At 38.9% G+C, this 1110301-nt stretch overlaps 6 protein-coding genes, 2 long non-coding RNA genes, 2 other non-coding genes and 3 pseudogenes across 37 annotated transcripts; 7 read left to right on the plus strand and 6 right to left on the minus strand.

The window, feature by feature from the left end:
• The first annotated feature begins 24518 nt into the window (after window positions 1-24518).
• PKP2 (plakophilin 2) lies at window positions 24519-119021 on the plus strand. Of its 2 annotated transcripts, none has more exons than XM_025930514.2 (13): window positions 24519-24824; window positions 39770-39882; window positions 40613-41313; window positions 53032-53167; window positions 69673-69880; window positions 79827-80004; window positions 97567-97684; window positions 98552-98716; window positions 99624-99797; window positions 106614-106767; window positions 113581-113770; window positions 117086-117173; window positions 117580-119021. In XM_025930514.2, the coding sequence occupies exons 1-13, from the start codon at window positions 24602-24604 to the stop codon at window positions 117646-117648; spliced, it is 2517 nt and encodes an 838-aa protein (XP_025786299.1). In that variant the 5' UTR covers window positions 24519-24601; the 3' UTR covers window positions 117649-119021. The 2 variants fall into 2 exon arrangements, with proteins under 2 accessions (XP_025786299.1, XP_086569794.1); XM_086713668.1 differs by lacking the exon at window positions 24519-24824 and adding an exon at window positions 31476-31672.
• LOC112868033 (U6 spliceosomal RNA) lies at window positions 49114-49217 on the minus strand. The gene has a single exon (XR_003224229.1). It is a non-coding gene; the product is annotated as a U6 spliceosomal RNA (small nuclear RNA).
• A 39152-nt stretch (window positions 119022-158173) lies between the features above and the next one.
• On the plus strand, window positions 158174-179084 carry YARS2 (tyrosyl-tRNA synthetase 2). The gene is made up of 5 exons (XM_025930735.2): window positions 158174-158979; window positions 159776-159943; window positions 174769-174924; window positions 175209-175379; window positions 176888-179084. The coding sequence occupies exons 1-5, from the start codon at window positions 158201-158203 to the stop codon at window positions 177045-177047; spliced, it is 1434 nt and encodes a 477-aa protein (XP_025786520.1). The 5' UTR covers window positions 158174-158200; the 3' UTR covers window positions 177048-179084.
• Window positions 178338-228078, minus strand: DNM1L (dynamin 1L). 9 transcript variants are annotated; one of them, XM_025930627.2, is made up of 21 exons: window positions 227842-228077; window positions 209375-209522; window positions 205529-205567; window positions 204012-204058; window positions 203527-203598; window positions 201106-201192; window positions 199476-199638; window positions 195722-195842; window positions 193851-193982; window positions 192748-192954; window positions 189476-189596; window positions 189089-189244; window positions 188758-188847; window positions 187076-187168; window positions 184451-184507; window positions 183463-183540; window positions 183114-183146; window positions 181163-181339; window positions 180694-180803; window positions 180402-180561; window positions 178338-180151 (listed from the first exon to the last, which is right to left on the minus strand). In XM_025930627.2, the coding sequence occupies exons 1-21, from the start codon at window positions 227941-227943 to the stop codon at window positions 180095-180097; spliced, it is 2250 nt and encodes a 749-aa protein (XP_025786412.1). In that variant the 5' UTR covers window positions 227944-228077; the 3' UTR covers window positions 178338-180094. The 9 variants fall into 9 exon arrangements, with proteins under 9 accessions (XP_025786412.1, XP_025786413.1, XP_025786414.1 ...); XM_025930628.2 differs by lacking the exon at window positions 183114-183146; XM_025930629.2 differs by lacking the exon at window positions 205529-205567 and having other exon boundaries at window positions 227842-228076.
• A 16735-nt stretch (window positions 228079-244813) lies between these two features.
• On the minus strand, window positions 244814-488494 carry FGD4 (FYVE, RhoGEF and PH domain containing 4). 13 transcript variants are annotated; one of them, XM_086713673.1, is made up of 18 exons: window positions 487917-488216; window positions 345753-345905; window positions 336851-337034; window positions 330976-331486; window positions 313685-313774; window positions 311559-311704; window positions 310766-310922; window positions 304990-305128; window positions 302648-302706; window positions 302167-302313; window positions 295755-295927; window positions 291491-291521; window positions 291177-291269; window positions 290785-290910; window positions 285862-286002; window positions 278879-279019; window positions 277518-277695; window positions 244814-244895 (listed from the first exon to the last, which is right to left on the minus strand). In XM_086713673.1, the coding sequence occupies exons 1-18, from the start codon at window positions 488080-488082 to the stop codon at window positions 244843-244845; spliced, it is 2688 nt and encodes an 895-aa protein (XP_086569799.1). In that variant the 5' UTR covers window positions 488083-488216; the 3' UTR covers window positions 244814-244842. The 13 variants fall into 13 exon arrangements, with proteins under 13 accessions (XP_086569799.1, XP_086569801.1, XP_086569800.1 ...); XM_086713675.1 differs by having other exon boundaries at window positions 244878-244900; XM_086713674.1 differs by lacking the exons at window positions 244814-244895; window positions 487917-488216 and adding exons at window positions 392860-392965; window positions 394300-395963 and having other exon boundaries at window positions 276433-277695.
• On the minus strand, window positions 292942-295748 carry LOC147579231 (uncharacterized). The gene is made up of 2 exons (XR_015253677.1): window positions 295276-295748; window positions 292942-295033 (listed from the first exon to the last, which is right to left on the minus strand). It is a non-coding gene; the product is annotated as an uncharacterized LOC147579231 (long non-coding RNA).
• On the plus strand, window positions 426882-433963 carry LOC147579232 (uncharacterized). Its single transcript, XR_015253678.1, has 3 exons — window positions 426882-427160; window positions 430040-430181; window positions 433744-433963. It is a non-coding gene; the product is annotated as an uncharacterized LOC147579232 (long non-coding RNA).
• Window positions 488495-507452: 18958 nt separating the features above from the next.
• On the minus strand, window positions 507453-764445 carry BICD1 (BICD cargo adaptor 1). Of its 5 annotated transcripts, XM_086713687.1 has the most exons (10): window positions 763634-764445; window positions 646303-646515; window positions 570005-570157; window positions 561361-561786; window positions 547490-548584; window positions 542461-542612; window positions 539521-539838; window positions 538358-538551; window positions 514450-514525; window positions 507453-508707 (listed from the first exon to the last, which is right to left on the minus strand). In XM_086713687.1, the coding sequence occupies exons 1-10, from the start codon at window positions 763844-763846 to the stop codon at window positions 508620-508622; spliced, it is 2928 nt and encodes a 975-aa protein (XP_086569813.1). In that variant the 5' UTR covers window positions 763847-764445; the 3' UTR covers window positions 507453-508619. The 5 variants fall into 5 exon arrangements, with proteins under 5 accessions (XP_086569813.1, XP_086569814.1, XP_086569815.1 ...); XM_086713688.1 differs by lacking the exon at window positions 538358-538551 and having other exon boundaries at window positions 514450-514535; window positions 539631-539838; window positions 763634-764441; XM_086713689.1 differs by lacking the exon at window positions 538358-538551 and having other exon boundaries at window positions 539631-539838; window positions 763634-764439.
• Window positions 659186-660043, plus strand: LOC112867414 (transcription initiation factor TFIID subunit 9-like; annotated as a pseudogene).
• A 17991-nt stretch (window positions 764446-782436) lies between the features above and the next one.
• On the plus strand, window positions 782437-783109 carry LOC147579233 (nuclear autoantigenic sperm protein pseudogene; annotated as a pseudogene).
• A 91309-nt stretch (window positions 783110-874418) lies between these two features.
• On the plus strand, window positions 874419-875673 carry LOC112867546 (heterogeneous nuclear ribonucleoprotein A1-like; annotated as a pseudogene).
• A 36167-nt stretch (window positions 875674-911840) lies between these two features.
• On the minus strand, window positions 911841-938029 carry RESF1 (retroelement silencing factor 1). Of its 3 annotated transcripts, XM_086713694.1 has the most exons (7): window positions 937880-938029; window positions 936495-936598; window positions 935271-935434; window positions 934382-934582; window positions 916469-921527; window positions 915014-915097; window positions 911841-912566 (listed from the first exon to the last, which is right to left on the minus strand). In XM_086713694.1, the coding sequence occupies exons 5-7, from the start codon at window positions 921468-921470 to the stop codon at window positions 912400-912402; spliced, it is 5253 nt and encodes a 1750-aa protein (XP_086569820.1). In that variant the 5' UTR covers window positions 921471-921527; window positions 934382-934582; window positions 935271-935434; window positions 936495-936598; window positions 937880-938029; the 3' UTR covers window positions 911841-912399. The 3 variants fall into 3 exon arrangements, with proteins under 3 accessions (XP_086569820.1, XP_086569818.1, XP_086569819.1); XM_086713692.1 differs by lacking the exon at window positions 935271-935434 and having other exon boundaries at window positions 936503-936598; XM_086713693.1 differs by lacking the exons at window positions 935271-935434; window positions 937880-938029 and adding an exon at window positions 937058-937853 and having other exon boundaries at window positions 936503-936598.
• Window positions 938030-1098832: 160803 nt separating this feature from the next.
• On the plus strand, window positions 1098833-1099004 carry LOC147579234 (U1 spliceosomal RNA). Its single transcript, XR_015254119.1, has one exon. It is a non-coding gene; the product is annotated as a U1 spliceosomal RNA (small nuclear RNA).
• Window positions 1099005-1110301: the final 11297 nt, after the last annotated feature.

The following is a 1110301-nucleotide window of genomic DNA, read 5'->3' on the forward strand; positions in this document are numbered from 1 at the left end:
ACCTTGTAATTTTTTTTTTTCTATCTCTCTGCCTGCTGTCCTTCATCATAATTATTTGTTTACATGTTCCTTTTATCAGACTGCTATTCTTTGCAGATAAGCCCTCAAGTTTACATCTTTATATTCCTACTGACTTTCAGTGTGTTTAACAAAATATTCAATAATTTTGGTGGTGGTGGTTTGGGTTTATTTAAACTAAAGTGAATTAAAATCTATTCATTTTATTCTATTTTGGTATAGTTCTCAGTTCTCAGTTATTTACACATAATATCCACACATATGGAGTCCTTTATGTAGCAAATAACCCACTTAATATATATTTGTCCCATAGTCATCAGCCTGTATTAGGGACACATTGTTACTGGCTCAGCCTACACAATTATGTCAAAATGTATACCAGGATATGACCAAAAAGATACTGTTGACTAAGATGTCCATAGTAAGTAAGCATTTAGGACAGTAGTGTTTGTATTTGAACCAGGTCCTAGACTCCCAGCTCATTGATCTGCCAATGGCTACCACCTCCTGACTGAGATGTGTTAGCCATTAGAGTTGAGAAGAGTCCAGGTACCAAAAAGGTAGCAACAAAGATTAAAATAATAATAATAATATACAATAATATAAAAATACAACAACAACAATAATAATAACTATCATTTATCAACCACTTACTTTTTGGCAGAATGCTCTACATCTACATATATTAATCTCTCATTAATCCCTACAATAACCTTGTAAGATCGCTATTAGTGTCAGAGAGGAAGAATTTGCCTTTCAAGGTTTTTCAAGTTGGAAGAAGAATCACATTGGCATGAGGCAGAATAACAGAAGGAAATCAAATTTAATAGCACACATATGGGGAATCCTCACAGACATGGAAATTCCAAAGATAAGCAACATAGTGCTTATGTGAGCTCATGCTTATGAGAGGTCAGAGGATACAAAGGGGAGAGAGACCATTAGCAGGAAAGTAAAAGGAGATATTTGGAAAACAAAGCTTGCCCTATTACTTAGATAAGTTTCTCAGGTAAAGAGGAATCTCTGTTAATATTTTTCTTCCTGATACAAGCAGGCAGTTGAAGGGGAGAAAAAATAGCTTTTCCTAAATCTGCTGGGTATTGATAGCTTTCAGCTTAAAATAACATTCATGCCAAAATGGCCCATCTTGGGGCAGCCTGCTCTTGGCCTCTACATTAGCTTCCTCTTTCTACAAATAAGAAAATCAAAGCCTAAAGAGTGTTATGGACTGGGGTTTGCATTCCCCAAATTTCATATGTTAAAGCCCTAATCTGAAATGTGAAGGTATTTGGAGGTAGGGTATTTGCGTGTGAAAGGTAATTAAGTTTGGGTGAGCTCATGAGAGTGGGGCCCCCATGATGGGATTACTACCCATGTAAGAAGATTCCTTAAAATGCATCCTCCTAGCCTCTGACTTTCTTTACCCTTATCACACATGCTAAATTTTGACAAGGAGCACTGTCCTTCATGCAACATTTAATAAGTATTTGTTGTGATGTTCCATTCTCTTTTTTCTCTCAACCCCCAATAATTATTCTTCCTCCAGCTGTACTATTTTACACTTTGCTTAACATTAACAAACAACCTGCCTGAATTGATTCAGCTTTAGAACTTTCTCCCATCTAGCTACACTGCCCTCATGGACAGGGCTTCTATCAGAAGGATACTTTAGGATGCTTTCAGATACAGGTACCACCACCACCAACAACAGCAACAACAAAACTGATTAAAGGAGGCTTAAACCAAAAATATATAACTCAAGGTTAACAAAAAGTCTAGGTGTAAGCGGATCCAAGCAGTTTAGTGGCTCAAAGTTGTCAGCCCTCCAGGTTAGAATCCATGAGAGTCTCTTTGCTTTTATCTTATGGTCACAAGGTCACCATAGTTCTGATTAGTACTTCCTCCCAATAGCATGTACTGAGCAAAATAGACAAGGGTCAAAAAACACCTTCCCACCAAGTTGTCTCTCTGTTATCAAAGAAGAAAATGCTTCTCATATATTTTCAGATGGATTCCTTTATATTCCATTGTCATAACTAGAACTAAGCCCATTTTCCCACTGGCAAAGAAGAGTGAAATTAATGCGATCGGTTTAGTCAGTTATGGTTTACCCTCCCCTGAGCCCGTTGCTACCTGTCCAATACCTCAAAAAAAAAGAAAGACTCAATTAGCAAGTAGGAAGAGAAGCAACAATTGTCAGGTAGATAAACAGTTGCATTGGCCACAAAGCTACCCAAGTCTCCAGGAGCAGGAACCAGCCGCATGGCAGCCAGAGTCATATCTGCCTCACTTTCTATCCATCACTTCATCAAGCAGAGTACGCTAATATTTTGAGTGGATGAAAGGCTTAGGGATGACTTGAAGAGGACAGCAAAAAACAAGAACAATATTTTTACTGCCTGTATAGTGTGTGTGTGTGTGTGTGTGTGTGTGTGTGTGTGTGTGTGTGTGTGTAATAATAGGTATTAGAGATGGATATAGGAAACATGAGTCACACTGATTTCTGAAAGAATGAATTCTTAAAAATCAACAAAAACATGTAACATGCAAACGTATATAACAATACTTATAACTTTAAAAAGTCATGTATGGAGTATATGGTAGTATATGATGTGATCATTATTTTTAGGAAAAACCTCCTAAGGAAAATGAATTTTCAAAGGGAGTCTAAAGGAAGGAAAAAACAAAGAAACGAGTGAGAAGAGCACCCAGGGAGGACACTGCACAAGAATCAGAAATGCCAGTAAAGACTGTGCTTTTACCCCCTTGTTATTTTTTTTCTTAGTGTCATTATTTTCCTCTCCTAGCAATCCCTTTTCATTCTCTGCCAAACTTATTTTATAAATAGTCGCCCCACACTGCTCCACTCCTTACCTCCTAGTAACTGCTCAACTCTGGGCAATTTAGCTTTTACCATCATCACTCTGCTAGGCAAGAATAGAAAGGAAACACTCTTATTACCTAATCTAAACCCATCTCTCCTCTTCCTGCTCATATACCCCCAAGACGTGGAACCTTAAGACAGCAATAATATGAACAGAGGAGCCTTCCCTTGGATGAAAGTAGGTACCGAAAGAAATTCTGAGTTTTCCTCCAAAAACTGTAGATGATCCTTAGTATCTCCCATGCTGTCGGTAATGTTCTTCAACCCCAGTGCCAGTTTTGCTTACCAAAATTAGCCCATTAGCCTTTCACATTTCCTAAATTGAAGTAATTAGGAAAAAATATTAGCTCAGAAGATTCTTAATGGAAAACAATCATAAAAATAGGAGAGTAAAAGACACAAGCCCAAAACCAAAGAATATGTAGAGTATTAGTGCTCCAAGAGATTGAGCAAATCCATCAAATTATTAGGTCTCAGTTTTTCCACATTTAAAACTAGAAGGGAGAAAGGGAGTTAAAAGATCTCTATAGAAATTTTTAGCCCAAAGGTTTATAATTTTATCAAAGTTCTGTCTCAATAAGTCACCAATAATCCTTTTAATTGTTACATCCAGTAGTCTTTCATCTTTTCTGATTTTGTTTTGCCTCTGCAGCATTTGGCACTTTTCACATTTTCTTCTTTCCTTTGATGTAAATGAAAGGTTGTGATTTCTTTAAGAACTGGCAGCACTTAAGACCGCTGCAGATGGTTATGTAGGATGGGTATTGCCCAACCTATTACATGCAAAGGACATTATTACAATCAAGGACATTATATCTATGCATGTATTATAAAACTTTTCCACTGATGACAGTAAATAATCTTGTCCAAAAAAACACCACTGTATTATGACATTTTTTTTAAAAAGGTAACTTTTCTAATTTATGCAAAGGGTCTCATAGGCTGGCAGTATACTGGCAGCAAGGTCTGTGTTGGTAGAACAGAATGAGTTCAGTCTTAACCCAGTTATTAGAACTTGAGATTTTACTGTCATCTTTGACTATTTCCTTTCCTCAACAAATGGCCAATGTAATATTCAAGTAATTCAACTTAATTATAATTCAACTAATTCAATATAATTCAACTTTTTTTTTGAGCATTCACTTTTTTTAAATTAAAAAGAAAAAGGCATAGTAGTATTTCAGAGAGGTCAATCCTATTAATTCTACCCTCCTCTACATTTCTCCAGCCACAGTATTTGTCATTCTCCCTACCTTTGGTCTCATCCTTCACTGATATATCTTCCATACGACTACCAGTGATATCTCCCCAGGACACAGACCCAATCATCTCTTTTGTTTTCTTGACAACATGCACTTATTGATGAAGAAAATGTAAGAGTCATCCATGTTCTGGCCCCAGTCTACTCTTCCAGCTTTATTTCATGCTTAGTGGGTCCTTAATACATCTTCACTTGGGCTGGTGTGGGGGGAAGGACGTGGGGGGAGAGCAGGAAGGAAGTATAGAATGCCTTGGCAAAATCACAATTATTATTGACTAAAATGTAAATGTTTATACTACATTTGTGGCCTAAATAGACACAGTTTTGCCCAATCCATTTTAACATCTGATTGGGTGAAATAAAAGTGAAAATTCAGTCCTCTTATTTGGAGCCTTTAGATAATTTCACAGGGATTTATAAAGTTCCCAGCATTTCAATCTAGGGACACTCTCTGTTTAAGGCAAAGCAAACTATTCTTCCTCATTTTGGAATTGTTTATTATTCAGAGGCTACAGAAAAATACTCATTAATCCCTATACGAATGTGAAACGCAGAGGGATGCCTCATCACTGAGTCATTCAAAATTTTAGAACATTTAGCTCAAAAATAGATGATAACTCATGCAAGTTCTCTCCGTGTTTATTATTTCTGATCATTAAATTGTCTATGGCAACAAGTCTGTGACCCACCATATCAGCTGGCAGCTGATTTTTAAAATAAATTTTCCTTTTGCCAATTTTCTAAATATATCAGCTCTCTTAAAATGAGTAAGCGTCAAGGAGCTAACCTGAAGACCCAGTTTTTGCCCCTACTAAGAAGGTAGCTAAATGTAGAATTTGAAAATGAAACACATTCCCTTTTATTTTCAGAATTTAAAAGCATAGGACGTAATGAATAGCAAATGAGGAAAATGACATCTGAGAGACGCAGAAAGAAAAGTAAAAAGCATTTTCCCATGATCGGTGACGTTAGTCTGCAGTTCTCAGCTTCACATGGGTGGCCTGGGAGTAGTGGCTCACCTAGTTGCACACGGATGGTCTTCAACCACATCAGTTGGTTTCACATTCAAAATGATGGTTCTGGGACCAAGAATAATCCCATTTTTTCCCTATGTTTTATTTATAATTGGGTGTTCTTCTTCCACGAGTCTTTTGAAGCAACACAGTCCGAGTAACTAAATACACTTACCTCGTCCACATGCCAATTAATTGCCTAACTTCCTCTTCTTTGTTATTTGGGTGTGTCTCACTCTGCTTAGCAAATGCATGTCTTTAAACTGCGTATGTCAAATTCTGATAAACTCATAGTATAAATATACTGGCGATGTTATTGTTTAAAGGAAATGTTTGATGAATGCTACTAAATGGTAAAAATCCTGAGAGCCACCTCTGAATTTCTCTACTATAAACTCTGGTTCCCACTTACTTACTGAGTTGTAAAAAGTGGGATTAGATCAATAAACATTTTTGGTCTTTGGAGAAAAAAAAGCTTTCCAAATCTACTTTTACTTTGTTGATTGTTTTTAGTCAAGACATTTTGAATGTTGTTATCCTTTGGATACTTAAGTGTCAGCTCACCACTGATGTTATGAAAGGAGCTTTGACCTTCATCTTAGTCTCATAAGTTGACTTGGCATGTGCCCAAAGTATTCTTAGTCAAGTTGATAGTGGCTCCTCATCTATGAGTCACATTGTTTTAAATACACTAATAATTTCATCAGTATGATCATAGTTTCTGCATGGAGGGTTTAGTTTAGGCTTTCTTTCCCTTCACTGAAACCACCTGGTTCGAGAAACAACTAAACAAAGGTGTATATATTGGATAACACTCAAAGGATCACATGTCAGGGTTGGATTTTGTTTGTTGTTTTTTTCATTCTCTCAGCATTTCTGGCAAGTGAGGTGTGCAGAAACCAAAGAATACATTCCCTAACTGATGAGGTGGGGGAAGGCAGCAAGAAAATGACACCTACCTAGTTTAAGGTAATTCACTTAAAAATCCCAAAATTAAAAATCCCAAATTAAAAGGAAGATACCCTCTAACAACCACTTGATGTCACTGCTGTAGCTCATCTCCAGCTTCTCCGGAAGAGAGTGCAAGTTGGCTCCTTCCTAAGTGACCAGAAAAGAAAAAAGGAGACAAATAGAGTTTTAGTCTTTTTACATGGACATTTTTTTTTTTTTAATTTTTTTTTTCAACGTTTTTATTTATTTTTGGGACAGAGAGAGACAGAGCATGAACGGGGGAGGGGCAGAGAGAGAGGGAGACACAGAATCGGAAACAGGCTCCAGGCTCCGAGCCATCAGCCCAGAGCCCGACGCGGGGCTCGAACTCACGGACCGCGAGATCGTGACCTGGCTGAAGTCGGACGCTTAACCGACTGCGCCACCCAGGCGCCCCTGGACATTTTTTTTTTAAGCTAATGATTGTTTTAGTTTTAAGTTGGGTTATCCCACTGTGCTTCTTTTTCTTGTTCTGAAGAGAAAAGGAAAGTCTGTGAAGGATCTGAGCAGCTCCTACTGGACAAAGACAAATATTTCATTGCCATGTCTACAGTTCTCAAATTAGCTGCGTATCAGAACTCATCTGGGGATCTTTGTGAAAACACAGGTCACTGGACTACCCAGGAACTGTGGAATCCAAATCTCTGGAGTAGGGCATAGGCATTTACGTTTGTATTAAGTCTTTCAAAGTGATTCTGAGTATCAGTAAGGTTTGGAAATCTCCGTTTCACTTCGCATTACGTTTTTCCTAATTTATAATGTTAGGGAATGTAAGCTGACCTGGTTTTCTACGCAACTAAAGAATTTTACATTTTCACATCCTCATTCGTCACTCAGAATGAACTTTTGGGATGCACCCTCTCCTTCATGCAAACCTTCTTTCTTTCATCTCTTTCCCTCATTTCTCCTCTTTATTTTTCTCTTCCTTAAGTATTACACAGTATACATTCTCTTAATTGCAACAATTATATATTTTGCTTTACTTACATATCTATTTTTCAACTGAAGGAAAGCTGAACTAAGTCCTCCCTTTGTTGTTTGGCCCTCCCTTTTATGACAAGGGCTATACTAGTTCCAGCATTATTCCTAACAATAAAAACAAACTCCCTTGCTAAATTTACACATCATTAATGTTACATGCATTTTTTAGAAAAATAACTCCCTTACCTGGCCAGTTATATGCCAGATTCCATGTAAGACATTTCACACACATTTGTGCATTCTCTCATAAAACCCTATGTGACTAATACCATTAATGAATCTTTACAAATGAAGAAGTTGAAGCCAGAATTTTGCCTCCTCCACCCCCCCCCACCCTTAATCTTAAAGTGGGAAATTCTAACACAAATTCTTTGGTTTTTGCTGTCTCTTAGATACTGCTTTGTCTTATCAGAAATATGATCACAGTGCTACTGACCAATTTATTAAGTACTCAGTGTGCCAACTTCAAGGAAAATCAGACTATAAGCTAAAGGTAAAGATCCCTACATAATCAGATACTATGTAATCTTCTTGATGAGTCATATCATTTCTGGTTACTAGGAAAGAAGACTCAATAACAATCCCCAGAACTGTGAGCCAACTGCGGTGTGACAATCCAACACGTTTAGGACATTACCTAAAATTTTGCAGACTGAGGGACAGAAAATTCCATACTTTGAACAAAGAACCCAATTAGTGGCCCTGCCTTTAGCTGATAAATTGAAGATTGTGATGTCTTCCTGTGTTTTTTCAACAACTCCGTGCATTTCAGCTCTTCTGCAGAACTCGTCAACAATCTCAAGTATTTTGTTTGCTTTTAGACTTCAAAGGAGATTTGAGACTGAAAACACACACCCAACCAATCATTTATGTAAGAAATACTGATTCAATTTTAGCATACTGCCTAATTCTGCCTTTTTCCTGACATAACAACTGGGAAGAATATCAAAGCAAAAATTGCATTGCTGAGCCTGAGAAGAGCCAAAACAATTATTATACTAGCACCAGATACTTAAAACACTGCCAAAAGAAAGAAAACAGGTATTATTCATTTTGCTAACTTGACTAAAATTGAAACAGAAATTCTGAATCTATGCTGTGTACCAGGTCCGGTATCTGGTGATTATCCAGCTGTGATTTTTTTTTTAATTAAAGTGAAATTCACATCACATAAAATTAACCAATTTAAAGTGAACAATTCAGCGGCATATTACATTCACAATGTTGTACAACCACTGCTTCTGTGTTAGTTTCAACATTTTTTTTTTTAGTTTCAACATTTTTATCATTCCAAAAGGAAGCCTGATACTCATGAAACAGTTACTCCCCTCTCCCCCAGCCCCTGGCAACCACCAATCTGCTTTCTGCCTCTATGAATTTATGTATTCCTGATATTTCATATAAATGGAATCATACAGGAGCACCTGAGTGGCTCAGTCGGTTGAGTGTCCAACTCTTGATGTCAGCTCAGGTCTTGGTCTCAGGAGTTGTGAATTCGAGCCCCACCTTGGGCTCCATGCTGGGAGAGGAGCCTACTTAAAAAATAGTTAATTTGGGGACATCTGGGTGGCTCAGTTGGTTAAGCATCCAACTTTGGCTCAGGGCATGGTCTTGCAGTCTGTGAGTTTGAGCCCCACATTGGGCTTTGTGCTGACAGCTCAGAGCTTGGAGCCTGCTTCAGATTCTGTGTATCCCTCTCCCTTTCTCTCTCTCTCTCTCTGCTCCTCTCCCACTCATGCTCTGTCTCTGTCTCTCTCTCTCAAAAATAAACATTAAAAAAAAATTTTGATAATTAATTAATTAATGGAATCATACAATATGTGACCTTTTGTGTCTGGCTTCTTTCAGTTAGTATAATGACTCCAAGGTCCATCCATGTCGTAGCATAAGCATATATCAGTACTTCACTCCACTTTATGGCTGAATAATATTTTATTATATGTATACATCATAATTTGCTTATCATTCATCTGTTGATGGGCCTTTGGGGTGTTTCCATCTTTTGGCTAATTTGAATAGTGCTGCTGTGAAACATGTATACACATGTATTTGTTTGAGTAGCAGCGTTTTCTTTTCTTTTCTTTTTTTTTTTTTTTTGAAGTGTAGTTGACACACAATGTTACATTAATGTTACATTAATTTCAGGTGTACAACATAGTGATTCAACTTCTCTATGCATATGCTACGCTCATCACAAGCACAGCTACCATCTGTCGCCATACAACACTATTACAGTGCCACTGACTGTATTCCCTATGCTGTACCTTTTATCCCCATGACTTATTCATTCCATTGAGTAGCAGCTTTAATTCTTTTTGGTACACCTTAAAGTGGATTTGCTGGCTCATATGGTAATTTTATGCTTAACTTTTTGAGGAACCACTGTGATACTTTTTGTAGCACATTTCTTCTCCTGCCATCAGCTCTCATTGAGATAGAAAGTTAGAGGAAGAGGTGAGACAATGTCAATGAGACCAGAAGTTCTCAGACTTGTTGGTCTCCTTAACTCTTTATACTCTCGAACTTTTTTTTTTTTAAGTAGTCTTCAGGCCCACCATGGCCCTGACCAAACCCAAGACCCCAAGATCAAGATCTGAGCCAAGACCAAGAGTCAGACACCCAACCAACTGAGCCCCCACTCTGAAACATTTTTAAAGAACCCAAAAGGCTTTTGATTGTGCTGGCCGTGTCTATCATTATTTATTGTATTAGAAATTAAAACTGACAACTTCTTAAAATAACAGAGCCATTATATATTAGCATAAATAGCATATTTCTTGGTAAGATAACTATTTTCCAAAATGAAAATATTTAGTGACAATAGTGAAATTTTCATACATTTGCAGCTAATGTAAGACAGCTAGATTCTCTGGGTTCTCGGCTGGCTCATTTGATAGAGCGTGCAACTCTTGATCTCAGGGTTGTGAGTTCAAGCCCCACATTGGTTGTAGAGATTACTAAAAACAATAATAGTAATAATAGTTTTATTTTTCATTTTGTGCTTTAAAGTAATTTTTTTATTTGAGAGAGTAAGTGCGTGAGCGCACACACATGCATGAACAGGAGAAGGGCAGAGAGAGAGGATCCCAAGCAGACTCCATGCTGTCAGTGCAGAGCCCCACATGGAGCTCAAACCCACAAACTATGAGATCATGACCTGAGCCGGAATCAAGAATTGGATGCTCAACCAACTGAGCCACCCAGGTGCCCCAATAATATCTTTTTTTTTTTTTAAGACAGCTGGATTCTCATACCTGCTTCTACAGTCAATCTGTTGTTTTACTGAAGTATAAGGAAAAAAATCCAGGCTCACATAGATATATAATTGGCAAAGGGTGGAACAGTTTAGTAGCCTTTTGGGATATTTATCAGCATTTTCTTTGATACTACATGAAAACTTAAGTGGTAGAATCTTATAAAGGTTAGCTGTGATGTGGAATCTGAAACTACATTAATGAATTTTTCTCACTGTCTACATTAAAATCCATTTGTCTATTTAGCAATCTGACTAGCTCTTTTACCATGTGTGATTGTAACATAAATGTAGGTTCACTGAATTATGGATCTCTTCTAAATGTTGATAAGTCTGGGTATACCGGAACAAAAAAAAGTCATATTTTTTAATATCACCATCCATCTCAGAAAAATATGGGAAGCTTTTAAGGTCACAATGGTGACACGTTTTTCAAAGTTCTCATTTTTACTTAAAAGTATGAAGCTTGTCGTTTGCAACAAATACTTGTAGTTGGTGCCCTTAAATTGACAGCCTTCATTTATTTTCAAGAAAATACCTGCCAATTACCCAAATCTGAGTAATCATATTTTGCCAGTCCTTCCTAAAGTGAAAAATGCTATCTCATGAAAAAAGGGACTTGTTACACTCACAACTCAAACAGTTGCACAAACGCTTTTCTCCTAACAGTTCTCAGCAGTTCTCTGTGTGTACTTCCCGTGGGGCTTGAACTCACTATCCTGAGATCAAGAGTTGTATGCTCTACCAGCTGAGCCAGCCAGATGCCCCAGTCATACAGAATTTAAAATTTTTTTTAACATTTATTTACTTTTTTTTTTAATGTTTTTTATTTATTTTTGAGACAGAGAATGAGCAGGGTGGGGTCAGAGAGAGAGGGAGACACAGAATCCACAGCAGGCTCCAGGCTCTGACCTGTCAGCACAGAGCCCGACGCGGGGCTTGAACTGACAGACTGTGAGATCATGACCTGAGCGGAAGTCGGACACTTAACCGACCGAGCCACCCAGGTGCCCCATCATTTATTTACTTTTAAGAGACAAAGAACACGAGCTGGGGAAGGGCAGGGAAAGAGGGAGACACAGAATCTGAAGCGGGCTCCAGACTCTGAGTTGTCAGCACAGAGCCTGACGCAGGACTCAAACTCATGAACCGTGAGATCGTGACCTGAGCCCAAGTCAGTCGCTTAACCGACTGAGCCACCCAGGCGCCCCATACAGAATTTTTAAAAGGCATGTACTCAAGGATCAAATTTAATAGAATTAATAAGTTTTACTCTTCCATTAATGCTATCTGTAAGTGAAACTGGTATTGTCTCCTCTCCTGCAAGTGTGTGGCTGTGGAGACTGCAGTGGGTCCTGGGGTGGTGCAAGACCACTGCCTTGCCATCTGTCTCACTGGCCACTGTTTTCCACAGTCAGGACAAACATCAACATAGCAGAAAAGGCAGAGAAAGTTTCACTCTTGTTATGAAAATGGTTTTACTTTAAAGAACTCTGTACAAGGGTCTCCGGAATCCCTTAGTGTCTGTAGACTATGCTTTAAAAACCTCTACTCTAAACGTATATGCTTGGCCAGAGAAAAGTTATACAGGAATAGCTTTTTAAGGGCAGGGCTGGAAATTTGGAATTCTTAAGCAAATCACTTGCAAAAGTGTCCCAAGAGTTGTTTCTGTTGAGAGGCTAGGGAGACAGAGGAAAAAAAAAGAAACCGTCTTAACCTCCTAAACAACCAAACTTGTTAGGGGCCTTTTGAATGGTGCTAAACATCCCTCCTACGTAACAAATTCTCCTACTACCATTGCTTCTTCTGCATCTGGCTGAGAAAACACATGCCCTAGAGCCCCGGAATCACCTTCTGATCCCCATAATACCGAGGACTCCTAGTTTACCAATTCATCTCCACTCCTCTTTTCCCTTCCAGGCCATTCCAGGGACTATAGATAAAGAGATCAGTATCTCAGATTCATACCTCAGAGAACCATCATGCTCCAAAACTTTCTGTGACTCTCCACTGACCATTGCAGTTTTCTCATGGGGTCTCCAAAGACACTTTTTTTTTTAATATAAAGTTTATTTATTTTTGAGAGACAGAGAGAGACAAAGTGTGAGGAGGGGAGGGGCAGAGAGAGAGGGAGACACAGAATCCAAAGCAGGCTCCAGGCTCTGAGCTGTCAGCACAGACCCCGACGCAGGGCTTGAACCCACAAACCATGAAATTGTGACCTGAGCCAAAGTCAGATGCTTCACCAGCTGAGCCACCCAGGCGCCCTTAGACACTTTTCTTTTTAACAAAATATTTGTACATGGTTAAAGTTTGAGATGTGCTGTTGTATAATGCACAAAATCTACTCCAACTTAAGGCCTTTGCAGTTTGGACCTCAACTAAATTTCTTGCTTTATGGTTCACCGATCCTTTTTACCTGTGGTTTCCAAACCTGGCTGTTCATTAGAATCTCCTTGAAAGTTTTTTCAAGCTTATAGATTCTGATTTAATTGGTTTCCACTGGAGCCTACGAACCAGTATAATTTTTAAAGTTTCCTCCTTGATTCTAATGTTCAACTGGTTTGGGAACACTAGCCAGAATTACTCTAGTCAGGCTACTTTCCTTATCAGGCTTCCAGCCATCACACTTTTCTACCTCCACACTTCTGCTGCCCACCTTCTTAAAAGCCTCTACCACTTTCCACCTAATTCAATCCCACCTACCCTCAAGATCCAGATCAGTGAAGGGGCACCTGGGTGGCTCAGTCACTTAACCATCTGACTTTGGCTCAGGTCATGATCTTTGGGTTCGTTGGTGGAGCCCCGTGTCAGGCTCTGTGCTGACAGCTCAGAGCCTGGAGCCTGCTTTGGATTCTGTGTCTCCCTCTCTTTCTGCCCCTCCCCTGCTCATGCTTTGTCTCTCTCTCAAAAATAAATAAACATTTAATAGTTTAAAAAAAAAAAAAAGATCCAGCACTGTGAATATCCAACCACAATGTCTATACGTATTGCACCACCTGGAAAGCAATCTTTCATGCCTGGGACTTCAGAAATACTCTTTATCTTTCCAATTTATTTGGCACATCATCCTGTACCACCTCCTTTATTGTTGCTTTGAATAATTTTTGACATGCTATTGTTATTTAACTTTTGACATATTTTTGTTTTATCTCCCTATCTGTGACAGAAGGGCCTCTAGGGCAAGAATGTGCCTTATTCTTTTTGCATACCAAGTTCCTAGCTACTGTCTGACATATTGCTGGCTTCAAAACAATCTGTTGCTTTGATCGCACATGTGGAAAAATTCTAAAATATGCAAGGGGCATGAGGGAACCCATAAATTGGCCCTTAAAAGGTGGGTAGACATAAACTAGGCAGCCACTGAAAATGAGAGGAAATGAGCACCAACAATTTAGGGTGTGAAAAGAATTTTAGCCTGCCTACTTCAGAATGTTTGTTCTGGAGAATTCGATACTGTGAGATGAAGTCAGCTTGGTAGGGTGAGGCTGATGAGAAAGATCTTAAATACCAAGATAATTAATGCTGGCTGATCCTTTATGCAACTGATTATTAATGGGGTCACTTTCCCACTTAAGAACTTTCCTGACAACATCTTTGAAATTTGGTTTATTTAGTCAATAATTGCCTTGTTATTCATGGCTTCAAAGCTTGATGTTTCTGCTGAAATACATAGCATTGAAATATTAGTAAGGCCATTCAAAATGCCCAGAAAATCTTTTTAAACCATTTCCACGGAAGCTCCTGCCACAGTCATAGTAACTTCAGAGGGATTTCCTTTCTTACCTCCTCTTCTGTATCACGGGGCAGTCACTAGGATTCCTAGTTGACTTTGGTTCTATGGCCAGAATATTTCTTCAAAATGTTTCTGCTGTCTGAGCGATGACACTTTAAGCTTAAAAAGAGCAGAACTTGGGGCATCTGCATGGTAGCTCATTTGGTTGAACATCTGACTCTTGTTCCCCACTCAGGTCATGATCTCATGGTTCATGAGTTCAAGCTCCGAGTGGGGCTTCATGCTGATGGCCTGGAGCCTGCTTGGGATTCTCTCTGTTTCCCTCTCTCTCTGTCCCTCCCCTGTTTGTGCGCAGGTGCAGGCCCCCGCTCTCTTTCTTTCTCTCAAAATAAATAAACAATTTTTTTAAAAAAGAGCCAAACTGGACAGGTCCTAAATTTGAACTCGTTTACTTCAATTAAGTAGATGATATTAAGGAATTTTAGTTGCCGCAGGAAAGCTTGGGCTGTAAAAATGAAACAAGTGACTTCAGAGATGCAGAAGTATGTGTCCTGTCTAGACCTGTCCCTGAAACCATGAAAATCCAGAGCGCTCCAAAAGGCCTTTGCCCTTTACAAGATTGCCACATGATCCCTAAGTGAAAGGGGGTGGTTCTGGGAGATATGCAGTAAGCTCTGGGTTTCAGGTTCCAGGATCACAACAAATTGTGAAAACGGATGATTGCTTAACCTTACCTTCAGTTAACACATCATTATTCAAAGCCTTAAGTTAAAAAAAAAAAAAATGAAATCAAATTAATAAATCAGAATCCCATCTTTTATTATAAACCTTTTTTTCCAGAAAGACACACAAAAAATTTGTCCCCACATTTAAACTCTATTAAACAAGAGAGAAGAACTAAAATTAAAATGTATTTCTATTATGCATTTATTGAACAAATCCTGGGAGCTTACTATATGTATGGATTCTCAGTAGTACAGATGAATTGGTGAACAAAAAGTATCTGCTTGCAGGAATCTTAAATTCTAGTAGGGAAATAACACGTATGAACATATGTATCTCTGTAAAGACGACAACTATCAGGACAAATAAGTGCTTTGTAGAGAGTGACAAGGTAGCCGTTTCACACTGTTTGGCCAGGGTAATGCTTTCTTTTTATTTTTTAAGTAAGCCCTACACCCAATGTGGGGCTCAAACACGTGGCCTCAAGATCAAGGGTCTCATGCCAGCCAGGTGCCCCAGGGAAATTCTTTTTGAGGAGAAAATATTTTAACACATCTGAATGACAGGAAGAAATCCATCTCATGAAGATTTGGGGAAAGCATCTTCCAGGAAGAGAAAGAATTAATGCACAGGTGAAATTCAGCAAAATATGAAAAAGGACACTAGCCACATGAGCCAAGCCTTGCCCACACAATTTTTAAATTGAGACTGCAGACCTAATAAAATAGAACAGAACATAACTGGTATGGCCTGAATGTTTGTGTCCCCCTCCCCCCAAATTTATATGTGAAACCTAAAACCCATTGTGATAGTATTAGGAGGTGGGGTCTTTGAGAGGTGGTTGGGTCATGAGGATGGAGCCCTCATGAATTGGAGTAGCACTTTTATAAAGAAGACCCCACAGAGGTCTCTTCCCCATCCCCATTCTCCAGTAAAAAGATGCCTTCTGTGACCTGGGAAGTGAATTCTCACCGGACACCGAATCTGCTGGTATCTTGATCTCGGACTTCTAGCCCCCAGAAGTATGAGAAATAAATGTTTGTTACCATTAAGCCACACTTTGTATGGTATTTTGTGTAGCAGCTTGCACCAAGACAATAATGGAATAGCAATGTAAAATAATGGGGTTGGAATAATAATTGTCTGTCCCTTCTCAGTCATACTCTCTCTTGGCGATTGCTGTTCTTTTGGACGATAGCAACTATATTCCAAGTGAATAGCACACATTTCTTCTTAATATTGTAAAGGTGTTATGTATTTTTCTCTTATCATTATTATAAGTAGGAATGCCACAATAAAGTTAAGCTATACTATTAATCACTTTTGAGATTTTTTAAGTTATTAATGAGTGTACTCTGAATAAAATCCAAGATGATGATCATTTAAGCACCAGTGACATCACTGAGATGGTGAACACACTGGAACTCTATCCACTGTTGAACCAGGAGAGGGCCAGCAGGGAATGCTTCACATCCAATGAAATATGTCTGGATTAAATGCACTTGATTTCTAAAGATATCCAGGTTTTCTCTGAATAGAGTTTAAACTCCACTGATAAAACAGGCAGAGAGCTACATGGATCCTCTAATCTTAAGTAAATTAAGATTGATTTCCTTTGGCTTTGCTTCCCCGGCCATCAAAAAATAAGAACAGTCCTGCTAACCTCTGAGAGATATGCCAATTATTGATAATGGTAAATAATAACAGCAGCTGCCACGTATTGAGCACTAAGGGTGTTAGATGGTTTACAAAGATAGCCACAGCATCTCCTCCCATCCCTGCATGCACACCCCTTGTAATACAACTTTGTAGTCTCTCCCTTAAGAGGTGTCATCTCTTTCCCCCCTCCTTGAATCTGGGCTGGTTTTGTAACTTGCTTTTACCAATAGAATGTGGTCAAAACAACACTGAGCAAGTGCCGGAGCCTAAGCTTAAAAAGCCCTATTGCTTCTGCTCCTACTGTCTTAGAATGCTACTCAAGACTACCCTGTAAAGAAGCCTAACTACTAGTATCCAAAATCTATAAAGAGCTCACCAAACTCCACACCGAAAAAACAAATAATCCAGTGAAGAAATGGGCAGAAAACATGAATAGACACTTCTCTAAAGAAGACATCCAGATGGCCAACAGGCACATGAAAAGATGCTCAACATCACTCCTCATCAGGGAAATACAAATCAAAACCACACTCAGATATCACCTCATGCCAGTCAGAGTGGCCAAAATGAACAAATCAGGAGCCTATAGATGTTGGAGAGGATGTGGAGAAACGGGAACCCTCTGCCACTGTTGGTGGGAATGCAAACTGGTACAGCCACTCTGGAAAACAGTGTGGAGGTTCCTCAAAAAATTAAAAATAGACCTACCCTATGATCTAGCAATAGCACTGCTAGGAATTTACCCAAGGGATACAGGAGTCCTGATGCATAGGGGCACTTGTACCCCAATTTTTACAGCAGCATTCTCAACAATAGCCAAATTATGGAAAGAGCCTAAATGTCCATCAACTGATGAATGGATAAAGAAATTGTGGTTTATATACACAATGGAGTACTATGTGGCAATGAGAAAGAATGAAATATGGCCCTTTGTAGCAACGTGGATGGAACTGGAGAGTGTGATGCTAAGTGAAATAAGCCATACAGAGAAAGACAGATACCATATGTTTTCACTCTTATGTGGATCCGGAGAAACTTAACAGAAACCCATGGGGGAGGGGAAGGAAAAAAAAAAAAAAGAGGTTAGAGTGGGAGAGAGCCAAAGCGTAAGACCCTTAAAAACTAAGAACAAACTGAGGGTTGATGGGGGGTGGGAGGGAGGGGAGGGTGGGTGATGGGTATTGAGGAGGGCACCTTTTGGGGTGAGCACTGGGTGTTGTATGGAAACCAATTTGACAATAAATTTCTATGTTGAAAAAAAATAAAAAATAAAAAAAATGAAATTCATAGGCATAAAAAAATAAAATTCATAGGCATAAAAAGAAAAACTGAGAACAAACAGAGTTGATGGGTGGTGGGAGGGAGGGGAGGGTAGGTGATGGGCATTGAAGAGGGCATCTTTTAGGATGAGCACTGGGTGTTGTATGGAAACCAATTTGACAATCAATTTCATATATTAAAAAAAAAAAGAAGCCTAACTAACCTACTAGAAGATGAGAGACCATATGGAAAGAGGCTCAACCATCCTAACTGTTCCAGCCATACTAGGTGAGTTCCCGGACCTATGAGTATGGCTGTCTTAGACTACTGTACAGCCCCTGCCAAGCCACCAGCTGCCCTCAGCCCCATGAGTGAACTCAGGCCGAACCCACAGAACTGTTCAGTCAACCACCAGATGATGAGAAAGAAATCATTGCATGTTTAAACTCTTAAATGTTGGGATAGGTTTTTGTTGTTGTTGTTTTTGTTTTTCAAGAATCAATAACTGAACTAGGTGTGGACTAGGAGATCTAAGTGCTTTATATTTAGTATCTAAGTGAATCTTCTTAACAGCCCTTAGAGGCCAATACTATTAATGATGCAACATGACAAATAAAGGACTTGAAACTCAATGAATTTAAGTAACTTTCCTAAAGCCGCATAGCAAAGCAACAAATCAAACCCAGCTCTCTCTGGACTCCAACACACATTTACATCCCTCTGCCATTCTATGAGGATGCTTTAAAATATCATCCTATGAGGATGTTTATGAAAGATGGGACTTTTTAAAATCCAAGCCAGATTATTAATATTATTTTTTTGATGTAGAATGTAATACTTCCATTTTTAGAATTTCAAGGAAATAATAGTATGTATGGAAAAAGAACACAAATTAAAAGTGAAGATAATTTATTCATGAATGAAAATACACATATATCAATATCTTGTATCCAAATAATTGCCAAACAATTCAAAAGTATATAATGAAGTAATTTTAAAAATTTAAATAATTCATGACACTGTGATGCTAGATCCTTTACAAAGTTGTAGAAAACCATTTTTTTCCTGAATTTCTATGATACCTTCATAAGGTTAAAGATTATTAAACATTGTTCCCTCTTAAGCATTTAAATCACACTGAGATTTTGTTTCAGGCCAGGCCACCTCCTTCAGGGTGCACCTGGGCCCACTCAGAAGCAAACTAATTGATCAAAATGCCTATAGGTAAGAGGTTATACTCAATAAAGTATTTATTGAGCACCTACTAGTTATCTCATTGCTAGGCTCTATGGCAGAGACAAAGTGAGGAACATGGTCTCTTATGAAACCGAGAATATATGGTGGAAATCAATCAAGTTGTTCCCTCCCTTCCACCTCTGTGGCCATCAGATGAAAGTTCTGACAGGCATTTATGGAGCAGCTGTTATCATCCACCCAGAAGGTAGTGAGCTCATACATGCCCATTAGTCATGATTAAAGTAACTGTCTTTTTTTTTTTTTTTAATTTTTTTTTCAATGTTTATTTATTTTTGGGACAGAGAGAGACAGAGCATGAACGGGGGAGGGGCAGAGAGAGAGGGAGACAGAATCGGAAACAGGCTCCAGGCTCTGAGCCATCAGCCCAGAGCCCGACGCGGGGCTCGAACTCACGGACCGCGAGATCGTGACCTGGCTGAAGTCGGACGCTTAACCGACTGCGCCACCCAGGCGCCCCATTTTTTTTTTTTTTAGTAAACTCTATGTCCAATGTGGGGCTCAAGCTCACAACCCTCAGATCAAGAGTCTTATGTTTTACTGACTAAGCCAGCTGGTGGCCCCTAAAGGAACTGTCTCAGAAGCCTCAGTAACTTTGAAGAAATTGCTCGTTGCCAGCCCTCATGGTTGCCCACTGGGTTTCTACTTCCCACATCACATTTGAGGTCTTTTAAAAAGAATAATTTTCAGACCTGCATACTGACAATGTATCCAGAATAGCAGACAAAATGGACATCTGTATTAAAGATAAACACCTTTACCCTCATTTCCATTGAAAGTCCCCATCAGAGAGTGATGTTCAGCACCTACATGTTCAGAGCTTCCTTTTCCACTCCTAATTCAGTTTCATTGTATGTGGCTAATGATAAAACTGTTACCCATTGCCTTGGCAACATATCCATTTGCTAAAAGGAGAAATAAAACCTGAGATTTAAAATTTTCTGCCAGGTCTCTTACACTAATTTAGGAAATATTTTTAAAAGAAATAGATATTAATAGCCTACAAATAGTAACAGGAAAATGTTTCAAGAGAAGACACTCATGAAAATGTATTAAAGCTTATTTTTTAAAATAAAAATCAAAGAATTTTGATGCCATTAATGTTCTTCAATGTTCTTCATTAAATTAAATATTATTTCTGGGTGGCTCAGTCAGTTGAACATCTGACTTCAACTCAGGTCATGATCTCACGAGTCATGGGGTCAAGCCCCACATCAGGCTTTGTGCTGACAGCTCAGAGCCTGGAGCCTGCTCCAGATTCTCTCTCTCCCTCTCCCCTACTTGTACTCTCTCTCTCAAAAACTAAACATTAAAAAAAAAGGTTGAAATATTACTTCTGCTCCAAAATGTACACTATAGTCTTCCAGTAACTTCATGAATTTTGTGCATATTGGAATTTCCCATCCTGGAATTTATAAATGGTTAAAGAAAAATAAAGATTGCTCTGAGGAAACCCTAACCGTAGGTTTGAAAACAATAAAATATTTGTACTTAAAGGTTATAATGTATAAGTCAGATAAAAATGCAAATTTAAAACTCAAGACTTTTTCGAATCCTTACTGCAGTTTTCCAGAAGTAACCTCATAATTCAATTATCTGTTATTTACATTCTACCTCAACATTGCTGTGATTTTACCTTTTTTTTCCTTTGTTGGCTTCTGTTGGTAAATGAAAAACAAAAGAAGTGAAGCATTTTCAAAATGAACCAAATACTAAAAAGTAGTAGATTGCAGAACAGCCAAACACCACAGAACTATTCACAGCATTTTATTTCCACTCCACAATTTGTTGGCCAGAAGCTACGTTTAGCAGGTAATCTCAGGGCTTGCTCACAATTTAGGAAGTCAGCTAAGCAGTTTTTCCAGGAAATGCAAAGAACATGACAGGACTTGCACTCTGTTGGAGTAGAAATACATCTATTGTGCGTTTTGGGGCACGAGACTGGAGTCTGCATCCTTACTCACCCTGTAATTATTGCTATTGGCAATAGCGTTCTCATGTTCAAAGAGATCCTTTGATTGAGTTGCTATGTTAAGCTTATTTTCAAAGGGATTGTTCTACTGAACCATTGAATTATGAAAGTATTCAAAAGTTATTTCAGTTTAGCTTGTTTTTATTTATAGGAATATTACATAGCTAATTGGTAGAATACCTAGAGTATATAAAGATATCCATGTGACTTTTTAAAAGATAACATGTTACCAAAAGAGTTTGAAAACCTAAATAATTATTGCTAATGGCTGTTGGCCACTCATCAAATACCATGTAATAAACTAAGTTCTTTTTTATTTTTTAAAGTTTAGGGCACCTGGGTGGCTCAGTCTGTTAAGTGACTTCAGCTCAGGGCATGATCTCATGGTTCATGGGCTGGAGCCCTGCATCAGGCTCTGTGCTGACAGCTCAGAGCCTGGAGCCTGCTTCAGATTCCGTGCCTCCCTCTCTCTCTGCCCCTCCTCCATTCATGCTTTGTCTCTCTATCTCTCTCTCTGTCTCTGTCAAATATAAATTTAAAAAAATTAAATGTATTTATTTATTTTGAGAGAGAGAGCACGCAAGTGGGGGAGGAGCAGAGAGGGAGGGGGACAGAAGATCCAAAACAGGCATTGTGCTGAGAACAGACAGCCTGATGTGAGGCTCCAACTCACAAAAACATGAGATCTTGACCTGAGCTGAAGGCAGACATTTAACCAACTGAGCCACCCAGGTGCCCTGAAGTTCTTTTTGTAAAAAATCCTTATTTATTTATTTATTTATTTATTTGTGTGTGTGTGTGTGTGTGTGTGTGTGTGTGTGTGTGTGTGTGAGGGAGACTGTGCACGAATGTGCGTGTGCAAGCAGAGAAGCGGCAGAGACAGAGGGAAAAAGAGAATCCCAAGCAGGTTCTGTGGTGTCAGCTCAGAGTCTGACCCGGGGCTTGATCCCATGAATCGTGAGATTATGACCTGAGCCAAAATCAAGAGTTGGTCCCTTAACCGACTGAGCCACCCAGGTGCCCTTATACTAAGTTCTTTTATGCTTCATTCATTCATTCATTCATTCATTCCAACATATATCTGTTGTCTACTATGTGCATTACTCTAGGGCCTGGAGAACAGCAGTGAACGAAGCATCCCAGCTTTCATGAAGCTTATATTCTTGCACGAAACAATTAACAAATAAGTGAAACATAGACCATCTTTAATGAAAATAAGTGCTATGGAAAAAAATTAAGCAGCAAAAGGAGACACTGAGGACTCTGTGTGAGTATGTGTGTGTTAATGTACCTCACTGAGATAAGTCAACATGTGAGCAAAGACCTGAAGGAGCTGAGGAAGTCCAAAAGTGGGTCCCAGGAAGATGTTTGTTAAACAGCATTAAGCAATTACTTATTGAGTATTCTTATGAACCACCTATTTAATTCTCACATCAACAGTTTATGGTAGGTACTTTCATTGTTCCCATTTTGCAGGTAAGAGAATTGAGGCTCAAAAATGTAAAGAAATTTGTTTAAGGCCACAGCGTTCACAAAGGGCAAGTTGAGATCTGAACGCAGATCTGCCTCGCTCACAAACTGTAAGGCTTTCAACCAGTTTCATCCTGTCTAATCACCCACTTATCGTATCACAAGATTTCTACGTGCTCAATATTGGTACCTACGTAGGATGATAGTCAATTACAACATCACACTTAAAAAAAAAAAAACTACTTGAGAGGAAAAAGTAAGCCAAGTTTGGCTCAAATAAAATAAATGAGAAAAATTCCTCTCCAGTTCCCTGGTTAGGGTTCTAGATGGCGGCAGAGCTGACCTTGTGGATTATGGCTCTCCAGGCACAAAAACAGGGATGCCTCAGCTGGCCCTGTGGGGCTGGTACTGAAATGTCCTTCAATGCAGCGTTTCCAGGGCTGAAATAAGAGGCCATGAGTAGAAGTGGGGCAGAGAAAGAAGAAGGGGACGGGCACTGAGTCTGTTGTTGGAAGTCTCTATCATCACTCCCCCATCAGGTCACTGATCTTTTCAGTTGAATCTCAGCATCAGGGTTGAATGTTTACATCTGACTGTGTAATTGAACTCTTCACGGGGTATAATCTACTTCAGGACTGGTCCTGCTGTAAGGCATTAAGACCCACCATCCACATGACTTCACTTAAGCACTACTTTCCACAAGGCTTTAGCCTGTGGCCTGCTGAGAAAGAGTGGCAAAACTATCACCACTCTGTGGTCTAGGCTTTGGGCCCCTTGATTTCCTCTTCACTCCCTGGAAGCACATGTACCTGTGCATTAAGTGTGTGTGTATGCTTAGTGGTGAATGCACAGGACAAAAGGGAAGCTGTGTTCCCCAGCCACTCCAGACCTGAATAAATGGAGTTTTGCAGTAATTGAGTGATTTGAGGGAAAGTGAACATACAAATCCAAACAATCAAAGGAAAGATTATCTTACTTAATACCAGGGATAGAGGTTTTTCTTTCTGCCTCTCAAGTCCAAAGAGGAAAATCAGGACAAGTGGCTTAGGTTGTAAAGGTCAAGGACCCTTTCTGTTGAGCTTGGCTCTCAAGTTCTCTGAGTAGTCAACTGCGGGTGAAACATAATGAATAGCATGATAAATATCAGTTGTGAAAGATCTGATTGAAAGTCAGAGGCCACTTCCATGGGCACCCTACAAAAAGCTTACCATAAACAAGGCTTAATCAACATTAGCAGGGCTATTAAACAGTATCACCTATTAAAAGCGAGCTCTTCCTAGCGCCTCTTTTTGGAGTTTCTCTGTGTGGGTGTGTTCGTAAGAGACTGGGTGAGCAAGAGTGTACTGGGTACAATTTGTGTGTTTACAAGAGAAAACAGAAGCTCTCAATGAGGAAGAACATATGTTTCTGGGACGGCATCTGCGCAAAAAGTACATAGCCCCTGAAGTTGTACTAAGAAAAAAAACTAGTTAAAAAAAGTCTTTTATTTCACACACGTCATCTTCTTGGCACATTTCCCTCCTACTGCCCTTTCTGCCCGACCTTTCTTACCCTCAGGTCCAGGAAAACCACGAAATGTTGAACAGTCTGACAGAGGCTGCCTAACCAGATATGCTACTCACTCGGGGATCCCAGAGGCAAATCTCAAGCCAGGATCAGAAATGACTCTCCAGGGCGCACCTGCCTGGAGGGCGGCCACTCTGCAATTAAGCGGAAATCACATCCCTTGCCAGGGCTGCGCGGACGCCGAGCACTGCAACCTGAGCACAGCGCGGCCCCTGCAGGCGGTATCGGAGGTGACTCGGAGGGTTTGCGCGACCCCGGGCAGACCGCGCCCCTCACCCACCTCCCCGCGGGCGCGTCCGACTAGCCAAGGGTCGGCGCGCGCGATCGGCCCCGCCCCCGCCCCAGTGCGCGTGCCTGGCCGGAGCGGCGCCCCCTGCCCGAGGAGAAGCTGGACCTCAGATCGGGAGGCCGCACTCCCCCTTGCTGGGGCCTCGCTCCAGGCGTGGGGGGCGGGGCTGGAGGCGGGGCCGGGGCGGGGCTCGAGCCAGTGCCCGGGGCTCTGCTGCAGCGTCTTCCGCAGGTCTCGCGGCAGGCTAGTGGCTCCGTCGCCCCTCCGGCCCCATGGCAGCCCCCGGCTCCCCGGCAGAGTGCGGCTACATCCGGACAGTCCTGGGCCAGCAGATCCTGGGGCAGCTGGACAGCTCCAGCCTGGCTCTGCCCTCCGAGGCCAAGCTGAAGCTGGCGGGGAGCAGCAGCCGCAGCAGCCAGGCGGCCAAGAGCCTGCGGATCCAGGAGCAGGTGCAGCAGACCCTGGCCCGGAAGGGCCGCAGCTTGGTGGGCAACGGTGAGTGGAGCCCCGCTGTCCCCCGCACCGCGCGGATCCCGCCCCTTGACCCTTCCCCTACCCAACCCTCATTCTCAGCGCCCTGTTGCTTCGATTCGTTGCTTCCTGGGGGTGCGGGACCTGGTGTTCTGCCCACCTGTTGCTCGCCGTCCCTTTGTATGACCCGCCGCTCCTCCAGACTCTGACTTACTTGGGGAAAGCATTCTAAAAGCTTATTCAGCTTCGTCTTCTATGTATTTACATATATTAGATGCACGTGTATATCTACGTGAAAGAATTCAGTACTAGATTTTTACCCCTTCCTTAACACCCTCCCCTCTTCACCCACCCCCCACCCCAATACCGTGGATTTAATCTGGAGGCTGCGGGAGTCTATAAGCATTTTGAGATTCTGTGCAGAAATTTGTATCATTTTTTTTTTTTCTGGGAGAAAATGCTTCTAGCTTTTATTAGATTTTTTTAAAAGAGTATGACCCCTCCATATATACATATATATATATATATATATATTTTTTTTTTTTTTTTTTTGAAAAAACCTGAAAGTACTGGCCCTCCCTCTTACAACCTGTAAATTGGGATTGTAGTGCCTCGCCCCGGTACTTTAGGGCTCTCCACCTTTATGCGGAGCGAGTGGTTGATCTAGGAAGTGAAAAAATTGAGTAGGAGGCTTTGGGCGAGGGAAAAGCCACACCACCTGCGGAGGAGGAGGTGGTGGAAGGGGACTTTGGCCCAGGCGGCGGAAGCCTTGTCTGCCTCGTTGCACCGTGCATAAGTCCTCGTGTGTACAGCCCTGGTCTCTCCAAAAATTTAAAACGTGGAAGTAAAAGCGGTTTAAAAAAACACAACAGCACTATATTAGTAATTAATTGATAGGGGAGGTGGAAGGGAACACGGCAAACCGGTTGTTAAAATTAGAGAACGTGATATATCATTTTCTCCCCTGCTAAAAGTCAGATGATCAGATCCGCAGAGTAACTCTTATTGTTTAATTTACTTTATTATAAAAGCAGTAAAGGGGCACCTGTGTGGCTTAGTCGGTTGAGCGTCCGGCTTCAGCTCAGGTCATGATCTCACAGTTTGTGGGTTTGGGCCCCGCATGGGGCTCTGTGCTGACAGCTTAGAGCCTGGAGCCTGATTATGATTCTGTGTCTCCCTCTCTCTCTGCTCCTCCCCCGCTCATGCTCTGTCTCTCTCTCCCTTTCAAAAATAAATAAAAACATTAAAAAAAATTTTTAATTAAAAACAGTATAGGCTTATTGCAGAAAAAAAGAAGAAAGAAATTGAACAGTTAAGTTGGGATATCTGTTTGTTTCCAGCAATTTTGAACTGTTTCTTTCTTGAGGACATAACTTGGGCAATGGCAAATGTAGAACCCATTAGGAAGAAAAAAAAATATTTGCAGACCAGAACAAAGATTTAAAACAGCTGTCCCTGGGAGGATGTATTGTTTTCAGTTTTTGTTAAAGAATCCTAAAGGATCCTAAAGAATCCTAAAGGATCTGGCAGTATTTGCATGCTTGAAAGGTAAAGAGATGTTTAATGACTGCAGTTAATGTAATTGCCTGTGTGTGCCATGAATCAACTATGTGGTTTGCATTTGTTACTATGCTTTCAAAACAGTACTTCTGTGGTAGATGTTTGAATCCCCATTTTACAGATGAGGAAACTAAGCAGCTAAGTAACACTCAAGTTTCCACAGATCGTAGCAGAATTGGTATTTAAACCACCAAGCCTGAATTTTTAAACCACTCATTAGTTGTATTGTTAGCTTTTGGGTTAATACAAAATGGGGTTTTTATTAGACCCTGAGGCCTTCCTCATCCCCTATTTTCCTCTAAGTAAAAAATCTGAGGCGTTCCGAGAGTAGGGAGGTCTAGATAACGCTGAACTGCTACAGTACATGGGATAAAAAGAACCTAAATTTACATTTGAGAGTCTGACTAAAGACTCCAGGACAATTGAGGCCAATTTTTGACTGGTGGTGTCATTGCACCCATTAGTCTGTGCAGGTCCAGTGTTTAACTGAAACCAAACTAGGGTCTTCTCAGGGGACACAAGGGATGCACATTGTGTGTTCTTTCTTACTCTCAGAAAGTGGCTAGCCAGAAGAGCAACTAGACATCAACTATTCAATAAATGGGGGAAATTAACAGAAGAGGGAACATTGTTGAGCATCTGTGTGCCTAACCCTGTTCTAAAATCTTCCTCTGTTCGCATTTCATTAAATCCTGAAAACAATTGCATAGGATAGATATGAAGCTCCATTTCATGTGTGAAGAATGCATCAGTCTCTGAATATTGGATGCTTGACTCCAAACCCACATGTGAACTGTCTTCCCTACAACGTGGTGATTCAGGTTGCTTGGTGAATTCAAGAACTACTGAATGAGTCTATACTTCATGCAGGGCATTGTGCAGGTGCTGAATTACCCATAAGACTCCCCTCCCTTAAAAAAATATGTACTCAAATAGGAAATAGTGAGGAACCCAAAAGAAGGAGAGCTAACATATTATGGAGTTTAGAAGTATGAGTTAGACTACTAGTTGAAGGAAATTTTGAAAAGCTTCTGAAAGAAATTGAGATTTTAGAACTCAAAAATTCAGTAGGACTGGATATGGGACAGACATTGGAGCATTCCAGGAGAGAGCAACAGGAATATTTCATGGTTCACAGAATTGATATGGTAAAACAAATCATGTCATGGTGTTTCTGCTCTAATGCTTAGGGCAACTCCTTGAATGTCCCTGCCTTATACTAAGGAACAAAGTGTTTGAAATATTTTGATTACAACAGGAGCTTCCCTGCAAACTGAAATGCACTCAGCAGCCTACACAGAAGTACAAGTCAGGCAGAGAGATAAGGCAGCTAACAACACCTACTTACTCTAAAGCCTCAGCTTTCTGAGACTTAAAAAGGAAATCGGCTTCAAAGGAATTTAACATGTCATGCCAAGGAACAATTACCAGGGATGGTTCATGTATGTTAATTAAAGTTCTTTGAAAAGGCCTGGGGGGCTTGTGATGGTTGTGAGTATTGTTTTTAGTATTTCCGTATTACTGTCATGTGTCTAAAGTTGAAACAGACAAGCAATTGTTGAAATAGTACTGGCCTGGAAAGAATCCTGTATCAACACAAGAAAGTCTGGGAAGAAATGACCCTGGTGTTAACTGCTGTTAGTTCCAGAGCCCTGGAGAATTCTGAATTGTTGACATACCTGCAAGATTGAGGCAGTAGATAATCTGTTGAAAACAGAGATGCGATAAATGAGGCTGATCTGTTGATAAATACCCCGCAAGGGTCTTGAATGCCTCAGTATATAGGTGGGTGGTTTTCATTGTAAATCATTCTAACTTCTGAACGTTGTAAAGTTGCCTGTAACTCTTGGGAGGTGGGTTGGGGGAGGGACGGGAAGCTGTGAAAGGGAGGTTAGAGGGACAGGGGGATCAGAGGTGTGTAGTAGCATTGTGAAATGAATGTATTGTGGGGAATTTAAAAAATCATTTTATAAACATCAAAGAGAAGATATTTAAGAATTGCAAGTATTAGCAAATGAAAAAAATTTAAGTGTCCAAATCCTATTTATTACACTTATTTTGAAAGTACTATTCTACTTACTACACAGTTCCCCAGGGTGCTTGAATAGGAAGAAAATCATGTTTTAAACTGTTGTATGTAATACTCATAAAACACAGTGAACAATATCCCAATAAAATTTTCACGTCCTTTGGAAATCCACCATAAAAACTTGGGGCATGTCATTTACTTAGTTTCTCTGGCCAAAAAGTTTTGAATACCTGTGATCAGAAGAAATTCTGGAGAAAGGACTGAAAATTGGCTAAGGAAGCAAAAAAGGCAGTAGGCATTATTGAGGAGAGTGGGGTTGGGGTGGGGGTGATTGTTCATATCCTGTATGGATTATTTGTTTGCCAAAAATAAATTCCAGGAATGAAGCAATTCTGGGAGCCAGGTGCCTAGTCATTCAGAAAGTGGGAGGGATGGGGGGGGGCGGGGTCGGAGATATGCCCAAGCTGCTCTGAATGTAGTACATCAGTAGTCCCACCTGATTGAAAGTACCTCTGTGTCTGCCTGAAAAGCCCATGGGCCACTTTTTGTTTAGTGTCTAGCAGATCAATTGCTGTGAGTACAGAAAAGGGGGGGGGGGAGGTTGTTGTATTTGTTTATTTGTTTAGAAATTCTTCTGATTATAGTTTCTCAAAGGAAATAGAACACTAGCAAAAAACGGTTACAAAAAAAATATATTCCACACCCTTAGAAAAAGTGAGAACACATCCTTTATGGATAAAGTTTTGAGTTAGAGGGATCTTAGGGATCTTTCAGAATCAGTGGAGGTGTAACAGTGTTTGATTTTGATTATAAAAATTCATTGCTCTGTGTGTCACAGATAAAATGCAGGACATTTCCTTTGAGAGAAGACTGTCATTTAGGCTTTTAAAAAGGCTCCTTTAATGTTATCTATGCCCTGTCCTGGTGGTTCCACTCATGGGAACAGAGGGGAGTTCACTTGACTTAGATATTTTAGGTATTTGTTGTTCACATTGGCTCATTCTTCTGAAGTGCTGTCTTGGTTATCAACTTTAAAACTTTTTCCTCATGTGTTCAAATAAGGATATACGTATTTGCCTTATTTTATCTTCAGATATAGTTATCATTGATTTTACACTAAAACTGAATTTCTGGTCTGATCAATAAAAGCTTTTTTTTTTTTTTTTTTTTTTTTTTTTTTTGCTAAGAGAGTAACCATATTATTGGCAACCTATCTCTGATAGGTTGAAATATAATATGTTGCAGAACCTCTGGAATTTATAAACCAGAGTTGATAAGTCCCATAAAAGATCACTTGGTTCCATCTCACATGATAGTCAAGAATTTAAAATTACACAATTCTGAGATAAAAATGTTGGACTCCAGCTATTTTGTGCATGTACATAAATGTGTGAATACATAAACACCATACTCCTGGAAAAGTAAACAGTAAAAGGCAGTGTTGCAAGTGGGAGTAGAAAAATGGGAAAACTTCATCTTTGTATTAGAGTGAGCCTGTTCACTTGCCTAACTTCTTATGGTAAGAGTAACAGAATTTCAGGGGTGCCCGGCTGGCTCCGTCAGTTATGTGTCCGAGTCTAGATTTCCACTCAGGGCTTGATCTTGCAGTTTGTGATTTCAATCCCTGTGTCCGGCTCTGCACTAACAGTATGGAGTCTGCTTGGGATTCTCTCTGTCTAGCCACCCCCCCACCCCCACCTTCCCTGCTCTCACTCTCTCTCTCAAAATAAATAATCTTAAAATTTTTTTCAAAAAGAATAACAACTTCAGATCCTCTTATAATAGAAATATTTAAAAATCTATTTTATATCTTGTGTAATGCTATTAGTGGCAATTGGATATTGGACATAAAAACAGTTGTTATATTCTCTCAAGTTCTTGAAATGAGGTAGGGAACCCAATATGTAGACTTAGATTAAAATGCATATTTAGAAAAAAAGAACCTTGAGCACTTGAAAATGCAATTCTCCATTACCATTAAAAGAATCCATATATTTGTATCCTTGGAATAATCAGATTTCAACTTAACAATGTTGATGGGTGAGGCATCATGATCAAAGCAATCCCTTAATTTCCAGAAGAAATCATTGCTCATTAGAAGCTTAATAAATTATTTCCACTAACTTAAATCTCACCAACACATCCATACAATGAGAGTAAGGGGGGTCCCATGAGAATTATTGTATTGGATTACCTTTTCTCTTTGAAGGAGGAAAACAAATGGGGACTTTTCTTGATAGCTATTAGGAACTTATTATAGACCACCAAAATATTACAGAAAAATACTCAAGCCATACAGATAAGAGAATGACAATATTTAGCATCCAGATGTAGACGCAACCTCGCCAAAAAGAACATAGTTTTTTTACTCAGGAAGAAAGATTCTGCTTACGTTAGGGGGAAAGAATTTTTTCCTCCTCTTTCTATTCCCAGAATGACAGAGAAACAGAAAATATTTGAGCACCTTCCATCCACTCCAAGGCAAGAGCACACATGTGACTACCATCTTCATATTTTGGCCCCACTATGGCGATCCACGGGATAGACGTCAGCCTGAAGCATCAAGTGCAAACTGAATTTATAGAACTGGGATATTTTGAATGTATAAGGAAATATGACTAACAATTAACTCCTCAAGTGCTGATGCAAGACTGTACTAGAAGCAGTAGTAAAAGATGCTATTCTTTATGTCAGGATGTGAAAATTTACCTAGAAAAGATAAACTCTTCCTGCTTTAATCTGGCCTCCAACCCATTCTCCACCTCACTCCTGGAGTAAACTCTCTAAAGTGTCAATGCATCGTTTCTTGATTTAAATTCCTTCAGTTCCTTGCTGTTTTCTACATAGCCATTCTATGAGTAAAATCGTCATTCAGCATGGCATTCCAAGTTCTTCAGGGTCTGATGCCTGCAACTTCTCAAACTTCATCTTATCACCACCACTCCCACTCCCCCACCAAACAAACACGTGTGACTTATCTTCCTTTGTGTTCCTATTCCTGTGGCCCTCATTCCTCCCTTCTCTTGGCCTGGTTAACTCTTACCTGCCCCTCAAAACTCAGTTCAGTTGTGCCCTTGGATAGACACTATCTCAGAGGGTAGAGAGAGATCTTGAATGCAAGTTAAAGATTTGATATTTGCGAGTCACAGAAGATGTTTAGCAAGGGAGAAACCTGAAAAATGCAGGGGATTTCTGACAGTACATTTGGAAGATTTGGTGAGAGGATTTTAAAGGAGAAGGGACAGCAGCTCTGAATGAGTCGGGAGGGAAGAGACTAGCTGTGGTAAGTGACAGGCAATATAATGATTGAGACTTGTTACGAAAACCTGTAGTGAGTTTTTAAAAGAAAATAATTAACTTTGTGAGTTCTGTAAATTCATCATTTTGACACTGTGAGTATGATGTGATATTTGTCATTGCAGTTCTGAAGTTATCATTAGGGATATCTCAGCAAATGAATTGGCAGAAATGCCACAGTAAGGAGACACATCACAGGAATTAATAGATTTAGAAACTTCCAGGATGTATCAGCTTAGTTCTTCACCGGTGTGCTTATATTATAATCACACATTCTGCTTATCCGGCTGCTCAAGCAAAATGCATGATACAGACACCTGCAGTACATAAGGGCTTTTGTAATAGGTATTTTTGTAGTCATCCAGAGTAGTAATTTGAGGATTGTCCCCCAAATGCCATAAATGGATCTATCAGAGGAAAATCTCAAACTGGTTAGGGGCCTCCTAAAAAATAAAAACTTCTGGTGACTGATTGATATATTGTGTGAGGGTTAATAGTCATTGACTAGATCCTTCATGGCACATGGAGCATGTGGCCCGTTCTGTGAGGAGAGCTGGTCTGTTTGTGGCACATTCACATTCATTGGAAGGCAGCCGTGCTATACTCGCCACTGTATCACCAGTGCTGACTGCTGGAGTATCAACTTTGTAAGAAGTCATAGCTATCCAACCATATACCCAATATACCAGTTGTTTCTTGTATTTGATTATGGAAGTTGTGTTAACTGGTCACAATAAGCACTGTGCACTTTTTGTTCATTTTTCAATAATGCAGAACATTAATAGATTTTGACCTACTTTGAAATAATTCTTTGCCATAGTTTTTAAACCAACAAATTCTGTTCATTTTCCAGCCTGAGCAAGAACTCACCTGAGTTGTATGCATGTTTAGAATTGTGGTTTCCATAAATATCTGTTCATTGTTCTTAGTAAGAACAGAAGATAAATATATGTGTGTGTGTGTGTATACACATATATAAATAGTGTGTGTGTGTGTGTGTATACACATATATAAATAAATTTTAATGTAAGTCCAGGAAGGTGAATCCTGGGTCATATGCCCACACAGGCAAAAGAAAAATCCGTCACCAGTTCCAGAGTCCTGAGGTATGGTTCTTGATAGGTCCTAATGAATTTCATGGGTTTTTTTTGTTTTTTTTTTTAATTTTAACATGTATTTATTTCTGAGGGACAGAGACAGACAGAGCATGAGCAGGGGAGGGGGATACAGAGAGAGACACAGAATCCGAAACAAGCTCCAGGCTCTGAGCTGTTTGTTAGCACAGAGCCCAACACGGGGCTTGAACTCACGAACTGTGAGACCGTGACCTGAGCTGAAGTCGGAAGCTCAACCGACTGAGCCACCCAGCCACCCCATAAATTTCATGTTTTAAGCTCCTACTTTGGTTGGTAAATGACTTTAAGGAGCCATTTAAATATGAATTTCTCTATACAAATTCATTCTGATCAGCTTCAAGATGCCGGCTCACCTATAATGACATGCCCCCAATTTTACTCTTAGTGAAGAAGTTAAATTTCTTTTTAATTATTTTGAGAGAGAGAGAGAGAACAAGGGAGGGGAAGAGAGAAAGAGAATTCCTAGCAGACTCTGCATTGTCAGCGCAGAGCCTAGCATGGGGCTTGAACTCATAAACCATGAGATCATGACCTAGAGGAAATCAAAAGTCGGATGCTTAACTGACTGAGCCACGCAGGTGACCAGAAGTTAAAGCTTTTTAAGGTGTGTGAAGAGAACTGTTACCTAGAGGTTGCTGGTGAAAGGCCAAATACAAGCTTTTAGACCTCTAGGCTCTCTGTCCACCATAAGACCATTGTCAGCCCACACTGTGAAGGCAATGTCTTGTGAGAGTTAGCACAGTTAAGTGGAGCGTTTAAATCAACACTAGAAGTAAACACCTGCTGATTTCTATGTATACATTTAGTCATACCTGTTTTCACTGGAATTTCTTCTATCTCGAGCTCTACAAGTACTCTTCTTATAGTCAAATCAGGTTTTTAACCATGCTGGTGGAGAGTCATAGAAGAGAGTACAAGAAGGGAGTACTAGAAATTTGAAGGAAAAGATGCTTTTCTGAATGCAAATGATACTCTAACAGAGGTTTTGTTTGTTTAGCTCTTCTCAATTGTCTATTTACCATGAGGGAAGCTCGAGTTGATTTTTTAAATGTGCTCAGATACAGGTAATAAAGTCACAGTAGAAGCTTCTCAATTTGATTTTGTAAGTGTATTAAATTTAACCAGTTCGGTAATAAAGCCACTCACAAAACCCACAAACAAAAAACTGATTATGGAAGTTAGTTTATTTTTAACCCTGACAACAATCCATTATTTTGGACAGTACTGGCATACATAACCAGAAACCAAGATATTTTCTCCCAACCGCTGCTTAGGGAATCATATCATTCAGATTAATGTTCAGACCAGGAAAGAGAGACAATTATGTCATCACGTGAGGTGAACACCTGTGCAGTCTTTCAGGCAGTTCGGCATCCTTCCACCATCAAAACCCAGTCCCATCACCACCCCTACCCCTACCATTGCTTTGAGCTGAACTGCTTGTTATTTGTGGAAGTGGGGTTTCAAGTTGTTCCGTGACTACCTCGTTCATTTCCCTTAAAGTGGGTTCCATAAAGTGTTAATGGTGTTCTTAGAAGAAGAGGTATGGATAATGTTGCCCAAGTAATATTAATTTAAAATAGTTCCTATAAATATTGCCTTCTTTAGGAAACTCTAGAACACATTACACACTGTACAAATGAAATGAATGGCTGGAAAAACCACAATATCATTGTGATTGTCAGTGGCTGGGTCCATCACAAATAACCAGAAAAAGTTAAATTCAGTGTCACTGGTAAATCTACCAGAATAAAAACTCTGAGATACAACACAGTGTAAATTGAAGCATGCACACTAGTTTATCCCTCATTCTAGAACAGATTAATTCATGAAAAAGTGTAAAAAATTTTTGTAACCCAAATTCTGTTTTATTTTTTTAATTTTTTTTAAAGTTTATTATTTTAGAGAGACAGAGACGTTGCAAGCGGGGAAGGGGCAGAGAGAAAGAGGGAGACAGAATCCGAAGCAGGCTCCATGCTGGCAGCGCAAAGTGTGACGTGGGGCTCGAACTCACGAAGCCATGAGATCATGACCTGAGCCAATACCAAGATTCGGATGCTCAACTGAGCCACCTAGGCGCCCCCTCAAATTCTATTTTATTTTATTTTATTTTTTTTTAAATTTTTTTTTCAACGTTTATTTTATTTTTGGGACAGAGAGAGACAGAGCATGAACGGGGGAGGGGCAGAGAGAGAGAGAGACACAGAATCAGAAACAGGCTCCAGGCTCTGAGCCATCAGCCCAGAGCCTGACACGAGCCTGACGCGGGGCTCGAACTCAACCGACCGCGAGATCGTGACCTGGCTGAAGTCGGACGCTTAACCGACTGCGCCACCCAGGCGCCCCTCAAATTCTATTTTAAAAACTATATGTCATTTTTGCACGTTTCTTTACAATTTTAAAAGCATTTATATATATGCTTTCTCAAGTAAACCTCTGTCTCAGCAACTCTGTTAGTAACCGGAATTAAGGGAAACTGAGGCATCTGAGTGATTTGTCTAGGCACACAGGAAGGGGTGGAGTGGAGGCTCCAGACCAAGTCCACAGATTTCTTCCATTTAGGGAAGATACCTGCGTCATTTTGTGAAGTAAACAAATTCTTTGAAATATAAGGATACTCTAATATTCCATGTTAGAAGACCTGAATTTTCATATTGCATTTATTGAATCAGGGTGTGCCTGTAAATATGCTGTTTTTGTTTGCTTTGTTGTTTCTGGGTTGGAGAAGGGCATGGCTGAGTTTTTATATGTGTTCAGTAGTCATCATTACATATTTTATCTTTCAAACAGAAAATGGCTTGTTTAAAGAGATTAGTTTCCATCCTGATTAATACGTATCCTTTTTTTTTTTTTAAATCTCACCCAGTTCAAAATTTCTTTAAAATCTTAGCATACAGCTGCTAATTCACCTTTAATCCACTCTACTGATCTCAAACCCATGACTGCCTAGTCAAATCAATCTGCATTACTTGTTGTTTGAGATTGTCCCTTTAACCAGAGAAACCTGCAAGCAGAGTATCAGGAGTCACAAGCTTTCTAGCACAGGAAGAGAGTCTGTGGCTTAAAGATCCAAGCTTATTTTATTCCTTGTTCCCAACTGTGTTACAGTTATTTTGGGAACCAGTAAACCGGTCTCAGTTCATAGATCCGAAAACCGAAGGAGAGGCTTCCTTATAAGGACTTATGTTGGGAAATAAAGATTTAATAGTTAGAGAGTATTTGGAGTTACCCAGATAAAGGTTCTCAAGGAAAGAGAATGATTGCTTTTGGTCTTCACATCCAAACCTATGATGATAATCCCACCAGAGCTTTGGCAAATGGCAATTACACAAAGACCACAGTGCAGTCAAATAGCAGAGACCAGTAGAAATGAGACCCAGAGTTCAAACGTGATACAAAACTGCTTTGCAATTTGAAGCAAGTAACTTAGGGGCGCCTGGGTGGCTCAGTCAGTTAAGCATCTGAGTTTGGCTCGGGTCATGACCTCAGAAGCTCCTGCGTTCAAGCTCCACTGTCAGCACAGAGCCCACTTCGGATCCTCTGTCTCCCTCTCTCCCTTCCCTTCCCTGTGTTTTTCTCTCTTTCTCTCTCAAAAATAAATAAGTATTAAAAAAAATAATAAACCAAGTCACTTAAGTTTCCCTGTTTATAAAAGGAGGTGATAGTAGCTGACTGCATCACAGGCATATTGAAAAGAAACATATAAACATAATTTGAGCTCTTTTCAAAAGCAAGTAATATTGAGCTATAAGGAGCTCATGTAAGTTCCTTTAAAAAGCCTTATAGCCCCCAGCAACACTGTGAGTTAAACATCTTACTTAAGTAGGCCTGATGATAAAACTCACTGATAAACCTGTTCTGGTAGGATACATTGTTTCACTGGATCTTTTCCAAAGATTCTTAACACATTTCAAATATCCTTGCAGGAATCTCAGCTTGAAAACGGAAGTAGCCCCCTATTAACTGTTTTCTAGAATGTCTACCTGTTCCTGGAAGTAGGGCAAGGGTAATACTTAACACTGCAGGTGATCATGGGCTGGAGGGGGCCCTGGAAGAAATTTCCATTTTTTTTTTTTTTTTTTTTAATGGCACCTTTACATCTTCCACCATGTCACTGGAATTCATTGTTCTAGCTACCATCCACATATGTCATTAATATTTTCCCAGTCTAGATTGTCCCTGACTCATATATTCAGTTTTCATATAATCTAAAATTTTGAAACTACTTTTTTGAAAGACAATAAATATGATTTCTTATATATCAGGTAACCAATAATTTTCTACTTGGCCGTAACGTCTGTAAAAAAGACTTCTCTTTTATTGAAGTCGGGCACAGTCTGAGCATGCTCCTGCCTCTCCCCCAGCCTCTCCTGCCTTTCTACATCCCTAGTGCTGAGGGCATCTTGGTCCCAGACCCTTCAAGATTAGAGCCAGGATGTTCCCTGGACCTGCCAGCCAGCCTCCTTTTCCACACCAGCAGGACCCTTGCTGCCTTGCTTTTCTGATAGCCTGGGGTGGAGAGCAGGGGTGACAGAGTTGTGGGGCCTAAGACAGCCTCTGCAAACCAGCCTGGAGCCTCAGGCAGGTTTTGAGAATTGAGCCCTTAAGGCCTCATAGCCTTTGCTCTAGGGTTGTAGAGAATTCCTTTCCCTCATTCGGTGCCCAGGTTCCAGACATTCTCTGTCATTGAGGTTAAAAATAAGGGGCTATCTGGCCGTTTGCCTGCCCTTATGGAGAAACCAGGCTCTAGAAACAGCAGATGCCTGGCTTACCTCACCTTCCATGGTCTATAGAAAGGTGACACTTATAAGCCTGTAGCTGTCCCCCCTAACCCCTCAGGACCCTTTGAGGCCTGAAACTGTTTACCGGCTAGGTTTGTTGGCTCCAGGAAATAAGACACATGTATTAACATAATTTGGAATGGATTCATACTTTTTAGTTCTCTGACAACAACAATCTCAATCCCCCCACCCCCTCAAAATATGTGATTCTATTTTTAAAAAATGTGAATCTATTGTTAGCCTTTGAAATTTCGACTTTATAATAATCTTGTTGGGAAAGTATGTTGGTATGTTCCAATGGTGTTGGAAAGACACTGCTGTTATGCCCAGTGATCCCCAAAGACCACTAGGGAGCCGAGTCCGATGCAAAAGCAAAGAGCCTTTATTCGAGCTAGCTCCAGCTCAATCCCCTACCTGCACCGACGCAGCGGTGAGATACCAGGGAAAGAGAGTGAGAGCGAGTTTCAAAAGGACAAAGGTTTTATTGGGGCCTGGGGGCAGTTGGTGAGGTAATGGCTATGGCCTCAGCCGATTGGCTGGGGAAGGGTCCTGGGGAAGGGTCCGAGTCCTGTTAGGCAGGTGAGGGGGGGTTACTCAAGGGGAGGAGGTGTGGTCAAGGTGAAGGACACAGAACAAGATGGAGTCGGCTGGCGTAGGCCCGCCCTTTCAACTGCCTGTGTTTTATTCTCCACATCCTTTATGAGTCTGAAACCTGAGAGAGTTCATTGAGTATTTTTTCCTCTGATTTTTAAAGGAAAAGGAAATTTTGGTTAAAATCAGGGAACCAGAAATTTCCTAAGTTTTACGGATCTGTGATTTTTTTTTTAATTTTAATGCTTATTTATTTTTGAGAGAGAGAGAGGAAGACACAGAATCAAAATCCAAAGGAGGCTCCAGACAATGAGCCACCAGCACAGAGTCCAACGTGGGGCCCGAACTCACGAACCGTAAGATCATGACCTGAGCTGAAGTTGGACACCCAGCTGACTGAGCCACCTAGGCGCCCCAGATCTGTGATTGTTTGGATTATCATCATCATTATTATTATTTTTAAGGCAGTGGGAGATTATAAAAGAAGAACAAACACAAAGCTGAGAGAAGGGGCCGCCTGGGTGGCTCAGTCAGTTAAGCATCCGACTCTTGGTTTTGGCTCAGGTGGTGATTTCACCATTCCGTGGATTCGAGCCCTTCATTGGGCTCTGCGCTGACAGCGCAGAGCCCGCTTGGGATTCTCTCTCTTCCTCTCTCTCTACCCCTCCCCTGCTTGCTTGCTCTCTCTCTCAAAATAAATAAACATTAAAAAAAAAAACTGAGAAAAAGATAAAGGAGGTAGAAGAGGGTCACAACACTGCCCTCTACCACCCCCTCCTCAAAGAGAAGTATTTTAAGAGATCTGCATCCATTGAGAAGGCCCTACAGCCCCACAGAGTGAGCAGGGAGGGCTGCCTCCTACTGTGTTTGTAGAGGAGTGGGCTGAATTAGACCACCAAACTAAGAGAGAATCTTGTAAGTACACAAAAGCACTCATCTATAGTTCTGAGGTTGATTTTCGTCTCCTGCCTAACTCATGTTGCCAAATACCTCAACCCCAGGCTTGGCCCTTTTTAAGCTGATCTATGTTTTCTTTGACCAGTGACCCACCTTATTTTTTTTACAAGCTGTCTTATCTAGTAGTGTTGAGTCACTGTTATATTTGTCACCATTATATTTATTGCCTACACCTACATCCTTCTCAGGAAGCTTCTGAATTCCTGCCCTGGGAATAAAGTTCTCCTCTGACTTAAGAAATGGAAAATTTATGGGACGGACCACCTAAGCCAATAAGTGATTCCCCAATTCCTCAGTATTATAACAAACACTTTTGGATCTTTGTGAAAATCTTCTCTCCCCTTTGTTCCTTTTTCTTACCAAAAAAAAAAAAAAAAAAAGTAATAACTAATTTTTAAAAATATTTTTTTATTTTTCAACTTTCATTTTGAAAAGCTCATAAAGAATGTTGTGAAACCTTTCTTCACTTCCCACATCTAAGGGTGATGTTAAACCAACACTTAAAAACACTAATACTTGGTATTGGTCTTAATTACTTAAATTTAAAGTACACTATTATTATATAATCCTTAACTACCAGTTGGCCTACTTAATATTTTACTATATGCTTGATTGCAGGAAATCTTCACCGAACCAGCAGTGTTCCTGAGTACGTCTATAACCTGCACTTGGTTGAAAATGATTTTGCCGGTGGACGTTCTCCTGGTACTAAAACCTATGACATGCTAAAGGTAGGATACCAAAGAATAACCTACTTATCAGATTACCATGAGAACATTTTTAAGCTTCCATAGATATTTTTTTGTAGATCTTTATTTTTTTTATTTTTATTTTTTTAAGTAAGCTCTGTGCCCAACGTGGGGTTTGAACTCATGATCCCGAGATCAAGAGTCACATGCTCTACCAACTGAACCAGCAAGGCACCCCTTCCATTGATTATTTTTTAATATTTATCTTTCCCAAATATTGCCATTTCCTAGATGAATTATATGAAGATTGCTTTTGTGTGGACACCATGGAAAACCGGGGACTTTAAATAGTGTCATATCTGGGGCACCTGGGTGGCTCAGTCAGTTAAGCGTCTTGATTTTAGTTCAGGTCATAATCTCGTGGTTCGTGAGTTCAAGCCCCACGTCGGGCTCTCTGCTCTCACAGTGCAGAGTCTTTTTTGGATCCTGTGTCTCCCTCTCTCTACCCCTCCCCTTCTTGCTCTCTCTCTGTCTCTCTCAAAAATAAATAAACATTAAAAAAATTTTTTTGTAATAAAATAGTATCAAATCTTAGTACAAAAAACTTAGTGCAAAACTTAGTACAAATAACGAAGTCTCTTTTTTAGAAAAGGGGCCAACCTCTTCATGTGATTCAGAGACACAGACATCTTATTTAATAGTCATGGAGTAGTTGGTCTTCAACAGAGATGAAAACTGATTTATGCCTCATTTAAACTTGATTTCTCTGCAGCCAGGCACCACTGCCACTTATGAAAATCGCTGGGGGAGAGGAACCGCACAGTACAGTTCACAGAAGTCAATGGAAGAACGATCCTTGAGGCAGCCTCTGAGGAGACTTGAGATTTCTCCAGACAGCAGCCCTGAGAGGATTCATTACTCACACAGTGATTACCAGTACAGCCACAGAAGCCAGACCGGGCACACTTTGCGGCACCAAGACAGCAGGAGATCCACCCTCCTTCTGCCACCTAGATATGCTCGTTCCGAGATTGTTGGTTTCAGTCACTCTGCAGCCATGAGCAAACATCGCCACTATGACACCTACCACAGACAGTACCAGTACGGCTCTGTTAACGACGCCGTTTTTGACCCTGTTCCCGTCAACCCGGTGGTGCTCACGTACCCCAGGCCCGGGACCAGTCACAGCATGGGCAACCTTTTGGAGAAAGAGAACTATCTGACTTCAGGGCCTGCCGCTGGGCAGGTCAGGCCACTGGTGCCCCTGCAGCCTGTCACTCAGAACAGGGCTTCTCGGTCCTCCTGGCATCAGAGCTCCTTCCACAGCACTCGCATGGTGAGGGAAGCCGGGCCCAGTGTCACTGTGGATTCAGGCGGGAGGAGGACACACATGACTGTTGGCCAAGTGGCAGCAGGTGGAGGAAGTGGGAACATGCTCACAGAGAGAAGCGCTTTCACCGACTCCCAGCTCGGGTGAGTCCCCTTGTCAATCTGTGGGACAGTCAGTGCCAGCACATTCTGTTCCCACAGGCCTTAGGGTGTGAGCTGGCACTTCTGGGGCCGCAGAGAAAGGCTTCCAGAGATAAGTGATTAAAATAATGACTTTTCAGGCAGCTGCCTAATTGACAGATTAGCCTATTTACCTCAGGGACAGGGGCCAAGCTACCTGTTCCTATGGCAGCTTTGTGGGGAAATGTGACATTTTGTCCATCTGTTCCAAATTAGATGCCGGCTGAAGGGCTGGCCACCCCTTGGCTGTGTGAAAAGCTGCTCTGAATGGGAGCTAACTCCAGAGTAGACCAAGAAATGGGTAATTGCATGCATTTGCTCAATCATTCCTTGAAATGAAGGAAAGAAGGAAAAAATGCTTACTGCCCGTGCTAAGAGTGAACTTCATATGCTATTTTGATGACTACTGTACTAAAAATATGGAGAGTTAAGTAAGTAAAGCAGCTAATTTCTAGGTGCTGATACCGATGCTTTTACTTTTTGATTCTAGCAGCAGTGATTTGAAGGGTATTTTTTTTGGCAATACTGAATAATTCATCAAATTTTCTAAGTCATTCTTTTGCCTCTCATATTGACTTTATGGCTCATCTAATCTCCTTTGGAACTTAACTCATTCAGGTTTAATGATGGAGTACAAATTTCATGAACTGAGGAAGTTACTAAGAGAAAAAGGTTGAGACATTATTTGATTATTAAATCAGTAACTCCCAAAATAATGATGTAGTATTATTATAGTAAAACATTAAATATGTGGTTGTTTTAATTTCTAAAATTGCTTAGTGGAAGTTGTCATCTCATGATCCCTGTAAGAGAAATTGACTTAATACTCATTGACTGGGCAGTCCCTGGTGATAAAAGATACTAGGATTCATCTAATCTTGAAGCAGGAAATATGTTTTATAAAGCAAAACTGAGCATGAGACTTCTAGCATTTCTTTTTTTTTTTTTTCTTAAGTTTATTTATTTTGAGGGAGAGCCAGCACAAGTGGGGGTGGGACTGAAAGTTGGAGGCGGGTGGAGAGAATCCCAAGCAGGCTTCTTACTCTCAGCATGGAGCCCAGTGTGGGACGTGAACTCAACGAACTGTGAGATCATGACCTGAGCCAAGATTGAGAGTTAGACACTTAACTGATTGAGCCACACAGGTGCCCCAAGACTTCTAAGATTTCTTATTGAAAGCTGATCTTTGTCAATATGAACATACTTAGAAGAAAATGCATGAGGTCATTATTTGTGGAGGAAAAAGCTGATCAAGGCTTTTAAATGGACAATTTAAAATTTATTAAATGCCTACTATATCCTAAGATTTGTGCTTGGGCACAGTTTTCACACAGTGATTTTAGCAATAACAGAACTCTCATGCCACTTCCTCTGACAATTAGCCTTCTTCTCTTCCTCCATCTGTGTGTCCCCATGCTTCTTGAGCCACCCTGTCACTTCTCAGTCTCCTCACTCTGCTGCATTTGGCTTCAGTCCCCACCATTTCACTGGAACATTGTCCTCACCAATGGCTGCCTTTTTGGTACATCCAAAGTAGACACATATTTAGTCCTTATAATACTCGGCCTTTGGGCAACATTTGACAGCAGGGTCTCTGAAGTTCTCTCTCCCATTGGTTTCCAGGGCATCAGCCTCTCCTGGTTTTCCACTCGCCTCTCAAGCCACATCTTCATATTCTCTGAGTGCTCCTTTTCTGCATGCCCGGGGAGGTCATCTTCAGTAACCTTCCTCTTCCTGGTCTGGGTGCTCTTCCAGAGAGGCCCGTGTACCATGAATCCTCATGATTCCCAAAGTTTTATCTTCAGAACCATCCTCTATCCTGAATTCTGTCTAGATCTGCACGCATTTCCAGCAACCTCCTGGACATCCTACACTCAGTATATGAAAAACTAGATTTATTAGCTCCTCCTTACTGTCTACTCCTAACCATCTCCTTATACTGAAGTCGTGCCATTTACAAACCTAGAAGTCATGCTTATTTTCACCCCTCCCCAGTCACATCACCATATTTTAACCTCCTTAATGGGCCTTAAATTTTTACCCTTCTGTCCGTCTTCATTGCACATATGTCTCTTCCTCTGGTCTTACTGAGAACTGTTCTCTGGCCATTAGAATGATCTTCACAAATCTAATTGTTTCTCTGCCCAGATTATAACCTTTCCATAATTCCACCAAGTTTCCATACTATGCAGCATGGCACACATGGCCCAGCCCGTGTTTTCACCTCCGCTTATCACTCCAGTCCCATCTCTTTCTACTCTCCTTCACCCTTTCTCACCACCATCCGCACACACTCCCCCCCACTACCAACCACTTGAAACTTCTTCACTTTCTTCTTCCTTACTGCCTTCCTTTTTTTCCATCTAGCCATCTGTCTCTTTCTGTCTCTGTCTCTTCGCCCCCAGTAGCTCTGGTTTTGCCTGGCTACTCATGATACTGGATGTGGCTCAGATACTGCCTATTTCCTGATGATGCCCCTCACAATTTAGATGCCCCAGATAGGTGCACTGTGTGGGTGTCTCTACCAGAATAATACATTGTGGTTGTTCATTTCTTACCTGCTTTCCCTCTAGACTTTGAACTTCCTGTGAGTGTCTTATCATCTTCATATTCTCAGTACCCTAAAACAGAGGTAGGCCCAGTATAGGCACTGTATAAACATATGGCAAGAGAACACAAGAATTAAGGAAGGAGGAAATGAAATAGAAACTCTTTACTTTTTGCAGTCTAAGTTCTTTTTGTTGCTCAGATTCTAGAAGTATTAACTATGCTATTTGGGGTTATTGTTGTAATGGACAGGGCAGGTTTCATTAGAATAATCCTATCTAAAAGAATAGAAGGAACACTTGGGAGTCAAGAAATTTAGAATAAAGGGTAAGACTTATATTCTTTTTTTTTTTCAATATATTAAATTTATTGTCAAATTGGTTTCCATACAACACCCAGTGCTCATCCCAAAAGGTGCCCTCCTCAATACCCATCACCCACCCTCCCCTCCCTCCCACCCCCCATCAACCCTCAGTTTGTTCTCAGTTTTTAAGAGTCTCTTATGCTTTGGCTGTCTCCCACTCTAACCTCTTTTTTTTTTTTCCTTCCCCTCCTCCATGGGTTTCTGTTAAGTTTCTCAGGATCCACGTAAGAGTGAAAACATATGGTATCTGTCTTTCTCTGTTTGGCTTATTTCACTTAGCATCACACTCTCCAGTTCCATCCATGTTGCTACAAAGGGCCATATTTCGTTCTTTCTCATTGCCATGTAGTACTCCATTGTGTATATAAACCACAATTTCTTTAAGGACTTATATTCTTGACAGTTCCTAAGTTGCCATTCTAGAGAAATCATAAAAACGAACTCTTCTTGAAATTTTTTGTTCTCGGGGCGCCTGGGTGGTGCAGTCGGTTAAGTGTCCGACTTCAGCCAGGTCATGATCTCGCGGTCCGTGAGTTCGAGCCCCGCGTCAGGCTCTGGGCTGATGGCTCAGAGCCTGGAGCCTGTTTCTGATTCTGTGTCTCCCTCTCTCTCTGCCCCTCCCCCGTTCATGCTCTGTCTCTCTCTGTCCCAAAAATAAATAAACGTTGAAAAAAAGAATAACACTATAAAAAAAAAAAAAAGAAATTTTTTGTTCTCTTCATAAAACGAGAAGGGGTCAGAGGTATTTCCTATAACGAGAAGAATAGGTGATCAAGGAGACATCCATGCCTAATGCCTAGATTTATGGTGTCTATGTCTCCCTTTCTTTAGTGTGCCCATGGCATTTCAGCTCTCCAGGCTGCCTCCTGAGAGCCCTGGCTCTGGGACCACACCCTGTGTTCTCCTTTGTCCTGCATTCTGGCCCCTGTTTTTGGAATCTATATTTTTTCTTTCTTTCTTTCTTTCTTTCTTTCTTTCTTTCTTTCTTTCTTTCTTTCTTTCTTTCTTTCTTTCTTTCTTTCTCTTTCTTTCTTTCTTTCTTTCTTTCTTTCTTTCTTTCTTTCTTTCTTTCTTTCTTTCTTTCTTTTTGTTTAGTGGAAGCCCCACGTGTAAAGAAGAGGTCTTTCATGTATGTGGAACATTCCTACAGAGTAGCTAGATAGAATTATAAACCTACATAATAACATAAGATATCAAACAATGGATCTTTCTTTCCAAAAGAATGGCTGGCCAGTTACTAAGGTAGCTGAAAACCAAGACATTGGAGTAAAAGACAGTCAGTATCTGTTTAAATCAGACTGCTGAGAAAGGTTTAAGAAATCACCAAATAAAACATTCCAGGTCTGTTTTTCTGAAAATATGATTTTCGTACCTGTGGGGAACTAGTGGTTCAACAAATGAATATTAGGCTCCTCCTGTGTACCCAGCACTGCAAGAGGTAGAAACGGCATGGAGAGGATCAGTGAAAAAGAAAATGAGACACATCATCAAGTGCTAGGTTATGGAAATTCAGAGAACAAAAGAGCGTTGTGCTCTGAGATTAGTAGATGGAGCCTCTGGAGAGAGATTGAATCTCTAGTAGGATTACCCAGTGAAGTTTGTGACAGCAGCACAGAACAGAAAAATTCTTCCACATCCCTGTTAATTACCAACCTCTTCAGTTCTTTGATTCGAGTCTCCTTCAGCTATATCTTTCTTTCCATTTCCATTTTTAATGGCCCAGTTCAAGGGTTTATTGCCTCAGCTAAGACTCTTACAGTTCCCTCAAAACGGCCTCTAGAAGTATGTATCTCCACCAGAGGCATATTCCCAAAGCAGTGCTTTCATCACACTTCAATCTTCACAGAGTGGAGGAATTGCATTTCCTGAGCATCTGACCACACGCGGGAGCTCTCCATTCATCGTCTTATGTTTGTTTGGCCCTCTGAGGTGTAGCCCCGTTAATACATAGAATATCTGGGGACCTGCCTCGGGTGGGGCTGTGTTGTTAGCTGGCAGGAACACTGGTTGCTGAAGGATAGCACACATGAAAAAGTACCATTTTTAATTTTTTCCTACATCTCATATTCTGACCAATGATACCATACATGCTTCCTCTTGCATTTTTCATATACATTGACATCATTTTAACATTCTCTGAAGTTGTTAAAAAAAAGACTTCTGGAGAATATGTTCAGGTGAAAATGGGGCCCAGGTGCAACTACTCTTCCTGATTCTCCTCCCTGCCCCCGCCCCCCCCCCCAGCCCCATCTCCCAAGCACATTTCTGTAGGCTTCAGGAAGTGCTTTGTAATTGGGTGGGAAGGAAAGAGGGAAGGAAGAAGAGAGAGAGGAAGGAGGAAGAGAGAGGGAAGGGGTGGGGAGGAATGCTGTGAGAGAATAGAGGAAATTTGGAATAGGTCTAGCTGGGGATAGGGACACGCAAAGATTTCACTGGACTGCACAGACGGTAACAAAACAGAAAATCCACACCCTGACCACTGTTGCAAACCTTAAAGAGGAAGTGCTCCTTCAGTTTGGGAATTTTTTTTTTTTAATGTTCATTTTTATTTTTGAGAGAACACGAAGCGGGGAGGGGCAGAGAGTGAGGGGGACAGAGGATCTGAAGCAGGCTCTGCACTGACAGCGGCACCCAATACGGGCTCAAACTAGTTTGGGAATTGTTTTCAATGATAATATGAAGTAGCACTGGATTGATTAGCAGTGGATAGAGAGCTTCTTTATGAATCATGTTCAGGAAAATAAAGGAGTAATGGAATTATTTGTGGGTGTTAAGAGTGTTGGGAAATTCAAACTTTGCTGCATCGTGTATGACTTATGAAATGGATTAAAGGCTTAGTCTTAAAAAAAAAAACTGCATCGAACAGAAGGCTATTCTTATGTTATAAATAATCTTCCATCATTTGAAGCACCTGTAGTGATGGATGGTAAAGATTTAAAATTGCCACTGAGATTGAGACTGTTACAGTTTTAATTTCTCTGTAAAGGTATTGGAGTCCATGCATGTAAAATATTTCCATCTCTTTTAAATGATATATTTCTACTAAATAAAAGTGACTCAAATTCTGGATTTAATGATAATAGCCTACATTTTTACCCATTAAATTGACTCCTGAGGCACAACATTTTAAAATATGTGATCATTATATAATTCTCAGTACAGATGCCAAAACTGTTCTGCTTCATTCTTAATACCCTTGTACTCATGACATAACACTTGTATGTTTGAACATGTGTATCAGAAACACTGGGTATTGGTTTTTAGTCATGAGTCCCATTACTCTTATCTCCACACCTGTGTTATACCCACTCACACACACATTCACAATACCATACACGCTCACATGTGCACACGTGCATACATTAGTGGGTTGGCCTGATATAAGAGAGAATTTACAGGCATACCTCAGAGGTATGGTGGGTTAGGTTCCAGACCACTACAATAAAGTGAATGTTTTGTTTTCCCAGTGCATACAAAAGTTATGTATACACTATAATCTGTGAAATGTGCAATAGCATTCTGTCTAAAAAAACAGTGTACATACCTTAATTAAAAAATACTTTCTTGCTGGGATGCCTCAGTGGCTCAGTTAAGCATCCGACTTCAGCTCAGGTCATGATCTCACAGTTTGTGGGTTCAAGCCCCACGTCGGGCTCTCTGCTGACAGCCCAGAGCCTGGAGCCTGCAGCCTGCTTCAGATTCTGTGTCTCCCTCTCTCTGCCCCTCCCCCACTTGTAGTCTGCCTGTCTCTTTCTCTCTCAAAAATAAACATTAAAAATTTTTTAAAAAATACTTTCTTGCTCAAAAATGCTAACCATCATCTGAGCATTCAGAGAGTTGTAATCTTTTTCCTGGTGGAGGGTCTTGCCTCGAAGTTGATGGCAGCTGACTGGTCACGGGGGTGCTTGCTGAAGGTTGGGGTGGCTGTATTGTGTGGCAATTTCTTAAAATCAGACAATGAGGCATGCTCCATCGATGGACTCTTCCTTTCATGAGTGATTTCTCTGTAGCATGTGATGCTGTTCAATAGCGTTTTACCCACAGTAGAAACGTCTTTCAAGATTGGAATCAATCCTCTCAAACCCTGCTGCTTTACCAGCTAAGTTGATGTAGTATCCTAAATCCTTTGTTGTCATTTCAACAGTCTTCACAGTATCTTCACCAGGAGTAGATGCCATCTCAAGAGACCACTTTCTTTGCTCATCCATAAGAAGCAACTCCTCTTTTATTAAAGTTCATGAGATTGCTGCAATTCAGTCACATCTACAGGCCCCACTTCTAGTTCTCTTGCTGCTCTTACCACACCTTCAGTTACTTCCTCTCCTGAAGTCTTGAGCCCCTTAAAGTCATCAATGAGGGTTGAAAAAAACCTCTCCCAGACTTCTGTTAATGTTGATATTTTGGCCCCTTCCTATGAATCAGGAATGCTCCTTATTTATTTTTTAAGTTTTATTTACTTAGGTAATCTCTACACCCAATATGAGGCTTGAACTCAGGACCCTGAGATCAAGAGTCACATGCTCTTGCAACTGAGCCAGCCAGGCACCCAGAATCAGGAATCCTCTTAATGGCATCTAGAATGGTGAATCCTTTCCATAAGTTCTTTAATTTACTTTGCCCAACTCCATCAGAGGAATTACTATCTATGGAAGCTATAGCCTTATGCAGTGTATTTTTTTAATAAATTTTTGAGTGTAATTGACAATGTTACATTAGTTTCAGGTAGAGAACATAGTGATTCAACAGGTTTATACATTATGTTCACCACAGTGTAGCTACCATCTGTCACCAACGCTACTACAGTATCATTGACTATACTCCTTATGTTGTGTATTTTATTCCCATGACTTCTAAAAACCATAGACCTCTTCACAAATATTCGTGTTATCATTGCTCAGGAGCATGATAATCTCTATATCATTCCAATTTTAGCATATGTGCTCCTGAAGCCATGCATTTCTTAAATAATAAGACTTAGGTGCCCAAAATTACTCATTGATCGGTGAGCTGCGGAGTGCATATTGTGTTAGTAGGCATAAAAACAACATTAATCTCGCACATCTCCATCTGATTTCTTGGGTGACCAGGTGCATTGTCAATGAGCAGCAATATTCCGAAAGGAATCTTTTTCTTCTGAGCAGTGGGTCTCAACAGTGGGCTTAAAAATTCAGTGAACCATGTTGCAAACAGATGTGCTGTCACCCAGGGTTTGTTGTTCCATTGACAGAACGCAGGCAAAGTAGATTTAGCATAATTTTTAAGGGCCCTAGGATTTTGGAAATGGTCAATAGGAATTGGCTTCGACTTCAAACCACCAGCTGCAGTGGCCCTTATAACAAAAGAGCCTGTGTTTTGAAGCCAGGTGCTGGCTTCTCCTCCCTAGCTATGAAAATCCTAAATAGCATCTTCTAATATAAAGCTGCTTTGCTGCATTGAAAATCTGTTTTTTAGTGTGGCCACCTTTCTTAAATATCTTAGCTAGCTCTTCTGCGTAACCCGCCGCAGCCTCTACACGAGTGCTTCACCTTGCAGTTATAGGTTATGGAGACGGCTTCTTTCCTTAAACCTCATGAACCAACCGCTGCTAACTTCCACCTTTTCTTCTGCAGCTTCCTCCTCTCTCTCAGCCTTCATAGATTTAAAGAGAGACAGGGCCTTCCTCCAGATTAGGCTGTGGCTTAAGAGAAGGTTGAATGTTGGGCCGGTTTGATCTTCTATCCAGACTGCTGAAACTTGCTCCATATCAGCAATAAGGCTGTTTCCCTTTCTTACCCTTTGTGTGTTCAGTGGAGTGGATTTTGAATTTCCTTCAAGAACGTTTTAAATTTCCCTCAAGAACTTTTCCTTTGCATTTACAACTTGGCCAACTGTTTGCTCCAAGAGCCTGACCTGTCTTGGCTTTCAACATGCCTTCTTCACTGAGCCTGATCACTTCCAGCTTTGGATTGGAAGTGAGAGACATGCAACTCTTGCCTTCCCTTGAACACGTAGAGGCCACAGTAGAGTTAATATTGGCCTACTTTCAATCCGTGTCTCAGAGAATAAGGAGGCCTTGAGGAGAGGGAGAGAGGTGGGGGAATAGCTGGTTGGTGGAGCAGTCAGAATACACACATTTTTGGGTTAAGTTTGTCATCTTACATGGGTGTGGTTTGTGGTGCCCCACAAGAAATACAATAGTAACATTGTATTATAGATCACCATAGCAAAAATTTAAATATCGTGAGAATTACCAAAACGTGACCCAGAGACATGAGGTGAGAAAATGCTGCTGGAAAAATGGAACTGATGGGCAGGCTGGACACAGGGTTGCTGCAACCTTCAGTTTTTAAAAAAGCAGTATTGCAAAGCAGTAGAGTAAGGTACAGTAAAACCTGCTATGCTTGTATTCATTGTGCTTGCTAACAAATACTGGAAAACACCCTGCCACACTGTCTTTTTTATTCTCCATTACCTGTAATGAATCAGGTGTACTCTTTTTGAAGCCAGAGTCCTAGGATACCTTTAAGGCATGTCTTTAGCCACAGTTCTAAGATTTTGCTGTCCTCAGTCTGGTTTCTCTGAGTCAATGCTTAAGGAAGCATGAATGTGTTAACATCCACAGTGATAATAGGTCCCCTAACCCAGTTACCCTCTAGGCAGAAATAAAAGGGGAGAGAAAAACCAGTTCAATGAGGCATTTGGGAGTTATTGTTTTACAAGTGGCAATTTTATTTGTCCTCTATAAATTATCCTCTCTTGAGTCAAACTGCATCAGATTTCATCATCACTATAAATACCCGCAATTAGTAAAGGACAAAAGTATGCTACTAGAAAGACATAAACCAAATGTCATTATAATGGCAAAACAAATGGTAACAGAATGTTTATAAAATTGTTTTCTTTAAGAGAAAGCATATTTTAAAAGTTTACTTATTTTGAGAAAGAGAGAGAACGCAATCACAAATAGGGGAGGGGCAGAGAGAGAGAGAGAGAGGGAAAGAGAATCCCAAACAGGCGCAAAACCCTACACAGGGCTTGAACCCGCGAACTGTGAGATCATGACCTGAGCTGAAATCAAGAGTCAGATGCTTAACTGACTGAGAGACCCAAGTGTCCCAAGGAAAAGCATATTTAAATCTTTAAAAAAAATTTTTTTTATGTGTTTTTATTTATTTTTGAGAAAGAGAGAGAGAGGGGAAGGGCAGAGAGTGTGGGAGATGCAGAATCTGAAGCAGGCTCCAGACTGAACTGTCAGCACACAGCCCGATGTGGGGCTCGAACTCATGAACCACAAGATCATAACCTGAGCTAAAGACAGACACTTAGCCGACTAAGCCACCCAGGTGCCCCAAGAAAAAGCATATTTATAATTGTCTTTAATCATTACCTTTCCTGATGAATTCTTCACATCAGCATGATTTATTTGAACAAAACAAACCCAATTTTCCTGAATTTTACTGTTTACATACTGTTATATTTATTAAATAAGAATACTTTTAGAGGCGCCTGGGTGGCTCAGTTGGTTAAGTGACTGTGACTCTGGTCATGATCTCACGGTTCGTGAGTTCAAGTCCCACATCCAGCTCTGCTGTCAGCATGGAGCCCGCTTCAGATCCCCTCTCTCTCTTGCCCCTCCCCTACTAGTGCCCTCTGTGCACTCTCTCTCTTTCAAAAATAAACATTAAAAAAAGAGAAAATTTTTAGGATGCTTATTTTAAAATTCATTTTTAGCTGAAATAACAGTTTCAAACAACTCTGAGAAAAACCTAATGATTGTTGAGGGAAGGTGTTTCATTCCACAGGTGTAACATTACCATGGTAGAAATAAATTTTAACTTCTATGATCAAATTTATTTTTTTTATTTTTTCAATATATGAAATTTATTGTCAAATTGGTTTCCATACAACACCCAGTGCTCATCCCAAAAGGTGCCCTCCTCAATACCCATCACCCACCCTCCCCTCCCTCCCACCCCCCATCAACCCTCAGTTTGTTCTCAGTTTTTAAGAGTCTCTTATGCTTTGGCTGTCTCCCACTCTAACCTCTTTTTTTTTTTTTTCCTTCCCCTCCTCCATGGGTTTCTGTTAAGTTTCTCAGGATCCACATAAGAGTGAAACCACATGGTATCTGTCTTTCTCTGTATGGCTTATTTCACTTAGCATCACACTCTCCAGTTCCATCCACGTTGCTACAAAGGGCCATATTTCGTTCTTTCTCATTGCCATGTAGTACTCCATTGTGTATATAAACCACAATTTCTTTATCCATTCATCAGTTGATGGACATTTAGGCTCTTTCCATAATTTGGCTATTGTTGAGAGTGCTGCTATAAACATTGGGGTACAAGTGCCCCTATGCATCAGCAGTCCTGTATCCCTTGGGTAAATTCCTAGCAGTGCTATTGCTGGGTCATAGGGTAGGTCTGATCAAATTTATTTTAAATTCCACGTAAAGTCTTATTGTGCCTTTGAAGTGACCTTTTCAGATGTAATTATCATACTACACATGTTTATCTCCAGTGAGTTCAGTTTCTTTCTTCGGTATATATTATGCTGCTACTTAATTCAGTGACATTCTCAGAGGCCAGTCTGATCAGAGGTGGAATATTTCTACTGCTAGCTTCCTATGCCTTCTGACCTCAGCTGATGATTTTTCTTTTGGCTGAAGAAAAGCCAAGGCTTAGGTGTTCTAGGTGTTTCCCCATGTTAGCCAAGTCATCTCTGAAAGATCAGGTTGGTAGGCAGGAGGGAGCAGGTTTGGAACTCTGCTGAATCCGTGACTGTTTGTCTAGGAATGCAGACGTGGAGATGACTCTGGAGCGAGCAGTGAGCATGCTGGATGCAGACCACACACCAGCACCCAGAATTTCTGCGGCAGCTACTTTCATACAGCACGAGTGCTTCCAGAAATCTGAAGCACGGAAAAGGGTGAGTATCATCTTAAGTCCACTGTAAAATTACCACGCTTTGACATCTATTATGGTGGCCCTGCACACTGAAACCAGTAATTTAAGTTAAAAACAAATCTTTATTGAGTTATATGTCAACTATAGGTCAATTTTAAATAACAAGTTAATAAAATAAATAAGTCTTCATCGAGCCTTTTTAATTAAAAGGGAATATATACTCATTACCAAAAAAAATTTACTGCGATTCAGAAACTTAGAATGTAAGTCTCCACACAAACCTTCCCCTCTTTGCCTGTCTCTCCAATCTCCCGCTTTGGGACCAAAGCCAACAATTGTTCACAGTCTGTGTACTTTTAGAGTTTTCTGATGGGAGGAGGGGGTTAGAGAGCTACCAAGAGCGCACATGAGCATTTTAGACTATTGTTTTCTATATTTAAATATATATTAAATATAAACACTGTTTTGCAGTTTTCTCATTAAGCAGTTATGAAAATGGTTCCATAGACAGCTCTGTACATATATCTTTTGGCATTCCCATAAGTGTTGTACAGGGCAGACCACCTCCCAAATGGAATCACTAGGTCATTTTATGTTTGTTTAAAAAGTGGTATATTTTTTCAGGAAAAAATCATAGTTGAAAAAGGTTTGCAGTGAACCTAAGTTTCCCTCCTACTCCAAACTTACCCCCCATCTTCCTTTTTCTTTTTCTCTCTCCTACCCTCTCTCCTCCTCCCTCCCTTCTCTTTCCCTGTCTCTCTCTCCCACATCATTTTTGGGTGTCTTTCCAGAGATATTCTATACGTGTAGAAACAATTACTGGGTGGGTTGGTTCAGTATCCTTTTTCATTTAAAACAAAATTACAAATAGTAGCAGGTTATGTATAGTAGTCTGCACTTTGTTTTCATTTAAGGCTATATCTTAGAAATGTTTGATATATATTAGCCCTATTTCATTCTTTAAAGTTGCTACATGGATTTCTTTTCTATAAATGTACCAGTTTTGTTTGTTCATTTTTTAACAGCTTTATTAAGATCCAATTAAATTTTACCATGTTTAGCCATCATGAAGCCACCACAATCACGATAATGAACATATCCATTATCTCCAAAGTCTCTTTGTGCCCCTTTATAATCCATACATCTGACCCCTCCCTAACCCACTTCCACTCCCCAGGTAACCAATGATCTGCTTTCTGTTACTATAGAATATATTAAAGTTTCTAGAGTTTTATATAAACTATGTAGTATATATGCTTTTTTCTTTGGATTCTTTTACTGAGCTTTAATCTTTTGAGATTTATCCATGTTGTGTATATCAAAAGATGTGTGCATGTGTGTGTTTGTGTGTGTATAGCTGAACAGTATTTCATTGTATGGATACACCTTAGTTTGTTGATTCACTCACCTGTTGATGGATATTTGAGTTTGAGCTATTACAAATAAAGCTGCTGCGAACATATATGCACAAATCTGTTTTCATTTCTATTGGGTAGATACCTAGGAGTTGAATGTCTGGTAGGTATATGTTTGACTTTTTAAGAAACTGCCAAACTATTTATTTTTACTTATTATTTAGAGAGAGAGAGAGAATCCCAAACAGGCTCTGCACCATCAGAGCCACACAGACACCCATTTTTCCTTTTAAAAAAATTATTTAAATTCTAGTTAAATGCAGTGTCACATTAGTTTCAGGTGCACAAAACAGTGATTCAACACTTCCATACAACACCCGGTACTCATCACAACAGGATACTTTTTAATCCCCATCATCTATTTAACCCATCCACTCACCCACCTCCTCTCTGGTAACCATCAGTTTGTTCTCTATAGCTTAGAGTCTGTTTCTTGGTTTGCCTCTCTCTCTTTTTCCCTCTATGCACATTTGTTTTGTTACTCAAATTCCACATGTGAGTGAAATCATATGGTATTTGTCTTTCTCTGACTTATTTCACGTAGCACTATACTCTCTATCTCTGTCCACATCACCATAAATGGCAAGATTTCATTATTTTTTTATGGCTGAGTAATATTCCAGTGCTTTATCCATTCATCAGTCAATGACATTTGGGCTGGTTCCATAATTTGGCTATTGTTGATAATGCTATTTTGAACACAGGGGTGCATGTATCTCTTTGAATTAGTATTTTTGTATTTGTTGTGTCAATACCTAGTAATGCAATAGCTGAATCGTACAGTAGTTCTATTTTTAACTTTTTGAGGAACTTCCACTCTGTTTTCCAGAGTGACTGCACTAGTTTGCATTCCCACCAACAGTGCAATAGGGTTTCCCTTTCTCCTCATCCTTGCCAACACCTGTTGTTTCTTGTCTTAGCAATTCTGACAGATATGAGGTGATACCTCATAGTTCTTTTGCCCATTTTTATTTGGGTTTTTGTTCTCTTGTCATTGAATTTTGTCAGTTCTTTCTATATTCTGGATATGTCTTTTTTTTTTTTTCCAAATATGTGATTTGGAAATACTTTCTCCCAGTTGTATTTTGTCTTTCCATTATTGTAATAGTTTTTGATTTTGATGGAGTCTAATTATAAATCTTTTCCTTTATGGACTGTGCTTTTCATGATACATCCAAGAAATTTTTCTGTACTCTGATGTCACAAAGATAATCTATATTTTCTTCTAGAAGTTTTATAACTGTCAGATTTTATAGCGTATGATCCATTTGGGTTTAATTTTCTACATTATATTGCAAATGTAGACTGACGTTCCTTTAAAAAAAAAAAAAAAACACATATGCAGGGGCACCTGGGTGGCTCAGTCAATTAAGCGTCCGACTGTTGGTTTCAGCTCAGGTCATGATCTCACAGTTAATGGGTTTGAGTCCCCTGTTGGGCTCCACGCTCACAGCTCTCTCTCTCCCTTTCTCAAAATAAATAAATATACATTTAAAAAGTATATATGCAATTGTTTAGGCACCATTTGCTGGAAAGATTATTATTTTGGTATTACTTCGTTTTTGTGCCTTTGTTGAAAAGTAATTGATCACATCTATATGAGTCTATTTCTGTATCATGTATTGTATTTCACTGATGTATTATTGGTCTATCTCCTTGCTAATACGACACTGTCTCGATTACTATAGTTTTATATATTAATATAGTTTTATATTGAAGTTTGCTAGTGTTAGTCCTCTGACTTTATTCTTTTTCAAGTGATTTTGGCTATTCTAGGTCTTTTACAGTCCCATTTGAATTTTAGAATCAGCTTGTCAATTTATTTGTGACAAAACTGCTGGGATTTTGTTTGAGATTGCATTGAATCTATAATGTATGGAGAATTTTCATCTAAGCAATATTAAGTCTTCTGACCCCTGACCATGGTACATTTCACTATTTATTTAGGTCTTCTTTAATTTCTCTCAGCAGTGTATTGTAGTTTTTACTCCAGAGATCTTTCATGGTTTTTGTTATATTTATCCCTAAAGATATAATATTTCTAAATGTTTTTACACATGGTCTGGGTTTTTTTTTTTCACTTCAATTTTTGATTGTTCAATGCTAGTATATAGAAATATAATTGATTTTTTGTATATTGATCTTGTATCCTGTGACACTACTAAATTCACTCTAAGCTCTAGTAGCATATTTGTAGATTTGTCAGATTTTCTACATAGATCATGCCATCTGCTAATAAAAACTGTTTTGTTTCTTCCTTTGCAATCTTAATGACTTAGGTTTCTTTTTCCTTTTTTTCTTTGGTACTGGCTAGAACCTCTAGCACAGTGTTAAAAGGAAGTGAAAGTGGACCTGTCCTGTTCTTGATCACAGGCAGAAGCATTTGGTTGTTCTTGCACTATTAAGTATGATGCTACCTGTAAGTTTTTGTTTGTTTTTAGGAATTTAATCTGGGAGATTTTTACGTGGGTTTTTTTTTTTTTTTTTTGGAAGAAAGGAAAAAATTTTATATTTTAGTATTTTTAACACCATTTCCTTTTCCTGCTTTTTGTTTTATTTTTTAAATTGAGTTATAATTGACATATAACAGTATATTCAGGTGTACAACATGACCCGATATATGCATATCAATGATTACCAATCTAGTTACCATCCATGCTCGGTTATGAATTTTTTTCTTGTGATGAGAACTTTTAAGATCTACTCTTAGCACTTTCAAATGTACAATACACTCTTAATAACTAGTCATCATGGTGTACATTACATCTTCTTGACTTACTTATTTTATAACTAGAAGTATGTCCCTTTTGACCACCTTCACCCATTTCACCCATGCCAAACCTCCCACCTCTGGCAACCACCAGTCTGTTCTCTGTATCTTTGATTTTGTTTTTTCTTGGTTTGTTTGTTTGTTTGTTTGTTTTTAGATTCCACATATAAGTGAGATCATATAGTATTTGTTCATTGTCTATTTTACTCAGCATGATGCCCTCAAGGTTCATCCATGTCGTTGCAAATAGCAGTTTTTCCTTCTTACTTATGGCTGAATATAGTCCATTGTGTATATATATCACATTTTCCTTATCCACTCATCCATCAGTGGACACTTAGATTGTTTCCATGCGATAGCTTTTGTAAATAATACTGCAGTAAACATGGAAATTCATATATCTTTTTGAGTTAGTGTTTTCAGTTCTTTCTGATAAATACTCAGAAGTAGAATTACTGGACCATAAGGTAGTTCTAGTCTTAATTTTTTGAGGAACCTCCATACTATTTTCAGAGTGTTTGTACCAAGTTATATGCTCTCCAACAGCGCACAGGGGTTCCCTTTTGGCCACATCCTTGCCAACACTTGTTATTTCTTGTCTTTTTGGTAATAGCCATTCTGACAGGTGTGATGTGATATCTTGTTGTGGTTTTGATTTGCATTTCCCTGATGATTAAGAAGGCTGAGCACCTTTTCTGTATGTTGGCCCTCTGTATGTCTTCCTTGGAAAAATCTATTCAGGTCCTTTGCCCATCTTTTAATCGAATTGTTGTTTTGCTATTGAGTCATGTGAGTTCTTTATGTTTTGATTATTAACCCCTTATCAGATTTATGATTTGCAAATATTTCCTTCCATTCCGTAGGTTGTCTTTTCATTTTGTGATAGTTTCCTTTGCTGTTTGATCTAGTCCTACTTGTTTCTTTTTGCTTTTGTTCTTTTCTTGTGGTGTCATATCCAAAAAATCATTGCAAAGACTGACATCAAAGAGGTTGCTGCCTATGTTTTCTTCTAGGAGTTTTATAGTTTTAGGTCTCACATTCAAGACTTTAATCTAAGTTGAGTTAATTTTTGTGTATGGTATGAGATAGTGGTCCAGTTTCACTTTTTTTTGCATGTGGCCATCCAGTTTTCTCAGCACCATTTGTTGATAAGGCTCTCCTTTTCCTGTTGTGTATTCTCGGGTTTTTTGTTGTAAATTAATTGACCACATATGTGTGGTTTATTTCTGGGCTGTTTATTCCGTTCCATTGATCTGCATGTCTTTTTATGCCAAAATCATACTATTTTTATTACTACAGCTTTTTAATATAGTTTTGAAATCAGAAAGCATGATGGCCTCCAGCTTTATTCTTCTTTCTCAAGATTGATCTGACTAGTCAGGATCTTTTTGTGGTTCCATATAAATTTTAGAATTATTTGTTTTATTTCTGTGAAAAATACCATTGGAATTTTGATGGGAATTGCATGGAATCTGTGGATAGTATGCACATTTCAACAGCATTTCTCTAATCCATAAGCAGGGAACATCTTTCCATTTATTTGTGTCTTCAGTTTCTTTCATGGACAGATCTTCTCCTCTGTTAAATTTATTCCCAGGTGTGTGTGTGTGTGTGTGTGTGTGTGTGTGTTTTTAATGCAATTGTAAGTGGGATTGTTTTCTTAATTCTGATAGTTTATTACAGGTGTACAAAAATGCAACAAAATTTTGCATATTGTTTTATATACTACAACTTTACTGAATTCATTGATTAGTTCAAGTAAACTTTTGGTGGGATCTTTAGGATTTTCTATATAATATGTCATCCGCAAATAGTGACCGTTTTGCTCTTTCTTTACCAATTTGGATGCCACTTCCTTTTCTTGCCTAATTACTCCAGCTAGGACTTGAATACTATGTTGAATAAAAGTGGTCAGAGTGGACATCCTTGCCTTGTTCCTAGTCTTCAGAAAAAAAGCTTTTAGCTTTTAACCGTTGAATATGATGTTAGCCGTAGGTTTTTCATACATCACAATATCAAGTTGAAGAACTTACCTTTATCCCTAATTTTATGGAATTTTTTTTTTTGTTTTTACTCAGAAATGGTTTTGGGGGGCACCTGGGTGGCTCAGTCAGTTAAGTGTCCAACTTTGGCCGAGATCATGATCTCACAGTTTGTGAGTTCGAGCCCCACATCGGGCTCTGTGCTGACACCTCAGAGCTTGGAGCCTGCTTCAGATTCTTTGTCTCACTTTTCTCTTCCCCTCCCCCACTCGTACTCTCTCTCAAAAATAAATAAACATTAGATTTTAAAAAAAAGAAATGGTTTTTGGACTTTATCAAATGTTTTATTCACTTATTAAAATATTTCTATGGTTTTTATCTTAATTTTGCTAATATGGTAAATTACTTTGGTCTTTAAGTGTTATCCCATTCCTGGGATCCCACTTGGTCACGATGTACTGTTACCTTTTTAAAATTAGATTTGGTAAAACTTTGTTAAGGCACTTATACAGCTATATTTATAAAGGATATTGATCTTTTCTTGTAATGTCTTTCTCCAGTTTTGGATTGAGAGTAATAAAATACATTAGGAAGTGTTCTCTCCTCTTCAATTTTCTGAAAGTTTGATTGTAATTGGAATTATTTCCATCATAAATGTTTGGTAGAATTCACCAGCAAAGCTCTTGGACTTGAACTTTTCTTGTGAGAGGTTCTTAACCACACTCAGGACCTTCAGATTATGAGACTGGCACACTGCCTGCTGTGCTAAGGAAGCTAGCTATGTTCTCAACTATAAATTCATTTTCTTTAATTGGTAACAGGGCTTTGGGGGCTCTGTATTTTTTGTAATGAACTTCGGTAGTCTGTGTCTTTCAAAGACTTTGTCCATTTCGTCTAGGTTGTTCCAGTGCTCTTCATTGTTTTGCGTAGATGTCCTGTTATTTCCCATTGCCTAAAGAATTCTCTTTAACATTTACTCTAGTGCAGGTCTCCTGGTGGTTAACTTGAGCTTTTGTATGTCTAAAAAGGAATTTCATCTTTGCTTTTGAGAGGTCTTTTCACTAGGTTGACAGTTTTTTATTTCAGTACTTGAAAGTTGTTGCTTCACTGTCATCTTACTTGCTTTGCTTCAGACAAGAAATCATCTGTCATCTTCATTGTTCCTCAGTACATACTGTAACTCTCTCCACCTATCCAGCCTGCTTTTAAGATTTTCTCTTTATCACTAGCAGTGAGCAGGTTGGTCATAATGTGCCTTGGTGTAGTTTTCCTTAGGTTTCTTGTGCTTGGGAGCTCATTGAGCTTAAATTTGTAAATTTTTTACTTTTCATCAAATTTTGGAACTTTGGTTGGAATTTCCAATTTTCAACCATTAATTCGTCAAAGATTTTTTTTTCTGTCCTTTGGGAACTTGTTACATATATATTTGGCTACTTGAAGTTGTCTCATAGCTCATCTGTACTCTATTCTTTTTCTTTAGTTTTTGTTTTCTGTATGTTTTCTTTTTTAGATATGTTTATTTTAAACATATTTTATTAGGTATTTATTTGCTATGCTTTAAATTCACTAATTCTTTCTTCTGTAAAGTTTAATATGCCATTAATCTCATTCAGGGATTTTCTTTCATTCATAAATTGTAGTTTTCATCTCTAAAAGTTTTGAGTCTTTTTTCTATCTTCTATGTCTCTACCTAACATTTCAAGTTACTTGAAATGAGTTTGACCCTTTTAAATCTTGCTTTTGAGATTTGCTAGGTGGAACCAGAGCAGCATTTATTCTAGAACGAATTAATCCCCACTTCTTAAAGAAAGACAATTCTGAAAACTAATGCACCATGAATTAAGAGGTTTTCTGACTGGGTAGTGAGAATAGGCACTGTTCTTGGGCCTGTGTGACCATGAGGAGCTGTTCCCTTAAGTCCTTTGGTTATTTGGTTGGTTAGTTGGTTATTTCCCTGGCTTCAGGCAATTTTCTCACACACGTGCACTAATCAGTACTCTACTAAATATTAGATGGAGACCCTCTGCAACCTCAGGAGTTCTCTTTCTGTGCCGCTTTCTCACTGGTACCTCTTCCCTATGGACTCTTCTTCTTGGATCCTGCACTGTCTCCTGAACTCTGCTTGTTGAATTCCATTTGGGTTTTACCTCACTACACAGCAGCCTGAGAACTCTCTCCATACAGTGATCTTTGACAGCACTGGGGCTCACCTTGCTTGTTATCCATTCCTTAGGGATCACTATCCATCATTGCTACATTACCAATTATCGAAACCATTGTATGCTTTGTCTGGTTTTTAACATTGTTTCAGATGATAGGTAAATCCAGTCCTTGTCACTATTGAGTCATTATTAATTTTGATAAATAATTCCCTAATAAATTCCACCTAAGATTGTGTAGACTTAAACCCCACCAACATTGCATCATAGTGCCCATTTATATGTACCATTACTACCATGAGATTATTCTTTTGTGTTTGTTTTTGTTAATAAGCAAAAAAAAAAAAAAAGCCATCTCTTTATGGTAAAAACTTTCCTGTTTTTTTGAAATCAAGACTAATAGTTGGTCACTTAATCAGTTACAAAGGAGAAAAAATTTAGTTATACACACATACCACACACAGTTTGTCATAATCTTGCATAAACTATGCCCATTGTGTATCATCTGCAATTTTTAGTTTCTTTAAAGTGAAATGAGAACTTAATGACACTGATTCATCTGATTTCACCTGTATCTGAATTTTTACATTTCCCGTAGTCTTTTACATTAATTTTGTTCACAAATAATTACAGGGCTTTTTAAAGCTGTTTTCCTTTATCTAGTCTTTCCAAAGCATGCAGATTAGTTGTCAGAGAAACGGAACTCTTTTCACCCTTAAATTTCATTCGTTTACCTAACAGGTAAATAAATTACATGATTACAGTAACAAGTACAGTTGGCCCAAATACATTGGGAAACATGTAGGTTATTCTTAGTAAATTTGTAACTCAACTAGTAAAAATTGGAGTGCAAAGCCCAACATAGAGTAACCTCTCAGCTTTGATAATTCTCAGGGAATCAGTAGGATTTCCAGAGGGAAACAAGAATGTGACTAATCCTACATATCAGTTAAGTAGAGTCAGGTAAAAGAGTTCTGTGGACTGTTTTCTCCAAAGATTTGTATCTCCTTAATGCTTGGTAGGAATTCATTATCTATTATGTGTAATATTATATATAATCCAGTGTTATGCATCTTATTGTATCTTTCATCATGCAGGATTGAAAAAGTCTTCTGAAGTCCAATTTGTCAGTATTTCTATTCATGACATCTGTATTTTAGGTATTACTTTAAAACCTATCCCCACATCTAGATTATTTCTCGTTTTAAAAGCTACATAATTATTGAGTAGTTCTCACTGCCCTTTGCCTGTATGTTTGTTCCATGGGAAGAATACGTAAGGATTAAAAAAAAATTTTTTTTAACATTTATTTATTTTTGAGAGACAGAGACAGAGTGTGAGCAGGAGAGGAATAGAGACAGACGGAGACACAGAATCCAAAGCAGGCTCCAGGCTCCGAGCTGTCAGCACAGAGCCTGATGCGGGGCCCGAACCCACAAACTAATTGTGAGATCATGACCTGAGCCGAAGTTGGGACCCTCAACTGACTGAGCCACCCAGGAGCCCCAAGATTTAAAAAAATAATGTATTTAACTAGTAATGAACCCTCTTTATACATATAGGTGAAAAGAATTCGGCTAAAAATTAGTCCTTTCTATGACTAACTCAGATAAATGTTTAAATCTTTTTTTTATTACCAGTTTTAAAAAGCTGGGCATTATTAAGCATGCTTTCATTTTCTAATATGGAATTACTTGAATTTTTCTTCTGTTTCTCAAATTGGGCTAGATTTCTACGATCTCTTAAGTTGCTAATTTGATTATAAATATCATTTTGCTTACATATGTGATTAAAGCTGTGCTTGCCTTCTTGGCTCTTTTTCTAAAACTAGGACAAACACTGGTTTTGAGAATAATGAAACATGAAAGTCACACTGAAACCTAAAAATACATATGCTGGTAGAAAAATTTAAGTATTAAGTTATAACCCAACATGAACAAAATCCTGCTAATATTAAGCATAGTGCTATAGCATTTGAATTTATGTATAAAAGACATTACAGGCTCAGTCTCTGGGGCATGTGACTCTTGATCTTGGGATTGTAAGTTTGAGCCCCATGTTGGGTATAGAGATTATTTAAGAATAAAATCTTGGGGGAGAGGGAAAATGGGTGATGGGCATTGAGGAGGGAACTTGTTGGGATGTGCACTGGTATGTTGTATGTAAGTGATGAATCACGGGAATCTACCCCCAAAAGCAAGAGCACACTGTATACACTGTATGTGAGCCAACTTGACAATAAATTATATTAAAAAAAAGAAATAAAATCTTTTTTAAAAAGGCAATTATAATTTGAATATAAAGATCAAAATTCTAAATCATAAACTCTTAAAACCAGTGGCAACTTTTTAATCCTTATTTTATTTGATTAGGACTCAGCCCATTTATCATACTTGATCCTCTTCTCCTTTTTGAACCTTTCTTCTTTTGGTCCAGAGTCTCCTGGTTCTTTTTCCATTTCTCTGGCTCCTTCAGCTTTCTTCTGTGAAAAATTTATCATCAGCTGTCCCTTAAATGTTTATGTTCCTGAGATGCCTTCCTGGGACTTTTCTTCCTCAGCACCATCTCCTGACCTGCCTCATCTACTCCTATGACTTCCATCCCTATATGATTTAGATGCTGATGACTTCCTGCATCTCTGCCCCCTTCTGTCCCTTGGGCTCTAAACCATGTGTCCATCTATTTCCTGGACATCCCACTGAACTCAACATCAGCATTTCAAAAATGGGCACGTTAATTTCTTTTGCTTTTCCTCTCTACTAGCCAACCCTCCTTCTAACTTGTTCTTCCTGCTGGGTTGGAAGGCAGGACCCTTGGTGGTTTGAGTATTAACACTCAGAAGTCATTCAGGGAAGTGTGAGTCCCAGCATCTTAATTACCTCAGTGACCTTGGGCAGGATACTAACATCTCTGAGCCTTGGCATTCCTACCTATAAAGTGGAAATAATAATCCTACTAGAAAGAGTTGTGAGAATGCACTCAGATCATGGTACAATGCCTGCCCCAATCTGAACATATTATTTCCTGTGTGAGTGGTAGTTCACCCAGGTGGTATGACACAAAAACTTGAACACAGACTTTCAACTTTCCTTTTATTCTTACCTCTCAACATTATTCATATTCATGCAGTCTTCAAGACTTTTTAGTGTTGCTACTAAAAGTGTCTTGAATCTACTCACCTCTTTCCCTCCCTACTCAGCGCCACTATGCTAATCCCTATCACCATGTTTTCTGTTAACTCAGCCACTTCCTGGTTAATTTCCCTTCCTCCACTTTTAACCCACTACTGATACAGTCGCCTCTCAGCACCCACTTGCCTTTAGGAGGAAGGACAAATTTAATCTGCAAGACCCTTCTAAAACTGACCTTATTTCCATTCCTGCTTCAGATCTCATCACTGAGGTTTTGACTGCCATAACTATCTTGCAGAATCTTATAAAACTCATACGAATTCATTACTCAAAATTTGAGAAATTAAGAAACAGACAAAAAGAGACATACCCACACTTCCCCAGTATTGTTACCATCTTAGTTTTGTTCTCTGACTTTTTACAAATTGAATATGTAGCTTTCCTTGTAGGGATTTTTTTTTTTTTTGCTTTGATTTTAAGAAGCATGCACAAATATATGCTTGTTGTTTAAAAAAATACAAAATAACAAGCAACTTTCATAATTTATATGCCCATCATTTCTCCCAAACTCCCTAAATTCATTGCCTTCTTTATGTCTGTGTTTGAGTGGAAATACATAGATATTTTATACATTTTTTCTAGTAACACTGTACAATAAGCATTTTCTCATAACATTAGCAATATTTTGCATACCTCGTATTAATGGTGGCATATTAATGGTGATGCACTAGCTACCATGTGTTGAGTGAGTACTATGTACCTAACATGGAGATTGTTAATCTTAGATAATCTCCATTTGACTGGTGAGGGAACTGTAATGACCAAAAATATCTGTCAGTTCTAACATTACTCTGCCTCTCCCATGGAAACTTCAATCTGTGTGGATTGTGACAATCATTAACTAGTCTTCCCCTGTTGTTGGACATTTATGGTTTCAAATTTTTCCCTTTTATAAATACTATAGTCACAGAGTGCTTGGGTGGCTCAGTTAGTTAAGCATCCAACTCTTGATTTTGGCTCATGTCTTGATCTCATGGTTCGTGGGTTCGAGCCCCATGCCAGGCTCCACACTCAGCACAGAGCCTGCCTGAGATATTCTCATTCATTCATTCATTCTCTCTCTCTCTCTCTCTCTCTCTCTCTCTCTCTCTCTCTCCCCCTCTCTCCCCCCTCCTCCTCTCCTTCCCTCCTTCCCTCCCTCCCTCCCTCGCTCTGCCCCTCCCCTGTTTGTGCAGGCTCTCGCTCTCTCAAAAATAAATAAATTTTATTAAAAATTAAATAAATACTGTACTTACAATTACATGTGTGTGCATTTCAAATTCTATCCTAATGAAGGTTATTAGAAGAGAATATTTTTGAAGTTTTTGACACTTACTGCTGATTGCCTTCCTGAAAGGTTATACCAATTTTCATGGAGTGATTAGGTCTAATGGGAAGGAAAAGAGAAAAGGGGAGTGACATTTCACAGAGGTGGTGACATTTGAGCCAGCTCATGCAAGATGAGCAGGGCTTTGCCAGAAGTGAGGCAGAGTGGTCGGAGCATTCCCAACGGGAAGGAAGTGAGAGCAAGGGCACCAGGGCACAAGGGAGCCCTTGCCCCAAAGGAGTCAGTCTGTTCCTTCCGCTTATTTGCCACCAGAATCCTCATCATTTATTTTATAGTTGACAGGAAGAAGAATCAGAATAGAGCCCTTCCATATATTTAGAAACCATCTCAAATGAAAGGTCTTTTGAAGTTCTGAGATAGTCATGTTAGTCTGTTTCTTCTTTCCTTTTCCCAAAGGGAGAACAAATCCCCTGAGGATTCAGTATAACTGGGAAATACATGCCACCTCTCTCATCCCATCTGCTTCCCTGAATGTGAAGGGACAAAGACAGTACATCTGGCATTGGTTCTGACGTGTACAGGATCTGGAGCGCCTGGGTGGCTCAGTCATTTAAGCCACTGACTTCGGCTCAAGTTATGATCTCACAGTTCACGGGTTCGAGCCCCGCATCAGGCTCTGTGCTGACAGCTCAGCGCCAGGAGCCTGCTTCAGATTCTGTGTCTCCCTCTCTCTCTGTCTCTCTCCTGCTCGTGCTCTTTCTTTCTCTCAAAAATAGACATTAAAAATAATGCATTTGGTATTGATTTCGTATCAATCTGCTTAACAAGATGGATAAAAGTAACCTAAGTCTATTTATAAATTTGGGAGAGGTGCCAGACACTAGGGCGTCAAATTCAACAGTGACTACAGCTGTAGCAGATTTCTACATTTGTCTGAGCATGGTGTGTCCACAATGCCTTCTTTCTGGGCTGGAGCAAGTGCTGAAAGCCCAAGGGGTGAAGGTGACAGGGTAAGCAAAGCCGGCTGTCCAAGCCCCCGAGTCCAGTTCCACACGCCACTTCTCACTGATTCTATCATCGCATCTGGAAATGCAATATGACCGGTAAGCCACATCCCATCATATTTTGAAGAAGGCCACTTAGGAGTTATAAATCAAGCAATAAAATATTTCTAAAGCTCACAAAATACCTTCAGGACAAACAGGATTTTCTTTCTGCATCTGATGCTTCTACAGCTACTGTGAAGATTTAGTATAGCTGGCATTTATGAAGTTTGTGGAGTGTACATTTAACCAACTTAAAACCTAACTATGAAATAGAAATTGATGGAATTGGAGAAACCTGTGAATTATAAACAATTTAAAATGTGCCTTTCTGCTCTTAAGGAAGTGTAGTAATGGGAATAGAGGAAGTGATCAAGTAGATGATCTACTGGACCAGAATTAATTGACAGCTAAGAAATCTTTATCAGTAGCATTTTTGTGCAAATATATTAGAATGGCTGTAGACGTAGCCCAACAAAATTGCTGTGGCCAGTTTACCAGTCGTGCCCTGTTCTGCACATGTCTCCTCTGAAGTGAGTTGTAAGTGGAAGTATTATTCCTCATTATTACTAGTGAAGCCTCAAAGAGACCAAAAGAGTACTTCTCTCATAAGGTTCTCAACAAGCTATTAATTAGATAACATAAATGAAACTCTTAACACTATGCCAACACCTTCTAATGGTAGAAGTGGGTGGGAGAGTCATTATCTGTGTTTTATTATTATTATTATTATTATTATTATTATTATGGTTATTATTTTTAAACTTTGACTTTGATTCTTGCCTTGCTAGTCTTCTCCCAGTCCTAACAAAGAAAGATGTAAGATTGGAAGATTATGTCTTAAATCTCATTTATCTGTTTATGAAAGGGAAGCTGAAATTTGATGATACATAGAAAATATGAAAAGGTATTACTGGGCGCCAGAGCATGAACTGTGAAGCAGTTAGGGCATCATTCATAAGTGATGAACTTCAGCTGAAAGGGAACCTCCTGCCCATTCACAACAATAAGTGTTTCCTAAAAATTTCTGCATTAAGATGGTGAAAATGACTGACATCTTTACCAGAAGTTCTTACTAATTTAAAATTTCTGCATCAGATGCCAGTGGAAGCCCATGAGAAGGAAAAGCCCTCAGTCTACAACTTAACATTTTGCTTCAGCCACCCCACGTCCACCTCTTGACTTCTTTAGATAATATTTGCAGCCTAAAGTATCACATTGCTCATATTGCCATGATTTGACCTTTTCTTGAACAGCCATACATTTCAGAATCTAAACCATCTATTTATATTCTTCTTTTCCTAGTGCTAACCCTTTCTCTAATAGACAGCATGCCCTTTCTTGCATATTTGGATGGGAGAGATACTTTCTATTTTTTTTAATTTTTTTTATTTTTATTTTTTTAATGTTTATTTTTGAGAGAGAGAGAGAGAGAGAGAGAGAGAGAGAGAGAGAGAGACGGAGTGTGAATGGGGGAGGGGCAGAGAGAAAGGGAGACAGAATCTGGAGCAGCCTCCAGGCTCTGAGCAAGCTGTCAACACAGAGACTGACATGGGGCTTGAACTCACAAACTGTGAGATCATGACCCGAGCCAAAGTGGGACACTTAACCAACTGAGCCACCCAGGTGCCCCGAGAGATATTTTTTAAATAGCATATCAAGGGGTGCCTGGGTGGCTCAGTTGGTGAAGCGTCTGACTTCAGCTCAGGTCATCATCTCACAGTCTGTGAGTTCGAGCCCCTCATCAGGCTCTGTGCTGACAGCTCAGAGCCTGGAGACTGCTTCAGATTCTGTGTCTCCCTCTCTCTCTGCCCCTCGCCTGCTCATGCTGTGTCTCTCTCTATCTTAAAAATAAATAAAAACATTTAAAAAAATTTAAATAACATATCAAAAGTGTAAAGTTACGTTATTTACTTAAATTAAGAAGCTTGCATAATTTTTATATGAAGCTTTTTAAATACCCTAAACAATTGATCATAAAAATAGCTGGCATTTAGGATTAGTTTGCATTGCTACTACCAGTGCCATGGTAAATGAATCTTTATTTCTACCATTGATGATGAGATCTGTCCATTTATATTGACTGTAAAGTTCTGTCCTTTGGAAAAAAAAAATGAAATGTTCATATAATTGTGCTGTTCTTCTATAAAACTTACTCCTCTCATTCCAGCTCTGTTCATCTTCATTATGCTCAAGACTTTAAAAAAAAATTTTTTTTTTAACGTTTATTTATTTTTGAGAGAGAGAGTGAGACAGAGCGTGAGTGGGGGAGGGACGGAGAAAGAGAAGGAGACACAGAATCCAAACAGGCTCCAGGTTCTGAGCTGTCAGCCCAGAGCCCGACATGAGGCTTGAACCCACAAACCGTGAGAACATGACCTGTATGCTCAAGACTTTTATAGCTTAACTCTTTCTGTCCACTTAACTGTCACTTACCCACCTATCACTTTACTTTCCCCTTCAATTTTTTCATAGGTTTCAATCTTCTCACATTTATTGTTAGCTCCTCCAAGAGAGGCAGGCACTGCCTTATAGCAGGTGTATATTGTATGCAGTGAGCCTCAGGTTGTGTCCCAGTTACTGTCTGATGGGGACTCTACTTGACATTAGTGAACTTCATCTGTTCATTCATATTACAACAAATGTCTTTAATGCTACATCAGAATAAATATCTGAAATACACATCTGCTTCTTCCCCAGGTTAATCAGCTTCGTGGCATCCCCAAGCTTCTGCAGCTCCTAAAAGTTCAGAATGAAGATGTTCAGCGAGCCGTGTGTGGGGCCCTGCGAAACTTGGTATTTGAAGACAATGACAACAAGTTGGAGGTCGCTGAACTCAACGGGGTACCTCGGCTGCTCCAGGTGTTGAAGCAAACTAGAGACTTGGAGACTAAAAAGCAAATAACAGGTACTGCTAACAGAATATTGAAGGATGTAGAACAGAGTACCCAGCTGGGTATGTTATGTCATCTGTTTTTCTTTTTTTTTTTTTTCTTTTTTCTTTTTTAAAATTTACATCCAAATTAGTTAGCATATAGTGTAACAATGATTTCAGGAGTAGATTCCTTAGTGCTCCTTACCCATTTAGCCCACCCCCCCTCCCACAATCCCTCCAGTAAACATCTGTTTGTTCTCCATAGTTATGAGTCTCTTATGCTTTGTTCCGCTCCCTGGTTTTATATTATTTTTGCTTCCCTTCCCTTATGTTCATCTGTATTGTCTCTTAAAGTCCTCATATGAGTGAAGTCATAGGATTTTTGCCTTTCTCTGACTGACTCATTTCACTTAGCATAATACCCTCCAGTTCCATCCACGTGGTTGCAAATGGTAAGATTTCATTCTTTTTGATTGCCGAGTAATACTCCATTATATATATATATTTACCACATCATCTTTATCCATTCATCCATTGATGGACATTTGGGCTCTTTCCATACTTTGGCTATTGTTGATAGTACTGCTATAAACATGAGGGTGCATGTGTCCCTTCAAAACAGCACACCTGTATCCCATGGATAAATGCCTAGTAGTGCAATTGATGGGTCATAGGGTAGTTCTGTTTTTAGCTTTTTGAGGAACCTCCATATTATTTTCCAGAGTGGCTGCACCAGCTTGCATTCCCACCAGCAATGCAAAAGAGATCCTCTTTCTCTGCATCCTCGCCAACATCTGTTGTTGCCTGAGTTGTTAATGTTAGCCACTCTGACAGGTGTAAGGTGGTATCTCGTTGTGGTTTTGATTTGTATTTCCCTGATGATGAGTGATGTTGAGCATTTTTTCACATATCGGTTGGCCATCCTGATGTCTTCTTTGGAGAAGTGTCTATTCATTTCTTTTGCCCTTGTCTTCACTGGACTATTTATTTTTTGAGTCTTGAGTTGGATAAGTTCTTTATAGATTTTGGATACTAACCCTTTATCTGATGCGTCATTTGCAAATATCTTCTCCCATTCTGTCGGTTGCCTTATAGCTTTGCTGATTGTTTCCTTTGTTGTCAGAAGATTTTTATTTTGATGAGGTCCCAGTAGTTCATTTTTGCTTTTGTTTCCCTTGCCTCCGGAGACGTGTTGAGTAAGAAGTTGCTGCGGCCAAGATCAAAGAGGTTTTTGCCTGCTTTCTCCTCGAGGATTTTGATAGCTTCCTGTCTTACATTTAGGTCTTTCATCCATTTTGAGTTTATTTTTGTGTGTGGTGTAAGAAAGTGGTCCAGGTTCATTCTTCTACATGTCTCTGTCCAGTTTTCCCAGCACCACTTGCTGAAGAGACTGTCTTTATTCCATTGGATATTCTTTCCTGCTTTGTCAAAGATTAGTTGGCCATATGTTTGTGGGTCCATTTCTGGGTTCTCTATTCTGTTCCACTGATCTGAGTGTCTGTTCTTGTGCCTGTACCATACTGTCTGATGGTTACAGCTTTGTAGCATAGCTTGAAGTCTGGGATTGTGATGCCTTCTGCTTTGGTTTTTGGGGTCTTTTCTGGTTCCATACAAGTTTTAGGATTATTTGTTCTAGCTCTGTGAAGAATGCTGGTGTTATTTTGATAGGGTGTCATCTGTTTTTCTTAAGTTTCCCGGAACAAATGGCTAATGGGCTCATTATTATCTGAGAGGTGGCTTTCAAGGAACATTGTCACCCTCTGAGTTAAACCCCAGATTAAAGTCAAGTTAGAATTTTTTTTCCTGAAAGGGAAATTATTTTGAGGCTTTTGCTCAATATTTTAAATTAAAAACTCTGCAACTTTGCATGTTTTTACAACTTTACAGTGCTCACCACATGGAAATTCTGCATCAGTTTACTAACAGCCAACTTTGTGATTTGAGAACGTGTAAGGTTTCAGTATTGCCTCAAGTGCACAAGGCATTCATTCTGAAGAGACTCAGTAAGAACCACACCCAATTATTTGTTTTATTTATTCAATAATCCACTCGCTGGATGTATACAAAGAAAGTGAATCAGGGAATCAAATAGTGTCCTTGTGTAGAGGATTAGTTTAATCAAATTAGTCAAAATACAAGAAATGTTATTTCCCAATCCTTCCGTTACCTGGACCCCCCAAAATACCAGCTCCCTAGCCCACTCATCCCTGCACCCTAAAAAGAAGAAAAAAAGATGAGAGTGGCTGGATGCTTTTTTCTCGTTCTTTACTTCATGTTTCAAAATCTTGATTTGAACAAATAAATATCTTCTTTCTGCCCAATAGATTAGAAGAACGAAATAATCTGATAGAATTAAAGCAACAGTTTTAGTAATCCTTGAAATTTGGAGAAGAGAGACCTAGTTTTATTTAAGTGAATAGTGCATATGGTAGAGGAGAAGAGGGTGCATTGATGTTCAAGCTTAGCCCTCTTGCTGTCACCGTCAGCTCCCTGCTGATGCTCCCTGCACACATTCCCGAGTGCAAGAGCATTACTGAGTGCAACCGTTGGTGGTATTGCCTTGCGGAAACCTTCCTTAAGTATCTTCAGGGGCCTAGGTGGTATACATACATTTTTAATTTATCGCCAAAAGGTTTTAAGGTATTTGTAGGTATTATTAGGTGATGAAATCTCGGTTTTATAGATGAGAAAAGTAAGGCCCAAGCCCTTTTTAATATATCATATAAAAGTATTTTTAAATGATAATGCTGGACAGTGTTGTTTATTTTAGAAGGAAGTATTCCATACATTTTGTTGTAAGTTGAATATATTCTACACTTCTGCAGAATATACAGCAGTTTATTATACAACAGGTTTTTTTTCCTGTTTTTAAAAATGTTGTCATTCTATCTTCTCTGCCCATTTATATCTTAAAGTAATCACATTTTTTTCTATCTTGGTATATTTTAATTTTATAAAACTATATGAAGGGTTATACCTTGCTATCCTTCTGCCAGCACGCTGTCATGTCCCATGAGAAATTTCCTTCCATAACTATGACTTATATTAAAACACCTACAGAAATTAAGAGGGATCTCACTCATTCATTCATTCAGCCAGCATTTACGGGGTGCCTGCAAGTACCAGGCAATGAGAATCATTTTAGAAAGGTTGTAGATGTTCTTTTCTTTCTACTAAAACATGAACATTTACTTGATGGTTGGCACTTAAAAAGAAAACCAAACCTCACAAATGGAACCTAACATTTCCTTCATTAAACTGTATGGGGCGCCTGGGTGGCGCAGTCAGTTAAGCGTCCGACTTCAGCCAGGTCACGATCTTGCAGTCCGTGAGTTCGAGCCCCGCGTCGGGCTCTGGGCTAATGGCTCAGAGCCTGGAGCCTGTTTCCGATTCTGTGTCTCCCTCTCTCTCTGCCCCCCGCCCGTTCATGCTCTGTCTCTCTCTGTCCCAAAAATAAATAAACGTTGAAAAAAAAAATTTTTAAATAAAAAAAAATAAATAAACTGTAGTAATGACAACCGCAAGAGAGGATCAGATAATCTGTTTTACGGTAAAAAAAAAAAAAAAAAAAAAACACACACACACACAAAAAAACAAAAACTTTCCAAAGGAGATGTTTCATTGTGGACTTTAAAATAAGGATAGGATACATTTTGAACTGGTGTTTTGAAGGAGAATGAAAATTATTCCCAGCAAAGTGAACATCATTAGCGAAGTAAAAAGAAGCTGCTGGTCATTTTTAGAGGCAGTTGGATAATAGAGTATTGATGTTAAGGTATATTGTATCTAGAGAGCTTGGGAGGACGTGTGGGTGTGTGTTGAGGAAGTAATCCATTGAACCATGCTTCCCCTTCTTTTGTAGGCAATAGGAAACTATGGTCAGAGAACATTCTGTGGTATTAATGCCATAGAAACCATTCAGTTGTCTTTACATAATGTGCAGAACTGATCAGTGGAGGTTTATTTTGCAATTCTCAGGATTTCTAGTACAAGCCAGGCATCCCTTCCAGAGGGGGCTCATTACATGCTAATTGAATTGAGTCGATACTTGAATGTTTGATACAAATCCTTCTAAATAACTTCCTTTAGCTCTATTAATAGAACAGCTAAGTAAGTGCTTTCTGGGCCTCAGAAATAAATTGTTGACTTAATGTAGACATGTTTATATCTTTGCTTAGAAACACAAAGCGAATAACCATACATATGAATCTTTTCTTGTCTATTTTGTGGGTATCTTTTTATTGAGCCTGTTCTTTGTGCTAGTCACTAAGCTAGGACTTTCCATTTTTCATCTTTGTCCCTCCAGTCATCTCCATAAGGCATTATTGACAATTTACATATCATCAGTGTGACACTCGGTGGGGTTAAGTAGATTGCCCAAGATTATGCAGCTAACAAAGAACAAAGCCCATATTTCAACCCAGCTCTGTCTGGGTGTCTTGCTGTATGAAAGTGGCTCTCACCTCCCTCTTTGGAGGCAGAGAGTGATTCATTTTTACACTTCTTTGGGAAAAGGCTTGTCTTTTAGGATCTCAGATTAGAGAGCTCTCCTTCACTTCTCTGTGACCCTTCCTCTGTCTCCACTTGCCACTGACTTGGTTAAGTCCTCTTCACCTCTCTGCTCTACTATTGCAGTAGCCTCTTACCTGCCCACTGATTCAGTTTTGCACATTCCCAGTCTGTCCACTACTCTGCTCCTAGTGATTTCTTGCTGATATGAAAATATGGTCCCATTGTGCTCCCCATTACCTCTAAGATACAGTCTATACTGTGAAGTATGCCACACAAAGATTTTATGATCTGAGCCTGGTGGCCACTGGCAGCAATATCTCCTCTCATACCTTCCCAGCCCAGGTTCTGAAATCCTAAAGGATTTGCTGGTCTGTCTGTGTCTCTTTTCTGTCTTGATATCTTTGTCTCTGCTGTTGTCTTGGACTAAAATCCTTTTCCACACCTTGACCACCTGGTGAACCCTCCTCACCCTTCAATAGCTGTCTTTTCCTCTGAAGGATTTTCAGATGCCATCCTTCCATACTTCATCCCCCCCAGTGGGGTTTGAAAGAAGGGGCATCTCTGAACTACTTTTGCATCCTTTAATATTAGGATGCCACTTATTTCATGCCTGTGTGTTTACTGCAATAACAACTTTGCTACTCCTCTAAGTTGTTCAACATCTGTGGCTGATTGAATATAAAAAAAGAGATTCATGACCTGGGAATATCTCGATTAAGAGAAATAAAAGGATCAGGTTTGTTTTCAGATAAGACCCTGATTTTTCCTGGCCAAGCTATAAAAAAAATTAACCATCCGATTTCTATATATGCATAAAAAAGGCATCAGCGCTTTGTTCTGCTGGGAGAGAACATCAACTCACTGACCTTCCTGGCATTTTCAGTACCAGCCTAGGAGGGAAGCTCTTCCCTTTTCAGATGAAAAGGCTTAAGGATCAAAGACGTTCCCTCTATGAGATTGTTCCCCCTCCCTTACCAAGTGAGCCTGTTAGTGTACTTTAATTGAAATGAGAACAGTACATACTGGTCTCAGAGGCTCATCTCCAAGGTCACTGAGTAATGAGCATTTGCAGGAGTGAGTAGGACTCTGACTTGGTAAGAATGAAGCAGGAGATTCTTGTTCCTCTTTTCATGTTGCATAAGGAAGAGTCAGGATGATTTGCAATGAAATTTGTTAAAAATGCATATTGACCTCTGCATGTTTTTTGGAAATATTTCATTGGCTTGCTATATTTTAATAAAGTAGCAAAAATATTTTGCTATAAGATATTCGTTATGCACCTTTTAAAAATAATTGTATATTATTTTATTCTGCACTTGTAACGTGCAACAAGTTATCTTGGGTTTGTATATAACTTGGACTAAATGGCCTTTGCAATAGTGCGATATTTCAGGGAAGGCTTACAAAACTTAGGTGAAAGAAGTATATCCATGCAAGGGAAATTATTAAAAAAAAAAAAAAATTCCTCCTGGTCTGTGATCACTTTGAAAAATAAGATTAAAATGAACCAGTCTTCCTCCTCCTGCTCCTCTTCTCCTTCTGTACTGATAATAGGGATTCATTTAATCATAATATATGTAATTTTTGCTACCTCATTGTCATACAGAGTTTGTTAAATAACTCTATTTCTATTCCTAGAAGGCAATATTAATAAAACACAGATTTTAATATCTTATAAGATCCTTCTACTAAAATTAGCTGTTTTTTGCAAAAATCACAGTTGGCAATACATTTCTGGAGAACACAGTTATTCTTATCTCTTTTATAATTGCTAATTATTCAAAGTATATCCCTTACCAGAATCCATTTCTTTCTTTTTGGCTAGAATGAGAGCTTAGAGATAGAAAATTACAGGCTTATCACCTGCAACAAAGAACTTAATAATAGAAATTTAGGCACTATGAATAAATTGACTGGAAGTTAAAGGTGAGACCAATGAAAACCTAAACCCTAATGTTATATCGGGTCATCTAGAATCTAGTCATTGAAATGAATATGTATTAAGGGTCCTTTAGTCCATTCATTACCCAATGCGAGAAATGGGAATCATTTTTTTTTCAAGTCATCTCTATGCTCAGTGTGGGGCTCGAGTGCACAACCCTGAGATCAGGAATTGCGTGCTCTACCTAACGGGGCAGCCAAAGGCCCCAAGAATAATTTTTAAAATACAAATTACTAAAATCCATTCTGAGATTCTAGCTAATAAATTTGGAATGTGGCCCAAGAATATGTCATTCTGATATGCCGCTCGGTTTATTAGAAAACTGGTAGTCTAGTCTAACACTCTAGCTTTGGGACAAAACCGCTTGTCAATATTTTGATAAAGGAGGAGCTCATTTTTAGCAGTCTTAACGATAGAGCTGGATCTTACAGCAGATCTTTCTGTTTCCTTCAAAGCTCTCTTAGAAGTTTATATATTCAGTGAGCCAGAATCTCCTTCCCTAGAATTTCCACTCATTAGTTCTGGTTTTGCCTTCATATAGTCACAAAAAATGATACCTAGCTATTAAATTTACATTTGTTTAGTTACTAGAGAAAATGTATTCCTATGTGTATTAGATTCTAATATTTTTTAGCTTGGGTTAATTTTTCTACTAGCAATTGAATTTTTAATGATATTTAAGAACTCTATATATTAAGGATATTAACCCCTTGTCTCATATTGTCATATGTATTTTCCCAATTTGTAATTGGTCATTTATTGATGTTGTATGTACATGTTGGGAGAATGTATAACTGTTTAATCCTGAATCTCTAGTGAAAAGTACCTTCCTAGCTTTGTACCATACAAAAATTTGGCAGGCATGACATTTCTATATAATACCCTACATTAAAAATTTTAAAGTTATACTAAAACTCCCAAACCAGGTACTTTTATAGAAATAATACTGGATACCAAGTTATAAAGGACGTTGACTGTTGGAAGAAAATTCCACTCCCTTTGTTCAGATTAATCCTCTTCTGGTTTTTATTGTAAGTTATACTTTTCCTTTGAGTGCCCTGTGTGGTCCTTTTTTAAAAGAGGAAATGGCATCATGCTTCACATTTTTAAGCCTCTGGCAGGCAGGGACTATTAATTTGTTTGCTTATTTAAAGCAGGAAGCTTTTTTTTTCTCTCTCTCTCTCTTTTCTTTTTAACTTTCTTTAGTAGCTTAGAAACCACAACTCCACCTTAGACCTGCCTCTAAATTGTTTTCAACAACCGTTGGAATTTTATTCTGTCACTCCCCCATCCAGAGCCCCTCAAGATGAAGTGGGAGGAATGAAGTCATTGTGTTGCAAAATCTGTGGCCCAGGGACACTGCTACTGCTCCTGACTAGTCTAGTTTGACCAGGAAAAGACCTTCTCCTGAGCCCGAATGCTAGCCCTCAGAAAACACTAGACCCAGTGTCACCCCATCTGACTGTAGCTCTGTGTAGGCTGCAGTGGAATTTTGGTTTCAGAAATGGTTGTTTCAGAAACTGATTAAGTAAAACTGATTAAGGTCAAAAGGCTGCATTTGGCCTAGAGTGTTCTTAATGGTGGTCCAAATAGAACTATGGTTGAATAATTATCAACCTTTACCTCTACAATTATTTCAGTCATTAAATCAGGGGAGATGATATCACCACATAATTCAGCCAAAAAAACCAAAAGCACCTTTCCTTGTTTCATATGGTAGACTGTCCTGTATACCTATGCTTCCTCTCTCTCGTATGCAGACAAAAGAGTACATTTTCAAAGTGAGAATTACTGACTGGGCAATGGCGGAGTGAGTAGGGAAGAAAACGAAGATTCCCATCTCTTTCTACCTCCTCTCTCTGCCTTCCTGGATGCTAGGGAGTTAGAGTCATTTGCTGAGGTATGAAAGAAGGCAATGCAACTTGACACCTGCTGGGAGTCACTGGAATAGCAAGCAGGAGGTGTGCCCTCCTTCCACTGAATCAGAAGTATTTGAATGCCAAATTTGTAAGAAAAACCAATCCTAAATGGATGTGCCACTTTGTATCCTCTCTGACTACCCAGCCTCAGGCTCTGTCTCACAAATGCCCTGGAAAGTACAGTATTCTATTATCTTAATTTCTTTCTGAGTTGGCTTGTATGGCCTTTTTCTTTAATGGTGGGTTAAGGGGAGAAGTTTCAAGAGGAAAGGGAAAGTTAAATAAGTAAATGTGGTACCAGCCTTAGACCAATGTTTAGGCCATACATGTTGGTAGATAGATTAAAAATACTCTGTATCTTCTTCACTACCAAACTATAATATAAGAAATACATGAGGTAGCCAGTGTAAATTCCAGGAGGACATAAAGTCTGTCATTGGGTAGGATTTAATAAATATTAATTGGCGATGTTGATCAGCCTACTGGTGATAGGCATGGGTATAAGCAAAGGCTCTGTAGGCCATCCGTGCTGTTACTGGGAGGCAAATATCAGGTGGAAGTTTCAGGTAGTGGGGAGCAGGAGGCGGAGGGAGATATTCCCTTTATATGACCCTTTAAAAACATTGAGGTCTTGGGGCACCTGGGTGGCTCAGTCTGTTAAGCATCCAACTCTTTATTTTGGCTCGGGTCCTGACCTCATGGTTTGTGAGTTGGAGCCCCGCATCAGGCTCTGCGCTGACACGCAGAACGTGCTTGGTATTCTCTCTCTCCCTGCCCCTCCCCTGCTCTCTTGCTCTCTCTCTCTCTCTCTCTCAAAATAAGTAAACATTGATGTCTTGGAGCGCCTGGATGGCTCATTTGGGTAAGCATCTGACTTTGGCTCAGGTCATGATCTTGCGGTTTGTGAGTTCAGGCCCTGCATCAGGCTCTGGGCTGACGGCTCAGAGCCTTGAGCCCATTTCAGATTCTGTGTCTCCCTCTCTCTCTGCCCCTCCCCTGCTCATGCTCTGTCTCTCTTGCAAAAATAAATAAACATTAAAAAAAAACAACAAAAAACATTGAAATCTTGGGATACCTGTCTGGCTCTGTCGGTAGAGTATTCAATTCTTGATCTCATGGTTGTGCATTTCAAGCCCCACGTAGGTTGTAGGGATAACTTTAAAAAAAATAAAATCTTTTTTTACAAAATTAAATAAATAACAATAAAAACATTGAAGTCTTTATTGCAGTAGGGTCATTTCAGGCCTTCATGTTGGTGAGACCAGAATTTATTATGTATGTGACGTCAGCTTAATGGTAGGATCATTTAAGAGCAATGGCAATAAATGTTTAAGGATTTCTAGCTTCCATTATCATTCCTGATTAATTTAAACCTGCATAATTTTATATCATAATTCCCCCCCACCCCACCCCTGCTGATTATGGATCAGTTTCATTGCCATCTAAAGAACTCTAAACCAATTCTTTTGGTTGGGAAAGGGGCTATCTCTCTCACTCCCCCCCCCCCCAAATACCTAGGCACAGCCCTAGGAGTGCTGGCTGTAACTCCTCTTTTCAGCAGTTATTTGACCCATCCCTGTTTTGATAGTACTCTTTGTTTTTCTAGGTTTGCTGTGGAATTTGTCATCTAATGACAAACTCAAGAATCTCATGATAACAGAAGCCTTGCTCATCCTGACTGAGAATATCATCATCCCCTTCTCTGGTTGGCCAGAAGGAGACTACCCCAAAGCAAACGGTTTGCTCGATTTTGATATATTTTACAACGTCACAGGATGCTTAAGGTAATGCCACTTGACAGATCTTTCCTCTGTGTACCTTATATACTACATCCAGATTTTCTAAAACTCTACCCCACTACCTAGAGGTCCTATAAGAATTATAAAGATCACTCTAAATATAACAAGCACAATATAGAGACAATGAGAGAGGTAAAGTAAGAACAGAATGTTGTTTCTAGGCATGTTTGATTCCAGAAGCTACCCACATTAGTTCACAAGAGCGAGGATGTCAGTTCCAATAAAACAGAGATCTAACCTGAACACCCAGAAGTCCATGCAGACTGGCCTTCCCTGTCTCCCAGGGTTTAAGGCAGTCTCCATGCTATTTTTAATTCATTAAAATCTAACTTAATGATGTGGTTAAAAAAATAATTGTAAACCTAGTGTTTTTGTTATATTTTATTAAAGTATAATTGTATTTGTTTTAGATGTACAAAGTAATGATTAGATATTTGTATATTTTACAGACGGTCACCAGAATAAGTCTGGTGTTCATCACCATACATAGTCACAAAATTCTTTTTCCTTGTGATGAGAACTTTTATGATTTTTTTCTCTTAGCAACTTTCAAATATGTAGTATTGTATTATTAACTATAGTTGCCATGTTGTATGTTACATCTCCAGGACTGACTGACTGACTTATTTATATGTTTGTTTATTTATTTATGGCATATGAAAATTTATTTCCATTATGGTTTTCTTTGGACTTACTTATTTTATAACTGGAAGTTTATAACTTTTCCACACACACCCACTTTGCCCTCCCCACCCCCCCCCCCCCCGCCTCTGGAAACCCCACCAATCTGTACTCTGTATCAGCTTATTTGTTTTGTTTTGTTTTAAAAGTAATCTCTATACCCAACATGGGGCTTGAACTTACAACCCCAAGATGTTCTGACTGAGCCAGCCCCTATGAGCTTTGTTTTTGTTTTTGTTTTGTTTTTTTTAGATTGCATTTATAAGTGAGATCATACAGTATTTATCTTTCTCTGACTTATTTCACTTAGCATAAGGCTCTCACAGTCCATCCATGATGTTGCCAGGGGAGATATTTCATTCTTTATTGTTGCTGAATAATATTCCACGTATATATACCAGATTTTCTTATCCATTCATTTGTCAGTAGATACTCAAGATTGTTTCCATAGATTGTTTCCATTTCTTGGCTATTATGAATAATGCTTCAGTGAACATGGGAGTGCATATATCTTTTCAAGTTAGTGTTTTCATTTTCTTTGGATAAATACCCAGAAGTGAAATAGCTAGATCATATGGTAGCTCTGTGTTTAATTTTTTGAGGAACCTCCATAATGTTTTCCGTATTGGTTGTGCCAACTTACATTCCACAGGCACAGCACAAGGTTTGCCTCTTCTCCATATCCTCACCAACACTTGTTATTTCTTATCTTTTTGATGATAGCTATTCTAATAGGTGTGAGGTGATATGCCATTTTGATTTGCATTTCCTTGGTGATTAGTAACGAGCATTTTTTCATGTGCCTATTGGCCATCTCTGTCTTCTTTAGAAAAATGTCTATTCAGTTCTTCTGAATCTATCTTTCCTTTTCTCTTTCCTTTCTCCTTTCACCACTTTCCCCAAGTATTCTTGACTTCTTTGTTGCAAATGAATTGACTGTATATGCTCAAGTTTATTTTTGGACTCTTTATTCTGTTCCAATGACTTATGTGTCTGTTTTTATGCCAGTACCACATGCTATTTTGATTAATACAGCTTTGTAACATAGTTTGAAATCAGGGAGTGTGATGCCTCTAGCTTTGTTCTTCCTTCTCAAGATTTCTTTGGCTGTTTGGGATCTTATGTGATTCCATACAATTTGTAGAATTGTTTGTTCTATTTCTGTGAAAAATGCCATTGAAAATTTGCTAGGAATTGCATTGAATTTGTAGATCGCCTTGGGTAGAATGGACATTTTAACAATGTTAATTCTGCCAATTCCTGAGTATGGTATATCTTTTCATTTATTTGTGTCTTCAGTTTGTTTTTATCAATGTCTTATCATTGTTAGTATACAGGTCTTTTACCTAGTTGGTCAAATTTATTCCTAGGTGTTTTTAAATAGCTGTAAGGCAACAAAGCCTAAAGGAACAGAATGTTTTACCATAAGAACAGCTACTAAAGAAGTTAGTTTGGGCCGCATTTCTAAATAGTGGGATGAAAAAATGCTTGAGTTGTTTTCTCCTTTGGGCTGTCAGATGCCAACTAAATCAAGAGAAAATAGAAACACATGCAGGAGAAAGAAAAATGCTAGTTTTAACTTCTTTAAAATCATGCATCTCAAACTTTCTTGTATTTGAAAATAATCATTGTTCTTTATGTGCAAGGATTAAAAGAAATCAGAAGATGTAATCAAAATTAGACAGCCCATGAGAGGTCAGGACATATTCTGCCTTTTGTTATTTTCTCTAGTTACAGTTCATTTTTGAGGGAATCTAGATGGTAACTGAGAGAATTTATCATGGTAAAATGTTTAATCTCCAAAGTTAATCACACAGTAATGCATATCAAATACCAGTTTTGTGTAAGAATTATGTTAGCTACTGAGAATTTTACAAAGATGAATAAGAAAATCTTTTGGGGATTTTTAACGTAGTAGGGAATGCAGATGAGTAAAAGCACTAGAACACAGCTACAGTGAAATGTATTTATTAGAGCAGTGGGCCCCTGGAGCATTAGCATCTGCATCACCTGGGTCCCACCCAGACCTTATGAATCAGAAACTCTCAGGGTGGGGCCCAGCAATCTCGTTTTGACAAGCCCTCCTGGTGATTCTAATGCCATGGTATCAGAAGTACAAGTGAGGTGCTGCAGGAATGCAGAACAAAGAACAATTCATGCCAGCTGACTGGGATCTGAAAGACACTATAGAAGAGGTGCCAAATGAACTAGGCCTTGGTGGATTATTTCAATAGTCAGAAATTCTCTAAGGACTAAATTCTTGAACAGCAGAAGAGGTGCCTATATGATCTCTTTGAATCTGTCCTTCTGTACAGTTCACTAGAACTGCTTTTTTATTGCACTTTTGATCGAATAACACATTTTGTTCTACTTGAAAACATTTTGGGGGAAAAATAAATAAATAAAGTAAATAAAAATAAAAACATTTTGGAGACAGCTGGGTGGCCCAGTCGGCTAAGCATCCAAGTCTTGATTTTGGCTCAGGCTCAAAATAAATAAAAATAAACACTCAAAAAATTAAAAACATTTTGCATCTCATAATTTCTCTGTAGCTCCCCTTGTCTGGCTGTGTACATCAGAGTTCTTAAAGTGGCAGATGTATCCGGAATTTTTCAACTCAAAATGACAGATACTCAACTCAAACTCACTCAAGCCAAATAAGGATTCATTGGCTCATGTGGGTGATATGTTGACAGTCGCTTGTGAAAGTGAAGGAAGTACACGAGGAACCATGACCTCAAGGACTAGGACAGAAATTCAGCATACCTGGGACTCACTCTTTTTTTTTTTTTTTTAAGTTTATTTATTTGGGGGGTGGGGGGAAGGGAGAATGAATGGGGGAGGGGCAGAGACAGGGAAAGAATCCCAAGCAGGCTCCTCTGCCAGCACTCAGCCCAACGTGGGACTGGATCTTATGAACCAAGAGATCATGACCTGACCCGAGATCAAGAGTTAGACACTTGATGGACTGGGCCCCCCACCCAGGTGCCCCTCACTCTTTTTTAAAATTTCTATCTTCTCTCTGCTTCCTCTTCTTTTGCATGTTGAGCTCATTTCTCTACAAATGCAAACATGTCTACACATTCTGTTTATCTTTAATCCTTGACACCTAGCAAAGTTTCTGACATATAGTAAGCAAGTATAAAGTATTTGAATTAAAAAAATAAATGAATGAGCATATGAAAAAATGATGAACTGAGTGAATAATCAAGTCTGGCAACAGTATCAAATTTGTGATGGGAAGTGATCAAACAGAAGTTGGAAACATAGGCTAAGGCCAGATTGTGGGGGCCTTGAAGGTCATGTTAAGGAGTTAATTTTTTTCTTCTGTAAGCAAGATTAGCTAGTATGGGAGGATAGAAATACGAGTTCTGTGTGAAGAAGAATTATAATATCAATGGGAAGGGTGTATTGAGAATGTGAATAATATAAAGATAAAAAGGTGAGTAACAAATTTCTTTGTGTAGTTTCCCCTTATGAATGAAGAATAAAAGATTTGCATGGTCTGAGTGTAGCAGTGCCCTGGTTCACACACATTTTCCAGAAGATGTGATAGCTGAATACACTCCCATCAGTATGAAACCATTTCAAACAGTGTTTGCAAAACCAATCCAAACCACTGATTTGAACTACTTTCAGAAGCAGAATATAGCAAAAAATCTACAAAATTGAATGCCATATTATATGCTTAAGTATCTGTTCTTATTTCACCTGTATATCTAATTTACAATAATAATAACTGACATTTATTGTGTATTATGTTCTAGAAACTGTTCTGAATGCTTTATGAGGATTTTCTCAGTGTATTCTTAAACTGAGGCCCTTGTAAAGTAAGCTTTCTCTATCTTGTAGATGAGGGGCTTAGATTAATGAATTTTCCCCAACGTCATGTAACTAGTAAGAGACAAAGCTGGAATTCAGATCCAGGAAGGCTGTCTCCAAAGCCAAATACATTTATAAATGAATACATTAATGTTTGTCACATTTCTACAGACTGTGCTCATGTGGATAAAGCGTCTGCCCTTCACAGTCTTGTAACCTCACAGGGTAGGTAGGCCAATTTAAAGTCACATTCAAGTCTTAAAGTACTGTATCCGTGTCTCCTTGTTTTTGTTTTAGAGGTTCTGTGCAAGTGGAACTCTACACTGCGTTTCATATAAACAGAGAAGGTACAAAGGATGAAGCCTAAGAAATGAGAGAAATTTCCATGAGAGGAGATGGCATTGTAGGCAAATCAGGGTAGATGTTGTCACTATGAGTATAAAAGCCTCTAGGACCTGTGCTAGGACAAATGCGCAGAATGTAAGAGAAGACCTCTAGGGAACCTGCAATCAAATAGCCTCAGTTTCCATGACAATAGAAGTGTCTGCTGAGCAGTTGCTTATTTTTGACCACAGCTTCTCTAGAAAAGATTTTAAGACAGGTGTTGACTGGTTCTAACAAGTGTGAATCTAAGCTGAATAAGAAGGTCATAAATGTTAGCAAATATCTTAATTGCTACAAGTTTATTTGAGGTATTCTGTCCCCCAGAGAGTATAAGAGCCAAAAATGAATTGGCCACATGAGCAGTATCCTTGGCATTATGGTTGACTCAGGTTAGCCTAGCTAAATTTTTTCAATCTACTTAGGAGAAAAACTGCATGCACCAGTGACTTTGTCCCTTTACTAACTTGACACTGAGATCAGTTTTGAGAAGGACTTCCCTTGGTCTGCATATAGCAATGGCATAGAATGAGTCACTTGCTTTGTTGATGAAATTGTGGCAGTGGCCCTGTCCACCTGGAGCTGCCTCAGCGAGATTGCATTCACACAGGAGCACCTGCAGAGTTTATCATTCAGAGAGACTGTCAGGTACAGCATACTTGTCAGGTGTCAGATCTCTTACATACAGAATTAACGTCTGCTTGCAGCAGCATTTTCCATGGGACGTGGCACTTTCTTTAGGTTTCTTAAACAATATTATGCTAGCCTAAGAGTAGTAAAATCCAAGGTAGGAGAGGAAACATAAAATTGTACCCTCTACCTTGTGCTAGAGCCAGCAAAAGCGATCGTCAGCATCTCTTAACTCCATAGGCAGTGACCTCATGTTGGTAACTTGAAATCAGCCACTGGGAGTATTTATACCATAGAAACTGGCAAATGCTGCAAGTCAGAGGTCTCCCAACTCCCTTGCCCCTAGAAGGTTGGTTGCTAAATAAACATTTACCAGCATACCACCAGATCTGAATTTCTGTTAATTACCATCAAAATATGGATAGTTAGGGTACAAGCATATTTTTTTCTATACACATCCCTTTTCAAAGAAGAAACAATTCCTTTGTTTTCTTGGAAGGTATTCCAAAGCTTCAGCATTTCTTTTTTTTTTTTTTTTTTTTTTTGAATGGAGACAATTTTTTTCAAATTATTTTTATTTATTTAGAGTGAGAAGTGTAACAGTTAAAATATTTGATAATTCATCGCAATCAGTAGGATACACTCTGCCAGGAATTTCAGATTCCAAAAGACTTATGTGACAATCACAGAATTATAAATTTACCAAAAAGCATTAGCTGCCTTCTTTAACACCTCTCCTACAAGCACACTCATTGTGATGAGCCCCTGCTTTCCAATTAATATGGGTAACTTCTTAGCAATTGATGTGACCTGGCTGTAAAATTTGTATGTTCCACCTCCCTCACTGACACACTTTTGGAAAACCTTTGGATGTGACAAATAAAACCAATGGTTATTATCAGGGGAGGTTTGAAATTTCTACCAAAGATTTATCACTGTTCTCTGTTCCTCCATATTATTCTCCTGGCTTCTATCTTCCCCTCCTTCCTTCCTTTCATTTCTTTCCCCCTCTTTCCTCAGTCTTTGTTCTCTTAAAGGGGAAGGGGTGGAAATAACTTAGAGGTCAGAAATTAGAATGCCTCCAGACTTCAGATTGGACTTCTTGTGGACAGGTGTAAGACCATGTGGAATGGCAGAAACTGTCAGACTAGAGAATGGCGGGAAAAATGCTTGTTCCAAGAGCAGTGAGATTCAAACTTCTGTAAGACACTTTGGGCCAAACACAAACCTCTCTAGGCAGCCTCTGTTAGCAGTCTCCTTCTTCATTCTTGAAGAAATTAGGCGGACAGTGATTCTCCCACAAGTACAGAACCAGTTACCAGAAATTTGAGAAAGGAAACTAGTCCAGCTTTCTTGGTATTTTACCACTTAGTCTATCTTTCCTCTTACCCAACATTGTATTTATTCCTTGAATGCCTGCTATATTCAGAGCACTGTTTAAATTTCTGAAATTTCAAAGGGAGATGAGATCTATCTTTGCCCTGGAGGAACTCCAGGTTTAGTAGGAGAGACAGGCACCTGAAGAGAAAAGTCACAGTCCATTTGATAAGAAGTGTAAAAGGTATGAAAGACCAAGGCATTGAGTTGCCCGAAGGTTGGAAAAAGTTAACTGGAAAGTTACATTGAAGGAGCTTTTAAAGGATGAGTAGGTGTTTGAATGTCCCTCTCCATCTTCAGCTCCTCATTCTGTTACTGGTTCGTCTCTGTCATTTTTCAATATAGTCATATTAATCTTATCACCATAATTGAAGACCACCCTAGAATTTTGCCTTTTTGTTTAGGATGATTTTTCTTATTCTTGTATTTTGTGTCCATAGATGCCAGTTAGAGAAGCAAATGGTTACCACATTTCCCTTGCAAATTACTCAAACTTCATTTTCTCCACATCATAGTAAATCTAACCGGGGTGGATTTGAGTGGTCAGAGAAAGCAAACTACCTTAAAAAGAAAAGCTGTACTTATCAGTCTTGTGTCCTAATTAGCCACAGGGTTGAGAGTAATGTCATGGGGTGGGAGGGGGTGCTGTACTGAATATCAGTACACCTACTCTCTGGAAAAAGAATGTCTGTATGTAAAATTTTAATATATTCAAATATATCTGTCTTGTTGAGTATTAAAAAATATGGTGTTACTGAATTTCATTTTACACATATCTAGATATCAAACTTCAGAACTTTTTTGAATCTGCATTTCCTTAATTATATATTTTCATTCTATTTATTTGTGCTCATTCATCCCTTATTCTGAATATTCATGACAGAAAAGGATTTATTTGGTCTAGCTGTGTGCATAATGCTAGATGATTATTTAAATAATTAAGATTACTTAAACTAGGGTCTAGTTTCCCTGATTATCAAATAAGTTTTTTTGTGTGTGAGAATATAGATCCAAAGCAAGTCAGAACTACTTTTTAAAATTGTAATTTAAATGTAGTTCTTTATTTCTGGAAAATAATTTAATATAAAGCTAGAAGATAGTGTAAACAATACCAAAACCTGATAGAAGTATTCACATAATTCAACCTACAGAGTGGTTTTTCCAGAAATATAAAGACAATTGAATCATCAACTTCAAACACGTGTATTTGGTTAATTATTTAAATTCTTCACATTTGATATGTAAACATAAGCAATATTGAAGTCTGTTGATGGAGAGGAAAATTTTTTCTGTGCCCTTCAAGATTCTTCTGGCTGGTCTAACAATCAAATTGACTTGAGACAGACTAGCAGGAGAAAGTCAAACAAAAGCTTAATAAAATGTATATCTCCTATATACATGGGAGAAACCCAAGAAAACTGAGTAACTCCCCAAAATGGCTAAAGCCATCACCTTAAATATCATCTTCAGTCACAGACAAAGAAGATGTTGGGGGTGGGAGTCAGGGAAGTTACCAGGCAAACCACAGTAAACAAGAATAAGGCTGTTAGGCAGTTTTAAGTTCATGCTTTCTCCATTGATAATTTTTTAGAGATTTAGAGTCTTCCCCCACTTGCCAATATAGCTAGGAGACACCTTCACAAATGGAGATTTCCCTTACAAATGTAAATGTCTCTTACAAAAGTGTAACTTCCACTTGGTTTGCAGACCTTCTCCTGTGTTTGCTGCTTCTTAAAAATAACCAGCTTGAAATAATATGTCAAAGAGGCATTCCTTGGGGCGACAAAATTTACTCCTGTACACCATATGTAATGGAATTGGCAATATTTACAGCAATGTTATACTATCAGTTATAATTGCATTTTATATGTGGTACATTTTAGATATTGTGGGGGTCAAGGATAGACCACCCTGAGAGGGCCCACCTTGACATGAAGATTATTTTGAGCTGAAGGCAATCAAGATCCTGTGGGCTCTAGAGAAAATTTTGCCCCTTCGTTAACTACATGGAATACCCTAAATTAGGGGTCTTTCCAAAATAAGGGTTATTAGCATAGATAAATTTTATCCGACCCATCTGTATGGCAGGACAAACATCTAATTACCAGACATCTGCTCTTTTCTTACTGCCCTGTAAATTATATTCCTCTGAAGTCCCAGATCCCTACCCACTTCTTCTTAGTTCAGAATGACTCATATACTTCATTTTGCCTGTCTTTGGAATTTCCATGAATGTGTAGATTCTCTGTAAATACGCTATTTGATTTTCTCCTCTAAATCTGTGTCATGTCAATTTGATTTTTAGTCCAGCTGGAAGGATCGGAATTCTTGGGGGACAGGAATTCTTGATCCCCAAAAATATAGAAACAAATGTGTAGTTTAACGGATTAAATTATTTTGTAAATGTCTCTTCACATAAATTTAAAAGGTGTAAGTTGTATTTAAATGGATATATAAGAGCTTCCTGGGTAGCTCAGTCAATTGAGCATCTGACTCTTGATTTTGGCTCAGGTTGTGATCTCACAGTTCGTGGGTTCAAGCCCTGCATCAGGCTGTGTGCTGACAGCATGGAGCCTATTTGGAATTCTTTCTCCCTCTCCCTCTGCCCCGCCTCCACTCACACACTCTCTCTCTCAAAAGTAAACATTTAAAAAATAAATGGGTATATAAAATCTGGATTTTAAAAAATGTTTTATAAGCTAAATCTTGGAGATTTCAGATCATCAGTTTGAAATCTCTCATCAGTGGGGCACCTGGGTGGCTCAGTCAGTTAAGCATCCGACTTCGGCTCAGGTCATGATCTCACAGTTCATGGGTTTGAGCCCTGCATCAGGCTCTGTGCTGACAGCTCAGAGCCTGGAGCCCTCTTCGGATTCTGTGTCTCCCTCTCTCTCTGTTCCTCCCCTGCTCATGCTCTGTCTCCTTCAAAAATAAATAAAAACATTTAAAAAAAATTTTGAAATCTCTCATCAGTAAGTAAGATAGTAAAGCAAACAAATCAAACATCAAACCAAGCAAATACAGCCATGTTTTCATCCCTCTCTCATCTCCCTCAGCCCAGTGCTCCTAAGAGTATATGTCACATTAGAATTGTCAAACAGCACAATGACAATCCTTGAAAAGGTCTCAGTTCTTCAGATTCAATTTTCTCCTGTCCTATCCATGCCCTTAGCAGATAGGCCCAGATTAAAAATTGTACTTCTCAATAATTATATGACATTTCTCTTTGTCAAAGAAACTCTTATCATAGTCAGAATTACTATTAAAAATTTTGTAATTCATCATTATTTTTTAAAAAATGAGCAGGTTGATGTATTTGGATAAAGCAGCTGATGACTTTGTTGTTATCCTGTGGTTAAAGTCTATGGCTGTCTTGGAGGTACAGACTATGAGCATCATATGATTTTCACTAGGACTTAAGCACCTTTATCAATCTTAGTCTGGTACCCAGATGTCTCCCTTAGGTGTCAAGAGTGTCTACCCAAGTTCCAGTGGCTTCTGGGCATATTTTAAAAATGAGTTTGCTCTTGATAATTGATTTGAAATGTAATTTGGCATTTTATCTTGAACAGCCAGCTAAATCCATAAGAAATGACTGTTAACCTGCCAACCAGATTATTACTGGCTGCATTGACTATTCAGAATACTTTTGGAGGACCTGAAAAATACAGGAAAGCAAAACTAAAGGATTTTTAAGGACAGGTTTTCTCCTCCTCTACCTTCTGGTTTCTTGATGTATAATAGATGCTGACATATCTTTGTTCGGTTAATGTTCCTTGTCCTGGAAGGAACAAGATATGTAGGTGGGAGAGCTTTGTTCTACTTCCCAATGATGCTTCTGTTTGCAGACCAAACAGTTGACTTTGGCTGATGTTTGCAGATACCTTCAGGAACTGATGTTGACTTCAGGGTAACAGACAAGCCCTTCTCTTGGCAAAGAGTTTTTGTCCCTCTGCCAGCTCAGATGAGGCTCCCCTTTTGTTCTGTGCAATAACAGGCTGCCTCTGCTGCTTTCTCTGGGTTAATCACAGACAAGGCCCAACTGTTTGATATATATCAGCTGAGAGATAAACAAAAGCCCAGACCTAAATCTCAAATAACAAGAGGAAGAAGGACGCCTCCTTATCCACCAATCTCTTATCAAGTGCCTGTTGGGTCTTAGAACGGACTCTGACCAAGCACTTAGCAGACTGAGGCCTTACTGCACAATTTCTGATACATAACATTAGAAATCCCACAATTGTTGGTGAATGTGAAGATGTAGCCATAGTATTTTTTAAACCATTGAGGTGATCACTATTTCAGTATGCGTGGTTATACCTTGAAGACTGGTCCCATAGGCAGTAGGTCTTGCATGTGATACACATGTAAACTGTGTGTTAGTAGAAAACCACACCTATAATCAGTAGACATTGCCCCATTTAAAAAAAAAAATGGGGGGGGGGGCTGGGTGACATAGTTAAGTGTCTTTCTTTGGCTCAGGTCATGATCTCACGGTCCGTGAGTTGAGCCTACTTCAGATTCTGTGTCTCCTTTCTCTGCCCTCTCCCTGCCCCAAAAGTAAGTAAATATTTTAAAAATATTTTTTAAAAAATCTCTGCCTCTTAGAATTACTTGTTGGTGAAGTATCTTAAAAAGATTCACTTTGGGGCATCTGGGTGGCTCAGTCGGTTAAGAGGCTGACTTGGGGCTCAGGCCATGATCTCTTGGTTTGTGAGTTCAAGCCCCGCATCAGGTTCTGCACTGCAGAGCCTGCTTGGGATTTTCTTTCTCTCCTTCTCTCTCTACCCCTCCCCTACTTGTGTGCACACATGTGTAGACACGCACTCGTGCTCTCGCTTTCTCTAATAAATTAAAAAAAAAAAAAAAGATTGACTTTAACCATATTATTATCTGTCGTTCTCCTATCTGGTAAACAATTATAGCCTTTCACTTTATTTTTTTTTTAATTTTTAATTTCAGTATAGTTAACATACAGTGTTCATTTCCCCTAGCTAGTTGGCCATGCACCACACAGTGAGCTTTGAACATTCTGTGTTGTAACAAACTTTCTTTCAGTGCTGGCAGACTGGTTGTAACAGCATGCCTGCCTACAAGCAGCCACACACAGATAACTGTTGATGGAAGGGCCAATAAAAATCCTACTAGAAGCAGATAATTCTGATTTTAAACAGGAATCACAGGTCAGGATTCCAAATGAGATTTTAGCATGCTGTGATTTGGGGGAATTTTATGAAAATTACAGATCATAATATTTATATAATGCCTACTCTATCTGTCACACACATTAAATTGCAGTTATTTTTTTTTTCAAAGTTTTTTTTTTTTTTTTTTTTTGGGACAGAGAGAGACAGAGCATGAACGGGGGAGGGGCAGAGAGAGAGGGAGACACAGAATCGGAAACAGGCTCCAGGCTCCGAGCCATCAGCCCAGAGCCTGACGCGGGGCTCGAACTCACGGACCGTGAGATCGTGACCTGGCTGAAGTCGGACGCTTAACCGACTGCGCCACCCAGGCGCCCCAAATTGCAGTTATTTTTATCATTTGACTTTGTCCATTCTTTGGTTCACCGTATGAATTGAAGGTTTAGTCAACCTGTCATCAATCTTAACAAGGATATACCATTTTTCTTTTAATTCTAGCAAGGTCCAGGGTGTTTGGTTTTCTTTTCTTCTTTTCATTGTGACACTCAGGAATGTGGGAGATAAGTGGTCGCAGAGAGAGTCACGAAATCACTGATTCGCTTTTGGATAAAACACCCGAATCCTCCTAAATATGTGAGGTTTTGTTCAGAGATGTACAGAGGGTTCAGATTCTATTTTTTCCCCACCTATTACAGGTCACATTACCAGAAAAACTCTTCTTAATACCTTGTGTATTAAGGTGTCTTAATACCTTCTTTTTTTTTTTTTTTTTTTTTAACGTTTATTTATTTTTGAGACAGAGACAGAGCATGAACGGGGGAGGGTCAGAGAGAGAGGAAGACACAGAATCCGAAGCAGGCTCCAGGCTCCGAGCTGTCAGCACAGAGCCCGACGCAGGGCTCGAACTCACAGACCGCAAGATCATGACCTGAGCCGAAGTCGGACGCTTAACCGACTGAGCCACCCAGGTGCCCCAATACCTTCTTGTGTATTAAGATCACAAGCAACTGATCAAACTGGTTGCCTCCCAGTCTGACTCAGTGAAGGTGAAGAGCTCCAAAACAGCCCTGCCTTGGTCAATGTGTTTATATTCCCTGCCTTGGTGCAATGAGTTTATATTCCTTCTTCTGAGGCCCCAGCCACCTGCCTCCAACCCCCACTCCAAGGACCTGGTCTTTATTTTTTTTGTTTATTTTTCTTTTAAAATTTTTTAACATTTATTTGTCTTTGTGAGACAGAGACACAGCGTGAGTGAGGGAGGGGCAGAGAGAGGGAGACACAGAATCCAAAGCAGGCTCCAGGCTCTGAGCTGACAGCACAGAGCCTGATGTGGGGCTGGATCTCACAAACCATGAGATCATGACCTGAGCCGAAGTCAGACGCTTAACCGACTGAGCCACTCAGGTGCCCCTAAGGACCTGGTTTTTAAATTTCAGTGTACCAACAGCATGAGGTTTCAGCCTCCTGGAAGTTGCCCACTTACTTACTAAGACTTTGGCTAGATTATACCAGAGAAAGTAAATGCATCATTTAATTAATGCCATAGACACTAAGCATTTCTAATATATTCATTGGTAACTCTGATAATCAATTTTTAATGAGTCGTGTGTTTGCTCATTCTCTTTTACTTTTCAATAGGATTTTTGTTTTGACATATTGATACTTGATATTGTTCCATTTATAACTTTGGGATTTTTTTCATATTAAACTTCCATTGGGCTACATGTAAGGAATAGTTACAAAGAAATATTTCTTAGGATTCAGGAGATACATTGTAAAAGCTTCCATTCTGCCTAATTTCATCACGGTTTAATTCTCTGATTCCCACAAGCTTAAATACTAGCTATTGAAAAAACTATTTTAGTACTTTAAAATAGATATATCATTTTAGTAATTACTGCTTCTTTTCATAGTGGTGCGATAGCAAATTCCTTTCTGACTAGTGACTTCTATTCATGGATATAGCGCTATAAAATAATCCACCCTTATCGTTCATATTTCTGGGTGGTTAAGTAAGGTAGGAACTATTTTTGATATGCAGGAGCAAATGACTGAAGCAGTGGGGTTCCATGCACTTTCTGTCAACAAAGGTATCAACTGCCAGAAAATCCTGATAAGTCCCATTTCAAAAGCAAGCAGAGTCTGGATAATACCAAACTGCAAGACAGCAGTTCATGTGTGTGAACTGGCAGTCCTGCCAATTTGAATTACCATTCTCACCCAAAATAAACACTTTGAAGTTTAACGAAGTTAAGCCATCCATCTGCAAGGTGTATTATGGCTTCAGCTAGTGAGAAATCTTTTGATTTGTCAAAGCAATTTTAAACTACTGCCATTTCTCCAAGCCAGAGGTTGCAAAGGTCAAAGGGAAGCTTTCAAACACGTGATAGCATTGTCTCAGAGTTGGGGGACATATGGTGTTTGCTAACCAAATGGCGGAGTGAATAAATGTTAGACGAGGTGTGCTCTATTCTGGAGAATAAAGAACAGCTCTCCTATCCTGACGTTACCACTACTGTGCTATCATCCAGAGAAGTAACTTAAATTCTGTGGACCTCAGTTTCTCCAGGTATAAAATGAGATGACTGGAAAAGATGCTTTTTCAGTTTTTGTCAAGCTTCTTCAAAGAGTGGATACGGGATCTTGGTTCAAATGATCATTTCTTGGGAAAAACCTACAGTAAAAATGGTTTGAATTACAGTTTACGATCCCATGAGTTTTCTTTTTTCAATGGTACAGTAAAAACTAAATAAAGAGAATAAAGAGGTGAATCTGTAATTAGAATAGTCAAATGAAAACCAGAGTCACAGGAGGGATTTTGTTAAAGTTAAAAATTCATTGTAGAATAGATACTTCTCTAATGAAGACATCCAGATGGCCAACAGGCACATGAAAAGATACTCACCATCACTCCTCATCAGGGAAATACAAATCAAAACCATACTCAGATATCACCTCATGCCAGTCAGAGTGGCCAAAATGAACAAATCAGGAGACTATAGATGCTGGAGAGGATGTGGAGAAACGGGAACCCTCTTGCACTGTTGGTAGGAATGCAAACTGGTGCAGCCACTCTGGAAAACAGTGTGGAGGTTACTCAAAAAATTAAAAATAGAACTACTCTATGACCCAGCAGTAGCACTGATAAGAATTTACCCAAGGGATACAGGAGTCCTGATGCATAAGGGCACTTGTACCCCAATTTTTACAGCAGCACTCTCAACAATAGCCAAATTATGGAAAGAGCCTAAATGTCCATCAACTGATGAATGGATAAAGAAATTGTGGTTTATATACACAATGGAGTACTACGTGGCAATGAGAAAGAATGAAATATGGCCCTTTGTAGCAACGTGGATGGAACTGGAGAGTGTGATGCTAAGTGAAATAAGCCATACAGAGAAAGACAGATACCATATGGTTTCACTCTTATGCGGATCCTGAGAAACTTAACAGAAACCCATGGGGGAGGGGAAGGAAAAAAAAAAAGAGGTTAGAGTGGGAGAGAGCCAAAGCATAAGAGACTCTTAAAAACTGAGAACAAACTGGGTTGATGGGGGGTGGGAGGGAGGGGAGGGTTGGTGATGGGCATTGAAGAGGGCATCTTTTGGGATGAGCACTGGGTGTTGTATGGGAACTGACAATAAATTCCATATAAAAAAAAATTCATTGTATTGATCCAGCAACCATTCTCTCCTCGACTGTTAGGTTGAATCATGAACTTGCATTTTTGTGGGTTAAAAGCAGTCTTGTATCACTGATTTCATCCTATAGATGTGGTCTTCGCGGGAGCAGGATAGAATGCTGTGTGTGCTTTCTTGTTCCCACTAGTTCTTAACACAATGCTGGGCACATTTGTTCTTTGTATGTATCGAAAGCAGTATTTGGGGGCAGAAAGGCTTTTGACATTGCTTGGTGCAATATGTTATTCTATTTTTTAAGTTTATTTTATTTAAAAAAAATTTTTTTTTTTTTTACATTTTATTTATTTTTGAGAGAGACAGAGCACAAGTCGGGGAGAGGCAGAGAGAGAGGGAAGCACAGAATCCGAAGCAGGCTCCAGGCTCTGAGCTGTCAGCACAGAGCCCGACATGGGGCTCGAACTCACAAACTGTTGGATCATGACCTGAGCCAAGTCGGACACTTAACCAACTGAGCCACCCAGGCGCCCCTGAGTTTATTTATTTCGAGAGAGACAGAGACAGAATGAGTTGGGGAGGGGCAGAGAGAGCGGGAGACAGAATCCCAAGTAGGCTTTGCACGGCCAGCACAGAGCCCGATGCAGGAATCAACAAAGCCATGAGATCATAACCTGAACCGAAACCAAGAGCCAGATGCTCAACCAACTGAAAGCCATGCAGGCACCCCACAACCTATTATTTTAAAGATGAAGAATAACCCAAAAGTTCTCAGAATTGTAATTCTTTTGATGTTCAGAATGACAGCGACATTGTAAATAAAAACTTTTGAATATCCTTTGAATGTTCTACCTACCAGTAAAAAGAACGAATCTGATAAATTTTATAGGACTAGTTCTTAGAATTAAAGTTAGCCAAAGGGTGATTCTCAAAATTCAAAGAATGTGAAGATGCTGCTCTTATGCCGTTTTTGTTGACAGAAGTGTTAACACTGTGGGGAATTCAACTTTTTTAATTGCTATGCTAAGAAGAAAACCTTAACCCAGAGGAACATAGTAATAATAATACTAGAGTATAAACGTGATCTGAATTTGAAATATGATCCCCAAATAAATTACTTTGCTGTATTTGATACGTTTCAGTTCTCTATAAGGAAGCAGTCTCCACTTGTAGATGTAGTTACTGTTTATAGAAAGATGTCATGACCTAGCAAAATTAGAAATAGACTAAGTACAAAGATATTTATAGGTCATGCTTTTGACTTAGGTCTTAACTGTGGAACTTTACACTTTTGTCACATCTGTCTGCCATTTTAGCTATTAAATCATCACATTTTAGAACATCTGAGTTGATATTTGTCAGTAATTGTTTACACTGAAATCTACAAAACCCCAAAATAATATAGTCCAACATCATGTCTTTATAAATGTGGAAATGGAGGCCCAGAGAATTTAAGTAACTTTAAGTTACTTAAAGTTAAGACACGGAACAGGTTGGGGCTTGGACATCTACTATACTGTGTCTAATGTACCATTTGTTCTTTTACTTGCAAAATGTTTGCCTCATATCTGTCCTCTCAGAGATGGATTGCAGATTAAGTAAATGATGCTATGACCTTGGTGCTTAGAGTGAAGTAGACAGAAAGCTTTTATTGATGTGACAACATGTTATATGAATATAGTTAGAAGTTGTGTCCAGATTTGAAAATGAGAAATTGATAATTAATTGACCCCAGGAAGTGTCTGCCACACTTTTGCATATTTGTCAGTTTTCCAGACACGTGGAAGAAGCATCAATCAAATAAAGCTTTGAAATAAAGGCCTATTAGATACACAGCTTAAGTCTTGTGGTTGGTTGTTTGTTTTTCCTGGTAGAAACATGAGCTCAGCAGGCCCTGATGGGAGGAAAGTGATGAGAAGGTGTGATGGACTGATCGACTCACTGGTTCATTATGTTAGAGGAACCATTGCAGATTACCAGCCAGATGACAAGGTGATTCACGCGTTAAATATCTTGCATTTGATTTACCTACTTTGTCTTACTAAGACTCTTCAGAGTATTCTGGAAGTAGCTATTTGGCATTAACTCATTTGCTAAGCTTAAGATATCCCATCCATGCTTAGAAATATTAAAATCTGCCTAACCCCATTTTTCCGTCTACTTTCCAGACCCAAATTTACAATTAGCCATTTAACAACTCTGTGTAGATATTTGAATGGAGGCCTGTGCTACATGTACAGCCATGAACTTAAATTCATCTCTTCTCTTACTCCCAAACTTGCTCCTTCTCTGAATAATCCTTCTTAACAGTTATCACCATCCACCAAATGAAAGCAGAAATCTGAGTAATGTCCAACTACCTTCCTTCCTCACGTCCCGTATCCGCCAGGCAGCAAACCATGTGCGCTCCACCTCAGAAACGCCCTCCAGTTCGTCCTTTCCTCCCTCACACTGCTGCTGCTGCCCTGGTTTGTGCACCTTTCATACTGATCACTGCAGTAGCCCCTAACTGGTCCTGTAAACAATAGCTTCCGTTTTCCAGCTCCATGTGACTACTAAATTATGCATCTTAGAATATAGAATCGTTCTGAACACACCCTTAAAAGTGAACTAGAAAGGCTCTCCGGGGTTGTTAGAAAGTCGGCCTCTATGTCCTAATGTTGTGCTCGTGACCGTTCGCGATCTAGCCATACTCGTTCCACTCCCCGCACCCAGGGAACCCCACAGTCCAAGCATCCCCTACAGCATCCAGTAAACTGTGTAAGATCTAAAACCTAGTAAGGCCTGTGATAGGTGATAGCATACGTGCAAAGGGGCATCTATGTGTATATGGTCAATATGCACATCCTCTCTTCTCAGGCCACGGAGAACTGTGTGTGCATTCTTCATAACCTCTCCTACCAGCTGGAGACAGAGCTCCCAGACAGATACTCCCAGAGTATCTATATTCAAAATCGGACTATCCAGGCCGACAACAACAAAAGTATTGGGTGTTTTGGCAGTCGAAGCAGGAAAATAAAAGAGGTATGTTGGGAAGACTTTGAAAGCCAAAGTGTGTATGTGTGTATTTCTGAGTACTTAGTGTATCTCAGGCACTATTTTAATTTGTTCTAATCCTTACATCCACCTTACGAGGTGTGCATTGTTGGTATCCTCATTTACTGATGAGGGAACAGAAGTACCGAAAGGTTAATGAATTTTCCCAGAAAAATTTAGGAAATTAGTAGAGGGGATAGAATTCAGTCCTGGGCAGTCTGGCTCCAGATTTGCATTGTTCACCGCAACATCATACTGCTGTATGCTTTATGAGTTAGGAAATAAGCTTAATATAGTATAGTCAATGGTGTAGAAATTGCTTAACATTAATAGCGACCCTGATGCTTGGCTCTGGATATCCTAAAAGTACACCCATATGAAGAAATACTGTGCATTCTGGCATTTTGTGAAAACTGGAAGAATGTCACCCCTCCTATTCCTCAGACTATCATGGTGTGTATTTGTGAACTTGGAGAGCAACTGGTAAGTTTAGAATCCTGATGTTATCCCAGACAACTTCACAAGACTTGGGGAAGAGGCCTGTTTTTCTTATCTCCAGGGTGGTTGTGACTAATTTAGCTTCTAGCTTAACAGCAGCCTGAAAACTATTCTAGAATAGCCTATGCTTAATTCTCTTAGATTCTCTTTCACTATGAAATGTAAAGTTGGGAGGTTTACAGGATGTTGTTAAGGAGAAACAGTCATTGTGAGCTCAAAGTTAACTGATTGGATATCATACCTATTTGCCTTTTCGTTTCCATACCAGGCGCTTGTTATTATGCAAAGTATTAGTCTCTCTAGACTAGATGGTATTTCTGATCTCTTGGTTTGGGTGTGGAATTGTAGAAATGACTCGAAGGCATTTAATTCTGGATTTCATTGTGTATGTGGTTAGCAATATCAGGACATGCCAATGCCGGAAGAAAAGAGCAACCCCAAGGGTGTGGAATGGCTGTGGCATTCCATCGTGATAAGGATGTATCTGTCCTTGATCGCCAAGAGTGTCCGAAACTACACTCAGGAAGCGTCTTTGGGAGCTCTGCAGAATCTCACAGCAGGAAGTGGACCAGTGAGTATCACCCCTGTTTTTCTGCTTTTTAAAAACAACGACATTGTTGGGGTGCCTGGGTGGCTCAGTTGGTTAAGTATCGGACTCTTGGTTTCGGCTCAGGTCATGATGTCACAGTTCGTGAGTTTGAGCCCTGTGTCGGGCTCTATGCTGACAGTGCGGAGCCTGCTTGGGATTCTCTGTCTCCTCTCTCTACCCCTCCGCTGCTGTCTCTGTCTCTCAAAATAAATAAATAAACATTAAAAAAAATAAGGACACTGTAGGACATACCTACATCAGGTTCAGAGATGAGGTAGTAAAGTAAGAGCAAAAGTTTTTCTCTCTTCGGTTAAGACAGTTCTCTATAATTTCCAGCAAGAGTTCCAGCTTTCTAGGACTTTCAGCCTCCATTTCTACAGAACCAAGTCAGGCTGTGAGTGAAAGACTCCTAGATATTTATATTAGAGCTCTTTCAGTTACAAGTCTCAGAATCCTACCTACTGGCCTGGGCAAAAAAGAGTAATTTCTTGGCTCATTTAGCTGAAAAGTCCAAGGTGGTGGGTAAGGTGCTCCAACAATTGTAATTATAACTTTATCTCTGGGTTCTCTTTGCTCTTTTGGTTTTATTCTCAAAGGCTCTCCTCATATGGCAGCAAAGGTCACCAGTGATTTCAGACTTACCTTTTATCCAGGCCAGTGTCCCCACAGAAAAGAAACTACCATTTTCTCAATAACTCCATTTGGAACTCAAGACATAAGTTTCACTTGCCCATTTCTGAAGAAGTACCTGTGGCTAGGTACTTCCAGGACTCGGTAGTGTGCCCACATGTGAATTTCAGGGGATGGGTTAGAGCAGGCAGGGGTCACTGCCACTTGTATCACATGGACTGAAATGCTAAAGGAGTGGTTCATCACCAAAAGGAAGAATGAGTGCTGGGCAGGCAAAAACAACAGATGTCTACTGGGTATGGAGTTGGAAAGGACATCTGTGCTTTTGTGCCCCAAAAACTCAACTGCAGAATAAGGAGCTGCTTCTCTTCCTGATGTGCTTACTTTATACCAGCAAAGTCAAAAATATATAAAACAGTAAAAGCTTATTCCATCCCCCATGTATTTTACACCTTACTTCATAGTTAGGGATTCTATAAACATGTACTTATTTGAACTAAGCTTATATTCCTTGCCTTGGTCATGAAATCATTAGAATAACCCCCCCCCCATAATAGTTCATAATATGTCCAGTTTCCAATTATCCATCCCCATAGAGAAGAATACTCTTCTGGATAACAAAAATATTATTTATTCTTTACTTGAGAAACCATGTTCATTCTTTAATGTGTTTCTAGAGAAGCCTGCTCTGTTTTGAACAAAATTGTGAAATAGTAAAACCAATATTTCTCTTAACACAAATAGGAGTGCCTGGGTGGCTCATTCAGTTAAGCATGACTCTTCATTTTGGCTCAGGTCATGATTTCGAGCCTTGTATCAGATTCTCTTCTGGGTGTGGAGCCTGCTTAAGGTTCTCTCTCTCCCTCTCTGCCTGCCCCTCCCCTGTGTGTGCCTGGCTGGCTAAGTCAGTAGAGCATGTGACTCTTGATCTCGGGGTTGCGAGTTTGAGACCCATACAGGTGTAGAGATTACTTAAAAATGTATATACGTGTGTGTATACACACACACACATATATATATGTATATGACAAAACTTTAACCTCTCTGATTTTCTGCAAAATTTACTTGTGCATGAAGAGAAGGAAACAAGAAACTACCAGGAACGACACAGTCCTCTTACCTTCCCATTTTCCCATGCTAGGTTTCCCAAAACCATTTTTTTTTTTTTCACTTTGCCAAACTACAGAAACCCTTCTATTAACTACCAGCCAACTTAAAAGAAAATGCCAGGAATTAACTTGGTGTACATGTATGTGTATGGATATCTGAGTCCACTGTGTTCTGAGTATGGTTCAATATGAGCTAAGCCTTTAAGCTTGGCTTTTAGCCTCTTCCAGTCCAAGATCTCTCATGGAATCCAAACAGTCCAGAAATGTTTCCATGTTCCTGAGGATAGATACTACATACAGAAACACTTACACTACTTAAGTTCTGAATATGTAGTTTATTACCTAGAGCTTAAGTTCCTTCATTCATTTATTAAACAAACATTTTTTGAGTGCCTACTGTATAGCAGGCACTAGCCTAGAGCTAATCACATAGCAGTAAATAAGATTAAATCCCTGTGTTTGGTAATAATCTAACTGGGATAAACAAAATAGGAATTTAAGGCACTAGGAGATTCCAAGTCCAAAAGGAATCGAAGCATTGGAGATAACCTCATAACTGTCCTAATTGTGTCGAGGCATTTAAAATCATACCTAATGTTAGACCAGTCCAGTTCCCTGAAAGGAGGCTTACACTGAACTGGTATTAATCCATACTCAGAATTGTTAGAGTTTAATTTGACTGGAGATTTATAGGAGAAAATCCTTGGCACCATGGGACAATGATATGTTCTTTTAAGTTAAAAGATGCTTTTTATGAAAATTTTAACTTACATATATATCTTTTCTAGTTATCACTGTTCCTAATTTTGTTATGCTTAAATTGTGTGATAAAAAAAATACTTGGTTTTATAATTTCCAAAAAGAATCATTGAATAGGAAAACATGAAAAGCAGGGCATTTAAAATAATTTCAGGAAATATCCAGTCTATTAAACTTGTGTTCATAACTGAGATAGCACTGAGTAGTTGATGGTCATGTGCAAAGAGCCTAAACTAGAATGGATACAATGTGTGTGTCAGTTATGTATCAGTAGAAATAAGTTAATTAAACATCACATAGTCAAAGTTAAAAACCATTGAAATAAGCACTTTTCAAATTTCTAAAACACTTTAGAAGTTTTTAATTTCATACCTGTTAGGAAAAAACAAAACATATCCCCTACCCTCACACCTTACTAGAAAACAAGTTCCAACAGCAATGAGATTTAAATGTTAAAGACAAAACTATAAAGCTTGTGAAAGGATATTTTCATGATAGGGGAAGATTATTTAAAAGTGGATGCAAGGGGCGCCTGGGTGGCTCAGTTGGTTAAGCGGCCGACTTTGGCTCAGGTCACGATCTCGCGGTCCGTGAGTTCGAGCCCCGCGTCGGGCTGTGCTGACAGCTTAGAGCCTGGAGCCTGTTTCAGATTCTGTGTCTCCCTCTCTCTGACCCTCCCCCGTTCATGCTCTGTCTCTCTCTCAAAAATAAATAAACGTTAAAAAAAATATTTAAAAAAACCATCTTGTTTAAAAAAAAAAAAAGATAAAAGTGGATGCAAAAAGTACTACTATAAAGTATGTGTTTTATAAATTGACTACATTAAAATTAATAACTTGTGGTGCTATGCTATCCAAAGACATTGTTAAGACAGTAAAGAGTCAAACCACAAAGTAGAAAAAGATTTTTGCAACATGTGTAAGTAACAAAGGTTGGTATGTAGAAAATATGACAACTCATCGCGGCGCCTGGGAGGCTCAGTCAGTTAAGCGTCTGACCTCGGCTCAGGTCATGATCTCACAGTTCATGAGTTCGAGCCCCGTGTTGGACTCTGTGCTGACAGCTTGAAGCCTGGAGCCTGCTTGAGATTCTGTCTCTCTGCCCCTCCCCTAGTCGCTCTCTGTCTGTCTGTCTGTCTCTCTCTCTTAAATATAAAAAATAAAACATAAAAATTTTTTTTTAAAAAACTCATCAAATTAACAATCAAAAGGTAATCCAAAGAAAACTGGCAAGAGACTTGAACAGGTGCTTCACAAAATGGCCAATAAACATTTGAAAAGGTATTTAAAACCTCCTTAGTAATCAGGACAATATGAACTAGAAGTGCTTTTTGCAAATAGTTGACTGACTAACAGTCATTCTCACATATTCCCTAGAGCTGGAATACAAAAATCTCTTGGGTAAATCTGTCTGTTTACTTTCCTTTTTGAGCAAATTCTAAAGACCACTTCACTTTCTCATTTGCCTCCACGAATCAGAATTAATAAGACTAATATTTAGCTATTCTTTCCCCTGATTGATTAAACATCATTTGAGAATCCACACTTCATCTAGACTTGCATGTTTCCAATTATCATTTTTATATACTAACATCAAAGCGCTTTATTATATATAAGAATATATCATTAGGTGGTATAGTATGATATACGTACAAAACAAGATTTTAATTTTAAAAGCATTTTATGTCTCAAGAGAAAATAAAAATTTTGAGAAATATCTTGTGATGTTTTAATCTATCTTGATCTCCTGAGATGATAGTAAATCTTTAGGAAAACTTGATAACATATTATTCATATAGTTCAGTTCAATAAATATTTACATAGGACCTCTCATGTTCTAGGCACTGTACAAGGCACCGAAAGGAAAAAAAAGAGTTGGATAAGATCCATTTCTTCCTTTAAAGGAGCTTCTAGCAGGAGAGATAGCAGTTTAGTATAGTTGTAACCTAGAGAATTATTAGGGAGTAATGATAAGGAAAGAGGAAAATGGATACCAGGCCAGACGAAGACATCTGAAGACCATTCTGGAAACAATGGAGAGTCATTACAGAGTTTAAACCTGAGGCGGAACATAATCAGATTAAATTTTAGAAGAGTCATTCTGGTGTGAGGCTTTGAATCCCCAACTGGCATTTAAAAAACAGAAAGTTGACTGGCAACATTTGGCTCCTAGTGGAGATTGGAGACCATAACTTCGCAGAAGTACCAGTCCGCAAATGCACTATTTACTCTAGCAGTATTTAGTGGCCAAATATAAAATCAGTTTTGCAATTATACTGGGTAGGTAGAAAATAAGCTGGAATGATAAGAGAATTAAGGGTATTGAAAGATAGTTTGTGATGTGTTGGTTCATGTACAACTAGTCTAAATAAGAAAGAAAGTTAAAACGGAAGAGTATTGACAACTTGAAGTGTGGGGAGTAAAGGTTGAGATAAGGGCACTGGAGTTCTTGATGAGGCTGAAGAAGAAATATAGTAGGAGTGAGGGACAGAGAGCAAAGTGAACAGGAAATTGTGTTCAGAGTATAACAGTTTATGTTTTCAGAGTCAAGATATTTTGGGATGAAATAGGTTCTGTATGACCATGGAAGTGAATGACTGATGTGTGGAAGAGATGACAGTCAGTGACATTTAGCAAGTCTAGGAACAAAGGCATAATTAATGTGGTCATCTATAGTGAATGTGGAGTGGAGAAGGCTCTGAGCCAGGCTCCGAAGCCTCCAGTGGATGTTGGGAAAGGAACGGTAGGCCTTGAGATGACAAAGAAAATGCTATGGGAGTGATAGAGCTGGATGGCCATGACTCAGAAGACGGAGCTACTGCGTGTGGGGGAAGACATCTAGACGGGCCATTGGGAAGACAGAGGAATGCTAACCTACCTCTGTGCCCAAGTCACGGGAGTGGTACAGAATAAATAGCCTCCTCTGGATGGCTACAGAGGAAGGATTCTTCTCAGAGTGGAGCAAATAGTTTAATGGAGTGCTCTACAAGTTAGTGTGACAGACTTGTTTACAATAAAACATTCTAAAATAGTGATTGTTAAACTTCTTTTGAGTCTTGGACACTTTGACTATCTAATAAAAGTTATAAACCCTTTCCCTGAGAAATTTTATTATAAACACAAAAATAAGTTTTCTTTATTTTTTATTTTTAAGTAATCTCTATACCCAACATGGGGCTCAAACTCACAGTCCCGAGATCAAGAGCCATATGCTCCACCAACTGAACCAGCCAGATGTCCCAATACAAAAATAGCTTTAAGGACTTGCTCTCCTCTCCCTAAAACCTTTCTGGGATCCAATCTTCAGAACCCCTGTTCTAAAAAGTATAGTAGAGAATATAAGAGCAAATCTGCAGGAGGGAGGAGAAAATAAGCAGTATTTAGATAAGATAAACAGAGAAGATAGACACCCTGAAGAATGGTGGGAATTTCTGGCAGGTGGCCTCAAGTTAGCTTCAGATAGAAATCTATAAAGTTGTAGACACAAGCCAAGATCCCTGTATTAGAGGTTTATTGATGCCAGGAAGGTTTTGGTCAGTACTCAAACTAATTTGCCAACCTAATTCCAAATAAGATTGGTCTCTAGTGGACTTGGACCTGGACCAGCAACTTGCATACACAGCCTCTGACTGAAAGCATCGAATTAGAAATAATCTAACGAGCCATACATTCTTTTCTCTAAAGGCCCAATATCTCTTTCAGAATAAACTGGCTTTTTAGAATTGAACAAGTTTATTAAGATCTGTAAAATGCCAAAACTTAAGAAAAAAGAAACAGAAAAGGTGACTAAGCCAACAAATACATCGAATATTAATCAAAGGCATCTCCCTTTAAAATTTTTCTCAGCTCAGTTGTCTTCATGGGTAAATTCCACCAGACCCACAAAGTTGAGATTATACTTACATTACACAAATAGTTCAAGAAAATAGAAAAATGGAAAACATTATGCAACTAATTTCATGACACTAGTGTTTGATTCTAAAACATCATCCTTATATCCTTTTCACAATGCTGAGCTGAAGATATGAATAAAGACGAAAGCAAGGAAAAGACAGGCCCGTTTTATTTACGAACAGGCAAAAATATAGTAGGTAACCAAATCCAATATTCTATTTAAAAATACCTAATAAGCTGTTTTTCTCCAGTAATAAAATTGAAAACGTAATAAGAATTTAAAGGAAGTATCTTCAGGCTGGTTTCATCACAGCTTTAGTTTTAACAGTCTCTAGTAATCTACCGAAATTTAAAATTAGTGTGAAGTCAAATGCAGTGATATTGATAAGATGTGTCTCACGCAACAGATGCCAACATCAGTAGCTCAGACAGTTGTCCAGAAGGAAAATGGCCTGCAGCACACCCGGAAGATGCTGCATGTTGGTGATCCAAGTGTGAAAAAGACAGCGGTCTCCCTGCTGAGGAATTTGTCTCGGAATCTGTCTTTGCAGAATGAAATTGGTGAGTCAGCAAACGTGTCTTGATGTAGTGAATACATATCGAAAATATAAATTCAGGGGCACCTGGGTGGCTCAGTTGGTTAAGCATTCGACTCTTGATTTCGGTCATGATCTCATGGTTTGCAAGATCAAGCTCCATGTTAGGCTCTGCCCTGACAGCACAGAGCCTGCTTCGAATTCTCTCTCTCCCTCTCTATCTGCCCCTTCCCTCCCTCCCCTCTCTCTGAAAATGGGTAAATAAACTTAAAAAAAAGAAAGAAAAGAAAATATAGGGGCATCTGGGTGGCTCAGTCAGCTAAGCATCTGACTTCAGCTCAGGTCATGATCTCGTGGTCCATGAGTTCAAGCCCTGCATTGGGCTCTGTGCTGATAATTCACAGCCTGGAGCCTGCTTTGGATTCTGTGTCCCCCTCTTTCTCTGCCTCTCCACCACTTATGCTCTCTCTCTCTCTCTCTCTCTCTCTCTCTCTCTCAAAAATAAATAAACATTAAATTTTTAAAAAATACAAATGCAACAAAACATTGTCTGTATCACTTTTTTTTTTTTTTTTTTTTTTTTTTTGCAATGATGAACTGAAAATGTGACTAAGGATCAAAATGTGATAAAATAGACCTGGCCTTTGCACCCAAGCATCAAGGGTCCGCTTCCTCCCAGGGTCTCAAATAGGATTTTTCTTCATATCCAGCATTTTGTTTTGTTTTGTTTTGTTTTTGTTTTAATTACTATAGAAGGGAAACTTGGACCTAATTATAATTAACAAGGTAAGTACATATTTGATGTTTTTGTGCCTTCAGTTGTATCATTGTGGATAGTCTTTTTAACCTATGCACCTGGCTTTCAGGATGCTCTCTGGGTGGCCTATTTAAGCACTGCTCTTCTCAAACATTGAAAGTGTACACAGAGTGGTATTCACTTTAGAAGCTTGGTCCTTGGGGCGCCTGGGTGACTCAGTCAGTTGAGTGTCCGACTCTTAATTTCGGCTCAGGTCATGATCCCACAGTCGTGGGATTGAGCCCTGCATCGGGCTTCACTCTAAGCATGGAGCCTGCCTGGGATTCTCTCTCTCTCTCTCTCTCTCTCTCTCTCTGCCCATTTCCCCCGTTCACTCTCTCTCTCTAAAAAAAAAAGAACAAGAAGAAGAGACTTGGTCCTTGTTGCACTAGAAAAAAAATGAATGAACAGATCACACACAAAAAAAGACAAAAAGGAGGAGTATACTGAATAGTGGATTCAGCATAGATGGTTTTTAAATGAATACAGTGAAACATTTGCTTTATTTTTGAGAGTCTTTATTATTGACAAAGGTGATAACTATTTACACCATCAAATAATGTTTTCATTTGCTTTATACATAGAAATGCCGATAAATACTTGTGAGTCAAGTCAAAAACTATAAAATGAGATAATAGGAAAATAATGCCAAAAATCAGTCATGCTTCTAAGGCTCCATAAATTAGTCATTTCTGACAACTTGGAAACTAGTTTTTCACAAATTCCACTAAATTTATAAACAAATGCTCATTTGTTTTGGTGGACACACACACACACACACACACACACACACACACACACACACACACAGCACCAGAGATACTGAAGTCTGATTATGTCTTAATAATGTCATTTCCAAAGCCAACCAGCAGCACAACATTGGAGAGGTAGTTTCATACAATGGTTTCTTGCCCATAATAAATATAGAGAGAGCCTGGAAATTTTTCAGTGAATATGAAAGAAACCTTGCCGTAGGCACTCTGAAAATTATGAAAGTGTTCTCCTCATTGTCCTTTGTGGACTTTTGTGTTGCACTTTAATCAGGTATATTATCTTTGACTTTTTTTTTTTCTTTCCCTAAAGGAAATGTTGACTCCATCTTTAAAACAGTGCCGATGGAAATAACTGTGCTCCACACATTATGCATGTGCCCTCAGGGCAAAAATGCTGTTGGTCTCAGGTTCAACCATCCTCTAACTGTTGAGAAGATACAAATACAGCCCCATACTTTATTTTTTTATAAATAAGCATTGTATTTAATTCTTCAATGGAGCGGGAAATGACCTTGGCAGAATCAAGGTTTTTTTGTATTTCACTACACTTAATGTTTATTTTCTTTGTTTACCTACTTTGAGTGACTTCTGGCCTTCATACATTGCATCTTAAATTTTGTTGACAAGCTTGGGTAATTACAATATTCATACTTTTTTTTTCCGTTAACAATTAATGGCTTAGCAATGTGACTTCTCATTCCATATTTGTCACTTTTAACCAGAAGCTAGGTAAGTGGAAAATCATTGTTCTGGATGGTTTTATTAAATAGTAACAACATCAATTAAAAAAAGATACGTGTTCATTTAAAAACTTCAAGAAATTAAGAAAAGCATAATAAATGAAGCAAAAAATACTTCCTCTTACCACTTGGAAAATAACCATTGGTAACACTAGGTGAATATTATTCCTGAGATCCTTCTATACCTATCTACCTATGATAAAAGTTTAGACAAAGAGAGAACTAAATAAATCATGCTATTAAAATTGGATCATACATCTAGTGGTTAACTAAAAATTATTAGAGTTAATTTTAACAAAATAAAAGCAAACTGAATGATACAGAATAACTTCAAATACATTTTTCATTACATTTCAGGCATGTTTTAGAGATTGTGATAATGTGTGCTCGAGTTTGTCTCAGTCCTGATCTCTAACTCTTGGCCAAATCTAGAAGAATGTCTTAATTGCATGTGTAGCAATCTTAGTCTCCTCAATCACCAATAGTTCATCTTGTTGTAACATTCATGTCATGTGTGTGCAACGTGTGTCAGTAGCCCGTAAAAAGATAAAACAGAAAGAAACAAAGGAAAGAAGAAGGGGAAGAGGGAGGAAAGTTTCTATTCCAATATCTATATTTATTCCAGTTTGTCATTTTAGTGGTCCTGTTAATTCAAGTGCCATGTAACCTGTAGGTGATGCCTACTGAGCATTATAGGGAGGACCAGTGTTTTGTTAAATAGGTCTGGCCTTCTCCTTCATTATGGAATAGATCCAAAGTATTATTATGTTACAGTCACATCAGAGTTTATGGTGACCTGCCTGATCCAAATCCTCTTACTAATGTAGTTGTTTGCACAAAAAGTTAGTTTTGGGGCGCCTGGGTGGCTGAGTTGGTTAAGTGTCCGACTTGAGCTCAGGTCATGATCTCATGGCTCGTGAGTTCGAGCCCCGCATCAGGCTCTATGCTGACAGCTCAGAGCCGGGAGCCTGCTTCAGATTCTGTGTCTCCCTCTCTCTCTGCCCCTTTCCCACTCATACTCTGTCTCTTTCTCTCAAAAATAAATAAACATTGAAAAAAAATTTTTTAAGTTGTTCAATTTGTTTTATGCAGCCTGTAACTGTGATGAGGCTTTTATCTGTAAAATTCTGATGAGATTATCTGTTATTTTTTTGGCAATTTTTAAATGTTAATTCCAGTGTAGTTGCCATACAGTGTTCTATTAGTTTCAGGTGTACAATATAGTGATTCAACAATTCCATACCTTACTCAGTGCTCATCAAGATAAGTGTACTTTTAATATCCCTTTACCTATTTCACCCATCTCCTCACCCATCTCCCCTCTTGTGACCATCAGCTTCTTCTCTATAGTTAAGCATCTGTTCTTTTTTGTTTTGTCTCTTTTTTTCCTTTGTTTATTTGGTTTGTTTCTTAAATACTACATAGGAGTGAAATCATATGGTATTTGTCTTTCCTTGACTGAATTATTTTACTTATTAGCATTATAGTCTCTAGCTCCACCCCTGTTGTGACAGATGGCAATATTTCATTCCTTTTTATGGTGAATAATATTTCATATAATACACCCACACCCCGCATCTTCTTTATCCATTCATCTATCAGTGGACACTTGCGCTACTTCTATAATTTGGCTATTGTAAATAATGCTGCAATAAACATCGGAGTGCGTAAATCCCTTTGAATTAGTGTTTTTGTATTCTATGGGAAAATACCCAGTACTGCGATTACTGGATGGTAGAGTAGTTCTATTTTTAATTTTTTGAGGAACCTCCATAGCGTCTTCCACTGTAGCTGCACCAATGTGCATTCCCGCCAATAGCACACGAGGGTTCCCCTTTCTTCACATCCTCATCAACACTTGTTGTTTCTTAAGTTTTTTATTTTAGCCATTCTGACAGGTAAGAGGTAGTTTTTCATTGTAGTTTTGATTTGTATTTCCCTGATGATAAGCAGTGGTAGGCACCTTTTTATGTGTCTGTTAGCCATCTGTATGTCTTCTTTGAAGAAATGTCAATTCATGTCTTATGCCCATTTTTTTAAATCGGATTATTTGTGTTTTGGAGGTGAGTTGTATAAGTTCTTTATATATTTTGCATACTAACCCTTTATCAGATATATCATTTGCAAATATCTCCTCCCATTCCAAAGTTGTCTTTAGTTTTGCTGGTTGTTTTCTTTGCAGTTCAGAAGCTTTTTCTTTTGATATAGTCCCAGTAGTTTATTTTTGCTTATGTTTCCCTTGCCTCAGGAGACAGATCTAGAAAAATGTTGCTATGGCCAATGTCAGAGAAATTACTGCCTGTGCTTTCTTCTAGGACTTTTATGGTTTCAGGTCTCACACTGAAGTCCTTAATCAATTTTGAATTTATTTTTGTGTATGGTGTAAGAAAGTGGTCTGGTTTCATTCTTTTGCATGTTGCTGTCCAGTTTTCCCAGCACCATTTGTTGAAGAGACTGTTATTTTCCCATTGGGTATTCTTGCCTCCTTTGTCGAAGATTAATTGAATATAATTGTGGGTTTATTTCTTTGTAGCCTCATGCTTTCGTAAGATGATCCACTGATAAACCTCCCCTCATTTTAATTACACTTAAATTCACTTAATTCCATGATGTCCATCTAAATTCAGTGGAAAGAAAATTCACATTCTCAAGGCCTTTAATTCTGTGATTTAACATATTAAAAGGAGGAAGCCTTCTGATAATAATTTGTTTCTATTGGGAGATTACTACTTGCAGGGTGCTGTGATCAATTAACACATTAACTCATTTAATCCCTCACAACAACCCTGTGAAGTAGATACTATTATTATCCCATTTTATAGATTAGGACAATGCAGCATTGAGAGGTTAAGCAACTTGCCCAAACCACACAGCCATTGGGTGGCAGAGGCAAGACTGAAACGGAAGAAGTGTGGCTTCAGAGACTGAGCTCTGAGCTCTAAACACTGTGCTGTGATGCTTTAATAACCGTGGAAAACAGAGTTCAGGTCTTTGAGCAGAAGGTGTGTCTTTCCTGCCAGTCAGGTCCACATATTATCAAAGGATGACAATTGTTCAGTTCCTTTTTTGCACACCTCTCTGTTCTAGGCATAGTGATTCATGCTGGAAATACAGAGATGAATTTGATAATTGTTCTCAGGAGCCCATAGCCCCACTTGGAATTCAGACAGGCACATAACTAATTACAATCCAGTATTCTAGAGAAGTGCGCAGTTCAGGGTGCCACATAAACTCAGATGAAAAACAACAAAATTGGGATACCTGGGTGGCTCAGTTGATTAAGCGTCTGACTTCGGCTCATGTCATCGTCTCACAGTTGGTGAGTTTGAGCCCCATGTCGGGCTCTGTGCTGACAGCTCAGAGCCTGGAGCCTGCCTCAGATTCTGTGTCTCCCTCTCTCTCTGCCCCTCCCCTGCTCATACTCTGTCTCTCTCAAAAATAAACATTTAAAAAAAATTTTTTTGAAGAAAATTAAGCAGAAGTTTTCATTATACAATCATGATAAACACAACACTGTATTCAAGAGTTGTGAGGAGAAATAGAAGCAGGAGAAATAGATAGCCAGGAATTTACATACAGAGTGAAAAAATAAAATAGTTTTTTTCTTTTTATTTTTTTTTAATTTTTTTTTTAACGTTTATTTATTTTTGAGACAGAGAGAGAGACAGAGCATGAACGGGGGAGGGGCAGAGAGAGAGGGAGACAAAGAATCGGAACCAGGCTCTGAGCCATCAGCCCAGAGCCCGACGCGGGGCTCGAACTCACGGACCGTGAGATCGTGACCTGAGCCGAAGTCGGACGCTTAACCGACTGAGCCACCCAGGCGCCCCTCTCTTTTTTAAATATTAGTATTATTTGTACATTGATGAAACTAAGCAGTACAGATAATTTTTTTAAAAATTTTCGGTCACCGTCAATATTGTTGTAGAAGAACAAGTCCTATTCATATGTTAGTGTATTTCTTCTCAGGTTTCTTTTGCGTATTTTCTTTTCTAATGTTTATGTTATGGATTATTTAAGTATATTAATTTTTCAGAAAGAATATTAAATATTTTCTTGCGTTACATGTTTCATAAATATTTGGGGGATGTATAATATTCTTTGCAGCTTGGTTTTTGATAGTATCCTATCACTGAGTTACTTGGGCATTTTATCATTTGTCACTTATAGATAATACTATAATAAAAATCTCTGCATAAAGCTTCTTCTATTTTTAAAGTGATATCTTTAGGATGAATTTCCAGAAGTGGAATTACTAAATTAAAGGATGTGAAAGTTTTTTAAATTCTTGATGTTTCTGTCAAATTGTCATTGTCATTTCTATCAAAAGATTTCCAGTGTACTGAGCACTGAGTATCCTCTTTTTAAGAATCTTTTTAAAAATTGAATAATAGAGAGATTACATCTTTCCATATATTTCTTAACCAGTTGTGTTTCTTTTTAAAATATTCTTTACCCAAAATATCTTGGGATATTCAGATTAAGAGACAACCTTTTTAATCAAGTATTCTTCTTCTTTCATTTTATAGCCAAAGAAACTCTACCTGATTTGGTTTCCATAATTCCTGACACAGTCCCGAGTACTGACCTTCTCATTGAGACTACAGCCTCTGCCTGCTACACATTGAACAATATAATCCAAAATAGTTACCAGAATGCACGGGACCTTCTAAACACTGGGGGCCTGCAGAAAATCATGACTATCAGCTCAGGCGATGTGTAAGTCCTGTAGTATCTGCCTGTTGGCTCTCTTCCCTTTCCTCACTACCACTCCCAACACCCATCTGTAAATCTAGCTGTGAATGTGCAATCATTGAGGACCATGGGTAACGTGGCCAAAGAACGAGATTGTAACGCTGGGCCAAATCATTTGGTTCAATCCTTAGTAATCAAGCAAGTGAGAGACTGAATTCTCCAAGCCCAATAGTTGCCCATTATCTTCTAAAGTATCCAGCTAGAGGCACCTGGGTGGTTCAGTTGGTTAAGCGTCCGACTTCTGCTCAGGTCATGGTCTCACAGTTACTGAGTTTGAGCCCTGCATCAGGCTCTGTGCTGACAGCTCAGAGCCTGGAGCCTGTCTCCATTCTTTGTCTCCCTCTCTCTCTCTGCCCCCCCACCCCTGCTCATGCTCGCTCTCACGCTCTCTCTCAATCTCTCTCTCAAAAATAAAATTAAAAATTAAAAAATTAGGGGCACCTGGGTGGCTCAGTCGGTTAAGCATCTGACTTTGGCTCATGATCTCCTGGTTCATGCACTTGAGCCATGTCAGGCCCTGTGCTGACAGCTCAGAGCCTGGAGCCTGCTTTGGATTCTGTGTGTCCTTCTCTCTCTGCCCCTCCCCAGCTCACGTTCTCTCTCTCTCTCTCTCTCTCTCTCTCTCTCTCTCTCTCTCTCTCTCAAAAATAAGTAAACATTAAAAAAAAAACCCTTAAAAATAAAAATAATTTTAAAAATTTTTAAATGAAGTATCAAGCTAGTCAAATGCCATATCTTCTCTGGGTAGCACATTCCAGCCTTTTATTGACCTAACAAATTCATTTATTTCCCAGAGCCATAACTATGTTTTAAGAATAGGAGAATATAGGCAATATGAAAGTCCTGTGGACAGGGATTGCCCTTTTCCTCACTTAAATCTGGAGCCAGTATCACCCCAGTGGCTTAAAAGAAGCAGTGATAACACAAGAAGTAGGAGGCAACATAATCAAATTCTTGCTTTCTTGGTTTTCTCTATCACATCTCTTCCACGTCTTATTCCCTTTTGAGAATAGAAGTTCTAATGCATATAAGTCATTCCTCATCGCTGTTTCTGTGTCTTTAAATTTTCCCCATTAAAAAAAAAGTGAGGAAGAGAATGAAAAACCTTGTATAACAAAATCATTATTATTAGTTAACTTAGAGATATGGGATCCAAAGAGGGCATGAAGATTATTATATTTTTCTCTTTATACAATTCTGAAGTGTTTGACTTGTTAAATACAAGTTACTTTTATAAATAACCAAGCAAGAGAAGAAATGTTACAGCCCAATTATAATGAGTTGCAAAGCAAACAGACTTTACCTATGGTAGACAAATGTGTGCTTGGCCACACAGGGGCAAGCCTAGGGGTCTGTGGTATCCTGGAGTACTTGTGCTCTGCAGCCCCACTCTGGCAAGCCTCATAGGGAAGGAAGACCATATTCAGAGTCACAGGATAAAACGGAGCACTGGTTAGAATGTGAGTTCCCCGAGTCAGAATATCCACCTGTCCCCAGTGCCTGGCAGAGAGCAGTTACTTAATTTGTGGAAAGATTGAATGATTACTGTTTAAAACAGAAATGACTATTCCGAGTAGTCATCCATGCTCCTAAGCAAATCTCAGTAAGACCTATGATTTTAATTATTTGAGTATTCAGACACATGAGAACTCATGTTCTTTAATTATTTGAGTATTCAGACACATGAGATCTCATAAGCACATGAGAACTTTTGGAAACTTCTTATAGCTTAGCAACAAATGGGGATGTCTGACTCTGTTACTTCCTTTTTGCCTTGAGTGTCCATCCATTTGTGAACCAGTCCTCATATGCCCTGTCTCCAAAAAAAAAAAAAAAAATCAACAAGGAGCTTCTACCAGATGTGCCTGCTTTTCCATCCTTGTGAGAGTGTTGAGTAACTGACCTGTAATTTAAGAGCTAGACTGGAAATAAGTTGCCATATATAGCATTTTTTTTTTCAAATAAATAATTTCAAAGTGCCAAACAACCAGTTGATAAACTATGAATATAAAACATTTGCAATTCAAGGACACTTTCCAATTTTAGATATCAGAGACCCATAGTCTTCATGGATTTATGGGTACTTCAGTATTAGCAAGTGAGTCCAAGAACTCCATGAAGTACTAAAAGAATCTGTGAGGTGCTGATTTGGCTTCCCCTTCATACAAGTCTGGTATGGAAGAGAAAGGCTCTTAGCCAAAGAATGACCCCAAGATGTGCTTCTCCATACAGTACTGCATTTTTAGTTCATGGTTGCCTGTTTACAAATGCCCATGATATGAAAAATTAAATCTTTGTTTCTTTGGGGGCCCCTGGGTGACTCAGTTGGTTAAGCGTCCAACGATTTCAGCTCAGGTCATGATCTCACGGTTTGAGAGTTCGAGTCCCACATTGGGCTCTGCACTGACAGTGTGGAGCCTGCTTGAGATTCTCACTCTCCCTCTCTTCCTCTCCCTGCTCACGCACTCTGTATCTCAAAATAAATAAAATTAGAAAAAAAGCTTTGTTTCTTTGTTAGAAGACAAAATTTGGCCGTATGCGATTTGAGGTGATGGAAAAGAGAGAGCTCTAAGAAAGCAGAGAACCTTAGCCAGAAATAGGAAGTTCAGTACAAATTTAAAAGTGAAACATCAAAAACTAATAAGTACGGTGTTCATTTCTGTGGTGACTTGGCTATATAAGAGGAGTGCATTTTCCATTTGCTCTATACAAGAACAAAGAAATTTTGAAACTATTTTAAATGTTTCAAGAATTTATTAACTTGAAAATATCACTCCTAATTCATAGAGTAGTGTAGGAGGTATATATGTTTTTCAGTCCTGCTTTTCTGCATTTGTATTCTATAAATATATATTATAAACATACAAATATATTTCTATTCTACAAATAGTATATAATATTTAATATAAACATATTTAATTGTGTTTAATGTAATATAAAATAAATGGAAATAGTGTATACAAACATACAAATTTTATTTTGTAAGTTCAAGGATTTATGGAATCTAAGGACATATTCCTTATAAATATTAGGAATATGCTCTATAAACTGATAGCCCTGTGCTAGTGGTTTTAAAAGATGAAAAAAAGTGGTTTTTTTAACCTAGTGTGGCCCCTGGCCTTCAAAGCTCACCATCCAATTCTCTTGTCATGGTGAGTGACCTGACTTAATGGATGGCCACCAAGCAACAGCAGTTAAAGATTTATGGAATGTCTGAGGCAGCATCCAGAAGCCTGACACACTCTCACTGATCTCAGAATGCTTTCTTCCTTTTTTCAGTTATGCCTCCAACAAGGCAAGTAAAGCTGCTTCTGTTCTCCTCTATTCTTTGTGGACGCACACGGAGCTCCATAATGCCTACAAGAAGGTAAGTACACTAGAAAGGTGAGTGTTGCAGTTAATAGGCAGATAATAGTGGTCCCCTGGTGAGAGATCACTAAAAACATTTAGCATTTTCTTGGGGCACCTGGGTGGCTCAGTGGGTTGAGCCGACTTTGGCTCAGGTCATGATCTCATGGTTCATGAGTTTGAGCCCCATATCAGGCTCTCTACTGTCAGTGCAGAGCCCTCTTCAGATCCTCTGTACCCCCCTCTCTCTGCCGCTCCCCTGCTCATGTTCTCTCTCCCTCTCCCTCCCTCTCCCTCCCTCTCCCTCCCTCTCTCTCTCTCTCTCTCTCTCTCTCTCTCTCACAAAAAAAAAAATTTTTTTTAAACTGCATTTTCTTGGATGACAGTGTTGTTACCTTTCACATATCTGTTTGCTTATTCCAAAGGCTCAGTTTAAGAAGACAGATTTTGTCAACAGCCGGACTGCCAAAGCCTACCACTCCCTTAAAGACTGAGAAAATGAAACAGAGCTCTCCGAAATCTCAACCATCCGCAGCCATAAAAAAGCCCCAGAGGAAAACACCTATTTTTCTACTTCCCAGCTCAAGAAACCTCAAAAAAGCATGCCCTGTTTCTTATCCTTTTCTATTTCCATGGTCCCCAGAATCCAGAACACAAATAATCAGAATAATAATTTTATTAGTTTTCCAGAAGACTTTTGCAAGTTTGCTACCACTAGACACTGGTAACAGGCTTGATTTTATCCTCCACTAGTAGTGGTCTTTGTGATCAGGGCTTATGGCACAGGGCCTCCTGGCAGCAAAACGTGGATTCATGTGGAATGGACGTAACAGAATAAGGAAAGAAGTCATTGTATGACTAGGATTTTAAAAGTTTGATTTACATTTATGTTCCTTTCCGGTCTCCATGTTTTGTCACTCAAATGCACGTTGTTTCACCTTTGAGCTACGTGTGTGTGGTTCTGCGGTGTTGAAACAGAATGGAAATGACGAAGAATACTGACAGAGTTATCCAGGAGAAATTTTAATGGCAAAATTATATGTTTGTTTACTCTATGCTTGTTTTTATCCTCTTGAATATTTTTTCTCTGATTTTAAATGAACTTAAAAGTTTTAGATCACAGCGTGCATGACTCTAAGAAAGTGAAATTGAAATGAAGTGATGATAGCAACTTTAAAAATCTTTTCAAAGGCAACTGTGCTTATGAAATTCAGTGTTCCCTCTAAACACCGTGTAAATGCTTTTCTTGCTCAAGGAAAATATGAATAACAACACCATTAAATGCAAATCTCTTCTGAATAGTAGGATTCAGTGTGATCTATCTCCTGGATTTTTTCAGTTACTGCCATGGGCTGATAGAAAAATGGACTCTATATTCTTCAGCTCCAAAAGGAACCAAACCTCTCAAACAGCTGGGTGAGCCCAGGGCACTGAAAACACAGCTCATTTTAATGAATTGCATCATCAACCAGCCCAACTTTGCCCAACATTTAAAAAAATAGCGCAGAGCCTCTAAATCTCATGTGATCTTCCTCAAGCCATTATTTTAAATGAAGGAAACTCTAGAGCAAAAAATGAAGACGTTATATTGAGGGAAAATATTTCAAGGCCACCCAGAAATGATATGAGAAACACTCATGTTGAAAAGTTGACAACCTCGTTTGTCGAAGCAAGTGTTCTTTTAACTGAGCTCTGATTAATACCATTTCCATAGAATTAGTCTTCTCAATTACAATTCTGTTATATTTTGCTTTTTTAAAAAAAATCCAACAATGTTTGCTGTAAGAAAGTAGGAAGGAAAAATGTCTTTCAGCTCCTTTTGGCCAGAAAAGTGTAATAGAAAATAAATTCCCATTTTCAATTTGAATGTGTACTTAAGTCTTTATTACATTTAGGCATTAAAATTATTTTAATTTGAAAAGCTCAATGGAGAAGACTTAGGTTTCTAACCTAGTTCAAAATGAAATTAAATACCAATTTCTTTTTTAAATTTTTAAATGTTTATTTTTGAGAGAGAGAGAGAGAGAGAGAGAGAGAGAGAGAGAGAACGGGCGGGGGATGGGCAGAGAGAAAGGGAGACACAGAATCTGAAGGAGACTCCAGGTTCTGAGCTTTCAGCACAGAGCCTGATATGGATCTCAAACCCACAAACCATGAGGTCATGACCTGAGCTGAAGTCGGACGCTTAACCAACTGAGTCACCCAGGCGCCCCCAGATGTCAATTTTTAAATACTAAAGAGAGAAATCATCTGTCTTTTCAGAGGTTTGATGAATACAGCATTTGGAGCATATTTATTCCTCCAGATAACTGAAGTATGTTCAAGAAGTTTCTATGGTTTTTAAAGCACTAGTAAAGCCTTCAATGACTTTAAACACGAAAGGAGGCAAAATAATGTTGCCTGCATTGGTATCTGTGTATGTCTGATTATTGTGTATTGTGGCATATGTGGTATGATTGACATGACATTTGAGGACTTGACCTTATAAACTTCAGTTGCTAAGGATTTAATACTTTGTAATTATTTCTATTCCTTCCCTAATTAATGCCTAAATTCTTTACTAACAAATACTTCCTATAAGAAAATGGGACTGGCTAATGACTAAAGCTTGTAAAAAAGGAGAGACCTACGAATGTGTTAGATTTTAGTAAATTTGAGTGGGTCTGTGACCCTGAAAGGATAGACTCTGTCTGATCCCCATGTCCTGCTTTGTTCACCCTGATTACCAAAACCTCACTACTTTACTCTGTAGACACCTCTGAGGAGATCCTTGTGTGGTTGAATATCCATTTGGATCACAGTTCCACACAAAAAGTTCTTTTTTTTTTTAAGTGCATATCCTGACCTTGCCCATGTCATCAAGGGAACTGACAGGCTGAGCAGGGTCTTTTCGTGTATTTGTGCTGAGAGTTCCAAAGGGCTGCTGCCTTGTCAAGAATTCTTAATGGCATTCTGGAATATAGAAGGTTGCTGCCCTGGATTTCCATCGCTGGGAACATTTGTTTATATCTGATGGAAGTCACCAAAGGGTTATCTGGCAAGATAGGGGATTAACATGTCAAACGGGAAAAGAAGCAGCATTAGAAGATAGATAAACCTCTTTAAAACAAATGCAATCACCCTCCGAAGAAGCAATTTCTCAGAATAAAAAAAGGAAATAGGAAATACATATATTTAAATATATCCTTATATACATATACATACAACTTATTTGTACTGTAGTAGGAAATGAAATTTCCTCTAAAATGTGTAAAGAACTTATGTTTTGAAATGAGGATGACTTCAGCATGTTTGTACTTGGAACAAAATTGCAGAAGCCTCAAATCGGGATCTGAGGATTAAGACAGAATTTAGAGGGCATCTGGTCAGGTCCTCCTTAAAGTGACAGAGAAGAAAAATATGCAGTCACTCATTCAGTTCAGCATCACCCTGTAACTCACCCCAGTAACCGTTGCATTAAAGTATTTGTTGTGGAAGAGAAAATAAATTTTAAAAAAGGAAACAGAATTTTCCAAATAAAATTCTCCTTTAGCTGTAACGTTTTAGTTTACAGTGGTCCTGACAGTTTCATCTCATGAAATAAACTTCAGCCTTTTAAGGACTATAAGAAAAAGGAAAACTCTTCATATGATATATTCAGGAAAGAGAAATCAAAATGCCGTACATTGGTAAAAGCTGTTTAAGAGCTGAAGGGAAAGCATTCTGAAGCCATAGTCGGGAGACACAGTTAAAGAATCCAGCAATAGTTTGCCTGGAAGAAAGGTGCCATGTTACCTGTCTTTAAATACCTGAAGGACCATTGTATAAAAGTTGGCAGTCTTACTCTAACCAAGTAGAGGACAGACCAGGGCCGGTAAGGTAGAGACCTGGGAGAGTAGGTCTGACTAGACAGTAGTGACATGTATGGAGCACCCCTCACAGACTCCTTGTGAAGTATATACTCCTTTCTTTTTCTTTCTTTTTTTTTTTTTTTTTTTTTTTTTTTTTTTTTTTTTTTTTTTACATTTACACATGAAAATGATGTGAAGCAGAGAGAGGTTACATTCCAAAGAAACATAGCCCAAAAGTACTGGCAGACCATATAAAGCCAGGTGGGTTAGCTCCTCACCAGGGGTTCCTTGGAGACCAAGAATGGAAAATGTGTCTCCATGCTGGGGAATGTGGGGATCTCTTTGAAGAGTTAAGCGGGCAGTCTGACAATGGTGAAGAGGACTCATTCTAGAACCAGACAGTCTGAGCACAAAGTGTGACTTCCCCATTTGATAGCTGGGGCAAATTTCTTACTCGGAGTCTCAGCCTTCTTTATCTGATAGGTGAGAATGATAGTATTACTTCATTGGGTTCTTTTGAGGGTTAAATGTGTTCATAGTTGTAAAGTATTTAAAACAGTGTCTGACAGGGGTGCCTAGGTGGCTCAGCTGGTTGAGCATCCGACTTCAGCTCAGGTCATGATCCTGCGTCAGGTCAGAACCTGGAGCCTGCTTGGGATTCTGTCTCCCCCTGTCTCTCTACCAGTCCCCTGCTCACACTCTGTCTCTCACGCTCTCTCAAAACTAAATATTTAAAAAGAATTTTAAAAAGCGTCTGACAGTATGCAGCCAATAAATGCTAACTTACATTACTTGGAATTCCCTGGTTTGGAGGTTCTTTTCTTTTTAATCTGTCTCTTTTGAGTTTGTCTTTTCAGATATGGTTAGTTCGTTAAAAGCCCCAATCTCCTCCACCCCCAGAACACACACACACACACACACACACACACACACCCCTTAGAAGGCCAGGTAAAAATGAGGAAAACAAACACAGTCCAGACAAATGATTCTGAATGTCTGTTCCTCAGGACACAAGTCTTTGGGGAGGTATTTACAGGTGTTCTATGAAAAGGAATATCCCATAATCAAATACGTTTGGGAAGGGCTGAGTTATACAAAGATTGATTGTAAGACTTCTCAGAAGCTTCTTCAACATGTTTCATTCCCACCTGGAGTGTGGCGGGAATCTGCAGACAGGAAAGTAACTCAGAAGGCAGTTATTAGCCCAGAGGAGCAGGCTGAGGCAGCAACAGACATTCCTACATCCAGCTGATCAAACCTTGTCATAAATCTCACACCAAGAAGCAGTTAAATCTCTCATAAGCCTGAATTTTGCCTCTAAGCTACTAAGATACAATGCATCTGGCAAGGAATAAAAAACAAGTCCAAACTTGCAGATTTTCCTACAACTATAATAGGATGTTCTTCCCAGTAACAGCTAATCCTTTGGGTGTTTTACTTTAGGGAAAAAAAAAAAGAGGAAGAGTTCCACTTTTAATTATCTTTCAACATACATGTATTGAACAATTATTCCTAGAGCTAAGGACCAGTGAGATGCACTTTTATGAGGAAGTGCTCACAGATCAAAGCAAAACTGACTTCCCTGTGATGGACACTTGCACAGTTAAAAGTATCCTTTGCGTTATCTGGGAAAAGAAAATTCATTTCATTTCCTGGAGAATGAACTTCATCATGCTATAGGGTGACAGCTGCGCAGCTCTAGACTCCTACAGATCTTCTGGAATAGGGCTTTCTCATAAAACAAGAATGGTTAGCCTGAGAGGCAGAGGATTATTAAGAAGATACCTTCATTTTTAGCCAGAGGGAGTTGTCACAATTGATATCCTTTAATAAGAGTGTGTAAAAATTTTAATATTTAGAAAACTGACAAAGACATTTTTCCTCATGAATTTGTTTTACCTCTTGCTCTAATTGGAGATTTTTGCAGGTCCTAATTTAAAATATACAAGTAATCTATTTTTGTGGTATTGCCTGAACAGCTTTCTATAAGAATTACGTGTGACATATTAAGTAGCACATTCCCACCTCTTTTGGTGACTCACACCTACTGTGACCCAGTTCCTCATCTCCTGTCCTGTTTCTCCTACTTTATCACTTACAATGCTTCATTTGCATTTAGCTACAAAAAAGTTCAACTCAAGTGACTTAAACAATTAATGTTTTTATGTCATGTAACAATAAGACCATGTTCAGGCTTGGGCTTGCTTATTTCAGCAGCTCATTGAAGTCATCAAGAATCTAGATTTCTGGGGCTCCTGGGTGGGTTGGTCAGCGTTGACTCTTCGTTTCGGCTCAGGTCATGATCTCACCGTTCGTGAGTTCGAGTTCCGCGTTGGGCTCTGCACTGGCAGTGTGGAGACTGCTTAGGGTCCTCTCTCCCTTTCTCTCTGCCCCTATCCTGCTCATGCTCGCTCACTTGCTCTCTCTCTCTCTCTCTCAAAATAAATAAACTTTAAAGAAATAAAAAGAATCTAGATTCCTTTAGTCTTTCTGCTCTGCTTTCCTCAGCATTCGCCCCTGGTTGATGTCTCCATGTTGACAAAATGGTTGTAGCAGTTCCAAACATCCCATCATTTCAGGGCCATGTCCTAAGGCCAGAAGAGTAAACATTCCTTTCTTGCCTCCTTTTTTCAATAAGTGAAGAACTTTCCCGGAAGCCTCCATCAGATATCCCTCATTTCATATCACCCAGAATTATATCACCTGTCAATTCCTAACTCAACTCCTAGTTAGGAAAATGAAGCTACTGTTCCTTTCTCAAACCAGGCACATTTCGCCCAAGTCTGGGCCTGCCTCCCCCGAAATTCAGGGATGGGGAATACTTGAACAAAGTCAGGGTTTAATTGGGCAAGGACAAAAAGGGCTGCAGAATAGTCAACCACCATTGCCTGCCATCTGTAGGGACACTCAAAGAGGAAAAAATACATTTGTTAGCAAACTGACTTCATTTGGCCTCTAAGAGAAGTGTGCGCTTAAACACTGCCGGTAAAAGTGTGAGTTTGGCTGCCGTGGCTATTGCATTTAGGACAAAGTCTGTGAGGGTTTGTGGACAAAGAGGATAGAAGAGCTAGGAACTGCAGTTAAACCAGTAGTCGTGATTTCAAAGAGAATATGATGAAAGAAGATGGTAAAGCGGGTGCTCAGCCAAACAGTAGGTGTGGAGTAAAATCTCTTCGGAGGTACGGTGCCTCTCTTTTTCATTCTCCCTTTCTTGACCTCTGTCATTCCTCACCTTTAACTAGTAATTATGGAACCCAAGTTATACCTTCATTGAGCAAGCCATCTTGGAAGAAAGTTGGCCTGAGCCTGAGTGTTTGGATAATCTCATTTTCTCAGTGAGACATCAGTTTAGCCAGTAGACACAACATGGATTTGAATTCTGACTTTACCTCTCACCGGATGTGTGACTCTGGGGAGTTACTTTAACTTTCTGTGTGTTTCACCTCCTTGGTGAAGTGGAGTTGACAATGACTGCTTCACAGGATTGTTGAGGGAATAGAATAAGGTGATGTTTTCATCATGCTCGGTGCCTCAGCACTCAATACTTACAGGAGCCTTTACTACTTCCTATAGGAGCACCCAGCACTTCAACTTCCTCCTCCTGTTTCCATTCTCCTGCTTCTCACAGTGGCCCAGGAATTCTGTTAGAGCAGAAAACAAATTTCATCGTGATGAAACAGGAAGTGATAAGAGAGAGGGAAAATTACCTGCTGAATCTCTTCTCCCCCTCCAGCCCCTCCTCATGCCTCCTGGTTTCTCTCACTTTCTTTGGTAAATTTATTATTTATTTTGAGAGAGCACAAGCAAGCAGGGGAGGGGTGGAGAGAGAGGGAGGGAGGAAATCCCAAGTAGGCTCCATGCTGTCAGCGCGGAGCCCAAAGCAGGGCTTGATCCCACAAACAAATCCCATGAACCGTGAGATCATGACCTGAGCCAAAACCAAGAGTCGGTTGTTCAACCAACTGAGCCACCCAGGTGGCCCCGCTCCCTTTTCTTCTACTGACCCATCATGCACAACCCCAGTCTCTTGACCTGTTTCTACACCAAACTCTGTCCTCTAGAACAACTCAGATCAGGGAAACCTGCTAGGGGCACAAAGTGAAAAGACTCCCCTTACTGTGAGAGTTGCAGCAGGAGACAATATGTTCATGCTAACCCAGCTGGAAATACTGAGTAAGCTTTTCTATTAAAGGCATTTGTGCCACTTATGGTAAATCACACTTCAGGTCAAACAGTAAAACTTAATGTCCTTTCCTGAAAAAAAAAAAAATCTTTTTTTGAAAGTATTCTGATACTCTTCAAAAGTAAATGTTTAGGGGCACCTTGGTGGCTCAGTAGGTTGAGCATCTGACTTCAGCTCAGGTCACGATCTCATGACTCATGAGTCTGAGCCCCACGTTGGGCTCTGTGCTGACAGCTCAGAGCCTGGAGCCTGCTTCCAATTCTGTGTATGTCTCTCTCTCTGCCTCTACCCTGCTCACATTCTGTCTATCTCTCAAAAATAAATAAACTTTAAAAAAATGTTTTATGTTTGTATTAAAGTTTGATGTGACATAGACTGCCCATTGCCCCCACTACACCCTCTCTCAGCTTTTCCCAACACAATAGAGTATTGACAGGTCACATGGTACCCAGAGTAAAAACTGCATTTCCCTGCTCCCGCTGGCAGTCAAGTTGAAAGCATTTGACTAAATGCTAGCCAGTGGCATGGAAGTGTAATCCTACAGTCTCTCAAAACCTTCCTGAAGACCGTGGGCACATGCCCTTTACCCTCATTTTTCCACGTTAGCCATTCTGCCTGGAATGCTGATACTCCCTACCAGGACCACAAGGATGAAGGCCACACTCTGGTGTGGCAGCACAGTGATCTCGGTGAAACTCGGTCATACGAGCTCTGGGCCACTCACCTTCAGACACTGCACACATGAGAGAGAAATACAATTTATTGGGTATAAGCTATTATTATTTTAGGTTTTATGTCTCACAATCAAACTTAATTCTAACTATTACTTCTTAGCACTATTATATAGAGCAAAATCAAATTGAGAAAATTTCCAAACCAGAAGATACAGTGCTTCTGTCCTAGATCAAAAAGCCACCTAGAAGATTAAACTGCTAGCCAATATACAGAAGAAGAGAAGTAACTTTGGTGAATTAATTTTAAACTTGGATTCATTTATTCTGTTGATAAGGCACTTTACAAAGCAGTCTTCAGCCACATTGTGAAATTAATTCTACTCAGTAGAAAGATACATTTTCAAGAGGGAACTGGAAGGTACAGGTTTGGCCAAATGGTGTCATCTTTCCTCTGGGAAGCACACCCTGGGTCATATTGCCTAGAGGGGAAAAAGTACGTGAAATACAATCCTTGTAAAACTATGTGATTAGAGAAGCCTGTTTTCTACAATGTATTTGCTGACAAATGTCAAGAGGAAACAGTTTCTGCAAAATGAAGAGCCATTAGGTGGCCTAATTTAGGTCACAAACATTTCTATTTTTTTATTTTTTAATGTTTTTAAAGTTTATTTATTTTGAGAGAGAGAAAGGAAGAGAGAGAATCCCAAGCAAGCTCCGTGCTGTCAGTGCAGAGCCCGATGTGGGGCTTGAACTCACCAACCTTGAAATCATGACTTGAACAGAAACCAAGAATCAGACACTCAAATGACTGAGCCTCAAGCACCCCAGGTCACAGACATTTTTAAAACCTCTACTGGAAAACCATCTACAGCTGCCCAATACCCTGTGTCCCATAGGAACTCTGATAAAAGGCATCCAATTTCTGACCTGCTTATTGTAGTGTTAGAAAATAATACTGGGCGCCTGAGTGGCTGAGTCAGTTAAGCGTCTGACTTAGGCTCAGATCATGATCTCACGATTCATGAGTTCCAGCCCTCCATCGGGCTCTGTGCTGACAGCTTGGAGCCTGGAGCCTCCTTTGGGTTCTGTGTCTCCCTCTCTCTCTGCCCCTCACCTGCTTGTGCTCTGCTCTCTCTCAAATATAAATAAATGTTAAAAATTAAAAAAAAAAAGAAAATAATACCAAGTCATAATAAATAGGCCTATATTGATTTGTGGAATTTGCTTAATGGATCTTGTCTTTGGGCACCCAGCACCCCATCCCACCTCTTGTAAATTCCCTCCTGTGTCACAGGGGCTAGAATGCAAGGAACTACATTTACACTCTCCTGCTGCTAGAGTTTTGGGTGCAGCTGGGGTTCTGCCAACATGATGCAGGTGGGTAGGAAGGCAGAGGCCACGTTCTAGCTATTGTTGTGTTTGGCAAGCAAGTCCCAACAGATGTTAAGTGTACCAATGTCCAGTCACCAGCCTCACGAGTGTTGGCAGTCATGACGATGACAGATGTGATGGTAGGAACCGTAGCAGCTGGCCTCCCGACTAATGTTCTTCCCACTCTTCCATGAGTGTGTGAACATCCAAAGTCCTTTAGACTCATATACCTAGAGTGAATTCTGTTTTCTGCACTGAACCTGGTATGGTATTCCAGTCACTTATATTTGCTAGGAATTGCGGAAATCTGTTTCCCAAAAGAGCCTAATTGTTAACTGTGTTCTTTAACATTAAAAAGGGATCTTTAGTATATCATAAAGATTTGTATTTGTTTTTTTTAATGTTTATTTATTTTTGACAGAGACAGAGACAGAGCGTGAGTGGGGGAGGGGCAGAGAGAGAAGGAGACACAGAATCCAAAGCAGGTTCCAGGCTCCCAGCTGTCAGCACAGAGCCCGATGCGGGCTTGAACTGACAAACTGCGAGATCATGACCTGAGCCAAAGTCGGACACTTAACCAACTGAGCCACCCAGGTACCACAAGATTTGTATTTCTTAAATATTGAGCTCACCTTAAATATCTGGTTGTTTTACATACAAATATAAGTTTTCTATAAAATTTTTACTTGATCTTTGGTTGATATTCTAATAAGTTTAACAGAGTAATTTACTCCAAATAATGAACACCTTCATTAATTACATTCAGTTAAGCATGTTAAACAATAATCACAAAATTTCAATGTATCTCAAGGCCTTCATACATGTTACATCATACAGATATTTAGCTAAACTTTTCTAAGCAGTTAAATGGTGCTAAAAAAAACCTGAGGATAAAGACTTGAAATATCCAATTCCTTTAGATAGTCAAATACTATTTATGAACTAAAGCAAATACCTTCCTCATAAAAATCACAAGACTAACATTAATTAATTATTTCATATCACAGCTACAGGGGTGCCTGGCCGGCTCAGTCAGAAGAGCATGGGAGTCTTGATCTCGGGGTCATGAGTTCAAACCCCACATTGGGTGTACAGATTACTGAAAAATAAATAAATAAAGTTTAATAAATAAATAAATAAGATCACAAGCACAAAAAGCCAGATACCCTTAATTATGTTGAATGTGTGAAATAACAAACAGACAGATTATAATGATGACTTTAAAACTTGTCTCTAGGTGTACATAGAAGTATTAAAATTATTATTTTGACTTATGTCATCTTTCCTATAATAGCTAGAGTCTTTTCAGGGCCACAAAGTCACTTATATAACTAAAGAAAACAGTATACCTGAAACTGATATATTTAACTCTACTGGAATTTTAAAAAGTAATAAAATTTAAAGTAAGTTATATAAAGAAATAAAAATAGGAAAAGCAGACTTACCATCTTAGGATGGCTAAGTTCATTTGGTGTGAAATCCAGGACCAAAATGCTATCACAGGTATGATCATAGTCCTAGCGATTCCAGGGGGGGTCTACATGCTGTTTCCTTTTGATTCTACAAGAACCACTCAAACCACAGATGACCTCTCTCTGTCCTTTCTCACAGATTATCCTTAGAGTAATAGGACTTTGGAAGCACATGTTTTTTCTGCTACCTAGTCCCCTTCCTCAACCTCTAACGACATTTCGTTATCTTACTTTAGTGGGGTGAACTACTTACTCATATGTATACACACACAATCACACATACCAAGTGAGATTGCAACAAATCTCTGCTGCCTGATTAGAGTTAACTGAATCTTGCAAGTAGGCGGCACACACACACACACACACACACACACAGAAATTAATGTGTTAACTTTATTACTTATAAAGCCATTATTTTTTAAACATCGTATGGACATTGCTGACTTTTGGCCCTGATACAAAAAGTCTACAATAATTACAAATTAGAGACAGCATTCCTTTGGGGGAAAAAAAACACACCTTCTTCCTTTTTCCCTCCTGGGGAAAAACCCATTGTCCCTGAGAACGTAATAGATTTGAACTCATGGGAAATGAAAGGCACTTCCAGGTCTTAAATTTATATCCTACTTCAAAGAAATTTTTCTGAATCAGGAAAACTTAGCAGTTTTAGATGTTTTTAAATCACTTTTGAACAGACCCCTACTGGGGGTTTTGCTTTCAAGAGTTTTAGTTAAATTTTGCTAGTAGATAATTAAAGCCATTGATTTGTTCTGTGTTTAGCTACTTGAAATTACACTCAGGGCCAAAGTGTCTTGTAGGAATTTCTTCTTCATCAGATAAACCATTACAGAAAGGTCATTTCTAACAATGCTATACTTGGCAAATTAATCTTTTTAAAAAAATTCTTCACAACATTAGTGTACTATAAAAACCCAAGTGATTAGCCAAACTCCTCATTGTTAGAGTTGTAAACTGAAGTTCAACATTTCTTGACTCACTGCCGTGATTCATTATTTTGAATAGGTGTGTTCTGGGCTGAGGCCCCATGTTTGAAAATCACAGCAATAAAACCCAGATAATCAGAGTTATTCATGACATGCTTATACACAAAATTTGTTTCTGTATACCACGGTTATTATTAGCTTTGCTTATCCTTTTAACCCCATTATTTAAAAAAAAATTTAATGTTTTTATTTATTTTTGAGAGAGCAAGAGAGTGTGAGCGGGGTAGGTGCAGAGAGAGGGAGACACAGAATCCAAAGCAGGCTTTCCAGGCTCTGAGCTGTCAGCCCAGAGACTGAGTGGGGCTCGAGTTTGAACTCACAAGCCGTGAGATCATGACCTGAGCTGAAGTCAGATGCTCAACCGACTGAGCCACCCAAGCACCCCTCCCAATATTTTTAAAGACAGTAATTCCTCATATAGTCTTTCTACTGTAGAATCAGTTTATTAAACAATCATAAAGCATTTTACTTTTGAAAAATTTTTGTAATATTAATTATGCTCTGACAAAAGCCATCCAGTCATTGTAGGCCAACAGAGTCTGATTAGGTGGAAGACATTTCTATCAAAACAAAAAGTTCCTAATTGAAGAGGATATTTATATCTGGTCTGTGCCATTGCCTGGAAGTCAACAATTAGAGATTAAGGCTCTGGTTAGCATTGTTAGGCAGAAAAACACTGAAGTAGGATGACTCCATTTATATAAATTTCAAAAACTAAACTAAAAAAATATTGATTAGGAATAGATATTTCTGTGTCTTTAAAAATCATTAAAAGAATGCATGTCAAGAAGTATTTAAGAACACATGTAAAGAAGATATTTGCTCCTTGCTTGCCGTGTTGAGCACAGTGCTGTATCAGTAAATGGACACGACAACCATTCTGTAATGCATGCAGAGCTGTGTTTAAGAACGCTTGAAATAAAGATGTTTATGAGGAAAAAAAATCATATTGTAGGTTGAATTGTGTCCCCAAACCCAATCTGACTGGTGTCCTTATTTAAAAAAAAATTTAAATTAAAAAAAAAAAGCTATAAAGAGAAGCTAGTAAATGATTAACACCAGACTTAGGTCAGCAGTTACCTTCCGAGAGAAGGATACAAGTAAGGAGATTTATGTGGGGGATTCCAAGGTATTGGAAATGGTGTATTTGGTATACATATATTGTGAGTTCTCTAGTATGATATATGTCATGATTTAAAAGTTTAAAACTAATTTAAAAATTAAAGATAAGCTTCCATGATTAAAAAATGAAAGGCTCTGTGCTGACAGCTGCTTCAGGTTCTGCAGCTCCGTCTCTCTGCCCCTCCCCCACTCACGCTCACGCGTGCTCTCTCTCTCTCTCTCAAAAATCATTAAAAAAAAAAAAATTAAAAAATTTCTTAAAAACGTACCAGAACTCTGAGCAGAGTCACACACATTTGTCCCATCCCCATCTCTCCTTAGAGGCTGTTGTGTTCCACCAGGATCCCTGACCCCAGGTTTTGAGCACACACCCCCAGCTTTTGGGAGTGTTAGCAAACGCTGTCTGTGAGCTGAGTCCCTCTCTGGGACTTGCTTTTGGCTAAAGATAGCCATAAACCCAAGATAACACCCCCTTCCCGGAAAAAGCCCATATCCACAGACTGGTTAAATTGAGATTACTGGCATACCTCCTTTTGCTGCACTTGGCTTTATCGCACTTTCCAGATAGTGTGTTTTTTTACATATTGAAGGTTTTGGCAACCCTGCATCAAGGAAGTCGATCGATGCCATTTTTCCAATGGCATTCTGTTCACCTCATGCCTGTGTGCCATATATTGATAATTCTCACAATATTTCAAAGTTTTTGTCACCTGTGATCAGTGATCTTTGATGTTACTATTGTAATTGTTTTAGGGCATTGTGAATCATACCCACATAAGACAGCAAACTTAATTGACAAAAGTGTGTGTTCTGACTGCTCCACCAACTGGCCATTCCCCCATGTCTCTCCTCCGGGCCTCCCTATTCCCTGAGACACAGATTGAAACTAGGCCAATTAATAACCCTACCATGGCCTCTAAGTGTTCAAGTGAAGGGAAGAGTTGCACGTCTCTCACTTTCAATCCAAAGCTAGAAATGATTAAGCTCGGTGAGGAAGGCATGTCGAAAGCCAAGAGATGCCAAAAGCCAGGCCTCTTGCACCAAACAATTAGCCAAGTTGTGAATGCAAAGGAAAAGTTCTTGATAAAAAAGCAAAACAGACTTATTGCTGATACGGAGAAAGTTTCAGTGGTTTGGATAGAAGATCAAACTGCCACAACATTCAACATTCCCTTAAGCCAAAGCCTAATCCAGAGCCAGGCCCTGACTCTCTTCAAGTCTACAGAATCTAAGAAAGGTGAGGAGAAGAAAAGTTGGAAGCTAGCAGAGGCTGGTTTATGAGATTTAAGGAAAGAAGCCATCTCCATAACATAAAAGTGCAAGGTGAAGCAGCAGGTGCTTATGGAGAAGCTGCAGTGAATTATCCAGAAAATCTGGCTAAGATCATTAATGAAGGTAGTTACCCTAAACAACAGATTTCCAATGTAGATGAAGCAGCTTTATATTAGAACAAGATGTCATCCAGGACTTTCATAGCTACAGAGGAGAAGCCAATGCCTAGCTTCAAAAACTCTTTTGTTAGGGACTAATGCAGCTGGTGACTTACGTTGAAGCTAATTCTCATTGACCATTTCCAAAATCCTAGGACCCTTAAGAATTATACTAAATCTGGGGCACCTGGGTGGGTCAGTCGGTTGAACACCTGACTCTTGGTTCAGCCTCAGGTCATGATCTGATGGTTTGTGAGTGCCAGCCCCATGTCAGACTCTGCATTGACGGTGCAAAGCCTGCTTGGGACTCTCTGTCTCTCTCTGCCCCTCCCCAACTCACGCATGCTCGCGCTCTCTCTCTCTCTCTCTCTCTCTCTCTCTCTCTCTCTTTCTCTTTTTCTCTCTAAAAATAAGCACTAAGAAAAAGAATTATACTATACCTACTTTGCCTGTGCTTTATCAATGGAAAACAAAGCCTGGATATCAGCACATTTGTTTGCAACACAGTTCACTGAATTTTTTAAGCTCACTGTTGAGATATGCTCAGATAAAAAGATTCCTTTCAAAATATTACTGCTCACTGATAATGCACCCGATCACCCAGCATATCTGATGGAGACATACAAGATTAATGTTGTTTTCATGCCTGCTAATACAACATTCATTCTGCAGCCCATCGTTCAAGGGCTAATTTTGACTTTCAAGTCTTATTATTTAAAAGTTACATTGCATAAGGCTATAGCTGCTACAGATAGTGATTCCTGTGAGGGATCTGGGCAAAGTAAACTGAAAACCTTCTGGAAAGGATTCACCATTCTAGATGCCATTAAGAACATTTTTGATCTATGAGACGAGGTCAAAATAACATGAACAAGAGTTTGGAAGAAGTTAATTCCAACCCTTATAGATGACTTTGATGGGTTCAGGACTTCAGTAGATGCAATAACCAAGGATGAACTGAGAATAGCCAGAGAACTAGAATTAGAAGTGGAGCCTGTGGATGGCACTGAATTGCTACAATCTCCTGATAAAAGTTTAATGGAAGAGGATTGCTTCTTATGGATAGGCAAAGAAAGTGGTTTCTTGATGGCATCTACTCCTGGTGAAGACGCAATGAAGATTGTGGAAATGACAACAAAGGATTTAGAATATTCCATCAATTTAGCTGATAAGCAGTGGCAGGATTATGAGAGGATTGACTCCAATTCTGAAAGACATTCTACTGTGGGTAAAATGCTATCAAACAGCATCACATGCTACAGAGAAATAATATGTGAAAGAAATTTGTTAATTGATGGGGAAAACTTCATTGTCTCCTTTTAAGAAATTGCTAAAGTCACCCAGCCTTTAGTAACCACCACCTTGATCAGTCAGTAGCCATGAACATCCAGGCAAGACCTTATACCAGCAAAAAGACTACTAGTCTCTGAATGCTCAGATGATCGTTATCATTTTTTAACAATTAAGTATTTTTAAATTAAGGTGTGTACATTGTTCGTTTTAGACATAATGCTATTGCACACTTAATACACTACCGTATAGTGTAAATCTAACTTGTGTGTGCACTGGGAAACAAAAAAATCATTTGACTTGCTCTGTTGCAATAGTGGTCTTTACTGTGGTCGTCTGGAAGCGAACCTGCAGTATCTCTGAGGTGTGCTTGTATAAAGGTCTAGTCCCTTTGCCCTTCAGAGGATTTAAATATGATGACATGGACATGTTTTAAATAATTATGAAAAATATTAGAAATAATTTAGGTTAATTGAGAAAAAATGCCAGTCAGATTGTTGCATCCACACGACTCCTGAAACAGAATGCTACAGGCACCAGTGACAGTCACAACAAAGTTTATTGCAATGAGAGGTAAGGCAAACCGATGGATCGGGACCTACACTCTTGACTAGAGTGCGGTCTTGAACAGCCGGGGTACAGAGTATTTATAGCCAACCACGTCTTATTATCACCTGGGAACAGAACAAAGGAATAGTTCCCAGGTGGAAACAGTTCAAACAGACCCTTGCTCCAATCCAATCAAACACTAATCCATCCCTTGACTGATAGGATAAGGCTGTTATCGCTTAACCTATAGTGTTAAAACAAAGCTGTTAGGGGCGCCTGGGTGGCTCAGTCGGTTGAGCGTCCGACTTCGGCTCAGGTCATGATCTCACAGCTCGTGAGTTCGAACCCCATGTCAGGCTCTGTGCTGACAGCTCAGAGCCTGGAGCCTGCTTCTGTTTCTGTGTCTCCCTCTCTCTCTGCCCCTAACCCACTCACATTCTGTCTCTGTCTCTCTCAAAAATAAATAAACATTAAAAAAATTAAAAAAAAAAAAAGCTGTTATTTCTTAAGGCTACAGGTTAGCCCTACACTACAATTTAACCCTTACAAGATATCACTGAAAACAGATATCACTCACTCTATAAAATGGCATGTTATCAAAATTGCATGCCGTCCAGAACCTCTTCAACTTGTGAGATGTGTTTTTTTTCTTTTTGAGGTGGTTTTTGTTTGTTTGTTTTATTTTTGTTTTTGTTTTCATCAGAGACCTCTTAAAGGAACAAAGGTACTGTAACATTTTGAATATGAAACTCCAAAATGGAATTTCCAGTTTTGTTTATGTGAATGTGAGGCATTCTTTCTTAAATGTAATGAAAACAAAATATATAAAAGCCTAAATCTTGCCTTCTAAAGAATGAATACCAATGCCAATGATCCCACGTCAGTTATCACTAAGCTGCTGTTTAAGGGCTGATATTTAGAGGCAAGAAAGTAAAAGTCAAAGGGACAGAACATCTTGTGCATGATACCTGCATTCGTCTCTCGGTGCTGTTTGAGAATCAGCTGGTAACTTCCAAGCTCTGCCTTAAATAGAAAATATCAGTCTTCTGTCAGTTCTGCTTAACAACAAGGGAAGCTCTGTGGGCCCTCCTAGATTATGCAATAATGGGAAAGTTTGAGAGAGGCAGAAGGAATCTATTTTGGCTGAAAATGGAAAAGAGTACAGGAATCATCTGAAGGCTCCTGGGTTTCATGTTATAGGAGGAGTATAAAACTGCACAATCATTTGGGTTCTTCCAAACTTTTTGTATAGCAATGTCCGTTCAGATGTGAACTCTTATCAACCTACCCATCTGGAATTCCTAAGAACTTCATCTGCTTAAGGATGCCTCCAGTGAATGTTTCTCTCCGAAAATGGCACTAAGGAATATTTAGTGGGAAAGTATGACAGTTGTTACCTCAGTGTCAACATAAAGAAGCCAGTGTATCCCTAAAATACTCATCAGCTTGCCCTTGGATCATGTTAAGGCTCTGCTATCTTTGCGCATGCCTTTCAATACGATTCCTTTCTTTCTTCATTCATTTCACAGATACTTGCTTGTTGCCTGCTATGTGTCAGACACAGTGCTCAGCGCTAGGGATATGATGAACAACAAAGATGACCCTGACCTTGTGGAACTTAGGTTTTGTAGGATTTGTGGCTTCATGGAGAATTGGCAGTCTCTGTACTATCATTCACCCACTGTATAAAGCGGATTTTTTTCTTCATTCCAAAACTATTTCAATGAAAAAACTCTCTCTTATACCTTTAAAATGAACCAGCACTGGTTTTAGTTTCTACCTGAAGAACCTGACACCATAGCTAAAATCACAGAATGTACCTATATGGGCTGGCCTGAGAAAGCTACAAAGCCATTTATTTTCCCCACGACCTAGAGTGCTACAAAATTATAGTAGGGAAAGCCTACTCCAAGAAGTCCTAGGAAAGAAGAATTTGGACTGACAGGGATGGTTCCAGGTGGCTCGAACATCCCCCACAGAAGTAAAGTACAAGCAAATATCTGTAGAGGCCTTAGATCAAAGCATTGATCTACACTGAACACTGATTTTCAACAGATGTGTGTTGCATCCACATGACTCCTGAAACAGAATGCTACAGGCACCAGTGACAGTCACAACAAAGTTTATTACAATGAGAGGCAAGGCCGACCGATTGGGACCAACACTCTTGATAAGAGTGTGGCCCCGGGGGGCGCCTGGGTGGCGCAGTTGGTTAAGCGTCCGACTTCAGCCAGGTCACGATCTCGCGGTCCGTGAGTTCGAGCCCCGCATCAGGCTCTGGGCTGATGGCTCAGAGCCTGGAGCCTGTTTCCGATTCTGTGTCTTCCTCTCTCTCTGCCCCTCCCCCGTTCATGCTCTGTCTCTCTCTGTCCCAAAAATAAATAAACGTTGGAAAAAAAAAAAAAAAAAAAAGAGTGTGGCCCCGAACAGCCGGGGTACAGAGTCTTTAAAGCCGATCACATCGTTTTATCATTATCTGGGAACAGAACAGAGAAACAGTTCCCAGATGAGTTAGAAACAGTTGCCAGATGAGTCAGAAACAGTTATCGAATGAGGTGATTATTTTAGACTTTCTGCCGCTAAGTTGCAACCAGTGGATCTCCTTGACCTTGTCTCTGATGCTCTTTTTTGAGCTTTTGTTTCCTTCATTGGTAAAGCTGATTCACAAGAGTATGAAGTATGATTTACAAGAGTAAAAGCAAGGTTGTTATCTTTTGACCTTCAGTGTCAGAACAAAGTTGTTATCTTTCAAGCTAAGCGTTAGCCCTATAGTACAATTTAACCCTTACATGTGTTCTTCCCAAGTTTATTCACAGTTGCTCACCTATCCATAGATATACCAACACCCACAACTCTCCACATAGATGGTTCATAGAACATAGCTTATTTCAAAGGACTCGCCTCTAGAGTTGTTTTGAAGACAACAACTTTTTTTTAATGTTTATTTATTTTTTGAGAGAGACAGAGAGTGTATAAGCTTGCCAGAGGGAGAGAGAAGGAAGGGGGGAGGGGCAGAAAAAGAGGGGGGTGGGGACAGAGGATCGATCCAAAGCAGTCTTTGTGCAGACAGCAGAGAGCCCCATGCGGGGCCTGAACTCACAAACCATGAATCATGACCTGAGCTGAAGTCAACACTTAGCTCACTGAGCCATCCAGGCAACCCCTGAGAAGGCAGGAACTTTAATTACGTGTCCAAGCAAGACCCCTGAGATCACAGCAATGGGAATGCTCAAGTTAGAGGTTCACACTGGGTGCCAGGCACTGTGCTAGGCCTTTCACTGCAGCATCTCTGCAAGTCCCCACTCTGTGTCTCCATTTTCCACAGGAGGCAGTTGCTTTTGGAGCTAATAAATGGTGGAGCCAGATTTCAGACCTCAGGCTTTGAGACTCCAAATGCCATATTCTTTTCTCTAGACATGTTCTTTAAAAGGAAATCCAAGGGGATTGTACAGATTCTTCTGTTTATTCATTCTGGTTGTTTTATGTGGTTTCGCCCAGTCTCCCAGGTTTCATCTGGCCTTCAAGAAAGCACTTACCACTGCCATCTCAGGCTGAACCAGTCCACTTGGCCATATCTCTTTGTTTTTCAAGACTTTCTTAAACTCTGGAAATGATAAGCTTGGGTTGTATTGTCCATCATTCTGATATGAAGTTGTTTTTTATCTTATCTTTAATCATCTCTATCATATACAGAAACTTTCTTAGACCCAGCCTTGCCTAACCTGCATTCCAGTCTAGTATTAGCATAGATGGAACTAACTTGTTATAATAATCATTGACACTTTCATTATAACTAGCTAACATAATACAGCTGAACATGAATTTGAACTGTGTAGGTCCACTCTCAGTGTGGACTTTTCCTGGTATGTACAGTACAGTACTATAAGTGTATTTTCTCTTCCTATTGATTTTCCTAACATCTTCTTGTGCCTAGCTTTATTGTAAGAACACAGTATATAATACATACAAAATGAAAAATATGTGTTAATCAACTGTTTATGTTATCGGGAAGGCTTCTGGTCAATGGTAGGCTATTAGTAGTTAAGTTTTTAAGAGTCAAAAGTTAGATGCAGATTTTTTTTTTTTTAATTTTTTTTTTCAACGTTTATTTATTTTGGGGACAGAGACAGAGCATGAACGGGGGAGGGACAGAGAGAGGGAGACACAGAATCGGAAACAGGCTCCAGGCTCTGAGCCATCAGCCCAGAGCCTGACGCGGGGCTCGAACTCCCGGACCGCGAGATCGTGACCTGGCTGAAGTCGGACGCTTAACCGACTGCGCCACCCAGGCGCCCCAGATGCAGATTTTCAGCTGCAGAGGGGACACTACTCCCTCCTAACCACCACCACCACCACCTGACCACCCCCAACCCCCTGCAGCCTCCCAACCTCTGCATTGTTCGAGGTCAACTGTAATAGCCACCACCCAGTGAAAGCCAAGTTAACTTTGCATAGTTCTCCAGACTCTCCGTGCATGTGTTTTCGTAACTCCGTATCTTTACTCATGCAGTACCATTCACCTGAAATATCTTCTCCCCTATTTCTTCATCTGGCAAACTTCCCCCACGTTCTTCAAAAGGATCCTGCAACTCAAAAGGAATTTTTATGGTGATATCGCAGATACCCCAAGCTGAGTTGCTTGCTCAAATTGTTGTATTAAAGTTTTATGGTCCTATCGCCTGCCCATTATATTGCAAACATCTGCTTAATTGTCTGTCTCCCCTGCTGGGCAGTACATTGATTGTCGTCAGGAGTGGTGCCTTACTCAGCCACAGATATGTAGCATCTCATGCAAGGCTTGGCACAGAATAGGTGCTCAGTAAACATTAATTATTGGATGGGTGAAGTGGTGAAGATTTAACACTTATATTTTTAAGTATAAGGGTTTTTTTGTAAATAAGTTTTACTTGTAAACAAGTAACGGGTTTTTTTTGTGTGTGTAAGATCCTCAGCTTGGCCTTTCTGTGTTCTTCCCTGACCCCTGGCCCCTTTTCCTCCGCCAGTTTTATCTCTTGGGATACACTGGAGGTTGTAAATTTTCTAGAGGGGAAAAGTACAAATGTTAGTTCAAGTCTCTTAAACATAAGAGAATGTCTCTTCCTCACACTAAAACCACATAACTCCTTTAGGGACTGTAAGCAAAACACAATGGGGCAAATGCAGTCACTCATGTACAAACACAACTGAATCAATACAAGAAAACATCTCATAGATGTATGTGTGTGAGGTAGCACAGAGGTAAAACTTAGGCCCCAAAGCCAACGAAACTTAGGTCCAAATTCCAGCTCTACGCTTACTGAGTTACCTCAATTTCATCATCCATAAAATTTGTATTAAAATTAAACTTGTGTCAAAGAGTTGTTGTACCTGCCAATTTCTAGCATCATGGTCTTAGATCATCACCTGTTGAGTAAAGCGTTTAAACCAGAAGATCACCAAGTTTCTTCCAGGTCTAAATTGACCTGTGATTTTGTTGTTTCATATGGTTCTGTATATCTTTTCTTGGTTCCCTTCTTAGAATTATAAGAGAAAAGGAGCTAACTATCCTTGTTTATTGCCAGCCTTTTAGGTTTGCCATTGATTGACATTTCCCTCTTTACCCAAACTCCAAATCCCTGCAGGCACGTGCATAAGAACTATTTATAGCCTTCCAACAACTCTCAAAGCAGCTGGACTGCTTTTGGATAGGGGGATTCCTGAATCTAAGTTGAAAAGGAAGATTATTTTTAGTTTATTAGAAACATGGTTTTCTAGTCTTCCAGGTGATGAAGCATTGGACAACTTCAACTATAATCAGCAATGGTTTAAACCTCACTGGAAAACTGTGATCACTAGGTTATCCTGCTTAAAAATAAGGAGATTTTTAAGAAGAATTCCAAGTAGAATCAAGCAATTGAAAAACAGACTATCTAAAAGCTTTTTTAAAAAATTTGAATCATTTAACTTGCTAAGAAGTACCAGAAGACAAACTTAGTAATGGTCTTCAGACTTGAAAGGTTTTTGCAAAGAATAGTAACTAACAATTTTGAATGTTTCTTGGGCACAGAGCAAGAAAAACTCCCCTTTAGAGTGCTTGGTGTCAACAGTTGCACCTGTTACTTTTCCTTATGAACTTTTGCACAAAAGAGTCTCACGTCCTTATCTGTAGTTTTATTGGTCTGTACATTAACATTTATGGGCCTTCTTAACGTGAGGATATTCACCATGAAAGAGTAATTTCTAATGTGGTTTTCTCTTACACTATTATTAAATCCAAAGATAATTATAAGGATTATATAAGGGTTGTGGTTATGTGAGCTCTATGCTGAAAGCCTGAATTTTCACAGCCAGCACGACTCCTGATAAAGGCCATTTCTAGGACTAAAAGAAGAGGTCAGCCTGGGACCTCCCATAGGAAACCCTCCCTCTCAACTTAGGAGAAGGTTAGCTGGGCCATACTGCAACAGCAAGCCTAAGAACACTTCTGTCTTTTACTCAGGATCGTGAAGAGGAAGAATCCACATACCTATCATATTGGAAGAGAAGAAAAAGGAATGTTTCCCCCTCATCTCTTTAATATACAAGTCATCAAGACTGCCACAGTCCTCATGGATTGGAGGGAGGAAGACTCTGGTTAAAGGTGCCTTCAGGATAGAACAATAAAAGTAAAGTGCATAGAATGTGTCAGCCATACCAAAAATATTATGCACATTATTCTTCCACTCTGGTCAATAAAACCTCATGATGTTGACACTATGGTCAATAAAACCTCATGACATTGACACTATGGTCATATTACAGATGAGAAAGCTGAAACAAAATGGCTGAAGGACTTAAAGTGACAGAATCAAGTGGTGATTCAAGACTATTCATCTTACTCCAAAGCCTGTATTTTTACTGCACTCTGTGGCTCCCGTCACTCAGAGGACTCTAATCAGGACCCCAGAAGGCCAGTAAAGTTGCTGGAGAAGGAAAAGGCTATGGGGGTCAGCACACACCAGCTCTCAGAGAAAGGAAGCACATGGTTACCATAATTTGTAACAGCAAAACAGAGATTAAGGTACAACTGTTGAGCTGCTCCGCGCCTGAGGCCCCCTGCAAAATTCAAACCCTGGTCAAAGTGAAGAATTAAGGCACTTAGGACTAAGATCGTGGATAACAAGTCAATGTGCAGTGGCCTTAGCTAAGTATTGTGGTCTAAGCTGATTCGAGGCTTAAGCCATCTGTGAAAAAACGAGAGTAGAACTGAGTTTAGGCCTGTTTAGAATGGGTCAGCATCACAGAACCACAGAGTGGCAACACTGGGCCAGACTGAGTCATTATCTCAGAACAGCCTGTCTGCCCTCTGCTCTCCCTTTACGTTGAATTTATATATCAGCAAATACAGCCACATCAGTGTTCAGCTCACAGAGCATGGCAAGGTTCTGTGTGTGTCCTTTAGAGCAGAAGACTTGGTCTTCTGCAGAACTTTTGCAGTTCTTTTTTAATTTCTTTAATGTCTATTTATTTCTGAGAAAGAGAGACAGAGCGTGAGCAGGGGAGGGGTAGAGAGAGAGAGAGACAGGATCCAAGGCAGCCTCCAGACTCTGAACTATCAGCACAAAGCCCAACATGGGGCTAGAACTCACAAACCATGAGATCATGACCTGAGCCAAAGCTGGCCGCTTAACCAGCTGAGCCACCCAAGTGTCCCAGAGCTTTTGCAGTTCTAATAGCTGATGTGTAACCAAAAAAGGCAGTGGCACTTATTATAGTCTGTACCATTTGAGGCAAAGATAGAGATAGTGCAAATTGGCATGCAAATCTGAAAACCCAAGTGCCAGAGCACCAACCTTCCTGCCCAATAGTAGCATCTGCTGTTGACTCCTTAGTCTTTGTCTGTGTTCACTTCAGATTTATGGGCATCTTGACACTATCTTTCCTGCCAATAGGATTTCATGTATATCCTGAATGCTTTCAACTGGAGACGATGCTCAACAGCATCCTCTGCTCAGCAAGTTGACTTCAACTGGGGCATTAATGGGAATATCTTTTCATCCAAAGAAACACACGTGGAAGAACAAAGCAAGCTTTGTTCCTCATGTAAACAGTCCTATGAAAATGATTTATTCTTGCTTTTTGGTTTATAAGTATGACATTATCCTTCTTTCTTAAGGTGAAAGTTTTTTTAAGTCAGAGCCATCCATGGCAGCTAAATGATGCAAGTTTATAGGCTTAGGGTAGAGTTTAGATGGAAAACTTACCTCTGAATTATCACTCTGTTCCCAACCTAGGACAAGGAAGCAATAAACTCGAAACTCATTTGTCTAACGTGAGCTGATTTTGAATTCATCATTGAGAATAATCATAATGTTTGAATCTTAAAGATAATGTATTTCCAATTTCCGTCATGTATGTTACTTTGATTTTACAACAATTAATTGGATCACCAAATGAACATGTGAGTGCTTAGTAATTATAAAGCACTATAGTTAGCATTGTAAAGAACACTTTACTCACTCTCATTTATTGCTGGCAATAATTGCCAATGCCTATAAAAGTTAAAAATCACATACTCTTTGACCAGCAATTGAATTTCTAGGAATTCATACTACAGATACATTAGTATATATGTAAAATGGCATATGTAAGATTATTCATGCAGCAGTATTTGTAATAACTAAAGATGAGTGCTATTGATCATCAATAGTAGTTAAATAAATAATTGACTAAATAAATTAAGTTACAGTTTTTCATGAAACTATAGGAAAAAATTAGAGTCCTCTTCCTGTATTGACTAGAAACTTTGCCAAGATAGGGGCACCTGGGTGGCTCAGTTGGTTAAGCGCTCAACTTCAGCTCAGTTCATTATCTCAGGGTTTGCAGGTTCGAGCCTTGCATCAGGCTCTGTGCTGACAGCTCAGAGCCTGGAGACTGCTTTGGATTCTGTGTCTCCTTCTCTCTCTACCCTCCCCCACTCACTCTCTCTCTCTCTCTCTCTCTCTCTCTCTCAATAATAAATAAACATTAAAATTTTTTAAAAATATTTTTGCCAAGATATAATTTTAAATCAAAACAAGAAAGATATAGGACAGTCTCTACAGTATATTATTATTAGTGTTAATTTGATATATTTGAAAAGATGCAAAAGAACTAGTAACAATGGTTGTCTTCTGAAAGAAAACTGAATGTATCTTTAAATGCCTCAAATATGACCCATAAGCTTTTTTTTTTTTTTTAACAATATACCGCTTTTTACTGGCTGACCTATGGACTTTTGACATTGATCCAGGATATGATGGTCAAATGGCTGAGATCATAACTCTTATTATGTATTAGACGAATAGTTATTTTCTAGTGAAAAGTAGTACAGGTTTTATTTCTAGTCATGTTCTCTTTTTACATATTTTTACTTGTGGGGAATCCCAATTTACTTTATAATTTTTCATTCAACTGGCAATTTATCTAGTCTCTGAATGGCTTCCAGGTCCTTTCCATCCTGAGCAGAATCTAAGCGGAATCTAAAGGAAATCATTCCCTCCCTCCTTGTTTGCATGTATATCCTGTCAACTAGAAACAATATTTTGTAAAGTCAATATAAAGGCATGTGGTTTCAATGTTAAAATATGATAGGAAATAGATTGCTTGAGAGAAAGCCAAACTGCAAATACAGAGAGTGAACAAAGGAAAAGAAATACAACAAGTCAGAAAGGAACAAGAAAAATCAAGGATTAAGTTAGTTCTGGCTTGACATAAGAAGGACTACTCGTGCACATTAAGAAACTAAAAAGCCATTAAAAACTAGTTCTAAAATATTCCTATGGGAGGAGCCGGCATAGATTTATCACTGCAGGAGGTTGGCTCCTTTGAACTTTGCTCTGAACTTCAAGGCATTCATCTTAAAATGTAGTATGTGTACCCCAGTGGAAGATGCAAATTCATACAATGGGATACAAGATGAAAAACAGTCTTTTTATTTTCATGTTTTAGTTCAATTTGTGGATGTTTGACGATGTACATAATATATTATTTCCGTAGTACATGTTACACACACACACACTGAGATATTGGATGCTCAAACTTTCTTTGGGGTGCATGGCCAAAATGATTTGGAAACCACTGATCCGGTGCTCAAGGCTAAGAATGAGAGAAACTAGATGGGAAGAATCTTGTTTCATTGGTGTCCAGGATTGCTGACTGACAGTGGAAGATTATATTAGAATAAGACATTAGACATTTAGGAAGCCAAGAACAAATTCTAAATCAAGCAGAATTTGATGGTTTGGTTGTAACTGAGTAAACTACACATATATGTATGTCCTAAAACCCCTCATAAAACAATTTACGTGTTTTCACCCTAAGCAACTTAGTACCATCCTGGCTATGATTTGGGATCCAGGAACTGTAGGGACAAGGTCAAAGGGACAAAAGCTATAATCTTGAAATTTTAGCTCCAAAGGACCATCTTAATACATGAAGGACCATAAAAGAAATCTAGCAGCAAAACAGAGATCATGTTCTAACTCATGGTTCCCCTCACATTTTATAATCCCTTCAATCAAAAATGTTTGTTGAGGCACTTCTACTTCCACCAAGATGGAGTAACTGGTACCAGAATTGTCTTTTCCCTGTAAGCAAATGGAAAAGTAAACAAAAATATGTGAAACAACTGTTTTAAGCCTTAGGCGAGAGACCTTCCGGGTGGTTTGGTCACCGAATGAGGAAAAAACAATGAGGTGAGCTCTAAGACCACCTCAGCTTCTTTCTACCTAGAGGAATTTTCAGACCACAGCCTCAGAGAGGAGTCCAGGCAGAGAACTGCAGCCACAACGAGAGAAAGAGTAGCCTCCAGGGAGGGTGAGGAAACATCGTCATCATCTGAGCAGTGGGAAATGGCAATGGATAAATTATACGAATCATTTGCTTTTTTTTTTCTTTCTTGAGAGGCAGAGAGAGAGAGAGAGCATGCGAGAAAGGGAGGGACAGAGAGACAGAGAGAGAGGAGAGAGAGAGAATCCCAAGCAGGCTCTGAGTTCTCAGCATGGAGCAGTACACTGGGCTCAAACTCACGAATGGTGAGATCATGACCTGAGCCAAAATCAAGACTTGGATACTTAACCAACTGAACTACCCGCGGGCTCCTCATTTACTTTTATTTAACAAATTATAGGGGTGCCTGGGTGGCGCAGTCGGTTAAGCGTCCGACTTCAGCCAGGTCACGATCTCGCGGTCCGTGAGTTCGAACCCCGCGTCGGGCTCTGGGCTGATGGCTCAGAGCCTGGAGCCTGTTTCCGATTCTGTGTCTCACTCTTTCTCTGCCCCTCCCCCGTTCATGCTCTGTCTCTCTCTGTCCCAAAAATAAATAAACGTTGAAAAAAAAAATATTTAACAAATTATAGCATAAATTACAAAGCACATAAATATATACAACTGTATAGCCATAATAATGTCATTCTCGTGAATTCTAATATGCTTTCTGGAATAAGAGATAAAAACATGCATTATATCCTCACTTCATGTGTTGGTCATACATGTGAATGTGGTCCATTATGAATGTTGTGAAAATTTGTTATAAAAGATGATTTTTAATGACTTAAAAAGATATCATCTTACAGATATGTAGTAACAGTGATGTCTAAGAACAGAACTTTGATTAGGTCATGAGAACTTTCCCTTTGCTTGAGCGTCCAAAGAAAATCTGTGAAAGTCGGACACACGGCAGTAATAACAACAAGAATAACAAGAATAACACCACTGTCATTTATCAACTTTTACTGTGTTCAGGGCACTTGTTATACAAGATGGTATTTAATCTTCATGATAATCCTGTGAAGTACATTAGCATAACTGTTCATATTTTATAGTAAGGACATTGAGACTCTTAAAGGTTAGTGCTCATCATCATAGAGTATTTAATTCCAAATCTGATCCCAGAGTTTATACTCTGAGCCATTACACAAAACAGCATCTCAAGCCACAATAGGATGGCTGCTTGGGGAGCATGGAATCAGAACCAGGAAAGTGAAATGAATTAAATGTGATGAAATGCAAATTGGAATATCAATGACGATTTAGTGCAGGGAACAAACAATTCCAGGTATTGAAGAAGCAAAGGATTGAATAAGGAATCATGACCATTGGAAGAGGCAAAGACAAAGGAGTCAAGAGGCTGCTAATGGGATGATTGTGTTCGTAATAAGGAGGGTCAGCTGCTTCTACTACCTCCATAACTGCCTCTCAAAACCCGTGAAGATGGACACAAGACATGAAACAGTGACTCTGGTCCCTTATATATACCTTTTCACCTCTTGGTACCTTTCCATGACTTGCTTGCCAGGAGAAACAGCATCAGAGGGATGGCTTTCAAGGAACATACAGTGGGGAAAGGAGAGTCTCTTCAATCAAGGGTGTTGGGAAAACTGGACAGCCACATGTAGGAGTGCAAAACTGGATCACAATCTCACACCATACACAAAAACTAACTCAAGATGGATTAAAGACTTTAATGTGAGACCTGAAACCATACAACTCCAAGAAGAAAATAGGGAGTAAGGTCCTTGATATCAATCCAGGCAATGCTTTCTGGATTCGAATCAAAAGCAAAGGTAACAAAAGCAAAAAATTAACAGTTGCTACCACATCAAACTAAAAAGCTGATAGCAGAGCAAACCATCAACAGAATGAAAAGACAACCTATGGAAAAGAAGAAAGTATTTGGAAGGCACATATCTGATAAGGGATTAATATCTAAATTACTCAAGGAACTCATACAACTCAATAGCAAAAACACAATAATGCAATTTTAAAAATGGGCAAAGGACTTAAATGGACCTTTTTCCAAAAAAGACCTACCTAGAAATGTCCAACAGATACATGAAAAGGTGCTCAACATCACTAATCATCAGGATAATGCGAATGATGTAAAAACTACAGTGAGATATCACCTCACACCTATTAAACTTGTTATCATCAAAAAGACAAATGAACAAGGGTTAATGAGGAAGTGAAGCAAAGGGAAACTTTGTGCATTATCAGTGGGAATATAAACTCATACAGTCACTATGGAAAACATTATGGAGTTTCTTTCAAGAAATTAAAAATAAAACTACCATATGATCCAGCAATCTCACTTCTGGGTATATATCCAAAGAGAAATCATTGTCTCAAAGAGATACCTGTAGTCACATGTTCATAGCATTATTCACAATAGCCAAGGTATGGAAACAGATGAAGGGATAAAGAAGATGTGACTATATTTATACATATGTGTGTGTGTGTGTGTGTGTGTGTGTGTGTGTGTGTGTATACACCTACAGAAACACACAAAAGGAATGTTACTCAGCCTTAAAAGGAGAATGAAATCCTGTCACATTCCACAACATGGATGAACCTGGAGGGCATTGTGCTAAATGCAATAAGCCAGATGGAGAAACACAAATACCAAATGGTATCACTTATATATGGAATCACCCCCCAAAATTCAAACTCCTAGAAACAGAGTAGAAAGTGGTTGCCAGGGCTCAGAAGTGGAGAAAATAAGGAGAGGTTGGTAAAAGAGTACACACTTTCAGTTAAAAGACGAATAAGTTCTAAGGAACTAATGTATAACATGGTGATAGATAACACTATATTGTATAGTTGAAATTTGCTAAAAGTAGAACTTAAATATTCTCACTGAAAGAAAGAAAGAAAAGAAAGAAAGGAAAGGAAAAGAAAGGAAAGGAAAGGAAGAGAAAGAACGAAAGAAAGAAAGAAAGAAAGAAAGAAAGAAAGAAAGAAAGAAAGAAAGAAAGGGAGGGATGAAGGCAGGGAGGAAGCAGGAAGGAAGGAAGACTGATGGCCTCCACCTGACGTTTGCCTTCATATCTCTCATGAGTATGTCTAATTAGAGGAACCAACTTTCCTTTAGAACCCTAGCTGCAAGAGATTCTGGGAGATACAGCTTTTAGCTTTCCAGCCCCTGCTGCACAGAAAGACATATAGAAGGAGTTAGGAATAAATGCCAATCCAATATAATTAGTACAAATGGCATCAGGCTAAGAGAGCTAATGTGTTCATCTCACAGCAAGCCTGAGCTTGTCAGCAGCATCGTCAGACCATAAGGTACTGCTAAACTATAAGCTCTGTAAGGACAATAAACCAGTCTTCCTATCAGTTAAATTTTCAGAACCTAATATAAGTCCAGTACATATCTCTTGGATGAAAAACTACTTAACAGTCTGTACAGAACAGCTACAAAGATGTTCATTGTTGTCAGAAAGATCTGGATTCAGGTACTGATGTTTCCTCATCTGTGAACTAGACAAAAATAGTAAATTTCTCTTAAGAGTTTTTGGAAAGAATTAAATAATTCATGTAAAGCACTTACCAAAATGCACAGAGCATTTAATAATGTTTGTTGATACTATTGGTATTACTATTATTATTATTTTTAATAATAATTATTATTCCTGCCCCTTGTCTCTAACTCTGCATTAGGGATCAACTTGCCGATTATCACCACAGATGTTTTCCAAGTCAGAAGGTTACAACTCCCTCTCTTCCTTGGACAATAGCTTGGCGAGTATCACCAAGTTTCTCCTTGTGGATCTTTTCTGTGTTTCCAAGCCTGCCCAACCCCTCGTTTGAGTAGTATCATTGACCCATTCGTATAGATATATGCATTAGATCTTTTAATATCTTTAGTTTTATAAGATCAATTCCTGCTGCATTATAAGCCAGTCACTTCAAACACCAAATCATTTTCTATGAGGAAAACATGGCTTTAAACTATAGTTCTTTATTTACTCATGAGCCTGAGCATTTTCTAAAATGTCTTATTGGCCATTGGGCTTTGTATACATGTGTGTGTGCGTGTGCGAATGTGATTTGTCTATTCATTTACCTATTGGAATATCAGACTTCTTCTCATTAATTATTAAGCACTCTGTATATATTTGAGGTATTTTTTTTAAGTTTATTTATTTATTTTGAGAGAGACAGAGAGAGTATGAGTGGGGTAGGAGCAGAGAGAGAAAAGGAGAATCCCAAGCAGGCTCTGCAATGTCAGTGCAGAGGCCAATGACACCGGCTCCAGCTCACCGAACCATGAAATGGTGACCTGAGCCCAAACCAAGAGTCAGATGCTTAATCAACTGAGCCACCTAGGTGCCACTGAGGTATGTTTAAGTTATTTGTTTCTTGTATATTTTATAAATATTTTCATTTTTAGCATTTTTTTTTTACAAACAGAAGTTCTTAATCTCTTTATGTATACTCCCACTTGTTTTTTTTTTTTTAGAGAAGTCTATTCCACCTCAATATGAAATATGTTTCTGATTTTACTAAATGTTTCATAGCCACAATTTTAATGGCTACATTATACACTAGTACAGGTTGTACCAAAATATATTTAATCAGTTCTCTATCTTTGGATATTTAATTTTCCCATAATAACTTGGCATGCATCCTTGTGCCTGTCTCCCACATTTCATATGATCAGGACCAAAATATATAAACATTTCATTGTTTTTATACATGTTGTTATTTTAGTATTGTCTCACTAATTTCAGTGTCCCAGGTCTCTTTGCCCATTCAACCTACCACTTTGACTGTTTAAAAACTCATATTACTAAGGAGAATCAATTCATAGCTAAGAACCCTCCACAAAACATATTAAAAACTCTTAATTCAGGGGGCTCCTGGGTGGCTCAGTTGGTTAAGTAAGCATACAACTTTGGCTCAGGTCATAACTTCACAGTTCATGAGTTTGAGCCCCACATTAAGCTCTGCACTGGTGATCTACTTGGGATTCCCTCTCTCTCCCTCTCTGCCCCTTCCTTATGCATACTCTCTCTCTCTCTCTCAAAAATAAATACACTTAAAAAAAAAAACCTCTTAATTCAGAAAAAGGTTTTGATATACTGGTTTTCCACTGTAGAAATTTTAGATAGAATGACTATATAATTTATTGTCAAAACTGGACCCTTTTGAGAGTAAAAAGGGTCATATTAAGAATTAATATTAGTATTGCTAAATAATATAATTAATATAATATAACATAATATAATCATATGTGATTATGTTATATAAATTTATATATTATATATTAATATAATCATATAATTACATATAATATAATTAATATTAATCTAGTGTGGCAGTTTATTGATTTCAGCTCAGATGATGATCTCACAGTTTGTGGGTTTGAGGCCTTCATGGGGCTCTGCACTGACAGCATGGAGCTTGCTTGGGATTCTCTCTCCTCTCTGTCTCTGCACCTCCCCTGCTTGTGTGCTCTCTCTCTCTCTCTCTCTCTCAAAATAAATAAATGAATAAACTTAAAAAAAAAAAAAGAATTAGGATGAATTTGCAACAATGTGGTTGGAACTGAAGGGTATTAAGCTAAGTGAAATAAGTCAGAGAAAGACATATCATACGATTTCACTCATATGTGGAATTTGAGAAACTCAACAGATGAACATAGGGGGAGGGAAGAAAAAATAAGATAAAAACAGAGAGGGAGGCAAACCATAAGAGACTCTTAAATACGGAGAACAAACTGAGGGTTGCTGGGCGAGGGGGTGGGTTAAATGGGTAACGGACATTAAGGAGGGCACTTTTCGGGATGAGCACTGGGTGTCATATGTAAGAGTTGAATCACTGGGTTCTACTCCTGAAAGCCAAGACTACACTGCATGTTAACTAACTTGAAAATAAATTAAAAAAAAAAAAAAAGAATTAGGCTGAGGGGTGCCTGGGTGGCTAAGTCAGTTAAGCATCAGACTCTAGATTTCGGCTCTGGTCATGATCTCATGGTTCATGGGATCAAGCTCCGCATTGGGCTGTGCACTGACAGCTCAGAGCCTGATAGTGATTCTCTCTCTTTTCCTCTCTCTCTGCCCCTCCCTGCTATGCTTCTTTTTTCTCTCTCTCCCTAAATAAATAAATAAATATTTAAAAAAATAATTAGGCTGAGACAAGACACAGCTAAACCAGGGCTTATGGTCACCTACTAACAGGGGGCATTCTCAAGTGTGTAGTGTGAATAATATTGGCAGTCCAAAGGGAAGGTGTCTCAATTGATGATACGTGCTATGTATTTGGTCACAGTCTTACATCAACAAAAGTGTTCTTGATTCCTGCTCCCTTAAATCTTCCTTGAACTCCATGCTTGAAGAAGAGGTATGTTAGATGCATAATGGAAAGAGAGGCACAGGTGTGTAAGATTTTCTCTGGTTTCAAGGAAAATAGCTATAAGCATATAGAGGAATTGTTCTCATTTGCTTTCTCTGTTGCTGAGACTTCCGGTTTGGTCTCCACCTATGGGCAACTATTAATAAGATCAGTAAGGACCAAAACTGCTCGAATTTGAACATAGCTGCTTGGGTCCTGATTGAATATTTCTGGAAACAGGATCTATGTTTCATTCGTTAACTGTCACTTTCCAAATCTTCATTTTTTTAAAGTGAACTCTATCCCCAACATGGGGCTCTAACTCACAACCCCAGGATCAAGAGTCACAAGCTCTACTGACTAAGCCAGCCAGGTGACCTAGCAAATCTTTATTTTTTAAACCTTGTCAGCCATGTAGGTGTTACTTAAAACAGTTTCTACTACTTAAGCAAACCAAATAGAGGAGGAGATAGATGAACATCCTTTTAAACCTCCTTTCTAGTGTGGCAGCATAAATAATAAAGATAGACAGCCATCTCAGAATTTTACAGCTGGATGGGATTTTAGAGATAGCCTAATATCTCTAAATATATTTACATTTGTCTGTAAAATGAGGACTGAGGCTGAGAGTGTTAGGTGTGTTATCTAAGGAGTACAGATAGTGGGGAAAAACTAATAGTTTGAGAAAACTAATAAGACCTATTAGTCTTAGGACTCCTACTTTAGTGCTCCTGTACCACAGCTCATACCCACATTTTGTTGCTATTGTGAAGATGAGGGAGTAATGTTCGACTTTTCTGTGTGGGGCAAGTAAATGAAAGGTATTTTTTTCCCATAGTAATGTGATAGAAGAGTAAGAATATTAGAGGATATTTCTGGATTTGCTTCTCATTAGATAATTGACCATATGTTCAATGCTTAAAAAAGGAGCACATAAAGCCTTTATTGGAGACACACACACAAAAAAAAGACAAAAGTAAATTGAATCACAGTGGGAATGCTCTCCAAAATGTAGACTGATTGCTTATTGTTTTACTTCTTCTCCAATGGAGACACGAATTCAGTTAGCCTTGATGGCAGGAGAATGATAAGTTGATTGGTTCACTTGTGCACTATGTCAGAGAGACCAGGAAAACACTAAGGTGACTTGAGAAGTAGGCAGATTCTGAAATTATCTTGTCTGAAAACATTATCCTTTTGAACTAAGCTTTGCAAAATACAATCACAACTGGTGTCTCCAAGATTCTTTTGTTTCTAGGAGACAAGTCTGCTGTTTTCATCACAGTAACAAACAGACAAGCAGCTCCTGAAGCGTGATCCTGGCAGAGAGCCTGTGCAACAAAATACTGGTGTGGACTGCCCCAGCTATCACAAAACTCGGAGCAGAAAGGGAGAGTGTTGTGGAAAGAGTTATTTGAGGGAAAAAATTCAGTGCAACAATTGTGAAGGAAGACAAAATTGCAGACCGAAAGGGGAAGAGCTGTGTAAATTCTATGGCCCAGGACCCCTTTCTTTATCTGTATGCCTTTCACAGCATTCTTCCCCCAGGGGTGGACTTCCCTTGTCATATATTCCATAGTGTTTCTCCCCACCAGCCCCATCCCAACCTGCGTGCTCCTGGACAATCACCTTGAAGTCATTCCCTCTCTCTGCCCCAAGGCTGGGGGTGGCATAAGGCCCTGGGTCAGAAGGAGGAAGTGAGTGAAGAACAGACCTAGTCAGAGAAATAGAACTTCAGAAAATAGTTTTATCTCCATAAGGGCAGGGATCTTCCTTTAGTTCATGAATGTGTCTAAGCCATCAGAACAGTGCCTGACTCGTCGAGTGCTTTTAGTAAAATTTGTTAAATAAGTTTTTAAATGAATGAACAAACTTCTGAGTCCTTAACCCACTATAATGGTGGCAAACTACTTCTCCATCATTATTGGGCCCCTTCCCTCTTCCAGGATTTCTAAAATTTGATCATCTTACATGATGCCCAGGAAATAATAATCTCCAGTCTGTTCTGGTCACTCTAGCCATCCTTGTTGACCAAGCCCACAGTGGTTCTCTGAGGCATTCAGATACTGCACTGCCTCAAATGAAGCAGGGGAACCTTGGATGAAGCCAGGAACCCCAGGCGTGTAGTGCATCAGGAGAGCAGCTCTTTGAGGCCAGGGAGCAATGCCCAGCTCCTCTTGAAAGTAGGGCCAACAGCCTGGGCTCTCTTGCCTGGGTTGGGGCCCTCATTAACAAGGAGAATCCTAGCTCTTTCTCTTCTTGTTCTTCAAGCTTATTTTCTCAAACTTTATCCTGTCTCTAGGTTTTCAACTTTTGGAAACAAAACCCAAAAAATGTTCCAGACTGACTCTGCATTCCTCCCTGACTTCCCCCAGGCACAGAGCTTACTACCAGCTTAAATGGTAGAATGGAAAGGGGAAAACGATGGAAAACAAAACAAAACAGAACAACAACCCATAAATATCTCAAAATATTATCCAGCCATATGGGTACGAGACCAGGTGCATATAGTTACAGCAACTATGAGTCCTACAGGTTATACCACTGACCAAAAAACAGTTTAAAAGAAAGAACAGTTGTATGTATCCTTCTCTGAGGTCCAGGGTAGAGAGGAAAGTCACACTTAGTAACAGGTTTCTTTTTTTGTTTGTTTGGTTTTGTTTTATTTTTTGGTCTAATATCGTCCTGTAACCAACAGCTCTGAAGAAACTAATTTCTTCTAAAAATTGTTTGAATGTTAAGATGACCACCAGCTCAAAAAGCATCAGCGACACTTCAATAAAACGACATAGACTAGGTCTCAAGGCACTTGGCTCACATTAATTTATACTTTCAATCAAATTTAATGGGTTTTCTTTTCTTGTGAGGAGGATGAGCATTATTAGTTTCACATATTAATATATTTTAGGGATATGATGAACTTGGGGAGTAAAAGCATCTTTCTCCTATCCCATCTAATGCAGAAGAAACTTCCTGGAAGGAATTCATTTGGAATGAAAGGGGAGTGATTTTCTTGCAGATAAGGATGGACAGCGTGGGAGGATTCTTAATGATTTATGGTGTGGGTTTCACGAATATTGGCAACTATGAAGTCAGGAGAGAGGGTGAAATTATGAAGCAGATTGATTTATTGGTTACTATACAAAGACAACAAAGGCTTGAAACTAGCTTTTAGAAGTGAGTGATTCTTTATCTTTTCTCAAGTAGTAGGAAATAGGAACATAATGGAAATACTTCACCATCGCTAAATCCCTGAAGGGACATACAATTGTCAGCTCTTGCTCCCATCCACTCCGTTTGCATCCTGTGCCACGACGTATGTTCCAGAAGAAACCTATGCCACCTGTCTTCAAGAGAGAAAAGAAAATATAAGTAGGAATAATATTTTATAGTGATTATAGTGATCAGAATTCCTCAGGCTCCTTTCTGCTGTGATTTTTCTATGACCTTTAAAGAGCTTCTATTTTAACCCCAGCCAGATCTCTGCTGTAATTTGAATATGTTCCATGCTATAGATAGAGAAATGCTTCAGATTTAAGCAGAACTGCCTAACTTTAAACTGCTGGGCATAACCTGTGAGAAAACATTTAAAACAGTATTAATCTTAGGGGTGCCTGAGTGGCTCAGTCAGTTAAGCATCCGATTCTTGATTTTGGTTTAGGTCATGATCTCATAGTTGTGAGACTGAGCCCCATATGGGGCTTTGCACTGAGGATGGAGCCTGCTTGGGATTCTCTCTCTCCCTCTATCTCTCTCTCTCTCTCTCTCTGCTCCTCTCCCACTCCCAAGTGTTCTCTTTCTCTCAAAATAAATAAACTAAAAAAAAAAAAAAAAAAAAACCAGTATTAATCTTTACTCTTTTTGTGCCTTTTTTTCTTAAATTTTTTTAAATGTTTATTTTTGAGAGAAAGAGACAGACAGAACATGAGCAGAGGGGCAGAGAGAGAGGGGGACACAGAATCCAAAGCAGGCTCCAGGCTCTGAGCTGTCAGCAGAGCCCAACAAGGGGCTGGAACCCAAGGACCACGAGATTATGACTTGAACTGAAGTCACACACTTAACCAACTGAGCCACCCAGGCACCCCTTTTTGTGCCTGTTGAATGCTATTACAATTTTTTTTTTTACATTTTGAAACCAAATCATATAAAACAGGGGTGCTCTCAAAAGTGAACATTTATGTGGCATTTTTCGCAGGAAAGGGTAATTGTGAGATTGATATGATGCTAATTCAAGGTCAGCTAACTGCAAATTATCACAGTTGAGTCATGCTTTCTAAAATACTTTTTAACACTATTTATTTCCTTTTTAAGCCAATAAAAACAGCATGAATCAACTTATGCACCTTTTCTCACCCCAACCTCAGGTCATAGGTCCAGGCCCAGAAAATTTTAGCCATGTATATAATTCCAAAGGTTTAAATGTCCCACCTTTTTCTATCACTCCCGTTGGTCAGAGCCCCACTTTTCCCATTACACCAACACATATTACAAAGGAAAATAATTTTTGTGGTCGCTGAGCTACTGGAAGTCTCACGTAGCATCTGTACCAGACTTCACTACCTGTTCATGAAATAGAACTAAACCTAAAAAGAAGAGATCAAGCAGAACCCATATCTGTTTTGTTGTGTGTTTTTTAAAGGATTTTTAAAGTAATCGCTACACCCAATGTGGGGCTCAAACTTACAACCCCAAGATCAAGAGCTGCATGCTCTACTGACTGAACCAGCCAATCCCAGAACCCAAATCTATTTTAAAAGACCTTACAATAAATTCTAATCTCAAATAGAAATTTTCTGTTTTTCATTATCCACAAAAGTGCTTCTCAAAAGTTCTTCAGTAATACTGAAACAGGTACATGTATAAGGAGAAGTACGATTTCTTGACATGACTAAGTAATTAAACGACAATATGAAGTCATACTTTCTGGTATAAGATTACTAACATACCTGTAAAAACCACAGATAGTTACTTATCATATTAACCAGAAACTTCAAGAATGAAAGATACCTTTTAAAAATGTTCAAATCTTCCTGTGTATTAGGTACTAAATAGAAAACACTATCTGCTGTGTGCTCAGGAAAATTTCCTGCTACACATACTTATATATATCTCTGATCAAAATGTCACAAAATAAGATTGCAGGTGAACAGGTTATTGTTACAAATTTTAAGATATTTTGATGAGCAACATGAGAGAACACACCTGCTTATTTTCTTCAGCATTTGGGATTGAGTTGCATAACCTGTTGAATAAGTATCTCAAATCCTATCACAGTTAACATTTGACAATGAGAATCTCACTTCACTGATAATTATACATGCAAAGAAACTAATTTTTTAAATAGCATTTCATTTTGTTAAATGATTTCTTAATGTTAAGAAATGGAAGTGGCTCAGTCGGTTAAATGTCCGACTCTTGATTTCGGCTCAGGTCATGGTCTCACACTTCATGAGTTCAAGCCCCACATCCGACTTCACACTCACAGTGCAGAGCTTGCTTGGGATTGTCTGTCTCCCTATCTCTCTGCCCCTTCCCTGCTGACTCTCAATTGCTCTCTCTCACACAATAAATAAATAAACATTTTAAAAAACAGAAAGAAAGAGATGGAAATGTCTTGTAGGGAGTGGTCTGGCACATGGCCCAGACACCTGTTTCAGGATCAAGGCACTCAGTCCCCTAGCTGCTGGGCATATAGGTTGGTGATGGCTCACAGCTGAGCCTATTTTTGCATCTTGCCCTCTGCCAAAGCCTTGATCAAGATTTTGCCTACTCTCCAAGTGCATCCCACGTTGAATGGCTTGTCAATAACCAAGTACAAAGGCCTGCCCCTTGTTTCAATTTAGAATGAATCTGAAAGGAAATCCCAGCCTCAGAGCACCCTATAGGATTATTTGAGGCTGCTATTGCAAACTGTTATTACTAAAACTTCACCCTCTACCTCCATCGCTGCATTACAGATGTTGTTCCAAGAATACACAATCCTTCTGCACACAAATCTCTAACTCGACCTTACACAGTTCGTACTGAAAGTAGTCCTAGAAATAAGACCCTAAAATGGATTTTGGGGGGCCTGGGAGGCTCAGTTGGTTAGGCATCAGATTCTCGGATCTCAACTCAGGTCTTGATCTCCGTATGTGAGTTCAGGCACCACAGTTGGGCTCCGCGCTGAACGTAAAGCCCACTTAATAATAATAACAATAACAATAATAATAATAATAATAATAATAATAATAATAAACAATAAATGGGGTTTTGGAGCTGGATTCTATACCAGCCAACTGGCAATGAGAACCCCATCCATGGTGAGGAGTACTGATAGCAATCGCCATGCTGTGAAAATGTGATCATCTATTTGATTCCATCAGTTATACTAAACCTGGTTACCTGTAACTGTTACATAATAAAACAGGGCTTTCTGCATTTATTGTATTGACTTTTCTCTCCCTATAGCTTGGACAAGACTGCCACCTCCTGGAGAAGCTAGTGTTCTCATCTACTTGGGGAATCACTCCGAAAATTGTTTGCGTCCCAACGCCCTCTCTCTCTCTCTCTCTCCTTTAAGTTAAAAAATTTCTAACCCATCACAACTGTGAACAAGTTTTTGCAATGAGCCAAGAATTCAAACCAATTTGCGCATCACAATTTCATGTTAAAATTTAAACAAACTCTGATGTTTGTAGAGCGCTTCGTAGGTGCCAAGGGCTTTAATTCTTAGTCCTCACAACAGCCCTTTGAAGTAGGAACTATTATCACAGGCACACCTGCGGCACGAATGAGGAAATTAAGTATTAGCGAAGTTACACTGCAAGCTAAGGAGAACCCCCGTTTACGTCGTCAGAACTCCAATGACTGCTGAGAACTCAAGCTCCGTAGCTAAGTGACCGGCTCGCCCCACCCGCTCATGCGCAGAAAAACACGGAAGCAATTTCCGTAGTAATAATGGGAGTCTGACACTGGGGGTGTGGCAAGGGCTCCAAAATCCCAGCATTCGCATCGTGCCGGTGTCAAGATGGCGGCCCCCATGTTCCGGTGCTTTTCCCGGGCCAGGTGGTTTGGGAGCCTAGGCACGTCAGGAGTCTTGTTCCTGGGACTGCGTGAGGCCCATTCGGGCGCTCAGGGGCTGCTGGCGGTGCAAAAGGCTCGAGGTCTGTTCAAGGAGTTCTTCCCCGAGAGGGGTACGAAGATAGAGCTCCCAGAGCTTTTCGACCGAGGAACGGGCAACTTTCCCCAGACCATCTACTGCGGTTTCGACCCCACGGCCGACTCGCTTCATGTGGGGCACCTGCTAGCTCTTCTGGGCCTGTTTCACTTCCAGCGAGCAGGCCACAACGTGATTGCGCTGGTGGGAGGTGCCACCGCGCGCCTGGGAGATCCGAGCGGCCGCACCAAGGAGCGCGAGGCCCTGGGCGCAGAACGCGTGCGAAGCAATGCGCGCGCCCTGCGCCAAGGCCTCCTGGCCATGGGTGCTAATCACCAGCAGCTCTTCGCGGATGGGCGGCCTTGGGGAAGCTTCACGGTACTGGATAATTCAGCCTGGTACCAGAAGCAGCACCTGGTGGACTTCCTATCCGCCGTAGGCGGCCACTTCCGCATGGGGACGCTCCTGAGCCGGTTGAGCGTCCAGACCCGACTCAAGAGTCCCGAGGGCATGAGCTTGGCCGAGTTTTTTTACCAGGTGCTCCAGGCTTATGATTTCTACTATCTGTTCCAACATTATGGATGCCGGGTCCAGCTGGGTGGATCTGATCAATTGGGCAATATCATGTCCGGATACGAGTTTATCCACAAGTAAGCGCCTTTAGACCCAGGAGAAATCGTGTGACCAAATAATTTACACCCGAATATCCTACGATTCACTATTGGGATTGGGTAGTGACGCCCTTTTCAAGTCCTTTTTGGTTTTCTCCCCGTTAAGAGTCAGAAATGGTGTCGATGTGACAGGCTGATAATGAGAACTAACGGGCTGGATTAATGGTATTAGGTATGGAACATATTCTAGAACTCTGCAGGAAATACACCACCAGCCAGGATTCTGTGTTACTGAATTGAGAAACTGCTTTCCTTTGTTTATACTTGAATGGGATTGTGCCTCGGTGAGTAGTTTCTGCTTTAGCTGCACCTTCCATGAAGCTAGTATTAGTTTTTGGTTGGCATCGCAAAAAAATTGTTTTTCAACTCCAAATGTTTGGCAAATAATGTAGATTTTAATGACATTTTCTTAAGGGAGATGAACTCTGTAGTTCTAGCCTAGCCCATGTGCTACTCATTTTTAAAATCCCTTAAAGCATCCTTAGTGTCTCTACCTGACTCCTTACTCAGTTTTCTTTCCTTGTTTTCTTGGGCCTTTAAAGTTTTGAGGCCCTAGTTATACAGAAACTCCCCCAGAGTCACTGATTCCATTGTAGTTGAGAATGACAAATGCCAAAACAGTGAGTGCTCTGAAAACAAGGGACAAACATTCAGATTTAGAAGGTAAAGGAAGTTTTCTCAGAGCAAGAGACCAGAATGAAATCTGAAGAACGATTAGCAAAACCTACCAACACTTGTGACTGAAGCGCATAATGAAGTTTTCCTTTATGCTTAGGTTGACTGGAGAAGACGTGTTTGGAATCACTGTTCCTCTAATTACAAGTACAACAGGAGCAAAATTGGGAAAGTCTGCTGGTAATGCTGTGTGGCTAAACAGAGATAAGACCTCTCCGTTTGAATTTTATCAATTCTTTGTCAGGCAGCAGGATGATTTGGTAGAAAGGTGAGTTCTTAATAGTGTGCTGAGAACAATTAAGTATATTAAGCTCATGGTATAATTTTAGCCATTGAATCTTTGTGTGCCTTTTATAGTTTTTTGTGTTTTGTTTTCACTTAGATTCTACTTAAGACACAGAACATTGCAATTTTAACTGTTCTAAACAAGTTTTTTGTTCGTTAAAGCAGAGAACTATCGTGACTCCTGAAAAACTTAGAGTCAAGTTTTGATATACCTCTAGTAAGTACTTAGGATGTTATCAGTTGCATAGTCTGGTTTTTTCACTCCTTTTATGGTCACCTTGACTAAACCTTATTTTACGCTTATCTCTAAAGTTTCTTTTCTTTACCATAACGTAGTACACACTTTGAAGATCCTTTTTTAAAAATGATTTTCTCGTTAATTCATTCACATTATCTTAAACCCTTCAAAGAATGTAATTGATGATAAAAATATACCTGCAACAAAGAAAAGGTGAATTTTACCAAAAATGATTTTTCCAGACTGAAAAATGTTTTATAATGAACTACAATAATTAAGATTTTTTTTCCTTCAGGTTTGTTTTCAACATATTTGATGATACAGTTTAGAGTTTTGATGTGTCAAGAACTGACATCTTTTTAAATATTTCATTTTCTACTTGGCTCTGATGTATAAAAATAGAATGAATTTCTGTGTATTAACTGTGTGCCCAGCAACTCTGCTAAACTCTTATTAATTCTAATAATAATGTTTGGATTTTAAAGCACAAGCTTAAATGTAAGAGTAAGTGAGAGACGAATGGAAAAGATTAGAGAATCCAGATAGACTCCAGCATCTATGGTCACTTAATGTCTGTGGCGCTGCAGAACAGTGGGATAAGACCATCTTTTCTTTCTTTCTTTTTTTTTTTTAATTTTTTTTAATGTTTATTTATTTTTGAGAGACAGACAGCTATGAGCGGGGAAGGGGCAGAAGGAAAGGGAGACACAGAATCGGAGGCAGGCTCTAGGCTCTGAGCTGTCAGTACAGAACCCAAGGCGGGGCTCGAACTCATCAACGATGAGATCATGACCTGAGCCAAAAGTCAGACGCTTGACTGACTGAGCAACTCAGGTGCCCCAAGACTATATTTTCTTTTTTTTTTTTTTAATTTTTTTTTTCAACGTTTATTTATTTTTGGGACAGAGAGAGACAGAGCATGAACGGGGGAGGGGCAGAGAGAGAGGGAGACACAGAATCGGAAACAGGCTCCAGGCTCAGAGCCATCAGCCCAGAGCCTGACGCGGGGCTCGAACTCACGGACCACGAGATCGTGACCTGGCTGAAGTCGGACGCTTAACCGACTGCACCACCCAGGCGCCCCTATATTTTCAATATATATCACTTGGATAATTAGATGCCTTATTTGAGGAAAATGGTGAAACTTAACCTCACACTGTATACAAAAATCAATTCCAGGTGGATTGTCAACGTAATCTGTAACTAAAGCTAAATCATGTGTTCATAGCATAAATAGGAAAATCTCTTCATAACTGGGATAGAGAAAGATTCTTATGTGATACAAAGAAAAAGATTGGTAAATTAGATTGGTAAATTAGACAATTAAAATTGAGATCTACAGTTCTCCAAAAGGCACCATTAAGAGTAGAATACCAGTTACATGTACTAGAAGTACTAGCTATTCTGACAGGTCTAAGGTGGTCCCTCATTGTGGTCTTGATTTCCATTTCCCTTAGGATTAGTGATGTTGAGCATCTTGTTATATTGGACCATCGGTTTGTCTTTGGAAAAATGTCAGGTCCTCTGCTAATTTTTAAATTGGATTATTATTGGTGTTGACTTGTATGAGTTCTTTATATATCTTGGATCTTGTTGATCTATCGTTTGCAAGTGTCTTCTTCCAGTCAGTAAGTCATTTTGTTGATGGTTTCCTTCTCTGTGTGAAAGCTTTCTATTTTGGTGTAGTATCAATAGTTTATTTTTACTTTGTTTCCCTTGTCTGAGGAGACATATCTAGCAAAATGTCTAATTTCTAGAAAATGTCTAGAAAAAAAATGCTAAGGCCTATGTCAGATTACTGCCTATGTTTTCTTCTAGGAGTTTCATAGTTTCAGGTCTCAAATTTAGGTCTTTAATCCGTTTTGAGTTTATTTTTATGTATGTTGTAAGAAAGTGGTCCAGTTTCATACTTTTGCATGTAGCTGTCCAGTTTTCCTAGCACCATTTGTTGAAGAGACTTTATTTTCTCCATCGTATTGTCTTGCCTCCTAGTGTCATAGATTCACTGACCATATAAGTGTGGGTTTATTTCTGGGCTTTCTATTCTCTTCTCTTGATCTATGTGTCTATTTTTCTGCCAGTACTTCATTCTGTTTGATTACTCTGGCTTTGTAATGTATTTTGAAATCTGAAAGTGTGATACCTCCAGCTTTGTTATTCTTTCTCCTGATTATTTTGGTGATTCTGGGTCTTTTGTGGTTCCATACAAATTTGAGGATTATTTGCTCTAGTTCTGTTAAAAATGCTGTTGGTATTTTGAGAGGGATAGCATTGAATCTATAGTTTGCTTTGCGTAGGTGGACATTTTAATGATATGAATTCTTTCCTTGACCATAGACTATCTTTCCATTGTTTGTGTGATACTCAGTTTCTTTCATCAGTGTTTTATAGTTTTCACAGTACAAGACTTTAACCTCCTTGGTTGAGCATGGTAGTCTTTTAAGTAATCTCTACACCCAGCGTGGGGCTTGAACCCACAACCCCAAGATCAAGAGTTGCATGCTTTAGGGTCACCTGGGTGGCTCAGTTGGTTAAGCATCCGACTTCAGCTCAGGTCATGATCTCGTGGTTCATAAGTTCAAGACCCACATTAGGCTCTGTGCTGACAGCTCAGAGCCTAAAGCCTGCTTCAGATTGTGTGTCTCCCTCTCTGTCCCTCCCACACTCACTCATTCATTCATTCATTCTCTCTCTCTCTCTCTCTCTCTCTCTCAAAAATAAATAAAAACAATTAAAGAGAGAGAGAGAGAGATGCATGGTCTACTGACTGAGCCAGCCAGCACCCCTAAGCTTGGTAGTCTCTTATAATCCTTTGTATTTCTGTGGTGTCATTCATATCTTTTCTCATTGCTGATTTTATGTATTTGAGTCCTCTTTTTTACTTGATGAATTTGGCAAAAGGTTTATCAGTTTTGTTTATCTTTTCAAAGAACCAGGTTTTGGTTTCACTTATCTTTTCATGTTTTTTTAAGTCGCTTTTCATTTATTTGCTGTATCTTTATTATTTCTTTGCTTCTGCTAACTTTGGACTTTGTTCTTTTTCTAATTCCTTTGGTTGTAAGCTTAGATTGATATTTTTCTGGTTTCTTGAGAGAGGTCTGTATTGCTCTTAGAACTGCTTTTGCTATGTCCCAGAGATTTTGGAACATCATGCTTCCATTATATTTGTTTCCAGGTATTTTTAAATTTCCTCTCTGATTTCTTTGTTGACACATTGGTTATTTAGTAACATGTTATTCAGCCTCCACGTGTTTGTGTTTTTTCACAATTTTTTTTTGTAATTGATTTCTAGTTTCACACCTAAAAGAGGTTTGATATGATTTCAGTTTTCATAAATTTATTGAGACTTGTTTTGTGGCTTAACATATGACCTATCATAGACAATGTTCCATGTGCACTTGAAAAGAATGTGTATTCTTTTTTTTTTTTTAATGTTTATTTATTTTTGAGAAGAGTGAGACAGAGCATGAGCGGGGGAGGAGAGAGAAAGAGGGAGACACAGAATCTGAAACAGGCTCCAGGCTCTGAGCTGTCAGCACAGAGCCTGACACGGGGCTCGAACTCACAGACCGTGAGATCATCACCTGAGCCGAAGCCAGACGCTTAACTGACTGAGCCACCCAGGTGCCCCAAGAATGTGTATTCTTTTGTTGGGATGGGATATTCTGTGTATCTGTTAAGTCCATCTGGTCTGTTATGTTGTTCAGAACCACTGGTTCCTTGATTTTTCTGCCTGGATGACCTATCCTTGGATGTAAGTGGGGTGTTAAAGTCCCATTCTATTATCGTATTATTGATTTCTCCCTTTTATGTCCATTAATATTTGCTTTACATACTTAGGTGCTACCATTTTTGGCGCATAGAAACTTATGATTGTTCTATCTTTGTTGGATTGATCCCTTTATCATTATGTTAATGCTCTTTTCTCTTGTTATAGTCCTTGTTTTAAAGTCTATTTTGTCTGATATAAGTACTAACGCCGTGACTTTTTGTTTGTTTCCATTTTGATGGAATACTTGTCTCCATCTCTTCGTTTTCATTTTGTGTCTTTAGGTCAGAATGAGTGTCTCGTAGACAGCACGTAGATGTGTCTTGGGGTTTTTATCCATTCAGTCAGCCTGTGTTTTTTGATTGGAGCATATAGACCCTTAACATTTAAAGTAATTATTGATAGTTATATACTTAATTGCCATTTTGTTGTTTGATTGTTTTTGTAGTTCTTCTGTCCCTTCCTTTCTTGCTCTCTTCCCTTGTGATTTCATAACTTTCTTTAGTGTTATGCTTGAGTTCTTTTTATTTTTTTCCGTATGTATTCTCTTTTCAAAGGTTTGTGGTTACCATGAGGTTCATATTTAACACCCTACATATATAGCAGTCTGTTTTAAGTTGATAGTCACTTAACTTTGAACGCACTTACTATTATTTTTAATGTTTTAATTTTTTGAGAGAGAGCACAAGTAGGGGAGGAGCAGAGAGAGGGAGACACAGAATCCAAAGCAGGCTCCAGGTTCTGAGCTGTCAGCACAGAGCCCAATGTGGATCTCAAATCCACAAACACAAGATGATGACCTGAGCTGAACTTGGATGCTTCACTGAGCCAACCAGGTGCTCCTGAACATGTTTAGAAAGCATTACATTTTTATTCACCTCCTCCACATTTTATGTATTTGTATGTTTTTATTTTTTGTACTGCTTAACCAATTATTGTAGATACAATTGATTTTACTGCTCTTGTCTTTGAACCTTCGCAATAGCTTTGTGATTGATCTGTTACCTTTACTATATATTTGCTTTCACCATTGAAATTGTCATAATTATTCTAAGTTTTAGTTATGGCCTCTTCTTTCCCACTTACAAAAGTCCCTTGAACATTCTTGTAATGCTGGTTTAGTGGTGACGAATACCTTTAACTTTTGTTTATGTGCGGAATTCTTTACCCCTCCTTCAGTTCTGAATGATAACCTTGCTGGGTAGAGTATTCTTAGTTGTAGTTTATCTCCTTTCATCATTTTGAATATACTGTGTGCTCCCTCTGGAGCCTGCAGTTTCTGCTGAAAAATCAGTTGATAGCCTTCTGGGAGTTGCCTTGTACATCACTGTTTGCTTTTCTCTTCCCACTGTTAAGATTCTGTCCTTTTAGTTTTTGACATTTTAATTATCAATGTGTCTTGATATGGACTTCTTTGGGTTCATCTTATTTGGGGCTGTCTGTGTTTCCTGGATTCAGATGTCTGTTTCCTACCCCAGGTTAGGGAAATTTTCGGCTATTATGTCTTCAAATAAGTTTTCTCCCTTTCTCTCTGTTTTTTTTTTGAATCCATATAATGTGAATGTTAGTATGCTTGTTGTGTCAGAGGTATGTGTTCTCAATTAAGTCTGTATTACTAGGAATTATAGCTTAATTGGGGAAATCTGAGCGTTGAGGTTTTGAAGGTAAATGGTGAGATACCATTCATTATAGGCTGACTTACATACCAACCAAATGTGACTATTGAACGAGGAGACTCCATCTCAGTATCTTTAATAACAGGTTATAAGCTTTTAATGACCTGTTTAAATTGGCATTAGGGGGTGTTTACCATCTTGCCCACAGGAGGAAGAGTCACTGGCATCCACGTGGTAAATTCCACCAGGAATGCCAAGAACTTGGGCCTGTTCGATGTTGCATGGCATTGTGTCAATGCATCCATGCCTATAGTAGGGAGGGAAAGGGCCAAGGAGGCCACCACCAGAAGGAGCCATTTGAAGTAAATGGCCCCTGTAGTTAGTTACATCTGAATGGATTTGTACACCTTTGATTGTTTTACTGGCAATTCTCTTTTAAGAATTTACAGAAAGATTGTCTGTAATAACAGTGACTTGGGCCTTGATGTCTAATCAGACATTTTTTTTTAATTTTACCAAATATTTATTTTATATAATTTATTGTCAAACTGATTTCCATACAACACCCAGTGCTCATCCCACCAGGTGCCCTCCTCAATGCCCATCACCCACTTCCCCCCCCCCACCCCACATCAACCCTCAGTTTGTTCTCAGTATTTAAGAGCCTCTTATGGTGTGCCTCCTTCCCTCTTTGTAACTTTTTTCCCCCTTCCCCCGTCTTCTGTTAGTTTCTCAAGATCGACTTACGGGTGAAAACATATGGTGTCTGTCTTTCTCTGCCTGACTTATTTCACTTAGCATAACACTCTCCAGTTCCATCCACGTTGCTACAAATGGCCAGATTTCATTCTTTCTCATTGCCAAGTAGTATTCCATTGTATATATAAACCACATCTTTTTTATCCATTCGTCAGTTGATGGACATTTAGGCTCTTTCCATAATTTGGCTATTGTTGAAAGTGGTGCTGTAAACATTGGGGTACATGTGCCCCTATGAATCAGCAGTCCTGTATCCATTGGGTAAATTCCTAGCAGTGCTATTGCTGGGATTGGGCAGTTCTATTTTTAATTTTTTGAGGAACCTCCACACTGTTTTCCAGAGCAGCTGCACCAGTTTGCATTCCCACCAACGTGCAAGAGCGTTCCTGTTTCTCCACATCCTCTCCAGCATCTATAGTCTCCTGATTTGTCTATTTTAGCCACTCTGACCAGCGTGAGGTGGAATCTCAGTGTAGTTTTGATTTGTATTTCCCTGATGAGCAGTGACATTGAACATCTTTTCATCTGCCTGTTGGCCATCTGGATGTCTTCTTTAGAGAAGTGTCTATTTATATCTTCTGCCCGTTTCTTCACTGGATTATTTGTTTTTCGGGTGTGGAGTTTGGTGACTTCTTTATAGATTTTGGATACTAGCCCTTTGTCCGATATGTCATTTGCAAATATCTTTTCCCATTCTGTCAGTTGCCTTTTAGTTCTGTTGATTGTTTCCTTTGCAGTGCAGAAGCTTTTTATATTGATGAGGTCCCAATAGTTCATTTTTGCTTTTGATTCCCTTGCCTTTGGAGATGTACCAAGTAAGAAATTGTTCCGGCAGAGGTCAGAGAGGTTTTTTTCTGTTTTCTCCTCTAGGGTTTTGATGCTTTCCTGTCTCACATTCAGGTCCTTCATCCATTTTGAGTTTATTTTTGTGAATGGTGTGAGAAAGTGGTCTAGTTTCAACCTTCTGCATATTGCTGTCCAGTTCTCCCGGCACCATTTGTTAAAGAGACTCTCTTTTTTTCCATTGGATATTCTTTCCTGCTTTGTCAAAGATTAGTTGGCCGTACATTTGTGGGTCCAAATCTGGAGTCTCTATTCCATTGGTCTATGTGTTTGTTTTTGTGCCAATACCATACTGTCTTGATGATTACAGCTTTGTAGTAGAGGCTAAGTCTGGGATTGTGATGCTTCCCGCTTTGGTCTTCTTCTTCAAAATTACTTTGGCTATTCGGGGCCTTTTGTGGTTCCATATGAATTTTAGGATTGCTTGTTCTAGCTTCGAGAAGAATGCTGGTGCAATTTTGATTGGGATTGCATTGAATGTGTAGATTGCTTTGGGTAGTATTGACATTTTGACAATATTTATTCTTGCAACGCATGAGCATGGAATGTTTTTCCATTTCTTTGTGTCTTCTTCAATTTCTTTCTTAAGTTTTCTATAGTTTTCAGTATACAGATCTTTTACGTCTTTGGTTAGGTTTATTCCGAGGTATTTTATGCTTCTTGGTGCAATTGTGAATGGGATCAGTTCCTTATTTGTCTTTCTGTTGCTTCATTATTGGTGTATAAAAATGCAACTGATTTCTGTACATTAATGTTGTATCGTGCAATTTTGCTGAATTCATGTATCAGTTCTAGCAGACTTTTGGTGGAGTCTTTCGGGCTTTCCATGTAGAATGTCATGTGATCTGCAAAAAGTGAAAGCTTGACTTCGTCTTTGCCAGTTTTGATGCCTTTGATTTCCTTTTGTTGTCTGATTGCTGATGCTAGAACTTCCAACACTATGTGAAACAACAGCAATGAGAGTGGACATCCCTGTCGTGTTCCTGATCTCACAGGGAAAGCTCTCAGTTTTTCCCATTGAGGATGGTATTAGCTGTGGGCTTTTCATAAATGGCTTTTATGATGTTAAATATGTTCCTTCTATCCCGACTTTCTCGAGGGTTCTTATTAAGAAAGGATGCTGAATTTTGTTAAAGGCTTTTTCTGCATCGATGGACAGGATCTTATGGTTCTTTTCTTTTATTATTAATGTGATGTATCACATTGATTGATTTGCAAATATTGAACCAGCCCTGCAGCCCAGAAATGAATCCCACCTGATCATGGTGAATGATTCTTTTTATATGCTTTTGAATTCGATTTGCCAGTATCTTGTTGAGAATTTTTGCATCCATATTCATCAGGGATATTGGCCTGTAGTTCTCTTTTTTTGCTGGGTCTCTGTCTGGTTTAGGAATCAAAGTGATGCTGGCTTCATAGAATGAGTCTGTAAGTTTTCCTTCCCTTTCTATTTTTTGGAACAGCTTGAGAAGGATAGGTATTAACTCTGCTTTAAATGTCTGGTGGAATTCTCCAGGGAAGCCGTCTGGTCCTGGACTTGTATTTGTTGGGAGATTTTTGATAACTGATTCAATTTCTTCACTGGTTATGGGTCTGTTCAAATTTTCTGTTTCTTCCTGTTTGAGTTTTGGAAGTCTCTGGGTGCTTAGGGTCTTTGTCCATTTCTTCCAGGTTGTCCAGTTTGTTGGCATATAATTTGTCATAGTATTCCCTGATAATTGCTTGTATTTCTGAGGGATTGGTTGTAATAATTCCATTTTCATTTGTGATTTTATCTATTTGGGTACTCTCCGTTTTCTTTTTGAGAAGCATGGCTAGAGGTTTATCAATTTTATTTTTTCAAAAAACCAACTCTTGGTTTCATCTGCTCTGTTTTTTTAGATTCTAAATTGTTTATTTATGCTCTGATCTTCATTATTTCTCTTCTTCTGCTGGGTTTGGGGTGTCTTTGCTGTTTTGCTTCTAGTTCCTTTAGGTGTGCTGTTAGATTCTGTATTTGAGATTTTTCTTGTTTCTTGAGGTAGGCCTGGATTGCAATGTATTTTCCTCTCAGTACTGCCTTTGCTGCATCCAAAAGGGTTTGGATTGTTGTATTTTCATTTTCATTTGTTTCTATATATCTTTTAATTTCTTTAATTGCCTGGTTGACCCGTTCATTCTTTAGTAGGATGCTCTTTAACCTCCATGTTTTTGGAGGTTTTCCAGACTTTTTCCTGTGCTTGATTTCAAGTTTCATAGCATTGTGATCTGAAAGTGTGCATGGTATGATCTCAGTTCTTTTATACTTATTAAGGGCTGTTTTGTGACTCAGTATGTGATCTGCCTTGGAGAATGTTCCATGTGCACTAGAGAAAAAAGTATATTCAGTTGCTTTGGGATGCACAGTTCTAAATATATCTGTCAAGTCCATCTGATCCAATGTATCATTCAGGGCCCTTGTTTCTTTGTTGATTCTGTCTAGATGATCTATCCATTGTTGTAAGTGGAGTATTAAAGTCTCCTGCAATTACCACATTCTTATCAATAAGGTTGCTTATGTTTGTGATTGTTTTATATATTTGGGGACTCCCGTATTCGGTGCATAGACATTTATAATTGTTAGCTCTTCCTGATGGATAGACCCTGTAATTATTATTATTATTATTTTTTTTAATTTTTTTTTTCAACGTTTATTTATTTTTGGGACAGAGAGAGACAGAGCATGAACGGGGGAGGGGCAGAGAGAGAGGGAGACACAGAATCGGAAACAGGCTCCAGGCTCCGAGCCATCAGCCCAGAGCCCGACGCGGGGCTCGAACTCGCGGACCGCGAGATCGTGACCTGGCTGAAGTCGGACGCTTAACCGACTGCGCCACCCAGGCGCCCCGACCCTGTAATTATTATATAATGCCCTTCTTCATCTCTTGTTACAGCCTTTAATTTAAAGTCTAGTTTGTCTGATATAAGTATGGCTACTCCAGCTTTCTTTTGACTTCCAGTAGCATGATAGATAGTTCTCCATCCCCTCACTTTCAATCTGAAGGTGTCCTCAGGTCTAAAATGAGTCTCTTGTAGACAGCAAATACATGGGTCTTGTTTTTTTTTTATCCATTCTGATACCCTATGTCTTTTTGTTGGAGCATTTAGTCCATTTATATAAAGTGTTATTATTGAAAGATACAGGTTTAGAGTCATTGTGATGTCTGTAGGTTTCATGCTTGTAGTGATGTCTTTGGTACTTTGTGGTTCTTGCAACATTTCATTCACAGAGTCCCCCTTAGGGACATTTTCATTGACCCAGGGACTACCAGAGTGGTATAGGGGCCACTGTCTCTGGGAGGTGGGATGATGAGTCCTGGGGAGCCACCAACTCCCTGCAGTAGAGGCTTAGGTGGCTGCCAGCCCTGGGTTTTAGAGAAGAGGTCAGAGGCAGTTGCAGAGACTGGGTTCAAGTCAGGATGGATGGCAGCTGAGTGGCAAGAGGGTGGATGGCCGAAGGGGGCTATAGATGGGAGAATGTTAGTGTTAGGATCTAGAGTTTAGAGACTGGCTGTCTAGATACTAAGTGGCCAGGAACACTGAGATTTTGTAACTCCCAGAAGAGGTTAACCTGTGTGTTTTCATAAAGGGCAAAATTAAGTTGAGGATTTATTGGAGTTGGGAGCCCTTTTTGTTGAGGGAAATTTGTTCAAGGGGGCAGCGGGGGTAGAAGGGCATAGATCTGAAGTGTCCAGGTACCTGGATAGTAACCTCCTCCATGTCTAGCAACCATGCCCGTGCCCCCCAGTGCCTTTCAAATGGTTTCAGCAGTCCCATTAAAATTAGTAGCACTGCCCTGTAGTTAGGGGGAGCGCCTTATAGAGTAATACTCTGGACTCGGGGTCACTTGAGGCCTTGTCAGGTTTAGAAATGAAGAGGGTGTCATTCGGGTCACTATGGTCATTGAAATGATAAACATACGGGACCACGCCAACTTTGCTACAGGAGACAGGCCTAGTCTAATGTTTCCCATTCACTGTGAGCCTTAGCTTTAGTGATTTCTGTCAGGAACGGATGAGCACAGCACCAGGCAGTAAATATCCAGGGTGGGGGGGTAGGTACAGATATCAGTGGCTCTGGGGGCTCCATCTTCCTTTACCCATCCTCATCCTCATCAGTGGCCTCAACAACCAGGTCAGCTTTTCCTTTGGTACCAGGGGCACTCCCTGAGACATGTTGCTTTGTTCTATCCCATTTGGGGAGGAAAGCCTAGGGGGCTCAGGATGTGGTATCTCAAAGGAAACAGACATGTAACTGGACTGTTCTCTGAGAAGATTATAGATTTTAGGGTCTTCAGAGAGACTGGCCCATTGTGCAGTTCAGCCATGAGTAACAGTTCTCAATCACAGGCCACAAACCTGTAATAGCCAGTTAGCTCCCTTCTATCCTTCCTGCTGCACAAAGTCTTTAAGGTTAGAATTTCAGTTAAGGCATAATTTCTGATGCCTTAATTGTTACTTTCTGATTTTCTTCATTACGTTGATCTTAACGTGTTGTTACCAGAAAAAGTTTCTGGAAAATGTCCCTGTGAGCCCACTTCATAAGTGGCTGCATTCCTTTCCAGGGTGTCCCAGTTGCCCTCCCCAGGATTGGCATCTGCCTCCACTAGCGCAGTGTACACGGGACCTTTGGGAAAGCCCTGGCTTTCCTATTGGTGCAAATAGCAGAGCCTTGGCATGTTGGTACCTAGTGGCACTAAGCAATGCCCAGGAAGGTTTCATCTCTGTTAAATAAATTTTGCATTTATTTGGAGCTGATGTACCCCCTCTGGGGTCTTAAGAGGCACTGGCATAAGATGTTCAGGACATTTGTGTTTGTCTATTAATTGTTTAGCAACATCACACCGGAGACTGGACTTATGATATCCCATGGGGTTAGGGAGACAAAGTGATGGTGAGTGTAGCGGCCATGTGGGGACAGCAAGCCTCAGTGAATGTCTCCTTTCATGGTGCCATTGGTTTCCTGTTACAAGGCTGTTCTGTGTATCTGGGTTAGGGCACATAGTCCCACTGTGACCCACCACTCAGTGGTCACTAGGGGAGTTCTCACTCCTCCTTATCTACTGGAGTACCCTTTCCTCGGTACCATTAGCCCAAAGCCTCATCTTGGGCAGCAATCTCAGCCTTGGGATTCACTCTGCCTTCACTAGCTGTCCTTGGCGCAAGGCAGGGAGGACCCTCATGTACATTAGTAGTCAGTAAAGGCCTTTATAATTAGTGGTCTTATCATCTCATTAGTCCATATAGCCTAAATCACATTGCACTGGAGAGTGAATTATTATGGTAGCAGTGACAGGAAACACACAGCAGAGGCAATATGCAGAAGCACGGAAGAGTGCAGTAGACCTCCAGCAAGTGGTGCTGCCTTCCCAAATGGTGTTACCATCTGCGTTAGCCAGTCACAGTTAGTAAGGTGGTTGAAGCTGGGGGTGGTTCATGGGTGGCTCAGTCTGTTGGGCTCCACCTCTTGATTTCGGCTCAGGTCAGGATCTCATGGTTTGTGAGTTCAAGCCCTCATTAAGGTCTACGCTGATGATGCAGAGACTGCTTGGGATTCTGCCTCCGTATCTCTCTGCCCCTCCCCTGCTTGCTCGTTCTCTCTTTCTCAAAACAAATAAAAATAAACTTTGAAGAAAAAAAAAAGATAGTTGAAGCTAAACGCGTTCCCGTAGGTTAACTACAAGTGCTATCATCACACAGTCCCCTTGACTGTACCATCTACCAATTGTTTGGCTCTCAGACTATTGATAGTGGTGCCAGCGGTTAGAAATGCCTGGGGACACTCACCTGGGCTGACTACTTGTGGCTGCGCTTAGAGATGGTTCCCTGAGCCGAGTGCCTCTTGTGAGTTTGTCTTGTGGCTAGACTTGCCTTAAGGGTTCTTACGATTGCAGGATGCACCTCAGCCACAACCATCAGAGAACTTCGAAAAACAAGATTTATGACTCAGAAGTTCTGGAGGGTCCGTGGCATTCTGGGGTCTCAGATAGGGAGAGAGAGAGAGAGGAAGAGAGTGTGGTCCAGGGGCTCTGCATTATTGGGATGAAGGGTGAAGTGCCTAAGGACTTTGTGAGTTCATTCTTTATTGGCAAATTTAAAACAGCAGAAATTAGGAAGTGGGAAGGGAGAAACAGCATCACTCAGGCAGCCAGTTATCTAGGTTACCCAGAGCTTTCTAAAAGAGGAGCTTCATGCGTGTCAGTAGTCTGGTGCTTTGTCTAGTTGACTTGCTGCTAGCTGTGGCATGCAGCTGGCAGTATGTTTATTTGAGGTGGAGGGCTTTGAAATGCATGCCTTGGCTGTCAGAGGGTTAATGTCAGGTACTGATGCTACACTTACAGAACTACTTAGGAAAAATACGTGTCTCTGCTTATTAAACCTGTATTTGTACATAACCTGTGACCCAGCAGTTCCTCTCCTGGGTATGTCCCCAAAAGAAATCAGTGCACACAGGCACCAAGAGAAATATATGGGAATATTCATAGCAGCATTATCAGTAATTGTCCAAGAGTAGAAACAACACAGAATAAATAAATATATCGTGGAAACAGTCACAGCACAGAATGCTGTACGTGATAGCTGTTCACCCAACAACATGGATGAGCCTCTTACTGAACATAATCTGCAGAAAAGCCAAACACAAAAATGTATTCTGTGTGATTCCGTTTATATAAAGCCTGAAAACAGGCAAAACAAAGTGAAGCTGTTTACGGAGGGGTACTGAAATGGTAAAAGTATAAAGAAAAATAAGTGATGATTTTGAAAGGCGAAGGAGTGGTTAATTTGGAGAGGAAGAGGATGTGATAAATTTGGGCTTCGGTGGGTGAAGGCAATGATGTATTTCTAGGCAGGTGATGGTAGATGTTTGCTTTCTGATTCATTAAACTATGTGATTTGCATACTTTTCTATGTCTTTCTATGTGTTTTATTTTAAAAAGAGGATACACAAAATAGTATGTCAGGAAGTTACAAATTTTTTATTTATGGGCACATATACATAAAAGTACTAAAACATCCCTAGGGAGGATGGGCACAAATTTAGATTAGCTTCTCTCTGTGGGCGAGGAGGGGAATATGGTAGTGCTGGGATCTAGAGCTGTACTTTTCTTTTTCAACAAGAAAGGTCTGGAACAAAGATGGCAAAATAGTAACATCCTCAGTGTGGGTGGTATGTGCACGGGTGTCTTTTTTGGGTACTTTTCTTCATGTTTATTTTTCATAATTGAAAATAAATTTAAAGGGGCACCTGGGTGGTTCAGTTGGTTAAGCATCTGTGTCCTCACTTCGGCTCAGGTCACGATCTCAGGGTCATGGGATCGAGCCCCGCGTTGGGTTCTGTGCTGACGGTGCGGAGCCTATTGGGATTCTCTCTCCCTCCCTCTACCACCTGCTTCTCTCTCTCACTTGATCTTAGCCAAGAGGCCGAGAAGCTATGCTTCTCTCTCTCAATGAATGAATGAATGAATTTAAAAGTAGGCAGGATGATTTTTAAAGGGTAAGGGAGTTGGAGATAAAAATTAGATATGTTATTTATATATACCTAACACTGTATTTTTTGCCCCAAAGGTACCTGAAGCTCTTCACTTTTCTGCCCCTTCCAGAGATTGACCACATAATGCAGCTGCATGAGAAAGAGCCAGAAAAGCGGGGTCCTCAAAAACGACTTGCTGCAGAAGTTACAAAGCTTGTTCATGGACAAGAAGGGCTGGCTTCTGCTAAAAGGTGGCCTTTTAGAATAACTAAAAGTGGATAAAGTTAATGTAATTAGTAGACTTGAGAAAATTCATTAGGGTTGTTATTTACCACTAACAAGAATTGTACTGTAGAATAGCTTCTGTTGGAAAGAAAGATCACCTTGAATTAAGTGTAAATTATGTAAGATAAACGTTGCTGTTTCAAAACCTTTCAGTGTGGAACATAATGGGCACTCCATAATTGGTTACTGGGTACTAGCCCATGTGTCTGGATAGGCGCTCACGTGATGTGGTTCTCAATGTGTATTTCAGGTGTACTCAAGCCCTTTACCATAGTAGCATAGACGCACTGGAGGTCATGTCTGACCAAGAGCTAAAAGAGCTGTTTAAAGAAGCTTCGTTTTCTGAACTAGTTCTTGACCCAGGAACAAGTGTCCTAGATACATGCCGCAAAGCAAATGCCATTCCAGATGGTCCCCGAGGGTAAGATTATTTAACTTTTAGATCCACAGTTAATTCGGCAGTAAATGTTACAGTTCACAGCATGTGTTTCCAGAAGGTGTTTTCCTGATAATGCTTCAATGGGGTCTCATTTCTGGCAGAAGTTAATCCCAGAATAAAGTGAAAACTGAGTACTTATTGTCGAAAATCCTTTAAATTTTCTATAAAATCTGGTACTACTATACCGTCTCTCCTTAAGTCTAACTCAGTTTCTCCTCAGCATGGAAAGGACTCTGTTTAAGGGACCAGTTACTGAACTTTTCTAGTGGTTTATTTACTGATACTGGAAATTGTACCACTAAAGATGACACCGTATCTGATTCTGACAGAGTTCTTAAGTAACACTGACATTTGTTTACATTGTATAAGCTGAGTAAGATTGGCTTGTACATTTAAACACAATGTAGAAATTGATCTGTAAACTGTAGCAAATAGCCCAAAATAACACTTCCTAAGAGAAAGAAATTTGTCCTTAAACAGATGTTTTACTGTAATTTTATAAAACCATGGGTTGTAGCATTTTTTTTCATTTGGTAACACGTTAAGAGAAAATGAACATTTGCCTTTCACAAGGACTTCCAAGGCCTTTCATACTCTAGACCTCTTATCTTCTCAGAGTTCACTGCTTTCTAGCTACTCCCCATGTTTCCTCACCGTTTGTGAAATTTACTGCTACTCTCCAGTTTACATGTCTCTTCTTTCAGGAAAATTTCCAACCCCCACGCACCCAGTGTGCTCCTAGAGCAACCTTTCCTGGGGCTTTATAGCATTTAATCAGTGTAATTATTTATTTGTCTGGATTACCCCACTAGTTTTCAGTAGTAAAGGCTCTATGAATGTTTATTGAATGAACTGGGCCATAAATAATGTGAGTAAAACCTATTTACATATGCCATCAAAAAATTGTTGCTAAACTGGAATTAGATAAGCTACTGATTTTCCATTTCTGAAATCAGCCCATTTCACTTTTCTAAAAAAGTTCTGCTTTTTAACATTTTAACAAAATGTGCTATTATTTGCATAGTCTCAGAATTTCCAAGGTTCTTCCAGTTTCATAAGCAAGTTTTCTAAAGGTTTTTGTAATAGCATATATAGTTGTGACTTGTAGCTCATGGAAGCTCATTAAAAGCAGCATTGCCCTTTTTCTGTCGGGAGGCTTCTTTTCTGTAAGCCCCTACTCAAAGTGTGGGGAGGGGGGGAATTGGCTTGAGAAAGTGATTCTGTTACTCATTTTTAAATCACTACCAACTGAATAGTTCTATATAGAGCTGTGGGATATCCCAGCTTTTTCTCTACTAAGTAAGAAACTGTGCCTTAAATCTCCTTTAGAAGAGCATTTAAGGGGGGCAGATATCTAGAGTGAACATAAAGGTAACAATTCAGTGCTAAGTGGTTTTAGTTGGACAGCCTCTGAAATATAAATGAAATATCATTGGGAGAGGTGAGTGGTGATGGATTTATCTAATTAACTAAAATACTGTTATTTTTAGGTATCGGATGATAACAGAAGGTGGAGTCAGTATAAATCACAGACAAGTAACAAATCCTGAGAGTGTTTTAGTCGTTGGACAACATATTCTTAAGAATGGACTTTCACTACTTAAAATAGGAAAAAGGAATTTCTACATTATAAAATGGCTTCAGCTATGATGAAAAATCCTTCTGGTGGTTCAGACGTATCCATCTCATTCTCAAGATGTACCAAAGGTTGGCTCCAGAACTTATACTTTCGTTCACACAAGCCAAACAACAGAGAATGGAGTATACTTTAGGCCTCAGAGTGTGAGTAATTTCATTATTTGTATAGGTTGATTAATGTGCAATGGTGGGGTATTTTGTTTCCTGATCTGCAGGTATTAAGGACTACCATAGAAAACCATAATTGCCGAGGATAATCTCTTTTAAAAATCCTATTTCATGAAATAACTATTGTATCCTTCTTGCGCTCTTTTTAGAGATGAGGAAGAACAGTGAAAAAGAGGGCAGAATAAGGACTCTTGGATACTTTTATATCCAAGTGTCTATCTTCCTGACCTTACTAACACCAGCAGCATCCGCAGTGGTCACATTAGAGATGTGAAATACGGTATTGGAAACTGTAGATTTCTGAATTTTTTTGCCATTTAGGAAGCAAATACAGTTCTCCTTAAGAAGAAAAGTATTACACAAAGCCCTAGTTGGGAGTAGAAATTACAGTAGAAAGTTTCTTTTCAAAGAACAAAAACCAGTACTTTTGAGAAAGTTTCCAGTTCAGTTTTCCAGTCTCTTACCTGTGTTTCAGTATAAATTTACTCACAGCCTTGTTTTGCCAGATTACTAAGGTAGCAATATTTTATAAATTTGGAAACTTAAGTTTCAGCTTCTGTCCCCAAGCAGATTACAACTTGAGATAAACTGAAAAGTAACTAGAGAGAAAATAGCGGCAAATATAGTATCAAATACCCCATCATATGAGAATATCAAAGTAATTCTTCTGGTAAGGGAAGTCTTCAGGTCACACTTAAAGGATTTAGAACAAGACCTAGTTAAGCTGTACATACATTAGGCAAGTCAATTCTCAGAACTGTTTCTACATGTGAAAAATCAAGGTAGTTATCATCCCTGTTTCCCTGAGGACCAAGTGAAACATAAATACAAATGGTTCACAATCCGGTTCCTTCTTGAAAACCTTACAGGCAGCAAAGCATGGCTTTAGTGTTCAAATTCTAGCCATTTGCTACCTGGGATACTTGAAACAAATCACTAGCGTGATATGTAAAAATGGAGATGTAATCGTAGCTTTGTGAATTGTGAGATTGCATAGGAAAAAAGTTGTAAAACTTTTCATGTAGCATAAGCTGTCTTATGTTCCAATTAGATTTATATGTTAAAAAGCTAGTAGATCTAAATTTTTCCCTGGGAGCAAAGTTAGGAAGAATTGACTTATTGACAAAACTTGAATGTCATTTCGTACCAGCAATTTTATTTACATAGCAAGAACATACAGGCGTCCGTGGTAAATGTCAGAGATCATCGCCACATTTCAGAGCTTCACTCAGTTTGAGCCAATAAATGAAGGGTTTCTGAAACTTTACGTACCGTCCTTGCCTCTGCTTTTCTTGTACAAGGTGTGTAGTGCCAGCAAGTACATTACCATCACCTCAGTTTTAAAGGTAACGTTTTCAATTTGAAATTATGTTTGATATGCTGGGGAATGGTACACTGTAAGTTTCTCCCCCCTTACAAACTCAAGACTGGGATGGTAGTCATCTGATGTATCTGAAGTGAGTAAATCAGGGATGGCTGTACTGATATTGAATAATGGCAGAGTGATTTTAAAGTGTGTGCTAATGAACATTTAGGTAGTATGTATTCTATCAAGAAGGTACTATGAACAGATTCAAAGTAGTACCATTAAGATTGAATCTGGTTTTTTATGTTTGAGATCAGTTGCTGAGCCCGTTGTTTGCTAGTACGTGGGTACCATAAGCTCACGTTACCAACACGTTGTTCCTGCCAGTAGTCTTTCATAACTGTTGTAACAGAAATGTTAACATGTTCAGTAAATTCTGTATTGCTGATATGATCTTTTAGAGATGGAGCTAGATGCCTTAAGGATTTTGACCCAGATCTTAAAATTTATTATGTAATTCATACCAAGAATCACCTGGGGAATTTTAATAAAATGTGAGTATGTTCTAAACCTCACCCCAGAACTCTGAATGTATTTTAGTAGTAAAAAGCCTTTAGGTGTGTCTGTCCAGATGTTTATCTTTAAATAATAAGGCTCCATCAGTATTTTCCTATCTATTGTAATCTAATGTATCGTTGGTGTGAAGCAAAAGTAACCGTTACCAACTAATAGAGACGTATACTTCGATGACCAGCACAGTATTTGGTTTTAAGTCTCACCTCCAAGTGAATCTTAGAGCATGTTATGAGTGATCTAATTTAAAGATGTATTGGAATTACTATTATATTTGAAAATCAAGTCTAGATGGTTGTTTTTAATGCAGGAAAGTAGAATTCATGCTTGCAGGTTTAAGAAAGAATCAAAGATAATTTAGATGTTTAATGCACTAGGGCAGCGTGGACCCGGAAGTGGAAGGGCTGCAATAGCTACACCTCATGCACATCACCATCAGTGTTACAGATCTTGTGCCTTCAGCTTTCTTACTAACACCATCAGAGGTTGCAGAGAAGCTCAATAAAAGTAGATCTCGAAGGATAGGTGGACTACAGTGACTGTGAGTAACTTGTCAACTCACACCTTTCAAAGCCAGACCAGTTTATAGTGTGCATGCATTATAGTTGTATGAAATGTTGTCTTCGTGCGTTCTTCTCCAAGGACTATGGCAGCAGCTTTAAGACTGCTCACAGGTTACACAGGTCATCTTATCCACAGGCAAACTGCTTGTACGACTAGAACATGAACAGTTCTTTTTAAGTTCAAATGAAACTGTCACAAGAAAGACTTGATGTATTTTATGTGTACTTTATATGTACGGGGCAACTTTAGAAACAGCCATTTATTATTTGGATTAAATGTATGATTTGTTCTGTGATACAGAGTACGATTTTCAGTTTATAGCCAGTCTCTTCACATGAGCAGATTCATACCATTGCAATACACAGGAGTTCATAAATAAAATTCTACTCAAGTAGGCAGTAACTAGCAAATTTCGAGTCAACAAAGTCTCAGTGTTATATAGTTCTCTTCACCAAAGATGAGTCTCTCGGATTTCAGCAATTATTTGACTGGCTCCTTGTAATGCCTACATTAAAAAAGATAAAAAAAATTATAGATGCTTATTGAGTTATGATATCAAAAAAGGAAGTAATCTCTCCCCTTTATATGTGGCAGATCTATACAACTAGTACCTTCAGTCTCAAAATCTAATCAAGTACTATGCAAAAAAATAGACTAGCCATCCTGTGATGACTGTGTATCTCCAGGGATCAGAATGTAGTGTTTATATCTACAACCCAGCCCCGGGTGTGAAGATTCAGAAGCATTTGCGATACCTTTAGCATGTCCGCAGCTTCCTTCCTGCGCTGTGCCATGTCCTCGGATTCAGTCAGAAGATCATCCAGTAAGGATGATTTATACAGCTGTCCTACTAACTCACTCTGAAGAGTATCTTTCACGTGATTCACCAAAAAGTGCATTACTGCCTTTGGCACACTGTAAAATAAAACCATCAGATGATCCGCTAACTTAGAATCAAAGCCTAAAAATGTTTTAAATACATGTATTTTCAAAACTGATTATGGAGTTATCCAGCAGTATACATATGCTCTGATTTATAGTACTAACCTGTCTTGAATATTCTTTCTGACAATGAGAAAATACGATTTGATGAGTCGCTCAATGACCTCACAGTCTCGCTGTTCACGCGCAGATAGTTTTCGTGCAACAGGAACTGGCTAAATGGGGTGAAGGGAAGAAACTTTGTTTTTGTGCCATTTTCAAATAAAAGTTCAGTAAGTTTGGGGTGCCTGGGTGACTCAGTTAAGCGTCCAACTTCAGCTCAGGTGATGCTCTAACATAACAGTTTGTGAGTTTGAGCCCCACGTTGGGCTCTGTGCTGACAGCTCCGAGCCTGGAGCCTGCTTTGGATTCTGTCTCCTCCTCTCTCTGCTCCTCCCCTACTTGCGCGCATGCTCTCAACAATAAATGTTTAAGTTCAGTAAGTTTTTGTGACTTTTAGTTTCTTTTGTCTTTTAAAGTGTTCTCCGAATAACAGGGTTATCTCACTAGTGCTGAACCTATTTGCATGGCTTACCACATCCAGCAGATTGACAGCATGGCCTTTTTGGGGACTGGCTGGCATAATTGGAATTGGTTTTGATTTTTCCTCAGCTAATAACTCTTCAGCTTTTGAAGTTTTCAGCATTCCTCTCCAGTTGCCTGTTGTTGGTTCCTGAACACCATCTCCGACCCCACCACCTCCAGATGCAACCTGAAAAAAACGTTCCAAAATCTGTTCCAATCGTATCCTATCGGACCTTAACTAAACAAAGTTCATTTTCCTTGACAGCAGTCAAGAACACACATCCTGTACCCATCTGGAATCTCATCTATTCAGACAGATAATGGGTCAGAAAGAGATGGCGGGTGGCATGTATAACTGGAACCCTGAGCTGTCTAAGAGGTTCTGTTGTAATTTCCAGGCCTCAGCCAGTAGACTGAGTTTTTATCGTTTGCTAACTTTAAAATTCTTCCTCTTCTCCAACTCCTCTACCACTATGAAAAACAAAACAGCTGCCATTCAGCTTTTTTTCAAAGGAACCTTACACACTGTTGAACTGTGATCTCTCCAAAAGTTCTGTGAACTCCTGTTTCCAAAACTTCAGAGTTTAACAGTCAACAAAATATCATAGGCTAAACCTACAAACTCTGTAACACACTCACGATTCTTAGGCTGATGTGACTTTAAACTGCCTAAAACATAGGATGTGACATAAACACAATGTAAGTTTCCTCCATGTCTATACTCTTGAGAAAAGATCTGCTGAAAGGAATCTAGCACTACCATTAACCACAAGTGCTCTTGCACTTTCTTTTCTAGGATATGTTAGAAAAGATGTTTAGGATAATGGGAAAAACTAACTCATCAACACTTAAGCAATGTTTTTAGACACTCTTTAAAAAGATCTTCTAATCTAAAATGGAGTTAAGATGACCTCCAAACTTCTAACAGAAATGCGTTATGGCAACTGTTTAAAAATGTCTTTTTTTTTTTTTTAAAGCTCATAGATAACAGATCTGAAGACCAATTGTAGGGTGACAACTGGTTAAGTAGACTTTTGGGGACGATCACATTACAAGTGTATACAGGTGTCAAATTATAATTTGTAGACCTGAAACATATTTTTAAAAAGTCATTGCGAATGGGGTATCTTTCTGAATTAAAACACTGGCCCAAATTTGTCTCTGTCTGTTTAGATAGGCCATATCTAAATACAGGCAGTATATTTATACACTGATTTTTAAATGAGTAATTATACTTTAAATACCTATTAACTACACATGAATGATAGAAATTATAAGGAAAGTAAGCAAATTCAGGGTGATGCCATGAGTGAAGTAAAACCCAAGGCAATGATTTAGATGGTCTCTAAACCTGAGCACAGGGGGCTGAGAGAGGTAAAACATTTATAAAGTTTTGAGGTTCAGCACCTTAAATCTGGACAGTGAGGAAAGGAGCTAAATGCAGAAAAAACTAAATATGGATGGGTCTGAATAGTTTACTGATTAATAATTTTCTCCAAAAAAAGTTCTCAAGAATTGACAGTCTCAAACTCTCCCAGTCCCCTTTGTTTTGAATTTGCTTAAGCTGTTGAGGCACATTTTAAGCTACACATTGAGGTGACAATGCAAACTGAATGGAAGCATAAGGAAGCTGCAGGAGGGGATTATCCATTAGTACCGGACCAATGTCAGAACTTTTAAAGAGGAAATGTCCAAACATATAACAACTTCCACCTCTGGAATCTTAATTTCCTACCACAATATTAAAATCAAAACTAGTAGGAAAGCCTATTGTTGTTATTTAAAGAAATGTTAAAACTAGAACGAATGCCATCTTAAAAGGATTAGAAAAGAAAAACAATAAAAAATGGAACACAGACAAGAGATAGATGCTACTGCACAAACAGCTTCTTCAGTGATTTTGAAGACAGTGTTTCAGTGAGAACCAAAGGTACATTTCCATTCTGAAGCAAGAGACTCACATTTTTAGTTTCTCTTCTGCTGTCCTGAATTAACTGTTAAAAGATACGTTAAAACATGCAGTTTAACAAGCAAAATTTAAATACCAATGGTGTGAATTTCAAAACTGCAGGATAATTTCCTCTTTAAATTATTTTTCTGTGTGTTTCTGCTATCTGGCAAGCAAAGGCATGTCAACAATAATTTATGAAGTATACAGTTACATAATTCAGAATTCTTTTTAGACTAAATCTAACCTTAGCACAATATCCCAAATTAATATTCTATTCAGTGTACAGTGTGTTGTTTCCAGATGATTATGTTGCACCAAACAACCAGGCATGCAGGCTTAGATTAAGAATCAGAACAGACCTTGCCATCAGCCTCAGCAGAAGCAGCAGGGGAGGGCTCCTGGGAGGCAGGTGCCAAAGCACTTGGAACTTTATAAGACTAAAGGTAAAAAATGCAGGGAAAGAAAATCAAGGATGCCAAAGATGCATTCAGAAAACATTCTATACATGTAAATTTTTCTTCTCTGCATCAAATTAGTAAAGTAACATGAGAAACAAAAGGAACCATGGGACATAAAATTATTTTTTATTCTTCCTTATTTCTTATACTGTTACCACTTTGTTAAAAGCCTTCTGCAATGAGTACCTAAGGACAATCTAAATCGTTTTTATTTTTGGAATCTGGTAAGATCTTTTCTGGTAAAGGATTTAAGATAACAGATTTGTATACACACATTTTAATGGATGCAACTTATTACAGGTAACCAGAACCTATTATGTGCATATTATTTTTCCCTCTCTAAAATACCTTCTTGTTTTATAGTAAAGTCATCCATTGGTCATTTCAACTAATTGCACAGAGTTGATAAAGTCACCTTAAACTTTTAAAAGCTTGATATTTAAAATCCAACTTTAAGCATTTTTTCTAATGTATTCAAGATACCATTAACTTTAAATTACTCAAAACCTATTTTTAAGGGGGCCTGATGGCTCGGGTCAGTTAAACATCCGGCTCTTGGTTTTCGGCTCAGGTCATGATCTCACAGTTTGTGAGTTTGAGTCCCATGTCAGTCTTTGCATGGACAGTGTGGAGCCAGCTTTAGATTTTCTCTCTCCCTTTATGCCCCTCCCCTGCTTGTGCATGCATATACACACATGCGCTCTCGCTCACTCATAATATAAATAAGCTTTAAAAAAAAACCTATTTTTCAACTTGAAATACCTTCACTCAAACAATGAAATAATTCCAATGGAACAGTGAAGAGAGAAAAAAAAATTACTCTAGAACTGAGGCTTACCCAATCCATCTTTGCATGTTGGGAATATGCTTTAAAAATACTGTTTTTTACCTTGTCTCGTGATACGGCTGAAGGTAATTCTCTCGCTAGCCTGTTTCTCCTTTGTTCCTAGAAAACACAACCAAACAAAACCAAAGTAATTATCAGAGCACTGAGATACAAGCCTACTAAAAAATGTTCAGCTGAATTGAAAAGTGTGGAATGACTTACAGTATATCCTCTCACTGTTGGGACTCATGCCATAATTTTATTTTAAAACAAACAAGAAATCATTTAACCCAATGCTTCTCAATCTTTTTTTCTGCCCAACACACCTGAAGGATACAATACAACGTCAGTGACAGTGGCTCCCTAAACCAGGGATTCTCAAATGAGGGGCAATGGACTGACATCTTTGCTTTCCCCACTAAAAATCACAGATTGAAACTGTCCCACATAAATGTGTACATCAGCCTTCAGCATACCATGTAGAATCTTAAGTGCACAGATGACAGAATACTTAAGTCTTTAAACCTCACTCTAACCTGCACACATCTATGTGAAATTCCCACAACCCCCACGCACAAAACCGTAAGAGGTATCTGTGGTGGAGGTTATCCTTTAAGGATGTTCCGTTTCCTTCATTCTACTATGTCCCAGAAATAAATGGAGCAGTGAAAACAGTCCTTTCTGTAACCTAATTTAACAGACTGATGGACCACCCACTCTTCTACTTTGCTGTTATCAGGTAACTCTGGTACAAAGCTTAAGAAACTGACATTCAAATCAACAGGTGGTGAACACCTACTGTATGTCAGAGCACCAGGACAGGTTCAAGAGTGAGATGTATGTGTTAACGGCTCTCTCAGCAGCAACAGATACACAGAAAAGCATTTAGGTTCAATAAAGTCAAAACTGCTCCTAAGTAGAAACCACTTCGTGAACACTCTCAAGCCTGCAAAAAAAGATGTTAACAAAGCTTCCATATTGACCTTTTATGGGTAAGACTTTCTTTTGACAGATTCTTGACCAATTTTCATTTTTTTTTTATGAGGTAGTCCAGTGATAATACATGATAAAAATGTGTGGATTTTAACATCTTCAGAATAAAGTTTTCCATATTAAAATGTACGTTTTGAAGAGGGACACAAAGCAAAAAAAAAAGGGGGGGGCAGCAGAATCTGGAACCCAGAAATTCTCATCCTAGTCTGTTACCAACTTGTTACGACCTTAGGGGTCCTGGAAAGCATCCTGGCTTATTTGTTGACCAGAGAGGTTACCAACTCTTCCTAAGCCCTCAGTTTTGTCATTAACATTATCTACCCTCAAAGGGTTGTAAAGTTTCAAGTAGAATATTCAAATAAAGTTCTTTGTCATGGAATCATTAAAAACAGAGACCTACTCATTTGTTTAAAACAAAACAAAACAAAACTTAGCTGAAATCCCATCATAAATGACCTTGTCAGGACGCCTGGGTGGCTCAGTCAGTTAAGTGTCCGACTTTGGTTCAGGTCATGATCTCACGGCTGGTGAGTTCGAGCCCCGCGTTGGGCTCTGTGCTGACAGCTCAGAGCCTGGAGCCTGCTTCAGATTCTGTGTCTCCCTCTCTCTGCTCCTCCCCCACTCATGCTCTCTCTCTCTCTCTCAAAAATAAACAAACATTAAAAAAAAAAAATTATAAATTACCTTGTCAGTATTACAAAAACTGTTCCATACATAAGTTTTCCATGAAGGTCGTTTCAGTGTTACAAGGACTAAATCCTAGTCCTAAAACAAGATCGACATGCATTTTTCATGTAACAGTTATCTGGTGCACTTTCCAAGTGCTTTAAAATGCTTACTTACGTGCATTTTTTAAATTTTTTTCTGACACTAACTTACCCCAGCTGTGTAGCTAAAAATAGTTCCCTATACCTGTTAAAGATGCTTGTTTCTTTTTAACAGCACCCAGGAAAATAAGCACTAAGATAACACTTAATCATCTGTGGGCCTGAGATTCTTCATCTATTTAACCAAAGGACTGAAGTTGATGATGACCTTGGGTCCTCTCCAGTTCCCAAATTCCATGTTTACAATTTTCTCTCCATCTATTTGCATGAAAGGAAATTTTATATAGAAGGGAACTCTGAGGTCTTACTGGATTAAGGCATAGCAGAAAAATTTACTATTCTTGGATAAAAGTAGCATTGCTTTATCCACCAGCCTTGGCTCCATGTGAGATCTTCTGCAACTTGCAACATTAACCTCAAATGGAAAAAAAGAGCCATGAAATGCAGCCACCCCAGTACTGGTGAAAATTTACCATTAATTTAGGTAGTTCTTAGAATGTTTCCTTCCCAGTTTTTAGAGCCAAATAAAAGCAATTTTAAACATTCACTTTTTTGACTCTTCAACCTGAATAAACTACAACAGTTACTGAGAGAGAGCCAGCCAGGCAGTCCTTCAACACTAAATCAATGAATCCCAGATCCCCTCTGAGTTACAGCTTCGGAAAGAGAAAATGAGAATAATGCCTCCGGGTGGTTTTGAGAATTCAATTTAACATAACAATGTAATGCCCTTAGCATACTTCCTGGGATGTAACAGACAACAATAGGTATCTGTATGTTTTATACTTATGCCATGCTTGGTAAATTTGATACAACTGATTTACAGTGGATTTTCTCTCTCAAAAGAGACAATTCAAATTGTATTTACCTCTATATTATTGTTCATCAGCCCACAAGCATCAGCAAAGTCTGGATGTTTTGTGTTGATGTAAGCCAGTTCAATTGCCACTAAGTTATGGACCTAGAAAAAAAATTAAATTAGGCTATATACTAAAACATGTCAACCTAATTCTAATTTAGGAAACACAACTTACTAAATAGTTCTAAAAAAGGCAGTATGGGAAACTGATGCCTTAATAAATACTCAATATTTATACTCCAACTAATACATGTTATGCCATATTAGAATTTGCTCTTTTATTAATATTTCATCATCTAAGACTGCATTTCTAAGGGGGTGAGATAGTGACCTTAAGGTAGTTAGAGGTATTTTGTTAGAAAAAAAAAAAATTTACCCAATGCAAATCTAAGTTCGAAGGCTTTATGTAACCTTGCTATTAAAACCTCAGATCATCTGCTATTGCACATCAACATTTCAGTTCAGTTTCAACAAGAAAATATTTCATAATCAGATAAAGTCAAAGATGTTAACTTTGAGTAAAGGATACATTTAAAGACCTGAGCCTTACTTATGACAAACCTAGTTTAAATATTATACGTGGTTTGAAATCCTAACGGGACAATAATCAAAAAGGAAAGCTAAGGGGCGCGTGCCTGGGTGGTTCAGTCAGTTAAGCATCAGACTCTTGATTTCACCTCAGGTCATGATCTCACGGTTCATGAGTTTGGGCCATGCAGAGCCTGCATGGAATTCTCTCTCTGTCCTTGCTCCCCCTCCCTCACTAGCTCTCTCACTCTCAAAATAAACTTAAAAAAAAGGAAAAACAAAAAAAGGAAAGCTGAAATTAATTCCTCCAGTATTGCAGAGATTTAACTAACCCCTTCATCTGCACCGCTCCAACAAATCTCAGGTATTAGAACAGCATTAAAACGTCAAAACCAGGTGAAAAGGATCTATTCAAATGAAATTCCAATGATTCTGTCATCTCACTAGGTGGACCCTGAGACCAGGTGAACTACATATCTTTACTCCTCTCATTCTGGGGGCTGCACTCGCAAGGGAAACAACCGAGTGGCAGGGATTACATTCTCCACTTCCAAGGATGGTCTTGTACTCTTAGTAAACCTCCACTGGGGCTCACCACCATCCCAAATGCACTTTTAGTGACCAGGAAGGTAAACAAAACAAGCAACAAATAGAGACACAAAGGCAATTTCAAATGCTTATCCCACATTTTTGCCAATTTCAGCATTTTTAAGGATAGCAGCAACCCACAGAATAGTGGCAAGCAACCATGACATTACAGTACTGGGCCATCAAAAGCAAACTAGAAGTGGCCAAATTATTGTCATGTGCCAGAGTTAAAATAAGAGCTTGCTCTAAAGGCTCAGTTTACTGGCGCTGAAGACAAAGCTAATTTTCCATTAGATCAGTGGTGCTACGTAATAGAGCAAAACTATTCACAATCCTCAAGACGAACTCCATTCTCATGAAAACCTGTGGCTGCAGGCTAACGATGATGAAAACATGAAGAAAAATGTACTTTATACCAGAATTACTGAAGTTTCCTTTGAAATAATAATGGAAGTTCACTAAGCTTTTTCTTGCCACTATACTGGAAAACATGCCTGAACTCTAAAGTACTCATACTGCTGTACAAAAAGCTTCAACAGTGATTACAATGATGACTTGTGAAAATAACAGCTCACCATTTCATTTGTAACAGGTAACCGTTTACGAAGAAGACAAGTCACTACTTCAACTATGGCATCATGAAGTTTAGGAAACCGCAACAACTCCTAAATATGATGGAAGAAAGAAACACAGAAGTCTACTTTGTTTAAAGGAAAATTATATAATTAATGAAATAATTAGATTTTAAGCTACATGTAAGCTGACTACTTCAAAGCACTTTTAGAAAAGGAAGCTACAGATTTGAACTTAACTGTTAACCCATCTTACAGATTTCCTCCCATCCCATGAAACCACCACTTCCGTATTTTACTACTTAATCGGACACCCGTTACATTTGTCTGTTACCTGTGTACTGTAATTGCTACAGTGCTGAATGATCCTTTGCATTTCCTCATGAACTAGTTCCACACAACGCAGGCTGGGTTCTTCCAGACGTTTGATTTGCCGCTTGACCAGTAACTCAAATGAAACTTCAGGCACAAACAAAGCAGGACGAGGACCCTAAAAAAAAAAAAAAGTTGAGCTCTTATTATAGCTATAGACAATTTTAGCTCTTCCCTAGGTTAAAATAAATCACATTGTTTGGTATTTTTCATGAAAAGTGCTTCCTAATATCAAGTATGAGGGCAAAGAGGCTGTACAGTTCATTTAAAAAGATATAGTTAATTGGTTAAAAATTATAATAAACCTTTAACCTCTTTTTAAAAAAAATTCTAAGCCGAGCATACTCACAGTAGCATTTCTAATGGCAGTCAAAATGTCAATAGTGTTAAGGCCACCTAGTGGGTCAACAGATTCTAAAGTTCGCCCAAAAGTCTCATGGAAAATATAACATATCCGAGCACCACCGCATCTGAAAGGCAATCAAGTATATGATTCCTGTTATTACTAAAAGGGAAAGAAGGTGCAAGTTAGAAGTCTTTAAGGTCTTATTTTCTGAGAATGTCTCAGATAAACGATTACATTTAGATCATTTTCATGTGCTCTTAACTCCATTATGAACCAGTTTCTCTATTTTTTTCTTTTAATGGAGAAGAAGGGCATTCACATGTGTATGTGTGTGTGCACACAGAGCTGTTCTGTCAAAACACAGTCAACTAAGAACTACTGAACATCTTTTCTCTCCCTAGTTTTCTTCAACTATAAGCTTTTGAAAAGTCCAGGAATGGTATCTTACTTGTTTCTGTCTATTCACAATTTAGAGGGGAGATAAATAAACTTTTCCTGTAAAGGGCCAGATAGTAGTTTAGACTTTTCAGGCCATACAGTCTGTCACAACCACTCTGTTCTACCGCTGAGCACAAAAGCAGCCACAGACAAAATATAAGAAGTATAGCTGTATTCCAGTAAAACTCAGGCACACAGAAATGTGGATTCTATATAATTTTCATGTCATGAAATATTCTTTGAATTTTTTTTCAACTATTTAAAAATATAAAAATCATTCTTAGCCAATGGGCTACAGTTTGCCTACTCCTGCTTTAAACAAATCTCTACTGGGGCGCCTGGGTGGCTCAGTCGGTTGAGCGACCGACTTCGGCTCAGGTCATGATCTCACAGTCTGGGAGTTCGAGCCCCGCGTCGGGCTCTGTGCTGACAGCTCAGAGCCAGGAGCCTGCTTCAGATTCTGTGTCTCCCTCTCTCTTTCTTCCTCCCCCACTCATGCTCTGTCTCTGTCTCAGAAATAAATAAACACTAAAAAAAGAAAAAAAAAATTTAAAGAAATCTCTACTATTCACTACCTTCTTACAGTTGTCTAGGCAGAAGGTGAACTAGCCTAACATTATGCTAGGTGAAATAAGGCAGACACAAAAGGACAAATACTGTATGATTCCCCTTATATGAAATACCTAGAATTGGCAGATTCATAGAGACACAGCAAATCAGAGGTTCCCAGAGACGAGGAGGAGGGAACAAAGAGATACTGCTTAATGGATACAGAGTTTCTGTTGAGGTGATAAAAAATTTTACAAAGAGACACCATTTGATGGTTAGACAATATTGTGACTGTATTAATGCCATTAAATTATACTTAAAATTACCAGTTAAAATGACCAGTCTGCCTTCAACCTTTCCCTTCTCCAAATAATTTTTCAAAATCACCATAATTATACTTCTAAAATGGGTACTCCTCTGACCAGAAGTGTTCTGTTATAGCAAGAAGTCTTCCAAATTCTGAAGATCTCTGGCTTTCCACAGTCTTGTTTTTAGATGCCTTTGCTGCCTTACCTCCTGTTATGTCTTGTCATTGTACATACCATTCTGCAAATACACCCTGCATTGTTCTTCGCTGTTCAAAGCCTAAAATACTCTTCTACTTACTGCATCCCGAAGTTCTATTCAGAGCCCAACCCAAATACATTCTAACTACGGCATTCTCCCAGTCCCTGAGAGAAATGTAAATGGTGTCTTTTCAGTGTCCTAAAGGCTTGAATAGGTGGTTACACAGGTATTTACTTTATTAACTATTTATGAAACCCCCCATATATATCATATGCATGTTTCTGGATATGTATTTAATAAGTATTTAAATAAAAATACTTGATTATACTCCTGTTTGCCACACAATTGTGCCTCAGGTTACCTGGATCTACCTTACCCACTAAGCTCTTTTTTATTTATTATTTTTTTAATGTTTATTTATTTTTGAGAGAGAGAGAGAGAGAGAGAGAGAGAGTGCAAGCAGGGGAGGGACAGAGAGAGAGGGAGACACAGAATCCGAAGCAGGCTCCCAGCTCTGAGCTGTCAGCACAGAGCCTGACGCAGGGCTTGAACTCACAAACCATGAGATCATGACCTGAGCTGAAGTCAGACACCTAACCAATTGAGCCACCCAGGCACGCCCCCACTGAGCTCTTTAAAGATTCATCTTAGTAATCTTTATTTCCCTCAATATGCTATAAATATAATAACCAACCATGCAACAATTTATGGGGTTAACTCACTTATATAAGGCCACCTGGGTCACACAAAAGTACACAGAACACACAAAAGTGCATATATAATTTCATGAGTGGTGAAATCTGAATAAGCTCTGTGGGTTGTACCAATGTCCATTTTCTCATTTTGTTACTATACTATATACAAGATATCAACACTGGGGAAGATGGGGTGAAGGATTAACAGGACCTACTTGTACATTTATTTGCAACTTCCTGGAAGTCTATAATTATTTCAAAATGAAAAGATTTTTTTTAAGTGAGAATTTAGAGAAATGAACATTCTTATGTATTGCTAATACAATCTATTAACAGTATGGCAACAGTAAGAGGCTTTTAGGATGTTATAACCTTTGACATAGTAATTCTATTCTAGGAATTTATCCTAAGGGTTTACTTGGATACATGCCCTGGAAACAGTCCATCACAACATTTTTTATATTTGTGTATAAATGAAAACAACGTATCAGTAGTAAGGTACTGGTTTAAGAAATGAGAGCGTACCTAAAAAATAAAATACTATGTAAATTTTAAGATTGATAATAGAAATGTATAAGTAATATTAGTTGTTTGTGATATGTTGATTTACAAAATGATTCCAAAATAGCGTGTACAGCATCTGATTTTTGAAGATGTGTAATACAGGCATTTATAATGCATAGAAAAATGTCTAGATTCATGCCAAAATTAGCAGGGAGTATTTCTAGTTAGTGGAATTAAGTAATTTTGTCATATATTCTTTTTATCTGCATTTTCTTCCTTTTTTTCATGAATAATTACAGTGTGTATATTAAAGAAATGAACATTTAAGGAGTTAAGTTACCAAATATTTTAAAGATTTATCCAAGTTTTATTAAAAAAAAAACCTGAAATTTTTACTGTGCTTTATACTTAGTTTACAGAGCATTTTTACACATACATCAGACATCATCCTATGCAAAATACTACTTTACAGGTAAGTATAAATCACAATCAGATCATCTCAGATTTAAAGTCACTATTATAAAAGTTAAAGTAACCTAGCAATTCAGGTAACCAAATCCATACAAAAATTTTTTTACTTACAGCTCTGAAGTTTCAATATATTTTGCAGTTCCTTCAATAGTGTTACAATATTCTGTGGCAAATTTGGTAATAAGCTGGAGTAAAGTAGCACTTTTATCATCCACAGGTTCACCATAGCTATTTAGGAGAGACTGATACTGAGCAGCTAGAACATTTATTCTTGTTTTCAGCTCTGGTAAGCAGTCTCTGATGTGATGCATCAGTAACCTAACAAAGGTTAGAAAAAATGGTTTAAAGTAAAACTGTGTATTTTGAAGCCCCAAACAGCTCAAATTTTTAAAATGCCAATAATGGTGAAAGCTGTCAAATAATTTGTCTAGGCAGGAAATAATGCAATTTTAGGCTAGAAATAAATACTTAGTCTGAACAAAGACAACTTGATTGACACTTTAAATTTGCCTTCAACCCATAAAATTATAGCAGTTGCTAAGAGAATCAAATATAAACTGAAACATATTATTTCTATATTAATTACCATTACCTCAAAGAAAGTAAGCTACTCAATATAATTCTACCTAGATGATTTTTGTTTCTGACTTATCTTAGCATAGTGAAAATCAATCTTATTAAGATCCAAGTCTATCAGCCTTTAGAGAGTAAGACAAAAGAAAAAACAGCTTTCATTTTAGTCATTTATAAATTACCTAAAAAGGTCTTCCAGTCCCTCTACCATCAGTGGGTATTAAGAAATTCAAGGTACATACCTTAAATTCTTTTTATGAATAATAGAAGGCATCCAAAAATAAGACTAGATTATGTGAAAAATTATAAATTTTAATTAAGTTCCTGAAATCCCAAGTGGAAACTAAGTCATTTGTTATCTAGTTCTAGCACCAAAAATAAATGACTGTCAAGAACTTCATAATTAAGATGTCTTAAAATTCCCTTGCGCATTTCTAAACTCCATAATTTAATGCCAACCGCCCCAATAAAAAAAGATATCTATATTACAAGAACCTACATGCAAGAAACAAGACCTGAAACTATATACATAAGAACATTATGAAAATACAAAGAACTAAAAATGAGAGCTCTCAGACACCTACTGGCAAGCAAACAAACAAACCAACAAAATCTCATTTTTCAAGAGGTAAAAATGTTACCTGTTCAGAGTCCTAGCAAGATACTTTGTTCCATTTCTATTAGCCAGGGATGGGTATTTCTTTTGAAGAAAAGCATATTCATCACGGATTGAATCAGTTACACTCTTCTTATTGTTAATGTCTAGCTGGCTCCTAAGGTTGAAAAATAACAAAACCTTTCAACTAAAGTCAACTGAGGTCTTCTACATACCTTGGATGATGATGATGATGATGATGATGATGATGATGATGATGATAGCACCAAGCATTGTTTGTAATGCCTGATACGGATTGTTTTATTTAATTCTTGCAGTAATACTATGCAGTAGGTATTATTCCATTTTATGCCAAAGGAACTGAGGCTCAGGGACATTAACCTACCCAAGGTCACATGTTAAGTACTTCAGCCTATATTCAATCTGTGACTTGTAAGTAAATAATGCCTGAATAGTTTAGGACTCGTAACTACCATTCACTATAGTCAAAAGCAATACTCTTAAGTAACAGGGATAGACATGTGAAAAAAGTAAAAGCATGATAGCCAGCTGTATATTTTATCCATGGACAGGCGATGGATTTCTACCAAAAATAATTAACTTGAAGAGCAGTCAACTACAAATGCAACAGTTTTATACCGCCAGCTCGCATGAAAAGAGAGTGGGAATTAAACACACACACACACACACACACACAAAAGAAAAGAAAACAAAAAGAGAAGTCAAAGTATAGAAGAGTTAGGACATACGAATAAAGCAGACAACTGAAAGAGATCTTGGATATCACTTAGTAAAAACATTTTCATTTTATTTATTTGTTTAAATTTTTTTTTTTTTTTTTTTTGAGAGAGAGAGAGAGGGAGGGCGTGCAAGTGCAAGTGGAGAAGGGGCAGAGAGAGAGGGTGACAGAGAATCTTAAGCAGGCTCCACACCTAGCATGGAGCCCAACCTCAGGCCTCGATCTCAAGACTGTGAGATCATGACTTGAGCTGAAATCAAGAGTTGGACACTTAACAAAATGAGCCACCCAGGCATCCCTTTATTTATCTATTTATTTACTTTTTGAGGGAGAGAAGAGCAGTATCATTTTAAAAGGCCTGAAACCCAAACATGTTAGGTGTCATTTAAGGCCACATTATATATCTAGTTTAGAGACAAACTAGGACTAGAACCCAGATCTCCTGTTAATTTCAGTGCTGCCTACTTTATAAAGGCTTTGGACTAAGAGAGTGCTTCATTTGAAATCTGCTTTCACCATGTGACTTTTGGAGATATAAAACTTGAGCCTTCTAATTATAAAATAGACACCAACACCTACCTCACAGCGATGTTGTAAGGGTTCAAAGAGATACCATTTGCAAATTGCTCACAGTAAAGTCTCTAAAACATAATTAGACACTCAGTAGTAGTTTCCTTTCCACAATTTTTAATGCCAGCTATTCATTATTAGAATACCTTTAATAAAATTTCTCCAAGTCACATCCTGGCAAATACAAAGGATCAATCACTAATGCCAGAGGTGTTAAACCAATTTATTAAAATCCTACCATCTTAACAAACTCTTTCTTGATTGCATGCAAATTTAAATAATACTCTTTTTTCTTATCCAGTGCACTCCTCATACATAACACAATAGGCAGGAATTTTTCAAGCCTCACTATTAAATTTTCTTCCACTTTATAGCACTGCTTACTTTAAAAATCCTTTCCATTACAAACACCCACAGGAGGCTTTAGTGGATCTTTTCTCCCTTTAGAGCACTGAATTCCTAACAATACCACAGTTACAGTAAAAGGGAAACAGAGGGATCATATCACATTTTAGATTACTTTTTAAAATTCAGATTTGCTCTGAAATGGGAATGCTGCAATTATTATCCCATTCTTGATTGCTAACCTGTTAACTACTCCAATTATTCCAAGTTTGACTGGTATAACCCTTCCCATCAATACATCCATGGCATCAGTACCCGCATCCATGAGGTCAAGTTTAGTGATTACAGCTAAGGTTCTGCGACCTGGTAAATGAAAAAAAGAAAAGATATTGATCCATTAAATAAAGCTATTCAGTATTAATAAAGAAAAATCCTCATCTATAATCCCTCCTTAACGTTACTTCTGTCATCATTTTGGCAGTATTTTTCCAGCCTTTGCTTATAGATACTGTTTAAAGTTTATTTACTTTGAGACAGAGACAGAGAGAGGGCAAGCTGGGCAAGTGCAGAGAGAGAGGGTAAGAGAATCCTAAGCAGGCTCTGTGGGGTCAGTGCCAAGCCAGAATCGGGGCTCCATCTCACAAACCACGAGTTCATGACCTGAGCTGAAATCAAGAGTTGGATGCTTAACCCACAAATACTTTTTAAAAACTTACTTTAGAGGCACCTGGGTGGCTCAGTTAGTTAAGCATCTGACTCTTGATTTCAGTTCAGGTCATGATCTCGTGGTTCATGAGTTCGAACTCTGCACTGGGCTCGAACCTGCTTGGGATTCTCTCTCTTTCTCTCTCTCTCCACCCCTCCCCTCCCCTGTTTTCTCTTTCTCTCTCTCTCTTTCAAAAATAAATAAACTTTTAAAAAAATAGAAAATTATAAAAACTAACTTATTTTAATCATGTAAAATTAAAAAAAAATTTCACATATAGTGTTTTTTATTAGCTCTTAGGGCTCATTTTTTATAAGTATTTTAAAAATCTATTTAAAATTTACTCACTCCTGTTGTACAGTTCCAGGAGTTTTGATAAATGCAAAAGAGTTATGTCACTTCCACCTCAAGACAAAACAGTTGTATCACTTCCCCCCAAATTTATTTGTACTACCACCCAATCAAACCCCTTTTCTTTAAAAAAATTTTTTTCAATGTTTATTTTCGAGACAGAGGGAGAGAGAGAGGCACAGAGAGAGAGGGAGACACAGAACCCAAAGCAGGCTCCAGACTTTGAGCCGTCAGCACAGAACACGACACGGGGCTCAAACCCACGAACCGCCAGATCATGACCTGAGCCGAAGTCGGAGGCCCAACCGACTGAGCCACCCAGGTGCCCCTCAAACCCCTTTTCTATTCCTAGATTTGCTTTTCCAGAATATGACATAAATAGAATCATATACATATATATAGCCTTTTGACTCTGGCTTCTTTCACTTGACATAATGCACTTGAGAGTCATCCGTGTTGTTGCATATATCAATAATTCATTCTTTTTCATTGCAAAGCAGTGTTCCATGGTAGGGATATACTATAGTTTGGTACTTTGAGAAACATTTGGGTTGTTTCCAGTTTTAGGAGATACAAATAATAGGTTTTAATTTAACATGGGTAAATGTCTAGGAGTGGTACTGACTGAACTTTTTTTTTTTGAAATAAACTCTTTCAACGTTTATTTATTTTTGGGACAGAGAGAGACAGAGCATGAACGGGCGAGGGGCAGAGAGAGAGGGAGACACAGAATCGGAAACAGGCTCCAGGCTCTGAGCCATCAGCCCAGAGCCCGACACGGGGCTCGAACTCACGGACCGCGAGATCGTGACCTGGCTGAAGTCGGACGCTTAACCGACTGCGCCACCCAGGCACCCCTGACTGAACTTTTTAAGAAACTGACAAACCGCTTCAAAGTGGCCGGTACCGTTCCCACCAGTAATGTGTAAGAACTGCAGCTGCTCTGCACAGTGTCTAATTTTACATACGGCATTTTCAACATTGCTTCACATCTACAAAATCATTCTTTTTAATGATTCCCTACCCATCACTACCTTAATAATCTATTATTATCTTAGTCTATTATAATCTTAATCAGTCCTACTATGGGCCATATATTAAGTTGAATTTAATTTTTTGACACTATAAATAATACTCGATGGGACTATTTCCTTACAATATATGACCAGATTCAGATTCCTAGATCAAGGGGTGCCTGGGTGGCTCAGTCGACTCTTGACTGTGGTTCAGGTCACGATCTTGCAGTTCGTGAGATCGAGCCCCGCAACGGGGTCTGTGCTGACAGTGTAGAGCCTCCTTGGGATTCACTCTCTCCCTCTCTCTTCCCCTATCCCACTTTCTCTCTTTCAAAATAAATAAACTTAAAAAAAAAAATTACTAGATCAAAAGTATGATCCTATTTATGGCTTAAAGGTCAGTTTAAAATAGAATGCATATAAAATGCTTAACAGTTTAAATGATAAATGTAAAATTTAAATAAACCCTTTGATAGAGCTTAATTAATTTATTTCTTACTATTATTTTTTAAGTAAACTCTACCCACAATGTGGGGCTCAAACTCATGACCTTGAGATCAAGAGTCATATGCTCCACCGTCTGAGCCAGCCAGGAGCCCCTAGAGCTTATCTTCCAATCTAAAATGAACATGTGGTAAATACTTCTTAAAAGCTTTAAATTAAATAAAAATACTTTTAAAAATTACTGTTTATGGGAATTTTAATTAGTAGCCTTAGCATTAACTTTTCCTACCAAATTTTTATTTCAAATTCTTTTTTTTTTTTTTTTTTTAATTTTTTTTTCAACGTTTATTTATTTTTGGGACAGAGAGAGACAGAGCATGAACGGGCGAGGGGCAGAGAGAGAGGGAGACACAGAATCGGAAACAGGCTCCAGGCTCTGAGCCATCAGCCCAGAGCCCGACGCGGGGCTCAAACTCACGGACCGCGAGATCGTGACCTGGCTGAAGTCGGACGCTTAACCGACTGCGCCACCCAGGCGCCCCTCAAATTCTTCTTCAAAGCAAGAAAAAAGAAAACAGGACACAGCCCACAGAACCCCCAAATACTCCAGTAAAAAAATTAGATCCTATGTGGAGCAAAGCTACATTTATTAGCAGCAATAATAATTACTCTCTTATAAGCTGCCATTGTATATATACTATGAGATGTATATCACAGCATTAGTCAACTATCATACAATGATCCACAGTATGAACTAATCCTTGGGGTTGTGAATACTTCATAAAAGGATTTTACCTTTATTTCTAAGAATTTCCTCTGCCTTATGTCTGTCTAAATGTTTTCTACCTCTGCGGAATGTAGATAACCACAATTAGCTACTGTATCATAATCAACAATGATCAATTATGAGTTAATTATTCTTAGAAGTCAGCTAGTCAAAAATCTAAATCATTTTATTTCTACAAAACAAACCATCCTTGAAAAGCCATCTTATTATTTAAAAAAATTTTTTTTTAATGTTTATTTTTGAAGGGGAGAAAGACACAGCATGAGCAGGGGCAGGGCAGAAGAGAGGGAGACACAGAATCCAAAGTAGGCTCCAGGCTCTGAGCTGTCAGCACAGAGCCCAAGGCAGGGCTCGAACCCACGAGCTGTGAGATCATGACCTGAGCTGAAGTCATACTTAACTGACTGAGCCACCCAGGTGCCCCTCATATTATAATTTTAAAGTCATCAGGTAACCATGACAAATATGGACATTATGTTAAGTATTTTTGCCTTGACTATACAGCAACTAACCCATTAAAACTTTATTTTCCATCCGAATCTCTATTTGTAATTATAAGCAGAATAGGAGCACATTGTTTTTTAAATCTGTATTAACAGTTTGATATTCCTTTTAAAAATATTCCTTTCTTGAGGGTAGATTTACCACTGTTAACCAACCATATCTCATTAAATATCAACATTTGTCCTTACCATCTGGATCTACCTCTCTTGAAATCTTAAGGGCCTCTGATGTGGCCATATCGGTATTAGCAGCAGTGACAGCAAGGATGATGGAATTTGGATTACTGATGAAGCGAAGAATGAGCTCTCGGATTTGAAGCTCAATATCCTTAGGTTGATCACCCACAGGCACCTGAACCGAAGACAAATGAAGAAGGAACTAGTAATAAAAATCAACTCAGCCTCCCCTCACTTAATCTACAGAATGTAGGCATTACTCCATTTACAGTTAAAATGAAGAAAGTATATACATACTACTAATAGTGGTATGTATGCATTTGGTAATATGTGAAAGCCTCAAAATGTACCTCTTGCAAATATCAGAAGTTTACTGTGTGAAGGACTGGTCAGTGCTAATTCCTAGAGACAAATTCATTCATTCATTCATTCATTCATTCATTCATTCATTCAATTACCAAATATTTATTGGCAGCCTAATATATTTCAGGCACTGTTCTACATCACATATGTCATGGTAGTCATTAAGAAAAAAGAGACTGATAATTATTTGAAATCAGATTATGCTTTTAAATAATGAGGGAAGAACTCACTCAGATAATGACATTTGAGAGAATGGCCAGAAACTGAAGGAGATAAGGGAGAGTTACATGCAGATATCTAGTGGAAGAATATTCCAGCAAGATGAATGATAAGGTCAGAACACTGGAACAGAAAGAGTTAAAAGAGTAACAGGATACTTTAAATCTCTTTTTAGAACTTAAGCTTTTACTGTGAATGAAATGAAAAGCCAATAGAGAGATTTTGAGCCAAGGAATGACACAATCTAATTTTTACCTTAACAGCATCATTCTGGCTGATTACTTAACAGATTATGAGGAAGACCTGGTAGGAGGCTGTTGCAGTAACGCAGGTGAGATGATAGTGGCTAGATGAGGATGTAGCTACAAATGTGTATATACAACAGAGTTCTAGATATATTTTAAATGTAAGGAGAGCCAAAAAGATCTGCTCACAGAGTAGTGTGGAATAAAAAAGTATCAAGGCTGACTACAAACTTTTTGGCTAAGCAACTGACAGAAGAGGGTTGCCATTTATTTAGTTGGGGGAGATTACAGCAGGATCAAGTCAGCTTGAGGGACAGGTCAGAAATTTAGCACAAGACATAACAAGTTTGAAACGTCTACTAGACACGTGTGTGGACATGCCAAATAGACAGTTACAAAAGTCTGGAGATGTTTAAATGCTGTCAACATACAGACATTCATGTATTTCAACCCATAAGTTTCGACGAAATCATCAAGGGGGGGGTAAGTGTACCCACTTGATAAGAGGTCTAAAAACTGAGCTCTAGGCACTCACTGTTAACACTGGGAAGATAAGAAACCAGCAAAAGAGACAGAGAAGGAGTGGACAGTGATGCTGGAGAGAAACCTGCAGAATATGGTGTCGTGGAAGCCAAGTAAAGAAAGTGTTTCAAGGAGAAGGGAGGGCTCAACTATATCAATGCTGCTAGATCAAGTTGACTGGAAAAAAAAAAAAAAAAGGCTGATTATTCTCATATAAGGTCAAGTAAAAACCACATTTGTTCGAGTGAAAACAAACATGACCAAATCCACGATGAGTAACAACTAATCTTTACCTTGGTCATTCCTGGCAAATCCACAAGTGTCAGATTGACAACATTGGGTGAAAAAATCTTAAGATGAATTGGCTCAGGGCTTACTCCCTAAAAATAAGTTTTAAAATACATTAAAATCACATTAAAATTTCATTGAAATATAAAAATGCAAAGTACATCTCATTTCAAGTAGATAGACTCTAGATGCTTTCAGATACAAATTAAACCATGATCCCTAAAACATTTCAGCAATCAAAACCTGATGAAACCCATGGGAAGTAAGGCAGCCAGCCAGCCATATAGCAGGTTATAAGCTTACTCAATCCTGTAACATTAATATACAAAATTTATTTCTCCTTTATTATTCCACATTCTTTACTCGGGTTCTAGACAGATACAATTTCTTAAGTACGTTTAATAGACTTAGTGCTGAACAAAAGAACACTGTGTCACTATCCAAACTTATGAGGTTCTTGAGTAGACAGTGAGGCATAGGTAACAAGTTATCCACATCAACTTGGTTCCTAATCTTTGAATATCAGGTAGCAAAAACATATATTCTAAGAGACTCCTCAGAAAATTTATCTGCATCTTCAGATTCCTGAATTCAAATAGTAGAATTTGGATAGTGAGAGATACCTTTATTTCCCTAGACTGAGATCATTATACACACTGCCTTCTCTTCAGCACTGGCCCTCTACAAGTTTTAGAGCTGAGTCAGCTACATGTAAAAAGGCACATAGAAAATGTGCATTCGTCTTTGCATATGCCCTTCTTTATCCTTTAAAATGTCCTCTCATCTACCTACCTTTTATCTTCCTTCATACACACCCACTGAAAATTTTAATTTCACAGAAAGCTTTTTTGAAACATCCTTTACTCTGAGTTATATTAGATAACTCCAAACTACTTTTCTATTTCAAACACATCAGTGTTCCAAAGTCATGTGCTGATATTCAGCATACCTACCCAGCTTGTGTACTTCTCAGGCATTCCCTTCTCATGTCCAATACAAAGCTTTGCTCAAATGCCTTTACAACTCCAATCTCATAAATATTTTAAATCCCTCAGGGCTTTATGTTAGGCATATGAAATCATTTAGATATTTATACATATGAAATTACTTACATAAGATCAAAGTATCATTTACTTCATTACAAACATGATTTAGGAAAGAAGAGATTTTTCACAGATTTGGGGGTAGGGGACTTCTCATCTTTTGGACACTGTGGGTGAGAAAACCTGCTAGGTAAGTATATCACATCCCCACCGTAAATTAAACATCTTGTTGGTATACAGACTCCATCTTTCATGACATTCAGTCTAGTTTAACTAAAATTTTCCTTTCTGAAACACTAGTCACATCCATTATAAATTCTAGCCCTATGTAAAATTACCACCAATTCCTGAGTTCAGTAAATCCATGGGGACACAGGAGAGAATTCAGACTGGTACTACGATTAATAACATCCCCGAAGTTAAAATTATCCCTGATATAATTACAGGACAGACAACAAGCTAATCTAGTTTGCTGCCACTTTTTCTACCTCTTCTATACAACACAATCATTAGAAATTCAGGGAAGTATGGTAGCAGCAGCAGCAGTAACTCAAAGGTTACCAGCCCAGAGTTCAATAATGAACAAAGCTTAGTCAGAGAGATAAATATCCTGACTAGACATAAAGAATTGACGTGGCTCAAAAATGCCTTTGTGTCAGGACAACCTCTTCAGCACAACATCTGGCAGATCAAAGGGCTCAGTGAATACTTGTCGAATATTAGTACTAGGCCAGGGCCCACTTGCTGGATTAAGTAGCCTTTGGATAATACAAGAATGGAGGTTAAAAAAGAAAAGAAAGAAAAAAGGAAGGAAACAGAAAGATAGTTAAGGATAAAGAAAGGAGAGAAAACAGAGCATTTATGAGAAGCAGTGATAGTGCTTGGTGTCAAGATTAATGGCATCTTAGACACATTTTTTTTTTTAATTTTCACAATGTTAGAAAACAGGAATTAAGTTGTTAACATTAGTTTTCATTTTCATCAAAGAAAACTTCTCTCTTTACTTTCGTAAGTAAATCTAGCCTTACTCAGGTAAGAGAGCTCTTCAAAATCTCCTAAGTTACATAATGCTTCTTGAGTTAGAGTACAATCAATCCATCAGAAAAAAATAACTTACTATAGCAATATTAAATACAAAAATTATATAAGTGATATATAAATCACAAGATAAACAATCATCTAAATGAAATATTTGATAGTATATGAAAGCTCTAAGAAACAAAAGGGATTTTAAGTAAGGTGTTTATATACTTGGGAAAATACTCCATTAGTTTCAAAGACCAGGACTGTGAATTTACAATGCCCATAACACATTATACACAGAATACTCTCAATGATGTATTTACTGAGGTTTATACATTCTAACTCTAAAAAGATGCCTACCTTATTATTTCCCGAAATCCTTTCTGTTTCGTTTTCAATTTCTTGTCGAATTTCATCAAAATCCGTGTAAAGCTAAAAATTATTGAAACAAAAAGGACAACATTCATGATAAGATCAACAGTTCTTAAGTGAGGGGTTGATAAATTTCAAGGATGTCTACAGATCTGCTTCAGAGAATTAGTAAATTCTAATATATACATGTATTTTCTAAGCCAAGGAGTCTTAGTTTACATGAGCTTTTCAAAGCTGCCTGATCCCACAACAGTTAATTTCCACATTACAATAAGGCTCAACATAAAGTGTCTTCCAAATAAACTGCTATGGTTAGAAATGTTACTAATAAGATAAGATTTATTTTATAAGGAGCAGTTGCTTCAAGATAACATAACACACTGCCAATCGTAAGAAACTAAATTATCAACTACTTGTACAAAAAAATGTATCAACATATTATCTCTTCATAATATTCTTGTGTGATTGATTACCTTATTTTTGGTGTGAAGAAATTTACCCCATTCTTCTGCTTCAACCCCTAGAAAAAGAAAAACTCCATTTATTGGAAACTATAGCAATTACCTTTTTATCTTAGGAATTCAAAAAGGCAACACAATATTATTTGTTCCTATTTTGCCACTGACAAGCAGTATTTTAAGACCTCCTAAATTATACTTTCATATTTTAAAAACTATCATATATTTCAAAAAATGACTTTTGAGAGTTACTCACAGATCTTCCTTTTGAAATCTAGATTTGAAATCTAGAGTCTGAAAATAAAATTGTTCATTTCTCTTCATATTTTGTACGTAATTATATTATGGTAAAAGCATATGCTTTGTTTTTAAATATCTTACACATAAAAGCAGTTTATACAACGAAAGTAACTCAAGCAAATGGCTAACAGAAGAAAAACTAAGAATCCTACTGAGTAATGCAAAAAGCACATGTAATAGATTTACACAAATAACTCAAGGTAAAAATTTGCAATATGTAAATGAAACTTTTTTCTTTTAAATTTGGTTTCCTGCTGGTTACCTATAAAGTCACAATTTGCTGTTCCTTTAAAGAGTTCTCTCAGTAGTGCAAAATTATCCTGTAACTTATATGTACTTTCAAGGTGATTTTCCCACCAGGGCCAAGACTATGTTTTCCCTTGGAAATGAAGGTTAGAAAGCAATGAAATGAGTGTTTGTGGGTGGGAGGAGACAGACAGACCCTAGCATATGTACTGTATGGAGTCGCTACTCTCCATGAGTTTCCAGTAATAGGTCTGTTCTTCCTGCACTTCCTGAAAAAAAAGGAAAATATAATTCACTGTGGGCACTGTTTCAAGTGGTCTAAATCTTGGCGAGCAAGTTTTGTTCTATTTTTCTCAGAAAAACTAGAAATGTTTAATTGTAGAAAAGTAACCAAACTGCCTCCCCTAAGCACAGCTATTCTGCTTTTGCCAAATTCAGAGTTCTAAGTATCCTAATGACTGAGTTCATGAATAACTCATATCGGTCACCTGAAATCAAAATAAAAATGACTAAAAGATAGTTAAATAAATATTGAAGAAAAAGTGATTCAATTCTTTGGTGGAAATAAGTAAATAAAACTGGATCCTTTTTGCTAATAAAATGCTCACCTACTTGAAGCTTAGTACCTTCTTCCAAGAAGTCTCATTGGAGGACTGGAGTAATCTAGGTGAACAGAACTCACAGAGACAGCTACTACGTACCAAAGGGGGGTGGGGGGGTGGGGAGGTTAATTTACCTTATCGTTTAAAAGAGGTCTGGCTTAACAAGCATGTTTTTAAAAATAAAAATAAAATAAATTACATTCACCACCAAAAAAAACCCTGCATTCTGATGCAATGCCAAAAGGTAACAAGAACCACCTACAATCAATGTGGATAGGCAAATAAAAATGGAAGAAAAATAATGCACACAGCCTGTAAGAGTACGTAAGCACACATGCAGGCATACTAGAAAAAAAAGGGCCAAAAACAATGGATAAAGGAAACCTTTAGAAAGGTGTCTTGAGTTTTTCCATGTAGCAGGGTCTGCAGTTAAAGAGAAACAGCACAGAATGATAAGTTTAATGCTTAACCCTAGTATTTTAAACCTTTTTAAAAAGTCAAATCTGCAGAAACCTGAACACATTTCAAATGCACGGAGCATCCAATTTTTCAAAATTTACAACTGTAATTCCCATTACAATTAATAGTAAATACCTAAAGGGATATATATGTTTTAAGTGATATAAATGAAGTATACCACGTGCCATAATTTGCTGGTATTTTCCATCACAGCTAATTGTATTACTTCTGGTTTCTAGTGCTAACACAACCGGATTAAAATTGATTCACTCTCCAAAAATCTGCCATAAATATTTGATATGTAGGAAAAGATAAATTGCCTGGCACAAAAAAATCTACAAAGCATACCAAACACATTTTCCAAAACCTCAAAAGTAAATATATATGAGTATTTACCCTATTCATGAAGAATGAGCTTTTTATAAGGGATTATTTTCTTTAAAATACATACTGAATTTAAAAAGAACACCATAAAAACAATTTTGGTCTTTAATCAACATGCTATTTTTGGATTTTGTCTAAAAGGAAATCTGAAAAAAGACTGATTCTTAAAAATATATGAAAGATAAATGTGAAGTTGAAAGTTCAAACTAAATCAGTGTGAATCTATTTTTAGTAAGATTTTATGAGAAAATTCTTTCACATTGGCAAAAGGGGGAGCAAGCTGAGAAATACTATATAAATATACTGACACCTCAATTATCCTACTTGGCTGACAGAATGAAGGATTCCACATTACATAAAATTTCCTGATAATTACACATATTAAACATTAAGATATTTTATTTTAGTCAGTTTTGATGGACCTGTATCTAAAATGGATTATTCTGGGGCGCCTGAGTGGCTGAGTCGGTTAAGTGTCCAACTTTGGCTCAGGTCATGATTTCACGGTTCATGGGTTTGAGCCCTGTGTTGGGCTCTGTGCTGACAGCTTGGAGCCTGGAGCCTGGAGCCTGCTTTGGATTCTGTCTCCCTCTCTCTCTGCCCCTTCCGCTCATGCTATGTCTCTGTCTCTCAGAAATGAATGTTAAAAAAAATTTTTTTAATAAAAAATGAAAAAATAAAATGGATTATTCTGCTCCATGTCATCCTAAAATATACTGCTCTAAATCAGCCTATTATTGCAAACTTCAGCCTTTGTTACATAACAAAGCCCTCTGAGGCTATAAATCCCTATCCAAAATGGTTAGAAACTGGTTTTTTCTTTCTTTTAAGTTTTCCTGTCTGATTATGTTTTCCTTACTTTCTCCTCTCTGGTTTATCAGACTGTCAGGTAGTTCATACTCTTCTGGCTAACTAAATGTTTATCTATTTCTTTGTTTCTAATTTTCTCTGGGTTACAATGATTCATGGCCAGGTAGATTGGTTACCCTGAGTATAAAGAGGATCTGATGAGAAAACTAAGGAACTATGCTAATTATTAATAATACACATGAAATTTAATACTCAAAATTTATGAAATCTAGTTTGTGTTCTGGGTAGCTGAGTTGTCATTTTAAGTGAGGATTAAGTGTGTCTTAAGTAATACAAAATATTGTGCGGGTTTTTTTTTACATAAAATGGAAACACTAAGCTTTGAAAAAAAAAAATATATATATATAGGTAAGATGTGCAGATTTGCTGACCAACCACTAAGATGAGAGGTATCAACAAAACCTGGTGAACATATGAGCAGAGATACTGAGGAACTGACACTTCTGTGGCTGAAATGTACACCTTTTTCTACAAACACTACCCACATCTACAGTTTCTAAGAGACAGGATATCTATCATTTGCCCTTTTCATGATGACTGAAGAAAATAAAGGGTTAAAAGAAAGAGACCTAATTAATGCCATATAGTTTCTTAAAGTCTGATTTTAAGTTTTCTGGTATACTTCATGATGTAAGTTAGTAGGAATGAAATTTTAAGTATTATTCTATATATTTGAAGCTGAATCATAGGTTAGTTCAACCTGATTAAATTCGAGGCTTAGAATTTCAATACTAAACAAATATCATAGAAATACAAAGTGATGAATAATATACCAAGAAGCTACCTAATACACTTAATTAATAGGCTCCTACATATCCTCTGGCAGTCTATCCAAAAATACTACTTGTTAACATCTAAACTTCATTAACTTGCTTCAGTGATTAACTTTCTATAGTCATTGCAGATGCTCATGATAGGTTTTTTTTTTTTTACTACTTAAAAAAAAAAACAAGCTATCACTACCAATACTCCTATAATAATAGGAAAAATAATTAAAGTAACTTCAATTTCATCAATACTATCATCCCTTCTTAGATGAGAATCTAAGTAGAATCAAACTGCATTGAAAACAGATCTCTGCAGATGAGTAACAAACATGGTACTCTGCTGCCAATGTAATTAGTTATTTTACAGACTTATAAATAAGAAAGTCTGAGCCAAACACTGAACTAAAAAAAGGAAGATTAAATATATTATTTTCGTCAAACATTCCAACCTCACTAATATAAATAGGACACACGCTTAATAAGCAATTTAATATCCACTGATAGACACAACATTTCTCAAAATATTTTCAATTTAACCAAAGAACTGCTATAAAGGACAGTACATGTTTTTTTCATTTTAATATTCCACATTTGGGGCGCCTGGGTGGCTCGGTCGGTTGAGCGTCCGACTTCGGCTCAGGTCATGATCTCACGGTCCGTGAGTTCGAGCCCCGTGTCGGGCTCTGTGCTGACAGCTCAGAGCCTGGAGCCTGTTTCAGATTCTGTGTCTCCCTCTCTCTCTGCCCCTCCCCTGTTCATGCTCTGTCTCTCTCTGTCTCAAAAATAAATAAACGTTAAAAAAATTAAAAAAAAAAAAAAATTCCACATTTGCTATTGGAGGAGTGGGTGGATCTTAAAAATCAAAATAGTATGTGCTATGTAGGTAAGCATGGCAAGAGAAGGACAGTAAAAAAGATAAAAATAAAAAACCAAAACTCTTTCTAAAAATAATATTCATCTTAGCTTGAAGGGCAAAAGATTCAAAATTAGCAAGTACATGGTGACACCAGAAAAGAGAAGGTGAGATAACCCTGCTGTAATAAAAAAGTCAGGGGCGCCTGGGTGGCACAGTCGGTTAAGCGTCCGACTTCAGCCAGGTCACGATCTCGCGGTCCGTGAGTTCGAGCCCCGCGTCGGGCTCTGGGCTGATGGCTCAGAGCCTGGAGCCTGTTTCCGATTCTGTGTCTCCCTCTCTCTCTGCCCCTCCCCCGTTCATGCTGTCTCTCTCTGTCCCCAAAATAAATAAACGTTGAAAAAAAAAAAATTAAAAAAAAAAAAAATTAAAAAAAATAAAATAAATAAAAAACAAAGTCATTTTAAGTGTATTTAAAATTTTTAAACTAGAATCTAAATGATTTAAATTTCTAAATCAAAGTAAAAAAGTAAAAACAGTTTTTAAACACTAGGGGATAAAAGCTTAAAACACTCCAAAAGACACAAAAATTTTTCTTTAAAATAACTGATTTCTATTTACTGAGTATCTCACTAAATTCTCCATAAACATTAACAACAGTTTACTAATAAGCTGAACTACCAAAAAGGTAGTATTCCAAACAAGTCTACTTATGGTCCTCAAAACTTACTGTTTTTTTTTCTTTACATGAGAAATGATGCATTCCACCTCTCTTCACAGGAATTCTCCTTTTGTTACAACCACTAATTTCTGGTCTAATCTGGTCTAATGTGTTTTTAAGATTCAAGCAAAAATGAAGAATTTTTAAATAATTCTTATTCCGATTCTAAAATTTACCATTTTCTTCTCCTGTTGTTTTTCTCTTATCTTCGGGTGAAACATGGACTAGCTGCAGAATGAGAGGTCTCCGGGTGACAATACCAGTGCCTCTGGGAAGCAGGTCCCTCCCCACTAGGCTTTCTAGCACTGAGCTCTTTCCACTGCTCTGAAAACAGAATACACAAGAGCAAAATGAGTTTCTACATAGATTTTTAAAATAACTTAATAAGACTACACTGACAAAGCACCATGCAAAGAAATTAAAGAAAAAATTACTGCAAAGACTTTTAAAATTAAAGAAAGTTTAGTTTTATTTTCTATTATATGATCTTTATTTCTTTAAAATAAAAACTCCAAAAAGAGAGATTAAAGTCCTACTCTCCCCCCGCCCCCCCCCCCCCAAAATAAAGTCCCACTCTCCTGTAATTTTCCTACTTTTTTTGATACTCTCCCAACCAGGTTTTCAAAACCTGTAATACTGGCACGTAATGCTATGTCTATGAGAATATATTACTTTAAATGGGGTAGCACTACATGTATTTTTCTCTAACCGGCTTTTATTTTTGATGTAGCAATCACAGATAATATTCCATATCAATATACTAACATCTGTGTTTAATGGTCAAATAGTATTCTACAGTGTGTAAAGCCAAACTTGACTTGGACATTTAAATGGTTTTTGCTACCATTAACAATGCTACAGTGCACATGGTTTATACATATAACCTTACTCACTTATCCTATTACTTCACTGGATTTAGTTCATTAAATGAAATTGCTAAAGAGCTAAAGATTAAAGAGCACAGAGATTTGAAGCATTCACAGATGCTGTCAGACTGCACACAAGAAGGCAGGAACCAAGCTACACTTCGCATTCAATCTGCTGCAGCCCCATTAGCAGTGGGCATTATCACTTTTTTGAATCTTTGCTACTTTGATAGATGAACACTCACAGCTCGTTTAAATTTACATGACTTTATTATTGAAGTCAAGGATCATTTTGTTTAAAGGTTTTTTGTATTTTTTCAGTGATTGTTCGAATGCTGGCATTTTACATTTCTTATTAGCTTATAAAGCTTCTTTATCCATAAGTACTTCACTTTTGTTCTGAATATTTCCCAACTTTTTATTTTGAAAATTTCAAAGCCACAGAGCTTTGAGAATATTAACAGTGAATGCTCATATCTTAACAAAGATGCACTGAATATTAACATTGGACACATATGCTTTATGTCTCTTTCTACACACACGCATGTGCGCGTGCGCGCGCGCACACACACACCTTTTTCTTTTGTTGTCCTATCTGAGTTAGTTATATACACCATGACACTTCATCTCTAAAAAATATAGCATATCTGTCTCTAAGGGCATGCACAAGGGCATTCTTCCATACAACCATATTCAATGATCACCCTCAGGAAATTTAACACAGATATAAGACTAGTAAATAGATAATCAAGGGGTGCCTGGGTGGCTCAGTCGGTTAAGTGTCCGACTTTGGTTCAGGTCATGGTCTCGCGGTCTGTGAGTTCAAGCCCCGCGTTGGGCTCTGTGCTGACCGCTCAGAGCCTAGAGCCTGTTTCAGATTCTGTGTCTCCCTCTCTCTCTGCCCCTCCCCCGCTCATGCTCCGTCTTTCTCTGTCTCAAAAATAAATAAACGTTAAAAAAAATTATAAATAATCAAATAATATATAAAAACCTTAATTTCTATTTATATATCTTAAATGCTTATAAATTTCGTCTTAACTTTATAATTAGTATTTTCTGTATAGATTGTTTTTCCTATACTACACTTTTCCTTAGTCACAACTAGTACAACTTTTACTTTCATATTTTCCACAAAGGCAAAAATCCTAAATAATGGGGGGGGGGGGGGGGAGCTCCTATTATACACATGTTGGGTCTTCTTTGCCTGTTTTCAATATGTCAATGTCTGTCAAATTATTTTTTTTAATGTTTATTTTTGAGAGAGAGACAGAGCGTGAGCAGAGGAGGAACAGAGAGAGGGGGAGACACAGAATCTGACCAGGCTCCAGGCTCCGAGCTGTCAGCACAGAGCTCAACGCAGGGCTCAAACCTACGTACTGCGAGACCATGACCTGAGTCAAAGTTGGACACTTAACCAACTGAGTCACCCAGAAGCCACCCCCCAATTTTTTTTTCTAATATTTAGAAAGAGCGAGTATGTGAGCAAGTGGGGGAGGGGCAGAAAGAGAGAGAGGGTGAGAGAGAATCCCAAGCAGGCTTCATGCTGTCAGTGCAGAGCCAGCCGCCCAGGGCTCAATCTTATGAACTGTGTGTGAGATCAAGACCTAAGCTGAAATCAAGAGTCAGATGCTTAATCGACTGAGCCCCTCTGTCAAATTCTTTTTACACCTCTTCCCTACCCTTTTTATTTTTAATGTTTCTTCCTTTTCAACATCTTTCTCTCTCAAGGTACTATATGTTATGTTTATTTGTTCTTGTTTTACTTCTAAGCTGTCCTCATTTCTAAAATAAATTTCCTTTCATTTCTAATACTTCAGTAAGTTCTACCACCTAGTTCTTATTTGCTCCTATACACACTTGTTATTTAATGCCTTATCTTGCCTTTTGTCTTAATATCTAGTTGTTTTCATCTGTTTCACGAACATGTCTTTCTGGTATACTTTCTTGTCAACAAGAATGTTATTCTGAGTCTCATTTTTCTTTAAAAAACTTTGTATGAGATTTGATAACAGTCATTTTCTAAACTTTAGGAAAAAACTTGGCCTAGAATAACAATTCTAACTTTACACTCTAAAACTCCCTTTTGTCTCCATATAGTGTTCAAAAATATAGTTCTTTGTTTTCTGGTAACTTGTCTCTGTTCCTGTCTACCACTTTTATCTGGATCTTCTCTTTCCTTTGTCTGTATTCTTCAGAGGTGGTCAGTTGTATTCTCAGTTGCTTCTCACTGTGAGAACTGGTCTTAGAAAGGAGCTTTGTTTGGTTAGTTTTCAAAGTTTCATGAAGGTTCTCCAGTTCCTTAAGACTTTACCACAGATCTCTCTCATTCACCTATTATCTGTGTGTGCAAAACCCTGCCCAGTTTTTCAGTCACAGAAAGAAATAAAGTGTTGATACATGCTACAATATGGATAAACCTCAAAAACATTATGCTAAGTGAAAGAAGTCAGTCAAAAGACCACATATTATCTGATCCTGATTATATGAAATGTCCAGAACAGACACGAAAGTGGATTAAGTGGATGCAAAGCACTAGGGGCAGAGGGAAATGGAAATGACTACTAATGGATACAAGGTCTCTTTTTAAGATAATGAAATACCTAAAAGTAAATTATGGTGAGAGTTGCAAAACTCTATAGACATGCTACAAACAAATGATTATACATTTCAAGTGGGTAAACTTCACATTATAAAAACAACACCTCAATAAAACCATAGAAAAATAAAATAAAGGAGAAAAATTCAAGATGAATTACAAATTTTAAAAATTCTAACTTTACAAATTAGAGAATATTAAAGTATACTTTCCTGACTTTGAGATAGAGAATGACTCCTTACTACATAAAATGTACAAACTAAAGAAAAAAAAAGTGACAGTCCAACTACAGTAAAATTAAAATTTTACTCATACAAAAAAATTAGAGGAAAATATTTGTGATCCCTCTAACTCACAAAGAACTAGTAAGCAAAATGTATAAATAACTTCCACAAATCAGTGAGAAAAAGATGAATAATCTATTAGAAAATAATGTGCAGAGATAGGAACAGAAACTCACAAAAACAGCACCACAAAGGGTAAGAAAAAATTTAGAATGATCATATTCATTAGTAATCAGGGAGATATAATAAAAAACACAATTAGATACCACAAATTTAAAATGTGACAATAAGTAAGGGTCCTGTCCAAGATGGCAACTTAAGAAGATGCTGAACTTTCCCCCTCAACAGACACACCAAATCTACACTTACTTATACAGCAATTCCTCCAAAAAACTGAGGGCTGACTGAGTAGCTGCTACACAACAAAACACAGAACACATAAAAAATGGCAAGAGAGACAGAGAAACCAGACACTGTAAGGAAGAGAACCCCTACCTCCAATGCTGTGAACTGAAGTGGGGAGGGATAGTATGAAGGGACTATACAAGAGCAGATTGTTCTGCCCTGGGGCACAGGAAAAAGCTGTGGTTTAAAAAAGCAATTAGTGGGGCGCCTGGGTGGCGCAGTCGGTTAAGCGTCCGACTTCAGCCAGGTCACGATCTCGCGGTCCGTGAGTTCGAGCCCCGCGTCGGGCTCTGGGCTGATGGCTCGGAGCCTGGAGCCTGTTTCCGATTCTGTGTCTCCCTCTCTCTCTGCCCCTCCCCCATTCATGCTCTGTCTCTCTCTGTCCCAAAAATGGGTAAACGTTGAAAAAAAAATTTAAAAAAAAAAAAAAAAAAAAAAAAAAAAGCAATTAGTATATAAAAGATTCAGCATACAACTCCACCAAATGATGGGGGAGCTCCCGGAACTCTCTCCAATTGGGAGGGGCTGGCAAGTGCCATGGTTTACATCCATCCTCCACCTTGATAGTGCAAAAGGGAGTAGGGTTCCAGGTGCCACAGCCAGCCTACTGCCTCAGAGAGCACTGGGTCCCTAAACCACAACAAACATCGCCATCCCATCCAGGTGGCGCCAGTGTGTCACAACTGCAAGGAACCCTTGCTGGGCACTCACTACAGCTCCAGCTGTCGTGTCAACATAACATAGGCACAAAGCACTGCAAAACACTACAGGCCCATACCACTTTGGCTCCAGACAGCTTGCTAGGGCACCCTTGGCAGAGAGCACTACAGGACACCATGGACCACACAAGCCATGGCTCCAACTGCCCTGCCAAGGCGCCTCGGCACTAAGTACCCCCAGACATACCAGCTTGTTCCCATTTTAGCTTCAGCAATCCTGCCAGGGCACCATCTGTGTGGAGAACCCAGGGACCAGCCCACATCCACTTCAGCTTTAGTTGTCTCACCAGAGCACCCTCTGCAAAGAGAGATCTGGGACCCTCTAGCTTGCACTCCCCTCAACTTCAGCTGTCCTGCCAGGACACCCTGAGTGGAAAGCCCCAGGACCACCCTATCCCATGCCCACTTCCATGCTGACCATCCTTCCAGGGCAGCCCCAGCACAGAGTGCCCCAGGAACCCCAGCCCACTCCAGATACAGCTCCAGCCAGCCAAAGTCACCTGGCACACACAGTGTACACAGGGTACGATTATACTCAAGACCACTCCTTCAAGTTTAGGAAAAGTAGCTGTCACACCTACAAGCTACAAAAGTAGCTTGACACCTACAAAGTCAAGCAAAATGAGAGACTGAAGAATATGCTCTGAATGAAAGAAAAAAGCAAAACCTCAGAAAAACTAAATACAAAAAAGATCCAATCAAATCTGAAAAAAACAGAAACTAAAATGGAAAATACACTAGAAAACATCAACAGCACATTAGAGTACATAAAGAAGACCAGATCAGCATCTGGAAAACAGGGTACTGGAAAACACCCAAGTTGGACAGCAAAGAGAAAAAAGCATTTTAAAAAATGGTAAAGGCTAAGGGATCCTTGGATAATATCAAGCAAATAAACACTCACATTATGGGGGTCCCAAAAGGAGAAAAGAAAGAAAGAAAGAAAGAAAGAAAGAAAGAAAGAAAGAAAGAAAGAAAGAAAGAAAGAAAGAAAGAAAGAGGAAGGAAGGAAGGAAGGAAGGAAGGAAGGAAGGAAGGAAGGAAGGAAGGAAGGAAGGAAGGGGCAGAAAGGGCAGAAAATGATGTGAAGAAACATTAAGTGAAAACTTCCCTAACCTACGGAAGGAAACAGACATCCAGGTTCAGGAAGCCCAAAGAGTTCCAAATAAGATGAACTCAAGGAGGCCACACCAAGACAATATAACAATTTAAATGGCAAAAATTAAAGAGACTTTTAAGAACAGCAGGAAAGAAGAAAAGAGTTATGTAGAAGGGAAATTGCATAGGGCTATCAGCAGATTTTTCAGCAGAAACTTTACAGGCCAGAAGGGAATGGCATGATATATTCCAAGTGCTGAAAGGAAAAAAACCACAACCAAAAATACTCAACCTGCCAAGGTCAATTCAGAATTGAAGGAGAGATAAAGTGTTTCTCAGACAAATGTTAAAGAAGTTCATCACCACTAAACCAGCCTTATAAAAAGTGATAAAGTGACTTCTATAAATGGGGGTGGGGGGGAGTGGGAGAGGAAATTATTAGAAATAAGAAAATTATGCATAAAATATGACAACATATACACAAAACATAGAGGAAGAAATAAAAAAGCTTTACTTTTTAAGGATGTGTTCGAACTGGGGCACCAAGGTGGTTCAGCCAGTTCAGTGTCTGACTTCAGCTCAGAGCATGATCTCGCAGTTTGAGTTCGAACCCTACATCTGGCTCACTGCTGTCAGTGCAGAGCCTGCTTCAGATCTTCTGTCCCCCCCCGCCCCTCCTCCCCTCTCAAAAACAAACATTAAGAAAAAAAGAAAGAAGGTATTCGAACTTAAATGACCACCAACTTAATACAGACTGATATATACTTAGTATCCTATATATGAATCTCAAGGTAACTACAAACCCAAAACCTATAACAGATACACAAAAAAATAAAGAGAAAGAAAATCAAGCATAACACTACAGAAAGTCATCAATGACAAGGAAAGAGAGCAAATGAAAAGGAACAGAGATGAACTACAAAAACGACCAGGAAACAACGGCAATAAGTACACACCTATGAATAATCATTTTAAATGTAAATAGACTAAATGCTTTGATCAAAAGACATAGGGTGGTGAAATGGATATTAAAAAAAAGGGACTCATTTATATACTGCCTACAAGAGACTCACTCCAAACCTAACACATGTAAAAACGAAAATCAAAGTACAGAAAAAGATATACCATGCAAATAGAAATGAAGAAAACCTGGAGTAGCAATACTTAACATGAGACAAAACAGACTTTAAAACAAAGACTGTAGGGCGCCTGGGTGGCGCAGTCGGTTAAGCATCCGACTTCAGCCAGGTCACGATCTCACGGTCCGTGAGTTCGAGCCCCGCGTCAGGCTCTGGGCTGATGGCTCAGAGCCTGGAGCCTGTTTCTGATTCTGTGTCTCGCTCTCTCTCTGCCCCTCCCTGGTTCATGCTCTGTCTCTCTCTGTCCCAAAAATAAATAAACGTTGAAAAAATAAATAAATAAATAAAAAAATAAAACAAAGACTGTAACAAGAGACAAAGAAGGGCATTACACAATGATAAAGGAGTCAATCCCACAAGAGGGATTATATAAGTATCTACCCACCCAAAATTGGAGCACCTAAACACAAAGGGCAAATATTAAAACATAAAAGGAAAAACTAATAGTAATACAACAGTAGTAGGGGACTTTAACATCCCACGTACACCAATGGACAGATAATCTAGGCAGAAATTCAATAAAGAAACAGTGTCTGAATGACACGTTAGACCAGATGGATTTAACAAATATATACAGAACATCCATTCAAAAACAGAATACACATCCTTTTGTTGGAACATCCACCAAGATAGATCACATGTAAGGCTATAAAAATAAGTATCAATAAAGCTAAGAAAACTGAAATCGTATCATGGTTCTTTTCTGACTATAACAATATGAAACTAAAAATGAATTACAAGGAAAAAAAGGAAAAAAAACACACAAACATGTGGATGCTAAACAACATGCTAATAAACACCCAATGGGTCAATAAAGAAATCAAAGAGGAAATCAAAATATACATGGAGACAAATGACAATATAAACACAATGGTCTAAATCTTTAAACACAGCAAAAGCTATTCTAAAAGGGAAATTTACAGTGATACAGGTCTCGTGAAGAAGTAAGAAAAATCTCAAATAATCTAACTTTACACCTAAAGGAAGTATAACAAGAACAAAGCCCAAGGTGAATAGAAGAAAAGAAACAATAAAGGTTAGAGCAGAAATAAATGAAACAGAGACTGATAAAACACACACAAAAAAATCAATGAAACCAAGAGCTGGTTGATAAGCCTTTCGTCAGACTCATCAAGAATGAAAGAAAGGACACAAATAAAATCAGAAATGAAAGAGAAACAACACCACAGAAATACAAGGGTCATGAGAGATTACTACAAAAAAAAAAAATTGTATGCCAGCAAATTGACAACCTAGAAGAAATGGATAAATTCCTAGAAATGTACAATCTTCCAAAACTGAACCAGGAAGAAAGAAAAAATCTGAACAAACCAATTACTAGTAACAAAATTGAATTGGTAATAAAAACTCCCAACAAACAAAAGTCCAAGACCAGACGGCTTCAAGGGTGAATTCTACCAAACGTTTAAATAAGTGTTAATACCTATTCTTCTCAAACTATTCCAAAAAATAGAAGAGTAAGAAAAGCTTCCAAATTCTTTCTATGAGGCCAGCATTACCCTGATACCAAAACCAGATAAAGACACTACAAAAAAAGAAAACTATAGGCCAATATCTTTGATGAACATAGATGTAAAAAACCTCAACAAAATATTAGCAAACTGAATCCAACAATACATTAAAAAAGTCATTCACCACGATCAAGTGGGATTTATTTCTGGGATGCAAAGGTGGTTCAATATCCACAAATCAATCAATCGCATCAACAAAACAAACAATAAGAATAATATGATCATTTCAATAGAGAAAGAAAAATCATTTGACAAAGTACAACATCCATTTATGATAAAAAAAAAAAACCCTCAACAAAGTAGGTTTAGAGAAAACATACTCAACATAATAAAGGCCATGTATGAAAAATCCAAAGCTAACAACATCCTCAATGAGGAAAAGCTCACTAAGATCAGAAACAAGATAAGGATGTCCAATCTCCCCACTTTTATTCAATATAGTACTGGAAGTCCTACCCACAGCAATTAGACAAGAAAAAGAAGTAAAAGCCATTCAGATTGGTAAGAAAAAAGTAAAATTTTCATTATTGGCAAATGACATGATTCTATACATAGAAAACCCTAAAGACTCCACCAAAAATCTACCAGAACTAATAAATGAATTCAGGAAAGCTGCCGAATATAAAATCAACATACAGAAATATGTTGCATTTCTATACACTAATAACGAGGCGACAGAAAGAAGGTAAGAAAACAATCCTATTTACAATTGTACCAAAAATAATAAATACCTAGGAATAAACAACCAAAGAGGTAAAAGACCTGCTTTCCGAAAACTATAAAACACTGATGAAAGAAACTGAAGATGACACAAACAATTGGAAAGACATTCTGTGGTCATGGATTGGAAGAACAAATATTGTTAAAATGTCCATATACCCAAAGCAATCTACAGATTTAATGCAATCCCTATCAAAATACCATCTCTTTTCACAAAACTAGAACAAATAATCCTAAAATTTGTATGGAACCACAAAATACCCTGAATAGCCAAAGCAATCTGGGGAAAACAAAAACAAAAACAAAACTGGAAATATCACAATCCCAGATTTCAATATACAATACAAAACTGTACTAATCAAAACTGTATGATACTGGCACAAAAACAGATACAAAGATCAACAGAATAGAGAGCCCAGAAATAAATCCATGATGGTCAACTGATCTATAACAAAGAAGGGAAGAATACGCAGCTGGAAAAAGATAGTCTCTTCTCAACAAATGGTGTAGGGAAAACTGAACAGCTACGTGCAAAAGAATCAAACTGGACCACTATTTTACACCATACACACAAATACATTCAAAATGGATTAAAGACCTAACTGTGAGACTTGAAACCATAAAAATCCTAGAAGAGAGCACAGGCAGTAATTTCTCTTGACATCTGTCATAGCAATATTTTTCTAGACATTCTCCTAAGGCAAGGGAAATAAAAGTAAAAATAAACTATTGGGACTACATCAAAATAAAAAGTTCTGCACAGCAAAGGAAAACAGTTGACAAAACTAAAACACAATCTACTGAATGGGAGAAGATATTTGCAAAGGACATATCCGATAAAGGTTTAGTATCCAAAAAATATAAAGAATTTCTACAACTTAACACCAAAAAAAAAAAAAAAAAAAAGGCAAAAAATCCAATTTAAGAATAGGCAAGGGATGCCTGGGTGGCTGAATAGGTTAAGTGTCTAACTCGGCTTAGGTCACAATTGTGAGTTTGAGCCCCACGTCAGGCTCTCTGCTGTCAGTGCAGAGCCCCCTTCAGATCCTCTGTCCCCCCACTCTGTTCTTCCCCTGCTCATATGCGCACTGTCTCTCTCATAAATAAGTAAACATCAAAAAACACTTTTTAAAATAAAAAAAATAGAATTGCTATATGATCCAATAATTCCACTGCTGGGTAGTTACCCAAAGAATACAAAAACACTAATTTGAAAAGACATGCACCCTTTCATTTTCTGCCGCGTTATTTACAAAAGCAAAATTATGGAAGCAGCCCAAGTGACCATCTGTAGAGGAATGGATAAAGACAGAGACAGGACGGACAGACAGAGAGAGGTGTACACACACGTACACACACGTACACACACACACACACACACACCACGGAAAGAGTATGCTAAATGAAATAAGTCAGAGAAAGACAAATACCATATGATTTCACACATATGTGGAATTAAGAAATGAAGCAAAGAAAAAAAGAGACAAAGAAACATACTCTTAAATATAAAGAACCCATGGTGTGAGGTGGGTAGCAGGGGGGAATGGGCAAAATAGGTAAAGGGGTTTAAGAGAACGCTTGTCATGATGAGCACTAATGTACAGAATTGTGGAATCAGTGTATTATACACCTGAAACCACATTATAACACTGTAAGTTAAGTGTCTTGGACTTAAAATTTAAGGAAAAAAACACATAAGACCAGATGGACTTAAGAGATACACACAGAACATTCCATCCAAAAGCAACAGAATACCCATCCTTCTCAAGCATATATGGAACACTCTCCAGGATAGATCATGGATTAGGCCACAAAAATAGTGGCCTAATTAAATTCTTAGTAAGTTTAAGAATGCTGAAATTATATCAAACGCCTTTTCCAACTACAATACTATGACCAGGAATCAAGTATAAGACTGAAAAATTCACAAGTATGTGGAGATTAAAAAGCATGCTATTAACCAATGGATGAAAAAATAAAATTAAAAAATAGCTTGAAACAAATGAAAATGGAAATATAACATACCAAAACTGCACAAGCAGTTCTAACAGAGAATTTCATAGTGATAAATGCCTGTATTAATAAACAAAAAAGATAGCAAATAAACAATCTAACTTTACATCTCAAGGAACTAGAAAAGGAAGAGTAAATCCAAAATTAGTAAAGGAAATATCAAAGATCAAAGTGGATGTAAATGAAACAGAGACTAAAAAGACAACAGGAAGAAAAAAAATCAGTGAAACTAAGAGCTGCTTTTTTGAAAAGAAAAAAATAGACAAACCTTTAACCAGACCTGCCACAAAAAAAGAGAACTCGAATTAGAAATAAAAGAGATATTACAACTGTTACCACAGAAATACAAAAGATCTTAAAAGACTACTCTAATATATACACATCTGCACAATGGAATATTATTCAGCCATAAAAAAGGAAAGAAGTGTTGATATTTGCAACAAAATGGAAGGACTGGAAGGACTCTGACAGCATTATACCAAGTGAAATAAACCAAAGACAAATATCATATGATCGTACTTACATGTGGAATCTAAAAAAAGGCAAAAAGAAAGTCATACATACTGGGAACAGCTTAGCAGCTCTCAGAAGCAAGGGGTGAGTGAAATGGGTGAAGGTGGTCAAAGGTACAAACTTCTAATGAAGTAAGTCCTGGGGATATAATGTACAGTATGGTGACTACAGATAATAATATTGTACCATATATTTGACAGGTGCTAAGAGAGTAAATCTTACATTTTCATAAGAAAAAAATGCAACTATGTGTGGTGATGAGTATTAACTAGATTTATTGTGATCATTTCACTATATATATATACACACATATATATACATATATGTACACATATATACATATATACACATATATATGTTCATTATGTTGTACCTATGAAACTAATACAATGCTGTATGCCAATTATATTTCAATTACAAAAATTACGTCAACAGACTCGCAAACAAACCAAACATGTTTATAGATTCTCATTTTTTATCTATTATAAATAATATTGGCTTCCTCTACAACTGGCTAGATCGGTGCGTGTTTTCCCCTGGTGATTTAAACAACCAATGTCTGCGCTCATTCTAGGAAGGTAAGTGGCTACAGAACTTCCTGTATGGCAAGTCACAGGTGGCTTACTCTGAAAATATGACCCACTTGGCACCCCTATGCCTTCTGCTTTTTTCATCCTCACATAATCCTCAAATTGATGCAATATCTATATATTCAAGGGTTAGAGATTTGTGTGCCTGGTGTCAGTGTCATCTTTTAGTTTCTTCCGAATTGTACTGTACTGAAATCTACAGTACTTTGGATTTATACTGTGAGATTGAGCCTTTCACTGAAAAGGCTTTGTCATATTTTTAGCGTTTTCTCTCTGATAACCACCATCAGTTGGGAGTAGCATTCATTCATGACACATTACCCAAAACTGATTCAATTTTTACTAAGTTTTCACTTTTCATTTTATAAGAGACACTTCTTAATTCTTTGATATTAATACAACAGATAAATGTGATTTTTCTTTATTTTTCTTAATATTTTTTTTGAGAGAGAGAAAGCATGCAAGCAAGCAGGTGAGGGGGAAAGGGAGAGAGAGAATCTTAAGGATGCTCCACACCTAGTGCGGAGCCCAACATGGAGCTCAATCTCACAATAGTGAGATCATGACCTGAGCTGAAATCAAGGGTCGGATGCTTAGCCAATTGAGCCACCCAGGTGCACTTATTTTTCTTATCTTTTTAACATTTTTTATCTGTAGTGAAAGAAGTCAGACATAAATAGTAACATATTTTATGATTCCATTTCTATGAAATAGCCAGAATAGGTAAATCCACAGAGACAGAAAGAAGATTGATGGTTTACAGGGCCTGGAGGAACGGAGGAACAGGAAGTAACTGCTTAATGGGCATGGAATTTTCTTTTGGGTGGTAAAAATGTTTTGGAACTAGAAGGAGGTGGTGATTGCACAACATTATGTATATACTGAATGCCACTGAACTGTACCCTCTAAAATGGCAAGTTTTATGTTACAGAAATTTCACCTCATTTTTAAGTTTAAAAAAAAGGGAAGCAGCACATGAACTATACAAAGAAACTAGAAAAAAAAAAGAGAAAATATATAAGTTTACCTAAGAACATGCACAAGAAAACAATACAGGAATGAAATCTATGATCAATATTTAGCACCAAATTACTAAACTTCATGAAATCATCACCTCTAAGAACACAGGACAAATGAAGGCACATCCAGCAGGAGAGAGCAAGATTTCAGGAACTAAAATGTAGATAGCAGTGCTGGGGGCAGGGTATGCTTTTTTTAAAGTAAAAGAATTCTAGGATGATTTAGCAGTTTTTTAAAAAAGATGATAACAGGGCAGCTGGGTGGCTCAGTTGGTTAAGCATCTGACTTCAGCTCAGGTCATGATCTCACGGTCCATGGGTTCAAGCCCCACGTCGGGCTCTGTGCTGACAGCAAGGAGCCTGGAGCCTGCTTCAGATTCTGTGTCTCCCGCTCTCTCTACAGTCCCTCCTTCACTCACAGTCTGTCACTTTCTCTCTCTCAAAAATAAACATTAAAAAAATAAAAATAAAAAGATAGTAACAAGAGTTGGTGAGGATGTACAGAAACTGAAACCCTCAAACACTGATGGAAGGATGTAAAATAGTACAGCCGCACTGGAAAACAATGTGGCAGTTTCTCAAAGTTAAACAAGAGTTACCAAATGACACAGCAATTCTACTCATAAGTAAAACCTTGGTTTGAGAGCATAATTCTTTCTGGAAACATGCTTGTAATCCAAAGCACTCATATATCAAAGCGAATTTCAAGAACCATTGGCTCAGTTGCGATCATGCGATTTTCATCATCACATACTATTCATATTGCAAGACACTGCTCATTTTTCAAGTTAAAATTTATTAGAAATGTTTGCTCGTCTTATGGAACACTCGTAGAACAAGTGACTCGTAATCCAAGGTTTTACTGTATATCCAAGAGAACTGAAAACATGTCCAGACAAAAGCTTGCAAACAATGTTCATAGCATTCTCCATCATAACCAAAAAATGGAAACAACCCAATATTCATCAACTAGAATGGATAAGCAAAATGTGGCATATGTATACAATGGAATATTATTTAGCCATAAAAAGTAATGAAGTACTGGGGCACCTGAGCGGCTCAGTTCGTTAAGTATCTGACCCTTAATTTTGGCTCAGGTCATGATCTCATAGTCGTGAGATGGAGCCCCGTGTAGGCTCTTGCTGGATGTGGAGCCTCCTTAAGATTCTCTCTCTCCTTCTCCCTCTGTTCCTCCCCCCATGCACACAAGCTCCCTTTCTCTTTCAAAAAAAAAAAAAAAGTAATGAAGTATTAATACATGGATGAACTTAAAAACATCATGCTGAGCAAAGGAAGCCAGACACAAAGAGCCACATATTGTATGATTCTATTTATATGAAATGTCCAGAATAGCAAATCCATAGAGACAGAAAGTAGATTAGTGGTTGCCAGGGGATGGGACAGGGGAAGGATGAAATGAGGAATGACTGCTAATGAGTACAGAGTTTCTTTCTTGCATAATAAAAATGTTCTGGAAAAAAAAAATGTTCTGGAATTAGATGGTGATGGTTGCACAACTTGTGAATATACTAAAAACCAATGAGCTGTACATTCTATACTGGTGATTTTATGTTACATAAATTATATTTTAAAATGTTAGAAAAAAAATGTTGGTTTGCAAACTGGTCATTTAAAACCCAAGATTCCTTTCTGAATTCCTAAAGGTAGAATGCTGAAATCACTGAAATGAAAGGTAAAGTGAAAAGTTCATTACTAGCAACTCTTGAGTCTCAGGTCACTGTCATGTTACTAGGATTCCTATACTGGGTGCTGGTGTTTTGTTTTTGTTTTTTTTTAATTTTTTTAAAATTTTTTAACGTTTATTTATTTTTGAGACAGAGAGAGACAGAGCATGAACGGGGGAGGGTCAGAGAGAGAGGGAGACACAGAATCTGAAACAGGCTCCAGGCTCTGAGCGGTCAGTAGAGCCCGACGCGGGGCTCCAACTCACGGACCGCAAGATCGTGACCTGAGCCGAAGTCGGCCGCCTAACTGACTGAGCCACCCAGGCGCCCCTGGGTGCTGGTTTAGATTACATACCTGGGAGGGCACCCCCTTATTCTCAACTTAAAAAAATAGTGATTAAATTTCCCAAGTTGAGTCACAAAAGTTGTTTAAGTCTTATCTCCTCTCCACCTGCAAAGTACACCATGGTCTAAAAGTATCAACCTTTTCTCTCCCCTCTTCTGTTCTTTCCACACAGATGATCTCAGTTAAAGAAAAAAACAACAACAAGAAACTATTTAGCTAAAACCATTAAAGTTGTGAATGATCTACAGCTATAAACATGATTCCTTCTCCTCAACTCTTCCAACTCTATAGGCTTGAAAGAAGGATTACTTGGGCAATTTAACAAATCAAAATTTAAAACATTAGCAAGAATGCCACATATATCAACATGCTACTCAATGGTGGTATGCCCTTAGGCTCAGCTTCCCTATCTTTTCTAGTTTCATGCATTTTAAAATCAAAGACTCACTAATACACTTTTCAATTGGGATCTATGAATCATCTGCATCAGAATCACCTGTAGTGCCTGGCCCAACCTAGATTTGAAAATCAAAATCTCTGGGGATGGAATCTAGGAACTTATTTTCAAAGTGATTCTTACATATACTAAGTTTGCAAATCACTTCTAAAAAAAAGTTCAACAAAATGGGACCTACAGCCACTTAAGGTGTAGTTAACGTGTAAGAGAGAGGCTCTACCCATATTATGAAGACATCATCACTGCCACTGAGAAGTTTACCGGTCAGAACATTTATTATTATGTTTGGATAATATCGTACACTACTCCATTGAATATGAATGTAATGCATGTGCTGTATATTACAAAACATTAAATGGCACAGAGGACAAAGTAGTGGTATACTAGTATTCAAGTCAAACAGAAGTGATTTTTTTCAATATAATGAAAATATGGGGGGGGGGGGAGACATTGTTTCTAACCTTATTTATTAATTCTGTACCTGAATAATAAAGGACTGAAGTACAGCTAATAAAGACGCAAATGGAGATAACCTTCATTAAATCTTTAAAAACTAATTTCCCTGGGTACTTGGCTGGCTCAGTCAGTACAGCATGTGCCTCTTGATCTCAGGGTTATAAGTTCAAACTCCATGTTGGGCAGAGAGCCTACTTAAAACACACACACAAACTTAATTTCCCTACTGAGCAATTTCAAACATCAACACGCAAATATGGCATGTATCACTACTAGGATGGTTTCTGCTAGCACAACATTAATGATTTTCCTAACAGTGAGATCTTTACTCCTCTACTCCAAAGAGTAATTCTGCCACAGGTTTACTCACGGAAATAAACTCAATTTTGGGGCATCTCCATGGCTTAGTCAGTTAGGTGCCTAAATCTTGACTTTGGCTCAGGTCATGATCTTAGTTTCATGGGCTCAAGCCACACAGCCAGCTCTGCACATTGATCCCACAGAGCCTACTTGGGATACTCCCTCTCCCTCTTTGTCTGCCTCTCTCTCTCTCTCTCTCTCTCTCTAAATAAACAAACTTTGGGGAAAAAAAAAAGGAAACTCAATTTTGTGTAAGAAAAATCCTTCTTGATTTTAAACTATTTATGCTGACACACAATAGCCCTGATTCTTTTACTTCTCCAAGCTTAGAAAGCATGGAGAATCTCTTAAAAGTATATGGAAAGTTTCTGGTCCACAGATAGGAAACACTTCCAAATTACTACCAAAGAAGATTTAGTTCATCTCCTTTCATTGTATTTTCAAAAACAGATCCATTTGATGATAGAAGTACCAGTGTTTTAAAATATTATCTGGTTACAGTGAACAATATCCATTCATTCAAAGTATTTATGGAGCACTCACTACACGCCCCGGGACTGTTCCAGAACTAGAAACAGGAACGCAGCAGTGAACAAAATATGTGAAATAAAAATACTGCTCCTAATATTATATTGATGATTCAGTGTCCAATCATTACAAATAAGTTACAAATACTACAATATACGTAGGCAGGAGTGAGCAGAATCTATACCAACCCTACAGCAGACCAAGTATATGTGTTTCTGAAATAATTTCTACCACTTTATTTAAAAGCAAGAAAAAGCACAGGATGTCTATGGTTTCCAAGGTTTGAATATACTCCATGGTACTCTGAACGTTAAGTTCCCTGTCATAATATTTATACTCTACACTAAAATACTGTAGCAAGATATAGCGACAGAAAATGAGGAAACCGTCCCCTTCTCAACAGAAAAGATCATTGAGAAATGAAAACACTTAAAATCAATATACTAAGCTCTAAAATGCGTTTCTCTGAACTCTAATAAAAGTCCTACGATTCTTTTAAAACCAAGAAAATCAGCAGGCAGAGAAAATTAAACTTGTACTTCTCCTGTCACTCTAAAAATAATTTATTTTTCCAACATTTTCTGCATATAAAAAATTATGTTATCTATGACACCCAATATGAAAAGACCAGAGAACCTGATGCTCAATTTGGATGGAAGACAAAAACCACAGCCAACGCAGAAAAACTGGTTATTCCTTCCTAACACCCAGATACAGGTGGTTTGGGGCGGGGGAGAGGGGGGGTTGCTTTTTATTAACTGCCTCGGCGTCCTCAAAACATGAAGGGATTGCACTGCAGCAAAACATTCAGGTACCACACAGTAGCGGCCTTCTCAACCCCGACCCCGCGGTTCCAAAACTGACTCCGGAGCCCCTGAGCAAGGCAAGAAGGGGAATAAAAACCCTGCCGCCCTAAAACCAACCGAAGAAGGGCTAGCTGGCCCGCCATGAGCCCAGTGTGGCCCCACGTGCCCAGCGCGTCCCCCAGGTGCCCTTCCAAGCAGCGGCCCGCAGGGCAAGCCGCGCCCGGTCTCCGCGGGCTCCAGTTCCGCTTGCCGGTCCGTCCCCCGACTAGCCCGCCCCCGGGACCCGCCGCGCCGGCTCCGCCCCTCGCCTCCCGACCCGGCCCGGATTCCCAGGCCCGAAGTAACCTGCCCCGGGCGGAAAGGCGCGGCACAGCCCGAAGAGCCCGGGTGCCCCCAGCAGCGCCCTCCTCCCACAGGCCGCAAAGGCCGGCTCGGAGCCGGCGCTGCCGCAGCCCCTACCAGGCCCGCGCCCCGGGCTCTGGCCTGGGCGGACGCCGCCCTCGTCTCCTACCTGCGTTCCCACCACGACGATCTGAGGCAACTGGATGATGTCGGCGCCCACCGTGTTGAAGACATCCTGAAGCTTGTTGATAACTGGAATTAGCGCCTCCATGGCTCCGAAAACACAGGACCCCCGCCCGGCCGGCCGCGGCAATGAATGGGGCCGGGGCCCAGAGTCCGCCTCCTTCCTCCTCTCCTCCGCCTTCTCCTCGGGAGCCGGCACCCATTGGACCCCGCCCGCGCTACCTGCCCCCTCCCGGCAGGCCATGCGCTAAGAGGAAGGTGGAGAGAAACAGAGCCTGCCGGGAGTTGTAGTTCTGGGGCAGAGGAAAGAGAGGCCTACGGATTCCAGAAAGCTACACCGCGCTGGGCGGGTGGAGAGCCCGGGGAGAAGGTGCTTGGGGCGGGCGTGGTTTTCAGGCTGTCGTCAAAAGCCCTCGGAGCGAAGCCCTAAGAGTAGGAGGGAAAATACACTTACGCCTGTATTCAGAGCGTAACGGGTGTGAAAATGCCAGATATGGATGTGTGTTTAGCAGAGCATAGTATCTTGATTATCCAAGATGTTATTTCCTTATGAAGCTGCCTGCTCAATAAGGACGGGTTGAAGAGACTTAAAGAATAACTCAGAGCCTCAGACACCCCAACCAGGTGCAAAGGGTCTATAGGCTGATACTAGAAGGCGTGGGATGCTAGTTTGCAAAAATACAACACCCAGCCCCGGTTGGAACATGCGGGTTCTCCCAAGATTTTTGTAAAAACGTGTTGTGGAAGAAGAGTTTTGGAGGGGAAAGGCTGAGCCCTTGTTCTCTATATTCTGTATAACACTTTATTTGCTGTGGCCTGATTCCTGACAAAGTGGAGATCTGATAACTATCTTACTTGCTTTTTGCTAAGTGTGCCTGTTACATTCCTAAATGTTGTTTTTCTTTTTTAGGCAAGATCATATTTCTCCTCTACTCCAAACCTCCAAATCTTTCCTATCTCAAAGTTTAAAAAGGCGATATTTGAGCAAAAACCTAAAGTAGGTGAAAAGAAAGCCCCCTTGCTTTATTTTTCTCCATAGTATTTATTTCCATCCTGCATGCTACATATTGAACTTATTTACTCTCTGCTCTTGCTAGATTATTGGCTTCTAGAAGCCAGGGATTTTTGACTGTTTAATTTACCGATGCATCCCTAGCCCCTAGAAAGTGACAAACAAGATACAGTAAAACCTTGGTTTGTGAGCCAAACCTTGTTCTGGAAACATACTTGTAATCCAAAGCATTTATAATGGGTAAAGTGCTATGACTGACTGTATTTTAGAACACATAATAGGAGCACCTTTTCTACTTTGAGGGGGAAGAGTGAAAATTCCAGCAAGACTTTCTAGAAGTCACCAGATTTAGTCTCCAGGAGGGTAAAAACACCTGTAATAGTGGAAGTTGTGCACTACACAAACGGAACTAGGTACTATTCACCTGCACAGCCCTACACAGTAGCCCCGAGGAACATGCTTGATTTGTTCAGTAGGACCCATGGTAAGTATTCAATAAGTATTTGGGGCCAAATGAGTAAAATATCATGTAAGCTAAGACCTGAAGGTCCATGAGTAGTGTTCTAACATCTTACCAAGTTTTATGAACATTGTTTTTTTTTTCCTAATGTTTATTTATTTTTTAGAGAGGAGGAGAGGAAGAGGATCCAAAGTAGGCTCTCTGCTGTCAGATGCAGGCTCAAACTCATGAACCATGAAATCATGACCTGAGCCGAAGTCTGACATTTAACCAACTGAGCCACCCAGGCACCCCTATCTTCTCTTTCTTAAACACAAAAACTTCAGAACTGCAAAAAAATGAAGAGCAGACAAGATATTTATTCTAAATCCTCTTATTTTCTACCAAGATGATATAGTAGTCAGAGTTTACCCACTTTGCTTCTCAGCCCTCTACTGATAGAGATTTCCATCTCTTCTTTTTCTGTGAGCAGTCCGTATTCCACCCAAGAAGAAGACAGAGGGGGTAGGCTCATGGTAAAGCTCCATGGGCATAATCAGTAACCGCTTCATAGGGGCAAGGTGCCCTGGGGCCAAAATGATGCAACTACACCTGTTGTTCCCTAATTTGTGGCACCAATAGACATAGTCTTTTCCTATCTGCAAAACTAAAATAACAAGCATACAATATTCCAGAAGGACAAATGTCATGAATTTGTGTGGCGTTCTATATTTCCATTTAAATTATAAAATATCTCTTGGGAGGTAACATCCAGATCCTTTTAATGCGCTTCAGGAATAATAGTGTCTGCTTTTTAATTCTATCTTTTTTCTAGGAGAAATAACCACATGGCCAGTGCACAAAAAGTCCTCCTATCACCACCGCCACCAGTTAGGTTTAAGCAGCTTTGTCCAGTACTTCTCTAGACTCTAGAGCATTGAGTTTATCGGATACAGAGGAAAAGAAAACCGTTTGAGGCTGCAGAAACAGGAAGTGGAGAGGCCTTGAAACAATGTGGCTCTATTTTGATAGCTTTAAAAAAAAAAAAAGAAAAAACATAAGGCAGGATACTCTATGTGCAATGTGTTTCACTGGAGACAAACAAAGCAAACCAATATGGGTTTTCACGTTTTAAATTCAGAATATTCTTGCTTGTGGGAAAGCCACTTAGCTAAGAAGTATGACTTTCCTCATCTAAAGTGGGATAACATGTTTCTCAGTGGGTTGCTATGGAATCGCATTAAGCCATCATCAGGTACTGTCTCCAAAGGCTTTAAAGACCAAACCAAACAAAACAACACTCTTCTCCTTCGGTCATCTCTTCCTTACCATAGATTTATGATTTAGACAGGATCATTTAGTTGCAAGTCACAGACATTTAATTCAAACCAACTAGCTCAAAAATAGGGATTGATTAGCTTGTATAACCAAAGGGCAAGCATGACGTTGGCCTCAAAATTAACTGGAACTGGCGGCTCAGGTAGTATCAGAATTCTCTCTACTTCTTGGTTCTGCTTCCCTCTACATAATCTACTTTATCCTCTCAAATCAATCTATTCCTATGGATGAGGTGAGCAGGCAGTGGTGGAAGCTACAGGTACCTCATTGAGCAAGCTGCCTCAGAGCAGATGATGTTGAGTGAATATGTGGGACGAAATGAAAGTAGGTTTCCACCCCGTTTCCCTGGTATATGAGTTTCCTATTACTGTCTTAACAAGTCATTTTGTGCTTAAAACAACTAAAAATGTATTATCTTACAGCTCTGTAGGTCAGAGGTCCAATGTGGGTCTCACCTGGTTAAAATCAAGGTATCATCAGGACTGCATTCCTTTCTGGAGCCTCTACAGAAAAGTCCGTCCCCTTGCCATTTGCAGATTAGAGAATGCTCACATTCCTAGCTCTTGTTCCCCGTCCAACATCTTCGAGGCTAGCAATGTCCCATCACTTTAACCCTTGTTCTGTCATCATATCTCTCACTACAGCCAAGAAAGTTTCTCTTTTGAGAACCCTTGATTAAATTGGCCCACCTGGACCACCCAGGACAACCTCCCAACCCAAAGTCTGTACCACATCAGGTTAAGATGAACCTGACCCAAGCAGGGCCATTTAGAAGCCTTCCCTCAGAATTTTTTAACTTGATCTAACCAGAGAATGTTCTCTTTCTGGTTATGGAACTATAAGCATGTGAGTCACTGTCTCGAGGGTTCAAGTTTCCTACCACATGAATAAATTGGTTTTGGAAACCAATCTCTTATTCACCATTAAAAATCTTCCCAAATCCAACATTGTCCTATACTTTTAAATGTACATATATAGACATAATCTAGGAATTCTAATCCCCATATTTAATCACTCCTTTTCCTTGCCCTTTTCACGTTATAACATTAAACATTTATTGAGTGCTTTCTGGATGTGAAGCAGTGTGCTTAGCATTTTGCAGTTGCTTTGCAGGATAGGTGTACAGATGTGGAAACTGAGGCTCCAGGGATTTAAGTGAAGTGATTTATTTACATAGCTAATATGTAGCAGAGCTGTGATCAAAACAGGCTATTTGGCAGACTCCTAACCTTTGCATATACCGCCTCGTTTCTTCATTCATTCCCTCATTTATTCAACACACATTTATCAAGCACCTATTAGGCATATGGGTCTTAGCCAGGCACTATATTTGCTAAAGGGAGGGGGGTACTACTGACAATAGCATGTCCTTCCCCCTTAGTCAACATTGAGTCCACGGAGGGCAGAAGTGGCATCTTATGTAGCTAGTTATCTCCACTACCTAGCATGATGCTTGGTTATATAGTACCACTCTAGTAAACTTCCGTTTTCCTTTTATTGGAGAGTCAGGATTCGAAAGGATTTAAGCAGGTCTAAACTGGTACAACTGTAACTAGGATTTGCAGTTAAACCCAGCCAAAACATATGAGGCTACCCTGACACAGAAGTCTTCATCAGAATAGCTGCCAAGTTATTTTGGTAGGGAGTGAGTTGGCTTTGTTCTAACTTAATATCCCGAAAGAAAGTTTATTTTGAATTAAATTAATAACTAGAAATTATTTTAATAGCTCTCGCAGAAGATCATCCAGACTTTCTTTATAGCATCGGTGTCTGGTATCATTTTCTGCCAGTGTTTTGATCACTAATCATAACCAAGCTGCCACTATCCATGCCTTCAAATCATAGTGGAACATGCAGATCTAATGTTAACATGAAATACACAATTCTGGGGGCGCCTGGTGGCTCAGTTGGTTGAGCATCCAACTCTTGGTTTCGGCTCAGGTTTCTTGGTTTGGCTCACGGTTGGTGAGTTTGAGCCCCACATAGGTCTCTGTGCTGACAGTGTGGAGCCTACTTGGGATTCTCTCTCTCTCCCTCTCTCTTTGCCCTTCCCCACTCACGCTGTCTCAGTCCCTCTCAAAACAAAACAAAAAACAAAACACACACACACACACACACCTCTGATGGGGAAGCCTCTGTTATATTTTGGAAACTGCCTGTATTTTGCAAAGACGGTAAAGTAAACAGCTTTAATCAATTTGCACTACTCCCCAGGCCTCAAGCTTAACACATACTTTGTCAGCAGGTGCAGGAAATTGTCTACAGATGATGGGGCCGGTCAGCGGGTTTGACAGCCAGCAATTAAATCTAGGGGGATTCTGACAACCCAGTAGAGGGCAGTGTAACAACACAATTAAGAGTAATAGCATTGACTCTTCTCCCTCGCCAGTTTTCTTTTCTTTGCTGCATACCGTTCACCAATGGAACTTGCTTATTTTTTTAATCCTCTCACCCTCAAAACACGTGTATATCACTAACTGTTTGAGATGTAGAGTGACTTTCCATCGTGGTAATGCCAACAACTGAAAATTACATATTAGACATCCCTGTTCTTAAACTACCTTTCTTACCTTGTCTCTGGGAAATTATCATTGGCCTTTTTTTTTTTTTTTTTTTTTTTTAACAACTGCATCACCGGTCCCCAAGATGTTGTTTGCCTTTCTTAGATGCTCTGCAAATCTCCTTTTTCCTCTGTTTCTCAGACTTCCTTTGTGTCTTCCCTATACCAACTCAATTAATTCACACTTTTTGGTGAAGAGGAATTTAGCTTTTCAGCCCTTGGTTAAGCTACCTTTGCATATCCAAAGACTCACCAGTACACTGTGGTAAACAGAAGAACATCCACTCTGGATTTCTTCCTTTGGTAGTCAGGCCTAGTATAGACTTTGAACATCTTTCCTTTCTAATTGCCCAAACAGTCCATGGTCCATCTAACCAGCAGTCAGTAGCATGAGTCAGTTTAAGTTATAAGAACCAATTTTCTAAAAATGCCACACAATTGTGATGATAAAACTTATACATTAGTGACACAATTAGTAAAATTAGTGAATAAGACAGTATATCAAAAAGTATTTATAATATATATAAAGGTTTATCCAACAGCTGACTTTCTGTTTCTTTCTGATGGATTTTATTGTCTCCTTCAGTTATGGAATTTTGACTAAATAGATCAATAGATAGATGGACAGATGAATGAATGATTGAATAAATGTTTTGCGTATTAAATACACTTCATATAGGCTAGTCAGAGACTAACAAGTTACTTTGGAACTAGAAAAGTGTGAGGAAAAAGTTCTGAATTAATCAACCTCTTTGAGAAGTCTTACTTACTCCCAACCCCTAATCTATGAAATAGGAATAATAATATAACTATTAAGGATGTGACCTACTACCCAAACAGAAGTAAATTTTTAAATAGAATGAGCAGTACTAGTAAGTTAATGGGAAGATAGAAGATGGTGTACCCCGGGGCACCTGGGTGGCTCAGTCGGTTAAGCAGCCCACTTCAGCTCAGGTCATGATCTCATAGGCTTTGTGTTCGAGCCCCGAAACAGGCTCTGTGCTGACAGCTCACAGTCTGGAGCCTGTTTTAAATTCCCTGTCTCCCTCTCTCTCTGCTCCTCCCCTGCTCACACTCTGTGTCTCTCAAAAATAAATAAACATTAAAATATTTTTTAAAAAAGGAAAAAGAAAATGGTGTGCCACAAAACCCAGACAGCAGTTTCAAATGTGTGCCACTATTCACACCAGTATCAAATACAAAAGTAAACAAAATAAAAATGAAAACAGAAAAAGAACTATTAAATACTATGTCAGGTACTAAAGGTACAAAAGTGAACAAAACACACCCATTGGCATCCTCAAAATTCCTTTCTTCTCTTTCTCTTTTGGCAAGTGGGCAGAATTCATACACATCAACACATAGGAGAGAGACCTAGCCTGGGCTTCCTGGATTTAAGGATGAATAGGAGTTGACCAAAGAGGAAGAGAAAGGACTTCTAAACCAAGCAGAAAGAGCAGCTTGTGCAAAAGTGAAGAGGAAAGAAAGCACATGATGAATTCTAGGTGCTTTAAAGAGTTCAGTGTGGCTAAATGTAGGCATAAAGGTCTGTGAGGGAGTGGTGAATGGCCGGGCTAATAGCTGGTCAGTCAGAGGTGAACTCATGAGAGTGAGGAGCTAGAGATGAATCTTAGAGGCAAGGGAGAAGATCAGAAGAGTAGGCAAAGAGACATATGATCTTACGAGTTGTATAAAGATGAACCACATCCCTCTGGATTGAGACAAGGTAACAGAAAATGTGAAATCAGACAGGGAGTGCTGTAGTAATCCAAGTCAGAGATGATGGTAATGTATACAAGGGTGGTAATAATGAAGGTGGAGACATCTGGACAAATTTGGAATAGATGAACTTGTGCAGGAAATACAAAGAAAAAAAAATGGCCAAGGGCAGAATGGGCAATTAGAACATCTAAAAGGAGACAGGAGAAGGATATTAGAACAAGGAACCATAAAATAGTAACCAAAAAACATAAAAGGAAAAATAAAAAAGAATGGCTTGTTCAAAGTGTATTTTAGATTTTTTTTAAATTTATTTTTGAGAGAGAGTGCACACACAAGTGGGGGAGGGGCAAAGAGAGTTGGGGACAGAGGACCCGAAGCAGGCTCTGCACCTACAGCAGTAAGCCTGATGTGGAGCTTGAACTCATGAACCCTGAGATCATGACCTGAACTAAGTCGGGCACTCAACTGACTGAGCCACCTAGGCACCCCCAAAATGTATTTTAACCTCCTTCTTGTGGGCTTCTCTTGCTTCAGAAGCTAAAAACTTCAGGGGTGCCTGGGTGGCTCAGTTGGTTAAGTGTCCGACTTCAGCTCAGGTCACGATCTCACAGTTCACAGTCCCTGTGTTGGGCTCTGTGCTGACAGCTCAGAGCCTGGAACCTGTGTCGGATTCTGTGTCTCCCCCCCTCTTCTCTCGCCCTCCCCCATTCATGTTCTGTCTCTCTCTTTCAAAAATAAATAAACATTAAAAATTTTTTAAAAACTAAAAAAAACTATATTTCTCAATATCTTTTCAACTAAGTGTTCCATATATAATTTTATTTCCATAAAACAGGTACATTCACTCAAGGCTTAAATTCTGTTCTAAATTATGAAAAGATGTAAGTGTTACACAAGGCATCCATTTTGCTTGTGCAGATATAGGAGGCATGACATGGTTCAGGAGTTAATGGTTTTAGTAATACTTTCTGATTTTCAGATAGTGGCTGAGGTAAGCAGACCCTGAGAGCCAGCTCCTGCTTGTGATAAATGTGTTAGTAACTCTTGGTGCCCCAATTTTTCTGGGACTAATTCCTGGATGTCTAGCCTAGAGCCCATTTCCCAGTCATTCTAACAGATTTATAAGCATCTAATTCCATGTATCAAATCTCTTTCTGCATAAACTTGTTAGAGGAGTGTATTCATTTTCTAGGGATGCTATAGCAAAGTACCACCAACTCATTGGTTTAGAAAAATAGAAATTTGGGGCACCTGGCTAGCTCAGTTGGTAGACCTTATGACTCTTAATCTTGGGATCATGAGTTTGAGGCACATGTTAGGTGTAGAGATGACTTAGAAAAATCGTTTCAAAAAAAAAAAAGAAAAATAGAAATTTGTTGCCTCACAATTCTAGAAGCTAGAAATCCAAAATCTAGTCGTCAGCAGGATGGGTTCCCTTTGAGGTCTGTGAGGGAGAATCTGTTCCATGCGTCTTTTCTAGGTTTTGGTGACCCCAAGTGTTTCTTGCTTGTGGCAACATTACTCTGACCTCTGCCTCAATCTTCACATAGCAATCTGCTCCCTGCATATGTTCACAACATCCTCCTTCTGTGCATGTCTGTCTCTGTGTCCAAATGTCCTCCTATTTTGAAAACACCAGTCATGCTGGATTAGGGCTCACTCTAATGACCTCATATTAAGAGAAGACACAGTAAGGATTTTAACTCAAAGGAATTTTAATTTGATTACCTCTAAAAAGACCCTATTTCCAAATAAGATCAGATTCTGAGGTACTGGGGGTTAAGACTTGAACTTATTTTTGGGGGGAATACAATTCAATCCATAACAAGGAATATGACAGGAACATTTAGTATTCCTTAAATATTCACATGGTTCTGATTTCCCAGCCTCCTTTGCAGTATGGTTGAGGTCATGTGACTACTTCTCTAAATAGCTGTGAGCAGAGGTGGTGTCGATTTCTTCTTAGCTGAGTCAGTGAGAAGCCTTGCTCAACCTTCTAGCTCCGTTTTCCTGATTTGACAAACTTTGAAGACACATGTTGAAAGAATGATGAACCAAAAAGGTCAACCCTTGGTCAGCCTGTCAGCCTGGGTCCCTGAGTGTCTACATAGAATAGCGTCCTCTGCCAAAACATGTTATACATGTAACATAAGCAAGAAATAAATCTTTGTGGTTTAGAGACACTAAGATTTAGAGGCCTGTTTGCAGCAGTTGGTGTTAGTTATCTTCGTTAATACAGCAGCCTAACCTTGACAGGCAGATTATTGGAAAAGTTCCCATCCTGGAGTTCAGTTTATTCCTGAAATGGACTTTTTAAAGCATCTGCCAGGGTGCCTGGGTGGCTCAGTACATTAAGCATCTGACTTCGGCTCAGGTCATGATTTCACAGGTCATGAGTTTGAGCACCACATCAGGCTCTATGCAGACAGCTCAGAGCCTAGAGCCTGCTTCAGTTTCTGTGTCTCTCTTTCTCTGCTCCTCCCCTGCTCATTCTCTCTCTCTCTCTCTCTCTCTCTCTCAAAAATAAATAAACATTAAAAAAAATTTAAAGCATCTGCCAAAAAGCGGAGGGAGGGAGGGTGGTGCACCTCTCCCAACAAAGAATATTCAAGGAGAAGAATACAAAAATCCCTACATATCTGTATTAGTCTGCTCAAGCTGATAACACAAGTTACTACAGATTGGGTGGCTTAAGCAACATTTATTTTCTCACACTTTTGGAGGTTAGAAGTTCAAGATCAAGGTGCCAGCAAGATTGGTTTCTGGTGAGACCTCTGTTCCTAGCTTAGAGATGGCTGCCTTATTGTGTTCATGCATAGCTTTTCCTCTAGGCACAAGCAGAAAGAGAAAGTCATCTGGTTTCCCTTCCCTTTCTTATAAGGGTACCAATCCTATAGGATTAGGGCCCCACCCGTATGACCATTTAACTGTGCTATTTCTTTTACAGGCCCTATCTCCAAACATAGTTACATTGGGGGTTAGGACTGTAACATATGACTTTGGGGCAGGAGGGGACACAATTCAGTCCATGACAGTATCATTGAATGAATAATATAACATATGGAGAGCTCTTCTGATCATACTCTCTAGATGGGAGAGTTAGTAGCTTCTTTCTGTTCTTCATATTTTTTACTGTTTATGTTTTTACTGTTCATAATATAAATTAGATCATACTATACCTATAGCTATTTTTTCACTTATAGTGAAAAAACTATTATAATTTTTCTTCACTTATTGCTATATTATAGACATCATCCATATCAGCACATACAAATACCAACATATTTTTTCTTTTTTTTTTAATGTTTATTTATTTATTTTGGAGACAGAGAGAGAGACTGAGCAGGGGAAGGGCAAAGAGAGAGGGAGACAGAGAATCCCAAGCAGGCTCCGTGCTGTTGGCATACAGCCTGATGCAGGGCTTGAACTCACAAGTCATGAGATCATGACTTGAGCCAAAATCAAGTTGGACGCTTAACCCAAGAGTCAGACACTTAATCAACCCAGGTGCCCCTTAAAATATTCTTTCAAATAGCTGCATAGTCTTCTGTTGTAAAGAGTGTGACAATTTACTTAAGTTTACTTAAGTTTGTCTCTTGACAGATGATAGATCAGTTCAAATTTCTTATTCTGGACAATGTTGCAGAAAATTTGTGACAATTTGAAAAAACTCACAGATAAACCATGTAGCCTAAAAATACTGAAAAAATTAAGAAAGATTTAGGTATTATTGTAAGAATACATTATGTAATACATATAACAATAAAATATGTGTTAATTATTTATTTATTCGTAAGGCTTCTGGTCAACAGTGGCTATTAGTAGTTAAGTTTTGGGGGAGTCAAAAATTATATGTGGAATTTTCAGCTGTGCAGGGGTTGGTGCTCCAAACCCTGCATTATTCAAGAGTCAATTATATTCATATTTATATTATTATTTCAGTAGGGTAGATTCCTAGACATGCAATTGCTAAGTCAAAGGGTATGCATCATTAAAATTTAAATAGTTACTGTATGCCAGTTTATAATTGTAGTAAGAGTATATGGGAGTATCCATTTCCTCATACCCACCCTAGGGTAGTGTCCATATTTTTAGTTTTGCCAATTTAATAGGTAAAAAAGCAATCATTTTGTTTGCATTTAATTATTAGTGAAATTTTGCATATATTGGTCCTTTATTTCTTTTTCTAAACGTTTAAAATAAAATAAAATAAGCACACTTAAAAAAAATGGTCCTTACAAAGGCCTTCTTGGTGCCCAAGTGCAGCACTTACAGTGTCTTATTTGACAAGCAGCCCAGCCTATCTGCCTGCATAAAACTTGGAATCTTGAAGTGGAGATTTCTATGTGCTTATCAACACTAATGCTGAGCCCGCCAGCTACCTTATTTGTGCTCACAGGATTCACTATGCCCAGGGGCTTTGGCTGAGAAATTAGACTTCTAGATGAACAGGAATAGAGAGAAGCCAAGAATGGAGAGAAGCACTATAGAACATTTAAAAAATTGAAGTGACTATGCATAGTTATACATACAATAAATTATACTTGTATATGATACCAAATACAGGCTTTCAAAAAAGCAAGGAGAATCAGGGGGACAATGAATAACAAAAAACATAATAAGAATCTTACAAAGAATGAAATCTTGTCATTTGCAACAACATGGATGGATCCAGAGGGCATAATGTTAAGTGAAGTCAGTCAGAGAAAGACAAATACCATATGATTTCACTCATATGTTGAATTTAAGAAACAAAACAAATGAACAAATTAAAAAAGAGACAAACCAGAAAATAGACTTCTAACTACAGAGAACAAACTGATGGTTACCAGAGGGGAGATGGGAGAGGTGGGGGATGGGTGAAACAGGTGACGGGGATTAAGAGTACACTTATCATGATGAGCACTGAGTACTGTATAGAATTGTTGAATCACTATATTGTACACTGGAAGCTAACATAACACCGTACATTAATTATACTGGAATTTCATTAATTAATAACTGTACAAAAATTAAAAACTGACTTTGGAAAAAAACCTTACAGTACTAGAATCTAAAGAAACATTAACAATTTCATCATTTTAAATTTTAGTCCAACTTTAGTGATTTACAAATAAGAAAACAAAGGCTTAAAGCGGTAAAATGATCTGCTCAGGTTCATAGCTCCAGTTACTAGCAGAGACGGGATTCGAACTCCACTCTCTTGACCTTCAATTTGACAAAACCTCCTTGATCTAGGAGTCCTGTATCTCCAGATTTAAAAAACAAAAAAAACAACCAAACAAAAAATAAAAACCCTCATACATTTTAAAATGTGACTTTTGGGGGCGCCTGGATGGCTCACTGGGTTAAGCGCCCGACTCTTGATTTCAGTATAGGTCATGATCTCACTTTTGGTGAATTTGAGTTCCCTGTTGGGCTCCACACCAGCGGTGTGAATCCTGCTTGGGATTCTTTCTCTATTCCTTTTTCTCTGCCTCTCCCCAGCTTCTGATCTCTCTCTTCCTCTCAAAAAAATTTTTTTTTAATTTATTATTATTTTTAATGTTTATTTATTATTTAGAGAGAGAGAGAGAGACAGAGACAGAGGGACAGAGTGCAAGCAGGGGAGGGGCAGAGAGAGAGAGACACACACACATACACACAGAATCTGAAGCAGGCTCCAGGCTCTGAGCTGTCAGAGTCTTTTTTAAAAAATGAGACTTTTTGCAGAATTAAAATTTGACAGTTACTTATCCGGCTTTCACAATTATTTTATGTCCCTGCCTAAGACCCAGCTGCACTGTCTGGTAGAAGGTGAACCCAAACCCTGAAGCCAACTGAAAGCCCCAAGAAGTAGCATCCCTGAGTTTTGCCCACAGACATTAAATTCACAAAGATGACCAACTCCCAGGATCAGTCACCCAGAAGCAACTGTGGCCTGGAACCTAACCTATAACTTCTCTAAAAGCCACTTTCCTACCCTCCCCCCACCCACTTTGCCAACTGTGTGTCAGAGATTATACATCTCATTCTCCAGATCCCGTTATAAAACACTAGCATGTTAGCAAACCTTAGATTAATTTTATCACACCCAGACTGGGGTATGTTCTCAAGCTAGGAGATTCTCTAAAGGTTGTTTTAGATTTTTTTTTTCACTTCAAATAAAGGGTGGAAATAATTTTAACAATAATAATGAAGGTTATAAAAGGGAAGATAAAAGTCACCTGAATTCTGTTGGCACCTCATCAAATCCCTCGCCCTAGAGGTAACTATTATCAAAGTTTTCTGGTGTGTGCTTTCAGAAATTTTCCACACATGGGTTGGTTAAGCATCTGACTCTCAATTTCGGCTCAGGTCATGATCTCACAGTTTGTGGGTTCAAGCCCCACGTTGGGCTCCATACTTCAGCACGTAGCCTGCTTGGGATTCTCTCTCGCCCTTTCTCTCTGCCACTCTCCCACTCCTGTGTGCGTTTTCTCTCTCTCTAAATAAATAAAACACTTAAAAAATTAAAAAAAATTTTTCCCACACATGTCTAAGTTGGAGTAGAGTCATGTTGTTTTATAATTTAAGTTTTCTCTATCTTGTAGGCATCTTTCCAAATCAATGTATGTAGCATCACCTCATTCTTTTTAATACCTTTAAATGTATGTATGTATGTAGAACACAATTTGTTTATGATTTGATTTTTTATTTTTATTATTTTTTTAAGTTTTTTTTAAAGTTTATTTTTGAGAGAGAGAGACAGAGACAGAGCATGAATTGGGGAGAGGCAGAGAGAGGGGGACACAGAATCTGAAACAGGCTCCAGGCTCTGAGCTGTCAGCACAGAGCCTGACATGGGGCTCGAACTCACAAACTGCTAGATCATGACCTGAGCCGAAGTCGGACGCTCAACCGAGCCACCCAGGCGCCCCCTTGATTTTTTTTATTAAAAAAATTTTCTTTTTTTTAACATTTATTTGTTTTTGAGACAGAGAGAGAGCATGAACAGGGGAGGGTCAGAGAAAGAGGGAGACACAGAATCTGAAGCAGGCTCCAGGCTCTGAGCTGTCAGCCCAGAGCCCGACGTGGGGCTTGAACCCACGGACAGCAAGATCATGACCTGAGTCGAAGTCGGACACTTAACCGACTGAGCCACTCAGGTGCCCCTGATTTTTTTTTTTTTTTTAATTGCACTGGTCTTTGAAGGCACCCACACTGAGAGAACTTGAAAATTATTGGTGGAATGAGTACTAATGAATGTTCCTTGCCTAATATAATCCATGTACAGGGAAAGATGTGTGGCCTTAGATAGGTTACCTATGCTTCTGAGCTTCATTGTTCCCATTCTGCAAAAAGGGACCAAGATTTCTTGCCCAGAGGGTGATGGTGGCATTTGATGAGACAATGCGTAAGGGACTACCTGGTGAGGTGGAAATGATGTTTTGGAGAGGCAATATACTGTACTCTTTAAAGCATGGGTTTTATAGGCAGACACAGCACGCTTGAATTCAAGTTCTGTTTATGGGTTCTAACCTGGAACGAGTGATGCACACTCTCTGAGTCCATTTGCTCCGCTACAAAATACATTAAAAAATAGCAGTTTCCGATTCTGTGTCTCCCTCTCTCTCTGCCCCTCCCCCATTCATGCTCTGTCTCTCTCTGTCCCAAAAATAAATAAACGTTGAAAAAAAAATTAAAAAAAAAATAGCTGTGTGATTCAAGACAAAATAAGGCATATAAAGGGCTTACTTAACAGAGTGTCTTTTTCATGAAAGGTGCTCAATAATAGTAGCCATTGTTGTCAAGTGTGACCACTGAAGCTAGATAAATCTGGGTTTATAATCTGCCTCTGACACTCCTTAGATACATGTCCTGAGGGGTTCTCTTAAAGTTTCTGAGCCTTAGTTTTCTCATACTACCTTATGGGGTTGTGAGGATGAAGATGCTTAGATCATTCCCAAAACATGGTACATATAAGCACTCAGCACTGCATTCAGGTCTTTGAATGGGAATACACATCAACTCCTTCCCTTTTTCCTTCCCAGTTCTTCATGCACAGATGAAGGGTATTTTATTTATTTATGTATGTGTGTATGTATGTATGTTAGTAATGTTTTTATTTTTTAAAGCACATTTTACTTATTTATTTATTTTAATATAATTTACGGTCAGGTTCGCCTACATACAGTGTATACAGTGTGCTCTTGCCTTCAGTAGATTCCCATGATTCATGGCTTCCATACAATACCCAGTGCTCACCCCGACAAGTGCCCCCTCAATGCCCATCACCCATTTTCCCCTCCCCGCTCCCCCCCATCTACCCTCAGTTTGTTCTCTGTATTTAAGAGTCTCTTATGGTTTGCCTCCCTCTCTGTTTGAAACTATTTTTCCCCCTTCCCTTCTCCCATGGTCTTCTGTTAAGTTTCTCAAATTCCACATGAGTGAAAACATATGATATCTGTCTTTCTCTGACTGACTTATTTCAATTAGTATAATACCCTCCAGTTCCATCCACGTTGTTGCAAATGGCAGGATTTCATTCTTTCTGACTGCCAAGTAGGCTCCACGCCCAACATGGGGCTCTGACTCACGACCCTGAGATCAAGGGTTGTGTGCTCTATTGACTGAGCAAGCCAGGTGCCCCCAAATAAAGTGTATTTGACTCTAAGGTAGCCGTGTTGAAGATGAGTTTTAAAGTCAGAACCTCTGTGCGCTCTTGTCATTGTTCCATCATCTAAAATCCTTTCTATAGGCTCAGTCTACCCAGCAGTTCACAAGAAGTGTAATGAGATATAATGAATAGCATTAAAATGTATTCAGATCAGAATGTTAATCGTAAGCAAAAAAATCCGCAGAGGACTTCTTCCTTCAAGGCATACGTTTTCTCAGCAAATTAATTTCTTAAGTTATCAAATAACAACTAACACCAATTCTATTTCTCTGTTGAATTTACAAGTTCAATAGGAACACAAGTTGTAATGACACGTTGCGGGAGTGGGGAGTGGTTACGGGAGAATGAATCATAGCCCAAAGGAATGCAAAGCTGAGAAACATCCTAAAAAAATGTTAAGCTAGAGAACTAGAGATGGCTCTGAAAGACAAGTGTTTAGCAATCATGGCTCAAGTCCATTTAGGACAGTAATTTTCAAACTCTGCAGGTCACAGATCATGTTCCCAGCCCACTAGGGTTTAGGCTATTCATGAGTCTCCGTGAGTTCCCAGTTTCATGGATGAAATAAGGAATTTTGCTCCAGGAACCTTATTGCTAAATACCACCTACAGACTGAGAACATAAGGAAAATACTTGAGGTCCCTAAAGCATTCTGGTTAGATCCTATCTTTCCATTTGGACCCAAAGAGAGTAGAGGCGAGAACATTTGGACAGGGGGACAGAAGAAAGGAGGAGAGGGTTGTAGGGAAGTACAGGGTCTGGAGCAGAGCTTCTCAGCTTCGGCACTACTGAAGTTTTGGATGGGAGAATTCTTTGCTGCGGGGTGCTGTCCTGTGCACTGTAGGATGTCTGTATAGCATCATCCCTGGTCTCTATGCACTAGATGCCAATAGCACCACCTCCCTCCCGATTGTGACAAACCAAAAACGTCTCCAGACTCTGCCAAATGTCCCCGTGGAGGGAGGAGACATGGAGATGGAAAAGCAGACTGAGAGCTGTCATTCTTGGTGTGAGGAAGCAAAGGATGGGAATATACCCTTGCCATCTGCCTCCCCACCTTTCTCCTTTTATAAACATTTCCTTTCTCCTTTATAAACATTTTCGGGCTTTAAAAGGCTTTTTTTTTTTTGGATCCCTTAATTCCCTTCTCTTTTTTTGGCTGGAAAGTTATATCTTTTTCATTCTACTTACCCCATGACAGGCTGAGACTTACCCAAGAGACCAGGGCATCTGGGAGAAGAGAAGGAAGACACGAGGGCACAGGGTGCAGGCCGGAGCTCATCGGGACAGGTCTTGTATTCGGCCCGTTCTTACCACAGTTTTGACTATCACTGTGCTTCATAAAAATGGAGGAGAGCAGGTAAAGAAAGAAGGGGGTAAATCAGAATCATCTGGGAGAAGGGGCGCCTGGGTGGCTCAGTCAGGGGAGCAATGGATTTCGGCTCAGGTCATGATCTCACGGTTCACGAGTTTGAGCCCCTCGTTGGGTTCTGTGTTGACAGCTCAGAGCCTAGAAGCTGCTTCAGATTCTGGATCTTCCTCTCTCTCTGCTCCTCCCTCACTAGTGCTCTGTCTCTGTCTCAAAAATAAACATTAAAAAATATTTTTTTAATAAAAAAAATCATCTGGGAGAAAATGATCCTTGTCCACCTGCGGGCACGTAGCCCCAGGCACATCAAAATCACAGCAGCCGCGAGCGCCGATGGGTATCCGTGGGATGGTTTCCAATAAGCATCCCGTGCGGTTCTCAGGTGTTACTTCTTCCCACTCTCTCCTCCCAGAACAACCACCTGCCTAAGAAGTTTTCTAGGACATCTAATCTCAGTCACAAGTGGGCTCTCAGTAACAAGTTAAAGATGTTCCTTGGGGTGCCCGGCTGCCTTAGTTGTAAGAGAATGCAATGCTTGATCTCAGGGTTGTGAGTTCGAGCGCCATGTTGAATGTAGAGATTACTGACATAAATAAATAAATAAACTTAAAAAAAAAAAAGATGTTCCTTGAAGCATTATCTAAACTAGTGAAGGGGTGCCTGGGTGGCTCAGTTGGTTAAGCATCTGAATCTCTGTTTCGGCTCAGGTCATGATCTCACAGTTTCGTGAGTTCCAGCCCCATGTCGGGCTCTGCGCTGACAGTGTGGAGCCTGCTTGGGATTCTCTCTCTCTCTCTCTCTCTCTCTCTCTGCCACTCCCTTACTCACACTGTCTTTGTCTTTCTCAAAATAAGTAAATAAACAACAAAAAAATAAAGTAGTGAAAATTAGGAAGTAGGACATTTGCTTAAAAAGTTGTGGTGGAGTATAAATGAAATAATTTATATAAAAAATATGAATTTTTATAGTGCTAGTGCCTAGCACATAGTGAGCCCTCAAATGTTAACTGTTGCTATGAAAAACTGGGGGCGCCTGGGTGGCTCAGTCAGTTGAGTCTCTGACTCTTGATTTCGGCTCAGGTTGTGATCCCAGGGTCATTGTATCCAGCCCTGCCTTGGGTTCTGTGCTGAGCACTAAGCCTGCTTAAGATTTTCTCTCTCTCTTTCTCTCTCCCTCTGCCCCCCTCCCCCACTCATGCTTGCTGTCTCTCTCTCTCTAAAAGAAATAAAATGAAAAAAAAAATTAAATATGAAAAACTGCTTTTGGAGGTGGAGAAGTGCTTAGGGTAGATGATATTGAATGAAACTAGTAAGACCCCAGGCTACAAATAGTGGATCCCTATTTTACAAAAATATATCTATAACTTGGGAATTACAGGGGCACCTGCATAGCATGTTAAGCGTCCAGCTTCAGCTCAGGTCATGATGTCACGGTTCGTGGGTTGGAGCCCCGCGTTGGGCTCTGTGTTACCAGCTCGGAGCCTGGAGGCTGCTTCGGATTCTGTGTCTCCCTCTCTCTCTGCCCCTCCCCTGGCTCACATTCTGTTTCTGTCTCTCTCTTTCAAAAATAAACGTTAAAAAAACGTTTTTAATGTTTGTAATTTGGGGATTCCAGCTCAATCTGAGCTGTGACAGGCTATCCCTTGGGTGTGGTTATGACTGGTGGGGAAACACGCTCGAGGAATTTGCTCTGGTATCAAGTAGAATAAGAGGGCACCTGGGTGGCTCAATCAGTCGAGCGTCCGACTTGGGCTCAGGTCAAGATCTCAAGGTTCATGTGTTCAAGCCCCACGTTGGGCTCACTGTTGTCAGTGCAGAGCCCACTTCAGATCCTCTGTCCCCCTCTCTGCCCCTGCCCCAACTTGTGCCCTCTCAAAAATAAAGAAAACATTAGAACAGTGAGTAGAATAAGAGAGCAGAGTGGAGGGGGAAAAGACAACTACCTGGAGGGTCATAGCACAGCTGTGTTTTGGGCTGTCCTTCCCGGCAGAGCTGGATTAAGGGGTGGGTGAGCAGGGGAGCCTCCCGTGTTGCCATTGTACAAGGGATGCTAAAGTGTCGGTGAGCGCTAGTCATGGTGGAAAACAGTGCTTTGGGGAAAATCGTATTTACCAGAACTCTCAGAGTACAGAATGTGATTAAAGTCACTTGTCACAGTTTGAGACCCCCCCCCCAGGTGGCGCTCGTGAGTAAGTGGCCCCTACACCACTTTCTAGTGAAATCGGGTCCAGCTGATTGCTGTCTTTTCGTGTTGTGAATAGTAAGCATATGCAACTCTCTTGCCAAAACTGGAGAGCCCAGAACACAATAGCTGGGTTGCCAGCTGCCCCCAGAAGTCTTACTTCTCTGCCCTTCCTTCTTTTCTCCAAATAAATGTTAAACAAGTATTTAAATAGTATTAGTTTTAAAAGGCACCAAATTATTACTTTTCCCTGGGGCCCTGTATGTCCTATCTGACCCTGATCCTAGGCCGGCCCCCCTGGCCTTCTTCGGAGCTCATAAAGAACAGGATTATTGGCAGAAGCTGAAGAATTTTTATTTGTTGCATTTCGGTTGTTATGCTGGCCAAGGAATCTGTTGCATACCAAGATCTGAGCGACTTGTGTCCTATAACTGGGGCTTAGGTGACAAATACTAATGCAAAGTGTGGGAGCTGGGGCCTCTCTCCTCTGTTCGGGGCCCAAGTCACTGTCAGATAATACCCCGAGGTGAGAGGAAGCTTGGATCTGCCAGTCTGCCACCACTGTTGGCAAACTCTGACGGGTGACTGCCACTAGGGGTGGCATATTCTTAGGTGATGTCAGCAGGTCCTTAATGATGGTGTGTTTCTTCTTAATTTCTGGATTTGAGAGAATTCAATTTAATTTTTAGATTTGAGAGAAAATGGAAGATACAGAGAAGAAAAGTCAAGGTGAAATCACCCAGGATCCCATGGTTTTATTTTTAAACCTTACATTGATCTTTACTTAGGCTGCTTGAAGCCTGGGCTTTGTAGTCTCATCTCATACCGGTTTCATGGTTTTCTTTGCTTTGGTTTGTGAATGCTGAAATGTACAACTTGTCCTACTGCACTTTTTTTTTTTTTTAATTTATTTTTGGAACAGAGAGAGACAGAGCATGAACCGGGGAGGGGCAGAGAGAGAGGGAGACACAGAATCGGAAACAGGCTCCAGGCTCTGAGCCATCAGCCCAGAACCTGACGCGGGGCTCGAACTCACGGACCGCGAGATCGTGACCTGCCTGAAGTCGGACGCTTAACCGACTGCGCCACCCAGGCACCCCCTTACTGCACTTTTTCTAATGTCACTTGAAAACAATAGAAACGCAGATCCTCTGGAATTTGGTATTTTAAGAGTAAACGAAATACATAAATGTCCCTTATGCAGAACTTTGGTCTCACCAAATGCATGCAGGAAGTTAATCACAGATTTACTCAGCTTGTTGTCTCTTTTACTCTCACACAATTTTTCCTCCCAAAAACCTATTACTGTTTCTTGGATCCCTTAAATAAACCAATCATTAATATATAATCAAAGCAATGCTTTTAGTAATCAATCCCAGTTCCTTTTATTTGAAATAATGTGTAATTTTATAACATTCCAGATATTGGTTGGTACATATCTCTACTCTAGTTAAAATAGGATGTTTCTCTTGTTTTTGTTTCGTTTTAAAAACACAACAGTAGGGGCGCCAGGGTGGCTCAGTCGGTTAAGCGACCAGCTCTTGATTTTGGCCCAGGTCAGTTGGTGCGAGCCATGCGTCGAGCTCCATGCTGACCATGTGAAGACGGCTTGGGATTCACTCTTTCTCTCTCAAAAATAAATAAATAAACGTTTAAAAAAAAAGGAAATATTACCTTAGGTTGAATGACAGCTGACATCTGTGAGGTCAAAACTGTTCCTTGTGAATGTTGACATATAACATTTTGTGAAAGTATGCCTTGCTTATGTATTTTCAAAAATCATTTTGCTTACAAAGAACATATCCTCTGATTAGAGGAATGACAAAATATGGGGATAGTTAGCTGTATGCTCAGAGAAATTTAAAAAGAAACCTACTGTCAATATATTCAGAGTAATCCTAGACCTTAAAATTTTTTTTTAAGTTTATTTCGAGAGAAAGAGAGACAGCAAGAGAGCACAAGTGCACATGCACAAGCTGGGGAGGGCCAGAGAGAGACAGTGTGAGAAAGAATTCTAAGCAGGCTCTGCACTGTCAGTGTGGAGCATGACACAGGGCTCGAACCCACAGAATCGTGAGATCATGCTGGATGCTTAACCGACTGAGCCACCCAGGTGCCTGCCCTTAGACTTAAATATTGATACAATAAGCAACTAGCATATAGAAAGCACTCAATTAATATTTGAATGTTGAATGAATGAATGACTCAAGATAAACTATTTTCTGAGACTATTATTTTTCCTAGGACAATTTGAGGTTGTTTTTCTTTATATATCTTTATGAAAAATTTTAATTTGTATGAAGAGAGATAAAAGGAAGTTTGCAATTATAGAATCACAACGCAGGAAAATAAAGAACTAGGTTAAACTCCATAAAACATTAAAAAATTTTTGTTGGAAAAAATTTTTTGAAATACATGTAGATTTACAGAAAAGTTAGAAACAAATTACAAGAATTCTAGCTTATCCTTAATCCTGATTCTCCAGTAACATTTTTATTTCATTGGCTTAATCTCTCTCTCACTCTTTCATTGCTGAATCATTTGTTGGTATGTTGCAGACATGTTGCTTCTTTTTTTTTTTTTTTTTTCAACGTTTATTTATTTTTGGGACAGAGAGAGACAGAGCATGAACGGGGGAGGGGCAGAGAGAGAGGGAGACACAGAATCGGAAACAGGCTCCAGGCTCTGAGCCATCAGCCCAGAGCCTGACGCGGGGCTCGAACTCACGGACCGCGAGATCGTGACCTGGCTGAAGTCGGACGCTTAACCAACTGCGCCACCCAGGCGCCCCGACATGTTGCTTCTTTACTCTCCAATACTTGAGTGTGTATTTTCTAGAACAAGGATATTCTCTTATGTAATCACATTGCAATTACTGAAACAGAAAAATTAACACATGCAATATTGTTATCGAATCTGGAAATGTTAATTTCTCACCAATTGTCTCAATAATGTCCTTTATAGTAGGAAAAAATATTCTGGCTTGGGTCCAATCAAGGATTACATACACATCGCATTTAGTTGTCTTCTGTAGTCTTTTATTCTGGAAAAGTTCCTCAGTCTGTCATTGTATTTTATGACCTTAACATTTTTGAAGAATATAGGCCAAGCATTTTGTAGACTATTCTTCAATTTGTGTTTGTCTGATATTTCCTTGTGATTAGATTAGGTTCTGCCCTTTTGGTAGGAATACCACAGAAATGACATTATGCCTTTCTGAGTGCTTCGGATCAATAGGCCCATGACACTAATTTGTCTCTACTGGTGATATTCACTTGGTTAGGGTGCTGTCCCCATGTTTTTCCATTGTAAGGTTATCTTTTTCTTTTTGTAATTAATAAGAATTGTGTAGGTACAACTTCAAGACTGTATAGATATACTTGTCCTCAAGACTTTTTTATCCATTAGTTACAGCGCCCATTTATTGCTATGCTTTGTGAAATGCTATTTTTTTTTAACTTCATCATTACTTCTACATTTGTTTGCATTCTATTATAGGAAGAAATTTTCCTTTTTCTTCATTCATTCATTCATTCATTCGTACCAGTTTGAATTCGTGTGTTCCTATTTTATTTAATGGATTTTAATCCATTACCATCATTCTCCCTGACCCCCAGGCTTAATGAGATATAATTGACATATAACAACCACCATTTTTATTTTCATGTTCAACTGTCCCAGATTTTGCCAGTGGGAGCTTCTTCAAGTTGACTCCTGGTTCTTCGGACGTGTCGCTATCGTTCTTTGGGCACTTTCCCATTTTCTAGCATAATATGATATTCTAAACTTACTTTGAATGTTCTCTACTCTAGCCCTGGAATCAGCTAGTTTTCCAAGGAGTTCTGGTTTCTTTTAAAGGAGAATGGTATTTAGAAACCAACATAGATATGCTGGGATATTACTGGGGTGTTATTGCTTCAAGATCCTCACAGCAGACAGGTAGGAAATATATGAACACACACATCGATGTGTCTATACCTATATCTATATCTATATCTATATCTATATCTATATCTATATCTATATCATCTATATCTATATCTATATATCTACAACTATATCTGTTTCTGTTATAAACATCTATACCCACCTAGATAGCTAAATTTATAAAACCGTATATTCGTGCCGATTCCTGCAATTCTAGTCCAAAAACAGGATTTATTAGCATGTTCTCCCTCTCCATATTGTAACTGCTTTCTCTGACAGCGAGAAATTTGTTTTCCATTATCCTCAACACATCACTTATTTGCTCAGTTCTAAAATTCAGCAGAAGTAATGTTAGAGACGTTAAGCCATGCCACTGGGAGAAACACACCAATGACCTGGAATTCAATATTTGTTTGTAAGTCTATCATTTTTAGTTTAAGAATACATAGTTAATATTCTGTATTTAAAAGTATGTGTTAATTAGTTCTTCTAATTTTTAGCTTCAGTTTGGCTATTATTCATATGCTATTATTTGCTATACAGATAGGTTCACTCATTTGCATTTGTATTTTACTTTAGATTTTGTTTCACAATTTTATTGTGTGTGTGTGTGTAAAACATTAAGATGGTTCAAAAGTCAAAACTCAACAAAAAAGGTATGTTTAGAAAAGCATCATTGGGGCGCCTGGGCGGCTCAGTCGGTTAAGCGGCCAACTTCAGCTCAGGTCATGATTTCGAGTTCGAGCCCTGCGTCGACTCTGTGCTGACGGCTCAGAGCCTGGAGCCTGTTTCGGATTCTGTGTCTCCCTCTCTCTGACCCTCCCCCGTTCATGCTCTCTCTCTGTCTCAAAAATAATAAAAATTAAAAAAAAAAAAAAAGAAAAGCATCATGACTACTTTAGAAAATAATTTTTCTCTATTGAGGGTTCCTTCTTCTATATTTATAACTAAGCCTGGGTCCTTTGCTTTATTCTCTTTATATTCCATGCCTGCTTGCTCTCTACTCCTCAAGCATACACACAAACATACATAAATGCATCTTGATGGAAAAGATACTGAAAAACTACAAGATGATCTTTAGGATAAGGCATGTTTCTTCCACCGTTGGACATGATTCTCTACAGAAACAACATTCTTAATCTTTTCACAGTATATTTCACAGTATATGACAAGATATTTAAGTGCTATAAAATATTGTTTCTTGCGAAAATGCCATCATGAACTATAAGGTCCATTCTCACTGTATGAAAGCAGAGAGTTTCTTTTACTAAGACAAAGCAAGCTGGCTTTGTTTTTACTTAAATGCAGGACCAAAACAACCCATGAATCACTTCCTCTATTAAGTAACTGCAGACTAGGCACTCATCCAAACCCTGGGCCAGATCCACCCTGCCAGCCCCACTTCCTTAGGACATGTGTCTTTCAGCGCCTCTGGCTCCTTTTGGAACAGGGACCAGCTGCCTCTAATTTCCTCAGTCCAGGTGCTATGGTGATGGTGGTGATGGTGGTGATGGGGGTGATAGTGGTGATGGTGAGACTGAGTTTTGAAAGCAAAAATCCATTATGTGAAGATTAAGATTTTCATCATTATATTTTGAAGTCCTTGATTATGTATTAACTAATCAGAAATCTGGTTTTGTTATTAAAGCAGTTTAGCTATATAAAGTGTTGATTTCTTTTCCCCTCAGCCTCTATTCCAAAGCTCTATATGCCCTACAATTTGATACTTCAGAAGAAAGGTTCTATTCATTTATTTCCTTTTACATAACCTAGCTTGTGCACTGAATAAGTATTTATTAAGTTCTTAAAATGTGCCAGGCACTGTATTGTGGATTTGGGACATCAGTAATCACAAAAGAAAAGTGGAACTTATTTGGAACTTATTTTCTCACCAATGCAAGTTATTCAAGGCAGCACAGGGGAAGTGCCCGCAGTTCCGCACCACTCCAGGGACTATCCAAAATGACGAAACGGAAGAATTCCCCTCAAAAGAATCTCCAGGAAATAACGACAGCTAACGAACTGATCAAAAAGGATTTAAACAATATAACAGAAAGTGAATTTAGAATAATAATCATAAAATTAATCACTGGGCTTGAAAACAGTATAGAGGACAGCAGAGAATCTATTGCTACAGAGATCAAGGGACTAAGGAACAGTCAGGAGGAGCTAAAAAATGCTATAAACGAGCTGCAAAATAAAATGGAAACAACCACGTCTCAGACTGAAGAGGCAGAGGAGCGAACAGGTGAACTAGAAGATAAAATTATGGAAAAAGAGGAAGCTGGGAACTTATTTTCTAGTAGGTACAGGCAGACAATGAAAAAAAAACATAAAAATAGCTAATTATTTTGCTATAAGTTATGGGAAAATAGATGTTATGGGAAAAATAGATCAAATTAAGGAGGAATGGGAGTTACATTGGCAGTGAAGGCAGTTGTAATCTAAAATATCGTGGTCAAGAGAAATTGAGGTGGTGAGATTTTAACAAAGACTTTAAAGTGGTGAGGGTGTTACTCATGCCGTATCTGTGGAAGGAGTATCACAGGAAGAGGGTACAGCCAGTATATGTGATACAAGGCTGAAGTGTACTTGGCTTCTTTAAGGAAAAGTAAGGACATGTATGGTTCAGGGTGGTGGTAGGGAAGACATATAAGGCCTGGGAGGCCACACAAAGCCCTAGGCTTTTATTCTGAGTGAAATGGGGAGTTGCTGCAGGGACTGGGGTGGAAAAGCAACATGATCTGACTTGTGCTTTAACTGACTCCCCTGGCTGAATATTTGACAATGGAGGGGTGGGCTGGGGGGGGGGGGGGGAATGGAAGTCTTGAGACTAGTTAGAAAGCTATTGCAATAATGTAGGCCAGAGATGATGATGATTCAGGCCAGAATGGTAGCAGTGAAATTTGTGAAATAGAATCTGATTATATATTTTGAAGATGACCTAAGAGAACTTCCTAATGCACTGGATGTGTAAACTGAGAAAGAAAGGAGTCAAAGATGAAAGGTTTTGACTTGAGCAGCTTGAAAACCACAGTTGCTATTAACTGACATAAAGATGATTATGGATAGAATGAGTTTAAGGGGGAAAACATCAGGAGTTCACTTTTAGATGGGTTAAATTTGAGATGTACTAGACATCCAAGTGGAGATGACAATTAGATGGTTAGAAAAATGTTTTTGGTGTGCAGAAGAACAGTAAGAGCTGGAGATATAAAATTGGGAGTTGACAGCAAGTAATTATATGTGATCACCATTGGAATGAGTGTGGATAAAGAAGAGAACCCAGGACATACTTAGGATACCCCTAAGAAGTCTAGGAGAAATGTAGAAACCAGCAAAGGAGCTCAAGAAACAGTATCTAAAGGAATAGAAGAAAACCAAAAGTTGGGAGTCCAGAAAAACAAGTGAAAAAAGCGAATCGAGGAGAGCATGATGAAGCATGTCAAATGCTACTGTATTAATAAGTTAAAAATTGAGAATTGACCGTTGGATTTAGCAACATGGAAATCATTTGGTAACCTTGGTAAGAGCAGTTTTAGTTAAATGGTGGATGGGGCAAAACCCTAATTGAAGTACATTCGGGAAAGAATGTGGACAGAGGAATTAGAGATAGCAAGTACAGAAAAGTCTTTCAAATACTGCTCCAAAAGAAAGGGAAAATGGGGTGGTAGATGACAGGGGAAGTGGAGTGAAGAGGTTCATTTAAGTTGGGAAGAATTTGCAGCAGGTGTGTTCGCTTATAGAAAGACCCATTGAAAACAGAAAAGACAATATTGTATGAAAAAGGGAAAATGGCTGTAGCGAAACCTTTGAGAAGGTGGGTGGGGATAGGATATGGTTCAGGCACAAGTGCAGGGATCAGAGTTAGGTAGGAACATGGATGGATGGGCAGGAAGATAGAATGTGTGGGTTTAGGCGTTGACAGATGCCTTGATGTGATTGTGGGAGACTGTGGAAGTCCCTTGCTGATTGATTTTCTCACTAAATTAGGAAAGGTCATCCGTGGGGACCCAGGATGAGGGAGACAGCATTGGAAGTTGGAGGAGAAAGGAGATGTGAAATAATGACCTAATAATAAATTGAAAGTGAGACCAATCCATGTAGTTGGTTGTTTTGGACAGTTGCATGGGCATTGGCATGGAGAAGACAGAGTTGAGTAGATCAGGTTCTAGTTTTGCCAAGCGAGACAAAGCTAGGAAGGAGCAAGGGAGTTGAGTGAATGCAAAGCAGTGATTACAGTGATTAAATGTGGCGTTTAACCTGGGTAAGGGCGGGGGGCGGGGGGGGGGGGAAGAAAGGAGGACATCAAGAGCAGTGACAAATTACTTCACCTCTCTAAACGTTTCCTACCTAAAAATCTGCATATGGTGTTATGAGGTTTATGTGAGATGATGTATATATAGAAGAACACTTAAAGGACCAAGCACCGAATATATATTCAGTGTTTTTCAAATGAGGTTTTCATCAGGATCACCTGGGGAATGCCCAGAGCCCAACCCAGGCACATAGAATTTCGGTGGGTGAGGCCAGATCTTCACTCTGTCTATTCCTCAGATGATTCTAATGTGTAGTCAGGGTGGCAAACTTTTGCATTAACTACATGATCTCTATTAGTATTATCAATTAGACGGAATGGAGGGAATATGGTAGAAGAGGAGGATCCGGAACTCACCTCCTCCCACGGACACACTGAGGGAACAACTACATACACTGCAACTCACTCTGAAAACAATCTGCAGACTCTCGGAACAGCTCTCCCACAGCTGAAAATCATCAAAAGAAGGCGGCATCAAGAAGATAAGGAAGGGCAGAAACATGACAGGAAAACAAGCCCCCAGTGTGGCTATTCACAAGAAGGGGTTATACCGCAAGCATCCAGGAGCGAGGGGAACAAGCCCCACACTGGGCATCCCCAACCCCAGGGACCTTCATGGGGACACAAGCCTCTATAACACCTGGTTTGGAAATCAGCAGGGCCATAGGAAACAGAGTCCCCACTCTTGAAGAGCCAATGTGCTATGTCACTTGGTCTGAGACCCAGCAGTTTGAAAAGTGCCTATATGTGAAGACTTAATGACTAATTTTAGGATGTGTGCTGGAGGGGCAGAGCCCTGTAGGAACTTTCTCTGAGAATGGAAGTGCTGGTAGGCACCGTTTTTCTTGCCCTCCTTCAGCTTAGCTAAATAGACACCTGTGGATTTAGACACTGTCCATCTATCTCGCTAGCACCCAAGTGTTCCCCTAAAGACCTGTGCCACTCAACCTACCCACCTACCCCAACAGGCACCCTTCCACCACAGGGGATCCTGCCCCACCACACCTGGCAGGCAGCCTCTGTCAGGAACGACATCCTTTCTAGAGTGACTACTGCCCCACACACCCTGGGACCTAATGCCTCTCCAGAAAAATTCTTGCCCTGGTAATTGGGAGCTAGTCTCACTCACAGCATGCCTGCAGTAGCTACAGCCAGGCCTCTCAGCCTGTCAACATGCGGACAAGCCCTGTGCACTACTAAAACCATGGTTGGCCAGTCATTGCTGACAAGTAGGCTGAGGGGCAGCCCTGCTCACCTGTATACCTGCAGCAGTTGTGACTCTGACACAACAGGAAGGCACATGCAGCCCCACACAGGGGTTACCCTGGAGCACCTGGTTCTGGTGACCAGAGAGGATTATGCTAATGGAACAACAGGATACCTGCACAAGCCCACTACTTTCAAGACCAGGAGATGTCGCTGACCTACCTATTATACAGAAACTAACACAGAGAGTCAGACAAAAGGAGACAGAAGAATATGTTCCAAATCAAAGAACAAGACAATACCTCAGAAAAAGAGCTAAGTAAAAATGGAGATAAGCAACCTACTTCATAAAGAGTTCAAAGTAATGGTAATAAAGGTGCTCACCAGAATTGAAAGAAGAGTAGAGGAATTTAGTGAGAACATCAACAAAGAGAAAATATTTAAAAGAACCAGTCAGATCTGAAGAATAACTGAAATGAAAAATACACTAGAGGGAATCAGAGCAGATTAGAGGATGCAGACTGGATCAGCGATCTCGAAGACAGCTAGTGGAAAGCAGCCATAACGAAGAGCAGAGGAAAAATAACGATGATTAAAGAAATGAGGAGAGGTTAAGCGACATCTGTGACATCAAACGGACTAACAATAACACTATATGAACCCCTGAAGGGAAGAGAGTAAGGTGCAGAAAATGTATGTGAAGAAATAAAATTTCCCTAACCAGGGGAAAGAAACAGACATTCAGGTCTAGGAAGCATAGAGAGCCCCAAAGAAGATGAACCCAGAGGTCCACACCAAGACACATGATAATTAAAATAGCAAAAATTAAAGATAAAGAAAATCTCATAAACATCAAGAGAAAAATACATAATTATATACAAAACAAACTCCATAAGGCTATCAGCTAATTTTTTAGCAGAAATTTTGCAGGACAGAAAGGGGTGGCATGATATATTCAAAGTGCTGAAAGGAAAAAACCTTTCAACCTTAAAAAAAACTTTATGACTTGAGAGGAGAACATGGCAGCAGAGAAGGACCCTAGCCTCATCTGGTCCCATGAACACAACTAGATAACTATCAAATCATTCTAAATACCCCAGATATTGATCTGAAGACTAACACAACAAACTCCACAACTAAAGGGAGAAAAGAGGCCATATCAAAGAAGGTAGGAAGTGCAGAGATGTGGTTTAGGGGAGAAATGGATCACAGGTGCTGCAGAGGGGAGGGAGCTGTGGTCCTGAAGAGGGAGGGAGGGAGGGAGGGAGGGAGAGAGAGAGGGAGAGGGAGAGGGGGAGAGAGAGAGAGAGAGAGAGAGAGAGAGAGAGAGAGAGAGGAGCATATAGGGGAACGCACAAGGAGAAAGTTTCCCCAAAACCATTGGCTTGGAAAATGAGAGGGGCTGAATTTAATAAGTTCTTGCAAGGAGTGGGGCTTAAAGCCCGGAGTTTTTTTTTTTGTTTTTTTTTTTAAACGTTTATTCATTTTTTGAGACAGGGAGAGACAGAGCATGAACAGGGGAGGGGCAGAGAGAGAGGGAGACACAGAATTTGCAACAGGCTCCAGGCTCTGAGCTGTCAGCACAGAGCCCCACGCGGGGCTCGAACTCAGGGACCGTTAGATCGTGACCTGAGCTGAAGTCGGACGCTTAACCGACCAAGCCACCCAGGCGCCCCATTAAAGCCTGGAGTTTTAAAGGTCGGCAGGCTTGGCTAAGATAGAGACCTGAGGGTGCTGCCCAGCTACTAGAGAAAAGGCAGGCAAACAACCCGGGGGCAGACAGCATGGAAACAGCATCTGAAGCTTGGGACACAATAGGAAGATTATTTGTTCTTTTTGGAGTGCATCCCCCAGAAGCAGCATTCAAGGGAGGTGCCTCTCTGGCAACAGGGGAACAACCAGACACCATTTCCCTCCCTCCTCCAACCCTCCGCGTAAACACAGAGCAACCTTTGGGAAGCAGCACAACACTGACACTGGCTGCCTAACTTGCTTACACCAAGCCCCACCCCTCTTGCTCTGGCGCAACTGCCCTTCTCAGTCAAATCTGCCTCAGTCCCAGCTTGGCAGTCCCCTCCCCCAGAAGACCAGTGCAGGCCCCTACCCACACCATTCCTCTAAAGCCTGGGATTTTAAAGGTCAGCAGGCTTGGCTGGGATAGAGCCGGGAGGGCACAGCCCTGCTTCTGGAGAGAACGCAGGCAAACAACCCAGAGGCAGACAGCACGGAAACAGCTATCGGAAAAATACCTGGGGCACACGGTGAGGGTAGGGGGTGAGATTATTTGCTCTTTCCATAGCACTTCCCTGAGAGCTAGCTTTCACCAAGATGCTTCTCTGGAGATAAAGGAGCTGGCTGGGGCCATTTCCCTCCCCCTCCCATCAGCATAAACAGAGAGTCACCAGAGAGAAGCAGCCCAGAACCTACACTAGCTGCCTAACTTGCTTGCAGCAAGCCCCACCCCCTTGTGTTCTAGAAGGACTGCCCTTCTAAGTCCAGCTTGCCTCAGTTCCAACGTGGAGGGCCCCTTCCCCAGAAGCCCAGCACAAAACCCCACACCAAGTCTCCTGACTGCAGAGTTCTACAGGGCCTCATTTCTGGTGGGATTGGTGTCAGGTCTCATTTCACCAGCAGACCAGAGCACACCTAGCTAAACTTACCACCTGCAGGCCAGGGACCAAACACCGCCCACGGCAGGCAAGAAGAGCCTCTGCAAATGACTATCCTTAAGGATAGAGCAGCCACATCATGACAGCAGAGTGCATGCAGCACACACCGGAGACACTAGCTGAAGCACTAGGCCCTCGGCACTACATGACTTCGTCTTCATGAGGCCATTACTTTTAGGAGGAGACATAACTGGCTTTTCCAACACCTAGATGAAGGCAGAGACTTGGACCAAATGCCAAAATGTTGGAATTCATCCCAAAGGAAAGAACAACATAAGTCCGTGGCCAGAGATCTCAGTGGAGTAGATATAAGTCACATGCCGGATGGAGAATTGAAAGCAACAATCATAAGGATACTCACTGGGCTCGACAAAAGAAGACATCAGGGAGATCCTTGCCACAAAGATAAAAGAGTAAAAAGAATCAGAAATGAGAATGCAATAAATGAGATTGGAAAAACAGGCTTGATGCAATGAACAGCAGGCTGGAAGAAGCAGATGAATGAGTACGTGATACAGAACACAAAGTAATGGAAAACAATGAAGCTGAACAACAGAGGGAAAGAACAATTATGGAACACGAGAATAGACTTAGGGAAATCAGTGACTCCATCAAATGTAATAACATTCATATTATAGGAGTCCCAGAAGAAGAGAAGGGAGTAAAGGAGGCAGAATATTTATTTTAAGAAATAATAGAAAACTTGCCTAATCTGGGGGAGGAAACACATCCAGATCAAAGAGGCACAGAGAATTCTCATCAAAATCAACAAAAGCAGGCCAATACCAAGACATACTATAATTAAATTTGCAAAATATAGTGAGAAAGAAAAAATCTTAAAAGCAGCAAGACAAAAAAAGTCCTAAACTTATAAAGGAAGATCCATAAAGCTAGCTGGAGATTTCTTAAGACAAACTTGGCAAGCCAGAAGGAAGGGGCATGATATATTCAAAGTGCTGCATGGGAAAGTCAGCAGCCAAGAATACTCTACACAGCAAGGCTGTCATTCAGAATAAGAGAGACAAAGAGTTTCCCAAACAAATCTAAAGGAGTTCATGGCCACTAAACCAGCCCTGCAAGAAATATTACAGTGAACTCTTTAAGTGCAAAGGAGAGACCAAAGGTAACAAAGACAAGAAAGGATCAGAGAAAATCTCCAAAAATAACGACAAAACAAGTAATAGAATGGCAATAAATGCGTATCAATAATTACTCTGAACATAAATGGACTAAATGCTCCAATCAAAAGACATAGGATTTCAGAATGGATTAAAAAAAATAAGACCCAACTATATGCTGCCTACAAGAGACTCATTAAAACAATTTTTTTAACGTTTATTTATTATTTTGAGAGAGAGAGACAGACAGACATAATGCAAGCAAGAGAGGGGCAGAGAGAGAGGGAGACACAGAAACCAAAGCAGGCTCCAGGCTCTGAGCTGTCAGCACAGAGCCCAACATGGGGCTTGAACCCACAACCCATGAGATTATGACCTGAGCTAAAGTTGGACACTCAAACAACTGAGCCACCCAGGTGCCCCGAGACTCATTTTATTTTATTACTATTTTTAAAAGCTTTTACTTATTTATTGTGAAAGAGAGCAAGCAGGGTAGGGGCAGAGAGAAAGGGACAGAGAGAATTCCAAACAGACTCCACACTCAGTGCAGAGTCCAATGCAGGGCTCAATCCCACAACCATGAGATCATGACCTGAGCTGAAATCAAGAGTCGGACGCTCAACCAACTGAGCCACCCAGGCGCCTGAAGAGACTTGTTTTAGACCTAGACACCTGCACATTGAAAGTGAGGGGCAGAGAAAACATTTATCACACAAATGGATGTCAAAAGAAAGCTGGAGTAGCAATACTTATATTGGATAAACTAGACTTTAAAACAAAGAGTGTAACAAGAGACCAAGAAGGGCATTATATAATCGTAAAGGGGACAATCCAACAAGAAGATATAATGATTGTAAACAATAAAGCACCCACAATGACAGCACCCAAATATATAAAACAATTAATAACAAACATAAAGGAAGTAATTAATAGTACAATAATAGTAGGGGACTTCAACACCCCACTTACATCAATGGACAAATCATCTAAAGAGAAAATCAACAAGGAAATAACGGCTTTGAATGACACACTGGACCAGACATACTTAACAGATATATTCAGAACATTCCATCCTAAAACAACATAATACATGCACTTTTTAAGTGCATGTGGGACATTATCTAGAATAAATTACATATTAGGTCACAAAACAGGCCTCAACAAATACAAAAAGACTGAAATCATACCAATCACCTTTTCTGGCCACAATGCTATGAAACTTGAAGTCAATCACAAGAAAACATTTGGAAAGATCACAAATTCATGGAGGCTAAACAACATGCTACTAAACAATAAATGGGTTAACCAGGAAATGAAAAAAACAAACAACTATATGCCACAAATTGGACAACCTAGAAGAAATGGATAAATTCCTACAAAGGTATAAATTACCAAAATGGAAACAGGAAGAAATAGAAAACTTGAATAGACTGATAACAAGCAAATAAATTGAGTCAATAATCCAAACACTCCCAACAAATTCACAGGCAAATTCTACCAAACATGTAGAGAAGAGTTAATACCTACTTTTTAATTTTTTTTTGAAGGGTGGGGAGAGGGAAAGGGAGAGAGAGAATCTCAAGCAGGCTCCAAACTCCACACGATCTCACCACCATGAGATCATGACCTGAGCTGAAATCAAGAGTTGGGTGTTTAACCAACTGAGCCACCCAGGCGCCCTGAGTTAATACCTATTCTTGTCAAACTATTTCAAAATGTAGAAAAGGAAGGAAAACTTCCAAATTCATTCTATGAGGCCAGCATTACCCTGATACCAAAATCAGACAAAGACTCTACTAAAAAAGAGAACTACAGGCCAATATCCCTGATGAACATGGATTCAAAAATTCTCAATAAAATACTAGCAAACTGAATCCAACAGAACATTAAAAGAATCATTTACCACAAATAAGTGGGATTTGTTCCTGGGCTTCAAGGGTGGCTCAATATTCACAAATCAATATGATACACCACATTCATAAAAGAAAGGATAAGAACCACGTGATCCTTCCAGTAGAGGCATAAAAAGCATTTGACAAAGTACAACACCCATTCATGATAAAACCCCTCAACAATGTTGGTATAAAGGGAACATAGCTCAACATAATAAAGGCCATATATGAAAAATCCATACCTAATATCATCCTCAGCAGGGAAAACTGAGAGCTTTTCCTCTAGGTCAGGAAGAGGACAGGGATGTGCCCTCTCCAAACTGTTACTTAATGTAGTACTGGAAGTCCTAGCCACAGCAACCGGACAACAAAGAAGAAGTAAAAGGCATACAAATTGGCAAGGAAGACGTAAAACTTTAATTATTTGCAGATGACATGATACTCTATAGAGAAAAACCCAAAAGACTACACCAAAAAAACTCCGATACATGAATTGTAAAGTCTCAGGTTACAAACTTAACATACAGAAATCTGTAGCTTTCTATACACCAATAATGAAACAGCAGAAAAAGAAATCAAGGGATCGATCCTATTTACAATTGCACCAAAAACAGTAAGATACCTAGGAATAAACCTAACCAAAAAGGTCAAAGATCAGTAGTCCGAAAAGTATAGAACACTTATGAAAGAAATTGAAGATGACACAAAGAAATGGAAAAACATTCCACGCTCATGGACTGGAAGAACAAACATTGTAAAAATGTCTGTACTACCCAAAGCAATGTACATATTCAATGCAATCCCTATCAAAATAACACCAGCATTTTTCATAGAACTGTAACAAACAATCCTAAAGTTTGTATGGAATGACAAAAGACTCCAAATAGGCAAAGCAAACCTGAAAAAGAAAAGCAAAGCTGGAGGCAACACAATTCCAGACTTCAAGCTATATTACAAAGCTGTAGTCATCAAGACAGTATGGTACCGGCACAACACATAGATCAATGGAACAGAATAGGAAACCCAGAAATGGACCCACAACTATATGGTCAACTAACCTTTGACAAAGCAGGAAAGAACATACAATGGGAAAAAGACAATCTCTTCAACAGATGATGTTGGGAAAACTGGATAGCAACATGCAAAAGAATGACTGGACCACTTTCTTACACCATACACAAAAATAAATTCAAAATGGAAGAAAGACCTAAATGTGAGGCAAGAAACTATCAGAATCTTAGAGAACATAGGCAGCAATCTCTGTGACCTTGGCTGTAGCAACTTCTTACTAGACATGTCTCCAGAGGTGAGGGAAACAAAAGCAAATATGAACTATTGGGACTTCATCAAGATAAAAACCTTTTGCACAATGAAGGTAACAGTAAACAAAACTAAAAGGCAATCTATGGAATGGAGGAATGACATATCTGACGAAGTGTTAGTATCCAAAATATATAAAGAAATATAGGAGTGCCTGGGTGGCTCAGTCGGTTAAACATTTGACTTCAGCTCAGGTGGTGATAGTCTGTGAGTTTGAGTCCTGCACTGGGCTTTGTGCTGTCAGCTCAGAGCCTGGAGCCTGCTTCAGTTCTGTGTCTCCCCTTCTCTTTTTCTTCCCCTCCTTTGTTTGAGTTCTGTCTCTTTCTCTCAAAAATAAACATCAAAAAAAAAAGAAAGAAAGAAAGAAAAAGAACTTATAAAACTCAACACCCAAAAATTGAATAATCCAGTTAAAAAATGGGCAGAAGACATGAATAGACATTTTTCCAAAGACAACATCCAGATGGCTAACAGACACATGAAAAGGTGCTCAACATCACTCATCATCAGGGAAATACAAATCAAAACTACAGTGAGAGATCAGTTCACACCTGTCAGAATGGCTAAATTCAACAACACAAGAAACAACTTGTTGTTTCAACCAAACAACTGGTGTTGGTGAGGATGTGTAGAAAGGGGAACCCTCTTGTGCTGTTGATGGGAATGCAAACTGGTGCAGCCACTGTGGAAAACAGTATGGAGGTTCCTCAAAAAGTTAAAAATAGAACTACCCTATGATCCAGTAACTGCCCTACTAGGTATTTAGGAAACAAATACAAAAATATGAATTCAAAGAGATATGTATATCCCGATGTTTTTGGTAGCATTATCTATAATAGCCAAATTATGGAAACAGTCCAAGTGTCCACTGACTGATAAGTGGATAAAGAAGATGTGGTGTATATGCACAAAGAAATATTACTCCACCATAAAAAGAATGAAATCTTACCATTTGCAATGACATGGATGGAGCTAAAATGTAATATGCTAAGTAAAATAAGTCAGAGAATGACAAATAGCATATGATTTCACTCACTTGTGGAATTTAAGAAACAAAAAAATAAGTGGTGCCTGGGTAGCTTAGTCAGTCAAGCATCTGACTCTTGATTTTGGCTCAGGTCATGATCTCATGGTTTGTGAGATCAAGTCCCGAGTCAGGCTCTATACTGACAGGGAGGAGCCTGCTTGGGATTCTCTCCCCCGCTGTCTCTTTAACCCCCTCCCCCACCCTCTCTAGTGCGTTTAAAAATGAGCAAAGGGGGAGAAAAAGAGAGACAAACCAAGAAACAGACTTTTTTTTTTTAACGTACGCTCCATGTCCAAGTGGGGCTTGAACTTACAACCCTGAGATCAATAGTCACATACTCTATCAACTGAGCCAGTTAGTCTCCCCAACAGATTCTTAACTATAGAGAACAAAACTGATGGTTACTAGAGGAGAGGTGGATAGGAGGATGGGTTAAATAGGTGATGGGGATTAAAGACTGCACTTGTATGGAAGTGTTGAATCACGATTTTGTACACCTCAAACTAGTATTATACTTACAACCCTTACAACCAAGAATATTCTACCAAGCAAAGTTATTATTCACAAGAGAAGGAGGAAAGACTTCCCAAACAAAAATTCATCACCACTAAACCTTACAAGAAATGTTAAAGGGACTTCTTTAAGTAGAAAAAGCCATAACTAGAAAATATTTACAAAAAGAAAAAATCTCACTGCTAAAAAGTACACATAAAGATAGTAGATCCATCATTTTTGAAGTCATATGAATGTTAAAAGACAAAAGCAAAATCAATATCTATGAAAAATAGTAAAGTGATATTCAAAATAAAAAAGATGTCATATAGGACAGATACATGACATGTGGATGCAGCATAGATAGGTAGCACATTTAGAATGTGTATGAACTTAAGCAACCATCAATGTAATATAAACTGCTACACGTATAGGATGTTATATATGAACCTGATTGTAACATGAACCAAAACCTGTAATAGATACCCAAAAAACAAACAGAAAGGAATCTAAGCATAACAATGAAGTCATCAAACCACAAAGGAGGAGAACAAGAGAAACAAAGAACTGCAAAAACAACCAGAAAACAACGAACAAAATGGCAATAAGTACATATCTATCAATAATTACTTTAAATGTAAATGGACTATATGCTTCAAACAAAAGACATACGGTGAGCTAATGGATAAAAAACCAAGACCCATCTATACGCTGCCTACAAGAGGCTCACGTCAGACCTAAGGACACACACAAACTGAAAGTGAAGGGATGGAAAAAGATTCTCCATGCAACAGGGAAAAAAAGCCTGAGGTAGCAATACTCAATTTTTGACAAAACAGACTTTAAACAAATTCTGTAACAAGAGACAAAAGGTGGGTTTTACCTAATGATAAAGGGATCAATTTAGCAAGTGTATATAACAATTGTAAATATCTATGCATCAAACATAGGAGCACCTAAACATATAATTATTAACAGACCTAAAGGGAGAAATTGACAATAATACTGTCAGGGAACTTTAACACCGCATTTACCTCAATGGATAGATCAGTCAGCCAGAAATTCAATAAGGAAACAGTTGCCTTTGAACACATTAGACCATGTGGACTTAACAGATATATACAGAACATTCCATCCCCAAACAGCAGAATACACATTCTTTTTTAAGTTTATTTATATTTGAGAGTGAGAACATGCGCATGTGCATGCAAGGGGGTGGGGAGGGGCAAACAGAAAGGGAAAGGGAATCCCAAGTAGAGTCCATGCTGTCAGTGCAGAGCCTGATGCATGGCTTGAACCCATGAACCGTGAAGTCATGGCATGAGCCAAAATCAAGAGCTGGATGCTTAACCGACTGAGCAACCCAGGCATCCTTACACATTCAAGTGCACATGGAACATTTTCCAGGATAGATCATATGTTAGGGTACAAGTCTCAATAAATTCAAGATTCAAATCAGATGAAGCATCTTTTCTGACCACAATGTTATGCAACTAGAAATCAATTACAAGAAAAAAAAAAAACTGGAAAAAAACAGAAACATGTGGAGGCTAAACAGCATGCTACTAAACAACCAATGGGTCAATGCAGAAACCAAAGAGAAATAAAAAAAAAAACACCCAGAGACAAATGAAATGGAAATATAATGCTCCAGAGGCTCTGGGATGCAGCAAAAAGAGTTTTTTTTTTTTTTTTTAATTAGTTCTCTTTATTTTTGAGAGGCAGAGAGAGACAGAGTGCATGTGGGGGAGGGGCAGAGAGAGAGGGAGACAGAGAAGCGGAAGCAGGCCCCAGGCTCTGAGCTGTTAGCACAGAGCCCAACGCAGGGCCTGAACTCAGGAACCGTGAGATCATGACCTGTTTTTTTTTTTTTTTATTAGTGCAAAAAGAGTTTTAAGAGAAAACTTTATGGGAATACAGGACTACTTCAAGAAAAAAGAAAAATCTGAAAGAATCTAACCTTATACCTAAAGGAACTAGAAAAAAACAAAGCCCTAAGATAGGGGAAGGAAATAAATATCAAAGTGGAGCAAAATGAAATATACTAAAAAAAAAAAAATGAAACAATGAGCTAGTACTTTGAAAAGAAAAAATTGATCAGCCTTTAGCCAATTCATCAAGAAAAAAAGAGAGAAGACTTAAATCAGAAATGAAAGAGAAGAAAGTACAATGGACATCACAGAAATACAAAGGATTGTAAGAGACCACTATGAAAATTATATGTCAACAATCTGGACAACCTAGAAGAAATGAATAAAACCCTAGAAATATACATTTTTCTGAGACTGAATCAGGAAGAAACAGAAAATCAATTCCATTACTTGTAATCAAAAAGCTCCCAACAAGCAAAAGCCCAGGACCAGATGGCTTCACAGATGAATTCTATCAAACATTTGAAAATGGGTTAATACCCATCCTTTTTTTAAAAAAACACTTTTTTAATTTTAATTTTTTTAAGTAATCTCTATGCCCAATATGGGGCTTGAACTCACAACCCTGAGATCGAGATTCACATGCTCTACTGAGTGAGCCAGCCAGGCGCCTTGATACCCATCTTTCTTAAACTATTTAAACAAATTGAAGAGAAAGGAATGCTTCCAAATTCTATGAGGCCAACATTATCTTGATACCAAAACCAAAGAAACACACCACACACACACACACACACACACACACACACACACACACACACACTGCAAATCAATATCCCCAATGAACACAGACGCCAATACCCTCAACAAAATATTAGCAAACTGCATTGAACAATTAAAACATTAAAAGGATCATTCCTCATGATCAAGTGGGATTTATTCCAGGGATGCAAGGATGGCTCAAAATATACAAATCAGTCAATTAACAAATTGAAGGACAAAAATCATACGATCATCTCAATAGATGCAGAAAAAGCATTTGACAAAATTCTACATCCTTTCATGATAAAAACATAGTGAGTATAGAAGGAATATACCTCAACATAATAAAGATCATATATGACAAACCCATAGCTAGCATACTAAATGGTGAAAGCTGAAAGTTTTTCCTCTAAGGTCAGGAACAAGACAAGGATATCCACTTTCACCACTTTTATTCTTTTGGGTTTTTGTTTGAAGTTTATTTATTTATTTTGAGAGACAGAGAACATAAGCAGGAAGGGGCACAGAGGGAGTGAAGGAGAATCTCAAGCAGGCTCTGCACCAGTAGTGCAGAGCCTGATACGGGGCTTGAATTCATGAACCATGAGATCATGACCTGAGCTGAAATCAAGAGTCAGATGCATAACCAACTGAGCCGCCAAGGTGCTCTTCACCACTTTTATTCAACATAGTACTGGAACTCCTAGCTGCAGCAATCAGGTAGGAAAAAAAAAACCACATTCAAATTGGTAAGAAAAAAGTAAAACTGCTATATTGCAGATGACATGATACTATGTGTAGAAAACCATGAAGACTCCACCAAAAAACTATTAAAATAAATGAATTCAGTAAAGTTGCAGAATACAAAATTAACATATAGAAATCTGTTGCGTTTCTATCTACTAATAACAAACTCACGGAAGAGAAATTAAGAAAAAAAAAAAACAACACTGGGGCATCTGGGTGGCTTAGTCAGTCAAGTGTCTGACTCTTGAGTTCAGCTCAGGTCATGATCCCAGGGTCATGGGATCGAGTCCTACATTGGGCTACAGGCTGGCTGAGCATGGAGCCTGCTTGAGATTCTTTTTCTTTCTCCCTCTCTCTCTCTCTGCTCCTTCCCGCTTGCTCTTGCTCTCCCTCTCTCAAAATAAATCAAGTTAAGGGGCACCTGAGTGACTCAGTGTGTTGAGTGTCTCACTCTTGGTTTTGGCTTGGATCATGATCTCATAGTTCATGGGTTCGAGCCCTGCATTGGGTTCCACACTGATAGTGCAGAGCCTGCTTGGTATTCCCTTTCTCCCCCTCTCTGTGCCCCTCCCCTGCTTGTGCTCTCTCTCAAAATAAATAAAATTTAACATAAATAAATTTAAAAAAGAAAACCCCGGGGCGCCTGGGTGGCGCAGTCGGTTAAGCGTCCGACTTCAGCCAGGTCACGATCTCGCGGTCCCTGAGTTCGAGCCCCGCGTCGGGCTCTGGGCTGATGGCTCAGAGCCTGGGGCCTGTTTCCGATTCTGTGTCTCCCTCTCTCTCTGCCCCTCGCCCGTTCATGCTCTGTCTCTCTCTGTCCCAAAAATAAATAAACGTTGGAAAAAAAAAATTTTAATAAAAAAAAAATAAAAAAAAAATAAAAAAGAAAACCCCATTTACAACGGCATCAAAAAGAATAAAATGTGTAGGAATAAATTTAACCAAGGAGATGAAAGGCCTATATTCTGCAACCATAAGATAGTGATTAAAGAAACTGAAGACAACACAAATAAACAGAAAGATACACCATGTTCACAGGTTGGAAGGATACTGTTAAAATTTTCTTACTACCAAAAGCAATCTATAAATTTAATACAATCCTTATCAAAATACCAACAGTGTTTTTTACAGAACTAGAACAAATAATCCCCAAATTTGTATGGAACCACAAAAGTGCTCAAAAAGCCACAAATAGTCCAATTACAAAAATGGGCATAAGACATGAATAGATGTTTCTCCAAAGAAGACATACAGATGGCCAAAAGACACATGAAAAGATGCTCAACATCACTATTCATCAGGAAAATGCACATCAAAACCACAATGAGGTATCACCGTATAGTCAGAATGGCTATTATCAAAAAGATAAGAAATAACAACTCTTGGCAACGATGGAGAAAGTGGGACCCTCATGCACTGTTGGTGCGGCGGGAATGTAAATTGGTGCAGCCACTTTGGAAAACAGAATGGAACTTCCTCAAAAAATTAAAAATAAAAATACCATACCACCCAATTAATTCTTTCAGCTCTTTACCCAAAGAAAAATAACTGCTTAAAAAAGATATATGTTTAGTTTACTGCAGCATTATTTACAATAGCCAAGATATGGAAGGAACGTAAGTATCTAACAATAAAGATGTGGTACATATAAATACAATAAAATATGTTCTGCTGTTCTGCCATAAAAAGGAATAAATCTTGTCACTTGCCACAGGGATGGACCTAGAGGGCAATACGTGAAGTAAATCAAAGAAATATAAACACTATATGATTTCACTTATATGTGGAATCTAAAAAACAAACGAACAAAAAAATCTCATAGAGATGTAGTGGATGCCAGAGGGGTGGGAGGATGGGAGAAATTTGTGAAGGGGTTTGAGAAATATAAACTTCCAGTTATAAAAGCAAGTCATGGGGATGAGAAGTACAGTAGAGAGAATATAGTTAATATTATAAGATGGTAACTAATGGCAAACATTTTGTAATATATATAATTGTTGAATCAGTATATTGTACACCTGGAAGTAATTATTTAACTATAGTTCAATTAAAAATAAGATATTATGTGCTGAATGCCTCATGTGGGCTAGGCAATTTACTAAAATATCACCTAAGTCCCACAACGTTTCAAGAAAGCGTTTGTGTCTAAAGTCACAAATAATGGAAGTCAGGTATTTCTAGCCAGTTAAGTATGAGCCGCTATGTTAATGTATGAGTATAAACCGCCACTCCAAAGAATGGTTTGCAGAACATCAACATCACCTGAGACCTTGTTGGAACTGTGTCATCACAAACGTGTTAAATCAGAATCTGCACGTTAACAAGTGATTCCTATGTACATTCGTTCGAGAAGCCTTGAGTTACGCACACTGGCTCTCTCCACCATGTTTCTAATCTGGTATAAGGTGAACTCAAACTTTAAGTCATATCAATGAGCCAAGGACAACCTTTAGTTTAAGGAATTCTGCAGCTGATGCTAATTGTTTTTATTAATTTTTTTTTAAGGTTTATTCATTTTTCAGAGGCGGAGAGACAGAGCGTGAGTGGGGGAGGGGCAGAGAGAGAGGGAGACACAGAATCCAAAATAGGCTCCAGGCTTTGAGCTGTCAGCACAGAGCCTGATGCGGGGCCCTAACTCACGGATGGCGAGATCATGACCTGAGCTGAAGTCGGATGCTCAACCGACTGAGCCATCCAGGCGTCCCTGATGCTAATTGTTTTTAGGTATCAATTAATAAATTAATTCATTAAGGCCTGACGAAGGCTATACATTTCTAAAAAGGATGATTTCTAGAGATACTTTACCTGTGAAATCATACTGTTCACACATTCCTTTTTGAGATATGTTTTATGTTTTAAATCAGAAGCCAGTAACTGGGTGAAACCCAGTGAAACATTCCATGAAATACAATTTACCTCTAGAGTGCTTTGTAGTCAGCAAGTGTCTTTTTCATATTTCTTGGACTGACCATAAGACTTTATTATTGGGACTCAGGTAAATTGTATAAGGTCATATAATACGTAATAGCAGGACTACAACTCAAAGACAGTTTCTCTGACTTCCATTTCCATGTCTGTTTCCCCACATATGACTGGAAAATTTAGGCGAACACCATTAACTATGGAGTAGAGCAGTCATTTCTCAGAGAAGAGAGCAGCACTGTTGTAGTGCTTCCTGCAGATGTAATCTTGGAGTTATCACAGGGAGAAGTCCCTATTTCCACACCTGGGGAACCCGGACTTCTGTCACAGCCTTATTCTTGAGAGATTTACATAGGTGTCGGTAGGGAATGAGAGGTAGGAATCAGCATTGGATCTCCAATCCTGGCTGCAATAACATTTAAGTCTTTATAATTCATTTAAGGATGTATTTATTTACAAGATACAAATGCTTAATATTTAATAGGAATTAAAGTGCTTAATTTTACAATGTTTCCAATTCTATGCCTTTGTGACCAAATATACATATGTTACACAATATATACACTATATGCAAATATTTTACATTCATATAGCTAGAAAAGAATTACTTTTTGTGTATGCTTTTTTCACATTGGAGTTAACTCTAAAATTCTGATAACATACCTTTTCAAACTGACCAGTCAACAATTCAAAAACCCAGATAACACTTACTCAAAAATATCAGTCAATTGTCACTCACAAAATAAAATGCTAGTTTGGTTAAAAAAAAAAAGTTTTATATACAGATATGATTGCTAATGAATGGAGACCTCTCCCCCAAAGTGATACATTCCAATATCCACATAATATGTAATATATAATACAATTCTGTTATCATAATGGTCCCCACAGACTACTGTGTTTCTTTCCAAACCTGTGTATATATCACTCTATGTATTTGGTATTTACTTATTAAAATATGCTACAATGAGATTTCTTGATTTACGCTCTCACTAAATCTACCATAACAAATTTTAGGAAGAAGGATACCATCATGTAACCCTCAGTGACTCCAATGAGTTAAAAATTATCTTGTAGAAGCCATGTGCTAGTTCTGCCAAACGCTCAGTCCAAAAAGTAGAAAACCATGATTGACTTTAGAGGAATTTTTTACCTCATAAAACAGTGCAGAAAATGGCCCAATAGGATGAAAGTCTTTTAAGCCTAAAGAAAAAGGTAAGTAATAGAGAAAGACCTGGGGGCAACAGATCCTATCAGTATGCTATTACAAAGACTTCTACTTTATAGTTCATATCCCTACTGCACTTAAAGTATTTTTCTCTTGTCTTAACATACACTGCTCTGATCAGGAGATCAGCAGTCTCTTTCTGTCCACCTCTCTGTTCACTCTTGCTTATTTCAGTTCCTAATTTTTTATTCCTCTTTACTGTATCAGTAAAGAAAGCAAAGTTATCTGCTCATGAGAACATGATTACGGGGCATACAGAAGAATGAATTGTATTAAAAACCCATGTAAATAATTCATGTTAAGATATTTAAGTGAAGAGAACAATTTCTATAAAAATTTCATTCCTATGGAAAAACAGAATTGGAAATCAACAGTGTTTTTACATATATACATATATGCATAAATTCACAGAAAGGGTTTTAAAAGTAGATCTAGTGGTCTTTATATATCAGACTCATATTTTCTAAATCTGAAGAATCTATAGTAGGTAGTAATATGAAAATAAAAAGCAATTTGATTCTACTAAAATTGGATGAGAATGAAGAAGTAACACGATCCACTACAGGTGTCAATACAGTTCTATAGAATAAGAACTGGTTAGCCACAGTTTTTATATTAATACATTCTTGAAGAATACAAAATTGAAGAATGAAAACATTAAGACATTCTTGCCTTTTGAGTTAATTTTAGCTTATTAATACCATGTGCTTAATCTTAGACCCGCTAACACGAATATCATGTGATGTAAGAAATTTTAATCTTCTATTCTGCATTATAGCAAGGATACCTGCAAAAAAAATAAGACCTTTGTTCCTTAGAAGTTTATTTGCTCCTGTTGGTGCCCTTTCCTCTGGACATATCTAGTCCAGAAAGATAATAATTAGAGTTATCACAGACAATATTCTCAGCATAAGAACTTAAGGCTTTAAATATAATCAGAAGTGGGATCGAAAATTTGAAGGGAAAACAACCACCCTGTTTCCACAAAGTTGACAAGAGAAAGTAAAACATAACTGTGAACTCACAGAAGTATTTTTGATATACGGTTTTTAAAGGCATCAATGAGTCTTTAGCAACCCTGCAGCACTATGAAGCTTGTCGTTTTCTTTATATACTCATGACTACTACAAGTACTCTTTTAAAAAATCCAAATGTGTATCTATATATGGGACAGGGTATATTGAAAAGGTTTTTGTAAAAAGTTTAGTACTTTTTTAGGTTGGAGTATTTGTTTTTAATTGGGGTAGGTCACCTGGTGAAGGTAAGTACGCCAACCTGCATGTTATGTTAAACTACACGGAAAATGAAAGGACCTTGATGACGTAGTGCAGATGTGCTTAATTCTTTCACTATCCATACCCTTTGCAAAAGTAAAGATGCCCTTGACAGTTACTTGAATCCAAGGAATAATGCCCTCCCCTTCTCTTCCCTAGAAGTTATAGTATCATTTCTAGAAGTTAATTCTCTATCTCCTTGTGACTAGAGGCATTCGTATTAAAATTTCAGTATAAAAACATACCCTGAAGAATTTTATTGCTTGCATACATGATGGCATCGTAGATGCCATTATTACGAAAGTGGCTGGTGGCATTTTTCATTACCGAGTCCCACTTAAATCTGGAGAGAAGTCTGCACTACATTTTGTACTTAATATACCAAATGGGAGACTTTCAATAAAAGCGAAATTTAAGTTTAAAAAACTGGAATGTTTGTGGTGAGTAGCAGTTTTTATCGAAGAAGTACTTTTTAGGTTTGGAGGAAGGGCACTTTAAAGATGGCTTGGAAAGCACCAAATTAGGGAAGATAAAGAATAAAGCCTATATGGGATGTTGGTTTTAATAGGAAAGCAATTAATTGTTTTTTTATGTTCAATTTGTCATGGCTGCTCAGGGGTGTCAAAAACCAAGATGGAGATGGTTCTTGAAACCAATCACACTTTGAAGTCTTTTAGTTTAGTTGAGTGTTTACTAAATGCCTAAGAGTATGCCCTTGCCTTTCTCCAAGTAAAAGCATTAGTGATTCTTTAAGAGAAACAGGTAAGGCTGCTTCAGTGCTTCTCTTTGTGCTTGTCTAAAGAACACAGGGTGAAACATGAAAACGGTGACTGAATAATCAGAAATTCTCTTCTAGTACGAATATTTCTGATTTTTTTTAAATTAAAGATAATGTGGGGCGCCTGGGTGGCGCAGTCGGTTAAGCGTCCGACTTCAGCCAGGTCACGATCTCGCGGTCCCTGAGTTCGAGCCCCGCGTCGGGCTCTGGGCTGATGGCTCAGAGCCTGGAGCCTGTTTCTGATTCTGTGTCTCCCTGTCTCTCTGCCCCTCCCCCGTTCATGCTCTGTCTCTCTCTGTCCCAAAAAAATAAATAAACGTTAAAAAAAAAAAAAAATTAAAGATAATGTTAAGAGCATGATGATATTCTTTTTACAGGAGTGTTCTCTCAATAACCTAAATTAAATGACATTGATATTTACTCAGCCAAAACTTGAGTGTGTCCATATCACTCGATTTCCCAGGAGAAGAACTTACGGTAGGGAAAGTGTAGTCTGCTTGCTGTTCAAAAGAGTTTTCAAAACTAACTTGGCCCATAAATCTTCTAACTGGCCCTTATGTTTCCATTGCTCTGTCCACATTTATGAAAGTCATGTTTTACTGATAATCATTCTGCATTTTTATTGCTTCTCTTTTCTTCAGATTTAGAACACCAACACATCATCTATAGCTATAGTGTAACCTTCTCAAAAGCCACCCTGAACACATATGTTGTACATACATACCCACCCCAAGGTTGGCAGCTAGAAAAGAGAAGTAATGTAACATTTCTTTGAGTCTGTCCCTTATTTGATAGGGCCTAAGAAGCTACCTTTATCTCTTTCTGACTCCAAATATTTGGTTTAATGTTAATGATCGTGGCTGACTTTCCTTTTTATAGAGGAAGGCAATCTAACTGTGTCCGCCATAATCAGTTTACCTTCTTTTTTGGAGTGGGGAAAAAAGATACTTTAAATATTTCTTAAAACAGCAGGCCTGAATAAATGTGTGGCAGTCTCAAATTCTGAGTGAATCTATTCTACATTTAAGGTGTCATCCTCAAAGGCCAAATAGTGGGGTCATTCTTGTGGATTTCTAGCTGACTTAGGCATTTAAACATGATAATGTTTGGGGTATAACAGGCTATATGGGGGGAAAAATACTAATTTGAGAAAAAGATTAAGTTAAATAGTCAACCTAATGTGAGATTTTAGTCACAACCACAGTATGGTGAAGAGTAGCCTTTGTACAAGAAATCATGTTTGGACTATTAAAAATTCTCCAGAAGATGAGAAAAAGCACTCAGACTCTCTTCAATCATCTTGTACCTCCCCCAAACTTGCCATTAAAATATTGCTTTTCATTATTGTGTTTCTCCCTCCTCTTCCTCACTGAGGTGGTTAAAAGAGTTGAGCATAAACTTCCTCTAATATCTATCTCCCTGCACCTCAAACACAGGTGATCACGTGTGAATTTTGTTCCCCATCGGACAAAGGAATAGGCCCACATAGTTATCTGAAGTGTTAGTTATATAGTCCGCATTTGACCATACTTTAACAGTCTTATGGAAAAGAAAAACATTACAATCAATGTAGTTTCCCTATGTCCCAGTTCTGTATAGAGTCAGGTATCTTGTACAGTTTAGGTATCTGTGAAAATTTGTGCACATGCTGATATTAACTGCTGCAAAAATTGTGAGATTGTGAAAGATAAAATAATCTGTGTGACTTTGACCATCCCAGTGACCAAAGTGCACTTTATCTCAGAATAATCAAGACTGAAGCATTAATTACACCCTCATCATATATTTCAATAGGTATTATTAGCACCTTCAAAGAGAGGCACTGTTTTAAATAGGCACAGAACAAAAAAATAGTACTTTAAAAATACTGTTGGAACTAATATATCCCATGCCAAATAAATTACTGCTTTTTCTTATTATAAAAATATCAATACCTTAAGATGTCAATCAGTTAAACATAAATCACCAAAAACATTTCTTAAAGTTTAGAACACTGTTCAATTGCAAGATAAAACATGCTTTACATTTAAAAAATAAATTAGAGACAAATATGAACCTAAAGCTGAAGAGAAAGCATGTATAATATAATTATATTCATATTTAATACTATATACACATAATTGCTATATACTTGAGATATTTTATTCTTAGGAGTATTTCTACAAAAACAAGTATTATCTTTTCTTAATAAGTTGAAAGTTTGAACACCAACAATTTGTCCTTGTTGTTTTAAAAGAACATACATCATTTATGCAGCTTGAGCTTTATAAACTAAATTAAATAAGTTAATACAATAGCCTAAACTGTCCCTGTATTTATTTATTTATTTATTTATTTATTTATTTATTTATTTATTTATTTATTTATTTTTACCACGGATCTATTTTGGCAACATGGAGGTATATCTTTCAAACTGTTACAAGTCCTACCTGTGAAGGAGAAGACATTACAGGACCTTAAATGGAGGTGGCCTATTCTAACCTGATAGTGATAGAATCCACTGATAACATTTTCTTCAAGACAAAAGTACATATGCAAGGAATAGCTCATTAAAAAATGTTCCATTTTCACATTATTTCAAACTTTTACCGGTAGAATGGCTCTGCACATTAGTTTCACTATGAATACAGAAACATAGGAAAGTACTTCCCCAAAAGATGCATTTAAGAGCCTATATTTTTCAACATAAAGTGCTAAGAGATGAATGAGGAGGGCTGGGAATGTCTTGAGCTGTAAATCTTAGGACCTCCACACTGTGGATGGTCCTGAAGTTCAGCATTCTGATTTTTTCTTAGGTTCAGGATGATCATCCAAGGTGGTTGGATGCTTGTTGGGACCATCTGGTGTCTCACCTGTGACAGCTAAAAAGATGATTTTCAGCCACTTCTGTTTCAGTTCCTCACTGTCTGCGGCAAAGCTGTGCACAGACTTGGACTGGGTCAGTTTGAAACTGTGTGGCAGGTCTGCACTCCTTGGCATATCGTCCACAACGTAACCCAGGAGTGGAATGGTGGCCTGGGCTCGGACATCCTAAGGAAAGAACATGGTACATAGGAGCGTGAGATGTACTAGCTTGCTGTGCATGGGCCTGTGTGACCTGGCTCCCACTAAACCTCTTTTCCTACCACTGTTCTACACAGATGCGCCCTGTGAGCTCTCCGTGGACAGAGATGGGCATCCAGGACTTAGCATACTGCCTGCACGTGAGGCCACTGATAATGCTGGCTGAATGAATTAATGAATGAGAGCTGATACCTAAATCAGCTACGATTCACTGATCCTACACCCTCTCTCTGTGAAGGAGTCCATTCAACTCTTCATTCAGATGAAAAAGGGAAAAAAATAAGGTATTGTATAAAAGCTGCAAATGTTAATGATGATTTCATTACCAAACGCAGCTTTATTTGGTGATCCACTTATTCAGGCATCAATGTATTTATGGACAAAAAAAGTTATGGGAAAAACAATGGAACAGAAGACAATATATACCTTGGTATTTGTAGTCTATTTCTAAAATAAGGTTTTCCTAGCTCTTAATGCAGACATAGGGTAAAATACAACAGATGCGTTGAAGATTTTATATATTTCCAGGTGAATGCAGGTGTTTTTCAAGCACAACACAAGCCACAGTGTCTGGGGCTGCTCTGGTGAGAAGCTCAGCCTGCATGTCTGTTGTTCCCATAGATTTAGCTCACATCTATGCACACATGGTTCTCAAAAACTTGCTACTGGATAATGTTAATCCAAGGTTGATTTAAATTCCCCTTCCTCTCATATTCTTTTCTTTTTCAGGCATCCATCCATTCAGGAAAAAAAAACCCCAACTTATCATAATCATTTCCTGGCATTATAAAGGCTCCTTCTCCTCCTTGCTTCTCCCTCTGCTTCACCCCTTCTCTCATGCCCCCTCCTAATCCAACTCACCCTTTCTCAAACCACTGGAGAGGAATGAGAAGAAGGAAGGAGACAAATGAGGCACAAGGGGAAGAAATTATGGGCTATATTTTAAAAAGCAGCCTAAAAACTTTACAAATCAGTGTATATAAACTTGAATTTTAGTTACTCTTTTTCAATTGTAATGAAAGACAATGCAAGTGGTTGAACTCTCTTGTTCTATAGAGGATAGTAATGGAAAGATTTTGATTTCAGTGTCTATTCACCTCCTTTTGTACCCCAGGACCTCCATCCCCTCAGAAAAATGCAGTTTACATACCTGGGGAGCACCGTACATGTACAGCACAAGAGGGTCTTGTTTGGGGATCACACACCAAGCTTTTTGCCAAGGTTTTGACTTTTCCATATACTGAAGAAAGCTGCACACTATGCTGTTTCCAGACACTTCTGCTGATTCAATCTAAAAAATACAATGGAAGGAGAGTGAGAGAAAGAGAACACAAAATGAACTGGGTAGAGAGTAATTCACCTTATTGGAACATTCATAAAGTACAATATATTCATATAAAATGTCTCTCGGGGATGTCCAAAAAGGGCTCATCCCCAATTATTATTTAAATACTTATCTAGATCTTTTATGAACAAGGGAAAATATTTAAGTATTACCAGGCCTCAAATTTAAATAAAGTTAAACATTTATTGAATGCTTGCTATGCAGGCACTTTTCTTAGTTCACTACTTCATTTAATCTTCACCAACCCTAAGAAGATATCATTTGCATTCTCTCTGAGGTTCAGAGAGGAAATTACTTTCCCCAGGTCACACATTAGGAATTGGCATGCTAGAATTTGGATCTGGATCCAGAGCCTGAGCTTTTTTTTTTTTTTTTAAATTAATGTTTTAAAATGTTTATTGGAGAGAGACAGAGCATGAGCGGGAGAAGGGGCAGACAGAGAGGGAGACACAGAATCCAACCAAAGCAGGCTCCAGGCTCTGAGCTGTCAGCACAGAAACCAATGTGGGGCTCGAACACACAAACCGTGAGATCATGACCTGTGCCAAAGTCGGACACTAAACCGAATGAGCCACAGAAGTGCCCCTCAGAGACCGAACTTTTTTTTTCTTATTTTTAATTTTTTTTCTTAACGTTTATTTATTTTTGAGACAGAGAGAGACAGAGCATGAACGGGGGAGGGGCAGAGAGAGAGGGGGAGACACAGAATGGGAAGCAGGCTCCAGGCTCTGAGCCATCAGCCCAGAGCCGGATGTGGGGCTCGAACTCACAGACTGCTAGATCGTGACCTGAGTCGAAGTTGGACACTTAACCGACTGAGCCACCCAGGTGCCCCGAGCCTGAACTTTTAACCACAATGCTATACCAGCATCAATGATATAATAACGTGATAGCAAAAAGGTAAATACTGACCAGCAATCAGAATCCTGGAACCCGAGATAATTTAAAAGTTTTTAAAATTGTAGCCCTCAACAAGTACAAAAAGATCGAGATCATTACCATGCATATATTCAGACCACAATGCTATGAAAGTCGAAATCAACCACAAGAAAAAATTTGGAAAGGTAACAAATACTTGGAGACTAAAGAACATCCTACTAAAGAATGGATGGGCTAATCAAGAAGTTAAAGAAGAAATTAAAAAGTTCATGGAAGCCAATGAAAATGATAACACCACAACCCAAAACCTCTGGGACGCAGGAAAGGCAATCATAAGAGGAAAGTATATAGCAATCCAAGCCTTCCTAAAGAAGGAAGAAAGATCTCAGATATACAACCTAACATTACGCCTTAAAGAGCTGGAAAAAGAACAGCAAATAAAACCCAAAACTAGCAGAAGACAGGAAATAATAAAGATTAGAGCAGAAATTAATGCTATCGAAACCAAAAAAACAGTAGAACAGATCAATGAAACCAGAAGCTGGTTCTTTGAAAGAATTAACAAAATTGATAAACCACTAGCCAGTTTGATCAAAAAAGAAAAAGGAAAGGACCCAAATAAATAAAATCAAGAATAAAAGAGGAGAGATCACAACCAATACAGCAGAAATACAAAGAATAATAAGAGAATATATTATGAGCAATTATATGCCAATAAAATGGGCAACCTGAAAGAAATGGACAAATTCCTAGAAATATATACACTACCAAAATTGAAACAGGAAGAAATAGAAAATTTGAACAGACCCATAACCAGTAGGAAATCGAATTAGTAATCAAAAATCTCCCAAAAACCAAGAGTCCAGGGCCAGATGGCTTTCCAGGGGAATTCTACCAAACATTTAAGGAAGAGTTAACACCTGTTCTCTTGAAGCTGTTCCAAAAATTAGAAATGGAAGGAAAACTTCCAAACTCTTTCTATGAAGCCAGCATTACCTTGATTCCAAAACCAGACAGAGACCCCACTAAAAAGGACAACTATAGGCCAATTACCCTGATGAACATGGATGCAAAAATCTTCAACAAGATATTAGTCAACCAGATTCAACAATACATTAAAAGAATTATTCACTACGACCAAATGGGATTTATTCCTGGGATGCATGGCTGGTTCAATATCTACAAAACAATCAACGTGATTCATCACATCAATAAAAGAAAGGACAAGAACCATATGATCCTCTCAATAGATGCAGAGAAAGCATCTGACAAAACACAGCATCCTTTCTTGCTAAAAACCCTCAAGAAAGTAGGGATAGAAGGATCATACCTCAAGATCATAAAAACCATATACGAAAGACCCAATGCTAACATCATCCTCAATGGGGAAAAACTGAGAGCTTTCCCCCTAAGGTCAGGAACAAGACAGGGATGTCCACTCTCACCACTGTTATTCAACATAGGCTTGGAAGTCTTAGCCTCTGCAATCAGACAACACGAAGAAATAAAGGCATCCAGATCAGCCAGGAAGAGGTCAAACTTTCACTTTTCACAGAAGATAGGATACTCCATATGGAAAACCAAAAAGATTCCACCAAAAAACTGCAAAGTGGCAGGATATAAAATCAACGCACAGAAATCGGTTGCATTCCTATACACCAACAATGAAGCAACAGAAAGAGAAATCAAGGAATTGATCCCATTTACAATTGCACCAAAACCCATAAAATACATAGGAATAAATCTAACCAAAGAGGTGAAAAATCTATACACTGAAAACTATGGAAAGCTGATGAAAGAAATTGAAGAAGACACAAAAAAATGGAAAAAAATTCCATGCTCCTGGATAGGAAGAACAAATATTGTTAAAATGTCAATACTACCCAAAGCAATCTACGTATTCAACACAATCCCTTTCAAAATAACACCAGCATCTTCACAGAGCTAGAACAAATAATCCTAAAACTTGTATGGAACCAGAAAAGACCCCAAATAGCCAAAGTGATCTTGAAAAAGAAAACCAAAGCAGGAGGCATCACAATCCCGGACTTCAAGCTATACTACAAAGCTGTAACCTCAAGACAGTATGGTATTGGCACAAGAACAGACACTCAGATCAATGGAACAGAATAGAGAACCCAAAAATGGACCCACAAACGTATGGCCAACTAATCTTTGACAAAGCAGGAAAGAATATCCAATGGAATAAGTCTCTTTAGCAAGTGGTGCTGGGAAAACTGGACGGCGACATGCAGAAGAATGAACCTGAACCACTTTCTTACACCATACACAAAAATAAACTAAAATGGATGAAAGACGTAAATGTAAGACAGGAAGCCATCAAACTTCTCGAGGAGAAAGCAGGCAAAAACCTCTTTGATCTTGGCCGCAGCAACTTCTTACTCAACACGTCTCCAGAGGCAAGGGAAACAAAAGCAAAAATGAACTACTAGGACCTCATCAAAATAAAAAAAACTTCTGACAGCAAAGGAAACAATCAGCAAAACTAAAAGGCAACCGACAGAATGGGAGAAGATATCTGCAAACGACATATCAGATAAAGGGTTAGTATCGAAAATCTATAAAGAACTTATCCAACTCAACACCCAAAAAACAAATAATCCAGTGAAGAAATGGGCAAAAGACATGATTAGACACTTCTCCAAAGAAGACATCCAGATGGCCAACCGACACATTAAAAAATGCTCAACATTAATCATCATCAGGGAAATACAAATCAAAAAACAGAATGAGATACCACTTTTCACCTGTCAGAATGGCTAACATTAACAACTCAGGCAACAACACATGTTGGTGAGGATACAGAGAAAAAGGATCTCTTTTGCACTACTGGTGGGAATGCAAACTGGTGCAGCCACTCTGGAAAACAGTATGGAGGTTCCTCAAAAAATTAAAATAGAACTACCCTACGACCCAGCAATTGCACTGCTAGGCATTTATCCAAGGGATACAGGTATGCTGTTTCGAAGGGACACATGCACCCTCATGTTTATAGCAGCAGTATCGACAACAGCCAAAGAATGGAAAGAGCCGAATGTCCATGGATGGATGAATGTATAAAGAAGATGTGGTATATATACACAATGGAGTATTACTCAGCAATCAAAAAGAATGAAATCTTGCCATTTGCAAGTATGTGGATGGAACTGAAGGGTATTATGCTAAACGAAATTAGTTGGAGTAACACTAATATCATATGACTTCACTCATATGAGGACTTTAAGACACAGAACAGATGAACATAAGGGAAGAGAAGCAAAAATAATATAAAAACAGGGAGGGGGACAAAATGTAAGAGACTCTTAAATATGGAGAACAAACAGAGGGTTGCTAGAGGGATTATGGGAGGGGGGATGGGCTAAATGGGTAAGGGGCATTAAGGAATCTATTCCTGAAATCATTGTTGCACAATATGGTAACTAATTTGGATGTAAATTAAAAAAAAAAAGGTTCTAAAATTGCAACAACTCTTTGAAGACCCATTTATAGTTTTCTGCTTTGTCCCCTGATATATATATCACTGGCTAAAAAGGGAACAAAATCATTGACTAAATAGATTTTATTATACACATTATGGGAAGCAAGTGGTTTGCTTCTATTTTCAATTGCTCAAATCCTTAGGGTAGCACTACTCGGTGCCATCCACTGAACAGTGCCGGTTCACAAACTGCTCTGTTACCCATTCCAGACAAAGCACAGAAAGTAGGAATAAGCACTTAGAAACTTTTAGAGCAATTTGACTTTGTGATGACATGCAAGCAACATGATTGCGTATTTTACAAAAATATTGAGTTGTGTGGCTTGGAAATAAAACTCGCCCTTCATCATATATACCTTAAGGAGCACCAGCAGGCAAACTACAGCCCACCAGCCCACCACCTGTTTTTGTATGGCCTAAGAGCTAAGAATTTGTTTAGATTTTTTTGATTTTTATAGATAAAATTTAAAATCAATCTGATGACAGGGAACACTAACTTTGGACTCCAATGAAGTGAAATGTTATCTCCCCTACCTACAAAGAATTCCAAACTTATTGCCCTATGATAAAACACTATACTACATTATTATTGTATTTTGAATTTTGTCAGTAAAAATTTGTGAAAATGTTTTTTCTTTCTTATTATAGAAGTAATGTTTTCAGGTTTTCCTCTTGGCCTGCAAAGACTAAAATAGTTTCTCTGACCCTTTACAGGAAAAGTGTGTTGACTCTCGGTCTAAGGCACATAACACACTAGTTGGCAAGAAGCAAGTTTCAAAATGCATGTATGTGTGTGTACATGCACATACACATATCTTCTACTTATAGACCTCACATAATAGATTTATTTGATTAAATAAATAAAGGTTTTTCGAGAAAACTACCTAGAGATTTTTAATTCAGAGATACAACCTGAAACCCATCCCTTAAAACAAGTCATTGGACTCATTATATTATGCCAATTGCTGTGTTTAAAAGTCTTAAGGCTGTGTTCTTGGGAGCCAGTGAAACATGTCTTTCCACCTCCTCGCCAGGGAAAGCCCCATTTAGGTCTGTCTACAAGCAACACATATACCCTAGAAGAATTCAGAGTTAAACTTTTAGCTTTTCAGCCTTAAATGGACTCTGAAGTTTATGATTCTTTTTCACTTAACAGAAATGACCCTTGTATGCTTATACTGTATAGATGCTCAATAAACAGTCATTGATTTTTTTTTTTTAATATTCTTAAAATGTTTATTTATTTTTGAGAGAGAACATGAGCAGGAGATGGACAGAGAGAGAGGGAGACATAGAATCCAAAGCAGGCTCCAGGCTCTGAGCTGTCAGCACAGAGCCCAATGTGGGGCTCTAACTCACAGCCGTGAGATCATGACCTGAGCTGAAGTCAGATGCTTAACTGACGGAGCCACCCAGGTGCCCCAACTGTCACTGATCCCTAATAAAGCATGGAAATTCTTAGTAAACTATGTATGTCTATGACTTTAGATACATAGAATTATGGTCATGAGCCTATTCTTCACAGACTTTCCAGGATACCTTGAAATTTCTGCCACAAAGGCCTTATTATATAATTTATTCCTTATGTTAGTATCTTTGAGTGTGAAACTCATTTCAGGTACAAGCTGCATCATAGTGCCCAGGCTTGGGAGGTTCTGACTATTCTAAAAATATGAGTCACATTCACTTGCTAGATATTTTAATAATATTTCAAAGCAGTTACCAGATTACTGTCACTGGCTGCTAAATGACATTTTTAATACAATAAGCTGGAAGACGTTTTCAGGTAATAAAGTAATAATTTAATATGAATTTTAATAATTTCAGACAGTGGCTTTTGAAGCCAATATGATAAAATTACCAGGTAAACACTTTCCTATTAAAAAATACAGTGGAGGGGCACCTGGGTGACTTAGTCACTTAAGCATCCGACTTTGGCTTAGGTCACAATCTTGCAGTTCATGGGTTTGAGCCATGCATCTGGGCTCTGTGCTGACAGTGTGGAGCCTGCTTAGAGTTCTCTGTCTCTCCCTCTCTTTCTGCCCCTCCCCCAATCGCACATTATCTCTCTCTCTCAAAATAAATAAATAAACTTAAAAAAAAATACACTGTAATGTTGGGCATCAGAAGAGACAACAATTCATACTCTTAATATTTTATTATAGCTGCTTTCACAACATTAATGTATTTCACCCTCAAATGATGTTGACTAAACATAGCACTGACCCTCTTCTTTCTACACAACTGAATATGATCCCCAAATTAAGCAAGATGAGAGAAAAGTACGAATCTTGCTTCTTCTTCAAATTGAGAAATAATAAAATATGCTATTTGTATTCTTTAGGGCTAAAAAACAATTCTACATTTCTTGCATAAAAATTTCAGTTCTCCAATATTTAATATTCCATACCTCTAAAATTCCTTTTCTCTTCTTTTCTTCACTGTCCGTGAATCCACTTATTATTTGATAACAGTCTTTACAAACTTTGTTCAATTTTCCACCATCATACTCAAGTTGAGCTTTGTAATCAGAACACTTCCAACAAACCACCTTAAATTAAAAAAAAATGAAGAGTAAATAATCATACAGATTTAAGCAATAATCACTTCCAGTAATACTAAATGAGAAAGACTTAAATACTTAAGGCAATTTTTTACCGGACCAAGAATATCCCATGAACATTAGGAATATTTATCACGGTATTATAATGCTGTTGGTGATGAGCTCTGCTAGTTCATCCTTGTCTTCCTTGCTCTAAAGGTAGGAGACCTTTACCTTTCATATCTCTGGATGTTTCATCAATAAGCTCCCGAAATCAACTCAGGATCTTCCCTGCCTGAAGCTGTTTCCTGACTCCACCCCACCCCTCCAAACCTATTCCCTACTAGTGCTCCCTATCCTGGAAAACAGCACTGACATCCAACCAGTCATGGCAAGTCAGAAACCTAGGAGTCATCATCCTTGATATATACCTCTATTTCACCCCATACAGTCACCATATTATGAAGTCCTGATTTTATCTCCTAGATATTTTTTTTCGATTTGTCCATTTCTCTACATCTTCCTTCTAAGTGCAAGCTATTAATATCCTACTTTGGACTACTGCAATTTCACGACTGGTCCTTGTAGCATTCTTACCTGAGCGTTCTCTAGCCTCTGTTTTCACATCCGTCCAAGCTATTTTCCAAACAGCACCAGATGCTGTCTTAAAGATGCTAATCTGATAGGTTTCTCCTCTATTTAAAATCCTTAGTTTTCCCTTTGCTCTTGATAAAGAACAGATTCTTACCGATGGCCCACAATATCCCATATAATTGGCCCCTCTTACTCTCTGTATTATCCCCAATGACACTGGCTTCTTAAGAGCCCCTGAAGTGCTATACGCCTGTCCTCTCTCAACTCTGCTTCAGCGAGTTATCTCTTGCTCATCATTCAGATGTTGACTCAAATTTCACTTCCTCAAGGAAGACTCCTCCAACTTCCAGAATGAGGAACTGTTTCTTGTCACTATGCTACTGAAGTTCCCTTATTTTTCTTGATGTACTTATTAGTTTAAAAAAAATTTTTTTTAATGTTTATTTATTTTTGACAGAGAGAGACAGACAGACAGAGCATGAGCGGGGGAGGGGCAGAGAGGGAGGGAGACACAGAATCTGAAGCAGGCTCCAGGCTCTGAGCTATCAGCACAGAGTCCGACGCAGGGCTCGAGGTCATGACCTGATCTCACAGACCGCGAGATCATAATCTGAGCCGCAGTCGGACACTCAACCGACTGAGCCACCCAGGTGCCCCATTGATGTACTTATTAGTTTTTAATCATACACTTGTGTGATTATTTGGTGTTTGTAACACTCACTGGGCTGTAAGCTCTGTGAGGCATCATTCTTGTAGATTTTGCTCATAAGGCACACAATAAACTTAGAATGCCAATGAATGAATGAGTACAATGCAAATGCATTCCATTTCTTAGTCAATAGCATTTTTTTCCTAATTATTATAGGATAATTGTCAAAAAACACTTCCCAGTTTAAAAAATTATTTTCTTGGGGCAACTGGGTGCCTCCATCGGTTAACTGTCTGATTTCTGTTCAAGTCATGATCTCATGGTTCATAGGTTCAGGCCCCGCATTGGGCTCTGTGCTGACAGCTCAGAGCCTGGACCCTGCTTCAGATTCTGTGTCTCCCTCTCTCTCTGTCCCTCCCCACTCATGCTCTGTCTCTCAAAAATAAATAAACACGAAAAAAATATTTTCTTGGCTATAGCAACTTCTCACTAGAAATGTCTCCTGAGTCAAGGGAAACAAATGCAAAAATAAACTATTGGGACTTCATCAAAATAAAAACCTTCTGCACAGAGAAGGAAACAATCAACAAAATTAAAAGGTAACCTTCTGAATGGGAGAAGATATTTGCAAATGACATATATCAGATAAAAAGTTAGTATCCAAAATACACAAAGAACTTACAAAGCTCAACATCCAAAACATGAATAATCAGTTAAAAGATAGAAGACATGAATAGACACTTTTTCAAAGAAGACAGGTAACCAACAGACACATGAAAAGATGCTCAACATCACTCATCATTAGGGAAATACAAATCAAAACTACAATGAGATATCATTTCACACCTATCAGAATGGCTAAAATCAACAACACAAGAAACAACAGGTGTTGGTGAGGATGTGTGGAAAGGGGAACCCTCTTGGGCTGTTGATGGGAATGCAAACTGGTGCAGCCACTCCGGAAAGCAGTATGGAGGGTTCCTCAAAAAGTTAAAAATAGAACTACCCTATAATCCAGCAATTGTACTACTAGGTATTTACTCAAAAAATACTAATTCAAAGGGATACATGCACCCCAGTGTTTATTGCAGTGTTATCTACAACAGCCAAACTATGGAAACAGCCTAAGTATCCACTGACTGATGAATGAATGAAGAAGAGGTGATATATGTGTGTGTGTGTGTGTGTGTGTGTGTGTGTGTGTGTGTGTATATCAGTCATAATGCATACATACACACATGCAATGGAATATTCCTAGCCATAAAAAGAATGAAATCTTGCCATTTGCAACAATGCAGATGGAGCTACAGAATATTATACTAAGCAAAGTATATCAGAGAAAGACAAATACCATATGATTTCACTTATATATGGAATTTAAGAAACAAAATAAGCATAGGGGTAAAAAAGAGAGACGGAGAGGCAGACCAAGAAACAGATTCTTAACTAGAGAGAACAAACTGATAGTTACTAGAGGAGAGGTGGGTAAGAGGATGGGTTAAATAGATGATGGGGATTAAAGACTGCACTTGTTACATGGAAGTGTTGAATCACGATTTTGTACACCTGAAACTGATATTACACTGTCTGTTAAACTGGAATTTAAATGAAAACATAAAACACACACACACACACACACTTAAAAAAAAGCATCTTCTTGCTTCAAAAAGCATATTTCCTCCCAATTATAGTGGACAAACTATTTAAAACTATATAAATATTAGTAAAACTTTTAGTTTGGGTTCACAGCATATACAATTCATGATAGAAAAAAAAACTATTCATTGTTGGGGTGCCTGGGTGGCTCAGTTGGTTGAGCGACCAACTCTTGATTTCAGCTCAGGTCGTATTCCCAGGGTCGTAGGGATTGAGCGCCATGCTGGGCTCCATGCTGACTGTGGAGCCTGCTTGGGATTCTTTGTCTCTCTGTCTGCCTCCCCTGCTCATGTTCTCTTTCTAAAATGAAAATTTTTAAAAATTTAAAAAAACTCAATTCATTGTTTTCTCATAATTGCAATGAAATTACTCTAAGAGTTAGAATTAAACATGCCTGCATCTGCATATTCATATTAGCTACTCTCTTATTTATTTCCAACTCATATCATAGTATTTTGGTAATCCACATTCAAACACGTTTGTTTGAACACAAGGAAGTGTGTCAGTCAATACCCAAAATCATTTCAAGCAAACTCAATGACAGATTAAAAAGTCTTACCCTGAGGGGAAAGTTTGCTATCAAATTGAACTTTGATCGCAGAACTGTTTCACTGAGAAAACTTAGGAGGAAAGCAGAAGAATAAATCTGCAGTAAAAGACCAATCTAAATGAATGATCAATAAGAAGTGTTGCACTTCAGCATACTAATAATATGTTAAATCATGGCACCACAATGCCTGCCCTTCTGTTTACTTGTTGCTTTTTAGAAGAAAGTATATAATCTTCAACTTGGTACACAAGGCCATCAAAAACCTGCTGTTCTCTCTCCCCTGCTTCATTTCATGCTTTGTTCCTCCCTCACTCTTTTCATATGAAATAGCTCAAATTGCTGAAAACCTGTCACCAGCCCCCTCTGGCCTGAGTTATTGAGTTTTGCGTGCCCCTTTTACATGTATAACCATAAACCTCTAATGGGCACAGAAGTCCACACATGTTCCTCTGGGAGGCTCACTTCCCTGCCCAGAGACAACTGTATCATACTGAACCCTCTCTCGAATCTCCCTCATCCCTCTTCTCCCTCTTTTTTCAGCTGATGACTCTTCCTCATACTTCAATGACAAAATTTCCTACCACAAAATCAAAAACACACCCACATTTGCACCCATCATTTCCTTTTTCCTTTCTGTTATAATGGAGGGAAGTTTTCCTCTCCCATCAAAAGCCTGAACTTCCATTTATGCTGTATGTTCCAACTCTTGTTTTCTCAGAGACATCAACTCCTTTGGTTATTATTTACCTATTTAACTATTATTTACCCATTTAACTATTTCTTATGCCCCAGTTCCTCTTACTCATTAGGCTCCAGCCCCATTACCTCTGGCATCCCAATAGCAGACCCAACTTTCTCCTATCTCAGTTCTTCTGACATACAGAGCCACTGAACGCCTTTCCCACCCCCCTTGCCATGGTTAGCTCTTTCTCACCTTTTAGGCACCAGCTTACATATCTGTGCCTCAGAGAGGTTTTCATTTTTCTAAGTAAAATTGGTTCCAAGTCTTCCTCTGTTAACATCATTCTCTATTCTAACTTCTTGATTGCCTTCTTGGTGTCTTTGTAGTAATTTAAAATGCTTATTTGTCCATTTACTTGACTTTGGTTATTTTCTCCATTAGAATGTAAACTAGGTGAAACTGGCTATCATTTTGCTTACCATTTTTTCTCCATGATCCAGCACAGTGTTCTGCACATAGCTGTCATCAAAATAAGTTTATCAATTAAGTAATTTATTTAATTGAATGATTTTTTTTTTTTTTGCCTTTCCAAACTTGATGCTTTTACAACACTTATATAGTTACTAGCAGCCTTCATGACCATTAAGAAATCTCACTTACATGTCCACATGCTCGACAATGATGTCTTCTCCTTGTCAGTGCATTGAAAGACTCCTTGCATTTCATACACATCGTTACTTCATTATCTCGGATCCATCTTGGAGCTCTTTTCCCTAGCTCAGCAGTCTAAAAAAGAAAGAGAGTCAATTTTAATAGAAAACACTGTCATTTCCATCTATTTTTTTACTTATTTATTAAAAAGCACTTCAACAACATTGCTTATATCATGCTCTGAAACTCAAGACCCAGGAAAAGAAATAAAAGGTACAAAGAATTTTAAGCAGCACAAAAAGGCACTCGCTATTGTATTCATGGAAGGAAAAATGAGATTCTGTCTAGCCAGTTCTGCAACTGCAAAGAGAAAAGAACTTAAAGAATTTAATTCAACTTACAGAAACCTCTGAGTGCATGTCATTATCCTTTGCAATTGCATTTCTGAAGGTTTCATGCCTCTGATGGAAAGCATCAGTGGTCTCCTGAAGCGCCTAAAATATAAATGAGATTCAAAGCACACATTAAAATATCACTTACAAATTAATGAAAATGCCTTATCAAACAAATATCTATGATGTGAAAATGACCTTAAGAATTAACTGACCTTGTTCTTATGACATTGATGTATGTATACGCTACAATATGTACATGTTTGTGTACACAAAGGTTACCAAAAAACAAAAACAAAAACGAAAATAGAAATCCAGTTTACCTTGATCCATTCTTCTTTGTCTTGCTCAGAACTAAAACAAAACAGAATATAAATGAATATAAGTGAATGCAGAAAACATTAATGAGTTATAACTTGTGAATAAGAATAAAACTATGCTTTGATGTTGTTTCAACTTTCTGGAAAATTCAGGGATGTCCAGGAAGAAGTTTCAACAAAAATTAAACAGAATCTTTGGCAAGTGAACAAACAAATTCTTAAACAAAATTATGGTACACATAATTTTTGAGTGGGAGAGTTAAGTTTAACTTCCATTAATATACTGCCCTGATGTTATTTTTAATAACCATCATCTAGCTGAACATATTAGGTAACGTAGATGTAGTTATACCAGATATACAACTAGTCTTCCAATTCACCTTTAAGAAAACACACGAGATTTTCAAAGGCTACTAGTCACAGTTCATCTTAGAAAACATTACATGTATCCTCTAGAATCTAAAATATCTTTGTAAAGGTCTTAGGGAGCTATTTAATATTTCCTCTGATAAATAATTTTGCTAGAAAGTTTTAGGCAATACTGTACTTAACCTATTACAGATAAAGCAAAACAAAATTTTTAGATGCTTGTAGGAAGGAAGTTTCACAGATTAATGGACTCCAGTACTTAATAATTTTCTGTTGGGAAAAAGAAAATTCCTTGACTATAATCAAATCTTCTATTTTCCTATTGAGGCAAATTCTCTTTATTTCATCTCCCTTGCAGGTAGCTTACACAGCTGGCTGCTGTCACAGAATGTGTTAGAAAAGTCCTCATTAGTAGACTCTGGCCTGAGCTAGATCTTCAAGTTGGGGGATTTTGAAGAATGTCAAAAGAGTGGGGCTCCATTTGTTTGCATGTGTTTGCTAGGCTAGGCCTGAGTTTGAGTTCCAGCCCGAATGTCACATGCCTCGCTCCTACAGGTGTCACATATAAATGAGTCTAGCAGGAGCTTGGCTCTTGTGACATCATCCATCTTTCTAGCAAATTTATTCTTGAGCATCATGATGTGCCAAGAATGCAGCTAGAATCCGTGCTTGTCAAATGGAAGATTCTGCTTATTGTTCACCTGGGGATCCTTGGACCAAGACTCTTACCGGGGAAGGCTTCAATCTTGCTCCTCAAAAAAGACTGCTCCCTACTGCAGTGGCCTGCGTGGATAAAATTATTTCTACTGCCTTGTAATCATAGTTATTTCCTAGCTGCTCTCAGCCTTTTAAATGCAAAGAAACTTGATAAGTCTTTAATGCTTTTTGTTTTACTTTCTCAGTCATGGCAGATTTTTTACTCCTCTAACTTACTTATTACTATGTTTTAACATACATTTAGTAACATAAAACCATGAAATAAAAACTATGTAAGACCGAATACTTTATATTCTTTTAAATATGGAAGAGGAAGTAGAATGTAAGAGGTTTTTTTTTTTTCCCTTCTTTTTTTTTTTTTTGGTCACTGTGGAAAAATCTTTATTTTAAGAAAAAAATTTAGTTAACAAAAAAGTTTAACAAGTTTCACTTAACAAAATACACCCAAAAGGAAATCACAGTACAAAGAAAGTTTCAAGTCAAGGCCTCACCAATTCCTATGGTATTAGTAATGTGTCTCAATTTTCAAAACTAACTTATTTTTAAAAGTTTAAACTTAACCTAAAAGATTTTAAATAAAAGTAAACTAGAATGAACAAACATGAGAAATGTTCCTCTTTAATTAGGGATCTAGCACCTTGAGTTTTCCAAAAAAGTATGTCTCCCCAATGTGTTCACAGTGATGTGGTATAAAAGATCCATTTAATGTACTCAAAACTAATTTCACTCAGATAACATCATTCTGAAGTACACTACCAAATGTTAATTGAGAAAAGCTGAAAATAGTTTTAGTTTACTCAAAGCACATGCTAGAAGAAAGCTTGTATGACAAAACACTGAAGAGGTAATTTTTTAATCCAGATTTCACAAACTCATGGTGCAAAATGGGTCCCACAGCTTCTGTAGGAGGTCAGTCTTAAGGCCGACTCATTCTGCAAGAAAAGCAGAATCCTTTTTCCCCCCAGTTGGTTTCAGAAGTGAATTATCTATAAATATGTCCAAACATACATCCAATTTTGGGCTCCGTGCAATCTCTGTAACACTCTGATGTTCTGAGACTTTCAATGTTTGTCTCTATTCTTGAAAGAATCATAGACTGGATGAAAAGTAATCACTTAATTTGGATCTTTGATTCACCATGTAATCATAGATATAAGTGCAGCAATGCGATTAGGGGAAGAGGAAATTTAAGGAAACATGACCGTGTTTTCAATACCAGTTGAAATGTATCCAATACTGCATACTGGAACTCTACAAAGTGATTACTGCCTGTACTTAACAAAATTCCTCATGAATCAGCCCCATCCTCAAGAGAAAAGAGCCCACTTGCTAATGGAAGGCTGGAGTTCCCATTTAGACAATCCCTGAAACCTTGATAATCTCTCTTCTGCTGTTTAGACATGTCTCAGGTTTGCAGATTTGGAAGTGTGCTGGTATTTAAGAGCAGCAGCATTTCATTCTTCTGCAAGAAAACTTCTGCACTGAAAACTTGCACTTATGCACTTCTGCACTGAAAACTTCTCTGAGGGTCAGAACTACTGATAAGTCCTCCCCGTTGCCAGAACCAGTCACTCAGTGAGTCAGGCTCTGAGTGAGGATTCAGGTCAGGAACCTCCAAGCACAGCAAAATACCTTCTTCCCTTGGGTTTGAATGGCTGGGGCCCAAATCCCACCATAAAGTCGGAAAACCATGGCATTCAAAGCCAAGTCCTCTATACTTTTAATTCATGCTTGAAATGCCACCTTCTAATCCTCAGAGCAGTCCCCTAGCAGTTCCCTAAGTAATGCCAGGTTCAGGAGAGATTCGCTGTGGGAAACCAAAGTACTGGCTGGCTATTTCTTCAAATTTTCCCAGCCTGCTGGATCTCCCCTAACTGTAAGATCACCAATTCCCTGATTCCCTGGGCAGATTCCTGCCAGAATGAATTATTCTCTTTTGAAAGTCTGAACTTCAAGCTTTTATGGTTACTAAGTACAAGTATCCAGGATGAATTCATATGAGCTTCAGAACTACACTATAGGTACAACAGAACAAAAAGGAACAGAAGTGCTCTATGAGTCTCCAGATCCTGGGGTATCAGAACCATCAGAGTGAGAATTGGTACTTAACCCTCTGATCTGTGACCTTCTGAAGGTTCTCAATTTTCACCATGACATAGGTCTTTGTAGGATAAATGGATGACAGACTTCTAAGGCAGATATTTCAAAATCTGACAGTATGCTGTTTCCCAGAGGTTCACACGTCAGGTAGCTATGATCCATTGTAGTGGTTCTCATTGTTTTTTCCCCTCTAAACATGGTTAGGTTAGAGACATGGATGCTAGAACTCTAGCCTTCTTTCCAATTCAATAAAGCATGCAAAAAAGAATCACCCCTTCCAGAATTCCTGGTTTCTAGAGGCCACGATGGCTCTAAATGGCCCCCTTCATGTATCCTCCACCGTGGCAGGAGAATCATTACCTTTTTTTTTTAAAATTTTTTTTTTTTTCAACGTTTATTTATTTTGGGGACAGAGAGAGACAGAGCATGAACAGGGGAGGGGCAGAGAGAGAGGGAGACACAGAATCAGAAACAGGCTCCAGGCTCCGAGCCATCAGCTCAGAGCCCGACGCGGGGCTCGAACTCACGGACCGCGAGATCGTGACCTGGCTGAAGTCGGACGCTTAACCGACTGCGCCACCCAGGCGCCCCCGAATCATTACCTTTTCTACCCTGCCTCTTCTGAATATTCTCTCCATCAAAGTCCAACAAGTCCCACAAATGCAGAGACACTGAAGGACTGACAGTTGATGCTTCAACTTTAGCATGGAATAATAAGCATCAATAAACACTGTGCACCCAAAAGAAGGGCGGAGGGAGGAAGTGTTAGGGGAGAACCTTTTCCTACAAGTCTCAAAACCCTGGCTTGAATGCAACAACTTCATTCTCTGAGCACCCTGTAAATCTGAAGAGGCAAAGTAACTTACTGAATTTTTACCATCTCGAAACCACTATCCTAGGCACTACGGAGGAATCAAAAGGGAAGACATCATTCTTGCCTTTTAAGAGCTTCTACTACTTCTCTTATGTCTAACCAGATTCCCAGAGGTCTATAGTATTCACTTGGGAAAGATCCTCAGAATTATTCTGTCCTACAACTCCTTCCAATGCTTGTAGAAAGCTGTGTGAATGAATCTCTCACCTGGCTTGTAGCTCCAGTGTTCTCTCTTTTCCAGATACCTGGAAAGTGTGTGGATACTCTTCATTGTGGGTCTCTACAATTTTCATTCCATCGATGCCAACCCTGGTTCGAACTGTGAATTTAGAGCCCACCAAGCTGAATCTTGGTACACAATACAGCAACATGTTGTTGAACTGCAAGGAGACAGAACACACATCAACAAGAAAACAAAGAAGAAAGAGGAAAGTGACCAATACGAAAAGTAGCCCTAGGCAAAAATTCCAAGGAATTTCTAGGGAATATCATACTTTCTATGTGAGCAAAATTATTGAAATACTATATTGAGATTTTAGGCCTATGTCAAAATTACCCTATTTTAAAATTTATAACATATTTCTCTTTATTGGTTCATAATAATTAATTATTAATGTTCTTATTTTGAGAGAGGGGAAGGAGCAGAGGGAGAGAGGGAGAGAGGGAGAGAGGGAGAGAGGGAGAGAGAGAGAGAGAGAGAGAGAGAGAGAGAATCCCCAGCAGGCTTCACACTGTCAGTGCAGAGCCTGACGTGAGGCTTGATCTCACAAATTGCAAGATCATGACCTGAGCCAAAATCTAGAGTTGGACGCTTAACCAACTGAGCCACTGGGTGCCCTTCATAGTTTATTGATATTTAAGTAAATCAATCATCATTTGTACTATTAAGAAAATTAGTTCAATTAAATTCAGCAATAATTTATTAAAGACTTTCCACATACCAGGACCTGAAATTCTCAACCACATAAGTTGAAGCCCTTAGGCATCAAAATTTCTAATTGCTGTGTCTTACAAAGCAAGTCTACAATAGTTATTAGAGAAAAAGAGTAATTTTTAGCAGTTATTTTTGTGTGTTTAATATTAGGTTAAAAAAACCCCAAATTATTACTTTAGAACATGTGGGGTTAGCACACTAAGCCCTACATAAAAATCTAAGTTACTGTTTTATATTGGCCCACATCTTAAGGATTTGTCATGTATGAATAGAGAAGTCACCTATTTTGGCAAAAAGTTTTTAAAGATCTTCTTTACCAGATCTGCTTTTAAAATGAAGGACCTTCTGGGTACCTGGGTGGCTTAGTCAGTTAAGCGTCCAACTTTGGCTCAGGTCATGATCTCATGGTTTGTGAGTTCGAGCCCCATATTGGGCTCTCTACTGTCAGCTCAGAGCCCGCTTCAGATCCTCTGTCTCCCTCTCTCTCTGCTCCTCCCCACTCGTGCTTTCTCTAACTCAAAAATAAACATTTGAAAAAAATTTAAGTAACATGAAGGACTTTATTTTGAAAACTGAATCAAACTTTGTATAATACCTCATTTCTAGTCACAATGAACTACCCCTGCTAATCAGGACCAAGCAGTAAGTTTGGGGAGGCATTTAATTCACTTTTGAGTATATTAAAACATACAGAAAGAGGAAAGACTAAATACTTAGGTTAATCTGTAGGCAGATTCCTAAAGAAGGTCCATACTTACCTTCTTTCTTCCTATTATTGTCTCTTACACTGTTTCTAGAGTCACATATATTTTTGGAAGACAAGGGCAACTGGGGACTATGCACTACATAACTTCTCCTGTCTCAGGATAATTATCTCTAAAAGTCACAGGTTGTTAAGAGGATTAAATGAAGAAAACTGTCCTGTTGAACCAGGTCCCGTTTGGCTCCACCTAAGCCATCAAGACAAGAAATCTTGATGGGTTCTGAAAACATTTCAACCTGTTTATGTGACACTGTCCATTGTACTCATTCTGAAAGCAAATTTCTCATCGGTTGTTCCTTGTGCATTATTATGCAACATCCTGTAACCAGCATCATAAATTTCATTTCCTCAATGGAAATAAAAGGGCACTAAATACATTTTAACAGATGCATCTCAGCACCACATTTCACATTTACATTTCTAGAAGAGAACCCTAATGACCTATGCCCTATTATTAACAGTCCGCTGTGTTCTAAGTATGGCAATCACTAGCCTCATCGCAGTACACAGGACTTAGGGATTTGAAAACACTCTGAAAGGCTCTCATCACCATCCAGCTTGGTTAATGCAACAGCTTGCTGCTGTTTGTGTTAACATTTCTCTCTATCTTGTACGAAGGCCGTCTCAGGAGTGGATTTGGTCCAGGCTGTAAACAGTGCAGCAGGAAGGGGAGAGCCGCCGACATGCACAGGGCTCAACTTTCAAGACAGCAACAACAGCCTCATTTTCTGCAAACTGAGTGACAAATGTAATGTCATGCCATAAAATTTCTGAGTTATCTGGTGCTGTACCCAGTTCACTTTATAAAGTTCAGCAAAGCCTTCTTATTTTATAGAAACACCGTCCATGAATGTGGAAATTCTTGGCATTTAGTTTTTGCAGTTAACACTCATGCAAGATGACAGACTGTTTTATGAATGTTTCTCTTTCTGTTTTACACTTGCAAGATTATGTTTCCCTTATTATATAGTCTTCCTAATTGGGGCTTTACGTTCTCAATGATCAATAACTGTTTTATCACCCTTCTAGAACTCATGTCACAATCTAATGCTCATCAATAAATACCTTTTTTCTTCTTTCTTACAGCTGAAAATAAGAGCTCTTGACAGACATAAAATAGCGCTTACGAAGTAGCAGATGCCATATATGTACAGGAATTAGGTAGTCACTCTTGTTCCCTCTGTGAACCCTGCTCCTTTGGTGAAAGCCGTTATCACCTTGCCTCTGGGTTTCTGCTGGTACTGAAGAAGAAGTGATAGCAAGTGCAGCACCAAGTAGATTGACTTTCCCTTTTGGTGCAGGAGATCCCTTGTTATCCACGGCCACAGCTCAGAAGTCGTTATGGACATGTAATCTCTGGCTGGTGAGCAAGCTCCAGAAGTGCTAAGCTAGAAGCCAGTCTCAATTTTATTAAAAACACAGGGCAAGTCCCCCTTCTTAATCTCCAGTGTCCTCAACTACTCATATTAAGTCTCTTAAAATGTGTATTTAACTGAAACAATTCAACTTCATGTCTCGCCAGTGACAGTTTCATTCCAGTTTGTTTTAAAAGGTAAAAGAAAAAAGTACATTACTGGAGAAAATTTCCAGCGCCTGCTCTGTATTCAAAGTTTAAATAAGTCATGGAATGGGGGAGGGAAATCAAAACCTGTCCAGCTACAAGCAAATAAAGGCTAGAACTCCAAAGGGCCAAGAATAAAAACCTCCCGGGTCATTCTGTAGGATAATTTAGTGATTTTTTTTTAAACATTCAGATATCAGGTGTGGTTATATAATTTAGTCAACAGAATACACTGCAGTAATACAAACAAGTATGGTGTGGAGGCAAGAAAACGTGCAAACACATGAAGGTCAGCTGAATGTTGAAATCAGATTCTAAATGCAATTTGGCTTTTTTAGAGAAATGTAATACCACCAGAGAAGGACACAGAAAACTAGCCCTCATATTCTTTCTAGAGACAAAAATAAGAAAGGTTGCTGAGGTTACTATGTATAAAAAAACAAAATGTTCTATGCAAAGCAAAGTGCACTGGCAAGAGGAGGGTGCGCGACAAGAACAGTGCAGGGGATGGAGGTGGGTGGGCGTGCTGGGATCAAGAGAACGGACCTACAGAGATGCTTTTAAGATGGTCTTCACAAGACGAATGCGGCTTTCCAGTAACTCTTGCTCTAGGACTCCATTCTCCTGGGAGGCAACGGCAAGAGAGGTTTGATAGCTTACAATAAGTGGAACGAGATGGGTCTTTTCTTCAAAGACACTATGGCTGTAGTTCCCCAAGGCTCCTTGCCACCTGTCCTCCAAATAGCTGCTTAATTTGGCTCTGCACCAAGATATTCAACCTAAAACTATTTCCAGGATAATTCTCAAATGTGAAGATTAAACCAAGGCAATTGGTTAGACACAGAGCTAGAAGCTTAAGTATTGAAACTGTAACAATCATGCAGAAGAAGGGAAAGGAAATTACCTAAGCACCTAAAAGACGGGGAAAGGCAGAGGGAAGACATTGGTAGAGGGAAGACATTAACTCCCAGGCATTTTGCCCCAAATAGTATATTAATCTGTCTTTTTAATCTGTATTTTTTTTCAAGTTTATTTATTTATTTAGAGAGAGAGCAAGTGCACATGAGCAGGGTAGGGGTAGAGAGAGGGAGAGAGAGAATCCCAAGCAGGTTCCGTGCTGTCAGTGCAGAGCCCGATACGGAACTCGATTGTCCGACTTGAGCCAAAATCAAGAGTCAGACACTTAACTGACTGAGCCACCTAAGCGTCCCTAATCTGTATTTTTGATGCTTTGACATCTTGGGGCTTTGCTGACAATGGAGGGATTTGTCCTTCTTCGGGTTATCCACTTACTAGAAGTAGTAAATGAGTGACCTACATGCATGCTTTTCATATGGAAACCAACCAATCCAGAGGCCATACCCTAACCGCCTCCTTTTTTGGGCCAGTATTCCCCTGCCCTAATCACTCAGACAACAGCCAGTATATACCCCAGAGCCTGATGGAATTATGTAAACTAGCAAATCCTAAGTCTGTTTATTTTGTCTTGCCCATTCCTTCTCACTGAACCCATAATAAACACTCTTGCTCACATTTTCTGTTTGGTTCCTCTGCCTCCTTATGGACTCTGGTGCTTTCTTGTGTAACCACCTCCCCCTCCCCCCCCCCCCCCCCCCCCATGGTATGGCAAGCCTCTCCTTTGAGGAATCTCTGCGTATAATGATCTTTTTCATGGCAATTTTCTCCTGATCTAGTGGTCTCACTGTACCTAAACAACAATCATACATTTCAAAATAATTAGAGCTCAGAACCCTGAGATGGCATCACAAGTCCTAGATTTTCATTTTTAGCTGTCTGTATGATTTCTCAGTGGTAAAGTATTTTTGTTGATTTCAAATGAAGGTTTTGGAGTTAATTTGGATAGTATCTTTAAATCTTATAAAGTTATAGAAATATAATTCATATACCATAAAATTTACCCTTTTAAAATGACAATTCATGGTTTTTGGTATAGCTATAAATTGTGCAAGCATCACTGCTATCTACTCCCAGAACATTTCATGACTCCAAATGGAAACTCTGTCCATTTCCTTTTCCCCACCAGCCCTAGGCAACCTCTACTTACATCCTGCCTCTCTCCATTGCCTACTCTGGACATTGCATATAAATGAAAACATACAGTATGGGCTTCTGGGAATGGCTTCTTTCACTTGTCAAAGTGCTTTCAAAGTTCATTCATATAGCATGTATCAGTTTTCTATTCCTTTTTACTGCCATATAACATTCCACTGCATAGATATACCACTATATCCGTATGGCCACATATTTTGGCTATTATGAATAATTCTGCATAAGCATTCACATACAAGTTTTGTGTAGACATGGTTTCAATTTTCTTGAGTTGTATACAAACTTGGAAGAGCTGCTAGGTAATAAATATGGTGACCAAATGTTCTTTTTGAAAAATGAGAGATACTGAATACTACTATGCATGGTAATTAGTTCCTGTAAGTTTTCCTATCAAAGAAGGCTGTAACCAGAGGGGGAAAAAAACCCTGTAAGCTCCCAAATAAACTCATAGTATGGCTGATGAGAGGACTGTCCTGCACCAGAAAGTCAGATGTGAGTAACATCCTGAGAAGGTATCGTGGGCCATTCACTGGGCAAGCCTCATGACCAATGTGTCTGGTTTCTTGGACGATAATAACAATCATAACAATAGCTAACATTTACTAGCTATTACTCAGTGTTAGCTTATTGTTACTCCACATTAGCTATTATTCTGATTATTATCACATCATTAGATATAGAAAGGAACTGGAATTAACAGAGACTAAAAACATAATGGCCTGGATGCCCCAGGAAGTGCTCTTAACATTTGAGATAAGCCCCAGACTAAATGTCATTTCCAGGAAGTAAAGGAAAGGACAGGGACTGCCTCCAATGTAAAGGAACTATGTGGCAAACTCATGCATTTTTCAGAGATATTTTAGGCATAAGCTTCACAACCTTGAATATATACTTCCTCAAACTGGAAAGATTAAAGTAGTGATCAGAGAGGATTCGAAAGAGAACCCTTGTCAGAAAATGGTACTCATTAGCCTCTAAGAACTGAAGGAAAGAGTGAGTGATGGCTAAGATCATCATAGACAAGTTGTCATCAGCTGTAGGTTACTGAAGTAACTGACACATGGTAAGTACACAGAAAATTTATTTTTAAAATACTTTAAGATTTGAGTCCTTGAAGGAACAAGTTTCAGTTACTAAAGGACATTGTCTTATGTGGAATCCTAACAGTGTTGACTAAACCAGATTAGACAGAATTGCTTTGGTGAGCACACAAGCATCCTACTTTTCCAAGATGTACAGAACCACGTCTCTGAATTACTGTTACGTGACCAGCTCACACTAGAATACTCACCAAGAAAAGGTAGCGTTCTTGTGCTGATGTGTTCCGAGCAGCGAGTTTCAGGATCTGTCCTTCTTTTATGAGTTCGTTTGAAGGATTGACAATGTCTTCTTCCTCTCCCAACATTTCATAAATCTCTAAGAGTTTCTTTAGATTCTCCTAGGAAATGAAAACAAAATACAGCAAGACCAAATAAAGGGAGGTTTTACTTTCGTGCCTTTAATAATACAATGACCTTAGCTAAAATCCGAATAATGCAGAAGGGATTGGGACTAAGCACAAATTTGGTATAAAATGTGTCAGTTCCGAGCAAATTGAAACAGAGGGGGAAAGAGGACAGGATTATTCCACATAACACTAAACACTTTATAAATAATCTTTTTTTTATTTACCTTTACCAATTCATTTTGGTCCAAACCTACAGATAACATTAGGCTATATTATTGACAATTATCTAACTGGAAGATTTCCAACTCCTTTGAAAATTACTTACCATTTTTCTTATTGCACTATTAGAATGGCTTGCTGCCGTAGATATAATCTCAAGTGATTCTAAATGGGAAAAAAGAAAAGTAAATAAATGTATTTTGTCATTGCTACGCTACTAGATAGTTGAATAACGTAACGTTATAGTAAGAAGAAACCTGAGACTGTACATCTGACACCAAAAGCAGGGGCAACTTCCATTTACAAAATGAATACTTTCAGAACTTCATTTGTGAGCAGATTATTTGGAACTTGAAGGATACTTCCTCGTAAATAGTCATACACATTTTTATATATGACCCAGATAACGGACCTTCAAAATTAACAATTACCATGTACACTAGATTGGCATAAGGCACTTCGCCAGATGCTTTCATATATATTATGTCACTTAACTCTTCCACAACCTTGAATGGAGAGTCTGTTAGCTCCACTCGGCAGATGAAAGGAATGGCGAGTGATGTGGCTTGGCCAAGGTCACACAACTATGATACTGTAGGGACACACTGGAACCTACATCTTCTGATTCAATGTCCTACACCATTTCAGCAGTACTATTTTATTAGTTTTATAAGCAAATTAACCACCACGCATAACCAACTTTCTTTGGTGAAACATATTCACAGTTCTATTCTTGGTCGGGCAAAGGGGAATCAGCTGATGACAATGCTGAAGGAAGGCTCTGCTGCGGAGGCAGTGGGAGAGGTGGGAATGGGAGCCGTCTGGTGTGGACAAGGTAGGAGCTCCAGTGCTGCTGGGGAAGGGCTCTGGAGGCTGAGGCCTCCTGGAGGATCAACCCCAGGGAATGCCCTCAATCCTAAATCATGTCCTGCTCTTTCTTTTTTATCTTAGGAATACCACAGCCTGCTTAATTCTGTTACCACAACAACCTCATTACTTCTGGACCCAATTCTCTTCTTTGTTCCGTGGCTGAACAGAATGCACTTTTGTTGCTTTCTCCTCTCTTTTGGGTCTCTAAAAGCACTTCTGTGATTTCCTTACGATATTAGTTTAAGGAGCAATGGGAAAGCAAAGAGAGAAATAAAATGCCCTACAGTGTTGCTAACGGTCTCATTTTTGACCCTGCCACCTTAGGGCAAGTCTAAGTCTTTGAGTTTAGAAGATACTGCATTTTTATTTAGATTTTGGAGAACTATCCTGATTGGGGAATGCTGTGCATGTCACACAGGCTCCAAGGTAGAGGGAAACAAAATAAAATAGCCTGGGATCAGCAGTTTGAGGAAGAGTAGCAGTAATCCCACCCTTAGTCCTACCACTAATTTTGTCGCCAAAACCAACCACTTAGCCCAGAGGAGTGTGAAGTGGGCATGAAGTGGAAAACAGAAGAAGTCAAGTCAGGATAATTCTAAACCGTAAAGGGAGAAAGGGAAGAAGAGAAGTTCCTGTGGTCACTGACTCACTTGGATGGCAGGAGAAATGCATCAGAGAAAGCCTGTGTTCAAAAAGAGACCCAGGTGCCGAGACCAAAGATTGTGTTCTGTGTTCTCATCTCTTGCCAGGGCTCATTTATAATAAAGACAAGCAATTATTAGCAAAGTACCAATGTTTCAAGATTGTACAGCAGCACTGTTAGTACTTGACACTAAGCCATCCCTATCTCTTAAATTTTCATTCTTGCCTTCAGTTACCTGATTTTTTTTTTAATTAAAAAAATTTTTTTTCAAGTAAGCTATACACCCAACGGGGGACTTGAACTCATGATCCCTAGATCAAGAGTCGCATGCTTTGATTTTTTGAAAGAACCTGAGAAAGCTGAAGTATTGAAACTCCCGAGTCTTAAAAAAAAAAATCATTCATTAGGAACCAGTGAAAAAACAAAAGGCAACTGGAGGAATAGGAATGAAGTTTTCCTGAGAAAATGTTAACTGACACTAAAAAGCATCACTTTCTCTTCTCTTTCAGGGTAGGTAGAGCCAAGTTGGCTTAGGTTATTTTTACACAGTAAATGTCATGTTAGCTTTCTTGGTATGTATCAACCTATCTAATTAACCAGCAGCACCAGTAATTCTGAATGGTTGCATTCTTTCTGTGAGAAGGTAATTGTGTATTGCTATTCCAGATGTCTCTAAAACTACTGTTTCAGATTTCTGAGTTAATGATTAACATGAAATCAGCATGAGAAATGTGATTTGCCTTTCTCTAAACCTGGGATCTGGGCTCAGAAGTGCTTGCCTAATTGAGCTGTTGATGACAATTTCCGATGAGGCTATTTTTTGGCAGCAATATCTTACTAAGTTGGCTGTGAGACCTATCTCTCTCTTTAACCACAAGCCTTCCTGGCCACTTGATTAACCCAGAGCAGAAAGGGGGTGGGGGAGGAGCATTTACTTTTAGCATCGTTCCAGTCTGGAGAGTCAGGGGGCAACTTCCTTAGGTAGTCCTTGAGGAGCATCTCATACCGGGGGATCCGCTGAACAGGTTCTAGCATGTGGTGCTGCAAAGTCAAGCTCCCGCACACCTTCTGTCTCTATAATGAGAGAGGTTTTTTAAAGAAAGATTTAAAAATTAAGTTGGCCAATCTAAAAACGGTCATACGGAACTTTAATCGTGGACAAGATTTCCCTACAAAGCGTGCTCTGTGGATCACCTGCATTAGATTGATCTAAGGCACTATTAAAATGCAAATTCTGAACCCCACCCCAATAATGAAACCACAATCTTTGAGGCTCAGGCCTGGGAAGATGCATTTGAAAACAACCCAGTTTCTGACACCATGGAAGTTTGAGGCCCACCAAACTAGAGTAAGAACAGAAAGAAAAATCAAGCAGAATTTTAAGGAAGAAAATTCTCAGATTGCTGGCAACCACTTCAATCAGTCACTAGAAAGGTTTGTGTGGTCACATCATTGAATCAGACTCCAGAGATTTTTAAAAGATGCATGTATTTAATGAGGTTCACTAGGCCCAACTGCGTTAAATGACTTTGGACTCAGCAGAAACTGTTTAATATCAAGGCTACCATAAATGTCATTTCCTTTGAACTTAAAGACTCCACAGAGAAGAATGACAAGATCTGAGTGTCTTAGTATCTGTCACAAAATTTTAATTTTTCATTAGGTCATGGCAGTCTTTTCCATTAGAAACTGAACTCTGTAAATAGATCTCCTTTTCTTACAGCAAAATTGAGTCTATAGAGCCTTTGCTTTCAATAAGCTGTTAAGACAGGGAAAAGATTACTTGAAAAATAAGACACGTTCTTGTTCATATTAAACAAACCAGGAATCCAATTAAAATAGTTATTAGACTCTTACTGTGATCAAGGCACTGCAGGGTATAAAAGTTGTCTTAAGACATGATGTTTGCATTCAAAGCAAACAAGAAACTAAAGCATTCACAGACAAGAGAGCATTCAACATGAACTCTGATAAGGACAGCTGCTGGTGCAAAGGGAAGTGAAGACCAGGGTCGAAGGGCAGGAAGAGGGACCTTGGAGAACAACAGTCAGGCATGAAACATGTTGAGTTTTGTTGGCAATAAGATATGTATGGGGAAACGGGCTGAGGAAGAACAGGTAATCTGGGGTAATTAAGTCAAGGTGAATTATTTAGACTTGCTTCATCTAATGCAGGTTTTCGTGTAGGAGAGCAATAGCATTAGATTTGAGATGTGTTAACATTAACTTACTGCAGTGTGACTTAACCTACTGCAGTGGGGAGATGTGGGGATATTAGTTTGGAAGGGATTATTGTAGACCAGAAAAAAAGTATAGAGTCTGAAATCACCATGGAAGCTGAGGAAATCATAACTTTACTTAATAAAGTGTAGAATATTAATGTTATAAGTTTAGTCATCTCATTTGATTTTCTCCAAGCCTATAATATATAATATTATATATCTATGAAATATAGAAAATATTACCGATCCCCACATTTTTACATGAAGAAACCGTGGCTCAGAGAAGTTAAAGTCATCTAAGGTCCCATGACTAAGTGGCAAACTAGAATCCTAAACTCAGTTGATTCCCAGTCCACTACTCTTTTCAACACCTCAACAATGCCTCATACTAGGGAGAAGACTGATATTTCAGAGATAGAATTTTAAAGATTTCATAAAACAGTAATGGCCACTATCACCACCATCATTTAGTGAACACTTACTATGCAGTAAACATACTAAACATCTTCAGTATGCTGTTTCACAGGCAAATTAATGCACAGAGAATGAGGAAAAGTGACGAAAGATAAAGTTAATTTATCAAACTCTGGTGAACGAGAAAATATTTGTTCTAATAATCACATAACCACAAGCTACTCTGTATAAGGCACAAAAAATCAAGATGGAAAAAGTACTTGGGCGCTAAAGGCAGGAATGGAACATGTTGACTTTGTTTTTTTTTTTTTTTTTTTTTCAACGTTTATTTATTTTTGCGACAGAGAGAGACAGAGCATGAACGGGGGAGGGGCAGAGAGAGAGGGAGACACAGAATCGGAAACAGGCTCCAGGCTCTGAGCCATCAGCCCAGAGCCTGACGCGGGGCTCGAACTCGCGGACGGCAAGATCGTGACCTGGCTGAAGTCGGACGCTTAACCGACTGCGCCACCCAGGCGCCCCCATGTTGACTTTGTTTTGATAGCAAAATGTTGATACAGAGTTGTGTAACCAGCATTCAACAAGGTGCAATGACAGTTTAGAGGCAGGAAACAGACTAGATAAATGACCCTACAGGCATCTGTAGGACATGATGGTTAAAGCCTCAGGAACATGTGACATCACAGAGGGTGTGAAGGTTGAAAAGAATGTGAAGGGCCACATTCTTGTACTCTGTCCACATTTCAGTATAAGTAAAAGGGGCTAGTAAAAGAATCAAAGGAGCCAGTATTCAGAAAGGTAGATGAGTGCTTAATGATGAGAGAAGAAAAAGAAAGAGTAAATGGGAAGAGGCAGGACTTTTGGTTACGGCTGACAGAGCAGACTAGCAAAATCCCCCCCTGGAAAACGCAACTAGAAAGGGGGATAAAACTGATAAAACGACCATTTTGGTACTTTGGAAACTGATGAAAGGCATAGAACGATCTGAAAAGTATTTATGCTTTGAAAATTGTTGACCTTTGGGTAAGAACAGTGAGAATTTGTGGCATTCTGGCCTGAGGCCGTACCCATTCCTCCCCTAACAAAGGAAGTTTCAATGACCGAAAGGTTCAGCAGGGGTGGGACTGGCAGTGTCTCTGCTAAAGTTCAAGAGGGCTCATATTATTAGATTTGGAATGGTGGGCGAGGCACACATCCAGGAACACTGTTGGTGAAAGTGAATAGTTCTGAGGTGGGCAAGTGGAGAAGACCAAAGGCTTCACTGGGCTGAAGCTGTGGTTGTGTGTTGGGGAAGGGGAGCAGATAATTTTCTTGGCTGAGGCTCTGTAGATGATCAGCAGAGACTGAAGACAGCTTGACTCAGCACAGTCTCCTGGCCACCCTGAGGCTGTGAACTCGTCCTGAGGAGATGTAAAAGGGTCCAGTGGACTTGGAAATGGTCAGATCTTTAAATGTGCTCCCCTATGCATAGACAGGTCCATCAGCAGAGTACAGAAGTGTACTGGCTCTAGGTAGTTAATCATCTCTGTTCAATAACTGTTTGACCCCTAACCTACACAGACATAGGGGTAATCCCTACAAAACTGGGATCACATACACACACATGAATATTAAACAAAAAAACTGAATAGAGACATTGGCAACAGCATACCAGAAGAGAGACAGATTTTATAGATTTAGTATAAGCAAGTTACTAAACAAACGAAAGTAACCAAAGCCACTTTCAGTGGGGGAAAGCAAAATCTGGAGTTGCTACAATAGGTTATCTAAAATGTCCAGTATTCAACAACAACAACAACAACAACAAAAAAGAGACATTCAGAGAAATAGTAAACTGTTACCTATACTGAAGAAAAAAGGCAATCAAAAGAAACTGTCTCTGAACACAGATACTGGATATGGGCGACAAAGACTTCAGCGTAGCTATTATAAAAACATTCAAAGAATTAAAGGAAATTGTAGTTGAAAAACATGAAAAGTGTAACAATAATGAATGCACAAATAGCAACTTTCAAGGAGGAAACAGGTGTTATAAAAAGAACCAATGGAAATTCTGGAGTTGAACCATACAATAGCCGGGATGAAAAATGCACTGCCGGAACTCAACAGCAGATTCCAGATGGCAGAAGAAAAAATCAGAGTGCCTGGGTGGCTCAGTCAGTTGAGTACCAGACTTTGGCTCAGGTCATGATCTCATGCATCAGGCTGGCTGCTGTCAGCACAGAGCCTGGTTCGGATCCTCTGCCCCTGTCTCTCTGTCCCTCCGCTGCTCACTCTCACTGTCTCTCTCAAAAATAAATATTAAAAAAATGAAAAAAATGAAAAAAATGAATTCAAAGAAAGATTAATAGAAATTATACAATCCGGAGAACAGAAAAAAGACTGAAGAAAAATGAATAGTCTCAGAAACTTGTAGAATAACATCAAGAACACCAACATATGTGTACTTGGAGCAAATTATTTGAAGAAATAATGGCTGAAAACTTCTCAAATTAATTAAAAAAAAACCCTACACATCCCAGAAATTCAATCCTAAGCAAGATAAATATAGAAAGATTTACATTAGATACATACTGTTGAAAGAAAAAAGCAAAGAGATAAATTTGAAAATAGCAAGAAAAAAGCAATTCAGCACATACAGGAAATAATATAATTAATAACTTCCCATATGAAACAACAGAGGACAGAGTACAGTGAATGACATTCATTTTGCTGAAAGAAAAAAAAACCTATTAACCCAGATTCTGTATCTAGCAACACTATCAATTCAGTAGTGAAGAAAAAAAATAAAGATTTTCCCAAAAAAAGACCAAGAAAATTTGTTACTATCCAATCTCTGCCTTGTAAGAAACATTTATCACTTTTCTTTTAAAATTTTTAAAGTTTATTTATTTTTGAGATACAGAGAGTGTGTGTGTGAGCAGTGGGGGGGGGGGGGGGGGGGGGGAGGCACAGAATCCAAAGCAGGCTCCAGGCTCTGAGTTGTCAGCACAGAACCCGATGTGGGGCTCAAACTCACAAACCATGAGATCATGACCTGAGCCGAAGTTGGATGCTTAACTGACTGAGCCACCCACGTAACCTAAAATATTTAACACCCTTTGTAGAAAGGAACTTACTCTAGAAATGGTAAATATATGGGTTAATAATTTTTTTTGGTACATTTTTTCTTATATCCTCTCTTCTTTCAAAGATACAAAATTATACAAAATAATAATTATATCACTGTATTATTGAATTTAAAACCTATATAAAGGTAATGTATATGATACTAAAAGCATGGAGCATGGAGGAACTGAGCTACGATGGAGCAAAATGCCTGTATTTTATTAGAATTAATATTAGCATTAACCTGAAGTAGATTGTGGTAAATTAAGATGCATATTATAATTCCTCCAACAAACAGTAGGAAAAAAACATTTAAAATTTAGAGGAATTAAAATGGTAAATAAAAATATTTGTATAGCACAAAAGAAAGCAGAGAAAGAGCAGCAGAATCCTCACCCCAAGGACCTTATGTGATCTCAAGAATTCCTTTTCAACATTTAAACTATCAAGTTATTAACACCTTTGACTAGAGAATCAAATAGAAATCACTATGGAGTTATCTAAAATATGTTATCCAGGTTTGGCACAACTGAAAAAAAGTCAGGACACATATGTAAAGTCACATGCATACACACACACACACACACACACACACACACACACAGAATAATAATGTCTGCAAAATGTCAGGTTTATGGCAATCATTTTTTATATTCATTGCATCATCTTAACCTCTGAAAGAAAGCAAGAGAGTCACAGACCCGAATGGGAAATCACTTTGTAAATCCATGTGAATCTTTATAAAAGCTTTACTCTCCTGGTCTCAAAAGCAAATGGAGAATTTACTGCTCAGCGCATGGCATGTGCTCGATAAATACATTAATTCTGCATAGATGATTTTTACATCATTCAGAATAACATGGAATTTGGTGGTCTCAGACAGATGTCTCAAACTAAACTTTAGATCTAGAAGACCTTATGATTTGTATAGGAAAATAATTCATAGCCTTGAACAAGAGTCCAATTACCTGAATTTCTTCAACTACTGATTTGAACTGGGGGATACGCTCTGTCATGTTTTTAACCAATTCCATTGCATTATCAAATCCTTTCACATATTCTCCATACATCTTAAGGAATGGTGCCAATTTCTGAAGGATGTCACCAATTCTAGGGGTAGTTTCCCTGTATAAAATACAGAAACAAGTCATTAAGATTTCTTATAGAGTAAGTGAATTAATAGGACTTCAAATGAAGTGATCACTGTGTATACACATTCTTTGCTTGATCAGATCCACCTTGCTATGAGATTGGTAGAGAATAAAGCAGCGCCTTTTTTTTTTTAAGTTTATTTTTGAGAGAAAGAGCACGAGTGGGGGAGGAGGAGAGAAAGATGGAGACAGAATCTGAAGGGGGCTCCACACTCTGAGCTGTCAGCACAGAGCCCAATGTGGGGCTTGAACTCACGAACTGTGAGATCATGACCTGAGCCAAAGTTGGACGCTTAACCGACTGAGCCACCCAGGCGTCCCTGAAGCAGGACCTTTTTAAAGGGACTTTAGGAATGAAAAACTATGGAGTTTTTAAAGCTCCAGATTACCCTGGAATCTTGTCTCCACTAATCAAAAGATAGTTTAGAGAGCAGAGATGAAATCCTTTTAAACCAAAGCTAAAAATGTACCACAACTTCTTTACCATACAAATTTAACACAGATGTTTGGCTATAGCTCTGTGTAGCATTGTTGTTTCCATTTATAAGCAAATAACACAGCATCTAATATGACTGCCTTGGACAAATCGTTGGCCATCTATTCCTCTTACCATTCTTGCATTCGTTTTTCCAGCTCTGGCAATAGGAATTTACTATGGAAGACATTTATTGATGAAATATTAGAAAAGATTTTATTCACCATCTCTGCTGAAAATGAGCCTCGATTTGCTTCTTCCAATAATTTGCAGTAAAATACCTGAATAAGAGAATAAAGCAAACGTTACTTCAAATTTACTGGTTAACCACCTAGCACTGGGCTAGGCATAGTGGGCTCTTAGTAACTTATTGAATGAAAAAGTTCATGAATCAAGAAATCAATCATTTTTGAAATGGATGAGTATATGCTTTGATTGAGAAGAACCAGGAGTTAGAATTAGAAAAGTTGACTCTAACTTAGGCTCTCCCTCCGTTTTGGAGATATTAACCTCTTCTACGCCAGAAAATTTCTAATTGAGGTAAAAGGATTTACTTCAATCTATAAGTAGAGTTAGACATGGAAGGAAAATTTTATCTAAATTAATAATTTTTGGTGGTATTTTTCACTCTTCTTTATGTTTTGAATGACTTTGACAGTATTGTCCTTTATTGTAATTTGTGGGCCTAAATCTCACCTTCCCTATTAAAACTGTCTGCCCCCTTGGGAAGGGAGGCCATCATAATTTAGTTCCCACAGAAGAACAGGTGCTTAATATCTGGCCAGTGGATGAATAAAAGAATATTTCAGTTCACAGATGTTTACTTGCTTTTTAGTAAGTAATAATGCAAGATAACTTAAACACTTATAAAAGGGTACAAAGATCTTCTCCTGTACATAACAATGGTATCTTAAAGATACTTTTTAAAAAACTGCACTCTTAGCTATTCTACACTATGGCTACTATACCTCTTAATTGCCATTCTGTTAAATGTAGGCAGAAGGAAGTCTGTTCCTTCAAATGTCCAGATGGTTGTTAATTTTCTAAATTCACCTCCACTGCATTTTCTTGGGAGGCAAAAAGAACACAAAATCATGTCCTTAGAGACTCCAACAGATAGGATATTTTAAGTAATTAAGACTCTAAAATTCTAAAAAGGTCAGCAACAGTAGCTGACAAGCTAATATGGCTAAAATAACAAAAAAGAACGAAGACAAAAAAAACACAAAACTTGTAAGAGGAAAAGACATGTCTCCACAATAGGAATACTTAACGTTTCTGGTCTGTATTCCCCTGAGGGGAAATTGTTTCAAACATACAAACACATGAATTGACTGACTTACAGTGAAATTCTTTGGAAAGTGAGTGTTTAAGACACAAACTCATTATTTCAAAGGACAGAAGCCTTAATGTGGCCCCTTAAGGCTCATCTGACGGGGCCATAGTCCACTCTAGGAACCAATGATAAGGAGGCATACCCAGGATGGCCTGTTCCCATGAAGTTCCAGTTTTCCAATGACAGAAGTGAGATAATTCTTCTTATAGTTAGTACTCAAACATGGCAACTTTCTCTTCTAATAAGAGGGGTCTATATGAGCAATTTACCAGTTATCTTGTTCTTTTATCACTAAAACAATATTAAGAAGCCTTAATAATTTTTAAGCGATTCTTTGTAATGTATATTTAAAATGATACTCAAGGCCCCAACATGACGAAAGTACAAAATGTGATAAAGTACTCTGAATGCCATTTCTAACAAATATTGACTGTGCAACTTTACGCCAGGCACTATATTAGATGTCTCCTACAAGCTTGAACAAGTGAACGCTCAAAATGCCTTCTGGCCCTATTACTCCATCAATTCAGATGACTCACATGGGTCTGAACAGCACATGAGACAAACAGAATCAATGACATATTCATGCAGGCATTAGAATCACCAATCTCTTATTTAGATTATAATGGGAACATGGCTTTAGGATCATAATAAATGGTCACGAAACAGACTAGTGTTTAGGGATGAAAGATAAAGGCATTTTGTGACTCATACAGAGAGTCCTTGAATCTGCTTTTTATGAACTGAAAAACCTTTATGTCTAGTGCATTCACTGACAAAGCTAAAAATCCTAAAGATTTCCTTGAAGAAAAAGCTTTCACTGGCAAAAAAACAGTTATGCCCATCCAGTAGTTTCTAAAGCCCCTTTACTAAAAATGATATATAATGCCAAAAAATAAAATAATCCTGAATGGGAAAATATTACCTTATCTAAGAGGTCAAGTCGGTTGACATAAGCTCTTTCTGTAAGCAAAAGTTCGTTGGCTATTTTGTGAAGTTTTTGTTCATTAGTTTCCTAAAAATAGAATAGATATCCACATATTAGGAAATAAAACTTAGACAAGACTTTTCAAGTAATAAACACCTTATCAAATGGTCAAAACAGTTTTCTCAAGCTTCTCAGCTACCCAATTCCTTTCAGCCATGAAGGACCACCCAACCAGAAATGAACAAAATTAAAAATAAGCATTCTGCTAGATTTAACCTATAACGACTTCTTTAGCTTCTGTCAAAATCAACAGTATCATCTATTTTGCCCTTGAAACACCTTTTATGTTTCTCAGACACTAAATTTGGCTCATTTTCTCCCTGTCTCTCTCAGGCTACTCTTCAGAAATGATTTCAACACTCTTTCAGATAATTTGTCTAATTATTAGCTCTATGCATCTAACTTTTTGCCTTTTTAAAAAAAAACATTAGGAAAAATTTCAATCATATATGAGTAAAGAGTAAAATGAACCAGCAAATATCTATCAATGAGATTCAGTAACTATCAACTCATTGTTAATATTGTTTCATCTATGCCCTCCTCCTCTCTCTACCCATATTATATTAAATTAAAAACAAACATTTTATTATTTCCTCAGTGTATGTTTACTTGGCCCCTAAATGTATTTGTAGAGCTTTGCTAGTTCTGTGAGAATGGGAACACTTTTTTTCTCGGTAACTTGGTAACCCTCCTGTCTAATACAGTGCTTCAATAAAATACTGGCGTTTGATAAAATATTGCTGAATAAATGAATGAGTAGCAATCACACATTCCTATTGTTGGACATTTATTACCACTCTGACATGCTGTCAATGTAAGACCAAACTCATTTTTTCAGGAAAGCCTCTATCCTATCACCTCCCAACTCCACCCCACTGGAACTTTACCAGCCTGGCAATGGTTCCATCCTTTTCCAGTCATCTGCCTTTGGTACCTTGAATCACTGTAAACGTAGCTCCCTGCCATAAAATCCAGCTGGCTACGAATGTCTACTCATACTATGTCTTTAGCAACCATCCCTTTAATTCTCATCACTGCCGCCTGGTTTTGCTCATACAGTATCTCAAACCCAGGCTAATCAAGAACTCCCATTTTGATGTGATTCTACTACTTTTTGGCTCTAACACACCTTGTATGCGGTTGTATAAGCAATCTTTCCAACTCTGCTTTGCCAAGATCATTCTACTTTCCATAGAAAGAAAACGTTTAACAGCCCTCCTTTCTTTTTTTAAATTTTTTAAAATGTTTATTTATTTTTGAGAGGGAGGAGAGAGCACACGTGTGTGAGTGCGGAGGGGCAGAGAGAGGAAGACACAGAATCTGAAGCAGGCTCCAGGTTCTGAGCTGTCAGCACAGAGCCTGATATGGGGCTCAAACCCACGAGACATGAGATCATGACCTAAGCCAAAGTCGGACACTTAACCGAATGAGTCACCCAGGTGCCCCAACAGTCCTCCTTTCACCAGTGGGATAACAGCCAGACTATGTATAATTCAGGGCTGTTCAAATCTCATCTCTACTCATTGTCTCAGACTTCTTTCCCATTGTATCTTTGCAGGCACCCTTCCCTCCAAACACATGAATCTAACCCACCATTATCCAAATGTGTCCATGGTCATTCCCAAACCTTTTTTCTTTCCATCCTCTCTGCATGGCATATATTCTTGCTTTATCTCTCTCAGTATTGAAGACATACTTTTTTTGGGGGGATGGGCTGCTGAATTTTTATTCCTTGTCCATGGAGCCTTCTTCAACTACCCAGAGCTCTTGAACTTGGTCCTATTAGAACTCATTTTCTATTTTATACATCTGTTTGTTGAGAAATTTCTACCTAGCTACTTTGCTGAAGTACCCTTTTCATTGTAGGCAAGTACGAAGCATAGTAAAGGTTTAGTAATAACTCTGCACCAAAGGAGAACAAAGCATATTTCAAACCAGTGCCTAGTTTGTGTAAAGGCTACATTTAAAACTGTGTATAAAATGCTATTATACTGTATAGCATGCTTCATCGTGTTCAACATATGAGGTTACCATGTTGCTTATTACAGTAGCACTGAAATGAAGTATTTTTATGTGAAGGCTTTAGGTAAAGTAACATAATACTGTTAAAATAATTTGTGGTCTCAAAAATACTGAAATAAAAACTATATTGTCATTAAATCCCGCAGCTAGCCAAGGTTTTGGTTAAACGATCAATTCAGGGTAAAGTACTAGCATTGTTGTCTGTCTGTTTGACATCTTTTCCCTCTATTTCTTAATGATATCCAGATTTGGTTAGTATATCTACCTTACTACTAGGTGGCCTTCCCTTTGGAGAAACTATCCTCATTCCCCAGATCAAAAGGTGGGTCTGAACTGGTGTAATAATCAAGAATATACAGTGATTGGTTCAAGAACCAATGAGACATGAGGGAATATGCACTAGGACTTTCTACTCTTAAGGAAGAGCCATAGAAAAAGAAATTTCTCTTCCATGCTCCATGTAAATAAGGGTACCTGTAGACTTGAGTGCTATGGGCAGCCACCCCATAACCACAGAGATGAAGTTAATAAACTTCCTTATTATTTAAGCCAGGTTGAGCGTTACTGGTGTTATTTGTGTTAGAAGCATCCTCATTAATATGGAAAACTGAAATACTATGAAACATGGGGTATATTCTGCACGACTGAAAAAGTCTCAAGTAATTTTTAAACAATTACTACTTATAGAGGAGAAAATAATGAGCTGAAAATGTGACTTCCAAACCTATAATAAGAGAACACAAATATGTAGTGAATATATAAGAAATATATCAACATTTCAGAGGAAGATAAATGTATATTCAACATACTCAAAAGAAATACTGACCTGCATCAATACTATAAGGCATTTGTGTTTTTGTAAGCCAGATTTATTGATATATGACTTACAGTAGTAAGGTTCACCCTTTTTTTTGGTGGATAGTTCTAAGTGTTTTGACAAATGATTAATATAATCATATCACTACCACAATGAAGATAAAGAACATTTCCACCAAAACTTAAGTCTCTATAGTCGGTCCCACCCCTCTCCTATTACCTGCTCCTGTTAATAATTAGATCTGTCCTTTTCCAGAAGGTTGTATAAATGGAATCACACAGTATGTGCCTTTTGAGTCTTGCTTCTTCCACTTCTCAAAATGCATTTGAGATACATCCATGATGTCATTAGTATTAGTGACTTGCTCTTTCCAAGACCTTTGTTTTATTCTAATAGTGGTACTGTATCTTTGTGACTCACTCACTTTCATATGTTCTGATTCTGGTTTTGACAAATACCTTTAAGGAAAACCATCCAGCAAAGTCTGTGCCATGATAAAATAATACATCCTTTATGAGTCAGAGAATTCATTAACCAACAAGTCAAACTGTCTATCATTGCCATGCAATGAAGTCACTCCTGAGGTCTTCCACATCCTACAGGATCTTAAATCAGAAGCTTATAATAAATGATCTTTTGCTGACTCTAAATCACACTTTAGCTGAATGTGGCAAATTGTGGGTATCCTGGTCATATTTTGCAAAATCCAAGGGAGAGACCAGCAGTTATTAGCAAAAGCTGTGTCCTTCCACACAGATGGTCTTCTAATGTTAGGTCCCTGACCTTGCCAAAACCAACACAAAGTTAAGCAAAAGTAAACTCGCTGACATTCGGTTTAATCACTTGCACACAGGTTTGTGAAAAGTTACTAAGGACTTTTGTGGTAGAGGTGAGGAAATCATGGATCCAAACAACAATGTTGCCATAAGAACAGCTAACGATTATTCACTGACTGCTTGTTATGCACCAGATGCTGTTACAATTATTTTATATAAATTGACTAATCTTTACAGTAATTCTATAAAATAGGTACATTATTCCTGTTTTATTGGCAGCACACACATACAACAAAATAAAATTTCAAGGCTTGGAAAGGCCAGGTGACTTGCTCTAAGTCACACGGTTGAAAGGTAACTGAATCAGATTCCAATCATCTAAGAGAGCCTGGGCTTTTAAGTCACTGGTCAGTAAATCTTTGGCTCTCGCTCAAACTCTTCTCTGCAACAAACAACAAGACTATAAAAAGTGCCTGCAAGGGTTTTCCCTTCCCAATTTTCTTTTGACTAACAAAATACAAGCTATCCACTTAAAAATGAAATGTGGTATCTACTCTGCATTTTAATGTATATAATCTTTCTCTAATATAAATTCTATTTATGGCAGGCTTTTCAGCATTTTAGTAATAATCATCAGGTAAATGGGGCGCCTGGGTGGCTCAGTTGGTTAAGCGTCCGACTTCAGCTCAGGTCATGAGCTCGCAGTTCGTGAGTTCAAGCCCCGCGTCGGGCTCTGTGCTGACAGCTTAGAGCCTGGAGCCTGCTTCAAATTCTATGTCTCCCTCTCTCTCTGCTCCTCCCCTGCTCATGCTCTGTCTCTCCTTCAAAAAATAAATAAAACAATAAATAAATAAAAACATAAAAAAATTAAAAAAATAATCATCAGGTATTGAAGATTCAGTCATATTTGATATAACGATATGATGGCTTCTAACTTTAAAAAAATTAGTTACTGAAACTCATCTATGAATTACATTTAAGGAGAAATACAGAATCTATCTGCATGCCAGGGGCTCTATTACTCTAGGAGATAGTTTTTTTTTTTTAAGGTTTGTTTATTTATTTTTGAGTGGGGGGAGAAGGGGCAGAGAGAGAGGGAGGGAGAGACCGAATCCCAAGCAGGATCTATGCTATCAGTACACAGCCCGATGCGGGGCTCGAGCTCACAAACCATGAGATCATGACCTGAGCCAAAAAGTTGGATGCTTCACTGACTGAGCCACCTAGGTGCCCCAAGACTTATGCTTAAATAACAGACAAAGTTGTTTTAAAATTGCTGGTACATTAGAGATGTAGGCTGGTATTTTTTTTAAATAAAAAGTTAAATAGGTAAAGTTAATGTTGTTTCTTATTATTTGCCACTTCAAAACTATGTAACTGCTACTTTTGTGCTTAGCACTTCACTAAGTCATATATTCTTGTGATTCTTTGGAAAATAGTAATGGCTACACAATATTGATTTAATAAACAATCCTATTTGCCTCTACTGGAACCTAATACACAGGCTTGACTCTTTAAAAACAATCATAAATATGCTATTACAAAAGCATCTTACCTTTGATATTCCTCTATAATATAAAGATTTTTTTCACTTGTAAATGACACTATGTTCCTATGTTGAAAGCTGATTCTCAGAATATTGCCTCAAATAAAGATGCAATAGAGTACATCTGAACTATTGAAACTGAAAAGATAAAATACACACTTCTTACAGTAAGAGATTACACAATTTACTTTTCTCTGCTTCTTACACTTGCTTAATGCACTTCCTAGGTTAGGACTGTGCACCTTCACACCCCCAGTGACCTTCCAGTAGAGAGCTGCTCCATTCTCACTAGGCTAGATTCAGCCTGGTCATTAGTCAGTGTGCCTGCTGGCTCATGAATGTGCTACACTGTCAGTTCTGCCTCCTCATTTACAGATGTCACCAGCTCCTACGGCTCTTTTCAGACCTTTTGGCACGACTCTTCCATATGGCAGGAGCCCCAGACAAAGAGCCCCCACGGCAGCTCACAGACTTCGTTTATTGGATAGGCAGAAAATGCTCATGTGGAGCCAGAGATTCATTCTTCAAAATCTTAGTACCATACGCACTGCCACATGTCTCAGAACCACCAAGCAGGGGAGCAGACATTTTGGAAAGAACTTCATAAAGGTTAATAAACAATTAGAGTTTCCTACAAGATGCTTTAAGGGCAAAAGCTTCAATTACATAAAAATGAACCAGATACCCACATCATGCTTTATTACTCTTCAACTATGCTATTTAACTTTTCAGTACATGTTCTCATGATTTCATTTTAATCAGGAAGAATTTTTTTTCTAAAAACATGGAATCAAAACTACGAAAAGTTCTTATAGTTTTTTTCATATATTCATTACGGGTTATATTTAAAGTAATATAAGTTATTGGGTTTCTTGGTCCTGGGAGTTTCTACCTATATTTGCTACCAATTAATTAAACTCTACCCTGCAGATGGAAGATGTAGCTTTATATGAATACACATGTTTCTGCTTTCCCTGAAGTCCATTCTTTCATAACAAGATGAGTCAACTTAGGAAATTAACACTTGATTCTCTACTACAATTCATGAGCTGTATGAAAATTTTGATATGTCATTTTTAATGTCTTCCATGTGGCTCCAGGTGATAATTTAAAATTAGATCACAATAATATTTGAATGTTACATAACTGTCCTATCATCTCAAAAAGCATCTTAAAATCTCTAACTTGTGTCAGACACCTTCATTCCAATAATCCATAATTCTATAGAGTTCTATAGATCCTTTCTTATTAATACTAAGGAACAGGGAAATCAAGGGAAGGTATCACAAGTGAGCGATAGTGACAACCCTATTTATTGAGTACTTACTGTGTGCTAAGCACTAGCATGTGTTTCACATGAATTAGCTAATGGAATCCTCATAATACTCCTGGGAAGCAGGCATCATTATCCTTTCACTTTATAGATGAGGAAGTAGTGTCTTAATGAGGATGGGTAACCTGCCCCAAATCATATAGCTAAGTAAGTGACTCAGCCAGGATTCAAATCTAGGTCTGTGAAAATAAAGTTCGTGCTCTGTCACAGCCTCGTAAGGAAGAGAACTCCCTGGGGATTTGCAGGACAAGAAAATGGAAAGGTAAGGGAATAAAACACAGATTTTGTGTTCAATGAAGATCATGTAATAATGCCATAATGAAGGCCATATGTTCTCAGGGAAGATTTGTAATCAGCAAGTAATTTATCACCAGGTTCACATTATAGGAAAAAGAATACCCACTACGACCCATGCACATTATTCCTTTGCCAGGGCTTCATTATAGAGTATCACAAGAATAAATAGTCTATTACCTTAGCATGATCCTTCAGGAAGCTTTGGGAGCAAAGTCCAAGCCTACTTTCTTTCTTTCTTTTTTTTTTTTTTTTTTTTAAGATTTTATTTTTAAGTAATCCCTATACCTAATGTGGAGCTGGAACTCACAACCCCAAGATCCAAAGTCACACGCTCTACTGCCTGAGCCAGCCAGGCACCCCCAAAACCTACTTTTGACCCAGCGACAATGTTTTTCCAATCCGATGTCCTCTATTCTATTTATTTAATTCTAAACAGGAGAACAGGTGACTGAGAGTTTAATCTGAAGGTTTACATTCTATCTTTTTGAGATAGGGTGGGAAAAGGGCAAAATAGAGCTCACACTGAGAAGGACAATTTAGTTACTTGCACAAGATCAGACAGGAAGTAAGTGGTAGCAAAGAGAGAACTCTGTTCTTCTTATATCCAATTTAGTATACATTAAATTGTCTTTTGCCTTTTGCAGAAATTAAAGATCATGCATCAGGAAGAATATATGCTCACAATCAATAAATGAATTAACCTATCTCAAATCTAGGCAGAGCATCAAAGTAATTAGGTCACTTATAAATATTTCTGATGATAATTCCCTGGAGTTAAAACCTTATGCATATAAATGAGTGCATTATGTGCTAATAACCTATGGGCCTCAGAGGAGAGAAACAAACAAAATATAAGAAACCTGTGTTAAAAAGGAAGAGTCAGCCAAAATGCCCTCTGTGCCTCCCACAAAGGAGCATCTCACTTTAAAACAAACTGGTAGGTGCTGGGACACTCACTTGGCAGGATATACTAAACTCTGGATCTATTAAGGGACATTTCAGGTCATGTGTCTGTTTCCCTTGAATTACAAATGAGGAAACAGGATTTTACTTTTATGCTTACTTAACATATATATAGCTCACATTACGTTTTAAGGCACTGTTCTAAATCCTCTACAACGATTTGATGATCTATATGCCTTGTAATAACCTTGTGAGGTAGGTTCTTATTTCCATGTTGCAGATGAAGAAAACTAAGCTACAGAGAGCGTTAAGTGACCTGCTCGAGGTCCTACAACTGTAAGTGGCTAACCTGGGCTACAAACCTAGAGACTCTGGTCCTTGAGCCTGTCTTCTTGACTGGTTATTGTATATTGCTCTTTTTATTTTTATTTTATTTTTAAGCCACATATGATGACTGCTGTGTTTTTAAGATCTGACCTTTCCATTTCTCTCACACCCATGCCAAACAGCATCGTTAATATGCATCCTGACCTCCACGCACCTCACTTTCCCAAATCTCCTGGTTCATGTCAACATTCTGTTAAGCCCCACCACTGACTGTTATCTTCTTGTTCTCTTGGCACTGTTGACTCGCAGACCGCGGCTCACTCCCACTGCCAGTTCCATCTTCTCCTTCTTGAGTTCCAGGTCACTCAGCAACGCTGGGGAGACTGCTGATTGTGCCCACTACCCTTGACCTTGGCCCTCAGAATCTTAGTCACAAGTCACCACAAGGGCTTTCTCCACTGTCCTCAAGCTCCAAGCCCCACCCCTTGAGGCTGTACCTCTTTCTCTGAGTTCCAGACTCCCTGACTTCTCAATTTATGCTAACGGGGAATTCATCCTCTTAGCCTTGCTCTGAATCTTGATTTAATCTTTGAGTTCCCTTTTTCCCTTGCCTCAAGATATCTTATGTAATGATCATTTGTCTCAATCCTGTTTCAGCTGTTTCCTCTTTTATTTTCTGCAGTGCCTTGCACATAGTGTATGTGCAATATAAACGTAGTCTGTTTAATTTGATTACCCAGGTTCTCTGAGCTAGTTTGCTATGATGTCCAATCCTCATAAGCTCACCAATAATCCTATGTCCCCCTCCCCCAAACCCTGTGATTCTCATAACATTGCTCTCTTTTCTTTTTCCTCTCATACAGCTATGTTCCCCTTTTGATTCTGTTTGTGCTCTCCAGGGCTCAGTCTTTGCCCTTCTTCCTGTTCCTGCACATTCTATTTTGGCAGTATTAATCACACCCTTATGTACATCCTCTTACATTCTTACCCTCTTTCCTGAGCTCCAGACCCACATTTCCACTTGCTAATTAATAGCTGCAAATGGATGTCCTGCAGGTGTCATAAACTCAGTAGTACAAAACTAACCTAATTAGCAAGTCTACTCCTTCCCATCATTCCAAACACAATTGCTTTCCTTCCTGTCTTCCACCTCAATTATTAACATGTTAGGAAACCAAGGCCTAGCAAATTATGTTAAAATACCATGTCCGAGGTCACTTAGCTGGTATGTGATGAAGATTGGGTTTGAAGTCATCTCTTTTAATTCTAATGTCTTTATCCTTAATCAATACACCATAAAACCTCCAGAGTATTCATTTTTTGAGTTTTATTTGAGTGCGGGAGGAGCAGAGAGAGAGGGAGAGAGAGCGCAAATTCCAAACAAGGGGGGCTCAAACTTACGAACCATGAGATCATGACCTGAGCCAAAGTCAGACTCTTAACCAACTGAGCCACCCAGGCGCCTCCAGAGTTTCCATTTTTGTCTTAGACATCTTCATGAGGACAATCCACACATCTTTCAACTTCTGTATGTCTAAACCTATTTTTTTTTCCCTCCAAATATGCCACTCCTTGTATTCTCTTGTAGTTCAGTAGGTGATACACCAACGGACACTTCACCCAAGCTAGGAGTTGAACATGACTCATTCCCTACCTCCATCAGAAGGTCCTTAGAAACCTCTCTTCCTTGTCCTAACCTTCTGCTGCATCTGTCCAGGACCTCATCCTCTCACACCTGGATTATTGTAGTTGCTTGCAAACTCCGCTCCATCTGTTTTCCTTTTATCTGACTCATTTTTTCTAAAACCCACAGATGTATAATCATGTCACTTCCATGCTTTAATTAAATGCCTCTGAGGCCACACAGTATTTGGCTTATGGAAAATTTGAAATAACACAGGAAAGCACCTATGTTTAATCCTACAAAACAGGATGCAGAATGACCATACATTAGGCTACTGAAATTGTTTTCTCCCAAAAATCAGCTCAGAAAAAAATAAGTTGGAATGCTAAATATCAAAGCAGCTCTCTCTGGGGTAGTAGAACTATGAGTGATTTGTATTCTCTATGCTTTGCTGCATTTTCTTTATTACCTATGAGGATTGTTCATTGTTTTCAGGGGAGAAAAGATACAGGTTAGGCATACAAACCGCCTGCAATTTGTCCCTAGCTTACGTTTTCTTTTTAAGCCTATCCTATTCTCACACTCAATTCTTTGGCCCTCTGGCCTCGTATTATGAGGCCAGGAGTACCCACAAATATGACATCTATCCACTTGCCACTGCTTGTTTCCTATACTCTGCCTCTGCCTAGATAGAGCCACTCCTCCCTGCCTAACCCCATTCCCATCTATTCTGAACCAACCAGCAACCTCTCCTACTTTTCTTCAAGCTAAATTCAACTGCTTCTCAGGAGCCTGCCCCTCAATCAGCCCTTCCCCAGGCTCAGGTCATTCCTCGTCTGTGTTTTTGAAGTATGTGTTTATTGCACCATATCATGGTGATTTTTCTCTTATCTCTCTCCCCTGGGTAGACCAAGGCTTTGAAGGCAGGACGTGTACTCTTCACATCCTAGGTGTTTCTGGCACTTAGGACAGTAAGCCTGGCACAATGAGTTTGCAAATGGAACAGGTGTTTTTTTCAGATACAGGCTCTCTGAGGTTCATTTTTTCTCACCTCGCTTTCTTATACCTTTCCAATAGACTAAATGGAGTCGCCACAAAATAAAGAACTTTCCAAATTCACCATTCAGTTCTAAGTGAATAAGAAAAGCAATCCTCATATGGACTATCCATATGGTTAGTGGGACACCTTTTCTGTTATTCTACACATTGTTTTAAAACTCCAACAACTTCAGTGAGAACTTTCACTGTAATACTAGCAACAACAAAGACTGATTAGTGAAGCTGGATAATTCCTTTGCTTCTGCTGTCTTTCATATTCTTGGAATGAAAGCTGAGCTGGCAAGGGAAGAAATAGCTAAGAGTAACTTACTATGTGCCTTCAGGTCTAAGATGATCTCAACAGTTGTCGCCCCAACCTTTACTTTTTTAAAAAGTGAAAAAAAAAGAAATTCAAAGCCTTACAGAAAAAGAACTTATAGCCCACCACAAGAAAGTGACAGCCAAGGTAAACATTATGTTTTAACTGCCAGAAAACTCTGATACCTCACATTACATCCTGCAAAATCAACAGTGTTAAGAGTTACAATTAAGTAAAATTAAAGGAGAAAAGGAAAAGTGACTTAACTTGGATTGCAGCATTGACATTCTACTTGCAATACTTCTGAATTTGATTCTCTGTCATTCTTTTCCTTAAGAGATGATTATCTTAATTTCTTTTGTGAGGGGCAGAGGGAGAAAGGGAGAAACAGAGAGAGAGAGAGACAGAGAGACAGGGGGAGAGAGAGAGAGAATCTTAAGCAGGCTCCATGCTCAGCATGGAGTTCAACTTGGGGCTCGATCCCACAACCTTGGGATCATGACCTGAGCAGAAATCAAGAGTTGGGTTGGATGCTCAACCAACTAAGCCACCCAAGTGCTCCTGTCTTCTTAATTTTTATTTGAGTATGTTCAAAGGTTATAAACTCTCAAAGATTATGTTAAAATATAAAATGGTAATTAAAAAAAAAAACTAGAAAGAAAATTTAAGTTTTTAAACAAAAATGTTTCTATAAATATCAATTCTCCATCAGTTCTATCAAATCTCTATCTTCATTAATTCCTCACTTTATTATACAATTTCTTTCATTTTTCATGAAATGAATGATTAACTTAAAATGTTTCTGTAATATTCTTGATAAAACTATTACTAAATTTAAGTACATTGCTTCTTTGAGTTTATGCTGCCAACAGATATGTAATTTCTATCAACTTTAGTCTTTAAAAGGTCACATCTATGTGTTTATATTTGGTCTACAATATGAAATATAGAGGAAGGAAACACTGAATAAATCTCAGAAAGATCTATGAACACTACCTGTTAAAGTACATCTTGGATACTAACAGGCTCATGAAAACTATAAAGAGAGGTGTTTATTATGTGGCATAATCAACGACTGCATTCCACATTAGTGCATTTCTAATGAAACTTACCCACTGAAGCACACAGATCTGAGGGGAAAAAAAAAAATAACCATTTCAAACGAAATTCATTCTAAAATGTACTGATTGACCCATTTACCTGAGTCTCTTAATATAGTTTAAGCTATTTTTGATAACCCAAATTCATCATGCCAAATACTATTATAATACTGTCCACACCCTGCCCACTGTGCCCTCAGGTAGGCATGCCTGCACAGGCACACATGATATTCTTCTGCCCCTACCTTCCCTGTCATGTACAGGTTTTAAGGTTTCCTTATAACATATCCCCTTTAGTAGATTTCAGTTTTTTAATCTCATGTTATACATATCTAACTTTAATTTAAAGACACTGATAACACCTTGTGGGTAAGAGCTAAAGGTGTCACAAAGTACTCACAATTTTCCTTTAGTTCAGAGGTTTAAAAAAACAACAATCTGCCTACTTTGAGGTGTCTGGCTATATTTTAGATCACTGATACTGCAAAAGTTTAAATATTGGAAAAGTGTAGCTTTGCTCAAGTATGGTAGGGACAAGAGTTTCAATGAGGTAGGTATTCTTTATCTTTTATATGGTAAATGTAACAGTATTCTATATTCACCACTGAAGTGATTCTTGGTCACAATACATTAGATATCAGTGAAAGTTACACAAGCTGAGACAATTTTCAAATAAGTTTTCATTATTAATAATACCTGTTCAAGAACTAATTTAATGTCGGGACACCTGGGTGGCTCAGTCGGTTAAGTGTCCAACTTCGGCTCATGTCATTATCTCACAGTTCATGAGTTCAAGCCCCATGCTGGCTCTGTGCTGACAGCTCAGAGCCTGGAGCCTCCTTCAGACTCTGTGTCTCCCTCTCTCTCTCCGCCCTTCCCCCACTCATTCATTCGTTCTGTGTCTCAAAAATAAACATTAAAAAATTAAAAAAAGAGATCTAGTTTAATGTGTATCTACTTTCCTGAACTATCTTTGTGATTCTATTCTGCTCCTACCCCTCCATCCCCCAATCCCTCCTGCTCTCATTCTTGGTGGGCATTTAAGAAATACTCATTAAATTTAATACTGGTTATGGGCGCCTAGGTGGCTCTGTGGGTTAGGTGACCGACTTCAGCTCAGGTCATGATCTCACAGTTTGTGGGTTCAAGACCCACTTCGGGCTCTGTGCTGACAGCTCAGAGCCTGGAGCCTGCTTCAGATTCTGGGTCTCCCCCTCACTCTGCCCCTCCCTGGCTCGCACTCTGCCTCTCTCTCTCTCTCTCCTTCAAAAGTAAATGATAAACATTAAAAAAAATTAATACTCGTTCAAATGAAACTTATTTAAGACTTCTGATTTAAGTCTCTACATCGAATTATATAGAGACTGAAGTAATTTTTTTCAGTTGTCTGCAGAGTGAAATTCAAAGTATTCCATAGTATCTTAGACGTTCAACACACCAGACAGTTCAAGAAGCAGCTGACAATATGGGGGGGATGGCTATACTAACAAAGAAATATACCTATTAAAAACAGCATAGAATTATTATGACATTATCACTGAAAAGGGCCTTAAGATCACATCCAGTTTATATCCTTTAACTAAAGGCACAAATAATTTAATTGATTTGTTTGAGGTCATATCACTAGTTAGTGGACAAGTCAGAAGAAGCATCAAGATTTCCTGGTTCCAATGGTTCCACTATATACTATTTTTTTTTTTAACATTTCTTTTTGTTTGTTTTTAACTGTGGCAAAATATATATAACATAAAATTTACCACCTTAACATTACTAATATTTATGTTTGCATATTTGAACCAATGCAATATAACAGACACCAGAGCAGCAAAGGAGAACATATTATCACCACATATATATTAAATCCTAATGCTCCCCTTTAGATGAGAGACACATGTAGTGTTTGTAGCAATAGCTCTGCAGAGAAGATGTCATTTTTCTTCCCACACATAGCATGTGCCATCTACTACTTACATTCCCACTTAGGAGAAAGGCCAGCTGTACTAGTGCGTTCCGCTAGTTTAATAAGAAAGCCCTATTAATTCTTTCCCAAGCCAAATAAGACTCATCAATGAGAATGTACAGACAATAATATAGAACAGGAAAAAAAAAAGTAGTACCCAGCAACCACAGGCATTACCAATCAAAATATTAATAAGAATAGTTCTTACTGTTTTATAAATGCTTGCTGGTGGCATCATTCCAACTATAAAAGGACAAATGAGGAGTCTTGAGTTCTCGATTCTACCCTTCTCTTCTGTTCACCATGGTTCAAGCACAGAGACACTAAAATCTATGACCACATCAAGATGTAGTGAAGAGATTCATTTTGCAATGTCCTGTTTCTTTACTGTTTCAGATAATGTTACCAAGTATGACTCACTTTTCTCCCACCCACTTCCTTATTTAAACTTTCCCTGCTTGAGAGTCAGCATTTAAAATTAATTCACTAACTGGAAGAAAATAAGCCACTGGCTTTTTGTCTATTTGGGATCTTTTTCAGGGTTGGTGAAAACTGTACCATACTGTGGATTTCATTTTAGTTAAAGTTCTAAAAACATCAATCAATCACTTTTTACTCTGATATTTTACTATCAGTCAGTCCTTTTGAATTTCTGCCTAATGTTAATGCCACTTAAGGCACAGCACCATAAACAATCCTAAATAGAGGGGCACCTGGGTGGCTCAGTCAGGTGAGTGTCCAACTCTGGATTTCAGCTCGGGTCATGATCTTGCATTTCGTGGGTTCAAGTCCCATGTTGGGCTCTGTGCTGACAGTGTGGAATCTGCTTGGGATTCTCTCTCCCTCTCTCTACCCCTTTCCCTGCTTGTGCATGCACTCTCTCTCTCTCTCTCTCTCAAAAATAAATAAACATTAAAAAAAATTTTTTTAAATGTTTATTTTTGAGAGAGAGCGCACAAGAGCACGTGCGGGCAAAGGTGGGGCAGAGAGAGGGAGATACAGAATCTGAAACAGGTTCCAGGCTCCGAGCAGTCAGCAGAGAGCTGGATGCGGGGCCCGAACTCATGGACCGTGAGATCATGACCTGAGCTCAAGTTGGACACTTAACCTGAGACACCCAGGTGTCCTAAAATTAATAAACTTTAAAAAATCCTAAATATTAGATTTAGGACTTGGATTTGTCATTTACAGATTTTCCTATGATTGTCAAATTTTCAATTCTCAACTCTCCCACACAGATTGTTATTTATAATCAAAAAGAGACTGAGCAATGGGAACTTTTTTTGTCCTTGGAGACAAAAACAAACTTTCTATTCTAGGGAACTGTATGATGATGCTTATAGTGCACCTTTGACCCAAGAAATTCCAAGTACTGTGTAAAGGCCATATTTATTAATCTCTTCAAAGCACTATATTGACATGAATAAAGAATACAAATGAGGGGCGCCTGGGTGGCGCAGTCGGTTAAGCGTCCGACTTCAGCCAGGTCACGATCTCGCGGTCCGTGAGTTCGAGCCCTGCGTCGGGCTCTGGGCTGATGGCTCAGAGCCTGGAGCCTGTTTCCGATTCTGTGTCTCCCTCTCTCTCTGCCCCTCCCCCGTTCATGCTCTGTCTCTCTCTGTCCCAAAAATGAATAAACGTTGAAAAAAAAAAAAAAAAAAGAATACAAATGCAATGCTCTTGTTATAAGAATTGTATCAAAGCTTCTGCTATAGCACAAGTAAATTATGAATGTATCTCACCAGCAAATCAGCTCCTTGTAAGCTTAGATTTTGCACACAGGCAGAAATGCCATTCAAGCAGTTCACTGAACTGCAGCCCTCTTTAGAAAGGATGTGAACTTCCATTTTGCCACAGCCTCACCTCTCTCTAGTACATTACTCATGGATGCCGTATTCATTGACATTTCCTGCATTCAGGCACTTAAGTTTGTGATTTCTTGCATCAGGGACACAGTACTGGTCTGTGAGTCAGAACACCAAGAGGTCCAGGCTATTGTTGTGACCCCAGAGAATCACATCAACTTTCTGGAAGTGATTTCTAGAACTGTTTCTACTTCTATAAATGAATTGCTGAACTAAGATGATCTTTTTTTTTTTTTTTTTTTTTTTTTTTTTTTTTTTTTTTAATTTTTTTTCAACGTTTATTTATTTTTGGGACAGAGAGAGACAGAGCATGAACGGGGGAAGGGCAGAGAGAGAGGGAGACACAGAATCGGAAACAGGCTCCAGGCTCTGAGCCATCAGCCCAGAGCCCGACGCGGGGCTCGAACTCACGGACCGCGAGATCGTGACCTGGCTGAAGTCGGACGCTTAACCGACTGCGCCACCCAGGCGCCCCCTAAGATGATCTTTAAAGAGATCATCTTTAAATCCAAGATTAAGTCAATTGTTTTAAAACCATACTAGTTAGAAAAAAATTTTAAATTAGAAGCCTGGAAAGAGTTATGGTTATAATCTGAATAATGTGTGAATACTTCCATATTTGCATCCTTTTTAAAAATTTGTTTTTTTTATTATTTGAGAGACACAGAGAGAGCATGTGTGCATGCTTGGGTGGGGGAGGGGCAGAGAAAGAGTCCCAAGCAGGCTCCACACTGTCAGCACAGGGCCCGATGCTGGGCTTGAACTCTCCAACTGTGAGATCATGACCCAAGCCAAAATCAAGAATTGGATGCTTAACTGACTGAGCCACCCGGGTGCCCGGCCCCCTCCATATTTCTGTCCTTACTTGAAACATTTGCTGGTTCAAGTTACTCTTCCAGGTCTAGATTAGAAATGTCTGAAAAGCAAAGAGTATACAATTTCTTCTTGCTTATCCCGTAAATATACTAGGGATGTGCCCCTAACATCTAGAGCAACAAAGAACATTTTCTTCCTATGCAAGTAAAAACAATAAGCTTGTGGTTTTCCTACATTAAAGTCTTCAGAACGTTCTGACTCTTGAAATCACAAGAGAAAGATCAACAGAAACTACACAAGAAAAAGTGAAGTGTTTTCTCATAGAGTAGAGGAAACATCCATTAGCAGCTAAAGCTTAAAACTGTTTAACTGGTAGTGTGGGTGATCTGACTCATTGCTTTCACGAGTGCTATTAAGTAGAGTTTTAAGACAGTAGTGGAACAGGTGGTGCTTCCTCCTACTTCTGAGCCAGTCTCCCGCTTTACCTTCATCTCCTGGTGCTGGTCCAGCTGTTCCTGTTCCAGAGGGCTTTCTCCATCTTCCCGCTCTTGCACGTTTGCTTCCGCATCTGCCCTTCCTTCTTCTAGGGGGAGCCCTTGGCTGACAGTGGAGGTCCTGCAGCTACTATCAGACGCGTTTCCATCATAGTCATTTGCCGTGGGTGATGCGGGTTCTGTGGTAGTTTTCTCCTTTCCTTCTCCATTCACTAAGTTCATAGCAAGCAAGGGTTCTGAAGTTTGAATAGGAGTATCTGGGCTAAGAGTGGCCGCTTTATCCTCCTCACACTCCATCTGGTTTTGTGCTGCCATCACACCATTAGCCACACCAGTCTGTACACCCTGAGTTGGATCTGTGTCATTTCCCTGCTTCTGTGGTGGATGCTGGGAGAGGAGCTTTTGCTGAGGGGTGGTTGTCAATTTATGCCTTCCTGGTGTCCTAGGAGCATTCAGGTGCACAGCAGAATCTTTCTTCAAATCACTGTAATTTGATAATGTGCTAGAAGATAAAATACAAAAGAAGGGTGAAAACACTGGCATGGGAAAGTTCTATAAGACAGACCAGCTTATTCCAGCTGAAAGGAGGTATTTAGTGAAGACTTTCCTCTGATGGTTTTAGAAATGTGGATTAGAATAGGCGGGTATAGTTCTTAGTCTCTTGGGATACTATACACCCTTAAATAAACATTTCAATAAAGATGATAAGACTGAGCATTAGCTACAGGGTCTGGAACATTTCCTTAGGCTGTTTATCAGTACGGCTCATTTGTAAGGACAGAGATGTGAGACACATTTATAGTTAATAAAGCCATCTTTTTCCAAGATTTTACTTTCATAACATTTTATTTTTTTTTTTTTTAATTTTTATTTTTAAATTTTTTTTTTTCAACGTTTATTTATTTTTGAGACAGAGAGAGACAGAGCATGAACGGGGGAGGGGCAGAGAGAGAGGGAGACAGAGAATCGGAAACAGGCTCCAGGCTCTGAGCCATCAGCCCAGAGCCCGACGCGGGGCTCGAACTCACGGACCGTGAGATCGTGACCTGGCTGAAGTCGGACGCTTAACCGACTGCGCCACCCAGGCGCCCCGTACTTTCATAACATTTTAAAAACAAGTATAGTCAGCCCCTCAGTTTATCAACAGGTTGGAAACCAAAGGTTACTTTTGTTTGGAAAGCAGAACACATATTCTCAGAAACTTTGTCACCTGCTCTGCCATAACCTAACTTATCTCTCTGCTTCCACTCTCCACCCCTTGGAATCCATCTCTCTAGGTCAACCACGGAGGTCGAACTCTCTGAGGGCACCCTGTACACTTACAGGTAGTCTAGCATTCTGACAATGGCTCAGGATTGTGTACACACAAGCCCCTGCTAGCCCCAGCCTCATTTATTTCCATTCTCTTCCCTTGCTGTGCTCCTGCCCCTCCTGCCTCCTTGCTGCTCCCACATTCCCAACAAGCCAATGTGTGCATCTAAGGATCTCTGCAGCTGTTGTTCTCTTTGCCCAAACAACTTCCCTAAGACATTGGTATGTCTTAGGTATGGGAAGGCTGACTCCTTCCCCTCATTCAGGATTCTGCTCAGACATCACCTCCTGAATTATTCTATTATAGCACACTCTACCACCAACTACACATCTCATTTTAGTCTTCCTTAAAGCCCTTGTTATTACTTGATATTGTATATAGCTCTTAATAGTATACAATGGAACCTAACCGCCAATATATTACAATGTCCCTATAGAAATATTTGCATAACATTTTAATCTAGGATTCCAGGGAGGAAAAACATAAATCTCTGGGCTGCCGTCTTGGAGAGATTCCTATGACCTAATAAGGAGACAAAAATGAGTACAGACTAGTAGTCTGTGAGGGCGCGGAACATGCCTATCATGTTCTCTCTGTTTTACCCCCACTGCTTAGCACAGTGCTGGAAATAGGAAAGTGCTCAGTAATCAGCAATGAGTAACTGTGATTGTGATGGTGATCATGGCAGTAATTCATAACAGCGGCTAACATTTATTTTAAAGTTTTTTTTAATGTTTATTTATTTTTGAGAGAGAGAGACAGAGACAGAGAGACAGAGACAGAGACAGGGCATGAGAGGGGGAAGGACAGACAGATAGAGGGAGACACAGAATCTGAAGCAGGCTCTAGGCTCTCGGCTCTCGGCTCCGAGCTGTCAGCACAGAGCTTGATGTGGGGCCAGAACTCCGAACAGCGAGATCATGACCTGAGCCAAAGTCGGACGCCCAACTAACTGAGCCACCCAGGCACGCCCAGTGGCTAACATTTATTAAGTGCTGGAAAGTACATGGTATTCTTTACATTATTTGTTTCTACTCATAATAATTGAAAACAGGACCCCAAAATAGGGAAATTGAAGCTTGGACACTTACATAACATGGTGGCATCACATGGCTAAGAAATGATAAAGCTAGAGTCCAAACCGTAAAGTCTGACTCTAAATTCCATGGTCTTAACCCCACATTGTAACACACTAGAACATGAAAGATGGAGTGAGAAGCAAGTGAGCAGGCTGCATATAAAATGTGGGAATAAAGTCCAGAGGTGGCCTCTTCCCCAGAGCAGACCGACGTTACAGGGTAGAGGACACAGCAACACGGTTCATGGACAGTGCTGAGATGTGCATTTCCTTCTCCCTTCATTCTACTCCTCCTGGACACTGCTGATCTGGACTGGAGAATGGAACAGAGAACAACAACAGACCGCAATAAGGTAATGAGGGAGGAAAAAAAGACAAGGTAAGCTCAGCACCACAGGAAGGGAAGGAAAAATCTGGCAGGGGAAAATGTCACATATATAAAGTTGGTCGTTGTCAATATAAATAAATATCACATACTCCACCATTAATATTTGCCTTCTGGGAGAGTATACCCTTAGCCTAGACAATTTCTCAAGCAGTTTTTGGACATTTGAGTGGTATGGTCTTCCTTTTCCTGCCCACATCAGTGTCCAGAAACCCAATAGAAAAATCCCCAGCAGATCCTCTGAACCAAACTTTAGACTTGCTTGGGATTTTTGGAAAGAATAGTTAGGCATGAAAGATAAGAACTTCCTGTAATAAGTAACATGCAGGGGATATGCAGGTAGAGGTGGGATAGGGATAAGGTGGGGAGAGGTAAGTAAGGGCAGTGGTTGAGCCAATACATATATTCCTGCTGGTTTGTGGACGCCAGACCGTGCGGAAAAACAGTTGGCCTTGAAGTGCCTTAGGAAAACCAGTGTTCAGTTTCACGGAAGATGTTATTTCTTTCTATAATCCTGAAATCTTTCATAGGTTAAAAATACCAGTTTGTCTTATACCCCAAAAAACCAAAAAACCTAATAATACATACATAAATATATAAATAAGTAAATAAAATTTACATGCTCCAACGACATCCTCCAAATCACTCATCTTAATAGTGTTACCTGCATTACTGCAGAGCAAAATTCTGATTCCTAGGTAAAGTCTTAATAGGGTGGTCTAATAGTTGGTGGTCTATGATCCCACTCTTCCTGTCAGTTTACTGTGGTAACTTGGCCTGATGAATCTCTATTCCACAAAATGCCAGTCTGAGTTGTAATAACTGGGGTGAAACCTGAGAGCTACACACACTGTAGGCACATGGACATCACTCAACAGGAAATACAACTTCCATTCAAGTCCTGTAGACTCAATGCAACGCTAACCCATTCACACACTTTTAGGGCCAGTTCCTACTAGTAATACCTCACTAAGAACAGACAATCGTTTTTTAAAACTGGCAGCCGACTCTGCTACAAGTAACACCCCTTCACCAGATTTGCCAAAATGCTCACGTTACATTCTATCTACACTTAAAGCAAGTTTGCTTAAAATGTCCTAAGCCACAACATCTCTCTTTAGATACAACCTTCAAACTTTGCATCAAAAAATGACTTTGAATCTGTGAGGTTTGAAAGAGTCAAAGAAAACTGGTATTAACAGGTGGAAAAACTATGCCCATTTTGTGTATGGGCAGGAATGCAAACAGTTGGGTTACCAAAATGGTGAGAATCAGAAGGCTCAACCTGTTAATACTGACCCACTCAGGGCTTTCTTTCTTTTCTTTTCTTTTTTTTTTTTTTTAATCTTTTTATTTAAAGTTTATTTGTTTTTGAGAGAGAGAAAGACAGAGCATGAGCGGGGGAGGGCAGAGAGAGAGGAAGACACAGAATACAAAGCAGGCTCCAGGCTCCGAGCTGTCAGCACAGAGCCCGACGTGGGGTTCGAACTCACCGACCGCGAGCAAGATCATGACCTGAGCTGAAGTCGGACGCTCAACCCACTGAGCCACCCAGGTGCCCCATGGGCTTTCTAAAGCCACCCCCAGACCAGGTATGCACTACAGACAGGGGTCCGGGCTCCAGGCCTTCCTGATATTTCCTGATATTATGCAGTCACTGGATTTGGCCCTGGGAATCTGCACACGTTAAGGGTCATTCTCTGTGCTACTGAATCAACTTGCCCTGAGGAAAAAAAATTAACTGTTCTTTCCTAAATCATTCTAGTAAAGATTACTATAATTTAAGGTAGCAAAGGTATTAAAATTCCTACTTCAGAGGGAAAGATGTTGAAGTTTTAGTGTTTATGACACAAATTCCCACAATTGATTGGGAATGAAAAATGAAGACAGGCTTCTGGACTCCTTTTGTCAAGAACTTGTTACTATAGTCTCATTTTATTTTAAATGTTTATTCATTTTGAGAGAGAGAGAGAGCACAAATTGGTGGAGGGGCAGAGAGAGAGGGAGACACAGAATCCAAATCACCCTCCAGGCTCTGAGTTGTTAAGCACAGAGCCCGACATGGGGCTCAAATCCACGAACCACAAGATCATGACCTGAGCCCAAGTCAGACACTTAACCGAGTGAACCACCCAGGCACCCCAGCATTTTAAATGAGGGACGTTGTAGTTTTGCACTTGGTCACAATTTTCAGAAGATTTTTGAAGTATTTCCAAGCTATGATCCACTATATAAATAACAATACATCCTGCAAATAAATCATGAAATCACCCAGTGGGAAACCATTCCCAAGTATTACACCAGAATAAATGGAAACATTTAGCTTCAAGGATGAAAGGGAGGCTATATATGTTGCTTAATTAAATACAGACTTTTGGTGACAGATAAAATCCTTCTGACAAAATTTTTTTAAAAAACTTCTATCAGTGATGGGCATTCCAAGAAAAAGCAACTGAGGTCATATATGAGTTTATTTTTTTTTTTAAGTGAGAAATACACTTTTCACCTACTTTTTTTGAAACATTAGGACTAAAGAATATAAAATTGTATCTAATAAATGCAAAACTGAGCATGCATTTTGCTGCTGGCAATATCTCCTCCTTACAAAGGAGGGAAGAGAGGGGACTAGGGACTGTTAAATAAAGTGGGTCAGAAAGAAGGCCACAGAGATGGCACAGGCCGGCAGAAACTACATGCACAAACATACAAAGTGAGAAACAAAGAGACAGAGGCAACCTCCTGCTCTTCCGACCCAGACATCTAGCCACAAACAGAAGGATGCAATGGAGTAACCCAGAGTGACACAGGCAAATACAAAGGAAATGAGAGAGTGTATCTATTGATCTATACAGCACACAGCATGATAAAAAAGCTTCTGGCACAGAGTGCTACACACCGGTCATATACAGAAAATGGTAATTCATATTAGGGCAAGTTTAAATATTTTTAAAATTTACTCTTTCCAAAAGCCTACCAAACCCAGTAGAATAAAATACTTCTGAATTACAGAATCTATTACTCTATCATCTTAAAATGAAACAAACAGCTTTTCTCTCCCCACGTCCTTTTCCCATTGTATATTAGCTCTTACCTGCCTCCTTCAAAGCGACTGATGAGATCAGATACCTTGCTGGGTTTTTCTTTTGAGACACAAGAAGCAGAGGCAGGTTTAACTTCCTCCATCCTTGGTTTTGCACTAGATAAAGCTTTATGCCTGGGAGTTTGGTGTATATTAGACGAAGGTGGATTCTGCAGATGTAATGGCTTTGGAGGCACTGTAGACAAAAAATGAAAAGAATTGAATATTTCACTAAGATGTGTTCCACAGCAAACATATTTCATATCTCATGCAAAAATCTTCAGCATTATCAAGCTTCTGTAAAGGGGTCTATCAAATCTGTATTGAATCTTAATCAACAGACTTCCAACTATCTTAGACATTCGCTGTGTCCTGTGGAAATCCCATCTCCAAGAATCAAGTGGTTCTTTTAATTTTAGGTCATTTTAAATATGGCTTTATTAAACATCTAAGGATCTATATATTTCTATGACCTTCCCAAACCTATTAGAGATAACACAGCAGTTATTTATCTAAACAGAGAAAAGAAAGTACTAAGTTTGAAACTAATTCCCAGGGATACACTGCTTGCTACAAAACAGATTTTCTAACAACAGAGTGATAAGTAATATACCAGAATCCAAAGCTAGTAAATTAGACATAAAAGCCAACAAAACAACATCAAACAACAGTAATTACTGTAGCATCTTCCCATTTAACAAAAACTCCTTATCTCATTTGATCTTAGAGGAAATCTTTCGCATCACAGTCCTTTGAGGTAGGTAGCGTTATTCACCTCTTATCAGAGTGGTTAAGTGATTGGCCTGGAGGAATAAGGCTGATCTGATTCCATGACTGGTACCCAGACTCTAGCTCCTTCCTCCTCCAGCACTGCTCCTCATCACACATCCAGCAAAAGGGGGTGATAGGAGTTCTACTAGTATTGTCTGCTATGTTAATTGTTGGCTTGTATTAATACACCACAGATTCGTTGCTTACTACTAAGCCCTTCCCTCAGTTAACAGATCATTTCCTGAAATACTAAAATCCACAGAATTTCTCTTAACAGATGAGGAATTCTGTAGATGAGAAAATATAATATGCCATAAGTGCTTTACCAGTATAGGAATTACTTCAGTTTTGAAAATCAATATACTTTGCCTCTTAGATTAACATTCTGGGCAAAGGATTATAGAACATGTATGTATTTTTCTATAACTGGTTCTAACAAATTAAATAAAATCTTTTTTTTTCTTTTTTTAAACCCTTCTCCTAACTTCCAAAAGAAGGGAGGAGAATCATGTCTCCTAATTACATGCCACATTTTCCCCCAGCTGGTTATCCTGGTTTTTAGTCATCTCATTTCTTCTATAAACTCGGCTAGCTGACAGTTGCCTGATGCTCACTGGCCCAGATGTCATCATTTCTATGCCAGTTATCAATTCTTTCCGAGAAGAAGAAGAAGAAAAACATATCACAATGAACTAGAGGAGGAATAATTAATTCACCTCATTCCCTTTTGAGGCAAGAAGAAAATCCCGATTAAAAAAATGATATGCTTCTTTTATATGGAAATGGAATTATTTTCCAAGATCTGCTCAGTGGGGATGGTTAAATATAGTACCCATTGAAAAAGAAGGGACTTAAATAAGTGTGACATTTGTCAATTTTAAGGAAAAATTTCCTGTGTAGAATATATACCAAAATAGCAAAGTAGGACAAGATCCCACCAAAAAAGCAGTTTTAATATCAGAAATAATTTCAACATTCCTAATTAGAATATTCAAAAAAGGGAATGAATATGTTATTTATAGCCCGGTAAAAATGGTTATATAAACATTGTTATGAAATTCTTGTAACTCATCCATCCAGAGTTTACTCAGTGAACATTACTTACTTATTACATATCAGACTCTCTTAGATGCTTAGAAAACTCAAATAAGATGATACATACCTAAATAAGTGTGACATTTGTCAATTTTAAGGAAAAATTTCCTGTGGAGATATATACATATCAGGCATTTTCCTGTCTCAACTATGCCTATCTCTTAAACTGTTTCGGAGGATAGTGTACTTTTTCTCCAAAGTGTTTATAATAAATTATTATGATTAGGTAGTCAAACAGTATCGCACCAACCAGAAATAAAACAGTAAGTATATTAGAGATATAAAGCTTTCTCTTTCACAAGATTGGCATTCTGTGAGGGTAAGAAACAAGTTTATTTTGATCACAAATATATTCACAGTAACCACATGCACAGTGCTTGGCAAATTTGTGGAATACACGAAGGAACAAATTAGTGTCATCAAGGAGTTCATCATCTAGTGAGGAAACAGCTTAGCAATGTTGGGAAAGGTGGGCATTGGGGTGTTTTAGAAGCACAGAGGAGGCATCTATCTCAGCAAAGGGAGACAACCCAAATGGAAAATAAAGTAAATATGCACATCTTAAATAAAAGAGTACAAATGTTACAGGTATATGACAAAAATCTCAAGATGATACATGAATGGCTAACGCGTCAGAAACACGGTCCTAGGGGGAAATTATGTGTATTTTGGTCAAAAACTGTAACTGATGTAAAAATGACTGTCTTTCCCTCCCCCACCTCCTCTCTCATCATTTCTCATCTTTCTTTTCCCCAACTTCCAAATGCTCTCTGGACATCTCCTCGGTGTTCTATCAGCACCTCCACTTCAATCCTGAAACTTAAATTACTACTTCTTCCCGCTGTAGCCCAAGGGATGTAAAGTAATAAAAACAGTGTTCAACCTCGCTAATAATTAGGGAAGTATTCTACTTCAGCACCATCAAGTTAACCAAAAAATTTAAATCTGACAATACCAACTGTCAGTGAGGGAATCAGACAATATGAAATCTCACACATTCTGGGAGGGAGTATAAATTTACAGAACCATTAAGAACTTGACATTTCCAAGGGCGTCTGGGTGGCTCAGTCGGTTAAGCGTCCGACTTCAGCTCAGGTCATATCTCACAGTCTGTGAGTTCGAGCCCCGCGTCAGGCTCTGTGCTGACAGCTCAGAGCCTGGAGCCCGTTTCAGATTCTGTGCCTCCCTCTCTCTCTGCCCCTCCCCTGTTCATGGTCTGTCTCTCTCTGTCTCAAAAATAAATAAACGTTAATAAAAAAAAAAAATTAAAAAAAAAGAACTTGACATTTCCAAAATATATATCCTACAGCAATTCTTACATATCTATACAGAGCTTTAAAAATTTTTAAATTAATTCAGTATTACTGAATACGTATTAAGTTCTATCCACTTGATCTTATCAATGAGCAAAGGAAATGAAACAAAAATGTCCAATAAGTAAACCATATATGAGAAGGTGGTGAGAGCTAAGAAAGAAGGGGGAGGGCTCAGAACAAGATTAAAGGGATCTGGAATATGGTAGGAAGTGCAGATTGCAGTATTAAGTAGGGCATTCAAAGGGGGCCTCTTTGAAAGGTGCAGATTTGAAGAAGACTGGAAGTTGGGGGAGTTACCTTGGGAAGAGCATGCCATCAAGTATAGAACAAGCTAGAGATAATGGAAGCCAATGTGACCGAAGTCAAAGCAGCAAACAGGCAAGAGTAGGTACTGAGGTCAGAGGGAGGGCATGATAATGTAGAATCTTGGGGAACCCTGTAAGAATAGTGACTTTGAGTGAAATGAGAAGTCGCCACAGACTTCTGTGAAGACAAATAACATGACAGGACTTCTGTCCAACTGTGTCACTCTGGCTGCAATGTTGACAATGCAGAGAAACAGGGTAGAAGCAGGGAGAAGGGTCAGGAGAGTACTGTGGAAATTCAGCCAAGAGCCAAGAGTACTTAGAAGAAGGCAGTGAGGAACGTTGGTTTCCAGGTATGTTTTAAAAGCAGACTTCCTGGGACACCTGGGTGGCTCAGGCAGTTAAGCTTCGGACCCTTGACATTGGCTTAGGTCATGTTCTCACAGTTGTCAAGCCCTGTGTGGGGCTCTGTGCTGAGTGTGGAGCCTGCTTGGGATTCTCTCTCCCTCTCTCACTTTCTGCCCCTCCCTTGCTCATGCTCTCTCTCTCTCTCAAATAAACTTAAAAAATAAATAAATAAAAGTAGACTTCCTGGAAGAATAAATGTGAGGTATGAGAGAAAGAGAGAGGAATCAAGGATGACTCTGGAGACCTTCAGCCTGAACCACTGGAAGGATGGAATTTTCATCAAGGGACAAAACAGGTAAAGCAATTTTTGGAGGGAAGATCAGCAGTCCAGTTATGGACATGATAAGTTTGACATTATCTAGTTGACTATAAATAAAATGGGCTTATTACAGCCAATTTTACAGACCATAAGTACAATAAAACAATTTACTTAACAATTTCCAACCATCCAGGGGCGCCTGGGTGGCTCAGTCGGTTGAGCATCCCACTTCGGCTCAAGTCATGATCTCGTGGCTTTTGAGTTCGAGCCTCGTGTTGGGCTATGTGCTGGCAGCTCGGAGCCTGGAGCCTGCTTTGGATTCTGTATCTCCCTCTCTCTGCCCCTCCCATGCTCACACTCTGTCTCTCAAAAATAAATAAACATTAAAAAAAATCCAACCATCCAAAATAATTACTGAACATGAAAAAAAACCCCAAATTAACAGTTTAAATTTGGGGATTACCAGAGGATTTGGTTACTCTTATTTTACTTACTATGAAAAACAATAGTTGGCTTTTTTTTTTTTCTAAAGTAAACCCTACGCTTAACATGGGGCTTGAGGGGCGCCTGAGTGGCTCAGTTGGTTAAGTGTCTGACTTCAACTCAGGTCATGATCTTGTGGTTTGCGGGTTCGAGCCCTGCGTCGGGCTCTGTGCTGACAGCTCGGAGCCTGATGCCTGCTTTGGATATTGTGTCTCCTTCTCTCTATGCTCCTTCCCCATTTGTGCTCTGTCTTTCAAAAATAAATAAACATTAAAAAAAAAATGGGCTCAAACTCATGACCCTGAGATCAAGTGTCGCATGTTCTACCAACTGAACCAGCCAGGCGTCCTATATAGCTGGCTATTTTTAATGCATTATACATTTATAACATATTATACTTTAAAAATGCGACATTACACATAGAATGCTTTACTTTAAGAGCAAATGGAATAGGTTTGAGCACTTTACATTTACTTAAATTATTTAGGCAATAATGTTTCAAAGTTCATGATACTTTTTAAACATTAAGGTTTAATGATTGACAAGTGATAATATGTAGGCTCTATCAAAATAATTAACTATGGAGAATGTTGTGGATCAAAGCTCCTAAGAGAAAAAGAACTATTAGCTTTAATTGCTAAGGAAGTTATTTTGAGTTATGTCTAGCATGGCAGGAAATAGGCCAATATTAAAAGTGGTAAGCAAGAATAAAGACTTATGTTGGAAGTTGCTCAGTAATTTATTTGTTTGACTGGTAGGATTGGTATGAAGTGAATAAACCATTGTTTTCCAAGGCTTTAGGGTATTTCTGAGGCTGAGGCAAAATAAGCCCTAACTATTGAAGGAATCCATTTCAAAAGCTACAGGCTCTTACTTACATTCAAATGTAAGCTTATCTCATCTAAAATTTAGCACTTTTATTGTTTTAAAAACCGTAATTCTTCAAAAATACTTGTTGGTATTTAATTGATATAATGACATGCAACATTATTTTAATTTCAGGTGTATAATATGATCCAATATTTGTATTATTGCCAAAGGATCACCAAAGTCTAATTAACATCCATCACCACACAGTTAACATTTTTTTTTTTTTACGTGATGAGAACTTTGAAGATCTCTTCTCTTAGCAATTTTCAAATATACAAAATCCAGTATTATTAACTATAATCACCAAGCTGTACACTATATCCCCATGACTGACTTACTAGTAAACACAAAAATAGAAACCTGATATTGTTCCAGACACGTTAGTATATAATCACCATGAATAAATGTATTTAATATTGTGCTTCCTTTTAAATATCACTAAAATTGGGGCGCCTGGGTGGTTCAGTCAGTTGAGCGTCCCACTTCGGCTCAGGTCATGATCTCATGGCTTTTGAGTTCGAGCCCAGTGTTGGGCTCTGTGCTGGCAGCTCGGAGCCTGAAGCCTGCTTCGGATTCTGTGTCTCCCTCTCTCTCTGCCCCTCCCCTGCTCACACACTCTCTCTCTCTCTCTCTCTCTCTCTCAAAAATAAAAATTAAAAAAATTTAAAAATAAATAAAATAAATATCACTAAAATAGCTATGATATTATTAGCACTCCACATGAGGAAAAAAAAACCACATTTATTTATGAGCTCTTTTGAAGATCCAGATCAGAGTTTCTCAAACTACTGACATTTCATAGCTGATAATTCTTTGTTTTGAGGGGGCTGGCCTGTGCATTGTAAGACGCTGAACAGCATCCCTAGCCTCTGCCCACTAGCTGCCATTAGAAACTCCCACAAATGGTGTCAAGCAAAAAATTCTCTAGACAATACCAAGTATGGGCAGTGGGGTGGGGTGGGATGGAGTGGGTGGGCTGGGGTGCGGGGTGGGGCTGCAAAATTGTCTCCAGTTGAGAACACTTATCTAAAATAAGAATTTTCAGGGCCCTTGGGTGGCTCAGTCAGTTGAGTGGTGACTCTTGACTTCGGCTCAGGTCGTGATCTCACGGTGCTGAGAAGTCCTGAGATCGGTCCTGAGACTGAGACTCGCTGTTTAAGATTCTCTCTCCCTCTCCCTCTGTCCCTCCCCCCACTCATGTGTGCACTCTCTCTCAAGAAAGAAATAAGCATCTTCAATTAAATTAAAATTACATAATGGAGCTTAAAGCGTCAGTAGGCTCACCATTCACGATTTGCAATTAAGTGGGAATAAAGATATCAGTGTGATAATCTCTTGATGTGTGCAGGAAGTCCCCATGATATCCCTTTGCTTTCTCCCCTTCAGTTATCCAAATATTCTTAAGAGTTTGGAGAAATTAAAAGTAAGCTTCTCTCCACTAGAGGGTGGAGAACACTTTCATTTGGTCAATAAGTAGTCCCCAATCTCTTTGGCAGCTGATCTGACAATACCAAGATGTAGCCTTCTCTCCTGAATGTTTTTCTCTATATGGCACACATTCTTCCAAGTCTTAAGCAAAGAACAGCAGAAACAAAATAGAGGAAACGTGGTAATGGAGCAGGGAGCCAATTCAACAAGTGTTGCTCAAGGCCTGCTCTGCTATGGAGGGACTGGCAGTACAAAGGCAGAAGAAAACTAAGATGGACGAATGAAACATATTCTAGGTCAGACTGCAGTGAATGCGAAAACATAACATACGTTGGAGGAAACACAAAATATCAAGGGTTAGGGTGGGGTTAAAATTTTAGCTGGGGAACTAGGGAAGGGCCAAACAATGAGTGAGAGTACTTTTAAAGTATAATGTTCTCTAAAGTCATTTATTTAAAATCTGAAAATAGTCCCTATAGTTATATAAAATTATATTTATTAACCCATATTCAAAACAGGAAGTAAATATGTATTTAAATATCAAAATACTGACTTCTATTAAACTTTCATTAAGCTACAAACAGCAAAGGCAAGCTCAAGTGTTGTCTCCCTAAAGAATATGATTATTTTGGCACATAGCTCAGGAAGGACACTTGTGTAATTTATCTCAATGAACTACGAAAAACAATGAAGTAATGCATCTTCCCAAAAAAGACTTTATTAAATAATGAAATTCCTGTTGTGATCTGGGCAATTACATAAAACTGAATTGCATTCATTTTTTATAGTCTTACCTCATTTGATCTTTGTCAGCTGAGGTCTAATGAGCAAGAGGGAACCTTGTATTTTGTCAATAAAATAGCTTAAATCATGCTCAAAAAAATGTCTATGTTCATATTCATATGAATTAAATAGGGAGAGATATGGCCAAAATAAAAGGCTATAAACTCATGAATGGACCATTCATCTGAAGCACCAATTATTTGACCTTACTTGACAGTCATACTTGATACGACTACAAATACAGCTACCAGTGAGAACAAAAAGGAAAACGTCCCATAATCTGGAAGATAAGCCCCTTTTAAAGGTCTCTTTCAGAAATCCTAAAAACATAAGAACTTTAAAGAGTAACAGTCACTCTTTTATGATAGATTCTCTATAACACTTTTTTCCTTGCAAGAACAGGAAAGAGACCAAAGTTAATACAACATAAATCAAAATGCTCAGCATTTGGTATAAATAAAAATTTATTCGGAAGAAACTACACATTAAATCATAGTAGAGCTTAGCTTTGTGTTAACGTTTCCAAAGGCCTTACTGTGTACCATCAAAACTGTAATTTTGTGCTTCTCACAGTTAATACCTGGTTCACCAGAAATTTATTGCTAAAAGGAAATGGTTCCTGAACAAAATATTCAAAGATTTCCACCATTGTAATTGTTTCCTCCCCTTGTTGGCTGCTCAATTCCTGAATGGATGAGCCATTTATTTCAATTTCTGTGAAGCCTTTTCAAGCCCCAGTTCCTGAACAGTAGAAAATCACATTTACTAAGTATGTTAAGCACGGTTTTACAATGATCTGTTTCACAGATCCTCTGAAATCTAGCAAGGCATACTGACTTTCTGACAGCACTCATTCATTTGTCACACATTTATTATGCAAATAGTAAGTTAGGCCCTGTACGAGGTCAAGCATAATACATGAAGTGTCCCTGTAAGGGACAGTAATTCCAGCAATGAGAAAAGAACCCTAAGAGAAAAAATGTATAAGGTGTTTTAGGAGCAGAACAAATACCCAACTCTGCCTGAGACTCATTTTTTTTCCCCTGAAAAAAATAAATGCACCCAATTCCTCCCATTGAAAGCTTAAAACTCTTTCTTAGTCATTATCATTCTTCTGGATAGCCTTCATCAATGAACAAAACACCCAATCTAATTAAAAAAGAAAAAGAAAAAGAAAAAACAACCCACCAGCATACCTTGTGGCTTTGGACTTGCAGCTGAGTGTTTTGCTGGCGTTTTTCCATTTATTCCCTGAGCCTCTTCATCAGATACATTCTGATCAACCCGTGGGGTTGTGCTGCTTTTCACACAAGGTGGAACTAGAGTGATCTTTGGACAGGTACTGATGCCTGGGAGAGTTGAAAAAGAAAGGACAGGTAAATACAGAGGTGGAGCACAGCTATGTCACATGACCTAAATTCCTTTTTATCCCGTAAAACAAAAAAACAATCACAGTTACAAGACTAAGCATAGAAATATTTTTCCCATGTGTACTGGCCTTGACAGAATTTCTTGGGAAAGATCTCATTCCATGTGTTGAGAAACCTCGGTAATGCACGCTGACAGAGATCGAGCCCCTTCCTCCCCCACCACACACACACTCCCTCTCTTCCTCCCTCCCTTCCTTTCAAGGCCACAGAAAGGGCAGAATGCAGCTGCTACTGGTGAAGGAGAAGACAGGAGGGCCCCAGCATTAATCTGCTGAAAGCTTTCCTTTCCAGCAGCCAGTCACCAGTCATTGAGTGACTCTCAAGAACAAAGCAGGAAAGCACCAACATGACAGCTGACCTAACGACTCTAGAAGAACGGCTCGATGAATAAAGAAAAAATACATATACCCTTCCCTCACTCACTAGTTTACCAGAGTCCAGCTCTACATCTGTAAGCTAATACCCATGTTTTCAACAAAAGGATTATACCGATTATACTGTCATATTTATAGCTCAAAACTCTAAAATGTCGATACTGAAAGGCATCATGAGACCAAGATGTAGAAAAATAGATCAACTTTCTGAGTCCTGATTTAAGAAGTTAATTGTTAAGTTTCAGAGACTTTTTAAGAAATCGTGTGCCAGAGCTTTCTCTTTATACTACTCAAACTTTCCTTCCTTCTAGTTGACATAGTGATATTAACAATAGACTAGACCCTGCTTAGGAGAAAATACAATTTCTACCAGGGAGATCATGATCCATTTAAGAAACTATCATTGGTTTAAAAACAGAGTTTCATTTTTACAGAATCCAAATAACTAAAAAGAAAACTAGGAGAGATAAAAAGCCTTAATTATTCAAAACAAGAAAAGCTAATAAAACCCAATCAACTTTTTACTGAGTAAAAAAATTCCCTTTTATTTCAATTGATTATTATACAGTATTGATTAAAATCTGCACATACTACTGCTTTATTTTCTGCATTCTCCTTGAAATTTATCTTGGTAAAATAAGTTTTAGAAGATATTAACAGTTTTAAGTATTGTCAAGAAGTTTTAGAGACCCAGTGCTGAAACAAATTAAGTGGGTTTTCATCAGACCCCCTTCTGCTAAAATGAGCTGCTGGCTGGATTAAACATTCTTTAGCCAAACAGAAGGCTTTGAATGCAAGATCTAGAGATTCTTTGACAGCATATAACTGCAATTGTGAACAGAAGAAATAAAAGGTTGAATCTTTAAATGTGTGAGCCTATCTACTTTTTTAGAAGAACTGGGTGAAGTAGGCAAAGTCTATCTCTAAAATCTGTAGCATGACATCCAACCACTTAGTCTTTTAGGAGCATTGGGATGTTGGTTCCACAGTGATCTCAAGGATGGTTTGGTGGTTCTAAAGTCCACCTTCTGGGGTCTGGAAGTGTGGCCTTGGGACAAAAGAGTGAAAAGCCAGAGCTTAGCTCCAAATCAGAGGCAGAAACTGTAACGCAATTGTAAAATGAGGCACTGAAAGAATGTGATCTATAGCAACAAATCTATAAAAAGAAGGCAGTTAATGGGTTAAATGAGGAAAGGGGGGTATACTGAATCTTTGAAAAATAGATCAACACTGTTACATATTAAAAGATGACACCACTTTAATAATTAGCCTATTTAGAAACAAAAAATGTCTTGAATAAATAATAACTTGAAATTAAAAACTAGGCAATTTCCTGAGAGCAGACTTTCAGGGCATGATGTGTTTTATGCAGGTGTCATATTTATTAGAGAAGATTTCCCACGAATGTGCCAAAATGCCTGCAGTAAGAGATCAGCTACATATTCTATTTTCTTATAAATCCATTAAAGTCATGTTTATAACATTTTTTTTTTTGCCAGTGGCAAAAAATCTACAGCCAGAAACTTGATTTTAGATCATTGTTTAATACCAGTCTACAAACTTCAGCCACTATCACAAAGTATGAAAATATGGTTAAAGACACAGAAAACACATTTTTAAAGGGTTAAGGGGGGGGCGGAAAGGGCAATGACAAATAGGCAACAGAGACTAGTTGTGGCTGCAAAGCCAAAAATATTTATAGTCTGGCCCCTTACAGGAAAAGTTTGCTGACCACTGCTCTAAGTCAGACACATCATGGTAAAGAAAATGTGCCATAAAAAAGGACCATTTTATTAAATTGCTCATCTTCTGACACTTTGGAATAGCAATACAAAAGAAGACTTTTGAGTGTCTATGACGCACTCAGCCTACTCACATTTGGAGACAGTTCTTATTTGGGTGCCAATTGCACAATACAGAACTGAAACCAAAATTGTAACCAGGTGGTCCACCCATTCAAGAAATTTTATATCAACTTTTAGATTCCAATTTACCAAGAAGGTGACCAAACAGTTAATCTTGGGCACAGATACAACTAGTTTACGTTATGTTAGTGCGGGGGGAAAGTGTCCTATTTAAATAATGTCTCCTCCTGAGTATTGGTAATCCAGTTTCAACCACTGGTCCTACCCATTTTGCATTCCTCTTTGGGTTACTAATTTACGCTTGCTGGGTCATATCTTCTGTAAGGAATGTCTAGACATAGGCTAACTGCAAAAGGCTTCAGATATTCTCAATCCAGCCTCATCTTTACAATAAGGCTCCCTGTTCCAACTGGAGAGGTTGCCACTACAGCTTAAGTTTATCTGTCTTCTTTTGTATCATACTTGTGAGTGGCAGAATGACTAGTTAGGGTGACTTTGTCTCCTATTTGCAAAATTTTGTTCTAAGCTGTTATACTTTGCCAAATCATTCTTGAGTGGCTTTTTCACATCTTACTCTTTGGCTATCCATTCCAAAGCAAATTCCACTCAGTTCTCTGATTCTTCATGCCTGATCTCTTGCCATAGTACCACTCATGCCCCCAGACCACATTGTTATGACTTTGCTATGGCCTTGTCTACACGGCCTCAACCATTCATAACATCTCTTCCAACTGCACCAAATCTCTAGTCCGTAAAAGCTCAATGGACTTCACTCCTTGAGACAAGAGGATCTCTTGGATTTAAGAGGACAGAAGCAGTTTTACAGGGATGACAAATTTTTTAGGAGTACACTATACAGAGTGAAGAGATACCTCAAAAAAACTTAATTTGAAATATTCTTAGACTTACAGGGAGCTACACTCAGGTTCCTAAAGTTAGCATCTATTACAACACATTTATAAAAACAAGTCTTATAAAGACAAATTTTTCCACTAATACCCTTTCTGTTACAGGATCTGATCCAAAATATCACATTGCATTTAGTTTTCATTGTTTCCTTACTGCACCCCAACCTGAGTTACTCAGTCTTTGCTGGTTTTATAGAGCATTAGCACTTTTGAAGAGTAACAGTCAAGTGTTTTGTACAATGCCCCTCAAATTGAAATTCTCTAATGTTGTCTCATGATTACATTGGGTTTATGGGTTTGAGGGCAGGACATCACAGAGGCAATGTGCCCATCTGTAAACAGTATTACATCACTGCATGTTATCAATGTGACTATCACATTTGATACTAACTTTGGTCCCTGGGAAAGGTGGTGTCTGCCAGGTTTCTCCACTGGAAAATATTATAAGACTTTTTTTAAAATTTATTTTGAGAGAAACAGAGAGAGAGCGAGAGACAGACAGAGAGAGAGAGCTCGTGAGCGTGAGCAGGGGAGGGGCAGAGAGAGAGAGAATTCCAAGCAGGCTCCAAGTTCTGTCAGCACAGAGCCTGACATAGGGCTCAGACTCATGAAATGAGAGATCATGACCTGAGCCAAAATCAAGAGTCAGATGCTTAACCAACTGAGCCACCCAAGCACCCCATAAGACGTTTTTCAACAGTGTTTTCCTATTATCCTTTCAAAAACTCCCCATTTGTCCCATTAGTTCGAGGAAGAGTCATTATCTCCCATGTGTTACCTAAAATGCCTAGTTTAAGAGATCAATTAGTTTTTTGTTTTTTATTTATTTATTTTTTTAATAAAACTCATGGTTTACAACTCTTTTGCCAAGGGGAACAAATTCACTGTTAGGAAATTTATTTTAGAAAACTATTTGTTTCCCAAACTTCTGGAGCTCCATAATAAACTCTCCAGAAAAATGATAAGCAAACCACAAAGGATCTTAGAAAAGAAAATATGATCAACAGTTTCAGAAATTTCCTTGGACCTAGGAATTCTACCTTTAGGAATTTAATGTACGGAAATCGTCCTGAATGTGTAAAAGTATATGTACATGAATAGTCAACGCAACATTATGGAAAATATACATAGTTGTTAAAAACAGAAAAAGAAAAATAAGATTGGGAAGATCTCTAATTAGTATTTATTATTAAATAAAAGACAAATATTATAGAAAAATATGTATAGTAGGATCCCCATTAAAAATGAAGATACGGGGGCACCTAGGTGCTCAGTCGGTTAAGCATCTGACTCTCAGTTTCAGTTCAGGTCATGATCCCCTAAGTTCGTGAGTCTGAGCCCCACATCAGGCTCTGCACTGACAGCACAGAGCTGCTTGGGATTCTCTCTCTCCCTGTCTCTCTGCCCCTCCCTCACTCATATTCTCTCTCTCTCTCTCTCTCTCTCTCTAATTTTATTTTTTTTGAGAGAAAGAGAGAGAACGCAAGTGGAGAAGGGACAGAGAGAGGGGTGGACAGGGAGAGAGAGAATTCCAAGCAGGCTCTACACCACCAGTGCAGAGCCCAATGAGGGCCTTGAACTCGTGAAATGCGAGATCATGACCCAAGCTGAAGTCAGAAGCTTAACCAACTGAGCCATCCAGGTGCCCCCAAAATAAATAAACCTACACACACACACACACACACACAAATGTGTCTAAATGCATTAGAGAGGGATGTTAGTAACATGGCAAACTTAATTTCGGGAACTGAGAGTAGGAAGAGAGGATGAATAGGAACTTTCATGTTTTGCTGTCTGTACAACTGAATCATTTAAACGTTTTATAATGAAACTGTGCTTATACATTACTTACATAAAAGAGAAAATCTATGAAAGTTACCAAATATGTGTATTAAAGATTGTTTAAAAACATATCCTTTATGTTTCCATACCTATGTTCACAGCAAGATTATTCTAATAGCTAAAGTATGGAAGCAACTCATTGACAGATGGACAAATATACATGCAATGGAGTATTATTCACTCTTAAAAAGGAAGGAAATCCTGATACATGCCACAACATGGATATCTTGAAGCTATTATGCTAAGTGAAATAAATTAGTTTAAAAAACACAAATATTGTCTGGTTCCACATATCTGAGTTACATAGTCAAAATCAGACAGAAAGTAGTGTGGTGGTTGCCAGGGGTTGAGGAGATGGGAGAATGGAAGTTACTATTTAAATTCTTAAAAAGTATTTATTTTTGAGAGGCAGGGAGAGACAGAGTACAAGCAGGGAGGGGCAGAGATGGAGAGGGAGACAAAGAATCCGAAGCAGGCTCCAGGCTCTGAGCTGTCAGCACAGAGCCTGATGCAGGGCTCAAACTTAAAAACCGCGAAATCATGACCTAAGCTGAAGTCAGATGCTTAACCTACTAAGCCACACAGGTGCCCTGGAAAGTTACTATTTAATGAGTACAGTGTTTCATTATAAGATGAAGAGTTCTGTGGCTGGATGGTGGCCATGGTATCACTGCACTTAATGCCAACAAACTATATGCTTACAATGGTTAAGGTGGTAAATTTTATGTATTTTTTAAAAATAATTTTAAAAGCTTTTAATTTAAAAAGTTTATCACTTGCTTAACAAAGAAAAGGTGAAGAAATATTAATACATTCAAGTTGCCTACTTCACATCTCTAGTGTGTCTAAGAGCTAGCTCACACTCCACATACCCAAATCTGACATCCTCACCTCTCAACACTCACCCCAAACCACTGTCTTCACAGTCTTCTCCACATCAGCTAATGGCAGTTTCACCTTTGCTTAGGCCAAAAAGCTTGGAAGCATTCTCAAGTCCTCTTTTTCTCTCTTGTTCAACATCTTATCCATCAAGAAATTCTGCCAACTCCACCATCTACCATCACCATTCCAAGGCTACTATTCTGGCCTAACTTACCATAAACTTCAACTGGATGAGAGCAAGACCCTCCAACCTGGTCTCCCTACTCCTACCCTTTTCCCCAGTATAGTCATACTTTCAAACAGGACCAGCGAGAGATCCCTTTTAAAAACCAAATCAGATCATATCACTCCTATGCTAAAAATTCTCCAATGGCTCTATATCTCACACAGGATAAAAATGCATCTCCTTACAAGGGCTGACAAGCACTACATGATCTGGTCTCAGTCCCTTTACCACTGACCTCATTGCTAGTATTGTCCCCTTGCTCATTCTATGACAGTCATACTGGTTCCATGCTGTTCTTCAAACAGGCCAAGTACACCTTTGGTCTAGCTACTCTCTGCTGCAATGCTTTCCCCGCCATGATAATTGCTGGCTAATTGCTTTGTCTTCTTCATATTTTGGCTCAAATTTTTTTTTGTCAATATGTACTATACTGACCATTCTCTTTAGTGTAACTGCTACTCTTATTAGCTGTACAGTTTTTGTCCCCCATAGCACTTATCACCTTCTAAAAGCCCACATTACTGAGGAAGGCAGTTTAAGATGTCAGCATAGGAAGACCTGAACTCATCTCCCACACAACAAATTTACAGCCAACTGTGAAATAACTCCCCCTGAAAAAGACCTGAAAACTAGCTGAACATCTCCTCTACAGTAACGGATAATTAGGCCACATCAATACAGGTAGGAGAAGCAGAGATGGGTCTCACCAAACACCCTTCCCCTGTCGTGGCAACTCACGACTGGGAAGGATGTCACAAATACGGAGTTTCTCCTTGTGGAGCAACATGATGTGCCTCACATCAGGCACTTCAATCCTTGGGACCTACACCAGAGAGATGAGGAGCTTTCAAAGTTAAGTGGCTTTGAAAAACAACAGGGCTTACATCCAGAAGAACATAGGGCTATAGGAAATGGAGATTCCACTCTTAAAGGGCTTGCCTGCAGACTCACTCACCCTGAGACCCAGCACAAAAGCAGCAGTTTGAAAAGCACCTAGACCATATATGAATGAGATTCACTTGGTAATCTTAGACTATCTGCCAAAGGGTTGTTAGGACTCTCTCTAGGGACAGATGCACTGGTGGGTGCCATTTCTGTACTCCCCTCAAACCTGCTTAGAACAGGTAGGTACACCCCAAACAGGGATGCCCCCTGAGCACCTGGCTCAGGTGACAGAGATGATTGTGTTTCTGGTCCTAGCAGGTCTGAAACATTGGAGTGACAGTTCTTGGTGGGCTACTACCTCTAGAACACTGCAGAGATAGCAGTCCAAAACACAACCTTGTGTGAAAAAGGATTATTTACTTGCCCTGGAGCTTCAGTTGGATGGGTACTACATACCTAAAGGACATGCCATCCTCTCAGGGAATGTAGGCCAGGGAACATTACCTTTTTGTCCTCCCTTGGCCTTGCCATAGCGCACCTGTTCCTCCCAGAAATGACCACATTGCCTGGTCTGGAGGCCAGCAGGGTTTAGGATTATGGTCCCGCAAGACTGTATATATTTGCATATCTTAAAAGCTGCTGCCTGAGGGTTAAGTTTTCAATTAGCTTGAAACTGGGGCTGACTGAGATCCCACATTCTGTAAGACTCAAAAGGCTAGCGACTCCCTCAACAACTGTAGCCTATCAGGAATAAATCACATTGCTTAGGCAATCACAAAATTTTGAGAGATAACAAAGGGTAAGGTTACCAATAAAGTTCATCATCTATACAGGCCACTCATCCAAGACTGAGAGGGATAGGTGTTTCACCTAATACACAGAAATGAAAAGAGTCAAGCAAAATGGGAAGACAAAGGAATATGTTCCAAATGAAAGTACAAGATATGCCCCTTCCCCCCCCCAAAACCACTTAATAAAAAAGAGAGAAGTGATTTACCTGATAAAGAGTTCAAAGTAATGGCCATGGATAAACACATTAGAACTTTAAAAAAGAGTTCAAAATATAAGTAGCAAACAGAAGTCATAGATCTGAAGAATAACAAATAACAATCACAGAACTGAAAAATACACCAGAGAGGTTCAACAGCAAAGTAGATGAAACAGAAGAAAGAATCAGTGATCTGGAAGACAGAGCAATGAAACCTCACCCAAACAGAGCAGCAAAAAGAAAAACTTTAAAAATTGGAGATAGCTCAAGAAACTTATGGAACAAGCAGATTAACATTCTCATTATAGATGTTCCAGAGGAGAGAGAAAGGGTCAGAAAACTTTCCTGAAGAAATAATGGCTGAAAACTTCCCTAACCTGGGGAAGAAAATAGACATCTGGATCTAGAAAGCACAAAGAATTCCCCCCTGCCAAAAAAAACAAAAGAAAACAAAAAACAAGCCCAAAGAGACCCACACAAAGACACATTATAATTAAAATGTCAAAAGTTAAATAAAGAATCTTAAAAGCAGCACAGCAAGAGAAAATATAACTTGTTATATATACAGGAACACCCATAAGACTATTAGCAGATTTCTCAGCAGACAGTTTACAGGCTAGAAGGGAGTGGCATCATATATTCAAACTGCTGAGAGGAAAAAACTTCCAACCAAGAAAACTCTATTCAGGATTTAAGGAGAGATAAAGAGCTTTCAGACAAACAAAAGCTAACAGAGTTCACCACCACTAAATTGGCCGTACTAAAAATGTTAAAGGAACTTTAAGCTGAAAAGAAAGTACACTAATTAGTAAGAAGAAAAGAATAAAAACCTCACCAGTATAGGTAAATATGGCAAAGGTAGTGGATTAATCATTTATAAGGCTAGTATGAATTTAAAAGGTAAAAGTAGTGAAAATAATGATAGCTATAATGATTAGTTAAGGGATACACAAAATAAAAAGATGTAAAATGGGACATTAGAAATATAAACATGGGGGGCAGGGACTAAAAATGCGGTTTTAGAATGCATTCACAAACCTAACTTCTTATCAATTTAAAATGGACTGTTAGGGGCGCCTGGGTGGCGCAGTCGGTTAGGCGTCCAACTTCAGCCAGGTCACGATCTCACGGTCCGTGAGTTCGAGCCCCGCGTCAGGCTCTGGGCTGATGGCTCAGAGCCTGGAGCCTGTTTCCGATTCTGTGTCTCTCTCTCTCTCTGCCCCTCCCCCATTCATGCTCTGTCTCTCTCTGTCCCAAAAAATAAATAAACGTTGAAAAAAAAATAAATAAATAAAATAAAATAAAATGGACTGTTATATGTGAGCATCATGGCAACCACAAAGCCAAAACCTACAGCAGACCTACAAAAGATAATGAAAAAGGAAATCTAAGCATAATACTATAGAAAGTCATAAGAGAATAAAGTCATAAACCAAAGAGAAAACATTCCCAAACTCATTATGAGGCCAGCATAACCCTGATACCAAAACCAGACAATGACAACACACACACACACACACACACACACACACACACACACAATTGGCTAATATCCCTGACGAACAGAGACGCAAAAATCCCCAACAAAAATGATAGCAAACTGAATTCAACAATACATTAAAAGGATCATACATCATAATCAAGTGGGATATATCCAGGGATGCAAGGATTGTTCAACACCTGCAAAACAATCAATGTGATAATGCGATATAGCACATAACAAAATGAAAGCTTAAGTCACCGTGATAATCTTAATAGATACAGAAAAGGCATTTAACAAAATTCAACATCTATTTATGATAAAAACTATCAACAAAGTGGGTATAGATGGAACGTATCTCAATAGAATAAAGGCTGTATATGACAAGCCCAGAAGTAACATCATACTCAATGCAGAAAAGTTAAAAAAGCTTTTCTTTAAGATCAGGTACAAGACACATATGCCCAATCTTGCCAGTTTTATTGAACACAGTATTGGAAGTCCTAGCCAGAGGAATTAGGCAGGAAAAAGAAATAAGACATCCAAATTGGAAAGGAAGAAGTAAAACTGTCACTATTTGGAAACATGATATCATATACATAAAACCCTGACAGCTTCCCAAAAACTGTTAGAATAAACAAGTTAATACACAAAAATCTGTTATATTTTTATATAGCAACACCAAACTACAGAAAAACTAAGAAAACAATCCCATTTACAATTGCATCAAAAAATAAAATAGTAGTAAGCTTAACCAAGGAAGTGAAAGACTTGTTCACTGAAAACTATAAAGCACTGATGAAAGAAACTGAAAAAGACACAAATAGATGGAAAGTTATTCTGTGTTTGTAGATTAAGCAAATTAATAGTTAAAATGTCCATTCTACCCCAAATAATCTACAGAGTCAATGCAATTCCTATCAAAATTACAACGGTATTTCTCACAGAACAATCGGGGTGCCTGGGTGGCTCAGTTGTTAAGCATCTGACTCTTGATTTCAGCTCAGGTCGTGTGCTCATGGTTTGTGAGTCTGAGTCCCTCATCTGGCTCTGTACCAATGGTGTGGAGCCTGCTTGGGATTCGCTCTCTGTCCCCTGCCTCAAAATAAATAAATGAACTTAAAAGAAAGAAAGAACAACCAATTCTAAAATTTGTATGGAACCAAAAGAGATCCTGAAGATGTCAAAGCCATCTTGAAAAAGAACAAAAATGGAGGCATCCCCTTTCCTGATTTCAAAGTATATTACAAAGCTCTAAGAATCATAACAGGATGGTATTGCACAGAAACAAAACACACGGATCAATTGAATGGCATGGAGAGCCCAAAACTAAACTCATACATATACTGTCAATTAATTTATTACAATGGAACCAAGAATGAGGAAGGACAGCCTCTTCAATAAATGGTCTTGGGAAAACTAGACAGCCACATGCAAAAGAATGAAATCAAACTGCTTTCTTATACCATATGCTAAAATGAACTCAAAGTGGATTAAACCTGAAACTATAAAACTCCTGAAAGAAAACATAGGTGGTAAGCTCCTTGACATAGGTCTTAGCAACAATTTGGCTTTTTTGGGTTGTATTCAGTTTTGTTTTTTGGATCTGACACCAAAGGCAATGGCAACAAAAGCTAAAATAAACAAATAGGACTACATCAAATTAAAGGCTTCAGCACAGTGAAGGAAACCATCAACAAAAATTTAAAAAGCAACCTACTTGAATGGCATACTAATTGTTATTTAAAAAAATGAAATCTTGCCATTTGTGACAACATGGATGGACCTTGAGGGTATTACACTAAATGAAATGAGTCAGACAAAGACAGATACCATATGACTTCACTTATCTGTGGAATCTAATAAACAAAATACTTGAGCAAACAAAATTCAAAGATACAGAGAACAGGGTGGGATAAAAGGGTAAAGAGATTCAAGAGGTACAAACTTCGGCTCTAAAAGAAGTCATGGGAATGCAATGGTACAGCACGGTGACTACAGGCAATAATGTATTGCAAACTTGAAGATAAGAAAGTAAATCTCAAAAGTTCTCATCACAAGAAAAAAGCTGTAACTTTGGTGAGGTATGGTAACTAGACTGACTATGGTGATCATTTTGTAATGTATACAAATGTTCAGTCCTCATGTTGTACACCTGAAACTAATATATTGTTATATATCAATTATACTTCAATTAAATTAAATTAAATCAGTACAACATTTATTTTGTTTGTTTATTGTCTGTGTCTCCTGCTTAGACTGTAAGCTGTGAGAAGGCACTGACATTTGTTCGGATGTATCCCAGGAACATCACCTGCCACACAATAGATGCTCAATAAATAGTTTTAAACAAATGAGCTCTCGAGACCTGAGGCAAGTTTCTCTTCATTTGCCTACATTCTTAGTTTCTAATTCAAGAGAGATATTTTCTAAATTCCAACAATAAGTAGATACGTAGCTGTTTTAGAGCCCATGCAAAATTCAAAACATTTCCATTCTTACCTCAACTTTTAAACATTGAAGGTCATTTCTACACAAATTCTAAATACCGGGGCGCCTGAGTGGCCCAGTCGGTTAAGCATCAGACTTCAGCGCAGGTCACCATCTCACGGTTCATGAGAGCCTGCTTTGGATCCTATGTCTCCCCCTCTCTGCACCGCCCCCTCAAAAATAAAAAAAAATTTTAAATGAAATAAAATTAACATTCTAAAAAAAAAACCAACAAATAAACAAAAACAACCAAATTCTAAATACCTAGGAAAAATTTTTACACAAGTAATCTTTCCACAACCCAGCAACAGACTTCTAAACATCTGGAATTGTGGAACTATCCAGATGTCTTGATAAAAACAGCAGCAGCTAAAAATCCCAGTAATCGACTCAAATGTTTCCATCCATCATAATCTGTAATTTTATTTTCATTTACTCGAGTCGCTAAAATGCACCGTAGGCTGCCAATGTTTCAGACTTATGATGATGCTACCTAAAATTATAGAATTTTATAATTGCCAGAAAAAGCAGATTGCTTGAGGTCTTTAAAGTTCAAAAGCAATATGAATTCAAACTAAGTCTTGAAGGTAGTAACTGCAGATATTCAATATTTTTCAAGGCCCCATAGCTGGATGTGCACAGATAAAATGTGTAATATGTGTAAAAAGGCAATTGTGACTACTGTATTTTTCTTAAGCAAATGCAACATTGCATGTATGCAATGAGATCAGAGAAATGTATAGCCTCTAAAAACACAATTTGTTTTCAAAATAGAAATACTTTATGTTTCTGAAACATGCTCCATAATTATTTACCGATTTTTTTCTCCCATGTATAAGGAAAGAAAAGGATAACTTTTTTTTGAATGTTTATTTATTTTTGAAACAGAGAGAGACAGAATGCAAGCAGGAGAGGGGCAGAGAGAGAGGGAGATACAGAATCCAAAGCAGGCTCCAGGGTCTGAGCTGTCAGCACAGAGCCTGACATGGGACTCAAACTCACGAACCGTGAGATCATAACCTGAGACAAAGTGGGAAACTTAACTGACTGAGCCACCCAGGCACCCCAAAAGGATAACATTTCTAAAGAATGCTTTGTGGTCCCTTAAAAGTTAGAATTCTATTAGAGTAACTGAAACAAAACCACATAAGCTTGTCGAAATTCCAGTACTGAGTAGATCACAGCTGAGGCCCATGCCTATAGTGCCTGTTATGTAGCTGACTACATTTTATCACCCCAGTTTAAATGTTGGCCTAGGAATCTGTTTCCCTTTTCAGTGTGACCATTTGTTAGGTCCCATGAATCCCTGCACAGCAGTGCGAAAGTACACATTCCGTGATGACTTCCGGATTGGAGCTGGCGCAGTTCTGCGGAGCCTTGGCATGGTATTATCTTGGAGACTGAACTTCCTCCAGCAACTTTCTGCATCAGGAAGGGAGCTGGAGGTAGCTCTTCCACCCCTAAAACCATGGTCTGATGTTCACTTTTTGATTATATTCAAATAAGAATATTGGTCAAGATTGTAGCAAGCTCTGGCTATTTAAAGCACAAAGATTATTCTGTGTCTGCAGCCATGACTAGAGCGGAAGGTGGGAGTAAAGAGAAACCACAATCAATTACATGTGGGGTTTTTTTTGTTGTTTTTTTTTTTTTTTTTTGCCTACTTGGAGAGGGTGGTTCTAGCTGACACCATCCAGAGTTGGAAGAGGTCCCCAGCCTGCTGTGCTTCATCTGATAAACTGTTTTTAATGTACAATAACACCCATTTCTTAGCTCCTTCTTTCTACTGCAAAGGGTAAGCAGATGGATTAAAGTGGGCCCTAGATTCATCTAAACACCCTGCATTACTGTTGTGCCAAAACTTTGGCATACTGATTATTGTAAATAAAAATTACTTAACAGACAGCCTCTGCAAAGACACTCAGATCCTACTCTGTCCTCCTGAAAGCAGAAAAAAATATCTGCTATGTCAAAAGTACCAGGCTATGTCCCTGTACCAGGAGTTAGAGGTGCCTTTATTACCAGAGATAGGGAATTTAGAGCCGAGAAGGCTGCATAAATAACCCCTTTTATTTCTTTTTTTTTGTATTAAAATAGTTTTTTTAATGTTTATTTATTTTCGAGAAAGAGACAGAACACGTGTGAGGGAGGGGCAGAGAGAGGGAAACACAGAATTCAAAGCAGACTCCAGGCTCTAAGCTGTTAGCACAGAACCCGATGTGGGGCTCAAACTCCCAAACCATGAGATCATGACCTGAGCTAAAATTGGACGCTCAACTGACTGAGTCACCCAGGTGCCCCACAACCCCTTTTATTTCTTACTAATCTACTACATCAGCCCAAATTCTTGGGAGCTTCAATTAGTAAGGAATTCTAAAGTTTTCTTTGTCCAGTCAATTCCTCACAGCTCTATAGTTTCTTTGTCTAAAAAGTATAAAAACTGCCCGCTTTGGTCATTTCTTTAAATCTCAATTTTATTATTGGGCCTCTGTACACATGTGTAAAAGTTGGGCCTTTTCTCCTGATAATCCATCTTATATAAATTTAATTCTTAGTCCAGCTAGACGAATCCCAGACAGAAGAAAATTTCTTCCTCCCCTTCAGTACTCCGCGTGATAGGATATCAAGGTAGTGGATCAGGGGACCAGATCCTTTATCTCTCTCCTCCCTCGAGCTTCCTAAGGCCCTTAACACTCCTTGTCTGCCTGCCTAGCCTGTCTTTGCCCTGACCACTGCTTAGCTTTTGATTTACTGCCCAGCACTTTTTCATACTGGCTTACTTTCTCTGCATCTTCATGTGCTTCAGTGCCCAATCCCTCCACGTCTTTCAGGGATTCCCAATAAACTGGGATAAATTCTTGCCAAATAATGACTCTCTTGCAAATTAGTACAATAATTTGCTTATAACTATATGGCCAACTACTAACATGAATCTCTATTCAATAAAGGTAACAACAGCATTAGTAATGATAAAATGATGTCTGACATTTGATGTGGAGAATTTACGGCAGATAATTTTAATCCCCAACAATTTAATCATTATCTTTCACCTTTACCATGATTGTAAATATATGTCCTAGACTCCATAAACCTTTTCAAATTTTCCTCCATTTCCCACTAATCACAATTGCTGTTTTGACAATGAATCATTTTCTGAAGAGCATGTTTGTGTTTATGACCCCTTAAAGAAATTCGGTTTTTAATTTTAACAGGTCTCATCTTTATGCCTCCAAAATACAAGCTGTTCTGTAAGCAATGAAAATATCTAATAAGCAACTGCAAAGAGAATAACAAAACCTATCAAGTTACCACTTTATTTCATTCTTTGTTTTATCTGTCTCTATGTTAATGTACTGAGTGAAAACTCCCTAATTAAAAGGGCCCAGGAAGCTGCTAATTACTGGTGACAGGCGGACAAATAAACTGTAATCCTTACCCTCATGTAATTCAAGATGTAAAAGAGAAAACAGAGGGGCACCTGGATGGCTCAGTTGGTTAAGAATCCAACTCTTGATTTCAGCTCAGGTCATGATCTCACAGTTTGTGAGATCGAACCCCTCGTTGGGCTCCATGCTTCAGCACATAGCCTGCTTGAGATTCTCTCTCTCCCTTTCTCTCTGTCCCTCCCCCTGCTCATGCGCGTGCTCTCTCTCTCTCAAAATAAATAAACTAAACTGAAATAATAAAATAGAGATATGCACAATTCCATAGGTGTCTGGAATGCTCACCTTCCCCTGCTTCCCCAGGGCCCTTGCTAACGGCAACAAGAAGCGACTGCACCAGTCTGTGCACCAGCTAAGAGCCTGCACAATGGCCATGGCAGGGACCAAAGAAGAGAGGAGAGCCTATGAGACATACTGAGGAAAGCATCAGTAGGGGCTAGCCGAAGAAGGGAAGAAAAGAGAGGAGTAAAAGCTTGCTTAGGCTCCTGGCTAATGTGACAAGGAAACACTGCCTTTCCTTTTAAGTAAGAATGCAAGAATACAGTTGTGTGTGTTAAGTTTCAGGAGCCTGTCAGAGTGTCCAGAATGAATAGCATGCCCTGGTATTCATTAGGTTCAGCCATCCCTAAACACTCCATCTGCCTCATTTTTCAAACTCATTGTTAACATTTTCAAATGTATTCTCTTTGATACCTTTTAAAAAATACCATTTCATTGCCTTTTAAGATGGGGGGGGGGCAGGGAGTCTATTTGCCTAAGGCAGAGCCAACTGTACAGAAGCTATGACCCATTTTTTGTTGTCGTCTTTGGTCTCAGTAATTATGGGTTAAACCACTTATCCTTCTTTCTATAAGAAGGACTAATTTCTTTAATTTTATTAATAGCAGTAACAAATATCAGTCAAGTGATTAGGCTAGAGGGAGAAGAAAAAGCACTTACTGAGAGCCTGAAGAATGCTTTTGGGTATTTGCCAGTTCCTTCAGGACTCCACAGGGTTCAAGCAGTCCACTAAAGAGCCCAGGCAAAAAACCACAGCAATCTTCATAGCACATACCACACGTCCTAGGGCAACTTTTCCCGCAGTGTGTTCTGGGAAACTCCACTCTGGCAAGAGGAACTCTCATCCCCCTCCCCCACTACCCCAATCCACTCCATCCCCCACTACCACCATCACAAATGGACGACGACTCTGTGTGAAATATTTGTGACCTGCCAAATTTTACAGCTTTACCTTGTATCCTCATGATGCCAGTGGGCATATTATGGGCTACAAAAAGCCCTACAGTAAAAAAAAAAAACAAAAACCGTTTGACTTTGAACCCAGTATATGTCCAGGAAAACTCGTCATTATAGATGACAGGTCAACATCCCATGGAGCTAACGTGTCTTGGAACACGTTTTGGGAAAAGTTGTCCTAGGGGCTCCTTCATTCTGACAGCTATAGCCCTGGTGATTCCCCCCACTTTCCCATCTCCATGACTGGCATCTCTTCCTGACATTGCCATCATTTTGGCTGCCTTTGTGACCCTGACTCAAACTGAGCTGAAACTCCAACCTGTCCTCGGCTCTGGGAGGTGATGCTGCTGCTCCCAGCTCTGAAGGTGCACTCTCCCACAGTGTGCTGACCACAAAAGCAGCACTAGGGACAAGGCTCTGATTGCTTGAGTCCTGCACGTGGAGTCTCAAACTGGAGTAGCTCCTGGATGAGCCCAGGTGAGATCACAACTCTGGAATTCTGCTAGTCCATTTTCTCTCCACCCCCATCCTCCCCTCCCCTGCAAAATCTCACATTTTAGCAGACTTGAAGGCATACAACTTAGCAAACACAGAAAACTCTGCAAAGGGACTTTTCCTCCCCTTTAAAGTGGTTATAAAATAGGATTAAAGTATTACAATAATTAACCATGCAGAGAACAGCCATGTGTAGAATACTGTGGGCACTTTTATGTCATTGAGAAAAGTATCGTAAGACCCCTGAATGTAAAAGCACATTACTGGCCTTTAATTCTGCTGAGTCACAAACAGATCCAACTACTCATTTGCTCTGTGACCTCCCCAGGGTCACACCCCAAGATCAGGCAAATCTTGATCAGTACATTTGACAGGAAGCTTGACTTCTTCCTCAAGACTTATAACCCATACACCAACAGGGAATTAGAAAAGGTTATGCTCCCTGGAAAGAAACTAGTTTTCAAATTGGCCTTTTCTCAACTGATTTGTTCTCTAAACACCAAGAGGCATTTGTATAAATGCAGTGCAAGGCATAGCTTCAGACAGGGATATATTGATGCTACAAGATACACTCTTCAGGAACATCCATTTTGTCACAAAAATATTAACAATCATAACTTGGAATTTCGTAATGCTTTAAAACTTACACAGTATATAACAAATTTGCTTGTAAATACTACTGTTCTTTCTGTTAGCAATAGTAGTAGTAATAAAACTTAACAACGTGGTTTATTCTGAGCCAAGTATGCAGTATGTGAAGCACTTTATATGCATTATTTCATTTGCTCCTGTCAAGAATCCTGTGAGATAAAGGCAGGCAGGCAGGCACTGTTGTGTTCATTATGAAGGTGGTAAATGGGGGTGGTGATACATGGAGCTGGTGGTAAGTGACTAGGCTGATGTCAGAGGTCATATCTACATGGAGTTTGTCAGTATCCTCTGGACAGGGACTCCGGCTCATAATTCTTTGGCTTCACTCAGCACATAATCAAGTGATTACATCTGTTATATTATGGCTATGTGCCTTGATCCTGTGCCTCTATTTCAGCCAACACTGCAGCCAGTAGCTTCAAAATACCCAAGGTATTAAAAAATCCTACTTAAGAAATACTAGGTAAGGGGTGCCTGGGTGGCTCAGTCAGTTAAGTGTCTGGCTCTTGATTTCAGCTCAAGTCATAATCTCACAGTTCATGACATCAAGCCCAGCGTCAGGCTCCACGCTGTCAGCGTGGAACCTGCTTGGGATTCTCTCTTTCCCTCACTCTGTGCTCCTCCCTCCTTTCCTCCTTCTCTCTCTCAAATAAAAAAATAAACATTTAAAAAAAAGGAAATATGAGGTAAGAATTTTGATTTGGGGTAACTAAATAGATCAAGACATAGTTCCAGTCTTCTCTGCCTCTTCCCTGTTTGACCTCCACTTGCCCTTCACTTCTTGACATTTTTCATCTCCTTCCTCTGCTGACGTCAATAAAGCCTCTCCATTATATACTCTTTAACCATTCTCTTTGGAGACCAGTGGGCCTATCTCTCAGGTTCTCTCCATGACAGTCCAGTGCTACGGTTCAGGGCTGCACTGTGGCTCCTGCTATACCTGACCCAGACTCTACAAGGAGAGGCCAGGAAACACCTCATAAGGCACTTTCACATAGGTCCTACCACATTTCACTTTCATCATCAACAGAAGTATGTAGGACAGAGATCTGCATGTTATAGTAAGGTTGGTAAATGATGATAAAGCCAAGAGTCACATGAGGGGTTTGGATTCCAAGGGCAGTGCTCTTTCCACTACAACTGGGGTCAGGCCCATTTACATTTTGCACTGCAAATGGGCTCATGATCCGGAACACTATTTCCAGTATTTGCTCTGTTTTGCCAAACACTCCACTCACCACATATGAGCGCTGTAGTGATCTTAAATCCAAATGAATTGAAATATTGTTCTGAGAAACCAAACATACTCTTTAATCACTAAACACCCTAGTTATTACAAAAACCAAGTTTAAGAAATATTTTTTAGAAATAAAGTCTTAGAATCTGCTCTAAGAAATTAAGATAATAAATGTCCTCAGAGCAACTCAGATCTCTATTTACTTCAAGAATTCTGCCAGACCCAGCAATTATAGCCTGCCACAGACTTCAAAGAACTGAAGTGCATTTCTTCTCCATAGCTGGCATACGTGCAACTTTTCCCCCTACTGCAAGACTGGTTATACAGGTTGGTTGAAGATGAGAGAAAACATGTTAAAAGTTGCACGTATGTGCTAATTCAATAAGCATGTACTTAGTACCTTGCAAGAGAGGGCATCAAAACAGGAACAGTAAGTGCCAGTGTAGTGATCAGTGTTTAGGATCACTAAGATCCTCATCTTGCTCTTAAGTTCAAAGGAAGTTTAAAATGCCCCTCAATCAGGAGACTGCAAGCTACAGCCCATGAGTCTCTCAGTGGGAAGGTTAAAACATACCTGATTCAAGGTCTGCAATTTATAGCTCACAGGGCTTATCTGGCCCACCATTTATTTGTGTCAATGAAGTTTCATTGGAATATAGCCACACTCATTCTTTTATATATTGTGCATGATGCTTTTCACTAAATTGGCAGAACTGAGTAGGTATGGCAGAAATCCTATGTCCCACAAAGCCCAAAATGTATTTGTGATGTGGCCCTCTGCAGGAAAGGTTTGCAGACCTTGACCTAAATAATCAAGTCAACAAACCATGGACTAATGGTGAAGTGCTATATAAACACTATTACTACTATAGCACTATGTTAATATTATAATTTTCCAGAACCAGTCTTGGCTCTGTCCCCAGCTAGCAATGTGACCTTGGACAAGTAAAAACCGCTAGGTTTCAGGAAAGTCATTAACAGCATCACGGCACAGCTGATCTTACATAGTATCTACCACATCTGGGCTTACAGATGACTCAGGAGTAAACTAACAGTGTTACAGAGTATGATCTTTACTTTCTTATCGATCTTAATCCCAGATGCCTGGTATGCTATTAATTCACTTACCTCCCTAATTCTTTTTAGTAAAAATTATCTTCCCCTGCTATCTCGTGCATATGAACCAAGAAGCCAATAGGTCATGCTCTTGGTCAATAATTCTCAACCACAAATCACTGTGGAACTTTAAAAACAACAACAACAAAACACCTGCAATACCTGCGCAGAATTCTGGGTCAATGAAATCATAATCTCTAGGGACCTAGAGTATCCGGGGACCTGGAGTACCTGGGACCCAGGTATCCGTGTTTTAAAGTGATTCCAATGTGTGGTCAAGGTTGTGTCATAACAGGCATGAATCAAATTAGTATTTGCAGTGGAGGCTGTATGAAATGAATCTTTAAATATTAAGCTGTTAAGCTGAAGTTCCCCCAAAATTATATCATAAAACAAGAGTACCATGAAGACCTAGTGAAATTTTAATAGAAACAATTTAGGCTCACAACATCGATTAGCTCCTATCTAAGTCACAGCCAAAATTTATATCTCAAGAATGAGGCCCTCTTCACCATGTGGTAGATAAAGTAAGATTATCTGATTTTAGAATCCACTGCTGAAAAACAAAACAAAACAAAAACAAAAACAAAAACAATGGTGTATATGAAAAGCTATCAGTTAGAAGCCTTGAGAATTCAAAAGAGGGACATTATTCCTGGCCAAGTAAGGAAAGTTCTGCTATGAAAGGAAGCTTCTAAAACAATAAAATTTAAAAATTTTATTGACTTCATAAACTCTGAAAGAAATAAAAACAGATGTAAGAAAAGAATTTGAAGGGCAAAATAAAGTTGTTTTTTTCTAAGAGCTATAGCCAACTCATTTATTCAAGATGTCTGGTTTATAAATTAACCAGAATCTTGGCTTTTCCTCTTCCTTCAACCCAATGCCAAACTATTTTCCATTTATTCACAATAAATTTATCTGCAGATCCAGAGAGAAGAAAATCAAACTGGCCAAAGTTTTGTAAGGTTTGACAAAGATGTTGCTAAGACCGAACAGAACTGTTAATTATCTTAATCACAAGCAACCAAGAACTGACTACTGCGTCTCTTGACACATACACAAAATAGATCCTTTTCATAACCAAATCCTTCCTGACTTTGCTGATTTTCATTAATTTTGCACCTGCTTTTCTGAACTTGATTTCTCTGAACCTGATTCCCAGCAGCTAAAACATTCCAGCCTGACACTCTCTACTAGCCAGTATCTGCAAGCATCTATCTGCCTACTTCACACTAAATCACATAAAATTACTGGCAGACTTCTACTTCCCAGCCCACTGTCTTCTTAAACTTTGTTTTGCAGTTACCGACACTGTTCATTCACTTTGCAAACCTGGGTTTAGCTTCCTGGCAGTCATGGATAAAATGAACTCTACCAAGTAGGAAAATTTCCTCAGGGCCAGCCAGTCCTTCACCCTGAAAGCCACTTATTTAAACATAACCAATACAATCTCTATAGCCCAGCATCAGCCAAACCTACTGTGGGAAGCAAGGCTAATGTTTATCTGGAAGTGCATTTTTTTTTTCCTCAGAGAAAACAGGGTGGCTTAGTAAAAGGGCAAGGTTTTGACATTATTATTTACTTTGTGACTGTGAGAAAGTTGCTTACCTTTATAAAGACATTTTTTTCTCCTTTAGTGTCATTGCTTAGTTTCAGGTCACAGGTAGATAGATGTGGATCTCAGTACTTCTATTTGAAGAGTGGCAATTTTTTAAAAAACCTGACAAGGTCGGTGACCTTGGAGACAGTCTCTTATCAGTCCCAACCCACCTTTTCATTTCGATACCCTTTCTTTTAAGACAAACATTAATATAAAGCCCATTTTACTGAAAATTTAATATTTAACAGCTTACCAAGTTAGATATTTGCTTTCCTTACTCCCTGCTGTGTAATCAGACCAGCAGGCCTTGCGGCCTCGTATTTTTCCCTGGCTGGGTTCTAGACCAGGAGTACAATAGCATTGTGTGTTCAGCTTCTAACAGTGTAGGGGATTGTTTCAGTCATGCAAAACTTAAAAAGCAAATATTCCATCTAGCTTTTCTATTATTTCCATTTTTTTTTTTTTTTGGCTCACAGAGGAAGTTAGGAAGAAAAATAAGCCAATTCATCAAATATAACCACTTTTCTAATTCTGAATTTTAAAACTGCATTATATAATTCATGTTTAGTTATGTCTAATAGGACTGCTCCCACAAAGAAAAAGTTTCTTTTATTCATTCCATGATGAAACCAGTCTCATTACTGCTCTTGCTTAATATCCTTTAATGGGACTACAAGACCTGTAGCAAAAATTCTAATTTGCATAAAAGATTTCACCATCAGACATCAGCCTACTTGTAAAGGCTGCACGTCTACTCACAGCCACACACAGCCTAATGCTGCAGCCACATTCCCACCTTCTCCATTCCTGGAACATAATCATATTCTTTCATTCTACATATATGTGAAGACCCCTAGTGGATACCTGAAACCATAAGTGGTACTGAATCTTATATTTACTCTTTTTCCCATACATACATACCTAAGATAAAGTTTATTTTATAAATTAGGCACAATAAGCGATTAGCAATATTAATAAAATAATTATAACATATTGTAATAACAGTTCTGCGAGTGTGCTCGCTCAGTCTCTCAAACTATCTTGTCCCACACTCACCTTTCTTCTTGTGATGATGTGGGATGATAAGATGCCTGTGCGAGGAGATGAAGCGAGGTGAATGACGCAGGCATTGTAACATACTGTTAGGCTACTAGTGACCTTCTGACAACACATCAGAAGAAGGATCATCTGCTTGTGAAACCATGGATGAAGGGGGACTACTGGACAGTTACATTCCTCATCTCTAAGCATGTCTCCTTATCCCTATCCTGTACTTAAATAAGTTAGTGAATTTTAGACTAAAGAAATATAAAAAAGTATCTTCTTTGCTCAATATCTTCATTCACTATTTTGCTATTTTCTGCTCTAAATTAGTAATTCTGATAGAAATAAATCAAGAAAAAAATCTATTGGGCAATGTTAAAAGAGAAAAACTGATGATATTCTACATAAATTGGTAACTTCACCAGTTCAATAGTCATTGGGGGGCTTACATTTACAAAGTAATGAAAATAATCATTTTCAAGCCTTATGTACTTCTTATTACACTCTAAGTAGATTTCCTATTTCTAAGAAGTCACGTGATCTAACAATGTATCATCATTATGACTCTGATAAATATATTATCATATAGCAAATCATCATTCATAGAACTTAACTGCTTGTTATAGATTTTTAAATGTGGGTCAATTTCCAATTATCCAGATGGATTTGGAAAGAAATTGTATAACATATAAACACATAAATAATTCACACACTTTAATCCATGAACTGGTTTTCAAGCTTTGTAAGAATTTATTTAGAGGAAACATTTCTAGATTGTTACATTTTATTCTATCTTCTTTCTTTTCCTTCTTTCCTTCTATAGGAGAGTTTCAAACTTAAATGCCTTTAAAGGCAGAAGGAAAAAACCCAAGAAAAACAAAGAGGGGAAAGTATACCCTTAATATGTAACAAAACATCTTAAACATTTTATTTTCATCTTGCCATAATTTTCTCCATGCACACAGTTCCCCAAATTTCCTGCTCTCACACCCCAAAACCTCTCCCATCTGTTTTCTCTCCTGCAACACAGCCCTATAATTCATAATCCAAAACCATTTATTGAGCCCATCCATGACTTCAGTGTCACCCCCTTTGTTCTCAGGGTTTTTTAAAAATTATTTTTTAACATTTATTTATTTTTGAGACAGAAAGAGACAGAACATGAACGGGGGAGGGTCAGAGAGAGAGAGGGAGACACAGAATCTGAAACAGGCTCCAGGCTCTGAGCTGTCAGCACAGAGCCTGACGCGAGGCTTGAACTCACAAACCACAAGATCATGACCTGAGCCGAAGTCAGACGCTTAACCAACTGAGCCACCCAGGCGCTGCTGTTCTCAGTTCTTTATAAACTGTTATCAGCTTGGCCTCCAGTCTTCCAACAGAAAGACACTCATTACTCAGATTCTGCTCAACAAGGAAGACCAGAAACTAATTAGCACAATATTTACTCTATGAAAGACAACTGAGGGGAATAAATGAAAAACATGACAAATATGTATAATTTATTGACTTCTCTGTATCCCTGCTCATTTAGCTCTAAATTTCCTAACAGAAAAGGTTATGAATATTAGAAAAATACTCATTCATATAACACATATTAACGAAGCGCCCAGTATCTATCAGTCACTGTTCTAGGCTCTAGGGATATAGGAGTGAACCACAAAACAACAACAAAATATATTACATAAATGCTAGTTGGCATAAAGTGCTATGAGGAAAACAAAGCTGGGTAAAGGAGACAGAGAGCTGTTGGGCAAGGTAGTTCAAGGAAGGCTTCCCCAGTCAGGTGACAATGAGTGGACCCAAAGAGAGTGAGGCACACAAATATTTGGGGGATTAACATTCCAAGGGAAAAGATAAAACTACAAAAGCCCTAATGTAGGAGCACAGAAGTGTTCAGGGAGAAATCAGAAAGACAACATGGATAGATAAGAATGAGCAGGGAGCACGTTTAGCATCGAGGTCAGAGTTAACAGGGTAGAAGCTAGGGTCAGGAGAGGCAGGACCTTGTATATTGTCCCTGACAGAATTGGGAATCCACTGAAGGGTGTGAGCAGAGGAGAGACCATGAGCTGTTTTCCATTTTTAAAGAAGCATTCAGGCTGCTGGGTGCAGAACAAACTCTAAGTAGTCAAGGGCAGGTAGGAAGCTATTGGAATAATCCAAAGAAAACTTGAGTGGCTTGAAGCAGGGTAGCAGCAGTGGACATATTAAGACATGGTCAGTTTGAAGTCTCTTGAAGCAGGATTTGTTGACAGATTAGATGGAAGAGAAAAAGACTGAACAAAGACTAATGTTTTTGGGGGTGCCTGGGTGGCTTAGTCAGTTACGTGTCCGACTTTGGCTCACGTCATGATCTCTCCATTCATGAGTTCAAGCCCCGCGTTGGGCTCTGTGCTGACAGCTCGGAGCCTGGAGCCTGCTTTGGATTCTGTGTTTCCCTCTCTCTGTGCCCCTCCCCTGCTATGTTCTCTTTCTCTCTCCAAAAATAAACATTAAAAAAAAATTTAAAGAAGAGCAAGGTTTTTGGCCTGAGTCTAAGAAGTAACAGATGATACACAATGATATGGACAAGGCCACAATGACTTAGTGGTTTTTTTTTTTAATTATTAAAAAAAAAAATCTTGTCTATATTCATTCTCTAAGGGAGAACGAGTGGTTTTCTCCAGGACAGGTCTTAATAACTACCATGTAGAACAACCAACCTCCATGGCCAACACTATGTTTCTCCTCATAGGCATTTTCCCTCTGCTGCTTCAAAATAGGACCAACCAACTACAGAACCCTGGTCAATTAGCAGAGTGGAAAAAATCATAGAAGGACCTGATCTAAACAGGGCTTAACAGGTACTGTGGTAGTGGACAAGTCAGAAAATATATTTAAATCAGGGAGAAAACCTTTAAAAATATATTTCAGACCAGTAAAATTAGCTCCCTATTTTATAAGCAAGAAAGAACACAGAGAGTGAATATGATTATCAGAGGATAGATCAGAAAGGAGGTAGGGACCGGACACCTAAAAAAAGGCTTTTTTATTTTTTGAATGAATGGTGTTCTAGCATCTAAGGAGAGGCAGCCAAATTTAAATCTCACTCTTGGATTACAACATAAGTTACATTATTTTGGATGAAAATGAAATGAAGACCATATTATTATCCCTGCAAGGATTAAACAATACTTACTATTGAGTCATTGATCACGCTATTTTCACTTTTCAATTTCCATGTGAGAGTCTGTCTAGAGGTACATGTTTTAAAAAGGAAAATTTCTTCAAGTCATTAAACAAAGATAAAACTTTTACAAATAACATGTAACTATGTGTATGTGAAATGTTTTCTTAGACAACTTACTGGCAAAAAAAGTAAACCACTGGTATGGGCAGGAAGTGCTCTATTACTGTCTTTTCAGTTTAAAAACCTTAAAAGGAACTTGTAAAGCGCACACTATGGTAGCAGCCACTCACTACAGGGAGGTGTCCATTAGAACAGAAAATTCTAGTAGTTTTCTCTCCATCTGAGAGCTGCCTTCCAGGAAGGAATATTAATTCCCTCCAATCAACCCTAACTGTTTGAAGACGGAATGAAAAGAGAGAGCAGCTATTTCAAGGATAGAGAGAACTTCACTAATGGAGAAAGAAAAATACTTCCCTTTTGTCAGTTTGAAACAATTTTTCATATTTAGAGTATGATGGGAAACCATGGTGAGATCATACAAACCTTGAGCTTACTTACGCAAGAACAGTAGAACCCTCACAAAGGAATCAAGCCTTCCACCTACATGAGGGAGGAAGCAGGAGCAGGCAAGGACTGGGCTCCTCAATCTCTAGCAACTACTAGAACCTGGGAGCAGAGCCAGCCAAGGTTGTGGGGCTCCAGGAGGGAGCCTCAGCTTGCCTGCAGCAGTGCTAGGACCAACCCTACCCTCGCGCTTCTACACTCCGTGCAAGCTCCACTGAGGCCAAAAGAGGAAAGAGTGACGTCAGAAAAAAAAAAGAGAACCTTGGTAATTGTGAAGACTGCCTGTCGTAAGGTGCAGCTCACCCTGTTTAGCAATGTAGGCATTCTTCAGGAGGGGTGATACCCATGCAGAAACAATGGGAAAATAGCTACACAAAATGAATCCGTTTCAGCCTTAAAAAATATTTTTATTTTTTTTTTTTAAATTTTTTTTTCAACGTTTATTTATTTTTGGGACAGAGAGAGACACAGCATGAACGGGGGAGGGGCAGAGACAGAGGGAGACACAGAATCGGAAACAGGCTCCAGGCTCTGAGCCATCAGCCCAGAGCCTGATGCGGGGCTCGAACTCACAGACCGCGAGATCGTGACCTGGCTGAAGTCGGACGCTTAACCGACTGCGCCACCCAGGCGCCCCAAAAAATATTTTTAGCATAAATTTCCTGTCACATGGTTATATTTCTACCACACAGTAGAATTTCATTCCTCTTTCAAAGTCCATTTCTCATTTATATGCTCTCTAGAATACTAGAGGAAGGAAACAGTAGCTTAATACCAGTAACAATTAAAAAAAAAAGTCCAGATCTATGCCTATCTCTGCAATGTTATCTAATGTAAAACACATAACACTCCTCTGAACTTTACTAAAACAAGAAGGCTGGGATGGTGGGGTTTGTTTGAAAAGAAGAGTGCTCCATGCAGTAGCACTAGAAAAGGATTAGTAGTAAACATTCCTTAGTTTTGTTCACACTAGAAACTGAAGGGGAAGAAAAAAAAAAAAGGAAAGAAAATTCTTGCTTTCTTTCTCTGCATTCTTCTCCTTACTGACTGAATTTTTAAACTGTCCTAATGTTACTAAGAATGAGTCAGAGAAATAGAACTTAAACCAATTTGTACTTTGCTAGCCCAGAGACGCCTCCTGAAAGAGCCAAAAACCCTGAAGATACTACATATTTAATGTGAAAGTTGAAAAATACTGTGAACCCTATTCTTAACATGAAAACAAAACCAAACTCTCTGCCACTTATAAGTCCCTTGGCATGCTGTGTTACCATCTGACCACACTATTAAAAAACAAAACAAAACATAAGAAAGATACAGCAGAAAATGAAACCACTTACCTTGATCAGTGGACGTGACTTCACATATATTGATAATTAGTTTACTTTGGTTTGATAAGAAAATATTTGTCTTTACTCTTTCAGAGATCATGGGATAAAATCTCACTCCTGGCTTTAAAGCCTCTGCTAGACTGGAGATCACACAGAGCAGCCAGGAGCCCGCACCAGTGCCCTGTGTACCTCAGGGCATTCTCAGACCTTACTTCTCAAAGACAACCTCATGCATAATATGCCACACCCCCAGAGGAAGGGCTGCTGCAGGGTTTTCATGAGACCAAGTATCTGGTGATACAGAGACGTCTATTTATTACGGTAAAATAAACAACAACAGAGGCACATGGAAGCTTCAAGTGAACTAGGAATGCATTTGGGAATAGGATGGTTTATAAACTGCCTAATTCCTTAACTGTTAGTAATGCTCTCAAAACGCCAGCGTGAAAAGTTTGTTTCCACTTTAACTGGGTCCATGCCCTGGACGGAAGAGGTTACAGACTCTGGCTTCACAGGCTTAAGACGTTAAAATGTCATTTTGGATGATCAAAAATGCTATTTTGCCACTTTGACGTTCCATTTTACGACAGGTCATGGAGCTTGGTGAATAAATACTACTCATAGATTTCCTAAGGAAGCCAAGTTTTGTTATTTAGAACACTGTACAATTGGTATAATATTTATTACCCACTTTTCTATATCTTTTTATGTTTGTATCATTCAACAAGTACTCGAAAAATTCCTCATATCCTGAAATATTAGAAAATGTCAATTAAAATATTTATAAGATCACAATGAAGTAACAGGCTACACAGATATCCCTCTCATGGTTAGAAATAACCTCTTCAATCTCCTCCTCATCGTGTCCATAGGCAATCAGTGTCACAGTCCAGTTGCATTAAATCACTTGGATGGCATTTAAAAAAAATTTTAACATTTATTTATTTTTTGAGAGACAGAGTGAGATGGAGCATGAGTCGGGGAGGGGCAGAGAAAGGGGGGTACACAGAATCCAAAGCAGGCTCCAGGGTCTGAGCTGTCAGCACAGAGCCTGACACAGGGCTCCACCTGACAGACCGTGAGATCATGACCTGAACCGAAGTCGGACGCTTAACCCACTGAGCCACCCAGGCGCCCCTTGGATGGCATTTTAAAACACACATTGCTGGGGGAACCTGGTGGCTCAGTCGGTTGAACATATGACTTTGGCTCAGGTCATGATCTCACGGTTGGTGAGTTTGAGCCCCATGTTGGGCTCTGTGCTGACAGCCCAGAGCCCGGAACCTGCTTTAGATTCTGTATGTATGTGTCTCTCTCTGCCCCTCCCCGCTTACACTGTGTCTCTGTCTCTCTCTCAAAAATAAGTAAACATTAAAAAAGTTAAAAAAAAAAAAAAGTTGCCTGGGGCGCCTGGGTGGCTCAGATAGTTAAGCATCTACCTTCAGCTCAGGCCATGATCTCATGGTTTGTGAGTTTAAGCCCCATGTTAGGCTCTCTGCTGTTAGCACAGAGACTGCTTCAGATCCTCTATCCACTCTCCGCACCCCCCCCCCGCCCCTCTTGTGCTCATGCTCTCTCTCAATAAAAAAATAAACATTAAAAAAAATAATAAATAAAACACAGATTGTCTAGTCCCATCTCCGCAACTGAATTCAGTCTGTGGTGGAGCCCAGAATTTACATTTTTAACAAGCTCCCAAGTGACAGGAACACTACTGATCTGGCACTGCACTTCAAGGACCACCCTAGGAGAAGTACTAGGGCAAGAATTTGCCTGTTTGGAGTCTTGCCTCATTCACTGAGGGCCTAAAGCCCTGGCTCACTTGCATCTGCTTAGAACTGCTTGATGTCAATGGCAGGAGGGCGATACCCAGTATGAGGTCTGAGGGGCTGTGGAACAATAACTTCCACCTGCTCACCGGGAAGGGAGTGGTCATCAACTTAGTAATTCTGAATAAAAGAAATCTACTTACATATTAGGCTATGAATAGGTTTTAAAACTCATCTAAAAAGAAGGGATAATTTGAAACATTAAGAAAAGGAGTCCAAGAAAGAAGAAATCGGAATTGTCTTTTAGTTCCTTTGCAAACTCCACCCATGTGTTTGAATTTCACAGTGGCAGGAAAACTGTCTATATTGGATTCCAAGACCACTTAGACTTGGCAAATTTCAGTAATGTAAAAAACAGAACGTTTCCCTGTCATAAAAATGCTCCAGTTGATGTGCTTTCTGAGCTTTGATAGCAATGTTTAAATTATAAATTCAGGTTTGGTTGTCCAACAAATAAATACCTTTTCTTTTTTTTTTTTTTTTATACTTAACATTTACTTTTGTGCCAGGGGCTGCTGAGCACCTTCCATGCAGCACGTCATTAAATCCTCACTGTAAGGCAAAAATGAGTTATCACTATAGAGGAATAATTCAGGTCACGGAGGAAATAGTAATTACCATTTTGTAGAAGAGAAAACTAGGTTCAAGAGGTTAAAAAACTTGGCCAATAACACTAGTAAAAAACAACCTTTAAGAAGTTAAATTCACTTTTGTACAATAAATTAAGATATAATGGAATCCACTTTTGAATTTTTATAGAAACATGATTTGTAGCTAGTAAGTGATAATAAAGTATAACTTAGTGTAAACTCAAGTGATAATAAAGTATAACTACTACTATTGACTCTCACTGGCCACAAGTGGATAATCTGCAATTATATTCAGCATCAAACCGTAAACTTGTTTTCTTTTTAATCCAGAAGAAATTTTATCTTTTTTTTTTTTTTTTTTTTTACTTCACATTTTTGTTTTAAATTCTAGTTAACATAAATGGTAAAATTGGCTTCAGGTGTAGAATTTAGTGATCCATCACTTACATATAACACCCAGTGCTCATCCCAACAAGCATCTACCACAAACTTGTAACTAAATTCTAAGCTCCCTAATAATAGCCAGGGCAGTTTCTTACAAAGTTAAACATGCACTTCCATGTGACCCAGCAATCACACTCCTAGGTACTTGCCCAAGTGAAATGAATACTTACATTCACCCAAAAACCTGCACATGAATGTTTACAGGGGCTTTACTCATAGTCACCAAAAGCTGGAAACACCCAATCACCCTTCAATTAGTGAATGGATAAACAAACTGCGATAAATCCATGCAATGGTCTAACATTCAGCAATAAGAAGGAATGAACTAAGGACGCATGTGCCTTAGAAAGAAGCCAAATATAAAAATAGAACTAGCACCACGATGTAGCAATTGCACTAGTAGGTATTTACTCAAAGGATACAAAAATACTGATTCAAAGGGGTACCTTCAAGGAGTACCTCTTATGTTTACAGCAGCATTATCAACAATAGCCAAATTATAGAAAGAGCCCAACGTCCATCAACTGATGAATGGATAGAGAAGATGTGGTGTGTATGTATGTATATGTGTACACACACACATACACACACACACACACACACACACACACACACACACTGGAAAATTACCCAGCCATCAAAAGGAATGAAATCTTGCCATCTGCAATGATGTGGATGAAGCTTGAACGTATTATGCTAAGCAAAAAATAAGTCAGTCAGAGAAAGACAAGTAACATAGGATTTCATCATATGTGGAATTTAAGAAACAAAACAGGGGAAGGAAGGGGAAAAAAGAGAGAGGGAGGCAAACCATAAGAGACTATTAACATAGAGAACAAACTGAGGGTTGCTCAAGGGGAGGTGGGTGAGGGATGGGCTAAGTGGGTGATGGAGACTAAGGAAGGCATTTGTGATGAGCACTGAGTGTTATATAAGTGCCGAATCACTAAATTTTACTCCTGAAACCAATATTACACTATATGTGAACTAACTAGAATTTAAACAAAAACAAAAAGAAAGAAGCTAACTTAGAGGCTACATATATATGATTCCTTATGACATTCTGGAAAAGGCAAGCCTACAGGGACAGAATAAGTCTGAAGCAGCAGGTAGTATGGGAACAAACTGGCTGATTACAAAAGGGCATGATGGAATATTTGGAGATAGGACTGTTCTAGATCTTCATTGCAGTGCTGGTTACATAACTGTATGCATTTGTCAAAACTCATAATTATACCCTAAGGAGGGTTAATTATGTTGTACACAAATTATCCCTTAGTTTTAAAAATTAAGGAGCAAATAAAGCAATATATTCTTTAAGAAAGCAAAAGGGTATGAAATGCATAGTCTTAGTGTAAACTCAAAACCAAATCATTTTGGTACATTCATTGCCTTTCTCATCAGTAGTAGAGATAATCACTGGTTCATTTTATTCATTTAAAAATCTTTTTTTCCCTTTTATTTCTTATTTTTTGAGACAGAGCAAGAGAGAATGAGAAAGTGAGAGCCTGCACAAGTCAGGGAGGGGCAGGGGAGAGGTAGAGATTTAAGGCTCGATCTCAGGTCCCAATGTGAGATCATGACCTAAGCTGAAATCAAGACTTGGACACTTAACTGACTGGGCCACCCAGGTGCCCCTGATTTTTAAAAATCTTAAACTCAGAAGTGACCTAATTAGTTACCCACATACAGTCCCTCTGGGAAAACTGAAGTTTATGATAATACATTTAAAGGGAACTTTCAAATAAATGTTTAGGAAATAGGTAATTTAATAAGATTATTTGTCACATATATCATAGCCCCGAAAATACCTAAAATCAATGTTAAACAACTCACAGTTATTCACCAAATGCCTTATGCATGGAAGACTTCACAGGCTGGCATTCTGCTCCTATGCTTCTCCTCCTTACAGAGAGGTTATTCTTCACAAATTGTTGAAGAAGGACTTAGAAAGGTCTGTCAGACATTCACATAATACTGTATTTCATAACCATTTGTTGAACTTCATTTACTTTTTGTGTTAAAGGCTATCTCTACAACTTTCTATAGCTTACCATTTCTAATGGAAGTGATCTAAGACAAAAATGTTACCACACGGCTTGTGCTTTCTCAACTAAAATTTATTAATCTGCAATGTTTTTTAAAAAGATGGTGGATTAAGTTGTCTGACCTAGCATTTTTTTTTAAAGCTACCTAGCACACCATCTGTCGTATACTTGAAAACGTCTGTGGACTAATGCCAAAAGTGACTTTAATAATTATTTACTACGTTTTGGCAATAAACACGTTTTGGCAATAAATAACAAGACAGTTATACCAAGTGAATGCTAGTATTTCACTTTGTTCAGACACAACAAGGAGTAAGAAAACGGAAGTATTTATGACTTTCAGTTATCAACTAAGGAGCAAAATCCTCACTCTCCAATGTTATTTAACTGAGAGGCAATCTCCATTTTCACAGAATAAAACTAACCTGAATCTTAACCCATTTTGCACTCTTTAGTTTTCTAATAACAATCTAATAAAATCAAGTAACAATTTGATACTAAAATGATTCCCTCATTGACCTAAAAAAACACACATTTTAATTTAAAAAGTCAACCAACTGATGCCTAATTTCCATTCTGCACGTCTGTGAGCCTTAATGAAGTCCTAAAAATTCTTGAATACATTCCAGGTATATCCAAACTCCACATAATTCCTTAAGGCTCTGTCCCCTGCTTACCTTTCTAGCCTCATTCCTTGCCACGTTGCTTTCAAAATATGTTCCCAAACCATGTTCCCTCTATCAATCACCGGTTTTGAGAAGGAAGTAAAAAAAAATGTTTTCTTTTCATAAATTTCCACAGGAACCTAACTATTATTTTTTCCAACTTTGAAATAGTCATGCAGCTTCCAGAAAAGGCTCCTCTGAGGCTTTAAGAAAATAAAACTTAGGCTTTGCCCTTGGCAGGTCAGATAAAGGGTAAAGTACAGCCAGTTACTTGCTACTAACTTGGGAGAAAAGAGGGAGGGCTTTTGTTTCTCTCTCTCTCTTTTTCATCAGCTGCCTCGCTGCCTCATCCAGATTTCTTTTAATTACTTGTCTTCCTTTCTTCAAGACCCTTATGCACAGCGTGATGGTGTAACAGCAGCTGCCTAGCCTTTTGTGTTGGCCCAAATATTCTTACAGGACAAACTCAGAATATGGAAAGAAAAGATAACCTAAATATAACCATCACCATCCCGTCTGCAAATCAGCCATTCTACTTATTTCTTCCCTTTTATCCCACAGATAATGACACACTTAAACATGCAGTTTCCTTTTTGATGCAATCACAGGGATATATTACAGAAATAAAGAAAACTCCAAAGAAAGAAAAATAGGATATTAGTCATTCCAAATTTTAGTAAGCTTTCAGATAACTTTTTCTAAGTTATTATGTTTGTGGTAGGAAATAAGATCAAGGATAAAAAGAGAACTTAAAAAAAAAACAGCCAATTTCCATCATATGGGCCTTAAACTGATGAATGGGGTACACGATAAATTATTAATGTACTTGCTTGAAATTTTAAAATCATTATCCTAGCAATCTATATATTGTGAATTTTACCAATAATGCTGAAACAGATTTTCAGTATTATACTAAGGATAAAATATCCATATAAGTCTTCAAGACATAACACTTAGTTTGTACATTAATCACTAAAACTCAAATAATCTCATACTAGTAAACAGTTCACTGTCTATGGGGTATAGCATAATCTTTATCTTCTACACAGGGTAACAAAGACCAATGTATTTAGCATCTGGGCACATAACACAAATGGGTAAGGATACCAGTCTACAACAGTATGAATTATTTACTTGTGGCAAATTGGAGAATTATTGTTTTTAAATGTCAAAGCTCAAAAACATTGTGTGGATCAAATAAAACTTTGAGCCACTGATTTGAGGTTTGTTCTGAAATTATTTTATCCATTCATTCACAAGGAATTATTGAGCCCCTACGTGGGACTCCATACAGTATACATGGCACACTGCTAGGTACTTGGGAATTTTTTAGAAAGTCCTGATGATCACTTTCAGTGGAGTCTCATTTTCAACTGCACTATTCTTTTCAGTTCCTATGACCTCAAGGTCTTTCATATGGTCAGGTCTCACTTCCCCCTGCAGGTTTCCTTTGAACACTTATTTACAACCGTAATTAAATGAAAGTTCATGCAATGTCCTCCTTGTTTAGCATTTGTCTTCCCTACTATTCTCAAAGCCTCTGGAAAGCAAGGGCCATGACTGTCCCATTCATTTCTATAGGTCCTCTGCACACAGTATCAAACACTTAATACAATCTCAATTAATAATCCCTTCCAAGGAGTCAAAGAGAGAGCAGACAAGTAGAATGGTGACTGACAAGTTTGGCTGGGGGCCCTGTTACTGCAACAGGTGTAGGAAGGTCAAGGAGGGCTTGCTAGAACAATGATCTCCAAACTTTTTGATGGCACATCCCTCTCAGTATGAAAACGGGGCATCGCACCTCCAAGTATGTATGGATGCATGGATGCATGTATATATGCATAAGTTAAATGCATTAAATACAAGTATTGTTGCACTAAAATACATACTGTGAAATACTAAAATAGAACTTAATATGGTGTGAGGTACAGATAAAATACTATTTTTGAGGGATCAGTGTGATTCAATCTGCTTTGTTTTTTTAAATCTTGGTTAAATAGTTCATGGTATAGCCATTTGAAAGAGCAGATCTAAGTCAGTTTACTTCCATATGTGGTTTTAATGGTTATTTCTAGCTGAGAAAAATTCATTGTTCTAAAAGGAAGAACTACATCATTAGCTGCACTTACTAAATCATGATATACATTTTTAAATCCATCTACCAACTATGCAAAAGTTTTCCTTGAAATTCTTCTAGTATATTTCTATCTGCCTTGATGTCTTGGAAAGTGTTACTGTTTTGTTTTTTTTTTTTTTAATTTGGTCTAAACCCTACTATAACTATCTCAAAGATTTTAAAATAAGGCAAAAAGGATCTTGTATTTAAGTCTGAATTAGTATGTAGAAATAGTTATTTTTTATTTTTATTTTAGAGAGGGACAGAGATAGAATGTGACCAGGGCAGAAGGGCAGCGGGAGAGAGAAAGAGAATCCCAAACAGCCCAACACAGGGCTCGATCCCACAATCGTGAGATCATGACCTGAGCCAAAATCAAGAGTCGGATACTTAACCAACTGAGCCACCCACGCACACCAGAAATAGTTTTTTTAAGTAAATAAAATAAATAAAAGACGCACTAATATCTATCTTGCTGAGGACACAATAATGGAAATATTTCCAAAGAGTCCCTCCAAAAATGCTCTATCACGTACTTTTTCCCTTTGCTGATTGCAGTTACTTTCTCACTCATTCAAATGTTACCCTTCCCTCAGAAGGACAGGTTGTGCTTAGTTTTTCAAATATATCTGCTAGGTAAGAACCTGCTAAATATGTACAGACAGACACTTCTCTTCACATGGAGGATTAGCAAATGGGGAACATTTGTGGGGGTTTTTTTGGTAAAAGAAAAGGATATAAAGGTCTTTAGTCTGCAAACTTGTTTAAGTACTGTGCCATTATATAATCTACAAATATGATGCTTATGATGATTTGTCACCCAGTATTACCAGAATTCCATTACATTATCTAACATATGTAATCATCACAATTATTAACAATGTAATCCCGGTCTTTTTTAACCAGCCATGCCTAAAATTCCATGGGCAGAAAGGAGACCAGTGATTCTACCAACACTTCGAAGACTTCTGGGTAAGACTCATTCTTCTCCTCATCTCTTCCATTGGATGCTCTATTTAACACTTTCAGTATCCTGGGCTTTAAGCACTTGCGAGCATAAATTTGATCAACAAAATCCATGACCTGCAGCAGCACCCAGTTTAGCCAGGGACAGACATGAATGCATCCAGAACCATCTGAGACTTGAGGAGGATTTGCTTAGTTCTCTTTGTTGGGGTAGGGCTCTTTCCAGGAGCATAGACATGAGAGCCAGGTGACGTAGTGACTATTCTAATCCTATGGGGGAAGACCTCTCCTTATCTTCCAGGCAATGAAATGGCAACACACAACTGTCACTGGTCACTTGGGTAAATTCCTTTACCTAACATTTTTTTTCATTAGTTTTAGCTCAGTTCAACAATCGAAGTGTAAGCATGGGTTCTGTGCTGAGCGAAAAGCTGGGGATTAAAATGAGTAAAATAATTCCTGGACTCAGGAAATCAGTCAGTTGGGTAGAGAAGCAAGATAACAGTCAATTGCAAAATATGGTGCTGACAGATCTAACCACAAGGTGCTTCAGGAGCCCAGAGGAGAGAAATGCAGCTGGAAAGAAAAGTTTACTGGAAGACTGGTAGTTGAGCGGTGTCTTAAAGGAGCCCAAGTAACACTAAAAGTATTTTTTTCTGTTTAAAACAAAAACTGTACAATGTATAGCCATTTCTTGCCTCAACACTCACACTGCTTCAGTATTTTATTACTGAAATATATAACTAACTTCATGGTTGGGTAAATTTTAGACATTTTTGCATAAATATAGATATTAAAACAGCTGTTTTCAAAGCTACTGCATTTCAGGTAGTCAAACTATTGAATTAGCTAGTGGCTAGTACTCCAGATACAGACCTGGTTCTTCTGAGGAAAGACACTACTTCCTTGACAATTTTCTATGACAAAAAGGCAATGACAAACTCAAACAGGGAATGGGAATACTAATTTGGAAAAGGACTGCCAAATGTTGTAGCACCATCAGGGACCTTAAGTCTGAAGCTAAATGAGCTCAAAGTCATAAACACTCCACTCCATAGAGCCCTCAAAGTGGCCATGACCATGAGTTGAGAATGTGCTCATCAGAATTGGCCTAGAAGTTGTCAATCATCACAGAAGAGACTCAATGTATACAATAATCAGAAAGAAGAAAAATAAATTAAGGAACAGATATATTAGTGATCATTTTACAGCAATAATTTTATACCTATTTCAATTCTTTAAAAGTTTTATTTATTTATTTTGAGAGAGAGCGTGAGCAGGGGAGGGGCAGAGAGAGAGGGAGAGAGAATCCCAAGCAGGCTCCGCACTGTCAGTGCTGAGCCCGATGTGGGGCTCAACATGAGGCTCAAACTCATGAACCTGATTTCATGACCTGAGTCCAAACCATGAGTCAGATGTTTAACCAACTGAGCCACCCAGGTGCCTCTTCCAATTTTTTAAAGAGGGAAAACAAGGGGCGCCTGGGTGGCTCAGTCAGTTAAGTGTCCGAGTCTTGATTTTGGCTCATGTCATAATCTCATGGTTCCTGAGACGGGGTTTGTGCAGCCAGCATGGAGTTGGGTTGAGATTCTCTCTCCCCCCCTCTCTCTCTGCCCCTTCCCTGTTCATGCTTTCTCTCTCTCATTCTCTCTAAAAATAAATTATTTTTTTTAAAAAAGGAGGGAAAATTAGCTTTACAGAAAATGCTACACTGCCAACCCTGAGATCAGCTTACTCTTTAAGGGAGCTACACCTTTTTTTTTTTTTTTTTAATATTTATTCATTTTTGAAAGAGTGTGTGAGCAGGGGAGGGGCAGAGAGAGGGGGACAGAAGACGGAAGGGGGCTCTGTGCTGATAGCAGTGAGCCAGATATGGGGCTCGAACTCAGAAACTGTGAGATCATGACCTGAGCTGAAGTCAGATGCTCAACCAACTGACCAACCCAGATGCCTGGGAGCTACACCTTTTCCTAATGAACAGAAAGAACATATCTTCATTATTACTTTGGCAAAAAGACAACTACACACACATACACACACCAGCAGAATTGAAGGTCCTCGTTTCCTGAGTAGTTGTGTGTCGTTTCAAAAAATTTTAATGTCGGGGCGCCCGGGTGGCTCAGTCGATTAAGCATCCAACTTTGGCTCAGGTCATGATCTCACAGTTCGTGAGTTCAAGCCCCGCAGTGGACTCTGTGCTGACAGCTCAGAACCTGGAGCCTGCCTCAGATTCTGTCTGTCTGTCTGTCTGTCTGTCTCTCTCTCTCTCTGCCCCTTCCCTGCTCATTCTGTCTCTCAAAAATAAACGTTAAAAAAAAATTTTTTTAAAAATTTAATGTCCGACAGTTAAGCAAGCAGGTTGAATTTATAGTGTAGCTGTTAATGTATTACTAGCCATAATTTAACATAACTACCAAAACATAAACATCAAGGTCAATCATCCTGAAGTTTTCTTCCCAGAACATAGTTAAACCCCCAAACAAGCATACTGGCTTGACTTTGTTCTCTTGTTCAATTTAAGTTTTGCACCACTTCACTCATCTCACTAGAAGATGAACAAGGAAAATGCCTCTACCATTCACCGAGTCAATTTGGTTACTATCCCTTATCCATAAATGGCCAAGTCCAAACTGCCTTAGAATCAATCATTAGCAGACCTTCAGATTACTTCCAACACATTATCTGATCCCTATCACATCCTTCAAGATCTGACTCAAATTCACTGCCTCCTTATTAATCCTACACTGTGACATCTCCTATAGAAGAATTTCACATCTCTTTCACAAAAGCTACTTGCCTTGTGTATCTTCCCCTAACATTATGTACTTTTTTTTAAAACAATCACTCCAAAATAAACCTGTTTCTCTAACAGAACACTGGGGTTGGAAAGGACTTTAGATGTCATCTAATTCTTACTACACAACAGACAAATCTTCTCTACAGTTCTGATTACTATTTGAATACCACCATTGATAAGAATATGGTTCTTAAATACACTATTCCACTCATAAAAAGTCAAATTATTAGGAAATCCATCCTTAAGTTTTTATTGCACCATCCAAACACAAAATAATAGTTATGTTAGCTACTATTACTTTACTTAGGACAGGTTTATCTTCTCTACCAGATTATAATTTGAGTAATTTTATATTAGTTTATTTTTAATTATAAGGCCATTGTTAATTATTTAAAATCTACAGACAAGAGGTGCCTGGCTGGCTCAGTTGGTAGAGCGTGCAACTCTTGATTTCAGGTTCCACATTGGGTGTACAGATTACTTAAAAATAAAATCTTAAAAAAAAAAAAATTAAAAATTAAAATCTACAGACAAGTTGTAAATAAAACAAAAGTGATTCTAAAATCTAATAGCAACAAACAAGTCTGTGTTTGGGGTTAATTCTTTAGTATTTTTTTCTATGTATTATATAAAACGCAACTCAGCACAGCATATACAACATGTATGCATACTATGTTTCATTGTGAGCACTGTTCTACATTTTTTTGAAAACAGGCTTTTAATATTTGTACAACATACAATCTCATGACTAGGTCATAATTCATGTAGCCATTTCCCTGTTGTGGAACATACCTGTAGTTTCCCATTTCTCTCCATTCCACAGGAACACCTGACGTGATGTGATAAATCATTCACAGAATCACTAGGTAACTTAACTACTGGTAGATTTCTAAAACTGAGACTGTGGGATCAAAGAATACGAATATTTTTAGCACTAATGATACACATACCAGGTGTGTTCTCACTTGCTTGCTTTACTCCCGTTTCAGAGTTTCTGCTTCACAGGACATTCTAAATAGGTTGATAAGTCAAATGACCTCTGTGTTCCACAACCACATCTGATGGGACCATGGGTAAGTGCCAACCAAGACTTCACCATCAGAGTCTCTCTCCAAGGCATCAGTAGTTGGGACTTTGTTTCTGCTGGGCACTGGGCCTAGAAAGTGGTATAATCGAGACTTGGGGTGGCCCTGCTTTCTGCCATCCAGAGATGCAGAAGAGGTCATCTGAGGGAGATAAAGTGTAAGTATGTTGGCTCCAGGCTCCTCTGAGGCCTGGATAAGTATACTGTGCCTTGTTTCTATACAACCCTCTTTTAAGTTAGAGTGGATTCTTCTATCCCTTGTAACAAAATGTTCCCTAAGATAATGCATATTACCAAATTATTTTCCAAAAAGTTATATCAATTTACACTTTCATCTGAAGTGACACTGTCATCTGAAATAAATAAGGGTGCCAATCCAAAATACAACCATTCAGGAAATTTTTGCCAGTGCAATAAAGGAATATTTATTTTGTGTATTTCTTTGATTGCCAGTTATATAAAACTTTCTTTTCATGTATTAGTTATTTGTGTTTCTTTCTTTTGGAAATATCTGTTCATGTTCTTTGACAATTACTCACTACCTATGGGCTTCTTAAAGATAGTAAAACCTAGTAATTCTCTCTCCATCTCTTTGGAATCTTATTTCTCTACCTCCTCAGCTATTGCAGTATTTAAGTCTCCTAGGTTGTTTTGTTTTTGTTTTGTTTTTGCTTAGGTTAAATTTTCTAGTAAAAGAAAACTGAGCATAAAAGCTACGAATATAGGATTGAAGCCAAAATGGATTGGGGTTTTAACCCCAGTTTATCATTTAATTATTAGCAAACTTGAAAATAGTATTTATCTCATAACAAGTTTTATTTGTTCAATGGGGATAAATTCCATTTATCTCAAGTGTGTGCTAAAGATTAAATGAGATGATGGGGCACCTGGATGGTTCAGTTGGTTAAGTGTCCAACTCTTGATTTTGCCTCAAGTCATGACCTTACAGTTCATGGGTTCAAGCCCTGTTTTGGGATTTGAGCTGACAGCATGGAGCCTGCTTGGGATTCTCTCTCTCTGCCCTTCCCCCGCTTGTGTTCTCCCTCTCTCAAAATAAATAAACTTAAAAAAAAAAAAGATTAAATGAGATGATGAATACACTTTGCATTGTTTGACACACACAGAAAAGCACTAAAAGTTGGAACAATGCAATAACAGTAATTGTACTGTAAATGCATTTAAACTTGCTTGAACTAATGTGCTTTGCAGACATAGAAAACAGCTATGTAGAAGCAGCACAAACACAGGTTCCATAGCTTAAGTTGTTTGAGCAATTTGATCCCAATGCTCATGTGCCCTGTTGTAGGAGTGAGATAGAGATCATGAACCTGCTGAGCCCTCATATTTCATGCAGAATGGCCCTCAAATGCAAGCAAAGTAATTATTTCATCTCCTACCCAGAGCAAAGCAGTAGCAATCTCTTCCAAACCTGGGAACAAATAAAACACACACTAGGTTAAACTCAATGAAAGAGTTGATCTCCAAAGCAATGCCTTCCTAAGCAAATTCTCAAGGACTTTTTTTTTTTTTTTTTTTTTTTTTTGCTCTGTGCAAGTTTTACTCTGTGCTGACTTTAGTGTCTAAATATCAAGAGTAAGATGTGACAACTATATTGTGATGATGATGATAAGAGGAGAAAAATTCTGCCCACCTCGGATGAAGAAGATGATGAAGATAAAGATGCAAAAGAACAATTTAAGCTGTCTTGGATATTATTCCTTCCAGTGTTTCCATCACTTAAACTGTCATACATTTCTAGACTACAAAACTGAAGATCTACTCTCAGAATATCTAAAACTATTCAAAGTTTTTCATTCTTTACAGGATAGAGTAAAAACTTCTACGCAAGCCAAGACCTCCACTCTCAAATCCCAACCCTACCTCAGCTCACATTCTGCACTCAGCTTCCTAGGCCTATCTGCCTCCCTGCTTTTGCTGCCTCAGACCAGAATTCCCAGCCCACTCCACCTGCACAGTCAATTATCTGCTCCTCTGTCCCCGGTATACCTCCTCCATCACCAACCACAATGAATGCAATAGATTGGTTAACAGATTATTGACTGAGCACCTGTGAGCACAGACCATGTCTAATCAAGTTCTTCATCCAGAATCTAGCAAGGGCAAGTGAACACGCAAAAAGCGTTCTTTTGGAGGTAATGGGTATGTTTATGGCACAGATTGTGGCAACGATTTCACAACTGTATACTTATCTCCAAACCTCAAGTTGTATATATGTAAGGCTCTCTCTATGTCAATTGTACCTCAATAAAGTCTTTTTTATTTTTTTAATTTCTGTAAATGTTTAATTTTGAGAGACAGAGACACAGACAGAGTGCAAGTGGAGGAGGGCAGAGAGAGAGAGGGAGACATAGAATCCGAAGCAGGCTCCAGGCTCTGAGCTGTCAGCACAGAGCCTAATGCAGAACTTGAACCCACAAACCGTGAGATCATGACCTGAGCCAAAGTCAGACGCTCAACTGACTGACCACCCAGGCATCACTCAGTAAAGCCTTTTTTAAACAACAAAAGTGTTTGCTGAATAAATGAATGTGAGAGATGAATGAATGAATATATGTGAGGGGTAAGAATGATGGGAGAGATCAAAGAGAAATGTACCCTATAGAGAGAAGTACTCCTGGGCTTTCACTGCTAAACAGAAGCAAATATTCCAACATTGATGGGATTATTACCAATGCCTCTTAGAGAATATCACAACTATCACCATCATCTTTAGCACTAAATGGGGTTTTCAATATTACCTCCTTTAATATTCATAACTCCCTAAGTTCTAACAAATGGGGGAAGGGGTTTCAAGAAGCTAAGTAACTTGCCTAGAAACTTCCACGTAGCCAGCATGAGAGATGGCAGAAAATCTAGGCTGCTTGTGCTCTAAACCACTGTACTGAATGCCTTCCCATGCTAACAAAGTAAACTCTGACTTTGGAAAAGACAACATGCAGTGTGCTTTTGGAGCACTATGTGACCATGATATGATCCTGATAGGCTTTCCTCAATTTTCTCCTGAATGAAGGGGGGATAACACACCCCCACTCCACTGAATTGTTCTGGATTTTAAAAAAAAATTTTTTTTAAATGTTTATTTATTCTTGAGAGAGAGAGACAGAGCATGAGTGGGCGAGAGGCAGAGAGAGAGAGAGAGGGAGACACAGAATCCCAGTCAGGCTCCAGGCTCTGAGCTATCAGCACAGAGCCCGAAGTGAGGCTCCAACTCATGAACCCTGAGATCACAACCCAAGCAGAAGTCGGACATTTAACTGACTGAGCCACCCAGGCGCCCCATGCTGGCTTCTTATCATTTGTGTCTCAGCTTCATGAGACCTCCCCAGATAAACATTTCCTGATAAACCAATCTGAAGTTTGCTGCACTAAAATCCCTCAACACATCAAGGTTTTGTCTTCACATTCTCGTCACTAGTTGAAATTAACATTGTTCATTTATTTATTATCTATCTCCCCCCTCTACTATTTTCCACTAAAGTCCTTGCCCTTTGTGTTCTGTGCCCTATCCTCCACACTTGCAATACTGCCTAGCAGAGAGTAAGTGCTCAATAAATGTTTGATAAGTGAATGCAAAGTTAAAAATGATGACAGTAACACAAAGAAAGAAAGAATCAATAGGCAGCAGGATGGTTCTGGGCAAGGGGAAGCAAGTGGTTGGGGTGGTGGGAAGCTGAGAAAAGGAAGACCAGGTAAGTAATCCCAGGTTCTATGGCTCCAGCAATGTTCAAAGAGGATGCATTAGCCCACATCAGAAATATACTATCCAGACGACAAGTGTGCCCTCGAGTGGAACTATATTTGTCATTCAGGCTGTCCTTTCCCCACCTGCTCTGGGCTCCACAATCACTAAGCAACATTCCGATCCTTACTTTCCTTCTGCTACAGATATGGATGTGAGGAAGCAAACATGCAAACTAAAAAACACAAACATCTAGTTGGCTTGGAAGTTACAGTTCTCATTTAAATGCCTAAACTTCTTAAAAAGCTGTATCTGTTTCTTATGACCTTGGTTACTAAGGAATCATCTTTCAAAGCTTCTCTTCCTCTGGGCATACTGAAAATTGCACCTGTGAGATGTTAGGGTGACACCCCAATGTTCTGCTCCTCATAAGGCTAACAATGTAGGAAGTCAGCTGATTTTACCCCTTATCTTTGCATTCAACATGTAACGCTCAACATTAGCTGTTTCTGCAACCGAGTTTTGTGACCCTGGATATGTGGCTTAATGTTTATGGGCCTCAGATTCTTCTTTATAAAATGAGAGCTGTAAAACAAGATGATCATGACAGATCCTCAAAATAGGTGGCAAGATGTGAAAATTATGTGAAAGTATGTGAAAATACACATCTAGCAATATATACTAGGGATCAAAAAAATCCAATATATTCCATCTGTTTGCCTTATGGAAATACACCTTGTCTCATGACTTTATTAATCTGAACACAGGACCAGAAAATTGGTATGAATGAATGAATGAATAAATAAATAAAAACACAGGATTTAAACAGAGAAGGAGGAAGCGAAGGAAGGAAGGAAAGAAAACAACTCCTTAGAAGGGAAGTCAGTAACTGAACACATTTGTTACAAAAGAACAATTATCCTCAGAGTGGGGGTTATTTGTAAAATATGGAACTTTTCTAAGAGTAAGGTATTGCTAGACACCCTCAACACAGCTCCATCAAAGCCATTCCCAGATCTGAAGTGGTCACACAAAACCATTCCAAGGATGGGCTGCTGCCTCCATAGACCCATTCATTCCCAATTCATACAAAGTTTGCCTTTTTACTCTACAGAAGCACAGAAGCTGTTACAAGCACAGAAGAGGAAGCATCTCAGAAGCAGAGCAGCTGATAATCAAAACTATGGCACACTCAGAGAAAAATCCTGCCAAATGCAACCACTTTTGAGCCGTGGCTTTTGGGTGACCTTACATCATTCACATACCCACTTCCGAGGCTTCCCATCCTGTAGTTCTATATCTAACACAAACACAAAATTTTACTGGTGCATAATATCAATTCATTCTATGCATTTCTTAAGACCATGACAGTATGGGATTGTTGGAGAGGATAAAAGAGGAAAAATTTCAGTACATCTATTTTTAAATGTCATGTAACATGCAAACAGCTTCAACAGTGAAAACATGTGAACACAGCATCAGTAATGACAGCCTCTGCAGTTTCTCTTCCACTTCAAATCCCTAGTGTTCCATCAGCTGAGGCAGCTCAAGGCCCAAATGCGCCAAAACGGCCCAAAAGAATTCACTTCAAAGAATGGATTCTAAACCTGTACTTCAAAAGCAAAGAGACTCAGCTGAGAAGTTAGAAAGAATGCGGCAATAAAATAAAGGAGGAAAAAATGTAAGCATCTAAGTGCTATTTATTAGCTCTGTAGTCTACCTGTCCAAATAGAAGTGAAGTCAGGCAGCATCCCAGCATATATTATGGAAGCAGCAGAAAGACGTGCCTGCCCCTGAACCAGAAGTGAGTTGATTTGCTGTCTATTCAGACCATTATGGGTTTGAATCAGAACAAGCACTTTATTCAGAGTTTCCGATTCGTCATCCATTTAATACTTTTAAAAGAAGTAACTGCAAATGGGGGTTAACAAACGTTATAAACTTGCCATTTAGTGAAACCTTAAGCTATACTGAAGGACTGAAAAGCATCACACCATCAGAGTTTGAAAAGTTGGAAGGCAGCTCAGAAATCAGGGAAACCTCACACCTCTTCCCATCCTCAGGCAAGGACGGTGAGAACCAGAAGGCAAGGCTTGGCAGCAGACCCAAGAAGGGAGTACAGTCTGAACTCATTACCACAAGACTGTGGACACCATTTATGAATGGAAGCAAACACCTCAGCCCCGCTGATAAGAAACAGCAGGTCCAAACACCACCGCCCTGTGAGCGACCTCGCGATCTGGGGTCGTGCACCCCTGCCCCTCGGGTGTGCTGGTAGGAATCTCAAGTTCTCTGGGAGTGTCCCAGCCACCAGCCCCTCTTCAGTAATTTAGAAAGTGCAGCCCTAAGTTTCTTGTCAGTGGCTGGCAGAAGAGAGTTTTCAACACATTTGAACACACTCGTGGCTTTATTAATTATTACTCAAAAAACCCAGTAAGGGGTGATAGTAACACATATGCTTATAAGTGAAAATAAATGACCCAAGTGCCTGCCAACACCCATAAAATGCTGGGATAAATTCTGACATGAATCCCCACTTAAAGAAAACCAGTCTTAGAACTTTAACTCAGTAACAATAAAAATGGTGAAGAAGTTCACAAACACTAGAGAACTTGAGAAGTGCACAGATTTATTCAGCCCATCGCACCGGTTGAGGTAACCACACCCCAGGCACATGGAGGCTCAAACCCTTCACACTCATTTACTCAAAGCCTCTTCTAGGTTTTTAAGGTAAAGTAACTAAAACAACATGAACACCCTAAAAACAGACACTTTTATATTATTTCATCCCCCCCAACTTACATTGCTTGTAGGTGTTTTTATGGGTGAAAATTTCACCCCAATAATACAAGATTAGCTTAAAATTTCTTGCACGTGCTCCTAAGGAAAATTTCAGGCAGACAGGCATCTGTTAATTATTGAAAAAGATGCTTTTTAGAGCTAGTATGTATCTCATTTAATTTTTCATAGTAAAAACAATACTACTGTATATAGATCAGTAAATGCAAAAGAATGTAAGAATTTTAAAGTCAACTACACTTAATACCAAGAACCCATAACTAGCAGTCAGGCCTAAAATCCTGTTCTTGAAGTAAGACCAGGAGTCCTTGACCAACACAAGGTTATCTAATTTTATACTATCATTTAAAAAAGAAAACCAAACAAGATTTGGTCTGATAGCAATGACCTTTCCTAGCTCTCTGGGCAGCCAGTGACCCACTGACATGAATGTCTAAGATGACAGCAAAACAGCACAATTAGAAGGACTCATGCTGCATAAGCAAAAAGCTTTTCTTTGCAACCCTTCCTATATCAAATAAAAATGGCAGACCTAGCCAGACTCGCAGAGCCCTGGTGCTATGGATTAAATGACAGAAAAACACAAAAGGAGTATCTAGAGTACAGACAGCACTCTTTTTGTTTCTCACTTTTATATTTTAGGGCACTGTTTTGGGGAAGGGGATACAATGCTGCTTTACAAAGGACAGAGAACTCCCTTGTTTGAGCTACCAACCTCTTATAGCCACACAGAAAAATGTCAGTCATCCATTTGTTAGCACCAAAATCTCCTTCGACTGCTTACAATATGCACCACACATTTTAAGGGGATGTTGAACCAGAAAAACAAAGGAAGCCCTTGAAAAAGAAACCGATCTCCGAGCTTTGCCCCTGCCCTTATCACAGTGCCTGCATGCCTGCCGTTAAAGCACTGTCACATTGTTTCCACATGCTCAGGCCCTTGAAACTTGTGTAAAAGCATTGCAAAATAAAACTGCATCAACATGGCATTTCAAAACATGAGCTAGTAATGGTAGGGCAGTCATGTAGGTTAGAATAATTATTAATTAAATCGTAACCTACAAACGCCCCTGACCTGAGACATTTTCTCATTTGACGAACAGGCATAGAACACGTTGTAGCCATGGGCGTATTTCAAAAAGAATATCGGTGTAATTCACTCTTAGAAACCGCTAAAAATGATTGTCTCTTTGCCACTTTCAGGGGTCATAACATAATTTCACAGGCACAAAATATTTTAACTGATTAAAAAATAATTCATTTTCCCACCAACCGGATATTGTGTAGGCATAATTGAGCTGCTTAAATTCAATACAACAGAAGTGTGTAACGCTGGAGATTTGTTCCAGAAGAGCTTACAGCTCCCTTTCCTTGGACCACATGGAGATACTGCCCCACACCAAACGTAGTACAAACTGGATACACAGTACTAGGGTTACTTACCTTATAAAAGCTGAATTTTTTCCTCTTGATTAGAAGTCACAAATGGTTTAAGTGAAACTCCCTTCATTTGTTCTTCCAGCGAGCCAAATCTAGCTTCCCATTAACCCAGTCCATTGCAGATAATTTCACACAGCACACGCTTCCCAGTTCCCAGCCCAGCAAGGATAATCACATTCCAGCGGGGAGTGAACAGATGGTGGATTCCATGGTAACCAGCCCTCCTAAGGCGATTGGTAGAAGTGTGTGACTACAGCTTATTGGGTAACAATCACTGTCTTTGTGCTCCAGCCTTGCAAATCCTAAAGGAAGCAACATATAGCCACTCACATGCGCAAGGGCTTGCCTAGCAGGTGTTTGGCTATTTAAACAAGGCGATGCAGGCCAATTAAAAGCTTTTCCGAGAATCTACTCCTGGTGATTCAAAGTCCTAACATTTCAGATAGTGCCCACTGCTCATTCAGGGAGAAAGGTCACAAGAGGCTTAACTTGACAAATAGAAAATAACACTTGAAACTTAACTTGAAAATTCAAGATAAAGCATTCTAGAAATCTATGCTGTGGCAGCAAATCATTTTCCGATTTGCAATCCACATGAGAAGTAAAACTGGTTTTGTATTTAGATTTTTTAAACAAATAGGACTTTTAAAATCTGTAAAACTACCTTAGTTTGAAAATAAGTTTTCAAAACCAGTTGTTTTACAAATGTGCATGCAATCATTTTTTAAAAACTTGTATTCATTCATTTTTACTATGTGGATTTCAGGTTGGAGGGATGGCTATTGAATTTAAATGTTCCATTAGAGCCTTACCCAGTTATGGGATGGAAATCTCTTCATTATGTACTCTCTACAGGTTTGTTTCTGCAGCCACAAAAGTTAAATGCTGATTCAGCAGGAAAAGAGCTTTCCGTGAACGGGTGGTACTCAACGAATTAGAGAATAAGTCCTTGAAGGAGTAAAATGGCTGAAAACCAAATGCTATTTCACACCAAAACCAACTATGAGGTAATGCACAAATCTAAAACAGATAAACTCAAATCACTCCAAAAATCTATCAGAAATAAATTTTTAAAAGGTCAAATAATTAGGATAAGCCTAAGGTGAAAACAAAACAAAACTTGTAAGCTGTGACTAGATGTAGATATATTAATTACCTCCACAGTTATCTCCTATCTTAAATTTACGAGTTCTCTTCCAGGCATGAATATAAACGACACAAATATTGAAAAGAACCAAACAAAATTATTTGCAGATGATATGATTCTACCTGGAGAAAAATCAGAGAAATCAAGTAGGGTATTATTTATAGTACCAGAAGTTCAGTGAAATAGCCAAATATATCAATATAATACCTTTATAAGAGCAAAAAACTATCAGAATACCAATGAAAGGGGATTTCCTGACAATGGCAATGAAAAGTATACAATTCTCGGGAATATTATCAAGAAGTATGTGAGAACTACTTGGGGTGGGGGGGGGGGGAAGAATGAACTCTTATCAGAAGGAGTAAAGGAAAACCTAGTATGTTGCTGAATACAAAGATCTATTTTAAAGATGCCCAAATTACCACATAACCTAGTAGTAAAATTTCCAACATACTTTAGAAAATAAATTTAACAAAGTAACTCTGACGTTTACTTGGATTTTAAAAGATGAAAATACCAAAGAAAATTCTATATGAGAAGAGTAATAATGGGCAAAATAATTATATCAAGTTTTAAAACATGTTATGAATATAATCTACTGATATGGCCCATATGTATAACTTCAGGAAAAACCTCTTTCCCATGGAGTTTCCTACTGAACATCTCTGCTTTGATGTTTAACAACTATCTCAAACATAAGCTCCCAGACCTGCTCCTCTTGCATCATTCCTTGTTTTTGGAAATGGCAACTTCACTATTCCAAACTCAGGCTAAATGTCTGGAAGCCCATCTCTGACCCTTCTCTGACAACTTCACATCCAACCTGACAGCTCATGCCATGGGCTATTTCTTCCAATCTGGCCACTTCTTACCACCTGGTCTCTTTAATAACTTCCTAATTAAACTCTGCTTCCATCTCACCTCCTACAGGGCTATAAAACCTAAATGGATAATGCCAACTCTCTTCTCAAAACTGACTTTCTGTTGCACTAAAAACGTCCCATTCTAGAGGCACCTGGATGGCTCAGTCAGTTAAGCGTCCAACTTCAGCTCAGGTCATGATCTCATGGTTCGTGGGTTCAAGCCCTGCATCGGGCTCTGCGCTGACAGCTCAGATCCTGGAGCCTGCTTTGGACTCTGTGTCTCCATTGCTCTCTGCCCCTCCCCTGCTCATTCTCTGTCTCCCTGTCTCTCAAAAATAAACAAACATTAAAAAAAAAAAAGGTCCCATTCTATGCGATGGCTTAAAAAGCCCTTAACAACCTGGGACCCAACCCCTTTACTCACCGAAATCCTCTTCTACAACCCTTTCCTGCCTTCCCCAAGCTCTTCAGGCAGTCTGACAGTTTGTTCTCTCCTCTGCACTTTCTCAGTAATTGGGACTGTGATGGTGTTTACCACAGGCCAGTTATCTGTATGCATCTCCCCTGCCACCAGACTGTGAGCCAGCCCCTCAAAGCCAGGGACTGCCACTCTGGACTCTATGCTCCTAATGCCAGGCAAAGGTCCTTGTGTATAGTGAGCACTTATTAAATCTGCAATGAATAACCGCTTGCTGCAGAATTTTTTAGTCTAGTGCAAATTTAGAGGCAACCTAAGAATCTAATAACAGATGAATGATTACACAAGAATGCGTACAACTTGATAGAATATCATGTAGTTATTAAAAATATGGTCACAAAACCTATGTGGCATAAGGAGAATGTTGATGGCATTTTAATAACAATATACTATTGGGACACCTGGGTGGCTCAGTTGGTTAATCAGCCAACTCTATTTTGGATCAGGACATGATCTCACAGATCATGGGATTGAGCTCCTTGTCAGGCTCTGCACTGACAGTGCAAAGCCTGCTTGGGATTCTCTCTCTCTCTCTCTCTCTCTCTCTCTCTGTGTGCCCCTCCCCGACTCATGTGTGTACTCTGTGTGTGTGTGTGTCTCTCTCTCTCAAAATAAATAAACATTTAAAAAAGTATATACTCTTTGCTGAGCCCCTAGTAGGTATCAGGTATTGTAATAAGCAGTTCACAATATTTTATTTAAACCTCACAGGGATTATAGAGTAGACCTTACTATCCTCATTTTTTAGGTGTGGAAACAAAGACTCAGAAATTCGGTTCTGTGCCCTCTGTCTCACAGCTAAGATCTGAACTTCATTTGAGACCAAAGCTTGGCTCTAAGTCATTATTGCTACATTATCTTCTGGAAGTAAAGGGGAAAAAATAAATACATAACTAAATACTCACTATGAACAACTACATAAAAAAGAAAAGATACTTAGGAACTAAAGCCTAGGGTTACCTACTTCAAAATTCTAAGAGCAGTTGTGAGGAAGAAATATTGGTGATATTTTCCTTTCCTCTGTTTTCCAAAATTCTTGATGTCAAAAATGATTACTCTCTAAAAATAATATTTACTCCTTCTACACATATTTTTCAATGGTGATTCTACTCTGTTCTTAGGTGGATCTACCAAGTAGCAAGACACAATAAAAAAATCTAGGAAGAACTTGACTCACAGTTTCTAGAGAATTGATTCCATGGGCATTTACTGAGACAGAAGAAAAAAACGGCAGATCCCAGAAAGGCACACAAGCGGCAGTGTCCTCTTCAGAGCCACGTGCACCTCTGGGGGTTCTGACATTGTCTACGTGATGGCACCTCCAGCCGCACTGTCCACCAATCTAGTAACAGGGCCTCCAAACGTAAGCATGTGACAAAGAGCCAACAATCCCGTAAAGATTTTCAAGGTGAAAAAGGGTTGGAAACAGGCCGGATAATTTATCTTCTTCAAATGCTGGGTGGGCAGCAACACTGCCCAGCATCCGTCATAGTGGCCACTGTGCCGGCAAAGCAGCGATCAAATAGCCTTGTGAGTACTGTTCTGCCTCCCTTGGCTACTGAACGTACCTGGTTGCATCCATCCTTACTCAGCCTTTCTCTTTCTCTTAGCAAGAAGTTTTATCCAGGAAGATGCTGTAAGTCAGAGCTTCCCAAACTCTTTTTTTTTTTTTTCAATATATGAAGTTTATTGTCAAATTGGTTTCCATACAACACCCAGTGCTCATCCCAACAGGTGCCCTCCTCAATACCCATCACCCTCCCTCCCCTCCCTCCCACCCCCCCATCAACCCTCAGTTTGTTCTCAGTTTTTAAGAGTCTCTTATGCTTTGGCTCTCTTCACTCTAACGTCTTTTTTTTTTTTGAATCATGGAGTCCTTAGCCACTTCTCAATAACTTTTTTTTTTCTTAATGTTTATTTATTTTTGAGAGAGACAGAGACAGAATGTGAGTGGGTTAGGGGCAGAGACAGGGAGACACAGAATTCGAAGCAGGCTCCAGGCTCCGAGCTGTCAGAACAGAGCCCGACACGGAGCTCGAACTCATAAACTGTGAGATCATGACCTGAGCTGAAGTCGGACGCTCAACAAACTGAGCCACCCAGGCGCCCCTCTCAGTAACATTTTCATGGCACTCCAGGCCAAGAGAAATCTCTAACAGGCTCATTTATTTTATTTTATTTTATTTTATTTTATTTTATTTTATTTTATTTTATTTTATTTTATTTTAAGTTCACTTATTTTGAGAGCGAGTGTGCACACATGCACACACACAACTTGGGGAGGGGCAGAGAGAGAGGGAGACAGAGAACCCCAGGCAGGCTCTGCATTGTCAGCACAGAGCCCAATGCAGGGCTTGAACTCGCCAACCATGAGATCATGACCCAAGCTGAAGCCAAGAGTCAGATCCTCAACAGACTGAGCCACCCAGGTGCCCCTAACAGGCTCACTTATTAAGTAATTAGGTATAAACAACTTTGTAACTATTTTTGACCCAGCAACTTACCACCATTTGAAAATGTAACATAAAACAGTTGCAAGAAAAATTAATATTTTTATTCCACTCTGAAATCATTACCATTACTGACTAATGGCATGTAGGTACTGGATGGGTTTTGGTCCTACAAAACTTCTCACACCACAAGATCATATTAGACCTTGCCATCCTCATTTCTGTTCCACACTGATTTTTACCAGATACTTGCTTATTATCACGATAACCCGCCGAAACCCCAGCTCTGCAAAAAACTATGATGTCATCAAAAGAAACACAGTACAGTGTAATTCTAAAACAGAACCACCTAGAGCTAATTGTTCCCACAGAGTTTAATAGATGTCCCTGTGTTTCCCTTGAAATTTTAAAATACCCTCCAGGTAGCACCCCACTGAGCTGGTGGCACTGCCCCAGAGCACCTCAGCCTAGGCACATATTTTGTCAATGATGTCTTTAAGCCCTTAGTTCTCGCAGTGCCAGATGATAAGACTCCCTAACTAGAAATTCAGAAGCCTGGACTTACTGCTTAGCCAGTGGTATGACATGGGCAGGTTGTTTTGCCCTCCCTATCACGTGTGCTTCAGTCTCAAAATAAGGGAGCTAGTGTAGATCATCTCCCAAATTCCCTTCTGCTCTCAAACACTAAGAATGAATGTTAGAGGAAGGAAGGTTCTTCCTCATTCTTACTGGTTTCAGGGGGAACAGAGAAAGGGCTAGAGCAGCCAGGACAAGTATTTATTTTCCAGAAGGAAATTCATACTAAAATTTAGGTGTGCTATGATGAAAGGTTGGAGCATGAGATGTTACTAGGCTACCAGGTGAGGTGGTGGTTACATCCCCCGTAGGGCACACTGTTGAGTGACGTTGACACCAGCACTGCTCTTTCCGTGTGCTGTTTCTACTCTTACCCAAACTCCTTCTGGACAAATGGTTTGCATTATGAGGTGACTGGATATTGTCAGGCTGGGAGTGACTATGAAACAGACTCAAATTACCTATCCTGATTGGAGATCAAACTCATCATGTCAGCTTAAGAAGGACCAGACTAAACAACAGGGCTGACCAGGCACGGACACTGAAACACAAAATACAATATTCGTAAACAGGTGATATTTTCTCAGACATTTACCGAGAATTTTGTATTCTTAACATTCTATAAGATTTGTTTTTAAATTTAACTTTTCTCTTTTGCAACTAGTTTTAAAGACATGATTTAGAAAAATGTATTTGCAGGGTAAAGAGTGCTTTATAGGCAAAAGAAAACACAATGAAATAAGTGGAACTTTTCTGCCCAGTTTGCAGGGGGTTAAGATGATACAGTAACGAGTCTAGCCTGACATGATGGAAGCAATTTTTTTTTAACTGCCCATCATTCCTCTCTTGTGGTTAGCATTTCAGAGAAGTATTTCCCTTTTTGGGACATGCCCAGGTACCACACTATAAAGAAAACAAAAGTTGAGGAGGGTTAGTCTATGTTAGGGAGGCTTGTATACTAGCCATCTTTCATCAAAGTCCAACCATTAGGACTTGACCTCAGATCTACCAATGCCCCATGGATTTTTTTTAAGTAGGCTCCATACCCAATGTGGGGCTTGAACTGATAACCCTGAGATCAAGAGTTGCATGTTCTACCAACTAAGCCAGCCAAGAACCCCTAAGGGATGTTTTTGATTAAAATTGGAAGGATGATGTCTTAGTCCAGTGTGAATAACAGGATCCAATTCTTCCCATCATTAGAGTATCTGTTACTGTCTTCGTTAGGGTAATAAACCCTCTCCTTACAGATCTTTAACACTGACTCTAAAACAGAGGTGGGAGGAAATTATACAAGCATCTGGGTCCTAGTCTGTTGCCATTCACATTCTTCCTTCTTACATTTTTTTTTTTTCAGGAAGTGACTCATCTAAATTGGAATCTAGATGTTTTAATTCTTCTTTATTTGTTTAAGAAAATTCCTGAAATACATGAAAGCTGAAGACTCTTTGCAGGGAGTACAATATATACAACATACTATACATTTATGGTAATGTATTAATTAGTAAATGCATTTAAGTTAAATGTTTATGAGACAGTGTGACAAGTGGAAAAAGGGTTAAAAACAAAGACTTATGTAAACAAGACATTGGGCTCCACAATTTGCAAAGTTCCAACCTAAACTCTATAGACAAAAATGAGACACTGGTTCCTTTCTCTTAAGGAATCTTCAGCACGTTTGAGAAACAAAGACCTTTACCTCTGGTGCAGGGGCAGGAGCTGGTGAGGAGCTAACAAGATAAAACAGTGATAGATAGATGGATGGTACTAGGAAAATACTATGGTACTAGGCAAAGATACGCAAATATTCTGTAAAAATGATCAAAATATCAACATTATGAACATTTAAAAATTTTTTTTAAACGTTTATTCATTTTTGAGAGACAGAGAGCACAAGCAGGGGTGGGGCAGAGAGAGAGGGAGACACAGAATCCGAACCAGGCTCCAGGCTCTGAGCTGTCCACACAGAGCCTGACGTGGGGCTTGAACTCACGGCGAGATCATGACCTGAGCTGAAGTCAGACGCCCAAACAACTGAGCCACCCGGTGCCCCTAAACATTCTTTTAGAGGCTGAGATTGAGCCAGAATGGAAAGGACAACTCAGGTTTGCGCTCGTAAAACTCAATGTTCAACAGTTATTACAGTTCAAAAAATAAATATCCTGAAAGACCAACACATGCAAACCCTTACTACCTTATTTTTGTTTTAACTGGAGTTAGTAGCATACAGTGTAGTATTGGTTTCAGGAGTAGAATTTAGTGATTCGTTACTTATATAGAACACCTAGTGCTCATCCCACAAAGTACTCTCCTTAATGCCCATCACCCATTTAGCTCATCCACCCACCCACCTCCCCTCCAGCAACCCAAGTTTGTTCTCTGTAGTTAGGAGTCTCTTACGGTTTGCCTCCCTCTCTGTTTTTATCTTACTTTACTTTTCCTTCCCTTCTCCTAATGTTCATCTGTTTTGTTTCTTAAACTCCACAAGTTAAATCATATGGTATTTGTCTTTCTCTGACTTATTTCGCTTAGCGTAATACACTCTAATTGCATCCACATTGTTGTAAATGACAAGATTTTGTTCTTTTTGATGGCTGAGTAATACTCCATTGTATACCACATCTTCTTTATCCACTCATCAGTCACTGGACATTTTGGCTCTTTCCATACATTGGCTATTATTGATAGCACTGCTATAAACATCGGGGTGCATATGCCTCTTTGAATCAGCACTCCTGTATCCTTGTGGATAAATACCTAGTAGTGCAACTGCTGGATTGTAGGGTAGTTCTATTTTTAATTTTTTGAGGAACCTCCATACTGTTTTTTAGAGTAGCTGCATCAGTTTGCATTCCCACCAGTGGTGCAAAAGAGTTTCCCTTTCTCTGCATCTTTGCCAACATCTGTTGTTTCCTGAGCTGTTAATTTTAGCCATTCTGACAGGTGTGAGGTGGTATCTCATTATGGTTTTAATTTGTATTTCTCTGATGATGAGTGATGTGAAGCATCTTTTCATGTGTCTGTTAGCCATGGATGTCTTCTTTGGAAAAGTGTCTATTCATGTCTTCTGCCCATTTCTTCACTGGATTGTTTTTTGGGTGTTGAGTTTGATAAATTCTTTATAGATTTTAGATACTAACCTGATGTCATTTGTAAATATCTCCTCCCATTCCACTGGTTGTCTTTTAGTGTTAACTGTTTTGTTCACTGTGCAGCAGCTTTTTATCTTGATGAGGTCCCTGTAGTTCATTTGTGCTTTTGTTTCCCTTGCCTCTGGATATATGCCTACTAAGTTGCTGTGGCCTAGGTCAAAGAGATTGCTGCCTGTTTTTTCCTCTAGGATTCTGATGGCTTCCTGTCTTAAATTTAGGACTTTCATCCATTTTGAATTTATTTTTGCATATGGTGTTCCAGTTTTATTCTTCTGCATGTAGCTGTCCAGTTTTCCCAACATCATTTGATGGAGAGACTTTTTTCCATTGGATATTCTTTCCTGTTTTGTCAAGGATTAGTTGGCTATACATTTCTCCATCAAGGATATTAGCCATGGGTCTTTCATATATGGTCTTTATGATGTTGAAGTATGTTCCTTCCATACCTACTTTCTTGAAGGTTTTTATGAAGAAAGAATGCTGTATGTAGTCAAATGTTTTTTCTGCATCTATTGAGAGGATCATATATTTCTTATCCTTTCCTTTATTAATGTGGTATATCACGTTGACTTATTTGTGGATATTGAACCATCCCTGCAGCCCAGGAATAAATCTTACTTGATCATGGTGAATATTTCTTTTAAAATATTATTGGATTCAATTTGCTAGTATCTTGTTGAGTATTTTTGCATCCATGTTCATCAGGGAAATTGGTCTGTAACTCTCCTTTTTAGGGGGTCTTTGTCTGGTTTTGGGATCAAGGTAATACTGGCTTCATAGAATGAATTTGGAAGTTTTCCTTTCATTTCTATTTTTTGGAACAGTTTCAAAAGAATACCTTTAAATGTTTGGTAGAATTCCCCTGGGAAGTCATGCTCCCAGGCTCTGGACTCCTGTTTGTTGGGAGATTTTTGATTACTGATTCAATTTCTTTACTGGTTATGGATCTGTTCAAAGCTTCCATTTCTTCCTGTTTCAGTTTTGGTAGTTTACATATTTCTAGGAATTTGTTCATCTCTTCCAGAGTGCCCAATTTGTATTTCTATGGTATTGGTTGTGATCTCTCCTCTTTCATTCATGATTTTATTTATTTGGGTCCTTTTTCTTTCTGGTAAGTCTGGCTGGGGGTTATCAATTTTATTAATTCCTTCAAAGAAGCAACTCCTAGTTTTGTTTATCTGTTCCACTATTTTTTGATATTGATATCATTGATTTCTGCTCTAATCTTTATTATTTCCCATTTTCTTCTGGTTTTGGGCTTTATATGCTGTTCTTTTGCCAGCTCCTTTAGGTGTAAGGTTGGATTATATATTTGAAATATTTCTTCTTTCTTTAGGAAGGCCAGGATTGCTATGTATTTCCCTCTTATGACCACCTTTGCTGCATCCCAAAGGTTTTGGACTGTCATGCTTTCATTTTCATTGGCTGCCGTGTACTTTTTTATTTCCTCTTTAATTTCTTTTTTTTTTAATGTTTATTTTTGAGAGAAAGCATGAGCGGGGAAGGGGCAGAGAGTGGCAGGGGTAGTAGTATTGGGACAGCAGAGAGCCCAATGTGGGGCTCGAACTCACAAACCACAAGATCATGACCTGAGCTGAAGCTGGATGCTTAACTTACTGAGCCACCCAGGTGCCTTGGTGTCTTTAATTTCTTGGTTAACCCATTCATTCTTTAGTAGGATGTTCTTTAACCTCCAAGTATTTGTGGTCTTTTTTTCCTGTGGTGATTTCAAGTTTCATAGCGTTGTGGTCTGAAAATATGCAAAGTATGATCTTAATCTTTTTGTACTTGTTGAGGGCTGATTTGTGACCCAGTATGTCATCTATTCTGGAAAATGTTTCATGTGCACTGGAGAAGAATGTGTATTCCGCTGCTTTTGGATGAAATGTTCTGAATATATCTGTTAAGTGTCCATCTGGTCTAGTGTGACATTCAAAGCCATTGTTTCCTTGTTGATTTTTCTGCTTAGATGATGTGTCCATTGCTGTAAGTGGGGTGATAAAGTCCCCTACTATTATTACCAATGAGTTTATGTTTGTTATTAATTGATTTATATATTTGGATGCTCACAACTTGGGGGCACCGCTACTACTTAGATCAAATTTACACAAAACTGTTGAGCTTAAGTTCTACAGGGTTTTCTTTGTTAGGAGAGAAAGCAAATTCAGCAAAAATAATCAACTGAACCCTTACTATTGAAACCTGGGGATTATTTATGGCCTCTCATCTGGTCTTATAAAATCAACTCTCTCTACCTAACCTTACATTTCTACTCCAAGTCCAAACCCCAGAAAGAGGAAAGTCTTGAAAAGAGTAGCCAGGCTGTGTGGGCAAGAATCCTTTAAGACTAGGACTGAGGTGTACTCCATTGTGAACATTTGAAGGTGACCGTATCTGCTCTGTGTAAGGCAGGGTATGTGTGCGGCAAGAGGGACATAATGGTGTATTCTGAAAATTTTCATCTTCCCTATAAATTATATATAAATGCCCTGGGTTCTTTTCTGAGGTAACCAGAGGATAATCAGTTGAATATGGGGACAAATCATGGTTAGTTAATGCTGTGAATATAGATTGCCAAACTCTTGGCAGGATGGGAAATACTTATAGAATTTTTTGTCCTACAGCTTTTTGGGGGGTGACTTCTCAGCTATAACCTGGGATTTGAGGCATGCATCTAAGAAACAGGCATAATATTTGGTACCTTCCTTTCAAGAAGATCAAGATTACATAGGTGAACTCTCTTTGAATACTTGGATAACTATATAGCTGTAAGAAGTTTTAAACATGTTTAAAAGTGTGGTGGTGGGACATAAATGCACGTAAAACAACTGTTTACTCTGTGAGCCAAGGATAGCAAAGGATGACTTCCTGTCATGAAAAACCACCAATGAAATTTCTTTTAAAATAAAAAACAAAAACAAAAGCAAAAAAACCCTCTTAGCTCCATTCATATTTTTGTCAAGCTGTCTAATCTTGTTCCTGTCTTTCTTGTTCATACTTCTCAAAAGGTGGGAAATCTACAGTCATGGCCTCCACTTCCTCAGCTCACCTCTGTCTGACCAACATACACCAGACTCTGCTCCCTCCAAGACTAGCAGAGACATCCCAGGTGCCATACCCACAGGTCACTGTTCAGTTCTTGTATCCCTGGACTTCCCTGGGTGCATCTGACTGTGCTGACCTCATTCTTCTTTGGCATTCCTTCTTCCTGTATTGCCTCACAATCAACTCTCCCGGTTCTGCGGGGGTCTCTCCAGCAACTCCTTTCCTCTTCTCATCAGCATCTCCTTCCCCACTTTTTCCCTCCTCAGCCACATCCAATCCATCAGGTAAGACCCATAAATGTTCACTAAATAAATATTCATAAACACATCACAAGTAAATGTGTTTAGACATTATACAACAATTCATTGGCAAAACATGAAGTTATCAGTTCAAACATGGAACCCCATTAACAGATTAAAAGCTTTTAATCTTTATATGTGAGAAAACAAGGTAAATGATATCTTACTGAACATATAGCTGGAGGTAGGTCCAAGTAAAGACCTTACCATTCCTCGTAAGCTAGTCTGCCCAACAGGTGTGTAGGAATTTAAATACTTCCCTGTCAAGTTCTGATGTCAAACCTCATTCCTGTTTCAGGTCCTCCGCACTTGCCCTTCCCTCTGTTTAGAGCATTTCCCCAAATTTTCCTCTTGCTTCCATAACACACTTCATTAGAGTCTGTGCTTAGATGCCATTTCTTCAAGTATCTCTTTGCTTCCTCACAACCCCTTGAGACTTCCTACCTATTCCAGCACCTTGGTCCTTTTGTCGTTTAATAGCACTTATTCCTGCCCAACATTAAATTTTTTCCCCCACTCATTTTATTGTCTGCCTCCCACCCTAGAAGGTAAATTCCATGAATAAGGGAATTTTGTTTTATTTACTAAGGAATCCCCAGTATCTGGCCCAAAGTAGGTGCTCACTAAATCTTTGTTGAAAAATGAACAGAAGAAAAAACAGTAGGGAATGAATAAAGACAATGCAAGTGTGGGCTCCACCACTGTTACCTACCCAGGTAGTGACCACAGTGCCAGGTCACAGACACATCTGAGCGAATGGGCACGGAAATACATGATAAGTTTCTGAAGCAAGTCAAGCAGCAAGTACACTTGCTAGTCTTGAGGAACAAGCAGGCAGGAAGTCTATGGCCCAGGACTAATGAACTTGACTCATCAGGATACCACACTTTCTCCAGGACAAAAGAGTAAGTCTCAAAGGGAAGATGGTGGGCAGTCCAGGAGATAAGGGATCTTATAGAGGTCACGGATATTCTAGATGCTTTCTGGGGGAAAAGTGAACAAGAGATGTCTGACTTAGCAAAAATGTAAATCAAGGGAAAATTTTTTAAACTTTCTTCTTGGCACTCTTCTCTATTCCTTTGCTTTTCTACAGGGTGGGTGGACAGTGACGCGTGACTTTACGCTAGCTCTCCATTTTCCCTATTTATGATCCAGATTTTACCTCATGACCTAAACCTGGCAGTCATGTAAATCCTAACACTATTCCAATGTGATCACACAATGGTGTTTTCCTCTTGAAAACAGAAGTACAGTCAGCCAACCTGGGAGCCCAAAATAGCTAGTCAGTTCATAAGCCCCAGTTATATTCTCTTCACTTGTCTCCACCTTCACTGATTTGTCACTCACTGGACAGCAGGGATGTCTGTGTTTACAGCAGCACCAGCTTTATACCTTTTCTAATGCTAGAAAAAATGCAGACTCCCATGCTCAAAGTTGTTTTGTTTTGTTTTGTTTTGTTTCATTTTGAGAGAGAGAGAGAGAGAGTGGGTGAGTGGAAGCAGGGGAGAGGAATGGGGAGGGGAGGGGGAGAGGGAGAGACAAAAGGAGTGAGGGAGGGAGGGAGAATAGGAGAGAGGGAGAGAAGAAAAGAAGGAGAGGAGAGAAGGAGAGAGGGAGGGAAGTCATGATCTTACAGTTTGTGGGTTCAAGCCCCGCGTCAGGCTCTGTGATGACAGCTCAGAGCCTGGAGCTTGCTTTGGATTCTGTCTCTCTCTCTCGCTGCCCCTCCCCTGCTTGCACTCTGTCTCTCTCTCAAAAATAAACATTAAATTTTTTTAATAAAAAATTAAAAATAAATTATAGAAATGGGCGTGTATGTGGCTCAGTGGGTTGGGCGTCAAACTCCTGGATTTGGCTCAGGTGGTGATCTTGCGCAGATCAAGCCCTCTGTCAGGATCTGCACGGATGGCTCAGAGCCTGCTTGTAATTCTCTCTTTCTCTCTCTCTCTCTCTCTCTCTTCCCCTCCTCCTCTCCTCCTCTCACACTCTGTCTCCCTCTCTCTCAAAATAAATAAATTAATTTAAAAAAATGTTTAAAAATTTTTAATAAAAAAATTAGAAATAAAATTAAAATCACCTATAAAACAATCCGGTAGATATAATCGTGGTTAACGTTTTGATGCATTTCCTTTAAAACTTTTGCATAATATGTATCAGGATTGGCATTATTCTAAACATTGTGCTCTTTAAGTAATTTTATGAAATCGTGGCACCTAGGTGGCTCAGTCAGTTGAGCATCTGACTTTGGTTCAGGTCATGATCTTGCAGTTCAGTTCGTGAGTTTAAGCTCCACGTCGGGCTTGCTGCTGTCAGTGCAGAGCCTGCTTCAGATCCTCTGGCCCCCTCTTTCTACCCCTCCCCCGTTTGTGCTCTCTCAAAAATAAACATTAAAAAAATAAATTTTATGAATTTATTTCTAAGGAAGAGTTTGCTTCAGTTTTTTCTCAATTATGCCAGGGTAGATGGGGTTTAAAAGATGATTTTGATATGTAATTAAGCTATTTAACATTTTATAGGGGTTGGTAATGCTCAAGGACATAATTTCTCTAAGAGTCCAATAAATATGAGCACAGCCATTTCAAATTTCTTCACATAAACAAAACTTTCCACCCAACAAGAGTTGGCTCCTGATTCAAAGGAGACTTATTTTCAGCTGATGTACCATTTTCTCCTGCAGATTGAGCTGATTTATTGTTCAGAGTCACTATCTGCCTTTCTAATAAGGTTTCTAATAGCCTCTTAAATGCTGTTCACTTTGGAGGATTTTCAACTATTAGCTGAATAATGCCTCATGCTAGATGAAACTCATGAATTTTAAGAAGCAATTGGGGTGCCACAATTTGGTTCTTTCTTTAAAAACTGGGGATACCGTGTTCAACAGAACTGTAATGCCAGAAAACACACACACATTGCCCTCATAAGATTCCCCTCTCCCCCATGCCACCCCACCCCAAATTGCCTTTGCTAGGGAGAGGATCAATGTCATTTTTGGTTTAACTCATGTAAAACCACAGGATTTATGGTTTTAAAGCATCAAGTCTGGGAACAATACAGCCCACACTTACTTAACACCCAACATGATTTATATGATCACCAAGGAAACCCTGAGACCTTCCTAATCATATATAGTTTCACAAACACAAGAAATTTAAGTGTTTTCATTTCATTAGGGTGTACACATTTTCTGAAATGAACTAGAAGATCAAAATTCCTTACCAAAGAAAGAAAATAAAAAGCTGTTAGATTTCTCAAGGGAAGAAACTTCCCTACTTAGTACCATGTCATCCAATCAATTCTATTTAAGAAACATTTACCAGGAATGTTATGTCACATGCAGATAATAAAAAGGGGTTCGAAAGCTATTCCTTGCCCTTACAGACGTCACAGTCTAACATACTGGTTCTTAAAATGTGGCTCCTGGGCCAGCAGCATCATGGTATTCTCTGTTAGAAAACTTTTAACTGCCAACTCAATTTCTTTAGTAGACTGAAGGGCTAGTCAAATTTCTATTTCTTCATGGTTTATTCAGTTTGTCTTCCAAAGAAATGTGTCTGTTTTATCTAAGTTGTTCATAGTAACCACTTATTATCCTTTTAGTGTCTGTAACAATCCTGATACTGGAATTGTCTCATTCTTGATCAGTCTCAACAGGGACTTATCAATCTTACTATTACTTCAAGGAAGCATTTTATTTTCTCTATTGTCTGTTCTCTAGTGCATATTTTTCACTTTTATATTTTTTATGCCTTTCTATTTACTTTTGGTTTAATTTCCTCATTTTCTAAATTCTTCAGGTAGAAGCTCAGATCATTGATTGTAAAACCTCTTTTCTAATGTAAGCATATAAAGCTGCATATATTTTTCCAGTTTTATAGTTTTTTAATGGCAGAAGAGTATTACAATACCAATTCTTCCATCATGGCCAGGACCAAAATTCTTTCACGGAACTCCTTCTTAGTGCTTACTTAAAAATCAAATTAAGAACCAATGTGGGTGGGGGCTGTGCTAAATTGGTGATAGGCAGACATTGTTGGGATCAGCACAGGGTGTTATATATAAGTGATAAATCACTGGGTTCTAATCCCAAAACCAATACTACACTATGTGCTAACTAACTTGAATTTAAATTAAAAACAACAACAACAACAACAAAATAGGGGCACCTGCATGGCTCAGTCAGTTAAGCAACCGATTCTTTATTTTGGCTAAGGTTATGATCTCATGGTTAGTGGGAAAGAGCCCCAAGTTGGGCTGTGCACTGACCGCATGGAGCCTGCTTGGGATACTCTCTCTTCCTCTCTCTCTGCCCCTCCCCTCTTGCTCATACACATGCTCTTGCTGTCTCTCAAAATAAATAAGTAAACTTAAAAAAAAAAAAAAAAAGAACCAAAGAAATAAACCAAATGAGGGGGGAATAGGTCCCCACTATGGTGAACACGTAAGTTTATTGAGCACATACAGAACTCATCAGAGAGTACAGCTGAAGAACTGTGTTTTCAGTGAATAATTCCTCTGATACTTGCTTTCAATCCAGTGAGAACAGCTATAATCCAAACGTCCATAATTTTCAGTGTAAAGAAATTCATGGGAAAAGTGCAGCTAGGCAGATTTTGCCTCAAAAACTCACATACACACCACTTGCACCCAGCAATGCAAACCACTTCCTTTTCCTTCCCCTGCAGGGATGTAAACCCCAACAGCTGTCATTCCATTAATAAAAACCTTTCCAGGACTGGTAAATTCTCAACTCTTTCCTACAATGTGTACAGAGCACTATACTAGGTGAGATGCGATGAAATACAAAGCATAGGGGCGCCTGGGTGGCTCAGTCAGTTGAGCGACCGACTTCGGCTCGGGTCATGATCTCGCGGTCCGTGAGTTCAAGCCCCGCGTCAGGCTCTGTGCTGACAGCTCAGAGCCTGGAGCCTGTTTCGGATTCTGTGTCTCCCTCTCTCTGACCCTCCCCCATTCATTCTCTGTCTCAAAAATAAATAAACGTTAAAAAAAAAAATTAAAAAAAAAAAAGAATCTCTACAGGAGTATTATAAAAAAAAAAAAAAAAGAAATACAAAGCATAATCCATGCTCGAGACAATTTAAGGAAAACAACAAAAAGAATTTGGGGTGGTTTGGATTCTGCAAATGTCAAATGTCAGAATTCTCAGTCAAAACTGTACCACAAAATTGCCAATGAGATACAGTGAGCAAAGGACAGTTTTTTCGGTAAATGGTGCTAAGTCCAATTGATATCTACATGGCACAAAAAATAAATCTTGACCCCTACCACACATCTTTTACAAACATCCATTTCAGAGCAATCATAGACCTAAATGTGAAAGGTAAAACAATTATAAACAAATAAACAATATGCTTCTATAAATACTGTAGGAAATCATCTTTACTACCTTCAGATAGGCAAAGGCTTTTAAAAAGAACACAGAATGGGGCGCCTGGGTGGCTCAGTCGGTTAAGCATCCGACTTCAGCTCAGGTCACGATCTCGCGGTCCGCGAGTTCGAGCCCCGCGTCGGGCTCTGGGCTGATGGCTCAGAGCCTGGAGCCTGCTTCCGATTCTGTGTCTCCCTCTCTCTCTGCCCCTCCCCCATTCATGCTCTGTCTCTCTCTTCTCAAAAATAAATAAAAACGTTAAAAAAAAATTTTTTTTAAAAAAAAGAACACAGAAGCCTAACATTAAAGGATAGAACTGAAATTGAGCATTGCTCATGAAAGGACACCAGTAAGTATAAAAATGAAAGCATTACAGGAAAAATAAGTATTTATAAGTGAGTGCTCAAAGAACTAGTATTCAGAATACATAAAGAATGCAGACCAAAAAAAAAAAAAAAAAGACAATCCAATTTTTTTTTTAAATGGGCAAAAATCTTGATTGGGAACTTCACCAAAGAAGGTCTCCAATAAGCATATAAAAATGATTAACCATCAGAGATATGTGAATTAAAGTCACAAAATGATACCACTGGACACCTGTCACGTGGCTAAAATTTTTTAAAACCTACGGAGAATAGTGGCAAAGAAGTGGAACACCCAGAATATTCACACACTACAACCAGTATGGAAAAATTTTAGGCTAACATCTCCTAAAGTTTAACGGATGCCTACCCCATGACCCAATAATTCCACCAAAAGACACGTACAAAATGTTCATAGCACCATTCATCATAATAGTCAATGCCCGTCAATGGCAAAATGGAAATAAACTACTAATCACAATGAACAAAATTACTGCTACAGTGTGCAATGGATTGGCCACAAGCTTTGGAAATGAATGATCTTGGACATGAATTTCAGTTTACCATGTAGGACTAAATATGCAGATATGAGTACAAAGCCTCAAAAATCTGCTTTCTCCATCTGAAAAACAGGGTCATAACCATCTTACAAGACAATTCTGAGGATTAGAAATAATGTGTCTATAAAGCAAAGCACTGTCTTATAGGTGTTCAGTAAACAGTAAGACTGGGATTTAGGCAACAGCACTTCTATCACTCAGGATCAATACCAGTCTTTTTTATACATAAACTCTTTTCCTGTAAAGATAATGTTCCACCTGACCTGCCAAACCAATTTGTAGCATTGCCAACTCAGTCATCGGTGAAACTATACAAGAACCAGGTCATGGCATTTTATTATTCAGCTACTTTATAAACCCACATGTAATTGCAGCTGTCAGTTCTAATGCCAGAGGATCAAATGAGTTGGAAAGATTAAACAAATGGGCAGGAGAAATGCCAACAAGTGTATAAACTGGATAGGAGTCCAACTGGTTCAGTTACAAAGTTGATCCTTAGAGAACACTAAGTGCACTGTATGCACTCTGAAGAGAAGCACGTGCAGGTTACAATGCCCAAAAAACAAAAGAATGAAAATGGGGACAAAAGTCCCTTATTATTACTATGGTTGTGAGCGTTATCCTGAGTCTCCTTTAGTCTTAAAAATAAGTCTATTCATACTTGTCGTTAGAGAATAAAACATATAGTCCTATAGTAAATCTCACTTTGACTTCTTTTTAGTATAAAATATGTGTATACGTGTGTGTGTATAAGATCTGGTATTTCGTAGCAACCAGATCCTAAATTTTAAAGTTTTAATAAATATTAGGAGAAATGGCTATTTCTAAGTATAACACATAGTCAGTAATATTTTACTCATTTATAAAGAAAAGTCAGGATATTAACTTGTATTGCCATCTAAACTAGTAAGGGGAAGGCAGAGGTAGGGCAAAGAAAAAAAATCTTCTGAAATCTTGAAATCAAATTAAAACTTTTTTTTCATTTTATTTATTTTTTAGAGAGAGAGAGAGCACAAGTGGGAGACAAGGTAAGAGGGTAAGAGGGAGAGAGGGAGAGAGAGAGAGAAAGAGGGAGAGAAACTCAAGCAGGCTCCATGCTCAGCACAAAGCCCGACACAGGGCTTGATCCTATGACACTGTGATCATAACATGAGCCGAAATAAAGAGTTGGATGCTTAACTGACTGAGCCACCCAGGTGCTGCTTGAAATCAAATTTTCTGATCCAAAATAACTCCTTGAAGAGTAAGGCTCCAAACTTTTATATTTTGACTTTATATTCATACACCCTAGCTAGTTCTAGTCTATTAAAATTAATTATTATGCCTATCAAGTTTTAAAAGTAAGATATAGTTAAGAAATTATGAGTATTTCAAAGTACTCTAAACTCAGTTCTATTCATTCCACAAGAAAGGTCAGTAGTCCATCTTGGTGCAAGTCAGTGACATAGGGGCTCTATACAATGGGAATGAAGAACAAGAAGCTTTTTCTTTCTTCTGTGGCTGAATTACAGGGAGAATCCCAGTCCATTTCTAACCTAGTAAAACAAAGAAAAACTTTGGCCAAAGCCTTGTGAATCTGTTTTTTTCCCCAGGCACCATATTTTTATAGCCCATGCTTGATTTATTTTGTTGCATGGATCTAGTTTTCCATTTACATGAGGTTGTACATAGAAGAACCAACCTTAGTTAGGGGAGTCCTCTTTCAGTTTTCTTCAATGAACCATTTATTTGCAAAAGTTCTACAAATTCCACTCCAGTTTATTTCTCTAAATAAAGCAATGCCCCCCACCTTTGAAAAACAGCAAGTGCATAGACTGCCTGACACACAGAAGTAAAAGTTTAAAAAAATGTGAGATCCATAAGTTTAAGCCAGCATTGCACCCAACACATTTGTTTAAAATCCTAATTCAGTGTTTTTCCTTAAAATTCTAAGGTCAGGCTATATGATAAATCAAGAATATAAGTACAGTGAGATTTCCCCCACCCCAGGCACTTTGCAAGATAGTCTTTAATTAAATATGATGGTGTCCTCACTTATTTATAATCCAAAATATTGAAAAAAATTTAAATAACAATAGAGGACATGTTAACTAAAGTAATACTTTTTAACAGAATCATACAACTATTGAATTTTTACTAAGAATTTTTAGTAACATGAGATAATTCCATGTTACATGGGAGGGGATCCACATAAAATAGGACCCCAACTGGGGCACCCGGGTGGTGGCTCAGTCGGTTAAGCGACCAACATCAGCTCAGGTCACCATCTCACGGTTCATGAATTCAAGCCCCATGTCGGGCTCTGTGCTGACAGCTCAGAGTCCGGAGCCTGCTTCAGATTCTGTGTCTCCTTCTCTCTCTATTCCTCCCCTGCTCGTGCTCGGTCTCTCTCTCTCTCAAAAATAAATAAAGATTTTTAAAAATTTTAAAAAAATAAAAATAGGACCCCAACTCTGTAAAACAGATACAAAGAAACATACATCAAAATGTTGGCAATAGTTACACCTAGATGTTTATTTTCTTTCTTATCAAGAAAAATCTGTTTAAAATTGTTTTTCTGAACAAACACATTTACTTAAAGTGGCTTTTCAGTTAACTACAAAAGACCAGGAGAACATTATAGCCCCAATGACAGAAGGATCTAGTCAACTGGACTTCAGATCCTAGTATGTAATTTCAAGAAATCCTTAAACTTGCACATTGCCAATGTACCTTGCTAATGTTTTAGTAGTAGAGAGAATTTTATTCCCAAATAACTGATGACTAAGAGAATATTAAGTACACAAATAAGTTCTAAGAAATTGACTAAAGTATAGTTTTTGTGTATTAGAAACCAAAGAAGGCAAGAAATGGAAATTAGAAATAGAAGGAAAAAGCTTAACATAAAAAGTCTCAGATCAGAAAGATCAACAGTTTCACTCAAAGCACAGCTTACATTCACCACTCTCAGAGAACAATGCTATGCCATGAATCCTACAGAGAAAGGCCATTACCTCAAGGAATCACATATGGACCATAAAGTACATTATGTCCTAAAACCACACCACAAAACCATTCTAAACAAGAGCTGTGATAATTTCAGTAGTGAAAAAATGACTTATCATTTAATAGTAATCAAAAAGACAAAAAGCAGTTACTTCATCTACTCACCTACTTTGTATATTCAAAACTTCACGTTTTTAACCTGAGATACCTCGGAAATAGAAATTGCAAAAATAAAATACTCACAGCCCCCCATAAAGGATCTTTTTCCAACAACATCCAGTGCTGCCTTTTATTCTTCTGATCAATCATACTTATTTCCTGCTTGTGGAGGAATTATTTGTATCTATAATTTATGGGTAAAACCTACAGGTCTGTATTTAGACACCAGACACGCACACATCCTCCATTTGACATGAAGAACTAACTAATGGGAAGTGCAGAACTAGGTTTCATAACTCTTCTAGCACTGATGCAGCTTCAAAGACCTACGCAAGTACGGCATTTCAAAATTCCATGAAGGTATTTCAAAATGCAGTGAGAGAGCTCTTCAATACTATGGTGGAATGGGAAGGATGGGCCCGAGGACATGTGATTTTACTGTAGTTACAGCCTTTAGATTTAAAACAGACTATCCTTTAAAAATAGGTTTTAAAAGGTCTTAGAAATTGTTTTCATATTCATTAGAAGTCATAAGAAATGTCGAATACCGAAAGACAGTGAAAGAGTGTTTAAGCTCTCTGCCTCTCTGGAGCAAAAGACCCTTCTATTCCTTTCCTAGGTCACCTAACAATCTCAAATAACTTCATAAACGCATCAGGATTTTAAAGGAGATAAGGGGCAGGGGGCGGTACCTAGATGGCTCAGCTGGTTGACCATCCAACTCTTCATTTCGGCTCAGGTCACAATCTCAGTTTGCAGCTTCGAGCCCCACGATGGGCTCTGTGCTGACAGCATGGAGCCTGCTTGGGATTCATTCATTCATTCATTCATTCATTCATTCTCTCTCTCTCTCCACCTCCCCTCTCTCTGCTCCTCCCCCTATTTGCTCGTGTGTACTGTCTCTGTCTCAAAATAAACTGTAACAAATAAAAAATAAATAAAGAAGGAAAGTTGCGAATGAGCAAATTTCTCATCCTTGCCACGTTTATAAGGGAAAATTACTGAAGTCCATGCTTTACTTCATAATTCACACAGACATCTCAAACACCCAGGGGCGGCGCCTGGATGGCTCAGTTGGTTAAGTGTCCGACTTTGGCTCAGGTCATGATCTCGCAGTTTGTGAGTTCAAGCCCCGCAATGGGCTCTGTGCTGACAGCTCCCAGCCTGGAGCCTGCTTCAGATTCTGTGTCTCCCTCTCTGCCCTCCCCCACTCACACTTTGTCTCTTTCTCAAAAATAAACAAACATCAGAAAAAATTTAAAAACACCTAATTGTTTACTACAACATGAGTTCAGCATTTACATAATAATCCCAATGTTAATTTCCGTTTCATGTACTATTTAGATGCTGTTGTCAGCATCAAAGTCTAACATCAAGACTAAGTTCACTTTGCAATATCACTTTTTCAAACCACTATGTGTCTGAAAGAATGACAAACTGAAAATAGTAGATTACCTTAAAGAATTTGATAATACTTGAGGAAATTTTGATGCATAGAAAAAGCATTTAATGTAGCTTATGAATCAACAAGTGCAATCATGGAGGAAACTACTTGGCAAAATACATTAAAATCACAAAGTCTTAGAAATTTAGAAATCCTCTCATTATATGGATGAGAAAACTGAGGCCAAGGGTGCTAAGGTAGGTGTAGACATACTGACATCAGGGAGACAAGCTATAAACATTCCAGATCTTCTTACAGACTTTTTTAAGCACATTTCTGAATTAGTTCTTTCTCAAGCATGCTGTTTTCTGGTGTACTTTCAAGGAGTGGTGATTTTCAGGGCAAGTCACGTACTGGCAACCATCTCTTGCTGTCAGTGAATATTATTATCAGCTTTGAAAGCTGATCTCTATGAAGTGAAAGATGAGGAGAAATGGCATGTTCATACAGTAGTGGTGGTATCCAACTGAGGACGAATGCTTTGCAAATGTCACCGATCCAAGCCACCCTCCCCACCCAGATCAGCCAAGGGCTGGGGTGTCCTCTGCAGAGTCAGGGTAGGTTTGCACAGGAAGTGTTGGTGTATGTACTCAGTCTTGGGTGATGAAGTCAAATGAGGATGTCAGCATTTTTGGTTCCCTTCAAACTGACCACATGCCAGTGAACTATTGCCTAAAATTGCAACCGTCCTCCTCCGCTACATTACCAAGGCCAGAAGGGTCCTAATGAGTATGGTGGCTCTGGTTCTTGACCTTTTTTTTTTTTTTTCAATGTTTTTAGCAGAGTAGTAAGCAAAGAAAAAAGAAAATTCGTACAAAATATTTTCTGATAATTTGACCTTGTATAATGAAGATTTTTTTTAATCTTTATAATTAAGCCTTCTCATTACTGTTCACTTCAGATATTATGTGGCTATAGTTGTAGAAATGGGTTGCAAAAAATGCACTGAAATAACATTTCTCTCATAAATGTGTGGTTTTTTTTTTTTTCAGTTTGGCTGTTTATATTTTATAAAACAGATTTATGTGTCTTGGCTTTAAATCAAGTGATTTTGATCAATTTAGTCATACTCTAGATGCTAATTAAATTTGAAAGTGGCTTTAGAAACCATGATTATCAACGAATGTGTTATAAAGTTAAAATTAGTACCCTACCTCCAAAAAGCATTATGGGGCTAAAAATAAATCTTTAGAAAAGCAAAAAGAGCTATTTATTTGCTCCTAACACCATCATCCTATGCCATGTCTTGATAAAATTAAAATTATCATCAGTAACTACAGCTGTATACTTATGTGTCCTTCTCATAACGACCGTAACAAAGGTGTCAGGGGCCCCATTTTACAGATCGTAAAAGTGAAAAATAATGGTAAGCAGCTCCCAGCAGAACTGTGATTCAGACCCTGCGTTGTTTAACTTCAAAACCTGGTCTCTAAAATCCAAATGTCTGCTTAGTCTCCCAGAGACTTCTTGAAATTATTAAGCTGGTACAAACTAAGAAAACTTTTTACCCTGTCTGCGCTTTCTTGTATTTAACTCCAAGCTCAAAACCTAAAACTGTTCATACCTGGTAAACTTCCCCTTCCTACTTCATGTGACCTTTTCATAACCAAATTCCCCAAAACTTTTTTTTTAATCTACTTGGAAGCCAATATTTGACCAATGATCCTACAAAAGTAGGATCATTTTGAATAATTCACCCCATAGCCCACCCAAGCAATAGTCAGTTTTATCTTAGTTTGATTATTCGTCACGAAAATGGGAAGAGCACATTTGTCACTTTCTCAAGGTCACTTTGAGCTAGAAATATAATCCTGGTTTAAGGTCTGGTTGCTAAACCACGCTTCCTCTGCAATAGCGAGCTACCATTGGTAGACTGGTCGCTAAGAAACGAAAAACAACAAGAAGTATGAGATATTTCAAATATATATATATATATTTTTTTGCTGATCTCTTTCCTCTACTTGTCCCTCCTCTATATTTTTCCCATTTCATATATATTTTATATTGTGATTATGGGAAGAAACTCCAACTGCTTTGGCAAATAAGGAAAAAGCTTATTCCTATTTCAAACATGAAGCAAAGTTTCATTTCCTTTTATTAAAATATGGTATACAGCCTCAAAAAGTATGACATTTTCAAAAAGCATCATGTTAAATCCATTTCTTCTATTTAAATTTTATTGGTACAGACCATTATCTTTTTACTTATAACTTTAAGACAGTTCACAAAGAAACACGTAGCTACCGACACATATGGGAATTGGCACCGTAGAGGATCTGGTCTGAACTCGCACCGCCAACTGAATTTCTGTGGTGATGGATATGTTTTGTATTTGTGCTATATAATAAGGTAGCCACGTGAGCACTTGAAACAAGTAACCAGGGAATTAAGTTAACATCATTTTAGTGCATTTAAATTTTAATTTTAAAAGCAACCAGTGGCTGATGGACAGCTTAGGCCTAAGGTCTGGATATCTTTTTTTTTTAACTTTTTATTTTGAATTATTATGGACTCACAGGAAATTGCAAAAATAGTACAGAGAGGTCCAGTTTCCCCTAATGATTACATCATATTATATTACTATAGTACAATATCAAAACCAGGAAACCGACTTTGGCACAATATGTGTGTTTAGTTCTGTGCCACTTTATCACTGGTATAGATCTGCATCAGCACAACCACAATCACGACACTCAAGGATTCTGCCATCACTAAGAGCTCCTTCATGTTAGCCATTCCTAGTCATCACCAACACCTTTCTCTTCACTGTTCCTAACCTCTGGCAGCCACTATTCTGTTCCCTATTCCTATCATGTAGTCATCTACAGCACACTGTATATAGTGGAAACACACTGTGTGTGACTGACGTTGGCTTGTTTCATTCAGCATAATGGTCTTAGGACCCTCTCGGGTTTTTCCATGTATCAATAGGCTGTTCCCTTGTACTGCTGTGTAGAATTCCATAGTGCAGTTGTACTAAGGTCAGTTCAGCCATTCACATGTTAATGACCATTAAATTGCTTACAGTTTTTGGCAACGACAAATAAAATTGCTATGAACATTCTTGTACGGTCTTAGTGTGGATCTAAGTTTTCATTTCTCTGGGATAAATGCTCAGAAGTACAACTGCTAGATTGTATGATGAGTGTCCACACGTGCCTATCCTCATTTATCATCTGACTATCTTCATGTTGTTTGCCCATTTTCTAGTGAGATTGTTAGGGTTTTCGTTTTCCTGTTCAGTTTTGAGAGGTCTTTATATATATCCTAGATAGAGTTCTTTGTCAAACATTGGGTTCTCAAATATTTTTTCCAGCTATAGCTTGTCTTTTTGCCATTTTAACAGTCACACAGCCAAAAGTTTTAAACTGATGAAATCCTACTTATCCATTTTTTGCTTTTATGATTTATGCTTTTGGGATCATGGTTAAGAACTTTTTGGTAAGTCCTAGGTCTAGAAGATTTTCTCCTAGGTTTTCTTTTAAAAGTTTTATAGTTATGGGGCAGCTGGGTGGCTCAGTTGGTTGAGTGTCTGACTTCGGCTCAGGCCATGATCTCACAGTTCGTGAGTTTGAGCCCCATGTCGGGCTCTATGCTGACAGCTCAGAGACTGGAGCCTGCTTCGGATTCTGTGTCTCCTTCTCCTTCTGCCCCTCCCCACTCACGCTCTGTCTCTCTCTCTCTCAAAAATAGACACACATTGTTTAAAAAAATTTTTTAAATAGTTTACAGTTTTATGTCTTACGTTTAAATTAATGACTTATTTTGAGTTAATTCACATATATAGTCTAAGGTTTAGGTTGAAGTTATTTTTTTTTCCATAGATATCCAATTGCTCTAATATTATTTGTTTAAAAGACACACTGTATTACTTTTGCACCTTTGGCAAAAGCCCCCTACTGGTGTGGGGCTAATTCTGGGTTTTCAATTCTGTCGCACTGACCTATTTGTTTCTTACTCTGACAATACCAGTCTTGATTACTGTAGCTACATAATGTCTTAGAGTGATTCTCCCCGCATTATGCTTCCTTCTCAAAACTGTTTTTTTTTTAATTTTAATTTTTTAGCTGTTTTGGTTACTTTGCCTTTCCATGTAAATTTTTAGGATAATCTTATCTACACCCATAAAAAATCTTGCTAGAATTTTAACAGGAACTGTATTAAACCTATATACAGCAATTTGGGAGAACTGTCATCTTTATTAAGAGTCTTCCGGGGCGCCTGGGTGGCGCAGTCGGTTAAGCGTCCGACTTCAGCCAGGTCACGATCTCACGGTCCGTGAGTTCGAGCCCCGCGTCAGGCTCTGGGCTGATGGCTCAGAGCCTGGAGCCTGTTTCCGATTCTGTGTCTCCCTCTCTCTCTGCCCCTCCCCCGTTCATGCTCTGTCTCTCTCTGTCCCAAAAAAAAAATAAATAAACGTTGAAAAAAAAAATTAAAAAAAAAAAAAGAGTCTTCCAATCCATGAACACAATATGTCTTAGATTTTTATTTCTTTCTTTTATTTCTGTCATCAGCACTTTGTAGTTTTCATGGGTATATCTTTTAAAAACAACCCAAACAATGACCCAGAAATAGCTTATAAATGCTACCAAAATAAAAAGTGATAGGCCAAACAGGTTTTGGAAATCAAAGAGATCTGGAGTAACTAAAATTAAAAATCAGGAATCGCATAAACACATTTATTTGGGGCAAATAAGCAGATTTTGCTGAAAGGCTGGCTTCACATAATTTACAAAGAAATAAAAAGGCACCACAGGGAATTTTGCAAGTAAAACTGTAAAAAGGACAGATTGGAAGCTTAAAGGATAGAGTTACATACCCTCTAGTTATATGCAGCACTTCTTCCCTTTTTTGATTATATTTCTTCTATGTATCAAACCTATGCATTACATGTGCATGTTATCATCTTCTAAACTGTTGGTCATGAGCATCATGCCAGGGAAGTTTGACAATGGCATCTAGAAGGATTCTTCTAAACACATGTATCATGTCATCTTATCCATACTATCCATAATTTCCCTCCTGAATAGGTCACTCCACCAGACTTGGTAGGGTATGAGGAGAGTAAGGAAGAAAAACATAAAGAGACGAATCAAGGAAAGAACAAAAAAGGAGGAAGTACATTACTAGTCAACTTGACAACTACTTACATGCAGGAGAGTGAAAAACTAAAAGTAAGGGAAAGTAGTGCTGCCCCATTTTTACAAATGATCAAATTAGAGAAAAAATATTCAACTTATGTTTAACAATATCTTATCAGTATTATTAAGATAACGTACAACCCAAACCAGAGGTGCGTGGGTGGCTCAGTGGGTTAAGCGAATCCAACTCTCGATTTCGGCTCAGGTCATGATCTCACAGTTGTGAGATTGAGCCTGGTGTCGGGTTCTGTACTGAGCATGGAGACTGCTTGGGATTCCCTCTCACACTCTCTCTCTGCCTTCTCCACTCGCTCACTCAATCTCTCTTTCAAAATAAATAAACATTAAAAAAAAAAAATTATAACCCAAACCAAAAGCATTCAATCAAATGTTCAATTCTAAGTAAAAATAGGAACTAAAGGTCAAAGATTTAATACCAGTCAGATTCTATTAATTTTAAAATATGCCTGTAAGGCGTATTTAAACTCTGTTGAATCACTATTGTAATAAAGCACTAAGTCTGATTTTTTTTTTTTTTTTGATGGAGTTCCAATGTGGATAGAGAAAAATTTACTAACATAAGTGCTTTACACATTCAGGAAGCCACTTATGAGCCTGTATGAGCAAACTTCATACATAATTTGGGTGAATAAGCAGGACCAGAGGGAGTTTCTGCCATCGGTCGTGTCCTCTCTTACCAATCTGGAAACAGCTGCAAAAGCTCCAAATGGTAGAAAATCTTGGGAATTCTTTCCCCCCCACTATTCACTTCTGCCTTTACCACAATCATTTCTACAATGCAGTGATTTTGCCTTTCATTGTTCACAACTCCTGAATAGCATTTAGTCCTGACTCTAGGGAGGAAAGTCTATAGAAAGGGGTTATTTCTCTACCTTTGGTAATATATAAGACAACCTTCACCAAAAATAACTAGCTCAATTTTCAGACCAATTAAAATATATAAATGCATTCAGACATCCCTGTCACATACAAATCTTGGCATAACCCAAGTGCTAAAGACTATATTCTGTTAATGAGTTTAATTCCATGGGAAAAAAAATGACTTTTGTCAACCAGTGAAATACAACATTTAAAATCTCCACAGGGGTGCCTGGGTGGTTTAGTCAGTTGAACGTCCGACTCTTGGTTTCGGCTCAGGTTGTGATCTCAGTTTGTGGGTTCAGGCCCCGCATCAGGCTCTACGCTGACAGAAGCAGAGACTGCTTGGGATTTTCTCTCTCCCTCTCTCTATGCCCCTTCCTGACTTGCACTCTATCTCAAAATAAACATTTAAAAAATTATAGTTTCCACAAACACAATGAATTCTACTCCTGTTAACTAAAACTTAAATTTAAAAAAAAAAAAAAGAAAAATCTGATGAGGTTTTCCCACTGCTTTGATTAAAACACACATACACAAGTAAAATTTTTAAATAATAATAAAAAAATAAAATTTCCGCAAATGTTGAGAGGCTAGTTATATGTAAATGTTTCTCTTAGCCTCCTTCCAAAGCTTGAAACTTTCTCCAACTAACAATTACTTTTCACCAACTTATAACTTAAGCCAAGAGTGCCTTTCCAATACTACAAACAAACAAACAAACAAAATATATCCCTAACAGACTGGAGCGGGTTGATGACAGCCTCAAATTCTTTGCCACTATTTTCATACCAAGAGGTAGGGTCATTTATCACCTCTTCGAATGACTCCATCCAACAGAAAAGAACAGAAATGACATTGCACCAGCTCTGAGCTAAATCTTTAAGAGGTCTGGCAACTTCTGCTTCCTTCTTTTTGGAGTCCAGCTGCCACATTATGAGAAAGTCCAAAGAGCCACATGCATGAGAAAGGCCTCCATGGAAGAGAATGAAGGTCCAGCTGACAACTCCAGCTAAGATCACAGCTGACAGTCAACAGTCAACACCAAGTTGCCAGCCCTGTAAGCGAGCGACCTTGGAAATAAATCTTCCAGCTCTAATCACGCTGTCCCAGCAAACAGCACACGGACCAGAAAGGAGCCATCCTTACCAAACCCCAGCCAGATCCCAAAGCTGTGAGCAAGAAAATAGTTGTTGCCTTAAGCCATGAAATTTGACGGTGATTTGTTAGGCAGCAATAGATAACAAAATTTGGTACCAGAAGTGGGACTGTAACAAAAACCTAAAATCTATACCAGCTTGAGTCTCAGTGATGGGCAGAATCAAGAAGGGTCTCTAGGAGACAGTTAATAAAGATCTGGAAAACATGAAGAAATGCTGCTGGTGGCTAAAGAAAGGGAGGGAGTCTACATCCTGCACTGACAGAATAACTAGCAAACCCAAAGCATGCAATAGCACGGAAATAGAAAGGGCACCTAACAGATTCATGCATCAGACTATGGAGAATTTCAGCAAGAATGCTGAAAGTACTAAGTGGTTCATGTTAGCTGCCTATGATAAAATACAGGAGTAGTGAGATGAACTAAAAAGGAACCGTTTGGTTCCTTTTCAAGAAGAATTTAGAGGAAATATAGAGGAGCCAAACTTGATGGGTTCAAAATAAAACCATTCCTCATTTCAGCATCTTAGCACAAAGTAAGCTCAAAGTGAGACATGGCTCAAGGCCAAAATCAAATCCTGTGTTGCCAGTAAGATGTGGCCTCAACCTTTTTTGAGCTATCAAAGATGTTAGGTGCTTGGTTCCTCATAGACTATGTTAGGCCAGTGGTTCTAAAACTCTGTGTGCACCAGACTCAGCTGGGGTTGAGGCATGGGTGTTAAAACCCAGACTGCTGCACCCAATTTTCAGGTCTGGAATGGGGTCTGACCTCTGTAGTCTCCAGGTGATATTAATGCTGCTGCTACAGAGACCACACTTTGCAAATCACAGAGCTAGACCAAAAGGCTTTGAAGAATTTTCAGTGTGATTCTAAGAACCATCTCTCCTAGACAGTAGAGCTCGTAAGACTCTTAAAGATATTTTCATATAACCCCTGACTTAAAGGCAGTTCAAGGTAGACCCCTGTCTCAAAGAGATTTGTGGGAATGGTTTGTAATGTTGTGAACCCAAAGAGATATGTGAGAATACACATAAAAACTCTGAAAAACATATCAACGGAAAGAGCATTGGTGTGGACTAAAGAGACATTTCAAAATGAAAAATACCAGGGCCCTTATTCAGACAGGAAGAGGCTACAAATATAAGTCATTTCTTATGGAAAAGTAAGATTCAGAGGACATAACCAAGAGCCTAGAGGGCAGAGACCAGAGCCACGAAGAACCATCCCAGTTAGAAACTTTTCACAAAACCATTGACATTTACCTAGCTGGATTTTAGAACCACTGTGGACCAGGGAGGGCTAGGTGTCTCCCATTTCCCTGTTCTGTGTTTTCAAAAAAAAAAATAACAGCATTACTGAGATATAATTCACCTACCATATGATTTACCCAAGGTTTGCAACTCAGGTTTTTAGGATATTCACAGATACAAGCAAGTTACTTTTAAAAAATTCCATTACCGGGGTGCCTGGGTGGCTCAGTCGGTTAAGCATCCGACTTTGGCTCAGGTCATGATCTCGCGGTCCGTGAGTTCGAGCCCCGCGTCGGGCTCTGTGCTGACAGCTCAGGGCCTGGAGCCTGTTTCAGATTCTGTGTCTCCCTCTCTCTGCCCCTCCCCCGTTCATGCTCTGTCTCTCTCTGTCTCAAAAATAAATAAAAGTTAAAAAAAAATTAAAAAAAAATTCCATTACCTCAAAAGAAACCTGTACTCTTTAGTTATCATCCCCATATACCCATCCCACCCATATACTCAGCTCTAAGAAGCTGCTAATCTACTTTGTCTTTATAGATTTGCCCATTCTGGACATTTCATATTGATTGAATCATACACTATGTGGTCTCCGTGACCCACTTCTTGCACCTAGCACATTTTCAAGGTTCATCCACGTTGCAATATGTATCAGTACTTCATTCCATTGTACGGATACACTACATTTCATGTATCTGTTCATCAGTTGATAGATATTTGAGTTGTTTCCACCTTTTGGCTATTATAACCTTATGTGATATTCCTGTACAAGTTTTGGGTGGACATATGTTTTCTCTTGGATATACACTTAGGAAAGGTCAAATGCTAACTATGTTTAACCTTTTGTGGAACTGCCAGACTGTTTCCAAAGCAATGGCATCATTTTACATCTCCACCAGCAGTGTATCCTTGTGACTTCTCCACAGCCTCTGATGCCTCTTTGAAGGGGAGCGTCTGTGGCAATTTTCCTGTCCCTGCCTTGCCATTGCATGTTGGGTCAGGGGAGGAGAGCAAATAATTTGTGCCTTTAGTTCACAGGTATTTGGTTGAGAACAGCTGCACCAAAAGAGCCTCATCTGTACCTGGACCTGACATGAATGAGCTCCTGAACTCAAGCTAACATAGCAATAGAGCAAGACTTGTGGGAGTCTTGGGTGTGGGCGAGTGCAGTGTGCACGTGTGTGAGTGGCCAGAGTGTGCCCTGTAGTAAATTGCTGTTCTGGTGATCACCTCCAATGAACCACCCTTGTAGGTATCCACTCCTTGTGGAGTTCTTTCCCACATGGACTCTGGGCTGGGCCGATTACTGCTTGAACCATCAAACAATGACAAAAATGATGCAGTGCCAGTTGTAGGCCTAGCCCTTAACTGCTTGGGCAGCATCCTCTTCTTCCATTTGGAACCCAGATACCACAAGGCAACCTAAGCTGCCACTGGGTCCCAGCTGATCTCCCCAACCAAGACTCGGAGGACCACAGCCATCCCAGCATCCAGATGATACCGCAAAAAAACAGAACCTCCTGGACAACTCAGTGAGTCACGAGATAAATTGCTGTTTTAGACTATCTGGTTTTGGAGTGGTTTGTTACACTGCCATAAATAACCCCAACAAGTCCCTTTTAGTGGCATTTTAAGCTTCACTTCTCTCTAGGCATGACAGACTAAATTATAAAGAAATGTACTGTGCAGTAAACTTTTTTTCCCCTCTAAAAGCTTAATCTATTGTACTTAGGATCAATTCAGCAATCATTGAAGCATATGAAATACACCTTCTAAGTCTCAGGAGAATTTCCTTAGAGTCTATCTTAGAGTGTAAGTGACTAATAGTGACAAGAACTTAAAAGTTTCCGTTTTCAGTAAAAAACAATAAGCAGCTGCACAAGCCATCAAAGAGGACTGGCCACGGATGGGAATCTCAGCATCAGCTGACATCTCCTGGTGCTCAGCAAGGCACACAAGGATCACAGACAAATGTGAGGAAAGTCCCTGAGTATCAGATAAATTCACAACAGGCATTCGGAAGACAGGCGAGGGATACACAAATGCCAAGCAGTCTGTGGTAATGGCCAGAATTCCTCAAGGCACAGTCACGGGGTTAAGATGGCAGGTCTTTTGAAGCCAGTTGTTATGGCAACCAGAAAGGATTTTTAACATCAGTGACACCAGTAAGAATTTCTAAACTCTTATGCTATGTTTTCTCTTATGCTGACACGGCTGCTGTCCTTTTGCTTAGCTCCTCTTTCTTTATTCTTATTTTTAATGTTTGAGAGAGAAACAGAAAGTGTGTACGTGACTGGGGGAAGGGCAGAGAGAGAGGGAGACAGAATCCCAAGCAGGCCCTGCACTGTCAGCACAGAGCCCAATGCGGGGCTCCATCTCACGGCCATGAGATCATGACCTGAACCAAAATGAAGAGTCTGACACAACTGAGCTACCCAGGCACCCCTGCTCCTCTGGATTTAACGGGCTCTCACATGTCTGCTCCGGTCACCCCTGACTTTCAGTTCATCTTATAGATGATGGCATGCAAGGATCCTGGAGGCTTTCTGCATCTCAAGAATACGGACAATAATAAATTCCTTATAGCATAGAATTATTCTAATTTTCACAGAATAATGCATTAAAAAGTTCCAGACATATAATAAACTCCCAATATATTACACTATCAATATACTATATGTGCTAACTTTGTTCAATTACATCTGCCCTAAAAACAATGACTTTCAAGGAAAAAAATGTAAATAGAGTATCAACTCATTAACCTATTAATAGACACCTCGTTTAAACAAACTGTAGTACAGCTATACAGTGAGATGCTAACGTAGAAGAAATAATAGGGGTGCCTGGGTGGCTCAGTTGATTAAGCATCAGATTTTGGCTCAGATCATGATCTCCCAGTCCGAGAGTTCGAGCTCCACATCAGGCTCTGCACTGACAGCTCAGAGCCTGGAGTCTACTTTGGATTCTGTGTCTCCCTCTCTCTCTGCCCCTCTCCCCTTGTGCTCTGTCTTTCTCAAAAATAAATAAAAGTTTAAAAAATGTTTTTAAAAAGAAATAATAAAGGAAGAGGGCTTTGAAAATTTGATGTGGAAAATTTCTAATACATACAAATGAAAAAACCAAGTATAAAGAACATACAATCCCATTTTTTAAAAATGTTTATTTATTTTTGAGAGAGAGAGACAGACAGACAGACAGCGTGCAAGTCGGGGAGCGGCAGAGAGAGAAGCAGACACAGAATCTGAAACAGGTTCCAGGCTCTGAGCTGTCAACACAGAGACCAACACGGGGCTTCAACTTGGAAACAGCAAGATCATGACCTAAGCTGAAGCTGGACACTCAACTGACTGAGCCACCAAGGCATCCCCATATAAGTCCACTTTAAAAATAAGTATATACTTGGGGTGCCTGGGTGGCTCAGTTGGTTAAGTGTCTGACTTTGGCTCAGGTCATGATCTGATAGCTCATGAGTTCAAACCTTGCATCGGGCTCTGCGCTGACAGCTCAGAGCCTGGAGCCTGCTTTGGATTCTGTGTCTTCCTCTCTCTCTGCCTCTCCCGTGCTCACACATGTGCTCTTTGTCAAAAATAAACAAACATTAAAAAAAAAAAAAGCATATACTCTGTAGATGCATAGAAAAAAAATCTGGTAAAAACCACCAGACTCCATGGACACCACAATTTGGGTGGGAATTTCAGTTTCTACAGAATATATTGCTATAATACCTGGTTTTTTAATAATAAGCACATGAGTCTTATAAACAGAAAAACATAAATGTAAAGACCACAGATCCTTCTTTAAAAATATCATGCTTTTACCTGAATTCGTTCACAAGGTTTTCAGCGTTCATTCTTCTTTAGCACTCAGAGCAGCTCAAGTCTGTTTTTAGAACAGTGTCAGAAGCTGCTATATGAGCTGTTTCCTGTATGGGGCAGCTATTTTTAATTAATGAACATTTTGTTGTAAGAGTTCACTGGAAATAAAACCACCAGTCTGCAAGTCAGACTAAAGAAAAGCTTACTCTGTAGAAAGATTTCAGTTATAAAAACATACTCTAAAAGGTATTTGACAGTATGTAATATTTACTTTATTAATAAAAACTTTATTTCCATAGTGATACTAAGATCCATCTCATTTAAAACTTCCTCAAGGAAATCTAAATTCTATTTCATTACTCCTAAAAAAAAAAAAATACAGCATCCTTCCTATCACAGGCACTCAAATATGAGTTGTGGGGAACATCAGAGGTGAGACAGAAAAGAGATGAATTACAAAAATAGAATAATGGTTTCCAAACATTTATTGAGCAACAATGTGAAAATGCTGTTCTATTCTGACTTGAAGAATTAAAATTGGGGTTACTCCATCTGTAAGTATATTAGTAACATAATCATCCCTTCTAATTAATTAGATTCCCCCCAAGTTTATGAGACAATATGGCTCAAGAGACAGCTACTATAGAAACAAGTTATATTTATCTACCCAGTTCCTCAACCCACAGGTTCACAGCACTACAAGGAGATCTCTCGGAGAGCCAACAGCAGGAACAGTAGGTAAGAACTCAATGGTTAGGGAGCAGCACCAGAGTTCGAAAGGCCCCACCCAAGCCATTCCCCGCCAGAACAAAAATAGGATTTTCCTGCAGATCTAAGAGAAGGTTCTAAGAAGGCCCCTCCTCCCTGCACTGTGTGTAGTAAAGTGTCTGGTCACAAAAACAAGGGTTGATTGTTCTCTTGCCAAACTGTACTCCTCCTGACAGGTGGCAATCCACCCATTTATACTAAACTCTACCCATACCCTTTCCACTCATCACTTCCCTAAATTCCTTGCATTTGTAGACCGTTACACAATTTTAAAAGTACCTTCTTATCCATTAATTTAACTCAAGCAGGTTATAGGATTTCTACCTAATACATTGAACAAAAAAATGCTGGCATTTAAAACACACTCTGAGAATGGGATGGTAAAGGCTCTAATGTCCTAAGAAGGCCTTGCTTACAGCACATCCTGCAGAGGGTTGTGATGGTTAATTCTATGTGTCCACTTGGAGGGTGTTTTTGGATAAGATTAACATTTAAATCAGTGAATACTGCCAATCAACACCACAATGAGATACCACCTCACATCTCTCAGAATGGTTAGAATTAACAACTCAGGAAAGAACAGATGTTGGTGAAGATGTGGAGAAAGGGGAACCCTTTTACACTGTTGGTGGGAATGCAAACTGGTGCAGCCACTCTGGAAAACAGTATGGAGGTTCCTCAAAAAATTAAAACTAGAGCTACCCTAAGACCCAGCAATTGCCCTACTAGGGATGTTGTATCCGAAGGATACAAAAATGCTGAAGGGGCACATATATACATACATACATACCACGTGTGGTTATGCTTCATCCTAACTTCCCCCACCACATCAGCCTTCTCTCATCTTGCAGCCGTCCAATGTGGCCTGCCATCACTGAGCAGCGCCACCCACAGGGCATCGCTGTACATCCACTCACAGAGCTACTTCTCCAGGCTCTACTTCTGGCCCCTCCCACCCATCTTCCCATGAAGATGGTACCCACAGCCTACCCTGACAATTGCCATGTTGGCACTTACTTTTCTGCCACCAAACCAACATTGTGAAATATTTCTTGCATATAAGCTTTTAAAACATATACTTTCTAGCACTTTCTATCGTCTTTACCTCTTCCTCATCATCTCTCATTTCCACAACATATCCTGCCCTAGGGTCACTTTAGCAATCCAGCTTTTGATCCCTATCACAAATTGAACTTGTTGACAGAATAGGTATTATACACACTTCACAGATGACGACACAGAGGTAGAAAGAGATGAAGTGACTTGTATAAGTTCAGATTATAAGTTAACAACAAAATTACAATTAGGACCCATTTTCTATTAACTTAGTTTAATTTCTGTTATACACGGAGGCTATTCATAAGCATAAGATCTGGAGTCAGGTTATGCTTGCTCTACTATTTATCAAACTATGACCCTCAGGTCTATGAAGCTATTAGTTTATTAATCTAAGCTATTAGTGGCTTGATTTCCGCATCTGTAAAAACTAGAGTAGTATTGACTTTCAATGGGATTTTAAGGAGATTTCCTAAGCTAAAATGGGTAAAACACTTTAAACACTGTCTGACACATAGGAAACTCTTAGTAAACTTTATCCACTCTCCTTATTGTTTATAATTTAATCAGCCTTTCTACGGTTATGGTACAAATGACCTACTTACACTTATCCTTTTTCTTTAATCATTCGTAAAATCTTAAATTTCAGCTGGATGAGGCCAAATACATTTAAAAGCCACTGATGAATCCACTGTTTATTCACCTAGCATGGTTTACTGCACTGCATGTCAATAAGTACTTCAAAGAAACTGGACACAGAAAGGAAAAATCACAACTCAGATAACATTTCTACCTGTTGAGCTGGCTAGTTATTGGCTACGTGAAATAGCCAATCAGTACAGCACTTAATTTTGTCCCTTATGAGGTCACTTTATAGAATGTTGACCACAGTATTTTTTTTATTTTTATATATTTTTTTCAACATATGAAGTTTATTGTCAAATTGGTTTCCATACAACCCCCAGTGCTCATCCAAAAGATGTCTTCTTCAATACCCATCACCTACCCTCCCCGCCCTCCCACCCCCCATCAATCCTCAGTTTGTTCTCAGTTTTTTTTTTTTTAATTTTTTTTTTCAATGTTTTTTTATTTATTTTTGGGACAGAGAGAGACAGAGCATGAACGGGGGAGGGGCAGAGAGAGAGGGAGACACAGAATCGGAAACAGGCTCCAGGCTCCGAGCCATCAGCCCAGAGCCTGACGCGGGGCTCGAACTCACGGACCGCGAGATCGTGACCTGGCTGAAGTCGGTCGCTTAACCGACTGCGCCACCCAGGCGCCCCTGTTCTCAGTTTTTAAGAGTCTCTTATGCTTTGGCTCTCTCCTACTCTAACCTCTTTTTTTTTCCTTCCCCTCCCCCATGGGTTTCTGTTAAGTTTCTCAGGATCCCCATAAGAGTGAAAACATATGGTATCTGTCCTTCTCTGTATGGCTTATTTCACTTAGCATAACACTCTCCAGTTCCATCCACGTTGCTACAAAGGGCCATATTTCATTCTTTCTCATTGCCACGTAGTACTCCATTGTGTATATAAACCACAATTTCTTTATCCACTCATCAGTTGATGGACATTTAGGCTCTTTCCATAATTTGGCTATTGTTGAGAGTGCTGCTATAAACATTGGGGTACAAGTGCCCCTATGCATCAGGACTCCTGTATCCCTTGGGTAAATTCCTAGTGGTGCTATTGCTGGGTCATAGGGTAGGTCTATTTTTAATTTTTTGAGGAACCTCCACACTGTTTTCCAGAGTGGCTGCACCAATTTGCATTCCCACCAACAGTGCAAGAGAGTTCCCGGACCAAACAAAGTATTGATATGGCTACATTCTCAACTCAAACGGCAAATACACTGTGTGATCCTATTCCTCTGCCATTTTGACCTTGGGCCTCTACCCAACACATTCAATTACTCTGCCCACGTGGATTAATGCTTCTGTGAAGACGTGGGCAGGTGGTCAGAATATCTGAGCTTTCATTTAAATTCTCACACAACCTTTTCAGATCTCAGTATTGACAATAATGATACCACCACCAACCCCCCTCCCCCACTACTTCACAGGTTTTTCAGAAAAACAAAAACCAAAGCAAAACAAAAAAACAGTCAAGACAAACCATAAAAAACAGGCATTTAACTCAGGCTTCCAAGTCTGCTGCACAGAGGGGGAAAAATCGTGTGTGGGGACGGCATCAATGTTTCTCCAAATGAAGGCATCTTACCATCTTATTAGTATTTAATCCACAATAAGAATACTTCTGACACTGATGCTTTTTATTTCATATTGTAAAGGGCTTTGTTATGAAGATTTCTCACAATAAGGCAGACCCGAATTGACGTTTTTACCCTCCTCTGCTAGCTCTGTGACTTTGAGCAAGCTAGCTAACATTTTAGATTCTTGGGTCTTGTTTGCTTGTTTGCTTTTTGGTACTGGTGGTCTTATTGAACGAAGAAGACAATTTTACCTTTTCTCTCGCAGGGTTATGAGGAGCAAGTGAGGTCACACACACCAAGTTATGAGCAAGGCAGCAGCAGTCAACACTGCTGCCCTACTCCTCCAGCAGTGAGAAGGCAGTCGGTTTCACTCGCGCCTGGATTTCCAAAGCTGTCTAAGTGGGTTTGCTAACTGATGGGAGTTAACACAAGAACTGATCCAAGAACTACAAGAAGTAAGTTTAAAACCTACCCACAGAAAAAATACAGGGTGAGTAAAAGTTTTAGCAACACTTGTTAGTTGCGATTCACAGTACCTATGTTGCATTTTCTTTCAGCTCTCACAGCCTTAAATATAGCCCTGGCACAAGTAAGTATAGGGAGAGCTGATAAAAATGACAATGCCTGGGGCACCTAAGTGGTTCAGTTGGTTGAGCACCTGACTCTTGATTTTGGGTCAGGTCATGATACCAGGGTCATGGGATCGAGCCTTGTATCAGGCTCCATGCTGAGTGTGAAACCTGCTTAAGATCCTCTCTCTCTTTCCCTCTGCCCCTCTCCCCAACTAATGTTCTCTCCCTCTAAAAACAAAACAAAACAAAACAAACAAAAAAAACAGAAAAAGAAAAAGGAAATGTCAATGCCCCATCTGCCTCACCAAGATCTAGGACCCAAACTCACATATTTCAAGAGGTACAATCTGTAGGAGTGCTCATAATACTGACTCCATCTTTGGCCCTCCATCTTGTTCATGTTTGCTCAATGACCTCTCTTCGGGCTACGTGTCCCAGGTCCCTTGGACATTGACATACATACCTTAGGGATACCTGCCAAGGCCAGAATGGGTTTAGGCTTATTTTGGCTTCCCAGGAATCTGTTGAAGATCACATAGACTTCCTTCTTTCCTGACGCACAGGAGGTGCCACAAGATTTAAAGGGTATGTGCAAGCCCTTTGAGGCGCGTGTCAACTTTTGGTCTCACTACAGTGCGCTTCTGCATGTCCCCTCGCTTCATAAAGTCTGTGGACAAAGGTCTGGATTTTGCTGAGAATAACTCTGAAGCTGCTGTGGATTGTCCTTGCCCTATCTGCCCCCGTGTCAGTAAGGTACCCTGAATACAACTCTGTAAAAGATACGCAGTGTCTTTCTTTGTTTCCTGGTCTCCAAGTGCCCTGTCTGTTTGAGAGATACTTCACTATCTCTTCTCCACCTTCTAACACCTTCTCATTTTAAATTTGGCCCTGGATGTTTGCAATCTGCCAAAAAAGAATGTTTTCTTATCATCTTTTTCTCTAAGGCGTAAGATTTTTCAAAATGTGGTTTCATCCCATTAGCAAGCCCAGCAGAAAATAGAGTATGTAAGCACACAGAAAGGCTAAGTTTTATCCCAGATACACACATGCTCACACATGCACAGATAGTGTTGTACTGGGTTGTGGTTAAAAAGTTTGCTATTCAGGGGCACCTGGGTGGCGCAGTCGGTTGAGCGTCCGACTTCAGCCAGGTCACGATCTCGCGCTCCGTGAGTTCGAGCCCCGCGTCGGGCTCTGGGCTGATGGCTCAGAGCCTGGAGCCTGTTTCTGATTCTGTGTCTCCCTCTCTCTCTGCCCCTCCCCCGTTCATGCTCTGTCTCTCTCTGTCCCAAAAAAATAAACGTTTAAAAAAAAAATTATAAAAAAAAAAAAAAAAGTTTGCTATTCAAAAGCACAGTTACTAACTGCTTTCCTTTTGAAACCAGGTAACTGACAATAACACTGCTTTTTAAAAGGTCATTACTATTATAAAAGACAGTTTAAAAGGCTGGACTGTTGGGGCACGTGGGTGGCTCAGTCGGTTAAGCATCCGACTCTTGATCTCAACCCAGGTCATGATTTCACAATTTGTGAGACTGAGCCCTGTGTTGGACTGCAGTGCCTGCTTAGGATTCTCTTTCTCCCTCTCTCTGCCCCTCCCCCTGCCTCCCTTTCTCTCTCTCTGTCTCAAAATAAATAAATAAACTTAAAAAGAAATTTAAAAATAAAAGCCTTGACTATTAAAAAGAAAGTTTTTCCTCCTACTGAACTTCAGTCCAAATGATCATTAAAATGCCCAAATAACTGATATATCTCCAAGTCAAGACACATATATGAACGAATCAGTAGGGAGAGGACAGGTACAAAGGAAAAAAAATATTTTATTAATTCCAGTCATGGTGCTAGATTATATGCCAGGCACACCTCTAGAATTCCCCCTTTAATCCACCTAATCCTGTAAGTATCACAATGTGGTAGCTAGATTTCATAGTTCTTCATTTTAATTCATAACCTAATGAAGGTCATTTTCTTGCAGTCACAGGACTGACAAGGTTGGACATTACACCTCTTGACCAGCAGTGCCTGATTTAGGCAGAATAGGGTCCACATTCAGGATTATGGATAAAGGTACAATTTAGAACATCCTTCAGTCTCTTAGTTTTCTCCTTAAATAGACTGCGCTCAAAACAATAGCTTAATTGGCACAGAACTGGAACTCAAAGAGCAAGAACAGCCAGTGACTTGCTCTAAGATGTTGGGAAAGCCAATTTCTATGGACCTCTATTTGTATGGCAGAACTTTGCAGTTTCTGATAGCTAAGATTTTAATGATTCATGCCTTTAAGAGGACACATTCTAAGTAACAAATTCCATCACCAGAAACTTTATCAGAATTAAAATAAGGACATAATTTAAATAAATAGCAGAAAAACAAACTCTAGGGTGCAAATTCTTTTCCCGTAGCACCCTGACTGCCTATACCCTCTCCCACCTCCACAAGAATGGCTGACCTGGCCTCCTAACTTTATAGGACTGCCTAGAATTCTTGCCTGTCCTGCCACCTAGTGGCAGCAAGGATTCACATGACCAGAGCAAATGATGACTCTTGTGTTCAAAGCCTGTTAAGGCTGTTCCCTCAGCCACCTGCTGAGAATGACTGTCCCCTTGGGACTCTGGCCTTCAGATGCCTCCTACCTCACAAAAAAACTGGTCTTCATTAGGACAACCTTAATTTCCAGAGGAGCCATCAATTGAGAAGCCACTGTATTTGCTAAATATTTGTTTAAATGGTAAAACATACAGATGAGATTTTAAAGAGACTCAAAGACTCATACAAGTAGAAAATGATCTCTTCAAAGATATCATCCATCTCTTGGGGGCACCTGGGTGGCTCAGTTGGTTAAGCGTCCAACTTCAGCTTAAGTCATGGTCTCATGTTCTCATGGTTCATGAGTTTGAGCCCCACATTAGGCTTTCTGCTGTCAGTGCAGAGCCCACATAGGATCCTCTGCCTGCCCCCACTCCATCCCTCCCTGCCCCCACACTCTCTCTCTCAAAAATAAGTAAACATTACAAAAATAAAAAATAAGTGAAAAATAAAAGAAATTATCCATCTACTGGATTCAAGGGCACTGTGCTACACAACTCTGGGGGTCTGAAGGAGCATTCACAACCTAGCATATATGAAGGGCACGCCATGGACTATTCGCATATGCCCAAGGGCCCTGATAAGACTCGTTACTATCCAAAACTTGCTATACAAAACTTGTCAGAACTCCCCCTTACTTCTTTCTTTGCATCAGGAGACTCCTGGCCTTATATGCAAAACTAGGCTCCAGAAATGCTTACTTATTTAAAAAAAATCTTCAAACAAACCTTTAACAATCCTTATTAGTAAGGGGTCAAATGGCCGGTAGCTTCTACAGCTCTCTGTTGGTTCCACTTTACATTCAAAATAGAAAAACTCTCTGTGGGGAATGGGCAAGTAGGTGAAAGGGATTAAGAGGTACCAACTTCCAGTTATAAACAAAGTCGTGGGGATGAAAAGTACAGCATAGGGAATATAGTCAATAATATTGTAACAATTTTATATGGTGACAGATGGTAGCTGCACTTACGATGAGCACAGCCTAATGTACAGTTGCTGAATCACTATGTTGTATACCTGAAATTACAGTAACATTGTGTCTCAACTGTAACATCAATAACAAGAGTTAAAACAGTAAGAAAAGCTCTCTGTGAATGGTTTCCTGACGCTTAGCCAAAAAGGGATAAAGCAGCATAGGGGTAGTTAACACATTTCCTTTCTTTTAATCAAGTTGCCCCTTCCCAGAAGTGAGGAAATAGCAGTTAATCCCCTTTGTGTGTGTATGATTTTTTTTTTTTAATTGTTTCAGTGATAGGCAGAGAAGTTCAGAAAAAAGAGGAGAATCTGTATTAAGAATGTACCATGTGGAGCACCTAGGTGGCTCATTCGGTCAAGCCTCCCACTTCGGTTCAGGTCATTATCTCACAGCTTGTGAGTTTGAGCCCCAGTTGTGCTCCGTGCTGACAGCTCGGAGAGTGGAGCCTGCTTCAGTTTCTGGGTCTCCCTGGCTCTCTGCTCCTCCCCCACTCGTGCTCTCTTTCTCTCTCTTTCTCAAAAATAAATAAGCATTAGAAAAAATTTTTTTAAAAAGAAGCTACCATGTGACAGACACCAAGCTAAGGCTTTCATATATATATGTATATATATATATATACACACACATACACACAGGTTATCTTTCCCAAGAAAAATTAGAGCAATGGTAGCACACTCAGAAGTCAATCCCCACTTTGTCAGTTACTGGGGGTACAACCTTGAAAACATATATAAATTCTCTGAAGCCTAGTTTCCTCCAATGTCATATGGGAACAATACGTTCTATAATGTGCACTAACAGCTATGCACCGTGCCTGGCGTGTGTTGATTGCATTCTCTCCCTTATCACACTGGCTATATTTTCTTGAAACTACTGGAGTCATGGGGGGCGGGGGGGGGGGGTGGGCAGCTTCAGAGAACTAGAGTCCCAAGTATTTCTGCACTTACAAACTGTCTCCAGCCTTTTGTCTATTTAAAAAAAAAATATTTGCTGAGGCGTCTGGGTGGCTCAGTCGGTTAAGCATTCAACTTCGGCTCGGGTCATAATCTCACAGTTTGTGGGTTCAAGCCCCATGTCAGCCTCTGTGCTGACAGCTCAGAGCCTGGAGCCTGCTTCAGATTCTGTATCTCCCTCTGTCTCTGCCCCCTGCCCCGACTCATGCTCTCTCTCAAAATACAAATAAATGTTAAAAACAAATTGTTTTAAATAGTTGGAAACTTATTATTTTGAAAATTAAGTTTCATTTTGAATGTAAGTATAAGGTAGCTTCCTCACAGATGAAAAATAAATAAGCAGAAAAAGAAATAATGCATCATTGAATTTGACAATTACCAGAAAAAGGCAAACCATGGAGTAAGCTGTAACGGCATTTAAGGCTGCCACATGGAGAATGGAAAAGTGAATTTTCTAGCAACTTTCCTATGACTGATATGCAGTGTTTACTTGTTATTAACCACCTGACATTATGCAGAAACCAAACCAAATTTATAAGAAAAAGGTCATAGTTAAAACCTTTTAAAAGACAGAAAATAATAGTCACAGGGCAGAAGGCATCAACTGGGAACAAGCAGATACTTGCATTTAAAAAACATACAGCATTCTTAAAATTCCCCCAGGAAGGTTTTTGTTTGCTTTACAGCATCTCTCAGTACTCTGTGCAAATATGTGAATTCCACTTCTGCTAGTTGTATAAATTCACAGCAAATAAATAATGTACCTGGCAAAAAGACATCAAAAGAAATAAATGAATCAAGGGAAATATTACTACTAAACTCATCAAGTAAAAGCCTCTTAAGCTCTGAGGCAGTTTTCATTATCTTGTTAGCTTCTAAGACTGAAGAAATCATTTGAAAACTTTTATTACAAGCCTGGAGATACAGAAGGAGACATGAAAACCTACATCTGACAAGGGCTTAATTAAATGCATCAGTAAATTTTGTATTTACATCAGTTTTAGTTGCTTGAATAGTGCTTATGTTCCCCCCCCCCACCACCATATGTTCCTGATTCAAAACAGGACTGACTTTCCAAAGGAAAAATATTTTCCCTAACTGGAATATTCTATTATCACACAAAAGCTTAGAAAAATCAGTATTAACTTTGAACACGATGAATAATTTTTGGACCCTCAGACACAGGAACAAGTAACACACATCATACATAATTACTACAAATACAACTTCATAACAAATTCACTAGCAATCTACTGGAGAAAATGAGTTACTTGTATTCTTTATCTCAGTTAAAAGCATTTTAAAATGCCCAGCTATTCAATATAAACAATATATAGAAAGCCCATGAATTTTTAAGAGACCTAGGCTGAAATAGTCAATCTGCAATACAGTAATTGTGATCTTGGACATGCTATTTCATTTCTCTAAGTCAGTTTCACTGTCTATAAAATGATAATATCTATTTCACAGGATTATCATTAACATCATGAAATATATACAGAGGAAACCATAAGGTCTACAGTACCTCGTAGAATCTAAATAGATCCTCAAATAACCAACCTTTCTTTGCCTTAGTTTTTCAGCATCTTTCTCGAAACCAATCCTCCCAATTTTTTTTTTCATACAACCCATTAAAACTTCTGACTCTGCACCCCAGGACATGACCATTTATAAATTACACATGTACTACTGTACTAATGTATTAAAAAATACACAAAAGTAGAACTTTTAATAAGAGGCTCTAAAGATAAAATGAAAACCTGTTTATTTTTCTTTAATTTTTTAAAGTTTATTTATTCACTTTGAGAGAGAGAGAGAGAGAATGTGTGTGTGTGTGTGTGTGTGTGTGTGTGTGTGTGTGTGTGTGTGTGTGTGTACAAGTGGGGGAGGAGCAGAGAGAGAGGGAGAGAGAATCCCAAGCAGGCTCTGCATCATCAGCACAGAACTCCCAACCGGTGAGATTGTGACCTAAGCCAAAGTCGGTTGTTTAACCAACTGAGCCACCCAGGAGCCCTGAAAAGCAGTCTTGGCTTCATATTACTTAATATCTCAAAGCATGGTAAAGCTTAAGTCAAAATTCATACTTCACACTGGATGTACATCCAGACTTCAGAGAATCTTTGTGATAATTCTGATTTTATTTTTTTGGTCACCTGCTTGTCCTGTCCGGTTAAACAGTCACTGTTTTTGCCTCATCATGTGACTCAGAACTACTAGAAATGTAAACTCTACTATTTACTTGTTTATTTGGGTTTTATTTTTAGGCTTATCTTCAAACTGTGGTTTCCTTAAGAGTATTTTTACATTCATGCACCATTTTGTGAGAGTTTAAAGCTAGACAATATATTCTGTAAATCCACTGAACCAACCACACGCAAACTACAAAGTTCAGGATGCCTGGGTGGCTCAGTCGTTAAGCATCTGACTTCAGCTCAGGTCATGATCTCACAGTTCGTGAGTTTGAGTCCCACATCCCATGAGCACAAGCCCTGCTTGGGATGAACTCCAGCCCCTCTCTCTGCCCCTCTTGGGATTCTCTCTTTCTCTCTGCCCCTCTCTCATGTAAGCCCTCCCCCCACCCCCCACCACCCCAGCCTCTCTCTCTCAAAAAAAAAAAAAAAAAAAAAAAAAGTTCAGCAAAATACTAAAAGCAAAAAACAAACAAACAAAAAATCCCTGCCATGCCTTTTGAGTCATAGAATTGCCTTTCTCTTTTCAGGAAACCTTACCTACCACATGGATGTGAATATGTGACATTCAGACGAGGAAGCCACTATCAACATATACAATAACTAAGATGACATTTCACCATACATTATAAATGCTGGTAAAGATTTTTAAAAAAGAAATCAAAGTTTGAATATTTTCTCCTAACACCTGGATTGTCTTACATATCCCCAAGTATACACACACTTTACACCCCACTTGGCCTTAAACTTTTAATACAGCCTCCTCCAGTCTATGTTCTGCATGGCCTCAAACTGTTACCTTTCTAAATTATAAGTCTGATCATGTTACCCACTCCCTTCTCAGATATCCTCCATGGCACAACAACTCCTTACAGGGTAAATCCAAACCCTTTAGCCTTGCATACAAAGTCTATGATATGGAGAAGGATATTGATGAGGGAGCATAAGGCACGCTGAGGACAAAGTTCAAGTTAGCACCCCCCTCCCAGGAGTGTGCTATGTGTGATATTCCTTGGACACTTCCAGCTGCCCAAGAACAGGAAAGGACAAAGAAAACAAATAGTTAAACTGATAAGAGTCTTCACCAGTTTAAAAGAAAAAGGCAATCCCATCAATAGCTTAAAGTCCAGGAACTCCTTACTGTCTTAATGTTGATGCTTTGCTAGAGGGAAAAACAACCTTAGCTTGACAACAGCTAGGCCTCTAGTAATCTGTGAGTCTTTAGCCTATGAAAATCTCTTTGAAAACTTCGTTTTTGACTTTACCTCCCCCAACTCCATGGTATATAACCAGTCATTCTTCACAACCCCAGTGCAGCTCTTTCCGCCCACTTCCAAGAATTCTTTCTTGGCCATCAGCTCTGAACTCCCCCATCACCCCAAAACTTCATATCATCTATACACAGCTTTTCCTCTTACCAATGCCCACACTAAGGCTTATCCTAGAGCCCCACCAAATTGTTAGATGTTTCTAACACGTGGTCTTGCATAGTTTCACCCATTCAGCAAGCATTTATTGGCTATCTATTATATGCCAGGCATTGGGGAAGATAAAGACCCAGTCATTGCCCAGATTTCCAGCACAATAATCAAATAAATAAGATTCCAGCATAATGTGAAAAGTACTCTAATGGAGATTTATGTAAAGTATTAATGAAAGCCTGGGGTTGGGATGCTTCTTAGCTCCTTCTGTCAGGTAGGTGTTATCTCCTTCACCCAGAGTATACTAACCTCCCTTATTCCTTGTTCAATAACCTCTTACTAATCCTTCAAAATCAAATTCCAATGTCCATTTTTACTTCATAAACTGGCCTGGAAAGATTTTGTGACTTCTTCCCAGTAGCTGCTATATCACTGAGTCAAATTGTTATAAACAACACTTACTGCTGTATTATTATGACATTTTCAATGCAACTTTTGTGGAAAGGTAAATCTTCAAATGTTAAAAAAATAGCTGGCAAAGCTGCAAAATAATGATTCCATCTAATGACAACTAGCAAACTTTTTTTTTTTTTTTTTTTTTTTAATTTTTTTTCAACGTTTATTTATTTTTGGGACAGAGAGAGACAGAGCATGAACGGGGGAGGGGCAGAGAGAGAGGGAGACACAGAATCGGAAACAGGCTCCAGGCTCTGAGCCATCAGCCCAGAGCCCGACGCGGGGCTCGAACTCACGGACTGCAAGATCGTGACCTGGCTGAAGTCGGACGCTTAACCGACTGCGCCACCCAGGCGCCCCACTAGCAAACTTTTAAAGTTAAGATTAGCCATTCAAGAAATGTATTTGCTCCACAGGGGTTTTATTTATCCCCATTTTTAATGGAAACACAATATTCACAGAGGACAGTGCATCCACCACGCTGAATGAATTTTCATACGATGGACACAGTCCAGTAACCCACACCCAACCTTAGGTCTTTCTGAGTCCCAGTAACAACCTGAACATCTATAGTCCGACACTATAGGAGGAATAATCTAGTTTTTAACTGGACCTTTTTTCGAAAATAAGAACTTTTTTAAATATCAAATTGAGAATTTCAAAGAACAGAAAAATTACAGCAGGAAAATATTTTAGGAATAAATAAGACACTAAATTCAATCAGCTGTACAATCTAATCTGAGACACTCTATTTCAAAACTATCTATTTTCCTTGAAAAGACTTTTAGATTTTTAAATGCATGCTTACTTCTTCCAAGCTTTATTTTTGTTGAAGGACATAAAATTTTTAAATTAAGACAAAGGCTTAAAAAAAACTTTTGAATTTTGTTTGTGATCCTTATAATAGCAAGAGTCAAACATCCCCCCAAAACCACAATTTACAAACCAAATCTCTTTCAAAAGGCTATCAGCTGGCCCAGCTCTTCCTGCATTTTAATCCTTGAAAATGTGATTTTAAATGAAATGTTGACTGGAGAGATTTTTGAAGGTGTCATCATTCCTGTTGATAATTTCCCCCCTACTAATATCCAATTATATGAAGAAAGGACCAGCAATTCCAGAACAAGACCTGGCTTCTCCAATGAGTCATTTAGAAAACTTTGCAAATCCCTCAAACTCTATAAACCTGTTTCCTTATCTGTAAAAATAGAGATTACATTATCGAATAGATGAATATTTCCAAAACAAAAAAGCTCCTTCCAAATTCAGTTATACTTGTGAAGTATTGCTGTTAAATCTAGAATAATGAACATAAAGTCAGAGCCACATTTTAGAGCCCTAACCCTACCAATCTTTGTTCATTGACTTTAATGGAGTCGTTAAATCTCTCTGGGCTTCACTGGTAAGAACAAACAGCAGACCAAATAACTGGCTATGATCATTGTCTGGGTTATGGAACACTTGAAATTCACAACGCTCTTTGCAGAACATGTTCCTGTGGATAGAATATTGCTTTACCAGCTAAGTTCAGTTCTATCACACACACAGGGGACTCTTACCCCCGGAAAATTCAACCATGTTATACCTATTAGAAGAAAGAAAATCATAGCCACAAGCAAACAAGGCCACAAAAAAGTGAGCTATTTGCATTTTCCCCATTAATTTGCATTCATATGTATCTATACAGATTTCACCGTGAATTCAGTTAGCACTCTCAGGCAGACAAATGGCAAGAAGTGACAAAGGTTAAAAGAAACATTGCGCTAAAATTTTTTTAATGAAGAAATTCTACTCATTACATCTAATTAACAAAAAGGAAAGCAACCCTGTCCTTATTGAATTTAATTATTAATCATTTAATTATTCAATTTTAACACAGAACTCTTCACCCCGGCTCCTGAGAGCAGAGCTGGAGGATTGAAGCACTGCCACTCTGCAGGGTCCCTCTAAGCCCTAGGACTCTGTTTCCACTGAAATGTTCATTCTGTCTATATATGCTACATACTGTTCTGGGCACAAATGTAGCAATATTTTTATTATTTTTTTAATGCTTATTTATTTTTGAGTGAGAGACATAGAGCACGAGCAGGGGAGGGACAGAGAGAGGGAGACACAGAATCTGAAACAGGCTCCAGGCTCCGAGCTGTCAGCACAGAGCCCGACACAAGGCTCGAACTAACAAACTGTGAGATCGTGACCTGAGCCGAAGTCGGACGCTTAACTGACTAAGCCACCCAAGTGCCCAATGTAGTATTTTTAATAGTACCTAATAAGCTGTTTTTAATGAAACAGCCCAGCCTACATACATGTACATGTACTCACACATAAACACATCCCCACAAAACACAACCCTGGAGGGCTCAGTCCACTGTAGACATCCTTGAAGCACACTGAATGCTCTAACAGTACATTTTATTCCATATTTGACAAACCAAGCACAGGCCATGTTTTCTTACAGAAGACTCTTGCAATTAGATATTAGAAATTTCCTCCCATACTCTACAAACACTACAGTATATTTATGATGTATACTTAGAGCATGCATTGGATAGACTTGCCTCAAAATGAGGACAGTTGTAAATGGTACGAAAAATAATCTCATTACTACAATTCCTCCTCTTACGAGGACCAGGACACAACTTTTAGGCATGATTATTTTAGGTCTAACGGTCATAAATTACGTTAATGGACAAAAAAAATCCTAGGTACACTTAGGCTAAAATACAACATGCTTCACAATGCTTCTCCTTCATATAACTCTGATTTCTAGTTAAAAGGACAACAAGAAACTAGACAATGTTGAAATAGAATACTTTGAGACACTATTTTTCTTGGTAGAAATTATGTTTTCCTGTAAGTAACTTTTTAGTGACATAATGTAGAATATATGAAAAGTTGAGAATTGAAGCCCCATTTTGCTTTCTAAAATCTGAAGATTTTGAGATGCTTTAATCCCTTCAAGCAAATGCCTAATCATTACAGAAGTCAGAACAGGTTATACCACTTCGTGTTCCCCCATTTCCATTTTGTCCCAAATACCACCCTTTGAATGCAGAAACATTGAACATTTAACCCAAAAGAAACCCAGCTCATTAGCTGACTGCAAACCTTTGTGTGCCAAATACAAAAAGAGAGGTGGAAATCTCAGACCATCCAAATGAGAAAATGCCAGATTATATTTTCAGACACCCATTTTAAAGGACCGCATCCTTTTATGGAAAAAGCACTGGACCTCTTTAGAATATATGGCACTCTAGTTTTCCTTCACATTTATCAATTCTTTCAGTATTTGGTTAGCTCCTTCTGGATTAAGTACATTCAAGGTCAAAAGAGTAGGACCCAAACTTTATGAGGTTCGGGTTGAAACCGACACAAAATTCAATTAATGGAAATAATATCAATCTCATAAATAAGGTTATAAATAAATCTTCCCACCAGTTCCTTTGACTTGTGAACCACCTTTTGAGGTTTAGCAGAATAAATTCTCCTAAAAGTAGCAATTCCAGGAAACCAGGAAGGGGGGGAGGGGCATTATTCTTTTACTATACTATTCTCATCCAAGTCACTAAATAGCATTTATTCAGGTGCCATGAAAACAGGAAAAGAAAAATACATAAAACATGGCCGCTCTCCAACTGTCCCCCAACAAGACATTCACAATTCCTGTTCTCCTGAAGCCAGCAATAGTTGTAGGTCATGAGTATACTTTGATCACACTCAAAAGTATATTACAATGAAAATATTGACATAATGCATCTCTTCAATTTCAGCCAATTTTAGACAGCTTTTGATAATAGCTATAAGAGAGCTATAACATTTGCCAATGATTTAATTCAAATTATATTTAAACACTTAACATAGTATTCTAGCAAAAATACCAGCTAGAAATGAGTCCCAAACTATTAATAATAGTAATGCTCACAGAGCATTTACATGGGAAAACTATGATCTGTAAATGGAAAAGTACCCATCCATTAAAATTATCAATTTCTTTGCTTTCTCAATCGTTGGGCGACTACTTTAGCAATCACAATAATTCCTTTTCCTTTTTAAGTACTCACAAAGAGAACAACACAATCACAAAATCTCCTTCTCTAGGAGTCTGTGACTATCAGCTGTTATTTGTTCCCAATATAACTTTATGAATCAGAGGGCAAATGTTTTCATACTGAAAAGTTCTTTTTAAAAAAAAAATTTTTTTTTAACATTTATTTATTTTTGAGACAGAGAGAGACAGAGCATGAATGGGGGAGGGTCAGAGAGAGGGAGACACAGAATCTGAAACAGGCTCCAGGCTCTGAGCTGTCAGCACAGAGCCCAACCCGGGGCTCGGGGCTCGAACTCACAGAGCGTGAGATCATGACCTGAGGTGAAGTTGGCCGCTTAACCGACTGAGCCACCCAGGGGCCCCTCATACTGAAAAGTTCTTAAAATGACAAAGGAAAATGACAAAGGAAACTTGTTTTCTTATTTGGATGCAGAAATTTTACTAGATCATGCTGCCTCCTAGAGGCAAAGTACATAAAAATACTACATTCATCACAATTGTCCACTTTCAACAAACATCACATGGCCTCAAGTTCATGTGTTGACAGCAACCAAACAGAACATGACCTGCTTATTTTTATTTCAAGTGATTATTTCTCATTTCTGTGTAAATATTTACTTGCATTTTTTAAAAGTGGAAATGGTTAGGTAAAAATGTCTACTGCAAATGACCCAGCCCTGAAATGATCAAGCAAATGACAAGCAGATTCACACAAATCCACAAATATGGAGTATTAATAAATGCAAATACTGAAAATGTATCCTGTAAGTTTAAATACAACGACCTGACAGCTCATCTTTAAATATCTAAAAGGATTACATTGTTACATTTAATAGAGCCATACACCTGAAAAAATTGCAGTATAAAGTAAACTTTTATCTGAAAGTATGTGCTATTAAACAAAATGCACAGCAAACATATTGAGAATTAACACAGGTGGGAGCAACTATTGCTGCAAAACCCTGGTTCACGATGTTACTGTTAAACAATCTGTAGACAACACTAGATGAATAAAATGTCTAATTCAAGGAAGTCAAGAACAATGCAATCTCCCTCACTGCTTTTTGGCCACATGCTGCTTCATTGTGTTCATGTAATAAAAGATCTGGCAAGTGGGAAGTTTCAATGCATTCACACGAGGAAATTCTGTAGCAGAGTTACCCTGGGGATAAACACACTCTATAGCACAAAGAGCCATTCTAAGTAGGTCAAAACACCCCCAAACGATATTTAGAATCACCAGAACCTTCATAAAAGACTTTAACACTGTCGCATCATCCAAAAGGGAAGAAAAATACAAAAAATCACAGGATACACTGTTAGAAACAAGAACATTAAAGATTATAAAAAGAGCGACTGTTTAAAGATTTAAATTTTCTAAGATTCTAAGTTGAAGTCTAGTCAATTTACCAGCAAAACGTGTGGTCAAAAGCATGCTTATTATCCTGTTGAATTAAATAAAAGAAAATAAAACCTAATACCTAATGACTAGAATAGAAATACGGACACATGGAAACCAAAACTTGTTTAAAACAATCATTTGGTATAGACTCAGAGGCTGGCATATACCACATTGATACTTTTTCTTTTTTAATGTTTGTTTATTTTTGAGAGAGAGGAGAAGAGAGACAGAGCATGAGTGGGGGTGGGGGGCAGAGAGCGAGGGGGAGACACAGAATCGCAAACAGGCTCCAGGCTCTGAGCTGTCGCTTGAACTCACAGACAGTGAGATCATGACCTGAACTGAAGTCAGACGCTCAACCGACTCAAGCCACCCAGGTGCCCCTAAAATAAAAACTTTTTAAAAAAAAAGACTAAGGACTAATGAAAAAGCAAAAGTCAAAGATTCTATTAGTAACAACCAGGGCTTAGGGGCATCTTGTGAAGGATGCTAGAAGAGCAAATAGTACATATCGAAAACTCTAATTTCTCCTGGACTCTTACACCAATATTGCAAAGCACTTGCTGCCGTTTTCCTCATTTTTTCAACAATTTCTGGCTGGCTGGGCACTCTATATAGTGAAAAAGAAAACTTTAAAAGCTCTAGCATCTTCTTCTCCCATGACTCAACAGAAATCCAAGGTCTTAAAGCTCAAAAGACCACGGTATCCTAAAGATGACTGGCCTAAAAATGCTAAATCCTCACAAGTGACTACTCTTTCTGTTCTTATGTCTAGATGTGACAACCCCAGTGTATTTATGCTAAAATAAACAAAAAAAATTTGGATTTTGGTGACAAGTATGTTAAAAAGAGGTAAATTTATTCTAAAGATAGAATGGTTTCTCACAGAATTCAAATGCAGAATCCAAATTCACTGGCAAGAAAGACTAGAACTGAGAATTGGAAGACCACCAAGAATCATGGGAATGTCTGCTTGTCACCTCTGTTATTCATTAATAGTTATTTCATTAACTATTCCTTCTGTGCTCACAACCTCCCCTGGGCTACTGCACATCAGCCCCATTTTCACATATTAACATGATTCTCTTAGTTCAAGTTCCACATTCCTAGAAAAATATTTTTTTAAGTTTTTATTTAAATTTCCAGTTACTTAACATACAGGGTAATATTAGTCCTAGAAGAATATTCTGATGGGCCCAGGTAAGGTCTGCCTATTTGTATTTTTTTTAAATATTTTTATTTATTTTTGTGACAGAGAGAGACAGAGCATGAGCAGGGGAGGGGGAGAGAGAGAGGGAGACATAGAATCTGAAGCAGGCTCCAGGCTCTGAGCTGTCAGCACAGAGTCCGATGCGGAGCTCGAACCCACAGACTATGAGATCATGACCTGAGCTGAAGTTGGACGCTTAACCGACTGAGCCACCCAGGCGCCCCAAGGTCTGCCTATTTGTGATCAAATCATCTGTGCCCAATCAAATGGATACCTGGAAGCCCATCCACCGGTGATAAATTCTTTTTGCTTTTGAGTGTCTGAAACTGAAAATGTCTAAAATGTTTTTATTTCACCTTTATTTTTGAAAGATATTTTTAATGATATAGAATTCTAGGTTTATCATTTTCTTTTTGTTCTTTCTCTCTTTTTTTTTTTTTTTTGAGTTCTTTAAAAATGTTGTTCCTTTGTTTTCTCACTTGCATTGCTTCAGATGAAATCTGCTGTCAAAGACCTCTACATGTATGGTATCTTTTACCTCTGGTTGCTTTTATTTCTTTTAATATATTTTTTTTAAAAATTTAATGTTTGGGGCGCCTGGGTGGCTCAGTCGGTTAAGTGTCCGAATTCGGCTCAGGTCATGATCTCACGGTCCCTGAGTTGGAGCCCTGCATCGGGCTCTGTGCTGACAGCTCAGAGCCTGGAGCCTGTTTCAGATTCTGTGTCTCCCTCTCTCTCTGACCCTCCCCCCATTCATGCTCTGTCTCTGTCTCAAAAATAAATAAACATTAAAAAAAATTTTAATGTTTATTTATTTTTGAGAGAGAGAGAGAGAGAAAGAGACAGAGAGACAGAGAACAAATGGGGGAGGGCAGAGAGAGAGGGAGACACAGAATCCAAAGCAGGCTCCAGGCTCCAAGCTGTCAGCACAGACCCCAATGTGGGGCTCAAACTCACAAACTGCAAGATTGTGACCTGAGACAAATTTGGATGCTCAACCAAGCCACCCAGGAGCTCCACCTCTGGTTGCTTTTAAGATGTTCTTTTATCATGGATTTTGAGCAATGTAATTACGATACGCCTCTGTGTAACTTTCTTAGTGTTTGTGCTTGGAGCTTACTAAAATTTTTAGATTTACAGATTTATTGTTTCCATCACTTTCGAATTTGTTTGGCTATTTCTTCAAAAACTCTTTTCTGTCTCCCACCCCTTTCTTCTACCCTTCAGGGACTACTAGTACACTGTATCAGTCTGTGTAAAGTTGCCCATGGTTCACTTACTCTCCCTTCACTTTTTCTCACTCTTGTCCCCCACCCCCATGTTTTATTTCGGATAATTTCTATTAAGCTTAAAGTTCCTTAGTCTTTTTTCTGCAATGTCTAACCTGCCATTATTCCCAGCCAGTGTGTTTTTCATCTCATAGTTTCCGTCTTCAGAAGTTCTATTTTGGTCTTTTTTTCATCCTTCACATCTGTATTTTTTTAAACATATGGAATATAGTTACAATAACCCATTTTAATGCCTTCTGATCATTGTAACATCTGTTACCTCTGGATTGGTTTCAAGTGATTATCCTCCTCATTAAGGATTGTGTTCCTGTTTCTTTGCATGCCTAGTAATCTTTGATTGAATGCCAGACATTGTTAATGTTATTCTGCTGGGTACTGGATATTTTTATATTCCTATAAATATTCTTAAGTTTTGTTCCAGGATGCAGTTAGAAATCACTTGAAAACTGTGCCTCTCAGGTCTTGCTTTTATGATTTGTTAGGTAGATCCAAGGCATTGCTCAGTCCAGGGCTACTTAATTCTCCACTATTAAGGCATAATCATTCTGAGTATTCTCTCCAAGGTCCCATCATGACTCAGAAAAAGTACTATTCCCTTTGAGCACTGAGCATTGTTTCTTATAATCTACATTGGGTGGTTTATTCTGGCCTTTGGGTAGTCTCCTTTTATGCAAACAATGATCAGTATTCTACAAATTCTAACCACAATGGTCTCCCTGATTTCTCAACTCAGTCCTCTGCACTCCTCCTAAGATTTCCCTTCCTGAGCTGTGAACTAGAAGCATTCTCAAGGCAATAAAACTTTTAGAACTTGCCTCATCTATTTCCCATCTCCCAGGGATAACAATTCTCAGGATCATTGTTCTTTATTATTTTATGCCATGTCTTTTGTCTGTTTTGTTTGTTGGTTGTTTGCTTTTTTTGTTTTGGATGGGAGGGTAAATTCAGTTATCCCATCTTAGGCAGAAGCTTAAGTTCAAGCCTATCCATTTGGAAAGTGGGAGAGAAGCAGCAATTCAGAGATTGACTGGCAGATACCCCCAAATATATCTATACCACATGGATTCTACACCACATGAATTCTATAACAAAGAATACTCAAGAGTACATGATTTATAAAATCATGCCAGTCATTTTTGACATTTACTGATTTATTTTTTAAGCAAATATTTATTAAGTGTCTAGTATGTTCCAGACTATCAGGATATACAAGTGAAGAAAATGTGGTTTCTGTCCTCCTGCAGCTTTTAATTCTGTAGAGAAGGCAGACCCTAAACAAATAATGGTTCATAGGTAGTAGGGGATGCGAATGAAAGATGACCATATAGTCACCTGAAATCCCTAGAGATCTGCAGAGCGACCTTCTATAGAATACCGATCATTGTTTGCATAAAAGGAAACTACCCAAAGGCCAGAATCAATGTGATCCAAATTAACACAGAAACCTCTCATAATGTATGTTAAAATTTTACTGCCATAAAAGCATCAGAAGAGAATAGATTCAGTCTTTACAAATCACTATGCACTACCCATGAGCTACCCAGGAATTACACTGATAAAGTCCTGAAGGAAGACAAGCACAGAGAAGTGAATACATTGTGGGGTGAGGGGCAACACTAGGATTCAAAACATCAATCCAAAGGAGAATATAAACAAAATGTGGAATTATGATTTTATGACTTCCTAATTTCATCCACAAAGCTGCCTTTGACAAGAAATGTCTATGTCCAACATTGACATTTAGGGCTCACTCTGCTTGCCCTAACAGCACTCTATACTCTTGATTAGTGTAGTAGTTTTAGCAATTTTCTAATAACATTTCTCAGAAATGGTGAATGTTATTGCTCAGATACATTCACTTAGATAAATATAAAGGTCCATTTTTTTTTGTTTCTATGTCTTAGGCTCAGAATATGCTTTTTTATTATGAGACAATTGAGTAGTTTAACAATCCCTGATGATTTAATTCAAGAAACTAACTAGAAAAACCCTAGAGAGCATGCTGACTCAGCATTTTATGTTATACACTGGATTAAATTAAATGAACTTCAAAGTGAAGACAGGCACACAGGATTACTTCGGGTTGCCTCTATTAAACCAAGCACATTAAAAAATATTTTTAAACCAATAACAAAAAGTTGCCATGAAATCCTTTACTATGGGAAAAAGTCTTGGTGTACAGACTAACTTGACAATTAAAAGAAAAAGTACTTCTCTCAAGGAACAAAGGCAATTTCCTGCTCATTTCCACTCTCTGTTTTTTGAGCAACCTAAGTTTTTGCATTGCGAACTATGTGACACTAGTGCTTTAATGAGGTAAAATGGAAAGACACCTGCACAGGGTACATACACTCATTCCCTCAAGTCATTCCCACATTACTCATTTACACTATGATTATGTTAAAAGGAGAAGAGAACATAGATTCTACATAGTTCTGCTCCTGGAATATGGGGGAACTACTCTTTCACTTCCCATTACCAACATGCCTCTTTCTCCTCAATGCTACCCATTGCTTATAAATATCAATTCAGCAACTGGCTGACAGGTTGGGAAATAAACAGTTTTTATAGTCCTTTCATATTTTACCTTTAGTAGGTTCTTTTTATTAGAGACAAACACTCAGAGTAATCAAGTCTACTCTGTCCCTGGTGGCAATAGTCTACTATGAAGAAAAACTGGGAATTGTTCTTGATGGAAATGAAATTAATTAATGCCATATAAATATTTTTAGAGTGCAAGTCCAAAACTCCTACTAAAAAAGTAATCGAGTTCATTCATTCAACAAATATTTATTCAACATTATATAGCAGATGTTATACTAGGTATCGGATGTGCAGTAGTAAATACAACAGATGCAATCCTGGCTTCCTGGATCTTACTCTTCAGAGAACAAGGGAGATGATACGCATATAAACAAATAAATAGATAAAAAATAAAATAAAATAAAGCGTCCTACATCATGGGAAAATGAACAGTTTTTGAAAATACTGTTTACTAGAATTTGAAATAATGAGCCAAAATCAGGCTCTTTCCCAGGAAGTTGGGCAAGCTGATTAATCAGTCTGAACGCCACTTTGCTTCTGTATAGGATGAGCACAGATTTCATCAACCAAATTAGAACACTTATCCAGGACTAATGCTAAACAGGAAGAGATGCCAGGAGAGAAACCAAGAGAGTACCAGAAAGACTAGTATTATACCAAAAAAGGAGATAACAATATCTACCTCTTAAGGTTATTGTTGAATTGTAGACAATACTTTAAAACATGTTAACACATAAAAAGGCATTTACTTGTATTCTAATTGGATATAGTTCTGTACTTTCCAGAGATCTAGAATATATCCTTCCCAATTCCTATCCCACCTTTCCCAATCTAAATTTTACCAATCCTTCAAAATTAAGCTAAAACACCATTTTGATATATTCATTTTATGAAGTCTTCTGCTAACAGCTGAATGATAAAAGGGCAATATAAGCTACAAGATCAGATTCTAGAATGAGTGGATCCAAGGGGGAAGAGGAGAAGCAAATTTTAAACCAAGTCAAATAAGATTGAGTACTTGTATGGCTATATCCAATCTGTGCTCTAGTGGGAAGATCTTGTGCTCTTCAAAAACTTTCTGTTGACAGGGTGCCTGGGTGACTCAGTCAGTTAAGCATCCATGTCTTCATTTTGGCTCAGGTCATGACCTCACAGTCTCGTGGGTTCAAGCCCCACGTTGGGGCTCTGTGCTGACAGTGCAGAGCCTTCTTGAGATTCTCCCTCTCTCCCTCTGCTCCTCTCCTGCTCATGCTCTGTCTTTCAAAAACAAAAACAAACAAACAAATTTCACTGTGGAGAAGATCTGGGATGATGGCATCGTAGGAAGCAGGAATCTTGTCTCCCCACCTGGACAACAATTCTGCAGAATTTCTCTGATGCTAATCATTTTGGAACTCTGGAGTTGGTTGAAGGCTTGTAACTTCCAGGGGAAGACTTGGGTGGTAAACTGCAGTCAATATAGGTCAACTTCAGCTCTTAGTGCAACAGCAGCAACCTATTTCCCAACCCCAGTCACAGGACAGGCAGTAGTTTCCATACAGCTTATAGGAATCAGGGTGGGCAAAAAGGACCCCACCCTCCAAATTTCAGGATCTATGCTCTCATTGCTGATTGCTGCTTCTGATCACAGAAGTGCAGACAAGGAAGTGGGCAGCTACTATTGTGGCAGAACTCTGATTCAAACTTTCAAAAGTCAAAACTAAAGAAAATCTTGACAGCAGCAAGAGAGAAGTAAATCATCACAAAAAAGGATCCTCATTAAGAGTATAAGCAGATTTCTCATCAGAAACTTTAGAGCCCAGAAGACTGTGGGCCAATATATCCAAAGTGCTAAAAGAAAAAAACCTCTCAAACAAGAATCCTATATCCAGCAAAACTGTCCTTCAAAAGTGAGGGAGAAATTAAGACATTCCCACACAAACAAAAGCTGGGGAGTCTGTGACACCTAGATATGCCCTGCAACAAATTCTTAAGGGAGTCCTACATGGTAAAATAAAAAGAACACTAGACAGTAACTCACAGCCATATAGAGAAATAAAGACCTCAATAAAGGTAAATACATGGCAATAATAAAAGCCAGTATTATCTTAACAATGATTTATAACTGAACTTTCTGTTTTCTACATGATTTAAGATACTGTTCCATCAAGGAAAAAAACAATTATCAATATAAAGGCTAGTATTACTTTAACTTTGGTTCATAACTCAAAATCTTGTTTTCTACATAAGAGACGAATGCATTAAAACCTAGTTTGTTTTAGGGCACATAATGCCCAGAGAGGTAATTTTTTGACATTAACAACCCAAAGGAGTGAAGATAGAGCTGTAAGAGAGATTTTTTTTTGTATGTTATTGAAGTTAAGCTGGCCTAATTCAAATTCATGTTATAACTTTAGGATTGAATGTAATTTCCATGTAACCACAGGGAAAATACAGAATATACATAAAAGGAAATGGGAAACGCAGGTAAACATTTCACTACAAAGAAAAAACAAATGGGGCGCCTGGGTGGCTCAGTCGGTTAAGCGTCCACCTTTGGCTCAGGTCATGATCTCACAGTCCGTGAGTTCGAGCCCCCTATCAGGTTCTGTGCTAACAGCTCAGAGCCTGGAGCCTGCTTCAGATTCTATGTCTCCCTCTCTCTCTCCCCCTCCCCTGCTCATGCTCTATCTCTCTCTGTCCCAAAAATAAATAAAAACATTAAAAAAATTTTTTAAATAAATTTAAAAAAAGAAAAAATAAGTCAACAAAAGATGACAGTAATGCAGGAAATCAGTGACAAAAAAAGCTATAAGGCACATAGGCATATAGAAACAGCACAATGATAAGTTTCTCCTTATCAATAATTATTTTAAATTAAACTCTCCAATCAAAAGTCAGATTGGCATGGGATGTCTGGATGGCTCAGTCGATTAAGTGACTTCAGCTCAGGTCATGATCTCACGGTTCATGGGTTCAAACCCCATGTCAATCTCTATACTGACAGCTCAGAGCCTGGAGCCTGCTTCCGAGTCTGTGTTTCCCTCTCTCTCTGCCCCTCCCCCTCTCATACTCTTTCTCTCTCTCTCTCTCTCTCAGAAATAAACATTAAAAACAAAGTCACATTGGCACAATGGATAAAAAACACAATCCAACTATATGTTGTCTGAGAGAGACTTACTTAAGATCCAAAGACACAAAAAGTTTGTAAGTGAAAATATGGGGAAAAAAGATATTTCATGCAAATAGTAACCAAAAGTGAAGGGTGACTATACTAATATCAAACAAAATGGACTTTAAATCAAAAAAGGTTACAAGAAATTTAAAAAAAGGACATTATATAATAAGAGGTTCAATACAGCAAGAAGATAACAATTATAAACATTTATGTATCTAAGGACAGACCATCAAAATATATGGAACAGACACTGATAGGCTTAAAGGAGAAATAAAAAGTTCTAAAAGTTAGAGACTTGAATATTCTACTCACAATAATGGATACAGCCACCAGTCAGATGTAAGGAAATCAAAGATTTAACACAACAAACCAACTAGCCTTAATAGACATATACAGAACACTTTATTCAGCAACAGAATACATATTCTTCAACTGCACATGGGGCATTTTCTAGGACAGACCATATGTTAGGAAATGAATTAAGCCTCAAAAGATTTTTTTAATGTTTACATATTTTTGAGAGAGAGCATAGGGGAGGCAGAAGACAGAGGGAGACAGAGGATCTGAAGCAGGCTCTGTGCTGACAACAGAGAGCCCGATGTGGGGATCAAACTCACAAACTGCAAGATCATGACCTGAGCCAAAGTCAGATGCTTAACTGACTGAACCACCCAGGTGCCCTATCTCAAAAGATTTTTTTAAATATCAAAGTATATTCTCTGACCACAATAGAATGAAGTTAAGAATAAAACAAGGAAAACTGGAAAATTCATGGAATTGTGGAAATTGAACACACTTTCAAAGAACCAACAGATCAAAAAAGAAATCACAAAGGAAATCAGAAAATATTTAAATAATGAAAATGAAAGCAAAATACTAAAACTTATGGGATGCAGTAAAAACAATGCTAAGATAGAAATTTACAGCTGTAACTGCTTACATTAAAAAATAAGAATCTCAAATCAACAACCTGTAACAACATAATGAGCTAGAAGAACAAAATGAACTGAAAGCTGGAACTATAATACAGAGCAGAGCTAAATTATAGACTAGAAAATAAAGACAATCAATGAAACCAAAAGTTGGTTCTTCAAAACGATGAACAAAGTTGACAAACCTTTAGCTAAATGAACAAAGAAGAAAACAGAACACTCCAAGTACTAAAATCAGAAATGAAAGTAGGGACATTACTACCAATTCTACAGAAATAAAAAGGATGAGTATTATGAACAATGCTATACCAACAAACTGAATAATCTAGATGAAATGGACAAATGCCTAACAACACAAAACCTACCAAAACTAAATCACAAAGAAAAAATCTGACCAATCCTATAATCAGTAAAGGGATTGAATCATTAGTCAAAAATCTCCCAACAAACAAAAGCCTTGGACCTGATGGCTTCACTAGGGAATTCTATCAAACATTTAAAGAAGAATACCAATCCTTCTCAAACTTTCAAAAAAAAAAAAAAATCAAAGAGGGAATAATTCCCAACTCATTCTAGGAGGCCAGCATTACTCTGATACCAAAACAAAACAGAGACATTACAAGAAAACTAACCAGCCAATACTCCAATGAGCACTGATGCAAAAATTCTCAACAAAATAGTAGCAAACAATTCAGCAACATAATGCAACAATTATTTATCATGACTATGTTAGATTTATTTCTAGAATTCAAGGATGGTCCAACATATGAAAAATTAATGTAATACCACATCAACAGAATGAAGGGGGAAAACACATGATCATCTCAATTGATGCATAAAAAGCATTTGACAAAATTCAATACCCTTCCATGACGATACTCAAAAAACTAAAAATAGAAAGAAACAATTTCAACATAATAAAAGCCTTATATGAAAAACCCATAGCAAACACCACACTCATTTGAGAAAAACTAAAAGCTATTCCTCTAAGATAAGAAAAAAAGGCAAGGAATGCCTGCTTTCACCACTTCTAAATAACATAGTACTGGAATTTCCAGCCAGAGCAATTAGGCAGGAAAAAGGAATAAAAGGCATCCAAAATGAGGGAAGAAGTAAAATTATCTGTTTGCAGATAATAATCCTATTGGCCATTTATAAAACCCTACAGATCACTCACACACACACACACACACTCACACACACCTGTTATAAATGAAAAGTAAATTCAGCACAGTCAACACACAAAACTCAGTTGCATTTCTATAAACGATGAGTTGAAAAAAAATTATGAAAATACATTTACAATAGTAGCAAGTAGGAATACTTGTACAATGAAAACTATAAAACATTGCTGAAAAGATTTTTTTTTTTTTTTTTAAATTTTTTTTTTTCAACGTTTATTTATTTTTGGGACAGAGAGAGACAGAGCATGAACGGGGGAGGGTCAGAGAGAGAGGGAGACACAGAATCGGAAACAGGCTCCAGGCTCCGAGCCATCAGCCCAGAGCCCGACGCGGGGCTCGAACTCACGGACCGCGAGATCGTGACCTGGCTGAAGTCGGACGCTTAACCGACTGCGCCACCCAGGCGCCCCTGAAAAGATTTTAAAAGACATAAATTGAAACACATCCCATTCTCTTAGATTTGAAAACTTAATATTGCTAAAATGTCAATAGTACCCAAATTGATCCACAGATTCAATGCAATGCCCGTCAAAATCCCAATGACTTTTTTTTTTTGTAGAAATAGAAAAACCCATCCTAAAATTCATATGGAATCTCAAAGGATTCCAAATAGCTTACACAACTTTGAAGTAGAACAAAACTAGACAACTCACACTTCCAGATTTTGAAATTTACTACAAAGCTACAATAATCGAAACAGTGTGGTATTGTCATAAAGATATATAGACCAATGTAATAGAACAGAGAGCTAAAAAATAAACCCTCACATACATGGTCGAATGTTTGACAAGGATGCCAAGACCATTCAATGGGGAAAGGATGGTCTTTCCAACAAATGGTGCTGGGAAACCTAGTTATCTACATGCAAAATAATTAAGTTGGACCTTTACCTAACACCAGATGCAAGAATTCAAATGGATCAAGAACCTAAATTTAAGGCCTAAAACAAGAAAATTTTTATAAGAAAACATAGGACAAAAGATTTATGACATTGAATTTGGCAATGATTTCTTGACAGCAAAGCAAAGGCACAGGTAACAAAAGAAAAATAGACAAATGAAACTTCATGAAAATAAATTTTTGTGCATGAAAGACCTATTCAAAAGAGTACAGAAAGGCAACTTACAAAATGGGAGAAAATATTTACAAATCTGATAAGGGATTAATAATCCAGCATATATACAGAATTCCCAAAACTCAATAACAACAAAAAACAACCTAATTCAATAATGGGCAACATTTGGGGCACCTGGGTGGCTCAGTCGGTTAAGTGTCCGACTTCAGCTCAGGTCATGATCTCACGGTTTGTGAGTTTGAGCCCCGCGTCAGACTCTGTGCTGACAGCTCAGAGCCTGGAGCCTGCTTCAGATTCTGTGTCTCCCTCTCTCTCTGCCCCTTCCCTGCTCATGCTCTGACTCTCTCTCTCTTTCGATAATAAATAAATGTTAAAAAAAATTTTTTTTAAAATAATGGGCAACATTTCTCCAAAGAAGATATACAAATGGCCAATAAGCACATGAAAAGATCCTCAACATCACTAATCATTAAGGAAATGCAAATCAAAACTACAAGATACCACCTCACATCCATGTGGATTGTTACTATCCAAAAACCAACCAACAAACACAAACAAAAACAGAAAACAACTGTTAGTGAGGGTCTGGAGAAATTTGGATCCTTGTATATTTTTAGTGCAAGTGTATAATGTAGAAAATACTGTAGCAATTCCTTTAAAGAAAAAAAAAGTGAAAGATAGAACTACCATATAATCCAGCAATTCCACTTCTGGATATACAACCGAAGAATTGAAAGCAGGGTCTTAAAGAGAGATTTATACACTTAGGCTCATGGCAGCATTATTCCTAGTAGCTTTAACATGAAAGCAAGCCTACTGTCCACTGACAGATGAACCAATAAGCAAAATGTGGTAAATACACACATGGATTATTCAGCATTAAAAAAGAAATTCTAGGGGCGCCTGGGTGGCTCAGTCAGTTAAGCGTTCCACCTCAGCTCCGGTCATGATGATCTTGTGGTTTGTGAGTTCGAGCCCCACATCAGGCTCTGTGCTGACAGCTCAGAGCCTGGAGCCTGCTTCAGATTCTGTCTCTCTCTCTCTCTCTCTCTCTCTCTCTGCCCTTCCCTCGTTTGCTCTCTCTCTCTCTCAAAAATAAACATTAAAAAAAATTGAAAAAAAATTCTACCATATGACACAACATGGAGAACATTATACTGAGTGAAATAAGTCACATTTGATTCCATTTATATGAAGTATTTAAAGCAGTCAAAACTATAGACAGAGTATAGTGGTGGTTTCCAGAGGTTGCATAGTACAGGGAGAAAATAGGAAGTTATGTTTAATGGGTGTAGAGTTTCAATTTTATAAAAGATGAAGAGTTATGGGGATGGATGGTGGTGATGGTTGCACACGATCGTATTTAATACCACTGAACTGTGCACTTAAAAATGGTGAAGTCAACAAAATTTATGTTACGTGTATTTTACCACAGTTTTTAAAAATGGAAAAAAAGTTCTGAGGATATGCTGTGCAGACAGGAAAGAAGGATATCAAAAAATTAGGAAGGGAAGGAATCTTGCTATGCAAAATATCACCTTGAACCTTTCTGATTAATTCAGGTAACTAACAATCATCAGTGTATTCAGGTTTTTTTGTTTCTTTTACTTACTGTTTAGGCCTAGGGGAAAACTTTTTTTCCCAGAAAGTAATCTTAATGATTTTACAAAAGAAAGGGAGAATTGGAATCAATTGTACCTAAGGCAATAAACTGGAATTCAAGGGAAATGTCTCATTTTCCCTATTTGACAAAGTTTACATATGCATGATCACTCTAAATATAAATTATTTTAGTGCTGAAAATATAGCAGACTAAAAGTTGTGAGTCCCATTTCATTAAAATTCAAAGAGTTTTTTAAAAACTTTATAACTTGGGGCACTTGGGTGACTCAGTTGGTTAAACGTCAGACTCTTGATATAGGCTCAGATCATGATGTCACTGTTTGTGAGATCGAGGCCCACATCAGTCTGCACTGACAGCATGAAGCCTGCTTGGGATTCTCTCTCTCCCCCCTCTCTGCTCCTCCTCAACACACATGTGCGCACTCTCTCTCTCTTTCAAAATAAATAAACAAACTTAAAAAGAAAACTTTATAACTTAAAATCATTTGGCCATATGTTAATTGTCAAAGTTGGGTGATAAAGCTGGAGGTTATACCCTTTTCAAACCTCTGCAAAGTAGGTATTTTCCATGATAAAAAGTTAAATTATTTTAGTGCATTCTTTACCACAAGGTGTTAAGACACTTTCAGCTATTAAGGGTCATGTAGTTCCAGAGGGCAATGATGGGCTAGAATTCAAAGTAAGGAGAATACTCAAATGATTCACCTACCATATGGTCCTCAAAGTTCTCTACCTTTTTTTGCTTCAGGATCCTAGCTTCTAAAAAGTAGTAAATCCAACCAATCCAGCCAACTGTATTACTTTCCAGTGTAACTGTACCTCACAAACTGATATACCTTCATTTGTACTGATAATTTCTGCAACATGGCCTTCTTAGACAAATGAATTTGTTAACTTGTTTTGAATTAACAGTGATCTGCCCACTCATGGATGCAACAGTGATCTCTAGATTCACGAAGAAAGACAGATGAGATCTGAATATTGTCTGGTACATACTGACACTCCCAACTCCACCATAATTATCAGGCATAACAGGCAGAGATATAAAACCTTTTCCTATAAAATTGTTCCTCAAGTCACTGCAAAATAGTGAAAAACGAGGGCTTCCCAGAGGTGCTATTTCAGGACAGACTTATGAATGACAAATGTAAAGGAACAAAAATGTAAAAGAACTTCAACGTCAGTGTGCTTCTAATCAATCCGTGCGGGGATCAGTCAACAACTGTTCAGGGTGTCCACATTTACATAAGCTTCCTATAAAACACATAAGTGCACACAAGAAAGGAATGTCCAGGAAGCTCTACTTTCCAACAAATTGACTTGCTTGTGAAGGATTTCCAAAGTAATGCAGTTCAGGAAAGTAAGACGCCCTGTTACTGTTATCTTTAAAACATACGCATGACCTTAATTAGTAATTTCTTCCTCGTGCATGTTTGAAAGAAAAAAGAAATTTAAGGACTAACACAATTATAAATCAAAAGAAACTAGTACACCAATAGTAAAGTCTTTGCTATAATTTTAAAATTAGAGAATCACAAATTTGTGCAATATTCTAATTTATACTGCAATCTCTGATAATGAGGATTACAGACAAAATTGGATTTACCATCTTTGCATTTTATGTTGCTACACAAACATGGCTTCACTACTTGTATATATTTTAGGTATAATATTTATGTAATATGCCACAAGCTGTCCAATAATGACGTATATCATTTTATACAAAGTACAAAAACAAAAAGAAACCTAATTACATGAAAAAAACTGACCAAAAAATATACAAGTTAAGATTAGGAGAGTACAGGGAAGATCTCAATTACCCCTTCACAAAGCTTTATCCAAAGTACAAGAGACCTAAACCTAGTGCTTTCAGACTTGCCACGCTTAAAAATAGAGCCAACCCCACACTGAGTCAAAAGGGTATCCACACGTTGGGGTCAACTTGATACAGTGTATCAGAGCTGAAGAGGTGCAAGGACACCAGCACAGAAGGAGAGGCTACCACAGCAATGGGAGACTGGTTAAGTACAGGACTGACCAAATAAGTAAATGCATCAAAGATAACAAAGATAACAGGGGCCAGAATATCCACTTTCTCAAAGAAGCTGCAAATATGGCAAGGGAGAAAACTGGAATGAATCCTGTGATATCAGATTAGACCTGGCTATATCTGTGTGAATGGCTCATTGTTCTTAGATAGAGAATATGTAAAGTGTGTACATACATACATATGTATATAAATGCATATCTTCCCCTAGCTGAGAAGACCTGGGAGCAGTTGACATCCCAATAGTCATGATCTTGGTTTGTCTATACCATTCTCCACTAAGAAGAACCAGGATGTCTTGGAGCATTACTGGTTCCAGTATGGATTCCAGTACTGAGGAGAAAGGGAAGAACACGATGATCTTGGAACACCTTGTGCCAGTCAGAAGTGCTCAGAGAATTATGGGAACTTGCCAAAAAAGAACAAAAGCCAACTTGAAAGGAGTGTAACAAATACAAACTTACTAGGAAATGAGGAATACACAGGAGTGCAACCAAATAAACGTAAAGTTTGTTGAGAAAGAACATATATACATAGTCTCAAAGTACTTGACCACAAAGTACTTTGTACTTAATTACAAAGAAGCAAATCTGCAGTAGAGCAGTCGGGCAGAAATCACCTTCGTAATGAGACCAAGAGCAATCAGTCAATCTTATGATTGGTAAGATTCAATTAGAAGAGAAACGGTATCAGTTTTGTGATATACCTGTCAAAGATTTTTAAACTCAACACAATCATGACAAAACCTCAGACAAACCCAGATTGAAAGCCTTTCCATGAAACAGCTGGTCTTTAATCTTTGGAAGTGTCAAGGATATTCCAAAAGCCAAGGAAAGACTAAGGTTGTATTCCAGACTGTAGGAGACAAGATAGATATGGCAGCTGAAACCACGTGGCAATTCTGTACTGGATCCTTTTGCCATAAAGAACATTACTGGGGCAACTGGTAAAACCTGAGTGGGGCCTAAGGATTAGATGTTGTAATCAATTTAATGTCCTGATTTTGATGGTTGTATTATGAATATGTAGGTCAATGTCTTTAGTTTAAAATATATACAGGCACTAAATATTCAGGGATGATGGGGGATCAGGTAGGCAACTTATTATCAAGTCAACCAGGGAAAAAAGTTCTGTGTATTACATTTTCAGGTTTTTTTGTATATTTGATACTATTTAAATTTTTTAAAGACACAGGATTTATAATCAGTAATTCCCCTAAGCAAATTGTCTGAGTTGGATTACCTCAGTTCTTCAGTCGACAAATGGAAATAATACTGTCTACTCTTCCAAGAATATTATGAAAATTAAATTACATAAAAATACAAAATTTAATATATTGGAAGAAATTTTAATATAAAATACTGTAAAACCTTGGATTGCAACTTGTTCTGTGAGTATTCCGCAAGATGAGCAAACATTAAAAAAAAATTTTTTTTAATGCTTATTCATTTTTGAGACAGAGTGCGAGTGGGGGAGGGGCAGAGAGACAGACAGACACAGGGTCAGAAGCAGGCTCCAGGCCTCGAGTGGCCAGCAGAGCCCGATGTGGGACTCAAACTCGCAAACCAAGAAATCATACCCTAAGCCAAAGTCGGATGCTTAACTGACTGAGCCACCCAGGCACCCCGACGGGCAAACATTTCTAATAAGTTTTAACTTGATAAATGAGCAGTGTCTTGCAATACAAGTAGTACATGATGCCGAATGTCACATGATCACTACTGAGCCAACAGCTCCTCTCTCTCTCTCTCTTCCTCACTGCAGGATTGTAGGCGATCAACTCCCATGTTCGGATGCTCCATCTCAGGCCATAGTGTTTGGCAGAAGTCAGTGATTTTTCAGAATGCTGGAAGGTGCCCACAACTGGCACTAGTGAATTTTTTGTCACTTCAAAGCACCGATGGACAGTCCTTTGCTTTTCCACACAAGAGTACGCTTCGAACGCTTTGCTTCATTCTAGGTCAGGCTGCCTGCAGATAGACCCTTTCCTCAGCTGCCTTATTGCCAGTTGCATTAAATACAGTATATGACAAGAGTTTATTGATGCTGTACTGTAGTCAACATCTGTGTGAGCATATACACAAAGGCCCCTATGCAGAAAAAGATCCCATTGAGCCAATAGATAGCAGTGATTCTGTTAGTGATGGTGAAAGTCATGCTACACAGTAACCCTCCTCTCTCTTGTGTCCCTCACACCAGCCACAAAGGTTTTCAAAGGTAAGTGCAGGTTAATTTATTTTTCTTTATATTTTCTTTACTGTTTTGTATTTTATTACAGTATTGTAATCATTTTTACACGAATATTTTTGGGTTGTGAACTGAATCATCTGATTCTTATGGGGAAACTCTTATTTCTCATTTCTTATGGGGAAATTCAGTCTGATATACAAGTACTTTGGATTACAAGCATGTTTCTGGAATCAATTATGCTCACAAACCAAGGTTTTCCTGTACATTAATTTATAACCGTACTTTAGAAATACTCTGTCTCAGGATATGTGGTTTCAGGTTTTCCCCAGTTTTTCCTTGCATCCCCCTCATACATCCTCTCCTATAAATCAGCCTATAGGAAATGATCCCCAGTGCCCTATGCTTCACTTGCTTTCCATTCTTTCCTATTCCTTATCCTTATTCAATAGACATTCACATTTAAGACCAAGCTCAAGTACCCCTTTTTTCTATGAGCCCAGATGACTCTGCTCCATCTGTCCAGAGACAATGGCTCCCTTATTTGCACTTCCACTGTACCTTCTATATTCACTCGCCTTAATACCTCTAACATCATATAGCAGCACCATGATCTGCTTCTGTTCATTTCTCTATTAAGATGATGGTCTACTTGATGGTATGGACCTCATCATCTTAGCCACCACCTTGCTTAAACCAGGGCTTGGGACCTAGTAGGTGCTCAATAAACGAGTTCTGAATAAATGAATCTACCAAAGTGAATGAGCACATGAGGGCACAAAAGGGGCCAAGGTTATAATTTGCAGCACCTAAAGATCTGGGGACAGGTCAGGTAGGTATTCACCTTTAATTTTTGGCCAGACAGTTCTCCGTGTCCTTCCCCTCTTCATAAGTGTTTGGCTTTTGGTTTTCCACACACATACATTCATAAAAACAAACCCTGAAGATACATACCTTCCATCTCTTCTAATACGGTGGGGGGGGGGGGGGGGGAATTGATTTCTCTTTTACATGGATTTCACGAAAGCCTGCTATGTGTGCGGCATCATACTATGATTACAAGGTGAATAAATCAGACAGGGGGAGGTACAACATTTTGGTGTGTATGTTCTAAACCTTGCCCCATCAAGTATTTACACAATCTATCTCTATTTAACAGATGAAAAACGTCCCAAGTCATTCAGGGTAAGTGATTTGCTCTAGGTCACTGAGCAAGTTAATGGATGACTCAGGACTCAAATGGCTGTTTCAGTTGTACATTTAATTTTAGTCGTATAAGATTACTTCCCATACTGCAAATGGAACAGACAGTCTCATTTAATACAACACAATAGTTCATAAGGTGTGTCACCTTAAATCAGAAATCTAGTGCTTAACGGTAAAGACAATAAACTTTAACTCCCGGAAAGTGAAAGCATAACTTTAGTAACCTTTGAGTCATCCAACCACACCTCAGGAAACTACTTAATGAGAAATATAAAGGTGATTCTAAAATATGAAAGTCTAGGAGCGCCTGGGTGGCTCAGTCAGTTGGGCGACCGACTTCAGCTCAGGTCATGATCTTACAGTTTGTGGGTTTGGTCCCCAAGTCGGGCTCTGTGCTGACAGCTTGGAGCCTGGAGCCTCCTTCAGACTCTGTGTCTCCCTCTCTCTCTGCCCCTCCCCTGCTCACATTCTCTCTCTCTCTCTCTCAAAAATAAATAAACATTAAAAATTTTTTTTAAATCATTAATACAGGGGCGCCTAGGTGGCTCAGTCAGTTGGGCATCTGACTTCGGCTCAGGTCATTATCTCGTGGTTCGTGAGTTCAAGCCCCGCGTCGGGCTCTGTGCTGACAGCTCAGAGCCTGGAGCCTGATTCGGATTCCGTGTCTCCCTCTCTCTCTGCCCCTCCCCAACTTGTGCTCTCTCTCTCTCTCTCTCTGTCAAAAATAAACATTAAAAAAAATTTTTTTTAAATATGAAAGTCTAGTGAAGGAAGAACAAAATTTAAGGGGTCAAAGCTTTCAATTCTTCCAGTACTGAGCCAATATCCTTTTTACTTAAAAGTAAAACGTGTGGTGGTTTTACTTTTAGCCAGTGACTCCGCAGACAAAAAGTGGGTGACTACTCATAAGACAGCAGCAGCTCCACCACACAGAAGAGCCTTTAAGGATCAAAAATCTGGTCGGGCTACGAGACCTGTCTGAAAGTTGATTTTCCTTATTTTTGAATTTTCATATTCTCTTTTAACCTATACTGTATGATTCATTTTAAGAGGCTGGGGCTGTGGGGGCTCACACATATTATGGGGAGGACTTTACTTTATCCTTCTCTTCCTGGAGACATCTCCACAGCAGGAGGCTGGTGGCACACTGAAATAACTGCTACTCCCAATAATCAGCCTGTGCTTTTGTCCTCTGGGCAGTGCGCCCTCCTCGCTGACGCACCTCTAAATCCTCCCCGGGCTCCAGGGCCCAGATCAACGCCACTTCGTCTCTGCACTACGCCTCCTTGTCCCGCTGCTGAACTTCCGCACGTCCATGGGCTCCAGGCTTGACCACTTTCCAGCCTGTGTGACAGGTACTGCTGTTCTGTGTCTCCAGCGAGGCCAGAATCGTGCCCACACCACCTGGGCAGGAGAGCGCACATGGCCAACTAGAGCTTGTTGGTTTGGCCCACGAAACAAAGTAACATTTTGTAATTAGTTGCAACCACTGAGAAATTTTTTACATAATATTCCAGCTTCTGAGCTTCTGTAGAAAAATTAGAGGTTCCACTGGCAGGAGGTCCTTACAGAAGCTTCTTTTTTTTTTTTAATCCATGTTTAGCAAAGAAATTTTACACTCTTGGAAAGAATATGTATCTTATTCACAGCTCACAGTATAGCCTGACTCCCAGTCTAACTTATTCCTCATTTTCAGTGAAGCTTATGTTGGTTATGTAAATTCAGTCCCAAAATAATTAATGCGTAAAGACCTACTGATGAAATGCAATAAATATGTTTTCTGCCATTTTCAGCACCCACAGAAACAAAACATTTTATTCAATAATCCTACCATGAATTAGCTGCTTCCTTCAGTCCTTACCCATATAAAAAGCCATCGTACTAGGTAAGCCCCAATTTGCAACCTAATGGTTCCTAAGCAATGGTCTTACCTAAGGGTAAGAATTATGTAAGTCAAAGTTCATTTCCTAAATACCTATTTTATACCACAGAAGTAGCAAAAGAAATTGAAAAAACACCCTTGATACAAGCTTTTACAAATATTAACCACATAAAAAACTTACCTTTAAAGAGCCATATGAAGAAGACTGTGTATTCTTTTAAAGGATTTTTCCCTTGTAAGGACTAGACAGAGCACACTGAAGACTTCACTGGGCGCCAGCTTTTTGTAATAAATCTCATTATGCCAAGTGCAGTTTCTCCTGTTCCTTTAAGAACCTCTGAACCACCTTCAACCTCATTTGCTTCACTCTCTTTCATGGGCAATTCATGAACACACCCCAAAGTCTCCAACCGGGAAGTGTTAAAGAAAGCACATATTTGCACAGGAACTTATGTATCAGTGACCCTTGCTTTTCTATCTCCATTTACTATGCTTCTGTGAAAGATTTTCTAATAAGCCAACCATGTCTATATACATTATCAATCACCATCTCAAATGTTAGGCAATTGGAAGAAAGCACTTAAATCATTACAAATTTGGGACAGGGTGTCTTCTTAAAGGTAGCCAAAACTTTCTGAACTCTGAAGAAATGCTACCCATTTTTTGTTTGATCTTTGTCCTAGTTCTTACTTGGCCATAATTAAGCCCTTTTGAAGAGAGAAAATTCCTCTGTCAAAAATCATTGCCTAAGTCAGAGCTCTATGGAATTATATTGAAACATTCCAAAGTTTTTCCACTGTTTTTTCCACCTAGAAGTCAGTTTATCCACTTTAAATGGATACAGTGTATGATATTTTAGTTATATCTCAATAAAGTTGGTTTTTAAAAAGAGTAAACCTGGGGCACCTGGGTGACTCAATCAGTTGAGCATCAAACTCTTGATTTTGGCTTCAGGTCAGAATCTCACGGTTTGTGAGTTTGAGCCCCACCCACATCAGGCTCCCTACTAACAGCTCAGAGCCTGCTTGGGATTCTCTCTCTCTCTCTCTCTCTCTCTCTCTCTCTCTCTCTCTCTCTCTCCTCTCCCTCTCTCCCCCTCTCCCTGCCCCTCCCCTGTTTGCTCTCTCTCTCTCTCAAAATAAATAAACAGGGACACCTGGGTGGCTCACTCAGTTAAGCATCCGACTTTGGCTCAGGTTATGATCTCACAGTCCATGAGCTTAGCCCTGTGTGGGGCACTTAGCTGACAACTCAGAACCCAGAGCCTGCTTCAGATTCTATGACTCCCTCTCTCTCTGCAACCCCCTCTCAAAAATAAACATTAAAAAATAAATTTAAAAATTTTAATAAAAAGTAAATAAGCTTAAAAAACAAAAGTCAACCTGTTAATTTTCTAATAATAAACAAAAACACAACCCCACAATTTATTACTTTAATTTGGTTTTAGGCCTTTTCAAATATGGTTCCTTTTTCAAAACTGTCATCACAATCAAATGCAGAGACTGAACTTCAGGACTATGGTTCATTTTCATTCTGGCATTTTCAGGACTGCCAGTACTACAGCTCTCCTGAAACAGATTTTTCTGACCTCACATTCTCTTTCTCACAAGCCCTTTTCTTAGCCATAAGGCAAGACATTGAGGAATATGACACTTTGCAAACAAGAGTGGTGCTCTGAAGATACAACTTCAGATACTGGCTGGGGACAGGGATGAGCTAAGCCACTGGGACCAAATCCTAGGGCTGACAGTTCAGTGATCTTTAAGTAGGAGGGACAGAGGAATTTATCCATAAAACCAGAGCGTTACTGGCTTGTAAGCTGTTATCACCAGAAGGCATTCTGTAAGAACTGATCCAGAGATTTATGAAGATGGCAGTGGGCAGAAACAATGGTTTGAGACATGTTTGGGTGATTTATACATTTATTTCACCATAAAGCAACAGTTACAGTGCATGTAATCTCCTCCCTATCCTTACAAGTACCTACCAAAAAAAAAAAAAAAGAGAGAGAGAGAGAGAGAAAATCTACCCAAGCATCCACCTAGACGAACGAGCTACCAACCAAACCCAGGAAGCCACGTGCACATGCCTGCAAAACAAAGGAGTAAGAGCCACTTTGTGCTAGCTCATGAGCAGACATGAGCTCTCATGCAGGCCAGGGAACACTCTAGTTCTCCTCTTCCATCTGGTCCAAAGTACTTTAGTTCTTTTGTTTAATTAAGATAAAAGGTAATTTTCTACTGTTTTATACCTCTAAATCCCACAGAAGAGGAATGTAATTTCTAGCAGCATATTAACTGAATAATACTGTGGTTGATTGTGGGCTTTACACACGGACTAGCTTAGATGTGCGTCCCAGTTCTATCATTCATTAGCTAGGAAACTTTGAGGAAGCCAATCACCTTTCCAAGACCATAGTTTCCTCATCGATAGAACAAGTGAAATAGTGCACATCTCGGAAAATTGGGGGGAGGATTAAGTAAAGGAGAGCAAAGGCTGGCAACATTCATCTCCCTAGTAGACTCTGGCACTCTGCCCCACTTTGTGCACACAGATCAGCATATCCACAGGGACTGGCTTTAAGAGCACCATCTGTTCCAGGGGACCAGCTACAAATCAGGCAAGTTGCAAGTACCCTCCTCTTCAACCAGCATTGGCATTCTACTAGGAGTTATATGCCCCACCAAACAGTCCAGAAACTTCAATAATGAGATGCTAAAACAATGCTGTATACTTCCTTCTATGAGTCACAGAAGTCTTTTTCAGTACTTTAAAGTCACAATAGGGGCGATATAAAACAAGTAGGAAACAAATCCAAACATAGGCAGTTCTTTCCTTGTTCAACAACAAAAAGTGAGCACAGAAGGTACCCAAAACCACCATGAAAAGACGGTAATTGGACATTTTTGTGTAGATAAAACATAAGCAGTGCATTTGGTTTTAAGTTTATACCTGATTTTTTTTAATGTTTATTTATTTTGGGGGGCAACTGGGTGACTCAGTTGGTTAAGCGTCCAACTTCGGCTCAGGTCATGATCTCACAGTTCTTGGTTCAAGCCCTGCGTTGGGCTCTGTGCTGACAGCTCGGAGCCTGGCGCCTGCTTCAGATTCTGTGTCTCCCTCTCTCTCTCTGCCCCTCCCCTGCCCGCACTCTGTCTCACTCTGTCTCTCTCTGTCTCTCTCTCTCTGTCTCTCTCTCAAAAATAAATAAATAATAAAATTTTTTAAATAAATAAATAAATGTTTATTTATTTTTGAGAAAGAGCACGAGTGGGACAGGGGCAGAGAGAGAGGGAGACACAGAATCTGAAGCAGGCACCAGACTCTGAGGTGTCAGCACAGAGTCCGATGTGGGACTTGAACTCATGAGCAGTGAGATCACGACCTGAGCCAAAGTCAGACGCTTAACCAACTGAGCTACCCAGGCACACCAGTTTATACCTAATTTAAATACACTTGCACTAAAGCAGTGGTTCTCAGGCTGGGGCAATTTTAGCTCTTCATGGAAAATTTGGCAATGTCTGAGCTACTTTCATCCGTGAGTAGAGGCTAGGATGCTGGTAAATGTCCTACAAGGCACAGGACAGCCCCCACAACAAAGAATTATGAGCCCCACAGTGTTAATGGTGCAGACTGGGGAATTCTGCATTAACCAAATACTTTATGGATGGTCCTCTTAACCATAATTGAGGGGCACCTAGATGGCTTAGTCCGTTAAGTGTCCGACTTCGGTTCAGGTCATGATCTCACTGCTCATGAGTTTGAGACCCGCATCAGGCTCTGGGCCGACAGCTCAGAGCCTAGAGCCTGCTTCGGATTCTGTGTTTCCCTCTCTCTCTGCCCCTCCCCTGCTCATTCTCTCTCTTTCAAAAATAAACAAACATTAAAAAAATTCATTTAGGGGCACCTGGGTGGCTCAGTCGATTAAGCATCCAACTTCAGCTCAGGGCATGATCTCACGGTTCGTTAGTTTGAGCCCTGCATCGGGCTCTGTGCTGACCACTCAGAGCCTGCAGCCTGCTTCAGATTCAGTGTCTCCCTCTCTCTCTGTCCCTCCCATGCTCGCACGCTGTCTCTCTCAAAAATAAATAAACATATAAAAAACATTTAAAAAATAATTTAAAAAAACCATCATAATTGGGGTTTACAAGTTAAATCCTGTTTACCAACCACTAGCACTTGTAGAGAATTTTCACACCCTTTATCTACAGTTTGCTTTGATTTCATAAAGACCCAAGAGGTAGGCCAATGGAAACCAAAGGGAAAGGGGGTGGAAAAAAAGAGTCTGATTGTGACTTAACAGCGAGAATGCTATTTCTATGATGTCACACTATAATCCTAGTCTGGTACATGAAGGTAAAATTGAAAACAATCACAGTCAAAATTTTTAGGAAATTATACACGATTGCTTTTTACAGTGTTGAACATTATTTAACTTTTTTGATGACAAAGACATAGTTGTGAATATCCATTACTGAAACATTGGATGGTATTGCAAATTTTTTCTATTCTTTATGTCAGATTGTCAGACAATTTCTGCTGTATTGTTTAGAAGCACACTCCTGTGGTCACTCCCCTTCTCGCCTCTAATTTGTGGCTTTTCATCTGCAATGAACAGTGGGGAAAGTAAAATCAAGCTTAACGTATTTGTTGATGAAGGCTAACATGAAAAAATTTCAGAGCTTTCAACATTACTTTAAGAGCTATAGATACTTTTTTCTTTTTCAACTTGGGGTAATGTCCTAACAGTTACTGCTGTTAAACAAGCCTGATCTAGGAAGGTACAGTGTGGTCAGTACGACATATTTCCGAGCCATGTCAATAATGCAAAGGAGAACGTACTATCTCCTAAGAAGAAAAGAACTGAGCATTTCCTGCATATTCCTACCCTCAACACTGACGTGCAACATTATGAAAAATAAGTTTCATGGTGACAACATATCAGTAGCATTGAGGATGATAGAGGGAAATATGTGAAATAACGTGCAATAGGAAGATCGGGGGGGTCTACAAAAGGTATTTCCTTTCTGTTGAAAATGAAAAGACACTGGTCAAATTTAAAACACCCAAAAAAGTAACAAGGAATTCATAGAACATCTGAAAAAACTTTGTAAGCATACCTTTGTAAACATAAAAACACATTAAAATCTTTGTAAGATTTTAGGAGCTAATAAAAACATTTGCTAATTTGAAATCTGCTTGTTCTACTTAATTCTGTGGGTATCTGTGTAGAAGTTTTGATACATTAGTTTCAGCAGACATCTTCAAAAGACCTGGGTCCAACTCTAATTACCAATTAAAACGCACACACAATCATACATATATTACATATACCATATATACACGGTCTGTATACAATTTGTAGCAGCATTTATTGAGTACTGAATATGTAAATGTACCAAACCTGACATGCATTACTTCATTTAATCCTTTACAATGTTATGATCATTTTCATTATCCTGATTATAAAGAAAGCCTTCAAGAGGTAAGGCAACTTGCCCGAAGCTGTGCAGTGGCAGAGGCAGGATTTGAACCCAGGCCTGTGTGATTACTGAGCCAGATCTCTTAACCAATTTTACCCCACTTTCAAGAAATGAAGCTATTTCTCTCAGAGCAAAAAATTTCTACCACTCATCATTGTACTGAATTTTTCTTTAATCTTGTCCACTACTCCATGACTTATACAGAATGAACAAAATTTGGTCAAAACACCAAATGATGCCTCATCACATTGTATAGATTTTTGCATTAGAATAAATCTGAACCCTAATTCAAAATTAATCACATTCTAAATGTCAATATCTACAAAAATTTAACGCAGTTCCCATTTCCCTAGCATAAAGCACTGAGAAGGCAATTAATTACACCTATAAAGAAACCAGAGAGTGGCCCCAGATACACAAAAATCCTAATTGACATGAAGGAAGTGACCTTCCTATACACACTATAATTAAAGCTTTCTTCTTTGAAAAGGCCAGACCATTATAAAGGAGCAAAGAAATGAATTTAGCCTATGAATTTAAAATTATTTTCCTGTGCATGAAATTTATGGGGAAGAGAACAAAACTATTTTAAATATTCCAGCTGTAAGGAGTTTTGTATTCAAGCTATTAAGTGCTCACCTGTACCTCATTTTGTAGGTACAGGACAACCAACTTTTCTGTGGCTAAGATCTACTGCAAGCTAACACAAAGCTAATTACTATGGTTTGAGGTTTTCCTCCATCATACAAATGTAGATGGAAAGTTTTAGAATGTACTATCAAATAAAAGAGCTGGAAAGGAAAAAATCTTTCAGAGTCCTGTGAGAAACCTTAGAAAACCAAGGGAAAAGGCTCAGCTTGTTATGTAGTTCAGGTTAAACATACTATCAGATAGCTAATCCCTTTGCTTTGCCAAAGGACTTTTTCCCTTACGCCCCACACCCAGAGTGATTTTCACAGATAGAACTTTGTCTCAAGGAAACAACTCAGAGATGTAACTTCAATAGTTATAATTAAAGAATACTTTGTATATCAAACAAATATACTTTTAAAAGTTCTAGTTGCACACCTTTAAACTGAATCACCTCTCATCTGCACCAAGAAAACTTATTTAAAGGAACTCTATTTCGGAAAAATAAAGACAGTGAGTAAAGAAAAAAATGAAGGTAAGGTAGGGTAAAGTTTGTTTACTAACTAGATTTTTAAATATTGGGCTGGCATAAAACATGCACTTTGAAAGCTTGAGTGCTAAATTTGTACCCCCACCCTCACCCAATTTCACAAAAACCCAGTGAGCCAGGAGCTCTTCTAGGTGCTGGAGAAATAGCAGGGAACAAGACCACTAGAGTCACTGCTCTCATTATGCTAACATAAAATCATCTTTGTGTTAAAGTCATTCAACTAATTAGGAAAAGCGATGAAGAAGCTTCTCTAACTACATAGTCTCAACTTGATGAACTGAGGCCTCATGCCAACTCGTCTCTACTTTATTCTTAAATCAGTTTGATCCCACACTCCACCTGTTCCGGTCAAAACTGCAGCCAACAGTGTCTTAGTTGCCGTAGCGCTGGCGCTCTGGTCAAAGGGCCCAGCCTGGCACCCTACCTCACAGGTCTGACCAATGCTCACTCCCACTACCCACCCGAACACACAACCACCACCTACATCCCTGTTTCACAAGCCCTCAGGCCTAAGCTGGGCAGTTGCCACAACGTGGACCCTGACGATACCCTGTCTTTGTGAAAAAAGAACACAACCGACAAAACCAGCTGATCTCACGGAGGTTAGTTCATGTACTGGGGGCGGGGGAGGGGACGAACAGCAGAAAGCAGGAGTGGAAAACAGTTAAATAGTGCCAAGTGTTACAAAGAAAAATAAAACCCGGAAAAGAGTGGGAGAGCAGGGTTTCCAACGTTAAATAAGATGGTCAGGGAAAGGCCTCAGGGTGAAGGTGAATTTAAGTAAACATGGGAAACACATGAACTCAATACTTTTTAAACATTAAAAATGTTTTGGGGAGCCTGGTTGGCTCAGTCTGTTAAGTGTCCAACTTCGGCTCAGGTCATGATCTCGCAGTTCGTGGGTCTGAGAAGCTCCGTGCTGACGGCTCAGAGCCTGAAGCCTGCTTCGGATTCTATGTCTCCCTTTCTCTCTGCCCCTCCCCCGCTCACACTCTCTCAAAAATAAGCAGACATAAAAAAAATAAAAATAATGTTTCAAGTGACTGAAAGTTCCTATCCAAGACTTTCAGGTCTACAATAAGAAGTTGTGTCACATAACACACGAGCAAAGAGAAAATATTAGAAGAAATAAATAACAGGAAGGGATTCTCTCCATCTATAATTGGGGAGTAGTATTTTCAGATAAAGGCAAATAAGCAGATATAAACTGTTAAACTTTTCCAAAAGTCCATAACGAAGCCTATTTTCTGAATGAGCCACTATAACATTTGCAGGAACTAACTGTAAGGAACTGGCTTTGAGACCTTTTCCAGATGAAAAAGTATGAATAGTGGAACCCAGGAATCTATGCCAGAAATGGACAATTAACAAAAGATCTGCAGGAGTGAAATATTCTGAAATAAGGGCTTTTAGTGTGTCAATGATACATGTAATTGCCAATACAATTTTCCTCAGGTTTACAGAAATGGGTTACCATCAAGACCATGAGGAAGAAAAGTACCCCACGCACTCCTGCCAGCTCTGGGAAGCTCTCATGACATTATAGGATGCCCCCTGGAAGTGGGGATTACACAAATATCTTTTACTTTTCTATTTCTTTTTTCTATCTCCCCAGTGCCCACAATGTGGTTAAAGCAAATCTCCCAGGTTAACAAAAACTTGCAAGTTGGTCCTTTAGTTCCAAAACTTGGAAACGAGCATCAGTTCTCAATTGAAAATGAGCCTCTACTGGGCACCACACTAACTTCAGAACAATGATGGCCATCATTGGCAGTTTCCTCCTTGCTTCTCCGCGAATCCTTCTCTTCCCTTCTTTTCACTGTTTTCACAACCAGTGGCCTGAGCTTACCACTTTCTATAAAAGGACTAAAAAGGGGCTCTAATTAGCACCCTCGTCAGTTTCCTATTTCTTCCACAGTGGGCATCTGAGTGTGACTACCCACACCCTGTGCTTTAAGGTGTTAAGAGTGCTGGGAGGAGGGAGCTTACAGAATTCTCCTTGAAAATTTAAAGTGCCTTGCTGACACATACCAATAGGATCATGATATTGATCTATTAACATTATATACACACATATACATGTGTATAATAGACATATTCTATTACATAGGCATACATTATAATTCTTTTTTTTTTTTTTTTTTTTAATTAGGTAAGAGAAATGCAGTTTTTCCTGTTTGGATAACATCTATAAATAGCAGGATTCTTGAAAATTAATACTATTCATATAACTTCAAAGTTTGGTACATAAGTATCACCCTGTTAAAGATAGGATATAATCTAGTCAAAATTTCCTAAAAAGAAAGCAGCAGAGGACTTGAATTAGGTAAGTATTCCTGGGAAGTCTGGGTGCACAGCAAAGACCAGGTAGCTATTTCTTGTTTCCATCTGCAGAATCTTTTCTAAGAATGTTTCTGTTTCTCCATGAACATGTTTGTTTGTTTTTTCCTCCCTTCCTTACTAGCTACAGTGGGTCAGAGCATTGCTTTTGTTTTGAATACTATGGATAGAAGAGAGAAAAATGCCAGGGAAAAGTGCTTCCTCTGTTACTCAAGAGCAACAATTAGTAACTTTATGTTCAGGGATGTTAAAAACTGGCAATAAGAAATTAATGGGAGATAGAAAAGCCCAGGTGTTGAGGGCATGGATTTAAATCCTGGCTCCCCCAGCCATATGAACTTCTAACAAATGATTTAATCTGTCTGGGCTTCTGGTTCCACTTCTGGACAGTGAGGACTTGTGGTAACTGAGTTTATGCACATAAAGCACTTAGGACAGTGTCTGACCAACAAAGTAAGTGCTCAATAAATGATAGCTATTATGACTCTTATTATAATAATTATAATTAAGGGGGCTGAAGAAGTAGCCAAAGATACAAAGGAGATAACCACACAACATATGTTTTGGGTTTAGAGAAGAGGGAGAAGGCAGTGGTTAGTCAATGTTCTCAGTTATATAATCCAGGAATACATTTCATCATCCTCACTATTATTCAGAGGGAGTAAATACTGCAGTTACATTTTACAATTCAAGCCAATCTATATTTTAACATCTTACAATTTTTTAAATGCCACCAATGGAAAGCATCCCAATTTCAGAGATGTTAAAATGTGAAAAAGTGTGCATTTTAGATTTGGTGAAATACATTGAGATCTGGAAAACAATACAGACAGATTTCAGGTATCAGATGTTCCACAGTCTCACCTTTTGCTATGAGAACTGGAAACTAAAATTTTGCTTCTGATCATACCTAATATCTATCACTCAGATTGTTTTATTTTTTATTTTTATTACTTTTTTAATGTTTATTTTTGACAGAGAGAAAGACAAAGCATGAGCGGGGGAGGGGCAGAGAGAGAGGGAGACACAGAATTTGAAGCAGGCTCCAGGCTCTGAGCTGTCAGCACAGAGCCCAATGCAGGGCTCGAACTCACAGACCGCAAGACAATGACCTGAGCCGAAGTCAGATGCCCAACCAACTGAGCCACCCAGGCGCCCCTCAGATTGTTTTTTAAAGCAAGCCCATTAGATCTGGGCAGAAAGACAACTTAAAAAAACTTTTTTTAAGGTTTTAATTTTTGGGTGGGGGTGGGGGAGGGGAGAGGGGGAGGGAGAGAGAGAGAGAGAGAGAGAGAGAGAGAGAAGGCACAGAGTGAGAGGGAGACAGAGAATCCCAAACAGGCTCCATGCTCAGCGTGAGCCCAACATAGGCCTCAGTCTCACAACTGAGCGGCCGAAATCAAGAGTCGGTCACTCAACCAACTGAGCCACCCTGGTGCCCCTAATTTTTTTTTTTAAGTAGGCTCCACACCCAAAGTGGGGCTTGCACTCATGATCCAAAGATCAAGAGTTGCGCGCTCTTCCAGCTGAGTCAGCCAGGTGCCCCAAAAGCAACTTTTATTAGGAGTTTTGATCTCAAAAGCTAAGTCCTAAGAGTGAGAAACAACAGAAAAAGAAAAAAAAGGCCATAAAAGGAGGATAGCAAGAATGGGAGAGACAAAGCTAGAAGAGAACAAAACTTTGGACAAAAAAGCATTGTGTCTTTCCATAGAGGAGCAATCCAGGTTCTCCGAATTCCAAAGGTCTCTTAGTCCAGACATACCACAGCATCAGAAAGAATGCCGGGACTTGGGGCGCCTGGTTGGCTCAGTTGGTTAAGTGGCCGACTTCAGCTCAGGTCATGATCTCGCGATCTGTGAGTTCGAGCCCCGCGTCGGGCTCTGTGCTAACAGCTCAGAGCCTGGAGCCTGTTTCGGATTCTGTGTCTCCCTCTCTCTCTGACCCTCCCCCATTCATGCTCTGTCTCTCTCTGTCTCAAAAATAAATAAACGTTAAAAAAATTTTAATTAAAAAAAAAAAAAAGAATGCCGGGACTAATCACAATTGTTAAACAAAAAGGGCACCTAGTCAATGAATTCTCAACAAGGCCGAAGTATACCACTCCCAAGCTGCCCCTAACACACCGCTGCACAAAACTACCACACGTTGCTGATAGGTGCATACAAATGATATAGACACAGAAGGAAAGCAAAGAACCACTGACAGGAGAACAGTCTCTGAGCTAGGAGCACAGGCCAGAAAGACACCCCATCTCTACAGCACAGCCACTAAGTCACCTGGCCTATCTTTGAGCATCCTCATTAATAAGGAGCTCACCATCATTAAAGGAACCCAATTCCATTCTCTGACAGCATTGCCAGAAAATTTTTCTGTTGGACCAAGATGTGCCAAGCTAGTTTGGGATTCTTCCGTTTACTTCACATTTACTGTGCCCTTACATGGACTTCGAAGGGCCCCTAAGGAGTGATGGCAATGGATGACTCCAGTTAGGGACTGGTGGGGCAGGTACAACAGACAAACATGAAGAACTGGAGTTGGCTGGCAAGAGTTAATGAGGATTTTTTTTCTAGGAACATAGAAGACAAATAGTCAGGGAAAGCTACGGGTGGACTGGCCTCACATCCTGACCAGGAGGTCCATGGATCATGCAAGATGACCAATGGCCACTTGAGTCACCAGAGGATCAGTGTGAAGAGGAGAAGGCCAGACTTCAATTAGGAAATAGAGGTAGAGGGTGGTGGTTCTGTGATGCACTCCAGGCTTTAGGGAAGTTTGACATGAAAGTGGGGCTCAGGATGACACAAGAGGGAAGACGGAGGAGAGAGGCCCTTTCGGCAGGGACTCTGGAGAAGAGGGCTAAGCAGCAAAGAGCTCAGCATGTTTGAGCTTCCATTCAATAGGTACAACTGTAAGCAACCAATCACAATCTCGTGAGATAGCACCAGATTAGAGGGACACATACAATAGAAGAGAAGGCCAGACTATGAGGATAGCACTTGTGTTAATCCCAACAAAACTACTGAAAGTTATTCCCTCAACACTTCCCGGACACTGCTCTAAGCCCTTAAGAACATTAACTTTTATTCTTCCAACAACTCTATGATGTAGGTAATATTAACTTTCCCACTAAGGGAGCAGAGTCAAAAAGAGCTCCAAATCCACCACTTAATTACTAGAGGAGGATTCAAACTCAGTCCGTCCAACTCCAAAGCTTGTCCAACTCCAAAAGATACTATCAGCCCTTATCATGGATTCTTTTCACCTAGATTTCTAGGCCCTGCCACAATGCCTCGTCCATAGTGAACACTGATATACTTGTTAAAAGACTGAAGGATCCCTAGCTTTAGTGGGATTCTAGGAGGCAAGCTTTGTAATGAAGGATACAGAGAACTGAAAAGAGAATGGAGATACATAGATGGAGTTAATTGGTGTAGGGCTCTGAATGGACTTGGGAGTGAAATCATTTTTCCGACCTGGTATGGATTTCCTTCCTCTGAACTACAACCACTCTAATCACTGCTTTTACATACAACACTAACTTATACCCAGGTGTTTATTTTACATCCTACTGCTCCTTCTAGGATTGAAATGACCAAAGGTCAAGGCATTCGTCTCATTCACCTTTGGACTCCCAATATCATTTATCAACATGGCATACCACCAAATGATACCATTAAATAGCATAAATTAGGGGAAAAAGGTATAGATCACTCAACTTTCTGCAGGTGAAATGAAGATCACTTTGTTTAAAAGTTTTATTTTTCAGGGTGCCTGGGAAGTAGCCAACTCTTAGTTTTGGCCCAGGTCATGATTTCACCGTTAGTGGGGCTTGATCTCCCACAGTGCACATTGGGCTCTGCGCTGACAGCACAGAGCCTGCTCGGGATTCTCTCTCTCCCTCTCTCTCTGCCACTCCCCAGCTCGCTAAATAAATAAATAAAATAAATGTATGTTTTACTCTTTCTATCAAGGGTTTTAGTTGGCTATAATTTGATAACCTCACACACATTATATTTCACTGTACTTGAAACTGTAAGCATAACTCACCTGTATTCTTCAGTCAGGGCATCTTATTTGGTTCTACCTACTGACTTTTCACTTCCAAAATATGCTCACTAGCATACATTTTAAAAAATACAAATAACCTCGGGGCGCCTGGGTGGCGCAGTCGGTTAAGCGTCCGACTTCAGCCAGGTCACGATCTCGCGGTCCGTGAGTTCGAGCCCCGCGTCAGGCTCTGGGCTGATGGCTCAGAGCCTGGAGCCTGTTTCCGATTCTGTGTCTCCCTCTCTCTCTGCCCCTCCCCCGTTCATGCTCTGTCTCTCTCTGTCCCAAAAAATAAATAAACGTTGAAAAAAAAAATTAAAAAAAAAAAATACAAATAACCTCTTTGCAAAGTCATTGCACTTTTTAGGGTTACTCTTAACATGGAGCCTAACACAAAATCTTGCTAGAGGCCCCAGAGAACAACCCAGCCTTGCAGAGCAGATGGGGTACTGGTGTGCAGCAAGACTGCACTGTGGCTCAAGCATTCCCCAGAATGGTGGCAGCTCCCTAGTTTTTGCAGATGCTGCTGCTGAAGTTGATGGCTTAATTTCAGTGCGCTGGTACGCGTGAGGGGCATAGCAGCTGGGGTTGGCTTCTCCACTGTATTCTTGCATAAGGGAGGCAATACAAAATTGATCATGGGCACCCAGAATACTTGTTGGTGATGTCCACACTGCCAACTACACTCCAGGGACAGAGAACTAATTCTAGACAATGCTCTGCAAACAATGCTAAATTTACTCATGAAAACAAACACAATTCCTGAACTGTGATCAATGCATGACTAGTTCAAATAAGAACGAATGTATCAATTTTAAAAGGTCCATCTCCCCACTGAGAGGTTACTGGTAAAGATTTAACCAACAGTCACCAAGGTGACCATTTTAGAATATTCCATTATAGACATCAATAACAGGCAGTTGGAGAGCCACAGAATGCTTCCGACAATGTGAAGATTATGATCAAGGTCCAGATTTACGAAAATTAATCCAGTGGGGTGGGGGGGCCTGGGTGGCTCAGCTGGTTAAGTCTCCGACTTCTGCTCAGGTCATGATCTCACAGCTCGAGCTGAGAAACAAGAACAAAGTAGAAAATACCTATAACAGATATAAAAAATGCAATGAAGAATCAGCCAGAAATGGGCAAAAGGTTTGCCAAAAAGTACAGAGGGCCTGGATGTTGTGCTAGTTGAAGGGCCATCTAGATTGTTCTTTGCTTTGCACCTGCTAATTTTGGTTACCTGTGCTGAGGACCAAAGGCAGGGTTTACCAATGTTTAGGAATTCACACTAAAGCTGGTTGCACATTAGAATCATCTGGGGCACTTGTTAAAAATACAGCTTCTGTAACCCTACCCCTGGAGATTCTGACTCATTATACCCAGGGTATGGATGGGAATTTTTCTTTAATTTTTTTTTTTAACGTTTATTTATTATTGAAAGACAGAGAGAGACAGAGCATGAGCAGAGGAGGGGCAGAGAGAGAGGGAGACACAGAATCTGAAGCAGGCTCTAGGCTCTGAGCCGTCAGCACAGAGCCCCACCCAGGGCTCAAACTCACAAACCGCGAGATCATGACCTGAGCCAAAGTCTGACGCTCAACTAACTGAGCCACCTGGGCACCCCTGGGAATTTTTAATTAGCACTCCAAGTAATTCTGATGCAGCCAGTAGGAGGACCTTTGGAAACCAAGTAGATCATCAAAATCACCTGATGTACTTTCCTTTTATAATTTTACTTATTTTGAGAGAGAGAGAGAGAGAGAGAGCACACACATGAGCACACTCAAGTAGGGGAGGGGAACAGAGAGAGGGAGAGAGAACAACAAGGAGGCTCCATGCCAACAGCGTGAAGCCTGACTTGGGGCTCAATCCCACGAACTGTGAGATCATGATCTGAGCAGAGATCAAGAGTCGGACACTTAACCAACTAAGCCACCCAGGCGCCCCGTTCTGATGTACTTTTTTTTTTTTTTTTAAGAGTGTTAGCGGGGGAGGGCAGAGACAGAGAGGGACAGAGGATCCTTACTGACAGCAGAGAGCCCACTACAGGGCTTGAACCCACAAACAGAATCATGAGATCATGACCTGAGCCAAATCTGGATGCTTAACCAACTGAGCCACCCAGGCATCCCCCAATGTACTATTTAAAAAGCTTAGGTTTCCGGGCTCCTGTCCAAATCTAGTGAATCTCACATTACACTCACAAAATTAAATGCATCATATTTGACTCCTTTTTCAAACAACTTTTCAGCACATGCATGTAGAAAAGAATTTCAGTACAACTGGGACTATACCAGGTATGCATCCAGGGTCCTGGAAGCCCAGAGGTAGTGGCTTTGGGCAGATCCCTAATCCCTTCCCCAAAAGTCCCACATCCTCTTCTGTCACCAGTGGGATCCATGAACCCAAGTGTCTGTCAGCAGAAGAAAAATGCAAGCAAATAAGTAAATGTGGAGTAAGTCTCTGAAGGTCCTCAGCTTCACACGTTGGCATGGCTGTTCATTAAGAGACAAAGGACCACTCTAACTGCCCTCGGAAGGAAATCCAAACTAAAAAACACTTCCTGTTTCCTGTCCCTCTGAAGGACTTTCCTATTTCAAAGTCCCTCTTTAAGCAGCTTCAACAAACATTAATGATATTGCTGCACACCACTATTTTATTATAAATCTTTAAATTATTTGTTCAGATCATTGTTTTAAGTGTAAAATACATTATTAACATCACAAAGAATATTAGCGCTTACATATGTAACATATTGGTGTCACCTTGCACTTTGCCTCTCAAAGCCCTGGGAAACCTTCAAGAACTAGTGTTACAAGTGTATGAGCACTGAGACCAGAGAGACTCCATTCAAATCCTGCCCCTGAAGATTAGGCTGGTTGTAGCGCGTTACAGTTGCGACCTTCTGACACTTGAGCTTTCTTCTTGTCTAAAATGATAATAGAACCTGTCTTACAGGTTGTTATAGAAATGGAAGCAAAACCACATGTAATCCTGGTTCAGAGACAGCATTCAATAAACAGTAAATGCTCATCACTCTTACCCAAATCTCCATCCCTCCTCCCACAACAAAGGTGAAATCAGCCCTCCAAAAGTGCTTGGGGTATTGGAGGTAAATGTTGAAAATCTGAGTACGCCAGCTGTGACGAGAACTGGAAAAAGAAACTCCACTTACAGAAAGGTAGCACATCATACAATGTGAAAAGTCCTTCACCACAAAGCACCTGGATGATGAATAAATTACAACAGATATGCTTCTAAATGTATTTTTATTGCTAAGATCATAAGAAAATAAAGGAGTTTCTCTAGGACAGCAGAAAAAAAAAAAGAACATTTTTGTGTGTGTAAAACATCCCTTTAATTATGTGTTTTTTCCATAGTAGAATTATGTGCTTAATTTTACGTGTATAGGACCATTGCCTTTGACTCCAGGCACATTTGAATTTGAATCCTAGCAAACCAAGTACCAATTCTAAGATTTCAAGCAAGTGAGTAAAGCTCTCTGTGCTTCAATTTCTTCAGTGGTAAAACGGGCTTACCGCTACCTACCTACTAAGATTGTTACAAAATAAATTCATATGTGTGTGTGTGTTTGTGTGTGTATCACATAGCACAGTACTTAGTATAGAAAATGCAGTCACTAAATAGTTGCTATTATGAATATTACAGGGGGAGGGTATCCATTCATTCAACAAGTATTTATTGTGTCCTAGTGCCACACTCTTTCAGACACAGATAGATAAAAAAAATTCCTTGTTACAATACTATCTGGAATGTTTGTTTCCTGCCATTTACTTATATAATCTTATAAAGTACTGTTCTCTGCATTTTTCAAATGAAGAAACTGAGAAATTAAGGGACTTGGTCCAATTCACACAGCACGTAATAAAAGAAGAATTAAAACTTGGGTGCTATGAGTCCCAAACCCTATATCTTAATCATCTTAACTCTCTGCTTCACCTAGATCAGGAAATGCACATTCCAGGTATATACAGAAGATGCAGTTGGTAGACTTTACTTTCACTTATTTTTTTGGCACCAAATCAGCAAACTCTAAAAATAGCCGGTTTCACAATCATAGATATAACATAATATCACTACACCGAATTTTCTGTTAAGTTCTTAACCTCGCAGTTTTTGTTCCTTCTTTAAAAGGGAAAGTAATTTTTCAATTATGAGTCACATCCACTGTGTATGCAATGGGTCTAAATGTTGTGGTTTCATATATAAATACGTTTCTAGGTGCTGCAAAGAAATGGACACTTCTTGCAAATTAAACCTGGTTTATTTTTTTATTTGGAGAGGATCCTACTTATGTAATGATCATTGGATGAGACTGAATAGGGAGGCAGATTTGATTCAAAAAAGGAAGCACTTTTGCATAGGGTGTGGTCACTCAATAGGTTAAGATTACTTGTCTAAATATCAGATCATTCTCAAATATATTGAGAATATATATATTACGGTAAAGAGAAAGAATCTTATCGAGGAAGACAGTACTTTCCACTTTTCAACTCTGAAAATAACAGCAGCAAAAACTTTGAGTTCTTATAAACCATTTTAAAACAATGTAACTGACCTACAAAAGTTATTGCTACATTCTACATATCATTTATTATTGCTTTTTTAAGATTTTATTTTTAAGTAATCTCTACGCTCAACATGGCACTCAAAATGATAACCCTGAGATCAAGAGTTGCATGCTCCACTAAGTGACCCAGCCAGGAAACCCTACCTATCATTTTAAAAAGAAAAAAAAAAAAAAAAAAAGACTATTTCTTCTATAAGTGCAACTGCTTTGTAGGAAAGATTTATAGACTGCCACAACTCCATTCACTCCTACTTCTAAGGAAGTCTCTTCATCTTTTGCTCACCTACTCAAGTCATGCGATTTTAAGTAAAACGATGATGTAAAGAACTTGGATCCTATCAGCCTCAGACTGAAAACAGATGATGACTAAGAAATTTGGTAGCTCAACTTAAAAATTAATTCATAAATAACTTCAAAACAAAGCAAACATATTTTCATTAAAAAAGGAAACCACTCAGGGCGACTGGGTGGCTCAAGTCAGCCACCACCCGACTTCAGCTTAGGTCATGATCTCCTTTTGGTGGATTTGAGACCTGTGACTGACTCCTGGCAGAGCCTGCTTGGGATTCTCTCTCTTTCCCTCTCTCTCTGCCCCTCCCTGCCTCCTGCTTTCTCTCTCTCTCAAGTACCTAAGGGGGGGGGGGGGGGGGGGGTCGGGGGACACACACTCTTCCATTCATTTTAGAGCGAATCACACCTAAATCTAGAAGAGATGATTTCACCACTGTCCTCATTTTGCAGATGAGGAAACTGAGACATAAAGAACTATAATTCAGTTACTTGTTTACCTATTTTCTCACATCACTGTTTCTACCCTTACCTACTATAGCTGTAAATTTCTAATTCACCAGCCATCATGTGTTTCTAGCCTAGGACTACTGCTTCAGGACAAGGACTAGACAGAGAAATTTTAAAACTCCAATACTTATCCCATTTAAACCCTCATAACAGCTTTGCCTAATCAAAACGTGTGAAAGTGAATAAGAGCATTTGTATTTCTGCCGCTTAAACGACAGTTTTGCCTGATAACTGGTCTACACAGAAGACATTTCTGGTATTGTAGGATAGGAGCACAAAAAAGGGGGGGGGGGGTAAAAAACGTTTTACAGATCAAGGGAAAAAAATCCCTAGTTTCCACATAGGTTCAAGCTCCCCTCAGATCAAAGGAATGCCGTTAAAGGGAGAAGGAAAATATGTGGGCGTGAATAGATCGTCTTTAGGATTCCTGCCAACACTGAGATTAAATGAGAATTCAGAACTCAAAATCCTGCATTACTGATAGCTGAATTTATCTATACAAAGAGAGCAATAAGAGTTCCATTTCTCGATGTTAGGAACATGTTTCCTTATGAGATAGACTTTCACAATTAGAGTGGAGGTCAAGCGTATTTTTCAACAGCCAAAGCCAGAGCACTCAGGATAGCCGGTCCGAGGTTACCCAACAGCTGGGCTACCGGACTAAGAACATCAGCCTCCCCCATGTGTCGTAGGAGTCCTTCACTAGGTCTGCCGTAGCAGGAATTTAGCTAAGAAACTTAAACTTCAGGGTCTCGAAAATGGGCCTTACTACTTCCTAAGTTTTTTTTTTTTTTTTTTCTTTTTTAAGCTATATCTATACTTCCGGAATTCCCTGATAAGTGACCTCCAGGGCATACTCAGCCCTCTGTGAGTTCCTGCCCAAGGTCCTTTGGGGGAAGGGACGAAACCGGTCAAGGTGGAAGGCCAGGCTCCGGCGTCTGGGAAGCTGCCCCCAGCTGGCTCCCTTAGCAGCCAGCAGACCCGCACACCTGCAGGGCGCCTGGCGCCTCCTCCACCGGCGGCCACGCCCCCGCCCAACCCTGCCCCTCGAGACACTCACCTGCGCCGTCTGCGGGCGCCTGGCTCCTGAAGGCGGCCGGCTCGGCCCGTCCCAGGTGTGGCGAGGGCCTGCTCCAGGGCCGAGGGGTCCCGGGCGGCAGGTAGGACGGACTGGACTTCCGCCGGATAGCCACCCGCCTGAAGTTGTAGCCACCCTCGCCGCTCATCGCGCCGGGTTCGCTCGCAGCTCCGCGCTCGCCCTCGCCCTCGTCCGTCCGCAAGTGTGCGCTCGACCCGCTCCTTCGGGGGGACCGGACCTCGGGGGGGGGGGGGGGTCGCCTGCGTGCCACACTCGGCGCGACTCGAGAGAGGCGACCCCGGGCTGCTCGGCGCCCCTCGCGAGTGCGCCGCCGCGCCTTCCTTCCCGGGACGCGCAGGGCCGCGCGGAGAGTTTGGCTCGGGCTCCTGCCGCAGCCGCAACGCCTCGGTCGCTGCGGCTCCCGCACTCACCTGACGCGGCCACTGCAGCGGCCAGCCGTGCTGTGTCCACCCTCCTCGCTGGAGCCAATCGCCCGCAGGTCCCGGGGGCGGAGCGCCGGGAGCGCAGAGTACAGACAGTCAGCGCCGCCGCGGCCGCCTCCTCCCGGGGAAGCAGCCAAGGACTCGCAGTGCCGATTGGAGCGCCCTGGGCGCGGTTCCTGAGCCGGTTTCCTCGGGACGGCCCCGCCCCGCCCGGCGCGCTACGGGCCAGCCCATTGGCCGAGAGGAATGGCGCGGCACACACCTGGGGTGCTCAAGGGGTCAGCCGTGCTAGCCTGCCGGCCGCGCACTGGTCTCGAGGAGAAAGAGAAGAAAATTAACAGCTACTCTGAACGCTGCCCAAGGGCTCGCCATTCTTACACACCTACATGCCTGGGGTCACACGTGCGCCTCAGGCCGCTGTCCGGAGCCCTTGATTATAATCTTATTTGTGGTCGTAGAGCTACCCGGTGACTTAAGTATCTCAGATCAGGAAACCGAAGCGGAACCCACACTGGGTCACATAGCACTGCTAGAATCCCTACTCGAGTTTCTGCATCAATGTCTTGTCTTTATCTCACCGAATCAAATTGTCTTACCAGAGGCATCAGACCAGAGACGACGAAGGCATGTGTGGAAGGAAAAGGAAAAGGTGGAACTAACAATCCACAGGTTTCCAGAAAAGCATCAGACCCTCCATCACCTTGAACACTTTTAGGACTTTATTAGTAACACACTGTAGGGTCCATTTAATTTGTTGTTTTGTTTCACATCAGCTAAATAGCAAATTGGAGAAAATACACGTTAAATTGGTTTGCTCATGTGCATTTAAAAATTCACTACTCTCTCTAATAATGAAAAGGCTGTGTTCCAAAATCACAGACATAAGAGAGGAAAAAACAGCATTCCAAGAACCCCAACTCAAGCTGAAGAAGTTCCCCAACCATGGTTTCCACCTTGGAAGCCACTCCACATTTATTCATATGGTCCTTCACCCGCTTAACATCTCCTCCAGCTCCCTGGAGTGTAACTCATAACCCAGTTCTCAAGAAAACTTTAAAGAGGGCAGTTCAACTGTCTCAATCTCCTTGGCTGCTACTTCAATAAACATACCCCTGAGAAGAAAATACCCCCTAATTTTTAAGTTTTCACACCTTGTTGAAAGGAGGTTTTGCTCCCCTTGGATTTATTATCCGTATCACTACATTGCACCTAATTATATAAACTGGTGTGCCTGGGTAGCTCATTTGGTTAAGCGTCTGACTTTGGCTCAGGTCGTGATCTCACTGCTCGCGAGTTCGAGCCCCACATTGGACTCTGTGCTGACACCTCAGAGTCTGGTGCCTGCTTCAGATTCTGTATCTCCCTCTCTCTCTGCTCCTGTCCCACTCATGCTCTGTCTTTCTCAAAAATAAATAAACATTTATTTATTTATTTTAAAAGTTTATATACTATGCCATATGGTACTGGAAATAATTTAAATAGTAGTTTCAAATATAAATTAATACTGATAGATTTTACTCCATATACGCAAGTTAACCATAATTGAAATACAAAGTTTAACATAATGTATTTGCTTCCATAAAAAGGTAGTATTGCAATCAATACTACTGTACTAGCAACCTAGCTCAGAGTAACCTTTTTTTTTTTAAAGTGAGAACATGCTGGCAATCTTCTTTTTTAGAGAACTGGTTACTGATGAACTCCCCTCCCCAACATACACACGCACACACACACACACACAGAGAGAGAGAGAGAGAGAGAGAGAGAGATGCTTTCTCGGTCAAAAGAGGACTACAGTAAACACATCTGTTTGGGGCAAAAAGGTATCTTACTACAAGTATTTGGGGCAGCAGTTTTATCCTCCCTTATTTGGATATTTTGAGTAGTGTGTACATATTTCTATTTCTTTCTTGGTTCAAAGTGGTTCACATTTGCCTAATGATATAATATCAGTTCACATCAGTGGATGTCTGTATTTTCAGATGGGATGTTTTATAACATACATATCAACTGACATTACCTCTATCAGTGTTACTGCTGCTTACTATTTTCTGATAAAAACCATTTTTAAGGAACTTCACATTTGATGGCTATGATTTGCAACATGGAACAAGTGGGTCATTTGATCTCAAGTTATCTTAGGTAAGAGTAGAACAAAATATTGAATATTATCTAATACATATAGTCTTTGTGTACTGTGTTTTTGATCTATATAGCTAATAGCTATATAGCTATATAGCTAATAGGAGATTTGCCACTAATTAGCACATATTGAATGAGAACTGCACTGGATACCGACACACAGAGACAAGCACAGCTCACAGGTGCTTATACACCCCATCTCTGTGGCTGAGACAGTGCGGGATGCTAACCCACTCCTGTATCATTTTCCTTGGGCACACAAGGGGACTGATTTAAACCTTCCCTTGCAGTTAGGTAGAGCCATGTAACCACATTCTTCAAAATTTTGTGGACAGGAGTGGTATGTGTCACCTCCGGGCCTGGCTTCTGCACCCTCACCATGAGACTCTCTAGTCCTCTAATTGCCAGCTGGAATGCAGAAGGGCCAGAGGAGAAGCTGGAGCCCCACACCATGGTGGAGCTCCTGGAGAGGAGCTGGCAGCCCAGAATCACCTCTTTCCCAGGAATTAATGTGTAAGGTCAGACTAGAAAAATGCATAGCAAAACTATAGACTAGTTCATGTTCCTTAAATTTTATCTATAATTATATTTCGCATTGTAGCAAAAGTTTTATGTATATTGATATATCTTTTAATTCTGATTTAAATATTCTAAACAAACATGCAATTTAATTTTAACAACCTAACCAGTCTCCAACTGATCTAGTCCCTAATAAGTGAGATAAAGCCTAAAAAGAACATTCAGGAGAAAAATTATGAACCAATAAGCTGCTTCCATGACTGATAGGACATCATTTCCCAAACTAGAATTTATGATAAATCAATGCTTTGCAGCAAATTCATTCTTATTTTTATCTCACTAAAGAAAGATAAAACCTCTTCACTTTAATAATAAATTGTGTTATATCCTCAGTAAATGAGTTACAAACTTATTAATCATTTACTTTGATGCCATCACTGGGTAGGAATTTATAGAAATGTCATTAAAGTAATAAAGGTCACTAAAAGGCATGAATCATGCTGACTTTATGTAGTAGCATTAGGGGGATGACATACAGAAGATAATTTTCTGAAGACCTAATTAAAGAAGATGCTACATTTATTTTAACAGGAAATAGTAAACAGTATGATATATTGAGCTGATACTACTTGAGATTTCAATAGTTTTCTATATATATGAAATCACATGTTAGAAATTATGCAATCATATATATAATTTCATATATATTATTAATGTTAATTAATTTTTGTTAATTTAACTTCTACACCTATATTTTGACCAAGTATTGCATCAAGGAAACATATATACACACCTCTTAGAAGATTTGCACAAATTCAAAGAGTCCTCTGAAACTGTCATGGTACAAGTTTGGCCTTGAACTTCAATTTACCCCTATTGCTCTTTGAAAGGAAATGGCCAGTCCATATCTTTTTAAACTACTTGGAAACTGGAAAGAAAGCAGTTACCTTATAAAGTATACAGTCCCTGATAGTTCTGTGATATTAGGAGAGGGGCACCCAGCTTGAAGCTGGCCTATCAGAAGTTTCCCAGAGGAAGTCAATGTTAAGGGGGAATGGCAAGGTGAAGACAAGGCCTAGTGGAGGGCATAGAGAGCCATCCATGACACATGTTTTAATGATCATTTGGTGAATCTTGCTGTGAAATTTCTTTTATCTATTCTGAAGAATTTTACAATTTCTCCTACTTCCAATTGTATTGCTTTGTATGAGATAGAAAATTGCTTATCTTACCTGGAGAAATAAAATGGCCGTATCTACTTATAGGTAACTTGTTAATCCCATAAAAAGAACTCTTATTTTTTTTTAGGGGCGCCTGGGTGGCGCAGTCGGTTGAGCGTCCGACTTCAGCCAGGTCACGATCTCGCGGTCCGTGAGTTCGAGCCCCGCGTCAGGCTCTGGGCTGATGGCTCAGAGCCTGGAGCCTGTTTCCGATTCTGTGTCTCCCTCTCTCTCTGCCCCTCCCCCGTTCATGATCTGTCTCTCTCTGTCCCAAAATAAATAAACGTTGAAAAAAAAATTTTTTAAAAAAAAGAACTCTTATTTTTTTCTAAGGAAACATGGAAATACAGTCCTTCCTCCAACAAATATTTGCTAGTATCACATTTACAGCCATCACTAATGTTACTAATAATCACGTTTGCAGCCATTGTTCTGTTTCTGTACCTTTGTGTGTATACACTCTAAGATTTTGTTGATTCCATTTTATGTGAAATTTCTTTGGAGATATTTTAAATGCTTTTAAACCCACCACATGCAAACCTACAATGCACAAACTCAATGGTCATGAGGTATTTAAAGTAGCTAAATTTGGAGGCACTTGGGTAGCTTAGTTGGTTAAGCATCCCGACTCTTGGTTTTGGCTCAGGTCATGATCTCACAGTTCATAAGTTTGGCCCCATGTCCAGCTCTGTGCTGACAGTGCAGAGACTGCTTGGGAATCTCTCCCCCTCTCTCTGCCCCTCCCCTGCTCTCTCTCTCTCAAAATAAATAAGTAAACTTAAAAAAAAAAAAAGCCAAATTTCTTTGTTCATTTTTTTTAACGTTTATCTGTTTTTGAGAGAGAGAGAGACAGAGCATGAGCAGGAGAGGGGCAGAGACAGAGAGGGAAACACAGAATCTGAAGCAGGCTCTAGGCTCTGAGCTATCAGCACAGAGCCCGATGCAGGGCTTGAACTCACAAACTGTGAGATCATGACCTGAGCCAAAGTTGGACACTTAACCGACTGAGCCACACAGTCACCCCCAAAGTAGCCAAATTCTTAAAAACAGAAGGTAGAACAATGGTTGCTGGGGCTGTTGTTCAATGGGTATAGAGTTTTAGCTTTGCAAAAGGACAGTTCTAGTGTCTGTGCATATAATTAATACTACTGTACTATACACTTAAAATGGCTAAGATGGTAAATTTCATGTTATGTATTTTTACTATGGTTAAAAAAACCCTCAAAAACCAAGTTTACACGTCCACAATGATATATTTTATCAGGAGCTATCTAGCCTTAAATTATATGATACCATTGATTGTAAGATGCAATGCAATTTCAGAGATGTTAAAAAGAAAAAAAATGGATGGATGAAATATGATATACATACATTTGTAAACATACACATTTTTTTGTACTGTTATAAATCCAAATAACATTCTGATAGACTTTTTCTAAAGCTTCTTATATGTGCATGATTTAAATCAATTTTCTTTCTCAAATATTTTATGTATGTATGTACGTATATATGTATATATTTTATGTACTTATTACTGGAAGAAGCTTATTCTTTGAGCTAAAATATTCCAGGAATGATCAGAAGTGAATTAGTGGCCGAATATATAAAGAAATTAGAAAATTTATTACAATGTTACAAAAAACCCATATCTCATTTAATGAAGTGTGGTTTTTCCTGTTAACTTGGTTTTATACACCTTAAATATATTGCCTCATAAATTATTAAAAACTGAAAGAATACGGCAACACTCTTGGTTGTGTACTCAACTGCCATCCCTACTTTTCTTTGTTAACAAAACCCAATGTCATTTAAATGTTGGCAGCAATATAGCAGATAAATTGTGTTCTTTCAAAGGAAAAGCTGGATGGGGTCAGATGATCATGGTAATCCTGTTTTCTTTGCTCGTTGATTTAAGGGGAGAGCATATGGCTGGTTCCGCACAGTGGGTGTTAAGGGAAACTCTGCTGTGGGCTTCTGGGAAGAACTTTCCTCCTCGATAACAGAATAACCTATGGAAAAGAACCCATTCCCTACCCATGTCCTTCATGCTCCTCCTGCTTATAGAAGTGGTTTCATAAGGATACAGATGTAAGCCCTGAGTTGCTGTAGCCATCTTGTGACCAGGAGGGGAAAGGTTGCTGGATCTACTCAGGGTGCTAGAACAGAATGTTGCAAAGAGCCCAGGGAATTGCTGAGTTCAATATGCTATGCAAGCAACTTGAAACTTCCTACATCTTGAATCCTTCGTAAGTGATAGGTTGTCTTTAGAATGAAGCCACCATTAGTCACCCTTTCTTGTTACCTGTAGCCAAAAGCATACTAATACAAGGAAAATAATTTATCTGAATTTTAAGAAAAGTACTTAAAGTGGTGAAATTATAAAGCTTTTTATTTAATCTTTTATTACTGCTGGTTAGAAAGGTTTTATTTTAGGGTATATATATATATATATATATATCACTTTAGAATATGATAATCTAGGTAACAGGTCGGCAAACTATGACCTGTGGACCAAATGCAGCCCACCCACCGATTATTTTTGTATGGCCCATGAACTAACAATGGCCTTTAATTTTTGAAACAGTGGGGAAAATCAAAATAATAATATTTTATCACACATAAAATCTATGTTAAATACAAATTTCTATGTTCATAAATAAATTTTTATTGAACCCAGTCAGCAGTTTATGATTGCTTTCATACTACAACGGCAGAGTTAAGTAGCTGTGACACAGATGAGATGGAGAACAAGTCTGAAAATATTTACCCTCTGACCCTTTACAGAGTTTTCTGACCCCTGATATAATGAAAATAAGAAACCTACGTAGAATGTTCATTTGATTTTGAAAAATAATTAAACTAGTATCAAAACCTGTCATTTAAGCTCTGCTATATTATGCCTTCGTACATACCGTAACAATGTCAACAAAGCTGATATATTGTAGCTATAAGATAGTAGTGCTAATTGTATAATTGTATAATGTATAATTTATCCAATGACACCATTGCTTTTATTATACAAATCACATCTGTAGGCATTTGCCTACATCATTAGAATACAAAATAACCATATTCAAAATGCCATGAAATTTCTCATGAAAAAGAGACAAACTACAAACCTGAACTCGGTGATATTATTTATGCAATACATCCAATTGAGTCGTTTTCAAAGTAGACACAACGTTTTAATGAGAACACTGGCAATCAGAAATGCTGTTTAGGGGTGCCTGAGTGGCTCAGACGGTTGAGCTTCCGGCTTCCGCTCTGGTCAGGATCTCGCAGGTCATGATCTCCCGGTTCCTGAGTTAAGCACTGCTGTGGGCTCTGTGCTGACACCTTGGAGCCTGGAGCCTGCTTTGGCTTCTGTGTCTTCCTTTCTCTGCCCCTTCCCTGCTCGTGCTCTGTCTCTCTCTCTCTGTCTCTCTGTCTCTCTCTCAAAAATAAACATTAAAAAAAAAAAAAGAAATACTTTTTAAAGCAGGGAATAATGTTTTCGTGCAAAAAGATTTCAATTTGTCATGAGAAAACAGACTCCTAATTTTTGAGTCTCCAAAGGGCAAATCAAAACCTTTGTTCATGGAATGTATCACTTTCAAACATTGATTATAATTATGTATACTTTTGTATGATTTTCCTTTCTAGATTGTAAGGCCTATGATGGTGAAGTCTGTTTAATTCATATTTGTATCCCCGTAGCATCTTGCACAGTGACTTCTGTATAGTAAAATACTCGGTGAAATTTACTGAAGAAAAATGCATTAAAGGAAAAATATATATGACTATGATTAACAGTAATTCCTCCTGAAGGAATGGATCCCATGAAAAGAGTCAGAAATCTAGATAACAATATCTGTATAAAGATTTTAATAATTTATTAAAATTTAATAAATTTTAATTTAATAATTAAAATTCTATTAAAAATTTAATAATTATTTACAATAGTAAAAGTCTGAAAGCAACCTAAATGTCCAAAAATAGGAGAGTGTTTTAAAAAGTATACTTTATTCATTCCATAGAATATTATTATACCAGCCTTAAAAATGATATAGTTCAAAAGTTTTAATAACCTCGAAAGAAATTCCCTATAAAATGTTAAGAGAAAAAAGCAGGATTCAAAATTGTATATGCAATATCATTCAAGGAAAGACACCAAAATATTATCAGCAGTTTTTATTGAGAGATGACTATGGGTGAATTTTATTGTCCTCTTTCTCCTTTTCCACACCTTGCAAATTTGCTAGAATAAACATGCTTCTATTGCTTCTATTACTAGGAAAAGAGGAACAAACATCTGGGAAATACATGAATGGGGTTGGCAGAACCTCACCTGGACCGATTTGAAGGAAAATAATCTGATTTATTCCATCTGAACTGAACGCTTTTATCCTGAACTGATCAGCTCTCTCCCAAATTTCCTGGTTGAAAGTAACTCCCATCCAAGGACAAAGAGAAGCTCAGCAAGTCTCGGGTGAGAATAGGATCTTGAACTTAAAAGCTGACACTGCCTCCTCAGCCTCACTAGTGTGATCATCACTTACCCTGACAATTATCACCCTGTGTCTTTGCTGATCTAGAGTATATTTAAGAACATGATCAGTTCTTGCATAATTTGTTCAGTACCTTAGGCACAATGTTTCCATCTGAAAATAGACAGCCAGGCTCTCTGTGCTTGTTTTCAGACTTTATCAGATGTAGTCTGGTGAATGTTTTAACTGTATTATGCTGTTTTCATATGTCCTAAATAACAGGACTGTTCTAGAAGCATCCATATTGTTCAGTACAGGGTTTCAAGCACCAGGAGATTGCCATTACTTCAGCACGTTCCAGCTTTCCATTTGGTATAATTTCCAGGTGGTATAATTTTGTCCAACTGGTTGGTCTTAAAGGAAGTTTTAAGATTCCACTGATACATGTAATATGTGGTCAATAAAAGTTCAAAAAGAATTTTTAGTAGTAACTAAACAGTTGATAAATGAAAACTGCAATTTTGATGGTCATGTGCAGTGTTATTATAGAGAGAACATAAGACAGGAGCAGGTGATGCCTACACATTGAATTCATTAGAATTCATTTAATTTTTATTCCAACAACATGAAGTTACTCCATTTCCCCGGTCTGACTTCACTTTCAAAGTTCTAATGAAGTATATTGAGCAAGAAAATATCCTTTAAATATAATGTATATACATTAAAAAATATATAGAAACTATATAGTAATGTGCATAATATATTCCAATGTGGTCTTTGGAATATTCCAATAATGTGTTTCTAAAGAGTACTTTTGAAAAATCTTGTTTTCCCCATCAATTGTTAGATGTGGAAATTAAATGACATTACCAATAACGGTAGGCTGTCACGTTCCAGTCCAAAGGCAGCCATTTACCAGATAAAACACACTTTTAAAGAACAACCTTTGACTGGTTTTGTGTGTGTGTGTAATTAAAGTGACATTATCATAATTATACTTGAATTCAAGTCAGCTTTGTTGATGCAGCTGCTGGAAAGGAGTGACATTAAAGAACTCTTCACAGGAGATAATTAGACTTTTAATAGATGATATTTTCATAAATTGGATTTTATTTTCATCTTTGTTTGATATTTATTAAGTATGCATACTTACCTACGTTTGTAATTTGATGAGGCTCTTTCCATATTTCATAAGTATATTTAGTAACATGGGCCTTATTTTCTAATAAAATAACCCAGAATTAGGACAACTATTCATGAGAATACAGAGAAAGCTGGCTTCAAAATATATATGATTTTCTGCCCATTCTAATGAAATAGGCAGGCTTGAAATCTGAATCTATGCAAGTCTAAGAAAAAAGGTAATTCTCAGCAGCAAGCCAATGCAAAGTTTAGCAATGTGACAATATCTTTCTTTTTTTTTTTTAAAGATTTAATTTTATCTCCATACCCAATGTGGGGCTTGAACTGACAACCCCAAGATAAAGAGTCACGCTCTACCAACTGAGTCAGCCAGGCACTCCATGACAATATCTTTCTTACCTTTGTATTAGGAAGAAAGTTTGCATAAATGTATTTTTTAGGGGAGGGTGTGCAAATACATTTTTATTTTTTTTAAGTTTTTATTTATTAAATTCTTTATTTTGAGAGAGAGAAAGCACAAGTAGGGGAGGGGCAGAGAGAGAGGGTGAGAGAGAGAATCCCAAGCAGGCTCTGCATTGTCAGTGCAGAGCCCTATGTGGGGCTCAAACCCATGCACTGTGAGATCATGGCCTGAGCTGAAGTCAGACGCTTAACCTACTGAGCCACCCAGGCACCCCTACAAATATATTTTTAAAAGAACCCTTAATTTTATTTTGGATGAAAGGGTCATTCAAGGAGAGAGTTGGAATTAATACATAAAGGAAAGAACCGTTTAGTCTCTGACTATACATTGAAAAACATGAGTTATCTTAAGGATTATGTATAGGGTCAATTGACATTAGAATTGACAATTATCAGTAAGCCTATTGAGTAAAATTATCTGACTCAAATTTTTATTGGGGAAGCATAAATGGGCATGTCTTAAAGTTTCAAAAAGGCATGAAAGCTATTTGTAAAATAAATATTGGGATTTTAAGCCAATATTGTCATGAAATGAAATATATGCAGATTTTTTAATGCTCATTCCAAATTATTAGAATATTTTAAAAGGCAGATTTTGAAAATGCTATTGCTTAATGTTCATTGTGGTTGATGTTTTTAGATGGATAATAACATATAAAAATCCGAACAACAGATGTAATTGAATAATTTTAAAAACTGAAGCAATCGTGATGTGAACAGGATTATATTTATCTTCTTTTAATAAGGCCCCACCTGTCCACCCCATTTAATATTGTGATCTGTTTCACTTTCACCCCACCCCAACCCAGGACAATCTCTTTTCCTGGTTCTACTTTTTTTCTTTTTCCATAACAATTTCACTAACATACTTTGATATTTACACTTTTAATCTGTTTACTGTTTTTTGTATATCTCCCTCATTAACGCAACATATACAATACAAATTTCAGAAAGACATGAACCTTCTTTGTTTTGTTTTCTGATATATCTTAAGCCCCTAGAGGAATATCTGGCACAAAACAGGTTCTCAATAAATCTTTCCTGAAGTAATGCATGTACAAGTGAATGATGAATTTCATCCAGATAGGATGAAATTCAGTAGTCTAAGCATTATGGTATTGGAAATATTATTAGCTGTGAAAGGCTAAATACTGTTTGAAAGAAGTCACGTACGCCCTTGCATTTAATTTTTATAATAACCTTGCAGGTGGGCATTGGTATCCTCACTTATAAAATGAGATAGTTGAGGCAAGAAGAGATTAAATACCTTTCCAATGCACAGAGATTGTAAATACCAGGGCTTAAATCTGAACAAATTTCATGTTTTTCAAAATACTTCTGATGACATAGTCTGCTTTAAAACAATTATTGCTCCAGAATTCATGCTAATTTTTTACTTCTGACTTCATTGTAAAATATTTGAGAGCCAATATTTATTTTTCCATTTTTGAATAGATATTATATTTCCATGGTTGAAATAGGAAAACAGTGTAAAAAAGCATTCACCTCCTACTGAGGGATCTGGCTCCCTTGGTTCGCTTCCACCATACCCCTTGCTCTTTTACAGATAACCATTTCTATAGGTCTCCACTGTTACTTTATCAAAAGTAACAAGGGGGAAAAAAACTAATATATATTCAAATTTTCTCCCTTTCTTTCATATAGGGTAACAGTAAAACATGAGCCCTTTTATTTTCAATATCAATGGATCTCAAAGAAGTAAATAATTTCTTTCCTCTGATTTATTTAGAAATTGAGATAAATCACTTACTAATCTTGGGCTATTAGCTCTTCTAAATGAGGCAAATCTTCCTGTGATATTTGACTGACATTATTAATCATTCATAACTTCAAGGGAAGTCAAGTTATGAAGCTACCAGCAGGGTTTTTAAATTGGTTTTACTTAAATACACAGTAATTAAAACGTCTACTGCTGATATAAGATTTATTTTAATGATTTTTACCATCTCTATACGACTTAGTAGGTATGTCAGCATTTTAAAATCTCAAGTTGAAATGTATGACTGCATTGGGTTATGAGAGTATTGCAAGACTCAACATTATAACTCTTTGAAGTAACAGCATTAAAATGCTTTGTCCCAGATAATAAACACATTATATTTTTCTTGCCAACACAGAAACTGGAAAATCCATTCTGTTAATAATAAGGTCCAGGTTCTGCATAGCTCCGTTCACTGTTTAGGTCCCAGAGCATTACTTCAGCATCTTCTGGGGCGGGACTTCTATCCTATTCGTGGGCCGGCCTTCTACTGTCACACACAGAATCCCCTATGCTGAGGATTCCCAGCCTGCTTTCATGCTCTGCTGTCAAGAGCTTGAAATTCTGAATAATTTTTGAACAAGGAAGTCCACATTTTCATTCTGCACCAGACCTCACAAATTACGTAAACAACTGTAACTTTTCTTTACTCTTTAACAGGATGTTACTATAGTTATGACTTATCTATCTTTATATTGTTTTCTACATTTATTTTTTTTTTTTAATTTTTTTTTTTTTCAACGTTTATTTATTTTTGGGACAGAGAGAGACAGAGCATGAACGGGGGAGGGGCAGAGAGAGAGGGAGACACAGAATCGGAAACAGGCTCCAGGCTCCGAGCCATCAGCCCAGAGCCTGACGCGGGGCTCGAACTCACGGACCGCAAGATCGTGACCTGGCTGAAGTCGGACGCTTAACCGACTGCGCCACCCAGGCGCCCCATTGTTTTCTACATTTAAATTACATTATGAATTATGTTTACTTTTGATACTGGCAATATTTTTTCCAGTGAGATTTATCTTCCTTGACAGCTAATATTGTAGCTGAATTATCCTTTCTGCTTAAGGTATTTCAATGATAGTTGATTCATGAAATGTTTAAGAAGGAACTCTGTCAGATGATTTCATTATATACATGAAGGTTCCTTCAAATATAGTTAGACACCTAGACTAAGAAAATGGTGAGAATAACCATTCACTTAATTTAAAGGCCACTTCCCTCAATTGGTTGGTATTTTGTGCCTACTGATATTACAACAGGTGACTTTAGGTTCTATAAACTCAATTCCAGATGTGTTAAAAGAAAGGTTCGATGGTAAGGAGCCAATGAACCCACTTCTCAGGAAGTGGGTTTCGAGTTTATTGAGTTCCCACAATGTACTTACTAGTCGATGTGTGTACAACCCCGAATTAAGAAAATCCCTCCCACAAGTGCCCATCAATTCTGGATTCTTTCTTACGCCCAGTGGGGATGCAGTGCTGTTCAAGTCACCTGCAAAATGCAGGGATAAGAAGAAACTTACTTGGTGCTCCTGGAGGCTGATCCAGTTTTTAGCTTTTGAATGCAACTATTAGCTTCATTGTTTAAGAGAAGATCATGGATCAAATAGACCTCTAGATCCAACCTCCAGGAAAAGCAATAGCTTTCACAAGAGGAAAAGGAGAGACTTGGGGGAAAGTTTACACTATTATATCTAGTGTTGTGTTCATACAACAACTAAGCAGGCACCTTCAGCTAGGATTGTTGCAGTGCCCATTAATCTGATCAGTTATGGTGAGGATTGCATTAGAGGTTTCAACTCATCAAAGCCTCACGTAAGTCCATATTCTGCCTGGTTCTCCCTCTCTCCCACTTCCTGAAATACAATCACGTCAAAGCAGATAACTCCCAATGCAGCTGATTTGCTACAACACATAGTTGAAGAAGGAGCTAGCAAACTAACCTTCCTCCAAGTTTTGGGACTCTGCTCTTCCTTCACATGAAAGAGAACAAAGAAGGATTGTATTCCAAAATAAAGCATACAAACTTCTTCATTCTTCTTTCATTAAAGTAATGTTACCTTTTTTTTTTTTTGAACATTTTCTTCATGTTGGTACATTCTAATCTAATTCAGCTAAGTGTATCCTCTGCCAAAATACCCTTTTAGAAAAGATTACAGGTACGAGAGATGATAAATGGAGAAAATGGGCAAATTTGATACACATTACTTAATAGGAATGTGTAGAAATGTCAAAGGGAAGCATTTAGTTTTCAGTTCAAATAAGTGCTCTTTGAATAAATATATAAATCACATAGAAACTCCTATACTTTCTTCTTTTTTGGTAAGTACAAATCAAAATGACATACAGAAAAATCGCTCAAACTGATAAAAAGGTAGCATAGATGAAATGAACAAAAGATAACCAGTTTATTTACTGGAAAGAGTTATGCATTACACCATATTCAGTTGGTAACATAAACCAAGATATAAGAATCGATATATTGGCTTTTGGTTATTTTCTTAGCATTGGAGTTCCTTTTCCAACCATTGAGTGCATGATCAGATTACACAAATACAAGAACATATCATATATGGATTCTCCCACGAAACATTCACTGAGGATTGTCTATAATAAAAAAATTTTAAAGAACAAGCAATAATAAATTCATAAGAATTTTTCTGAATTTAAAATAAATGTATATGTCTTGGAGAACAAGTGTCCTTTGAAATTTGGATTTTAAAAAATAATTAGCAACAAAAGAGTTTCTTAGACCAGTCTTTTAGTCATGTTTTCATATGGTATTATCATTAGGTGGAAACACTTCACATCATTTAATCCCAAAAGGTATAATAACAAAATTGCAATTAAATGTAGGAACAGCAGAATCTTTACAACAACAATTATATAGTGTACAAATCAGGGGGGCCACACATTACACAAATGTTAATACTGGAAAGAAATACAATTCAGAATCATATATGGTTCATCATATATGCATAATCATGCAAATAAAAACACTGAGTAGATTATAAAAATATCATAAAAGATTTTCAAAGAATTGTTTAATTGACTCTTAACAGTCAAACCATTGAGCTTAAAAATTTTGTGGCAATAATGGTAAAATCATTTATTTCCTCTAAGATTTGGTACATAATCAAATCTATAAACCTAAACAACAAAATGACTCATTCTGGATATTTGTTATTATTGAATAATGATTTGTCAACAAAATGATGACATTTCTCTTTATAGTTCTCTGATCTTTGTTTTTAAACGACTTTAGAAAGAAAAGCATACAGCTATACTAAAAACATTCGATTTACTTCTCAGTGTTTTTATTAGAGAACCATAACGATCAGAGAATAATTCTGAAAGAAAGCAAAGTTAAAATAAAGATGTGTTCTTGACCAATGTTCTGTAGCACTTAAACTCCAATCACAGAAATAATCTGGCTCGGTAGTTTATTCAGGCGTCAGTTTAAATAGGACAAATTTTAAATAACTCCAGAGGAAAGGGATAAAAATACACTGAGGATTAGAGCCATGCATTTCAATATGGAAAGGAGACCAGATATAGGTAATAATCTCCTTACATTCCTAATGGAGAGAAGATCACAAGAGAAATAAGACTTCTATAGTGTTCATATTATGAATATGGGAAAGCTTACATGATGTGAAATATCTCATGCAAACATTTTACACGCATACTTTTATGTACTCACACCCTTAAAGTAAAGGCAGTTAATTACTCCTCTTCTTCGTAAGTAGAACATTATTTCTGGAAAAATCCATTGGGGAACACACCTTAATACTAACTATCTTTTGCGGTTATACTTTGAGTAAGAAGGATGAAAGAGATGTCTAGACAAAATCCTTCTGATGTCAACGTAATTGGATCAGGCTACAAATGCAACACATCAGGGACTATGGCAGTTAACTTGGCATTTAAGTAAAGATGAATTTACTTACAGATGCAACTCATCTGGGGACATAATTACAGACAGTGGAAAAGGTCACTCGGGAGCTAGATTGGTCTTCTATGTCCATAGAAATTGATTTCAAGGTAAAAATTCCTTGTCAATAGCAGCACTGATCATGCCATTTATCACAACTCCAGTTCAACAGCTTTGTCAAGAATTATGTTCCCTTTATTTGAAAACATATTCTTCTAAATTTTTTGCAATCTTAAATACAAGGATTATTTTAAATCATTCTGGCTTAAAAACAAACAAAAAGTCTGGAGGACAATTTTTTTTAATTGTGAACTTTATCCTAAGAGTTCCTTTTGAATCTAAGTCCTCCTTTAGGTCTACAATATCAATGCCTTTGGCATCCTTGGGCTGGATCAACATAGTTCCTTACTGGAAATCGATTACTTTCCCTTGATATGTCTTTCTGAAAGACAGATTATGTCTTTTGGCTGATTGATTACAATAATTACACATTAAAATTTGCCATTCTTATCCTAGTAGAAAATATATTCCATTTCTTCTTTTTCATATTTTGTAATTTCCACTTGAGAATTGTAGAGGATTTTATTTAATACCGTCCACATTCCCCGTTGGTTTATATGACCAATGTTGCATGGTTGTTGGAAACAGAAGGACTATCTGTACAGGAATATTTTCCAAAGCATTAGAAAGAGGAAATACTGAGATTGAAGATCCTTTTAAGAAAAGATAAAATTTGAGAGGCATCTGGCCCCCAAGGGATTGCATACTTTCTATTTCTGAAGTATTCCTGAGGACATTTGTTTTTTAGACTCTGACAATTGAGGCTTTTTATACTAAAATTACTACATTCTGGGCAACTTTATTTTTTTTTTTTATTTTTTATTTTTTTTTTATAATTATACTTGGAGATTTTATTGTCTGGGCAACTTTAAAGATATTATGAAATATAGCTGGAAGAAAAAGTAATACCAATGGTCTTGTTTTTTATCAGAGATCTTGGAAAAATTAAGATTGTTATCCTATTTTCAAGGGATAAAATATTTTATGATTAACCAGCATTACTTCAGAGTATTTTCAAGTTCAAAAGAGGCATAGGATTATGGAATCCCAGAATTATAATATGTTATCATAAAATACCTTGCCACCTATCAATCCTTACTAGAAAACCAATAGTATTTAATTTTTGAAAAACAAAAATTCCTTATGATTATCAGTTCCACTGATTTATTTTCCACCGTTAAAAATCTCTTTCATAGAGGTAATATAAATGCTTCACACTAAAGACTTAGTTTTTCTTATTCCAGTCTTAATAATGATATCTATAACCGGTACTTCTCGTTTGTTACATTTTCTTGGCTTGAGGATCACTATTGTACCTCCTTTTCCTTAAGCTAAATAAAAGCATCATCTTTCTAAATAGGTCCTTTCTTAATTATTTAATAACTTTTCGTTTTCTCAAAGTTCTTCAGATTCCTCTCACTAAAGCAAAATTGTATGTATGAGAGAGATCTGATGAAATACAAGTTGACTGGAAAGATAAATCCAAGGGTCCTGTATACTCCTGTGCACTCAGGCCAAAGGCAATTTATTGCTCCTTTAAACTTAATTTTATTTTTTGGCTAAGAAAAAGCCTCAGTAGGAAAGCATCTCTGCATAATGACTTCTTTTTAGTATAGTAATTGTGCTTACTTGTAAAAAACTACTAGTTCCTTTGCTAACCGCTCTTGCCGGTTACCTTTCGTCTTTGCCCACTGTGTTTCCAATGATTAACCAATATTATTGTATTTCTGTAGTTGGTTTTCATTCGCCAAGTCTGTCTTCAGTCAGTCTCACTGAGGTTTGTTCTTTCTGATTTTCACTGATTCTTCAATTTTTCAATTTCTTTTTGAATTCTGATTTTTTTAAAGGTACTGATTTTTATCAATGCTACACATATTTAATTTTTAAATGCCTATAAATAAATATAGATATGGCTCGGTTTAAACTATACTAAATGATGCCACAGTGTAAATACATGGAATTCTCTCTTACCGGTTAGGGACTATTATCTAAGTTTGTGCTGAAAATTAGAAATTTATTTCCACGTTTCTATATCTTCTTGGCAAAGTTTGCTAAAATTAACAACTTTATAGAATTGATACTTCAAAACAAGCATTTCCCACTCTATTAGGATAAAGAAGTGAAATAAAACCAGCATATAACAGACTTAATGATAAACTTGTATTGAAAGAAATAAATGTGTTGTCTATACCTTGGCTTTTCACCAGGTCATAACTACAGAGTAAAGGGGCACGAAAGCAATACTGCACTGTCAATAGGCAGTACTGCCCTGTATTCCACACAGACAATACTTACTGCTGAATCCCTGTACCACCAACAAAGTTGATGAGGCAATAGAGGAAGATGTTCTGAGGTACTTTTTAAAAAGGCGTATTTTCCCTCAGGCACAAACAGTTTTTATTAAAAGTCAACTTAGCAGCCATGCCACTTCTCAGGTCTGAAAACATAATGCTCGAAAGAGAAGTAAAAAGAAGAAACAGAGAAAGAAAAAGTAGGAGGGGGTATGGGATAGTTTCTTTGAATTGAACTCCAACGAAATCCACACCGTCTCACTAATACTGGTACCAAGCAGATAAAACATTAACAAAATGAAGGAAATGATTAAGAACAGCAAGGCAATGCAGGTAGGAAAGAGCAGAACATTTGGCTGCCACGATCAGGACTTTATGAAGGTTTGTTTTGTTTCTTGTTTCTGTTACTTTAACCTGAATCTTTACTTTGGTGAAGATTTCCAGTTACTCCAAGCTGCATAATAAATGACACTGTTGAAAATAGCACTCACATAAGGAACTCAAAACCTCTTGGTTGCTTTGGTAATAGTGACCACTACTTAATAGGTGTACGTACAACTGACGAGAGCTCCTGCACTGTGCTTTATGATTTACCGACTGGCTGCCATCTTTGATAGACCATCCACGAATGTGCTCCCTACCCCCACCCATGAAGCTGAGATCTCCACAACTAGATCTCCACTGCTAGAGCCCTGCATTGTTAACTATCTTTTGTGTTAACAGTGAGGATTGTTTTTGTTTTGAAGAGAGGTTACAGATACAGTTACATGAAAAGGTCAAACCGTTATGGTTTTAAATAAGTTAAGGCTACCTGACTAGACAAGGAATCAGGGCTAGGAGCGATTGTGTGGGCAGCACTTGGTATTTAAGGAGCCCAAGAGTGTTAGACCTTTCAGCTCAATTAGCTGTTTTCCTTGTTCGTCAGATTATGTGCAAAAGAAATTTTGCTATGAAAATCCACTGCCTTAAATCAAGTCATAAAAGTTACCCAGCAGAATCTGTAAATGAACTAGGAACATGTATTATCTCAATATAATATAATGATTGTAGGCACCTGAGTGTTTGTCAAAAGTAGACAATGAGCTAAGGTTTATTTATTGTTTTTTGGCAAGGAAGATTCATTATGAAAAAAACCTAACAACAACAAAACATACACTTTTAATCAAAATTTGAACACTTTCTGGGTAAATTAATTAATCAAAGGCTAACTTACATCTATGTAGTATATTTTTTCCCAGTTTGATACCTTTTTTGCAGGAAAGACTCACGATTAGGGACCCTGAATTTGGGAAAGTAAAAAAAAAAAAAAAAATCTGGTCTTTAAATGAACACGCTTTTTTCCCCCTTAACGTTATTTAGCTTCCTTAACATTATCACACACACATACACACACACAAGAGAGCAGCACCAGTGATCTACTTGTCTGCAGTTTTAAAAAATTAAAGATGCTGTCAAAAGTTGAGTAAGTCAGTGAATCATAACATAGTCTTTCTTAGATTTACTTAATAAAATCAAGTAAAGAATTCTAGTTAAAGAAAAAAAACCACCAGCAGTTAATGTAAATAAGCACATAAACAATATCAGTGTAGCAGCAAAATACAGTTATTGTTAACATTCCGATGCACCTCATTTATTATTTTGTGCAAGAAATATGACCATGGTCTGGTCAATTCCAGATTTCAAGCTAAATTAAAACTCATACTTAATTGAGCAAATTATGTGTATTTAAAAATAAATGAATTAAGTTCACCTCTCACAGAAATGATTTTTATAGACATAAGTCATGTGGCAAATAAAGTATAAAATAAATATTGATGACAAAAAATATGGGAATCGACTTCTATAGCTGAATTAGAAGTACAAGGAAAGATGATTTTACAATCTATGTATTTTACATTGTCTTAGGTCTTTCTTATGCTATCGAGGTAAAGCCAGCCATCTGAGATACACGGTTCCTGTTTCCTTTTATTTCTTGCTTTTAATTAACCATAGCCATTTGATTGTAGAGGTTTGTCTGTGACTTAGAGAAACCATCAAATGTTTCTTCACACTGGAGTCTGTGCTTTGTGTTATTCTTCTTAACTTTCTTTCATCTTCCAAAATGACGAACACGAATCCAATCCTACCTCTCACACCCGAGAAGAAAACACCCGCGGGATCTTGGGCAGTATCCTGTGTGTGGTTACAAAGCATTCACCTCAGATATTCGTCCGTGGGAGATGGAGACTAGGGGTAAGGAGGCTTGGAGAGACAGTGGAGAGGGGCGCACTGCGGGCTGGAATGTGGCTGCTCGTCAGGGAGAGCTATGTCAGGACTGAAAATGAGAAACAGGCGTGTCAGCAAGAAACACACGTACAGGGGGCCAGGCACACTTGTAAGGGTTAAAGAGACACAATCTCTTCACAGAAAATTTTAAAACAGAAACAGAAACTCTGCACAATAAATGGTTTAAATCTAAAGCATGCTAAGACGACTGGAGTTTTTCAAAACATTGCACAGAAAGAAAGAAAGAAAGAAAGAAAGAGACAGAGAGAGAGAGAAAGAAAGAAAGAGAGAGAGAGAGAGAAAGGAATTAAAAAGAAAAAGAAAAATGTGGTAGGGAAAGGACATATATAACTCTTCCCCCAATGTTGCTCTTTAATTTCTGCACACAGTCTCGTTTCCCTCAGGTCTTTGGGTTAGTTGCAAGATTTCTTCAAATCAGTTCTTTTTTAAACTTTAATGTGCACACCAATCACCTGGGATCTTGGTAAAATGCCGATTCTGATTTGATAGCTCTGAGGGGGGACCTGAGAATCTTTATTTCTAACAAGCTCCAGGGGAATGCAGACAATGCTGGACCAAGGCTTTAGAGAACTCTTCAGTTCTCTGGTAGATCCAGATTCCATAGGATAAGTCCCTTGTCTATGGAAGCCTAATTTGCTCTAAAGGTTGCCACTGCTTGCTTTAGCTTAGCGGTGTAAATCAGACGGGACAGTTTTAAAACTTCCTATTCGATGAGCATATAATACAGACTTCCAAACAACCACTTCGGAGAGCCTCCAGTTTAAATGAACACATAAATGTTCAGGCTCATCAATGTTTTGATGAATAATCTTGCAGGATAAGGGAGTGAAATCACTGAATTTTCTACGGTAAAACTATAAAACACATTGGAGTTCAGACCTTTTCAAAGGTAACTAATGGAGGGGAACACACACTATGGGGATTTTTTTTTAATAGAAAAAGATGGGCATTTTTCTAACACTGCTTTTTCCCTCATATATTATGAAATTCAGTACCATAGAATTCATTTCTGTCAGGAGTAATATTTGAGAAAAGTATTCATGGCTTACCATGATGATGAGTATTATTATTTATTTAATCATAGTTTTTAAAGCTAATATTATTATTGAATTCATTAAAAATTGCCATTAAAAATACTTTTTTTTTTTTAATTTTTTTTTTCAACGTTTATTTATTTTTGGGACAGAGAGAGACAGAGCATGAACGGGGGAGGGGCAGAGAGAGGGAGACACAGAATCGGAAACAGGCTCCAGGCTCTGAGCCATCAGCCCAGAGCCCGACGCGGGGCTCGAACTCACGGACCACGAGATCGTGACCTGGCTGAAGTCGGACACTTAACCGACTGCGCCACCCAGGCGCCCCTAAAAATACTTTTTATCTTGGGGCAGCTGGGTGGCTCAATCAGTTAAGCATCTGACTTTGGCTCAGGTCATGACCTCACGGTCGGTGAGTCTGAGGTCCGCGTCCGGCTCTGTGCTGACAGGTGGGAGCCTGGAGCCTGCTTCAGATACTGCGTGTCCCTCTCTCTCTGCCCCTCCCCTGTTCGTGTTCTCTCTCGCTCGCTCAAAAATAAATAAACGTTAAAAAAAATACTTTTTACCTTTGGTACTGAGATTATCCTTCAAGTATATCTCTTGAATTTTAATACAAAATTATAATTATGTAAAATACCAATCTGCTTGAGGTCATCTTTACCTCCCAAACTCTTTGAACTGCTATGAATTTACTTTCAGAGGAGAGGTGCTCTTCTGTATTGGTAAGAGCAACAAGCGATAACAATGATTTTTCCCAGCTATTTTAAAAATATGGTAGGTGAGCCTGGGAGAGCTGGAGCTTCAACACAAGCACTAAAAAAATATCGCATGGCAAGAGTCTTCCTCCACCCTCCACACAGAGTCAGATGATGGAGGAAACACAGCAGCAGACAGACTCTCCCACGGACCTAAGAGGGCTTCTTTCTATTAAATCTGCATAATTAAGAACAAGTTTCTTCTGGGGGGGAACGAAACATATTATTCAACATAAGTTGTGGCAAGCAGCATGGGGTAGTCACATTACACAAGACGGCTGTTTGAAGGCCCCATGTCGTTCAAATACTCTTCTTCATCAAAGAAGACAAGCATTTCTGCTTGACCAGCTGAAGGGTGTCGCAACAGCTTAACTCCAAGTTATGGTCCGCTTGGCCCAACACCATGACACTATGCTATTCATGATGATTTCAAAATTTGTTCATTATTTCAGATTTTTTACATAAAGTGAGGGATCATAAATACTTTATTTCTTTTTTATTATTTTTTTAATGTTTATTTGAGAGAGAGAGAGAGAGCATGAGTAGGGGAGGGGCAGACAGAGACAGAGAGAGAGAGAGGGAGACACAGAATCTGAAACAGGCCCCAGGCTCTGAGCTCTTAACACAGAGCCGGATGCAGGGCTCAAACTCAGGAACAGTGAGATCATGACCTGAGCTGAAGTCAGACACTCAACCAACTGAGCCACCCAGGCACCCCCATAAATACTTTATAATACACTATGGCTATTTTAAATTTCCATAAAAATGCAATCACACATTGGCTTACAGGTTAAGAAATTGTTTCTTAGATATAAATATTAGAGAAGTTCTAATTATCTAAGGCACAGAACGTATTCAGTTCTGATGACTAAACACCTGTTATTCAACCTTTACCATTTAAGAACCTACTTTTTGTAGGTAGATCACGTTGTAAACAGTTGGCTTAGGAAACTATTATTAAGATATAAAGATGGGTATTTCTTCAGAAAGTTTCTTTTTTTTGTCCCAATAAGCAACTACTTGATAGAAGGGGAGAAGTGCTAAATAAGAAACATCTGCATATATTTAAATATTACATCCAACGCTGCAACACCTTGGGCACTCTGTCCATATTATAATATCTATCATCTATAAACAATTGCAATAACTTAGCTCTATAATGGAATCAGTCTGTAGAAAGCACATATGAAAAATAGGAGGAAAATGCTCATGTGTTCAAAACCATATGCCCAAAAAGTTATTTGAACACCTATGTAAGCTGAAGGAAGTATAAGATAATTTTCATTGTGAGAAACAGAGATAGAGAACACTGAGGTATGGTTACTCAACACTGTTGGCGCGTTTCATTTCTCATGTTTCTATGGAATGAACATTCCTTTTCCAGGCAGGGATAAAGCGTCAACATGGGTGATTTAAATGCTCTCTATGCTCATCACAGCAGAATTAAAATCGGTGAGCATCACCTGGCAGCACATTGGTGTGTACTGTAGTGGTGGGACCATGGGTGCCAGACTCGTTGGGCTCAACTGCTTTCAGGATGGGTGACCCCAGAGAAGTCATGTGACCTCCTCCTCCTCCTCCTCAGTGTCCTGGTTTAAAAATGGGTGGGGTAACTGTGCCTACCTTCAGGGGGTTGTAATGATTAAAAACTGTAAAGAACTGAACACATGTCAGGTACATGGTAAGAATTCAAACGTTGGCTGTTAACTTTTCTTGCCAGAAAGAAGTGAAAAGAGCAGTGAGGGCATCAAATTCAATCCATTTGGCAGCAGGTGTGGGTGGGAAGGAAGACGATCATAATCTCGGTGACTCTGAAAAGGACAGTCTTTTCAGGTCTGTATGTACTTTATCATTTCTCTGTGTGGACCACAATAAGGGACAGCGGAAGCTTGGACCATGCTGCATTCACATGGGTAGAAACTGGAAGCATCTGTAATTCATTAAGTTGCTTTTCTTTAAAAGAAATAATCCCTGTGGGGGTGTCGCAAACAACCTAAATTCTGTACACTCAGAAGATACGGAACTGGGGCAGGTAACCATTTAGTCAAACTGGTTCCTAAGAAAAAGAAAGGAAGGTGAAATAAAATTCAATGTAAAAAATTTCCCCACTAGCCTTTCCATTCCTTACCCATTTGAAACACTTAAAGAAGTAGACTTCTCCTATGTAGGAGATCAATCACTGGATTCTACTCCTGAAATCATTATTGTACTATATGCCAACTAACCTGGATGTAAATTAAAACAAATTAAAATAAATAAATAAATAAATAAGACGTAGGCTTCCTCACACTTTCCACAAGCAAATTAGAAAAGTTATGAAAGAGACCACAGGCCTTTGCCTTGAGGAACAGTTAGGTACTGAGAATGGTTAGTAGTGGTAACAGATATTGAGAGCACACTGTGTGTGCATCAGGCCTGTGCCTCACAGAGTCCCTCAAAACTATTCTCTTCCTTACTTTATAAATGGAAAAAAACAAACAAACAAAACAACAACAGACACACACAGAAGCTGAGCCAGCAAAAGCAACTTTCCACAATTACACAACTAGCAGGTGGTAGGGGTAGGATTTAAACTCAAACTATCTGCCTCCAGAGCTCATTCACTCATTCCTGTAATCAACAGGTGCTGAACATCGGTGGAGCGGTGGGGATGCCCGGTGGAGAATGGACTGCAGGTTAAGACCCCTTCAGCACTCCACACACAGAGTCCCGCTAGGTTGGGTGTGAACATTTATAATTATATTCAATTACTTACACAATTAAAGTGACTCTACAGTTGGCTGCTGTAATAAAATGGCATTCATATGTTAGCAAAGAACATTTCTAAAGTAAAAATCCTGTTGCTGGAATCCTGTTGGCAGACTAGACATCAATCAGGAGATACTGGCTTGGGGCCTATTTAATCGTGCACCGTTTCCTGCTAACTCCCCGTCTCACTTCTACAGTTGGCTGGACAACCACCTGGAGACCAAGTCACATGGGGGCTTTGGCTGCCACTGTATTTCTGGGGAGCACTTATGGCTCCCCAGTCCTCCTGGCTCTAACCCATGGCCACGGGCAGCCAGCTACTGATGTCTAGTTCTGACATATGTAGAAATACAATTAGACCTGCCCCTGCTCAAAACCAGCCTTGCCCTGGTAGAAGAGCAAAGCACAAATTAAAATCCGGAAAGAACAATAAGTAGACTATACAAGCGGCACCAGACTATAAAAACTTGGCACCATCAGAGGCCAAGTAACTGGAGATGAAGTATTCCACAAGGATGTGAGGTCCTGAGGGGGGCGCTCTGATGCTGAGTGGGAGTGCAGCCACGTGGAGGTAAATTAATGATGGATTTGTAAAGCTTTCATTGGAACAGAAGTCGTCAGCAAACTCTCCAACTTAGTGTCCAGGGAATATGTAAAGCTGTCTTTAAAATTCTTCAGTTAATCTCACATAAAGGGCACTATCACTGCAAATATTCGTTTTAAATGCCAATTATAAGTTATTCTCCAGCTTTCAAATTCAGTTTTAATGAGGATGGTGGGTGGAGAAAAAAGAGAAACATTTCCATAAAGTTATCTTGCCACAGACATGAGATATGCTTTCTATTCTTCTTGCTTTTTTTGCCTGAGAACTATATTCTAAGGACAGAAGACAAGCAAAAGAAAAAGTAGGACAAGCATCCTAACAATTCCAGGTTTTATATCTGGGAAGGTAATGAACCACTGGACTAATTCAACTATTTACTCACACAAGGGAGCTGAAGGCAGCCCTTAGTCTACCCACTGGCAGCCAGTAAAATCAACTCTAGCTCTCTTGTATTTCCATCGGGTACACGTGGACTTCAGGTATCCAGTGTATGTTAGCGTAGCCCATATTTGAGATACAATGTAGCAAATATAATCATGGATAGGAAGTTATGGTGTTAGAAAGGAGAGCTTGGGATCCATGGATCTGACATGCAGCTGGGTGAGAAGAGAAATGACATCCAAATTTACCTGACAGTTGGGCAGTCTTGCCTCCCGGCTAGTTGTGAGCACTGTGGCGGTACGGAGGCAGCAGGCTGCTGACAATCTACAAGAAACTGATAAATTAGACATGTATACAAAGAGATGACGGAGCATCGTGTTAGTAACAGTAACTAAAGCAGTTGCCTGAGAGATTTAGTGAGGAATGTGCATTCTCATTGAAACATCTGGATTAAGCTCTGTTCCCCCCTGAATGATGCCAATAGAAAAGACAAGATGTTTTTCTTATTTAAATACAGTATTAAAAAAATTAGTGACACAATTAGTCTCACAATTAATCTCACAATTAGTGAGATTTCTCAAGTACTTTTGAACGTATGTGGCCATTCATATTTGGTATCTGGATACATCTAAAAATAAGGGACCTATTAATATAATGAAAGATCTTCAAGTTCTGAACTTGATGGTAGTTACATGTTTTGCACTTAGGTCTGCTTTTCCAAAATGGGATACATTCAGATAATTGCCTTTATTGCCAGAACACATGGGCGTATTGTCAATCCCATAGGTACATTGAGAAAAGCATGCAATACAATATTTTCCATGATTAAGAAGATATCAGAGAAAGGAGTCATCTTTACAGTTTTCTGATAATGTTATTAATCAAAAGCAAGAACTGCTAGCAGAAATATTAGAATGTTCATTACAATAGCTAATTGTTAGTAACTTGGACTGATAGAGAAAGATAACATGAATGGGAGAATCACTTTTGTTATATTTTTGCCATTTTAAAGTCACATAATATTACTCACACTAGGTTGGCAAAATGCTAGTTAGTGAACTCCATGTGTTAGCTGATCAGTTATGTTAATCATCTGCTCCCAAGAAAGACCGTGTACTGGGTGTTCTAAAATAATCAAAGAATAGTCTGTTTATTAGCACCAGACTGTCACCTGAGAAGCTAGTTAGAAATGCATGTGTCATATTTCTGCAAAAAGATTTTGCAGAAAACTCAAAATTAGAGTTAGACTTGAAAATTCAATTATTCTCAAATAATTGCAGCATGTCCTTTTGCTAACTGCTTAGACCATGGATTTGCTTAGCAAACCTCTTTCCTTATATGTTATAAAGATAACGTTTAAGCCAAATTATAAAATCATGATTTATAGCCTTGAATTTTTGAGGCTTCACTGAAATTTCCATTCACAGGCTTGTGTCTAAGTATCACTTGTTCTAAAGCCAGTATATTCTCAATACAGCAAAACCTGCTTATATAATTCCAGAATACCAAAATTTATAAAAACTGCTGCTGCTTTTGCTTACAACATTGAAACCACACTTAAAGCTGTCTGTGATGCTAAGTAGACAGGCCTGATTTGAGTTCATTCAAGGGAACATCATTACTGAAGGGAGCCTTTCACAGGTGGTCTTTGTTGCAGAATAGCTTATTAATTATTGCTTGCTAATAAGAATGAGATCTGATTCTCACGGAGTAGCTTGTGTTCAGATTATCATAGTTAGTAAAAGTCTTTCAAATGTAACAAATATTTCCATTTTCTCCACTTTGGAGAATTATTTTTTCTTTCCTTTAACTTTGTCTTCTCATTTTGCAGCTTGATTAACTCAATGATTCCCTTTTGTAGAAACTCAGAGTCTTAAAGGATGAATTCCTTCATGCTCCTTTTATCTTTTCCAACAGCTTTCTGATCTAAGTGATAATTTAGGGATGTCTTGGGCTAATTCAGACAATGATTTTGATACGATCAGCAGTTTTGTTTAAGTTAACCAGGAGAATGCTGCCCTCCTATGGTGTATTTGGGTAAATACAATGGATGGAAATGAAAGTGAACACTGGGAAAACCACTCTGGAATTTGGCCCTATGTCTTCCATTTCCAGGGAGGTAAAGCTCTTCTTTTAAAAAATTTTGGCCTCTGTGGAATGACAAGCCTTAGAATTAATTTTGAGGGTTTACATGGTCTAAATTTTTTCCTATTTCTCCCTTACAATAGAAATATTTTTTGCTAAGGTAGTTACAAATTATTATTCATTCAAAATATGCTCTGTGATAAAATTTAGCAAGCAGATGAGCAGGACCACAGTGTATTCCCTTAATGAATTGTTTAATAAGTGGTGGATATTCCTTACACTTGTAGTATCAGTTTTTTCTACTTTAGTAGCAACATCACCTCTGGGCTCATTATCATTACTACTTTGCACTTGTTATTTATAAGTACTTAGCAAGTGTTGTCCTTAAAGGTTAAAAAGCAAATTCCACAAATAATATGGTGATAGATGGAAAAATAAAATTTGAAAAACAGCCATATTGCTCTGACTTGCCTTCTAAAACTTTCTTCTCAAGACACCTGGGTGGTTCAGTCGGTTGAGCGTCTGACTGCAGCTCAGGTCATGATCTCATGGTTCATGGGTTCGAGCCCCGCATTGGGCTCTGTGCTGACAGCTCAGAACCCAGAGCCTGCTTCCAATTCTGCCTCTGTCTCTCTCTGCCCCTCCCCCACTTGTGCACTGTCTCTTTCTCTCTCTTTCTCAAATATAAATAAGCATTAAAAAAAAATTTTTTTTAACTCTCTTATTGGGTTGACAGCCTTCCAGTTACATATACATCTAGCCCAGCTGAACAGTGGGATGTGTACTAGCATGTACTTTGTAAAATGAAGTGGGTGGGCTGAGGATTGGGAAAATCCCTTTACTTTTGAGGGCATAAAAGATGACAATTACGTGACTCATGCAGGATATATTAAAGTACTCCAGGAGTCACTACTGTCACCTGAGCTCATCACAACCATTCAACTATCAGGTTACTAAACTCTGAGTATGTGTTCAAATCTGTGAGGCACTGGGGACAAAAGGAAAACAGAGAAGATATGGTCCTTGGCCAATTGGGTAAAACAAGCATATTCAACCAGCAATTACAGTAAGTGTCATGATGCCGGTGGTGATGGTGATGGTGATGATGATGATGGTGATGATGATAACCACCCAGCACTTATTCATTGCTTACCATGTGCCAGGCACTGGGTAGGCACTTAACATGCATGCTCTCCTGTAATCCTGTTTTATTAATCACAGTTGATGGATGAGGAAAGGAGGACTTAGGTTAAGTAGCCAAAGTCCACCAAGAGGTGGAGCTGGATTTGAATCCAGGATTGTATAAGCCAAAGGCTGAATTGCATTTGCACACAAATCAGTGCATTGCTTTCCAGGATAGGAAAATGTAGGAATCTCAGAGCAGAAATACTTAACTGAGTCTAAATGGCCAGAAAATGCTTCCTGGAGGTTGTAACATCTAGGCTGAGGCCTAAAATGGTGAGTTAGCCAAAGAACTTATTAGCAACTATAAATGGCTTATGGTCTCTACTAATAGTAATAAAATCTTTTATCAAAAAATTAAAGTATTTGAAATGTTCAGAACTGAACTAGATAACACTGTATGTTCATAAGGTCACAGGCTTCAGAAGTGTCATAGCATATTCAAGAGATTGTTAGTACCTCAAGGGCAGATGAATAAGGGATATTATAGCTTAAAGCATTGACAGGTCTATACTGGTATACACATAAAGACTACCCTTGTATGACATTCCTCCATAAATAAAGCCGACTAGAAAGGAAGTTAAAAAAAAAAAAAAAGGAAGGAGAAAGAAGAAAGGAAATTATTCGCTGAATCAACATGATGTAATTTCTCTTAGGAACTTTATATTAGTTATCTGTTTTAAGTCTTAGCAACGCTCTGGAGGTATTATTTTCACTATTCCTACCATAAGAAAATAAGTATTTTTGATATATGGGAACGATATCAGAATCTCATATACCCTGAGGCTATTTTTTTCCTTTAACATTTTTCATGCACTAGCAACAAATACAGAACTGACATCATAGTAGGTGTTCCACAAACATTCATTGATTAAATTAATACACGATCACCATATATATTAACTTGCTCACCGTCACACAGGTAGAAAGTGGCAGAGCAAGTATTTAAAACAGGCAGACTTTTCTGATGCTGAGGCCTCTAGAAAATATGGGGGTCATAGAGTCAAAGAAACATAAATAAGAACTTCACCAGGGACACCTGGATGGCTCAGTCGGTTAAGCGGCCGACTTTGGCTCAGGTCCCGGTCTCTCGGTTTGTGAGTTCGAGCCCCTTGTTAGGCTCTGTGCTGACAGCTTGGAGCCTGGAGCCTGCTTCAGATCCTGTGTCTCCTTCTCTCTCTGCCCCTCCCTCACTCATGTTCTGTCTCTCTCTCTCCCTCTCTCTCTCTCTCCGTCTCTCAAAAATAAATTCACATTAAAAAAAAAAGTTAAAAAAAATAAGAACTTCACCAGATAGTTGACATAGTAATTTGAAGGCAACCAATTCCCTCAAAACACAAAGCAAGATCAAGGGTGCAAGAATGGAGATAATATGCAATTTCTGTAAATTAAAGATTAGGGAGAGAAAGTCTGGTTATACGGTTTTCCCCTCTGGCTTCTATTACTTTTAAACTTCCTAATGCAACTTAGAAATATGAACCAATTTTTTAAAAAGTCAATGCCTTAGAAGGTCCCATGAGCCTCCTGGTGGCTGTTTGGGGAGGGAGGGAGAGCCTCATGTGGAAGGAGGCAGGGACCGCCTCTGTGTTTTGGCTCCACACTGGGCTCAGCAGGCAGTGGTGAGAGGATGAGGACCCTGCGGCTGCAGGGACAGCTTCCTTGGTGCCAGATGCTCTGCGTAGCAGCAGCTCTTTGTGGCAAATGGTCCCCTACAGAGTGGCCAGCCTTCCCCACCCTTGGGGTTCCAGACCTGAGAACTGACGCATCCCTATCGTTTCATGAGCTCTTATTTTCCATACCACATCTCCTTCCCTCATGACCACAGACTCCGCCAGGCGCTACACATCTTCCTATGAAAATTCCCTGTCCCCTGAGGTTTCCTCGGGCCAAATAATGCAAATTCCTCTTCACAGGACCCAATTTCAACTTCCCTCACTCGCCTCCTTGCTCTCTGACCATGTTCCAGTTTGTGCAACAATCTTCTAAAAGTGAGGTGTTCAGAAAGGAAATCATGTGGGATAAGATGTGATTGGTGGGGTGGGCTGGCAGTCTTGCCTCATTTGAGATACCCTGATTCTATTCAAAGAGCAGAAGCCTGCATGGATTTTTTTTTTTTTTTCCGGCAGATGTGTCACACTGTTTCATACGAGCTCACTTTGCCTACAGAGGGTGCCATCCAGTTATGCTTCCTCCAACTTGTACTTGGGGTGTCTGGAATCCCAATGCGATATTTCATGTGCTTTTTAAAAAAGTTTTATTTAAGTGATTTCTACATGGGGCTTGAACTCATGACCCTGAGATGAAGAGTTGCACGCTCCTCCGACTGAGCCGGCCAAGTGCCCTTCACATACTTTTAATTTTATGTTTATCTCCAGTAAGTCTCACCTTTTCCTACCTGATGCATCTTTTAGATCCTATTCTGTCATCTAGTATAGTAACGTCCTCTCCCTGTTATTTCTCCCTCAAATTAGAAAATGTGATAATCATGACCTTGATATCTTCATCTTTATCTAAGATTAGTAACCAATAATGGGGTCAGGCTAAGTAGAGACCTTATGTCATGAGTACCAATCTATGAATTTGGGCCCTTTGAAGATGTCTTTCAACCAGTTACGGACCTAAACAATGACATCATCTAGAATTTTTCTATCCTAAAAAACATTATAAAATACCTGGTCAGTTGTTTGCCAAAATTCAGGTATATTATATTACCACTCTTCCTGATCTTACAAGATAGAGAATGAAAATAAGTCTAGCATAAGTCATTCTTGATGAACTCATCCTGGCTGTTAGTGATCCCTAGTCTATACTGAGCATATGAAACCCATCAGCTTCCAGAAATTTCCCTAGAATCAGCCTCAAGGTTGTTGGTCTACAGATCAGAGAAATATCTTTCTTTTCCATTATATAAAAATTCTATTTCCACATTTCTTTCTCTGACTCATCTAGGAACTCACCTTCTCACTTCCATATTCTCCCTGAGCACATTTTCCTCATCTTTCATAAGGCCATGATATTTTTAGCATCTTTCCTTCAACAAGAAAAGTGGGAAGGAATCGTATGTGTGCTTTCCTTTTTTTTCCCCTTCTCATTTACAAATGGCAACTCACATACTTCAAAAATGGCAGGGAAAATGAAAATCATGATACAAATGCAAACATGCCTCTTGGTGAGACAGTTAATCACTTTGTCTACTTGATGTACTATTTCCAAGACTGTTAAAGAAAGATGGGCTCAGTAATTAAACTTACCCACTTAAACAACTGCTGTCATAAATAATATTACTGTTATTTTCAAATGGATATCACTTTGGAACAAAAATCTTACCTACTTGGAGTAAATGGTCAATATTCATTAAGGACCTTTCAATGAGGACAGATGATTAACAGTAGAAAAAAAATGTTTAACGATGAAAGTTATTAAACAGAAGGTCAACAGAGATAGTTATAGATTGTCCTAAAATCGCTCCTTAGTTAATGATCCAAACGTAGAGACATCCTCTTTTGTGCCCTTATGAGAGATGAAAGGATATCCCTCGTTCTTCTTTCCACACACCTGGCCATATACTTCCAAACTAGTCACTATTTGGGATTTGGGCCATGACAGAAAAGGAAGAGCAGGCAGAAGGAATGCAGAAGGAAGAGGAAAGGATGAGAAATAATGGTAACATGGAACATTCAGTAAGTGCTGTATATTTGCAGATATTAGGCTAAGCATTTTGCATGCAACAGTTCTTTAATCCCTAAAAAAACTTAAAAGAGATAGGATTTATTTTTATTTTGCAAACAAGAACCTGAGGCCAAGGTTAAGGAGTTTGTGCATGGGTACCTTCCGTAAGATTTTTATAGTGATTTTTATAAAGCTTTTTTGGGCTCACAAAACTCAGTTGAGTTTGGTTGTCATGATCCTCATTTTAGATATCAGGACACTGAGGATCAGAAAGGTTCAAGTGATGTTCTTTGTACGCTTGCAGAGGGAAGCACAGTGAGAACACAAGCCCAGTGGAATGCCCCATGGATCTGTAATGGACTAAATTTTGTCACCCCAAATTCATATGTTGGAAGCCCTACCACTACCTCAGAATGTAACTACTGTATATTTGGAAACAGGATCTTTAAAGAGGTCATTAAGTGAAAATGCTGCTGTGTTAGGGTCAGCTCTAATCCAATCTGATTGATGGCCTTATGAAGAGAAGGGATTGGGAGACAGAGAACACAGAGACACCAGGGATGGGCTCACACAGGCCATGTGAAGAGAAGGTGGCCATCTACATGCCAGGGGGAGAGGCCTCCAGAGAAACAAATCCTGCCCAACCTTGATCTTGGCCTTCTAGCTTCCAGAACGATGAATAAATAAATGTATATTGTCTAAGCCCCTCAGTCTATGGTCTTTTGTTATGGTAGTCCTAGCAAACTAATGTGGAGCCTCCGTAGTTGCTCCAAAGTGGAAGCAGTTAGCACCCCCACTCTTCTCTCTTACTCTGTCACCAGTACTTCTCTAGTCTAAGTAAACTGAGAACTTAAACTTTTCCAAACTCTAAACAGTCTAAGAGTTGGGACAAATAAATAAGGTTTAATTCAAGGAAACTCAGGGAAAAAGACATATACAAAAGGCCAGAAGCACAAATTCTAAATGAACATCTGTACTCGAATTTCTGCAGACTTTCTTCTTAGCAAAAAAGCATTTTAAATGCCAAAGTGGTCGAATCAGTGGTATTGGCGAAAACTAAACCGATGACAGAATATGATATCTGAGTATTTTCTAGAATACAAGTTTCTAGAAAAATTGTATAATTATTAAAGAAAAGCCTCCCAAACACAGGAATTCTGGATATTTGCAGATAGCAACACAAAGATGCTCCTCATGATTAGTTACTGTCATACTTATGCCTACAGCCAGGTCTTAAGTGAGGGCTTTACACAACAATCCTTGGGGATGGATAATGGGTAAATCATGATAATTTTCTTCCATCTGCCAATGATACTTCTGCAGCAATTCTGTGGTCTCCTTGCCTTCCTCTTCATTCTCCATTCTCTCTCCCCTGTGCTCCTCAACTTTCCTCCATTTCAGCATGAGATGTAAAGTCCATCAGAGAGACCTTTGTGGTTAGATCCTACTCCACCAAACAGTAGCTGAGGGACACCGAAGAAGTGACTTAACTGTTCTGAGCTTCAGTTTCTCTGTTAAGTGAGGACATTAAATACAACTTTGCAGACCAGGTGAGAGAATGTCTGTGAAAGCATACAGCCCAGGTCTATGGACAGGAATTGGCCACTGATTACACATGAGGAACACCATGGGGAGAAGTCAAGGTGACCTTGAGGTTTTCAGCTTGAAGTAACTAAGTAAATGCCTTTGACAACAGTAAAATTTAAAAAGCCAAGATAGACCATATGATGAAATCATCTTGACAATGATTCTTTTGGGTTTTTTTTTTTTTGCCCCTATCATTACATTCATCTGAAATGCTCTTCTCTTGGACCATTCAGAAATAACAAGTTTTGTTTTTATTGCTGACCACCCAGAGGGAAGCATTTGCTTCCCCTAAACTCCTTTTGTATACAGCTTTGACCACTGCTGTCCTTGAAGTATGTCTAATTTCCTTGGTCACTCTACGTGGTTCAGAGAGAGAGAGAACCCTGTCTTATCATTCTTATAATTCTTCGTTTCCCCACAATAGTTTGCTTGGGGATGCATGTGTTGAAAAAATCCTTGTTAATATACTGATTTCATCTTCCCTAAAGGATTCTTGGATTTGTTTCTTTATTAGTACTTCATTAATGCATTGTCTGATGGATCCACTTGAAGAGGGGAGAGTTTACAATTAGGCATTCCTGTCATCATCTTTCTAATGAAAGAATTAAGAAGGAGGAAATACTATCTGATAGAGGTTTTAGAGCTAATTTAGTGATATTGGGTGATTAATTATTGTCCTTTGATAATTGTAAAACTCGGATGTATAAATCTTGAAAATAATTTTTAAGTGCCATTATTTAAAGTGTGCCAAATAACATCAATACTAAATTATTCCTCACTAAATCTACAAAATGATTAATAGTGTGTTAGTGAATTAACAGAAAAGTTCATGGAAAGAAGCATCAAAATACATTCTCCTAATAGTAACGGCTTGAACGCTTAAATAGTCCTATGGATGCCTATACACATAAACTGAAAAAAACAGACATACAGAATATTTAGGAAAAAAAAAGAAATATTTAAAGTAGAAACATTATATAAAGAAAAATAATAAGGAGAGCATGAAATAGAAACATTGACATAAATATAAACAGTAATTAAGAAAAGTTGAAATATTTGTAAAAGTCTAATGATGAACTTAAAGGTACATTGACACTAATAAAAATGGATAGCTGTGAATCAACTTTTAGCATTTTATAATCAAACACATAGAGTTGGCTATCTCATCCCTGTTTGCTAAACATACAACATATCCTGTGAATACATTAGTTTCTCTGAAAGTATCCACCGATAGGACAATAGCCTTATTTCTGACTACTCAGGAGTGTAATCTGCTAATTCATGTCACCAGACACTTCAGCCTTATCTTTCCATCAGTGTTTAACACAGCAAATTCCATGACATGTTTATACCCTTGATAGAAACAATCATTATTCATTAAAATTTTCCAGAGAACAGTAAAGACAGAATTGTTGAAATACATAGAAAAAATTCAATATAGACAATGCAAACATATGACCCGATAACACATCTTTAAACTGGCTCCGCCTTCATACAAATGACAACTGCATATAGTTTATCACATTTTGGTGACAAGCATTAAAATTATCTTCAATGATGTAGAATCAGAGCATGACTTGCGAAGAAGAGGGAGCATCTTTAGACCTTTCAGTCATCATAGATTAAACAAAAACTTTCACCCAGCTTTCCATCTGCTGTCCTCATGGATATCATATAACTAGCTGATAAAACAAAGCAATATTCACAATCTGTTTTTTATTTCAAACCTTGCGAAAGAGAAATATAAAAATGCCCTGCAATATAGTCAGCCTTCTGCTCCTGAACAATGTATAATGAAACCATGAGCACATGTGTAATCAACTCCTACGGTGGGAAGGACAGAAGATAAAGGAGGGGAGGGGGATGAAATACAGTGGCACCAAGAGGTAAAAGTACATTTTGCTACCAGATTATTACACCAATTAGACACCTTTTGGAAAACAGCCTTTTGTTCAGAAATGACCTTCCCAAGGACAATGTTAGCTGGCAGAGTTAACTCAAGGTGGTATGATGGGTCTGTTCTCATTCAGCAAAGTGAATAATAGCACGTAGCAGATGAAGACCAGCTATACCTTTGAAATGTCAGAATTGATTCATCACCAAAAAGACACAAGAGAGAAATAAGTTAAACAAACTACCACCGAAAACCCACCAAAAAGATCAATTGTAAAAATATATCCCGAAAAGAAAAATATATGAGACACCACTCAGTGAAATGTGTTTGATTTTCTTATTTAATATTTTTTCATCACAAAAAAATCAACACTAGAAAATATTCTGAGAGGTTCAGGGCATCCTCTTCTGTAAAGCGATGGATCTGAAAATTATAGATGTTCACCAATGTCAGTTGTTTCTTGCCTTTTTTCACTTTTCTTGGAAAAGAAGAAATACTGATGTAATCCATATTTTGGGGGGAAAAGAATTCAGAAACCCCCAAACTAAACCAAGTGTTATAAAATGCACTATGTCCTCACAAGCAAATTAAATCCTAAGTATAACTCGGTTAAAGAAAGGAAAAGCAGTATCTTTAAATATTAAATATTTTTAAAATCCAGGTTTACAGAAGGTGCTTATTCATTATCAAAGAATAAGGATTTACAATGACAAGCTTCCTAATGTAAAAGTATTTGACTTATGGAAACTTGTTTGAAGCAAAGCTACTCAAGAATAAATCTATTAAAGAAAATGAGGTTCACCTACAGGTTTATAGCCAACTTACCTCTTTTTGCTTTTGATGTCAAGTAGTGCATAAAAAGAGAAAAAAAATGTATGTTTAACTGATTCTGTGTCATTACATAACGGCTTATTCCATAAATACCTACCCAGAGTAAGCAACTAATCTATACTTGTTTTTTTTAAGGACGTATGAATGGAGGCGGAGCCGTGACTGTGGGCTGCCAGAAACCGGTGTGCAAGGTAAGCTAAACAGCATCCTCCCTGTGACATCTGTGCCAGTCTTGGGTGCCATTTGACCAGAGTACCAGGGATGGTACTCCCTCCTACTCTAAACTTGTAATTTCAGATCTTACCATCTAAGCTGATCATCGATTGATTCTATTTGGAGTCAGACATACCCTTATGTGTGATGAAGAATTGGAAGGCAAGGCCCAGTTTGGAGCAAAAAACAGACTAGATGAACAGCATCAGAGCAGCAAAAAAGTACTTCACGTGAGGAAAGTTTATCCCTTCAACTAAAAAAAGCAACAATTTCATATCCACTAAAAGTAGGTTTAGCTAAAATGACAGTCCTGTTTCTAAACCAGTATCCTGCAAAATAAACACACACATTTTCATATAAATCAATGCAAATATTTGAAATTAGAGTTGTTTCCTTTAACTATTTTAAGAGTAACAATCTGATCAGTCCGTTTCTTGAGAACCTTCACTGACTAATGCCATTACCTGGGCAGTCCCCCTGAAGGAGATCTGATTTATGGTCTGGACACATGAAAGTGACATAACCTATACACCAAAAAAGAAAAAGGAAATCTCCAGAGTCCAGTAATGAGCAAAATGGAAACGAACTTGGCTTTTACATGTACAGTTCCTAAAAACTTTGGATTTGTGATGTGGAGAGCACATTAATGACTGTTTCTTTTTGGCTGAGAGGTGACAATTAAAGGACCATAAAATTAAGAGTTATATGACATCTTTATGACTTTACTTTTTTCAGAGTAAACAAGAGAAAGGAATAAAGTCAACTGTTTGGTGTTTTTCCTTTTTCCTCTCATACCTTTCAAGCACAATACACTGAGGAAACTGCCAAGACAACCAAAGAAGCATCAACAGATGGTGGAAGAGAGGGGTGTGTAGAAGAAGGGACATACTGTTGCACAAAAGGAAAGCCAGGGTGGCTCCATTGTCATGTAATGAGTATCACCCACGGTCAATCTTTTCTGGTCGATGAGCCGTACAAGTTTAATTACTAGGTCACTGTAAGTAGTCTGGGTGCAAGTGCTATGGGACTACCTTTTCACTACTTCATTTCAAGCAAGTGTGGTCTTCCCATGAGCATTACATCTACCCATTATTTGCACCATGCTCCCAGCAGAATTCAGGCTGCCCCTTCAGACCCTGACCAACTTGCCCAGAGCTCAGGAGAGCCACTGAAGCCAGTGTTAGCACGTGGAAAGGTCCGTCCCCCAGCTATTTATTAATGCCTCCAGAGAGTTTGGTGATGGGCACCAAAGAAACATATCTGAATTAAATCAGTGGCCTCCATATCATGTGTAATAATCTAGGTATGCTTTTAGAAATTGAGTCCCATCAGTTTTGGGAAGGAAATCAAAGCATTAGCACACTGCAAGAATTCAGTGTGGGACACTGCTCTTTTCTGCCTTGTACAGTCAGTTCATAACACGTGGACACTTCAGACTGTCAAACAAAAAAAGGTTGTTCTGTTTAAGATAATGGGAATATTCCTTTTTCTTGTTGGAAAGTGCACTACTTGTACTGAAATATTTTAATGTTTTTACTTGCAAGTCTATTTAGAAACATGGCTGTACACAAGCTCCAGTCCTGAGCATGAAGGGAATAATGTGTACTCATAGAATCAGAGTCTCCAGAGTTGGGAGAAGCTCTGTCCATATATCACTATGAATGTAAAGGAGAGTCTACTGTTGTTAACCTCAAGATCGGCTTCACTGGAGACCCATTGTGGCTTTTTCTTATGTTTTCTTAGAGTTCTTTGTAGATATAAAGCATCCCTTTGAAAGCTGAAGTTTGGATTTAACATCCCGGGAAATGTTTACAATCAGAGGAGTTTTGTTTTAAAATAACAGAGGTTGTTAAGTAGTTGCAGTGAGGGCAAACAGTAGAATACAATAGACTAGTGCCAACAAACAGGATTAAATAGTGGGAGCATAGCAAAGAAGAGGCTGATGGCTATTCTCCCCTGGAATACAATGAGGGGGAGGTCCCAGCTGCCCAACAGAACAGAATACTAAAACTCTTCTTTTGCATAAGGAGCTTTGGGATATGAAGGCAAGGTGATGCCAGTGCTAGACAGTTGTAGCACCTGACACCCACAAAGGATACCCAAGATACTAAAGGTTAGGTGCTGTAGGTAACTGATGACAGGTTGGCAGAATAAAGGCTGTTCCCTGACTTGAGTTGGGAGCATGCACAGGTAGATCATAGAGAACATGAGCAATTTTTAAATTCAGTATTTGGACTAGTTGGTCCTTTAGTGGCAGAGGCTGGTCAATTCAGTGAGTCGGAAGCAGGATCTCTAATCTAGAAACTTATCCTAGAGGTATACATCTCCTTGATGTTTTCTATCTGCCTACTGATATTTTTTAGTGAGCTAGAAAGTGTCATTTGGGCAGAATCAGAAGAGGAAGGCAGTTATTGCCTGGAATGTCCTGTGTCTTTTGTGTGTCCCAGCCCATCTATGCCCCTCCATTATCCTTCTGAACTTAGCCAGTTTATGGAGGCCTCTATCTTTTTTTTTCTTTTTTTAATGTTTACTTATTTTTGAGAGAGAGAGAGAGAGAGAGAGAGAGAGAGAGAGACGGAATGGGGGAGGGGCAGAGAGACAGAGGGAGACACAGAATCCAAAGCAGGCTCCAGGTTCTGAGTTATCTGCACAGAGCCTGACATGGGGTTCGAACTCACAAATCGCGAGATCATGACCTAAGCTGAAGTGGAACGCTCAACCAACTGAGCCACCCAGGTGCCCCTGGAGGCCTCCATCTTTAGCACCACATGGCTGGACTCTAGAGGACACAAGTATGACCTGACCACTTTTGCCCTGAATATGCAATAATTAGGTATATCAAAAACTATATTTTCTTTCACTTAATGGATATATTGGGGAAGATTTTCATTTTTTCCTTGAAGAATTTAACAAGAAAATTTCAATTTCCGTGGGTTTAAAACTACATACTTATACTAAAATAGTCAACATGGAATAAAAAATATTGTCTAATCTAATATGTACATTCCTGCCACAATGTTGTTTTCCTGAGGATCCCTTCAGTAAATTTTTTATCACTGCTAATTTTGCTTACAATGCTCAGATTTTAAATATGGAATCTTTCAAGAAAATTTAAGCTCTGGAGAGTATACCTCACAGAGGAGGGAGTAGGAAACAAAGACAAAAATAAAAATAAATTACAATCCTCTGGTCGTCAGATGTTCCATTAAATTCTGCATTATTTATTGTGTGGCTTTAGTATGCACCATGAAATTATTTATTTAGTATTGTCTTTATCTTCTCTGTTATCCTGGACAAAAGGAAAATACAGGGGACCCACCTGGAAAGAGTTTTTTTTGTGTGTTTTCAGTCTATATATGGTGTCATTAAATTCTGTCATTTAAAACTAGCAGGATGCATTATAAACATTTTCAATGTACTCCCTACTTAAATAAAATGGACTTTTTACAAGCTTGATTATACCAATTTTAGAAAAATTCAGTTGTGTTATTATTTTAAGAATATTTAAGACATATGGTTTCTTAGGATATACCTAAACAATAGGAATTAAATTATAATACTGACAAAGATGCCTAGTAACAAATAAAGGAGAAGTATAAAGAAGAGTATACAAACATTTAATATGTACCTATCTAAAAGAGCATTGCCACCAATCAGGGACAAACAAAGCAGAATAAATCTGCAACAAAAAACATTTGGCCCAATGTCTCATTTTTAAATTTATTTAGAGAATGGGGGGAGGGGCAGAAGAAGAGGCAGAGTGAATTATCAAGCAGGCTCCATGCTTAGCATGGAGCCCAACACGGGGCTCCAAACCCACAACCCTGGGATCATGACCTCAGCTGAAATCAAGAGTTAGATGCTCAACTGACTGAGCCACCCAGGTGTCCCCTAGCATTTCATTTTAAAATAAAACCTAAATATGTACCATCTTAAGTCTCATTTTAAAATTAGATGTTAGTGAGTAAAACTGAAGTTTCTGTGCAGAAATTATATGTAGTTAAAACTACTGGTAAGCAAGAAGGCCTAGAACTACACTGTTCAATAAAATACTACCAGCCAAATCTGGCTATTGAGCACTTGAAATATGGCTAATTCAAACTGCAATGTATTCTAAGTACAAAATATAGGCTGAATTTCAAGGACCAAGAAGAACAGAACATAAGATATCTCACTAATATTTGCTTCTATTGACTGCATGTTGCAATGATAATAATATAGACACACTGTGTTAAAACATATTGCTAAAATTAAGCTCATGTGTTTCTTTTTACTTTTTCTCATACGGCTACTAGATTAAAATTACACATCTAGTTCACACTATCTTACTACTGAATAGCTCTGGTCTAGGAGGTGAAACATCTGATGACTCCCATTTTATTGAATAGCAAGAAATATTTCTATTCTACACATGAAAACATTTTTAAGATTTTGTAAAGGGTTCAAGTATATCTTCCTTCTCCTCATTAACATCTGGTTAAAAATAAACAAAAAGATGAATATTGATATAAAGGAAGCCAAGATATATTAAGTGAAAAAAATAGCATGCATAACAATGTTTGTGGTTGTGCCAATGTTAATACATACATATATAATATATACTTGTGATTATATATGTACGTATTTATAGATATTCTCTTGTACATATAGAGAATGTTTCTGGAAGGACATGAGAAGGAGGCTGGGAGAGAGCTACCTTCTATTTTATATTCTTTTGTACTTTTTGAACTTTGGACCATCATTATCTATTGAAAATATACTTAAAAAACTATTTTAAAAACATATAAAAAGGAGTAAGAGTAAAAAATGAGGAAAGCCTACATATTTATATGCAACCTTTTACTCTGTACTACATGGATTCATAAACTTTGCCTCTAAAGTGGATATTTTCTTATGATTGCCTTGATTTTTAAGTACCCATATATAAAAACAACCAAATACAGGAACTTCAAGATTTTATATATATGTCTATATATATATCTATATCTATCTATCTATATCTATATCTATATCTATATCTATATCTATCTATATATATCACACATTGTCTGAATAAAACAAGAGAAGTGAAGACCCCACTAGAAAAGTTCCCAAATACAACTGTTATGCAGATTTTATTCTATTACCTACATTACATCACATCTGAAATACACTATTTCTAATCTACACATCAGAACTACATGTATAGATGATAAACCACAATAAAGCCAAATATTTTGAGACACCGTAGAAAATTTGGACTGATTATCAATTATCCACCAAACTGAGGGCCAACTATGTGCCACGAACAGTGCAAGATCTTGAAGAGTAAAAGATCAAGGAACAGGGTTCCTGCCGCAAACCTTATAGATTCATAGAGGAATCTGATTTAAGACACTGTGTCCATGCCACCTGTAGTGAGGCAGAGAGGAAGAGGAAGGTAATTCTATCTAGTGGATACAAGGGATCAGAAAAGTCTTCATAATTTGTGTAATTTATGTACCTAATGGTAAAACTGGTGTATAGGATACATATAGGTTAAACACTTTGTAAGAGAAAATAAGAAAGGGGAAAAATCTTAAAATTCTAAAGATATTTTTATACGAAACTCGTTATCTAGACAAAAATCAAAACATTCAGCTAAATTAGAGAATACACAGGTATTTCTCTAACCAAACCAAATATAGAGCTATTGGGAAAAATAAGCTACATTGTTCAGTTTCAATCGGGTATTTTTCAATTTTCAACTGGAATTTAATGAAGAGACACATCTCTCAGATGACATTCTTTTTTTTTTTCTTCCCTCAGATGGCATTCTTAACATTGCATATTCCAACTCAAGATCATTCATTCTATAGTAAAAGATTTCCTATAAAAATGGAATTGCTCCTTGAAAGAAATACTGAAAAGAAATGTGAGGGTGTCGGACATTGCCACTGTAAAATGAAGCATGACTAACCCAGAAAAATAAAAATACTCCTGCGACATACATGATACACTGAAATTTGGAAATCTGAACCAATTTCTAATTGCATATTACATCGGGGCAAGACAGAAACATGTATTTTTCGACATGTGATTGGTAACTTTCTGAATTGATATTTTTGTTAAATATTTATTTTTGAGAGAGAGAGAGCGAGTGGGGGAAGGGCAGAGAGAGATGCAGAGAAGAGAATCCCAAGCAGGCTTTGCACTGTCAGTACAGAGCCTGAGATGGGGCTCAGACTCACCAACTGTGACATCATGACCTGAACCGAGGTCAAGAGTCAGACACTTAACTGACTGAGCCACCCAGGCGCCCCTGGATTGATATTTTTGATTTAACTTCTGTTTTGTCAGATTCAAAGTAAGGGCAACATGGACCAGCATCAGAAAACACCCAAGCTTTCATCTGTAAAGAAGAACTCTATAGAAGCTATGTTAAGAGAAAATACAAGCCCAAAAGATTACAAGCTTCTTTTTTTAAAAAAATTTTTTAAATGTTTATTTTTGAGAAAGAAAGAGAGAGACAGAGTGTGAGCAGGGGAGGGGCAGAGAGAGAGAGGGACACAGAATCCGAAGCAGGCTGTAGGCTCCCAGCTGTCAGCACAGAGCCCTACTCGGGGCTCAAACTCATGAACTGGGAGATCATGACCTGAGCTGAAGTTGGACGCTCAACCGACTGAGCCACCCAGGCGCCCCAAGGTTACAAGTTTCAACAGAATGCTGTTCACTCTGGCTATTTCAAGAATTAAATCCTGTTGGGGGCGGGAAGCATACTGATATGGGGAAAGGGAACCCACAAAAATGGAGAAGCCTCTAAAGGAAAAAATAAGCTTTAGGAAACAAACAAAAAAAAACACCACTGAGGCTGTTTGTTAGTTCAGGAAGTCAGTTCAAATAGCATTCACTGAGCTCTTCTACCTACAAAATGTGGGAGGATGAAGGAGACAGGCTGTTAAAGTAGGCTGTGGGTACACAGGACATACCAGCTGTCGGGTATGGTTGGACTTCTCTACATTCAGACACATGTCAACATTCACACTGCTCCAGTTTTGACTTCCAGTCTCTACCACCTCTCATCTGCAAATTTCAGACACTGTATCTGCTTCTTTACCTTAGGTGTTGGCACATCCAATCCATTCTCCACCTTTTATCAGGGCAATCGTATATAATGAAAACCTGTTCTTATTCTTAAAACAGTCATCTCTGCCAATGGAATAAAGTCTACTCTCACTAACCGGGCCGTCTGTTTTCAAGTCCTTGCTTGTCTTTCCAGTGTCATTTCCCATCACTCCTCAGTCCTGCTGCAATTTCTAGTTCCCAACCTCATGGCCTTTGTATTGGTCGACCTCCTTTCCTAGGAGGCTCTGCTCATTACCCACACCTGCATCCCCATCATCTGCCCATCAACATCTAGCCACCTTTCACGACCAGGGCTTGCATTTCTTTTGGGAGAATGTTCCTAAACACCCAAAACCCTCTGTTTATTCTGGGAAAACCTATTAACACCATTACTTATTTGCCTACCTACCTCCCCTACAGACTATGAGTTTCTTGAAGCACAGGGATGGTGTTTCACTTACATAACATATTATGTCAAGAGCCAAGAAAAGTGCCTGACACATAATGGTAGCTCAATACATTTTGTTACATTCTGATGAATGAGTGAGTGAGCAAATGAGTTAAGAAATATGGTTTTGGTACATGCTTAAGAGCATAAACTGCAATATAAAAGACAGACAAATAAATGTTTGAATGCAGTGAAATTTTCACTAATGAACATGTTCGTGTCTATTGTTGACTATACATCTGAAAGGGTGATTGCATATCTAAGGTTAACACATTTCTGTGAGCTGCTTTAAACACGGGTAAAATCTAAAACATCATACAAAATGTTCAGATTTCACAAGAATACCATTCTCTCACACGAGTTCAGTAATGGTGTCAGAGAGAGGGAGAGAAAGAGAGAAGTGTGGAGGGACAGAGGGAAGTGAAATGATATGGAAAAGCAAAACATCCAAAAGAGAAAGCTCCTAAATGGAAAATGCAGCATGAAGAGCAAACTGCTTAGGCTGTTACTTCAAGAAGAGAGTTCCAACTTGCTTTTGTAAGTTTGAAATTTCTTGTTTATCCTGTTGCAATACTGTGATTTATAAGAAAGATTTATTTGGTCTTTGTCCATAGTTCCAGGTTCACAGCTCTCAAAAAAAAAAAAAAAAACAAAAACAAAAACAAAAAACCCTTGGAATTTCCTAAGTGTTGGGAGTGACAATGGTGTCCCCAGTTATGTTAATAAAGTGACTTTTGGACTCTGCCTAAGGATGGAGGCTGGTTACCAGGAAAATCAAGAGAACTTGCCATGTGATTGGAGGTTTGGAACTTTCAGTCCTACCAGGCCCAACCTCAGGGGAGGGGAGGGGGCTGGAGGCTGAATCAATCACCAATGGCCAATGATTTAATCAACTGTGCCTGTGTAATGATGCCTCCAAAAAACCCCAAAAGGACTGAACTGGTGAATGCCTGAGGAGATTTGGGGACAGCAGTGTGCTCTGGGAGAAAACATGGAACTCCCAGTTCCTTTGCCATACCTTGCTCTATGCCTCTCTTCCATCTGGCTGTTCCTGATTTAGATCCTTTTACAATAAATTGGTAATCTAGTAAGTAACATATTTCTCTGAGTTCTGTGAGCTGCTCTAGCAAATTAATGAACCTGAGGAGGGGGTCATGGGAACTCTGATTCATAGCCAGTTGGTCAGAAATATAGGTAACAACTTAATTTATGATTGGTATCTGAAGCCAAAGTGGGAGTCATTGGAACCCCTAATCTATAGCCGGTTAGTTAGAAGCACAAGTAATAATCTGGCCTTTCAACTGGTGTCTGGAAGCAGGGAGCAGCAGTTTTGTGGGACCGTGGAATGCAGTGTTATATCTGGATACACAGTGTCAGAATTCAGTTGAATCGTAGCACACCCTGATGGTGTCTGAGAATTGCTGGTTGGTGTGGGGAAGCCTCCACACAGACACAGATACACACATTGCAGCTGGGTTCAGGAACCTAATTTACCTGCGCAAATCATGCAGTCAAGTCTTTACTCAAATAGCAACTCTTACCTATATGTTACACGGATTTCTTTCACATATTCTGGTAGACTGATTGTAAGTATTGATGAAATAGTAAGATGTTGTTATTGTTATTATTATTATTATATAAATAATATACAACCATTTATATTATAAATAATATAAAACAACTAATGATTTTATAAAGATGCGCCACCTGCTGCCTGATTGTAAACTCGTTGATGACAACAGAGTCCCTTTGGATTCAAATTCATCAAGGATAGTAGCCATATGTGTGAGGACACTACATTTTGTATGCCATGATAAGGACAAAGTCATCAACAAGAAAGTCAACAAGCTAAGGACAGAAACTCTGGAATTTCAGGGGATGAGGCAGCAGAAACAGCCGAAATCAGAAGCAAAGGCCAAAATTTCCTCCAAAAGGTTATATTAATGTTGAAAATTAATTAGTACAAAACAATCTGTTAATTTTGAAAATCAGTGCCCCATCCTAGAGTTGATTCTCCAGAAACTGAGAAATTGTAGCTTGAAGAAGATGGGTTTTCTCCTGACCATCTCAAAGAAATAAAATCTATTTGAAAATATACCTTATATATGGTAAATAATATTTTATGTTTTGTGTTTTAAATTTTTAAATGAGATTCATATCTGTCATAATTCCTCAACAAAAGGCTTCAAAACAAATTAAACTCTTTGTATGTCTACTGAAATGATTTGATTAATTTAATTACTTCAATGGTCCTCAATAGAAAACCCACTTATTAGAATAATAATAATCACCTACATCAACCTATTGAAAACACATTTCAGAAAACTTATCAAAAAACATTCTAATAAGTTAACAGGGAATTGTCCTTTTAAAATGAACATATATTGTTACTAGCTAGTAAATTTTATAATTATCAGTAACTTATAGTAAACTCACGAATAAAAAAGACTAATAAAATCTATTATTTCCCATGGGTTTAAAATACTTCTTACAGAGAACATTGGACTGGATATATATGGTATATTTTCCCTTTCTCAGCTTATTGAACATATTTTATATAGTAAAACCATTATAAATAATACTTAATATGTCTTACCCAATGCAGTTCAGCCTAGGAAAAATAATATATAGTGTCAATAACCCTAATATATTTTTTGAAGCTACAATTTGGTATAGGTAATTAGTCACTTTTTATAGTAATTGATTTAACCAAAACTTTTTAAAAAATGTTGCTGGGTTGCTCTAAAAATTGATTAAGAACTAATCTGGTTGGGCCCGTGGTATAAAACTGAAAATTCCTTAGACTATGATAACAGCTTTACTCCCTCCCCTCTTCCATTATTTTAACTTCAAATAAATGGTTAAAAATGTAAGGTTTATCGATATATAGTAAGTTGTGATTAAAATGATTTTCTGGCCTAGTGATGATTCTGAATGCCACATTATTTACATCTCTAATCTTGTATAAAATAATAATTTCTAAGACCAACGGCATTTTCTGGTTATTTGAAACTCAAGCGTTTGAGAAAACATAATGCTACTCTCGTTCATGTAGGCTCACTAGCCTTAGAGTTGCAAGATGGGTACAGTGTGCAAAAAGAACTAGAAACATTCAGAATGTGTGGAAAAGGGAAAAATATTTTGTGCGACTCTTAGTACACTGATCTATCCTCTTTGACAGCAACATCAAAACGGAGCAAAAAACATAAAGATGTTCATCATTGTAACCCAGTGGTCTCACTTGAGAAAAACACAAAACCGATGAGAAGTTGAATGCATGAGGGTATTTCTAGCAACACTGCAGAAAATAACAAAGAATGAAAAAACACCCCAGCAGTTAACAGGAGAAGTAGAGATTAAAGGAATAAAATCTGAAATAAAATTTATGATACAACCTTTAAAAATAAAAATAGTTGAGGTAGTAGCATAGAAAAGTTTACAATGTAATGTTAATGGTTTCGACAATGTAATGACAATGATGTAAATACACATTAATGTAAATAAGGATCAAATGATCATACACAAAATGAAAACAGTTATTGTTAATATTTATTAATTTTTAATCTTACTGATAGGTCACTTTTTAATTCAAATACAATAGGGTTCCTAATTAATCATAGGATTTCTTTCCTAAGTTCCAATAGATAGTGCTACTAAATCCATTTGGAACACTAAAACAACTTGAAGTGTTTTATTCAAGTTAGATGTCCTGATGAATCACAGTCGTTTTGGTGATTTACAGATACTTCAAGGTACCTTCCAAAGGGTTCTGAAATATTAGGAAATGAGCTATGAAGGTAAGAACACCTGGCAGAGTTGTAGGTTTTTGTTTGTTGTTTTTGTTTTGTTTTGTTTTGTTTTTTGGCATACATTTGGGCTGTTATGCTCTCCCAACTCGTTATCATCACCCATTTGCTCATTCTTAGAATGTTGATTATGTGCTATAAATTTCCACACCACACCTTTTCATCCCAATCAGTAGGCTGATTCGTGAATCATATGAGGATATTATTACAGGTTCAAAGGCAGAGGTTTCCAAAAAGGAATTAAGGTAAACATCAAGTAAATGAGGTAGGTGAGACAACTAAAGTGAATTAAAAAAAAAAAAAATTCTGTGGCAAACTCAAAGGCTATAGTAGGGTCCAGAAGATAACAAAAATGGGTGCAGCAGGCTGGGTATCAGTACTCGGGAGTAAGGGGGCTGTGGAAAAGTGCATAAAAACAGCAGCCAGGACGAGGCTCTGACAGGTTATTGACACACATGGACACTGACCTCGGGCTGTCAGATATTCAGAATCTTTCAAGGGAGGCCAGAAATATAGATGCTCGTGTTGACAACTAACTTGAATTAGTTTTGATTTTTCATTCCCTGTGACAACTAACCATTATGCTGCCTTTGGGCTTATTTTGTTTCATGGACTTCCTGTATGACACCTTTGACCTATAATTAGCATGCAGATATTTCTCAGAGGGCTGAACTTTATTTGCCAGAAGTCACATAGGAAGCTCTTCATAGGAAAAATTTTTTATAAAGAAAAAGAAAAATGCAAAACAGTGAAGCTAAAAATAAAACGTAAGCATATTGGTAAGCATAAATCAATAAGGGCTTGCAAACTACAAGAATATTACATTAAGATGTAAATGTTCCAGAGGAGCAAAACCTTAGCGGATTTTACTTCTATTTTCTCTATAGTGATTGAAGAGACATTCTGAGTCACTACAAAAGGAGATTAGCCCCAAAGGCTTTTTATAAAGATAGCTCCCTTGACTGAAACTACCTTAAAAAATATCAGAACAAAATGACAAAATTTGATCAAGATGGAATCGCTATGAGCTACCACGCTGCAGATAGGACCCGGGGGGTGTGCCCTGCATTACGCCTGTTGCTAGGTTCCCTTGACCTATCCCATTCCTTCCAACTCTCATTTTCCATCATTGGCTGTTAAAAGGAAGTCCTTGGAGACTCCTAAGGAATGCTCGTCTGGCCGAGTCAAGGAGGAAACGGGACTCTAGGCATAAAGGCATTTTTATGTTAGCTGCAGGAATTTACCTGTGGTCCAAGTTGGACTCCGTGGATGGGTGGACATGAGTGGTTGGGAGGAAGGGGGAGTGGTCTACTCAGCTAATCATCTGCATCACATGCACCCAAGGAAAAAATGTTTACCTGGTGGAGCCACGGTTAACCTTTTTTCCTTGCTGAGCCGGTGCCCTTGGATGAATTCATTCATGGAAGGGGGGCCCTTCAGAAGAAATGATTCTGTGGAGGTGGGATCAGGGGGAACTCTTAATAAATTCTGTAGGTAGGTAGCCCCTGAAGTCCTGGGACGGCTCTGATCACAAAGGGAAGGTGAAAATTGTCTTGCAGGAGATCCAAGAAAATACATATAGGAAACAAAAAAGTTTTACTTTAATTACCTTTCAAAGCCTCACCAGTGACAACATTATTTACATTGGCATTTAATTTTTTTAAAACATGTAAGTCAAGATTTTTGCTTTTTGCTTAGTTTCCATACCAGGATACAACCCTATTTGGAAACTGTACTGGATACTGGAAAAGAAATTTATTATCGTTAGTCAGTTTGAACCGCAAATAGAAAATATTTATATTATTTGATACTTTACTGAAAATTCCTAAAATACAAATTTTACCATTAACTGAAAATACAGGGTAAGTAATTCAACATCCAGGACTCTGTAAAAAGGTCACCAAATCAAGCCACTAATAACCTTGCAAATGATTTCTTTGAGCAACATTCACATACGAAATGAAAAGGCACAACAACCTGCTTTTAAGGAAAAGACTACACACAATCAATTCCATTTACCTAAATATAGACATCTCCTTTGAGTCAGTTGTCAGATTTGGTAATGTGGACAAGCTTCCCTAAAAGAACATATTCATATCCTTGCCGCATTAAAGAGAAGCTGGTAACTAGCACCATTACCAGAGGTACAATGACTTTTAAATGTCACGTAAAACGCAGCTTCATTCTTAATATCCACCTTTTTTTGTCTATCAATTTTTAGGTTGGAGGTAAGGGAGAGGTAAATTTATGCATACAAAGAACAGCAAAAATGTTGACAGATACTCAAAAATTATATTATGGTTAATCAAGACATGGGGCACGGGGGACAGAAAGGAACAAATAAACACAATTATCAAAAGGATTTGATTTGGAAGGGCCAACCAAGGCCCATTTATACACCCATTCCCAGTTTTTCTCTTCCTTCCCTTCCTCCATCCTCCACAATAAGAGCACATTAATTTTTGCAGTTAACTAAAAATCTGGCCTCTGCACCATACTATGAAGATCGCTGCATGCATACCTTTTCCTCTGAGTGCCACTGCTGACCCGAATGTTGGGTGTCTGTGGGCCCTGACTATGCAGGAGGTAAGTGTCTATGGTGGGCACGGTGACTGATGCCTCCCCACTTACTTTAGGGCTGCCGATCTTGCTCTTTCCAAGTTTGCCTTTGCTGCGTCGGGACTGCTCATGGTCAAACTCTAAGTCCTCCAGCCGCTGGGTCAGGGCGAGTTTTTGCTGGATAGCCATTCGTAACAAAGTGTTTAGAGTCTTCTTCTCATCCTCTGCGGCTGCTAACTGTCTCTGCATCTCATCCAACTGTGTGACATACTCATCACATCTAGAACCCAAACAAAAAAGTGGTCAGGAGAAAATCTTGGGGACACTAAATGTGGAACTTGAGTTGAGAACTTCACTGGAATTTAGATTTAGAACACTGGTCTTCCCTGAGCAGAATGGAGGTAACCTATTACAGTGGAAAACTGGAGAAGGTTCAAGAACTGATGGTTCTTCCATACCATGGAGTGCATATGGGGACACTCTTAATGGATGACATCTTAAACCCCAGTGACAGAGTTATTATGGAGGCTGCTCCATGGTGGCAGAAGAGTGAACTGTAACATTTCAGGTAATGTTCACATCATCTTAGATGTGTTACAATAGCTTCTTCTACTGTGTAACATGATCTTCTTCAGAGGAATGTGACAGGTTTATCATAGACTAGGCAAGGAATAGACATAGACAAGGAATAATAGTGTTTATAAAGAAAACATTTCCTCCTTTATCTGTATTTATAGGTTTTACTTTGAGTCCCCATTGCAGCTGCACTGTTTTCAATATGGCAGATTTGCCTGAATTAGAAACCTGAATATTTTCAAAGATTTCTTAACCAGAAGATAAAGCCATAGATGTCAAAGAAAATCAAGATTTGCATAGGGTTTGATACAGATATAGCAGGCTGTCGGGGACATCTTTCTTCGGCTTTGATACTTGTGCTGTAGCCAAAAGATAAGCTCAGTGATCTTTTTTCCCCAACAAAAGTAAAATCTAAGCACACAAACATTTGGAAGGGAGGCTTGATCACACAATTTTCAGGTTTTTTTTCTGAGTTTACTTACCCACTAACATAATAACAACAAATACTCTTCATGCACCAGCTGAGAGTTAATGACTTGATGGAGATATCCAAAATGTGCCGTGCAAACTTTGAAATTAAGATAAGCCTTGCAGCATTTTAAAGAAAAAACAGACTCTAGGTGAAAGAACTTGAAATGCAGGTGGGTCCCATATTTGTTAAACTTAAACGTCAAGAAGCATAGTAGGGATACCAAAAGAAATATTGCATCTTAGTAAAATATGAGGTGGGTTTAACATCCTGGATTTATTTTAATTGGTCAGATAACAATATTTTAAAAAATACTATGGAGCAAGGCAGTTACTATACCTAAAAAAACAAAACAAGACAAAACAAAAAAACAAATTTCTGGTTATTTAAGCCAGATTAAGACTATAAATGTCCCATTAAAAATATTTTGATTTCTGTTTAAAAGAGGAAATATATATATTTTAATTCTACATGTAATGCTGACTGATTTCTTTCATCAAAGAGGGGAGCACTGTGTACCATCCCCATTCTCTACCCTGCCCCCCACGGTGGCCAGAGGTGTCTAAATATATCCACTCTATTCCTCAAACTCTCCCAGGATCAGACCCAGAGGTCAGCTCATTCAGGTCTTCTGCATCTCTGTGGTTCACCAAGCACTCAGCCCTCTAACGGCCATCACCAAGAGAGTCAATCACAAAGTATGAGCTTGAAACTTTTCTCTCCTCATATGCAAGAAAGCCGGACAGATTCCAGGGCTCCTATAAAACCCAGGATTTGTTTTGTTTTGTTTTTTACATTTATATCAGCTACATATAAGTTATCTACTAAATCTGCAAATAAACCCATAGTTATGCTTTATGAATTTTGTACCACGTGTGTATTATATAAGATACATGACTGCTTTTGTTGTGGCACCGAATTGTGACAGTAAAAAGGGATGGCGACACTATTGAAAATCTCAAGATTTTGAAAACTTTGAATCCATACATGCTTAATCACTTCAAGTTTAAACACAAAGCACTTCATAATGAAACTGGTGGGGAGAGGTAGTCACTAACATTTGTCTAGTTAATTAGCATGGCAATGTGAAAAACTTGGTGATAAATACAATTACATTTTAGAAATTATAATTTAGGAGTGCCTGGATGGGTCAGTTGGTTGAGCGTCTGACTCTTGATTTCAGCTCAGGTCATGATCTCACAGTTCATGAGATGAAGACCCACGTTGAGCTCTGTGCTGACAGTGTGGTGCCTGCTTAAGATTGTCTCATTCTCTCTCTCTCTCTCTCTCTCTCTCTCTCTCTCTCTCTGTCTCTCTGTCTCTCTCTCTCTCCCTGCCCCACTTCCCCATTCATGCCCTCTCTCACAAAAAAAAATTATAATTTAATTCATAGTGTATTAAAGTCCAAATAATTAGCTGATATAATGAGTACTTATATTCATCATGAACATGTCTTTCTCATGCAATACCTACTAATGATAAGCACTTTTATGTCACAGAAATAAATTTCAGTGGTGATAATACAATATTTAGCAATTTTAAGAAAAACATTTCCTCCCCATTATCGGAGGCTTTTTGGGGGGGGGGTCCTAATTCTTTTTGGCACATAAGCTCCAGGAAAAAATATCTATTAATTTAAAAATACTTCTATGTAAACGGATTGCTTGATCCAGTGTGTCCAGTAGAGCGCTCTGGAAAACAGTACACAACATTTTGCCTTAGGTCAGAGTGGAATCTCAAGTATTTTCTTCACCCCTCACCCTCTTAGATGGCACACCAAGAGGTGTGCATGTGAATGTGAATTTTAAAGTCTTTCTCCCAAGCACCCCACCTCATCTTGGAAGAAAAAACTGTTACCTTGTTGCAAACATTGCTCTCAGGGATGAGAAAGTTGCTGCATCTTCTTTCAAAGCCTTCAGTTCGTTTCTAAGCTTCGTCATAGTTTCAGTCACCATTGCTTTCTCATTTTCATATTTGTTCTTGAGATTAGCTAGAGCCACCTCAGCTGTCTGAAGCAGAAAAATCACAACGCTTAGGACTTTCGTATCAGGAAAACCTAACATACAGATTTTTCCATGCTGGGTCTAGGACTTTCTTTCATAAATGGAAAGTGAAATTGGTTTGGTTAATTTTATATAAACATATATATGTACTTGGACGGACATAAGGCAGTTTTTCTTTAAAATCCATAACATGGTTGGGGCGCCTGGGTGGCGCAGTCGGTTGAGCGTCCGACTTCAGCCAGGTCACGATCTCGCGGTCCGTGGGTTCGAGCCCCGCGTCAGGCTCTGGGCTGATGGCTCAGAGCCTGGAGCCTGTTTCAGATTCTGTGTCTCCCTCTCTCTCTGCTCCTCCCCCGTTCATGCTCTGTCTCTCTCTGTCCCAAAAATGAATAAACGTTGAAAAAAAAAATTAAAAAAAAAAATCCATAACATGGTTAAATCGCCCTGGAAGCCAGCTGTGAACCAGAGTATCAGAAGCTAAGGAAATGATCGTAGTTCAGAAAATATTTTAATGCAGATTCCTGAGTCTGTAATTTTTCAGACAGAAAGGGAGCTAAAATTAAACTTTATCCAAGAAGGATTTTATCAAGGAGAAGGCAGTAAAGAAGCACAGCTTCCAAATGAAATACAACAGAATGCGGGGCGCCTGGGTGGCTCTGTCAGTAAAATGTCCGGCTTCAGCTCAGGTCATGATCTCACGGATCGTGAGTTCGAGCCCCATGTTGGGCTCTGTGCTGACAACTTGGAGCCTGGAGGCTGCTTCAGATTCTGTGTCTCCCTCTCTCTCTGTTCCCCCCCCACTTGTGCTCTTTCAAAAATAAATAAATGTTAAAAAAAGTAAAAAAGAAAAAGAAATATAACAGAATGCAAATATTCTTGCCCCTGTGCTCTAGGGGCCTAAAACATAGAATAAAAGACACAGGCCATTGCAATTTATAGTATGAGTACACAATAAACTATAAATCCATATTACGTGTGTAAGGAAAAGAATTCACAAGGAACCGATTACTTCCTGCCTTTGCATACAACTTCAAAACAATAAATTATAGTCTAATTTCATTCTTCACAATTTCCATAAAAAGGAGAAATTCCAAAATGTTTGAATGAATTAAAATATCCCTTTGAACTTAGAATTTGGGCATTTCTGAATCTTTTGGAATTAACAGCGTTTCAAACTGAAAACTAGCTTAACACACCGTAAGAAGAAAGAAAAATGTTAACTGAATCTGCATGAAATCAATGTGTATTCAGGGACTGCCTGTTTAATGCACAGCACATGGTATATATATACTGAAGCCAAACAGAAAACATACCATTTAAAAAAAAATTTTAATGTTTTATTTATTTTTGAGGCATAAAGTGACAGAGCATGAGCAAGGGAGAGGCAGAGAGATAGAGGAAGACACAGAATCTGAAGCAGGCTCCAGGCTCTGAGCTGTCAGCACAGAGCCCCATGCGGGGCTTGAACTCACAAACTGCGAGATCATGACCTGAGCCGAACTCGGACGCTTAACCGAGTGACACACCCAGGCACCCTGAAAACATACCATTTTAAACAAACTGTTAACCGCAGCTTTTCAGAGTGTGTAAAAATACTCAATACTAATGAAAAAATCCACTACTAATGAAGAAAAATCCATTGCTAATTGGATGTTCCTGGTTTTTAACATTTCCTTTTGTGCTTAAAATGGACAGCTTGAACTTTCTTATGCAAAGTGCCAATTTCTATCGAGATACCTGGATTCTTTTTATAATTAAAACAATGTTAGGATAGAGTAACTTGTTAATGTCTTGATTCCAAAGTAGTTTCTTATAGGTTTTAATTGAATTTAAATTCAGATTAAAATGAGAATTTACTGATAAAATATTTTAGCGTATTCTGTAGCTATAACTCAATGGAATCTTCAGAAATACTATCGATTCAGAAAATTATCCAGAATGCAGAAATTGATCTGGGGAGAAAAATGGCAGTTTAATTTTTTTTTTTAATTTATACATATATTCATATAGAACCGTTAAGCTTAAGTTGTGAAAATGTAGGTGTAACAAATTGTTAAGCATATGAAGCCAAATAGTCAGTTATCCAAGGGGAGGAGAGAAGGGAATAACAGAAGAGCAAGATCTGAAATAGAAGCACAAACTCATTTATTATTTGTGAGAAATGCCCCCAAAGACTCAGTTCTGTTTGTAGACTTATTGGTCCAGACTGCACAAAGCTTTTTCAGAAGTTAGAAACTCTAAGTATCTTCAGCCCATGAGTAGATTTGCTGATGTCTGCATTTGCTACATTCTCCATGCTCCCTAACTTAACTTTGTAAATAAAAAATCTTGCTTCCAGCCACAGACATCTTCACAACCATTCCCTGAATATATCACTCTATTCTTTGACTTTCTACCTACTATTCTTTCTGCTTGGAATTGTTTCTTCCTCTCCTGGAAAACAACTCCTTATCCTTTAACAACAAACTCAAGTAAAACTGCTTCCATGAAGTCTTTTTTTTTTTCCTAACTCCTTTAGGAAACATCAATTGCTTCCTCGGCAATGTTTCCATAACTTCTATTACAGCATGTATAATATCAAACTGTAATGATCTGTTTCTTTCCCAACATTCTCACCAGTTCGTGAGTCCTATTCTGAAGGGCAGGGACCATGTATCAGTCTTCTTTGAATGTTTAGCATCTAGCACAGTTTAGTACACAGATGCTATTTCATAAACATTTGCATATTTCAGCAGAAGACACTGTGCATACAGAAAAACCTGAAGTCTATGAAAAAATTCATAGAGAATGCAGAATGTCTATTTTTAAAACAAGAAGATTCCCCCTTTTCCCTTTATGACAGAATTCTTACCTTAGTCTTAATAGTGAACATTCCACAATGTCTAAACATAATGGATGTCATCTGCAGACATCTGAAGTTATTTATGGCACATAAGCATCATAGCGATAGGGCCAACATCATTAAAATGTAAACTAAATGCATGGCTAGAAATGTGTTTTCATTTTATTTACTGAGACCATAAGGTTTGTGACGCTAGTGTAATGCAAATTGTACCACAAACCACTGAGAAAATAAAAATTCAGCCAGGAATGCTTTGTATTCTTGTATAGCACTGAATTCCTATGATACTGTTTATACCTCTCAATGACATGTCCTACTCTGCAAACAGTTAACAGGCATGTGTTGAACTCCTACTAGATTACTTGGTCACTTAATTGGCATCATTATCTACCACCTGCCTTGAACTATGTAATCAATGAATGCTCATTCACAAATTAGTCTTTCATGGCTTATCAACCATGCCTATCTATACTTCTGCATCATTTAAGCGTCTTGTCACTTATAGATCTAGATTTCTAGGTTGTTCATATTCAACCTTCAGGAAGAAGTCAGAGATGCTATTTGAGTGGCTTGAGCAAGAATGCCCAGGATATTAGGTCCTTGATAAAGGTTGTCTAAGCCTTATCTAATGTGGTTTTTAGTGATATGGTATTGGTTTTTTATGATTACTCTAAATAACTGGGTCTTTGGATTGTAGTAGTTTATGGTAGCAGATTATTTTTTTTTAAGTTCTTACTTACTTATTTTTGAGAGAGAGATAGAGCAGGGGAAAGGCAGACAGAGAGGGACAGAGAGAGAATCCCAAGCAGGCTCTGCACTGATAGGGGCTCGAACTCAGAAACCATGAGATCATGACCTGAGCCAAAACCATGAGTCGGACACTTAACCAACTGAGCCACCCAGGCGCCCCACAAATTCTTTCATTCTGACCTCAAATTGGAGTCAGATCTCTCGCAAATTCTTTACTCATCCTAATCTCTTCTATTTCCTTGAAGTGATGGCACAAAAGAAGGTCCTAATTTGTCCTTAGATTTATATAAAACATGTTTACAGTGCAAAGAAATTACTGCTTGTGGGACAGACCTCCCAATTATATCAGGGGATTTATGGGAACTAAAGACAAAGACGCTAGAAAACTGTACTGTGGATGACACAATATTGGTGTGGCTTCCCTCATATGAGGGTAAAAGGAGAAGGAGCATTGCATCTGAAATTAACCCTCACCCCCCAACACCAGCACTGCCTACATTTGCAAGAAGGCATTTGATGCTTTCCCTTTATCAACACCCTTTATCAGCACCCTTCTCAAATGTATCTTTTAAGGTTTATGTTCCAGAGAAACTAAACAGAGGTTAAAAATATTTTCCCATCTATATTTCACAGCATTCTCACCCAGGTAAAGCTCAAGGGTGGAAAACAAATTCAGTCACAGAGAAGATCTAGGAATTAGTCAGGTAGGGTCATGTTGTAGCATTCCTGCTTATTCCAGAAGGACAAGATCTATGCTTAGGAAAAACTTTCCACAGCTTAAGCTAGGTGATGAATTAACATCGCAACTGAACCTAAATTTCAGATACGTGGTCACTGGCAGAGCTCGTAGACATTCTATATCTCTCTCTAGAGGGCTCCCCTCTGCTTGCTCTGGGGCTTGCCAGAGTGTCTCCCTGGTATATGCTGCCATGCCAGCCCATTCAACCCCCCTCCATCTCCTGTTTCCACACTCAGTGACTGCTGGACTCCAGCTAAGTACTGCCTGAATTGCCTTTCTACATCTGCAACTAGATCTTCCTCTTGGATCCTGTTTTAACTTCCTCACCTCGACCTCCCCTAGAGGGGCATAGCTACTCTCCTGTATCATCTACTCACTCACTGAAAAATAATTATTACATTCTGATCTGGCACTGAGACATAGTTTGATTTATTACGCTGCTGACCAGGAATCTGAACTCTCACCCTGATGATAACGGACACTAAAACCATTAAAGAATTAACTAGTTAAGAAAGTGTTGGCTAGCGTGTGTTGTCAGTAGAATGACATCACCTGTTTGTTGGCTTTCAGTACTGCTCTCAGTGTGGCAATCTGCTCCCGTTTGGTGCTCAGCAGGGACTTGAGCTTGAGGATCTCTTCCATTAAGGCTTCCTTGTCTTTATCAATCATGGGGGCCAGCTCCCGTGCTGCTGCTCTTTGACGAGACAGTTGCAAGGACCGGTCCACAGCTTTCTGCAGATGTTTGATTTGGTCCCGGATTATGGCATTAAGGTTGTAGATATTCATTGGCTCTTTGCGGATGTCACTTGTATCCAATACTGGAGATGATGGTGGGGCAGTAATAACAGGAGAGATTGTGGGGGTCTTGGTTGGACTTGGTTCTTTGCTGGCCTCTGTGTTTTCTTTTGAAACTGGTTCAGATGAGGTCCTTGTTTCTACTGGGGATGACACACCCCGCCTGGCTAATCGTGGAGACAAAAGTCCCCTGGGATCATCAGGCCCTTTCAGGCTGCCACTACGAGTGACTCTGCTTTGCCTATAGTAGTCCAGCATGACCCTGTTGGGGGTTTCGTTATTACACAGACATACATGGTGGTAAAGCTGGGCTAGCTCCTCACTAAATGTCACCAGCTCATCCTGGGCTGTATTAAGGGTATTGTGATTTTCGTTGGCTATGCTGGTCATCTTTTGCAACTCCTTCTCCATGTGGGCCATCTTCTCTCCACTCTCCTTGGTGGTCTTTTCAAGACTTGTAACCTGCTCATCATACATTTGGATCTTACTCTCATACTTGGCTTTCTCATCAGTATAGTTTTCTACAGATTTATTATATTTCTCCTTTAAGGCCTTAATTTCAGCTTTCAAATCAATCACCTCAGTTACTGCCACCCTATACTTGCATTCAAGGATCTCTAAGCCATTGATGTCCACCTCATAGTCATGGGCCTCCTCCGCTGAGTCCCGGCCCTTCTCCCCATCCAGGTCAGCCTTGAGTTCTTTGCTGCTCTGTAGGCCTCTCATGGCATTAACGTGTTCTGTTAGCCGGTGCACCCGTTCGTGCTGCTCTGTCAGCGCCCCCTTCGTGTGTTCCAGCTGCGTCTGTGACTCCTGGAGATTGGCCAGAAGAATGGCCTTTTCCCGCTCTACCTGTGATGGCAAAAAAAAAAGTGTCTGAATGATTTCAGTGCAATGCCAATGACGCACTTGATCCATTCACAGTCAGGCAAGTATACATTTAAAATAACTGTAGCAGAGCCAATGTCCCCATTATTGCAAATTAAATTGGAGTGTGTTTTCTTATTTCAGCAGTTCTGGTAAGTCAATCAGTCTAAAAGTACATCATTTTAAAAGAATTATGCTATGCATATTTACTCATCCAAATTCTCATGCATTATACACATACACTCATGAAACCTGAATGTTATCCAAACAATCTTATTTTTATCTTAACATCTTGCAGAAAACACAACATGACTTCAAGAGATGGTACTTAGCACTGTCTTCATTTTCAGAGCCTTGGAGAATATATGCTCCTTAGTTCATGTGGGATAAGTGACTGTCTCAAGGTGCCTATGAATCATCCTTTCCTTCTGAGAGCTCAACCAAAAATCAGATTTAACACCTAAGGCTTTAACTTACTAAATAATGCTGGGAACACTAACCATCCCCTTAAAATAAAAAATAAGCATTTGATCTCCAAAACAGACATGCTCAAAATTTGATAGATTTTAATATAAAAACGTAGAGTTTTAGGGCTAAAAGAACAATTTATAAACCATTTCAATTTCTTCAGTCCAAACAGGAATTTTAAAAATTAGCAATATATTTGATTAACATGACAGTTTTGTTATTACATAGGTAGTATTATTGTATATTAAAAAAATTCTAATCTCAATGTAAAATACTGTCTCATTAAACATAAGTTTATAAAAAGGCACCCAAGTGGCTCAATTGGTTAAGCATCCAACTTGTGCTCAGGTCATGATCTCACAGTTTGTGAGTTCAAGCCCCATGTTGGGCTTTGTGCTGACAGCTTGGGGCCTGGAGCCTGCTTCGGATTCTGTGTCTCCCTCTCTTTCTGCCCCTCCCCCACTCGTGCACTGTCTCTTTGTCTCCCTCTGTCTCAAAAATAAATAAACGTTAATTTTTTTTAAAAAAGCCTAAGTTTATAAGAAATTATAATAGGAGAATTTTTTAAGTTTATTTATTTGTTTTGAGAGGGGTGGAGTGGCAGAGAACGAGGGAGAGAGAATCTGAAGTAGGCTCCATACTGTCAGCACAGCACAATGTGGGGTTTGAACTCCAAAAACCTGAGCTGAGACCAAGAGGCAGATGCTTAGCCAACTGAGCCACCCAAGCACCCCTATAATAGGAGAATTTTAAAAAGCATTTCCTGGGGGTGCCTCAGTGGCTCAGTCAATTAAGCATCTAACCCTTGCTTTCAGCTCAGGTCATGATCTCACGGTTTGTGGGTTCAAGCCGTACATCAGGCTCTGTGCTGAGCATGGAGCCTGATTTGGATTCTCTCTCTCCCTCTGTCTCTGCCCCTCCCCCTGCTCTCTTTCTCTCTCAAAACAAATAAATATTAAAAGTATATAGGGCACCTGGGTGGCTCAGTCGGTTGAGCATCTGACTTCAGCTCAGGTCATGATCTCATGGTTTGTGAGTTCGAGTCCCATGTTGGGCTCTGTGCTGACAGCTCAGAACCTGGAGCCTGCTTCGGATTCTGTGTCTCCCTCTCTCTCTCTATCCCCCCCCTCACGCGTCATGTCTCTCTGTGTCTCTCAAACATGAATAAACACTAAAAAATTAAAAAACAAAAAGTATATATATATTTAAATACATATTTGTGTTAAATATATATATTTAAAAGAACATTTTCTTCCCTCAATTCAGGTAATCATTATGAATTAAAAGTTTTTACGTGATTATGACATAAATGTGTTTTTAATAAGCAAATATTGATATTGTTAATATTTGATATTGTACTAATACATAACATAATATAATACATAATATAATATATTCTATAAATACAGTATCAATATATTGATATTACTAATATATTGATATTATTATTATTTAAATATTTAAATATTATTTAAAGATAACAGCTTGATGTTGAATGTTTTTATAACTAAAGTAATTTATCAATTTGAACTTTAAAATTTTCCTGAATCATACATTATATCCCTCCAAACTTCTAAATTCCTAGGGGTTAAATAAAATTATTATTATAATAACATGATAATATCAATTATTAAACTATAATTAATATTATATCAGCATATTATTTTAGGAGATCCATAGCTATCTATAAATTTGTAATCCATCGTTAGTTAAAACACCAGTCCCCCAAAACACAGTTTGAATTTTGATGACTGATACATTAACTGTGAACAATGTGTAAGGTATAAACTTTGCTGCTTCAATATACAAAATCATTACATAATAACATCATGACCAGTGAACAATTACATTACTTCTTCCAAAGTCTTTCAGTGGTTGGTCACTGCATATCTGTTATTCAGTTCATTCACAGACAGCAAAGTGTAGTTGTGTTGTCTCACCATCTTCCAGTGATAAACCCACATGATGTTTCACAAAAATAGTCCAAAGAGGGCATTGGGAAAGAAAGAAAGGAAGAAAAAAAGAAAGAAAGAAAGAAAGAAAGAAAGAAAGAAAGAAAGAAAGAAAGAAAGAAGAGAAAGGAAAGAGAAGAAAGGAAAAGAAAAGAAGGGAGGGAGGGAGGGAGAGAGATGGAAAGAAAGAAAAGAAAGGAAGAAAGGGAGGGAGGGAAAGTGAAAAAATAAAAAGAAAAGGAAGGAGGGAATGAACAAGCAGCAGAGAAACAAAGAGACACATTGGAAGTGAAATCTGAATTAAACATAAATGGAGTTACAGGAGAAACGGTTGAATTTGCGAATATTGACCCTGATGCCATTTCAAGGAATTTAGATATGCAGCCAAGGCAATTTGGTGATGGAGAGGTATCGATATAAATCAAAAGAATAGTTGTTACAAAAAGGATTAAAAGGTTCTAGAGAAAATGACATGGGCACACTAAAGGCACTCTCAGAGATATTTGCAGACACTGAAAGTACAAAGGATAGAATGTTGAAAGCTGATCCAAACTTATGAGTATGACAATTTAACAAGGCATAGAAAAGATTCTTGTTCCGATAATAAATTATGTGATGAGAGGGTGGCAAGATCAAACTATTCTTGATAAGTGTTTGGTGGGGAGGAGGCACAGTTCAAATTTCTGTTTCAAAAGCTTGGATATCTTTAATATTCTATAAAACATAAATTTAATTTCCCTAGTTTATTTTGGGGAGGGTTAAATTTTTATCTCAAAGATAAGTTTTTTACAAGGAAAACTTTAAATATATTTCTAATTTTTGGATTACAGTGTACTAAGTAGTTTTACTATTTTTTCAATTCTTTATATATTTATAACCAACAATAAGGGAGTTTTGAATGTTCTGATAAAAAAAAATTTTAAAGATCACAAAACAAAGAGCACCTGGCTGGCTCAGTTGGTAGAGCATGCGACCCTTGATCTTGGAGTCATGAGTTCAAGCCCCACATTGAGCATAGACCTTACTTCAAAACAAAAAAGAGAGAGAGAAAGAAAAAAGATCATAGTACAATTGAATTTTCTCCATTAATTGTGAGTTTGTTTTGCATGGTTTCAGTTTACACAATCATTTATGACCCATCAATATCATGCAAAACGAGGACTGCCTGTATAGTACACTCACTGCTTCTCGGCCTTTTGGCTAAGATCAAATGTATAGTACAGTCATGAAATTAGAATTAAAAATACAGTTATGTTATCTTATTAGAGCCTTCTAAGTCATAGCTTTGATTTTATGACATAGTGCTTGCCCATATCTGAAACACAATCCACAAGGTATATATTATGGCTATAGAAACCAAAATATTCCAAAATAATAGTATTACAGGTTAAAAAAAAAAACCCAACTAGGCTGTAGTATCAGAGAATTCGACTCTAATCTTGGCACCAGCATTTACCTAACGCTATGACTCTGGGCAAGTTTCTTAACTTACAAAAGGATGATTGAGTAAGACAGTGAATTTAATGCTCCAGGTATTCTAATGTTAGCCATTGTTAACATTTGGGTAACTGGTCATTCCCATGACCAAAATAGTTCTACACGGCAAACGCCTTTGTTTCACAGATTTGTATCTGTATTTGCAAAAGCAACTATTTCATTTCAAAGTCAAGACGTGTTTCAATACAAATCCCCCTGGTTGGGTTTCATGAGATATAACAAATTGTATCACCATAGCCGAAGATGAATGGACTTATCCAGACTATTGGGCAATAATTTTAAATGAAAAAATGCAGGTAATTATGTAATGTACTTGATGAAAAGCCAAGTCAGTTGAATTTTTGATAAGGGAGACAGAAAATCTTCTAAATATTCTATTATTGATATTGTAGACAATATCAATGAAAATGTATTATTTTAGGAATGTTTTTTTCTCTTGAAAACTAAGTGTATTTACTCTGAAAAACCTAAACATCATTTGATTAGTATATATGATTACAACAGACAAAGCTGTTTCCAAAAAGCCTTTGAATAAAATAAAAATTGGACCAGAACAAAAGGCACTAAATATGTCTCAACCTTGTTTTTAGAGGAAAAAGTGTTATAATAAATGAGGCGATACCATTAGGAGAATTTCAATCTGTACTCTGCCAATTCTGATTTACAAATAACATTTTCTAAGCCTACAAGGTAAATCTGTCAGGTTCTTCATGATAGTCTCTCCAGAAAATATCAAATAGGACACTGTCTCTTTCATGTCTGTATTTTCCACATACAGTATTAATTATCACACTCAGTATATTTCTGGTGGAATCACTTGAACAGAGAATGATATCAAAATTTACACACACGCACACACACACACACGCACACACACACACACACACACACACACACACACACACACACATTTTTTTCCAGACAGTTATGGTTGGTTTGTTCCCCCTCCAATGATAACTAAATTGTGGATAATTTTATACAACTTCAGCATGATATTTTCGCTTAGCTATTGAGGTTTAGAGTACCTTAAATTATATTTGGATTTCAGAAGCAGTGCACAAACTAAGATGTGTAAAGCACTTCAAAGATTAAAATTACTATTCATTTTAAGGGTACTATTTTAATCTCTATTGGTGAAGAATTTATCTAAGGGAGACTTGCTCTGTTAATTAGCATCTTCCATAGTGACTAAAATCTTCATCTTCTACAATCTTCATCTTCTATCTGGAACTGAGTATTTTATTTTTTATGGTAGGGCAGGTTGTTTTGCCAGAAAACTTGAATGCAGAATTTGTGAACTCTTTAATCCAGTTTTAGTATATAATATATGTTAACTATTATTATTATTGTCATTATGTCCCATGAAAATTTTTTTAAGTAATCTCTACCACCAATGTGGGACTCAAACCCAGGACCCTGAGATCAAGAGTTGCATCCTTTACTGACTGATGGAGCCATGTGTCCCTCCCATAGAAATTTTTTAATTTCACTGTATCTTTATCTTTTAAATGAACACATTTATATGTATTGAGTACTGATAGCTCTTTTGTGGAAGAACAAAAGAAAAGATAGTCAGAATTTGCACATTCAAAGGACTTTTATAGGAAAAGAAATCAAAGTTGCTTTATATGCCATTAATTTCTTTCTTTCTTTCTTTCTTTCTTTCTTTCTTTCTTTCTTTCTTTCTTTCTTTCTTTTCTTCCTTCTTGACAGAGAGAGAGAGAGAGAGAGAGAGAGAGAACGTGTGGGCAGGGGAAGGGCAGAGAGAGAGGGGGACACAGAATCCAAAGCAGGCTCCAAGCTCCAAGCTGTCAGGACAGAGTCTAACACAAAGCTTGAACCCACAAACTGTGATATCGGGACCTGAGCCGAAGTTGGATGCTTAACAGACTGAGCCACCCAGGTACCCCTATATGCTATTCATTTTCATAAAGTCTTTATCCTGGTCAACTGACTCTCAATTTGAATGGATAGTGTGATTCTTGTAATGGTATACATAGGACTGACATACACAAATAGAAATCAGAAATAAATAATTTATTCTTCTCTGCTTGAAGTAAAACTATTCTGGCAATGCATATCTGTTCCCTGACAAACAAGAACTATGAAAAAGATCAATCTAGTGAAATATCAACTGGTGGAACAGAGTTGCCAAAGGACCACAATTCCACTCCTAAGCATATACTGAAGAGAATTAAAACATATGTGCACACAAAAACTTGTACATAAATGTTCATGCCATTATTCATAACAGTCAAAAAGTGGAAACAATTCAAATGTTCATCACTGGTAAATGGATAAATAGAATGCGGTATATCCAAATAATGGAATATTACTTGCCAAGAAAAGAGAATGAAATACTAATATATGTTGTAACATACATGAACCTCAAACATGTTATGCTAAATGGAAAAAGCCAGTCATAGGGCGCCTGGGTGCCTCAGTCTGTTGAGGGTTCAACTTCAGTTCAGGTCATGATCTCATGGTTTGTGAGTTTGAGCCCAGCATTGGGCTCTGCTGTCAGTATGGAGCCCACTTTGGATCCTCTGTCCCCCCCTTCCTGTACCTCCCCTGCTCATGCTCTCTCTCTAAAATAAATAAACATTGAAAAAGAAAAAAGAAAAACTCAGTCATGAAAGGCCACCTGTTGTATGATTCCATGTACATCAAATGTCTAGAATAGACAAATCTATAAAGACAGAAAGTAGATTAGTGGTTGCTCAGGGCTGGAGTGGTTAATGAGTACATGGTTTATTTTTGGTGTGATGAAAATACTCTAAAATTGACCGTGGTGATGGTTGCACAACTCTGTAAATACACTAAAAAACAATGAATTATACCCTTTAGCTGGGTGGATGTATTTTACGTGAATTATATCTCCAGAAAGTTTTTAAAAAATGACATAGACTCCCTTGCTGTTGTGATAATAGATGCCCTTTTATGTTTTGATATATGGCAGGAAAAGTAAGGCTTCTGAGCAATTCATTTGCTTATAAAGCTTATATTAAAGGTAATCTTTAATTATAAAGTCTGTAATCATTTAATGAGTTGTCAACTTTGTCCTAGGAAACTGTATATGTCACTTTAAGTTTTAAAAAACACAGAGCATCTTCTTATAATTAATTTCTCCCCATAAATATTCTGTAAGTTTTTTTAAGCACATATAATATTTGATTTGATTTGATTTTGGTGACAAAAACATCTGTGCTTCAGTTTCCCTACCTGTAAAATGAAGATAATAATACTATCTACCCCATACAGTTGTTGCAAACACCAACCAATTAATCAAATATATATAAACTGCTCTGAACTCTTATGGGACATATAGCAAATTGACCACTTACCATCATTATAGGAAAAACTAAAATTGTTTTTAATAGAGTGGATCTAAATATAATATGAATCTTTATTCTTTCACAACCATGAGGATACAACAAAATATCAGTTTCAGTTTCATAGAAACATTGTTGTTTTGTCACATTAAATGTAAAATATAGCTAGTGTGATACTGAAAGAAAAAAATCCAAAAGTTTTCCCCTTAGTTTGACCAAGGAGAAAACTCTCTGCAATGTGACGTTAGACAGAGGTTATTTATTGAAGGCAGAAATATTAGCATAAGCATAGAGACTCCTTTAAATAGATTAAGAAATTTAGTTTCCTCAGACAGGACCTACTTTTTTTCATTCTAATAAAACTAATTAAGTTACCTGACCAGCATTGGAAAATATCAATTACAGTTGGCCCTTGAACAACGCAGTACTGTTTGATTGGAAGCCTTATCAATAACATAAAGTCAATTAATACATATTTTATATGTTATTTGTGTTATACACTAGTTTTTTTTTTTTTTTTTTTTAATTTTTTTTTTCAACGTTTATTTTTATTTTTGGGACAGAGAGAGACAGAGCATGAACGGGGGAGGGGCAGAGAGAGAGGGAGACACAGAATCGGAAACAGGCTCCAGGCTCCGAGCCATCAGCCCAGAGCCTGACGCGGGGCTCGAACTCACGGACCGCGAGATCGTGACCTGGCTGAAGTCGGACGCTTAACCGACTGCGCCACCCAGGCGCCCCTACACTAGTTTTTTTTATAATAAAGTAAGCTAGAGAAAAAAAGTTATTAAGAAAATCATAAGGAAGGGACACCTTTACAGTACTGTACTGTATTTACAAAAAAAAAAAATCTGTGTGTAAGTGGACCCATGCAATTCAAACCATGTTGTTCAAGGGTAAGCTGTTTAATCTGTTTTAAATAACCGAGTCTTAAGGGCAATACAACTGTCAGAGACACTATTTAAATTGCAGTTGTCCTAGATTTTCATATTAATTATTGCCATTTCCCAGCAGATGGCAGTATGACCTCTTTAGAAATGGACCTATTTTTTTTTTTTTTTTTTCCCTAATTCTAACTAACAAAGGCCTAGAGACTACTGATGGGGCTAATTTATTACCTTCCCTTTATAGATGCATCTCAGAGAAGTAAAGCAACTCACGCATCATTCCTGATACCCAAGGCAAAAACAGATTTTTTTTCTTTTCAGAACCAAGGCAAATAAATACCCATAGATGGGAAAACATAATTAACATGCATAGATGGAAACTTGTAAGATAAGAATAGGCCAATAGGCTTTGACCTGGGTATGCTGTTTACAAAAGGTTTCTTTAATTCTCAGGAAGAATAATTTAAAAACTGCCTATTCCCTGGTACAGGGTGTTAGATCCCTGCCTGTGCCTCTCTATGTCTCCACAAACTGACAACATTAACTAAGCACAGGTGTTCAATTTGAAGGTGCACAACTTTCTCTCAGATGCGGTACTTTGGACCCTGGCCAAAAGAAATCCTAAGAGACAAGTGACTATGAAAATACAAGCTGGGATATCCAAAGTATTCTGATGTTAGAAGCTGAGGTACACAAGACTGAGAACTGCCTGAACAGTATGGCAGCTGTAATGCCCCACGACAGCCATAATTTCAAAATCGCAAGTGGCTTTAAATAAAAGTTGTATTATAACTCACTGGGTAGTGATATTCAGACAGCCCTACACTCCTCAAGCAGCAAAATTGCACCTGCCTGATGAGAGGCCTTCTCTGGTCCTCATTTTCTCCTCTTAGAGTGAACAGTCACATGTTTCACTACAAAAATGTTAATAGTGGGACGCCTGGGTGGCTCAGTCGGTTAAGCGTCCGACTTCGGCTCAGGTCATGATCTCACGTTCCCTGAGTTGGAGCCCCACGTCAGGCTCTGTGCTGACAGCTCGGACCCTGGAGCCTGCTTCCGATTCTGTGTCTCCCTCTCTCTGACCCTCCCCTGTTCATGCTCTGTCTCTCACTGTCTCAAAAATAAATAAACATAAAAAAAATGTTAATAGCATTTGATCATTCACTGCTGCACCTGATCTCATTAGGGATGTCGCAAAATATATAGTATATGCTGTATATTACCTTTCTACATTCTGAACATTTCATTCAACACATTTGGCTCCAAGCATTTCAGATAGTCACACGTAAAGTACATCTGATTGCTTGTTCCTTGGGATGTCCAGACAGTGTTGCTGACACACAGGATATGCTGCAAGGTGCATTACGAGTACTGCTGTGTATCAGAACTGTCATATTATTTTCAAGCCTCATTAACATCAAAGACAATTGCAATTACTTTTCGGTAATGTATCCTGTAATGTTTTTATAATTTGCTTATTTATACAAATTAAACCCAAGGGGGATGCACAGCTAAGGAAAACCTATCAGATTATAAATTATGCATGAAAAGATACATTCCGCTATACTTGTACTCAACAGTTTGAACGAAATATATTCTTAGAAAAAGTTAATGCGCTTTTTTTTTAAATTTTTTTTAACGTTTTATTTATTTTTGAGACAGGGAGAGACAGAGCATGAACAGGGGTGGGTCAGAGAGAGGGAGACACAGAATCTGAAACAGGCTCCAGACTCTGAGCTGTCAGCAAAGAGCCCAACGCGGGGCTCAAACTCACAGACCGCGAGATCATGACCTGAGCCGAAGTCGGCCGCTTAACTGACTGAGCCACCCAGGCGCCCCAGTTAATGCGCTTTTTAAAAAATGTTGCTTACCAAAAGATGGTGACTTTGTCTAAACCATAATTAGATGTTAGTGTTGTTGCTGTGAGACTGGAAGCTGTAAGCCCCCCATTCCTGTGTTGAGCATGGTCTCCACAACTAAATGCGGTGCTAACTTTGGAACATAAGGCCGTGCCTGTGCCTCTTCATATCTTGACAAACTGTCAACATTAATTAAACCCTGGTACACTGTTGTCTGCTGTACTGAGGGAAGGTTTACCCGGCCAAGTCTTTCTCTCCCTAACTTTCTGCTAAATGAACATCCCTTTTCAGACCTCACGCTGACACTTCACTGTTACCTTCCTGTATTCTTACCAGTGAGCACATTAGTCCCTTCTGAGATGACTCTCCCGGAGCCAACTGTCCAACAGTAAGTTAATAATACTAATAAAAGCTAAAGAGAGTGCTCCAGGCACTGTGGAGTTGAAGTAGTCATAACAGTTCACAATTATTGAGCGTTTACGAGGCACTCTACACACATTAACTCATAAACCATGCCACTCTAATGGAGAAGGTAGTCTGTATCCCCATTTTATGGGAGAGTAAAGTGCTGTCTTTCTATAGGAGGATTCTCAACTGGCAGTTGACCCTTGGAGCATTTGAAACGGGTGGGACATTTCATCATCACGTTGCCTGAGGAGATGTAACCGGCACTTAATGGGTTGGGACCAGAGACACTAAACCTCTGGTAGCTCACCAGTCACAGACAAGGAGGAATCATCCCACCCCAATGCAAGTGACATTCCAACCCGGAATCGCTCCCTTGCTGAGAACTTGTCTCCACCATTCTTTTTGTTACATGACTCATTTCTTTCAGAATTTTCTATTATTTCAGATGACCTACAGGATTAAATGGGAGAGCAGCCCTGAGTTTGCAGCCCAAGGGCTGACCTAGTTGAAAACTGTTGTGCTGGGGTGCCTGGGTGGCGCAGTCGGTTAAGCATCCGACTTCAGCCAGGTCACGATCTCGCGGTCCGTGAGTTCGAGCCCCGCGTCAGGCTCTGGGCTGATGGCTCGGAGCCTGGAGCCTGTTTCCGATTCTGTGTCTCCCTCTCTCTCTGCCCTTCCCCTGTTCATGCTCTGTCTCTCTCTGTCCCAAAAATAAATAAAAAACGTTGAAAAAAAGAAAACTGTTGTGCTGTTTTATGCAGAAAAGCCCCTCTTCCGAATCGACACTGCCACCCTAATAAGAAGAAACAAAAGTCTTGGCATGCTAACTTTTTATCCTAAAGCCACCAACGTGATAGTTTAAGAAAAATTTTATATTAATTCTATTTAATTTGGGGGCATGAATTCTTATATTATCTGTCACATACAAATTTAAAATATGTTTGCTATCAATCTAGTTGTATTAGTGTGAACTGAGCAAAAAGACATAAAAAAATATTACCTACACAGAACTGAACTTTGCAGTCAGATAAAAGTCTATATACATTCATTTTCTTCCAATGGCCATGCCCTCTTGATTTCAGTTAAACATCATGAAAACGAATTCTTTGCTAGTAGCCAAGAGCACAGGGCAGGTAAAGTGCACAATGTGTTAACTCGTGATGTAATATTAACAATAAACCTATAAAATTAACTTCACTCGGTCTCCAGATCTTTATTTATTTCCGCTAATTTCACTTTTTAGCCATCATTTCTGTAGAGGCAGAACATTATAAGCCCTGTTTACCATAGAAATAAATGACTGCACAGTCCTGATGGCCTCTAACCAGCTGTATGCAGAGAAACTTGGGGGGTGAGGGGGTGGGTAACAGACCAAAGAGTTAATCACCTGACAAGCCTGTTGAACCAGATTCCTGGTTCAGAAGATTTGCGTGGAGCCCAAGAATGTGTACGATAAAGAAGCCCTCAGATGATGGTGTTGGTGGCAGTGCTATGCTTCAGACGAGATTCCCATTAGCACTAGATTAAGGTATGGCAGGGAGGCAGTATCTAAACTAGAAAAGCCATCTCACAGTGAGATAAACTTAAAAGGCAGGACTCTTCACAAGATATTTGAATTTGAAGATGCTAAAAATTTAAGGCCTAGCTCATGTTGCAATAAGAACTCCTTGGTTTCAGATTTATACCTGCTCTGTATTTTGAATCATATGATATCCTGGCTAATTTATAGACTGAAAGTCCTTCATGTCTTTTAAAAGCTTCGAGGCGCCTGGGTGGCTCAGTCGGTTCAGCGACCTACTTCGGCTCAGGTCATGGTCTCACGGTTTGAGAGTTCGAGCCCGGCGTCAGGCTCTGTGCTGACAGCTCAGAGTCTGGAGCCTGCTTCTGATTCTGTGTCTCGCTCTCTCTCTGCCCCTCCCCCACTCATGCTCTGTCTCTCTCTGTCTCAGAAATAAATAAACATTAAAAAAAATTAAAAAAAAAAAAGCTTAAAGTATTCCTGTGAAGTGTATCGTTATTCTTTAACACTACAGTTGTTTGTGGTAGAAAAGTCAGATCACTCATGTATAAAGCTTTTGAATTCTTCTGTTAGAAACGCATCAAGAGGCTTCTCTCCCTTCACACCTGATCATAATCCACTTTGTGGCTCTAAGATATATTTCCTAAAGCCAGGCAAATGAGAGATTTCTTTTCAACACCTCTTCGGTTGTGTCTTTCTAAAATACTATACTTTCAAGGTTGCCAGGTGAAGAAGGAGTATGTCAAAAAATAAGCTAGAAGTAAAATGTGAGAAGAAGATATCACAAAACAGGCTCCGTGCAGCCTGCAAGAAGTTCACAGTAACAGAAGAGATTTTACCTGCATAAGTTGCTGCTTTAACTTCTGTATTTCTGAAATGTTCAGCTCACTGAATAAGTCAGAAACGGGGTGTAGAGACTCTCCTTTCCTTAAAGTGGGAGTCCGATAGTCTCCATTGAGTTTCACAAGGGGCCCGTGGATATGCCCATTCATTTTGTCGTCATTGTTCGGTTCACCTGCATCCTCCGCAAACTTGAGTCCATCGACAGAGATGCTAAGATGGTTGTCATTGAGGGTGATATACTGGGAGAGCTCCTTCCGCAGGATGTTCTTTTGTTCCCTCTCGTTTTTTAAGGTCTCAAGGGCTTCTTCCAGCTGGTGCTCTGCGATCTCTTTCAACCGGATGGCATCTTCCAGCTGGCTGTTGAGCAGCACGGTTTCTTCCTCAAATCGCTTAATCTCATGCTTTAGGCCTTCGTATTCAACCTGAATTAGATATGACAAAGAAGATTCATAAAACTAAAATTTGGGTCTTACAACACTGCCATTAACCATTCTAGTAGACCTAATTATTTAAAAAATTAAAATGTTAGTTTCAGGCATACAATATAGCAAGTAGACTAATATAACACTGTACGTTAACTAAAAACAAAATAAAAGAAAGAAACTACGCAGTATAAATTGTTTCTCTACAAAATAAATCTCAAATCTCAGTACACAGTATATATACTCTTAAGGTAACACAGGACAGGTTCTTTGTATGTAAATTATATAATTTATAACATATTATTATTATATAATTTATATATGTAACATGATATATAATCTATATATATGTTAAGTTATATATATAAATTCAATTCTTAGCAGAGATTAAAAAGGTGTCTGTTTTTATGATTTCTTTTTATAGGAGCCAATGGCCAAAAGGGGGCATTGTTTGCCTAAAAAAAAAAAAAAAAAAACCCCAGGAATTAAAAAAAAAAACAACAAAACATAGTTTATCAGAATATTTACAACCAAGAAAACATTTTATCATCACTATTATTTTGTTTTATTCAATTATTAATGATAAGGAAATTTTTATACTCAGATAAATTAGCTAAAATATCACAATAAGAATTTAATCTCAAGAAAATATGTGTGAGGGTAAAACAAAACAAAGAACAATTTTATGTGCTTACAGATAGAATCTGGAATAGCGGTACTGATTATCTAATAACAAATATATATATATATTGTTATCAATGTAATATTCTTTTGAATTAGAATCAAATAGCCTGCTTAAACACTCTCCCGGTCATGAATGCCCACAAGTGAAAGAGATCCCTACTCTAAATCGACATGCCACTTTGTTTGTTTTCTTTTGTTTTGAATTTAAATTTTAGTTAATGATGAAGTTTTTGGGGTGAAGGTGGGATCCAGAGCCTATGACCAAGAAAGAATTCTTGAGACGTCTTTGGTGCAAAAATGGTGATTTTATTAAAGCACGGGGACAGGACCCATGAGCAGGAAAAGCTGCCCCAGACCCTGTGAAGAGACTGGTCATATATTTGGGAGTTGGGGGAGATAAGGTTCCAAAGAGGAAGGTTCCAAAGAGATTTTCATATGCTAAAGAAGACTCACAGGATGCTAGAGGCCTAGCTATTGTCAAACTAAGATAGTTTTTCCCTCTAGTAAATCATTAGCATTAAGACAGCAGGGAGTTCCTGGAGAAACATTTTACTCTGCCTGCCTCAAGTATTTGTCAGTGGGCTGCAGGTTATGAGGAAATTTAGTTCTACCTGCCATTTCCTTCCCACATCAGTTAACATACAGTGCAATATTGATTTCAGAGGTAGAATTCAGTGATCCTTCACTTACAACAGCCAGTGTTCATCACAAGTGCCCTCCTTAGTATCCATCACCCATCTAGCACATCTCTTACCCACCTCCCCACCATCAACCCTCAGTTTGTTCTCTATCTCTAGTCTTTTGTGGTTCCCCTTTCACATGTCACTTTTTAATTTAATAACTCTTTTACCTCCACAGAGGTAATTTCCTCAGAAGGAGGAAATACTTGTTATGCACCTAGGCGTCCCTCACAGTGATTCAATATTCTTCCATCATGTTCCAACAGAATTCTGCTCTTCAACAAGTGTTTGCTGAATAAATTATTGTGGAAGAAAAAATAAACTAGGAAGGTAATATAATAAAGTCATTATATTAGATACTAATATAAACTATGTGTTTAGCTTTATATTTATCTTAGTGTTTATACTAAACTTCTATTTTAAGAAATATTAAAAAAAATTAAAGGATGGGGATATTTTTTTTTAATGTTTTTTATTTATTTTTTGAGACAGAGAGAGACAGAGCATGAGCAGGAGAGGGGAAGAGAGAGAGGGAGACACAGAATCCACAGCAGGCTCCAGGCTCTGAGCTGTCAGCACAGAGCCCGACGCGGGGCTCCAACTCACAGACTGCGAGATCATGACCTGAGCTAAAGTCAGACACTTAACTGACTGAGCCACCCAGGCGCCCCAAGGATGGGGATCTTTAATTCCACCCTCCAACCCCTGTTCTTCACATAATCTCAATGCAATGGCTTATCTCATAAAGGTTAGGATAACAATTTTTGTTATAGGTTTAGGTCAGATATAGGTTTGGCTGATGTAACAGAGACCTAAGTAAGAATGATTTAGTCTAGATAGAAGTTTGTTTCTCTGTCTCATGTAACACTATGGACGTAGTCAGTCAAGGGCCAATAGGACTCTCTGCTCCATCATAAGTTCATCCAGGAACCAGGCTTCTCCTGTCTTATTGCACTGTCTTTTACTCTGGCCCATATAATCTAAGGCAGTATGCCACCTTGATCATGTTTCAAGCAGTGGCTCAAAGTAAGGGGAACACCCCTTCCCTTTAAGCACATATCCCAAAAGGTGCTCATCACTTCTCATATACCATTGGGCAATACTAGTCATATGAAACTTATTTACAAGGGAGGCGAAAGAATAAGAATATATCTTTCCTCTGGGTAGCCTTATGCTCAGTTAAAACTGGGTAATACATTGGGAGAAAGGAATAATGGATAATGCTGGACAAACAGCACTCACTGTTATACGAGATCATTGGAACTTCACATGTCCATGACAGAATCATTCAAAAGACTCAAATCATGGAAATTGCTTGGGATAACAGAATCTGTGTCTTTATATCATGGTTTCTTCTAGGCTTGCTTATATACTGTAAAGTTATCTTCCTCTTGACCTTCTCTTTTCCCTTCCCTGGACAACTCAGGATACCTATGATTTGCTAACCTTTCCTAGTATTTCAACCAATCCTCTGACTGCCCCCAAATTATATGACAGCTTTACATATGCAGACATTTCTCTAGTTTGCATTGTAGACCTTTTATTCTGTAATCCTTGTTAAACTGATAGCTTACGCCAGGGACTGTCAAACATTACTGTGTCTTCTGGACAAAAGCTAGCCCACCACCTATTTTTACAAATAAAGTTTTATTAGAATACATTCAACCTATTTTGTCTATGGCTATTTTCATGCTACAACACCAGAGTGGAGTAGTTGGAAGAGACGCTGTTAGACATATATTAGGCCTGCAAAACCTAACATATTTACTGCCTGGCCCTTTATTGAAAATTTTACTGATTTCTGAGCTATACTTGAAGACACTGTAGATTTTTTTAGTTTATAATTCTTATTTAATTGACAGTACACTTCGTATAAGACTTGATCTCTTTGTCTCTGGGCAGCTTCACTCGCTCTACTCACATCTCACTCAAATACTCCTAATATTTACCCAGCTGTTTCATGTCTCTCTGCCTCAGCAAAGGACGTCATCTGGAAAACTCCTATTCATCTTCAAGACCCATGTCAAAAATCTGATCCTAACTCCAAAGGCAAACAGATCCCTCTTTTCTGATGCCATTACCATAAGGCCACATTACATGATTAGAGGTCCAGCAAAGGAGAGGTACCAAGAAACAGGAATGAGAAGGCAATTAAAAAATTGATGTTTGATTTTTTAAAGATATCATCAAAGTAGTCACTATTAGAAAAATCAGTACTTTGGTACAATTTCTTATAGCAACTTCACAGCTTAGTAACTTTCTTATTTTTAACTACAAGAGGGTTGGGGGTAAGTATCATAATCTTTTCAGAGTTTAGGAACTCTAAAAATCTTAATCTGGCCTGCCGGGGTCCAGCCCCAGTAGGTCCAGGGGTTCCCGAAGGATGAATGGCGTCCGTGAGATGACAAATGGACACAGACAACAGCAGTGTGTTAGACTGGCCGCTTTATTGTGGCAAATGTGGCATCATATTTGTTAGCAATTTGTTTGTAGCGTGCGTCATCTATGTTTCTCGGCATTACCTAATTCTAAAAATGTTCCTTTGTGTAATCACCCATTAAGGAACTTCATGGTTATTTCTTCGTAACATTCCCTCCTGCCCTTTGCTTATTGATTAATTTCCTCATATTACTTTCATTATGTATCTACGTTTATTTATAGTTTATAAGGCATTTGCTTTGCTATTTTCATGAAAGGTCATCTAGCTCTCAACACCTCAAGTGGAACATTTACAGGGACGTGACTTCTTAATTGTTCCTTTGAACCATTTGCAGCATAAGGAACAAAAGTATTCGCTTTGGTCTTGGGGGCTGGGAGGGAGCCAAGAGGACTCTGGGGACCCACGCTTATGTACTCCCAGAGAGACAATGTATACCTAGGAACTAATGAACCATTCTATACCTTAACCCACCAGGTCCAGCTATGCTCTGGAATGCCTCCTGGGGGCCAAGTGGGCCTAGGGGTTGGAGTAACTTGTATCCATAGATACATTCCTTTGTTGCCAGAGTGGGGGTTTCTAATCCATTTGCCCCCCTCCTTGGCTGGGAAATATAGGGGGCTATCCTTCCTTTAGGTAAGGGATGGGCAGGCGGGGGTGGCACTGGCTGGATATAAGGTTTCATTATCCGTCTTCGGATTCTCATGGTTTTTCCCAGTTTTCCTGGGGGTCATCCCCAGAAAATGTTCCCAAGTTTGCCCCCCATGGGTTTATTTTGAATCATCAGTGCCAACTGGACCATGGGGATGACCAAGATGAGTAACAGGAGGGATACCAGTAGCTTCCCATTCAGAGGGTCACTGTGCATTGCCCTTCCACCAACCACCCGGGCTGTGCCATCAGGAAGGCTGGATGGATCGGCTCCCGGCACTGGCCCTGTATTGCCAAATCTAACACATAGCTTTAATATGCAATTATGTGGAAGGCTATGAGTTTATTATTGCCTTCCCTACTGGGACTATAAATTCTTTACGCCAGTGACCATATCTTTTGTCCTTAAAAAAGTACATGACCTCACTGAAAGATACTCCTGAAACACTGGTTAAATGAAATAAAACTGAATTGAATACATTCCCTAGGTCTCTTATGATATTATTTCTTGATATAGAAATATATCCCTGGAGGAAATGTTCTTCATAATAGAAGTATGATTGAATTATTAATTTTAAACAGTGTTTCAAAGGCTAGATAACCAATATTGAGTGCTTTAGCTTAGCATGTGAGATATTAGGGACAGAGAACTTATTATTTCCGCCACCCCCCCCCACCTGTACATCTCTAGAAATTGAAGCTAACATAATTCCCTGCCCTGTAGGTAATACTGGGACCAGGCAAATTTTTCTGTTAACTCTGTGTTAACCAATACTGAGAGGAGGGATAAAAAACTTGGCTGCTTGTGGGAAATACTTGCTCCTAAAAGATGAGATCCACACATCAGGACCCTTGCTTTGTTGTGCCTCCTAAATGACAGCCATTATGTCATAGACTAAATCTATCCCAACCAGCTCCCCACCATGCAAAACCCAGTCCAGAGCCTAAAATCCTATGAACACCCTTTCCCTAAACCTCCCATTTTAGACATTACTGAGGCTCTGTCGAGGTGGGTTGTCTCTTACTGGGAGAGGTCTAATAAATAGCTCTGCTTCATCAATGGGTTTTTCTGGTAAGAAATTGACAGTTCACTTGACCTTTCTTCATGGCTCCTATACTTCTTTCAGATATTTTATTTTTAAAAAATATCGAGGTATAAATAATATTTATAAGACTGGACCTGATTTTATTTTGTACACGGAACCAAACCAGCACACAAAGCAAAGTAGCTAAAGTTTTCAAAGTCGACTCTCTGGTGTTCCCATATATTTCATATTTATAAAATAAATAAAACAATAAAATGTGGTTTGGTTAATTATAATTATCTGAAATTATAATTTCCTTTCTAAGCTGAAAAGAAAATGAATATAAGAGAAAGAAAGAAACAATTTACTCATTCTTTTAACAGATGTCTATTCAACGCCTTCTATGGGTCAGGCTCTGTACTAAGTGCTATATAATTGTTGAGGGGGATAGAAAATAAACAAAGTAATATATAGGAACTATATAGAGAATAAGAAGTGCTATTTAAACCAGAGTTATTTAGAAAATAATAGGGGCGCCTGGGTGGCGCAGTCGGTTAAGCGTCCGACTTCAGCCAGGTCACGATCTCGCGGTCCGTGAGTTCGAGCCCCGCGTCAGGCTCTGGGCTGATGGCTCAGAGCCTGGAGCCTTTTTCCGATTCTGTGTCTCCCTCTCTCTCTGCCCCTCCCCCGTTCATGCTCTGTCTCTCTCTGTCCCAAAAATAAATAAACGTTGAAAAAAAAAAAAAAGAAAATAATAAATAGTTAAAAGAGAAATAGAACCTCAGGAAGAAAAAGAATCTTCTAGTTCTCTGAACTAAGCAGTTTACAATGCTACTAGCTTACCTATTCAGAGAAATGTCAATACCCAGGCTGCGGGAGTATACTTTGCTTAGGGAGCTTCAGTACAAAGCAACATTCAGACCAGTTTTGAGATTGAAAGCCAGCACCGTCATTTCTTTGGGAAAAAAAACAACAACTGTGGCATGTATACATAAAATATTATACTTAATACCGCATTAATTGGGAAGAGAGTTTATGATGGATTCTAACTCCTGGCAATAAAGGCCAACAGGAGGAAAAAACACCAAAAAGCTAAACCTAGCATTTTCTTAATTGGGAGAGACTTATAACACTACAGTGTATCCATTTGTCAGGGAATAAGCCAGAATGGCTCTCTGTGCAGAAAATGATTTCAAGTTAATTAATTAGACACTTGATTGGGAAAATTACCATATTGCATCTAGAAAATAAAACTGAAGAGATGCATACATTTTCCCATTTGTTTGTTTTGTCTTTTTTCAAACTTCTGAGTTAAGCATTTGATTTCCATATTTCAATTACTGGTGGAAGGGCATGGATGAGCCATAAACAGTAATCAGCCAGACTAAGAGTACAGATTCCCACAGAAACGGCATCTGGGTTAATGAATACTCACAGGATACCTTGGCAGACTTTCAAGAATACCTAATACTGGCCTAAATTAACCTCCAGAGTCTATCAGTCTACCACATGCAGTGATGGGAGGCTACAGCAAGGCTGTCTGGCCGCACTCCTGCCTGTGCAGAGAGGGTTTAGAAGGACTGGAGCTAATGGCCACTTCAAATATCTGCACTTCAAGTAAATTTGCTTCAAGTCCTCTGCATTCTTCATCAGTGACCAAAACACCAAACAACAAAATAACACCCTTCTTAAGAAGTTTCTCAGAAACATACTTAAAAATTTTTTCTCAGACTGATTTTCTTCACGTGAGCTCACTGACCCCAGCCATACTGAGACCTGGGATGCTCACCAGACCTCAGAACAGAACACACACACAGGGAGTCAGTACTTAAACTGCAAGGATTGAGGTAAAAACAGAGGGGGATGTCCTGGTAGCCCATTGTAATGGTCTGAAACCAACCCCCCCACTCCTGTGCTCCCTGGTAGATACTTTGTTTCCCCAACATTCCAAAGCTGGGGGGAAGTAGCAATGATCAGAAATCAAATTTCAATTGTGTCAACACGTGGATTTTTTTTTTTTCTTCTGGATTCTTTCTTTCCCTTCCCAACCCTTGTTATCTATCAAACCCCAAAATAGTTTTGGATAGAGATATCAGCTTGGGAAGGGAGGAGAAATATAAGCATACACCTGGGATGGCCTTTAAGTTTACTTACTAAGTTACTTACTTTTGTTACTTACTGTAACATACCACAAGCAAACCAATCTGGAAAATTAAGCAATTAAACTAAGCCTCACTACAAAAAAAAAAAAAAAAAAAAAATTATTTGAACGTCCACATGCAATGTTTTTGGTCAGGTTACAGCTGAAGAAAAATCAGATATTATCTTTTTCTTATAATTTTATTCTTATTCATTTATATTTCATAATCCCTTTCCCTGTGTGATTTGAAAGCAATCTACAGAAAGAGAGAGAAGGGATTGCTCTTAATGAGAAGCTGTCAGGTTAAATTGATTATAATACAATTCAATTCCACCTAAAATAAGTTAACACAGGGCTACAGGATAAACTAAGATTTTGCTTCTTATCCAGCAAAGTTTTATTGTAAATTATCCTTCTAGGTTTGACTTTTAAAGGTTAGCTGAAACAGGAGGAGGGTCAGGAAATACCAGCACATAAATATTGTAGGAAGATTAAGGCAAATTCAGGCAAGTTCCTTTCTGAGAAATAAAGAGATTTAACCTTGGTGGTCAGAAGATGTGGCTCTATCTGGAGTGTAACTGAAAAACTTTTTGAACCTCACCTGGTTCTGCTTTAACGTGGACACGAGTTTCTGCAACGTGATATTTTCTTCTTCCAGCTCAGTGTAGTCCTGAAGGAGGCGGGCTTCTCGGAATTTGTATTCTCGGATTTCATCCTTCATCCGTATTCTCTGTAGCTCCACCATCTCATTGTTCTGAAACAACAGAATAGACAATAGATATAAAACTTTCTTATGCTAGGTTTTATAAAGTACAGATACCTTGGTGGTTAAAGATAATAATAAAAACACCTCATACAATGTAAGTCAGTCCCACCATCTTTCGAATGGCAATGTAGTGGTATGTGACAAAACTTTAAAAGCACATACACGAGATTCAGCAATTCTACATAGAAAAAACAATTTTAAAAGTATTTTCATAGAGAAAAGTAAACCTGTATATATTTACACAAAGAACTGGAAATAGCCTATATGTTTGCTATCGGGGAAACAATGAAATAAAGAATCAGGCATCTGCTGAATTGGCATTATAAAATTATTTAAAAGAATGAGAAAAAAATGAGGAGCTTAATATACTGAAAGAGAAATACAGCTACAATATATTATGAAACATAAAAGAAAATTATAGGTTAGTACACATACAGTACCAACTTTCCAGCCTCCGAGTATGGGGGCTGTCCATCCACAAGTTTCCCAGTAAGCCACATGGTCTGACCTGCCTCTGTCCAGCCCTTGGTCATGCGTGGCAGTCTCAGTAGCTTTCCTCGTGCCCCCCAACCATGCTGGACTTGCCAGCTTGCTCCTGCCTTGAGGCCTTTGCACTTCCCCTCCCAGAACTTCTTGCCTCCAGATCAGTTTTTTTTTAATTTTTTTATTTTTTATGTTTATTTAGTTTGGAGAGAGAGAGAGAGAGACAGAGTGCAAGCAGGGTAGGGGCAGAGAGAGGGAGACACAGAATCTGAATGAAGCAGGAACCAGGCTCTGAGCTGTCAGCACAGAGATGGATGTGGGGCTTGAACATGTGAACCACCAGATCATGACCTGGGCCAGAGTCAGATGCCTAACTAACTGAGCCACCCATGTGCCCCCTGATCAAGGGTTCTTGACCTCATTTGTGCCATGGCCCTCTTTGACAACATGTTGAAGGTGATGAAGCTTTTCTCAGAATAATATTTTCAAGGGTTCAGAGCATGCATACTGATTATTTTGAGCTGCAGGCCCTTGAGAAACAGCTGATGCAGGAAGCGTTCTCTCTGCCCTCCCCCTTTCTACCTAAAAGCAGGACACGAAACTGCCCCTGAGAAAGGCGCTCTCCCTGTACCAGAAGAGAAGAACATTCTTATCAGCAGAGACAGTATGGGCACCAAAATGGACTTGTACAAACAAACCTACTAAAATAACCCTGATCTTCTATTAGGTTCTCCATACATTTCCTAGTCACTGTTCCACAATGTACTGCCCCTAGCACAAGTTATCATATCTTGTCACATCCCCACAATTTATCATTTTTTGTGTAAAAGGTATATGTAAGTTTGGGGGCTTGATGGCTTCTTTGGTTTCCTTCTAAAGCCCGCTGTGTACACATAAAAAAGTTAATTTGTATGCTTTCTTCTTGTTCATCTGTCGTATCTTGTGTATGTCTTATATAATATGTCTTATGTTTAATTCTTAGGCTCAGGCACAGAGAGGAGGGAAAATTTCCTTCCTCAGAGCTTATGCTTTGACAGGATCACAAAGGATACTGATTATATTACAATTAAATTAATACAATGTTTTAAAAATTACGATATGGTAATCAGGTCATTTATTACAGTAATGGACCCCAATTAATCATACTTCTCTTGGAGTCTCCTCTTAAGCGGACTCTGAGCTGGCCTCTGACTTGCTCTAACCTGCAGAAGGGGGTGGAAGTGTTGTGGGATTTCTGAGCCTCAGCCTCACAAGGTGGAACAGTGCCACCATACGAAGAAGCCAGGCCCGCCTGCAGGAGCCATGCCGTCCAGCCCACAGTCAGCACCAGCTGCCAAGCACGGGAGAGGGACTTTGTGGACTATTTTGCTCAGTTGGGCTGCCGGGTGACAAGCGGCCCTGTGAGTGACCACAGGCCCGTCCATAAGAACTGCTCAGCTGAGCACAACCCAAATGACTGATCCTTGGAATCATGGACTGCTGCTTTAAGCCTCTAAATGTTGAGGTGACTACACAGCAATACTGACTGACAGCATAATCACGTGTGCTTCTTTATTAACCCAACGTAATAATCCGATTTAGTGGCAGATCTAAGAAATACCATAATTTCAAAGCAATGATGATATTTCAAAATACCTGCAAGAACAGACATGTGGTATGAAATTACTGATCACAAAGTAACAGGCGATGATGATACTACTGAGGTTTGACACCTACATTCACATCAAGACAAAGTCAAATTTCAGCCTGACTTCAGTGAACGCAATGTAATTATTTTTCCCACCCAAGTTTATCATCAAGTCTCCTGAATTCTATCCATAGACTCTGAGGACCCAGGTCAAAAAAACTCTTCTGCTTCTGCTTGTCATTTAGATCTCAATTCAAATGTCATCTCCTCAGAGGGACCTTCTCTCAACAGCTAAGATGACAGCTCCCTGGCCCTCCCTTCACCTTACATGATTTACTTTATATGTCAGCCTTTAGCATATAGTAGGCACTCAAAAAATAACCATTGAAAGAATAGCACCAATCATTACTTGAAATCATTCACGTACCTTTTATACTTTTGACATTAAATTTCCTTTTTCATCTGAACATAGTGAACCTTTTCTGTATTGCTCATCGATGTGTCCCTAATACCTGGCAAATTTTAAGCCCTTATAACCATGGGATTAACAACAAAACAGGAATACAAATGGTTAACTCAAAATTTAAAGAAGAATATTATTGCTGGGATGATGGCTTTTGGTCTTGCATTGCTTTAGAGTGGGGACCAAAGGGAGAATAACACACTTTGAAATAAAACATACCTAAATCTGGGAAATAACTAGACTTGCTATAATTCTTCTTCACTATATAGTCCAGCAACTTGGAGGCAGAAATGTTACTTTATTCCCTGTTCCTTGGACACACGTGCTCAATAAGTATAGAATGAAAAACAGTGGAGTTTGGCTATAAAGCCAAATTAAAATATTTCATTAAATTCTTTTATTTTGCAGAACATGAAACCTTGAAATAATATTGTTCTATTTCTTGAGAAACTTACCATTAACTGAGTGATATATATTTATTTAGTTGTCCATATTTACCTGCATAAAGATGTGAAGAAGCCTGATAAATTGGATGCCAGTCATTTATATAAAATTGTAAAGAAACATGTTAAGATGTAACACATGCTCTAAAATGTGAATGTAGACATTGTAAAAAAAAAATGTAATAACCAGAAGCCTAGCTTGAATACACTGAGAATTAACCATTAAAATCTTATATAGTAAGATGGTAAATGTCAAATTTAAGGCCACAGCAACACTAATGAGGATCACTATCAAATAACTCATAAAATGGCTAATGAAAACTCCTGATGCTAAATAAGGAAAAGGAGGAGCTTAGCTGGGAGACAGGTTAAGTTGAAAGAGTAGCTAACAAGGAAACAGACATAAGGCCCAAAGGAAGAAAACTGGTCTTCTGTATTCTTTTTAATGTTTATTTATTTTTGAGGTGGGGGGGGAGAGAGCACATGTGAGCAGGGAAGGGGCAAAGAGAGAGGAAGACAGAGGATTCCAAGTGGACTCCAGTCTCCACACTGAGAGCAGCGAGCCCAATGCAAGACTCTAACTCATGAACCGTGAGATCATGACCTGAACAGAAGTCAGACCTTCAACCGACAGAGCCACCCAGGTGCCCCTGGTTTTATGTATTTTGCTAGAAGTCCTTGTTTTTGAACTGGCAAAGACTACATTCTTTGAGCAATGTTCTTTGCTTCCATCATAAATTTAAAAGATTTCTATTGTTTTTTGTGCCACGCATCATACATTTATCTCCTACAATTTTTTCTTCCTGGGATAAGATGTTTCTGAGCTCTTCTAAAAACCCCTGTAAAGAATAAGGAGAGTGAGAAAAATAAAGCAGGAGAGAAAGGGAGACGAGGTACGACTAGGGAATGCTTTAGTTTGTCACCTCCAGAGACCTGAGCTCCAGTTCCTCCTCAGAGCAAATGGACCTGAAATGTTTGGGGTTGACTATCCTCATTATTTGCATTGCACTAGAGCATAGCAGCATTCTTAGTTTTATTTTAATTAATATTAAAAGGATTTCTTTTTGCGCAAACAATACATTCCTTCTATTATCGGCAAGAAGAAAATCTAAGCATTTGTTACCACACAAAAGTATTGTGTAAATAATGCCTTCCAGTCATATAGCTTAGTCTTTTATAAATTAGTTAATTCACTGTCACATTAGGTCTTTATAATAGCTTGTGTGAGATGGGCACTAGACCCTCCAGTTTATTCATCTGTAAAATGGGGATCCTAATACTTAACGTTATGTGGTAATTATAAGGATTTAATAATGTAACATGCGGAAAGGAGCAGAGATGCCAGACACACAGATAATTCACCATAACACAACAGAACAAGTGTTGTTAGAGAGGTTCACACCACAAGGCTGAGCAGTCAATTACTACTGGTTGAGTCAGCGAAAGCCTTACAAAGGAAGTTACATTTGAGCAGACCTTGAAGGACATGTAGTAGAGTTAACTAAATCGATAAAGAGGACAGCCCTTCTAGTCAGAAGTAAACTTTTGAAACAAAAGCAGAGTCATATTTGTGTTGAGGGCAGTGTTAAAATACCCAGTGGTCAAGGGAGGGCAGAAGATGGCGGCGTAGGAGGACGCTGGGCTCACCGCGAGTCCTGCTGATCACTTAGATTTCACCTACACCTGCCTAAATAACCCAGAAAACCACCAGAAGACTAGCAGAACGGAGTCTCCAGAGCCAAGTGCACACGAGAGGCCCATGGAAGGGGTAGGAAGGGCGGAGAGGCGGTGCGCGCTCCACGGACTGGAGGGAGGGAGCCAGTGTGGAGGGACGGCCTGCTGGCCAAGCAGAGCCCTGAGTCTGGCTGGCAAAAGCGGAGGGGCCAGACGGAGTGTGTTCCAACAGCAAGCGGGACTTAGCATCTGGGAGGTCATAAGTGAACAGCTCTGCTCGGAAAGTGGGAAGGTTGGAGGACAAAGGGAGGGAGAGTTGCTGAGCCCCGGGACGACATAGCTCAGTTTGGCAGGGAACAAAGGTGCTAGCCAGCGCCATCTCCCTCGCCCATCCCCCAGCCAAAATCCCAAAGGGAACCAGTTCCTGCCAGGGAACTTGCTTGCTCCGAGCAAACACCCAAAGCTGTGCTTCTGCGGAGCCACCCCTCCGGCAGTGGGTCTGACACCCTCCCGCTGCCATAGGGCTCCTGAAGTGGATCACCTAAGGAGAAGCGAGCTAAGCCTGCCCCCCCTGCCCCCGTGCACCTTGCCTACTCACTCCAGCTAATACGCCAGATCCCCAGCACCACAAGCCTGGCAGTGTGCAAGTAGCTCAGACGGGCCACGCCACCCCACAGTGAATCCCGCCCCTAAGAGAGGGGAAGAGAAGGCACACACCAGTCTGACTGTGGCCCCAGCGGTGGGCTGGGGGCAGACATCAGGTCTGACTGCGGCCCCGCCCACCAACTCCAGTTATACACCACAGCACAGGGGAAGTGCCCTGCAGGTCCGCACCACTCCAGGGACTATCCAAAATGACCAAACGGAAGAATTCCCCTCAAAAGAATCTCCAGGAAATAACAACAGCTAATGAACTGATCAAAAAGTATTTAAATAATATAACAGAAAGTGAATTTAGAATAAAAGTCATAAAATTAATCGCTGGGCTTGAAAACAGTATAGAGGACAGCAGAGAATCTCTTGCTACAGAGATCAAGGGACTAAGGAACAGTCAGGAGGAGCTGAAAAACGCTTTAAACGAAATGCATAACAAAATGGAAACGACCACAGCTCGGATTGAAGAGGCAGAGGAGAGAATAGGTGAACTAGAAGATAAAATTATGGAAAAAGAGGAAGCTGAGAAAAAGAGAGATAAAAAAAATCCAGGAGTATGAGGGGAAAATTAGAGAACTAAGTGATACACTAAAAAAATAATATACGCATAATTGGTGTCCCAGAGGAGAAAGAGAGAGGGAAAGGTGATGAAGGTGTACTTGAAGAAATAATAGCTGAGAACTTCCCGGATTTGGGGAAGGAAAAAGTCACTGAAATCCAAGAGGCACAGAGAACTCCCTTCAGACGTAACTTGAATCGATCTTCTGCACGACATATCATAGTGAAACTGGCAAAATACAAGGATAAAGAGAAAATTCTGAAAGCAGCAAGGGATAAACGTGCCCTCACATATAAAGGGAGACCTATAAGACTCGTGACTGATCTCTCTTTTGAAACTTGGCAGGCCAAAAGGATTGGCAGGGGATCTTCAATGTGTTGAACAGAAAAAAATATGCAGCCGAGAATCCTTTATCCAGCAAGTCTGTCATTTAGAACAGAAAGAGAGATAAAGGTCTTCCCAAACAAACAAAAACTGAAGGAATTCGTCACCACTAAACCAGCCCTACAAGAGATCCTAAGGGGGATCCTGTGAGACAAAGTACCAGAGACATCGCTACAAGCATAAAACATACAGATATCACAATGACTCTAAACCCGTATCTTTCTATAATAACACTGAATGTAAATGGATTAAATGCGCCAACCAAAAGACATAGGGTATCAGAATGGATAAAAAAACAAGACGCATCTATTTGCTGTCTACAAGAGACTCATTTTAGACCTGAGGACACCTTTAGATTGAGAGTGAGGGGATGGAGAAGTATTTATCATGCTACTGGAAGCCAAAAGAAAGCTGGAGTAGCCATACTTATATCAGACAAACTAGACTTTAAATTAAAGGCTGTAACAAGAGATGAAGAAGGGCATTATATAATAATCACAGGGTCTATCCATCAGGAAGAGCTAACAATTATAAATGTCTATGCGCCGAATACCGGAGCCCCCAAATATATAAAACAATTACTCATAAACATAAGCAACCTTATTGATAAGAATGTGGTAATTGCAGGGGGCTTTAACACCCCACTTACAAAAATGGATAGATCATCTAGACACATGGTCAATAAAGAAACAAGGGCCCTGAATGATACATTGGATCAGATGGACTTGACGGATATATTTAGAACTCTGCATCCCAAAGCAATAGAATATACTTTCTTCTCGAGTGCACATGGAACATTCTCCAGATAGATCATATACTGGGTCACAAAACAGCCCTTCATAAGTATACAAGAATTGAAATTATACCATGCATACTTTCCGACCACAATGCTATGAAGCTTGAAATCAACCACAGGAAAAAGTCTGGAAAACCTCCAAAAGCATGGAGGTTAAAGAACACAGTACTAAAGAATGAGTGGGTCAACCAGGCAATTAGAGAAGAAATTAAAAAATAGATGGAAACAAACGAAAATGAAAATACAACAATCCAAATGCTTTGGGATGCAGCGAAGGCAGTCCTGAGAGGAAAATACATTGCAATCCAGGCCTATCTCAAGAAACAAGAAAAATCCCAAATACAAAATCTAACAGCACACCTAAAGGAAATAGAAGCAGAACAGCAAAGGCAGCCTAAACCCAGCAGAAGAAGAGAAATAATAAAGAGCAGAGCAGAAATAAACAATATAGAATCTAAAAAAACTGTAGAGCAGATCAACGAAACCAAGAGTTGGTTTTTTGAAAAAATAAACAAAATTGACAAACCTCTAGCCAGGCTTCTCAAAAAGAAAAGGGAGATGACCCAAATAGATAAAATAATGAATGAAAATGGAATTATTACAACCAATCCCTCAGAGATACAAACAATTATCAGGGAATACTATGAAAAAGTATATGCCAACAAATTGGACAACCTGGACAACCTGGAAGAAATGGACAAATTCCTGAACACCCACACTCTTCCAAAACTCAATCAGGAGGAAATAGAAAGCTTGAACAGACCCATAACCAGCGAAGAGATTGAATTGGTTATCAAAAATCTCCCAACAAATAAGAGTCCAGGACCAGATGGCTTCCCAGGGGAGTTCTACCAGACGTTTAAAGCAGAGATAATACCTATCCTTCTCAAGCTATTCCAAAAAATCGAAAGGGAAGGAAAACTTCCAGACTCATTCTATGAAGCCAGTATTACTTTGATTCCCAAACCAGACAGAGACCCAGTAAAAAAAGAGAACTACAGGCCCATATCCCTGATGAATATGGACGCAAAAATTCTCAATAAGATACTAGCAAATCGAATTCAACAGCATATAAAAAGAATTATTCACCATGATCAAGTGGGATTCATTCCTGGGATGCAGGGCTGGTTCAACATTCGTAAATCAATCAACGTGATACATCACATTAATAAAAGAAAAGATAAGAACCATATAATCCTGTCAATCGATGCAGAAAAGGCCTTTGACAAAATTCAGCACCCTTTCTTAATAAAAACCCTTGAGAGGGGCGCCTGGGTGGCTCAGTCGGTTAAGCCACCGACTTTGGCTCAGGTCATGATCTCACAGTCCGTGAGTTCAAGCCCCGCGTCGGGTTCTGTGCTGACAGCTCAGAGCCTGGAGCCTGTTTCGGATTCTGTGTCTCCCTCTCTCTGACCCTCCCCCGTTCATGCTCTGTCTCTGTCTCAAAAATAAATAAACATTAAAAAAAATTTTTTTAAATAAAAAAAAAATAAAAGTAAAAAATAAAAACCCTTGAGAAAGTCGGGATAGAAGGAACATACTTAAACATCATAAAAGCCATTTATGAAAAGCCCACAGCTAACATCATCCTCAATGGGGAAAAACTGAGACCTTTTTCCCTGAGATCAGGAACACAACAGGGATGCCCACTCTCACCGCTGTTGTTTAACATAGTGTTGGAAGTTCTAGCATCAGCAATCAGACAACAAAAAGAAATCAAAGGCATCAAAATTGGCAAAGATGAAGTGATTTCACTTTTTGCAGATGACATGATACTATACATGGAAAATCTGATAGACTCCACCAAAAGTCTGCTAGAACTGATACATGAATTCAGCAAAGTTGCAGGATACAAAATCAATGTATAGAAATCAGTTGCATTCTTATACACTAACAATGAAGCAACAGAAAGACAAATAAAGAAACGGATCCCATTCACAATTGCACCAAGAAGCATAAAATACCTAGGGATAAATCTAACCAAAGATGTAAAGGATCTGTATGCTGAAAACTATAGAAAGCTTATGAAGGTAATTGAAGAAGATATAAAGAAATGGAAAGACATTCCCTGCTCATGGATTGGAAGAATAAATATTGTCAAAATGTCAATACTACCCAAAGCTATCTACACATTCAATGCAATCCCAATCAAAATTGCACCAGCATTCTTCTCGAAACTAGAACAAGCAATCCTAAAATTCATTTGGAACCACAAAAGGCCCCAAATAGCCAAAGTAATTTTGAAGAAGAAGACCAAAGCAGGAGGCATCACAATCCCAGACTTTAGCCTCTACTACAAAGCTGTCATCATCAAGACAGCATGGTATTGGCACAAAAACAGACACATAGACTAATGGAATAGAATAGAAACCCCAGAACTAGACCCACAAACGTATGGCCAACTAATCTTTGACAAAGCAGGACAGAACATCCAATGGAAAAAAGACAGTCTCTTTAACAAATGGTGCTGGGAGAACTGGACAGCAACATGCAGAAGGTTGAAACTAGACCACTTTCTCACACCATTCACAAAAACAAATTCAAAATGGATAAAGGACCTGAATGTGAGACAGGAAACCATCAAAACCCTAGAGGAGAAAGCAGGAAAAGACCTCTCTGACCTGAGCCATAGCAATCTCTTACTTGACACATCCCCAAAGGCAAGGGAATTAAAAACAAAAATGAATTACTGGGACCTTATGAAGATAAGGAAACAACCAACAAAAGTAAAAGGTAACCAATGGAATGCGAAAAGATATTTGCAAATGACATATCGGACAAAGGGCTAGTATCCAAAATCTATAAAGAGCTCACCAAACTCCACACCCGAAAAACAAATAACCCAGTGAAGAAATGGGCAGAAAACATGAATAGACACTTCTCTAAAGAAGACATCCGGATGGCCAACAGGCACATGAAAAGATGCTCAACGTCGCTCCTCATCAGGGAAATACAAATCAAAACCACACTCAGCTATCACCTCACGCCACTCAGAGTGGCCAAAATGAACAAATCAGGAGACTATAGATGCTGGAGAGGATGTGGAGAAATGGGAACCCTCTTGCACTGTTGGTGGGAATGCAAACTGGTGTGGCCACTCTGGAAAACAGTGTGGAGGTTCCTCAAAAAATTAAAAATAGACCTACCCTATGACCCAGCAGTAGCACTGCTAGGAATTTACCCAAGGGATACAGGAGTACTGATGCATAGGGGCACTTGTACCCAATGTTTATAGTAGCACTCTCAACAATAGCCAAATTATGGAAAGAGCCTAAATGTCCATCAACTCATGAATGGATAAAGAAATTGTGGTTTGTATACACAATGGAGTACTACAGGGCAATGAGAAAGAACGAAATATGGCCCTTTGTAGCAACGTGGATGGAACTGGAGAGTGTGATGCTAAGTGAAATAAGCCATACAGAGAAAGACAGATACCATATGCTTTCACTCTTATGTGGATCCTGAGAAAGTTAACAGAAACCCATGGGGGAGGGGAAGGGGGAAAAAAAAGAGGTTAGAGTGGGAGAGAGCCAAAGCATAAGAGACTCTTTTTTTTTTTTTTCCAACGTTTATTTATTTTTGGGACAGAGAGAGACAGAGCATGAACGGGGGAGGGGCAGAGAGAGAGAGACACAGAATCGGAAACAGGCTCCAGGCTCCGAGCCATCAGCCCAGAGCCTGACGCGGGGCTCGAACTCACTGACCGCGAGATCGTGACCTGGCTGAAGTCAGACACTTAACCGACTGCGCCACCCAGGCGCCCCCATAAGAGACTCTTAAAAACTGAGAACAAACTGAGGGTTGATGGGGGGTGGGAGGGAGTGGAGGGTGGGTGATGGGTATTGAGGAGGGCACCTTTTGGGATGAGCACTGGGTGTTGTATGGGAACCAATTTGACAATAAATTTTATATATTGAAAAAAAAAAATACCCAGTGGTCAGACTGGGCATTACTTTGCGGGAATCAGTAAAGATAAAGCACTGACAGAGAGATAGAAAGAGAAATTCACAAAAATCTAGAAAATGGACAATTATTTTCAGCTTAGGTCTAAGTTCAGTATTATTCCATACAATAAAATGTTGAATTACAGACTAGTATTGTTAATCTATGGGATGGAGGAAGAACCAAAATGTTTTTAGTGCTTAGAACATTTTAAGTCCTTAAATGGGCTGTAGGTTAGAAAATAGTGCAGTTTGGTGTGATTGGAGCAAAGTAGCTCGAGACAATTTTGCGGGAAATTCTATGTTAAACAAAGGAATCGGGGGGAACAAACCATCACGGTCTCTTAAGCAAAGCAGTCATGTGATCAGACCTATAGTTTGACAAGTGACCCTGCTTGGAGCAGGGAGGTTGGGCTACAAGAAGAGTGAGCCACAGAGAATGAACTTGAGCAGCCACTCCAAGAGCCAAAGTGAGAGAGCTAGGAGTACTGAGGTAGGCTGCAGCTAGAATGGCTGACATGATAAGAAAAGAAGAGGGAAAAAAACAGAGTAAGGATAAAGGCACCTAAATCGAGCTGTAAGAAGAAAAGACATTTATGACAAAGTGAATGTGAGAGTTAGTGATGTGGCTTATAAAGTTGTAAGTAGTATCAATTTGGATAGTCAAAGCAGGAACTTCTGATCTGATCTGGACCAGAGATGGTGGTCCAAGTGGGAAAAGCTGCAGAGGGGGAACGAATGGGGTTATTTCTCACTTCTCTGCCACAGAGTTGCCACTGCCAGGCAGTTTGCTTATTTTCCTTCCCTTGCCAAAAATTAACACTTCTCTCAGTTGGTGAGAGGAGTGGACCATTGTTTTCTCTGCCTCTCCTGGGCCAAGAATTCTCTGCCCTGGGGCCAAGAATGCCTGGAATTGGGTAGCTGAGGAAAGTGTAGGGGTGGGGAACGGAGAGGAAAAGGGGTCGTGACCCACTTTAACCCAAGGGAAACTGCTGACATTGCCACCTGCACTGCCCCAACTCTCCATGCCTTAGGACTAGCCGACGCTTTATTTGAGGATTCCGTGAGCACAAGTCTCTGAGTTTCTCTTCCGCGAGGCAAGAAGAAGGATGGGGCTACTGGATGACAGATCGTGGGACAGGTCCTGACTTCTCAGTTCCTCAACCTCAACGCGGGTGATCTGCTCTTCTATCACATGTCAGCCACCCACTCTGTCATGTTGTCACCAGTAACTAAATCTCCTACTCTTCTAAATCATCTCTGGTTCTCCTAACCCAGCCATTCTTCCACCTTTGATCTCCAACTTGCTCATTATCTATGACCTTGGGTCTTCACTTCCCTCCTCATCCAGCTTCGATCCCACTACTGTCACACACTTACTCTCTTGCAAACACATTTAATTCCCTTCCATCCCTCTCTCTTGATCATAAAGCTTAACTCTGCCTTGCATGCCCAAAGCTGAACAGCCATACTCCAACACTTACTAACTTTGGCCGAGGTTACTTACTTCTCCATGTCTGCTTCTTTTCTTGCAGGAGGAACCACCTCCAAGGGTTGTTTTGTGGATTAAAATGGTACCTGGTAGGAGGGATCGATTAAAAAACCAAAAAAGTCTTGATTCTTTCAAATCCAAACAGGTCTTAAGCACTAGTGGCCATGCTACATGTCTACAATGTAGTAAGTTTCCTGCTTCCCTGTTCTCCTATCATCAGTTTGTCCTTCCCTCCCCTAGAACCTTGTCTCACATTTCCTTGGTTGTGGTAGTGTGGGGAGGAAGGCAAGGTTTGGCTCCTATTCCCATTCTCATTTTCATTAGTTGCTTCCAATCTACTGTTCACAAAGATAACAAATCCTTCCTTAAAACTAACAAACCTTGGGGCGCCCGGGTGGCTCAGTCAGTCAAACATCCGACTTTGGCTCAGGTCATGATCTCACAGTTTGTGAGTTTGAGTCCCACGTCGGGCTTTCTGCTGACAACTCAGAATCTGGAGTCTGCTTTGGATTCTGTGTCTCCCTCTCTCTCTCTCTGCCCCTCCCCTGCTTGTGCTCATGCTCTCTTTCTATATCTGAAAATAAATAAATAAATATTTTTAAAATTTATTTAAAAAAACCTTTGACCTTTATATCTGTATCTCTATTTCTTTATGCATGATCACCCTTTCTCAGATCATATTTGTCTTCAGTCCATTCTGAGGAACACTCAAACCGCTCTCATCAAAGTCATCAATGACTTTGCGTGCTGCCACTAGATTTGTAACAAGCATATCTGTTTTCCTCTTACTCCACTTCTTCAATGGGATTTACCACTCCCTCCTTTTAGAAACACCTTCTCCTAATGGCTTTCCAGACATCTAAACTAACCTCACTGGTTGCTTCTTTAGAGTCCTTTCTGACTTGCTCCTCATCTTTCTCTGCTCAACCTCTAAATGTTGACTGTTCCAAATCTATGCTGAGGACCCCCCCTTTCCTGTCTACTTACTCCCCAAAGGCAACCTTGTCAAGGTCTCTGGCTTTCAATAAACCATCTATATGCTAATGATTCTCAAATCCTTACCAGTGCTAACAGAACCCCATGTGCCCTGCCTCCTGCCTCCTTTAAAGAGCTCATCATTGGGGCGCCTAGGTGGCTCAGTTGGTTAAGCATCCGACTTCGGCTCAGGTCATGATCTCATGGTCCGTGAGTTTGAGCCCCGCGTCGGGCTCTGTGCTGACCGTTCAGAGCCTGGAGCCTGTTTCAGATTCTGTGTCTCCCTCTCTCTCTGCCCCTCCCCTGTTCATGCTCTGTCTCTCTCTGTCTCAAAAATAAATACACGTTAAAAAAAAATTAAAGAAAAAATAAAGAGCTCATCATCTATTTTGCTCACATTCACCCATGAGGCTCCCTTCCTTGGCCTTTTGGTTTCTCAACCACCCCAAGTTGGGTCCTCCTTTAGAGTTTTTGCATTTGGGGATTCCCTTTTCCTTGTTCACATTGCTGTTTCTTCATTAGGATTTCAACCTAAATGTCTTCTCCATAAGAAGCTTTTCCTGATCATTCAATCTAAAGTAGCTACCCAGTCACATTCACATAATCCTGTGTTAATGGTCTGGAAAATGCTTATCGCTACTGATTTGTTTGTTTGCTTATTGGCTATTTTTTCTCCTACTGGATGTAAGAGCCATGACAGCAGGGACTTTCTCAGTAATTGTTTATCACAGTGCCCTAGAATCCAGTGGGAATGTCACACATGGGAGTTGTATCCCAGAGCTCAACTCATCATTTCCAGCTTGGACAGGATTAGTGGTAACATGAAGAGAAGCTAAGGAAGTCTTTGTAGGGGTGAGTATATTTTATACATGTGAGTTCATAAACCGAAAAAAAATTTAAAAAGCACACCTACAAAGCAGGTCCCATGTAAAATCCCCTAGTGTTAAGAAATTCTTATTGGTGACACCCATTCCATGCATATTTATACTTTATTCCATCTCTAGAAATTTGCACTAAGGAAAAGATTTGATAAACTCATTTATTGTATTGATATATGACTGACATGACTTGCAATGTTATCTCTAATAAGAATGGGTACAATGAATGAGAAACAGAGCAAGACATCTCTATGATAACAAGCTGATGGACACATAAGGATTTTCTTCCAAAATCACAATAAGGTAAACCCTATTGCTCTAACAGGCAGTATGTGGGCTTCACAAGTCTTCAGGAGAGCTACCAACGAAGAAAACACAATATCCAGAGCACCAAAGAGTCGGTATCTTTAATTGCAATCTAGACTTAATAACTAGGAAGAACAAACAGGGCAATTTTGAAATGTGGCTTAAAACAAACATGCTCAGCAAGAAAAAGGAAGTAGAAGATTTGTTGTGGCTGGGCAAGAGTAATAAAGAAGAAGAGAATTATGATTTCAGGACAGCATTTCCCACAGTGAGTTCTGAAGTAGGCTATTCTATATAGAGTTACTAGGAGTCATTCAAACATAAGTTTGGGAAATACTACCTTAAATAAAGTCATGTGCTTATTTTTGTTGTTGTTGCTGGACTTTCCAGAGCACTTCATTCGCTAGTATGCTTTGAAACTTTGTAAGAGCAAACATGGTATGCAGTGTTTGCTAAGTTTATTTGACTGCAAGACTTTTGCCTTTTAAAGGAAAATTTTAAACAATCCACAGACCAAATCACTGAAAAATGTTATTTTGAGACAGTAGAAAATGATAGTATCTGTACAGCTGAATGGTGTAAACCACTAAGCCCCTTATCACTTGCAACTGCCAAGGGTTGACTGGACGATCAGATTTAAATAATGGCATAAAAATAAAAGCAGAGGAGTAGATCAATATAAAAAAGGGTAAAATCGGGTGCCTCGCTGGCTCAGTCGGTTAAGCATCTGACTTTGGCTTGGGCCATGATCTCGTGTTTCGTGGATTGGAGCCCTGCACTGGGGTCTGTGCTGACAGCTCAGAGCCTGGAGCCTGCTTCAGATTCTGTGTCTCCCACTCTCTCTGCCCCTCCACCACTTGCACTCTCTCTCTCTCTAAAAAAAAAAAAAAACATTAATTATTTTTAAAAAGGGTAAAACAGGGGTGCCTGGGTGGCTCAGTCAGTTAAGCATCCGACTTCGACTCCGGTCACGATCTCGCGGTTTTTGAGTTCGAGCCCCATGTTGGACTCTGTGCTGACAGCTCAGAGCCTGGAGCCTGCTTCATATTCTGTATCTCCTCCTCTCTCTGCCCCTCCCATGCTCATGCTCTGTTTCTCTCTGTCTCTCAATAATAAATAAATGTTTTTTAAAAAAGGGTAATCAGGATCAGGTCCTGACTAGACATGAATTAGTGACTATACAAGAGCAACAAAGCCTGTGCTGCCTGGTGGGCAGATGGCCCAGACACAGACAGGGTGAGGGCAAGGATATGAGGGATGACTAGGTTATACAAGGGGAGATGGTTTGCCCTTCTGGGAGGACTTCCCAGACAACAGCAGGCACAAACTCCCCTAGCTGGGGACAAGGGAGGCAGCTGACACCATTTCTCTTCCCCACTCCTCAGCATAAACTAACTTCATTAACCAGCACAGTGCCGACAGTGGCAGCCTAAATAAACTGCTTACACCAAGGCCCACCCCCCTGCACATTGCAGGTACTGCTTTTTTGGGGGAAGTATGCCTAAGAATCAGTGCAATGGGCCTCTCCTCCAGAAGACCAGCACAACCCCCTACCCCCACCCCCCAACAAACACACACCATGTCTACTACCGATCACAGAGTTCTGCAAAGCTTCAGCTCTAGTGGAAATAACATCAGGTCTTCTTTAACAAGTAGATCAGAGCACACCTAGTTAAAACTAGCCACACTCTGGCTTAGTTTAACTCTCTACAGAGAAACTCTGCAGAAGATTGACCGGAGGGAAAGAGCAGCCAAAAAACAGCAGCAGAGTGCACATAGCATACACTAGAGACACTTCCTGAAGCGCCAGGTTCTGGACGGTATATGACCTCTGCTTCATAAATCCATTTCTGTCAGGAGGAGGAAACATAACAGACTTTCTTAACATACAAAAGAAGACAGAGAGCTAGACAAAATGCCAAGATGGAGGAATTCATCCCAAAAGAAAGAACAAGAAAAGGTTAGGTCAGGGGATCTAAGCGAAACAGATATAAGTAATATGCTTGAGCCAGAATTTAAAACAACAATCATAAGGATACTAGCTAGGCTTAAGAAAAGAATAGAAGACACCATGGAGTCCCTTACTGCAGAGGTAAAAGTCCTAAAACTAGTCAGGCCAAAATAAAAAATGCTATAACCAAAATGCAAAACTGACTGGATGTAATGACCACGAGGATGGAAGAAGTAGAGAAGCAAATAAGTGATATAGAAGATAACATTATGGGGGTACCTGGGTGGCTAAATTGGTTAAGCATTTGACTTTGGCTCAGATTATTATCTTGCAGTTTGTGGGTTTGAGCCCCGTGTTGGGCTCTGGGCTGACAGCTCAGAACCTGGAACCTGCTTCAGGTTCTGTGTTTCCCTCTCTCTGTGTCCCTCCTCCACTCATGCTCTGTCTGTCTCAAAAATAAACATTGTTAAAAAGAAAAAAGATAAAATTATGGGGGTGCCTAGGTGGCTCAGTCAGTTAAGCATCTGACTCTTAATCTCGGCTCAGGTGGATGATATTACAGTTTGTGAGTTTGAGCACTCGGCTGACAGTTCAGACCCTGCTCTGGGATTCTGTCTCTCCCTCTCTCTGCCGCTTCCCTGCTTGCACTCTCTCTCTCTCTCAAAATAAATCAACAAACCTTTAAAAAATGGGAGATGAAATTATGGAAAATTGTGAAGCTGAAAAGAAGAGGGAAAGAAAAATATTAGATCATGAATGTAGACTTTGAGAACTCAGTGATCCATAAAGCCTAATAACATTCATATCATAGGAGTTCCAGAATAAGAACAGAGGAAAAGGGGGCAGAAGGTTGACTGAGGAAATAATAGTTAAAAACTTCCCTAATCTGGGGAAGTAAACGACATCCAAATCCCAGAGGCACAGAGAACTCTCATCAAAAATCAACAAAAGCAGGTCAACACCAAGACATATCATAGTTAAATTGGCAAAATATAGAGATAAGGAAAAAATCCAAAAGGCGGCAAGACAAAAGAAGTCCCTGACTTGTACAAGAAGACAAATAAGGTTAGCAGCATACCCCTTCCTCAAAACTTGGCAGGCAAGAAGGGAGTGGTATGATATATTCAACGTGCTGAATGGGAAAAATGTGCAGCCCAAGAATACTATCCAGAAAGGCTGTCATTCAGAATAGAAGGAGAGATAAAGAGTTTCCCAGGCAAACAAAAACTAAAGGAGTTCATGACCACTAAGCCAGCCTTGCAAGAAATATTAAAGGAGACTCTGAATGGAAAGGAAACATCAAAAGGGACAAAGACTAGAAACGAACAGAGAAAATATCCAGAAACAAGGAGTTTACAGGTACTACCATGGCGCTAAGTTCATATCTATCAATGATCACTCTGAATGGAAAAGGACTAAATGCTCCAATCAAAAGCACAGTGTGTCAGAATGGATTAAAAAAAAAAAAAAGACCCATCTATATGCTGCCTACAAGAGACCCATTTCAGACCTAAAAACATCTGCAGATTGAAAATGAGGGGATGGAGAACCATTTATCATGCAAACAGACATCAAGAGAAAGCTGGAATACCAACACTCATATCAGACAAACTAGATTTTACACAAAAGATTGTAACAAGAGATGAATACCTATATCATAATAAAGTGGTTTGTCCAACAAGAAGATCTAAAACTTGGAAATATTTATGTCAACTTGGAACACTCAAATATATAAATCAATTAATAACAAACATAAAGAACTCACTGACAATAATACAATAATAGTAGGGGACATTAGGGGTGCCTGGGTGGCTCAATCAGTTGAGCATCTGACTCTTGATTTCAGCTCAGGTCATGATCCCAGGGTTGTGGTATCAAGCACCGCCTCAGGCATCATGCTGAGAGTGAAGTCTGCTTGACATCCTCCCTCTCCCTCCCTCCCTCTCTCTGCCTTCTCCCCCACTCATGCTCACTCTCTGTCTAAATAAAATAATAATAATAATAATAATAATAATAATAATAATAAGAGACTTTAACACCCCACTTACAGCAATGGAGAGATCTTCTAAGCAGAAAATCAACAAGGGAAAAATGGCTTTCAATGACACACTGGACCAGATGGACTTAACAGATTATTCAAACATTTCATCTTAAAGCAGAATACACATTCTTTTTGAGTGTACATGGGACATTCTCCAAAATAGATCACATATCGGGTCACAAATCAGCCCTCAACAAGTACAAAAAGACTGAGATCACACTATGCATATTTTCAGACTACAAAACTATGAAACTAGAAGTCAACCACAAGGAAAAATTTGGAAAGACTGCAAATACATGGAGGTTAAATACTACTAAAAACTGAATGGGTCAACAAGGAAATCAAAGAAGAAATTAAAAAATACATGGAAATAAATGATAAACAAAACAAGATAGTTCAAAACCTTTGGGATGCAGCAAAAGCAGTCATAAGAGGAAAGTATACAGTTATAGGGTTCTACCTCAAGAAACAAGAAAAATCTGAAATATGCAACCTAACATTACATGTAAAGGAGGTAGAGAAAGAACAACAAATGAATACTAAAGCCAGCAGAACAAGGAAAATAATAAAGATTAGAGCAGAAATAAAAGATACAGAAAATTAAAAAAAAAAAAAAAAGGACAGATTAATGAAACCAGGAGCTGGATCTTTGAAAGAATTACTAAAATTGATAACCCCCTAGCCAGACTTATCAAAAAGAAAAGAGAAAGAACCCAAATAAATAAAATCACAAATGAAGGAGGAGAGATCACAACCACCACTACAGAAATACAATTAAAAGAGAATATTATGAAAAATTATATGCTAACAAACTGAGCAATTTCAAACAAATGGATAAATTCCTAGTAACATACAAACTACCAAAACGAGAACAGGAAGAAATAGAAAACTTGACCAGACCCATAACCAACAAATTGAATCAGTAATCAAAAATCTCCCAACAAACAAAAGTCCAGGGCCAGATGGCTTCCCAGGAGAATTCTACCAGACATTTATTTTTTATTTTTTATTTTTTTTAATTTTTTTTTTTTCTTCTTCAACGTTTTTATTTATTTTTGGGACAGAGAGAGACAGAGCATGAACGGGGGAGGGGCAGAGAGAGAGGGAGACACAGAATCGGAAACAGGCTCCAGGCTCCGGGCCACCAGCCCAGAGCCCGACGCGGGGCTCGAACTCACGGACCGCGAGATCGTGACCTGGCTGAAGTCGGACGCTTTACCGACTGCGTCACCCAGGCGCCCCTCTACCAGACATTTAAAGAAGTGTTAATACCTATTCTTCTCAAACTTTTCAAAAAAATAGAAATAGAAGGAAAACTTCCAACTCATTCTATGAGGACAGATCACTTTGATTCCAAAACCAGAAAAAGACCCCATTAAAAAGGAGAATTACAGAGGTGCCTGGGTGGCTCAGTTGGTTGAGTGTCCAACTTCGGCTCAGGTCATGATCTCATGGTTTGGGAGCTCGAGTCCTGAGTCGGCTCTGTGCTGGCAGCTCAGAGCCTGGACCCTGCTTCAGATTCTGTGGCTCCCTCTCTCTCTACCGCTCCCCAGCTTGCACTCTGTCTCTCTCTCTTTCTCTCTCTCTCAAAAATAAATAAACATTTTTCAAAATTTTTTAAAAGGAAAATTATAGGCCAATATCCCTGGTGAACATGGATACCATTATTCTCAACAAAATACTAGCAAATCGAATCCGATAGTACATTAAAAGAAGCATTTATCACAATCAAGTAGGATTTATTCCTGGGCTGCAAGTGTGGTTCAGTATCTGCAAATCAATCAATGTGATACACCACATTTAAAAAAAAAAATTTTTTTTAATGTTTATTTATTTTTGAGACAGAGAGAGACAGAGCATGAACGGGGGAGGGGCAGAGAGAGAGGGAGACACAGAATTGGAAGCAGGCTCCAGGCTCTGAACCATCAGCCCAGAGCCCGACGCGGGGCTCGAACTCACGAACCGTGAGATCGTGACCTGAGCTGAAGTCGGTCGCTCAACCGACTGAGCCACCCAGGCGCCCCAATACGCCACACTAATAAAAGAAAGGATAAGAACCATATGATCCACTCAATAGATGCAGAAAAAGCATTTGGCAAAGTACAGCACAGAAAAGGCCATGTATGAAAGACTCGCAGGTAACATAATCCTCAATGGGGAAAAACTGAGAGCTTGTCCTCTATGGTCAGGGACAAGAATATGATGTCCCCTCTCATCATTGTTATTCAACATAGTACTGGAAGTCCTAGCCTCAGCAAGCAGACAACAACAACAACAACAACAACAACAAGCATCCAAATCAGCAAGGAGGAAGTCAAACTTTCACTATTCGCAGACAACATGATACTCTATGTGGAAAATCTGAAAGACTCCAAAAAATTGCTACAACTGATACACGAATTCAGTAAAGTTGCAGGTATATAAAATCAATGTACAGAAATCTGTTACATTTCTATACACCAATAAAGAAGAAGCAGAAAAAGAATTCAAGGAACCAATCCCTTTACAATTGCACCAAAAATCATAAGATATCTAGGAATAAACCTAACCAAAGAAGTAAAAGATCTGTACTCTGAAACCTATAGAACACTTATGAAAGAAATTGAAGATGACAAAAAGAAATGGGAAAACATCCCATGTTCATGGATTGGAAGAACAAATATTTTTTTTTTTTTTTTTTTTTTTTTTTTTTTTTTAATTTTTTATTTTTTTATTTTTGGGACAGAGAGAGACAGAGCATGAACGGGGGAGGGGCAGAGAGAGAGGGAGACACAGAATCGGAAACAGGCTCCAGGCTCCGAGCCACCAGCCCAGAGCCCGACGCGGGGCCCGAACCCACGGACCGCGAGATCGTGACCCGGCCGAAGTCGGACGCCCAACCGACTGCGCCACCCAGGCGCCCCGAACAAATATTTTTAAAATGTCTGTACTAGCCAAAGTAATCCACACATTTGGTGCAATCCCTATCAAAATACTACCAACATTTCTCACAGAGCTCAAACAATCCTAAAATTTGTATGTAACCACAGAAGAAACCAAATAGTCAAAACAATCTTGAAAAAGAACAGCAAATTGGGGGCATCAAAATTCTGGACTTAAAGTTACGTTAGAAAGCTGTAGTGATCAAGACAGTATGGTACTGGCACAAGAACAGACACATAGATCAATGGAACAGAAGACAGAACAGAAAATGGACCCACAACTCTATGGCCAACTAATCTTCAACAAAGCAAGAAAGAATATCCAATGGAAAAAAGACAGTCTCTTCAACAACTGATGTAGGGAAAATGACAGCAACATGCAGAATGAAACTGGACCACTTCCTTACACGAAGTAAATTCAAACTGAAAGAAAGACCTAACTGTAAGACAGCCATCAAAATTCTAAAGGAGAACACAGGAAACAACCTCTTTGACTTTGGCCATAACAATTTCTTCTGAGATACATCTCCATAGGTAAGGGAAACAAAAGCAAACATGAACTATTGGGACCTCATGAAGATTCAAAAAAACTTCTTCACAGTCAAGGAAACAATCAACAAAACTAAAAGGCAACCTTTGGAATGGAAGAAGATATTTGCAAATGACATCTGATAAAAGGTTAGTGTCCAAAATCTATAAAAGACTTATCAAAGTCAACACCTAAAAAATAAATAATCCACTTAAGAAATGAGCAGAAGACATGAATAGACATTTTTCCAAAGAAGACATACAGATGGCTAAAAGACACATGAAAAGATGTTCAACATAAATCATCATCAGGTAAGTACCAATAAAAACCACAGTGAGATATCACTTCACACCTGTCAGAATAGCTAAAATTAACAATACAGGAAAGAACAGATGTTAGTGAGGATGCGGAGAAAGGGGAACCCTCTTACACTGTTGGTAGGAAATGCAAACTGGTGCAGCCACTTTGGAAAACAGTATGGAGGTTCCTCAAAAAGTTAAAAATAGAACTACCCTACGATCCAGTAACCACACTACTAGGTATTTACACAAAGGATACAAAAATACTGACTCAAGGGGACACATGCACCCCAATGTTTATAGCCACATTATCAACAATAGCCTAATTATGGAAGGAGTCCAAGTGTCCAGTGACTGAGGAATGAATAAAGAATATGTGGTATATATATACAATGGAATATTACTCAGCCATAAAAAAGAATGAAATATTACCATTTGCAACAAGGACAGAACTAGAGCATGAGCATATTATGTAAGGCTAAATGAGTCAGTCAAAGACAAATGCCATATAATTTACTCAAATGTGGAATTCAAGAAAAAAAAAAACAGATGAACATAGGGGAAAAAATCAAGAGAGGCAAACCATAAAACAAACTCTAAACTACAGAGAATAAACGGAGGGTTGCTGGAAGGGAAGTGGGCAGAGGTTTGGGCTAAATGGGTGATGGGTATTAAGGAGGGCTCCTTGTCATGAGGAGCACTGGGTGTTTTATGTAAGTGATGAATCACTAAATTCCACTCCTGAAACTAACCTTTCACTGTATGTTAACGAACTGGAATTTAAATAAAAACTGGAAACAAAAAATAGAAAGAAAAAAACAGAGAAACAAAGCTATAACGAAACCAAAACTCTGCAATTCTCACTTTGAAGCGTACACAAATCTTGCTCTGAAGAAGTGCTATCATGAAGAGTTAACGATTTTAGACTGAATTTGAAGCAATAAAGGCATCTTTCCCATAGGACATCTGACTCCATTAGAAAGAAGCCAAGGACCAATACATCTCACAAACAGTTCACATTTCAATGCCTCATCTCAAACATTTATCATAAGCAATAGCTCGCCAGCAAAATAAAACCCATCCTTTTAATGCAAACATTTGAAATAAATGGCACAAAATAAATAGCGTGACTTATTTTCTTATACCCTGATTTATAGTTTTTTCATTCTTTTACTTTAATAAAGAGTGCATTAAAAGAACACAGACATACTTCTAAATTTTCAAAATAAATTAGAAACATTTCCATCGTATCTTAGTGGTGTGGAACATGTGTTTTACAGGAAAGCTCTTTGTGTAAGATTTTTTTTTTGGTATCAACTTCCTTAAGATACAATTCATATACCTATAATCCACCCACTTAAAGTATATAATTCAGTGGTTTTTAATATAGTCACAGAGTTGTGACCATCACCACAATCAATTTTGGAACATTTTTATTACCTCAGAAATGAATTCTAAACCTTTTAGCTGCCCACCTCATACCCGACCCCATTTTTCCAGCTCCAGGCAACTACTAATCCACTTTCTACTTGCTTCTACTGGATATTTTCATATAAATGGAATCATATAATATGTGGTCCTTTAAAACTGTGTGGAACATTTTAAACAATTGGTTACTGCTGATAAAATATCTTGGCTTTTTGAAGTCTATAGGCAGCTTTACTACAGCACAAAACATATTTCATTCTACATCAGCAAAGTACTATAATCGTGCTGGCATTTATCCAGCATATATCAGATCTAGCAATCACAATATTATGTTTCACAAGGAAGCATGATCATTTAAAGCTCACTCAATTGCTGCAAGTTATTTTTTATCAATAAAATGTGGCTTTGTGACCCGGGTATTGTAACCTAAATATACTGATCTGTTTTGGAATGAGCTCTTACACACATAAAATATTGAAATCTTTTCTCTTTTCTATAACCAACCTTGACGTCAGGAAACCATGATCATTTCCCAAAGCAGTCTAGTTACCTCTTGCTTACTTGTTTGATTTTTCTTTTAATTTCTCTTTTTTAAATTTAAAGATATAAAACACCATAATGAATGATAGCACAACAGTTTTCTGATAGTTTCTCTTTATAACATTAAATATACATGCTGCTCTGATTACACAATTACTGTGATGATTTATTAAATGGAAAAGGGAAATTTACATCACGTACTAAATAAATTTGAATCTAGATTGTGCAATACACATGAAAGCTGTATTCACAAATACTCCAGAAATAGTTCAATCTCTAACAGTTACCCTTTTACCTCAGCTTCTCATACTTTCCTTGATCTTACTGTAAAGAATGATCTAACCAAAGAAATAGATAGCATCAACAGGGTCAAAGTGATTGATTATGATAAGTAATTTTAATTCCCATCATCAAGGGAATACACTGTTTATAGATTTTTTATTGAAAAGAGACATCGTGAAAGGGAAAGAAGTGAATAAAAAAGGAGGTAATTGTATCCATTAAAGTGATTTTTTTTAATGCAAGTAAACATTGAAATAAAGAAAAAATTTAGAGGAAAGATAAGGGAGAAGGGACGGAAGGTAACAAAATGTGAGATGATTATCATCAGGAAGAAAAGGCTGGACAGAAAGGGGGGTATTAATACAACTTATAATTTGATTTGAAAGGGACAAGTTAGTCCCTCAGGGGACTGATTATTACAGACACTATTTTTGTTTATTCTTCAGGTATGTGTGTATAGTAAAGGATGATTGGTCATTCATCCAGATAGTTTCTGAAGCTTTTCCAATATATCTGGCCTGTCTGACCTAGCTATTTATTTTTTGTTCCTATAAAACACCTTTATTACCCAGGAAATAAAAGTTTAGTCCAAACATCGGCAATAAAGCAGGAAACTTAAAAAACAGTGAATATAGTTACTCAAATGAAGTCTTCAATTTATGGCATAGTATCCAAAACAATAGCTGCAGAGAGACATCTGTTTTTTTAAGTTTCTGTTTAGGTTATTTTTTTTAATATTTATTTTTTTATTTTGAGAGAGAGAGAGCACATGTGCATGTTTGCACACACACACACAAACGGGGGAGGCTCAGCGGGAGAGGAGAGAATCCCAAGAGATTTTGCACTTTCAGTGCAAAGCCCGATGAGGGGGCATATCACAAACTGTGAGATTATGACTTGAACTGAGATCAAGAGTAGGACGCTTAACCGACTGAGCCACCCAGACGCCCTGAGGCATCTGTTTTATAGAGGTGGGTGGTAGAGTAAAAATAGTTCTAGACATGGATTCAGTTTCAAATACTGGCTTTCACACCCAGAAATTTCTGGGACTTGAAGTTTTCTTATTAAAAGAAAAGTTATTAAGATAATAGTATTTTCTTATTAAAAGAAAAGTTTTCTACTAAAGGTAGAAAAGTAGCTTTTCTGGTCAACTCCAGAGTTGTAAGAAATAAATGAGAAAGTATTTCTAAAAGCACTTTGTAAATTGTACTGAGCTATCATGCATTTTTCTTAGTAGGTAGTTGTTTCAAAAGTCAGTTAAAAGTTTTTGCAGGATTGTGTTGGGGATCCTTCAGAATGTTCTCTATCCGTAACCCTTTGAAAATTCTTTGAAAAAACCATCAACACGTAGATATGATTCTCACTCATCATATGAAGAATTTAAGATGAAGAGATACTGATTCCAGATCCAGAAATTATAAAAATATATACAGTGGGTAAAAATCTCCCTCTCATCTTGTCCCACATGAGCCTGGTTTCCACCCCATCCCAAAGCACTGTGCTTAGTATCTTACCTATACTTCCAGAGTTCCTTTGTATTTTGCCTAGTCTCAAACTTTATAAAGCCAACTTATTCCCACATGAAAACGAACATGGCTAACATAATTTCATACCAGACTAATCATTGGAAAGCTGTTTTATTTATGCATATATGTATATTTTATATGTATATTTATGGAATATGTATATTTTATTTATATGTTTTAATAAGTATTTTATATGTTATTTATATATGTGTATTTATATGTTTATATATAATATATATATATATCATATATATCATGTATTTCATATGGCATTCTTCAATTACAAGCCAGAATTTATTAACTTAATAAGCACTTACATAATGCTTACAATGTGCTAAGACTATTCTAAACACTTTAGAAATACGAAATACTTTTAACCTTTTAACACACTTAACTCTATGAGATGGATACCATTATTAATCTCATTAAAATTTTGTTTTAAGTAATCTCTACATCCAACATAAGGCTCAAACTCACAAGTCTGAGATCAAGAGTCATGTGCTCTACTGACTGAGCCAGCCAGGTGCCCTTAATCCCATTTTACACATAGGCTGAGGCTTGGTTTGGTTACATAATAATTTCCCTAAATTCAAGAATAAATGGCAGAGCAAGAGTCCATGTAGTTTTAGAACACATGTTCTTAACCACTATGTTCTGCTATCTTTAAAATGATCTTGAAAGTGATTTATTGCTTAAATGGGATGGCTAATATGAACCAGATTATTTTAACTTCTGTCTTTAGGTTATAGTTTCCTTCTCTCTAAGAAATAACGAATGAATATACATATAAATGCCTCAGCAAATCTATCCCAGTTTATAATGAATTAGTGGGTGCTATTTCTGGAAAAAAAAAAAACTATTTTATTATTTCCAAGAGGACTTCCTACAGATTTTCCTCAGAATTGATGCTGGAGCTAATGACATGATGGTAGTAAGAAGTGCCCACATTTTGAATACTCACTGCCTATTAAATAAGTTTCATAGGTAAAGACTCTGATTACTGAAGCAGTGGTAGCTATGGTCCTGACTGTTACAGTGTATCCAGAATCTTTTCCCTATTAAAGGCTTTTAATATTCTGGGAATATGAGTCCTACAGGCTAACTAATATAGGAAGCCAGCTGTGTATGTGCTTAATAAAATACAAGTTACAAACTCTAAAGTATTGATCGGTCTTTAGTTAACCAGCATTCCAATTTTTTACTGTTGTATTAAAAGTCTTAAGAAATTCAAAGATGTATCTTTTACATAAATATTTAAGGTGATAAACTTTATACCTCTTAAAATCTCCATTAAAGTTTCCAAAAGAGGGGTACCGACTGGCTCAGTCGGTTAAGCGTCTGACTCTTGGTTTCAGCTCAGATTATGATCTCACAGTTTGTGAGTTCAAGCCCCGTGTTGGGCTCTGTGCTGACAGCGTGGAGCCGGCTTGGGATTTTCTCTCTCCTGCTCTCTCTGCCCCTCCCCTGCTCACGTGTATGCACTCTTTCTAAAAAATAAATGAATAAACTTCTTAAAAAGTTTCAAAAAGAACTCTCCTTACCAAGGTCTTCTTGGTATAAGCCTTTTTGTTGTTGTTGTTATGAAATAAGTAAATAGAAACTGAACTTTGGTATCACCTAAAAAATGAACTTTTGGTATGACAGGAGTGATAACTTGACATATAGTGGAAATCCTAGGTAGTGAAATTTAAAAGTTATAAGGTTCAGGTGAGAGTGAAACAGTATTAGCACAGAATAAGAGTTACTGTATACGGGTTAACCTGCAGTCAAAGGTAGGTCTGTGCTCATCTCTGGGGACCCCTGGACATCCGTGGCTGACCCTGGGCCATGACAAAGACAAAATGAACTAAAGAGTGACTTGTATGCTGTTTAAAGTCTGAAATTCTCCTTGACACATACTCTACTAACTTGTCTGTATATTATTAAAAAGGATTTAAAAGAAAATTTTTTTTTTAACGTTTATTTATTTTTGGGACAGAGAGAGACAGAGCATGAACGGGGGAGGGGCAGAGAGAGAGGGAGACACAGAATCTGAAACAGGCTCCAGGCTCTGAGTCGTCAGCCCAGAGCCCGACGCGGGGCTCGAACTCATGGACCGCGAGATCGTGACCTGGCAAGGGGCGCCTGGGTGGCGCAGTCGGTTAAGCGTCCGACTTCAGCCAGGTCACGATCTCGCGGTCCGTGAGTTCGAGCCCCGCGTCGGGCTCTGGGCTGACGGCTCAGAGCCTGGAGCCTGTTCCAGATTCTGTGTCTCCCTCTCTCTCTGCCCCTCCCCCGTTCATGCTCTGTCTCTCTCTGTCCCAAAAATAAATAAAATGTTGGGAAAAAAAAAAAAAAGGATTTTAAGTAATCTCTGCACCCAACTTGGGGCTCAAACCCACAACCTCAAGAGTCACATGCTCTACTGCCTGAGCCAGTCAGGTGCCCCATTATCTATATCTTTTATAGAAAACTTATAGGTCGATGATTGGTACTCAGATTCATAAATTATATTGTCTAATTTAGCTATATGAGCAGGGCGATACAAAAGACTCTTCTGTAAACTTGTGTCTTGGCTGCCCTGGAAACAGATATCTTGTGTGTATCTTAATGGTGCATAACCTAAACACAAATCACATCCACTGAGATTAAGAAAGAGCCCTAAAGCTGTGTCTGGAAGGCTCAGACCTCTCTGTCTGTCTGTGTTTTCCTGCTCCTGCTGTACCCCATCCTTTAGTTTCTCAAAGCTGAGGGGGAGCAGAATAAGCCACCCCAGAATGTGCCACTTTGACATATGGATTATTTGCAGCTGAAGACAACCAGAGGCCCAGGAGACAGGGAGAATTTTTTACCTTCCCCTGAACTGCCTCAAAGAATTTAGATGGGGGCGGGGGGGGGGGGGGTGAGGGCTATACCAGGAAGAGAGCTGTAACCAAAGAGAACGTTTTGTATAAGAACTACTTGCATGACTTAGCAAACATTTGTTTACCAAACACTGGCTCTTCCCATCTTCCACCCCTTGAAAGTGCCAGACCCTCTAGGGGGCCTGGGGGGCTCAGTTAAGCATCCGAATCTTGGTTTCAGCTCAGGTCATGATCTCACAGTTTGTGAGATGGAGCTCCATGACATGCTCTGTGGATGGCACACAGCCTGCTTGGGATTCTTTTTCTGCCCCTCTCCAGTTCCCTCTCTCAAAATAAATAAATAAACTTAAAAAAATAGTGCCAGACCCCTACCCTCTTCTCCTTAGCTCAGGATGGCATATAAGACTCAATTACCTGACTGCTGGGGAGTCTGTTTTTATGGGGCCACCCATACATACAAAATTTGTCTCCTGTTAATGTGTTAAGTCAATTTAGTTATTAGACAAGGCAAAGAACCTAGAAGGGAAGAGAGGAAAGGTTTCTGCCCCTACAAAGCCTTATATGAATATACCCTTTGGAATCATGTGAGTCCTTTCAATGATCTGATCCTGCGTAATTTCTGCAACTTTAATAAAAGCAAACAGAAACGGAGTTGAGGCTAGGAAAATAGAATGCAATACTGATGAATTCCAGCAACCATCCAGGAAGACACTATGCAGAGGATGAGAGGGTGCAGCCTCCCTCCCTCACATCCTGCATATTCAGGTGGGACAGAGCTGCTGGGTCACCAGAAGGCAGATGATACAAGTCAGCCCTCAAGTGGAACAGAGGTGTCAGGGATATGAATGGCATCAGAAATGTTTTGCCTTCCTAAGAGAATATTCTGAGGCATTTTCTTTACATTCTCCATAACAGTAAGAAATTTTTCCACAATCTATATCTTTTTTTAATTTTTTTTTAAAGTTTATTTATTTTGAGACAGAGACAGTACAAGTGGGGGAGGGGCAGAGAGAGAGAAAGAGAGAGAATCCCAAGCAGGCTCCATGCTGCTGGTGCAGAGCCTGATGCAGGACTCGAACTCACAAAATGGCGAGATCATGACCTGAGCAGAAACCAAGAGTTGGACTCAGCTGACTGAGCCACCAGGGCACTCCTACAAGGTATATCTTTGCAGATGGACATCTAAAACCATAAGAAGTACTATAGGTCAAGATGAACAGAGTGAAGTATTAGCAGAAATTCAGTTATATTTGAAAGATACAAATACATATGTATGTATATGTAAATACATTCAGCAACATTTTTCCTTCTTGGCAGGTAAAGGTAAGTAAATTCTCAATCTTGTGATTTTTCTCTTATAAGAAAATAACAGCTGCTTTATTGTTGTTACCAATTTTATAATCACCCAAAGTGAAATTTTCAATCAATTACAGTGCCATTGAAGAATGACACCTTGATTATTTAATGTTTTAATAAAAGTTGTTTTAGGGGTGCCTGGGTGGTTCAGTTGGTTAAGCATCAGGCTCTTGGTTTTGGCTCAGGTCATGATCTCATGAGTCATGAGTCTGAGCCCCAGGTCAGGCTCCACGCTGCTGGCGTGGAGTCTGCTTGAAATTCTCTCCCTCCCCTTCTCTTTGCCCCTCCCTCACACTCTCTCTCTCTCAAAATAAATAAATAAACTTAAAAAAAAAAGTTTTAAGAAAAGTTGTTTTAACCACATGCATATGAGTTATCAGAACTAGGAAAGCAATTTGTCAGGCATAAAAAAGACAGCTAGAGAACACATGATTCAACCATATATAACTAGTATGTAATACTAATATTTGGTAATTAAATATGGTGTAAGTAGTTAAGTAAAAAGAACTTGTAGTGTATATCTTACTCCAATAATGAGTAAACTGAGGCCTAGAGAGATTAAGGAAATGGAGATAGGTCACAGAGGTAGGAAATAATAGCTCTAGGTTTTGACCCAGATTCCCCAGAACCCTCAGTCAGGGCTCCTCTCATTAAGACACCCGGACTTCATCTCCTGGCTGCAGGCAGATAACCAAAGAAAACAGGCTGAAAGGAAAAGAATACAATATGCAAGGTGAAATGAGGAGTTCTCTGCAAATCAAAATGAATTCCTTATTTTGTGGGCCTTCAAACTCAGAAGGAGGCTGGAAGCTCTTTGTAAACAGAGAACTAAGGGGTCGTACCCTCAAGCCCTAAGTACACTCTTATTTGGCTCAGGGAGAAAAGGCGGTGTTTGAGGGATGAGAACATGCTTTACCTCCTTAGAGACTCAGAGTTCCACAAAGGGGCTCAAAGGATGGCTCCCTTCCCCCAGGCCTGGGAAAGAATTTTGGAAAGCATGAGTGAATATCTTCTTTTGGCACCTGGTCAGGGGCACATACAGCTTGTAAGCTGTCCTCTTGGGAAGAGAGCATGATGGCTTCCGGCTGGTAAGTGACTGGTGTCGATGTTGCTCTTGAAGACCCCACTGAACACACTTCACACATAGGGTCACTCTCACTTGGCAAAGAAGAGAAGCTTTTATACTGAACAAAGTCCAATAAGAAGGCCTTTTCATAGATACACAAAGGCCAGTGATGTATTTTTCCCTGCCCTGAATTTCAATTAGCATCTTAGGCAACAAACTTGAAAATAACTAAATGAGAAATGTCTGCATTTAGTCTATGGGCCAAGGCCAAGGAAATATAAAATATATATTAAAAATCACTATTAGCCAAATGAACTCTCAGTGTGCATGGGGAAGGGGTGGACATTTCTTAAGAGTATTCTGTTGGAGTTGCTTTTTTTTTTATCCTGTTATACTGTTACCTAAAAACTTCTAATAATTACTTTTTGCTTTACTTACTTAACATTTTAGTGAGTTAAACAGTGAGACAAAATATGTTCTCATCTACTATTTAATTAATCAAGATATGTGTGAAGTAGCTTTCATCCTTTTCTGGTGTCACCAAAAGGAAAAGTTGAAAGTATTATAAACTCAGAGAATTTTGTCTATAAAAGTGAGGGGGAGCAAAATACATGACCTCAAAAATGTCACTTTGGCGTGTATATTATTTCAAGCTGAAGACAATCAAGGCCCAACAGACTCAAGAAGAGCTGTTTACCTTCCTCTTTTTTTTTTTTTATATGTTTTTTAATGTTTATTTGTTTTTGAGAGACAGAGACAGAGCGTGAGCAGGGGAGGGGCAGAGAGAGAGGGAGACACAGAATCTGAAGCAGGCTCCAGGCTCCCAGCTGACAGCACAGGGCCCGACGTGGGGCTCAAACCCACGAACTGTGAGACCATCACCTGAGCAGCAGTCAGACACGCAACCAACTGAGCCACCCAGGCACCCCCAACAATCCACGTTTTAACAAGCTCTTCTGATGGACAGGAAAGTTTGATAACCACTGGTCCAAGTTAACTGACTCACAATAGCAACATGCAAAAGAATGAAGCTGGCTCACTTTCTTACACCACACACAGAAATAAACTCAAAATGGATGAAAGACCTAAATGTGAGACCTGAAACCATAACACTCCTGGAAAAAAACACAGGCAATCATTTCTCTGACTTTAGCCATAGAAACATTTTTCTACGTATGTCTCCTCGGGCAAGGGAAACAAAAGCAAGAATAAACTATTGAGACTATCCCAAAATAAAAAGCAAAGAAAACCATCAACAAAACAAAAAGGCAACCTACTGAATGGGAGAAGAGAGAAGATATTTGCAAATGATATATCCAATAAGGAGTTAATATCCAAAATGCAGAAAGAACTTATACAACTCTGTACCCCCCCAAAAGTAATTTGGTATAAAAATGGGCATAAGACCTGAACAGATATTTTTCCAAAGAAGACATCCAGATGGCCAACAGACACATGAAAAGATGCTCAACATAATAATCATCAGGGAAATGCAAATCAAAACCACAATGAGATAGATATCACCTTATACCTGTCAGAATGGCTAGAATCAAAATGACAAGAAATAATAAGTGTTGGTGCAAATGTGGATAAAAAAGAACACTTGTGTACTATTGGTGGGAATACAAATTGGTGCAGCCACTGTGGAAAGCAGTATGGATGCTCCTCAAAATATTTAAAACAGAAATACCATATAATCTAGTAATTCCACTACTGGGTTTTTACTAAAGAAAATGCACCCCTATGTTTACTGCAGCATTATTTACAATAGCCAAGATAGGGAAGCAACCCAAGTGTCCACTGATATATGAATGGATAAAGAAGATGTGGTATGTGTGCATGTATTTGTGTGTATATACAAATATTTGTATATTTACAAAATTTACAATAATTTACAAATATATACAAGTATTTGTGTGTATATACATGTATACAAATACACACACGTATGTATATATATATGTGTATATATGTGTGTGTGTGTATATATAATAATGGATATATATGTATATATAATGGATATATATATATACATATAATGGATATATATGTATATATGTATATAATGGAATGTTATTCAGCTATAAAAAAGAATGAAATCTTGCCATTTGCAACAACATGGATGTAGCTAGAGAGTATAATACTAGGTGAAATAAGTCAGAGAAAGACAAATACCATACGATTTCACTCATATGTGGAATTTAAGAAACAAAACAAATGAACAAAGAAAAAAAAGAGACCAAAAAGCCCCCAGATTCTTAACCATATAGAACAGATGGTCACCCGAGGAGAGGTGGGGAGGGATGAGTGAAATAGGTGAAGGGGATCAAGAGTACACTTATCTTGATGAGCACCAAGGAACATATAGAATTGGTGAATCACTATATTGTACACCTAAAACTAATTTAACACTATATGTTAACTATACTATAATCAAAACAAAATTTTTTATAAAAAGAAGATGCGGCACGCACACACACATACACACACAATAGAACATTACTCAGCCATAAGAAAAGATGAGATCTCGTCATTTGCAACAATACAGATGGACCTAGAGGGTACAATGCTAGGTGAAATAAGTCAGACAGATAAAGACAACAATTCTACTCATGTGTGGAATCTAGAAAACAAAATGAATAAATGAAAAACAGGAAAAGACTTCCTAATACAGAGAACAAACTGATGGTTGCCGGAGAAAAGATGGGTAGGGGAATGGGTGAAAAAAAAATTAATAAACCACAGAGATGCCATTGCACATCAGTGGGGAAAAAGGGGCTAGAAGAAAATATAGGAACACGTTTATGACTTTGTAGCAGAAAATTTCTCAAACAAGAAACAAAAACAGCTTACTATACAGGAAAAGATTGGTACACTTAACTGCATTAAAATTCAATATATCTGTTTATACATGTATCATTTATTATAAAGTAAATGAAAAGATAAGCCTCTAAACAGGAATAGATGTTTTTCACACATATTGACAAAGACTCATATTTAGTATGTATTCATTCAACAACTATTCATCGAGTGCTTATGTGCCAGACACTATTATAAGTGTTAGGATATAGTAAAGAACAACAAAAAAACTATAAAGATCTCTGCTCTCCTGAACTTACATGCCTTGCTTACAACAGACCTAATCAATAAGGAAATCATACAGTTATTTGCTTAAATTGTGGGTAAATTATATACATTATATATAAATACAGGAACCCAAAAATAGAAAGTTTGAAAGTCTGGAAAGTTTGAAATCTGACAGCCTCTGTCATCAGCCACTCTTGTGCTGGCACAATGGGACCATGAAGGTGGGGCTTGGGAGTCCTGTCAGCCAGGAAAGAATTCAAGCTTTGGTGCCAGGGTTCTCAGACCAGGGCTCTACGTCCCATAAGGTGATTGAGGTATTATTCGTTAACTTCTTGCTCATCCTAAATTCTACCCCTGCTGTGTTGTCTTGGATTCTGGACCAAAGGTGGCCCCCAAATATCTTTTAGATGATGGGGTTCACCTGCTGTTCGGCAGCTCACACGAAGGAGCTTTTAAGAGTCTGGTCATAACTAACAATGGGATGAATTTTACAACGTGGCCCACTCATTACCACTATGCTGAAAAGAAATCATCCATTGTAAAATTGACAATTACCGCATTTTAGTAAACTTTGAAATTTTTTGAAAACTATAATTCCAAGAGTGTTTCTCAAACAAGAAAATCTTCCAGTAGATATAATGTACTTCTTTGATGAAATGACTCTCATCCCTTTCTCCTCACCAGTACAGGAGGATTAAAGTAGGATTAAAATAGATAGTTTACATACAATAGAACTGTACAGCTATGACCTTTGAGGGGAAATGACTGATTGCACAGAAATAATGTAAATAGACATGGTCTCTGTGCTTAGATGAAGGAATCTGTATATATCATCATTAAAAGTTGAAGCCAATTTGTGAGAAGCAATGGAAGATCCTCCTAGATTATGGCTGTAAGAATGGATGTACAAATGCATGGAGAGATGACATACTTAGGCACCATCCTGCCTAACAAGCTATGAGATATGGGTTCTGGGTCAGTGAACAGTGTACATTCTTTTTACTTTAGAATTCCATTCTCCATTCTAATTCACTTAAGCTGGAAGTGAAGATGGAAGACTTTATTTATTCTTGAAGCAAACTGCTGACTGAGCCTGAAAATTTGCCTAGAACTGAGGAATGACACTGTCTTTTTAAATTAATTATAGCACTTAATTCTTAGTAAACAAAAGACTTAAAAGTCTTAGTTTATAGTTACTTTATTTTCTTCCCTCTTTTAACCAAGACACTTGCATGAGAACTTCTGCTTTCAGCCGTGATAAAGCAACAAAGTCCTAACTTTAATTTGTAAACAATTAGCTGAACAAAGTATATGAAACAGCCGTTTTCAGACACTGAATGACAGGCCTATAGGACTATGATTTCTGGAAGAATGAAACCAGATGAGGTAAATGCTATGCACACCCCAACTTTCTGCCTGGAGGTGCCAGGTGGGGGAACTCAGAGGCTCACCTGAGGTGAGCAGATGGAGTTCAGAGCTCAGGAAGCTGAGGTGGCTGGAATCTGCAGGGTAGAATTCTGGAAAGAAGAGAGCTACACAGAAAAAGGCCTCCAGGGGCACCTGGGTGGCTCAGTCTGTTAAGCGTTATCTTGATCTCAGCTCAGGTCATGATCTCATGGTTCATGGAATCAAGCCCCACACCAGGTTCTGGGCTGACAGTGTGGGGCCTGCATGGGATTCTCTCTCTCTGCCCCTCCCTTATTCATGCATGCGTGTTCTCTCTCTCTCTCTCTCTCTCTCTCTCTCTCTCAAAATAAATAATAAATTAAAAAAAAATTTTAAAAAGAAAAGAACAAGGTCTCTGGAAATCTGCATAGGGGTTTCCTTGAACTCTTCTTGTGTATGAGGCTGCACATGCCTTCCTATCCCAAACATTATGCAAAACACTGGAATTACAATGAAACATAGGATAAAAGTCCCTGTCTTTCAGGGGCTAAAATATAGCGAAGAATTTCCCACTGGTAGTGATTTCTGTTTCTTTCCTTCTCTTACTTATACTTGTAGTTCTCTGACAAGTCTTAAATTTTATTTAATTTCTGATCACATTTTTTTACTGTAACAAATGTTAGAATGTTACCAATTCTGTGTATATTTGATTTTTTATGGAGAAAGTATTGTAAGCATATAATCATTCACTCATGCCTTTTATTATATACTTTTATAAATACTCACTTAATGCATATAATATGTAAGAAATTATATAGGCTCTGGTATTATAAAAAGTATAAGACATTGCCTCTATCTCAAAGAGTTTATAATTTAGCTGGGGAGATGTGCTTAAAAGCTAATAATATTTAATGTGCATTGAATCCTGGTATGCAAGTGCTGTTATTTTATAAGTATTTTATATGTAATAATTCATTTACTGCCCACAACATTATGAGTTAGGTATTATGATTATCACAGTTTTATAAGACAAATAAATTGAGGTGCAGTGAGATTATATAATTTGCTCAATGACTTACATCCTGTAGGTAGCAGAGCCAGGATTTCGAGACTTAAAATCAGACTCCAAAACAGCTGCCATAACACATTACTGGAACTTAAAAAAATGAACTGTTTAAGGAGTGTTTATTGGAGGACCCATCATATGCAAAGCCGTCTGCTAGGCAGTGACATTTAAATGTGTTTAGGGGCGCCTGGGTGGCGCAGTCGGTTAAGCGTCCGACTTCAGCCAGGTCACGATCTCGCGGTCCGTGAGTTCGAGCCCCGCGTCGGGCTCTGGGCTGATGGCTCAGAGCCTGGAGCCTGCTTCCGATTCTGTGTCTCCCTCCCCCGTTCATGCTCTGTCTCTCTCTGTTCCAAAAATAAATAAACATTGAAAAAAAAATTAAAAAAAAATGTGTTTAGGACGATTCCCAGTTTCAAGAAATTTACAGTCTTCATATGATTAACATTAGAATGATTGTTATGGATTAATATCTGAAAAACCCATAATATATCACATGACTCCTACAGGAAAAAATGTATTATGAGTCTCAAACAATTTGTGTATGCATTAACTTTAGGAGCACTTTATTGCCAGGTGAAAACTGGCTCTATAATATGTTACATATAATTTCTCAGCAAACATTTAAAAAATGTTTTAACAATTGGAAAATGTTTTCATATTCTTTTTAGAATATTTTCTTATTTAAAATGTTCACCGATTGTGAAATAAATGATCCTTTGGTGCTGTACAGTCTCCCGTGGTCTGAGATTCCCAGGGCTGCCGCAACAGATTACCACAAGGTTGGTGGCTTAAACAACAGAACTTATTTTCTCACAGTTCTAAAAGCCAAAAGTCTGAAATTGAGGTACCAGGAGAGCCACACTCCTTCTGAAGACTCTAGGGGAGAATCCTTCCTTGCATTTTCCAGCTTCTAGTGGTCCCTGGCCTTTCTTGTCCTGTATTAGCCAATCACTGCCTCTGTCTTCACAAGGCATTCTTCCCTATGTCTGTTCCTTTTCTTCTCTGATGAGGGTACCTCTAGTTGGATTCAGGGCCCACTCTTCTCCAGGATGATCTCATCTCAAGATCTTCCCCTTAATTACATTTGTAAAGACCCTTATTCCAAATAAGGTCACATTCTGAGGTACCAGGGATTAGCCTGTGCTGAGCTGTGTGATATTTACTTGGGGGGCCACTATTCAATCCCCTACACCCACCTTAATTACTCTTATTTTTTGTTGTTTTGCTAACATTAAGGGTGGTAGGAGGCTGAAGTGCATGAGCAAGAGGCTTGCTCTTAATAAGGACGGGGATGGAGAAGGGAATGGGAGACTGAGGAGGAAAAACAGAGGAAACAGAAGACACACATAACAGAGCAGCCAAAGAGTTCATGACTCCTCAGGCTCAAATATATACTCAAGAGATCAAGAACAGAATAGGTAGAAAAGGATATAAGATTTTTAAAAAGAGAAGAGGGGCACCTGGGTGGCTCAGTGAGTTAAGCGTCTGACTTTAGCTCAAGCTCAGGTCACGATCTCACAGTCTGTAAGTTCGAGCCCCACGTCAGTCTTGCTGCTCTCAGTGCATAGCCCACCTGGAATCATTTGTCCACCCCTCTCTCTGTCCCTCCCTCACTCATGCTCTCTCTCTCAAAAATAAATAAAACATTTAAAAAGAGAAGAAACAAATGTCAAGGCAATGGGGAAGGCTGGGGACAGTGTTCAAAGATTCCTGGTAATGAGCTCCACGCACCCTGTTAGGAAAGGGCATTTACAGGTAAAGCATATATACAGACAAGGATAAAGAACACTGTTATCTAAGCCCATGACTTAAAATGGGGTTACAATTAATAGTAACAACGCATGTATCACCAGTTCTTGCCTCTAACAGCTACTGCAAGATCTGTTAGGTGTGAACTCACCTCAGCCCCGTAATTATTTCTGGTAGTCTTCCTTAGCTGTCCTCCTGGGCTCAGCAACATGTCTTGTCAAGGCACTCGCCACTTCCTTCCTCTCCTGCTGCGCCTCCACTGCCTCCTAATTGGCACGAAAGGATCTCACTGCTGCCTCTGACGATCCCAACGGGCCTTTTCCTGCCGTGTCCCTCTAGGCCTTGCTGCCCGATCATGCCAGGTTCTTTGACACCAGTACTCCCCTAGGTGCCAAATCTCTATCAGCCACCAACACCACAGAGATGGTGTGATCCTCTCGGTATCAAAATAGGTATGGTCCTCAAAATGCAAAGCCTCACTGAACTCCATAAAAACGTGGAGGCACTGTTTTCCTTCCTTTTAGCATTACCCTTTTCCACTTGGTTTCATAACAATGCTGCTGTGTCATGGTGGCTGATAGACCTTTACTTAGTGTCTCACTGTCCCCATACCTTCCTTCTATAACAACATGCATACACCCATTCCACACACGTATAGACAAACCACCATGAGAATTCACAAAGATCTGAGCAGGATACACATTTGAGTGACAAACACTTAAGTGGAATTGTCCTCTGACAACGGCTGGATTTCTGGGTCAAGAGAAAAAAAAAGAAACAGGAAGGGTAAAACATAGAAATAAATGATTACTACTATCTACACTCTGTGCATCTACGAATCTTTGTACAAGTTTTGGGTAAGGTCTCTAGCACAGGGCCAGGCACATAGGTGATCAATAAATACTTATTAAATGATTCCATGAGATAGAGGAATTGATCCTATGAAAACAGTGCTTGTGGGCCTTGCCAGGTAATGAAGTCCCCGTTCACAGCCCTCATGCTCCTGGAACTCTCCTTCCTGCGCCTACAGTAGGACTCACTCACATTTGCCCAGCTAGGAAATTATGATACTTTGAATCAGAGGTCTGTTTGCCTTTAGGCTATTCTGATTGAAATAAAAAGTCAGATAAAGAAAGAGGAGTCAGGGAAACTTCTGGGTACTTAAGCAGTATAAGTTTTATTTAGGGCCCTTGGGCAAAAACAGTAATTGCACAGGCTTAAATCAGTGAGGGCAAGCAGATGCTGCTCACCCACACAACAAACTGTCCTGGGAATCCTAAAAAGCATAGGCAGAAATTCAGTCTGGAAAACTAACCAGTAGCATTCAGAGGAGCAGCAGACAAAGGATATGATCAAGAGCAATGTTTTCAATTTGTGTCCTATGACCCAGCAGTGGTTTGTGAAATCAATTTAGAGGGTTGATTCCAGCATTTAAAAAAAAGTATCGAATAACAGAATATGGTAAAGTAGGATAGAATAGAAGAGGTCATATCTGCATGCACTGCAGAAAGTAACAGTAAGCATTGTTCCATGAAATTTTGCTTTAGAATGTATATGTATATGCATCTCTACACCTGCACGTGAATGTGTACACATGCATACGCACGCATGTAAGTGACGAATAGCAATGTAAAATGTACTATTTATTGTGGGCTATCTTAAAAGTATTTGAAAGGCACAACTGCAGAGAAGGCAGCCACTAGACACAGTTCTGAAGAACCGGTGAGTGTATACCCTACCTAGAGGGATGGCTGCCATTCAGCTCCAAATGATTCTCAAACCTACTCTGTAGACAGAGACTGTATTGGTCACTTTCTTGTCCACAAATGTTTACTGCCCCTTCCAATAAGCTCCTTCCTCTTAGAAGATTATATAATGCTCTCACCGACATCAGTCTTAGACACATGATACGTTTGGTCAATGGATATGAGTAAAAGTGAAGTGCCTGCCATGTCTTGGCATTGATGTATGACCCATCACATTGCTGCCTTTCTTTTCTCTCTGCCCAGAGCCCAGCAATGCCCCAAATAGGAGCTGTCCTTACAGCCAAGCTGTCAGAATGGTGGGGATGTGGAACAGAACCACTAACCATCAGAAATAGGCAAGAAGCAAAAGCAATAATTAAACCTTATTGCTTTGAGTGACTCAGATTCTCAAGTGCTATTATGTCACTTACTGTAGAATAATGTAGCCTCAATTCACCGATACAACGATTTACACAGAAATTTCATAATCAGCCTTATTAAATAATGTTTCCAAGGATCCTTTTATTAATAAATATCTTGCTTTAAAAATAGCATACAAATGACCAATAAACATACTAAAAGGGCCTCAATTTTATTAACCCTCAGGAAAATGTACATTACAACCATGGTACAATACAGCTGTATGCTCACAAGAGTGGCAAAAATAAGGGGAAAAAAATACCAAGCATTGCTGAAGATGTGGTAGAGCCAAACTCTCACATATTAGGTATGTATACTGGTACAACCACTTTGGAAAATTGTTTGTCAGTCTCTGCTATCCTCGAACAGGCACATCCTACAGCAATTCTACTCCTAGGCATATAACCAACAGAAGTGCACATACACATGCTGCATTTCATGAAGAAGGATGTTCAGAGAAGCCCTATTCTTAATAGCCAAATATCTCAAACAATTTAGATACATGAAAAGATGCCAACATCACTAATCATCAGGAGAACGCAAATCGAAACCACAAGGACATATCACTTTACACCTGCCAGAAAGGCTAGAATCAAAATGACAAGAAATAACAAGTGTAGGCACAAATGTGGATAAAAAGGAACCCTTGTGCACTCCTGGTGGAAATATAAAGTGGTGCAGCCATTACGGAAAACAGTATGGATGCTCCTTGAAAAAGTTAAAAATAGAAGGACCATATAATACAGTAAATTCCACTACTGGTTATTTACCCAAAGAAAATGAAAACACTGATTAGTAAAGATGTATGTGCCCCTTTGTTTATTGCAGCATTATTTACAATAGCCAAGATATGGAAGCAAACTAAATATCCATCAACAGATGAAGGGATAAAGAAGATGTGGTACACACACACACACACACACACACACACACACACAATGGAATACTACTCAGTCATAAGAAAAAATGAAATCTTGACGTTTGCAGCAACATGGGTAGACCTGGAGGGTATTATGCTAAGTGAAATAAGTCAGAGAGAGAAAGACAAATACCATATGATTTCACATATATGTGGAATCTAAAAAACAAAACAAAATGAACAAACAAAAAGTAGAAACAGATTCATCAATACACAGAACAAACTGATGATTGACATAGGGGAAGGACATGAGAGGATGGGCAAAATGGGCGAAGAGGAATGGGAGATACAGGCTGCCAGTTATGGAGTGATTAAGTCACAGTGATAAAAAGTACAGCATAGAGAATATAGTCACTAGTATTATAATAATATTGTACGGTAACAGACGGTCGCTACACTTATGGTGAGCACAGCATACCATATAGATTTGTGGAATCACTATATTGTACACCTGAAATTAATGTAACATTGTGTGTAAACTATACTATAATAAAAACAAATTTGAAAAAATTTTAACGTTTATTTATTTTTGAGAGAGAGAGGGAGACAGAGCACAAGCGGGCGAGGGGCAGAGAGACAGGGAGACACAGAATCGGAAGCAGGCTCCAAGTTCGGAGCTCAGCACAAAGCCCGATGTGGGGCTCAAACTCACGAACTGCAAGATCATGACCTGAGCTAAAGTCCGTGCATGTGTGTTGTTGACATATTCTATATATGTAAGATTATATATAAAACATTATTTATCAATGAGAACTAATGAATTGCAATCACGTTAGTGATTAGCAGCCACTTAAATAAACTGTACAAACATAAGTTTCTATTGCATATACTATAATTTACTCATTTTACTGTGGATGGACATCTGTTTTCAGCCTTCTCTATTGCAAACAGTGCTGCTGGGAACTTTGTTGTATATGCCCCCATGATTCAAAAGTGCAAAGTTTTCCAGGGTACATACCTAGGATTGGAATCACTAGATCTTAGAGTCTATGCATCTTTAGTTTTACTACATAAGACTTAACAGTTTTTCAAAGTGATTATACCAAGATATATTCCCACTCTTAATATTTGAGAGTTCCTATTGACATTTTTAATACGTTGGCACAATCCTTTAAAGAGACAGAGGAGCTCAACAAAATGCTACACAAGTTTCTACGGTCACTGGATCTACAGTGAGTAATACAGGCAACATTTTGTATTCCAGAACAAATAAAATAATTTTATATGTATATAATTGTACATTTATTTCTATTTCCCTAACAAAATGTCTGATCCTTTCAACACAGCTTTCAAATTTCTGGAAAATTTGCATTTCTAATCTTAGTGCTGCTTAGAAAAGACTTTATACCATTAAAAAGAAATTATTAAATGTTTATTTGTGTTTGGTGCTGAACTGCACAAATTAGATAACGGAGCATTATTATTATTATTATTATTCAAGAAAATCAAACTAACATTGAATGAGAATGTGTTAGTGCCAGTTGGAACTTCCTTTGTACAGATAAGAAACAAAAGATAAGAGTTAATTCTTTCACAGAGCCAAATGGTGGCTGGGTCAGAATTCAAATGCAGGTCTAATTACAAAATACCTTCATGTCCATTAATCACCACTGCTTCTTTTTACAATTTTCCTTCTGATCTATTATTTTTTCAACTTTTCAAGATAAAGATACTTTGTCTTGCTGATCTATCATCTGACAAAAAGGAAATCTTACGTAAGCCTCTAAAATCTGAAGCCCAGTGAAACTGAGTAATTTCTAGTTCTACCATTTTCTCCTGCGCTGCAGTTTTCTGATCTGATGTGAAGACAATAATCATGTGTATATCAGAGGATATCTGTAAGGATTTTATCAGAGAAATAATGGTAAGCCCTTGGCACAGTGCTTCCCACACAGTAGGTGTTCAATACCTGCCAGCTATTATCAACATGAACATTCGTGCCAACATTTATTAAGGGTAACACTTTGATAAGCCTGGCACTTTACTACTGATCTTTGTCTTCTTTCTATCTGGCAAAGCATCTGGCACAGACCAACTAGCCCAGGGAGTAATTGTGGTTGGTGTCAGGGATGTCCTATGAGGGATGACATTTAGCTGAATGATGACAATGAGCTGACCATCTGGGTCAAAGCATTTCAGGGAGAGTGAACAGCAAGAACAAAGGCCCTAAAAAAGGAAGGAAGCAGCCACAAGTGGCCAGAGTTCTGAAGCAACATGGGTAAAAGAGAATGCTACAGTGCATTTGGGAGGTGAGCAGGTGCCTGATCACAGCCTCACAGATTGGTTATGTTCTCCAATTCACTGCTGCATGATAAGATTTGTAATCCAGTGAGTAATATGGCACACATATTTGTAGAATAAATGAGCATCAAAAGGGTCACATTAGTAATTATACTTCCATTACTTTAAAAAGAGAGAAAGCTTTGGCATGGGTAGAGCTTTTCCAAACTCCCTCCAGATGACTGGCCCACTGTAGCAGCTAGGTACTGAGTTGTTGTCCCCCACCCCAAATTCATGTTGAAGTCCTAAGCTCTGCCAATGTGATGGAGATGGGGCCTTTGGGAGGAATTGGAATTAGGTGATCTTATGAGGGTGGGCACTCCATGATGTGATTAGTGCCCTTTCAAAAAGAGGCACCAGAGAACTTGCTTGCCCCTCACCCCCCACATGAGCACAGAAGAAAAGCCCTGACCAAATTGGCTGGAATCTTATCTTGGACTTCCCAGCCTCCATAAGTTTGGGGTATAAAGTTTTGTTATGTAAGCTACCCAGTCTGTAACATTTTGTTACGGCAGCCTGAGCAGACTAACACAGTGGGCAAGATTTAGTCAGGGAAGAAGATATGAGTCTCAATCAAAACACTAAATGGATCTTAATGCTTTTGCTTTGGGAGAAAAAAATGCCCCTCAGCAGTGTGGAGACAAATAAACAGACTAAATGAAGACAGAGAACAAAAGAGGAAATTGCTTTTTAAGCAATGTTATCTCTTGGTGCCACTGCTCCATTCTAATTGCACCAGAGGGAAACTAGGTAATAGTATTCATCGAATTCCAGAAGACTGGGCCCAAATTTCACTCATCTGATTCAAAGGCTTAGTTCAGCAAGAGGCACATGATGTGACTGCCCCCAACTGAATTAGTGATGCAAGCAAATGCACTGCTCTTGACAGCAGCATGCTGAACAGAGGAGGAAAGGTTGTGGGGAATGCCAGGCTTTGATTTATTTTCCTGTATTGCTTTGGATTTGCAAATAGATATTACATGTGAATATATCAAAATAGGGGACTTATTAAGAGGTTTAAATTCCCTATTTTGTTTATGCAACAGATACTTTCCTAAGCAAATATTCTTGTATGAAGGCCAAACACTATTCTGGGTGTTTGGGATAGAGCAATGAATAAGACAGATATGGTCGCTGCCTACAGAGAGCTTCTAGTGCGGTTGGAGGGAAATAGAAAATAAATAAAACAAACCCAGAAAAGCTCATATGGTCAAAAACGTTAAGAATAAAATCAAATAGAAATGTGCTAGAGAGTGACTGCGGAGCTGTTTCTGTCACTATTCACCTAAGACTTCTGACTAATAAATATTAGTTGGAAGCTTAACATTCACTTTTGCTTTTTTGTTGTTGTTGTTGCTACTGCTGTTCTTGAAAAAGGAAACATTCTAATCACTTCTGGTCAAAAACAATAAAATACTAATCCATGGTCCTTCTTGGGCTATTTTCATTCAATTAAATTTGTATGTATACTAAGTCCTTTTGAAAGGGGAAAGTGACAAACGGGGTTGGATAAATACATGGGCATTAAAGTACACTAAATGAGTTCAGATTTAGAATGTAAGCAGTTTGAAATTAGGGATCAGATTTTCCTCATCTCTGCATCATGCATAGCAACTAGCAGAGTTCTTGGCATTATTAATAATGTGGTAAATCTAACAGAAAAACTGCGCAAATATATGAACAAGCACTTCAAAGAAAAAAGAATCCAAATGGCTAATAAACACAGTAAGATGCTAACACCAATTCATAATGAAAAACAATAAAGTAAAAGAAGTGGGTTTTTTTCCCAACATATCATAGTTGTAGAGTTTAAAACTTTTGTAAAAAAAAACCCTGAAAAGAACAGTGTTTGCCAATGTGCGTGTAAACATGAACTCTTATCAATGGTTAACTGATGGAGTCTTTGGCAAGGCAATTTGGAAAAAAAAATATCAAAATTGTAAATGTCCATCCTGTTTTACCAGGAAACTAAACCTCAAACAACTTATCCCATGGATATATTTACCAAAACATGCAAATATAAATTACAAAGATATTCTTTAGCATATAGTTTAAGAGAAAAACCAAAAAGCATAAAAATAAACCAACTGTCCAGGGGACTGCATACATAATTATGGTATATCCACACAGAACAGTATGTATCTATTAAAAAACTATGGAAACTTCTATGAAATGTATAATTAAATGGAAAAAAAATCAAGAAGTATTAAACATTTCTGAAACAATATGTAAGTAAGTGTTAACGGTGGCACAGCAGGTACGACAACAGCCCCCCAAAGATGTCCGTGTCCTAATCCCCTGTACATATGTTAAATTATAAACAAATGAAAATTAGGGGTATAGATTAATTAAGGTTGTTAATCAGCTGACCACGGAACAGGAAGATGATACTGGATTATCCAGGTAGGCACATGTAATCACAAGGGTCCTTAAAAGTGGAAGAGGGAGGAAGAGGAGAGAACCAGAGAAATGGTAGCACAACAGAGACCTGGCTTGACATTGCTTATGTTGAAGATGGAAGGAAGCCATGAGCCAAGGAATGTGGGTGGCCTCAGGGAGGTGGAAAGGGCAAGGGGAGAGACTCTTCCCTAGAGCCTCAAGAAGGGAACAAACACCCAGCCCTCCTAACACCTTGATTATAGCCCAGTGAGGCTCATTTCAGACTTCTGAACTATAAAACTGTAAGTTAAAAAATTTGGAGTTTTTAATCGAAAAAAGTTTGTGGTAATTTGTTACAGGAAACTAATGCGAGTGGTTAGTTCTACAAGGGGGTGCTGGAGGTTGGGGCAGCCTGGTTAAAGATTTCAATTGTATGTCATTCTCTAAGCTGCAGAGGGGCAGAGAGAGAAAGGGAGACACAGAATGTGAAGTAGGCCCCAGGTTGTGAGCTGTCAGCACAGAGCCCAAGGTGGGGCTCAAACCACGAACCATGAGATCATGACCTGAACTGAAGTCTGATGCTTAACTGACTGAGCCACCCAGGCAGCTCTGTAGGGAATAACTTTTAAAGATAAGTTTCTATTATGGCCAAAAACAATGAGGTAAATATAAGAAAAATAAAATTTGAAGAGAAGGAAATTTTGTATAGGTTCTTACACACTCAAAAGGACTAATAATTAGGCTTGCAATTTCATCCTTACAATGACATATAGTGCCCAAATTTACTGAAAATGTCTATATGTAATAAAGATTAAAATAACACAATTTTGAAAAGTATGGGAAAACCAAGCAAGATAAAAGATGAGTCTCATTTCTCATCCCTGAGTATTTATTAGCTTTGTCATTCTACCCTTTCACCATCTCTTAAAGTTAACTATGCACCACACAATGGTTTTTAGACAGTCATATTATTATATATCCCAATGCAGTAATAATGAAAACATCTAACTTGTGTCCCTGATATCCTTCTAATTGTTTTAGATGTATTGCATTTAATCCTCACAATAACCCCTCTGTGGTTGGCACTATATCATGCCTATTTCTTAGGCACAAGGGATTTACTTGCCCAAAGTCCACACAGCTAATAAGTGATAAAAACCAGATTCGAATGGAACAGGGTAACTGCTAAGTGCACAATCTCAACCAACCACTTAATGCTGTGCTCAATATAGCCAAGAAAGTTCGACTCAATGTCTAAAAAGAAATTTCTTCATGATTAATGAAGCACAGGACAAGCTTTATTTTAGCAGTCCTGTTAGCAGATCTAGGGCTGCAGAGTTAACATAATAATATACTTTTCCAACTGGCCTTTCCAACAGTTCAGCCTCTCCACCATACAGGCTCTCCCAATATCCTTTCTTGTGTCTCCTACTTGACCTCAAAAAACGGGTCACTAACCAAATTGTCTGGCATACCAACTCGACAGCATTTATTATTATATCCCTTTTATTTCTTTGTCAAGTCTCTGTTGTAGGACCCATGCTTTAAGCATTCCTGGGAACTAAAGCTGTGCTACCATAAAAACACTCACAAATTAATGGTATTATCAAATCACACAGGAAGTCATTGTACATAAAAATGAACAACACAATAATGTGACAACTTCAGTTCAACACTGCCAGTTAACCAAATACATCTTAAATTGTCAACAAACAACTCTTCTGCAGGGCTCCTGAAGTAATTAGTGATCCCTAAGAAAACATTCCCCAAACCACAGCATTTTAAGTTAGACTCCATTTGAATGTTGTTAGGGACACCTGGGAAACCTAGAAATACTCCTCTCCAGCCACAATGATCTATATCTCTTTTCTCCATGAAAATCAAATAAGAAACTCTATTCTGTTGTTTTTACTCTAAGTAAGAAAAAGTGAGAAGAGGAAAGATACATTCACAGGCAAATCAATAAATTACTTGAAAATAGATATACATATTGTTAAACAAACTATAGGACCAATTAAACTATTTCAAAACACCCATATATAAGAACATATTTTGTTTCATAGAGATCCCTGTCCATATCAGTCTTCTCACCAATTGAGCAGGCTCACTTTTGCATCCCAGATCTGCTCTCCAGGGCACCACGACATTTGTTTATTCAAATCTCTTTTTTTTTTTTTTTTTTTTTTTTTGGTCAGCTGTTACCATACTCTACCCTACCCACTTGGGGTTCCTTTCCCTAACGACTGGTACTCAGTAATATACAGGCTCCCCAGCTTCATAGGCCCCCACACCAACCCCACCATAACCTAACTTAGAGTTGAGTCTGTTCTTTTCATTCTAAGATTTCCATCTCTATGCATATCAGGAAAGCTCAAGGAAAGCTTACCTGCTCAAGGACTTTGCTCTTACCAATCTCTCTCCTACCTTTCTTCTTCATTATCAATTTCTCCTTCTTTAAAGATCATCACTTTATGCGGCACCTGGGTGGCTAAGTTGGTTAAATGCCCAACTCTTGATTATGATCTCACAGGTGGTGGGATCGAGCCCCCCATCAGGCTCCGAACTGACAGCACAGAGCCTGCTTGAGTTTCTCTCTCTCCCTTTCTCTGCCCCCCTCCTTCTTGCATGCTTTCTCTCAGAATAAATAAACTTAAAAAAAAAAATAAAGATCATCACTTTACAAACACACATCTTGCAATAAAATACATGACCACCATAACAGAAACTAAGAAAGAAAACAAAAATAATAGTAGCCCCATTCCTCTGCTACCTTTCACAGAAAAATCTTGAAATGAATTGTTTATATTGTCATTTCTTCCCTTTTGCTCTGCCTTGTTCCCTCCACCCCAGGGAAATATCTCTTGCCAAGGTCATCAGCAACCCCATCTTGCAAATTGAATGGTCAAGTCTTGGCTTCATCCTACTCACAGTTCACTTCTTCCTTTTGGAAACACATGTATCTCTAGGATTCAGCCTCCTTTAATGGCTCCTCCTTTTCTTCATGGATTTCTGTAAGTAACTGTCCAAGGCTAGATCCCTGGACATCTTCTCTTGGTACTCCACAGTGATGAGATCTGGACCCATGGCTTTCAATGTCATCTTTCACTGGTAACTCCTAAACTTCTTTCCCTAGTCTCAACCTCTACCCTGAGCTCCAGACTTGTATATCCAATGATCTTCTTCTTCTTGTTGTCTTCTCCACTTGGAGGCCTTACAGGCATCTCAAACAAAATATGATCAAAACAAAACTCTGATGTTACACCCCCCCCCAGCCTTCCAACCCAGTCCCTCCATGAGAGTTCCCCATTTTACAACATGACAGGATATTATAATTACATTTATAGTCATCCTCACCCAGAATGTAAGCTTCATGACAGCAAGGATTTTGTCTTGTTTCTTGCTGTACCTCCACTGTCTAGACCAGTACCTGGTGAACAGAACGTGTTCAACAAGTATTTGATGAATGCAAAATAGTGGGAGAAGGAAAGTAAAAACAATAAACACTGTAAAAGCTACAAATATCAAATAACGATAAAGATGCTTAGCAGTTTTTCCTAATCAGCAGAAAAGTGCTGCCTTTTTTTTTTTTTTTTTTAATGGTTTGGTGGAAATCTGCCATATTATTATGCTGTTATTTCTGGAGATTGAGATAATCAATTCTTTTCCTCTTTAATGACTAGTCCCTCCCATCATTCTTCTAATTTTCAGGTGGGCCTAAGCAGGAGGTGAACTAATGAACTAATGAAGTAATAGGACATTCAAGTGTCCCTAAAGGTGTTATTTACGTCTTTACATTATTTACAAACAGGTAGTTGTTTTTCAGTCTAAACATTCCTTCTATTCTACACTGGGAAGTCAACTTGAGCAACATTTCCTAATTTTCCCTTCTGACTTAGACTCCTGGGTATTGTTAATATTCCTCTTTCACACTTGCCAATCAGCTGGCAAAGGTCTTTACATCTACTAGAGAGAGAACTCAAAGCAATGCTGGTTGCCTCTTGGATGTCTTGATTCTAATACTGAAGTCCAGTGATTACCATGTCCATCTCCAGCTCTGGAATTTGGAATTACACCTTCTTAGAGAATTTAATCAAATCAGGACTTTGTGGTATACTTTAAATAATTCTTTAACAGGAGGTAGGTTAAAGTCAGGCCCTGTTTCGCTTCTGTAGTTCATGATTCTTGAAAAGCTGAGGGACACTTTTTCTTTCCTGATGTCAATCTTGCTTCAACCTAAAATTCAAATCCTTAAAATGCCTGTGGCACCAAGTTGTGATTTCATCCTTTTTTCTATAATTACTGTTTATTGGGCACCCATCTTATTATTCATTCTAAGAGCTTTTTACTATCTAAGAGCTTTGTACTACCTCATTTAATCCTGAGAATAACCCTATACGGTAACATTATGCTCACATAACAAATTAAGAAACTAAGGCGGTGAGAGGTAAAGAACTGCTCAGGGCCATGATTCAAACCAAGGCGTGTCTGACTCTAAATCCTATGCTTTAACCACTACACCATGGCCTTTTTTGCTTTCTTTGTCCCTCCTGATGATTTGGGTTATATTACCATTTGTGCGTTCTTATTATTTATACCCCCTACTTAAAATGTTTTGAGGACATTTATAATAAAAAAAAATATATATAATATTTATTATATATGTTTATATACATAATAAAGCAGTTAAAATAAAATAGAAAATTTTACAAAATGAAAAAAAAGAAGCACATGTCCTTGAGAAGTATGACCAAAAGCATTAATATGATGCCTTAGTCCTAGGACTAGGACCTGAGAATTGAATTCTCAGGACTAAGACTGAGACCCCTAGTGTCAACATGAATTATTTGTTCCAGGAAAATTTTGCCTAGGACAGATAAGACTGTAAACTGATAATTTAATTCACTTTTAAATAAACTTTTACTTTAGGAAAATTAACTGATCTTGGATCAGTTACTTACTGACGATCCAATCGTCTACTTACCCAGGAAAATAGCTCACATACCAAAAAGCAATACCCTGACCAGGTCTCAAGTAGCCACTGTAACTGAGCTTTAAACTGAGCTCTCTGCTTCCCAGCAAACATGTGAAAAAGGAAACACACAGAGTCATTTAATTCTAGTTTTCTCTTTTTTTTTAATACCATTAGACAGGGGTGCCAGGGTGGCTCAGTCAGCTGAGCATTTGACTCTTGACTTCAGCTCAGGTCATGATCTCAAAGTAACTGGGATCAAGCCCCACATTGGGCTCTGTGGTGACAGTTCAGAGCCTGCTTGGAATTCTCTCTCCCCCTCTCTTTCTGTTCCTCCCCTGCTTGCATGCATATGCTCTCTCTCTCTCTCTCTCAAAATAAATAAATAAACTTTAAAAACAAAATAAAATTGGAGCACCTGGGTGGTTCAGTCAGTTAAGCGTCTGACTCTTGGTTTCATCTCAGGTCATGATCTCATGGTTAGTGAGACAGAGCCCCAAATCAGGCTCTGTGCTGATGTGAGCCTGCTTAGAATTCTCCCTCTCCCTCTCTCTCTGTCCCTACCCTTCATGCACTCTTGCTCTCTCTCTCTCTCAAAATAAATAAATATTTTAAAAAATAGAATAAAATACCATTAGATATGATACAGCCATAAAAAAAGATGCTATTGTGCCATTTGAGATAACAAGAGATGAACCTAGAGGGTATTACACTAAGTAAAATAAGTCAGACTGAGAAAGACAACCATATGATTTCACTCATAAATAAAAACTTAAAAAAGGAATAAACAAAAAGCAGAATCAGACCTATAAATACAGAGAACAAACTTAAGTTGCCAGAGGGAGGGGGGTGGGAGGTCAGGCAAAATGGTGAAGGAAAAAGGGAGATACAGGCTTCCAGTTATGGAATGAATAAGTCACAGGAATAAAAAGCAGAGCATAAAGAATACAGTCAATGATACTGTAATAGTGATGCAAAGGGACAGATGTCAGCTACGCTTGTGATGAACATAGTATAATGTATAAACTTGTCAAATCACTAAGTTGTACGTCTGAAATTAATATAACATTGTGTGTCAACTATATTCAAATAGGGGCACCTGGGTGGCTCAGCCAGTTGAGCATCCAACTTTGGCTCAGGTCATGATCTCATGGTTCGTGGGTTCAAGCCCCGCATCGGGCTCTGTGCTGACATCTTGGAGACTGGAGCCTGCATCGGATTTTGTGTCTCCCTCTCTCTCTGCCCCTCCCTCACTCACATGCAGTCTCTCTCTATCTCTCTCAAAAATAAATAAACATTAAAAAAACTATATTCAAATAAAAAATAATAAAAATAAAAATAGAAAAATATATAAAATAACATTTTTTAAATACCATTAGATATTCAAGAGAAATACATTTCTTCCCCATTATTTTTAACCTTATTGCACAGATAAACAACTGAGGCTGACAAACACTATGAGATTTAGACAAGATTCCACTGAAAAAAAAGTGGTAGAGCTTGAATTTGAACTTAACTCTTACCTGACTTCTGGGTCCATATTTTCAAACATCACATCAAATTCCTGATAAGAGAAAGGATACAGCTTTCCAATACTCCATGTCAAGAGAAGACTAAAACTTAAGAAAAAATGGAGGAGTTGGCGGATTGCATGTCACTTGGGCTATGGCCCTTAATCACCTGTCAGCTGGGTTTTTGACAGGAATAGAATAACAAGTAGGCAATTGAAGTTAACCCTGTCTGATGACAGCCTCTGATGAGTATTCTGTGCTGCAGAATGAAGGGAGATACACAAGCTTTGGGTACCAGATAAGCAGGTGGCAAGGCTGACACTCCATTAAAACTGATGAAAAGCCTGCTGTGATAATTTGACTGGATATAGGGGTCATCTTATTTGCATAAAGAGAAAGGGCAAAGAAAGACACAGGATCAAGTGGTCCTTAAGAAGAGCTGTCAGAGTGAGCACCTATTAGCAGAAAAAAAAATTAGACGGGAAGTTCTATGACTGCATATTATGAGCTCTGTATTTCAAATCCAAAAGAACTTCTGTCTTGATTTTTGCAATGTCTGGTTGTAAATATCAGTGGTTTCCATATTTCATTTTAGAGAATACATATGAAAGCAATGATTTTAATTTTGGAACAGTTGATAAAGAACTGTTACCTGTAGACAATTGAATTAATGATTTTTTTTTAAGTCACTCCCAGAAGAAATATTAAATCATCACAGGAAAAGAAAAAGGAGCCTGAGCTTGTCTTCCAAATTGTACTATCTATCAAGAGTGCAGGCATATTGATAATCTAAAAGTAAAAGGGCCATCAAAATAATTGAAACAAAAGAAAAAAATAAGAGAGAAACAGTACTAGTAAAACTTAAACATATTGTTACATGGTAATAATTACAAAGTGAATCCCCAGCGTAAGAGCATGTAGGCAGAATAACAGGATACAATAGAAACAGGACAAACTAGGACAGACAGGATAAAAAACACAATACAGTGAAGACAGACTCATGCAGGTGTTCTTTTGGGAAAGAAAACACAAGTCTCTTTAAAAAAGGAATCAACTTTAGTTTAAATGGAAATTATGAAGAAAATCACTCAGACCAAAAAATGTATTATTTATTCAGAAGCTATGTATATAATTACCTTCTCAGACCTGGTAAGAAACCCTCAGGCTACTGAATATTTAGGTTTCCGGAAGCTAATCAAAATCTGTTGCTGGCTAATCCAGCAGAAAGAAATAAGATTAATTTTGACTATAGTGTTCTATTTTTGATATTCAAAGTAAAAATACTGAGACTCTTATCAAAATTATAAACCCTTAACCGAAGAACTTAGGCCAATTCTAAAAGCTTATAAATCATGCCTTAAAGAACTATGCCAAGGGGGCGCCTGGGTGGCTCAGTCAGTTAAGCGTCCAACTTCAGCTCAGGTCATGATCTCATGGTTTGTGAGTTCAAGCCCCACATCTGGCTCTGTGCTGACAGCTCAGAGCCTGGAGCCTGCTTTGGAGGTTGTGTCCCCCTCGCTCTCTGCCCCTCCTCCACTTGTGCTCTGTCTCTCTCTCTCTCTCTCTCTCTCAAAAATAAATTAACATTTAAAAACAAAAAAGAAATATGTCAAATTAAAAAATCATATATTGCAGAAAATATTAATAACATTAAATATGCTTATTTTTCTTCATTTGAATCGAAAATTATTAACAATTCATTCTTTTCATTAATTAAAGATATTCTGGGGTTTTTTTTTTTTAAACTGTAATTTATTCTGACTCTCCCAATTTAAACTGTTTGTGATAAGTTTAAATAGAGTGTATAGAGAAAGAGGGACACCTGGCAGGCTTAACCGATAGAGTGTGCAACTGACTCTTGACCTAAGGGTCGTGACTAAAGCCCCATACTGGGTATAGAGCTTATTTAAAAGAAAATAGAAGGATATTCTTTTTTTATTATTACTTTAGAGAGGTGGGCAGAAAGAGAAAGAGAATCCTAAACAGGCTTCAAGCTCAGCACAGAGCCCCATGCAAAGGCTTGATCCTATTACCTTAGGATCATGACCTGAGCTGAAATCGAGAGTCAGACATTCAACCAACTGAGCCACCTAGGTGCCCCGAGAAGGATATTCTTTCTAAAAGAGGGGCACCATGCTGTAAATGGTGTTGGGTTATTTAACCATCTCAGGGAACTTTTTAAATTTAAACTCTCACATTGTTCTACATACCAAACTGAATCTCACATAGACTAAAGCATTGAAAGTAAAAATCAGGGGCACTTGAGTGGTTCATACATTTAAGCAGCTAACTCTTGGTTTTGGCTCAGGCCATGATCTCACGGTTCATGGGTTCAAGAGTAGCATCAGACGCCATGCTGACAGTGGAGCCTGCTTGGGATTCTCTCTTTCCCCCTCTTTCTCTGCCCCTCCCCTACTTGTGTGTGCTCTCTCTCTCAAAATAAATAAATAAAATTAAATTTAAAAAAGATTAAAAATCAAAGCATCAAACTGATATAAATATTATGATTTTATAGTTTTGAGAAGGGTGAAGGGAAGAAGGAGGGAAAAACATTGTATTCTTAAAACCACTAAAAGGAACCTCATAGGATTACAAGCAGTGGATTTAAAAATAGAACTGCCAAAACTTCAGTGTGTCAAAAGTAAAATAAAATCAAAAGGCAAATAAAAAACTGGAGGAAATACTCATAGTAATGATTAAGAAAAATCAACTGGGCAGAGGGGAGGTGGGTGAAGGGATGAATGGAATAGGTGATAGGGATTAAGAGTACACTTATCATGACCAGCACTGAGTAATGTATGGAAGTGTTGAATCACTATATTGGACACCTGAAACTAATAGAATACCTTATATTTACTATACTGAAATTAAAATGAAAAAAATATAAATAAATATGAAAAAGAAAAAAAATCAGTAACTTCTTGAAACACACATACATAATAGAAACACTAAAACCTAATAAATAAATATGCAAAAACATAAGGAATACAAATTATTCCTTAATTACTAAATGAATTTATTCATTAATTATTCCACAATTTAATGAATGTAGCAAATTTCTCATTCACTTGTTCTTTTTTCTGTGTCTACTGTATTCCAAGCTTTGTGCTAGGATACACTGATGAACAAGATAAATCATGTCTCTACCATAAATGACCTTATAAATTAGTACTGAAATGCCACTACTCACCTACCAAATAAGCAATCAAAACGAGTTATAAAGCTTAATGCTCGCCAGGGCTCAGTGAAATGGGAATTCTTTTCTATTACTGATGAGAGCATAAATTGCTTGAACCAATTAAGAAAGCAATATAGCTACATGTAGGATCTTTAAAAAAAAAAAGCTTTGTATCATTTGATCTTGTAATTCTATTTTTGGAATGCTATCCTAGTGAAATAATCCTAAATATATTTTTAAATATAGGCAAACAGCAATAAAATAATCAAATAGCTAACTCTGACTCCATGTTAACTACGTGCCAGGTGCTTTTCCAGGTATGTCACATGTCAGGATTCATTTAATCCTCACAAAAGCCCGGAGAGGTACGTATTAACTTATTCCCATTTAATAGGTAATAATATTGAGGCCTGAAGAGGCTGTTTTACTTGCCTAACATTACTCCACTAACATGTGCAGAACCAGCGCTAAACTCTGGCAAATACGGGGATGAAACTACTTGCAAAATCTACACATAGCTCTAAAAACAAAATCCAAAATTTCTGACTTCAATTATTTGCAAAGTTTTAAATAGTAAACTTTTAGGAGATTTTTCCTAATACAATTTTTCTTTTGTTCCTCTGCATTATCCAAAATGATGTTATTATGCTATAGCCTTCAATACCATTTTCCAGCAATTCAGTTTTAAAATAAAGATTAAGATGCCCAGGTCCTATTTGCCCAAGAATAAGGGCAAATATGAAGGTTTTTTAGCCTATGATTTGGTTAAATATGTCAGGGAAAGTCTGTCTCCAAAAGCAGTTTGAGCAGAGCCTTAAGAATCTAGTTGGACTTGATAAGGATTCTTGTTGAATTCAACTTCCATAATTATTAAATATATTATTCAGCCTCCATAATACCCTCTACTCATTTCGGATGGAAGTACAACTCATGGATTGTTAATAGAGACCTAATCGATTTCAAGGCCATCTAAGATATTCATTATAATAAACAAAGAAGAACCTGGCAGTAAGTCTTTAATTAATAATATTTCTCTTAGGCTAGAGAACCAAGTGGTGGCCACTGGATGTTTTCCAGAGGGCACTAATCAGGCTACGTACTTAGAGGATGTCAGGGAGGTGATTCCTGCTTTAATTCAGACAACTATCCTGAGCAGCACAGGGGGAGAGAAGTGCCTTCCAGTACTATACTTAATTACATACTTATTTTATCCCTCTGAACAGTCTCACAGAAGCACACATTGCATCACACATGCTCATATGTTCAGCAGTGTTGGCATAGCATTTGCACAAAGTAGGTGCTTAACAGAATGGTCATTCATGAAGGAGGAGTTTTGCAGCAAATTAAAATACAGCACAGAATTTTCATTTCTCTTTTCATTTCATCTTTCTTTCTCTTGCCACAGAGTGTGAGAAATTGTGGTTACATATGACTATCTGCACGTACACATCGAAAGCATTTGCCAACTCAATAGTATTTCTCTCAATCTGAAGCTTAATGGTGGATTTGCCCATCACAATAAGAGTTAGGTAATAACACTGTCTGACCTTGGAGTGACTCACTGCCCTTCTCTGCTGACTGGCCCCAGCAGAAAGGGTGATGCAGAATAAATGTACACCACAGTAAGATGGGCATCACCAACTCTACTCTTCTGAATCCTATGAATTTTAAACACATCCTCTATCTTCTAATGACAAGTGCCCCAAATAGATGAAAATATAATTTAAAAAAAATAGCCAAAGGTACATATTTATTACCTTCTATTCTACTTTCTTTTCTTTCTTTCTTAATGGCGCATTTCCAATTGGGTGGTATCACCCATGTGGTAGGCTGAATAATGGCCCCCAAAGATATCAAGTATTAATGCCTGGGACCTGTGAATGTTACTTTCTATGGCAACAGAGACTGTGTAGATGTAATTAAGTTAAGGATTTTGAGATGGCAAAGTTATCCCGGATTACCCAGGTAGACCCTAAATGTAACCAGAGTGTCTTGATAAGAGGGAGGCAGAGGAAGATTTGACGAAGATGGCAATATGACACTGAAGCAAGATGCTGAACTGCTGACTTTGAAAGGTGGAGGACGGGGCCTTGAGCCAATGAATGTATGGAATGCAGTTCTAGAAATTGGACAAAGGTGGAGGCTAAAGAGGAAATAGGCGCTCCTATAGTGCCTTCAGTGGGAGTGTGGCCCTCCCCATACTTTGACCTCAGCCCAGTAAACTGCAGACTTCTAGCCTCCAGAAACTAGAGAGTAAGTTTGTGCTGTTTCAAGCCACAGAATTTGAAGTACTTTGTTACAGCAGCCCTAGAAAATCAATACAGACCCAAAGGGAGTGAAATTGGTCCTAGGGGAAGTGAAAAAAGTCTTAGGTATTACGATGGTGTGTGATTCCCTCAAGCTCAACCCTATCCTCCAAAATCTTATTCCTCGCTATTTAATTTTGTGGCAGTTAGGAAAAAATATCCTAAAAGTCTCCTTTATAGAGATGATAATGAAAGAAAAGTGGTAAGCACTGCCAGTGAAAGACTGATTCAAATAATGAGGTGAGATGTTTATTACTCTGAAGGCCCAGTCTCACCATCATTAATAGCTGCAGAAGAGAGGTGATGTTATACTGACAGATTCTTTCATATCCTCCTTTCTTAATCACCAAGTTCACCATCCAAAAACATTTGAAGGCCACTTCTTGGTACAAGTAGTCAAATCTCTACCTTCATGTTTAAAAACAACTGTGGGGGTGCCTGGCTGGCTCAGTCATTAAGCATCTGACTTCAGCTCATCATGAGCTCATGGACTGTGAGCTCAAGTCCCATATTGGGTAAGCTTGGGCCCCACTTCTGGTGAACCCCACTTCTCTGTCTCTCCCTCTCTCTCTCTCTCCCTCTCTCTGCCCCTCACTTACTTGCAGCCTCTCTCTAAAAAAATAAATAAATAAAAACAATTGTAGGGGTATACTGTTTGCTAAAGCCCATGAGGAAACACATGTTGGTATTCTAGATTTCTTAATGTAATGTAAGTGGTGAGGTTTTTTATATTGTGGTAGTCTCAAAAGAGATTTTTAGTTCCAATTCTGCTTTTTGAATAATTGTTTTAGTGAAACCAAAACCCTATCAAAGAATTATTTATAAATCTGAGTACTTTTAATATTGCTGAACAAGTGATAATGAGAAAGCTAGATAAGAAAGTAATCAATGTATAGGCTGTCTAATGGGATATATAGTATTCTACTCTAACTCAAATTGAAAGTTAAAGTTTGGATCTATTAATACACTTAGTACGATTTGGTCTTTTAATATTTATTAATGGATCTATTAATTGGATCTATTAATACATTTAGTACGATTTGGTCTTTAATATTTATTTTAAAAAATATATTTGTTGATTAAATATTTAAAGGTATAATTCAGGGCACCTGGTGGCTCAGTCAGTTAAGCATCTGACTCTTGATTTCGGCTTAGGCTATGATCCCAGGGTCATGGGACTGAGCCCCACATCAGACTCTGCTCAGCATGGAGCCTGCTTAGGATTCTGTCTCTCTCTTTCTCTCTCTTTCTCTCTCTCTCTCCCTCCTTCCCTCTCTCTCCCCTACTCATGCACTCTCTCTAAAAAAAAATTAAAATTTTTAAGAAGTATAATTCAAAATATATACATCAAAATTCATTATATACCTAAGCTCACCCATTTATTTGCTCTTTTTGCCTTGCTCAAGTAGAAGTTTCCTATAACCTTCAAGAAATTAAGTTCTGAGTAGATTCAGGTATTCTTGATTGTTAGATTAAGCTATAAACTCCCTTAGGAGAATTAAATGCCTGAAGTGAATCTTAATCAGGCCTGAGCTGCCAACCAGGATGTTCTCTGGAAATAGAGGTCAAGATGTAAAAAAACATTAAAATTGTCCACTAAGCACTCCAGCTAAAATGCTGACTGCATTATTTCTCCTTCTACCCAGTCTGCACTGGGAACAAAACCTGAGCTTCTTGGGATGGGAGGAAAAGTTTGAAATGGAATCAAGCTATTTTTAGTCCAAGAATCAATGTGTACAAAATGGATTGTACACGGATCTTTCTTCTTATATTCCAAGAGACAGAAAGCTGATGTTTGACCCTATTCACAAGATATGAAAGGGAAGGGAGGAAGGGAAGGCAGGAGAAGGGGAAAAGGAAGGGAGTCAGGCAGGAAGGGAGGGAAGGGGAAAGGAAAGAAATATATACATGATTGATAGATAGATAGATAGATCATATATACCACACCCATTTTACATTTAGCAGGCTGCCTTTCACAGCTTATTATTTTTAAATGATGAATGAGAACTAACAGAAACTTACTTACCTTTTTAAAAAAGTAGACTATTCAAGACTACTTTAAAAATAGATTTTGGCACTTAAGTGGCTCAGTTGGTTAAGCATCTGACTTCAGCTCAGGTCATGATTTCACAGATTGTGAGTTTAAGCCCAGCATCGGGCTCTGTGCTGATAGCTGACAGCGCAAAGCCTGCTTTGGATTCTCTGTCTCCCTTTCTCTCTGCCCCTCTCCCACACATGCGTGCATGCATATGTTTGTTCTCTCTCTCTCTCTCTCTCTCTCCCAAAAATAGATAAATAAACATTTAAAAATAGATTTTCTTTAAAACCTAGATCAACTTCAGAGTTTCCATTTCTACAGTATGTTCTGAGCAATACTCTCTGACCATTTCTAACTTTGACTTGACCTTCCCTGCAGTTTCCCTTTTAATTCTCCATTTGGCCCTGGTTTTTTTTTTTTTAATTAAAAAAAATTTGTTAACATTTATTCATTTTTGAGAGACAGAGAGAGACAGAGCATGAGCGGGGAAGGGGCAGAGAGAGGGAGACACAGAGTCTGAAGCAGGCTCCAGGCTCTGAGCTATCAGCACAGAGCCCAACGCGGGGCTCGAACTCACGAACTGCGAGCTCATGACCTGAGCTGAAGTCGGATGCTCAACCAACTGAGCCACCCAGGCGCCCCTCCATTTGGCACTGGTTTAATGACTGGCTATTACACAGGAAATTGATGCAACTATCATATCAGGCCAGAAGTTTATGCCTCTTCTCATATTCTAGTGCAGAAACAAAAGAGTCACAAACAAAAAAGGTATTATTTTGAAGCTGTGTCCAAATGATGTCCAACATCTGGATGTTGGAAATATTTACATATGCTTTCATTTTTTAAATTGCCCTCAAAATAGCTGGCATTATAAAGATGCAGGTCCTCATTACCTCTCCAAAATAATCTCAAAAAGGCTAAAAATATTTAATAGGGATCAACTGACATCATTTTCAAAACTATTCAAGAGCTGTTGTATTATTTCTCATTGACAAATAGAACAACCAACTTCCAAAATCATGGGCAAATATTTTCAATCTTTAAAAAGAGAAATTAAATGTATATGCTCCTTACAATAATGCATGCATTTTAAACAATATCCACTGACTCTATGAGCATATGGGATTGCAGCAGGCATCATGATGATTTTATAGATGTGTATAATGCACTCCTCACCTTGCTTTAATGGAAAACTGACTCTCCCCTGGGGACACTGTTTCCCCTGCAACCCTCTCAAGTGCTGGCCTGGAGGTGGGATGGGTGCCCCTTTTGCTCCACATGGCTGCTTTCAGAGCAGTCTCCCACCTCTCCTAAAACTCCTCTGCTTTGAATCTCATGTCATTATGAGATTTTCTTCTTAGGCTGATAAATACATATGGGGGGGGGGGGGGGACAAAATAACAGTAGCTTCCACTGGGGCAAGATAGTGGCAGCAGGGTAGGACTAAACCCTGTATACTATCCATTACCACCAATGATACAGTCACTTCCCAGACACCAACTCATTCCCCGTCATTTCTCCAAGACTTTAGCTCCAGGCTTACTGTCAATAACTCTAAAAGTTCTGGTCATACTTCCTGGCATCCTCAATATGCACATAGATGATCTTGGTTCCTGGAATTCCTCCTCTTGAGGAACGTCCTCCTCTGGCTTCAGCCACTCTTTCCCCTGCTCCTCCCTTAGTGATTCACCGTCCCAGGTGACTATTCTGTCACTCTTCTCTCTTCAAATTCCTAACACTTCCCCCCACTTCCTTCTCAGCTGCTGACCTTGCTTCCTGCTTCAGTGAGGAAAATAAAGCAACCTGAAGAGGACTTGCTCACACCTGCCATAGTACCTACATCTGCATCCACATACTCTGCTTTTCCAGGCATTGCCATTGATGAAACGTCCTTGCTCCTTTTTAAAGGCAATCTCTCCATTTTTTGTACCAAATCCCATCCCTTTCTCCTTCCATCAAGAAAATCAATTGTTCTAGCATTCTCCCCTGGTCCTCTTATGTCATTAAAATTTCCCTCCCTGCTGAGTCACCCATCATCAATCAGCCTTTACAAAGGCCACCATTACATTATTTTTCACCTTAAGAAAAAAGAACAAAAATCAACAACTTTATTTTAAGCCTATTCTGTCTTTCCCCAGCTACTTCCTCATTTCTTTGGTGCTCTTTGCAAACAAACTAGCTCCTCCCTCCCCTCATACACACACAAAATTGCCTCTATTCTTTGTCTCCAATTCCTCTCCTTCTTTTCTTTCTCAACCCTGTTCTAAATCAGACTTCTGCTTCTACAACTCCACAGAAATGTCTCTCACTGAGGTGACTGATGACCTCATGATGTTAAACCCAGTGGTATATTTAGTTTCCTTATCTTGTTTGACCTATTAGCAGCATTTGCACTCTTAAAAAATTTTTTTTAATTTATTTTTGAGAGAGAGGGGGACAGAGTACAAGCAGGGGAGTGGCAGAGAGCGAGTGAGACACAGAATCCAAAGCAGGCTCCAGGCTCTGAGCTGTGAGCACAGAGCCAGATGTGGTGCTGGAACTCATAAGCCATGAGATCATGACCAGAACAAAAGTCGGATGCTTAACTAACTGAGCCACCCAGGTGCCCCGCAGCATTTGCACTTTTGATAACTTCCTTCATAGATATCACTTTCTTCATTTGGCTTCCAGGAATCATTCTCTCTTTATTTTCTTTCTATCCCACTATGATTTTTAGTGTCTTCTGCTAGTTTCCCTTCTTGTCCCCAACCTCTCAGTGCTGAGGTGGTCTAGGGATCAGTTCTTGGGCCTCTTCCTTGTCTATCTATACTTCCAGTCTTGGTGATCTCACTGATGTGCCTTAAATAGAATGTATCTGCTGATAATTCCACAAGTTATATTTCTATCCCTAAATCTCTCTCCCAAATGCCAGGCCCTCTTTCCCCATGACCCCTGCATATTCTACACTTGGTGGTCTAATCAAAATTTAAAATTCAACATGTCTAAAAGTTCTGATCTTCCCTCCTAAAACTTATTTCATCTGATGCTTTCCCCATCTCAAGTGATGATAATTCCATTTTTCAAGTTGGTCAAGCTAAAACCTTTGACTGGAGTCAACATTTCCCCTTCTTATTTCTTAGTCTCTACAATCGACCCATTAAAAAGTCATGTTGGCTCCACTCTCAAAATACTTTCAGAATATGACCTCTTTTCACCACCTCCACCTATCATTTTGGCCAAAACTACCATCTTCTTACATCTGGATGACTGCAAAAATGTCCTACTCTTATCCTTGTCTCATTAAAGTCATGTCACTCCTTTGCTCAACACTTTCCAATAATTTCCCATTTCGCTCAAAGCAAAAGCCAAAATCCTTTCAATGGTCTATAATACCCTACATGATTTGGCTTCCTGTTACCTCTATGACTTCATCATGACAGTGTGGTATTAGCAAAGGGATAGACATATAAATCAACAGAACAGAATAGAATCTAGAAATAGACCCAAACAAATATGGCCAATTGATTCTGACAGAGGTGCAAAGGCAATTCAATGGAAGAAGAAAAGTCTTTTTAACAAATGATGGTGGAACAATCAGATATGTATATGCAAAAAAATGAACCTCATCTTAAACTTCATACTTTATACAAAAATTAACTCAAAGGGATCACAGATCTAAATTTAAAGCTCTAAAGCTTTGAGATAAAAATATAGGAGAAAATCTAGCTATCATCTATCATGACTTGGGGATAGAAAAGGTTTTTTTTTTTGTTTTATTTTGTTTGTTTGTTTCTTTTGAGAGAGAAAGAAAGAGAGACCAGGGGAGGGGCAGAGGGAAAGGGAGAGAAAAAATCTCAAGTAGGCTCCACACCCCACACAGAGCAGAGCCCCACACAGGGCTCAATCCCATGACTGTGAGATTATGACCTGAGCTGAAATCAAGAGTTGGATGCTCAACTGACTGAGCCACGCAGGCACCCCAGAGTATTCTTAAATCTGATAGGAAAAACATAATACATAAATGTATTATTATTATTAATAATATTAATATTACGGAGGTATAACTGACACATGACATTCCAATAATTTCAGGTATATAACACAATGATTCGATATTTGTATACACTGTGAAATGATCACCACAGTAAATACAGTTGGCATTTGTCACCATACCTAGTTACCGAACTTTTTGTGTGTGATGAGTACTTTTAAGATCTACTCTCTTGTTAGCTGTGAGCCCCGAGCAGACACAGACACAGAACCTACTCTATGTCTATCTACTCCATGACCAAGAGCACTGCTCAGCTCAGAACCCACAACTTACCACATGATCAAAGGAACTTTGTCTTCCATAGAGGTTTGGAAGCAGGCAACAACTGAATAGGAATAAACTGATATTTAAAAAAAAATCCTTTGGCTCATCTATATACCAAATAGGAATAAAGTGACATTAAAAAAAAAATAAAAAAGATCTACTCTCTCAGCAACCTTCAACTATGCAATATAGTATTATTAACTCTACTCACCATGCTATATGTTACATCCTCATGCTATATATTACATCATTACAAACCAGAAGTTTGTACCTTCTGACTCCCCTTAACTCATTCCACCCACTCCCACCTCCCATAAGTGTTTTCTGATACATTAGATTTTACCAAACGAGAAAAATTGTGCTTTGCAAAAAATTAAAGAGACTGAAAAGACAAGCCAAATACTAGGACAAAACATTTGCAAAGGTCTTATATCCAGAATATATAAAGAATTCTCAAAACTTACCTATGAAAAGAAATAACACAATTAATAAATGGAAAAAAGCCTGAAACAGAAGCTTTACCAAGGAGACTGTGGAGGGCAAATAAGCACATGAAAAGATGTTCAATATTATTAGGCATTAGGGAAATTCAAACAAGACTATGATGAGATATTACTACATACCTATAAGAATGGCTAAAATTAAAAATACTAATAATATCAAGTGCTGGAAAGGATGAAGGGAAATTAGAACTTTAACACATTGCTATCAGAAATGCAACACAGTAAAGCCACTCTGAAACACACACTCACCACCTGACCAAGAGTTCCCACCCTCTTAATTATTTGTCCTAGAGAAATGAAAACTTATATTCACACAAAAATACAAATGTTCATGACAGCTCTGCTTGTAACTACCAAAATCTGAAAACACCCAAATGTTCTTCAATAAGTGAACTGATTGAAAAAAACTATAGTATATCCATATAGTGGAATCCTATTCCACTATAAAAAGGAACACTTATTGATATATGTAACAACTTAGATGAATCTCATAGACATTATGCTGAGAGAAAGGACCGAAATTCAAGAGTTTACATGTTGTAGGATTTCCTTTACATGACATTCCTGAAAAGACAAAACCATAGTGACTGAGAACAGATGACTGGTTATCAGAAATTGAGTGGGGGACCGTATGACCACAAAGCAGTCGCCCAGCACAGCGGAGGTTTCTGGAGCGATGAAACTGTTCTGCATCTTGATTGTGGCTGCAGTTACATGAATCTATTTATGTGTCATAATTCATAGAATTGTACACCCCCCCCCGCCAAAAAACCACTCTATGAGCTTATAATTTTAAATTAATCCTACAAACAAATCCACTCGTGTAACTTATTTTTCCAAAAGGCACAAAGCACAATTATACAAAAGGGAATTGTCTGTATATTGTTAAACTTCGCTTTCAAATTCCTAATAATGTTAATAGAGATATTTATGATAGCTTAGCAAGTGTTGGAAATAACTTAAAAAGAATTTTTTTAATGTTTATTTTTGAGTGACAGACAGAGACAGGGTGTGATTGGGGGAGGTGCAGAAAGAGACAGAGACACAGAATCTAAAACAGGTTCCAAGCTCTGAACCGTCAGCACAGAGCCCAACGCGGGGCTTGAACTCACGAACTGCGAGATCATGACCTGAGTCAAAGTCGGACGCTTACCGAATGAGCCACCCAGGTGCCCCTGGAAAGAACTTTTTGACCAAAAGAAATATAGCACTCTCTGGTGGAATTAATAAACCAATAGTAGGCACTAACATCATTAAGAGCAGGGGTTCTAGAGTCAGATTGTTTAGGCCTTCTTGACTACTTGCTGGACAAGCTGTTTAGCCTCTCTTTGCCTCACAAGTAAAGGCAGGCAAAGATAGAAAACAGAGAAGGAATTAAATGAAATGATGAGGGTAAAGTGCTGATACCATGCTTGGCACGTGGTAAGCTCTCAAAATGTTAGCTATGATATTGTTATTAGTTACTAAACTAATTAAAACCCTGATAATTCTTCATTGTTTGGGGCTTTGTATCATCTCAGAGAGGTGTGAGGCCCATACCCAACAAGTGTGGGGAGCAGGGGAGAAAATGGGACAGGCCAGGGAAATAGTTTTCTGACTACATCCAAGCCCTATCTTTACAGAATGGTAAAATCATCATTCAGTTGGAAGTGTCAAGTTCATTCAACTATGTATAAACATAGCTCCCAATGATCAACATCAGAGACCATAAGAAAACCTTTGTTATTTATTGGCTATGCCAATTAAGTAATTCAATCTTGTCCCCATCACTTGGGTCATCTGTAAGCACATTCGATGTTGTACTAATAACACAGTGACCCTTTCAAGAACCAGCCTGGTATAAAAGGCTGCTTACACTGATAGTAAGAGCACCTAGACAGCTCACCTCTTTCAACCTATTGGTTTTAAAATATGTGTTGTTTCCTGTTTTAGTGTCAGGATGTCAGGCATTATTCTTGCTACTTTCAGAAGGTGTGGGGGGCTTTTCCTGACACTTCAATACAACTTTCTAATTTATTGTTTCTGTCTTGTTATGTGTGAGTAAGTCTGATTACCAAACCTTGAAACAATAAATAACAGTCTTTTATTTCTTGTAAAGCATTTTCATGAAAATATTTTATCTTCATAAAAATCATAGGGAACAGGACAGGTATTATTATAGTGTTTACATAGGAAATGAAGTTTAATCACACAACTGGTACAATAGTTAAGACGCAAACTTAGATTTCCTGATTGCTAATTCTACCCCATTACCAAAGCACCTATTTATAAAACAAGCAAATTGATATTTAAAGAGTGGCTGAAGGGCTCTCCCTAGAATAAAGTGAACATGTGCTTAGTAGCTCAGGTCAATGACATCTAATCTGGCTGTTTAGATATTTTTCACTTAGTCACAGCAAGTACCACATATTTGTAGTTATAATGAGAGACTAAGATGATGAGTATATTATATAAAATGTTATATGTTGTCCCAGTCCATTCAGGCTGCTATAACAAAATACCATAGACTGTGTGGCTTAAACAACAAACATTTATTTTGCACAGTTCTGGAGGCTGGGAAGTGCAAGAACAAGGCACAGACAGGTTCAGTGTCTAGTGAGGCCCTGCCTCCTGGTTCAGAGATGGCCATCTTCTCACGGTGTCTTCACATGGTGGAAGGGGCTAGAGAGGTCTCTTTTATGAGGGAGCTAATCCCATTCATAAGGGCTCCACCTTCATGACCTATAATTTCTAAAAATGTCATCTCCAAATACTATCACACTGGAGATTAGTTTTCAACATATGTATGTTGGGGGGGGGGGCACAAACATTCATATATATTGTCTAAAACACAGCTTACTCTCTATTTCCACAGATAGTAGAGTAGAAGGAAATAGTTTCTAAATACATTTAGTTGTTTTAACATTGAAAACAACCACTCATTATTAAATATATTTGTTCATTGGTGTTTTCCAAGCATCTGGTTCATAGAAAGCACTTCAGAGAGCTTTGTTGAGTGCATGAATGTACAATTGCAAAATTGGAAATCCAAAAACATTAAAACACTACGATGAGAAACTCCAATCTAGGTCCAATGATTCAAAATTTCAAGGATATATAACAAGGGTAAAGACACTCAATAGTATCATGTTTTTTAAAAGCAGACACATATTCTTAAGAGACACTGGATGTTAGTCTAAGAAGGTAAGGCAACCTGAAACCATGTCACATAAGGAAGTGCTAATGGATCTAGATATGTTTAGCCTGAAAAAGAGAAGACAAAACAGTTCTTTGCAAATATTTGAAGCTGTTGGGCATAGGCTGAAATTGTCAAGTGGAATAGGAAACTAAAAAAAAAAAAAAAAAAAAAAAAAATATATATATATATATATATATATATATATATATATATATATATTCTTTGTATATCCAAAGGCTAGAAATGTGGTCAGCTGGTGAAAATTACAGGGTGTCAACTGTTCATTTAATAAAAAAGGGCAGTTTAACAATTAGAACTGCCAAGCAACAGGACGGGCAGCCTTGTAAAGAAGTTGTAAGACAGGGAGAAAATAATAATTTAGCAACTCTGGGCATTTTGCACAGGACCTCTATGTTAGTATTATCACCTCCACATTGGGATTAGGGAAGCGAAGCTTAGAGAACAAAAGCAATTTTTCAACACCACATAGTTGGTAAGTGGCCCACCTCAAATTCAAACCTAGGAATGTGTAACTTCCAAACCATGTTCTTTCAGTTCATGTCAACAAACATTTTTTAATGTCTGCTTTTGGCAAGACACTGTGCTGGGTGCTGGAGATTCAAAGATAAATGACAGACAAAAGAAAGCCCCCTCCTTGTAAGGACTCACAGTTTATCTTCTCCATAGTGCTGGAAATGTCTGAATAAAGGCTACATTGACCATGTAGAGATATTGGAAAAAGAATTGTTGAACTAGGAATAGTCTTTACCAAATAATCACTAAAAGCCTTCCTGCCCTAAAAGTTTGTAGATATGGATTCTTAATGGTAGATTAGATGTATTCCTAAAATGTTGGCATCATAGGTTCCTGGAAATTAAGCCACTGGTATATCATGAAATTTGGTGTATAACAATGAGGGAAAATAGTAAGAGTTTCAAATGTAATAAAAGTCATATGGATTAAGCAGCTTTTAAAATATAAAATGGCACACTAAAAACCAAAAAAATCCCTAGGAATAAACCTAACCAAAGAGGTGAAAACTCTATACACTGAAAACTACAGAAAGCTTATGAAAGACATTGAAGAAGACACACAAAAAAATGCAAAAATATCCCATGCTCCTGGATTGGAAAAACAAGTGTTTTTAAAATGTCAATAACACCCAAAGCAATCTATGTATTCAATGCAATCCCTCTCAAAACAACACCAGCATTCTTCACAGAGCTAGAACAAACAATCCTAAAATTTGTATAGAACCAGAAAAGACCCCAAATAGCCAAAGCAATCCTGAAAAAGAAAACCAAAGCTGGAGGCATCACAATTCCAGACTATAAGATGTATCACAAAGCTGTAATCATCAAGACAGTATGGTACTGGCACAAAAACAGACATTCAGATGAATGGAACAGAACAGAGAACCCAAAAATGGACACACAAACGTATGGCCAAGTAATCTTTGATGAAGCAGGAAAGAATATCCAATGGAATAAAGACAGTCTCTTCAGCAAATGGTGCTGGGAAAACTGGATAGCAACATGCAGAAAAATGAACCTGGACCACTTTCTTCACCATACACAAAAATGAACTCAAAATGGATGAAAAACCTAAATGTAAGACAGGAAGCCATCAAAATCCTACAGGTGAAAACAGGCAAAAATCTCTTTGACCTTGGCCACAGCAACTTTTTATTCAACATGCCTCCAGAGGCAAGAGAAACAAAAGCAAAAATGAACTATTGGGACCTCATCAAGATAAAAAGATTCTACACAGCAAAGGAAACGATCATCAAAACTAAAAGGCAACCGATGGAATGGGAGAAGATATTTGCAAATGACATATCAGATAAAGGGTTAGTATCCAAAATCTATAAAGAACTTATCCAACTCAACACCCAAAAAACAAATAATCCAGTAAAGACTTGGGAGACATGAATAGACACTTCTCCAAAAAAAGACATCCAGATGGCCAACTGACACATGAAAAAATGCTCCACATCACTCAACATCACACAGTGAGATACCATCCTCACAGCAGTCAGAATGGCTAAAATTAACAATGCAAGCAACAACAGATGTTGGAGAGGATGTGGAGGAAGAGGATCTCTTTTGCACTACTGGGGGGAATGCAAACTGGTGCAGCCACTCTGGATAACAGTGTGGAGGTTCCTCAAAAAATTAAAAATAGAACTACCCTATGACCCAGCAATTGCACTACTAGGTATTTATCCAAGGGATTCAGGGGTTCTGTTTCAAAGAGGCACATATACCCCAGTGCTTATAGCAGCATTATTGACAATAGCCGAAGTATGCAAAGAGCCCAAAATGTCCACTGACAGATGAATGGATAAAGAAGATGATACACACACACACACACACACACACACACACACACACAATGGAGTATTACTCAGCAATCAAAAAGAATGAAATCTTGCCATTTGCAATGATGTGGATAGAACTAGAGGGTATTATGCTAAGCGAAATTAGAGAAAAACAAAGATCATATGACTTCATTCATGTGAGGACTTTAAGATACAAAACTGATGAACATAAGGGAAAGGAAGCAAAAATGATATAAAAACAAGGAGGGAAACAAAACATGAGACTCTTAAATACAGAGAACAAACCTGAGGGTTGCTAGAGGGGTTGTGGGTGGGGAGGATGGACTAAATGGGTAAGGGGCATTAAGGAGGACACTTGTTGGGATGAGCGCTGGGTGTTATACATAGGGGATGAAGTACTGGAATCTACTCCTGAAATCATTTTTGCACTTATGCTAACTAATTTGCATGTAAATTAAAAAATACAAAAGAAAAGGAAAAAAAAATAAAATGGCCACATCCCAAGGGGCGCCTGGGTGGCTCAGTTGGTTAGGCGACCAACTTCAGCTCAGGTCATGATCTCACAGTTTGTGAGTTCGAGCCTGGAGTCAGGCTCTGTGCTGACAGCTCAGAGCCTGGAGCCTACTTCAGATTCTGTGTCTTCCCCTCTCTCTGCCCCTCCCCTGCTCATGCTCTGTGTCTCTCAATAATAAATAAATGTTAACAAAAAAAAAATTATTTAAAAAAATGGCCACATCACAAAACTAATAATAATATTCCAGTAAGTTACAAATTTAGTTAATGTACTACAGCTTCATATATTTTGCTAGAAATTTCATTAGTGTGAGGCAAGAATGAGAGGAGGGAAACCTGTGCTCTTGGCAGTATAGTGACACGACAGACACAGTCTAGATGAGAGTGACAGTTTCTGAGTTCCAATCCTGGCTTGTCACTTACTACTCACATGCTTTGGACAAGTTATGTGACATCTCTGTGATTTATGTGCCCTGTCAGAAAATGAAATGGTATAATAGAATCTACCTCAACAGGGTGTTATAAGGATTCAGCAAGTTAATCCATGTAAAGAATTTAGAACAGTGCCTGGCATATTATCTGGCAGTCAATGTTAAGTTATTTGCATTTTAAAGTATAGGTTTAATCTCTATTAAGGTCAATAGTCCATTTTATAACTCCAGTCTTCTGCATTCTACCTGAAGGGTTCTATCTCCCATAACATCTCTTTTTCACATATACACCAATTCTGGTTAGGAATACCGGTAAAAGTGCATTGTATGCTTCGTAAAATATTGCAGTAAATTCTGACTTACCTTACTAACAACTGAGAGTATTCAGTATTATTAGAAGTTTCATCATCCTGTTTTATGATTTTATCAATGTGGATTTTACTTTAATACAAAGTTTGTTCAAATAAACCTATTTAGGCTATCGTCTACATGTTACACCTATAGGTTGGAGACAGAAAAATGAAAATCAAATTTGTTTACTAAATATCTGCTTAGGCACTATAGTAACCTGTTCTCTTTAAGCTCTCACCAAAATGATGTTGATCAAGGCAACCCAAGGGTTTTTTTACTGGCCCTGTAGGATTAACCCCTAATTTGGTTCTTTAGTTGGGGTGATATTTTTTCTTTATGCTCTCTATACTTCAAAAAATTTGTTAAAGCAGTTTACCATTAAAGACACACATACAATCAGGATGATAAAAATGGGAAGAATTATATGAAAAATCTGAGTTTTTACAGTTAAACATAGTCCTGGAGCTTCTTAACAACCAAAGCAGAAAAAAAAGCATACTGTAATTCCCACTGCCTGATTCATATCTCAACAGAAAGAATTTTCAAGGTAATAAATTCAAAGAGGTATTTAGCTGATGTTTCTTTGACCTAAGAATATAGATCAACATAATAAGGGATATTTTCAACAATGTTTTTATGGAGGATGCAGAAAATTTTTAATAACAGTTTATGTTTAATATGTACTGTATTTACTATATGATAAAATAAGCTTCTACAAATACCATGAATATAATTGTAAAACTTTTAGCAGAGCTGAGACTAGAATATTAATTTTCTAATACCTAGTTCAGAAAATGTTCTATTTTTTTTCTACTATATTATCCTGTATCTACCATATATGGAAGAGAATTTGACCATGGAATTATACATGTATACAAACATGTGTCAAGCTTCTATAATACACATGCAACATTTACAGACACACACATCTTGGCCAGTACCAACAATCCTACTGAAATAAGAGATGAGTAAATAAATGAGTAAATAGTTTACTGCCAGTAAATAAATGTGATTCCATCAATTAAATTCACATAGCATCTGTCAAGCTGATGATTTACTACATCTTGTGTTGGTTATCCTTCTGTATTTCCCATGGCCCATCAGGTTATGATTTTTTGTTTTATGATCTCTCTTCCAATCATTATGCATCATTCCATGCTCAGAGTACAAAAATAAAAAAAGAAAATTGAGCGTACAATAAAAACAAATCTGGGATTTCAATTTAACACCAGACATCAAAAGTCTATGTCAATACAAACTCCCAGTTAGAAAATAAATGTCATGGGGATATAATGTACAGCATGGTGACTATAATTAATAATACAGTATTATATATTTGCTAAGAGAACATATCTTAACAAATTTTTTCATCACATGAAAAAAAAATTTTTTTAACTATGTAAGGTGATGGACATTAACTAGACCTATTGTGGTGATCATTTCACAATATAAACATCAAATCATTACCCTGTATCAATCATTGTATAAATATCAATCATTATGCTGTATACCTGAAACTAACATGTTGTATGTCAATTATATCTCAATAAAAAAGCTTATATCAATATACCAAAAAATAGAATTTATTCCTTTTCTTCTTTTACAAATGTACTCAGCTCTAAATGCTAATACTTTTACTAGGTACTTGAAAACATGAGGCCTGGATGAAAACCTGCAGGCCTCCAAATATAGTAATACCAGTAGCTTCCAGCCCATCAGACAGAACACCAACAAATATCTTGTTGGCACACTTAGAAGAACAGGAAATTGACAACTGGGTTTTTTTTTCTTTTCATTAACTAATAAACCTGAATGAATACACTCATAGGCTAGATTGCCTTATGTATATTTTAGATTAAAAAATACATAAATTTGGATATAGCAAGTTATTCTCTTGCTGCAAATCAACTATTGTATAGAAATAGAGGATTATAACCCAGTGATTCATTCAGCAATTCCCCAAATTGTGAGCCGTATGATTATGATACTCCTTTCCCTAATTTGGGGCCAGCCAAAAAGTTTAAATTAGTGGTTCTTAATGCATGGTCTCCAGGGCAGCAGCCACAGCATCACCTGCTGTGAAACTGTAAGAAGTGCAAATTAATTGCGTTCCACCAAGACCTCCAGAATCAGAACTCCTGAGGGTGGGGCTAGGGGTCATGTTTTGATGTGTTTTCTAGGTGACTCTGATACTCACTAAAATTTGAAAACTGATCTGAATGAATGGCTCCTCAAATTTTTTTTCTTTGCTCCCTCAATTCATTCATAACTTATACCTTCACTCTTCAGTACCGACTCCCACTGGTGATCGTAAATCTACTCCCTGGAAACTCCACTCAAGCGCAGCTTGTAGTGAGGATGCTTGGTCAATCACCACTGCAATGCCTCCACAGAGAAACACCTGTGGATTTTCTGCCCTTCCCCAACCCTCACTGCTTGTTCCTCAGCTCTAGCTGGTGTGCACAGTGAGGGTGTGTGGCTTTCAGAGGATCCATCTAATTAGCAATTGAGACCGCTTGACTCACTGGCCATGGGAATTCTCCACAAACCAACTGCCTGTGTGTGCCCATGGTCCCGTGTTGCCTGTGTCACACTGCATCTGCCAACTTGCCACGTGAACCTGCTGCTCCACGTAAGCCCCTGGTGGATGTTCAGGGACTCACTTGATCCAGGATGGTAGCCTGTAGCACTACATGATCTTGGGTCCACTTCTGTAGTGGACACCTGTCTCACAGGGAAGCCTGGGGCTGAAAGGGTGAATGGCAATTCCTTAGGAGGAGCAGGGTCTGCTACCATAAAGGGTAAGCAAGTGATGGCCCAAACCCAACACTGATAGATGCATCATATAAAGAACTAGAGAGGAGCTTTGTTTTTAACCTTCACTTGCATTGGAGGAAAAGGAGGCAGGGTATCTTGAAAACTGTCTCACGTTCTTCTCAGTACCCAGCACTAATTTCCACTTGGTCGACCCTTTCTTGGTCTCTAGAAATCATATTACTATTCTTGGGCATGTCCAAAGAGAATGAGCTAGGTAAAGCAGAAACCTTACTGTAATATGCATTTAGTTCACTGTAACATGGACATGTGGAAATGCAAATTGTTTATTAAATGCCAACAAATTTAGGACAATTTACATCTCTATTTACAAAACTCTATTTGTAATGTCACTAATTTCAGGAGAAAAACATCAGTGTATTATTTCTCTTGTATTTTACAATATTTAACAATTCTTTCATTCTACCCTTTTACATTACTAAAACTGAAAAGCCCACTTGGTTCATCATTCTCTTCTGCACTGGTATAAGAATTCGAGGACATCTGTACCTCCTCTATAGCATTCACATCCAAAAATGGAGTGAATGACTTAATATGAAGTTTCCAAAAATGCTCTTAAAAGGGTGTGGTAGATTAAGCTGTTCCCAATATCCCCCCTCCACTAAAGAATGACTCTGCCACTCTGAAAATGATCTGGCACGTGATGCTGCCATGGAAAAGCTGAAGAGAGTGAGTCCAGAAGGCCCAGCAACTGAGGAAGGCTCCCAGACCTAATTCATACCAGCTGTAATCTGCTGCCTTCTCTACAGCCAAAAAAATAGTTTATGGCTCTGCATTATCAGACTCTACGACCCCACAGATACTCCCCTGGGTTCTCACTCCCCAGTGAGAACAGTCCTGAGCCAACACGACTGTCATTTTGAATTAGTGCTGACACAGAGCATCACAGCCAGCTTTTTCTCCACCTTGTATTAAAACAGGTAAAGGGGAGAGGAAGTGCTAAGGTCACAATATTTTTTAAAAACCTTTGCAGAAAAGCAAGGCCAATTCCCAACTACTCGATAAATGGACTTCCAATTCTCAACAAACAAGAAGACAAAAAAGCTCATCTCAGAACAGGCTGTCATTTCACTAAACAAGAAAAATCACTAGCATCAGTATTATGTGCTTTGTGTGTTTTATTCCTCTCTCCTAGAAAGAATTTTATCTTATTTCTCTCTCCCACAAATCTCTCACAGGGAGTTGGCTGTTTACCTCCTTCAGATCCTGCACGACGGCAGTGAGCCTCTCATTTTCTGCCTGAACGTTAGTGACCACAGCCCGGCTCTGTTTCAGTTCGTTCTGCATCTCCAAGATCTTCCCCAGATAGTAAGCTTCCTTTGATGCAGACTCTTGCAGAAGTGTTTCCTCCCGGGTCTCTCCATCCTCAGCAACCTTCCGGTGGATGGAGAAGGACTGCCCAAATGCCTGCAGAGTATGTGAAAAGAAAAAGAGTGCCCGATGAAATGCACCACAGCACTATTTAAACAAACTCTGGGAAATGTTTGGTTTTTAGTATTTTTAGAAAAGCTACTCTACAAGACTTCTGGGAGCAAAACAATACATTTTATGCAACAGTCTAACTGCTCTCACTGATACTTGAAATAATTCACTCAATTAGTAAGGGGAAAGAAAATTTTTAAATGTCTTGCTAAAAATATATATAATGACTTAAAGAAAACCTGAAAAACACTGCTTGTTTTATGTTACAATTTTCTTAAACCAAGCCTATTAAGGAGCAGACAGTTCAGTGCTAACGAGGCCAACAAAATTCACATTCTCACACTCATTCTAGAAAACAATGCCAAAATTATTTTTCAAGGAAGAAAATAATAGTTTCATTAGCTTTCGAATACATTAGTGGTAAGAATATACCAATTAGGAACAGCACCCTGAAGAGAGGAAATCCCCAAACAGCATTCAAATTGCACACTACTAAACACACACACACACACACACACACACACACACAAGAACTGTAATCACTGTGTAAGAAGATATGTATCTACATATACAGAATAAAAAAGAAATACAGAATAAACCAGAAACTAATGATACTGGTAAGCCACAGAGGGCGAGTGAGAGCAGCAGGAAGGAAAAGTGATATAAGGGATGAGGGATACTCACTTTCCTGGGCACACCTTTTCATATAGCCCTGATTCTCGCAACTCTAGTTGTTGTGTTATGTTTCACACACCTTCTAAATAGTAACTAAAACCAGTGACCCCATGTGGAACACAAAAAGTAACCAATGTTCCTAGCTGTACTACAAATGAACAACTTAACCATACTGAGAGGAGTGGAGAGCTAATTTTGGAAATCAGTGTATTTGCTGTATACTGTAAAGCTAAATACAAAAAGAACTGTACCCAACTACTATAGTCAAGCTAGTAAATTCTCACAGGGATTATGGGATCACAATTCTAAAAACTTCTTTATACGTACACTAGGGTTGAGCAAATAAATAACTGTATTATCGATAATGGAAGCCAGGTTTCTCACTGTTGGAGAAAGTTACAAATAAGGAAAGGGAGACTTCTGGAAGAAAACTGGTGGCACTGTGTTGTAATTAGAAGCATCAGGGTGAACCTACAGTCTTTAATAGGTAGATAAATATTCACAGATGAACAGATGGAGACAGACATTTATGCATGTGCATACACATGCACATATTTCCTAACTCTGCCCTCTGAGAGGCGCAGTAGCAAGGACATCTCAGTAGCCAAGAACATACCTGCACCCAAATTTTGTTTCTACATATCAATCTCCAATTAAAAGAATTAGGGCTCGGGGGGCGCCTGGGTGGCTCAGTCAGTTAAGTGTCCTACTTCGGCTCAGGTCATGATCTCATGGTCCATGAGTTCAAACCCTACATCAGGCTCTGTGCTGACAGCTCAGAGCCTGGAGCCTGCTTCAGATTCTGTGTCTCCCTCTCTCTCTGCCCCTCCCCTGCTCACTCTCTCAAAAATAAATAAACGTTTAAAATTTTTTTAAAAAAAGAAAAGATTTAGGGCTCGGGGCACTTGGGTGGCTCAAGTGAGCATCCAACTTCGGCTCAGGTCATGATATCACAGTTTACGAGTTTGAGCCCCGCATCAGGCTCTGTGCTGACAGCTCAGAGCCTACTCTGGATCCTCTGTACCTCCCTCTCTCTGCCCCTCCCCTGCTCACGCTCTCTCAAAAATGAATAAACATTAAAATAAATAAGTAAATAAAAGAACTAGGGCTCTTTGGAGAAATAACCCATTCTTGAACTAGAGCAAAATGAATTTCATACATCTTGTGGTGCCAAAGAGTAAGTAACAAAATGCTTTCAAAAAAATGATAGGGATCTGTCAAAGGACACAAGAGCTTACCAGAAGGGGCTCCCAATGGCCAAATCTGGGATAATTTGGTCAATAAAATAAATAATTACAGTAATGAATTATAATTCATAGAATAATACAGTCATGAGTCCAAATTGATAAAATAACTGAATAAATGAGGGAAGAAGGAATTGCTCTTCCTTATGGTAGAACTCTAATTTTTAGGTGTAGTAGGAATGGTGGAGATAAAATATATCATCATTTGGCAAACACCAAGTAATCATTGTTGCAGGCAAAAATGATCAATGGAATATAAAATTCATAGGCCAAAAATATGATGAGAAACAGGATATTTGCATAGTCTTAAAGTATCTTCTCCCATGATACTTATAAATTCCAGTTGGAAAAATGGGAAACTTGCAGTGGAGAATCCTGATCACCTTATGTGACCAAAAGTTAGATCAGCAGCAATGAAACATACTGACATCATGTACTCTCTAATATAACACAATAAGAGGGGACGGCATCTCTTCTGTGGTATTCTTGCCAAAAACATATAAGCCAATTCTTATCATAAGAATGCATCAAACAAACCATAACTGGAGGACATTCCACAAAAGTATTGGCCAGGACTCTTGAAAAGTATTAAGTTCCATAAAAATAAGTAAAGACACCTCTAGACTAGGTGAGACTAAGAAAACATGACAATAAAATGCTATGTGGGAGTTTGGATTGGATCCTAGACCCAAAAAAAGACATTAGTAGGGCAACTGGCAAAAATGAAATAAATTCTTTATATCGGTTTATAATATTGTATCAAGGCAAATTTCTGGTTTCCATAATTTTTCTATGGTTTTGTACGATGTTAACATTTGGGGAATTCAGTGTAGTATTTTTGGAGTTTTTTCTATGTCTAGAGTTATTTCAAACTGAAAAGTTACATAAATAGGTATAGTTTCTACCCTAAAGAATTTGGTAGATCTGATAAAATAGTGGCATAAAGAATTATGAAGAATAAATGTACTTGAGGGGTCCCTGGGTAGCTCAATCAGTTATGCATCCAACTTCAGCTCAGGTCATGATCTTGCATTTTGTGAGTTTGAGCCCCGCGTTGTACTTTGTGCGTACAGCTCAGAGACTGGAACCCACCTTGGATTTTGTGTCTCCCTCTCTCTCTGCTCCTCCCCCTCTTGTGTGCCCTTTCTCTCTCTCAAAAATAAATAAACATTAAAAAAATTTTTAAAAAAAGAATACATGTACTTCAACACCAACGGAATACTATATTTAATTAGAAGTACTTTGGGTATTTACCCAAAGAACACAAAAACACTAATTCAAAAAAATATATTCACCCTTATATTTATTGCATTATTATTTACAATAGCCAAGATACAAAAGCAACCCAAGTATCCATCAATAGATGAATGGATAAGAAAGATGTGGTATACACACACACACGCACACACATATATACACACACTGGAATATTACTCAGTCATAAAAAAGAATGAGATTTTGCCATTTGTGACAACATGGATGGACTTAGAAGACATTATGTTACGTGAAATGAGTCAGATAGAGAAAGACAAATACCATATGATTTCCTTATATGTGGCATCTCAAAAACAAAACAAAACAAACAAAAAGCAGAAACAGACCCATAAATACGGAGAACATACTGATGGTTGCCAGAGGGAGGGGAGTGGGGGTATGGACAAAATGGGCGAAGGGGAGTGGGAGACAAAGTCTTCCAGTTATGGAATGAGTAAGTCACAGGGATGAAAGGTACAGCATGGGGAATACAGTCAATGGTACTGTAATAGCATTATACGGTGACAGATGGTAGCTACACTTGTGATAACCACAGCATAATATATAAAGTTACTGACTATGTTGTACACCTGAAACTAACGTAACACTGTATGTCAACTATGCTTTAATTAAAAAAAAATAGTACTGAGGCTTTATTATGTATGTAATGCAATTTTGTTCTGAAATTTAAAATGTCGTAAGATTATGCTGCTGGACTTCATACAGGCTGGAGTTAATCTGGAAAATTGTTTGACATCATTACAAACCTGAAGGCAGAAAAGGTGTGTGTTGATCCATTACAAGGGAAATCGTTAAAACTTAGGAGGAGACAGTATGATTTCATTATTTCAAAGACTCTTCTTCAAATTATACTCATAGAACAGAAATTTTAAAAAATAATAACCTGCAAAACTATGTCTCAGTAAACTATCTTCTTTAGAATTTCTACATAGATCAAAATCAAAAGATGGTTCCTAAGCATCAACTGAGAAGGAAACATTCCAGTATGGACAGATGGATGTTCATCTGCACAGAGTGGAACATTCATTTTGGTGTTTGGCTTGTTAAGTCTCCAAACAGAAATAAACTCTTATTTGAGTAGCCAAATTTCTAGATGTAGTAATAAACATATAGACTCATGAGCAGATGAAAAATTATCTTCAGAGGTGATGTTTACTTTGCTTTTCCATCAGTAGTGGTCAAATTCTGTGAGGGAAATTCTGAATTCATTACCCATTAGAAAGCCTTTGGAGGGGAGAGGTCTGACAGCACACTTCCCCATAGTGACCTGGTGAAGTCTTCACCTACCTTCCCCCTAGCAAAGGAACCCTGACTACACAGTTAGGTATTAGTAAAATTTATAATTAGCATTAACTGTGTCAAGCACCTCAGCTACCTTCTTTTTTATAACCTATTTTTCCACTTCTTCATAATAGAAAACTGCCAGAGGACATATTCTTTACTCTTCCTGAGTAAAATCAATAGACTTATTAGGCACTCAAAAATGGGGGTCATATTATTCTCAGTACGTAAGCAATGCTCTCTTGGTAGCTGAAACAAACCCTAAAGTCTTAACAGCAAGTGACTGTGCCTCTCCACCCCTGACATAAAGTTTTAAAAATTATACTCTGGGTCCAACACCAAAGGGGATAAAATTTTTCAGATATATACATAGAACAGATTTCAAAAAAGAATCAAGAACTGAAATTGCAAATATAAACATTTTGATGACTCTTTACATTTACTGCAGCTCAGAACCTTAACTGAACATATGGGCTTCCAAAGTTAGTCATTATTTTAATGAAGAACTTGGCCCTTCATTGGACCTGATTTAAAAACCAGTGAAAGTATGCAAGGTTATCCAAGGACATTAACCATGGTGTTTCTCAACTGAAATAGAAAAATAATAGCAGTGCTGCATAGGCTACAGAAGCCCCATGATCTACATTTGCAAATGCACTGAGTGCTAACACTACTCAGAAAATACCTGCAATTTAGAAAGGAAGAAAAAAGGAGAAAACACTCCTACTTTACCTAATTCCTAACTGTCAGTAACTAGAATGGGATGGGATACCAGCTGACATCTATCATTTGGTTAATTGTCAAAGTGCATTCATCAGACCTGTCTGGCTCTGCCAGGTAGCTTCCTCCTCCATCACTACTCCAAGTATATCCCGACAAAGCTGGACCCAAGAGAAGACAATCTTCTCAAGGCCATTGAAGCTGTATCCTTGGCAGAAATCACAAAACTAGCTTCGATGTCTATGTATATAGGTAAACCCAGGGTAGTCATGCCTCTAGTTATCTTTCAGACAGCAAATACTTTTATGTACTGCAATCATTTCATGGGTAATTTTCATTTGAAATTAATTCAGGTAAATTGATATTTCTATACAATTTTGGAATGTATTAGGATTTAATTGTAGAATATTATCTTCATATATTCCATTACAATGGAATCACAGTTGCTTTCAATTACATACCAATGGAAGTCCAGTTAGCTACAAAATAGTTTTTTCCTTTCTCATCCTACTCACATGACTTCTTAACCTAAAGAGAACTGATATTTTTTACCTTCATGTTCAGGACAATACACTAGCTGTTAAGTGGAGTATTCATACTTATTATCCTTCTTAATATGAATGATAAAAGAAATAAAAGTTTGGCTAGTGTATTTAATAATGTTACATTATCTTGAAAATATGTGTCCTTGGTTACAGAATTTTCATTCTTTCATCTTAAAAATTGTGGCAAAACAATATACTAAATCATCCAAGGACATCAGACAAAATCTTTTTTATTTCAAATATTAAAATCTATTCATTCATTTCATTGATCTAAGTGCTCAACAAGTACTTACAGAGAACTGTAATAGGCACTGCTTTAAGCACTGAAGATCTGCAATGTTCTAGAAAAAAGATCTCTGCTAGTGGGAGCATACATTCCAGTGGAACATAAATAAATCAGTAAGTATGTGGCATAATGTTGGAAAAGTTCTAGAAAGAAAATGAAAGCAAGCATAAAAGCACAGAATAGCACTGCCTAATAGAACTTTCTGCGAAGATGTATCTATGTTGTCCACTAACCACTAATCACATGTGACTGATGGGCTCTGAAATTGTGGCCAGAGTGACCAAAGAATTGAATTTTTTCATTTTATGTAATTTCATTAATTTTAATTGTCACATTTGGCTAGTGGCTCCCATGTTGGACAGAACAGGGATAGAGAGTAAGGCAGGTGCCCACCCATTTAAACAGCACCATCAGGGAAGGGGGTGACCTTTGAGCAGAACCTGAACAAAGGAGGGAGAGTGAGCCAGAATCTGCCCTTTCCCCTCAGCAGCAAGCCTAAATTTCGGTGTTACTAAACAAGAATTACTGCAGTGCCATGGCACCTCTTTAAAGGACTATCAATGGCAGTCCTTCAAAATCTCTACTACATGTAGCACTTTAAGATCTTGGTGCATCAGGAAATATTGAGCCATGATTTAATATGTAGGAAAAAACGGTTGGCAACTAACCTATCATTGTAACCCATCCTCTCCAATGAACAACTTTACCTTCTTTAACATATAGGGGCACCTGGGTGGCTCAGTCAGTTAAGCATCCGACTTCAGCTCAGGTCATGGTCTCATGGTTTGTGAGTTTGAGCCCCACATCGGGCTCTGTGCTCACACCTCGGAGCCTGGAGCCTGCTTTGGATTCTGTGTCTCCCTCTCTCTCTGCCCCTCCACTGCTCACACTCTGTCTCTCTCTCCCTCAAAATAAATAAACATTAAAAAAAAAAAAGATGTAAACATATAATAAAAACTATCTGGCCAATTATACTTCTCTGTTGCCTCAGCTGGCCAGGAAATTCAGCATTAAGTGCTCTAGAGCAATTAACTAAAATATCTTAAGTTTCTGGCATAACTCTCTCCTGTTTTCTCTATACTGTTTTGAGTTTTTGTTGTATTTACCCCCATGGTATGGGCTTCTTTTATTTTGATCTACTTCAAATACTTTTGGAGTAGAAAGGATAGGAGTTATAATCCCATCAAATGGTTTAAATAATGTTGAATTACCATTTCTTTGAAATTTAAGCCTTAAAGAAAGCCCATGTTAAAGATTATAGTCTGAGAGTTTAAGAGAACTGAGAGTTCTACTAAGGATTCACTCATTCCGTGGGAAATAATGGGTCCAAAAGATTTCATAAAGTGTGTGCATAACACACACAGGAATAAATGAGCTACACTTGTTAGAAGTGACTGAGAAACATTTCCCAAACGACTTATTCCAGCAGGAAAGTATCTTAGAGGGTATGATACAATAACAAGGGACGAGATCACTGGAGGTGAGACAACCCAAAAGTACCCAGCTGGGAAAAATCGGTTTCCATGACTCATGGCTCAAAAGTTACTAGGAGTCCTAGGGTATCCTTGACAGTGAGAATCAAGCCTGATCCTTGAAAGGGCACATGTACTCATAAGAGGCAGAAGAGGTCAAGGGCATGGGCTCCTGAGCTAGAGCAACTCTGCCACTTCCTAACTGTAGAGCACTGGACAAGTTACTTAATATCTTAAACCTCAGTTTTCTTATCTCATAGGGTTATTGTTAGGCTTAAAAGAGAAAATCTATGTATCGCTTAGAACAGTTCTTGGTACAAATACAGTAAATGCTCAAAAATTACTGGCTATTATCAGGAGGAAGAAAACGAGCTTTGGAATCAAACACATTTGGGTTTAAATTTTTTTTTTTTTCAACGTTTTTTATTTATTTTTGGGACAGAGAGAGACAGAGCATGAACGGGGGAGGGGCAGAGAGAGAGGGAGACACAGAATCGGAAACAGGCTCCAGGCTCCGAGCCATCGGCCCAGAGCCTGACGCGGGGCTCGAACTCACGGACCGCGAGATCGTGACCTGGCTGAAGTCGGACGCTTAACCGACTGCGCCACCCAGGCGCCCCAAACACATTTGGGTTTAAATAAGCCTCTTCTGAAATGTCTGGCAAGGTTTTGAATTTCTATGTCTCAGTCCTCACATGTACATAAACGAGAATAATACCATCTACCTTAAAAGTAAAAACAGACTGGCCCTCAAAGGTAAGGGTATCAGAGAAGAGGTATAAAACCCATACAAAATACCTTGCACACAGTAAAGGCTTACTAAACACCGTCTGCCCCTGCCTCTCACCTCCCCTTTGGAAATCTCAGGTCTGGTGCGAGGTTCTCTGAGAACTTGTGCATGACTCAGGGGGCTGTTCTTCTCTCCGTGGATCACAGCTCCCTGTGCATTTCTGAAACCCTAAACCTCTTACCGGAATGGGAGTTCTGATGTACGCTTTTTCTTATTAAGCCATTCAAAATGTAAAAACAAACAAACAAGCAAAAAAAAACAGAAATGTCTCAAGGCCTAGGCTCTAAAGTTTACTTTAGCAAAGAATTCAGCTTTATCTTCCTTCAGTGAGAACTTGCAACTCTTCCTTAACTTTCCCTATCTTTTCTGACTTTTAACCTAACTCCTATCTCATTGTAAATTCCATCCATCTTGGAAAAACAAGATATCTATGATAACTTGAGTTATTGCCTCTGATATTTCCAAGTGTAATACCTAACAGCCTATCATTCACATATATATTTACTTAAAGCCTAGATTTTTTTTTGTATTCTTGATGGTTTATAATTGGCACCTTCTGTCTTGGTAAACAAACCCCCTTTTATTTTTTTTTAAGTTTATTTATTTTGGGGGCAGGGCACGGTCAGGGCAGAGAGAGGAGAGACAGGATCCCAAGCAGGCTGTGCACTGTCAGCACACAGCCTGAGGCGGGGCTCAAACCCATGAACCATGAGATTATGACCTGAGCCGAAATCAAGAGTCAGACGCTTAACCAACTGAGCCACCCAGGTGCCCCAGAACTATTCAGGCAGCCTTTTAAAACTATTCAGACTTTTCTTTTCTTTTTTTTTTTTTTTTAACATTTATTCATTTTTGAGAGATAGAGCGTGAGTGGGAGAGGGGCAGAGAGAGAGGGAGGCACAGAATCCAAAACAGGCTCCAGGCTCTGAGCTGTCAGCACAGAGCCCGACATGGCACTCCAACTGACAAAGTGTGAGATCATAACCTGAGCCGAAGTCGGACGCTCAACCGACTGAGCCACTCAGGAGCCCCAGTTCAGAGATTTTTCTAAATGTTGTTGTTATATATTGAACATACACAAAGAAAATTTATAACAAAATATAAGCACAAAAAATAACATCAAAATTAATTTCTGTAGTTTAAAAAAAAGACCATGATTTGTTAGTCTCAAAAGTTTCTATTTGCCCTATCTCCCTCATTGCACCCCAACGCCCCCCAAGTAAACACTATTCTGTATTTACCATTTCCTTTTTTGTAGTTTACCATATATGTATGTATTTGTAAATAATATATTGTTCAATATTGCTTGTTTTTGAAGTCCTACAATGGAATCATTCCATATGCATTCTTTTGTAATTTGTTTTTTTAACTCGTTTACATTCCTACAATATAATTTTGATTGGTATAGCTGTAATTCATCTTTTTTCATTGCTATATTCTACTGAATAACAAATATATAAATATATACCTCATTAAAATTTTTTTTGAATGTTTATTTTTGAAGGAGAGAGAGACAGAGCATGAGCAGGGGAGGAGCAGAGAGAAATGGAGACATAGAATCCAAAGTAGGCTCCAGGTTCTGAGCTGTCAGCACAGAGACCCATGCGGGGCTTGAACTCATGAACCGCGAGATCATGACCAGAGCTGAAGTCAGACATTTAACCGACTGAGCCACCTAGGCGCCCAATTACCTCATTTTAATAATCTATTCTCCTGACAATGGATAATTGGATTGCTTCTAGTTTTTTGATATAAACAATGTAGCTCTGGATATTCTTCTGCCTATCTCCTAGGCTAATACTTCTCAAAATACATGTGGTAAGGAACAGTTTTATTTCCAATCTTTGGTGGACTAATGCTTTTGCAAAATGCAATAAAAATAAATTACTATAAGCATACACCGACCATATGACCTAACTGTTCCACTCCTAGGTATTTATTTACCCAAAATAAATGAAAGCATGTGTCCACATAAAGATTTGTACATAAATATTTATAGCAACTTTTTTTAAAAATTTTTTTCAATATTTATTTTTGAGAGAGACAGAGACAGAATGCAAGTGGGTTAGGGGCAGAGCGAGAGGGAGACAAAGAATCTGAAGCAGGCTCCAGGCTCCAAGCTGTCAGCACAGAGCCCAATGCAGGGCTCGAACTCATGAGTTGTGAAATCATGACCTGAGGTGAAGTTGGATGCTCAACCAACAGAGCCACCCAGGCACCCCTATAGCAACTTTGTTTGTAATATACAAAATGAGAAACAACTCAAATGTCCACCGATAGGTGAACGAATAAACAAATATGGTAGAGCCATACAATGGAACATTACTTGGCAATGAAAAGGAATGAACGTTGATACATGCAACGTATGCAAAATAATCATGCTGAGTACAAGAACCCAGACAAAACAAGAGTGTATACTGTCAGAGTCCATTTACATGACATTCTAGAGAATGTAAAAGAATCAGTAGTGACAGAAAGCAGATGAATGGTTGCTCTGAGATGGGGTAGGGGGTGTTGAGGAAGGGGTGTGGAGGGGCAAAAGGGAGAGATTATCAAGGGGCATGAAAATATTTTAAGGACTGATAGATATGTTCATTATTTTGGTTGTGGTAATGGTTTAATAAATGCATGCATATGTCAAAATTGAACAAACTGTTCACTTTAAATATGTGCAGTTTGTTGCAAGTCAATTATACCTTAATAAAGCTGGACAAACATAAATTGCTAAAAATGTGAGAAGAAAAATACAAAATATAGGCCTCAATTCTTTTTAAGACTATTTTTTTAAGAGCACTTTTAGGTACACATCAAAATTGAGAGGAAGGTTATGGAGATTTCCCATTATTCCTTGTCCCTACACATGCATAGCCTTCCCCACCAGAGAGGCACATTTGGTGCCAACACCTAGGATGCACTCTTGGTGTTGTACTTTGTACAGATTTAGAAAAATGTATAATGACATGTAACCACCTTCATCATACCAAACAGTTTCACCGCCCTAAAAATTCTGTGTCCTGCCTACTCATCCCCACTAGCTCCTGGCAACCACTGATCTTTCCACTATCTCCATTGTGGTTTTGTCAATGTCATATAGTTGGAATCATACGTATGTATTTAGCATTCTCAGATTGGCTTCTTTCATTTAGCAATATGTATATAAGTTTCCTCCATGTCTTTTCATGGCTTGATAGCTCGTTTCTTTTTAGCACTGAATAGGATTCCATTGTTTAGAGGGACTACCTTTTATTTATTCATTCATCTACTGATGGACATCTTTGTTGCTTTCAAGTTTTGGCAACTATCGGGACACCTGGGTGGCTCAGTCGGTTAAGCGTCCGACTTCATCAGGTCATGATCTCACAGTTTGTGGGTTCAAGCCCCATGTCGGGCTCTGTGCTGACAGCTCAGAGCCTGCAGCCTGTTTCAGATTCTGTCTCTGGCTCTCTCTGCCCCTCCCCTGTTTGTGCTGTCTCTCTGTCTCTAAAATAAACAAACATTAAAAAAAATTTTTTTTAAGTTTTGGCAACTATGAACAAAGCTGCTGTAAACATCCATGTACAGGCTTTTTTTGGATATGTTTTCATATCCATATTCCTTTGGATAGATGTCAAGGACCGTGATCACTAGATCATATGGCAAGAGTATGTTTAGTTTTATAGGAAACCCACAAATTGTCTTCCAAAGTGGCTGCATCATTTTTCATTTGCACCAGCAATGCATGGGGGTTCACAGGGCTCCACATCCTAACCAGCATTCACTTAACCATTTTTTTTATTAATAAATGTAAGAGACATAAAATTGTATTTCAATAAACTTAACCAGAACAAACATAACATAGGAGTAAAAGAGGATTACAAAAGGATTATAAAAACTGTACCTCACTGAAAGTATGATTAATATAAACTATATTTATCTTGGTACAGACCTGCAGGAAATAATTTGCAAACAGTGCTAGTCCCCAGATATACTTTGAATAGCATTATCCTAAATCATAAGTGCAAAAGTTTCTCTATAATGGTACAGCCCTAGTGGCCTATTAGAATCACCTGTCAAGTTCTTGAAAACAGACACACAGACTCCATCTCCAAATATTCTGAGTTAACTGATTTGGGATAGAGATTCCTAAGCATTCATCGTTTAAGGCACACCTGGTGTCTCAATAATGTTTTCATGGCACCCCAGGACAAAAGAACTACTGAACAACTCTTTCCTAAATAAGTATTTATGTCCTAACAATGTAGTAGGTGTTTGAAAAACTAACGTATGTACAGCACGTGAGCCAAGGCTCCTGGAGCCAGTGTGGTACACCAGGGGTTGGAAAAAACGTGCTAGGCAAAGAACTTGCAAGATCAGGACTGAAATACATTAATGTGGGTTATTTAGCCACAATGGAGATCATGGAGTCTGGCAAGATGGCTTCTCCCAAGAGCACGCTGAAAGATGCACAGATGATGGCACAAATCCTGAAGATATGGGCATTACAGAATATAAGCCAAGAGTTATAAATCAGATGGAGTTTGCCTTCCGATATGTGACCACAATTCTAGATGAAGCAAAAATTTATTGAAGGCATGCTAAGAAAGCTCCTATTAATGCAAATGATGTGTGATTGGCAACCCAATGTAATGCTGATCAGTCTTTTACCTCCCCTCCCCCAAGAGATTTTTCTATTAGATGTTGCAAGGCAAAGAAATCAAACTCCTTTGCCAGTAACCAAGCCATATTCAGGTCCCAGGTTGCCACCTGAGAGATACTGGTTCACTGCTCCAAACTATAGACTTCAGTCTTTATTAAAAAAAAAAAGGCATCTACTTCTGTGAGAAGAATAACAGTTCCACAGTTAAGTATTGGTTCAGTTACTAGCAGACCACGATGTAGTAGACTAGTAGACCCACACTTGCCATGCCAAACCCACAAACCCACACTGTGTCAACTAAATTCGGGACTCCAATGTTCCTCACAGAGCACAGGTTTACAGTCCTGTGCTGCCCACTGCACAGTCCCGAGCTGATAAAGCATCAATTTCTGCAACATCCACAGTTCAGAACATTCTGGTTAATCCATCATTAATTGGGTCCAAAAACATCCTTATTACCACTAAAATGGTGTCATCACAAAGTACTGCTAATGAATCATCAAATGCGCTGAAAAGAAAATGAGATGATGATGATGATGATGATGATGATGATGATGACAACGACAATGACGACTACGATAATTTGTAATCTGGCCTTGATGCTTTAACACTTATACTTGGTCTTGAATCCACTGTACTGAGATTAAACACGTATGTTCGGTGTCTTCGAGTTGTGTTGTAAAAAACGTAAATGGTATTTAATGAGTAAATACAGTTATCCTTTCTGATCGAGATGTTGCATTTTCTTTAAAAGGATTAGTAATGGTTTTTCATCAGCCTTTAAGTGTAAAAAAAAAAGTTGTCACACTGAATAGATACTTCTCCAAAGAAGACATCCAGATGGCCAACCGACACATGAAAAAGTGCTCAACATCACTCATCATCAGGGAAATACAAATCAAAACCACAATGAGATACCACCTTACACCTGTCAGAATGGCTAACATTAACAACTCAGGCAACAACACATGTTGGCGAGGATGTGGAGAAAGAGGATCTCTTTTGCATTGTTGGTGGGAATGCAAGCTGGTGCAGCCACTCTGGAAAACAGTATGGAGGTTCCTCAAAAAACTGAAAATAGAACTACCCTACGACCCAGCAATTGCACTGCTAGGTATTTATCCAAGGGATACAGGTGTGCTGTTTCGAAGGGACGCATGCACCCCAGTGTTTACAGCAGCACTCGCAACAATAGCCAAATTATGGAAAGAGCCCAAATGTCCACTGATGGATGAATGGATAAAGAACACGTGGTATATATATACAATGGAGTATAATTCGGCAATCAAAAAGAATGAAATCTTGCCATTTGCAACTATGTGGATGGAGCTAGAGGGTAGTATGCTAAGCAAAATCAGTCAGTCAGAGAAAGACAAATGTCATATGACTTCACTCATAGGAGGATTTTAAGACACAGAACGGATGAACACAAGGGAAGGGAAGCAAAAATAATATAAAAACAGGGAGGGGGACAAAACATAAGAGACTCTTAAATATAGAGAACAACAGAGGGTTGCTGGAGGGGTTGTGGGAGGGGAGGATGGGCTAAACAGGTAAGGGGCTTACGGAATCTACTCCTGAAATCATTGTTGCACCATGTGCTAACTAACATGGATGTAAATTATAAAAGACAAATAAATTACAGAAAGTAAAAAAATAAAAAATAAAAAAATAAAGTTGTCATTCATAAAAAAATCTAATGTATGCAAATTTAAAGAAAAAATAATATTCTAATGTCATTCTTAAATAACCATAATTATTTACTAATGAGATGTGTGTATCCACTGGGCACTGCACAACTTCTCAAACCTGGAATCAGACTGGACCCTGTCACCCTCATTTCCTGTTACACATTGATTTTCGCATGGCATCTGCTTTTTATTAGCAACCACTGAAAACCCAGCTTTGCAAAATATTGTGCTAAAAAAAAAAAAAAAAGAAGAATGTAGCCCAATCTGATATTGAAACTGTGAACTGAACTATCTGGAGCTAGTAGCTCACACAATGTCAACAGAGGCCAACTATCACTGTGTTGCCCTCAAACAAATATATGTGAATATCCCTTGGTCCTCTGTGGGGCTGTTGCAGTGCCCCTGGGCACCCTGGGCACACAGTTTGGTATCCACAAGTCTGGGGTAAGTCTTCGCCTAAGTATTTCTGACACACTCATTTTGAGATTTTAATGTAAGGAAGGGTTGAGCACCACGGGTCTGGGGTGCGGGCCAGGAGCTGAATGGCCAGGTTGCAGATCACACACAGCTCTGCTCTCCCCAGCAGGGCTGCAGGGGACTCCAGTGCTGGACCAACTCACACTGCCACCAGCAGTGACCGAGAGTTCCTAATGCCCCACATCCTTACTGTTTACTTTAAGACTTTAAAGTTTTTACCACCTTGGGGAGGGTAAAATAGTACCACCTAGTGGTTTAATTTGCATTTCCATGATTACAAATGAGATTATGCATTTTCATATTTTTATTAACCATTCACCTTTCCATTTCTGTGTAGTTTCTACTCAAGGCTTTTTTTTTTCATTTTTCAACAGAGTGTTTCCCCCCGCCCCCGCCTTTACTAATTTGTCAGTTATATGCATGGCAAATATCTTCCCCCAGTATTTATGGTTTGTCTTTTCACACATTTTACAGTGTCTTTTCAAAACATAAGGTCTCATTTTCTAAAGGACGGGTTCCTGTTCCCTTACTATTTGTTACTAATAAGTATGGCAAATATTTTCTGGTTTGTTGCTCTCCCCGCTGCTCCAATCTTTTAGTGATGTCTTTTGATGAAGTAATGTCCTTAGTTTTAGGTCCAGTGACTAATCCCTTGCTTTCTGGCCAGGACTTTTGTGTCTCATTTAAGATCCTTCCCTTCTTCAAGGTCATAAGGCTATTCTGTATTTTCTTCCAAAAGTTCAAAAGTTTTGCCTTTTACATTTAAGTCCCTTAATCTACATGAAATTGATTTTTGTGTGTGGAATGAAGTACAGATCTATTTTAATTATTTTCTATATAAATAATCAATATCCCTAGCACAATGTAATGAATTGCCCCTCCTTTCCTGCTGATATCAAGTGCCAAGTCCATCATAAATCATATTGACAGAAGTGTGCCTGTCTCTAGACTATCCCATAATGCGCCACAGATGTTAGGGTACTGAAGTGAGGGGCAGTTCCCCTGAGAAAGAAGGGGTAACTTGTATCATCTAAACCTTATTCATTGTTATTTAAGCTTTGAACTATCTGCATCAAACAGAATGTGAGTACTGATGGCAATCTATTAAACGAAAATGTCATACTTTGTAGGAAAGGAGCAAATCCATATTGATTTTGAAATTTAGCCAGTGAATATATAAAACCTTTATATAAGTAATATATGTAATTACTGAGGAAAATATAGATAAACCCAAAAAGTAGAAAAAGAAAAAAGTTACACCTTTCCTCTCCCACCCCCAAAACTTAGGGAAGTTCAGGACCTCCAAATCTTGCCCATTGTTCCCCACTGGGCCCCTTGAAGTCTTTAACACATGTTTTACTCATCAGGGTGTGGGCCTCAAGCTAAGATCTGGTCTTCTACCCTGGTGAACTTGGCTCAACCAAAAGGACTCCATCTGGCCAGGCTGGTGATCACCATGCTTCCTCTTCCCTAGCTTTCCCTGGGTTCTAAGTATATTTTTCTGTTGTTGGCAGGGTGATTTATGTCATAAGAAATCTTGGGGTCAAAAGGGTTAGGCAACCACTGTCCCTTAGTTGATGTATATAGTCAGTCTTATTTCTGATGGTTCACTTCAGCCTCCTTTGCCTAAGCTAGTCTCTTATTACTATAGCTATCCACAGTCTCAAGCAAATTACAGAAGAATCAGCATAAGGAAAAACATACATGCTCAGCAATCAATCTCTTTTAAGACTGCTTGCTTAGCAGAATATGTCTGTCCAGGAGCAAAACTCAAATGCACACATTTTATGAGTATTACAACCAGAAAAAAAAAAAAAAAACTCTTCAATCTTTAAATAGATTCTGTTTTCTGAACAAAATATGTATAAAATACAGGTAAAATTTTTTTCTGGATTTTATCCATTGAGCGTCTTTGTCTATTAAGATGTAGATAAAAGGAACTTAACTTCTTAAGTCATCATAAGTTATATTCTGGGTCTCCAAGTAGAAAAATAATAAATTTTACATTCCTTTTCCCAACTAAAAATCAAACCAATATTCAGTAAAAAAACAATTTCTTTTTGCTAACTTTCCCTCCCTTCCCTTTTTCCCTTTCTGCCATCCTTCCTTCCTTCCAACATTCATTCAGAACCTGTGCATTTAGGTACCAAATTGCTGGAATATCAAGGCCTCGTTAAAACTTAGGAAAACTGGTGGTTTTATTTATATGCAAGTTTTGTATAAAAACAAGTCTAGTGCTTTGAAGGACAACTTGTAGAGCCATTGAGGTGATTCAGCTCAAGAAAGTGAACAGAAATCATCTCAGGCAGAGTGACCACCACAATCGCCCTAGATAAGAGGGATCCCCCAGGAGATCATTCTAGTTCCAGAGTCAGAAAAGGAAAACCTTGTTTCATTCAGGAAAAAGATTATCTCACACTCTATTCTCAGAGAAGAAATACTGTAGGCTTTTTGGAAAGCCTAAAGAAGAAAGTAATGAGGAAATATTCCTGGTTTTGCAGCTATTAGCAAAAATAAAAAAGCAGTATTAACATGGAGTTATCAATGTGGCCTAGATTTTCTTAAAACTCAGTTGTGACTGAGATATGAGACTACATTGAGTGACTTTTATTACGAATCAAATAAGAAAAGAAAAATGTTTCTTGGATATATTGTTTCTTTTCCTCTGTATGTGGACCCTCATGTTCTTATTGGTTAACAAAATATATGAACCAAATGTTTTGAGGGTGTCTTCTTGCCTTCATGTAAAGTAACCTGATCTTTTACTTGAATGTTTAAAAACCACCTTAGCCTAGGGGCGCCTGGGTGGCGCAGTCGGTTAAGCGTCCGACTTCAGCCAGGTCACGATCTCGCGGTCTGTGAGTTCGAGCCCCGCGTTGGGCTCTGGGCTGATGGCTCGGAGCCTGGAGCCTGTTTCTGATTCTGTGTCTCCCTCTCTCTCTGCCCCTCCCCCGTTCATGCTCTGTCTCTCTCTGTCCCAAAAATAAATAAACGTTGAAAAAAAAAATAAAAAAAATAAAAAAAAATAAAAACCACCTCAGCCTAAAACATTACTTAAAATAAATAATGGTATTATTATTGACTATTTTGAATAGTAGGTTCAGTAATCTGCCAAAGTCACCAGCTGGACAACGGGACAGCCAGGATTAAAAGCCCAGTGGCCTGACTCCAGAGCCTGGGCATCAAGTATTCTGTACTATGCAGAGCAGAACTGCAGCAAATCGGAAAATGAAAAACCTGATAAAAAGCATTACTAAGATAATATGAGACTTTTGTTCTGAACTTATAGGAAGTTAGGAAATACAAAAGTAATTTAAGCAAAGATTAGGCTAAAACAAAGTGAAACTGGGGTGCCTGCGTGGCTCAGTCAGTTGAGCATCAGACTCTGGGTCTCAGCTCAGGTCTTGATCTCAGGATTCTGAGTTCCATCCTCGTGTTGGGCTCCACGCTAGCATGAAGCCTACTTTAAAAAATAAAAATAGGGGCGCCTGGGTGGCTCAGTTGGTTAAGTGTCCGACTTCAGCTCATGATCTCACAGTTTGTGAGTTCGAGCCCCCATGTTGGGCTCTGTGCTGACAGCTCAGAGCCTAGAGCCTGCTTCAGATTCTGTGTCTCCCTCTCTTTCTGCCCCTCCCCCACTCATACATTTTCTCTCTCTCTCTCTCTCTCTCTCAAAAATAAACATTAAAAACAATTTTAATTAAAAACACAAATAAAAATAAAAATAAAAATAAACCAAAGTGAAACTGTCATCCAGCTACCCCCACCCTAGTTTGCTGTTGTGGAAGGGACTGTGAGTTATCTAAACAATATCCACCCTCTCTCTCCTTCATAAGAAATGTTGATGTTATTTGGGGTATACTGCCCTAGCTTAAAGACTGCTTTTCCTAACTTCTTGACTTCTACAGGAGTTCAAGGAAATGTAAGCAGAAGCCAAGTAGATAGAAGCCAGGGAAGCTCCTTCAAAGGGGGCTGATTCAGTTGACAGATGTGCACTTTTGCCATTTCATTTTCTTCCAACTTGGAATACAGACATGATGGCTGGAGTGCTAAGAGCATCTTGTGACTATAAGCAGACTTTTGGCATGTAAGCCAGCACTAAGGAGAGCAGGAAGAAGGTGGGAAGAAGCCTGGGTTCTTTGTGACCACAGGATTGCCAAACTAGTGCTGAACTATTTAGTTTTGGGCCTCTTTTATGTTTAAACCACTCCTACTTGAGTTTTCTGTAAAATGTAGCCAAATTGTAAGTGATATAGTCTCTTGGATATTTTTTTTCATATTTTTAAATGTTTACTTATTTTGAGAAAGAGAGAAAGAGAGCACAAGCACAGGAGAGGGGCAGAGAGAGAGGTTGAAAGAGAGAATCCCAAGCAGCTTTGTGCTGTGAGGGCAGAGCCCAATATGGGGCTCGATCTCATGAACTTAGGATCATGACCTGAGCCAAAATTAAGAGTTGGACACCTGGGGCGCCTGGGTGGCACAGTCGGTTAAGCGTCCGACTTCAGCCAGGTCACGATCTCACGGTCCGTGAGTTCGAGCCCCGCGTCGGGCTCTGGGCTGATGGCTCAGAGCCTGGAGCCTGTTTCCGATTCTGTGTCTCCCTCTCTCTCTGCCCCTCCCCCGTTCATGCTCTGTCTCTCTCTGTCCCAAAAATAAAATAAACGTTGAAAAAAAAAAAATTAAAAAAAAAAAAAAAAAAAGAGTTGGACACTTAACTGACTGAGCCCCCAGGTACCCCATATACTGTCTTATATAATTTTTTAACTTTTAATTATCCTCAATACTTTCCAAAAATTTACAAGAACTATTAATACATTCTATTCTAGCAGCACCGGGGTGGCTCAGTCAGTTAAACGTTCAACTTTGGCTCAGGTCATGATCTCACAGTTTTTAAGCACCACATCAGGTTCTCTGCTGCCAGCACGGAGCCTGCTTCAGATCCTCTGTCCCCTTCCCTCTCTGCCTTCCCTGGCTTGCACTCTCTCTCTTTCAAAAATAAACATTAAAAAATAAACAAATTTTATTCTAATTCACAATAACCTCCTTTCCGCCTCACATTTATTCTTCTCTGCAGTTCATTCCTACTAGTCTTATATTCATGTCTTTGTGAATTCATGGCATACTCTTAATAGAAAACAGTGGAACATCAGTAAAGGTGGAAATGAACAGTAAATGAAAAGTTAACAGCCGTGATATAAAAGGGAAAAAATATATTGAGAAATTAAAGGTAAGAAATTTGTCTAGGATCACCAGTCCAGTAATTGATGAAACCAGAGCCCAGACCTAAAGGCTCCTCTATGATGTTGGTCTTAAAGGGAAACACTGATAGTGAACAGGCAAGAAGGAAGTGGAAAAAGCTTCCAGTTGAGGGTGACTGGTTTCACAAAAAGCCTTGAGGGAGAAGGAAGGAGGTAGATGGTACTTACTTCCAGACCATCAGAAGCCATGAGAGTGAGGGGGCATTTTAGGAAAAACAGACCTTGGTGCAGTACTAAGCAGACCTGGTGCTAAGAACTAAAGGGAGGAGTAAAATCATGAAATAAGTAGGCTAGAGGTGCCTCTCAACCACCAGCATGGGGAAGATGAGGGTGGGGAAACAGACTAACAAGCAGGGTATTCAGACTGGCCTGTCAAAGCGCACAGGTGCAGGTTTTATTACCAAGTCATGCAACATTCATCCCTGACCCCGACCCTGGCTATGAAGAATGTTCAGGCTCCTCATTATTTTTTTTCAGTATTTTTAGAGCATTTATAACATACATGTTACTCCTATAATCATTCTCCTCTCAACAATTTATTAAAATGTCTATAGAACTTTAAGGATATTTGGTCCTCTCCCCAAACTCATCATTATACATAAGGACTAGGAAAAAAAATATATGATGCATGCTTATTACTCAGAGATTTGTGTTAGACAAGCAGTCATAGCCAGTTGATAAGGTGAAGGCTAGGAACAGCCATAATACCTAGGACTTGGAGATCTACAAATCCTAACCGTGTGCCGGGCGAAGATTCTTTCCTGTCTTACTTACGGCTACTCTGTACCTTTTCATCATAAAAGCGTCCCAACCAATGTGTAACAAGTTACCTGGAGACATCCAGACTTCAGAAGGCTAATTCTATTTCTTGAGGAATATAGTCATAAACTTCAAAACTATACATACTAATTGGCTGTCAAGGAAGCTGTCTCCAGCCCTCTATATGTAACATCCTTGGCAAAGTCCTTAAATTCCTTAGTCAGTAAGAAAACAAGACTTTTCGGTTTCTTCCATCGGGACTGATTGTAATAATATGATAACCACAAGTAGATTCTTCTCTTCAAACCAAAACTAATATGAATTTTTCTCCCACAAGCCCAAACATTTCCACTCCAATTCCAATCTGCATCAGTGCCTTTAACTTTAAGGAGAAATGAGGGGCATCTGGCTGGCTCGGCCAGTGGAGGGGACGACTCTTAATCTCCGGGTTGTGAGTTTGAGCCCCACATTGGGTGTATTGATCTTAAAAATAAAATCTTAAAAAAAAAACTTTAGGGAGAAATGAGAGGAATGGAATTTGAGATGCAGACATTAAAGATATAAGTAGGGACGCCTGGGTGGCTCAGTTGGGTTAAGCATCCGACTTTGGCTCAGGTCATGATCTCACAGTCTGTGAGTTCAAGCCCCGTGTTGGGCTCTGTGCTGACAGCTCACAGCCTGGAGCCTGCTTCAGAGTATGTATTTCCCCCTCTCTCTGCCCCTCCCCTGCTCATGCTCTATGTCTGTCTCTCGATAATAAATAAATGTTAAAAAAAAATTTTTTTTTAAGATATAAGTAAAATCTCAGGAAGGAAAAGATGCTTTGTTTTTAATGACTGATGGCTTTTCCTGAGATAAGTAAGGGTGGCTGGAAAACTTCTAATGCCTAGTTATATGCAGTTGGCCTGCCAGATGTTATTTAACCATTAGCCCATCTCATGCTTCCCTCCAATTCACCTTATGCCACATCCCCAATTCAACATTATCCAGTATCCACAGGGCCAGGGTGGGGAGTAGGGGAAGAGGAGTTCAGGAAGGGAAAGAGAATGTAACAGGTAGCCAACCAGGATGAGGCTCAGGAAAGGTAAGGCTGTCTGCTTTGCACATTATTTGGCCATTTCTTTCAACTGAAAACCAAGGTATCCTTTTTAGTACACACCAAAGGATCCCACAACAAAATGGCTATGTCAGAACAACAAAATGTAATGTCACAGGCTCTTCTCAGGGTTATTCCTTCTTAAAGGCACATTCTAAGTTCTAACTCCATATCTTCAACAACCTGCCTTCAGATCCATGTTTCAATTTCCTAAGGTAAAACTATGACTCTAAGGACAAAACTTTTTCTACCACATTTCGTGAGGAAATACAAAGTATAAATCTGAAAATACCTTGATTCAGTCTTGGTTAAAATTAAAGAGAGAACACATGAGTAATGAAGGTACTGAGTGAGAAATTTTGAGAAAAATAACTTTGATAGAAGTTATTTAAGAATTCGGAAATGATTGGGGTGCCTGGGTGGCTCAGTCAGTTAAGCATCCAACTTTGGCACAGGTCATGATATCACAGTTCATGAGTTCGAGCCTCCCATCAGGCTCTGTGCTGACAGCTCAGAGCCTGGAGCCTGCTTCAGATTCTGTCCCTCCCTCACTCTCACTCTGTCTCTCTCTCTCAAAGATAAATAAAGATTAAAAAATTAAAAAAAAAAAAGAATTCAGGAAGGATCAAAAATATGACAAGTTGAGAAGTAGTTTCATTTGGGAGTCTTAAAAGCACACTGAACAAAGAATACTCAAACAACAGGCACAAATTTCTGCTTTAAGTTTAAATTTGCACATGCTCTGCCTCTTGTCAAACTAATAAGTAGCTCTTAAATGTTGGGTAAGTAATGTCAGGGAACCTCTGTAGTATGTTATTTCAACCTATAAAGAGTTGGGGCACTTGGCTGACTTAGTAGAGCATGAGAATCTTGATCTCGGGGTTGTGAGTTCAAGCCCTACGTTGGGCAAAGAGCTTACTTAACTAAAAAAAGATGCAAACTATAAGGGCTTTAACCTCGAACCTTAAAACTATGTTATGTTTGTTATAGAAAAGTGAATTTCTTAGAATGTATTTTATAAACAAGTTGTTGTTTACATAAAGATGTAAACTATGTTTGACAGAGAAAATTGATTTTGCTCACCTGCCTTGTTATAATTAACCCAATGTCTATGTTCTCACTATCCACGTTATATATAATTAACCTCAGCAATATACAAACTATGTAGAATCTCATGCTAGTCAAGAAAAATACCTAGACTCACATACTAAGATATTTTTCTCCCAATTAGATAGCGTTTACAGCAGATTCACTTTCAAGACCCCAAAGCATAATGTCATTGTTCTCCATACTTGTCAAACTGTTTGCCCAGATGAACAATATATCGTTCTATTAAGAGAGCTGTTTGCCCAGATGAGCAAAGTGTTTGTCCTGATAAATTGATTTGCAAGAATTTTCTAAAGCAAACAGTGAAGTTATTTATTAAATTACTGTCTAATCTTCCTGAGCAAGATAATTTCCTGGAGCAAAGAGTTAAGTCATGTTGACACGGGTGGGCTCAGTTCTAATATGCCCCATTCCATGTGTAAATAACAAATGGTTAGGGGCTCCAGGGTGGCTCAGTCCAACCTGGTTGAGAGTCCAACCTTGATTTTAGCTCAGGTCATAATCCCAGAGTCATGGAATCGAGCCCCACATCAGGCTCCATGCTAAGCGTGGGACCTGCTTAAGATTCTCTCTGTCTCTGTCTCTCTGTTTCTGTTTCTCTCTCTCTGCCTTTTTCTCCCACTTGAGCATGCTTTCCCCCCTCTCTCTAATAGTAAATAAATAACAAATGGTTAAGGAGAAAAAACATGATTGAAATAGAGGGAAGTTCAACCATAGAATTTTAGAATTTGGTGAGGAGTCTAAGCTCATACGTTCACTGTAGAAGACATTGAGACCCAGAGAATTTAGATAACATACCTAAGTTCATATAGCAAGTTAGAGTGTGGACAACAGAATATAGATATTTGCTCTGAATCCAATACTATTTCCATTACATGACTCAGCTCCTGCTTTGAAATGGACCTTTAAACATAGAGAAATGTAGATCGTTTTTCATGATAGCTGTAAATGGTTCCTGGGATCACAAGCATCTCTACAAATGTAATACAGAGATTCAGGCAAAGGCACAGCATTTGCAAAGTTATCAACTCAACACATCTTACATACTTCACAGTGAAAAATTTTTTAAACTTAAGACTGTGAAGTCTTACTCATTTTAAATTTATTTTATGTCAGTAAAGATTACACTTATACTTTGGCAAAAATGTCCATTTCACCATTTGTTCTTCTGCACTATATTTGGAACCTATTAACATGGGCCCTCATGTCAACTCGTACTAGTAAAGAACTCTGACTCGTGCTCCCATGTCAAAACTGTCCCCAATGAAACACTATATAAAAATGTGATTAATTTTTGCTCTTCATTTTTATAAGTCTCAGTCATTCAGTAAGTGTCTAATTTAGACAACACATTGGTTTTATGCTTAATGGATGAAATAGTGGAAAGGTTTATAATACATCAAAAAGTTAAAAAGCTTCCTACTGTTTAAAGCCCTGTGGTCCAATATGGGAGCCATTGGCCCCATGTGGACATTTACATTTACATTAATGACAATTAAATAAAATCTGGAGGTGCCTAGGTGGCTCAGTCAGTTAAGCATCCAATGCTTGATTTTGGCTCAGGTCATGATCTCAAGATTCATGGGATTGAGCCTCATGTCAGGCTCTGCACTGACAGCATGGAGTCTGCTGTCTCTCTCTACTACTCTCTCTGCCCCTCCCCGCACATGCTTGCACATACTCTCTCTCTCTCTAATAAACTTTGAAAAAATTAAATAAAATCTAAAAATCAATTCTTTAGTCACATATTCAGATTTCTACAGTAGAAATCTATGCAGGGGCACCTGGGTGGCTCAGTCGGTTAAGTGTCCGACTTCAGCTCAAGTCATGATCTCATGGTTTGTGAGCTCGAGCCCCACATAGGGCTCTGTGCTGATAGCTCAGAGCCTAGAGCCTGCTTCAGATTCTCTGTCTCCCTCTCTATGCACCTCTCCCACTCGTGCTCTGTCTCTCAAAAATAAATAAACATTTAAAAAAAAGAGGAGCGCCTGGGTGGCTCAGTCTTAAGTGTCCAACTTTGGCTCAGGTCATGATAGCATGGTTCTTGAATTCGAGCCCCATGTCAGGCTCTGTGCTGACAGCTCAGAGCCTGGAGACTGCTTTGAATTCTGTGTCTTCCTCTCTCTCTGTCCCTCCCCCACTCACCTCTATCTCTCCCCTTCTCAAAATTATATAAACATTAAAAAAATTTTAATAAATAAAAAAGAAATCTATGCATACTTTCAGCAATTTTGGAAGTATGTCTTATTTGGCCACTCTATTACAGAATGTACATAATCCTAGTAAATGAGTATCATTAAATAAACCATAAAGCAAGGTTTTATTAGTCAGGATAGGGTAACACAGGAATAAGCAACCATGAAATCTTAGTGTCATAAGACAACAAAGGTTCATTTGTTCTATCCCATGGTTCAAAGTAGATGTTTCTGGTCAGGTGGTTCTCTCGACTACATCCCCTTGGAACTGTGATTTAGAGAAGTAGGCTCCTCTGAATTCACCTCAACAATAATGAGAGGAGGGGGGATTTTACTAGATGTTTGGGAGCTAGGTCTGGAAGTGCCACACAACACTTCTCTCCATAATACCCTGGCCATAAGTAGTCTTCTGGTCCCACATAGATGCAAAGGGGTTGAGACAGGCTATTTTCCTATAAATCCCAGAAGAAATGAAATGATGGGTTGAGTACAGATGGCTGTCTTTGCATGAAAAGTCAGTCAACATTCAGACCTCATCACACACACAGACGAATCTCAAGATTTTATAAGGAGATGGTATCGCTATTCAAAACTATTGGTGGCCCCACAAGGAAGGACTATACACCCCTGCCACACTGACACCAGACTTGGCTGCATGACCTGCGGTGCCCCTCTGTGCCCACCCCAGAGCGGCCATGTGACTTGGTTTGTAAAATGTGTGTGGCATGACATGTGCCACTTTCAAGCAGAAGCTTTAAGATCCACTGTAGGTTTTCACTGTGGGATTTTCCCCCTCTGCTAAATGATAAGCAAAGTCTCAGAGAGGGGCTGCTTCCGTGGCTCATGTCTCAGAATGGCAACGACATGGAATAAGTCTTAGTTACCTATAACAGATGTAGAGCGTGAGGGACAAACCTCTGCAAGCCCCTGAAACTTTGAGGGTGGTTTGTTATCACAGCATAACTTAGCTTCAGTGACTACTAAAGTATCAAAACCATAGCACTGGATGCGGCTCTTTAGAAGCATTATAAATTACAGGGCACCTGGGTGGCTCAGTCGGTTAAGCGTCCCACTTAGGCTCAGGTCATGATCTCAGGTTTGTGAGTTTGAGCCCCACATCGGGCCCTGTGCTGACAGCTTGGAGCCTGGAGCCTGCTTTGGATTCTATGTCTCCCTCTCTCTCTGACCCTCCTCTGCTCACACTCTCTCTCGCTCTCTCAAAAGTAAATAAACATTTAAAAAAAAGCATTATAAATTAAGAATAGCAATTCCTTGGTTTGTGATTAATAATAAAACATTCTTGTGACTGGCAGAGAATATGACAAAAGCAATAATTTAAATTAGGTATGACCTTTACTTTGGCCTTTTTTACTTGTCATATTCCTTCCCAGGTCCTGGGGAAGGGACTCTACCAGTGGCTTAGAGACGTGAAGTCCCTGCTTCCCTGCCAGGTAGTGAAGGCTATGGAAGGGGCGAGGCGCCTGGGGGGTAGTTCTGCTCCTCTGTTCTCTGGCACTATTAGTTCAGGCACATGCAAAGGTAAAAACACCTCCATCTGGACAGAGCTTAAATATAAAACCATGTTTGTAACAACTAACAAATAAACTTCTGGAATTCAACAAATCATATTGAAAAATACAAATTGGTTCCGCCACAATTAGCTGACAGGAACAAAGCTGACATTCTAATATATAACTCTATCGATATAACTTAACTAACTTGACCTAACTGTTCTATTAAACCATAAAACACATTTCATGAAGAAAATTTAGATTTCACAAACTGCACATAACAATGAAAATCAAGAAAGCAAAAGTTATAAAAATTGAACTTTCTAATTCATTTACCTGTTTTCCAAAGTTTCAGGTAAAAAGGAATCCTCTGCAAAAGGATTCCTGTTATCCTCCTTTTGTTTTTCTGAAGTCTAAGTTCCTTTGATGCTATTTTAAGCAACTTCTCATTAGGTCCTCACCTAGGACGGAAAACAATCATCTGCCATATAACATTTTGGTCTTAGTCAATTACTGACTATTCAAGGCCATACGGTAGCAAGGAATCAGTATGCCAAGAAACCAAATCAATAAATGTTTTCTCCTTGCAAGGCACTGCATTAGATACCAACACAACTTAAACACTTTACAGTTACTTAAAATGTCCTCTTTCTTCAACAGTCCTGATTATGATCATCAACATTGCTCTTTTTTTTAAAGATTTTAAGTTATCTCTACACCCAACATGGGGCTCAAACCCACAACCCCAAAATTGAGAGTCACATCCTCCACCAACTGAGCCAGCCAGGTGCCCCAAGATGCTAAACCATCATATCTCATCTTTCAGCATGTCATAATCCTTTCCTGTTTAAGTAAGCTCTACACCCAATGTGGGGCTTGAACTCACAACCCTGAGATCAAGAGTCACATGCTCTACCAACTGAGCCAGCCAGGCACCCCCAATACTGCTCTTTTAACGTTTATTTATTTTTGGGACAGAGAGAGACAGAGCATGAACGGGGGAGGGGCAGAGAGAGAGGGAGACACAGAATCGGAAACAGGCTCCAGGCTCTGAGCCATCAGCCCAGAGCCCGACGCGGGGCTCGAACTCACGGACCGCGAGATCGTGACCTGGCTGAAGTCGGACGCTCAACCGACTGCGCCACCCAGGCGCCCCAATACTGCTCTTTTAAAACTAACAGCAAGATGGCTTAACAGCCTGTAAAATTATGAAAAAATAAGAAATTATCACGCATTTTTCCAACCCACTGGATAAAGCACTGTGAATGATATTCACCAAATTTCATGATAAATCATAACACTTTTAACTCTCCGTCCTTTCCAACCCTTTTTCTCAAAACAACTTTTAAAACTCTTATGAATAGGAATACTACAAATCTCCTTATGTCAGTAAACATTTTCTATACACAGTGGCAGACAGTGTGAGACTGCAGAGAGCCTTGTCCTTGGAAATGAATCATCTACTCAAAACAGTAATTCATATATACGAAAAAATTAGGAAACTACAATAGACATGAGATATAATCGCCTGTACCACAGGAAGTCAAGTTTTTCTCCTTCCCATAAAATCAAAAAGATGCATGGAGATATTTACCACCACCTTTCTGAACTTGATTGACAATGAGCAGTTTTCTGTCCTATATTGGTATTCTTTAAGTTCTCCTTTATTTGGAATAGAATAAATTTAAGTAAATCTAACAAGCATAAACTGGCAGTTTATCATTTGTAGCAGCTAATTAAAAACAGATGCAACATTAGTCTTAGTAAACAGAATACATCTTTGAGCAATTACCATCACAATTCTGTCAGAACCAGGGTCTTACAGTGCAGACAAATCAGCAGATATTTCCTCTGCAATCTGCTGTGCAGGAATTTCAAAGTTTTGCTATTGCTTTTACTAAATTGATGAAGTACATACAGACATAAAGAGAAAAATGTAATTGCACTCAAATTACATAGGCCAGTATTTTGCTGTTAGAATGATAACAAGTAAATTCCAATTATAAACGGTAGTTACTGAAAAAAAAAACTGAATTATGTTCCAAAATCCAGTGAGTGAAAAATTATGTTTTCTGATAGAATCATTAGTTTATGTGAACCTGAAATGGGCAAAAATATATTTCATAAGATAATACATAAGTGCATAAGATAACCAACAAGCTGTCTTACTGCATTTATATGCACAAAATAAAAGGCTCCTGATAGTAACTTTTAAGGATTTCAAATATTAATCAGAGAAAAAAATCAAGTCTAAAAATAATTTTCATTTTATAGTCAGAATTACTATACACCATGGCATTCAATATGACAAATTAGTAGAGTGGAACTTTTTTATAAACACGTATTTAGTTCTTTTATGTTTCTTTCCAAGTACTAAAATATACCTAAATTCATGACTTCACTGTAGAAAGTAATATTCCAACTTCTGGGTAAAGATAGATGGAAACATAGGTATTTTTAGTTCTCCCTGAAAAGCCTTTAAACCTCCAGTAAAATTAAATATGTATCTATCTTTCCACCAGAGAATATGAGAGGAGGCAACTGTCACAAGCTGGAATACATGTGGATGAAGAGTGACTGGTTCCACAAACCCGAGAAAGCCAAGACTCCTTAGTCAATAACGTTATTATAAGGATTAAATGAGATAATATAGGTCACAAAATAAAGCATCCAATAAATGGGTAATCTTTATTTTCAACAGAATGTCTACAACGGGTGATCTTTTGGAAGGTGGCATAAAGTTTCAAATTGGCAAGCCAGGACTAAGAAAACAGAATGTTAGGAGGAAAATATAACCTGCTGAGACCAGAGTTGTGAATTATTAAAGGGAAAGCTCTACAGGCATACCTCATTTTATTGCACTTTGATCTACTGCACATTGCCGATACTAGTTTTTCTTTTTCTACAAACTGAAGGTGTGTGTGTGTGTGTGTGTGTGTGTGTGTGTGTGTTTTAATGTTTTATTTATTTTTAAGACAGAGAGAGACAGAGCATGAGTGGGGATGGGGCAGAGAGACGGGGAGGGAGACACAGAATCTGAAGCAGGATCCAGGTTCCAGGCTCCGAGCAGTCAGCACAGAGCCTAACGCGGGGCTCGAACCCACGAACCATGAGATCATGACCTGAGCCGAAGTCGGACACTCAACCGACTGAGCCACCCAGGTTTGTGTGTGAAACAAGTCTATCAGCGACATTTTCCCAAGAGCATTTGTTCACTTTGTGTCTCTGTGTCACATTTTGGTAATTCTGGCAAATTTTTTCATTATTATTATATTCTTTAAGGTGATCTGTGATCAGTGATCTTTGATGTATCTACTGTAATTGTTTTGGGGCACCACCAACCACACCCATGTAAGACAGTGAACTTAATCCATAAATGTTGTGTGTGTTCTGACTGCTCCACCAATCTGGTGTTCCCCGGTCTTTCTCCCTCTCCTCCAGGCTTCCCTATTCCCCCAAGACACAACAATATTAAAGTTAGGACCAGTTAATAACCCTACAATGGGCTGTTAAGTGTTCAAGTGAAAGGAAGTGTCACACATCTCACTTTAAATTAAAAGCTAGAAATGATTAAGCTCAGTGAGGAAGGTATGTTAAAAGCTGAGATAGGCCAAAAGCCAGGTCTTTTGCATCAAACAGTTAGCCAAGTTGTGAAGGCAAAGGAAAAGTTCTTGAGGCTACTCCCACGAACACCCGTGAACACTCGAATGATAACACAGAGAGATTACTGCTGATATGGAGAAAGTTTGAGTGGTCTGGATAGATGATCAAACCAGCCACAAGATTCACTTAAGCCAGAGCCTAATTCAAAGCTAGGCCCTGTTTCTACTCAATTCCATGAAGGCTGGGAGAGGCGAGGAAGCTACAGAAAAAAAGTGTGAAGCTAGCAGAGGTTGGTACATGAGATTTAAGAAAAGAAGGTGTGTCCATAACATAAAAGTGCAAGATGAAGCCGTAGGTGCTGATGTAGAAGCCTCAGCGAGTTATCCAAAAGATCTAGCTGAGATAATGAGTAAAGGTGACACCAAACAACAGATTTTCAATGCAGTTGAAATAGCCTTCTATTAGAAGAAGATGCCATCTAGGACTTTCATTGCTAGAGGAAAAGTCAATGCCTGGTATCAAAGCTTCGAAGGACAGGCTAGCTCTCTTTTTAGGGGCTAATGCAGCCGGTGACTTTAGGTTGAAGCCAATGCTCACTGCCCATTTCCAAAAATCCTAGGGCCCCTAAAGAATTATGCTAAATCTACTCTACCTTTTCCCTGTAAATGGAACAACAAAGCCTGGATGACAGTACACCTGTTTACAACATGGTTTGCTGAATATTTTAAGCCCACTGTCAAGACCTATAGCTCCAAAATAAAGAATCCTTTCAAAATAGTACTGTCTGCTGACGATGTACCTGGTTACCCAAGAGATCTGATACAGATGTACAAGATTAATGTTGTTTTCACATCTGCTAACATAACATCCATTGTGTAGCCCATAAAAGGAATATTTAAATCCTTCTGGAAAGGATTTGCTATTCTAGATCCATTAAAAGCATTTGTGATTCATGGGAAGGTCAAAGATTGACATTTACAGGGTTTGGAAGAAAGTGAGTCCAAGCCACATGGATGACTCTGAAGGGTTCAAGACTTCAGTGGAGGAAGTAACTGCAGATATGGTGGAAAGAGCCAGGGAACTAGAATTAGAAGAGGAGCCCGAAGATGGGACTGAACTGTAGCAATCTCATAATTTCTTTTAGAAAGTATGAGCAGGGGAGAGGAGCAGAGAGGGAGAGAGAATCCCAAAGAGTCTCCACACTCAGCGTATGGACTCATTCCCATGACCCTGGTATCGTGACTTGAGCTGAAATCAAGAGTCAGACGCTCAACCAACTGAGCCACCCTGGTGCTCCTCATAATAAAACTTTAAAAGACAAGGTGTTGTTTCTTATGGATGAGTAAAGTGGTTTCTTGATATGGAATCTACTCCTGGTGAAACACTGTGAAGACTGATGAAGTGACAACAAAGAATTCAGAATATCACATTAACTTAGTTGATAAAGCAGTGGCAGGGTTTGAGAGGATTCACTCCAATTTTGAAAGTACTTCTGTAGGTAAAATAGTATCAAACAGTATCACATGCTACAGAGAAATCATTCAGGAAAGAAAGAATCAGTTGATACGGCAAACTTTATTGTTGCCATTATCTTATTTTTAAAAATTGCAACAGCCACCCCAACCTTCAGCAACCACTTAATACCCTCATCAGTCAGGAGCCATCAACATTGAGGCAAGACTCTCCACCAGCAAAAAGATTATGACTTACTGAAAGTTCAGATGATGTTTAGCAGTTTTTAGCAATATTATTAAATCATTTTTAAATTATTTAAATTTTAATTTATTTTTTTTAATTTTTGTAAAGTTTATTTTTGAGAGAGTGAGAGACAGAGCATGACTGGGGGTGGAGCAGAGAGAGAGAGGGCAACACAGAATCGGAAACAGGCTCCAGGCTCTGAGCTGTCAGCACAGAGCCCGATGTGAGGCTTGAACCCATGAACCATGAGATCATGACCTGAGCTGAAGTCAGACACTTAACCACCTGAGCCACCCAGGCGCCCCAACTTAAATTATTTTAAATCATGTTTTAGATATGATATTATTGTACACTTAATAGGCTATAGTCTAGTACAAACATTAATTTTATATACACTGGGAAACCAAAAAATTCATTTCACTCAATTTATTGCAATATTTACTTTATTGCAGTGGTCTGGAACCAAACCCACAATATCTCCGAGGTATGCCCATATTTTAGGTTCCCCAAGGGAGCCATGTACTTCCAGTGGAGCTAGGGTAATATTGCCTAGAAAAACCTTTGCAGAAGAGAATGAAGGACACAAGGGGCAGTATATTTGGAAATCTGATAAAGAAATAAAAAACGTAACCAGAAAAAACATCAAGAGAAAGGCCTAACTCCAGAATATAAGTAGAATATGTACCTGGTGCCTATTATAAATCATCTGAGCTGGCCTCCAGATGAAAGGCTAAGTGAAGTAGAGACTCTTCATGAAGGCAAGGAAGACATTCATCCAAGAGGAAGAAGGAAAAGCAGACCAAGAAAACACGTCTCAGTGGGTGACTGCAAGGTCTGGGGAGAAATCCTTAGGGTTCTTTGGGCAGAGCTTTAAAGCTAATTATGGGACCCAAGAGCTCAGGAGCACTGATGTCTACATGTAGATTTCACTAGCTCTGCCTCTTCATAAGGGGAAAGATGTTCAAGTCTGGGCTCAGGCTCAGTGGATAAATAGGGCTTTGCTTCTTTGCCTTATATGAGGGGAAATCCCCCACATTAAGTCCCCTTTATTCCCACCACAAAGACATGAATTACTTCAGCCTGCACATAATTTATTAAACATTAGCCTAATATACAATCTTCACATAATTTTTTTTAAATAACACAGTGTTACAGCTATGAAAACATCTTGCTTGTTTTCATAGTTGTAGTAAAATAAGCACTCTGAAAGTCAAAAAAGGTAGAAATTTAGATTCTTTTACCACTCAACCTATTGATAAGGTTCAGAAAATGCTATCTCAAAATATGGCAACTTGGCAGGCTGAAAATTTTAAACTGATAGAGTTTTGAGAAAATAGCAAAAGTAGAAAAGACCTTCCCTCCTCACCATCTCTCACCCTTAAAACAGGTCATAAAAATTTCATATGAGAGAGGTCTTCCTTATAAGGGAGGAAAGGGGCATCCTTATCTCCTACGACGAAGGGACAGTAAGAAGAAGAATCCGAACAAACGGGCCTTACTAAATCTCTCCCAGTTTACCGCACTAATCTCATTCTCCCTGACCTATCAAATGTCTCCACAAATGCCCACTCTTCATCAAACTTAGCATAAAAATATTCACCTTTAACAGCTTCTTCCGGTCTTCATTTCCTTATGAAGGCTCCCATATCATATAAAGTTATTGTTAAATATTTGTAGGCTTTTCTCCTGTTAATCTGTCTCGGTCAGTTTAATTTTCAGACCCAGTCGGGGATCCTAAGAGGGTTGAGGGTTGAGGGTTGAGGGTTGAGGAAAACTTTTTCCTCCCCTACATTTTTATACCATTAAATTTTAAACACTGGCTAGCACAATAGAAAGAAAAACAACCTACCTCAAAATGTGTTTTATCTATTTTAAGGAGGGACTAATATTTTTTGTCAAGTTCAGCTTGAGTTAATAGGGATTGATAAATATACCAACAATATAAAATTTCTACTTTGCAATGTATACCTCATCTAGATATTGATTTTCTCATTTATTCAAAATAAAAGTATTTTCTTGGCATCGTTTCTGGTGGGAATGGCATCCGGAATCTGGCGTACATGGGTTTCTCCACAGAACTGCTTCATCACCTGAGGCATGGCCTGTTGTTTCTACAGAAGCACAAATAGATTACACAGAAAAATACAAAACTGGGTCCCTTAACTATGCGGAATAACCTGATTTATTTACATTGTGGTGGCCCTTAGAGAACAATGAAGTATATCTTGTTCTTTTGATTAATATTTGACATACTCCAAAAGCTGGCCCTACCAGAAGTAGAAAAGGGTGGCTGCTCTGTTACAAGTAGAGTGCTGTTTAAGGAACAGCTAAGTTCCCTACAATGAAGTGCGAAGCCCTTGAATGAAAGTATAATACAAAAGCCTTATGCATCATTCATTCCTTCAGCTGGAAGGTGTGGAAGTGAGGAACCCCCAGGTGTCTGACTTGCGGTGGGCCAGGACAGCCAGCCTCAGAGACAGAGGAACTCCCTGCATCAGCACTGGGGAGTATGGACCGAGAAACCCAGTCAGTTGCCAGACTTCCACACCGTTATAGAGACTACTCAACAAGTGGCCACCTACCTGACTTTTTAACATTAACATAAGATCCTTCCCTTCCCTTCCTGTTCCCTTCCCCCCCCCCTTTTTTTTTTTTTTTTTGAGATTCTTGCTTCTATGGCCCATCCACCAGATAGAAGATCCTGGAGTAGAGGCTCCAGCTCGAATCAAAGCAACCAGTTCATCAAATTCTAAGCAAATCCTAATTTCCATATATCAGAGACTAATTTGCTGACCTGGCAAACAGATCAGTCTCCTGTCCTATCTCACCTTCCTGTCCTTTTCCTAGAAACTTCAGCTTCAGTCCTAGCAAGCATTGTGATCAAGCTGGTTACTTGCAACAGGCAGGCACCAGCACTGCAGCCAAGTGAAGAATAGTTTGACCGTGGCCTGCTGCTTTTAAAAACTCAGGGTTTGACCTTTTTAATGCTGAACCCATTCTCTCATATGGGCTGTATTTAATGGTGATCTCTTGAAATTATGAATCAGAATTATTCTGAGTGCTGAGAGTGACACATAGAATCTTAAAAAGTGATTCCTCCCCTCAATCAGACTACTATCTAATTAAAGATATGACTAAATCTCATGAAATTACAGCTATACCAGGAAGAGTATAATTTAATAGAGACTATAAGTACTTTAGTAATTCATACTTCCAAAAATAACTTCAGCTCTTGTTCCCTAAAAAAAATAAACAAAAAAAAACCCATCATCGCAATCACATTAGCACAAAGTAGACAAGATCACAGCATATATACTCTTTTGCAATCTGAATTGTCATTTAATACACATACTAAACACATGTATGTCACTATTGTTAACAGCTGTAAATAATTTCATTAAGTTAATCATTTGTGCTATTTCTAAATTTTATCATTATAAAGAGTTTTTGCAATATTATTTTACATAAATATTTATATTCTTTTAAAATAATTTTCAAGGTGCCTGGGTGGCTCAGTCAGTTAAACATCTGACTTTGGCTCAGGTCATGGTCTCCTGGTTCAGGAGTTCGAGCTCTGCATCAGGCTCTGTGCTGACAGCTCAGTCTGGGCCCTGCTTCAGATTCTGTCTCCCTCTCTCTGCCCCTCCTTCTCTCTGCCTTCCCCTGCTTGTGTTCTCTCTCTCTCTCTCAAAAATAAATATTAAAAAAATTGTTAAAAACTAAAATAAAATACTTTTCTTTTCAAAATAATATATTTTTATCCCTGTTTGTTTGTTTCTTTTTTTTTTTTTTTTTTTTAACTCAACTCCTTCCACTTCTCCTTAGACATTCCCACACCTCAGCCAGGAAACCAGGGTCAGTGTTCCAGTGGTCATCTTTTGAATCTCTTCCCTTGCCTATGAGATTACAAACAAAATATATATGTTATTACCTGCCTGATAAAATTTGTATTATACCATGTACATTTCTCAGCAATTTGCTTATTTCACAAAAAAAAACAAAAACAAAAAAACAAACTCAAGATCAACAGATAAAGATCTAACTCATTCTTTTTGTTACTTGTATAAATTCCATGGCATGAACGCATGATACGATGGGCTTCAGATTTTTCTAGTTCTTGACATTATACAAAATAATATAAAATTGACTTTTTATACATACATTTGAATCCTGATAATTTTATTTCTTTGGGATAGATCCTATCTTTTTTTTTAACCATGAAAATATTTTATTGGGTAAAATGGGTAGAAAAAAGCTACACATTATTAATTTTGAAGAAGGTAAGATTTAGCTTGAGTTTGAATCCAAACATTATGCTACTCTTACCGAATAAGTTAAGTCTAAATAAACAGAAATCTAGTATGTTGGGGGAAATGCACATTTTAAGAAAAAACTACACTATTTTTAAAAGAGAGAGTAAGGGAAAATAATGAACACATGCTATCTTTAAATTATTCTAGTTAAACTCTGAAAATCAGAGCATTTCTTTTCTTCCCTATTGAAAAGCATTATTGCCAGAAACCATGAACATACAATATAAGAAAACTTTCACGTATTTGTAGTAAACTTTACACTTTAAGGTTATATTAAGCAATAGTGACTGCTTTTATAAAGCAAATAACTCATCAACTCTCGGATCTGCCCATTTTAGAAGAGCATATATTTTTTATTATAAATTTCTTAAAGGATGGCACTCTTTAATACTTATGCCACTCACACTCCTTACTCTGTTGCTATACAAAACCCAAATGTTGGAACCACAAAAGGCCACGCATAGCCAAAGTAATTTTGAAGAAGAAGACCAAAGCAGGAGGCATCACAATCCCAGACTTTAGCCTCTACTACAAAGCTGTCATCATCAAGACAACATGGTATTGGCACAAAAACAGACACATAGACCAATGGAATAGAATAGAAACCCCAGAACTAGACCCACAAACGTATGGCCAACTCATCTTTGACAAAGCAGGAAAGAACATCCAATGGAAAAAAGACAGTCTCTTTAACAAATGGTGCTGGGAGAACTGGACAGCAACATGCAGAAGGTTGAAACTAGACCACTTTCTCACACCATTCACAAAAATAAACTCAAAATGGATAAAGGACCTGAATGTGAGACAGGAAACCATCAAAACCTTAGAGGAGAAAGCAGGAAAAGACCTCTCTGACCTCAGCCGTAGCAATCTCTTACCCAACACATCCCCAAAGGCAAGGGAATTAAAAGCAAAAATGAACTACTGGGACCTTACGAAGATAAAAAGCTTCTGCACAGCAAAGAAAACAACCAATAAAACCAAAAGGCAACCAACGGAATGGGAAAAGATATTTGCAAATGACATATCAGACAAAGGGCTAGTATCCAAAATCTATAAAGAGCTCACCAAACTCCACACCCGAAAAACAAATAACCCAGTGAAGAAATGGGCAGAAAACATGAATAGACACTTCTCTAAAGAAGACATCCCGATGGCCAACAGGCACATGAAAAGATGCTCAACGTCGCTCCTCATCAGGGAAATACAAATCAAAACCACACTCAGCTATCACCTCACGCCACTCAGAGTGGCCAAAATGAACAAATCAGGAGACTATAGATGCTGGAGAGGATGTGGAGAAATGGGAACCCTCTTGCACTGTTGGTGGGAATGCAAATTGGTTCAGCCACTCTGGAAAACAGTGTGGAGGTTCCTCAAAAAATTAAAAATAGACCTACCCTATGACCCAGCAATAGCACTGCTAGGAATTTACCCAAGGGATACAGGAGTCCTGATGCATAGGGGCACTTGTACCCCAATGTTTACAGCAGCACTCTCAACAATAGCCAAATTATGGAAAGAACCTAAATGTCCATCAACTGATGAATGGTTAAAGAAATTGTGGTTTATATACACAATGGAGTACTACAGGGCAATGAGAAAGAACGAAATATGGCCCTTTGTAGCAACGTGGATGGATCTGGAGAGTGTGATGCTAAGTAAAATAAGCCATACAGAGAAAGACAGATACCATATGTTTTCACTCTTATGTGGATCCTGAGAAACTTAACAGAAACCCATGGGGGAGGGGAAGGAAAAAAAAAAAGAGGTTAGAGTGGGAGAGAGCCAAAGCATAAGAGACTCTTAAAAACTGAGAACAAACTGAGGGTTGATGGGGGGTGGGAGGGAGGGGAGGGTGGGTGATGGGTATTGAGGAGAGCACTGGGTGTTGTATGGAAACCATTTTGACAATAAATTTCATATACTGAAAAAAAAAAAACTCTGATGTTTACATACACTGAAATAATGACTTGATAATTAGAATGTTATTATAATGTTATTTCAAATTTACATGCTAATCACGGGTAACATTTATTACTTAAGAACTCAATGTTCTGGGGCGCCTGGGTGGCGCAGTTGGTTAAGCGTCCGACTTCAGCCAGGTCACGATCTCGCGGTCCGGGAGTTCGAGCCCCGCGTCAGGCTCTGGGCTGATGGCTCAGAGCCTGGAGCCTGTTTCCGATTCTGTGTCTCCCTCTCTCTCTGACCCTCCCCCGTTCATGCTCTGTCTCTCTCTGTCCCAAAAATAAATAAACGTTGAAAAAAAAAATAAAAAAAAAAAAAAAAAAAAAAGAACTCAATGTTCTGGGCACTTGGGTGGCTCAATCAGTTGGCAAACAACACTTGGTTTCAGCTCAGGCCATGATCTTGCAGTTTCATGAGTGCAAGCCCCACATCCAGTTCTGCGCTGGCAGTGAGGAGCCTGCTTGGGATTCTTCCCCTCTCTGCCCCTCCTCTGCTTATGCTCTGTCTCTCAAAATAAAAAAATAAACTTTATTTTTTTAAATGTTTATTTTTGAGAGAGAGAGAGAGAGAGAGAAAGAGAGAGAGAGACTGAACATGGAGGGGGGGGCAGAGAAAGAGGGAGACACAGAATCCAAGGCAGGCTCCAGATTCCGAGTTGTGAGCACAGAGCCTCACACAGGACTCAAATTCACAAGCTGTAGGATCATGACCTGAGCCAAAGTCAGACAACCAACCGACTGAGCCACCCAGGTGCCCCAAAATAAATAAAATTTAAGGAAAAAAAAAAAGAACTCAATGTTCTGATTACAAGACTATCTCACTTGGGGCACCTGGCTGGCTTAGTTGGTGAAACATGTGACTCTTGATCTTGGGGTTTTAAGTTCAAGCCCCATGTTGGGTGCAGAGATTCCTTAAAAATAAAATCGTTAAAAAACAAACAAACAAAAAAAACTTTCTCACTCAGTCACAGTATAAAATCCAACTCTTATACAGCATGAAATTCATGAAAAATATAAGGCTATGTCAACATAAAGCAAGATTATGACTATTAGATCATAGATCTTACATATATGATCTAATAATTGTATGCATTATTTTTTAAAGATTTGCCAGATAGTGTTCCCAAAAGCCTACAGAAATTCACATTCCCTCCAATAAATAGGAGTGTGTTCTTTTTTTAAAATTCACTAGTACTGAGTATCATCACCCTCTTTGCTAATCTTATGGATAAAGGGTGGTGTATCAGTGTTACCTTAATATATATTCCCTTCATTAAAACTAAAGTTGAGCCTCTTTTTATGTTTGTTGGTCATTTAGATTTTCTTCTCTATAAAATCCTATTTCTAGGGGCACCTGGATGGCTTAGTCGGTTAAGCATCTGACTTTGGCTCAGGTCGTGATCTCATGGTTTGTGAGTCTGAGCCCCGTGTCGGGCTCTGTGCTAACAGTTCAGAGCCTGGAGCCTGCTTCAGATTCTGTCTCTGTCTCTCTGCCCCTCCCCTACTCGCTCTCTGTCTCTCTCTCTCAAATATAAAAAGTAAAACATAAAGATTTTTTTTTAATAAAATCCTATTTCTATCTTTGGTCTTTTGTAAGATTTATTTCAGGATTGTTAAATTAGTTCAAGAAATCTATAAACATAATTTATCATTTCAACAAAAAAAGGAAATAAAGTAGGGGTGCCTGGGTGGCTCAGTAGGCTAAGCGTCTGACTTCGAGGTCATGACCTCACCTGGATGAGTTTGAGCCCCTGCACGGGGCTATGTGCTGATAGCTCAGAGCTTAGAGCCTAAAGCCGGCTTCAGATTCTGTGTTTCCTTCTCTCTTGGCCCCTCCCACACTCACACACTCTCCTCTCTCTCTCTCTCTCTCTCTCTCTTTCTCTCCCTCTTCTCAAAAATAAATAAACATTAAAAAAAAAATAAAATTTTTTTAAAAAAGGAAGTGAAGTAAAAGAAGACAAAATGAGATTCCCACAATGTACTGGGCAAAATTCAGTAGCTAAGTAAAATAGGGAAAGCTTACAACAATTTAAGTATGATAAAGATGGTTTATTTTATTTTATCTTTTTTTAATTTAAGACTGTTTACCAAAAGCAAACATCATACCAAATGGTGATGCATCAAGACCATTTCTATTCAGTGTGCCTGGGTGACTCAGTTGGTTGAGGGTCCAACTCTTGGTTTTGGCCAAGGTTATGATCTCACGGTTCGTGGGATGGAGCCCTGCACCAGGCTTTCTGCTGACAGCAAGGAGCCTGCTTGAGATTCTCTCTCGCTCCCTCTCTCTGCCCCTCTCCCACTTGTCCTGACTCGCTCTCAAAATAAATAAATAAACATTTTTTAAAAACCCATTTCTATTCATATCAGCAACAAAACGGCAATGCCAAATATCACCATCATTGTTAAATATTTTTTATAGGTTCTAAACAAGAAAATTAAATAATCAGTAAAATAGCATAAAATATAAAATTATATATATATCAGCAGACTGTACAATTACTTTAAAAATCAAAGACATGAGGGGGCACCAGGGTGACTTAGCTGGTTATGCATTCAACTCTTGGTTTCAACTCAGGTCTTGATTTCACAGTTCATGAGTTCGAGCCCCATATCAGGCTCTGTGCTGACCGTGCAGAGCCTACTTGGGATTCTCTCTGTCTCTCCCTCTCTCTGCCCCTCCCGCTCTTCTCTCTCTCTCAAAATAAGTAAATAAACTTTTTAAAAAGTTTAAAAATCAAAAACATATTTTTAAAATGCTTTATTTATTTTTTAATTTTATTTTTATTTTTATTTTTATTTTTATTTTTATTTTTGAGAGAGAAAGAGAAGGAGCATAAGCATGGGAGTGGCAGAGAACGAGGGAGGTAGAGAATCCCAAGCAGGTTCTGCACCATCAGGGCAGAGCCCAACACAAGGCTCAAACTCACAAGTTGTGAAATCATGACCTGAGCTGAAACCAAGAGTCAGACCCTTAACAAATGAGCCACTCAGGCGCTCCAAAAACGAATTCTTATAAAATTTCATAAGCTGACAATATCAGGTATAAATCAGTAGATAACATATAACTACCTTATAACCTAGCAATTACATTCTTGGGTATTTATATAAGAAAATTAAAAGCATATCCATCAAAACATTTGTATAAGAATGCTCAATTGTAGCTTTATTCCTAATAACCATTAAAAAAAATTACTCAAATGTCTATCAACAAGTAAATGGATAAATAATATACGGTACATTTATACACTGAAATACTCTCAGTAATAAAAAGGAACAAACTACTGAGAATAAACAACACTGATGAAATTCAAAAACCTTATGTTAAGTGAAAAAAGTCAACACAAAAGAGCACATCTGTATGAGTTGGTTTATATGAAATTTTAGAATAGACTATACTAATCCACAATGATGAAAATCAAAACAGCAATTACATCTGAGGGCAACTGGCATGGGGACTTTCTAGAGTGATGGCAATGTTCCTTATCTTGATTGACATAGTGATGGTATACACACATGTGTACATTTGTCAAAACTCACTGGATTGCACACTTAAAATCTAAGAATTTTATCATATATAAGTTGTACCTCAACATACACTATATCTCAATCATATATCAATTGGGAAGAAAGAGGTAAGGAAGGAGAAACAGAGACTTTATACATTGCTGCTATGAATATAAAATAGTCTCGTCACTTGGGGAAACAGTTTGGCATTTTCTCAAATACAGTAAAATGAACCTGCAATTCCACTCCTAGATGCTACCCAAGAAAAATGAAAACATATATCCACACAAAGGTTTGCATGTAGAGTTCACACCAGCATTATTTATAATAACCAAGAAGTAGAAATAATCTATGTATAATTACTAATGAATAGATAAAATGTGGTATATCATACAATAGAATATTATTTAGCAACAAAGGAATGAAATATTAATACATGCTACAATATGAATGAACCTTAGCAACATTATACTAAGTGAAAGAGCCTAGTCACAAAAGGTCACATATTATATGATCCCATTCATATGAAATATCCAGAATAAGCAAATCCATTGAAAAAAAAATAGATGAGTAGTTGCTTGGGGCTGGGAGTGGGGGTAGAAAGAGAGATTAATTATAAATGGGCATGAGGGATCTTATGAGGAAGATCAAAATGTTTTAAATCTGATTTATAGTAACAATTGTACCACTCAATAAATTTGCCAAAAGTCATTTAATTGTGCACTTGAAATGAGTGATTTTTATGATATACAAAAAATATACATCAATAAAGTTGTTTTATTTATTTGTCTGTTTGTTTGTTTATTTAATGTGTGTGTGTTTTGTTTTTTTAATCTTTAACAGAGACACAGACAGAGTGAGCCAGAGAGGGATGGAAAGGGAGGGAGACAGAGAATCCAAAGCAGGTTCCAGGCTCTGAGCTGTCAGGACAGAGCCTAACGTGGGGCTTAAACCCACGAGATCATGACCTGAACCAAAGTCAGATACTTAATAGACTGAGCCACCCAGGTGCCCAACAAAGTCGTTTTAAAAAAGTTAAGGAAGAGATTAAAGAATCTTCTCAATTTATTGACAGCAGTAATCCAAGGATGTTAAGTGTTTGGTATGTGTTAGAAACACATTTATAATAAACATAAGAGAAAGTAGAGAAAATTATGAATCTCCTCTCCAACTCTTTTTAAAAGAAGTTCATTCATTCATTTATTCATCAAACCTGCTGAAATGGGAATAAAATAGTAAGTAAGGTAAACATAATCTATCTCGCGCTTCAAAACAGGAAACAGACATCAAAAAAGGGTCAATTAATAAATGCCTGCAAATAAATGAAATAAAGGGCTAATAAAAATCAATCACTTCTCTCTATACTAATAGTAACCAGGTAGAAAAAGAACATTTTTAAATTCCATTTACAAAAAAAGAAACCTATAAAATGTTGTTGGAAAGGTACAAATCCTATATGAAGAAAACTATATTTTAAAAAGCGTAAAAGAAGACAAATGGAAATACATTCTGATTCTGTGAATCAGAAGATGTATGCAATTCCAGTTAGAATTCCAATGAGGTTTTGGAGCTAAGTGATTTACAATTGCATATATTGGAAAATAAAAATCTGGAAATAACCAGGAAAACTATGAAAACCAATAATGAAGAGAATCTCTACTATTTTTAAACTTATGTTAACAACAATGTTTTCCAACATTATACAGGCCTAACTACAGAAGATAGAGCAGTGGAGGAGAACAGGATATACAGGGAAAGAGGAGTCTATAGAGTCAAGAGATGGCAATTCATTTCATAGGGCAGTACAGTATAATCATGCTGACACAATTCGTTATCCAACTGGAAGAAAATAAAAACAAAGTAGTTCCAGTGGATTAAAGCTTTAAAGTTATAATCATAATAGACAAAGAATGCCTATAAATTATGGGAGGAAACAATACCCAACAGAAAAATGTGATGATGCTTCTTTATTTCTACCATAAACAAGACTGAAATATGTTCAAGATTATTTTGTAAAGGCTATTGTAAAACTCTGTGGGAAGAAGCAGAATTGGCTTTTTGTTTTGTTTTTTGATTTAACACAAAAATTGTTTCTGGAAATTTTGGTAAGAGACTATTTGTGGGATAAGTGATTCTTACAGAGTTCACATTCATTTATCCAACCAATATTTATTGAATTCCAAATATGTGCAAGTTTCTTAGAGAAGTGTTTGATGAATACATCTGGCAACTGAATGGAAATTAAAGTAATTTTTCAAAGAGAAAAACCTAAATAAAGTGGCTAAAATAATTTCTAAAGAAATCTATAAAAATCAGGTTTGGAGTTGGGGATTATTGTGTTAGGGTGTTTGATCTATTTTTGAGCTATTACATTGGTAAGAAAAGAGGCAAAATTGGAAAGTTGAAACTAGGTAAGCATGACTCTAGCTGTTATTTTCCTTGTGTTCCTCCTTTCCTTTCCTTCCTTCCTTCCCTCCTTTCTTCCTTGGTCTCCTTCCTCTCTCCTTCCCTCTCATCCCTTTGTTTCTAAAGAGAATACTTCTAAAAATGATCATGTTAGCTAAAGTTGTCATGGATAGCTTAGACAGAAGTCAAAACCATGCTTATCTCAGCTAATCAGCAGTTTGTATTCAGATAGCCAATCAGGTAAGTGGGACATAGCTTTAAAGAATCCAAGCAGAAATTAGAATCCAGGAGTAATGCAGTTGATGGTAGTCAATTAAAGCTCTGCCTGAATGGAGCAAGACACCTGACCAGCCAGGTAACAGCACAGGCAAGTGGTAAACTCAGGCATTTTATGTTGTTGGTATTAGGTAGGTTGTGCTATCAACTGGCATAACCCTACCTGATAATGCTGGTTTAGCAACTGAACAATGCTTAAAGATGAGATCTAGAAGAGAGGATGACTTGGCATAGGGCATGTTATGAAAGGAAATTCACAATATTAATGTATAGAACACAGGCACTTTGAGGGCAAAGACCTTGTCTGTCTTATTTAGCAATGGATCCCCAATTCTGGCACATGGTAAGCACATGAAGGCATGAATGGATGTTCTGTCCTACCCACATTAAAATCTTCTGTAACACCACACGATCTATAAAAGCCCTGGAGGATTAGTCACTTTGGACCTCCCTACACAGGAATGAGGTAAGAGGGCCTGAGTCTTGGAAGTTCTCCACAACTTTAAAAGATCTGAAGTTGTGTGTAGGACCAATGTTAGGTAGAGGGTGAGTGAGAAGATAGTGAATTCAGCCAGATCTACTCTAAGCCTGAGGGGAGAAAGCTCTGGACTCTGGATCTCTTACTGCCTTTAATGTGGAAGAAAAAGTCCTTCCTGAGAAAAGTGTTACCATCAGAGATTCTGGTGTAAGTTTAGGGGTAAAGAGACAAACTAGCTTGCTGATAAGTCTATTTCCCTTCTAGATTCTAAGGTTTTTGATTGAAGAATCCTTCTCTTTTCATCTCTATATAACCAGTACCTAGTATAAAAGCAAACTAGTCACTCCCTCTCACAAAGATGCCAGCTGCTTGGTGACCCTAGCTAACTACAACTCCTTAACTCTAGCTACTTAACTCCTTCTTTGGGTAACTGGTCATTCTAGACTTAATACATAAAAGCATCCAGTAATGAATGCATTAGTGCTCAGTCCAAAGTAGAAACAAATATAAAAGCAGGACAGGAAAAAGAAGGGGAAAAGTGATACAAATAAGAGAGAAATGAAGGAAAAATCCCTCATAAAGCCCAGTGCTCAACTCCAGCAGTCTTAGTATAATTTTAAAAATATAAATATGCAAACAACAATAACAACAAAGAAAAGCATTCATATAGCTAACTCCATCATAACAGTACTGTGACATAAGCCTTACTGTTAACTCCAGATGGGTGAGAACAGAGGGTGCCCTTGATGAGGGAGCGTGGGGCAAGCTGAGGGCAACAGCACACACACCACCCCGCTCCCCAGGTGGAATATGCGTGATATTCCTCAGACACTCCTGGCTACCAAAAAACAAAGGAAAGGGGTTTAAGTGCTTGCCATGGTGATGTGGGAAACTAAGGCAAATGAAAACTTAAATTCCTTTACTGCCTAAAATCCACTGACAAGTCCTTGAAACCAGCAGAATGACCTCCTTTGATGACACTTTGCTAGGGGCGAAAGAGAATCTTGGCTAAACATTATCCCACCCTCAAGGCTCCTGTAAGTCTACTCTAACACATAAAAATTCCTTTGGAAACTTCTTTATCTCAACTGCCCCCAATGATATATGCTGGTAATCCTACTCCAAGCTTATGGCCCCCCCGATATACATCTTAAGGGTCTCATGGCCGAGGTTTTATTAAACAGTAATAAATGGTGTTTCCCTAGCAACACTGAACTCTTCAAGGTCCTGGAAACCTTGCTTCCAAAATCCCTTAGAGACTTACTCTACCCTTGACCTCCTCCCAACCTGAAGGTGTATAATGAGTTACAGGTCACGACCCCAGTGCAGCTCTTTCTGCTCACGAGTCCTGTCCCCATGCTTTAATAAAATCACCTTTTTGCACCAAAGACATATTCAAGAATTCTTTCTTGACCGTCGGCTCCAGACCATCCCACCATCACCCACAAAACTTCATCACCCTTGTTGAGATACCCACAAAAGAAGAAAAACTTACTGAATGTTGTATGTGTAGACCTTAAGTTACAAAGTAAAGGAAGCATCAAAATCTTGCTCTTCATAGGAAAACTGTATATCATACTTCCTGATGTGATATGTTTTTAAAACAGTAAAGGCTCATTTCTAGTTCCCACCACATCCCTGTCAAGGGTTGGTTGTAGCTCTGAGACCACGCTAACAGACCTGCTGGACCTGGAACATTACCAGTCGTGCCGGCAAGGGGAAGAGTGAACGTGGCACATCATGCATGCACTCCTAAGGCTTCTATTTGATAGTGACATGTTGCTTCTGCTCATAGTTCACAGGCCCAAACAATAAAGTAGCCATGCCTGACTTCAGCAGGGCAGGAATGCACAATCTTCCTATAGAGAGGCACTCTTAGGGACGGTGCTGTTTTTGACAAAAGACATCTTTATCTTGATCTCATTCTCAAAGGGAAATTTCTCACTGTGTCGCTACTTTAAGAATAAATTTGGGAAACCATATTAAAAAAAATTTTTTTAGGGGCGCCTGGGTGGCGCAGTCGGTTAAGCGTCCGACTTCAGCCAGGTCACGATCTCGCGGTCCGTGAGTTCGAGCCCCGCGTCGGGCTCTGGGCTGATGGCTCAGAGCCTGGAGCCTGTTTCCGATTCTGTGTCTCCCTCTCTCTCTGCCCCTCCCCCGTTCATGCTCTGTCTCTCTCTGTCCCAAAAAAATAAACGTTAAAAAAAAAAAATTTTTTTTTTTAATTTTTTTAATGTTTATTCATTTTTGAGAGAGACAGAGCATGTGCAGGGGAGGGACAGAGAGAGAGAGAGAGAGAGACAATCCGAAGCAGGCTCCAGGCTCTGAGGTGTCAGCACAGAGCCCGATGCATGGCTCAAACTCGAGAACCACAAGATCATGACCTAAGCCAAAGCCAGATGCTTAACTGACTGAGCCACCCAGGCACCCCAGGTGATCTTTTTATACAAGCAATGTTTAGGCTTTGTCCCAAGAAGGTACTGTTCATAAGTGGTTTAAACATATTTTATTTATTGAATGCATAAACTGCCTTATTCCAAAAAGCATTTGAGGCAGCTTGCAAAGAGGCATACATAATAAAATGGAAAGAAAAGAAGAAAATTAGAGGGAAATAGGTAAAGAACAAAGAGTAAACAACTATTGCGATCCTCAAAGTCAATCATTTCTGTGGTTGTGCATAATTTTATCAGGATCAGAATTTTAGATGTCGAAGGGAAAGTTGGAGACAAAGTAATTATATAATTTGCATTGGCAGAGAAGAGGAATTACTCTCTAAAGAAACAAAGGTTTTCAGAGGCTCCTGGGTGGCTCAGTCAGTTGAGTGTTCAACTCTTGGTTTCAGCTCAGGTCAGGGACTCATGGTTCATGAGTTCAAGCCCTGCATCAGGCTTTGTGCTGACAGTATGGAGGCTGCTTGAGATTCTCTCTCTCCCCCTCCCTCTGCGCCTACCCTGTTCATGCTGTCTCTGTCTCTCTTGAAACAAATAAATAAACTTAAAAAAAATAAAAAAGAAGAAGAAACAAGGGTTTCCTTAGAATTTTATCAGATATGTTTCATGTGAGGAATACATGTTCAAAGGATCCATAGTCATGGTTTCACAGAAAAAGCCAGTTTTTATATCAACCTTAAATATAATTTTAAAGCATAATTTTGAAACACAATTTGGTGAAGGTGTTTCTTTGGGAAACTAAAGCAACACAGGTAGCTTTCCAATGAAAGCTGTCTAGTGACCTAGGTTATCCAAAGATAAGATGTTATTTGCCTATAAAAGTGGTTTTCAAAGTGTGGCTAGTGGAGGAAACTTTTCTTCAAGGAGAACCTTCTAGAGAAGTCTTGAATAAATCTGTGCCTTTCCTTCTTTCTACTGTCTCTCATCCTCAGAAGGCCTCAGGGACTCAAGGCAAAATTCAAAAGCCACTAACCTAGAGAATAAAACTTCAAATACCTAGAATACTTTCAACAATTCAACAATTACATATTGTGCTCCTAAGTGTCAGAGTAAATATTGTTTTAGATATTAATTTTCTTTAAAATAATTTTTTCAGCTGGGGCACCTGGGTGACTCAGTCAGTGAAGTGTCCAACTTCAGCTCAGGTCATGATCTCACGGTTCATGGGTTCGAGCCCCACATGGGCTCTGTGCTGACAGCTCAGAGCCTGGAACCTGATTCAGATTCTGTGTCTTCCTCTCTCTGCTCCTCCCGTGCTCACATTCTGTGTGTGTGCGTGTGTGTGTCTCTGTCTCTCAAAAATAAATAAACATTAAAAAAACTTTTTTAAATAATTTTTTTAGTTGAACTTTTTATGAGAAAATTGATGGTTCCCAGTACAATTTCCTGAGAGAGCCTGCGAAGTAGATTAATACCCAGATCCTTGAATTTAGAAGAGTTCATTGTTGAGCCCACTTCTAGCGTCTGACCAGGATTCACACCTAGGTGCAACACTGTCCCATCTCCTCACAATAGACACACACAACATCAGGATTCTTCTCAGAAAACTATTTTGGATTCACTCAGGACCTGACTGAGTGCTTGGTCCACATCCAAAGTTTCTACATTGCTGAGCATTGTTGAGGCAGTCTGAGCCTAAAAATCTTTCAGCACAAATGTTATCAGTGATCAACCTCTGTTACATGACCTGGCTCCTGTCAACCAAATGCCAAATTCTCCTCACCAGTTTCAAAGACTGCCCCACCCCACTTCCCATCCTCTTTCCTCAAGATCCAGGGTAGAACTACCCCTGAGTAGCTGGCTTCCATTTCTTGTCCCTGGATCCTCATCTGGCCTTGCTCCTCAGTCCTACATCGGGGCCTTTCAAAGCAGAAGGCTCACAGAGGCCAAGTGTTACCACGTAAGTAGAAAACAAGTATAGGAAACTGCACCAGGAGAAAGGGACCTTGAATCCTTCACTCTCCCACCAAGAACACACAAGTGTGCATCTCAGCTTTTATCTCATGAGCTGAACATAAATGAAAGGTCTTTCTTGAGAAAGAATGAAAGGTGAAGAAGGTGTTTGACCAAGAACCACAACTTGGAAAAGCTGAGTCATGCATTAGTAGCTAGTTCTAAATAATAAGATCTTCCAATGTAACAGATAACATGAAGTCATAGAATACAATCCAATGTAAGTGAACTAATTAATACAGAGCAGTCTGATACCTACTATTTATGTACTGAAGAATGGCTATCAAAATTACCTTTGTTTTACCAAAGTTAGTGCTGTGTGTTTGCAATAGGTTAAAAAAATATAGAAATTAAAAACCTATCCAACATTCAACAAATAAATAGAAACAGAAATGTATATCATCTCCTTTTAACCTTCATAGCATGAGAACATTATTATTTCCTTTTTAAAAGTGGGGGAAACTAAGGGGCGCCTGGGTGGCTCAGTCGGTTGAGCAGCCGACTTCGGCTCGGGTCACAATCTCGCGGTCTGTGAGTTCGATCCCCGCGTCAGGCTCTGTGCCTACAGCTCGGAGCCTGGAGCCTGTTTTGGATTCTGTGTCTCCCTCTCTCTGACCCTCCCCCATTCATGCTCTGTCTCAAAAATAAATAAACGTTAAAAAAAAATTTTTTTTTTTAAAGTGGGGAAACTAAGTCACAAGGAAGTTAAGTTACTTCCCCAGGATCAAAAAGGTAATGAGTGGTAGGGCTGGGATTTGATGCAAAGAAGCTGGGCTGCAGGGTCTGTGTGTGCTCTTAACCACTCACAAGAGTCTTTCTGAGTTTCCCTCAATCACATATGACCTGGCATTAAGAAAATCCATGTGAAATAAGAATGACTCTCAGCTACTTCTCTGTAATTTCTATGTGCCCACAGAAAGAGAAATAATTTTAAAGTCTAAGCAAAACAAGAATATATGTGAATACCTTGAACAAAACCAAATCCTGCAATTCATTCCATCTGTCATAAACACATCACTGCTTTTTTTTTAATTACAGAATATTGACAACCATTTTATTTCACAGTCCTATTTCATTCCAGCATCGCAGCTTTCTATACACTCATAATTTAGGTAGCAGCTGAAAATATCTATTTTGTAATCTAGATAACCTAGACTTGACTCTAAAAGGAAGAGAATATTTAGAATTTATAATATGGAATCTGAAGCTTCCTTTTGAACTGACTTAAAACAAGTTTACTATTTTCTCATAAAAATAAGAGTGTTATGGTAGAAAATTTTTAAATACAATCTAAGTTAAAAGTCATGGCCCAGAGGCACCTGGATGGCTCAGTCGGTTAAGCGCCTGGCTCTTGATTTCAGCTCAGGTCATGATCTCATAGTTTGTGGGTTCGATCCCGCATCACACTCTGCGCTGACAGTAGGATTCTCTCTCTCCCTCTCTCTCTGACCCTCTCCTATTCATTCTGTCTCTCTCTCAAAAAAAAAAAAATAAACTTAAAAAAATATGTTTTTATATGGCCCAGTGATAACCAATACAGATACTGTGGTATATAACTTTTCAATTTTATTTCTGTGCTGATACCAGCTACCATTTACTGGGCATTTAAAGATTGTCAGGCATTGTGACAAGCATTTATTATGTTTCTTGTTTAATTTTTACAAAAACCAACAAGGCATGTACTGTTATTATTATTCCTACTTTTTTGATAACTGGGGCTTAGAAAGGTCTGGAAACTTGCTCTCAGCCAAGGTTCCAACCTACTACTAAAAGAACTGCTATCCTATGATCTCCGTGAGGCAGGCACTCTTTCTATAATCCTTCCTAGGCACTATAGTCCTAGGCACTATGTTGGGTAGAGGCTTAACAAATATGGTTCATTTTCATTTCCTCCAGTATTCTCCATTTTTTCACTTAAATACAAGTTCCCTGGTTTATTAACTCAAGGTTTCTTAACTTGAGCAATAATGACATTGTTGGCTGAATGATTCTTTGTTGTGGGGACTGTCCTGTGCAACATAGGACATTTGAATATTTAGCAGCATCCCTGGCTTCTACCCACTAGATGCCAGTAGTGTTCCCCTGGTTGTGACAACCAAAAATGCCTCCAGACATTGTGGAGGGAGAAGGGAGTGCAAAGTTGCCCCCAGTTGAGAACTACTGCAGTTTAATAAACCTTGTAACAATCTCTGGAAACTCAGTCTGATTAGCATATACCATTAACTAAGACAGACCTTTTTCGCAGAAACAATTCAATAATGATTACCTACAGATTTCCTTTATAAAGAGCCCTGTTAGGATTCTTGAAGGGTCTCTGCAGTTTCTGGAGATTCTGCATTGTTTCACCGTGTTCACCTTGAGGCTAACTTGCCAAATCCTCTTGACAAATGAATTTTGACAGAGCATCTCCTCAAATACTTTTATATAGATCTGAACCATCAGTCCTAGAGTCTCTTTTCAAATATCTCTTCTAGTAATTCTGGTCTTTCTTCTCATAATATTCTGTCTTATACTCATGAACCCAATTCATCTCTATTGCAGTTCCTTTGAGCTCTGATGCGAAATTCAAGCTCTCACCAAATGCTTTGTCTAACTTACCATGGTCCCCTCTGGATCTTTCTCAAGGAGAGATCTCCCTCTTTCAGCACAAGCAGGGAAGTGTCAGCTAATTACGCCCTATGATCCCAGATTTGCCATTTCACCTACACTGTCAGGATGCACAGCCCTCACATAGCTCATTAAAAATAATTTTGATGAACAGCATAAACAATGACAATTAGCTCCTGTGACCTTCTAAAATCCATTTTACCTCCCGATTTTTTTTCACAGTAGTCAGACTGTTATCTATGGTGTTAATGGATTCACTTCTGTCCTTTCATGCCCTTGAACAACAATCTTTGTCTCTAACTATCAATATGTTATTGAAAAGGACTTCTGGGGGCACCTGGGTGGCTCAGTCAGTTAAGTTCCGACTTCAGCTCAGGTCATGTTCTCACAGTTCGTGAGTTCGAGCCCCACATCAGGCTCTGTGCTGACAGCTCAGAGTCTGAAGCCTGCTTCGGATTCTGTGTCTCCCGCCCTCTCTCTCTCCCTCTCTCTCTGACCCTCCCCCACTTGCATTCTGTCTCTCAAAAATAAATAAAACTTTAAAAAATAATAAAAAGAAAAGAAAAGAAAAAGAAAAGAAAAGGACTTCTGAATCTAGGCTGCAATGTTCCTCCTTTGACCTCGCAACTAAGGAACTGAGACAGAAAGACAGGTTATATTTGAATTTCTATAATTACTTTAATTGCCTCTATAACAAATACTATAAAGTTTCATTTAACAATAGGGACTATCTCAATCCATCTGACTTTTCCTCCATGCAATAAAAATTTTGTAGTCTAGGGGCGCCTGGGTGGCGCAGTCGGTTAAGCGGCCGACTTCAGCCAGGTCACGATCTCGCGGTCCGGGAGTTCGAGCCCCGCGTCAGGCTCTGTGCTAACAGCTCAGAGCCTGGAGCCTGTTTCTGATTCTGTGTCTCCCTCTCTCTCTGCCCCTCCCCCATTCATGCTCTGTCTCTCTCTGTCCCAAAAATAAATGAACGTTGAAAAAAAAAAATTTTTTTTTTTAAAAATTAAAAAAAAAAAAATTTTGTAGTCTAAAACACGGACTGGTTTGATGTCAATAAAAAAAGAAAAAAGAGACAAAAATAAATTACATGGTAGTAAACTTTCTTGGTCTTTCACTTTTCAACCTTATATTCTTTTTAAATTTTTTTTAATGTTTATTTTAGAGAGAGAGACAGAGAGACAGTGTGAGTGGGGGAGGGGCAGAGACAAAGAGGGAGACACAAAATCCAAAGCAGGCTCCAGGCTCTGAAATGTCAGCACAGAGCCTGACACAGGACTCGAACCCACGAACACAAGATCATGTTCTGAGCCAAAGTCATACACTTAACCGACTGAGTCACCCAGGCTCCCCTCAACCATATATTCTGATTTATCTTCAGTTAACATGGTGGGAAGAACCGACTATTAAGTGCACTGATGAAAATTGGTGCATAATAGCCTAGCCCATTAACACTGGGAGTATAATAGTAAATCAATACCATTGATAAACAGGATAAATTCTACAAATCATTAGGACAATTAACAGAAGCTGCTACAATAGACAAATCTGTACATTTCAACGGTTTAACTCAACAAATGTTTTTCACTCAGGTAAAGTCCAAAGTAGATTGGGCAGCTTTCCTCAGGTATGCCATTGGGAATATACCATGTCCAAGTTCATTTCACCAGGGGAAGAAAGGGATAAAGGAAACACATTAGCTTTTAACTGCCTTCGCCAAGAAGTGCCAGTAGTGAATTCTGTTCACAGGTCACTGTCTAAACCAGTCTGAGGATCCTAACTCAACTGAAAGGGAAGCTAAGAAACATGAGGGGCACATGGAATATCTGGTGAGCACTACAATCCATGTTCAAAACATTTATTTCTGTCACTAGAAATAGCAATTTTTATATTCCACATAATAAAATATTACAAGCAATTAAAATTAAAAGCTAGACAAAAATATCACTTTATTACCAATAGTTATCTCCGTATGGTATAATTAGAGGTAGCTTGATGTTGTTCTCTATGTACTTTCTTATTGTCAAATTCTCCAATACCATGCCAAATACAGTAACAATATATTAAGAATTTATATCCCCTACCTACCTAAACCCTGTGAAATTCAAAAAACTCTCAATGAGAGTTCTTTCTTCCATGGCAATCATAGTTATTTGCATAAGTTCAGTAAGAATCTTCTCCTTGTAACAGGACACCATTGGAAATGCTGGTTATTTTACCAAAGTTTTGACTGGAATGTCATATTTGAGAGCAACATGCATAGACTCAGATATGACCATACAGCTTTCAGGAGCTAAGATTGGCTTTATGAAGCAGGAAGCCAATAAAGCCCCTTGGAAATGTTGGCCTGATACGTTGCTTACAGAGTTCCCAGCAGCCTTACCAGGTGAATAAAGAATGTCACTTCCTGGCAGGTGCAGGAACCTCAGGATGTTTGGGGGACCTCAAGAAGAGGAATTCACCTAAATCTACAGGTATTGCAGGCATGTCTTATGGCACAAGTACTTGGTGCAGCTTGGCTTCTGGCTACTAAACGCTACTAAACATTCAATCTAGATTCCTTATAGAAAGTTCCAGCAAAGCAAAATTTAAAGACCTGCATGGCCAGTCGCTGTTCTTACTGAGCATATGTAAATAATAAGGCCAAGTTTGTTAAACTTGGACTTGTTTTACAAACAAATTAGTCTTGACTTGGCTGTCTTTGGGAATGAAGGTTACTAGAGAGACAAATTATGTATCAATAACGCACCTCTGTGGATGTTAAATTCTAGCTCTGATTGTCTTTAAATGTTTGTTGTTTGCCTAAGCTGGACAACTTGAGGTAAACTTCAGAGAGCTGGCTCATGTATAGACAATCTTTGTGCTTGTTATTCTGTGGGGATAGTAACAGGACCCCATAGGCACAGAATTATTTGAACAACTGGAAAATGGGATGGACTCCCCCAACAACTGTATATGAAAAGCCTGTTCTCACTGTAGACCTATCAATAGATAAAGCCTATAGTGCCTTATTAAATCATTCACTTGAGGCTGGGTTAATTCATAGATCCCTAAGTGAATATGCAAACCATATCCTCCCTAAACCTGATGTGACAGTTAACAACCCATCCAATATAAACCCAGGAGATATGGTTTATTTAAAGGACTGGAAGTCTAATACAGCAGGGAATTTAACTCCAAAATGGAAGGGCCCTTACCGGGTCATCTTAGGTACGTACTCCCACTGCAGTAAAGTGAGAGGGGTACTCTTCATAGGTTCATATATCAAAAATAAAACCTGTATCTCCTTCACACGAAACCAATGAGCAAACTGATGTGCCTTCTTATTCCTGTGAACCTGTGGAAGACCTCAAATTTCTCTTCTAACAACAACAAAGGACTTGAGGAAAATTCTGATTAACTCTCAAAGGTCTTTTATTGAGGCTTCTCTTTCTCATAATATTCACCTTATTTTGTTGTCTTTTCCAGTGTCTTCCTGCCTGGTGACAAGACTCCTTCATTGTCATTATGTCTAGCTGACAGGTGATCCTTTCTACTCGAGGAGGTTCCTCTATATTGTCTACCATAGACTGGCTGCCTCTATTTTTGGTATATCAATACCCCAAATGACCAACGTTGACCCATAGGTAGGGCCATCTCTACACCCCTATTCAGCAGGAAGAAGTTACAGAAGAGAAGACCTTCTACCCTCAGCAACCTTAAAGATATAAGGGTCAAAATTTTGTGCTCTATCTTTCAGAGGGGAATGATGTGGGAAACAAAGGCAGAAGGAAATGGCAGATAAATTTCCTTATAACCTGCAGCCCATTGAGGCAGTTCACCAGGAACTCCCTACTGTCTTTATGTTAATGCTTTGCTAAAGGGAAAAACAACCCTAGCTTGATAATAGCTGGGCCTCCAGTATCCTGTGAGTCTTCTTTAGTATATGAAAATCCCTTTGGAAACTTCCTCTTCACTTTACCTCCTCCAACTCCCAAGTATATAATCATTCTCGCCTCACAGGTCCTGTCCCTGTGCTTTAATAAAATCACTTTTTTGCACTGGAAAAAAGAAAAAAAAAGAATTTAAATCAATCCAATAAAACTGGAGTACAATCCACTTCAGGACCTTGTATATTAATAAACCCTCAATCACTGCATGAATGAATGAAAAAGGAACAGGAAGAATTAAATAATGAGATTTGTTACTCTTACTTGACAAATCTACTATAATGGAAAATTTAAATTCTACTTATTAATCAACAGAATCTTCACTTCCTATTAGAGAACAAGAATTTGATGAATAAGGGTTAGAATTATAATAGGTGACACTAATTGGTCAGTTACCATTAGTTAGGCACTGTGCTAAGCATATCACACTTTTTAATCTCATGTATTCCTCAAACTCGAATCTTAACAAGATTATGCTCATTTATAGGTATTGAAATTGGAGCACACAGAGTAGAAAGAGGATTTGACATCAGACAGTGTGACCCTGGAGCCCATACCCTTACCCACTACCCTATACACGTCAATTATTTTTTGGCATTGCAAAGTCATCACCGACACTTACCTTCTTCACAAGATTGCTAATGGAATATAGACTTTTAAGGAGATAGAACAGATACAGTAAATTGTGCTTAACATCCATTTCAACTTCTTTCTAATGAGCCTTCTTTCCAGCAGAGGCTAGAATATTAAAATCGCATTTTCTAGACTTCCTTGCAGCTAGGTTTTTGAGTCTAACTTCCAGTCCACCACAGACATACTCATCTGGGATTTAGAGGGGAGAAGGGAGGCTGAGATCACAGCTTGTCTCTGCCATCAAACATGGTCATACGGGGATCTTCCTTCGCTGGGGCAGTGCTACCAAAGATTATTCCCTCACCTCATGGGTGTTGAAGGACATGATGAGGTGCATCCATTGGCTGGTATATACTGTAGCAGGCATGGGATGGTTCTGGAACCAGCAACAGTATGTGGAATTGCCTGATTATGGTGGTCTCCTTACTATAGTAGTTGGAGGTATAATTCTGAAGCTGGTGTCTTCCCAATGTCAAAAAAATTGAACAGAAGTCCATGAAACGTTAGAAATGCATTAAAAAAAAAATCACCGAGAGCCCTCTATTTGCCAGGCACAATACACTACTAGGAGGTGGGAACACTATGACAAGCAAAATATACATGTCCGTAGTTAGGGAGCTTACAGCTTTGTTGAGAAAGCAAAAATTAACAAAAATAATTATGCAAATATTTACAAACTCTAATTATTCAAAGTTCTGCCTGCTTTCATTTCTTCTTATTCGCAAGGCAGTGAATACCATCAGAAATGTCTAGGCTTCATACTGACTTACAGAACGTTTAGTTCAGTTTATTGATCTTAACTTCAAACTAAGGTAAGTTACAATCAGGAGTTTAGATACCAAATAAAGACAAATTGAACCTGTAATGATGACGGTGCAAAACTTCCAAGAAGACCTTCTTCTGGAAAATGGCTACAATTCAACAATTACGGTAAGCAAAACTATTCTCTGCTAAAGACAAAGAGGAAAAAAAATACAATCATGATGTCAGTGCTACAGAAAATAATTGGTCATATTGACATACTGTTAATGGAGTCTAGGTCTCTGGTTGAATAATATTGATTTCACTAATGTTCTTTCTAGTGTCAGCTCCCTTTCATTTGTTATACAGCATGCCATCTTTCAGCTTGGAAGGATTACTACTCAGCATTATGATGGCTAATGATTTGGCAACGGGTGTCTTCAGGCTCAGATCTTTTACCATATGGGGGGCTCAGTGAGTCATGTAAAAGATTGGATTTAAGTAAGTATGAAAAGATAATGACACTCAAATCATTTTTCTTTCTGATCTGAACAGATTATGGGCAATTACTGTATCACTGAGTATTACTGTAGCATTCAGACTCCCAGACCAAAGATAAAGATTTTGGTCATAGAGTCATATACTCTATGTCCTATGCTGTAAAAATGTTTTTGTTTTTGTTTTTTTTTAAATAAGTGGTGTGGGGTGCCTGGGTGGCTCAGTTGGTAAAGCATCCAACTCTTGATTTTGGCTCAGGTCGTGATCTCACAGTTCTTGAGATCAAGCCCTGCGTCAGACTCCATGCTAACAGTGTGGAGCCTGCTTGGGATTCTCTCTCTCCCTCTCTCTCTGCCTCTTCCCCACTCATGCACATGCCCTCTCTCTATATCTCAAAATAAATAAACTTTAAAAAATTGAATGATGTTAGATATTTATGAAATTATGTCAGTCTTATTGCAAATAAAGCAGATTTAGATAGAGTTTAAGTACAACTGAAACATTATCAACTTTTGCTTGTTTTAACTTTTAATTACATAAGGAGAAAAAGGGGAAACACACACATATGTATACATGTATGTGTGTGTACACAAGAGAGATACCTGAAATTTAATTATACAAAAATACATTTAACCATTAACAAACAGGAGCATCTACCCATCTCATTGTTTATTACTCAGTATCTACATAATAAACACTAAATTGTTGCATGAATGAATATGAAACAGAAGAGCCATTTTAATTGGTACCACTGTACTTCAAGATGATTCCGATTTTCATACCAGATTATAAGGATTAAAAGTAATTTGAGGGGTGCCTGGGTCACTCAGTCAGTTGAGTGTCCAACTCAGCTCATGATCCCAGGGTTGTGGGATAAAGCCCTTCAACAGGCTCTGTGCTGAGCATGGAGCCTGCTTAAGATTCATTCCCTCTCCCTCTCCCTCTCTCTCTCTCCCCTGCCTCTCTCCCTCCCTCCCTCTGCCCTTCCCCCACTTGTTCTCCCTCTCTTTCAAATAAAACAAAATTTTTTAAGTAATTTGAATTAGCTAGCTCTTATTACCCAGATTTGATATTGAAAAACTCATACTTCCTTGGGGCGCCTGGGTGGCGCAGTCGGTTGAGTGTCCGATTTCAACCAGGTCACGATCTCGCGGTCCGTGAGTTCGAGCCCCGCGTCGGGCTCTGGGCTGATGGCTCAGAGCCTGGAGCCTGTTTCCGATTCTGTGTCTCCCTCTCTCTCTGCCCCTCCCCCGTTCATGCTCTGTCTCTCTCTGTCCCAAAAATAAATAAACGTTGAAAAAAAAAATTTTTTTTTAAATAAAAAAAAAAATAAAAAAATAAAAAAAAAAAAGAAAAACTCATACTTCCTGATTTTCCAAAATCTATACTGAGGCTCAATTTTTTTTTTTTTTAAGGTGAGGCAGTTCTATTTTCAGATAAATGAACATAACCTCAATAAGAGTGGTTACTTTTATTTTAACCCTTTTGGGGTGGAAATATTTATAAAGTATACAATAGTTTTTAAAAGATAGCTTTTCTTGCATCAGCTTAACTTTTTAACAATAAAACCTTTTTTAACTACAAAGGGTATTATAAACCTCTTGTCAAAAGGGGCAGTGTAGGGCATGCTGGGAGAGATTCTCCATGCTATGGGTTCACCTCTAGGAGATTTAGCCAGAGCTGCCCGGTAAAGGCAGACATGGTTCCAGACAATATCCAGAGTGAGCTAAGCCAGTAGTTGGGACATGGCAGCGGGAGAGATAATACCTACCATTTGTTGACTATGACGTATGTGCCAGACTAAACCACATGCCACATGTGTGTCAGATGTCATACATACATGCTATCTAAACTGGTAACAAGGGGTCCCTGAGTGGCTCAGTCAGTTAAGCACCCAACTTTAGCTCACGTCACAATCTCACAGTTCATGAGTTTGAGCCCCGCATCAGGCTCTATGCTGACAGCTCAAAGCCTGGAGCCTGCTTTGGATTCTGTGTCTCCCTCTCTCTCTTTGCCCCTCCCCCACTTGTGCTCTGTCTCTCTTAAAAATAAACAAAAAATTTTTTTAATATAAATAAGTAAACAAACAAACTTGTAACAACAGGGCATTATCATCCCCACTTTATGGGTAAGAAATCTGAGGCTCAGAGAGTTCACAACTATGACACGTTGGAGCCTAGATTCGAGCTTCAGTCTGTGAGGCCCAACCCATCATATCCAAGGAGAGCTCTGTGTTCAAAGTGGGCAACTGTGTGGCTCCTCCTGAAAGAGAGTCCCAAACTACTGGTAGACACTAATTGCCCTATTTTCTCTGCGGGAACAAGAATGGCAAAATAAACTGGAAGAATGTCAAAGCACCAGGTAAACAGGCAGGGTTCAAGCCAGAGTTCTGTCAAAGACAAGATTAGTATGGGGACTTGGACTTGGAGACACACATATCCAGTAATGACAGAGATATATCAAATAGTGGGTCTTTGGCAGCAAGACAATTCCAGAATCCCGCCGCTGGTTAACTGATTCTCCCTGAACACTCCTTGCCAGGACTGGCTTTGGGGACCAAGTGGTTGGTGCTGCACTAACGGGATAATAATGGCTACAGCTAACAGGACAGGGAGGGCATAGTTGGCACTTTGGTTATTGCACCATGACATCACAGGGATGCCAGAGAGGGCTACTGCAATGTGTAGCACTCTGTGTCTACATGAAATAGCTGTGCATCACCAGACTTTTAAGTTTTTTTAATGTTTATTTACTTTGGGAGAAAGAGAGAGAGAATGCACACTCACGAGCAGGGGAGGGGCAGAGAGAGAGGGAGATAGAGAATCCCAAGCAGGCCCTGTGCTGTCAGCATGGATTCTGACTCTGGGCTCAATCCCACAAACCGTGAGATCATGACCTGAGCTGAAATCAAGAGTGGGATGCTTAACTGGCTGAACCACCCAGGCACCCCACATCAGGCTTTTCATAGTTTTTCTCCCCTCCCTGGTAGCCTACCAGTAGTCACATTTTGCTGTCAGTACGCCTGACAGTTTCCCCAAGTCTCCCCACCCAACCTCTCCAAAAATACACATTACCAGTTCATTTATACACTAGAAAACTGGGAAACCAATCTTTTTTGATAGGGTACAAATTACACACAAATTATTGGTCCCATTCTTTCATTCACTCACTCAACAAACATTTCTTAAGCATTTTTAATCAAGAGTGGCAGGCATTGTGCAGGCCCTTTGAAAAGAATACCAAAGACCATGTTCTTGCATCTGAAGAGCTCATAAACCAGTGGGGATGGAGAGCAGGGACTACAAACATAACGCTGCAGGATGTCACAGAGACTAAGAAAGTTCTGCACAAGTGTGAAAGCCACACAGAAACGGAAGCAAAGCCATCACGAGAGTCATGGAGGGCTATTCCACAAATCCATGGCAGGAGTTTCTTCTCTACAAGACCACAACAGGGACCACATCTGCCACCTACAGAATTTAAAAGCTAACAGCTAATACTGGCTGAGTGCTTACTACGTGTCAGAGATGTTCTTTCCACATATTAATTCATTTAGTTCTTACAACAACCTTAACATGTAGCTATCATTTTTATTTTCCTTTTACTTCTGGAAACTGAGCCACAGAGAAGGAATGTGCCAAAGGTCATAGAGCTAAGTAAGTGGGGGAGCCAGGATCTAAAACCAGGCTGTCTAATTCCAAAGCCTACACCTTAACCTCTTAACTATATTATTGCCCCAACCCTTAGCACGTAGAAAAGTGCTCAATAATTAATGGCCAAATTAAAATTAAATAAACTTTGTGACATGTTTTATTTGGCTAAAGGCCTTGACTTCCTTTCAAATTGTGAAGGCACAGATATCAGGGAGGCCACCCCAGTCACCCCAGATGACAGGGCATCAGTCAATTGTCAATTCAGTGAACACAGTCCCAACTTACAAAACAGCCATGTTCCAAACCTTAATCTATCTTTGAAAATATTTCCTCAAATATTATTAATTGGGCCAAAGTGCCCTATCTAGTCACCAAAACTTACTTTAGTCCATAAAGCTGCTAAAGTATCACACCTTTGTAATACCAGAAATCAAAATACCAAAATCCCAAAGGGAGCTTCTGGTTAGACAAACATTTTAGGTAAAGGCAAGAATTATATTTACTTTCCTGTCAATAAAAATAGTAACATTTATCAAACACTTATTACCTACTCTATATGTACGTTCTCATTTGTCTTCAAAACACCCTTAAAAGTATTCTTATTATTATCCCCATTTTGCAGATGCATAGTCTAATACATAGGGAGGCAACTTGCCCAGAATCACTTAGCCAGCCCAGAGCAGATAGAGGATTTGGCTGAGGTATTTGGGCTCTAGAACACACACTCTTAATCATGACACCACATTGAACATCGGGGGGAACTTTTTTAATGTAAATAGGTGGAAAAGCAAATGTCTAAGGTGAAATTCACTAAGCTACGGCCAATGAAGACAGGAAAAAAAAAGGAGAGAGATTAAGAAAATATCTATGAAATGAACAGTCATGCTGAGAGAATAAAGAAACATGGCAAGGAAATTTGGGATCAGATGGTTCCTGGTTCCATCCAATAGGCAGCCTTGAGCACTCAGGAATCTTGGGTGCTTCCAGAAAACAGAAAAACATGGAGAGCACACTTGATTTATCACTTTTAATACTGAGACATAGAATGTATGGCCTTCCAGTTGCCCTCTTGTCCTGGCCACCCAAATGTTTACAGGTGGGTCTGAAAATCTGTTAATATAAACTATCCAAAATTTGTAACAACACACCTGAATTTGCTCTGAAGCAAAGAGGTCTGTCCTACCAACATTTATTTCATCTCTTCTAGAGAAGGTAAACTTCTGAGCATCCTCAGAGTGGGCCTGGGTCCTTCATTAATGTTTTCACCTGTATATAAAGAGTACTAGTGGGGCGCCTGGGTGGCGCAGTCGGTTAAGCGTCCGACTTCAGCCAGGTCACGATCTCGCGGTCCGTGAGTTTGAGCCCCGCGTCAGGCTCTGGGCTGATGGCTCGGAGCCTGGAGCCTGTTTCCGATTCTGTGTCTCCCTCTCTCTCTGCCCCTCCCCCGTTCATGCTCTGTCTCTCTCTGTCCCAAAAATAAATAAACGTTTGGAAAAAAAAATTTTTTTTTAAAGAGTACTAGAAAAAAGCATATGCATAAAAAGTTAAATTCATATTGACACAGAGGCTGGGATCAAGTCCTTATCTCTGAAAATAAGACTCTAGACTCAAAATAATTATAATAGACAAGAGTAATTTCTAAAGAATTTAATTAGCTGAATCAATATCTAATATTTTTAAAACATGCTAATTAACATCCAACTTTATTGGGTTTTAAGCCTAAGAAAATCAAAGCACTGCTTTAGAAAAATAATTATAATGTATGCATATGTACCAGCAATTATATTCTACGGAACAGTTCAAAGTGTTTTATATTTACTAACTCATCTAGTGTATGTATGTGTGTCTGTCTCTGCCTCTCTGTCTCCGTCTTTCTCCTTGTATATAGTATATACATATATTATATATGACATGCATGTATGTATGTGTGTGTGTGTGTTTGTGTGTGTGTGTGTGTATACACACACACACACAGACAAATGTATCCAGGTTGACAATATTTAATTTATGCTAATCCAGAGATAATCAACCTCAGCACTATTGACATTTGGGTCAGATAATTCTTTGTTTTGGGGGGGCTGTTTCATGCATTTAGTAAATTTAGCAGCATCCAGACCTCTATACAGATGCAGGCAGCAACTCCTAACAGTGACAACCAAAAATGTGTCCAGACATTGCCAAATGCCCCCCAAGGCAGGGAGGAAGAGAGGGCAAAATTACTCCCAGTTAACAGCCAGTTAACTGATATACACTAATTCAATCTGTATATGCATATACAGGGCAGGGTGGGGGGGGGGGTGTACACGTACATTTCTATCACACATTTTTGGTTTGGGGAGAATGATGTATAAATGAATACGGAGACAAATATGTATAGATAGACAAATACATAAAATCTTTCAAGATAGGTGTTATTAATGGGATGCCTGGGTGGCTCAGTCGGTTGAGTGTCCAACTGTTGGTTTCAGCTCAGGTCATGATCTCACGATTCATGAGATAGAGTACTGTGTTGGGCTCTGTGCTGACAGCACAGAGCCTGTTTGGGACTCTCTCTCTGCCCTTCCCCTGCAATCGCATGCTCTCTCTCTCTCAAAAATAAATAAATTAAAAAAAAAAAGATAGGTGCTATTATTAACATACATACTTTACATGGGGCACCTGGCTGCTCAGTTAATAGCACATATGACTCTTGATCTAGAGGTCATGAGTTCAAGCCCCAGGCTGGGCATAGAACTTTAAAAAAATACACATTTTACAAAAAAGAAAAGCACTGACCAGAGAATTAGCTTGACTATAAAAAGATTACTTAACTTGTAAACGCCAAAATTATTTCTTTTATAATAACCGGTATCTACTCAGTATAAAATAGTACCATCATGTTTGAGAAATTGTTTTGATAGTCAAAACTTAAGTCTTTCCTGATCTATTCTTAGGTCACATGGTATAGTGTCAATACTGTCAAATCTTAAGGTAATAGAGATATACTCACACACACATTAATCAACACCGCACCTCACACACGCATCACAAAACACAGTATCACACACTACGTAACACTAAACAAAAGGTCTCATACCCACATATGTGTGTATATATATGTTTATGTAGATGTATTTTTCTAACAATTTTGTAGAATTTTCCTGTTTGGAGAGAAAAATCCATATGGCTGGAATTTTTCTTGAATACAACTAATTTTCAAATAACTTATTCAGAATATAAAAAGCAGTCCTGACCACCTCTAGAATTGTGTCCCAAGCAGATCTCCTAGTTGATCCAAACACACACATGCCCTGCTTGTGGTAAATAATACCAAGACAGCACAGGGATATCCTCATAGCATTATTCAAAATGTAATCTTTTAAACTGACAGGCAGTTAGCAGCTCTTCAGAAAAGAATGGTAAGTATGTGGAGCCCAGAACACCAAAAAATATTGCAATTTGGGGGGACACGATCTAGTTTTCCAGTGCCAAATAACTCCCCAAATGCCGGTAACAGACCTCTCTCAGAGTGCCTCATCTCGAGCCAATAAAATCCTGCTGTGCTTTCCTTCAATTACTTTAAGCACATCCTTAGATTTCAGCAATATGATAGCTGGGAACCTGAGCCCTGGCTAACGCTGCCCTTGGCCACATCCCTTTATTAATTCATCCCAGGAGCCAGGATTGAGCTGTGCTGAGAAGAGACCACGCTATTGTGTCCCCCCTGGCAAAAGGCAAGACAAGCGCAGGCACTTCAAACACAGAGATACACTTGTCCTGCCATTCAAAGAGAGCTGTTTGCCTGCTGCCCGAACTGCAGCGTCCCATAACACTGCATACAAAAACTCTGGAGCGGCAATCATTTTTAAGTGCAATTTTATTGCGGAAAGGCCTGAGTCCGCACTGTTGTCTCTTTACAAATGTCTGCTAATACACACTCCTGTCACAGACTGACAGGAGCTGCTATTTTACTTCCAGCAGTTAGGGTAGACCTCAGGAGAATAGTGATCTCTCAATGGACAGCCACAGCAGGGCCATTTCAAGACCTCGCTGCATTTTAAAGGTGTTATTTGTCCACACAGACATATAAATCACCAGGGAACATCTTTTCTGAAGGATGAGCTTGGTCTGTAGGATTTCTGGATAATTCCAAGTGAATGAGGGCATGGTACATCTTGCCAGACAGCTAATTTAAGTGACCCTTTCACAATTATATTTCATAATAAAGGGACAGAAATTTTTCAAAGATCTTAAGCCATTGTTATAAAACCAATTTAATATAAGTGAATATATCTTAATATCTTAATAAATGTTGCTCCCAATAGTTTATTTTAATATAGCTGAACTACTAAAATAAGGCATTCTTTTCTTTTTTGTTTTTGGAGGGCAAGAAAACGTATAACGGAAATGTATTGTTATTGTGGTATCCTATAGCAACAACAGCAATCTCCTTGCCTTCAGAAGAACTTCCTTTCTTTGCAGAGTTTGAATTTGTTTACAATAAGCATGTATTAAAGAAGATACTTTGAGATGTTCTTATCAGAATAAAGAGGGCTATATTTCTCCTTGAGAATCTCAATACAGTAAGTTCTTGAACTAGATACTACGTAAAAAAATTAGCTCATTGCTGAACTTTAATCTCCATAGCTGGACAACTGAAATTCTGCTTTTTGCATATCAATTAGATTTAGTTCTCATCATTCTACCTTATGGTGTCAACATTCACAGATGGTTACTCCAGGGATGGATGCATTTCAGTAACAGTTTGAAATGCCCCTGGGTAATAAAAAGTGTAAATGATTGCTGCGCCTTTGAAATAATGCAATCAGAGTGTTAGTGGCTGATAGGGTACAGCTGTGGACAAAGTCCACATTTGCTATTAGCATCCTGTCTGCACTGTGCATTAAAGAAATTTTAAAATATGTTACCTGAAGACAAAAAAAAGCAATAAATGTCATTCACTACACTGGACTTTAAAACCACGGCGTGTTTTTAAAATTCACATTTCAGAGTAAGAAAAGCAAAAAGGTTAATTTCACAGATGCTCATCTTTCTGCCTAATTGCAGAAACAATATGGGGTAAAATGCTTGAATTAGAGGAGAACCTGAAATGAGATCATTTTAATTGGATACAGGATGAAGCAGGAGGTTTATCCACAATGCATCAGTATGCATGTTATTTAGTATTTGATTAAGTTGACTCAAAGTACCAGGCTATCCTAGACTGTGTACAGGATATCAAAGACTTTTCCCACTTTTAGAAAACGTAAAATCTACTTTGATAGAAAAGATTTCATGCATATAAGACAGTACCTAAACAAGTATTGGGTTATAAGCAGTATAGACAATAAGTAAACCACAAAAATTTGGGCAAAGGAAAGAACAGGAGCTATATTCATTGGGAATGCTTGGTGGAGAAGGTGGTTCTTATGAGAAGTTAAGGCAGAACTGCTTTAATGAGACCGATAAAGTGACAGATTGAATATGAATGTGGCAGACAGGAAAACAAGTTGCCTCAAGTTCAGGACTCACATAGAGGAATGGGGAGCACTAATGTCAGACTGAGGATCTTGACCTTGACCTTGACCTGACAAGCCTAAGGAGGCTGCTGGCAAAAGGAAGGATTTATGCAATGTTTAAAGAACTGATCTAACAGTGGTAAGAGCAGTAATCCTTAACCCAGGGTACACATCAGAATCACCTGCAAAACCTTTCTACACTAGAACTTGCCTTTATTTTTTGAGATTTTTCAAATCACTCCAGAGATCGTGATTGTAATGGAGATCAGAGGGTGTATGTTTAAGAAATATTCAAGTAATCCTGGTGTGATTTCTGGCTATGAACCATTAGGTGAAGTTTAAAAAAAAAAAAAAAAAAAGCAAAACAAAGCCAAAAAGAATTTTTTTTAATCCTCTTAGAATATGATGATATCCCAATGAGAATCTGGTCTGTGATCATAGCAATGAAAATGAAGAAGGAAAAGCTGTCAAAGAAGAGTTCATGGTATTAAACCTAAGTAAATGGGAGAGTTTCAGTGACTGACAAAATTAGGGGAATGTTAGTAATTGTGGGACATGAAGCCACTGAGTTATCATTCAACTGGCAAATGTGTCTACCAAGAAATAGTTATGTGAGAGGTCAGGGGCAGAAATGTGCCTCCTTGGCTAAAATACTGGAAAAACTTATGAAAATGAGTGAAAAAGAAGAGCAGAGGCAAAGGACTTAAGTCAAGCCCCTCTTCACAGAGTGGGGAGATACAGAGCATTTGGGGGCCCTTTGAGGAAGAGAGGTAAGAGGAGAATGAGAATAGTGCCATGGAAGCCCCAGGGTAGAAAGTAATTAAAAAGCATTACATGTAAAATATTGAAAATATTTGCAATAGGTCCAAAATACTGAAAAAAAATTATTGACTTGTTTAAAATAAGGTACACAATGACCTTAAAGAAGCCCATTAGAAAATCTTAGAGATGGGGCACTTGGGTGGCTCAGTTGGTTAAGTGTCCAGCTCTTGATTTCGGCTCAGGTCACGATCTCACAGTTTTTGAGTTCCAGCCTTGCATCAGGCTCTGTGCTGACAGCACGGAGCCTGCTTGGGATTCTCTCTCTCTCTCTCTCTCTCTCTCTCTCTCTCTCTCTCCCAAAAATAAACAAATAAACATTTAAAAAAATCTTAGAATTGGGTGAGTCTGGAATCCACCCTCTGATGTCAAGTATTGGGAACCTGATAAACCTCTTAATTGATTTAATGTTTTTTAATTTCCTCTTTTGCCAGGGGGGCCTTGCTGACTAACTTGCTAGGAGCAGTTTTCCTACTGAACCTCTTGAACATAACTGAACAATCCTCTCAGATCCAGATGAGCAACCAAATCTAACCAGATGTGGCTGTGTATTTCTTTGATTATGTTATTACTATATTAAGTAGGTTTGATTTCTTTGAATAAACAAATAAATAGTAGGTTATGTTATACACCTATAGATATAACTCCTTAAATAGGAGAACTTATTCTCACAAGCTCATATCTCTGTCTTCTCTGTGCTGGACCCTAGCAGTCATGTTTATACCCACAAACCGGTCTCCGTGGCTACAGCAGAATAGACCAGCTTCGAACACATAACCCCAGGTACACCAATCAATTTCACCCTCCCTAGCAGGTGGATTCGGGATTTAAAAACACTTATCTCGGGGCGCCTGGGTGGCGCAGTCGGTTAAGCGTCCGACTTCAGCCAGGTCACGATCTCGCGGTCTGTGAGTTCGAGCCCCGCGTCAGGCTCTGGGCTGATGGCTCAGAGCCTGGACCCTGTTTCCGATTCTGTGTCTCCCTCTCTCTCTGCTCCTCCCCCGTTCATGCGCTGTCTCTCTCTGTCCCAAAAATAAATAAACGTTGAAAAAAAAAAAAATTTAAAAAAAAAAAAAAAAAAAAAAAAAAAAAATAAAAACACTTATCTCTGCTAACTGCTTAAACTGAAGACATGTAATCTCAGGAACCATGCAGCATCCATCTTCCACCATGGCCATTGGGAAAAAGAAAAAGGAAAACCAGAGGCAGGGAAGAAAGACGTGAAACAGTGCAGGCAGAGGCAGGGATGCCCTCCACCCCTCAGAGTCTACTTGGATATTCCTCACTCCGTGACTCAGTGCACTCTCAGTTCTTTCAGGCTCCGCTCCTCTTCTTTCTTTCTCTGCTCCTTTCTCCTGTGTCTCACAAACTCCCAGAGAGTGGATCTGATCAAGTTTGATTAGTCATCACCCAATATGAAGTAACCATAATGTACAGTTACCAAGCCCAGGGATGCCTGGGAACATGGCCTCCCATTCATCTAGTCTTACAATAAATATTGTACAACTTACTATGTTTGGGTTGGCATATGCATTTCTCCAAATTAATAAAAATGAAAAATGTGCTTTAAGCAAAGCTGTACCATAATCCAATAATCATACTGTATACAAGTAATTAATGAGCTGTACCTGGTGAGCAGGCAGGCGGGCAGCCAGAGGTTCCAGAAGAGTCAGAAGGGCTGTCAGGGCAAAAAGACTGCCTAAGAAAGAAGGTGAATGGCTGTCCACTGGTGGAATCTGTGCAACTTCTGTGAGTGGCAGCTGTACGGCTGTGTGAGGTGCTCTGGGGGGAGCGGGACCCTGTACTTCTGTCTCAAAACACGCTACACCATCACCTGCCTTGTGCAGGTATTTCCAGTCATTTATATCAAGGCAATCTTATTATCTTTAAGCAACTGTGTCTCATACCACATTCCAACAACGTCACCATCATCTGTTTTGATGTCTACACAGAAGACAAGCCAGTAGACCCTACATGTTTAGGAGTATTTGCTGAAGCACAAAGACTTACCAGAATTGCTGAGAAGCACAATATAGCTTATATTAAGATTACAAGGAAGGGCTACAATTATATGAGTCAGTGAATTTACCAGGAATCTTGCCAGCCTTCTTGACCTATGGAAAGGGTTCTAACTCTTTAGAATACTATCTCTGAACAACAGCCTGCATATCTTATCTATTTCATAAAATAGCAAAGTACCTCTGCTCTAGCAGGATATGGGAGTGTCACACACTTACTGCTGTCACAGACCGACCCAAGACACCTAAGTCAGGCTCTGCAGACCTGCACTGCATTACTTCAGTGGTGCCATTTCCATCACTACTCCTCAAAGTTATGTAGCACAGCAGGCCTGGAAATTACCATGGAAAAGCAACAATGTGAATTCAGTGATGTTAACAAGCAATGTATTTGTACAGCTAAAGAGAAACATCATACCTGGGTGTCCTTTCATTTTTTTTTTTTTTGTGTGTGTGTGTTTTTATTTTTATTTATTTATTTATTTATTTTTTTATTTATATATGAAATTTATTGTCAAATTGGTTTCCATACAACACCCAGTGCTCATCCCAAAAGGTGCCCTCCTCAATACCCATCAACCACCCTCTCCTCCCTCCCACCCCCCATCAACCCTTAGTTTGTTCTCAGTTCTCAACAGTCTCTTATGCTTTGGCTCTCTCCCACTCTAACCTCTTTTTTTTTTTTCCTTCCCCTCCCCCATGGGTTCCTGTTAAGTTTCTCAGGATCCACATAAGAGTGAAACCATATGGTGTCTGTCTTTCTCTGTATGGCTTATTTCACTTAGCATCACACTCTCCAGATCCATCCACGTTGCTACAAAAGGCCATATTTCATTTTTTCTCATTGCCACGTAGTATTCCATTGTGTATATAAACCACAATTTCTTTATCCATTCATCAGTTGATGGACATTGCGGCTCTTTCCATAATTTGGCTATTGTTGAGAGTGCTGCTATGAACATTGGGGTACAAGTGCCCCTATGCATCAGTACTCCTGTGTCCCTTGGATAAGTTCCTAGCAGTGCTATTGCTGGGTCATAGGGTAGGTCTATTTTTAATTTTCTGAGGAACCTCCACACTGCTTTCCAGAGCGGCTGCACCAATTTGCATTCCCACCAACAGTGCAAGAGGGTTCCCGTTTCTCCACATCCTCTCCAGCATCTATAGTTTCCTGATTTGTTCATTTTGGCCACTCTGACTGGCGTGAGGTGATACCTGAGTGTGGTTTTGATTTGTATTTCCCTGATAAGGAGCGACGCTGAACATCTTTTCATGTGCCTGTTGGCCATCCGGATGTCTTCTTTAGAGAAGTGTCTATTCATGTTTTCTGCCCATTTCTTCACTGGGTTATTTGCTTTTCGGGTGTGGAGTTTGGTGAGCTCTTTATAGATTTTGGATACTAGCCCTTTGTCTGATATGTCATTTGCAAATATCTTTTCCCATTCCGTTGGTTGCCTTTTAGTTTTGTTGGTTGTTTCCTTTGCTGTGCAGAAGCTTTTTATCTTCATAAGGTCCCAGTAATTCACTTTTGCTTTTAATTCCCTTGCCTTTGGGGATGTGTCGAGTAAGAGATTGCTACGGCTGAGGTCAGAGAGGTCTTTTCCTGCTGTCTCCTCTAAGGTTTTGATGGTTTCCTGTCTCACAATTCAGGTCCTTTATCCATTTTGAGTTTATTTTTGTGAATGGTGTGAGAAAGTGGTCTAGTTTCAACCTTCTGCATGTTGCTGTCCAGTTCTCCCAGCACCATTTGTTAAAGAGACTGTCTTTTTTCCATTGGATGTTCTTTCCTGCTTTGTCAAAGATTAGTTGGCTATACGTTTGTGGGTCTAGTTCTGGGGTTTCTATTCTATTCCATTGGTCTATGTGTCTGTTTTTGTGCCAATACCATGCTGTCTTGATGATGACAGCTTTGTAGTAGAGGCTAAAGTCTGGGATTGTGATGCCTCCTGCTTTGGTCTTCTTCTTCAAAATTACTTTGGCTATTCGGGGCCTTTTGTGGTTCCATATGAATTTTAGGATTGCTTGTTCTAGTTTCGAGAAGAATGCTGGTGCAATTTTGATTGGGATTGCATTGAATGTGTAGATAGCTTTGGGTAGTATTGACATTTTGACAATATTTATTCTTCCAATCCATGAGCAGGGAATGTCTTTCCATTTCTTTAAATCTTCTTCAATTACCTTCATAAGCTTTCTATAGTTTTCAGCATACAGATCCTTTACATCTTTGGTTAGATTTATTCCTAGGTATTTTATGCTTCTTGGTGCAATTGTGAATGGGATCAGTTTCTTTATTTGTCTTTCTGTTGCTTCATTGTTAGTGTATAAGAATGCAACTGATTTCTGTACATTGATTTTGTATCCTGCAACTTTGCTGAATTCATGTATCAGTTCTAGCAGACTTTTGGTGGAGTCTATCGGATTTTCCATGTATAATATCATGTCATCTGCAAAAAGCGAAAGCTTGACTTCATCTTTGCCAATTTTGATGCCTTTGATTTCCTGTTGTTGTCTGATTGCTGTTGCTAGAACTTCCAGCACTATGTTAAACAACAGCGGTGAGAGTGGGCATCCCTGTCGTGTTCCTGATCTCAGGGAAAAAGCTCTCAGTTTTTCCCCGTTGAGGATGATGTTAGCTGTGGGCTTTTCATAAATGGCTTTTATGATCTTTAAGTATGTTCCTTCTATCCCGACTTTCTCAAGGGTTTTTATTAAGAAAGGGTGCTGGATTTTGTCAAAGGCCTTTTCTGCATCGATTGACAGGATCATATGGTTTTTCTCTTTTTTTTTGTTAATATGATGTATCACGTTGATTGATTTGCGAATGTTGAACCAGCCCTGCATCGCAGGAATGAATCCCACTTGATCATGGTGAAGAATTCTTTTTATATGCCGTTGAATTCGATTTGCTAGTATCTTATTGAGAATTTTTGCATCCATATTCATCAGGGATATTGGCCTGTAGTTCTCTTTTTTTACTGGGTTTCTGTCTGGTTTAGGAATCAAAGTAATACTGGCTTCATAGAATGAGTCTGGAAGTTTTCCTTCCCTTTCTATTTCTTGGAATAGCTTGAGAAGGATAGGTATTATCTCTGCTTTAAACGTCTGGTAGAACTCCCCTGGGAAGCCATCTGGTCCTGGACTCTTATTTGTTGGGAGATTTTTGATAACCGATTCAATTTCTTCGCTGGTGATGGGTCTGTTCAAGCTTTCTATTTCCTCCTGATTGAGTTTTGGAAGAGTGTGGGTGTTCAGGAATTTGTCCATTTCTTCCAGGTTGTCCAATTTGTTGGCATATAATTTTTCATAGTATTCCCTGATAATTGTTTGTATCTCTGAGGGATTGGTTGTAATCATTCCATTTTCATTCATGATTTTATCTATTTGGGTCATCTCCCTTTTCTTTTTGAGAAGCCTGGCTAGAGGTTTGTCAATTTTGTTTATTTTTTCAAAAAACCAACTCTTGGTTTCGTTGATCTGCTCTACAGTTTTTTTAGATTCTATATTGTTTATTTCTGCTCTGATCTTTATTATTTCACTTCTTCTGCTGGGTTTAGGCTGCCTTTGCTGTTCTGCTTCTATTTCCTTTAGGTGTGCTGTTAGATTTTGTATTTGGGATTTTTCTTGTTTCTTGAGATAGGCCTGGATTGCAATGTATTTTCCTCTCAGGACTGCCTTTGCTGCGTCCCAAAGCATTTGGATTGTTGTATTTTCATTTTCGTTCGTTTCCATATATTTTTTAATTTCTTCTCTAATTGCCTGGTTGACCCACTCATTCGTTAGTAGGGTGTTCTTTAACCTCCATGCTTTTGGAGGTTTTCCAGACTTTTTTCTGTGGTTGATTTCAAGCTTCATAGCATTGTGGTCTGAAAGTATGCATGGTATGATTTCAATTCTTGTAAACTTATGAAGGGCTGTTTTGTGACCCAGTATATGATCTATCTTGGAGAATGTTCCATGTGCACTCGAGAAGAAAGTATATTCTGTTGCTTTGGGATGCAGAGTTCTAAATATATCTGTCAAGTCCATCTGATCCAATGTCTCATTCAGGGCCCTTGTTTCTTTATTGACCGTGTGTCTAGATGATCTATCCATTTCTGTAAGTGGGGTGTTAAAGTCCCCTGCAATTACCACATTCTTCTCAATAAGGTTGCTTATGTTTATGAGTAATTGTTTTATATATTTGGGCGCTCCGGTATTCGGCGCATAGACATTTATAATTGTTAGCTCTTCCTGATGGATAGACCCTGTCACTATTATATAATGTCCTTCTTCATCTCTTGTTACAGCCTTTAATTTAAAGTCTAGTTTGTCTGATATAAGTATGGCTACTCCAGCTTTCTTTTGGCTTCCAGTAGCATGATAAATACTTCTCCATCCCTCACTCTCAATCTAAAGGTGTCCTCGGGTCTAAAATGAGTCTCTTGTAGACAGCAAATAGATGGGTCTTGTTTTTTTATCCATTCTGATACCCTATGTCTTTTGGTGGCGCATTTAATCCATTTACATTCAGTGTTATTATAGAAAGATATGGGTTTAGAGTCATTGTGATGTCTGTATGTTTTATGCTTGTAGTGATGTCTCTGGTACTTTGTCTCACAGGGTCCCCCTTAGGATCTCTTGTAGGGCTGGTTTAGTGGTGACAAATTCCTTCAGTTTTTGTTTGTTTGGGAAGACCTTTATCTCTCCTTCTATTCTAAATGACAGACTTGCTGGATAAAGGATTCTCGGCTGCATATTTTTTCTGTCTAGCACACTGAAGATCTCGTGCCAATTCTTTCTGGCCTGCCAAGTTTCAAAAGAGAGATCAGTCACGAGTCTTATAGGTCTCCCTTTATATGTGAGGGCATGTTTACCCCTTGCTGCTTTCAGAATTTTCTCTTTATCCTTGTATTTTGCCAGTTTCACTATGATATGTCGTGCAGAAGATCGATTCAAGTTACGTCTGAAGGGAGTTCTCTGTGCCTCTTGGATTTCAATGCCTTTTTCCTTCCCCAGTTCAGGGAAGTTCTCAGCTATTATTTCTTCAAGTACCCCTTCAGCACCTTTCCCTCTCTCTTCCTCCTCTGGGATACCTATTATGCGTATATTATTTCTTTTTAGTGTATCACTTAGTTCTCTAATTTTCCCCTCATATTCCTGGATTTTTTTATCTCTCTTTTTCTCAGCTTCCTCTTTTTCCATAACTTTATCCTCTAGTTCACCTATTCTCTCCTCTGCCTCTTCAATCCGAGCCGTGGTGGTTTCCATTTTGTTATGCATTTCGTTTAAAGCGTTTTTCAGCTCCTCGTGACTGTTCCTTAGTCCCTTGATCTCTGTAGCAAGAGATTCTCTGCTGTCAGCTATACTGTTTTCAAGCCCAGCGATTAATTTTATGACTATTATTCTAAATTCACTTTCTGTTATATTATTTAAATCCTTTTTGATCAGCTCATTAGCTGTTGTTATTTCCTGGAGATTCTTCTGAGGGGAATTCTTCCGCTTGGTCATTTTGGATAGTCCCTGGTGTGGTGAGGACCTGCAGGGCACTTCCCCTGTGCTGTGGTGTATAACTGGAGTTGGTGGGCGGAGCCGCAGTCAGACCTGATGTCTGCCCCCAGCCCACCGCTGTGTCCACAGTCAGACTGGTGTGTGCCTTCTCTTCCCCTCTCCTAGGGGCGGGATTCACTGTGGGTTGGGGTGGCCTGTCTGGGCTACTTGCACACTGCCAGGCTTGTGATGCTGGGGATCTGGCGTCTTAGCTGGGGTGGGTAGGCAAGGTGCCCAGGGGCAGGAGGGGCAGGCTTAGCTTGCTTCTCCTTAGGTGATCCACTTCAGGAGGGGCCTTGTGGCAGCAGGAGGGAGTCAGATCCACTGCCGGAGGTTTGGCTCCGCAGAAGCGCAGAGTTGGGTGTTTGCTCGGAGTGAGCAAGTTCCCTGGCAGGAACTGGTTCTCTTTGGGATTTTGGCTGGGGGATGGGCGGGGGAGATGGCGCTGGCGAGCGCCTTTGTTCCCCACCAAACTGAGCTCTGTCGTCAGGGGGCTCAGCAGCTCTCCTTCCCTTTGTCCTCCAGCCTTCCCGCTTTCTGAGCAGAGCTGTTAACTTATGACCTCCCAGACGCTAAGTCACGCTTGCTGTCGGAACACAGTCCGTCAGGCCCCTCCGCTTTTTGCAAGCCAGACTCGGGGGCTCTGCTTGGCCGGCGAGCCGCCCCTCCGCCCCGGCTCCCTCCCGCCAGTCCGTGGAGCGCGCACCGCCTCGCCGCCCTTCCTACCCCCTTCCATGGGCCTCTCGTCTGCACTTGGCTCTGGAGACTCCGTTCCGCTAGTCTTCTGGTGGTTTTCTGGGTTATTTAGGCAGGTGTAGGTGGAATCTAAGTGATCAGCAGGATGCGCGGTGAGCCCAGCATCCTCCTACGCCGCCATCTTCCCTCTCCCCCCTGAGTGTCCTTTCAGATTATCATTTTCTCTGCTCAGCCCCCAAGCCCAGTTCTTGCAATCCCTACCTTTATCGACATGCCTCTCAAAAATTGATTGGGCATCTCCTAGGATCTTCCTGTTTGTACACAGCAAAGCCAGAATAAACTCTCCAGGTCAGGAAGAAAGCTTTTTTTTTCTCCCTAGATAAAACCTTCAGAGAAGCTAAAATGACCTACTAGGACTATCAGGGAAATCCCAAACTGGTTATTTATTCTTCTTTTTTCTTTTTCTTTAAATGTTCACTTATTCATTTTTGAGAGAGAGAGAGAGAGAGAGCAGGAGTAGAGGGCAGAGAGAGAGAGAGAGAGAGAGAGAGAGAAAGAGAGAGAATCCCAGGTAGGCTCTGCGCTGTTAGCACAGAGCCCAATATGGGGCCCAAACCCACGAACCATGAGATCATGGCTGGAACCGAAATCAGACGCTTAAGGCACTGAGCCACCCAGGAACCCTGGATACTTACTCTGCTTACAGTTACATGACCAAAATTCTCCCAAGCCAGGTAGGGTCAATGTTTTGCCTTTACTCTTGTTTTGCATGCTTTTAACTTTGACGCCAGTCTTCTTTTTCCTGATTCACTTAAAACATCTTAAAGCCCCAACTTTATTGTTCACAACTCCAGCTTACTTTCTGGAAGTGCTTCTTTGACAAAGCATACATATTTTGTGGTATGAAACGATATGTATTTCTTGACCTCAGAAAAAAAGGTTTTGGGGCACCTGGGTGGTTCAGTTGGTTCAGAGTCCGATTTCGGCTCAGGTTGTTATCTCATTATTTGGGGGTTCGAGCTCTGCTTCGTCGGGCTCTGCACTGACACCACAAAGCCTGCCTCAGATACTGTCTCCCTCCCTCTCTTCCCCTCCCCCGCTCGCGCTCCCTCCATCTCTCTCTCTCTCTCTCTCTCGCTCAAAAATAAATAAACACTTAAAAAATGATTTCTCAGAGGCAAGGAAAACAAAAGCAAAAATGAACTATTGGGACCTCATCAAAATAAAAGCTTCTGCACAGTGAAGGAAACAATCATCAACACTAAAAGGCAACTGATGGAATGGGAGAAGATATTTGCAAACAACATATCATATAAAGGGTTAGTATCCAAAATCTATAAAGAACTTATCAAACCCAACACCCAAAAAACAAATAATGCAGTGAAGAAATGGGCAAAAGACATACTTCTCCAAAGAAGACATCCAGATGGCCAACCGACACATGAAAAAATGCTCAACATCACTCATCATCCGGGAAACACAAATCAAAACCACAATGAGATACCACCTGACACCTGTCAGAATGGCTAACATGAACAACTCAGGCAACAACAGATGTTGGCGAGGATGTGGAGAAAGAGGATCTCTTTTGCACTGCTGGTGGGGATGCAAACTGGTGCAGTCACTCTGGAAAACAGTATGGAGGCTCCTCAAAAAAATTAAAAATAGAACGACCCTACGACCCAGCAATTGCACTACTAGGCATTTATCCAAGGGATACAAGTATGCTGTTTCGAAGGGGCACATGCACCCCAGTGTTTACAGCAGCACTATCGACAATAGCCAAAGTATGGAAAGAGCCCAAATGTCCACCGATGGATGAATGGATAAAGATGTGGTGTGTGTGTGTGTGTGTGTGTGTGTGTGTGTGTGTGTATAATGGAGTATTACTCGGCAATCAAAAAAATGCAATCTTGCCATTTGCAACTACGTGGATGGAACTGGAGGGTATTATGCTAAGTGAAATTAGAGAAAGACAAATATCATATGACTTCACTCATATGAGGACTTTAAGACACAGAACTGATGAACATAAGGGAAGGGAAGCAAAAATAATATAAAAACAGGGAGGAGACAAAACAGAAGAGACTCTTAAATATGGAGAACAAACAGAGGGTTACTGGAGGGGTTGTGGGAGGGGGGACGGGCTAAATGGGAAGGGGCACTAAGGAATCTACTCCTGAAATCATTGTTGCACTATATGCTAACTAATTTGGATGTAAAATACAAAAATAAGATTAAAAAAACATTTTTAAATGATTTCTCCTATACTACATATTGAAATATATATAAGGCCAGATTAAGTTGTGACTTACGTAACTTATTAATAAAGGTACATGAATTTTAACATACAAGAACATATAGATGTATAATGCTATCATTTATAAGAGAGCAGCCCATCACCACACAGTGGTGGCCAAAAACATTTATCAATGGCCGAAACCCAAAAATGTTTCCAATATTAACCAAGATCTATATTTAATACATGTTTATGAGCCAGATGACCAGGCTATACACAAATGGTCTGGCCCAAGCAGTTGAGCACCAGGAGACAGAATGCAACACAGTAGTAACCATGGCATGCTTGCAAATGACCAATTATTCATTTCGCATTAGATAATACCTGTTTCACATCTTTACAATTACAGAATTAAGTCTTAGTACATTAAATTTTATCATTTTTAGAAAAATAATGGTAATCTCTGAAAGCTCCCAGAGGAAGGCTGTATGGTGATATGGAGGAGTTGCACCGGGCAAGTGCCTGCCTGCCAAGAGACTTTAACAGGGAGCTTAACTTGGTGAATCTGACATAATTCTGGTCACGAGCCGGGGACTAGGAAACTCGATCCCACTCCAGACTCATTCAGGCTCATGGATGCTCTCACATGTGAATTAAATCCCCAGGAGACTGATACACAAAACCAGAATAGACATTTATCTTACAATAAAAAATTCTGTAACTGCCAAGAGGTCAGAGAAGGACATCAGTAAGAAAATCACATTCTCTCCAGCAACCAGTTAACCAGGCACCAGTTGGAGAAGCATGGAATCAACATCAAAATGAGACATGCCTGATTCAAATGTAACTCCATCAGGCCCTGGAAAAGCAGTTTGTGTGTCTCCACAGCACAAGCCTGTCGGCAGCGCTGACCACTATGCAGGCCAGGCAGGGTGCCCGCCCCTGCTCGGTGCGCACTGCCAACCTCTGCTTCTCGGGTTCTCTTTGTTCTCTGCTTCCCGTTTTAAAACAACCCTACCTCTGACTGCTACAGTCTTGATATAGTATTAAGACTTCTTTTCTTAAGACTGTAGACAAAGCTTGCTGACCTGGAGCCATTCTGTCTCTGAGATTTTTTCCTTCTCTACTCTAGCCCTTTAATTGTTCATGTTATTCCCTACTTCTCAGGGCAGAGCAAGCACTTCACCATCACACCCAGGTACTTACTGCCCACTTTCACTGAGTTATTGTGCACCTATGCATGTTTCTAGAAAACCTGAAAAAGCTTTTTAAAAATGATCACCATAGGGGCGCCTGGGTGGCGCAGTCGGTTAAGCGTCCGGCTTCAGCCAGGTCACGATCTCGCGGTCCGTGAGTTCGAGCCCTGCGTCAGGCTCTGGGCTGATGGCTCAGAGCCTGGAGCCTGTTTCCGATTCTATGTCTCCCTCTCTCTCTACCCCTCCCCCATTCATGCTCTGTCTCTCTCTGTCCCAAAAATAAAATAAACGTTGAAAAAAAAAATTTAAAAAAAAAAAAATGATCACCATAGAGACTCTAAAGAGAGTAAGCCTTGAAGCAGATGTTAAAACACAGAACAAAGAAATGGAGTGAGCAGGAGGTGAACAACCAACTTGAATGATTTTAATCACAAGTCACTTACTTTTAAAGAGCATAGAAATTCTTCTTGGTAAATCTTAACTACCCGGACACTGGAAATTTAGCTGTCTGATAATTAATCAAATATCCAAATGGTGGCTAAGGAAAACAAAAGAAACCATCACCCCACTGTCCTTTCTATGAAATGACACCTGTGGATTTCAGAATTCAGAATTCTCCGGAGGTGTTCCTGGGAACCTCCCAACCAGCTTGCTGTCCAGTGCCCCTCTGCCTTGGCCTCTCTGAAGTGCTGGTCTCTGGTTTCTCGAAACACTTCCTGTGTTGGTCTCCATTTGTCTGCTCTTCTGGTCCCGTTCACGGCTCTCACAGCTCTCCCACCACACGGCTCTGGCTCTCCCTGCAGCCTCTGCCTCTGCCTGCCCTGAACGACTGTGATCCCCAGGACTCCACCAGCACTCTCGTCCTTCTTCCTGTACTTTCATCTCATTCGCTCCATGACTTCAGGAATGACTTACATACATGATTTGAAGCCACATATCACATAGCCCAAGTAAGACACGTGTGATTGGTTCCTCATTGTTAATTTTCTTGCTTTTTATCATTAGTCAGTCTTGAGATTCAGAAGTGCATTTGCACCAGCCCATCACCACAGAGTAAAATCTTTATCAATGGCCAACAATGTTTCCAATATTACCCAAGACCTATTTCATACCTCCACTCTGACATCTCACAGTTCCCTTAAATTGTGTTCAAAACATTTTTTTTCTTTGGTCTCAAATTTCTCTCCTGCGTTCTCTATTTCAGTATATGGCCTCTCCATCCACCTGTTTTTCCAAGTTGATAATCTAGAAGCCATCGTGATTGTGGGGTACTTTGGCCAATATGTAAGAGTGACTGTGTAACTAACAGTAATTGTCAACAAAAATATCAAGAGAAAATTGCAAAGCTACTTGCTAAATAAGCCTGACAAATGACTGTTAACTTACACAGATAGTGTATTAGGAAGAGTGAAAGGGAATAATGAATGGGTTATGTGTGACCTCTATTTGCATGTGTGTGTCACTTGTAATTAAAATATGGAAAATTTATTAATTCTACTTTTCCCACTCAACATTAAGTTCTATGAGGGTAGGACCCGTGCTTGTTTTGCTTATCTCTGTATGGCGAGCACCTTGTACAGTGCTTCACCTATAGTAGGTGCTTAGTAAATGCTTGATGGTTACATAGTTGCTAACACGTTAGCTCACATTAACTGAAAACACAATTGAGTTCTGCTCTGGTTTTGAAAACAATGGAGTTCTGCTTTGGTTTTTCTATCAAAATCAAAGCAGACTCAGAGAACACCAATAGACCATGATGAGGGAGCAAAATACAAACTAGAACACACATGCACCCCCACCCAGGTGGGATATGTCTGACATTCCTCAGATACTCCTTGCTGCCCAAGGACAAAGGAAAGGACAGAAAACAAATGGTTCAACAGATAAGAGTCTCCATCAGTTCACAAATATCTTAGTAAATTACAAGAAAAAGGCAATCTCATCAATAGTCTAATCTCTGGTAAACTGTAGACCAAGAAGAGGAACTTCTTTGAAAACATTCCAAGCAAACACCACAGAAGGAAAAGCTGACTCTGTACTCTCCATGACTAAATCTGACAACTCAGACCAGGTAAAGGTGAATAGGATATGAACAATTTATTCACGAGGATGAGGGTGTCTATAAATGAATTATTGTGATCTAGAAGTACACAAAAAATAGAAACCTGTTGTCTTCTGGCGCTTTGTCCTACGCCTTTCTCCTTAAAGCCCTGCATTTGTAGACATAATATGATAGGAAGAGATAGGATACAATAGTCAGAGAGGGAAAGATTAGGACCTGAGGTCCCTGAGTAGGGAAAAACACATATTTTGGAACAATGCTGGTAGTGTCTGACACAGCAAAGCCCCTCAGGTGTAAGGTTCCTCTTAAGAATGTAACAGATACCACCTACTTGCCCTCAGGTTTCCCTCAGGAATTTGACAAAAGATCTAACTGAAAATAAGTAGTAGACCAGAAAACGTCTGACGCTCAAGGACTGGTATGGCCGGCCATACACCACCCCCAATACGATGGAATTGAGCCGATCAGGAATGATCGCACCTAGAGCTCCCAAGCCAATAAGGGTAGAACCTGAGAAGGAACAAGAGGGAAGGGAAGGGAGGTGGGGACCAAAACCTTGTAAAACAAAGGCCCTTGCCTATAGCCACAGGTCCCCTCTCCGAAAGAGAGTTTTCATACTATTCTTCCTTTCTGATCTTATAGTCTAATAAACTTCTGCCTGCTGCTCATTTTGTGCCCATCTCTTCATTCTTCAAAGCGGCAAGACAATGAACCCTGAGTTTTGAAGTAAAAAAATCCTGCAACAATAATATTCACTCCAGTATTAAGCCAAACAAAAAACTCACTGTCCCCAGCCCCTCAAATCTACCTGATCATCAAATTCTATCAGCCTGGTCCTCAAAGATCCAGCCCAAAAACCGCTTTCTCGGTGTAGTTACTGGCTTTTTGTGCTTCCATTACACATTATCTGAGTATCTTGCAAATTATCATGTAGTATAATAATTTTAGCATCTCTCTCTTCCTTCCCTCTTCTAAGACCAGGGACTAATTAAAGATTTTCAGGATCTCCTGTGTAATAAGTGGGCTCAACATAGTACCTTGTAACTTAATTGGTACTCAGAAACCACTGTCTTTAAAAGAAAGAAGAGGGGCGCCTGGGTGGCGCAGTCGGTTAAGCGTCCGACTTCAGTCAGGTCACGATCTCGCGGTCCGTGAGTTCGAGCCCCGCGTCAGGCTGTGGGCTGATGGCTCAGAGCCTGGAGCCTGTTTCCAATTCTGTGTCTCCCTCTCTTTCTGCCCCTCCCCCGTTCATGCTCTGTCTCTCTCTGTCCCAAAAATAAATAAACGTTGAAAAAAAAAATTAAAAAAAAAAAGAAAGAAGAAATGAGATTTGGGAACATAGACAGGATTTTTATAGCCAAAGTGAATCCTTTCTTTTTTTTCCTATTTTGTATCTCTCCATGGCCTTTTCCTCGGCCATTTTTTGTCATTTCAACACCAAGCACTACAATATGCAGAAATAACATACACATGGTGGCACTGATTAAAATATTGACAAGAATTAAAGAATACTGCTTTCAGGAAAACTCAGGTCTCCCTCTATGTCCATGCATATTACTGAACCATCAGGAGACAGCTAACTCTTTTCCTAGGTAAAAGATGTTGACACAGGCCCCCACCCCATACTAACTAATGCATCTTTCCATTCCCATCTTTCCATTAAAAAACATTTTTTTTTTAATTTATGGCCTAGTATTGGATATAAAAGAAGAGGGCTTTGAGATGACTGATAATGTAATTTGGCCTCTCTCTTAGGGGAGTGGGGTGCAGGTATCAGAAAGGTGAGGGAAAGAAAGGGATTCTGAGTAGTTTGGATTAATATTTGATCTTTAATCTTTATGAAAGAAATAAGAGCTTAGCTTATTAAATAAAAGGCTTCGGTAGATGATAGATTTTTTTTTACAGTTATGAAAATAAATAGAAATTAACCTGCCTTGATTAATGCAAGCAATTACCAAGTACTATTACCACAAGTGGATTAATTTCACTATGTGACATCTCCTGGTGATTCTTCACTTGGACCAGAAGAAGCCAGGGGCTATTTGACAAAGGTTTCTTGTATCTAAGAAGGTACATTTTGCTGGTTTAAACCACAGTTTTGGCATTCACGTCTACTACAGATTTATACCCTTATATATATTCTTTCTAGCTTAGCAAAAATGTTTTTGTGACAGGGAAACAAGAATATTAGATTTTCCTAGCAAAAGAGCCATTGGTCTATTGTGATATGCTAATAGTCAACCTGGAAAGAATCATTTATGACTCAAGCGTCTATATACGCAATTCAACTACTGTGGATTCAGTGATGGTCACAATTTATTTATATTTGCAATAATACAAGATTCAAGAACTAATTGTATTAGACGAAAATTATATTTAAGACCTCAGGATAGGGAAGATGTTCTTTTTAGGGGGAAAAGGAGACTTTCTTTAAGACACAAAAATACATAGGGACACCTGGGTGGCTCAGTCGGTTGAGTGTCTGACTTCAGCTCAGGTCATGATCTTACAGTTCATGGGTTCGAGCCCTGCATCGGGCTCTGTGCTGACAGCTCAGAGCCTGGAGCCTGCTTCGGATACTGTGTCTCCCTCTCTCTCTGCCCCTAACCCACTTGTATTCTGTCTCTGTCTCTCTCAAAAATAAATAAACATTAAAAAAAAATTTTTTAAGACACAAAAATACATAAAGGAAAAAATTGATAAATTTACTTACATTAATTAAAGTTAGGAATTTTATCAAAGGACATCACAAAAAGAATGAAAAGAAAAAACAAGCCCCTGTGTAGGAAAAGATAATTGCAGGAGCCTGGGTGGTTCAGTCAGTTAAGCATCAGACTTTAGCTCGGGTCATGATCTCGCAGTTTGGGTCATGATCTTACAGTTTGTTAGTTTGAGCCTCATGTCAGGTTCTGTTCTGACAGCTTTGTGCTGACAGCTCGGAGCCTGGAGCCTGCTTTGGGTTCTGTGTCTCCCTTGATCTCTGCCCCTCCCCCACTCACGCTCTGTCTCTGTCTCTCAAAAATGAATAAACATTAAAAAAAAAAAAGATATTTGCAACACATAAATGATAAAGAACTAGAATCCTGACTATATATAAAGAATTCCTATATCCCAGTATAAAAGACAGATAACCTAATATTTTAAAGGGCTAAAACCTTAGATAGGCATTTCATAAAATAGGAAATTCAAATACACATTTGAAAAGTTGTTCAATCTCAGTAATCAGGGAAATGCAAATTAGAATTACAACGGGCTATCATTCTATACCCAGCAGATTGGCAAAACTTTAAAATTTGACAATATCCAATAATGTAAGAATTCTCATACACTGCTGGGAGGTATATAAAATGGTACCATCACTTTGGAAAACATGATGAGGTTGAAGATAGGCATATACTATGCCACAGAAATTACACTTGTAGAAATTCACAAACTTGTATATGAGATTATATGTGCAAACTATTCATAGCAGCACTCTTCATTATAGCCCAAAGAATTAAAGTAACCCCAAAATCCACCAACCAAAGAGTAGATAAATAGGACATGGAGTACTATATAGTAATTAAATAAAACAACCACTGTTGCATGCAATGACCAGGAGAATATCACAAAAAATGTTAAACAAAATGATATGGTATGAAAGAACATATACAATATGATTCCATTCGTGTAAAGTTCAAAACCAGACAAAAACTAAACCACATGTGGTAAAACTATTTAAAAAAAAAAAAGACAATTATTATGACAAAATTATGGATTACCTGGAGTGGGGAGAGTTGCAATGGAGGAGGGGCACAAAGGCAGATTCTGGGGTGCTCATAATATTCTATTCCCTTTGCCTAGGTCGTGGTTACACAAAGAGTGGCTTTATATTATGTGTTTAAACTGTGCTTCCTATTTGTGTGCTTTTTCTGTATAGAAGGGCATATTTCACAGTTTAAGCAACTTTTTAAAAAGGTTATACAGACAGGTAAGACTAGATGTTCTCGAAACTGGATGGGAGGAAACAAAGGACAAACAAAAAATATCATCAGTAGAGGGGCGCCTGGGTGGCGCAGTCAGTTAAGCGTCCGACTTCAGCCAGGTCACGATCTCGCGGTCCGTGAGTTCGAGCCCCACGTCGGGCTCTGGGCTGATGGCTCAGAGCCTGGAGCCTGTTTCCGATTCTGTGTCTCCCTCTCTCTCTGCCCCTCCCCCGTTCATGCTCTGTCTCTCTCTGTCCCAAAAATAAATAAACGTTGAAAAAAAAAAAAATTTAAAAAAAAAAAAAAAAAAAGAAAAAAAAATATCATCAGTAGAGAACAACTGCCATGAAGAAATATAAGGCAGGAAAAGGGCAAGGCGTCGAAGGGAGAGAACTGTTTATAGCCTACAAAATCAGCATCTCCACAGCTACAAATGGAGTGCTGTTGTGGACACAAAAAGGCAATGCAAATTGAACGCACAATGAAATTTCAAATTGTGCCGCATGCAAGATTTCATAAAATCCATAAAAGATGGTTCCAGTGATACCCAAAGTGCCTGATAGATAAGTATCTGGAAGTGTTAGCCAGTTAACCACTGAAGAAAATAAAATTTAAAACACAGTCTATATTTTGGATGCTTCATAAGAAAATTTTAAAGATAACATATTTTTTAAAGCCTTGGAAAAGTTAACGAAGTCTTAAAATTTAATGTGAGATCCGAAGATCTGAGATGTGAAGTTAAGGCTGTGTGTCATAAATGACAATAAGCCATTCATTTTTAATTTGAAGAATTCGTTATTTTTATCGACATTTCCATATGTTTGTCTATTTCAAGGAAGAATTCCAATCAGTCCTTTTTCTTTTCCTGCTTATTTACACTATGAAGTGTTGGTCCCAATTTTTAAGTGAACTGATTTTATTTTTTCTGTAGGTAGCTGTTCTCAGGTAACAAAGGTCCTGAAAATGCATTAAATTTTAAGCCCTCACACTCACACCTTTCTGTTTAATATATTAGAATATTAAAATTCCACATGGTTCAGCCCATCATTTTTGAGCTACAAAAAGGCAGTTTCATATGATTTGTCCTAACATGCGACCTCTGCAGTCTAAGCTGTGTCCTGTTTATGACACAGTCCTGCCTTACAGTGCTTGAAGAGCTGGACATTATGTAGAAAAGGTATGTTTTTCATAATAACTTTTCCTCTCTATTTAAAAGGAACCCACTATCTTCTGTTCAGCAAACTCAAAACACTGATGAGGATGATATTATTTTTAAACTAGACTATGATTGAACCCGTACACTGAACAAATATTTGTTGCTCACATACCATGCACTAGTGCCTAGAGAGACAAAAACAAGACAAGGATCACGGACTCATGAAGCTTACCAACAACAGGAGGGAGAAAAAGGTAAGAAAACCTACATGTTCAGGACATGTGTATGGCAAGTATTATTGAAGTCTGTCCAAAGCAGGAGGTATCTAAATCAGATTTCTCACTGGGCATTACAAATACAGGATTTTGTTCTGAGATACCATTTCATACATTTTTAGCTTACAACCAAAAACACAACAAATTGGCCAAAAGCAGATATCTGGACAAAATAAGTCAGAAATGTTAATTCCTAATACGATATGAATGAGATAATAATAACTTGAATAATTCCATCTTCTTAATTTTAAGTTGGACACTTATAAAACAGCAGTGTAAGATCAAAACACTGTCTTGTTTGAATTATAAATTTTCACTTTAAAACGGCAGATGGAGCGCCTTATGTTCACAGATGGAAAGCCAAGGGCTCGGAAAAGGTAACCACTCAGCCAAAGGCAAAGAAGCAAAACAGAGAACCATGGTTCTGAACTTTTATCCCCTCCAAAGGTAAGAGAGACTTTGAATTTCAAAGACTTTTACAGAAATAGAAGGTAACTAATGTAAATTTCTCTAATGTGTTTTCCTTTTAAGGAAACATATACATTCTAAGAAAGATTTCAGTGACACTGAAAAATTTTGAGTTTCCAGTTAGTGAATTTAAGTCACTACATTTCCTCTGCTGTATAACATAGTGATGATGTGGTTGCAAACATCTTTTTTCTCAGTTCTGCTCTCTCCAATGCCAAAACTATACACACTCAAGCATGTAACCCTGTAAGAATGAGGAAATATATGGGAATTGTATTCATTCAAAGAAACTAATACCCAAGATTTTGCTTCTTATTTGTAGACCTAGTTCTTATAAACATTGAATCCAATAGATAGTCTGCCTAAAAAATAAAGATCCTCTTAAACTATGGCACTTCTTTCAATGGAAGCAGTGACATACAGTTTGATAAGGCAACAGATATGCACACCAAAACCACCTGACAGGAAAGGAATTTTAAATGGTTAAACAACATGAGGGTTGTTCACCCTTATTAATAATTTAAAAATTCAAAATGCTATGTATGTCATACCATGTAGAGGTATGTATGTATGTACTATGTATGTACTATGTATGGCATACCAGTAGAGGTTTGGGGAAAGAAGGCATAGATTTCTGTTTCTTTTCTTTTTTAATGTTTTATTATTTATTTCTGAGGGGGTGGGAGGCAGAGAGAGAGGGAGACAGAGGATCTGAAGGAGGCTTTGTACTGACAGCAGAGAGCCCAAAGCGGGGCTCAAACTCGCAAACTGTGAAATTATGACCTGAGCCAAACTGTAAGATCATGACCTGAGCAGAAGTCAGATGCTCAACCAACTGAGCCATCCAGATGCCCCTAGATTTCTGTTTCTTATGTGTAACAGGTCAATAACACTTATGACTGCAATTCCAGCATTTTTCATCATTTACGTTTCTGATCACGTTTGTTCCTGTTAATACATCTTCAGAGTAATAACAGACTTCACAAGGTCATGCCTAGGAAGATTTCCCATAAGAAGTGAAAGTACCATGAAATGCTTCTTGGAAAACTGAGGGCCTTTTGACTTGATTTACCAGATATTTCTTGGTGAAATTATGCATCTTACCAATGGAAGAATATTTTCTCTACCCTCAAATTAAATATTCAAACTTTATATGATCATTCTTGGAGCTGCTTTGTACTCAGCCATTTAGTCAAAATTGAGTGCTTATGAATGAGATCAAAAATTTTCATAAAAAAGTAACAGCATCCTATCACAGCTGACAGACTTCCCATTTGCATCTCCCCATCTTCCCTTTTCCCTTGAGTCTATTCTTTTTCACTAAGCTATTCAGTCTAAACAGACTACAAACAAGGATACATAGCAAAAGTAGTGGCAACAATAGAGGAATAATGGTCTAAACATCGCAATATGGAAGAAAAAAAAGAGACTATGCCACTGTCTCTGGAGTCTTAGGTTAAAGGATGTGGGAGAGAATGAGCAATGTCTCCTACAAAGGGCTGCAGGAGAATACACGTAAGGCCAAGAAAAGGAGATGGAAAGAATATTCCAGGAAGAGATTAAGGCACAAAAAAGTCTGCTTACCATGGAGAAGGGTAGGTAGAGAATAAGGGGGTGTGCAGAGTAAGAGAATGGGTAAGCAGAAAGAGACTTGGCTGAAGGAGGGGACACAGGGAGGGCTTTAAGAAGGTAAGAATAGGGGCGCCTGGGTGGCGCAGTCGGTTAAGCGTCCGACTTCAGCCAGGTCACGATCTCGCGGTCCGTGAGTTTGAGCCCCACGTCGGGCTCTGGGCTGATGGCTCAGAGCCTGGAGCCTGTTTCCGATTCTGTGTCTCCCTCTCTCTCTGCCCCTCCCCCATTCATGGTCTGTCTCTCTCTGTCCCAAAAATAAATAAACGTTGAAAAAAAAAATTAAAAAAAAAAAGAAGGTAAGAATAAGAGAAAAGAGGAATAAAGGATATTCAGATCAATTTTATTACAGTCTTACATGTAGTCTTTCTTTTATTAGGCCACAGAGAGGCATATAAATCTGTTATATTCTTGACTTTCAGTCATTTAAAAAATATTATATCCTTATAAATTTCTCTGCCATGTGAAAGGAAAAAAAAAAAAAACAACTCCATCTTTGCCATAACAGGAAGAAAGCCAGTGAACCAAGTAACTCATTGTAAGTATAATTATAAACACTTAGCATTGTTTTGAACGTGAAAAAAAGAAAAGCTTTCATTTAACAGTTTTTCATCATCTCGAGAAAGAATTCATCCACCATTTATTTTCAGGGAAACATGATGCTGCTTGGAAGAAGCCCAGAGGATCCTGCTGTTAAATCAAGACCCATGCAGGAAAAAAAAATTACCCACTCCACAATAACATGGCATGTAACACAAAGGCAGTGGTGCTTCTCCAGCAGGGAAGGGCCCCTTCAACACAGGGACTCCCACCGGCTGACTTAATTACAGTGCAGCAAGGCAATCCGCTACAAAGAGTGCAACCCAAAGGAGGACTGCTAAGATCTGTCCCAAGTACTGGGACAGATGGTTCTGCTGCTTTTCATCTGGTAGGATATCTTCTAGAAAAATCTGAAAAATGGATATATGCCAGCTAGTTTTCCACTACCAATATTTTTTTAAAGCCTACCATATGCTACTATAAAAATAATCCTTAACTTGAGAATCAATCAGCAAGTATTTACTGGGCCATGACTCTGTGTAAAGGGAGAGGAAAAGGTCTAAAGCAGCTTACCATCTAGTTTAGGGACAGGGATTAAACTCTGATTTAATTTAAGAGGTTTTGATTTTTTTTTCATCATGCTGCACACAAAAAGAAAAAAGAAGAGCCCATAAAAGCACTGCCTTAAAATCTGTAAAACGACAACAAACACAAATTCACAGAAACAGCATGAATCTACATTAGAAAACTTAGTCTCAAACACAGATGGTGCAATAATATCTAATCCAGCAGGCAAAGGTAACGCTGTTGTTAAAAGCAGTCACTTTACAGCAACTACAGGGCATATGGCAGATTAGCTCCCTCAATTATGTAGTTGTCATATAGTTTCTAAATAAGAGCACTGAGCACATTCTCCAGTACAAAGTTTTCAAGAAAACAGAAATTGTGGGGCACCTGGGTAGCTCAGTCACTTAAGCATCAGACTTCAGCTCAGATCATGATCTTGCGGTTCATGGGTTCGAGCCTGGCGTTGGGGTCCATGCTGACAGCTCAGAGCCTGGAGCTTGCTTCAGATTCAGTGTCTCCCTCTCTCTGCCCCTCGCCTGCTCACTGTCTAATGATAGAACTGCCTCTCTGTGTGTCTCTCTCTCTCTCTCAAAAGTAAATAAACATTAAAAAATTAAAAAAAAAAAAAAAGAAAACAAATTGCACTACACACTTACTAAGGAAAGACCAAGCTATTACTGCTATGCTGTTATATAAAATGAATACACAAGCAGCTTTTCTGAATGCAGAAAATTCTACCTTCCTGGTCCCTTTAAAGTCTATGAATTAATAAAAATCACAAAATCCTTCATTCTTTTTGTTTTTTAAAGCAGGCTCTATGCCCAGCCTGGAGTCCAACATGGGGCTTGAATTCACAACCATGAGATGGAGACCTGAGCTGAGATCAAGAGTCAGACGCTTAACTGACCAAGCCACCAGGTGTCCCATAAAATCCTACATTCTTATGTGTGAACATACAATAATACCATCTAAGAAATTTAGTTAACTTATAATTTCCATAGCATGTATCTATACATATATAAATATGTACATATCTTCATATTTAATACTCATAACAATTTTATGAACTAAAAAAGCACAGGTCAATGAGTTTGAATAAACGTATGTAAAGCACTTAGAGAACTCCTTGACACACAAGCAGCACTATGGAAGCCCAAGCTATCATTCCTACCATTACAGTATTATTATTGTTGTTGATATTAGTATTAGTATTATTATTATTTATTATTATTACTTAAGAATGCAAGTTTTGAAGTCATACTGCCTGACTCAAATTTTGGTTCTGTCATGAGACAAGTTAATCTATCTGCGTCTCAATTTTTCTCATTCATATAATGCAAGTAATAATAAAAACATATACTTCACAAGCTATTGAGAGTGAAATAAGAAGTATGAAGTATTTAGCACAAGACTCCGTGCACGGTAGATGGCAAACACAATTTAGTGATTTTTACAGCTTAAATGTTTGGCCTTGGTCTCCTAGCCAGGAAATAGGGAATCTGAATTAAAACCCGAGTCTCCTGATAAAGTTTAGAGCACTTTCTACAGCCACACTGCTAGAAAACATCAAAAGAGGCCATTTAATTGAATAGATACAAGTACTATTATGTTACAGTAACAAAAAGTAGCATTGGTTGCATTGTGTACTGGGTAACACTGAGTACCAAAGGCTTTCTAGTTTGTACGATAATCCAGTCAGATACCCTGGTAGGACATACACCACCAAACACACTAGGTTCTTCTCTTTCTGCTAGGACATTTTCCTTCTTGAAAAGTATAGAAAAAGTATACAAGCAATGAATCACTACAATAAATATTTGATAGTATTACTTCAGGTCGCAAAAGCAAAATAACTTGTCAGTAAAGTGACCAGCTTTAAAATACTGAGTATTCAATGAAAACCAGAGTCTTCATAAACCTAAACAGTGCTTGCTCTAGGTCCGTGTATCAATGGCCACTTTTGGACCCATAAGCAAAGCTGATAATAATGCTCCTAAATAAAGAACTGGGGTATGTTTAGCAAAGAACTACCTCCTTCATTTCTTAAGAATGTTCAACCCAGGCACAGAGTGGTCCAAGTCAGTATGGCTGGACTTGCTTCTAGAGAGATGATGGTTCACAGCAAGACTATGAGCCTGAGGGTCTGGAGGAGGAGGAAAGGGGGATCTGGAGAAAGGGAAGCAAGGGGTGACTAGTTACTCCCTTTTCTCTATTCGGTTTTCCTCCATTCTCAAAATTCACTCAAAAATTCGTCTATTCATCAAAATGGCAAGTTCAGTGCTTGGTGATATAAAGTTGAATACAATACAGAGAATCTAGTATAGAAAACAGATACAAAAATCAAGAGTCACAGAACAAGGGAACATTATAGTTCCCTGGGGTTTTACAGGACAATACAGAAAGACCTCAGCTAACTAGCTAACCAGAACATATACTTTCAGCAAGGATTATGCCAGGTGCTCCTGTATATACTATCTCATTCAAAAATCAGTATCAGTCCTATTTACGGTTCCTGTTCAGTAGATAAAGAAATGGAGGCTTCAAGACGTAAGAGGTAGAACTCAGAATGAAATGGAGGCCCTCTTAATCCAAGTCCTGGGCTCTCTGTAAGGCACTATGATTGATGCTTCTCTACCTCCTCTACTTTCTCATTCTTGATTTTCCTTTCTCCTTTGTTTTTTTCTCTAGAAAGGCAAGAGAGTGTCAGCATCTAAATCAGAAGTCAAACTCAAATGTCAATAGGGAACTGACAGATGATGTAAATGAGGAAAATAGACAGTTAGAGGATATGGACGACATGGAATGGGGAGGGCTGTGGCAAAGTGGAGTTTCATGCCCTTTCTGAAGGGCAGGTGGGCCCGGGGTTTTGTGAAATCTTCCAATTTTTTGAGAGAGTTCTGCAATCCAGTCTTGTTATATGACTCTCATTTTTTAAAAAAGAAGCTCCCTAAATCAAATGCTTCCTAATCACTGGGCTGCATTGTGCCTATCAGATAACGGTTTGCAATCTCTGCTCTAGATGACAGGTGGCCAATCTGACTGGCATTGCTCTCCGTCACTGTGGTATTTCACCAGTAGAGTTTAGAGTTTAACAACCAAGCAATCATTGCAAAGCAAGCCAATGGACGGTGCAACTGCTGCTACCAAGATTTTATCCTAACTCTGCAGTAGTAATGGGGCAGGCACGTTCAGTGACAGAACTGCAGTTATGAGAACAATTTCGACATCATCTGTTCCAAAATCCATCAAGTGCCTGACTCACTTCCTGGACCCCCCCCTTAGCAAGTAGCTTTTTGGCTTCTGTTTAAACATCTCCATTAGCCAACAGGGAAGTCTCTCTCTTCAGAAGGCCTGCTAATTTTCACTCTACTCTTAGTCTCCCCATATGGAAGGTCCTTCTTCATATTAAGGTGAACTCTGTATTGTAACTGCCACCCGTTTGTTCCTGGATCATTATACCTAGAGCACAAATATCCCAGGAGTAGATGGATTCACATTTACTGTCACAGCCTCGACAGTGTTTCATGAGGCTAGTACACTTGCCTCCTTGCCCTTCAAGACTATGGAACAATCTACAATGCAAGTGAGTCAACAAAGATCCACAGCAGAGGGAAAGAGAAGTGTTCTTTCTACGAGCCATGTTTGTTTGTTTGTTTGTTTGTTTGCTATAATTCCAGTTTAAGGATATATTTATGCCCTTGTCTCCATGTTCCTCATCTAGAATTTACACATTGTGTCCTATAAATAATTTTTTTTAAATCTTTAGTTTAAAAGATACATCCATTTTGATAACTAGATGGGGTTGGCTTCACAGAATATTGAGAGTGTATATGGCTAGTTTAATTTCATAGGAAGAAAATGATTTAACATTTTAGCTTTTAAATGAAAACTAAGAAATATGGCTATACACCCAATGTGTGTCATGAAATGGAGCCAACTTAAATTCAGTAAATTACATCATAGAGCATAATAACTATAGGATGATGCTTGTTTATCTACCAAAGTCATGAATCCTTTCCAAATGTTAAAGGCTTTTGGCACACACATTTTTAAATTCTTTTTTAAATAGAGCATCAAAATTGAAGTCCACAAGAATTTGAAAATTCAAAAATATGGAGTAGGTCATCTCCTAAATTTAATTGTGAAATTTCCTCCTCCTTCATTTTCATATCTCCTTACCATATGATTTCTTTATATTCTTAACTCCTTATTAAAAACAAAACCAAAAGCCGGGCACCATCCTAATTTCTTGTTCTTTTGCTCTCACATCCAATTAATTAGCAAGTCTTTCAACATCCTGAATCAGATCATTCCGCCCTCTCCCTGGGTAGATTCTCCCCAGTCCAGGCCACCGCCATCTAATATGGGAACTGGTGCCACAGCCTCCTAACTTAGCTCATTCTGTCCACAGTCTGCAAGGAAGAGCCAGAGTGATCTTTTTTTTTTTTTTTTTTAATTTTTTTTTAACATTTATTTATTTTTGAGACAGAGAGAGACAGAGCATGAACAGGGGAGGGGCAGAGAGAGAGGGAGACACAGAATCTGAAACAGGCTGCAGGCTCTGAGCTGTCAGCACAGAGCCCGACGCGGGGCTCGAACTCATGGACCGTGAGATCATGACCTGAGCTGAAGTCGGACGCTTAACCGACCAAGCCACCCAGGCGCCCCCAGAGTGATCTTTTTAAAACATTTATCAGATCACATCACTCCAGTGGCTGCCTGTTATGCTTAAAATAAAATTCAGGTTTCTTGCCAGGGCTCAAGGGCCTGGTTGCCCTCCACCTCCCCATCCGAGGCTTTCTAACATCCCCTTCCCCAACTTCCCTCCCTCCCAGCTTTCAGAGGCTCTAGGTGGAAGGCAGTAGTGGCACCCTGAGGGTAGAAGCAGTGTTTGAAATACGTGACAATGTTTTCTGTTTGCATTTCTTTTCTTTGTATTTACTTAAGTGGAGATACAATTGACAAACAACAATGTATTAGTCTGGGGTGTACAACATAATGAGTTGATATATGTACATATTGCAAATGATTACTACAATGAGTTTAGTTAACATCCATCATATGGTTACAAAGTTTTTTCTTGTGATGAGAAGAACTTTTAAGATCTACTCTCTTACCGACTTTCAAATATGCCATATAGGACTGTTAACTATAGCCACCGTGTGGTCTAGTGAGTGTGTTTTTGTAATCACAGTGACTTGGGAGGGGGCACTACTGGCATTTAGTAGGCAGGCCAGAGATGTTAAACATCACGCAACACAAGCACGGTTCTGCACGACAAAGGATCACTGTACCCAAATGCCAGGAGTATCGCTGCCATCTTCACAAACACCAAGCTCATTCCCACATCAAGGTCTTTACATTTGCAGGTACTCAGCCCAACACACTGTGAAATCTTTTCCCAGCTTGCTCTTTCTCACGTGTGGGACAGGACGTCATCTCCTTTGAAGATGGACCAGCCCTCATTTCTCAAGTAGACTACCAGCATTCCTGACAGTCTTTTTATTTTTTCTTTTACCCTGCTTTATTTACTTTTTAGCACATATCACTATGCAAAATTTACTTATTTATTTATTTACTCTTTTATTGCTTTTCTCCCCCTGAGAGAATTTGTACCCTGAGAAAATTTGTAATTTTCTGTGAAATGAATAAATGTCTACAATAACTTTTCTTATTTAGAATTAGGAATGAACAAAACTTCATTTTGAGGTACAGTGGCACTGACTCATCATTCCACAGCACAGAGAGGTAACAGTAAATTTTTAATGCTCCAAGTCACCAATTACCTCTTTCACAGAATGTAAAAGGGGGGGAGGGGTTTATGGGCACCATATTTCTCTAAACCTCACAGTAAATGTGCTACTTCTGACTAACATGGTCAGTAGAGCAGGGGAGAAGTACTTCCAAGGGCAAAAGTAAATACGTGGGTGGTAGTCCCTTTACTTTGATGGGAACAACTCCCAAATCCACCAGAAGAGAGAATGAGAATCACCTTTTGTTAAAAGTGCTCACAAAATATATTTTCAAGACTCAAAAGAGTTGAAAAATAATGTAACGTTACAAAATTATTTTTTAAACACAGTTTAGGAGCATTAAATCTAATGTTCAAACCAGGTCTATGAAATGAACTAAGGGAGAAGGGGTAAGCGGGGATATGTAGGATTACATTTAGATTTTATAATATGAATTTATAAAATGTGTAGAAGCATTATTTAATTAAACATATAGAAGTCTGTTAAAGAAGAAAATATAATTTGATTCCTGTCATGTTCCCCACATACATGACCTATATTTGGATAGGGTCTAGAGTAGGAGATACTAAACGCTAAGTGCTTTTCTTTGATAAGAGATATTTGGGGACTCGTATACAATGACCTAGGATTTGTGTGAGATTGTTGGGCCCAAGTGCTGTGTGCATTTCATATTCTTTTTTTTTTTTAATTTTTTTTTTAACGTTTATTTATTTTTGAGACAGAGAGAGACACAGCATGAACAGGGGAGGGGCAGAGAGAGAGGGAGACACAGAATCGGAAGCAGGCTCCAGGCTCTGAGCCATCAGCCCAGAGCCCGACGCGGGGCTCGAACTCGCGGACCGCGAGATTGTGACCTGAGCTGAAGTCGGACGCTTAACCGACTACATTTTATATTCTAATAAGAGTGCCAGATGCCATTCTCAAAGCTCATAGCAATTCATGCCCCCATAAGCAATGTAGGAGAATGCTCACACTTCCACACCCTTTCCAACGCTGTACATGATCAGTATTTTAAACTCTTGTTAAGTTGGGGGCACCTGGGTGGCTCAGTCGGTTGGGCGTCCGACTTCGGCTCAGGTCATGATCTCATGGTCCGTGAGTTCGAGCCCCGCGTCGGGCTCTGTGCTGACAGCTCAGAGCCTGGAGCCTGTTTCAGATTCTGTGTCTCCCTCTCTCTCTGACCTTCCCCCCATTCATGCTCTGTCTCAAAAATGAATAAACATTAAAAAAAAAAATTTAACTCTTCTTAAGTTGATTGGTGAAAAAGTGAAAACTCACTATTCTTTTTTTATAGGTCTATTTATTTATTTTGAGAGAGAGAGAAAGAGAGAGTAAGCAGGGAAGGGGCAGAGAGAGAGAGAGAGAGAGAGAGGGAGAGAGAGAGAGAAAATCCCAAGCAGGCTCAGCATACCCAGTGTGGGGTTCCATCTCACAACGCTAAGATCATGACCTCAGCTGAAATCAATAGGCTATGACTTAACCCACTGAGCCACCAGGCGTCCCAAAAAAACTCACTATTATTAATCTGCATTCATGGACTACTATGATCATGCATGTTTTCAGATATTTATTGATTATTTGCAAATCCTCCTGTTTGTCTATTTAGTCTTTGTCCTTTTTTCCACTGTATCATTGTTTTCAGTTGACCTGTAGGAACTGTACTTTAGGGATAATAATTTTTGTAAATCATCCACACTGCTTTATTTTCTTTCCAGTCTGCTGCTTGTTTTTTACTTTTGTTTACAATGTCTATCACATTTTTTTTTAAATCTCTATGTAACCAAATGTGTCAGTCCTGTCTTTTGTTTCCAAGTTTCAAATCTTGCTTAGGAATATTTCCCCCACACTGACACTTAATAAGTGTTCTCAGGAATTTTCTCCTAATTAGAGTTCATTTGATCCATTAAATGATCCATTAAATCCTCAAAATTCTAGTGTAAGGTTAATGGAGGGAGGGGATAAATGAAGATAAAAAAGAAAAGTATTGGGGCACCTGGGTGGCTCAGTTGGTTAGACGTCCAATTACAGCTTAGGTCATGATCTCACGGTTGGTGGGTTCAAGTCCCGCATCTGGCTCTGTGCTGACAGCTCGGAGCATGAGGCCTGCTTCAGATTCTTTGTCTCCCTCTCTCTCTGCTCCTCCCCCACTTGCACTCTATCTGTCTGTCTCTCTCTTGCTCTCAAAAATATCAAAAAAAAAAAAAATGAAGAAGAAGAAAAGAAAAGAAAAAGAAAGAAAGAAAAGAAAAGGATTTGGGTAGAAAAAGGGACCGGAGAAATCTTATTTTGTAATGTTAAAGAGGGAGTTTCCATATAATGCTGCATTGCTGAACTTTTCTTCTTCATATAGTTAATATTATGAAGGGGAAAAGGTCAAATATTGTGACTTGAAAATGTAATTAAGCTATAAACATAAGAGAAAATTATTGGTTTAAAACTATCGGAACAAAAGTAATACTATGAATTTTTCAACTTAAGAGGAACAATTACATTTTTCATAATACTATAAATGGAATCATGTAAAATGATAAGTTAATTCCTACTTAAGTAATACTTCACCTGACGCTTTCCATAAAAGTTTTAAATTTTATGGTATTATGATGTCATTTATACCTAAGTAGACCGGTGAACTGGGAAGTAGTCTACAAGTTTGTTTTTCCAACAACTGTCATGAGAAGAAAATAACCAAAGGAAGAATTTTCAGAGCTTCAGGTAGTAAGATATTCCAGATGCTTAAGTTAGAAATATGCATGTGCTTGCCCAAAAACCAAAAAGGGATTCAAACTTGTATCTTTGATACTTTATGAAAAGCCCTTAAATAATATTTTTCTCCCAAGTGACTTCTTAAGAATTAGAGCACAGATCCCATTAAGTTTTCTAGTAACATCTAATTAGACAATTTAGTTCCTTTTCTGGAGCTTGCCTGCTTTGCTTATAAAAATGTATGCAAAGTCTAGGACAACCACAACCAAACACTTGGCATCCTTCTCCTTAACACTTACTGGTGAGATAGAAATGGTGCGATCTGCCCTCATTCACTTGTTGTTTCCTTGTAAACGTTGAAAGCCTATCAAAACAAAGAGTCAATGAGAGCAAAGAAGACTTCCTAAAACCAATGGGTTCTAAAGAAGAGAAAAATAGGAAGAAGTATTCCACCAGCTATTAAGAATGTTATTATAGGGGCACCTGGGTGACTCAGTCAGTTGGGCATCCGACTTTGGCTCAGGTCATGATCTCACAGCTCGTCAGACTGAACCCTGCATCGGGCTCCATGCTGACAGCTCTCTCACTCATTCTCTCTCAAAATAAATAAATAAACTTAAAAAAAACACACAATGTATCAACATAAAAGTAATAAATCAACCAAATTAAAATTATGAAGTTCTCCTCATCAAAGACACCCCAGAAACTGTCAAAAGACAAGGCACAAACTAGGAAGAGATTTCCGGCTTATATGACTGAGAAGGCTTAGTCTACACAACACAGATATACTCCTACAAATGGGTAAAAAGAACATCAACAACCCCAATAGAAAAATGGGCAAAAGGGGCGCCTGGGTGGCGCAGTCGGTTAAGCGTCCGACTTCAGCCAGGTCACGATCTCTCGGTCCGTGAGTTCGAGCCCCGCGTCGGGCTCTGGGCTGATGGCTCAGAGCCTGGAGCCTGATTCCGATTCTGTGTCTCCCTCTCTCTCTGCCCCTCCCCTGTTCATGCTCTGTCTCTCTCTGTCCCAAAAATAAATAAACGTTGAAAAAAAAAAATTAAAAAAAAAAAAAAAGAAAAATGGGCAAAAGACATAAAAAAAGTGCTTTCAATAATAAGGAAACATAAATACTTGTAAACATCTAAGAAGATGCTTACCCTCATTAACAATCTCCAAAATGCAAACCAAATCTACAATGAGATAACTTTCACATCTACCAGTGAGGCAAATATCCTAAAGTTTAACAGTACAAAGTAATGACCAGGGGATGCCTGGGTGGCTTAGTCGGTTGAACATCCAACTCTTGATTTCAGTTCAGGTCATGATCCTAGGGTGGTGGGATTGAGCCCCAAGTCTGCTTATGACTCTCTCCCTCCCTCTCTCTCTCTTCCTCTCTTTCTCTCAAATAAAAATAAATAAATTAAAATTTAAAAGGTAATGACAAAGATGTGGAGCCAAAGGTGCCTTGCTCCTTGTATATTTTGCCATTTATTTATTTATTTATTTATTTATTTATTTATTTATTTATTTTTAAAGTAGGCTTCATACCCAGTGTGGAGCCCAGCATGGAGCCTGAACTCACGGCCCTGAGATCAAGACCTGAACTGAGATCAAGAGTCTGATACTTAACCAACTGAGCCACCCAGGCACCCTTCGTATTTTTCAGAGTATTATCTGTGTTGATTCTTTCTAACCTATCATGTCAGTAGGTTTCTTAGAGCAGGTCTATATTTGCTTCTGACAGATGTCTGCAGGCATGACCAACCTGGAATCATTCTAAATTCTGACTTTAGGACCTTAAGATTTTTTTGGATTCATCCCCTCCATACACATACATTCTGTGTGAACAATCTGCAGTCTATGGTGAGAACCAATTGTGGGGAATATGAAATCTGAGGAAAAAGACCCAATTTTTCATGTATTCAGGTGATGGAGGTGGGGAAGGACAATATATCCAATTGTCCCTTACACTGAGCATTAAGTCCTTTGGGCCTCAAACTTAGAAGGACATTAGGTTTTTTCTCTCTCCTATTTTCTCTACCCCAAGCAGCCCACAGAAACAATGCTCATTTTTACCTGATTCAGCAAAAGCACTCAAAGCCAAAGTCAGCTTTGATGTACTACTTAGTTCTAAGGGTTTCCGCTTTAATTCAGTTTTAGCCTCTGAGAATCCTTCCGAAATAGCCAATTCACTTGTGCATTTTAAGGGATAGTGTTATATGTTATCAAGTATCTTTAGCTGTTTCCAGCAGAAGGGTTAGTCAGAGGTCCTAGACCACTGTACTGCCAGAACCAAAAACTAAAAATCACAATTTTAAAATATAAACCTGGGTGCCTGGGTGGCTCAATTAACCACCCAACTCTTGATTGGGGTTCAGGTCATGATCTCACAGTTTGTGGAATGGAGCCCCACAACAGACTCAGCACTGACAGTGTGGAGCCTGCTTGGGTTCTCTCTCTCTCTTTCTCTTTTTCTCCCTTCCCCCATCTCAAAATAAATAAATAAACTTTAAAAATATACAAAACTAATTATATTATTTTCCTGCTTGGAAATTTTCAAGACTTTTCTCATAGCATTAGAATAGTTTAAGCTCCTGAACTTCCCCAGAAGTGACCTGCTCCTGTTCACAAGCTGTAAGAGAGATTGTCCCAGAGGAGAAGCAAAAGGAAGGTTGAACCTGAATCAATGGCAACTGAGAGAAAAGACAACAGGAGGAAAACAGCAATTAAATTTAATTAGCAAAACCCAATGGCAGAGAATGTTCAAGTCCAGTATGGACAGAGCTTAACATATCCAAAGGCTTGACCAACAGATTAGAATCTATGTCAACTTCTCCTGAAACCATTATTACATTATATGTTAACTAACTTGGGTTTAAATAAAATTTAAAACTTTAAATTTTTTTTTTCAACGTTTATTTATTTTTGGGACAGAGAGAGACAGAGCATGAACAGGGGAGGGGCAGAGAGAGAGGGAGACACAGAATCGGAAACAGGCTCCAGGCTCTGAGCCATCAGCCCAGAGCCTGACGCGGGGCTCAAACTCACAGACCTCGAGATCATGACCTGGCTGAAGTCGGACGCTTAAAATTTAAAACTTTAAAAAACAATTTTTTTTAAAGGATCTATGTCAAGACTGCAGGACACTAGTGGCTCTCAGAGCTGACAGAGTCAGGAATCCGAGGGGGATGTAAGAGATCAGGACCATGAGGAGCAGCATCAGCCCAATGCCGTGAAGAGACAGTGGGCGCTGAGGGCCCAAACTAACAGGCAATTAGGCAACCTGACCACAATGGCGGTAAAAGACCGGGAAGCTGCCACTCTCAGATTCACAAAGAGCCATGAGGCTAAAACAAACCCTAAAACATACCCCACTGAGCACATACAAACAGCAGATATTTCCAGCCCCCTGATTTGTTAGAGGTACCTTCCTCCAGGGTGGCTGAGCCTGCTGTCACTGGCAGAGCCTTCTCATGGCAGACATCACAGTCAGCACCAAGGCCTTGGCTGGTGGGGACTGACAACCTCATTAGAAGACCTTTCCCCCTCTGGCCCCAAACCATCTCCCAGGCTCACTCCCCACCTCTTATCTCATTTCAAACACCACCTACTACAGCCACCACAGCTGAGAAGCATCAATCCCTCCAACCTTCCCTCCTTTGCAGGTGGTTTCCATCTTACTGAATGACTCTGCCCTCTCAGCTGCCTGATAAAGCCCTACTTGTTCTTCAATGCCCTCTCACATGTTGCCTCAATCAGGAAGCTTTCTCTGATTCTTTTCAGTTAACTTTGCTGCCCTCCACTTCAGTATCCTATCAAGCACAGCCAACACGTTACTGTTTTTATTGTTATTTTATTATTATCATCATCATCCCCAACACATCCATCATTTATCAGGTGTTTACTATGTGTCAAGGACTCTTTTACATCCCTCACAGGGATTTTTCTTTAACACCCATAGTTAATATCTTTCCCTATTTTACAGAAGAAGAAAGTGAGGTTCATAGAGTTTTAAGTGTTAAGATCACACAGCACTCTGACTCAAAAGCCCATGACCTTGGGGCGCCTGGGTGGCTCAGTCATTTGAGCGTCTGACTTGATTTCAGCTCAGGTCATGATCTTGTAGTTTGTGAGTTCAAGCCCCACTTCAGACTCTGCACTGACCGTGAGGAGCCTGCTTCAGATTCTCTCTCTCTTGCTCTTGCTCTCTCTCTCTCTCTGCACATCCCCCGCTCTTGCACACATGCTCTCTCTCCCTCAAAATAAAGAAACAAACATTAAAAAAAAAGCCCATGACCTTTCCAGTAAAGTATCATAATCACCTTTGTTCATGTCTGTTGCTACCAAGAGTAAATAACTAACTTAAAAATATAGACCATTTCGAGGCACGTAGGTGGCTCTGTAGGTTCAGCACCTGATTCTTGGTTTCAGCTCAGGTCATGGTCTTGCAGTTTGTGGGTTCAAACCCCACATCGGGCTCCGTGCTGACAGTGCAGAGCCTGCTTGGGATTCTCTCTCTTCCTCTCTCTCTACCTCTCCCCTATTCATGTTCTCTCTCTCTCTCAAAATAAATAAACTTAAAAAAAATTTTTTTAATACATAGACACTGTGTCTTCCTCATTTTCGTATAACAACCATAATGCTTAGCATACAACTGATCCTCTCTAAATATTTAATACAAACAAACTTCCAATTATAAAATAAGCAAGACATGAGGATACAGCGTGCATCGTACAGTACAGAACATACATAATAATAGGCAACAGCTTCACATGGTAACAGATAGTGGCCAGATTTATCATGGTAATCATTTCACCATGTATATAAATGTTAAATCACCTGAACCTATACAATACTGTATGCCAACTATACTTCAATTAAAAAAATTTTAATATGTAGGGGTGCCTGGGTGGCTCAGTCAGCTAAGCATTTGACTTCGGCTCAGCTCATGATCTCTTGATGTGTGAGCTCGAGCCCCGCAGAGGGCTCTGTGCCAACAGCTCAGAGCCTGGAGCCTGCTTCGGATTCTGTGTCTCCCTCTCTCTCTGCCCCTCCCCTGATCACGCTCTGTCTCCTTCTGTCTCTCAAAAATGAATAAACATTAAATAAATTTTTAATATACAAATGAATGAAATAATGACTAGGCATTCCAGTGCCTCAGAAAGTAGGATATCAACCATAACACAGAATCTATAATACAATGTTGAAATTGTCTTTCTGTCACCTTCAACTGGGATCTACTGGATGGTTCATAAGGTCTAGAATAAGAGACAGAGAATAAAAGAAAGTTAAAGATTCAGGTACAAGGAACCAGAAAAGTCAGCACAGTGTCTCTTTAGTGAACTGGTTTAATCAATCAAACAAATGGCTATTTTTACACTTGATCTTAGCCAAAAGGCAGAGACATGATACAAATGGTTATTTTTAAAACAGTGGTCTAATCCAACCTCTTTTCAAAATAATTGGCTACCCGGGGCACCTGGCTGACTCAGTGTGTAGAGCATGTGACTCTTGATCTTGGGGTTTTGAGTTCGAGCCCCACATTGGGTGTAGAGATTACTTAAATAAATATTCTTTAAAAAGAAAATAAAATACCTGAATAACTTTATCATTTTTTTCCAGCCTCAATCAATGCAATACCATAAATATCTATTAAATACTTGCTATGGAGGAGAGTTTAAAAAAAGGATGCGTCACATCTCAGGAGCTACCAGTTCAATTTAAACTCCTTTTCCCAAAAAGAAGTTAAGTCTTACTTGAAAGTATGCACAGATTATCTCAATGTGGGGAAAAAGAGCATTGTGACTCCTTTGCTCCAAATCCTTCTCAAGTTTCCCCATCTCACTGAGACCAAAAGGCATAGTCCTGGTAATAACCTAAAAGTTGATTCATCATTTAACCCCCATTCCCTCTCTGCCTCGTTTACTATTCACCCCCCTCACTCAATCCCAGCCAGTCAGGTGGCCTCTTTGCCATCCCTCTCAAGGAGCCTCTCTCTGACCACACTATTGGAAATAGTAACATTTTCCCACTTCAAAGCCTATCTCCCTCTTCTCTGCTCTTTCTCTCTACCACTTAGGACCATCTAACATTCTATTTTACTTACTCATTTTGTTTATTGTCCCCACACTACCCTCTCCTTGTCTCCCTCCATCACCAAGATTTCTGTTGGAATTGTTCTCTGGTGTATCCTCAGCATCCAGTTCTATGCCTAACACATAGAAGGTGCTAAATATATCATTATTGTAGGGAAGAATGAATGAACCATTATTTAGCTTTATGCAATGATCTGCTCACAGTATTTACTCTGGTGTCCATTTTCTGTATTTCTAAATCACATGGGTATCACAAATTAAAATACAACTTAAGGGGTGCCTGGGTGGCTCAGTGGGTTAAGTGCCTGACTCTTGATTTTGGCTCAGGTCACGCATGGCTCATAAGATTGAGCCCCCCAATGAGCTCCACACTCCACGCTCTCAGCATGGAGCCTGCTTGGGATGCTCTCTTTCCCTCTCTCTCTGCCCCTTCCCTGCTTACTCACCCTCATTCCCTCTCTCTCAAAATAAATAAACTTTTTTTAAAAATGCAACTTAAAATTTTTTCACTTCAAACTGATCAAAGATGACAAAAACCTCATGGGTATAAAGTTCTTTTCATTGTCTTTCCCTGAAATGTCTTACTGTGACCATTGTCTAAAAATATAATTGTGGATTTGAGATCTTGGTCTCAATTCTAGCAAATAATAGCTCATATTATCCCAAACACTTCAAAGTTACTTGCAAAGGTATTGTATTTATTTTGCTACAACGAAAAAAAAAAAGCACATATAACAGTAACTACAGTAATTAAGACAGACACCCTGAGGTCTCTTAGGGTTCTAGTTCTAAATTATTTTGTGTGTGTGTGTGTGTGTGTGTGTGTATGCCCATGTGTTCTCCCCTCTTTGAAGGAGGTGGACTTTTTTTTTTTTTTTTTTTTTTGGGAGAGAGAGAGAGAGAGAGAGGCTCCAAGAAGGCTCTACATTCATCGCAGAACCCAACGCAGGGCTCAGTCCCACAACCCTGGATAATGCCTGAGCCAAAATCAAGAGTCAGAGGCTCAATGAATGACTGGGTTACCCAGGTGCCCCTAAATTATTTTAAAATATTAACTAAAAGAAGATCATTAAGCCATAGTTAATTCTGAATTACCAACACTACTTAAGAACCGGTATCATATCTTTTTTAATTTTTTTTAACGTTTATTTATTTTTGAGACAGAGAGAGATAGAGCATGAACGGGGGAGGGTCAGAGAGAGGGAGACACAGAATCTGAAACAGGCTCCAGGCTCTGAGCGGTCAGCAAAGAGCCCAACGCGGGGCTCGAACTCACGGACCCCGAGATCATGACCTGAGCCGAAGTCGGCCGATTAACCGACTGAGCCACCCAGGTGCCCCTAATGTTTGTCTATTTTTGAGAGAGGGGGAGACAGAGTGCCAGAGGGGGAGGAGCAGAGAGGGAGTGACACAGAATCCGAAGCAGGCTCCAAGCTGTCAGCACAGAGCCCAATGCGGGGCTCAAACCCACAAACTGTGAGATCCTGGCCAGGCCGAAGTCAGACACTTAACCGAATGAGCCACCCAGGAGTCCCCAGTATCAATTTTTTTTAAATAATCCAAAAAGCCAACAATTCAAAAGGTATTCAGAATTGGTTTCCAAGTGCAATATACCCCTTTCTTCCCCTCTGTAATGGTTGCTTTTCCTTCCTAATTATGTTTACTTGAGGTTTTGGGTTTAAAAGCTCTGCACACATACGCCAGCATTAGCAGAAAGCAAGCCACATTGTGATTTAAAGCGGGAAAAAATGGTTGTATATGCCAAAAAGATAATGTGCAAGATGACAGTATCTTCAGCTCAACAACAGAAGTCATGTCCAGTCCTGTCTCCATCTAGTTACCTCACACAGAGGTCAACTTAAAAAAAAAATCTCCTAAAACCTTCTAGAGAATGGCACTCAGTAAGGCTTATCAACAACACACATCCGTTATAATATAAACCTTTTTCAATTTCAAAAAGTGATGGATAAGGCCTCTTCAGCAGTGGCATTTGATTCCACATTAGTCTGCAGTATGCAAGAGAAAAACAAAGACCCGTCATTCTGAACCTTCCATTACAGACCCACGCCAAACTGCAACAAACATTCTTAAGGAAATTGCTGTCACCGGGTACTTCCCATAAATGTAAACAGGTTTCTTATTTTCAATTCTAATTTTAAAGACAGAAACACACCAGTTAAATATTACATTTTAGAAGAGTGCTTTTTCTCCATAAAATACTGTTTGAAAACAGTGAGCATGTATAACCAAAAGAACAATTGGAAATAACCCCAGGGGTGCCTGGGTGGCTCAGTCCATTAAGCATCCTTTTGATTTCAGTTCAGGTCATGATCTCATGGTTCGTAAAACTGAGCCCAATGTCAGGCTCTGCACTGACAGTGTGGAGCCTGCCTGAGATCCTGTCTCCCTCTCTCTCTTTCCCTCCCCCCACTCTCTCTCTCTCTCTCTCAAAATAAATAAATAAACGTAATAATTAAAAAAAGAACCCCAGAAGTTAAAGATCAATCAAAGCAATTCTTTTTTAATTCTCTATTTATAAACTTGTAAAGTTTGCATTAGCAACTGCAAACAGAATAAAGCAAAAAAACAGATTCAACAAAGAAGACTTTTTTTTAATTTTTTTTAATGTTTTTTATTTATTTTTGAGACAGAGAGAGACAGAGCATGAACAGGGGAGGGCCAGAGAGAGAGGGAGACACAGAATCGGAAGCAGGCTCCAGGCTCTAAGCCATCAGCCCAGAGCCCGACGCAGGGCTCGAACTCATGGACCGCGAGATCGTGACCTGAGCTGAAGTCGGACGCTCAACTGACTGAGCCACCCAGGTGCCCCAAAGAAGACAACTTTTAAAGTAAACTTTAAAGAACCCTAGAGTATATAAAAATAAACACAGTCTCATTTAACATACATTTCTGTCCAACGCAGTCAAGTTTTTGATGATATCTGTTGGTTTTCTGAAAGGTTTTACAGTGTTTTAGTTTTTTGTTTTTAATTATTTTACTGTGTATTCATTTTTGAGAGACACAGAGAAGAGCGTGAGTGGGGGAGGGGCAGAGAGAGAGGAAGACACAGAACCTGAAGCAGGTTCCAGGTTCTGTGCTGTTAGCACAGAGCCCGACACGGGGCTTGAACTCACAGACGCAAGATCATGACCTGAGCTGAAGTCAGACACTTAATTGACTGAGCCATCCAGGTGCCCCTACAGTGTTTTAGTTTTCAGAAACTGGAGAAGTAAAAAGACTGTGCAATTAAGGTTTACATATTAGCTCATAACTTCCCAGCTTTTCTTACAGAACACTTCTATTCCTATAGTCATTTAGTCCTAGAGTTGGAAGTTTCTAGGAGAGGTTCTCAGCCCTAACTGTACCTATAAGGGGAGATGGGTTAACAAAACAAAGCCCCGGCTTCACCCCCAAAGACTCTGAACTGCCCAGGGGGGAAGCCGGAGTGGGATCATGGGGTCAAGGCAGCAGTATTTTTGTAAATCACCCAGATGACCCTAATGAGTAGTCCGTATAGAAAGTCACTGATTCTGACCCAACTCTTCCAAAAGAAGATCCCAGAGAGCATATTTAGGCTTTGCTTACACACTTCCTATGCTGAGACCCAAAATCTCATCCAAAACTCTAAAGATAATATAGTACTTTATAAACGGTCACTTTTCAAATATGAATGGCTATACTTACAAGGCATGGTGACCCATCATTTCCCCTAACAACCACAAACAGAGTTCTATGATCTTTGTACTTGTACCCCTTCCTCAAAATCCCTTCTTCCACAGGATGGGACCTTCATCATTCAGGTCCAGGCTCAACCATCACCTCCTAGAGAGGCTTTCCTGATCACACCATCCCTAGCCAGTCTCCATCTCTTCACTTGTGGCATTTCTCACATCCTGACTGTGTGTGTTTGTGGACTCTCTCCCAGGTCTGAAACATAAGCTCCATTCAGGCACCTCCATCTTGTCTGTCTTGCTCAACACTCTATCTTCACCATGTGGCATAGTGCCCAACATAGTAGCCACTCAATACAAACTTTTGAATGGATAACTGAAACACAACAACAGGCATGGGCAATCTAAAGCAAAACAAAAACTCAGATTGCTACCTAATGAAAACAGTTGACAGTGCAGATACAAAATACTGAACTAAGTGTAAATGATAAAATATATCACTGTGTGTGTGTACAAAAACAAATACTCTAGAGGCTATAGACCCCCCCCCAATGTAACCATATAGCTTCAAACTATACAAAGTTTCATGGATATTACCCCAAATTTACAGATGTAGTCACCTTAAATTCTTTATTATGCATGTTTCCTATTGAAAATCAAGCAAAACATAAATCAAAATTAAGATAAACTTTTGATATACTTTGAAAACATTCCAAATATTCAAAGTCAGAAATACAGCAAAATGCTAAACATTAAACAGAAAAATGTAACCAAGTTGGAAACACTGTTATCTAGTCATGGGGAAGAGCATATTAAAAACACATAAACGTATGAAATTACTTGGAACACATGAAATGATAAAATCAAAAAAACTCAGATTGGGTTGGGGGGAAACGTGGAGATCATTCTACATAAACTCCTTTCTAAGTATGAACCTTATAGACAGTGTTTCTAGCATGTGATTGCCTAGCCTTTCCTTAAATTTTTTTGGTGACAGGGAGCTCACTACTTCCTAAAGAAAGCTGCCTCATTCCATTATTGGACACCTGTACTTGTTAGTTCTTGATTTGGGCCCCAAATCTGGCTCCCAGAGACCCACTGGGCCATGGTTCTGCTCTCTGAAGCCAAGTACAAATATGTCAATGAAATAAACTCAATGAATCAGTTCTATAACAATATAGATATGATTAAAGAACTAAAGTGAATCCAGAAGGAAAAGGAGTTTGGGCCAGGTATCAAAGGAAAGGAAAACTGTGAATTATTAAAAATAAATAAATAAATAAATGGACAGAATACAAGTGTGAAAACAAGTGGATTATCCTGGCTACAAGTGAGTGACCAGAGCAAAAATAGATAGGACGAAAAATACCAAAAACAGCTGATGCACATCCCTAAAGGCCAGGTAAACATTACTGTAATTACATAAGATCATTCTGTATTTTGTAAAAAAAAAAAAAATTAGAACGAATTTGAAAAGTAAAGGACAGGTAGATAAAATAAGTAGACAAGGTAACTCTAAAACACAGCATCACAGAAATTTAGAGCTGCAAAAAATCATAGAAATTATCTATCCCATCCCCTTAATTTTATAGACAAAATAATTAAATCCCAGAAGGAAAAGGTATCAATTGTCATTCTTCTATTCTTTTTCATTGTAATAAGGAAGAACTCTTTTGCTAAACAATCTCCTGTCTTGTACCCACTGATCCCCATCGACTTCATGACATGCCAAATATGAGGTGCTGTGGAAGAGCCTAACCAACTATCTCAAAACTCAACTATCACGGGGCAAAGATGGGAGAACATAAAGAGGCCCAATTGTCTGAATCATCTTGGCTTCCCACCAAGACCCAGTATGGACAGGATGCAGTCACACTGCAGGACCAGCTCTTGCTGGCCATGGAACCTAGCCACCTATTATGCTGATATACATAGCTCCATCGTCAGCCAAGAAGACAAGAATCAAAACTGCTGCTAATTCACCCACAAGACTTTCCACCTTTTTCCTTGGTATTATCACACGGGCCTGCCACAGGACAACCCAACAAACACCATCCATTTGTTTTACACACGCCTGCACTTATTTTCTCTCTTTCAGCACCAGAGCCATCCTCAGGGCAGAAGCTGGGCCACCTGCTCCCTCCAAGCCCCCAGAGTCACCCACCCTCCCTGAGATTCTCTGGTTTTCTTCTCTACGCAGTCCAATTTTCTTCACACTTGCAACATCAGTGCCTTAAAAAGGTAGCCCTGCTCTAGAAAAATCTGCATTCTAAAAGGATACAGTATTAAATGAAAGACAGCAGGTTGCAAAGTAATATGTATAAAGTGACCCCATTTTTATAAAAACAAAGGAATAGGAACAACAACCCTGTCAATGGATTTATGTTTAAAGACATTTAAAACAAGTATAAAAGAATACTCATCAAAGTATTAGAAATACAGACAGAATTGGGAGGAGAGAAAGGAGAAACTATTAATTTGTATATGATTTTACCTAACTTGGATTGTTGCCATAAATTGTTGTAATTACAGAATCATAATTCTGAAGGAGCAATCAAACTCTTGTCACCAAAAAAGGAAAGGAAAAAAACTTAAATTCAAAAGGGGCGCCTGGGTGACTCAGTCGATTGAGCATCTGACTCTTGATTTCCGCTCAGGTCATAATCCCAGGGTTGTGGGATCAAGCCCAATGTCAGGCTCCACACTGAGTGTGGAACCTGCTTAGAATTCTCTTTCTACATCTGTCCCGCTCCCTGCTCACATGCTCGCTCTCTCTCTCTCTCTCTCTCTCTCAAATAAAAACAAAACAAAACACTAATGCAATTTCAAGTTTTCAGTCAGAAAGGGGTGTGAGCTGTTTCTCCCAGGCCCCTCTCTAACTGAAGAGGTCAGCAAGGACTGTTTTCCACTTAGGCTGACCTCTGGGCCCTCGCTGTGTCAGCCCAGCTTCTTTGTCCACTGTTTATTAATTTTCAAATCTCCTAATTCAAAATGCAGTCAAACTAACTGGTGAAAACACTGTTAAGTTGTTCATGTCTTCCGTGTTCTGGAAATTAGGTCTGAATGAAATGGTGACTAATTGCACAAATTACTCATTTGTTTTATTAAATTGAGAGTTGAGTACTGGATTGTCTCATGGAACTTATGCCTCCCCTCAAAGAAAACATGAATTAAAAGGACTCATATGCCTTGGCCATCAACCTTACCCTCTAAAAGTGCTCTACCCCATAGCACCTTCCTTTGTAAATGGAACCACCTTCTACACATCCTAAGAAAATACTCCACTCTATTCTTTCCCGTACCTTCCACATCCAGTCACCCAGCATTGGGTTCCACCCTACACCTCCTGAAGGGCTGTTAGGTGTGACCCCTCCTCACCATCCCTACCGTTCCCGCACAGCTCCAATCCACCCTCTAGAGCCAACGCTGGGACTTTCTAAACCACACTTGTGACGGACGTGTACCACCTTCCCGGGTGGTATGGTGCAGTGAGAAGAAAATGGGCTTCTTCCTAAACCAGGTTTCACCACTTAGTTTGGCAGCCTTGAGAAGAATCCTTAACCTAAAACCTACTTTCCTCTTCTGCATAATTTGAGTAATATCTACCTCATAAAAAGATCGCTGTAAGAATCAGAGATAAGACATGCAAAATGCCTAGTCCTAAATGGAGCTTTGTACATAATTAAACACTTTATTATTTTTGCTATTTTTTATCTGTAAAAATGAGCAGTAAGTCTTCGAATTACTTCGAATATCAAATAAGATATAAGCACCAAATACAGTTACAAAGTGTTTCTTTTCATTTCCTTTTAATGGTTCCCCATCTTCAAGGCAAAATGTAGCTCCTGCCACTTTCCAATTTCAACTCCTGCCACTTGATTTCACATGTCTTCTCCTTCAGCACAATGAATTATTGTGAGTGCATCTCTTCATGCCTTCCTCTCCTTCAAAGCCATATTTACAGGTACAACATTATGTTTTACAGTATATTTCAACATGCAAGTAGCCATCATATTTTCAAATTTGGAATGCGATGTCCATAAAGTACAACTGTATTTAAGGGAATGATATAGTAGAATATTCACAAACATGCAAATCCAAAAAAACTGCCCAACCATGGTTACCATACATGTTCATACAAGCATAATGAGTGTGATTAAAGATATAACAACTTGCTAAATGATATCTGAGAAATAACTTTGCCAGAGATGAAATTTTGAGTTGAAATAAAAAGAAGGGTGCAAGTTAGAGCAATTAGGTCAAAAAAAAAAAAAGAAAGGAAGAAATATGATTGAAAGTGATTGTGTTGTTTGTTGAGGTTGTTTGTAAATACTTTCCAAAAATGTATGTGCATATACTTTTTTAAAGTATCATTCTTTTTTTTTTTTTTTTTTGAGAGAGAGAGAGAAAGAGAGCACGTGAGTGGGGGAGAGGGGCAGAGGGGCAAAGGGAGGGAGACAGAATCCCAAGCAGTCTCTACACTTGGCACACAACACGGGGCTTGATCCCACAACGCTGGAATCACGAGCCAAAATCAGAGGTCAGATGCTCAACCAACTGAGCCACCTAGGCACCCTACATTGATATATTTTAGATGTTTTAATTAATTTGATAATAAAAATAAATATTTCTTTTTTGAAAAAACAGTGAGCAAGAAAATATTAGCTTAGGTAAATGAATTATTAACATTCTCTATGTTTATTTATAGATGGGAAGTGAAATCTGGGGATTCCCACCACAGTATGATTTCATGATTTAGAATATACAACAAGCATATGAAGAAAAAACTTTCTGTTTAAAGATGAATCAAAGTAATTTAATGGGTTTCCTCAGGTCCCTAATGTGACAGTCTCTAAAAAGTGTGTGAGTTCAATGTTTACTCCTTGAATGATTTAACCATAGTCCTGAAAAATCATAAAATCGGTGCCAGGAAGAAAAGCTGCCCATTGCCCACAAAGTGCTTCTTCAGCAAGTGGGGTCTATCCTTGGTGTCAGGGTTGAGAACATGAGCAAAAAAAGGGAGTTGGAGATTCTTAGTACATAGTCTACTGTAACCTAGCTGCAAAACTTTTCTAAAGATGTCACATGGATGTTTTCTAAAATGCCATCAGGAATGCTGAATCATTCCTTTCTGAGGAGATCTTTCTCAACTTTACTACTTTCTAAATTTCAAATATTTTTTTGAGTAAGAAACAAAACAAAACAAAAAACAAACAAACTTAAATTCTAGGGGTTTTTTTTAATGTATGTATATTTTTAGTTTTAAAATTATTTTAGAACTATGACTCTTCTTCAAACACTATTTTGGCCTGAATGACACTCACAGTGCTGATTTATACACATCCCAAACATACAATCAGCAGGATCTGGACATAACTGGGCATGGGTGCCCCTCAGGTCACTGAGAAGCAAGCATTACTTGTGAAATCATAAAATGATGGTCACGTCTTCTAACGGGTATATGGTTTTGTCCAGCTCCCCAAAGATAATTAAAACGAGAACATTATGACGATGTCAGAAGTCATTGTTTTTTTCATATCCTTAGTACTTTTCTTTTTAAGTGTGTTCTTTTGGGTCATGTAGACAGTGATGTAGGCACAGGGCAGAGCTCTAAATGATGTCAGGTCAGGTCAAAAAGCAATCTAGACTAAGGGAAGAAATAACTAGAAAAACATTCAGGAATTCATCGTCTTGATTTTGAACATCTTCAGGCAATGCTGCTCATTTCCATTATTGTCACAGCGGTAATCAGCCTGGGAGGGAGGGCAGCAACATTGTTGGGTGCTGACTCTTGAAAGCAAAATGACCTGTAAAGCCTGAGCCATATTGCTACCCTACAAATTACTAATGTTCAACTTCGAAAAACAGTACAGTCTTTCTCTGTTGATATTCCCATAAACTGGACCAATTATTTTTAAATGAATCATAGTTGTTGAAAGAGCCTAGGAATAAACCAAAGATTTTTATACTTGGCTTTACAGATAAAATGTAACAGTGCACCTGAAATGCACCTATATGCACCTGAAAATGAACAAAACTTCCCTTTTAAAAATCAGAGCACTCATAAAACATGTCTTTCAAAAATGGCTTCTATATGATATCATCATTGGGATATCTTTGTTTGCACAATTCTTCTGGATTTACTTTTCAAACAGGAAATATTATTGAGACAGATTTAGCTGATTTAATAATATTCCCAACTAAAGTGTACATTATGTTTAAAGAATAAAAATACCAGGTTAGTCTATCAATCAAATATAATGATTATTTTTATTACTCTAAAATAAATTGTATGTAATTGCTTAAGACAGTTCATTAGGAATCAAAACAGAATTAATTTATGCTAAGTGCAACTTAAAATACATATGTACATGAGTATCATTTGGTAAAAATAATCATGGTAAATTTTTTATTAACCTCCTGCTATACAGAACAAAATACGCCTTAGATTTTTAAAGAAAAAAATTTATAACTACTATTTGTATCATTCTTTATTAAGAAACCACTGTTATACCATGCTCACAAAATGTTTTTTCTCATTTTCCCCATTATTGTTGATGATAGTAATATAGTGTTTCAATAACAGTTCCCATACCTCCTAATTTTCTTAGTCTTTCTCTGACACTAACCAATACTGACTAGTGAATGTTTGATAAAGGTGTACCTTCTTCCAGTATAAATTTATTTTTCCATAAAATATTTATTACACACTTACTATGTGCTAGGCTTTGTTAAAGGCTTTAGATGCAAAGTAAATTAAGACAGATTCCTTGCCTTAAGAGCTCATGGTCTAGTAAAGGCAAAGACAATTGCATTATGGTTTACTATGCAGGCTAAGTGCAAATGACACAGAAATATCCCTAGAAACGTTGTTTAAATCAAGCAGGAAGGTCAGTTAACAGTAATACTTCATTAAATGAAGTCTACCTCCTTTATCAAGGAGGTGATAGCTTACCACTGCCTGGTTTGCACTTCCTCGTCTTGGCAAAGCAGTGTTGATGGGTGTAAACATCAAAACATCTCTGAGAATTACAATCACTATCCTGTTTCCTGACTTCACAAGGTGTAGCATTGCTGAATTTAAACACATCAGACCTAATCTAAGTTGGACAATACCAGTAAGCCCAGCTGTTGTTAAGAACAGACATGTCCATGGTAAGAAAAACATGAACTCAAAATTAACAGCCTGATACACAAAGATCAGGTGTCTAGTTGGGGTGTTCACTGTATGTTTATTAGTTGGCTTTTAGGCATCAGAATAAAAATTAGACATACCTGAAAGTATAAGTGTTGGCCATATTACGTACTAAGTTAGAAGGCAAGTTCATTAGACAGGTCATAAACCATGTTTTTTAACTGTAACAACATAAAACAGATGCCTTCTGAAAAAGTGAGTACATGATAAGAAAACATCTTCAATAATACATACTAAATTTAGAAATAACACTTTAAATGCCAAAATGCACCTAAAAATAAAGACTTGCCACATTGAAAAGCAGTGGGTACATTTAAATTTATAACCAGTGAGTTGCTACCCATAGTGCTTCAGGAATCGGGTAAAATTGACTGAGTTCCTTCAACAGTATGTATATGCTTATGAGTGCTTGACAGGACATCAAAGCATATCCATTATTTTCTTCCAAAACATTAGCCAGTCTTTAAAAAAAGCCAAATACGAAAAGACTAAAAAGGACAAGTGTTACGCATTTTATAAACACAGTCCCTTCAAACAGAAGACGCTCATTTGATATGGACAGCCACCCATGTATTTGCTACCTACCATTCAGACCATTTGTAAGGGAGTTTAAATCCTCCCTGGTCAGGGTGACCTTACAGGACTTGGGCATGGCTCTGCCTCACTCAGAAGTGAAATCAAGGCAGTGGGATCATCCAGCGGAGTTGTTTTTCTCAGGCAGCCCATGACAAGAATAACTAAAGTCAAGGAGAATGAAGATTGCCCAGACTTTGTCAAATGGGATTGGCGGGGAGTTCTTCTAATAACAGTCCCTCTTGCATCAAGGAGTGGGTACGTTCAGAAGGCTGAGGTAGCATAGATCCTACATCCTTAAATTGTGGGTCCCTCAGCACAAACCTACTCATCGCCTTTGTGGATTATGGGATTGTCGCTGGAACCCAGGTTTGAAATAACAGCAGTTTTGAGAAGTTGGATTTACACATTCCAACCCAGCAGAAGGTCGCCTCAGAGTGCAGAGTGCTAAGACTTGAAGACTTCTGAATGTCCCTCCCCCACAGCCTGAAGGGCCACTGCCTCTCGAATTCCAGCTTATACATTCATTTCCTGGGCAATTTTTCTCGGGGGGGGGGGGGGGAGAGAAACAATGGACTCTTTCAATCCTCTCTTATCAACAAAGGACCCTAAGATGAAGAAACATTCCTTCCAGCCGCATCCTTCGCGACTTCTGTGTACATGATGAGTGGGCGTTGGGGGTGGGGGGACGGGGGCCGAGCAGGGATGAGGTGACAGGCAACTCACCTCTTTCAGCTGCTCCAGCTCTTGCTTGAGGCTGTCGTACTCTGCCTCCAGCTCGTCATACTGCTGTTTGAGGGTCAGCTTCTCTTCCAGGACCACCAGCCCGTACTCGGCAGCCTGGATCTTCTCGTGGGTCGTCTCCGTGAGCTCCTTGGTCAGCCTCTCTATCTCAGTCTTGTAATGGTCCACAGTCTGCAATACCTCTTCTGCGGCCATAGCCCCGGCGGATGGAGGCAGGAGGGGGTGTCGGGGTGGGGTGATGGCTGGGAGGCAGGCGGGGGGGAAGGGTGAAGGCGGTGGGGACGGAAGGGTAAAAATGGAAAAGTGTGGCTGGGTGAACGTGCGGAGCGGAGCGATGCCCTGACTGCTGCTCCCGGCGGCAGCGGCTACACAGCCCGAGAAACTGAGGAGGAATGCAACATGGAGAACGCAGGGAGAGGATCAGGGGCGAGGCGGCAGCCGCTGCCGCATGTGTCCTCTGGGCCGGCCCCTGCGTGCGCTCAGCAGCCGTACGGCATGGCCTGGGCTGCGGCGGCCGCGGACGACGAGGGGCTCCGGATTCTGCTTATTCAGAGGCGCCCGGCCGCCATGTCTCCGGGGCAGCGTCACTGCAGTCTCCCCGGGGCCTGGCGCGCTCCGGCTCGCGTCTCGCTCGCTCGCTCCACCTGCTCCCTCTGGCTGTGCTGCAGCCGGTGCGGAATGATGCAGTCTCGGGCCCGCTCCCTCCCTTCGCGCCTGGCCCCGGCTCCGAGCAGGGGGCGGGGAGGCGGATGGAGTCAGCGCGGGGGGAGGGAAGGAACCGACGGAAACATCCCGAGGCGCCTCCCGCCGGGCGCGCGGGGCCACCGCCGCTGCCGCCGCCGGCTGCACGGGCGGGGGGAGCGCGGGCCAGAGGCCAAGGCGAAGGCGGCGGGACGCGCGCGGGGGGAGCCTCCTCCCTGCTCGGCTCGCTGCGGGCGGGAGTTCCTCGCACGGCTTTGCCCAGCGGACGCGCAGCCCCCGAGAGTGGCGGGGACGCCCCTGCTCTGCCGCTGCGACGTGAGCGCAAGCTCAGGGACCTGCTCTAAGACCTTCGGCGCCTTCCCCAAAGAAAAGCAAACAGTAACTAACGCGCTCGGGGCCCGCGCATCCTTCTCGCCCCCTGGGCTCGCAGCCTCCGGCACCCAAACCAGCGCTGGGTTCCAGTGCCTGCCAGACGCGCCCCCAGGCGCCCGCTTCCACCACCACCCCCTCCGCCTTCCCTCCCTTCCGCTCTCCAGCTTGGCCTGGTTCACCTCACTCTGTCACCGAATAGCCTTATTACCCCTGCAGAGAGTCTTCGCTAAAGATTGCTTGCCCTCGCACAGGGGTCCTGTGCCCAGTTTGCCTCAAGATCGGCATCTGTTCCGAAAAAGAGATCTGTAATGCAGGCACCCAGTAAGCCTCTGGGTGCTATTATTTCATGACTCTACTGATTCTTCAATAAAGCAAAACTGCATGAAATTTCCCTCTATACGGTACCACCGATATACCCTACAATAAACATTTTTAAAATAGTAACAGCTAATAGTTCTTGAGCCCATGTGACAGGCATTCTTCTGAGTATAGTATGTTCATTCTCTCCAGTCCTAATGACAATTCTTGGAGGGTAGCAACCCTTATCCCCAACTTACAAGTGGCAAAAGAAAGGCCTAGGGGAGTTGAGGGATTTGTCCAAATCAGGCAACTCTTAAGTGGTGAAGCCAAAATTTAATCTTAACTCCAGAGCCCTAAACTGGATCATTATGTTGGCCTCACCATTCATTAACAATACAAATCCAACAACTAAATATCATATGCTCTTAAAATGAGCACTTTGAGCAATATGAAGAGTGATGATGAAGAGTCACAAAAAGAGGTGAAGGCAAAGTCAGAGTGAAAGACCAAAAGCAGAGAAGAGATGAGCATACAGAACCTACAGAAAAGGGAGGGATAGGAGCAGAAAAGGAGCGATTTCTGTGGAAATGGAAGGGAAGCTGTGGGATCCATAGACCAAAAGTCTAACCAGTTCCTTCCCTCTCTTCTATTGGGTTGCACTTATTAGAGAGCTGCTTCTCAGTGGCCAGGAGTTGTTCAACACACACACACACACACACACACACACACACACTGGCTAGCTTCCCGTTTTAGAAAGCAGGACTGCACTCTCCCCTTCATTTTGTACCTGGTAAACAAAAAAAGGCAGTTGCTGATGGTGTGGGAGGAAGAGCAAACAAACAACAATGTCTTACAAAGCCTTGACTAATAGCCTGGATGTGATCTTCTCTACCTCAGAAAACACAGAAAAGATTCCTTCCAGATGCTGACAATTACAACAGAATATTCTCTTGTGATAAACTAATCTATAAATAAATAAAGGAGAAAACACTTGAAACATGCAACCAACCATGAATGGCAAGCTGGCAGAGATGTGGGGGTGATCAAGACCACATCATTCCACTTATACTACCTTGAGGTCACACCACAACTGAGAAGACCCTCCCATGTGCTCCTGTAGTGCCCATCCCCTATCACAATGATGAACAATCGATCATGAAGTGCTGAGAGAAAAGAGATGAAAGCTGTAATTGCAGGGAGCTAAACTGCCTCCTTCCCAGAATGCCCTTGGCCTTTCCTCACTCAGCAAAGTATAAGCAGAGCCCTTCCAAAGGAATCATAACACTTGGAGTAGATTGCCTATGATTCCCTTTCCTTTGGGTAGAACTAAGAATGGAGTTTGCCTCTGTGATCTTCCTTCTTCCAAGTTTCCATTGCCACCCATTCCCTATGCTCTGTCCTGCCGCATTTTGCTGATTGATCCACTTTTGTTAATGTATTCAGTCTGACTTCATTGAGATATTACACTATTTTAACACTAAGATTTTGCTTATTACAACTTTGATCTTGTATATGTTGGCATTTACCTTGAAGAAAGTCAACTTATTCCCTTACCCACCATACTCTTCCAGTACTGCACAGTTACCTTTCTCTTTCTTCGTATATATGCCATACATATCATGTAGATATAGATATAGATATAGATAGATATAGATAGATATAACACTGACAAGTATCTAGGAAAGAATTTCTTAAACTGTTCCTGGAACTAGGGCTCCCTCATATTTCTTTATCCTAGTGGGGAACTCCAATTACTCTGATTAATTAGGGAATTTTCTTACTCACAAATATCCAGGAAAATTTATATTTTGTGACTTAGTACCTCAAACCAACCTTTCACCAACTTTACATAAATATTGCTTTCTCTTGCTCTCATTCATTCATTCATTCATTCCTTAAGCAGATATTTATTAAGTACCCATTATGTCCTAGGAACAATAGTTGGCATTGTGAAATCTATGACCAATAAGATGTCAGGGGTCAACAGTCCCTGACCTCATGGAGCTTATGTTCTGGGAGGAATAAACAAACAAACACAACAAAACAGACCAAAACCAGACAACAACAAAAAAGATAAATTAATACAAAAATTCCAAATTTTGACATTGATAAGCAGGATACAGTAGAGCAGCTAAGAGCAGAAGCTAGTCGTCTTGGTCAAATCCAACTTTGCCACTTACTAGTTGTGTATGCTTCAGTTGCCTCATCCTTAAAGAGGGGACAATAATGAGATTGTTGTGAACAGAACAATAACTGACACCTAATAAGCAGCATAAATGTGTGTGTTTTTAAGTTTGGGGGGAAAAAACAAGTATAAAATTGAGGTAGAAAACAGAAACAGGACGATCAGTGGAAATCTCTCTACAAAAGTGATATACACCGTAATATTTAAGGTACCTGAAGGAATTGGATATGCTAAATGTGAAGGAAGAACTTTCCAGGAAGAGGGAACAGGCATGTCTAAAAGTCTAAGGCAGAGGGGCGCCTGGGTGGCGCAGTCGGTTAAGCGTCCGACTTCAGCCAGGTCAAGATCTCGCGGTCCGTGAGTTCGAGCCCCGCGTCGGGCTCTGGGCTGATGGCTCGGAGCCTGGAGCCTGTTTCCGATTCTGTGTCTCCCTCTCTCTCTGCCCCTCGCCCGTTCATGCTCTGTCTCTCTCTGTCCCAAAAATAAATAAACGTTGAAAAAAAAAATTAAAAAAAAATAAAATAAAATAAAAAAAAATAAAAGTCTAAGGCAGAAAAGAGCTTGGTGAGTGAAAAAAAAAAAAAAATCAGAAGCTGAGGCTTAATAAGCCAAGAGTAGATGGCCTAAGACTGCAATATAAAGATTAGCAATGCTGGGGGGACACTCAGGGATCATGCCTGCCTTGCAGGTTAGAATAATTTGGATGTTGTACACCTGAAAGTAATATAATGTTATATATATCAATTACATCCCAATTTTTTTAAATTTTTTAATGTTTATTTATTTTTGAGAGAGACTGGGGGCGGGGGGGGGGGGGAGGAGCAGGGAGAGAAGGAGACAGAATTTGAAGCTCCAAGCTGTCAGCACAGAGCCCGATGTGGGGCTTAAACCCATGAACTGTGAGATCATGACCTGAGCTGAAATCAGATGCTCAACGGACTGAGCCACCCAGGTGCCCCACATCCCAATTTTTTTTTTTTAATTTTTTTTTTAATGTTTATTTATTTTTGAGACAGAGAGAGACAGAGCATGAACGGGGGAGGGGCAGAGAGAGAGGGAGACACAGAATCGGAAACAGGCTCCAGGCTCTGAGCCATCAGCCCAGAGCCCGACGCGGGGCTCGAACTCACGGACTGCGAGATCGTGACCTGGCTGAAGTCGGACGCTTAACCGACTGCGCCACCCAGGCGCCCCCCCCACATCCCAATTTTTAAAAAAGAAAAAAAAAATTATGGTCTTTCAAACTGCAAGCATTCTCAGAGTAAAAAACTTTCCAAGGCAAATGAGTTTCATACCACACAAGAACAAAAAAAGATATTTCTGTTTCATTTCTCAGCATGCTTTTGAAAAATGTTTAAATAACCCTACTAACTGGATTAGCCTTAGAGTCAGAAGAGCTGGTGGGTTGTGAGCTGGGATTTTTAAGGCTGCCAGAAAGGACTTTTTAAATCCTCTGTTCTTTCTAATCCCCCTGAAAATGATGTCTGAGACTCCTTTGGTTATAAACAAAGAAGTCTATCATCTCATAATTAGAAATAAGTTTAAAATGCAAAAAGTTATTGAACTTAAATGTACACTTATATTTGCTTTGTATTTTTTTCTGATTCTGATGAAGAAATGCCCCCAAGGAAAGAACTGAATGGCTGAAGAAGTGGAGGATGGGAACACTGAAGACAAATATCATCTAATTCACATTTTTGCCTAAGACTGGACTTGCACCCAGCTCTTCAAGATTTGAACAAAATTTCTTAGTCTGCTTCTTTCTGCCAAAATATGTCCCTTCTCTTGGTTTTTGATAGCCCTAGAATTTATATAGTGATTCTGAATCTGTTCAGGAATATTCCTTTACCCAACAGCCTAAAGAAAAGAAAGAAAAAGAAGAAAAAGGAATTTGGGTTTTATTCTCAGTGCAGTAGGACACTTGATTATTTAGTCACAAAATGAAATGATTTGATTTGTACTTTAAGAACATCATTACTGGGGCACCTGAGTGGCTCAGTCTGTTAAGCGTCCGGTTTTTGAGCTCAACTCAGGTCTTAAACTCAGGATCGTGAGTTCAAGCCCCATGTTGGGCACCACGCAGGGCATGAAGGAAAAAAAAATCACTACTGATGCAAAAAGATTGGTGGTATCAAAAAACAGAAACAGGGGGGTTCCTGGCTGACTCAATCGGTGGAGCTTGCAACTCTTGATCTCCAGGTCACGAGTTCTAACCACACGTTGGGAGTACAGTTTACTTTTTTTAAAAAAAGTATGGGGTGCCTGGGTGGCTCATTCAGTTAAGCATCCAACTCTTGATTTCAGCTCAGGTCATGATCTCACAGTTCATGAGATCAAGCCCCACATCAGGCTCCACACTGACAGCACAGAGCCTGTTTGGGACTCTCTCTCTCCCTCTCTCTCTGCATCTCCCCTGCTCATTCTCCCTCTCTCTCTCTTTCTCTCTCTCTGTATCTAAACAAACAAACATTAAAAAAAAAAAAAAAAAAAGTAGGGTCACTAGTTAAGAAGCTGTTGTGATTGTCTAGGAGAAAGAAGATGATGACCTTGACTGAGGTGGTAGCAGTAGGGGAAGTAGATGGATTCATAATATATTGGGGGGAGGGGAAGATAGAAGTCTTAAGACTTGTTTGGGATTAGATGTGGGAAAGGAAGAAAAAAAAGAATCATTAACAAATTCTAATTTTCTGACTTGGGCAATTGGAAGATGGTTTGCCATTAGTTGCATGGGAAAGGCTGGGAGGAAATTTCAGGAGATTAAGAGTTCTATTTTGGACATATTAAGTGTAAGACATTTGGAGACATTTGAATAGAAATGTTAAGTCGAAAATTGGATGCAAGACCAAGGTTAAGAAAAGACTTCTTGGGAGGTATAACAATTCTCCTCTGGAAATTAGCATTAGACGGCATTTTTTTTAAAGTAAACTCTACATACAATAGGGGGTTTGAACTCATGACCAAGAGATCAAGAGTCTCATGCTCTGATGACTGAGCCAGCCGGGAGCCCCAGGAATATATGGTAGAGTAAAACTTTGGATTGCAAGTAACTTGTTCTGTGAGATGAGTAAACATTTCTAATAAATTTTAACTTGACAAATGAGTGATGTCTTGCAGTACAACAGTACATGATGCCAAATGTCACATGATCACGACTTTGCCAATGGTTCTTGAAGTTCGCTTTTTACATACAAGTGCTTTGGATCACAAGCATGTTTCCAGAATGAATTATGCTTGCAAACCATGGTTTTACTGTATTTCAAGTGAAGGAAATGGATGGTACCATCTAGGGAAAGGGCACAAATAGAGAAGAGAAGGGGGTCCAGGACCTAGCCCTGTAATACCCTTAATAAACGTTGAATTGAAGAGGAAAAGCCAACAAAGAAAGCTGAGAGGTAACTGTAGAGAACAAACTGATGGTTACCAGAAGGGAGGTGGGTGGAGGGATGGGTGAAATAGGTGCTGGGGATTAAAGAATGTACTTGTGATGAGCCCCAAGTAATGTATGGAATTGTTGAATCACTATATTGTACACCTGAAGCTAATATTACACTGTATGTTGACGAGCTGGAATTTAAATAAAAACTGAAAAAATACAAAGAAAGAAAGAAAGAAAACTAAAAGAGACCAGTAAGTGTGGTAGGAGGAAAATCAGGAGAGAAATATCTGAAGGAAACAAAACAAAACATTGAAGAGTGAAGGAGGGGATGCCTAGGCGGCTTAGTTGGCTAAGCATCTGACTTGGGTTCAGGTCATGATCTCACAGCTGGCTTGTGAGTTCAAGTCCCGCATAGGGCTGTCTTCTGTCAGTGCAGAGGCTGCCTCGGATCCTGTCTCCCTCTCTCTCTGCCCTCCTCAGCCTGTGCTCTGTGCTTCAAAAATAAATAAATTTTTAAAAATTAAAAAGAAGAAGAAAAGTGAAGGAATAAGGACCAAGTCAATGCTGTTGAGAGGTCAAGGTCAAGTAAGAAGAGGACACAAAAATGTCACCATAATTAGCAACATGGAAGTGGGTACTCTTCACAAAAGCAGTTTGTGCATGACAGAGAGGGTAGAAACCAAAATGTAGGAGATTGAAGCATGAAGAGAAGTTTAAGATGTGGAAGGAAGCAGCCTGAGCAGACAACTCCACGCCCTCAGAAACACCCCAGAAACAATGTATGTATACAGTGAGAAGGTGGATCTGGATTGGAATGCTCTGTTATGAACTGCTGGTGAGAAATCCGCCCTTCAAGAGCATCTCACACACTGGGACCTCCAAATGCTCCCCAGGATAAGAGTGGGTTTTCCCCCCGTCAATGTCTTTTGAGGCCAGGACTTCATCTCCAAGCTGCTCAGATACCAGCCCTCTGCACAGCTGCCTCTGGCTCAGATCCTGGAGCACCCCTGGGTCCAGACCCACTCCCAGAGGGTGTTGCCTCCCCCTGTTTACATGGCTTCCTGAGCCCCATCTGCTCTCTTTTGGATGCTTATTCAGGGAGCACTCCCAACTCTGCTATCTCATCTGTCTTTTGTCTCTTTTCTTTCAAGATGCAAGATGCTAATTAATAAAAGCTGGAGTATTTTGTAATAAGAAAAAGAAAAGCCACATAGCTGTTCTCTCCTGTTTTACATCTTCAAAATCAGTGACTACCAGATTCTCTGGGGTTGTTTCTTAGCCACAGTTTACATCCTTGTCATCTTCTCACCAGAAAGGCACTGGTTTCTCCAAGCGCTCGATTTAATTTTAATTGGGATTACATTTCTCCATCTGTTTTTCTTTACTTTCTAAATAATATTTTCTTAAAAACTCCTGATTTTGCCATTTTTGCCACCAGCATTTGACTATTTCAGGGGCAATCTCATCTTCTTAATTCTTTCTTCATTATTAAATCTATCTCCCGTATGTATTGGTTGAAAAACAACCAAAAGAATTTGCACACTGTAGGACACAAGCTAATATAATGTATTCTTTCTTTAAAAGAAGACTAAAAAATTCTGAGTGCCAGTTCTTATTTCTTTAGAATTTTTCTACTGACCAGCCTTGCTTTTCTTGATCTAAGGCGATGTTCTGAGTTACTTATCTCAGAATACCAGTTCCTCTCTTTTATAAAGCTTATTTTGAGGACCACTCTAGTGACTAAAACTACATGCTAGCAGCTAAGTGATAAATACATCCAAGGTCTTACAAGGTGCTATGGATCAAAGAATCTAAAGATTGTTTTAAGTAAATTTTTGTCAGCCAGCTGAGTCAAGAGCCCAACTATAGTTAAATATCATGGATTTGTAGAAACACTTAAAGCCATATAGTTGTATGGCTTTTTCCAGAGGATTAAGTATAAGAGTAGAGATGGTGAGTAGATGTATCAATCCAGACTTAGGGTTTTGTCAGTGAGTGTGTAAGAGGACTAGGAGACGAGCAAATTGGGGATATTGATGAAAAGGTAGCTGATGGGTTAAATTGTGGAACATGGCCAACTGCTGGGTGTCTCTCAACATCTCTTTTCTTCCATAGAGAAATGGTCATGCTGTGTGAATGGTCATGTAACAAATCTGGCTATTTATTTGAGTACATTCAGTTACTTGCCAACAACAAGGGTCCAGTTAACTGGATTTAAGAAGTGATGCATACAACACTGCAATTGTCCTTAATGTAAGGTATACCCTTCTACCCTTCTGTTTTCTTGCTGGCTGGAATGCAAATAGAATGACTGGAGCTCCAGGAGCCATCCTGGCCCATGAAATAACTTTGTGGGGTTTTTTTCCCCCATGAAATAACTTTGATAATGAAAATCATGTAGACTGGACAACAGGATAGAAAATGCCTAGGTCCTGGGGCACCTGGGTAGCTCAGTTGGTTAACTTAGCGACTCTTGCTTTCACCCAGGTCATGATCTCACAGTTTGTTGGATCAAGCCCCACATCAGGCTCTGTACTGGTAGCACAGAGACTGCTTGGGATTCTCTATCTCTTCCTCTCTCTCTCTCTCCCTCTGTCCCTCCTCAACTTGTGTGCACACATGCTCTCATTCTCTCTCAAAATAAGTAAATAATTGTTTAAAAAAAAATTTTAAGTGCCCAGTTCTTAAATCTTAACAAGAGGATTGGTGAGATAACCAGCTTTAATGTTCAAACTCAACACCCATGTAAAGTAGACTTTTTTTAAGTTAGAAAAAATAAAGAGCTTGAGAAAATCAGCTTAGCCCTTGTTCCATCCTGACTGCAAGGATCACCTAAGCCTGAGAGCAACATTAGAAATCATCTATTCTAGGGGCACCTGGGTGGCTCAGTGGGTTAAGCATCCAACTTGATTTCAGTTCAGGTCATGATCTGAGGGTCGTGGGATCGAGCCCCACATCAGGCCCTGTGCTGATTGTAGGGTCTGCTTGAGACTCTCTCTCTCTCTCTCCCTTTGCCCCTCTCCCCCACATACTCTCTCTTTCTCTCTCTCTAAAATAAAAATGAAAAAAAAAATTTAATCATCTATTCTAGTCAATCTTTTTTCTTTAACAGTTTTGTTGAGATATGTTTCACATACTCTAGAATCCACCCATTTAAAGTATACAACTCAATGGTTTTTAGTATGTTCACAAAACTGCAGCTATCACTATAGTCAGTTTTAGAAAAATTTTGTTACCTCAGAAGGAAACACTGTGGAGTGCCTGACTGGCTCAGTCAGTAGAGCATGGAACTCTTCATCTCGGAGTCATGAGTTCAAGCCCCACATTGGGTGTAGAGCTTACTTAACTAACTAAATACATACATACATACATAAACCCCATACCCTTTAGCTATCCTCCAAGTACCTTGGCCCCCCCCCCCCCCGCCCCAACTACTAATCTTTCTGTTTCTATAGATTTCCCTATTCTGGACACTTCATATAAATAGAATCATATTATATGTTATCTTTTATGACTGGCTTCTTTCACTTAGCATGTATTTGAGATTTGTCCATGTTGTAGCATATATCAGTACTACTTTCCTTTTTATGGCTAAATAATACTCCATTGTATGGATATACTATATTTTTAATCCATTCATCAGTTCCTGGATATTTGATTTCCACCTTTGGGCTATTATTAATAATGTTGTTATAAACATCCCATACAGGGTTTTATATGGCCATATATTTTCATTTCTTTAGGGTATACCTAGGAGTAGAAATGCTAGGTCATGTGGTAACTCCAGGTTTAACATTCTGGGAAGCTGCCAGACCGATTTCCAAAGTGGCTGAACTATTTCACCTCCTCAGCAGCAGTGTATGAAATATCCAATTTCTCTACATCCTTATCAATATTTATTATTATCTGACATCTTGATTCTAGCCATCCTAGTGGATATGAAATGGTATCTTGTGATTTTTGTTTGCATTTTCTTAATGGCTAATGATATTGAACATAATTTCACGTGTTTATTGGCCATTTGTATATCTTCTTTGAAGAAATGCCTTTCCAGATTCTTTATACATTTTTTTGACTGGGTTGTCATTTTATTATTGAATTGTGTGAGTTTTTTGCATATTCTAGATACAATTCCCTTATCAGTTATATGACTTGCAATGATTTTTCTCCCATCATGTGGCTGTCTTTTCACTTTCTTTTTTTTTTTTTAAGTTTATTTATTTTGAGAGAGAGAATGCATGAGTGGAGGGAGGAGCAGAGAGAGAGAGAGAGAGAGAGAGAGAGAGAGAGAATCCTAAGCAGGCTCCATGCTTAGTGCAGACCCTGATGCTGGGCCTGACTGATCTCACAAATGGTGAAGTCATGACCTGAGCCAAAATCAAGAGTCAGACACTTACCTGACTGAGCCACACAGGTGCCCCTCTTCACTTTCTTGATAGTGTCCTTTGAAGCACAAAAGGTCTTAATTTGATGAAGTTCAACTTACCTATTTTTCCCTTTGTTGTTTGTGTTTTTGGTATCATAGCTGAAATCCACTGCCAAATCCAAGGTCATGAAGATTTAGACCTGTTTTATTCTAATAGTTATTATAGCTTTAGCTCTTAAATTTAAGCCTGTAATCCATATGGCATTAATTTTTGTATGTTGTGTGAGGTAAGGGCCTAATTTCATCTGTTACATGTGAACATGTGACTATCCAGTCATCCCAGCACAATTTGTTGAAAAGGCTATTCTTTCTCCATTGAATGGTCTTAACACTTTTGTCAAAAGTCAGTTGACTATAGACATGTGGGTTTATTTCTAAACTCTCAATTCTATTCCATTTGTCCATTTGTCTATTCTTATGCCAGTACCAGTGTCTTCATTATTGTTGCTTTGCTGTAAATTTTGAAATTGGGAGGTATATGTGATATTGTGATTTGTAATAAGAAACGTATATTTGGTCATTCCATTTCCGGCACAGAGCTCTTAAAATCCTTGGAATTTCCTCAGTGATAAGAGAAATGGGAACACTTTTTGTTACAGTATTTGATCTTTCCTCAAGTTCCTGAGGTAGCTCCAGATCCATAAAGGTAAAAGGAGTATCTTGTTATTCATAACAAGCTCCTTTCAACCACATCTGAGTTTATATTAATGAGGTGACTTTTGGAAAGCCTCTAAGGATGGGGACTGGTTGCTGGAGAAATCAACCAAGAACAGAGGGTTGGAACTTTCAGTCCACCCCCCCACCTCTAGGGAGAGGAGTGAGCAGGAGGTTGAATCAATCACCAATGGCCAATGATTTAATCACTCATGCTTAATTATATAATAAGACTCCAGGGGCTCTTTGTTGGCTCAGTTGGTTAAGTGTCCAACTCTTAGTTTTAGCTCAGGTCATGAACTCACAGTTCATGAGTTCGAGCCCCACATTAGGCTCTGTGTTGACAGTGTAGAGCCTGCTTGGGATTCTCTCTCTCCCCACTTGCATGCTCTCTCTCTTTCTCTCTCCAAATAAATAAATAAATAAATAAATAAATAAAATTTTAAATATTCCATAAAAACCCAAAAGGGTGGAGTTCTGAGAGCTTTTGGGTCAGTGAGCACATCCATGTGCTGGGATGGTAGCACAACTCAACTCCGTGGGGACAGAAGCTCTTGCACAGAAGTCTCTTCTGGACTTTGCCCTATGTATATCTTCAGCCATCTATTTATCTGTATCCTTTATTATCTTCTTTATTATGAATTGGTAATCTAGTAAGTAAACTGTTTTCCTGAGTTCTGTGAGTTGCTCTAGCAAATTAATCACACCCAAGTGTTGGGGTGTGGGAACCTCTGAATTATAGCCAGTTCACCAGAAGCACAGGTACCAACTTCAACTTTCAATTGGTGTCTGAAGGAGGGGGTATAGGGTAGTCTTGTGAGACTAAGTCCTTAACCTGTGGGGTCTGACTCTATCTCTAGGTAGGTAGTATCAGAATTGTGTTAAATTGTAGGACACCCAGCTGGTGTCCCAGAATTGCTTGATGTGTGGAAAACCCACATGTCTGGGGTCAGGAGTGTAGTGTGAGAGTAAAGGAGACACACAGCAGGAGGGATGTTTCTTCTTTACGGTGTGCATAGCGTAATGTACCTTTTTGCAGAATACACTGAGGTCCCAGGTAACATCAGAAAGTAGATGAAGCTAGAAGGTCACTGCATTTATTCAGAATTCTTAAATAAAACAAGTTAAAAGGCAATGATGACTTACAAAACACCTCAAATGCTAACATGTCCTGGAGGAAGAACTGGTTATTTCCTGGTTAGCACAGTATCCCAGGTCCTGGGACAGGAAGTTTGATTCCCCAGCATGAGCATCAGACTTCTTTTCTTATGGAAATAGATCTAAGTTTAAACGTTAGTCATTCTACTTCCAAGCTGTTTGATCTTGTGCAAGTGACTTACCTGCCCCAACCTCAATTTCCTCATCTATAAATAGGAATAATGCTACACCTACTTCATAAAACGGTTGCAAGGATTCTGAGTGCTAATTTCCTTCTCCTTCCCAGGACCCTCTTTTTTACAACACAACACTATTTATCAAGGATTTAGGGATTGAGAAACAAAGACAAAAACACAGATTAAAAGTTTATAGATGAGAAACTAGATGTGTTTCCTCTGTGGAAGCTCTTTGGATGTCATTAGACTGTAATTGAAGGAGAAGATACTGGAGACTTCACATTTAGTGTGTATCAGAATTTGTGTGAAAGCTGCAACAGCCCAGAAAGTGTATCTAGAATAAAAAGAACGAAGAGTGAGAACCGATCCTGGGCAACACGCATATTTAAGGAGCAGATAGGGGAAGCAGAGTAGGACCCTGAAGGAGGTATAGTTTTTTTCCGGTATGTGTGTGTGTGCACACTATTAAAATGATCTCAGACTTACCTAGTTCAGTGTCTTTTCTCTACATCAGAAGCTCCTTGTGTCTGCTCACCGCCCCCCCCCCCCCCCCGACTCTCCACCCTGCACTGGTATCCTAAGGCATGGTTACAGAAAATGCTCTGTATTTTCTGGGGTAATGAATAAGGGGTCCCACAGTCTTGTGGTCTGGCAATTATCAGCTTAATGCAAGTCCAGGAAGGATCAAGTCCCGCCCTACATCTCTGTGAGAAGAAACAGCCACAGACCCTGGGACAACAGTGTTGGGCATGTTACTATTCAAGTGCAGGTGTATCCGATAGGAGATGAGGGCTCAGCTCTCTCCTGGGCACAGAAATCTCCTAGCACTGGACTCCCTCTCTTCATGGGCAACTCCAGGGATTAGTTTTTAGGTTTCTGAAGGCACCTCTGGAAATCCTCCTCATTGCCATCCTCTCCCAATCTGTTTCCCCCACATTGTCTTTATGCTTTCCCCCAAGTATTCTTGCCTCCCAAACCAAATCAAAACAAAACCTGTTTTCTTCTTTCCCTTTGGTTTGATGGTGACCCAAGCAATTAGGAATTGAAAACTGCTGCCTTTTTCTAAGACATTCTCATCAATCCAGAAAGTACTTTTTGTTCTATTGCAGTAAATAACAGAAAAAATAAGATTCTATATTAAGAAAAACTGAAGAATCACGTCTTGCTACATACATATTCTCAAAAAGTTGATATCATATGCTATATACAGTTTTATATCCGGTTTTATTTATTTAATATCGTAGTATGGAACATTTTTCATGTTAGCAAAATATTTCCTAAGCATCATCTCTAAAAGCTGCATAGTTGACTATTTCATAATTGTTTTAATACTCTATCCAATTCAATGGTCCTTAGTGCACATGAAACTGACAGTTCTAGGTACTTGTTGAAAACACAATCTCAATCTCATGCCCTACAACATTTATCAAAGGGAGGTTTATCTAAAGGATATCAGCTTACTCATTCACAGGTACTCTATAATCTCTAGACCAGTACAGAACGAGGTGCTTGGCCCACATCCTGCTTTATTTTGATGTTGGGTCATGAGGCCATATGAGAAAAGTTGGAATACTCAACTCAGCAGAAGTGGTCATCTTGTCTACACAAGGATGCTATCAAGGTCATTAGCTATGACATTACCTAATATCTTTTTATGAGAACCATCTGTGTTCTGTGCAATAAATCTATGTCTGATCTTACTACCAAGAATAATTGGACTTCTGCAGAGTAAGTGGTCTGCTTTTATATCATGAGTATTGTGAATTTTATAACTGATCAGATTTTTCTTTATCCTCAGGCTGCTAGAAAGCTTCTAGGCAAATTTGTGTCCTTCTTTTATAGCAAGGGTATAGGTGAAATAATATGTATTTTTAGCATCGTTCCTATTTTATGTCCCCATCATTGTTTTTTTCTTTCTTCTACAGAATTCTTGAAATTATCTGTGTTTTATAGAGTACTGCCTGCTGTCTTAAGTTTTTTCTAGAACTAAGTAATAGAGCATAATTGTTCAGGGCCTCGCTCAGGATTTGAAGCCACTTCCTGTCTGTGTGCCCTTGGGCAAGTAAGTTACTTATTTCCTCTGTACCTCAGTTTTTTCCTTTGTATAAAAGGGAATACTGTTACCTGCCTCATAGAGTTTTGATGAGGATTAAATGACAAGATACATGTGAAGGCTCATAGTTAAGTGGTTAAAAGAAGTTTTAAAATAATTAAAAAGAAGTCATTGGAATATTTCTATTGTTTCAGTTTTACTTATATAGGATTTACTCCAATTGGAATGACTGGGCAAAGACCATGGGTGTTTGGGAGGCTGTGTGCTTAATTTTCCCGTCAACTGGCATAGACAATGGGATAAGACAGGATAAGACTCCTGTCTTATCATGCTTCAGCAGTGCTGAGTTCTTTTGAAAATGCTTGCTGACTTGACAGGCAAAAAAAAAGGAGTATTATCTTATTGTCATTTCAATCTACATTTTGTTGATAACTAATGAGATTGAACCTTCTGACCCAAACCACTACATTTATTTTATTAATCACTTCATTTCTTCTCTCTTTCCATCTTTTGCAATTTTTCTATCAAGGTCCTTGTGTTTTTCCTTTATCTGTTTAAATAAGATAACAGACTCTATTTTTTCTGTCTCTAGTCATCTGCTGAGAGGAGACAGCCTAATAGAGAAGCTTGAGGAACAGTCATGGGGAATAGAAAAGGGGCAACCAGGAACACATAAATGGGTGCTCAGGTCAGCATGCAGGCCCTGCAGAATGAACTGCCATCTTATTAACTGAGGATGGATACATAGTTCTAAAAGCAAAACTCTCGAAACACAGTTGCTAGATCATTTCCATAATCTAACTCTCTCCTCTTGTTTTTTTAAAACAAAATCAATTCCAGAAAAATAAGTTTTTAAAGCATTAGGTTTTTGTTCTTTCGGTTGAGATAAAATTCCTTGAATTACAGAGCAATTTTAAGATCATAATCAAACACTTGTCTGTTGCAAAAACTGTTTGTAGAAGAGCAATTATTTTTGTAGCCATGGAAACACAGCTGATACCATGACTACATAACCAGCTCGCACAAATAATTTTTAGTAAACCAAGTCAAATAAATCGTGTATCTACCAAAATCATTTCATTTTAGAAATGCTTTCTCATATTGCTGGTAGAGGGAAATTAGATGGTTTGGCATTGTGTTACACAACTGGCTCAACTTCTTAGCATCTCTTTTTTGACAATTTTAGCTTTTTCTGTTCTTTTAAAAACTGTTTAATAAGTACAAAGCACATGCCATAATAATCCTCTAATCTCTCCTCTGATTTCTCCTAATAAGGCCCCTGGATATTCCAGCCTATTTTCATGAGGATATTGAGAGATTCAAGGATGCTAAGCCCAGACCATGGCCACATGCTTGACAAAGCTATACAAACTTCATCAACAATTTATCTCACGTGCAACTGCATTCTCTAGGTGATTAAGGAAAACCCAACTGCAAGCTTTTGACGTTCAATTTGGAAAACATGCGAAGTGGATCCCATCCTAACCCATTGTCCTTTTCCTCTACTCCTTCTTTAAAGACAACATGTCTCATGTCCTCCATGCTACTCTGTGCCAGACCCAGTTCTAAGCATTTTACAACTAATTTACCCTTCTCAACAATCCCAGGAGATCAGTTTTCTATTTTACAGATGAGGAAATGAAGGCACAGAGAAGTTATATACCTTGTCCAAGGACTCACAACTGGTAAATGATGTTCATCAACTGTTATATAGGCTTTTCTAGTAAACCACGTACTCCTCTCTCATTGGACTGGAAACCGGGATTGTCCACAAAACTTAAAACTTTGTTTTAAGCCTTAAGCAATATAGAATGAGTCTAGTGAAACATTGTAAGCAGAAAGAGTTAGGGGTCCCCAGAAAAGAAAGACAAGACATAGCTTTAGTGACATCAGAGAAGTCACTGTAGGCAGCTCTTTTCTGTGATCTATGTATGCCCCGCTAATCTGAGCTCACTTCTTGCAGAATTTCCTAGGATGCGTCAGAATTACAAAGAAATGCAAAAACCATAGTAATTAAGGATTTTAAGGGAACAAAGGGAATGCAAACACTAACATTCTCTACCAGTCCAGGAAATAAACTAACCTGTTCAGAGACAATAAATAAATGTTAGAACTCCCAGTGCTATTCCAAAAGTAAGCAAGGCCCTGCATTCCTTCTCTGAGATAACAAGCCCAAGACCCCATGGAGTTTATACCAGTTCTAGGAACATGACCATATAGCCCCTCCCCCTGCTTTATTATAATGTTAAAGTCTACCCTAAGAGGAGCACAAGCTTCATGAACATAATATAGGATGTTTTCTAAGTACCTGCATAACCTTATTTATGCCTGCCTTTATATGTGATAATAAAGCTCCCCTTTCTGAATATTCATCCTAACCCTAAATAAAAGAACCTACTCACCCATGCTCCAGGAGTCACGCTTTGGAAGTTATTTCCCTCCTCCTCGTTGCCCCCCCCCCCCCATCTCCTTATGTGTTGCAAATAAAGTTTCCTTTGTGTGATGACTGCACCTAGGTTAGTCTTTTTTTTTTTAATTTACATTTATTTATTTTTGAGAGACAGAGACCGAGCACAAGTTAGGGAGGGGCAGAGAGAGGAGACACAGAATCCAAAGCAGGCTCCAGGCTCTGAGCTGTCAGCACAGAGCCCGACGCGGGGCTCGAACTCACAAACCGTGAGATCATGACCTGAGTTGAAGTCGGACCTTAACCGACTGAGCCACCCAGGCACCCCTGGGTTAGTCTTTATCTATGACTCATCAACGAGCAAACGCACACACGCACGTTAGTTCAGATACAACATCTTTGATGATTTTTGTTCATGTTGCCAAACACCACTCCTGAAGCAATTGGCACAACTGGAAATTGAGATGGACCGGTGACACAGCTGCTACACACAACAGGAGATGTCAGGAGCATGAGGGGAGGGGAGGGCTTTGCAGACTATGGGAGCATATAACGAAGCCACACATGCACGACCAACATGGAGGACATGTTGAGGGATATGTACAGGAGGAGGGGTGGGGATGGAGGACATGACTCATGGCACAATGCATTCAATTAATTTTTAAAAACCATTTTTTTCACTTCAAGGCCAAAAATTCTATCATTCATCCTCAAGATTAAAATAAAGAAATCCTAAACACTTTCAAGTGTTGCCCTGAATGCAACAGGTAGAATCTTGATGAGATAAACGCATAAGGTTGGCTCCATCTCCTATGTGGCTAAGGCAAGAAGCTCTGATGCCTTCAGGATCCATCTTACTCCATGGAAAGCATTCTTCATGGTAATAGCCTTCCTGCACCCTTCAAATGTGACTGGGAATAGACACGGGTAGAGGAGCCCTCAAAGCCATGTGTTTCTATAAGACCGAGGGTATGGGCTACGAAGAAGCCCATTGAGAAGAGAATGGCTGTACTAAGTGAGCAGATGAAGGAGGCTGATAGATCATCTTCTGAATATGAAAAAGAAATTGAGGAGCTGAAGGAACTGCTACCTGAAATTAGAGAGAAGATAGAAGATGCGAAGGAGTCCCAGCGTAGTGGGAATGTAGCTGAATTGGCTCTGAAAGCAACTCTGGTGGAGAGCTCTACTTCAGGTTTCACTCCTAGTGGAGGAGGCACTTCAGTCTCCATGGTTGCCAGTAGAAAGCCAACAGATGGTGCTTCCTCATCTAACTGTGTGACTGATATTTCCCACCTTGTCAGAAAGAAGAGGAAACCAGAGGAAGAGAGTCCCCGAAAAGATGATGCAAAGAAAGCCAAACAAGAGCTGGAGGTGAATGGAGGCAGTGGGGATGCCGTCTCCAGTGGAAATGAAGTTTCAGAAAACATGGAGGAGGAGGCTGAGAATCAGGCTGAAAGCCGGGCAGCAGTGGAGGGGACCGTGGAGGCCAGAGCAACAGTTGAAAGCACTGCATGTTAAGAGAGGGCACAGAGCCTTCCTCCTGAGGGAAAGTGTTTTCGTATATAATGTATTTTTTCACTTTGGGGGGATTCTTTTTGTATAACTTCAATAAAGATTGTAAGCAAAAAAAAAAAAAAAAAAAAAATTCTCTCCCTAGGGGAGAACAAGGAAACTAGGCAGAGGAAATTCAATTCACCACGAGGGTCAGGCCACATGACCCTAAAGAGAATGTTCCCTGAGCAATCTTTCCCAATGTATCCACAGCCTGTTACAAAGGCTGCTGAGTGGAGGGTCCATTGTTAATCCACCAAACCATGTCTGTGGCTGTTCACCTTATAATATTGAGCCTGTACCATACTTGGCTCTTCGGGACGGATACTGAAAAATAAACATTATACATACAATCAATCCTTAACGGAATACTTTTGAGATCAAGGGGAACTATTCCTGTTATGTCTTCATTGAGCTCACCAGTTCATGACTTGGGCTCTTCTATAGATCACGTATCTTGGGGGGACACAGGTGCCACCTTCCAAACATGTTCAAAACCTTGGAAAGACATAGGATATGGACTAGTTTGGGTTAGGGGAACCTATAATGATAGTTATGATAATAATGATGTCCAACCAAGCCTACAGTAGGAAATTGAACTATGATCACGAGTTGGCCTTAAGAAAAAATTACAAAATTACAAAAGTAGGGGGGCAGGGAGAGAGGAACTAAGGAAATCCAAAATTATTCAATGTGCTGCATATAATAAGGAATATGTTCAAGCATAGAAAGGGAAACCAAAAAAGAATAATACAATCAACGATCAAATAATAAATGGAAAAAAACTCCTTACAAATTTCATACTTTCTCCTCACTGGAGAGTTCAAATATGTATTGAAGCAGGAAACCTGCTATTGTGTTTGTCCTCTATAAATGGGCATATAAAAGACTTAACTTTTGTAGGGGAAGAAAGACTTTCCCCCTCTTCTTCTTCTTTTTTTTTTTTTTAATTTTTTAAATTAGTTTTCTTTATTTTTGAGAGGCAGAGAGAAACAGAGTGTGTGCGGGGGAGGGGCAGAGAGAGAGGGAGACACAGAATCAGAAGCTGGCTCCGGGCTTGAGCTGTCAACACACAGCCCGATGCGGGGCCTGAACTCACGAACCGTGAGACGGAGACCTGAGCCGAAGTCGGTTGCTCAACCGACTGAGCCACCCAGGGGCACCCCTTCCCTCCTCTTCTAAGTATGATATCTGGGTCTATGACATAAACTGGCAACAGGCAGATTTATAGGAGAAAAGGTGCACAAATTTATTAATTTTTAATATTATGTACACGGAGGGGGAAGCTGTGAAACCTGAGAGCTTTACAATCTTAACAGGGCAAGGGAATAGAGGTTGTAGGCCACTTCAGAGCGACTACTTGATTTTTTGGTAAAATGAATGGGCCTTAGGAGAAAAATGGGACATATGATAGTTTGTGACAAAATGTGTCTGGGTGTGGTTCCAACTTCTGGTCTTGCCTCCTATGATAAAACTCAGTCTTCCCTGGTTGAGGAAATTCCAGAGGAGGGCACCTATGACAACTGCTTTCCTTTTGGAGGATCTCTCTTTGGGCAGATAATAGAAGTTCAGAGAAAGCCTCCGCTAGCATTTGCTGACTTTCACGTGCCTTCAGCTCAAAATAATCAATATACAAATGGGGCATATTTTGGGGTGGCATGTGCTGAATTCTTTCACCTCCATAAATGAGACTGCAAGGATACCAAAGAAGGCCTTTGCAAAGGCTGTGCACTCTGTAATATATGTGAAGTAGGCAGGTCAGATGCTCTTCTTGGGAACTGCTCCATCCTCTCAGGGGCTGGCCAGCATGCTAACCAGAAAGCCCACCCTACAAGTGCTTCTCTGTAATAAGCAAGGAGACTTTGCCAATTAGTATCATTATGTTACAAGAGAGTTTTCATTGGTAAAACTGGTGATGATGAAGATAGGTGGATTAGCTAAAGTGTTTTAGCCACTCTTGACAGGAACAGAGTATAAGAATCTAGGATGTTCTGGAGTGCTTGGGTGGCTCAGTCATTAAGCATCTGACTTCGGCTCAGGTCATGATCTCGCAGTCCATGAGTTTGAGCCCCACATCGGGCTCTGTGCTGATAGCTCAGAGCCTGGAACCTGCTTGGATTCTGTGTGTGTGTGTCTCTCTCTGTCCCTCCCTGGCTTGTGGTCTGTCTTTCTCTCTCTCTCTCTCTCAAAAATAAACATTAAAAAAAAATTTTTTTAAGAATCTAGGATGTTCTGGAGCCTGCTCCCTAAGGGATGGCACCCAGATCGACTTCTAAACCTCCTGTGTTCAGTCACTGATTCAGAAGATTCAGTGATGAAGTTAACCACATCCTGCCTCCAGAATACTGATACCTGTGTCTTAAGGTAAACATTTTATGCAAGATGTACTCCAGCACCTGAGGAAACAGACTTGGTCTTAATCTAATCGAATAAAATATCGTAAGAACTGCTGTGTTCCTGCTTGCTGCTAAGTGCAAGCTCGGTAAATACCTTGATTTTATCTGAAATTTGTTTTCATTATAAGCTGGTAGTGAGGAACGGGGATTAGCTAAACCTAACCCACCTCTAACTAAGGGCTATCACCAATATCAGTCAAGAAATAACTTTAAAATTATATTAAGTCCAAATTGCTGTATGTCAGTTAACAATTACGACCAATATTCATTTCCCTTCCCCTCCTTTGTGTAAAAGTCATGATATTTTGGTGAGATTGACTATTCCAGAGGTCATTCTTGATCAAGTCTTTGAGAGCAACCCATAAATAGTACCTCACTTCCTACCTGGTTTCTGAACCAATTAAGAAACGTTCCAAAGGAATAAGGCAGATGGAAACTCAATTGTTACTGTTAGTACTGATAGTTTGGAAGATGAAGCTCTGTGTGGAAAATAAAATGATTGTGTTAATTCCTTGTCCTCCAGTCTAGCCCTTAGAATAACCCACCTAAGGGCAAGTTTCAGAGAACAGAGCAGATACATTCACCTAGTGTTTGCTTTCATTGGGCTAGAAAAAAGAGGGAGGGAGAAATAGACCAAAATCTCCATGCTTGAGACCTTTGATAATTGAGCTTAACCCACTTAATAAAAAAGGCCCAGTGGCTCACTCATGGATCAGGCAATATAGCCAATCCACATAGACATCAGTAAGGAATGAAGCAAATGGCCTCATCTTGATGCCCCTAGCATTAAGGAAAAAAAAAAAAAAAATCAGTGAATACCTTACCTGGAGTTCTATTATAAAATCATCGTCCTTTCTGGTCTTTGGCCTAGTCAGGCAAAAGGCAAAAATCAGCCTCTCTCTCTGGTTCAGCTCAGTCAGTCCCTCATCAATCACACCTATGAGTCAGGGGACAACAGATATCTAAGATGAACCTGTAAGTCTGGGACCTACCCACAGTTCCACACCGTGGCACTCAAGCCATGGTAGCCAGCTACCCCTGACCAGTCCTGTCAACACTCCTGCCACCTCCAGGGTAATGTCAGGGAGCAGATCTATTTTAGTGACAGCTTGTGAGGGAAAAAGTTCCTTCCAAACTTGAGGAGCTCCTTCTTTCAGCCACTAGCTCTTTTATGCAAATATAAACCCAGGATTAAGAATGTGACATTAAATTTATCCTCACTTTACAAAAAAAGCAAGCCTTATCTTTTTTTTTTTTTAATTTTTTTTTTCAACGTTTATTTATTTTTGGGACAGAGAGAGACAGAGCATGAACGGGGGAGGGGCAGAGAGAGAGGGAGACACAGAATCGGAAACAGGCTCCAGGCTCTGAGCCATCAGCCCAGAGCCCGACGCGGGGCTCGAACTCACGGACTGCAAGATCGTGACCTGGCTGAAGTCGGACGCTTAACCGACTGCGCCACCCAGGCGCCCCGAGCAAGCCTTATCTTAATTGTCAAAGCCTAGATTTGAAAATAAGACTGAATCTATTTAGCAAAAATTCTAAACTTTTCCAAAACTTAGTAGGTACCTGTAGAGATCAAGTAGGGGAATCACATAATACCTGTTTTAGATAAATATAAACAGAAATTTAATTTAAATGAATTTCCTTCTCAAAAAAGGATTTATAATGTTACTTTATACACTGTTGTTTCGTTAGATTATGACATAAATATGGCTCAGCTGTTGTCCATTTTAGCAAACTAGACTGAAGGTTCATGGAATGAACTGAGTCATCACTGTGGCTTCTATCCAGACCAAAACAAAGTTGAGCTATAACAATAATCATGGCAGCATTTTAAGAGTGAGAACTTTTAACGAGTGTCTACATTTTGTAGAGAAAATAAGTGACATTTAAAAACATGTTTCAGTGTTTGCAGTATATCTTTAAGAGCATATCACCAAAAACTTTAAGAGCATTTTGGTTAAAAAAAAAAAAACAACAAATATATTTATATTTTTTGTGTGAGAGAGAGATTGACCAGGATCTTAATGTTTTAGGGCCCAACACAAGAAATGAAATATTACAGGATAATGTTATTCAGTCTAAGTATAAATCTAGACATACACTATTTATAGGAAAAGAGAGCTAAATGGAAATGAAAACAAAGTTGACAAACTTCAATAGAACAATGAAAAGTCACATATAAGCACAGATTCTTCACATCAGCCACAATGTTAGTTGTGCAAGGCAGGCCTCCTTAGACACTAGGGGAAAGGAGTTCTAATGCAGTCTTGAGAGAAAGTCCACTTAATCCAGGGTAGGTTGCTTTAAATCACCCCATCAGGAGAGGAACCAGAGGAAGAAAGTACTCCACACAAGGGGTTCTTTCTCCCCAAACCATCTCTATGAATTTGGGCAAACAAATTGAGCAGTGCTCAAACATACAGCACTGCTCCTTAGGAAATTGAGAAGGAAGGTATAGATCAGTCACCATACATATTCAATTTTTTTTGACTACACAGTACACATGTCTGAATTATTATCCCTATTGTACAGATGACAAAACTGATGCTTCCTCGAGAGAAGATATACAACCAGCAGAGCCAGAATCCAAACCCAAGTTTGTCTTCTATCAAGTTCTCTCCTCTTTCTGGGCCTCTTCTATTTCAGACTTAGGTATAAACGGACACTCACTTTAAGTTAATGCCACCCCTGAGCTCAGATTGAGGATCCCCAAGATGTGCATAGAAAAGGAGGAATGTAGGGTGCCTGGGTGGCTCATTTAGTTGAGGGACCAACTCTTGGTTATGGCTCAGGTCATGATCTCGCGTTTTGTGGGTTCAAGCCCCACATCAGGCTCTGCACTGACATTGTGGAGCCTGCTGGGGATTCTCTCTCTTCCTGTCTCTCTGCTCCTCCCCCATTCACTCTCTCTGTCTCTCTTGAAATGAATAAATAAATTTAAAAAAATTTTTTTAATTAAAAAGAAGAAAGAAAAGAAGTGGTGTAAGACAGGAAAAGCAAGGAAGAGCAAAGTATCAAATATTAAACTTCAAAATCTAGTCCAGGGGTGGGCAACTTTTTGCTGTAAAAGGCCAGGTAGTAAATATCTTGCAGACTATATGATCCCTGTCACAACTCCTCAACTAGGCCAAAAAAGTGTGAAAACAGCCATACAGAGCTGCTGTATTCCAATAAAACCTTATCCACGAACACTGAAATTTGAATTTCTTCTAATTTCCACATGTCACAAAATGGATTTCTCTTGTGTTTTTTTCCCTCTACCATTAAAAAATATAAAAAAACCACTCTTGATTCATGAGCTGTATAGAAACAGGCATTGGGCCAGATTTGGCCAATGATCCACCGTTTGCTAACCCTGCTCTAAGCTAAACCAGTCACCTAGTAACTGTTCAAACATTCTTGTTATTCAAACTTCTATGCATTTCTTCTTAATCAACTGTTTTCTTTTTTGTTGTTGTTGCCTTCACTTCATCTTTTACAGTTAATTACTATATATTATTTCATTTACTTAAAACTCCCTATGCTGACAAACTTATAGAAATAAAAAAAAAAAAATTAGGGCAGTGATTGTTTTCATCCCTTGTGAGCGTCAGTGTTAACTCATACAGGTACTGACATTGTATTATGGCTCAGGGAGCAGGACTGGTTCTGGAGATAAGGTTCAGTCCCAGGCTCACAAACAATAGCATAAAACTCAAACACCAGTTGAGCATTTTATCTATTAGACATTCTGAAAGTAGTGAGACCTACTCTCAAAGAGAAGCCTTTAACAAAATAAATGAAATTGATGAGCAAACAGAAAAACACTTTTGCAACAATGGCCTAAAAGCAATAGACTTGAGATTTTAAAAGGGCTACCTATTAACTAGGCCTAATAACCAGGAGGATTAATGTTTAAATAATATGATTTTAGTCCAACAAACACTGAATCTTATATCTGTGCTGAAATGTGCTAAAATTATTACTGATGTTCCTTTTTCCTTTCCTTAACTTGCTGCATTCTGTTGAGCGTCTTTACTTACATAGTGAGACTAGTTTTTTTTTTATAAGCATGCATTCCTCATTTGTAAGATGACGTGAATGAGAAAAGCATGTTTCATTTGAAAGTAACTTCATGGTAAACTTTAAGAAAGCAATGCAATCCTGCAGAGACACACTTTATCTTTCGAGATATTCATTAAAGAAAATTTTATTTGATAACCCCCGGTATAGCTACCATAATGAATACATCAAGGAAATGAACTAGAAGCTGCTATGTTTGAGGATTTAAGACAGTAGACATGTTGCTATACAGTAGAGTAGGAATAGACAGTTCATTTGTACACTTTTCACTGTTCTGAGAAGTGTTGTCAAAGGAAAAACAGGCTCTGAAAATGAATGGGGGGCGAGGGTGCTGAATGCAAAGAGCTTCACTCTATGGTATTGGGTTTCTGGCAGCGGCAGGAAATGTTCAATCTGCCGCTTGGAGACTCCTTGCCAGTGGACTCACATTCTCTGCTGTCAGTACCCTGTGAGTAGCGGTGAAAAGCCCCCCGGAATCCTTCAGGAAAAGCAAAATCCTTGTCACTTGTCAATGCCCTTGACAGCCTACAGAACAAGCTGTCAGCTAGCTGGTGGTACTAAATTAATGAACATTGCCCTTGAAGGAAAAAAAAACAGTTTAGCACAGAATAATCAATGAAGAAACTTACAAGGTTTTTGTTTTTGGTTTTTTGGGTTTTAAGATGTTAAAATGTGTCCCTTACTGGGGCACCTGGGTGGCTCATTCCTTAAGCGTCCAACTTTGGCCCGGGTCATGATCTCACAGCTGGTGAGTTGGAGCCCCACGTTGGGGTCTATACTGACAGCTCAGAGCCTGGAGCCTGCTTCAGATTCTGTGTCTCCCTCACTCTCTGCCCCTCCTCTGCTCACACTCTGCCTCTCTCTCTCAAAAATAAATAAACCTTAAAAAAAAAATAAAATAAAATGTGTCTCTTACTAAGGTGATGAATATGGGAGGAATTAGAAAGCGTTCCTCCACCCTTCAGTTCATTAAGACTTTCCATAACCAGCTAGAAGGATTTTTATTTAATATTTTGTAGAAGATCACAGCACCATAGAAGGGATGTCCCACAGGTTGGTTTTCCCATACACTCACAGAGGAGCAGAAGGAAAGTTTTATCTGCCCATTTACGTCCAGAAGTAAATTTAAAATAGGTTAAAACAAAAAATTTAAGTATCAAATTTATTTGAAGCAGATCATCATTTTATTTATTTATTTACTTAACTTTGAGAGAGAGAGAGAGAGACAGAGTGCACAAGAAAGGGAGCGGCAGAAAGAAGGAGAGGGAGAATCTCAAGGAGGCTCCGCACCATCAGCACAGACCCCGATGCAGGGCTTGAACTCACAAACCGTGAGATCCTGACCTGAGCCAAGATCAAGAGTCAGACAATTAACCAACAGCACCACCCAGGTGCCCCAGGTCATCAACTTATTTCAAGAAGTATGTGAAAATTTTAATGTTTATTTGTGAAGCGACCTAAAAGAAATTTCAGGAATAACTCCTTAACCCTTCTCAGCCAGCAGAGGCATCCTTCATTCATCATGGCCCTCATTCCTGAAATTCCATCTCAATCATTCTAACACTACTCTTCTGAAGATGCCACTGAATTGCAATCCATTTGTTTTCTCTGCCTTGTGGCAATTAACCAGTTAAACAGCTCCCCTGTAAAGAAAACTCTTTCTTTAAGGAAGCCTGTGCCAGGCCCTCCTATTGGCTCATTGAGCATCAATTGCAACACTCTCTAACTTGCCATCCTACACTCTAGATGCTGGAAAACTAAGAACTCAGTTTTTTAGATTCTCTTGTGGCCACAGTTTTTAACATATACGGCCAGGTTTTGCCAAGCAAGCTTGGGAGACTTGGGAGGTGAAAAAAGTCCCATGAGAGGGCAGCTGCACTGAGGCCCATCGGCTCTTGTGATGGAAGCACATGATTTCTCCAGGGCCGCTGTGGCAGAAGTTCTACTGATCAAGCTCTAGTGTCACAGGTGTCCAGTGCTTTCATGCACAAGCAGCAGTGGGGCTTCTGTGTTGACAGTCCATGATGTGGTTGAGTGTTCCTTTAAACTCTGCAGCATTTAAGCTTGGTTCCTGGGACTCGTAGAAATTCTGTAAGCTACCCTGTACCGGGAAATCAATCCCTTTCGCTTAAATGAGCTAGAATGCATTACTTTGCTTGCAACCATTACTTTCGTTTGTAACTCTGAAGAGTCAGTGAGGTAAGGTCTCTAACATACCTGGTATGGAGCCTGACATGTAGTAGGTCCTCCATAAATCATTGTTTCCTATGTTTAAAAAATATAATATTTATGTTGGAGTCGACTATTTTTTTTAATGTTTATCTGTTTTTGAGAGAGAGAGAGAGAGAGAGCACATGAGCAGGGGAGGGGCAGAGAGAGAGGGAGACAGAAAATCCCAAGCAGGCTCCACACTGTCAGCACAGAGCCCAATGCAGGGCTCAAACGCATGAACCATGAGATCATGACCTGAGCCAAAACTGAGTTGGACAGTAGACTATTAAACCTTTAAGAGGGGCGCCTGGGTGGCTCAGTCGGTTAAGCGGCCGACTTCGGCTCAGGTCATGATCTCGCGGTCCGTGAGTTCGAGCCCCGCGTCAGGCTCTGTGCTGACAGCTCAGAGCCTGGAGCCTGTTTCAGATTCTGTGTCTCCCTGTCTCTGACCCTCCCCCATTCATGCTCTGTCTCTCTCTGTCTCAAAAATAAATAAACGTTAAAAAAAAATTAAAAAAAAAAACCTTTAGAGAAAAGTGTAGGTGGACATCCAGTGGTGGACAGGGAAAAGGGTACAATTAGGACACAAAGAAAAATAAAATTCCAGACAGGGATGGGCCAGGAATGTGGAAATGTGAGGTCACAGTAAGTGTCAGATGAGAAAATACCTAGAAATAAGATGTTCTAACAGTTCTAAGATAAGAACTGATGTTCTAAACAGAGAAAATTAACTCCAAGTTAGAATTCATGCTTTTGCAAGTAAAAAAACCCCAACTTCAGGCCCTAACAAATAATAGAGAAATTTTCCCCTAAAACAAGCCTGGAGGTAGGTTGCTGCTGGCATCAGTTCAGCTGCCAAATGATGCAAAACTCAGCTCTCTTGTTGCTCTCCTGTGCTCGGCATGTTGGCTCTTGTCCTGTGCTTGTCATCTCAAGGTTGCAGGAGGGCTGCATTCTGCTCTGGGCATTCCCCCAACCCAAGCCAATAAAAAGGGTAGGGGGCAAGAGCTTTTTCCTTTGGTGCCTTTGTCTTGTTTTTCAGGAAGGAAACCCTGCACAGGTCAGTTTCCATTCTGTCTCATATGCCAGAATTGGCTCATGTATCCACTTTAACTAAATTACTAGCCAATGGAATGAAATCACAGTAATACTTTGATTTTTATTTTTAAAAATATCATGTAATTTGTGTGGCTTACCAAGGGAAAACAAGACACTTCTCTTTCAAAGAAGTGAACAGATAAGGGTGAATTGAAGTAATAACATCAGGCCATCTTTTTTGCTACTTATCCCCAGAAGTCCTTGTGCATTGCCAAAGGAAGGAGCTATTCTTATAACCATATATAGCCTTGGCCTTGAGATCAGCTAGGAATCCAACAGTGAACTGGCAGAGAGATGAATGTAAGCCCCAGGAATGAATGAGCTGTGACTAAGATAGCATATTTGTAATGGAACCAATCCCCAAAGTGGAGACAGTATTTTAAAATTGAAGTCCTTTTAAGCATCCAACTTTGGCTCAGGTCGAGATCTCACAGTATGTGAGTTTGAGCCCTGCATTGGGCTCTCTGCTGTCAGTGCAGAGCCTCTTTGGATCCTCTGTCCCCCTCTCTGTCTGCCCATCTCCTGCTCATGTGCATGCACACTCTCTCTCTCTCTCAAAATAAATAAATAAATAAATAAATAAATAAATAAATAAATAAATAAATAAATAAAATTTTAAGAAATAATAGTAAAATAAAATTTAAGTCCAAAAGTGTGTGTGTGTGTGTGTGTGTGTGTGTGTGTGTGTGTTGAGGGGGCATTGATTCATGTCTCATCCAGAATGGAATCAGTATTAACAAATCCATTCAGATAGAGAGGGACCTCAGTATAAGAGTCTGTGAGCAGTGGCAAAATTTGTTGCTAAAATCATGGCACCAGTGGAGGTTCAGAGATAGCGAGGACACAGGACAAATCTAGGGCTTCTTGGAGCTGAAGCCAATTCCCTAGGAAGAAAAAGAAAGCAAGATAGAGCTATGCAGGGGATCTGGTCCATTGCCAAATGGGCTGGTTAATGGTAGGACTCAAATCTCAGTATGAGCTTAAGAAGAATCCCACTCAATCAACTGAGACCCATAAAATGTATACTGAGTGAGGGAGAAGAGGGAAAAACTTTACTCTGGGCTCAGTTAAACTGATCAACTCCAGACATGTGAGATGTTGGGGGTCCTGAGCCAGTCGGATGTACTTTTCATTGACTTGGAGACTGTGCAAACCTAGAGCAAGTCTGTGACACTCAGCTGTTAAAGAAAGGAAAGATAGTTCCTTCAATAAATTGAGCATTCGTTACATGCACAACACTGTTCTAAGTGCTGGAGATACAACAATAGGCAAAACCGATGTAATCCCTGCCCTCATGGAGTCCGCTGGCTCTCCCAGAACAATTGTAGGAGAAAAAAATAACTACTGGCCAAGGGCACAGCTTACCAAGGCTTCAGTATCCCTCAATATGGGAAGAAATAGGAGTCCCATGTAGAGATTAAAGGTATGCAAGATATGGTCCCAGTCTTAAAGCCCTGAGAGGCTAAGGGAAAAGTTTCAAGTGTCTTGTAGGAGACTTCTAAAGAGATACAACAGCTAACACCCAGACCATGACAGCTTCAGGAAACCAGTGCCCCTGCACCTTGGGAGTGCTCCTACCATTTCACATGGTCAAAGACGACAACTAGAGTGACACTTACTCTAGCACAGGGAAAGCCAGTGGGGGTACCCTTCACATCCCACCTGCCCCCAACTTTTCATCTTATCAGTTAGCTTTTCAGAGTCTGATATTCCTCTGGAAAACAGTGAGGATTGTCTGGTTAATGGATCATTAGTGTACATCAAAAATAAGAGAGCTGGCGATAAATGTCATTAAAAAGAAAACTGTCCATGCTCTGTCTCTCTCTGTCCCAAAAATAAATAAAAAACGTTGAAAAAAAAATTTAAAAAAAAAAAAAAAGAAAACTGTCATGCAGATATCGACATCTCTAACAGCTGTGATCAGGGCTTTGTTCTTTGTCCAACTTACCTATCACATACCTGAAAATGCTTTCCTAACAGTGATTATTTACCTTACTATCCCAATAATCTCAATTACAAATATGAAGAGAGGCATGAAAAAGAGTTGAGAAATGCAAACTCACACAAACCACCACTTTCTCATTCCACTTACCAGGTATCTGTTAAAGCAGATGTTATCAGTGCATGTGTAACTTGCAGACAACACTCAGTTTCCCAAGGTGGTAGAGAATTAACATGTGTTATGAATTAAAATCAACAATCCAGGCATGTCTGGGTGGCTCAGTCGGTTAAGCATCCGACTCTTGATTTCAGCTCAGGTCGTGATCTCATGGTTTGTGGGATCAAGCCTTGCATCAGGCTCTGTGCTGGGTGCTCTGCGTTGCTTATTTCCTTTCCTCCTTTTTTGTGCCATATGATCTATGACTATTTGACCAATAATTAATGCTTTCCTCATCAGCTGACTATGCAGTCAGTAAAAAACATAATGAAAACTTAATAAATCAGTCAATATCACTATTTGCTGGTTGTTAAGCATTACAGCTATTAGTTGTAAATTAACTAATTTAACTATCAGTTAAATAGTAAATTTCTCCCTGGATTGTTGATTTTTAAAATATTTATTTTGAGAGAGCACATGCACATGAATGGGGGAGGGGTAGAGAGAGAGAGAGAAAGAGAATCCCAGGCAAGCTCCACACTGTCAGCACAGAACCCAATGCGGGGCTTGAACTCATGAACCGTGAGATCACAAGCTGAGCTGAAACCAAGAGTCTGATGCTTAGCTGACTGAGCCACCCAGCCAGCCTCCCTGAGGCATCTGTTTTATAGAGGTAGGTGGTAGAGTAAAAATAGTTCTAGACATGGGCTCAGTTTCAAATACTGGCTTTCACACCCAGAAACTTCTGGGACTTTCAGCTTTCTTATTTCTAAAAGTAGAAAAGTAGCTTTTCTGGTCAACTCCAGAGTTGTCAGAAATAAATGAGAAAGTATTTCTAAAAGCACTTTGTAAATTGTACTGAGCTATCATACATTTTTCTTAGTAGGTTGTTGTTTCAAAAGGCAGTTAAAAGTTTTTGCAGGACTGTGTTGGGGATCCTACAGAATGTTCTCTATCGGTAACTATTTGAAAATTCTTTGAAAAAAACATCAACACGTAGATATGATTCTCACTCATCATATGAAGAACTTAAGATGAAGAGATACTGATTCCAGATCCAGAAATTATAAAAATATATACAGTAGGTAAAAATCTCCCTCTCATCTTGTCCCACATGAGCCTGGTTTCCACCCCAGGAAATGCATCCCAATGCACTGTGCTTAGTTTCTTACCTATACTTCCAGAGTTCCTTTATATTTTGCCTAGTTTCAAACTTTATAAAGCCAACTTATTCCCACATGAAGACAAACATGGCTAACATAATTTCATACCAGACAAATCATTGCAAAGTTATTTTATTTATGCAGATATGTACATTTTATATGTATATTTATGATATATGTGTATTTTATTTATATATTTTAATGTTTTAATTTATATGTTATTTATATATGTATACATTTATATGTCTATATGTAAATAGCCTTCATGTTTATGCAATTATTACATATATATAACATATTGTGTATCTCATATGGCATTCTTCAGTTACAAATTAGAATTTATTAACTTAATAAGCACTTATATAATGCTTACAATATGCCAAAACTGTTTTAAGCACTTTACATATATGATAAATCTTTTAGCCTTTTAACACACATAACAATTCTATGAGGTGGATACCATTATTAATCTCATTAAAAATTTTTTTAAGTAATCTCTATACCCAACACGGAGCTTGAATTCATGACCCTGAGATCAAGAGTTATATGCTCTACTGACTGAGCCAAGCAGGTGCCCCCAATCCCATTTTACAAAACATTTTTTTTCCAAAACACATTTTTTCAAAACATTTTTAAGAAACAAAAATCAAATGCAATAAATAGACATATCAGTATACCTAAACAGGAAATTTTTACCATATTCCTTCTTTGCCTAAAACCCTTTAGACAGTGGTCAAGGGCTCACTGTTTATTCATTAAAATTCATTCTCCTCACTTGGTCTGAAAAGTCTTCAATGAACTGGGCTCCCTAGGCCCCCAGTTTCATCTGCTTATTTTCCTTGTAATAAACCTCATTCTCAGGTAATACTTAAGCTAGTTAACCCCCGCTCATAGATTCCCATTCTCCCAACATTTCACTGTAAGCTTGGGATTCATGCTATGGCTTGTGATTTCTCCCCCCACCCCACCCTCGGAATGTCTTCCCAATTTTCTTTGATCACCCAACTCTTCTCATCTAAACCCTGCTCATTCACTGTACTGTATCTCAGGCCTCATCTACCCTAGAAAAATTTCCCCAATCTCCCAGACCAGGTATAGTACCCTTCTCATTGCTCCTATGGCAACATGTACATACCTTTACCTTATTTGTTGGAATTTCTATTCATGTCTTTGTCCAACCCAGTAGATTCTTCCAAGGCAGCACAGCACAAAACTTGGCATATAACAGGTGCTTAACAAATGTTTGCTGAACTGAACTGAAGTTATTATAACAAATTCCATTGGGAGATGTAAGTATTAATCAGTGGTTAATTAATATATCTGATATAGACATTGTAAAATTATTAAATGATTTGTCCCTCAAATAAAAATGATTGGAGAATCAAGTGGTTTGAACAGCATATTTCCCAGTCTATTTAATTGCTCTCCCAGCTAAGAATTCTAATATATTCTCTTCTTCTGAAGTGATTGATATAGTCACATAGTGGAAATTATGTGATTTCAAGAGCAGCTATTATTATAACATTAAAAATACAAGACCTGATCTATTAAAAATTGTTCTGCGAGCAACATTAAAATTCAGAGTACTTAAAGATTCTGATAAATTCTAACATAGATAAAGTGATGGACTAGGTAGATGCCGGCAAAGAATATTAAATTGAAGAGTTTTCCCTTTGCTGCCATCTTTTGGTTAAACAACAGTATATCTTAACAAGAAAGCAAGGGAAGAAACTTGATCTTAATCAACACATATTTCATGCCAGGCACTGGCTTAGACTTCACACATGTTATTTCATTTCATACTTATAGCAATATTCCATAAGTGATATCCTCCTTTTGGTAAGAGAAAAAACTGAGTGTACCAGACACTGTTGTCACTTTCCCAAACCAGATTATGTTCATCATGCAGACAAATCCTTCAGAGGAGTCTCAGCACCTTCTTAGACTAGGAGATAAATTTTAACTGGCCTGAGCAATCATGGAGTTGTCATCTTGCTTGCCAAGTTACTGGTTTGAGCAGGAACATGGAATGAAATTTTAGGCAATGAAGCCTCAGTGTGTGGGCTGGTGCTTTTAGAAAGGTTATCTTCTCTCTTTAAAAGAGAGTCAAGAAGACATATATCCTTTTTCCTGCCTCTGAACATTATTATTGATATGTGACCATGAAACTGTGGTAGCCATCTTGGGATTACATGGGAAGCCAGCCTAAGGCAGCAAACCAATATGTTGAGAATGGCAGAGTGGAAAGATGGGAAGAACCTGGTTTCTGATGACATCACTGAGCAGCTGTTCTAATGGTAGACTTATTTTTAGTTGAGATGTTAAAGGTAATTGTTTAAGTCATTTTTATTTTGGATTTTCTATTACTTGCAACCAAAAGCATCTTAACTGATTCACTGAGGTTTGGTAAAATTAAATAATTTACAAGTGTAAAGATTTGAATATAGCACATCATGCTATTATCTACCTGTTCTTGCATACAGAAAAAAAAAAAGCAGAAACTCTGAGGGAAGAAAGGTTAAAAATGTAACCTTTTACCTAGCCAATGGAAGGTCCAAATTCCTAAAGAAGGAATTTATAATCCTTAATTGGATCTTGAAGCAAAAAGAAAAAAGAAAACCATAAGGGACATTATTAAGACTATTGGCAAATTTGAATACAGACCATATATTAGAAATTTAGGATAGCTTACTGTATAAATTCTATTTTTTAAAGTAATCTCTACACCCAGCATGGGTCTCAAACTCATGACCTCAAGATCAAAAGTCACATTCTCAATTGACTGAGCCAGCCAGGCATCCCTAAATTCTAAGTTTTCTGAGTCGGATAATTATATTTAGATGTGTAGAATGCCCTCATACTTAACATGTAAACAAAATGTTTATTTAAAAAAAGGTTAGAGAAAGGATTCATAATCACTAAGTTTTCTCACAGAAATGATCTTCTTTAAGAAGGGGAGAAGCAAAAGTTTCCTTTCCCTTCTGTCTTGGCCACTGGGGAAATTCATTTAAAAATTTTATCTTTACAAGGATGGATGGAGTGAGAGAAAGCTAATGCAAATGTAGTAAAAATTTAATGATTGAATCTAGTAAGTGGCATAAGGGTCTTCACTGTAGTATTGCAACTTTTCTAAAGGTGTGAATTTTTCTAGATAAAAAATTAAGAAATACAGAGGTATTCAAATACTTAAAAACATGACTCTCAGATGAATACAAAGTGAAAAAGTATTAAAGGTTAATCCAGGCTACAGGTTTACTTAACTTATTAATGAAGGGACCAACAGGGTGGAAAAACTGGTTCAAAGGAGAATTTGAGAGACTAGATATATATAATCGCTGGGGAAAAAAGAGAATGCCAGCATGTTTGCTAAATTACATACAAAACTGTTTAAAATAAGAAGAGGGGCGCCTGGGTGGCGCAGTCGGTTAAGCGTCCGACTTCAGCCAGGTCACGATCTCGCGGTCCGTGAGTTCGAGCCCCGCGTCCGGCTCTGGGCTGATGGCTCGGAGCCTGGAGCCTGTTTCCGATTCTGTGTCTCCCTCTCTCTCTGCCCCTCCCCCGTTCATGCTCTGTCTCTCTCTGTCCCAAAAATAAAGAAACGTTGAAAAAAAAAATTTTTTTTAAATAAAAAGAAAATTGTTACCCTTTGGGGTAATCATTTCTACTGGACAGAAAACATTTACATTGTACTGAAAAAAAGTATCATTTGAAAATTATCCATCCAGGGGCACCTGGGTCGCTCAGTTGGTTAAAAGTCAGACTTTGACTCAGGTCATGATCTTGAGGTTTGCGGGTTCAAGCCTTGCATCAGGATCTCTGCTGTCAGTGAGGAGCCTGCTTCGGATCCTCTGTCTCCCTCTCTCTCTGTCCCTCTCTGGCTCATTCTCTCTCTCTCAAAAACAAATAAACATTTTTAAAAAAGAAAATTATTCATCCATTTAATATTTAACTTCAAAGTCTGGGTCCTATATTGATTGTATAAGCTCCTAGAGTAAGGGCTCTCAAAGTATCATGTGGAAACCCTTGGGCATGGGGCAAGGGGACAGCTAAAATCCTTCTTAAGAGGTGAGCAAGGTCAAATTACTTTCATAATACTAAGATAAATATATGCTTTTTAAGATAAATATACTTTTTCATTCTCATCCTCTCATGAGTACACAGTGGAGTTTTCCAGAGTCTACATGTGATATTGCAGTAGATTGACTACAGAAACAGATACGAGAATCTATGTGTCTTCTATTAAGCCAGAAATTAAAGAGATTTCTAAAACTGTACAACAATGCCATTCTACTCACTAATTTATTTTTGGAAAATATAGCTATATTTTAAAAATATATATAATTTATGTTCATATGTAATGAGTTATTTTAAAAATTTTTTTTTTCAACGTTTATTTATTTTTGGGACAGAGAGAGACAGAGCATGAACGGGGGAGGGGCAGAGAGAGAGGGAGACACAGAATCGGAAACAGGCTCCAGGCTCTGAGCCATCAGCCCAGAGCCTGACGCGGGGCTCGAACTCCCAGACCGCGAGATCGTGACCTGGCTGAAGTCGGACACTTAACCGACTGCGCCACCCAGGCGCCCCTGTAATGAGTTATTTTTAAATGAGTTAATGAATATTTTTAAATATTTGTCAGAACTTTTGTTTGTTTTATTTTTTTTATTTTAACTTGTTTTATTTTTTATTTTTTTAAATTTACATCCAAATTAGTTAGCATATAGTGCAACAGTGATTTCAGGAGTAGATGCCTTAGTGTCCCTTACCCATTTAGCCCATCCCCCCTCCCACAACCCCTCCCGTAACCCTCAGTTTGTTCTCCATATTTATGAGTCTCTTATATTTTGTCCCCCTCCCTGTTTTTATATTATTTTTGTTTCATTTCCCTTATGTTCATCTGTTTTGTCTCCTAAAGTCCTCATATGAGTGAAGTCATATGATTTTTGTCTTTCTCTGACTAATTTCACTTAGCATAATACCCTCCAGTTCCATCCACATAGTTGCAAATGGCAAGATTTCATTCTTTTTGATTGCCAAGTAATACTCCATTGTATATATATACCACATCTTCTTTATCCATTCATCCATCAATGGACATTTGGGCTCTTTCCATGCTTTGGCTATTGTCAATAGTGCTGCTATAAACATGAGGGTGCATGTGTCCCTTCGAAACAGCACACCTGTATCCCTTGGATAAATGCCTAGTAGTGCAATTGCTGGGCCATAGGGTAGTCCTATTTTCAGTTTTTTGAGGAACCTCCATACTGTTTTCCAGAGTGGCTGCACCAGCTTGCATTCCCATGTCAAAATTTTAAATACACTAAATATTGATTGATATTCCCCACCTAAACAAAAGTTCTTTGAAGTCCTGAATAATTTTTAGCATGTATGGGGGTTCTAAGGTCAACAAGTTTCAGAATCATTGCCCCCAAAATTACAAAACACTTGACAGAACTTCTAGTATGACTTTGATAGTATACATGGTATAATTTTTCCTTATTTTCAAATTGCAGATAATTCTTCTTAACAGAAAAAAGTTGTTAAATGAAATAGAAAAGAATTAATTGAATTTATTTTCACTGTAAAAAGTAAAACCTAGTAAAAAATAGTATCTAGACCTTGAATAGGCAAAGCAATCTTGAGAAAGAAAAAAGTTTGAGGCATCACATTGCCTGATTTCAAACTATATTATAGAGGAATAGTGATCAAAACAGTATGGTATTGGCATAAAAGCTGGCACACAGACCAATAGAACAGAATAGAGAAATGAGAAATAAACTCATGCATACGGTCAATAAATTCACAACAAAGAAACCAAGCATACACAATGGGGAAAGGATAGTCTCTTCAATAAATGGTGTTGGGGAAACTGGACGGCCACACGCAAAAGAAGGAACTGGACCACTTTCTTACACCATACACAAAAATAAACTCAAAATGGGTTAAAGACTTGAATATAAAACCTGAAATTATAAAAGTCATAGAAGAAAACACAAGGGATAAGCTCCTTAACACCAGTCTTAGAAATGAGTTTTTGGATTTGCATCAAAAGAATAGGTGAAAAGGTGGCTCAGTCAGTTAAGCATCTGACTCTTGATTTCGACTCGGGTCATGATCTATCTCACAATTCCTAAGATCAAACCCCACATTGGGTTCTGGGTTGACAGTGTGAAGTTTGCTTGGGATTCTTTCTCTCCCTCTCTCTGCCCCTCCCCCACTTGTGGGCTCTCTTGTTCGCTCATTCTTTCTTTCTCAAAAATAAATAAACTTAAAAAAAAGTATAGGCAACAAAAGCAAAAATAAAGAAACGGAACTACATCAAATTCTAAACGTCCATACAGCAAAAGAAACCACAAACAAAATGAAAAGGCAAACTATAGAATGGGAGAATATATTTGCAAATCATATGTCTGAAATGGGGTTAATATCTGAAATACATAAGAACTTGTGCACCTGGGTGGCTCAGTTGGCTAAGCGTCCAACTTCAGCTCAGGTCATGATCTCATGGTTCATGAGTTCAAGCTCTGTGTTGGGCTCTGTGCTGACAGCTCAGAGCCTGGAGCCTGTTTCAGATTCTGTGTCTCCCTCTCCTGCCCCTCTCCTGCTCATGCTCTCTTTCTCTCTCAAAGAATAAATAAACATTAAAATTTTTTTTAATACACAAGAACTCATACAACTCAATAGTAAAAAAACCCCAAATAATTCCATTAAAAAATGGGCACAGTATATGGAATATTGTTTACCATAAAAAAAGAGAAGGAAATACTGCCATTTGTGGCAACATGGAAGGATCTTGAGGGTCTTATGTTAAGTGAAAGAAGTCAGACAGAGAAAGACGAATAAGACAAATACTGTATGATATCACTTATATGTGGAAACAAAGAGCAAAGCAAAATAAAAACAAAAACCCAAACCCAAACTCATAGCTACAGAGAATAGATTGGTGGTTGTCAGGGGCAGGGAGTAGGGTGGGGTGGGGAGTGAACTGATATAAACCTCTGTTGTAAAATTAATAAGTCAGGGGGCAGCCAAGATGGCAGAACAGCATGGAAGTTTTTTGTGTGTCTTGTGCCCATAAAAAACAGCCAGACCAACACTAAACCATCCTGCACACCTAGAAAACTTGTCTGAGGATTAACACAACAATCTGCACAACCTGAACCACAGAATTCAGTACGTACACAGTGTGGAGAGGTGAACTGGGGAGAGAGAAGGGCAGAGGGGAGGGAGTTGCTTTTTCATGTGGAGACAGGGGGTGGGGAGAGAATATGGGAAAGCACCCCTCCCCAAAAGCAGCTGGAGAGAAAGTAGAAAATTGGAAACAGCTGCAGGGACTGAACTAAAAAGGGAGAAAGGAGAAAGGAGAGGATTTAAATTCCACTAAGACTATAAACAGGGGGAGTGCAGAGTCTGAAACTCTGCAGCTCGATATCTGGCGGTGCTCTGGTGGGAAGGGCAAATCCTGAGGAACAGAGTGGGGTCCGGGAGGTTCTCAGGACCCATGGGGAGAAGCGGTTCCACTGCTAGAAGGACATTTGGTAGATGTTGTGAGGCCACCTGGTCCCTGCAGACCTCAGAGAACAGCCACATTCACTGGTGCTGGAACAAGGTTATTAAGGGTGAAGCCTAGTGCCAGATGTGTGTTGTGATTTTGCATAATCCTTGAAACACTGCTGCTACACTACCTTGCAAACTTTTTCTAGGGAGGGCTGGCACCTGGCTGCAATCTCTGGGCATCGGCAGCAGCACAGTCCCACAAACTTTCCTGGGTGTGGCCGGCATTCAGCCATTGCTCCATAAGACCCTCCACAGAGGGGTGGAACGGGTCAAAGCCACAGTCCCTCAGAAGTAAGGGGCCAGGGAAAATAGCCGCATCTGAGACAAAACTCAGGAAAGAGGTACTGCCTGGGGCTTGGCTGCGGACAGTGTAAAAGTGGACAGTGGAGAAAAGCTGACGACAAAGGATGGACGCACGATTGCTGATCAGGGAGAACAGAGTACCAATACTAGAGACTGGGTAGCTGGGTGATGCCATTCTCACCACTTCCGTGCATGTGCATATGCACCTACGAGTGCTACAGCAATCCACCCCAGTAGGCTAGCAGCACCATCTAGTGAGAACAGAGCCGTTACACTGAGCCCCACCCAACTGGGCCAACCTCGCTCTTTATGAACAGATGTCTCACCGCCTACTTAGTTTATGGACTTTAAAGGTCTTCATAGTCTGACTTCTAGGGGAAAATGAAGTAATTTCAGTCATGTTTCAGTCTGTTAGCAGGTGCATCTATTCAACTTTCTTTCTTTCTTTCTTTCTCTCCTTCTTTTTTGTTTCTTTTCTTTTTCTTGAATACAGAAAGAGAAAACATTCATTTTTATCTTTAATTTTTATTAAAAATATTTTCCTTAAATTTTTTCTACTATATTTTTTACTTTTGCGTAAATTTTTCAAATTCTATTTTATTTCCATCATTTCATTTTAGTCTACTTCAGCGTATTCATTTTTTTTCAAATTTCAAACGATTTGTTTTTTCTTTCCCACTTTTCTTCTAATCTATCAAGCCACCTTAAACACCCAGACCAAAATACACCTAGGATCTAGCATCATTTATTCGATTTGTGTGTGTGTGTGTTTAATTTTTTAATTTTAATTTTTTTTATTTTAATTATTTTAATTTTTTTAATTTTAATTTTTTCTACTTCATTAATTCCTTTTCTCCCTTCAAAATGACAAAATGAAGGTATTCACCCCAAAAGAAAGAACAGGAAGAAACGATAGCCAGGGACTTAACCAACACAGATACAAGCAAGATGTCTGAAACAGAATTTAGAATGACAACAATAAGAATACTGGCTGGAGTTGAAAATAGCTTAGAATCCCTTTCTGCAGAGATAAAAGGAGTAAAAACTAGTCAGGATGAAGTAAAAAATGATATACCTGAGCTGCAATCACGAATGGATGCCACAGCGGCAAGGATGGATGAGGCAGAATAGATAATCAGCGATATAGGGGACAAATTTATGAAGAATAATGAAGTAGAAAAAAAGAAGGAGATTAAGGGAAAAGAGCACGATTTAAGAATTAGAGAAATCAGTCACTCATTAAAAAGGAACAACAGGAGAGACATTTGGAAGATGGCGGCGTAGGAGGACGCTGGGCTCACCGCGCGTCCTGCTGATCACTTAGATTCCACCTACACCTGCCTAAATAACCCAGAAAACCACCAGAGGATTACCAGAACGGAGTCGCCGGAGCCAAGCGCAGACGAGAGGCCCACGGAAGAGGGTAGGAAGGGCGGCGAGGCGGTGCGCGCTCCACGGACTGGCGGGAGGGAGCCGGGGCGGAGGGGCGGCTCGCCGGCCAAGCAGAGCCCCCGAGTCTGGCTTGCAAAAAGCGGAGGGGCCTGACGGACTGTGTTCCGACAGCAAGCGCGACTTAGCGTCTGGGAGGTCATAAGTTAACAGCTCTGCTCAGAAAGCGGGAAGGCTGGAGGACAAAGGGAAGGAGAGCTGCTGAGCCCCCGGACGACAGAGCTCAGTTTGGTGGGGAACAAAGGCGCTCGCCAGCGCCATCTTCCCCGCCCATCCCCCAGCCAAAATCCCAAAGAGAACCAGTTCCTGCCAGGGAACTTGCTCGCTCCGCGCAAACACCCAACTCTGCGCTTCTGCGGAGCCAAACCTCCGGCAGCGGATCTGACTCCCTCCTGCTGCCACAGGGCCCCTCCTGAAGTGGATCACCTAAGGAGAAGCAAGCTAAGCCTGCCCCTCCTGCCCCTGTGCACCTTGCCTACCCACCCCAGCTAAGACACCAGATCCCCAGCATCACAAGCCTGGCAGTGTGCAAGTAGCCCAGACAGACCACCCCACCCCACAGTGAATCCCGCCCCTAGGAGAGGGGAAGAGAAGGCACGCACCAGTCTGACTGTGGCCCCAGCGGTGGGCTGGGAGCAGACATCAGGTCTGACTGCAGCTCCGCCCACCAACTCCAGTTATACACCACAGCACAGGGGAAGTGCCCTGCAGGTCCTCACCACGCCAGGGACTATCCAAAATGACCAAGCGGAAGAATTCCCCTCAGAAGAATCTCCAGGAAATAACAACAGCTAATGAGCTGATCAAAAAGGACTTAAATAATATAACAGAAAGTGAATTTAGAATAATAGTCATAAAATTAATCGCTGGGCTTGAAAACAGTATAGCGGACAGCAGAGAATCTCTTGCTACAGAGATCAAGGGACTAAGGAACAGTCACGAGGAGCTGAAAAACGCTTTAAACGAAATGCATAACAAAATGGAAACCACCACGGCTCGGATTGAAGAGGCAGAGGAGAGAATAGGTGAACTAGAAGATAAAGTTATGGAAAAAGAGGAAGCTGAGAAAAAGAGGGATAAAAAAATCCAGGAATATGAGGGGAAAATTAGAGAACTAAGTGATACACTAAAAAGAAATAATATACGCATCATTGGTATCCCAGAGGAGGAAGAGAGAGGGAAAGGTGCTGAAGGGGTACTTGAAGAAATAATAGCTGAGAACTTCCCTGAACTAGGGAAGGAAAAAGGCATTGAAATCCAAGAGGCACAGAGAACTCCCTTCAGACGTAACTTGAATCGATCTTCTGCACGACATATCATAGTGAAACTGGCAAAATACAAGGATAAAGAGAAAATTCTGAAAGCAGCAAGGGGTAAACGTGCCCTCACATATAAAGGGAGACCTATAAGACTGGTGACTGATCTGTCTTTTGAAACTTGGCAGGCCAGAAAGAATTGGCACGAGATTTTCAGGGTGCTAGACAGAAAAAATATGCAGCCGAGAATCCTTTATCCAGCAAGTCTGTCATTTAGAATCGAAGGAGAGATAAAGGTCTTCCCAAACAAACAAAAACTGAAGGAATTTGTCACCACTAAACCAGCCCTCCAAGAGATCCTAAGGGGGACCCTGTGAGACAAAGTACCAGAGACATCACTACAAGCATAAAACATACAGACATCACAATGACTCTAAACCCATATCTTTCTATAATAACACTGAATGTAAATGGACTAAATGCGCCAACCAAAAGACATAGGGTATCAGAATGGATAAAAAAACAAGACCCATCTATTTGCTGTCTACAAGAGACTCATTTTAGACCTGAGGACACCTTTAGATTGAGAGTGAGGGGATGGAGAACTATTTATCATGCTACTGGAAGCCAAAAGAAAGCTGGAGTAGCCATACTTATATCAGACAAACTAGACTTTAAATTAAAGGCTGTAACAAGAGATGAAGAAGGACATTATATAATAGTGACAGGGTCTATCCATCAGGAAGAGCTAACAATTATAAATGTCTATGCGCCGAATACCGGAGCGCCCAAATATATAAAACAATTACTCATAAACACAAGCAACCTTATTGATAAGAATGTGGTAATTGCAGGGGACTTTAACAGCCCACTTACAGAAATGGATAGATCATCTAGACACACGATCAATAAAGAAACAAGGGCCCTGAATGAGACATTGGATCAGATGGACTTGACAGATATATTTAGAACTCTGCATCCCAAAGCAACAGAATATACTTTCTTCTCGAGTGCACATGGAACATTTTCCAAGATAGATCATATACTGGGTCACAAAACAGCCCTTCATAAGTTTACAAGAATTGAAATCATACCATGCATACTTTCAGACCACAACGCTATGAAGCTTGAAATCAACCACAGAAAAAAGTCTGGAAAACCTCCAAAAGCATGGAGGTTAAAGAACACCCTACTCACGAATGAGTGGGTCAACCAGGCAATTAGAGAAGAAATTAAAAAATATATGGAAACAAACGAAAATGAAAATACAACAATCCAAACGCTTTGGGACGCAGCAAAGGCAGTCCTGAGAGGAAAATACATTGCAATCCAGGCCTATCTCCAGAAACAAGAAAAATCCCAAATACAAAATCTAACAGCACACCTAAAGGAAATAGAAGCAGAACAGCAAAGGCAGCCTAAACCCAGCAGAAGAAGAGAAATAATAAAGATCAGAGCAGAAATAAACAATATAGAATCTAAAAAAACTGTAGAGCAGATCAACGAAACCAAGAGTTGGTTTTTTGAAAAAATAAACAAAATTGACAAACCTCTAGCCAGGCTTCTCAAAAAGAAAAGGGAGATGACCCAAATAGATAAAATCATGAATGAAAATGGAATGATTACAACCAATCCCTCAGAGATACAAACAATTATCAGGGAATACTATGAAAAATTATATGCCAACAAATTGGACAACCTGGAAGAAATGGACAAATTCCTGAACACCCACACTCTTCCAAAACTCAATCAGGAGGAAATAGAAAGCTTGAACAGACCCATAACCAGCGAAGAAATTGAATCGGTTATCAAAAATCTCCCAACAAATAAGAGTCCAGGACCAGATGGCTTCCCAGGGGAGTTCTACCAGACATTTAAAGCAGAGATAATACCTATCCTTCTCAAGCTATTCCAAGAAATAGAAAGGGAAGGAAAACTTCCAGACTCATTCTATGAAGCCAGTATTACTTTGATTCCTAAACCAGACAGAGACCCAGTAAAAAAAGAGAACTACAGGCCAATATCCCTGATGAATATGGATGCCAAAATTCTCAATAAGATACTAGCAAATCGAATTCAACGGCATATAAAAAGAATTATTCACCATGATCAAGTGGGATTCATTCCTGGGATGCAGGGCTGGTTCAACATTCGCAAATCAATCAACGTGATACATCACATTAACAAAAAAAAAGAGAAGAACCATATGATCCTGTCAATCGATGCAGAAAAGGCCTTTGACAAAATCCAGCACCCTTTCTTAATAAAAACTCTTGAGAAAGTCGGGATAGAAGGAACATACTTAAAGATCATAAAAGCCATTTATGAAAAGCCCACAGCTAACATCATCCTCAACGGGGAAAAACTGAGAGCTTTTTCCCTGAGATCAGGAACACGACAGGGATGCCCACTCTCACCGCTGTTGTTTAACATAGTGCTGGAAGTTCTAGCATCAGCAATCAGACAACAGAAGGAAATCAAAGGCGTCAAAATTGGCAAAGATGAAGTCAAGCTTTCGCTCTTTGCAGATGACATGATATTATACATGGAAAATCCGATAGACTCCACCAAAAGTCTGCTAGAACTGATACATGAATTCAGCAAAGTTGCAGGATACAAAATCAATGTACAGAAATCAGTTGCATTCTTACACACTAACAATGAAGCAACAGAAAGACAAATAAAGAAACTGATCCCATTCACAATTGCACCAAGAAGCATAAAATACCTAGGAATCAATCTAACCAAAGATGTAAAGGATCTGTATGCTGAAAACTATAGAAAGCTTATGAAGGTAATTGAAGAAGATTTAAAGAAATGGAAAGACATTCCCTGCTCATGGATTGGAAGAATAAATATTGTCAAAATGTCAATACTACCCAAAGCTATCTACACATTCAATGCAATCCCAATCAAAATTGCACCAGCATTCTTCTCGAAACTAGAACAAGCAATCCTAAAATTCATATGGAACCACAAAAGGCCCCGAATAGCCAAAGTAATTTTGAAGAAGAAGACCAAAGCAGGAGGCATCACAATCCCAGACTTTAGCCTCTACTACAAAGCTGTCATCATCAAGACAGCATGGTATTGGCACCAAAACAGACACATAGACCAATGGAATAGAATAGAAACCCCAGAACTAGACCCACAAACGTACGGCCAACTCATCTTTGACAAAGCAGGAAAGAACATTCAATGGAAAAAAGACAGTCTCTTTAACAAATGGTGCTGGGAGAACTGGACAGCAACATGCAGAAGGTTGAAACTAGACCACTTTCTCACACCATTCACAAAAATAAACTCAAAATGGATAAAGGACCTGAATGTGAGACAGGAAACCATCAAAACCTTAGAGGAGAAAGCAGGAAAAGACCTCTCTGACCTCAGCCGTAGCAATCTCTTACTCGACACATCCCCAAAGGCAAGGGAATTAAAAGCAAAAGTGAATTCCTGGGACCTTATGAAGATAAAAAGCTTCTGCACAGCAAAGGAAACAACCAACAAAACTAAAAGGCAACCAACGGAATGGGAAAAGATATTTGCAAATGACATATCGGACAAAGGGCTAGTATCCAAAATCTATAAAGAGCTCACCAAACTCCACACCCGAAAAGCAAATAACCCAGTGAAGAAATGGGCAGAAAACATGAATAGACACTTCTCTAAAGAAGACATCCGGATGGCCAACAGGCACATGAAAAGATGTTCAGCGTCGCTCCTTATCAGGGAAATACAAATCAAAACCACACTCAGATATCACCTCACGCCAGTCAGAGTGGCCAAAATGAACAAATCAGGAGACTATAGATGCTGGAGAGGATGTGGAGAAACGGGAACCCTCTTGCACTGTTGGTGGGAATGCAAATTGGTGCAGCCGCTCTGGAAAGCAGTGTGGAGGTTCCTCAGAAAATTAAAAATAGACCTACCCTATGACCCAGCAATAGCACTGCTAGGAATTTATCCAAGGGACACAGGAGTACTGATGCATAGGGGCACTTGTACCCCAATGTTCATAGCAGCACTCTCAACAATAGCCAAATTATGGAAAGAGCCTAAATGTCCATCAATGATGAATGGATAAAGAAATTGTGGTTTATATACACAATGGAGTACTACGTGGCAATGAGAAAAAATGAAATATGGCCTTTTGTAGCAACGTGGATGGAACTGGAGAGTGTGATGCTAAGTGAAATAAGCCATACAGAGAAAGACAGATACCATATGGTTTCACTCTTATGTGGATCCTGAGAAACTTAAGAGAAACCCATGGGGGAGGGGAACAAAAAAAAAAAAAAAAAAAAAAAAAAAAAAAAAAAAGGAGGTTAGAGTGGGAGAGAGCCAAAGCATAAGAGACTGTTGAGAACTGAGAACAAACTAAGGGTTGATGGGGGGTGGGAGGGAGGAGAGGGTGGGTGATGGGTACTGAGGAGGGCACCTTTTGGGATGAGCACTGGGTGTTGTATGGAAACCAATTTGACAATAAATTTCATATATAAATAAAAAAAAAAAAAAAAAAAAGGAACAACATCAGAATCATAGGGGTCCCAGAAGAGGAAGAGAGAGAAATAGGGGTAGAAAGGTTATGTGAGCAAATCATAGCGGAAAACTTTCCTAACCTGGGGAAAGACACAGACATCAAAATCCAGGAAGCACAGAGGACCCCCCCATTAGATTCAACAAAAACCGACCATCAACAAGGCATATCATACTCAAATTCACAAAATACTCAGGCAAGGAGAAAATCATGAAAGCAGCAAGGGAAAAAAAGTCCCTAACCTACAAGGGAAGACAGATCAGGTTTGCAGCAGACCTATCCACAGAAACTTGTCAGGCCAGAAAGGAGTGGCAGGATATATTCAATGTGCTGAATCAGAAAAACATGCAGCCCAGAATTTTTTATCCAACAAGGCTGTCATTCAAAATAGAAGGAGAGATTAAAAGTTTCCCAGACAAACAAAAATTAAAGGAGTTTGTGACCACTAAACCAGCCCTGCAAGAAATTTTAGGGGGGACTTTCTGAGGGGAGAAAAGACAAAAACAAAACAACACAGATTAGAAAAGAACAGAGAACACCACCAGAAACTCCAACCCTACAAGCATCATAACACAAATAAATTCATATCTTTCAGTACTCATTCTAAATGTCAATGGACTCAATGCTCCATTCAAAAGACATAGGGTAACAGAATGGATAAGAAAACAAGATCCATCTATATGCTATTTACAAGAGACCCACTTTAGACCTAAAGACACTTTCAGATTGAAAGTAAGGGGATGGAGAACCATCTATCATGCTACTGGTCAACAAAAGAAAGCCGAAGTAGCCAAACTTATATCAGACAATCTAGACTTTAAAATAAAGATTGGATCAAGAGATGAAGAAGGGCATTATATCATAATTAAAGGGTCTATCCACCAAGAAGACCTAACAATTGTAAACATTTATATGTCAAATGTGAAAGCACCCAAATATATAAATCAGTTAATCACAAACATAAACTCATTGATAATAATACCATAATAGTAGGAGAGTTGAACACCCCACTCACAGCAATAGACAGATCATCTAATCAAAAAAATCAACAAGGAAACAATGGCTTTGAATGATACACTGGACCAGATGGACTTAACAGATATATTCAGAACATTTCATCCTAAAGCAGCAGAATACACATTCTTCTCCAGTGCACATGGAACGTTCTCCAGAATAGACCATATACTGGGACACAAATCAGCCCTTAGCAAGTACAAAAAGATTGAGATCATACCATGCATATTTTCAGACCACAACTCTATGAAACTCGAAATCAACCACAAGAAAAAATTTGGAAAGGTAACAAATACTTGGAGACTGAAGAACATACTACTAAAGAATTAATGGGCTCACCCATTTATTAACAAGAAGTTAAAGAGGAAATTAAAAAGTTCACGGAAGCCAATGAAAATGATAACACCACAACCCAAAACCTCTGGGACGCAGGAAAGGCGGTCATAAGACAAAAGTATATAGCAATCCAGGCCTTCCTAAAGAAGGAAGAAAGATGTTAGATACACAACCTAAACTTATGCCTTAAAGAGCTGGAAAAAGAACAGCAAATAAAACCCAAAAACAGTAGAAGACAGGAAATAATAAAGATTAGAGCAGAAATTAATGCTATTGAAACAAAAAAAAAAACCAGTAGAACAGATCAATGAAACCAGAAGCTGGTTCTTTGAAAGAATTAACAAAATCAATAAACCACTAGCCAGTTTGATCAAAAAGAAAAGGAAAGGACAGAAATAAATAATATCAGGAATGAAAGAAGGGAGATCCCAATCAACACAGCAGAAATAAAAACAATAATAAGAGAATATTATGAGCAAATTTTATGCCAATAAAATGGGCAATCTGGAAGAAATGGACAAATTCCTAGAAACATATACACTACCAAAACTGAAACAGGAAGAAATAGAAGATTTGAACAGACCCATAACCAGTAAAAAAAATCGAATTAGTAATCAAAAATCTGCCAAAAACCAAGAGTCCAGGGCCAGATGGCTTTCCAGGGCAATTCTACCAAACACTCAAGGAAGAGTTAACACCTATTCTCTTGAAGCTCTTCCAAAAAATAGAAGTGGAAGGAAAACTTGCAAACTCATTCTATGAAGCCAGCATTACCTTGATTCCAAAACCAAACAGAGACCCCACTAAAAAGAAGAACTATAGACCTATTTCCCTGATGAACATGGACACAAAAATCCTCAACAAGATATTAGCCAACTGGATCCAACAATACATTAAACAAATTATTCACCACGACCAAGTGGGATTTATACCTGGGATGCAGGGCTGGTTCAATATCTGCCAAACAATTAACATGATTCATCACATCAATAAAAGAAAGGACAAGAACATTATGGTCCTCTCAGTAGATGCAGAGAAAGCATTTGACAAAACACAGCATCCTTCTGATAAAAACCCTCAAGAAAGTAGGGATAAAAGGAGCATACCTCAAGATCATAAAAGCCATATATGAACCACCCAACGCTAATATCATCCTCAATGGAGAAAAACTGAGAGCTTTCTCCCTAAGGCCAGGAACAAGACAGGGATGTCCACTCTCACCAGTGTTATTCAACATAGTATTGGAAATCTTAGCCTCTGCAATCAGACAACATAAAGAAATAAAGGCATCCAAATCGTCCAGGAGGAGGTCAAACTTTCACTCTTCGCAGATGACATGATAGTCTATATGGAAAACCTTAAAGATTCCACCAAAAACTGCTAGAACTGATTCATGAATTTAGCAAAGTTGTAGGATATAAAATCAATGCACAGAAATCGGTTGCACTCCTATACACCAACAATGAAGCAACAGAAAGTGAAATCAAGGAATCAATCCCATTTACAGTTGCACAAAAAAAAACATAAAATACCTAGGAATAAATCTAACCAAAGAGGTGAAAAATCTATACACTGAAAACTATAGATAGCTTATGAAAGAAATTGAAGAAGACACAAAAAAATGGAAAAAGAGTCCATGCTCCTGGATAGGAAGAACAAATATTGTTAAAATGTCGATACTACCCAAAGCAATCTACATATTCAATATAATCCCTATCAAAATAACACCAGCATTCTTCACAGAGCTAGAACAAACAATCCTAAAATTTGTATGGAACCAGAAAAGGCCCCAAATAGCCAAAGCAATCTTGAAAAAGAAAACCAAAGCAGGAGGCATCACAATCCTGGACTTCAAGCTATACTACAAAGCTATAATCATCAAGACAGTATGGTACTGGCACAAGAACAGACACTCAGATCAGTGGAACAGAATAGAGAACCCAGAAACGGACCCACAAACGTATGGTCAACTAATCTTTGACAAAGCAGGAAAGAATATCCAATGGAATAAGTCTCTTCAGCAAGTGGTGCTGGGAAAACTGGTCAGCGACATGCAGAAGAATGAACTTGGACTACTTTCTTACACCATACACAAAAATAAACTCAAAATGGATGAAAGACCAAAATATAAGACAGGAAGCCATCAAAATTCTCAAGGAGAAAGCAGGCAAACACCTCTTTGATCTTGGCCGCAGCAACTTCTTACTCAACACGTCTCCAGAGGCAAGGGAAACAAAAGCAAAAATGAACTACTGGGACCTCATCAAAACAAAAAGCTTCTACACAGCAAAGGAAATAATCAGCAAAACTAAAAGGCAACCGACAGAATGGGAAAAGATATTTGCAAATGACATATCAGATAAAGGGTTAGCATCCAAAATCTATACAGAACTTCTCAAACTCAACACCCCAAAAACAAATAATCCAGTGAAGAAATGGGCAAAAGACATGAATAGACACTTCTCCAAAGAAGACATCCAGATGGCCAACTGATACATGAAAAAAATGCTCAACATCACTCATCATCAGGGAAATACAAATCAAAACCACAATAAGATACCACCTGACACCCGTCAGAATGGCTAACATTAATAACTCAGGCAACAACCGATGTTGGCGAGGATGTGGAGAAAGAGGATCTCTTTTGCATTGCTGGTGGAATGCAAGATGGTGCAGCCACTCTGGAAAACAGCATGGAGGTTCCTCAAAAAACTAAAAATAGAACTACCCTACAACCCAGCAATTGCACTACTAGGTATTTATGCAAGGGATACAGGTGTGCTGTTTCGAAGGGACACATGCACCCCCATGTTTATAGGAGCATTATCAACAACAGCCAAAGTATGGAAAGAACCCAAATGTCCATCGATGGATGAATGGATAAAGAGGTGTTATATATACACAATGGAGTATTACTTGGCAATCAAAAAGAATGAAATCTTGCCATTTGCAACTACGTGGATGGAACTGGAGGGTATTACGCTAAGTGAAATTAGTCAGTCAGAGAAAGACAAAAATCATATGACTTCTCTCCTATGAGGATTTAAGAGACAAAACAGATGAACATAAGAGAAGGGAAGCAAAAATAATATAAAAACTGGAAGGGGGACAAAACATAAGAGACTCTTAAATATGGAGAACAAACAGGGTTACTGGAGGCAGTGTGGGAGGGAGGACGGGCTAAATGGGAAGGGGCATTAAGGAATCTACTCCTGAAATCATTGTTCCACTATATGCTAACTAATTTGGATGTAAGTTTAAAAAAATAAAGTTAATAAAATAAAGTAAATTAAATAAATAAAAAAATAAAAAGTAAAGTCCTATTTAAAAAATAATAAAACATAAAATTAATAAGTCATAGGGATGAGTGTTTAGCATGGTGACTATAGTTCACAATACTGTATTGTATTTTGAAAGTTGCTAAGAGACTAGATCTCAAAAATTGTTATCACAAGAAAATCTCAAAAATTCTCATCATAAGAAAAATTTTTCAACTTATATGGTGATGGATGTTAACTAAACTCACTGTGGTAATCATTTTACAATATATACATAAATCAAATCATTATGTCATACACCTAAAACTAATACAATGTTATATGTCAGTTACATCTCACTTCAAAAATCATAATGAAGAAAACAGCACTGGGGCACCTGGGTGGCTCAGTCGATTAAGTGGCCGCCTTCAGCTCGGGTCATAAGCTCATGGTTCATGGGTTTGAGCCCTGCGGGAGGCTCTGAGCTGTCATCTCAGAGCCTGGAGCCTGCTCTGGATTCTGTGTCTCCCTCTCCCTCTCTGCCTCTCCCCTTCTTATGCTTTGTCTCTCCCTCAAAATAATAAATAAACATTTAAAAATTTTAAAAATAATAAAATTAAAATTAAAAAAGAAAAGGAAACAGTAAAAGTAAATAAGTCTTTAAAAATTCATATAATAAATATACAGCATGGGAAATTTAGTAAATTGTAAAATTTTAAATTATCATTTTCTTCACTCTGACAAAAAATAACGTAAACCAAAATAATCATAACCCAGCTATCTATTGGTAAAACATTTTAGTTATTCTTCTCTGATTAAGAAAGTAACACAGGGGCACCTGGGTGGCTCAGTCAATTAAGCGTCCGACTTGGACTCAGGTCATGATCTCGCAGTTGGTGAGTTCGAGCCCTGCGTCGGGCTCTGGGCTGATGGCTCAGAGCCTGGAGCCTGCTTCCGATTCTGTGTCTCCCTCTCTCTCTCTGACCCTCCCCCGTTCATGCTCTGTCTCTCTCTGTCTCTAAAATAAATAAACGGTAAAAAAAAAAAAAAAGAAAAAAAGAAAGTAACACATTTGGGGCGCCTGGTTGGCTCAGTCAGTTGAGCATCTGGCTTCAGCTCAGGTCATGATCTCACGGTTTGTGAGTTCGAGCCCTGCATCGGGCTCTGTGCTGACAGGTCAGAGCCTGGAGCCTGCTTCGGATTCTGTGTCTCCCTCTCTCTCTGCTCCTTCTCCCACTCGTACTCTCTCTTTCTCTCTCTCTTTCTCTCAAAAATGAACAGTAAAAAGTTTTAAATAAAAAAATGATAATAAAGAAAGTAATACATTTATTTTAAATAAACATGGATAATAGAACAATATGTAAAGAATAAAATAGTAAGCATCTATAAATTCCATCAGTCCAAAATAATCCCTATTAACATTTTTCTCTCTTCTTTCATTTTTTCTATGTATGTACATGTGTGTAACTGAGCTATATAAACATGTATACATACACACACATACATGTACATTTTAAATGTTTATTTATTTATTTTGAGAGAAAGTGAGAGAGCATGCATGTGAGCTGAGGAGGGGCAGAGAGAGAGGATAGAGAGAATCCCAAGCTCAGCGTGGAGCTCAATCCCATGAACTGTGAGATCATGACCTGATAGGAAATCAAGAGTCAGATGCTTAACAAACTGAGTCACCTAGGTGCCCCTGTATATTTTAAATTAAAGTGGAATTACACTTTTTGGTATTTTGCTTTTTCCATTTAATATTAAATTGTATATAATTTCCTATTCATTATATTTCTTCAAAAATGACATTCTCAAAGCCTTGTGGAATAATGTCTTCTGGACATGTTATATTTGAGGAAGCCCTATTTGCTGTTCATCTAGATTCTTTTGCATTTTTTACTGTTATCATGAACATAATTTTCTAAGTTTCTCTGATTCTCTCCTTTAGATAAGATTCTAGGGGCACCTGGGTGGCTCAGTCAGGTAAGAGTCTTACTTCAGCTCAGGTCATGATCTCACAGCTCATGAGTTCAAGCCCTGTGTCAGTCTCTGTGGTGACAGCTCAGAGCCTGGAGCCTGCTTCGGATTCTGTGTCTGCTTCTCTCTCTGTTCCTCTCCTGCTGGCGCTCTGTCTCTCTCTCTCAAAAGTAAACAAAAAAGAAAAAAGTTTTTTTTAAAGATTCTAGAAGTGAAATTACTAAGAAAAGAAGTATGAATATTTTCTAGTAGAGAACATTCTCCATTTTTTATTTGGTTAAGCCATTCATCATTTAAAAAATATTTATTGGCATGCCTGGATGTCTCAGTCAGTTAAGTGTCTGTCTTCGGCTCAGGTCATGATCTCACAGTTCGTGGTGACAGCATCAGGCTCTGTGCTGACAGCTCAGAGCCCGGAGCCAGCTTCAGATTCTGTGTCTCCCTCTCTCTCTGCCCCTCCCACCGCTCACACTCTGTCTCTTTCTCAAAAATAAATAAACATTAAAAATATATATTTATTGAGCATCTACCATATGCCAGATGTTGGAGATACAGAGGTGAAAGTGACCCTGGTTGCTTCACAGAGACTACAGAATTTGGTGATGATACAGACAACCCAAACTGTGATAGTGTAGAGAGCAAAATGGAGTTACTCATGTCAAGCAGAGCCCCGTGTCAATCACTGACTCAAGCAGCCAAGGGTAATGCAGCTACCAGATATGGCCAAGACCCGAGCCAGCTGATGACATCCCAGAACTGATAACTCACAGAAGCAAAGAGGTGTGCAGGGGTCCAAGACTGATAAAATCCCATTTAAAAGGGAGGATTTTTGCAGGAAATTGTCAGACTCTTCAGACACTGACCCCTCTGTGTCTGACCATTTCAAGAAGGCAGCTGCTGCTAAAGGTTTTGCCCGGTTCATCTCCAAACAGAACTGAGATAATTCATTGTTTGAGCATAATAAGCAGTAAGAGCTGCAAGCTGACCAGGCTGGACTGAGGCCTTACCTCAACTGCTTGCCCACAAGCTGACTTTGGATTTGGTTTATTAACTTCCTACCCCCTCTTGTATTTTGTTGGTTGTGTGGCTGGTCTTGTGCTTTACTTTACGTACCATGTAAGAAACCAAGTTAAACACGTGGGTGAAATGTCATTGAATTTGGAATTGTGAACCTGTGTTATAATTATGTTAACCTTGCTTTAAGATTGAATAAAGCTGACATTGTAGAAAGACACAATCCATGTGTGTACCTTCATAGCATGCTCATGACAGATAGGAAGGACAGGGTGCCTCCCGTGTGGAGGACTGGAGATGCAGGAAAAGTTCCTGAGTATCTGAGATCTGGGGGTCAGAAAGCCTTCCTAAAGAAATTACCAGCCAACCTGGTGCCTGAAGAATGTGCAGAAGTTAGCCAGAAATATGTGGGATTTGAGAGGAGGCAGTTTCAGGTAGAAAGAACAGCATGAGCAGAGGTTCTCCTGCTGGAACAAATGAAGGCGGTCTCTTCGGCAGAGAGAGTGTCTATGTATTGGAAGTGGGGAGGAAGCAAGAGATGAGATTGTGATGGGGTTTTGGGGTGATGGTGGGGTTCAGAGCTGATGGCCAAGCAAGAATTCTTGAAGACACCTTTGTGCAAAAAGGTGATTTTATTAAAGCACGGGGACAGGGTGCCTGGGTGACTCAATCAGTTAAGTGTCCCTTCGGCTCAGGTCGTGATCTCACGATTGGTGAGTTCAAGTCCCACAACCGGCTCTATGCTGATAGCTCAGAGCCTGGAGCCTGCTTCAGATTCTGTGTCTCCTCTCTGACTCTGCCCCGCTCACACACACTCTCTGTCTCTCTCTCTGTCTCTCTCTCTCTCTCTCTCCAAAACAAATAAACATTAACAAAATAAATAAATAAAAGTACCAGGACAGGACCCATGGGCAGAAAGAGCTGCATTGGGGTTGTGATGGGTAATTGATTTATACTTTCAAGTTAGGAGGGGGTTAGGGATAGAGTAAGTCTCTAAAGGTATTTTGGAAGCAAGGTTTCCAGGACCCCGAGGGGCTAGCTGTTGTTAGGAAAACACCATTTATTACCGTTTAGTAAAACCTGAGTCATGAGACCCTTCTGATGTGTATCAGGGGCCACAAGCTTGGAGTATGATTGCCAGCGTATATCTTGGGAGAGCTGAGATAAAGGAAGTTTCCAAAGGAATTTTTATATGTTGAAGTAAACTTACAGGATCCTGAGGGGTCAGGATAATGTTAAGCCAAGATTCCCTTTTGCCCCTAGCACAGCTCACACAGGCAGCTGAGCAACTAGGGGAAGATCACTGCCAGTTTCAAGGATGTCAATGGGCTGTAGACAGTAAAGGAATTTAATTTTTAATTTGCCTTTTTTCACACATCACCAGGACAAGAACTTAAACCCCCTTACATCTTGATGAGGGTGATATTAGGTCTCCAGGAAACAGAATCTATAGGTTTTTAGAGATTAGGGTATGGATAAGATTGCCTTTTTCTTGCAGTTATACATAAACTGAAGGAGACTCCTGTCCTGCATAACTGTGATCTCTACCAAGTCAACCATTTGCTGTCTTTCCTTTCTTCTGTTCTTGGGCAGCCAGGAGTGTCTGAGGAATATCACACATACCCCACGTTGGGGTGGGGTGCTGTTAGCTTGTATTTTGCCCTCAGCTTGCCCTCCAGTTGTCCAGCCCTCAACTGGAACATAAAGAGAGGCAAGATCATACACAGATTTGTAAGCAAAAGTAAGGGATTTCGGCTCTACCCTAAAAGTCTTGGAAGTTTTAAGAAATAAAGTGACTATACAGAAAGCAGGAAGACCAACTAGGATGGGGATACGAATTGAAGTGATTTAAGACTGACAAAATTCTCAGTTTTGCTAAGGTTACTGGATTGATAGAGAACAGTATCTGGATTGGCAGAAAACAGTAGTAAATTCATCTACACAGCATACTTTGAGTTTGCCTGAGCATTTCTAGACTAGATAGAGAAATAGATTGAATATCATCAGGTAGTGTAGATTCTAGAGCAAGACTATCCAGGTTCAAATCCCAGCTCTACCATTGAATAGTTTTATGAAGCTGGACGTAGGTAAGATCATGAGAACAACTCACCTCATAGACTTGCCATGAATATTAAGTGAGCGAATACTTATAAAACCCTAGAATGATGCCTGGAACATAATTAGAGCTCTCTGTGCCTGCCAGTATAATTTCACAAGAAAACTCACACACTTACATTTATCATGCTATCAGTTTCTTCAAATATCACTTTCTCTGAAAGGTAAATAGGGTTTCATGGTCACATAAGTTTAAACAATACTGAAGAAGAAAAAAAGAAAAGAAGATACCTAATTGAAACCTGATATCACACATGGCTTTCTGTGGGTTGTGGTCATGACTTAGGAGGTCACCCTACTATGAAAGTCCCTATACCCCCTGTAATTTTCAGATTCCAGAATAACCACTAATAGTATTTCAGTTTATATTCTTTCAATTCTATTTCTGTACACATCAAATTTATAGTTATGTTGTTCTTAAGGACATTCTTCAAGGGCAATGAATTGATCTACTTCATTTTTTTAAAAAATGTTTATTTATTTTTGAGAGAGAGACTTGAGAGCACCAGGGGGGGAGGGGCAGAGAGAGAGGGAGACAATCTGAAGCAGGCTCTGTGCTGACAGCAAAGAACCTGATGGAGGGCTCATACTCACAAGTTTTGAGATCATGACCTGAGCTGAAGTTGGACAGTTAACTGACTGACACACCCAGGTGCCCCTGATTTATCTCATTTTTTAAAAATGGCTACAGTGCTATTCCATTTTATGCAGGTGCCACAGGATTTTGTTTGTTTTTCTTTGTTTGTTTAATCTACTCTCCTCTTTGTGGACATTTATTTATTGCCTGTACTTTTTCTACAGTACAAACAACATGATGAATATGTGTGTGTATACATGCGATATACATATCTGTACATTTACATACATACATGTCGATATACATGGATATCTCTGCATTTATTCTATCATATTTATAGGGAAAGGTTTTTGACTCCAGCTTTCTATGCAAGGAAAACTGATCAAGGAAATTTTAAAATGCATGAGAAACGTGTCAAAAGTTACCTACCCATTCATTTATGTAAAAGCCCTAGTATTGCAGTCTTCCCGGATGGCTAGCAAGAGGGAAAAATTGTTCCTTTGTTTCCACCACTCACCCCCACCCCAAGCCAGCCCCCCAGGCAACAGAATAATGCCACCCTACCTAACCTCACAGGCAAGTGGAAGAAAACAGAGATTTTCAAGTTGTGATCTCCACAGGAATCAGACTGCCCCCTAGAGGTCAATTTGGAAGTTTCTGAAGTCTTTTTTTTTTTTTTTTTAACTTTTTTAAATGCTTATTTATTTTTGAGAGAGAGACAGAGAACATGAGCAGGGGAGGAGGAGAGAAAGAGAGGGAGACACAGAATCCGCAGCAGGGTCCAGGCTCTGAGCTGTCCACACAGAGCCAGATGTGGGGCTTGAACTCACAAATAGTGTGATCGTGACCTGAGCTGAAGTCAGCTGCTCAACCAACCCAGGAGCCCCCTGAAAGTCTTTTTGATTGTCTCAGTCATTGGAATTTGGGATTGGAAGGACTCATATGGACTCCCATTTAGTTTAGTAGGGACCAGGCACACAACAGTGTGTAGAATAGTCTCAAAATGCAAAATTGTTTCTGAGTATGAATGTCTAGTCCCTCCAAACATTTATAGAGGTTAAAAACCTGTTCATAATTATTTGAGCTTAAACCTAATTTTTTTTTCACATATAAACAAAACACTTTGCATGCTTTTACTAGACACTGAATTTTCCACAAATGCAACCATTGTGCAAATCTAGGAAAGACTATACTTTACTTGGCCCAGGAGTTTACTGAGTTACTCACCATTTTGGAAAATCATTTCTCTGAAGCCAACTTGGGTTATAGTTTTTGAGTTGGTGATACATTGAAGTGGTTCAGAACAAGCCTCCGCAAAATGTGCCACTTTGGCCTGTGTACTATTTTGAGGTGAACATGACTGAGGCCCTGCAGGCTTAAGAAAAACTTAAGAAAAAATTTGCCCTCCATTAACTACCTAGAAGAATCTACATAAGGAGCCTTTCCCACAAGGAGAGTTATTACCAGAGAGAAATTTTAACTGAGTGACCAATCTCTATGGCAGGGCAAACATCTAATTACGAAACACCTGCTCTTCTCTTTGCCTGTGAACTGCTCTCCCACCCTCTGAAGCCCCAGTCCTCTATCCCATTTCTTAGCTCAGAATGGCACATATAACTCATTTTACTGCTCTTTTTAAAAAAATTTTTTTTTAATGTTTATTTATTTTTGAGACAGAGGGAGACAGAGAGCGAGTGGGGGAGGGGTAGAGAGCGAGGGAGGCACAGAATCTGAAACAGGCTCCAGGCTCTGAGCTGTCAGCACAGAGCCCGATGTGGGGCTTGAACCCACAAACTGTGAGATCATGACTTGAGCTGAAGTGGGATGCTTAACCTACTGAGCCACCCAGGTGCCACTATTTTACTGCTTTTTGAACCTCTCATGTATGTGGGGTTCCTGTACATACAAAATTAAACTTGATTTTCTCCTGTTAATCTGTCTCATGTCAATTTAAATCTTAGCCAGAAGAAACTTTGAAAGATAAAGGAAAAAATTTCTGTCCAACAATATTATAACTGTTGCTATATGCATTTGTACCTAGTAGATTCTCATTTTTCTATATAGAGGCCCAAGCAACTCACTATTCATTATGCCTTCTAGTATGATCATACCAAACATTTACTTATTAGCTATATATTAATTTTATAGTAATTTTTTATCAATCGTTTATATTTCAACTTGAGCATTAAAATTAAAATCATATTGTTTTTTTAAACTGTATATAAAAATAGGTGAATGGTAAAAATGATGTTACACCATATTTATTACTGAAAGGAGACAGATGAGAAGAAATTTTATAATAATGAGCAAAGCACCTATCTTCATCCCAAAATAGAACTCTATTTATTTATTTTTCTTCAAGTTTTCACTTAAATCCCACTTAATTAACATGCAGTGTAATATCAGTTCCAGGTGAAGGATTTAGTGATTCATCACTTACATACAAAACCCAGTGCTCACGTGGATGGAACTGGAGAGTGTTATGCTAAGTGAAATAAGCCTTACAGAGAAAGACAGATACCGTATGTTTTCACTCTTATGTGGATCCTGAGAAACGTACCAGAAGACCATGGGGGAGGGGAAGGAAAAAAAAAAAGAAAGGTTAGAGTGGGAGAGAGCCAAAACATAAGAGACTCTTAAAAACTGAGAACAAGGGTTGATGGGGGGTGGGTGATGGGTATTGAGGAGGGCACCTGTTGGGATGAGCACTGGGTGTTGTATGGAAACCAATTGGACAATAAATTTCATGTTAAAAAAAAAAAAACAACCCAGTGCTCATCACAACACCTGCCCTCCTTAATATCCATCACCTGTTTATCTCACCCCTCCCACACACACTTCCCCTCCAGTTAGTTACTCCATCCCTCCCCACACACTTCCCCTCCAGTAACCCTGTTTGTTCTCTAGAGTCTGTTTCCTGGTTTGCCTCTCTTTTTTTCTCCTTCTCTTAAACTGTTTTGTTTCTTAAATTACACATATGTGTGAAATCATATGGTACTTGTCTTTCTCTGACTTATTTCACTCAGCATAATAATCTGTAGCTCCATCCACGTTCATTGCAAATGGGAAGATTTCATTTTTTATGGCTGAGTAATATTCCAGTGTATATATACCACCTCTTCTTTATCCAACCATCAGTCCATGGACACTATTTCCATATTCCACATTTCCATATTTTGGCTGTTGTAGATAATGCTGTTATAAACATTGGGGTGCATACATCCCTCTGAATTAGTATTTTTGTGTTCTTTGGGTAAAAAGCCAGTAGTGCTATTGCTGGATCACAGGGTAGATTCACTTTAAACTTTTTGAGGAATCTCCATACTGTTTTCCAGAGTGGCTGCACCAGTTTGCATTCCCACTAACAGTGTAAAAGGGTTCCCCATTCTCTGCAGCCTCGCCAACACCTGTTTCCTGTTGTTGATTTTAGCCATTCTGATGGGTGTGATATGGTATCTCATTGTGGTTTTGATTTATATTCCCCTGATGATGAGTTATGTTGAGCATCTTTTCATGTGTCTCTTAGCCATCTGTACATCTTCTTTGGAAAAAATGTCTATTCTTGTCTTCTACCCATTTTTAAAATGGATTATTTGTTTTTTGGGTATTGAGTTTTAGAAATTCTTTACAGATTTTGGATACTAACCCTTTATCAGATATTTCATTTGCAAATATCTTCTCCCATTCCAAAGGATGCCTTTTAGTTTTGTTGATTGTTTCCTTTGCTGTGCAGAAGATTTTATTTTGATGAAGTCCCAATAGTTTATTTTTGCTTTGTTTCCCTTGCCTCAAGAGACATATCTAGTAAGAAGTTGTTATGGCCCATGTCAAAGAGGTTACTGCCTATGTTCTCCTCTAGAATTTTTGATGATTTTCTGTCTCCTCTAAGGTCTTTAATCCATTTTGAATTTGTTTCTGTGTATGGTGTAAGAAAGTGGTCCAGTTTCATTCTTTTGCATGTTGCTGTCCAGTTTTCCCAACACCAACTGTTGAAGAGACTTTTTCCATTTGATATTCTTTCATGCTTTGTGAAAGATTAGTTAACCATATAGCTGTGGGTCCATTTCTAGGTTTTCTACTCTGTTCCATTGATCTATGTGTCTGTTTTTATGCCATTTTATTTTATTTTATTTTTTTTTGGTGTGTATTTATTTTTGAGAGAGAGAAAGACAGAGAGGGAGCAGGGGAGGGGCAGAGAGAGACACACACACAGAATATGAAGCAGGCTCCAGGCTCTGAGCCTGATAGCACAGAGCCTGACTCAGGGATCGAACCCATGAACCGTGAGATCATGACCTGAGCCAAAGTCGGACGCTTAACTGGCTGAACCACCCAGGTGCCCCTGTGCCCCTATTATACTCTCTTGATCACTACAGCTTTGTAATGTAACTTGAAGTCCTGAATCGTGATACCATGCCTCCAGTTTTGCTTTTCTTTTTCAAGAGTGCTTTAGCTACTTCAGGACTTTTGTGCCTCCATACAAATTTTAGGATTGTTTTTCGGAGCTCTGTGAAAAATGCTGGTGGTATTTTATAGCGGTTGCATTAAATGTGTAGATTGCTTTGGTAGTATAAACATTTTAACAATATTTCTTCTTCCAATCCACGAGCATGGAATGTTTTTCCATTTCTTTGTGTCCTCTTCAATTTCTTTCATCAGTGGTTTTTTTTTTTTTAATTTTTTAATGTTTCTTTATTTTTGAGAGAGAGAGAGAGACAGAGCATGAGCAAGGGAGGAGCAGAGAGAGAAGGAGACACAGAATCCAAAGCAGGCTCCAGGCTCTGAGGTGTCAGCACAGAGCCTGACGTGGGGCTTGAACCCACGGAGTATGAGATCATGAGATCATGAGATCATGATCATGAGATCATGACCTGAGCCGAAGTCGGACACTCAACCAACTGAACCACCCAGGCGCCCCTCATCAGTGTTTTATAATTTTCAGAATACAGATCTTTTACCTCTTTGGTTAGATTTATTCCTCTATATCCTATGGGTTTTGGTGTAATCATAAATGGGATTGATTCCTTAATTTCTCATTCTGCTACTTCATTATTGGTGTATGGAAATGCAACAGATTTCTGTACTTTGATTTTGTCCCTGAAACTATTGAACTCATGTATTAGTTTCAGCAATTTTTTGGCGGAGTCTTTCAGGTTTTCTATATAAAGTATCATGTTGTCTGCAAATAGTGAAAGTTTGACTTCTTCCTTGCTGGTTTGTAGGCCTTTCATTTCTTTTGTTGTCTGATTGCTGACACTGGGACTTCCGGTACTATGTTAAATAACAAAAGTGAGAGGGGCACCTGGATGGCTCAGTCAGTTAAGCATCTTACTCTTGACTTCAGCTCAGGTCATGATCTCACAGTTCATGAGTCTGAGCCCCATATCAGGCTCTCCGCTGTCAGTGTAGAGCCCACTTTAGATCCTTGGTCCCTCTTCCCCTTTGCCCATCCCCTGCTGGTGCTATCTCTGTCTCAAAAATAAATAAGCATTAAAAAAATTAAATAACAAAGGTGATAGTGGACATCCCTGTCTTGTTCCTGACTATACAGCAAAAGCTCTCAGTTTTCCCCCCATTGAGAATGATATTAGTGGTGGGTTTTCACTAATAATAAAGGGTGGCCCTTCACATAATGAAGGGTGGCCTTTATTATGTTGAGGTATGCTCCCTCTCTCCCTATTTTGTTGAGGGTTTTTATCATGAATAGATGTTGTGCTTTGTCAAATACTTTATCTGCATCTATGAGAGGATCACATGATTCTTATCCTTTCTTTTAATAATGTGGTGTATCACACTGATTTGTGATTCTTGAACACCCTTGCGACCCATGAATAAATCCCACTTGATCATGGTGAATGATTCTTTTAACGTACTGTTGGATTCGATTTGCTAGTTTTTTGCCAAGAAGTTTTGCATCCATGTTCATCAGGAATATTGGCCTGTAGTTCTGTTTTTTAGTGGAGTCTTTGTCTGATTTTGGAATCAGAGGAAGGCTGGCTTCATAGAATGAGTTTGGAAATTTTACTTTTGTTTCTATTTTTTTGGAAAAGTTTGAGAAGAATAGGTACTAACTCTTCTTTAAATGTTTGGTAGAATTCCCCTGGGAATTCATCTGGCCCTGGACTTTTGTTTGTGGGAGATTTTTGATTAGTGATTCAACTTCTTTCGCTGGTTATTTTGTTTCTTCCTGCTTCAGTTTTGTTAGTTTATCTCGGCATTTGTCCATTTCTTCCAGATTATCCGATTTGTTGGCACATCATTTTACTTTTTTTTTTAAAAAAAAAAAAAATTTTTTTTTCAACGTTTATTTATTTTTGGGACAGAGAGAGACAGAGCATGAACGGGCGAGGGGCAGAGAGAGAGGGAGACACAGAATCGGAAACAGGCTCCAGGCTCTGAGCCATCAGCCCAGAGCCCGACGCGGGGCTCGAACTCACGGACCGCAAGATCGTGACCTGGCTGAAGTCAGACGCTTAACCGACTGCGCCACCCAGGCGCCCCTGGCACATCATTTTTCATAATATTCTCATAATTGTATTTCTGTAGTGTTTATTATTTCTGTTCTCTTGTTTGTGATTTTATTTCTTTGGGTCCTTTCTCTTTTCTTTTTTGGTAAGTCTGGCTAAAGGTTTATCAATTTTATTGATTTTTTCAAAGAACTAGCTCCTGGTTTCATTGATCTGTTCTACTGTTTTTTTTAGTTTCTATATCACTTATTTCTGCTCTAATCTTTATTATTTCCTTCCTTTTATTGACTTTAGGTTTCAGTTGTTCTGTCTCTAGCTCCTTTAGGTGGAAACTTAGGTTGTTTATTTGAGATTTTTCTAGCCTCTTGAAATAGGCCTGCATTGCTATATACTTCCCTCTTAATACCACTTTTGTTGATTCCTAAAAGTTTTGGACCATTGTGTTTTCATTTTTATTTGCTTCCTTGTATTTTTATATTTCTTCTTTAATTTCCTGGTTTACCCATTCATTCTTTAGTACCATGCTGTTTAACCTCCATATTTGTGGTCTTTCCATATTTTTTCATTGATTGATCTCAAGTTTCATAGCATATGGTCAGAAAATATTCATGGTATGCTCTCAATCTTTTTGTACTTGTTGAGGCCTGATTTGTGACTTAATATGTGATCTATTCTGGATAATGTTCCATGTGCACTCTAAAACACTCTCAAAGTCTTTTGACTTCCATTTGCATGATAAATATTTCTCCATCCCCTCACTTTCAATCTGCAGATATCTTTAGGTCTAAAATGCATCTCTTCTAGGCAGCATATAGATGGTTCTTGGGTTTTTTTGTTTTTGTTTTTTACCCATCTGGCAACCTATGTCTTTTGGTTGAGGCATTTAGTCCATTTACATTCAGAGTAATTATTGATAGATATGTATTTAGTGTCATTTTTTACTTGTTTTGTCCTTGTTTCTGGAAATTTTCTCTGTTCCTTTTTAATCTTTGACACTTTTAGTCTTCCCTTCTGACTCAGAGAGTCCCCTTTTATATTTCTTGCAGGGCTGGTTTAGTGGCCATGAACTTTTTTAGTTTTTGTTTGGGAAATTCTTTATCCCCCCTTTCTATTCTGAATGATAGCCTTCTTGGCAGAGTACTCTTGGCTACAGATTTTTCCCATTTAGCATGTTGAATATATTACACCACTCTCTTCTGGCTTGCCAAGTTTCTGTGGACAGATCTGCAGCTAGCCTTATAGGTCTTCCTTTGTAAGTTAGGGACTTCTTTCGTCTTACTGCTTTTAGGAATTTTTCTTTATCACTATATTTTGCAAATTTACCTACAATATGTCTTGGTATTGGCCTGCCATTGTTGATTTTGATGGGAGATCTCTAAACCTCCTGGATTTGAATGTTTGTTTCCTTCCCCAAGTTTAGTGGGGTTTTCAGCTATTATTTCCTCAAATTAACCTCCCTCCCCCTTTTCTCTCTCTTCTTTTTTGGGGACTCCTATCATATGAATGTTATTACATTTGATGGAGTCACTGAGCTCCCTAAGTCTATTCTTGTGATCCATGGTTCTGCTTTTTCTGTTTTGATCACCTTCATTATTTTCCATTATTCTATCTTCTATATCACTTATTTGTGCCTCTGCTTCTTCCCTCCTTGTGGTCATTACATCCAGATAGTTTTGAATCTCAGTTATTGCATTTTTAATTTCAGAATGGATATTTTTTTACTCTTGTATCTCTATGGTAAGGGACTCCATAATCTCTTCCACGCTTTTCTCAAGCCCAGAGAGTATCCTTATGATTGCTGCTTTAAATTCTCCATCAGGTGTATTATATCTGTTTCACTTAGATCTCTGACCATAACCTTTTCTTCTTCTTTCTTTTGGAATGAATTCCTCTATCTTTTTCTGTGTCTTAGAAAAGTCTATTATGTTTCCTGCTCTTGAGAGTAATAGCTTTATGAAGAGGTCATATAATGTCAAGGGTCTGGTGTTTCAGGGAGTGTCTCTGGTGTGTGCTGTATGCATTGTGCTGCTGTATTGGCTGCTTTATCCCTCAGGTCAGTTGCCTGTGAAGTTCTCCTTGCCTATAGTGGGCTGTGTCTGGACCTTAGCCAGGGTGGGGCAAGTTTTAACTAGACATGCTCTGGTTTACTTGTTAAATAAGACCTGATGCTACTTCCACTAGAACAGAAGAATTGCAGAACTCCATGGTCATGTGTATGTGCAGAGATTTCTGCTGGCCTTCTGGGGAAGGGGCCCACTGCACTACTCCTTAGGCACACTTGTCAGAGAAAAGCAGTACCAGCAGAGCACAGGGGGTGGGACTTCCTATAAGGAGGTTAGGCAGCCAGTGTTGGCCTTGTCCTATGTACTGAAGTTGGTTTATGCTAAGGGGTGGGGGGAGGAAAATGGCACCAATCAGTTCCTTTGTCCTAGCAGAGAGGAGTCCGTGCTTGCTACTCTCAGGAAGGCCCTCCCAGAAGAGCAAATAATTTCCCCTTGTGTATCCCAGGTATTTTTCAGAGCTCTGTTTTCATGCTATTGTCTCCGTCTCCGGGTTGCTTGCCTGCCTGAAACAGTGCAGTGCACTTTGGGCTCTATTTCAGCCAAGACTACTGACTTTTAAAACGTCAAACATTAGGGATGTGCTGTGGCAAGGGCCTGCACTGGTCTTCTGGGGGGAGGGTCTCACTGCGCTGGGACCAATGCAGATTTGACTGAGAATGGCAGTCACAGCAGAATGCAGGGGCATGGGATTTGGAGCAAAGCAGGCTAGACAGCCAGTATCTGGGTCAGCTGCCCTCAGCAGGTTTCTGTGCACCTATGCTGAGGGCCACGGGAGGGAAATGGTGCCTGCCTGCTTCTTTGTCTCCAGAGAGGTGATTCTGTGAATGCCACCTCTCACAAATGCACCCCAAGAAGAGCAGTCTCTCCCCATGCACCTTAGGTAATTCTCAGATCACTCCCTCTGCTCCAGGGTTGCTTGCCTGCCTTCTCTCTATGAATAGAGCAGTGCCCTCAGAACTCTGTCCCAGCCAAGCCCACAGATCTTTAACACTCCAGTCTCTAAGCCCCTTTGGTTGCAAGAACTCACAAAAATCAGCCCCTTCCCCCAGTCAATGGCTTTGGGGAAGTGTTCTCCTTGTGCTCATCCCTGCGTGCTCCACTCTCTCTCACCTTTCTCTCTGACTTGGGCTCCCTCCCCTCAGCAGCACCCATGATCCATTTCTCTTAAACCACATCTCCACATACTTCCTACCTTCCTCCTTCCTGCCTCTTCTGTCCCTCTAGTTGTGCAGCTTGTTCTGTCAGTCCTCAGGTCAATTTCTTGGGTATTCAGAATGATTTGATAGTGATCTACCTGTTTGAGGGACAAGGATAGCCCAGGTTCCTCCTATTGCACTGCTATCTGAGCTTCCCCCAAATAGGACTTTAATTTTACTTTCCCTTAATCACAAGTTCTCTTCTAAAAACCAAGGAGATCCCAAAGTCCTTTAGCAACCATTAACTGTGTCTCATTTCCCCCCTGCTTTCAGGCTTCGCATACCTAGGACATCTTTCTCAGACAGGACTCAGATTTTACCTCTTAGAGAGAACACCTTTACCACTACACATCTGTGTTTCTCACTAAACTGAAAGTGACACAGCCAGGTTCTATTCATTGCAGTATCTGGCACATAGTGTGTGTTCAATAAACATTGGTTAGATTAAAACTTAGGGAATTTGGAGTTTCCAAGTTGGTGAACACGTGGAGATTTGGGGAGAGTGGTGTGCCCAGAGAACATGACAGTCCTGCACTCTTTCCCATAGACCTTGCCCTGCGCATCTCTTCCATCTGGCTATTCCTGAGTTATATACCCTTTTACATTTTACTAGTGATCTAAATCAAACATTAAAGGATACAGAGGCACCTGGGTGGCTCAGTCAGTTAAGCGTCCGACTTCAGCTCAGGTCATGATCTTACGGTTGGTGGGTTCGAGCCCCCCATCGGGCTCTGTGCTGACAGCTCAGAGCCTGGAGCCTTCTTCGGATTCTGTGTGTCTCTCTCTGTCCCTCCCCTGCTTGTGTTTGTGCTCTCTCTCTCTCTCTCTCTTGAAAATAAACAAACATTAAAAAAATTTTTTTAATAAAAAAATGTAAAAAAAAGTACATGGATACAAATATTTGCTTAAGAATGAGTGAAGAGAACACAAGACAGAAAGAAAAAAAAGCTGGTGGAGCTAGGTATATAAATTAAGATAAAAGGGGCGCCTGGATGGCTTAGTCCAGCTTTGGCTCAGGTCATGATCTCGCGGTCTGTGGGTTTGAGACCTGCATCGCGCTCTGTGCTGACAGCTCAGAGCTTGGAGCCTGCTTCAGATTCTGGGTCTCCCTCTCTGTGCCCCTCCCCAACTCATGTTCTGTCTCTGTCTCTCAAAAATAAATGGTAAAATAAATAAATAAATAAATAAATAAATAAATAAATAAATAAAGTTAATGCTATTGCTGAACACATTTTGACTACCTAAATAAAAGACACTGTAAAAAAAAAAAAAATAACCTGGGGAAGAGGCTTGTGGAAAGTACAATTACAAAAGAAATCCAATGAGAGGAATGAATGGTAGACCATGGAATACTTACAGACATATGATTAGAGTAAATTTGAGAAAGCATACCAAATGAAATGTTAAAGATAATATCAAATATGAAAGAAAATGTTACTGAAATGAAGACAATGCAGATGGGTGGTCTCATTGTCCTCCAAGAAAATGAAATTCACAACTACAACAATATATACCATGATGTGGTCAATTAAACTTCACAGTAAAAACGCAACATTTTATACTTTAAGAAATGCTGTAGTTCATTTACAAGGATAAAAATAAATGCCGTCTGAGTTACTTGTAATTAATAAAACAACATAAAAGAAAATAAATATCTAGAACATTCTGAAGGGAAAAATAAAATAAAACAGGAAATTTGCACCAAAAGACTTACCTGAAGATAACGAAAAGAGATAAACTATGTATTGAGGGTTTTCAAGTAGCTGTCAAGAAAATTATCTAAAACTTGGAAATAAGGCAGAAAAGGTGAGTAGCCCATCCTTTCTGCATCATATGGGGATAAAGCCCACCCAAGTACTGACCAGGACAAGTTGCCAACAAATTGTTAAGGTCTAGATAGTAAATATGTTAGGCTTTGTGGGTGTTAGCACTCTTGAGTACTCAGGTCTTCCATTGTAAGACAAAAGCAGTCATAGGCAGTAAGGAATGACCTTGCTGAGTTCTAATAAAACTTTATTTATAAAACACATGGGCTAGGGGTGCTTGGGTGGTTCAGTGATTAAGTGTCCGACTTCGGCTCAGGTCATGATCTCAGGGTTCATGGGTTCAACCTCCGTGTTGAGCTCTGAGCTGACAGCTCAGAACCTGGAGCCTGCTTCAGATTTGGTGTCTCCCTCTCTTTCTGCCCCTCCTCCTGCCCCTGCTCATTTTCTGTCTCTGTCTGTCAAAAATAAACAAAACAAAACAAATCACATGGGCTAAATTTGGCCAGAGGATCATAGTAATGTAAAGTTTACCTCGTTATTTACTATTGATTAAAGGTCCCAGAATTAGGACATTACTTGTGTTAAACAAGAAACATGACCAAAATGGAGTCACTTATGTTAAATCCCACCAAGCTTTACCGCCTAACCTAATTGCAGTTTGAGTCTCTCACAAGAGTGGAATTTTAAACCAATTGGTCTGGAAATTTCTGGTCAGGACTAATGAGGTCATCTTATGATAAGAAGACCTGAAACAATCCTTTCTTTTCCCTCCCTAATAGCTTCCTTGCCCCACCCTCCTTCCTATAAAAACTCTCCATTTTGCACAATTCCTCAGAGCATCTACTTGCTAGAGGGGATGCTGCCCATCTGTGAATCCTTGAGTAAAGCCAATTAGTTCTTCACATTTACTCAGTTGAATATCTGTTCTTTAACACTTGTTAACTTGAAGATTTTTGTCTGCAAGAGATGCAAATAACTTCTGTCAGTGGAACAGATAATTCCAAAAATTTACGGCCAATTAAGTATTTTATATTTCATACATCTTATTCTATAAATGTCCTTGCTTCTTTGAATTTGTCATAATATCTTGGCTGGTTCCTTCAGTAATTAATGCATTAAATGAAATCTTTGAAATGTGCTCATTTTGTATTTGCTAGACAGTCGTGACTTTACCTTTTTGAACATTATACTCTAACATACATCGTAAGGGGGCAAACAGTCACAGGTCTTTTCTGCTATAACAGGGAAAGGGCCAGTGGTTATACATGCTGCCTTTCCACAAGTTTTGAAAAGGCTGATTAACACTATAAAATAGAGATGTAAATAACTGGCTCTAACTTCAGTTTATTTCAAATCTTGGTGGACAGGTAGCTGTAATAGCCAAAACAGATATCTTATGAAACCTCTTCATACACAACAATTGGGGTGAAGTTTGTTTTAACACTACTTGGGGCACCTGGGTGGCTCAGTCTGTTGAGCATCTGACTCTTGATTTCGGCTCAGGTCATGATCTCACAGATTGTGAGTTTGAGCCCAGCATAGGGCGTTGTTCTGACAGCTGAGCCTGCTTGAGAGTCTGTCTCTCTCCCTGTCTCTCTGCCCCTCCCCTACTCTTGCTCTCCTTCTCTCTCTCAAAATAAATAAACATTAAAAAATAGTTAAAGTAAATCCATATTTCAAATAGGGTTGATCATTTTGAATTTTTGACCAGCTTCTTGTAAAATATGCTATATTCTTGGGTTTTTTTCTTCTTAAGTAGCTGACAAAGATCTTCTAGCACTGTAAGAGTGTATGTCAGTGCTTCCATGGATTCCTATTTGATGGCACATACATTATTTTTTAAACCAACAATTTCTCAGTAGGAGTCTTTTAAAGTCACTTGTCCATGTGTAAGGACAAATTTAACTGAAACTAGATATTATCTGCCCTTTAATCAGGCACTCATAATCTGCACTATATTACTACACTCTAAAGAGGTTCAGAGAAGGAAGTTACCACTATGTGAAGCTTCTATTCTTCCCCAAGAAAGTGACATGTGACATAAATTCAGGGTGAGAAACCCAGTGTAAAATAGTATGTTAAATCCTAGTACTAAGTTTAAATTCTTGCTTGCTTTTTTGATAAAAATAAAATGAAGCAGAAATTCTGTTTTTTAATTCCTGCATCCCAGTGGTTTTTCTTGCACTCTCCTAGGGTACACGTAGCCCCCCTAGAGTCTGAAAAAAGGATGTCTTTACTTTGCAAGTCTGAGGTTTGGCAGTCACTAAGTGGGTACCACCACTTGGTGGCAGCGGTGTCCCACAACTGTGGGATCTGTTTTGCAAGGATAAACCTTTTCTTAAAAGATTAAGTGTAAATAATTAATAGCAAACAATGACAATGTGCATTCAGCCCGACACAGGCCCTTCCTCGCGACTGTTGACAGTGCTGAAGTTTACCTAAGTCCTGTGCTTCTGGAAAGCAGTGATGATAAAGAACACCTCCCCCAACATTTTGCTTTCCCGAAATCTCCCCCATTCCTTTGTGTTCTAGGAAAGGGCTTACTCAAAGAGTCACCCTTACCCATTTGGCTTAGATAAACCTCACTGTCCACCCTTTCTTATGACCCCCTGAATTCTCACAGATGATTTCTCTGTTTAACTGTAACCAGGCCAAATGCAGATCTTTTCCTCCCTTTTCAGAACCTGATGACCAGAGCAGACACAGATCTTCCAACTTCCCCTTCTTTGTTGTAATTGATGAGCTAAGATTAGAACTATTTGTTCTCCCTGAAACTAGCTAACCACAGAGAAAAATATTTCGTATTCAGCTACCTCACTGAGACTTCTGCTTACATAACCACCCAACTCTAAATCATCCCACTCATTGTCTGCTTACTCCTCCCTATATAAATCTAAGGCAATACCCCTCCCCCAGAGGCACCCTGATAGCCCAAATAAAGGCAATCTCCTTACTTGTCTGGTTTTGTTTGGACACATCCACCAACTCATCCTTAAAAAGCTTCACCCTCACCAAACCTAAGCCAATTACTACTGTTCCTGCACAATGTCTCTTAGATAAGTCTTCTCCCAAAAGAGATACCTCTTCATATTTAATACTGAGATAGGGAAACTGAAGGGACTCCATTTTAGAAAGGCTCTATTTCCACCATTTCTCTGCTAAATCCCATTTATTCATGTTCTATATTTTGCATCTGAGTAAACCAAAGAAGATATGTTCCTATTCTAGAGGGGAAGCAAGAAAGTTGATCATTCTCTGAGTTTCGTCTTAGGCCCCCAAACACCTGATAACATCTCAAAACAACTGGATCCCAAACATGTTCCAGGAGATCAGCTTCAAACAAATCTTGATTGACACTGCATCAATACCTTTAGTGGTGCCTTTGGTGATTTATGCAATAACATCTATTGTTTACCTGACACTCAACTGTGATTGCACCCCATCCTAGATTCCTGAAGGAATACATACCCTGGACCCCTTTCCAGTATAAATCCTTCACCTCAAGCAAAGGAGAGATTCACTTCTCCTTTTCCAAGTCTTCCAGAGCTTCCATCTGCTATAGTCTATCACTTAACACTATTCAATAAACTCTCTTCTCACTTGCTCCTGGCTTGCATTTGATTTCTATCCTGCACAAAGCCAAGGAGCTTCTTGGCTGGTCCTGCGGGACCCACTCTGGGTCCTTGGACCTGGTCTGCCTACATCAATATCCAAACTTCATAGAACATACTTATCTCTCAATATAACATTTCCAGCCAACATTTACATAGAAAAATCTCCTATTTGTGTCTTAACCATAATACAATATTTTTAACAAAATAATACAGAAAAATGTCTTTCATTCTAAATACTATTGATGTTTCTTCCGAGTCAGTTGTGGGTTGCATTATGTGTCCCTCCCCCCTCCCAGTATATTGTAATTCTAACCCCTGGTACTTGTGAATGTGACCTTATTTGGAAATAGGGTCTTTGCAGATGTAATTAAAATGTAAGTTTAGGGGCACCTGGGTGTCTCGGTCAGTTAAGCAACTGACTCTATGTTTTAGCTCAGGTCATGATCTCATGGTTTGTGGGTTCAGGCCCCACATTGGGCTCTGTGCTGGTGGTGTGGAGCCTCCTTGGGATTCTCTGTCTCTCTCTCTCAAAAAAAAATTTTTTTTAAGTTAAAATGAGGTCATACAAAAGTGGTATGGGCCCGTGATCCAATATGACTGGTTTCCTTTTAAGAAGAAAAGACACAGGGACAGACACGCACAGGGAGAATGCAACGTGAACATGTAAGCAGTGATTGCAATGATGCATCTGCAAGTCAAGGAACATTAAGGATTACTGGCAACACCAAAAGCCAAGAGAAAGGCATGAAACTGATTCTTTCTTAGAGCCTTCACAAAGAGCCTGGCTGTTAACCACTTTGATTTGGGGCTTCTGGCTTCCAGATTAGTAAAAGAATAAACTTCTAGGTTTTTTTAAACTTTCCAATTTATGGTGATTTGTCATGGCAGCCCTAGGAAACTAACAAAGATCCTGTTCAAATTTTTGAAAATTGTGGAATTGAGTGTCTTGAAAACGAGTGTAGTACAGGACCATTGGTGGTATGAAAGCAAAAATTTCACTGGAGAAAGTTAAACTGGTGCAGGAGACTTTATCTGAGGCTACTGCAATAGGAGAGAGGCCAGCACGAAGTCTGAACTCAACTCCACAGCAGCAGACTGGGCAGGGCTGTTTATGGGCTGGGGTGAGCTAGTGGAAAAGTACTGGAGGATGTTAGGGGGACATCACAGGCGATCTGTATTTGCTAATGGGCTTTATCCAAAGAAAAAATAAATGTCTCTTATCTTTACGACAAGAAATAGTTTTGTAACTTGGAGCAAGAAACCTTGGAGTTGGCTCCTATCCCGCCATGGAAGCTGAGAGATAGGGGTGTTATATCCTTTGCTAATTAAATTTCAAAGAGATGGTTCCCAGGTTCCTGAGATTTTCCTGGGTTGTAAAACTGATCAGAGGCTTTTAATAGATTTATATCTCAGAGTGGTAGAGAAAGAATTTACAAGTTTTCTAAAGTAAATATTCTAAGAAAAGGGAGTTGAGGCGCCTAGAGTCAGAAAGAAGCCTGTTTAAATGAAGTCAAGTTAAAGAAAACATTAAACCATCTTGGTCAGTGGCCTTTGTACCAAATCTGCTGTTACTGATTATATTAATTATTTGGTGAAAAAGAAATAATATCTTAAGCACTTCACACCTAAAAAGATGGTTTGGATTTTTAAACATTATATATAGGTATATTACCACACTTTAGTTGCCTGTTTAAGAAATTGGTTGAGGGCTTGGGGTTGACATAACAAGTTTTCCTACCTAAATGAGAAATAGGCTCCAGATTAGCATTTGCATGCAGAACACCTGGTTTTCAGCAACAGATTACTGATGGACAGCAGAAGATGACTACATTTCTGAATTATTTATTTTTTTAAGAAATTTTTGAATCATAGACCCAAATCTCTTTTAAAGCACCACCTAACTGACATAGTGATTCAGTGCATACCCACCACATTCTAAATCCTAGAACAAGACCATGTTTAATGAGCTTTCTCCCTGTACCCCCCACTTCTGCCCCCACTCTCATCAAGATCCAGGACAGATGGGCCATCAACTCAAAGACCAACAGCAGGACAGGCCCACTGGCACATTGCCTAGAAAGCTTGGGAGGGAATAACAAACATCTGTTCTAAAATCCACAACACAGATCCAAGAAGGAGACAGCTGCTAGCCATATTCCTTCTTTCCCAAGGCAATACTTTTAAATTGCTGTTGGAAGCTAAGAATTAAAAAACAAAAACATATACAATAGAATAGAAAATAACAATGCATTAGGTGTTATAAGGCTAAGTATTGGTTCAGTCAGGTAGGTATATATGTAAGTAGATATGTATGTATGTATATATGTCCTCGGTAATAATATAAGGTGCATTCCTTTGAGAACTCTTCTAGGAAGTCCCCAGTAGTTACTTGAAGGGAAGGGAAACCCAGTTAATACTAAATGTTGTAGACATCAATAGGCCAGGATTTGAGATCTGATCTCACACTTTCTTTTTTTTTTTTTTTTTTTTTTTTAATTTTTTTTTCAACGTTTTATTTTATTTTTGGGACAGAGAGAGACAGAGCATGAACGGGGGAGGGGCAGAGAGTGAGGGAGACACAGAATCGGAAGCAGGCTCCAGGCTCTGAGCCATCAGCCCAGAGCCCGACGCGGGGCTCGAACTCACGGACCGCGAGATCGTGACCTGGCTGAAGTCGGACGCTTAACCGACTGCGCCACCCAGGCGCCCCTGATCTCACACTTTCAACTCACCTACCAACTTATATTACTGGTAGCCCAAATCAGTCGAATTTTCAGCTGCCCTAAGTTTGGCATTTGAAACCCAAAGCTCATTGCATTACCACTGTCCTCTGGTTTCTCTAGCCTCCTGGCAAGCAGCTTCTTTCACGTGCTTCTGGTAGACCAGTGAAGAACAAAACCAGGCAGATAATTTTTTTTTTTTAAAGTCAGGTCAATCTTATTTCTGTAAATAGATAGACAGATAAAGACAAAAATAATCTCAGAGGACTCTTGAAAACATCTTAAATCAAGCTCCATCATTTTTATAAATGAGAAATAGTTAATGCCATTTACATGAAGTGATGTACTTGAGATCACATAGCAACATGTTGACAGAGTGAGAACCTCGGTCTTCAAATTTCTCAACCAGGGTTTTCCCTGCTAACTCCATGCCTGCTGATGGAGAGGAGAGTACTCAGGTGTGGATAGCTGGCATTCTTCTCCATTCTTCCTGCATATACCTGGAGTAAAAATGCCTTGAGGGAGGACCCTGAATGCGCTAATTTGAGTTGAATGCCACTAATCATACAGCAGTTACTTAAGGTACTGGAGGATGGGACAACCAGGAGTTTTGTGAGTAGTGAGTTTCTGTATCTGTGGCTTACTGATGACTATTTGTCTACAGTTTATTAAAACACCCAAAGAGAAAACAAAACTACAAATGGTTTGAAACTTAAAATTTTTCTAAATATATAAATAAAATTTTCTAGTTATACCTCATTAAGGCAGAACTGACAAAAGAGGAATTTTCTTACCCTGACTTCGAAGACAAAATTCTATAAGGTGAAAGCTCTAATGAAAGTTTGGGAATATTTCTGCCATTTTTCATTGTTCAATAGATACAATCCTAATTCATTGCATTATTATTATTTTTTTTTAATTGTGAAAGGATTCCCACCATCTAGTTAATTAATGCATCCATCCTTATATATACATTTTTAATGAGAACATTTAAATTCTATTTCCTTGGCAAATTGCAGTTATATAATACAGTGTCATCAACTATAGTCACCATGTTTTACATTAGATTCACAGACCTTATTCACCTTATAGCTCGAAGTTTGTACCTTTTACCAACCTCTTTATTTCTCCCACTCCTCAGCCCCTGGCAACCACCTTTCTACTGTCTTTTCCCATGAGTTTGACCTTTTTTTAAGATTCCATATATAAGTGATGTCATGTAGGGCACCTGGGTGGCTTAGTCAAACATCTGACTTCAGCTCAGGTCATGATCTCACAGTCCATGAGTTTGAGCCCCACATCGGGCTCTGTGCTGACAGCTCAGAGCCTGGAGTCTGCTTCAGATTCTTTGTCTCCCTCTCTCTCTCTGCCCCTCTCCCACTCATGTTCTGTCCCTATCTCTCTCCAAAATAAATAAACATTAAAAAAATAAGTGATATCATGCAGTTTGTCTTTCTCTATTGGTTTATTTCACTTAGCCTAATGCCCTCAAAGTCCATTCATGTTGTCACAAACGTTAGGATTGCCTTCTTTCTCACGGCCAAATAATATTCCATTGTATGTCTATACCATCTTTTTTTTTTTTTCCATCTTTTTTTTTTCAATATATGAAATTTATTGTCAAATTGGTATACCATCTTCTTTATCATTCATCTGTTGATGGACACTTAGGTTGTTTCATACTTTGGCTACTGTGAACAGTTTGGTAATAAACATGGGAGTACAGGTATCTCTTCAGTATTCTGTTTTAATTTCCTTTGAATACATACCCAGAAATGGGATTGTTGGATTATACAGTAGTTCTATTTCTAATTTTTGGAAGAAGCTCCATACTGTTTCCCATAGTGGCTCTACCAACTGACATTCCCATCGAGAGTGCACAAGTGTTCCCTTTTCTCCACATCCTTGTCTTCTCTTGTCTTCTTTGTAATAGCCATTATGGGGTGCCTAGGTGGCGCAGTCGGTTAAGTGTCCGACTTCAGCCAGGTCACGATCTCGCGGTCCGTGAGTTCGAGCCCCGCGTCAGGCTCTGGACTGATGGCTCGGAGCCTGGAGCCTGTTTCCGATTCTGTGTCTCCCTCTCTCTCTGCCCCTCCCCCGTTCATGCTCTGTCTCTCTCTGTCCCAAAAATAAATAAACGTTGAAAAAAAATTTTATAATAGCCATTATAACAAGCATGAGGTGATATCATTGCAATTTTGATTTGCATTTCCCTGATGATTGGTAGGTTGGGCACCTTTTCATGTACGTGTTGGTCGTTTGTGTGTTTTCTCTGGAAAAATAAATATTCACAACCTTTGCCCATTTTGACTGGATTAATAAATACATTATGTTATAAGATAATAAATAAATCTTAACTAATTTTAAAAGCGGTTTTTGAGAAAGAGAGCACAAGTGGGGGAGAGGGGCAGAGGGAAAGACAGAGAATCTTAAGCGGGCTCCATGGTCAGTGCAAAGCCCAATGCAGGGCTCAATCCCACAACCCTGGGATCATGACCTGACCTGAAATCAAGAGTCAGATGCTCAACTGACTGATCCATCCAGGCACCCCAATCTTAACAAATTTTAAATAAGCTATACATGTAATTTCCAACATTCCTTTTTTTGACCCAAGTCAAAAAAAAGCATGACTGCACAGAGTTCAGATCCTAATATTTATGGCCAGCCCAATGTAAAGTTGGCAGGTGGCTCCTGTCAAAATCCAAAAACTGTTAAAAATAAAATCAATAATTTGTACTTAGTAAGAGTTTATAGTACACAGAAGAACAGTTTGCAAACTGGGAGTCTACAAACCAACAGTGACTTGAAGCCTAGAGACATGTTATAGGCAGCTTATATAGTAAACACATGGGAACTATTTCATCTTTATAATGACTGGTTACAGCATTGGGATTTTTCCAAGCAACAGGGAATTGGTTAAAAGTGGTCTTCTTATGCCATTTTTGGGAAAAAAATTTCAGAGGCATTTCCAACGAACAATCCAAGTTGTTTTGCTTATGTTGCAGAATAAGTTATATTAGGTTTTGCTTACATGGTTTAACTTGTTCTGTCCATTCAGGGAATTTTCAAGTCTGGTCTCCATTTTGTATTTATTTTAACTCATCTAGAAAGGTGTTCACTTGAGATACTAACATAAGTTTTTCTCTTACACAACAAGCAATTAAGATAAGACACTAATAGGTTCTGGGTAGACAAAAGAAACAAGACAGATAAGGTCCCAGTCCTTGCCAAACTTACAGACCAGTGGGAAAACAAACTACAAAAACTGAACAAGGAAAATTGGTTCTAACAAATTCCATTAAAATCTATACAAAAAAATAATAATAACAAGGTACTTTGAGTGAGAATAAAAGAACTACCTAAAACAGGTTGGGTGGTTAAGAAAGGTTTCTTAGAAGAGATGACACTTAAGTAGAAAACTAAATGAGAAAGCCTGCTATGGTTGGTTGAAGGAGAAACTTCAGGAAGACAGAGAGCATGTAAAATCTTGGGATAGGAAAGAACCTGTGTATTCTGGGACTGAAGAGAGGTCTGGATATTTGGAGTTTAGTGAGTAAAGGGTATAATTTGCTTTGTCGTTAGCTTCAACCCTCTGTCCTAAAAGGAAAGTATATTGCACCCTGGTAAATAAAACAGATGAAGGCATAACTTCTTGGATCCAAAAGGTTAATAAAACACCATCTACACGAATGCCTTAGCATGTGAAATACTTAGAACTATGCTTGGCTCATAGTAAATGCTCAACAAATGTTGGCTTTTTTTTTTTAAATGTTTATTTTTGAGAGAGAGATAGAGCGTGAGCAGGAGAGGGGCAGAGAGAGAGAGAGGGAGACACAGAATCTGAAGCAGGCTCTAGGCTCTGACCTGTCAGCATACCTAAAGTCAGACGCTTAGCCAGCTGGGCCACCCGGGCACTCCAAATGTTGGCTTTTTTAAAAGACAAGTGTAGAGAGTGTTATTCCTCGTTTTCCAACCTTCCAGGTGCCCCAGAAGGGCACTCAAAGAAATGCCTAGAATTCCAAGAACAGAATTTGATAATCATTACACTGTTGCTGCTGCATCACAGAGGAATAAGAATTTCTGAAACCATGTTGTTTATAAAATCAACTTAATACAAAGAGCCTTTCTGGACACTTGATTAGTGAGGAATTCTGATTAAAACTTACACCTGGTGCTGGAAGCCGCGCTGTCCAACCAGCCTGATGGCAGGGCCCAGGCGGTGGACGCGTCGGGACTGCAGGGCAGCCCAACGACAGTGAAGCTTCTTGTACTCCCGCTTTTATGTAGTTTAGCTTTAATAAAAGTACCTGGGGAATTGTCTGTTGAGGAATTACCCTTGACAGGCCCCTGGGGCAAAGAACCATTGGGGAAAGAAAATAAGGTTCCGCAAGGAAATTGTGCAGCCCTACATTTAGCCCTTGCCACCCCCTATGAAGACTCCTCTACCTAAAGGAAGGATAGCCTCATACATTTGCTAGCAAAGGAGGAATAAATGGATTTGAAAGCCCCACTCCGGCGACAAAGGAGTGTACCTACAGGCACAAATTACTCCAAGCCCTAGGCCCACTTGGCTCCCAGGAGGCATTCCAGATGATGACTGAACCTAGTCGGTTAAGGTACAGAATGGTTCATTAGTTCCTAGGTGCATTGTCTCTCTGGCAATGCATAAGGCGTGGGTTCCTAAGGCCCTCTTGGCCCCCTCCTGGCACCTTGGACCCAGGCGAACACTTTTGTTCCTCAAGCCACAAGTGGTTCAGGGAAACAACTAAGAGCTCATGTCCCTGTAACTGTTCCACTTGAGGTGTTGAGAGATAGATGAACTTTCATGAAAACAGCAAAGCAAATGCTCTATAGATTGTAGATAAACGTAGATACATAATGAAAATAATGTAAGAAATTAATCAATAAGCAAAGGGCAGGAGGGAACGTTACGAGAAAATAACCATGTTATTCCTTAAGGGGTGATTACACATAGGAACATTTTTAGAATTAGATAATGCCAGAAAATGTAGAGGACGTATGCTACAAGGAAATTGCTAACAAATACAATGCCACATTTGCCACAATAAAGCGGCCAGTTCAACACACTGCTGTTGTCTGTGTCCATTTTTATTTTATTTTATTTTATTTTTTTTCACTTTTTTGCCGACACCATTCATCCTTCGGGAACCCCTGGAACTGCTGGAGCTGGACTCCAGAAAACTGGGTCTTGATTTATGGAGACTTTTTTACAAAACATAATACTAAGAAATAAACAATGTAGAGAGTTTCAGATAATTTATTCAGTCAATTGTGCTTTAAGTAGCAAAAGATGGCCATCAAGAAAAGAGAGATGGCAAAATGTGATCTGGTCCAGTGCTTCTCAAACATTCATACGTAAGGATCACGTGAAAAATGTTAAAACAACACAGGGCTTCTGATCTGGCAGTTTCAAGGTGGGTTTTGAGAATCTGCATTTCTAACAAGTTCCTAGAGGATGCTGGTGTTGCTATCTTGGCGACTGCACTTTGAGAACCCCTCTAGATCCTGGAAATCAGGAAAAAATTAAAAGGAGCCAGATTGAGGGGGCAGGTCATGCCCAAGTATGCAGTTCTTTTAGGCCGAAATAGTCATCTCTCATAGTTAGAGGTGGGTGAGGTTTAGCCACTCATTGGCACCCTCCCTTCCAGGTCATGGTGAAGGCAAGTCTGAAGCACACAGACATTCATTTGCAAATAGATACAAAACAATTCAGAAACCCTGTACTGTTCAACAAAGACCTGCTATCTGTCCCTTCAGGTTCTTGGAACACATCTAGCCTAACAAGTTCAGGCAGTTAATCAGGATGAGAGTCAGCCTTAGAGACTCCAAATCCTCTGAACCCATGGCAGGATGCAAGATGTTTAGGGATTAAGATCTGGATGCCATCCTTAGGGCTATAGGCCTCTAGAACTCTGAATTCTTTGACAAGGTTCATGCAAGAATGGAAGCATTGCTAAAAATCTTTCAGCCAATCCATATTTCTTGAATTATCACTAATGTCATCCATAAACACTCATTTCTAACATTCATTTTGATAATTGTAAAGCTTCTGGGGTTCCAGAAATAAAGATAACTTGAACTTTGTGGTGGCTACTTCTAGACTGTGATCTTTCTAATTAATTAGCCCTGTTGGTACACCACTGAACTACCCCTACAAGACACCTACTTGATAGCACACTGTTTATGCTAATATTTGTAAATCACAATTACTTTGCAAAAGTCACAAGATACAGTAAAATTTCAAAAGTGAAAAATGATTTTTGATAAATTTGAGGAAAGACATAACATTCACAGATTTACTAGAAAGTAGAGTGTACTCCGATTTGGGTTGGCACGTGGTTGTGGCTTAACAATGACCCAGAGAAGGGGCGCCTGGGTGGTTCAGTTGGTTAAGCGTCCAACTTCGGCTCAGATTATGATCTCGCAGTTCATGGGTTCAAGCCCTGCATTGGGCTCTGTGCTGACCACTCAGAGCCTGGAGTCTGCTTCGGATTCTGTGTCTCCCTCTCTCTCCTCTCGCTCTGCCATTCCCTGCTCACATTCTGTCTCTTTCTCTCTCAAAAATAAACATGAAAGAAAGAAAGAGAAAGAAAGAAAGAAAGAAAGAAAGAAAGAAAGAAAGAAAGAAAGAAAGAAAGAAAGAAAGAAAGAGAAAGAAAGAAAGAAAGAAAGAAAGAAAGAAAGAAAGAAAGAAAGAAGGAAGGAAAAGAATTGTACCACAATAATGTCTGCTCCTATTCTTCTTCCCTCCTTTCTCATCCTCCTTGCTCCTCCCTTGTAAGACATCTTCTTTTAATGACTTGTGATGTATTTGTTTGTGCTATTTTTGGTCCTTTATCCTGAGCCAGATAAGAGTGAAGAGCCAGTTAGGCAAAACCCCAGAGCACAAATCTGTGAATAGAGAGGATTATCATATAATTTATCTTCCAAATAGTGAAATTTTGGATCAAAAGGAGGTGCCAAAAGTAATCATAATCCTAGAATTTTTGATATATTTATTGACCAACAAATTGGTTTTGTTATTTTGGTGGATTTATAAAATAATTTAATTGCAAAACTATTTAAAAAATAATGTCCTAGAAAATAAAAACAAGATCTATCTACATCTCTTAAAGCAAAATTTAAAACCTTTATGTTTTTATACCAATATTAAAAAACAACATAGAAAAATTATTTTAGGTACATATTCACATACCTTAGTTGTTTTTTTTTTCCACCAGTATTGAGGCGTAGCTGACAAATAAAATTTATATTTAAAGTGTACATATGCTTTGTGAAATGATTACCACAATGAGGTTATTTAACACTTCCATTACCTCTGGTAGTTACAATATGATGTCAAATACATAAATTGTGGGTTAAGGAGAGAGAGATTAAAAATACGGAGTGTGTTCAAACTAAAGCAATCATCAACTTAAAATAGACTGCTATATGAATAGAATGTTACATATGAACCTCGTGGTAACCACAAACCAAAAAACTATAATAGCTACACAAAAAAATCAAGAGAAAGGAATGTAAGCTTAACACTAAAGAAAGTCATCAAATCACTAGGGAAGAGAGCGAGAGAAGAAAACAAGAGAACAATAAAACAAACAAGAATAATGAACAAAATGGCAATAAGTACATACCTGTCAATAATTCTTTTAAATGTAAATGGACTGAAGGCTTAACTCAAAAGATATAGGGTAACTGAATGGAAAATAAAACAAGACACATCTATATGCTCCCTACAAAAGGCTCACTTCAGACTTAAGGACACATGCAGTCTGCAAGTGAAGGGATAGAAAAATATATTCCATACAAACAGAAACAGAAAGAAAGTTGGGGTAACAATATTTACATCAGACAAAATACTTTAAAACAAAGACTGTAATGAGAGAAAAAGAAGGATATTACCTAATGATAAAAGGACCAATCCAACAAGAGGATATAATAATTGTATACATATTCATGCACCCAAAAAGAAGCACCTAAATATATAAAGCAAATATGAATAGACATAAAAGGAGAAATTGACAATAATAGAATAAAAATAGAGAACTGCAACACCCCATTTACATCAGTGGATAGATCAGCCAGACAGAAAATCAATAGGGAACACTGTCTTTGAATGACACATTAGACCAGATGGACTTAACAGATACATATAGAACAATCCATCCAAAAACAACAGATTACCCTCTCTTTTCAAATGCACATGGAACATTCTCCAGAATATATTAAGCCACAGAACACATCTCAATAGATTTAAGAAGAATGAAATAATATCAAGCATCTTTTCTGACCACAACACTATGAAACTAGAAATTAATTACAAGGAAAAACCAAAGCACACAAAGTCTAAACAACATGCTACTAAACAACCAATAGGTTGACAAAAAAAAAAAAAAAAAAAAAAAAATACCTTGAGACAAATGGAAATGGAAACACAATGTCCCAAAATTTGGGGGACACAGCAAAAGTAGTTCTAAAAAGGAAATTCATTCTAACATAGGCCTATCTCAAAACAAGAAAAATCTCAAACAAAAAAATCTAACTTTATACCTAAATGAAAAAGAAAAAAGAGAACAAGTAAAGCTCAAAATTAGTAAAAGGAAGGAAATAATAAAGATCAGAGCAGAAATAAGTGAGATAGAAAGTGAAAAAGCAATAGAAGACATCAAAAAAACTAGGAGCTTGTTCTTTGAAAAGATTAACAAAATTGATAAACCTTTAGCCAGACTTATCAAGAAAAAAAGATGAGGACTCAAATAAAATCAGAAATGTTAGTTACAACTAACACCACAGAAATACAAAAGATTATGAGATTACCATGAAAAATGTTATGCCCACAAACTGGACAACCTAGAAGAAACTAATAAATTCTTAGAAACATACAATCTTCCAAGACTAATTCAGGAAGAAATAGAAAGCTGGACAGATTACTGGTAATGAAACTTAATCAGTAATCAAAAAACTCCCAACAAACAAAAGTCCAGGACCATATGGCTTCACAGGTGAATTCTAAGCAACATTCAAAGAGGAGTTAATATCTGTCCTTCCCAAACTATTTCAAAAATTGAAGAGGAAGTAAGGTTTCCAAATTTATTCTATGAGATAATTCATTACACTGACACCAAAACCAAAGACACTACAAAAAATAAAATTATACACCAATATCCCTGAGAAACATAGATACAAAAATCTTGAAGAAAATTTTAGCAAGCTGAATTCTTTATTTTAAAAGGATCATTCACTATGACAAGTAAAATTTATTCCAGGGAAGCAAGGATGGTTCAATATCTGCAAATCAATCAAAGTGATACACCACTTGCACAGAATAAAGGGTTAAAATCATATGATTATCTTAATAGATCAAAAAAAAGTATGTCAAATTCAGTATCTATTCATGATAAAAACTCTCAATAAAGCAGGTATGAGGGAACATACATCAACATAATAAAGGCCACATATAACAAACCTACAGCTAACACCATACTCAACTAAAAAGTTGAAAGCCTTTCTCTGAGATCAGGAACAAAACAAAGATGCTCACTTTTATTCAACATAATACTGGGTATATGAGCTACAGCAATCAGAAAAGAAAAAGAAATAAAAGATATCCAAGTTTGGTAAGAATGAAGTAAAATTATCACTATTTGCAGCTGATGACACTATACGTAGAAAACCCTAAAGACTCCACAAAAAAAACCTATTAGAATAAATAAATTCAGTAAGTTGCAGGATACAAAAATCAGAAAATTTGTAAATTATAGAAATCTGTTGCATATCTATACACTAATAATGAACCAGCAGAAAGAGAAATTAAGAAAACAATCTCATTTACAATGCCATCAAAAGGAATAAAATACCTAGGAATAAACTTAACCAAGGAGGTGAAAGACTTGTATTCTGAAAACTGTAATACATTGATGAAAGAAATTGAAGACACAAATAAATGGAAAGATATTTCATGCTCATGGATTAGGAGAATTAATTTCAAATGTTCGTACTACCCAAGGCAATCTATAGATTTAATGCAATCCCTATCAAAATGCCAACAGCATTTTTCACAAAACTGGGACAAATAATACTAGAATTTATGTGGAACCACAAAAGACCCCAAATAGTCAAAGCAACATTGAGAAAGAAGAATCAAGCTGGAGGTATTTCGCTCCCAGATTTCAACAAATTTACTACAAAGCTATAGTAATTAAAACAGTATGGTCCTGGCACAAAAATAGATCTATAGATCAAGAGAACAGAATAGAGAAATAAATCCATGCTTATATGGTGACTCAGTCTGTCAAAAAGAAAGCAAGAATATATCATGGAGAAAAGGCAGTAACACATGGTGCTGGGAAAATTGGACAGCTACCTGCAAAATAATAAAACTCGACTACTTTCTCACATCACACATAAAATAAACTCAAAATGAATTAAAGACCTAAATGTAAGTCTTTAAACCATAAAACTCTTAAAACATAGGTAGTAATCTCTTAGATGTCAGTCTTAGAAAGATGTTGTTGGATCTGTTTCCTCAGGAAAGGGCAACAAAAGCAAAAATAAACAATTGGGACCACACTGAAATAAAAACCTTTTACACAGTGAAGGAAACCACCAATAAAACAAACAGGCAATCTACTGAATGAAGGAAGATATTTGTAAGTGGCATATCTGATAAAGAGTTAATATCCAATATATATAAAGATCTTATACAACTCAATACACAAAAACAAAAACAAAAAACAATTTATTAAACAATGAGCAGAGGACCTGAATAGACATTTTTCCAAAGAAGGCATGCAGATGGCCAACAGGCACATAAGAAGATGCTCAACATCACTCATCAACAGCAAAATGCATATTAAAAACAAAATGAGATATCACCTCACATGTGTGAGAAAGGCTAGCATCAAAAAGATAAGAAATGACAAATATTGGTGAGGATATGGAGAAAAAGAAACCCTCATGTACTGTTGGGAATGTAAATTGGTACAGCCACTATGGAAAACAGTTTAGAGGTTCCTCAAAAAATTAAAAATAGAAATACCATGTAATACAGTAATTCTACTTCTAGGTTTTATCTGAGGAAAATGAAAATGAAAACACTAATTCAAAAAGATATATGCACCCCTATGTTCACTGTGTCACTGTGGTTCACTGTGCCAAGATAATGGATAATGCAACCTAAGTGTCCATCATATATATATATATATATATATATATATATATATACACATATATATGTATATATGTACATATGTATATATATGTATGTACATATATATGTGTGTATATATATATATATACACATATATATATATATGATATTTCCCAACCATAAAAAAGAATGAGATCTTGCTATTTGTGGCAACATGGATTGACCTAGAGGGTTACTATGCTAAGTGAAATAAGACAAAGAAAGACAAATACCATATGATTTCACTTTTATGTGGAATCTAAGAAACAAAGCAAACAAACAAAACAAATAAAACAGAAATGGACTTATAAATATGGAGAACAAAATGGTGGTTGCCAGAGGTGAGGAGGCTGAAGATAGGCAAAGTAGGTGAAGGGGATTCAGAGGTACAAACTTCCATTATTTTTTTTTTTAGAGAGAGAGTGCGTGGGTGCTCAAGCAGGAGAGGGGCTGAGGGAGAGAGAGAGAATCTCAAGGCAGGCTCCACACTTACTGAGAAGCCTATTGCAGAGCTTGGTCCCACAACCCTGAGATCATGACTTGACCTAAAATCAAGAGTTGGACGCTCAACTGACTGAGCCAGCCAGGCACCCCCAAACTTCCATTATAAGATAAGTAAGTCACAAAAAAAAAGTAAGTCACAAAAACGTAAAGTATAGCATTGGAAATATAGTCAATAATATTGTAAGAACTTTGTAGAGAAGAAAACAAATCATTCTCAGATGTCAAGTCATTTTACCTCAAAATCACAGAAGTTCAAAATTAAACCGATTTCAGCTCTGTTAAAATTGTTCAGCTTTTCCTTTGCATTATAGGAATAAATTTCAGTATCTTCCTATTTGCAAATTTTGAATTCAATAATTACAAGTTGCTAAAACCTTTGGTAGCTGGATTTTGCAGGGTACTTCATTTCTTAAATACTTTGATTAAAGGTTTCTATCTCATTTTATACCCAATGTGCTCATACAGGACTTCCTAACCAAAAGGCTTACTGCTATTATAGGATACTTGGGTTTACTTAGTTCTTTTTGAGTCTCAGATACTTAAAGAATTTAATTAATAATAGTTCTTATTTAAATTCAAATTAGCTTCACCAAAATTTGGTACTTTCATTAATCTGTGTATATTAAAAAATTATAAATGTTTATAATTATAGCTTTTATTTACATTAGTAAATTATTACTACACTTTTTTAAATGATTATGAATTATGCATGCATCTCAATCAATCCCAAGAATATTTTTGGATCCATGGGTTTCTTAATTTAATAAGAACATTGTTTTTCCATAAAGCTGTACTCCTTCAAAATTTACATTTCTATTATCAAAGAAAACCAAATCCTTTTACTTTGATGTGGAACTTTTTACATTTATTTATTTTTTTGGGACAGAGAGAGACAGAGCATGAACGGGGGAGGGGCAGAGAGAGAGGGAGACACAGAATCAGAAACAGGCTCCAGGCTCTGAGCCATCAGCCCAGAGCCCGACGCGGGGCTCGAACTCACGGACCGTGAGATCGTGACCTGGCTGAAGTTGGACGCTTAACCGACTGCGCCACCCAGGCGCCCCTGATGTGGAACTTTTTAAACTGAAACTACAATAGCATTCACAAATGAAGTTGGATTCTTTGACGGAATGAGCTTCTAAAAACTTAACTTGAATCGGATGAAAAGAAATCAAACTATTATTGTAATTAATTTATTTGATGACACCAATATAAAACCAACATTATCGAACTGGGTGCAAAGTTTAAAAAGCCAACACATTAACAGATATCATTTTACTTTTCACCTGTGCACGAGAAAACTTAGACTTGAAAGTGAACAAAAGTACTTTAGAAAAGCCATCATTTGCTCTAAGTGAGAATCATGCTTCTCAGCTAAGAAAATACACCTATGTATCTGCATGTGTTACACAGTCATTTTCAGGCGCAGTCTTCTTTTAAAAATTCCTAACTAGGGGCTCCTGGGTGGCTTAGTCAGTTGGGTGTCCGACTTCGGTTCAGGTCTTGATCTCACGGTTGGTGAGTTCGAGCCCCGCATCGGGTTCTGTGCTGACTGCTTTGGATTCTGCGTCTCCCTCTGTCTCTGCCCCTCCCCAATTCGCGTTCTGTCTTGCTCTCAAAAAAATAAACATTAAAAAAAAATTCCTAACGAACGTTTGAAGTAGATGTGGATTTTTCTTCAGCAAATTTGAATCTTCTACTTTTCACTTAGTCAGTGATATTACTAGAGACTCCTTACTAGAGCCAGCCTTATTACTGGCCGTGGTAAATGTTGATAAATACTCTGCGCAATTTACACATTCATCATGAACTTCATTGAGAAACCAAAATTTGGATTTAATTTTTCATTCTATAAGAACTTTTAAAAGCTTATTCTTGCTGAAAGAGACGATGGGGGGAAACTAGGGTATAAGAAGTAGTTGTAGATTTACACTATACATGCATATATATTACACATATATTTACACATATCTATTTATATAGTATATAATAAAACCACTAAAGCAAGAGTAACCAGACACAGTGTGGCAGGACAGCTCGGTCTATTTTCTCCACTTATTTCATACACAACTTACCCATAATTAGGTGGCCTGGAAGTTCGTGCAGTTCTTCCACGGAAGCATGGGTCATGGCATATATATAGCAAGTGGTCAGCCCCAGCTGCATCCAATCCTTCCACCATCACCAGACCTGAGTCAGTTGCCCCTAGCCACCTGTGTGGGAGCATACTTCATTCGACAGTAAGCACTCTGCCTCTGCCTGCGTTTCTTGAATAGGAAGGTATTGCTTAGAGAATGTGTGATGAGACCTGAAAAGAGCAAGAGACATTGTCCTTCCCATTGAAAATGAGATCCCTGCTTGTGGCACATGTGCCTCACACGCTGCTTCATGAGACCATCCCAGAAGTTACAAGTGCAAAGAGCAAGTCAACCAAACCCAGACCCTGCTTATTTTAATAAGTCTATTCATAAAGATGTTTTAATTTTTTTTATTATTTTTTACTGTGTTTTTAAATTTTTTTTTATTAACGTTTATTTATTTTTGAGACAGAGACAGAGCATGAACGGGGGAGGGTCAGAGAGAGAGGGAGACACAGAATCCGAAACAGGCTCCAGGCTCTGAGCTGTCAGCACGGAGCCCGATGTGGGGCTCGAACTCACAGACTATGAGATCATGACCTGAGCTGAAGTCGGACGCTCAACCGACTGAGCCACCCAGGCGCCCCTTTTACTGTTTTTTTTTTTTTTTTAATGTTTTACTGTTATTTTTTTAATGAGAGAGAGAGAGAGTGTGTGAGTACGGAGGGGCTGAGAGAGAGGGAGACAGAGAATCTGAAGCAGCCTCCAGGCTCTCAGCTGTCAGCATAGAGCGCAACGTGGGGCTCAACCCACCAACCATGAGATCACAACCTGAGCTGAAGTCAGGTGCTTAACTGAATGAGCCACCCAGGTGCCCTTAAATATGTTTTTTTAAATGGGACAAGGGTGAGCCGTGGCTGTTCAGTGCAAATTTCTAGGGACCTATGTAAAAGAACTTGGAGGACAATTTATTTATCAGTTCTTTTAAGGATAACCTGTTTGGTTAGAAGCTGTCTTCTCTGAACTGCTTGAGGTGGCCCAGTAATAAGGTCCCCTAGGGGTCATACTCAAATGACCCTAACTAGTCTCAAAGGAGCAAAAATTTGGTAACTATGAGCCACCTGTTTAGCTGAGTTTGGGGTCTCCGAGGAACACATCTCCTTCTAGACAAATGTTGAACACATATTTAAACAATATTGGTTTGATGATGGACTAAGTAACCACAGTGTTATGTTTCTGCCTCCATCTCTGGTATTAACACTAAATGAATCTCAAAATATTTACCTCTCCCTTTGGCATATCTGATAATTTCTTCCTAATACCTCAGTCATGTAAAGGAAGGCAGCTGATTTTCAGTATTCTTTGTGTGTGTTAGGAGAAGGGAATTTATATGTTATTATATTGGATTGTCTCAACAATGATTTTAAATGTATTTTACTTGGGGCACCTGGGTGGCTCAGTCGGTTGAGTGTCCGACTTCCGCTCAGGTCATGATCTTGTGGTTTGTGAGTTCCGCCCCTCATTGGGCTCTGTGCTGACAGCTCAGAGCTTGCAGCCTGCTTCAAATTCTGTGTCTCCCTCTCTCTCTGCCCCTCCCTTGCTCACACTTTGCCTCTCTCTGTCTCTCAAAAATAAATAAATGTTAAAAAAACATTAAAAAAATGTATTTTACTCTTTGCTTAATTCTCCCCCCACCCCCTGCCCACCAGCTTTATTGAGGTATGATTGACGAATAAAACTGTACATATTTAAGGTGTGCAACATAATGTTTTTAAAAAAGTAATCTCTCTGACCACTGTGGGGCTTGAACTCATGACCCTGAAATCAAGAGTCACATGTTCTGGGGTGCCTGGGTAACTCAGTCATTTAAGCATCCTACTCTTGATTTTGGCTCAGGTCATGATCTCATGGTTTGTGAGACTGAGCCACAAGTCAGGCTTTGTGCTGACAGTGCAGAGCCTACTTAGGATTCTCTCCTGCTTTCTCTCTCTCTCTGTTGCACTCAAAACAAACAAACAAACAAACAAACAAACAAAAAGATCTTGCTCTAAAAAAAAAAAAGTCACATGTTCTACTGACTGAGCCAGCCAGGTGGCCCCACAATGTTTTGACATATGTATACATTGTGAAATGATCAGTACTAACAAAGTAATTAATATATTACATCGCTTTTGTTTTTGTATGTGGTGAGAAACCTGAGCTCTACACTGTTAGCAAATTTCAAGTATAGAATACATTGCTCTTAACTATAGTCACCATGGTGCACTTTATGTCTCCAGAACTTATCGATCTTATAATTGAAGGGTTGTATCCTTTGACCAGCATTTCCCTTTTTCACCTACCCTCCGGCCTCTGGTAACGATCATTCTACTCTCTGTTACTATGAGATGTCTTTTTTTTTTTTAATTTTTATTTAAATTCTAGTTGGTTAACATAGTGTAGTATTGGTCTCATAAGTAGAATTTGGTGAATTATCACTTACATACAACACCCAGTGCTCATCACAATAAGTGCCCTCCTTAATGCCCATAACCTATTGAGCCCAAACCCCCACCCACCTCTTTCCATCAATCCTCAGTTTGTTCTTTATTGTTAAGAGCCTCTTATGGTTTGTTCCACTCTTTTTTCTTTCCCTTCCCATATGTTCATCTGTTTTGTTTTTTAAATTACACATATGAGTAAAACCATATGTATTTGTCTTTCTTTGACTGACTTATTTCACTTAACATAATGCTCTCTAGCTCCATCCACATCATTGCAAATGACAAGATTTCTTTTTTTTGATGGCTGAGTAATATTCCATTGTGTATATATACCATATCTTCTTTTTTTTAATGTTTATTTTTGAGAGACAGAGAGAGAGAGAGAATGTAAGCGGGGAGGGGCAGAGAGAGAGGGAGAGAGAAAGAATCCCAAGCAGGCTCTGTGCTAGTCAGCACAGAGCCCAATGTGGGGCTCAAACCTATGAATTGTGAGATCATGACCTGAGCCAAAATCAAGAGTCAGACACTTAACTGACTGAGCCACCCAGGCACCCCTACCACATCTTCTCTATACATTGATCAGTCCACGGACATTTGGGCTTTTTTCATAATTTGGCTATTGTTGATAATGCTGCTGTAAACATCAGGGTGTATGTATCCCTTCAAATCAGTGTTTTTGTGTCCTTTGGGTAAATATCTATTCATGAAATTGCTGGATCATAGGATAGTTCTATTTTAAGCTCTTTGAGGTACCTCCATACTGTTTTCCAGAGTGGCTGCACCAGTTTGCATTTCCACCAACAGTGCAAGAGAGTTCCCCCTTGGGGCACCTGCATGGCCCAGTCAGTTAAGTGTCTGACTTTGGCTCAGGTCATGATCTTGCAGTTCATGAGTTCAAGCCCCACATTGGGCTCTTGCTGACAGCTTAGAGTCTAGACCCTGCTTCAGATTCTGTATCTCCCTCTCTCTGTGCTCCTGTCCTGCTCACACTCTGTCTTTCTCTCTCTAAAATAAACATTAAAAAAAAAAAAAAGAGTTCTCCCTTCACTGCATCCTCACCAACATCTATTGTTTCCTGTATTGTTAATTTTAGTCATTCTGAAAGGTGTGAGATGGTATCTCATCATGGTTTTGATTTGTATTTCTACTGATGAGTGATGTCGGGCATCTTTTTGTGTGCCTATTAGCTGTCTGTATCTCTTTTTTGGAAAAATGTCTATTCATGTCTTCTTCCCATTTCTTAATTGGATTATTAATTTTTTGGGTGTTGAGTTGATAAGTTCTTTATAGATTTTGGATACTAACTTTATCAGATATGTCATTTGCAAAAATCTTCTCCCATTCTGTAGGCTGCCTTTTAGTTTTGTTGATTGTTTCCTTCACTTTGCAGAAGGTTTTTATCTTGATGAAGCCTCAATAGTTCATTTTTGCTTTTGCTTCTGTTGTCTCTGACAACATGTCTAGTAAGAAGTTGCTATGGCAGAGGTCCAAGAGGTGGCTAACCTTGTTCTCCTCTAGGATTTTGATGGTTTCCTGTCTCACATTTAGATCTTTCAACCATTTTGGATCTATTTTTGTATATGGTGTAAGAAAGTAATCCAGCTTCATTCTTCTGCATGTTGCTGTCCATTTTATCCAACATCTTTTGTTGAAGAGACTATCTTCCTTCCGTTGGATATTCTTTCCTGCTTTGTCGAAGATTAGTTGACCATATAGTAATGGGTCCATTTCTGGGTTTTTTATTCTGTTCTATTGATCTATGTGTCTGTTTCTGTGCCAGTACCATACTGTCTTGATCACTACAGCTTTGTAATACAGCTTGAAGTCTAGAATTGTGATGCCTCCAGTTTTGCTTTTCTTTTTCAAGATTGCTTGGCTATTTGAGGATTTTTGTGGTTCCTTACAAATTTTAGGATTGTTTGTTCTAGCTCTGTGAAAAATGTTGGTGGTATTTTGATGGGGATTTATATTAATGTGAAGTTTGGTAGTGTAGATTTTAACAATATTTGTTATTCCAATCCATGAGCATGGAATGTTTTTCCATTTCTTAGTGTCCTCTTCAATTTCTTTCATTAAGTGTTCTATAGTTTTGAGAGTCCAGTTCATTTACCTCTTTGGTTAGGCTTATTCCTAGATTTCATTTTCTGCTACTTCATTATTGGTGCATAGAAATGCAACAGATTTCTTTTTTTTTAATTTTTTTAATGTTTGTTCACTTTTTGAGAGACAGAGACAGAGTGTGAGCAGGGCAGGGGGCAGAGAGAGAGGGAGACACAGAATCGGAAGCAGGCTCCAGGCTCTGAGCTGTCAGCACAGAGCCTGACGTGGGGCTTGAACCCACAAACTGTGAGACCATGACCTGAGCCAATGTCAGATGCTTAACTGACTGAGCCACCCAGGTACCCTGACACAGATTTCTGTACATTGATTTGATAGTCTGTGACTGCTGAATTTATGTATTAGTTCTAGAAATTTTTTGGTGAAGTCTTTTGGGTTTTCTACATAGAATATCAAGTCGTCTGCAAATAGTGAAAGTTTGACTTCTTCCTTGACAATTTGATACCTTTTATTTCTTTTTATTGTCTGATTGCTGAAGCTAAGACTTCCAGTACTATGTTAAATAGTAATGGTGAGAGTGGACATCCCTGTCTTGTTCCTGACCATACAGCAAAAGCTCTCAGTTTTTCCCCATTGAGGATGATATTAGCTGTGGGTCTTTCACATATGGCCTTTATGATGTTGAGCAATGTTCTATCTATACCTACTTCGTTGAGGTTTTTTTATAAAGAATATATGATGTACTTTGTCAAATGCTTTTTCTTCCACTATTGAGAGGCTCATATGGTTTTTATACTTTCTTTTATTAATGTGGTATATCACATTGATTGATTTGTGAATAGCGAACCACCCCTCAAGCCCAGGAATAAATCCCACTTGATCCTGGTGAATGATTCTTTTAATGTACTGTTGGATTCGATTTACTAGCATCTTGCTGAGAATTTTTGCATCCATGTTCATCAGGGATATTGGCCTATAATTCTCCTTTTTAGTGGGGTCTTTGGTTTTGGAGTCACAGTAATGCTGGCCTCGTAGAACAATTTGAAAGTTTTCCTTCGATTTCTTTTCTTTCTTCTTTTTTTTTTTTTTGGAAAAATACTGAGAAGAATGGGTATTTTTTTAAGTTTATTTATTTATTGTGAAAGAGAGAGAGAGAATGAGCAGGGGAGGAGCAGAGAGAGTGAGAGAGAGAATCCCAAGCAGGTTTACTGTCAGTGCAGAGCCCGATGTGGGGCTCGAACTCACAAACTGTGAGATCATGACCTGACTTGAAAGCAGGAGTCAGATGTTTAACTGATTGAGCCTCCCAGGCACCTTGAGAAGAATAGATATCAATTCTTCTTTAAATGTCTGGTAGCATTCCCCTGTGAAGCCATCTGGCCCTGGACTTTGTTGAGAGATTTTTGATTATTGATTCAATTTCTTGGTTGATTATGGATCTGTTCACATTTTCTATTTCTTCCTGTGTCAGTTTTGGTAGTTTGTATGTTTCTAAGAATTAGTCCATTTCTTCCAGATTGCCCAGTTTGTTGGAATCTAATTTTTCATAATATTCTCTTATAATTGTTTGTATTCCTGTGATGTTGATTATTATTTCTCCTTTCTCATTTGTAATTTTATTTATTTGCATCCTTTCTCTTTTCTTTTTGATAAGTCTGACTCGGGGTTTATCAATTTTATTAATTCTTTTAAAGAACCAGCTCTTAGTTTTGTTGATCTGCTCTACTGGGTTTTTGTTTCTTTGTTTCTATATTGTTGACCTCAATGGGCCGTGGACCTGGGGCAGTGAAGGAACTGAGAAAAAGAGATGATAGTAGAGTGAGGCACAGGAGACCCCGAGCCAACAGCCCAAGGTACTGAGGTTTATTGTACATCTTCTTATATACGTTTTCAGGAAAAACAGGTCAGCAATGATTAACAACAGAAGCTTAGCAAAGCCTGTAAACAATGTACATCTGATTCAGCTATTGTATGTGTCTTGTGTATGAGAGCAGATACACATGTTCCAATAAGATTCTTTATGATAGAAGCAAAGACAAAGAAGGGAGTGAATGCACTGTGCTATATACAGCTGGCTTCCTTTAAGCAAAACATCTCTATCTGTGGTACTAAAGAACAGACCACATTTCCCAAGGGCATTTCACTCAAGTCCTTTCAGGTTATTTTTAACCCTATGATCTTGAGTTTTCTCAGAGGTCTTGGAGCCTGAACAAATATGTGCCTGTGGTCATTGTGGTGCTCTGTTTCCCACACTATATCATTTATTTCTGCTCTAATCTTTAAAAAAATTTTTTTTCAATGTTTATTTTTAAGAGACAGAGACAGAGCATGAGCAAGAGAGGGGCAAAGAGTGAGGGAGACACAGAATCCGAAGCAGGCTCCAGGCTCTGAGCTGTCAGCACAGAGCCTGACACAGGGCTAGAACTCGTGAACCACGAGATCATGACCTGAGCAGAAGTTGGACACTTAACCGACTCAGCCACCCAGGCGCCCTTCTGCTCTAATCTTTACTATTTCCCTTCTTCTGCTGGCTTTAGGCTTTATTTGCTGTTCTCTTTCTAGCTCCTTTAGGTGTAAAGGTATGTTGTATAATTGAGACTTTTCTTGCTTCTTAAGGTAGACCTGTACTGCAATATACTTCCCTCTTAGGATCACCTTTACTGCATCCCAAAGGTTTTGGACCATCATGTTTTCATTTTCATTTGTTTCCATGTATTTTTATTTCTTTAATTTCCTGGTTAACCCAGGAAATTCTTCAGTAGTATGTTCTTTAGCCTCCATGTATTTGGAAAATAAAAAAAATTTCCAAATTTTTTCTTGTGATGTACTTCAAGTTTCTAGTGTTGTAGTCAGAAAATATGCATGGTATGATCTCAGTCTTTTTGTGCTTGTTGAGGGCTGATTTGTGACCCAGTATGTGATCTATTCTGGAGAATGTCCCATGTGCACTACTGTGAACCTTTTGGTTTGTTTGTTTTCAGATTCCACATGTAAGTGAGATCATAAATATTTGTCTTTCCACAAGAACCATATGATCCTCCCAAAAGATGCAGAGAAAGCATTTGACAAAATACAGCATCCTTTCTTGATAAAAACCCTCAAGAAAGTAGGGATATAAAGAGCATACCTCAAGTTCATAAAAGCCATATATGAACCACCCAACACTAATATCATCCTGAATGGGGGAAGATCTGAGAGCTTTCCCCCTAAGGTCAGGAACAAGGCAGGGATGTCCACTGTTGCCACTGTTCTTCAACATAGTATTGGAAGTCTTAGCCTCCAATCAGACAACACAAAGACATAAAAGGCATCCAAATCGGCCAGGAGGAAGTCAAACTTTCACTCTTCACAGATGATATGATACTCTATATGGAAAACCCAAAATATTCCACCAAAAAACTGCTAGAATTGATTCATGAATTTAGCAAAGTTGCAGGATATAGAATCAATGCACAGAAATCGGTTGCATTCCTATACATCAACAATGAAACAACAGAAAGAGAAATCAAGGAATCGATCCCATTTACAGTTGCACAAAAAAACCATAAAATACCTAGGAATAAATCTAACCAAAGAGGTGAAAAATCTATACACTGAAAACTATAGAAAGCTTATGAAAGAAATTGAAGAAAAAAGGAAAAAAAGGAAAAAAAAGGAAAAAGATTCCATGCTCCTGGACAAGAAGAACAAATATTGTTAAAACGTTGATACTACCCAAAGCAATCTACATATTCAATATAATCCCTATCAAAATAACATCAGCATTCTGTACAGAGCTAGAACAAACAATCCTAAAGTTTGTATGGAAACAGAAAAGACCCCGAAGAGCCAAAGCAATCTTGAAAAAGAAAACCAAAGCAGGAGGCATCACAATCCCAGACTTTAAGCTATACTACAAAGCTATAATCATCAAGACAGTATGGTACTGGCACAAGAACAGACACTCAGATCAATGGAACAGAATAGAGAACCCAGAAATGGACCCACAAACGTATGGCCAACTAATCTCTGACAAAGCAGGAAAGAATATCCAGTGGGATAGACAGTCTCTTCAGCAAGTGGTGCTGGGAAAACTGGACAGCAACATGCAGAAGAATGAACCTGGACCACTTTCTTACACTGTACACAAAAATAAACTCAAAATGGATGAAAGACCTCAATGTAAGACAGGAAGCCATCAAAATCCTCGAGGAGAAAGCAGGCAAAAACTTCTTTGATCTTGGCCGCAGCAACTTCTTACTCAACACGTCTCCAGAGGCAAGGGAAACAAAAGCAAAAATGAACTACTAGGACCTCATCAAAATAAAAAACTTCTGACAGCAAAGGAAACAATCAGCAAAACTAAAAGGCAACCGACAGAGTGGGAGAAGATATTTGCAAACAACATATCAGATAAAGGGTTAGTATCTAAAATCTATACAGAACTTCTCAAACTCAACACCCCAAAAACAAATAATCCAGTGAAGAAATGGGCAAAAGACATGAATAAACACTTCTCCAAAGAAGACATCCAGATGGCCAACCGACACATGAAAACATGCTCAACTTCACTCATCATCAGGGAAATACAAATCAAAAACAGAATGAGATACCACTTTTCACCTGTCAGAATGGCTAACATTAACAACTCAGGCAACAACAGATGTTGGTGAGGATGCGGAGAAAGAGGATCTCTTTTGCATTGTTGGTGGGAATGTACGCTGGTACAGCCACTCTGGAAAACAGTATGGATGTTCCTCAAAAAAATTAAAAATAGAACTACCCTATGACCCAGCAATTGCACTATTAGGCATTTATCCACAGGATACAGGTGTGCTGTTTCAAAGGGACACATGCATCCCCATGTTTATAGGAGCATTATCAACAACAGCCAAAGTATGGAAAGAGCCCAAATGTCCATCGATGGATGAATGGATAAAGAAGATGTGGTATATAAATACTATGGAGTATTACTCAGCAATCAAAAAGAATGAAATCTTGCCATTTGAAACTATGTGGATGGAACTAGAGGGTATTATGCTAAGTGAAATTAGTCAGAGAAAGACAAAAATCATATGACTTCACTCATATGAGGACTTTAAGAGACAAAACAGATGAACATATAAGGGAAGGGAAACAAAAACAATATAAAAACAGGAAGGGGAACAAAGCATAAGAGACTCATAAATATGGAGAACAAACTGAAGGTTACTGGAGGGGTTGTGGGAGGGGGGGATGGGCTAAATGGGTAAGGGGCACTAAGGAATCTACTCCTGAAATCATTGTTGCACTATATGCTAACTATTTTGGATGTAAATTTAAAAACATAAATAATAAGTTAATAAAAAAAATATTTGTCTTTCCATGTTTGGCTTATTTTATTTAGCACAATGTCCTCCAGTTATTGCAAATGGCAGTGTTTCCTCCTTTTCTTTTTTATGTTTATTTATTTTAGAGAGAGAGCACATGCAAGGTGGGGAGGAGCAGAGACAGAAGGAAAGAGACAGAATCCCAAGAATGCTCCCCACAGTCCACACAGAGCCCAATGCAGGGCTTAAACCCACAAACCATGAGATCATGACCTGAGCTGTAATCAAGAGTCATATGCTAAACAGACTGAGCCACGCAGGTGTGCCAGCATTTCCTCATTTCCTTCTTTTTAAAGAGTGTGTGTGTGTGTGTGTGTGTGTGTGTGTGTGTGCGTGCGCGCGCGTGTGTGTGTGTATCACATCTTCTTTATCCATTCGTCTGTTGATTAACACTTAGGTTGTTTCCGTATCTTGGCTATTGTGAATATGCTGCAGTGAACATGGGAATGCAGGTATCTTTTCAAGATACTGATTTCATTTTCTTTGACTATATACCCAGAAGTAGAATTGCTGGATCATATAGCAGTTCCATTTTTAATTTTTTGATAAACAGCCACACTATTTTCCATGGTGGCTATACCAATTTATATCCCACCAACAGTGTACAATGGTTCCCTTTTATCCACAGCCTTCCCAGCACTTGTTACCTGTTTACTTCTTTTTCAGCCTTCCATTTTTTTTTTAAGTAAGCTCTATGGGAGTTGAACTCATGACCCTGAGATCAAGATTCAGAGGCTCTACTGACTGAGACAGCTAGGCTCCCCTGTTGAGTTTTTGATAATAGCCCTCCTAACAAGTGTGAGATGATAGCTCATTATGGTTTTGATTTAAATTTCTTTTCTTTCTTTCTTTCTTTCTTTCTTTCTTTCTTTCTTTCTTCCTTTCTTTCTACTTTAGAGAGACAGAGAGAGAGAATGTGCATGAGCAGGGGAGGGGAAAAGAGGGACAGAGAAAAAGAGAGGTGGGGGAGGGAGAGGGAGGGAGGGAGAGAATCTTAAGCAGGCTCCACAGTCAGCACAGAGCCCAATGGAGGGCTCAATTCCATGATCCTGGGGTCATGACCTGAACCAAAATCAAGTCAGACCCTCAACTGACTGAGCCACTCAGGTGCCCCGATCTACATTTCTTGATGATTAGTGATGTGCAGCATCTTTTCATGTACCTGTTGGCTTCTTGCATGTTTTCTTTAGACAAATGTCCATTCATATCTTCTACTCACTTTTTAATTTAGTGATTTGGTTTCTTGCTATTGATTTGTATGAATTCCTTATATGTTTTGGAAGTTAACCTCCTGTCAGATATTTACTTTACTCAAAATGATATACAGATACAATGCAATCCTTCTCAAAATGCCAATGGAATTTTCACCAAAATAGAAAAAATAATCCTAAAATTCATACAGAGCCACAAAAGACCCAGACTTCAAACTTCCTGACTTCAAACTGTATTACAAAGCTATAGTAATCAAAAGCAGCATGGTACTGGCATAAAAACAGACATACAGAATACTGGGACAGAATAGACAGCCCAGAAATAAACCAATTCACATATATAGAGTGAACTAATTTTCAACAAAGGCACCAAAAATACCTAATGGGGAAAGGACAGTCTCTTCCGAAAATGCTTTTGAGAAAACTGGATATCCACATCCACCATATACGAAAATCAACTCAAAATATATTAAAGACCTAAACATAAGACCCAAATCTGTAAAACTCCTAGAGGAAGATGTAGAGGAGGCACTCCTTGACATTAGTCTTGGCAATGATTTTTTGGAATTGACACCAAAAGCGCAGGCAACAAAAGCAGAAATAAACAAGTGAGACTACATCAAACTACATCAAAAGGTTTTGCACAGCAAAAGACATAATCAGCAAAATGAAAAGGTAACCTACAGGATGGGAGAAAACATATATGAACCAAATGAATTCTTTTTAAATGAAAAATGACCTTGAAAGGGGAAGATGGCAATAACAGATTTGTTGAGTTTAAATATGTTTTCAATGAGGTAGATTAAAAGCTAAATAAAATACATATTTTGAGGTTCAAAGGAATTGTTTAGCTAGTAAAATTAATTAGACAGCAACCTATCAATCACCCCCTTCCCTTTACCTTTGTTTTGGAGTAGAAATTTAATTCAACTTCATTTCACAAACATTTACTGCGCATTTTCTAAGTGTGAAGAGCCACATAAAGAGATAAACTGATGCACCCTAATCTAAAGGAGTTCCCACTTTCTCAGGGGATATAGACACTGCCTGAAAATCTATGGCTATTACAGGGTTTGAAAGGTTATGCTAATAGCATGAATAAAGTGTAATAAGATCTCAGAAGTAGAGGGGTGCCTGGGTGGCTCAGTCGGTTAAGCAGCTAACTTCAGCTCAGGTCATGATCTCAAGGTTCACAAGTTCGAGCCCCACATCAGGCTCTGTGCTGACGGTTCAGAGCCTGGAACCTGCTTCATGTTCTGTGTTTCTGTTTCTCTCTTCCCCTCCCCTGCTCTGTCTCTCTCAAAAATAAATTTAAAAAACGTTAAAAGTTTTTATAAAAAAGATCTCAGAAGTGGAGCTCAACTGATTCTCCCTGAAAGGGTTAGGAAATGCTTTATAAAGCATGAGGTGATTTTGAGCTAGGATTAGGAGTAGGAGTAGGATCTGTTCCATCAACTGGAGAACCAATGAAAGGATTTTCTAGATAGAGGAGTATAGAAGTGGTGACACCATTGACTCCATCTTTGGCCCTCCATCTTGTTCATGCCCACAGAATGACCTCCCTTGGGGCTACATATTCCAGACTCCATGGAAGTTAATGTGTGCCCTGACTGGAACGTAGGAAGGCTTGCTCTGATCTTCCCTAATGTGGCACACAGAAGACACCACTTTATATTTTTTAAGTTTATTTTGAGAGACAGAGAGAGAGAGAGAGAGAGGGAGAGCGAGCAAGTGGGGGGGGGGTGGGGAGCAGAGAGAGAAGGGGAGACAGAATCTCAAGCAGCCTCCATACTGTCAGCACAGAGCCTGACACGGGGCTCAAACTCACAAACCATGAGATCATGCCTGGAGCTGAAATCAAGAGTCAGATGCCTAACGACTGAGCCACCCAGGAGCCCCAGAGGGTACCACTTTAGCTAATTAGTAGAGATGACTGGCACACAGATGGTGCCATTTTAGACAACTACCCTTTGACTGCAACATAATGATCTACTTGCTCTATAGAAGCTGTGAATTAAGGTCCAAACTTAATTCAGAGAACAAAGACAAACACAGAGAATAGCTGTGTAGTGAATTATTGCCCATCCAATTCCTCCCCCATCAGTAAGATACCCTGAATAAAAACTCTGTAAATGGTATGGAGTGACTTGCTTTGTTTTTCGGTCTCAAAGTGCATTCTCAGTCTGGAGGATACTTTTACTATCCCTCCTCTGCCTTCTAGAAAGGAGACATAACAATATGAACAACGGCAGGCAGCTCCTACATGCCAAAGTCTGGTGTATTTATCTGGGGAAAGTGGGATGTTTAATATGGCTGGCACAAAGAAAATATAAGATAGGAATATGGGCCTAAAGTAAAAATAGTTTGGTCTGTGGAAATACAGATAAACCAAAAGACCAACCATATACCCCAATGTCCAAGCTTTGGTTAATAACTGCAAGCTTCCCTAAATTTTGCCCTGGTTTCCAACTAGAGACCAACTGAGAAAGCCAAATATGTTCCCCTAACCAAGACACAGGATGTTCCATTTCCAGTTAGCCTACCAGCTTCCCCATGCCAACAACCTCTAATCAGACATACCCAAAGACTTCCATTTTCCCACTACCAAGTTTTCCCACTCTTCTGCCTGCCTTAAGTCTCCATTAAAATATAACGGACAGCAGCTGTCTCCCTTGCCATAGCATGCTCTGAACAAATAGCCTTTGTTTTCATTCAGGTGGTCTTTGTTTAATTCCACACAATCAAGTCTACACTGCCATCTAGATCACCTCAAGTCTTCCTATTCTACTCATACCTTTTCCAATGATATTAACTGATACCAACTACCGAAATCTTCCAAAACACACAAAATAATAAAGTGTTTATGATGAAAAGCTTTGCATCGTGTTTGTAGCTGCCACTGTCAGTGCCCCATCCATGCTCCTGACTCTGTAGTATGCTCGGCTGATTTCCAACCCTGAGGGTTTTCTCCAGTGGCCTGAATATAAGCACTCCCCCCCAGCTGTACATAACCAATGACTGAAGACAGCTGGTATATAAATACCCCAGTTTCTTCGCTTCTCTGGTAGGATGATGGGAGGCTTGCTTTCTACACTGACTCCCAGAGTTCTCCAGCAGGACTAAGCTACATTTGCTCACAGTTTCCTTACCACCTTCCTTTCCATTCTTGTGTTCTCCATCCCCAACCAGTGTTTCCTAGGATGACCTCTCAAATAAATAACTTGCTGTCAAATTCTTTCCTCAGGGTCTGCTTCAGTGGGAACTCAAATGAATACAGTGTTAGAATTGGAAATAACCCACACCACATTTATTATAATAACTAGCCACTGCAGAGAGTAGACTATGTTTTAGAAAAATATGTTTTTCTGATAAATATGTTTTAGAAAAATAAAGAAAAGAAAAAGAAAAAAAATGGTAATGCCATTTACAATTTAAAGACTAACAGGCATCTGGTTCATTAGCAAGCAATTTTTAGTAACAAATTATATCACTCTACACAATAATTTAAAGCTTTTGAATTAACATAAAACTAGATGTAAAAGATTTCAATGCAAAAGGTTAGAGCAAAATCAATAGTAAAATCATATGATAAAAGACTCTAATTTTTTATCATGAAATGAAAGAAAACTGAACCAGAAATCTCTCAATTATGGTAGATGGGGGAATTTTACCAATAGTTAAACAAGCAAATGTTTTAGCAGCAGTTCTCAAATGTTTTGGGCTCAGGACACATTTATACTCTTTAAAATTATTGGGACGCCTGGGTGGCTCAGTTAGGCATCCAGCTTTGGCTCGGGTCATGAACTCACGGTTCATGACTTTCAGCTCCGCATCAGTCTCTGTGCTGACAACTCAGAGCCTGGAGCCTGCTTCAGATTCTGTGTCTCCCGCTCTTTCTGCCCCTCCCCCACTCACACTTTGTCTCTCAAAAATAAATAAACATCAAAAAAAATTTTTTTTAATTATTGAAACTCCAATGAACTTTTATTTATGCATAGTTGGCCACTGAACAATGTAAAGGTTAGAGGCACCAACCACGGCCACAGTCAAAAATCTGCATATAACTTTTGACTCCCCAAAAACTCAGTTACTAAAAGCCTACTGTTGACATTTACAGTTGATTGACATATATTTTGTATGTTATATGCATTATATACTGTATTCTTAAAATAAAGTAAGCTAGAGAAAATAACATTAAGAAAATCATTAGAAAAAATACATTTACAGTACTATACTGTAAAAAATCAGCATACAAATGGACCCATGCAGTTCAGACCCATGTTGTTCAAGAATCATCTGTAGTTTAATTTATCAATATTTACTGCATTACAAATTAAAACTAAGAACTTAAAAATATGTATTAATTACTTTTTAAAATAGCAGTCATAATCATGAATAACACATTTTAAAAAAACTAAGACAATTTTCTCCGAGAGGCATTGTTTTACATTTTTGCAAATCTCTTTGGTATGTAGCCAACTAGAAGACAGCTGGATTCTCATATCTGCTATAGATTCAATCTGTTATGATACCACATGCCATGTAGTCTCTAGAAAATTCCATTTTACATTTGTGAGAGAATGAAAGTGGAATAAAAAAATGATGGCTTAGTATTTTTGAAAAGTTTTGACCTTGTGGAATCCCTGAAAGGATTCTGGGGATCCCCAGGGTTTCTGGACTACACTGGAGAAATTGTTGCATTAAAGGATATACAAATCATGTAGCAGACAGTACACATTCCACTGAACGTGGGTTACAATATAGGTAGATGTGGAGGCACCTAGTCTTTTTGATCTTGGCCTTAGGCATCTTTCTAACCTGGGGCACCATGTCATGATATCCTTATATGGAAGTAACACTCTGTCGCTAATTGACAAGTCTCCAGCACCTGTTGCCCATATTCTTCATATTGCTATTTATTGCTGCTGTACATGCACCCAGTGCCCAAGGATAGGGACTTTCCAGCTTCTGAAGCACAGAGGCTTGGGGGAAGGTGGAAGGGGAGATATGCTAGCAATCGGCACAGACCTGACCTAGACCCAATCTTCAGAGCATAACCAATTTTCACGTGACTTAGAACTTAGCTGCACCTTGATCAGTCAGTTGACCACATTCTTTGGAGCACTGAAGGAGAGCCAAGCTTCTTTATCAGCTCAGAACAAGACTTTGGGCACAGCATACATGCAAAGCACAGGCATATTAAATCCAGGGAACGCTCCTCTTTGTCAGGCACTTCATCTATTGTTCTTTTTAATCCAGGCTGGACAATAGGGAAGCGATTCTGTTTATATTCCATATTTTTCACTACAAAAGAGAGACTTTCTTTTCTTTTTCTTTTTCAAATAAACATTGTATATATTTAAGGCATATGAGATGATTTGATATACATAATAAAAGCACCACTACAGTCAAGCTAATTAAAATACCATCTCCTCATAGTTATCTTCTTTGTGTGTAATAAGAGCACCTGAAATCTACTCTCTTAGCAGTTTTCCAGTATTCAATAAATATTAACTATATTCACTGCACTAGATCTCTAGGTTTATTCATTCTATATTCTGCAACATTGTATCCATAGATCAACATCTCCTTTTTCCCCCTACCTCTCTGCCCCTCATAAAACTAAAACTACGACAATCCATCTTCTGGATATATATCCAAAGAAAATAAAATCAGTGCACCCATAGTCATTGCAGCATGACTCACAACAGCCAAGATATGTAAAAAACCTAAGTATCTGTTGACGGATGGAAGAATAAAGAACATGTGGTGTGTATATCCAGTGGAATATTATTCAGCCTTAAAAATGAAGGAAATACTGCCATTTGCAACAACATGATGACCCTGGTGACAGTATGCTAAGTGAAAGAGGTTAGACACAGAAGGAAAAATACTTCATTATCTCACTTATATGTGGAATCTAAAAAAGCCAAACAGATAGAAGCAGCACGTAAAAGAGGCATTTTCTAATTACAAGTTGTAAGAGTAAACAAAGCGCTATTACCACAATTGGAAGGAAAGCACACCAAATATAGAGTAGTGGCGGCTTCAAAGGAGAGAGCAAGAGAGAAGGAGGGTGGGGAAGGCACGGAAGGAATTTTAACCTCTATATTTTTTCTTTTATTAAAAAAAAATGTGGAATGCCTGGGTGGCTCAGTCACTTAAGCATCCAACTTCAGCTCAGGTCATGATCTCGTAGTTTGTGAGTTCGAGCCCTGCATCGGGCTCTGTGCTGACAGCTTGGAACCTGGAACCTGCTTCAGATTCTGTGTCTCCCTCTCTCTGCCCTTCCCCTGCTCCCACTCTGTCTCTCTCAATAATAAATAAACGTTAAAAAATTTTTTATAAAAAAAAATGTGAAGCAGGGGCGCCTGGGTGGCTCAGTCGGTTGAGCGTCCGACTTCGCTCAGGTCGCGATATCACGGTCCGTGAGTTCGAGCCCCGCATCGGGCTCTGTGCTGACAGCTCAGAGTCTGGAGCCTGCTTCGGATTCTGTGTCTCCCTCTCTCTCTGGCCCTTCCCCCGTTCATGCTATGTCTCTCTCTGTCTCAAAAATAAATAAATGTTAAAAAAAAAAAAATTAAAAATAAATAAATAAATAAAAATTAAAAAAAAAAAGAAAAGAAAAAAAATGTGAAGCAAACATAATTAACTGTTAGTATTTATTACTTGTATGTGGTAGGCATTTGGGTGTGTAAGGGAAAATAAAAATTGAAACTTAAAGGCTTAATGCTCTCTGTTAAAAATGAAGGAAGAGACTCCTCCCTTTTCTTAGAGCATTTTCTTTAGAAAACTTTTAGGTTTGAGATGTAAATCCTTTTTAAGGCTTTTTTGCCAGATTTATAACCCAGGAATATTTTTCTCAAGGAGCTGGGGGCCACCTCCTTGAAACGTAAATGTCAAGGGAGATAGCACCCACCCCTACTTGCCAGTTCCCATGCGAGACTAGGAGAGTAATTTTGGTGGCATCTGGCTCCAAACTGCAAAACTACCAGCTCTCATAAAGATATGAAAATTTGTTTTTCCTTCATTGTAAAGCCAACCAGGGGTGCCTGGGTGGCTCCGTTGGTTAAGTGTCAACTTCTGTTCAGGTTGTGTGAGTTGGAGCCCCACATCGGGCTCTGTGCTGACAGCTCAGAGCCTGGAACCTACTTCAGATTCTGCGTCTCCCTCACTCTCTGCCCCTCGCCTGCCCGCACTCTGTCTCTGTCTCTGTCTTGAAAATAAACATTAAAAATAAATAAATAAAGCCAACTAACAAACATGGTTACTCCAAATTCCAAGTGAATTTAGGAGGAACTACATGTGACAAATGATGTTCTCAAATTCTCCTACTTGAGAACTAGTTTTGTTGTTTATCTTGAGAACATATATACAGTGGGTTGTATCTGCCTGGCTATATAAAAACTGTGAGATTTATTTCTGTGTAATTTGTTAGCAGAATGCCTGTAATGAATATCAAGTTCTAGTTTAATTTTTATGCAAATGATAAAAACTATTCTCTTTCTCTTCTACCTTTGTGGAGAGGTTTATTGGGTTGGGAGATTTTTGTTTTTAATTATATTTCCCCATCAGGTGTTTGTTATACTATTCTTTGTAATTTCTGTATTTTTCAAATTAGGAAGAAAAGATATTATTCATGGACAATTTCTCAAAAAAATTGTCTACTTTCCTATACTGCTTTTACCTATAAGCAAACTTCATTATTTTATTAAATAAGCCATTTTTCACCCTGGCCTTCACTTATGACAGGGGTTTTTGTATTTAAATGTCTGGAAAACTGTATTGAGATCTCAGTATTAAATGCATTAAAAAAAATAAGAGGCTTTGGAAAAAGAGTTTATTTTTTTAAGTAATCCCTACATGCAACGTGGGGCTCAAACTCACAACCCTGAGATCAAGAGTTGCATATTCTTCTTTTTTTAAAAAAATTTTTTTTTCAACGTTTATTTATTTTTGGGACAGAGAGAGATAGAGCATGAACGGGGGAGGGGCAGAGAGAGAGGAAGACACAGAATCGGAAACAGGCTCCAGGCTCTGAGCCATCAGCCCAGAGCCCGACGCGGGGCTTGAACTCACGGACCGCAAGATCGTGACCTGGCTGAAGTCGGACGCTTAACCGACTGCGCCACCCAGGCGCCCCAAGAGTTGCATATTCTTCTGACTGAGCCAGCCAGAAGAGTTTAAAATCTAAAACACTAAAATGGAATTCGTAGAGGATTTGTATTTTCCCATAAAAATATCTTTAAAATATAATATGATTTATTTTTTCCAGCTTTATTGAGGTATAATTGACAAATAAAAAGTGTATATATTTAAAGTATACAATGTCATTGGGGCGCCTGGGTGGCGCAGTCGGTTAAGCGTCCGACTTCAGCCAGGTCACGATCTCGCGGTCCGTGAGTTCGAGCCCCGCTTCGGCTCTGGGCTGATGGCTCAGAGCCTGGAGCCTGTTTCCGATTCTGTGTCTCCCTCTCTCTCTGCCCCTCCCCCATTCATGCTCTGTCTCTCTCTGTCCCAAAAAATAAATAAACGTTGAAAAAAAAAATTTAAAGTATACAATGTCATGCTTTGATATATATGCATTATGAAATAATTACTGCAGTCAAGCCAATTAACATACCTATCACCTCACATTGCCACCTTCTCTGTGTGTGTGTGTGTGTGTGTGTGTGTGTGTGTGTGTGTTGTGAGAATGATGTGATTTAAATTTTTTAAAAAAACACCACCTGTCTCTCCTGACAAATTTTAACTTCTCTAAGATCAGGGTCATTGTCTTATTTGCTGTTGTCCTTTAATACAGTGCTCCTAAAACAGTGATAAGTACATAGAAGATGTCTACTAGGGGCACCTGGCTGGCTTAGTCAATTGAGTATCTGACTCTTAATTTCAGCTCAGGTCATGATCTCACAGCCATGAGATTGAGTCCCACATCGGGCTCCTCTCTGGGTGTGGAGCCTGCTTAGAGTCTCTCTCTCCCTCTCCCTCTGCCTCTCTCCTGCTCATGAGCTCTCTCTCATTCTGGCTCACTTTAAAAAAAAAAAAAATAGTAAAGACTTCTAGGTTCTGGTTCTGCATGTTAGGAGTCTGGAAGTCTCCGCTCTGCCCCAGCAAGAAGTAAAAACCTTAAAAGACTGAAAAATCAATTACTCTTCTTGGATCCAACTCTTCTTGGACAGCAACCCGCTGTTCCCAAGATTGGAGAGACCTACAGGTAAATACAGGGAGCAGAGACTCAAATGGAAACCACCATGAGAAACTTCCAGGATTGGAAACCCAATCTGCAACTGACAAATTGTTAGAGGCTCAACATGGACAAATATGAGAGTTAAAAACTCCAGAAGAACTCAGACATACAAAGGCTACTATACTTTTGTGAGTTATACCTCCAGGGCTCTACATATCTCAGTTCTCACTGAGATCTACATATTACAGTTCTCACTGTAAATATTGAGAAAAAATCTCTTTGTGCTTCTGGTAGGAGGAGATGAAAAGGAACCAATTTGAAATATACCAGAGCACTGTGTTAAGAACAAGGTCTGCCTTCAGGGGTAACTGTTAACCAGAGCCTAACTAGTTAACCAGAGCCTAACTGAATTGCAAGATGGAAAATATCCAACTCCAGCCCACTCTAGCCATCCTGTCCCACCTAAGCTGGGAGAAAAAAAACACAAAAATACTTGTAAATTTCAAAATCCAGAGAAATAGGTTCACCAAGATTGAGACCTAATCACAGGACTATAGAACGTCTCCCCTACTGCCACACTTTTTCACCACGTTACTAAAGGCACCACATTACAGCAGGTTTTGTTTGTTTTTTTTTTTTAACCTGGTACATCCTGTCAAACTATCAAGAAAAATTGTAAGGCACACTAAAAGGCAAAAAACACAATTTGAAGAGATAGAGCAAGCATCAGAATCAGACATGGCAGGGATGTTGACATTATCAAACTGGAACTTAAAATAACTATGATTATATTTGCTGATGGCATGATACTGTATAGAGAAAACCCAAAGACTCCACCAAAAAACTACCAGAACTGCTAAATGAATTCAGTAAAATAGCAGGATACAAAATTGATAGGCAGAAATCTGCAGCATATCTATACTCTAATACTGAAGTAGCAGAAAGAGAAATTAAGGAAACAGTCCCACTTACAATTTCATCAAGAAGAATAAAACGTCTAGGTAAAGACTTAATCAAGGACTTTCTGCTTATGGACAGCGCCGAGGAAGCATCGTTAAAGTCTCCCCTCCCACCACCAGCATGTCTAAGTCAGAGTCTCCCAAAGAGCCTTCATCAGAGTTTTGAGCTTTGAGACAACCCATGAGAGTCTAAGGAGTCATTTTGAGCAATGGGGAACGCTCACACACTGTGGTAACAAGGGATCCAAACACCGAGCATTCCAGAGACTTTGAGTTTGTCACGTGTGCCACTGTGGAGGAGGTGGATGCAGCCATGAATACAGGGTCACACAAGGTGGATGGAAGAGTTGTGGAACCCAAGAGGGCTGTCTTAAGAGAAGATTCTCAAAGACCTGGTGCCCACTTAACTGTGAAAAAGATGTTGGTGGCATTAAAGAAGACACCAAAGAACATCATCTAAGAGATTATTTTGAAAAGTATGGGAAAACTGAAGTGATTGAAATCATGACCGACCGAGGCAGTGGCAAAAAGAGAGGCTTTGCTTTTGTAACATTTGATGACCATGATCATGATGACCATGATCTAGACAAGACTGTCATTCAAAAATGCCATACTGTGAATGGCCACAACTGTGAAGTAAGGAAAGTCCTATCTAAGCAAGAAATGGCCAGTTGTTCATCCAGCGAAAGAGGTCAAAGTGGTTCTTTCTGGAAATTGGAGGTGGTTTTGGTGGGAATGACAACTTTGGTCGTGGAGGAAACTTCAGTGGGCAAAGTGGCTTTGGTGGCAGTTCAGGTGGTGGTGGATATGGTGGCTGTGGGGATGGCTATAACAGATTTGGTGGATGGAAGCAACTTTGGAGGTGGTGGAAAAGCTATAATGATTTTGGCAATTACAACAATCAATCTTCATATTTTGGACCCATGAAAGGAGGAAATTTTGGAGGCAGAAGCTTTAGCCCTTATGGTGGTAGAGGCCAATACTTTGCTAAACCATGAAACCACGGTGGCTATGGAGGTTTCAGCAGCAGCAGCAGTAGCTATGGCAATGGCAGGAGGTTTTAATCACTGCCAGGAAACAAAGGTTAGCAGGAGAGAAGATCCAGAGAAGTGACAGGGAAGCTACAGGTTACAACAGATTTGTGAACTCAGCCACACACAGTAGTGGCAGGGCCTAGCACCTACAAAGACATGTTTTAGACAATACTCATGTGTATGGGCAAAAAACTTGAGGACTGTATTTGTGACTAATTGTATAAGAGATTATTTTAGTTTCTGTTCCGTGGAAAGTGTAAAGCATGCCAACAAAGGGTTTTAATGTAGATTTTTTTTTTGCACCCATGCTGTTGATTGCTAAATGTAATAGTCTCATCATGATGCTGAATAAATGTGTCTTAAAAAAAAAAACTTAATCAAGGAAGTGAAAGACCTATACTTCAAAAACTATAAAATACTAATGAAAGAAACTGAAAATGACACAAGCAAATGGAAATATATTTCATGTTCATGGGTTGGGAGAACCAATGTTAAAATGTCTATACTACCCAAAGCAATCTACAGATTTAATGCAATCCCTATCAAAATACCAACAGCACTGTTCACAAAACCAGAAAAAATACTCCTAAAATTTGTATGGAACCACCAAAGACCCAGTTATCTTGAGAAAGAAGAACAAAGCTAGAAGTATCACATTCCCAGATTTCAAGATATATTACACAACTATAGTAATCAAGACAATATGTGGTACTAGAATGAAAACAGACACATAGGTCAATGGAATAGAATAGAGAGTTCATAAATAAACCCACACTTACATGGTTAACAAATCTATGACAAAGGAGGTAAGAATATGCATTGGGAAAAAGACAGCCTCTTCAACAAATGGTGCCAGGAAAACTGGAAAACTACATGGAAAAGAATGAAACTGAACCACTTTCTTACATCACACACACACACACACACACACACACACACACAGACACAAACTTAAAATGGATTAGGAGCTAAATGTGAGAGCTGCAACCATAAAACTCTTAGAAGAAAACATAGGCGGTAATTTCTTTAGCACTAGCTGTAGAAACATTTTTCTAGATGTGTCTCCTCAGGCAAGGGCAATAAGAGCAAACATAAACTATTGGGACTGCACCAAAATAAAAAGCTTTTGCACAGCAAAGGAAACCACAAACAAAACAAATAAGCAATAGGGGGGCCTGGGTGGCTCAGTTGGTTAACCACCCAACTCTTGTTTTCAGCTCAGGTCATGATCTCACAGTTTGTGAGTTCAAGCCTCACATCTGGCTCTATGCCGACAGCACGGAGCCTGCTTGGGATCCTCTGTCTCCCTCTCTCTCTTCCCCTCCCCCACTTGCTCTCTATCTCTCTCTCTCTCTCTTAAAATAAATAAACTTTAAAAAAATATTTAAAAAAATAGGCAATATACTGAATGGGAGAAGATATTTGCAAATGACATATTTAACAGGGGATTAATATCCAAAATATATAAAGAACTTACACAGTTCAACACCAAAAAACCAAACAATCTGATTAAAAAATGAGCACAGGACTTTAATAGACATTTCTTCAAAAAATCATACAGATGGCCAACAGACACATGAGAAGATGCTTAACATTACTCATCATCAGGGAAATGCAAATCAAAACCACCAAGAAATATCACTTCACACCTGTCAGAAAGGCTAAAATAAAAAACATAAGAAACAACACGTGTTGGTGAGGATTTGGAGAAAAACCAAACCTTGAGCACTGTTGATGGGAATGCAAATTGGTGTAGCCACTGTGGAAAACAGTACGGAGTTTCCTCAAAAAAAAATTAGAAATAGAAACACCACATGGGGGTGTCTGGATGGCTCAGTTGGTTGAGTATCTGACTCTTGATTTCGGCTCAGGTCATGATCTCATGATTTGTGAGATGGAATCCTGCATTGGGCTTCACTGACAGCATGGAGGCTGCTTGGGATTCTCTCTCTCATCTCTCTCTGCCCCTCCCCCAACTTGTGCACTCTCTCTCTCTCTCTCTCTCTCAAAAATAAATAAATAAACTTAAAAAAAAGAATGTCTAAATTTGACACCAAGAAACACCATATGATCTAGTAATTTCACTACTGGCTATTTATCCAAAGAAAACAAAAACACTAATTCAAAAAAGATATATGCAACACTATGGTTATTGCAGTATTATTTACAATAACCAAAATATGGAAGCATCAGTGTCTATCAATACATGAATGGATAAAGAAGATGTGAGATACACACACACACACACACATACATATATATATGTATACATACATACACACAATGGAATATTACTCAGCCATGGAAAATAAGATCTTGCCATTGGCAACAATATGGATGGTGTGGGGCACTCCGATCAGGTGGGGGCCAGCAGCATGGGCAGTGAAAGAATTCACTCAAGGCAGAACAAAAGAGATAAAGCTTATTGAATATACTGCAAGGGGGCACCAGGCAGGAACAGCAAGGCAGTGCCTGCTATCTGCCACAAGGCAGTGGTAAGGGGTCACAGTTATAGAGTGGACTAAGGGAGTATGGGGGCAGATGGGATTTTCCCTTTTTTGGTAATCTTAGGAACTGTGCCTGGTTGTAAGTAGCTCATTGGTCATTTAGGGCCTGTGGCCATTTCAAGGTGGGTCACTTAATAAGCCTGCTTGTATTTAGCTTGGTGGTCACTATGGGCCTTTTTGCCTTGCTCAGGTTTCCATTGCTCAAGCCTATTGCCTAAAAGCAGCCCTGACATTCCCCCACCCCTGACAGATCAACAATGACAGATCTTTGGCATGTGGGAGGAGGTCTCATCTTCAGTAGCTTCTTCCTGCTCAATGAGAGGCATAGAGATATCCCTACCTTTGGGTCAACATTGGTCAGTTGGGAATTTATATGTAAGAATTACAAAGGACAGAGGCAGCCAAATCCAAGGTAGACAGCATGCATGAATCTCCCTTTTTAAGAAAGGATCATCTGTCAGCTTGAATATATGACAGTGAAGGAATCTTGGAACCAGTCAGAGAGACTTCAGAAAAGACAATAAGATTATTACTATTATGAGAAAGAATAGCCCAAATAAAAGAGCTTTGATGGTTGACAAAAATCTTCCTCCAGTCCAGAAGTTTAACCAAGTAAAGGAGAGAGATCATTTAGGTGCCAATTTGAGTATTCATGTCTTTTAGTATCCCTGTCACAATTCTGTGGCAATCTAGACTATATACATAACACTACCTTAATAGAGTTTCCTCCTTGAGCTACAGTCAGGATATCAAGGGCCATTTGGTTTTAGAGGGCCATCTTTTGAATTTGTAGGTGACTACATGTTGGGTTTGGTGAAAGGTTAAAGGTTTGGCAAAAAACTCTATTTGCAACTTTGCATCAACAGAGGCCGTTCCTAAGACAAATACAGCTAAGGGATGTAACCACCAAGAAGCCCTCTTTGTCTGATGTCTAACCTTAACAAATATCCTAATTATGAGGAATCACGGGCAAGTGGGAGAAGACTTGTCTGGGGATATGGGCATCCCCAAGTGTATCCTCTATTTAATCGTAAGGAAAGTGGGGCCATCCACTATTTCTATCATAAGCCCATAATTAACCTTATGGAGTGGGGTACATTCCAGCTTTTGAGGAATAATTTTCTCATTCCAGCCACACAGAATTGGCCAAGGTGATATCTGAGTTATACAGCTGTCGGGCAGTCCATCCCACTTTATAGCTGTTCAAATAATCATATGTCCATGGGGTTCTGTTATTATCAAGAACAAAGATTGTCTATACATGAGCTATTGTGGCAAATTCTCCGAAGGCTACTTTAAGTTGTCTACCTTAAGCAAACAACAAACATTCAAAGACAATCAGAAATGGAATTTAACATCCACAAAGGTGCATTATTGAAACACAATTTTTCTCTCTAAAATCATCCTCATTTCAAATCAAGACTGATTCACTTGAAAAACAAGTCCAATTTCAACAAACTTGGCCTAATTATTTACATAAGCTTAGTAAGAATAGTGATTGACCATATGGATTCTTTAAAACTTGTTTTGCTGGAACTTTTCAAAAGGAATCTCTAGATTGAACTTTTAATAGACTCTCGAGGCCAGAAGTCAAGCCAAATACTTGTCATCAGACATGCCTGCAATACTTGGAGATTTGGCTGAATTTCTCTTCTCGGGGTTCCCAAAATATCCTCAGTTTCCTGCAACTGCCAGAAAGTGATATTCTTTACTCACCTGGTAACACTGCTGGGAACTCTGTAAGAAAGGTATCAGGCCAACATTTCCAAGGAGCTTCATTGGCTCCATAAAGTCAACCTTAGTTCCTTAGAGCTGTCTGGTCATATCTGAATCTAGGCATGTCTCTCTCAAACATGAGAATACTCACTAAGAGTTTCTGAATTTCAGAGGGTTCAACTAGGGAGAAAAGTAAAATATGTTTCAATTTGTTCACAAAAAGAATACTTAATCACATTTCTCTAAGTCATTTTATTTTATTTAATTTTTATTTAATTTTTATTTATTTTTATATATTTTTTATATTTTATTTAATTTTTATTTTTTTTTCAATATATGAAATTTATTGTCAAATTGGTTTCCATACAACACCCAGTGCTCATCCCAACAGGTGCCCTCCTCAATACCCATCACCCACCCTTCCCTCCCTCCCACCCCCCATCAACCCTCACTTTGTTCTCAGTTTTTCAGAGTCTCTTATTCTTTGACTCTCTCCCACTCTAACCTCTTTTTTTTTTTCCTAACTCTCCCCCATGGGTTTCGGTTAAGTTTCTCAGGATCCACATAAGCGTGAAAACATATGGTATCTGTCTTTCTCTGTATGGCTTATTTCACTTAGCATAACACTCTCCACTTCCATTCATGTTGCTACAAAGGGCCATATTTCATTCTTTCTCAGTGCCATGTAGTACTCCATTGTGTTTATAAAGCACAATTTTTTATCCATTCATCAGTTGATGGACATTTAGGCTCTTTCCATAATTTGGCTATTGTTGAGAGTGCCGCTATAAACATTGGGGTACAAGTGCCCCTATGCATCAGAACTCCTGTATCCCTTGGGTAAATTCTTATCAGTGCTACTGCTGGGTCATAGAGTCTATTTTTAATTTTTTGAGGAACCTCCACACTGTTTTCCAGAGTGGCCGCACCAGTTTGCATTCCCACCAACAGTGCAAGAGGGTTCCTGTTTCTCCACATCCTCTCCAGCATCTATAGTCTCCTGATTTGTTCATTTTGGCCACTCTGACTGGCGTGAGGTGATATCTCAGTGTGGTTTGGATTTGTATTTCCCTGATGAGGAGTGACATTGAGCATCTTTTCATCTGCCTATTGGCCATCCGGATGTCTTCTTTAGAGAAGTGTCTATTCATGTTTTCTGCCCATTTCTTCACTGGGTTATTTGTTTTTCAGGTGTGGAGTTTGGTGAGCTCTTTATAGATTTTGGATACTAGCCCTTTGTCCGATATGTCATTTGCAAATATCTTTTCCCATTCCGTTGGTTGCCTTTTAGTTTTGTTGGTTGTTTCCTTTGCTGTGCAGAAGCTTTTTATCTTCATAAGGTACCAGTAGTTCATCTATGCTTTAAATTCCCTTGCCTTTGAGGATGTGTCAAGTAAGAAATTGCTGCGGCTGAGGTCAGAGACGTCTTTTCCTGCTTTCTCCTCTAGGGTTTTGATGGTTTCCTGTTTCACATTCAGGTCCTTTATCCACTTTGAGTTTATTTTTGTGAATGGTGTGAGAAAGTGGTCTAGTTTCAACCTTCTGCATGTTGCTGTCCAATTCTTCCAGCACCATTTGTTAAAGAGACTGTCTTTTTTCCATTGGATGTTCTTTCCTGCTTTGTCAAAGATTAGTTGGCCATACGTTTGTGGGTCTAGTTCTGGGGTTTCTATTCTATTCCATTGGTCTATGTGTCTGTTTTTGTGCCAATACCATGCTGTCTTGATGATTACAGCTTTGTAGTAGAGGCTAAAGTCTGGGATTGTGAAGCCTCCTGCTTTGGTCTTCTTCTTCAAAATTACTTTGGCTATTCGGGGCCTTTTGTTGTTCCATGTGAATTTTAGGATTGCTTGTTCTAGCTTTGAGAAGAATGCTGGTGCAATTTTGATTGGGATTGCATTGAATGTGTAGATAGCTTTGGGTAGTATTGACATTTTGACAATATTTATTCTTCCTACCCATGAACACGGAATGTTTTTCCATTTCTTAATATCTTCTTCAATTTCCTTCATAAGCTTTCTATGGTTTTCAGCATACAAATCTTTTACATCTTTGGTTAGATTTATCCCTAGGTATTTTATGCTTCTTGGTGCAATTGTGAATGGGATCAGTTTCTTTATTTGTCTTTCTGTTGCTTCATTGTTAGTGTATAAGAATGCAACTGATTTCTGTACATTGATTTTGTATGCTGCAACTTTGCTGAATTCATGTATCAGTTCTAGCAGACTTTTGGTGGAGTCTATCAGATTTTCCATGTATAATATCATGTGATCTGCAAAAAGTGAAAGTTTAACTTCATCTTTGCCAATTTTGATGCCTTTGATTTCCTTTTGTTGTCTGACTGCTGACGCTAGCACTTCCAACACTATGTTAAACAACAGCGGTGAGAGTGGACATCCCTGTCCTGTTCGTGATCTCAGGGAAAAAGCTCTCAGTTTTTCCCCATTGAGGGTGATGTTAGCTGTGGGCTTTTCATAAATGGCTTTTACGATGTTTAAGTATGTTCCTTCTATCCCGACTTTCTCGAGGGTTTTTATTAAGAAAAGTTGCTGAATTTTGTCAAATGCCTTTTCTGAATCGATTGACAGGATCCTATGGTTCTTATCTTTTCTTTTATTAATGTGATGTATCACGTTGATTGATTTACGAATGTTGAACCAGCCCTTCATCCCAGGAATGGATCCCACTTGATCGTGGTGAATAATTCTTTTTGTATGCTGTTGAATTCGATTTGCTAGTATCTTATTGAGAATTTTTTCATCCATATTCATCAGGGATATTGGCCTGTAGTTCTCTTTTTTTGCTGGGTCTCTGTCTGGTTTAGGAATCAAAGTATACTGGCTTCATAGAATGAGTCTGGAAGTTTTCCTTCCCTTTCTATTTTTTGGAACAGCTTGAGAAGGATAGGTATTATTTCTGCTTTAAACGTCTGGTAGCACTCCCCTGGGAAGCCATCTGGTCCTGGACTCTTATTTGTTGGGAGACTTTTGATAACTGATTCAATTTCTTTGCTGGTCATGGGTGTGTTCAAGCTTTCTATTTCCTCCTGATTGAGTTTGGGAAGTGTGTGGGTGTTTAGGAATTTGTCCATTTCTTCCAGGTTGTCCAGTTTGTTGGTATATAATTTTTCATAGTATTCCCTGATAATTGTTTGTATCTCTGAGGGATTGGTTGTAATCATTCCATTTTCATTCATGATTTTATCTATTTGGGTCATCTCCCTTTTCTTTTTGAGAAGCCTGGCTAGAGGTTTATCAATTTTGTTTATTGTCTCAAAAAACCAACTCTTGGTTTCGTTGATCTGCTCTACAGTTTTTTTAGATTCTATATTGTTTATTTCTGCTCTGATCTTTATTATTTCTCTTCTTCTGCTAGGTTTGGGATGTCTTTGCTGTTCTGCTTCTATTTCCTTTAGGTGTGCTGTTAGATTTTGTATTTGGGCTTTTTCTTGTTTCTTGAGATAGGCCTGGATTGCAATGTATTTTCCTCTCAGGACTGCCTTCGTTGTATCCCAAAGCGTTTGGATTATTGTATTTTCATTTTGGTTTGTTTCCATATATTTTTTAATTTCTTCTCTAATTGCCTGGTTGACTCATTCATTCTTTAGTAGGGTGTTCTTTAACCTCCATGCTTTTGGAGGATTTCCAGACTTTTTCCTGTGGTTGATTTCAAGCTTCATAGCATTGTGGTCTGAAAGTATGCATGGTATGATCTCAATTCTTGTATACTTATGAAGGGCTGTTTTGTGACCCAGTATGTGATCTATCCTGGAGAATGTTCCATGTGCACTCAAGAAGAAAGTATATTCTATTGCTTTGGGATGCAGAGTTCTAAATATATCTGTCAAGTCCATCTGATCCAATGTATCATTCAGGGCCCTTGTTTCTTTATTTATTCTCTGTCTAGATGTTCTATCCATTGCTGTAAGTGGAGTGTTAAATTCCCCTGCAATTACCACATTCTTAACAATAAGGTTGCTTATGTTTGTGAGTAATTGTTTTATATATTTGGGGGCTCCCGTATTCGGTGCATAGACATTTATAATTGTTAGCTCTTCCTGATGGATAGACCCTGTAATTAATATATAATGCCCTTCTTCATCTCTTGTTACAGCCTTTAATTTAAAGTCTAGTTTGTCTGATATAAGTATGCCTACTCCAGCTTTTTTTTTTACTTCCAGTAGCATGATACATAGTTCTCCATCCCCTCACTTTCAATCTGAAGGTGTCCTCAGGTCTAAAATGAGTCTCTTGTAGAGAGCAAATAGATGCGTCTTGTTTTTTATCCATTCTGATACCCTATGTCTTTTGGTTGCCACATTTAGTACATTTACGTTTAGTGTTATTATAGAAAGATATGGGTTTAGAGTCATTGTGATGTCTGTAGGTTTCATGCTTGTAGCGATGTCTCTGGTACTTTGTCTCACAGGATCCCCCTTAGGATCTCTTGTAGGGCTCGTTTAGTGGTGATGAATTCCTTCAGTTCTTGTTTGTTTGGGAAGACCTTTATCTCTCCTTCTATTCTAAATGACAGACTTGCTGGATAAAGGATTCTCGGCTGCATATTTTTTCTGTTCATTACATGGAAGATTTCCTGCCATTCCTTTCTGGCCTGCCAAGTTTCAGTAGAGAGATCGGTCACGAGTCTTATAGGTCTCCCTTTACATGTTAGAGCACGTTTATTCCTAGCTGCTTTCAGAATTTTCTCTTTATCCTTGTATTTTGCCAGTTTCACTATGATATGTAGTGCACAAGATCGATTCAAGTTACATCTGAAGGGAGTTCTCTGTGCCTCTTGGATTTCAATGCCTTTTTCCTTCCCCAGACCAGGGAAGTTCTCAGCTATGATTTGTTCAAGTACACCTTCAGCACCTTTCCCTCTCTCTTCCTCCTCTGGAATACCAATTATGCATAGATTATCTCTCTTTATTTTCTAATTTTCCCCTCATATTCCTGGATTTTTTTATCTTTTTCTTAGCTTCTTTTTCCATAATTTTATCTTCTAGATCACCTATTCTCTCCTCTGCCTCTTCAATCTGAGCCATGGTTGTCTCCATTTTATTTTGCAGCTCGTTTATAGCATTTTTTAGCTCCTTCTGACTGTTCCTTAGTCCCTTGATCTCTGTAGCAATAGATTCTCTGCTGTCCTCTAGCCCAGTGATTAATTTTATGACTATTATTCTAAATTCACTTTCTGTTATATTGTTTAAATCCTTTTTGATCAGTTCATTAGCTGTTGTTATTTCCTGGAGATTCTTTTGAGGGGAATTTTTCCGTTTCGTCATTTTGGATAGTCCCTGGAGTGGTGCGGAACTGCAGGGCACTTCCCCTGTGCTGTCTTGAATAACCTGCGTTGTTGGCGGGGGGCCACAGTCAGACCTGATGTCTGCCCCCAGCCAGACCTGATGTCTGCCCCCAGCACACCGCTGGGGCCACAGTCAGACTGGTGTGTGCCTTCTCTTCCCCTCTCCTAGGAGCAGGATTCACTGTGGGGTGGTGTGGCCCATCTGGGCTTGTGGTGCCAGGCTTGTGGTGCTGGGTATCTAGGGTATTAGCTGGAGTCCATTGGCAAGGTGCACAGGTGCGGGAGGGGCAGACTCAGCTCGCTTATCCTTGGGTGATCCTCTTCGGGAGGGGCCCTGCGGCCCTGGGAGAGAGTCAGACCCGCCGCCAGAGGGATGGATCCTCAGAAGCACAGCGTTGGGTGTTTGCGCGGTACAAGCAAGTTCCCTGGCAGGAACTGGTTCCCTTTGGGATTTGGGCTGGGGGATGGGCGAGGGAGATGGCGCTGGTGAGCGCCTTTGTTCCCCACCAAGCTGAACTCTGTTGTCCGGGGCTCAACAACTCTCCCTCCCATTGTCCTCCAGCCCTCCCGCTATCCGAGCAGATCTGTTAACTTATAACCTTCCAGATGTTAAGTCCCACTTGCTCTCTGAACACACTCCATCCAGCCCCTCCGCTTTTGCAAGCCAGACTCAGGGTCTCTGCTTGGCCAGCGGGCTGCCCCTCTCTTCTGGCTCCCTCCTGCCAGTCCGTGGAGCGTGCACCGCCTCTCCGCCCTTCCTACCCTCTTCCGTGTGCCTCTCGTCTGCACTTGGCTCTAGATACTCCATTCTGCTAGTCTTCTGGTGGTTTTCTTGGTTATTTAGGCAGGTGTAGGTGGAATCTAAGTGATCAGCAGGACGCGGTGAGCCCAGCGTCCTCTTATGCCGCCATCTTCCCTCCGACCAGTCACAGATATTTTAACAGAAAATTTTCTCAATCTAGAAGAGCGAACATTATAGAACCTGTAATGTTTTAACCAAGAGTCACACAAACTATAATCATCTTTGTCAATTCATTCAGACCCACATTACCAATTCTAATTGTTTGGTTGCAGCTTTTTTGCTAGTTCTGGAAATTCTCACCCAGTTCAATTTTATGTACTTAAAGACATCAAATACCTGTATTTATTAAAAAAAAAAAAAAAAAGTCCTTTTCATGACTTTCCTTGAAGACAAAACTCATTTGCAAAAGCATCAGACATGGAAATCTGGTTATTTCTGTGACACATAACACCTCAATAATCAGAATATCAAGCGATGACCTTATACCAGAACATAAGATACCAAATAAACAAGACTAATTAGTCAAAAAAAAAAAAAAAAAAAAAAGGACTTCATTTACAATTAAAATCTCAGGGAGGTTTGTTAAAAACCTTAGAGGGGCGCCTGGGTGGCGCAGTCGGTTAAGCGTCCGACTTCAGCCAGGTCACGATCTCGCGGTCCGTGAGTTCGAGCCCCGCGTCGGGCTCTGGGCTGATGGCTCAGAGCCTGGAGCCTGTTTCCAATTCTGTGTTTCCCTCTCTCTCTGCCCCTCCCCCGTTCATGCTCTGTCTCTGTCTGTCCCAAAAATAAATAAACGTTGAAAAAAAAAAAAATTAAAAACCTTAGAAAATTAAAAAAAAAATAATGTTTATTTTTGAGAGAGAGTGCACGTGGGGCAGGGGCAGAGAGAGAGGGACAGCAGTGAGCCCAATGCAGGGTTCATACTTCTGAACTGAGAGGTTATGCCCTGAGCCGACGTCACTCAACCAACTTAGCCACCCAGGTGCCTCAAAAACCTTAGAAATTTTAAAAGCACATGCCTAAATAGGATTACTTACACATAATGAAGGTGGCAGTAAGAGATTCTCCAGGAAGCCACACAATTCTTTCCAAAACGTAGCTCCTTTAACATTGAGAGGTTTTAACTGTCTTAAGTAATCAAAGGCCTGATAAAGACAAAGCATAGAAGCTTTGGTTTTCTGCACAGATAAAGAAATAAACCCCTTTGTTTACATTTTCTTATCAAGAGCAGACCAACAATCCAAGAAAATATTGTCTTTTGAACAGAGGGTAAAGAGTTTCAATCTTATACCAGTGTACGTTTTTTAAAAGATTTTATTTATTAATTTTAATGTTTATTTATTTTTGAGAGAGAGAGAGAGAGACACACACACAGAGTGTGAGCGGGGGAGGGGCAGAGAAAGAGAGGGAGACCGAAATCTGAAGCAGGCTCCAGGTTCTGGGCTGTCAGCACAGAACCCAACACGGGGCTAGAAACCACGAGTCATGAGATCTTGACTTGATCACGACCTAAGTCGGACACTTAACCAACTGAGACAACCAAGTGCCTCACCAGTGTATTTTTAAAATCCACTCATTTCAATCTTAGTCTGTCCTGACCACACATAAAATTATTTTCTAAAGATTTCAATTCACAAACCTACAACTTTCTTTTGCATTCCGATTTTGTCCTAAGCCTTTTCTCTCTAAATAACCCACCTCATTTTAGGACAAAATTGTCTTCTTCCCTCAACACAAATGTATTCACATTCCTTCTATCCTCCTTACACATCTGCTTTCCCACCTACAGAGTTGCTTTCCTTATCATCTCCATCAGTCTTTTTTTTTTTTTTTTTTTTTTTTTTTTTTTTTTTTTTTTTTTTAAATTTTTTTTTCAACGTTTATTTATTTTTTGGGGGACAGAGAGAGACAGAGCATGAACGGGGGAGGGGCAGAGAGAGAGGGAGACACAGAATCGGAAACAGGCTCCAGGCTCTGAGCCATCAGCCCAGAGCCTGACGCGGGGCTCGAACTCACAGACCGCGAGATCGTGACCTGGCTGAAGTCGGACGCTTAACCGACTGCGCCACCCAGGCGCCCCACATCTCCATCAGTCTTAATGACATTTAGCAGGAGTTTAACTCTTAGAAACCTTCATCTCCACTGAAAAGTAAGTAGTAACCAACTGTGAACTGTCTATTACATTAGGATTGTACACTAGCATATTATACTAGGTAGATTTTTGAATACATTTCATAATTTTTAGGAACATACATTTATCATAGTACAAATTTTCAGTAAGGCACAAAGCACATTTTCCAATAGATCCAAATATCTTTAGTTTCTCTGAAATAAGAAGTCAAAAGTAGATCAACCTTATGTTTAGTAATTAATGTTTCAGTATTTTATCTTACTTGGAAAAGACTTAGATTTCCAATGAATCTAACCCAATTTATCATTTAACTTAGCAAAACCTCAAAGTTTCAGGTTACCAAAGATTTTGAAAGCTATCTTAACAATTACCCATGAGAACTTTGAGACAGACAAAATTAACCATTATTTTAAGCCATCTTTTTTTGCTGACAAATTGCAACAGAGATAACATGAGCTCACTTAACCTTTAGTAAACCTTGGTACAATAGAAGTTTTATATTTAATGTCGATAACTCTAAAGACCTATCTATTTTAGTTAAACCAACAAACTGTAGTTTGCTTTAAATACCAACTATGTTGCATCTGTGTCCACTAAAATCCATCAGTTTGTTCTCCATTGGCAATTTTTACCTAGGACACCTATATGGAAATCTAATGTGGGTGGTTTGAGTCCATGTGCCTTCAGGGGAGGGGAAAGATGGTGGAGTAAAAGAGAGGTCATCTAGAAGGTCCGTAGTGTCAGATGAGCCACGAAACCAAGCAAGACACATTCTACATGTTTTGTGAAGGTTGGGATTTGGGGGACAAAGCCAGAAAGGTCTGAATATATGGGAACTCTGACCATCTAGAGGAGTTCCAGCAAAAGAGGTCAAGCTGGAAAGTAAATTATAAGAAAGGGTTCCATGAATGTCCACACCTCTTGATCTGGGAGTTTGTATTGAGGCCAGGAAACATTATATTAAAAGATGAGACATTTTTCCTTAAAACTTGGGGGTCAAATTTGTTCCCATTTTTAAGAATACAGCCCAAGGGCAGGTCCAAAGAATACACATACAGAATCTGAAATAGAGGGGGTGTGCTCATAGTGGGAAAGTCTGGCTGCTGGTTTCCAAAGGGATGGCCCACCAAAGGGAACAGAGCTCCAACTTGTGGTCACGATTTCAGTCGGGGCATCCCACTGATCTGAAAAAGGACCAAACCTTATACAGGACAACTGACTCTACTAGGGTGTCCCAAGGAGAGGGTCAGAGCAAAGGGCAATTTTAATCCCTGCTGGGGCATCCCCTGCAACACAGAAAGCTGAACACCAGGTGGCCAAATTGGGTTGGAGAAAGGATGGGGAGGACTTACCATTCAGACACATCAGAATGTGTTTTGCCTATAGATCAAGATGGCAGCTGGATCTCCAGGAATGAAGGAAAACTGGGGGGCGTGGCGAAAGAAACACAGCAGTTGAGAGTCAGCCAGTATCATGAAAGTGTCCCAACTGGGTCCTTAGAGTGTGCAGACTCACCCTAGACAAGTTACAGATGGAGTGTCAGAGGAGGGGAAAGCAGTCCTTTGCCCTCACACGCCTGGGCAGTCTGACCTGTTGCCTCAGACTTTGGACCACATGAGGGAGATGACCCGGCCAGAACTTCAGTAGTCTGAGGAGTACTAGGGTTACACTGTGGAAAGGCCAAAGAGAGAAAGGAGAGGGAGGGAAGAATCCCTCTGAAGGGCAAAGAGGGAAATCCCTCACCCTTCTAGGAAAGAGTGGTCTGGTGGGTTCCCCCTGGATCTTCGGATCCTTACTGAGGGGTAACCTCACTGGAGTTCGTCAGTTCCCCAAAGAGTACTAGAGTCGGTTCACTGAGGGAAAGTCCCAAGATATTCCTGGAGAATCTGGGGACAGTCCCAGGCTAACAAGGGTCCCAATACGGGCCACCAAATGTGGGGCGCTCTGACTGGGTGGGGGCTGGCAGCACGGGTAGTGAAAGAATTCATCCAAGACAAAATGAAAGAGATACAAATTTATTGAATACACTGCAAGAAAGTAGCGGGCAGGACAGCAAAGGAGAGATTGTCTGCCACAAGGCAGTGGCGAGGGTCCATAGTTAAAGAGCTGAGTAAGGGAGTATGGGGACATATGGAATCTTCCCTTTTTTGGTAATCTTAGGAACTGTGACTGGTTGTAAGCAGTCCATTGGTCATTTAGGGCCTGTGGCCATTTCAAGGTGGGTCGCTTAATGAGCCTGTTTGTATTCAGCTTGGTGGTCACCATGGGCCCTTTGCCTTGCTCACCTCTCCATTGTTCAAGCCTGTTGCCTACCAGTGGCCCTCACAGATAGATGTAGATGGTATAGTGCTAAATGAAATAATTCATGTGGGACCCAAGGAATTTAACAAAAATCCCCTACCCCTGGACAAGCAGAGCAAGACTAACTCCATTTTGTGCTACACCCACCATCTCATGTATAACCCCCACATGACCTACTTATTGCTTAAGACACTCCCCCACCCTAGTCAAGCCGCTGAGCACACCCTTACTGGAGACCGGCTCATATAGGAATACAGAACCCCTCACCACCAAAGAATGTAAACCCCGCCTTTTGCCCGCCAAACTTGCGCGCCAATTCTGACCAGAGTGATAGGCTAGTTCAAATAGTTACTGTAGGGTAAATTGTAATTCAATTGGCCACCTGTGTGTGGACTAACATGACTATGCAACTTTCTGTGTGTGTTACAATCTCATTGGCCACTGGCCCCTATAAAACTGCTACGCCTTTTAACCTAGGGGTCCAAGTCCCTGCTCTGCTGTGTCGGGTATACTTGGGCCCAAGCTCGAGCTTGCAAATAAACCCTCATGCGTTTGCATCAGTATCGGCTCCTTGGTGGTCTCTTGGATTTGAAATCGGGGGCATTACAATTCAGAGAAAGACAAAGGCTGTATGATTTCACTCATATGTGGAATTTAAGAAGCAAATGAACAAACAAAGACAAAAAAGAGACAAACAAAAAAATATACTCTTAAACACAGAGAACACACTTGTGGTTGCCAGAGCAGTGGTGGGTGGAGGGATGAACCAAACAGATAAAGAGGATTAAGCACAACAGATAAATAAACAGCTTTATTGAAGTATAATTCACATATCATCCAATTTACCCTTTTAAAGTGTGCAATTCAGGGGTGCCGGGCCGGTTCAGTCAGTAGAGCATGGGATTTGTAATCTCAGGGTCGTGAGTTCACGACCCACGTTAGATGTGGAGCCTACTTTAAAAGAAATTAAATTAGATTAAAAAGTAAAGTGTGCAATTCAATGGTTTTAGTGTATTCAATTATGCTCCCATCATCACAATCAATTTTAGAACATTTTCATCACCTCAAATAGAAACCACATAGTCTTGGGGCGCCTGGGTGGCGCAGTCAGTTAAGCGTCCGACTTCAGTCAGGTCACGATCTCGCGGTCCGTGAGTTCGAGCCCCGCGTCGGGCTCTGGGCTGATGGCTCAGAGCCTGGAGCCTGTTTCTGATTCTGTGTCTCCCTCTCTCTCTGCCCCTCCCCCGTTCATGCTCTGTCTCTCTCTGTCCCAAAAATAAATAAACGTTGAAAAAAAAAATTTAAAAAAAAAAAAAAAAGAAACCACATAGTCTTTACCTATGACCCCCCCTCCCCCACCCCAATCCCTCCACACTTTGTGGAGTACTTTGTGACTGGCTTCTTTCATTTAGCATAATCTTTTCAAGGTTCTTTCAGGTTATATGAGCACTTCATTACTTTTTACTGATGAATAACATTCCATAGTACAAATTTACCATAAGTTGTTTGTTTTGCTTTGTCTATTCACCAGATGAAGAACATTTGCGTTGTTCCTCCTGTTCTATTTAGCATATGAAAGCCTAGTCCTCTGAGATTACCTTTCAATTCCCAAGCAGTTTTTGAGCACAGGTATTTTTATCATTTTTATCACAGCTCCAAATTACTTCTTGGTTGGCTCATGAATGCAATCCTTGCTGAAATATATTCTGAAAACCCATAATAAAATTAAAGGATTTTGTTTTGTTTTAAAATCAGTTTATAAGACTTTTCAGAAATGTTTCTGGCAATATAGTTGCTCTTTTATTTTCTTTTGTAAAATTATATGAATAAAATATTTTTTAACATCAAGAGTAAACTGACTCACAAAGACGGGGAAAAGAAATCAAAAGCCATATTCAGATGAAAAGGAACTTTTTTCCAGGAGACGTAACAATGCAGCTTATGGAATTAGAACATTCTTGCCTCTCTTTTGAATCCTTCCTCAGTATAAAATTGCTGAAGAATGGGGCATCCAACTTCAGCTCAGGTTCATGATCTCGTAGTTCATGAGTTCCAGCCCCATGTCCTGCTCTGTGCTGACAGCTGGGAGCCTGGAGCCCGCTTTGGATTCTGTCTTCCTCTCCCTGCCCATCTGCCACTTGCGTTCTGTTTCTCTCTCAAATATAAACGTTAAAAAAAAGAAGAAGAAGAAGTAGAAGAGTAAAAAGAAGAAGAGTAAAAAAGAGTAGAAGAGTAAAAAAGAGAAGAGTTAAAAAAAAGAAGTAAAGAGTAAAAAGTTAATCAAGTTAGGGGGCATCTATCTTTACTCATGACTCGAAAATACAAAGCAGCAGTGTAGGGCAGTGTTCATCTTGATGCCCGTGTTCACGTTCTGTTGCTGCCATTTGCCATCCGTGTGTTTTCGGGACAAATTACACACCCTCGTCATCTCAAGAGTCCTCATCTGTAAGTAAGGATTATAAGACAAGTTTTCTGTGGGAATCTTACTGCGCAATGGAATGTCTCACAAAATATGGGTATAAATATGAGGGAAAAAAAAAAAAAACAAGAAATCACACTGCGTGACAGTATCTTTCAATTTTCTTCAACTTCATGCAATTAACTCAAGAAGAGTCTTGGTTTGAGCCAGTAGGGCTCTTCCTTAACACCTGTCTAAAACATTTGCAAGACAGAGAGAGCAGGTAGTTACCTAACTAAAATTTTAAAATGTTGTTGGCTTTAGTATTTAGTAATTTGAGTATTTATTAATGCCACCCTCCTGAAGGCCCTTAACCCTGAAATTTGCTCCACTGTCTAGACTTCATGCCAGGCTCAAGGACAAGGAGTCACTTACATTTTCTTATCTTCTGCCTCTTTAAACAGATGGAATTGTCCTTGGCCCCAGGGTAAACAAAATCAAGCTATAAAGTGAGTACAGCTCTCTAATAAAAGACTCCCAGTGATTTGGTAGAAAACTGAAAGAAGGGAATAGGGAAAGGACAGGAAATGTAAAAGCCACATATTTTTCATTTTCTGTAAGTGTGAAATCATCCAAAACGGGGCAACTGTTTGGTTGAGTGTTTACAATGTCCTCTCCATTGCCGCCACTGGGGAAGCAGAACAAGTTAAGACTCACACTGTGAACTGTAACAGCCCAAACTCTTGTTTTGTGGCTCAGGTTATTTACTCTTTCTTGTTTCCTCCCTGGCTGTCCCCTGTGGGTCCTCCACCTTCCAGAATTCCCAGTGAAGTACCTTCTCCTTAGGGTCTTACTTCTAGGAGAGTAAATGTGCTTCTCTTGACTGGCAGGAGTACTGCTAACTGGGAGCACCCCAGGCAAAACGTTGTTTTATATGTTCCAGTTTTACTTTAAATTTTTGTGTTGGTTTGCATTGTGTGCCAACATTCACTCCTGCTTGTTTTCATTTTATATTTATTTACCTTCGGAAGAGAAAATTTACATTTTTCCAAATCTTTTGATCTGATTCATATGCTAGAATGACGCCCCCACCAATGGTCTGTGATCCCAGATTTAGTAGGAGTCAAAGAATACACTAGGATTTAGAATCAGAGAGCAGTGATTTCATCCTGACCTTCCAACTAGCTGATGGTCAGGTTGTGACTATCTGAAGGAGACAATGTCGGCCCTGAAATACAGAATTCAGAGATGCAGTTTTTGCCTTGAAACAAAATACTAGCCTGAACCTGTGCAAAGAAAAATCATAGGAAAGCATTTTTCATCCAACTAGCATTTATTGAATACCTACTATAATGCCTGGCACTGTTCTACATAGCATACAATCATGGTCAAAAGTACAGACTCTAGAATCAGACTTAATCAGTTCAAATCTCAGTTCTGCCACTTACTAGTTGTGTGACCTTGGACTATGTACTTTACTAATTTGTGCTTCCATTTCTCCATCTATAAAAGGAGGATAGTGAAAAGCACCTACCCCAGAACATTATTATGAGGACAAAATGAGTTCATATTTTTAAAGCACTCATGGTAGTGCATTTTAAAGCACTCATTTCCTAGCATATAGAAAATGGTATATAACTTTTTGTTAAAGAAATAAAAATAGGCACCAAGAAACAAGGCAAAGCCCTGTTCACAGAGATTTAAATTCTAGCAGGGAAAGAAACAATAAGCTAATAAACATATCATATAACAAAACACTGTGATAGACACTAGGAGGAAAAATAAATCAGCCCCAAGGATGAGGGTGTACTTTGGATAGTGTGGCCTAGGAAAGTGTCTCTGAAAAGTGACTGTAATAGTCAGGGTTTTCCAGAGAAACAGAAGCAGGATGGATGGATGGATGGATGGATGGATGGATGGATAGGAAGAGAGAGAGAATGAGAGAGAGATTTATTATAAGGTATTAATTAGCTCATATGATTGTGGAAGCTGAGAAGTCCCAAGATCTGATGTGTACAATCTGGAGATGCACAAAAGCTAATGGTATAGCTCTATAGCCTGACAGCCAACACACGATGGAAGATTCCAGTCCAAGTCTGAAGACCTGAGAACTAAGGAGCAGCAGAGGCAGGAGATCAATGCCCCAGCTCATGAAGTCAGGCAGAAAGCTAATTCAACTTTCCTTCTACTTTTTGTTTTAATAAGGCCCTTCACAGATTAGATAATACTCACCTACACTGAGAAGGGCAAACCACTTTACTCAGTTCACCAATTCAAATGCTAATCTCTCCTGGAAACACCCTCACAGACATACCCAAAAATAGTTTAATCAGATATCTGAGCATCCCATGATCTAGTCAAACTGACATAAATTTTAACTATCACAGTGACATCTGAGTGCCTATACAAAGAGGGTCGGGGAATGTACCATGTAGCTATCTGAGAAGATATTTTTCCAGGCAGAAAGAACAGTAAGTACAAAGGCCCTGGGGTAGAGTATTTCTAACATTCAAGGAGCTATAAAAAAGCCATTGAGACTGGAGTGAAGTAAACTTATAAGGATGTTCACTGAGCCCAAAACTGCATCTTAGAGCTCTGGAAGTAGCCCTAAACACAAGCTATTTGAAATAACCCAAGAATTGATCATTGTCACCTATAGATAGTGGGATTTGAGGTCATTTTAAATTTCTTTTGAATTTTCCCAATTTGCCTCTATAGACTTACTCTCTTTAGAATCAGGGAATAAAAAAAAAACAACTTTAAAACTTATGGAGTTAAATTTGTCATTTTGTTGTTTTTTTTTTTTAATAGTTGAAGAAACTGAAGGAAGAGAACTTATATCTCCAGATGCTGCAGAAACTTATATCTTGGTTGTTTTATTCCTACTTCTGGAAGTCTTGGCACCAGCATGCTCAAACTGATAAGCCTCCCTTACTTCATGAAGGTTCTAACTGGTGAAGTACTGGACTCTTACCATGAGCAGGCAGCCAGGAACTAGAGGACATTGGTTAGGGGAGCAAGTCACCAAAAGTGATAACCCAAGAAAACAGGAAGCCACTCAATCTTCTCACCCAGAGGGACTTCCAGACTTTGATCTTGTATGAAAGGTCCACAAAAGTGGAACTCCTTCAAGTCATTCTACCTAATATAGTCATAGCTAAATTGTAACTGTAATTTGTCTAAAATTTAGCAAAAAAAAAAAAAAAAACTTAGCAAAAAAAAGTTATTTTACTTAGCATACTTTCCTATATTGAAAGAATAATTATGTAGAAAAGTGAGTTTTAAAAATTGATTCATCAAGGCGCCTGGGTGGCACAGTTAGTTGAGCATTCAACTCTTTTTTTTTTAATATTGTATTTATTTTTGAGAGAGAAGACACCAGTGGGGGAGGGGCAGAGGGGGTAGGGGGGGATAGAGGATCTGAAGTGGGCTCCTTGCTGACAGCAGAGAACCCGATGCGGGGCTTGAATCCACAAACCATGAGATCATGACCTGAGCTGAAGTCGGATGCTCAACCAACTGAGCCAGCCAGGCACCCAAGCATTCAACTCTTGATTTCAGCTCAGGTCATGATCTCATGGTCATGAGATCAAGCTCTGAGAGTTTATTGTTTCTCTCCCATGCCCAGTGTGGAGCCTGCTTAAGATTCTCTCTCCCTCTGGGGCGCCTGGGTGGCACAGTCGGTTAAGCGTCCGACTTCAGCCAGGTCACGATCTCGCGGTCCGGGAGTTCGAGCCCCGCGTCGGGCTCTGGGCTGATGGCTCAGAGCCTGGAGCCTGTTTCCGATTCTGTGTCTCCCTCTCTCTCTGCCCCTCCCCCGTTCATGCTCTGTCTCTCTCTGTCCCAAAAATAAATAAAAAACGTTGAAAAAAAAATTAAAAAAAAAAAAGATTCTCTCTCCCTCTCTTCTTTCTGCCCCTCTCTTGCTTGCGCGCTCTCTCTAAAAAAACATAAAAATAAAAATTGATTCATCTGTTCCACAAGCATCTATGGAGGGACTCCTAGGAGAAAGGCACTGTGCTGTACAGTAAACAAAGTGCCTCAGAGAACTTAGAGCCCAGTGAGAGACACAACATGGAATAAGCATGCAAATGGTTATATCCTTACAGCTGAGGTTTGTGCTAGGAAGGAAAAGGTGGAGTGCAAAGAAGACTATGACTAAGACTATCCCATCTAGACTGGGATGCCTTGGGATGCATCCCAGGAAGTGCTATTTAAGTTGACATCAAAAAGATGAGACCTAGAGGAGCAGAAAGAAATGTTGAAGACAAGGGGAATGTTCCAGGAAATATAACTGTAAATGTGATGGCCTTGAATGTCAGAGGAATTGGGGGTGTTCAAAGAAAGGAGGGAACCTTGGGTGTTGGGAAACAGTGAGAGAGATGGGGAGTGTTGAGACCTGAAAATTGACACTACGGCAAGAGCCAATGCAGTGCCTTTCACTTGGATGAAGAACATTGAAATTACCTTCAGAGCAATGCCAAGTCAATGAAGACCTTATGCAGAGGGCTGATAATATTTTTACTCTAATATTTTATCTAAAGATATCACTCTGGGGCACCTGAGTGGCTCAGTTGGCTAAGCATCCAGCTTTGGCTCAGGTCATGATCTCGAGGTTTGTTAGTTTCAGCCCCACATCAGCCTATCTGATGTCAGCATGGAGCCCACTTTGGATCCTCTGTCCCCCTCTTTCTCTGCCCCTCCCCTGTTCACTTATTCTTTCTCCCTTAAAAATAAATCAGTGGGGTGCCTGGGTGGCTCAGTTGGTTAAACGTCTGACTTTGGCTCAGATCATGATCTCTAGTTTGTGAGTTCGAGCCCCACATTGGGCTCCGTGCTGACAGCTTGGAAACTGAAGCCTGCTTTGGATTCCCTCTCTCTCTCTCTCTCTCTCTCTCTCTCTCTCTCTTCCCTTCCCCCACTCACACACTCTCTCTCTCAAAAATAAACATTAAAAAAATATTTTAAAACACCACTCTAAAGACTCAAAGTGTAACAAACACAACCACATTTTATTTCCCATAAATTACCACATTAAGCTAAAGGAACTAGATATACTGTAGATGCAAAATCAGAGGTAACTGTGTAGCTTCTGTACTTAGAAGATACACGTCTTAATATTGATTAAAATTAAAATTAAAATTAAAAATATTTACCCTGTATTGACAGCCTACTAATAATTACTTGGTAAAATAAAAATCTGATTTTAACAGCGTCCACAGATCTTTATTATTTTGGTTGGCTCAAAACAAGTATTGTCATTTTATTCTGGTTTAGATAAGTGAGCAGTTAGGGGTACCTAGCTGGCTCGGTAGAGTATGAGACTCCTGATCTCGGGGTTGTGAGTTCAAGCCCCATGTTGAGTGTAGAGATTATAAATAAATAAACTTAAAAAAAATAGGTAAGTGAACTAAGAAAAAAATGAAAGTAAGATATGAAACTAAGATTAGATCATAGAGTCTGTGTTTGACAAGAGAATTTTGTTTACCTACAAATTGTAAAAAATGCCCAGTCATTGTTGTCATTTTTGTCAAATTTTGTCAACTTTGCATAAGACCACCAGAGAAATCTACTCAAAGTTGAGAGTTGAGTTTATTAAATTTACTGCAGGAGAGGACAGTGCCACCTTGACTCAATTGTGACTGGGAAGGAGGGGAGGAGGGTGGATTAAGGAAGGGTTAAGGATTAAGGCTTTGAAGGTCTAGACTTGAGTGGTTTAAAGAAGATCCTTCTAGACAGAGACCTGGTTGGAACTGGCAAAGTTTATGACAGCAAAGTGAGGATTTAAAGTAATTTTCGATAAGTAAACTGTTGTCAGAGAAGCAAGCTCTTTTCCAGGTGAGCAAGCTGTTATCTTAATAGCAAATGTTCCTACAGATGATCTTCCCAGATACACTGACTGGCAAGCACATCCTAAAGCAAATAGTGAAGTTATGTATTCTTTATATTCCTGGGCAAGATTATCCTGGAACAAAGATTAAAGCAAATAGCCTCAATTTCCACTTTTCCTTTAAAGAATTCTCCTTTTAAAATCCACTAATGCAAGAGACCAATGAGCTATAGTTCAGAAAAATAATTGCTTAGTTGGTGGAGAATGCAACTTTTGATCTCAGAGTTGTGAGTTTAAGCCCCGTGAGCATAGAGCTTACTTAAAAAAAAAAAACAAAAAACAAACAAACAAACAAAAAAAACAGATAAAAGTGAAAGGCCATACAATGGAATATCATTTAGCCATAAAAAGGAATAAAGTACTGATACATTCTACGTGAATGAACCTTTAAAACATCATACCAAATGAAAGGAGCTAGCTACAAAGGCCACATATTATATATCATTTCATTCATAAGAAATATACAGGATAGGCAAACCCAGAGGCAGAAAGTAGATGTGTGATTACTTAGGGCTAGGAGGAAGGGAAATGGAGGGACACCACTAAGGGTACAGGCTTTCTTTTAAGGATAATGACAATGTTCTAGAATCAGATAGTGGTGATGGTTGCACAACTTTGTGAATATATTTTAAAGAAAATCACTTCATGGTGTGGCGCCTGGGTGCCTCAGTCAGTTGAGTGTCAGTTGAGTGACTCTTGTGGGATCGAGTCCCATGTTGGACTCTGCACTGGGCATGGAGCCTGCTTGGGATTCTCTCTCTCTCTCTCTCCCTCTGACCCTTTCCCCTGCTTGTTCTCTCTCTCTCTCTCAAAAATATAATTAATTGATTGTACACTATGTAAATGTGCATTACATCTCAATTTTTATTTACTTACATTTAAATATTTATTTATGTTTGAGAGAGAGAGCACAAGTAGGTGAGAGACAGAGAGAGGGGAACAGAGGATCTGAAGCAGGCTCCATGCTGACAGCAGAGAGCCCAATGCAGGGCTCGAAAGTGAGATCATGACCTGAGCAGAAGTTGGATACTTAAACCGAGGCACCCAAGTGCCCCACATCTCAATTTTTAAAAGACAAGGAAAAGGCTGAATAGGACCATCCCTGACCTCCACCCCTTGGTTCCTGGGCTCATATATTTAGCTACGAGGGAAAGGTATACTTGCTGTCTACTGATTTAAGTCAATTATTCATCCTGTAAAACAGCATCTCAATCCTGTAAGGTAATTTTCTTTCAGCTAATGTAGTAACTGGATTTTTAGCAGGCCAATCTACCATTTTGTCAAGCCAGATGCTTTTGGGTTGTTGGAGCTTGTGATAATGTTGGTGTATCCTGTGAGTGTAATTCCATTCCATTATGTCCTTCCATATAAACAAGTTCCTTGGTCTGAAGTGATTTGTATGGAACATAAATGGCAATGAGTATGGTCTTCTGTTTAGTGCTGGTGGAGCGCTTGGGGCAGGAAAAGGTTAATTCATTTCTGAAATATGTTTCTATGCCCAGGAGAACAAATTGCTGCTCCTTCCATGATGCAAAGTGTCCAATGTACTCACCTGCCTCCAAGTAGCTCATCAGTTCCTTGGAGAATGGTGTGCTCTGTCTGGAACTCAGCATGGCTTTGACTCACAGCACACGGGTACCCAGCAGAGGCAGAAGTGAGGGGAGGTCCACGCAGAGCCTACTTCCCTGCTGCCATCTCACTTTATGGATAGGCCTAATAAGCAAACACCAGGGTGGCTGGTGAAAGAGGTTGACTGACACCCAGAGTACTGGATACACTGTTTCTGACCAGCAAGTCAACCCATTAGCCCCTGTCCATGAATCAATGTTAATTCATACATCAGGATACCTATCCACCAAAGTCCAAAGTTGATAACCAGATGTAGTGGCTCATCAGTCACTCTCGTACTTGCTTAATAGGTTTATCAAACCAGATAGGGAATTCTGTTCTGATAGTTATTTATTGTTGATTTTTTTGCCTGTTTAGACTAGTCAGTTTGTAGATGCTATAAAGGTGAATGAACCAGTACTTTATCTCTGCTTCACATTTAATCACATCTAAGAATCTGCTCTTATAAAGGCCGTGGGGTATTTCAGTATAAGTAACTCAAAAGTCGTTTAAAAGAACTACTCTCATCTGTTCCTGGTGGCAGGCTATAACAAGGTTGGCTTTATCACTGTCATTTAGTATCATTTCTAAGTAGGGCTATAAAATAGTTCTGGCTGGAGTCAGCATACTAAACAAACCCAATTCATAAACCAGGACCCTACTTTCTTTCTTTTCATTCACTCCTCATGCGGCCATATGTGTGGACTGAGGTATGACAGAACACTGAGGTGACTTGCTTATATATTCTAATTATGCCTTAAGAGCTGCTTGGGGGCACCTGAGGGGCTCATTCGGTTGGGCGTCCGACTTCGGCTCAGGTCATGATCTCATGGTTTGTGAGTTCGAGCCCCACATCGGCCTCTGTGCTGACAGCTCAGAGCCTGGAGCCTGCTTCGGATTCTATGTCTGTTCCTCTCTCCACCCCTCCCCAGCTTGTGCTCTGTCTCTCTCTGTCTCTCAAAAACAAATAAATGTAAAAAAGCATTAAAAAAAAAAGAGCTGCTTGGACTGGCCATGTATATACTGTTTCCTGTAACAATGAAATGCTGCTGTGCCAACCCAATTATATAGTTTTGTGAATCAGAGAATACCCCATTCATGATGGACAGTTCAGCATAGTCAATTTATGTCCTAAGAACAGAGCCTGGTAGCAATCTAGGAACCCTTTTTCCAAATGGAGAATACTTGTCAACAAAAGAGGGCATGATGCTAGGGGTTTTTGCTAGAATTCCCCTTTTTTAAAAAAAAAAAGGGTTTTGGAGAGGATTCATACAGCACCAAACCTCCCTGTACCATTGGACTCCCTGGGCCATTAGGCCAGAGGGGCAGACGACTTGCACCATAGCCTGAGCATGGTATAGAGCCTTCTCTTGCTTGTGGCCTCATATAAAGGTGGAGTTGTGTGAATTACTTTATAAATTACTTAGGGCAACACATCCATTTATGGTGTATGTTACCCACGACCCCAAAGAGGTTCATCAAACACTGTGCCTCTTTGTGGTGAGTGGTACAACTTGTGCGCCAGACTATAGTCAGACCCCCAAAATCTCACTAATGTGGCAGTCCTTGAATTTTTTTACATTTATTTCCCATCCTCTGGCATGTGTGTGTTTTATTAAGTCTTACAGAATGCTTACTTTTTTTCCTATTTGTCAGGTCTATCTCATTAGCATAATATCATCAAAGAAATGGACCAAAGTTCTACAGGATATCAAGATGACAAATCTTACTCTATAAAAGAAAGGAAATTGTTCAAAGGCAGATGTCTAAGCTACACATAGATATACTCATTGTTATATGTCCATGTCCTAGAGGTAGGAAGAATTATCGTCAGGAGGCAAGAAGGCAACTAGGTGCTGAATCAGCCCATAGGGGAACTCAGATAAGGCCTCAGACAGGCTCTACCAGGGTGCCACTGATAACTCCCACAAGCCTATGGGGATCCCAGTGACAGAGAGATACATCTGTGGAAATCTTCCACCCACCCTGTAACACTGTATTATCCAAGAAGAAACATGTGGTCAAATAGTCACATGTAGCTATTTAACTTTAAATTCATTAAAATTAAGTAAAATTAAAAATTCAGTTCCTCAATAGACACAGGTGGTCAGCAGCTGCAGTTAGACCATGTAGATACAGAACTATTGGCCAGTGCTGCTATACAAAGCCAGAGTAGGCGTAGCTGGTGATATTTCCCTGACTAACCAATAAACAAGGTTCATAAAAGCCTATCGAACCAAATAGGGCAATCCCTACACAGATTCTGCTAGTCATTTAGTATTGGTTTGGACCTGTCTGGACTATGCCAGTTTGTAGCTGCTACACAGGTGAATGAACAGTCCCTCTCTATCTGCTTCACATTTAATCATATCCAAGAATTTGCTCATGAAAGAAAGGTCTGTGGGATATTGCAGTATACTAATTCAAAGGCTATTTAAAGAGTTATTCTCTGGGAAAAGACAGTCTCTTCAATAAATGATGTTAGGGAAACTGGAAGCTACCTACAAAAGAATGAAACTGGGCCACTCTCTTATACCATACACATAAATAAACTAAAAATTGATAAAAGATCCAAATGTGAAATCTGACACCATAAAACATCTGGAAGAAAACCATAGGCAGTAATCTGACACTGGCCTTAGCAACATTTTTCTAGATATGTCTCCTCAGGCAAGTGAAATGAAAGCAAAAATAAACTATTGGGACTACACCAAAATACAATGCTTTTGCATAGCAAAGGAAACCATCAACAAAACTAAAGGGCAACCTATTGAATGGGAGATGACACTTGTAAATGATATACCCAATAAGGGATTAATATCCAAAATATATAAAGAACTTATACAACTCAACACACACACACACACACACACACACACACACACACACACACACACATTAGATTAAAAAATGGACAGAGGACCTGAATAGACATTTTTCCAAAGAAGTCACACAGATGGTCAAGAGACACATGAAAAGATGCTTAACATCACTCATCATCACGGAAATGTAAATGAAAACCTTCAGAGGATACCACCTCACATTTGTTAGAATGGCTAAAATAAAAAACACAAGAAACAACTAGTGTTGGTGAGGACATAGAAAAAAGGGAACCCTTGTGTACTATTGTCAGAAATGCAAATTGGTATAGCCACTGTGGAAGACAATATGGAGGTTCCTAAAAAATTAAAAATAGGGGCACCTGGGTGGCTCAGTTGGTTGAGTGTCTGACTCTTGATTTTGGTTCAGGTCATGCTCCCAGGGTTGTGGGATCAAGCCTCATGGAAGGCTCGGTGTTGGGCATGAAGCCTAAGATTCTCTCTCTGTCTCTTTGTCTCTCTCTCTCCCTCTGCCCCCTTTCCTCCACTTGTGCACTCTAAGAAATAAACAAATTTAAAAATAAATAAATAAATAAATAAATAAATAAATAAATAAATAAATAAATATAGAATTACCATATGATCCATTTCCATTATTGAGTATTCACCCAAAGAAAAAGTAAAAAAGATATATGCGTTCCTATGGTTATTGCAGCATTATTTACAATAATCAAAATATGGAAGCAGCAGTGTCCATCAATAAATGAATAAAGATGTCATACACACACACACACACAGAGCCCAATATTACTCAGCCATAAAAAAGAATAAGATCTTGCCATTTGTGACATGTATGGACCTAGAAGGTGAAATAAATGAAATAAAATGAAATAAGAAAAAGAAAGACAAATACTGTATGATTTCACTTATATGTGGAATCTAAAAACCAAAACAAATGAACAAACAGACTCATAAATATAGAGAACTAATGGTTGCCAGAGGGGCAGTGGTTGGGGGGAATGGGTGAAATGGGTGAAGGGGAGTGGGAGGTACAGGCTTTCCAGTCATGGGATGAATAAGTCATGGGGATAAAAGGTACAGCATAGGGAATATAGTCAGTGGTATTTATAATAGAGTTGTATGGTGATACACTTACAACCATACACAAGATGGGAGCTACACTTTTGATTGTAACGTAATGTATGCACTTGTCAAATCACTATGTTGTACACCTGAAACTAATTTAACATTGTGTGTCAACTATACTTCAACTAAAAAATAGATAAAAATAAGAGTTATTCTCATCTGTTTCTAGTGGCATGATATACATAATAAGGTTGGTTGCAATAAGAATTCATTTTTTATTAGTCATTGACATAACACAAGTGTCTTTTAACATATTTTTCCTAATAACCCCACTTTTAAACCGTTTCTGACAGATAATTTAGTTATTCAACAAGTGCTTCATGTAAGTGATACATGTTGGATTCTTGTATTTTGGGTAGAGTTCCAGGTTCTTATTAATTTGCTCCTTATTAATTAACGTATCAGTTCTTTCACCTGTCCATAGAGGAAGTATAGCAGGAGAGTGAAGAGCCCATGGATGAAGTCAGAGAGCTGGGTTTGAGACTGTCACTCACTTTTGAACATTTAAGCCCAAATGTTCACTCATCAATAGTCATTCATTTATTCATAAAATAAATATCTTAAAAATAAGCCAGGAATTGGGTATACAATGGTGGAAAAAAAACGGTTTTCTGTTTAACACTGAGAATAATGATACCTGTGTCTCAAGGTTGTATGTGTATTGAGATAATATATGCTAAGTGTCAAGGAATAAGCTGGCATAGCAATTGGTAAATTCTAAAAAAATAAGTACCTCTTATGTACCTAGAGATACTTGAACACCTTTTATGTGCTAACATGTCCTGACTGTCCCATTCAGTGGGGACAGGCTACACATGACTATTGAGAATCTGAAATGCTAATCTGATTAGGATGTACTGTAAATATAAAATAAACACTAAAATTCAAAATCTCAGTATCAAAAGAAAAATATCTCAGTAATTTTCATATTACATGTTGATAATATAGTTTAAATATATTGGTTAGATGAAACACATTATTAAAATTAATTTTACCATTTTTTTTACCCTTAAAAATTTTTACTTATTTTGAGACAGAAAGAGAGAGAACAGGGGAGGGGCAGAGAGAGAGAGGAGGAGAGAGCATCCCAAGCAGGCTCCATACTGTCAGTGCAGTGACGTTTTTTTACACTTTTTAATTGGACTACTAGAAAACTTAAAATTACATATGTGGCCCATATTTCATTGCTATTGCACAGCATTGTGCTAGACAATAGGCACTGTGAATATAAATAAAATTAAGCCAGAGTCCCTGCATTCAAGCTCCTAATCTGTCTAGGGATTGAGATTAATTGTAATATAACATGATAAGCATTCCTACAGCAACATAAAAATTCAGCAAGCTGGTTTTATATAAAGAAACAATAGGGGACAGTGGCATGGGCAGCAGGATAGAAAGAGGTCTTCCCCTCACACAAAAACTGACCTTAGGGAAAGGCATTTGAGGAGGTTCTTCATAGCCCCATGGGTTATTTTGACTAATGCTGAGAGTTTCCACAGCCACCTGGATGCTGTTGGGATTCAGACACAGTGGCTATATCTGAAGTGCACAGTGTGGGGACAGACCAGCCTAACTGCAATGATCACATGGGACTGGATCACTCAAAGGGATGATGTGACTCCAGGGGATATGCTTATATAAGGCTTTAGTAAAAGTAAAGGATACAGTACAGGAAGGAAAGCACAGGCAGATAGAGATCGGAGGCTTCAGGGCACAGCTCCCAGGGCCCTTGGTTAATCACACAGAACATACTTTGTCTTTGCAGTATGAACTACCAAGATAGGAGCAAGATATTATAATCTCAGGGATGCTGAGGCATGAGTTTACTGAGGGGTTTTATACTATATACCAGGGAATTAAAACCAGGTTAGGTAACCATTTAACTATATGCATCATCGTCTATTCTTATTTTGGCCAAGAAGCCAGACTTCCATTCCAGGCTTCCCTGGAATAAACACAGAGCTACCTAAATCTAACAGAAAGGTCATGCTTCCATTTCCATACAACAAAAGAATTTAGGGCTTAATGTAGTAAAGACTGTGGTAGGGAGCCTCTAGGATGGTCCCTAGTGACCCCTAAACCCCTTTTCCTTGAATGTGGGCTGGAAATTTGTGACTCACTTCTAAAAAATGAATATAACAAAACAACAGGATGTCATTTCTGAAATTAAGTAACAAAAAGACTGTGACTTTCCTCTTGCCTGCTCTTTCTCACACTCATGTTCTATTGCTTTGAGGAAAGTCAGCTGCCATGTTGTAGGTTGCCTTATCGAGAAACCAGCATGGCAAAGAATTGAAGGAAGCTGCAGGCCAATGCTGGCAAGGAACAGAAGCACTCAGTCTAAAAGCCTGAAACACCTGAACCCTGACAACAATCGCATGCATGAGCTTGGAAGTGGATCCTTCCTCAGTCAAGCCTTCAGATGAAACTACAGTCCCAACCAACAACCATGATTCAGCCTTGTGAGAGACCTGAAGGAGGCACTCAGCCCAGCACACCCAGATCTCTGAAACTTATGAACTGTGACATAATGTTTTAAGCCTTACATAGTGTCAGTACCTGATGGAGGAATCTAACAATGAGTTTCAGTCTGCAAAAGGATAAACACATGATAGTATGTTCCAAATCTATGAAGTTGGTATATAGTTGGTAATCACAAATGAAGGGAAGAGTAAGGGAAGTTAAGGTCACACTGACACAAGGTGAAGTGGGGGGTGGGGGGGGGAAGCACAAGTCCTCTAGTAATTCTAAGTGCAAAGCCAAACAGAGGTGGAAGCTGAAGGGCTGTCTGTGGGAGTAGTATATTGGGATTACATAGCAGACATATTCAAGCAAATTAATCCAGCAGTTCTAATACTGGAGAAAGGGCAAATGTTTGTAACTATCATGTAATGAAACGTTCCTTGGTAAGAAATGTATTGTAATCACCGATTTTAGTGTTTTGGACCAAATTAGAAGTTCTTTGATGACTACATTAATTCTTAGGTGCTCCTTTATTACTTTAAAGCTGTTTGACCTTATTTCTCTGTAACTCAGTTTTCTTATATGTATAACAAGGACAATATAACTTCCTGGTTTACTATGAATACTAAATAATCATTCATGACAGGCAGTGAGTAAAGGTCTAAAGGGCATACTTGAGTATGAGCACAAAACTTAACTATCCACACATTTTGTTTCCTACAAGATTCTTTGAAGGATCCAAAAGGAACGGAGTTAATTCTCCCCATGCATAGGAAGTTAATATTTTGCTCAGCCCATTCAGTCATGATAAGTATATGTTTTACATTTGATATGAGGTCTTAAAAATAATTAAAAGTGTTTGGGGTCCAGAAAATAATAACAACGTAGGAGCCACATTTTGGATATGCAATTCAAAGCAATCAGAGCAGGCAAATTCCCAATGATCAATGGAATTTAACACATCTAAAATGTTCCCAAAGTGACAGGAACAGTTCTGATTATTAAATCCCCACAATTACAACAGCCTAGAATCTCAAACATTATCAACATGTAGTTACAGAGAGATCAGATAATAGAAGACAGGAAGGAAGTGACTGAAAAGGACTTAGAAAAGAAAATGCTCAATTTCCTTTCCTGCTCCTTCCAACTCTTTCAATTCAGGTCAATGGTCTGTTTCTTGCTATTAAAAACAACAACAATTATCTCATAGACAAATCCATTCTACTTAGGCAAAGCAAAAGTTGGGAGAAACTACAAAGATTTCAAATTAAACCTCAATTTGTTTTATGAAATTTACCCTGAAATATCAGCTATGAAAATAATCATGTCTGTGAAAATGGTGTTCGGAGTACAAGTCCATTCCTTTCTAAAAGTTATGCTGAGTTGACTCAACCACTAAGAGGTGTGGGTTAATTTATTCAAGACTGTTGCCTTGCAGGCTGGCCTCCAAGTAAAAGCTCTATGGAAACTGGACACAGGCTTAACGTAATCAATTCCTGGTCAGCCTAAAGACTTCAACTCCCTAGTTACGCAGGCAAGGCAGGCCTCTCTACCTACTCAGTGGCACAATCTAGAAAAAACATTACTCCCTCTTGTTCTCCCTTATCCAATCTACCATCAAGTTCCATTGGCTCTTCCTTTGGAACATAGGTTCAAACTGTCTAGTGCATTTTATATTCTAGTGCTCAATACAGACACATATGGCTAATGGCTACCATTTTGAACAATTAAGCTCATTGATTACCTTCTGGTTACCTGTATCTACAGCAGGTTTACTAGGCTTACTAGGTTTACTAGGACTATCGAAATGCTATCAGCTTGTATCACTTAACCTTCCTCAGCAAAGCTTTCTTCAAGGTGTATTCACACCCTTTTCAGGGCACCTTCCCAATCTTGATGTAAAATAATCTGACATTCAGTCTCAAGCTTTGCTTTCTTGACTATTTCAGAAGCCTTTCGAGTCCTGATGGCTGTTTGATGTGATAGTCTTCATTTAACTACAGTTTTGCTGCAGTCCTGATTCATACTCCATAATCTCTGCTCTGTAGTCTAAACTTGATACAGGAGAGTTTTGAATACTTCTGAGTTCTATTTTTAAACATCTAGAGTTGGAAGAAAATGAACCTTGAATGCACTCCTTTAAACCTGGAAATAGTAACAAACCAACATTATTTATGTTTCTACTGTAATAACAACATATTATTTGTGCTCCTTTCTCTGGACCCTTATCTTGAAAAGAAACTCAGATAAAAATTAATTGGGAAGACTAGTAGTTTTGGCCACTTCCATCTAGATAAAGGCAAGAGAAGGTACTAACCTGGCTGTGGTAAGGTAATATAAGGCATTCCAAAGTAAGAAAATTTCTGTAATTGTATTTCATCTTTTGTTAACATTTATGCCCCTCACAAATATCAACTGACATTTGGACACTTGCTTTTTCTCATCTTCCAGATTGGAAATTCCTTAGAAAAACTTGTTTTACTCCTCTTTGCAGCTTCTGTTGTAGTGCCATACTTTCCACAGAGCCTCATACATTATAGGTATTTAACACTTGCAAATTTCCATTTCCAGGAACTAAGGTATATGTAACATGCTGCCCAATGTTACCAAATGGATTTTTTGCTTTTTCCTTTAAAATCAGTTTTATTAATGCTTTCTTTCTGTAGTCATTCTTTAGATGAATATGATTTCTTTGACCTTTCACTCTTGCATCTCACTTCTATTTTCAGTTCCCTTCTTCCTGAAGAAATTTCATTGGTCTTTCTTTCATTGAGGGTTTGTCTTTTGCTGTATTATGCATAAAGAATATTTTAGACACACTGCTCAGAGCTTCAAACACCTAAAAGACTGAATTTATCTTTTTACTAATTTTAGTGGTTTATGCAGGCTACTCTCTCCTGTCCTTTGAAAATTCATTGTCATAGAATGTTCATTGGTACCTATAATAAGGTTCTAGCCTTAACATTGTAAAAGGCACTCCTAATATAAGAAGTATTAAAGAATAAGAAAAGCAGACATTCAACATGGTTACATGCAACCTTATATACAACCCTGTTTTACACTATACTGGTTTTTTGAAATATTTGAAAGTTAGTGTTGACTTTTGGGAATGATGCAAGCCTGAATACATTCAGGGTGCCTGGGTGTCTCAGTGGTTAAGCGTCCTACTTTTGGTTTTGGCTCAGGTCATGATCTAAGCGTTCGTGGGTTCGAGCAGCACATCAGGCTCTGTGCTGACAGCATGGAACCTGCTTGGGATTCTGTCTCCCTCTCTCTCTGCCCCTACCCCACTCATGCTCTCTCAAAAAAAATAAAAAATTTTAAAAAAGACTAACCATATCCATCTGTGCTTGCTCCTTAATCACCACTGTAATCACTGATTTTTTAAACCATCTTAAAAAACTGAGGAATTGAGATATGTCAATATTTATTCCATGAAAAATTCAAACATTTAACAAGTGTTTTTGTTTAAAAGTAAACCTATTACATGGTTACATAAATAGCATTTTTATGAGAAATATATATCCAGACAAAATTATGAAGTCTGGCCTTGTTTTACATTTCTGCCAATCTCTTTAATGTATGACTTGATAGAAGACCCTTGAATTTCCTACCTACTTGTGCATTCAGCTTGTTGTTGAGCCATGCCATGGTTTAAGTGTATTAGGAAATCCCATCTCACACACATAGATGGCTTATGTGCACAAGGGCTTTCTTCCAGCTTTTTCAGATAATCGCATAATATTCTTCTTGGACACTGCACCAAAAACTGACAGTATTCCCTAAAGGTTAGTTGCAACATGGAAGCTTGTCATGATAGGTATCTTTTTGCATTCTTCTATCGAAATCCATTTGGTCTACCTGGCATTTTCAATAATCTCTTATCAACATGCATCGGTCATCAGAAAACATTGGTTCACTAAGTTATGCAGATCTTCCAAATATTGACATACATCAAAAATTACATTCAGGGGTGCCTGGCTGGATGAGTCAGTTCAGCATGTGACTTGATCTCACAGTTGAGTTCAAGCCCCCATTTGGGCATGGAGCCTACTGTAAAAAATTTTTTTAAATGATCAAACTCATTTTCACTGAGCTGACCAGAGGTCTAGTAGTAAGATGCTATCAAACTTGGTCTCAGATATAAGTTTTCCAAAATCTGAATTTTTTTAGAAAGCTCATTTTATCATTGGTAATAAATATCTTTATTTTCATGGAAATGTGAGGGCAGTTTTCAGAAAAATGTCAATGATTCCTTCAAGTAAAAATGACATCCTAAGGTTGAGTTCCCAAGTAAAAATGTTACATTTTTCCTCAATGACCAATGTATCATTATTGCTTATAATCTCTGCTTCAGATTGTTCTGAAATGCAGTTTCTGTACTTGCCATTTCACCACTTAGAATATTTAAAAGACGTGTACTCAAGGGTTGAGATTTAATTATATTAGCAATTTTCACTACTTTTTCAAAGACATTAAGACTTAAAAAAAATATGGTGCCAGCAGTTTTCCCAACCACTGCTTTTCTAACTGAATCTTATCATTGACATGAAACCATCAAAGAGTCAAAATGAGCACAGCTGCTTAGTATTTTATGAAAAGCCCAGTCTTCTGTAGTCTTCGGAACAGTTTTTAAACTTGTAATAAAATACACATAAAAGTTACTATCTTAAGGACTTTTTTTTTAGTAAAAAAGATTTTTTTTAATGTTTATTTTTCAGAGAGACAGAGTATGAGTGAGTTAGGGGCAGAGAGAGAGGGAGACACAGAACCTGAAGCAGGCTCCAGGCTCCAAGCTGTCAGCAGAGCCCAATGTGGGGCTCGACCTCACAAGCTGTGAGAACATGACCTGAGCTGAAGTCGGATGCTCAATCAACTGAGTCACCCAAGTGCCCCTCTTAAGGATTTTTAAGTGTGCAGTTCAGTGATGTTAAGGATATTCACAATAGCAAAACTGAAACTATACTCCCCTTAAACTCCCCATTTCTCCCTACTCCCAGAAATGTGGTTAAGTATGAACCATATATATATATACACATATATATATAATTTGTTACTTTTATGTATTATATATAATTTATACATAATATATAATTTATTATATTTTCATAAAATCTCAGTGCCATATATAACATATATATACAGTTTATAAATATATATAAATATAATATATATATGGCATTGAGATTTTATGAAACTAACCAACACATTTCTAGGAGTCATAAAGTAAAACCCAGAAACATTTTGCCTTCTTTCTTCCAATTTCCTGACCCCAGTAAAATGTTTGCTCTTCTTCTGAATGCAACCTGAAAATATTTACTTCTGACAGCTTAATTTAACATTTCTCTTTTTAAAAACACCCTTCTAAAATGTGTCCTGTTGTGAGGGTAGAAAACGAAACACAATCCATTATGACTTCACATATATATTTTTAAAAAATAAATGTTTATTTCAAGTATGAAAAGTAATGTTTAAACATTATCCAAAAATTATGTTCAGCTTAACAAGTACAAAACAAGACTTCTGACAAAGTTTACAATTAGGTATAAAATACTTAAGAATATACTTTGACGTTCACAGTGAGCATTTTTGAAAAATAAGTTTTGCTAATAAGCTTTAGAAATAAAAATCTATTTACAGTCCCAGCTAAAATAAACAAGTCCTTAACTGAGAACAACAGTCCTCCCTCAGGATCGATAGTTAGCATTTCAAAATAAACAATGGTAAACTTTGTTCAGTAATGTCAAAATTCAATACCTTATGGTTTTGCTGACAAATACCATCTATCTCTTATGTCTGGTACCCACAAGCAAGGTTCTCAAGCCACTTAATTGATTTCATAGATGTATAAAACTTACGTAGTATCCAAACTCTCTTGACATTTTTTACGATTCTGAGCATTTTCAGCAAAATATTCTAAACAGAAACTGGCAGAAACTTCCTGGTGCCCATTACAGAACCATCAAAAAAATTAGCCTTGAAATTATTTTAAAGGACTACTACCAAGGCTTCTGCTTCTCTTTTCCATATACATCTTTTTGTAGGTTTGAAACATTGCTTTTGAATCTTTTGCTGGATTTTGTAGTGTTTCAAATCCATCTGCACTGAAGCTTCTCTTGGAGAGTCTTGCATTAGCCAAAACATTATCATCTAAGGAAACAGAAATTTTGTTTACTTTATTATTCAGTGTTTGTGACCAATATACAATCAATTAAAATTGAGAGGGTAACCCTGCACTCTTCTCTGGGATAAAATTAGGACAAGGAGTTGGACAAACTATGGCTTTTTACCTACAGAATTATAAATTACACACACAGGACATCTTGCCTCTTTTGGGGACTCTTTTCTACTCTCATCCCATCTTCACATCCCACAGCTATTTTGTTCTATCATTTGCACACTATTATAAATGTGACCTTTTTAACAGCTATCTAAACTAGCAATATAAAGAGCACAAACCAGCCAGTTTCAACCAGTGAATGGAAAAGTTTTTGTATTCTAAGACATGTCTATAGTTTTCTGTTGTCAGACCATTTCAGCGTTATATTAGCCTATCTTTTTGATGGGTCCAGCTTTTCCCACCTCCTGCATTTCTGGATGTGGCTGTACTTCTCAGTAGCCAATTCCCCTGGTCTAGAATAGAATTCCCTTGGTTTTCATTCCTGCTATAGCCATTCCTTTCTGCATAATAGTCTTGTTTTACTTTTTTTTTTTTTGCCTAGGAACTCACACATTCTATCCTCTTAGTTTCAAATTCTTGTACATCCTCATTAGCTTTCTTCTATGACACTGATATCCGAGATGGGTTCCTAAGTCATTTTTCACTAGATTCTGTTACTCCCTCTTCTCTGTACCTTACCGTGACTTGATAGTTTCACAACTTGCTCCATCTACACTCAAACCTTTGCTACCAAATGTAGATGTATAATTATCTAAACTGTTTCTTTGATCTGTTTGGGAGTTTGCAACATTTGTTTTTTGTCTCATTTCCCGCTGGTTCATGTTCTCCACTTCTTCATCTTGGTATTTGTTCTTTCACGCTTTTCCTGAATCTCCAGACTTTTTTTTTTTTTTTTTGGATTGTAAGTATTATTTGCTTTTATTTTTTAATTGAAGTATAGCTGACATACAATATTACGTGAGTTTCGGGTACAACATAGTGATTCATCTCACACTTCGCATCTTGGCTATTCCTTACCCTGCTGCAGATCTCCTTGGGCTTGTGCGCCAGTCTGTGTTTTTTTTATCACGATTCTCAGCACTGATGTTTACTCAACTTCAGTTTATTGCTCATCTTAATTGTGGCTGTCTTTATGTCTCTCATTTAGCTCATGCTTATATCTGGTCAATTTGCGCAGGCATCTATGAGTATTTTCAGATTCAGATTTCAATTATGTCTCTTACCTTCTCTATGGAGTGACATCTCTCCTATTTCCAAGGACCTTTCTTATCCAATCTCAATGCCCATTTCCATTTTTCTCACTTTTGAATTCCTGTGTTCCAACTTTAAAAGTTTTAAAATTCATTTTGCCCTGTTTCAGCTGTTTTCTTGTTCTGACGAAGAGTGCAGTTGTTCTTTAAGATTTTAAATCAATTTAGTTTTTTCCTATGTGTACCTTTACTGTGCAGGACTCGATTTCTGCAAGCCTGCTTATGTATATTTGTTTTAAACTCTCTTTTCCACTTCATCACTTCCTCTCTTTTAAGAAATGTGCTTCTTTATTTTTCATGGTGAAATTCTGCTTCTACCCATTTTCAATGAGTTCTAAACACTTGTCTTTTCATATTCAATTAACCAAAACTAAGATAAAACTCCGGAACCCTAGCTTCTAGTTCTCAATGCAAAACCCTAAAAACAAAGTGCATTCATTCCACTAAGATACTGAAAGCTCTGGTTTTTCTGGTTGGCACTCAGCCTAAATCCCTCCCATACAAAGAGAAATAAATTTTAACTAGGAGACTCAGTCTCTTATCATCAAAATAACTCAAATTCCACACTGAATTAACTTTGAAAAGAGGGGACAAAGTTTAAGTCCCTATTTGGTTATTAGTCATGGAATTTCTAATGACCTTACCTCCCACTGATAAAATGGGGACATGCTCATCTACCTGGTTTTGAGAATTAAATGAATTAAACTTGCTAATCACCCCACCCAGGAGCTAGCAAACAGGGTATGGCTAACCCTCTAGCCCAATGTGGTAAATAAAGTTTAACTGAAGTATAGCCTATACTCAAGTATAGCCTATACTCATTCATTTATTATTCTACTGCCATTTTCTCACTATAGTCTCGGAGTTGAGTATTCAGGAAACCTTACGATCTGCAAAACCTAGTATTTACTGCATAATCCTGCACAGAAAAGTTACCTAACTCATCAAGAGGAGAAATATTTTCTTGTTAACAGGAAACAGTCCACTGCTCCCCTCTCCACAGTATGACAGAAAATATCAGAAATTATCTTCCTACCATACACTGAATCATTCAAAAAATATGGATAAAAATCAAACTTCACAATAGTTTCATAACTATAATCCAGCTTCTGTGTGACCAAGTGCCCAATATGTAGAGTAAAAATTTAAATACACGAGGATTTTACCTATTTTTTGGTTGGCTTCTGGCATCCTTTTCTCCTCAGTTACACCTCTTAACCAGTCTTCTTTTGTACTTTTTATTCCTGAAACTAAATATTCATTTTCAGATCTCTAGAAATTGCTATTCATCTTTTAGTACTTTAATGAAGGAAAGTCATATCAACATAAATCTTAGAAGGCATTAAATATATTCACATATACTGCAAGTCTAAAAGAAGCCTCAAAAATCCTTCCATTTCAAGTGTCTGAGTATCTTATAAATGAAAAATGGGTTGCATTAAAAGTTTATCTTCACTATGGAATTGTTTCTCCCACTTAGGCTGAACACCAACAAATTCCAAGGTATTTAAGGGTACAGGAGACAAAGAAAGCCCCTCCCATTGCCCCCACCTACTTCCAATGTTCTTGTTACACCCATGCCTCAGATACATTTATATGGCCAAGTGAAATTACCAATACTTTACAACATAAATTTTATAGTCTGTTTTTACCATACATCCCTATATCCTTCCAAGAAAATGTACCTTATATTTACATTGTAACTTTCTGTGCCCAGATACCATCTGAAGAGCACAGGAGAAAAGAAGATTGCCATTCAAATCCTTTACTTTTCCAATCTGAATTTCTCAACACAATGTTTTATAAGTAATATTCAGAACACTTAAATGTTTCCTGACTACCAAATAATTAGTCCTCTATTTTCTCCTTCCCTCCTGGCACTACACTGAGAATTCTATCATTCAGCCAAATGACAGTCATGCTTTCTTCTGGCCTTGGTAACTTAACACTGGACAAGACTGCTTCCGTTGCCCTCCCATTTCAAGAGCAGACTACAGGACAGTGCTTTAACTTTCGTGATAACACAGTTACCAACTACTCCAAAGATAATAGAAAATCAAACCATTTCCATATGTATAAAAAGTTTTCACAAATATGTAATGATTATTTCCTCATATTTAGACCAAAGCTTCAAATTCACAGAGCTTTGAAATCACAAGTCCAAATGAGAATCAACAAAGGACTGAGGGGTGCCTGGGTGGCTCAGTCGGTTAAGCGGCCGACTTCGGCTCAGGTCATGATTTCACGGTCCATGAGTTCGAGCCCCACGTCGGGCTCTGTGCTGACAGCTCAGAGCCTGGAGCCTGTTTCAGATTCTGTGTCTCCCTCTCTCTGACCCTCCCCTGTTCATGCTCTGTCTCAAAAATAAATAAACATTAAAAAAAATTTTTTTAAAAGATTGAAATAATGTATAACTAACACTCTTCTAACTTAGCACAAAAACATTTTTCATAATATCGGCTTCTTGGTGCAAAACGAAATCTTTGTATTTGGCAAACCTTACAATTCCATACACCTCTTGTCATCAAGTACAAATTGAGTACAATTTACAGTAAGGGGAAGATAAACTTAAAACCATGCCTTACAATGTTGTAGACATCATCAAAAAAATCATACCAGACCTTGCACAGGTGCTTGCTCCTTGCTAGGACAAGGCTGCAGATCCTTCTGGTTGTCATCAGAATTTGTATTCTTAATCAGTCCATCTGGACATAATTTAAACTCCAGCATGTTTGGTCTTTCTGTGGCATCTTTCACAGGTAAGAAGCTCTGAGGTTTATTTTCTGGTCTCCTCTCTTTATTAAGCTTCATGGGCGAACTGTCTAATTTTGTGAGACAAATGCTCTCACGTTCCGTGCATTTAAATGCAACTCTGTTCAGATATAGTTTCCTTTGATCCTTTGATTGGGGAGACATTTGGCCGAATTCAACTTCACTGTCTATACTGTTCAAATTTTTGTCTACTCTGGTTTTATCAATCCACATTTTATCAAGTTGCTTTCCACCAACTATCCCTTTAACATTCCTTGAAATACACATTTTAGACTCCTCAGAGTGGTGAAATTTGAGGTTTTTAGCATGGCTTAAAGTATTTAATGATTCTTTAGAAGCCTGTACACTATTGTGTCTCTCATTTGATTTCCCACAACTCCCTGCTTGCATGAAAAGTTTACTGGACTTCATGTACTGAGAATCACACGTTACATTTCTCACGTGGCTTTTCTTTGATGTGTTGCTACCCATCGCTTCTTTGTGCTTCTGCCTTTGTAAATACTCCTTCGGTGTCAGAACTCTACTCATTTTGGATGAAACATCCTTGGAGCCTGAGGACTTAGCATTTGATACGGTCTTTTCTTTAACTCTGGCTCTTTCACTTGCGAGTGACAAAAAATTACACAACTTAAATGTACCATCTCCCATATTTTTATTATGCTCTCGTTTATCGTATTTCTTCCTCTTTATCTTTGAATCAAGTATGCCATCATCTAACTTCCTTTTTTCCAAAACTTTTTGTCTCAAGCCACCTGCTTTCAATTTTATTTTCTCTGGGGATACTGACTGTACCAAAGAACCATTCTTCATACACAGATCTTTATTTTTATTTGTCAAAAAACCCACCTTTGGTTTTAGTGGACGTAAGTTTTGTGCCATGAGCTTCTGGTGCAGGCTCTCTTGAGAAAATTTTGTCATTTTATTACTGCTATGAAAAGTTATCTCATGAAACTTCAGTTTTCCTTTCCTTTTGTGACTTTGCAAGGAATCTAGTTTTTTATCACCTTTAGATAAAAACTGACCTGATAATTCTTGTTCTGTCCTCAGTGATTTGTGATGTTTTGTTTTGGGCTTTATATTTTTGCTTTCTTCTATTTCAGGAAGATGATTTTTTGTATCTGGACAAGTCAAAGGAATCTCCGGATTGTTATTTAGAGGACTATTACATTCAACAGGGGCATTTCTATCAGTTTTCTCTCCTTGTTTACAACTGTTGATCTTCAAAGGAGAACATTTATCTTCCCCTTCTTTCTCTGAAGCTGAGTTCTTGATGGAATTGCACGGGCACTGGGGTACTCCTTCATAAACCATAGATAGCCATCCCAGTGCACAGCAACGGACATCATCTTTCTCTGAATCCATTATAGAATCATGACTCTTTTCATCTGTATCTGTTTGTGGGTCACACTGGCCCCCTTCTTTGTTTACAGGTTCTTTTTTCTGATGTTCTCCCAACTTGTCTACCTCACAGAGTTGATCTTCATGTTCAGGAAATAATTCTTTCATTTGCTCTGAGTTTAATATTGTAATTTGTATTTGGTCTGTTGAGTCTTTGGAGTCACAACCAGTTTTATCACAAGTTTGACCTTTTGGGATTTGGTTTGTTATTTGTTGGGCCACAGAACCTTCATGTGTGTTCACAGCTTCAATGCCATAGGGAAATTCTTTTAAAAGTTCTGACAGCTGATCATGTAGGTATAAGATGGATGCCTTATCATTAAGAATCTCATTTCTTGTAGGATCTTGGGCAGTGTAACTGCAAACTGCATCAGCTTCCTGAGGGCAACTGCCCTGTTGGATAGCTGCCGATGAACACATATCATTAGCCATGCTTTCTTTTTTAGTGATATGTTCCAAATCACTTTCCTCTAAAATTCCACTATTTGCTTTAACATGCTTCAAAGATGATTCTGGAGGTTGAGGTGATTCTGCCTGGTCAGTTATTTTATGTGAAACATCTGTGCACTTTAAAAAATTATCACTTTGAAAACCAAAGTCTTTATTTTCAGTGACATTGTCTGTATGTTCTTTTTGTTGTCCACTACTAATCACCTGTTGCTTAGGGAGAGAAGATTTCTGTGGCTCAACTCTTTCCAAAGACGGCAAGTTGAATATCTCCGCTATTTGGGAATTATAAGACGTATCACCTTCAACAAGAGAACAAATATTCTCAATATGTAATATATCACCACTAGCAATATCACTTTTCCTTGGCTTGTATGAAGCTTGCTGTTCACTCACAGTATAATGGGTATCTGGTTCTGATTTGATATGCTTTCCTTGATTGCCATGAGGTGTGTCTGCTGCATTAGTTGACTCATTTTGCTCTTCCTTCTGAATTGGCAAGAACATCTTGGTGTCTGTTGTAGCACCTGCTACTGGTTCATCAACATTAGCTTTCAAAGCAGCAGTAATACTTGTATTTTCTGCCAACTGATTCTGTAAGCTACAAACACTGCCTTCTTTAATAACTGGATACATTGTTTCAGATAAAGCTTCAGGTGTTACTCCTTTGACAGACAAGGTTTTGACATCTGAAAGAATTAGTGGTGACACTACAGCAACCTGAAGTTCTGTTCCTTTTGTGTTGGTTGTGCCTGAAGACTCAGAATTCTGTACTACCATTGACAAAGTTGTTTCTTGTGAGCTGTTTAACACCTTATTCTGAGAATTTCCCACAACTGAAAATGGACTCTTATCACAGGTTTCCACAGGCTTGGAAACTCCAACTGTTGTTCTATTTTTTCTTGACTCATTACACTGTTTTTCTTCGGTAGGTTCTGAAGGTTGCTTTTTCCACAGAGAAAGACATGTTGCTAGCAATTCCATGGAAAAGTGACTGTCACTTTTAGAAGGCATTCCACTTGTTGAGGATTTATGCTCAAGGCAAAAAGAGTTATCTAAAATCTTGGCATTTGTGTTACAAGTACTTGGAGCTTCCACTGTTTTCAAATTTAGCTGGTTACCAGTGATTTGGGTACTTGGATTAACTTCATAACTATGTGGTTTAGAACCCTGAACAGTTTCGCTAGCATTTTTAAACAACTTCTCCTGAGGTTTATCTCTACATGTAAGTAAACTGAGAATTAGCGTATTTTTATTTGGATATTTTGACACATATTCCTCAAAGGACGCTGACTGAGGAACGTAAGTTGTTTCAGAATTTGTTGGCACATTTAGTTCAACATTGACATTTCCTGATGAAATGTGGGTGTTATTTAAGGTTGCCTGGGTAATCTCAACAGTCGATGCCTTTAAAGAAGTCCTAACTTTCAAATCTTGTAACTGGTCTGGCATTGGAAACTTTTCTGAACAGACAGAATTTAGTAAAACAGAATTCACTTGGTTAAAATTTCCACAATTGGGGTCCTGAATGTTGGAATTCATTGTACTGTATGCTCTATTTGTTTCTTTTGCAGATTCCATTACTGTTGGTGGTTTATTCTCTGGAGTCCCTAGGGTTACCTGTGGTCCAGACCGGATTTGGGCAGTTTGTTTCAGAGACAATCCAGAATTTGGGGCTAATTCACTATAAGAGGTATCAGTTGTTTTAATACAACCTGCTGCCATCAAAAGATTTTTATTAATCTTGATTTTCCTTGCAAGTTCCGAAAACTTCTTTTTTATTTCTACTAATGTTTTAATATCCCTCACTAACTTTTCTTTTGTGACACTTGTGTCCAATACTTGATTTGAAGTTAGATCACAAGAGTCTGTTCTCCTCTCTTGATTATTTTGAGCAAGAGTCTGAACACCATCCACAGAAGATCTAACAAGTTCATTAAAAGGCTGAATGACACTGCTATTTACTTTCAAGTTACAGGAATTTCCAACTGTGCTGACATTTTCATTAAGGTTTTGCCAATGCTGTTGAAAACTTCTAGAAAAGTCTTTCCTCATTTCAGGTAAGTGCATTTCTTGACTCTGAGGAACTTCCACAGAAGCCTGTTTAATAACATGCTGAGTACTTTGCAAAGGCTGGCTTGCGTATCTACAGTCATAAGGAGGAGGAGGCCTTTTGTCAGTTTGAGGAACTGCATATCGATAGGAATGTACAGTTGCAGTCTGCTTTGACTGTAAAGTCTGTGGAGGATCTGGAGGGTGACTATTTTTAATTTGCAATGATGCAGATGGCATAGGGTTTTGTTTCTGAAGGGAAGGATCTTGCAAAGAGCTTCGTGATGTGTAACTATATTGCTTTGGAAGTGGTCTGTAATCTGGATAAGTCAGTCCACTGGATGTATACTGTTGCGCCCAGTCAACCTGTCGTTCTGATACAGATGGGTTAAGTCTTGGGGTCCACTGATAAGTTACAGGAACTCTTGGAGAATTGGAGGGGATCATTTGTAGTTGCACAGAACAGGTATCTGAAGTTACAAATTGATTCTGTAGTGCATGTACATTAGGTGTATTAGTTCCAAAACTAGTTTGATGAGATACAGTTGCCCCTGTATGAGAATGCACAGAATTCTTCATTGGTGAGTTCAACCATACATTTTGGGTAACGCCTGAAGACATCTGCAAATTGTGATTTAGTTGTTTGGATCCTTTAACATTTGCATATGTTATTCTTTCTACTGACGTTTGTGAGGCCACAACTGTCCCGGTATGTATATCAGAAATAGGGATTTGCTGAGGAGCTGTATAATTTCTCATGTTTAGCAGTGGCTGTGAAACTGGATTTGAATTTCCAAGAAACATACATGCTTCTTGGTTACTTCCAGGATAGCTTAAAGAACTTTGAGATGTTGTGTTAAATGTATTTATTAAAGCCTGCTCCAAAAAAGATGACGGCTTTTTAGGATAATGTGGTGGTAAGGTGACATTCTCTGGTTTTGCATTCCAATTCATTGTTGATTTGATGTAGTAGCAGAGTATTAAAAGTCAGTTGTTTTGAATGTCAGGAATCTGTAGGAAATAAAGATCTTTCATTAAAAATTTGTTTTGTCTGCATAAAACTTCAAGAAAATTAGTTTACCTTAACACCAATGCTATGGTCTATTAGAATTCCAGAAACCTCTGACCAGTCAAAACTTCATCTTTAATTTGGAGAAGAGATACAAAGAAAAGAGCAAAGAAGGATGTAACAATAAATATGGCAAGTATCAATAAAATCTCTGGGGTGTTTTATAGGAATTCTACACAATATAGTATTTTGCTTGCTCCATTTAAGTGGCAATTACTTTGATCTTAACAGGCTCTTTATTCTAAGTAACCCATGTTCATTGAAACAAAACAAACAAAAAACTTCAAACACATGGCAAATAGTCCTTATTGTCTATCCCCATTGTCTAATTCCCCAGAGGTATCTATTGTTACCTCCTCTTACAGAAAATTTTATAGGTAAAAAACAACTACATAAAGGAAACCTCATCTTTTTGCCTCATTTTCATTACTATACCTAGGATACCTTATTATTTCACTACAAATATATTATCCTCATTGCCTGCAGAACATACACTTTCTGAGTATATATTACCATTTAACCAGTCCTTTATTGGCAGATAAAGTTTTTGCACTTGTAAACTATCCTAAGGATTCTTATATTTATACTTTACATTTTTGGCTAAATGTTTCTGGAAATTCCTAGAAGTGAAATCAATGTGTCAAAGGACATTAAAATTATCTTCACAAACAATGACAAACTGCCCTCCAAAAAGGTTAACATAACTTACACTTTCACCCACAGCTACTGACAAATCTAAAAATGGTCAATTCTACAACCACAGTAAATGAGGAAAGACCAATTAAAATAAAACCGACTTCACTTAAACATATTAATACTACACCCTAAATGCAGAATATACATTCTTCCCAAGTGCACATGGAATTTTTACCAACATGACCATCTAGCTGAGCCATAAGCACATCTCAATTTTCAAAGTATTCAATTATTCAGATTAATTTACGGTGGAATCCATCTAGAAATTATAGAAAACAAAGTAAATAGAAAATTGCCAAATAATTGAGAAATAAAGAATACACTTTACACTTACAGAGAGAGAGAGCGTGCGCGCAGGCTCTCTGGTGCCTCTTTCCTCTACTTATGACATCAGTCCTATTGGATCAGAGCCCCACCCTTATGACCTTATTTAACCTTAATTACCTATAAAGGTCTCACCTCCAAATACAGTTACATTAGGCGTTAGGGCTTCAACATACAAATGGGAGAAGAGAAGACACACAATTCAGTCCATCACATGTTCCTATCCCCATGTTCACGTAACACATAACACTAATTTAGAGCATAAATAAATATGTTAAAGAGACTGGGAGGGGTGCCTAGTTAGCTCTGTCGGTAGAGCTTGTGACTCTTAATCTCAGGGAGTCTGAGCCCCACCCTGGGTGTAGAGATTACTTAAAAACATTCACTCACTCATGCATTCATTCATAAATAAATGAATGAATAATACCAAGAAACAATCTTTGTATTTATCACAAGACTAATAAGTTAACCCAAGGAAAGAAATGATGACGGACTGAAATAAAATAATGAATAAAAATGTAGAAATTCAGCTAGTCACAAGTTGATTCTTTCAAAAGAATAAAAATCATTAAGCCTCTGACAATACCGATCATGAAACTTTAAAAGCACAATATTGGCGGGGCGCCTGGGTGGCGCAGTCGGTTAAGCGTCCGACTTCAGCCAGGTCACGATCTCGCGGTCCGTGAGTTCGAGCCCCGCGTCGGGCTCTGGGCTGATGGCTCAGAGCCTGGAGCCTGTTTCCGATTCTGTGTCTCCCTCTCTCTCTGCCCCTCCCCTGTTCATGCTCTGTCTCTCTCTGTCCCAAAAATAAATAAACGTTAAAAGCACAGTATTGGGAATAGAGGCTACCACTAGACCCTATAGACACTAAAATAATAAGTATTTATTCCAATACATTTCAAATTTAGGAGTAATAGACAAATTCTTTGAAAAATACATATAACCAGGACTAACACAGTAAGAATACCCTATCTCTTTAAAGAGCTTACATTGATAATTAAGTATCTTTTCACAAAGAAAATGCCAGGCCTGTATGGCTTTGCTGGAGTATTCCAACAATCATTCATGAAAGAAAACAATCCCAATACAGCTTCTTTAAAAGGATAAAGAGAGAACACCTCAGAGCTCATTCACTGAGGCTATCATCCAAATGCTGAAAAGAAGGAAAATTAATAATTTCTTTCAGAAATGTAAATGAAAAAAATCCTAAACAAAATGTCAGCAAACCAAATGGGTGACCTATGGAAAGGATAACCCATCATGATCAAACTGGCTTTACTTCAAAAATACAAAGTTTGTCACTTAAAAATTAACCAAAATAATCACAGGACAATAATTTATTTATCTAAGAGAGAAAGCAAGCAAGCACAAGCAGGGGAGAGGTAGAGAGGGAGAGAGAGAATCCCAAGCAGGCTCCACAATGTCAGTGCAGAGCCCAACATGGGATTTGAACTCACAAACCATGAGATCAAGGCCTGAGCCAAAATCAAGAGTAGGACATTCAACCAAATGAGCCACTCAGGTGCCCCAGATGATAAATTTTCAACAGATACAAAAGTTCTTGATAAAATTCAATATCCATTTATTAGAAGAACAATCATATCAAACCAACAATAGAAATTTCCTTAATTTTGATAAATAGCAGCTTCAAACATTTATATTGACAATAAAATGAAAACACCACTATTACCCCTTCTTTTCGCCAAGGTACTAGAGATCTGGAAAGCATAAGAATTGGGAAGGAAAACATAAAACTGTTCACAAAGTTTATGTAGACAATCTAAATCAGGGGCACCTGGGTGGATCAGCTGATTAAGCATCCGACTTCACTCAGGTCATGCTCTCATGGTTCGAGAGTTCAAGCCCTGTGTAAGGCTCTGTGCTGACAGCTCAGAGCCTGGAGCCTGTTTAGGATGCTGTCTCTCTGCCTCTCTGTGCCCCTCCCCTGCTCAGGATGTCTGTCTGTCTGTCTGTCTGTCTGTCTCTCTCTCTCAAAAATAAATATTTAAAAAAATTTTTTAAATCCAAAACAATCTACAGATCTTTTACATCTATCAAGTCTTGGGTCATAGTGTTTTCACTAAAAAGAAAAACAAGATTGAAGAAGGTATGTATGCTTTTGAATTAAAAATGAATCCCCAAAAGAGAGAGATCTGTATATTCCTCACATGCCTTCTCTCAGGAAAGCTCCTTAATAATACAACTGACTAGGGGTACCTGGCTGGCTCAGTTGCTAAAGCATGCAACTCCTGGTCTCGGGGCTGTGAATTCAAATCCCATGTTAAGAGCAGTTTACTTAAAAAAGAAAAAAATGAAGGCCGAAGCATAATACAAACTAGCTTTTCTACTAGAGTTAATGATGCCTAATAAATTCCCCTTACTTCTTGTATGTACTTGGGGGTGGGATGCTGTTATGAACTAAACTGTATTATTCCCCCCACCAATTTCAAATGTTGAGGTCCTAATCCCCAGTGTGACTATATTTGAAAACAGGCTTTTAAGGGAGGTAATTAAGTCTAAATGAGGTGAGAAGGATAGGACCACAATCCAACAGGACAACCGTTGTGCTCATAAGAAAGGCATATGCACACGGTGGGGGGGAGAGAGACCATGTGACATCACATAGGAGGAGGCTGACCAGAAGCCAAGAAGGGAGAGGCCTCAGGAGAAACCATAACCCTGATCTTGGACTTCCAGCCTCTAAAACTGTGAGAAATAGGGCACCTGGGTGGCTCTGTAATTAAACATCTGACTTGAGCTCAGGTCATGATCCCACTGTTAGTGAGTTCAAGCCCCACATTGGGCTCTAAGCTGACAGTGCAGAGCCTGCTTGGGATTCTCTCTCTCCCTCTCTCTCTCTCTCTGCCCCCACCCCCTGCTCGCTCACTCTCAAAACATAAACTTAAAAAAAGAAAAATTTGCAACCCAGCAACTTTATTTGTAGTTTACCCTTATTACAGAAATTTCAAAGTAAAAAAATAACCTAAAAATCACAGCTTGTGGAAGAATAGTAATATTAGTGTCTATTTTAAACACAATCACACACACCCATGAACAGAACTCTACGAAAATGGACTGGTTACATTATGATCTGCCTACTACAGGTCAGATGAAATTGTAAGAAATAGAACAGGACAGAGCCACATCAAGAATTGTTTTATATACAAGGGTGACTGTTAATTTGTCAAAGAAACTGGAACATTATTAATGAAAGATAATGCTATTAATAGACAAGATGATAGGCATAAAAAAAGACTATTTCAGAGCAGCCTAAAAAATGCAAACCTAGACAATGTCCAGCAGGCTTCAATAAATGTTTGTTAAATGAATAAACATAATCTGTAAGTACTGAACACCAAGTTAAAAAGAAGTCCCTATTTAAACTTCCAGATGGGAAAAAGTCCCCACTTCTCCCTTCAGATTCATGTCAGCCATAAACATCACATGATTTCAATACTTCAAAAATATAGAACTTCTTAAAAAATATATTAAATACTCTTCTTATACCTGAAAAAAACATAAAACCCTTCTGGTATTTTTTTTTTTTTTTTTAACATTTATTCATTTTTGAGAGACAAGAATGAGACAGAGCACAAGCAGGGGCGGGGCAGAGAGAGAAGGAAACACAGAATCTGAAGCAGGCTCCAGGCTCTGAGCAACTGTTCAGCACAGAACCTGACATGGAGCTTGACCCACGAACCGCAAGATCATGACCTGAGCCAAAGTCGGTCACCTAACCAATTGGGCCACCCATGTGCCCCCCCATTCTGGTATTTTATTTTATTTTATTAATTTAATTTTTTTTTTTTTTTTTACTTTTTTAATGTTTATTCTTGAGAGAGAGAGAGAGAGCATAAGCAGGGGAGGGGCAGAGAGAGAGGGAGACACAGAATCCGAAGCAGGCTCCAGGCTACGAGCTGTCAGCACAGAGCCTGATGCAGGGCTTGAACTCACGGACCATGAGATGATGACCTGAGCCGAAGTCAGATGCTCCACCGACTGAGCCACTCAGGCACCCCTCCCCCCCACCTTCTGGTATTTTAAAGTGAAACTTTCCCTTATGGTTTAAGTTTGACATCTAATGTGTTCCACAAACCAAAGTTTATTTGGAGTTATTTGGGTGATGTGGTCAAAAGGAGGAAAGCCACTATTTTCCACTGAAAAACTGATTTACGTTAGCAAAAGCTATAGATGCTTCTGTAACATCAACAAAACCATCAATACCAACACTTCAACATAAAATGCACTTTTCAGAAATTCGAAAAGTATCATGATTTTCTCAACCTATTATTCTAGCTCTGGCTGTTCGTATCCTTAGTCATAGAAGAAATTAGGCTATCAATCCTTGAATTAGGCTTTCAAGAATATTCTAAATTTTGCATTATTTATAATACAATTCTATAAATAACAGCTAACATTTGAGAGTTTACCATATGTTAAGAACTGCACTGAATGCTTTAAATACATGATCACACGTAACTGTCACAACAAATTAATGAAGCCAGGCAATAGTGCAAGGCTCTAGAAATCCCACTATCACAGCTGTCCACATTGCCAGAGACAGAAAGGAGACAAGAATATAACTTCACATACAAATTTATTACTTACCCACACAGAAAAAAATAACATCAATGTCCCTATTCCCAGAGGGTGATCCCACGGTGTTTGAGAACACAGGTTGCCAAAAAGCCAACTCTAAACTGCAGCCATTTTATAGCTGGCGACTATATAACCCAAGGATAAGGGAGGTGGTAAAGTCCTGTGCTCAACAGGAAAAAAAAAACATCCCTGTGGCTATTTCTCACAAGGGTTCTTATCAACTTTTGTTCCAGAAGGGCCTACTGGGTGTCCTGCCAAGGTAGGAGTCAGACAGAGATTAGGCTTTGCCTATTTGGCCCATGAATAGACAAAGGTCATCAGAGTACAATGGAGAAGTTGCCCCCTACATCTCTACCCTCCACCCTACATGTGTCCTGCTACAAATTCTATTCAGAAGCACCGGACACTCAATCAAATACCCTAACGAACTGTACTTCTTCTTAGGCAACACTGGAAAAGAGTGACTTGACCCTGACCCCTGGCAGAATGATCAGGCCGTTTGTGGAGGTCAGGCCACAAGCTCCCCATACAGAGCCATGTAACGTCCCAGGTATCATCAAGGCTCACCAATAAGAGTCACATGGCTCTCTCTCTGGAAGAACAAGGGAGTGGGAAATAAATTGCTCTAATTTTGCTCACTGATTAATCTAAGCAGAGTGTGGGTTGCTGGCAATCACACATACCCCATCATGACTGGCCAGTAGGAAGTTCAGAGCAATGCATTTATCATTCAGGCTAGAAAGTTTACGCTTATGTCTCCAGAGCAGAGGTCAGAGAAAAATTTCAAACTAACTTTAGAGTTGTACTATTCCCTAAAATGGGAATTAAATATCAGAGAGCACACATGAAAAAGTCAGTTATCCCTCCTGGGAGTTCTGCCTAGCAACTCATTTTAGAACCCTCCAGGTACCCACCACCTTAAGCAAACAAGATTCATTAGAGGGGTGGTGGTCTCAAATACCTAGAAATTCCTGACAAGTGCCTCAAATACAGAGGAGTAGTTTGCCAGTATAAGCTACCTAAGATGCAATATGCTATTGGAGTACAAAGTGTATTAGGAGGATAAATACCACTATTACAACAGGAATGAGCCAATTCTGTGCCTCTTGAGATGGATAAACTCTTTGAACAGAACCAAACAGTTGCCATAAAAGCAGGCTCAACTGCCTTGGAGAGAAATCTGAAAACTGTTACACCCAGTTAGTTACCTTCGTCATTATAGACCATACTCTAGTGTTTACTCTGGTTGTACCAGGTTTTGTTTTGGAGGATTGCAAGAATATTAACACAGGCATTTTGTTGGCATTCCATTAAGATCCAGGTTTTATAAAAGTAAAGGTTAAGACTAATGACGCAAGGGGACCTGAAGTACCAGAAGAGACCTATAGGATAGAATCTACTTTCTTATTATGAGGGTCAGGTAGGGGATGACAGATCCAGTTAAATTCAGAACCATAACTGTAGTCTAGAAGATACAGACAAGAGAATTCTGCTTTCCCTCAATCAGAAAACCAATGGAAATCATGACTAACAGAATAAATTACACAAGTCTTGGCCCAAAGGACACCACTCCCAAGAGCATTCATTCCCCAAAAATTAGCAACTGCTGAGGGTTTCTAAGAGTCCTTAAGATTAAGATCTTCCACTGGCCAGCAGTATGTTGACTAAGAGTAGTGGACAGCTACAAGCCTGAGGTAAATTAGATTATTAGTTTCTGCCTACTCCTCCAACCCTTATCCCCTGGGTCTATGGTCTCCCTTCTCCAACTAGCATAGAGGACCTCTGCAAGTTATGGTGGGTGAGAAGGAATGGCAATCACTCAACTGTGAACTCATCACTTCCATGCTCTAAGCCACCTTACCCACAACACCTTGTATAGTAGCATGGTCATGTGGAAGGAAAATGTAAAAACCAACAGAAGTTGTGGCAGTGAATCTTTATGGCCATAATGAAAGTGACCTACCTGAGATAAATTTCTGACCTCCAATAAACACCCTCAACTACTTCAACTAAAATAACACATGGCAAGAAACTAAATGCAGAAGAAGATTTGATATAACCTACATAAATATTCTTCAGGGTCCTAAAGAATTTCTAACGTATGAGAGGTAGGGCGCCTGAGTGGCTCAGTCGGTTAAATGTGACTGGTTACATGTGACTCTAGGTTTCGGCTCAGGTCTCGTGATTAGTGAGACCAACGTCAGGCTCTATGATATCAACTTGGGATCCTGTCTCCCTCTCTCTGCCCCTCCTCGACTCACACTAGTGCGCTCAAAAATAAGTATTAAAAAAAAAATAGATTTCTGGGGCGCTGGGGTGGCTCAGGTCATGATCTCGCTGTTCATGTTCAAGCCCTACGTCGAGCTCTGTGCTGACAGCTCAGAGCCTGGAGCCTGTTTCCGATTCTGTTTCCCTCTCTCTCTCTCTCTGTTTGCCCCTCCCCCACTCACACTCTCTCAAAAATAAATTAAAAAAAAATTATTTTTAAGAATTTCTAATGTATATAAATGCTTCCTGACTTGATCTGTCCCTGCTGACTGTAGCTAGAGATGGCACGCCCATTCAGTACTCATGGAAGAACCTGGAAGCATAAGCATGTACCTCACCTCCACCGACTTTGCCTATGCATCTCTTTTCTGTTAGTCCTATATTGTATCCTTTGCTGTCATAAACTTTAGCCATGAGAATATAGAGAAAAGGAACAAAACCACAACTTGGGTCCTTGAAAAGATCAACAAAACTAATAAACCTTTACCTAAACTGACCAAAAAAAAAGTCTCAAATTACTAAAATCAGGAAATAGAGACACTACTACCAACCTTTCATTGAAAACAAAAAGAGAATACTATGAACAACCACATGCCAATATATTCGATAATCTGAAAGAAAAGAACCAGTTCCCTGTGATATTGTAATTTATACAAAGAAATATATATATTTGATCTTTGTCCCTACTTCTCACACAGAATTCCTAAAATCCTGAGGCTTTCCCAAGTGTTGAGTGAAAAAGGTGCCTTTTGTTAGGTTAATGAGGTGACTTTTAGACTGCATCAAAAGGTGGGGGCGGGCAGGAGAACCATCCATGTGAATAGGGGGTTGGATCTTTTAGCCCTCCCCCACCTCCAGGGAGGGATGGAGAGTTGGAGGTTAAATCAACGGCTAATGTTTTTAATCAGTCATGACTGTGTAATAAAGCCTCGATAAAAACTCAAAAGGACAGGATTCAGAGGGCTTCTGGGTTTGTGAACACATGAAGATTTGGGGACTTTGGCATGCCCAGAGGGAGCACAGAAGTTCCACACAACTTCCCACATACCTCATTCTATCAGCTCTTCTAGACTGCTGATTCATATCCTTTAAATTCCTTTGCAATAAACCAGTAACCTAGTAAGTAAAATGATTCTCCGAGTTTCATTAGCCTCTCTACCAAATTAATAGATTCCAACGAAGGGGTTGGGGAAACCTCCAATCAATAGCCAGTAAGACACAAGTACAGGCAACAAACAATCTAGACTTGCGACTCATATCTCAAGTCCAAGGAGGGGAGTTATAAAAACCTCCAATCCGTAACCTGTTCGTCAGAAGCACAGGGAATAACCTGGGTTTGTGATTGGTGTCTCAAGTATGGATGAAGGCAGTCTTGTGGGACTAAGCCCTCAACCTGTAGAATCTGATGCTACCCCCCAGGTATATAGTGTCAGAACTGTAGGAGACCCAGCTGGTGTCCCCAGAGAACTGCTTGTTGTTGATGTGAGGGGAACCTCCCCACACACATACAGTGGAATTCAGTGAAGAACCCCAAAAAACTCCAAAAGACACTGACTGAAACTGACTTGAGATACAGAAAATCTAACTAGGCCTATGAAGAGATTGAATTAGTAATCAGATTACCCAAAAAGAAATGGTTAGGCCCAAATGGCACTCTGGACAATCATACCAAAAACATAAATATTATAAACGAATTCTACAAACTTTTTTAAAACACAAAAGAGGGAATACTTCCCAAGTTAATTCTAAGAGGCCAAGATTACTCCATAGCAAAACCAAAAAAGAAATCGCAATACAACTACAGACCAATCTGTTATGAATATGGATGCAAAAATCCTCAAAAAAGAACTAGCAAACCAAATACAGCAGCATATAAAAATAATTATATACCACAACAAAGTGGGACTTATCCCTGAAATGCAAGGTTGATTTAAAAAAAAATCAATGTTATATAAAATATCAATACAATAAAGGACAAAAACCACATGATCATCTCAGTAGATTCAGAAGAAGGACCTAACAGGATGGAAATTAAATGCATCTTCAAATCCAACTCTTTTTCATGGTAAAAACACTCAAACTAGAAAAAGAAGGGAACTTCTTTGATTTGATAAAAGGCATCTGCAAAAAACCCACAGCTTACATCATATAGCTAAAGACTGAATGTTTATCCTCTAAGAAATCAGGGAAAAAACAGAGATGCCTGTTCTTGCTACTTCTAATCCACACTGTACTAGAGGTTCTAGCCATGGCAGTTCAGAAAAAAGAAAGAAAAGAAAGAAATAAAAGACATCCAAGTTGGAAAAGAAGAAGTAAAACTATCTCTACTTGCAGCTGACGTGATCTTGCATATAGAAAACTTTTAAGGAATCCACTAAAAAACTAACATAATTAATTAACTAGTTTAGCTCAGTTGCCTACTACAAGCTCAGTATACAGAAGCCAAATGTATTTCTAAACAACACTTAATCTGGAAATCAATCTCACTACAGTAACATTAAAAAGAATCAAACACTTTGAATAAGTTTAACAAAAGTGAAAAATTTATAAAACATTGCTGTAAGAAGTTAAAGACCAAGGGCACCTGGCTGGCTCAGGTGGAAGAGCATGCAACTCTTGACCTCAGGGTTTGGAGTTAGAGAGAGCCCCATGCTGAATGCAGAGATAGAAAAGAAAAGGGGAGGGGAGAGGAGGGGAGGGGAGGGGAGAAGAGAAGAGAAAATTAAAGACCTAAAAAAAGGGATAACATCCCACATTCGATGGATTAAAGGATTTAATACTGTTAAAGTAGAGAAACACCACCCAAATTCATCTACAGAGTCAGTACAACCCTTACCAAAATCCCAGATGTCTTCTTTCTAGAAATCGAGAACCTGATCCTGAAATTTATTTTGAAAAGAGTAAAGTTGGAGGACTTACACTTTCCAACTTCAAGACTTACTACAAAACTATGATAACAAAACCATGTGGCACTGACACAGGATAGACACTAATCAGTGGAACAGAATCCAAAAATAAACCCTCACATTTACAATAAGGAACTAGAATTCAAAAAAGGACTCTTGCAACTCAACAACACAAAGACAACTCAAATTGAAAGTTTTTCCAAAGATATATAGTCAATATGCACATGAAAAGATGTTTAACATCATTAACCATCAGGAGAATGCAATAAAAAATACGGTGTGGCAGGGGCATCTGTATGGCTCAGTGGGTGGAGCATTTGACTTCACCTCAGGTCATGATCTCCGGGTTTGTGGGTTCAAGCCCTGCGTTGACAGCTCGGAGCCAGGAGCCTGCTTTGGATTCTGTGTCTGTCTGTCTGTCTCTTGGCCCCTCCCCAACTCATGCTCTCTCTCAAAAATGAGTATTTTTAAAAATCTTTAAAAAATAAATATACATTTAAAAAAGCAAAAAAAAAAAAAAAAAAAATCCACAGTAGCATACCACAAAAAGACAAGTGTTTGCCCTGGATGTGGACATACTGGAACTCTTATGCCTTGCTGTTGAGAATATAAATATAAATATATATAAATACTCTGAATAACACTCTGGCAGTTTCTCAAAAGACTAAGTAGTTATATGATGGAGCAATTCTATTCCTAGGTACATACCCAAAGGAATTAAAAATGTATGTCTACACAAACACTTGCACATGAACGCTCACAGGGGCATTATTCATAGTGGCTAAAAAGTGGTAACAATCCAAATGTCTGCTAACTGATTAAAGGATAAACAAAATGTGGCATATCCATGCAATGGACTATTACTTGACAATAAAAAGCAGTGAAGGACACGGATAAACCTTGAAAACAAAATGCTAGGTGAGAGACGTCACATATTATTAATCCGTCTGTACGAAATGTACACACATCTAGAGACAGAAACTAGATTAATAGTTGCCTGGGAATGTTTGGGTTGGGGAAAAGGGGGAGTGATCTGTGAAAGAAGATTCCAAAACAGAGTAAGCATTGCTAAGAGAGTCACTCTAAATAGAGTCAGATGAATATCGAAAGTAGGGTCGAGGCTTGTCTCCAGTTTTAATTTTTTTTTCCCAGTTTTAATTTTCAAAACATCACAAAGTTCTGACTTTTGTCAGTTACAACTGGACCACCTCCTGGAATGCATCGTCCTACTTTGGCTAAATAGCCAAAGCCTACAAATAGCCAATCACGTATTATAGTTAGTTTCAACTCTGCTAGCACCCATCAACCAATCATTTATTCATCCAAAACAAATTATGTAACCTTGTGCCTTCTGCTTATGTAAGCTTGCACTCCCCACTTGTCGCAGCACTTTACTCTGGATTTTGTCAACTCTGTGTGTCTCAGATTGCAATCCCTAAGGGTCTAAATAAACCTTTTTGGTTGCTGTGCAGATTCATCACCTTCAGGATCAACACCATTAATGAGCATGGAGATTGTTTTGGGAGTAAAGAAATTGTTCTAATTGACTGCAATGATGGTTGCACACCACGTGAACATAACTTAAAACCACTGTACACTGTAGTGGGTGCCTCAGTGGCTCAGTTGGTTACGTGTCTTGACTCCTGATTGGTTAAGTTACCAGGGTCTTGGGATCAAGCCTCGTACATCTGGCTCCAAGCAAGTAGTGGAGCCTGCTAAAGATTCTCTCTCCCTCTCCCCCACTCACGCAGACACACAAGGGCACACTCTCTCCACAATTAAAAAAAAAAAAAACACTGTACACTGTAAATGGACAAACTGAATTTTATAAATACTGCATATGAATTATATCCCTAAACTGTGGTTTAGAAACCAAACAGTTATTTCCCTGTCAATAGCACCGACATGGGTACATGACCCAATGAAAGCCAATGAAATTATAGACTTTTGGTAGAGCAACCATACAAAAGGCCTGTCTAAGTTCAAGCTGATTGGATACATACCTGGAGATGCTAGAGCCACTCAAGGAAGAAAGGTGTGCCTGAGAATGGAGTCAATGCTGAAGAACAGAGCTCAAAGATGGAGGGTCTCAAAAGTCTTTAAAGTTTTTCTTTCTTTATATTCAGATACTGGATCCAGCCAAACATGAAGGTTGAACCATTTGAACTTCTTAATGATGTGATCCAGTAAATTATCTTTTAGGGCTTAAAAAAAATAATTTGCTTATGATTTGTTTCTTAAAACATAGGGTAGACAATATAATTTCTTATAATACTTTGCAATCTTAACCATAAATTAAAGATTTAATTTACAGTGAAGTCATATAATTTAATACATCTCAGGAGAATCTTAGTGATTGTCATTAAATCTTTGCAGTCATTAGAACTATGAGCAAATGTCTCACGACATTTACCTCCAGAGGCCAGCCTCTAACACTGCCCTTCAATTTACAAGCACACTTAGGATCTCAAGAATATACACACTACAATGCTGCCTCCCAACAAAGCATTTAGAATTTCTCAAAGTCCCCAGTTAGTTCTTTCTTTACAAGACTTATTACAAAGTAAATTTTAACTTGCATTCTAGAGACAGAGTTGGTAAACGTTGTCTCTTTATCTCAAATTGAATGCTTTCCATGTCTGTTTCAATGGGAGGGATGGAGCAGGAGGGTGGAGAAGGCCTGCTTACACACACACAAAACCCTTGAAATTCACCTTTATAAATACCTTTTCAAACAACAAGATAGATCAATTCCCTAAACATTTAGGTTCCTATTTATACAAGACATCGATAACCTAAATGGTAAGGGAGTCCTGTGTATCACACAGTAATATGGAAAAACGAGGCTCTGGGGCAAATATGCCCTGAATTAAGAATTTAACAGAGGGGCACCTGGGTGGCTCAGTCGGTTGAGAGGCCGACCTCAGCCCAGGTCATGATCTCGCAGTCTGTGAGTTCAAGCCCTGTTGGGCTCTGTGCTGACAGGTCAGAGCCTGGAGCCTATTTCGGATTCTGTGTCTCCCTCTCTCTCTGCCCCTCCCCGGCTCATGCTCTGTCTCTGTCAAAAATAAAACATTAAAAAAAAAAATTTTTTTTTTAAAAGGAGAATTTAATGGAGATATTCTTGATTTCAAATTAAGCCTAGAGGTAAAAACCAGAGTTGTGTCTAGTACTTCCCTACAGAAACATAACCTACAACAGGATCTATAGTAAAGGGTTTAATCAACACAAAACTGATTAACGTAGAGCTGATAAACTTAGACCTTAAAGGAGAAAAGTGAATTTCCTATTAGATACAATGCTGTCTGAGGCCATAAAATATCTTTCCTCTAACAGGACAACTAAAATTTACTGAGCTCTTACCACTCACAGACAGGGGCTGTCCCACGTGTGTTGTATGACTAAAACTCATATAATTTGGGGCACCTGGGTGGCTCAGCCGGTTAAGCTTCCAACTCTTGATTTTGGCTCAGGTCATGATCTCATGGTTTGTGAGATCAAGCCCCATGTCGGGCTCTGCACTGACAGAAAGGAGTCTGCTTGGGATCTCGGTCTCCCTGTCTTTCTCTCTCTCAAAAACAAATAAATAAAATAAAATAAACTTACAAAAATTCTAAAAAATAGAGCAATCCTAAGTAGACCTCTGAGTAACCTGAACCAGTCACCTCCCATAATCTACTCTTTCTTGCAAAGACTAACAACTAAATTCTCTATGCTATGTCAACCATATATTCCTCAAGCTCTGTCATCAAATCCATTGTGCCCGACTGTTTAATATTTAACCAACGCTGATTCGTTTTTTTTTGTTGTTGTTTTTTTATTATTTAAAAAAAAAAATTTTTTTTTCAACGTTTATTTATTTTTGGGACAGAGAGAGACAGAGCATGAACGGGGGAGGGGCAGAGAGAGAGGGAGACACAGAATTGGAAACAGGCTCCAGGCTCTGAGCCATCAGCCCAGAGCCTGACGCGGGGCTCGAACTCACGGACCGCGAGATCGTGACCTGGCTGAAGTCCGACGCTTAACCGACTTCGCCACCCAGGCGCCCCTAACGCTGATTCGTTTAATTAACAATTTAATTCCATAATACATTAGAGCAGGCTACTTGGAGGTAACATACTTACTTTTAAGTACAATGTTAGTCTTTTACTACTATGTTCCCATTTCCCTCCAAGCATGTCAGCCCCCCTTCACACAGTGTTTATTATACTTCTTTGGTCCTAGGAAGAGCAAGAAACATTTTATAATTAGTGATAATTTAATATGAACTGCATTTTTTTATTCACATGAAACTTACTTTATGATAAAAGCACATGCTATTCTGTTTGCTAGATAGGACATTGCTGTGCCAAACTGTGTTCCTTTAAGGTTGCACCAAAAACATACTAAGTTTACAGAATTCTCATTAGGTGTGGAAAGTAACAAATAGAAACTAGGTGTGGCCTAAAATACCATTCACTGTTTAAGTTAGAATTCAAGTTGGTCCTCCAGGATCACTACTGCCCTACCATTCCAAAACAGAAATACTTTATCTTACCAGCTTTCCTCACTGGAACAGTAAGAGAATCCGACTGTACAGGGGGAAACGTAACTAAAACCTTAACATTCGTGAATGCTAACAATGACTAAAACATACAATTTACAAGCAGAAAAGTCCCCAAACAAGCTCTGCGACCCACCTATTCAAATGCACCCCAAGCTGACTCGTATCATGGGCTGTTCTCTTTATTTTGAAGGTAGGCTCCTTAAAGTATTACAAATAAATTGTTTTCACTGAAACGATTCTCCTCAAAAGGTTGCTGCTGAACTCAAGATCCTAAGGACATTTGCTTAGAGCATTCGCCTCCCTCGAAAACACCTAAAATCGGTATGCATTTGTGCATTTAAAAATGCCTCGAGGAACTAACTACTGCTGAGGAACAGAAAGCATCTGCGGAACAGAGGCGTTCGCGGGCCACTTGGAGATACAAGCAGAGCAATTCTGTTTCGGGAGAATCAGCATAATGGAGGTGGGGAGGAAGGCAACGCTCGAGAAACCGTAAATGCAAAACAAAGATTTTTTTTTTCCACGCCACCGACAGGAAATAATTAAAAACATAAGGTACTCTCACACCCACCACCTCGTAGTTCAACAAAATGCGTACTCGCTCTCTCCACCCCAACCTCCACCGCAAGGAGTGAGGCAATTTAAAGAAAACACCCAGGAGGCGCCGCCCTCCGGCTCGGGCTCGGCGTCCGCGGCTGGCCCCGGCCGGCCCCGCGCGGCAGGCAGGGCCACGAGCGAAGGGGCCGGCACGCGGTGGGGCGCGCGAGTCGCGGGGCCGAGGCCCGGAGACGCCCGAGCTCCCGCGACCCCGAGACTCCGTCCTCGCCTCAGAACAAAAGCGCCCGCCGCCTCGCGCGCGGCGCCTGCCCGCGGGCGCCTGGGCTCCTGACGGCCAGCGCCGCGCCTGGGACCTGAGGAGAGCGAGGTGCAGCGGGCTCCCCGGCCCCACACTTACCGACGGGCGCCGAGCCCAGCGCGGGTAAGCGGGGAGGACGCTCTGGGCCTCCCGGGCCCCTGAGTTTAAGTCAACTCGGTCCGCCTTCAGGGGCGGGCCGATCAGCGAGGCCCAGGCTCCCCGAACAGCTAGGCCCCGCCCCCGGCCGTGAGCGGCAGCGGTAAGCCCTGCGCCGCCCGGGTCCTAGTGCCACACGTATACAACGGCTGTGGCCAGCCCCGCCCTCCAGTCCCTGGCGGCGAGATTTGCAAAGGCAGGTTTACTTGTCCTATGGAGAAAACGTCTCCATCAGTGGTACTTTACGTTTCACTTGCGTCGGAATCGTCCAAAGGATTGAAGAGCACCACCTGCAAAACCAATTCAGTAGGGCTAAAGTGGACTGAAAATGTAGATTTCTAACAAGTTCCCAGGATAGGCTGTTGCAGCTGGTCTCAGAACCAATGATGTAGAGAATGGGGTTGGCAAACTTTCCATAAAGCATGTGAAAGAAAGCACACAAAGTGAAGCTAGGGAGATGTTTTTCCCCCAAGCCAATGGAATAGGGAGAACGTCCATTAATGCAGAGGAAGCTTCTCCAAATAAATAAATAAATAAATAAAATAAATCAATGTTTTCTATACAAGGATTTTTATAATATGAAGTATATAAGGGAGTCCCATCTGAGTGGTTAAGAATAAGAAAGGGCAGAGGTGGTTAGTTTTTGCCAAAGGGTGGGCAGGGAATGAATTCCTTTGACCTAAGATTTGGATCTTGGCTCTGCCACTCCCACTCACTAGATCTACAACCTTGGGAAAATCACTTAACCTGTCTCTGCTCAGTTTTCTCACCTATAAAAGGAGAATAACAGGAATGCAGGTTTCTCCTGCTATCCAAAAGTAGAGAATTTCTATGAAAACTTTGCTAATCCAAAATAGTGTCGTGATGCAGCAATTACCATTACTTTATATGGGAACATTTTTTAATATTCCCAGACCCCCAAAACAACTCCTTTTAGGCTTTCCTTAGGACACATCTTGCTAATATCTGTTAAATAAATGGGGATAAAGCACAGATGCTCACAGACATAGTTAAAAGCTATATAGCAGCTTGATGCTGAGACAGTGTAGTTCCCAAGGAAGGAACTTAATGGTGCCACTCTCGCTACTCAGGGTGCACGTGCAAAACAAATGATCAATGCTATATTCACTTTTCACCTTCTTTTCATGAAAGCAAAAATCCTCTTCAGATTTTTTTGGGGTTAGCAAAAACAGGTAACTAATGTAGGTCTTTTGTAAAAGCAAAGTGGCATAAGGAGAACTTTCAAAAAGTGAAAAGCAGGGGATACCTGTGAAAAGAACAGCTTTAAATCCAAATGACAGCCCTGCCTTAGTTTAAAGCTAAGTTCTCTTTTCTGCTTATTATGGATCTTTGATAAGAAATACAATTGCTGAGAAGTCTGTTTTGCTTGCTGTTTGCTACGAGCATTGTGAAACCTTTCCTGAATGTAACCCGCTATGTAATAGAGTAAGTTGTGAAACTTCCTAAATGTAGTCTGGTATGTAATAGAATAAGTGATTGTACATGAACTAACCGGCATTTCTCGCTTCTGTAAACCTGCTTGCTTAACATATTTTCCCCTTCCCCTTGGTTCCTCAGGTACTTGAGAAAGGGGAGAAATGAGAGACCTGGGCAAACTGTTTGCCTAGTCATCCTGGTCTGTGAAAAACAAACTTAGCTTAAATCCACTTGCTTAACCAGCTTGTTCCGCTTCTGTACAACTGCTTGGCGTAACCGCGTATTCTTGACCAATCATTAAGACACTCACACCCCAGTTGTGGTTTGACCTAAAGGCGGGGACCAATTAAATTCTGCTAAGTGTTTAAATTAAGATATCAACCAATAACCGCTCTGTAACCGCGAAGAATCCCTAACTTCCCCATAACTTGTTTGTACCTGTCTATAAAAAGGCTGTAAAAACCTCACTCGGGGCCTCTTAGCGTCACCGGCAACGAGTGAGCAGAGGTCCAGGTTCGAACCTGCAATAAACGACCCTTGCCGCTTGGCTTTGACTTACGGCTCTGGTGGTCTCTTGTGGGAGGTTTCGGAACTTCGGGCATTACACCTGTACTTACTTCATAGGATTATTGAGGTCATTCCATAAATTAATACATAACTTAGAACATCTCCTGGAACGTGGAGTGGTGCGCTTGGCTCAGAAAAGGGGTTTTCCAGAGCCTAAGTTGCACAGATCAGCAATAAGAAATCAACCCAAGGAAGAGGGAGTTTTATTGCCAGAAAGTCTGATACAGACCCCACTCCTATAGAGCCTGAGGAAGCCTTAATGCCCAGCAAGATTTAGTGCCCGGGAAACTACAACTGTATTTGGGATGGAGTTGCTGATCTCTCTGCCATGTATCCTTGTCTGTGTTTATGCTGACTTTCTCCTTTTTCCTTGAGATAAGTAAAGCTTGTCTGATTTCCCAAAAGTATTTCTTTCCACAAATCCTAAAGTACAACTGGCATTCATCATTATAGCAGCCCTGAAGGGTCATCAGCAAAGAGACTTGCAAAGAGAAGACATAATCTCTAGGACTTGAAAGTATGTTTAATCCAGGGCTCGACTTTACATTGCCTTCTTTTTAAGGTACTTGTTAACACCGAGTGCCAAACGAGGAACCTTGTTACCCAGCTGGCCAGGCTGAGGAAAGATTCCCCCAAAAGATTAGATTGTTCTATGCTATGTCCCTTATCATAAATTACACATCCTCCCACTATGTTTCCCGACATTCAAAAGCAAAAATTCAAACTTAATTCTACTATAGATACTATCTCATTCTTCCAAGAGCATAATACTTAGCCTCAAGGATGGTTAACTCCTAAACTTATGAAACAAGTTTTAGAAAAGTACATGACATCATTAGCATGTCTATAATAAAACAAAATTATAGTGGTGTACTAAAGATGACTATTACTCATTTCAGTTGTAAATTGGGTCATTGGTTTTCTTTTTCTTTTCTTGAATGTCCCCTATATTCTGTTTCCCCTTCCTGTTAGTAGTTTTTAGCTGGGTACAGGGACATGTAACTGAAGACTACATTCCCCAAGGCTCCCTTGCAGCTAAGTATTTCCACATTTCAGCTCTCACAAAGACTTATGAGCAGAAATGTTGTACACAACTTCCGCCTAAGGGAATGCTTTTGCCCAAAAGTTCTCTATCTTTCGTATTTGTTTGGGTTGGAATGTAGAAAAGGCAGTAACCAAATTTCAACCATACAAAAGAAGATTAATTCCTGAGGACAGGAATTGTTTTCTTTTTTGGGGCCATAAATCTCTTTAGCAGCTTGGTAGAACCCATAGACCCCTACTTAGAATAATGCTTGGGAATGCTTAAAATAAAATACATAAGACTATGAAGGAAATTAATTCAATTTGAAAGTTCTCAAAACATTTTTAAAAACAAATTGTAACATGGTAATATGTATTTCTTTGTTAACAGATAAGATCTAACAACTGTGATTTTGTTTTTAACCAATGGACTTAAATATTTCAAGATCATCTGCATTAACTCTAATAATATGAAAATACCTGTGATTTTTTTAAAAAATTTTATTTATTTATGGGGGGGTACAGAGAGAGGGAGAGAGAATTCCAAGCAGGCTTCACATTGCCAGCACAGATAATGACACAGGGCTCAATCTCACTAACCCAAGATCATGACCAAAATTAAGAGTCAGATGCTTAATCAACTGAGCCATCCAGGTGCCCTGAAAATACCTGTGGTTTTAATGGTGACAAATTAACTATTAATACTGTTATGTTACTGTGGAAAAAAAAATTTTTTTTTGCCAACATTCATAATTGAAGGTATGAAAGAAGATTCAAAATGAAATAACCATTGCTAAGATAGTCACTCAAAATAGAGTTGGAAGGATATTTAAGAAGTAAGGCCTATGCGCATCTCCTGTTTCAATTCTTAGAACACCATGAACTTTTGACTTTTGTCAATTGCAGCTTGTCAGTTGCAACTGGATCATCTCCTGGAACATATCCTTCTGCTATGGACTGAAATAGAGATAATCTAGCACTTGTTAGCTAAATAGCCAATCATGTGTTAGATAGTCAGTTTAAATTCTGCCAGTACTGATTATAATTCTTTCAAAACAAATTATGTTACCTTGTGGTTTTTGCCTTTATAAGCCTGCACTTCCCACTCATAATTTACAAATTCCCAATTCAAAGCATACTTTGGATGTTGGTGGACACTTGTGTCTTCCTGATTGCAATCCCTAAGATCCTAAATAAATCTTTTGGTTGATTTACAGCCTCTTCTTGATAGATCAACAAAGGATATGGTACATTTCAGTAAAATGTTAGTGAAAATAGAGTTAATTGTTTTGCCATTATGGGGGACCAACTATTCATATCCTTTTCAAAGGTCCTTCTAGCTGGATTAAGAATCAAACTGACAGGGTGCCAGCCTGGTTCAGTTGGTAGAGCATGAACCAACTGTTCTTGATCATGTGGTTCTGAGTTTGAGCCCCATGTTGGGTGTAGAGATTACTTAAAAGTAAAATCTTAAAAAAAAAAAAAAAAAAGAATCAAATTCACATGAGACAGATTAACTAGAGAAAACCAAATTTAGTAACATACATATAAGGACTCCACACAGACATGAAATTTCAAAGACAGGCAAAATGAGTATTTATGTCATTCTGAACTAAGGAGAAGCAGGTAGGGGTCTGGGACTTCAAAGGAAAGGAATGTAATTCACAGGGCAGTAAGAAAAGAGCAGATGTTTGGTAATTAGATGTTTGCCCTGCCATACAGATGGGTTACTCAGGTAAAATTTATCTTTGCTAATAACCCTTATTCTAGAAAGACCCTCCTATTTAGATTAGATGTAGTAAAGGGAGGGGCAAAAGTTTCTCCTAAGCCCACAGGGTCTTGATTGCCTTCAGTTCAAAATAGTCCACATACCAAAGGGGCACATAGGGGGCAGGCTGTCCCAAACCCTTTCACCATCCAATTTCATGGTATTACTAAATCCTATCCATGAATGTAGTAGTTAGGATTTTGGCCTTTATAATCTTCACCTCACGATGCTACTCCAAAGGTTATGTTACTTACATACAAAAGGGATTTTGCAGATAACTAAGGTTACTAATCAGTTGACCTTAAAATAAGCAAATGAGTCTGGATTATCTGGGTGGATCCAGACATGAGCCCTTAAAATCAGGAGAGGAAGATGGGGCGGGAGACCAGAGAGATGTGGCAGAAGTGGAAATCAGATTGAAAGCATAAGAGAGGCTCACTTCACTGTTGCTGGTTTGAATGGAGGGGGCCGCATGGAAAACATAAAAAGGAAGTAATTTCTGCCAACAACATGAATGGGCTTGGAAGTGAAGTCTGTGAGATAGTAAGTAGGTGTTGTTTAAGCAACTCCGTTTATGGTAACTTATGATGGCAGTAATAGAGAAGTAATGTAATGGACTCCAGGTTATAACCCCTACCCAAGGCAATGTTTAAGGAATAAAGTGGAAGGAAAATAGATACTGAAATCTCTGTAAAGAAGAAATATCTGTAAAGAAGCCTGGACCAACTAGACTGTTACTAATAAAGAAGTAAATTTCTGACTTTTAAAAGTTCATCAAAACTCTGGATATGAAGGAGTATTACCTTATGTGAAATGTAAAATGAGAAAAGAGGTTAGGACCAAGCCTCAAAAAACTCTAATGTTTAATGGCAAGAGAGGAGGATAAGCCTTAAAGACCCAAAGGAATAGCCAGAAAGAAAGATGGAAAACAAGGAGAATGTTGTTACAGAGGCAAAGAAAGAGACTGGTTCAGGTGAGTAAAAAATGTTCAGTTTGTTAAATATCACAGAAAAGTAAATACGAAAATATCCTTTGGATTTAACAAGAAAGGATAATTGGAGACCTGAGCCTGGAAATAGAAAGGAACAAGAACGGCAAAAACAGTCCTGAAGAACAATCGAAGGACTTTCACAACCTGATTTCAAGACTTACTAAATAATAATAAATGTAGTTTTGGTTTAGGGATAAACCATCAATTCCCCCTAATGCATGTGTACTTTTGTACTTTTCTTCATGCTCATTCAACCATGTATTAATAAATATACATATAGAGACATTTTGGTCATCATTTTATTACATAGCACAGTACACATTTCTCTGATTCTTGCTTTATTCAACAAGCCATAGCAATCCTCCAGGTCATGGAAGTAGCTCTAAGTCATTTTTAATAATTAGTTAAAATGCATCATTACCCAATTGAAACTCCCATTTTTGCCACTGGTGAACAATCCCAAGTATTGGAAGGATTCCCAGGAGGAGGATTGTTGGATTAAAATGCGATTTTAATATAACAGGTATTGCCAGATTATTTCCTTTTAAGGCTATAAGAATTTGCATTAACATCCAGAAAGTTATCCTTTCCCCATCATTAACAATGGCTATTAACTTCTCAATTTATGTAAAGTGATCTCCTTGTTGTGTTTATTTGAACAGTCAAAAAGATTTGGAGTTGAACTACCAACTGGAAAACAAAATTCAAGGTCAATTTGGAAAACAAAGAGCAAAAGGGTTGGAGGTGGCCATAGGGTTCAGTAGTCAAAAAAGAAAATAGACCAGCCATTCAGATGCTAAGAGCTTTGAGTTTGAGACTGAATGTAAAATGCTACTAACTGATCAACTCATTCTTTTTTGAAAAATAACTATTCTGTTCACATTTGTGGCCAAGGGGCCATCAATTCTACCACCACAGGAAACTAGTTTTTAAAGACTGAATTTCAGCCCAGTTTTGTTAGGCCAGTTAATTCTCAGTGATGGTATCCCACATGACATTGAATGTTGTTAAAGACACTGAAGGTCTGAGAATTCTCCAAAGCTGTTACTGCCCTTGTCCCCCCCACAGGTGTTCCCCCTCATACCTCCTTGCACATGACCATAGCCCCTACCTATTATGCCCTCTACTCCTCTTTTTTACCCTCCTCCACTCCTCTTGACCAATGATTACCAATCTACAAAAATTATTCCTCTCTTTACTAAGGACCTACCTTTGATTATCTGTTCCCAAAATTAGCCAAACTTCAATTTACCCCTCCTGCTAAGATGCCATCCTTTTACAAGTGAGACTGATCATTTGGAGTCTTCTCATACCTGGCATTCTCCAATAGATGATACTGTAAGGGCAGGAAAATGTAATCCTCGTCATGACATTATTGTACAAAATAGAAAGTTTTCTTCCCATCACAGACTAGAAGTTCTTCATGACTTGACCTTGCTAATCACCAAAGCATAATTTAGAAGAGTTCTTGGACTCATAGGATCTTGTAGACATTGGATTTCTAACTTTTTGTGTTCGTTGCCCCTTTATATGATCTTTAGTTGACACATCAGGGTGTTGCATCCACACGACTCCTGAAACAGAATGCTACGGGCACCAGTGACAGTCACAGCAAAGTTTATTGCAAGGAGAGGCAAGGCCGACCGATTGGGACCAACACTCTTGATCAGAGTGTGGCCTCGAGCAGCCAGGGTACAGAGTTTTTATAGCCGACCACAACCACGTTGTCTTATCATCACTTGGGAACGGAACAAAGAAATAGTTCCCAGATGGGGGTGGAAACAATTCAGACCTTCTGCTGTTAAGCCCAACCAGTTGACCTCCTTGACCCTGCCTCTGGCGCCACTTCTTCAAAGTTCTCAACATGCCCTAGCCCCAATCCAATCAATCACCAATCCAGTTGATTTTCCTTGAACTTTTGTTCTCTTGATTGATAGGACAAGGCTGTTATCTCTTAACCTACAGTGTCAAAACAAAGCTGTTATTTCTCAAGGCTACAGGTTAGCCCTACACTACAATTTAACCCTTAAAAGGGAGCAGGAATTTCCTGTCCCCATCAGTGTCCTTCTAGCCAGACTAAAAATCAAATAAATCAACATGAGACAGATTAAAAGGAAAACATCAATTTAATTTTGTACATACAGGGAATCCACATGGACATGGAAATTCCAAAGATAGGCAAAAATGAAGTGTGTATGTCATTCTGAACTAAGGAAAAGGGGGTAGAGGTCTGGGACTTCAGAGGGAAAGAATGCAATTCACAGGAAGATGAAAAAGAGTAAATGTTTAGTAAACAAATGTTTGCTAGGTCACTCAGAAATAATGAGACATAGAGGACTTTACTCAAACAGGGCTTTCTAGGTTCCTCCCTGTCTACCATAATTAGTTCCTCTCAAAATGTAGTGATAATACCTCTCTTCCTGGAGCAGGTTGCCTATCTAAATTCTTTTTATGCAGTTGAGAGGGAGGTAAAGAGCTTTTCCTGAATCCTCCAAGTTTTGATTGCTTTTTAACTTGAAGTGATGTTCATGCCAAAATGACCCATTTTAGGGCAGCCTGCCTTTGCCCCTCATACCTGAGTCTTTGCCCTGAGTAGACCCATCACCCCTGGGTTCCCTAATCGTCACAACCCTTTCTTTCTATTTGTATATAAAAAATCAGGACAAACTCTAGGGGTCTTAACAACAGCATGATGGACATCAGAGTTGTTGCTGTTATTTAATTTGCATACCCCTAGGTATTAAACCTAACAGGGTAAAGCTTTTTTTTCCTCCTTATGTCTATTAAAAAAGTATTTTCCAAATAGATAAACCATCTGAAGTAGTCCCTTTGATTAATAATACAGTACAGAAATGATGTCTTCTTAGTCAAAACTTACAAGATTTTAATTCAATCACAGATTTTTAAAAAATGTTTATTTATTCTTAAGAGAGAGAGAGAGACAGAGCATGAGCCAGGGAGGGGCAGAGTAAGAAAGGGAGACACAGAATCCAAAGCAGGCTCCAGGCTCTGAGCTGTCAGCACAGAGACCAATGCAGGGCTCAAACCCACCAACCAAGAGATCATGACCTGAGCCAAAGGTGGATGTTTAACCAACTAAACAACCCAAGTGCCCCTAATCACAGATTAAAGTGTTAACTTGCACTCCTTAAAAAAAAAAAAAAAAAAAAGTCAACTATCAAATATCCACTATATGAGGTAAAATTCAAAGTTGTGGGAGGGAATACAAACTACAAGTCTTTGTAAAAGTCACAATAGGCCTGGGGCGCCTGGGTGGCGCAATCGGTTAAGCGTCCGACTTCAGCCGGTCACGATCTCACGGTCCGTGAGTTCGAGCCCCGCGTCGGGCTCTGGGCTGATGGCTCAGAGCCTGGAGCCTGTTTCCGATTCTGTGTCTCCCTCTCTCTCTGCCCCTCCCCCGTTCATGCTCTGTCTCTCTCTGTCCCAAAAATAAATAAAAAAACGTTGAGAAAAAAAAAAAGTCACAATAGGCCAAAGTATTGCCTCACACATCCTCAAAGACAAGAGTCAGGGCATGCTGAAACATGCTGTGTTTTGTTTGTATCAACATTTTCTTCATTATTAAAATAATATATGCTCATTAGGCAATGAAGAAAATAGTGAAAAATAAAAATTTTTTTTGTTACCCAAAGACAACTATCATTAATATAGATTATTTTCTTCTATTATTTCTTTTCCATGCATAGATTTTTTAAATAGTTTTATATGTTAAAATATAATCTTTGGAGATGTGGTTTATATATGCATGGAATATTACTCAGTTATCAAAAAGAATGAAATCTTGCCATTTGCAACAACGTGGATAGAGCTAGAGTGTATTATGCTAAGTGAAATAAGGCAGTAAGAGAAAGACAAATACCATATGATTTCAGTCATATGCAGGATTTAAGAAACAAAACAGATGGAGGCACCTGGATGGCTCAGTTGGTTAAGCACCTGACTTAGGCTCAGGTCATGATTTCATGATTCGTGAGTTCAAGTCCCAGATTGGGCTCTGTGCTGACAGTGCAGAGCCTGCTTGGGATTCTCTCTCTGTCTCTGTCTCTCTCTCTCTCTCCCTCTTGCTTGCGTGCTCTCTCTCTCTCTCTGTCTCTGTCTCCCTCAAAAATAAATAAATAAACAAAAAAATAAGAACAAAACAAATGAACATATGGGAGGGTGAAAAAAAAGAGAGGGAAATTAGCCAGGAGAGACTCTTATTGATAGAGAACAAACTGAGGGCTGATGGAGGGAGGTGGTTGGGACATGGGCTAGATGGGTGATGGGTACTAAGGAGGGCACTTTTTATAATGAGCATTAGGTGTTGTATGTGAGTGATGAATCACTGAATTCCACTCCTGAAACCAATATTGTACTGTATGTTAACTAACTAAAATTTAAATAAAATTTTGAAAGAAAAAAAATACCACCAAAACAACAATAAAAAATTAAGCAATTAAAATATAATCTTTGGGGTGCCTGACAGGCTGTCAGTAGAGCATGTGACTCTTACTCTTGGGATTGTATGAGCCCCACATTGGGTGTAGAGATTACTTGCCAATAAAATCTTTAAAAAATTAAAATAAAATGAAATACAATCTTCACAAACGTAATTTTAATGATTGAATATTTTTCTAAGAAAAAGGTATAGTTTTACTAAATCATTTTTCTAGTGAACACAGAGTTCATGGAAACATTGTTTTCTTTGCTTTTACTCAGACACAATAACATTTTATTTTATTTTATTTTATTTTATTTTATTTTATTTTATTTTATTTTATAAGTTTATTTATTTTGAGAGAGTGAGAGCACACACACGTGAGCAAAGGAGGGGCAGAGACAGAGGAAGAGAAACAGAATCCCAAGCAGGCTCTGCACTGTCAGGGCAGAGCCCAACATGGGGCTTAAACTCAAGAACCATGAGATCAAAACCTGAGCTGAAATCAAGAGTCAAATGCTGGCTCCCCTAACATTTTTTTTTAAATTGGGATGTTTAAAATATAAAAGTAATACAGAAATGTAAAAATTCAATTTCCCACTTGTATCCCCAGAAATAAAATCACTGTCCAATTTTCCTTTGTGCATTCCTTCCAGAGCCTTGACTGTGAATACACAATTATATTGACAGGCAAAATTCTTAGATAAATTTGTTAGTACATGCAAAGGTTTTATTGAATTATGAAGGAAACAGCAGGTAAGAAAAGAGTTGGCTTGGGAAGATTTGAGAATAGAGTCTTATCTATATGCTCAGAGGAGAAAGAAATGCCAAATAAGATTGCTTAATTAGCAATAAAAGTGGTTAACTTTTTCAGAGCAATAAAGGCTTATCACATTTGGAGCTAAGCATCTAACAGTTTATTAGGTTTACATGTTAACTTCTAATCTTATAGAGCAGTTGTCTTTCTGTACCCTCATCGATGTTGATTGTTGTCAAATATATAGTGTCATTTCCCAAGAGTGTCACATTAGTGTAGGCAGAGTTAGAGGGGTCCCCAGAAAAAGAAAGACGAGACATAGCTTTCTTGACATAAGAAAAGCAATTTTTGAGCCTGGCCATCTTGTGATCTATGCCTGATCAGAACTGCTGGTCCACAGCGCATTTCTTGCAGAATTTCCTGGGATATGTTGAAATAGCAGAATAGACCTCAGAAGTTAATGATTTTAAGAGAACAAAAGAATGTAAGAACAAACAGCCGCTATCAGGTCAGGAGATAGCCTAATCATATCAGGGACAATAAATCAGTAGTAAAACTCCCAGTGCTGGTTCAAAAGTAAAGATTGACCTTATGCACATTCTTGAGTTATCTTTGCAGGATTTAAACCCCTTTGAGCACTCAAATACCAGACCAACTGGAGCCACAGAATTGACGATTCTGACCCTTGCTGCTGCTCATAACTTCTATCAACTAAGACCTAAACTCTGTCACCTTAAGAGGTGACAATTCCATGCTGAAATCTCCATTGCACAAACCCTTTCATGAATATGTATGCACCCTTAGCTTAAAAGCTCCCCAGGTTTGTTCATATGGGAGATATCCCCCGTGTTCTCCTTTACTTATTGCAAGTTAAGACCCTTCCTTTTCCTATTCTTTGGCTTGATTGTGTCTTTTTGGCTGGACACCCATCAAGAGGTAAACCCATTTTCAGGTAACACCAGGGTAAGTGGACTTAGTAAATGTTCTAGTGTGTATTAAAACAAGCAAACAAACAACTAATTATCACATATACAATGTATATTTAAGGTATATACACACACACATATACCCTTTATCGCTTCAAAATTATAAAGGTATTCTCCTAAAAAGTTTTTCGTAACCTTATACCTTTGTTTATCTTTAGATTTTTAAGTCTCCCCCTCCCCAAATATTTATTATTATTATTTAAAAATTTTTATTTATTTAAGTAATCTCTACATCCAACGTGGGGCTCAAACTTGCAACCCTGAGATCAAGAGTTACATGCTCTTCCGACTAAGCCTGCCAGGTGCCCCTCAAAATATTTATTATTTTTGATGTGATGTATGAATATTTTTTTCATCAGAACAGACAAAACACCACTTATTGAATAGTTCATCTTTCCCCACTAACTTGAGATGAAACTTTAGGTAACTACACAGTAGAAATATGTCCTTAAGGTAACTGCACAATATAAATATATATTTTTAACTGTATTTCCGAACATTTTTCCCATTCAGTGACCGATTTGTTTATAACTGCTTTAATATGACAATATTTTAAAAACTTTATATTTTGATGGGAATGCAAGCTGGTGCAGCCACTCTGGAAAACAGTATGGAGGTTCCTCAAAAAATTAAAAATAGAACTACCCTATGACCCAGCAATTGTACTACTAGGTATTTATCCAAGGGATACAGGGATGCTGTTTTGAAGGGACACATGCACCCCAATGTTTATAGCAGCACTATCAACAATAGACAAAGTATGGAAAGAGCCCAACGCCCATCGATGGATGAATGGATAAAGAAGATGTGGTATATATATACAATGGAGTATTACTCGGCAATCAAAAAGAATGAAATACTGCCATTTGCAACTACATGGATGGAACTGGAGGGTATTATGCTAAGTGAAATGAGTCAGTCAGAGAAAGACAAAAATCATATGACTTCACTCATATGAGGACTTTAAGAGACAAAACAGATGAACATAAGGGAAGGGAAGCAAAAATAATATAAAAACAGGGAGGGGGACAAAGCATAAGAGACTCATAAATATGGAGAACAAACTGAGGGTTACTGGAGGAGGTGTCGGGGGGGATGGGCTAAATGGGTAAGGGGCATTAAGGAATCTACTCCTGAAATCATTGTTGAACTATATGCTAATTTGGATGTAAATTAAAAAAATAATAAAATTAAGTATTATGTTGAAAAAAATTAAAATTAAAATAAAATAAAATTTGGTCAATTGAAAAAAATAATTTTATATTTTGATATCTAGGACACCATGTCCCATATGTTTATTCTTCTGTTCAAAATATTTATGTGAATCTGTTTTTCAAGACATTCTTTAATTTTGTTGTTGTTGTTGTTTGTTTATTTTTGAGAGAGAGAGAGAGAGACAGACAGAGCATGAGCAGGGGAGGGGCAGAGAGAGGGAGACACAGAATGTGAAGCAGGCTCCAGGCTATGAGCTATCAGCACAGAGCCTGATGCAGGGCTTGAGCCCACAAACTGTGAGATCATGACCTGAGCCTAAGTTGGATGCTTAACCAACTGAGCCATCCAGGCTCACAAGATGTTCTTTTTTTTTTATTATTAATTATATTCTTTGGAATTAATAGAGGTGGAATTTTGGACTTGTTGGATATGTTTAATTTCAAACTGTTTCTCATACATGTTATACCAGTTTATACTCCCAACAGCAGGGCACAAAGGTTCCCATTACTCACTTTCTCACCAATATGTTATTTTATTAATTTGTTGAAACCCAGTCATTTTGGTGGGTATATAAACATAACTTATTGTGGATATAGGCACAACTTATTATGCTTTTACTGATTATTGCGGGATTAGCACATTTACCCATCTACTTGCCATTTGTAATTTCTGTTTTATGTAATGCTTGTTCAAGACTTTAGCATATTTGGGGAGGAGAGATCTATCTTCTCTTTGTTTTCATTATGGCTTTAAGTTTACATTTTTGATCCACTTATAATTAATTTTGGTGTAATGTAGGTTGTAGGAGTTTAACTATCACTTTGAATTGGCTAGTTACTTGTCATAATACTACTTACTGAATAATCCATCCCAGATCATTGATAACTATAGAATCAATTTTGTACATGTGTATGTGTGTCTGTGTATAGCATATGTGTATATATATTCTACGAAGATTTCCTTTGTATTGCATAGAATACACAGATAAATTAGAGAACTTCCTTGTGTTTTGTCTGTTTTTCTTTTACACTGAGTCCTCCAATCCAGGAACACTGAATGTTTCTCCATTTATCCGGGTGTTCTTTCATGCCTTTTTATTCAGTCTTATACTTTTCTTCCTAGATAGTCTAGTTTCTCTTACTGTTACAAAGATTTCTGCATCATTTGTTTTCTAATTTCTTCACTTATTCTACACACTTTATTATTTAAAAAAATTTTTTTGGGGCGCCTGGGTGGCGCAGTCGGTTAAGCGTCCGACTTCAGCCAGGTCACGATCTCGCGGTCCGTGAGTTCGAGCCCCGCGTCGGGCTCTGGGCTGATGGCTCGGAGCCTGGAGCCTGTTTCCGATTCTGTGTCTCCCTCTCTCTCTGCCCCTCCCCCGTTCATGCTCTGTCTCTCTCTGTCCCAAAAATAAATAAACGTTGAAAAAAAAAAATTTTTTTTTAAATTTTTTTTACCATTTATTTATTTTTGAGAGAGAGACCAAGTGCAAGTAGGGGTGGGGCAGAGAGAGAGGAAGACAGAATATGAAGCAGGCTTCAGGCTCCAAGCTGTCAGCACAGAGCCCGATGTGGGGCTCAAACCCATGAACCGTGAGATCATGATCTGAGCCAAAGTCAGACACTTAACTGACTGAGCCACCAGGCGCTCCATCTTCTACACACTTTAAAAAATTGTGGTAAATATATATATAACATAAAATGTACCATTTTAACCATTTTTAAGTATATAATTCAGTGGCATTAACTACATTCACAAAGTTATACAACCATCACCACTATCCTCCTATTTATTCCTATCTTTTTCTTATTTCTGGCTACTTACTGAAGTCTAGCCATTCTGAGAGCTCCTGGTGGACAACCTTAATTGCAAAAACTTTCAACTAAAAGTTTGAAAGCATTCATAACAAACTGTTATATTTTCTATAAATTACTTTTATAACGGAGAGCTTTCTACCAAGCCTAGACCAAGGCAATGGAAGATCTGATGACTTCAGGGATCTACTAGTTTAATCAAGAAAGAGCAAGTGGTTCAATAATTGTTGACTGGGAAAGGCTGTGACAAGGCCAGATACACAACTCCTCTCCTTTGCCTGAACCTGCTTTCTACCTAGCCAATTTCTCTTTCCTTGTCTCCTTATTTTCAGCTAAGATTAGAACTATTTGTCTCTTTGCAACTAGCTAACTAGAGACAAAAGCATTTGTTACAATAACTGGCTGATACTGCCCCTGCTTATAAAACAACCTTGACTGTAAAACACCCCAGCTATAGCTGGTTTACCCTTGCCTATGAAAGTCTAAGCCAATATTACCCTGCTGAGACACTCTGATCTGAATAAAATCAATCCCCTTACTTGTGTGGTTTTTGTTTTTGACCACTGCAAAGGAATACTGCGTGCTAACAGGAAAAGTCACACTTAATCAAGATAAAGCCATCTTTTCTTTTTTGTTTTTTAACTTAAAAAAAAAGTTTATTTTGAGAGGGAGAGAGAGAACAGGAGAGGGCAGAGAAAGAGAGGGGAGAGAGAGAGAATCTCAAGCAGGCTGTGCACTGTCAGTGCAGAGCCTGATGCAGGGCTTGAACTCACAAACTGTCAAATCATGACCTGAGTCTAAGTCAAGAGTCAGCCACTTAACCAATAGAGCCACCTAGGCACCCCAAACCATCTTTTCTTAAAAACTTTATTTTACACACCCACTCATTACTTTGCAAGATGTAGGAAGCAAAGAATATATTTATCAGAGCCACCATAAATGATTTATCTTCTTCATAGGGTCTAACAAACCTAAATCATATGAGGTGCATAAGGAATTGAAAACTTGACTTTAGTACTCCTGGGAAATATTAATTAAATCCTCAGGAATTCATCCAGAGAGATCATCTTATCCAGAATCATTAAAAGAAAGCTAAACTCTTTGTTTAGCTGTCTAAATTGCTCTCTCACCTCTTAGCTATTGACCTATGAGACAGAGGTTGGGGTGTGTAATGAGGCATCTTGTAAAATACATACCATTAGTTTATGAATCAGAAAATCTGAATTATAGTTCCAACTCTGGTGCTAACTAACTTTAGCAAGTAAGTTAACCTTTAAGCATTGGATTTTTTTCTTTAATATTTGTTTATTTATTTATTTATTTATTTTTTGAGAGAGAGAAAGAGCACGAGCCAGGGAGGTGCAGAGAAAGAGGGAGACACAGAATCTGAAGCAGGCTCTAGGCTCTGAGCTTTCAGCACAGAGTCAGATGTGGGGCTCAAATTCATGGACTGTGAGATCATGACCTGACCTGAAGTCAGACACTCAACTGATTGAGTCACCTAGGCACCCCTTTTCTTTAAAAACTCAAGGAGTTGAACTAGATTGCTTCCAGATCTCTTTGCATCCCCAAACTATAGCATGGTACAATTAGCCTATAATTAGCAAAGCACTTTTTTCAAGGAAACCTAGACTCTAGGCTTTATTCTTTCACATTTATCAGGTCACTGAGCACGACTTTTCATTTCTAGTCTAGTCACTTGCTTTCTCCTTTTTTGTTCTGTTTTCTTCCTTCCCTCCTTCCTCTTCTCTCCTTCCCTCCCTCAATCCCTTCCTTCCCTTTCTTTTCTTCTCTTTTCCTTTCCTCTCTTTGCTTTCATCATCATAAGGAAATTCATTATTTCACATAATGGAAGTCCAGATGTAAAGTATTCTATCTTTTAGTTTAATGCAACAAATACAAAAATGTTTGAGATTCCTTGGGGAAAAGGAAAACTTGATCTTCATTACCCATAGGATGGCCTAGGTATGGCTTGGGGATGTAGGTGCCTTTGGGGACCACCCTAGGTAAGCACACTAATAATGGTTACTTTTTGCCCACTAAGTTTAGAAATAGCCATTTAAATAAAGCTGCCACCTGAGTCCTCAGTCTTGTAATCCTCCCCCGGGGTTTATTAAGTTCAGTTGTTAAGGGCTCTTTTTACAAGACAAATCTTTATGCTTCCCCATCTCACCTTACTAAGATCCCACAAGAGGACTCCACTATTTCCAATCCAGTGAATTAAGACAGAAAAAAAAAAGAGCAGAATTATTCAAAAAAATATGACAGAAATTTGTGTTTCCCAAGAGAATTAATTTTGTCAACAAGTTAAGTTCAATCAAATTTGGATCCTCATTTACCTCTTCTTAAATCTTTTCCCATATCCAACTTGTCCTTGGTTTACTAATTCTTACCTCAATAGATAGCCTATTATATCTCAGTCTTTATTCCTGTTTCAATCCAGGATTCTCACTGCCAACTCACATACCTCACATATGCCATAATATGGGCTGTGGGAGGAAAAACATGATATAATCTTGACCTTATGAAGCTTGGAATTTTAGAGGAAGCGAGACATATAGATAGGAAGCTATTATAAATCAGTACAAAGAATTGTTTTGAAAATGAGAATTAATGATAAAAAAATGGAAGTTCCCATCACACACCATGAGCACTGAAAGTTTTTAAACTGAAAAGACAGGAAGCATAAAGAAGACAAGGAAATTTGACAAACTATAGATATTTACATTTGAAGAATCTCCAAATTAAAAGACAAACTAAAAACAAAAATTTAAACAACATGACAAAAGCTAAATATCCCTACATAGAAAACTGAGTATTAGAAAGTTTTTAGGCTCCTCGAAGAAAGATTGACAGTTCTACAGCCATGAAAACAGGAAAACCCTCTTAAATCAATTTGCTTTTGTGAACATGAAAACCAACCAATCAGAGACAGCCCAATATTCCTGAAAGCCAGCTAGTCAGCAAGGTGTTGGGGAGGAAAATTTTTTCTCTATCATTCAAGATTCATCTGGCTGGTCTAAGAATTAAAATGTCATGGAGACATTAACAGAATTAAAAAAAAAAAAAACCCACAAAGTTTAATTAGGTGCACACGGAGGTCCAATGATAAAATTGAGACACAAAGAAATGACCAAGACAGGCAGTTTTTGAGGAATTGATAAGATGAGAAAAACTGGGAGCTTCAATTAATAAGGAATTCTAAACAGAATTTGGGCTGAGATAGTAAATTAGTAGAAGTAACAAGGTTTGTCTATATAGGCTTCTTCAACACTGAATTCCCATCTCTGGTGATAAGGATACTTCTCTCAGTCTTCAGGTAAAGGGTTGGGGAGGTATCCTTCACATGGGAGATTTATTTCCTGCATTCAGGGAGAAAAGGGGTCAAGATGCCTTTCTTGTACTGGCTGCTTTTCAAATAATTCAAAATAATCATTATGCCCTTGTGCCATATTTTGGGGTGGTTTGCCCTGGAGCCCCACAAAGGCTTGCCAGAATAACCCACTCTCTTCTTTGTAACTAGGACAAGCCACATATCTAGGGCTGATATGTGACAAGCCACATATCTTGCCTCTATAATCAAGACAACCACTAGACAAATGCTTCCCATGAACCTCATAAGACAGTTTGCTTTCTTCAAGGATTCTGTGCCTGAATCAGTACAATATTCCCCTATTTAAGTAAGTCATAAATTTCTCTACAGATATTAAGTAGTAGTCCCCACCTTTGATGGAGGGAGGTATAACTATGCAAATATGCCATTAAATGTGCAAATGATATGAGACGGTAATTCATAAAGGAGGAACCCAAGTGCCATCCCCCAGTTCAAACTTACAGGTAATCACAGAAATTCTAAATAAAACATTATACTTTTTTTCTCCAAAAAGATTAATGTTGGTAAGGGTTTACTGAAATAAACACATTTTTTAAAGTAATTTCTACACCCAATATGGGGCTCAAACTCACAACCTCGAGATCAAGAGTCAGATGCTCCACTGACTGAGCCAGCCATGCACCCCCACAATAAATTTAAAGCCTTGAAAATCTTTATTTTACTCTAACTCAGGAGTCTTATTTTTATCCCATCTTCCTCCAGAGAAAGAAAGAGAAAGGGAAAGAGAAGGGGAGAGGAAGAGGATGGGGGGGAGGGTAGGGAGGAGAGAAGGATAAAGGAGGAAAAATGGGAGGATGGGGAGAAGGACAGAAAGGAGAAGAAGAAAGTTGATGAAGAAAAAACATGATTTATGAACAAATCTTTGCTGTGATAATAGACATATGAAAGATGTCTTTCATGGTCATTTGACCATGTTTTGATGGTCAAATTTATATAGTTACATGGATGAGTAAGCCAAGAATAGTCTTATATTCTTTTCTTTTTTTGTTGTTGTTTTGTTTTGTTTTGTTTTGTTTTGAGAGAGAGAAAGAGAGAGATCTCATACAAGTGTGAGCAGGGGAGGGGCAGACCGTGAGGGAGAGAGAGAATCCCAAGCAGGCTCTGCACTGACAGCATGGAGCCCAAAGTGGGGCTCAATTTAACAAAGCAAACATAAGATCATGACCTGAGCCAAAATCAAGACTCAGACACTTAACCAACTGAGTAACCCAGGTGCCCCTAAACCTTTCTTAATTCTTCCATGCAGTCTATAAATGAATTTTTAAAATCCAATCTTCTTTTAACAACTAAGGCATCAAATCATCTACCTTTACTTTATGAAATTAGTTACATAAAAATCTATGGGAAATCACTCAGCCATTCACTGGGTTAGGAGATCATAGGGAACCCATTGCAAAGCAGAACACTGCTTTCTGGCTGTGCTGAAAACAGCACACCAGGCTTCACTTACCTAGTTAATGTACACATAGGGGGAACACCACTCTTCGCTTATATAGTTAATGTATGTATATCTAGGGGTTAGGTCCTGTCAGTGCTCATAAATTTCTTAGATCATGTTATCACATGGAATATTTTACTCTGTTTTCTACAACTGCTCTTTTGAATTCTTGGGAAAGCCTTAACGTATTTTTCTGCATGTTTTCCATATGTTCCTACTGACATGTAGCACACTGATGTATTGCATATTGTTTACCTAAATATATGCTTAATAAATACAGGAGCTTGAGAGCAATTCAGGGAGACTTCCCTTGGCCTCCCTCTCATCTCTCTTGACTTGCATAGAGTCTTGAGTAATTCTTTCTGCAGCCATCGACTTTAAAGAACAAAGCCAAAAGCCGAACCCACAAAAATCTACCGTCCTAGTTTAGGCTGTATTTACTTCCTACTCTTTTTTTGTCTTCTTTTGGATTAATTTTATTATTTTTCCTACTAGTTTGGGAGTTATATATTCTATTTGTTTTGGGGATGTGGTTTTTGTTTTCATTTTTTGTTATTGATTACCCTATACATTGCAACGTGATCATTTAAATTACAATGTCTGAAGTTAATAAATATCTTTATCTCCTCCAGAAGATGGACCTGACATATATTACTTTGGATTTTTTTATTTTAAATATACATATCATTAAATGTCATCATTGTTTTATAGTTGATATTTGTTTAGACTTATTCAAACATTGGGGCACCTAGGTGGCTCAGCCAGTTGAGCACCCGACTTCAGCTCAGGTCATGATCTCGCGGTTCATGAGTTCAAGCCCCACTTCGGGCTCTGTGCTGACAGCTCACAGCCTGGCGCCTGCTTCGGATTCTGTGTCTCCCTCTCTCTCTGCGCCTCCCCCACTTGTGCTCTGTCTCTGTCTCTCTCAAAAGCATTAAAAATATTTTTAAAAAAATGTATTCAAACATTTACTACTTTTTTTTTTTTTTTTTTTTTTTTTACCTTTGTTCTTGAACTTAGACTTTTCATCTGGGATCAATTTCCTCCTACCTAACCTTTTCCTATTTTAGAGACTCAGTTTTGTCTGAAAATTATTTTATTATGCCTGCATTCTTTTTTTTTTTAATTTTTTTAATACTTATTTTTTTTTTGAGAGAGAGACAGAGTACAAGAAGGGGAGGGGCAGAGAAGAGAGGGAGACACAGAATCTGAAGGGGGCTGCAAGCTCTGAACCGTCAGCACCGAGCCCAATGTGGAGCTCAAACTCCCAAATTGCGAGATCATGACCTGAACCGAAGTCTGACGCTTAACCAACTGAGCCACCCAGGCACCCCTAAAAAAAAAAAGATTTCTGAATGGAAATGATAGTATGTTGAGCCAAATGATTATAAAAATATCACAGATGGTAAATGCAGAATGCAACTAAATAATAGAGAGAAATTTATAAACTTAAAAAGCTTGTATTAGGAAGTAAATACAGTAAACTGGGAGAAACATAGCAAGACCTGTTTGTTTGGATTCTTCTCCTTGTCTCTTTGTCCTTGGAGTAAGGGCACTCCTTTCCTTCAGCATAGGGAAAGCTCCTCTCATATGATGGTTTTACGACCTTTGTAGGGGAAGAGGACAGAGGAAAGGTCAAAGTGACCTTTCTGTTTCTGTTTTCTCAAACTCCTTTAGCTCAAAATATTCAATATGCCAACGTGTCATATTTATAGGTAGCATGTCCTAAACCCCAAAATGAGAAAAACACAGAAATAAATCCAACTTAAAAGGAAGTTATTTTAAAAGAATACACAAGTCTGGCAAGAATGATAAGAGAGAAATGTGAACAGACACTTTACCAAAGAAGTTATATGAATGGCAAATAAGAACATCACTTAATCATTGGGAAATGCAAAATAAAACCATGAAATACCACTTCACACCCGCTAGAGTGATTCAAATTAAAAAGACTAATAATATCAGGTGTTGGTGAGAATGTGGAGCATTTGGAACTTTAATTCATTGCTGGTATGAATCTCAAAAGTATTATGCTGGATGGAAAGAGTCCAACACAAGTGATTATACTGTATGATTCCATTTACATAAAATCCCAGGAAAGGCAAGCTATATAGTGACAGAAAGCAGATCCACAGTTGCCAGAGACCAGAGTAGGACAGATTGACTGAATGAGCACCTGGCTGGCTGTCAGTAGAGCATGCAAGTCTTGACTCAGGGCTGTGAGTTCAAGCCGCAAACTGGGTGTAGAGATTACTAAAAGAGAGAGAGAGAAACTAGAAATAAGAGTTTAAGGAAAAATGTGGAACAAACGTAGGTTAGTATAAGTTGGTGTGCAGTAAAGCTTAGGTCTTAGTGTTACAGGAGGGTGGGAGAGACGCTGGTCCTGGTCTCATGGAGTTGAAGAATGAGTCTCTCAGACAGGAGAGAGTGAGCAAAGTGATAGAGTTTGTTGAGCGAAAGTACAAAGCTCTGAAGAGTGAGAAGGGTCCCCGACTGGGTTGCTGCCAAATATTTTTGTCTCTTTTTATTGGTACCTTATCAGGAACTGGACAACAGTTTGTGAGACTATTCATGGCACCTAGCATGGGCAGGTCTGGAATGCATTTATCCTTTTTTTCCAAAACCCACCCACAGCTATAGCCTCCCACCAGCATGGTAGACACTGTGAGGAGTAGGAGGGCTGAGGGCCCCTAAGGTGAGCCTTGAAGTCTAGGGCATGGCCCAGGTGGAGCCACTGAAGCTGCAATCAGCCTCAGGGAGGGTCCCTTATTTATCCCTGCCTACTGCTAACCCTTTCCCTACTTACTGAGGTCTTGCTGGTGACACAATGATGGGATAATCTACTGCAGTTGTTTTCAATTTTCTTTATTTTAAAGTTTATTTTTATTTATTTTGAGAGAGTGAGTGAGCAGGGAGAGGCAGAGAGAGAGGGAGATAGAATCCCAAACAGGTTCCAAGCTGTCAGCACAGAGCCTGATTCGATGCTCGAACTCACAACCATGAGATCATGACCTGAGCCCACGTAAAGAGTCCTTCACTCAACCCCAAGTGAGTCATCCAGGCTCTCCAGTAGTTTTCAATTTTCAAGTTACAACCCATTGGTCAATTCATAAAACCATAACCATATGGTGGTGGGTTTTGACCAGAATTTTTAAAAAATGAAGTGGAATCAAATGGACTAGAATATAACAGAAAAGAGTAGACTATGAAATACCAGAATTCATTGCAAGATTGTCTTGCAATTACATTGTGAAACTTTTCTTTCAATTATATATGCATCTATGTCTATATTGGGTGGTGATATAAAATTGAACTTTAACTATGGGTTTCCAACAAAGTTGAAAAAATGTTGACACACACACACACACACACACACACACACACACACACACACACCCCACATTGACTTAGGAATTAATGTAGGAAGGGGTCTTGACAACACTGATCCTAAAAAGAACAAAAACATACTGAGGATACGATCAATCTGTATATTTCACAAAGGAAACAATAACAGAGGTAAAGTCATGCAGACAATGAGAGGAAAAGCTGAGATGAAACATTAAACTGCAAAACCATTAGCAATTATTGGTGTCCTATGTAGGGGTTGCTTAAATAATAGGGAGACTTCATAAATGATCACCCACATGAGGTCACCACTGAGAGTGAAAGCAGAAACCAAGACAACAGGTCAAATGGGGATCCTGCCAGGCAACTGAGGATATACTTAAAAACACATACTCACCAATTAACAGTTATTTTTTAAGTATGAAGAATGAATGAGTGTTAAGATTGACCGTCTAACTACAATGTTTCATCACCACCACTGAGTTATTAAGGGCTTTTTCAGTGTCTGCCTTCATTACCACAGCTTTGCCTGACTCTGTCTGCCTCCACTAAACCTATCCTTGTCACAATCAGGATGACTCATCTAGTTTAAAGTTTAAACTACTAATCTGATTGTGCCACTGTGATATTGTGATTTATTAAAGAAATATCTATTTCTTTCTGTCTACTGTTCCTGCAAAACCCTTGCAATTTTCAGTATTAAGAGTTTTAGGGACATCTTTTGTTTACAGTATTGATTTGGGTTCCCAGTTCCTGAAATAGCTCCAGGGTAAGGAAGAAGAAATGGGTGCCATTTGTTATTCATGTAACAATCCCTTTTCAGCCACACCTGAGTTAATGAGACTTTTGGAGTGCATCTAAGAAGGGGGCTGATTGCCAGTGGAACAAACTCTGTGATTAGAGGGTTGGCACTTTCAGTCTCTCCTCACTACCCCCCATCTCCGGGGAGGAGAGAGGGGTTGAAGGTCAAATCAGTCCCCAACGACCAAGGATTTAAGCAGTCCTGTCTGTGTGATGAAGCCCGGGCCTCAGGGGTATGTGAGGGTGCTGAGAGTGGTCCTTCTAGAGAAGACACAGAAGCTAGGTGTACTTCCCCACCTTCTCCACATGCCCTGCCCCATGTAGCCCTTCATCTGGCTGTTCATCCGTATCCTTTAATGCCCTCTGCAATAAACTGAGCAAATTTGAAGATCTAATTGGCTTTATTCAATACGTGAATTGGACAGCATCCTTCCTAGCAAATAGATAGGCTTTCTGAGGAATTGTACCAAACACAAGGTTTTTCTAGGCAAAAAGCAGGGGAGCAGGGAAGTTGTTAGCAAAAGAAAAGGAAGGTTGTTTTAGGGCTTCTGTGTTTTGGGGGGAAGGGAATACAGGGACTTATGGAGATTATCTCACAGGTGCTGATCAGGACATTTCAGATCAACTGCTTAAAGGTCACATTTATTTCTGGGAGAGGTTCAAACTGCAGTTAAGGTTTGCTGTGCTGGGGGCAAGTGACTACATTTGGGGCCCACTGTTTCTTTCTTCTTTTTTTATGAAATTCTTCTTTCTTTCTTTCTTTCTTTCTTTCTTTCTTTCTTTCTTTCTTTCTTTCTTTCTTTCTTTCTTTCTTTCTTTCAAGAGAGAGCAAGCAGGGGAGAGGGGCAGAGGGCTTAAGCAGACTCTATTCTGAGTGGAGCCTGCTGCTGGGCTCCATCCCATTACCTGAGCTGAAATCAAGAGCCGGATGCTCAACTGACTGAGCCACCCAGGGCCCCAGGGACTGTTGTTAACTCTTTTCCTAAGTTCTATGAGCCGCTCTAGCAAATTAATTGGAGGAGGGGGTGAACCTCTACGTTATAGCCTGTTGGTCAGAAGCACAAGTGACAACCTAGGTTTGTGATTGGAGTCTGGGGTAGAAATGAGGGGACAGTCTAATGGAACTGAGCCCTTAACCTCTGGGACCTGGTGCTATCTCCAGGTAGAAAGTGTCAGAATTGAGTTAAATTGCAGGACACCCAGTGGGTGTCGCAGAATTGCATGAAGTGTAGAAAACCCATATATGGCATCGTGAGTGTTTGTGGAGTGTTCTTGGTGTGGGACACAAAGGCAGAAAGAAATGACAGATAAAATAAATTTCCTGAAAACCTGCAGCCCACTGACAAATACTTGAGGCTGGCAGGGTAAAACATTTCTCCAGGAATTCCCCAAAGCTTATGCTTTGCTAGAGGGAAAAACAACCTTAGCTTGACAATAGCTAGGCCTCCAGTATCCTGTGAGTCTTCTTTAGCATATGAAAATCTGATTGGAAGCTTGCCTTGAACTTTACATCCCCCAACTCCCAAGTTTATAACTTGTGTCTCTTCATGGTCCCAGGGCAGCTCTTTCTGCCCACGGGTCCTGTCCCCATGCTTTAATAAAATCACCTTTTTGCACCAAAGATGTCTTCAAGAATTCCTTGACTGTTGGCTCTGGATCCCCACAATCACTCCAAAACCTCATAATTCTGAGTGGTCTGAATATTCGGAGGTTAGTGTGTATAATATAAATGAAGACCTTAGTTTTCCTTTACAACCAGACACAGCTTTAAACTTTTTCATCACAAACTGGAAAAAAAGATTTGAAGCTCCATAGCATCATATACAATGGAAGGCTCTTCATAAACTCTCCAGCCTCTCAGGTAGCTGATACTCTTTTGGAACACTCTTCCAACTTTTTCTTACTCATCCTTCAAAATTCATTCTAGCTTATCTTTTCCTAGAAGCCTTCCTCAGCGTCCCAAGATAGACTAAGAGCAGAGGTGCCTGAAATTCTGGGTAAGGGAGCTTTACCATGGCAGTCTGTTTGGATGGGTTGAATGCCTAAGGGATTTATTTTGAAATACCATTTGTAAAAGACGGACACTTTGGGAAGAGGGAAAATATCCTCCCAAGACTGTTTGGTTCTTGTGACTGGTCTAATAATTAAACTGACACAAGACAGGTTAACAGTGATAAAAGCAAATTTAGCTAATTCATGCAAAGGTCTCATAGATATGGGACTTAAGAAATGACCAAGGCAGGCAGCATTTATACTTTTTATACACAAAAACAAATATGTGAGGAATCGATAAGACAAAGAAACATAGGTTTGAATCTATCCAGAGACTTTTTATTTATTTGTTTATTTTTATGTCTTTGGCCCTGAATTCCTGTCTCTGATAAGGATGCACGTTTCTACCTCTTGGTTCAGGGAGCATACCCTTCATATTGGAGGTTTATTTCTTGCTTTCTGGAGACAAAGGAGGGTGTTCTTGCATTGGCTGTTTTTATTCTTTCATTTTTATTTTTATTTATTCATTTTGAGAGAGAGAGAAAGGGGGAGCAGGGGAGGTTGAGAGGGAGAGGGAGAGAGAGAATCTCAAGAAGGCTCCACACCTCATGTGTCTTGATCTCACGATCCTGGAATCACGACCTGAGCCAAAATCACAAATAACCAATATGCCAATGTGCCTGCCCCAAGACCCAACAACATACTTTTTGCCTTAGGAGGAATAGTATACTTTTCAAAAAAATAAGCATTAAAAAGAAAGTCACAGGCCCAAAATGGCATCATTTAGGTTAAGGCCCCAAGTCAGTAGAGCAAGATTTAATACCTAACCTACCTACAGTTCCAACTCTCCAGGAATGTAATCTTTAGCCAGTCAACATGGAATTTACTGGTCAATACTAGAAAATTTATTTATTTAAGTTTATTTATTTATTTATTTTGAGAGAGAGAGAGAGAGAGCATGAGCAGGGGAAGGGCAGAGAGGACAGAGAGAATCCCAAGCAGGCTCTGCACTGTCAGTGTGGAGCCTGACATGGGGCTTGATCTCACAAACCATAAGATCATGATCTGAGCCGAAATCAAGAGTCAGACGCTTAACTGACTGAGCCACCCAGGTGCCCTAATACTAGGAAATTTATTGATATATCCCTTCTACACTGTCACAAGTATACTATTGTCACAGGCTAGATCCCAAGACCTGACTTTTACTGTACAGCTACTTGTGTACTCACTGACCTTTGTCCCACATTTTTCCTTAAGCTCTTCTTTCCAGTTTATTTCTTAACTTAGGCAAATGGAAAGCAAAAGCACCCCTTCAGCAATGGTGACAGCCCTGGCAAGACTTCCAGAGGCCCAGACCACCCAGATCAGTTTGAGCATAACCCTGACTCACAACTGTGCTGATAGACTATGCAGTGACCTCTAGAATGACCGACAATTACCTTTACCTCATTATAATACTAAAATCTCTGCCCAAAGAGGAGCACAAGCCTCATTTACATAACATACAATGTATGTGTAGGCATGTTTCCTTAAAGCACATGCACAACCTTATGCCCCTTGATATATATAAGAACCCCCTTTTTAAATATTTATCCTAACCCTAAATAAAAGGAACCCATCCACCGTCACTTGGAGAGTCACAGTTTTAGAAGTTATTCTCTGTGATCTCCTTATTTGCTGCAAATAAACTTTACTTTGTGCAACAACTCAGCCTGGTGTAGTTTCTATCTGTGACTCACCAAGGAATGAACTCACGGTGGTTTGGTCACTCTATGAAGATGAACACACACAAGATGTGTCTCTCTACAATGTCAGCTTTATTTAATTGCCGGAGTCCAGCTCCAGCAAGTCCAGGGGTTCCCGAAGGATGAACGGTGTCGGCGAAAAAGTGAAAATAAAACAAAACTAAAATAAAACAACTAAAATAAAAAATAAAAATGGGCACAGACAACAGCAGTGTGTTGAACTGGCCAATTATTGCAGCAAACGTGGCATTATATTTGCTAGTGATTTCCTTGTAGCATACATCATCTATGTTTTCTGGCATTACCCAATTCTAAAATTGTTCCTTTGTGTAATCACCCAATAAGGAATAACGTGGTTGTTTTTTTGTAATGTTCCCTCCTGCCCTTTGCTTATTGATTAATTTCTTTCATTGTTTTTATTATGTATCTACGTTTATCTATAAGCTAAGAAGTATTTGCTTTGCTGTTTTCATGAAAGGTCATCTATCTCTCAACACCTCAAGTGGAACAGTTACAGGGACATGACCTCTTAGTTGTTTCCCTGAACCATTCATGGTTTTGAAGAACAAAAGTGCTCGCCTGGGTCCAAGGTGCGAGGAGGGGGCCAAAAGGGCCTTAGGAACCCATGCCTTATGCATTCTCAGAGAGACAATGCACCTAGGAACTAATGAACCATTCTGTACCTTAACCGATTAGGTTCAGTCATCATCTGGAATGCCTCCTGGGGGCCAAGTGGGCCTACGGGTTAGAGTGACCTGTGCCCAGAGATACACTCCTTAGTTGCCAGAGTGGGGCTTTCAAATCCATATGTCTCTCCTATACAGGCCCTCTTTTCTGGCAAAGGTATGAGGTTATCCTTCCCGTAAGTAGAGGAGTCTCCGTAGGGGATAGCGAGGGCTAAATGTAAGGCCGCACAATTTCTTACGGAACCTTATTTTCTTTCCTAATGGTTCTTTTCCCAGAGGGCCTGTCGAGGGCAATTCTCCAACAGACAATACCCCAGGTAGTTTTAAGGCCAAATTACCTAAAAGCGGGAGTACAAGAAGCTTCACTGTCGGCGGGCCACCCTGTAGTCACCAATCCGTCCACAGCCCGGGCCTTGCCACTCAGGCTGGGATAGCTCGGCTTCCAGCATTTAATCATAAAACAAGGTTAACATTAATTGTAAAGCAGGTTCAGGATTCCAAACTCAATGGCATTTCACCACTCATTTAACTTGGCTTCATGCATATCAACAAAGCAAAGCACAAAGTCACACAACAAACAAGATACATCAGAAGGTAAGAAGTTAATGAGCCAGAATAAAGTCAGTCTGTAAGTACACAGTTGAGATGAAGCCTGTCTAGTTCGGGTCAGCTTTTGGCATGTACTGCTTATTATATTCTGGCGTTGGAGGCTCCCTATAAGGTTCGGAGATCAACTGAGAGGCAGGTGTCTTTCAAATTCGGTCAGAGGTGAAAGGGTCTGTGTCTGGAGAGTCTGATATTTAGATGCAGAAGTTCTCCCTTTCCAATGGAGTTTAATCAGTGTTAGGCCTTTGTAGGCCCTTTCTGGTTCTAGTGATTATCAGCTCCTGGTTCTTCCAGGTTCCAGTGGTCGTAGAGATTATCAGTCCTTGGAACTGCTAGTCTGTGCTGGTTTTGGTGACATCTGGTCTTAGTTGCAACACCATTGGCTGCTTACATCACTGCTTGACATGAGTCATTGCTTGACATGAGTAAGTCCATCTTATTCTCTACACACTCCCCTTAAGAGGGCAACCTTGCCTAAACAATGCATTTCATGCTAATAAATTCTTTTCTTCTAGTTTTATGCACCTTCTCTGCCTTTAAAAACCTTTCTTTTGTTTAGTTCAAAGAAATTCCCTTCTACTTGCTAGATTGCATGAATCATTTAATAAAGCCAATTAGATCTTCAAATTTTCTCAGTTGAATTTTGTTTTTAATTTTTATTTTTAAATATTTATTTGTTTAAGTAATCTGTATACCCAACGTGGGGCTCAAACTTACGACCCCAAGATCAAGAGTCATATATTCTTGTCTAAGCCAGTCAGGTACACTGAATTGTGTTTTTTAGTAGAAGGAACAGTGAATGTGAGATTTATTTATTTATTTTAATATTTATTTATTTTTGAGAGAGAGAGACCACAAGCAGGGGAGGGGTAGAGAGAGAGAGGAAGACACAGAATCCAAACAGTCTCCAGGCTCCGAGCTGCCAGCACAGAGCCCAATGGGGGGCTCAAACCCACAAACTGTGAGATCATAACCTGAGCCAAAGTTGGACACTTAACCAACTGAGCCACCCAGGATCCCTGAATGTGAGATTTCTGAAATGGGAGCAATCTTGACATTAGGCAACAAATTTGAATTCTGTAAGAAAATGGAAGACATCTAAATGTCATTTTCTATTTGATACTGCTTTGGAATGCAGAATAAAATGAAACAGATGTAAAATGAAATCATAGAATGCTGATGTATTTATCCTGCATGAAGTTTTAACTCATCACCAGGCATCCATGATCCTCTTCTTCACACACACCCCAGCTTTACTACTTAGCTGGAAGGCACCACTCTGACGTTCCCAATACAGTGGGAATGGTGGGAATGATGTTCCCACTCCCCACCCACAACCCCACACATTTATTCACCCTTCAACTTCAAAATCAATTTATTAAAATCTCACTCCAAAATAATAATAATTTGGGGCACCTGCGTGGGTCAATTGTTTAAGTGTCTGACTTTGGCTCAGGTCATGATCTCATGGTCTGTGAGTTTGAGCCCTGCATTGGGCTCTGTGCTGACAGGTCAGAGCCCGGAGCCTGCTTCAGATTCTGTGTCTCCCTCTCTGCCCCTCCCCTGCTTGCACTCTTTCTCTCTCTCTCACTCTCAAAAATAAACATTAAAAAAAATTTAAATACTAATTCAATAACAGTTGCTAAAAATAAAATAGAAATGACTCTCGTTACTCTATTTTAGGATATTAAAGTTAAGTCGACTAAAATACAAAGTAATCCACCATGAAAGAACATTGATGGAACCAATGAGGTAAGTATTCATATAAGGCACACACAGTGACCCAAGCATATAAGTATGGAAATATGAAATGACTGTCAGCTTAATATTGTAAAACCCCTCTATATTAATATGAAATATTTTGTTAATCATCTACTTGATTTATGTCCTGAAGGGTCACATAATGCAATGGCAATAATATAAATTAAGCTAAACAAAAGACAGTGTGTATAAATAAAGATAGCTCCCAAGGAAGCTTCCGTTGATATTAACATAGATTTTCTGTATCAGAGGCCATTTTAGTTGAGGTGGCTTTTTTGGAGAGGCCAGTAAAGATTAGGACTGCAAAATTAGCCGTTTACACAGCTAATTGGCAATCACGTGTTATATGAAGAAAATCTGCCTTCTGATGAGGCTGGAAATTCTTTAAGGGCAGGGACATTTTCTGTCTTACTCTTTGTTTCTCCAGCTGATATCCAATAAATATTGATGATAACTAACTCTTTGTTGGGGAGTAGCAGTAGAGTAGCACAGTGTCTAGGCATAGGGAAAATGATCAATGTTGTGTTCTAAAGGACGCTGGAGTCAAAGCTTAGAGAACGAATCACCTGCTGTAGAAATACTGAGGAGAGGGGCTAAAATGGGGGAGGTCTAAAGCAGTGAGAGTTTTAGCAATCTGCCTCCCAAGAAAACTACAGAATAAGTAGGCATCCTAGATTTGTGTAGGGGCTCTATAATGAGATTACCCAACTCTGTAATGAGATTAACCTGTCACTGCTGAGATAACTTTAAGGAATAATTTAGGGAACTGCCTTTCAAAACTCCCTTATTTCTTTATTAATATTAGGCCACACCTCCTAGCCTGATTCTTTTTTATTGACTAGATAATGGGTCAATAAATTACCTGCAGCCTATTTTTGTATCACCTGTGGGTTGAGTGGCTTTTTAAGTGGTTGGGAAAAAAAAAAAATCAAAAGAATAATAATACTTAATGACCCATGAAAATTATATGAAGGTCACATTTTAGTGTCCATAAATGGTCTTATTTGAACATAGCCATGCTCATTCATTTATGTATTACCTGTGGCTACTTTTATGCTGCGATGGCATAGTTGAGTACTTGTAACAGACACTATATGGACCACAAAGCTGAAAATATTTATTATCTGACTCTTTAAGGAAAAAAAAATTGTCAACCAGATTCACCCATCCATAGAAAAGTTAGTGTGAAGGTGGTAGGTTAGCCAGATAAATGGTGTAAAAACTAAATTCACAAGTTTTCTTTGGTGTTTTTGCAGTGAGAAGGCTTTAACCCACAGACTACTAGTGTTCAGTTCCCTTTCACAAATCTCATTTCAGCCTGATACCATTAAATATTTGATCATCTAGCTTCCTTTATTCTAATGATTTGGCTTCAAAGGTCAGACTGTAGAGTACATCTTATGTACTTATAAGTTGTAGGAGTACAACTTATGTACATCATAAGGTTCTTGAGTATAGTATTTCCCTTCCCTGTCATAGTAACTTTTACCTTGTAAATTACTTTTACCTTGTAAATTAATAATTGAGCCCTTGGTTGGGATTGGCTTGCTGGATGGCTCGAGTACTGGAAGAGAATGTGCTCTTCATACAGAATTGAGCATTCTGTGCTCAATGTAATTGTGAATTGATACATTGACTCTCTAGTTTTTCAAGGCCATCTCAATAGCCTACTTAACACTAGTTCATTTTTCAGAGATGGACTCACTCCTGGTGAACTCAGGGCATTACCTGGAACATACTGAGCCCCTCAGAAGTTATACTGATTATTAGTATAGACTTACCTCTAGGGGAGACAATGCATTGATAGGAGTTCTTTTTCAATAAATTGCATTCTGGTTTATACACTACTTTGAGAGTCTATTTAGTATGATTTAGTTCCGTTAAGCTTGCTTCTTCCTGAACGTTTAAAGAAACTTGAGGTCCTGGAACTGCAAAACAAAGGATTAGAACCTGGAATTAGTTTGTCTGAGCATAATTTAGTCATTCATTATTCACTTATCTAATGTTCACTGAATATCTCCCATGTACAAATCACTGCACTGGCCTCTGGGGTTCACAATATGAATAATACATAATCTCTGCTCTCAGAGAATTTACAGCAGTGAAACAAAGTTATAAATGCAAAGATATAGATAGATATGAACAGAAGTTATCCCAAGGACACACGAGGAGTGCCTTAACATAATCAATGGAGACTTTAGAGAAGTAATGCCAGGGCTGAGCCTTAAGAAATGGATAGTGAGGGGCACCTGGGTGGCTCAGTCGGTGAAGCATCCGACCAGCTCTGGTCATGATCTTGCGGTTCATGAGTTGGAGCCCTGTGTCAGGCTCTGTGCTGACAGTTCAGATCCTAGAGCCTGCTTTGGATTCTGTGTCTCCCCTTCTCTCTGCCCCTCTTCCCATCATGCTCTGTCTCTCTCTAGCTCTCTCAAAAATAGTCAATCTGAGAAGATAAAGACTCCTGGGAACAGAGGAGGTGAAGGCATGAACAAGGCAGAGACCCAAAGAACATCATAGTTTGTGGAAGAATGTATATTCCATTTGGTACACTGGGGTAATCAGCATGAGCCAGATTAAGACTTTGCCATCTTAAAGAGTTTCACCTTTAATATTTTTAGGATAATGGTGGGGAGTCACTGAAACTGCCACTAATATTTATTGAGCATGGTACTGTTTTACGTTTTTTAAAGTCATTTAACGTTTTCAGTGACACAGTAAATAGACACCATTATTATCCCCATTTGTCAGATGCAAAAACTAAGGCTCAGAGTAGTTAAGTAATTGTTCCAAGACTAGGTAGCAACACATGGCAGAACAAGGATTTGAAACAGTCTTTCTTTTTTTTTTCTTTAAATTTATTGTTTCTTTTTGAGAGAGAGAGAGAGAGAGAGAATGAGAACATGAGCAGGGGAGGGTAAGAGAGAGGGAGAGAGAAGGAGAGAGGAATTCTAAGGAGGTTTCATGCTGTCAATGCAGAGCCCGACATGGGGCTCAAACCTATGAACTGTAAGATTATAACTTGAGCTGAAATCAAGAGTCAGATGCTTAACTGACTGAGCCACCCGGGTACCCTGAACAGAAGTCTTTTTAACCCCAGAGGTCATGTTCAATAGAAGCACTGTGGAATAATGTCAAGCCCATGTATTTTGAAGGAAGTCATCCAAATACTGTCATCCATTCTTTCTGCCTTGATTTTCAAGTTAGACTTTGAAGAGTCATCCTCAACCTTCCCTCCCCTTGAAAACAGGACACAAAACCCTTTTCATATGATGTTAATCTACTTGAGGAAACATATGTGGAAATAACACAAATGCCAAGTATGGGTAAATCATGTTTTACAAAATTTTTTCTATCCTGCCCTTTGAAGATAATTTCAAAGATGGTAAATATCCCAACTGTCTTTTGCCTTTCACTTACTCCTTCATCAAGCCCTATCCAAAAGGGCTCCACTCTTAAACAGTCAACATTTGAAGATTTCAAAATAGAAAAGAATAAAAAATTAGTGTTTTAAGTGACTTCAAGGGATCAATTTTCAATGTAAAGGAGTAACTCTGAATTTCCTAGCTCATAAATTTCTTTTAGGATTTTGTCTGGGAGAATATTTAATTAAAGTACTGTAGACACTTGAAATTTTTAGATTAACATTCATGATGTAAAAAAATCATCAGAAATATCCTTTAAGCAATTTGCAATTTTTCTGAGTCATAATTTCGGGTTTTAAGAGAGCAGACTGGTCTCAAAGTCCAGAGTTAAGTCTTAGATCAAAAGCTAAACTTCAGGAAATTAATGTCCACATCTTTTTCTAGTATCAAATCTTGCATGTCCTAGGATGTCCTAATGGACACTCAGAAGCTTGAATCTCTGTGGAAGACCACAAAATATATTTTTTTCTACAATTCTTGCTGTTCTGTAACTTGTGTTAAAATCTCTTATAGACTTTATATAATAGAATTGCAGGCCTCAAGTTAAAGCACTCCTTTTTCTAGGTAGAATGGAAACCAAAGCTCCAGACTAGCTTAAATTGTAAGTTTCTTGCTAAACTTGAACATAATTAACTCTCAAGCCATCTACCTTAGGTAACTAGAAATAAACTTTTGCCTTGCCTCACACATTATATTTTTGTTCCTTATAACCCATAAAGTTTCTGCTAACTACCAGAAAAGGGAGGAAGGTGAGTCATCTCAATTTCTGACTGACCCTTATAGGGGATGGAAAAATTTTCCTCTACCTTTCCAGATTCTTTTGGCTGGTCTACTAATTAAATTAACATAAGACAGATTAACAAGAAATAAACACATTTAATGATGTAGTATAGGGCACCATAAGAATGTGAGACTCATGGGGTGCCTGGTGGCTCAGTCAGTTAAGTGTCTGACTTTAGCTCAGGTCATGATCTCATGGTCCATGAGTTAGAGCCCTGTTGTGAGGCTCTGTGCTGACAGCTCAAAGCCTGGAGCCTGCTTCAGATTCTGTGTCTCCCACTCTCTCTGGCTCTCTCCTGCTCATGCTCTGTCTGTCTGTCTCTCTCTCTCTCTCAAAAAAAATAAATAAACGTTAAAAAAAAATTAAGAATGAGAGACCCACAGGCAGTCAGGCAATTGAGGCCTCTATGCCATCTTGAGCTAAGAAGAAGGCAGTCAGGGTCTGAGACCTCAAAAGGGAAGAAGACAATTCACAGGAAGATGGGAAGAACAAATGTTTGGTAAACAAACATGGAGAGACAATGGACACAGAGAGTAATCTGATCCACAGGCCCTGACAAACTTCCCCCCAGTTTACCACACCTGGCCCATATTCTTTAGAGTTATCTCAGGTGATAGTTCTCTTCCTAGACCATGCTCTCTATCTAAATTCTTGTAGACAGTTAAGAGGGGAGATAAAAACCTGAGTCTTTTGGACCTTGATTGACTTCAACTCAAAGTAATCCATCCAAAATGGCACGTTTTGGAGAGGCTTATTCTGAACCTCTTCACCTTTCAGCTGGCAGCAAATGCTGTGTTCCCTTTTCTCACCTATTTTCTTGGGTCTTACAGTAAGACCCTGGACAAAGTGTTTAATCATCTTATGATGGCTATTAAGATCAAGAAGAGGTTTGATTGAATTGAGGTTATTGCAGAAGATAATGTAATGTACTAAGAGATTCATCTAGAAAAATATTTGTAAATGTCTCCAACTCTTAGTCAGACTTGAGATTGGTACACACCCCTCCCATGATGCCAGTGGGGCTTACACTTTCAATAAGAATATTCCATTATTCTCAAGTTTCTATCTTATTTGGATCTTGGTAATTATGATAACTGAAACCAACATATTTCTCTGTTTCTATGTTAAATAATTCTGGAAGAAAGCATTCTTTCCTGCTTTTGTGCTATCAATATTAGGATCTAGCAAAAATAACTTAGCTACTTTCTCCAAGAAATACTTCTCCTTAGAAAATAAAACTATGAAACAACTAAAATAGCCTATTCATCAAGCTGACTGGTTAGTACTTACTCAAGAACATCATCTGGCTCTCCTAAACAATTCAAAACTATAATGGGATACATGTTATCTAATCCCACTCAACTCCTTGTTTTGCCAGACCCACCATAAAATCACCCTGCCCTGGCCTAAAACCTTATAAATATTGTCTCCTGACTTTTGCCTTTTGAGATGCTGTTAGGACTCTGTCAATGTGATGACTTTCCTTATTGTAATAAGGCTAATAAACTTAATTTTGTTTGATTAATGGTGCTTTTAGCTGGTCTTTTAGGAAGTATATTACAAATTAAGGAGCAAAGTCCTGATTTTACCAAGGTAATTTGCCTATATCTCCCTTGTTTCCTCTTAAATAAAACACTCTCCTGGTCCTTCTCTCCTGATTTTCATGTTAATCATGCCCTTGCCTTTCTTTATAACTTTCACAAATTCCCTTTTCTCTTAACAAACAGAGAAGGAAAAAAGCTTTTAATGAGAATTATGCCATAAAGTACCTGGCAATTGTTTCTCTGCTCTCCAGCATTCTCAGCAAGCTAACCGCAGATTCACCTGGTCACTTCATTATTCTGGCAGTAGTAAGGCCCCAAATCCTATGCAATTCAATCTTGGGGTGCCATTTGCATTACACTAAGAAAGAATTTACTGATAGTTTTCAGTTGTGAAACACTGAGTGCAGCAAGAACAAAACTATCTAGATAAGAAAAATGCAATGTGGGGCGCCTGGGTGGCGCAGTCGGTTAAGCGTCCGACTTCAGCCAGGTCACGATCTCGCGGTCCGTGAGTTCGAGCCCCGCGTCGGGCTCTGGGCTGATGGCTCGGAGCCTGGAGCGTGTTTCCGATTCTGTGTCTCCCTCTCTCTCTGCCCCTCCCCCGTTCATGCTCTGTCTCTCTCTCTATACCAAAAATAAATAAACGTTGAAAAAAAAAATGCTTTAAAAAGAAAAATGCAATGTTGTCACTATTTAGCAAATGCTCACAAGACAGAAAAGAGTGTCTTCTGAGAGTTTTTAAGAACATCATCTGGGGCAATTTGGAGACATGGTCCTGAAAAACATACACAGGGTTGTAGTGTGCAAGCCTAGGACTGGATATCCAGCAGGAATACAGTCAAGGAGTGGGGAATGTTCTGTATTTTCTATTTCTGCCAGCTGTGGGCTACATCTTAAGTCTCACGAGTAGAGCAAAGCATAACACTTTTTTAAGGTAAAATGAAGATTCTCAGATGATCCAGGCTGCAAGGGAGAAGGGGTAAGAAATACAAAAATGCCACACATAGACAAGATTCTCACCTCAGGTTAAACATGGCAGTAGGCATCGTGGGGGTGACATTCTCAGCATGTCTGTGTCTCTCCCAATCTGGACCAGTTGCCTTCTACCCTTGGCTCTTGATATTTATTTGTGATTTCCTTTCACTGTCATGTCAGGCATTCCCTTTGCCTCTGTCCCATTTCCTATGTTTTATACCTTGTTCTTTCTTAGTTTTCTCATTTTGGTGGCACATATCCTCCAGTGGTTTCTTTTTCTTTTTCATGTTTATTTTTGAGAGAGAGGGATAGAGTGCAAGAGGGGAGGGGCAGAAAGAGAGAGAGAGGGAGACAGGATCCAAAGTGGGTTCTGCACTAACAGCCCAGAATCTGATATGGGGCTTGAGCTAATGAACTGTGAGATCATGACCTGAGCTGAAGCTGGACGCTTAACCAACTGAGCCACCCAGGCACCCTTCCTCTAGTAGTTTCTTAAGGAAGGGTATATGGAGATTATTTTTATAGTCTTTGCAAAGTTTTCTTTTTTTTTTTTTTAAGTCTTTGCAAGTTTTTATAAACACCAGCACTTTTTTGATAATTTGGCTAAATAGAGAGCTCTATGTTTGGGATAAATTTTCCTTCAGAATTTTTAAAGTACTACTCTAATGTCTTCTAGCATCTCAATGATGGGGTTCTAGACACACAACCCCAACATATGGCACCTTGGCATACTGAATATATTAATTAGGAGTTTGAAAAAAACAGTAGAAGCAGGAAGGTCACTCTGACCTCTGTGCTGTCCCCCCCCTTGTTTCCTCAAAGGAAGAGATAATTCCTCCATGTGAAAGATACCGTCCCTCCACTAGGAGAAAGAGAGGTGTTCTTATAACCAAAGACAGGGCATTTAGGGCCCGGAAGCCTGCATAAATAAGCCTTGTCACCTATTTACCATTTACTACCCATAACCCAAATTCCTTTGTCTTGTCATCTCCTCACAAATTTATTGTCCCTTTGTCTAAAAGGTATCAAAACTTCCTGCTCTGGTCACTTTTGTTTGTCTTCGTTCTCTTATGAAGGCTCTTGTATCCATGTAAGAATTCTACAAAATTTGTATAACTTTCTTCCATTAATCTATGTCACTTTAATTTTTAGACATAACCAAGAACCCAAACAGGGTTAAAGAAAACTTTTTCCTCCCCTATATCACATTGCTGCTGAAAAGCCCAAAGCAATTCTGATTCCTGTTGATCTGCTTTTTATCTCCTATCTCCTCCTGTCCCTTTGCTGGAAGCTTGAGAATCTCCTCTTTTACCTTAAATGTTTTAGATTTCACAATTATATGCTTTGGTGTAGGGCAATTTTTATCTGTTAAAATGGGCTCTTTTGATTTGGAAATTTGTGTCCTTCAGCTCTGGAAATTTTCCTTGAATTATTTCATCATTGATTTCTTCCCTTCTGTTTTTTCTTTCCTGGAAATCCTATTATTTGTCTGCTGAACTTCATAGACTGATTTAATATTCTTACCTTTTTTCTCCTATTTCATATCTCCTTGTCTTTTTTGTTCTGTGTCTGATTTCTTCAACTTTATCTCTTCAAATTTATTAAATTTTGACTTATTTTTAAAAATAATGTCTTGTTCTAGTTTTAAAAATAAAATATATTCTCTTACCTCTCTCAGGACTGAGAAACGGAAAACTACTGAAACCACAACTTGAAAAACAAAAACAAAAAGCACCAAGACCACATTTGCAAGACAGACAATTTCAGCAACAGCTCATGGGTTCAGGAAAGATAAAACCACAGACTCTTTCACAAACAGCCTTGCCTAGCCTATCAGAGCAGTCAGAGGCTTAACTCACTTGCAAATTCTGACCAATGCTTTCCTGTCATAGCCCTACCCTTCCTTCCTGCCCCTCCCCCATTCTTACTAACTTCCACCTAAAACCATCCTTTGACTAACTCCTCCCCAACAAAACTTTATAAAACTCAAGTGCCAAAGCTTCTCAGAGTCCATTTGACTGATTTCATTAGGTCATTTCCCTTGTCTGGCACATTTCTAATAAATTATGCTTGGTATGCATTGTTGTAATCATAATAGACTTCTTAGGTGGTCTCTTCTGGGAAGTTTTGAACCGAAATTATGTAACATTTTCTTTCTCCAGCATATTGTTTCCTCAACAGGTGCTTCTTCTGCCTATTTGGTCTTTACCTTTCATGATAGAGACTTTCTTTAGAGTTCTGGTAATCTTTGGTTTTCTGCTCATGATTGAGGGCAAAAGACAGAAAAGCTGATTGGAAGTTCTGAGTACATGGAGAGCTTTTGTATACTTTGAGTTTACTCTAGGGCCATTTATTTGTTGGGCAATCCTAAATGTCAGTTTCTCTTTCTTCTCTCTTAGGTTGCACATATTCCCTCAGAGAAAGGTGTGCAATATCCTGCCTAGAGGGTATAGATACAGCTGCCATGGTTTGGGGGCTGAGTAGTTGATAAAGACTGTGGAGTGGAAGATAGAGTATTAGCACACACAATGCATGTGATTATGTTGCCAGAGAGGAAGACCTCCTTCTGCCATATGGTCCTTCTAGCTGGACTTAGAATCAAATTGACATGAGACAGATTAACAGGAGAAACTCAAATTTAACAGTTGTAAGTATGGGGAACCCACAGACACGAAGTTCCAAAAAAACAATGTGGCGACATGAAGCCTACATGAACTAAGGTGAGGGTAGGGTCAGAGGATACAAAGTGGGGGAAGGCCATCATTAGCAGGAAGGTGAAAGATGTTTGTGCAGATAAGTTCCTTAGGTAAAGTGAAGTCTCTGTTAACAGTTCTCTTGCTGGTATAGGCTCTTCTTCACAATGTAAATTTAGGCAGTTGATGAGGAAGCAGAGAGCTTTTCCTGCATCTGTTGGGTTTTGATTACTTTTAACTCGAAATAATCTTTATGCCAAAGTGGCCCATCTTGGGGCACCCTGCCCCTCGATGTAAACCTCCATTTTGCATGGTACTAATGACCTCAATTGTGCCTACTATTCCCCAGTTCACAGACTCATTTTTATCCTCTCCAGATATTTCCAGCCTCTACTAGAGTCAGGGAGAAATAGTCACCCAATAGCATGGATTTAGGGAGAGGATTTTTTCCACTGTTGCCAGAGAATTCAGTTTTCTCAGTTCTTCTAAGTTAGTTTGCAATCAGTTTGCTTTCCAGTTTCCAAAGGTTTATTTTTGTTGTTATTCTCCCTATCTTTGTGCTTTCATGCCTTTTTTTTTTTTTTTTAAGATACCACTATTGTAGTTTTAGAGGAGAAATAAAATTAGATTGGCATATTCTATGTATCACTTTAACCTACAATGCTTTCAATGCTTTTTTTCTTCATTAGCCATGTCGTCTTCCTTTGGCATTTCACCAGAAAAACATCTGTAGAGTCAACCATTTTGTAAAGGCTCATTCACTAATAGCCAAACTGTTTGAGGGAACATGTAGACAGATCATAAGATTAAGCAATGAAATGCTTTGACTACTTATCACTGAAATCTTTTTCATATTCAAAATTAAATCAGTGAATAGTTTAGGGAATGGATGCAGCAGACTTCTCTTTCAAAATCCCCCTTTTTGCATTTTCTGAATCACAAGTCAAAGTGGTGTTATTTAAGAATGTACTGGGTATGAGGTGGGGGAAGATAAGAAGAAAGAGGAAGGAGAGAGAGAAAAAAGGAAAAAGACGAGAGGAAGAGAAAGGTAATTGTCTGTCTGTACAGGGTATAGAGGAGGAAAGATATTCCCTCTGCCTTTCTAGGTTCTATAGTTGGATCTATGAAGTAAACTGATAAGAGGAAGACTACCAGGAGAAAGGATATATAAATTTATTGACTTTTAAAGTTACATGCACAGGGAAATTATAGGGAAAAAGGAGTGAATACCCAAAAAAGCAGTGAGGTTTAAGAGCTTATATATAGTCTTTTTAAAAAATATATACAGTCTTAATAGGGGAAGGGAAAGGAGGATTAGGCTGCTGAGGGGAGAATAAGTGATTTTTAGGAAAGAGGAATGGGTCCTCAGAAGACTATATGGGAGACATGATAGTTTGTGATAGTTTTCTAGTCTCTCCTGTGGTAAGAGCCAATTTTCCCTACTTGATGAAACTCTAGAGGAAGAGATCTGTGACAATTGAGTTTCTTTTGGAGGATCTGTCTATAGGCAGAGAAAGGGAATTTTAAAAAGTTTTGTCCTGCATTTTCTATTTTTCAAGTACCTTCAGCTCCAAATAACACTTATGTCAAAAATGCATATTTTAGGGTTGTATATTCTACCACCCTTCAAGGGCAAACTGACCTGTCCATAGCCTTCTCATGCTATCTGAGCAGGGTCATCCATTCTAAGGCCTGGTTTTTAGAAATTAAAATGATGGAAGAGGAGTTAAGATGGCAGATTAATAGGGGGACCTTATGCTTGCCTTGTCCCTCGAACATGGCTAGATAAATATCAAATCATTCTGAACACCCAAGAAATGTATCTGCGGACTGAGAGAATAAACTGCACAACTAAAGAGGGAAAAGAGGCTATACAATGGAGGGTAGGAGGTACAGAGACCTGATTGGGGGAGAAAAGAATCATGGGTGTTGAGGAGGGGAGGGAGCCCTGATCACAGAGAGCAGAAAGAAAGAGAGAGAGTAGGAGAGAGAACAGTGCACAGGGGATTATGCAAGAAAAGCACTTCCCCAAAACCATTGATTAGGAAAATGAGAGGGACTGTTTATCACGGGTTTTTAAAAGCAGCAGAGCTTGAAGACAGAAATTTTAGACATCCACACTGTGACAGGTGTGGAAGCTGGCAGGCTAAACAGTACTCCTGTGGAGTAGAAGGGCAGTGGGAGTGGACAGTGTGGTTTATGCACCACTTGGGTTTCACTAGGAGAGAGAGTTCTCTTTGTTGGAGTGCACTTGGGAGAGCTGGCAACGGCTCTTAGGGTACAAAAGAGCTGGCAGGCACCACTGCACTGCCCTATTACTTAGCATAGGGAACCTGCTAAGGGCAACTAACCTGGACACTGGCTTTTTGTTGCACATTCCTATAAACTCTGTGCATTTGTGCAACTGCCCTTCTGGGACAAACTGGCAGCAGCCATAGCGTGGTGAGTCCCTCCCCCAGAGGATCATCATGGGTCTATGCTGTGCAGGGTCCCTAAAATACTTTTGAAACTCAGCCAATATGCATGAGATAAAACACAGGGGCACTGTACCATTGAGGGGGCAGATGACCCAGACACAGGGTGAAAGCAGCGATCTGAGAGATGCCAGGGATAAAAGAGGGGAGATAGTTCACTCCTCTCTGAGGGCTTCCTGGACTACAGCAGGTAAGAACTTCCCTCTGCAGAGATAAGACAGCAGGTTAACACCAGTTTTTATCACCTGCCCATCAGCACAAATGGATTTCAGTGAACAGCACAGTGTCCACAGTGGAGGCTTGAGCTGCTTATACCGAGCCCCACTCCTGTGCTCTTCAGGTGATTTTTTTTATTAGAGCAAGTGTGCCTGAGAGCCAGAACAGCAGTGTGCCCCTCTCCCAGAAGACCAGCACAAACCCCCTGCATGCACCAAGCCTACCAACTATAGGGTGCTTCAAAGCTTCAGGTCTAGTGGAAATAGGATCAGGGTAATTTTAACAAGCAGACCAAGTACACCTAATTAAAATTCATCACACACTGGAGAAGGTCCAAACACTACCCAATGAGGGAAGGAAAAACTTTGCAGGGAAAGAGCAGCCAAAACACAACAGCAGATTGCACACAGCATACACCAGAGACACTTCCTAAAGCACCAGACACTGGACAGTATATGACCTCTTCTTAATAAAGCCATTACTTTCAAGAGAAGGAAACATAATAGGCTTTTCTAACACACAGAAGAAGTCAAAGACCTAAAAAAAATGCCAAAATGGAGGAATTCATCCCAAAAGAAAGAATAAGAAAAGATCATGGCCAGGGATCTACTCAAAATTGATACAAGTAATATCCTTGATCCAGAATCTAAAGCAACAATCATAAGAATACTAGCTGTGCTTGAGAAAAGCATAAAAGACACTGGGGAGTCACTTACTGCAGAGATAAAAGACCTAAAATTAGTTAGGCTGAAATAAAAAATGCTATAACTGAGATGCAAAACTGACAGCATGCAATGAACACAAGGATGGAAGGAGCAGAGGAACGAATAATTAACATAGAAGATAAAAATTATCGAAAATAATGAAGCTGAAAAGAAGAGGGAAATAAAAATATTGGATCACAAATGTAGACTTAGGGAAGTCAATTATTCCATAAAGTGTAATAACACTCATATCATTGGAGTCCCAGAATAAGACAGGGAAAAATGGGCGGAAGGTTTTTTTGAGCAAATTGTATCTGAAAACTTCACTAATCTGGGGAGTAAAATGGACATTCAAATCCTGGAGGCACAGAAAGCTCTCATCAAAATCAATAAAGCAGGCTAGCACCAAGATATATTCTTAGTAAAACTGATAAAATACAGAAATAAAGAAAAAATCCTGAGAGCAGTAGGGAAAAGAAATCCCTAACTTACAAGGGAGGACAAATAAGGTCAGCAGCAGACTTATTCACAGAAGCATGGCAGGCAGGCCAGAAGGGAGTTGCATGATATATTCAACATTCTAAATGGGAAAAATATGCAGCCAAGAATACTCTATATACAACAAGGCTGTCATTCAGAATAGAAGGAAAGATAAAGAGTTTCCCAGACAAACAAAAACTACAGGAGTTCATGAGCACTAAACCAGCCCTGCAAGACATATTAAAGGAGACTCTTTGAATGGGAAAAAAGACCAAAAGCAACAAACATAAAAAGGAACAGAGAAAATATCCAGAAACAATGACTTTACAGGTAATACAATGGCACTAAATTCATATCTGTCAATAATTACTCTGAATATAAATGGATTAAATTCTGCAATCAAAAGACATAGAGTGTCAGAATGGATTAATAAAAACAAGATCCATTTATGTGGTGACTGTAAGAGATGTACTTTAAACCTAAAACACTTACAGACTGAAAGTGAGGACATGAAGAAACATTTATCATGCAAAAAGACATCAAAAGAAAGCTGGAATAGCCATACTTGTATCTGACAAACTAGATTTTAAACCAAAGATTGTAACAAGAGATGAAGAAGGGCACTATATCATAATAAAGGGAACCATCCAACAAGATCTACCAATTACAAATATTTATGCCCCTCAACTTGAAACACCCAAATGTATAAATGAATAACAAACATGAAGGAACTTATTGATAATAATACAATAACAGCAGAGGACTTTAACAACCTGTTTACAACAATGGATAGATCATCTAAGCAGAAAATCAATAAGGAAACAATGGCTTTGAATGACACACCATGCCAGATAGACTTAATAGATATATTCAGAACAATTCATCTTAAAGGAGCAGAATACTCATTCTTTTAGAGTGCACATGGAATATTCTCCAGAATAGATCACATACTAGGTCACAAATCAGGCCTCAACAAACACAAAAAGATTGAGATTATACCATGCATATTTTCCAACCATGACACTATGATACTTCAAGTCAACCACAAGAAATAATTTAGAAAGACAACAAATACATGGAGGTTAAACAACATCCTACTAAAGAATGAAAGGGTTAACCAGAATACTAAAGAAGAAATAAAAAAATACATGGAAACAAATGAAAATGAAAACACAACCACCCAAAACCTTTGGGATACAGCAAAAGTGGTTATAAGAAGGAAGTATATAGCAATTGAGGCTTACATCAAGAAGCAAGAAAAGTTCCGGGTGCCTGGGTGGCTCAGTCTGTTATGTGTCCAACTTTGGCTCAGGTCATGATCCCATGGTTCATGAGGTTGAGGCCCACATTGGGCTCTCTGTTGTCAGCATGGAGCCTGCTTTGGATCCTCTGTCTCCCTCTCTCTCTGCCTCTTCCCCATGCGTTCTCTCTCTCAAAAATAAATAAATATTAAAAAAGAAAAGAAGAAGCAAGAAAAGTTTCAAATATACAACCTAACCTTACACCTATAGGAGGTAGGAAAGGAAGAGCAAATGAAGGCTAAAACCAGCAGAAGAAGGGAAATAATAAAGATTAGAGCAGAAATAAATGATACAGAAACAAACAAAAAAACAGTAGAACAGATCAACAAAACTAAGAGCCGGGTCTTTGAAACAATGAATAATATTGATAAACCCCTTGCCAGGCTTATCAAAAAGAAAAGGGAAAGGAGATAAATAAATAAAATCACAAATGAAAAAGGCTGGGGCGCCTGGGTGGCGCAGTCGGTTAAGCGTCCGACTTCAGCCAGGTCACGATCTCGCGGTCCGGGAGTTCGAGCCCCGCGTCGGGCTCTGGGCTGATGGCTCAGAGCCTGGAGCCTGTTTCCGATTCTGTGTCTCCCTCTCTCTCTGCCCCTCCCCCGTTCATGCTCTGTCTCTCTCTGTCCCAAAAATAAATAAACGTTGAAAAAAAAAAAAATTAAAAAAAAAAAAAAAAAACAAATGAAAAAGGAGAGATCACAACCAACACCAGAGAAAGACAAAAAACTATAAGAGATTATTATTAAAAATTGTATGCCAACAAACTGAGAAATCTGGAAGAAATGGATAAATTTTTAGAAATATATAAACTACTAAAACTAAAACAGGAAGAATAGAAAACTTGAACAGACTGATAATCAGCAAAGAAATTGAATGAATAACCAAAAATCTCCCAATAAGCAAAAGTCCAGGGACTGATGGCTGTTGTAGACTCTAAGTCTAAAGTTCTTTCTTGTCTACCAAAAAAGCAGGACACAGGATTAAAATGCGAGAGATGGCTAATGTCCGGGAAAAGATAAGAGCCCTGAATAAGTGTCCTTGCCCTGTATTTATTAAGATCAGAAGGCTTACAAACGTGATGGGCGTGTACAAAGAGACAATGATTCAGTGAACATTAACTCATGAGCATGAGGGAAAAGGGGGTTTTGAAGATATATGGTATTTGGTGTTTGGGTCAATATAAAACAAAATCCTGGCTCTGGGCAGATGGGCAGATGGTTGTTAACAGCAGACAAGAGGTGCCATGTCTGTTGATCTTAGCTAGCCTAGGGGATAAGACAGATAGGGGAAATAACCTCAGGGTTAACAGGGTACTTTTCTTCTGCTAATCAGCTCTGCTCTGGGCAGCATGGCGGTCTATAGCCCTATATACCTGTTCATCTAATTTTGTCCTTCCATCCTGTGAGAGCAGCTTTCTGCTATAGTACTAAATTGGGGGCACTTTTGCCCTGAATGCCTAATCTTGCTTACCTCATAAACTGTTGTATTGGGGCCTTTGCCCCTCTGTATTCTGGGGCCTTTGCCCCTCCCTCTCTATTCTGGGGGCCCTGGCCCTTCCCTACTTTACTCTGGGGGTCTTATGTTGTTTACACAAGCTTGGGTGAGAGCATCCTATGGCTTTGTAATTCTTTATGACTTGTTAACCCATTGGTGTAAACCCAGGGAATTTCTAAGCTTATTCCCCACAATGGCTTTCCAGAGAAATTCTATCAGACATTTGTAGAGGAGTTAATACCTATTTTCCTAAACTGTTCCAAAAAATAGAAATGGAAAGTGCCAGGAGCCAATCCATCCAGCCTTCCTGATGGCACAGCCCGGTGATTGGCAGAAGGGCAATGCATAGTGACCCTCTGAATGGGAAGCTACTGGTATCCCCCCTGTTACTCATCTTGGCCATTCCCATGGTCCAGTTGGCACTGATGATTCAAAATAAACCCATGGGGGCAAACTCGGGGATATTTTCTGGGGAAGACCCCCAGGAAAAACTCTCTCTGGGAAAAAACCATGAGAATCCGAAGATGGATAATGAAACCTCATATCCAGCTGGTGCCACCCGCCTGTCCATCCCCTACCTAAAGGAAGGATAGCCCCCTATATTTCCCAGCCAAGGAGGGGGACAAATGGTTTCGAAATCCCCACTCCGGCAACAAAGGAATGTATCTATGATTACAAGTTACTCCAACCCCTAGGCCCACTTGGCCCCCAGGAGGCATTCCAGATGATAATTGGACCTCGTGGGTTAAGGTACAGAATGGTTCATTAGTTCCTAGGTATACATTGTCTCTGGGAAAGCATAAGGCATGGGTTCCCAGGGCCCTCTTGGCTCCCTCCTGGCACCCCAGACCAAAGCGAATACTTTTGTTCCTTGTACTGCAAATGGTTCAAAGGAACAATTAAGAAGTCATGTCCCTGTAAATGTTCCACTTGAGGTGTTGAGAGCTAGATGACCTTTCATGAAAATAGCAAAGCAAACGCTTTATAGACTATAAATAAATGTAGATACATAGTGAAAGTAGTATGAAGAAATTAATCAATAAGCAAAGGGCAGAAGGGAATGTTACAAAGAAATAACCATGAAGTTCCTTAATGGGTGGTTACACAAAGGAACATTTTTAGAATTAGGTAATGCCAAGAAACATAGATGATGCACACTACAAGGAAATTGCTAACAAATATAATGCCACGTTTGCCACAATAAAGCGGCCAGTCTAACACATTGCTGTTATCTGTGTCCATTTGTCAATTCGCCGACACCGTTCATCCTTCGGGAATCCCTGGACCTGCTGGGGCTGGACTCCAGCAGGAAAGAAAACTTTCAAACTCATTCTATGAGGCCAGAATTCCCCTGATTCCAAAACCAAAGTTTCCATTAAAAAACAGAACTAGAAGCCAATATCCCTGATGAATATGGATGCAAAAATTCTCAAGGCAAACAAACAAACAAACAAACAAACAAACAAAAAAACACCTGGCAAATCAAATGCAACTGTACATTAAAACAAGTATTCACCATTATCAAGTGGGATTTATTCCTGGGCTACAGGGATGGTTCAATATTCACAAATCAATCAACGTGATATGGTATATTAATAAAAGAAAGAATAAGAACCATATGATCCTCTCAATAGATACAGAAAAGTCATTTGACGAAGTACAGCATCCATTCTTGATAAAAACCCTCAACAAAGTAGGAGTAGAGGGAACATAGCCCAACATAATAAAGGCCATATATGAAAGACCCACAGCTAATATCATCCTTAATGGGGAAAATGGAGAACTTTTCCACTATGGCCAGGAACAAGACAGGGATGTCCACTCTTATCATCATTATCTAACATTGTACTGGAAGTCCTAGCCTCAGCAATCAGACAAATAAAAAGCATCCAAATTGGCAAGGAAGAAGTCAAGCTTTCACTATTTGCAGACATGATAGTTTATGTAGAAAACCCAAGAGACGCCATTAAAAATTGCTGGAACTCATAGATGAGTTCAACAAAATTTCAGGTACAAAATCAATGTACAGAAATTGGGGCACCTGGGTGGCTCAGTTGGTTAAGTGTCCAACTTTGGCTCAGGTCATGATCTCACAGCTCGTGTGTTCAAGCCCCACATTGGGCTCTGTGCTGAGCTCAGAGCCCGGAGCCTGCTTCAGATTCTGTGTCTCTCTCTCTTTGCCCCTCCCCTGCTCATGCTCTGTTTCTCTCTTTCTCAAAAATAAATAAACATTAAAAAAATCAATGTACAGAAATCTGTTGCATTTCTATATATCAAAATGAAGCAGCAGAAAGAGAAATCAAGGAACCAGTCCCAGTTACAATTTCACCAAAAGCTATAACATACCTAGGAATAAAGCTAACCAAAGAGGAGAAGATCTGTACTTTGAAAACAGTCATGGATTGGAAGAACAAATATTATTAAAACGTCTGTACTACCCAAAGCAAACCCCAAATGTAATGCAATCCCTATCAAAATATCACCAGCACTTTTCAGAGCTTGAACAAACAATTCTAAAATTTGTATGGAACCACAAAATTCCCCAAATAGCTAAAGCAATCTTGAAAAAGAAAAGCAAAGCTAGAGGCAACATAATTCCAGACTTCAAGCTATTATTACAAAGCTGTAGTGATCAAGACAGTATAATAGTGGCACAAAAACAGACATTCAGATCAATGGATCAGAGTGGAAAACCCAGAAATGGACCCGCAACTATACGGTCAACTAATCTTTCACAAAGCATGAAAGAAATCGACTGGCAAAAAAAGACAATCTTTTTAACAAATGGTGTTGGGAAAACTAGACAGCAATATGCAGAATGATACTGAACCACTTTCTTACACCATACACCGAAATATATTCAAAATGGATGAAAGACCTAAATGTGAGACAGGAATCCATCAAAATCCTAAAGGACACAATTGGCAGAAAAACCTCTTTGATCTTGGCCATACCAACTTTTTACTAGATACGTTGCTGGAGGCAAGGGACACAAAGGCAAAAATGAACTATTGGGAACTCATCAAGATAAAAAACCTCTACACAGGGGGTGCCTGGGTGGCTCAGTTGGTTAAGCGTCTGACTTAGGCTCAGGTCATAATCTCACAGTTTGTGAGTTTGAGTCCTGCATTGGGCTTTGTGCTGACAGTGCAGAGCCTGGAGCCTGCTTCAAATTCTGTGTCTCCCTCTCTCTTTGCCCCTGTCCCACTCCCAGTCTGTCTCTCTAAATAAATAAATAAATAAATAAACAAACAAACAAACAGGTTTTAAAAATTAGAAAAAAAGACTTTTCAAAGCAAAGGAAACAATTTGCAATATATTTGCAAATGATATATTGGATAATGGGTTAGTGTTCAAATCTATAAAGAACTTACCGAACTCAACACCCAAAAAACAAATAATCCAGTTAAGAAACGGGCAGAAGCCATGAATAGACATTTCTCCAAAGAAGACATAGAGATGGCTAACAGACACATGAAAAGATGCCCAACATCATTCATCATCAGGGAAATACAAATCAAAACTACAATGAGACATCACTTCATACCAGTCAGAATGGTTAAAATTACCAACAGTAGGATGGGAAATAGGTCCTGGCGAGGATGCAGAGAAAGGGGAACCCTCTTAGACTATTGGTGGTAATGCAACCTGGTGCAGCCAGTCTGGAAAACAGTATGGAGGTTCCTCAAAAAGTCTGAAATACAATTACCCAAGACTCAGCAATTGCACTATTAGGTATTTACTCAAAGGATATAAAAATACTGATTTGAAGTGGCACAACCACCCTGATGTTTATAGTAGCATTATGAATAATAGCCAAATTATGGAAAGAGCCCAAATGCCCATCAACTGATGAATGAATACAGAAGATGTAGTGTACATATACAATGGTATGTTAGTCATCAAAAGAATGAAATCTTTCATTTGCAATGGCATGGATGGATCTAGAGTATTATGCTAAGTGAAATAAGTTGGAGAAAGACGACACCATTTCACTCATATGTGGAATTTAAGAAACAAAACAGATGAACCTAGGGGAGGAAGAAAAAAAAAGAGGAAGGCAGACTATAAGAGTCTTCACTAGGGAGTACAAACTGAAGGTTTACATGGAGGGAAGGTAGGCAGGGGATGGGATGGCTAAATGTATGATGGGTGTTAAGGAGGGCACTTGTGATGAGTAATGGGTATTACATGTAAGTGATGAATCACTAAATTCTACTCCTGAAACCAATATTACAGTATATTTTAACTAACTAGAACTTAAATAAAAACTTGAAAAAAAAGAAATTAAAATGGTAAATATACATTTACCGCACATTTACATCACAACCTCAAGAAGTTCATTTATCCATTCTTTCATAAAGGAATTAATGTTGATTATGTGTCATCCTCTATGCTGTGTGCTAAGGATACAAAGGTGAAAAAAAAAGACATAATCCTAGCTTTATGGTGCATATGATCTATATGTAGAGATACCTGCTTTTATATTTGTTATTTTATAGTGATAATAATACCATCAATGAGTATGCCAGATGTTACTCTGAAAGCACATTATCTGGTTCTCAATCAAGTCAAACAGGTATAAAATCCTCTCTTGCATGCCTTCCAGATTCAATGAGAATTTCATGTGATTCAGCTTCTTTTTTATAGATGCCTCACAGCTCAAGATGGTCAAAAATATGCCTCTGCAGAGAGAATGAAATAACATTCATTAGATGTCTGCTTTCTTTTCCAATCATGTCCTTCTGAGATTACCTCTTGCTGATTTTTTTTTTTTTTTTTTTTTTTTTTTTAAAGAGAGCATGCATGTGAAGGCAGAGAGAAGGAAAGAGAGAATCCCAAGCAGGCTCCACACTGTCAGCCCAGATTCCTACTTGGGGCTCAATCTCACGAAGCCTGAGATCACACCCTGAGTGAAAATCAAGATTCCAGCACTTAACCAACTAAGCCACCCAGGCGCCCTACCTCTTGCTGATCTTGGAGTTGGGGCATTCCTAATTTTTTTTCAATATTTACGGCACGCAAAAATGTATAAAGAATAGCTCAGCAGGCACAGGACTACCACTCTCTAGCTGCTGAAATAAATTACTGCCAATGCATTTAAGTCCCTGGTTCATATACCTCCCCACTTTTCCCCCCAAAATGAAGCACTACCTTGAAGGTAGTGGGTTATCATTTCATTAAGTACATGTTTAATTTCACAGTTTATATATGTATCTTTAAGCAAAACATAGAATTGTTTTGTGTGTTTTTTACTGTATGTACTGGTATCATATTATACTTATTACATCACAGCTTATTATTTTGAATGAACACTATATATATATATATATATATATATATATATATATATATATATATATACCTAAAGATGAAACTTCATATAAACTCTAAGAACATCTTCAAATTTACTATATAGTATCAATATATCTTTCAATATTGCTTTAGCAATTAGCAATCCTCATTACCCCAACAATATATAAATTCCTGTTGCTTCACAATGTACTCCACATTTGGTATTGTCCAACTTCAAATTTTTTGTGACAGTGGGTTTAAAAGTGAATCTGGGGGCGCCTGGGTGGCTCAGTCGGTTGGGCATCCAACTTCAGCTCGGGTCATGACCTCATGGTTCGTGAGTTCGAGCCCCGCTTCCAGCTCTGTGCTGACAGCTCGGAGCCTGGAGCCTGCTTTGGATTCTGTGTCTCCTTCTCTCTCTGTCCCTCTCCCGCTTGTGTTCTGTCTCTCTCTGTCTCTCAAATATAAATAAATGTAAAAAAGAAAAAAAGTGAATCTGATTGCTGCTTTGATTTATATCTCCTTGCTAATCAATGAAAACCTTTTCATGTATTTATTGGTTATTTACATTCTCTATTTTTGTGAGTTGCATATGTGTAAGAGTGTAAGTTTCCTGAGGAGAACTTGTATCCTCAGTGAGCAATGTCTAATACATTGTAGATATTAAATATATATATTTAAAAATATTTTGCTTACAAGTATATATAAATTTATTGCATACTGTAGGGAAGAAAAATTTTCCTTGAACCTCTTACTATTCCTGACTGGGTCTTAAATTTAAACTAACAAAAAAAGATCAACAGGAGAAAAAGCATACAAATTTAGTTAATAAAAGTTTTACATGACATGGGAGTCTTTGTAAGAAAATGAAGACCTGCAGAAGTAGTTAGACCTGAGTACTTTTATGCTAGGTTTGATTGAAGAATGGGCAATGGAGGAATATGATAAATTGTGGAGGTTATATGATAGGTTAAGGAGTATGAAGTAACTGCAAAAAACTGGGGGACACTTAGCAATCCCTGTTTGTTGACATTCTTCTTGGTGTCCCTTTGTCTTTGGAGATAAGGATGCTCCTTTCCTCTAGGTATAGGGAGGGCACCTCTCACATGAGGACTTTATGATCTGTTTCAGGAAAGAAAGGGAAGGGAAGGAGGAGGTCAGAGTAACTTTCTTGCTTCTGCTGTTTTTTCAAACTCCTTCAGCTTAAAATAGTCAATATGCCAAATTGCCGTATTTGGGGATAGTATGTCCTAAACCCTATCAATATGTTTATAGCATACATTTTTAAAAATTATCTTTTTCTTAATAATTTGTTAGATATTTTAATATATTTTGAATGCTAATCTTTTATGGGTTACATACGTAGCACATATCTTCTTTCAATTTGTGGCTTGCCTTTTCCTTTTTTTTTTTTTTTAAGTGACTCGGTGCACAATTTTTCATATTAATACAGGTTTCTATTTAATATGTAAAAGTCAAGGATGGATATTCCAACTTGCCAGGTAGCTCTAGTCCTTGTAGTCATTCAGGAGTCCAGGTTTCTTCCAATTTGAGTCTAAGCCACTTCCTAGGACTTTGATTCAGTTTTTGGTTCAAGCAAGTTTGCAGCTATAGTCCTATTTCAGCTAGGAGGAAAAGGTAAGACGAAAGTGGAGTGGGCACACATGCCCTGCTAAGGAAGGACATTGTATTTATACTGTCTGCTCTTCAGTTGGGGAGAACTTATTCACATAATCATATCTAACAACAAAAGAGGGATAAACATAGTATCTAGCTAGACAGCTACATGCCTCTTCCCCTTAGAAAAGGTGGAGTAAGATTGTACATATGTACATATGTACGTATGTATGTATGTATGTATGTATGTATTTGTAAGTAGGTTCCATACCCAACACAGGGTTCAAGTTCATGATTCTGAGACCAAGAGTTGCATGCTCTACTGAGCCAGCCAGGTGCCTCCTTTTTTTGTTTTTGTCTTTGTTTTTGTTTTAGGGGGAACAGATTTTAATGTACATTTGACAGTTTTACTTTCCCTCATTTTCTTTTACTTGGAAGAGCTTGTATGGTTACAATGATCTCTCCCTTAAAGGTCTAAGATAACTGACACAGAAAATCTTAAGGGTCTAATTTTTTTTCGTGGGAATGTTTTAAATTCATTATTGGAAGTACTTTAATGGTGATAGAACTATTTAGGCTTTTTATTCTTCTTGAGTAAGTCTTGGTATGTTATATTTTTCTTAAAAATCTGAAATTTTGATCTAAATTCTCAAATTTATTGGTATAAATTTATTTGTATAATTACTATTTATGCATTATATTAACATTTGCTAAATCTGCTATTACATTTCCCTTTTTTCAGATCCTAATATTATGTGTGGCCTTTTTTTTTTTTTTTATCTCAGGAGAAGTTTGTTTTGTTGGTATTTTCAAATAACCAACTTTTGGCTTTGTAGATTCTTATTGTGTCTTTGCTTTCTAGCTTCTTATTTTCTGCTCTTTTTTACTTTCTTGTTCTTCTTCTTTTTTTTTTTTACATTTATTTACTTTTTGAGAGACATAGAGAGACAGAGCACAAGTTGGGGAGGGGCAGAGAGAGAGAAGGAGACACAGAATCCAAAGCAGGCTCCAGGCTCCGAGCTGTCAGCACAGAGCCTGACGTGGCTCGAACTCACAAACCCTGAGATCATGACCTAAGCCCAAGTCAGAGGCATAACCGACTGAGCCACCCAGGCGCCCCTACTTTCTTCTTTTGTTTATTAAATTGTTCTTTTGTTTGCATCTTAAGCTTGTTAATTTCCAGCCTTTCTTATTTCCTAATATAAACATTTAAAACTAAAAAATTTTCTGTATGTGCTGCTTCAGATACAGTCCAGAGGTACTGTTATTTGGTATTTATATTATCACTCAGTTTAGGATTTCTTCATTTCTATCAAGATTTCTGCTTGGTTCCATGCGTTATTTAATGTTACACTTTTATTTATTTAAGGTGTTTATTTTATTTATTTATTTATTTATTTATTTATTTATTTATTTAGAGTGTGTGTGTGAGTGGGCGAGAGGGGCAGAAGGGGAGAGAGAGAGAGAGAGAGAGAGAAAATCTTAAGCAGGCTCCACACTCAGTGTGGAGTCCAATCTGGGGCTCCATCCCACAATCCCAGGATTATGACCTGAGCCTAAATCAAGAGCAGACACTCAAGCGACTAAGCCACCCAGACGCCCCTAATGTTACACTTTTAAATTACCAAATAAAATTTATGTTACCTTTTTAAAAATTAATTAATTACATTACAGTCAGAGGTTGTGCCCAGTAGACTATTCTGAGTATAAGGCATTGTTACCTTCCTTTCTTACTCTAGCACCTTTTCCTTGAACTAAACTGTCCTTCTTAACTTTCTCTTCCTTTAGGATAAATTTCAGAAATTTGTCTTCTCCTTACACCTGGTCATTAGCCCAAATGACATACAACACTTGCTTGAATCCTAGAGTGAGTGGAGCATAGGCTCAAACTCCAACTCATGCCACATACGTAATTTTAGCCTGCTATATCTTGCATCACTTGTAATACTAGTAGATAGCGTTTACTGAAGCGTCACTATATGCTCGGTATAGGACTAAAAATCTTATACACAATATCTTATTTAATTATCCCAACAATACCATTATTAACTCCCATTTTGCAAACAAGACAATTGAGAAACCAAAAAACTGAATAACTTTTCTCAAATCACACAGCTTCAAGTGGTAACACCAAGAGAAGAACCCAGTGTTGTTGGACCCCAGAGACTATGCTATATAAGCACTCAAATGAGGTTTGTTGAACAAAGAATTCCCCCTTTAAGTAGTTTATGGCTAAAACGAAGTTTATTACCACTGAGTCATGCATTCACATAATTCTTTATTATCACTATACATAAAACACTCAATGCTTGTTGAAAACACTTAGAAATTTAGGATTACTTCTTTTTGGACTATTTCAAGTCATATATGAAGCAACAATATGAAGAATTAAAAGAGTTGTTACCTCTCTTTTAATATCAGCTGCTTTGGAGTTACATGTTTTTCTGAAAAACCAATAGACATCCTCTGACTACATCCTTCTTCAATATGTTCCCTGTTAATGCTGTGACAGCTCAGGCACTTGCAAATTTTCTAAATTGTTTAAGATAATTTACAATCTTCCTTAAAAGTTAATTTTTTGTCATTTCTTGTCACATAATGTGTCTTTTTCTTCATTATATATATTTCCGCAATTAATTACATATTTATTTTAAAATTTTTATTGCATATATATGTTCATATGTATAAAATTAAAAAACAAGAAAAAATTAAATACATGTTATGGAGTTTATTACTCATTTTTAAAAGTTTGTGAGATTTTTCTTTTTTGTTGCTTCCTTCTTGAACTTAATGACAACAAGCAATATTTGAAATTACCTTTTGATTTTAATTATCTACTATTTCTGCCATAAAATGAAAGAAAAACTTATGTACTAGTTAAAATAATAGTGCTATAATGATTATCTACATTTTTTATTGTGATAAAAATACATGACACAAAATTGATCACTTCAGCCATTTTTTTTACCATTCAATTATTTATTTATTTATTTATTTATTTATTTATTTATTTATTTATTTGTCTTAAATCCAAGTTAGTTAACATATAGTATAATAATTATTTCAGGAATAGAATTTAGTGATTCATCACTTACATATAACACCCAGTGCTCATCCGAGGTGTCCTCCCCAATGCCCTCACTCCTCTAGTCCTTCCCCACATCCAACATCCTGCCAGCAACTGCCGCCTTCCAGCAGCAAACGGAAGAAGAATGAAGCACAAACAAGTCAGCTGCAAGAGAAAGGGAGCAGGGGTCGACAGTTGGAAGGACTGTAGCCCCGAACAACTCCTCATTCCCATATTTATTGGGAAAATGATATCAATCATCAAAAGACATCAAGATTCATTACATTGTTCAAAGAGTGTTCTCAAGAGAAAAACAGAACTTGCTTAAGCATGTAGTGGGAGTAACTTATGGTTGAGCAAGCACAATCAATGAATCTTATCAGATCCATTGCAGGTGGTCATGGTCTCTGGGGAAGCAGAGAAGTACAAACAAAAGAAGCAGGCAGCCTTCCACCCTGAGCAGGCCAGGCGTTCCCAGCTGCTCTGCTTCCATGAGGTACATAAGCCGCCTCTCCAGAGAGACCTTTCTTTTTTTTTTTTTTTTTTTTTTTTTAATTTTTTTTTAACGTTTATTTATTTTTTTGGGACAGAGAGAGACAGAGCATGAACGGGGGAGGGGCAGAGAGAGAGGGAGACACAGAATCGGAAACAGGCTCCAGGCTCTGAGCCATCAGCCCAGAGCCTGACGCGGGGCTCCAACTCACGGACCGCGAGATCGTGACCTGGCTGAAGTCGGACGCTTAACCGACTGCGCCACCCAGGCGCCCCGAGAGACCTTTCAATATTACATTTTCTCAAGGCTATATTATTTATGACATAGCTCTGCATAATGTTTTTCTTCAATCATCACATTGTTGTCAGGGGCCATCACAAGCAACCCTCAGTTTGTTCTCTGAATTTAAGAGTCTCTTATGGTTTGTTTCCCTCTCTGTTTTTATGTTATTTTTTGCTTCCCTTTCCTTTTGTTCATCTGTTTTGTATCTTAAATTCCACATGAGTGAAATCATATGACATTTGTCTTTCTCTGGCTGACTTATTTAACTTATCATAATACACTCTAGTTTCATCCATGTTGTTGCAAATGGCAAGATTTCATTCTTTTTAATCGCCGAGTAATTTTCCATATATATATATATATATACACCACATCTTCTTTATCATCAGTTGATGGACTGATGGACATTTGGACTCTTTCCATATTTTGGCTGTTGTCGATAGTGCGGCTATAAACATTGGGGTGCATGTTCCACTTCAAATCAGCACTCCTTTGGAGAAACACCTAGTAGTGCAATTGCTGGGTATAGGGTAGTTCTATTTTTAATTTTTTGAGGAACCTCCATACTGTTTTCCAGAGTGGTAACACAAGTTTGTATTCCTACCAGCAGTGAAAAGGGTTCCTCTTTCTCTGTATCCTCGTCAACATCTGTTGATGCCTGAGTTGTTAATTTTAGCCCTTCTTTTAAAAATTTTTTTTTTCAACGTTTATTTATTTTTGGGACAGAGAGAGAGAGCATGAACGGGGGAGGGGCAGAGAGAGAGGGAGACACAGAATCGGAAACAGGCTCCAGGCTCTGAGCCATCAGCCCAGAGCCTGACACGGGGCTCGAACTCACCAACCGCGAGATCGTGACCTGGCTGAAGTCGGACGCTTAACCGACTGCGCCACCCAGGCGCCCCTAATTTTAGCCCTTCTAACAGGTGTAAGGTGGTATCTCATTATGGTTTTAATTTGTATTTCCCTGATGATGAGTGATATTGAGCATTTTTTCATGTGTCTGTTAGCCATCTGGATGTCTCTTTGGAAAAGTGTCTATTCATGTCTTTTGCCCATTTCTTTACTGGATTATCACTTTAGCCATTTTTAAGTGCAAAATTCAGTAGCATTAAGTGCATTCTTAGTGCTGTACAACCATCACCACTATCCATCTCCAGAACTTTTTCATCATCATAAACAGAAACTGTACCCATTAAATAATAGTTCCCCATTATCCCCTTCCCCAGCTGTTGGTAACCTCTATTCTACTTGTTATCTCTACAAATGTACCTATTCTAAGTGCCTCATATAAGTGGAATCAGACAGGGCACCAGGGAGGCTCAATCGGTAAAGCGTCCTGCTTCAGCTCAGGTCATGATCTCATGGTTTGTGAGTTTAAGCCCTGCATTGGGCTCTGTGTGAACAACCCAGAGCCTGGGGCCTGCTTCAGATTCTGTCTCTCTCTGTCTCTCTCTCTCTCTCTCTCTCTCTCTGTCTCTGTCTACTCCTCCCCCACTCACATTCTGTCTGTCTCTTTCTCTCAAAAATCAACACAAAAAATTTTTTAAAAAATAAGTGGAATCAGACAATAATTGTCTTTCTGTGTCCAGTTTATTTCACTTAGCACAATGTTTTCACGGTTTATCTGCATTGCAGCATGGATCAGAATTCCATACTTTTTTAAGGCCAAATAATATTCCCAGGATATATATCACATTTTGTTTATCCATTCATTTATTGATGGATTTTTAGGTTGCTTCCACCCTTTGGTTAATGTGAATAATGCTTCTATGAAAACTGATATACAAGTATCTGTTGGAGTACTTGCTTTCAATTCTCTTGATTGAATACCTAGGAGTAGAATTGCTAGATCATGTGGCAATTCTACGTTTAACTCTTTGAGGAACCACAAAACTGTTTCCACAGCATTAAATCATTTTATAGTCCCACCAGCAATGCACAAGAGTTTCAATTTCTCTCTATCCTTGCCAATATGTGTTATTTTCACTTTTGTTTTGTATGGTAATAGCTATCTTAGTGCGTGTGAAGTGTTTTCTCAATCCAGTTTAACTGTCTACATGTAAAGTCTCATTTAAGAGGTAAGGGAATTGAAATTAGGAGCAACAAATAGAATGGCCCAAATACAGTTAGTAGATGGTAAAGGAGAAACTAAAGTCAGGGTTTCCTAACCCAAACAAAGGCTTTTCCTTCTTCCACAATCTTGCCTTATCATTTTCTATCTGTTTGGCTCTTTCTATATTTTGTCTGACTTACATTTAGAGATGAAACAAGGTAGTGTCCATGTAGTATTTTGTCTAACTTTATTAGAGTGTTGTTTTTGCAGGCCAACACAATAAAGTACCAAGAATTTTCTATGGCTCAACTTAGTATTGAAACATGTTCCTTTTATCATAAAGGGGATGTTAGGGGGTGAAGAGTAACATTTCAGAAGATATCTACAAATACATTGAAAGAAAAGTTGTTTGATGGACTTTGGAGGGTGAAGAAATTGAAGACTTTCTGGATATATGGAGTAGTCCATAGTTCTTTTAAATTTGGATTGCATAGAACTCTATCCATGTATACTTTAAAATATGTTCAACGTATTTCCTTCTAATTCTAAAGACCCTTAAACTTGATCATATCCTAAGACACATAAATGTCTATTTTGTTGAATTTTAAAGACCTTTGGGCTTAATGTAAGCCAGCATCATTTTTATATTCTCAGAACCACCCAATTTTTATTCATATTTAAATGATATATGAGAAAAAAAGGGTTGTTGTGTAGCAGGTCAGCAATTAATTCTCTTTTGTTACTGGGAGGCACTTCTGGGAAAGAAGGAGAGGAGGAGATCTGATATAGTTTTCTTGTGAATATTCTAATAAATAGACCTCCTGGCAAAGAAGCTAATGGTACTTGCTAGCGGAAGAGTCCTTATGTATGAAATGCTTTTAGCAGAATGCATCTAGTTGACCAGGACTGTTATGGTAACTAACTTGGAGTCTATGAATTTATAAGTCTTCCTGTAAAATGTCGTGTAAACTATGCAACTATCTGAGTATAAAATGGATATTTTGTGACTAAAATGTTGTGGGTTTGTTTTTGTTTTTTTTTCATGTCACCTGAACATGTTGCTTAGAAACCTCACATGCTAATCTTGGCCAGAGCTATATTGATCTGAGGGATGGGTCTCAGATCTGTCCCTACCTCACCAGTGCTTCATGACTACTTATATCCTTGAAATTAGAGGAAAGCTTAATATTAGAGAAGCCTCTTGTTTGATGAGTTTGATTTGTAGTCTGATCCTTTGTGCTATCCCAATATGTGAATTTTGGATGTCATCCATAGCTTTTCTGATTCATAGCCACATCATATATAAGATGCATCCAAATGAATACATACAATAGGTCTTGACTCTTTTTAACACCTGCATAGGATTCCATTGTGTGTAGGTCATAATTTAGATCAACTTATCTACCCAGTCTCCTGATGAATAATATGTAGATTGTTTCATGCTAGAGTAAAGATTTTTGTTAACAGATCAACTGGCACAGTTGGGAACAGATCAATAGGGTAGATTCTCAGAAGTAGAATTTCTTTTTTTATTTTTAAAAGATTAAAAAAATGTTTAATGTTTATTTTTGAGAGACAGAGAGAGACAGAGCATGAGCAGGGGAGGGGCAGAGAGAGAGAGGGAGACAGAGAATCTGAAGCAGGTTCCAGGCTCAGAGCTGTCAGCACAGAGCCCAACGCAGGGCTTGAACTCACAAGCTGTGAGATCATGACCTGGGCCGAAGTTGGATGCTTAACTGACTGGGCCACCCAGGTGCCCCTTAGAAGTAGAATTTCTGAGTCAAAAGACATATACATTTTCAATTTCAGGAGCTATTGTCAATTTGTTTCCTATAGAAGTTATACTCCCATAAACTATATGAGAAAGTGCCTATTTCTCTATACTCTCGCCTCACCTCTTCCAAACCAATAGGCAAAAGTTTGAATTGCTTTTCTCTTACAGGTATAATTAAACATTACATAAATACATCTTTTTAAAAATTTAATATCTCATTTTAGGTCTGGGACCTGGATTGGTAATTTGGGAATAGGCTGAAACCCAGGTGTTGCTTCATTAAAGATGTCTTTTTTCACAGATGTTTTGTGTCTATGATTTTCCACAAAACCCTGAATTTGGGTTCAGGTATGAATTTCCTGTTAAAATAAGCTCTCTGTAGAACAATGGTAACTATCAACCTTTGGATCTTAGTAGGAAAGAAAACTCCAAGGCTGGGGTTAGCTAGAAAGAAAAAGATATAGGAAATAATGAGAGGAAGTTTTGGAAGTGGTAGAGAATCATTCCATATTAGTGAAGAAGAAAATAACATCCTACAGTTTGCAAAGAGACAGTGGATGGATTGAAAGATTTAAATACAAGATGACTTTTGAACAGTTAGTAGAGTTGACTACAGCTGTAGGAGAAAGCCAAACTAGATATTTTATAGGAAGACATAAAGAATCTAGACTAAAGATTATGTACAGGGAGAGAACAGGTTGTTTATTTGTTTGCTTTTATCTAAAAGTAGGTAATCAACATCATTATCATCATCATCATCATCATCATCATTTTCACATAGATAGTTGTTTCACCATTGCTCTGCTGTTGTCAGCCAAGGTCCATCCAAAACAACAGGGTAATTGAGAAACAAAAAGGCACTCCTTATAATGGTGTGGGAACAGTGAAGAGAAACCAAAAAAGGATGATGAAGCTTCTCAGGACTAGAAAGAGCATGGAACAGTTACTACCCTTGGACCCAAAAAGCCAAGAGGCAGAGTAATTATAAGAACTCAAAGGACATACTTCAAGCTGGAAGAGAGGGCCACTTGATAGAAGCCATGGCCTTCAGAAAGGGATGCGGCAAGGAGCAGGGAGGGATCCAGAGAATAAATACTTCAAACTTACTTTCTTCATACTCTCTTTTTTTTTAATTTTCTTAATGTTTATTTATTTTTGAGAGAAAGAGAGAGAGAGAGTTCAAGCAGGGGAGGGGCAGAGAGAGAGGGAGACACAGAATCTGAAGCAGGCTCCAGGTTCTGAGCTGTCAACACAGAGCCCGACGCGAGGCTCAAACCCACAAACTGTGAGATCATGACCTGAGCTGAAGTCTGGCACTTAACCGACTGAGCCACCCAGGCGCCCCAGTACTCTCTAATCTTGTCACCACCACCTCCCCACTCCCAAGGACTGAATCCAAATGGTAATTATGTTAGACAGAATAATGACTCTCCAAGATGTCCATGTTCTAATCCCTGGAAACTGTGAATATTTTTCTTAACATAGCAAGGGACTTTAGAGATGTGATGAAGAATCTTGAGATGGGGGATACTGGGGTGGGCCCAATGCAGTTGTAAAGGTCCTTATAAGTGAAAGAGGGAGAAGTGAAAGTGAAAGAGTCAGAGAGAGGGATTTGAAGATGCTGTGTTACTGACTGTGAAGATGGAGGAGGGAGCCATAAACGAAGGAATGCAGATGGTCTCTAGAAGCTGGAAAAGGTAAAGAAACAGATTGTCCTCTAGAGCCTCTAGAAGGAATGCAGCCATGCTACCACCTTGATTTTAGCCCAGTGACATTCATTTCAGGCTTCTTATTTCCAGAACTGTAAGATAACAATTATGTGTTGTTTTAATCCACTAAGTTTGTGGTAATTTTTTATAGCAGCAATAGAAGACTAATACAAAAACCAAGGACAAGGCAACCTGTTGATGCAGTCCATAATGATCCAATCCCATGGACACAGAATAGGATGGAAAGGGACAGGGCAAATATAAATTTGCCATGGTCAAATATAAATCACACAGCACTACTCTTTTTTAATCCTCACCATGCATTCTGTTCTTAGACAAAATGAGAAATTTGTTCCTCAAAATAAGATACATACAAAGTACCACCAGTCACCATATTATCATGGGATGATGTCAGTTCAGTCATACTTTCAACATGAAACCAAAAATATTAGCAATTTCCAGAACTCTTTATATAAGTTGTCTGGGGAAAACAAAGAAGGGAGGAAAGTCATTAATATAAAATGTGTCTACTAATTTCTCAACTGCTGGATTTAGTTGCACAGTTAAGTTGATAATTGTATCTTCTTTCTTCTACCCTCCCCCCCATTCCATAATCTCCTTACCTTTGCTAGCCTCTTTTTTATACAGAGTCCTTTACCTGGTGGGGTGACCCAACCATTGATGATTCTATGTTTGTTAAGTTCCCAGTTTTCCACTGACCATTATTATGAATCATGGCAGTACTGAAATGTACCCTGGTGAATCTCCTTGGTTCTAGATGTAGTCTTCCTTGATTTCATTTCCAGTTTTCCCCTGGTAATCATGATCAATCAATTTGGCCAATAGAATGACCAACTTCTCTTTCTGGTGGTTCAGTGACATGAAGAACTCCAAGTGTCAGGGGGAGTCTCAGTTTCCAGTTTACCAAAAACTTGACTCTTTTCCCAGGAAGACACACACCTCTCCTGGGTGCTAGGACCTGTAACCACACTAAGCCCAAGAATTGCAGATAGGAAGCAAAAAATCATTCACCAGGTGTTTATGTGTAATAGTGAAAAAGTTATTCCCACTTTATCCCTTTTGCTCTCAGAATTATGTATTACAGTAGTAGAAGAGATGGACCTGAATTGCCACAAATAGTTAGATCGTCAAAACAGACTCACATGAGTCATAGATCTTACCAAAATCAAACTTTGCCAATTGGCTCAATTGATACATATAGGATATAGATACAAATGTAACATTTATCCCTGGAGGGGTACATCTTCCCAATTTCCCCTTTATTCCACCCAGGGATGTATTTTGGTTTTGGAGCAACAGATGAGCACTTAACAGTGCATTTTCAGAGAAAGTCATTTGATAGATAAAAAGGTTTGCAGGAGAAGTTCTCATTATGTACACCAATCCGTACATTCCAGATTTATTTACAATAAGAAATCTAGACAGACAAGGTATAGCCATTTTTAGGTAATGAATTCCTTATCTATTTCCACTAGTAAATACCTTTAGCATGTTTACAAGGCAGGATGGTTAATGTCAACCGTGTCCCTGGTAGGGAGGAAATGAGTCACAGGCCTGGCATTAACTCTTTTCTTCACAGAAACATTTATTAGTTACTGGCTTAAGGCATACACAGCATACTGTAGGATGGTGTGCCAACTTCACAAGGCATCCTCTCCTGGCAGGCATCTTCAGCAGCTCTGGGTGATGGGATACATGTTGAGACAAGTGAATATTACAGGCATGAGCACACTGTCACAATGTTTTTGCTGTAGAATGAATGCCCTGGTCTGAGTCTGTGTGTGGATACCACACACACAAGCTGGTGGAAGCATTTTTGGCAGGGCAGGTAAAATTATACCTGAAATGTATGTCTATCCCTATGACAACAAGCTGCTCCATCTCCATGATGGAAGGGATTCAGTGTAATCCATCTGCCAAAGGTTTGCCTGGTTTCTTGGGAAATGATGCCATATTCAGGCTCATCACTGGCCTTTATTGTTGTTGGTAGTCACAACCTCAATCTGATGATGAGAAGATGTAGTTAAACCCATGTGTATTACTTTGACAGAGCTGCCATAACAAAATACGACAGACTGGGTGGCTTAGACAAGAGAAATATTTTCTCACAGTTCTAGAGGCTTAGATGTCCGAGATCAAGGTGTTGGCAAATTTGGTTTCTCCTGAGGGCTCTCTTCTTGGCTTACAGATGGTTGCCTTCTCATTGTGTCCTCATAGGGCCTCTTTGTGTGCACTCATCCCTAGTATCTCTGTCTGTATGTCCTGATCTCCCCTTCTTATAAGAATACCAGTCAGATAGGATTAGGGCCCACCCTCATGGATTCACTTTAACTTAATTACTTTTTTAATGGCCCTATCTCCAAATACCATCATATTCTGAGATTATAGAGGTTAGAGCTTCAACACATAAATTTTGGTGGAATACCATTCAGTCCATAACATTCTGCTCTCCGGATCCCCAAAATTTATATCTTTCTCATATGCAAAATACAGTCACCCCTATAACACCAGCTCAAAAGTCTTGGGGCACTGGGGTGACTCAGTTAAGCATCAGACTCTTGGTTTCAGCTCAGGTCATGATCTCATGACTTCATGGGTTTAGTTGATTTTCAGGTATAGTTGATCTTCGTGGGTGTAGAGCCTTCTTGAGATTCTCTCTCTCCCTCTCTTACTGCCCCTCCCTCAGTCACACACGTTATCACTCACTCTCTCTCAAAATAAATAAATAAACTAAAAACAAAAGTCAACCCATTTCAGCATCACCCCCACATCTCAGATCTCATCTACTAAATATTAGCTAAATTGGAGTACCCTGGTGGCTCAGTTGGTTAAGCATCCAACTCTTGATTTTGGTTTAGGTCACTATCTCATGGTTTGCAGGTTTGAGCCCTGACTTGGGTTCTGCGCTGATAGCACAAAGCCTTATTGGGATTCTCTCTCTCCATCTGTCTCTGCCCATCTCCTGATTATGCTCTCTCTCCTTCTTGAAATAAATAAATAAACATTTAAAGAATAAAAATAAATAAACATTATCTAAATCAAGTATAGGTGAGACTCAAGGTATGATTCATCTTGAGGCCAAAATTCCTCTCTATTGTCTGAAGATGTGAAATCAGACAAGTTACCTACTTCTGATATACAATGATGGGATAAGCAGGAAGCAGAAATTCCCAGTTCAAAAGGGTGAAGTCAGAAAGAACAAAGCAGTCACAAGTCCCAAGCAAGTTCATAAGTGCAGCAGAGTAAATTCCATTAGATTTTAAGGCTCAAGAATAATCTTCCTTGGTTTGATTCTCTGTCTTCTGGTCCCACCTGGGTGGTGGTCCTGCCTTTTTGGTCCACTGGGGCAGCAGCATCACCTAGAGGCCCTGGACAGTAGCTGTGCTCTGAAGGCCTTATCTGTAAATATCAGACACATTCTGAGGTACTGGGTTTAGGCTTCAACATTTGAGTTTTTCACAGAAGGGTACAATTCAATCCATGACGCCAGGCATAGCTTCTTTTCTTGCCACCATGGACACTTGTACATGGGACCATTAAGCAAATGCTGGAGTAACTGGGGAAAGAAGGTTACTCATATGCAGAGGATAGGCCATCTTGTCTACCTGATTACTGAACTCTTCCTCCAGAGTGGATGCCCTCTCATGGCACTTATGGGAAAAAAATATCTTCACATTCTATACCCTTTATGATAAGTCCATCCCCACACCTTTCTTCTTGTCCTCTTTTTGTCAATCTTCCAATCCTCTTGTTATCAAGTTTCTGTGTAACTGATCTACCATTAGTCATGAATTAGTGTAGATACAGATCTCAGGTCACCTCTCTTTTATGAAGTGCACAACCATTATATGATCCAGATTTCTGCCCCAGGGAGGGTTTCTCAACCACCTCAGAATTACCCTTCAGTGGAGCTATAGTGCAGGGGCCTTCCATTTTTGGCTTATGTCAGCATATCATGAGTCTCATCCACAAATCAGGTCTGCATTTTTTCTTATTCTGCTTTCTGGGCATAGAAAACTCCATATAAAACCTTAAATGTGAGATGAAGACAAGACAGCAAATAGTATATGTAGTTACTACCAAGCAGCTCTGTCTCACCCACTCATACAGTTTAACTGTACCTCTTCAATCTACTTGGGCCTTGTCTTACATATAATATTGCCATTATAAATAATGAAATGCTACAGAAATTAAATGTTGTTGTACCCATGTAATGTTCTGATTTGATCATCATGTCATTCTAGTTTATGACTGGCAGTTTGAGTGAACTAAATACTTGGATGTTCCACATTTAAGGACCCAGTCTCTACCAGGTCCTAGGAGCAAGTGAAGAGCTACTTTTCAAGAGAAAAGTTGGCAGAAGAAGAGGGTGTGTACTTCTTCCAAAACTCTAGGGCTCTCTAACATGAGTCTTCTATCTATTAAGGTTTCCTGGGGCGCCTGGGTGGCGCAGTCGGTTAAGCGTCCGACTTCAGCCAGGTCACGATCTCGCGGTCCGGGAGTTCGAGCCCCGCGTCAGGCTCTGGGCTGATGGCTCGGAGCCTGGAGCCTGTTTCCGATTCTGTGTCTCCCTCTCTCTCTGCCCCTCCCCCGTTCATGCTCTGTCTCTCTCTGTCCAAAAATAAATAAATGTTGAAAAAAAAAAAAAATTAAAAATAAATAAATAAATAAATAAATAAGGTTTCCTGGAGCCTGAACGCATCATTTCTGCCTCCCAAAGATACTTCCAATACCACTGGGACTTCTGTCACCTGCACAAGTAACAGGGAATCTTGCACTGTACCCTAGACTTGCTACAATAACTTCTTTTTTTTTTTTTAATTTTTTTTTTCCAACGTTTTTTTATTTATTTTTGGGACAGAGAGAGACAGAGCATGAACGGGGGAGGGGCAGAGAGAGAGGGAGACACAGAATCGGAAACAGGCTCCAGGATCTGAGCCATCAGCCCAGAGCCTGACGCGGGGCTCGAACTCATGGACCGCGAGATCGTGACCTGGCTGAAGTCGGATGCTTAACCGACTGCGCCACCCAGGCGCCCCAGCTACAATAACTTCTAACTCTGGGCTTTACTCAAAACTAGAAACCTTATGGGTTACGTGGTAAATGAGAGGGAGCAACACGTCAGACAGAATGTAGGTTGTCAGTTTAAAGAGGTCCTCCAAGTATGATGCTTCTTTCTCTCTTTGGTGCAATGCCACATTCAGCAACTTCTTTCATTTCAGAGGGAAATCCCAACATAGCCTCAAGCCACTGGACCCCTAGAAATCCACCACAGAGGTAGGTCTTGAATTGTGTGGGATTTATCTACTGTTCTCTGGCAGAATGTGTCCGTAACGGTCAATCTTCTAGGAAAGGGTAAGATAGAGAAGAATAAACACTATATATGGAGGAGAAAAAGATATAGTCCAGAGGTAAGATGGTAAAGGTTTATTGCTATCCCTGACACATGATGGCAAGCTGCTTTTGATTATCATTGCTAAAAGGAATTGGAAAGGATTATTTACTAAGTCATTAGCTCATACCAAGTGCCAGAGGCTATGTTGATTTGCTCCATAAGTACACCACACCCAGGATCACAGCTGTGATTGGCATCACTTTCTGGTTAAATTTCGGGTAATCTACAGGGGCACCTGGGTGGCTCGGTCAGTTAAGCTTAAGTGTCCAACTTCAGCTTAGGTCATGATCTCACGGATGGTGATTTCGAGCCCCGTGTTGGGCTCTGCGCTGACAGCTCAGAGCCTGGGGCCTGCTTCAGATTCTGTGTCTCCCTCTCTCTCTGCCCCTCTCCCACTCATGCTCTATCTCTCCCTCTCTTAAAAAATAAATAAACATTTAAAAAATTTTTTTAATTAAAAAAAAGAAATTTCCATTTCCAGTAATCTACAGCCATTTTCTAAAACACATGTGGCTTTTGCACCAACAGATAATTAAGTGGGATTGTGGTAGAAATCACCACTCTGCATCTTTAAAGTGTATGTTGGTAATACAAATCTTTAGAATTTTCCCAATGAAGCATAATAACTTTTGGAACACTATCTTAGTAGGCTTCTACTTGAACCTTCTTACTGTAATGGCCTTCACCCTATCAATCAAAGGACAGTTAATAAATATTCCTTTTTCATCATGTATTCTGAGAGGTAGGGAAGTAACTATAGGATGGCTCCATCACGACATTGGACCCACTGTGAAATTGATTCTGGTCAAGATTTGTCACCTGACCTCATAAGAACTAATACTGAGTAGTGGACTTGGTGGGTTTTGTTTGCTTTTGTTTTGTTTATTTTATTTTGCTTATTTTGTGTCTCTGAGGATTAGAGATTAGCTTCAATTCGAAACCAATATTAAATAACCCCAAAAGATATTTATCTTTTTTCAGTTTACAGTCATACTGGCCCCACTTGTCATTGGGGAAAACTTTACTAAAGATTCACAACTGTGATCATATTGCAGAATCCTTTGGGGCTCCAAGTCTGTGAATGAGTTTAGTTCTACAAACTGGATAAGAGGTTGTGAATTCCCATTATAGTGACTTAAGTTAGGTTTTTGCCTATTAGACCTAGAATCACTATCTGAATATGCCAAATGGCATGTTGGTAGGCTGCCCTTGTATTTATTTCCTAAGGTCTTATGACCAATTATACATTGTCACATATCCCTATAGGTCATACACTCTGATTATTGCTTCATCACTGTGGGTTATTCTGGTAATTGTACTCACCTTGCTACTGAAGCCTAAGTATTGCTATGCTTCTTCCACTTCTGTACCTCTTCATTACATTTGAGATGGCAATATCCTTCACTGACATCTCCAGCTGGCAAAGTACAGCCACCAGAGAGCTTTATATGGATGTTGGTGTCCCCCTTACTAAAGCATTCTGTAATGCATTGATATAAGGATTATCTTCCAAGTTTGCCCAGGGAGGCATGTGGTTCACAGTGGGAAAGCAAATAAATCATAATAGATTCATGTCATCATTCTTGAAAATAAACAAATTACTATTATGACACCTAACCATGCCATCTCATAATAGCAGAAACACCTTTCCTAACACCCTTGTAGTCATCACACCTTAAGGCCCAGATATATTGGAGAAGCAGGAGATCCTTCTGACTTAAAGAATCTTCAAGTCAGTAAATGTTTGTTGAGGATCCTTGCTGTATTATGTACCATGCCAAATGCTAGGGAAAACTGGTTAAACACAAAACTCACATAGTTCTTGCTTTTGAGAAGCATGTTTTTGTTAACTTCATAGGACCAGTTAGAACCATGGGGTCAATATGGGCACCATCTCTAGAATTTTGCTGAGAAAACTTTTGCATGTATTGGAAAAATGACCCTCTACTCCTATTCCAATACTATCTACAACTCCCTTTTAATTCAAGGCCTTCTCCATTACAATCCATATCCCCAAATCAAAACATAGACTTAAGAGTAGACAAGGCACAGTATAGGCCTAGATATAAAATGGGAGGCCAATCAGAGATTCCAATTTAATCACATTTCATATCTCAGAGAGGAGGAAAAGGGCTTCTCTCATTAATTAAGGAATTCCTTTGGGGGCACCTGGGTGGCTCAGTTGGTTAGGTGTCCAACTTTGGCTAAGGTCATGATCTCACAGTTTGTGAGTTCAAGCCCCATGTCAGGCCCTGTGCTGACAACTCAGAGCCTGGACCTGCCTCAGATTCTGTGTCTCCCTCTCTCCGTACCTCTCCTCCTTTCTGCTCATGCTCTGTCTCTCTACCTCTCTCAAAAATAAACATAAAAAATTTTTTCAAAAGAAAGAAATTCCTTTGGAGATTAATGCAGAAGGAATGTAGGATGTACAAGAGGATAGTCTCAATTCTAAGATCTGTTAACTTAGAATAACAACCTAGAAGAGACCTAAAGTTTTAGTCATCATGATGTTTTCTGGCTAGAGCAGAAAAAAAAAAGAAGAAAAAAAAATTAGGTTTCTCTAGCCAATATATTTATAATCTTTCAGGAAAAAACTTCCTATAAAGCAAAAGATTCATGTTTGACTACACAATACATATATATAATATATACATATATATGTATACATACATATATAATAAGCTCTTATAATAATAAGAAAAAGTACAACAATTTAATAGAAAAATTGACAGAGGATGTGAACCTACTATTAAAAAAATAAATATCTGGGGCGCCTGGGTGGCACAGTCGGTTAAGCGTCCGACTTCAGCCAGGTCACGATCTCGCGGTCCGTGGGTTCGAGCCCCGTGTCGGGCTCCGGGCTGATGGCTCAGAGCCTGGAGCCTGTTTCTGACTCTGTGTCTCCCTCTCTCTCTGCCCCTCCCCCGTTCATGCTCTGTCTCTCTCTGTCCCAAAAGTAAATAAACGTTGAAAAAAAAATTAAAAATAAAATAAAATAAAAAAATAAATATTAATGGTATATAAACAAATAAGATGTTCAACTGTATTCATAGTTAAACAAATGCAAATTAAAACAGCAAAATATTTTAACTTCGATAGATAAATTCATGGTGCTGGAGAATTTGTTGGAAAAGAGACATACTTACTGGAACTACAAATCTTTGCAGCTTCTTTGATGGGCAAATATTGGAAATATATATCAAAATCGGAAGCATGATACTGTTTGCTTCAGCCATGTCCTATTTGCTCTCTGCTCCATTTCCTACCCTCCTGCTCAGATTTGTCTCACAGGGGCTGACTCCTGCAAACTACAGACCCCAGGCTCCTTTGCCCACTAGCTTCCAGGTAGATTCGGTCAATAGGAAGTACCAGCAAAGATTGAAGAGCCAAAGAATAGAAGAAGCTAGTATGTTTCTTTTCCCTTTTCAATTCCAGGGCATTCCCAGCAGTGGCTGCATCTGACTCATGTATGACCCAGTGCCTGCCAGGCAGGACAATCCAACTCCCACAAAGTGCTTCTGGCTCCAGCCTCTGGTCATACTACCACCTCTTTGTCTCTCCAGTCCCTGGTGGCTTTATGTTGTTACAGATCTTTGAGTGACCTATTTGCTCTTTCAGGCTCCCTTCTATGTCTTTGAAACTGGCTCACCATATTGAGTTCCCTCTATTAAAAGTAACCTGGAGTGTGATTTTAAATTTTTGTTTGTTTTGTTCTGTTTTTAAAATGTATTCTAACTGATATATTCTTTGACTTAGCAGTTGTGGTAATTTTCCCTAAATTTTTAGATATGTGAGCACCTGTGGGCAAATACCTCAGTACAAGGATACTCAGTGAAGCATTGTTTTTAAGCACAAATGCACAGAAATAAGCTAGATATTTACTGATTGGTAACTCATACAATGGAACACTGTACAGCTACTAAAAGGTATGAGGTAGATTTATAAATATGTTGATATGGAAAGATAGCCAAGATATCATTAAAAGAAAATAACATGCAGAACAGTATGTATAGTGTAAGATAAAAAAAAAAAAAAAAAACAAATATGCATTTATGTGTATCATGGCTGAGGGGTACCTGGGTGGCTCAGTCAGTTAAACATCTGACTTCAGCTCAGGTCATGATCTCATGGTTTGTGGGTTTGAGCCCCACATTGGCCTCTTTGCTGATGGCTCAGAGCCTGGAGCCAGCTTCAGATTCTGTGTCTCCCTCTCTCTTTGCCCCTCCCTTGCTCACATTCTGTCTCTTTCTTTTAAAAATAAATAAACATTAAAAAACATTTTGTTTTGGGGCACCTGGGTGGCGCAGTCGGTTAAGCGTCCAACTTCAGCCAGGTCACGATCTCGCGGTCCGTGAGTTCGAGCCCCGTATCAGGCTCTGGGCTGATGGCTCAGAGCCTGGAGCCTGTTTCCGATTCTGTGTCTCCCTCTCTCTCTGCCCCTCCCCCGTTCATGCTCTGTCTCTCTCTGTCCCAAAAATAAATAAACGTTAAAAAAAAAAAATTAAAAAAAAAAAAAAACATTTTGTTTTTAATCATGGCTGAAGGACACTTCTCTAGAGACAGATTGCTTGGGATTACATCTCAGTTCTGTAACTTGATAACTGTGTGAACTTGGGCAATTTACATGAGCTTTCTCTTTCCTTATCTGTCCCTATTTCTTTACCTGTAAAATGGAGATAATAATTCTCATATTTTTTTTGAATATTAAGTAAACTAATGCAAGAGTTGAAAAACATTAACCCATAGGCCAGATGTGGCTGTTGCTTGTTTTTATAAATAAGATTTTATTAGAACATAGTCACACTTGTTAGTTTATGTATTTTCTATAACTGGTGTCCTTCAGTGGGGAGCAAAGATGGTGGTGTGGTAGGAGGACTGTAGACTTGCCTCATCCTTCAAACACAGCTAGATAACTACCAAATCATTCTGACTATCCAAGAAATTGACCTGACCACTGACAGAACAAGCTGCACAACTAGAGGAAGAGAGGAGGCCACATTAAAGAAGATAGGAAGTGTGGGGATGTGGTTTAGGAGAAAGGGATCAAGGGTGCTGCTGAGGGGAGGGAGCCCTGGTCATGAAGAAAGGTAAGAGAGAGTAGAGCACTCAAGGATATAGACAAGAACACTTCTCCAAAGCCATTGGTGGGAAAATGAGAGGGGTTGCTTTTTGTGAGTTCTTGCAACCAGAGGGGCTTGAGGACTGGAGTTTTGGAGGTCCATGGGCTTGGCTGGGATAGAGACCTGAGGGTGTTGCCCTACTCCTTAAGAGAAAGAAAAGATTCTTTTATGAGAGAAAATCCATGCAAGGAGAGAAGACATGCAAGCCACCCGGGGCAGATGATGCAATCTGAGGATTGCCTAGAGCACATGGGTGAGACTTCCCTTCCTCTTAAATTTTTTTATGTTTTATTTTTTATATTTGAGAGAGAGAGACAGAGAGCAAGTAGGGGAGGGGCAGAGAGACAGAGTCAGAACCTAAAGCAGGCTCCAGGCTCTGAGCTGTCCACACAGAGCCCAACACAGGGCTTGAACTCACAAACTGTGAAATCATGACCTGAGCTGAAGTGGGACGCTTAACCAACTGAACCACCCAGGCACCCCTTCCTTCCTCTTGGAGCACATCTGTGAGAGGTGTCATTACCTCTCCATAGAAGAAGGAGCCAGTGGGCACCATTTCAATCCCTTGCCCGTTGGCATTGACAGAGAAACACGCTGCTGGGCGCAGCTAACTCAGACACTGGCTATTAAGCCTGCTTTCTCCAAATCCCAAGGCCCTGTGTTCTGGTGTGACCGCACTTCTGGCTCAAATCTGCATTGATCCTAGCACGGCAAGACCCTTAACCAGAAGACCAATGCAGGCCCCCACCACAGCAGGTCCCTAAAGTTTGGAGTTTTAAAAGTCAGCAGGCTTAGCTAGAATAGAACCCAGAATATACTGCACTGGTCCAAGCAGGCAAGCAACCTGGACACAGTGAGAAAACAGCAATTTGAAAAATGCCAAGGACACACAAGAGGAAATTATTTACTCTTCTGGGAGGGCTTCCCCAAGAGCAGCAGCATGGACTCCCCTCTACAGGGACAAAGGAGATAGCAGGCACCATTTCCCTCCCCACCCTTCACCATAAACCAACTTCAGTAAACAGCACAGCAACCAACACTGGCTGCCTAAACTGGTTATACCAGGTCCTGCTCCCCTGTGCTTTGCTGGCTCTCCTTTTCTTGGGCAAGTGTGCTGTAGGACCAGTGCAGCAGGTCTCTTCCCCAGAAGATGAGCAGAAACCTCCACACACACCATATCCACTGACCACAGAGTTCTGCAAATCTTCAGGTTTTTTAAAAATATTTTTAAAATAAAATTTATTACTTATTTATTTATTTTTGAGAGAGACAGAGACAGAGCACAAGTGGGGAAGGGAAAAGAGAGACGGAGACACAGAATCTGAAGCAGGTTCTAAGCCATCAACACAGAGACCAACCTGGGGCTCGAGCCCATGAGCCGTGTGATCAGCCTAAGCCGAAGTTGGATGCTCAACCGACTGAGACACCCAGGCACCGGCACCCCTGCAAAGCTTTAGGTCTAATGGAAATAGCATCAGGTCTCATTTAACAAGCAGACCAGAGCACATATAGTTAAAACTCACCACACCCTGGCCAAGTTCCAAATATTCCTCATTGCAGGCAAGGAGAGCCTCTGCAGATAAGCCTCTGACCTCAGGGGCAGAGCTCAAAATATAGAAGTAGAGTGCATGCAGCAAATACCGAGACACTTCCTGAAGTATCAGGCCCTGGACATTACATGACCTCTTCTTCATAAAGCAATTACTCACAGGAGCAGGAAACATAACAGGATTTTCTAACACAGACAGAGACCTACACAAAATACTAAAATGGAGGAATTCATCCTAAAATAAAGAACAAGAAAAGGTCATGGCCAGAGATCTAACTGAAACAGATACAATATGCCTGATACAGAATTTAAAGCAAAAGTCATACGGATACTCGCTGGGCTTGAGAAAAGCATGGAAGACTTCAGGGGGACACTTAATGCAGAGAAAAAGAGGTAAAAAACAATCAGGAAGAAATGAAAAATGCGATACTGTGATTTGAAACCAACTGAGAGTAATGACCACAAGGATGGAAGAAGCAGAGGAATGAATAAGTTATACAGAAGATAGAATTATGTAAAATAATGAAGCTGAACAAAAGAGAGAAAGAACTGTGATCACAAGAATAGACTTAGAGAACTCACTGATTCCATCAAACATAATAACATTCATACATTGGAGTCTCAGAACAAGAAGAGGGAGAAAAGGGGGCAGAAGGTTTATGTGGGGAAATAACAGCTGAAAAGTTTCTGAATCTGGGGAAGGAAACAGACATCCAAATCCAGGAGGCACAGAGACCTCCATTCAAAATCAGAGAAGCAGGCAAACACCAAGACATATTGTGGTTAAATTTGCAAAATATAGTGATAAAGAAAAAATCCTAAAAGCAGCAAGAAAAAGTAAATTACTAACTTACAAGGGAAGACTCATAAGGTTAGCAGCAGATCTCTTCACAGAAACTGGCAAGCCAGCAGGGAGTGGCATGATATATTCAACGTTACTGAATGGGAAAAATAGGCATCAAGAACACTCTATCCAGAAAGGCTATCATTCAGAATAGAAAGATAGTTTTCCAGACAAACAAAAACTAAAGGAGTTCGTGAGCACTAAGCCAGCCCTGCAAGAAATATTAAAAGTGATTCTTTGAGTGGTAAGGAAAGACCAAAAGCGATAAAAACTAAAAAGGAACAGAAAAATAATGTTCCTTATTAAGGAACAGAAATAATGATAAAACAAGTAATAAAATGGCACGAAATATATATCAAAAATTACTTTGAATGTAAACAAACTAAATATTCCAATCAAAAGACATAGATTGTCAGAATGTACTAAAAGAAGACCCATCTATATGCTGCCAATAAAAGAATCATTTTACACCTAAAAACACCTGCAGATTGAAAGTGAGGGGATGGAGAAACATTTATCATGCAAATAAATCAACATCAAATAAAGCCAGAGTAGCAATACTTATCAGACAAACTAGATTTTTTTTTTATTTGAGAGAGACAGAGAGAGAGCATGAGCTGTGGAGAGGGGCAGAAGTGTGTGTGTGTGTGTGTGTGTGTGTGTGAGAGAGAGAGAGAGAGAGAGAGAGAGAGAAAGAGAGAATCCAAGCAGGCTCCACATTCAGTACAGAGCCCAATGTGGGGATCAATCCTATGACACTGGGATCATGACCTGAGTCAAAATCAAGGGTCAGATGCTTAACCAACTGAGGCATGCAGGCACACCAGACAAACTAGATTTTAAACCAAAGACTGTAACAAGAGATGAAGACAGGCAATAATATCACAATAAAGGAGACTATCCAACAAGAAGATCTAATAATTGTAAACATTTATGTCCCTAACATAGAAATACCCAAATATATAAAACAATTAATAACAAACATAAAGGAACTCATTGATAATTATACAATAATAGTATGGGATTTTAAAACCCCCACTTACATCAATGGACAGATCACTTCAGCAGAAAATCAACAAGGATACAATGGCTTTGAATGACACACTGCACCAGTTGGACTTAACAGATATATTCAGAACATTCCATCCTAAAGCAGAATACACATTCTTTTTGAATGTACATGGAACATTCTCCAAAATAGATCACATACTAGATCACAAATCAGGGCTCAACAAATACAAAAAGACTGAGACCATACCATGCATATTTTCTGACCATGACACTATGAAACTTGAAGTCAACCACAAAAGAAAAAATTTGGAAAGCCCACAAATACATGAAAGTTAAACAACATGCTACTAAAGAATGAATGGGTAAACCAGGAAATGAAAGAAGAAATTAAAAAAAAAATACATGGAAACAAATGAAAATGAAAATAGGATAGTTCAAAACTTTTGGGAGGTAGTAGAAGTGGTCATACGAGGGAAGTATATAGGAATACAGGCCTACCTACAAAAAAAATCTCAAATAAACAACCTAACCTTACATATAAAGGAGCTAGAAAAAGAATAACAAATGAAGCCTAAATCCAACAGAAGAAGGGAAATAATAAAGATTATAGCAGAAATAAATGATATAGAAACTAAAAAAAAAAAAAAGTAGAAAAGATCAATGAAACTAGGAACTGGTTGAATGAAAAAGTTAATAAAATTGATAAACCCCTAGCCAGACTTACCAAAAAGAAAAGAGAAAGGACCCAAATAAATAAAATCAGAAATGAGAGAGGAGGAATAACAACCAACACCACAGAAATACAAACAATTATATAAGATTATTATTAAAAATTATATGCCCCAAAATCAGAAAATATGAAAGAAATGGATAAATTCCTAGAAACATATAAACCACCAAAATGAAAACAGGAAGAAATAGAAAAGTTGGGGCACCTGGGTGGCTCGGTCGGTTGGGCATCCGACTTGGGCTCAGGTCATGATCTCACAGTCCGTGAGTTTGAGCCTCGCGTCGGGCTCTGTGCTTCGGATTCTGTGTCTCCCTCTCTCTCTGTTCCTCCCCTGCTCATGTTCTGTCTCTCCCCCTGTCTCAAAAATAAATAAAAAACATTTAAAAAATTAAAAAAAGAAAAAAGAAAACTTGAACAGACTGATCACCAGCAAAGAAATTGAATCAGTAATCAAAAATCTCCCAATAAAAGTCCAGGGCCAGATGGCTTCACAGGCAAATTATACCAAACATTTAAGGAAGAGTTAGTACCTATTCTTCCCAAACTGCCCCCAAAAAATAGAACTGGAAGGAAAACTTCCAAATCATGGAAATGAGGCCAACATTCCCCTGATTCCACAACCAAAGACTCCACTAAAAAGGAGAACTCTGGGGGTGCCTGGGTGGCTCAGTGGGTTGAGCCTCCGACTTCGGCTCAGGTCATGATCTCATGGTTCGTGAGTTCAAGCCCCACATCGGGCTCTGTGCTGACAGCTCAGAGCCTGGAGCCTACTTCCAATTCTGTGTCTCCCTCTCTCTCTGACCCTACCCCGTTCATGCTCTGTCTGTCTCTGTCTCAAAGATAAATAAACATTAAAAAAAAAAAAAAAAAAAAAGGAGAACTCCAGTATCCCTGATGAATATGGATGCAAAAATTCTCAACAAGATACTAACAAATTGAATCCAACAGTATATTAAAAGAATCACTCACGGGTGCCTGGGTGGCTCAGTCAGTTAAGCATCCGACTTCAGCTCAGGTCATGATCTCATGGTTTGTGAGTTTGAGCCCCGCATCGGGCTCTGTGCTAACAGCTCAGAGCCTGGAGCCTGCTTTGGATTCTGTGTCTCGCTCTCTCACTGTCCCTCCCCTGCTTATGCTCTGTCTCAAAAATAAGTAAAACATTAAAAAAAAAAATCACTCACCAGATCAAGGGGATTTATTCCTGGGTTACAAGGTTGTTCAGTATTAGCAAATCAATCGACATGATACACCACATTAATAAAAGAAAGGATAAGAATCATATGACCTTCTCAATAGATGCAGAAAAAGCATTTGACAAAGTACAGCATCCATTCTTGACAAAAACCCTCATCAAAGTAGGGATAAAGGGAACATAGCTCAACATAATAAAGGCCATATATGAAAGACCCACAGCTAATATCCTCAATGGGGAAAAACTAAGAGCTTTTCCTGTATGACCAGGAACAAGACAGGGATGTCCACTCTTATCATTATTAAGATCTTATCTTATCTTAACATTGTACTGGAAGTCCTAGCCTCAGCAATCAGACAACGAAAAGAAATAAAAGGCATCCAAATTGGCAAGAAAGAAGTCAAACTTTCATTATTTGCAGACAATCTGATACTCTATGTAGAAAACCCAAAAGACTCCACCAAAAAATTGCTGGAATTGACACACAAGTTCAACAAAGTTTCAGGTACAAAAATCAATGTACATAAATCTGTTGCATTTCTATATATCAATAATGAAGCAGCAGAAAGAGAAATCAAGGAGTCAGTCACATTTACAATTTCACCAAAAACCATAAGATACCTAGGAATAAAGCTAACAAAAGAGGTAAAAGATCTGTACACTGAAAACTACAGAAAGCTTATGAAAGAAATTGAAGAAGGCACAAAGAAATGGAAAAACAGGGGTTCCTGGGTGGCTCAGCTGGTTAAGTGTCCAATTTTGACTCAGGTCATGATCTCGCAGTCTATGAGTTTGAGCCCTGCGTTGGGCTCTGTGTTGACAGCTTATAGCCTGGAGCCACTTCCGATTCTTTCTCCCTCTTTCTCTACCCTTCCTCTGCTTGCGCTCTGTTTCTTTCTCTCTCTCAAAAATAAATAAACATTAAAAAAAAAAAAGAAATGGAAAAACATTCCATGCTCATGGATTAGAAAAACAAACATTGTTAAATGTCTGTACTACCCAAAGCAATCTACACATTTAATGTAATCCCTATCAAAATATCACCAGCATTTTTTCACAGAGCTAGAACAAACATTCCTAAAATTTGTATGGAACCACAAGAGACCCAAGGCAAAGCAATCTTGAAAAAGTAAAGCAAATCTGGGGACATCATAATTCCAGACTTCAGGCTGTAACACAAATCTGTAGTGATCAAGACAGTAACAGTTTGGGGCTAGCACAAAAGGAGGCATATAGATCAACAGAACAACATAGACAACGCAGAAGTGGGGACACCTGGGTGGCTCATTCAGTTAAGGTTTCAACTCTTGGTTTTAGCTCAGGTCATGATCTCACAGGTTCATGAGTTTGAGCCCTGCACTGGGCTCCACGCTGACAGTGTGGAGCCTACCTGGGATTCTATCTCTCCCTCTCTCTCTGCCCCTCCCTCCCTCCCTCTTTCTCCCTCAAAATAAACAAACTTAAAAAAAAAGAAAAGAAAAGAAAACCCAGAAGTGAACTCACAACTGTATAGTCAGTTAATCTTTGACAAAGCAGGAAAAGAATACCCAATGGAAAAAAAGACAACCTCTTTAACAAATGGTGTTGAGAAAACTGGACAGCAACACTCAGAAAAATGAAACTAGACCATTTTCTTACACCATACATCAAAATACATTCAAAATGGATGACGACCTAAATGTGAGATAGGAAACCATCAAAATCCTAGAGAAGAACACAAACAGTAACTTCTTTGACATCAGCTGTAGCAACTTCTTTCTAGATATGTCTTCTGAGGCAAGGGAAACAAAAGCAAAAATAAACTATTGGGACTTCATCAAGATAAAAAGCTTCTGCACAGTGAAGGAAACAATCAACAAAACTAAAAGGCAGCCTATGGAATAGGAGGTATTGGCAAATGACATATCTTATAAAGGGTTAATATCCAAAATCTATAAAGAAATTATCAAACTCAACACCCAAAAAACAAATAATCCAGTGAAGAAATGGGCAGAAGCCATGAATGACATTTTTCTAAAGAAGATGTCCAGATAGCTAAGAGACACATGAAAAGATGCTCAAGATTATTCATCATTAGGTTAATACAAGTCAAAACTACAATTAGATATCACCTCATACCACTCAGAATGGTTAAAATTAACATCATGGGAAACAATGGATGTTGGCATGGATATGGAGAAAGGGGAAACTCCTTACACTGTTGGTGGGAATGCAAACTGGGGCAGCCAGTCTGGAAAACAGTATGGAGGTTCCTCAAACAGTTAAAAATAGGACTACTCTATCTTGCACTGCTAGGTGTTTACCCAAAGGATACAAAAGTACTGATTCGAAGGGATATATTCACCCTGATGTTTATAGCAGCATTATCAATAGTCAAAGTATGGAAAGTGACCAAATGCCCACCAACTGATGAATGAATAAATAAGATGTGATATATATATATATATATATATATATATATATATATATATATGATGTGATATATATGTATACATATATACATACATATATATGTGTATACATACATATATACATATATATAAGTTGTGATATATATATGTATACATATATACATACATATATGTGTGTATACATACATATATACATATGTATGTATATACATATGTATACATATATACATATATACATATATATACATATATACATATATACATATATACATATATACACATATACATACATACATACATATATATGTACGTATATGTGCATATATATGTACGTATATATGTGTACATATATACGTACATATATATGTGTGTACATATATACATATATACATATATACGTACATATATATACATATATACATACATACATATATACATATATACATATATATAAATAAGATGTTATATATATGTATACATATATACATACATATATATGTGTATACATACATATATACGTATATATATATGTGTATATATATGTGTATATATGTATATATATATGTGTATATATATGTGTATATATATATGTATGTGTATATATATATGTATGTATATATATGTATGTGTATACATACATATATGTGTATATATATGTGTATATATATGTATATATGTGTGTATATATGTGTATATATATGTGTGTATATACACACATATATATATGAAAAAAATACAGACAAATCAGAAAATAGACTCTTAACTATAGAGAACAAACTGAGGGTTACTGGAGGGGAGGTAGGCAGGGGCATGGGTTAAATGGGTGATGGGTATTAAGGACGCATTTGTTGTGATGAACACTTGGTGTTATATGTAAGTGATGAATCACTAAATTCTACCCTTGAAACTAATATTACACTGTATGTTAATGAATTGGAATATAAATATTTTCTCTATAACTGCTTTCATTCTACAAGAGTTGAGTAGTTGCAACAGAGACTAAATGGCCCACAAAACTTAAAACACTCTCTAACCTTCACAGAAAAGTTTTGCTGAGCCCTGAATTAAATTACCACCCAGCTGTAAGACAGGCATGATTAAAACTGCCTTACATTAATATGAGAGTTGAATGAAATAATGTGTCTAGATAGCAACTGGCCAGATATTATCAGTGTTATAGAATTTGTAATTACAGTTGACCCTGAACAATGCATGGGTTAGGAGCACCACTCTACCCTCGCACAGTCAAAAATACAGATATAACTTTTGAGTCCCCAAAATTTAACTACTAATAGCCTAGTGCTGACCAGAAACCTTACCAATGAACAGTCAATTAACACATATTTTGTATGTTATATGTATTACATACTGTATTCTTACAATAAAGTAAGTTAGAGAAAAGAAAATGTTATTAAGAAAATCATAAGGAAGAAAATATACAACACTGTACTATATTTATTTTAAAAATTCATCTATAAGTGAGCCCATGCAGTTCAAACCTGTGTTATTCAATGGTCAACTGTAATGTTCTTTCACTTCAAGATAGGGAGGACTATTGGAGTCTCTGGGCTTCAGCATAAACACTAAAGTGTAGACATTTTCATGTAATTAGTTTTGAAAGATACGAAGTTACTGCGGACACACAGAGGCCCCTCTAGGATGGTTTGTCATATCCAGAGGTACATTTGAGGGCTGGTTCATTTGTAAGTTCATGGGAAGGCACAGATAACATGACTCAGCAGTTTTCCACAGCAACTTATCAAGGGTTTTTGGTTTTTTTTTTTTCTCCCATCTGTTTGGATGGGATACTTACAGCTCTATAGATGCTATTTAGAAGAATCTTACAAATAATGGGAAGAGAACCTTGCCTGGAAATCTTACTAAAATCATCTCTGTAGCCATTTATTTATGCATGGCTGCATAATAAACTATTCCAAACTATTCATGGTTCTGTAGTCTGTACTGCAGGCAGGGTTTGACTACATGGTTGTTCTGCTCCATGTGGCCACAGCCATAGTCACTCACTAGGCTGATTCCAGCTAGCGGCTGGGCTAGGCTGGGAGGCACAGGAAGATGTCACTCTTATCTCTAGTGCCTCAGTGCTCCTCCACATTGCTTTTCTTTCTTCATGTGGTCTCTCCCTTCAATAGTCTTGCCTGACAAACCATAATAGACTCTTAAATACAGAAAACAAACTGAGTGTTGATGGGGAGGGAGGAGAAAATGGGTGATGGGCATTGAGGAGGGCACTTGGTGGGATGAGCACTGGGTGTTGTATGTAAGCGATGAATCATGGGAATCTTTTCCTGAAGCCAAGGGCACACTGTATACACTGTATGTTAGCTAACTTGACAATAAATTATATTTAAAAAAAATAGTCTTGCCTGAGCTTCTTTATACTGAAGGGGTTCAGGACAGGTTCTCCAAAATGTGCCACTTTGTCATGTGCACTATTTGAGCTGAAGGCAGTGAAGATGCCGTGGGTTCAAGATAAACTTTTCCCCTCTCTAACTACATAGAAGAATCTAAACTAGGGGTCTTACCCAGTATAAGGGTTATTGTCAGAGATAAATATTATCTGAGTGACCTACCTATATGGCAGGGCAAACATCTAATTACCAAGCATCTGCTTTTCTTCTTACTGCCCTGTGAATTGCATCCCTTCCCTTTAAAGTCCCAGATCCCTACCACCTTCTACTTGGTTCAGGATGGCATATATACTTCATTTTGCTTGTCTTTGGAATTTCCATGTCTGTGTGCATTCCCTATAAGAATTAAATTAAATCTTATTTTCTCCTGGCATTTTGTCTCATGTCAATTTGATTCTTAGTCCAGCTAGAGAGACCTTGAAGGGGACAGGAAATTCTTTCTCTTTGACAATACCATGGAATGTATCTTCTTGAAACAAAAATGGAAGCTGCTAGACTCCTGAAAAGCTAAGCCTAGAATGGGCACAGCATCACTTTGTTGGAAGGAAAACTTTTCCTCTACCAGCTTAGATCTATTCATTGAGAGACTGCAAATTAATTGGCCATAGACAGATTAACAGGAAAAACAAAAACAAATATGAGTTTTATTCACATGCATGCAGGAATGTCCAAAAAAAGGGACTCATTGAACAGTCAGGGGTAAAGGTTTATTAACAGTAGAATGATGAAGAGGTGTAGATATAGGACTTCTATGGGAAAGAAATAGAATAAATGGAAGGTGTTACAGTTTGTAATCATGATTCTTTATGCAATTTTTCATCCCAGAAGTCTCTGTATTAAGTCAGATAAGGGAAGCTCAGACAAGGCTTCTTTCTGCATCTACTGTATCTCAAACTTCATTTTAAAACAATCTTCATTTTAAAACAATATTTATATCATTTTGGTGGGTTGTGAGTCTCTTCAACTTCCACTTTATTCTACTAGTTAAGGCAAGTTACAGGTCAGACCAGATGCTGGAAAAGGAAATAATCTCCACCTCCTAATGGCTAGAGCAGCACATGCATGCAGGGAGGAAGGGATTAATGGTGCTCATCTTTAAGGACTATCTGACACAGTATTTAAATCCAAAGGACTTGAGGGGCGCCTGGGTGGCTCAGTCGGTTAAGCGGCCGACTTCGGCTCAGGTCACGATCTCACACTCCGTGAGTTCGAGCCCCGCGTCGGGCTCTGTGCTGACAGCTCAGAGCCTGGAGCCTGTTTCAGATTCTGTGTCTCCCTCTCTCTGACCCTCCCCCATTCATGCTCTGTCTCTCTCTGTCTCAAAAATAAATAAACGTTAAAAAAAAAAAAAATTTAAATCCAAAGGACTTGAAAGGATGGTCCTGTATAGGCTTCCCTGACTGTGGCTCCAGGGACTGTTTTCTGCCTTAGACAGAAACAGGAAGCACCCAGAAAAGTAAAATGGCTGCTTCCCTGAGTCCCTCAAGTGCCACCCAACCATCACCCCACCAGCTACTCCAGATATATCATAAAGAAGCAAAAAGTCACAAAAACCCCAAATCGGAAGTCTCACCTCTGGCTCTTGTTAATGAATCAAGTTATTATTGAATGTGGACTGTTATGATGATGCAGCCAGCATGAAATAGAACTGGAGAAGATCCAAGAACAGTGGGCAGAGATTCATCAGAAAAATCTTTTTGAGAATGTAATAGGTATGTGCCATATTATTTAAGCTATATCATTCAATTCTACTATAGAAAACTTAAGAAATACACCAGTGAGGGTACACTGAATTGTTTAGAGGCAAGTAGTTCGTGAGACAGGTAGAATCAATAAGATGTGTTCATGAACATTGTATTCATGAACACTGAATATATATGAGGTATATGAAGCAACAAAAAACTGTAATGCATTAAATATACACAAGAAATACAAGTGCTCAGTGTCTGTAAAATCATAGATGAGCTGTTAGCAAGCCCTCTTGCTCAACTATAGGCCCCAACAGTTAAAACCAGAGACAAGACTATTTAACTCATGCTGGAACTAAAATCCATTGTTCTTGTTTCTTATTACACTTTCTTGAGACATTGATGAAGATGTTTTACAGTGCCCAGAACATTCCAACTGCCAGACCAGAAAAGCCCTGATAGCAAATAGAACACCCCACACAACCCCTTCCCTGACCACGACTCATGTGCTGAACACACCAACTCCCACCCATGATCACATGCTCCCTGTCTGCTCTCTTGCATGCACCACCCTCCCCCTGCAACCTCTCCTTATAGAACTTTAGGTGTCCATCTTGGGGACAGAGGTCACTTGGTAAGACTAGAGCCTGCCAGCTCCCTTGGCTGCCACCACCTGAAATAAATTTCTCTCTTTCTCTTTTCCAAACCCTGTCTCTTGAGTTACTGACTTCTCTTGCAATGAGTTTATCTGACTGTTTTAGCAACAGTGTTGGCAAACCCAGCTGGGAGCTTCACTTTCAATTTGCCCAGCCTCTGAGGATTCACTGGAATAGAGCAGTAGGCCGTGTGCCAGGGCTCATGGATTAGTTTCTTGAGTTAGTGGCTCTGATAAATTGGTAACAGAGCCATCCCCATGCAAATAAAACGCAGGGTTGTTCAGCAGGCTAACTGGCAAATTACAATTGTGGCCAGGTACACTTACTCCTGGGTTTCTCCAATATGGAAAGTGTGTGTCATTGGACCCAAATACCTTTCCTCTAATTGAATCCTCTTGCTCATACTTCAAGTCTGGTCCCTGAAACCATGTGAGTAGCAGGGAAGGCTGCTGCAGCAGGGAGAGAGGCAGAACATACGGACATCATGTATCCCAGGATTCAGGTGATAAGGTCACTGTATCCTGTTTGCACCCTATCTTAATTGTATTAAACTTATGCTCTTTTCTCTTGCTACTTGTTTGTTTCAGATTTACATTAAACATGTGATTAGTGTACCTTAATTTGTCTGTAAGCCTTTCTGTACCATAGCCTTTGAGTTAGCTTTTTGTGTAGTATACTTGGCAATTATAACAGATAATTTCTCACCTAACAGAAATTTTCTTTTTTTTTTTTTTTAATGTTCATTTATATTTGAGAGAGAGAGAGACAGAGACAGAGTATAAGCAGGGGAGGGACAGAGAGACAGAGATAGAATCCAAAGCAGGTTCAAGGCTCTGAGCTGTCAGCACACAGCCTGACTTGGGGCTCAAACTCACAAGCAGTGAGACCATGACCTGAGCTGAAGTCAGACGCTTAACTGACTGAGCCACCCAGGTGCCCCACAACAGAAAATTTCTTAAATTCAGATTGAGGTATTGAGCTCCTGCTTCCATGATGTTAACATGCTAATAATCTTTTTCTTTTTTTAAGATTATGGGAATTGGTCTGGTGTTTGTTTTTTCATTTATTCTGGGAACCTAAGGACCCAGGGTTTTATGAAGAGAGTCCTTGTAAGTTCTACAGTAGGTGTAAATGAAAAGCAGTGAGTGTTCCCTTGAAGAATTTATTTCTGGGATCTACCCCTTTTATTCTTCTGCTAGTAATTCCTTTTTTCTTTGTTAAACCTCTCAAGAGCAGTTTAAAATGTTGTTCTCTTTCTCCCCACCTACTCACCCTATAACCCACTGTGGTCTATCCTTCCCACTCACTAGCCACTGAAATTCATAAGTTGAATTACCCAATGACTGTAATGAACAAATCCAAAAGTTCTCATTTCTTACTTACTTTGTCTTCATGTGTCATTTGACACTATTAATCACTCCCTACTTGACACACTATCTCTTCCTGGCTTCCCTGATATTACAAACCTTGCTTCTCACACTTTATCCCCCCCCCCTTTTTTCAATATATGAAATTTATTGTCAAATTGGTTTCCATACAACACCCAGTGCTCATGCCAAAAGATACCCTCTTCAATACCGATCACCCACCCTCCCCTCCCTCTCACCCCCCATTAGCCCTCAGTTTGTTCTCATTTTTTATTTTTTTGTTCTTTCTTTTGTTCTCATTTTTTAAGAGTCTCTTATGCTTTGGCTCTCTCTCACTCTAACCTCTCTCTTTTTTTTTTTTCCTTCTTCTCCCCCAAGGGTTCCTGTTAAGTTTCTCAGGATCCACATAACAGTGACAACATAAGATATCTGTCTGTCTCTGTATGGCTTATTTCACTTAGCATAACACTCTCCACTTCCATTCATGTTGCTACAAAGGGCCATATTTCATTCTTTCTCATTGCCACGTAGTACTCCATTGTGTATATAAACCACAATTTCTTTATCCATTCATCAGTTGATGGACATTTAGGCTCTTTCCATAATTTGGCTATTGTTGAGAGTGCTGCTATAAAAGTGGGGTACAAGTGCCCCTGTGCATCAGAACTCCTGTATCCCTTGGGTAAATTCTTATCAGTGCTACTGCTGGGTCATAGGGTAGGTCTATTTTTAATTTTTTGAGAAACCTCCACACTATTTTCCAGAGTGGCCGCACCAGTTTGCATTCCCACCAACAGTGCAAGAGGGTTCCTGTTTCTCCACATCCTCTCCAGCATCTATAGTCTCTTGATTTGTTCATTTTGGCCACTCTGACTGGCGTGAGGTGATATCTCAGTGTGGTTTGGATTTGTATTTCCCTGATGAGGAGTGACATTGAGCATCTTTTCATGTGCCTGTTGGCCATCTGGATGTCTTTTTTAGAGAAGTATCTATTCATGCTTTCTGCCCATTTCTTCACTGGGTTATTTGTTTTTTGGTGTGGAGTTTGGTGAGTTCTTTATCGAATTTGGATACTAGCCCTTTGTCCGATATGTCATTTGCAAATATCTTTTCCCATTCCGTTGGTTGCCTTTTAGTTTTGTTGATTGTTTCCTTTGCTGTGCAGAAGCTTTTTATCTTCATGAGGTCCCAATAGTTCATATTTGCTTTTAATTCCCTTGCCTTTGGGGATGTCAAGTAAGAAATTGCTGCGGCGGAGGTCAGAGAGGTCTTTTCATGCTCTCTCCTCTAGGGTTTTGATGGCTTCCTGTCTCACATTCAGGTCCTTCATCCATTTTGAGTTTATTTTTGTGAATGGTGTGAGAAAGTGGTCTAGTTTCAACCTTCTGCATGTTGCTATCCAGTTCTCCCAGCACCATTTGTTAAAGAGACTGTCTTTTTTCCATTGGATGTTCTTTCCTGCTTTCACAAAGATTAGTTGGCCATACGTTTGTGGGTCTAGTTCTGGGGTTTCTATTCTATGCCATTGGTCTATGTGTCTGTTTTTGTGCCAATACCATGCTGTCTTGATGATGACAGCTTTGTAGTAGAGGCTAAAGTCTGGGATTGTGAAGCCTCCTGCTTTGGTCTTCTTCTTCAAAATTAGTTTGTCTATTTGGGGCCTTTTGTTGTTCCATATGAATTTTAGGATTGCTTGTTCTAGCTTCGAGAAGAATGCTGGTGCAATTTTGACTGGAAATGCATTGAATGTGTAGATAGCTTTGGGTAGTATTGACATTTTGACAATATTTATTCTTCCTACCCATGAACACGGAATGTTTTTCCATTTCTTAATATCTTCTTCAATTTCCTTCATAAGCTTTCTATGGTTTTCAGCGTACAGATCTTTTACATCTTTGGTTAGATTTATCCCTAGGTATTTTATGCTTCTTGGTGCAATTGTGAATGGGATCAGTTTCTTTATTTGTCTTTCTGTTGCTTCGTTATTAGTGCATAAGAATGCAACTGGTTTCTGTACATTGATTTTGTATCCTACGATTTTGCTATATTCATGTATCAGTTCTAGCAGACTTTTGGTGGAGTCTATCGGATTGTCCATGTATAATATCATGTGATCTGCAAAAAGTGAAAGCTTAACTTCGTCTTTGCCAATTTTGATGCCTTTGATTTCCTTTTGTTGTCTGATTGCTGATGCTAGAACTTCCAACACTATGTTAAACAACAGCGGTGAGAGTGGACATCCCTGTCCTGTTCCTGATCTCAGGGAGAAAGCTCTCAGTTTTTCCCCATTGAGGGTGATGTTAGCTGTGGGCTTTTCATAAATGGCTTTTATGATGTTTAAGTATGTTCCTTCTATCCCGACTTTCTCGAGGGTTTTTATTAAGAAAGTTGCTGAATTTTGTCAAATGCCTTTTCTGCATCGATTGACAGGATCCTATGGTTCTTATCTTTTCTTTTATTAATGTGATGTATCACGTTGATTGATTTACGAATGTTGAACCAGCCCTTCATCCCAGGAATGGATCCCACTTGATCATGGTGAATAATTCTTTTTGTATGCTGTTGAATTCGATTTGCTAGTATCTTATTGAGAATTTTTGCATCCATATTCATCAGGGATATTGGCCTGTAGTTCTCTTTTTTTGCTGGGTCTCTGTCTGGTTTAGGAATCAAAGTAATACTGGCTTCATAGAATGAGTCTGGAAGTTTTCCTTCCCTTTCTATTTTTTGGAATAGCTTGAGAAGGATAGGTATTATTTCTGCTTTAAACGTCTGGTAGCACTCCCCTCGGAAGCCATCTGGTCCTGGACTCTTATTTGTCGGGAGATTTTTGATAACTGATTCAATTTCTTCGCTGGTCATGGGTCTGTTCAGGCTTTCTGTTTCCTCCTGATTGAGTTTGGGAAGTGTGTGGGTGTTTAGGAATTTGTCCATTTCTTCCAGGTTGCCCAGTTTGTTGGCATATAATGTTTCATAGTATCCCCTGATAATTGCTTGTATTTCTAAGGGATTGGTTGTCATAATTCCATTTTCATTCATGATTTTATCTATTTGGGTCACCTCCCTTTTCTTTTTGAGAAGCCTGGCTAGAGGTTTATCAATTTTGTTTATTTTCTCAAAAAACCAACTCTTGGTTTCATTGATCTGCTCTACAGTTTTTTTAGATTCTATATTGTTTATTTCTGCTCTAATCTTTATTATTTCTCCTCTTCTGCTGGGTTTGGGGTGTCTTTGCTGTTCTGCTTTTATTTCCTTTAGGTGTGCTGTTACATTTTGTATTTGGGCTTTTTCTTGTTTCTTGAGATAGGCCTGGATTGCAATGTATTTTCCTCTCAGGACTGCCTTCGCTGTATCCCAAAGCGTTTGGATTGTTGTATTTTCATTTTCGTTTGTCTCCCTATATTTTTTAATTTCTTCTCTAATTGCCTGGTTGACCCATTCATTCTTTAGTAGGGTGTTCTTTAACCTCCATGCTTTTGGAGGATTTCCAGACTTTTTCCTGTGGTTGATTTCAAGCTTCATAGCATTGCGGTCGGAAAGTATGCATGGTATGATCTCAATTCTTGTATACTTATGAAGGGCTGTTTTGTGACCCAGAATGTGATCTATCTTGGAGAATGTTCCATGTGCACTCGAGAAGAAAGTATATTCTATTGCTTTGGGATGCAGAGTTCTAAATATATCCGTCAAGTCCATCTGATCCAATGTATCATTCAGGGCCCTTGTTTCTTTATTGACCGTGTGTCTAGATGATCTATCCATTTCTGTAAGTGGGGTGTTAAAGTCCCCTGCAATTACCCCATCTTATCAATAAGGTTGCTTATGTTTGTGAGTAATTGTTTTATATATTTGGGGGCTCCAGTATTTGGCGCATAGACATTTATAATTGTTAGCTCTTACTGATGGATAGACCCTGTATTATATATTGCCCTTCTTCATCTCTTGTTACAGCCTTTAATTTAAAATCTAGTTTGTCTGATATAAGTATGGCTATTCCAGCTCTCTTTTGACTTTCAGTAGCACGATAAATAGTTCTCCATCCCCTCACTTTCAATCTGAAGGTGTCCTCAGGTCTAAAATGAGTCTCTTGTAGACAGTAAATACATGGGTCTTGTTTTTTTTTTTATCCATTCTGATACCCTATGTCTTTTGGTTGGAGCATTTAGTCCATTTACATTCAGTATTATTATTGAAAGATATGGGTTTAGAGTCATTGTGATGTCTGTACGTTTCATGCTTGTAGTGGTGTCTCTGGTACTTTGTGGTCCTTGCAACATTTCACTCACAGAGTCCCCTTAGTATCTCTTGTAGGGCTGGATTAGGGGTGATGAATTCCTTCAGTTTTTGTTTGTTTGGGAAAACCTTTATCTCTCTTTCTACTCTGAATGACAGACTTGCTGGGTAAAGGATTCTTGGCTGCATATTTTTTCTGTTCATCATATTGAAGATTTCCTGCCATTCCTTTCTGGCCTGCCAAGTTTCAGTAGAGAGATCTGTCACGAGTCTTATCAGTCTCCCTTTATATGTTAGAGCATATTTATCCTTAGCTGCTTTCAGAATTTTCTCTTTATCCTTGTATTTTGCCAGTTTCACTGTGATATATTGTGCAGAAGATCGATTCAAGTTACATCTGAAGGGAGTTCTCTGTGCCTCTTGGATTTCAATGCCTTTTTCCTTCCCCAGATCAGGGAAGTTCTCAGCTATGATTTGTTCAAGTACATCTTCAGCACCTTTCCCTCTCTCTTCCTCCTCTGGAATACCAATTATGCGTAGATTATTTCTCTTTAGTGCATCACTTAGTTCTCTGATTTTCCCCTCATACTCCAGGATTTTTTTATCTCTCTTTTTCTCAGCTTTTTCTTTTTGCATAATTTTATCTTCTAGTTCACCTCTTCTCTCTTCTGCCTCTTCAATCTGAGCTGTGGTTGTCTCCATTTTATTTTGCAGTTCATTTATAGCATTTTTTAGCTCCTCCTGGCTGTTCCTTAGTCCCTCGATCTCTGTAGCAATAGATTCTCTGCTGTCCTCTATACTGTTTTCAAGCCCAGCGATTAATTTTATGACTATTATTCTGAATTCACTTTCTGTTACATTGTTTAAATCCTTTCTGATCAGTTCATTAGCTGTTGTTATTTCCTGGAGATTCTTTTGAGGGGAATTCTTCCGTTTCGCCATTTTGGATATTCCCTGGAGTGGTGGGGAACTGCAGGGTACCTCCCCTGTGCTGTCTTGAATAACTTGCCTGGGTGGGCGGGGCCACAGACCTGCCGTCTGCCCCCAGCCAATCTCTGGGGCCACAGTCAGACTGGTGTGTACCTTCTCTTCCCCTCTCCTAAGAGTGGGATTCACTGTGGGGTGGCATGGCCCATCTGGGCTACTTGCACACTGTCAGGCTTGTGCTGGGGATCTGGCATATTAGCTGGGGTGGATTGGCAAAGTGCACAGGGGCAGGAGGGGCAGGTTCAGCTCGCTTTTCCTTCGGTGATCTGCTTTAGGAGGGGCCCTGCGGCACTAGGAGGGAGTCAGACCCACTGCCGGAGGGATGGATCCGCAGAAGCACAGCGTTGGGTGTTTGCGCGGTGCAAGCAATTTCCCTGGTAGAAACTGGTTCCCTTTGGGAGTTTGGCTGGGGAATGGGCGAGGGAGATGGCGCTGACCAGTGCCTTTGTTCCTCGCCAAGCTGAGCTCTGTGGTCCAGGGCTCAACAACTCTCCCTCCCGTTGTCCTCCAGCCCTCCTGCTCTCTGAGCAGAGCTGTTAGCTTATAACCCTCCAGATGTTAAGTCCCACTTGCTGTCCGAACACACTCCATCCGGCCCCTCCGCTTTTGCCAGCCAGACTCGGGGGCTCTGCTTGGCCAGCGGGCTGCCCCTCTGCCCCGGCTCCCTCCCACCAGTCCGCGTAGCGCGCACCGCCTCTCTGCCCTTCCTACCCTCTTCTGTGGGCCTCTTGTCTACGTGTGGCTCTGGAGATTCCATTCTGCTAGTCTTCTGGTGGTTTTCTGGGATATTTAGGCAGGTGTAGGTGGAATCTAAGTGATTAGCAGGACGCGGTGAGCCCAGCGTCCTCCTATGCCGCCATCTTCTTCTCAAAACCACACTTTACCCCTATACTCCACTGTGGGATATATTTTCAAAATCCTTCTCTATCTCATTGGGTGGTATAGAGGATCAAAATATGCCATTCCCAAATATACTACTTTGGCATAATAATTATTTTAAGCTGAAGAAAATTGAGAAACATCAGATACCAAAATAGCTCTCTGCCCACCCCCCCTTGCCTAAAAACATACTTAGATTATTTTTGTAAGTTTTTATTTTTTATTATTTTTTTGAGTAAGCTCTATGCCCAAAGTAGAGCTTGAACTCACGACCCTGAGATCAAGAGTTGCACGCTCTACTGAGCCAGGAAGGCACCCCTAAGTTTTCATTTAAATTCTAGTTAGTTAACATACAGTGTAGTACTAGTTTCAGTGTACAATATAGAGATTCAACATTTCCATGCAACACTTGGTGCTTATCACAAGTGCACTCCTTAATCTCCATCATCTGTTTAACCTATCCTCCTATCTCCCACCTCTATGGTGTCCATCATGTGGCTCTCTGTAGTTTAGAATCTGTTTCTCGGTTTCCCTCTCTCTCTTCTTTTTTTCTCCGTGCTCATTTGTTTTGTTTCTTAAATCCCACATGTGAGTAAAATCATATGCTGTTTGTCTTTGTTTGACTGACTTATTTCACTTAGCATAATACTCTCTAGATCCATTCATGTTGTCATAAAGGGCAAGATTTCATTCTTTTTTTATGGCTGAATAATATCACATCATTTATATATACATGTATATATATATATATATATACATGTATATATACATATATATACACGCATATATATATACATATATGCGTATATATATACATATATGTGTGTATATATGTGTATATATATGTGTATATATATACACACACATATATACATATATATGTATGTATATATATACATACATATACATACATACATATGTATGTATATATACATACATATATATGTATATATACACATACATATATACATACATATATATACATACATATATATGTATATATATGTATATATATATATGTATATATATATGTATACACACACACACACACACATATATATACATATATATATACCACATCTTCTTCATCCATTCATCAATTGATGGACATTTGGTCTGTTTCCATAATTTGGCTATTGTAGATAATGCTGCTATAAACATTGGGGTGCATGTATCCTTTTGAATTAGTATTTTTGCATTCTTTGGGTAAATACCTAGTAGTGCATTTGCTATATTGAAGGATAGTTCTATTTTTAACTTTTTGGGGAATCCCACACTGTTTTCCACAGTAGCTGTTCCAGTGTGGATTCCCACCAATAATGCAAGAGGGTTTCTCTTTCTCTACATCCTCACCAACATCTGCTGTTTCCTATGTTGTTAATTTTAGCCATTCTGACAGGTGTGAGTTGATATCTCATTGTAGTTATGATTTGTATTTCCCTGATGATGAGTGATGTTGAACATATTTTCATGGGTCTGTTAGCCATCTGTATGTCTTCTTTGGAAAAACGAGACAGTCTTTTTCCCATTGGATATTCTTTCCTATTTTGTTGAAGATTAATTGACCATATAATTCTGGGTTCATTTCTGGATTTTTTATTCTGTTCTATTGATCTGTGTCTATTTTTATGCCACTACCATACTGTTTTGATTACTACAGCTCTGTGATATAACTTGAAGTCCATAATTGTGATGCTTCCAGCTTTGTTTTTCTTTTACAAGGTTGCTATGGCATCAGGGTCTTTTGTGGTTCCATGCAAATTTTAGAGTTGTTTGGTCTAGCACTGAAAACACTCTCATACTCGTAATCACTAGAGATTTTTATTAGCCCAGAGATGGCACCAAGAGGAATCTACACAATAAACTTTACTAAAATAACCCTTATGTTTCTTATTTCCCCCTATATATTTACCTTCCCATAGTTTGCAACACTTGGAAGCCTAAAACCCTTCTTGCTTGTCTTGTCACTTCTCTACAAACTTATTGTTCTTTATTAAGATGTTATGTAAGTCCAAATTACCCCCTTTGAATTACTCATCACTGAGCTTCTCATGTGTATGCACAATGCACATGTTAACAAATTCTGTTGTTTATTTCTTATTAATTTGTCTTTTATCAGCCTAATTTGTAAGACACCAGGCAGAAAACCTTGGAAGGTAGAGGAAAAGTTTGTTTTCCTCCCCTGTCGTGCCTTTTCTTGTTCCTCTTGGCATCCCTCCCATCTCCATTTCATTGGTCCCAGAGAGTAAGTGAATAGAAATAGGCCCAGCAAAGTAGGCACTGGAGATGAGAGGGCCCTTGGTAAATGGTTTTTGTTTTCTGGCAACAACTGCACCTCAGTGTATGTGGAGTGATACGATACATATAACAAAGATCTAGCACCAAGTGCTCTCTCCAACAGACTTGCTACACTACCACCCTTTAAGCAAAATGCTCCCAGAGATTTGAGTATTTAAGAGAGGTCAGGGTTATGGTAGCATGGTCAATAAAGCACATTCTGTGTCTTAGAGAGGCCTGACAATCTTATATAAATGAGAAGCTGACAATAGAATCAGAGCCCTTAACCTCAGAGTGGAAATTTGAGTGCTGGAATTCCATAAGGATTTATTATTGCTACCAGCTGCTCCTGGGTGAATGACCAAATCATCATGCCAGGGACCTTTCTCTCTGTGACCTTGTGTGTGTGTGTGTGTGTGTGTGTGTGTGTGTGTGTGTGTCCATCCAATCTATTGGGGTTCCCAAGAGCTGCCTAAAAAAACCCACAAAAGCAAAAGGAGAAAAACCACAAATAGTCTGTTCTGGTGGCTGGAAGAGACTAACAGGAAGTGATGTAGGAGAGTCATAAAGTCTAAATCACATCTCAGTGTGTAGATCTATGTTGTTAATGCTAAAGATTTTACTTATTTCATTAATTAAATGAGAAAAACCAAGAAGATATTATGATCTATTCAAAGAAATCAAAGAACAACAAATTTATGTGGAATAAAGGAATGTTAAAATTGATTCTGGACCAACATGGCAGAGAAGTGGGGGGGGGGGTGGCCCATACATCCCATATCTCTCAAACAAAGAAGTGTAGAGCCAAAGGACTTTGAACACTAGAGCCTGGGAGGAAAAGAGACTGAATCTACTAGGAAGAAAATGGGAATGTTGGAAAAAGAGAGGGCTACTCCAAGGAACAAATCAAAGCACACCTGATAGAGGGTACAAAGTATTACTATGAGTGGGGTAATAAAATAACTAAAATCACAACAACAGAGAGCAAGTAACAATCCCTGAAAAAACAGGGCCAGGCTCTGGACAGTGTATGACTCTCCTTTAATATAGCAGTGCTCGCAGGTGCAGAGTACACAAGCTTTTAATATGCATAAGGAACAGAAAACTAGCCAAAATGATGAAACAGAAGAATTCTCCTTAAAAGAAACTCCAGGAAGTAGTGACAGCTAACGAATTGAACAAAACTGATTTAAGCAATATAATGGAATAAGAATTTAGAATAATATTCATAAAATTAATCACTGGTCTTGAAAAAAGCAGAGGATAGCAGAGAATCTATTGCTACAGAGATCAAGGGACTAAAAAGTAGTCATGATGAATTAAAAAACGCTATAAATGAGGTACAAAATAAAAATGGAGGCAGCCACAGCACGGACTGAAGAGGCAGAGGATACAATAGGTGAATTAGAAGATAAAATTATGGAAAAAGAGGAAGCTGAGAAAAAGATTAACAAAAAATCCAGGAGTATGAAGGGAGAATTAGAGAACTAAGTGATGCAATCAAATGGAACAATATCCGTATCATAGGATTTCCAGAAGAGAGAGGGAAAGGGGCTGAAGGTGTACTTGAACAAATCATAGCTGAGAACTTCCCTGATCTGGGGAAGGAAAAAGGCATTGAAATCCAAGAGGCACAGAGAACTCCCTTCAGATGTAACTTGAATCGATCTTCTGTACAACATATCATAGTGAAACTGGCAAAATACAAGGATAAAGAGAGAATTCTGAAAGCAGCTAGGGGTAAACGGGCCCTAACATACAAAGGTAGACACATAAAGGTAGTAGCAGACCTATCTACTGAAACTTGGCAGGCCAGAAAGGAATGGCAAGAAATCTTCAATATGATGAACGGAAAAAATATGCAGCCAAGAATCTTTTATCCAGCAAGTCTGTCATTCAGAGTAGAAAGAGAGATAAAGGTTTTCCCAAACAAACAAAAACTGAAGGAATTCATCACCCCTAATCCAGCCCTACAAGAGATACTAAGGGGACTCTGTGAGTGAAATGTTGCAAGGACCACAAAGTACCAGAGACACCACTACAAGCATGAAACGTACAGACATCACAATGACTCTAAACCCATATCTTTCAATAATAACACTGAATGTAAATGGACTAAATGCTCCAACCAAAAGACATAGGGTATCAGAATGGATAAAAAAAAAAACAAGACCCATGTATTTACTGTCTACAAGAGACTCATTTTAGACCTGAGGACACCTTCAGATTGAAAGTGAGGGGATGGAGAACTATTTATCGTGCTACTGAAAGTCAAAAGAGAGCTGGAATAGCCATACTTATATCAGACAAACTAGATTTTAAATTAAAGGCTGTAACAAGAGATGAAGAAGGGCAATATATAATACAGGGTCTATCCATCAGTAAGAGCTAACAATTATAAATGTCTATGCGCCAAATACTGGAGCCCCCAAATATATAAAACAATTACTCACAAACATAAGCAACCTTATTGATAAGATGGGGTAATTGCAGGGGACTTTAACACCCCACTTACAGAAATGGATAGATCATCTAGACACACGGTCAATAAAGAAACAAGGGCCCTGAATGATACATTGGATCAGATGGACTTGACGGATATATTTAGAACTCTGCATCCCAAAGCAATAGAATATACTTTCTTCTCGAGTGCACATGGAACATTCTCCAAGATAGATCACATTCTGGGTCACAAAACAGCCCTTCATAAGTATACAAGAATTGAGATCATACCATGCATACTTTCCGACCGCAATGCTATGAAGCTTGAAATCAACCACAGGAAAAAGTCTGGAAATCCTCCAAAAGCATGGAGGTTAAAGAACACCCTACTAAAGAATGAATGGGTCAACCAGGCAATTAGAGAAGAAATTAAAAAATATAGGGAGACAAACGAAAATGAAAATACAACAATCCAAACGCTTTGGGATACAGCGAAGGCAGTCCTGAGAGGAAAATACATTGCAATCCAGGCCTATCTCAAGAAACAAGAAAAAGCCCAAATACAAAATGTAACAGCACACCTAAAGGAAATAAAAGCAGAACAGCAAAGACACCCCAAACCCAGCAGAAGAGGAGAAATAATAAAGATTAGAGCAGAAATAAACAATATAGAATCTAAAAAAACTGTAGAGCAGATCAATGAAACCAAGAGTTGGTTTTTTGAGAAAATAAACAAAATTGATAAACCTCTAGCCAGGCTTCTCAAAAAGAAAAGGGAGGTGACCCAAATAGATAAAATCATGAATGAAAATGGAATTATGACAACCAATCCCTTAGAAATACAAGCAATTATCAGGGGATACTATGAAACATTATATGCCAACAAACTGGGCAACCTGGAAGAAATGGACAAATTCCTAAACACCCACACACTTCCCAAACTCAATCAGGAGGAAACAGAAAGCCTGAACAGACCCATGACCAGCGAAGAAATTGAATCAGTTATCAAAAATCTCCCGACAAATAAGAGTCCAGGACCAGATGGCTTCCGAGGGGAGTGCTACCAGACGTTTAAAGCAGAAATAATACCTATCCTTCTCAAGCTATTCCAAAAAATAGAAAGGGAAGGAAAACTTCCAGACTCATTCTATGAAGCCAGTATTACTTTGATTCCTAAACCAGACAGAGACCCAGCAAAAAAAGAGAACTACAGGCCAATATCCCTGATGAATATGGATGCAAAAATTCTCAATAAGATACTAGCAAATCGAATTCAACAGCATACAAAAAGAATTATTCACCATGATCAAGTGGGATCCATTCCTGGGATGAAGGGCTGGTTCAACATTCGTAAATCAATCAACGTGATACATCACATTAATAAAAGAAAAGATAAGAACCATAGGATCCTGTCAATCGATGCAGAAAAGGCATTTGACAAAATTCAGCAACTTTCTTAATAAAAACCCTCGAGAAAGTCGGGATAGAAGGAACATACTTAAACATCATAAAAGCCATTTATGAAAAGCCCACAGCTAACATCACCCTCAATGGGGAAAAACTGAGAGCTTTCTCCCTGAGATCAGGAACAGGACAGGGATGTCCACTCTCACCGCTGTTGTTTAACATAGTGTTGGAAGTTCTAGCATCAGCAATCAGACAACAAAAGGAAATCAAAGGCATCAAAATTGGCAAAGACGAAGTTAAGCTTTCACTTTTTGCAGATCACATGATATTATACATGGACAATCCGATAGACTCCACCAAAAGTCTGCTAGAACTGATACATGAATATAGCAAAATCGTAGGATACAAAATCAATGTACAGAAACCAGTTGCATTCTTATGCACTAATAACGAAGCAACAGAAAGACAAATAAAGAAACTGATCCCATTCACAATTGCACCAAGAAGCATAAAATACCTAGGGATAAATCTAACCAAAGATGTAAAAGATCTGTACGCTGAAAACCATAGAAAGCTTATGAAGGAAATTGAAGAAGATATTAAGAAATGGAAAAACATTCCGTGTTCATGGGTAGGAAGAATAAATATTGTCAAAATGTCAATACTACCCAAAGCTATCTACACATTCAATGCATTTCCAGTCAAAATTGCACCAGCATTCTTCTCGAAGCTAGAACAAGCAATCCTAAAATTCATATGGAACAACAAAAGGCCCCAAATAGACAAACTAATTTTGAAGAAGAAGACCAAAGCAGGAGGCTTCACAATCCCAGACTTTAGCCTCTACTACAAAGCTGTCATCATCAAGACAGCATGGTATTGGCACAAAAACAGACACATAGACCAATGGCATAGAATAGAAACCCCAGAACTAGACCCACAAAAGTATGGCCATCTAATCTTTGACAAAGCAGGAAAGAATATCCAATGGAAAAAAGACAGTCTCTTTAACAAATGGTGCTGGGAGAACTGGACAACAACATGCAGAAGAATGAAACTAGACTGCTTTCTCACACTATTCACAAAAATAAACTCAAAATGGATGAAGGACCTGAATGTGAGACAGGAAGCCATCAAAACCCTAGAGGAGAGAGCATGAAAAGACCTCTCTGACCTCCGCCGCAGCAATTTCTTACTTGACATCCCCAAAGGCAAGGGAATTAAAAGCAAAAATGAACTATTGGGACCTCATCAAGATAAAAAGCTTCTGCACTGCAATGGAAACAATCAACAAAACTAAAAGGCAACCAATGGAATGGGAAAAGATATTTGCAAATGACATATCAGACAAAGGGTTAGTATCCAAAATTGATAAAGAACTCACCAAACTCCACACCCGAAAAACAAATAATCCAGTGAAGAAAAGGGCAGAAGACATGACTAGACACTTCTCTAAACAAGACATCCAGATGGCCAACAGGCACATGAAAAGATGCTGAATGTCACTCCTCATCAGGGAAATACAAATCCAAACCACACTGAGATACCACCTCATGCTGGTGAGAGTGGCTAAAATGAACAAATCAGGAAACTATAGATGCTGGCGAGGATGTGGAGAAACAGGAACCCTCTTGCACTGTTGGTGGGAATGCAAACTAGTGCGGCCACTCTGGAAAACAGTGTGGACATTCCTCAAAAAATTATAAGAGATCTATCCTATGACCCAGCAATAGCACTGCTAGGAATTTACGGAAGGGATACAGGAATGTTGATGCATAGGGGCACTTGTACCCCAATGTTTATAGCAGCACTTTCAACAATAGCCAAATTATGGCAAGAGCCTAAATGTCCATCAACTGATGAATGGATAAAGAAGTTGTGGTTTATATATACAATGGAATACTACTTGGCAATGAGAAAAAATGAAATCTGGATATTTGTAGCAATGTGGATGAAACTGGAGAGTGTTATGCTAAGTGAAGTAAGTCAGGCAGAGAAAGACGGACACCATATGTTTTCACTTTTATCTGGATCCTGAGAAACTTAACAGAAGTTAAGTGGGGGAGGGGAAGGGGGGAAAATAGTTACAGAGAGGGAAGGAGGCAAACCATAAGAGACTCTTAACAACTGAGAATAAACTGAGGGTTGATGTAGGGTGGGAGGGAGGGGAAAGTGTGTGATGGGCATTGAGGAGACACCTTTTGGGATGAGCACTGGGTGTTGTATGGAAACCAATTTGACAATAAATTTCATATTTAAAAAAAAGGAATGTTAAAATTAATGTGCAAATGAAAGCAAAATTGGTTTGTGGTGGAGCAAGTGGGTTGTCCTCCACTTGAACAGACTCCATTTGCATATCCATAGGCAAGCATTATTTTGCAATGTTTTTAATGCTTTCATGTATTAATCAATATTATTTAACATTGCTAACAAACTTACAGAGTTATAAAATAGCTCTCTTAGAATTAGCTAACCAAAGAAAGTGAGCTATAGATAATGGGGTTTTCCACTGAAGCAAAATTTTTGCTAAGTGTAAAGGTTTGGAAGGATACAGAAGAAATATCTTTGCCCTACCAAAGGTTGAGAAGTGCTTCATGTTTTCTTTAAGACAGTTGTATACAATGGGGCTTTTTTACAAAAATGTATTCATGTAGAGTTTGTTCTAAAAAAAAGGGAAATATTTAAAAGTTGACTTGAGTGCTATATAATTTAAAGGATAAATGCACAGCTGTGTAGTCAGTGACTGGGTTTGAATCCAGATTCATCACTTATAGCTGTTTGATGTTGTAGAAGGCACTTAGCCTCTCTATGTCAGTTTCTTAAGCTACAAAAAGAAATAACATTAATGCCACCCTTCATGGGATTATCCTGAAGGTTAAATGAGAAAATATATGTAAGGTACAACTATTAAACATCAATACTATTGCCTATTATTATTATTATTATTAATTGCTATGAAACTGAAGTAATGTGGAAAGGTAGGATCTGAAAAAGGGTACTCTGAGACCAAAAAATTTTAGAATCACTCTCTGAAAACCATCTTCAGAAGGGCCTTGATTTCAGACAATGTAAAGTTTAAATATATATTAGTAACTTTGGGGAAAGTTATGACTGGAACAGTTTGAAGTGTCTTGTATTAGCTAGCTCATAGAATCATAGAAATTTAGAGCTGGAAGTAATCTTAGTCCATTTTTTTTCTTTGTAGGCTAGGAAACAATTATGGACATGTTACTTGCTTTGATGTCACAGAAAAATGTAAAGGATGGTAATGGGAAGGCCCGAAGAAATGAAGGAGATCAGAATATGCTACCCAAAATATGCCAAAATATGTATTATTTCAAACTGAAGTAAATTGAGAATCAACAGATGCAGAAAAAATCTTCTTGGAGATTCCCTTATCTGATTAAAAGCAGAAACTTCTGAAAAATGATGACAGCCGTAAATCCCCTTTCCAGGGGAGTTCTAAGGCCATGAAGATGGAAAGCTGGCATTGAGAGGCATCTATACAAAGAAATCTTGCTAAAAAAGTCCTTATCTTCCATAAATTTCCCCACATATTTACCTTCTCTAAAAGCCTCCTTTCCTTTATCTAGTACTTTCTACAATTTACTGACCTTTGTCAAAATGGTGTATAAGCTCTCCAGCTTGCCTTTTCAAGATTTCACTTCTTTTCTGTGAACTTGCTCTCATGCATGTAAAATTGAAAACATTAACATCAATAAGAATTTTTATGCTTTTCCTTCTGTTTTCTTTCTTTGCCAATTTAATATGCATACTGTAGCTACAGAACTTAAGAGGGTAGAAGAAAGTTTTTCTTCTTCCACAGAAATAACTGGCAGTAAGACCAGATGCCACAATAATCTTAAAGGCCGAGGAATGGGAAAACTATCTGAAAAAACCTGAACAGACAAGTTCCCTGTTCACCTCTCAACTACCCCACCCAACACTTTACTCTGATAAGCCATTTCCTATCTCTCTTCTCTTCTTTTTCCTTTCTCTTTGGCCTCACCTTGGAACAGACTGAAAATCAACCAAAGTTTAATGACTTTCTAACAGAGACACTATGTTTTTACGAACATTTACTTCTTTGTCTTCTGAAATGTAGCACAAATAGAATCCTTCCTTCAAAACCAAGCCAGGAAATAAAACAATAACTGACTTTAACCAATTTTAGACATATTTGGAGGATAATCTTTTTCTCTACTGACTTAGGTCTTATAGCCATGGACCTGCAAATTAATTAACAATAGACAGATTAACAGAAGAAAACACATTTTATTCATACACCTGTAGGAGCATTCAGATGAAGAAGCTCCTTGAATGGCTAGGGATAAGGGTTTACATACCAATTTAATAAGGGAATGGGATAAGAGAGAGTTTCAAAGAGCAAATGGACTTTAATGGAAACAAATGGAAGGTAAGACAGTTTGTGATAATGTTTGTTTATGTAATTTCTCATCCCCCTGTGAGCTTTCAGTCTTCTCTCTAGAAGTGAGGCTTTCCTGAAGAGGGAATTTATGGCAGCAACACTTTCTGCCTATTAGTCAGATAAGGGAAACTCTGAAAAGACTTCTTTCTCATCTGCTATATCTCAAATGTCTTCAGTTTAATCTTCATACCAACTCTGGGGATCTGAGTGGGTCTCCACAGAGAATTGTCTGATGTAAAGGTAAAGAAAGGCACTTCAAAGGAAATCACAGAAATTTAACAAATATACATATACATACAAAATTTCAGGTGACAACATTAAAACTTATTTTTTAGAAAAAATAATTAATATGAAAAATATAGTGATAATTATACTATAAGTTTCTATGAAAAGGGCTGCTGAACTCTGAATATTAAAGTCAGTGGCTGGTGTTATGAAGGAAAGATAGGATAAAACAGGCAGAGAGGGAAAGGTTAGGACCTGAGGACCCTGGGTGGGGGAAAAACACATATTTTGGAACAATACTGGGAGTGGCTGACCACAGCAAACCCCCTCAGGTGTAAGGTTCCTCTTAGGAATGTAACAGACACCATTTACTCCCCCTCAGGTTCCCCTCAGGAATTTGACAAACAAAATACCTAACTAAAATAAGCAAACCATAAAACTTATGTTATATGAAGGACAGTACGACCATAGTCTGACTCCTCACATAATGGAATTGAGCCAATCAGGAATGGACAACCCAGTACCTAGAGGTATCTAGTCAATAAGGGTAGAACCTGAGAAGGATCAAGGGAGAAGGGTAGGGGGCCAACCAAAACCCTAGAAAACAGTCCTTTGCCTATAGTTGGGGGTATTCACTTTCGAATGTCCCCTCTCTGTAAAGAGAGCTTTCATACCATTCTTACTTTCTGATCTTATACTCTAATAAACCTTTGCCCGCTGCTTATTTTATTCTGTGTCCACCTCTTCTTCATTCTTCGAAGCAATCAATGAACCCTGGGCACTGAGATAAAGAATCCTGAAACAGTGTGTTTAAAGAGCACAGAGCACATGTAATAATGACTTCCATACAACTGAACTTCCTATTCTACAGTGTGTAGTAAGTAGATAATTCAGTAGGTACCAAAACATTTAATTTCATTCAAATTTGTCACTTGTGATCCCTAGGATAGGGGAGTAATGAGCACCTTGATATCCTGGGGATATGTCAGAAGTACCAATGTTTTGTGAGATTATTGAATATTTCATTTTTCTTCCATTGTGGCCACCCTAATGTTTAGTGCTATACTTTCCACGCCTCTATTTTGTGAGTTTGTTCCATATCTCAGTAATATGACATTTTCCAGTCTTAGGTACTGGGGCAATCTGATTATTCGGTGGTGTGTAGTAGAACCACCAACCTACTCTCACAATATGTTTTTATTTGGCAATTGGCTGTCCCGAAACCCAGTGATTTAGGTTAAGTTTGTGGCGTCATCAAGGCATATCTTCTGTCCTGACTTGCCCTGATCTCTCAAAGTCCCAGTGACTTTCTGAGGATTCTTTTTGGTAGATCCAAATCTATGTATTCCACTCAACAAATATGAGTTAAGCATTTATTATTTGCTAAGCAAGTTCCAGACATCTGGAAACATGAGAAAGAAAATAACACATATGGGTTTTCATGGATCTCAGCCTAGTAAAAAAAGAAAGACATATAAACAAAATCTTGAAATATAATGCAATACATGTTATAATAAAAGTGAGTACAATAGAAACTTCTTTAAATGACTTCTTAACCTACTCTGTGAGTTAACCAATGCTCATGGTTCCTTTAGCAAGACTAAAAGAGGACTTGAACTACCTCCATTTTTACCTCCATCTGTACTTTCTAATTCATTAAGTTCTACTTTCCAGCTTATCTCTGAAGCAAAAAACAAACAAACAAACACAAAAAAACAAAAACCTACTCCCTCAAGCAATAGCAACTGCCCCAAGCCAGCAAGACCTCTGTAGTTGACTCCAAGACAACAAACAACCTGACCTTAATGCCTACCTGCAGGTACCCACCTACCTTCATCCCACATTTTCCTTATATAAACCTAGAAGTATTTTCAGCATTTCCGAGACAGTCTTTGAGAAGTTAGTCCATTGTCTTCCTGGTTTTGGCTTCACTGAAATAAATTTGTGTTACTGACGCGCTTTGAAGTGCTGGTATGTGGAGCTGATGGCTAAGAAAGAATTCCTGAGATGGTTTTGGCACAAAAAAAGGTGCTTTTATTAAAGCATGGGGACAGGACTCAGGGGCAGAAAGAGCTGCACTGGGGTTGTGAGGAGTGACTGATCATATACTTGGGAATTGGGGGAGGTAAAAACAAGGGAAGTTTCCAAAAGGGCTTTCATATGCTAAAGAAGACTCACAAGATTCTAGAGGCCTGGTTATTGTCAAGCTAAGGCTGTTTTTCCCTCAAGCACATAGCATTAACATTAAGAGAGTTGGGAGTTCCTGGAAGAATGTCATACTCTGTCTATCTCAAGGATCTGTAAATGGTTGGGTTATATGTAGATTTAATATTATCTACAGTTCTTTCTGCCTTTGTTTCCCACATCATTATCACCTCTCTCTCTCTCTCTCTCTCTCTCTCTCTCTCTCTCTCTCTCTCCTCTGCCTTTGGATATTGTCAGTGGTTACTGGTTGAACCTGTTTCGTTTGGAACCTGTTTTGTTTGTGGAGTCAGGTGCTTTTGCATTCCTGCACCCCAGTTGAGAAACATGGCTGATAGTTATAGCAGTTTGAACACTTTCAACCAGTGGGCTCATGTCTACAAACACAATCACTTATGCTGTTAAACAGTCATATTGCATTCTTACTAATAATCAGACATTCAAGAAGAACAAAAGAGTGAAATTTGCTCAACTTCTATTTATTATAGAGATATAGTAATTAAAACAATGTGTGGTGTGTGGGGGTGGGAGAATTTTGATGTATGGAAGTGAAGCATGGTAAATCAGTGGGGAAAAGAGGGACTATTCAAGTAACTGAGCTGGATAAATAATTATCCATAAAAAAAAAAAAAGAAGTTGGAGCACTAATTCACACCATGATAAAAATCAACCATAGAGAGATTAAGGGCTTGAAAATCAAAAGTAAAATTCTAAAACTTTTAGTAGAAAATATGGATAAGTATGTTTCTGGCTTTGGCCTAAATAAGTTCTTAAGACACAAACAAATATTAAACCTAGAGGGCATGAAAAAAGTCTGCCCATATAAAATTCAGAATGTGGGGCCACCTGGGTGGCTCAGTCAGTTAAGTGTCTGACTTTTGGTTTCAGCTCAAGTTATGATCTCACAATTTTGTGAGTTTGACCCCTGCATCTGGCTCTGTGCTGGCAGTACAAAGCCTGCTTGGGATTCTCTCTCTCCCTCTCTCTCTGCCCTTCCTTTGGTCATGGTGTCTCTATCTGTCTTGAAATAAATAAATAAAGTTAAAAAAAATTTTTTTTAATTCAGAATGTGTATTCATCAAAAACACCATAAATAAAATGCAAAGTCAAGACATAAACTCAAAGAATATACATTCAACATACATAAGTGATCAAAGGATTAGTATCAAGACTATAAAAAGAACAACTATAAATGAAGGAAGGACCAACTCACTAGAAATAAACTGGACAAAGATCAAGAACAGGTTTATACCCAAAGAAATACCAGTTCAATAAAAATGAAGAGACATTCGACTTCAACAGTAATCAGGACCACAATCAAGACCATAATGGCATGCCATTTTCTACCAATCTGACTGCCAAATATAATGTCAAGTATTGGAGAGGATATAAGTCAACAGATGTCTTAAACATAGAAAGGATATAAGTCGATTTAGGCATTTTTGAGAGAAGTAACTCTACTCCCAGCTATATACCTAAAAGAATTATATATCAGGACCCAAGTACAGGAATGCTTGCTATATTATTGCTTATCATAGTAAAAACAAACACACAAAGCACCTAAATGCTCTTCAACAAGATAATGAATAGATAGAAAATATCATATAGTGGTGAAAATGAATAAATAAAATTGTACATATCAGGGCACCTGGGTGGTTCAGTCTCTTGATCTCGGCTCAGGTCATGATCTCATGGTTCATGAGTTTGAGCCCCACATTGGGCTCTGTGCAGATGGCCTGGAACCTGCTTGGGATTCTGTCTCTCCTTCTCTCTACCCTCAGAGTGCACACATGTACCTGCACATTCTCTCTCTCAAAATAAATAAATAAACTTAAATAAATAAACTTTAAAAAAAACTTAAAAAAATGATAAATTTAAAAAATTGCACACATGAATATGAAAGAATCCTAGTAATGTTCCATTTGAATGAAAAAGCTGAGACTGAAAACATTACATACAACGTGATATACATTTGTTAAAATTCATAAATTATAGAAGTTCAACAGCATATTTTGGGGCATCTCTCTCTCTCTCTCTCTCTCTCTCTATATATATATATATATATATACACGTGTGTATATACATGTGTATATATATTCACACGTGTATATATATTGACAAAAACAACTTTAAATGATAAAGGGATACAATCAGACAAGTGAATGTGAAATACTTTACAAGAAAAGTGTCTTGTATGGTCTTAAAGGATTAAACTAAATACTGCAGGGAGTAGAAAGTCATTTAAAGATAAGCAGAGGATAAACACTTTTAAATTTTCATTAAAAACTGGTAACTGTATGCAAATATATAGAGACAAATATATTTTACAAATATATAGAGACAAAAACCTCCCTGGTTAAAGTACAAGCATACCTCAGAAGTATTGTGGCTTTAGTTTTAGACTGTAACAATAACATGAATCAAATGAATTTTTTGGTTTCCTAGTACATATAAAGTTATATTTACATTATGCTACACCCCATTAAATGTGTAATAGCTTTGTGTCTAAAAAATGTACATAACATCAATAAAAAATACTTTATTGCTAAAAAATGCTAACCAACACTGAGATTTCAGTTATCACTTATCACAGATCACCACAACAAATACAGTAACAATAAAAAAGTTTGAAAGATTGTGAAAATTACCAAAATGTGACACAGAGACACAACATGAACAAATGCTACTGGAACAATGGCACCAATAGACTTGCTTGACTCAAAACTTGATGCAAAACTTCCATTTGTATAAAACGCAGTATCTGCAAAGCACAATAAAATGAGGTATGCCTGAATTAAACACAATTAAAGTATACAAATATATGCATGCACATTGTTGAATATTTGACTATAATTGTGAAATATTGGAAATAACCTAAATGCCCATACATGGGAGAGTGGTTGAATCAACCATTGCCACATCCACAAGATGGAGGACTATGCAACTGTACAAAAGAATGAGCAAGATCTCTATATACCAGTATTGAGAGATTTCTAAAACATGTAGTTAAGTGACAAAAAGTCCGAAAGAATATCTATAGTATGCTCCCCTTAAAGTGAGAAAGAAGGGTATATAAGAAAACACACACATATCTGCTCCTTGACCAAAACAAATATAAGGAGGATGAACAAGAATCTAGACAAACTGGTTATAGGGGAGGAGTAGGAAGAGGTAGAAGTAAATGAGGAGAATGAGACTATGTTAACACCGATGAAGAGGAAGTAAGAGAGCTAGGAGCATGACACTGGAGCCAGATGCCTAATCTTGGGCTCCAGCACCTACAATAGCAATGCATTGCTCTGGAACAGTACATCACACAAAGCAAATGCTCAACTAATGCTACTTATTACTAAATTTATCCCTAAATATTTTACAGTCTTTGTCAACTACTGGGACTAGACTATTTGCCCACTTTAATTTCTAGAAGTTTATTTCTGGAATTGTGAAAACATTGATTTTTGTAGCTTTTGTATATTTATCCTGAATCCAACTACCATATTAATACTTTCATTGATTCCAGTAGGTTTGTTTGTTTGTTTCTTACTAGAATCTTTGGGATCTCCAGGCATAAATCTTATAATCAGCCCAAACGGATCATTTTATCTTTTCTTTTCCAGCATATATGCCAGTTTCTTCACTTTTTAAAATCTTACTGAATTTATTAGATGATTTAAGATAATAAAAATTACAGTGATAGATAGCATCCCTATCTAGTTCTAAACTTTAATATTTCACCATTTAAAACAGGAAAAAGATAGAAATAATTTAAAGGAAAACATCAATCAATTATATTATATTATAATTTTAAAACTCTGCTCACCAAAAAACCCCATAAAGAAAATGAAAAATCAACCTACAAACTGGAAGAAGATACTTGGCACGCACATATAATCCCAACAAAGGATCAGAAGGATTAGAATCCAGAAAATGTAAATAAGTAAAAAATACCTAACAACTAGTGAGAAAAATGGAGGAAAGGTGTAGGGGGATGTTTTGACTTTGAGGGACAATAAATCATGCAAAAGTCTAGGAAAGCCAATGAAAGATAAGGGCTATCTTATTTTAGTAAGGGGTTTGTTTATGTAACCTCATCTTGGTGCTAGCTCTTCATCTCCATTGACAAGAGTTATTTTCCTCTTCCTGGTACAGGAGAAGTGGGGACACTTTCATAATGGGAAATTTATGCCATGCTTTTAGGCAGTAAAGGGGAGGGCAGAGAACTGTTCCTATATCTGTTGGTTTTCAGTTGCCTTTAGCTCAAAATATCTCTTATGCCAAACTGACATATTTTGGGGTGGCATATCCTGAACATCTTTGAAGGCATATAGACATGTCACAAATTAACAGCCAATGAGAAAATGAAAAGAAGCACAATCTCACTAGTAATCTGAGCAAGGTAAATTAAAACCGTAATGTAACATAATTTTGTACCTACCATATTGAAAAAAAAAAAAAAGTAAGCGCTGCCAAGGATGTGGAGCAATAAGCAATATTATACACTGCTGATGGGAGTCTGAATTGGTGTGTTCACTTTGAAATCAATTTGGCATCATCTGGAAAAGCTGTAATGGATGTGCCCTATGACTCAGCATTTCTACTTCCTGGCCATGTTCCCTGGAGATACTCTTGCATGTGGGCACAAGAAGACTATGAAAACGCTCATAGCAGGATTGCATATAATGGCAAAACATTAGAAACTGCCCATATGTCCTCAAATAGAATGAAAAAAAAAGTACAATATGATAATAGAATATTCACATTATTGAAAATAAACTACAGCTACATGAGTTAAAACACTCTATACATTTCATAGACATAATGTTAAGCAAGCTGCCTGTATATATTTATATTACAGTTGATTCTACTTATACTTAAGTATATACATACTTAATTATATTTATATTAAGTATATATTCTACTTATATTAAGTTAAAATGTAAAAGTAAAACTATATGTTTTTAGGATACATGCATATTTGGTTAACTATGAAGAAAATCAGGAGAATGAGGAAAACCATAATCAGGATGGAAACACTTTTAGGCAAAATGCAATGGGATCCAGAAAGAGCCCATTCTGTATTTATTAAAACCGAGTATTTTTTAGAGTGGGTGGTGGGTGCATTGGTATTCATTTGTCTGTTCATTCTCCGTAACATTGGCTATTAAACCCAGCTGCACATTGGGATCAGCAATGGAACTTTTAAGACACTGATACCCAGCTCCTACCTCAGGGATTCTTATTTAAGTACTATGGGATCTGGAAAATATTATCCTAATGGAAACCTTATATTTTTCTTAAAATGTGTCACTGAAGATAATTGGTCTCATTCTTGATTTTTTTTAAATTTTATTTTGAAGTAATTTTAGATACCACAAAGCTAAAATAGCACAGAGTTCCCATATATTTTTTACTCAGCTTCCTCTAATGTTAACTCCTTATATAACTATAGTACAATGATCAAATCCAGGAAATTAACATTGATAAAATACTGTGAACTATTCTATAGCCCTTATTCAAATATTGCTAGCTTACCCACTGATGTCCTTTCTGTGGTCCAGGATTTCATCCAGGATCCCACATTTTGTCTAGTTATCATATCTTCTTAGTCTGTTCTAATCTGTGACCGTTGCCCAGCTTTTCTTCGTCTTTCACAAGTTTAATACTTCTGAGAGTGCTGAATTGGTTATTTTGTAAACTCAGTTTGGTGTGTCTGATATCTCTTATAATTAGACTGAGGTGATATATTTTTGGCAAGAATACCACAAAAGTTATGTCCTTCTTGGTGCATTACATGAGGGACTACATAATGTCAAAATCTCTCATTACTGGTGATGTTAACTCAGATCACTTGATTAAGGTGATGTCTACCAATTCATCATGTTACCAAGCCTCTCTTTTTTCACTCTCAAAAACTCATATATTATGAAGGATGCCTGACTATCACTCTAATGTACCAATAAAGAAGTGCTGGACCAAAATATGTAGCCATACAGATATGCAAGACACACACACATGCTAAATGAAAGATATATAAACCCCATTGCATTAGTCAATTATTATCACAATAATGCTGCTTAACACTCCTCCCTAAAATTCAGAGATTTATAACAAGCTTATGAGTCTGCATGGGCTGGAGCAACTTTGCTTTAAGCTGTAGGTTGCCTGGTCTTGGCTCTGTGCTTCTACTTGGGTTCAGGTCTGTTTTACATGTTTCCTCAGTCTCTTTGGACCAGCATGGGTGCATGTCCTTCTTATAAAGAGATCACAGGAGCACACAGGGATGGCATTATCTCTTGGAGCAAGAACTATCACATTGTCCCTTCAACTCACTTTATTGGTCAAAATAACTTTCAGATAATATAACCCATCTCTAGTGGGAAGAATTGCAAAGTCACACAGCAAAGAATGTAAAGGTAAAATTCAGGTACATGGAGGCATACAAAGAACTAAGAATAATGATCCCATCTACCTTACTGACTCTATGATTTTTTTTTAAGTGGCATGATGTTCAACATACAATATTAGCCTGAAGTAATTAGAGAAGATACATGTTAAATGTTTCTTCTGGATTAAATCATTACTATAGTTACTAGTAGTAAATAAGTTATGATAAAGAAGTAAAAACATTGTGCTTTTTAAGAAGTAACTATTAAACATGGTATGAAAACAATTTTTCAGTAAATTGAAACATAATTAAAGATGGAACTAAGGGGCTATGACTGGATTGTAAGATTACCAAAATAACCCTCATATAATTAAATAGTGTTTGCATAATTCAGCCATCTCTTCCCTTCTCTCCATTGTACCAAGATAATTAATATCAACTTGTGGGTGTTCTTACCTTTTCTTATTTGTGCCTAAAATGGTGTTGAAAAATAACTTCCTCAGCTACTTCTAACCTGTTTCAAAGAACATAATTTTGGACATAGTGTAAGTACTGATCTTTTAAAATAAAAATGTGTATAACTTAATGCATCTAATGTTATCTAAATAAAATAGGATTCTGACATACACCATAGTCAACAAAAGCAAAGAAGAAGAAAGAGGAGAAGGAGGAAGAGGACAAGGAGGAGGAAGAGGAGGAGGAGGAGAAGGGGAAGAAGAAGATGGAGAAGAAGGAGGAGGAGGAGATCTTCTTTAATGGACAGACATTTCATGTAATTTCTCTTTCCTCTTTGAACACATATTTCCATTCCTTTACCCCACAAAATTTTATTCTAATGTAACATATGTTTAAAAGTAATTTATTTATCATCCTATCATATTTTTCTGAGTAAAAGTAATTTATTCATCATCCTGTCATATTTTTCTGAGCAAAAATATGTATATAAATTGAAATTTAACTTCTTATTTTCTATGATCTTAAAGTTCTAAGTGTTAAATGTTTCTTCTGGATTAAATCATTACTATAGTTACTAGTAGTAAATAAGTGATGATAAAAAAAATAAATACATTGTGCTTTTTAAGAAATAATTCTGCCGGAAGCCGAGCTATCCAACCAGCCTGATGGCAGGGCCCAGGCGGTGGACGCGTCGGGACTGCAGGGCAGCCCAACGACAGTGAAGCTTCTTGTACTCCCGCTTTTATGTAGTTTGGCCTTAATAAAAGTACCTGGGGAATTGTCTGTTGAGGAATTACCCTTGACAGGCCCCTGGGGCAAAGAACCATTGGGGAAAGAAAATAAGGTTCCGCAAGGAAATTGTGCAGCCCTACATTTAGCCCTTGCCACCCCCCATAAAGACTCCTCTACCTAAAGGAAGGATAGCCTCATACATTTGCTAGCAAAGGAGGAATAAATGGATTTGAAAGCCCCACTCCGGCGACAAAGGAGTGTACCTACAGGCACAAATTACTCCAAGCCCTAGGCCCACTTGGCTCCCAGGAGGCATTCCAGATGATGACTGAACCTAGTCGGTTAAGGTACAGAATGGTTCATTGGTTCCTAGGTGCATTGTCTCTCTGGCAATGCATAAGGCGTGGGTTCCTAAGGCCCTCTTGGCCCCCTCCTGGCACCTTGGACCCAGGCGAACACTTTTGTTCCTCAAGCCACAAGTGGTTCAGGGAAACAACTAAGAGCTCATGTCCCTGTAACTGTTCCACTTGAGGTGTTGAGAGATAGATGAACTTTCATGAAAACAGCAAAGCAAATGCTCTATAGATTGTAGATAAACGTAGATACATAATGAAAATAATGTAAGAAATTAATCAATAAGCAAAGGGCAGGAGGGAACATTATGAGAAAATAACCATGTTATTCCTTAAAGGGTGGTTACACATAGGAACATTTTTAGAATTAGGTAATGCTAGAAAACGTAGATGACGTATGCTTGCTAACAAATATAATGCCACGTTTGCCACAATAAAGCGGCCAGTTCAACACACTGCTGTTGTCTGTGTCCATTTTTATTTTTGTTTTATTTTTTTAACTTTTTCACCAACGCCATTCATCCTTTGGGAACCCCTGGACCTGCTGGAGCTGGACGCAGGCATAATTCTTAAACATCGTATGAAAAAAATTGTCAGTAAATTGAAACTTGTTCTAGGCCCAGGAACACCTGGGGAAACTGACCCTGAATTTACCTTCTTGCAACATTAATTCTGGGAATGTTAAGATAAATATGGAATGGGGTACAGACTGCTTTTTCCACATGAAATGCATCTGGTTGTCCAGATTATTTGTTGTATAACCTATCGTTGATAAGATTCAACTGCCCTGAAGAATGTTAGTAAATTATACACACCTTGAGGGACAATATGACAAATAGGGTATAAAAAGTCAAGGAGCAGACAGTCGAATACCTTCCCCAGACCAAGGTTGTCCACCCCACTTTACCTTCATCCCATACAATTTAGTATGACCCATGAAATTGGAGGTCTTGGAACCTGGCTGTGTCTGGGATATTGCAAAACTTTTTGCTAAAAGTGATGCTTGCTTGCCCGTTGAAGTGTCTGTCCTATTTCCTTTGAGTAAGATAAATAAACTGGCATTAGAAACACGTTATGTTTTGTTAATCTTTCCATTAGTCCATATTTGTATCTGAAGTGACAAGTGATGTGAGGATCCCTAACTCCACATGGCAAAACTTTTATATAGTAAGAAATTAGACAGGGGATGAAGAATTTTGGTTATGTCAAATAACAAAGGAAACAATCAATAAAATGTAGCAGAATGGGAGAAATATTTGCAAACCATATATCTGCTATAGGGTAAATATCCAAAATTTAAGGAAATTCCTGCAGCTCAATAGTACAAATAACCCAATTTTTAAAAATAGGCAAAGGAATTGAATAGACATTTCTCCAAAGAAGACAAATAGCTAACAAATATATGAAAAGGTGCACACATCATTAATCATCAGAAAATGCAAATTAAAGCCACAATGAGATATCATCTCACAACTCTTAGGATGGCTTTATTAAAAAAAAAAAGTAACGTTGGAGAGGATATACAAAAGTTGGAATCCTAGTGCACTACTGGTGGGAATATAAATTGGTACAGTCATTATGGGAAACAGTAGGGAGGTCTTCAAATCACTAAAAATAGAGCTACCACATGGTCTAACAATCAGACTCCTGGGTATACATCCAAAGGAATTGAAATCAGGATCTCAAAAGAAATATCTGCACTGCCATATTCATTGCAGCATTATTCACAATATCAAAGACATGGAAGCAACCTAAATGCCCATCAACTGATGAATGGATAAAGAAAATGTGGTATATACATGCAATGGAAGATTATTCAGCTTTACAAATGAAGGAAATCCTGCCATTTGTGACAACACAGATGAACCTGGAAGACATTATGCTAAATGAAATAAGCCAGACACAGAAAGACAAATACTGTATGATTTACCTACATGAGGAATCTAAAATAGACAAGCTCATGGAAGCAGAGTGGAATGATGGTTGCCAGGGGTAGGGATAAGGGGAACAGGGAAGTATTAGTTAAAGGGTAATAAAAAGAAAAAAGAGATTTTTGATGCCTGAAAATTGATGACCCATCATGTTGTTTGATATGGGTACCATTTTATAATTCTGTCCAAGAATTGATAGGATCAGTGGATGTAAAAACATTGACTCGAGTCACTAAGAACTGATGAAATGCCACCTGCTAGTGTTGACAAAGAGCAACAGGTGGGGGGGGCGGGGGGGGGAGGCTAAAAATACCATCCCATAGTTGCTGCTTACAGCATTGTTGGATATGAAACCACTGACAGAGAGAAGGAAAAAGGAGAGCCAAGAACCCAAAAACCACTATTTGAAACAAAGGCTGACTCTTACAGCTTCCTTAAAGCCCTGTTGGGGGCATAAAAGGACACCACAATTATTTGCTTTGCCACCCCACTGAGATCCCTAACTAATCAAACTAACCAAGGTCTTTTTGTGTGTGTGTGTGTGTGTGTGTGTGTGTGTTTATTTTTCAGACAGAGAAAGAGCATGAACGAGGGAGGGTCAGAAAGAGGGAGACACAGAATCTGAAGCAGGCTCCAGGCTCTGAGCTGTCAGCACAGAGCCCGACATGGGGCTCGAACTCATGGAGTGTGAGATCATGACCTGAGCCGAAGTCAGACGCTTAACCGACTGAGCCACCCAGGCGCCCCTCAAACTAACCGAGGTCTTAATGGAGGTGTGCAATTCACTAGAGAAGCCCAGCATTGCACTATGAAGAAATTGGGCTATTTTGTCCGGGAAAAAAACCAAAAAACCAAAAACCAGCAACTGTTATCTTGGATCCTTAGATAAAATTGTCAGGATGCCAGCAATTTAATTGAGGATATTGCAGAATGGAGTAGTTTGCATGGAATAAGCTTTTATAATATGAAAACAAATTGAATCCAGAAAGTCTTTCTATCAGTGCTGAACCTAATACTCACCAATAGCTGAGTAAAGTAAAATTTTAATGGGAATGTATTAGTGAGATGGATGTTCTTTTGTTTGTTTGTTTTTCAGTTCATGTATCCATGGATGATTATGACTTAGTAAGAAAATGACTTAGGGTTCAGCATCAATTCTGTGTGAGCCTTTGGCAATGCTGAACTTTACTTGAGTCTTGTCCTAGAAAACAGCTATAGTTTAAAAAGCCCCCATTATTTTGGGTTTCAAGAAGTGGCATACTTCCAAAAGCCAACCTGTCCTATATGACTTAGATAAGACTCATTGATGAGCCTGTCTACCTATGACAAAGCCAGGCATTTGTCCAAATTCCCATTCTCTGCCTCATAAATGATTAACTGAACTGTTTGCACTGACCAATCTAAACAAAATGCCACTAATCTGACTTGACCAAACTTTCACTAGGCTTCTCTCCTTCCCCCAGGCCCCTGAACTTTGGCCTACCCTTCTGCTTAAATGAGCACTGCAGTGTGGAACAACTTCTCTAATGGCCCTCACAGAAGTGCCTGGCCACAAAGAAAAACTGTCCACCATGCCAACTGCTCAGAGTGCCCTCTGCCAATCCCATTCCCCAGCACCCTGTTCCTTCTGACCTTGTTTACTACAATGACCTGTTCTCTTTTTTTGCAATATCTTCCTCCCCTTATCCCAATAGTCTTTTTTTGGGGAAAAAAAATCTCCCTTCCTAAGTCTGGATTTGTTTTCATTTGACACCTTATACCATAAAAAATTAGATGGGGATGGAAGGGGTTTAATTATAGTGATGGTCAATTGTATGAACTTTTTCTCAGATATATGTCCCAAATTACATAGTTATCAATCATCAAATGCTCATTTTTAATGTAATTTTGGCTGTCATCTTCTTTAGATCTTCCTTCAATTTTGCTGAAAGCAAAGAACTGAGAAACATTTGACTTGCAAAGGATGTGTTACTATATCATTTGAGTCACTCACTTCCTCAGTAGGTGACACTGTGTTTCAAAGTATATCCATCCTGGGATCCTGGAGTCTTCCTCTCCTCCAAGCATAGCAAGTTCATATAAGACAGTGGACACAAAAGGGGAGCTGGAAAGGAAGGACCTGTATAAAACCTGAAAACCAGCATGATGTCTTGACTATACAGCTGAATTCTTAGATCTGGTTTAAGAAAAAGTATATAGAAAAGTTGAAGATCTGGAAACTTATTTTCTTAAAACTAATTGCCCCCATTCTCTATCTTCACCAAAGCAGCCATTTTGCTATTGCCACCTGCTTGTATTGATGGAGTCTCTTGCTTCAGATTAAACAATAACATGAATCAAGAAAAGGTGGCCAGACTTAAACGTCAGATCTGGAATGGAGACAGAGCTACACCTTACACTGCAGAAAGGTGATGTATAGAATAATAATAGCTGAAAACAAAAAAGCCTCTGAAGTTTCTTTTAAAAAAAAATAGCAGTAAATAATATTAATGGGGTGGAGAGATAAACCTAATTAAAGATGAAGGGGGAATACCATGACCCAGCCTTTCCTCTCTAAAATCTTTATATACTTACTTATCGTGCAAGGCCAAAGCAGTTTCAGAAATGCTCCCTAGAATATGAAGGCAGCTGGGCACTGACAATGTTACATATCCTAGGATGCTGGCCAAACAGTCTTTCCCAGAGCGAGTGTTGAATAGGAAAAGATAAAAACTAGAAGATATTTCTGATGAAGATAGCAGAAACAAATGAAAACTACCCAAATGAGAACAAGGTAAGGCTTGTTTTCTCAGCTTGCTACAGCAAGAGAATCACCATCACTTGTGCTTGGCTTCAGTCAGGCAGAAGAGTAGGAAAGTTTCATAGCGGAGGAAAAGGGAAGGCTTTGGGTGGGGCTTAACTGAATTGGGTGGGGCTTTGTTGGTGTGGGGAAGCAGTAGGTGGACTGAGGAGAAGTGGAATATCCTATGTGATTGGTTACGTGATTTGGCTTTCTTTATTTGGCCCTACGTTGGAATCGGGGAGGGAACTGGGAGGGGCAAAAATTAGAAAAGCTATCAGGTATTAATCAAGTCCTAGACATTTGGGGCTGATTATTACAGGGATTATTGTGTAACTGTTTGGCCTCCTGGACTGTTTGCTAGAGATGGTGGTCTGACTTCCTACAAGTCTGACTTATAGACAGTGGGTTGACTTGTTGTGTTGGTTACTGTACATAATGGGTTAATTTCCTATGCTAGTTGCTGCAGATTGTGGGTCAGAGTTCTGTTTTTATGTACAGTCTGGCTATTGTCTGTTTGTATATTCAGCCTCTCAGTCTAAATACCCTAGAAATTTTTGATGTGACATCAAAGGATGACAGTAAAGTCTCCTTGGTATTGGCACTCACATGGAGTATATTTAACAATCCAACTCTATAGTTCCAAAGTTGTAGAGAGGCAGAGAACATCATCCACTAATACTTATGTAATAGGAGTATTTTTGTATACTAATAATGCTGTTGATTCATCATTTTTCTTCCAATTAATTTGCATTTTGCATTTCTTCCCAGGATCTTCATTTATTTGTTGAAATACAAACTGTAGATGTGGTTTGCAGCATTATTTCATGTTTCTTTTTTCTTTTCTCTCTTTTCTCCATTCCCACATGGCCACCCTTGTTATTAGTGTTTTAATTTTGATTTGGGGACTGAGCATATTTTTGGTTAGTGTGAGTTTGTGCAAGTGGGTATGTATGTGTATGCAGTGAGGAACAAATTAGAAAATATTTCCATCAATTGTCCTCCTTCCCCAGCAGGAACACATGTTCACATTTGTTATGTTTTTGCTGAACGATGCAGACAATTGCTGAAAAGTAAGTGCCTTATGTTTCAAATATGAAGACATTCAAGATTTGGTTTTAGTTTGCTCTGTTAACTTTTGTATTTGAGAAAATATTTTTCTTTAAGGTATCTTGCTGTCAGCTTTGTGTTCATACATGAATAGAATATCTTTGGTCCAATTGCCTTTGATTTAGTTATCCAGACAAAGAATTTCTCTCATTATTTTTCTTTATACTTTTCAACCTGTACATTGTCCTCTTCTTTTTGTTCTCAAAAAGCTTGGTCACCCTTTGGTAATTAATATGCTTTCCCAAGCAGGGAAGGGGTCTACAAACTTTTTTTTAATATATAAAGAGCTAGATAGGGGGCGCCTGGGTGACTCAGTCAGTTAAACATCCAACTCACGATTTTGGCTCAGGTCATGTTCTCACGATTCAGTAAGTTCGAGCCCTGCATCGGACTCTGTGCTGACAGCGTGCAGTCTGCTTGGGATTCTCTGTCTCCCTCTCTCTTTGCCCCTACCCTGCTTGCACTCTCTTTCTCTCTCTCTCAAAATAAATAAACATAAATAAATACATAAATAAATAGCTAGGTAGTAAATACTTAGGCATGGGAGAACATATAGTCTCTGTTGCAACTACTCAGCTCTGTCCTTGTAGCATGAAAGCAGCCATAGACAATATGAATTAGTGTGACATTGTCCCAATAAAACTATTTATGGACATTGAAATTTGATTTTCTTTTAATTTTCGTGTGTCACAAGGTATTATTCTTTTAATTTTTTCCAACTACTTAAAAAATGTAAAAACCTTTATCAGCTTATGAGTTGTACAAAAATAGGAAATGGGCCAAATTTAGTTCACAGGCTGTAGTTTGCCAATCACTGCTCTAGACTAAGAAACAAATAGGGTGCAATGAATGCTTAGGCTTCTGTCTGCAACAATTGTTCACTTTTCCTGAGTAATAACTGAGACCACCTGCACCAACATAGTTTAAGTACTGGGACAGAGAACTAAAATGTTTGCCTCAGGAAATCTTATCCAGAAAGATGGGATGATAAATCAATAACTTTACTATGCATTTGGGCAAATTTTTGCAAATCTAATTTTATCTAGGTAAGCAATTTGTTGATGTAGGCAAATGGCTTTTCTATTAGGACAATAGATCAACCATCTGGACCAAAAACCTACTTATCAAGTAATAGTTTACTTATCATGACTCACTTCAAGATCTTCATCTCACTATATCCTCCACCAGTCCTCAACTTTTGTATCACAAACTTTGTCCAATCCCAATACTGAGAGACCCATCTAAGCCACTTGAACTCAAGGCTCTAAAACCCTACAAATAGCTTCCTCTGACTTCACTCTTCTGAAGCATTACTAAGACTCTCTCAAAGTGCTTTTCTTCCTTACTGCAATTGGCCTAACAAAGTTTTGCCTGACGAACAGGGTTTTTTCAGTAGTGTGTTAGAAGATTTGACAACTGATCTGAGGAACAACAGCTCTATCCTCAATTTCTAGTTCTGTATTTCCTTTTTTTTTTTTTTTTTTTTTTTTCGGATTTCAAGATAGGCTAGCTTACATGCATTTATTTTTTTATTTATTTTTATTTTTATTTTTTGTTTTTGTTTTTTATTTATATATGAAATTTATTCTCAAATTGGTTTCCATACAACACCCAGTGCTCATCCCAAAAGGTGCCCCTCCTCAATACCCATCACCCACCCTCTCCTCCCTCCCACCCCCCATCAACCCTTAGTTTGTTCTCAGTTCTCAACAGTCTCTTATGCTTTGGCTCTCTCCCACTCTAACCTCTTTTTTTTTTTTTTTTCCTTCCCCTCCCCCATGGGTTCCTGTTAAGTTTCTCAGGATCCACATAAGAGTGAAACCATATGGTATCTGTCTTTCTCTGTATGGCTTATTTCACTTAGCATCACACTCTCCAGTTCCATCCACGTTGCTACAAAAGGCCATATTTCATTTTTTCTCATTGCCACGTAGTATTCCATTGTGTATATAAACCACAATTTCTTTATCCATTCATCAGTTGATGGACATTTAGGCTCTTTCCATAATTTGGCTATTGTTGAGAGTGCTGCTATGAACATTGGGGTACAAGTGCTCCTATGCATCAGTACTCCTGTGTCCCTTGGATAAATTCCTAGCAGTGCTATTGCTGGGTCATAGGGTAGGTCTATTTTTAATTTTCTGAGGAACCTCCACACTGCTTTCCAGAGCGGCTGCACCAATTTGCATTCCCACCAACAGTGCAAGAGGGTTCCCGTTTCTCCACATCCTCTCCAGCATCTATAGTCTCCTGATTTGTTCATTTTGGCCACTCTGACTGGCGTGAGGTGATACCTGAGTGTGGTTTTGATTTGTATTTCCCTGATAAGGAGCGACGCTGAACATCTTTTCATGTGCCTGTTGGCCATCCGGATGTCTTCTTTAGAGAAGTGTCTATTCATGTTTTCTGCCCATTTCTTCACTGGGTTATTTGCTTTTCGGGTGTGGAGTTTGGTGAGCTCTTTATAGATTTTGGATACTAGCCCTTTGTCCGATATGTCATTTGCAAATATCTTTTCCCATTCCGTTGGTTGCCTTTTAGTTTTGTTGGTTGTTTCCTTTGCTGTGCAGAAGCTTTTTATCTTCATAAGGTCCCAGTAATTCACTTTTGCTTTTAATTCCCTTGCCTTTGGGGATGTGTCGAGGAAGAGATTGCTACGGCTGAGGTCAGAGAGGTCTTTTCCTGCTTTCTCCTCTAGGGTTTTGATGGTTTCCTGTCCCACATTCAGGTCCTTTATCCATTTTGAGTTTATTTTTGTGAATGGTGTGAGAAAGTGGTCTAGTTTCAACCTTCTGCATGTTGCTGTCCAGTTCTCCCAGCACCATTTGTTAAAGAGACTGTCTTTTTTCCATTGGATGTTCTTTCCTGCTTTGTCAAAGATGAGTTGGCCATACGTTTGTGGGTCTAGTTCTGGGGTTTCTATTCTATGCCATTGGTCTATGTGTCTGTTTTTGTGCCAATACCATGCTGTCTTGATGATGACAGCTTTGTAGTAGAGGCTAAAGTCTGGGATTGTGATGCCTCCTGCTTTGGTCTTCTTCTTCAAAATTACTTTGGCTATTCGGGGCCTTTTGTGGTTCCATATGAATTTTAGGATTGCTTGTTCTAGTTTCGAGAAGAATGCTGGTGCAATTTTGATTGGGATTGCATTGAATGTGTAGATAGCTTTGGGTAGTATTGACATTTTGACAATATTTATTCTTCCAATCCATGAGCAGGGAATGTCTTTCCATTTCTTTAAATCTTCTTCAATTACCTTCATAAGCTTTCTATAGTTTTCAGCATACAGATCCTTTACATCTTTGGTTAGATTTATTCCTAGGTATTTTATGCTTCTTGGTGCAATTGTGAATGGGATCAGTTTCTTTATTTGCCTTTCTGTTGCTTCATTGTTAGTGTATAAGAATGCAACTGATTTCTGTACATGGATTTTGTATCCTGCAACTTTGCTGAATTCATGTATCAGTTCTAGCAGACTTTTGGTGGAGTCTATCGGATTTTCCATGTATAATATCATGTCATCTGCAAAGAGCGAAAGCTTGACTTCATCTTTGCCAATTTTGATGCCTTTGATTTCCTTTTGTTGTCTGATTGCTGATGCTAGAACTTCCAGCACTATGTTAAACAATAGCGGTGAGAGTGGGCATCCCTGTCGTGTTCCTGATCTCAGGGAAAAAGCTCTCAGTTTTTCCCCGTTGAGGATGATGTTAGCTGTGGGCTTTTCATAAATGGCTTTTATGATCTTTAAGTATTTTCCTTCTATCCCGACTTTCTCAAGGGTTTTTATTAAGAAAGGGTGCTGGATTTTGTCAAAGGCCTTTTCTGCATTGATTGACAGGATCATATGGTTTTTCTCTTTTTTTGTTGTTAATGTGATGTATCACATTGATTGATTTGCGAATGTTGAACCAGCCCTGCATCGCAGGAATGAATCCCACTTGATCATGGTGAATAATTCTTTTTATATGCCGTTGAATTCGATTTGCTAGTATCTTATTGAGAATTTTTGCATCCATATTCATCAGGGATATTGGCCTGTAGTTCTCTTTTTTTACTGGGTCTCTGTCTGGTTTAGGAATCAAAGTAATACTCGCTTCATAGAATGAGTCTGGAAGTTTTCCTTCCCTTTCTATTTCTTGGAATAGCTTGAGAAGGATAGGTATTATTTCTGCTTTAAACGTCTGGTAGCACTCCCCTGGGAAGCCATCTGGTCCTGGACTCTTATTTGTTGGGAGATTTTTGATAACCGATTCAATTTCTTTGCTGGTTATGGGTCTGTTCAAGCTTTCTATTTCCTCCTGATTGAGTTTTGGAAGAGTGTGGGTGTTCAGGAATTTGTCCATTCTTCCAGGTTGTCCAATTTGTTGGCATATACTTTTTCATAGTATTCCCTGAAAATTGTTTGTATCTCTGAGGGATTGGTTGTAATCATTCCATTTTCATTCATGATTTTATGTATTTGGGTCATCTCCCTTTTCTTTTTGAGAAGCCTGGCTAGAGGTTTGTCAATTTTATTTTTTCAAAAAACCAATTCTTGGTTTCGTTGATCTGCTCTACAGTTTTTTTAGATTCTATATTGTTTATTTCTGCTCTGATCTTTATTATTTCTCTTCTTCTGCTGGGTTTAGGCTGCCTTTGCTGTTCTGCTTCTATTTCCTTTAGGTGTGTTGTTAGATTTTGTATTTGGGATTTTTCTTGTTTCTTGAGATAGGCCTGGATTGCAATATATTTTCCTCTCAGGACTGCCTTCGCTGCGTCCCAAAGTGTTTGGATTGTTGTATTTTCATTTTCGTTTGTTTCCATATATTTTTTAATTTCTTCTCTAATTGCCTGGTTGACCCACTCATTCGTTAGTAGGGTGTTCTTTAACCTCCATGCTTTTGGAGGTTTTCCAGACTTTTTTCTGTGGTTGGTTGATTTCAAGCTTCACAGCATTGTGGTCTGAAAGTATGCATGGTATGATTTCAATTCTTGTAAACTTATGAAGGGCTGTTTTGTGACCCAGTATATGATCTATCTTGGAGAATGTTCCATGTGCACTCGAGAAGAAAGTATATTCTGTTGCTTTGGGATGCAGAGTTCTAAATATATCTGTCAAGTCCATCTGATCCAATGTCTCATTCAGGGCCCTTGTTTCTTTATTGACCGTGTGTCTAGATGATCTATCCATTTCTGTAAGTGGGGTGTTAAAGTCCCCTGCAATTACCACATTCTTCTCAATAAGGTTGCTTATGTTTATGAGTAATTTTTTTATATATTTGGGCGCTCCGGTATTCGGCGCATAGACATTTATAATTGTTAGCTCTTCCTGATGGATAGACCCTGGCACTATTATATAATGTCCTTCTTCATCTCTTGTTACAGCCTTTAATTTAAAGTCTAGTTTGTCTGATATAAGTATGGCTACTCCAGCTTTCTTTTGGCTTCCAGTAGCATGATAAATAGTTCTCCATCCCCACACTCTCAATCTAAAGGTGTCCTCAGGTCTAAAATGAGTCTCTTGTAGACAGCAAATAGATGGGTCTTGTTTTTTTATCCATTTTGATACCCTATGTCTTTTGGTTGGCGCATTTAATCCATTTACATTCAGTGTTATTATAGAAAGATATGGGTTTAGAGTCATTGTGATGTCTGTATGTTTTATGCTTGTAGTGATGTCTCTGGTAGTTTGTCTCACAGGGTCCCCCTTAGGATCTCTTGTAGGGCTGGTTTAGTGGTGCAAATTCCTTCAGTTTTTGTTTGTTTGGGAAGACCTTTATCTCTCCTTCTATTCTAAATGACAGGCTTGCTGGATAAAGGATTCTCGGCTGCATATTTTTTCTGTCTAGCACACTGAAAATCTCGGGCCAATTCTTTCTGGCCTGCCAAGTTTCAAAAGAGAGATCAGTCACGAGTCTTATAGGTCTCCCTTTATATGTGAGGGCACGTTTACCCCTTGCTGCTTTCAGAATTTTCTCTTTATCCTTGTATTTTGCCAGTTTCACTATGATATGTCGTGCAGAAGATCGATTTAAGTTACGTCTGAAGGGAGTTCTCTGTGCCTCTTGGATTTCAATGCCTTTTTCCTTCCCCACTTCAGGGAAGTTCTCAGCTATTATTTCTTCAAGTACCCCTTCAGCACCTTTCCCTCTCTCTTCCTCCTCTGGGATACCAATGATGCGTATATTATTTCTTTTTAGTGTATCACTTAGTTCTCTAATTTTCCCCTCATACTCCTGGATTTTTTTATCTCTCTTTTTCTCAGCTTCCTCTTTTTCCATAACTTTATCTTCTAGTTCACCTATTCTCTCCTCTGCCTCTTCAATCCGAGCCATGGTGGTTTCCATTTTGTTATGCATTTCGTTTAAAGCGTTTTTCAGCTCCTCGTGACTGTTCCTTAGTCCCTTGATCTCTGTAGCAAGAGATTCTCTGCTGTCAGCTATACTGTTTTCAAGCCCAGCGATTAATTTTATGACTATTATTCTAAATTCACTTTCTGTTATATTATTTAAATCCTTTTTGATCAGCTCATTAGCTGTTGTTATTTCCTGGAGATTCTTCTGAGGGGAATTCTTCCGCTTGGTCATTTTGGATAGTCCCTGGCGTGGTGAGGACCTGCAGGGCACTTCCCCTGTGCTGTGGTGTATAACTGGAGTTGGTGGGCAGAGCCGCAGTAGACCTGATGTCTGCCCCCAGCCCACCGCTGTGTCCACAGTCAGACTGGTGTGTGCCTTCTCTTCCCCTCTCCTAGGGGCGGGATTGACTGTGGGGTGGGGTGGCCTGTCTGGGCTACTTGCACACTGCCGGGCTTGTGATGCTGGGAATCTGGCGTCTTAGCTGGGGTGGGTAGGCAAGGTGCACAGGGGCAGGAGGGGCAGGCTTAGCTTGCTTCTCCTTAGGTGATCCACTTCAGGAGGGGCCCCTCTTCCGTGGGCCTCTCGTCTGCGCTTGGCTCCTGCGACTCCGTTCTGCTAATCCTCTGGTGGTTTTCTGGGTTATGTAGGCTGGTGTAGGTGGAATCTAAGTGATCAGCAGGACGCGCGGTGAGCCCAGCGTCCTCCTACGCCGCCATCTTCCCTCTCCTCCAAGTTTTTAGTACTTTCCATCCTGCATTTATTTTTGCATATCATTCCATTGTCTTCTGGATTAATAGTTTTTCCTTGCCAGGCAAAGGAGACAGGCGTTTAAAAAAATGAGCGTCCACACAACCCAGTGCAGGAATCTCTGGTTCAAGCAGGTAGGCAGAGTGTAGGTAATATCTGGATATTGGTCAACACTGTAAAGTCAAGTGACTTTACAGACTGTTCTCAATGGATTTTCCTCCTTTGCTGAGCTTCAAAGCTTCCAAGATCTTGTCAGCTGGGAAGTGAAAGGCAGAGGGAGGGAGCGCGGGGCAGAAGTAGCGCCTGGGCGTGTGCCCACTGGGGTGGCCACCTAAGGGACCCGGTAACCGGAGGGCAAAAAGTCTCCGGACTAGACGGAGCGTAGAGGGGACTACAATTCCCCTACATGCATTTATTAAACAATGATATGTCGGGGTGCCTGGGTGGTTCAGTCAGTTTAGTCTCCAACTTCAGCTCAGGTCACCATCTTGCAGTTCATGAGTTTGAGCCCCACATCGGGCTCACTACTGTCGCCTTTCAGCCCAGAGCCCGCTTCAGATCCTCTGACCCCCTCTCTCTGTCCCTCTGTTTGCACTTTCCCCAAAATAAATAACTTAAAAAATAATAATAATAATGATAGGTCAACCTTATCCTATGTGCAGACTGTTCTTACTAACATATACAGAGCTGTCTCTTTTTCAGCAAGTTTGAAATTGTGAATGCCCTTTTTTTAAAGGCAGATTTATTGGAGACAATTCACATACCATACAATTCACCTATTTATAAAATTCAGTGGCTTTTGGAATACTAAATTATTAATTTTTAAAAGTTTTAGTTTATATATGTAACATAAAATTTGCTATTTTAATCATTTTTAAGTATCATGGCATCAATCACATTCAAAATGTTGTTCTTTGGTTACCACTATCTATTTCCATAACTTTTTCATCACTTCAAACAGAAACTACAACGATTGAGTAGTAACTCCTCATCCCCATCCCTCCAGCCTCTGGTAACTTCTACTCTACTTTCTGTCCCTATGAATTTGCCCATTCTAGATATTTCATGTAACTAGAATCCTATAATATGTATCTTTTTGTAGTTGGCTTATTTTATTTATCATAATGTTTTCAAGGTTCATCCATGTTGTAGCATGTGTCAAAACACTATTTATTCTCTTTTTATGGCTAAAAAAAATTTAATTGCATGTATTTGCCATATTTTGCTTGTCCATTTATCTGTTGATGGACATTTGGATTATTTCCACCTTTTGACTAATGTGAATAATGCTGTGGTGAAAACCAGCTTACAAGTATCTGGTTAAGTCCCTGCTTTCAGTTCCTTTGGGAATAGGCTTATTAGTGGAATTGCTGAGTCATACGGCAATTCTATGTTTAACTTTTACAGGAATTGCCAGACTGGTTTTGTATTGCCTGCACTATTTTACATGCCCATCAGTAATATATAGTAATTTCTCCACAGTTTCACCAACACTTAATTTCAGGGTGTTTTTCTTTTTTTTAAATCATAGCCAACCTAGTAAGTGTGAAGTAGAGAGTGTCATTTTGAACCCAAAAATAAAGTTTTAACTCATCTGTAGCACTAACTGGTGCAAATAATGAAAATGATTTTATTCTACCTTCACACTGGATTCTTCACTCAGCTAGGTACAGAATTTTATGTTGGAAATGAAATTCCCTCAGATTTTTGAAGACATCACCAAGATACTTCAAAAATATCCTTTTCACACTTGTACCCTCACTACTATCATCTTGGGTTCAAGAAAAGGAAGTGGAAAGACATGGATAAAAAGAAACCATTCAACAATATGAAAACTACCCTATCTCTATCCTGAATTATTTTAGCACATGTGCTTGACAGGATATATTTAAAATTTAAATAAATAAATATCTATTTATATGGTACAAAATGCAAAAATTACATTGATATCTATACACAAGAAATTGCATATGTATTCTTTCTTTACTCCCTTTTTAATAAAAATGGTAATATTCAATACAAATTCCTAGTATCTAATATAATAGGCTATCTTTTAAACAAAATTTATTCAGTTTATTTATTTTGAGAGAGAGAGAAAAGTGGGAAGGAGCAGAGAGAGGGGGAGAGAGAGAGAATCCAAAGCAGGCTCTGCACTGTCAGCACAGAGCCTGACGTGGGGCCTGAAATCACAAACTGCAAGATCATGACTTGAGCTAAAATGAAGAGTTGGATGCTCAGCCAACTAAGCTACCCAGGCACCCGTATAATAGGCTATATTTAAAATAATTTGGCTTGGGGGCGCCTGGGTGGCTCAGTCAGTTGAGCATCCAACTTCAGCTCAGGTCATGATCTCACAGTTTGGAGTTTGAGCCCTGCATCAGGCTCTGTGCTGACAGCTCTGAGCCTGGAGCCTGCTTCAGATTCTGTGTCTCCCTCTTTCTGCCCCTCCTCTGCTTTCACTCTGCCTCTAAATAAATAAATAAATACTTACATAAATAAAATAAGTAAAATAAATTTGGCTTGGAGTTTTCCTACCTCCTCTTTTAGCTCAAGATTATTGTCCCATACACCATTTATCATTGTGCTTTTTGCCAACATATTGTGATCAAACACTTTAAGTTTATTGCCCACAGTGTTTTGATGATGAGGAAATTAGTAGCACTTAATTTAGGAGTCTTTGCAATTGAAATAGTTGGGAAAGGATGGGTTTTGTTTTTGTTTTTTTTTAAGGCAAGTACAGTGGAATGTTCAAAAGCAGAACTTTGAAGGGGGCAATTTAAGAGATGTTAAAAGACAATTTTCCATAACCTGCAGCACTCCTACATGTTTAGCCCATGTGCTCCAGAACTATCTGTCTAGGAATGCTTGTACAGCCAGGCAACCCTGAAAAGAGAGAGACAGGGACTTACCCTGGAGCAAATGTATTTGCATTCCTAGATAAGTAAAGATCAAAATGGTGACTCCCTCTGTGAAATTTACAGATACCTTTTCCCTGGAACATTAACTTACATTCCAGGATAATAAAATAATGTCTTTCTCTAGAAGGTAGGATGGGTGGATTTGCCAGCAGCACTGTGTAAGATCAGAGTCTCCGAAGTTGGATGTCATCTTCTTTATTGTAACCAAAAGGCGTGTATAGGTACCATCTGGCCCTCTCTGTGTCACCCCACAAGGACCAGGGTTCAGGGAACTGAGCTATGATGTCACCTTGGCTGCTGCCTTTGCTGTGAGTACACAGTTTTTGTCTCTGACACAGAGGTTTCCTGTTTTCTGCCACTGTCTATATAAAAACCTATGGCAGGATCATTTATTAGCTTGCAAACAGCTTAAAATCTCATACCTTTCATACTTTCTGACTTAGCAAGAAGAGGTTAGGAAAAGAAGAATCAGAAAAAAGTGAATATATGAGTGTCATTTAAATATATGGGGTGTCGGTCATCAGTCCCCTCCTAGAGTGACAAGGTGACTTTCTTGATTTAAAAATAAGACTCATAGATATTGGTGCTGCTCACTAATATATGATTTTCCTCTTCTTTCTGACACATAGCATTAAATTGGAGTTGGGTAGACCAAGTTAATATTCTGTCCAATGAGTTATGAACAAAAGTGACACATGTCTATTTTCTGCAGCTGTGTAAAGGCCAATCCTAAAATTTATATGGAATTGCAAGGGGCTGTGAAGAGGTAACACAGTATTCAAAAAGAACAAAGTTGGGGGACTCATGTTTCCCCATTTAAAAACTTACTACACAGGGGTGCCTGGGTGGCTCAGTCGGTTAAGTGTCCGACTTCAGGTCATGATCTCACAGTCTGTGAGTTTGAGCCCCGCGTCGGGCTCTGTGCTGACAGCTCATAGCCTGGAGCCTGCTGTGGATTCTGTGTCTCCCTCTCTCTCTGCCCCTCCCCTGCTAATTCTCTGTCTCAAAAAAAAAAAAAAAAAAAAAAAAAAAAACAAAAAAAACAAACATTAAAAAAAAAAAGAGTAAAAACTTACTACACAGAGATACAGTAATCAAAAGGGTGTGATACTGTCATAGAGATAGACATATTTACCAATGGAATAGAATTGAGAATCCAGAAATAACCCATATATTTATGGCCAATCGATTTTCCACAAGGGTGCCAAGGCCATTCAATGGGGAAAAATGATCTCTTCAACAAATGGTTCTGGGACAGCTAGATATCCATTTGCAAAACAATGAAGCTGTAACCCCTACTACATGCCATATTTAAAACTTAAATTGGATCAATGACCTAAATATAAGAGCTAAATCTATAAAACTTAGAAGAAAACAGGGATAAATCTTCATGAACTCAAATTTGTCAGTGGATTCTTAGATCTGACACAAAAAGCCCAAATAACAAAAGAAAAATCAGATAAATTGTATTTCGTTAAAAGTAAAAAAAAAAAAAAAATTCTGTGCAGCAAAGGACATTATTCAAGAAAGTGAAAAGACAACCCAGAGAATGGGAGAAAATACTTGCAAATCATAAGGGTCTTATTCCCAGAATATATAAATAACTCTTACAACTCAACTACAAGAAGACAAACAATACAATTTAAACATGGGCAAAGGAATTGAATAGACATTTCTCCTCCACAGATATACCAAATGGCCAGCGGCAAGCACAGTGAAAGATGCTCAACATCAGTAATCATTAGGGAAATGCAAATCAAAACCACAAAGAGATATCATATCATATCCATTAGGATGGCTATGATTTAAAAAGAAAGAAAGAAAAAAGAAAAATAACAAGTGTTGGTGAGGATGTGGAGAAATTGTAACCCTCATATATTGGTAGGGATATAAAATAGTTCAGCCATGTGGAAAACAGTTGGCAGTATCTGAAATAGTTGAACAGAGGATTATCATCTGATCCAGAAAGTCTACTCCTATATATATACTCAACAGAATTGAAGACAGAAATTCAATTACTTAGACACTAATGTTCATAGCAGCACTACTTACAACAGCCAAAATATCCAATCCAAATATCCATGAATGGATTTTAAAAAATGTGGTATACACATACAATGGGATATTACTCAGCCACAAAAGGAAATGAATTATTATTACATTCTACAGTCTGAATGAATCTTGAAAAACATGCTAAGTGTAAGAAGCCAGACACAAAATGTCACATATTGCATGATTTCATTTCTATGAAATATCCGAAATATGTAAACCCATAGAGACAGAAAGCAGATTGATGGTTTCCAGAGATTAGAAGGTAGGAGAAATGCAGAGTAACTGCTTAATGGGTATATTAATGGGTACAGGGTTTTATTTTGGGGTATGAAAATTTTGGAACTAGATAGAGTTTGTGGTTGTACAACATTGTGAATGAGTTAAATGCCACTGAATTGTTCATTTTAAAATGGTTAATTTTATTTATGTGAATTTCTCTTCAATTTGTGAAAAAAGTGCCATGGGTCATAGCCAGGATAAGTATTTAGGTGCCCAATGTGAGAAACTAAGGAGCTTTTCTCCCTAACATGGCAACTGCCAATGTTTAAGATGGTAAGTACATTGTCAGTACTAAATGACTAAGTGTCTAAAATGAACAAAATCTCTTGAAGAATCTTCGGGGACATGTGATTAGAAAGCAAAACCTTTGTTGTCGTAAACTACAGAGATTTGGGGATTATTTTTTCTGCAACATAATCTAATCTATCATAACTGATAAAGTGCTACGAAGAAGTATAGCATACTGTGGGGTTTATACAACAACGAGGGTTCTTTGAAAGGATTCCTTAGGGAAGTTATATTTGAGCTGAGTTGAGGCATCCATGTAAAAGACAAAGAAAACATTTCAAAAAGAGAGAACATTATGAGCCAAGTCTCTGAAGTGGATGAAAATGTGGCACATTAACAAATGTGGTTCATATTTTGAAAGCAAAAAGAAGAATGGTATGCAGTGAACATAATAAGGTAGAAAGGGAAAGACAGGGTCTTGCAGGCCTTATTAACAATTTTGGTTTACAGGTGCCTGGGTGGCTCAGTTGGTTGAGCATCCAACTCTCAGTTTTGGCTCAGGTCATGATCTCAAGGTTTCATGGGTTTGAGCCCCGTGTTGGGCTCTGCACTGACAGTGGGGAGCCTGCTTGGAATTCTCTGTCTCCCTCTCTCTCTGAGCCTCCCCTGCTCATGCTGTCTCTGTCTCTCTCAAAATAAATAAATAAATAAACTTTAAAAATAATTTAAAAAATAGATTTTGGTTTATATCATTTAAAAAAAATTTTAATGTTTATTTATTTTTGAGAGAGAGAGAGAAAGAGAAAGAGAGAGCATGCACACGAGCAGGAGAAGGGCAGAGGGAGTATCCACACTGACAGCAGAGAGCCCAATGTAGGGCTAGAACTCACAGAACCACAAGATCATGACCTGAGCCGAAGTCAGACACTTAACCAACTGAGCCACCCAAGTGCCCCAAGATTTTGGGTTTTATTATAATAACAATAGGAAGTCTGAATGGTGCTAATGAAAATAATGACAATACCTAATACCTCTACCTAACACCTAATACCTCTTGAGCACTTATTCCATTAAACTCTATGAAGTATTATTATTATCTTCTACTTTCCAGATTAAGATATTGAAACACAGAGAAGTTAATGGGTTTTTTTTGGCCTATTTTTCACAAAAATTAGCAAGTGGGAGAGTCATAATTTAAAACTAGGAAATCTAATCTCAGGGTCATAACAAGGTGTTCTATGCTTACGTTGTACTTCACAGCCTCAGATCTGGAATCACCCATTTTTTTCAATTAAAAGCCAATGATTCCTTTTATTGGGGAATAATATTTAGAAACTCTAATCTGGGCACTCAGTGTGTTCAATGCTACTGGAGTGTCATTACTTCTTTAGTGAAGAAAATTAGCAAGTGATACACTTTTATTTATTTTTTTTTACTTTTATTTTTTTTAATTTTTTTTTTATTTATATATGAAATTTATTGTCAAATTGGTTTCCATACAACACCCAGTGCTCATCCCAAAAGGTGCCCTCCTCAATACCCATCACCCACCCTCTCCTCCCTCCCACCCCCCATCAACCCTTAGTTTGTTCTCAGTTCTCAACAGTCTCTTATGCTTTGGCTCTCTCCCACTCTAACCTCTTTTTTTTTTTTTTTTCCTTCCCCTCCCCCATGGGTTCCTGTTAAGTTTCTCAGGATCCACATAAGAGTGAAACCATATGGTGTCTGTCTTTCTCTGTATGGCTTATTTCACTTAGCATCACACTTTCCAGTTCCATCCACGTTGCTACAAAAGGCCATATTTCATTTTTTCTCATTGCCACGTAGTATTCCATTGTGTATATAAACCACAATTTCTTTATCCATTCATCAGTTGATGGACATTTAGGCTCTTTCCATAATTTGGCTATTGTTGAGAGTGCTGCTATGAACATTGGGGTACAAGTGCCCCTATGCATCAGTACTCCTGTGTCCCTTGGATAAATTCCTAGCAGTGCTATTGCTGGGTCATAGGGTAGGTCTATTTTTAATTTTCTGAGGAACCTCCACACTGCTTTCCAGAGCGGCTGCACCAATTTGCATTCCCACCAACAGTGCAAGAGGGTTCCCGTTTCTCCACATCCTCTCCAGCATCTATAGTCTCCTGATTTGTTCATTTTGGCCACTCTGACTGGCGTGAGGTGATACCTGAGTGTGGTTTTGATTTGTATTTCCCTGATAAGGAGCGACGCTGAACATCTTTTCATGTGCCTGTTGGCCATCCGGATGTCTTCTTTAGAGAAGTGTCTATTCATGTTTTCTGCCCATTTCTTCACTGGGTTATTTGCTTTTCGGGTGTGGAGTTTGGTGAGCTCTTTATAGATTTTGGATACTAGCCCTTTGTCCGATATGTCATTTGCAAATATCTTTTCCCATTCCGTTGGTTGCCTTTTAGTTTTGTTGGTTGTTTCCTTTGCTGTGCAGAAGCTTTTTATCTTCATAAGGTCCCAGTAATTCACTTTTGCTTTTAATTCCCTTGCCTTTGGGGATGTGTCGAGGAAGAGATTGCTACGGCTGAGGTCAGAGAGGTCTTTTCCTGCTTTCTCCTCTAGGGTTTTGATGGTTTCCTGTCCCACATTCAGGTCCTTTATCCATTTTGAGTTTATTTTTGTGAATGGTGTGAGAAAGTGGTCTAGTTTCAACCTTCTGCATGTTGCTGTCCAGTTCTCCCAGCACCATTTGTTAAAGAGACTGTCTTTTTTCCATTGGATGTTCTTTCCTGCTTTGTCAAAGATGAGTTGGCCATACGTTTGTGGGTCTAGTTCTGGGGTTTCTATTCTATGCCATTGGTCTATGTGTCTGTTTTTGTGCCAATACCATGCTGTCTTGATGATGACAGCTTTGTAGTAGAGGCTAAAGTCTGGGATTGTGATGCCTCCTGCTTTGGTCTTCTTCTTCAAAATTACTTTGGCTATTCGGGGCCTTTTGTGGTTCCATATGAATTTTAGGATTGCTTGTTCTAGTTTCGAGAAGAATGCTGGTGCAATTTTGATTGGGATTGCATTGAATGTGTAGATAGCTTTGGGTAGTATTGACATTTTGACAATATTTATTCTTCCAATCCATGAGCAGGGAATGTCTTTCCATTTCTTTAAATCTTCTTCAATTACCTTCATAAGCTTTCTATAGTTTTCAGCATACAGATCCTTTACATCTTTGGTTAGATTTATTCCTAGGTATTTTATGCTTCTTGGTGCAATTGTGAATGGGATCAGTTTCTTTATTTGCCTTTCTGTTGCTTCATTGTTAGTGTATAAGAATGCAACTGATTTCTGTACATGGATTTTGTATCCTGCAACTTTGCTGAATTCATGTATCAGTTCTAGCAGACTTTTGGTGGAGTCTATCGGATTTTCCATGTATAATATCATGTCATCTGCAAAGAGCGAAAGCTTGACTTCATCTTTGCCAATTTTGATGCCTTTGATTTCCTGTTGTTGTCTGATTGCTGATGCTAGAACTTCCAGCACTATGTTAAACAACAGCGGTGAGAGTGGGCATCCCTGTCGTGTTCCTGATCTCAGGGAAAAAGCTCTCAGTTTTTCCCCGTTGAGGATGATGTTAGCTGTGGGCTTTTCATAAATGGCTTTTATGATCTTTAAGTATGTTCCTTCTATCCCGACTTTCTCAAGAGTTTTTATTAAGAAAGGGTGCTGGATTTTGTCAAAGGCCTTTTCTGCATCAATTGACAGGATCATATGGTTTTTCTCTTTTTTTTTGTTAATGTGATGTATCACGTTGATTGATTTGCGAATGTTGAACCAGCCCTGCATCCCAGGAATGAATCCCACTTGATCATGGTGAATAATTCTTTTTATATGCCGTTGAATTCGATTTGCTAGTATCTTATTGAGAATTTTTGCATCCATATTCATCAGGGATATTGGCCTGTGGTTCTCTTTTTTTACTGGGTCTCTGTCTGGTTTAGGAATCAAAGTAATACTGGCTTCATAGAATGAGTCTGGAAGTTTTCCTTCCCTTTCTATTTCTTGGAATAGCTTGAGAAGGATAGGTATTATCTCTGCTTTAAACGTCTGGTAGAACTCCCCTGGGAAGCCATCTGGTCCTGGACTCTTATTTGTTGGGAGATTTTTGATAACCGATTCAATTTCTTCGCTGGTTATGGGTCTGTTCAAGCTTTCTATTTCCTCCTGATTGAGTTTTGGAAGAGTGTGGGTGTTCAGGAATTTGTCCATTTCTTCCAGGTTGTCCAATTTGTTGGCATATAATTTTTCATAGTATTCCCTGATAATTGTTTGTATCTCTGAGGGATTGGTTGTAATCATTCCATTTTCATTCATGATTTTATGTATTTGGGTCATCTCCCTTTTCTTTTTGAGAAGCCTGGCTAGAGGTTTGTCAATTTTGTTTATTTTTTCAAAAAACCAACTCTTGGTTTCGTTGATCTGCTCTACAGTTTTTTTAGATTCTATATTGTTTATTTCTGCTCTGATCTTTATTATTTCTCTTCTTCTGCTGGGCTTAGGCTGCCTTTGCTGTTCTGCTTCTATTTCCTTTAGGTGTGCTGTTAGATTTTGTATTTGGGCATTTTCTTGTTTCTTGAGATAGGCCTGGATTGCAATGTATTTTCCTCTCAGGACTGCCTTCGCTGCGTCCCAAAGCGTTTGGATTGTTGTATTTTCATTTTCGTTTGTTTCCATATATTTTTTAATTTCTTCTCTAATTGCCTGGTTGACCCACTCATTCGTTAGTAGGGTGTTCTTTAACCTCCATGCTTTTAGAGGTTTTCCAGACTTTTTTCTGTGGTTGATTTCAAGCTTCACAGCATTGTGGTCTGAAAGTATGCATGGTATGATTTCAATTCTTGTAAACTTATGAAGGGCTGTTTTGTGACCCAGTATATGATCTATCTTGGAGAATGTTCCATGTGCACTCGAGAAGAAAGTATATTCTGTTGCTTTGGGATGCAGAGTTCTAAATATATCTGTCAAGTCCATCTGATCCAATGTCTCATTCAGGGCCCTTGTTTCTTTATTGACCGTGTGTCTAGATGATCTATCCATTTCTGTAAGTGGGGTGTTAAAGTCCCCTGCAATTACCACATTCTTCTCAATAAGGTTGCTTATGTTTATGAGTAATTTTTTTATATATTTGGGCGCTCCGGTATTCGGCGCATAGACATTTATAATTGTTAGCTCTTCCTGATGGATAGACCCTGGCACTATTATATAATGTCCTTCTTCATCTCTTGTTACAGCCTTTAATTTAAAGTCTAGTTTGTCTGATATAAGTATGGCTACTCCAGCTTTCTTTTGGCTTCCAGTAGCATGATAAATAGTTCTCCATCCCCACACTCTCAATCTAAAGGTGTCCTCAGGTCTAAAATGAGTCTCTTGTAGACAGCAAATAGATGGGTCTTGTTTTTTTATCCATTTTGATACCCTATGTCTTTTGGTTGGCGCATTTAATCCATTTACATTCAGTGTTATTATAGAAAGATATGGGTTTAGAGTCATTGTGATGTCTGTATGTTTTATGCTTGTAGTGATGTCTCTGGTAGTTTGTCTCACAGGGTCCCCCTTAGGATCTCTTGTAGGGCTGGTTTAGTGGTGCAAATTCCTTCAGTTTTTGTTTGTTTGGGAAGACCTTTATCTCTCCTACTATTCTAAATGACAGGCTTGCTGGATAAAGGATTCTCGGCTGCATATTTTTTCTGTCTAGCACACTGAAAATCTCGGGCCAATTCTTTCTGGCCTGCCAAGTTTCAAAAGAGAGATCAGTCACGAGTCTTATAGGTCTCCCTTTATATGTGAGGGCACGTTTACCCCTTGCTGCTTTCAGAATTTTCTCTTTATCCTTGTATTTTGCTAGTTTCACTATGATATGTCATGCAGAAGATCGATTCAAGTTACGTCTGAAGGGAGTTCTCTGTGCCTCTTGGATTTCAATGCCTTTTTCCTTCCCCACTTCAGGGAAGTTCTCAGCTATTATTTCTTCAAGTACCCCTTCAGCACCTTTCCCTCTCTCTTCCTCCTCTGGGATACCAATGATGCGTATATTATTTCTTTTTAGTGTATCACTTAGTTCTCTAATTTTCCCCTCATACTCCTGGATTTTTTTATCTCTCTTTTTCTCAGCTTCCTCTTTTTCCATAACTTTATCTTCTAGTTCACCTATTCTCTCCTCTGCCTCTTCAATCCGAGCCGTGGTGGTTTCCATTTTGTTATGCATTTCGTTTAAAGCGTTTTTCAGCTCCTCGTGACTGTTCCCTAGTCCCTTGATCTCTGTAGCAAGAGATTCTCTGCTGTCAGCTATACTGTTTTCAAGCCCAGTGATTAGTTTTATGACTATTATTCTAAATTCACTTTCTGTTATATTATTTAAATCCTTTTTGATCAGCTCATTAGCTGTTGTTATTTCCTGGAGATTCTTCTGAGGGGAATTCTTCCGCTTGGTCATTTTGGATAGTCCCTGGCGTGGTGAGGACCTGCAGGGCACTTCCCCTGTGCTGTGGTGTATAACTGGAGTTGGTGGGCGGAGCCGCAGTCAGACCTGATGTCTGCCCCCAGCCCACCGCTGGGGCCACAGTCAGACTGGTGCGTGCCTTCTCTTCCCCTCTCCTAGGGGCGGGATTCACTGTGGGGTGGGGTGGCTTGTCTGGGCTACTTGCACACTGCCAGGCTTGTGATGCTGGGGATCTGGCGTCTTAGCTGGGGTGGGTAGGCAAGGTGCACAGGGGCAGGAGGGGCAGGCTTAGCTTGCTTCTCCTTAGGTGGTCCACTTCAGGAGGGGCCCTGTGGCAGCAGGAGGGAGTCAGATCCGCTGCCGGAGGTTTGGCTCCGCAGAAGCGCAGAGTTGGGTGTTTGCGCGGAGCGAGCAGTTTCCCTGGCAGGAACTGGTTCTCTTTGGGATTTTGGCTGGGGGATGGGCGGGGGAGATGGCGCTGGTGAGCGCCTTTGTTCCCCACCAAACTGAGCTCTGTCGTCAGGGGGCTCAGCAGCTCTCCTTCCCTTTGTCCTCCAGCCTTCCCGCTTTCTGAGCAGAGCTGTTAACTTATGACCTCCCAGACACTAAGTCGCGCTTGCTGTCGGAACACAGTCCGTCAGGCCCCTCTGCTTTTTGCAAGCCAGACTCGGGGGCTCTGCTTGGCCGGCGAGCCGCCCCTCCGCCCCGGCTCCCTCCCGCCAGTCCGTGGAGCGCACCGCCTCGCCGCCCTTCCTACCCTCTTCCGTGGGCCTCTCGCCTGCGCTTGGCTCCGGCGACTCCGTTCTGCTAATCCTCTGGCGGTTTTCTGGGTTATTTAGGCAGGTGTAGGTGGAATCTAAGTGATCAGCAGGACGCGCGGTGAGCCCAGCGTCCTCCTACGCCGCCATCTTCTCTCCGACCAGTGATACACTTTTAAAATAATGAGTTGATATTGATACTGTCAGATCAAATTTAACATTGCTGGTTTCTCTTCTTTTATTTTTGTATCTTATTTCTCTTATGGCTTACTCTTGATATATTTTCTAATTTGCTTTATCCTATGATATATGTAAAAATAGTTATGTATAGTTTCCAAAAGCCAATGTCATACAGAACAAAGAAAGAAGGTAGGGCCAATATTCTAAGGTGAAAGTGACCCAAAGACCAGATGACCAAATTGAACCTTGATTGAATTTTGTGTAGAAAAGAAAAACAATCAAAGAACAAACAAACAAAAACCAGCAATAAAAGCCCATGTTGATGCTTGGAGAAATTTGAATATGGACTAGATGTCAGAAGGTATTATAGAATTATAGTTAATTATCTTGGGTGGGGTAACAGATTATAGTTATGAGAGAGGCTCCCCTTATTCCTAAAACATGCTTGTTGAGATTTTTACAGGCGAAATGTCATGATATCTACAACCTCCTTTCCAATAGTTACATTAAAAAAGCTTAAAACACACACAGAGACAATAAAAAAGTATACACTAAAAGGAATAATTTCCTTTTAAGTGGAAAAAATGGCAGATTCCAGGTCTGAGGCAGAGAAATGTCAAATAAAAACAAACCCAGACTTAGGTAGGAAGAGACTTTAATTAGAAATAAAGACTATTGTAGTAGGGAGAACATTCTTATCTCAGAAATCTACAAGCATCTAAAAATCAAACAGAAAATGATTTTTCTTTTATAGGATAAAAGAAGAGAAACAGAGATGAGCAGAATCTTTTATGGAGAAACTGGATAAGCAAGGGGGGTCTGACAGGAAAAGGTCAGCCAAATTTCAGGAGAAGCTAATAACGGGGTGCATGGTCCATTTTTTTTATGTGTATGCTGAAGCTTGGCGCAAGCAGAGTTCAGAGGCCTTAGGGGAAATCGAAGCCTGACTACAGTTTGGTCAAGACAAAGCAGAGGGAAAGGAATAGGCAACTGTGAATACTTAGAAAACACAAAATTAGCTTAGAATGTCTTGATGTGACAATAAAATTAGATTTCCTAGTTTTAAATGATGACTTCACAAAGTTTGTGGAAATGGCACACCAAAACATTACACACACAGACATTAAATATGACAAAATTAACAGTGACTGAATCTAGGTGAAGGATATACAGATATTCATTATATTATTTCAATTTTCTTGTGTATTTGAAAGTTTTTCATAACAAAAAGTTGGGGGAAATACCCCCAAAAAACACATTTTATAAAAGTTTCAAGTGCTTAAGAATAAATTTTGGGGCATCTGGGTGGCTCAGCTGGCTAAGTGTCCAACTTTGGCTCAGGTCATGGTGTCACAATTCGTGAGCTCGAGCCCCATGTTGGGCTCTGTGCTGACAGCTTGGAGCCTGCAGGCTGCTTTGGATTCTGTGTCTCCCTCTCTCTCTGTCCCTCCCCCACTTGCACTCTGTCTCTCTCTCAAAAATAAATAAACATTAAAAAAAAAAAAAAGAATAAATTTAACAGTGTACAAAGCCTTTTGGGAGAAAATTATAAAACTTATTGAGATACAGTAAAGAAAACCTAAAAAATAGTGATATATCATGCTTTTATATAAGAAGGATCAATATCTTAAACTCTCTAAGATTAATTTATAACTTGACAAACTGATTCTAAATGTATTATTGAAGAACAAAGAGCCAACCATAGTCAAATACTCCGGTTTTTTTTGTTTTGTTTTTAATTTTTTTTTTTTAACGTTTATTCATTTTTGAGACAGAGAGAGACAGAGCATGAACGGGGGAGGGGCAGAGAGAGAGAGGGAGACACATAATAGGAAGCAGGCTCCAGGCTCCCAGCCATCAGCCCAGAGCCCAGAGCGGGCTCGAACTCACAGACGGCGAGATTGTGACCTGAGTTGAAGTCGGACGCTTAACCGACTGAGCCACCCAGGCGCCCCAAATACTCCGTTTTTTAAAAACGTATGTTAGCTTTGAGATTTTTTTAAATGGATCCATGGAGGGGCACCTGGGTAGCTCAGTTGGTTAAGCATCTGACTTTGGCTCAGGTCATGATCTGGCTGTTCGTGATTTCAAGCCCCTCATCGGGCTTTGTGCTGGCAGCTCAGAGCCTGGAGTTTGTTTCAGATTCTGGCTCCCTCTCTCTCAGCCCCTCCCCCACTTGCACTCTGTCTCTCTCTCCCTCTCTCAAAAATAAACATTAAAAAAATTTTTCAAATAATAAAATGGATCAATGAAATAAAAATTAGAACCCAGAAAAAGTTCCCTGCACATATAGAATCATTACTTATGAAAGAACAGCACTGCAAATCAGTGTAAAAAGCATGGCTCCTGAGAAAAGAGACAAAAAAGAATTCTAAACCAATTATCGTCTTAAATATAAAAGGCAAAACTACAAAACTTTTGGAGGACAAAATAAGAAAATATTTTAAGAATTTAAAGTAAGCAAGTGTTTGTTAAACAACACAAACAACACTCAACAAAAGATTGATTAACTGAATCACATTAGAATTAAGAACATCTATCAAAGCCATTATTAAGTGAAAGATAATGCATAAGGAAAAGGAAAATACCTGCAGTCATGCAACCGAAAGGATTAATACCCAGAATACATAAAGAATTTCTACAAATAAAAAAGAAAAATACACAGAAAAATGGGCAAAAAGCATTTCATAAAGTAGGAACCATAAACATATGAAAAAAATGTTCAACCTGTTTAGGAAAGAAGGAATGCAAATTAAAAACACAATGAGATAATATTTCCTAGGCACTGGATTTGCAAAAATGTTTTAATCTGATGATACCAAGTGTCGGTGAGGATATGGAATAAAAACATTCACACCGTGCTGGTGGGAATTGATATAACCACGTTGTAAAGTAGTTTTGCATTACAGAGTGAAGTTGAACATGCACATAACCTAAAGTCCTTGATCCACAGTTTGGCACATGAGCATCAGGACACAATCCCAAGAATATTCTTAACAACACTGTAATAGCCCCCAACTAAAAATTGCCTTATGTCAACCAACTGAAAACTGCTTTATGTCAATCAACCACAGAATTGGTAAATTTTGTGTATTCATGAATGGAATACGGCAGAAAAATCTGAATGAACTACAGATATTTACATCACATGGATAAATCTCAAAAACACTGTTATATAAGAGAAACAAACACCAGAAAAATTTATGTGGTATGATTCAACTTATATTATGCTTAGAAACAGATAAAATGAAACAACTTTTTTTAGGAATACATACATACTGTAAAGAAACAAAAATAAGATAATATGAAATTCAGAGTAGAGGAGTATACAATTTGAGTGAGGCACACAGGAGGGCACAGGAGAGTGCCTGTGGTGACCATGTGTCCTGATTTGCCTGGGAGAGTACTGGTTTACACCTCTTGTCATTGCATCCTGACCATTTAGCACACCCTTTCACTCTTAAAAGTGAAAAGGTGAAAGTCACACTTAGTTAAAGATACTGGTAATATTCTATTTCTTAAACAGAACGGTGGATATATGGATGCTTTTTATTATTATGTATATGTTATGTTTAAAGTTTTGTACAAATGATATTTCACAATAAAAAAAATTTTTTTAAACAACAGTGGGACAGAAATTCTACATCAAGATAAGGTAGAATTGCCAGGAAGTATGAAGCCCTTTTGGGTTTGCCAAACAGTCAAGTTTAGAGTTTATGAATTTAGAGGCACCCACCATACCTGGTTTCATTTTCTCCACCAGGGCTTGGAAAAAGGCTAGCCAGGTTTAAAAAAAGAGAAGGCAGAGGATCGGGTTTACCTCAAGTTAGAGCTAGTGAGATGCAATAAAACGAGTTTGATACTTGCAAGAAACCATTGCAGTAATTAATCATGGCATCTAATCTGGGCAGGTGTCAATACAGTTAGGACTGATGAATAGGGACAAAATATAGAATATTAGTGTCAGTAGAGTCTAGAGCCCTGTGAGTTTGGAAATTATTAAGAATGTTTATGTACTGGGGCACCTGGGTGGCTCAGTCAGTTAAGCATCCAACTTCAGCTCGGGTCATGATCTCATGGTTTGTGAGTTCGGGACCCACATCAGGCTCTGTGCTGACAGCTCAGAGCCTGGAGCCTGCTTCAGATTCTGTGTCTCCTTCTTTCTCTGCCCCTCCTCCACTTGTGCTCTGTCTCACTCTGTCTCTCAAAAATAAATAAATGTAAAAAAAAAATTTTTTTAAAGAATGTTTATGTACTTAAAATTTATCTTTTTGAATGTTTAGTATGGGCTAACTGCTTGGCTAGCCACTGGGGAATTTCTGTTGGGTCAAAACATACAGTTCACCCGCTTAGGGATTTTCCATTCTAGTGGAGGAACCAAACAACACTCAAATAATTGCACCAATAAATAAACAGAAAATTGTAACTATAACAAGGAATAAGACAGGAAGAACTGAGTATACAATGTTTAAGGAATGCTATAATAGGGCCTGTGACCTAATCAGAGAAGTCAAGGAAGGCTTCTCTGAGGAAGTGATCATTGATTTGCCCCTAAATGATGAATAGATGTGTATTAGGTGAACTGATGGATTGAGTGTCTCTGTGCGTAAGTTGAGGAGCTGAGACCATTTTAGGAAAAATGCAAGGAAAGAGATTGTATTTGGTAAGTGAGATGTTTGAGGTTTTGAAGGCTAGAAAATTTCAGATAATGATAAGGTTCTGAGCAGCACTGTCCAGCAGAAATAGAATGTGAGCCACACGTGCAGTTTTCAATTTTCTAGTAATCATATCAAAGAAGATGAAAGAGCTGAAGTTAATTGAAATGAATTTTACTAATATATTTTACAGTCATGTATGTCAAAATATTGTCACTTCAGCATGTAATCATGAGTAGATCTCAGAGATTGACAGCATGGACTCTGGAATCTCATAAAACTGGGTTGAAATCCTTGTTCTACTATTCGCTTTGTTCTATCAAGTGCCAGCCAATATAAATAATTTAGTCCATATAACAATCCTAAGAGTAATATATTATTATCAACATTTCATAAATGAAGAAACTGAGGCACAAAAAGGTTAAATAACTTGCCCAGGGTTACAGAGCTAGGGTTACAGAGACTGCAATTAACCCAGTCAGTCTGGCTCCTGAGCCCCTACTAATGAACTAACATATATGGACTTTGTACAGTATCCCAGTGGAGATGCCCAGAAGGCCATTGAGAATATAGAAATGGAGCTAGAAATGTGATTTTTAGAGTCATCAGCCAGTAAGTAGCTTATAAGAATCTCAATTCAGTGGGGAAAAAAATATATGGAAAAAAAATTTTTTCTCAAGTCAGTGCTTTCAATCATGCTCTGCTGAATTCCCTTTGTCTTGTAACAACATCATGGACAGAGTCCATGATCTCCATTTGGATTCCTCACTTTCAGTTATTAAAACTTAGTCCAGCCCACTTAAAAAATGCAGTCATTATGTAATTCAAAACTTCCCTACCCTTGATTCTTCATTTCTTGCTAGAGTTTTGGCTTGAGGAACCGAAAGTAGCTGGGGGTGGGGGTGGGGTTGGGTCAGTAATATTCAGTTCCACGATTTCCTCCACTACACTGACATGAGATCAGGCTTTCACTTGACCTCTTCCACCTCATCCTACCCCTATTGCATTCCTCTAGCTTTTTACTGCTAGCGTCCCTTCACCTTACCAAAAGTGTTTTGGGGCTAGCTAAAGGCCCAAGGAAACACGTGTATTCCTGCCATTCCATCCAGTGAGAGTTGTGACAACTCCAAGGCTGTCTCTCACTATCATGCTGACAACTCTGAGGTTCACCTGGAGAAGAAATGCCAGTCTTCGTGTTGTAGGCATCCCAAGCTCTCTCAGTATTTCTATTGGAGTCTTCTCCCTCATGTAGTTTTGTGAAGGAAGCAAGGACCACTGGTTGTGGGCAACTCTGACCCTCACCCCTCCCTAGCCCTCTTCTGTAGATTGGAGTTGGAGACAGGGTGAAAGCTGGTTTGAGTAAAGCGCATCCTACTGTGTGTTGGTAAGCCCAGGGGTGGAATCTAGCCCCAAAATGGGTAACTCTCTTTAAAACATCTCTCTTTTTTGGTTGTCTCGGCTTTCAACACCAGTCCCCAATTCTGATCTAGTGAAGAATCACTTTTAGCATCTTTGTTATAGATGCATAGATGGCAAGTGAAGCTATGAGAGTTGACCAAAACCTCAGGAACTGTAAAGATATCTGAGAATGAGTTCTACTTGTACCCTTTATTAAGAGTCAGCTTCCAAGTGGATTGAAAAGATTTTTTAAATGGTATAGTATATTTGAAACAATTTTTTCCTTTTCCTTTTTTTTTGCATCTATGAGATGACGGGTGTTAATGTATTGTAGTGCTGTGCATCAATTATATCTCAAAAAAAAACTAAAAAAAAGAAATTTTAAAAATGTGATTATGCACTGGCAGTGATAATAAAACATTAAATAGCTATTGCAGAGTCACATTTGAAATGTCTTATGTTGGCTAAATGTATGGAGAGTTGCCATGCAAAACATACCATGAAGGGCAAAAGATCCTATGTTGGGTAAATATGTATGAGGGAGAAAGAAACAATTAGAAGATCCACATTAACAAGCATAATAAAACAAAAGAATTCCAGGGGGAAAAAAGTTGTCAAAAACAACCAAGCAAGCTGACACCCATCTTCCATCTCTCAGAGAAAAAGAGCATCAAAGGCAGGGAGATGGATGGGGTGCCTGGGTGGCCCAATCGGATAAACGTCCAACTTTAGCTCAGGTCACGATCTTGTGGCTTGTGGGTTCCAGCCCCGCGTGCAGCTCTGTGCTGACAGCTCAGAGCCTGGGGACTGTTTCAGATTCTGTGTCTCCCTCTCTCGCTACCCCTCCCTCACTTGCATTCTGTCTCTCTCTCTCAAAAATAAACACACATTGGAAAGAAAATTTAAAAAAAAAAAAAAAAAAAAGACAAGGAGATGGAGCCCATGCATAGATGTCTTCTATTGTCCCAGAAAACCCAACTGCGCCCAGATCCTGGTTTATGATGCCTTTCTAGATGTGACTATAGCTTGACAGTCAGCAACAGTGACCCACTGGAATCCTTTTCAAAAGTATTTATTTCATCACACTCACTGTTTGCTAGTATGGAGTATTTCCCAACACAGCACAACATCTCCTCTCCAGTCTTCAAACTGGGATATGTTCCCTTGGGGGAACTTGAAGAATTTCCATGATGTGCATGAACATGAATAGCTTTAAAAGAACTAATTTCTGTCTCTCAGCTTCTATTTGTCCTCTCATAAAACCGATCTGCTTGGGAATGTGTTGTGGTGTACTAGGTATTCCAATCACCCTTTTCCCAACTTAGAAAATAAGGCATACCTCTCACCCATTTCAAAATGTGTATAATGTGTGTAGTGTGTGGATGGGGAACTGTAAAAATGCTCTCTAAAGCAAGAAATAAAGAGACTATTCATCACATTCAGCTTTATTTCATCCAGATACCCAAATGACCAACTCAGGCCTTGATTAATTAGCTATTTATCTATTACTGTATAGAAATTACCTCAAAAGTTTAGTAGCTTAAAACAACAACAAAATAAAAAAGTTCCCCTGGTTCTTAAACTTATGGAGGACTGAGGCTTTATCACCAATTTGAACCATAAAGATATGTGCAAGGAATCTTGGCTTCAGGAGAGGCTAGAACAGAAGTTTCCGGCAGGGTTTTTGTCCCTCTGGTCACATAATCAAACCAGGTGATCTAACTGGTTAGACTAGTTGAAAACCATTAGTAAAGAAAGTGACTTTGGGAGTTGCTGGGGGAGATTCAAATTTTAAATAGCACATCATAAACTCCACTGCCCTTACGTCAACCAAGAGTCAGAATCCAAACATCCAGGCTTCCCCAAAGCTATAAATCAATCTATTGTCTGTCCACACTTTCCCAGGAAAGGCCTTTCCTTTAAGAGCCCTCAGTGCAAATTCAACAAACCGAGGGGTTTAATGCACATTAGGAAAACATCTAGACACATGTGACTCAAGTTGATTTGAAAATCATTCATTCAGGGCACATTGTAAATTTTCTTCATGTCTATACTACAGATATTTTATTAATATTTGTTGAGAGAGAAGAGGAAGGAAGAAAAAGGAAGAGAAACAAAAAGCAACACTTGTGGTCCCATTTCCCTTCCTGCTTCTACTCTTTTCCCCTACTAAGCATTTTCACTTCCTCATCTACCCTTAAGTTTCACTCTTAGCTGTTTAAGCTTCCCTTTCCTAAAAGGGCCAGTGTGACCTTGCTATCTGGTCCAAACTTAACCTTCTGATACCCAGAATTTCTGTTTCCCCTTTCTGAAACGGATTATATGCTCTCTTATTCCTGCATGCCTACCTGCTGGACTCCTACTGAGCCATATTTCAGCTCATATCAAGATAGAAATTAGACTTCATGCTGTAGAAGATAGAATAGACTTGATATGTCCATCCCAAGTTAAAAATAAATACCACATGTACACCTGAAACTAATACAACCCTGTATGTAAAATAACTGGAATTAAAGTAAAAATCTTAAAAAATAATAAAAAATTAATACCACAATATTGATATCTAAGTTCTACTTACCAATCTTTTCTTTAAGCAAATATATTAAACTGATTTATGTAATTGATTCTAGTCACTTCCTTATTATTTTCCTTGCAATCTAAGTTTTCTCCTCAATAAATTTGTTCTCCAGTCTTTGGGCATATTGACTTTTTTGTGTGTGAATCTTGTTAATAAAGAATCTAGAATGATAAAAACTCTCTTTAAGAGACTATCCATGAGGAAAGCCAACACACCAGGTCTAGTCACTCAGTCCTCACATCTCTAAGGCAGGCTTGAACTAGAGCTGACCCTTGGCCAGCCTCCAGCAATGTGGTCCTCAGAGTGTTCTTTACATCACTAATTAATTATTTTTATTATGTACATCCGAAGCAATGTACAATGCCATACCAGCTTGTCAATTTGCTTTGCACAAAATCCATACTGATGATATACACCTGGGCTCATTGTTGAGGTCCTGAGTTGTGGTTGCTACCACTGGTAGCACAACAGCATGTGTCTGTGTGACCAGTCCTCCATAAAAACCTCATACTCTGAGTCCTGAATGGCCTTCTCTGAGTAAAGATATTCCTCCTATGTCCCTGTAATTTGCTTCTGGAGAGAAAGCATATCCTGTGTGGATTCAGATAAGGCAGGATTTGTAATACGTATTAGACCTCTTTAGACACCACCTGATTCATGTCTTTTTCCTATTGCTTTTGCTCTGTAGCTTATGTTGTATAAAAAATCACCAAATGTGGGGTGATCTTGGAGTCCCCAAAACACCATCTATTCTAACCCATACTGCCTTTGTAATTAATGTCTCTGCTAACTAGTCATGCCGTATCTATTTAAATATGCCCAGTAATGGTGAATTCACCACTTCTTGGTGATATGTAAATTTAGAAATCATTTGACTTGAACAATTATATAACATAATATTCCCAACTAAAAACTGAACAGAAAAATTGAGTGATAAACAAGAAACTATTCTCTCAGAGCATTATCCTTTTTCAGAACTTAGGACAGTCTCAAGATGGTAATTATTGATTTTTCATCACAGATTATACCTGGAAGTATGAAAGAAAAAATCCACCTTGTATAGCAGTCATGAAAAGACAAATAATAAGTGTTGGGGAGGATGTGAAAAAATAGAAACCCTTATGCAATGCTGGAAGGAAGAGTTTAGAAGTTCCTCAAAACGTTAAACCTGGAACTCTCATATGACCCAGCAATTCCACTCCCAGCTATATACCCAAGAGAAATGGAAGTGTATGTTCAAATATAACCTGTACATGAATATTTTTTTTAGTTTTTTTAATGTTTATTTATTTTTGAGAGAGAAAGACAGAGTGTGAGCAGGCGAGGGGCAGAGAGAAAGGGAGACACAGAATCTGGAGCAGGCGCCAGGCTCTGAGCTGTCAGCACAAAGCCCAACGTGGGGCTCAAACTCATGAACCACAAGATCATGACCTGAGCCAAAGTCGGACATTTAATCAACTGAGCTCCCCCAGGCAACCCTGTACATGAGTGTTTATGGTAGCGCTATTCATCATAGCCAAAATGTAGAAACAAATTTCCATCAACTGATGAATGGATAAATTGAATGTGATATAGTTACACAATGGAATATTATTCAGCAATAAAAAGAAATGAAGTACTAATGCATGTTATAACATGAATGAATCTTGAAAGCATGCTAAGTCCAAACTCAACACCCAAAAAACAAATAATCCAGTGAAGAAATAGGCAAAAGACATGAATAGACACTTCTCCAAAAAAGACATCTAGATGGCCAACCGACACATGAAAAAAAGCTCACATCACTCACCATCAGGAAAATACAAATCAAAACCACAGGGAGATACCACCTATACCTGTCAGAACGGCTAACATTAACAACTCAGGCAACAACAGATGTTGGCAAGGATGCAGAGAAAGAGGATCTCTTTTGCACTGTTGGTGGGAATGCAAACTGGTGCAGCCACTCTGGAAAACAGTATGGAGGTTCCTCAAAAAATTGAAAATAGAAGTACCCTACGACCCAGCAATTGCACTACTAGGTATTTATCCAAGGGATACAGGGATGCTGTTTTGAAGGGACACATACACCCCAATGTTTATAGCAGCACTGTCAATAATAGACAAAGCATGGAAAGAGTCCAAATGTCCATCGATGGATGAATGGATAAAGAAGAGGTGGTGTATACACACACACACACACACACACACACACACACACACACACACACACACACTATGGAGTATTACTCAGCAATCAAAAAGAATGAAATCTTTCCATTTGCAACTACATAGATGGAACTAGAGTATATTATGCTAAGTGAGATTATCCAGTTAGAGAAAGACAAATATCATATGACTTCACTCATGTGAGGACTTTAAGAGACAAAACAGATGAGAATAAGGGAAGGGAAGCAAAAATAATATAATATAAAAACAGGGAGGGGGACAAAACATAAGAGACTCTTAAATATGGAGAACAAACAGAGGGCTGCTGGAGGGGTTGAGGGAGGGGGGATGGTTAAATGGGCAAGGGGCATTAAGGAATCTACTCCTGAAATCATTGTTGCACTATATGCTAACTAATTTGGATGTAAATTTAAACAATAAAATTAAAATAACATACATAAATAAAAAGAAAAAAAAGAAAAGAAATACAGAGTTTCATTAAATAGAAAAAAATATATACTTTCCAGGACAGATTTATAATAACAAGATATAAAACATGCTGAAAATAATTATGAATATTTACACTATCTCAATATTGTACAGAAAAAAATCGATATTTTTATGAATATCCACCATTTAACATTTTATAAAATCAAATATTTTGAACAAGGTTTATGTCACAGAAAGAGATCTCTTCCTCTGTGTTATAGGGCATGGGAGCATATCCTTTATAGCTTTCTGAGACATCTTTTATTCATTAGAAAGGTTTGCACTGATAAAACCAAGCTCTGTATTTTCACTAGTTAGCATTATAAGCTAAAAGCAGACCTATGGAGATCAATTTTAATGACATAAATACAGTTGAAAATGAATAAGATCTTATAATAACAATTATATAAGGAACACATAGCATTACTTTTCCACACTGTATGGTCACATTTTTTGTTGTTGTTGTTGTTGTATGTATGTATGTATGTATGTATGTATGTATGTATGTATGTATTTATTTTTCAGAGAGACAGCATGAGAGTGGGCCAGGGGCAGAGAGAGAAGAGGACAGAGAATCCCAAAGCGGGGCTCTGCATTTACAGCACAGAGCCTGATATGGGGCTCAACTTACAGGCCTGGAGTTCATGACCTGCACCAAAGTCGGAGGCTCAACCAACTAAGCGACCAGTGCCCTGGTCACATATTTATAAATGTGACAATATAGGAAGTATCACTAGAATGTCACTTTATACAAATTGACAGCAACATAAGCAAATATACCCTAAATGCTGCTTTATTCTTTTTTACATATGCTTTTCTGTTAGGTCAAATTTTACTTTGAGGGGCGCCTGGGTGGCGCAGTCGGTTGGGCGTCCGACTTCAGCCAGGTCACGATCTCGCGGTCCGGGAGTTCGAGCCCCGCGTCAGGCTCTGGGCTGATGGCTCAGAGCCTGGAGCCTGTTTCCGATTCTGTGTCTCCCTCTCTCTCTGCCCCTCCCCCGTTCATGCTCTGTCTCTCTCTGTCGCAAAAATAAATAAATGTTGAAAAAAAAAAATTAAAAAAAAAATTTTACTTTGATACAAAAGATAATATACCATTAGGTTAAAAGATAATAGATTTGGGTCATGGCCAGGGAACATAAACGTAAGTTGTTTTATGCATATACAAAAAATATTTGTGTATATTATAACAGGACAAAAATTTCAGGTTACCCAGAATGCACAGTTATCTAAATTGTCTCTGAAATAGAAATTATTTAAATTTCTGAAAAAAAAATCCTTCTTTCTTGTCTAAACACAAATAAACAATAATAAATTAAAATAAGTGGCAGGTAGGTAAAATAAGAAGATTCCTGTGTTTTCTTTTGCTTTAGTGTTAAAAATAAACCTTTCTGACAATCATCTCTCATGTAAGTATACCAGGTATGTATCTGAAACCTTATCACACAGAACAGAATAGCAACTCCCTGACTTCATGAAAATAAAACAAAACCAAAGCTAGTGAGACAATCTTCTATTATGAATCAGGAAATTGTTTCAAAGATCAGGAATGAGGAAGATTGTTTTTCTTCAAGTTCAAGTTTTTTATTTTTTATTATATTCAGGAACTCTTCCTATCTATCTATTCATTTATCTATCTATCTATCTATCTATCTTCCAGCTTTACTGAGATATAATTGACATGGGTTCTTACTATCTATATTGAAGTCATGTGTTTTGTTACCAGGTCAACTAGCCTACTCCTGTAGTGCTGACCCTGGGATAAAAGTTGTTTTTTTTTTGTTTTGTTTTTTGGTGTGTTTTTTTTGCCTCCAACACCCAGAGGTATATCTCTGAGGACTCTGACCTCCTAAGTGTGACACAAAATCCTAAAGAGATCTTTTTAAATGACAAACTTGATTACTAAAAAAAATTACACATGGCATAAGTCAAGAAAGTATTGGGGCGCCTGGGTGGCGCAGTCGGTTAAGCGTCCGACTTCAGCCAGGTCACGATCTTGCGGTCTGTGAGTTCGAGCCCCGCGTCAGGCTCTGGGCTGATGGCTCAGAGCCTGGAGCCTGTTTCCGATTCTGTGTCTCCCTCTCTCTCTGACCCTCCCCCGTTCATGCTCTGTCTCTCTGTCCCAAAAATAAATAAACGTTGAAAAAAAAAATTAAAAAAAAAAAGAAAGTATTAACAAGGTCAAAAGGCAAATGAGAAACACCTATGATATAAGAATACCTAGAAACACACAAGATCCATTAAGGTGATTGGGATGTAAGACTATTGAGAAAGGACTAGAATGTGATTGTACCCAACATTGCTAAAATATCAATTTTATACTGTCCAAAGAAATTTTGCAGTAAAAGCAAAGTTTAGAGGAGATAATTGATGATAGCAAGAGAGCAAGATTTTGGCACTGATTACCTAATTACTAGAGTCCAGAGAAACTGACCATGGTGGACACATGTACTCTGTGCCATAGTTACAGACTCCTGGAAGATAAAGTTGGCTTACTTTACCTCATTATAATTTAGATCAAGAATTTCATAGTTTGGGGTGCCTGGGTGGCTCAGTCAGTTAAGCATCCAACTTCAGCTCAGGTCATGATTTCACAGTTCGTGAGTTTGAGCCCCATGTTGAGCTCTGTGCCAACAGCTCAGAGCCTGGAGCCTGCTTCGGATTCTGTGTTTTCCTCTCTCTCTGTCCTTCCCCCCCTCGTGCTCTCTCTCTCAAAAATAAATAAACATTAAAAACAAATTAAAAAAAGAGAATTTCATAGTTTGGATAAACAATATACTTCCTATTGCTCTAATTCCATTTGCCTGTAAGTAAAGTGATTATATAAATGCTTTCCAGTCACCTAAACAGAGGAAATGAAAAAATATATAATTTTTACTATAATTTTTTCTGTTAGATGTCCTGGTTTATAAACCATTTCTTCTGAGTTTGGTTATCATCATATTCATGGAGTCTGATCAATGCTGGATTTATTAACAATTTTAAATTTGCACATCTGTGAGCTGAGAACCAGACTGTACATTGATGACTCTAATTAACAATTTCACCTCATGAGCCTTTACTCAAGCAGCCAATTGATCTCAGATACACCTGTCTCAGCTTTTGTTGCATTACAAACCACCCCCAAAATTAGTAACCTAAAACAGCATCTATTTATTGCTCATAGTTTTGAGAATTGCAATTTGTTCAGCTGGGTGGTAGTTCTGTTGGTCTTCCCTGGAATTACTAATGTGGCTACAGTAATCTCTCCAAGATAGTCTCATTCACACAAATGGCACTTGTGCTGGCTCTCAACTAGTGCTCCTTTGAAATAGAAATTGTTTACTTTCTGAAAAAAAATCCTTCTTTCTTGTCTAAACACAAATAAACAATAATAAATTAAAGTTAAGTGGCACATAAGTAAAATAAGATGATTCTTATGTTTTCTTTTGCATTAAAAAAATTTTTTTAACAGATAGTTTTTTTTTTATTTTTTTATTAACATTTATTTATTTTTTGAGAGTCAGAGAGAGATAGAGCACAAACAGGGGAGGTGCAGAGAGAGGGAGACACAGAATCAGAAGCAGGCTCCAGGCTCTGAGCTGTCAGCACAGAGCCCGATGTGGGGCTCAAACCTATGAACCATGAGATCATGACTTGAGCTGAAGTCAGACGCTTAACCAACTGAGCCACCCAGGCTCACAAAAAGGGTGTTTTTTTTTTTGTTTTGTTTTTTTGGTTTTTTTTGGCTTTATGTGTAAAAATAAACCTTTCTGACAATCATCTCTCTTTTAACTATACCAAGTATGTATCTAAAACCTTAGCACACAGAATCACTCCCTGACTTCATGAAAATAAAACAATTTTCAATTTGTTTTATTATTTATAGTCCAGTAACCTAGACTGAGCTTATTTACATGGTAGTCTCAGGGCAGCATTCTAAGAAAGCAAGAGCAAAAGCACAAGACCTTTGGAGGCTGAAATTCAGAAATCTATAACACTGTTTCTACTTTGATTGGGCAAACTAAGTCATGAGACCAGCCCAAGATTCAAGAAGTAGGCATGATGGTTAATTTTATGTTGTCTGCTTAACTGGGATAAGGGATGCCCAGATAGCTGGTAAAACATGATTTCTGAGTGTGTCTGTGGGGATGTCTGCGGGAGGGATTAGCATTTGAAACAGCAGACTGAATAAAGAACAACACCCTCATCAGTGTGAGTGGGCATCTTCCAGTCCTTCAAAGGCCTGAGTAGAACAAAAAGGAGGGACAAATTCACTCGGTCTGCTTGAACTCAGACATCCATCGCCTCCTGCCCTCAGACATTGGCACTCCTGCTTCTCAGGAGTTCAGACTCAGCTCAGGACACATGCCAACAATCCCAGATTCTCAGAACTTCAGACTTGGACTAACATACCACTGGCTATCTTGGTTCTTCAGCTTGCAGATGGCAGACATTGGGACTTCTTGGCCTCTGTAATCACATGAGCCAATCCTTCTTATCTATATATCTAGATCTGTTTTCATATCCATTCCATCGGTTCTCTTTTTCTAGAGAGCCCTGACTTATACAGTGAAGAAACAGTCTCCCCCTCTTTTCAGGAGAAGCTACAAACAAATCTGCACCTACATGTAATCCTCCACTATTTTTTTTTTAATGTTTCCTTATTTTTGAGAGAGAGTGTGTGCAAGCAGGGGAGGGGCAGAGAGGGAAGGAGAGAATCCCAGGCAGGCTCCATGCTATCAGACGAGAGCCCAACACAGGGCTCAATCTCACAAACCATGAGATCACGACCTGAGTCGAAACCAAGAATCAGATGCTCAACCAACTGAGCCACCCAGGCACCCCCTTCAATATTTCTAACATAAATTCATCAGCTGTTCCAATGATATCCTTTATCAACAAAGTAAAGATTCTCTATTCGAGGATCCAACTTGAGATCACACATTGCCTTTAGTTGTCATATCTCTTTAGTTTCCTTTGTAATAGTTCCTTAGCTTTTCTTCATCTATCATGACATTGACATTTTTGAATTTTGTTTTTTTAATTGATGTTTTGAAATTTTGAATTTTGCAGAATATCCCTCAATTTGTCTCATATTTCCTGGTAATTAGATTCAGATCATGTGTTTTGGGCATTAACATTGCATAACAGATGTTATGACCTTCTCATTATATTGCATCAGGAGGAAATAATATCAGTTTACCCCATTATTGGTGACGTTAACCTTGATCAACTGGTGTTTCCACTGCAAAGTTCTGTTTTTCTTTTATAATTAATTAGTACTTTGTGTAATAACATACTGTTCCTTATTAAACTTTTACTGACTAGTTTTAGTATCAATTAATTATTTCTAAATAAAATTCATAGAAGAAAAAAAATTTTAACTTAGTTTCAAACTTTGGTTTGCTACATATCAGTTGTGTGATCTTAGGGCACTCACTGATGGCTCTGAGCTTCAGTTTCCTCATCTGTAAATTGTAGATAATACTAATTATTTCATAAAGTTGTAAAGAATAAAATATGATAATATATGCAAAGTACTTAGCAGAGTGATTACCATTCATCTATTTTAACTAGTTTTTATTGGCGTTCTTTAATTTTTAGTAGTGATCTAGGAAGACATAAGTAAAACAGATAGTATGCTTGCCTTAATAGAGATTATATTCTAGTCTACAGCAGATAATCAACAATTTTTTTCTGTAAAGAACCAGGATGTAAATATTTTAATTGTTTTTAAGTTTGTTTATTTATTTATCTTGAGAGAGAGTGAGAAAGCAGGGAGGGCAGACAGAGGGGCAGACAGAGAATCCCAAGCAAGCTCTGCATTGTCAGCACGGAACCCAACACGGGACTTGAACTCAAGAACTGCCAGATTATGACCTGAGCTGAAATCAAGAGTCGGCTACTTAACCTACTAAGCCACCCAGGCACCCAGAATGTAAATATTTTAGGAACCATACAAGCAATATATAAATGAATGGGTGTTACAGTGTTCCAATATATTTTATTTACAGAATAGGTTGTGGCTAGACTTGGCTCATTGGCCATAGCTTGCTGATCTCTAGTCTGTAGGAAACAGAGCAACAAATAAATATAATTACAAATTTTCATAAGTGCTATGAAGGAAAAATACAGGCATTAGGAGATTATATAACACTGACCTCATCTAGTCTAGAATATCAGGGATAATAAAGTTGAGGAAATAACATGTACAGTAAGACCTGAAAAACAGTAGCTGGTAACTAAAAATATGGTGGCAAGGAATTCTACAGGCAAAGCAAATAGGATGTGCTAAGGTGCTGAGGGAGAAAGTTGCCTGCATTTTTTTGAGAACTCAAATAAAGCCAATGTGACCAGAGGGCAAAAACATAAGAGTGATGTGAAAGTCTTTTAACAAATGTTTATTAATTTCTTCCTATATGCCAGGCATTTTTCTAGATAAAAGGAATACAGTGGTGAATAAGACTGACAGGTCTCTGCCCTAATAGGGTGGACATGTGGGATAGAGGTGAATTTTAGAGACAGATAATAAACTCATAAATAAATACTGTATGTATGTATATGCATGTATAAATGAGTGTAACAACATATTGTGGTAAGCGCTAAGAAGAAAATATAAAACATGGGGCGCCTGGGTGGCGCAGTCGGTTAAGCGTCCGACTTCAGCCAGGTCACGATCTCGCGGTCCGTGAGTTCGAGCCCCGCATCAGGCTCTGGGCTGATGGCTCAGAGCCTGGAGCCTGTTTCGGATTCTGTGTCTCCCTCTCTCTCTGCTCCTCCCCCGTTCATGCTCTGTCTCTCTCTGTCCCAAAAATAAATAAACGTTGAAAAAAAAAATTTAAAAAAAAGAAAATATAAAACAGCATGAAGGCACTTTAGATGCATAGTTAGAGAACAATTTTTGAGGAAGTAACACTTGATCTGAGACTTGAACACTGAGAAAAGGCCAAACACATGAAAGCACGAAAAATAACGTTAAAAACGTAAAACAACAAAAGTAGGTGAGACAATGAAGAGCCAGTATTAAGAACAGAACCCTGAGGGATGCTTTGAAATGAGATTGAAGAGGTAGGCATACCTCAGATCACGTAGTCTTGGAGTCCTTGGTGAGAAATTTAGATTTTATTTGAAACGCAATGAAAACCCATTGCAAAGTTTTATTGAAGGGAGGTACATTACATTGGATTGGATATGAGCATTAAAGGAGAAAGACAATCTCTAGTCTCCTGAAAGGAGAAATTGGGTCACTGGTGGTGCCATTCACTGGACATCCAAGAGGACATAGTAAACATGCATTTGAAAACAGGAGGAGTTCAGAGGAGATTTTATAAAATCAGGGATGCGTTTGTCCATAGATTGTCACTGAAGCCATGGATGTGGATAGTAAGGCCTGAGAAAAGAGCACAAAGTAAGAAGGGAAGCCAGCCTAAGTCTGAGTCTTGAGAAATTTGGACATTTAAAGATGGCAGCAGCAGACAAACTGAGCAAGGAGTCTAGGAAGACATGGGTATAGTGTAGGCAGTAAACCAGGAGGCATAATGCCACAGAATGCTGTTGAGAGACAACAAAAATGAGGATTGAAAAACAGCTACTGGATTTAAAGACAAGGAGGTCATTGATAAGCTTATTAAGAGTTATCTTAGCAGAGAGGACAGACCTGTATGGTGACAGGATGTATATATGACTTTGAGAAATGCAGATATAAAAGGAGAAGACACAGGCCACAGAGTAATCTCTTAGTAAATAATAGTTTTCATTACTACTATTTTATAGTCATTTAATAAATGTTACAGGTACTTGGGAGTTTTCACTTAAGTACCAAATTTACTTGCTTAGTCCACATTAATTTTTAATGTCAATTTTGCTTTATAAAATATTCAATACATCCAAATGGTTTCAAATTCAAAAGGAACAAACAGTACAGTGAAATGTTTACTTCTCACCCTGTTCCTCAACCCACAGTTTCTTTCCCAGAAGAACCAATATTACAAGTTTAGCTGCTTCATTCTTTTTAACCCTCGCATGGTAAGTATTCAATTATATATGTTACCATACTTTATTTAACCAGTATACTAATGATGGGCATTTAGCTTGTTAAGAGTCTTTTCCTATTACAAATAATAAAGCAATGGATAATCTTGTATGTGTCATTTCACATATGTGTGAGTGTCTTAGGTCTGTCTTTCCAGCTGCAGAGATTCTGATGGAGATTCTTGTGCAAGTGTTTTATTAGAACACTCTCAGGAGTAAACCTAAGAGAATGAGGGAAGCAGGACAAGGAAGGAGAAGAAGTAAAGCAAGAATGTGGTTGCAGATGAAGTCTGGATTCAGTCTGTTCCTTCAGGGAGCTCTGAAGCATAAAGTACAAGCAGCTGCTGTCTGCCTTCGGACAAGGACCAGAACATTTGTACCCTCACTGTGGGAGTGCTGACAACACTGACTCCATCTTTGGCCCTCCACCTTGTTCATGCCTGCACAATGACCTCCCTCGGGACTATGTGTTCCAGACTATGTGTGCCCTGAACAGAATACAGGAAGGTTTGTTCTGACCTTCCCTAAATTGGCACGCAGAAGACATCACTTTAGATAACCAGTAGAGATGACTGGCTCACAGACTGCACCCTTTTAGATAACTACTAGAGGTGACTTACAGACAAAAGTCACCACTTTAGATGACTACCCTTTGACCTCACCACAATGATCCCCTCGCTCTAAAAAAGCTGTAAGTTAAAGTCCAGACTGGGCAGAGAACAGCTGTGTGTTGCCTGGATCCTTAACTGCCTGATCTCCCCCATCAGTAGGTTGTTCACCCTAAAGAAGTTCTGTGTATGGTATGGACTGGCTTGCTCTGTTTTTTGGTCTCAAAGTGCATTCTCAGTCTGGAGGATATTTTAGTGTCCCTCCCACCACCTTCCAACATCCAAATAGTCACTGGCTACTCCAGGATGGGTGTTGGGGGGGAGGTATGGGAAAGCAGCACATAACTCCAGGCACTTTAAGATTCAGGTGGCTCTAATCATCCAAGGGCAATCTTCTGGGTTGTAGGTGGGAGCTATTCCCAGCAGCTCCCACAGCTGCTGGGGGGATGAGCACACCAAAATGGTAGCAGGGATGCCTGGGGCACCAACAGATTCTGCAACAGTGAGTAAAACTGTAGGATAAATTCCTAGAAGTAAAACTGTTATATGGGACTAACATTGCCAGTTGCCTATTCAAACAATACCCACCCCACCCCTGCCCAGTTCTTCTTCCTAATAGAGCACTGATTTTATTCAAAGTAGATGTGATTTTAAAAAATACTCTTTCATACTTACCTGGCAGGGGAGATACCATGATCACGAAGGTGGTTTTCCCAGGGCGAGGCTTATCCATTGCACTCCGGATGTGCTGACCCCTGCGATTTCCCCAAATGTGGGAAACTCGACTGCATAATTTGTGGTAGTGGGGGAAAAAAAAAAAAATACTCTTTCGTCTTCCTTGGCATCTGGGCTGGCCAGGTGACAGTTTTCAAAATAAGATGAAGGTAGTGATGAGGGAGCATAAGGCAAACTGAGGGCAAATCACAAACTAGCACACCCCCCCACACTCTCCCCACCCCCACCCTTCACAACTCCCCCCACCGTGGGATATGTGTGATATTCCTCAGGCATTCCTGGCTGCCCAAGAACAAAGGAAAGCAAAGCAAACAAATGGTTAACTGATAGAGATCACAGTCATGCCAGTCCTGAGTCTCCATCAGTTTACAAATATCTTAGTAAATTACAAGAAAAGGACAATCTTATCAATAGCCTAATCTCTAGAAACCTATAGACTCAGTTTCCTGGATCCTCTAATATCACCCTCTCCTTCATAGTGATATGGGAAACAAAGACAAGAAGGAAAGGGCAGGTATAATTAAATTTCTTTATAACCTGCAGCCCATTGACAAATACTTGAGGCAAATACAGAGTAGGAACCCCCTACTGTCATAATGTTAATGCCTTACTAGAGGGAAGACAACCTTAACTTGACAATAGCTAGGGCGCCAGTAATCTGAGTCTTCTTTAGCATATGGAAATCCCTTTAAGAAACTTCCTCTTGACTTTACCTCCCCCAACTCCATAATATATAACCAGACACTCTTCACAACCCCAGTGTAGTTCTTTCTGCCCACGGGTCCTGTCCCCGTGCTTTAATAAAATCACCTTTTTGCACCAAAGACATCTCCAAGAATTCTTTCTTGGCCGCCAGCTCCAAACCCCCACCACCACTCCAAAACCCCATCGGGTAGTAGTTTCTGGAGATAGTGTCTCTTTCTGAATAAAAAGACACAGCTTATTTTGTCCTCTTTGCTCTTTACTTCACATCCTTCTTTCTGCCAGGAATGTACACAAATGTGTCTGTAGATGCAGCAACCTTCTTGTGGCCATGAGACGGAAAGCAGGAAAATGAATGCCTATGCACTAAAATGGCGGAAGTCAACACAAGCCATGAATTAAAATAGTGTCTTCTTGTACCCAGGCCTTAGTGCAGTAGCATTAGTAATTATTATTACACAAATTTGTGTTCATTTATATGGGATTTTACGAATCCCAAGTGTGCTTTCACAACATTTACTTCATCTCATTCTTTCAATCTCTCCACCTCTATGTGATAGGTATCAGAACTCTGGGAGACAAAAATCTCCTGCAATATTAAGAGCACATGATTTGCTGATGGCTAATTTTGATGGTTAAACTTTAGCTTGCTCTCCTTCTAAGAAGCTAAGATCCACTACCCTAAAAGTAGGGAACTTTTTAATTTGGGGACACAGGACAAAATAATCTTGTAGCATAGAGTATTTTGAAATGGATCTCATACCCCAAACTGAAGTGATAGGGTAGAGCCTCATGAGACTACCAAAGGTCAAAGGAAAGATGCACTAAATGAGAGGGAAAGAGTGCAGAAAGGATGTCCATGCATCACAAAATACAAATTTTGCCCATTCTGAAATTTTGCACTGTAGCCTAGGGAAGAGCAATTTTCCCTATATTCCTGTGTTTCTGCAGGACATTGAGCTATGGACATTGATCTACTATGAAGATGAGAATGTTTAAAGTCTTGCTTTCAAAGATGTTTGTTGCCCTTTAAAGGGTAATAAAACTTATCTTACCTGGAGTCAAAGCCTTACATTCCAGAACAGGGAACTTTCCCTCCTCCCCAGAGATGCCTAAGGAAGGATTTGGGGAACTATCTGCCTATGTGCTCACACATCAAAAGAACAGAAAACCCTGGCTGCAATCTCAAAGAGGCTGGTTTTATCTTCCTCAGAGACAATTTAGATAATTTAGCTTCCAAAGGGTAACAATCCAAGAATTCTTCCCCTCTGTTCCTAAGGAGAATGAGTTTACACTAGAGGCAAAGACTTTTCTCCCTCCTTCAAGGAAGGGAAAGAAGAAAGGTTATTTCTCTTTCTATAAGGGAGCAGAGTCCCTCATCCCTCCCTACATGTAGGTCTAGCCACATTGCTCTCATCCGTGTCTCCCTATGTGGGGTTTTAGGCCCGAGGGACTATGCAACAGTGTTAGTCCACCTGGCGTTATTGCTGTGAGTAAATAAAAGTTCTAATCTCTCATCCAGAGACCTGTTTTTGCTAGCACCTCCCCCCAACCCCACCTTCCTATCTACCTATCTCTATGCAAGCAGGGTAGCATCTAATATTCATCTTCGTTTCTGACTTGACATAATCTCCCTTTAAGAAATTAGTGAATTACTCTCTTTAATAATGATTCAACCAACATTGAGTTTCTAATATGTATACAATGTCACTTATGCATTTTGCTGCCTAAAATGGAAGAAATCTAAACATGAAGAAACATTGGAAAAAATCTTAATTGGCTAACATTCTAAAAACATTGGTCTATGTGCTTCAAAAACATCAATGTCAAAAAAAGAAAAGTCAATGTCAAAGAAGACAAAGTCTGAGGAACTGTTCCAGATCAGAGGAGACTAAAGGGACACAGGAGCTGAATGAAAAGTGAGAAGGGGAAGGAGGGCATTACTGAAACAACTGGCAAAATTTGTATATGGATTGTATATTCACAGCAACAGTGTATTGATGTCAAAATTCCTGACTTTGGTAATTATACTGTGGTTTTGTATGACAATACCTTTTTCTTAAGGATGGATGCTAAATTACTTAGGTATGATACGTCGTGATCGCTGTAATTTAGTTTCAAAGGGAGAAAGAAAAAGAATCAAACCTGGCAAAATGTTTACTAAACATTATTGACCTGGGTAAAGGGGGTTCCAGAGCTCATGATAGTATTCTTGTAACTTTTCTCTAATTTACAACTTTTTTCAAAATAAACAAAAGTAGGGGCACCTGGGTGGCTCAGTCAGTTAAGCGTCCAGCTTGAGCTCAGTTGATCTTACATTTCATGAGTTTCAGCCCTGAGTCAGGTTCTCTGCTGTCAGCACAGAGCCCACTTCAGATCCTCTGTCCCCCATTCTCTCTGCTCCTCCCGCACTGGTTCTCTCTCTCTCAAAAATAAATAAACGTTAAAAAAATTAAAAATTAAAAATAAATAAATAAATAAATAAATACATGGAAAAGAAATCCCATCAAGAGAGTCTAATATGTGGCAGGCTCTGAGCTAACCAGAGCCCCAGAGAGAGAGTAATGGATGTGATAAATTCCCGGGCCTCAAAATCTGACATTTAGTGAAGAAGGCAAATGAGGAAACTGATATCATGTGATAAAATTAAAAAGCATATCATTTTAGAGTATGTTTATGACCATTTTCTTCATGTGGCTTATGTGATATTCCTCTGCCTTTCTTTAAAAGTTGATATATTTTGAGAGACAGAGAGAGGGCATGCAAGTGGGGGAAGACCTATCAGGGCAGACCCAGACTCAGGGCTTGATCCCACAAACCAGGAGATCATGATCTGAGCCAAAATCAAGAGTCAGCGGCTTAACCAACTGAGCCACCCATGCACCACATCACCCTTCTATCTCTTGATCCCCCTCCTATCTCCCTACTACGTGTCAGTATCCTTTGCTAATTCCTCTACATCTTCCCACAGAACTCACTCTTTGGACTTCTTCCCTTCTCTGTCTACTCTTGCTCAGGTGGACTTAACTAGTTACATGGCTTTAAAAACCATCTACAAGCTGATAACTCCCCAATTTATATATCTAGCCTGAGCCTCCCCTCTGAACTTCTACCTATTTCACACCCCCACTTGAATGTCAGGGATCACAAACTCAACTTCTCCAAAAACAAGTTCCCGATTTTCTTTCAATCCTACCTTTCCGCAAAAATATTTGCAAACCATCTATCTGACAAAGGACTTGACTCCAGAATATGGAAAGAACTCTCAAAATGCAGAAATAAGAAAATAAATAGGCTTCTTTTTATTTTATTTTTTATTTTTTAAAAGTTTTATTTATTTATTTTGAGAGAGTGTGCATGCACACACATGAGCAGGGGACGGGCAGAGAGAGACAGAGACAGAGACAGAGACAGAGACAGATTTCCATGCAGGCTCCATGCTGTCAGCATGTCGGACTCAATTTCACAAACCATGAGATCGTGACCTGAGCTAAACCAAGAAATGGATGCTTAACCAACTGAGCCACCCAAATGCCCCAATAGCCTTCTTTTTAAAAGATTTAAACAATCACTTCGCCAAATAGGATGTACAGATGGCAAATAAGCCTATGAAGAGATATTCAACATCACTAGTCATTAGGGAAATGCAAATTAAAACTACAATGAAAATGAAATACTAGGTACCTATTAGCATGACTACACACACACAAAAACCTGACAATACCAAGTGCTGGTGAGGACTCAAAGTAACTGACATCCTTATATTTTGCTGGTGAGACAGCCAATTTAGAAAAGTCTTTAGCAGTTTCTTTTAAAGTGAAACATACACTTTGCACATTTATCTGAAGGCAATGAAAATCTATGTTCACACAAAAAACCTGTATGTGAATGTTTAAAGCAGCTTTATCAATAATCACCAAAACCTGGAAACAACCCAATATTCCCCAACTGGGAAAAACAAAAAAAAATCCTACCCTTCCTACAGCATTACCCAGCTCAGTGAAGAAAAACTTTTCTTGCATGTTTAGGGCAAAAATCTTGGAGTCATCTTTGATGTCTTTCTCTCAAACCCTCCATGAATCCTTTAACAAATTACATCGGCTTTAAAATCAAAATGTACGATAACCATAACTGCCCATCCCATAGCACTTCACTGCTACCACCATGTTCCAAACCATCATCATTTCTTGCCCAGATTATTGCAATAACTTTCTAATTAATCTCTAGATTTCTTTGTAGCTGTTCTTCATGCTGTTGAAAATGGACACCAGATCATGTCACATTTTGGCTCAAGGCCTCAATGACATTCTATCTCACTCATGATTTTATAAGCAACACCCAGCCCTCGCCTCCCTACTTCTCCCTACGCCTCCCAATGCTTCCCATTGGTCCCTCATCTCCAGCCACACTGGCTTCTTTTCGGTTTCCTGAATGCAAGCATGCTTCTATACCTCAGGACCTTGGCACTTACTTTTCCTTCTGTTTGGAAGACTATTTCATCGCATAACCATATGGCTTCCTCCCTTACATCCTTCAGGTCTCTATTTAGATGTCACCTTCACGGAGAAGCTCTCCCTGACCACCCTACAAACTATTTTGTATTTCTGCCACCCACCCCTAGGACAGCCTAACCCACCTTGCTCTTATTTTTCTCCATAGCACCTATTACTATTTAATATATTATCTATTTATTTGTTGTTTTTGTGTTCCCCAATTGAATGCAAACAAAAACTTAGTCTTCACACTGTATTATCTCTACACCTATACCAATGCCTGTCATATACTAGGTGCCCAATAAACATTTGTTGAATGTACGAATAAATGAATCCTAACAGAATGCAAGAAACACACATAGAATTTACATAGAATTGTAAATAACAGTTATATTTGGTTAAAAGCCTTGGAAAATGGAAAACAAGGACATATAGATATGGGTATTTGGAGGGTTTTCAGTTCTATGGGAAAATTGCCCTGGTCAGCAATAAAGAAGAATGAAGTTGAATAGCTGGCTCTCAGACAAGAGATAAAAGAATGAAGATCAAATTGTGCTTCAGACTTGAGACAACCAGATCTTACTTACCGAGTAAGCCAAGAACACATTGGAAGCTGGCCCAGGGCGTAGGTAAAGGGCTCCACAAAGCAGGACTCCCCAGGCATGCACTGGTTACCAAAGAGATGAGCCTCCTCTTGAGGATAATATTATAATGAGAAATGAAGAAAATCATCACTAAGCATATTGATGTAATCAGTGCCACCTTGGAGGAAGACCTGGGGGAGATGTAACCATGGATCAAGGATAAGAATACCTGAGTACAGATTTTAGACTGTAAATAAAAATAAACTTGGGCTCAAGAACTTCATGGTTATTGAATATCCATGAACCTTTCTCCAGCTGGATTCACGACTGGGGTTTGTAGTTATAAATTTGACCTTTGAATCAACAACATTGATTCATATTATACTTCAATAAAAACAAGTTGGTTTTTTTGTTTTGTTTTGTTTTGTTTTGTTTTTCCTGAAATGAAACAACTTATTCCCCAGGTAGTTTGTGTGCCCTGGTAGGGAATGGATGCCTATGGCCTCTTACTGCTTGGTTTGCTTTCTCTGCCTCTTACTACAGTTACAAAGAGACTATCTAGATGGGGAGAGTATCAAAGAGAAAAGTAATACAAATCAACATTTAACATACAGTGGATGATGTGCACTAGTCATTTTGCAATGTATATAAATATCAGATCATTAAATCATACACCTGAAACTAATATAATATTATATGTCAATTTTACCTCAATAAAAAATTATACATACATACATATGTATTCACATACTGTGTGATGGTGCAGGTAAGTAATATTAGTAATTATCATTATTAAAAGGTTATATTTATACAGTACTTTACAAATTCAAGTGTGCAGTATACTCTTGTTTCATTCTCGCTACTGCCCCCTTGAGTTAGGTGTCAACACTCCCACTTACAGTGAAGAAATTGGGGCTCAAGCAGGCTAAGAGGCCTTGCTCAAAGTCATTCAGCTGTGGCCTACACCTAGATTGAAGATATGTGCTGGCGTGTCCAGTATAGTCCCCATTTATGCCTGTTCTCCTAGTGTAATTATTAATAGCAACTCTCACTCTCCCAAGTCTCCTACTTGGACAACAAACTTTATGGTGACTCTGTCAAAACCTGCTTCTTTCATTCACTTAATTCCAATCTTTTATTTCATTATTGCTTTGTTTCTTCCACTTATAGCAGCTCAGGGTGGTTATAACATCCTAAAGAGCTGGCTTCAGACCATGGGATCACTTCTATGATAAGGATATTTCTATGAGAAAGGGTATTTCAGGTTGCAAACCAATTCAACCAGTAACTTTTAAAATGGAGAATTATCAGTATAGTCTACTAAACAATCAGGGTCTAAATCCTAGCTCTACTACTTCCTAACTATGTGGCTTTGGGGAAAATAATATGGAAAAAAATCAGTCAGAGCACCATTAGCATAAGACTTTATTTTAAAATATTGGTCCCAAAAAGTGTCTTGAAGGAGCTAGAGAACAGTTTATCTTCGGGAAGGAAGGGGCAAGAATTTCATAGAATTTTAGCTGGTGTTGAGTAGGAGACTATCAGCCAAAATTCAGCTAGTTTGGGGAATAGCTGGTCAGAAAAGTGTCTTGAAAGAGGAGGAAATTGTACTGCAGATTACCAGCCATTATTTGGGCAACTTGAATTTATCAACATAGATGGGAGAGACAGATAGGGACTAGGATCCTGTGCAAGAAGAATGGGAGAAACAATTCAGGCAAAGTAGACATACAGGGGCCACATGGAAAACTCTTGCATCCTCAGGGACTCTTACATAAATTTTCCTCTCTCCCAAACTCAAATGCCCTCACCACAAAACAAAAGGATATATAGTACATACCTCCCAAGTTGTTGAGAAGAGTAAATATGTTATTAAATATAAAGCAGGCAAAACAGTGACTGACACAATTCATTTGGAAGGGGGTCAGTAACAAAAGGAGGCTTGGATTGGCATTAGTGTCTATGTAATTTTTTTTTTTTTTTTTTGAGAGAGAGAGAGAGAGGATGCAAGTGAGCGAGAGGCAGAGGAAGAGAGAGAGAATCCCACAAGGGGCAGAGAGGGAGAGTGAGAGAAGCAGGCTCATGTTCACCTGAAACAGGGCTTGTGTTCACCCGAAAGGGGGCTCGTGGTCACCTGATGTGGGACTTAACTCACTAACTGTGAGATCATGACCTGAGCCAAAGTCAGATACAAAACGACTGAGATACCCAGGCGCCTGCTTCCATAATTTTAATAAACTCTTCCACATACATCCTCTGATGTGGAAAATGACTTGTTCTCAAAGAACTAGCTCAACACTAATCCCTATGACACTGTACCATTCGCCATCCTTCTCAACCCAACCAAGTTGCCATCTCTAAAAGACAACATTCTGGATCTTTAAGGGAGAGCTAAGGGACTTTCCCAAGGCTTTCTTGTATTTGCATAATAAATTCATCATTTTCTACTTAGATTACATATTATAGGCCAATAAATAAAACACAATTTACTACAGAAGCTTTGATTCACAGTTTCCGTAAGTTTGAGAAAAAATCAATTATTCATAATAAAGGATGAAAACTTCAAAAGCCATATGAGGTGAGGGGTAGAGAGTATGCCTAGAGATTTTGGAGTCAGGGGACTTCCCAAGCTATCGTTGGACCTCACCCACTCAATAGGTTGGAACACAGACCGGTGATTCATAGTAGTTTGAAGGTGTTTTATTTGGTACTCATTACTTAGAGGTTTTACTATATTTTCCTTGGGGGAAAGAAATTCCTTTTTTTCTTTCCTTTTTCCTTTTTTTTTTTTTTTTTTTTTGGCTCTGTGAAAATAAGGTAGATTTCTTCAGATGTCAAAAGTATTAATGACTAATCCAATAGCTTCTCTTTAGCACTAAGCCTGAAAGAATGGTGATTAATTCCCATCTGCTGTTTAGTAGTTTCATTCTCAGAAATCACAAATTTTCCATTATTTTCTTGCCAGAACTGTCCAAATTCTGTCCAGAACCAAAAGCTCTGGTGATATGAACAGTTTCTATTGTAAGTGTCAACATTCTCCACATTTTTACCCTATCTGTACAACAGCACAAAGAGCTTTATAAAGATACATGCTGCTATTAATCAAGGTCTGGAAAGGCTGTCCATTTTTTCCTGTGTTCATGTAGAAAGGTAACTCTTTTACAAAGGAAATTATTGTTTCTAAATTCAAGGTTTATGTTTTTGGCATGAGAATATCCCCATTTCATCCCAAGATTATACAAATATTCATTAGGGTTTCTTTTCCTTTGATATTCACTGTTTTATGACAAGTGTTTCATTTCATTTTGCACCTTTATATTTTCTGTATTTTAAGTTGAACAAGTTTTACTTTTATAAGAAAAAAGATAGAAAATAATTTTAAGAAAAAAGATAAAAAATAATTTTTAAAAAATTCATATACATACAGGTTCACACAGCGTCAAATAAATAAGGTTAAGACAATACGGGCATAAAGAGTTCCAAGAAAAACAGATGGAAACTAGAGTGGCAAAAGATGTTTCACAAAGGCAGTGGCAGTGAAATGGCCTTAAACAGAAGTGATGTAGGTTAAGAGAAGAAGGAAAGGAGGGCAGAGGATTAGGGGAAGGAGAAATGCAACAAAGCATTGTGAAGTTTATGTGAAGAGGGGAATTGGTTTGTCTCAAGTGTAATATTTGTGCAAAAGAGAAAACTGTGGGGATATAGGATCCACATTGTAAAGAGTTTAGAATTAGGATTAAAGGAACTTTATTTTGCAAAACTCAGACACAAATTGAAGAACTGACTAGAGTTTTAACTTGCATTTGCAAAGGAGACAAGTTAATACAGAACTGGCTCACCTATTCAAGAAAATAGAAGTCTTTGAATTAAAAAAAAATCACAAGGTCAGGAGATAATTCCATTTGTTCCTTGGTAGTCAGTAATTCTGATTAGATAGCTTTGGGGTCCATTTTGATAAAAAAGAAAAACAAAATGTTTCTTTTAAATAAAAAATAACTTTACGGCTTATCTTAGAATTCAAGGCTTTTAGAATAGTCCTGTTTTTTTAAGACTTGTCTTAGAGCGAAATGCTTTTAGAAATGTCAGCCTTTTTTTAGGCTTTAGTACGTCATGGGCTTGATTAGTCGTTATTGTGGACAGGGTTAGACAAGACAACAGTTTTCTTTGCCATATTATATAAACTAGAGTGTAGAGCTTCAAACATCTGGAGGCTTCAAGACGGGCTGTGATCATATAGGTTGTGCACTGCACAACTGTAGGGGGTGCTATGTACATAGTGCCCCCTGGAATTATACAACGCAAAATCTGCTCAGCTATACTTGGAAACCTAGAAGCCAGGCGAGGAACATAAATCAGTGAAGCATATGACCCACCTAAAGGATTCCAACTAATTAAACAATGTTCAGAACACTGGAGCAATAAAACAAATTTGCAGACTATATCCAGCCTTGGAGATCCACTTTGCAACCTCTGCTATAGAACGTAGAAACAGTCAATATTTTTGAGCAATGTAATGATGCATTAAAAATGTCTATAAAATGAATTATAGAGCAAAAAGACTAGAAAGAAGGAGACCAGTAAGAAAACTTACTTCAATAATCTAGAATGGAGGAGAAAAGAGCCTGGCCTAGGCCTACGGTAATAGGATAGAAAGGAAAGAATTCTTAGGATTCAATGATAGAATTGATGACTTCCCACAAGGAAGAAAAAAAAAGGAGTCTGGAGTAATGCAAAGCTTTGAACGTAGGTCCTTAGGAAAATACTTGGAGAAAAAATATTTACCTTTGAAATAATTTCAGATATTATTTTAAAAAGATTTTTAGGGGTGCCTGGGTGACTCAGTCTATTGAGTGAGCAACTCTTGGTTTCAGCTCAGGTCATGATCTCACAATTCATGAGATCAAGCCCCATGTCTGGTTCTGTGCTGAAGGCAAGGAGCCTGCTTGGGATTCTCTGCTGATTGTTCAGAGCCTGGAGCCTGCTTCAGATTCTGTGTCTCCCTCTCTCTCTGCCCCTCCCCAGCTCATGATCTGTCTCTCTTTCTCTTTTTCTCTCTCTCAAAAATAAACACTAAAAAAAACATTTTTTTTAATATATGGGAAAGAAGCAGAAAAGAGGGAGAAAGGAATTGGAAAAACTATGCAAAAATGTTAACAGTGACTATCTTTAAGTAATGTGGTTACGAGTTATAATTCTCTTCTTCATACTTATATGCAGTTTCCAAATTTTCTTCAATGGATGTGTTATGTTTATAATTAGAAAAAAAATTGTTTTAATACACTAAGGGTCTCACCTTTTATATAATCCATAAATTAAATCTCCATTGTTTTCTTTTTGTGACAACTATTTGCAATAGCAAATGCTAATAGGTTAGCTTTTTAGTGTTGGGAAAACAGATCTTATTCTAGGGTGCTAAATACAATCCTTGCAATCTCAAAGAAATAAATATGTGGGGTACCTGGGTGGCTCAGTCAGTTAAGCACCTGATTCAGCTCAGGTCATGATCTCACGGTTTGTGAGTTCAAGCCCTGCATCAGGCTCTGTGCTGACAGCTTGGAGCCTGGAGCCTGCTTTGGATTCTGTGTCTCCCTCTTTGCCACTGCCCCACTCGCACTCTGTTCC

Source organism: Puma concolor, chromosome B4 (genome assembly GCF_028749965.1).
Source record: "Puma concolor isolate L17-30 chromosome B4, mPumCon1.1.hap2, whole genome shotgun sequence".
NCBI lineage: Eukaryota > Metazoa > Chordata > Mammalia > Carnivora > Felidae > Puma > Puma concolor.

What these genes read in the sequence shown, in the direction of transcription:
- PKP2 (XM_025930514.2), top strand. Translation starts at nt 24,602, where the DNA reads ATGGCAGCCCCCGGCTCCCCGGCAGAGTGCGGCTACATCCGGACAGTC. An exon ending in AAACCTATGACATGCTAAAG is followed by an intron (nt 39,883 to 40,612) that starts GTAGGATACCAA and finishes ATTTCTCTGCAG; the next exon opens with CCAGGCACCACTGCCACTTA. An exon ending in TCACAGCAGGAAGTGGACCA is followed by an intron (nt 99,798 to 106,613) that starts GTGAGTATCACC and finishes CTCACGCAACAG; the next exon opens with ATGCCAACATCAGTAGCTCA.
- YARS2 (XM_025930735.2), top strand. Translation starts at nt 158,201, where the DNA reads ATGGCGGCCCCCATGTTCCGGTGCTTTTCCCGGGCCAGGTGGTTTGGG. An exon ending in GGATACGAGTTTATCCACAA is followed by an intron (nt 158,980 to 159,775) that starts GTAAGCGCCTTT and finishes CTTTATGCTTAG; the next exon opens with GTTGACTGGAGAAGACGTGT. An exon ending in CAGGATGATTTGGTAGAAAG is followed by an intron (nt 159,944 to 174,768) that starts GTGAGTTCTTAA and finishes TTTGCCCCAAAG; the next exon opens with GTACCTGAAGCTCTTCACTT.
- DNM1L (XM_025930627.2), bottom strand. Translation starts at nt 227,943, where the DNA reads ATGGAGGCGCTAATTCCAGTTATCAACAAGCTTCAGGATGTCTTCAAC. An exon ending in TTCTTCACACCAAAAATAAG is followed by an intron (nt 203,599 to 204,011) that starts GTAATCAATCAC and finishes AATAATTTTTAG; the next exon opens with CTTTACACGGATTTTGATGA. An exon ending in CAGCCGTATCACGAGACAAG is followed by an intron (nt 183,541 to 184,450) that starts GTAAAAAACAGT and finishes TTTTACCTTTAG; the next exon opens with TCTTATAAAGTTCCAAGTGC.
- FGD4 (XM_086713679.1), bottom strand. Translation starts at nt 488,082, where the DNA reads ATGAGCGGCGAGGGTGGCTACAACTTCAGGCGGGTGGCTATCCGGCGG. An exon ending in TGCAAGTCCAAAGCCACAAG is followed by an intron (nt 337,035 to 345,752) that starts GTATGCTGGTGG and finishes TTTTGTCTACAG; the next exon opens with TGCCTCCAAAGCCATTACAT. An exon ending in ACCAGCACCAGGAGATGAAG is followed by an intron (nt 313,775 to 330,975) that starts GTAAAGCGGGAG and finishes TTCTATTTTTAG; the next exon opens with GAAACTAATGAACAAAAACT.
- BICD1 (XM_086713687.1), bottom strand. Translation starts at nt 763,846, where the DNA reads ATGGCCGCAGAAGAGGTATTGCAGACTGTGGACCATTACAAGACTGAG. An exon ending in GTTAACCGTGGCTCCACCAG is followed by an intron (nt 514,526 to 538,357) that starts GTAAACATTTTT and finishes AGTTTCTTGTAG; the next exon opens with ATTGTCAGCAGCCTGCTGCC. An exon ending in CAAGACTGCCCAACTGTCAG is followed by an intron (nt 508,708 to 514,449) that starts GTAAATTTGGAT and finishes TCTCATTTTCAG; the next exon opens with TCCTGACATAGCTCTCCCTG.
- RESF1 (XM_086713692.1), bottom strand. Translation starts at nt 921,470, where the DNA reads ATGAATTGGAATGCAAAACCAGAGAATGTCACCTTACCACCACATTAT. An exon ending in GGAGCAAGCACCTGTGCAAG is followed by an intron (nt 915,098 to 916,468) that starts GTCTGGTATGAT and finishes ATGAATATTTAG; the next exon opens with TTTCAGGAATAAAAAGTACA. An exon ending in AGAAGCCAACCAAAAAATAG is followed by an intron (nt 912,567 to 915,013) that starts GTAAAATCCTCG and finishes CTGTTTCCTTAG; the next exon opens with ATGATAATGTTTTGGCTAAT.